Raw genomic sequence first — 1,096,683 nt, 5'->3', positions numbered from 1 at the left:
ATATAAGTTTCAAATTGCCCTTTGCTGGAACAAGATCCTGTAGCTCATATTAATAATTTTGCCCTTCTCCACCAATTCTGAAAGTTTGTATCATCATCGTGGGAACATTCAGCCTATTTTAATGGTAAGTGGTGTTTTTCTTGTCATTTTGTAATGTATTTTACTGCACCCAAACAGTTTTAATTATTTAGAGAAATTAATGTACTGGCAGCACAACATCTTTTAGTTCAAAACTGTGCTTTTGCCTCGTCCAGGCACACACTTTATTTAGTTTTGGTGAACCACAGAACGTCAAGATGTAGTGGCAGAATAATTTGAAACTGTTTATTATAAATTTAATGATCTAAATAATTTAATAAGCAATTACACTGTTTAAAACTGTTTTACACTACAAGACTTTTTCTTGATTTCAGAGTTCCATTCGTAACTCCTTAATGCTTTCTATGTTGCAACAAATGCTGTTGGAGGATAAAGAAGAAACAGTGAGAGAAAGTGTTGTAAGAAGCTTAGCTCTGATTATATTGCTTATGGATGATAAAGATAAATATTTTCAGGTAACCATGGTTAGCTAGTTACTTCCACTGTTTTTACCATACATAACAACTGTAATAAAGGAAGCAGTTATATTTGTAATGTTTGTAAATATAGTTTAAAGATAAAATCAAGGAACTTGGAGGTGTTAATCATGATTTGCAATTACTAATTTTTCTAAACTTGTTGATTTTGTGTTGTCTATTTATAAATTGTACATCTCTAAGTGAAGCAAAATCGTAACTAAAATGTGACTTGTCCAGATAAATAAAATCTGTGCCACTATCTGTGTATCATAAATAATTTTTGTATACAGAGTTATACACAGGACATATGAAGAAAATAGCTATTTTGAAAAAAGTGACAGCTCCTCTTCTACTGCTCAGCTGCTGTTATTTACCAAATTCTTCAAAGAAATAATTTATCTAACTTAATACAGACCACTGACTTCCTTAAGTCTGTCATTAACATTTCAAAAAATATACTACTGCTAAGATACAATGTTGGGCTGTTTCGTAGTGTTCAGATATTGTGCTTGAATATAGAAAGGCAATTTCAATACCAAGAGGCTATGTCAATTTCATTTACATGATATGGCATGAATTCTGTTCAAGTGAAGGGCAAGTGATCAACAATAACAAGAATTACCATTAGCCCTTGCAGTTTTCCATGAGTTTCTTTAATGTTTCTGAATAAGACCTCATTCCTGAAAATGTTTCTGTGGTGAAAATGATGAGTGTGTAAAGTGTTTCAGTACCCACAAATATATCTGTAAAGTCAAGGAAGAATTTGTGGAGGTTAAAATCAGTTTCCTCATTATAAGTGTTAGGTGATTAGAATAGGTTTAAGTACCATGTGAGTTCTTTCAGCGGATAAGGAAACAAGGAATGAAGGAATATTACAGGGAGAGGTAAAGTCATTAGAAAGAAGTTGGACAACCACAAGAAATGAAAGTAGTCATGGCTGACTCAAAAGAATTAATCTTCTTACATTAAACAAGGTAACTTATCACAGAAACTGATGATTGAAATGTTTTTTGTTGATGATGCAGCTTTGTATATAAGATTGTCTGTGTATTTTTGACATAAGTTAACTACATGTTATATTCAGAATAAATTTACAAAAGTGTAACACAGGCGGATAGTGAGAGAAAATAAATTGGGTTAACATTATAAGAAAAATAAGAAAGTAGGTGAATGACTTAGAGATTGTGCTGTTCATGGAGTATACATAAAAATATAAAAGAAAAATAATATGAATGTAGCCAATGCTGTTTTGGCTGGCCACTTATTGATAAACTGTTCAGGAAAGAAGAGAATAAAAGCTTTTGAAATGTAGTGCAACAGAAGAATGCTGAGTATTAGATGGGTAGATTACATAGCTAACAAGGAAGTACTGATTAGGAATGGGGGGGAGAATAATTTTGTGGCATAATTGACTAAAAATGGGATTTGTTGATAGGACTCATTCTGAGACATCAAGGAATCATCAGTTTAGTTTTGGAGGGAAGTGTAAAAAGTGTAGGAGGAAACAGAGTTGGACACAGTAAACAGGTTCAAATAGACGTAGAATGTAGTAGTTATTCAGAGACGAAGAGGCTTGCACAGGATAGAGTAGTCTGGAGAGTTACATCAAAGCAGTCTTCAGACTGAAGACCACAACAACAACAATATAATGTAAATTTATTTACTGTTGGGGTTTTAAGCATAATATTAAATAAAATACCAACAGTAGCACATGTAATTTACAGACACACATTTAAGATCTTAATAAAATTGATTACATCATTCATAGCTATCAGGAAATCATTGAAGGTTCCATAATATGCCCTGCTGGGACATTCTGTAATAGTGTGGCAAATGGTTTGCCTTGGCTTCTGCACAATCACATAAGAAAAAGAGAGTCTGTGCTTCTGCCATGGCTGGTGCATGTTATGTTAATCGTTGTCCATATGCTGCACGATTTGTTGAAGACAGTGTGTTTCTTTCTTATACAGGACAAGTTCTGACAATGCGGAGGGCAACTCTCTGTCCAATCTGATTCATGTGACTGGGTTAAATTGAATTGAGGTGTATGCTGCAATTCTGTGGCTGTTTTTATGGATGGTTTTCCTCATAGAAGCCAATTTATATCTAGGAAAACTGCATCTTGGCGTATATATAGTTGTGAGTTGCCTTGTATGCATTTAAACTCATGGAGAAGAGCTGCTTTTCATTGAAGGCCAGAGAGTGGAATGTGGTGCAGTATGGGCAGGGATTGGCCTTGTGTACCACTGATATTTCTCATTATGTTGTTCAGCTGTGCATCAAGCATTGTGTGTGTGTGTGTGTGTGTGTGTGTGTGCACGCACACACACACACACACACACACACACACACACACACACGCTATTGAGCCATAAAGGAGCACCGTATTCTGTTGTACAGTAGACTAGTCAAAGTGCTGAAATGTACAGTTTCAGCAGCAGAGTCCCCCCACTCACCCACCAGCAACCACCACCACCACTACTTCTGTGGGATGTTGTTCCTAATGCACATCTTCAATGCTTCTTGTAAGGCAGTGGGTGATTCAATATGACTCCTAGATATTTTGGGTGTTGATTATGATGAAGTAGGGGCACTGTTTGTTCACCACTCTGTCACACAAATGAAAGTAAGCTGTTTGGTTTCAATTGTCACTTCTGAAAGTATGTTCCCATTATCACCAAATCAGATGTTAAGATGGCTTCCATCTTGAAAATTTTGTTGTCCTGCTGCCAGCACCCAGTCATTGTCATATCCTAACGTAAGAGCTCTAGTTTTAGGCATACTGTAGATGTACCAATTAAACAGCAGTGGAACAAAGACAGGTCCCTGAGGTAGTCCATCGTTTAGTATCTTTGAAGAGCTTATGCCGTTGCCCATTATGAACCAAAATGACCTGGTGGCAAGCATGCTGTTAAAAGTTGTACTGTTTTTCTGTATGGGATTATTTGAATGGGTTTGTAGAGAAGATGCTGTCTCCCGACTGTATTGTAAGTTGCTGAGAAATCTAAAAATTTAGTTGTTGATTTCAAATGTAAGTCATGTGTAAGTCATGAGTGACGTTATATGGTCTGTACAGCTCCTTTCTGGGCAGAATTTTCTCAAATGTTATAGCAGAATTGTCTTTTTGTAGATGACTATTTTTCGAGAATCTTGTATATTGACTCATTGATTGGTTTTCCTGCTTAAGGATAGTGATGGTGTTGGACTTTTCATCAGTTGGGGATTCTCTTTTTCATCATGATATCAGAAAAGCCCTCTGGTTGCTATCCAATCATCAGATCTCCTGGCACATGAATGCACGTGATAGGTGATACTGCAGCATCTAAAACTGGCCAGATGAGAATGTTGTACAAAACACATTGTGTAAATATAAAAGACATGGATACAACCAACAATAATCATTCAATAAGTTTTTATGCTTTGATTTGTTGTTGGCACTGAACCTGTTTTTCATATGCAAACGCAACTTTAATGTTAAAAATTAGTGCTGCAACAGTGTAGGGTCCAGCCCTATTTTCAAGAAATAAATAATACATCTGTACTTTGAGATGAAAGGTGAAAAATTTGTGAAGTCTTGCAATCCATAAACAGTGAAAAATTGAGATTTTAGTTATTACATTATGTTTACAAGTTGATAACATGGAAATGATATCATTAGAAATAATGAGACAGGTAAGTAGTAAAACACTTTGAGAATGATTCTATAGAAGTATGGTTATCATAGATTTCATTAAATATTTTTTGTTGTCTGTGGAATCTGCTGTTACTCAGCTGAGTGCACAAACAGTAAAAAAACTTTTTTCCAGTGTGAGGAGCTCTCAATGACTGCATTGGATGATCCAGCAGCAAGTGTGGTGGCTAGTACAACAAACATCTTGTTTCCAGTCCTGGCACAGTGGTCACTGGACATAGGACGACTACATACACATCTTCTCACCAGACTTCTCCAGTGGATTCACATCCAGGTGAAGGTAATAATTGAACATTATGAGCGTTAGGCATATCTTTTTCGTTCCCAAATAAACTGCAAAATGCTAAAATGTATTGACAAACAACTAAGACAGATATACATGAAGTCACCATGAAGTACAACAAAAGGAACCTCTGCTTATTCTCTGAGAGGGACATCTCCCTCCCTCCCTCTCCCTCCCTCCCCCTCCCTCCCTCCCTCTCCCTCCCTCCCTCTCCCTCCCTCCCTCCCTCCCTCCCTCCCCCCCTCCCTCCCACCATCTGAGAAAACAAGGGTTTCTCATGGATTTCTGTTGGCCCTGGGTTGTAAACAAGTAAACGGAGATTTCTCTTTTTCAAGAGAGAAAAAAGCAAAACTTATTTCCTTTACTTTTTTACCTTATCACCATTATCTGTCTTTTATTTCATTTTGATGTCCCCTCTTTTCTTCTGATTTATTTTATTTGTCAATTCATTGTTTTCTTCTTCTTCTTCTTCTTCTTCTTCTTCTTCTTCTTCTGTCTGTTCATTTTTTTATCCTAAAGTCACAAAGATGTCTTCGAAATGCAACTCTCCAGTTGTTAAAACTCATCTATCACCTATAAATCATGTTTAAGTCAATAAGAGCTTTGCGAAGTAGACTTTATTCTCTATCCCTACTTCCTTCTCTTTACTCTGCCTTCTTATGTCTCATCTGATCTAAGTGTTAGAGTAACTTTCCTTCCTTGCATCGTGTACACTTTTTTTAAATCTTACCTCGTGACTATTTCTCCTTACACATGCAAACCAACTTTTTAGTAACAGGACTTGACATACGATGTATATTTTTGTATTCACATTTGGTATACTGTAGCTCTTTTTTAACTCGCATAACAGTGTTTGGTTGGTGCCGTAATAGCTGTGTTATATTTGACAACTGTGCTGTTATTATTACCTTGGAAGTTCAGTGCTGGTTTACAACATAATTTCCTGATCACTGGTAATATTCCTGAGCTGTAGATCTTTAAGATGTAGTGGACATTCATCTACACGGAGTGTTCAATAAGTAATGCAACACATTATTTTTATTGGCCAGTTTTGGTTGAGGAAAATATGGAATTTGTCATGGGACATCATGGAATATTCCCACTTCAGCCCCTATAGTTTCATGAAGTCCCTGTAGGTGGTGGCACTACGTGTAGCATTCAAAATTGATTTTTTGAAGAAGATGCATTCCAAGTAGAGAGCTGTCATTGAGTTTCTTGTGGCAGAAATGAGTGTGTTGCAAATATTCATAAGTGCGTCACAATGTCTACAGAGACCTGGCAGTGAACAAAAGCACATGAGTCATTGGATGGGACGTCTGTCATCATTGGTACAAGGTTGCACAAACCTATCTAAATTCCTGCATGCTGGATGGCTGCACACAGCTGTAATTCCTGCAGTGTTAGAATATGCGGACACACTCATTCGAGGTGATCAATGCGTCACAATCCGACACCTTGTTACTCAACTCAATGTCTCTATTGGTAGTGCTGACTCACCTATCCACCAGTTGGATTGCTCAAAGGTTTGCACCCTTTGGGTCACTCGCCACCTAACAGAAGACTGTAAAGAGCAACAAAGGGCCATCTGTGTGCAATCGCTTGTGCGTTATGACAGTGATCGTGACCATATTTTGTCAAACATCGTTGCAGGCAATGAAGCAAGGGTTCATCACATTTAACAGGTAAGAAATTGCCAATACGTGGAGTGGCGCCACACCACCTCTCCTCTGAAGAAAAGGTTGAAAGCTGCATCCTCACTGGCTGCACCCACACTGGAGTCGGTCTTTGGGCACTCTGAAGTGGTTCTTCTATTTGATGTCCTTCCTCGTGGTGCAGTGATCAACTCTGAAGTGTATTGTGCTACCCTCAGGAAATTGGAGAGATGACTTCTGCGTTTTTGGTGCCACAAAAATTTAAATAAATTTCTCCTTCTCCATGACAATGCAAGGCCTCACAAAGGTCTGCACACCCGATAGGAGCTCACGAAACTTCATTGGACTATTCTTCCTCACCAGCCCTGCAGCCTGGACCTCATACCTTCAGACTTCCATTTGTTTGACCCAATGAAGGATGAACTCCGCAGGAAGCTGCACGTGTATGATGGGCAACTTATTGATGCAGCAAGACGTTGTCTCTGTCATTGATGGGTAGAGTGCTACCATGCGGGCACACGGTTCCTCCTAGTAAGGTGGCATAAGGCTGTTGCATTGAACAGAGATTATGTTCTAAAATAGGATATTGTAGTCAAAAGAGTGAATAATAATATGGTGTACTGGAATCCTGAATAAAACCAAACAGTTTTCAGGAAAAAAGTTGTGTTGCGTTATTTATTAAATGCCTCTTGTTGTTGTAATATACACACTGTTGAACTGATGCAAAATTTGTAGTGATCTTTGGGTGTAACAATTTTTATTTAAGGTGAATACCACATAAAAATAATTAATAACATACTCTTATCCAATGACTTTTTCCAAACACTAGAGTATTTGATCAACTCTGCAAGTGTCGAAACTACTGGCTTGGACTTGAAGTTGTAGGGGATGACAAAACTAAATAGTGTTTGCAGCATATGTATATACGTGACAGATAGCATTTGTTGCAATTTTTGTTTTTTTTTTCCATCAAGTTGTTTTTTTCCCCAGAAATGATCTGCTTCCTCTCGTAAATGTCAACAGTTACATGACTTACATGGAAGGACATGACTTTTTCTATAGATTTCAGCATTTCTGTGAAGTGGCAGTTATTCCTTTCTTATTTTATGCCGGTATGGAAGCACAATTTGTATCTACTTGTCAGCTTTGTATCCAGAGTGTGCATGCCAGATATCAAGATACTGTTGATAAATCCAACTATGCCATTGATATAATACTAGTAGGTTTTTTCAAGTGCTGAAAATTTGTAGCTAATCAGCTTGATCATATGCAAAACAGTTACTCTGTACTCCTGGATTTCCCCATTGTTAGACTTCTTTGCTTAAAATGCAGTGTTCTATTTGGCAGAGTGTTGTTATAGAACTCAGTGCCATCTTCATTGAAATTTTATTTTTAATCAATAATGTTGAACATCTCTCATGTCCAGTTTTCTCTTGTGACCTTTTGATACAAATGTTTATGCCTTTGCTGCTCAGCTGGTTGTACATAAGTGTGGTAAATCTTGAAATGATCACTAATGTAGTAAAGTCAGTATCATGCCTATTCAAAATATCCTGGAGGTGTTGAAGTCTGTAGGTATTCCTTGAAAATGGTATAAATCATTTCACCATGATATCCTCCAGTTGTCTGAAAAGCATGACAACTCTTGTTTCATTGTATTTCCTGGTATAATAATGGAACTGGGACAGTAAGTGCAGCAGCTGTGTGTCAGTTCTTTTTTTCTTATAGTGAGAGATTATTGTTCCACCTCTTTCATTTCTATGTCAAAAATAGCAGCTGAACCCGTAGACTGAAAGTAAACTAATGAAAATGCTGGATTAATTTTATGTTGCATTAATTTTATGCTAGTTGCAGCTTTCATGCTTGCAGTACTCAATTCAATTGTATCTTTCTGAGTATTTAAAATGAATTTATTTTTCAGGCATTTTATGTGATCAAAGCCAAATGCATAAAAACATAAATGTGACTGTGAGACAAAAATTCCTTTACCGTATTTGGGAATTATGGTCCTCTAACATTGTTGGTCAAAATATGCATCAGATTCTCTCAAAAGCATTGTTATTTTGTGCTGATATCTAGAAATGATGTTGGGTTGGCTAAAGCATGATCTGCCCCATGTATAGGGGGTGGGGCTAGTTAGCCTGCACATTTGCATTCTCTCTCTCTCTCTCTCTCTCTCTCTCTCTCTCTCTCTCTCTCTGGCATGCATTTTGGACGGGTGGAGATGACCTGTATAATATTTTACATTGAGAGACTCCCCCCCCCCCCCCCCCCCCCCCACACACACACACATACAAAATAATCTTTATCTTCCTCTATCTTGAGAACCAGCTCACCAATCAGTTTCACTAGGAAAGAACTGTTGAGATTTAAATATGTAATGTTGTGCAAGTAAACTTCATTCTCATACACATAATATGGCCAGAAGTTTCAAAGCAAACTCTCAAGACTAAGAGGAGAGACATAAATCTTTAGATTATTGACACATAATTCCCATTTTTAATTGTTATTCATCATTTGCAGTACCGGATGTTCCTGTGTCCAACAAACTAGGTGATTCTGTAATTTGCTTTTATTATGCTAAAGACATTCATTTGATTCACTCTAAAACCTTCCTAGATGCTAATGAAGTATTTCATTATATTTTAAGTTTGTTAAACAAATTATGTTTTGTTCACAGAGCCCACCAAATTCTCCAGGAACAGCAATGCAAAAGAACGCAGAACAACGCCTTCTGTCCCCTGTAATTGTTCTAAAGACTCTGGTGCCTTACATTGTGATGTCTGTAGTAGCAGTAAAACCAGTCTTAGAGACCTTAGATACTCAGGCTGCGAGCTCCATTCGTAAGTAGATTAATATTACTGTTCATACATCAGTTAACAGTATGAAATAAATTTAAATAAAGTATTTGTCATGTTGATAAATGTCTGTAAATATTAAGGATGTAATGTTATTAAAAGGATAGATTGCTACTCAGCCTGCAGTGGAGATGTTGAGTCATAGACATGCACAACAAAATGACTACTAAATAGATTAACTTTTGACCAGAAGGCCTTCTTCTGAAATAGACAACATACATGTGCACATTCCTGCAAATGCAGTTTACACACATATGACCATTGTCTCTGTCTGTCAAGGCCAGACTGCAAGCTACTGCATGTTATGGGAGAAGTAATCTGGGCAGTGGGAGTAAGGAAGAGCAGTGTATGGGTATGGACGGTAATGTGCTGTTTTTGGGAGTATAAAACAGGGACGAGGTGGGGAGAGGGTGGAGTGGGGGATCATAAAAGGAGAGAAGTAAAAAGTCTGTGGTGCACTTCTGGAATGGAAGGCTGTGTAGTGCTGGACTGGGAACAGGGAAGGGGATAGGTGGGTGATGGACAATGACTAACAAATATTGAGGCCAGAAATGCTATGGAACATAGAAAGGGCATGTTCCCACCTGCGCATTTCAGTAAAGCTGCTGTTGGTAAGAAGGATCCAGATGGCACAGGCTGTGAAGCTGTCATTAAATTGAAGAATGTTGTGTTAGGTGCTCCCTGCCGCCGTTGGATAAGCAGTTGCCAGCAGCAAGTCGTATACTCTTAGCTAACTTATTTGTTACATAGTTTAATTCTCAATTTCTTTGCGTGTTTTTGGTATTTGCATTGTTTAATTCATAAATTTTGGGCGTATTATAGTATTTGAGAGTTGTAGCATCGCGTTTTAGTACCTGAATAGTGTAAAATCGTGTAGTCTCCTTCCGCTGCCGAGCAGTGTGTCAGCAGTGTGCAAGTAGCAGCATTACTGCATTAACTAGACAATCTTGTATTTTAATAACCGTTTAAATTTTGTGTCAAATTGTTTGTGCTCTCTGTAGATTAGTTCAGACATTCTTTGAACAACAGTTTTTAGCATGGATAGGGACTGCAACTGCTGTGTTCGGATGCAGGCTGAGTTGGCATCCCTTCGCTCCCAGCTTCAGACAGTGTTGGCTTCGATCACACAGCTTGAGGCTGTTGCCAATGGGCATCACTGTGAGGGTCTGGATGGGGGTTTGTCGGGACCGCCACCATCGTCCCACGCATCCCCCCGATCGGACTACGACTGTGGCTGCCCGGGATACTGCCCACATTGAGGCTGATCCCTCACCTGTGGTAGAGTGGGAGGTCGTCTCGAGGTGTGGCAGGGGGCGAAAGACATTCCGGAGGGCTGAACGGAAGGTCTCTCCAGTTTGTCTGACGAACTGGTTTCAGGCTCTGTCTCAGGCTGATACTGATCTTCGGCCAGACATGGCTGCTTGTCCTGTTCCAGAGGTTGCCCCTCAGTCTGCAAGATCCAGGCGGTCGCAGAGGGTGGGCTTACTGGTAGTTGGGAGCTCCAACGTCAGGCACATAATGGGGCCCCTTAGGGATATGGCAGCAAGAGAGGGGAAGAAAACCAATGTGCACTCCGTGTGCATACCGGGGGGAATCATTCCACATGTGGAAAGGGTTCTTCCGGATGCCATGAAGGGTACAGGGTGCACCCATCTGCAGGTGGTCGCTCATGTCGGCACCAATAGTGTGTGCACTGTGGCTCGGAGGAAATCCTCTCTGGCTTCCGGCAGCTATCTGATTTGGGGAAGACTGCCAGTCTCGCTAGTGGGATGAAAGCAGAGCTCACCATCTGCAGCATCGTCGACAGGACTGACAGCGGACCTTTGATACAGAGCCGAGTGGAGGGTCTGAATCAGAGGCTGAGACGGTTCTGCAACCGTGTGGGCTGCAGATTTCTCGACTTGCGCCATAGGGTGGTGTGGTTTTGGGTTCTGCTGGATAGGTCAGGAGTCCACTACACACAGCAAGCGGCTACACGGGTAGCAGGGGTTGTGTGGTGTGGACTGGGCAGTTTTTTAGGTTAGATGGCCTTGGGCAAGTACAGAAAGGGCAGCAGCCTCAAAGGGTGCGGGGCAAAGTCAGGACATGCGGGGCTAAGCAGCAATCGGTATTGTAATTGTACACTGTCGAAGCTGCATTGGTAAAGTACCGGAACGTCAAACTCTGATAGAAAGCACCGAAGCTTGAAATCGTTATAGGTACAGAAAGCTGGCTGAAGCCAGAGATAAATTCTGCTGAAATTTTTACAAAGGCACAGACGGTGTTAAGAAGGATAGATTGCATGCAACCGGTGGTGGTGTGTTTGTCTCTGTTAGTTGTAGTTTATCCTGTAGTGAAGTAGAAGTGGATAGTTCACGTGAATTATTATGGGTGGAGGTTACACTCAACAACTGAGCTAGGTTAATAGTTGCTTCATTTTACCGACCTCCCGACTCAGCAGCATTAGTGGCAGAACAACTGAGAGAAAATTTGGAATACATTTCACATAAATTTCTCAGCATGTTATAGTCTTAGGTGGAGATTTCAATTTACCAGATATAGACTGGGACACTCAGATGTTTAGGACGGGTGGTAGGGACAGAGCATCGATTGACATTATACTGAGTGCACTATCTGAAAATTACCTCAAGCAATTAAACGGAGAACCGACTCATGGAGATAATATCTTGGACCTACTGATAACAAACAGACCCGAACTTTTCGACTCTGTAAGTGCAGGACAGGGAATCAGTGATCATAAGGCCGTTGCAGCATCCCTGAATATGGAAGTTAATAGGAATATAAAAAAAGGGAGGAAGGTTTATCTGTTTAGCAAGAGTAATAGAAGGCAGATTTCAGATTACCCAACAGATCAAAAAGAAAATTTCTGTTCTGACACTGACAATGTTGAGTGTTTATGGAAAAAGTTCAAGGCAAATCGTAAAATGTGTTTTAGACAGGTACGTGCCGAATAAAACTGTGAGGGACGGGAAAAACCCACCGTGGTTCAACAACAAAGTTAAGAAACTACTGCGAAAGCTAAGAGAGCTTCACTCCAAGTGTAAACGCAGCCAAAACCTCTCAGACAAACAGAAGCTAAACAATGTCAAAGTTAGCGTAAGGAGGGCTATGCGTGAAGCGTTCAGTGAATTCAAAAGTAAAATTCTATGTACCGACTTGACAGAAAATCCTAGGAAGTTCTGGTCTTACGTTAAATCAGTAAGTGGCTCAAAACAGCATATCCAGATACTCCGGGATGATGATGGCATTGAAACAGAGGATGACACGCGTAAAGCTGAAATACTAAACACCTTTTTCCAAAGCTGTTTCACAGAGGAAGACAGCACTGCAGTTCCTTCTCTAAATCCTCGAACAAACGAAAAAATGGCTGACATCGAAATAAGTGTCCAAGGAATAGAAAAGCAAATGTAATCACTCAACAGAGGAAAGTCCACTGGACCTGACGGGATACCAATTCGATTCTACACAGAGTACGCGAAAGAACTTGCCCCCCTTCTAACAGCCGTGTACCGCAAGTCTCTAGAGGAACATAAGGTTCCAAATGATTGGAAAAGAGCACAGGTAGTCCCAGTCTTCAAGAAGGGTTGTTGAGCAGATGCACAAAACTATAGACCTATATCTCTGACGTCGATCTGTTGTAGAATTTTAGAACATGTTTTTTGCTCGCGTATCATGTCATTTTTGGAAACCCAGAATCTACTCTGTAGGAATCAACATGGATTCCGGAAACAGCGATCATGTGAGACCCAACTCGCTTTATTTGTTCATGAGACCCAGAAAATATTAGATATAGGCTCCCAGGTAGATGCTGTTTTCCTTGACTTCCGGAAGGCGTTCGATACAGTTCCGAAATTGTCGCCTGATAAACAAAGTAAGAGCCTACGGAATATCAGACCAGCTGTGTGGCTGGATTGAAGAGTTTTTAGCAAACAGAACACAGCATGTTGTTATCAATGGAGAGACGACTACAGACATTAAAGTAACCTCTGGCGTGCCACAGGGGAGTGTTATGGGACCATTGCTTTTCACAATATATATGATGACGTAGTAGACAGTGTCGGAAGTTCCATGCGGCTTTTCGCGGATGATGCTGTAGTATACAGAGAAGTTGCAGCATTAGAAAATTGTAGCAAAATGCAGGAAGATCTGCAGCAGATAGGCACTTGGTGCAGGGAGTGGCAACTGACCCTTAACATAGACAAATGTAATGTATTGCGAATACATAGAAAGAAGGATCCTTTATTGTATGATTATATGATAGCGGAACAAACACTGGTAGCAGTTACTTCTGTGAAATATCTGGGAGTATGCGTGCGGAACGATTTGAAGCGGAATGATCATATAAAATTAATTGTTGGTAAGTTGGGTACCAGGTTGAGATTCAGTGGGAGAGTCCTTAGAAAATGTAGTCCATCAACAAAGGAGGTGGCTTACAAAACACTCGTTCGACTGATACTTGAGTATTGCTCATCAGTGTGGGATCCGTACCAGATCGGGTTGACGGAGGAGATAGAGAAGATCCAAAGAAGAGCGGCGCGTTTCGTCACAGGGTTATTTGGTAACTGTGATAGCGTTACGGAGATGTTTAGCAAACTCAAGTGGCAGACTCTGCAAGAGAGGCGCTCTGCATTGCGGTGTAGCTTGCTCGCCAGGTTTCGAGAGGGTGCGTTTCTGGATGAGGTATCGAATATATTGCTTCCCCCTACTTATACCTCCCGAGGAGATCATGAATGTAAAATTAGAGATTTTCGAGCGCGCACGGAGGCTTTCAGACAGTCGTTCTTCCCGCGAACCATACACGACTGGAACAGAAAAGAGAGGTAATGACAGTGGCACGTAAAGTGCCCTCCGCCACACACAGTTGGGTGGCTTGCGGAGTATAAATGTAGATGTAGATGTAGATGGATGATCCAGCTGTTCCTTGGTCCCAGTTTGTCGGTGGCCATTCATGCGGACAGACAGCTTGTTAGTTTTCATGCCGACATAGAACGAAACACAGGAGTTGCAACTTAACTTGTAGATCACGCCTAGGCATGACAACCAACAAGCTGTCTGCCCTCTGCCCAGATGAATGGCCACGGACAACCTGCGACCAAGAAATAGCTGCAGCACCCAGTTGCTGAGCACACTGCCCAACACAACACCAGTTGCTGAGCACACTGCCCAACACAATGTTCTTCATTTTAATGACTGCTTCACAGCCTGTGCCATCTGTATTCTCCCTACCAATACCAGCTTATCTGAACTGCACAGGTGGGAACTCTCTGTGCAATGTATCCTACATTCCCGTAACCCTCATGGACTCAACCGTTGATAATAGTCTTCCACCCACCTATCCCCTTCTCTGTCCCCAGTCTAGAATTTCACAGCCTTCTATTCCACACACCCACCCACATTCTTTTTAGTTCTCTTCTTTTCCACTTCCCCCCCCCCCCCTCCCTTTCTCCACATTGTCCCTGTATGCTCCTACAAAGCACCTCACTGTCCTCACCCATGCCATGCTTTTCCCTCCCCCTACCCCACCCCAGCCTCCTCCTTACCATCGCCACCACCCAGATGCAGATTGGTTCTCCCTCCTGGCCAAAAGCTAACATGTTTAGTAGTCTTTTTCTTGTGCCTGTTTGTGGCTCAATGTCTCCGCCGTGTGGTGAGTAGCACTCTACCCTTTCATAATGTTGTCATTATTTCATTCTGGATTTTCCATTGTGTGAAAAATGTAATACTGTTGTTTAGTTTTTTTGATTCGCCTTTTTTTCTTTTGCAGGGTCTCGTTCATTTAGGGCTGGGCATGCTTTAACCAACCCAACAACATTTCTAGATAGCAAGCATGAAATACCAATGATTTTGGGAGCATTTGATGCATATGTTGACCAAGAATGGTATGAAGAATGGCCAGAACTAGAATGGATCTTTGCACAGATGTGAGTTGTAATTAATCAGACATTGTTTAATATAATTTTCTGTGGGTAGTTGTTTATTAATTTTGATTGTACTTTGTGTGACAGTGTACTTTCTCTTTTTGTAGGATACCAGAAGTTTTAGATATTGTCCAAGGTATGGAAACCATGAGGGATGATATTGTCGTTGGCTTTGTGAAGTTATTTAGAGATTTATGCAATGGATTTGGCAGTTCTATTATAAGACAGAAGGTCTGTGTAATGCGTATATAACATACTTTATTTTTCAGAAAATTCATATGAATTTGTTTGAAGATGTAGGTAAAAAATGAATGCCTTGAATATATTCTTTTTTAAAAGATTCTAATGGCATCTGCTACCTTTTGGTTTGTTATTTGGCTTTAAGTAATACTGAATACATAAATAAGTTGGCAAACAGATACTGCTGTAGGATGGATTCACACTAACAAATTAGATTACAGATACTAACAAGGGAAACTCCCCTCAGATTTGGTGGTAAGAGGGCTCGATGGAGAGCCCGTCAAAACCTGAACAGACATCAAGCATGGAAACTGGAAGAAGCAAAATAGAAACTGAATGATCCAAGAACAAGAACTGCAATATAGAGCAAGCCTCCTCATCTCACAGATTTAAGTGTTTGTATGAATGTGAATGTGGTCATTCCCAAGGAAATGATGAAAACATGATAGCTTGTCACATAAGCCGCAACAAATCAACACAATAGTTTCACAATCACGTGGTTTCTCTGTGCTCTGTCAAAACATGTGTTTTTGAAGTTGCATTCCATTTTGGAAGCTTTGACTCTTGAATTCCTTTGTTGTAACATAGTTCACACCTGTTTATTTGTTGTTTTCTTTTTTTGAGAGAGATCTATGCGGTATCTCACCTGCTCTCAATATGCACTACATTTACATGCGACAGTAACGTCATCTTACCACATGACTCATATTCTGTAACCAGTGTATAGTATGACAACTGCCAAGATTACAGAAAGAGAACAAATATTTCAATGACCAGATGGACAATTCATAATGCTGTGAAAAAATAAAATGAAAGTAAATGGTGCAAGAGAGTTTTGAACATGGCTTGCCCGCTTCACAGCCAAACACTGTCACCACTTAACTACAATGACGTTTCTGTTTCAGGCTGCTCTTCATTTCACCTCTTGTCCTTGGACTGTTCACAGTTTCTACTTTGCTTTTTTTTTTCTCTTCCTGTTTTCATACTTGAGCTGTGTTCAGTTTTTTGACGGGCTACCCACTGGTTCATCTTACCATTAAATCCGATTGCAGTGTGATGGAGAGTTTCTCTTGTAAGGGAGTAAATATTACCAGGAAGCATATTAATTCTGCTGAGAGAGAAATTATTTTTTTAAGCCTGATGTGATGATATGTCACACCATATGGCTTAAACAGATAGTGAAATTATTGTATGTTCTATAAAATTGGCTGTGGCTATATGATGATACCAGAACTTAATAATACTTATAAGAATTTTGAAACAGGTCAACACACACACACACACACACACACACACACACACACACACACACACACACACACACTGTGTGTGGGGGGGGGGGGGGGCGCACTGTCTCTGGGCACTACGCCCTGACTATCCTTTCCATATTATTGTTGTTATTCCATACTGGACTTCCTGTGTCTGATTTTTTGTTTAGATAGAAACAGCATACAGGTGGCTGAAGTCTCTGTAAACTTCAATCACATCCTTTTACCAACATACAGTCCCATTAATGACTTTCTTTTATCAAATTACAGATGTATAGAAAGCTTTAGTCAAGATTTTATTTTGTTGTAGTTTTATTTGGTTCTGTTAAGTCACATTCTGTACAAAATATGTACTGTAATGTAGGACGAGTCAAAGAATACATCTCTGCCTGTTAATTTTTTTGTCACGCTTTTCAAGTACAGAAGTCCCATTAACTGTGTTGTTCATCATACTACATTTTTGCCCCTACTTTCTCCATTCGCCTTATAGTGTCCTCCTACAACTTTTCTTGAATCGTATTTCTCCTTTGTTAGGTCTCAGGAGTTTGGAAGACATGAAGGCTGCTTATACATTAATAATGCAGACTCTTCTGTTGGTGATGAATAACATGATTTTTTTAAATGACATGTTTGCCATTGACTGTATTATTTATTACAATTTCCACAACTGCAGTTTCAACCTTTGGTCATTATTAAAGTGGTATAGTGTTAAGACAACTGTTGTCAACATTAATAAAGTGGTTCAAATTGATGTGAGCCTCTGTCGATTATGTCAACATTTGTCATATAATCATTGGTATTCATGCATTGTGCACTGATGTGATGAAAGGTTGAAATTGCACTTGTGAAAATTGGAATGAATAAGACAATCAGTGGCAAACATGTCAGTTAAAAAACTCAGCAGGACTGTAATCTCAAAACAAATACAATTGTGTAGTGATTTTGATGTGGAAATTGACATTTGTCATGAAAAGAGACCTGAAAAAATGATTGTTCCAGACATGCAGCATTTATTTTTTGTAACTTTCAAGAAAATTTGTTAATTTGAATTAATTTAAATTAATGTTTATAATTGCATTATTTTAGGTTAAACCATGCTTCATTGAACGTGTACAGAATATAGAAGTATCATTAACCGATATTAGGAATGGGAATATGTATCCACCATTAGCAATTGTACCTGTTTATATTGTTGGAGTATTAGCTCCTTTGAAGGTAAGTTACTCTGCAACTCCTTTTGTAATGAATGCTATGCAGTATTATATTGTTTTAACTGCATTATTAGCTATTGTGTAGAAATTATCATCAAATGCCATTGAGAATTTCATAGTTTCAGATAAGCTGAGTTCTCTCTCATCACTGTTGAATGATCTACAATCTCATTCTGTTAAAAATGTTCAGGATGAAGATCTGGCAAAAGTGCTGCAGCGGTTTGTATGTGCCCTGCCAACATGTGGAGCTCCCTTAACATGTCTGGAAATGAGTGTGCATCTGCTATGCGTGGGTGTCGGTGGAGATGGGGGTCACTGCCGTGATGATGTTCTGGGAGCACTATGGGAGGCAGTTGTACACCCTAGAGCTGCAGTAAGACGTGCAGCTGCTGCACTGTTTGCAGTAACTGTGCCAGCCATTGGCGAGAAGCTGGTGGCTGCACGTGTTGTGCCAGCCCTTGTGACGCTGGGAAATGACCAAGATTTGTAAGTCAGTGGAGTGACAGTGCTTCACAATTCTGTACAAAAGTTTTGCTAATTTATTGTAAAATATTGCCACCACAATTTTATAGTGTGAGATAGTGATGTAGGGCTTGTAAATCTTATACATTGTGATTGAAAGGCCTTTTCTACCACTTTGTTGATTTGATATTTGCCTTCATCATGAGCATTCACATAATAAAACAGTATGTAAAGTGCCTCTAGAGTAATCCACTGATCTCACAAAGCGTATGTGTGAACTGTATCACAGTTACTGAATATTCGGTGATGGATACCACAAGGTAATTTTAAAAATGTGTGTTCAACTTTCTGCTTTAAATTTTGTTAACAGAGCTTACTGAAGATGAAGACTGAATTAATTATTTCAAGTCTTAAACATGGAAAAACTTCATAAACAGATAACAAGATCTACTCACCACATAATAGACACACTGAACCACACACAGGCACGATGGAAAAAAAAGCTAAATGTTTAAGCTTTCAGACAGAGTCCTTTTTCTGAAGTAGAAAACAGGTCGACAGAAGCGTCCGATCCCACGCGTCGGCTTTCACCCGTGACGTAAGGGTGTTGTCGTGTGTGACGTCATGACGGCGCGGAGTTTGGTTTGAGTGTGGCTGTCTCCAGTTCTGTTTTATCTTATTTTATTTACTTTTCTAATCTGTTCGTTCTATCTCATGAGATTTTTTTTTTTTTTAATTTAAAAACGCTTATTACTTATTTTAATTATCTGTTTCCTCCGATTTCTGTTTTAGTTTATTATATTTATCTTTCTGATCTGTTCGTTCTATCCCGTGAGATTTTTTTTTTAAAAAAGACAAAAAACACTAATCAGCTACTGAAGCATCTTTATCTTCTATGGGTTGCTGGGGTTACGACCCCTGGGGAGGTGGGTGGGTATTCATGCATGGCTGTCTTCACTTACACGTTGTAGCTACGCAAGGCGTCTAAATTTGTTTATATTTAGTTTGCCCCCCCACCCAAAACACCCCATTTCCCGCACTTGTCCCGTTAGTGTCATTAGGCTTCTTGTGGAAAGTGTGTGTGTTTGTTTTTGTTTCCGCCATATTTGTGTCGTCATGGGTCAAAGCAGACGGGCGGGATCGGACGCTTCCGTATTTCCTAGAAAACACATACACATTCACACAAGTATAACACACACACACACACACACACACACACACACACACACACACACACACACAGGGTCACTGTCTCTTGAGCACTGGGGCTTGAGTGTAAGCAGCAATTTGCTATGTTGGGTTGTGGGGGTGAGGAGACAGCATGGGGCAGGGAGGAGGGGGGGGGGGGGTGAGGAGGTGCTGTTTTGCCTGTGGCAGTGAGGAATGTAGGATAGGGCCGCTAGGTACAGTCTCGGGATGCTGTGCTTGGGAAAGGTGGTGAAGTGGGGAGGAGAATGAGGGGAAGGAGAGGAGGAGGAAAGACTGGTAGGTGCATTCCCAGTATAGAAGGCATGAATAGTGCTGGAGTGGGAACAGGGGAAGGGGATAGATAGGTGGAGGACAGGGACCACCGAAGGTTGAGATAAGGGAATACATAAATGAGGGGTATGTTGTAGGGAGAGTTCCCAATTGTGCATTTCAGAAAAAGCTGGTGTTGGTGGAGGTTGTGAACCAATTACTGAAGTGAAGTGTATCATGTTGGACATGTTCAGCAACTGGCTGGTCCAGCTATCTCTTGGCCACAGTTTGGCGATGGTCATTCATCTAGACAGCCAGCTTGTTAGTCTTCATGCCCGTGGAGAAAGACACCATATCTGCCGTTTAGTTGGTAGATCACTTGGATGCTTTCGCAGGTGGCTCTGCCTGTGATAGATTAGAAGATGCCTGTGACAGGACTGGTGCAGATGGTAATGTGAGGATGTATGCAACAGGTCTTGCATCTAGACCTCTTGAGGGATATGGGTCTTGAGGCAATGGGGTGGGAGCAACGATGAAGTAGGCATGGACAAGAATATTGCATAGATTTGGTGGGTGGTGGAATACTGCTGTGGAAGGGGTGAGGAGGATTTTCCTTATTTCGGGGCACAATGCAAGTTAATCAAAACTTTGGTGGAGAATGTGATTCCCTTGCTCTGGTCCTGGATGCTACTGTCAGGAGAGGAGTATGCCTTTCTACCCAGACAGTGGTTGTGTGGGAGGTGTTAAGTGACTGGAGAGACAAGGCATGGGAGATCTGTTTGGGGACACAATAGGGAGGATAATCTTGGTCTGTGAAGGCCTCTGTGAGACCCTTTGCATATTTGGAGATGGACTGCTCATCACTATGGATGCAGCAACCATAGATGGCTAAGCTGTGTGGGAGTGAGTTCTTGATGCGGAATAGGAAGTGGTATCATCAATGGTACAGAAGTAGCATTCTTGAGGTGGAGCTCATCATCAATGAAGGTGGCTTATTGGGTTGAGGATTACCAGGTGAAGCAAATGGGACAGAAGCTATGGATGTTCTGGGGGAATGTGGATATTGTGCATCTCTCCAGTCACTTCCTCCCTCCAACATACCCATTTTCCAGCCATAAAGGAGCACTCCTCCTGTGACTCAGTACCCACCAGTCCTTTGCATGGCTCATATCCCTGCAATAGACCTAGATGCAAGACCTGTCTCATACATCCTCCAACTACCACCTACTCCAGTTCTGCCGCAGACATCTAACCCAGTGGTTGGCAAGTTGTGGCTTGCGAGCCACATGCTGCTCTTTGATCCCTTGAGTGTGGCTCTTCCACAAAATAGACAGTGCAAATGAACCTTCATGGTCCATAGACAGCAGTTGGTTTTCAAGCTGAGCGAGTCTATTTTCAAAAAGTGGCATTAAACAGAGGTGTAGATGACTGCTTGTGACAGTATCTTCAAAAGTGTGAGTGGGTTGGAGTGGGAGGAGGGACGGATTGTGCTTGGAAATAGGCCATGTGAGAAGATTTTTAGTGTGGCAAAATTGACAGAAAATGAAGTAGTTGGGGTATCTATTCCATTGCAATGTGTGAAACAGTTCCTCATGATGTGTGGGGAAATGCGTTCAGTTTGGTGAAAGAAGAAAAAATTTATGTTTTAATGAAGTTACTAGCAAACAGTTTGAAAGAAATTTAATATTAATTCTCAGTCGGAAATACTTGAAACAGGTGATCTAAACGACAAAGAAATATAAGCTTGTGCAGTTACATATAGTAATTTTCCTAGATATGACTGGATTTCTTATTTCAATTTTTACATACTTAGATGATTTGTCATTATCTTTAGGCAAGTGCTCTGAAACAAAGATAGAGTTTGCTGTTCTTTCCTTATATTCATGCGAACTATCACTTTCAAACATGAGTTCACTGTTCTTTTGTTATATTCATGCGATCTATCACTTTCAAGCATAAAGTTTTCAAGAGTAAACTGAGAAGTTGTCTTATTTCTGAGAACCTGATGTACCCAGAGGAGATGCAAAATTATTGTTCATCTTACTTTTTGGTAGTCCAGTCATTGTCATGACCTAATTCCTATCAATAAAGAATACTGTTTTTGTGTACTATAATATGTTTTGTTCAGCTCGTCTCAGTTTTAACTAAGACTTACAACTATAAATACAGTTTATTAAGTTAATTTTAGGGAGCGTTGTGGAATGAAAGACGATGTAGTGTTGATTATTAAAAAGCTATGTTGAGATGGTTTGGACATAGAGACAGTATGAAGGAAAGGAGAGAGATGAAACAAGTATATAAGACGAGTGTTGATGGGACAGTTCAAAGGGGTTGACCTGAGCCAATGTACTGTATTCATAGTGTGGATGTTTTTAGCAAAGGCCAGCTCATAAAAGCCTTAATTAAGTAAAAAATTATCTAACTACCCAAATAGTTTAGTTAAAAAAAAATTGGCGTGGAAAGATATTTCAGTCTTTGGGCTGTTGATAGTTGGGTTTTTTGCCAAACGAGTTTGCCCACCATTGTTCTACCCCATCAAAGACAGGGCCACGTGTGAGAGCAGACATGTGATCTACCAACTAATCTGCAACCAATGTGCCACTTTCTATGTGGCATCACATCTAATGTCCTGTCTGTCCACATGAGTGGTCACTGCCAAACTGTGGCCAACTGGTGGCTTGACCACCCATTTACTGAAAATGCTTCCCAACACAGTGTGCTTCACTTCAGTGACTGCTTCAGAACTTGCACCATCTGGAGTCTTCCTATCAACTCTAACTTTTCTGAACTGTTTGGGCGGGACCTGTTCCTGAACATATGCTTCTATCCTTCCTTCTGATAACCTCTGGGCCTCACCTTTCATTATCTTGTGTCATCCACCGACCTATCCCCTTTTCTACTTCCACTCCAGCACTACACATTCTTCTATCCCCCCCTGCCGTTCCCCCTCCAGGAAAGCCTCACCACATCCCTGCAGCTCTCACAGACATGTTTGTGAGTGAGATGATGAAGTAGGGTACGAAAACAAGTAAATTTTTCTTCGGCAGTATTCAGTATTTAAACAAAAAGAAAGTGAAAGGGATTATTAAGAAAAGTATAATGTGTGACTCAACATTCTTTGTTTAACTTTTCATTAGCTAGATGTTCAGCTGCCAGTGTAGTACTGAGATGTACTGTTCCAAAATGAGATGTGCATTGTACTTGTAATGCTTGTAACACATTGTTATTTTATGGTAGAGAGGGACTGTTGTTGAAAATTAAACATGGAGACATATTTGCTTCTTGCATACATTTAAAACTGCTTACAGTTAATTGGTTTACCATGCCACAGTGTCACTATGATGTGCTGCAAACCACATTGAGACTCTTCTTTGAAGAAATACTTGGTCTCCTTAAAAATGTCAGCAGATTCTTCCTTGTAATGTGTTTCTTTCTATGTCTTGTTCAGTCACACCATAGTATAAAATTTTTTTGTGGATTATAACATATTCATGAAAATTCATTTCCTCTTTATAGAAACTGACATCTATAAATTTATTTTTAGGGGAGTCAGGACTGCTACTATTCCGGCTTGTGGAAAAGTTATAACCAGTATAGCAATTAAGGAGGTAAGTCCGTACTATAAGCAGTAATAAAAGTGCATTATGTTCTTAAAAGCAGAAGTCCCTTCCATAGTCCTTTAGAGAAAACTGGCCAAGCAGTCAGCACCACATGCTATCACATTTATATGTAATTCAGATGTATGTTGCCAGATGATAAATGTGTTAAAAAAAAAAAAAAAAAAACACATTTCAATTGAGCATAATGTCTTTGGTTTATTGCAGAAATATTTGTGGGTACTGTAGAAATTCGATTTACATTAATAAATTTGTTAAAATAGACCATAACCTGTTTGTACCTCTGAGTACTTAAGTGTTCACCTGAGTGTAACCATTACTTAATGCTCAGCATTATTTGCAGGATCCCATATAACCAAAGCAAACAAGACTTTCCATTGAATTTTCAGGTAGGTTGGGAGAGAACAACATGGGAATTTCTGGGTGTGTTAAAAATGCTAATAAATGTGAATACACAGTAAGCAAAATAAAACTGTCACCAAAGCTCACCTACAAATAAAACCTACAGAAAGTGAATACAGTAAAAATATCACCATTTGGAGAAAACCTGAGACAATGTTAAAGATGATATATTCTTTTTTTTGGGGGGGGGGGGGGGCACAGAGAAGTGTGAATGTATTAATAAATTATCAATTCAATTTTGTTTGTTACTACACCAGTCCAAAGGGAATATAAATGAAAATTGGAAAACAATTTTCAAGTATAGAAATAAGAGCATAACTAAAAAAAAAAAGAAGAAGAAGAAGAAGAAGAAAAATGCATCAAAACCCCACACATGCTAGAAGAACTTTTCGCTAGAGTTGTGGGTGAAGAGAGAGAATTTGATGACTAATGGACACATGTTTGCATATTTTTCAAGAGTTAAAATCATGTGTACTGACGTCATAAAGTTGTTTCTTGCTGCCCTAAGCACTATAGTCCCCTTATTGACTTTCAGTTTTGTTAATGTTCTAAATAACATTGTAAATAGTCAACAAAAATAACAATATTTTCTTCTCATCTCTTCCAATGAGTCTCCCCTGACCTGGGTTTCTGGGTGGCTTTTCTGAACTTTCCCATTTCCTAAACCTCACCAATAATTTTCCTTCACCCCTCTTCCTTCCGCTTCAGCCCTTCTATCAGAGGAAGGATCCGCTGGTTCCGAAAGCTCACAAATTTAAATACATTAATATGTGCCGTCCCTTCCCCTTCTCCACCCCCTCCAGATTGCTGCTTGCACCCCACGTGATGTTGCATTCCGTCCCGCGTGGCTTTTAATTGTGCCTGTCTGCACCCTGTCGTGTCTTCTTTACAGTAAGTATCAATCTTTCTTTTACTACATTGTTGATATTCCTACCTGGAGTTTCCATTGTCTGATTTATGTGGGAGAAAATTGAAAGGTACTGTGCTTGTTTGGTGTGGACTTCTGGGAAGATACAGCCAAAAAAGTTTTGTTGACCATGGTTGACAGGCATCAGCCTGCTGTTGTGGTGTTGAACACTAGTGTCAAAAGCTATAGCATCTTTGATCCAACTGAAATCCCCTAGAAACCCCAATGTCTTTGTATTTTCTGATACACAACATTGACCACCTTGTTATCACTTGAGGATAAGTGGTGGGTAATTGTGGGTACCTGTCTGAGTGGAAGTCAAACATGGGAACTGGCCACAAGGTTGCCCCCTTACACCTTAGCAACAGGTACAAGGTGCTGGGATGCCTCATCTTTTTACTGTGATGTCCGGACAAGCACAGAGAGTAGATGCATTGGTTAAAGGGAGCTCCTGTGTTAGATGGTTAATGGAGCCACTCAGAAAATTGTCACACAGGTTGGGAAAGAAGGCCTTCTTTCCCAACCTGTGTGACAATTTTCCGAGTGTCACACTGGGTGAACCTGCTGAAAATTTCAACTCATGTCTGTACAAATGATGCTTATTGCCTGAGTGCTGTGGCCATCCTTGGTTCCTTTAGATGGTTTGTTGAACTAATTGAAGATAGCAGGCCTTGTTGACAGGGTGAAGTAGGGTACATAGTTTCCACCATTCTGCCCTCAGTTGCAGCCTTTTAGTTGGACCTGTGAAGTAGTTATAAATCAGAAACTGTGATGATTCTGTGATGAACGTTTATACAGATTTCTCAACCACTGTTATCAGGAGTAGAACTGCATGTCTTCCCTCAGTAGGTCAGGCATGTGCTAAACAAAGGAAGAATCTACATAGGTAGCAGAAAAGTTTTTCTCTTTTATGGCCTCATTACAGATCAGTAAGAGAAAATGTTGATGTGCTTTTAGTAAATTGCAGGTTTACAGCTGTTAAATAACTGACATGAGGAAAACGTCTTAGAACTTGTTATAAGTAACAGAAATGAACTTTTTGAAAGAGTTAATATGGAGGGGCAAATCAGTGACCATAAGGCAGTCATAGTATCAGTGGCTGCAAGTGTTACAAACAGTGCTAAGAACTATAAGAAAATATTTTTGTTTAGAAAGAGTGACAGGAAACAAATTGCAGAGTATCTGACCAATCAACATCAGATATTTAACTCTGGTAATGATGATGTGAAGTGCAAATAGACAAATTCAAAAACACTGTATGATGTGTATTACACTTGTATGTGATGAGCAGAGTTGTGATGGCTGGGAAAGATCAGCCGTAGTTTTGTTATAGGATGTCCAAGCTTGAAAGCCTGTCCGTGGGCAAACTCGTCATACATGAGAAGTCAGACAGTCGGGCTGTAGCCTTTGTGAGAAAATAAGGCCATCTATCAAGTACAGTATACAACATGCAATTACTCAGTGTAGTATCAGAACATTCTGTTATATTGTGTTATGAAGTTAATACGAAAGCAAAGAGAGCTGTTCCACAGATTTAAGTGAATTAATAACATTTTACCAACAAAAACTGTCTGAAGCCAAAATGAGCATAAGGAGAACAATGTGAGAAAGTTCATTGAATTCAAAAGTAATATTTTGTCAATCAATCTGGCTTTAGTCTATTGTAAAGTAAAGAAGTGGATTGAACCCATCTATTCAGTCACTTAGAGAACACATAGATGATGACGAAAGGCCAAAATATTGAATTTGGTCTCCCATAATTGTTTTACTGCAGAAGACATGGTCCCTCCTTTGAAGTCTCACATGGATGCTGAAATTACAGATATTAAGCTAAGTGACTATGAAATAGAAAATCAACTACAACAGCTCATTGGTGCAAAAGAATCTGCACTTGAGGGGATATTGCGCCAACTGAACTTGCTGGGTGTCAGCTTCACTTCATAATGTAATGATGTTGTGGCACAAAACATCTTACATTTGAAAAAAGAAAGAGCGCAGAACACTGAAAATATTTTTTGTGTATATTTTTTTAAATATAGGTTGTGGTGACAGAGCGCTCTGTAGCATAACTAGAGGCTTAGTTTGGGCTGAAGGGTGCCTGTTTGTGAGCCAGGGACCTTTATCAGGTTTGATTAATAGAAGAGATAGACAAGATACAATGAAGAATGGCTTGTGTTATCATGGGTTTGTTAGTAAGCCGAGAGCTTAACAGAGGTAGTGAATAAATTCCATTGACAAATTCAAGAGAGGTGCTAGGGATCTTGGAGAGATTTACTGTTCAGAATTTCACAATGTTGCAAAAAGTTTAAGTCAAAATGTTACTTTGTCCCACATATGTTCAATACAACTCGAGAGTACTTCGACAACACGCAGGGAGTTCATAGAAACACATGTCATGTGTTGCAAAATAGCAGCATGATACTGTTGCACGAGAGAGAATCTGTGAGTAAACAGGTTGTCTGTAACATACCATTTTGCCATCAGAGTGCCTTCAGTCTCTACAAGCCATGACCTGCAGTCATACCCGATGGCTCCCCAGACTGACACCAAGAGTAACACCGAAGACCTTTCCCCAGGTTGCCACCATACTCATTGACGCTGGTCATCTGGAGTAGTGCAGAGCCATGATTTGTCACCGAACAGAATACATCACTGTTTCTCAGTAATCCTAGCATCCTGAGCATGGCATCACGCTAAACACAGCCATTTGTGTTGTGGTGTTAACAGCAGTGTATGTATGGGATGGTAATTCCCTGGTTCAGCAGCTACTAGTCTCCAAGCAGTGGTGCAAAATTACACAGAATGTTACAGGGAGTCCATTAGTTATTTTCTGATGACAGGTGCAGATATGAAGTGATTGCAATGTGCTCGGTGCACTGTATGGTGATCCTCCCTTGTGATGGTCAGGTGTGGTTGATCAGAACATTCACGTTCCCATGCATTCCAAAATTGGACCATGTTATGACTGAACGAGATATTGCACAATTTGACCAGCCAGCCAAGTGGAGACCTACAATGACGCTCCTTTCAAACTACGTCTGGTGCTGATGACTGCCATCCCACATGAGTATGTGGCATCTCCTTGTCTTTCACATTGTTCACTCAACAACTGAGGTGTTTTTGCCCCTAATGTAATCTACCAGGCCTGGTAACAACAATAAACATGAACAACACTAATGCAGTCTGGTGGCAATTCTATCTGTCACAAGGAATTGCAACCCTAGTCTTGCGACAAATTCTTGAGTGTTTTGGGACTTTTATGAGATTTGATTGCTGGAAGAGAGAGAGAAGATCTAATGAAGAACGGTATGCATTATCAAAGGTTTGTTTAGCAAGTGTGTGCACTTGTGCTCAATAAATTCTGTTGGTAAATTTGAGGAAGTTGTTGTGTATCTCGGAGAGGTTTACTGTTGAAATTTTGGAATGTTTCAAGAAGAGTTATGTTACCTCTTCCCTCATACATCTCAGGAAATGACCATAACCAGAAAATCAGAGAAATTAGAGCTCTTATGGAGGCTTACCATTAGCCATTCATCCCATGCACCATTTGGGAATGGAACAGACAAGGGAGGATATGATAGTGGTACCGAAGGTACAGTCTGCATCACACAGAAATGTGGCTTGCTCATTTCAGATATAGACAAAACCTGATGTGAATGTACATGTAGACAGTAAAAGGTGATAATGCAAAGTTTTCCTGCAGAAGTGTAGGCAATATCTTGAACTGTCAGTCATACTTCAGCAATTCAAAATCTTCTGTGACTAAAAGTTTGATCAGATTAGAATGGTTTACATTGTGTTCATGGATGCATAGTGTGGAGATCATTCTGAATGAGGAATATACCCGAAAAAGAAAAATACGATATAATTAATCTACACAAGAACTGATATGCTGAGATTCAATCTTGTTGCATGCATTCTAAGTGAAGTACTGCTTAGACGTATAGAATAAGTCATACATTACAAATGCATTTCATTTAAAAATTAATACTACACTTATCGCAAATGTGTAGATGTATATATAATGAATTGCTAAAATGTTTTAGACCATTACACCGAGCATTTTCAAAAGAAAAGAATTAACAATATATACCTGTTCTGATCATATTATTCTACTTGAAACATGTAGAAGTTAAATATTAGACATACATTATTGTATGTGCTAGTAATAATGTCGCAGTCATCAGCCCTTTAACATCCACTACTGAATGAAAGTGTCATCTTTATTTTTACGAAACCTACTGCCCTTAGCTATATGTAACCCCATCTTTCCTGTATGTTTTTACCCCCTTTCCACTAGTTTATCAACTCTGTCTTTTCTCATCTCCTGGAATACAGCAAAGTAGTTGCTTTTTCTGTCTACTATCCCTTTACCTGAGTGCTTTCCTGCCCACTTCCATTAAATTTTTGTTACCATTACCTCACTCCAATATGGTACATTTGTTTGTTTTCCTATATCTCCTAATAATTCCCAGCATTCATCTCTGTAATGCATCCTAAGCAACCCAAAGTTTGTTGACAGTTTTTGCTTGAGAAGTCCGTGGATCACTGCCAAAGTTAAAATTGCTAATACAAGGTGATTGTAAATCTTCCATCTCACACTCATTGAAAGATTAGTGTTGAAAAGGCCCTATCTGATTTACCAAAACCCAGATCATTTTTACTTTTCTTTTCCTGACCACAAGGCATTGTCTTCAATGGCCCCAAGTATAACACAACAACTGGTTGTACGACTTAGTGATTTGCACTATTTTACTTTTATTTTGTTGTAAACATTTTTGGTAGGTGACTATCAGCAGTCGTCAAGTAATGTGTTAAACACGTTTGACCATCAGCTGCTTTTATTGTAACCCCAAGTATCAACCAGTCTCAGTCATGGACCATCTTCACAGATAAGGGTTAAAATGGTTTAAGCCACCACATTACATTTGTCATTACTTAAATAATGTGTTGAGCGGGTCTTGAATATCAATATATGACACACGACTTTTACAAGAAAACATACTAATACTAAGTGTACACAGAGCATATGGCAGTTGTGTTATGTCAAATTTACCCTCAGCTCATCAGGAAAGCTGCAGAGTATTTTTATCTGTGGAGGAAGTCTTCGTAGTGATCTTCAGTCCTTCTTTGTTTGATCATCTTGTTTCCTGTACTTGCTGTACAAGATATCTTTTATTCATAAGCCACAGGTGTGGGAAGTTTTTTAACCATTTTTTTTCCTTGAATGGTAACAATACATGTACATATACTGTATATTTTTCTTTTTTTTCCAGATCCATGCCAAGGTATATCTCCAGCTTCAGAGTATAATGGCAGATGCAGGAACAAGAGATAATCACAGTTCACTGATACAGCTTGTAAAAACAATGGGTTCCATTGTTACTGCGTGTGAACCAGCATTTCGAGATGATGGTAAAGTGTTATATTCAGAATAGATACAGTCAAGTAGTAGATTCGATTATGCATTTAGAAGGGGAGAAATTTTCTTTAGCTGCTTTTCATGCAAGATAAAATTTGTATAATATTCTAAATGCATTCAAGGATCATAAATTACCTTGTAGTGATATTTCTTTCTTTCTTTCTTTTATTTTAATGTAGTACAACTAGGAGACATGTGTGGGTCACATTATAGTTTTGAAGGGGGATGAACATAATTGTAGGTCATAAAAAGTAATTTAAACCTAGCAATGGAAGCTCCAGTTTGGAATATCAATAATATAAGGAAAAAGACACACTGATACTCACCGTAAAGGTGACACGTTGCGTTGCAGAGAGGCACAACGAAAAGACAGTTACGAGGACGTCTGAAAAGTCTGTGCAAAATCTGAGAGATGGCACCACTGGCGCGTATCGAGGTCATGTTTAGTTAGTAGCATCTTTGGAAAGAACGCGCACCAAGTTTCAGCCTTATTGGTCTATTTCTTTGTGCTTGGCATTCGTGTGAATTAAGGAAGTAGAGTGATTATCAATAAATGGACAAAAAAGAATTTTGTGTGGTGATTAAATATTACCTTATGAAAGGCAAAACGCCTCAGGAGACTAAATATAAGTTTGATAAACATTACGGTGACTCTGCACCTTCGATTAGAACAGTTTGCAAGTGGTTTGAAAATTTTCAGAGTGGCCATATGGGCACAGGTGATGCTGAACATTCTGGATGCCCTGTGGAGGTTACGACTCCAGAAATCATTGATAAAATCCATGATATGGTGATGGATGACAGAAGAGTTAAGGTGTATGAGATTGCTAGTGCTGTGGGCATCTCGAAAGAACGGGTACATAATATTTTGCATAAACATTTGGACACGAGAAAGCTATCCGCAAGATGAGTTCCGCGATTGCTCACATGTGACCAAAAACGGAATCATGTGAAGTGTTGCAAGGATGGTTTGCAGCTGTTCAGGAAGAATCTGCAGGACTTTAAATGTCGTTTCATCACTGTAGATGAAACATGGAGTACAGTAATATACTCCTGAGACAAAACAACAATCTAAACAATGGGTTACCAAGGGAGAATCCTCACCAAAAATGGCGAAGACCATTCCTTCGGACAGGAAGGTTATGGCTACTGTCTTTTGCGATTTGCAAGGGATAATCCTCATCGACTAGCTGAAAAAGGGTAAAACTATCACAGGTGCATATTATTCGTTGTTATTGGTCCATTTGAAAACCGAGCTGCAAGGAAAATGCCGGTGATTGGACCGCAAAAAAGTTGAGGTGCATATTATTCGTTGTTATTGGTCCATTTGAAAACCGAGCTGCAAGGAAAATGCCGGTGATTGGACCGCAAAAAAGTCCTTTGTGTGCTGGTGCATCTCAACAATGCACCAGCACACACCTCAGCAGTTGTAGTTGCAAAATTAATGGAAATAGGATTCCAACTAGTTTCATATCCCCCCTGTTCTCCATACTTGGCTCTCTTGGATTACTATTTGTTTCCCAATTTGAAGAAATGGCTGGCGGAACAAAAGATTTTATTCAAACGAGGTCGTGATTGCAACACACACACACACACACACACACACACACACACACACACACACACACACACACACATTCACATTCATACAAGGAAGCACACATCAAGCATACATGACCGTCATCTCTAGCAGCTAGGGCTGAGATGCAGCTGTCACGTAGAGCAGGAGCAGCAATCTGGAGGGGGCAATGAAGGGTAAGGAATAGCAGGGTACGGGTGGGGGGAGAGATGAGTACTGTGTGGCAGAGCATGCAGAGACTAGTAGGAGGCATGACAAGACTGCAACTGGTGCAACATCAGAGGGGCTGTGGGGAACGGTGGGGAGGGAGAGGGGGGAGGGCTGGACTGGTGGCATGCTGGCAAAGGTGGCACAAAGAGAGTGTGAGGAGATCAGAATAACAAGGAGGTGGTAGGACAGAGGGGGTGAAACTGTTGGGTGGAGAATGTAGGGACAGTAGGTTACTGTAGATTACTGTAGGTTGAGGTCAGGATTAAAAAAAAGACTCTGCTTCCAGAATTATCCTAGCCTCACCCTGCAGTAACCTACTGTCGCCACCCCTTCCACCCAACAGTTTCCTTCCTATTCTTGTCCTCTCATGCTCATTGTTTGCTTTCCTCTGCCAATGCACCCACCCATCTTTATGCTTTCCCGCTCCTTTCCTTTTCCACTCCCCGATGCCCGATCTGTCTGCCTCCCTGTCTTAGAGTCTCCTGACACTGCATCTTTTGGCAGTCTTATGTACCGTCCAATGCCTTTCCCTTCCCCACCACCATCAGATTGCTGCATCCACTCTGTGTGACAGTTGCATTCCAGTCCAAGCTGCCGGAGATGGCGGTCAAGTGGGCACAGGTGTACTTGCTTGTGTTAATGAGTATTATGTGTGTTTCCTTTTCTGAAGAAGGCTTCATTGTACATACAATACAAAAAGACTTAGTCATTAAACCGAATTCTGAGCTTAATATGATCTCTGGAATAAAGCAATTAGTGATATATCGCATTATCCAGTTTACGTCTTGACCACACACAGTCATCTGTTGTAATTTAACACAGCCAGGCGCAGATACACACACTGCACGGTATTTTTTTTTTTTTTTTTTTTTTTTTAATAGTCAGAACTGTCCTACTGATAACAATGTTTCTCCTCATATGAAGGGATCTGCAGAAAAGAGTGCTAACCCACTGAGCATATTCTATTTTATTTCACGTTATATGTTTGATTAAATTCAAAGAGGACAACATAAATATGATATTGGTTTTCCAATAAAACACATGTGTCTGCTTTACACAAAATTTTGACATTCCCTCTTATTCTTGGCATACCGTGTCTGTCTCTGTGAAGAAAATCATCTTCCACTTTGTTATCATCTCTTCCTTGCAATTTCTAAACTATGTCATGCAAATCTTCCATTGCCATAATTTCATAAGCTACTTGACATTCTGTAACAGTTTCCATTAATGCATCCCTAAATTTGATATGAATCCACTAGGTTTCAGAGTTTCAAATCTTACTTCGCAATTTATTACATCTGATTTGAACTTCTACCGCTTCAACATGTCAAACATTATCAGAAAAGTCAACATCATCATCAATATTACTTCACTGTTTGCATCATTAGCATGTCCAGAATTAACAATTTCATTCAAATTCACTTCAGCATTATTCCAAATAAAACCATCAATATTACCAACAACACAATAACCAGCAACAATATCGTAATAAATATCTTGTAATGTTAACTGAATTGTGTGTTGGTGCTTGATGGAAGAACATAACATAATAATATGAAATAGGGAACACTTTCCTGATGATGTTCTGAGAAATATTTTTAGTTGATCTCAAATAAATTTTAAACTTTTTTGGCCATCCTCAGGTGACAACTAGAGGTCGCAATCACTGATAAAATACCTTTACCTGTGAAACTGTAGAATACTAACCTGTATTGACATACACTTTTGTCACTGCTGTATTTAGTCTGTTATACTTAATCATATTATCTTGTTGCTGGCAATATTCACACACTTTAATTGCTTCCAGTATGGAACATTCAGCTCTTAGCTTTTGATCTGTTTTGTTGATCTGATCCCTAATTTTGCCATTTAACCAGGTTTAATTCATTGAATTACATTTGGTCTCATACTTCAGCTTGTTTTCAGTATAAGTTTAATATTTTCCAATGACTGGATGCTACTCATAAGTTCAACTTCTGGGCCCTCAATACTGTGTTTAATCACAAACAACTGACTATTCATTTTCACTTAAACTTCCAGTAGTGAAGTTATGATGATCACTTTCACTTCACAGCTATCCATTGAGCCTTCTCTGGTTAATTATTTCAAAATTTATAGACTTGTTGACTTTCACAGCAGTATTTATTCATTTTTATGTTATTGATAAACCCAACACAAGACTCAGAAACATGTTGCTACATGAGACAGTACATTTTTTCGCTATTTTTACTTATTTTTAGTAATCCTGTTGCTTCACGCAAACCAAATGAAGCTGGAGCATTGCTATTACTTAGACTGTGTGGCTGCCCACACTACTATCTGGTTCGCTGGTACCTGGTGTGGACAGCTGCTGCTCAGTGGCACCACATGGATACATTGGCAGATTATCCATGCCACACTCACTGTAGTTTCTGATGTCTTTGACGTTTTGTGATTTCACTTCAAAGATCGCTTAGTATTTACAACACCCCTATGTGTACAACTATATCTACATCATTATTCTGTAATTCACATTTCAGTGTTCAGCAGAGGATTCATAGAACCACATTGACTATTTCTTGACCATTCCACTCTTGATAAGCATGTGTAAAAAATGAAAATCTTTTTGTACAAGCTCTTGATTTCTCTTATTTTATAATAAAGTGGTTTTTCTGTATGTAGTGGGTGCCAGTAACATGTTTTTGCCATTGGGAAGAGAGAATTGGTGATTTAAATTTCTTGAAAAAATCTCTCTACAGTTAAAAACACTTTGTTTTAAGTATTGCCACCCTAACTTGTGTATCATATCCATGAAACCCTCTCCCCTATTTTGCAACCTTACAAAACAAGCTGCCCTCTCTGCACTTTTTCGATGTCCTCCATCAATCCTATACGATAAGGATCCCATACTGCAAAGCACTACTCCAGAAGAGGAAGGACCAGCATAGTGTAGACAGTCTCTTTGGTAGATCTGTTCCATCTTCTAAGTGTTCTACCAATAAAACACAGTCTTTGATTCACCTTTCCCACAACAATTTCTATGTTATGTTCCAGTTTAAGTTGTTCATAATTGTATTTCTGAGTATTTAGTTTGAATCAATATCTTTTAAATTTGTGTGGTCATGTAACTGAATTTGAATGGATTCTTTTAAAATTCATGTGGAAGGGACTCTCATTTTTTTTTATTTTGTTGAGTCAGTTGCCACTTTTCACATCATACAGATATCTTGCAAAATGATTTAGACAATTTAGTTTAATCTTCTGATATCTGTATTAGACACTAAATGTATGCCTCATATGCAGAGAATCGTAGAGGGTTGTTTGGATTGTTGCCTAAATAATTTATATTGATTAAGAACAGCAAAGGGCCTACAGAACTTTATCGGGAAACCCTAGACATCACTTCTGGTTCACCAACCATGTCATAAATTCAGTTGCACAACTGAACAATACTTTGTAGGCGCACAGTTTGATCAGAAGCTGCTTGTGAGGAGCTGTGTCAAAAGCCTTCTGGAAATCTTGAAATATGGAATCAACTTGAAATCCCTGTCAGTATCATTAATTCCTTCATGTGAATAAAGAGCCAGCAGTGTTTCGCAAGAATATTTTCCAGTCTATGCTGGTTATGTGTCAATAAATCATTTTCTTTGAGGTATTTCTTAATGTTCAAACACAATACATGTTCCAAAATCCTGCTACAAATTGATGTCAGTTTATGGCTCTATGATTCAGCAGATTACTGTTATTTCCTTTCTTGTTTACTGACATGACCTGTGCAGCTTTCCAGCCTTTAGTTATTGATCTTTCAGTGTGTGAGTGGTTGTTTATGATTGCTAAGAATGGAGTGTTTCATCAGTGTACTCTGAAAGGTGTAGAATCTGGACCAGTAGATTTGTCTGTATTAAGTGACTCAAGTTGCTCCACAACACAAGGGTATCTAGTTTTAAGTTACTCATATTGGCAGATGTTCTCGATTCAAATTCTAGAGTACTTACTGCACTTTCTTTGGTGGTTGGAACACTGATCTAGTAACTCCCCTTTAGTGGCAACATCAATGATAACATTACCACTGCTGTTGTACATTGAAAGTATTGATTGTGTCTTGCTGCTGATATACTTTACTTACCACCAGAATCTCCCTCTTGAATTTTTCATCGTCTGCATAAAGTTCTGATGCTGCTCATTACCTGAATCACCACTTCAGGGTTGCATTCAATTTCGTTCACCAAATCTCAGACTAGCCCACCATATTAAGATATTCTACTAGTTAAAAGTTATAAATGTATTACAATACATGAAATATACACAAGTAAAGTTTGTCTAACGCTCAACTCCTTTATTTACTGTCCAAATGCAGGCAATTTTCCAAGTTCTTTGTATAAAATCATGGACCAATTTTATTGATTGGTGACTCCATGGAGTGCTGTGTGCACAATGACCATATACGTGAAATTAGAAGGGAGGCCATAATATTGATGGTTTATTGATAGCAAAATCGATTTTCAATCACATAGTGATCATCTACAGTGCTGTAGTGTACAAATTAAACTAATAGGCACTGGTATCAAGTTATTATCAGTAACCAAAGCTAAGAAACGATCACAATATTGTGCCTATTAGTTTAATTTGTACACTACAGCACTGTAGATGATCACTATGTGATTGAAAATCAACTTTGCTATCAATAAACCATCAATATTACGTCCAATGCTGACCTTCCTTCTAATTCCAATTTTATTGGATAGTCAGAATAGTTATAAGGGCTGTATTAAAGGAATGTTTTTAAAAAAACAAGAACTCAATTTAAAAGTGATTATAATTGATGTTTAACATACATAATGTAGGAATGCTAAAATCACACTCGCGCATGAACTGTCAAGCAATGACTGTTTGTTGCCATAGTTCAAACATTTATTGACTCGCCTCTTATACTCACCATTGATAGAACTGGTTTCAACTCGGTTAAATTACTGATATTTTTCTTTTGTATTTACAGTAATTTTGCCACAGTTAGCTGGAACCGCAGCTTTTGCTTCGCAACTGTCAAACGCAACTCGTCGTGTGGACTTGGCTAAGGCCCTAATTGAAGCTTTTTCATCTGCAGTGTCTTGCCCATTGTCTAAACAGGCTATAAGTACAGCTTTATTACCAGGATTGAGGTATGTTATATAGCATTTATTAGAAACTGTTAAGCAATAGTTAAAGAACTGAATGAGTTTGTGTCTTGTGAATTCTAAGAAAGACAACATCAAATGTAGGAAAGAGGGTCTTTCTCTGCTGTTAGTTACCTTTTCACTCATTCATTACATTCATCATGTTCAGTACATTCTGTCATGAAATGGCATTATTAGAGATAAGGAACTAATCAGTGCATACATTAACATAGCAAAACAGGTGGTAGGAATTAAATTAATAATTAACCATTGTCAAAATACACTACTTGGAATGTTTCAAGCTTAATATAGCATAGTAAAATTAACAGAAGAGCTGCTATTTGGGGAAAGCTGTGCTGCTTTCGAAGTTATGATGGTTATTTATTATTCTTAGCTTAAACCTTTTGTGACTATGGACTTCATGTATGCTGTGCAGTTAGAGCATCCAGATGGTCATGGGTGTACATGTCAGCCCAGCAAGTAGAATTTCCAGACAGCTACGGGTATTCATTTATGTCCAGCAGGGAGGAAGTTCTAATGGTTAAGGACAGTCGTGTATGCCTGATTATGGGAGCAAATAAACGTGCACAATAGAATGGCAACTTGCTGTTGCCTGCAATTCAACATTCCTGACAACCCTGTTACCTGCTGTCCTTTGTAATGTTGGAAAGTGTACAGCTTTCGCCTGTTCATGATTCCTTTCTGCTTGCCAGTCAATCTGGTAGGTACAATTTGATTTCCTAATCTACACAGACAAATGACACAACATATATAGTCTAAAGTGCATGAATATCCTAATGAACTGACATATCAGATGTTACGAAAACAGAACGGTGCAGTATGTATGGCCAGTTTCTCAGAAACACTCCCAGTCACACAGGACAGAAGACAGTCGAAGTTTTGGGTGTCTTCACTAGGAACTGTTCTCTTTAAAGCTATTTATCTTGAAATCTATTTGTCTTATGTCAATGATATTTTAATAGGTTATAGGCAAAAATATCAGTAGTGTAAATCTTAAGTTACAGAATTTTGCAATTACAAATAAAAAATATTCGTTGTGTAAATAAAAATTGCCTTTTCTTGTTGTTTTGTATTTTATTTCTTACAGACACATTTCGCCTTTTACTTAAAGGCATCTTCAGTGGAACGTAGAATGATGCCTCAAAGTAAAAGGTGAAATGTGCCTGGAAGAAATAAAATACATTGCAGCAAAAAAAGGCAGTTTTTATTTACAAAATGAATATTTCTGTGCTTCCTGTTGATCATGGCCATGCAAACAAACAAATAAAGTTCTTACTATTTTTCTAAACTAATTTTTTGTCACCCCCAGGATGAACTTATAACAGAAGGCTTGAATTAGTTTTGAAGTTCTCTTTTGTGGCTAAAAGAAACTGCAACCACTGTGACTACACAGTGTGATACTGATGTTATAAAGAGTATTATTAAAGACTTCGTCTGTGTGCACTGGAATACCTGATTGGCCTGCAGTGGTGATAGGGTTGTGTCAGCCGCCCACTGGTGAGACGCACAATGTTCATCCTCTTAGCCAGCCGGACAGACAGGACATTTGACACAAGTAACTACAAAAGGATTAGTAACTATTTTACCACATAAAGACGTATTATAAAGCAACAGTTATCTATGTGCCATAGGAATAGCCCAGTGAGTGAAGACCAAAAACAATAGAATAGGGGGAAAAATATTGGAGTCACAAATTTTTGTGCAGTGTCAGGGAGGAGTGCATGAACAATATACTGTTGTGTAGGTGGGGGTGGGGGGGAGGGGCATTTAAAGGTCATTTTCCAATGATTTACTTGAATAACTCAAAAACTGTGGCTTGTAGCGAAAATAGTTCCCATTACAAAATTAAACTATGTTAAATTTCCTGTGGAGAAGTACCTGTTCATTTTCTCTCTTGGATTACAAGTTTCTGCACTGCAAGGGATGGGAAAACTGCAAATTATTAAAAAAGTGTTTAATACCGTAAAACTGATCTTTAATGTTAAATAAAGTGGGTTAAGAACAAATGTTAAATGTGTATACCACATCTAAATGCAGTAGAATTGTACTAAGGAATAAATTGTGTTCTGGGCCTGTAACAGGATTGGGAGGTGGGGGGTGGTAGAAGGCACAAGGGAAGGTAGATCACTGGAATGTGGTCATGCAATTCCCTCCTTCATAGGTCTGCTAACTGAAAAGAAATTAGGTGATTCCCCATTCTTATTTACCCCACTATGTCACATGAAGTAACTAACTACATGGTGCTCCACAATGTTACGCCAACCCTCTGCAGCACACATTAAGAATCATTGGTGACACAGTGCGCAGACATGCCCGGAGAATGTTTATTTTCGATAAAGTGTATTAATACTATGGGGACACAGATATGAGTTAATAATAATACTAATGCAGAAAGCGTTTACCGATCCAGTCCCTTTCCCACCAAATTACAAGTCACTGAAGCATCACATTTGTATTCTCAGCCTTTGTTCATAAGAATGTATTTTACATAGCTCACTTAACAATTGTAAATAAGTACTCATTTAATAACCTGAAAGTAACTCCTCTGTATACCTGAGCTCAGTGAAGTTATTTTGTCTTTTCACACAAAAGAACTGGACAGGAAATTGTGGGGAGATATAGTGTCTGTAAATAGAGATGCTACAGCTGCCATACAGCATGACTTAGAATCAATTTTCCCTGTAGCAGTGTGTGTTCTACATCAAACCCACCAACAAGCAACACTACCTCCATTATGACAGCTGCCACCCATTCCACATCAAACGGTCCCTACCCTACAGCCTAGGTCTTTGTGGCAAACGAATCTGCTCCAGTCCGGAATCCCTGAAACATTACACCAACAACCTGAAAACAGCTTTTGCATCCCGCTACTACCCTCCCGACCTGGTACAGAAGCAAATTACCAGAGCCACTTCCTCATCTCCTCAAACCCAGAACCTCCCACAGAAGAACCCCAAAAGTACCCCACTTGTGACAGGATACTTTCCGGGACTGGATCAAACTCTGAATGTGGCTCTCCAGCAGGGATACGACTTCCTCAAATCCTGCCCTGAAATGAGATCCATCCTTCATGAAATCCTCCCCACTCCACCAAGAGTGTCTTTCCGCCGTCCACCTAACCTTCGTAACCTCTTAGTTCATCCCTATGAAATCCCCAAACCACCTTCCCTACCCTCTGGCTCCTACCCTTGTAACTGTCCCCGATGTAAAACCTGTCCCATGCACCCTCCCACCACCACCTACTCCAGTCCTGTAACCCGGAAGGTGTACACGATCAAAGCCAGAGCCACGTGTGAAAGCACCCACATGATTTACCAACTGACCTGCCTACACTGTGAAGCTTTCTATGTGGGAATGACCAGCAACAAACTGTCCATTCGCATGAATGGACACAGGCAGACAGTGTTTGTTGGTAATGAGGATCACCCTGTGGCTAAACATGCCTTGGTGCACGGCCAGCACATGTTGGCACAGTGTTACACTGTCCGGGTTATCTGGATACTTCCCACTAACACCAACCTGTCAGAACTCCGGAGATGGGAACTTGCCCTTCAGTATATCCTGTCTTCTCGTTATCCGCCAGCCCTCAATCTCCGCTAATTTCAATTTGCCGCCACTCATACCTCACCTGTCTTTCAACAACATCTTTGTCTGTGTACTTCTGCCTCGACTGATATCTCTGCCCAAACTCTTTGCCTTTACAAGTGTCTGCTCGTGTCTGTGTATATGCGGATGGATGTGTGTGTGTGTGTGTGTGTGTGCGAGTGTATACCTGTCCTTTTTTCCCCCTAAGGTAAGTCTTTCCGCTCCCGGGATTGGAATGACTCCTTACCCTCTCCCTAAAACCCAAATCCTTTCGTCTTTCCCTCTCCTTCCCTCTTTCCTGATAAGGCAACCGTTGGTTGCGAAAGCTTGAATTTTGTGTGTATGTTTGTGTTTGTTTGTATGTCTATCGACCTGCCAGCGCTTTTGTTTGGTAAGATGATGTAACTTAACAAACGAAAGTGCTGGCATGTTGATAGACACACAAACTTCGAGCTTTCACAACCAACAGTTGCTTCATCAGGAAAGAGGTAAGGAGAGGGAAAGACGAAAGGATGTGGGTTTTAAGGGAGAGGGTAAGGAGTCATTCCAATCCCGGGAGCGGAAAGACTTACCTTAGGGGGAAAAAAGGACAGGTATACACTCGCGCGTGCGCGCGCGCGCCCACACACCCACACACACACACACACACACACACACATATCCATCCGCACATACACAGACACAAGCAGACATTTGTAAAGGCAAAGACTTTGGGCAGAGATGTCAGTTGAGGCGGAAGTACAGATGCAAAGATGTTGTTGAATGACAGGTGAGGTATGAGCGGCGGCAACTTGAAATTAGCGGAGGTTGAGGCCTGGTGGGTAACAGGAAGAGAGGATATACTGAAGAGCAAGTTCCCATCTCCGGAGTTCTGACAGGTTGGTGTTAGTGGGAAGTATCCAGATAACCCGGACAGTGTAACACTGTGCCAACATGTGCTGGCCGTGCACCAAGGCATGTTTAGCCACAGGGTGATCCTCATTACCAACAAACACTGTCTGCCTGTGTCCATTCATGCGAATGGACAGTTTGTTGCTGGTCATTCCCACATAGAAAGCTTCACAGTGTTGGCAGGTCAGTTGGTAAAATCACGTGGGTGCTTTCACAAGTGGCTCTGCCTTTGATCGTGTACACCTTCCGGGTTACAGGACTGGAGTAGGTGGTGGTGGGAGGGTGCATGGGACAGGTTTTACACCGGGGGCGGTTACAAGGGTAGGAACCAGAGGGTAGGGAAGGTGGTTTGGGGATTTCATAGGGGTGAACCAAGAGGTTACGAAGGTTAGGTGGACGGCGGAAAGACACTCTTGGTGGAGTGGGGAGGATTTCATGAAGGATGGATCTCATTTCAGGGCAGGATTTGAGGAAGTCGTATCCCTGCTGGAGAGCCACATTCAGAGTCTGATCCAGTCCTGTAAAGTATCCTGTCACAAGTGGGGCACTTTTGGGGTTCTTCTGTGGGAGGTTCTGGGTTTGAGGGGATGAGGAAGTGGCTCTGGTAATTTGCTTCTGTACCAGGTCGGGAGGGTAGTTGCGGGATGCGAAAGCTGTTTTCATGTTGTTGGTGTAATGGTTCAGGGATTCCGGATTGGAGCAGATTCGTTTGCCACGAAGACCTAGGCTGTAGGGAAGGGACCATTTGATGTGAAATGGGTGGCAGCTGTCATAATGGAGGTACTGTTGCTTGTTGGTGGGTTTGATGTGGATGGATGTGTGAAGCTGGCCATTGGACAGATGGAGGTCAACGTCAAGGAAAGTGGCATGGGATTTGGAGTAGGACCAGGTGAATCTGTTGGATCCAAAGGAGTTGAGGCTGGAGAGGAAATTCTGGAGTTCTTCTTCACTGTGAGTGCAGATCATGAAGATGTCATCAATAAATCTGTACCAAACTTCGGGTTGGCAGGCCTGGGTAACCAAGGCTTCCTCTAAGTGACCCATAAATAGGTTGGCGCACGAGGGATCCCTCCTGGTACCCATGGCTGTTCCCTTTAATTGTTGGTATGTCTGGTCTTCGAAAGTGAAGAAGTTGTGTGTCAGGATGAAGCTGGCTAAGGTAATGAGGAAAAAGGTTTTAGGTAAGGTGGCAGGTGATCTGCGTGAAAGGAAATGCTCCATCGCAGCGAGGCCCTGGACGTGCGGAATATTTGTGTATAAGGAAGTGGCATCAATGGTTACAAGGATGGTTTCCGGGGGTAACAGATTGGGTAAGGATTCCAGGCGTTCGAGAAAGTGGTTGGTGTCTTTGATGAAGGATGGGAGACTGCATGTAATGGGTTGAAGGTGTTGATCTACGTTGGCAGAGATACGTTCTGTGGGGGTCTTGGCCGGGATGATTGGGTTTGTGAATTTTAGGAAGTAGGTTGAAGGTAGGGGTGCGGGGTGTTAGTGGGGTCAGGAGGTTGATGGAGTCAGGTGAAAGGTTTTGTAGGGGGCCTAAGGTTCTGAGGATTCCTTGAAGCTCTGCCTGGACATCAGGAATGGGATTACCTTGGCAAACTTTGTATGTAGTGTTGTCTGAAAGCTGACGCAGTCCCTCAGCCACATACTCCCAATGATCAAGTACCACGGTCGTGGAACCCTTGTCTGCTGGAAGAATGATGATGGATCGGTCAGCCTTCAGACCACAGATAGCCTGGGCTTCAGCAGTGGTGATGTTGGGAGTAGGATTAAGGCTTTTTAAGAAGGATTGAGAGGCAAGGCTGGAAGTGAGAAATTCCTGGAAGGTTTGGAGAGGGTGATTTTGAGGAAGATGAGATGGGTCCCACTGTGACGGGGAATGACTCCTTACCTTCTCCCTTAAAACCCACATCCTTTCGTCTTTCCCTCTCCTTCCCTCTTTCCTGATGAAGCAACTGTTGGTTGCGAAAGGTTGAATTTTGTGTGTGTGTGTGTGTGTGTGTGTTTGTGTGTCTATCAACATGCCAACGCTTTCATTTGGTAAGTTACATCATCTTTGTTTTTAGATATATTTTTCCCATGTGGAATGTTTCCTGGCATGTTGCTAGACACACAAACATACACACAAAATTCAAGCTTTCGCAACCAACAGTTGCTTCATTAGCAAAGAGGGAAGGAGAGGGAAAGACGAAAGGATGTGGGTTTTAAGGGAGAGGGTAAGGAGTCATTCCAATCCCGGGAGCGGAATGACTTACCTTAGGGGGAAAAAGGACAGGTATACACTCGCGCGCACACACACACACATATCCATCCGCACATACACAGACACAAGCAGACATTTGTAAAGGCAAAGACTTTGGGCAGAGATGTCAGTCGAGGCGGAAGTACAGAGGCAAAGATGTTGTTGAATGACAGGTGAGGTATGAGCGGCATCAACTTTAAATTAGCAGAGGTTGAGGCCTGGTGGGTAACGAGAAGGCCTCAACCTCCGCTAATTTAAAATTGCTGCCGCTCATACCTCACCTGTCATTCAACAACATCTTTGCCTCTGTACTTCCGCCTCGACTGACATCTCTGCCCAAACTCTTTGCCTTTACAAATGTCTGCTTGTGTGTGTGTGTGTGTGTGTGTGTGTGTGTGTGTGAGTGAGTGCGCGCGCGAGTGTGCGAGTGTATACCTGTCCTTTTTTCCCCCTAAGGTAAGTCTTTCCGCTCCCGGGATTGGAATGACTCCTTACCCTCTCCCTTAAAAGCCACATCCTTTCGTCTTTCCCTCTCCTTCCCTCTTTCCTTACGAAGCAACCGTTGGTTGCGAAAGCTTGAATTTTGTGTGTATGTTTGTGTTTGTTTGTGTGTCTATCGACCTGCCAGCACTTTCGTTTGGTAAGTCACATCATCTTTGTTTTTAGATATATTTTTCCCACGTGGAATGTTTCCCTCTATATATAATTGACCACTGCCTGTGGCTGCTGAGGCCAGACTGCATACAAATAATGTGACTGATGGGAGAAGTAATCTGTGGGTGGTGGGGATAAGGAGGAAACTGGGCTGTGTTTAGAGGAAAGGGTAGCAGAAGGTTTGAAAGGAGGGGGAGGGGAAAAGTGAGCTGAAGGGAGAGGAGTAGAGGAAGGGAAAAAAACTAGTGGGTGCGATGGTGCAATAGAAGACTGTGTAGTGCTGGAGTGGAAGCAGGAAAGGGGTAGGTGAAGGATGGGATTAGCGAAGATTGAGGCCAGGGGAGTCACAGCAACATAGGATATATTGCAGGGAGAGTTCCCACCTGTGCAATTCAGGAAAGCTGGTGTTGGTAGGAAGTATCTAGATGGCGCAGGCTGGGAAGCAGTCATTGAAGTGAGGCATGTTGTGTTGGGCAGCATTTTCAGCAACTGGGTGGTCCAGTTATCTCTTAGTCATAGTTTGTCATGGCCATTCAGAAGACAGACAGGATGCCATGCCCATCTAGAAAGCAGCACAGTGGTTGCAGCTTAGTTTCTAGAATACATGGCTGTCGTTGATGGGATAGAAGATGCTTGTGACTGGACTAGAGTAGGTCGTGGTGGGAGGATGTATGGGATAGGAGCCATAAGGCAAAGGGATTGGGAGCAGGGACAGAGTGGGGATCAATAAGGCTACTGCATAAGCTCGATAGGCAGCATAACACCGCTGTGTGAGGGGTGGAAAGGATAGTGGGTTGGATATTCTTCATTTTAGGGGATGATGAGAGGTGTTTGAAACCATGATAGAGAATGTGATTTATTGCCCCACTTGGGGATGGTACTGAGCAGTGGGGCTGTGCTCCTTTGTGGCCATACGGAGGGTATGTGGGAGGTGGTAGATGACTAGAGACACTGACTCATTGTCCTCTCTATACAATGAGTAGCAATCTATCCTTTTCATAATATTACCATTATTGTATCCTGGATTTTCCATTGTGTGATTACACATTAATTTCATAGCATTAAAACACTATTTTTAACATCCTGTGGATTTTTTTCCCCATTCCCTGCAATGCAAAAACTATTAGATCAATAAAAAAAGAAGAGGACCTTTTATGAACGAAATTTAGTTTAGTTTAATTTTCTAACGGAAAACATTTTCGCTATAAACCGCGGTTTTTGAGTTATTTGGGAGACACATAAGAAAATGACCTTTTAATGCCCACCCAACACCTATCCCACTACCCTCCATCACCCCTGCACCAGTACCCACTGATCGTAATTTTAAAAAGTTGTTCATGACATTCCTTCCTACCAATGTACAAAAATTTGCAACTACCCAATTTTTTCTTCTAATTTTTTTTAGCTGACTTGACTAGAATACACACACATTTACAATGAACATCGTTACGTGTCATACAGTTAAGAGAAATCTTCAGTCCTTCAGTGTAGATGTGTAGATAAGCAGACAGTTTGTAGAAAGAATAATTAATCAATTTTATTTTTAATTATCTTCTAAATTTATAGGGATATCCAATTTCTTATTTTATGTCAGATGTAAGAAGACCTGTGGAAGAAATTTGCACCACAATTAGGAACACCACTCTGATCTGTGTACAATAGGGATGGCAAAGAATTCTGAATGCATGCAGAGCTCTTGCATGCCACGTTAGATTTCAAAGTTGTATTTATGGCTTACTGATGCTACATTAGGTGGCAAGGCAATCGCACAAGGAACATTGAATGGCTTGCATTTAGCTTTATTTTATTTTATGCTATGCTAGCTGTACCAGGCCATGCTTTGCTGTGGCTTGGTGTGCTTAAATGGAAAAGAACAAAAAGCAGCAGTTTGTTTCTAGTATGTGTGAGAATTAGATATACATCCTAATCTCATTCTCTCTTCTCTGTCTTTGTCTATCTCCCCCTTCCCCTTTCTTTTCCCACCTCCTTCTCCTTCTCCTTCTCCTTCTTCTTCTCCTCTCTGTCCATCTTTTCCTCCCTCCCTCTCTCTTTCCATCTACTCCTGCCGCCCCCTCCCCCTGCTCCCATCTCTGTTCATCTCCTACTTCCTGTTTTCTATGGCCATTTTCTCCCACCCTTGCCTCCATCTCCTCTTCCTCCCTCTCTCTGACCTTGAGCCTTGTTTATTGTTATTGGAAATTCAGATTATGAAGTGCTATTCTAATCATAAACCAATACAATTTTCCTATTTGTGTGCCATGTTTCACTATATTTTGTGTGTGTGTGTGTGTGTGTGTGTGTGTGTGTGTGTGTGTGTGTGTTTTATAACTTTCCCCTTTTAGTACACACATACCAGATAGCATTCCAGTAGGTATATAAAAACACTTATTCGAATGCAATGTTGTGGCAACATTTCAAAGCAATCTGTGATAATTTTCGGAGGTTTGAGATTTCGAAGAAGCAAACATCTTTGTTTGCACTTATACAGAAAAGTTGGTTGTTCCTATTCGCAAATCTCTGAAAGATTTTGAGTGATTGCTTTGAAATTTTGACACAATGTTCCATTTCTACATGTGTGTGTTTTTTTAGCTATTTTTTGAATATATGTTATATATAAGTTTTTGTATAGCCCTCCATGCTTCTCTGTCTTCTGCGTTCCTCTTCACTCTTTGGTACCCTCTTTGTGGCCTGCTGACATCATCCAGCATCTGGAACCTTCTTCTGCCCTTCCCTCTCTTTCCCGGAACGAAACCTACAGTTGCCTCTACTAGAAGGCAATCTCTTCAGATTGTGGCCTATCCAGTTTAGTTTCCTGTTCTTCACCGTCAGCAGCATCCTCCATTCTTCTCCAACTCTCCTCAGTACTTCTTCACTCCTAACTTTATCAGTCCAGCTGATATTCTCCATTCTACGCCATATCCACATTTCACAAGCTTCAATTCTCTTCTCATCCTGCTTTCTCAAAGACCACATTTGTACTCCATATAAGGCCATGCTCCATATTAAGCACTTAACCAGTTGCTTCCTTAATTCCTTGTTTAACCAACTAGTCAGGAGTCTTCTCTGCTTTTGAAATGCCTCTTTCGCCAGAGCTGTTCTCACTTTGTTATGTTGTTGGCATGCCATGTCTTCTTTAATCCAACTTCCCTAATACGTGAACGCTCTTACCTGTTCTATGATTTCTGACACCAACTTAATTTTCACATTTCTTTTCTTTTGGCCTGTGACTGTGCTTTTGGTTTTCTTTTTATTAATTTTCATACCATATGCTGCACAGGTTTCATTCAGATCATTTAGCATTTGAGTCACCGTCTCTTGATTTCCTGTGAGGATCGCCATGTCGTCTACAAATCTTATACATTCAATTTTCTGCCCACCTATTATTTTATTTAATATTAAAGTGGAAGGGTATTTTATTTAATATTAAAGTGGAAGGTACTCTAATTTTTTTATTTTGTTGAGTCAGCCTCTTGTCCCATCCAAACAGCTTTCCACTACTTCCTCCAGATAGATGTTAAATATGATTGGTGAGAGACAAATGGCATCTTGTGTTCCCTTTCCCCTTATGAAACCATATTGTTCTTCACCAAGTGTTTCTTCCAGCATTCCATATAGCCTCCTATTCAGAATTTGAAGAACCACTGTTGCTGCCTGTGATATTAGGCTGATTGTACTGTGGTCTTCACACTTTTTGGGATTATCAGTCTTTGGGATAGGGCTATTATACTTACGAGAAAGTCTTCTGGCCATTTCCATTTGTCATAGACGTAGTTGCAAAGAGAGGTCAACACATTTTCGCCAGTTTCATTTAAACTTTTTAAGATATCTGCCGGAATGTCATCTACACCACACGCTTCGTTGTTTTTAAGTTCTCCCAATGCCTTATTTACCTCTGAACCTAGGTAAAGTCTCCTCTTTCATCTTTATTTACTGATTCTTCCTTCTCAATCTGCAGAGCAGAAGGTCTTTGATCCGCTTCATAGTGTGTTTCAGTATATTTTTCCATCTATTCTAGACAGCATGTGGGTCACTTAAGAGTTCCATCTTTCCCTTCTATCTCCATATTTGTTTTGTTCTTCCTTCCCTGAAATACTATTTCCTTGGCTACTCGATACATCTTTTCATACATGCCCTCTTTCTCCAGTGTCTCAATTTTTGAGCAGATTTCTCTTGTCCATTTTTCCCTGGCCTGATCAGATACTCTTCTCAGCTCATTGTTCAGTCTTCTGCATTCCCTTTTTCCTTCATCAGTTTGTGAGTGTTTTTTTTTTTCCATCTTCAAGATCATGTTGTCAGTAACCCGTGGTTTCCTTATCCACTTGCACTTCACCAGACCAACAGCATCTTTACTGGTTGCTTTCAGGGTGTCTCTGAACTGGTTCCACTGTTCATTTATGCCCTCTGTCTTTTCTCTAATTTTCCACTTGTCTCGAAACTCTTCTTCAAGCTTTTTGGTTATTCCGTTTTCCTTTTGATCATCCAAGTTAAATTTCTCTCTCACTTTAGCTTCCAACATTATTTTCAATCTAACCTGCACATCTGCTGCAACCAAGTTGAGGTCAGAGTTAATATCTGCTCCTGGATAGGTCTTGGCATTTCTCATGCATGTCTGGAATCTACTCTGTATTAGTATGTACTTGATCTGGTATCTACTATTGTCTATATTTGATGTCCATGTGTACCGTCTTCCTTTGTGACGTTAAAAAATGGGGTTTCCAGCTACCAATGAGTTTTCCTTACAAAATCTGACCATTCTCGCATATCTTTCATTTCTGTTACCCAATCCAAACTTTCCAACCACATCTGTCTTTCCCTTCGCCAACCACCACGTTCCACTATCCCATTACTATGGTGCATGCCTTTTTCTTCTCTCTCTCTCTCTCTCTCTCTCTCTCTCTCTCTCTCCCTCTCTCTCTCTTTCTCCACCAGTGATTCAATTCTGCTGTAGCACTCATCAAACTCATCATTGCTTTGTTGGCTGGTTGGTATGTAGACCTGTATTAGAACTACATCTTTCTTGTGTCCTTTCAACTACTGAATCATCAGTCTGCTATTTATGTATTCCACCTTCATTATCATGGTTTTTTCCTTATTCGTTACCATGATTGCTACTCCATTCCTTCCATTCATTTCCTCGCCTGAATAAAGTAGTTGTTCTGCTCAATCTCTCTCTCTTTTTTTTTTTTTTTTTTTTTTTTTTTTTTTTATGCATTTTACAATTTGCCAGATTGTAAGAGGGTGCGAACGTTCCATGTACCAATCCTTAGCATTTCCTCTTTCCTTTTCTTTTTCTTTATCTTTACACTTTCAATTAGCCTCGATGTACTACCCTACCGGAGATCCAATTGAGGGGATGTTTTACCTCTGGAATCATTATTTTGGACATAGAGGGCCATGTCAAGTGGGAATAGTAATGTGGTAGCTTCACAGTGCCTTCCACATATACCAGCTACCCACTCTGGTTCAGACGCTGTTTGCAGTCGCTCACTCTGAGTCAGACACTGCAGGTACCTAAAACAATCTATATTAGAATCCAACATAAAATTCAAAGTAATTGGTCAAGAAGATTTGGAGATAAATGATCTTGAACAAGCGAACATTTACATTTTTATTTACATAGATTAGGAAATTAGAAAATCTGAAGGTCTGTGCAACTCATCATAAAGAGCAATATTATATTGCTTCTGACTGTTGGAAGACGAGAATACATGTAAAAAAAAAAAAAAGGGAGCTAAGTTTGCAAATGTATTCCATTATAATTATTGTGCTCACCACATTATTTCCTAAAATTCTAACAACATTTAAGCTTAGATATAGAGACAAAAACAGATAGTCTAGAGCATGCCTTTGGGAGTGGAATAAATATTTCTTACACATACAGCTAGACTCAAATTTTATGATGATGACTTACTCTGACAACACTGCAATGGGTACATTCCTCAAAAACATAGATGACAAACAGAACAAGTTTTCACTATTTAGTTATTTTTGGTTTGCTAAAGACATAATAAAATTTATATCTGGTACAAACTGTCAGCACACACAGTTGCGAAAAGTTTCATAGATTTGCGTCACTCAGGATGCTATGTAAGAGTGACTTATTTAGTTCCATAATCAACAAAACTTTTCAAAGATATATTTTGATCAGAAAACTGATATCATTTTTTGCAGTGTCATTAATGAGAGGTGGAAATTCTTCCTGAGGGAAAACTGCACATAACTCCTGGACAGCTGTAACATAAAATAATTTATCTTTCAAAGGGATATTGCAGCAGATCAATCAATTCCATCTGCACTTGCTCAGACCACTTTCAGCTGAAATGGCAGATGCTCTTGCAAATAGCTCAAAACAGATACTTGGTTTTTAATCTACTAAAAGGTTTGGAGAACTGTTCCTGAATTATTTCAGCTTCACAATTGGGTCTTCAAAATTCAAATTTTTATAAACCCAGAGAATTTATAGAACTTATCTTGTCTCTGTCAGAAATTGTTTCTTCCACAATGTGATTTTCTTTTCAAATGTTTTCACTTTCTCCATCAAAACAAATGATTTTCTTCTCATCTCTCAGTGTCTTATTGAGGACATTCAAGTGTGCAGTCAAATTAGCTATAAATGTCAGGTCTGAAAATGATTCTGGATCTTGTAATTTTTGTTCCTGTTTTCCCTTTCCCTTCAGAAATTCAATAATAGTGAGTCTAACATTGAAAACCCATTCTAGGCATTCACTTCAACTTAATCAGCATACTTTTCAGTAATATATAGTCTCTATACTCTCCGTTCCACACCATCTAAAGCTGTTGAATCTGATAGTGTAATAATCCATGCAACTTCAAAAAATTTGCTTTTTGTACCTCCAATTTCATCACATGCTTCAGGGCAGCAAATTTAGCACAAAGTGCTTCTAGGTGTACAAAACGATGAATCCCTTACAAACTGTCTGTCCATTGTTGTAATGTTTTACTTTTTCATTACCATCTAAAACTAGATTCTCTGTGCATGGTGTTGTAATGGGATTCTGTGGCAAATTTGTGATGCCCACAATTAGGCAACTGCATAATAAACATCATGAATTAGCATCCTTCTCTTTGAAAAAGAACTGTAATTCCCATTTATTTTAAACAACTGGCAACAAAAGCTCAGTAGACTGCCACTTTTGGAGCATATTTACCATTGCAACAAGCACTGAACCTTTCGACTCCCTCTGTATTAAGTACTAATAGCAAGGGATAAATTGGGCTGCCAGTACAGTTCTGCCAAAGTGAAGAATGTTGTGCTGACTGAAAGTTGCAGCACCAAATGCCAGAAGAAACAGTGTTACATCATACTGCTGAATGAAATGTCACATCATACTGAGTAGTGTTGAAATCCGGTCACTAAGGCTCTTGAAACAGTGGCCTTCATAACCAATCTTATACAAATGTTGTAACAGCTCTGCCTCTAATCTATTTACTCCTAAACAGATTGACAGGAAATACACTACTTTCATATGTTAAAATCGTTGGAATGATGTATTTCAATAGGACATACTAAGTCTATTCTGGTCTGTATACTGCATCCAAGGAATGAGAAGGTGATTGATGTAATATGTGGAGCTTTCCTGTATTGCTGAAGGAATATATATATTTATTTATTGTCTATTTATTTATTCATCTGTGGAACAATAAATATTGTATGGATGTCGTCAGTTTATAATACATGAGCACACATTTACATTTACAATGAAACAGATTTCTCATATTTTGTGTAGTTTTTATAACTAGTCATACACACATTTATAATTACATCATATTTTGGTGATAATGTCATATGTTGCTAATAATCTACATCTATGTTAAATATTCTTTTACAGTATAACAACTTTTACTTACTAAGAAGGTTTTAAGCTTTTGTCTGAAAGTGAGAGGCTCATTTATTTATTTAATTTCCTGTGGTAATTTGTTATACAGTTTTATCCCATTATAAAATATACTTTTTTGCATCTTTGCCTTGTTCTTTCTATCTAGATGGAGGTGGTGACAAGATCTTATTTCATGGTCATGTATTAGGCTGTTTGTGTTATACATGTTGAGCTTTTTCTTAATGAACATTATGTTCTGAAAGATATGCTCTCAAGAAACAGTTAGAATGCCTAGCTTTCTAAATAATTCTAGACAGTGGGCCCTGTTGTTGCTGTTTGTTATTATCCTTATGGCTCTTTTTTGTACTCTGAACACAGTTTGTATGTTACTGGCACTTGTTCCCCAAAACATGATCCCATAGCTGAGGACTGGGTGTAGATATCCGTAATATGTTGTTTTAAGACAGGTATTATTGCATACTGGTGCAAGGATTCTAAGAGCATAGCATGCTGTGGATAATTTCTTTGCCAAAATGTTGACATGGTTTGTCCATTTCAATTGGCTGTCTACATTCATCCCTAAGAATTTGGTACTTGTTACACATTCTAATTCATTATTATTAACTTTTATTCTAGTGGCATTGTGTTTTTTGTTCAATTGGAAGTTAATATAGTTAGTTTTCTTTACGTTTAGGGTTACTTTATTTTTTAATGACCAGTTGTGCACATCATTGAGAGCCTCGTTTGCTCATTCTGACAGTTGTGTTGGATTTTCACCTGTTATTACTATGTTGCTGTCATCAGCAAAAATTGTTTTTTCTCCATGTCTGATACTTTGTGGGAAGTCGTTAACGTATATAAGAAACAATATTGGGCCTAATACACTTCCCTGTGGGACACCTATATTCACATGTTCTGGATCAGACAGGCGTTTTACAAGGGAATTGTTTGAAACTTGTGATATCTCAACTCGTTGAACTCTGTTTTCCAAGTATGATTTGAACCACTTCTTTGTCACACCTCTTATTCCTATTTGCCCTAATTTATGAAGTAAGATTTTGTGGTCAACTGTATCAAAGGCCTTTGACAAGTCTAAAAAGATACCACTTACATTTTCAGCTTTGTCCAGTGCTTCTAAAATTACTTTAGTGAACTGTGCTATAGCAGATTGTGTGCCTTTTCCAGGCCTAAAACCAAATTGGTCATTGGAAGGAAGGTTATATTTATTCAGGTAATTTAGCCGTCTCTTTTTGACTAGTATTTCTATTATTTTAGAAATGATAGACAGTATAGAAATCGGCCAGTAGTTCTCTACATTTTCCACATCTCCGTTTTTAAGAATAGGTATAACTTTTGCTTGTTTTAGGTACTCTGGAAAGTATCCAGATTCGAAAGATTCATTTATTATGCCTGTTAATGGGCCCTTTAATGGAGTCTATACATTCTTTAGTTACGCAGACTGGGATTTCATCAAGTCCTACTGAAGTTTTATTTTTTAGTTGGTGTACTACGGGTGCCACTTCCCTTTCTGTAATTGGCAAGAGCACCATTGAGTTTGTTGGCTGGTTCTGAGTCAGTAAATCATACGTATCTGGAAATTTCTGCTGTAATTTTTTTGCAATACTACTGAAATATAAGTTTACAAAATCAGCTAATTTTTTAGGGTTACCTACTGTTACATCTTTGTTTTTAATATGTGAATTGAGGTCCTTTTTGGCAGAGTTAGATGTTTCCTGTTTGACGATGTTCCAGGCTGCTGTGCTCTTGTTTTCAGGAATGTAAGGAATATATATAAGTTCACTTGTAATTATCCTGCAATTTTAGACAATGCACAAATAACACACTGAAAGAGTATGTGCATAACATTCCACTTGGCCATTTGTCACTGGATGAAATTATGCTGTGCTTTTGTGATATTTTAATGAAGTCACAGGACACAAGCTATTTAATAAGCTGCCACATGCCATACAAGATCTTCCTGAACATACATTCAAAGAAAGACTGCATGAATGGTTTATTGCCCACCCGTTCTATGATATCAATGAATTCTTCAACTGTAAAATGCAGTAATACAACAGATGACCCACTGTACATTTATTGTAATATAAGCTAAAATATTTCAGTAGTCAATACCTTATCACACTGTATTATAAATTGTAACTTCATTTGACGTTGTCAATTGCTGTAATGGCCTAAAGACAATAAAATCTTTATTATTATTATTATTATTATTATTATTATTATTATTATTATTATTTACTTTGTTCAACTGTAGAAAGTCTTCAATTCAGTGGCTCTAAACTGTGTTACATTATATCTAAGAATTGTGACAGGAAACACACATGAAGCAAAGATATTATCCAGTATTCCAATATTTGAAGTCAGAGTGGTGCAGTGAGTGTCTCTCACCTAACAGTAGTTCATGATAAATAACTCAATCTCTGCAAGAAGTCTGAGGTTACTACTAATAATGTTTGCCAGGCCATACAACATTAACAAGAGAGTTCCAATGCATCTCCCTGGGGGCAAGTTTGAATTTATTTCTGCATATGCTGATGATGACTGTCCTTCCAAAATAATGTGCTGCATCCTCCCTACCAAGAAATCTTGAACCCATTCAGAAATTTTGTTTGAGATCGCATGTGATCATACTTAGTTAGGTATTCAGTCAAATGGTTTTAGTAAGTCAAGAAAACTGCATGTGTCCTACTGCCGTGCTTCATTGGTTTCAGGATATTATGTGAGAGGAACACGAGGAAGGTTTTATGCAAGTAATGTCTACAGAGTCTATGCTGTTTGGCATGGAGGAAAATATTCTTTTAAAGAGATCTCATCACATTTGAGCTCAGAATATGTTCTACAACAGGTGCAACACAATGATTGGTTGATTAGCTTTGTGTATCATTTCCACTTCCCTCTTGCACACAGGTGTGACCTATGCTCTCTTTCAACTACAGGGCACAATTTTTTGTGTTTTCATATGTTATGAACTCACAGGGGACCCACATATCTGGCTTTTTAACTTTGTTCCTAAAAATGCCAAAAATCGTAGCACTTCCTATAAAGTTTATTCAGGATCAGATACCAGTAGTAACTTCACATATGAATTTAGTATAATTTCCTATCCTCTCCTCTCCTCTCCACTACACTACTCTACTCTACTCTACTCTACACTACACTACCCACTTCTCCCCTTCTTCCTCCCCCATCCACCTCATGTTTGCCATAACCCCACCCCCACCCTATCTTGCACCCTTGTCCCCCGTCCCCCCACCTGTCTCCCACCCCCTGTCCTCTCACTCCCCCCTCCGTTCTCCCTGTCCCCAGTTACCCCGTCTCCTGTGTCACCCATCCCACATTCCATTGCCCCCCCCCTCCTGTTACCTCACCTCTTTCCACAAGCCCATGTGTATGTAATTCAGTGGATTACTCCTATTTCCTTTCGTGAGTATTAGTGTGACCTGTGCAACTTTCCAGTCTTAATATACCGATCTTTTGTTGGGTGAGTTGTTATAGATGATTGCTTAATATAGAGCTATTACATCAGCATACTCTGAAAGGAACTTAATTGGTGTGCAATCTGGACCGGAAGACTTGCCTTTATTGAGTAATATGAGTTGCTTCGCTACACCAAGGGTATCTACTTTTAAGTCACTCCTATTAGCTGCAGTTTGTGATTCAAATTCTGAAATGTGTACTTACTTCTTTGGTGAAGGTATTTCAAAGAGCTGTATTTAGAAACTCTGCCTTGGTGCAACGTCATCGCTAACATTACCATCACTGTCGGGCAGTGAAAGTATTTATTGCGTCTTGCCACTGTGTACTTTACATATGACCAGTATCTCTTTGAATTTTGTACCCTATTTTGCTAGTTTTGTTGTGGAAACTATTAAAAGCATCTCAAATTGAAATCAAGCTAAATTTCAAGCTTCTCTAAAACTTTGCCTACCTTGGGGATTTTCCATTCTTTTACATTTGGCTTGCTTTTTTTATTGCTTCTGCAACAATGTCCTGTACTGTTTTGTGTACCATAGCAATGAGTTCCATCTCTTATCAGTTTATTTGATACAAATATCTCAATTTCTGTCGATGCTATTTTTTTGAATTTAAGCCACATCTACTCCACGGTTACATGGTTAGTTTGCGAGGAATGGAGACTGTCTCTTCGGAAGGTGCCAAGCAAATTTTTATCTGATTTTTTAAATAGATATATTTTGTGCCTATTTTTGGTAGTTTTGGATGTTGTGATATTCAGTCTTGGTATAACCACCTTGTTGTCACTAATCCCTATGTTGGTGATGATGCTCCCTAGCCGCTTGGGATTATTTGTTGCTAAGAAGTAAAGTATGTTTTTTAACACTTCAAATGGACTCCTGAACCAGTTGTTCAAAATTATTTTAGGAGAAGGCATATAGTACATTGTTTGACGATGTTTTATACTTATCACTGGCTTTGAACGTATATTTTTTCCAACATATTGAAGGTAGATTGAAGTCACCACCAACTAGAATGGTGTAAGTGGGGTACTTATTTGAGATGATACTCAATTTTCTTTAAACTTTTCAGCCAATGTATTATCTGAGTTGGGGGGATCAATAAAGGGAACCAATTATTAACTTGGTCCGGTTGTCAAGTATAATCTCGACCCACACTAAGCCACAGTAACTATCTGCTTAAATTTCACTATAAGATAAACTATTTCTAACAGCAACAAATACACTGGCACCATTATATTTAATCTATCCTTTCTTAATACAGTTAGGTCCTTTGTTTTTGGTTGAACTTATCTCTAGCTTTAGTCACCTTTCTGTATGTATAACGATTTGAGCTTCAGTGTGTTCTATTGGCGCTTGGAGCTGTAGTTCTTTCTCAACACAGCTACAACAAATTACTATTATAATGCCTATTATCAGGAGAAAGAAAACTGGCGTTCTACGGATCGGAGCGTGGAATGTCAGATCCCTTAATCAGGCAGGTAGGTTAGAAAACTTAAAAAGGGAAATGGATAGGTTAAAGTTAGATATAGTGGGAATTAGTGAAGTTCGGTGGCAGGAGGAACAAGACTTCTGGTCAGGTGAATACAGGGTTATAAATACAACGTCAAATAGGGTTAATGCAGGAGTAGGTTTAATAATGAATAAAAAAATAGGAATGCGGGTAAGCTACTACAAACAGCATAGTGAACGCATTATTGTGGCCAAGATAGACACAAAGCCCACGCCTACTACAGTAGTACAAGTTTATATGCCAACTAGCTCTGCAGATGATGAAGAAATTGAAGAAATGTATGATGAAATAAAAGAAATTATTCAGCTAGTGAAGGGAGACGAAAATTTAATAGTCATGGGTGACTGGAATTCGGTAGTAGGAATAGGGAGAGAAGGAAATGTAGTAGGTGAATATGGATTGGGGGTAATAAATGAAAGAGGAAGCCACCTGGTAGAATTTTGCACAGCACAACTTAATCATAGCTAACACTTGGTTCAAGAATCATTAAAGAAGGTTGTATACATGGATGAAGCCTGGAGATAATAAAAGGTATCAGATAGATTATATAATGGTAAGACAGAGATTTAGGAACCAGGTTTTAAATTGTAAGACATTTCCAGGGGCAGATGTGGACTCTGACCACAATCTATTGGTTATGAACTGTAGATTAAAACTGAAGAAACTGCAAAAAGGTGGGAATTTAAGGACATGGGACCTGAATAAACTGACTAAACCAGAGGTTGTACAGAGTTTCAGGGAGAGCGTAAGGGAACAAATGGCAGGAATGAAATACAGTAGAAGAAGAATGGGTAGCTTTGAGGGATGAAACGGTGAAGGCAGCAGAGGATCAAGTAGGTAAAAAGACGAGGGCTAGTAGAAATCATTGGGTAACAGAAGAAATATTGAATTTAATTGACGAAAGGAGAAACTATAAAAATGCAGTAAATGAAGCAGGTGAAAAGCAATACAAACGTCTCAAAAATGAGATCAACAGGAAGTGCAAAATGGCTAAGCAGGGATGGCTAGAGGATAAATGTAAGGATTTAGAGGCTTATCTCACTAGGGGTAAGATAGATACTGCCTACAGGAAAATTAAAGAGAACTTTGGAGAAAAGAGAACCACGTGTCTCAATATCAAGGGCTCAAATGGAAACACAGTTCTAAGCAAAGAAGGAAAAGCAGATAGGTGGAAGGAGTATATAAAGGGTCTATACAAGGGCGATGTACTTCAGGACAGTATTATGGAAATGGAAGAGGATGTAGATGAAGATGAACTGGAGATATGATACTGCATGAAGAGTTTGACAGAGCACTGAAAGACCTGAGTTGAAACAAGGCCCCGGGAGTAGACAACATTCCATTAGAACTACTGACGGCTTTGGGAGAGCCAGTCCTGACAAAACTCTACCATCTGGTGAGCAAGATGTATGAGACAGGTGAAATACCCTCATACTTCAAGAAGAATATAATAATACCAATCCCAAAGAAAGCAGGTGTTGACAGATGTGAAAATTACCGAACTATCAGTTTAATAAGTCACGGCTGCAAAATACTAATGCGAATTCTTTACAGACGAATGGAAAAACTAGTAGAAGCCGACCTTGGGGAAGATCAGTTTGGATTCCGTAGAAATATTGGAACATGTGAGGCTGACCCTATGACTTATCTTAGAAGCTAGATTAAGGAAAGGCAAACCTACGTTTCTAGCATTTGTAGACTCAGAGAAAGCTTTTGACAATGTTGACTGGAATACTCTCTTTCAAATTTTGAAGGTGGCAGGGGTAAAATATAGGGAGCGAAAGGCTATTTACAATTTGTATAGAAACCAAATGGCAATTATAAGAGTTGAGGGGCATGAAAGGGAAGCAGTGGTTGGGAAGGGAGTGAGACAGGGATGTAGCCTCTCCCCGATGTTATTCAAATCTGTATATTGAGCATGCAGTGAAGGAAACAAAAGAAAAATTCGGAGTAGGTATTAAAATCCATGGAGAAGAAATAAAAACTTTGAGGTTCACAGATGACATTGTAATTCTGCCAGAGACAGCAAAGGACTTGGAAGAGCAGTTGAACGGAATGGATAGTGTCTTGAAGGGAGGATATAAGATGAAAATCAACAAAAGCAAAACGAGGGTAAAGGAATGTAGTCGAATTAAGTCGGGTAATGCTGAGGGAATTAGATTAGGAAATGAAACACTTAAAGTAGTAAAGGAGTTTTGCTATCTGGGGAGCATAATAACTGATGATGGTCGAAGTAGAGAGGATATAAAATGTAGATTGGCAATGGCAAGTAAAGTGTTTCTGAAGAAGATAAATTTGTTAACATCGAGTATAGATTTAAATGTCAGGAAGTCGTTTCTGAAAGTATATGTATGGAGTGTAGCCATGTATGGAAGTGAAACATGGACGATAAATAGTTTAGATAAGAAGAGAATAGAAGCTTTCAAAATGTGGTGCTACAGAAGAATGCTGAAGATTAGATGGGTAGATCACATAACTAATGAGGAGGTGTTGAATAGGACTGGGGAGAAGAGAAGTTTGTGGCACAACTTGACTAGAAGAAGGGATCGGTTGGTAGGACATGTTCTGAGGCATCAAGGGATCACCAATTTAGTATTGGAGGGCAGCGTGGAGGGTAAAATTCGTAGAGAGAGACCAAGAGATGAATACACCAAGCAGATTCAGAAGGATGTAGGTTGCAGTAGGTACTGGGAGATGAAGCAGCTTGCACAGGATAGAGTAGCATGGAGAGCTTCATCAAACCAGTCTCAGGACTGAAGACCACAACAACAACAACAACAACAACAACAACAACAATGCCTATGGTTCCCAAGTCTACCATCATCCTATGATTGACTGAAGCTCTTTCTACACTTTCCTGTGACCCTCTAACGTAAGGAAAGACCCGGTCCACTCCATACATCCCCCCACTACCTGTGTATCTGCCTCCTGTGTGTAATGGACTCCTGACCTATGAAGCAGAAGCCTGATACCCCACCACTCTATGGAGCAAGTCAAGAAATCTGCAGCCTGTACAGTCACACAACCATTTGAGCCTTTGATTCAGACCCTCCACTCAAATCTGTACCATTTGAGCAAATAAGACTAAAAGTCTTTACCACTTCAGATAGCAGCCTGAAACCGAAAAGAATTTCTTTTGACCCAAGGCAACACACATCGTTAATTCCGACATGAGCCACTGCCTGCAGTTGGCTGCACCCTCTGCTTTACATCTCTTCATTGCATCTACATCTGGGATGATTCCCCATGCTATGTGCACAGAGTGCACACTGGACCTGCTCCCCCACCCACTCTCTCACCCCCCTCCCTCCCAGAATGTCTTTTGTTGCCTGCCATCTACCCATTGGAAAGACCTCCTACTCGACCATGGGTGCAGGGTCAACTTCAGTGCAGCAGTAACTGAGGCAGTCACAGTAGCGCACCGGGAGACATAAGGGACATGCTGGATGTAACCCGGATCCCCATGTCTGCCCCCCCCCCCCCCCCCCCAAAAAAAAAAGTGATGTTCATTGCCAACAGCATCAAGTTGTGTGCCTGAAGCTAGTACCTCCTGGAGCTGTAATCAAAGCATCACCAGCTAGCATGTATCTGAACACAGCAATCACAGTCCCTGTTCACGCTAAAGGTAACCGAACTATAAGCTCACATTTCTTAAGACACGGGATTGTGCATAGTAAGCACACAAACATGGAAGAAATTTACAAATTAAAAGTTTCTCTGAAGCTCATGCAAATAATTCATAAATGAACATTGTACTTCTCTGTGATCTTGCTAGATCAAGAGCTGCTGGCTGATAAGACTTTAGTGAAAGGATCTCTGATAATAATGAAGTACTGTGAATTTCAGATTAATAACAATATTTCTGTCATAGCATAACACAATTACTTTCTCTCTCTTCTCTATCAGTCAAGAAACAAGAACAAAATGGGGTTATATATTGAATTACAATTCATTTGATAATTTTAATTGACCAGAAAGTTGAACTACAACGCTGCGCATTTGAATTACCCATGTAATAATGGCTCTGGAATATTCTACAGACTCTGACAAAGATCACAAACATGGTGGATCAGATTATAATATTACGATCCACCTCCCCCCACCCATCTCAGCCACCTCAACTCCCCTTACCTCCCCATCCCGCCCCTCTACCTCCCCAATCTGCTCTGCTCTCGCATCTCCTTGCTCTCCACCTGTTCTTGCCCATTGCCTTCCCCCCCCCCCCACCCCCCCACCCCCACCCCCTCCGTTCTTCCTCATCTGTTCCTCTTTCCTCCTGCCCTCTTACACATGTCCCCATTATCTTACCCCTATCCTCTGTCTCTTTCATGTCACTTCACCTGTTGTTTGTGTTTTGTTTCTAAATGAGAACACTAATGTTAAAAGGTTACTACAAGATACCCTAGATCACCACCAATATGAAGTTGCTTACCACAGGGATTAAATGTTTCATGCATTTTCTATGCAGCACATGACGTTTTCAGCTATAATTATTTTCTGTTTTGATATAAAGTTTGTATGAGATGTGAACACAAAACAATTCGCAGTGCAAAATTTTGGTTATATTATGAAATATTTGCTCTTTGCAGGTACTTGGAACCTATCACTAATACAGCCCTGTATACGCATCATGAAACAGTTATGGCAATGATACGAGGTGCAGAATCACGTCTGGATTCTCAAAGGCCCATTGACAGGTATAAATGCAATCATACTTCATAATTGTTTCATGAATACTTCACTTGCCTGTTAACTAAGCTAGCTCTTATTTTGATGCAGGTCCAGTACCTTAAGCTTGGCAGTAGCAACTGCAAACATGGGACAAGGTATGGAGGATATGAAAAATCGTGTGTCAAAAATATTTCAGAATAAACCTGCAACCAACCGAGCAGCTAATATACCCAACTTGCAAGGCATTTTTCGTAAAAAGTGAAAGCTGTCAAGTGAAAAATCTATAATGTGCCTTCAATACTCTCATATATTGCCAGAAATGTAGAAGAGCAATTTAAATTTGCTCTTTAACATAATGTAATAACTGATTCTGTTTTGCATATCACTAACTTCCTTAGATTTAACTCTCATTATAGCTACAAGAACAACCAAATTCTGAGCTATAATGCATCATGATGTAAATTATTTGTTGTGTGTCTTGGAGTGCATTTGGAAATATTTTTGATTCTTCTATGAAAGAAGAAAGCACCTAAAACTAAGACTGAAAGTAGAATGTGTTGAGGTCATACCACAGTTGAAAGATATTTTGACAAGTAAATTGTGCAGTAAGTATGGACATGAAAAAGGTGAACTGTCACATTATAGTACATCCAGTAATACCAAAGTGAACTACTCTGCATCCGTAACACTTATTTTTAAGTGTTTGGTTTTCAGAATTAGTGAAGTGTGTGAGATCACTGAGAAATTGTCTGATCATTGGATTGCTGTCATATTATGTCATTGGTTGAGGAAAAGCCGTTTTGCTGCTCTGTTCTATTTCAGTCAACTGATATTTTGTACGTAATGTTGACACACACAAACTGTGTAAACGAGTGGAATATGATTCTGAAGAGAGTTTTTAATAATATATACCCCTGCTGTGTGCAGACAAATTTTTTGATAGAATCAGCAAACTAACTTTAACATACTTATATTTTATTAAAAATTCATTTGTTGAACAGCTTTTGTGTAAAAGACATGACACTTGACACAAAATAAATATTAAAGTATTGTTATTCCATCCATTATCAAATAAATCACATAATATATCTGCCACACCAATGCTTAAAGTGTTAGTGGCACTGTATTTTATAAGATTTATACAGTATTGTTACATTCATAAACATTCTCAGAAGTAGAAAAATTATAAATAAATATGTGAGTGCTTTGTTTTTTAATTCCCTTATTGTTGTTTGTGATGTAGAACTAATTAACAGAATGAGATATTTGTTCCTGTATCAGTATTACTTCAGTGCTTTAATTTTGAGCCAATTCTTTGAAATGAGTCACTTCTCAGGTAGTGTGATATGGTGTAACACTAGAAAGAAGGTATGTTCGTTGCAACAGTGGTCACTTTCCACATGATTTGTTGTACTGTGTATGGTACTGTTTTATTAACAATAAACACAAGCATATATGGCATTTAATACCAGTCCCCCACAGAGAAGTGCTAAATTTAGCAACTGTCTGAACTGATCAAAGGGAGTGTGCAGGTGTAGTGAAATTGCATAGCTGTTTCACAAACCTGAAAAGTGAACCATTTTGCTGCAGATTAGTGTATGTAAGGTAAAAACTCTCATAAGTAACTAGAGTTTCAGTGTAATACTGGAAGGTGGTGGTGGAATACAAATAAGAGAATAAATGTAAACCCACTTACACCTGCATGTCTGCATTGTCCCATCCAATTACATTGTACCAACACTGTAGCTCAGCTGGGTTATAGCAGGTGGAGTGGATGAGGGGAGAGAGGAGGGGGAAGGCGGTTGGTGGGAAGGGTAGCTGATGGCTGGGATGGAGAGGTAGTAAGCATGCAGGATAGGAATGTGCCAAAGGTAAGCTCACTCTGACACAGGCATGTTGCTTGTGGCAAATAGTGAAATGGTTGCATGCTCTGGGAGAGGGAACTAGAACAGAAAGAAGGGAGGCTTTAGAGGAGTGGGTGTGAGTGTAGAGTGAGTGAAGTGGAGTCATTGGGACTGGTGTGGAAGTGAAGGTGGAACAGGGGCCAGTAGAGATTGAGACCAGGGAGATTTGCAGGACCAAATTATGTGTTGTAAGGACAATTCCTTCCCTCGTCAGTGGTAGGAATCAGTTGGTTGTTACTTTATTATAATTACTTTCATTGCTGTACAATTTATTTAATCGGTGTTGACAGGTTCATTTAGTGTGTCATATACATTATTTTTTTAATCCAGAGAAGTTGTTGTTGCGGGCTTGCTCTGGTTAAACAAATTGTAAAAATCACAATGGGCACACAACTTCTTTCTCTGTGTTAGAGCAAGGTAGACATTCATTTAGTTACAAAAGATGTTTTGTAACCAATATTTATAAAAAGAAAACAATAATAAAAATGAGTGAGTTCAAAAAGGTTGTATCACAGCTTAATTATTAACCATTAATCCATATCTATTTTATGTTTAAAGCAAGCAGCTTGATCCACCTAGGACTGATGATACAAGTGTTGAATGAAAAGTAGTGCCTCCACCTTCATTAATTGAGTTTGAATGGGAATATTTTAATAAATCAAATGCAGAAATAAACATTTGAATGTGATCTTTAATTACCAATATTCACTTTTCCACATAATGATCAGCCAATTGGATACATTTATGCTAACGATGAACACGTTTTCTGAAGCCATCATGGAAGAAGTCAACACTCTGTTTCCACAACCACAGTTCTCTCAACGTCTTCATCAGAAGCATAATGTTGTCCTTGCAGGTTGTCTCCTGTCACAATTGAATGGAGAAAGGCGTCACCTTCATTCTCGTAACGCGAGAGGAGTTCCTGGCAAATTTCAAGATTGTGTGCTTTCATTTCAGGAGTCAGCATCCGGGATACCCATAGTGCACAGATATTCCGATAGCCAAGGAAAGCAATAATGTGACCCACATGTTCTTGTGAAATACCGATTGTACTTGCAATTTCTCTCTGAGTGATAAGACGATCATCCTTAATTAATCTTCAGCATTTTGCTTGTGAAACTCAGTGGTTGCTGTCACAGGACGTCCAGCTCTTTGTTTTTCACGCAGGTCAGATGTTCCCGCCCCAACATCCCATTCTCTGATGAATCTCCTTTGGGGTGACACCTTCTGCTGTCAGGAATCCAACGACTGCTAGTTGCTTAAATCGAACTGACTGACCGTCTGCACAGGGTTCCATACTTTACACTGTAACAACACAACTGTTGAATGCTAAGGCTTCCCACCAACTAGAGCTGTAGAGAAGAGGCTATGGAACAAGCCAGTACCTGCCGCATATGAATGCTGCCAACTGTTGAAGAGTTACGAAGGTGGAGGCATTACTTTTCAGTCAACCCCCATACATAATATTTTTAGGAGGAAGCCTTGTTCCCACACTAAAAGTATGCTATAGCAGTTCAGAATAGCTGCTATTACATGGGGAAAGTGGGAAGGGAGGGGGGGGGGGTTGGTTACAGGTTGCAAAACAGCCATTGTGTGTGTTATGTTCCACTGATGGGTGTTCTACCCTGCCCTTAGCCATAATGGGGAGCTGATTAGTGGTAATGCTGACATAAAAAGTTTGCAAAACTTACAGCTCAGCTGGTATATGTTCACTGCTTCCACAGATGTCCTATTTCTTCTAGGATAGGATATGCATGTGATGGGACTGGAAGAAGATGTGCTTGGATGGATGCATAGGATAGGTATTATACTTGGCTCTTCTATTGGAATATGATCTATGTGCCAGCCTCTTCAAAGTTGGTTGTCTACTGTCTGGGTGATTATTTAAGTACGCTCTTCCTACTCCAAACCTCCATGACTTTATTCCTTGCAGCCACTAGATCACCAAAGAATTGCAGGGTATTCTTCAGTAACCAAATAATCTTTGTTATCTCTGTGATGGTTGTATCACTACAGCAGTTGACCTTGCCACATGCCTGTGGTGTCTGACAGGAAAAATTTAATGCATCTGTATTTCAGTTTTTTTTTATTTCTTGTGATTTTTGGCATTATTAGACAGATTTACTTTAATTTGATCATTAATACCCTGTCTTTGTTTGCCTTCATACTACTGTCAAGGAACTGAATGTTTTATATTGTTCCACCAGGAAATTCACCCAGAAATGGCTGGATACAGTAAACCAAAAGCTCTTATGTCAGAGCCTTTTCAGTGCCACAAGACCCATTACAGTCATGAAGTCTGAGCATGCTTCATGAGAAAAAAACACACAAAGGGGAGTTGTGTGCAGATGGGCACAATGGCTGTAGAGGCCAAAATAGTGATTAGTGAGCAGTTTCTGGGGCATCTGCCACACCTCAGATGCAGTATGTTTGTTGAGGTACATAGTGCTCTGAAGTTGACGTGAATCTCCCTCCTAATCTAAACAAAATAAGTACCACTGAAGTGTGTGTGGCCTTCTGATGAGTACTAACACAACACCAATTAAGAGATCATGTGAAAACTGTTCTCTAGAGCAGTCATATTTGAAGGTGATAGCAAACTGTAATCTAATGTATGTCTGATTGTTAGGAGAGATAATGGATAATTTGAAAAATAATTCCCTTATAATCCTTAAAGGTTAGAAGTAATTGCTGGGAATTAGAAATCTATGAAGAAATTTTCTTTTAGTTGAAAAGCTATGTCTTAACAGACTAGTGCCTCTGTAAAAAGTACATTCTAGGTCACTATTCCATTGGGCAGGTGCAGGTTATGCCTGGTCAGGATAGAAGAAATGTGGACATCCTTAGCGAAGATTGAAAGAGAAGATTAAATGTTCATTTGAACACAACAAATTGATTTATGTACAGGTGGCAAAATGGTTCCTGGGTATCTCCATGACAGTTTTGCTGAGTAATGCATAATGTTAGGTGGAGGTTAGGCTGCTAATGTCATTATTGGCATCTTGACTTGAAAAACTCTCTCTCTCTCTCTCTCTCTCTCTCTCTCTCTCTCTCTCTCTCTCTCTCTCCCTCCCCAAATCACCATCCAGCCATACCATGTATGCCTCGTATCATTGGCTACTACTTCTTTTTGGTCCACAGCGGAGTGCTGAAAACTTGACAATAGACTGCTGCGCTGCACTGTAGTAAATGAGAGAAATTTCTTCTTTCGTAAACCACATATATAACAACTTTTTACTCTCAGGAAACAATTTCGAATACTTTTCTGTCTGCTTGACAAGTGTATTTGAAATCAATTCAAAATTAATAGTATCACTTCATAGCAGACCCTACTAACATGAAGGTCTTTCGTTCCATGACTTTATTATGCATTGTCATGGCAGTCTTCTTCCACGGAGGCCAGCACAACTCCTAGGTGGTGAGATGCTATATGGAAAAAATATTAAGAACAGCAAATGTGGCCAAACATGAGATGCCACAAGCACTGTCCCCGTCCAGTAGTAACACTGCCTCTATTGTCATTCAATCAACATGCACACACAGAGAAACAGCACACTAAACTTGTGTGTCCTGCTTTCTAAACTACACTAAATATAAATAAATTTTCTCCAGCAGTCGACAATCGTTATTTGTCAGTCCTTAATACCCTATGCAACACATTACTTTGACAATGTTGTATCAAACAATGAAATTCCTCATAGGAATATTAACAATGCAGGAAAATATAGACCAGACTAAGGGTTTGCCATTGTGGGAGGCTAAGGTGGTCTCCTCTAGATGACCCATAAACAGGTTGGCATGGGAGGGTGTCATACAGGTGCCCATGGTTGTACCACAGATTTGTTTGTGTGCCTTCCATTCAAAGGAGAAGTAGTTATGGGTTAGGGTGAAGTTAGTAAGGTGTAGGAGGAATGAGGTAGTGGGTTTGGAGTCAGAAGTTTGTTGGCAGTGGTGGTGTTCAATAGCTAGCTCTACCAGGTAGCCACTGTCATTCCCAAAATGCGAAACCCCTAGTCTGGTTCAAGTTCATTGATGATATCTTCATGATATTGGCTCCGGCCCAAGACACTGTACCTTCATTCCTTCACAACCTCAACACCTTCTCTTCCATCCACTTCACTTGGTTCACCTCAAACCAGCGTGCCATCTTCCTAGAAGATGACCACCACCTTCCCGGGGGCTCCCTCCACACCTCTGTCCACAATAAACCCACCAAACACCAACAGTACCTGCATTTCAGTAGCTGTCATCCATTTCACACCAAAAGATCCCTCCCATGCAGCCTGGCCACCCAGGGATGGCATATCTGTAAGGATAAGAACTCCATTGTTCAGTATGTTGAGGGGCTCACAAGGCCTTTGCAGGTAGGCACTACCCCCCCCCCCCCAAAGACCAAGTCCACAAACAGATCTCCAACGCCATTTCCCCTCACACACCCCCAATCCTCCCACCGCCCCCAAGAACCAACCACAAAGGAGTCCCCCTTCGTTACCCAGTACCACCCTGGACTGGAACAACTGAACCACATCATTTGCCAGGGATTTGATTACCTGTCACTGTGCCCTGAAATGAGGAACGTTCTACCCAAGATCCTTCTCACCCCCCCCCCCCCCTAAAGTGTCGTTCCATTGCTCACCCAACCTCCAACATTCTGTCCATCCCTATGCCACTCCCAAACCCAACCCCTTGTCACAAGGATCATATCCCTGTGGAGGACCCAGGTGCAAAATCTGCCCAATCCACCCACCCAGCACTTCCTATTCCAGTCCTGTCACAGGTTTATCCTATCTCATCAGGGGCCACGCTATCTGTGAAAGCAACCACGTCATTTCTGCTGCAACCATTGCACAGTCTTTTATATTGGTATGACTACCAGCCAGATGTCCACCAGGACAAACGGCCACTGCCAAACTGTGGCCAAGAGCAAAGTAGACCACCCTGTGACACAATATGTAGCTGAGCATAACGTACTTGATTGCAGTGGCTGCTTCACTACCGGAGCCATCCGGATCCTTCCCTCCACTTTTCTGAGCTCTGCTGCTAGGAGTTATTGTTACAACACATGCTCCACTCCCGTAAGTATCCCAGCCTCAACCTATACTAATGTGCTGTCCCCACACCCTCCACCCAACAGTTTCTGACCTCTCTGTCCTATCATCTCCTCCCCATTCTTGTCTCACAACCTCTTTGTTTTCTCCACTCTGCCAACACACCTTCCCATCTTTCCTCACTCCTCTCCTTTTTGCTTCTTTTTTCCCCACCTTCCTGCTCCACAACCTCATGATGCTGTGCCTGTTGGCATTCTAGTCCCAGCACACTCTGCCAAACAGTGCCCCCCCCCCCCCACCACCACCACCCATACATTACCAGCCCTTACCTTCCCTGCCCGTCTTCAGATTGCTGCTACCATCCCAAGTGATAGCTGCATTTTGGCATGAGCTGCCAGAGATGGTGGTTGTGTGTGTGTGTGTGTGTGTGTGTGTGTGTGTGTGTGTGTGTGTGAGGTGTGCTTGCTTGTGTATGAGAATGGCATGTGTTTCTCTGTTTCTCTTTTGCTGGTGAAGGCCTTGGCCAAAAGCTTTGTGTAACTGTCTTTTATTTGTGCCTGTCTGCAACTTAACGTGTCTTCTTTACGGTAAGTATCAACCAAAGCTATATGTTACACTACTGTGGCCACACTCAGAGAGCTTGTAAGGCCTTCGGCAAGTCTGACATGGCTGAGTAGTTATCACCATTGAAATGCACCTTTACCATAGATGACTTGGAAGGAAGTGTGCCCTTGCTAGCTGAGTGCCACTGCATGAAAACACACCAACATACACTGGTGTTTCTTAGTGGTGACCAGCAGTCATCATATCGATCTTCCCCAAGCTCCTTGTTTGTAGTCCTTATCTTCAGTATGAAATCTTCATTTACTAGCACCCCATTATCAGCTATAATGGAGATGATAAAGGAGACAGTTGCTCCAGATTTCAGTGACCTAACTGAATAATAGTTATTTTAAATTTAGATGATCTGACTCTCCCTCTAGGACACTGAGTGTATAGTAAGCCTGCTAACAAAAATAGGTATTTAAATGCCTCTCCCACTACCAGCCAGCCCATAAGCAAGCAGTGTCAAACATTCTGTCTCAATGTGCTTTCCGTATCAATAACAGTAGCTTGGAATATGAACTGGATTTCTTAAAGAAGATAATGAAGGCTAATGGCTATGATAGTTTGTCCATAGTTGAGGCTTTTGAACAAAGTATTAATTATGCTAATAGTAAAGGGGAGGACCCGTCTTCTCACTCGGTAAAGTTACCATTACTTTCTGGGGTCACTGACCGCATAAGCAGAATTCTACAGATAAATGGTATACAGACCACCTTCAGTCTAAACAAAATAAAAGACTATTTTTGATGCAAAGTGGATGCATCTGTTTACCTCCGTACTGTGAGCATCTATGAAATGATATGTGGCTATGGCAAAGTGTATATAGTCGAAATGGGAAGGACTGTTAAAGAACATATTAAGGAACACAAATGCACATATGTGTAAAACAGAGTATGAAATTTGCAATAGCGGAACATCACAAGGACTGTAGACTTGACACTGGTTTTAATAATGTACATGCCCTGCCTTTGGGAAGCAACATTATAGAAGAAAAATCATTGAAATTTCTAAGAATAAATGTAACTCCAATAGAGAGTTCATGGCTCCGCACCATCAAGGAAGTGAATAGACGGCTCTGATGTGCAAGCAGTACAAACCTCATCCAGGAAGCCACCTTCGCGGAAAATAATACTTTTCATAAACATTCCCCCTTTCTTGATCTGTCCATTTCTATACAACGATAGTAGTGGTCCACCAATAGCAGCACGAAGAATTTGAACCAATAACTCTTCTCCAACATTAAGTGCGGGAAAAATCCCTTACTATCCAGTAATGAATGTCAGTCAATGGTAGCCACACGAATTGTAGCCAACAGCCCAACTTCTTAACATTAGTGCTGGAAGCTTCACTTGCTACCCAATGATAGTGGTCCACCAGTTGTAGCCAGAGAAACCTTACCCAATAATCCCACTTCTCCAGCATAAGTGTGGGAAAACTCCCTTTTTATAACAGAATGCAACATGGTCTTGGACAGTGTTCAGTCAACTGCGGACACCACAAGATCCTGAGAAAGACCTCAGCAGATGGGACAAAACATCAACCGTATAGAAGAAATATGATGTGGCCTAACAAACCAGAAGATTTATTGGGACACGAAAACCTGCAGACTTACATATCTAGTGAATAGGAAATAGATTCTCAATCAGCAGCTTGGGAAATAAATAACTTCTGCTGAGGCAACAATAGTTCTGTAGTATATAAACTACAAAAAAATTATGATTTATATACAAAAATTATTATTTTGGAAAACATAAAGTACTTGGATTGATAAAAACTCTATTCGCAAAGTGGCAGGAGGAGAACAGAGGTATAAATGTATTAAAGACTGCAAGTGTCTGGAGCCAGTGGTTCCTTCTTCTAGTAGAAGGGTTGAAGGGGAAGGAGAAGGGGTGAAGGAAAAGGACTGGTCAAGTTCAGGGAAAGGGGAAGAGATTGAAAAAGTGGCCCAGAACCCCAGGTTAGGGGAGACTTACTGGACAGAATGAAAAGCCATCCAGTAGATGGCATGCTGGCACTTGACTTTATGCCGAAACAATTCTGCCCTGTGCTGAAAGTTGAAAGTTTCAAGTTCTTCACTGAGATTTTTTTAAGTTTACTTAACGTACATATCTTCGTGCTTATTTTAGTTGTCCTTTGTACTTTCGTGATCATTGTTGCCAGAACCGCTTCACAATCACTGATACTAGTTATAATGTGGAAATCTTCAAAGAAGTCAGGTCAGTTAGTTGCCATTAGATCCAATATATTTCCATCATGAGTGGAGTTCCTAACTATCTATTCTAGGTAGTTTTCAGAGAAGGCATTTAGTAAAGTTTCACAGGATGTCTTATCACACCCATCACTAATAACTCTGTAATTTTCCCAATTGGTTGTCGCATGATTAAAGTCTCCACTGATGATTACAGTACAAATTGGGGAAGTTACATAAAAGTGAACTGAAGTTTCTCTAAAGTTTTTGATTACATCAGAAGATAAATCTTGTTGGCAATACAAGGATCCATTTACCATTTTATGCCCATCCCTGATATTGTGTCTTGGCCAAAAAATCTCACATGCAGCTTCAATTTCTATCTCGATGGATTTGAGTTCCTTGTCTACTGTGACAAATACACCACTTCCATTTCCCGTTTGCCTATCTTTTCAATGTTCACTTAAATTTTCCCCAAAAATCTTACTGCTACCAATTTTATGTTTCAACCAGCTTTCTGTACCTAATGTTTAGTGAGCTTCACTGCTTTTCATGAGCACTTCCAACTCTGGCACTTCGTTGTGAATGCTTTGACAGTTTACCATTAGGATTTTAATTCAATCTTTTCACTGATACTTCTGGGTTTCCTACAGCCATCAGTATCTAGATTGGATGAACAGTTGCCTGCACTAAAAAGCCGTTGGGTGCACTCCACACACAGTCAGCCACTGATGTGTAGTGCATACCTGACCTATTTATGGGAACCCTACAGTTCTCAAGCCTATGGTGCAAATCCAGGAAGTCACAGCCTTGTTTGTCACAGAACCTTCAAAGTCTTTGGTTCAGCCCTTTCACTCAACTTATAACCAAAGGGCCACTATCAGTTCCAGGGACAATGCTACAAATTGTGAGCTCCATTGAAACTCCACACACAAAGCTGGTCTTCTAAATCTTCTCTGCCAGTTGCTGGAATAACCTAAGAATAACATCCAAGCACCGACAATAGGCATCTTTTGTTCCAACATACACCACAATCTGTTCCCTCAATGGCTGTCAGAATAGCCTCTTCAGCATGTTGAATGAGGCCCCCAGGCATACGGTATCGTGTAATGAAGCTTAAGGTTTAGCCAGATTATGAGAGGTAAATGGCTGCACAAGTATGCAACAGTGAACCTCTTCCTGTTGAAGAATCCTTGGCCAGCCCGGATGCAGATAATGGGAAGAAAGCTGTAGGAAAGAAAACAGTCTTTTTCGAAGGGTTGATGCACCACAAAGCAAGAAACGAGTACAAGTGAGATGGATCTTTAATATTAAAAGCCCTGAAGAAGCAATACCAAATTTTAAAGCTCATTTAGTAATTAAAGGCTGATCTGAGGTGGAGGGGAAAGATTATAAAGAAACATTCTTACCTGTAGTGAAATGTGCTTCTTTAACATATCTCCTGTTTCTTGCTCTAGAAGAAAATTTAGTAATCCACTACATCCACTACATGGATGCAAGTACTGCGTGTAGAACTGGAAGAAGAAATTTTTGTGATTTCGCCAAGGGAGGCCAAGTAAACTCCTCAACAAAAGAATAGAATTTGGCATCAAAAAACGAGCTTGTATAGTCTTAAACGGAGTGGATACTGTTGGTATCAGTGCTTACATAGAGCATTAACAAGGATGTACAAGAACCAGTCAGCAGTGATCCTGGTATATATCACAGAAGGAATGAAGAACTAACTATAGTTTTGGTGATATGGGTTGATGATACACTGCTCAAAAGAATTAGGGAAACATGACTTTGGGCATGTGCCATACTCCATTGAGCTACAGTTGAGGACTGTGTGTGTGTGTGTGTGTGTGTGTGTGTGTGTGTGTGTGTGTGTGTGTGTTAGTGTTTTTGTTGTTGTTGTGGTCTTCAGTCCTGAGACTGGTTTGATGCAGCTCTTCATGCTACTCTATCCTGTGCAAGCTTCTTCATCTCCCAGTACCTACTGCAGCCTACAATCTTCTGAATCTGCTTAGTGTATTCATCTCTTGGTCTCCCTCTACGATTTTTACTCTGCACACAGCCCTCCAATAGTAAATTGGTGATCCCTTGATGCCTCAGAACATGTCCTACCAACCAATCCCTTCTTCTAGTCAAGTTGTGCCACAAACTTCTCTCCTCCCCAATCCTATTCAATACCTCCTCATTAGTTATGCGATCTACCCATCTAATCTTCAGCATTCTTCTGTAGCACGACATTTCGAAAGCTTCTATTCTCTTCTTGTCCAAACTATTTATCGTCCATGTTTCACTTCCATACATGGCTACACTCCATACAAATACTTTCAGAAACGACTTCCTGACACTTAACTCTATACTTGATGTTAACAAATTTCTCTTCTTCAGAAACGTTTTCCTTGCCATTGCCAGTCTACATTTTATATCCTCTCTACTTCGACCATCATCAGTTATTTTGCTCCCCAAATAGCAAAACTCATTTACTACGTTAAGTGTCTCATTTCCTAATCTAATTCCCTCAGCATCACCCGACTTAATTCGACTACATTCCATGATCCTCGTTTTGCTTTTGTTGATGTTCATCTTATATCCACCTTTCAAGACATTATCCATTCCGTTCAACTGCTCTTCCAAGTCCTTTGCTGTCTCTGACAGTATTACAATGTCATCGGCAGACCTCAAAGTTTTTATTTCTTCTCCATGGACTTTAATACCTACTCTGAATTTTTCTTTTGTTTCCTTTACTGCTTGCTCAATATACAGATTGAATAACATCAGGGAGAGACTACAACCCTGTCTCACTCCCTTCCCAACCACTGCTTCCCTTTCATGCCCCTCGACTCTTAATAACTGCCATCTGGTTTCTGTACAAATTGTAAATAGCCTTTCGCTCCCTGTATTTAACTCCTTCCATCTTAAGAATTTGAAAGAGAGTATTCCAGTCAACATTGTCAAAAGCTTTCTCTGAGTCTACAAATGCTAGAAACGTAGGTTTGCCTTTCCTTAATCTAGCTTCTAAGATAAGTCGTAGGGTCAGTATTGCCTCACGTGTTCCAGTGTTTCTACGGAATCCAAACTGATCTTCCCCGAGGTCGGCTTCTACTAGTTTTTCCATTCGTCTGTAAAGAATTCGTGTTTGTATTTTGCAGCTGTGGCTTATAAAACCGATTGTTCGGTAATTTTCACATCTGCAGGGTGTATACATGGAGAAGGAAAAAAAATTCCCGGATTTCCCGGTTGAAAATACACTTTCTCCCGGATGAAAATACACTTTTCCCGTGTTAAGTGATAGTATACTTTTCCTTGGCACTGTAAAATTTATCAGTACTTTAAATGTTTATGGTTTTATATGGCGACGTCGAATATCCCGGCACTTTAGAAAACGAAACTAAGGGGGGGAAAACACGTTTTGGAAAGATCTCTGATGTGCAGCAACATGTACGCTGCATAGTTTCGTGTTATGAAGATATAGCTTCAAATTCCACCAAACACCGCATGTTACTTCCCAAAGCATTGAAATCGAGATTGCGACGCGCTTTGGTACGCCAGTCATAGCTCATGTCACGTGATCTCGCCAGCTGAAGACAGCATAGAACACGTGATGTAGTCAGCCAATAGCAAGATCACTCATAAGTAGTGCGAAAATACAAATAGGAAAAAGTTAATGGTTTAAATTAATATACACAGTGTTGCTACAAGAAAAACAAAGCTTTCCCATATAATCGTGGTCTCGAAGATTAATAAGCTGCAAGAGAAGCTAAGCTTCCACATATAATGTTGATCTTGTTTGCGCATGATACACTTTGAGTTGTATCACACAAATGTGCCAGTAAAATTTTTAATAACGACGTAAATTTCTGATCTTCTGGGCTCGAAATTCTTCTAGATGGTCGTCCTCAAAGAGTTGATTTTTAATTGAGAGTCAAACGCTCTGTGATTTAAGAAATTCATCGTACATTCTCGCACATAGTTCATCTTGTGTTAAAGGAAATTTACTTTAAAAAAGTAACGCTTTTCAAACCACCATTTGCAATATTTTCCCGTGACGTGTTAGAAACTGATTCGTTTCAGCAGTTGTCAGAGAGCGCCAGATAACAGGCGCCCCAGTTCTTGCGCAGCTACGATGACGGAGGAAGCTCGTATGTTCGTACGTGTAAAACATTAGAAGATTGTGCGCTATGTCACAAAAGAAACAAGACATCAGAGGATACTTCAAGAGTATCGGAATTTCGTGAACCATACTAAAATGCATAATTCGGCTTAAAGTGCACATTCGTATGTCCAGATTCGGATGTAAATTTTCTTGATGTAAATTTTCTCGACTACCACAACTGTATTGTCTCATGTTTGGTTCTTTATTATGGCATAATGCCATGCGAGCTAGAAAATGGAAAACGTGCACTTGAAATGCAGCGAACAGTTAAAACTAACCAACAGTGTGAAATTAAACACTTCGTTTCAATTAAATTGACTGCCTCATCGCTAAAGATTACTAAAAGTCAAATCTCTTTAGCAAACCGACAAAAATAACTTAATTATTCTGCAAGGCGATTAACGCTTGACTGTCAGAAAGGTGGAGAAAATTTTAGCCTTCCGTAAACCAGCGAACGTATTTTAATTCATTTGATAGCTCCCGGCCGCAGAAATCCGTTTCGTTTTCTTTTAATGTGAGAGCAATAAATGAAGAGGAAACAGCAAAATCACTAAACGTAAACACGGGTCACGTGGAGACTACCCACCTCCCCACTACAGCTCAGACTGCTCTGTGCATCAGCCCCGGATCTACGACATTTCCGAATCGAGGCAATATTAGGTTGTGGCGCCCAGCCACACATCCGTAGCCAGAAGCAGGAGAAGTCAAGGTATTACTCATACGCGACTCAACTGCGCATGCACAATAACCCGCCCGCAACTGCTCAAACGAATCTAATGTAAACAGCAGTGACGTCACGCTCATCGGAGACAATTTGTTGTTAGGAAGCAATGCATAGTGTTCCTGAAGCATTTGACACACTTTGCTGTTGGCAGACGCTTTTATGAGCACTATCTTTTGCTGTTGTATATGGCGCATTTCCTTTGAGACTTAAGTTTTATTTTCGTTCATTTTTCCTCTCGTTCGTGTTTTGTTGCTGCAGTATTATTCTGCAGAAGCGGGATACAGTAATATCCTTTGTTGGAGTATTGATTCTTACCAGTCAAAATCACAAAAATTTAACTGAAAACTAAAACAATAATAGATTCCCGGAATTCTAAAAAATTCCCGGGTTTTTCCCGGTTTTCTCCCGGGTGAAAACATTCCCGGGTTTTTCCCGGATCTCCCGGTTGTCCTGGGTCGTAGACACCCTGCATCTGTCAACACCTGCTTTCTTTGGGATTGGTATTATTATATTCTTCTTGAAGTCTGAGGGAATTTCGTCTGTCTCATACATCTTGCTCACCAGATGGTAGAGTTTTGTCAGGACTGGCTCTCCCAAGGCTGTCAGTAGTTCTAATGGAATGTTGTCTACTCCCGGGGCCTTGTTTCGACTTAGGTCTTTCAGTGCTCTGTCAAACTCTTCACACAGTATCATATCTCCCATTTCATCTTCATCTACATTCTCTTCCATTTCCATAATATTGTCCTCAAGTACATCGCCCTTGTATAGACCCTCTATATACTCCTTCCACCTTTCTGCTTTCCCTTCTTTGCTTAGAACTGGGTTTCCATCTGAGCTCTTGATATTCATACAATTGGTTGTCTTTAATCTATCTTACCCCTAGCGAGATAAGCCTCTACATCCTTACATTTGTCCTCTAGCTATCCCTGCTTAGTCATTTTGCACTTCATGTTGATCTCATTTTTGAGACGTTTGTATTCCTTTTCACCTGCTTCATTTACTGCATTTTTATATTTTCTCCTTTCATTAATTAAATTCAATATTTCTTCTGCTACCCAAGGATTTCTACTAGCCCTCGTCTTTTTACCTACTTGATCCTCTGCTGCCTTCACTACTTCATCCCTCAAAGCTACCCATTCTTCTTCTACTGTATTTCTTCCCCCATTGCTGTCAATTGTTCCCTTATGCTCTCCCTGAAACTCTGTACAACCTCTGGTTCTTTCAGTTTATCCAGTTCCCATCTCCTTAAATTCCCACCTTTTTGCAGTTTCTTCAGTTTTAATCTACAGTTCATAACCAATAGATTGTGGTCAGAGTCCACATCTGCCCCTGGAAATGTCTTACAATTTAAAACCTGGTTCCTAAATCTCTGTCTTACCATTATATAATCTATCTGAAACCTTCTAGTATCTCCAGGGTTCTTCCATGTACGAGGGCCGTTCAGAAAGTAACCTCCGGTTGATTTAAAAAAATACACCAAGTTAAATAAAAATATTTTAATATATACATCTTACAACTACATCTTTGCACTATTTTTCTACATAGTCTCCATAGCGATTGAGGCACTTATCGTATCTCTTCACAAGCTTTGAAATTCCTTCTGCATAAAAATCACCCGCTTGTGCCTGGAACCAGCCTGTGACCGCATCTTTGAGCTCTTCGTCGTCATCAAACCGCTGTGACCCGAGCCATTTCTTCAAATGCATGAAAGAGGTGATAATCACTTGGCGCCAGGTCTGGGCTGTAAGGTGGATGGTTGATAACGTCCCACTTGAAGGACTCAAGAAGGGCCGTTGTTCTGCGAGCAGAGTGAGGACGGGCGTTATCGTGCAAAAAAACGATACCGGAAGTCAGCATACCACGGCGTTTGTTCTGTATAGCCCGTCGTAACTTTTTTATTGTTTCACAGTACACGTCTTGATTAATGGTCGTACCACGTTCCATGAATTCAACCAACAACACCCCTTTGGCATCCCAAAACACCGTTGCCATCAGTTTTCTGGCAGAAAAATCTTGCGAGGCTTTTCCTGGTTTGGTAGGCGAATTTGAATGTGCCCACATCTTTGATTGTTCTTTTGTCTCAGGGTTCACGTACTTAATCCAGGTTTCGTCACCGGTCACGATTCTGTTTAACAATGGTTCTCCTTCGTCCTCATAACGTGACAGAAAGTCTAATGCAGAGGCCATTCTTTGAGTTTTGTGGTGGTCGGTAAGAATTTTGGGCACCCATCGTGCACAGAACTTACGGTAACCCAATCTTGCTGTCACTGTCTCGTACAAGAGTCTTAGAAATCTGTGGAAAACCAGTAGACAACTCCGACATTGAGAAACGTCGATTTTCACGAACTTTTGCATCAACTGTCTGAACGAGTTCGTCAGTCACCAATGATGGTCTACCACTCCTCTCTTCATCATGAACGTTTTCTCGTCCACTTTTAAATAAACGTACCCATTCACGGACAACTCCTTCACTCATAACTCTTGGTCCGTACATGGCACAAAGCTCACGATGAATAGCTGCTGCAGAATATCCTTTGGCTGTAAAAAACCTTATGACAGCACGCACTTCACATTTGGCGGGGTTTTCTATTGCAGCACACATTTCAAACTGCCACAAAAACTAAACTAGCGCAGGTACGACGTTCACTCGACCACGGCTTGATGCCGACTGACCTGTTGAGTGTGTGAACGCACAGATGGCGTCGCTACTCCCCCCACAACCCGCACTGTGACCGATCGGAGGTTACTTTCTGAACCGCCCTCGTATACAACCTTCTTTTATGATTCTTGAACCTATGATTAAGTTGTGCTCTGTGCAAAATTCTACTATGCGGCTTCCTCTTTCATTTATTACCCCCAATCCATATTCACCTACTACGTTTCCTTCTCTCCCTATTCCTACTACCGAATTCCAGTCACCCATGACTATTAAATTTTCATCTCCCTTCACTATCTGAATAATTTCTTTTATTTCATCATACATTTCTTCAATTTCTTCATCATCTGCAGAGCTAGTTCGCATATAAACTGTTACTACTGTAGTAGGCATGGGCTACGTGTCTATCTTGGCCACAATGCTGTTTGTAGTAGCTTACCCACATTCCTATTTTTTTATTCATTATTAAACCGACTCCTGCATTACCCCTATTTGGTTTTGTATTTATAACCCTGTATTCACCTGACCAAAAGTCTTGTTCCTCCTGCCACCGAACTTCACTGATTCCCACTATATCTATCTTTAACCTATCCTTTTCCCTTTTTAAATTTTCTAACCTACCTGCCCGATCGAGGGATCTAACATTTCACACACTCCGATCCGTAGAACGCCAGTTTTCTTTCTCCTGATAATGATGTCCTCTTGAGTAGTCCCCGCCCGGAGATCCTAATGGGGGACTATTTTACCTCCGGAATATTTTACCCAAGACGACGCCATCATCATTAACCATACAGTAAAGCTGCATGCCCTCGGGAAAAATTACGGATGTAGTTTCCCCTTGCTTTCAGCCATTCGCAGTACCGGCACAGCAAGGCCGTTTCGGTTAGTGTTACAAGGCCAGATCAGTCAATCATCCTGGCTGTTGCCCCTGCAACTACTGAAAAGGCTGCTGCCCCTCTTCAGGAACCATGCGTTTGTCTGGCCTCTCAACAGATACCCCTCCGTTGTGGTTGCACCTACGGTACGGGTATCTGTATCGCTGAGGCTCGCAAGCCTCCCCACCAATGGCAAGGTACGATACCAAATTTTACCTTTTATCTTTCACAAATTAAGTTCACAAAAAACTTCATTACATCCTAGATGATTTACATAAAAAGAACTGAAATGTCCGATACGTGTCAAAAACATAGTGGAAACAATCATTGACCCCATCCTGGGGGCTTTACATTGGACTTTGAAAGCTTCAACAGCTCGTATCCCCTCCATGAGCATTTATCACTGTCTGACAGCAACATGCGTGCTCTGTGTAAGTATACAGAGTAATCCTGTGGTATCCATTCCCATTATTCAATAATAGCCTATGAGAGTTCTTGGAGAGTCCGCAGCTCGTGGTCGTGCGGTAGCGTTCTCGCTTCCTACGCCCGGGTTCCCGGGTTCGATTCCCGGCGGGGTCAGGGATTTTCTCTGCCTCGTGATGACTGGGTGTTGTGTGATGTCCTTAGGTTAGTTAGGTTTAAGTAGTTCTAAGTTCTAGGGGACTGATGACCATAGATGTTAAGTCCCATAGTGCTCAGAGCCATTTGAACCATTTTAGTTCTTGGAGAGTCTGTGGTGGAACATGATAAAATGCCCCCAGGATGCCGTAAAATTAAGATTTATGGTATTAAAAAACTAACAAATTGAAACAACAAGTAACCAGAGGGTTGGCAAAGACGTTAATTATGAATGCGCGGTATGGCGCAGACAAACGAAAACATTTTTTCATTCAATTTGTTGTACAGTTTCTTGTTTTAGACAGACACAGTCTAACTCTCTCATAAAAATGTTCAAATGTGTGTGAAATCTTATGAGACTTAACTGCTAAGGTCTTCAGTTTCTAAGCTTACACACTACTTAACCTAAATTATCCTAAGGACAAACACACACACCCATGCCCGAGGGAGGACTCGAACCTCCACTGGGACCAGCCGCACAGTCCATGACTCGGCTAATCCTGCACGGCTAACACTCTCATATGTAGGACGATGGGGATGGGCGATTTTAGAAATGAAGTATTGCGATCTCGATGTATTATATGTGTGAGTGAATAATATAATGTTAAAGAACCGTATCAAGCATTTTATTTATTGAAGTAAGTGAAGAGGAAAATTACTATTGTAATGGTAAGAAATTTCTATGACATTGTTATGAATTACGAAAACTAATTGCCTGTATTTTCTGTTTGCATCAATCACGACGGGGAGCAAGTAATGCAAAAAGTCAAAACTGAGAAGAAAAATTTTGAAAGGAATAAGAACTGGATGCAGGTTACGTAAAAAATTTTTCCATGGTAAGCTGTTTGTTCAGCGCAGCACAGGTAGGACGGCTATGCAAGTTGCTTGCATTGTTACGTTTGGTAGCGCCTCTTTTGATGTAGATAGAAACCTTTTCCTTATTATTTCCTTCCTTGGATTTTATTGGCGAAAAATTTACAGAAATTTTTCAGTGTGATACACATTGTCAGTAAAACGTAAGGATCTGTGACACAATAGTTTGAGCATCATAATAGACGTAACAGGCTTTGGCATTATGTGATTTACATTTATCAAGTGTAATGATTAGAGTATGAAATTTTTAACATTTCTGTGAAATTTCTATTTTTTGCGAATTCATATAAAATGGCCGAAAAATATACGCCCATTGCTGATAGCGACAGCGAAACCGCAACAGCCAAGATGGCGCAGAATTACGAAATCGAACAATTGAAGTTCAAACGCCATGCATGCCTGCTGCCGAAGGTTTAAGTAGATCAGAGATGAGTGTTGCAGGAGTGACAAATGATAGCGACGCTCCGCAACTGAATAAACTTGACGACACAATGTTTACAATTGACGAGACAATGTCACGCATCTCCCAGAACGACATACCGCTCATGAATGAAACGACGGAGAGCGATCTAAATATGAATCTGGACAACACGTTACAAACACCACTTGGTCACAACACAAACTTGGGAAGTACAGCGGACAGCAACCACAGTAGTCCATTTGGAGCAGTGGTATGGCAGCTACTATCTAACATAAATGGGAAATTTGATGTTATGAAACGCAATATAAACACCAATTTCAGTAATTTGACACAAGATATGAATATGGTAAAACGGCAGTAAAACAGTTACCCAAGATATGAATATGGTAAAACAGCAACAACACACTGTCACACAAGATTTAAATACAATGAAGCAAGTACAAAAACAAGTATTCAAGGATTTGCAAGACACAGTCTCTCAGAAATTCGATGACTTAACTAAAAATTACGCACTGAAATCGACGAAAAATTGAATGATACGAAAACACAGGTAAAGCATTAAGTACTTTCTGAAGTTAACAACAACATTACGGAGGTAAAACAGAAGGTAGATTCTTATAATGACCATCGCGATCTAGTAGAACAACAGATAAAGAAAATCAGAGATGCAAATACAAGCATTGAAGCCACACAAAACCAGTTGGTTTCGACAGTAAAAACGGTAACCACTGTCATTAACAAACTTAATAAAGACTATGAAGGCGTACCTCTAGCTGCAGAAGAGCTTACTTTAAGGGTAGCAACATTAGAAGTTGACTCAGCATGTGCTAAGAAGGAGAGAGAGAGAGAAGATTAATGAAAATCTGTGTGACATCATTAGTCAAGCTAAAGCAGATACGCTAGTCCCGCTAGATAAGGGTAACACCGTTACAAAGATATTAGTAACCGATTGTCAAGTTATACACAGATGTAGTAGAAACGGCCATTCAGAAGAAAGAAAATGAAATCGTGAACAAAGTAAACATTAACCTACAAGCAGCGGAAAATAGGAACCGCAATCTTTTAGAAGAAAATATTACTAAATCTCGAAATATGCAAGTAAATAATACACAGGCTACAGTGAACAAACCACAACCTGTTGGTATCTATTCACAAATTGTCACGAGTCCCACGGCAGGTACCAGTGACAGTTGTAGATTGCAAAATGTAAACATACCCACAACTCCAATACCTGACCAATTACCTGTCGGAATTACAGGTAACTACAATAACAACATAAATACGACCGAAAATGCCACGAGTCTATCAACTATTTTTGCAGACGAAGGTCTGCTGAGACATTGACAATTTCCTGCATTTACTACCGAAGGTAAAAGAATGAATCCTGTAGTATTTACTAGTGCTTTTCGTCATGTATTTCCACGCAACTGGACGGAAGCAGAGATAATCAGATTTGTCGTGGGATATACGCAAGGCGATGTGCTCTTATGGGCAACTGAAGTGACCGAACGTTGCAGCACTTATACCCAATTTGAACGAGCTTTGCTCTACAAATACTGGTCTGAGGCAATGCAAGAGAGACAGACGCAAGGTTTTTAACCCTGTACCATTCAATGGCAAATACGGTGGTCTATGTGAATACTTTGACAAATAACTGAACAAGACACGCTACTGGACAAACGCAACATCACTGGTAGACGTGTTAAAAATTTTGAAAAGTCGTTTACCATCGCACATTAGAGAAAAATTAGTCACAACGCCTGAGCACGACACTGAATATTTTCTGTCAGTGCCCGATTCGATCGACTTAATCTATGAGGAAAAACCGTAGAGCAACAGAAAATCAGGCACAACAACAACATAATTATGTAAATCAGTCAGCAAAACGTGATTTAAACACGCAGCGAGGTTGGTACATAAAACAGTAAAATTACATACTCAGAGGTAATGAGTACAGTAACAGGAACGGAAAAAACAAACTATTTAAAAGAAATTTCCAAAACAACAGAGGTAATTTCAACGCACGAGCAAATTACAATTCACCATCTCAAAGCACTATGCCGAATATGAATAGAAACAGTCAGCGCAGCAGTGGCCGACGCACGGCAACGCTGTAAGGCCTGTTTCATACGTTTGCGGTTCCACTCGGTTCGATTCGATTCGTTTTCAGTTGCAACCGAAAACGAATGAAACCCTTTCACACATACACGATTCTCACGTGGTTCATATTAGGTTTTGTGTTTTCTTCCTACACAGGCTCAGTAGTGATCATGGAGAGAAGCCAAGTTGTTTCCATGTTGTTTCTCTGTACAAGAATTAAAAAAAACGAGGGGAGCACCCTCTCATTACTTTATGGCAGGAATTTTGAGCATTCTACACCATTTTCCCGAAGCTGCTAGAGCACGAAGACAAATTTTTCAATTACTTCAGGGTGTCAATGAAATCATTTGATGACTTACTTGTGAAACTAAAGGACTGTCATCAACGCCAAGATACATTTATAAGGGAATGTATTCAACCGATCCAGATGCTGCCCGTAACTTTGAGGTAAGACAGTACAATTAACACAATTTTTTTGAAAGAGTCTCTTTTTATTTAGATTTTAATGTAAATTTGAAATAACATAAGTTCATAAATAATACGTCAGAGTAAATACAAGGAAAAGCGAAGTTTAATGATGTTTTACAAATTGTGAAACGCATGTTCTGAGCTGTTATTGTAAGAAGAACTCTGATGACAGTTCAGGCTAAGGTTGTGTGAGTCCTTGTAGAACTGAACAGTGGACAATTATGAATGAATGAATTGGCTTTAGGTAGGCTGACGTAGTGTGCTGCAGATTTGGCTGGCTCTGTATACACTGATTAGGGACCATCGGTGGGGTAGCACATGAAGAGGCCATCGGTGGAGTACTGGATGGTGTACCGGATGTAGACGGAAGAGGATGCTTCCGCTGCGTGATTTTCTTTACTTCTTGCAGCACCTCCATTTGAAAATCTAGAGTGTCAAATTCATCGAAATTATCAAGAGAAGAGAATAATCCTTTAAAAAACGAAAGGTGCCGATTTGGTGTTTCCTTGAGGGCTGCAATCATTTCCAATTCAACAGAATCCATTTTCCCGTTTTTTTCTGTTTTTTTTTTTAATGCAGGTTTTTTGAAAGACGATTCAGGTTTTTCAGCTGCTGCAGCATAACGTGGTACGCTTGGAACTATATAGGATTCTCGTCATTTGCAACAGTTACATCCGCAACACCACTATGATTATCATCAATATTTTGTGAGAGAGTGTCCTCTGTTCCTCTTTCTTCAAATATTTTGTTCAGGAACTGCAACTGAGATGCATAAATGTAGGCTTTTGCTTTTGACGCCCCTGCTTCCGATTTGGTTTTGGTTTTGCTAATTGATTTTTGGTACGAGTCTCTCACTTGCGTCCACTTCTTCAGAACGTGTTTACCTGAAAAAAAAAATCATTATCACAGGGCCTGTCAATCTCCCGTTCGTGGTTTTATATATCAACTTGCGTTACAATATGTTAAATAATTTTAATCTAGTGTTTTTCTGTTCTGCTTTAGGTATTTGGCAAGTGGTTGCACTTTCTCAGATTTGCATTACACATACTGTCAACTATGGAGATCTATCATTAACGGCACCATAGACCTACCTGAGGACAAGTGTCTTCCAGACACAAATACCCCAAAAATTCCTCACTACCTCATTGGAGATGATGCTTTTGGCTTACATAAGCACCTCCTCAAACAGTACAGTGGAAATAGTTTGACAGTAGAGAAAAATATCTACAACTATCGTGTGTGCAGAGCTCGCAGGTACGTGGAATGCACTTTTGGAATACTTATCAACAAATGGAGGGTCTTTCATCACGCAATTAACTTGGATCCTGACTATGCTAGGGACACAGTGAAAGCTTGTGTAGTTCTGCACAATTTCGTACAAGCCTGAGATGGTTTTTAAGTGGAAAACATGTTGTCCATCTCGGGTTTTGAAGATGTCCCCTCAGGTGAAATGAGGAGAAATCAGACAACTATGTTCGCAAAAAATGTAAGAGATGTGTTGAAAGATTACTTCATTACTGAAGTGGGTTCAGTGAGTTGGCAATTTTCTAAAATATGATTTACCTTAATACTTATGACAAAAATGGTGTACTGTATTATAGTTTGATATGTATTTTAAATAAATGTCACTGGTTATTTTCTTAATTTTTAAATCTTTTCCTTTTAAATGTTCTCAGATTCGCCGTGAGTTTGCCAACTGCCATAATGTACTACTTGTCTTATTCGAAAAAATGAATTCATTACTTACCCAATTCTATATTTTTAGAGACGTCAGAGTCATCAAAGTCGTTAAAAATTTCAACACAAACATCTTTCCAAGCTTCTTGCGTCTTAAATGTATCCTTATATTTTTCACAAATTTTGTCCCACAGCATTGGTTTGCATTGCACTGCAGAAATCAGCCGATCCACATCAACCTCTGGTAAATCGCTCATGTTATCAGAAAAACTACTACAACAACTGTAAAAAAATGATAATAAGAGATAATTTTTAAAGACATCCACTCGCTATCAGGTTAAAATAGAAACTGAACCATGCGAGTGTGAACGCCTTGATTGTTTTCTGTTCCTTGGACCCGAGTTGTAACCTTATAGAAACCTGACGAAACCTACTCGGGTGCTAGGAGTATTCGGTGCTATACTGTTTCTATTAGGTACCGAATAGAAACCGAAGCACCGTTTCACACTTGTGGGTAGAGACTGAAAAGGAACAGGAAACGAACCAAACCGAATGGAACCGCATACGCGTGAAACAGGCCTAACGCGGCCGACCTTTGGGCAGCAAAATAACTACACAGCAGCTAACGATACAAATTGGCGAAGTACACACACAGTGCAACACATTGAAATTCAGTAATACTGAATTGGTTAAGCATCAAGCATTTATTCCAGTACAAATTGAACATTTTACAGTGAAGTGCAACTTTCTTATAGTGACAAACGTATTGTTGATTGTCTTACTGGCATGGACACATTTGGAACGCACAAAACACAGATTGGCATAGGTAATGGTAAATGCCACTTTCATGTGAAGGATCAGATCTTTTCTATTGATTTAGTCAAACACCTGATGAAAGTAAGAAAAACAAACTAGAGTCAAATGTCGTAGTACAATATTCCTTTCCAGCTGTGTGTTTCACAAACAAATTTGATACTGAACAAGAAGCAAATTCTGAGGTTAGTTACGAAATGGTACAGCAGAAACTAAGTGAATCACAGGTAGCCTACTTAATGATACCCAATGGCAAGAACTTTCTGACTTGTTATTTAAATATGCCAATGTTTCTAGTAAGGACCCAGGAGTAATAAAGGACTGTGAATATAAATCTGAAGTCTATCTACATGAGACATTTTGTGTAATGTTATGTACTATTCCATGGGCAAAACGAGAGGTAGTAAGTGGAAGAGATCAATCGTATGATTAAATGGGGAATTATACAACCTTCATTTCCATCCTATTGTAGTCCAATATTGCCAGTAAGCGAACCAGATGGTTCTGTAAGATTAGTTCACGATGCTGGAAGTATCAATAAGATTACAGTACCAGTACACATAAGGCCAGACAATTTGAACGAAGAGCATCTAAAGTTTTACAGTGCAAAATGTTTGAGTATTCTCGATCTTAAGATGTCCTACTGGCAAATAAAACTCCACGAAGAAAGTAAAAAATATACAGTTTGTGGAGTCAGAAGTTACGAATTCCGTGTTCTACCTTTTGGACTGAACATTAGCGAAGGAGTATATTTGCATTGGACAAAGTTTTAGGACCAGAATTGCATAGGAAAGTTACTGTCTAGGTAGACTCCTGCTAATAGCCACACCTACTTGGTTAGAATATATGAGGCTCATTGAACAGATGCTTCAACGATTTGCAGATTATAGAGTAAGAGCCAATTTAAAAAAAGTCTAGTTTTTGAAGGAGCAAGTCAAATTTTTAGGACATGTTGTGTCAGAACAAGATATATTACCTGATCCGAAAAAACTTGATACCATACGAAATTGTCCAGCTCCGAGGAACAAAAGAAAACTAGAAGTCTTTCCACAACAACTGATGAACATTGATGGATTGCTCAACTTATTACGAAAAAATAGGCTTTGGTTATGGGATGAGAAGTGCCAAGAGGACCTTAATAACATTAAGCAGGCATTGGTAAATGCAAACATTCTTAGCCACCCTGACATGTCCAAGGATTTTTATCTATGCACAGATGCCTCATCTCCAGGGCTGGGGGCATTCTTATTCCAGATGCGAGATGAAGGCGGTAAGGAAGTACCTAAGGTCATCAGTTTTACTAGTCGCACATTATCAGAAGCAGAAATGTCCTACTCCGTGTCAGAATTGGAAAGTTTAGCGGTAATGTGGTGATTTAAAAGATTTGAATATTTTTTGTTGGGGTAAGAATACCAAAGTTTACTGTGGCCACCAGTCACTGTTATTTCTTTTAACATGTAATCTATTGTACTGTAGATTAGATAGGTGGTGTCTATATTCACAAGAATTCAATTTTGAAATCATTTATATTAAAGGAAGTTAGAACATTATTGCAGACGCCTTGTCTAGGCTACCACTAGGTTTAGACGAATTTAGTGAATCAACAGAGCAAGATGCAGAAATCAAAACGTCATTAATGCAAGGTACAACACAACAGTCCGATTATCATAAGTTTTGTAAGCAGATGAAAATTTTACAACAGCAAGATCGCAGATGGAGTAAGGTCATGCAAAACCTTAAGCAAGATGAAGGTGGAAAGGTAAGTAAATGGTATCACGAGTACAAGGGCGTTTGGTTTCATAGGAATAATGAAAAATGTGATCAATTGTGTGTGTGTGTGTGTGTGTGTGTGTGTGTGTGTGTTTTCCGGAAGATTATATCGACGAATTTATAACACACACACATTAAGTATGGGAATATTACAGAATGAGCAAATGTACTGCAAAAATTGCAAGACTTTGTTATTTTCCAAATTTGAGAAGGCGAATCCTACAGGTATTAAGAAAGTGTGCGATATGTCAAAAATAAAAACAGTCCAATGTGTCAAAATATACTGAGCTACACGCTATACTCACAGAAAAAAAAACCTCTTGATGTTGTATCCCTGGACATAGCTGGTCCACATCCAAGAAGTAAAGGAAGCGTAAGATACATAGTAGCACTATACGATATTTTCTCGAAACATATCAAAATGTATGCCATTAAAAATGCAACAGCCAAAAATATCAGAAAAAGAACTGGAGGAGGCCATTTGAGAAGGGTAGGTAAACCAAAGATACTACTAACTTACAATGCTTCATATTTCGTTGGACGGAAGTGGAAACTATTTATGGCCTCACAGGGCATAAAGCATATGTTAGCAAGCTTTTTTCACCCAGGAGCATGCTCAGTTGAACAAGTCTTTAAAGAATTTAACTGGTTTATTGGGACGTACACCCATCACAAATATACCCAATGGGGAGAACACGTAACTTCTTTCTTGCAAATTGTTAATAACTTCCACATTCTTCAGCAAGTTTCACACATAATGAATTGATGTTCCGGACAAAGCAGATGAATGAGTGGGAGTCGCCCATACCAAAGGTACCCACTACTGAAATGACACTACAAGATAAAAATTAAACAAGCTGGTTGCATTAGGAAAAAGGGCCGAGTATAAAAGGAAAATTTATAACAACTGGAACGTCGTTACACAGTTTTTTTGAAGGGTCCTCTTACGGACTCACCCTAAATCAACAAAATTGGCAAACTGAATAAGAAGTGGCAATTGCTCTATTCAGGACCATATGTAATTTCCAAAATACCATATCCTGGGACGTGCAGATTAGCCTATGAGAAAACAGGAAGAGACAAGGGTCTCCACCCTCACAAAGATATAAAAGCCTTTGTAGAATGACGAAAAGTGGTAACATGTTTTTCACAAGATAATTGTACATAGTGTACATAATTCTAAGTGTAATTTTCTTCTAGAGTGTATGTTAAGATAAAGTAATGTGTATAGACATAAGTGATTCTTTTGATTTGTACACATAGGCACAAAAATTATCAGTAATGAGAAGTAACACACCACTTCCTTCAAAGCGAAAGCATAAACGAAATTAGGTTATGGCCCAGCTGTCGCGCGCTCAACAATACGCGCTGACGTCAGTAGCAGTAGAGGAGACATTGACCTGTGCGCGTACGCGACAGACTGGCTGATGGCGCATCCAGAGTAGGAATGCAATATGTTACCTAAATTAAATCCAAAGTAAACGAAAATACTATGTAAATACGTCTACTGTCTAAGAACTAAGGAAACTATTGGTATACGTATACAGACATTTCGTTAAATACTAAGTTCTATACAACATATTTACAACCAAAAGGAATCATTATGAAAAACTGTACGAGACGTGTAAGCTAAGGACGAGCGACAAAATACCGTAATAAATGTCACATAATTTTCTTTGCAGGGAAAATGATCATAAAGGGTAACAGAATAAAGAAATGTCTGTGAATGTAAACAAAATATGGAAATATCTGCGGGTGTATGCAATGACCAATTGTATCCGTGGCCATCGAGCTACGAAATACAATTACTTTTAAGTTTTTTTTTTTTTTTCTTTCAGCGACCAATACATCGTGACGGCTCAGAAGAATAGAATTACGTCGAGAGTAGGGTACCAAATGAAGAAACCGGCCTCACCTCGAGTAAACAATTTAGTTATTCGGACATTTACAACAAAGGTCATCATCACTACCTAATCGCTGCAGAGTACACATAAACATGTAAGTATGAGATTCTACAAAAACCAATTAATTTTTTATCTTCACAGACGAAAGCTTGAATAATGACATTTCTAGGTATTTGAGAAAGATAAGTATACGATGACTAAAACATCAGATTTCACACTAAGCTATCTGTGAATTGAAGTAAACAACAAAAGTACATGAAGAAACAACCTGACACTTCGTCAATGATTAGTCGGTACACATTATTTCAATGAAGCAGAAGTTTCTTGGCAACTAGTCCATGATTGTACGAGTAACATTTTCTCATAAATCCCCGAACCAGTAGATGAGTATTACCTTCCTTCGTTTCCAAACAAAGGAGGCGGCGCCAGGCATAGTTAGGCCAGCAATGCGCAGAGTTTTAGTCCTATTTGCAATGTCTTTCACCCTCCTCTACCTAAGAAAGAAGTAAGCTTCCATAAGTGATAAAGGTCTATCTATAAAATGAAGCAAAAATGTTTCATATGCTTGTATTGTGTCATAAAAATGTGATGTGAACGAAGGTACCGGTATGTTGAAACTAACAAACCAACCGTAATAACAGAACCCAGTTCATGGAAAATTTTTATGACATTTTAAAACTTAAGAAATTTATGTTCATAATATAAACCAGTGGATGGAATGTCAGCCATAGGTATAAGCTATCACGTTATGTATATTGTTGTTACTCAATATTTGTATGAATCATCATTGGAAACCAAACTCTATATGAAGAAATGAACTTCAAATACAAGCAATTTATACAATATGGACGACCATATGTGTTTTTCAACAAGTGCACGCTCAAGTGTGGTGATGTGAACATGCATGTGCAACGAAATAACTTACGACCATCGTGGCTCACAACGCTTGATACATGGACAAGTGACTATAGTTGTTCGAGCAGGTACTCACCTCATCGACGGATGCTGTTGGTCAGGGTTCTCTCCGCTGAAAATGTGAGGGTAGTAATGACGCCTGGACCGTAAAAATGGAGATCTTCTGCCACAGCGTCGGATTTTGAACAATAGGCAGACACTCACGGCACCCAGAATGAAGACAAACGCCATATCAGTTCTTCGATACCTACGTGGCATTCAGGTGAAAGTGCGACACTCAGTGTGACATTAACACCACGAAAACGAGTGCACGCACGTGCAACGGTAGCATATAGCATGTTGACCGTTGGCAACTAGGTATTGCCACCAAATCAGCCAGTGCGCCAGTATGAAACACGGCAGCGAGAATGGAGCAAACTGGACGTTATTCTTAGTGCGCTAAATTTAAATATGTACTGGACTCACATATTATCTACATCTACATGATTACTCTGCAATTCACATTTAACTGCTTGGGAGAGGGTTCATCGAACCACAATCATACTATCTCTCTACCATTCCACTCCCGAACAGCGCGCGGGAAAAACGAGCACCTAAACCTTTCTGTTCGAGCTCTGATTTGTCTTATTTTATTTTGATGATCATTCCTACCTATGTAGGTTGGGCTCAACAAAATATTTTCGCATTCGGAAGAGAAAGTTGGTGACTGAAATTTCGTAAACAGATCTCGCCGCGACGAAAAACGTATTTGCTTTAATGACTTCCATCCCAACTCGCGTATCATATCTGCCACACTCTCTTCCCTATTACGTGATAATACAAAACGAGCTGCCCTTTTTTGCACCCTTTCGATGTCCTCCGTCAATCCCACCTGGTAAGGATCCCACACCGCGCAGCAATATTCTAACAGAGGACGAACGAGTGTAGTGTAAGCTGTCTCTTTAGTGGACTTGTTGCATCTTCTAAGTGTCCTGCCAATGAAACGCAACCTTTGGCTCGTCTTCCCCACAATAATTTCTGTGTGGTCTTTCCAACTGAAGTTGTTCGTAATTTTAACACCCAGGTACTTAGTTGAATTGACAGCCTTGAGAATTGTACTATTTATCGAGTAATCGAATTCCAACGGATTTCTTTTGGAACTCATGTGGATCACCTCACACTTTTCGTTATTTAGCGTCAACTGCCACCTGCCACACCATACAGCAATCTTTTTTAAATCGCTTTGCAACTGATACTGGTCTTCGGATGACCTTACTAGACGGTAAATTACAGTATCATCTGCGAACAACCTAAGAGAACTGCTCAGAACTGTTTTGTGTACCATGGGGGATCAGTTCCATCTCTTACCAGTTTATGAGGTATGAATCTCTCAATTGCTGTTGCTACTATATCTTTGAATTTGAGCCACATCTCGTCTACATTTGCATAGTCAGTTCGGAAGGAATGGAGATTGTCTCTTAGGAAGGCTTCTAGTGACACTTTATCCGCTTTTTTAAATAAAATTATTTTGCGTTTGTTTCTGGTGGATTTGGAAGAAACGGTATTGAGCCTAGCTACAACGACCTTGTGATCACTAATCCCTGTATCAGTCATGATGCTCTCTATTAGCTCTGGATTGTTTGTGGCTAAGAGGTCAAGTGTGTTTTCGCAACCATTTACAATTCGCGTGGGTTCGTGGACTAACTGCTCGAAATAATTTTCGGAGAAAGCATTTAGGACAATCTCGGAAGATGTTTTCTGCCTACCACCGGTTTTGAACAAGTATTTTTGCCAACATATCGAGGGAAGGTTGAAGTCCTCACCAACTATAATCGTATCAGTGGGATATTTATTTGTTACGAGACTCAAATTTTCTCTGAACTGCCCTGCATACACATATTATGTATATAATATTTTAATTTCTTGTAGAACTTTAATATACATAGGAAAAGCTGACATATTGAATTCCATTAAATAAAAAAGAAGCCGACAATAAAGGACATCGACCCCTATCGGCAAATCTAAGTAAAAAAACACTGTACGTCCCCACAACATGTCAACATACAGTGTTGGGGCAATTGTAAAAGTACATGATGAAAAGCCCCCAGGATACCGTAAAATTAAGATTTATTAAAAAAAAAAATGAAACGCCGAGTAACCAGAGGGTTGGCAAAGACGTTAATTATGAATGCGCGGTAAGACGCATACAAACGAAAACTTTTTTGTACAGTTTTTTGTTCTAGACAGACACAGTAGAAACTCTCTCATATGTAGGATGATGAAGATGGGCGATTTTAAAGATGAAGTATTGCGATCTGGATTTATTAAATGTATGAGTGAATAATATAATGTTAAAGAACCGTATCAAGCATTTCATTTATTGAAGTAAGTGAAGAGGAAAATTACAGAATGAGGATTTTCGTGATAACGACGAGCGCCGGTGTCCCCGGAGCCCTCCGCCACCTGCAGCCTCAACAAAAATGCAAGGAAGTCCGATGACCAAAAGAATACCAATAAGCACAAACATTTTGACAATGCAACCATATTACTATACTTATTCGGGATGGCCACAAACATGAACACATTTGTCAGCCATGTCCTGCATACACATGATGGTGTTTAGGTTGGGACTTACTTCATTATCCAGCCGGTGCAAGACATCCCTGCTGAATGCTGCCACATGGACCCTGGCATTAGAACGAATTCAGGGACAACACTGTATGCACCAGCCACCACATCAACCAACAGGTTCTGTTAGATGTACTGTCTGGCCCTAATGTGACCATGGGCAACAAAATCCATATGCCTATAAACGCTGAAACCTCCACACAGCAGCAGAGAACATTGGAAATCTAACAGTTTTCTAGACAACATTTGGTGGGTACCACTCATCACATATCTCCACACATAAGCACGGCTATCACATTGCTTCAAAGGGTATCTGGGCTTGTCTGTGAATAACACATTTTACCAGTAACTAAGTTGTCAGTTCACATGCAAACAGCAGAGCTGAAGGTGAATTGCAAGGTGTTGTCATGTCAAGCAGCAAACATGAACAAGATGTCTGGGTCAGAAGATCCTTTCTCATAACCTGTGCATTACAGTCTGATTGGACATAGTGACTCCAGTGGCTGTTCTGAGATCATCCCGCAGTGCACTGGCAATATTCGTACGACACCCTAACGCATAGATTGCCACATATTGATCTTTACATGGGGTTGTAATGTTTCAGTGACCTTGTCCAGCCCACCTTGTGTACTGACCTGTCTCCCTGTAGCGTAGCCATAACCTATGGATGACACATGGAGACGCATCAGCATCTGCAGCAACACAACCAAAAGTCCACCCTTTATGGATCAAACAGACTGCCCTTGGAACTTGCACTGCATTAAGATGGTGCATTGCATGTGCTTGGTTGAAAACAACATCCACAAATGACAGCTGCCATCTGTGTACCACAGTAGAAAACACTGGGACATTGGTACTTCCTTCTGATGGCTCACCTGACGATGTAATGCATAGCACAACCAATAGACAGTGAATTGTTGTAATTGTTGCCTACGTTCAAAGCAAAGATCTCAAGCTATTCAATAAGACTACAGGTACTGTCTTTATCAAAATAGACTTAACATACTGGACATTTAAACATGTTTCCTTAATTCTATCGAACAGTGTATTTTTATTTTGATGAAAAGTGAAAGTTGAATGAGTAGCTTCAAGAAAGAACTTCAGACTGAATTTGATAGGCCTATACATGATGTGTAACAATGGTTTGGCATGAAGATCGTAAGAACTGACAACGGAGAAGAATTGTTGATTGACCAGTCAGTCTACACAAAGAGGACACTAGAAACATTTGGCATGAATGAATGTAAGCCAGGTTCCAAAACTATGGAACAGAGTGTTAGCAACAGAATATGATGAAATATTGTAATGGGACACTCTTTTCTAAGAGTACCATTTTTTATAGAAACAACCAATATCATTTATACTATCAATTCTTGTATAGGTGAACATTATCTCTGCCATCTAACTAAAAGAGTTTCATATGATTTTGTATACAATGTATTATGTTTGAGGCTAAAATGTATAAAAAAATTAATTTGGTAGTACTATGTACATACAGCTAAAACTAGTATTGTTTAAAAAATATTTGAAAGTACAAAATTTCTGGTTTACATAAAATTCCTATTATTAATTCCACAGTCTGCCAGTAATTATAAAGTTTATTTCTGGATTCATTTACAAAATGATGATATATTTCAGTGAAGGTTCTTCTTTTGTCAAGAAAGTGTGTAAACTCTTTTGCTTTGTAAACTCTTTGGAATATTATGAGTACCACAGAATGTTAGTACTTACTACTTAGTACTTAGTAGTAGTGGGCATGCCTTGGATTGAATCTGACATGTTTTTGATTGTGACACTAATAATGATATTTGCAGTGTGATAGAAGTGGAAATTGTAAAGACGGTGTGATATTTAATAATGTGACAAAGAATAAAATTCAAGAAATATTCAGGCAAATCTTTATCAGTTATTTAGTCATCAGGAACACACAATGTTAAACCAAATTTCAGCCGCAAGAATGTACCTCTAGACATAAGACTTGGAGCCAACAACAAAACCCGGGTACCCGGGTTTGATTCCCGGCGGGGTCAGGGATTTTCTCTGCCTCGTGATGGCTGGGTGTTGTGTGCTGTCCTTAGGTTAGTTAGGTTTAAGTAGTTCTAAGTTCTAGGGGACTGATGACCATAGATGTTAAGTCCCATAGTGCTCAGAGCCATTTGAGCCATTTTTGAGCCAACAACAAAAAGAGAAAATGAAGACAAGTAAAAAGTATTTCTTTTGTAAATCTTACACCTCTCAAAGCTTTTGAAACTAATGAAGACACAAAGAAAAATTTTATGGTGATGTGTTGGAGGGTAATATTACATGTGTGGGAATCAGCCGTAATCTGTTGACTGATAATGAAATTTTGTCTATTGCAGAAGAAGAAAGGACAATTATTTCTATATTTGCAGTTTTTATATATTAATGAAGTCCCAATTACGTGATGAAAGAAGACCCAGGACCTGCCCCACAAAGTCATATCAACAGTGACGAAATAATATCAACAATGACGGACCATATGAATTGAAAGAGGACTTTACAACTACAAAGAGGGACACTGATAAGAAAAAAGACAAATGCAGACGTTTGTGAAATTAATAGTTTTGGTAGACTTGTGTGATTGTTAGAAAAATGAATAGAGATGAGGGTAGTGGTGATGAAGTGAAAGCTGTAGGACGTAGCGTTGACAGGTTTAAACCAAGTGAAAATGTAGTTAGCAAAGAAACAGTTAAAAGTGGTGTTATGCAGTTGATTTGGTCAAAATTGAGTGCAGTTACTGATCAGCTAATGGAAATACGAACTGAAAACAATGGTAAAATGGACAGGGTACAATACCAAATAGACCAACTTAGTAATCATGTCTCGGAGCTAAAATATGGGTTGTCAGATGGGTTAAAAAAGTGAATGAAAAAGTCAGTGTATTAGAAAATAAATTTAATGTTTTGGAAAATGAGTTAGTTGCACAATCTGCAAATCATGAGAAGAATGTTAATGGTGTCAGAGTTCAACAGCAAGCCATAAAGGAGAAAATGGAACAGAACTTTAGTATTTTAGATCAAAAAATCTTAAATGTTGAAACAATATGCTAACTAATGTAAATGTTTTAGATCAAAAAATTTCAGTACTTCAGGAAAACTGCATTCACAACAATCTGCATCCAAATAATAACGGTATTGCATGGTCCAACATGTCAATCAAAAGTTTTCCATCACACAATTTACATCCAGTGGATTTTCTACACCACTGTAGAGATAGTTTTGGGTCGGGCATGAGTGATGACCAAAAGATTAAATTTGTAAAAAGATATCTTGAAGGTGAAGTTGTCTCGTGGACAAATCAAAATTTAAGTCAGTGGGGAACATATCAAAGTTTCACAAAAAGTTTTTTAAAATAAATTCTGGTCAGAAGCTGAACAAGGGAGAATTAAAAGTGAATATCTGAGTGGTCCAAATTTAGGAATATGGATGGTACCCTGAAAGAGTTCTGTAAGAATCAACTTACGAAATTAACACACCTTGATAAACCATTTGACAAAATGACATTGATTGTCACACTAAAAAGAAGATTACCAGAAAGGTTGCAGTGGGATTTAGTACACAGACCTGACGATTGCCTTGAACAATTTTTACAGTATGTTGACAGGCTAGATAGGGCAGTAGAAAGAAGCATGTACCATAACAATCGAAATGATAGAGGTCACAATGGTAACAACTACAGAAACAGAGATAGTGGTAACTTCTATCAGGGTCAAAATGGTAACAGAGATAGAAATTTTGAACATCAACAAAATAGGAACAATGGGGATAACCATGGGCAATTTAACAGGAGAAACAATCTTAAAGGTAAATATTCAGGAAATGGCAGTCCGCCTCAAGGAAGGTCCATAGTTTTGGGGTGAGGAAACACAAGAAGTACAGGACCCCACAGCATTAATAACGTGGCACAGGTATCTGAAGTTGGACAGAAGGACTATCAGATTTCTCATTTATGTTTTGGTCACAAGTTTTGGAATACTATGTTTAATTATAGTAATGTAGATACTAATCACAAATCAGAATGTGAGAGTAATGTGAATTTTGATGTATTTGTTCTAATGACTTCTTCTCTTGGTCAGAGAACAGTGCTACTGATGTGTGCAAAACAGGTGATGACTTTATCGGATGTGAATTAGGTGGTATTTTTGATGCAGATGTGAATGAGAGCTGTGAAATGACTGAGGTAGGTATGTCTGAGATTGGTAGCTTATTGCAAATGAATGTAGGTGAGGCATGTGACTTTGATGGTTACGAGACTTGTTTTATTAATGATGTTATTGATGAAGTAATTTGGGAACATGAGGATGATGATGATGATGATGATGATGATGATGATGAGTATCAGGTATTTGTGGAGGTTAAGAATAGTGAAGTTTCAGAGTTAATTTGGGAACACAGGTAAGGTGAGTGATGTATGTGATGATGTAAGTGAGAGTCATGGAATACCAGTCCAGTCAAAGCAGTTTTTCATTAATGTCATGCAGAGTAATGATCCAAACAGTAGAGGTGAGTTATCTGTAAGCCTAGAGAATAAAGGTGAAAACTTTTTGAAATTTGTTTGGAACAAGATCAATGACAAATGCACATTCTGGAATGAGCTAGCTGTGTAGTCAAAATTTGTATCCAAATTGGTGGAATGAAGTGAAAGAATATCTAACCAGGAAATGTAATTTTGACAGTAACATATTTTGCATTTCTTCTGTAATAAGTGAGGTTAGTTATGCTGTGGAATCTATTCAGTGTGTTCAATCTATACCTGATAACATGTGTAACCAAAGTAATGCTATGATACCAGTAAAGTTGATAAAACTCTGCAAAAACGATGTAGATGTAGCATTTGATGAAATTGGAAGTAATTTTTTACACGAAGCATCTGATAACAGAGATGATGATTCAGAGTTTGGATGTCCTTACATTAAGATTAAGACATATCAGTGGGAAGGGAACTGTTTGATTGATACAGGTAGCCCGATTTGTGGTATATCTGAACAATTTGGAGACAAATACAGTAAGAATTTTTATGGAAATGTCCATTGCACATGTGAAGATAAGAGGAGCTACTGGTAAGAAAAGCAAGTATTTAAGATGTCAAGTACTGTTAACATTTAGTATAGAGGACAAGAGATATGAACATGAATGCATAATGATACCTAGTCTAGAAGAAAATATTCACTATGTCTGTATATTTTTAAGACCATGTAACTGTGATTTATTTGTCATGAACGTAATATGTAAGATCATGTAGTTTCTAAAGTTCTGTCTTATCCATTGACTGAGTTTAAATCTGTTTGTAGTTTCATAAAAGTATTTAATTGTGTTTTGATTGTCTGGAATTTAGTATGTAAGATTACATGATTTTTGAAGATGTGCCGTATCTATAGACTGAGTTAAAATCCATGATACAATATATAATTATGTTCTGTATTAGATTTGTGCCTTAGAATTTGGTACATATATGCCATGAGGGTAAATTAGATCTTTTTACAATTTTGAAATGGGAAATATTCATAATTTGTACTACAAAAATTAGGAATAGAATCTTAGTCTATCTAAGTGTATTACCTTATTAGTCCATTTTTATTGCATTTAACTCTGTTTATTAATGTTTCATATGTGAACACTTTTTAATCCCAACTGACATAAATCCAATATAATAGACTTTGAAAAGTTACTAAGCAGAACATATTTGTGTGAAGTGAAGAAGGTATTGAACAGTGTAATTAGTACATAAAACAATGTTTCAGGCTTTGATGTGATTGCTAGACAGGAAATTACCTATCTGTTGGAGTGTGTGATGAGAACTCTAACAAGGAAACTGAAAGATATGGGCAGATCCACTCCCCACATTGCTTTATGGCTGTACCTTGCTAGAACAATCTACTTGCAAAAGATCATGGGTATTGGGTAACGTACTTGGGCATCGGTGAACTGGGTCTGTGTTGTGATAGATATTTGTGAATTGTTAACTAAGGCTGCTAAAGACAGTGTTATTCAGCATTAATGCATTTTTAAAATTTTTTTTTTTAAGAGTAGGGGGATTGGCTTTCCAACACATTATGTAACTTTAAATCAGTATGTAATTGTTCTAGGTCTTTCTGTACATAGTTTACTTTGTATAGACAGTTAGCAAATAGTGTGGAAGACATTTACTAGTATGGACAATATAATAAGATGTATACATGTCTGCTTTTATGCACTGATTTTAGTCCTTGAGCTACTGGATTTTGTCATCATTCAAAGCTAATTTATGAGTTTGTTTACCTGAATTTATCCTGAATATTGCAATATTTTATCTAATTTGTCTTGTGACAGTAGGTTCCACAGCTCAGAAAATCTGAATGCTATATCCTGATGTATGTATAGATAATGATTTGTATAGTGGATATTTTTCTTATGTTTTCTGTAATGTGTTATGTATCAGATACTTCTAGACACCTATCTGCTATCCTGGGCATCATTATGTACATCGTTTGGCAAATCTTGTAGTCTGTCACAAAATACTCTGTAGACAAATTTTGTGAGGGGGATATTGTAATGGGACTCCCTTTTCTAACATTACTATTTTTTATAGAAATAAGCGATACCATTTATACAATCGATTCTTGTATAGGTGAACATTATCTGAGCTGCTTAACTAAAATTTTTTGATTTGATTTTGATTTTGATTTACTGAGCACCTGTTTTATCATGTACAATGATATAGGATTTGTCATGTGTTACATACAGAAAAATATGAATAACAACATATTATGTAAAAAATATCAGTGAACAAATCTGAATTAAATATATAGGCAAAAACAATTATAGCTTACATGATATAAATTTGTAACAATATAGGACACAAATAAGCTACATATATTCTGTGTATAATGGACAGCAACAAGAAACAATGATTATAACACTCATTATTGACAAATTAATTAATTTTTGTGTGTACATAAAAGAGTCTACCCCACGACACAAGTTTGTATATGAGTGATTTATAAGATAGATGAAGGCATGCTATCTTTCTGAAGAATTCGTGTATTCACTAACACTGTAAAAACTATTACTAATTAACATTCTTTTGGGTTCACTTTTAAAACTGCTCAGCTTCTGAATCCTTTTAATTTTTAAGGGAAGAGAACTATAGAGAATTTTTGGGTGGTATATTGCACTCTTGTTGTACTGGGCTTTCTTATGCACTTCTCTGTGGAAGTCATTACTCTGTCGTGTTGTATAGTCATGGAACTCACTGTTTAAAGAATTAGTACAATCAAAATTACTCTTCTTTTAAAAGTATTAGAAATTGCAAAATTTCTGGTTTACTTAAAATTCATATTATTAATTGCACAATTTGCCAGTAATTATAAAGTTTATTTCTGGACTCATTTACAAAGTTTCTCTTTTGTAAATCTTACACTTCTAAAAGCTTTTGAAACTAATGAAGACACTAAGAAAAATTTAATCGTGATGTATTGGGGGGGAGGGGGGGGGTAAGGTTACAATGTGTAAAATGGAAGTACCTTATTTGGACACACTGAGAAGGCTTTTATATTTAGCTCATATTTCCAGGACAGATATTGTCTTTGTGAGCAACAATTGCAAAGATGCTAGAATTAAACATTAGGTTGCAGTTAAGAGAATATTCAGATACTTAAAAGGAGCCGTTGATTTACAAATTAAGGTACTGTAAGACAGGAAGTTCTAATCTGGAAAGTTATAGTGGTGCGAACTTGGGAAATGAACTGCTTAACAGACATTCTATTACAGGTAGCTGTTTCTAGTTAACGGGAGGATTATTACCCTGGTCTTACAAGAACCAAACAATTTCTTATCATTTTGTCTACAATGTGTAATGTTTCAGTTGTAAAATGTATAAAAAGAAATTAATTTCATAGTACTATGTTAGTACAGTTAAAATTACTCTTCTTTTAAAAATATTAGAAATTGCAAAATTTCTGGTTTACTTAAAATTCATATTATTAATTGCACAATTTGCCAGTAATTATAAAGTTTATTTCTGGACTCATTTATAAAGTTTTTTTTTGTTGTAAATCTTACACTTCTAAAAGCTTTTGAAACTAATGAAGACACTAAGAAAAATTTAATCGTGATGTATTGGGGTTGGGTGTGTGTGTGTGTGTGTGTGTGTGTGTGGGGGGGGGGGGGTAAGGTTACAAAGTGGAAAATGGAAGTACCGTATTTGGACACACTAAGAAGGCTTTTATATTTAGCTCATATTTCCAGGACAGATATTATCTTTGCTGCCAATACTGTGAGCAACAATTGCAAAGATGCTAGAATTAAACATTAGGTTGCAGTTAAGAGAATATTCAGATTCTTAAAAGGAGCCATTGATTACAAATTAAGGTACTGTAAGACAGGAAGCTCTAATCTGGAATGTTATAGTGGTGCGAACTTGGGAAATGAACTGTTTAACAGACATTCTATTACAGGTAGCTGTTTCTAGTTGACGGGAGGATTATTATCCTCGTCTTACAAGAACCCAAGAATTGTGGCTTTGATTACTGTTGAGGCTGAGTAAATGGCATTATCTTTCACCAAGCAAGGAGTGTTATTTTAAGGTCTCTAACAGGTAGAATTGAGCCATATATGATTATAGAGCCAACCCAAGTGTTTTGCAACAATATGGGTACTATCAAGTTAGCTCATAACCAAATAACAATTGTGCAATCCAAGCACATTGATATTAGACACCATTTCATATATGGTACCAAAAACAGAATGATAATACTAGAAAATATTTGTGTACAGAGGAAATGCTTTCTGATCTATTGACCAAGCCTCCCAGTAATGACAAATTCCAAAAATTGTGTAATTTAACAACATCAAGTTCCATTCATAGTGGTTTGAGATGGTGTAGTGTTTAAGGGGATACGGAATCGGATTTTGGGTTAAAAAATCGAATTTTTTTTTATTGGCGTATTGTATTCTGCCATGTTTCCTCTTTAAAATGACGTATCATACATAGTTCTACTACAATTATAACTATTTTATTTTTATATATTTGTGAGATCGGGTATTGCGCTTTAGTTATACACGTCTCTCGTGGCTGACCATGAACTTTTTGGCAGTACCTTTAAAGTGACATGAATTCAAATATCCCGGTTTCCAGCGACTATTTATACACTAGTTGCCCGAAAATGTTTCTCTCTGGTTTCCTCAAGTTACTCTTTGACTTTGTGGCGGGACTGTTTTGTAAACAGTGTGATATAAGAAAGTAGTTGTTGTTGAGTTATTTCGTATTTAGTGCTTCATTTTTCGCAGTGAAAATGCCTAGAGCTAAAGCAAAAGTATTTAAAAAGCGTGTGAACTGGCAAAAGAAAAGAAATAATGATTCATTAGCAAAGCAAAGCAGTTCATCATCATCACTGTTGGAAAATGTGAATCCACTTATTACTGATTTGCCGAACGAACTTACACCAAATGAAAACAGTGCTTCTCATAAAAAACTAAGAGATTTGGAAGAGAAATATAATTTACTTGATAGAGGGAATGAAGTTTTTGAACTCATTGATACGAATATATTGTGTGAAGCTCTTGAAAACAGTTTGTGCTGCAAAAAATGTCATGGAAACGTTTCTCTGAAAGTAGAATCCCATGTTGGCCTGGCTGCCCAGTTTAATTTAATATGCAGTGTTTGTAAATACAGCTGTAAGTTTCCAAGTTCGGTTTCAGTAACTGTAAATAATGGATACAAGAAAACTGAACTTTATAGTGTAAATATTAGGTTAGTTTATGGATTGCGAGCAATTGGTAAGGGCAAAGCAGCTGGTGATATGCTATGTGGTGTTCTAAATCTTCCAAGTGCACCTTCAAAGTTTGAAGCTTACAATTATGTACTAGGATCTGCAGTTGAAGATGTAGCACAGAAGTCAATGCAGGTTGCTGTGGAAGAAGCAGTGGAAGAAAATGACGGCAGTCGTGACCTCACAGTGGCGTTTGATGGCACGTGGCAGAAAAGGGGCCACACCTCCAACAATGGTGTTGTAACAGCAACTAGTGTTGATACTGGCAAGGTTATTGATGTTGCAATAATGTCTAAATACTGTAGGTGCACAGGCAGGCTGAAAAATGAACACAGTGATGACTGTATTGCTAATTATTATGGTAGTAGTGGTGGCATGGAGGTTGCTGGGGTGAAGAAAATTTTTCATCGCTCTTCACAGTGGTATAATGTTCGCTATGTCAAATATCTGGGAGATGGTGACTCTAAAGCATTCAAAGAAGTTTTGGAAAGCAAACCATATGGGAACAGTGTAAATATAAGCAAACTTGAATGTATAGGACATGTGCAGAAGAGAATGGGTGCCAGGCTGAGAAGGTTAAAATCAGTTATGAAAGGGAAAAAACTAGATGATGGGAAAACCTTGGATGGCAGAGGAAGATTGACTGATTCCATAATAGACCACATTCAGAACTGCTATGGCCTTGCAATCAGGCAAAATACAGGCAATCTTGAAGAAATGAGGAGAGCTATATGGGCTTTATATTTCCACACCGCATCCACGGATGAGCATCCACAACATGGTTTGTGCCCCAAAGGTGAAAACAGCTGGTGTAAATACAATAGGGGGCTAACAACAGGAGAGAAATACATTCACCACCACAGTCTACCATCAGCCATCATGGCAGAAATAAAGCCCATTTTCAGAGATCTGGCTGACAGAAGTCTTCTGATGAAATGTCTTCACGGAAAAACGCAGAACCCCAACGAGTGCTTGAATAGTGTGATATGGCATCGTCTCCCAAAAACAGTGTTTGTCGGAATTAATACACTACATTTTGGTGTGTATGATGCTGTGGCAACCTTCAATCTTGGAAATATAACTAAATGCCAGGTCCTTCAAAAGTTGGGTATGTGTGTTGGTTCCCGTACGGTACGTGCTATGTTCTTTTTAGATCAGCACAGACTAAGGCATGCTGATAATATAATCAAGACATTAGTGAAAAAAGCAAGACAGGTGCAGAGGGGTGCCAAAAGAAGACTTGAAGATGATTATGAAGACTGTGAAGGGGGTATTAGCTACGGATCAGGAATGTTTTAATCTTCTTTCTCCGTTTCCCGTAAGTTTACTTTTTACTTCATCTAGGAACATTATCTCAGGTACTGGTCAACCTAGAAGTCTGAAATTTTTATGACGTAGTGACATAGGTCCCTATTACATACTGAAACAACGATTTTTTAATTACTTGATTTACAAAAGACTTAGGGGTGATAGTCTAGTAAAAAGCGATGGAAAATATTTACTTAAAAATAAATGTACAATATCTCTGTAAGAAAATACTTTGACAATAAACTGTTGTTTCAGTATTGTTGTAACATATGAATGCACATACAGTAAAATTTTTACCTCTCTGTCTCCAGTAGTTTGTGAGAAAATGTTCCCTATAGTAGGCATATATTAACATTGCAGGGATAGGTGATTCCGTATCCCCTTAAGAGTATTGAGAACACCTAAAAATATTTAGTGAGTGGAAGTGTTGGGATTTGATGAATAAAATATTTGAGATGTATGTCGACAGTGAGTTAATGTGTATAGAAGTCTCTGCTTATTGTATGTATTCTTAGGCATGTGTGCTAGATTTTCTGTGTTGTATGCCTCTGTGTTGCATGCCTTTGTAAATTTCTTGGGAAACACGAAATATAGTAAAATATATGTTCCTAAATAATGTTTCTCTGTAAAATATTATGTTACTGAACAAATATATAATCCAGCAAAAGTCCAAACACAAAATAATTTCATCTGGAAGCAAAGAAAACTATGGAGATTGTGGATCAGCTGCATATGAACTAGAAATGCCATTGAGTTTCCCTTTCATTTTGCATTTGCTCTAGTTATTTCTCTGTGAGGATCAACAACTGTCTTGTGTTTGCCAAGAAGATATTAAGAAATCTAAACTGAAGATATTGAATGAATATCTTATGCTAAAGCATGAAAGGCATTTACAGAATTATAGCTCCAAATGTTTGTTATGTTATTTTGCTGTGCTTTCAATAAAGCTATCGCCACGGTACATAATCCCAAAACCAGAGATAAAATGTGGTATTGCCACAATACTACCTGCACCTCCAAGTGTGCCTGCGAATCAATACCCACAATTGGCTGTGAGGAATTTTGGCAACCATAATCAGTGACAAAAGGTAACATAAAATACAAGTGGTATGAGATGGCAACAATGTGTGTCTATCACGATACATAACCCCCTTTTTCAATAGAAGCAATGGGTGTAGTCTAAGAAAAACAAACACCGAGGGAAAAAAATATTGAAAATTGTGGAAAATTCTGAGAAATTTGGTGAACAGGTTTGCGAAACTGAGCCTAAACAACAGATTTGGGCCCCTCTTATCTTAGAATTTGAGTTACATGCTCTTCCTTTTTCACTTTTGTCAACATATCCCTTTTTCCTTCCCAAAGAAGGAACTAAAAATTTCAAACCTAGATAGGCAATTTTAAACATTTTTCCTCTGAAAGGTAGGTATTGGCCAGCAATTCTGACTCATAATTCTATTTCATAAAACCAGTAATTCTTAAAGACACCTTCCTCCGGTGTCTTGCGTATACCACAAAAACACATTTCACTGCTAAAATGAGTCCTATTTTTCAGTGGAATATGACTGTATTCAGCACTCATGCAGAAGAATTAAAGCTCTTTGCATAGGGGAGACCCCTACACTTGTGTGTCTAAAACTTTAAAGATATTAACACACCTTTGATAAGAGGCTACACCTGCATGAGGAAAGATTACCACTGTGATCTTAGGGCCAGAGAAGAGGTGACTGTGTTTGTCACCAACACATAATACCCTCATGAATTTCGCTTGTAAGCTACTGCTATCAGAATTTGTCACTGAAAAAATGACAGACTCTTCATACATGTCACTGCCTGACTCTCTACAACTATGGTTCTTCAAGACATTATGAGGCACCTTCCACACTTGGTTACTACTAAAGGTGATTTTAGTGCATGTATTGTGCCATGGGGCTCTGCTAATATCTGTTCCAGTGATCAAGCTCTAGAAAGTGTTCTTCAGAGAGGACATTTTTCTGTTCTACAGAGGGCTAGGGACACCCATCAGGATTGTAACAGGGTTGATACAAACCACTGGACGTGACAATATTGTTGCAGAAGAAGCTGAGTAGCACCGTGGTGTAGTGGTTATGTTACTAAACTGTTGCATGGAGTCATGAGTTCAAAACTCACTGGGACTGTACAATTTTAATTTCTATATTCGATCGAGTACATTCTAGAAGTAACAACAAATGTCAAGAATCATTGTACTGCAATTTTCTTGAGCTGTATATATACTGTATGTGTTCTGGCTGGAGGCAGTTCGCTCCGTGCTCTTGTATGTGCAAGTGCTGAATAAACCTTCGTTAAGTGAAGTTAGTCTTCGTTATTCATCTAATTACACCTTCTTCTTTGTGGCATTATTCTGGTGGAGATGCTGGGTGTTGGAACTTGCGATAGCGCACATTATCAATGACACAGTGGCTCCCATCAGGCCACAACAGAGCCACCATTTATGTGGCGAGAAACCTGAGTTTGAGCCATATTCAAAAGATCACAATCTACCGGAGACAGAAGAAGAAGAGGATGTTACGATGACAGCAACTGTGTGCCACCACATGAGACATCCTTCTGGGTTCTCTGGTGATGATGGCCAAGATCCAAACAAGTGCCTGAAGGTATATGAGCATATAGCCAAATCAGATGACACCATGTGTTTGGCAAATGTATTTTTCTACTTGGAGGGCAATGCCAGGCAATGGTATGAGAACAACGAGGAGAAGTTCACAAGCTGGGAAGCATTCCAGTCAAAACTGCACAAGCATTTCAGCGACACACAATGACAGAAGTGCAAGGCTGAAGACAAATTAAAGTGCAGGGCACAGCATCCAGGAGAAACTACAGCACCCTATATTCAAGACATCTTGGAGCTGTGAAAAATAGTGGATCCTAGAATGCAGGAGGAAGATAAGGTTGCACATCTCATGAAGGGTGTTGCTGAGGACACGAGTCAAGCCCTGCTCCTGAAGGAGGTTTCGACACCAGACGACTTCATAAAATGGTGCCAGTGTGTCGAGACAACACATCAAAAAAGAATTACATGCAAGAAGTTTGAATGGCTTCCAAATGTCATATTGATGTCTGTGATGGAGAAAGCAACTGATTTCACGAGTGTTCTTTGTCAGATAGTGAGAGACGAAGTTCAGAAGGCACTTGGATTGCATGGAGAGTAAAAAAACCTAAACATTTCAAGAGGTCGTAAGGGAGGAAGTGGAACAGACATTGAACCCAATCTCTCGTCCTTCATTTCTCTTTAAAACGGTGAAAAAGTCGAGACCCAGGCGGAGTTACGTTCCTACAATGCCACATGAGGAACCTGTTTGGGCACCAGAGAAGACCAATGTCTGGAGGACCCAGGAAAACCAACCAGTATGTTTCCACTGTGGATGACCGGGACATGTGGTGCACTATTGTCGAGAAAGGTGGTGGATATATGGTGACACCCACACCATAAGACAGCAGGTTGATCTTAGCCAACGCCAACTCCGGGACGACGAAGATGAAGAAGAAGATGTGGGTGCAGAGCGCTGTGTGTCATCATTGCCACAAGCTAGCCACTGGAGAGGACGCTCCCAAACATACCGATCAAGGCCTCCATTGCAGTTTAGTAGCTCCAGCTGATCACCTAGCCATCACTACATGGAAAGCTAAAGGGTGCAACCTTCCTTGGAGGTGAGGCCACTGAAGAGAAAAATCCTCTGCCATCGATCACTACAAAAATGATAGGTAACTACATTGATATCCTCACGGATGGCCGACCATCTCAAGCTCTTGTGGTCTCTTGAGCATCATATTCAGTCATTTCGGAGAAGTACCGTCGCCAGTTGCAGAAAACCTTATTCATTGACAGTAAAACATCTCTACTGAAGGTGGCTAAAGGGAAATATGTAAAACCAACAGGAAGATGTACCATTTGTGTGGGTTTGAGTGGCCTTACACAGCCCTTAGAATTCATTGTCTTACAAGAGAGTAGTCATGACATCATTCTCAGATGGGACTTTTTGAAAGCTTCTCAGGCAATTATAGATTGTGGTCGCTCAAAGATTATGCTAGACGAGATGAGATACTGTGGATAGGAAGATGCACATCCGAGTGTGTGGAGACTATATGTGCTGGATGGATTGATCATTCCTGCAGTCAGCATTAGAAAGGTAACTGTCACATGTCATACCATGCATCATCAACCCATGGATCTTGTAGTGGAATGTAAGAGAAACATACCAATGAAGAATAACTTGACCATCCCAGCCTCTGTCGTCTTGTGAATTGTGGATAGTTAACTGTCGCCGAGAACCGCAGATCCTTTCAAGACACAGGTCCATAGAAAACACTGAGCCATTAATTGAAGAACAGCTGAGCGTCATAGAAACCTTCCATGCTGAGTCCATGGGTGAAATTAGCACTACCACTATGAGACAAGATCTTCTAGCTCGACTACCACCAGATCTCACTAAGGAACAACAGAAGAAGCTACTTGCCATTCTTCAAGAGTTCTCTGAATGCTTCAATCCACAGGTGAAGTGCAAATTAGTCAAATCGACAATGAAGCACCGGATTAGCACTGGAGATCACCAATCAATAATCCAGAGAGCATACCGTGTGTCAGCAATTGAATGTCGAATAATTCGTGACAAGGTAGAGAAAATGATGAAGAATGACATCAATCAACCTTTGCAGAGCCCATGGTCATCACTAGTGGTCGTCATCAGGAAGAAGGATGGCAGTTGGCACTTTTGTGTTGAATACAGGAAGCTTAATAAGATAACTAAGAAGGACATTTACCCTCTTCCACGAATTGACGATACACTACATTGTCTGAAGAGGGCTAAGTTTTTCTCAACTATGGACATGTACTCGGGATACTGGCAAATCAAAGTAGATGAGGCTGATCATGAGAAAACTGCATTCATCACCCCTGAGGGCCTGTATGAGTTTAAGGTAATGCCGTTTGGTTTGTGTAATGCACCAGCAACTTCTGAACAGATGATGGATAATCTTCTAAGTCACCTGAAGTGGATGATGTGTTTTTTGTTATTTAGATGACATTATAGTGTTCTCAGAGACATTTGATAAACACACAAAAAGACTGAGGGCTGTTCCTAAGTATCTCCAAGAAGGCGGACTGAAACTTAATCCAAGAAAGTGTCTGGAGCAAAAGAAATCAAAATACTTGGACACCTTGTTTCAAACGAAGGTGTGCGGCCAGACCCAGAAAAGGTGAGCTCTATAACGGAATCTCCTATTCCTAAAAGTATAAGAGATGCAAGAAGCTTCCTCGGATTATGTTCTTATTATCATCATTTTATCAAAGACTTTTGTATCAAAGACAGGCCACTCCAAGAGTTGTTAAAAGCTGATGCTAAATTTATCTGGGGTGGTGCTCACCAAGACTCTTTTGATGTGCTGTGAAAAGCTCTGTCGACTGACCCTGTACTTGGTCCGTATGATGAGAGGGCACCTACAGAACTACACACAGATAGCAGTGGGTATGGGATCGGTGCTGTTCTGGTGCAAATTTCGGATGGAAAAGAGAAGGTTATAGCCTGTGCTGCTAGGACACCCAGAAAAGCCAAGAGAAACTACTCAACCACAGAAAGAGAATGTCTTCCTGTGATCTGGGCCATGTGCAAATTTCGACAGCATCTCTATGGAAGGCCATTCACGGTTGTTAGAGACCATAATTTACTTTGTTGGCTGACAGGTCTTAAGGATCCAAAAGGACGACTCGCCATGTGGGCATTACGTCTTCAAGAGTATGACATTACCATAGTGTACAAAAGTGGAAGAAAACACCAAGAAGCCGACTGTCTCTCAAGAAACGCTGTGCAAGACCATCAAGACTTTGATGAAGATAGTGACTGTCTTTCTGCACTCCAAGACCTCTGCTGAGCAGAAGAAGGACGCCAAAATATCTCAAATAATGTTTGCCTTAAATCGGTCAGAGGATGTGAAAGGACAATTTAAGGTAGTTAATGGACTACTTTGCAAGAAAAACTTTGATCTGTTTGGAAAGAGGTGGCTACCAGTGATTCCTAAACACATGCGCTTAGATGTTCTACAGAAACTCCATGACACACCTAAGGCTGGATATTTAGAATTTATTAAGACCTATGATAGAGTCCACAAGAGATTTTTCTGGCCATATTTATTTAGGAGTGTCCGTCACTATGTGTCACACTGTCGAGAGTGCCAGAGGAGAAAGACAGGTCCCCAGAAACCACCTGGCCAACTCATACCAATTCCACCAGCCAAAACACCTTTCCAGTGCATTGTGATTGACCTCCTTGGACTATTTCCAATGTCTGCTAGTGACAATAGATGGATTATTGTTTGCGCTGATTATCTGACATGCTATGCCATTACAAAAGCCGTGAAAACAGCCGAAGCATCCGAGGTACCCAAATTCATCGTGGAAGACATTGTATTAAAACAAGGTGCCCCAAGGTTGTTAATTACGGACTGAAGGAAAGTTTTTCAATGGAATCTTGTGACAGAGATAAACCGTCGGTGCAACATTACTCATCACATGATGACTGCCTACCATCCGCGCACTAATGGCTTACTGAATGCCCCAATAAGAACTTGGCCGACATGCTGTCAATGTTGAGCAGAGCAACTGGGATGAGGTGCTACTTTCCATGATGTTTGCCTACAACACAGCCAAACAAGACACCACAGGATTTACGTAATTTTTCCTGGTGCATGGGCATGAGGCGACTACAATGATGGACACTGTGTTTCTGTTACATCCTGATGACATGGACAACAACTACATTGGCCAGGTGTTAACCAGAGCTGAGGACGCTCGGCAGTTAACTTGACTCCACATGCTGCAGGCTCAAGAAAACAATTGCTGAAGGTAAGATGTGAGCCACCACCCTGTTGCCTACCAGCCTGATGACCTTGTCTGGATCTTCACTCCTGTTCGAAAGGTTGGTCTCTCTGAGAAGCTCCTGATGCGCTATTTGGACCGTATAAGGTTGTAAGACAGTTGTCTGATTTTACTTATGAAGTTGAAAATTTCAACCCCAATGTGAGAGGACGAAAGATCAGAGATACGGTCCATGTCCTTCGAATGAAGCCCTACAAGTATCCTGCCACCCAGGGTAAATTCGAAGCTCCAGTGACAGGCAACAAGCTGAAAGGTGACAAAGAGCATAGCGGCAAAAGAAGTTCTAAGAAGATCACCACCAGGGCGAGCATCAGTAATTGGGAGTCGAAGTATCCAGGACTGATGACTCATTCCCAGTCTAGGAGGACATAACACTGAGACACTGTTCTCTTAAAGAGGGAGCAATGTCACAGAAGAAGCTGAGTAGTGCTGTCGTCTAGTGGTTATGATACTAAACTGTTGCATGGAGGGTCATGAGTTCAAAACTCACCTGAACTGTACAATTTTAATTTCTATATTCAATCAAGTACATTCTAGAAATATCCACAGATTTAAAGAATCATTGTAATGGAATGTTCTGTAGCTGTATGTATATACTGTATGTGTTCTGGCTGGAGGCAGTTTGCTTCACACTCTTGTATGTGCAAGTGCTGAATAAACCTTCATTAAGTGAACTTAGTGTTCGTCATTCATCTAATTACACCTTCCTCTATATAACAATATTTTTCCTTCTTTAAAGAGCAGTACTTCACAAGAGGCTGCCTAGATGAATGCTTAGCTGGTAGAGCTGTTTATTTTTATGTCATATAGTTATGTCCAAACTCTGAGACATATGCAAGACATGATGGATCACATTATCAATATGATTCACATGCTGTTGGAGCATCCCTTCTAAGATCACTCGGTCACCTGGGTGCCTGTCCCCTGGCAGAGTATGGAGCAAGATGACACAGTGGTTAGCTTGCTGGACTTGCATTTGGGAGGATGATGGTTCAAAACCCATCTCCGGCCATCCTAATTTAGGTTTTTTGTGATTTCCCTAATCATTTCAGGCAGATGCTGGAATAGTTCCTTTGAAAGGGAACGGATAGTGTCCTTCCCCATACTTCCCTAGTCTGAGCTTGTGCCCTGTCTCTAATTACCTTGTTGTCGACGGGACGTTAAACACTAATCTCCTCCTCCCTGGCAGAGTAAGGAATGCAAATTGGTAAAAATGGACACTCATGTGGCTTTTCAGAAGTTTAAATGTAACCTATTAGTAGAAAATCATGCAGCCTTTCAAACTGTAAGAGTAAGATCTCAAACACTGGAAACTCCATATTGGAATATCAACGATGTAAGGAAGAGATAGATTGCTACTTACCATAAAGATTAAGTTACAGACAGGCACAACTAAAAGGCATGTAGCTATTAGCTTTCAGTGACAGCCTTCATCAGAAAAGGAAACAGAAACACACACACACACACACACACACACACACACACACACACACACACACACACATTCATTCACACAAGTAACCATGTCTCATGCACATGTGTGTGTGTTTCTATTTCTTTTTCTGACAAAAGTTGTGACTGAAAGCTAATGTGTCAGCACCTCTTAGTCATGCCTGCTACTTAAAGTGTCTTCTTTACGTTAAGTAGCAATCTGTCTTCTTCCTTACAAGAGTAAAACCTCAGCATATGCAGTAGTTAAAAAAGTCTTGGGAAGAAGTCTCGAATTCCACCAATGGTGCTTTTGAGGACATCTGCCAACTTTTGTTCACTCTTTCCAAGGGGCACACTACTATTTCAATGAACATATCAGTGGTGCTACATCAAACAATTTTACTATGGATAAAGGGTTCCTCAAGGCAGTATTTTAAGTATAATATGATTTGCAATAGGCATCCATAGCATTTTATTCTCATTAAGGAGTCCTGTTAAGTATTTGCTGGTTGTGAATGTTTTTGACACCGTTCGCTCATTGTTCAGTCTTACAACCACAATATGAATGCTACAGCTGTGTAGCTGAAGGCTGGAAGAATGGGCAGGAATTACTGATTTTAAGTTTTAATGTAAGATAGTTATTTTTGCAATGTTTTATCTTTTTTAACAAATTAAAGTTAAAAAAGATGGAAACTATTTTAAATGTGAAATGATATGTATCTTTTTGGACTAATCACTGACAAGAAATACACCTGGTTACCACATATGAAGGATCTTAGAAAAAAGTTCATGCAATCACACTTTCAAAAAACGTCAGGAGATGTGCATGGAATGCTAACAATTTTTGCCTCCTGTAGTTTCACAAAACATTTTAAGGTTCCAAAGTGACTGTTGTAGTCCTATTTATGATTGAACGTGGTCCTCCTATCAGATAATACTAGATGTTGTCCCATCATGAAGGATCAATAGACACCTATTGGAGTAGCCCATTTCTGAATCTGCACATGCAGGATGGTGAGCCACTGCTCCAAGCAAGGTGGTGCCTCATCATGGATGAGATGAGTCCTGAGAGTATTAGCTATTGCCACAACCACTGGCATTTAGTGTGTTTCATCCTACAAACTTTGAGCACATGTTCACAAATCTGTCATATGTGGCCAAGGCTTCCAGAATGAATGTTAAAGAACATATTTAAAGTTATGTGTACAAGAATTCAAGACAATGAGCCAGAGATGGAATAAACCATCACGCTGTCTATTTCAGAGGTTCTAACTGATTTTACAATTGGGTGACTAATTGAAACACTTACTCCAGATTATCAAACAATACAAACTTCAGGTAGGATATCAACAATGTAGGAAAAGACAGAGCGCTATTTACCATAAAGGAGACATGTTAAGCTGCAGACAGTTACAATTAAAAGACACTTAAATAAAGCTCTTGGCCACAGCCTTCATCAGCAAAAGTGTAACACACACAAGCATGTGCACCACATGCACATATGACTGCCAGCTCCAGAATCTCAGGCTGGGTTATCTTTTTTGAAGAGTGTGAACTCCACTGACAAAATTTTGGAGATTGTTTGGTATATATTCTGAGTATTATGGTAAAGGGACCCATGGTCTCCTGTGGCTCATTAGAGAGTAATTGCATTTCATTTTCATACCCCAGTTATCTTTGTATCTGTAAAATGATGAGGGCATGAGCTGTGCGTGTCTGGTTTGGGAACATTCATTCGTGGTACTTGTTGAAAACTGTATTGCTCACTTTACACTTCACCCTTCAGTTTTCTTCAGTACTGCTCAGTTCTGTCTTGGGATTGTTTTCCCAGCAATGTTATTTGTACATTAACAGTGATAAACAACACTGGCTAATTTTACTGATGGAAGATTTGGCCAATATGCACCACATGTATGTATTCACTGAATGCAATGAAAGAGCATCATGACAGCATGGTGATAAATGTATGTGTTCCATTTGACATTTTTGCATTACTCTGTGTTTTGTTTTGTACATATTGGTTATTGTATATTACATGATTTTTCTCTGTTGTGAAGGTATCATCACAGAAACAAAGGTAACTGGGGTAAAAATCAATGAATCACAGTTACATCATTACTCTCTAGTGAATCACCACCTAAGTATTGTCATTGCCAGTTGTACTCAAGAACTTTCTTCATCTTCCTCATTAATCTATTATTGTGAACTTCCCAGTGACGTGGAAAGATGGAATATTGTCAGTTGTGTCCCATCCTAGAATAATGTACAAGTGTGTAGCATCTATACTAAATAGGACTAATTGGATATGAAACATACAAAGTAGGGCAGTGCAAATGGTGACTGTCTCCTTTGACTGACAGTATTGTAACACGGAAATACCAAAGACTGGACTGGCTAATGTTTGAAGCTAGTTAACTATCCCACAAAGGCCTGCTTTTAAAGTTCTAAGAACAACAAGTAAGCAAGGAATCTAGAGATATTCAACAGCCCCCTGTGTATCATTCCTGTAGAGAATGTGAAGTAAGCTGTCCTAGGCCAGGGGTCGGCAACACATCGATCACGATCTACTGGTAGATCGCGAGTGCTTATTTGGTAGATTGCACGAGTACTGAGAGTACAAAAGAAAAATGGTTGAATAAAATTGTCAGTGGTTTTCCGTAGCAGTAAAAACGTGTGCTCGTTCGACACAATTTATTTTGTTTGTTAATAAGAGCATACAACTGGTATCAACATCAACCTTGAACCTCTAAAATTTAAATCAGCCACCACCTGCACACCTCTCATTGCTGCACTGTTTCACTCATTTTTGTGAAATGTGTTCGATATGTGTCAGGAGAAGGTGCTGAGTTTCGTGCCGTGTACTACCAACTTATGCGATGTAATAGAGCGTGGAAAGGACATAGGTAGAACTTTTTTGTGCTGTCAGTACTCAGCACTGAGCATGCGTAGTTGCATACCTTGTTGACACTTTTCGAGAACATATGAGTAGTGCAGCGACTTCACTTATAATGAGTTGTGTATCAAAAAAACATAAAATTTATCATTTTGATTCCAAATGGGAACACGAATTTTTCATTTGTTTATTGTGTGATGCATTTGTGAAAAAGACAAACGTCAACAGACCAAGGGCCACAGAAGGAGCAGACAGAGACGGACACCAGGACACGAACCCCGCACACGCATCCCGCCCCCCTCCCCCCTCGCCCCCCACTACCGGCAGCTCCAGGCACATTGGGCGATTCCATGGGTACGTGATCGGCCAGTGGCGGGAAGCAGAGAGCGGTCCAGCAGAGATATCAGCCCATGACCAACGATATCCCGATCTCTTCCAGATCTGAAAATAATCTCTTCCACTCCTTAGGTCGGTATGACATGTCCTGCAATAAGCACAAACGCCTCATGACGATCTTCGATGACTAAGTCAAAGAGAAAAACCCCAAAAAATCTCCAGATCCTAACACCAATCCTTAATCCTTAAAATACCCAATATCTCGCCAACCTCAGGCAAGTACCAGACACCGCCAGAACACCAACACAACACACAGACAGCCAAAACAATCAAAGACAATCACACACCCACAACATAAACTGTGGAGTAAAAGCCAACAGGCTACAAACTCCTCTATACACTTCCCCAGGGAGGGGAAAGTAAAAGGTGAGAGAGACAGCTATATCCCAACCACAGCAAAGCAGCACCTGGACAAATTCCAGAGGCTGCAGAAACGTGCCCTCAGGAGGGCACTGCATCTACCCCTCGGATTCCCTACCAATGATCTGCACGCCACAGCTGAAATCCCACTCCTGAGAGAGTGTTTCCAAGATCTGGCAAGGGCCTTCTATGGGGACTCTTCCAGACCAGGAAACATTCTCATCCATTCCCTAGGTCGGTATGACATGTCCCACAATAAGCACAAACGCCCAATGATGATTTTCAATGACTAAGTCGAAGAGAAAATCCCAAAATCCAGTCCCTAACCCTGCTCCCTTCCATATACTACCAATCATCATGCCAACCTCAGGCAAGTACCAGACACATACAGAACATTCATCACATTTCACACACACAAAAAAATCACAGATAAAATCACACACACAAGTACACAGAGGAGTAAAAGCCAAAAGGCTACAAACTCCCCCACACACTTCCCCAAAGATGGGAAAGTAGAAGATGAGAGTGAGCGATATCCCAACACTTTGCCTGGAGATGATGGAGACGCATTCCATCAAAACGTTGCTACGAGATGAAGATGCTACTCGGCTGGCAACCAGTGAACACTTGATATATGAAATTCACCAAGAAAGCCTGCACTCACATAAAGGTCGAGAGACATTTCAAAACTGTGCACCCACATGTTAACACCGAGTTTCCTGTAAATTCCAAACTGAGAAAAGAGAATATCAAGAAACTTAAAAATCAATTAAGTGTTCAACAAAGCATGTTAATGAAACCAGTAAACAAAAGTGTTGCTGCCACTCTTGCTTCTTATCATGTTTTGAATGTATTGGCGAAAAGGAAGAAACCTTTCGAAGATGGTGAATTCATAAAAGAAGCATTTCAAGAAGCTGCTGACAAGTTGTTTCATAATTTCAAGAACAAGTCTGAAAAAGTTGCTGCTGTTGAATCCCTTCAACTTTCATCAAGAACAGTCAAAAGGAGAGTTAAAAATATGTTTAGTGATGTTTTCTCTCAACTGAAAACAGATTTGGATGAGTGCTGTTAGTTTTCAATGCAATTAGATGAGTCCATTGATGCAACAGGTAGGGGAGAGTGGGGCACTCTGAACCACGGGGCACAATGAATCAGGTAGCATAATTTCAGTATAAGATGGTAAATTATTTTTTTCTCTGTGCATATGTTGTCAGTACTGCCATTTGTTTTCTGCAGGATCTAATTCCTGCCATTAGTGTTGTACTGGTGATATGTTAGTTTCGCGACAGTGAAGTAATTTCTGGAGACGTAGATAGATTTAATTTTGTTCAGTCCTTTGTCACCAAATTTGAGGGAAAGTAGGTCATTGTAACAATATCAATACTGTATTTTAATGATATAAATCTTCAAATATTAACAATGTTCATACATAAGCTCACATGAGCTTTGACTGAAATATGTACAGTTGAGGCAGACTGAACCAAGCTCGCCCGGGGCACAATGAGCCATGGTTCGTTGTGCCCCAGGGTGGTCCATTGTGCCCCAGGAATATTTTAATTGTCCAATACAAGCACTCTGTACTTTGTTTCCTTAGCACAGTAAATACATATGTGTAGGTATTTAAGGCTTTGAAATTACAGACATTCAGCAGTCCTGTTTTATATTATCATGTTTGAAGATGGTTCATTTGTACCGCAGGAAGATGGGCAGAGGTAAAACTGACCATGATGTTATGCAAGACGCTGTACAAGATGTTCTTAATAAGGGTATGTCAGTTCGCCAAGCAGCTAAATTTCATTCAATACCTTACCCTACTCTTCAACAATATGTTCAAAACATTAAATGTGGTTGCAGTGAAAGATTGACACCAAACTATGAAAATCGGAAGGTATTTTCTGTGGAGCAGGAGAAAGAATTAGTGGAGTATTTGTTGCATTCTTCTAAGATATGCTTTGGTGTTGACACTAAAACATGCAGGCGCTTAGCAAGTGAGCTGGCTGTGAAAAATGGTCTGAAATATCCTGAGAACTGGACGGAGGGAATGGCTGGTGTAGACTGGTTCTATGGGTTCATGAAATGAAATCCCAGTTTAAGTATCTGAACCCCAGAGGGCTGCAGCTTATCCAGAGCAACATCCTTTAATCGGTATACTGCTTTGAATTTCTTCAAAAACACGAAAAACCTTTACCCGAGATATCCTACTTTCGCTGGAGGGTACAAGGGTTTTCAATCTGGATGAAGCAAGTACCTCAACTGTACCAGATAGGCTTCCAAAGGTAGTGGCACAAAAGGGAAGTAACAAACTTTTCTCAAGCTACTAGTGGAGAACGTGGTGTCTTAGTGACCACCTGTTGCATAATCGGTGCAGGTGGTACTTTCCCCTGCCCCCAGCAATGATATTTCCTCGAGTACATTTTAAACAACTTATGATAAGTAATGCAGCAACAGGCACCCTGGGGTTAGCAATAAAGAGTGGCTGGCTGAATAGCGAACTTTTTGTGGATGTCGTGAAACATTTCATCCACAAATTTGGTAGTAGCAAAGACAATCCTGCGCTTCTAATTTTAGACATTCATGAACCCATCTGTCAATTGAGGTAATAGATGCAGCAAAAGCCAATGGGGTGGTAATGATAACTGCACCCCCACATACCTCAAACAAACTGCAGCCTCTAGATGTAGGAGTGTTCTCTTCATTCAAGGGAACTTATTACTCAGCATTAAATTAAAACTCCTACACAAAAAAGGCACTCCTCTCGCTACTTATGATGTAGCTGTATGTGTCAAAATTGCTCATGACAGATCAATGACACCCACTAACATATGTTTGGCTTTCAAGAAATGTGGAATATTTCTATTTGATGAAGATATCTTCACTGACAAAGACTTTATGGTCAGTGAAGTAACAGACAGGGTCGTAGAGGCAAACAGATCAACTTCAGATGTTAATTCTCTCCATCATATCAAGAATGCACGATCTGCAGGACAAGCCTCAGTCATTGTCAGCCAGCCACAAGATGTGCAGCAAGCAGGACCATCTGCAGTACTTAACAGACAAACAGCTTTTCCTAATGGAGTTTCTCCTGAAATAATTCGAGGATATCCAAAAACAGAGAACAGAAAGAAGACCAGTAAACATAAGAGGACAAAGTTTAATTGCAACTGATACACCAGAGAAAGATTTGTTGCAAGCCACAAAACATCCCAATAAAAAGTTCAACCAGAAGCTTTATGAGCAGGAATCAGATGGCGACATTAGTGAAGCGCATTATGAAGAGAGCTATGCCAATGTGGATGTGTCTGGTGAATCTGAGTACAACTTTGAAGACTTGGACAAATTACCAGAAACAGATGATTTCGTTTTGACCAATTTTGAACTGAAAAACAAAACACCAGTTTACTATGTGGGAAGATTTTGAAACCGAAGGATGACGCTGGAGACTATCAGGTATCATTTCCTCAGGTAAAGGATGAAGCTTTTGTTCCAGCTAGCAACATACTTTACATGCTCCCATGACCTGCTACTGATGGTGTGACAAAGAGACAAAAATCATATTTCAAATTTGGAATCTGGTTCGAGTCCATGGATGTTTGGTAATTCCAAAACAAGTTATATGACTGTGTACCTACAGATTTAATTATATGTGATTCACACATGGAATATATGTAAACATTATGTTTAAAGTACATTTACACTTACTTTGTATGCTAAATAGGTTCTTTCAATGAACATGTTTAAAGTGGTTCATTATACACTACATGTGGGGCACAATGAACCATTTACCCAATTTTCTTCAAAGGTGTGCAGCTAAAAAACAATTAATGACAATGCAGTCATGTAAGGCCATTTGATACTTGAATGATTAAACTGTAACATCTGTAAATCACAACTCTGTAATAAAATTATTGCATGAGTAACACGAAGAAATATTTTTTATGGTTCAATGTGCCCCACTCTCCCCTACTGCTCAGTTGCCAGTTTTTGTAAGAATGGTTTTTATTAACTTTACTGTCAAGGAAGAACTTTGAAAGTAATTTCTTTGAAAGGCCATACAAGAGGAGAAGATATATTTTTTGCCATGAAGCAACTCATTCTATAGGAGAAAATAACTAGCCACATGCTTGTAAGCATTACCACAGATGGAGCCCCAGCCTTGAGAGGTTCTGAAAGTGTTTTTATTGCTCTGTGCCAAAGACATGAAAGTTTTCCACTGTTTTTAACATATCACTGTATTTTACACCAGAAGTCTCTGTGTGGAAAGTTTTTAAATTTGAATGAAACTATTGTAATGAATGAAACTGTTGTAAAATAGTCAACAAAATTAGGTCACACTCTCTTCAAAGAAGACTTTTCAAAGATTTGCCAAATGAACTAGAACTACAGTACGGAGATTTACTGCTCTGCTCCACATTGAAGTGCATTGGCTCAGCAAGGGGAAAAGTGCTGCAATTTTTCCACAAGTTTTTACCAGCTGTCAAACCGTTTTTGCAAAAACAAGATGAGAATAGCTGGTCAGTATTGAAGATCCTCTCTGGCTTTCTTAATTGACCTAACAGAAAAGCTTAATGAGCTGAATTTGAAATTTCAAAGATATTGCTGATATGATATCTGCAGTAAATTCTTTTGGAGTGCTGCCTTAAGAGGTGTGAATTAAGACATTTCCAATTCTGAAGACACAAATAGAAGAAAGTAAGATATCTTAATAATAGTGAATGTCATGCAATAATGATCTCCAATTTGAGGGATGATTTCAGTGATTAGTTTTCAGACTTCTAAAAGATTTCAGTGGTAACCCAGTTTGTATTTTTCCCTTGGGCTAACATTGAACTATTGAATATATCTTCTTCCATTGGAAAAGTTTTGACAAAGATAGGGCAGCTCTTCAACTCGAAATAATATAATTAAAAAATGATTTGCTTCTCAAAAGTGTTGTAGAACCCAAAACCTGTTGGCTTCTAATTCCTCAGGAGAAATACCTTATCTTAATTAATGTTGCTCTTAGAATAAAGGCCTGTGTAAATCACTGTTTTCAAATATGAACTTTATTAAAAATAAACACAGAACAAGGTTGACTGACGAACATCTAGACTCATGTATTCAACTAAGTGTAACAAGTTATACACCAAATATGAAGGACATTGTGGACAAAACAGCTACTCAGATTTCACATTAAATGTAAAATAATTCTTGTGTTATTAATAGAAGAATATACTTGAGAATATTATGAAATAAAATTGTTATGTTTCAAATATATAGTGAAGATTTAAAACTTTTATTTTAAATAGTTTTTTTACAGTACCAGTCGCAGGTTCGAATCCTGCCTCGGGCACGGATGTGTGTGATGTCCTTAGGTTAGTTACATTTAAGTGGTTCTAGGTTCTCGGGGACTGATGACCTCTGATGTTAAGTCCCATAGTGCTCAGAGCCATTTACAGTACCAGTATCCAAAAATTAAAAATTTAGCAATTGAATTTTTTAAAATAGATCACTTTGATATGTTGGTACGGAATAGTAGATTGTGAAGGCTTTGTGGTTGCCAACCCCTGTCCTAGGCAATGTTGTGCAGAAATGTTGCCATGTAACTACATCCAAGGTAGATACCAATAGTGTTGCCACATACTCATAAAACAAGGAATGACATCAGCATACATGTGTTTTTTCCAGTATAACAATAACTGAAGAAATTTCATCACACATTGTGACTCTGTTGCAAGTAATACCTTGTGTCATGACAGACTTGAAACAACTGCATTATTTAATGTTTTATAAAATAAAAATTTCAAATATCTTTAATTTGTACAAAAAATCATGGCAGATACGGTTTGGGACAAAATAAGTGAGTTGTTTTGAATGTTTTGGTGCCAAGAATGTGAATAATATGTAATGTGCACTAAAGACAATTAAAAACTGAGGCCTGATACTGACAACTGAAGACTTGTACACAAGACAACATGCCCACACGTTACTGTGTACATTCTCTAAACAATTTGGAACTGCTGGTCTGAAAATTTTTTAACACTACCTTCACATCATTGGTCTTTCTCTCAATGAATTTTTAAATGTTCATCATCATCATCATCTAACAGCTCAATTTTCTCAGGTGTTGCACACAAATCTCCTCCATACTTCCCTATCAAGAAACATCTTATTATTCTTGCCATCATCCAGTGTTTCTCCTCTCACTGCAATGTTCACATTTATAATTACCATCCAGCATTGTCTTGGTCTGACTCCCTTCAGTTTATCTCCAGATTAACTGAAGCTGCCCACATTGGTTCCATCCTTACTGTGTGCCCAAACCACTTGAGTCCAGATATTCCAACTTGCTCTAGTAATGCTGTTTAGTTCCCAGCCATGTCCTTACCTTTTCATTTCATTTTTTGTCCCCTTTCATTTTCTGTATTTCAACCTCAAGAACTACGAGATGACATCTTTAGTCAAGATGCGTCACTCTTTATGAGAATGCATGTTTCTGTAGCATATTTTAGGACTATCCAGAAGTAGCTGTTGTATATTAGAGATTTTGCTTTTCTTGGTCCCCCAAATAAGTTGTTTAACATGTTAGATAAAAGCATGAGCTCTTCTGAACCCATGTGTAGCCTCTTTCATGATTAAATTGTCTGAAGAATTTATACGTTCAAGATAGGAACAGCTTTTTGGTTTACACTTTCCAGGGGATAATTATCTAGCTTCATGTTTGAAGATCAGCTTTCCCTATTCACTTTCATTACGACTATTTTGGCTTCACTTGTTTTATGACAGCATTTTTGGACTTCATCCATCCATTTGTCCAGTCTCAACTGGGTGGTTTTTGCATAAAAGGCATCAAGCTCCAGTTTTTCAAATTGAGAAGAAGCTCTTTAAAGTTATCTGGAGTTTAAAAATTTAAAAACTTGTTTTTGGCAAAGGGCATTAAGATAACTGAGATGCACATTAGACTGTTTTACTAGTACGTATTCCATTGAATTGAAATATTAACCTCTCTTCATACACTCATCATTCAAACTGGCTGTTGGTTCTCTTTAAATGAATTCAAATTGATTCTATTTATAAGGATCCAGGGATGGTTTGACAATAGATCACTGGGTATTAACGTATGATACACATTAGCATTCCACTCATTCATCATCTTCCATTGTGAAATCTGCAACTGTTCCATTCTCATCTTCCAAGTCAATACTGGACTTTAGTTTCTTATAGAAAGGCCAGACATCTTTTTGTATGAGGTGACAGATTCAAGATTCTTAAGTTTCTCTTTGCTTATTAACTTTTGTTCTGGCCATGGGGAAATCAACTCAGCTATACAAAATCTGTCTGAATTTCTCCCTCACTCTTTGCTATTAATATCTACTCGAATGAAATTTTCTTGCAAATTACTAGTTTTCATTTGTAGAACAACTTGTTTGGTCTTCTAAAATTTAACTAAAGTTTATGGCATGAAATGTGAACCGGCTGATTTTGTTTCCCTTTGAAGTCATCCTTCTGCATTCATGTCACAACAAATTACCTCCTTTTTCAACTTCCTTGCATCATGTTACTGTAGTCCTCCAAAGCGTATAGTCATTGTGGGTCTTTGAGGGCAGAATCTACATCTCTAATCATTTAGAAGATAAATGTGTCTTGAAATAAGGTACTTTAATATCAGAGAATTCAGCATATGTAGATCATCAAACAGTGTATTCATCATAAGTACATTTTTTGTGTTTCAGTTCTGCCATCCACAAGTGAGAGCATACACTTAGATCTGTCACAATCCTTCCAACGCAAGAAAGAATGTGTTCTCACAAGCAGCAACCCATTTCCTGTGCACCTCACCCTGCAGTATCTTCCATCCAAACATAAACCTTTGTTTTCTTTTCAAGTGTGGATTACTGTATTGTATATCCATATTTGCCTTTTGTAAAAAATAAAATTTGTTGGGATTCTTGGTAGGGGCAATGTTTTCTGTATGTCATAACATAAAGTTTCCATGTGTTCACTTTCTTTTGCAGTTTGAAGGTCATTATTCATTGCTTCTCTTGTATCTTTAGCTTATAAGAAGTGCGAATTGAAATCAATCTCAATTTCTTTCCCATCAGTAATATTATTTTAGATCTGCATCTTTGCATGGAAACTGTCACATTCATTGCAGCTATCTTTCTTCAGCTTCTTTCTTTTTACATTAAAATTTGTGAGAAGTATCTTCCTACAGCAATTGCAACTTCCTGTGTCATTCTGTGCATTCTCTTCCTTGTATAAGTCATGTTCTGTGGACATATATTCTGTATTGACACTCTCCCTGCGACAGTAGTGGGATTTAAATCATGAAGACTTATTAAGCTGATTCTTCACACTCTGAATTTCTTCTGGGGAAACATGATGTACACATTTCCTGTGAGTTCCCCTCTTGTCAATTACACAGTCAGATCACATTTTACTGAGAGCTGTGTGTACTCATTTTGTTGATATTTCCAAAGTTTCTAAAAACAATTGCCTACAAATATGCACTCCAGAGTGTATGTAATACTGTAATTTATGTACTGCCCTTTGTTAGAAGATAATTTCTTCCTTCTAGTGTTCACCTCTTTAATAAGTGCAGCAGTGAAAACAGTCTGGCAATCATAAGATCCTAAGTCCCAAAAGTTTTTAAATATTTGCTTTGTGGATTCACTAGGAACATTATCTTTGCATCTTTTTGGAACAGTTGCAGGTATATTCATTGTAGATATTTGGAATACAGTACACATCTGTCACTGAAAAATGCTGTTTGTTGCTGTTCTTGAGTTTCTTCCTAGACTCAAATGTTTGACCTACATGTTTCCATTTTATTCCATTGTTATGTCTACCTGCTCCTTTATTTGGAGTTATTTCTTCACTATTAATAAAGATATCCCTTTGCATATTGGCTTTGTCCTCTTCTACATTTTCCTTCCCATTCCATTCCTCACTCAAACCTGAGTGATCTAGAGTGTAATCTGGATCTTGTACATCATCAGATTGTTCAAAATTGTATCCACGTTCATTTCAGTAATATGTGGCCACATCAGTAGGCACTTTATTCTAAGAATAAAGCAAGTAGGAGTTATTACATCATGTGATACATTTGTCTTTGCCACCTTTTGTGTTGAGTAATCTGTTCACTTTACATTGCAAACCTGAACAATGTCTAATTATGAGGACTGTGATTTTTTATTATTAATAATATGGACAAAATGTGCTAAAAACTTTATTTCAAGTATGGAAAACACAAGCCACAGATGAAATATTGGAAAATTGTATCTGTTTGTGGAACTGTTGTGTAGCCACAAAATCAAATATTCATGCAATTACCTCAGAACAGTGAAACATATTGATGTTGTTCATATAACATATGAAAACTGGAACATGATAAAAAGTCCAATGATCTTTCATTGAACATCATAAAATCACAGCCCTGCTACTCATAGTGAGTAAAATACTTTAACACACTTGCTTTAGGCTCATGAGTAACAAATGAGAACTGATTATATTGTGGCCTACTCATACTTGTACTGCCATTAATTCTGCTGTTGGTGGTAGTGGAATTTGTGTAATCTGTACAAAAACAATAATTATTGCTTTTAATTATTATTAAATGCAATGCATTAATGAAAGGTAATTATTGCAGTAGCCTAAATAAATAAAATTGTACAATACAGTATGCCAGACTAACCTCTAAATCATATCTCTTCCTTTTCTCTAATATACTTCTCCCTCTCCGAGGACTATTTTCTTCTTCATTTCCTTCTTGATCAGTCCACATGGCAATTTTACCACGTATCTAGTGCTGTGTGTGTGTGTGTTATTTGGTAGTTAGTTCAAGTGTTCACACATGCCAGCATGGCCTAGACATCACTTGGTTCTATTTAAATAAAATATTGGGTGTGTTAAAAGAGTTCACATGTTCATGTATGAGTATAGCTATGAAATGTTAAACTGGGGCTTCGTTCCTTTTATGTCAAAGCCATCCAATTGTACTTCCAGCCCTGTTTCTCACCAGAGTGCATTAGTAACAGCAAACACCAAGGCATTAAGATGACTGACCAACTGAATGAATGAATGACTAAAATGTTAAAGATGTAGGAAAAAATAGACTGCTACTTACTATAAAGATGACACAGTAAGTTGCAAGTAGGCACAATTAAAGTACACTTACACATAAGCTTTCACAGCCTTAATCAGAACAAGAAAGAGAGAGAAAAAGACATACCAGATTAAAACTGCATGCCAGACTGAGACTCAAACTTGAGACTTTTCCCTTTTGTGGGCAGATTCTCTATCAACTGAGCTACCGAAGAAAGACTCACGAACCGTCCTCACAGCTTTACTTCCACCAATACCTCATCTCCTACCTTCCAAACCTCACAGAAGTTCTCCTGAGAACCTTGCAAGACTAGCACTCCTAGAGGAAAGGATACTGCAGAAAAAATGGCTTAGCCACAGCCTGGCCGATTATTTCCACAATTAATTTTCCCTCTGCAGCCGAGTGTGCATTGATACGAAACTTTACGGGCAGATTAAAACTGTATGCTGGACTGAGATCAAACTCGGGACCTTTCGCTGGCAGCTACCCAACCACAACCCATGACCCATCCTCACAACTTTACATCCACCAGTACCTCACCTCCTACCTTCCAAGTTTCACACAAGTTCTCCTGTGGACCTTGCATGACTTCTACCTTTCAAGCTTCACAGAAGCTCTCCTGCAAACCTTGTAATACTTCTGTGAAGTTTGGAGGGTAGGAGACAAGGTACTGGTGGAAGCAAAACTGTGAGGATGGGTCGATAGTCATGTTTGGGTAGCTCAGTCAGTAGAGCACCTGCCTGTGAAAGGCAAATGTCCCGAGTTCGAGTCTCGGTCTGCCACATAATTTTAATCCACCAGGATAGTTTCATATCAGCGCACACTCCGCTACAGAGTGAAAATTCATTCTATTATAAGTAGCAATCTACCTTTTCCTACATTGTTGAATCCCAACCTGGTGTGCCCATTGTTTGAAGTGTTAAAAATTTTATTTTTGTGATGGTCCAGTTGCTTATTACTTCTTGAGTCATGGATCTCGGATTATATTTCCATTATTTCCATATTATCTCTATCCTGGAACCTTGTTCATATCCCTTGTACACAGATGAAATCAAATTATATATTTTGTTAAAATACCAATTATTACCAGAATGTACTTTGTAATAGGTATTAACTTTTATTAATAATATTCAGGTAGCTTACACGAGCTCTTTTCATTAAAAATGTTGCACATCAGTACATTCCAGTTCGAATCCATCATATATGTATTATACTCCATTATCAAAAAATGGAAAATCCAGGATGGATGTGTTATTGTTGACAAAGGCCATTGGCCAAAAGCTTTAAGCGTGAAAATCTTTTTGCTGTGCCTATCTGCGACTTAGCATCTCTGCTATATGGTGAGTAGCAACTTTCCTTCTCATAATATTGTTATACTCCATCATTATTTTTATTATTAGGTCACAGTTCTTTTTGGTCTTCGCCAGCAACCGTCTGGCATTTGGCAGCAGCTTGCACCCAATATTTAAACTCAGTAGGTGAGCAAGACAGGAGCCATGCCACCACCTAATAACTCAGTGGAATATCTGAAACTCACAGTGCTTTGGAATTAATAATAAAATACCGTGGTTCTGGAGATGAAAGTGTTTCATCTTGCTTTTCATATCTATGAAACAGGAAGGATGCCAAATTTTTGCACCCTTAGAACATGAATTGACATCCCCTAATGTCCACCCATGGTTTTAAATAGTAAAGTTAGTCAACTTATAAAATCGTTTACTTTGTACATTGTTCAGAAAATCAGATTAATAGACATTTTGTACAGGACTACATTCCATGAGCAGTCAAATATTCAATCTAGATAAATACATGCTTCCAATTCCACCACCTCTTACTGCCTACTAGGACCAAATACATACAATTTCAGAATTAATTGTTATTAACCTAAGAATACATTTACAGATCTCTCTGGCATCTAAATTGTGATTTGCTTATTCTAAGACTCACTTCTCCACTTTTTGGCCAATGAAACAGTCTCTCCATAGTTTCACAGTGATGCTCCCATGTAGAGTTAAGAATGACAATATCTTCAACCTACGTCAACATCATATCACATACTTCATTACCAATTATTTGGTTTAAAGCTGTAATAAAAACTGAAACTGAGACATTAAGGCCAAAATGTAGCATCTTAAATTGATAAGCCATTCCTACAAAAAGTAAAATTGCAAAACTTACAATTTCTCTGCTAAAATCAGTGACATGAGGAGTAATCATCCAATCAATACACAAAATTATGTTCAGTACAAGCCTAGGCTGCTCATATTCTAATCCTTCTATTTTAAAACTAACTCACTCTTTCTCTGTCATTACATTCCTAGTAATTCCTGTAACTCCAAATATTTTGACCTCAGGTGCTGGTAAAGCAGGGAAACTACTGCCACACAGTTAATCTTCAAAATACGTCTTATTTTTAATAATTATATCACTGCTTGAGTCAAGAAGCACATTAATACTATCCTGTCATATTTTTCCAGTAAAAAGTGGTTTAAACAGTTATATGTTTTCCCTCACTTGTTCTTCCAACAGCTCATCTCACAATTTTCACCCAGCTTGGAACCTCACTAAGTGTACCTCTCATTGTTCATTATGTTTAGTTTGATCGTTGCTACATTCTGTTGTTTAATAATTAATTTTATGATTATTCTTATGATAACCCTGTGAATCCTGAATATGTTTCTTGTTAGTTGAATTTGTATTTGCCATGCATGGGAACATTCTCCCAGATTTCCTTTCTCTATTACCCATGTTTCATTTCCATTTGGTAACTCTCTATTGGTTAGTTTTCCACCATTTTCCTTCTCCCTATAATAATCTTTGGGATAACTGAAGTGTTTTTTATTCTCATTTTCCAGTGTTTCTAGCACATCCAACTGTCCTAAGTGGTGTGGACAAAGCAGCTGTAACCGTAGCTTACACCAAGCTCCTTCTGACCAGTACTTATCTTAAAATTGTCTCTCAAATTTGCTATACATGCAAAATTCATCTTGGTGCAACATCCTCCACCGGAATGCTTCCCCCTCTAAATGATTAATTAGAAAACGAATCCTCTGTGAATCACTTCATGTTTCAGGAATGACTCCCTTAAAGGATTTAAGAGAAACTATTGGATGTTCCCCTCCATTTAGCTTAAATGTATGGAACCTGTATGTTACAGATCTGCCTGCCTCAAACTTTAATGCCTCCCACATACTCTCTTTGTGTTTGGGAATATATTCGTCACCACACTCCTTCCTAAATTTTCCAACTCTGTAAAAGTTCTGTAAGACTCTTTTTCAATTTTGTCAGCTTCACAATACATTACTGATTGACCTAAATGTCCCACTCTCAGCTATCACATAACCCACATTGGATTATGGGATTATGTTTTCTCAAAATCTTCAATTTTTAGTCAACTTTGAGTTGTCATTGAATTACTTGCATAATTTGGTCCTTAATGTCAGTCTTGCTATTATGCACATTTAAATCTAATTCTAGTTCCTCATGATGAATTTCTTCTTTTGAATTAATAGTCTTGGGTTGTAAATCTTGCATTTGCTCCACTCTGTTAGAAGTTATATCTTCAGCAGTTTCAAATCATTCATCAAAGCCATTGTCCTTTTTAAATAATCATCTACTTTTGTCTCTCACTCGTCCATTCAACCTTCCTTCTGAGCAATAGTGTCATCTAGACATTGCTTGAGACAGCCAAACATAGTGTTTACTTGAATCTGAATACTTTCCAATGTATTAAATTGATTCTGATTTTGTCTTTGGTGGTGATCATTCACATCCAATATTAGCATCCATGCATCATCTTCATTACCAACTAAAAAGGTAGAAGATAAAAGATAGTCTATGGTTGGCCATGACACGAGGAGGGGGAGAGTGATGAGCTCATAGCCCCTATTAGAAAGGTCCCCATTATTCAATTTGATATCAGACTGAGGGGACCTGGGAGTGTCCTGGAGGGATTGGAATGAGGAAAAATCCCCACTCTGACCTGGGATTGAACCCAGAACCTTCAGAACTGGAGTCTAGCGCTCTTCCTGCTATACCACAACAGACACTTCATCAATAACTTCTGTTACTAGAATTTGATAGCTTTACATTCTCAAAAAATTAATCAATCTTACAGAAAACTGAATTTTTTGAACTATACTTGGAGTCACACAGAGCCTGGCGTTTTGGAGAGGACAGATTAGGGCCATGTTGTAGGTACCTGAGGAAGGGTTGTGAAGCAATACTGGATGTGTGGAATTCTTGGAAGGCTTGAAAGGGATGATTTTCAGGCAATGGTGACGGATCAAGTGGGGATCATGGTCGGAACTCTTCAAAGCAGGGTTCAATGTCAGGTTTGCTGCTAGAAAGGTTTTGAGATTGGGTTGCAAAGTAATATTATCAGTTGTCATTATGTGTGAAGGAAAGTAGGTCCTTCAGGAATACAGCATAATTAAATGCACATTTAGGGCTGAAAGTGAGACTCTTGGATAATATAGATAATTCAGGAGGGGAGAATGCTTTAGACGAGAGGTTGAGAACACTGTACTGTTGTGACTTGCTCTTGCAATTGCTTGGCCAATAAAATATTGCAGCCAAAGGCAGAAGGGTTGAGGGGGAAGGAAGAGGGGTGAAGGAAAAGCATTGGAGAGATTTAGGAAAAGGGTTGGAGTTTGGAAAAGGCACTCAGAACCCCACGTCAGGGGAGACTTACCGGACGGGATTTTATTTATTTAGTGTATGATACATAACAATCACAATAACACATAAAATACAGAACCACAGACACATTAAAATACAGTTTAGATCTTTATATCTAAGCCATTGATCCAATCCACCACTTCGGAAGTAACCAGGTTCAAATCCACCACATTTCCAGCGAGGGCATGGAGGGGCAATCCACTGCTATATGCTTCATTGTTTGTGGAACATCAGCACAGTCACCAGATGGGATGAGAAGGAAAGACTGATTGTTGGAGACTGCACAATATGAGATTTGAAAACTGAGAGTTTAAAGGTGGAAGACAGGGTAATATGCAAGACAGAGATTACTACTATCACATTGTGCATAGGAGTGAAAAGCTAGTTGCATTGTATGTAACAGAGATGGGAGGGAGATGTTGGAAAATAGACTGATCATAAAATGAAAAATTTAGAAAACTAAAATGGAATGAATAAGGGAGTAGTTACTGTGAAGAAATGCTGAGACAGAAGAAATTAATGTAAATTAAGTCCAGGTGGGTGACAAGAACCAAGGACATGTAGAACTAGTTCCTACCTCAAAATTCTCACCTCAGCCTTCATTGGATGTGATTACCCCAACAGTTTGGTTCAAAAGCAGATTTCCCAGACCTTCACATTCAATCCTAGTACTGCTGATCCCTCAAAAAAACAATTTCAGAGCACACATTTACCACTCAGTATTATCTTAGTCTTGAATGTATTTATTAACCAGCTCTACAAGGCCATGACTTCCTAAAACCTTGCCCTGAATTGAGATCCATTCTGTCTGAGGTTTTGCCCAGCACATCTAGAATAGTTTTTCATCACCCTCCTAATATCCGCAATATCCTTGTCAGATTCTATGCTCTCTCTGTATCTATCTTCCTACACTATGGATCCTACCCCTTTGAACGTACCCCTGGAAGACCTGCCCTGTGCATCCTCCTACCACCACCTAAACCAGCTCTGTGACTGGCAAAACATATACTATCAACGGAGAGTCACCTGTGAAATGACACATGTCATATCATATAACAGCTGTTATGTAAGCATTGTTCGGCCTTTTAAATCGGCTTGACTACCACCAAGTTATCAGTTAGGATGAATGGATGTAGACAGAGGGTGTATACCAGGAACACACAGTATCCTGTTGCAGACCATGCTCTACAACATGACAGTCGTGACCTCGGTGCCTGTTTCACCAAATGTGCCATCTAGTTTCTTCCCCAGACACCAGTTTCTCAGAACTCCGCAGGTGGGAACTAGTACTACGTCATGTCCTTGGTTCTCACCACCCACCTGGCCTTAATTTGTGTTAATTCCTTCCATCTCAGCATTTCTTCATAGTATCTACTCCTTTCTTCATTCCATTTTAGTTTTTTACATCTTTCATTCCTGTCTATATTCCTCCGTACCCCTCCCAACTCTGTTACATACACTGCACTTAGCATTTCACTCTTATTGACTCGTACATGATGTTTTATCAGTACTCTCTGTCTTGCACATTACCCTGTCTTCCACCTTTAATCTCTCAGGTTTTCAAATCTCGTCTGGTGCAGTCTCCAACAATCAAGTCTTCCCTTCTCATCCTGTCCTGTAAGTCCCCACTGACCCGGGGTTCTGAATGACTTTTCTGAATTATAACCCATTTTGTACACCTCTCCAGTCATTTTCCTTCACTCCTCTTCCTTCCCATTCAACCCTTCTGTCAGAAAAAGGAGCCACTGGCTCCAAAAGATCACATAAGTAATTTTTTTATGTATGTGTTCTCCTGCCGCCACTTTGTGAGTAGATTTTTCTTTTTTTACTTATCCAATTACATTGCGTACTTTGTTTTGTGTAATGAAACAAGCAACTCTTGTACACTGTCAATCTTACAAATGAAATAGCAGCAGATGGATGGTAATTCTAGATCAGGTACTCACAGCTGTCATTGTAGCAACTGCACCAATCTCTGTTGGTGCTCCTGATGACAGTTCATGGCAGCAGGTTCCCCGTTGGAGGTAAAGTTGTACTACCAGCACAACCAAGCATCAATATCAAATAGGAGAAGGTTGGCTCTTCTCAGTTTTTGTTCTTTGAATATAAGTACTTGCTCAGAAGTACCACAATTTTTCTCTCTTCTTTTTTCTGTCTTCCATTTTATTTCTTCTTTTGGAGCACTGCATACATTTCAAGTCATATGTTGCACCCCAAATAATAATATTATCTTTTTTGTATTCTCTGTTTCATTCAGTACTTTGTTAAAATTAGCTTATTAAAGCTTTCTCCTCACTTTCTTTTTCAAAAGATTAAGCATGAACTGGCAACAGCAGTGTGCTGATGCAACAAACAAGAGTTTCGGGGATTCACAAGCTTGCTAACAGTGCCTCCCTCCTGCCTCTCTGTCACAAACCTTCACTGTCAAGCATATGATGCATCATTGCAATCTACATTGCCAGTGAACTTGAACTGAAAGTGATGTGTGTTATCGGTAACAGTACAATTTTTTTGTTAGTAGTTAGTTTTGAAGAGGAAAAAAATAAAAGGTATTCTTATGATGCGGGCTATAAATTGAAAGTAATAGAATAGTGAACAATGATGACAATGAAGAGGAAGAAGAAGAAAGTTCATATGGAAACTGTCAGGGATTTTAAAGGTCGGTTCGGTTTTATAAACTGAGATTTTTTAAAGTCTGTCTTCGCAATCTAATAACAAAAATTATAAAAATGTTATTTTAAAAAAACTGCTTGAAAATTAAGGTGCATCTTATAGTCCATAGTGTCTTATAACCAGTAAAATATGGTACAAATTTGGTGTGAAAATAATTATGACGACATAACTTGCTTCAGTTTATGTGTCTTTTGTTTTGAATCTCCTCATATACTAATGAGCTACTTTTGTGTGGAAATAATAATTAAGATTACATGACTTGCTTCAGTTTATTTGTTGCTATAAAATCACAGTTCTCATTTCCACTGTCAGTTTTGAAAAGATATTGAGTCACTTTTCTCAAGGGAGAGGAAATCAGGAACAATAAAAATCAAGATAGAGTACACTATATGATGAGACAAATTTTATTTGCACCTCTAAATGCTGAGCTGTGTCAAATACTCATTTCGTACCACCGTTTGAGATGTTATTCATTAACAATTGGACATAACTTCAGTTACAGAATTAACATTGTAATTACAATAGTCTGTAAAATGTGCTGGCTGTGTTTTTCCTAAAATCATCACTGATCTCAATAAAATCTTTCATGAAGATCCACAAAGTCTTCCATAATGCATTTTCTGATGCCCACTACTAATATACAACTGCGCACAGCTTTTAAAAGCTATATATAATCAGATTGTCAGCATAGTTTATTAAAGTTTTTTTTTCAATTAAAAAGAAACAAGTATCTTCGTTACTTATAACAACCTACATAAGTATAATAGACATGAATCCTAAATGTTTAACCTTCACTAAAGTCATGGGAGACGAGCAATAGCACAACATAAGACCTTAACTGACGAAGTTGGGATTTTATGTGCTTCAGTAAAATAATAGGATCCCTGAAAAGTAGTGCTAAGGTGGATTCAATGAGCTTTTCAGTGGCAGCAGAGAAAATGCTCTTCAACGTGACAGGGCTGATGAATGAAAGGTCTCCACACTGACCTATGGAGAAGCAGCTTCAAAGGTTGAAGACGACAACTTCAAAACAAAATCAGGCAGGCTGGGATGCATTGTAACGTAGCAGCTGTACCATGTAGCTACTCTATCAAGGTATTAGAGCTCATTGTAGGATACCAAATGAATGTTTTACTAAGCTCTCCCATTTTCTGTGGGACAAACACAATTGACTAATGGTCATAATGAATTTTGAATTTCTGTACTAGCTTGGAATGTTGTTAGTGTAATTAGAATGCCAATTATAAGCTACAAAAATATAATTTTAATGAATTTAAAAATGATATTAAAGAATGAAGAGAGAAACAAAACATAAAAAACAAACAATACATTTGGTGTGGGCAAACAGTAGTTGTCACAAGCAAGAGTAGCAAGTATAATGGATTTTGTTCTATCATATGTCAGCGAAAGATTGTTAACTGTAATATTCCGGGCTGAGTCTAATAGATTGAGTGACACACATACTTCCATTCATGGAAAATGTTACAATTGTCGTTTTAATTAGTTAGGCTGCTGCTTCAATTACTAAAAAATAAACAAGTTTGTAGAAAGGAACAAAATAAATAAAAATTACTATTATGTTGATAGGAAATACAAATCAAGAGAAGAAATTAGTAAAATCACTAATTAAACAGGATTCTTCACTTCACATGAATTAAATTGGGTATGAACTAAGGCAATTATGCATTTTAACAAACTGGTAGTAATTCATTCATTTTTCAAAGGGAATTTAGTGAAAATGATATTTAATTTGTTAATGAAATACACCCGCAGTTCAGGAAGCAATGTATTGCCATGACCTGGTGAAATGTATACTGGATTGAATAGGTCAATTAGAAGGATGAAGTCAACATGATGTAATTAGTAACTGTTACACCAGAATTGGCTAGCAAACTATTTAAATGAAAAGCAAAAGGTGACCAAACTCGAAAATGAGTGGAATAATGCCCTTGAAGAAAACTATGGACAAGATAAATTATGTTAACAATTACACATCATAAACAAAAGTTTTCAAAAAATTTAAAATGATTTATTTTTCCATAATTTTCAGAATGTGTGCTTTCCAAGCAACTGACTTTTGTATAACACCTCCATGTAAGTGTGTGATTCAGAAGTCTAATACCTCCCCAAAATTTTTGTTTTAAAAAAAGGACAAAATTACGCACTAATGAGGAACACAAAATTATATTACTATGGAATGTGACATAAAAGAAAAAACGGTGAAACCAATCTTTTTAGATTAAAATAGTATCATACGTGCATTAAAATGTGCTACAAAAACATAGGTGCAATTAAACACTTAAGCACTGTCACAAAATTACACTTATAGCAGAAAATTAGACATGAATTGCTTTACATTCAAACATTTACTCAAGTTCTCAATCAAATATGTAACTTAATGGACTACAACTGAAAGCATACATGCCCTTGATTTTTAATTTAATGAAGTAGCAGCTTTCAAATTTAATGACAACAGTTTCCTAAAACTATACTGCTTTTGCATCTGTTAACTTTCAATTCCATGAGTACAAGCCAGGCTATTTATTTGTATGTAACAGGTGGTCAAAAATTCAAAGCAACATAAAGACAGCACATCATAAGAACTTTTTTATTTCTGTACATTGTAAACTTGGAGTTTTTCTTAAGCTAAACAGTATTAAGATGTTATGTGTTACAGTCAATGTCTTGTGGAGTGGCAAGTATGTGTAAATGTGATCAGGAACAACATCTCCTCCTCTTAATAACAAGCCCTCATAATTTGCTGCGTGCAGAATGCATTTCTTTCACAAGCTGAACTGCATGCTTTGCTGTTCCAGGTGCTGATGTAACTCCATAACCACCATGACCGTAGTTATGAACAACCTAGAACACAAAAATTACTTATTTTAATTCTATACTATTTCTGTGATACTTTCGTGAATTACAAACAAATCTGTTGCCAGTAATTGATCTTACATCTGTTCTGAATGTATGTGGGTTCATTTCCCACTCTCTCTATGTAAAATTACAGAAAATGCTGTTACTCGTATATATGATGTGATATTCACAGAAAGTTGTATTTTACAACCCCAATTATGCTCAACATCATCTTTCTTCAATCATATCAACTCCACAGCTTACATGTACTAAAAATACATGAATACTGAAGGAGAAAATAAAGGACACAATTTAAATATTTTTTTCCACTAAACGCCCTAGTCTAACAGTGTCAACAATTCCGAAACAGTAACTCTGCCCCCCTCCCCCTCCAACTCTCTCAATCTGTGAATCTGTGTGAGAGAGGGAAGGGAGGCAGCAGGAGAGACTGTTGTTTGTAACAAAGCTGGAAGAGGAAAGAAAGACAGTGCAACAGCCAATGCCATATTCTGATCTTGTAAGAGGACATAAGCACTTGAGAGAGTGGCTGAAGGAAATGGATAGTGTCTTGATAAGAGATTATAAGATTAACATCAACAAAAGTAAAGGATGGCTAGTGGAATGTATTAAAATGAAATCAGGTGATGTCGGGGGAATTAGATTATGAAAGGAAACAGTAACAGTAGATGAATTTTGCTATTTGGGCAATAACATAACCTGATGATGGCTGAAGTAGAGAGGATATAATATGCAGACTGTCTATAGCAGAAAAGTATTTCTGTAAAACAGGTATTTGGTAATATCTAATATAAAGTTAAGTGTTGAGAAGTTTTTTCTGAAGGTATTTGTCTCGAGTGTAGCCTTATTTGAAAGTGAAATGTGGATGATAAATAGTTCAGATAAGAGTAGAACAAAAGCTTTTGAGTTGTGGCACTACACAAGACAGCTGAAGATTATATGGGTAGATGAAATAACTAATGGGGATGTACTGATTCGAACTGGGGAAAAACAAAATTTATGGCACAAGTTAAGCAAAGGAGGTATCGGTTGACAGTCTCATCCTGAGGCATCAAGGTATTGTCAATGTGGAAATGGAAAGAAGTGCAACGGATTTTGGTATTGCGATCTCTCTGTTGTCATGTCACATCCCATAAACTTTTGAGGTACATTTAACTGGGTGAGGATCTCATGACTATAAATCTAAAATGAGTTACATTAAGGATTCAATGGCAACATGAGATACAGTACGGATTCAAGGACAGCAGATGCAGGCAAGCATCCACAGCAATGCCCAAATCTTTGAACATGATAGTGAGCATAAAGACACCTGTGCCTGGTGCAGTAACATTTGACACAAGATGCTCAATTACTGAAACAAGTGGCAGCACCATAAACACAGACTGCACAGAATATATGCCCATTAACAGCCACTGCTTTAGGTAAATAGCAGCACATCATATCAGCTCAAAGTAAATCTACAGGTCAATGAATATAGAGTAATGTGGAAAATGTAAAATATATGGTTTTGTATGAATTAATTGTTTTAGATTATTTTAAACTCTGCAAATGAACTACAAGGCAGCAATGAAATGCAATTACCAGATAGAAACTGAATGTTACATATTATTACAAGAGTTAAACAATTTTTCAGTGGTAAATGAACGAATTTTTGAAAGTGGTGTACGATTCTCTTTTGGATTTATATATTTTAAGGGTAATTGGAAACAGCAGATTTTGATACCACTGAAGTGATTCATTCAGAGCGATTCCATGTATTTAGTTTACATTAATGTTGTTGTTGTGGTCTTCAGTCCTGAGACTGGTTTGATGCAGCTCTCCATGCTACTCTATCCTGTGCAAGCTTCTTCATCTCTCAGTACCTACTGCAACCTACATCCTTCTGAATCTGCTTAGTGTATTCATCTCTTGGTCTCCCTCTACGATTTTTACCCTCCACGCAGCCCTCCAATACTAAATTGGTGATCCCTTGATGCCTCAGAACATGTCCTACCAACCGATCCCTTCTTCTGGTCAAGTTGTGCCACAAACTTCTCCCCAATCCTATTCAATACCTCCTCATTAGTTATGTGATCTACCCATCTAATCTTCAGCATTCTTCTGTAGCACCACATTTTGAAAGCTTCTATTCTCTTCCTGTCCAAACTATTTATCGTCCATGTTTCACTTCCATACAAGGCCACACTCCATACAAATACTTTCAGAAACAACTTCCCGACACTTAAATCTATACTCGATGTTAACAAATTTCTCTTCTTCAGAAATACTTTCGTTGCCATTGCCAGTCTACATTTTATATCCTCTCTACTTCAACCATCATCAGTTATTTTGCTCCCCAAATAGCAAAACTCCTTTACTACTTTAAGTGTCTCATTTCCTAATCTAATTCCCTCAGCATCACCCGACTTAATTCGACTACATTCCATTATCCTTGTTTTGCTGTTGTTACATTAATGTATATTTGGCAATAATGCCATTATTACTGACAAATTTGCATGTTTCAGGTCAGTTTTTGTACTCTTCATTTTAATTAACTAATTGAATTGAAGTAAAGGGTACAAATCACATAACAAAGTGAACTTGCAGTATTGATAAAGCAACTGAAAAAATGAGAGAAGGTTTTGAACTGAGCAAGATATTATTTGGCAGGTATGTGTGATGCAACAAAAATGAGTGCAGCAAAATGAATCACAAAACTGATGAACAATTGGCACAGAACAGGATAAAGCTGGTGAAGCTGCCTACTGAAACAATTACCCAATGCCAATCAATCAATCAATTGACAAACTGCCTATTGGCTTCTGTCTCGGGTTCTTCGGCTGACGTTCATCTAATGATTTTTCTGACGTTTCGCCAGCACAAGTGGCTGGCATTGTCAAAGCTTCACCCTCCATTGCCGGTGGTGAACTGGAGGCGAGCTCGCGGCCGCAGGCTATATGTACCTGGCGCGCCAACATCCGAGGGCTTCTCCGCGGTCATTTCCGGTGCGGTTCTCCTCTTGCTACCTGCGACGGTCGTTCGCTGCAGTACGGGAAGCCAGGATCTGTTTACCTTAAGGCTTTCCTCTTTCTTGTTGAAACTGTTCGCGTGTTTTTGGATTTCTACAGCTTCTCTGAACAAGCGCGTGTGATAGTGCTTCTCTACAGACAGAACTTCCGTGTCGGCGAATTTTATTACGTGGTCGGTCTCATTCAGTGTGTGCTCTGCCACGGCCGATTTCTCCACCTGCCCCAACCTGCAATGTCGCTTATGCTCTTTGATCCTGGTGTTAATGGATCGTCCAGTCATTACGACATAAAGTTTTCCGCATGTGCAAGGTATACGGTATATTCCCGACATTGCAAGTGGGTCTCTTTACTCCTTCGCCGATCTAAGACACTATTTGATCTTCCTTGTCGGTTTGAAAATCGTCTTTACACCGTGTTTGCGCAATATACGGCCAAGTCTGTCCGTCACTCTGGGAATGTATGGCAGAAAGGCCGTACCCGACATTTCTTTTTCTGGTTCCTTACTTCGCCGAGTGTTTGGCTCTGTTACACTTCTAATGTAATTTGTGGAGTACCCATTGCTCCTCAGAACAGTTTCCAGGTGTTGCATTTCTCGTTTTAGGTGTTGCGGCTCACATATTCGTCCTGCTCTCGTTATGAGAGTACTAATCATGCCTCTTTTCTGGCTCGGGTGGTGGTTTGACAGTTTGTGCAGGTATCGGTCCGTGTGTGTCGGTTTTCGATACACGCTGTGTCCCAGGTTTTCGCCGTCCCTTGTGACCAGCACATCTAGAAATGGCAGTTTCTTGTCCTTTTCTACTTCCATGGTAAATGTTATGTTGGCATGGAGGCTGTTCAAGTGTCTCAGGAATTCACCGAGCTGTTCTTCACCATGGCTCCACACCACGAAAGTATCATCGACGTACCTGTACCACACCTTAGGTTGGCAAGTCGCCGAGTCCAGTGCCTGTGCTTCGAATTGTTCCATGAAGAAGTTGGCCACCACTGGACTGAGAGGACTACCCGTGGCGACGCCTTCCAGCTGTCTCACCACGAGCTATTTCACGTGGAATGGCGATTTCTACGAACTATTTCTAAGAGAAGCACTATCACACGCGCTTGTTCAGAGAAGCTGTAGAAATCCAAAAACACGCGAACAGTTTCAACAAGAAAGAGGAAAGCCTTAAGGTAAACGGATCCTGGCTTCCCGTACTGCAGCGAACGACTGTCGCAGGTAGCAAGAGGAGAACCGCACCGGAAATGACCGCGGAGAAGCCCTCGGACGTTGGCGCGCCAAGTACATATAGCCTGCGGCCGCGAGCTCGCCTCCAGTTCACCACCGGCAATGGAGGGTGAAGCTTTGACAATGCCAGCCACTTGTGCTGGCGAAACGTCAGAAAAATCATTAGATGAACGACGGCCGAAGAACCCGAGACAGAAGCCAATAGGCAGTTTGTCAACAAGTGGCCACGAAAGCCTTAACAATTTTGAATCAATCAATTCTTTTAGTCAGTTTGAGTCATTAATTTCTCTTCTCCTCAATTTGATTCAGTACCTCTCCTTTAATTATTTGATCTACCCATCTAATCTTCAGCAGTTTTCCATAATATACAGTTCAAAAGTCTCCATTCTCCCAGCATGTCATCAAAAAACTTTAATCTTTGAATTTTAATTCTTTATCCAAATTTCTTTAGTTTCCTTTACTGCTTGCTCTATGGGTAGATATAACACGAGGATAGGCTACAATCCTGTCTCATTCCCTTCTCTGCTGCCTCTCTTTCTTGTCCTTCAACACTTATGACTGCAGTCTGGTTTCTGTACAAGGTGTAGGTAACCTTTTGCTCCTTGAATTTTATCATGCTACCGTCAAAATTTAAAAGAGTATATCAGTCTACATTGCCAAAAGCTTTTTCTAAATCTATAAATACTTTAAATTCTAGATCTGCCATACTTCAGTCTGTCTTCTGTAACATTTTAGACTGTGTCAATATAACGGAAAGGGTAGTTGTTACTCACCATATAGCAGAGATGCTGAGACACAGAAAGGCATAACAAAAAGACTGTTGGAAAATTAGCTTTTGGCGAACAAGCCCTTTGTCAAAAAAAGATGACAAAACACACAGGCGCGCGCGCGCATACGCACACACGCACACGCACACACACGCACACACACGCACACACACGCACACACACACACACACACACACACACACACACACACACACACACACAGAGCCACAGCCACAGGCAGCTGGAGCCAGACCTGTGTATCAGGTTCTCCACTACAAGTTTGCATGCTCAACTGTCGCACAGAATATGATTAGATGAAGAAATAAACCTAAGAACACTGTCTCTGACATTTATGTTCATGTAGTTTTATAATGTTTCGTTTATATTCTCATGAGTTAATACAGAGTAGGAAGGTTTCTGACAAACTATAATTTTTCTTTGTTTGTGGCATGTAAATATCTAAAAATAATTTATTGATATGCAATTTAACAGTGAAAAATACTTGGTTTACTTTGGTAATGACCACCTCTTGAGTCAAAAGCTGAAAACCCAATCAAATTATTAAAGAAAAAATGCCACATAATGTGATGAAAGACTTAGCTTCAAAATCTATGTATTTTTAATTTACAGCTCATTAGAAAGCTTAGAGGATGGGGTATTCACAATGTACTGCAAATCATGTCAAAACTGTTGTGGAAGGATATAACCCAAATATTAAATAGATACACTGCATTTCTAATTGAAATTTTAACACACACTTAATTCACACAAATACTGACACTAACATCTTACGTAGTTTTTTATAAATCTGAAACTAGATTTAAAACCTAGAAAGTCACTTCCAGAGAAACATAAATATACCAACCAAAAAAAGTTTTGCATCCCCCCGGTTCCCAGAACTTCTGAAGATAGACGTTCACTGTGGATATTATATTACAGACACAGTCCCTTTGACTGTTCATAGATGTCACTAAACCAGCCCAAAGATGTAAACAACCATGCATGAGCAGCACCTATCAGATGGAGGGGGTCTGACAGCCGATCAGTTCCAGTCATTCCACCAGAATGGAGGTGCACGGTTCGTGTTGTCTATAGTTCAACCATGCCTAGGCGGCCAATACCATGGTTCAGTTACATCCGCATTGTTACTTAGTGCCAGGAAGGGCTCTCAACAAGGGAAGTGTCCAGGCGTCTTGGAGTGAACCAAAGTGATGTTGTTCGGACATGGAGGAGATGCAGAGAGACAGGAACTGTCAATGACATGCCTCGCTCAGGCTGACCAAGGGCTTCTACTGCAGTGGATGACTGTTACAGATTATAGCTTTGAGGAACCCTGACAGCAACGCCACTATATTGAAATATGCTCTTCATGTAGCCACAGGATGTCGTGTTACGACTCAGACTGTGCGCAACAGGATGCATGATGCGCAAATTCAGTCCCGACGTCCATCTTTCCAACCAACCATGACACAACACAGTGCGGTATAGATGGGCCCAACAAAATGCCGAATGGACCACTCAGGACTGGCATCGCGTCTCTTCACTGATGAGTGTCACATTTGCCTTCAACCACACAATCATCGGACACTTGTTTGTAGGCAATCCGGTCAGGCTGAACGCCTTAGACACGCTGTCCACCGAGTGCAGCAAGGTGGAGGTTCCCTGTTGTTTTGGGGTGGCATTATGTGGGGCCGACGTACGCCACTGGTGGTCGTGGGAGGCACAGTAACAGCTGTACGATATGTGAATGCCATCCTCCGACCGATAATGCAACCATATCGGCAGCATATTGGCGAGGCATCCATCTTCATGGACAACAATTCGCACCCCCTTATGCACATCTTGTGAATGACTTCCTTCAGGATAATGACATCGCTCGATTAGGGTGGCTGGCGCGTTCTCCAGACATGAACACTATCGAACATGCCTGGGATGGATTGAAAAGGGCTATTTCTGGACAACGTGACCCACCAACCACTCCGAGGGACCTATGCCGAATCACCATTGAGGAGTGGAACAATCTGGACCAACAGTGCCTTGATGAACTTGTGGATAGTATGTGTACAGCAATCTGGACCAACACGTCTGAAGGTCTCGCTGTATGGTGATAAAACATATAAAGTTTTGTTTTCATGAGCGATAAAAAGAACGGATATTATGTTTATGTTGATCTCTATTCCAATTTTCTGTACAGGTTCTGGAACTCTCGGAACCGAGGTTATGCAAAACTCTTTTTGATGTCTGTATTAAATTGTAACATTATTAGAAAACTACCTAAACAATTAAATACATCATTTTCCTTGCACTGTTAAAAGCAGTAATAGTAAATTATATCTTTACAGTTACTGATCATTCCAAAGAAGTAGAAACATTATATGAAAATTACCAACATCTGTTATACATTTAACATAGATCTGAACATTTACTAGTAATCTGCATAAAGAGGTTAACATGTAAACATTGTATTGGCTTTGTACCAAGCGCACCATGTTTGTAACTAAAATCTAGGTGAGACAGAAGCTTGGTTGATGTATTAGGAGACAGATACTTTGAGTGATTTCTCCTTATGTTCACAATTATTAATTAGGTGCTTGAATAAATTAGGAATATCACTGAAATTGATGGCTGGCTGTTTATTTGTTGCAGAACTCTATAACTGTTCAACACAGCTTGTTTATTGCATCCTGTGTTCCTAGAAATAGCCACAGAGGACAGACCACAATAGCAATACTGATAGTTGAACTTGTAATACACGAACTATGCTGAACTGTACAGAGAGAACTCTGTACTGTTCAGCATAGTTTGTTTATTGTGTCTTGAACTACCTGTAGCAGCACCACTGTTTAGGATAGGGAAAGTTAGTTTTGTGCGATATTCGGAGCACGAGGTACAGCCAGGTGTAGGCCAGATTGCAGTAAGTTATGCATACCAGCAGTTGTGAAGGCAAATAGAGGCCACTGGGGCGTAGAACTGCTGGAGAGGGTGCACACAGCAGTTTCCATGGTGCAAGTCACAGGCAGAAGAGGGCCACTGGCCAACCTAAGTGTTACGCATATGTGATGTGAACCAGCACACTTGGCAAAACAGAGGTGCACAGCCAAGTATAAATAGGTGACTTTTTCTAACGAGATTCATTCAAGTGTGGCAGCTCTCCTGGACGGCGGGTCGTATCACACAGCCGGGCTACATACAACAATGGATGGGGCAACACTGTCCCAGTCCATGGTGGGTTGTTGGTTCGACCCTCTGAGGCTGACGCAGGGTCCGCAGCCAGCCAGGGCAGGCCACTCTTCGGCTCACTACCGCAGGCAGTCATCTCGGCTCCCGACACACGCTCGAGACTTTCGAGGCGAGGGCCGCAGATGCGGACACCACATAGCGGGCACTTGTTTGTCACCGCGATCTCAGCCATGCCAGCGAGAAGAAGGACGCAGCTGGCCACCTGCAGTTCACACCGAGCGGCGCTGAGTCGGCAGGGACGCAGACCGTCGAGTCAAATGCGGCATCCTGGCAATGCCGCAACTCCGCTGGCATACAAGGCCGGCACAACACAGCGTTGCGTGGCACAGGCCGCTGGGGTACTTCCTCAGCTTTGTGGGACCATGTGACGCAGACTGAGGTGAATGGAGCACTGTAGTGGAAGCAAATAAAAATTTTGGAAAGTTTTCGCCGAGTTTTAATATGGCACCTCCTGGCACCCACCCACTACATTTAGTGTCTTCCCGCTACATTTGGTCATCCTGATACATTCGGTGGTAGAAGACACCACAACATTTGGTGTCAGAATAGAGGACGGCGTCTGTCCAGTACGACGTTCGAGCCCACCACCTGCAGTACAGTCACAAGATGTGGTGAGTGCTGACAAAATTGTTCTTTTTGAGTGTTGGATGTTTTCTTTCTTTTTTGTTTTTCGAGTATGTCTCCTGGCAAGCCACATTTTTAGATGTTTAACATTATTTTTGTGATATTTAATTACCTTTGTGTTAATTTGAGTGTGATGGTACTGAGGTATAAGGAATCAGATTATTTTTGCAGTTAAATGTTTTGGTTTTTGGGATTTTATAAGTTGAAATGGTACTAACTGGGAACGAAAGCCACACATTGGCAGAGTCAATGACACGAGGTGTGTCTGAACGAGAAGCGCTGCGGATTTTCATGGAAAAAGTAGCACAACTGACAGCAGTCAGTATGCAGTTGAGAAATGAATTAACTTCTAGAAGTGAGCGGGAAACCGCATCTGATCAGTTGTTGTTGCCTAGGGTGCAGGAGATTGATCCAGCCGCCGCAAGTTTGATTATTCCGTTTTCTAGCAAGGCATCTGAGGATGTGCATTCATTTGTGGAGGACTTGGAGACTTCAGCGGTGATGAATGGGTGGTCCGATGAGCAGTTGTTACATATAGCTAAGATTAGACTAAAGGGTGAAGTGAAAACATAGGTAAGTTGTTCTGGGGCATTAAGGAAGGCAGGACAGTTTAAACAGTTAAAGGAAGGGCTTTTACAAAGGTACAAGAAACAGAATAGCGCTCGGTACTTTAGGGAGAGGTTAAGTACAATGATAAAGAGACACGGGGAGATGGTGGAGAAATTTGCGGACAGGATAAGGGAAATTAATGAGTATACTTACGAGTTGGGTCAGAGCGATGAAGCGAATAGTGTTCCATTGCAGGAGACCGAGCAAAGGGCACTTGATGTATTTTTGAGAGGGTTACCAGTGCGCATGTCACAGAAAGTGCTTGAAGGGAATCCAAAAGATTTGTATTCGGCCATTCAGCTGGCAATTCTATGTGAGGAAATAGACTTGGCAACAGGGGTACGCGAGAGGCAAACAGTATTTGCAGCAGTATAAAATGCTATAAGTGTGGTCATACGGGACATGTGCAGAGGCAATGTACCCAGTCACCGAGGAATAGAGGAAGGGGTGGAAATCAGCAGTGTGGAGAAGTGGAGATAGGAGAGGTGGACAAGAGTTAAACGGCAGAGGGGGCCCAAGACCCACCAAAGGGAGCTCCCATTTAATTTCAATGCTATGAATACGTATGCAGGGGTGGAATGTTCAGTGGTAGGATCTATAGGAACTAAAAAGTTTACGATTTTGTTGGACACAGGGGCACAAGTGTCAGTGGCTGCTAAAAATATAATGGGATAAAGGAAGTTACACCCACCATGTTATAGGTTGCGTGGAGTGGGGGATAAGGATGTCACGCCTTTGGGGTCAGTGACAGTTGACTTTCGCATAGGGAAAGTCCGATTTATTGCATGCAAGGAGGTGGTACCATGGGTAAGCGAGGGCTACAACATGATCCTAGGAGTAAATTTCTTGCACCAACATCATGCCAAAATTGCTCTTGGACAATGAACTGTGGAACTTGGTGGAATGTTATTTCCGCTAGGGGAAACTGTTGTCAATGCAGAGCTGTCGCGAGGGGCATTTAAGGTAATGAACAAACCAATTGAACCGTGTACATTAGCATTAAGGCTTAATTTGCATGACTGTGTGTCTAGTGACACCAAGAAGTCGCTTTGTGTAAGTGTGGAGTCAAATCTACCTGTGGGTACAGTAAGTGTTACTGAACCATTCGAAGATAATGAAGATTTGGGTTCATTGGAGTGTTTTGTGAAACTTAGTGTTGTACATGTACAGGAGGGTAACGACAGGCAAGTAGTTCCCGTGGACGTAGATAATTGTAGCACTGTAGACGCGAATTTGAGGAAACGAGTTTTAGTAGCAAATTTAGATGTGCCAGATGATGAAGACTGGTGTTCGAGAGGCAGGCGAAGCGATAAATCACTAACTGCCGATAGAAATGCATTGTGTGACAAAATGAAGCATTTGAAAGGAGACGAAAGAGAGCATATGGAGGAATTATTGTGGGAATTTAAGGATTTGTTTTTTCCACAAGGGCCTTTACCAGCAACTCCATTAGTTCAACATAGGATACCAACAGGAAATGAAGCACCTGTTTACCATAAACCATACAGAATACCGAGGTATTTGCAGCCAACTGTGGGGGATTTCATTGATCAGCAGCTTGCGGATGGTATTATAGAGCATCGTAATAGTTGCTGGGAAGCAGGCATTGTCACTGTGCCTAAAAAATCTACGGATGGAACTAAGAAATAAACGTTCTGTTGTGACTACCGATACCTCAATAATAAGACAGTAACAGACGTATACACCATTCCAAACATATCGGAGACTTTGGATCATTGAGGACAGTGCCAGTACTTTTCTATGATGGATTTGAGAAGTGGTTATCATCAGTTATAGGTGGCTCCAGAGGATCATCCACTGCTTTCTCTACACCTGGAGGCCATCACCAGTACATTAGAATGCCATTCAGTTTGAAAAACACTCTGGCAACATTTCAGAGGTTGCTAGACAGTGTCTTGAGGGGTTTGAAACCATGGCAGTGTCTTGTCTATTTGGATGACATTATAGTGTTTTCAAGTAGTATGAGGCAAGATAGACAGCAGTTAAGGAAAGTCTTTATGAGGTTAAGAGCAGTTCATTTGTCGTTGAGCCTCGAGAAGTGTCATTTCGCATTAGAAGAAGTAAAATATTTGGGTCATATTATCAGTAAGGACGGAGTGTGAACAGATCCGAGGTTGGTACAGGCTGTAAGGGATTTTCGAGAACCGAAAACAGTTAAGGAAGTGCAGTTATTCATCGGAATTTGCAATTTCTATCAAAAGTTCGTGAAGGGTTTTGCAGATTTAGCACAGCCGTTGACGCAATTGTTACGGAAGAGTGTGAAATTTGAGAGGACAGAAGAGTGTTAGAAAACGTTTGACAAACTGAAAGAAGTGTTAACATCAAGTCCGGTTCTTGTGTTTCCAGATTTTGAAAAGGATTTATACTAGCATGCGATGCATCGAATCAAGCATTAGGGTGTGTTCTTAGTCAGGAAATTGATGGGAAGGACATCCTCTAGCCTATGCGTCTAGGCAGTTGAATGCAGCAAAGAGGAATTACTCAACAACTGAGAGGGAGATGCTTAGTGTAATCTATGGAATCACATATTTTAAATGTTATTTATATGGGAGAAGATTTCAGGTAGTGACAGATCATGCTGAGTTGAAGTGATTGTAGTATCCGTCCACTAGACTCGCTAGATGGGCTTAGTGAATTCGACTATGAGGTGGTGCACAAGCCTGGGAAGAAGCACAGTAATGTGGATGCACTGAGTAGGAAGGTGGAAAAAGTAGAAGTCATAGGTTATGCCCTAGCAGTATGGCAAAAATTACAGGACACGGATAACGAGTGTAAATTGTATCAGACACAGCCACAGTTTAAAGTGTTTGACGGTCTTCTGTGAAGGGAAACGAAGTTAGGGCCAAGGGTAGTAGTGCCAGTGAAGTTGAGGGATGAGGTTTTAAAGGAAGCACATGATCAAATGTTATCTGGTCATGGAGGGTGTGGAGCGACAAATAGGAGAGTGGTGGAGAGGTAGGAAAATAGATGTGGATCAGTATGTCAAGAATTGTATACCATGTGCACAGAGAGCAGATTTGAGTCTGAAACAGATACAGCTACAATGATTACCGGAAGCAACATGTCCATTTTCTTTTCTGGGGATCGATGTCTTAGGACCTTTTAGGTGAACAAATTTGTTCGCACAATAATAGACCATTTTTCAAGGTATGTGGAGATGGTGGCTACGCCAAGTCAACAGGCAGCATTAGTAAATAACTGGATTTTGAAGTTTGGTGTACCGAAGAAAATAATTACTGACCAAGGGACCAACTACATGTCGGATTTAATGAAGGAGCTGTGTAAACTGTTGAACATAAAGAAGTTGAGGATGAGCGCGTTGCATCCACAGGCCAACGGAAGGACAGAACGGGTACACAGAACAATCGGGAAGATGCTGAGTTTTTATGTGGATTCTCATCACCATCAGTAGGACAAGTATTTGAAACATGTTGTATGTGCATACAATGCAAAAGTCCATACAAATACCGGTTTGTCTCGATATGAGGTAGTGTATGGGCGAAAAATGCTGTCACCGTTTGATTTAGTGAAGCTACAGAAAGAAAGGACCAGTAAATCTGTACGTCAATCCACGAGAACAATTCGAGATGTTTGGAAACGGGTACAATAGGCGAATACAAAGGCTTTGGAAATGCATGAAGATGCAGTAAAGCGAAAAGGAAGTTTACCGCAGTATAAAGTGGGGCAATGGGTAATGCTGTCAACCCCCTATACGCAAAAAGGGAAAACGAAGAAGTTCCTCACTAGGTATCAATGGCCATACCAAGTTGTTGAAACCACATCTCCCTTTAATGTTAAGCTAGAACAACGATAGTGCACACTAAGCGGTTACGGCCATTTAAGGGTTGCCTGGATGTGATTCCAGGCGTGTCACAGGAAGAAAAGAGGAGGAAAGAGAGAGTGAAGAGAAGTTGCTAAGCACAGAGAAAACCAGGAAGATAGAGTACAGCATGAAGTACCGTATGCTTTGTGATCTAGAGATCTAGAAAGTAGTAGAGTATTTGTAGTTTTTTTTGTTTTCGTGTCATGTATCATTGGGTTGCTGTAGAGTAATTGGGCATTGTATTTTATGCGTGTTTTCGGGTATTGTGAGCCTGCTAGGGACAGCAGCCTTTTTGAAGAGGGAGGAAGGGTGATGGCGATCCCTGTCCTTAGGTCACTGAAAAGGGAAGTGTAGCATCTGACGTATGTGGAATGTTGTTGGAGGAGAAATCAAATACAGTTCTGGAGAAATAAACGCGTTGGAGTAAATTTTGCAGCAAAGCCGTATTAAATATGTGTTGAACGATGTAAGAGTCGTACGATTTCCTGTTTAAATTCTTTGTTATCGAAAGTGCTGGGCCAGGAAAGTCTTGTTTATTGCACCAGTTCATATAATGTAAATTTAAGGATAAAAGTAGTCACACGATCGGTGATGAGTTTGGATCAAAAATACTGAACGTTGGAAGAAAATTTGTGAAGCTACATATATGAGACACATGCACGGTGCAGTTATTTTTAGCCAGGGGAAAAGGAATAGACTGTCCAAGGGACATTGTGGTGCCAAAATTGAGCTTGCCACAGGTTGGGATGCATTGGATCTTCTCCACCTACGAGAATTTGGTAGTAGTAGCAAGTTGTTTTGAGCAAGGAGTGTTTACGGAAGCGAAACATGTAGAGCTCGAAGGAAGCAGAATTTTAATCAATGGAACTAAGTGTAACATAATAGGACCAACCTTCCATCTGCCAGCGTCAATTTCAGGAGTCACACAATTGAATGGTATGCAGCCACAGCTGTACTGGCCAGAAGCCACTTTAGAATTATTGCCAAGGAAGAATCTGACCTTGTTAAATCAAACTCTGGAGCCAGGTCTGTTGAGATCTGTAAACCAGTTCATTTTAGAGCAAGAGGGGCGCATAACAGCCGAACAGCTTGCTCAACAAGTTGCTCAGTATAGGGAAAGGCAATGGCAAATAACGATCATTTTGAGCACCTCTGTGCGAAGTGCCATCGCAGCCTTAACTTTGTTATGTGTTATTTTCTTTCTGATCAGGCTGAGAGCTAATTTCAAGAGGGAACCAAGGGTAGTCCAAGACCCAGTGGAATGGATACCGAGGGCATGAGACGAGTAGGTAAGGGGTTGCTCAAGCAGTGGTCGTCCAGATAGAAATTTGTACGTTTTGTTTCATGTCGTGATTTTAAGAGGGCACGAGACCACATTTAAGTTTTCTAGTAGTAGGAAAATATGTCATAAGTGCCACCCAAACAAGTTTAAGAGTTAGTTAAAGGATGACCCAGGGACCGGGTATTTCCGAAGAGGAGAATAATGTAGCGACACCACTGTTTAGGATAGGGAAAGTAAGTTTTGTGCAATATTCGGAGCACGAGTTACAGCCAGGTGTGGGCTGGAACGCAATAAGTTACGTATACCAGCAGTTGCGAAGGCAAACAGAGGCCACGGGGGTGTAGAACTGCTGGAGAGGGCGCACACAGCAGTTTCCATGGCCCAAGTCACAGGCAGAAGAGGGCCACTGGCCAACCTAATTGTTACGCGTATGTGATGTGAACTGGCGCACTTGGAAAAACAGAGGCGCACAGCCGAGTATAAATAGGTGACGTTTGCTAACGAGATTCATTCAAGTGTGGCAGCTCTCCTGGATAGCGGGTCGTATCACACTGCCGGGTTACATGCAGTAAGTGTCCCAGTCCATGGCGGGTCATTGGTTCGACCCTCTGAGGCCGAGGCGGGGTCCGCAGCCAGCCAGGGCAGGCCACTCTTCGGCTCGCTACTGCGGGCAGTCGTCTCGGCTCCTGACACATGCCGGAGACTTCCAAGGCAAGGGCCGCAGATGTGGATGCCGGATAGCGGGCGCTTGTTTGTCACCACAATCTCAGCCACGCCAGCCAGAAGAAGCATACAGCTTGCCGCCTGCAGCTCACACCAAGCAGCGCTGAGTCGGCAGGGACGCAGACTGTCAAGTCAACTGTGGCACCCTGACGATGCCGCAACTCCGCTGGTGTACAAGGCCGGCACAACACAACGTTGCGTTACACAGACCGCTGGGGTGCTTCCTCAGCATCGCAGGGCCATGTGATGCAGACCGAGGTGAATGGAGGACTGTAGTGGAAGCAAATAAATCATATGGAAAGTTCTCACTGAGATTTAATATGGCACCTCCTGGCACCCACCCACTATAGTTGGTGTCTTCCCGCTACATTTGGTCATCCTGATACATTCGTTGGCAGAAGACACCACAACATATCTGTGTAGCCATACTGATTGAACGCTGTGGCTATTTGCGAGCATGGATATTTTAATTACTTACACAGATATATGGTTTGAATAAGGACATAATGTTTGAAACTTGTCGCCAACAATAAATTAAGGATACTTTTTAATGCTACTTTTAACTGAATTCCTACCCTTATTTCAATAAAGGAAAAGTTGCTGGCCTATTTCATATGAAGCATGCTGGAGGTCCTCAAATGTTTTTTGTAGCAACTGTTGAATTACTTACTACCCTCACGAAGCTCAAAAATGATGCCGGACACATACTTCTTGAGGTATTTGGCTTGCTATATCACCATAAATTGCAGTATATATTAATTACGAGTAATTAAGTCACTCTAACCTTAAAATGTCTTTAACATGACTTTGAAGAACACAATTAGCTGATAAATGACATATGAATATCAACAAGCATAGAAATGACATTACTTTCTAGTCCCACTAATATATTTGTGAGGAAACATACACAGTATATGTACTGGAATCTCAAGCTTCTAGATGAAACTCTACCATTAGTGGAAATAGTAAAGTATCTAGGGGTAACCCTGAATGCGAAACTATCATGGATTTCCAAGGAAAAAGGCGCTCTTACGAGCACTAGAAGATTCTGCGGAAAAAACTGGTTTATAAGCTCCAGGAGTATGTACTGGATAAGCACTACTGTAATATGACCTTGATAATTTATAGGACTACAGTATGGTGGGATACAGCAGAACAGAAGGAACTGCCAAGGAGCTTTTCAAGGTGCAAAATTTGCCTGCTTAGCCATACAGGCAGATGTAAGCAGCAAACCCACTTGTGGGATGGAGATGATACTGGACATGCTCCCATCTTTGGGTAACAATGGATGCAGCAGCAGGGGCAAATATGTTAAAAACTGGAAAAACAGAATATCTTTAGGATATCCAAGATCTTGCACTAATATAGTGAGTGTCGTAAATACAGAATTGTTGGAGAAATGCCAGCTGACCATACAGGAACTTCCTGCTGCTTCAATAAACCTTTTAGTGTAAGAATTGGAAGGGGGCATTGGAAGAACAAACCATGACACCATTCAGGAGACATAGTCTGTTTTATGGACAGGTTGAAAACATACAAAGGCACTGGGGCCAGGGTATACAGGTTAGAGCCTACAGTAGAGAGAGAGAGCAATCAGTCCAAGGAAGCTGTCCGCAGTATTCAGGTGGAAATATTGGAGTGTGTGCAGAGGAGATTTTTAACCAGCCCCTGCAAAAGCATCAATCTGCTATGGGTCCCTGGTCATTCAGGAATTAATGGCAATGAAGAAGCCGACAGGCTAGCCAGGACAGGTGCGGCGACTTTGTTTATTGGACTGGAACCTGTCTTAATCATCAGCAAGGAGATAAAGTCGAAACTACGTTGTTACAGCAGGAGATAGTGTGTAGAATACTGGACTAGGATCCAAAAACAAAATCATGATAAGCTAATGATGCCAAAGCCATGTTTCAAGTGCAGTTCAATAATCCCAGACTTAAACAGGTGACAGTTTAAAATCATGGTAGCACTAAGGACTGGCTACAGAACTTTAAGAAACACCTACACATGATGGGTGTAGAGAAAGGAGCCCCTACATACAGACTATGAGGTAGGGGAGATGAAAACACAGCCCGTCTAACTTTCCAATATGAAAGTGTTACGAGGTCAAAAGACGGAGCAAAACTATGCAATAAACTCAATTTCGGTGGAGGCAAAGATGGGCTATGACCACTTTCATTTTTGGTTCCTTGTATAAATCAAATCAATTATCACAACCCATCTGCATCTGCCCCTAGAAATGTCTTACAGTTTCAAATCTGGTTTCAAAATATGTCTTACCATTACATACTCTACCTGAAACCCTAGGATATATCAAAGTCTCTCTCACAAATACAACCTTCTTTAACAATTCTTAAACCCTGTGCAAAATTCTACCAGGAACCCTCCACAGTCATTTCTTTCCCCCTGTCCATGTTCTGCTAGTATCTATTATTCTCTTCCTTTTCCTACTATCAAATTCCAGTCCCGCATAATTTTTAATTTTTGTCTTCTTTTAAGCTCTTCATCATCTGTGGAACTATTAGGCACTTAAAATTTTACTACAGTGGTACGGTTTCGCTTCATGTCTGTCTGCGCTATGGTAATCTGTTCGCAATGCTGTTCATTGTAGCTTACATGCATTCCTATTTTCTTATTCATTATTAGACCTCCTCCTGCATTATCCCTATTTGATTTTGTGTTAACCTGATCAGAAGCCCTGGTCTTCCTGCCACTGTACTTCACTAATTCCCCACTACATCTAACTTAAAACTATCCATTCCCCTTTCTAAACTGTCTACCTATTTCCCCTATTAATAGATCTAACATTCCAAGCTCTGACCACTTTACTTACATTAATTTTTCGTGTCCGGTAACCACGTCACAATCTTTCAGCCCAGTATAGCACCATGTCCAAGGCTTCTTTCTCGTCCAGCCATAAATTGTCAGGGTTGCACCTATAAGGCCAGTTGGGCAGGTGAGCAGATGCTCCATATCCCGCACAATCACACTTATCATTTGTGGTTCCAAGACCCCACCTAGTCATATTTGTCTTCACTGGAACCACCCCTGCCCTTATTCGGTTCAGTGTCCTCCATGTCTTCCAGTTTGTGCTGAATCCGCTGGGCACTTCCTGTGCATGTGGGTAATCAGCTGGTGGTTCTTCTATTATTGTGGCTAAGAACCTTTTACAGGATTTCAATCGCACGGGTTTACACTCACTGCCAAAAACAGGATGTCGATCTTCAATAGTCTGTCTGAGCCTCTCTTGAATTCATGTCATGTTCTCCGAGAGTTGGGATTCACAAACCCGGCAGTTCTATATAGCATCCTGTTGTTAATCGACATGTTTCATTAAGACCTATGTTGACCTTCTTTGCATGGGTTGATCTGGACCATACTGGGAAGGCATATTCAGCTATAGAGAAGATAGTGGTTCTTAATATGGAAGGTTTAGCACCCCATTTGCTGTCAGCTAGTTTCCGCAGAATATTATTTCTGGCAGTTACCTTTTGTTGTGTCTTTTTGCAATGGTACCTTTATGTCAGATCTATCTAGCACCATGTCCAGGTAAGTTAATTTGTCGGTATGCTCCAGTGTGGTATTATTCTAAGAGATGTTAAGTTTATGGTTAGCTTGCCAAGATCAAAGGTGGAAGGCGCTGATTTGTCTTTTGGACGGTTTGGCTTAAGAAAGTTGTTTTTATAAAACTCTGACATTTCTCTAAGAGCTTTTTCCCCACTTCTGTTCTATATCCTCTAAGGTCCTCCCCTGTGATATAACTGCCAGGTCATCCGCATACAGAAACTGTTTTGTATGCTTAGGCATTGGTTGGTCATTGGTGTAAGATTAAATAGGGAGGGCGCCAAAACGCTTCCTTGGGCCAGGCCATTTTTCTGGTTTCTCCATCTGCTCTTTTTCCCATTGAGGAAAACATAAAATTGTCTATTTTGTGTTAGCAGGGTGTCTACGTGGACAAGGGAAAAAAATTCCCGGATTTCCCGGTTAAAAACACACTTTCTCCCGGATGACAGTATATTTTCCCCTATCACTCCTTTGAATGGTTATGGTTTTGTACACGGGCGTACAATTTCCCGGCACTTTAGAATACGAAACTCAGAGAAAAAGACACGTTTTGGAAATATCTTTGATGTGCAGCAACATGTACGCTGCGTATTTTCGTATTACGAAAACATACATTAGAAAATCCACCAAACACCGCATGTTACTTTCCAAACCATTGAAACCGAGATTTCGATGCGCTTTTGTAAGCCGTTCGTAACTCATGTCACATGATCTCGCCAGCCGATGACAGAGGATATTCAGAGCATAGGACACGTGATGTAGTCAGCCAATAGCAACATCAGTGTTAAGTAGCACGCCAAACAGGGAAAGTTAATAGTTTAAATTAATGTACATAGTGTTGTTACAAGAAAAGCACAGCTTTCACATAAAATATTGGTCTCAAGCTGCAAGAGAAGCTAAGCTTTCGCATATACTGTTGATCTTTTTTGCGCGTGTTACACTTTAAGAGATATTATACAAATGTGCCTGTAAAATTTTTAATAATGACATAAATGTCTGATCTTCAGGATTCGAGGGTTCGAAATGCTTCTAAATGGCTCATCATCAGACACCTGATTTTTAAATGAGAGTCAAACGCTTTGTGATTTAATAAATTCACTGTCCATTCTTGTACGTAGTTCACCTTACGTAAAAGGATATTTACTTTGAAAGTAACGCTTTTCAAAACACCAATCGTAATATTTTCCCGTGACCTGTTACAAATACTTTCGTTTCAGCAGTTGCCAGAGAGCTCAGGTAACAGGCGACACCGCGCTTGGGTAGATATCATGACGTAGGAAGCCCGTATGTACGTGCGTGTAAAAGATCATCAATGAAAGATGATACTGCAAGAGCATCGGAATTTCGTGAACCATATTAAAATGTGCACATTTACAGTGCATAATTAAAGGCACACTCGTATGTCCAGATTCCCAATGAAGTACCGTAGACCCCGACCTGATATTAAGCTTTTAAGTGTGGTTTTCAGGATGTAAATTTTCTTGGAGCACCAGTACTGTATTATATCATGTTTGGTTCTTTATTATGGCATAATGCCATACGTGCTAGGAAATGAAAACGTGCACTTGAAATGCAGCGAACAGTTGAAACTACCCAGTACTGTGGAATTAAACATTTCGTTTCATATACATTGACTGCCTCTGCGGAAAAGATTAGCAAAAGTCAAATTTCTTTAGCAAACAGACAAAAATAACTTCATTGTTCCGCAAGGCGATTAATACTTGACTGTCAGAAAGGTGGAAATAAAATAAAATCTGAAACTAATGTCATATTTCAGCCTTTAGTAATTATGTGAATGTGTTTTAATTCACTTGATAGCTCCCGGCCACGGATATCTGTTTTGTTTTCATTTGACGTGAGAGTAAACGAAGGGGAAACAGCAAAATCACTGAATGTAAACACGGGTCACGTGGAGACTACCTACCCACTATAGCTCAGATTGCTCTGCGCATCAGCCCCGGATCTACGACATTTGCGAACCGGGTCAATACTAAAAAAAAATCGAATTTTCAAAATATGTTCATCTTGTAGCGCTCATCTTTCTGAAAAGTCTGAAACATAAAACGTATGTATTCGAGGAAATATAAGATAAATTATTTGGTCTTAAGTATGCCCAAGTGCAGTTCCATGCCTCTTCATAAAGCATTTTTCTACTGCGCGTCCAAATTCAGGAGAGTAGAAATTGAAATGTCCTGTGGTGCCTCTCCTGCTCCCAGTCGGCCAGTTTGGCAGCCTGCCTCTCTTAAAAAAAAATCTCGCAATTAATAGCGGATGGGATTATTTGTAATCGAGAGAACAAGAACTCTTCGGAAAATCTGAACTCTTCATTGCCCATTAGTTAATAACTTGCTGTTTTGTGTGTCATAAAATTAAATATAGGATACATAAAACCAGTACTGACAAGAGATAAGCAAGAAATTACACATTTCTTCAAACCTTAGCTCCTAGCATTTTTTTCTCTCTAATCGTGCTACAGCTTTACATGGCGTGTTTTCCTTTCTGTGAAAGAATCTTTTACCTCATCAAAGTTTGTCAAACGTTTTGCTACATGGAAAATCAAAATGTAGTTATCTAATACTGAAAAAGCTGTTAATACAAATAATACCCAAGACTGGTGTGGTTTCTCGATCTGATTACGTCTATTTTGTCACTGTCTGGTAGATAAAACAAAATAGGCCTTTCTAATACGGCAGCAATTTTATAACACACCAAATAAACGAGACTGTTTTGGCACAAATGGTCATTTTTATAACACTACAGAATATAATCCAATAAGTGTCAATATCAAATGCCTATTAGGCCTACTACAAGCAAAAAGCTTTATGTTAGGAAATAGTTTCACGTTTCATTCATATGCACCAGCTTCTCTAGCATGACATCGAAAACTAGTATTACGAAATTTTTATATAATTTTGGAACCGTCTTATTCTTCCATAATTTGTGTGATGTCCTCGTTTCTTCTCCGTCCTCGTTCTAACAAACAATCCTGTCATCACCAATTCTCTAACTATTGCTGCCACTGTCAAAATTTGTTCGCCGATTAACTTCACTAACCCTGCCAGAATCACTGGTTTAGTTCTCCCGCAATTATTCTCCGGTTAGGCGTTGTTACGTGTTCGTACAACACGTTTTTCGCGTTACTTCCATAATAGAACTTAAGCGGCTGGTAGCCGGGGACTGTACTACTGGTCCTTACTAGTGTAGCGATCTGGCCAAACATTTCTGTCAAAACTTCATTTTCTTGGACACACCAAGAAGATAATACATAATCTTTCTCACCTGTTATTCCTGTCAGTCGTTTATTTCCATTCTGATAGTATGAATCTATGGATTTCGCTAGTAATTATAACAACGCTGATCATTCCCACATCCAATCAGCCACATAATCACACAGCGATTGCCATTCATCCATTCGGCTTTACTCCACTCAGCTCGTATAGCCCCGTCCCCTTTTGTCTGTGGAAAATTTATTTCTAGATGCGACGAGGATTCTCCTGACAGAGACATCACGTACACTATGCGTGCATTCAAAAGTCAGCTTATGATTCATTCAGAAATCGACTTAAAATGTGTTCAAATACCAACAGAGAAGCGTTTCAAAATCATATGACTAATTGATAGGCAAATGTGCGCTGGATGCTAGGTGCTTTGTGAAACAAGTTTTTTTCCCCTCAAGAATATGAATTAGGCGTCCCCTTTTCCCGGAAGTATCTAGCTGCTTGCTGCGACTGCTTGCACAGCCAACAGCCACATTCCTGTTGACAGAAGCGGGAGAATCTACTACTCAAACGTGACTCTACTGCGCATGCGCATGAGCCCGCGCGTTAACTGCTAAAACAAATTGAATGTAAACAGTTGCAACTTCACGCTCATTGGAGGCAATTTGTTGTTATGAAGCACTGCATAGTCTTCCTAAAGCCTTTGACACATTTTCAATCGGCAGACGCTTGCATGAGCACTTGTGTCGTCGTTGTATATGGCGCATTTCCTTTGCAATTTAAGTTATTTTCGTTTTTTTCTCTCGTTTATGTTTTATTGTTGAAGTATTATTCTGCAGTAGTGGGATACAGTAATATCCTTTGTTAGTGTGTCGGTTCTTACTAGTCAAAATTACAAAAATTTAACTGAAAACTAAAACAATGAAAAATTCCCGGAATTCTAAAAATATCCCGGGTTTTTCCCGGTTTTCTCCCGGATGAAAAAAATCCCGGGTTTTTCCCGGTTTTCTCCCGGATGAAAAAAATCCCGGGTTTTTCCCGGATCTCCCGGGTCGTAGACACCCTGGTTAGGGACTTGATAATCTTAACAAATTGATAGTCTCTTAGTTCATTTTAGAGCTTCTGGAGCAGCAGCCTGTGATTAATTGTATCATGTGCAGAGCTAAGGTCGACCATGGCTAGCCCTGTTATCTTTTTATTTTTGTACCCTTCCTCTGTGTGTTGTGTTAAGCCTAGAATTTGGCTAGTGCATGGTTTTCCAGGTCTAAAACCAGCTTGTTGAGGAACATGTTTCATCTCAATACAGTCTGTCATAGGATTTAAAATAAGTCTCTCATACAGTTTGTGAAGGTGACACAAGAGAGATATTCGGTGATAGCTCTTTGGTGAATCAGGTGCCTTCCCAGGTTTCAAGAGTGCCACTATCCTTGCTTCCTCCTCATCTTGGGGATGTTACAAGTTTCGCGACATTGATTGAAAAGTTGCAGGATCCAGTTCTTTGTGCCCGTTCAAAAGCATTTGATATGCTCTGTGCACGTGGCATCCACCCCAGCTGCTTTGCCGCTTTTCATATTGCTGAGACCCTTGTTGATTTCCTTCATTGTAAAGGGTGTTAAAAACCTATTAGTTTCTGATTCTGAAGTCCTGTTAACTTTTACTTTCTGTTTTGTATTAGTCTTTCCATTCAGGAGCAGTTGATGAGCCACCTGATTAGGTGTTACAGCGGCAGACTGTTTGGGGTCATTTGGGTCTCTGTCAAGTTTTTTTAATAAGATTCCAGGCCCTTTTGCTGCTATGGGTCATATCCATCCTCTCCAGGGTCTCAATCCATCTATTTTGCCGAGCTTCACTTAGCATTTCTTTTAAAGCCTTACCACATGCTATTGTTTTTTGATTCAAGGGGTCCTTTTTGTATAATTCCTCGTACTTGGCTAGGAGATGCCTGGAGTCATGAGAGAGACCTGGAATGAACTGCTGTCGGCATCCTCGTGGTATATGTTGTCTGGAGATTCTCTATAGCATTCGTACAAATGCCTGATAGTTCTCTGGGGTTGGGGTGAAGTTTACTATGCCTTTATCCAGTTACTCTGCGATAGTTTCCCAACTGGCCTTTTTAAAAGAATGCTATTTTTGTGTCTCCCAATGTCAGCTTCCTCTTGAATAGTCCCCACTCACAGATATGCATGGTGGACTTTGATCTCCTAAATACTCTACCCAAGAGGATGCTATCATTGTTAAGCCAAAGAGTAAAGATCCATTCCTTCAGAAAAATTAATGACTAGATTCCCCTGGCTTTAAGCCATTTTCAGTACCAACATAGCAAGGTTATGTTGGTTGTGGAGCAAGTAGGTATACACAATTGTTCAACCGTGGTAGGTCTTTGCTTTCTACCCTAGCTACAAAAATGTGTTCACTATGGTTTTCATGGTAGTTTCTCCGCATTCCTATTTTCTCATTTATTATTTATTACTAGACCTACCCCTGCATTATCGCTACCTGATTTTTGGTGACAGCCCTGTAACTCACCTGAGCAGAAATCTTTTTCTTCCTGCCACTGCACTTCACTAATTTCCAAAAGAATCAAATATAAGGCTAATGAATCTTGTTTGGCTTTAGCAGCTTAGGATAAGTGTTGCCCTGCAGCATACTGATTACCAAAATAATTTTTGATAAAAAAAGCTTAGAAAGTGAACTGCATGTAACATAATTTCATCTCTCTGCTGCAATCTATGTGGTAAAATATCAGTTGACACTGGTATATATTACTGACGCAGTTGTCTCTTGCAGGCAATTTCAGAGACTGTATACTTACAATAACTAATTTTCACATTGGTATTCAGAAATAATGACTATTATATAATTCTCAACAGTGAACCTGTTTACTACGCACTCATATTCCTTTTATTACAAGAACAGTTACTGCATCACACCCTTCAATGCAATGATTATACCACAATCATATTCGACTGTTAAATTAACTTATTTCAAACTTCCTGGCAGATTAAAACTGTGTGCCCGACCGAGAATCGAACTCGGGACCTTTGCCTTTCGCGGGCAAGTGCTCTACCATTCTGGTAACTTATTTCACATCACTATAACATACCATGTACATGAAATAAGGAATTTAATAACTAAATGGTTACTTCATAAACCTGTCTGCTTTTCATTGAAATGGCCAAGCTGATATCTTAACTCACTCCATAAAAAAGGCTTTAAACAAGAAACATTTACACAGCAAGTGAGAACTAAGGTTAGAAAAAGGAGATACACAAATAATCTCCCAATCTCAAGCAGCAGGGTATGCAGAGAGATGTTAGACGCAGACTATAAAAAACAGCTTACAAAAACCATTGAAAACGAAAGTGGAATGCAGAAAGTAAATGAAGTATTACCTTCAGGCCATTTATGTTTTCAGCCTCCACTCGAACTGGACTGCGATGTGGTCTCAGTCCAACCCATTCTCTGATAATAGAAGCTTTCTTGAGACTTGGGACAAGAGCAGTGCATCGTTCTAAAATAGACGCTGTATCGTGACGGTTCACTCGCAAATCATAACTGTCGTAATTTCGACAACCACCAAGGGTTACAGCCTCTATACCAGGTATTATGTAAGTATCAAAATCACCATGGAGAAACGTTTTTATCCATGGTGCATTCACCTGCAACACATGACATTTAGAACTTTTAAGAGTAGCGTACTAACAGACTGGCATTCTTGTACTTTCAATCAATTCATTAGAGGAAGTGTAGAAAGATAAACACATTTTCTCCAGTCACAATCACAATGAGAGAAACATACCATCTGGACAATTACATACAATGAAGGGTTACTGAATTTTTTAAGACTATACACATTATTCTATTTAAGCCAAGAATCACTTCAATATTCTATATCAAATGTTGGTCTCTTATTAGGAATAACAGAAATCTATAACATATTATGTGTTTAGTCTTCTGTGCAATATTGTTGTGTTTTGATGAATCAAACATTTCAATATATAACAGACTCTAATTACCTCAATGTCGTGCGAGAAGGCAACGTATCTCCAAAAACGGCAATTTTCGACTTCTTTACTTATGTTCTTATGGCAATTAGCTGTATATTGTGTCAAAACACTGTACCTCCATGTTGCAAGTTTATTTTAGAGAGATATAGACATACTGGCACACATTCTTCTGCCTCAACGAAGTGCATCTCAATTTTGGAATCAGCAAAATCTATCAGAACTTATGTTCTTCTGGCTCTTTATTTAATCACTAAATTTAGAAATGCATTTTAATCCAGCAGAGACTGCTATCTGCTTGTTTTGCATAATTCCATGTTCCTGCACTTGTGTGCTAGTTTCCGATGTACTGAAAGAGAAGTGTATGTTGACAAGCACCTAATAACAAATCTTGCGATGTCAGGTGAAAATGTCTAATCATGTCTCACTGCTGAATCATTTGCCTATCCATCAGTTCTCACAGTTCACGCACAAGCTTTCAAGTTATTTCACTTCCCCAGTGAGAATCAGCAAGTGGAGAAACACTAGACAAAACAATGACTATCCTTTGTAGGCACTGTCAACACGGTCATACTGCTTCCATTGTCACATCAGATTATGTTTAGTTTCTTGAAGGGCAGACTGTGAAAAGGTTAATGCCAGTGCACACACTCTGCTATAAAATGGAGAAAGAACACAGACTACTGGAGGAGGAATATAAGAAAAATGAATAGGCAGTCAGGAATGTCACACACACCAACTGCTAAAAAAGAAGTGCTGGCCAAACATTTAAGTACAAGAATTGCTGACAAACCCAAGGAAGTGTAGTGAGCTCATTAGTGAGACTGGAGTGAGCAGGATGTTCCATGGATTCTGGATATTGAAAGATACAGAAATGCAGTGACAATATTTAGCTACACTTATTAAGGAGGTCCATGAAGCAAGGTCACATTCTGCTGGTGCAAAATGTCAAAGAAACTTGACGAAGATGTACTTTCCTCTGAATGGTGACTGAAGTTCATATGTGTCTAGGGTTTCTCCTTAGAACTTTTAATATATCAGAAACATTTGTGCGATACTTAAGAAGAAAAGAGACAACAGCAACATGATTTTGACTGCTGAAAAGAGAGAGCATCATAGTCCATATGTGAGGAGATCCAATATGACAAGAGAGAGAATAAGAAACCACATAAATTCATTTCCCACTGCACCTTCGCATTTCTGCCAACAGAGGTGTGACAGTTATCATCATGAGATCTGATTGTACAAAGAAGGCATGAATTATGTCAGAAACAATCAACTCGTGAAAAATATTGGCTCCACAGAGAAATAATCAATACAGGGTTTAAACAAGATTTTCAAATACTACAAATGGTGTATGCAACCACTGCTATCGCTTTCAGTATCTTTCAGAGGAAAATCATCAGGCAGAGAAAAACCAGCACACAGAACAAGGGAAAAAATTATATGAAAGAGCAAGCCTGAGCAGAAGAATGCCATTTACTGGAATAGGATCTAGAAGCTTTAGGGTACTGTCCAAATATAGCAGCTAAGGCCATTTTCTACAGAAGAAAAATAGCTGTATACGACACTCAGTATAAAATAAAGACACCAAAAAAGCTACAAATGACATGGGGCATGAAGGTGTGCCTTAATATGGATCAACTGAAGTAGCACTATGTAAATTTCAAGAATGCTCGAAGATTGCAGATGGCCATCCAGTTGTTTTGTCCGCAGACACCTGTGGAGGACAAAAGTGAGAAGTCAATATGAAATTAATTTTTCTTCATAGTGTAGAAACTTTGAACATTCCCACAATGGAGTGTGATTCAGTCCGTGCCAGTATAGAGAGGGTTGCAAAAAATTTTAACATCTATGACCTTTAGCGGTATACTGTTGTTCAGACTGCATAAAAAACAAACGCTGTACGAAGTAGTGGAAATGGACTAGAAGGACTGAATTTTGGAGTTTTGCAGAAGGAACAGTCGAAAAATACAAAAACTGCCAGTGAAGAAAATCAAGTAAAATGTCTTAAGGTGTTGCAGATTCAATATCATAGAAGTTATATTAATCACATCCTTTTCAATCATTTCGTGGTCAACAATTCAAAAGTCTGCCAGTTTCCAGAAAATACTATAATTCTGATACAGACTTACAGACAGAACCAAAATATCGGGGAACACTAAAAATTAAGAAAGAGAAAATAAAAGTCCTTAAGGATCTTCGCTGCACTGGCATTATCAAGGAACAGTATGAAGCATTTTACACAAGTTTTCAAGAGGAGAAAGCTGAATATTCAGACAGCGGAAGTAATTGTTGTAATGAAGGTAATGAGGAAGTTAACATTCAGTAGCGGCATTCATACAAAAATCTACTAATATGCATTTATTTGAGCTAGAATTCATCTGTTTTTAGTGTGAAAATTAATTCTTTGTACTATATTTTCTCAGCCAAGTGCTCATCTCCAAAGTGTAATACATTTATTTAGACTGAATTGCTTAGAATCATAATGACGTAAATCCTTAGCACTACATTAAACAGTAAATAACGCTTAGCAAGTAAAGAATATTTTTAAAGGTGTACTACCATCAGACAGTTTTTAAGTGTCTTCCTTAGTGGTGTAGAGATCTGTCCATGAAGTTTTTATTATGTCACTGAAACGTGAAATTTCTTTCATCTCTTCTGTGAAATCATTAAAAAGGAGTTACAGCCCTCTCATTCTCATACAATGCTATTGCATTAGGTGGAGGATAGAGGGGAATACACATAATGAAAATTATGGTATATTGATAATTTTTACTTATGGACCATCTGATAACAACTGAATAAAACACAATTTTAGTGCCATATGCATTTTGCCTTCATTTCCTGCAAGGCATCATCAGTGGCCTGGAATATGTACATATGTTTGCTATTTAATTTACATTTTGGTCACTCTACCTATAGGTTATAAACTGTTCTGGTGGTTGGTATTTCCTATTAAGTACATACATTTAACATCTTTAAAAAACCAACAGTCACAGACACAATCATACATTCCACATCTAACCACTCCCACAGCCAGAAACTTGCAGCACTAAGACATGTGTTACATAGATTACACAGTATCCCATCAACAAGAAAAAGTATGAAAAAGAAATGAGTACTATCATACAAATAGCTAGGAACAATGGATATGACACACATGTAGTACACAGGCTCAATCAAAAAATAAAAACACGAATACAAAACAAATACAACATTTCCAGAATACAAGGGAACTCACAAGTTGAAAACTTACAAACACACTCAACAAACACACACAATGACAACTCCCCACAGAAAAGAACCAGATGGTACACCATGACCTACACGCATAAACTAACACACAGAGTTCCAAATATCCTAAAGAGACAGGGCTTCCAAATAGCATATAAGTCTGGGCAAACCCTCCAATCACATCTAAGCCAACCAGATACCAAGAGGGACAAATTCCAACAATCAGGAATATATAAACTTGAATGTCAAAGTTGTGATGCATACATAGGCATGACATGCAGGAATTTTAAAACACGATACAAAGAACATATCAGGTGTTGGAAGTACGAAACAAACCATTCCACATTTGCAGAACATTTAAAACACCATACTACAAACATGGAACAAGAAATGAAAATTATGACAATAAGCAACCATGACAAACATCTTATACAAACGCAAGAAAACTTCCACATTCGGAAAGCCATCGCTGATAAATGAATAAACACACATCAGCACAGGCTCTTTACTACACATAATTAAAAAGTTTGGCAATAACATTCGATCTTTTGCAAAAACATCTGACACTCGGCAACAGAAACCAAAACATTGCATCGAAACAAGTTTTCAGTGCATAGTGCTGTGAAATGTGGGAAAAAAACCACAAATTGGCATTTATAAGAAGAAGAACACCACCAAAAATGTAACAGGAGTGTAATATGTAGGAAATTGTCCATGCAACCTATAAGTACAGTTCAACACATTACTACTTGATAGGAAATACCAACCATCAGAACTGTTTATAACCTTTAGGTAGAGTGACCAAAATGTAAATCAAATAGCAAACATATGTACATATTCCAGGCCACTGATGATGCCTTGCAGAAAATTAAGGCAAAACGCGTATGGCACTAAAATTGTGTTTTATTCAGTTGCTGTCAGGAGGTCCATAAGTAAAAATTATCAATATACCGTAATAATACACGCAACTGAGGAAGACAGGACTACAAAAGTTGATAATGAAAATTGTACACTACTTCACCACTTCTCAATAATCTCTCTGTTTCACCCCCTCTCCCCCCCCCCCCCAACCACTGTCTGTCTTTGCGTGCATGCTTGCTTGTGTACTTGTTTGTTTGTCCTCCCCCCCCCCCCAACTCAGTTGTAGGTTGTAGTACAGCTCTTATTCTGATCATGTAATATGAAGCTTGTACCAATGCACCAGCTGTAATGTCAGAACCAATTGGGACTTAAGACATTCTAACACCACAAATGTTTACAGCAGCCAGCACAGAAGCACTCTGATGGAAAGGAAAAAAATCGCAAGCTGTGTGACATAAGTGGAAGATAGTAGGTGTGTTTCCACATCCAAAAGATGAAATCTATTCAAATTTTGCACTAGTTGCATGAGAGAGACACTAGTAGTGCCATTATGAGATTGCAAATCAAATTTGCTTTAAATATACACAGTAACCGTTATGAGCATTAGTTACCTCTGAGATTGGACTTGGTGAGTTGATGTTGGTTAAATGCCTTTAAAGCGACAAAGATTTCATTATCAACACCTCACCAGATTTGAATGAGGGACACCTGTACAATACAATGAAGGCACATTTGCAAGCTTGCATTCAACATGCTCATACCACAACTTCTTATTTGCTTTGGTTTATCTCAGGCTTACATTAACTGGTGATCTAGTGATGCTAATCACTTAAATATATTACCTAGACAAATAAATTCCTGAAATTTCATCATTCTACATTAATTATTCTTTGATGCTGTGATTCTTTTTTCATCAGTGTATGAGCCAGACAGCATCTGCAGACACTGGCCTTTTTACCAAGACAATTTACAAGCTCCCCACTGGGTACTAACAAAAAGCTGGCCCTGTATAACGTTAAGTCTAGGTTAGTTCACACAAACTGTTCTGGCCTCCAGAGGAACATCTTGCCAGGGAGCACAGAAGCACTAAGAAAGGCTGCTTTGCAGTTTTATTTATGGAGGAACCAGTAGCAGGCAGCAGGAAGGCATGACAATCAAGAGGTTAGCAGAGACATCGTACTGGCTCCTGCATTTCCAGCCCAGTCTTTTGAACAACCGTTAAGTAAGTATGATGTACATATTCATTAACAGTTCTAACTTGAGCAGCTTTATCCTTGGGATTGCCCAAATTACATACTATCACACATGACCAATCATTTGCATAAAATAGTCTACAAGCCATGCCTCATGATCTATTCTGATTGCTGCCTCCTGAAGCTGAGCTGGATACTTTCTGCTCATCAAGTCTCATATTAGTAAACAATCATGGTGTTCAAACTAACAGCTTCACATTTATGAGGAACTGAAGATATGAAGATAAGCACCTGTCAAGTACAAGAGACACAGGAAACACAGTTGGTGTCAGAGAGAGAGAGAGAGAGAGAGAGAGAGACTGACTACAGGGCAGTATGGGCACTCGACCTTTCAATGTTTCAAGCAGTTCCGTGATTGAGAGAAATGAAAGGAGTTGAAGTAAAGGTGGACTATAGCAGTAAGTCAAGACTGAACTATCACAGTATTAACAATGGGCTGCATGCAACTGACAGGTGAAAGATGACACCAAGAGCTTGGAGGAAATCACAAAACACAGATGGAAATAATAAAGGCAGTTGGGGGTGGGGGGTAAGAAGACAACAAGATAGTGGGATACCATCAACAGAAGGAGTAACTGTAACAACTCACCATCACATTGAGGCACTGAGTGATAAACAAGTTCATAAACAAGATTGCATGGCTAAATAGTCTGACCTGACTACACTGTACCAGCAATGCAGCTCATCCAGGGTGTAGGCATACTGGGTCGACTAACCACAGGGAGAAAGATGTCAGAGAGGGGAGTTTTGGAAGGATGTGTGCTTGATGGCTGGGAGGGAAAAGCAGCCACGCACATGATGGGAATGTGGTACCAGTGACCTCACTCTGACGCAGGCAGGGAGAGTGAGTTGCACATGAAACAAAATGATGTGAAGGAATGGCCTAGAAGGGAGAGGTAGAACAGAGGAAGAAGCAACCGCAGAGAGGAGGCTGCCTGTATAGACCAAGAGAAGCAGAGGGCATGGTGGCAGAGATGGAGATTGGTGTGGAATGGGGGCTAGTACAGACCGAGGCCAGGAGGATCCTTTCTATGTAGTTCAGAGAAGATAGTACTGGGAGCAGGGTATCAAAATTTCTTCGGTTGTAAAGCAGCCACTGTAGTTGAACATGCTGTGTTCAGCAGCATGTCTGTATTTGGGTGGTCAAGCCTGTTCTTGGCCAGTTTGGCAGTGGCCATTCAATTGGTTGGACAGCTCGTCAGTGGTCATGTACACACACAAGGCTGTGCAAAAGTTACGGCAGAGCTGGTATGTGACTTGACATTTTTTACAGATGTCCCTGATTCTGATAGGGCAGGTAATGCCTGTGACAAAACTGGAATAGGATGTGCTGGGTAGATGGATTGGTCAAGTCTTGCACGAGTCTTTCACAGATAAATGACCAATATGGCAGTGGGTTGGGAATGAACGTTACATAAGGATGGATGAGGGTATCTCATAGACTGGGAGGGTGGTGAAATTCCACATTGGGAAGTGTGAGAAAGATTATGGATATGATTTTCTTCATTTCCGGGAAAAACAGTAAGTAGTGGGAGCCCAAGTAATGGATATAGTACAGTTCTTCCAGTACAGGGTGATTATAAATAATGATGAGGATGCTCCTTTGTAGCTGCTTCATGGAGGTTTTCACAAGATTAAGGACATATGAGGATATGGCACAGGAGACCTGTTTGTGGATTATGATTGGAAGGTAATGCCATAGCCAAGACAATTTACCTGTGCATCTCTACATGTATTCTGTTATATCTGAAGGACTGGCCTGAAAGATCAGCATCACTGTTCGTGGGCCTAACAACCACTCAACCACTCAGTTATATGGCAAGTTGTTACCTGTGCTCATTCCATCATTTATGTTAAGAACTCCCCATTGCCATACCAAGAACAAAATTAGTGTGTCCTATCTAATGATAGGGCTATTGGCCATTAAAAATACAGTTTTTGTGACAATATACTAACACTTTTAGAGTCTTTAACCCTTTTGCTTCTGTGAGTGTGTATACACCTCCTGCTATGCCGTTTTCCAGGTGCTGCAGATGTATATATGTATGTGCTGCTTTGGTTTTTCTACAGTGCTATGGATGTCTGTATGTGTCCTGAGCTGCCAACGTTTCACGCTTGTAGATGAATTAGGTTTTGAGTATTTCCCACACAAAATATGTGCTGCATTTGCAAAAGCTTTTTTCAGTATCTTGAACTGTTTATGAGATATCAAGCACTGGAAAACCCAAGATCGAATGTAACAATACCAAAGAAGGAAAGTTCCTACTAACCACATAGCGGAAATGCTGGGTCGCGATAGGCGCAGCAAAAAGATTTACACAATTATAGCTGCCGCCCATTAAGGCTTTTGTCAGCAGTAGACAGAGACACACACACACACACACACACACACACACACACACACACACACACACATCTTGCGCACACATCTGCAGTCTCAGAGAACTGAAACTACACTGCGAGCAGCAGCACCAGTGCATGATGGGATTGGTGACTGGGTAGAGGTAAGGAGGAAGCTGGGACAGGGCGGGGGAAGGATAATATGGTGGGAGTGGTGGACAGTGAAGTGTTGCAGTTTAGACGGAGGGCAGGAGAGAAGGGTGCGGAGGGGGGAGAGGGGAAATAGCGGAAAGAAGAGAAATAAAAAGAAATTAAAGGACTGGTTGTGGTGGTGAAAAGACAGCTGTGTAGTGCTGGAATGGGAACAGGGAGGGGGCTGGATGGGTGAAGACAGTGACTAACGAAGGTTGAGGCCAAGAGGGTTACAGGAACGTAGGATGTATTGCAGGGAAAGTTCCCACCTGCGCAATTCAGAACAGCTGGTGATGGTGGGAAGGATCCATATGGCACAGGCTGTAAAGCAGTCATTGAGATGAGGGATATCATGTTTGGCAGCGTGTTCAGCGCCAGGGTGGTCCACTTGTTTTTCGGCCACAGTTTGTCAGTGGTCGTTCATGTGGACAGACAGCTTGTTGGTTGTCATGCCTACATAGAATGCAGCACAGTGGTTGCAGCTTAGCTTGTAAATCACATGACTGGTTTTGCAGGTAGCCCTGCCTTTGATGGGATAGGTGATGTTAGTGACTGGACTGGAGTAGGTGGTGGTAGGAGGATGTATGGGACGGGTCTTGCATCTAGGTCTATTACAGGGGTATGAGGCATGAGGTAAGGGATTGGGAGCAGGGGTTGTGTAAGGATGGACGAGTATATTGTGTAGGTTCGGTGGACAGCTGATTACCACAGTAGGAGGGGGTAGGAAGGATAGTAGGCAGGACATTTCTCATTTCAGGGCACGATGAGAGGTAATTGTAACCCTGTGCGGAGAATGTAATTCAGTTGCTCCAGTCCCGGATGGTACTAAGTTACGAGGGGAATGCTCCTCTGTGGCCAGACTGTGGGACTTTGGAAAGTTAAGGCATGGGAGATTTGTTTTTGTTCAAGAATAGGAGGATAATTACGGTCAGTGAAGACTTCAGTGAGACCCTTGCTATATTTTGAGAGGGACTGTTTGTCACTGTAGATGCGACGACCACGGGTGGCTAGGCTGTACGGAAGGTACTTCTTGGTATGGAATGGGTGGCAGCTGTCGATGTGGAGGTATTGCTGGTGGTTAGTAGGTTTGATATGGACGGAGGTACTAATGTAGCCATTTCTGTGGTGAAGGTCCACATATAGGAAGGTGGCTTGTTGGGTTGAGTAAGACCAAGTGAAGCAAACGGGGGAGATTTTGTTGAGGTTCAGGAGGAATGTGAATAATCCAATCCAGATAGAAAAGATGTCATCAATGAATCTGAAGCAGGTGAGGGGTTTAGGATTCTGGGTTTTTAGGAAGGATCCTCTAGATGGCCTATGAATAGGTTAGCATAGGATGGTGCCATGCAGGTGCCCACAGCCGTACCACGGATTTGTTTGTAGGTAATGCTTTCAAAAGAGAAGTAATTGTGGGTGAGGATGTAGTTGGTCATAGAGACTAGGAAGGAGGTTGTTGGTTTGGAATCCATAGTGACGAGCAGGGCACCTTGTGGTAAAGGGACAGGAATTGTGGAGAGTCAGCCGAGGAAATTGCTGGTATCTTTTATATAGGAGGATAGGTTCCAGGTAATAGGTTGGAAGGTGTTGGTCTACAAGAGCAGAGATTCTCTCATTGGAGGCACAGTAACTGGCCACAATGGGGCGTCCTGGGTGGTGGGTTTATGGACTTTAGGAAGCATGTAGAAGGTGGGAGAAAAATTCATTATCCCTAGCCAGGTCCCAGTCCCACATACTGTTCCTGCGTTGTTGCTTGGCTCAAGAAATCCCCCCTAATGGCCTTACCGTCAAATTACCCATCTCTGGTTTCCACCCCTCCTTTCACAATGTCCTCCACCTGTTCAGATTCCACCAATCCTTAGCCCTCACCAACATAGTCCTGCAAAACCATATCAAACAAGCCCAATCCTCCTTGCAGTACCTTCTCTCCATCCCAAAATTCTCCTGCTATGTAATCCCAAATTCCTGGAACCCATAACACACATTGAAACTCCTGTCCTGCAGGAACTTAAGCAACATGCACAACGCCACCTCAAAAAGCTCTCCATCCTGCTCACTTCCTACTCCCACCTCGGAGTACCACTGTCCATCACTTCTACAACAACCTACAAACTTCCCCCATGCCCTCTCATAGCTGACAAACCCTGTCTCGCAGACCTACTACACTTACCCCATCCTCCAAATCTCCCCCCCACCACCACACACAACCCAGAACCTAAACAGACCCGCAACACAGTTATGAACCTTTCCTCCAGAAGCCTTAGTCCCACAGAAATATCAGTCCTTTCCAAAGGCCTCACCTTTTGCCCCACTCCCAAATTCAACCATGCAGGACTAGTTAAAGACCTTCTCTCCTCCTTCCGGTCCCTACAGTAGAAATACTTTTTCACCACCAACCTGACCAACCAGACTCAAACAAAGACCAATATTGAACTTTCACTAACTCAGTTCACTCCTCCATCCAACTGTGATCCACCCCCACTACCTCCAAACCACTCCCTGTTAACTTTCCAGAATTTCTTAACCTCGAACCTTGCCTCACCATCATTCCCCAAATCCCTCAACATGCAAACTAACCTTACACCCGCAGAAAGAACCGCAGCCCGCAGAAAGAACCAAAGCCCACCATCTAAAAACTGATCCCAACCTTATAATCCTACCTGCAGACAAAGGCTCCACCACCATTGTTTTGAACCGCAAGGATTACGTGACAGAAGGACTGTCAGCTGTCAGATATGTCCACCTACAAACCATGCCACAGTGACCCCATTCCAGTAATCTAGCAGGATCTCCAGTTACTACTCAGATCCTTAGGCCCACCACAGAACCTCTCCCCAGAGTCCATCTCTCTACTTACCCCTACCACTCCATGCACTCCCACCTTCTACATGCTTCCTCCTGAAGTCCATAAACCCAACCACCCAGGATACCCCATGGTGCCAACTACTGTGCCCCCACTGAGAGAATCTCTGCTCTCGTAGACCAACACCTTCAACCTATTACCTGGAACCTATCCTCCTATATAAAAGATACCAACCATTTCCTCGACCGACTCTCCACAGTTCCTGTCCCTTCACCACACGGTGCCCTGCTTGTCACTATGGGTTCCAAACCAAAAACCTCCTTACTAGTCTCCATGACCAACTATATCCTCACCCACAATTACTTCTCTTTTGAAGGCATTACCTACAAACAAATCCGCGGTATGGCTGTGGGCACCTGCATGGCACCATGGCACCATCCTATGCTAACCTATTCATGGGCCATCTAGAGGAATCCTTCCTAAAAACCAAGAATCCTAAACCCCTCAGCTGCTTCAGATTCATTGATGACTTCTTTCCTGTCTGGATTGAAGGTGAGGACACCTTATTCACATTCCTCCAGAACCTCAACAACTTCTCCCCCATTTGCTTCACCTGGTCCTACTCAACCCAACAAGCCACCTTTCTAGACGTGGACCTTCACCACAGAGATGGCTACATCAGTACATCCGTCCATATCAAACCTATTAACCACCAGCAATACCTCCACATCGACAGCTGCCACCCATTCCATACCTTCTGTACAGCCTAGCCACCCATGGTCGTCGCATCTACAGTGACAAACAGTCCATCTCAAAATGTACCAAGGGTCTTACTGAAGCCTTCACTGACCGTAATTATCCTCCCATTCTTGTACAAAAACAAATCTCCCGTGCCTTATCTTTCCAGTCTCCCAGCACCTCCCAAAGTCCCACAGTCCGGCCACAGAGGAGCATTCCCCTCGTAACTCAGTACCATCCGGGACTGGAGCAACTGAATTACATTCTCTGCCAGGGTTTCGATTACCTCTCGTCGTGCCCTGAAAAGAGAAATGTCCTGCCCACTATCCTTCCCACCCCTCCTACCATGGTATTCCACCGTCCACCAAACCTACATAATATATTCATCCATCCTTACACAACCCCTGCTCCCAATCCCTTACCTCATGGCTCATACCCCTGTCCCATACATCGTCCTACCACCATCTACTACAGTCTGATCACTAACATCACCTATCCCATCAAAGGCAGGGCTACCTGTGAAATCAGTCATGTGATTTACAAGATACGTTGCAACCACTGTGCTGCATTCTATGTTGTCTGTCTGCATGAACAGGCACTGACAAACTGTTGCCAAAAAACAAGTGGACCACCCTGTTGCTGAACACGCTGCCAAAAATGATCTCCCTCATCTCAATGACTGCTTCACAGCCTGTTCCATATGGATCCTTCCCATCGACACCAGCTTTTCTGAATTGCGCAGGTGGGAACTTTCCCTGCAATACCGTATTTACTCGAATCTAAGCCGCACTTTTTTTCCGGTTTTCGTAATCCAAAAAACCGCCTGCGGCTTAGAATCGAGTGCAAAGCAAGCGGAAGTTATGAAAAATGTTGGTACATGCTGCCACAACTAACTTCTGCCGTCGAATATATGTAGCGCTACGCAGCATGCTCTGTAGGCACAAAGATAAATACTTGCGCCAAAACCTCTGCGTCAGTAAATAAATTAAAAAAAAAAAAAGTTGAAGACGAGCTTTTTTCCTCCGCCGCGAGTTTCGACCACTGCATTTTCATACATTATCCAACGAAGTAAATACAAATTGCGTATAGTTCATCTTCGAATGTAGCACAATTTCAGTGTACTATGAAAATCTGACTGGCAAGACTGTTTGGGATGTTTGTCAATATGGCCAACTCTACGTTCTGAATTTTTTCCTATGTGTGAGAAGAGATGGTTGCTAATAGGAACCTGATGAAATTTGAATCACATACAGTATTCTCTTCACCATAAGAATAATACGAATATAAACATTTTGCCATGTATTCTTTCGTGTTTGCTGCTATCTCATTTAAATCCTGTCTGCCAAATAAACTACGAAACTAGAGTGAGACAACAGCAAACGCGGAAGAATATACGTATCGTGTCATGCTTATATTCGTATTATTCTTATGCCTAATAGTGATACAGTCAGAAATGAAGCACGGCAAGTGACTAGATTTTTAAATCTAAGATGACTCTAAGTTCTGTGCAGAATTTGATGTAATAAAGAAGCGGCCGCAAAGCTTTTCAAATGGAGAAAAATTTTCGCCCAACTCTCGTTCAAAACATGTTCTATCATACGCAGTCTATTATTTGATTCTTGTTGATCATTATAAAAGAAAGCAGCAGTGTAAGTAACAACAAATAGCAGTCTCTTGCCATTGTTTCACTAATGAGACAATTCCTCTCTTTTTTTTTTAATTGTACGCGGCGGTAGCGCGCACAAAAGCAAGCCATGCCGTGAGCCGCGACAGGCCGTAAACACGCACTATCAGAATGCGACAAACAATGCATGACACAGTGCAGTAATGCATTTTCAGCTTAAGAGTGACGCAAACACCTATAACAAAGAAAACGGCACTTATCAGATCAAAGCAAAATAAGCAATCGATTCAAACCAGACGAAGCACATGAAAAAGGAAGGGCACCCGTATAAATACGGACGGAGCGCCTGACGCACAACAATAGCTACGTGGTAAAGCTTAACTGCTAAGCTTACGACTCGAACCAAACTACTGTTGCTGTATCATCATTCATTCGACCTAAATTGTGTCTCATATTACAATGGACCAACTTTGTTTCGATTTGAAGGTGCGGTCTACAACTTTTATCTCCCCTTGAATTTCGAGTCTCAAATTTCAGGTGCGGCTTAGATTCGGGAAATTTTTTTTTTCCTTTATTTCGAGTCTCATTTTTCAAGTGCGGCTCAGATTCGAGTGCTGCTTAGATTCGAGTAAATACGGTACATCCTACGTTCCCGTTACCCTCCTGGCCTCAACCTTCGTTAGTCACTGTCCTCACCCATGCAGCCCTCTCCCTGTTCCCATCCCAGCACTACGCAGTCATCATTTCACCACCACACCCAGTCTTTTAATTTCTCTCTTTTCCGCTACTTACCCCCTCCCCCTCCACACCTCCTCTCCTGCCGTCTGTCTAAACTGCAACACTTCACTTCACTGTCCACCACTCCCACCATACTATCCCTCCCCCTCTCTGCCCCAGCCTCCTCCTTACCTCCACCCAGTCACCACTCCCATCGTGCACTGGTGCTGCTGCTCGCAGTGTGGTGTCAGTTCTCTGAGACTGCAGGTGTGTGTGTGTGTGTGTGTGTGTGTGTGTGTGTGTGTGTGTGTGTGTGTGTGTGTGTACTGCTGACAAAGGTCTTAACGGCTGACAGCTATAACTGTGTAAATCTTTTTGCTGTGCCTATCGTGACTCAGCAAGCATCTCCTCTATATGGTGAGTAGCAACTTTCCTTCTTTGGTATTGTTTATGAGATATGGTGATTGCTAAAACCACGTGATTTGCTATGTGTATGGACAGGAATGGGCTTGTCACACGCGACCATCTATCAGATACTAAACTCAATAACTTGAGAACGAAGTGAGATATCAATCTGATCTCAGTTTAAAATAATTTTTCAATATCTTATTATCTACATTTCATTCACTGCAGTGTACAAGCTAAAATCACCATAAGCAATGCATTTTTACATCTACAAGATCTTTAAAATTGTTTGCAACGTTTTACTTAATTTGATGCAGTACAGTAAGTATGATGGATAATGAAAAGAAATTACATTCTTTATTGAGTGAGGATATCAAACTGAAAGATGTGTGAAAGTCATAATTTTTCACTGAATAGTTTTCAAAAATTGGATGATAAATATTTCATATTGGTCGGAATGCTGTCTCTCAGCAATAGCACTTGCATTTGGCAAGCAGTACAGCTACAACAAAAGCCGTCCCCAGCACAGAATGCAGACAGCGATCTGCTGCAGTGAAGGGTTAATCAAGTACTGCAATGGTATAAAAAACACCTAGTTTCTAAGCAATGAAGATACTTCATTTATATTTTATACCTTGAGAACCTGGCCTCTGATGGGTACCATATTATGGTCAGAGCACAAATATTTTGCTCCCAAACCAAGGCAGTTAACAACAATATCAAAGTCACCAGAAACATCATTAAAGCTGCTGAGAAGTTTGTTTTTGACTTGTCCACCAGCTTCCTCAAACCTGCAAAAAAAAGTTTATTATTAAAATTATTACCAAAAACCAAGAATATGATGTATTGACAGTGAGTTATTCTTATCATCTCTCAGAGGATGCTACTGAGCAAGGTACAGAACTTGTGAAAGACTGAAGCCTTGTCTTGTGCTATGAAGTTTGCCTGAATGTTCAACTAGTAAACTGATTTTCTTTGAAAGACATATGATGTTTGAGGCCTGTTTGGTACAGCTTTAATCTAGATGGAAAATTCATCAAATGGGATCTTTATAGATTTTACAGAGTGCCAGTTGCTAATGGATCATGGCTGCCAAGGAATCTTTTGAGTATCTCATAAACTGCTGGTAAGAAAACACTAGGGATGTTATTTGAATGCTTTCTTCCATTCATCGCCATCGTCCTCACTTTCCCCTCCTCCTCTCTCATGCACTCATGCGCACACGCACCCGTTCACTCCCCCCCCCCCCCCCCCCCCCCACACACACACACAAAAATGGTGTAAAAGGAAAACTTAAGTTAGGCTCATCTCTCAGCAACTACTTCCAGACCAACAAAAATTATAGCAGTTTGCACATTTGTTACCCAGCAAGTTCTTTGTTTATGCAAGTAAGTCATAATGTGAAAAAAATCGTTTGTACATCACTATCAATGGACAGAATGAAAGGCTATTACACTAGGGAATTAGGTTTTCATGCAATGCTGACTACATTTGAAGTGAAGCAGTATTTGGCACTTTTGAAGTATTGGAAGTATTGAAGAAAATAAAACTTTATATATTCTACAGATGATATGAACTAAAGAAAGCTGTATTACTCAGTTGTGACAAGTCTCAAATTGTGAAGCTTTAGGCCACAAAAACGAGGGAGTGGGAGAGAGGGAGAGGGAGCAAAAGTGTGGGGGAGGGAGTGGAGGGAAGGGAGCAGGGGGAGATGTGGTGAGGAAGGAGAGGGGGAGAGGGAAGGAGAGGGGGAGAGGGAAGGAGAGGGGGAGAGGGAAGGAGAGGGGGAGAGGGAAGGAGAGGGGGAGAGGGAAGGAGAGGGGGAGAGGGAAGGAGAGGGGGAGAGGGAAGGAGAGGGGGAGAGGGAAGGAGAGGGGGAGAGGGAAGGAGAGGGGGAGAGGGAAGGAGAGGGGGAGAGGGAAGGAGAGGGGGAGAGGGAAGGAGAGGGGGAGAGGGAAGGAGAGGGGGAGAGGGAAGGAGAGGGGGAGAGGGAAGGAGAGGGGGAGAGGGAAGGAGAGGGGGAGAGGGAAGGAGAGGGGGAGAGGGAAGGAGAGGGGGAGAGGGGGAGAGGGAAGGAGAGGGGGAGAGGGGGAGAGGGAAGGAGAGGGGGAGAGGGAAGGAGAGGGGGAGAGGAAGGAGAGGGGGAGAGGGAAGGAGAGGGGGAGCAAGGGTAGATAGGGGCAGGGAGGAGGGGGGAAGAAGGTTTGGGGGAGAGGGGCGAAGGAGAAGAGGGAGTTGGAGGGACAGTGGAAAGGGGGAGGAGGAAGGGGGAGAGGGAGGTTGGGGCAGGGTGAGAGTGGGTTAAGAGGGGTGATTGATTGGTTAGCTGGTTTAAAAGAAGGGGGAAGGGACCAAACTACGAGGTCATCGGTCCCCTGTTCCTAATAAAACAATGCCACAAGTATGAGAATAAAAACGGACGAGACATATAACACAAAATGGACAGAAAGGAAAAACCACAAGAATGAAAGAAAAGCAATGAACACTAAAAGGAACAAAAGAGGACAAGGAAACAACAGAGAGACACTAGAAACAGAAGAGAGTCAAACAAGAAATCAGATTACGACAATAAAAAGGTTCAAATGGCTCTAAGCACTATGGGACTTTACATCTGAGGTCATCAGTCCCCTAGACTTAGAACTACTTAAGGGGCTCCGGAAAGGCTAAAAATCATGAAAGTTCAATTTTTACTTTTTTGCGTTTTCTGAATCTGCAGACTATTACCTTTTAATAGATGTATAATTTATTCAATTCCGAAGACTACAACTATTTTTAAATTTTTTGAAATGTGTTCTACATGGGCGTGACCCACTGTGGCGCTGTTAAACTTCTGTCAAATGGTGTTATTATTAACGTCCGTGTTCATCAGGCACATTTTAGTGATGTGAGATAAAGTATGTGTTGTGGCTAACCTGTGATGGTTCAATATATATCGCTGGTGTGATTGTCGATTGTTTCATGTTTATTTACTCTGTCGTTATCTCGAAAATATTCGTAATTAATTCTGTTTCTTGAGTCTCTGTTTTGTTGAAGAATAATAATGAGTAAAAGTAAAGTTATTAGAAATCCTCTGAAGGCTTTAAGAAAAAGAGAAATGTTGGAAAGCCAAAGATATGTGTTATTACTGTAAATAATAACATTTTTAACATGGTACGAGCGATGCATGCTTTAGACAAGGAACGCCTTCGGGCTGCAGACAGGGCTGTAAAGAGTCTAGAAATACAAGCAAGAGTAAACAGGAGGAGGAACAAGAGGAAGCTGGAGGAGGAGTTTGCAGAGGATGAAGATAATCCATCCTATGGACCTGGAATGCACTAAAAAGTTAATCCAATCTTTGTCGCTCGATTCCCAAAACTTTTATTTTCTCATACTAATTACATGTTTTCTAAGGATCTTCCAAACATATTTGTTTCAAACTTTCAGTAAATGTTACACAGTACCTTCTGCATAATTTAACACAGCCTTTTTCCAAAAAAACTGTATATTTTTGAATATATAAATAAAAAATTGCAAAAAAATGTTGTGAATTTTCATTACAATTGAAAAAAATCATCTTTAATAACTGAACTAAAATTTTGTAAAATCCCTGTGTTAAGTTGTAGCCCATATTCCAATAAATAATCTGTAAAAAGTTCAACTTCCTACCTCAAGTACTTTGTGAGGAAAGATGTAATTTATAAGCGTTATTTTAACATTGCAAGTATAGGGCGTTCCGGAGCCCCTTAACCTAACTAACCTAAGGACATCACACACATCCATGCCCGAGGTAGGATTCGAACCTGTGACTGTAGCAGCTGCACGGTGAATAAAGAGGAAAAGCCAGCCACTCTGCAACACATTAAAACCTCCACCCTAAAAGCACTATGGTGGAGGACACAGAGGGACAAAGGACATGAGATAAAACTTAGATCAAATGATAAAATGAGCGACAACGAGTCTGGTACCCCAAGATTTCATCGCTGGGCAGTCAAAGTGGGACAGTGTACCAGAATATGGGCCACTGTCAGCTGTGCACCCCACTGACACTGAGGCGGATCTTCACGGTGCAAGAGGTAACCATGGGTCGCCCAAGCATGGCCAATGTGGAGCTGGCAGAGGACAACTGAATCCCTGTGAGAGGCCCGCATGTAAGACTTCCACACATTTGCAGTCTACTTACTGACACACAATTTGTTTGTGCATACTGTTATGCCATTCTGTCTCCAAAGCCAAAAACCCTGCAGCGTATGTCAGAACGCACGTCAGGTTCAGAGATGCCCATCTCCAGAAGTGGTTCCTGTGTAGCCTGTTTGGCCAGCCTGTTGGCAAGTTCATTGCCTGCGATGCCGACTTGTCCTGGATCCACACAAACACCACTGAAGGACGGGACCTGTCCGGGGCATAGATGCACTCCTGGATGGACGCCACCAAAGGATGGTGAGGGTAGTACTGGTTGTGATAGCTTGTAGGCTGCTCGAGGAGTCACTACACAGAAGAAACAATTCCTTGGGGCATGAATGGATATTCTGAAGTGCCCGAGATATGGCCACCAGTTCTGCAGTGAAAACACTGCAGCCATCAGGCAAGGAATGCTGTTCAATACAGCCTCTGCGGACAAAGGCGAAGCCAACATTACCATCAGCCATCGAGCTGTCGGTGTAAATCACTTCAGAGCCCCGGAACACTTCAAGAATCGAGAGAAAGTGACAGCGGAGACCCGCTGGGTTAACGGAGTACTTAGGGCCATGAAAAAGTTCCACGCAAAGATTTGGCCTACAGCTTTACCACGAAGGTGTATGTAAATGGACCTTGAGCAGAGGTGATGAACGGAAGGACTCCAGTTCAGACAGACGCGATCATACGCAAACTGCAATTGTTAGCCCTGACCTGGGCTGCCAATGGGGGGGTGAACTGCTGTGGTTGGGAAAAGACGACGGTAATTAGGATGTTCAGGAGAGCTGTGAATGTGTGCGCCATAACCCACTACGCTTGTCACCGGACTAGTCCTAAAAGCTCCTGTTGCTAGTCGAACTCTGCAATAGAGCAATGGGTCAAGCAAACGCAATGCTGAGGGCACCATCGAACCATAAATCACACTCCCATAGTCAAGACGGGACTGAACAAGGGCTCTGTAGAGCTGCAGCAGTGTGGTGCGATCTGTATCACAGTTGGTGTTGCTCAGGCAGTGAAGGGCATTGAGGTGCTGCCAACACTTCCGTTTAAGTTGACGAAGATGAGGAAGCCAAGTCAAACGGGCATAGAAAACCAGAACTAAGAATCGATATGTCCCACTACAGTGACTGGATCGTCATTAAGGTAAAGTGCTGGTTCCAGATGAATGTTACGATGCTGACAGAAGTGCATGACACACATCTTCATGGTGGAAAACTGGAAGCCATGGGTTAGAGCCCATGACAGTGAATTGTGGATGGCTCCCTGTAGGTGACGCTCAGCAACACCAGTACTGGAGCAGCAGTACGAAATGCAGAAGTCGTCTACATAAAGAGAAGGTGATACGGAGGCCCGACAGCTGCTGCTAGACCATTAATGGCCACTAAAAATAGAGAGAAACTCAATACAGAGCCCTGCGGGACTCCATTCTCCTGGTTATGGATGGAACTATGGGAGGCACCAACTTGGGCATGGAAAGTATGGAATGATAGGAAGTTTCGCATAAAAATCGGGAGTGGGCCCCGGAGATCCCACTCGTACAATGTGTCAAGGATATGATGTCGCCAGGTTGTGTCATATGCTTTACAAAGTCACAGAAGATGGCAACCAGGTGTTGGCGTCTGGAAAAGCCTGTTCAGATGGCAAACTCGAGGGACACAAGATTATTAGTGGTAGAGGGACCCTGGCAGAAACTGCCCTGACATGGAGCCAGTAGACCTCGTGACTCCAGTACCCAAACCAACCACCAACACACCATACGTTCCAGCAGCTTACAAAGAACGTTGGTGAGGCTGACGGGGCGATAGCTATCCACATCAAGCTAGTTTCTACCGGGTTTAAGCACAGGAATGATGGTGCTCTACCACAATTGCGATGGAAAGATGCCATCGCACCATATTCAGTTGAAGATGACGAGGATATGTCACTTGCAGTCAGATGAGAGAAGTTCAATCATCCGGCTGTGGATCCAATCAGGCCCCGGAGCTGTGTCGAGGCAATGCGCAAGGGCACTGAGGAGCGCTCACTCTGTAAATGGGGCATTATAGGATTCACTGTGGCGTGTAGTGAATGAGAGGACTTTCCCTTCCAGCCACAGTTTGAGAGTGCGAAAGGCTGGGGGGTAATTCTCCGACTCAGAGGCTCGAGCAAAGTGCTCGGCAATCGCATTTGCATCAGTAGATAACATGCCATTTATGGTATCGCCAGGAACTCCTGTTGGGGTCTGGTACCTGAAAAGAAATTTGATCTTTGCCCAGACTTGGGTAGGTGACGTGTTGCACCCAATGGTCAAGATGTATCTCTCCCAATACTCCTGCTTCTGTCGTTTGATAAGTTGGCGAACGCAGGCACAGAGCCATTTAAAGGCTATGAGGTGCTTCAGGGAAGGGTGCCACTTATGACTCTGTAGAGCTCACCGATGCTCCATAATTCCTTCAGCGACTTCCGGCGAGCACCAAGGGACTGCCTTACACCTCCGTCACCCTAAAGAGTGAGGGATCATGTGTTTTGCCGCAGAAACAATTGTTGTAGTCATCTGCTCAACCATGACATCGATATTACCGTGTGGGGGATATTCAACGGTGACAGCAGAGGTGAAAGTTTCCCAGTCCAACTTGTTTAAAGCCCATCTTGGAAGGCGTCCGTGGGCCTGACGCTAGGGCAGTGACAGGAAGATGGGGTAATGGTCACTACCACAGAGGTCATCATGTGTTCTCCAGTGGATAGACAGGAGAAGTCCTGGGCGGAAAATCAATGGCCGAGTAACTACCACTGAGCCACACTGAAATGTGTGGTGGCCCCAGTATTTACGAGGCAGAGGTTCGACTGAGACAGTAAACTTTTGACATCTCTAGCTCGGCCAGTAAGCACGGTGCCATCCCACAAGGGGTTATGGGCGTTAAAATCTCCCAAAAGTAGGAAAGGTTTAGGGAGTTTATCAATAAGTGCAGCTAATACATTCAGGGGTACTGCACCATCTGGAGGAAGATATACATTGCAGACAGTTATTTCCTGTGTCATCGTCATTCTGACAGCCACAGCTTCAAGAAGAGTTTGAAGGGGCACAGTGCCACTACACACAGAGTTTAGGACATAAACGCAAACTCCACCTGACACTCGATTATGGTCACTACTGTTCCTGTAATGTCCCTTACAACCACGGAGGGCAGGGGCCCGCTTTGCTGGGAACCAGGTTTCCTGGACGGCAATGTAGATAGCAGGTGTAAAGCTTAACAGTTGCTATAGCTTAACCAGGTGGTGAAAAAAACCGCCGCAATTCCAGTGGAGGATGACGTCACCATGAGACTGGGAAGGCATGGAACATTCAATGAGGCAGTTTACACCTCCGAGTCACCTGCTGCCACCAACTTTTTGCTTGAGCAGTCTATAATCCATTGTGTCTGAGGGTCTGGCAAGATCTAGGTCCTCAGTGGACACCAGAATCTCCACCCCCATCCTCAGACGCAGAGCTTGTAGGTAGCGGCGGTGTGGGTGCCACCGCAATTTCTTCGGTCTTAGGGGGTCTTCTTTTTGGATTTCTCTCACTGCTCCTTGGGTTTCCCTGGCTGGGAGGACTTCACTAACTCAGTCTCCGGGACTGAGGATGAGCATGAAGCCCTACGACCAGCTGCTTTTGAGCTCCTGGGAAGGGAGTAATCCAAGGGACCCCTTACTGGCAAGAGAAGCCAAAGAAGACTTACGCTTCTCCAGCTTAGAATTGGGGATGGGCGTCCGCAATGGTTGGGGGGGGGGGGGGGGGGGAGCGTTGCTCATGATGTAGGTGGTGTGGGAGCAACAGGGAGGGGAAATGCCCCCTACCATCAAGGGGGCAGGTGTAGTCTTCCAGCTCTGAGACATGACTGGGGTTGGCAGAGCTGATGGTGCCAGAATTGTTGTAGCAGCGGCATAAGACGATGTCATACATACAGGATGCAGGCGTTCAAATTTTCTCTTAGCCTCAGTGTAGGTCAGTCGGGTCTTATACTTCATGATTTTCCTTTCTTTCTGGAGAATCCTGCAGCCTGGCGATCATGGTGAATAGTGCTCTCCACAGCTGACACAGATGGGAGGCAGAGCACATGGAGTATTGGGATGTGATGGACATCCACAATCTCGACATGTGACGCTGGAAGCACAGTGGGAAGACATATGGCCGAACTTCCAGCACTTAAGGCACTGCATCAGGGGAGGGATATAAGGCTTTACATCACAACCATAGACTATCACTGAACCTTCTCAGGCAATGTAACACCCTTGAAGGCCAGGATGAAGGCACCAGTGGCAACACGTTTATCTCTGGGTCCCTGGTGGACACGGCAGACAAAATGTACACATTGCTGCTCTAAATTGGCCCGCAGCTCATTGTCAGACTGCAAAAGAAGGTCCCGGTTAAATATGAAACACTGGACCATATTTAAGCTCTTATGGGGTGTGATGGTTACAGAAACATCCCCCAGCTTGTCACAAGCGAGTAATGTCTGTGACTTGGCACAGGATGCTGTTCTGATAAAGAATGACCCAGATCTCATTTTGGACAATCCCTCCATCTCCCCAAACTTGTCCTCCAAATGCTCAACAAAAACCTGAGGCTTCATCATCATGAAAAATTCCCCATCAGCTCTCTAAAATACAAGGTACAGGGGTGAATAAGATCCGCTGTCATCCTTAGCCTGATGTTCCTCCCATGGTGTGGCCAGGGAGGGGAACAATTTGGGGCCATACTTCTGTGCATTGAATTGAGCTCGTGAATGCTTAAGGACTGCTGGTGTTTCACCACCAGCAAGAGATGATGGACTACACTTCATCGCGTGTCATCCGCCCTGATGCCACTCACTCAGACCAGGTGCCCTCTCCACGGGTGCCACCCAGCCGCAGCAAAGGCCATCTGGCAGGATGGCCATTGTCAGGAGTCCCGATGCCCCAGGGGGACGGGCATCTACCCCTTGGCATACATGGGGAGTCAATGGCACAGGCATCAGCAGAGTGATCCCTGTGCGGTCAGGGGGCTACAACCAAAAGAATACATGGCAGCCCCACCACAACGGACTGGCTAACGTGCTGGATATCAGGTGCAATGACGTCCATGGCCATCATTGACGCAGAAAGCGACACTGCATAATGCATGGTGGAAAACGCATCCAGGAAGATGCCCTCGCCCAAGAGATGGTGAATGAGCGGGACTGAAATGCGACGATGAGAAAGTGGGCTAAGGATCTCAATGCCCAATGGACAAGATGCACCAATAAAGCACCTTTCCCCAACTGACTCACTCTTTGGGAAAATTTTGAAGAACGGAGGTCAAACCCTACAGGTGACCATCACATAAAGGCTGAAACATGTGAACTCCTTTTAGTTGCCTCTCACGACAGGCAGGAATACCTCGAGCCTATTATTACACCCGGACCTGCAGGGAGGTGTTAAGAGGGGGTGAGAGAGTGTAGAGAGGGGTGAGAGAGTAGATGATGTGTGGGGAGGGGGACGGGGCACCGACATAGGAGGGGCGGAAGAGGGGCGCTGTGGGGGAGAAGTTTCATTGTGGGGGGAGGGGAGGTTTCACAGTAGGGGCGGGAGGAAGTTTTGCAGTTTAAGGGGTGGAGGTTTCGCGGTTGGCGGTGGGGAGGTTTTGCATTGGGAGGGGAGGGGGCATGGTGGGGGGAGACATCGCAGCGAGGGGGTGGTGGTGAGGCATCACAGATGGGCAACAAGGGGGGAGGGGTCGCAGCGGGGGGGGGCATCACAACAGGGGGGAGGCTTCGAAGCGGGGGGGAGGGCGTAGTAGTCAGGGGGGGGGAGGGAGGTGTCGCAGTCGGGGGGGGGGGGAGGCGTCGCAGATGGGGGGGGGAGGTGTCACAGTCGGCGTCGCAGTGGGAGTTAGGGGTCGCAGTGGGGGTTGAGCTTCGCAGTGGGGGGGGAGGGCAGGGTCGCAGTGGGTGGGGGAGGGTCGCAAGGTGGGGGACAGAGTCGCAGTGGGTGGGGCAGGGACGCAGTGAGGGGGGGCAAGGTCGCAGGGCAGGATCGCGTTGTGGGGGGGGGGTGCAGGGTACCGATGGGGGGGAGGCAGTGTCGCGGTGGGGGGGCAGTGTCGCGGTGGGGGGGCAGTGTCGCAGTGGGGGGGCAGGGTAGCAGTGGGGGTGGAGGCAGGGTAGCAGTGGGGGTGGTGGCAGGGTAGCAGTGGGGGCGGGGGCAGGGTAGCAGTGGGGGCAGGGGCAGGGTAGCAGTGGGGGCGGGAGCAGGGTAGCAGTGGGGGTGGGAGCAGGGTAGCAGTGGGGGTGGGAGCAGGGTAGCAGTGGGGGTGGGAGCAGGGTAGCAGTAGGGGGGAGCAGGGTAGCAGTAGGGGGGAGCAGGGTAGCAGTAGGGGGGAGCAGGGTAGCAGTAGGGGGGAGCAGGGTAGCAGTGGGGGGGAGCAGGGTAGCAGTGGGGGGGAGCAGGGTAGCAGTGGGGGGGGGAGCAGGGTAGCAGTGGGGGGGTAGCAGGGTAGAAGTGGGGGGGGCAGGGTAGAAGTGGGGGGGGGGCAGGGTAGCAGTGGGGGGGCAGGGTAGCAGTGGGGGGGAAGGTTAGCAGTGGGGGGGCAGGTTAGCAGTGGGGGGGCAGGTTAGCAGTGAGGGGGCAGGTTAGCAGTGGGGGGGCAGGGTAGCAGTGGGGGGGCAGGGTAGCAGTGGGGGGTGCAGGGTAGCAGTGTGGGGGGGGCAGGGTAGCAGTGTGGGGGGGGCAGGGTAGCAGTGTGGGGGGGGGGCAGGGTAGCAGTGGAGGGTGAGAGAGTCGCAGTGGAGGGTGGGCGGTTCGCAGTGGGGGGTGGGAGGGTCGCAGTGGGGCGGTGGGAGGGTCGCAGTGGGGCGGTGGGAGGGTCCCAGTGGGGCAGTGGGAGGGTCCCAGTGGGGCAGTGGGAGGGTCGCAGTGGGGCGGTGGGAGGGTCGCAGTGGGGCGGTGGGAGGGTCACAGTGGGGCGGTGGGATGGTCACAGTGGGGTGTGGGAGGGTGGCAGTGGGGGGGTCGCAGTGGAGCTGGGGGGCTAAGCAGTGGAGGGGGGTGTAAGCAGTGGAGGGGTGGTGTAAGCAGTGGAGGGGTGGTGTAAGCAGTGGAGGGGTGGTGTAAGCAGTGGAGGGGGCGGGGTAAGCAGTGGAGGGTGGGTAAGCAGTGGGAGGGTCGCAGAGCAGTGGGGCGGAGCAGTGGGGCGGAGCAGTGGGGCGGAGCAGTGGGGCGGAGAAGTGGGGCGGAGAAGTGGGGGGGGTGAGGCAGAGCAGTGGGGGGGGAGGGGTAGCACTGGGGGCGGTGGGGTAGCACTGGGGGCGGTGGGGTAGCACTGGGAGTGGCGGGGTAGCACTGGAGGGGGTGGCGGGGTAGCACTGGGGGGGGGTGGCGGGGTAGCACTGGGGGGGGGGTGGCGGGGTAGCACTGGGGGGGGGTGGCGGGGTAGCACTGGGGGGGTGGCGGGGTAGCACTGGGGGGTGGTAGCACTGGGGAGGGTAGCACTGGGGGGGTAGCACTGGGGGGGGTAGCACTGGGGGGGGGTTGCACTGGGGGGGGGGGTAGCACTGGGGGGGGTTAGCACTGGGGGGGGGTTAGCACTGGGGGGGGGTAGCACTGGGGGGGGGTAGCACTGGGGGGGGTAGCACTGGGGGGGGGTAGCACTGGGGGGGGGTAGCACTGGGGGGGGGTAGCACTGGGGGAAGGTTAAGTAAGCTGCCCATACCCTCCTGGTAGTTAACAAACAACTGCTATCACTGGCCTATGTACCTTGGATGACCAAAGTGTCTAACAAAAAAAAAAAAAAAAAAAAACAAAAAAAAACCTATAATATAATAATTAGTGAAATTTCATTTTCATATGTACGTTCATATGTGCAATTTACTTGCTTGAATGTTAGTGTAGGTTAGCCTTTGTTTTCCTTATGCTGCACTCACAGGATGGTGTTTGTTGATAGTAACCATATGGTGCCAGCACTGAAGTTAGCCTTGGGAACTAATGTTTCCTGTGTTCAGCTGATGGCTAATAAAACTGTTTTTCTATATATCGAAAATGAAGTAAGGAAAAGATCTTGCAGTTGACTTAACCACAGTATTACACAACTAAAGATATAATACACAATATCTATAGAAATTACCTGTGCATTCCCCAAGGCAAGAACTTTCTACACTCCGTCACAAGCGTTGTGTAAAAGGTTCCATACTTCCAGTTTCCTGGGTACAAAGAGAGTTCTTCTTCTGTTGCTCTTCTGAATAGAGGCAAAAGTTTTTCCAGGTAGTGGTTCTGAAAGCAGAATATTTTTGAAAGTAAAAATAAACAGGGGTTTCTTCAGCATGCATTACTACACAGTAACAAACTGTGTTGTCTCATGAGTGCAGAGTCAAATTATGTCTAACTTCCATCTGTAACAGTGAAGTGACGATATTGAGAGCAAGTATCTTCAAAGTCAATTTGTTAAAGTATGCTACAAAGTTCTGCCCTCATGCTGTAGAGCAAGGAATACTATCAAAAAGTTTCAACTTTACAATCTTTAAAACAACTTGTGCCACATGCTTTGTACTTCTTTGTCCTTCAAAACCAACTGTTTAATCTTCTTATTGTACTCAAAAATCCTCTTTGCTTGAAAATTCATTGGTTTTATATTGTTATTTGCATAAGATGTATAGGTAGTTTCTGACCATAAAGAAGTTTCCAGAATGAGATTTTCACTCTGCAACGGAATGCACTGATCTGAAACTTGCTGGCATATCAAAACTGCGTGCCAGACTGAGAGTTGAACTCAGGACCTTTTCCTTCCACGGGACAGTGCTTTACTGATGGAGCTACCCAAGCATGACTCATAACCCATCCTCTCAGCTCTACTTCCACCAGTACCTCATCATCTACCTTCTAACCTTCACGGAAGACTGGCATTCCAGGAGTGCTGGGCATGGAAGACTGGAATTCCAGGAGTGCTGGTATTACAAGTTTTGCAGGAGATGTTCTGTGAATTTTGGAAGGTAAGAGATGAGATTCTGGCAGAAGTAAAGCTGTGAGGATGGTTCGTGACTCGTGCATGTGTAGTTCAGTTGGTAAAGCACACGTCCACAAAAGACAAAGGTCTTGAGTTCGAGTCATGGCCCAGTAAATAGTTTTAATACACCAGGAAGCTTCACAAAGAAGTTGTTCCACCACCTTCACCCTAACGTTTGACAATCCAAACCTCTGGAGAGAGGTGTGTCAGTGTTTTCCTGATGGAGTTCCCACAAAGTCTGTCCTAAGTTTTTCAACACCAGTAGCTCCACAGAGTTTTGGATTTTGAACATGGATTCCTTATTGTAAACTTCAATGGACACATCATGACTGCAAAACTGCAATTTGTCACCTCACAATTGCTTTTACATCTCATCAGCAGGCAATTTTTTCATTAGCTGGTTGGATAAGGAGCATTCACAGAGCTCATGAGGTACTGTGAGTTTCAGCTTTACACATGCCCACACATTTATCCTCATTAACATCCAACCATCTACCACTAGGACATTGTCCTTGCCATCTCTTACAGTAATGAGTCCAACAGAGAGTTTATTTATTTCTTCTTTAGTCAATTACCTTTACTACGCACCTGGACCATCTCCTTCTGAAATCACTATCAACTTCGGTTATTTCTGACATGCTTTCTTCAACTGTTCATTGAGCATTTCTTAAACGTTTTTTCCTTACTTTTTAAGATTCATGTCTTAGTCATAGTTTGACCTGGCAGTACACATGCATTAGATATACTTTATGTTGTTGGCCAATTGTGAATTTCCTAACGAACAGATCATAAAGTTTTCCCAATGAACTTCCAGACAAAATTCCCCTATTTCTGTTTCTGAGCCAATCTGCTAATTGTTTGCAGTTGCCCTAAGAACATAAGCTCATCAGCTGATTCAAGTTATAACTAATCTTTTCTGATTTACTGTCAGCATATTGGCATTACTTAATTTTGTTTTTTTGGAGTTAATTTTCAGGCCTATTATTATAATTGTTATATTTTTTTCTTCTCCATTCTTTTATTAAATTGTTCTGAATTTGAAGCAATTAAAACAATGTTATTCACAATTTAAATGGGTACAGGTACGTGGATCCAGTTATGGTGATGCAGATAAAATGGAAGAAAGAAGATGGGTCTGACATCCCACTAATGATAAGGTCATTAGAGCAAACTTGGACTGAGGGAGGATACATTTTACACCCTTTCAAATGAACCTTCTCAGCATTTGCCTCTAGCAATTTAGGGAAATCTTGTAAAATCTAAATCTGGTTGACCGAATGGGGGATTTGCACTACGTTCCTCCTGAATATGAGTCCAGTGCATTACCACTATGGTACACCTCAGATAATAAGAGTCACTTACACGAAATGTTTCTTCATCTCACTTCAGTAATTCTGAAATAATTTGCACAAATAAAGTATAATCTCCACAGCCACCCCCCGCCCCAATGTAGTTATTACAGATTTTAGTAACACACTTGTATAGTACTGCCAACAATTTAAAGAGGTCCAGGACCTACATGTCTTCACATCTACTGTTCCCATTCTTGTCAATTTGTTTAGCAACATTGTTGTTTGAAATATTATTTTTTGTCTTCTTGTGCAAACAGTCTCTGAATAATTCTGCAAGTTTTATTTCCACTACAAACCTCTATTATGATATCTCTGTTGCAATCTCCCCCCCCCCCCCCCTTTCATGGGTCAACTGTTGGCGGGAAAGGCTTTCTTCATTCAGACAATCAATTACGTATGTTTTTGTTCCATCAGCTGACCTATATTTTAACACCTTAAGGTTTGTCTCCCTGTTGACTGTAGCAATACTTTCCAGCATCCTCATGGGATACCAGGCCCCGCTCTACTTCAGGGCCCCTGACCGACGTCTAGGAAGATTTCAACCTCGGTTCCAGTCAAAATAGGGGACAGCAAGACTGGTATCTGTACATTTTTGAGACAGTGATCACTTCAGACATCACCTGCTGAAGTGATCGCTTTCTCAAAAATCTACAGATACCAATCTTTGAATGCTGGCCCCTATTTTGACAGGAAGCAAGGTGGGAATCTTCCTACACGTCGGTCAGGGGGCCTGAAGTATATCATCGAAACTGGTGCCCAATAAAATAACAATCTGTATATTTAGATGACTGAAAGTTGTTGGTTTGACACTCTGTACTGAACATCCGAGATCCCGAACCATCTCTGAAAAGATGGACGCTACTCTCACTAACATCTTCATCAACATATCCCTGCAACCATGCACAGCAGTTATAAAATTACTTACAATTACAAGCACACAACTTCACAATATATGTATTGGAATTATTTCCACATTATTTATGTTGCCTGCAGGACAGATTTTTTATCCCTCCCCCTCCCCAAAGAAAATGAGAAAAAAAATTGTTTCAATCAGGCAGGGCTTGTTATTTTCAGATTTAAAGAGTTTAATTCCTCATTAAATGTCACAATGCATACTCTGTAGAAAATTCACTGTCTTAACTTGGCTCACTTAAAGTGTCAGCCTTATGGATCCACCCTCTCTTTTTAAACTCTACCATAAAGGATCTGAGTAGGTTTATGCTCTCCTAAAACAAACTTTTAGTCAATGACCTCATCACTTCCCAGAAACCAAAATACATGACAAAACATATTCTAAAGCTTTTCTGTTAATGGCTACTATGTAGAGGGTAGCAACTGCTGAACGGTAATAAAAGCTATCATTCACTAAATTAATGCTGTAGAGTATCAACTCTCAAAAAAAGCAACAGATGCTAAGTGATACCGTTAATAAACATAATGCAACCATCTGATGGTGAACTGGCTGTTCAAAGCTGGTAATGGTAATAAACAACAAAGTGGTCGCTTGTTTTCCTGTATGCAGTTTGTGTTGTAGCTTGGGTTTTTGCTTTTGTAAAAGAGTGTTAGCACTGACCAAAAGGCACCAGGACTAATTTTTATTCTTGTTCTTTGTAGTTCATACTTTTAATAGTGAAATTTTACAATGTTTATAGTGTCACAGTTGTGTACAGTAGAGGCAGCACAAGAAGGTCCCTGACAACTTGCAGAACCATTGCCCACTTTCAACTGTGAAGCACTAATGGCTGAAAGTGAAAACAGTAGGCATCTGCAGAGACGTGACAACACTGAAGCAACACCATAGAGATATTTATAAAATTGTGTTACATTACTGGTTGAGGTTGGCCCATGAAGCAGCCGCGCAACTGATGAGGATCAACTTAACACCAACTCAACTACAGTTTGTTCCCTGTGTTATTGTATAGTTGTCAGTAACAGAAGACATGGAAATGACATTTATGCAGGGGAGAATTGGCCACTGCCCATCAGCAACTAGAAACAACCTTGTGGAGAACAACAGGTTTCGGGCTGCTGCCCTCAACTGTAGCAGTATTCGGACATCACACCAACTGGGCTCCACGATGTCATAAATTCTGCCAAAGTGAATGATCTGACCAGTTCATCCTCTCAGCTTAAAGTAAATTTTATGAACTATCTGACAAAAAACATTAGATTATCTGGTCTTCTGTACAGTCAGTAAATAGATAAAATTCGTTGACATAGTTAATCAGTCATCATGATGACAGTGCTGATTTTGGTCTTCCAAAATTATACACTGAGGAAGATCTTATCACAAGTTGTTCTTTGATTACTGCTCAAACACCAAATTGACATATCTTTTACTCGCAAATGTCTTGGTCGTATTTGGTGGATAAATTTGTTAACTGGTATTGACTGTAATAAGTCATCATTATAATTAAAACTCCAGCATTTTGTAACATAAATGACATATCTAGGTATCATCAAGCAATCATTCAGGCAATTTAAAATTTGAGGCAACCAGGATAAGGGCATCATGATGCCTTTGTATTTGGATGTTTAGTTATGATGATAATTCATCAGAGTCAATATCTGTTAACTGTGATATATCTGCCAAATGTGATCAAGACATTTGCAAACAAAAGAGTATATTTCAAATACATTGTGTGCTTCTGTTTAATTGAAATCAACATATATTGTCACGTACGAGAGTGTAACAGAAAATCACTTAATATCACTCAACCAAGGAAAGGTGGTAGGATCTGACTCCTGTACAATTTTAGATGAAAATACGAATGAACTTGCTCCCTGTCTTGAAAAGTTTACTTAATGTCACTGGAGCAACAAAGCATTCCAAGAGATTGCAAAAAGACAGAGATAATTTCTGTTTTTGAGAAGGGTCATCAAACAGATGTGCATAACAATGGACCTATATACCTGATGGTGCTCTGTTGTAAAATTACGGAACACATTTTATGCTCACATATTATTTTCCCTATTGTTGATAAATTACTGGTAACAGCCAAAATTATGAAATACCTCAAGAAACGCACCCAAAGCAAATTTAGAATGAAATGATCAAATAAAAGTCATCTGTGTCATTCAATACAATGGATATGCAGCACACTTCTTGAATCCTTTCATTATAGATTCACTTGTGATTCTGTTCCATAAATTAAGGAGCCACTGGTACAGCACAGATATTGAGGGTTTCCATAAATTGACCGCCGGAGTGACGCACAATCCCCATGAAGAAACAACTCATTATAAAGTTGTCAGAGGTGAGACTTAAAAGGTCTACCACATACACTTCTGTGTTGCTTTTCAATAGCAGACCCTTATCTTCCTGGGTAGGTGTCCCCTGAAAGTATCCAGTGCCAAGATTTGTCTTTTGTTAAGACAAGAGCCTGGTACTCTGTTCCAAACAACCTTGCACTAATTTACCACTACGGCATTTGTAATCCACACTTTTCTTGACATCTGGAGGTAAACCTGCAGGCACTTTCCCCTTTTGTATTATTTTCCTAGTAAGAATCACATAGGGGGGCAGCTTCCTCAGTCTCATTCCATCTACTATCATTCCCAGGATTACTGTCTAGCGGGCCTTCTCGTCACTATTCACATCATTGCCCTTCCATGTTGACAGTATCACTTGAAGGCGTATCAAAATAAACAGTTGTCTGAGCAACACTAATCATGTGGCCTAGTACAGTGGTCAGCAAACTCATTAGTCAAGAGAGTCAAATATCAGCAGTACAATGACTAAACTTTATTTTGAGAGCCACATTTTCTAAACTTACACTATATACACAGGTACACTGTTATTAACTTAATTAGGAAACTTCTAAGCTGGCCTTTGGTAGAAATGTCTTCAATTTGATTGAGATACTTCAAAGAGGTCAACACCTACTAACTCCCCTACCCAAACTGGTCTTGTTTACTTGTTTCATCTATTAATGGTCGTTCATCCTCTCTGCATGTCCAAACCATCTCAAGACTACATCATCTCACTCCTCAAAGCTCCCTAAAATTAACTTAATAAACTTCAAGTAAACTTTTAAGCCTTGGCTATACTATAGGACTGTTGAATAAAACTTGATACCATACTCAATAAATATAGTATTCATAAAATTAGTTCATGAAAATTACTGACAAACACTAATGTGAACAATGGTCTGCCAAGCCCTGGGAGGCTTGGGTAAGTCAAGTCTGTATGTTGTTTTTAATATCAAGCACATTTCCAGTTTCTCATCAGCATGACAAATTCTCAGTATTCCCAGGAAAAGATTTATGGTTGTAAATGACTGTTCACATGAATATGTAGCATAGCAAACATTAGTTTTTTCTGCTGATTATGTGACTCAGGAATATTATTTCAGATGTCAAAAACCAAAGCATCTTTCTTCTCCAGGTCTTTCAAAGCTGACAACTTATTCTGTGAACTAAGCTCACTTTTGTTTTTCTCCAATATTTCTATATTAGCACAAAGACATTGAACTGTTGAGCTCCACAATTCCTTGTTCTTTTTTCCCCCCAAATTCAGCAATTGCATTTGAAGTATCAGCGTCTGTATTAAAGGAAGAAAAATTTAATTCCATTACAGAAGCATTAAGAAGTTTTTTTTTTTTTAACAAACACTAACAACATTTTGCTGTTTCTGAATTCCTGAAACCTGTTAAGAAAACTATCCTTATATTTAAAAGTGGAGTTTTGAAATAGCAAATGTCAATATCAGAATTATTTTCTTGCTGATGTTTCAGTAAGCTTGCAAAGTGAATCAAATTTTCTCTTTCAAGAGCTTGAGAGAAAAGAGAGAATTTGTTTCCCTCTTGTAACTTTGAAAAAACTGTTTACTTTCCTCTGAAGCTTACATTTAAGGTGGCTTTGGACTTATGTAACACTCACCACGAATAAAATTTTTGGATCCACTGACTGTCTGTTAGTTCTGGACAGTGAACACCCTCTCAAGGAGAAATGCTTTAATTTCTATTAATAAGAATATAAAACGTTCCAAAGCATTTACTCTTGATAACCAATGTACGCCATTACGTAGTGCTCTTTGTCCGTTGAGTGCCAATAATCCTAAAAGTTCTTCTTTGTGACTTGTAGATGAAATGAATCATATAAAAAGGTAAACCTTTGCACTGTATAATTTTGTCACAAGATGCTTCAACTGCTAGTGATGAAGCTGAAACCCATTTAAGATCTTCCATTTACTGGTTGGTTACAATGGAAGACATTTTGACTGTTTTATCTTTCACTGTTGTAGCAGGAACTGGTAAATCTTTCATTTTTTTGAATATCTGCTTTGTTATTAAATTCTCGAAACAGCTACTCAGATGCATTTAGAGGGTGCACTGAACAGTAATGCCTCTGAATTTTTTATGTTAAAGCTCTTTAAATGTAACAAACTTTTTTTAACATTCTACATCTTTATCCTTCATGTCCACACATTAATTTCTCAACATTATCACCCTGGCTATAGATACATTTCTCCCAACAACAGACAAGTTTGTTGATACTATCACTGTAGAGTGTTTGACTTTGTTGTTAGAGCCACAACCTCACTTCTGCTTGCACTGCTTCATCACTTTTGTAGTAAAGTCCTCGAACATGTTCTCTAAGTTCTGGAAACAGATTAATCTTGGACAAGCCAAGTCAGGACTATATGGAGGATGCCCTCTATTGGCAGAGGGCTGAAAATATGTAAACATGAAGAATAAATATTTAGAATATTAATAACATTTGTTTTATTTAAATAGCTTAAAGAGTTTTCATGTAAAAAATTTGCAGTCATTACTTTTCAGATAACCTTGTAAAACAACTTTTTATATATTCACCGTCTATATGTGGTTTCCCTCTCTTAGCAGTCTCTTGACTAACTAAAACACTGTTGAAGTATTGCATGCAGTAATTAAATACAGAACTTTATTTTTCTTGTCTCACCTGAAGTTCATCAATTGCTTTCTTCACTGCTTCACCAATTGGATATTTTGTACTAAATGACACATTTAGTTGCAAAGCGTCCTTCCATACACTTTCCATGTTAGGAGCCATTTATTCCTAACAATAATTAAGACAGGTCAGAAGGCCACTAAATTTTCGAATAAACCCTCAGTCCATTCAACTTTAAATTCATGGCATTAATCTTCCATTTTTCTCTGCTTCTTTGTAGCCATGTTAAACAGGGTGACCAAAAATTTTCATTTTATAATAATAAAGTCACCAACAAAAAATAACTACAATTCTTAAACTGATGACAAATATACCTGTACGATTTGTAGCTGACTGGAAACATGCAGGTAACTTTATGCTTAGAGTAGGAGCTTTTGTTGTCCACACACAGTTTACAGATACAACTAGCATTAACCACTGCACAACAAGGGTGCTGACTGACTGGCTCGCTCACACAATTTGTGCTTGAATTTTGAGTGCCTTCCACATGTGTGCAGCCTGACTGAATTTTTTTTGACATATTACAAGTGCTCCATATGTGCAACCCCCGCCCCCCTTCGCCCTTTCCCAATTGATTTTGCAGGTATGCACTGTTAACAAGAGCTTCTAAAAAGAAAGATGATGAGACTTACCAAACAAAAGCGCTGGCAGGTCGATAGACACACAAACAAACACACAAAATTCTAGCTTTCGCAACCAATGGCTGCTTCGTCAGGAAAGAGGGAAGGAGAGGGAAAGACGAAAGGATGTGGGTTTTAAGGGAGAGGGTAAGGAGTCATTCCAATCCCGGGAGCGGAAAGACTTACCTTAGGGGGAAAAAAGGACGGGTATACACTCGCACACACACACATATCCATCCGTATATACACAGGCACAAGCAGACATGTTCTTTTAAATATGTCTGCTTGTGTCTGTATATGTGTGGATGGATATGTGTGTGTGCGCGCGAGAGTGTATACCTGTCCTTTTATCCCCCTAAGGTAAGTCTTTCCACTCCTGGGATTGGAATGACTCCTTACCCTCTCCCTTAAAACCCACATCCTTTCGTCTTTCCCTCTCCTTCCCTCTCTCCTGACGAAGCAACCGTTGGTTGCGAAAGCTTGAATTTTGTGTGTATGTTTGTGTTTGTTTGTGTGTCTATCAACCTGCCAGCGCTTTCATTTGGTAAGTCACCTCATCTTTGTTTTTAGATATATTTTTCCCACGTGGAAATTTCCTGTTTAAGAATTCACGAATATCGTGATGGAAGTAAGGTGGAGCACCATACTTTTGATATATGAAGTCCACATTGTCAGTCTCCAGTTGTGGCATGAGCTAATTTTCTAACATGTCCAGATACATGTGTTCTAGAATGGTCTTTTTGCACAAGAAAAAGGGTCTGTAAACTTTAAGCCATGAGATTGCATGGAACACATTAACTTTGATTAATCTCAAATGTTCTGCATGATAGCATGGGGATTTGCCTCCAGATTTGCACAATGTGCCTCTTCACCGTGCTGTTCACAAAAAAATGTTGCCTCTACATTGAGGATGAGTTTCTCACAAAAGCCATCCTTTGTCTTAAGCTGTTGCGAATGTGCCAAAAATTTAAAGTGTCACACTTTGATGTCGGGAGTCAGGGCTTGTAGCAATTGCAAGTGGTGGTACTTTATATGCCAAAAAATCTGCAGATGATGAAGAGATTGAAGAAATGTACAATGATGTAAAAGAAATTATTCAGATAGTTAATGGAGACGAAATTTTAATTCTGATGGGGGGCCTGGAATTTGATAGTTAGAAAAAGGAAGAGAAGGAAAAATTGTAGGTGAATATGGACTGGAGGAAAGAAATGGAAGAGGAAGCTGCCTGGTAGATTTTTAACACAGCGCAATTTAATCATCACTAACACTTGGTTTAAGAATTGTGAAAGAGGCTTGGAGAACCTAGAAGGTTTCAGACTGATTATATGATAGTAAGACAGAGATTTTGGAACCAGATTTTATACTGTACGATATTTCCAGGGGCAGATGTAGACTCCGAACATAATTTACTGTTTATGAACTGTAGAATAAAACTGAAGAACTTACAACGAGGTAGGAAATTAAGGAGAAGGGACCTAGTTAAGAAGAAAGAATGAGAGGTTGTTCACAGTTTCAAAGGCAGCATTGGGCAATGACTAACTGAAACTTAGGAAAGGAATACTGTAGAAGATGAATAAGTAGCACTGAGAGATGAAATAGTGAAGGCAGCAGAGGATCAAATAAGTAGAAAAGACAAGATGGAAAACCAGTCCTAAGCAAAGAAGGGAAAGCTGAAAGGTGGGTGTATGTAGAAGGTCTATACAATGGAGATGAACTAGAAGATGGTAATATAGAAATGGAAGTGGAGGTAGATGAAGATGAGATAGGAGATACAATTCTGAGAAGAATCACTGAAAGACCTAAGTCAAAACAAAGTACCGGAAGTAGACAAAATTCCATCAAAACTACTGATAGCCAGCCATGACAAAAAAATACCACGACCTTGGGTAACTTTTCAGTGTGCCACAAAAACAAAGCAAACAACATAACAAAGATGAAGAGGATACAAAGGCACAAATTTCATTTCTGTAATAGAAGTGAGCTCAACGAGACTAAGTTATAACTTCTGATGTTACCAGACACCACCATAGTTCCCTTCTGATGTTATCAGACACCGTCACAGTTCCTTGTCTCTGCAAATGTGCAGTGTGCAGCATACACAAAAATTTAGAACTCGACACGCACCACAATTTATCGATCACCAACATCATAGACGTATTTGTGTCGTGGTTGGTTGCTGATTTATAAGCAGTAGTTGTTTTTAAGCAGAAAGTCACTTATGTAAAATGGGCTTAGCTGATGACGGCCTAAGTAGAAAGAATAAATTGTAGACTGGCAAGAAAAGTGTTTCTGAAGAAGAGAAATTTGTTAATATAAAATATAGATTTAATGTTATGAAGTCTTTTCCGAAAGTATTTGTATGGAGTGTAGCCATATATGGAAGTGAATAATTGACAAAAAGAGAACAAGAGGTTTTGAAATGTGGTGCAACCCGAAGAATGCTGAAGATATGATAGATAGATCACATAACTAACAATGAGATACTGAATAGAAATGGGGAGGAATGAAATTTGTGGAACAACCTGACTAGAAGAAGGGATCAGTTGATAGGACACAGTCTGAGACATAAAGGGCTCACTAATTTAGTAGTTGAGGGAAGTGTGGAGGGTGAAAATTGTAGAGGGAGATCAAGAGATGAATACAGTTGAAGTATTGCATGCAGTAATTAAATACAGAACTTTATTTTTCTTGTCTCACCTGAAGTTCATCAATTGCTTTCTTCACTGCTTCACCAATTGGATATTTTGTACTAAATGACACATTTAGTTGCAAAGCGTCCTTCCATACACTTTCCATGTTAGGAGCCATTTATTCCTAACAATAATTAAGACAGGTCAGAAGGCCACTAAATTTTCGAATAAACCCTCAGTCCATTCAACTTTAAATTCATGGCATTAATCTTCCATTTTTCTCTGCTTCTTTGTAGCCATGTTAAACAGGGTGACCAAAAATTTTCATTTTATAATAATAAAGTCACCAACAAAAAATAACTACAATTCTTAAACTGATGACAAATATACCTGTACGATTTGTAGCTGACTGGAAACATGCAGGTAACTTTATGCTTAGAGTAGGAGCTTTTGTTGTCCACACACAGTTTACAGATACAACTAGCATTAACCACTGCACAACAAGGGTGCTGACTGACTGGCTCGCTCACACAATTTGTGCTTGAATTTTGAGTGCCTTCCACATGTGTGCAGCCTGACTGAATTTTTTTTGACATATTACAAGTGCTCCATATGTGCAACCCCCGCCCCCCTTCGCCCTTTCCCAATTGATTTTGCAGGTATGCACTGTTAACAAGAGCTTCTAAAAAGAAAGATGATGAGACTTACCAAACAAAAGCGCTGGCAGGTCGATAGACACACAAACAAACACACAAAATTCTAGCTTTCGCAACCAATGGCTGCTTCGTCAGGAAAGAGGGAAGGAGAGGGAAAGACGAAAGGATGTGGGTTTTAAGGGAGAGGGTAAGGAGTCATTCCAATCCCGGGAGCGGAAAGACTTACCTTAGGGGGAAAAAAGGACGGGTATACACTCGCACACACACACATATCCATCCGTATATACACAGGCACAAGCAGACATGTTCTTTTAAATATGTCTGCTTGTGTCTGTATATGTGTGGATGGATATGTGTGTGTGCGCGCGAGAGTGTATACCTGTCCTTTTATCCCCCTAAGGTAAGTCTTTCCACTCCTGGGATTGGAATGACTCCTTACCCTCTCCCTTAAAACCCACATCCTTTCGTCTTTCCCTCTCCTTCCCTCTCTCCTGACGAAGCAACCGTTGGTTGCGAAAGCTTGAATTTTGTGTGTATGTTTGTGTTTGTTTGTGTGTCTATCAACCTGCCAGCGCTTTCATTTGGTAAGTCACCTCATCTTTGTTTTTAGATATATTTTTCCCACGTGGAAATTTCCTGTTTAAGAATTCACGAATATCGTGATGGAAGTAAGGTGGAGCACCATACTTTTGATATATGAAGTCCACATTGTCAGTCTCCAGTTGTGGCATGAGCTAATTTTCTAACATGTCCAGATACATGTGTTCTAGAATGGTCTTTTTGCACAAGAAAAAGGGTCTGTAAACTTTAAGCCATGAGATTGCATGGAACACATTAACTTTGATTAATCTCAAATGTTCTGCATGATAGCATGGGGATTTGCCTCCAGATTTGCACAATGTGCCTCTTCACCGTGCTGTTCACAAAAAAATGTTGCCTCTACATTGAGGATGAGTTTCTCACAAAAGCCATCCTTTGTCTTAAGCTGTTGCGAATGTGCCAAAAATTTAAAGTGTCACACTTTGATGTCGGGAGTCAGGGCTTGTAGCAATTGCAAGTGGTGGTACTTTATATGCCAAAAAATCTGCAGATGATGAAGAGATTGAAGAAATGTACAATGATGTAAAAGAAATTATTCAGATAGTTAATGGAGACGAAATTTTAATTCTGATGGGGGGCCTGGAATTTGATAGTTAGAAAAAGGAAGAGAAGGAAAAATTGTAGGTGAATATGGACTGGAGGAAAGAAATGGAAGAGGAAGCTGCCTGGTAGATTTTTAACACAGCGCAATTTAATCATCACTAACACTTGGTTTAAGAATTGTGAAAGAGGCTTGGAGAACCTAGAAGGTTTCAGACTGATTATATGATAGTAAGACAGAGATTTTGGAACCAGATTTTATACTGTACGATATTTCCAGGGGCAGATGTAGACTCCGAACATAATTTACTGTTTATGAACTGTAGAATAAAACTGAAGAACTTACAACGAGGTAGGAAATTAAGGAGAAGGGACCTAGTTAAGAAGAAAGAATGAGAGGTTGTTCACAGTTTCAAAGGCAGCATTGGGCAATGACTAACTGAAACTTAGGAAAGGAATACTGTAGAAGATGAATAAGTAGCACTGAGAGATGAAATAGTGAAGGCAGCAGAGGATCAAATAAGTAGAAAAGACAAGATGGAAAACCAGTCCTAAGCAAAGAAGGGAAAGCTGAAAGGTGGGTGTATGTAGAAGGTCTATACAATGGAGATGAACTAGAAGATGGTAATATAGAAATGGAAGTGGAGGTAGATGAAGATGAGATAGGAGATACAATTCTGAGAAGAATCACTGAAAGACCTAAGTCAAAACAAAGTACCGGAAGTAGACAAAATTCCATCAAAACTACTGATAGCCAGCCATGACAAAAAAATACCACGACCTTGGGTAACTTTTCAGTGTGCCACAAAAACAAAGCAAACAACATAACAAAGATGAAGAGGATACAAAGGCACAAATTTCATTTCTGTAATAGAAGTGAGCTCAACGAGACTAAGTTATAACTTCTGATGTTACCAGACACCACCATAGTTCCCTTCTGATGTTATCAGACACCGTCACAGTTCCTTGTCTCTGCAAATGTGCAGTGTGCAGCATACACAAAAATTTAGAACTCGACACGCACCACAATTTATCGATCACCAACATCATAGACGTATTTGTGTCGTGGTTGGTTGCTGATTTATAAGCAGTAGTTGTTTTTAAGCAGAAAGTCACTTATGTAAAATGGGCTTAGCTGATGACGGCCTAAGTAGAAAGAATAAATTGTAGACTGGCAAGAAAAGTGTTTCTGAAGAAGAGAAATTTGTTAATATAAAATATAGATTTAATGTTATGAAGTCTTTTCCGAAAGTATTTGTATGGAGTGTAGCCATATATGGAAGTGAATAATTGACAAAAAGAGAACAAGAGGTTTTGAAATGTGGTGCAACCCGAAGAATGCTGAAGATATGATAGATAGATCACATAACTAACAATGAGATACTGAATAGAAATGGGGAGGAATGAAATTTGTGGAACAACCTGACTAGAAGAAGGGATCAGTTGATAGGACACAGTCTGAGACATAAAGGGCTCACTAATTTAGTAGTTGAGGGAAGTGTGGAGGGTGAAAATTGTAGAGGGAGATCAAGAGATGAATACAGTAAGCAGATTCAGAAGGATATAAGTTTCAGTAGTTATATGGAGATGAGGAGGCTTGCACAGATGAATAACATGGAGAGATGCATCAAATCAGTCTTCAGACTGAAGACGACAACAACAACAACAACAACAACAACAACATTTCAGGATCAGTTGTTTCCTTAAGATTTTCCTGAAGCTCAAGTGTAGTATGTTCAGCTCGCTGCTTGCTCTGTTCATTGATCTCTGTGGGCTACATGTGAAACTTGCCGATATGTGGTCAATCTGTTTCATCAGTCACTGCAGGCCAAGCCATTCATTTCCCATTGTAGAGGCATCCTGAAGCTTTAAACTCTGCATACAATCGCCAAATACAGTTGACAGTAGGTGGATCTTTGCTGAACTTCGTTCTGGAGTGACATTGTAACAACAGATTGATGTGAATGTATTTCAAGCACAACATACACTTTCTCAGTGCCTGCCACCATCTTGACTAAGTGCTCAATGCTGTGCTCTCATGGCATAAATCTGAAGTGCAGCCTGAACAGTACTAAATTTTTGGAGTTTTCTATAAGCATGTTGAGTTTTGTGACAATATGTCAATTAAGGGGGGTACGATGTCAAACGAACCGACTTGGAGCAGGAGAGGCACCACAGGACATTTTAATTTACACTGTCTATACTTTTACAAATAAATTCATAAAGCTTTGTCACAATGACCAGGAAGGATTCAGAATTCACACTCATAGCAATGGAAGTTCGAAAACATAACGAAGTAATTTTTTTTACTTACTAATGGCAGCATTTGTTGCTATAGGTACACTTCTCTTCATAGGAAAGAGAGATTCTTCGATGATTTTTGCACAGCATACAAACCAAACTTAAAGGTGTATGAAACTCTAGAATTTTCCAAGTCTATTATAAACTGTGGTAAAAATTGAGGTAATTAACTAGAAAATTTGTGTTTTTCGTAAACATGAAGTTTAAAATATAACAGTTCATTCATTTTTTAATAAATTAAATAAATTCTAGAGTGTCTGCTTGTGTGTGTGTGTGTGTGTGTGCGCGCGAGTGTATACCTGTCCTTTTTCCCCCCCTAAGGTAAGTCTTTCCGCTCCCGGGATTGGAATGACTCCTTACCCTCTCCCTTAAAACCCACATCCTCTCATCTTTCCCTCTCCTTCACTCTTTCCTGACGAAGCAACCATTGGTTGAGAGAGCTTGAAATTTTGTGTGTGTGTTTGACACACCAAAAGACCAGTCTCGGAGAGCAACTGAGGAAGACAGTGAGTCACACCGTCTAAATATCAACATATTGCTGGGAAAACCTGAAGAAATATATCACAAGGACGGCTACTTACCTGGACAATATCTTTGTTGATACTTGAAAGTATGTACCCTGACATCTGGATTACACCAGCATGTGCTGCTTCAGCTGATTTTCTGATATCTTCGTAGTAGTAGTAGGAGTCATTGATCCACTGCCTGGGTGAAAATCAGCAGTATTAAATTTAACTACATTACTTTTGTATTAATACATATTCTACATCAAATTATATTTTCTCTGATTCTTTGGGGCATGTGACGGCCAAAAATCTATTAAGTCACAGAACACATCACTAAATACACAGCCCACAAAATGTTAATTAACATTTTGGGGAATATTTACACAAAATTATCTTAACTCATGTAGACAGGAATTTTTTAACACTATCCTTTGCCTTCTACACCTGACTTACAAGAAAACAATGAAACTATAAATTAATAACAAGAGAAACTCTAAGTCCATAACTAATTCTGTATCAAATATCAGTAACCCCTAAACAGAAACTAATGAAAATGCCCAGAAGGTCAGAAAGCAGTTTTTGGATCAACATTAATACAGACTGTTAAAGGACCTCTTATTCCAAAGTAAAAGTGGACCACATTGTTTCATAGTTAAAAAGATTCCCTTTGGGCGACAATTACTTTAGGAGTCTAACTCAAATGAGCCATCATTTGACATTATTTGGTTGGTTAAATAATGTTGGTGTGACATGTAAACTGCACAACCAATTGGCTGGTGGTAGGCAAACCATAGTGAGAAAATGACAGAGAATCTATGTTTTTCTTCCTCTTTCATGCCCATTCTACTGTGAAAGTTCGAATATGTGTAAGTAGATGCCATGCCATGCCATGCCCATCTACAGTGCTGAATGGGTGCAAATGGCACGGAAGCAATGGAGCATAATGATAAATTTGAGTGAGTTAATAAACAGCATACCACATTCTGATTGATGTATCATTCACCAAAGAGCTTCACAATCTAATTTTGTGTTTTATTATACATCGTCATAATCTAATTTCATGTTTCATCATACATCATCATAATGCACATTCTGATGCTGGATTTGCATACATGAAATCCTATTTTTTGTTTCTGAACACAGTTCAACAAGATAAGTAAAATATTAAATTATCACTATTAAGTCATCTACAGAAACTGAATATGAAAATTATATCATAGCTTGTATAGTGTTGTTATATAGATAAATTACACAGAAATACCATCCTCCCAGTCTTCGCTGATGTCACTCAACTTCACTACCAGAACTTTTTTCATAACTTTCAGTATTTTTTGTCACTCTGCTCCAAAAATGTGTAGTCCCTACTAGCATCCACAGAATTTGACACATGGCAATTCTTGCACTCTTTGATGATAGAATATGGTGTATTGTACATCGTGAGAGATAATCCACTAACACATAAGGCTAACTGATGGCATTTAAGCTTGCTAGGTTGAGTGAGTGCATGATTTCCTTCCAAAGGTATATCAACCCAGTCTAGAGTTAGAAGTCCAATCAACACATACTATGAATAGGTATGTCTTCACCTCTGTTCTTTACTTCAGATGTCAGATGACCTCTAAAGGTATCCAACACTATCACAACTCTGTTACTTAGCAATGCACCAAGTATGCAATTTCAAACAGGAGCTAGACAGTCCTTCATTCATTCTGTCATTTCCCAGTCTCTTTCTTGGAAACAAATCACCAATCCCTTAACCAAATTTTCTTTTGACTATTTTTGCACTTCACAACAACAAAGTGGGACAGCTTTTCTCACTTGCCGTACCTCCTACCATTACAGTAATTCTTTGTCTTTTCTTGTTTTTAATGAGATGCTTTTTGACCATTTATAGTCCAGTGTTGTATTGCTCGGTATGCCCCAAAAGAAGGTTGCCCCAGTGGTGTTCCATATCTAGTGTAGAGATATAGGTGCCACTGCTGCATTTGGATTACATACCTCATGAAGTTGACAAATTTCTCAATACAATCTTTGCAAGTGAAGTAGCTCATCAAACACAGGGGCCACTTCTATGCATTAAACTGTGGCACCAGCTGAAAGTCCCAAGGAATTCTGTCCATGATATGTTTAAAGTCTTCGTTTTATCTAAAGGGTTTAGCTAGATTACTTGTCAAGTTATATATCCCATCTTTTCTTTGGCCTTTTACAGAAGAGAGAACCCTGTTTTTGTGTTAAAATATTTCCCAGATTTTGACCCTTCTCTGATGAAACAGCAGTTTGCAGCTTATTCTGCAATGCAATCCAACACTGCATATTACATTTGTCTGAATCATACATTTTGCAGCTTGTCTATTAGATCTACTGTTTGCATAACAACAAACTGAGAATTTGAAATCTGAATCATAACTGTGTTGAAGTTTGTTGTTGATTTTCTTTTGATGTTACTACTCGGTGGTGAAGATTGAATTTTATCCTTTAGTTACAGAAAAAGTGAGCCTGTCATACAATATCGAAACCGTGAACATGACAATAGTAGGTGCAAAAATGAAATGTCAACAGTTGAAGATGATTATATGTTACCTTATATACAACAATGAATTTCCAAACACTGGTGATATTACTATTCCATTTTGAACAAGGGACCAGACACTGCTTTTGCAGTTTCTATGCTATGAAAATATACTGACACCTGAGGGGTCACACAGGTAAATTGCATCCCAGTTCTTCAGGGCTGTACTTTGGGGAAAAAGCACAATGTATATCTGAGGTAATACAGCAATAACTTGTAGATCAAATAAAGTAATATAATGTTTATTCTGTGAGATTATTATTTCCATTACACATTAGTAGAGATGGATGTTTCTCTTGCATGGATGTACTGAGCAAAACAATCAAATTCCTGAAGATCTCAAAGGCATCCTGGGAGAAAATGAATAATGCTGCACTATTTTGAATAAACATGAAAATCATAAAATACCACTATTTTAAGAAATCCTCTCTGAGAATGTGGAAGTTTATTGTTTCAAAAGACAATTTTCCATTCACCTATCCAGGCACAGGTGGAATATCAACTATGACATCAACTTAATATTTACAAAACTACTTATCTAGAAAAAATACTACATAGCATGGTAGAAATCACAGGCAGGTGTGTGTGTGTGTGTGTGTGTGTGTGTGTGTGTGTGGAGAGAGAGAGAGAGAGAGAGAGAGAGAGAGAGAGAGAGAGAGAGAGAGAGAGAGAGAGAGGTGTGTTCGATCTTTTCGATATGCCTTTGAGAACTCATTATATATCTGTGTGCTGTGTGTCAGTATTTGCTTTTCCTCGGTTTATGTTCAGTAATGTAAATATTTATAGTTTTCAGTCTGGCACCATCTTAATACACATTCAGTTTCCAACCATAAGCCATATGAATACAGTTTCAGCCTGCTTTCAGTCTATTACTTCTATTTTCAGAGAACCAAATATATCACAATCGCCACAACACAGTCAAAGAGTGACATTTACAGTGTTACTTACCTGCTAATATCTTCAGTAGGACCACGGAAACTAGAGGCTGGTCTAAATATGCCAGCAGCACCATCACTTGTAGTTTCCTGACCAAATTTGTCAGCAATAATAGTTAGAGAAGCCGAAGGATATTCCTTTTGTAGTTCCAAAGCTGTTGTCACACCTACCACACCTGCTCCCAAGACACCAATGCGTATGTTAGACATGGTGATCCTGGAACATAAATGTATACATTTTAGAATGCATATTGTGCTGGTGGCAAACGACCCATCAGACACACACACACACACACACACACACACACACACACACACACACACACACACACAAAGACAATGGAAGAATAGTGACAGTCATAAACAATTTATAGAACTAAGCAGATAACAAAGTAACTGTATAAGTTTACTGACTGTAATTGAAAGCTGTTCCACAAAATGGTGCATTACACTATTATGGTAATTTTTCATGAGATTAACACCGAGTATCGCTCCCAAATACCGCCGCACCACTGATCCACGACAAGGATACAATAAATGTCCATTTCAAAGACTTTACAGTATAAACTTATGCAGAGACATCTGAAAATTTGAGGTCCAGCGACATTGATGTGGCCACTGCCTATGTTCGACATCAACAAGCAATAACCACTTGCAGACAGCAGGACATAGCCCTAGCAGTGCTGGGTATATAAAGTGTGTCAGCGGGGCATGATAAACAGTGCAGTCATTGTCATTAATGCACAAAAGAAGTGATTCATCTAATGTATGAAAGGGCATGACCACTAGATCTTGGGCCAAGGGTGGGAGCATGGCCAAAATGAGTAAGTTTGTGTACTGTTTGTGTGTTATTGTGGTTAAAGTGTACTGTGTATGGCAAAATGATGCTATCCAAAATGGGTGCCAAGACAACTATGGTGGATCATGGCATTATGACTGGGCTGAATGATGGTTGCAGAGATGCATATGGGTGAACAGACATGCAAATGTTGAGCAACTGATCACCTAGATGAACCAAGGGGGCTACCAAGGTGTCTCCTCAACAACTGTTCAGCATACATTTTTGTGTATGGGTCTCCACAACTGGTGCCTGGTTCATGCTGACAGCTGTTCATGGGCGATGAAGGCTTTAATTTGCATCCCAATACCGCAACTGGACATCCACTAAGTGGTGACAGGTGGTTTTTACAGATGAATCACATTTTATGATCCACTGGACAGAAGACATTGGTGTTTATGGCACGAAATGTCTGAAAGCAAACACCCTGCAACAATCATCAGAAGGGTCCAGGCCAAAGGGCATTCCTTGGTTGACCACCTCATTCTGGAAGGTACAGAAGATCAACAAAAGTATGCATCTATCCTTGGGGACCATGTCCACCCCTAAAAGCAGTTCATTTTTCCTCGGCACGATGGCACCTACCAGCAGGACAAAGTAACATGTCACGTATGTGCATGGTTCGAAGAGCAGCAGTATGAGTTTACTGTAGTCCCCTGGCCACCAAACTCCCTGCATTTAAACCCAATCGAGAATCCCAGCTCGATCAGGCTGTTTGTGCCATGGATCCTCACCTGATAAACCCAGTGCAGCTGGCCACAGTACTGGTCGAAATGGCTTTACCTTGCTGTTGGTATCTTTGAGAACCACAGTGATTCTCTTCCTGCATGACTTGCAGCTGTTCACACAGAAATAAATTGTTATTAGGCTTTCGGCAGGTGGTCATACTGATGTGACTGGACAGTGTATTTTTCAAGTACTGCATCCTGTTGAATCTGAAGGTGATATGGATAAATTTTGTAAATCGTAATCAATTAAAATTATGTTTGTGTCTGCTGCCTCTGTGCTGTAAACACTTTTTTCTACAGATATACACTTACTGGCAGCCCTCTATATTGACTGTATCAAAAGTATATCAAACCCAAGGATAACTACACACAAGCACTTTGCTACAATGTAAGCTATTAAGGATTCTTATTATCACTTCCCAATTCTGTATTATGAACTAGTCACTTATAACTGACATATGAGATACTCTGGTTGTAAAAATCTACTCAGCCTCAATACTTTCACTGAGCAGTGAGATGATGGTAGAGCATAGGCAAACACTTTGCCAAGATACCAAGACACATGGCGCACAAATCAAAAGAAAATGTCTAGTCCAGGATGATGATAAAAATATCTGTTGTAAGGAGAACGCTAGAGATACGACCATATATATTAAATCGAATTGGGGGCTATGAAACCTTACAGTGTGACCAAATGATTAAATTACACTGAAGACCCAAAGAAACTGGTACACCTGTCTAATATTGTGTAGAGCCCCCATGAACACACCCAAGTGCCACAACATGACGTGGCATGGACTCAACTAACGTCTGAAGTAGCGCTGGATGGAACTGACACCCTGAGTCCTGCAGAGCTATCCACAAATATGTGAGAGTACAAAGGGATGGAGAGCTCTTCTGAACAGCACATTGCACGGTACCCCAAATATAATCAATAATGTTCGTCTGGGGAGTTTGGTGGCCAGCAGAAATATTTAAACACAGAAGTGTGTCCCGGAGCCATTCTGTAGCAATTCTGGACATGTGGGATGTCACATTGTCCTGCTGGAACTGCGCAAGTCCTTCGGATTGCAAAATGGACATGAATGGATGCAGGTGATCAGACAGGATGCTTACGTATGTGTCACCTGTAAGAATCACATCTAGACGTATCAGAGGTCCCATATCACTCCAACTGCACATGCCCCACACCATTACAGAGCCTCCATCAGCTTGAACAGTCCACTGCTGACATGCATATTGTCTCCAAACCCGTACACGTCCACCCGCTTGATACAATTTGAAATGAGACTCGTCCCACCAGGCAAAATGTTTCCAGTCAATGTTTCATTGAATGGTTTGCATGCTGACACTTGTCGATTGCCCAGCTCTGAAATCTACAGCAATTTGCAGAAGAGTTGCACTTTTGTCACATTGAATGACACTCTTCAACTGTCATTGGTTTCATTCTTGCAGGATCTTTTTCCAGCCACAGCAATGTCGGAGATTTGGTGTTTTACCAGAATCCTGATATTCATGGTACACTCATGAAATGGTCGTATCTCGGAGATGCTGTGTCCCATCGTGCATGCGCCGACTATATCACCATGCTCGAACTCACTTAAATCTTGATAACCTGCCACTGTAGCAGCGGTAACCAATCTTACAACTGTGCGAGACACTTGGTGCCTTATACAGGCATTGCCAACCACAGCTCCATATTCTGCCTTTTTACCCATCTCTGCATTTGAATGTGCATGCCTATACCAGTTTCTCTGGCACTTCAGTCTTTATCAAGAAATGACCAGATGTTAGAAGGAATACAGCTTTTAATGAAGATACAGCCACACTATCATGAAAAGAATACAGATGTCAGTTACTTAGCTACAAGTTACAATGAAAATGCTCACTGCCTTACTGCAAGGAACACCGAGTTACTTTGAATTTTTGAGGTCAATTCATTAAGATATTAATTAAAATCTATGACAGCTCTGCACTAGATAAAAAGTGTTGCCGTGAATTGCAGTATCATTTAGGAAAATCTCAATGGACCACGTATGGTTAAAGCGCTAAAGATGAGAACAGAGCCTACCCTCTCAGAGGTGCGTGGAAGACTGTTCAACTGTTCTTTCCTAATCAACTACTATCAAGAGTAATGAATCCTTAAGGTTCTGCATGCACTGGAGTGTTATCTGAAAGGGCACTCTCTCCCTCCCCCCCCCCCCCCCCCCCCGCCACCCACCGGTGCAGCAGAGTAAGGACTATTCACATAAAAAACATACAATGTGAAAGAGGGATACCCAGGGCAGTTGAGGGAGAAGGAAGGGTCAAGGGCTCCCCAGGCCTAGCAAGCACTGGAAGGCACCCCAATCACCCCATCCACAGCCAAAAAGCAGTTTAAAACATTAGATTTGAGAACAGAAACCATTTTCTCTGTGGAAATGGAGACCCAGTCCAACTGTCTGTATGTTGTCCACCAACATCAGAGACAAAGAATCCAGAAGCCCAAGCTTGGTGTGGAGAGCCAGAAGATTCACTGTCTGTAAGACTCTGTAACTGCAATTTGAGGGTGGCTCATCACATGAGATAAATCTATGAGTTAATGGAAGGAGTAGTTCCATGCAACTGTAGTTTCCCTGACAGCACCGAGTTTATTAGAAGGGATAATAGCGCACCAGATGATGTTCCATCTCTGTGCAGACACCATTTTTTCTCCTGGTATTATCAAATCAAGTGTTGGGCAAGTAACCACTTCTACAGGGTGTTACAAAAAGGTACGGCCAAACATTCAGGAAACATTCCTCACACACAAATAAAGAAAAGATGTTATGTGGACATGTGTCCGGAAACGCTTAATTTCCATGTTAGAGCTCATTTTAGTTTCGTCAGTATGTACTGTACTTCCTCGACTGACCGCCATGATTTCATACGGGATACTCTACCTGTACTGTTAGAACATGTGCCTTTACAAGTACAACACAACATGTGTTTCATGCACGATGAAGCTCCTGCACATTTCAGTCAAAGTGTTTGTACGCTTCTCAGCAACAGATTCGGTGACCGATGGATTGGTAGAGGCGGACCAATTCCATTGCCTCCACGCTCTCCTAACCCCAACCCTCTTGACTTTAATTTATGGGGGCATTTGAAAGCTCTTGTCTACGCAACCCCGGTACCAAATTTAGAGACTCTTCGTGCTCGTATTGTGGACGGCTGTGATACAATACACCATTCTCCAGGGCTGCATCAGCGCATCAGGGATTCCATGCGACGGAGGGTGGATGCATGTATCCTCGCTAACGAAGGACATGTTGAACATTTCCTGTAAAAAATGTTTGAAGTCACGCTGGTACGTTCTGTTGCTGTGTATTTCCATTCCATGATTAATGCGATTTGAAGAGAAGTAATAAAGTGAGCTCTAACATGGAAAGTAAGCGTTTCCGGACACATGTCCACATAACATATTTTCTTTCTTTGTGTGTGAGGAATGTTTCTTGAAAGTTTGGCCGTATCTTTTTGTAACACCCTGTATATTTCACAGGATACCCACATGATTTAGGACTCACAGTAAACAACATAGCAGGTAGTATTAGTACAATCAGAGAGAGACAATGAACAGCTGATACTACAGGGTGACAGGAGTAACATCAAGGAATAGCCTAGAAATGCTTATTAAGTCACTACAAATCAAGACAATGCTGTGAGAGGTCTCTTTAATACTTAAAATGCACGGATCAGCACATGGAGTTACTGCTGCAATCTCCCCCCCCCCCCCCCCTTTTCCACGCGCAATTGCAGAAGGGAGGCATGCTCCCTGTGTCACCTCCTCCATTATTCCTCCTCCTGCTGCTTCTGTATGATGTGTCCTGTCACAGTCACCGACGCCCTTCATTCACATTCCAAGCAGCTACAATGTTGATTGTATTTGGTCTTGTGTGCTGAATGTAGGTGGAAGGGACTTAGTTTCAGAGACTGACTCTCTCAGATTTCCTGGACAGTGGGTACCAGGGATGTTTAGACACCATTCAGCAGCACAATGATTTGAATCACTGACTTCTCTCTCATTTTTCTTCCATGACACATCAGGTCTTGCTATGTTTCCATATGTAATACCTCACACTGAACAGTACATGTCATATGGCATTCACAAAATACGAGTAATCACAATGGTTAATGCGTTCAGTTTTATTTAGGCCACTGATCTATTTAGAATTCTTTAAATGGCAAGCGTTCAGCCACAAAAATAAAATAAGCTATGTGCACATAACCTGTAAAATGACTCCCCATTATTTAAACATATATCACGCAAATGTTCTATATAACATATAAGTAACTCAAAGGTTTAGTCAAGTATCTCCATCCTGGAATGGTCTATGAATGCACTTTCTTTGTCAATAAAGTATCCCTGCAAGAATATTGAAAGAAATTTGTTGCAAAATATAACAACACCACAAAATTTACTGCATCCTGTGTAAATGCCACTACATGTTTCAGTTTTTAAAGATTTCAGCATAAATTCCTAAACTATATAATCAACGCAACATGTTAAGTGTGCACACTTTTAATTGAGTGCTCCACCTGGCAAGTGTGCCATGCAAGGACTTGGCGCAAAGAGAGAAGGTATTGTCTCCTACTCTCAATGCAAACACTATTCTTATGCTTGTGCTGGACAATGATCATCTTTCCTCACTGTGGATAGTAAGTTAAAATTTCTATATCTACATACATACTCTGCAAAAAACTGTGAAGTGCATGGCAGAAGGCCCTTTGCATTGTACCAGTTAAGGTTTCTTATCTTGCCAATTGCATATGGAGTGTAGGAAGAATGACAGTTCAAATACTTCCGTGCCCACTATATTAGTCTAATCTTGTGTTTGTGGTCCCTAAGGGAGTGTTATGCTGGATGTTAACCTATTTCTAGGTTCTTCCCTTAACAGTTGAAACTTAACAAGCAGGTTTCTGGATGATAACTGTCTATCTTTAAGCTTCTGCCAGTTCAAGTTTTACAGCATTTCTGTGAGTTAGTTGGTGGTTGTTTGGATGGATAAAGGGACCAGACATTAGGTTATCAATCTCTTTGTCCTCACCTACCACATGGACCCCAGGGGAAGATAATCCCAAGATCTATCATTGTCAGAAAAGCTGAGGTAACAGACAAAAAGAAGAAAGGCGAACAACATGCCCCATCTAGAAAGCAGCCGGAAGCCCCTGGAAGCAGAGTGCAATGAGAGACATACATCGCCCAGCCCCTGCCACTTACCAGAGGTACTCTACTCCAAGACTGCCTAGCACAGACTAACAACATGAACAGAGCAACAGAAGCACAGAGAGACAAAAAATGAACAAGTCTAATACAACTGGGCAGTACCACCAAACCGCTGCAGCCTGGTCTGGGCACAGGCAGCAACAGAGTGTTCTGCCAACCCCTCAATGGGTCGATAGGGGTAAGCAAACTTCTCTTAAAGAGAGTGGTACAAGCCCACCTCATTAATAAAATGTAAAAGTGAGTCAGCCATTGGGGCATCATCTCCTAACACCAAGGGAGGGAGTCAAGGAGATTAAGAGACTGCCGCAAGGTGGCTAGGTTGGAACAGTCCAGAAAAACATAGACCACCGTCAAATGGGTGCCACAATAACAGTGGGATGGGTCCCTGTGATGGAGGAGATGACGGTAGGTCAGCCAAGTATGGCTGATGAGGAGCCGACGAAGGACTGTTAGGTCCTTGTGAGAGGACTGCATGGAGGACCTCCACAGATTCATAGTCTCCTTTATCACCTTTAGTTTGTTTGGTGAAGTCAGAGTGAGCGATTCCGTATTCCAAGCACCTAAAACTTGACAGCATAATACCGAGCAGAGGTCCGTTTCCGGAATACTGATCTCAAGTGATCGTTTACTGGTAGCCAGTTTGGCCAGGCATCAGCAAGCTCATTTGTTAAGATCCCAACATGGCCCAGGGTCTAGACAAAGATCACTGAGTGTCCACACTGTTCAAGGGCATACAGGGACTCCTGGATAGCAATGACCAAGGGATGGCAAGGATAGCAGTGGTTGAGAGCTTGCAAACTGCTCAAGGAGTTGCTGTAGATGAGAAAGGACAGACCAGTGCAGGATAGGATATGCTCAAGAGCACGAGATATGGTAACCAACTCCCCAATGAAAACGTTACAGCCATCCGGCAAAGAGAACAATTCAGAATGTCCTGCTTGAGTACAAGCAAAGCCTACATGGTCAGCAACCATCGAGCCATCAGTATAGACTACCTCTGAACCCTGGAATGCGCCAAGAATAGAGAAAAATTGGTGACAGAGGGCCTCGGGATGAACTGAGTCTTTTGGACTTTGTGATAGGTCAAGATGAAGCTGTGACTGAGGAATGCACCAAGGTATATGTGAGTGGGCCCAGAGGAGCGGTGGAAGAGGAAACAACTGAAGTTAAGAGAGGACAGATCGGATGTGCATTGCAGTCTTTATCCCTGACTGGGGGCGCTGTTGCAGGATTTGGGTTACCATGTTTGAAAAGAGGAGACAGTAGTTCAGATGCTTAGGAGAGCGGCAAACGTGGGTAGCATAATTGACAAGCCGTTGTTGGCACTTGATTCAAAATGGAGAGAACCCAGCCTTCACGAGTAAGCTGTTCACAGGGCTAGTTAAAAAGACTCCTGTCCGAAGTCGAGTCTCACAGTGGTGTGTCGAATCCAATATCTGCAATGCTGTGGGCAGTACCAAAATGTATGCCAGACTCCAATAATCGAGGTGGGATTGTATCAGGGCTTTGAAAAGCTGCAAAAGGGCAGTGCGACCTGCACCTCAGCTGATGTAACTCAGGCAGTGAAGTGTATTAAAGTGCAGCCAGCGCTTTCGATTAAGCTGGCGAAATGGGGAATGCACATCAACCAAGAATCAAGGACCAGTCCTAAAAGCGATAAGTATCCACCACATTGAGTTGTTGATTGTCGAGGTAATGTTCTGATTGTGGGTGAATGATAAAATGTTAACAGAAGTGCATGATGCGAGTTTTGGCAGCTGAAAATCGAAAGCCTGCACCTTCCATTAGCGCCTTGCAGTTGACGTTCAGCAACACCCACACTAGAGGAGCAACAGTACAGGCAAAAGTCATCAGCATACAAGGATAATGAGGTCCCCATTGTTTTGGATATTGGGGGTACTGTGGGAAGCACTAACTCGAACCCGGAATGTACAGTGTGACATAAAGTTTTGGATCACAATTGGGAGTGGACCCCGGAGACCCTACTCATGTAAGGTAGCAAGGATATGTTCCAATTGGTGTCATAAACCCTTTGCAGGGTGAACTATAAGATGTTGACATCAGGCAAAAGCTGTTTGGATGGCACACTCCAGGTAAACCAGATTATCAGTAGGGCAACGCCCTTGGTGAAAACCACCCAGGGCGAGAAGACCCCAGCACTCAAGGAGCTAACACATCCACTAGCTCACCATGCATTCAAGCAACTTACAGAGAACTTTGGAGAGACTTATTATTGGGCAATAACTGTCCATTCCTAGAGGGTGCTTAACTGGTTTTAGTACTGGGACAATGATGCTTTCTCGCCAATGCCATGAGAACGTGCCCTTGCTCCAGATGGGGTTAAAGATGGCAAGGATATGACGCTGACAGTCCACCGGTAGGTGGTTGATCATTTGGTTGTGGATGCGGTCTGGCACAGCGGCTGTATCAGGGCAATGGGCTAGGACACTGACAAATTCCCAGTCTCTGTATGGAGCATTATACGGATCCAGGTGGTGTGTAAAGGCAATTGCTTTCTCTCCAACCACTGTTTTAGCACACAAAAGGCAAGTTGCTAATTCTCAGACACTGAGGCTTGAACATAGCGCAGAGCAAAATGTTTGGCAATGTCATCTGGGTCAGTATAGACAGTGCCATTCAAAGTAATACCAGTTACACCTGCAGATGTATGGTATCAATAGGAGACATCTGACCTTAGCACAAACCTGCGAAGGATAGGTATGTGATTCAATGGTTGAAACTTACTGTTCTCAGTATTCTCACTATGATTTTTGTATTAGATGGCGGACCCAGGCACGGAACCATTTAAAGACAATGAGATGCTTCATCAATGGGAGCCCGCCTATAATCTTGAATGCCCTCTGTGATTTTCAAGGATGATAGGTATTGCCTTCCATTATGGTGGGTCTGAGGAACAGCAGATTGCCAAATCAGTTACTGGAAGAATGGCTGTAGTTGAATTCTGGGCTGTCTCATCAATATCTCCATGCAGTGGGGAGCAAAGGTTGACAGAAGAGGCAAAAGCATCCCAGTCAGAACTGTTGAGAGCCCATCTGGCCTGGCATCCAGTGGAATGACACTGAAGGAAGGACAGGAAGATCAGGAGGAAATGGTCACTACCACACAAGTGAGTGTCGATCCTTCAGTGGAAGGGTGGGAGAAGGCAAGGGCTACTAATGGAAAGCGAGGGGGTGGGGGTTGGGGGGGGGGGGGGGGGTGTACCAGTATTCAACAAGCAAACGTCAAGTTGTGCCAGTAAATTTTCGACGTCTTTACTGTGGCTAGTGACCATGGTGCCACCCCACAAAGGGTTATGGTCGTTGAAATCACCCCAGCTTAAGAAAGGTGGGGGGAGCTGAAAAACCAAAGCAAACAGCACGTTCTGAGACACTTCACCATTGGAACGGAGGTAGACACTGCAGATGGTAATATCTTGAAATACCCTTACTCGAACAGCTACAGCCTCCAAAGGTGTATTAAGAGGTGCGAATTCACTGTATAGTGTGTCTAGAACATATGTGCAAACTCCGCCTGACACCCTGTCATATGCAGCACGAGTCTTATAATCTATCCAGTATCCACAAAGGGCTGGGATCTGTGTTGCTGGAGGTTTCACATAACATTAGTATTTCATCACCTTCACCTTTTCAGGCAAGGCCTAGATGAAGGCAACAGTAGCAACGCTATTTTCCTTTGGCCTCATACGTACACGACAAACAAAGTGTACATCGCATAGCTCCAACTTGGCATGTAGCTCATCATCAGATTTTAAGTGCAGGTCTCTGTGAAAAACGATGCCTTGAACTAAATTTAGACTGGTATGGAGAGTGACAGTCACCAGTATATCACTCAGCTTGTTACAAGCGAGCAGTGCCTGTAACTGGGTAGGAGATGCCATTTTGATCAAAACTGACCCACTTTTCATTTTAGAGATGGCTGCCATGTCCCCAAATTTGTCTTCTAAGTTCTCCACAAAGAACAAGGGCTTTGAGGCCAAGAAGGAATCACTATCAATCCTTGTACAAACGAAGCATTGCGAGGAGTATCGTTCTGCCTGCCACTAAGCCCTAAGTTCCTCACATGGCCTAGCCAGGGAAGGAAACATTTTAGGGTTGTATCTCCCTGCACTGAAAGAGGGCTGTCCTTCCATAGCAACTGCTGAGGCTGAATAGCCACCAGGAGGTGTTTAAAGGGAAGGCTTCACAGATGGAAAGGCACAAGGTGGAGCACACACCACATTGGATGACTTTCCTGCACAATCCACACTTCTGGAGATTTTGAAAGTTGGCGGCAGGTCAATCCCAAAAATGGGGATCACGTGTTTATTTAATGGAAAATTGTAGAATACACTAGAAGTGAAACTCAAGGCCCAATCATAAACCAGATCCAAGCAGGGTCAGCACCAAGAAAATCATCTGATGGAGAGGAAGCGAGGGAAAGGGATAATGAAAGTATAAGCAAGCAGCACAAAAAGGACGTAATGGGGCCGCATGGCAGCCAAACATGTTTCCCTAGGGGAGCTCTTCTATGGGTCACGCAAAGTGGTGACCATTCAGGCTGCCTTTATTTGAACTTGTTCAGTATTTATAGTTAGTCATGTCGAATGGATAGCGTCATTGCCTTTGGTGTGCAAGGACTCAAGTTTGAATGCTGGTACATACTTTATCTGGGATAGGGAGGTGTGGTATGGGGTTAACTCAGCCTGTGTGAGGCCAAATCAGGAGCCACTAGAATACAGAAGCAGTGGCATCATCAGGAGTCATCTACTGTCAATAAAGGCTGGAGAAATTGGTGACATGCTGTCCCACGATCTTAGAGCACTCACGGAACTACTTTGGAGGCCATGCCCAGCAGCTCCATCTCTCTCAGTCAGCGGCTCTATTCAGTCGAACCTGACCTCTAGATTTACACCGCACAATTATGCCACTCCAGCAGCCCTCACAGAAGGCACCCAACAGAAGGCACCCAACAGAAGACACTCAACAGGAGCCACAACGAGCCACAAGTCACAAGCCACCACATTTTTTCCTACAAATATTATGGATCAAATATAATGACACGATGTGCTCATATTAATTTGTCTTACGGTAAAACATACTGATATGAAATGGTACTAATACAGGTTGCAGACCTGAGAGACAATTTATTTAAATGTGATTTATGGCATGTTCCGTGCAACAATTGTAAACAAATGTTTTTCCAACAGTGAGTTACTTGCAAGCAACAATAACAATATATAAACTCTTACGGGTGCTGTGTTACTTGGGGGTGCTAGGTTATCTCTGATTCATTTATGTGATGAGAAGAATTATTTACAATTTTACTTTTGTTCTGGAGTGTGGTAAGGCGTTCTGTAAGTGTAAAAGTATTTAGTTATAGCAAACGTTTTTCTAGTAATATATTCAGAATATTTAACAATGTAAAACACTTTTCTTCGACTCAACCTGCAGAGATAATTACCACTACAGATATACTGCATTCAGACTGTTGGAATCCATGAGGAACTGCTGTCAAAGTTCTATTTCGTTAATTCCTTTTTTTTCTCTCAATTAACTACAGGAAATGGAAAATATCTGTACAACAGACTTTAATGAACTGCAATTTAACAATCTTAGTCAGCATTTAACGTACTTCAGTGAGTTAAGACTTGACAGGAGTAATAGGCAAATGAACTAAATGTCGATAGCCATGATGTTCCTGAGGAGTATTCCCCACAATGTGGAATGAGTGAGTTAAACTACAGGGCTATTACAAATGATTGAAGCGATTTCATAAATTCACTGTAGCTCCATTCATTGACATATGGTCACGACACACTATAGATACGTAGAAAAACTCAAAGTTTTGTTCGGCTGAAGCCGCACTTCAGGTTTCTGCCACCAGAGCGCTCCAGAGCGCAGTGAGACAAAATGGCGACAGGAGCCGAGAAAGCGTATGTCGTGCTTGAAATGCACTCACATCAGTCAGTCATAACAGTGCAACGACACTTCAGGACGAAGATCAACAAAGATCCACCAACTGCTAACTCCATTCGGCGATGGTATGTGCAGTTTAAAGCTTCTGGATGCCTTTGTAAGGGGAAATCAACGGGTCGGCCTGCAGTGAGCGAAGAAACGGTTGAACGCGTGCGGGCAAGTTTCACGCGTAGCCCGCGGAAGTCGATGAATAAAGCAAGCAGGGAGCTAAATGTACCACAGCCGACGATTTGGAAAATCTTACGGAAAAGGCTAAAGCAGAAGCCTTACCGTTTACAATTGCTACAAGCCCTGACACCCGATGACAAAGTCAAACGCTTTGAATTTTCGGCGCGGTTGCAACAGCTCATGGAAGAGGATGCGTTCAGTGCGAAACTTGTTGTCAGTGATGAAGCAACATTTTTTCTTAATGGTGAAGTGAACAGACACAATGTGCGAATCTGGGCGGTAGAGAATCCTCACGCATTCGTGCAGCAAATTCGCAATTCACCAAAAGTTAACGTGTTTTGTGCAATCTCACGGTTTAAAGTTTACGGCCCCTTTTTGTTCTGCGGAAAAAACGTTACAGGACACGCGTATCTGGACATGCTGGAAAATTGGCTCATGCCACAACTGGAGACCGACAGCGCTGACTTCATCTTTCAACAGGATGGTGCTCCACCGCACTTCCATCACGATGTTCGGCATTTCTTAAACAGGAGATTGGAAAACCGATGGATCGTTCGTGGTGGAGATCACGATCAGCAATTCGTGCCATGGCCTCCACGCTCTCCCAACTTAACCCTGTGCGATTTCTTTCTGTGGGGTTATGTGAAAGATTCAGTGTTTAAACCTCCTCTACCAAGAAACGTGCCAGAACTGCGAGCTCGCATCAACGATGCTTTCGAACTCATTGATGGGGACATGCTGCACCGAGTGTGGGAGGAACTCTATTATCGGCTTGATGTCTGCCGAATCACTAAAGGGGCACATATCGAACATTTGTGAATGCCTAAAAAAACTTTTTGAGTTTTTGTATGTGTGTGCAAAGCATTGTGAAAATATCTCAAACAATAAAGTTATTGTAGAGCTGTGAAATCGCTTCAATCATTTGTAATAACCCTGTACTTCTGACCATTTCAGGCCCCAAGAAGGCGGCCAATAGTGTTTGCTGGGGCTATAGACAAATGATCAACTTCATGTATTACGATGATGGAGAGTGTCTAAAAGATTATGAACTCTGCGCAGACACAAACCAATGAGGACACTACGCAGCATTATAGTGGAAGGAATTCATGTGGCTGTAATTTTAGGTACAGGGGTTCCTGATAATGCTGCTTCCAAACATCCTTCTAGACCCTTACAGAGTAAAGGCAAACACTAGCGACGCTGACATGGGGAGCCTATTCAGTTAATTATGGTTAACAGCTTTAGAAATCTGCGAGATCCAAAGCCAGAGTACCTGACCAAGTACAGGAGAAATTAAACAACCAGAGCATTTCATGAAACTTCCTGGCAGATTAAAACTGTGTGCCCGACCGAGACTCGAACTCGGGACCTTTGCCTTCCGCGGGCAAGTGCTCTACCATCTGAGCTACCGAAGCACGACTCACGCCCGGTCCTCACAGCTTTACTTCTGCCAGTATCTCGTCTCCTACCTTCCAAACCTCCAAACTCTCATTCTGAGAGCACGTCATGTCTGAGCAGAGGACTCAGTTAACAAATAATCTAGTGATTATTGCAGTGTTTTTGAAGAGAAGCCAGATATAATCTCAGGTCACGTGTGATCTTGAGGTTCACCCCACCACCTATAATCTGAGGATAAATTTGTGCCGGCCGGAGTGGCCTAGCGGTTCTAAGCGCTACAGTCTGAAACAGCGCGACCGCTACAGTCGCAGGTTCAAATCCTGCCTCGGGCATGGATATGTGTGATGTCCTTAGGTTAGTTAGGTTTAAGTGGTTCTAAGTTATAGGGGACTGATGACCTCAGAAGTTTAGTCCCATAGTGCTCAGAGCCATTTGATATTGTGATCTTGAGGTTTACCCACACCACCCAACTTTTTTTCAGAGCTATTATCTTGTTCCTTGCAAACTAAAATATGCAATAAAATAGAAGATACATCAAATAGTCAATACGCAGTTCACTCCTCATGGGGCCCAAACCTGGTGGGAAGGTTTGCTTGGTACCCACCACCTGGATGGTGAACAACATGACAGTTCCAGTACACACACATCCAGAGAATACAGACAAACTAATATTAAAGTTAAATGGTGTTAGGTACTTCTGTACACATTTCAGAGCTTCAATCTGGCAAGTAGTCTTTGGACTACCCTCGAGGGAGTACATGGCCTTTTTGTTCACCAGATGAAGCTATCAGTTTAAATGTGCTGCCATTGGACTCCATGTGAGCTCTGTTGTGTTTATTTCTGTGTTGGACTACATGCTCAGGTCTTTGCTGTGAAAATGCATGTTTGTCGATGTTCCACTAATTGTTATATCAACATGGCACAAACATGTTTTTCTTTTAGCCCACGAACTAGAGACGTTTCATGAAACTTGACTAACAGCTAACCTCCAGAAGTCCCACTTTGGTTTCCCTGTTATCTTATAGATTCAAAAGGGGGTTCTGCCTGACTTCAAGAAGATTCATGCAATCAAAAACTTTCCATAACCTAGAACTATGAGCAAATTAAAAGGGTTTCTCTGGCTTGCCTCATTTTTTAGGCATTTTGTGCCAGATCAGTCACTGAACACCTAGTCCTTGTTGAGTCTACTGCGGAGAAACATGCTTTGGCATTGGGCAAAAGAATGCAAAGCAGTTTTCAATGATAGTAAGACTACACTGGTGAATTCAGTAGTTCTCTACCTACGCGGCATGTCAACTGAATCTGATTTACTTAAATACACATCCTCCATAGTGTTAGGGTCTTGTTTATTCCAAACCTCAATCATCAGTGGAGCGCCAACATTCTGTCCCTTTGCATTTGTCAGTCAAACTTTATCACCGTGTGAACACTTGTATACAACTGAGCAAGAAGCATTGGTAATTGTGTTGGCCTTTCAAAAGTTCAACTATTATTTGTATAGGTCCCACACAGTTGTTTGAGCATTCATCCTTTAAGCTTTCTTCTGGTATATAAACTGTTACGTGCATGACTCGCTTGATGGATAATATCTCTGCAAAGATATAACTGCCAAATTAAATATATTACAAGAAAAGACAACATTATTGCAGGTGCCCTGTCGAGGCTACCCAAAGGGCTAAATATCAGGAAACAGGTTTGATGATCAAAGCAAGGAATTCCCTGTCATGTTACTGCAAGATCAGATAAACCAGAATTACTATTTATAGTTATTCAAAAGTATGACAGCATTGCAAGAGCAAGATCAACTGTCGTCTACTGTGATTTCAAACTGTGTAAGTTTTACAAGCTAGTGTATACTGTACTATTTCATAGAGAGAATGTGGATGCTACGAGTAGGTGCGTAAGCATCCAGGAAGTGTACAAAAAGAAACTCATCTGATATGCATCACTCATGGGACCACTTTGGAGCACTTATGTGTGCCAGAAAAGTTCAAGTTTACTGCTACCTTCCAGATGTAACAAGGTTCAATGCAACAAAAGATCTTGTCAGATCTGCCAAAATGCAAAGCCATACAGCAGAGGTATCAAGGACAGTTGCATTCAATCATTCCAGGCATGTGTGCATGACAGTGGCCCTGAGCTGACATCTATAGGTGGCTGGAAGTACATGGTTCCCTTTTTTTGATGCATTTACCAAGTATGTGAAGCTCTATCTACTGGAAACAGCGATGTGTTCACCTATACTGAGGAGGCTATTCGAAACTTTGTTCTGCACATTGGTAAACTGCACGCAATTTTATCTGATAATGCGAGTAATTTCACATTCTTTTCTTAGTGAAATGCATTAAGTCAAGCAGGTATCTGACAGATATTCACTGCCCAGTACCGTACCAAAGAAAATCCCATCAGACGAGTAAATAGCGAACTTAACAGTTTCAGAATGTGAACCTACTGTCTTGCAAAACAGACAGCATGGATTGATTATCCTCCAGCGTTTGAACAGATCATGAATTATCTTCCAGTTACAACGACACATTATACACCTTTCGAAATGATTGAGGAAAGGGATGAATGTGTCAACCAAATACCAAATGTTCAAATAAAAAAGGCCCTAGTTAACCTCACTGAAAAGGCAAGGCAACAAAGGCTTTTGCATGAATGTAAGAAACTGAGAATGCAGGACTTTGTGGTTGAAGAATGTGTGTTACTGAGGACACACCCCATGTCATCACTGCTAAGCAAGCAGAATAAAATATGGCAATTTTTGTACACTGGACCATTTACAATACTGAGGATACTACATCTGGGTTCATATCTATTGGGATATCCCGGAACCAATCAATTGAAGGTTTGCATCAGCAAGACCTAAAGAAAGTCTATTCTTGATGAGTGAAATGACCAACAAAGACTTAAATGTGTATATATGTACAAAGATTATTTATATAAACGTAAGTTATTCATAAGTCATCAATCGTGTTTCCCAGAAAACAGAAGAAGAAGAAGAAGAAGAAGAAGAACTCTGCAAGACAGATTAATCAGTGTAGTAACATTTTCTGCACAGATTATCTAATACATTGAAGCACCAAAGAAACTGGTATAGGCATGCGTGTTGAAATACAGAGACACATAAACAGGCAGAATACAGCACTGCCTTCGGCAACGCCTATATAAGACAACAAGTGTCTGGCACAGTTGTTAGATCAGTTACTATTGCTAGAATGGCAGGTTATCAAGATTTAAGTGAGTCCTTTTTTTTGTGGTTTTAGGGCACACAACTACAGTGGTCATTAGCACCCAGACTAAATTATGAATGCACTGCGAGGCACAATGTTAAAACAGCAACTTAAAAGGGACAACACTATAAAAGGCACACTAACAGGCAAGGGATTAAAAGAAAACAGCATGATCAAATGTCCTTAAGACAGGTTTATCAAGCGGATAAAATGAAGAACGCGAGCAGCTGCTCCTGGGTCATCCGCTAAAATTTCGTCCAGAGTACATGGCAGGCCAAGATCAATGCGCAGTGTATTAAAATTCGGACAGGTCGTTAAAATGTGGCGTACCGTTGTCCGCCAGCTGCTGAAGAGAGCGTTGGATCCGGTGCACGAAAGGGTGAACCGGATACGGATCACTGAGGCTCCAGATGGCGCTTGAGTCTGAACGCATGTTATAGTCAGTGCATGAGTGATGGGACAAAACATCTCCGAGGTAGTGATGACTTGAGGATTTACGACCATTTCATGAGTGTACTGCGAATATCACGAATCTGGTAAAACATAATATCTCTGACATCGCTGTGGCCGGAAAAAGATTCTGCAAGGACAGGACTAATGAAAACTGAAGAGAATTGTTCCAACATGACACAATGAAGTGCAAACGGTTCACAAATTACTGCAGACTTCAGTCCTGGGCCATCAACAAGTGTCAGCATGTGAACTATTCAATGAAACATCACCAATATAGGCTTTTGGAGCTGAAGGCCCACTCGTCCTGATACGTCTAGATATGACTCTGACAGGTTGGTTGGTTGGTTGGTTTGAGGATTAAAGGGACCAAACTGCAGAGGTCATCGGTCTCTTGTTTCATAAACACACACAGCACAGTGAAACCATCCACCAGTCAGGCGAAGCACTAAAATTATAATTCCGGGGGAAGAAAAGCCCCATGGTCAATGGTAAGACAACACCGAAAACGGAGCACAGCAACAAAAACAACATAGAGAACAAAGGCAGAAGGAATTAAAACTGCACAGCAGAGGACTGTGGCTGGCTGATCACGAAAATAATAGGATGAGCCAGCCATTGTGCAACACGTTAAAACCTCCAGCCTAAAAGATTAGGGTGGCGTCAAATTACAACAAAAAACAAAGTAAAAGATACAGCACAAAAGAGGGTGACGCAATAAAATTAGAGGGACCTATAAAAGCCACTTGCTCGAAGGAAACCTAAAACACGATCTGCCATAGAGACATCGTCAGCTAAAAGACACGATAAATCACCCAGGAGGTTAAAAGTTCGCCTGAGGGCGGTTAAAAGAGGACATTCCAACAATATATGGGCCACCGTCATGGTTTCACCACAGCGACAATGAGGGGGGTCTTCTCGACGCAGCAGATGACCGTGCGTCAGCCAAGAGTGACCAATGCGGAGCCTACAGAGAATAACAGAATCCCTGCGAGAGGCCCGCATGGAGGAACCCCACACGGTCGTGGTCTCCTTTACACGCCGCAACTTGTTGGGTACAGACAGAGTGCGCCATTCGTCTGCCCACATCCCAAAGACCCGACGGCGTAACACCGATCGGAGATCAGTTGCCGGGAGGCCGATCTCCAACGGCAGTTTGCGGGTGGCTTCTTTAGCTAACTTGTCGGCGTGTTCGTTTCCCGCTATCCCAACGTGTCCCGGGGTCCATATGAACACCACTGAACGACCACGCTGTGCAAGAGCATGAACGGACTCCTGAATGGCAACAACAATGGGATGGCGTGGGTAGCACTGGTCAAGAGCCTGTAAACTACTGAGAGAGTCGCTGCAAATGACAAAAGACTCGCCAGTGCTGGTACAAATCCGCTCAAGGGCACGAAAAATGGCTGTTAGCCCTGCGGTGTAAACACTACAGCCATCCGGCAAGGATCGCTGGTCTACATAGTCCGCATGAGCGTAAGCATACCCCACACGGCCATCAACCATCGAGCCATCTGTATAGATAAACTCCGAGTCGCGGGATGCATCCAGGAGAGCAAGAAATTGGCGGTGCAAGACTGCAGGAGGAACTGAATCCTTTTGCCATTGTGAGAGGTCCAGCTGAAGCTGCGGCCGACGAATACACCAAGGTGGTGTATGTGGGTGACACATACATAAGTATCCTGTCTGATCACATGAATCCATTCAAGTCCATTCCAAAGGACTTGCGCAATTCCAGCAGGGCAATGCGACACCCCACTTGTCCAGAGTTGCTACTGAGTGGCTCTGGGAACACTCTTTTGTGTTTAAACACTCCTGCTGGCCACCAAATTCACTAGACATGAACATTATTGAGCATATCTGGGATACCCTGCAATGTGCTGTTCTGAAGAGCTCTCCATCCCCTGCTAGATTCATAGTGTTAACTCGCTCCAGCACACTACTTCAGACATTAGTCGAGTCCACGACACGTCGTGTTGCGGTACTTCTGAGTGCTCGCGGGCGCCCTACACGATATTAGGCTGGTGTACCAGTTTCTGTGGCTCTTCAGTTTATATGGAATGATACTTTTACACATAATTCTTGTGATTTTATGTGATGGCAATGAAGATTAGCAGTAGCAAGTGTTATAGAGTAGTTTTAAGTACGCGATTTATTCGAGGATGAATGTTGTAATTTTTATCGTCAAAATAAATATGTTAAATAAACTGACATCATAGCAAAATAATTATTCATGTTTACTTACATGAAGAGATTTTGTGCCATTGCAGTGGAAATATAAGGCTCATTCCCTTCTGGTTAAATGAGTCAAAGTTCTTGCCTAAAAGTTAGGAGTGACTGGTACGGGTGGTATATAGTTGTAGAATGATGGCATGTATCTTGTGCTGCCAATATCATATTCTATGAGCCATCATCTCAAACCATAATAACAACATAATGGCAAATTTACTGAGATTAGAATTCCGCAGCTTGACTCTTCCAATTTGGAAGTGGCAACTTACTGATTAGTTGTACAGTAATACACTGATTGTGTGAGATAGGACTCAAGTTTGAACCATAGGTGACAAAGTAAATGTCAGTAAACAAACCACAATGGACTTCAGGTGCATGTCTTATAAAGATTATAACAACTGAAGAGCTCAAGCCAATGTGAAGTTATACTAATTGAGTGTCAAAGTGAGTGTGTGTGTAACTCCCAGTTGTATGTGAATGATTTACAGTTATGAGTGAATTGTTGTGTTACCAAAACAGTATGGAATTTCGCTCAGTGGTTGGTTGGTCGGTTGGTTTGGGGTATAAAGTGACCAAACTAAAGGGTCATCAGTCCCTTTTTCCTGGCGCAAGCAAGGCTCAAGGTACAAAAACACTCAAAGTATGTTCGAGAAAGTAAAAGTGGGAAAAGGAATGGTGAACCACACCTAAAAAGCAAACAAATGGAACAAACAAAAAACGAGGAAAACCTACACCACAAGGAAAAGTAGAAGAAGGTATTAAAACCATAGAGCAGATGGTCTGGGCTGGCTGATCACAATAATAAAAGAGGATGAGCCAGCCACTCTGCAACACATTAAAATGTCCACCCCAAAAAGACAGGGTGAGATGAAAATGGAAAAGAACACCAATACAAACAAATGCAAAGAAAATGCAACAGAGTTAAAATGGAGGGAGGGTAGCAGCCTTGGAGAGAAGGCCAAATGCCCACCCTTAGACGGTACAATAAAAAACCCCTGATGAATAAAATGTAAAACTAAATCTGCTGTTGAGGCGTTGTCACCCAACACCGAAGGTAGGGTGCTGGGAAAATTAAAAGTCCACCGTAGAGGGGCTAAAAGTGGGCAGTCCAGCAAGATGTGAACGACAGTCATATGTGAGTCACAGTGACACCGAGTTGGGTCCTCACGATAGAGGTAGCCATGTGTTAGCGATGTGTGGCCAATATGGAGCCGGCAGAGAATCACAGAGTCCCTGCGATAGGCCTGCATGGAGATCTTCCACACATTTGTAGTCTCCTTAAGGGAACGCAGTTTGTTGTGCGTACTGAGATTATGCCATTCCGTCTCCCAAAGCTGAAAAACCTTGCGGTGTAATAATGATCGCAGTTCAGTTACGGGGATGCTGATCTCCAGAAGCGGTTTCCGTGTCACATGTTTGGCCAGCTTGTCGGCAAGTTCATTTCCTGGGATTCTGATGTGGCCTGGGGTCCACACAAACACAATGGAACTACTGGACCATTCCAGGGCATAGATGGACTTCTGGATGGTCGCTACCAAAGGATGGCAGCGATAACACTGGTCGATAGCTTGTAGGCTGCTCCAGGAGTCAGTACAGAGAAGCAATGACTCGCCCGGGAATGAGCAGATGCGCTCAAGAGCGTGAAAATGGCTGCCAGTTCTGCGGTGAAAACACTGCAGCCATCTGGCAAGGAGTGCTGTTCAATATGTCCTCCATGAACATACACGAAGCCAACATGACCATCAGCAATTGCGCCATCAGTGTAAACCACGTCATGGTCCCAGCACACATCAAGAATCTACAGGAAGTGACAGTGGAGAGCTGCAGGGTTAACTGAGTCCTTAGGACCATGTGAAAGGTCCAGGTGAAGCTTCGACCTAGGTATACACCGTAGAGGTGTACGTGTATGGACCTTCAGTATAAGTGGTAAAGGGAAGGACTCCACTTCAGATAGAAGAGATCGGACATGGACTGCTATCGTAAGCCCTGACTTGGGCCTCCAATGCAGGAGATGAACCGCTGTGGGTGGGAAAAGGAGACGGTAATTCGGATGCTCAGGAGAACTACGAACGTGCAACGTAACTGGCAAGCAGTTGTGCACACCTAACCTTCAATGGAGGTACTCTGGCCTCCATCAGGACGCTGGTCACCGGACTCATCCTAAAGACTACTGTTGCCAGTCTAACGCCACAGTGGTGCACTGGGTCGAGTAACCGCAAGCTCAGAGCACCACTGAACCATAATCCAGACTCCCATAGTCAAGGTGGAATTAAACAAGGGCTCTGTAGACCTGCAGCAGCGCAGAGCTATCTGCAACCAAGTTGGTGTTGCTCAGGCAGCGCAGGGCATTGAGGTGCTGCCAGCACTTCTTCTTCAGCTGATGGGTGTCAAAAACAAGCCCTAAGATTCAATATGTCTAAATTACAGTGAGTGGATTGTCATTAAGGTAAAGTTCTCGTTCTGGATGAACGGTACGACGCCGACAGAAGTGAATGACACAACATAATCACGACGGAAAACTGGAAGCCACTGGCTAGAGCCCATGACTGCGCCTTGCGGATGGCTCCCTGTAGGCACCACTCGGCAACACCAGTACTGGAGGAGCAGTACGAAATGCAGAAGTTGTCAGCACACAGAGAAGATGAGACTGACTACGCGACAGCTACTGCTAGAACATTAATGGCCACTGAAAATAGCGATACACTCAATACAGAGCCCTGTGGGACCCTATTCTCCTGGATACGGGGGGAACTATTGGAGGCACCAACTTGGACATACAAAGTACGGAGCGACAGGAAATTTTGGACAAAAATCGGCAGCGGGCCTCAGAGACCCAACTTATATAATGTGGCAAGGATATAATGGCGCTAGGTCATGTTGTAAGCCTTTTATAGATAAAAAAAAAAAAATGATGGCAGACTCGGGGGAATCTAGATTATCAATGGTAGAGCGGCCCTGGCGGAAACCGTCCTGGCATTGAGCCAATTTTTTTGAGCATACGTTTTAAGAGGTTACAAATATTATCATTGTTGAGGCTGATGGGTTGATAGCTATCCACATCAAGCAGGCATTTGCCGGGTTTGAGCACTGGAATGATGGTGCTCTCTCACCATTGCGATGGAAAGACACCATTGCACCAGATCCAGTTGAAGATGACGAGGGGATGTTGTCTGTAGTCGGACAACAGATGTTTGATCGATCTGAATGTGGGTCCGATCTGGCCCAGGAGCTGTGCTGGGGCAATGTGCAAGGACGCTGAGGAACTCCCACTCTGTAAATGGAGCATTATAGGGTTCACTGTGACATTCAGTGTACAAGAGGGGTTTCCTTTTCATCTGCCGTCTGAGGGTGCGAAATGCTGGGGGATAATTCTCCAACGCGGAGGCTCGAGCATGGTGCTCAGCAAAGCGCTAGGCAATTGCATTTGTGTTTGTAGATAACACACCATTGATGTTAAGGCCAGTAACACCTGTCAGGATCTGGTACCCACAAACACTTGGGAAGGTGACACATAGCAGCCAATCGTTGAGACGTACCTCTCCCAACATTCCTATTTCCGTGTTTTTATAAGCTGGTGAATGTGGGCACAGAGCTGTTTATTAATGGCCTCAGCTATTTCCGGCAACCACCAAGGTACTGACTTTCGCCGGGATCATGTTTTCCACTGCAGAAACGATCGTTCTAGTGACCTGCTGAACTACCACATTGATGGTACCATGTGGGGGAGATTCAACAGTGACAGCAGAGGTGAAAGCTTCGCAGTCTGCCTTGTTTAAAGCCCAACTTGGTACACGTCTAGAGGAATGGCACTGGGAGAGTGACAGGAAGATCGGAAAGCGGTCACTACCACACAAGTCATCGTGGACTCTCCAGTGGACAGATGGGAGAAGTCCTGGGCTGCAGGGGGATAATTCAATGACTGAATAAGTGCCATGAGCCACACTGGAATGTGTGGGGGCCCCCGTATTTAAGAGGCAGAGGTCCAGTTGAGACAGGTAAGTTTCAATATCTCTACCTCGTCCAGTAGGCACAGTGCCACCCCACAAGGGGTTAATGGCGTTAAAGTCTCCCAAAAGTAGGAAAGGTATAGGGAGTTAGTAATAAGTGCAGCCAATGCTTTCAGGGGTAATGCACCATCTGGAGGAAGATATACATTGCAGACAGTTATTTCCTGCGTCGTCCTTATCCTGACAGCCACAGCTTCAAGGGAGGTTTGAAGGGGCACAGGTTCACTGAATACTCAGTTCAGGACATAGACACAAACTCCACCTGACACTCTATTATAGTCACTAAGGTTCTTGTAATACCCCCTACAGTTGCGAAGGGCAGGGGTCTGCATTGCTGGGAACCAGGTTTCCTGAAAGGCAATGCAGAAAGTGGGTGTATAGCTTAAAAGTTGCTGTAGTTCAGCCAGGTAGTGGAAAAAAATGCAGCAAGTCCACTGAAGGATGACGTTATCACGAGGTTGGGAAGGCATGAAGCACACTAGGAGACAGGTTACACCTCAGGGTCACCTGCTGCCACTGATTGAGTATTTGTATCTATCCTATTGTGGATGAGGCTTCAGTGAGATCCAGGCCCTCACGGGACGCTGAGATCTCCACCTCATCCGCAGGTGCAGAATTGGTACAGTGGTGTCGGTGTTGGGACCACCGGAGGGTCCTTTTTCTTAACAGACTTCTTTGTTTGCTTGCCCTTTCGCTTCTCTTTAGGGGCTTGCTGGGAGGACTTCTCCAAAGTAGCTTCAGGAACAGAGGAAGACCATGAAGCTCTTCGCCCAGCAGCTTTTGGGTCCTTTAGCCACTGGTGAGAGTGTGCTGTGGCATTAGTGGAGATCTTGGGGGGGGGGGGGGGGAGAGGGTCCCAAGGGACTCCTTCTGCACTGGAGGAGGCTGTTGCTTCTCTGCCTGAGTGGGAGGGAACCCAATATCCCCCGGGTTTTTTTTTTTTTTTTTTTTTTTTTTTTTGGGGGGGGGGGGGGGGGGGGAGGGGTGCTTGCTCCCTAAGTAGGTGCTTTGGGAGCAACAGAAGGAGATTTCCCCCCTACCACCAAGGGGGCAGTTGTATTGTGTAGGCCCGGAGGGCCCACTGTTCGTGGCACAGAGTGTGGTACAACTGGTATGTGTGACGGCGATGGTAACGTAACTGCAGCATATGTGGAAGTCAAGCGAAAAGTGTGTAATCGTTTTAATTTATATTTAGTGTCTTGGTAAGTCAACTGGTCCAAGGTCTTGTACTCCATGATTTTCCATTCCTTTTGGAGTACTGTGCAGTCTGGCAAGCAGGGGGAGTGGTGTTCTCCACAGTCGATACAATTGAGAGGAGGCACACATGGAGTATCTGGATCCAGTGGACGTCCACAGTCTTTACATGAGTTGCTGGAAGTGCAGTGGGAAGATGTGCCCGAATTTCCAGCACTTAAAGCACCACATAGGGGAAGAGATGTAAGGTTTAATAATATCACGTTGGTTGACTTTTTCAGGCAATGAACTACTCCCAAACGCCAAGATGAAGGCATCAATAGCAACCCTGTTGTCTTTGGGTCCCCTGTAAACGCGCCAAATGAAATGAGCGACCCGCCATTCTAGATTGGCATGGAGCTTGTTGTCAGACTGCAAGAGGAGGTCGCAATGGAAAATAACACCCTGGACCATGTTTTAAGGCTTTTGTGGGGAGTGATGGAACAGGAATATCACTCAGCTGGTCACAAGCGAGTAACACCTGGGATTGGGCTGGGGATGCTGTCTAAATCAAGACTGCACCACTTCTCATCTTGGACAGTGCTGTCACTTCCCCACAATTATCCTCAAGATGTTCAACAAAAAACTGAGGCTACATAGGTAGAAAGAAGTCCCAATCCATTCTGCTACAGACTAAATACCAAGGCGAATATGGCTCTCTTCTTTCTGTAGCCCTATGTTCCTCTCATGGTGTAGCGAGGGAGAGAAATGATTTAGAGTCATACCTGTCAGCATTGTACTCAATCTTGCCCTTTTTAGAGACTGCTGGCGCCATACGGTCACCAGCAAGAGATGACTTAGTCCGCTTCATTGTGGGTCATTCACCCGGATGCACCTACTCCGATCAGGGGCTCTCCCCATGGGCACCACCCAGCCACAGCAAAGGTCACCTGATGGCCCAGGAAGACAGACATCTACTCCTTGGCATACATAAGGAGTTTACAGCTCAGGCATCAGCAGTGTGATCCCTGTGTTATCAGAGGGCTACCACCAAATGGGTACATAATGGCCCCACCACAATGGACTGGCTACAATTATTGGGTGCAGAGAAATCCAATATTGTCATGGAGGTGAAAGAGGACAGGAGACAATGGAAGAAGATGACATACCCCAGAAAGTGTCCTCACCCAAATAGCTGAATTGCAGGTGGAGATGCAAAGTCATGACAAGAGGTTCAGGAGATTGAATTTAAGGGCACTATTGATAACTCATGCATCACGTAAGATGTCCTTCCCCATATGGTCCGCATTTCTGTAGAATTTAGAAAGTGGCAGATCAAACCCTAAAATGGAACCTGAACTTATAAGGCCAAAAACTGTGAGACTCCTTTTAGTCGCCTCTTACGACAGGCAGGGATACCTTGGGCCTATTCTAATAACCGGACCCGCAGGACGTTTTGCTCAGTGAGTGACTTCCAAATTTAATGGTTCACTATGGGAAACATATGAATCTTTCTTGTGGAGTAATCCCTCCTTTTTGAAGAACTATGCAATTTCTCAATATTAATTCCTGTTATTCTATGTACTCCCCCCCCCCCCCCAATCCCACCATACCAATGTACTCTAAGCATTGTCAGCCTTGTTCCTGATTCATTCACACTCTTCCGCTACCAAGATGGGTTATCCTTCTGTGGCCTTCTCGAACATCTGGAACTTCACCTACTCATGCCTATACCTCTGACACCATTCCACCACATATGTCAAGAAGCTGCTCAAATGGAGCATTTGTAATTTCTTTTTCACCAACTTCTGCAGAGTTATGAACATGAATTTTTCAAATATGTTTACTTGTCTGATGTTTTTATAGTTATGAATTTATTTACCTCTGCTACCCAAATTTAACAACCTAAGTAAGTTACTAAATTGTTGACCTCTCTGACTTATCAGAGGATTCAAATTATCAAAAACAGTATCCTTGAGATGGACAAATGTATGATTGGCTTTTGTCTATCTCAAGGTTTTCAATGGATTCCCTTTGAGACATTGTCTGAATGGGGAAAAACTGTTTCAATATATATGCTATGGCATCCTAATTATTTAACTGTGAAACAAACAACTAGTAAAAGTCAATCTTGCAAACAAAAAGGTAACGAGCTAATAATACCTATTCTTAATGTGTATCATAGTAAATGTATGCTGCAAAATTTTCTGCATTAATGTGCTCCCAAAAGCGATAAGTTGTCAGAAGAAATACATGCTTGTTCAAGTAGAACATGACATGTTTCACTAGCTCCATCTCTGTCCAGTGCTTAGTCAACTGTTCTTTTAAACTTGAGCCACAGTTCCACCTCCCACCTACGTTGCAAGAAATGACCATTATATTAAAATAGGAGAAAATTAAACTTGAATGGAGAGATTTTGGTGTTCATTTGACTTACACACTATTCAATAGTGGAACAATAAAGAAACAGTCAAAGTGGTATTATGAACACTCTGTGAAACACTTGAGTAAGCACTGCAATGTAATCATGTACATGTCAACTGTCAGAACTTATGAGCTCCTCTTTGAGATATGCCATTATTGTCTCTTTAAACAAGTTATTGAACATGTGTGTTTCTACTTGTTTTAGTTCCCTTTGTACTTTAGTAATCATCATTGTCACAACTGTGAAATGGTCAATGATACGAGTTTGAACACAGATGCCCGCAAAGAAGTCAAGTCTATTTGTTGCCATTAGATTTAATGTATTTTTGTTATGAGATAGCTTTCAGACTATTTGTTCCACGCAATTTTAAGAGCAAACATTTTGTATTATTTGTAGGATATATTGTCAAGACCACAACTAACGACAATGTAATTATCCTAATCAACTGCTGAGGCTTTTGTATCATATGTTGACATGTTGTCCACAGTTTTTCAACTTGGAATCTTTGGCTGACATTTATTTAATGATTTTTTTGAGGTTTTGCCGTCATGGGTGTCTGGAATAGCCACAGAATCACTCTCCACTGGAGTGGAGGGCGAGTATTTGACAATGTCAACCACTTGCACTGGCAAAATGACAGAAAAATTGTTAAATAAACGTTGGTTGATAAGCCTAAGATGAAAGCAGACATACAATAAATTGTCACTTGGATGTTTAAAGTATCCACCAATAATGATGGTATGACTGGGGGACATGTATTAATAAGTGGAGGATTATTCTGAAGTTCCTGTTATATTTGGAGAAGAGTTTGGTGGTAAGTAGAAGGTCCAAAGTATAAGTTTGTGCCCACCCTTGATAATAATTCATGCCCAAACCATCTTTCATGCAGCTTGAATTTTTATCTCGGTGGACTGGAGTTTCTTGTTTACTGCAACAAAACAATCACCTCTATTTTCCATTAGACTACCATCTTGACAAACTTAAAAATATATTAAAAATTTCACTCCTGTAAATATTGGGTGCACTCCAGGAAGCCTCAGAATATCTTGTCAGTGAACCATGAAAGTCTAGGGTTCAAGCTTTCTGCTCAGCTTACGCAAAGGCCTCAATGCAGTACAGTGACATTATGCCTCTAACTTCTGCCTTGGTTATGCTCACTAAAGAGTTGTGTAACAATGTCAAAAACAGTGCTGTTGTACGATAAATATCGACAATATATACGACTCTTTTCCTTGAAGAACTCTTAAGTAATGCCCGATAGCCCAGAAATGGCTACATTGTTCAGTACTGTACAAATGGCAAGAATGCAGCACAGCAAATAAGAATGACTGTAGCGTTGCTGCATGCATCTATACATATTACCAAATTAAAGTTCCCCGCCAAGTTTTTCTGTCTGTATGTGAGGGCTAACCTCAGGAACTATTATAGGGATTTGGGTACGGTTTTCGCTAATAGGTAGGCTGATTCACAAAGAAGGTTTGTGTATATAATTTATTATCCTATGCCCGACAAGCCGTCACGTCGTCTGGCCACTTAATGCTCCTCGAGCGGAGTTGGGGCAGGTTGCTAGTTATCGTTTAATTGCACTGTGCATCAATGAAAATGAAAATCAAATGAAAATAGCCAATTCCTATCAGTTCTAATGTGTTGATCGCGAATATCACAAAGACAATTCAAAATTAGCCCTAGTTTTCATTTTACGCTGTTTTATCATGGTGAGATAATTGTGATATAATTATATATGGATTTTTATGTTAAGTTTAAAATCAAATATTATAATGGTTTGCCAAAGTCATAATAACTAGTAACAATGGATTATATTATTGTTCCTGGTATTACTTGTGTGCAATATTTTGGATATAAACATTTTGATACCAATTTTAGTGATCTTTTTGTCTCCCTCCTCTTCAAATTCAGTGACTTTATTGATGCATGTAATAATTTTTGTACATTTGTTTCCAGATTAACCACCAGTTGTTCAAGTTGACTGCTACTGAAGTGAACAAAAACGCCACGAGTTTGTGTTAACAGTGCTGACACATTTTGCTAGGTGTGTGGAGAAGTGGCATTTGCTTCACAAAAACATCGAATAACGCCATTGATTTAAAAAGGTTACAGTTGTTATTTTGGGTGCAAAATAGGTCATCAGGATAAACCCTGGGTTCCACATGTGATCTGCAACACTTGTGCCAGCAACCTCAGGAATTGGATGCATGGGAAAGGATGTTCAATGCCCTTTGCAGTGCCCATGATATGGTGTGAGCCAACGACCCATGTCAGTGACTGCTACTTTTGCATGGTTACTATCAAGAAGGGAATATCTAAGATTAAGAAGTGAACAGTGATCTATCCTAACATTCCATCTGCCATATGTCCAGTTCTGAACGGGGAAGGATTGCAGATACCTGAACCACCGACAGAGTATGAGATTACTTCTGATGGGGATTCTTAATGTCCTGAACCATGTACATCACATGATCCAGAGTTTCTTCCAAATATATCATCAACTGATGATCCACAAAAATTGTCTCAAAATAAGTTAAGTGATCTCATTAAAGATTTGGAGCTCTCTAAAGCTAAGGCTGAGATTTTAGCATCAAGATTGCAGCAGTGCAGTTTTCCGGAAAGCAGTGTAAATGTTTCATTCTACTGCAGAAGAGAGCAACAATTCACTCTTCTTCTTTTTAACATGCAAGATATTCTTGTGGCATGTGCAGACATAAATTGTCAGTATTAATTACAACCATGATGAGTGGAGACTCTTCAACCATGATGAGTGGAGACTCTTCATTGATTTGTTAATGTTAAGCTTAAAAGCAGTGCTTTTACATATTGGTAATGAGCTTCCTTCTATTCCAGTTGGGGATAGTGTGCATGTGAAAGAGTCATACCAAAACATTTACTAGAAGCCATCAAGTATAATGACTCAATGGCAGATTTGTGGTGACTTGAAAGTGGTTGCACTGCTATTAGGTATGCAGTTAGGGTATACTAAATATTTCTGCTATCTCTGTGAATGAGATCGCCGAGCTCGTGCATCTCATTGCAGTAAACATGAATAGCCCACCAGAAAATCTCTTCAATGAGGTATAAAGAACATTGAGAGTGAACCTCTAGTTGATTCTAAAAACATTCTGCTCCCGACCTTGCACATCAAGTTGGGTCCCATGAAAAACTTTGTCAAGGGAATGAATGACAATGGTGACGTGTTTAAGGACTTAAGGCAAAAATTCCCTTACTTAAGTGATACTAAAGTAAAGGAGGGCATCTTTGTAGGCCAACAGATTCAAGAGCTTTTTAGAGACCATACTTTTGATGGAATTATACAAGGTGACAAGAAGTGTGCATGGGAATGTTTCAAGACAGTCTGTTTACAGTTCTTAGGGAACAAACGAGCAATAAATTACAAGGAGATTGTAGATAGCATGTTGTCATTTTATGAAAAACTTGGTTGCAACATGTCATGGAAATTCATTTCTTACATAGTCATATTGACTTCTTCACCAAAGATTGTGGTGCAGCAACTGATGAGCATGTGGAGCAATTTCATCAAGATATTGCCACATTTGATAAGAGGTATGCCGGAAAGTGGAGCCCCACCATTTTAGCCGATTACTGCTGGACTGTCTTACGGGATGTTTCCGAGTATGCGTATAATCTTATGGCCAAGCGATAATGGTCATCATCTAAATTTATCTCTGAACAAAACATGTAGCTGTATATACAGTACATATGGACATTTAACATTTTTAATCCTTTATATACATTTGTGACCAGTTGCTTTATATATTTCTTTTATGCTTTACATAGTTCTGGTACAAAGCAGACTTAAAACAGTATTTTCATTCATGTAATACTATCTTCATTTTTCCTTAATATTGTACTTCTGTCCTTCCAGAATGGCACTGAAATTTATAAATGGATAGCACATAACATAATTCAAGTAATTATTCACTTAAAATTTGTTATGCTGGATCTTGGAACATGAATGCATATTTAGTTAGGGAGTTATTTATACAAAAATGTAGATTACTTTTTTCAAAAAACTAGTGCTAAATATTTATGAAGATGATGATTTTGTATCATTTTATACTAAAATAAACATAACTAACTCAAAATCATGCAATTTATACACATTCGCTTCAAATTTGTTGTTCAGTGTTGTCAAAGGAAGCAGTCACTAAATACTAGCCGTTTAAAACCTGTATCAGTTCAGAACTAGGACGCAGACTGCGCAGGAAAAAGGACTCAGATATAAAGTGACCTAATCTAGGTTCTCCAATAACGTGACTTTTGCAAGGTATATCCGTCAAATGAATGTATTTACGTATTTCTGATGGAAAGAGAATATGAGTCTCGCAAGATTTATCCGACAGATGAGTATATTTGCGATCTCTGACGAGAACACCGTTATAACGGAAAAATTAAAAATTCCTATCACGATATATATCGCGATTAGCTGTTACAAATAGCGGTTTGTTGCCTAAATGATAAATTTTGTAACCTCATTAAAAAAAAAAAAAATAAAGCCTCTGGTCAAAACTGGACATAACAATGACGCATGCAAGTTGACACAATTTGTACCTTCGCGCGTACCTCACAGGTACACGCGTCTAAGTTAAGCGCTTGTTTGTTCAATTTAAAATGCAATGAAGTTAGTCACTCACATAAAATTTGTTGTTTCCTATTTTATTCATGGGTTTACAACGGGCCCAGACGTTTGCGTGCGTGTGTGTTTTTTTTTATATAATTGGAAAGCACCTCCCAGCTGCGGCGCAATTACGTACGACACGAAAAGAGGTTCGACTAGCGGAAGGTTAACGAAAAGAGGTTCGACTAGCGGAAGGTTAACAACACTAAATGTCCATAAGCATATGCTGGATGGTTAAAATATCTACATTAGCATAAAGACATACAGCATCTTTTTTTACGCTAGGCAACGCAAACCGGCCACTTGTGTGCGTGTTATAGCATGTTTCTTACACGGTTAATTTTCCATGACGAAGGACGTGTAACCGTATACAGAGCATTACTTACCGGTTACCTGAAATATTGTCAAGTGAAGAGGCTCATCATGAAAACAGTGGGAAATTGTTATAATCTTATCTGTTTGTCCACTTGACTACTGCAAACCTTAACACATTCAAGGTTAAAAACATTATGTAACGAAAACATGAGGACTACGCTGTGTTATTTGTGGGGTCTTCTGTTTACCGGCAGTAGCATTCGCTGTACGCAATAGAAAGAAGTACCTACACACGACTTCCACGAATGATAGCCACTGTACAATTATGATCGTTACGCGTGCCATAAAGTTCAAATTGCTCACCATTACAACACCAGCTCCCAATATCAGCTCTGGAGGATGTCTCTAATGAATTAGTTTCTTGCATTATACGATACTCGCGACAGTGAAGATTTTGGAAGTGTTCAGAAACAAATTCATTTGGATGCACGAAAAAGGGTAGTTACAAACTTGTGAACCTTGCCATGTTAGGCGTATGACCGGCATTTTAATTGTCATTCATTTGTCTCTGTCTTACTCGAAGAGTTTAAATGTCAAAATAAACTTTCCAAGCACACAATCTTGCTGTATGTAACACAAACAGCTTTCACTTTATTGATAACTTTGGTTCCATGCTACTATCTAAGCCTCTCTCCACCCCTCCCCCTCCTTACTCCCCTTTCCACATTATTGAGCGAACTGATCCTAAGTGTATAACTATTTTTCCCGCATTCTGAGTGAACAATAATCTTACTTGAACTATGTCTGATGTCAGGTTGCAGCTTCAGTTTGCAAGGATATTTTTCTTGGAGGTGGACAGCAGCAGTTGGTCTTCCCTTATCCTTGATGGGTTATGTCCTTTCATCTGTGCCCCTTCCTAACTTCATGCATACTATTCTCCTAACAGTGCAAGACTGATCTTTAAGTTAGAATTGTAATGTAAGTTGAAGAACAATAACTGTTTTGTTACACTAGCCTGCATTGTACTGGTGAATACTCTGCCTATGATCCAACTGTTTCTTGCCGAAATTAAAGCAGGACAATGATGAATAAGTAACCCTTCAATTGGTGATAGTAAATGAATTCAGAGATCTGTACATATTGGAAAAATCTTCAAGACGATATAATGAACTTTTCCCCATAATTTAAGTTGGACAGATATCACATTTCACCAGTTAAGACGGTATCCTGCGTACTAATTAACAACAGAGATAATCTATGCATTTGCGGAGTTCTTACTAATACATACGGAACTGCCAAAATTGTTTGCAGGATGGCTTTCAAAGACGACAATTCTCAAAAATTGAAAGATAGGCCTACTGTAAATTTTCTATTTCACAAAAGAAAAGACTTATCTCTATCCTCTCTCTAATATACAAGGTAATAACAAAAATTACACAAAAACAGGAATCTGAATCAAGCAAAGGAAGAAGCAGGTTCTAGAAGTAATCTATAACAACATTGGGCCATACATAATTTGTGAGTGAAATTACAAAATGGAGCAACGAGTATGAATTACCACTTTAAATGAAATTAATATGCTGTACAGAGTGACTTGCCTTGGGAATAATAATAATAATAATAATAATAATAATAATTTACATCTCAGAAGGTTCGCTCAACAACACTATTTTATATTCATTCACTAAATTTTGGAAGGATTAAATAACAAAACAGTTTTACTCAGTATTTTCTATCTTTGCAAGGAATATGACAATGCAATTCACAATATTTTAGCAAAATAACAAAGATTTTATGACATTATCAGTACTGGTATAGATAACAAATCAAGTGGCTCACTTTATTCTGAACAAAAAGAATAAAGAGTGTTGTAGTGCACAATTAAATTCAACAATTGTAGACAGGGACTTTTTTTTTGGGGGGGGGGGGGGGGCTGTAGACATCTTTAATGGAGCTACATGAGGTTCAATATTAGGCCTCTTGTTAACATGTAAATGGGCTTCCATTTAATATACATCAAACAGAATTACTTCTTTTTCCTGTTAACACAAATATTATAATTATTCCCAACTTCTGCAGCCACAGACAACACTGTAAATAATGTGTGTACAGGATATTCCAATATTTTGGGCACAAGTATGTAACTAGAGAAATATGCCTTAGAGCTTCCTAAACAGACCAGTTCAATAATTCCTGCACTTTGTGACAAGCACTGATCACACACAAATTGACAAGTGAATATTTTTTGCCTATTTTCGTTCAATAATTTATTATGAATATTTTGTAGCTCTTTTCTTAAGGTGGAAGTTTTCATTGCACAAAAGCTTTCTATAAAAATAGTATAGGGTACTCACTCACTATTATCTTGTAGACAGTTGGTTAAGGAGCTAGGTATTTTAACTACAGTGTCACATTACATACTTTCTCACATTAAAATTGTTATAAATAATCCATAAGAGTTCAGGACAAATAATAATATCCATAACTACAATACCAGAAGAAAAATCCCTTCACACTCTTAATTAGAGTTACCATTAGTTTAGAAAGTCGTGAATAATGCTGCAAGCAACTCTGGTTACTTTCCTAATGATATTAAACATCTGACAAATACGAAAGTAACCGAAAGAAATTTCATTGGCACAACTTCTATTACTCCACTGAATAATTTTTATTTAGAAACTTATTTGGTTGAAAAGTATTACATAATACTTCTGCTACCAAATTACTTTATTTTGTTATGAGAGCAGATCTGTAAACTGTCAACATACAGACATATTTAAATCAATACTACATTAATAACATATAGCTGTTGTACTTGGCAGAAGTAAAATTTATTATGCAAATGACCCACAGAACATGATGGAAAATTCAGAAATGGAAGTCATCAGACAAGGTGATACCTAAATTAACATTGCTTTACATAACAAAGAGCTTGTATCTGAGGACAGTCCTTACCACCAACACAACTTTTCTGTAGGACTGACAATACAAATCTAGGCACGATTGTTAATAAATAATGGAAAGTCCGGGTCAAAGCAATTGAAAGAAGACATTCTTTAGTTTAGCCCGAGGCGTTCGCATAAATCTTCTGGCTTATGACTGCTTTATTTCTTAAGACAAACACTGACAGCCAGAGAAATTAGCCACGACAGCATGAGAGACATAAAGACTTTTTAGTGAAAGTTAGGTAAGTCAGTATGTAGTTTAGACGAGCAAAAGTAAAATCTCTTGCATTACTCTCCAAAATAAGAAACTATCTGTAAACTAAAGAGTGAGCAGTGCTTGTGACATGGTAAGTGGGCTTTCAATGTTACAACCACCCAACAGGATGACTAAGAATAAATTTTCCATCAAGTGGTGCAATGCAATGTAATGTAATGTAATGCGCTGCTTATTTACACAACTCTATTTGTGGGTATTTCTTTCTTACATTAGTTACTAATTTCTATAATCTGTATAGTGTTAATAAATTTAGTGGAAAATAAATACCTCCTTGCAAGTGCACACACTCTATTGCCATGGAGTAAACTAGTCTGTAGGTGCTCCTTATTAAGTAGTTTGGCATAGAGAGTTGGGGCTAGTCTGTTAACACTATGTATAGCTTCAATTTTGGATTTTTGATAAAATAATGTTGTTGGATAGATCAAAAAATCTACTCACCAAGTGGTGGCAGAACATACACATGAAAGGAGGTTATAATTAGGCAGGCTTTTGGAGCCAGTGGCTCCTCCTTCAGGCAGAATGACTGAAGGGGAAGGAAGAGGGATGAAGAAAAAGGCTTGGAGAGGTCTAGGAAAAGGGGAAGATTTTGCAAAAGTCACCCAGACCTGTGGGTCTGGGGAGACTCACCAGATGGGATGACAAGGAAAGACTGACAGTTGTTGGGAACTACACCTGCTGAGATTTGAAAACCTGAAAGCTCAAAGGTGGAAGACAGGGTAATATGCAAGACACATTACTGCTTAAACATAGTGTACGAGTTGATAAAAGTGAAAAGCTTAGTGTGTTGTACGTAAAGGAGGTGGGAATGAAGGAGGCAAAAAATAGACAGGCAAGAAAATGAAAGATGTAGAAAACTAAAATGGAGTGAAGAAAGGACTTGCTACTGTGAAGAAATGCTGAGACAAAAGAAATTAACACAAAAATAAGGCCAGGTGGGTTTTGAGAACTGAGGACATGTTGTAGTGCTAGTTCCCACCTGCAGAATTCTGAGACACTGATGTCTGGGGGAAGAATCCAGGTGGTGCATGTGGTGAAACAGGCACTGAGGTCACGATTATCATGTTTTAGTGCATACTCTGCAACATAATACTGCATGTTGGCAGTATACACCTTCTACCTATGCCCTGTTGCTTATGACAGTTGTAAAGCGCATGCTGGATGCTGGTAAAGTGTCACTGTTAAAGTGTGAACTAATATAGTTCGTGTGAAAGTGTTCTGGACATCAAAATGGAGGCAGACAGATACGAAAAAAGCCACCTATACTGTCGCAAACCAGCACCCAGCATTATGCTACTACCAGTAATGATGTAACTTCCCGGATCATCCCGAAATCATCTGAAGATGAACCTGAAAGGGTTCGAAAACCGTTTAATGTAATAAAGCATTATTATTGAAAAAAGTGAATGGTTGCAGTTGTGTATAACTTATTTACATATATAATATTTTGGCTGTGCAGGATTGCATATAATCTACACCAGGCACTATTTGTACATGTTGATAGTCAGCATCACATGTCAACTCTTTCCATCTGCAACATTCCAACATGAACTTCACATTTTGGTGAATACTACACACACACACTTTGGGTACCATTCGCACCAGCCAGCGCACAGTACTTGGATCGTAAGTGGCAAAATTTTGATAATTGCATTGTCAGCCCTGGATGTATATCTCTGAATACTTTAAGAAACTTATTCAGGTTCCCCAACACCAGTTATTTTTACTTATGAACCCTGGAGCCGTTTCCTTGACAGTAACAAAATCCTTTTTCCCCAGGCAAACAGTGGCTCATCTATTCTCTGTTACAAAATTCGATGACACAGTTCACAACGAGTTCCCTTAGGACACATCTAGGTATTGGAATAGGAGTTGCTAAGAAACCACTTTGACTAACTATTTTGCTTTACTCAATAAATAGTTCTGAGGCCCCAAATTAAATTTCAATTCTTCGAATGCTCCAACTTTTTGGAAGAAGTGTCAACATCTGGATCTTCTCACTACCTATGGTGCTAGTACTTAACATCTCTTTCAATTGTGTTATAATTTCAGATTCCAAATTTGTTTCACCCTCCACTTTTTCTCCAACACTGGGTACATATTTACTCTGAAGTACCTCTGACACTTTCTCACGCTTTTCCTGTGTGTATGTTTTCTTTAGTTTGGATTACCTCTGAAACTTTCTCAAACTTTTTCTGTGTGCATGTTTTCTATCTGTCTCCTCTCCTTCACTAGGGATTCACCAAGAGATAGCAGACTGTGATTTAATGCAACTGATCCCTATCTGTTTCAATGTACTTGGGATGGGCCCTTGTTAATTTTTTCCTACACCTGTCACATATTTTGCGGCCTGTCATTATGCGACTGATCTTACCAACCATCAACATTTACACTTTACATAGACTTTTCTTGCATATGTTGTGTCTATTTTCCCTGAAGCAGTTACAGCAGTACACAATCCTATCAAATGCCATCTTCACCTGGTAGATTTGTAAAGGCACAAAAAACACCACTTTTGCTACAACTTCCTCTGTACATGTAGCATCCACAATGTCATCCAAGCTTTGAACGAAAACACTTCACTCACACAATTTCCTATCTTCTGACTTAACAGTCAGGGAACAAGAATGCTTGCTACTGGCCTGCTCCTTTTGAAAGATTACATGCGATTGGTCAAAATAAAAATTCGCCTCACAACTTTACCTGTAATTGTTCAAAACAAGAATACTTGCTATTGGCCTCTTCAGATTGCCTGCTTAACGGTGAGTGGTGAAAATAAAAATGCTTGTTATTAGCCTGTTCACCTCGCAAGCTGACCAGTAATTAGTCAAATTAAAAATGCTTGCTATTTGCCTGTTCACATTGCTGCCTTACTAGGTGTTACTATCATGTCTTTTTTTTTTTTTTTAACAGTGAAAATGTTTTTCAGTAGTTTATGTCATTTTGTTGCAGTTTGTATTGCTTTATTGTATCACATGGCTGTGCGTATTAATTTATATCAGTAATACAAATGTCATTACAACTTGATTGTTCTGTATGATCGTGACATGTTTTGAAATATTCAAGGTGAAGGATCAGCGTAACTGAACAGAACTGAACTGTGTACATTGTTTAAGTATGGTTACATTGGGTAGCATTTAAAAGCCTTTCCCCAGTCATTTCCAAATTTACCTGTTTCACTATTGTGTCTCTATTAGAACAGAAATTACAGCCGTTCCTGTCAGCAGTGTTTTTTTTTTTTTAACACATTTTCAGAACTTCGGGTGGCCATAACTTTTGTTGTGTAGTTGTGCTGCAATTCTGTAATTTGGCCTGTATCATTCTCTCACAATGTACAACAAACATACCAAATTTGATGAACATCAGAAACGGCCAAGTTGAAAATTGTACTTTTTTGAATTGAAGATCTGCACATGGACTAATATATTTTTATACAAGTTGTCGTCTGCTGTACAAACATACGCAAGGAGGGCTTACACCTTCCTGGACCCAGAAAGCTTGACTTAAGAACACCTCAAGCTCATGTTCACGCAAAATGGCTACATTGACAAACAGGTCACTTGTTTCTTAGAGAGTTTGGACCAGCAGAAGATCAATGTAGATCAGATCAGTTACTGTCCTACCAGATACTGTGTGGGGGTAGTGGGTTGATGGGGTTGGGGAGGGGGGGGGGGCACATCTTCAAATATAGGAAGGGTTTTAAAGAGATTTAATATTAAAACCATATTTCATCTGTCAGAGTGTCCCTTGGCTTGATAAAAGATGGTCTAGGATTGAGGAAGTCCAGCACTTACCAAGTCTCCTGCCATTCAGACAATTCACTGTTTCCAAAACACGTTTTGAGCACCACTGCCACGCTCAGTTACTACAATCTCATAAATCTGCAATGGTGGAGCATTGTCAAACAAAGGGACACAGAACGGTGTATGATGAAAGAGACAGATAGTTGCCCCTGCATCTCACTATTGGGCTGTGTATGAAAAGGAATCAATCAAAGTTAAACTGGCAGATAACATTATAGATACAAGGGCCTTAAGTGAAATGTGGAATCCTATTTTAGCTGATATTATTAGACAATGATCAGTGGCTCAACCAACAATATTGCCTTGACATACGTATTCAAAAGCAATTCATCATTTCTACCAGCTACCAGCACTGGGACTTCACTTGTGTTATGGAGCAGCAGCAGCAATGATCTGGCACTGTTGGTGTTCTGCAGTGTATACAAGGTCTTCCATTCAGGGAATGTAAAAAAGCTGAACAGCTGGAGCTATCAATTGTTTGCTACATTGAAGAGACTGCCCAAGTTTATCATGTTGGCAATATGTACTCAACTATCTCGATTTCATTGTCTCCACTATTAGTGACTGGAAAACTTTTCACAGCATGAGTGGTGTCAAATGCCAATTTCAGCCAAAAGCTGAAGATCCCAGAGGCTTAAAATTTGCTTGCTCTGCAGCAGAAGTAGGTCAACTAGGAGTAATGGAGCTCTGATACAGGGTGATTATAATTAGCGTTAAAGTTTCAGAACGCTGTAGAAATAACACCACTGGTCAGAATGACGTCAAATTACAACGGAATATTATTGGAGATAGGGGAAAACGTATGGCAGAAGAAAAAATAATGTGAAAATTGATCAATAGATGGTGCTGTATGTGTCAGAATATGTAAATGAAAACACCTGTCATGTACACGATTCTTTGAAGTTGGTACAAACACACCAGGTACATGGCTTTTCCTCTTTTCACATCTGCAACGTTCGCCACGACTGTCTCAATGCAGGATTGTACTCTGCTTGTAAAGCTGTATTACAAGAATGATGAGTGTGCAAACGTTGCTCTGCACAAGTTCCGGACACTGAAGGGTTTGAAAAAAGGCGTTGGTCCGATGACTGCAATGCTCTCAAGAAAATTATTCCGAAATTCCAAAAGACGGACTCTTTTGGTGTGCAATCTGGTAGAGGGAGGAAACAAATGGATTTAACATCAGTGGAACCAGTGGCCACAGCAATGCAGGAGGAGACAAGTGGTGGTGTGCAAACAGTAGTGCATGGAGAATTGCCCGAACATTGAACATACCCGTGAGCGCGGTGCGTGAAATCCTACAAAACATCTTTCTTTGCTATCCAGTTGATTCCTGTTGACCTGCAAGCAAGAGAGATCTTTGCTTTAAAATTTCTTGCTCACACGGAAGTGGACAATGATTGGCCGTGGAAGATTTTGTGGCCATACGAAGTCCACTTCCATCACCCAAGATATGTTAATACACAGAACTGTCAAATACGGGCAACAGAAAATCCACACGCAAATCAACCAGTACCACTTCATCTTGACAAGGTCACTGTGTGGTGCAGGTTTACGGCATCATTTATCACAGGGCCATATTTTTTCGAAAACACAGGTGCTTCCAGTCCTGTTACCAGTACAGTCACTGGTAAGCAGAATTAGTGTCTTTTGTGCAACCACATCATTCCAGCTCTCCAACAGCATGGATGTGTGGATGGGATCATTTTTTATGCAAGATGGCGCACCTCCGCACATTGCAAATCCAGTTAAGCAGCTGCTGAAGCGCCATTTCGGAAATGCTAGAATTGTCAACCGCCATTTCCCTACAGCCTGGCAATCTAGAGCAGTTTCAGGATGTCGTGGATATAGATGGTTGTCACATTGAGCAACATTTATAACCTGGAATATAAACATGGTATGCGATTAATGAATGTTATCCTCTCATGCGGAAATTAAAATGTGTTACTTTCAACGATTTATTTGTTATTTCTTTTACGCATGTCCTTTCAACTGTTTCCACGCAGTTTCACTATCCTACCTTCTAGCTTTTCCATGGGGGCTCTCTGAAGTGGAGAAAGTTGTACTATGGCCACCCTGTACTGTTTTAAGCTTAATGGTTTTTGCTATGGCTATTGTGTAAAGAGTCTCACAAAGAGCTCTTCTCTGCAGAATAATTTTCTGTGTTATGAACTAATCAACTTATCACACCATATTCGTTGTAGCTGATGGGAGGATAGCCTTCCCATTTAGGCATCTGAGGACGTTTAACAATTGTGAAGTTTTGCAGATGCCATGTCCTCACCAAATAAGGTACCCAAACTCTTCAAACTGTGTGTCAATAAATGCCATATGAAGTGTGGAGTTCTGCAAGCCACTATCAGAGTTAAACTTCAATAAAAATAAGAGTATGGTGGCCAGTCAACATGCTCCCATTGAACAACTAGACAGAAGAACAAACCAAGGGCAACCAGATTACTCTTGCACACCAATTTTGTCAGTATATTGCCCAAGGGATCTGAAACACACACACACACACACACACACACACACACACACACAAAGAAGAAGAATTGGCTGTGGATTGTTGCAAATAGATGAATGAGAGTTTTCAATGACAAGTCATGTCACACACACACACACACACACATACACACACACACACACACACACACACACACACGAAGAAGAATTGGCTGTGGATTGTTGCAAATAGATGAATGAGAGTTTTCAATGACAAGTCATGTCACGTGCTTCATGGAACAGAGATACATTGGCATATATGGTGACATATTCCAGAATTTCAACAATTGCTGGAACAACATAAGCAAGTACTCACAATCTGAGTATGTTTTGTGCTATGCTCCAAGACTAAAATTACAACTGGAATGTACTCACTGCATATGATAATGAATCCATTCTCAAAGGGATTGTTCATTCAAACACAATGATTGACTTGCTTCAGAAGGACGAATTTTGCTTTCCTTCTAGTCTCAAGCAAGCTCTTATGCAGATTTCCAATCTTTACCACAGCACTTCTACAGGATCTTCAAAATTTTCCTGGGGATCTATTGTAGTGTAGCACTGCCAAACAGTTTATGGAACTGAGTCGTTTTTTTTTTTTTGCTTCATGACCAAAATATTGTTAGTTTCACTGCTGTTAGTGTATCCAGTTCTACTTTTGCTGTTCTACTCACCTGTGGCAGATTGCAGACCATATTTCATACTTAATTGGGAGAGTTACACAGCTAATAGTGAAAGTAACCCAGTAATAATGACATGCTGTTAGAAACTCAAGAAGTTACAAGAAAGCAGCTGAAATGTTTGAACTTAAGCAAGTTTAAGGAAATAAAAATTCAACTGCCTTGGAAGAACATGTAACAAAAGAAATAAAACTTCAAGCAATTATTGACTTGGTAAACTGATGAAGTGGCCATAACAGATGGGTATGTACTAGAACTGGGAATGTACATGCAGACATGGCCAAGGATACCAGAAAAGACATTGGAATTAATATAGAAATGATTTTTAAAAAACTACACTAACTCACCCAGAAAACATGGTCGGATTTCAATCTAAGTTCGTACACATTTACATCATTGGTCCGTAGACCTAGGTAAGTGGCACAAACAGTTCATGTTGTGTCATCACTGTGGAGGACATTCCGATGCTATGTAATCGTGTAAGACAGCATTATCAGCACCTGACACAGTGGGTCTTCATTTGGCCATCTGGTTGACTGGGCAGTATCCAGATGTGTTGGGCACTCTGATGTGACAGTGGTCTGATACTGGACTGCATCTGAACACGAGCGCAAGCATACACAAGGTCAAGATTCTGGCCGACCACATCTAACAACAAGAGAGGATCACCATATTGTGCATGAAGTACAATGTGATCCAGATACTTATGCACCTACCATCCAAAAATGAGTAATGGACTCCCTACAACATTCTGTGTCATCCCACACCACTGGTCAGAGACTAGCAGCAGCACAGCTGGGGAATTACCATCCCATGAGTAAGTAAGTGCCCATAAACACCACAACACAAATGGCTGTCTCTGGAGTGGCGCCATGACAGGAAGTGTGGACTGTTGGTGAATGGCGTTACACTGTGTTCAGCGATGAATTGCTGTTCTGCACTACCCTGGATGACTACTGTCAATGAGTATGGCACTAATCTGGGGAGAAGCCCCATTTTTCCAATGTTTTGCAGAAGCGCAGTGGTGTTATTCCTGGCATCATATTATGGGAAGCCATCAGGTATGACTTCAGGTAATGGCTGGTAGAGACGAAGAACCTCTGATGGCACAACAGTATGTCAGGAACATCCTGCATCCTCAGGTGTTACCTCCCATGCAACAGTATTTTCGTAGTGGTGATGGGGTGATGAGGTACTCCAGTGGGCAGCAAGATTCCCAGATCTGTCCCTAATAGAACTTGTATGGGATCAGTTTGGACATCGACTTTGTCCCGGTGTCAGTATCCAGGATACAATGGACAGTTACAACAGCTGTGGGCCAGCTTGCCTCAGTATATTATACAATGGCTTTATGTTACCCTTCCCACGCAAATCAATGGATGCATCCCAGGCCTAGGTGGTAGGGAGTCATACTGATAAGTAGGCCCATACTGCAAAGTTCTTTGTAAATAATATCACGTACCCTCTCGACTTATGAAGTTTCACTTAATTCTTTCTCCTCTTCTGGGTGCTTCACTTTGTTTGACACTGAGAAATGAGATTATCCAGATATGCAGAAAACCTAAACAAGGGGTCCTTGTAGATTGTAGAGGAGTTTTCACTTTTGTACAAATGTGTGTATGTTTTATGTATTACTGTCATTTGATTTGGAGTCAAAATAATTTCTTTGCTTTTGACAACACTGACTGCAATATATTTTTGAAGTCATGAAGGCAGCAGGGATAAAATACAGCAAGTGAAAGGTTATTTACAACTTGTACAGAAACCAGACTGCAAACACACGTGTGGAAAGACATGAAAGGTGAGCAGAAACTGTGAATGCAATAAGATGAAGTTGTTGCCTATCTATTTCCCATATTAGCGTATTCACTCTGTATAAATTAGCTGGCAGTAAAGGAAACCAAGAAGAAATTCAGAAAGGGAATTAAAAGTTCAGAAAAAAGGAACAAAAATGCTGAGATCTGCCAAGGACACTGTAATTCTGTCAGATAAGGCAAAGAACTTGGAAGATGTGTTGCACACTGTAGACAGGATCTTGAAGAAAGATTATAAAATGAAAGTCATGAGCAGTAAAACAATGTACACAGTGTAGTACCTTAAATATGGTGATAGTCGGGGAACTAGATTCATAAATGAGACATTAAAAATAGACGAGTTCTGCTATTCGGGCAGCAAGATAATTGACAATGTCCAGTGTAGAGAGGATATAAAATGCAAACTGACAATGGCAAGAGAAGTGTTTCTTAAAAAGAGAGACCTTTGTTTGCATCAAATATAAATTTAAGTGTTAGAAACTCTCTTCTGTAACTATTTCTCTGATATGTAGCCTCATATGAAAGTGAAATTTGGGTGATAGAAGAAGAAAGTAGAAGCTTTCCTTTTGTGCATAATGGTCCACAGACTCTGTAAATATTTCTAAGGAAATCTTTTCCTGCATATGCTGTTATTTTATTCCAAAATAAACAATTCATTTCATTATTTAGCAATTAGATAATTTCACCCCATTGGGTATTATCAAGCTACAATCCAATAAACAAATTATTACACTTACAGCATGTTACATCCCACACATCACTGTGTGGGAAAATAACACATGACGACGTACCTAATAAGAGGTTCGCATAACCGTATAATGTATGGCCAAAAATATCCGTGTGTGATGTATGCCGACACAATGACAAAACCCACATGGGGTTGCACTTTTTCCATTTTACATATGACCAAGAGCTCAAAAGCTGTTAAAGAGCTGTTTCTGTTCTGCATTTCTTTGCACCACACATCCCCATGCCACGCCCAATCCCTTACCACAGGGATCACAGCCCTGTGGTAGGCAAGGTGTGACACCTGCTCAGTCTATCCACCCAACACTTTCTACTCTAGTTCTGTCACAGGCTTGTCCTACCCCATCAGAGGCAGGTCACCTTTGAAAGCAGTCATGTCATAAACTAAATCTGCTGAAAACATTAAGCAGCTTATTATGTTGGTATGACTACCAACCAACCATCAACATGGATGAATGGCCAAAACCAAACTGTTGCCACAAACAAAGTTGACCATCCGACAGCACAACTTGCAACTGAGCATAAGGTGCTCAATTTCAATGGCTGCTTCATAACCTGCACCATCTGTATCCTTCCCTCAACCACCAGCTTCCCTGGGCAATGCAGACTGAAGTTATCCTCGCATCATTTCCTTCATTCCTGCAATCGTCCTAGACTCAATCTCCGGTAGCCCACAAACCCCACACCTTCCACCCAACAGTTCCCTTTCTTCCATCCTATCACACCCTACCACTTCACGTAACCTTAAGCATACACCACTCCCCACCATCTCCGACGATCCTGACTCTCACGCCTACCCTGTGTACCTGCCACCCCTCCCTCCTGCATTCCTAGCAGACAAACCAGTTGCCTCCCTCTGGGTCACTAGCCACCCCCCCCCCCCCAATCCTCCCTGCTTCCCCCGTGACCCCCCCCTCCACCTAACACTACCCATGTCACAACCTAGTCCATCTGCCAAAATGCAGCACTGGCAGTGTTCACTAAGCCAGCACCATGTAGGGACATAGTCAAGTGTATTTTACTCTAACTTGAAAATGGATCACTCTGAATGCAAGCAAATTTTCTTTCTTTTTGTATGTGCCTATTGATGACTCAATGTTTCTGCTTTTTGGTAAGTGGTCTCCTTTAATCAAAGCGTATTTACATTCTACCGAACTTTCCTAGAGCATTTACACAGCAGTTGGCTGGCTTCCCTTTATTTTTTACATTATCCATCCAGAAATTTGCTTTGGTGTTAGACTTCAATATGTGATAGTCGTGCCTGTACATACTATGGTTGCATGAAACACTTATTAGGAATGTAATTACATGTTGCTTTCCCCTACACTCATATGTGGAATACATCAGAATGAAAGCATAACAATTTTTATTGTCAAATAGGCTGATAATGACAAAAGGGGTTAAATAACAAAATAAAGTGTTTATTTCAAAATAAAAGAACAGGCTATGCAATCAATTCTTTAAGGTAGATGTTTTTGAAATTTGGTGCTACAGAAGAATTATAATGATTAACTAATGAAGATTTACTAAAATATGTCTATTTAAAATGCAGCTAAAACATACTTTATAAGTAGTGCATGTAACACAATGAAAGATGATTTAGAATACTCAAGAGTAGGCATTAAGCCCTCCTAGTGGATGCCGCCTTGTTGGAGGCAGCTTCAGTGTCAGATGGGAGGGTTTGCATCTTGTGTCGGAGTCAAGAGCTGTACCAGTGGCAGCATAGCTACTGACAGGGTCACCCAAGACAGAGAGGTCTTGACAGAGGTGCCAGACAAGGTGTCCTCCACAACATGGGGCAGAGAGGGCTCTAGAAGTGTAGTGAAGCCAACTTCCCTAAAGGAGTAAACTTGGTCCTCCAAGTTGGGGGTTGGGCAAGTGGCTAACCTGTTCAAATACCAGCCGAACTGATTCACGGAAAATGGACAATGACACAGCACTGTTAAAGAGACATGAGGTTGCAGAAGACACTGCCTAAGTTGGTTGCCATAACTGGAGGTGTACTGTGAAGTCCAGAGAGGAATGGCGGAAAGTGATCAAGGTGGCCCAGTCCCTTCCTGGGATGTAGTGCCAATGGAGGAGGAGGAGGAGGAGGAGGAAGAGTGGGCATTAATAATAGAAGGGGGACAACTATAACACCATATCACATTACAATACATAATCACAATGTAATGGTTTTACACGTAAATGTGCCAGTACCAACAGTGCATGGTAGAAGTGTCTTGTCATTCTCCTGAGCTCGCATCTCATGCATCAGGAGGAATACTGACTCAAGTTTTCCAGATGGCCTGAAGGGAGGATATGCAGACTTGCATTTCCCTGGTCCTAGAGTCATCAGTAGGTGCCCATTGTGTGTACCATGGTGCAGTATAAAATTATGTTTTGTATTATAAGACATTTGGTGCAAATTGTGTCTGATAAAAAGAACATTGTACAATAGGGGCCAACCAATTGAGACAGTGCAGTTGTTCACCAATATTATATATTTGGGACGAAGCAGTTGCTCTGGCCGGCCATTCTGATTTACATTGGAATACCATGCATGGGGCCCGGGTTCAATTCCTGGCTGGGGCGGGAGATTTTCTCCCCTCAGGGAGTGGGTGTTGTGCTATCTTCATCATCATATCATCATTTCACCCCCCCCCCCCCCCCTTGTCTATGTGCAAGTCACCCATTGTGGCGTAGGACTCAATAAGACTTGCACTTCGTGGCCCAACGTCCCCCCTGGGAACTCCCAGCCACTGACACCATACTACCATTTCCATTTTGATTTACAGTTGTGTATTTTCTAAATCATTTCAGGCATGTGATGGTATGGTTCCTTAGCCAAGGTCATTGCCAAACACCCTCATAAAACATACTGGTATTAATATATTCAATGCGCATGTGTACTGTAACTACTTATTTTCATTGTATTATGATGACAAATCCCATATCATTGCATGATGATCACTGGCTGGGTGGTTGAATGAAACTAGGAGTCTTATTGCACACTTTTGCTAAAAGAAAGGACTGGCTGACAGGACACATTCTAAGGCATAAATGAAAAGTCAGTAATGTTGTGAGAAGTAAGAGAGGTGACCCAAGCTACACAATAACAATGTTCCACTGGATGTATGTTGCGGTAGTGGTGCAGAGACTAAGAGGTTTGCCTAAGCTAGAGTAATGTGGAGAGTGGCAACAAAGCATTCGCTGAAATGAAGACCATCATCATCATGGTTTCATTAACAAGTATTACTTTTCCATTTCCCAAGTTAGTGTCTAAAGACTACTACAAGGTCTGCTGAGGACAGTTTTGTGATATGGAACTCCTTGCCAGATCTTTTTATCAATTCTGGATTTATCAGTATCTAAAGTTTAATGACACCTGTAGCAGTGTTGTGTTTGTTCTTCAGTATTTTAACATAAGATTTGACCAATGCTTTATTTTTCAAGAGATATTTGTAAACATTTTGATAAAACCTGCTCAAAGGCTTTCTCAATCACAATGAACCCCTAGAAATTGGTATCTCATACTCACTGCTCCATTCTATAAATTTCATTTAAGATATGCAACTGGACCATTCTACCACACCAGCTTCGTCCTGTGTTGGATTAAAATCCAACCTGCTTTTCCATGTGGTTTATAATAATTTCGGTGAATATATTATAGATCGCCGAGAGGAACCAGTAAGTTTACAGTTCACATTTTGTCTGTCTAAATTTCTTGTGAAGTAGAAAAATTATATTGTTCCAATTTTCACAGATTTGTCTTCTTCCACTGTCATTTTATGTACATTTTATTTGGCATTAGTTTTATGGTTAGTAATCACTGTGCGTGTTTATGTCACTATCACTGACTATTCAAAGAGATAGAGGGGCTGGCCAGTACTTACCTCAGCTCAGTACAGCCACCCTCCCTGTTTTCCTTTCCCCTATTGCTTCATAACCTGGGATGTAACTGAATCCACTTTCCCTTCTTACCTTTTTTTCCCTCTCTCCTCCCTGATGAAGGAACAAAGTTCCGAAAGCTAGGATAAAAATTTTCTGTTTTGTTTTGTGTACCTATCGGCTGTACTGAGCTGAGGTAAGTACTGGCCAGCTCCTCTATCTCTTTGTTAATATTTGTTTCACTGACTATGCAGACATTCGACAAAGTTTTGGAATGCTATTCATTATACCTCTCACATCCTCTTAAAGACATTTCTAAGAGTTATTTAATTCAACAGATTCTACCATGTTTCTGTTTCTGCTTAAATTGTACGCTGCGAGGAAACAATTTTTGAAGCTGTCACTTTCTCTTGGCAATACCTCCTTCCATTTGAAATATTCTTTTCTTTTGTCTTATTTTTTTCTGTGTGCAACATCTTGCTGTTTGTGTGCCAGTAATGAATAATTGTTCATTTATCTATGCCAATGTGAATATTATTTTCCTTGATTAATTTGTTGTTTTATTTAATCAGGTGTCCCACCCTATTACTAACAGTCTCACATAACACACATTTTTTTCTGCCTTACAGGTTCACATCTTTTCAGTTTTGTATATCCTTTAGCTCTGAATATTACCATTCTATGAGAACTTTTAAATTTTCAGTGGTTTGGGATTAGCACATCATGCACATTTTTTAATAGTTGTTCTATTTGATCCTTGTCAAATCCATCTACAATTTATTTTCTTTTGGGATAAAAAGCATGATGTTCTCAGCAAATTCTGCTAGTGTCCGATCATTGCCGTTTCTGCTGTCATGCCTTCTTTCCCCATTAAAAAAAAACTTTCCATTGAATTTTTGTCCTACTCTTGCATTAAAATGTCCTCATCTAGCAGGGGGAGGTGGGAGACCTGCTGCTTTCATAGTCTTAAATGACTGGCATGGAGTATATTTTGTTTGTTGTTAATACAAGTCATGTCTATCCATTCAGTATTAGTAACATTAAATATTTAAAGATCTGTGCAAATCAGTTTTCATTGAAAACCTATAGCTTTTTGTCCATTTTTTAACAATGAGCTAGAACAAATGTGCAAATAGCAGGAAATCTTTAATCACCTGACTGTTAATTGGACAGACTCTTCATCATGGGTTAAATGGTGTTCTGCCTTTGCTCTCTTTTTGTACCTTGGTGACAGCAGTATTTTTAAATAAAGCAATCTGACACGCCAATCAAAGACAAATGACAATTGAATGAGTTTCACGTGAAAAAGATTGGTCTAGTTGCATCCAGCTGGCTCAGATTTCATCGAGAGTAATGTAATATGCTCCTAGTTTTTGGGTGTCTAAAGAGCCATGTGAGATGGTGGTTCATCATCTGGTTGGTGTCTCATTCCCAAAAACCTGGCAAGTGTTGCACTGCAATATCACTAATTGGGTCGGTACAACTCTTAGCACTGTTCAAGAATGGAACCATTGCTGCCACATTCCAAGCATTGACATGCTGTGTGCCGGACCAGATTTTAGCAAAAGAGCAAAGGAATGTTTGTTTGTTTGTTTATTTTTAAAGAAAAAAGGGGGGCAGTGGTGAGATGGTCTGATGGTCATGTTTCATGTAGAGAAAGCATCTTATTCAGCCACTGGATGGCCCAAGATACTAAATCTTTTCCCTTCTTTTTCCCTTTCAGTCTGAGATAGTAACAGTAAAGTGTTCCATCACTGCTACAGCCATAGCCCTGAGTGTTCATCAATTGTTAATATGGCAGTTCCACCATCTTAATTGACTGCAAAACCTGTGTTGCAAGAGTGGAAACAATGGACACTCCCCAAGGCATGTTCTTTTAGAATTGGTTTTGCTCTTGAGTATGGAAATGCTATAGGGTTTTCTGTGAGTTACTTTAAAGTTCTACACAGTCTCATACTAGTCCTCAACTGCTGAGGTACATTACATTATATTATTTTATATTAGTAACAGTCAACCAATTTCACAGAGTGTGGTCTCACGGATGTGGAAAGAAGTCAAAGACATGCATTTTATTTGAGCGCAATATAATGAATTTACTTAACATTATTAAATAGATCAAAAAAATTTCAATAGTGCCTGTATAATTATTCTTCAAGGGAGTAGAAGTTGTTGCCCAACACCGTTCCTTACTTCAGTCTTAAATTCCATCTCATTATCTACAAGACATTACTATGCTCTCGTATGTTGCAGAACTTGGGTACCCATGTATCCAATCCCTTCCTGTACTAACGTCAACCCCCTTAAACGTCTTTGCGGGCTTGATGTTAAGCCTCGAGTTATATTCATGTTATGAACTTGACAAAGGATACTACTAGACACAAAAAGCCAACGCATTGTTAACTAGTTACCAAATTAAGTTTTTTAAAGAGGTTTTGGCATGACATTTCAGAATTAATATCAGATGTAATTTTTATAAATGTTTCCATATTCTGAACATATTATCCCCAGAATCATTATGTTAACTTATAAGTCAATGGAAATATGTGAAAACTTATTTTTTTAATCACACCCAACAGTAACCACTGTGCTGCAAATCTAGCTGGAATAAGGTGCTCTAATTATTGAGTGCGAAATTTCCAATTAAGGCTGCAATCTATCTGCCATGCCAACAACTTAGCATTTCTATTTCATGTATTTCAATATGTGAATAAATGTTTTTATAGCTTGTGGAGTTCAATGAGAAGAACTTAAATTTATGTACTGAGACTTGTCAAAATTTACCAATAACCCATTTGCCTCACACTATCTTTGCCTCACACTATCTGTCGAGGTTTTCAAATATTTTATTAGTTGCCCTTTTAACAAGCTATGGGTATTACTTTTTACTTCTGTACTTGTATTTAACAATGCATGTGAAAAATCTTTACAAATACTCAGAATAAAACCTTGTGGTACACCATGCCTGACTGCTACAAATTCTGATAGCCTGTTGCTATTTGATGACTTGGAGTTGAGCTGGCAGTGCTGTCCTGGAATATTTCAATTCAATTTTTGCAGAGGATATTTTAGTTCACACAAGCAAATTCCTTAGCCAATAACACACAGCAGTAATAAATTAAGATTTACTGATGTTACTGTATCATCTGTTTATACATGATGGGAATGGACGAAAATACTGGCAATTCAGTAATTCTTTACCAGTGTTTTACCTCATTGTTTGTGAAGTGGTTTGGCAATAGTGGACCCTAGTCTGGCTAAAAAAACCACTGAAGAAATTGATATCTCAAGTAACTTAATATACCAATATTATAAAGCTTGGCTGAATATAATTTGATTATTTTACTATCAATTTCATAGTAACCACTTAAAGAATGATTTTTAAGATATTTTGTAATCTTTAAATCTCTTTTGAAGGCGTATGATGCTGTTTAATTGTATAAAGTTTGTTAAGGAATATTTTTCTTAAGAATTACAGGCAAACTACTAAGGAAGAGTGCAGCCTTCAATTTTTGGCTACTGACACAAAAGGTTACTGAAAATGTGTGCAAATTTGTGGATAGTTCTGATCATGACATTATCTCAATCTTGCTACATTTTCTTTTCTTCTTGAGAGTACATATATTTTCATGTCCTGCTTACAGTTTATAATGTGATTTAACCCTGTCATCATTATGTTCCTTGTAACTTTACCAATGATACAAGCAAAATACTGTGTGCCATGACCACTGTCTGCTTTCATTTTTTGGTTCCATTAGGGCCAGTGTAGGTCGATACCAGTTAACATTTTGTAATTGTGTCAAATGGAAATAAAATGACACCATTTAGTTAATCATATTCTTGAATCACAAAATGTCAGTCTTTCCAAAAGTAATTGATTCACTGACGCTACATGTCCACAGCAGACTTTTCAGTGTAATAGAGTTCTTTAATCCTTTGGCAGTGCATTTTTGCAGCTGCACTCAACATACCACTTCAATTCAGCTGGTATTTATAGATTAAGCTGGGCAGCATGTGCTCTTAGAACATAAGCAAACAAAAGTCCTTCTACCTGCACAGTGTAATTGTTATGCAGACTTTCTTTGCTCCACTGTATATATAGTATATGGAATGTAAGGCATCACACTGAAGGTGATAATCTTGCTGTAATATATGTTGGGATCGCTGTTGATAAGATTAAAATCGCATCAACATTGAGGTCGGAAGAGACTGAGCACAAGCTCAGATTGGGAAAGGAAAGAGGAAGAAATAAATCGGACTTGTTCAAGGAACCATTCCAGTTATTGGAAAGGGTTTGTGAGAATCACAGAAAATTTGCATTTTTACAAATACTTTGGTTGAGCTGCCCCTTCTTCCTTCCACTAACTGTGCAACTCTCTATGCTTATTGCCATCACCATAACATCATTCTGAAAGAAAACCACAAAATTAAGGTAATTGTATCGTCAACCATTATTGGATATCCTTCCTGGAGTTTACTGTTTGTAAATCATTATCACAGCCTTCTAAAGGAGTTGTCAGAAGCACTAAACTATGTCTTTGTAAGTTGGGTGTTAGAGCCTGAGGGAGCACTTAAGAGTGGGCACCAAACTGCTTCCTGACATTAATTTTTTAAAAATCTGTTCTAATATTCTTGTAATACAGATACTTAAGAACTCTACACACAATGCTCTGTTGTCTGATTTCACATAATGAGTTTACAACAACAATATAATGGCACCTACTTATAAACTCATTGGGGACTCAAATTGGCATAACTCGTGAAAGCATGTGAAGCTAACTTGATACGGCAAGCCTTACCGTCCCTCAACAAGTTAATGTTCACATCACTCCCCACAGAGGTGATATATGTTGAAAATACAAGTGTTAAACAATACATCATCTTACAGATAATGACGACGAATAATGAGGAAATTGCTGTAATGTATATAAAGAAATTGGTCGATACTTTTATGTCATGAAGCATGTTTCTACCTTGTTTGGCTCAATACTACACATTTTGTTTTTATTTCTGCTCTAGCATCTAGTTTTGGGATAACTTGTATTCATTTGGAATCTTCCCAAAAAAATCACACAGCATATTTTGTTTATTAGGTATAACGCTGAAGTAGTTACCAGTATGTCTAAAAAATTCCTTTTTATGTTCTGGCTGATGACTCACCATGTCTACTATCCAGCTAGTTGTCTCGTTTACTCTTAGCTTATTTAAAATAGTGACTCAGGCTAACCATGGCAATAGGGAAAGGAACCCAACTGAAGAGATCCTTACAATTAAGCTATCATTTTTGGTAAACATTTCTGGAAACAGTGATCAATAGGGTATTATATTTTAACTAAAGTTCAGTCTTGATCACAACACTTATGTCTCAATAACATAGGTGACCGGTTTCGGTTATATTTATATAACTATCTTCAGACCCATGGCTTCCTTGGAGGATGGTAGGCGGAGCTGTCCTCAGCTGTTACGAAGTCAAGTTGAAGTGTTGTGATCAAGACTGAACTTTAGTTAAAATATAAGCTATCATTTAATTTGAAGATGGGTGTGGTGCAGATAGATTAATACAGTTATTCAAAATAATCTAGACACTTTCAGCTGATTGCAAGAAATGTCTGTATTTGGGTAAGGTCTTATTAGAGGGGTGTTCAATGAGTAATGAAATTTTGGTTGGAGGGGGGAGGGGGGGGGGGGGAAGATGAATTTGTTGACACACATTGTGGAATATTCCTGCTTGAACCCCTATAGTTTCATGAATTTCCAATAGGTGGTGGCACTACATGTAGCCTTCAAAATAGTGTCTGTCATGGAGGTGTGTTCCAAGCAGACAGTATCACTGAGCATCACGGAAATTCATAGGCACTTGCAGAATGCTTATAGAGACCTGGCAATGAACAAAAACAGTGTAAGTCGCTGGGCATGGCATCTGTCATCACTGCAACAAGGTTGGGCAAATCTGTCCCATCTCCTACATGCTGGCTGGCTGCACACAGCTGTGGCTCCTGCAATGTTGGAATGTTTGGACACACTCATTCAAGGTGATCGATGGATCACAATCAAACAGTTCGCTGCACAACAGGATGTCCTGATTGTTAGTGCCAACACACTCGCCCACCAGTTGGGGTAATCAAATGTGTGTGTCTGCTGGGTTCCTCGCCACCTAACAGAAAACCATAAAGAGTACCGTATTTACTCGAATCTAAGCCGCACTTTTTTTCCGGTTTTTGTAATCCAAAAAGCCGCCTGCGGCTTAGAATCGAGTGCAAAGCAAGTGGAAGTTCTGAAAAATGTTGGTAGGTGCCGCCACAACTAACTTCTGCCGTCGAATATATGTAGCGATACACAGGCATGTAGCAGAATTTCGATGTACTACGAAAATCCGACATGCAAGACTGTTTGAGATGTTTGTCAATATGGCCAACTCTACTTTCTGAATTTTTTCCTACCTGTGAGAAGAGATGGTTGCTAATAGGAACCTGATGAAATGTTAATCACATGCAGTATTCTCTTCACCATAAGAATAATACAAATATCAACATTTTGTCATGTATTCTTTCGTGTTTGCTGCTATCTCATTTAAATCCTGCCTGCCTAATAAACTACGAAACTAGAGTGAGACAACAGCAAACGCGGAAGAATATGCGTATCGTGTCATGTTTATATTCGTATTATTCTTATGCCTAATAGTGATACTGTCAGAACTGAAGCATGGCAACTGAATAGATTTTTAATTCCAAGATGACTAATTTCTGTGCAGAATTTGATGCACTAAAGAAGCGGCCACAAAGATTTTCAAACGGAGAAACATTTTCGCGTAACTCTCATTCAGAACATGTTCTATCATACGCAGTCTATTATTTGGTTCTTGTTGATCATTATCAAAGAAAGCAACAGTGTAAGTAACAACAAATAGCAGTCTCTTGCCATTGTTTCGCTAATGAGACGATTACTCTCTCTCTTTTTTTTTTTTTTTTTTTAATTGTAAGCGGCGGTAGCGCGCACAAAAGCAAGCCATGCCGCGAGCGGCGACAGGCCGTAAACACGCACTATCAGAATGCGACAAACAATGCGTGACACAGTACAGTAATGCATTTTCAGCTTAGAGTGATGCAAACACCTATAACAAAGAAAACAGCACTTATCAGATCAAAGCAAAATAAGCAATCGATTCAAACCAGACGAAGCATGTGAAAAAGGAAGGGTACCCGTATAAATACGGACGGAGCGCCTGACGCGTAGCAAATGGCTACCTGGTAAAGCTTAACTGCTAAGCTTACGACTCGAACCAAACTACTGTAGCTGTATCGTCATTCATTCGACCTAAATTGTGTCTCATATTACAATGGACCAACTCTGTTTCGATTTGGAGGTGCGGCCTAAAACTTTACTCTCCCCTTGAATTTAGAGTCTCAAATTTCCGGTGCGGCTTAGATTCGGGAATTTTTTTTTCCTTTATTTCAAGTCTCATTTTTCAGGTGCAGCTTAGATTCGAATAAATACGGTAATGGATCTGCATGGAACTGCTTGCACATTAGGAGGTTGACTGTGACAAATTTTTGTCGAACTTTATCACAGATAAAACACAGCTCCACCACTTTGAATTGGAAACAAAATTCAATCCATGGAGTGGTGCCACACCAACTACCCTCCAAAGAAAAAGTTCATATCCACACCCTGAGCCAGTGAAGTGCAACAGTCTTCTGGGACTCTGAAGCAGTTATTCTGTTTGATGTCCTCCCTCATTGTGCAATGATCAACTCTTATGTGTACTGTACTACTGTCAGGAAATTGACGAAACAACTTCAATTTGTTCATTACCACAAAAATGAAAACTAACTTCCTGTTCTACATGACAATGCAAGACCTCACAGAAGTCTATGCACCCGAGAGGAGCTCACAAAACTACTTCCTCATCAACCCTACATGCCGAATCTCGCACCTTCCGACTTCTATCTGTTTGGCTCAATGAACAATGCACTTTGTGGGAAGCAGTATGTGGATGATGGGGAGTTTATTGATGCAGCAAGATGTTGGGTTCAACGTCGACCAGTAGAATAATACCATGGGGGCATAAAGGCCTTTCCAGTAAGGTGGCATATGGCTGTCACTTTGAACAGATATTACGTTGGGGGGGGGGGGGAAGGGGGGGGGGGGTTGTAGCGAGAAGAGCAGGGACTAATATGTGGTATACTGGATCCTGAATAAAACCAAGCTGCTTTTAGGGGGGGGGGGGGGGGGGGGAACTGTTGTATTACTTACTGAACATTCTTTGTATAATTATTGTACGGACATAGCAACTCAAGAAGTTTGTCAAGTGTTTTTTCCCACCCCTTCAGCAACATGACTCATGCTTATTTCATTCATCTATTAAGTGGGTCTTCCTTAGTAAAGGAACACTTGAAAACACAGTTAAACATTTCAGCTTTTTGCTTTGCTACCCTCAATTTCGGTTCCTGTCTCATTCGCTAGGAACTGGACAGTCACATTGGTGCCACTAACAGCCTTTACATACGACCAGAATTTCTTTGGGTCCTGTGACAGATCAGTTGACAATATTCTGCCACGGTAGTCATTGGAGGCATCACGCATTGCCCTCTTGGCAGACAAAGGTGTTTCATTCACCGTCTCTCTATTTATAGCCCTAAGCTTCATTTTACACCTATTATGCAGTAATCTGTTTCTTTGTAAGTTTCTATATCGTGACTATATACCATGGAGGTTCCCTCCCATTATGAACTGTTTTGCTGGGTTCATATCTATTCAGTTCATGGTCCACTATTCTTTTAAGCTTGAACCATAGTTCCTCTACATGCTTCTGTCCTGTGCTGAAAGTTGGGCGATTTCATCTCAAATCATACAGATCACGAGATAAGGTGTCTCACCGTTATTTCAAAGTTTGCTGCAAAAAATTCATGTTGAAGATCCACACCCTACAAAACTACAATATTTTGATTTTCTGATGATTTATTAAAATGCTACAGACCTCTCTACAAGAGAATATTCATGAAAATGTCACAACGAGAGGGAAAATTGAAAAATTGTAATAAAGAAACCAAAAGTGATACAGATCTGAATTTATTTTCAATAAATACTTTGTTCTCAATACTATGAGACATGATTAATACACACACATCTCAGCTCTCTCTCTCTCTCTCTCTCTCTCTCTCTCTCTCTCTCTCTTTGGGGGGGGGGGGGGGGGTAGGGGGTAGGGGGGGGGGGGGGCAGCATAAACTATGAAAATTTGAAACTTCTTGCAAATTTCAAAATTATGTTTTGAAAATATGAACAGTCACAGGACGTTAACTGTATTGAGATAGGATAAAGTGGAAGGATTGCTAACTGTCAGCTATGACATTAATGCATTAAATTCTTAAACTGTCACAATATTTGTACTTAAAGACGAAAGAATCTGAAATTTTTTGGTTATTTAGAAATTATTTTTTCCAAAACCCCCATCCTAAATGTTTTAGAACTTGATGGTACATTAGTTGGTCATTATACTTAGGGAATGTACAATCAGATTGGGCAATACTAGTCTGTACAAAATGTGAGAAATCTTTTAGGTAGACCTAGCTCTACTCGCTAGGTCAAAAAAATCATGGACACTTAAGTACTTAAATTGACCTCCGATTTTAAGTAAATATCATGCAAAACTGGTATTTCTGAATCAAAATAATTACTTTACAACATTACAAGTGAGTGGGAAAACAATAATTTCGTTCGAAAGCATTTTATAACAATTATTTACAAATTATTATTGTCTTCTGTTATGATTGTACTTCTTCATGACATTCCATGAATTAAAACTGCCTACAATGTAACATCAACACTGCACTGTTTAAAGGAGTTCACTTGGTTTTTTCCATCTAACTTGTATCGCTGAGCTGAATTTGCACACAGACAAGGATGATCCAACACGAGAAATACTTGGGAAATGGGAACTGCACACTGATCCTTTGATGATTGCCATTTGAAAGCATTAGCAGGACCATGAGGTGTCATGAAGGAGACAGTTGTATCTCGCAGCTCATGAGAGTCACTTCTTATCTGTCCCACCCATCACTGATTGTCATACACACAAGAAATGAAGTGGCTCACTACAAAGTCCTCTAGCAGTTTTTAAAAAAGAGATGTTGCATCAGTCACACACAGGTTTAGGAAATGCATGGCCCCTAGATGCAATGTAATCAATTATCATGCTGTCAGTGTAGCATGCATGTGGAGTCATGAATGAGATCATTACTGACAATAGCAAAACAGTGTGATGCTTCAAGGAACTGAGCAACACGTTAATATTGATACCTGTAGTGCGTGCCAGTGGTAATTTTGAATTTTGTTCTGCAAAGCAACAGACCAGTTACCAACAAAGTTGAAATGAAGAACTAATTTGTCAGTAGTTTGGGATATGGTTGATTTTACTTTTGTTATGACCTATCTCTGAATCCTCCGGATATAATGATGAGCTATTACTTTCATGACCCAACGCCTAACCTCTGTAACAAACTTCTCTGGCTCTACTGTCTTCTTCACCAACTCCCCTGCATAGGTTATGTCATTGTCAGTATCCTGACGGTGTAATGCTTCATCAACAGCCATCACTCCAGCACCACGACACATTGCACACTCCTGCAACCAACATTTATCTTGGGGCTCTCGACATATACACAATAGCATCAGGTCAATCTCTGTTTACTTCTTTCTTGGGACACTGGTTATGCCGAAACAAACATGTTTCAAATTAGTGCAGTAAATACATATGCATACTTCCTTCACTGGCTAGCATTTTACCCATTTTGGTCATAAGGAGTAGAATTTTGTAAGAACAATTTTTAATTCGGAGTTCTCCTTTTCCATTAGGAGCTACACTTTTTAACTTTTCCACCATTATCTCCAACAGAGATAACATCAGCCTGGTTAGGACTTCGCCTGCTGCAATCTTTGTCATTACTTAGGTAATATTCCAGAGGAACAATAAGCGTATCATCTTGCAATGGATGCCCACAGTATGAATCTGGGCATGCCCAAATACCTTTCTCATTCTTTATTTTATGAGCTTTTGAAATCAAATAATGTGAGGAAGTGGGTATGTCTTTCTGTATCTGGTGCTTAGAACAGCTACGTTGTATCAGAGTCAGTAACTGTACCTTTTCAGTATAGGTAGCTGCTGAGCTAGCAGTATTTAGGTTTTGAAACCACACATCACATTTCGTACACATATCACTATCTTCAGGTTCTGCACCAAGTGTATCTACATTACACAATTCATGAAGTTTTTAAGATGTTGCTTATGTAATACTTGTTTCGATTTGTTCCACTCTTATTTTTAAATACTGTTTTCTTCTTGTGCTTCTTACCTTTCTTGGATGTTTAAGGGGGTATATAGTAGGGGCTATAGCAGAAATTCTGACAGTCAATGCATCAACAACTTCACATCGAGGAATATAAACACCTGCAATGACTTCTTCAGTTTCACATTTAGGTGATTGTGATCATTCAGGTGGGTGGTCACTAAATTTTTACTTGTAGCGAGTGTAGCAATTCCTGAACTATGGATGTGATGCTAATACCTTTACTTGAGGACCAATATATTTCTGCAGCACATCTGAAAGATTTCCAACTGTTAAGTGTTTTTTTCCATGTCCCGTAAACACAACCTTCTTGCGCCCTTTTTTTTTAATTCCACGTAGCCCATTCTTTCACTACTGTATTTCCTCACTAACACTGTATCTAGCAAGAAGTTCAAATCAAATACAAAACACGATGCAGAATGGTTTATGTGCAAATTCTCACTTGTTTGTTAAACAGAAGAGTGCAGGAAACAGTGTTGCCAACATGCATACTGCACACTAGGAATTCATTGAGATATGCAGAATGTTGGAACATTTTTAACACTTACACAGAAAAATATTACCCACTGTCTTTGCACTAATTACTAATATGTTAAACAAACAATATTGTGTGTAGTTCTCCAAAGTTTTCTGATGGGGTTTTTGGAGTAAACAATTTGTAAAAACACAATTTTTTACATTTTTAGTAATAAATACTTACATAATACAGAGAGCTGGAGCAGAAAAGATATTATTTATAATTACACCAGTAGTATCTGGTAATATGACAGAAAAAACAACTTTCTGTGGCTTTTCAAATTAGAAAAAAATATTTAAGTGGAAAAATTAACTTCCATTTCTTTCTTTTTTTTGTCTTAAATTTGTAAGACAAAGGAAGTCCGCAAATGTACAGGTGATAATTTCAACACACTAATAGGGAGTTTTTTTTAATGCCAAACACCTGCCAGGTCTCCAGTACTTTTGGTTTATTAGTTATATATTTTTTTGCCTATAGGATATTCCATGTAAAATAGGACACATCTATGATTTTAAAAGCTTAAAATTTGGTACTTTTTATATATTGTTTCAAAGGGCCAGACTTTTTACTGTATGGCAACAATGGTCGGTTGCCTATTACTGCTTTCCCTCCATAATTCATAGCTATTTTATAATGTCATATGTTTTTCATGTGATAAGAATATGAATTATTGGAAATTCTGGACCTTCATTTCAACTAACTGGCATATAAAAATTAGTATATCATTAATGATATCGATATAATAGAGGGAAACATTCACGTGGGAAAAATATATCTAAAAACAAAGATGATGTGACTTACCAAACGAAAGCGCTGGCAGGTTGATAGACACACAAACAAACACAAACATACACACAAAATTCAAGCTTTCGCAACCGACGGTTGCTTCGTCAGGAAAGAGGGAAGGAGAGGAAAAGACAAAAGGATGTAGGTTTTAAGGGAGAGGGTAAGGAGTCATTCCAATTCTGGGAGCGGAAAGACTTACCTTAGGGGGAAAAAAGGACAGGTATACACTCGCACACACACACCCATATCCAACCGCACATACATAGACACAAGCAAACATTTGTAAAGGCAAAGAGTTTCGGCAGAGATGTCAGTCGAGGCAGAAGTGCAGAGGAAAAGATGTTGAAAGACAGGTGAGGTATGAGCGGCGGCAACTTGAAATTAGCGGAGGTTGAGGCCTGGTGGATAACGAGAAGAGAGGATATACTGAAGGGCAAGTTCCCATCTCCGGAGTTCTGACAGGTTGGTGTTAGTGGGAAGTATCCAGATAACCCGGACGGTGTAACACTGTGCCAAGATGTGCTGGCCGTGCACCAAGGCATATTTAGCCACAGGGTGATCCTCATTACCAACAAACACTGTCTGCCTGTGTCCATTCATGCGAATGGACAGTTTGTTGCTGGTCATTCCCACATAGAAAGCTTCACAGTGTAGGCAGGTCAGTTGGTAAATCACGTGGGTGCTTTCACACGTGGCTCTGCCTTTGATCGTGTACACCTTCCGGGTTACAGGACTGGAGTAGGTGGTGGTGGGAGGGTGCATGGGACAGGTTTTACACCGGGGGCGGTTACAAGGGTAGGAGCCAGAGGGTAGGGAAGGTGGACGGCGGAAAGACACTCTTGGTGGAGTGGGGAGAATTTAATGAAGGATGGATCTCATTTCAGGGCAGGATTTGAGGAAGTCGTATCCCTGCTGGAGAGCCACATTCAGTGTCTGATCCAGTCCCGGAAAGTATCCTGTCACAAGTGGAGCACTTTTGTGATTCTTCTGTGGGAGGTTCTGGGCTTGAGGGGATGAGGAAGTGGCTCTGGTTATTTGCTTCTGTACCAGGTCGGGAGGGTAGTTGCGGGATGCGAAAGCTGTTTTCAGATTGATGGTGTAATGGTTCAGGGATTCCGGACTGGAGTAGATTCGTTTGCCACGAAGACCTAGGCTGTAGGGAAGGGACCGTTTGATGTGGAATGGGTGGCAGCTGTCATAATGGAGGTACTGTTGCTTGTTGGTGGGTTTGATGTGGACGGACGTGTGAAGCTGGCCATTGGACAGATGGAGGTCAACATCAAGGAAAGTGGCATGGGATTTGGAGGAAGCCTTCTTGGTTACCCAGGCCTGCCAACCCAAAGTTTGGTACAGATTTATTGATGACATCTTCATGATCTGCACTCACAGTGAAGGAGAACTCCAGAATTTCCTCTCCAACCTCAACTCCTTTGGTTCCATCAGATTCACCTGGTCCTACTCCAAATCCCATGCCACTTTCCTTGACGTTGACCTCCATCTGTCTAATGGCCAGCTTCACACGTCCGTCCACATCAAACCTACCAACAAGCAACAGTACCTCCATTATGACAGCTGCCACCCTTTCCACATCAAACGGTCCCTTCCCTACAGCCTAGGTCTTCGTGGCAAACGAATCTGCGCCAGTCCGGAATCCCTGAACCATTACACCAACAATCTGAAAACAGCTTTCGCATCCCGCAACTACCCTCCCGACCTGGTACAGAAGCAAATAACCAGAGCCACTTCCTCATCCCCTCAAGCCCAGAACCTCCCACAGAAGAATCACAAAAGTGCTCCACTTGTTACAGGATACTTTCCGGGACTGGATCAGATTCTGAATGTGGCTCTCCAGCAGGGATACGACTTCCTCAAATCCTGCCCTGAAATGAGATCCAACCTTCATGAAATCATCTCCACTCCACCACGAGTGTCTTTTCGCCGTCCACCTAACCTTCGTAACCTCTTGGTTCATCCCTATGAAATCCCCAAACCACCTTCCCTACCCTCTGGCTCCTACCCTCGTAACCGGTGTAAAACCTGTCCCATGCACCCTCCCACCACCACCTACTCCAGTCCTGTAACCCGGAAGGTGTGCACGATCAAAGGCAGAGCCACGTGTGAAAGCACCCACGTGATTTACAAACTTTTGTTTTGTTTTGTTTTGGTTTTAGGGCGCAAAACTGCTATGGTCATTAGCGCCCGGTCCGCGACTTAAGAAACAGTAAAAAACCGAAAATGGAAGCCAGCAGCAATGGGAACCAAAGTCATAAAATTGGAGAAACTAAAAACAGAAGGAAGGCTTAAAAATCCTCTACAGAAGGGGTTGGTTGTCCCCAAAAAAAGCTTCAAATGAGTGACGTCAGTTCACTGGCACTAATAAACTTGAGAACGTGATCGGCTGAGCGCGTGTCATCTGCTAAAATCGACGATATATCACGCGACAGCTGTAGGCGGGAGCGTAACGGATTAAAATAGGGGCACTCAATTAAAAGGTGTCTTACCGTCCACAGCTGAGAGCAGTGGGGACAGAGTGGGGGAGGATCGCCGATTAAAAGATGTCGATGGCTAAAAAGACAATGCCCTATCCGGAGTCTAGTTAAAATTACCTCTTCCCGACGACGTGTTCGGGAGGAAGTGGTCCAAGCACAAGGAAGAGCTTTCACATCCCGCAATTTATTATGGGGAAGTGTCGACCAATGTGCGTGCCATAAAAGAACAACACGACGACATAAAACACTCCGTAGATCGGCGAAGGGAATAGATTGAATAGCTGGCCGAAGAAGAGAGACTGCAGCCTTGGCTGCTATATCGGCCGCCTCATTTCCACAGATACCAACGTGTCCCGGGAGCCAGAGTAACGCCACCGAGACGCCCCCCAGGTGGAGCAAACGCAGACAGTCCTGAATCCGGTGGACTAGAGGGTGCACAGGGTAAAGAGCTTTGAGACTGAGGAGAGAGCTGAGAGAATTTGAGCAGATAACGTACTGTATCCGCTGATGGTGGCGGATGTAGTGGACAGCCTGGAGAACAGCGTAAAGCTCCGCAGTATAAACCGAACACTGGTCGGGAAGCCGAAAGTGATTTGGGGTGTTGCCAACAATATAGGTACTCCCTACACCTAACAATGTTTTCGAGCCATCGGTGTAAATAAATGTGGCTTCCTTCATTTGTGCACATAGAGCAGCAAATGCCCAACGATAAACAAGTTAAGGGGTACCATCCTTGGGGAATCGACAAAGGTCACGGAGCAGGCATATCCGGGGACGGAGCCAAGGCGGTGCTGTACCCAAAGTTGTCAAGAAGGTTTTAGGAAAGCGGAAGGAAAGAGAACGGAGCAGTTGACGGAAGCGGACTCCAGGTGGTAGTAGGGAGGAGGGGCGGCCTGCGTACCCTACATCAAAGGAGGCGTCGAAAAAAATGTCATGGGCTGGATTAGCAGGCATGGAAGACAGATGACTAGCATAACGACTCAGAAGGACAGCTCGCCGATTGGACAGCGGAGGTTCAGCAGTCTCAGCATAAAGGCTTTCCACAGGGCTGGTGTAAAAAGCTCCAGACACTAAACGTAATCCACGGTGGTGGATAGAGTCGAGACGCCGAAGGATAGACGGCCGAGCAGAGGAGTAGACTATGCTTCCATAGTCCAATTTCGAGCGCACTAAGGCGCGATAGAGGCGGAGAAGGACCACTCGGTCTGCTCCCCAGGAGGTACCATTCAGGACATGGAGGGTGTTGAGGGATCGCAGACAGCGAGCCGAAAGATAGGAAACGTGGGAGGACCAACACAGTTTCCTGTCAAACATAAGACCCAAGAATTTAGCGATGTCCGAAAACTGAAGGTTGACAGGTCCTAGAAGTAAAGAGGGTGGAAGAAACTCCTTACGTCGCCAAAAATTAACACAAACAGTCTTACTGGGAGAAAAACGGAAGCCGGTTTCAACGCTCCAATAGTGGAGGCGATCGAGACATCCTTGAAGACGTCGTTCAAGAAGGCTGGTCCGTTGAGAGCTGTAGTAGATCGCAAAATCGTCCACAAAGAGGGAGCCCGAGACATCAGGAAGGAGACAATCCATAATTGGATTTATGGCAATGGCAAACAGTACAACACTCAGCACGGAGCCCTGGGGTACCCCGTTTTCTTGGGAGAAAGTACGGGAGAGAGTAGTGTTCACCCGCACCCTAAATATGCGCTCTGCCATAAATTCGCGAAGAAAAAGGGGCAGCCGACCTCGAAAGCCCCAAGAGAATAGTGTGCAGAGGATGCCTGTCCTCCAACAGGTATCGTATGCTCTCTCCAGATCAAAAAATACTGCTACTGTTTGGCGTTTCCGGAGAAAATTGTTCATGATGTAAGTGGAGAGAGCAACAAGATGGTCAACTGCAGAATGATGCTTTCGGAATCCGCATTGGGCAGGTGTTAAAAGACTGCGGGATTCCAGCCACCAAGCTAAACGGTAATTCATCATACGCTCCAAAACCTTACAGACACTACTCGTGAGAGAAATGGGGCGATAGCTAGAGGGGGGATGTTTGTCCTTTCCAGGTTTCGGAACAGGAACGACGATAGCTTCCCACCATCGTCTGGGAAAAGCACTGTCGGTCCAAATTGGATTATAAAGGCGAAGGAGGTAACGCAGACTATGTGTTGATAAATGCAGCAACATTTGGACGTGGATACCATCCGGTCCTGGGGCGGAGGAGCGAGAAGAAGAGAGTGCATGTTGGAGTTCCCGCATGGAGAAAACAGTATTGTAGCTTTTGCGATTTTGAGAGGAGAAAGCAAGATGTCGCACTTCCGCTGCATGTTTCTCAGGAGAAACGCTGGCGGGTAATTTGAAGAGCTCGAAATCTCAGCAAAGTGCTGACCCAATGAGTTAGAAATTGCGACGGGGTCCACTAATGTATCATGCGCGACAGTGAGCCCAGAGACCGGGGAGAAACTAGGCGCGCCTGAGAACCGTCGAAGCCGACTCCAAACTTCCGAGGAGGGAGTGAAGGTGTTGAATGAGCTAATAAAGAATTTCCAGCTTGCCTTCTTGCTATCGCGGATGACACGACGGCATCGTGCACGGAACTGCTTATAGCGGATACAGTTGGCCAAAGTAGGATGGTGGCGGAAAACGCGAAGAGCACGTCGCCGCTCACATATTGCGTCACGGCATGCCTCGTTCCACCAAGGAACCGGGGGGGGCGCCGGGGCAATTCGGAGGTGCGGGTATTGAACGTTCCGCAGCTGTAAGAATAACGTCTGTAATATGAGTGACCTCATCGTCGACGCTAGGAAAGTGACGGTCATCAAATGTCGCTAGAGATAAAAAAAGTGTCCAATCGGCTTGGGCAAACTTCCAGCGTCGCGGGCGCATATATGGCAGTTGAGGTTGCAGTCTAAAGGACACATGGAAAGTGGTCACTCGAGTGTGTATCATCAAGGGCGAACCATTCGAAGCGCCGAGCTAGCGGAACAGTACCGACCGCAAGGTCCAAATGAGATAAATTTGTCGTGGAGGCAGACAAAAATGTAGGGACCCCAGTGCTGAGGCAAACTAGATCCGCTTGGTGGAAGACGTCTAGCAATAGTGAGCCACGTGGACAAGGATGTGGAGGTCCCCAAAGCGGGTGGTGGGCATTGAAGTCCCCAACCAGCAAATAGGGGGGTGGAAGCTGACCAAGAAGATGAAGGAGATCAGCTTGTGCCATTTGTGTGGACGATGGAATGTATACATTACAAAGAGAGAACGTGTATCCAGAAAGGGAAAGACGGACGGCGACAGCTTGGAAGGAAGTGTTTAAGTGAATTGGGTGAAAATGGAGAGTATCATGGAGAAGAATCGTGAGTCCTCCATGGGCTGGAGTGCCTTCAACAGAGGGGAGATCATATCAGACGGATTGAAAATGAGGGAGAACAAAGCGGTCATGGGGACGCAGCTTTGTTTCCTGAAGATTTACCAACTGACCTGCCTACACTGTGAAGCTTTCTATGTGGGAATGACCAGCAACAAACTGTCCATTCGCATGAATGGACACAGGCAGACAGTGTTTGTTGGTAATGAGGATCACCCTGTGCTAAACATGCCTTGGTGCACGGCCAGCACATCTTGGCACAGTGTTACACCGTCCGGGTTATCTGGATACTTCCCACTAACACCAACCTGTCAGAACTCCGGAGATGGGAACTTGCCCTTCAGTATATCCTCTCTTCTCGTTATCCACCAGGCCTCAACCTCCGCTAATTTCAAGTTGCCGCCGCTCATACCTCACCTGTCTTTCAACATCTTTTCCTCTGCACTTCTGCCTCGACTGACATCTCTGCCGAAACACTCTGCCTTTACAAATGTCTGCTTGTGTCTATGTATGTGCGGTTGGATATGGGTGTGTGTGCGCGAGTGTATACCTGTCCTTTTTTCCCCCTAAGGTAAGTCTTTCCACTCCCGGGATTGGAACGACTCCTTACCCTCTCCCTTAAAACCTACATCCTTTCGTCTTTCCCTCTCCTTCCCTCTTTCCTGACGAGGCAACCGTTGGTTGCGAAAGCTTGAATTTTGTGTGTATGTTTGTGTTTGTTTGTGTGTCTATCGACCTGCCAGCGGTTTTGTTTGGTAAGTCTCATCATCTTTCTTTTTAGATATATTTTTCCCACGTGGAATGTTTCCCTCTATTATATTAGTATATCATTATTTATATTACAGTTACATACCCTAATGTACTGCAAAAACAGTATAAAATTGATGTAGGTAAATTATAAGTAAGGATAAATGACATAAGACAACAGCACGAACTTTCATATAACGTGAGTCAGTTTCACATAATTAAGTTTTTATATTAAGAGGAATGTTAGAGCTAACTTTCTCTTGTTCAGCAATTTAATTCTCTGTGTGAATGTGTAACTAACAACACTATTAAAAATTTCCCAATTTCGAACAATATTGTAAGAACAGAAAATTAAATGTGTAATTGTGTAATCTGAGTCACAGTTATATATTTTTAAGTTTAAATGAAGATGATGCTCTTAAGAGCAGCAGAAAGACAGAAAAGGAAGGGGGGGGGGGGGGGGGGGAGGGAGTTAAAGCGTGAAGGATAATATGAAGAATTTAAGGAGAAGCACCTTCGGGGTGGGGGTGGGGGGACAGCAGAAGCAGAAACAAACTCCTTCAGTTGAGTCAACATAAGCAACAACTGTTATTATTAAAAGAAAGAAGAGCTAAAACTAGGGAGAAAGTTAGAAAACATAGGCAACGTAAGAAGCAAGATCCACAACCTAGCAATGCTGGTTTGTCACATAATGCTCTGGGTAAAGCCATGGCTTGAGCCAATAACTACTACTCATCTTCACCAGGAGGTGAAGTTCTAGTTGTTCAGAAGTTGTTCCGTGACTTGTGTGCAAATTCATCAGATGGAAAGTCTGAAAGACCCAGCCATGGCAGTAGTTCACAAAATAGAGGTCTTAATTCTAAATATACAGAGTTGGTAGTTGGTTTCTACTGTCGTGACCTTAATCACCAGTCACCAGGCAGGAAGAACACAACAGTGATTGGTGAAAATAATGAGAAAAGGACCACTCATATTCATCACTTAAGACATGTCCATCATGGAAACACACAAAGCGTTGAAACAGGAACATCCTTAAGTTAAAATTGGGAAATCTAATTTTGCAGCAGTACAGCCACCACATATTCAGTTAAGCAGCAAACTACCTCATAAAGTATGTTGTGTAAATATCACAAAAATTTCATAAATGTTATTGGCAGTCTTCACAGGAAACACGATAATATTTCAGCTTACAGCATCACATTTGTACCGACCATCATATGCCAGCCACCAAGTGAGCTTTGTTGGTGGAATGAAGGTAACACATGCCAAAATGGTAGAGGTTTCAACAAAGCCTATAAAATTGATGAGACGGAAATTGTGAATTTATCATGGTATTTTTGAATGATGTAAGAAAATGGTTCAAAATTATTGAAGTCAAAGAAGGCTCTACAGCTGATAGAGTGAAGTACATAATTTCCTTAATTCCTCAGTTTCTTCTTCATTAACATACAAAGAGCACTCAGCCTGCATCTTATCATCAGCAAAAGGAAATGGCTCTGAGCGAAAGTTCTAAGCCATTTGCAATGCTGCATGTTTATTTTGCTGAAAATTACACTTGTGTTTATCAAGATGAGGTGCAAAGTGCACATTGGGCACAAGCACAAGGTAGTATTGTCACTGTGGCATTTAGGTTCTCATCAACTAATTGTTGCTGTTTCAGAAAATTTAATCCATTCCAAGGATATTGTGATTGCTTACATTGGCAAGACAGTGTTAGTTATACCTGAAAATGTGAAGGTAGCTTCAATCTGATTAGACGGACCTGCCTCACAATTTAAAAACAAATATATTAGTGTTGCTGTACCTAAACTTCAACTGTTCCGCAACATGGAAATCTATTGGAACTTTTTTGTTACACCCCATGGTAAAGGAGCTATAGATGGAATTGGTACTGTTGTGAAATGGCAAGTGTGGAATGCGTAAAGAAGTGAAAATCCACAGTAGGTGATTCATCACCTTTTGCTCAGACAGCTGCCAGTACCACAACTATGCAGATTTTTCATATGTCTGCTGATGAAATTCAAGGAATCAGCTTAAGAGTTAATCCGGCTAGTTAGTTAGAAGCTCAAATATTTTCTTCAGCATCATCAGTACTAAACATAAAAAGCATTCACTGCTTTCTCTACAAGATAAGGAGTACTACAAATATATCTACTATCTCCAGAGAATTTCTCTGCTGCAGATCATCATACTGAAGAAACTATATAAAGTGTGAAAACTGGAGGCTGGTGCAAAGTAGAATATGATGGTAAATTCTATGCTGGAGAAGTACATGCAATTTTTGGAAATTCTTACCCAATCAGTGCAATGGAGCATGCTGGTCACTATTGGAAATGGGCCTGCAAAATGTGATGAAATTCTGTACACACAGCCAAAATTATAAGAAAACTAATCTACCTGATGTCAATGCAAGAGGATAATTTCAATTCACTGACTTAACTAAATTACAGTTTATTTTCCTAGGTGTCATACCATTATAATTTATCATAGTGTTTACAAAGTGAAATGTTAATGATAAGTACCTTATTTGGTAAATAATGTCACATTTTCATTTTTCTGCTCACAGGATAAAGTTTTTCCAACAATAAGTAGCAAGTAACATGAGTCACATAACATTGTGTCATGTGCTTTTTTCAATTTATTACAATGTTTTACATGGTATAAATATTTTTAGAAATCTGTAACTGTGTCATTTGACTGCCAGCATAATATGCATTTTCTGTGATAAAAACCAGATCCATACTCCCTAATAGTCTGACACTTTTGATCTAAAATGTACATTAGCAATAGGATGTCCCACATTTGTAATATGAGTCACTACATAAAGTACATCCTTGTCCTGTAATTTTAATGCGCTTCCCTGCTTAAATATTAATTCAAGATCTTTGCCTGAATAGCACAATATATAATGATGAGTTACAAAGGAAAATATAGGTTTCTAGATTGCTAAAAAGGCAACATAATAAAACACTGCTTCCAAAATGTAACATGAGTCACCACGAAATCTCCCCTCTACTGTTTTAAGAGTTATCATCAAAATATACATTTTTGAAAAGACCTTACAATCTACAAAAAATTCAGATGAAATGAAAATATATTATTTATTAACATTTATGATATAGAGGTCTAATATATATTTTTCCCAGAGAAATTCATGACCTGTATGATTTGAGATGAAATCACGCAATATCACATTCCTCATGACATATCACACTACTGATTTTTTATCTAGTTTACAGAACATATATATGTTTCTGCTTGTTTTAGTTGTCCTTTCTAATTTGGTAATCATTGTTGCCACAGTTGCATCACTATCTATTTCAAATAGTTTTCAGAGAAGACATTTAGTAAAGTTTCACAGGAAGTCTTATCACGTCCACCACTAACAAAATTGGGATAACTAAAGCATCCAATTTCACCCCTCTGCTTTGACCAATGACATCACCAATATGGCGGAAACGACCATTCACAACAACTCCCATACCGCTCCTATCCACACCACCAGAGAGCACCACCGATCACATCAAAATGACACCTACAAATACGCAACTCTCACAAACTAAACTCCGCTCCATCACGATGTCACACACCACAACAGCTTTACATCACAGGTCAAAGCCAACGGGTGGAATCTGATGCTTCCGTTGACCCACAAAATTGTAATTTTTCCAGTGAATTCTGAGATGATTAAATTTCTCATCAATGATCACAGTATGATTAGGGAACTTACGTACAAGTGAGATGAGGTTTTCTCTAAAGTTTTCAATTACTCAGGAGATAAGTCTGGTGGGCAATAGAAGGATCTTATTCTTTTTTGCCCACACCTGATACTGGGTCATGTCCAAACAATCTCACATACAGCTTCAATTTCTATCTTGATGGATTCAAGTTTCTTGTCCTCTGCGACAAATACACTACCTCCGTTTCCCATTACCCCTATCCTTTCAATATACATTTAAATTTTTTCCAGAAATCTCAGTGCTACTAATTTTTGGTGCCAACCAGCTTTCTGTACCAGTATTACATGAGCTTCACTGCTTTTCGTGAGTGCTTTAAACTCTGACACTTTGTTGAGAATGCTTCAGCAGTTTACCATTAGGATTTTAATACTCTAACGGATGGGAGGCATTTATTTCTATCAAACACTGATACTTCTGGGTTTCCCACAGCAATCGTTTTTTGCATTGGATGGAGAGTTGCCTAATCTAAAAAAAACCTTGTGTGCACCCTGCACACAGCTACCTCAGTAGCATCTACTGGCGTGTAGTGCATGCCTGGCCCATTTATGGGGACCCTACAGCTCTCATCCCTATGGTGCAAGTCCAGAGAGTCTGAACCTAACTTGTCATATAACCTTTGAAGTCTGATTCAATCCTTCCAATGGCCTCAGATCCCAAGCACCACGATCAGTTCTGGGGACAATGGTTCCAGGAAAATGGTACAAATTGTGGCCTTCATTCAAACTACACATACAATACTGGCCATTTCAACCAACTCTGGAATGACCCAAGACAGACATCATTTGTTCCAACTTAAGTCACAATCTGCCATTGGTTGCACCTTGTTCCCTCAATGGCTGCTGGAACAGCCTCTTCAACAGTTGACTCAAGCCCCCCAGACATATACATTGAGTGCACCTGGTGTCCCTTCCTGTCCCTTGCTGCCATTTTCATAGAGATAAATTATTTGGAGTAAAGATCTATGAATGGAAATATGGGCATGCTACTAATTTTGGGACTTAACCGAAGCGTCCGATTCCACCCGCTTTGACCTGCGATGTAAGACTGTTGTGGTGTGTGACGTCACGACGGCGCAGAGTTTAGTTTGTGGTAGTGGCGTGTTTGTAGGTGTCATTTTGATATGATTGGTGGTGCTCTCTGGTGGTGTGTGTGTGTGTATGTGTTAGGTGATGTTTTTGGTTTAGTTTGCCTGTGTGCCGTATTTATAGGTGGCATATTGTTGTGGTCAGTGGTTCTCTATGGTGGTGTGTTTATGGTTAGTGTGTTATGTGGCGTATGGGATTCATTTGCATGGTAGCATTGCACGTGTGTGGTATTGGTGGTGACTGTGCTTTCAGCGGAATATTTTTCAGTGAGTTAACGATTTTGGTTTTATTATGTCAACGTTATTGTAGTTTTTTTCTGTTATTCATGTGTGAATTTTGGTAAATCGCTTTGTTTATGTCTTTCTAGGTGTGGATATGACTGACAAGGTCAACAGTTTTCGGCTGTCGGCGATGATGGGAGACAGTGCGTTGTCTCTAATAAAATTTCTTCAGCTATTTGGCCTGGTGGCTGAAGTTGTGAAGAAATCCTGTATTTTGGACAGAATAAATTACAAATTAAAGCAGAGAAATATGAAGGAAGTTCAATTTTTCCAAAATGCTTTCTGATAATGTGATTGGAAACGACTGTTGTAGTACATAAAGGAGAAGGCAAAATAATGGTAAAACACTGTGTTCTCAAGCCATCACTCACTGCTGATTAACACTTAGGCTACAAGAGTGGAAACTGCTGGTAATGTGCATCCAAGGAAACAGGAAACATGCCAGGAAATCAAATTTTTGCAACATTCCTAAAGTGACTTCACATTTAGATTTTTCCTCATTCTATCAGTAGATGCCAGGAAACAGTACGTGATGTGTGATTCCGCCCTAGTTCTTCTCCACCCCCACCCCCATTTTTAAATACCTTGATGTGATGTCAGACTGTGTGTAGTTGTAGTACGAGATATGTGTTAGATTGGTAGCTGACAATTTAGTTATGGATTGACAAACCCTACAAATGTGAAAGTGGAATAAAGGGTGTGGATAACGTGTACTGATCTGTAGTGTAGCCTGATGTCTATATCCATGTTTGCTCTGTGTTCAACATATTTTCATCATAAAAACTTGAACTGAAAAAATAAATTCAATAAATCTGTACAGCATAACAAACAAATATCCAAGTAGTATTTTGGTGCCCATTATGTACACCTCACAAACTATGAAATATGCAAATAAGAAGAGAAGGCACTGTGTAATTGTAATTGAAAAGCAGATAAATATTAAACCATCTTTTCTGAAGAAACTACAAGTGAATTAAAAATTCACAGATAATGTAGTAATGAGGAGGAAACTGAAGGTCACGAAAAAACAGAAAAAAGACCCTTACTGCTACAAAAAAGAATTTAATTCCGAAAAAATCATGATTGCTATATCTTAATCAGAGGCCTGTAAAGAGTTGACAGTCATATTTTATACTTAGCATTAGTATCTAAAGTATGAAGAAATTGCATAGCAATAAAAAGTAACTATAAGGTTAAAATATAGCCTAATCACAGCATTATAGGTCTACAGGCACCCTTTGCAATTCCTCATACTGTTACTGAAATGAGAGCTGTCTTGGAAAGGACAAGAACAACTCAATTTCAGGTTGAACTTAAGACCACTGTTCCATAACTAGGAATTTATTATTACTGGGTGGCATTCAAAGGAACCCCGCAACCAACAAATCAATGGCTCCACATATTGTTACACAAAAATTTCAAACTAGAAAATTATTGTTTAAAGAAAAAATTGGTTTACGGAAGAGTACCAAATTTCAAATGTGCTGTCTCAGCTCTAAAACTATCTTTCTTAAGAAAAAACATATGTATACTTACACAATATCTAAAAGATGTTAATGGGCGATCGCTTTCTTTCCAGTTTTAAGGTAAGCTTGGAAAAACTCAAGTTCACAATGCATACCGGTATTTCCAAAATGTCTAATGAAGTATAAACTTTCTGCACAGGTATTCAGCATCACTTGCACACATTTAAAAACACAACACTTCGAAAGAATTATTAAATATACATAAAAAAAGGTGAAGGTATTTGCTTTTCTGTATACTTGTAAATTTACAGAAGGAAACACAAAACAGTAAAATTGCTGAAATTAATATCAAGGTAAAAAGATCCAGTCAAGTTTTAAATTAGCTACTATGTCGTCACTAAACATTTTTAAGATTGTCTTTGGAGCTATATGTCTAACGAATCGGAGAGTTAAACTAATTTAGCCAGGGATGTTTCAAGCATTCTGCAGCAGTTGCACGACGTTCTGGATCAAAGTCCAGCATAGGGCGAAGAAAAGCTGTGAATTCTCTTGCTTCCTTTGGGTCCCAATCGTATTTTTCAGTTAAGACTTCAAAAAGTCCCCACGGTTTCAAACCAGAGATTCGGCGCAAATCACATTTTTTATTAAAGAACTGGCGGGAATGTTTGCCAGACATAGCTATCCTTCGAGGTATTTCACCCAAAAGTTCAATAATATGAGCCAAATGATCTTCATCACGAGAATAGTCTTCCCCTGAATGTGGCTCAAAGAGATAATCCCCTGTAGCAAGTTCGAATGCCATGCATGCTGTGCTCCAGATATCTGCAGACGTGCCATATCCAGCTCCCAGAAGGACCTCCAATGAACGATACTGGCGTGTTTGTATGTCCTCTGTGAAATGACGGTAAGTCCAGCAAGCATTTCCTAAATCTGCTATTTTTACTTCAATATCACACACCACAAATGCTGGGTCCAGTTCAGGTTTTGCATCATGACTAAATGATGTATACCCAGAAGATTGACGGGATGGTCTGCCAGTTACAGATTTTGTTTCTTTCTTTCTTGTTGTTTTATTAACAGGACATGTTCCACTCTCACCAGCTCCTTCATCACATTTTTCTGAGTTACACAGCTTCTGAGAATCAGAACTTGAGGTCTCTTCTGCAGCACCATCTCCCATTGACTTGCTGTGTTCTTTTTTATCTATCCCATTTTGATATGCAGTGTCTATTACCTTTGAGCTGGCATCATCATCATCTTCATCATGCACCTCATCAAACACCTCAGACTGAGTTTCAGCAGATTCTCTATTATCTTCTGGTGACTGGCACTCTAATTCCAGTGCCATTTCTCTCCTCTTCTGTTCTTCAGTCTCTTCGATCTGTTCCATTTGCTTTCTCAGCAGTTCAGTCTGGCGCTTTGCTTTCTTTTTTAATTTCTTCTTCTTATTTTTTGACATTTTTACATTTGGATCCGGTTCCTCCCTTGGTGCAGTGCTGACTAATGATACAGGCAGTTTAAGGCCCATTGTATGAAGTTCTGTAGCCTCGCAGGCAAGTCTCCTAATATAATTTTCGTCTACACATACCAAAACGTTTTCAGGTTTTATATCAGTATGAATAATTTTACATTTGGTATGTAAGTAGTCCAAACCTTCTAATACTTGTCGAATAATAGATTTTACATTCTCTGTTGGAATGCCATGGTAGTTACTTCTGATGATTAATTTTAACAGATTATGACCAAGAACTTCGAATACCATACACACGTGTGTTCCATTAACACCGCTTATTTTAAAATCGTCCAAGAGTTGTACTGTTTTGTTTCGTTTAGGATCGTTAACATCACTTTCCCGCACGACTTTCAACAGTTTTATTTCATCTAAGGCAGTCTCCGTGAAATGTGAAGCACTCTTCACAACTTTCAGTGCCACAAATTTCTTGTCATACAGATCCCAACAAAGCCATACAGTTGAAAAATGACCCCAGCCTAACTTTCGTGTGACACGATACCTTCCGTTAAACAAATCACCTATTTTAACTGGATGGTAACCACCTTTGCAATAATCTGCAGGATCCTCCTGCTCATCATCGTCGGAGCTGAAATAATCATCTTCATCTTCTATAGTTTCGTTTGAAGACGAATGAGATGGTTCTACTTTATTTGAGTATGCTCTTCCATCTCTTTCATTTTTTCCTTTTCTTTTACCAGGTTTCGGGCGTTTCTTTTTAGCTTTAATAGCAAATACTCTCCGATTCACATCAGTTTTCGAATTCATAGCAACGCTTCAACTTATGTTTCTCAAATTTAAACATACAAATATTTGACACACATCCCTCAAACTACGATCGTTATTGTTTGAGCATGGCGGCCGGTGACAACAAAACCCTAGATATTCCCTCTGACGCAATGAACACAATGATCATATGGTTAAATAGCATACTGGACTTCATTTACTACACCTGGAGACGTTTATCACACACTATTATTTAGGAGGCACTTCACAACGTAACTTCACTACCCTCAAACACAGAGACACTGACATCGCCATTGCTAGAAACATTACAAGTAGCAATTTTTCCAAAGAAAATTCAACAGTGCATAAAAAAAAGGAAAGCAGTAAATGCTACCAACTTCCACTGCGTGTAGCAATTAGTTCTGAAGATTACTACCTGTTTTTAATTGATTAACAGTAATTGTATGAGCGCGTGCATCTTTTCGTTGAATATTTGTTTTATGTAAATTATCATTTTTGCCAACATAACTTTAACAAAAGGCTACATCACCTGATTATAGTATTGCCACTGGATGCGCTGTAGTATAAACCGGAAACGCGGTATATCGTGAACTGTGCAGTGGCGGGAGAGTGAGTGTGAAGTGTAGTGTTTGTAGTGTGTGAGATTTCAAAATAAAAATGTCACAGAGTGCAATTACAAATTACTTTATCAAACGCAAAAGACATACAGCAGATGATGTTAAAACGCAGTCTAAAGTTCTTATTATTGATAAACGAAACGAAAACTTACAAAACGATTCATGCAAAACGATACTACGAGGTGACGCTAAAGCTGATGGAGAAAACAGTAACAGGAAAATTATATTGAAATGTTCTTCGGACAGCCAGAATCCTGTGCAAAAAAGCACTTTGGGTGAACAAAAAAATAAGTCAAACATCAGACGTTGTGGAAAGAAGACGCTCCCAGAAAAAAGAGTTTCATTTAATTGTGATATCAGAGAATCGTTTCAAAATGCAAACAAGAAGTTTCCAATCGTCGAGAAAAGTGAGACACAGGTATAATCGTTAATCATTGTAGCTGTTTTACTGACCTTTTTATTGTACTGTGTTTGAACTGCAGTTTACTTTTAACTTGTGATGTGTTTAGTGCTAGAAATATACACTGAAAGTGTTGCATAGCTTTTGGGAAGCCTTCAGCCACATTCAAGAAGAAGCGTTGTATTAAGTAAATTAATGACACTTTGCGGTTGTGCCCCACAGACGTGGGATGATTTCTTCAGCCACAATTTACAATTGTCTCTAAAGGGTTACATTTTCCAAAGTGTCTAGCGTGGGAAAAAAATGATTTTCTTGTGCTATTTTTAACATTAGACATTTTGCAAAGTTTCGTAAGATATGTCATAAACGTTTAGAAATTATGTCTTTAGTGTTTCCACATTCATTAGCATTGTAACAAACCATAGCTGAAGGCGTAATTGTAACATTATAGTCCCAAATATGTCCATTAGGCATGCAGATGTGGTCTTGTTGACTTTAAGCTTTACCTTAACGTATGTAACTGTGCTCCCAAATCCTACATATTTCTTCACTTGCTGACAGCATACCCCTCCAATCGTGATGCTCTTTACGTGAACCATTTGTGTTCACCATTTAACTCAACAGCAAGTCTTTCTGTTGTTGTTGTAAGTTTAGTCTAGTTTGTTATACATCAACCAGATACCATTTGTGTCATTATTCAGTCATAGTTATCAACAGTTTGCTCTGCATTGGCTAGAGATTTTGATTGGATTGCCATTGTATGCTAACTCCACTTACTACAAATGTGTCTCCACCCAATCCTGCAGTTTAAATGGAACCAAGTTTTTATTGTATCTCATATCAGATGAATGTTGTAGTAATCAGTGTGAAGACTGGTTTGATGCAGCTCTCCATGTTAATCTAACTTTTGTAAGTTTTTCATTTCTACATTACTCTTGCAACCTATATCTGGTATAACCTTCCTGTGATCACCAAATTGCACTACTTTACGCACAAATTAAGTTTGCATTTGACACAGTGGCTGTTGGGAGTACTGTAAAGGCATCTCCCATTTACAGTTGCTCCCAACAGCCATCACACAAAGTATCAACATAGTTTGCACAAATGGTAACTATTCCTCTATTACACCCTATCAAAATATCCTTTCTTTTGATCAAGTTATGTTGTAAAGTAGCTGTTTTCTTATCAATTTGATTTGGTGTCTGTCCATTAGTTGTATGACCCATCCACTTAAGTAATTTGTTGTATCTGACAGAATTAAGATGTTATTAACAAACCTTAAAGTTGTCATTTCTTTCTCCGCAAACTTCAATAAGAGGCCTCCTTTGTGTTATAATAGAGGGGGGAAAATTAGAATTAGGAGAAAGTTTATTTCCCTCAGTGAGCTATGTATTGTTCCTGCAGTTTGATGCATGTAACTGGAGCCTATAGGCCCTATAACAGAAAAAGTGTGTGTGTATTAGTCAGTTAGATGTTGATAACTTTGCTGATTCAGAGGTCCTTTGGTCCCTTCGGCTTCTCCTTTTTCCTGTTCACTCAGTGTTCTTTCATCTTCTGGCTATGTTCTTGTTGTCTCTGTTCAGTCTGTTGTCTTCGTTTGCTGTGTGGTGTCTCTTGTAGTTTTTTTCCTTCTGATCAGTTCCTAAGGAGTGTTTTGTTTTGTATTGTTTCCTGTGTGATGTTGAGTTGTTCCATGTCATTTGTTACTTCATTCATCCATTTGTTGTTTCTCCTTGTGCTGACCAAGTCCAAGGTCTGTCTCGTTATCCTATGTGGTGCCATTCTGCTGAGGTGTTCATAAAACTGTAGTCTTCATTTCCTGATTTGGTATGTTATTTTCTCTGTGTGTTCGTATAGTTTTTCAGTTGGTCTCTTTATCCATACCCCATCTTTTTGTGTTGCACCGACTATTTTTCTGAGTATTTTTTTGTTCCATCTTCTCTATCTGTTTGATTCGTGTCTGTCCTTGTACTACTGTGGTTTCGGCTGCACACAGTGCTTCTGGTAGCACCACCATCTCATAGTATCGTAGCTTGGCCTTTTGTGAGGTAGCTTTCATATTTTAGTGATTCAAAGTCAGTTTGTTGGCCTTCTCTAGTTTCACTCTTCTCTCTTCATTAGATACCTTATTCCTTCCTGTAATCTGTATTGTTTCTCCTAGGTACTTGAAATTTTCTGTTCTGTGTATTGTCCCATATTTTGTGTGTAGTGATGTGTTTTTTTGGGTGCTCATGAACTATGTTTTTCTTGTGTGATATCTGTTGTCCTGTCTTGGCTGCGATTTCGTGTAGTTCCTCTATGGATCTTATTGTTTCTGTTTCTCATACCGTTATGATGGCTAACTCGTCTTGACACACACACACACACACACACACACACACACACACACACACACACAGTTGGTCTACTTAAAATAAAACAAGAGAAGAAATATTTGATTACATTCTTGGTGTATCTCTTGTGTTGCAGATAAAACTACCTAATTCGCTTTTCATATTGTGAGAAAGATGGTGACTAGTTAGTATAGGATTTTACATGTTCTTGCAATCATAGAGATCTTTTTGTGTGAATTTTAAGTTCTAGATTTCTAAATCGTTTGCTTGTGATTACAGGAAACTTTGCTTGAAAGTAAACCATCAGAGAATGGAAGCTCACAGCTCAACCAGGGTATTTCTCCAGAAGCTGGAGAATTTGTGGTGTTGCAGGTATGCTGATATCAACAGATCTTTGTGTTGAAATCCACATTCATATAATTTATTTGATAATGACTGTAAAAATACCTTGTTTCATTACGACATAGGCGGACAGGAGTAGTATTTGTTCCTTCCTCAACTATCATGTCCTACTTTCTGTTTTTGAAAATTATCAATAATTGTTACTGGTAAATTTTGTGTCTTGAAGACGTTTTTCCATATGAGCCCATATCCTTATCAGGGAATAAACAGAAAAAATATTCAACAAAAATAATCACCTATTGATAATATAAAGTAAATGGAAAGGTAAAAAATCTACTTGCCAAGTGGCAGCAGGGGAAGGATTTAACTTTTACAAGCTTTCAGAGCCAGTGGCTCCTCCTTTTGGCACAACAGTTGAATGGGAAGGAAGAGGGGTGAAGGAAAAGGACTGGAAAGGTTTAAGGAAAAGGGTACAGTTGAGAAGTCACCCAGATCTGGGTGACTTAGTTTTTTCCATGCTGCCACTTGGTGAGTAGATTTTCTTTCCATTTACATTAGAAAAAATATTCGGACTCGGTGAAGAAACCCTGTTGGACAAACAGCAAAAATAACTATAATATGCCATAGACTAATAGTGTAGTCTTTGCATGGGAAAAACAGAAAATAAACATTAAAGTTTATTAAACTTTGATTCCATCTATAACATTGCATGTTCACAGAACTTCACATCTGTTTGTGTTAATTGACTTACTGCATTATATAAATGTAATCTATTTTTTACATATTGATGGCATTACTAAAGTTGAATAAAATTTATTTAGGAAACAACTCTGAAATTAGCTGTTAGAAGCGACTATTAACAGCATAGGATTGAACCGACATAGTCGTCATCTCCCCAGTTGAAGCCATTGTTGTACAGCCATACTAACACAACTGTAGTATTTGTTACTCTTTAATTGCATGTTAGACTGTGTTTCGCCCCACAAACTGTGAAGTTTGAGAAGACAACTCTTGGAGACAACATCTTTTTGAACTGTAAATTCCACATTTTCCCTCTTCTCCTAAACAAGTGATTAAGTACTGCAAGGATTAAGTTGTGCAGCAGCAGGAGGGGGGGGGGGGGGAGAGGAGGAGGATGATCTGCTTATGTGAATCAGGGATGAATTTCTGGGAGCATATTGTAACAAAGTTTGTTTAATGCTTTGACTTGTGGAAGAATCTCTGTGCCATGGTGTTAAAATGGTTCCTTGCTGTAGCTCAGTAAGTGCTGTGTGAGGAAGAGATACTGAATAAATTGTAGACTTTATTTCAACAATGTTCTGCAAAGGGTTGCATCCACCTTGATCACAGTACCAAAACCAAATTTATGCCCGGGAAACTGTAATCTTTCTATACCCGGGCCGCTGAAACATTGCACTTGACGTTTGCGTATGAAGTTGGCAGCGTAACGGAGTAACAAGTGAAGAACGATAGGCGCTGGGCGTTCAGCGTGGGGCGCCAGCCAATCACAGCGCAGTGAGCACAGCTGTTACTCACGTGCTGTGACTTCAAAGTTCCCGCGTTGCCGGCTTTGTTTAGTGGATGTGTATACATCGTGGATTGTATGTTGTTTACCACGCGTTTTCGTTGTACTGTGTGCTATATCGTTGTGACTTTTGTTACGTTGTGAGTGTACATACTTGGAAAATGCCACGGAAAAGACTTCGTTCACCCAGTGACAATCCTTTGCGTCGAGGGGTGCCCCTAAACAGCCAGGCACTGGAGTTACTATGCAGAACTCGTGAGTTTTACGAGCAGGAGAAAAACTACGTAAGCATTCATGGACAGCCATCAATTCCTGCCGACAAAGTGGTGGAACGTACGTCGAAAACTCTTGGTACTAGTGCAAGAACCGTAGTAAGTAAAGGAGTATTACTACAAAACTTGGAAGATACTGAAGTGAGCCGTAATGATTCCGAGCTGTCTGGATCAAATAATACATTTTTATGAACCCCAGGAAAGAAGAAAAAGCGACCTAGTCCTATCACAGATTCAGATTCTTTCCAGACTGATGCAATTTGTAGGCATGTTTATGCTTACTACAGCAGAAAAGAGTATCCGACTGTAGCTAAGTTATTAATCTCTTTAAAAGAAAGTGAACTCTTTAGGGGTGGTAAAACATCACTAAAAATTGTGCTAAAAAACATGGGTTTCCGTTACAAAACGCTAGACGGACGCAAAGTACTGTTAGAGAGGGCACATATTGTTACCGCGCGTAGCATTTTCTTGCACAAAATTGTGGGCAGAGACATTCATTCCATAATTTGGCTAGACGAAACGTGGGTTAATGCCGGGGAAGCTGTAAGTAAATGTTGGATGGATAACACACCCAGCAGTAGCGGCCATCAGCCGACGGGAAGAGGAGCTAGATTAATTGTGGTCCATGCAGGCTCCTCTAGTGGTTTTGTCCCTGACGCACATTTAGTTTTTAGATCAAAAAAGACTGGTGATTACCATGAAGATATGGATCACACACGATTTGTTGAGTGGTTCAGGAACCTTTTAAAACAATTTCCTGTCCCTACAACAATTGTAATGGACAATGCTCCATATCATTCGGTGATACAGAACAAAGCCCCAACCACAAATGATCGGAAAGAAGTTATGGTGCAGTGGTTACAGGCTCGAAATATTGCAGCGGATATGAGTATGACAAAGGTTCTGTTATATTCTCTTGTTAAAGAAAATAAGCCTAAGACACCTACATATGTAGTAGACGAAATTGCCAAGGAGCAGGGTCATACTGTAATAAGGCTGCCGCCATATCACTGCCATTTCAACCCTATTGAGTTAATATGGAGTGATGTAAAAATGTATGTAAGGAACAACAAGAAGTCCTTTACAATAACAGAGGTGGAAAAGCTGTTGCGTGAAGCTCTTGTGACTGTGGATGCAGCCTCATGGAGAAAAAAAGTAGAGCACGTCGAGAAGCTTATACGAGCAGCACAGACAATAGAAGGCATTATCAGTGGCCATGAACAATTAATGATTTGTCTTGCTGATGACGACGATGAAGACGGTTTTGGCGATGAATCGGACAACAGTGACGATGGCGAGCTGGATAGAATTGCGCCATTATCGCTGTAAATTGGTGAGTGAAAAATTACTAATATTGGTTATTTATTGCAATCTCGGTTATTATTTATTTTGTAAACTACGTACATTATTGATTTTAAAGTACCAGTCGTCAGATGCTTGTTTTTTGTATTTCTTTGCTCCGTTATCGAATTGGTGCGCATTGTTATGATTTTACATGCATTATTATACGGTTGCTTACTTCCTGTCATTGTAGTACAACTAAAAACGAGTTTTTATATACACTGAAATTACTCAATCGCTTGCATTTACGAGACGGGACGGAAATCTGTATCGTCTGCTGTGTGTATAGAGGCTGCTGTTGCAACGTCGCTATTACAGTATAGCCAACCTAACTAGCAAAAAGCGAACTGTCAAGTGCAATGTTTCGCCGGCGGGGGTATAGAACAGCCTGACAACCGATAAACCTGTATTATACGACAATTGCTAACACCACAATATTTCCTGTCACATTAAGCAGTACTGAATCTGCAGTGTAGTAAAATCACAATCTATCATTTCTAGAAATACACTATAACACTGTAAGGAACATTTTCCGATATAAATGTCTCACATTATATTGGGTCATCATCTTGGCCTGTTCTCATTACTTGAAATCGAGCAAAGAACTTCTTTGGTCTATCTGACCATCCATTCACCTATACAAATGTACTGTCCACCATCATTTCATTTCCACTTAAGTTTTTTACCTGATCCTTTTTTTTCTTGTCTCTTCTAGTAATTCTCAGTGTATATCTCTCCATTGGTCAATGAGGACTGAGCTTTAGAATGGTTGTTGCATTAAAAGTCACTGTCTGACTCCCTCAAGGCCAGAATCAGTACACTTTGTTTGGAAGCTTAATGTTTTGGCTACTAGCCAGCCATTTTCAGAATGAACTTCCACTCTACAGTGGAGTGTGCGCATATATGAAACTCCCTGGCAGATTAAAACTGTGTGCTGGGTAAGTGTAAATGGGTAGTGCTTTGGAGCAGGGCCAAACATGCCACTAGCTGCAGATTGTGACACACATTTGAAGATGTTTATCACCTGAGCTCCGAGCTCTACTTGGTCCGTTCCAGCAACTTGTGAGAAATTGAGACCACCCCCTATTCTCAATGGAATTTAAACAAAACTCTGTCTGCTGCAGTGTCCTCAGAACTGATGGTGGCTCCCCCATTCTGAGCTGAATGGACGGCTTAAAGTCAGAGATGACAAAGGTTCTGTGACAAAGTAGACCCCTCCCTCATTCCTAGACATTAAACCGGCTGCCTCCCTGTGAGCAGGTAGCTACCCACACCCAACCCTGCTTCCTGCCTCTCACCCCCCCCCCTCCCTCCCCCGTACCCAACCCACCTCATTGTCCAATAAATGTGGGCTCCAAAATGCATACCGTATGATCTGTGAGTGCTTGTTCAGTGGAACCGATGATTTTCACTTTAGCAAAGATAAAAAAGTGCTCATATCACTTAAGGAGTGCTCTTTAGAACCCATGTGTAGTGAACATTTATTCTTGCATTGTCTGTGCCACTATTTCACAAAATAAGGTAAGTAAAGGGCCTTTAGTAGAAGAGATTTTTTCATAGTATCAAAGATGGAGTGCTCATAGCTTTTAACGAATGCATTTTAGAGCCCATATTTACTAGATTCTTTTGCTTTTAATGATCATTCCTGTCATATTCCTGAATACTAAGGACTCCTCCTGGGCCATCCTGTATATACAGTGATGCATAGAGGTATAAATACAGAGATACTAAATGAAACACATTCGGCTGTCAAAAGGGCAATGCCCACAATGATGCGCACGGCTCTTTTGTGAGTTCATCTGTGACACATGTGGGACCTGAGCTGTTGTGGCCCTTTCTTCCTCTGCAGGCTGCATTCCCTTTCCTGTGCTTCTCCCTCGCTGTCCTTGTTTCTTCCCTTTTGCCTCCTCTTTTCCCTCTTTCGGTGTCCTTGTTTATGTGGGCCCAGCTATCCTCTTGCTTTCTGCTATCTCATACAGTTCTGTTACTCTTGTTTTTCGTCACCTTTTCTTTTCGTAATTTTGGTCCCCCTTTAGGATTTGACCTCCTCTCCCTAATTTTGTCTCGATAGTGTGAACTAACTGGGAGAAAACAGCTTGCTTACTATCTCTGGCATGTGGCCTTCCTGCCTCTTCCATCTTTTCCCCGACACTGTTGTCCTTTAACGGTATTTAGCCAGCACAGTAGCCAGTCCCTGTAGTGGGGTCGTTTCGTAACCTTTTGGTTGAGATCCCTGACAACATAGGGATGACACTTCTGATGTCTGAGCTGCTACCTCTTTGTGTATGCCTAGTAGTGGTTGCTTGTGATTCTGGTGCATTGGTACTGTCAACAACAGCTGCCCAGCCAGATGGCCTGTGCTGTGTCTGAGTGGTGTCCAGATCAAGTAAGATTGCCCGTTCTTACGATAGAACAGGCAGCCTCATAAATAATTTTATTGTTGGACAACAAATGTTGCTGGTGATGTTACAATGTTTGTTGATTTAAGTGTCATGGAATTGACAATGCTGTTTCTTTGGTGAAGTGTCTGAGGGTGTGTTTGCTGCTGACTAGCAGAAGCTGGAGTGCTGTACACAAAGTGCTTTCACCCCACAGCCAATTGTAGCTGTAGATCACAGTGGCAGATCAGCTTCCATAAGTCTACAAACGAAATTTATTTTTACTGCAGAGATACTTCTTACAATTATACGTGGAATAAATAAATGAAATGATTGAAAAGTAACACATTTCATGAGTTAGCGTTTGAAAGCAGGCTGTATTGCAGTAATTGCAGTAAAAGCTTTCCAATAAATTGCCAAAGCTATGCAGTTGCATATTCAACACACTTGTCATCCTTCACACTGTGTGTTTACTCTGTTATATGGCTTGTTTGACACCAGTATGGCTTAAAAAATCCAAATGCAGATGTAACACCAGAAAGGTTTCAAATTCCTTTCAACTTCTTTGAATTAAATTACTTATGATAATTTACTGACAAATGTTAAACACATATTGCACCAACACAACTATAAATTAACAATACTTAAAGTTCTGTCGGATGCAGATGGGTTTTGAGTTCGAAGTCCTACAGAAAATTTGACTACAGCTGTCTCAGTAATTAGTTTCCTGCTTTCCTCTTTATGATTAATAATCTCTTGCCGATACTGTCATAGTGATTCTCCCTGATTGGCGCTTATCTGACGTTAGCAGCAGTACAAATAATTTATCCAAATGAGATGCAGTGCTACACTTGTGGATGACATAGTATACTGCCACATGCTATTATTCTACTTGCTATGGTTTTTTGCCCTAACTGCTGTCATAGAGGGCTCATTACAGTCGGCAATCAAGTTTCCGTTGGAGTGAACCCAAGCATCAACAAAAAAAAATTGGTGACATACTGCGATAATTACTTTCAACAGAAAGTAAAGATATCTGTTGGAAGTAATTATCACAGTACATGTAACACCATATTTAAAATTTTGTTGTGTTGTTATGATATAGGCATTGAAGGTTAGAATAGTGTGCACTGAAGATGGTCACACAGTGACTGAAATCAGTCTGTAAAATAAAAGTTTTCAATCTTTATGACCAATACTGCCATTTATCCAAAATATGTTGACAATAATACAGTCGTGGTGCAGATGGTTCATAGTGGAATTAGGCATCAAAGAAAAGTTTGATGCGCATTTACTGGTGCTCACTCGTGTTTAGTATGTTGCTGGCCTCTTAGGGAAGCATCGAACAAAGCTGGGATCCTCCCTGTGTTGACACTATCATCATAGAGTGTGTTTGTCTGCTGTTTCACAAGTGAACAGCTTTATATTGATTATTGGTAACAAATACTCTGCTTTGAAATTTCCATGTCAAGTGCAATGAACATCCAGCGACTGGCATTGACCAACATTTGGGTAAAGTTTTGGAATAATGCTAAACAGGGCTGGAGCTGCAATTCAGTTTTAAGTGCACTACCTTCACACATTTCATGCTTACAAAAAATTCAGACACCTTCTTACTTATTTGCTTGCTTTGTTAAAAGCAGCGAGTGAATAAGCATATCTCAGTGTCAAAGATTATTAATTATAGCTATAACTAGTGTTGTTACTGGGTAAAATCCGTGTGAGGATTCACTTGCTTACAGATATGAACGAATGGTAGTGAACACATGCAGGTCTCTGTGATTGCTCATTAGCTTGCGACTGCTACCGTTTGCTATGATGTAAACAAGGCTTTACACTCATATTACACTTTTAAATGAAGTAACTGCTGCCGTTTGACTGTAAGTCTGTATTTATGTATTTCACTATCATGATTTTTGGGCGCTGAACCATTTTCATTTGCAAGGTGAAAATTGAAGTAATTCTCCTTAAAATATATTCATCAAATGTTATCAGACTATGCCTTAAACTTTGTTGTCAATATGTTTCATTGTTTGTTTTCACATTGCACTTATAAATGGCTTTACAACCAAAATCCTGATGAATAAATAACGAAAACTTACAGACGAGTGGTGGGATTTATTTCATTTGGAAATGATATCATGTGGTTCCTTTGCAGGAAGTGTAATTGCTGCATTGTATCATAATAGAAAATCAACAGAATTTGAACAGGATTGAGTGCTTGGGGCTCTTTATTAGTTCTTAATTGTTGTTGTTGTGGTCTTCAGTCCAGAGACTGATTTGATGCAGCTCTCCATGCTACTCTATCCTGTGCAAGCTTCATCATCTCCCAGTACCTACTGCAACCTACTTCCTTCTGAATCTGTTTAGTGTATTCATCTTTTGGTCTCCCTCTACGATTTTTACCCTCCACGCTTCCCTCCAATACTAAATTGGTGATCCCTTGATGTCTCAAAATATTCCCTACCATCCCTTCTTCTAGTCAAGTTGTGCCACAAACTCATCTTCTCTCCAATTCTATTCAATACCTCCTCATTAGTTATGTGATCTACCCATCTAATGTTCAGCATTCTTTTGTAACACCGCATTTCGAATGCTTCTATTCTCTTCTTGTCTAATCTATTTATCGTCCACGTTTCACTTCTATACGAGGCTACACTCTATACAAATACTTTCAGAAACGACTTCCTGACATTTAAATCTATACTCGATGTTAACAAATTTTTCTTCTTCAGAAACGCTTTCCTTGCCATTGCCAGTCTACATTTTATATCCTCTCTACTGCGACCGTCAGCAGTTATTTTGCTCCCCAAATAGCAAAACTCATTTAATACTTTAAGCATCTCATTTCCTAATCTAATTCCGGCAGCAACACCTGATTTAATTCGACTACATTCCATTATCCTCGTTTGGCTTTTGTTGATGTTCATCTTATATCCTTTGAAGACACTGTCTGTTCCATTCAGCTGCTCTTCCAGGTCCTTTGCTGTCTCTGACGGAATTACAATGTCATCAACGAACCTCAAAGTTTTTATTTCTCCTCCATGGATTTTAATACCTACCCCGAATTTTTCTTTTGTTTCCTTCACTGCTGCTCAATATACAGATTGAATAACATTGGGGATAGGCTACAACCCTGTCTCACTCCCTTCCCAACCACTGCTTCCCTTTCATGTCCCTCGACTCTTATAACTGCCATCTGGTTTCTGTACAAATTGTAAATAGCCTTTCGTTCCCTGTATTTTACCCCTGTCACCTTCAGAATTTGAAAGAGAGTATTCCAGTCAACGTTGTCAAAAGCTTTCTCTAAGTCTACAAATGCTAGAAACGTAGGTTTACCTTTCTATAATCTAGCTTCTAAGATAAGTCGTACGGTCAATATTGCTTCACATGTTCCACCATTTCTACGGAATCCAAACTGATCTTTCCCGAGGTCGGCTTCTTAATTATAATTAATATATTCATTCAACTGAATTCAAAATCCACCTCCATAACCTTTCTTCACCTTTTATGAGAAATCTGAACATTTTTAGTTCAGGGCGTATCCTCCTGTCCTTCCTCATTTGATACACTCCTAGGCACTTGGCATGATGACTCGGTTCATTAGCAATGCTTTTGTTGGAAACACCTGCACTTCAGGCACCATCCAGAGGGTAGTGGCTTGGGCCTGCTTGCGATCACGCAAGGTTGCCATGAGTTTCACGAGAGTGCCACCTAATGGTTGATGCCACAAGTAAGGATGTGATGCAATCGGCACGATACCACATGGTGGTCGTTTCCTGTTGAAGGTTGCATATTGGAACAAGCAGATGCCAGTCTGCTTCTTATGTCAGGGTGTATACGACCCGGGAGATCCGGGAATTTTTTCATCTGGGAGAAAACCGGGAAAACCTGGGAATTTTTTAGAATTCCGGGAATTTTTCATTGTTTTAGTTTTCACTTAAATTTTTATGATTTTGAGTGGTAAGAACCAATACTCCAACAAAGGATATTATTGTATCCCACATCTGCAGAATAATACTGCAGCAACAAAACATGAATGAGAGAGGAAAAAAAAAAATTTAAGTTGCAAAGGAAATGCGTCTTATATATATAAAAAAAGTGCTCATACAAGCGTCTGCCAACAGCAAAGTGTGTCAGAGGCTTTAGGAAGACTATGCAATGCTTTCTAACAACGAATTGCCTCCAATGAGTGTGATGTGACTGCTCTTTACATTAGATTCTCTCGAGCAGTTGCGGGCGGGCTCTTGTGCATGTGCAGTTGAGTCGCATATGAGTAGTACCTTCTCCCACTTCTGGTTACCGATGTGCGACTGGGCGCCTCTATCTAGTATTGCCCCGGTTCGGAAATATCGTACATTCGGGGCTGATGTGAGGAGCAGTCTGAGTTGTAGTGGGGAGGTGGGTAGTCTCCATGTGACCTGTGATTACGTTTAGTGATTTTGCAGTTTCCTCTTCATTTATTACTCACACATTAAATGGAAAGAAAATGGATTTCTGTTGCTGGGAGCTATCAAATGAATTAAAATACGTTCGCATAATTACGCAGTAAATCGCTCCAGGCAAGTGCCGGGAGGTTCCTTTGAAAGGGCACGGCCAACTTCCTTTCCCGTCCTTCCCTAATCCGATGAGACCAATGGCTACGCTGTTTGGTCTCTTCCCTCCAACACTCCAACTCCACATAATTACGGAAGGCTAAAATATGTTATTAGTTTCAGGTTTTATTTCAACCTTTCTGACAGTCCGGCGTTAACAATGAAGTTAATTTTGTCGGTTTGCTAAAGAGATTTGGCTTTTATTAATCTTTTCCGCTGAAGCAGCCAATTTATTTGAAACGAAGTGTTTAATTTCACACTGTTGGCTAGTTTCAACTGTTCACTGCATTTCAAGTGCAAGTTTTCCATCTTCTAGCTCGTCTGGAATTATGCCATAATAAAGAACCAAACATGAGATAATTCAAGAAAATTTACATCTGAATCTAGTTATATGAATATGCACTTTCAGCTGAATTATGCATTTCAGAATGGTTCACGAAATTCCGATGCTCTTGAAGTATCCTCAGATGTCTTTTTTTGTCTTATGACATAATGGAAGATATTTTAATTTTTTACACGTACGAACATACAGGCTTCCTGCATTATCGTAGCTGTGCAAGCGCAGTGACGGCTGTTATCTGGCGCTCTCTGGTAATGCTAAAACGAACCAGTTTCTAACAGGTCATGGGAAAATATTGCAAATGGTGGTTTGAAAAGCGTTACTTTCAAAGTAAATTTCCTTTGATGCAAGATGAACTATGTGTGAAAATGTTAGCTGAATTTCTTAAATCACAGAGAGTTTGACTCCATTTAAAAATTAACTCTTTGAGGATGACCATCTAGAAGAATTTCGCGCCCAGAAGATGAGACATTTAAGTCGTTATTAAAAATTTTACTAGCACATTTGTGTGATGAATCTTAAAGTGTGACAACGCAAGAAAGATCAACATTATATGTGGAAGCTTAGCTTCTCTTGCAGCTTATTAATCTTCGAGACCAATCTTATAAGTGAAAGCTTTTCATTTCTTGTAGCAACACTGTGTGTGTTAATTCAAACCATTAACTTTTCTTATTTGTGTGTTCACCCTACTTAAGAGTGATCTTGCTATTGGCTGACTACATCACGTGTCCTATGCTGTCCTCAGCTGGCGAGGTCACATTAAATGAGCTATGACTGGCTTACAAAAGTGCGTCGCAATCTCGATTTCAATACTTAGGAAAGTAACATGCAATGTTTGGTGTTATTCAAATTTATACATTCGTAACACAAAAATATGCAGCGTAAATGTTGCTCTGCACATCAAAGATCTTTCCAAAATGCCGCCACCCGCCCCCTCCGAGTTTTGTTTTGTAAAGTGTCGGGAGATACTATGTCCATGTATAAAACCATAAACATTCAAAGGATTGATAAGTTTTACACTGCCGAGGAAAAGTATGCTGTCATTTAACAGGGAAAAAACTGTATTTTCACCCGGGAGAAAGTGTATTTTCAACCGGTAAATCTGGGAAAAAGCCAGGAATATTTTTCCCTTGACCATGTGTACTCCCTGTATGTGATCTGTGGTAGTGCCCATGGAGGAGAGTCGCAGATTGGAGTGAGTGGTATAAGGGTGGTTGCTTTTTCATATGAAACACATCAACTTCATAAAACTGGCTGCTCTTCTATAGCCATCTCTTTTAGTTGGCAGTGGAACATCTAATAGTGCATCTTATGACCCTGCTGTCTTCAATTCCCTGGCTGTCCCTGGAGCCCATGGGAGGAAGGCCATGCTCACCAGCGTGAGGTGAAACCCTTTTCCCACTACCTGGTCGGTACCAGGACTGATTGGGACATTTCCAACACCACCAAGCCATTATTTTTTGTGGAAACTTCTGAAGACAGGTCTGGCAAATTGGAGTCTGAGTAGGTAGAGTTTGCTGTTTATCAAAACTTCTTTTGCCACTCAGTCTGCAGCCCTCCATATATGAGACTATCTTGGGAACATCTCAGTGTCCACCCCTCTGCGGTTTCAGGGGTAAGAATAGGCCCCTGGTATTTCTCCCTGCCGTAAGAGACGACTAAAAGGAGTCTCACATGTTTTGGCATTTATGTGTTAGTCCCCTGTAGGGTTTTACCCCCATTCTTCGTCTGTCCCCACTTCTAAGCCAGAGAAGCGTGCCACTTCTTCGGCTCCTCTCGCTTGGAAGGGGGTCCCTTCCTCCCCAGGTTTCTCCTAGTGGGAAGGATGACGCCCGGCAGTGGCTGAAGTGTCCAGAAGCAGCTGATCGTATGGCTTCACAATCCTCCTCAGTCCCGGAGACTGAATCCATGCAACCCTCCCAGCCAGAGAAACCAAAGGAGCAGCGAGACAAGTCAAAAAAGAAGACCCCTAAGACCAAGGAAATTGGTGTGACAACCCTCCACCACTGCTACCTACCATCTCTGCGACTGGGGATGAGGTGGAGATTCTGGCGTCCCCTGATGACCTCAATCTTGCCTCTACCTCAAACGCAATGGTTCTAGATTCAGGCTCTCCTTTGGTGGCGGTATATGACCTGGTGGTGTAATCTGACTCCTCAGTCCCTTCACGCCTTTTTCGGCTGCAGACGATGTCGTTCTTCAGTGGAATTGCAGCAGTTTTTTCCACCACCTATTTGAGCTCTGATAACTTCTCAGCCTTCCCCCTTTCTTCTGTATTGCTCTCTGGGAAACTTCGTTTCTGGCAATGTGAACCCCCGCCCTCCATGGCTATCGGGGTCATTATAATAACTGGGCAGCTTATGAGGGGGTATCTGGTGGAGCCTGCATCTATGTCCTTAACTCTCTATACAGCTAGTGTGTCCATCTTCAAACACCTTTAGAGGCTGTCACTGTTAGGGTGTGGACACCTCAGGCTGTTATTGTCTGCAGTCTCTATCTCCCATTGGATGGTGACGTCCAACAGCATGTATTGGTTGTGCTGATAGCCCAACTGCCTGCACTAATAGCCCAACTGCCACCACCTTTTCGGTTACTGGGCAACTTTAATGCCCATAACCCTTTGGAGGGTGGATTGGTGGCAACAGGCCGAGGCACAGTCGTTGAGCAAGTGTTGGCACAGCTCAACCTTTTTCTCTTAAATAGTGGTGCCTCCACACATTTTAATGTCGTGCATGGCATATACTCAGCCATCTACCTTTCAGTCTGCAGCCCTGGCCTTCTTCCATCCATTCACTGGCATGTGCATGATGATGACTTGTGCGGTAGTGACCACTTTCCGATTTTCTGTCACTGCCATGGCGTCACTCTTCTAGGCGCCTCCCCAGGTGGGCTTTGAATAAGGCTGATCGGGACTTGTTCACCTCCATTGCCGCTACTGAGACTCTTTCTCATGACACCATTGATGTGGTGGTTCACACAGTCACCACCGGCATCGTTTCTGCAGTGGAATCTGCAATTCCCCATCCTTCTGGATCCCTTGGCGGAGGACTGTGCCTTGGTGGTCACCAGAGATTGCTGGAGCGATTCATGATCGCAGGCGGGCCCTCCAATGTCATAAGCGGCTCCTGTCACTGGCCCACGTCATTGCCTTTAAGCGGCTCTGTGCCCGAGCCCGACGCCTTATTCGCCGCAGGAAGCTGGAGTGCTGGGAAAGGTATATCTCCACCATTGGCATCCGTACCTCTCAAACGCAGGTTTGGGCCAAGATTAGGCGACTCTATGGATATTGGACCCCCTTTACCTTACCTGGGCTTTTCCTGAATGGAGCAGTCTGTACTGACTCCGACACGAATGCAGAACTCTTAGTGGAGCATTGTGCTCAGAGTTCCACTTCTATGAATTACCCACTAGCCTTCTGCTCCTGGAAAGAGCAGTTGGAATGTCAGAGCCTTTCCATATGCGCCACCCCAAATCGTGCAGTGCTCCATTCAATGAGTGGGAATTCCAAAGTGCCCTTGCTGCTTGCCCTGATATGCCTCCTGGGCCGGATCGTATCCACTATCAGATGCTCAAACACCTCTCGGTGAATGCCTCCTAGACCTTTTCAGCTGTATTTTTGTTGAGGGTGAGTTCCCATCACAATGGTGGGAAAGCATTGTCATCCCTGTGTTGAAACCTGTCAAGAACCCACTGGAGATGGAAAGCTACCACCCCATTAGCCTCACCAATGTTCCATGCAAGTTGCTCGAACGCATGGTGAGCAGGAGGTTGAGTTGGCTACTTGAGTCTCAGGGCCTTCTGGCTCCATCCCAGGGTGGGTTCCATAAGGGCTGCTCTGCCACCGATAATCTGGTCTGCCTGGAGTCTGCCATCCTCATGGCATTTGCTTGCCATCAGCATCTGGTTGCTCTCATTTTTGTCACGCGGAAGGTATACGATACAGCATGGTGGCATCACATCCTTACCACGCTTGGGTGGGGTCTTCGGGGCCCGCTCCTGATTTTTATTCAAAATTTTCTGTTGCTTTGTTCCTTCCACGTGCAAGTTGGTCCCTCCCATAATTCCTCCCAAGTCCAGGAGAAGGGGGTCCTGCAAGGCCCTGTCTTGAGTGTCTGCCTCTTTTTAGTTGCTATCAATGGGCTAGCTGCAGCTGTGGGAACGACCATAACGGCTTCTTTTTATGCTGATGACTTTTGCCTGTACTATAGCTCCACTGGCATCGTGGTTACTGAACAGCAGCTGCAGGGAGCTATCCGCAGGGTGCAGTCTTGGGCCGTCACGCCCAGCTTCCAGTTTTCGGCCACCAAGACCTGCGTCATGCATTTCTGCCGGTGTTGCACTGTTCACTGTGAGCCATTTCTTTATCTTTACAGCGAATCTCTTGCTGTGATGGAGATGAATTCGTTTTTGGGCTTGCTTTTTGATGCCCGGTTGACTTGACTCCCTCATATTCGGCAGCCTCCATTTTGCGGCAGAAAGTCCTTGGTACCTGGAGTGATGAATGGTGCACCCTACCTTCAACCAACAAACTTCGGGTCATCGAAGAGACTACAGGTGTGTGGCACTCCTCTATGCAAGCCTCTTGCTAGGACTCTGTTGTTCTCTGCTGGCTATGCATAGGCCACACCTGGCTGACACACGGTCATTTATTGCGCTGCGAGAACCCTCCTCTATGTCACTGCGGGTAATTGTTGACGGTGGTCCTCATCTGATTTTAACTGCGCTCAGACAGACGTTTATTTATTTATTTATTGTTCCGTGGGACCAAATTAAGGAGAAGTCTCCATGGTCATGGAATGAGTCAATACATGAAATTATAACACGATAGTAGAAACAGATAAAATGAAATATAAAAAAACATATTCAGGCGATAAATCTTAAGTTTAAATAAAGAAAATCAACAATGTAACACTGGAATTTGCTTGATTTTCTAGCTCTTCCAGGAGCTCCTCGACAGAATAGAAGGAGTGAACCATGAGGTAACTCTTCAGTTTAGACTTACAAGAGTTTGGGCTACTGCTAAGATTTTTGAGTTCTTGTGGTAGCTTATTGAAAATGGATGCAGCAGAATACTGCACTCCTTTCTGCACAAGAGTCAAGGAAGTACATTCCACATGCTATGGTAGTTCTACTGTTCCCTTGCACTATCGGAAAGAATACGGTTTGCATAAGATTATATGAATTAAGGTCTACCAGCATCATTTTCCTTGCACAATCACTTATACAATTAATATTGAAGTCACCACATATAACTAACTTTTTGTATTTCCTATAAAGTGAGCCAAGAACCACCTCTAGCTTTAGCAAAAATGTTGTGAAATCGTAGTCTGGGGATCTATAAATAACAACAGTTAGAAGTTTAGCTCCATTAAATTTAACCACACCTGCACAACATTCAAACACCTTTTCAGTGCAGTACTTTAAAACATCAATTGACTCGAATGGGATGCCGTTTTTCACATACATGGCTACTCCCCCACACCGCAAAGAGCTCCTAGAAAAGCTGCCAGCCAACCTGTATCCTGGTAAAGGAAGCCTCTAAATTATCTCCTTATTTAAGAAGTGTTCAGATATACCAATAATTTCAGAGTCAACATCTATAAGCAGTTCACTAACTTTATCTCTAATACATTGTATATTTTGATGAAATATACTAATTCCCTCATTACTCTGATACCTAAGCTTTGTCAAAAGTGGTTCCTTTGTTAGAGAGACTTCCCTTAAGCAGGAATACCTATCAGCTGACTTCAATCTGAAAGAGGTGCAGCTCTAACACCCACTACTGCAGGAATTTTCCCATGAGTGATCCCACCACTGTCACCTATTAGCTTTGCCAACCTCCCCTTCCCATACCTGTTGAGGTGCAGGCCATGTCTAGTGAAACCCGTCCTGCTGATAGACTCCACCAACACCACTGAAATGTGACCCATGCTTTCTGTCATAAGCAAACCCTCAAGTCTCAGGTTATTACGCATGACGGCTGTATTAAGATGAGGCTGATCGTGACGCTGAAACAGTTCCACGAAATGCACATTCGTGTTGCCAGTATGAGTGGCTATCTTTTCCAGGTCACCATATATGTCATACTCCCCATCCCTATCAAAACTATTTATCACCAGCCCCACCCACAATCACTACCTGATCCTCTTTAGTAAGTTACACTTCCTGCTCTTTTAATGGATGACGCTGCAATGGCAGGCTTAGGTTTTGAGTTTTATTCAAGCAGGGGACTTCTATTGATCAATCTGAGGGTTTGTCCCTTTTTTGTGTTGTGTCTGGCCTTTGGCCTATGGTTTTAGATTGGGGTTTTTAGTGTCTCTCTTGGTGGTTGACTTTTCCTTTTTCGTTTCCATGGTCGGCCAACCACTGTACAACTCTGTGTGCTTTTAATTCCTTGTTTTCTGGTATTTGTCTGTGCCTTTCTTGTTCTGTGTTGTCCATTGTTACCTCTGTTGCTTGTTTTTATTCCTTGTGAGTTTTCATGATCATGGAAAAAGGGACCAATGTCCTTTGTAGACTGGTCGCTTCAACCCCCACAAATGAACCAACCAACCACCCCAGTGTCCATTATTCCTCATCAGTCTTAGAATATGGTTCAGGGTGTTATTTTTTCACAGAGACCTCGTCCTTCAGACTGAGTATGAACTCTGGGCCAGTCTGGAACGGCATTCATTTTGTTCAGCATGTTCAGAAAAGCTTGTAAGGACAATTTCACCAATACTGGTGCCTTTATTCTGGCACTTGAATGGGTATCCTCCCAGAGAAGTCAAGGTTACAGTCTGTTGGGGATGATGTGAAGCCGTATATCCCGCCACTCATGACGTGTTCTCGGTGTTAGCCTGTCGGACTCATCCTCCGGCTGTACTACAGTGATTCCTCTGTGTGGCAAATGTGGACACACACTTCATGAGAGGGTTCTGTGGTCTGGTGCTCATGTGCATTTTCATTACTGTCACTCGCTATGCTCACTAGATTGCCCAGTTCATAAGAAGGAAAGGATGATACAGAAGTCCCTTGATTGTTTATCCTACACTGAGACTCATCAGAAATATGACTATCTTCACCCTGTACCTATTATGTCTAACTTTGCCTCTGTTACTTCCTTACCTCCTCCTCCTCCTCCTCCCCCTCCCCCTCCTCCCCCCCTCTTACTTACCCCAGCCCTGCCCCACTCCCCTCTCCCTGCCCCCTGCAGTTCCCATGCCCTCCCTTCCAGATGCCACTCCTCCTACCTGGATGGAGAAGTGTCCCCCTTCTTCAGTGCCTGCTGGTGAAGGGTCTTACTTCCTGCACCCCACGCCCTGGTGTCTCCCAGACCAGAGGCGTGCTTGCACAAGTCAGCTGAAGGACCCACATTTCATACATCCCATCCCCCTGCGGGTCTGGGGGTTAGAATTGGCCCGAGGTATCCCTGCCTGTCGTAAGAGGCGACTAAAAGGAGTCTCACACTTTTTGGCCCTACAAGTTCAGGTCCCATTTTATGGTTTGACCTGCCACTTTCCAAATTCTACAGAAGTGCGAGCCATTTGGAGAAGGACGCCTTCAGTGGTGCATGAGTTATCCATAGTGCCCTTAGATTCGATCTGCTGCATCTCTTGTCGTGGCTTTTCATAGCCTCCTACAGTTCCTCAATTTGGATGAGGACACTTTCTAGGGTATGTCATTTTCTTCCGTTGTCTCCTGTCCTCTTTTGCCTCAACGGCAGTGCTGGATATTTCTGTGCCCAATATCCAGCATGGTAGCCAGTCTGTTGTGGTGGGACCATCATGTACCCATTTGGTGGTCGCCCCCTGGTAACACAGGGATTGCACTGCTGATGCCTGAGCTGTAAACTCCTCACGTATGCAAGGAGTAGATGCCGGTCTTCCTGGGGCATCAGGACTCCTGAAAACAGCCATCATGTCAAGTGGTCTTTGCTGCGGCTGGGTGGTGCCTGTGGGGAGAGCACCTGATCTGAGTGGATGGCATCCAGGCGGATGACCTGCACTGAAATGGACTAAGTCATCTCTTGCTGGTGACAGTATGGTGCCAGAAGTAAAATGCTGACAGATATGACCCTAAATCGTGTCCCTCCCTCGCTACACCATGGGAGGAATGTAGTGCTGTAAAAAGAAGAGAGCCATATTTGCCTCGGTATTTAGTCTATAGCCGAATGGACGGGGACTCCTGTATTTACAGGGGACCAAACGACAACAGGGTTGCTACCGGCACCTTCATCGTGGCGTTTGAGGGTGAGTAATTGCCTGAAAAGGTCAAAGTGATGGTTTACTGCTGTGACGTTAAACCATATGTCCCTCCCACTATGCAATGCTTTAAGTGCTGGAAATTCGGGCACGTCTTCCCGCTGCACTTCCAACGCCACATGTTGAGACAATGGATGTCCACTTTATCCATATACTGCCTGTGCGCCTCCTCCCACTTGTATCAACTGCGGAGAGCAGCACTCCCCTTGCTCGCCAGACTGGCCAGTACTCCAAAAGGAAAGGAGTGCAAGACCCTGGACTGGTTGACTTACTAAGATGCTAAACGTAAATTTGAACGATTACACCCTGTTCGGTTGACGTCCACATATGCTGCAGCTACATTACCATCGCCATCACAAGTACCAGTCGTACCAAACTCTGTGCCACGAACAGTGGGCCCTCCGGGCCTCCAGAGTGCACCTGCTGCCTTGGTGGTAGGGGGAAAATCCCCTTCCATTGGTCCCAAAGTACCTACTTCAGGCACAAGGCTTCCCTCAAAGGCAGGGAACATCGGTCCCTTCCCCCCCAGCCGGATAAGCAACAGCCTCCTCTGGCTCCTCTCATGCGGAAGGGGTCCCTTGGAACCCTCTCTCCCAAGGTCTCTACTAATGCCACAGTGGACACTCGCCAGTGGCTGAAGGAGCCAAAAGCTTCTAGACGAAGAGCTTCACAGATTTCCTCTGTGTCTGAAGCTACTTCAGAGGAGTCCTCCCAGCAAGCCCCTAAAGAGAAGTGAGAGGGCAAGCAAACGAAGAAGTCTGTGAAGAAAAAGGACCTTCTGGTGGCCCCAATACCACCACTCCCTACCAATTCTGCACCTGCAGATAAGGTGGAGATCTCAGTGTCCCCTGAGGACCTGGTCTCACTGATGTTTCATCTACAATAGGAATAGATACAAATACTTGAACAGTGGCAGCAGGTGACCCTGAGGCGTAACCTATCTCCTAGTATGCTTCATACCTTCCCAGCCTCAACGATAACGTCATCCTCCAATGGAATTGTTGCGTTTTTTTCCACCACCTGGATGAGCTACAGCAACTGTTAAGCTATACACTTGTTTTCTGCATTGCCTTCCAGCAAATCTGGTTCCCAGCAGTGCGGACCCCTGCCCTTGGCAGCTATAGGGGATATTACAAGAACCTTAGTGACTAGAATAATGTCAGGTGGAGTTCGTGACTGTGTCCTGAACTGAGTATTCAGTGAACCTGTGCCCCTTCAATGCCCCCCCCCCCCCCCCCCTTTGAATCTCTCTGTCAGGATAAAGACGACGCAGGAAATAACTGTCTGCAATGTATATCTTCCTCCAGATGGTGCATTACCCCTGAATGCATTGGCGGCACTTATTAACTAACTCCCTTCCTTAACCCCTTGTGGGGTGGCACTGTGCTTACTGGACGAGGTAGAGACGTCGAAATTTACCTGTCTCAACTTGACCCCCACACATTCCAGTGTGGCTCATGGCACTTACTCAGTCATTGATTTATCCCCCTGCAGCCCAGGACTTCTCCCATCTGTCCACTGGAGAGTCCACGATAACTTGTGTGGTAGTGACCACTCCCCCATCTTCTGTCACTCTCCCAGCGCCATTCCCCCAGACGTGTACCAAGTTGGACTTTAAAACAAGGCAGACTGGAAAGCTTTCACCTCTGCTATCACTGTTGAATCTCCCCCACATGGTACCATCAATGTGGTAGTTATGAGCAGGTCACTAGAACGATTGGTCTCCAGTGGAAAACCATGATCCCTTGTTCATCAGGGTGACCCCGGCGGAAGTCAGTACCTTGGTGGTCACCAGATATAGCTGAGGCCATTAAAGAGTGTCAGCGAGCTCTACAGCAACATAAGCTACACCCTTACCTAGAGCACCTAATAACTTTTAAATGGATCTGTGCCGGCATTCGCCAGCTTATAAAAACATGGGAATGTTGGGAGAGGTACGTCTCAACAATTGGCTGCCATATGTCATCTTCCCAAGTGTTTGTGGATGCAAGATCCTGACAGGTGTGACTTGCCTTAACATCAATGGTGTGTTATCTACCAATGCAAACACAATTGCTGAGTGCTTTGCTAAGCTCTATGCTCGAGCCTCCACTTTGGAGAATTATCCCCCAGCATTTCGCACCCTCAGACAACGGATGGAAAGGAAAGACCTCTCATTCACTGAATGTCCAGTGAACCCTATAATGCTCCATTTACAGAGTGGCAGCTCCTCAGCGTCCTTGCACATTGCCCTGACACAGCTCCTGGGCCAGATCGGATCCACAGTCAGATGATCAAACATCTCTTGTCCGACTACAAGCAACATCTCCCCATCATTTTCAACTGGATCTGGTGCAATGGTGTCTTTCCATCACGATTGTGAGAGAGCACCATCATTCTAGTGCTCAAACCCGGCAAATGCCTGCTTGATGTGGATATCTATCAACCCATCAGCCTCACCACTGATAACCCCCTGCGGGTTCGGGGGTTAGAATAGGCCCGCGGTATTCCTGCCTGTCGTAAGAGGCGACTAAAAGGATTCTCAAACGTTTCGGCCTTCTGTGATGGTCCCCTCTTGGGTTTGACCTCCTTTTTTTTCCAAATTTCCGTTGTTAGTGCGTGCCATTTGGGGAAGGACGCCTTACGTGGTGTTTTTCTATTGGTCCATCATGCACCACCATCTTGCATGTTACCTATTGTCGTGTGGGGGGGGATTACACCCAACATCTTCTGGGTTGTCTCCTTCTCGTCTTGTGCGCAATCGTCTTCTTAGCGCCCACGACAAATGTGGACCCTTTCAACACCTAAAATCCACCACGGTAGCCAGTCCGTTGTGGTGGGGTCATCATGTACCCTCTTGGTGGTAGCCCCCTGACCACGCAGGGATCGCACTACAGATGCCAGAGCTGTTTCCTCCCCATGCATGCCAAGGAGTATGTGCACATCTTGTCTGGGGCATGGGGACTCCGGGCAACGGGATATCGGCCAGGTACCCGTTGCTTTGGCTGGGTGGCGCCCTTGGGGAGAGCCCTCGTTCGGAGTAGGTGGCATCTGGGCGGATGTGGCGCAATGAAGCGCAATAAATCACACCAAGCTGGTGGTCGCACCGCCACCAGCGTCTCTAAGCGAGGCAGAGTTGAGTTTGATGCTGCGCAATATGACCCTCAGTCGTTCCCCTCGTTGGCTGCGCCATGGGAGGGACGCCGATCTAGTGCCAAGCGGGAGCGTTACGTACCGCAATACCTTGTCTGCAGCAGGACTGATGGTGACTCCTTTCTTATGACGAAGCCTCTGTTTTTTGTGGAACACCTGGAGGATAAGTTTGGGGAAGTGGCGGGGTTGTCTAAAATGAGGAATGGGTCCATCCTCCTCAAGACGTCCTCCCCAGCCCAGTCCCAAGTGTTGCTCTTGTGTGATAAGCTGGGTGACGTCCCTGTTACCGTCACTCCCCACAGTAGCTTAAATATGGTCCAAGGGATTATTTACCATCGTGACCTCTTGTTACAATCCGATGACAAGCTGAGAGCCGACTTGGAACGACGTGGTGTACATTTTGTCCGTCGTGTACATAGAGGACCCAAGACTCACAGGGTGGCCACCGGTGCCTTTATCTTGGCCTTCGAGGGTGATGTCTTGCCTGAGAAGGTCAAGGTGATGGTTTACCGTTGCGACGTCAAGCCATATGTCCCTCCCCCGATGCGGTGCTTCCAGTGCTGGAAGTTTGGGCATATGTCCTCCCGTTGCCCATCCAGCACGACGTGTCGTGATTGCGGACGCTCCTGTCATCCCGATTCTCCATGTGCGCCTCCGCCTGTATGTGTCAACTGTGGGGAGCACCACTCTCCATGCTCGCCGGATTGCCCCGTTCTTCATAAGGAGCGGAAGATAATGGAATTTAAGACCCTGGACCGGCTTACTTATAGAGAGGCTAAACTGAAATATGAAAGGTTGTATCCTGCTTCCATTCGAACATCTTATGCTGCAGCCACGTTATCGTCGCCCACGCGAGCAACGGTTGTCACCTCATCTGTGCCGCCTTCAGTGGGCCCTCGGGGCCGTGCATCTCTGTCTGCCCCCCTCGTGTCTGGGGGCAAGCCTTCCTCTGTTGCCCCCTTAACCGTTGGGGATAAACCCTCTTCTGTCGCTCCCCCCACGCTTACTTAGGGAGTGACATCTCCACCGACACCGGGGGGCTCGATCCCTCCCCCTCCTCCACCGGCGTTGCCTCTGCCGGTTCCTCTCTCACGGAAGGGGTCCCTCGGGGCTCTCCCTTCCTCCGTTTCTTCTCCTACCCCGCCGGATGTCAGCCAGTGGCTGAAGGTTCCGCCACATGCCGGTCGTAGGGCTTCTGCGTCGTCGTCAGCCTCCGATGCTCCTTCAGAGAAGCTCTCCCAGCCCTCTCACCCTAAGGGCCGACGCGAGAAGAAGGAACGGAATGTGTCCAAGAAGAAGGATGTTCCGGCGGTTTCAGTACCGCCTGCTGTACATAGTCCTGGCTCCGGGGATGAGGTGGAGATCCTCGCCTCTGCCGCGGATCTCGCCCTCACGGAACCCTTGGGGGCCTTTCCTATGGACACAGCTGACTCTCCCCCGGTGGCGGCAGTTGGCTCTGAGGCGCCATCTGCCTCTTAGTCGCATTCACGCCCTCCCAGTCCCTTCCTGCTTCCATTCTCCAGTGGAACTGCGGCGGTTATTTCCGCCACCTGCCTGAGCTCCGGATGCTTCTGAGTGTTTCCCCTGTTCTCTGCAGGAAACTTGGTTTCCTGCAATGCGGACCCCCACCCTTCGCGGTTATCGGGGATACTATAAGAACCGTGCTGCCTGTCACCGAGTGTCAGGTGGGGTTTGCCTCTTTGTTCACCACTCTGTCTGTAGCTTGCCAGTACCCCTTCAGACGCCTTTAGAGGCAGTCGCTACCAGGGTTGAACTCTCGCTGGCTATTACTGTTTGCTCTGTTTACATTCCTCCGGATGGGGAGCTCCCCCGCCATGTCTTGGCTGCGCTGCTGGCACAACTCCCACCACCATTGCTGCTTCTGGGCGATTTCAATGCCCACAACCCTCTGTGGGGTGGGACTGTCTCCGATGACCGCAGTCGGGCCGTGGAGCATTTGTTGGCTCAGCTCGACCTTAGCCTCTTGAACACCAGTGCTCCCACGCATTTGTGTGGCCCATGGCTCGTTCTCGGCCATCGATCTCTACCTTTGCAGCCCTGGACTTGTCCCATCCCTCCACTGGAGGGTGCATCCTGACCTGTGTGGTAGAGACCATTTTCCCATCTCTTTGTCACTGCCCCAGTGTCATTCTTCTGGACGCCTGCCCCGCTGGGCTCTCCACAGGGCTGACTGGCCGGCTTTTACTTCCGCTGCAACCATCGAGTCTCCCCCACAGGGTGACATTGACGAGGTAGTCCGTGTCTTAACCACATCAATCATTTCGGCGGCCGAGGCTGCCATCCCCTGCTCTTCTGGACTCCCTCGGAGGAAGGCTGTACCCTGGTGGTCGCCGGAGATTGCTGAGGCTATTTGCGACCGTAGGCGGGCTCTCCAGCGTCATAGGCGGCGCCCGTCTCTGGAGATACTCATCGCCTTTAAGAGGCTCCGTGCCTTGGCCCGTCGTCTTATTGCACGGCGTAAGCAGGAGTGCTGGGAGAGGTACGTCTCATCCCTGGGCTCCCATGTCTCCCCCTCGCTCGTGTGGTCCCGGATCCGGCGGATTTATGGATGTCAGACCCCTATGGGTGTCCCTGGGATCTCCCTGGGCAGCGCTGTCTGCACGGACGCTGCCGTCATTGCTGAACACCTTGCTGCGAGCTCTACGACTGCAACTTATCCCCCCGCCTTTCGCTCTCTCAAGGAGCGGGCCGAGCAGACGCCATTGTCATTCCACACGTGTCGTTCTGAAAAATACAATGCTCCTTTCAGCGAGAGGGAATTCCTCGCTGCCCTCGCGGATTGCCCTGATACAGCACCAGGACCAGACTGCATCCACGCACAGATGCTGAAGCATCTCTCCAGGGACTGCCAGCGACACATCCTCACCATCTTTAACCGCATTTGGAGCGAGGGCGTGTTCCCGTCGCAATGGCGAGAGGGTGTTATTGTCCCCATATTGAAGCCTGGTGTGGACCCACTGGCGGTGGACAGCTATCGTCCCATTACCCTCGCCAACGTTTTGTGCAAATTGCTCGAACGTATGGTGGGGCGGCGTTTGTGTTGGGTCCTTGAGTCGCGCGGTCTCCTAGCTCCATCCCAGGGTGGCTTCCGTCGGGGCCGGTCTGCAACGGACAATTTGGTGCGGCTGGAATCTGCTATCCGTACGGCCTTTGCCCGACGTCAGCATCTCGTTGCTGTCTTTTTTGATCTGCGGAAGGCGTATGACACCACATGGAGGCATCATATCCTTGCTACATTGCATGAGTGGGGTCTTTGTGGTCAGCTCCCGGCTTTTCTTCAAACCTTTTTATTGCGCCGCTCTTTCCGGGTGCAAGTGGGTGCCGCCTCTAGTTCATCTTATATACAGGAAAATGGGGTCCCGCAGGGCTCGGTGTTGAGCGTCTCCTTATTTCTAGTGGCCATTAATGGTCTGGCTGCAGCCGTGGGGTCGTCGGTGTCTCCTTCTTTGTATGCCGACGACTTCTGCATCTCCTTTCGCTCCACGACTACGGGAGTCGCCGAACGCAGGCTGCAAGTAGCCGTTCGCAAGGCGGCATCATGGGCTCTGACTCATGGTTTTTAGTTCTCTGCAGCCAAGACTCGCGTTATGCACTTCTGCAGGCGTCGGACGGTCCACCCTCATCCTGAACTTTACCTCGACGGGCACCTGCTTGAAGTGGTGGACCCTTGTCGCTTCTTAGGACTCGTGTTTGATGCCCGGCTCACATGGGTTCCTCATCTTACTCAGCTGAAGCAAAAGCGCTGGCGGCACCTCAACGCCCTACGCTGCCTCAGCCACACATCTTGGGGTGCGGATCGCTGCACGCTGTTGCGATTATACAGAGCCCTCGTGCAGTCCCGGCTTGATTATGGGAGCCTGGCCTATGGGTCTGCATCCCCCTCAGTGTTGAAGTTGTTAGACCCCATACACCACTGTGGGGTTCGGCTTGCAACTGGTGCTTTTTGTACGAGCCCCGTGGATAGTCTACTGGTGGAGGCCGGGGTTCCTCCGCTGCGGATTCGCCGCCATAGACTGCTCGCCGACTATGCTGTCCACGTGCATTGCTCGCCGGGCCATCCCAATCGTCGCCTGCTTTTCCCTGTCACGGTCCTCCATCTGCCCGAACAGCGACCTCGGTCTGGGCTTTCCATAGCTGTCCGCGTCCAGTCCTTGCTGTCGGAACTCCCTCTTCTGCCTCCCTTCCGGGTCCGTGCACCTACGCCTCCCTGGTGTTTGCCCCGGTCGTCCGTCCGTCCGTCTGGACTTGGCACAGGGCCTCAAGGACTCGGTTCCGCCTGTGGCCCTCCATTGCCGTTTTCTTGCGCTTCTCACCTCTTTTCCGGGCTGTGAGACTGTTTACACTGATGGTTCCCTGGTTGATGGTCGCACTGCCTACGCTTTTGCTCACGCTGCCCATGTTGAACAGCGCTCCTTGCCGGCTGGCTGCAGTATTTTTACTGCAGAGCTGGTGACCATAATGCGCGCTCTTGAACATATGCGTTCCTGCTCAGGTACGTCCATCGTCATCTGCAGTGACTCCCTGAGCAGCCTCCAGGCCATCGACCGCTGCTATCCCTCTTCTCCTCTGGTGTCCTCTATTCGGGAGTCTGTTTCCACCATTACCCGCTCTGGTCGTTCGGTGGTCTTTGTTTGGACGCCAGGTCACGTTGGCATCCCGGGGAACGAACGTGTTGATGGGCTGGCCAAAGGGGCGATCGACGCCCCAGCTTTGCAGATCGGCCTTACGGCTCGCGATCAGCAGCTGGTGTTGTGCCCTAAGGTGCTTGGGATGTGGTCTGTTGAGTGGCGTGGCATGACAGCCCCGAATAAACTGCGGGCTGTCAAGGAGACGACCGATGTGTGGCGCTCCTCCCTGCGGGCTTCTCGCAGGGACTCTGTAATCCTGTGTCGGCTGCGCATCGGCCATACCTACCTGACGCACGGCCATCTTTTGCGTCAGGGGGATCCCCCCCGTGTCGGTGTGGGTCCCGGCTGACGGTCGCCCACATTTTATTGGAGTGTCCCCGACTGCGCACCCTCCGGCAGTCTTTTAATCTCCCGGGCACTTTGCCTTTGATTTTATGCGACGATGCCTCTATGGCTGACAATGTTTTCCATTTTATCCGTGGTAGTCCTTCTTATGGTTACATTTAGGGGGTCCTGCACCTTTCCCTTTCTGTGTCTTTTCTCCTCACGTCTCACTATTTGTTGCTGTTTTGGTGTGTCGCCGGATGGTTGACTCTTTCCCTTTTTTTTGTTCTTGTGGTCAGTCAACCAGCCTCCGGCCATCTTCTTTTCTTCTGTTTCTTTCTGTCTGGTGTTCGTCTGTACTCTTTTTTTCTGTAGTGTTTGTTACCTAATTTGTGTTCTTTAGTGCCTGGGGGGGGGGGGGGGGGGAGTCTCCTTCCCCTTGGGATTTTATCTGCTCCGCGACTTTATGTCTCGCCTGTTTTTGGAATGGGGGACTGATGACCTTAGCTGTTTAGTCCCCCTTAAGCATCCCAACAACCACCACCACCACCACTGATAATATTTCTAAGCTGTTAGAATGTTAGTCGGCTCCATGCCAGGGCGGTTTATGCCAGGGCCGCTCTACCACTGATAATCTAGAGTCCCTCGAGTCTGCCATCCGAACAGCCTTTTCCAGACGCCAACACCTGGTTGCCGTCTTTTTTGATCTACGAAAGGCTTAAGACACGACCTGGCGACATTATGTCCTTGCCACATTATATGAGTGGGATCTCTGAAGCCCGCTCAAGATTTTTATCCAAAATTTCCTGTCGCTCCGTACTTTCCGTGTCCAAGTTGGTGCCTCCAATAGTTCCCCCATATCCAGGAGAATGTGGTCCCGCAGGGCTGTGTATTGAGCGTATCTATTTTTAGTGGCCATTAATGTTCTAGCAGCAGCTGTCGCATCGTCCGTCTCACCTTTTCTATATGCAGACGACTTCTATGTTTCGTACTGCTCCTATAGTACTGCTGTTGTCGAGTGGTGCCTACAGGGAGCCATCCACAAGGTGCAGTCATGGGCTGTAGCCCATGGCTTCCAGTTTTCAGTCATGATGTGTGTCATGTGCTTCTGTCAGCATTTTAATGTGTTGCAGAGTGGCTGGCTCATCCTCTTTCATTATTGTCATCAGGCAGCCCAGACCATATGCTCTATGGTTTTAATACCTTCTTCTACTTTTCCTTGTGGTGTATGTTTTCCCCGTTTTTTGTTCGTTCCCTTCGTTTTCTTTTTAGGTGTGTTGTTGGGTGTTTTTGTACCTTGAACCTTGCTTGTGTCAGGAAAAAGGGACTGATGACAGTGTAGTTTGGTCCCTTTATACCCAAACAAACAAACAAACCAACCAACCTACCAATCCATCCATCCCCGAGAAGAAGAAGAAAAACGATAAAAGTCCTAGGAAGAGCCCCCTCAAGTGCCCCTGGGGGTGCAGACTCCTCCTTCGCAGCCTGAGTCAGACCTCCTTGTTGATGATGGATGGTAGCATGACTGGCTTTGGTCCGCTCGCCTCCCATTTGGATCCCTGTTCCATGGTTATTCAATGGAGTTGTAATGGATACTACCATTTCCTTTCCTTTTATTCAGCAGCTTGTATTATTCTGTAGGATGATGCTCATTCACCGTCCCTTCATGAGTTCCGTGCTTCCTATCGGAACTGGGTTGGCCGTTTGAGGCTGCTGGTGGTGTTTGCAAGTTGGACCGCACATTATTAGTACACAGATCCCCCTTTGTATCAAAATGGAAGTCGTTGTTGTAGAAGTCTACTAGGACTCTGAAGTCACGATTTGCAATCTCCGTCTTCCTCGTATCAAGCGATCTACGCGTGCTGACCTAACTGCCCTCCTTCAGCAACTCCCCGCTCCCTTCCTCCTCCTTTGGGATTTTAATGCTCTTCACCTCAGTTTGGGTAGTGCTTTTTTGTCTAGTTGGTGTCTCCTCACACACCAGTTTCTTGTGTGGTTCGACCTGTACTTTCTTAATGATGGTTACCGTGTCCATTTTAGTGCCACTTAAGGTATTTTCTTTGTCCTTGATAATGCACTCATTTTCCCTCCCCTTCTCTCTTCAATGCACTGAAGGGTGCATGATGACCTCTGTGATAGTGACCCCTTCCTATTAATTCACTCTTACCTTTCTCACCTCCTGATGGCCAGGTTACCCCAATGGGCTTTCCATCGCACTGATTGGTGTATGTATATCTCCGACATCTTGTTTACCCCCACATTGACAGGTTGTATTGACGAAGTCCTCTGTGACATGCCAGAGATGATTTTTGCACTGCTGGCATTGCCACCCCTAAGTGACGGGGCCCCTTTTGCCAGTGGCCAGCTCTGCAGTGGAGCACTGCCATTGCAGTTGCCCAGTTGCCACCCGTGGCTTCATTGAGTCTTGTAATGCCTTAAGTAGCACCCATACTCCACTGGTATTATTACCTTTAAATATCTTTGTGCCGAAGCTTGATAGTTAATCAAATAGAGAAAGTGTGTGTGTGTGTGTGTGTGTGTGTGTGTGTGTGTGTGTGTGTGTGTGTGTTTGCTTTATTTTTTGAGAATGCTTTGCCTCCTCCATCGTCATGTGTGTGGGCTACACTCCACACCCTCCTAGGTTGTCTATGGTTGTTGTGTTCCACCCCAAGCCTTGCTGTCTTGGCTGGCCTTTGTAAGAATCCATTGATTCTCGCGGTACACCTTGTGACCCATTTTACTACAGCATCAGCATCAGTTCCATATCCAGTTGCCTTCTTCCCCCCAGAAATGGTGGGCTGAAGCTTCCCTTTGTCAGTTGGAATCCTACAATGAATCTTTTACTGAATTGGAACTTCTTCTGGTCCTCTCCTCTTTTCACGATTCAGTCTGTGGCACCAATTCCTCATAACAAATTGCTTTAACACCTTAGTCCTCCATAACAATATTATCTCATTCAAGTGTTTGACTGTGTTTGGCTTCAAGGTGTTTTCATCTTTCAGTTGAGGGACAGTATTATGGTTCATCTCCTTAACCCCGGTAAGGATCTGTCGTCCCTTGATAGTTATTGGCCAGTCAGTCTGATGAACATCCCCTGCAAGTTATTGGAGCAGATGGTTGGTCATGGACTTTGTTGGGTCCTCAAATCTGGGGACCTGTCTCCTTTCCAGTGTGGTTTTCGGGAGGAGCAGTTTCTGATCAGTCACCTGCTTCAGTTGGCAACCACAGTTCATCATACCCTTTCTCAATGCTGCCATCTTGTCACAGTTTTCCTCAATCCTCATAAGGCCTACAAAATGGCTTGGCACAGTCGTATCTTACACTCCACGAGTGGGGACTTCAGGGTCCCCTGCCAATTTTTATTCACCAGTTCCTGTTCCACTGATCATTCAGAGTTTGGCTGGTATCTTTCTCAGCTCTTCACAAACCCAGAAGAATGGCATTTCAAAGGGCCCCTTTTCCTCATCCTTTTAATGGACTCGGTCTCCATCGGATCATTGACCACCTGTGCTTCGTATGCGGATGATTTCTGTATCACGGCTAGTACCCATTCAGTGGCCTCTGCGGAGCGAAAGCTACAGCGTACCATCCGGCACAGTTTAGCATTGACTCACACGATTTTCAATTCTCCCCCCTTAAATTGTGGGTAGTGTACTTCTGTCATCGTGTTACGGTCTGTCCAGAACCAGAGTTCTACCTCGATGCCTAATGCCTGACCGTGGTCCCTCAGTTACATTTGTTGGGACTTCCTTTTGACAACAAGCTTACTTGCTTACCCCATATACACCTTCTGAAGATTATCTGCTTCTGTAAACTCCATTCCTTTGCTTCCTTGCCCACACCGTTTTGGGTGCGAATCGACTCGTCTCTCCCTTTATTGGGCCTTAGTTCTGTCGCATCTAGACCATTGTTGTCAAGTTTATGCCTCCACACTGATCCCATTTAGCCACTGGTGCCTTTCACACTAGCCCTGTCAATCGTCTCCTGCTTGACGCTGGGATCTCCCCCCCCCTCCCCCCCTCCCTCTTTGATTTGATGGTCCCAGCTCCTGGTTTTCTATGCCATCGCTGTCCGCTGTTTACCTGCTTACCCCTCCTGTTCTGTTCTTTTTGTGGCTTTGGGAGATCGCCAAACTGCTGCCTAGGACTCTGTCTCGTTTTTCTACGCTGCGCTTTCTGTCTTCCGTCTGTGTCGTGTTCCCCACATTATCTCTGTAACACCCCTCACCCCTGGTTAGTTCCTCAACTTCGGGCTCAGAGGGATCTCTTCTGGGGTCCAAATTCCTCCATAGCTCTGATTTTGTTCCATTGTTTGTTCCGCCTGCTTTTACAAGAGTTTCGGGATGCTATTGCTCTTTATATCAGTGGCTTTAAATCCACCGATCATGTGGGATATGCCTTCATATCTTTGTTGGCACGGAATACCATCTCTTGCCTGCCACATGTGGGGTGTTTACACAGAACTGATGACCATTTACCAGGCTCTGCTTCATTGAATGGTCCTCACTCAACCGATTTTCGTTAAGTACGGACTCACCGAGAGCCCTTCAGGTTGTCGCCCAGTGTTTTCCCCGCCACCCCTTAGACTCTGCCATCTGTGATCTTCTCCCTGTTCTCGATCATCCTGCTTGTTTGGTTGACTGTCTTTGGTTTCCTGGCCACATGGGTATCTCAAGTAATGAGTTTGCTGATCTCACTGCTGGAAGGTGGGGGAGGGGGCAACCATCTACCCTGTTGTCTGTGACATGTCCAGGATCATGTTTGCAGCTTCATGTCAAAGTCGGTTTCATTCAGCCATGGGCTGACTCTTGGGGGACACCCTGTCTAATATGTATGATTATGAGGACTCCCACCACATGGTGTTCTTCCCTTCACCTTTCCCGGTGGGTATCTACCGTCCTCTGCTGTCTTTGTATTGGCTGTACCAGGTTGACCCATGGTTTTTTTTTTTTTTTTTTTTTTTTTTTTTTTTTTTTTTTTTTTTTTCCCCTTCGTAATGAGCTGTGCTGCCCCTCTGCCTCTTGTTAGTTGTGGGGTGGCCCCCCTCATGATGATCCACATTTTGCTGGACTGCCCCGACCTTTTGGTTCTTTGCAGTAAATACACCCTCTCTCTCCCCTAGTCATGGGCATTAGCAGATGACCGTCACGTGGTAATGTCCATCCTTGGTTTTCTTTGTGAAAGTGATTTGTCGGCAAAGATTTTTTTCAGTAATGAAGTCTTCTGACTGGTTTGATGTAGCCTGTTACCTCTTCATCTCCTATACCAACCTCTGCACCTCTGAGTAGCACTTGTATGTCCTATCATACTGTCCCTTCTTCATGTCAGTGTTTTCCATGTATTTCTTTCCTTTCCAAATCTGTGTAGAACTTCTTCATTCCCTACTTTGAGTCCACTTAATTTTCAACATCCTTATGTAGCACCACATCTCAAATGCTTTGATTGACTTCTGTTCTGATTTTCCAACAGTCTTTGTTTCACTACCATATAATGCTGTGTTTCAAACATACATTCTCAGATATTTCTTTCTCAAATTAAGGCCTATGTTGGGTAATAATAGATTTCTCTTGGCCAGGAAGCCTTTTTGCCAGTGCTTGTCTGCTTTTGATGTTGCCATTGCTCCGTCCGTCATTGGTTATTTTGCCGCCTAGATAGCAGAATTTGTGAACTGCATTTACTTCAAACCATCCATCCTGATGTTAAGTTTGTCCTGTTCCCATTTCAGCTATTTCTCATTACTTTTGGCTTGATCAGACTTACTCTTAATCCACATTCATTACTCATTACACTGTTCATTCCATTCAGCATATCCTGTAATTCTTCTTCACTTTCACTGAGGACAGCAATGTTGTCAGTGAATCTTATCATTGATGCTCCTTCACCTTGAGTTTTAATTCCACTCTTGAACCTTACTTTTATTTCCATCATTGCTTCTTCAATGTATAGATTGAAAAATAGGGGCGAAAGACTACATCCCTGTCTTACGCCTTTTTTTATTCCGTTCTGGTCTTCCACTCTTATAATTCTCTCTTGACTCTTGTAGATGTTCAATAGTACTAGTCTCTCCCTGTAGCTTACCTCTATTTTCTTCAGAATTTAAAACACTTTGCTCCATTTGACAGTGTCGAATGCTTTTTCCAGGTCGACAAATCCTATGAACATGTCTCGATTTTTCTTTAGTCTGGCTTCCACCATCAACCGCAGCAGCAGAATTCTCTCTCTGGTGCCTCTACCTTTCCTAAATTCAAACTGATCATCATCTGACACATTCTCAAATTTCTTTTCTTTTCTTCTGTATATTATTCCTGTCAGTAACTTGATGCATGAGCTGGTAATTCTTGCACTTGGCAGCTCTTGCAATCTTCGGAATGGTGTGGATGATATTTTTTCCGAAAATGACCAGACTCGTACATTCTGCACACGAACGTGAAGTCATTTTCTTGCCATTTCCCAAATGATTTTAGAAATGCTAATGGAATGTTATCTATCCCTTTTGCCCTATTTGATCTTAAATCTTCTAAAGCTCTTTTAACTTCTTTAATATTGTATCGACTCCCGTTTCTCATATCGCATCAGACAAATCATCCCCCTCATAGATAGCTTCAGTGTACTCTTTCCACCCATCCTGTCTCTCCTCTCCATTTAGTAGTGAAATTTCCATTGCACTCTTAATGTTACCACCATTGCTTTTAATTTCACCAGAGGTTGTTTTAACTTTTTTATATGCTGCGTCAGTCCTTCAGACAATCATTTCTTTTTCTATTTCTTCACATTTTTCATGCAGCCATTTTACATAAGCTTCCCCGCTATTCCGATTTATTTCATTCCTAAGTAACTTTTATTTCTGTATTCCTGTTTCTCGTTCAACATTTTTCTATTTCTTTCTTTTGTTGATCATCTGAAGTAGTTCTTCTGTTACCCAAAGTTTCTTTGCAGTTACCTTCTTTGTACCTATGTTTTTCTTTCTAGTTTCTGTGTTTGACCTTTTAAGAGATGTCCATTCCTCTTCAACTGAACTGCGTACTGAGCTGTTCATTGTTGCAGTATCTACATTCTCAGAGGACTTAAAGCGTGCCTCTTCATCTACATCTACATGTACTTCTACTAGACACTCCACAAGCCACTATATGGTGTGTGTGGTGGAGGGTACCCTGTACCATTACTTGTTGTTTCCCCTCCTGTTCCATTCACGAATAGCATGAGGAAAAAACGACTGTCTGTACGCCTCTGTATGAGCCCTAGTTCATTTGAGTCCCGAAGCATCTACGTAACACATGCTCTTTGAACCTACTGGTAACGAATTTAGTAGCCCACCTCTGAATTGCTTTGATGTATTGCTTCAGTCCAACCTGGTACGGATCCCAGACACTCAAGCAGTACTCAAGAATAGGTTGCACCACCATCCTATATGCAGTCTCCTTTACAGGTGAACAACACTTTCCGAAAATTCTTCCAGTAAACCGAAGTTGGCCATTTGCCTTCCCTACCACAGTTTTCACATGCTCGTTTTACCTCGTATCGCTTTGCAACATTAGGCCCAGATATTTAAAAGATTTGACTGTGTCAAGCAAGGCGCTAGTCATACTGTTTGCAAACATTATAGGTTTGTTCTTCCTATTAATCCACATTAACTTACAGTTTTCCACATTTAGGGCTAGCTGCCATTCATCACACCAATTAGAAATTTTGTCTAAATCTACTTGTATATTCCTGCAGTCACTCAACTTTGACACCTTACTGTACAGCACGGCATCATCAACAAACAACTGCAGATGGCTGTTCACTCTGTCCGCCAAATCATTTATGTATATAGAGAACGACAGTGGTCCTGGGGCACTCCTAATGATACCCTTGTCTCTGATGAACACTCGTTGTCAAGGACAACATACTGGGTTCTAATATTTAAGAAGTCTTCGAGCCACTCACATATCTGTGAACTCATTCTCTAAGCTTATACTTTCACTAACAGCCTGCAGTGGGGCACTGTGAGAAATGGTTACAAGAAATCTAGAAATATGGAATCTGCTTGTTGCTCTTCATCCATAGTTCTCAGTATATCGTGAGAAAAGGGCAAGCTGAGTTTCGCAAGAGTGATGCTTTCTAAAACCATTCTGATTCGTGCACTTAAACATTTTAGCCTCAAGAAAGTGTATTGTATTCAAACTGAGAATATGTTCAAGGATTCTGCAGCAAACAGAAGTTAGAGATATTGGTCTGTAATTTTGCGGGTCTGTTCTTTTACCTCTCTTATATACTGGAGTCACCTGCGCCTTTTTCCAGTCACTTGGGACTTTGTGCTGGGTGAGAGATTTGTGATAAATGCAAGCTAGGTAAGGTGCCAATGCCATAGAGTACTCTGTAAAATCGAACTGGGATTCCATTGGGACCTGGTGATTTGTTTGCTTTTAAATCTTTAAGTTGCTTCTCTATTACAGGTATGCTTATTTCTATGTCATCCATACAGGAGTTTGTCCAATGGTCAAATGGCAGTATGTTTGGATGGTTCTCCTGTGTTAATGGTTTCTTGAATGTGAAATTTAAAACTTTGGTTTCGGTTTTGCTGTCTTCATCTACCGCAACACAGATCAACTAGGGACTGAATGGAAGCCTTCGACCTGCTTAGCGATTTTGTATATGACCTTAAATTTCTCGGGTTCTCAGCCAGATCTTTTGCTAAGGTGTGAAGGTGGTAGTTACTGTAAGCTTCACACATAGATCTTTTCGCAGATGCATGAATCTCTAATAACCTTCGCTTGTCATCATTTGTGCATTCCCTAGGAGTGGAACAGCCTCTTTTTCCTCAGCATCTGCTGAATTTTGTTATTAAACATTGGTTTCCTTTATCCACTTAACTCCACAATCGTAATTGCTTTAATGACATCATGATCACTATTTCTGTACTGACACTGTCAATAAGGTCTGGCCTGTTTATAGCTGCGAGGTCAAAGATATTACCATTACGTCTGGGCTGCCAAGCTAGCTGCTCAAGAAAATTTCCTGATGACATGTTCAAAAGTATTTTGCATTACTGTCTATCTGTACGACACCCCCCCCCCCCCCCCCCCCCCTCCGCATTGAATCCATAGACGTCCCACTCTATACTCTGCAGGATAAAATCGCCTCCAACTAGTATTGCATGATCTGGGTATTTATGCGCTATTGACCGTAGACTTTCTTTGGAGGACTCGAGAACTGCCACAGTGGAATTGCGCGGCCCGTAAAAACATCCAACAATTAACTTAGTTTCACTTACACCTGTTATATTTGACCAGACGACTTCACTGTGACACTAAACTCCTTCTTCAATACAGACAATATTTTTGTAAAGTGCAATGAAAACTTCCCTCCTACGGCCTCAAATCTGTCTTTATGATATACGTTCTATGACTCACTAAATACCTCACAGCTTTTCACTTCGGGTTTCAGCCAGCTCTTAGTCCCAAGAATAATTTAAGTGCGAGGACTTTCCTCGAGAGCAGTAGTAAATTGGACGGTTTACTGATAGAAGTGTTGCAGTCAAATTGTCTTTACTCCGAACACCGTTTGACTTCCCTTGCTGTGAATCGACTGGTGAGTGTTCTTCAGAGCACCTCAGACTATCCCGTAGCCCAAAATACAGGGTGTCCCACTCTAACCTCCCTGATTTCAAAGACCCAGGTAAAAAAACCGCAGTAGATATGACAGATGCACCACATTGTTGAGCATCTCAAAGAATTTATTTATCATCAGTACACCTCTACATGTGCACCATTTGTAGCATGAAGAATATCAAGTCTATATTCAGTTTCTTGCCAAATTCTTTGTAACATTTCCTCTGTTATTGTTGCAGTCGCATTAGTGATACAATGTTTCGGCGTAGGAATATCGTCCACCTTGGTCACATGCACGCGGTCCTTAACGAATCTCCACATGAAGAAATCGAGCGACATAATGTTGGGTGAATGTGGTGCCAAGCAACTGGTCCTCCACGACCGACCCAACGATTGGGAAATTTCTTATCCAGGAACTTGAGAACTGCCGTTGACAGACGTGGAAGAGCTCCGTCTTGTTGAAAAATGATGTTGGGTTGCAAGCCTTGTATCTGAGGGTACACAAACTGCTCCAACATATCCAGGTATACTGACCCATTCACTGTTTTTTCTGCGAAGAAGAACGGTCCAACAATCGTGTTGTGCATTATCCTGCCCCAGATGTTTAGTTTAGGGCTGTCACGAACATGTTCAATGAAAATGTGCAGATTTTGCAAACCCCAAATCCGAACATTATGCCTATTAACCCATCCTGATATATTAAAGGTTACCTCATTTGAGAATAAACATCTTTCCAAGAAGCTGGCATCCGTATCAATATGTTGCAGCATATCCGCAGCAAATTGTTGTTAGTGTGGTTTTTTTCATTTGGCGTCAGATGTTGCAGAATTTGCACTTTGTAAGCACACGTATGAAGATGCTGGTGAAATACACGATGCAATGTTGATCGAGGTACATCAAGTTGCCTGAGAAATGTCTGTCTGATGTCCTCCACTGTCTCTTCTGAAACACTATAACGTGCACCGCCAGGATGTTTCAGAACACTTCCTGTTGCCAGAAACTTCCTATACCATTCCTTAATTGTTTTCACATCAGGTGGCTCTCATTCATACACACGACGATCAATACAGTAATAGGCGATTTTGTTTTGTGCGAACCATACTACTGCTTGCACGTGCTGCTGTGGAGTCGCCATTTTCACTTCATGCGACCATGCTGCGCTCTGGCTATGATACTTTGCACTTTTGACGTGGGACTAAAAATTCTTTGATATGCTCTGCAATATGGTGCGTTTTTCATTGTCGTATCTACTGTGGTTTTTTTCTCATGGGCCCTTGAAATGGGGAAGGTTTGAGTGGGATGCTTTGTACCCTCATGTGCATTCCACAAGTACTCTGCTACCCGAGTAGCTGCTTTCTTTGTGTAATGCACTCCTGACCTTTCAAGGAGAGTCCCACAAATCCACACACGATAACGCAGGTCCAGAAATGTGCTGCCAACAGCAAATGTAGATCCAACGAAGCTTTTGGTTGAGACGCTCCACTCAGCTCCAAACCAAAGGGCCCCAATCAGTTCTGGGAATGATGCTGCAAATTGCGAACTCTGCTTGCACTCCTTGTGCGAGGCCAGCAGTCTTCACCACCTCTGCCAGCTGCCTGTACGGATTGAGGATCACCTCGGAACTCGTGCGAAAGGTGTCGGGGGGTGCGAACGGGAGCCACAACTTGCAGATGACTGCACCCTGCTTGCTCAATAGCCACAGGCCAGGCCACCTCCACATCTCAGATGAGGCCCCTCCGAGGACATACCAAGTGCACATTGGCTTACTTTCCAGCCCTGAATGCCATCTGCCGAAGGGGCTCCATAATGCACCTTACATTGGAGCTCCCAATAACCAGTAACCCCCTCCCTCTGGGTGCCTGCTCGGACCCGGCTGAAGGAGCGACCACTTGCCCATTCCCAGGATAAATGGGTGAGGCCAGGCAGCCAATCTCCACATTGGCCCTCCACCTCGAGCAACACCAGTGTATTACCGACCACCACTCTCCGTGCTGTGAGAGCAGATCCACCACATTGGGTGCACTGTCAGGTGTCTTGGAAGCAGAGGTCATGGGCAAAACAAGTGACACCTGAGGTGTCCCATGCGGTGTGTCAGATTCTCTGCCACCACTAAACCCTGAGGCAGCAGCGTGAAGTTGACTGACCATAGCCAACAACACGTTCAGCTGTTCACAAACTGCGGCAAGCTGCTCCTGCATCCGCACACAGCATGCACACATCCTATCCATACTAGCAAGACTAACGGAAGAAGCAGATAATCCTAGATAAGAGACTTGCTACCCTCCTGATGTGTCGTAAATGGACACTAATGCGTTAAAGATTCATGTGGTTGGCTGTTCAGTGAGCAACTATTGCACTAAAGGCTGAATGACATTGCACTTACAAACCCACGAGATTACCCCTCTTTAAGGGGAGTTGGAACGCTCTATCCCGACAATGTTAAATTTAGTGAGTTGGCTTTCCTGTACTTCAGGAACCACTGTAGCCATTGACATGATACTTTTACAGGACATTAAACTGTATTTGCTGAGTCAACTGAACTACAATAATTGCATTTCAGCCACTGCTTTCGGAAATACAATTTTTTAACTACGCGGTTAAAATTTTGTGTACTTTTTGGTACATTATCCTACATAATTTTAATTATACATAACATTATGTTCTTCTTTTAGTTCACTAGATTCAGGATGTGTATGTTATTACTCTCTGAAAATTTGAAGACTCTACTGAAAGTGGTTTCTGAGATTTTGGGGAAAATGTAACAGAAAATGTAAATTTTCAAGAATGGCTTCTAAAGTTTCAACTCACTTAATATATGCTTAATTTTTCATTTTTAGTCACTCAGAAGCACCCTGCACCATACTGTATATCATCCTCTTGATCTTTTTCCAAGCTTTTTCTTCTTTACTTCTTTCTGGACCCCTTAGTGGCCAACTGCGCTGCATACTCTGCTTTATCAGTGCAAACCTTGCCCATCCATTCAAGTTCCCTGATGCAGTTTACGCCAGGATTAATTCCCACATGCTATAGCACTTTCACCCTGCCAAAGTTGCCATCATTAAAAACGATAACAGCATCATTGACACCCCCCCCCCCCCCCCCACTTTAGTGTCATTCCAACAAAAACCTTTTTTGGTAAGTGAGTCTGTATAAGATCACTGCATGACTCATTGGGATTTTGAGTCTGATCATGCATCCACATCTTCAGTAATTTAGGATTTGCCAAGTCTCTGTAAATAGGTTTCATGATATCCATGACTGCTGTTGGGATGGAATGTTTATGGATGTATGAACTGTTTGAGTACTGGACGTAGCAGTAATTGTACCATGAATCAGGTGCAGGAGGGCCAAGGTGGTGTACTGGGTTTTCATCAGTTGACTGTCTGTGGAAGAAGGTAGCCCATACTGCCTGCTTTATTTTCAACAAATCCTCAGTATTATTTCTAATCACCATCCCATAATAGTACTGTAGTTCGTCAATCATTTTGTGTGTCAGCCTGCCTCTTATGGTTTAACCCTCAGAAAGTTTCTTGTCTCTCAAACTTCGTTTAAACATCCTCAACCCAGTGCCCAACCTTTTTTGACATGACCTACACATTCCAGCCTTCTACATAAAAAAAAAAATTACAGATTTTTATTAGATCGTGAAGTAATGCACGTAAAAATTTTAACATTTTCAATCAGTGTATATTATATTTAAAAAATAAAATACTTCCCATTTCACTATTACCTTCACTGTATCTAGATTGAGCCTTAGCATTTCTCTTTTCAGATTTTCTATCTTCCCTATGATGTTCAAACTTATGATATTCCGCATCCCTACTCAGTGAACATCGCCCTGTCAATGGTTATTCAATCTTTTTCTTCTGGTTATATCCCCGTTGCCATTGCGCTCCTGGAGATGCAAATGAGGGACTAGTCTGGAATCTTTGTCAGTGGAGAAATCATCTTGACACTTTCTCAGTTATAAGCCACCTGTTGTGTTGATACACATTGTGTATCTTTATTGCAGTAGTTTCCATTGCCTTTGGCATCCTCATACCACTGACCATTGCTGATTGCTGCCTTTACGGGCAGTTTCCCACCCTAGGGGCAAGAGAGTGTGCTAAACCTCTGTTTGCTCCTCCATTGGCAGAATGAGGGTGTCCTCTTTAAGCTGGAAGTCTCCGGCTGTCAATGCTGATTATCTTTATTGAGCATTTAAACAGTGGCGGGTTCGAACTCGGGACGGGGAATGTTTTGTTTACTAATACAACGATCAGTCTTCCAGATTTAGTTAGCTGAATTTCCTCGTGGAATTGGAGCCTCTGGGTTAGTGCTGGCATTGATTCAGGAGGCCTTTAGCCTTATCTTCACACCAGCCAGGCTGCACCCACCATTTTTACCAACATTTTGTCTGGTCTTTTGTGCCGTTTTGTTTTCCTTTTTTGCATGTGTTCTTCCCTTGGTGTTGTCACAGTCAAGGTATGGCGTTGGGATTAGGATGGTTTGGCAGCAGTGCTGGCACTCCGTTCCACGTAGCACCTCCGGGGAATCGCTTAATCCCCCGCCCTTCCCCATTTCTGCCACCTCGACGTTCCTTCTGCCTTTTTGTTTGCTTGTTTTAATTTCCCATCAATAGGACTGTGCTGTTGCTGTTGTTCCTCCCTCAGTTTCTGCCTCCCCCCCCTCCCCCCCGAAATCAACCAACCAGCCAACCATCGAAAGAGCAATGCGTGGAGCATTGAGTGACTACTGTAACAGAAGCTTGATTCAAAGACCTCTCACAAAACCTGCATATGTAAAGGCGGTCAGTGGAATCTGATGAATAATCTTAAACAGAATTATATCATAGATAATTAACAAAATTACTGTCATATGGGGTATCAAATGAAATTTGTGACTTGATTGAGGATTTCTTTGTAAGGAGGATGCATCATATTATCTAGAATGGAGAGTGATGAACACACATAGAAGTAACTTTGAGTGCTGTAGGGAAATGTATTGGAGCCCGTGCTGTTTGTGTTGTATTATGGTGACTTCGTACAGTATTAGTAGTAATCATGAACTTTTTCAGAGGATGCGTTTATCAAAGACAAAGTGATATTTGAAAAAGCTACAAAATTATTCAGTCAAATCTAGATAAGATTCAGAGTGGTATAACTTAGTTTAAATGTTCAGACATGTAAAACTGTACACTTTATGATTAAGATATCAATGAGTCACAGATGGGTACAACCCACTTGTACAAATACCTGGAGGTAACCAGTTGTGGGGATTTCAGGTGGCGTTACCACATAGGGTTAGCTGTAGGTAAAACTGGTCGCAAGCTTCGGCTCACTGATGGGATACTTAGGAAATGCATTGAGTCTACAAAGGAGATTTGCTTACTGAACGGTTGTATGGCCCATCATAGAATATTGTATATTGGACCTGTACCACATAGGACTAAAGAAGGGACATTGAATGTGCCCAAAGAATGGCAGTACAGATATTGACAAATTTGTTTGACCCTTGGGGGAGTGGCACAGAAATCCTCAAAAACATGATTTGGAAAACTACTGAAGGTAGACAGCAACAGGATTGCTATCATATAGTTACATAATTCCAAGAACCACAATTAAATGAGGAATATACTACAGTCCCGCACATATTGCTCCCATAGGTACCACAAAGACATTATTAGATAGATTACCGCACACACAGTGTTATTTCAGCAGTCATTCTTCCCTCCACAAGTGAATGAAACAGGAAGAAACCTTAAAAACCTTAATGTGTAGTATCATCATTCATGCACTTCAGAGTAGTTTGCAGAGAATAGATGCCAACATGAATTCTATTCAGTGAAATTTTTGTGTAATTGTTGCAATATAGGTTAGGGGCTAGATAGAATGTACTGTGACAGAAATGTTCAGGGAAATTCAGATTTACACAAAATGTTAGTGCGACTGATTGCATAACTAACTGAATAATATATTGCTGATCTTTTCAACTGTATACCATTGTTTATGTAGCTTGTAACAAGTTTTGTTTTTGGTAGGTTTGGGGATGCAGTAGCGTGATTAAAATACAGAACTTTTCGGTTTGAATCCATTTATATTGCATTGTGCCTATTAGTCAAGCCAGTGTATGAAAACGAGGCAAAAATTTGCGGAGTCACAAATTTTTACACAGTGGCAGGAGGGAGTTCCTGAACAACCTACTAAAAATTCGGATTGCTGGGGTGTGAGTATAGGGGTGGGGACGCATTTTTATGTTTTTCTTCAATAACTGGAAAACTACAGCTTCTTATAAAAATATTTCCCAACACAAAAATAAAATGTCCTAAATTTCCTCCAAAAATGTCCTATTCATTTTTTCTGCGGGGGAGGGGTGGAAAAATTGAAGATTATTAAAAATATTCTTTGACTGGTGTAAAATTAACATTAATTGTTAAATGAAGTGAAGCGGTTCAAGAACAGAGGTTAAATGTGTGTACAACATCTAAGAGCAGTAGAGATGTATGATGGGATAACCTGTGTTCTTGGGGTGGGATGTGGAGGCTAGGTTTGATGGAAGGCAGGTTGCCAGATTGAGGTCATGCACGTCTGTCCTTCATAGGTCTGTAAACTGAAGAGCAACCAGGCACATTCCCACTCTCTCAAGCCCATCACAAGAAGCAACTACAGGGTATTTCACAATGTTGTACCAACCTTCCACAGCACATCTTATGAATCTCTGGCAGCACTGTGTACATAAATGCATGGGTGGGGGTCTGTTTATTTTCCAAAACATGTATTAATACTACATAAAATACAGGTATGAGTTACGAACAATATGATACTGCAAAAAACACACATGGACAGAATCTACAGAAACCTCTGCACACTGTTCAACACTGCTAGAAGGGAGCTTGATTCTTGGTCAACCCATATGAGAGCTGTATTGCTCTTCCGCAAAGGCACCAGGTGCTGCTCGCTTTTCAGTTTACAGACACTGTATCTTCCCAGCATTTGCTGTCCAGGTCTCTTATGTGAGTAGACAAAATAACTTCACTGAGCTCTTGTTTATATTGTGGAGTTACTTCCTTTATGTTAAATGAGTACTTATTTGCAGTTGTTAAATCAGCTATTATGTAAAAAGATCATCAGCTGGACCTGTCTACTGTCTACCACCCTGAAGAGCATGGCCCAAATATAACATACTGTCAATACACATTTGACAGCATTATTTTCATTGTCTCCAGTTTCAGTAGCTGGCTTGAGTCATTGTTTATATAAATGTATTTTACATAGAAGCGCACTTAACGACTGCAAATAACTACTTGCTTAATAAACTGAAAATAGGCCCACTATAAAAACACAAACTCTTTTAAGTTATTTTCTCTAATGATGTAAGAGAACTGGCCAAGAAAACTGTTGAGGAATATGCTGGTGAGGTACAGACTGTCTGTAAATTGAAAAGCAAGGCACGCTCGTGGTGAAGGAAGTTGCTTTTCCTGGAAGAGTGCAACAGCTCTGGTACAGGGTGACTTAGAAGCAATTTCCCCTCTAGTAGTGTAGAAGTGTGTGCAGTGGTTATGTTGTTCAGTCCATATGCTCTTGCATTTGTATGATTAGTAATTCATATCTGTATTTCGTGAAGTGTTAACACACTTTGTAGAAAATAAATAATCCCACTGGGTATGTTGGGGGCTTGCCTACTCACTCTTCAGTTTGCAGACATACAAAGGATGAACATGCATGACCACAAGACAGTGGCCTACTCTCCCCCAACCTCTTTGCACCCCTTCACATCCCAGAAGACAATTTATATGTTAATTCAGTTCTGTGGACTAGGTTGTGATACAAATAATTAATATTTCTTCTTAAACCATTTCATTTAAAGATAAATATTAATTTTATACCACTGAAACAATATTTTCAGTAATCTCTTTTTCCCCCCCATCCTCTTGTAGTGTCGAAACTGTTAGTCCTAGAGAAAAAAATGAATGGAACCTGTTTTGTAGGAAATTTAATGTAGTTTAACTCTGTTTTCAGGTTTTCAAGAAAAATATGAAAAGTTGATCTTTCAGCACATCCTCACCCCATGTTCGCACCCTACTGGTCGGGATTTTTAATATGTTGTTTATGGCACTCCCTTCTATCACTGTACAAGAATTTGTGAGGACACTAATTTCTTTTCCCAAATCAAACTTTTTTGATCTTTGTTATGTGGGCTATATGGTATGAATGTCCTTTTGCTGGTAAGTTTGTTGTAATTAAATAAAAATTATACAATTAGTGACTTGGGATCCTTCAGAATATTTTTATACCTCTAGAGTCATATTCATGAGGCTAAGCATTTCACTGAAGATGTGCGAAAACAGTACCGGAAGCTTAAGTATTTCTTGGAGAAAGACAAAATATTTACCTCATGAAAGATTTTGAGGATTTGTTTTTGGGAAGGATTCGCAAATATTTTTTATTAATTTCTCCTTTTTATGAGATTTTGATGTTTTATGTATTGCTTATGGTGAGAAACAGATGCTGTAAAAAATCTAATATACTTGTTGAACCTAGAACCCAAGATTACTAATCTGACTCACAATAAAAAAGAGAAAATGTAATTGAAATGTAAGTAATGGGAATAAAAAAGATAGCTACTCACCATATAGGAGAGTCATTGAGTAGCAGGTAGCCACAATGTGCTGAATTTATATAAAGTGGCACAGTTAAAAGTAGCCCGTCTCCCCTTTCAATGCAATTTCAATATTTTGACCTCTGAAATAGAGTAAACAGCTACAACAGTGGACAATTTTATGCAGTATGAGGGCCGTTTGAAAAGTCAGTGCAAAAATAAAAACTACTTATGTGTTTGGGGTAAACTTTTTTTAATTTTTCGACATAGTCTCATTTTAGACTTGTACACTTCGTCTCATTTTAGACTTGTACACTTCGTCCAATGCTGTTCTAATTTGTTGATCCCTTCCGAATAATAGGAATTGTCAAAGTCTGCAAAATATCTATTACTTGCTGCAGTCACCTCCTCATTTGAATAAAATCTTTGTCCCGCCAGCCATTTCTTCAAATTGGAGAACATATAGTAGTACGAGGGAGCCAAGTTTGGAGAATAGGGGGAATGTGAAATGAGTTGGAATCGTATTTCCATTAATTTTGTGACCACAACTGCTGAGGTGTGTGCTGATACATTGTCATGATGGAAAAGGACTTTTTTGCGGTCTAAGCACTGGTGTTCTTCTTACAGCTCGGTTTTCAAAAGGTCCAATAACGATGAATAATATGCACCTGTAATAGTTTTACCCTTTTCCAGATAGCCGATGAGGACTATCCCTTGCGAATCCCAAAAGACGGTCGCCATAACCTTTCCGTCCAAAGGAATGGTCTTCACCTTTTTTGGTGCAGATTCTCCCTTGGTAACCCATTGTTTAGATTGTTGTTTGGTCTCAGGAGTACAGTAATGTATCCATGTTTCATCCACAGTGAGGAAACGATGCTTAAACTCCTGTGGATTCTTCCTGAGCAGCTGCAAACCATCCTTGCAACACTTCAGTCAAGCGTGAGGAGTCGCAGAACCCATCTTGTGGATAGCTTTCTCATGTCCAAATGTTTATGCAAAATATTATGTACCCATTAATTCGAGATGTGCACAGCACTAGAAATCTCATGCACCTTAACTCTTCCGTCATCTATCAACAGATCATGGATTTTATCAATGATTTCTGGAGTCGTAATCTCCACAGGGTGTCCAGAACGTTCAGCATCACTTGTGCCCATATGGCCACTCTGAAAATTTTGAAATCACTTATAAACTGTTATAATTGAATGTGCAGAGTCACCATAATGTTTATCAAGCTTCTCTTTGGTCCCCTGAGGCGTTTTACCTTTCATAAAGTAATGTTTAACCACACGAAATTATTTTTCACCCATTTTTTGACAATCACTTGACTTCCTTGATTCACACAAATGCCAAACACAAAGAAATAGACCAATATGGCTGAAACTAGGTGTGCATTCTTTCCAAAAATGATACTAACTAAACGTGACCACGATACGCACCAGTGGTGCCATCTCTCGGACTTTGCATGGACTTTTCAAATGCCCCTCGTATTTGATTGTTAGCTTCTCTCTGTCAGCATTTGTTTATTTCATCAGTGAAGTTAGATGTTTCTCTTTGCTGTCTGCAGTATGACTTTCCCGATAGAAAAAAGAAGATGGAAGATTGTGTGAAAACAGGTTCAATCAATGAAACTTGCAAAATTTTCAGTGTCAAGTATCTGAATAGAGAATTACCAGCAAACATAACAATACAGTGTCTGTATAAAAACTGGCACATCTACGGATCTGTGCAAAATGTAAAATGACAAACAATTCGCACAGCAGAAGTTATTGCGAACATTCATTGAAGAATTATTCAGACCCCAAAGAAGTCTGCATGTAAATTGGCCCAACAGCTGCATGAAAGTAGGAGGACTTGCCAGCAGACATTGAAAAGTCTTAATTTGAAGCCATATCATGTGACGATGTTGCAGCAGTTACAGGAGGATGACAGGCAGAAATGTGTAGATTACTGCACATGGCTTTTGAATAACATCAGTGATGGTTTGGTAGACACTTTCCATTAGATCATGAGTTATGAAGCTTGGCTTCATCTTTGTCAGTCATTTGAGTTCTCAGAACACAAGGTACCTGGGCAATGGAGAACCCTAACACTGTATGCCAGCAACCACATCACAATGAAAAAATTGGCATTTAGTGCAGTGTAACAGGTACACAAATCACTGGACCGGAATTTTTTGACTCTAAGCTCAAATGGTTGCAATGTGGAATTTTTTTATGCATTTTGTGCTCAACTCACTGAATATGAAAAACAATACTGCTTCTTCTACCAAGATGGGGTAAAATGCCACACATGTAAGATATCCCAGGAACAAGTCCACAAGGTCTTCACTGAGGAATGAGTGGGATCTAACAATGTGCGATTTTTTTCCCTGTAGGGACACTTGAAGAGCAAGGTCCATGACAGAAATCCACGTACAATGCAGGAACTGAAAGATAACATTAGCCATGAAGTTGCCACCATCGATATCTGAACTTTACATTGGGTGTGTCTGAATATGCTTAGACATGCATAGCTCTGTATTGATGTTGCAGGGGTCACTTTAGGCATGTTACAGAAATGTATTTTTAATTGTGAATAAATGGTAAGTCTGTTTCAGCTCTCCATTCCTGTAATTTCATTGCATTTCCTTTATAGTTAAAACAGGCTACTTTTATCTGCACCACTTTTCCCTTGCCATGAATAGTCATCTTTTGTTATCCCATTATTTAACACACATCTGCAGCACAATGAAGAAGGAAAAAAATGAAAGTGAAGTAAGTGATACTCTGAATTTATTAACACCTGGAAAATCTAAAATGCTCCCCACTGAGAATCTCCTTTGACATTGAATATGGAAGTGTGTTGAAGGGCTTACTGCATTACTTTTGAGACATGTTTGAATAAAATATGATAACTGAAAGTATACTGAAAAATGAGATGAAATCTTGGCATAAGTTACTACATGAGGTAAATTTGTTATTAGTCATTTAAGTTAGTTTGTGTAGTGAATAAAGTCTTCACTTTGTTGAGATTTATATTTTGCTATTAATTTTTCTATTGGTCTGCTTATAGCTTTCCCCATGTGAAAAGAAATCTAATGCAATCCAATCCATGGAACCACTTGAAAGTTGTCAGGACAAGGTACAGGCTGGGAAGCCACTAGACATAACCAATGCTCGCCAAGAACTGGGACTCATGACTCCTAAAAGGCTGCAGGAGAACTCCTGTCTTCCAAAGGTAGCTATTTAAAACCATTTAAGTGAAGAAAACAAAATACATTAAATAATTCAGTACAAATGTCTTGTTTTACGTTTGGAGTATTGGATTAGTTTTATCTGTGTCAACAAACCAGATTTTATGATTATTATGTCTCCCATCACAGGAGTTGTCACTGGCTGAAATTAGAAACAAATTATCAAGAAGCACCAGACTAGCTGAGCTGAAAGAAAAAGTTACCAAAATCAACAGATGTGCTACAAAACTGAAAGAACTAGAAACAAGAAGGAAAGCATTGGAAACTCCTGGCACACCTAAAATACAAAAGTTCAAAGCACTTGACATAGAGGTTCCAGTTAGGTAAATAAAATAGTTTCATATATACACATATGTATTCAGTGTACTTAACTGGATTTATACCCAAAATTGGGAAATAAATATGGAGACAATAGTATGTCGATGACTGTTTTAAGATTTTAGTGTGTTGTAACTTTTTCAAGTTACAGTGTTCTATGGTGTTACAGTGCTTCTCTTATCGGTAAGGAGGACAAGAAATTTCATCACTCAGATTGTTAGTTATCTCATGCCCATCCATTACTGTATCAAGTATATGTTCTTAAATTCAAATTGTTCTTTGCTATGTTGTCTTTTATTTGCTAAATTTCCTTTTTATGTGCTCTTAAGCCCCTGGCCATCTTATTTTAATGTTTGCAAATAGAGGGAAGTAGACTGAAACTGACATCATATGATTAATGATACAAGAAAGCTATCTTTGTTTCAAACAAATATGATGAAGTCTCTGCCAGCTATACAATATTCTATGATGTTCCTACAAGCTGGAACAAGACCTGCTCTACTTCATGAAATTGGTGTGTTCAGTAAATATTTGTTTCCACAGCACTTCAGTGAAAGTTCATTGTTAATTCCTGATTTCTGGACTATTGGAGCCTAGTGACTCCATGCCATGAGTATTGTGGTCATGACAGTACTGGCAAATGAGCACATCAAGGATTTTGGAAATTACCGTTGTCCTGTGCATGATCTCATTTGTAGTAAATAGATGTTTGTGATTTAGTTACTATAGCAGATATTCTAAGAAACATATTGTGTTACACCTGGTTTTCCCATAAAGAGGGGTGTATATTACCTACATTTATTGTAAATTAACTCCATTTTCTAGTTTGCCAAATAACTATAATTAATCTCAATAAGTTTTAGGAAATGAGTAACTTTTACCACAGGTTTTTCTGTTGCCGTAACCCTAGAAACACCAAGGTATTATAGGTTACACGGAGCACCAACCAAGGGCAAATTGTGCCCGTGTTACAATAAGTTGTAAATCCTGTAATATGTTGCAATATGTGTTTATTTTATGTAATTCTGTTTCCATTGAGATATTAGTTTAACAGGAAATAGTGACAACATAACTGAAAGCTTAATTTTTTAACACTCATTGGGTAAATATAACAATCGAGAATGGCCAAATCTTGGTCATTGAAAGTTTGCGTAAACAAGATAAGAAGGTTTGTAATTGAATACAAAGGCTGTCTAAAGTTTCTATGCTCTCTTTGATCTATTAACTGAATAGTACAGCTTTGTCATTGACAGAAAGTTTCAAAAACAGAAATGAAAACACTTGCTAAAATCAATGTTATTGTACATTGAAAACTCTCAGAAAACACTTTTCACTTGGAGAGAATATTTTCACTTACAGATGACATTTACCTTCTGCACACAAAATGGTTGATTCTGAATGAATCTTACACAGATGGCGTCCACAGCTTCCACATGTAAACTTGGTTTTTGTGATGTTTTCTCTTGCTCTCTGGTTACTTGCATTCTTGAAGCATAAGTAGCACCTTGCTTTCCTAGTTGGTTCTTCATTTGCAGCAATTTTGTTTACCTCTGGTTTCTTTCTTATGATTTCTCCCATCGCGCAAATAATAGGCAACTGGAGTCCTTTCAAATCCATGGCTCGCTCTTCTACGTATGGTTTCAAAAGTTCGTGGCCTAATTCATGGAGATACAGTTTTCTGGCATTTGGTTTCCCTTCATTCCATTTAGGCGCATTCATCTTGAACAGTGTGTATGAGTTAACTGCAGCTATATCAAGTAGGCTGTAGAACATTGACAGTGGCCATCTTCTCGTAGCCCTTTTTGTAGAGTATGTCCTAACCATTTGATCTACGGCATCCACTCCTCCCTTAGTGGAATTATAGTACAGGTTTATGTGTGTTTTCTTTTTTGGTATATCAACTTCTATTCCAGCATTACGATGTTGTGTAGACAACATCAACAGATTTTTCTTCGGTTTTTTCTTTGTGATGTAAGAGACAATTGTTTCTGGCGGCTTCTTAGAAGATGGGTCTGTGAATGTGAATTTGGAGGAATACAGCTCTCTGCCTGCTGTCATCTAAAGTTCGGTGCGGTACATGTTTTGTGTTTGATCTGAGTGTCCCAACCAATGTAAGTTTGTAGTCTGATAGAGAATGTCCGCCAACTCCACAGAAGTGTAGGAGAGGACAGTTGTGACATTGTAGCCTATGTTCTTTATTGACTTAACCAGTCTCTTCACAATCTCAAGAAGACTTCGTCCACTGGCAGGTCTACTATCTTTTCCAGCATACACTTCCATTTTTATTATGTATCGTTCAACTGCACTACAAACATTCTGACTAATATTCCATATTTTCCAGGTTAGTCTTTGAGGAAAACTTTGAAAGGACAATGACCTCTGAAAAGACACAACATTTCATCAATTGTATTGTCAGGTCCACTTTTGAAGTACCTGTGAATATTCCATTCAATACTCCCACGCAGCGGCGCAAATTTGTCACGTACACGTCTTTCTGAGCTGGTGCCTTTATCATCAAAGTGAAGAATTTTCAATAGCTGATATGCTCTTGTCTTACCCATAGCTCCTCTATAAATCACTCTTCCCAATAAATTTGAGCATAAATCAGATGAAGAAATATTGGTGTCCTGTAAACTCCCATTAGAATTAAAATTCCCATCAATGCATATATTTCAGAATCGCTAACGGGAGATAAGTTTTCTCTTTCAGCTTCTTCATTTGTATGGTGAAGTATTTTCCATACTAATGCAGGAGTGAAATTTTTTTTAAATGATTCACATATGATTGTTACTTTCCCAGCACTGGTTATTCCTTGACGTTCATGGACTATGTTACCAAAATCCCTTTTACTATGTCTCGGAGCATCTGCAAGATACACTCTGCCAGAACTTGTAACATATTTATTTGTAGCATTACCTGCATGGTTTGTTTCTTCTTCTTTGTCCTCCGCTTCTTCACTGGAATCCTTTTCTACTTCTGTATGATCTGACTCAAAATCACTTAAATCTGATAATTCGTCATTGAGAAACAGTTCTGCAAGAACTTCTGTGTTATTCAACCCTCTATAACTCATCTTACAAAATCTACTTTACAAAAAAGGCGTTGCTCTACTGTGAAAAACTGCTAATAGTAATAATGGCAAGTCTAAAATCAACAATGAAAGTGAAACTCGACAAAACAAACCACTGTAAAACTGAATAAAAGAAAGAAAAACATACGGGCAAATTTTGCCCATGCTTGGTTGTAGGGAAGATAATAAGAATTATGGTTGCGTGGAGTACCAAACCCAGGCAGAATGTGCCCATGGGCCTAAAATTCCTATTTTGTACTTTCAATTATAAAAATTTAACCATAGAAACATACAGCATAGTGTATTATAAGGCAACAGACAAATAGAAAAAGACCCAAAAACATAGAAAAATACTTGCCATGCCATTTTTAAAAAAATAAAAATGTACGGGAAATTTTTGCCCATACTGGATGTTTCTAGGGTTAATAGAAATCTCATTTTGTGTATTTGCTTCAATTATTATAGGTAATTAGCAACTTTCTAGCTCAACAGATTAAAAGATAATCAGCAGACTTAACTTAAAGTTATCTATTAACTGTCCTATAATGCATTGCACTAGCTAAATGCAGCCCCACTATGAATGCTGTTCTCAAACACGGGACGAGTTGGTTGACATTTGTAAGCAGCTGGAAATCGCTCTGACTACTGTCAAATGATTTACAGGTGCTGCGAATTGGTGTTTTGGAAGGGCACCTGAAAGTCATGTAACTGTGGTTCTGGTACCAAAGGTACCCCAAGTACTACCCTACAGGGTTCAAGCAATTGCAGATTGCGGCGTACATTGGAACACACGATGCCTGTTGTCTAGGCCTTAAGGTCATACTTGGATTATTCCAGTGAATGGCAGAGAAGATTGAGAAGACCAGCCTTGCACACAGAGTTTCAAGGAAGCTCACAGTTTGCAGCATTGTCCCCAGAATTGAATGTGGCCCCTTGGTTGTGAGTCAAGTGGAAGGACTTAATGTCATAGGGCTGAGAGCTGCAGGGTGCCCCTAAATGGGTCAGGTGTGCACTATACATCAGAGGCTGCTATCCAGGTGGCTCCCTGTGTGTGGGGTGCACACAAGATCTTCTTCTCCCCCCTCCCTCCCCTTTTTATTTATTTTTTTATTTTATTATTATTATTATTTTTTTTTTTTTTTTTTTTTTTTTTTGTTTTAAGATTAGGAGACTCTCCATCCAATACAGATAACAATAGCTGTAGGACCCCCCAGGGGGTCCACAACTCTTTTGTGGATACGTGCGTAGCGAGCACGGGACCCCGAGCTAATGTGGCCTTCCTTCCTTTCCGGGCTGCATACCTTCCCATTCCGCATCCTTCCCCATCCCTATCTTCGCCCCTCCTCCCCTCACCTCTGGCTCTTTCCTTCTCTTTCTCCCCATCTGGGAGTATGGTTTGTGCCTACGTCCGGAGACGGACGCTCGTAAATGTACTGCATTTCTTGCCTTCCTTGCTTTTATGTCTTCTTCCTTCCTTTGTCCTTCTCTGTCTTTTTCCTTCCTTTGTCCTTCTCTTTTCCTTACCTCTTCTCTTTCTCTTTTCTCCGCTGCGGCGTTTGAGACTTCTCTTCCTTCCCTTCCCTTTCTTTTTCTTCCTCCCTGTGCGTGTCTGAAGGCCGACCCACGCCCTTCGTGCGTAGCCGGTGACGGGGTAACGCGTAATTCCCCGCCCCGGGTAGACAGGTAGGACACGTACGTACCCCCTGGTAACGGCCAGGCCCAGGGAGGGGTGATTACCCGAGCTGATACCTTCCGAAAATGCCGATTGGTCCCTCCGTCCGTTTGTCGGGAGGTGTGACCTGAGGTGTGAACAATCACCTAAGGCGGGAGTGCCCTCAGAGAGGGCCCCCACAAGGGAGGAGCGCGCCATCGGAGACGCCGGTAATCATGGGGGATTCTTCCGCAATGGTTTCCTCACCTTCCACTAAGTCTAGTCACAAACGTAAGCATACTGAGTCTCAGCCACAGACGATTCTTCCATCGTTGCCACAGTTCCTTGTTGTTTCTCGGTCTGATGAAGGTCACGACTTCTCCACGGTCAACCCTTTCATTATTCAGAAAGGAGTCGACGCAATAGCAGGTCCTGTAAAGTCTTGTTCCAGATTACGGAATGGCACCCTGTTGTTAGAAACACACAGTGCCCTCCAGTCACAAAAATTGCTGCGTACTTCTCTGCTCCACACCTTCCCTGTCCGGGTGGAACCGCACCGTACCTTGAATTCCTCGCGTGGAGTCGTTTATACACGCTCCCTCGATGGATTGTCTGACGAAGAAATTCAGCACTATCTGTCTGACCTGGGCGTAACGGCAGTTCATAGAGTAATGAAACGGGTTGACACGAACATCATTCCAACCCGTACTGTCTTCTTGACATTTGACACAGTTCAACTCCCATCGAAAATCAAAGCAGGCTATGAGATAATTTCCGTTCGCCCTTACGTCCCAAACCCTACGCGTTGCTATCGATGTCAGCGGTTCAATCACACCAGCCAGTCCTGTTCCAATCCAGCCAAATGTGTTACGTGTGGCACGGATGCCCATGAGGGTGCTTGTCCACCTCCATCCCCTCGCTGCATCAACTGTATGGGTGACCACGCTGCTTCCTCTCGAGATTGCCCCGTTTTTAAGAATGAGAAGCTCATCCAGGAAATAAGGGTGAAGGAAAAGGTGTCGACCTTTGCTGCTCGAAAATTATTCGCCAGTCGCAAGCCCACCGTGCCTCAGACAGGAAAATACAGCACTGTCCTTGCTTCTCCTCGGCCAACAAAGGAGGCGGCCACGCAGACTTGCGACCTCACCTTTAGTACCACGGTCGTCAGATCGGCCAGCGCAAAGATCGCTCGTTCAACCTCACCACTTTCGCCTGCCCACTCTATGGCTCACCCTTCGTCGGGTTCTGCTACATCTCGAGCCCAAAAGTCGGACGCCAAGTCTTCGAAAAAAGAGCATACTAGTGAAGAGTTTTTACGGACCGCAGCTTCACAACCATCGGTTCCTCCTTCCTCTAAACAACATTCTTCCAAGAAGGCTACAAAGAAACCCAGTTCCTCTCCTTCTCCGCCAAGGCGTGCCCCCTCTACAGCACCACCTGGCGGAAATCGCCCTCGGCCATCTTCTGTGTCGCCGAGGCGCACTGCTGGTGGCCGGTCAACCGGCCGATCGCTGGTGGCAGGGACTGCTCCTGACCAACTTATGGATCAGGATCTTCTGCCTTCGGCTGAATGCCATTCCATGCTGTCGGTTGCTAGCTCCGAGCAGTCTTTGAGTTGACAGCAACTTTGGTCACATTCCTCCATTCTCTTTTCACCCCATGTCCATTATCCACTGGAATATCCGCGGCATTCGAGCCAATCGGGATGAATTGTCGGTCCTCTTACGCTCCTACTCGCCGGTCATCTTCTGTCTTCAGGAAACAAAGCTGCGTCCCCATGACCGCTTTGTTCTCCCTCATTTTCAGTCTGTCCGATATGATCTCCCCTCTGTTGAAGGCTCTCCAGCCCATGGAGGACTCATGATTCTTCTCCGTGATACTCTCCATTATCACCCAATCCCCTTAAACACTTCCTTCCAAGCTGTCGCCGTCCGTCTTTCACTTTCCGGATACACGTTCTCTCTTTGTACTGTATACATTCCATCGTCCACACCAATGGCACGAGCTGATCTCCTTCATCTTCTTGGTCAGCTTCCACCCCCCTATTTGCTGGTTGGGGACTTCAATGCCCACCACCCGCTTTGGGGATCTCCACACCCTTGTCCACGTGGCTCCGTATTGCTAGACGTCTTCCACCAAGCGGATCTAGTTTGCCTCAACACTGGGGTCCCCACATTTTTGTCTGCCTCCACGACAACCTTATCTCATTTGGACCTTGCGGTCGGTACTGTTCCGCTAGCTCGGCGCTTCGAATGGTTCGCCCTTGATGATACACACTCGAGTGACCACTTTCCATGTGTCCTCAGACTGCAGCCTCAACTGCCATATATGCGCCCGCGACGCTGGAAGTTTGCCCAAGCCGATTGGACACTTTTTTCGTCTCTCGCGACATTCGATGACCGTCGCTTTCCCAGCGTCGACGATGAGGTCACACACATTACCGACGTTATCCTTACAGCTGCGGAACGTTCAATACCACGCACCTCCGAATTGCCCCGGCGCCCCCCAGTTCCTTGGTGGAACGAGGCATGCCGTGACGCAATACGTGAGCGGCGACGTGCTCTTCGCATTTTCCGTCACCATCCTACTTTGGCCAACTGTATCCGCTATAAGCAGCTCCGTGCGCGATGCCGTCGCGTCATCCGCGATAGCAAGAAGGCAAGCTGGAAATTCTTTATTAGCTCATTTAACACCTTCACTCCCTCCTCGGAAGTTTGGAGTCGGCTTCGACGGTTCTCAGGCGCGCCTAGTTTCTCCCCGGTTTCTGGGCTCACTGTCGCGCATGATACCTTAGTGGACCCCGTCGCAATTTCTAACTCGTTGGGTCAGCACTTTGCTGAGATTTCGAGCTCTTCAAATTACCCGCCAGCGTTTCTCCCGAAGAAACGTGCAGCGGAAGTGCGACCTCTTGCTTTCTCCTCCCAAAATCACGAAAGCTACAATACTGTTTTCTCCATGCGGGAACTCCAACATGCCCTCTCATCTTCTCGCTCCTCCGTCCCAGGACCGGATGGTATCCATGTCCAAATGTTGCTGCATTTATCCACCCATAGTCTGCGTTACCTCCTTCGCCTTTATAATCGAATTTGGACCGGCAGCACCTTTCCCAGACGGTGGCGGGAAGCTATTGTCGTTCCCGTTCCGAAACCTGGAAAGGACAAACATCTCCCCTCTAGCTATCGCCCCATTTCTCTCACGAGTAGTGTCTGTAAGGTTTTGGAGCGTATGGTGAATTACCGTTTAGCTTGGTGGCTGGAATCCCGCAGCCTTTTAACACCAGCCCAATGCGGATTTCGGAAGCATCGTTCTGCAGTTGACCATCTTGTCGCTCTCTCCACTTATATCATAAACAATTTTCTCCGGCAACGCCAAACGGTAGCAATATTTTTTGATCTGGAGAGAGCATACGATACCTGTTGGAGGACAGGCATCCTCCGCACACTGTTCTCTTGGGGCTTTCGAGGCCGGCTGCCCCTTTTTCTTCGCGAATTTATGGCAGAGCGCACTTTTCGGGTGCGGGTGAACACTACTCTCTCCCGTACTTTCTCCCAAGAAAACGGGGTACCCCAGGGATCCGTGCTGAGTGTTGTACTGTTTGCCATCGCCATAAATCCAATTATGGATTGTCTCCCTCCTGATGTCTCGGGCTCCCTCTTTGTGGACGATTTTGCGATCTACTACAGCTCTCAACGGACCAGCCTTCTTGAACGACGTCTTCAAGGATGTCTCGATCGCCTCCACTCGTGGAGCATCGAAACTGGCTTCCGTTTTTCACCCAGTAAGACCGTTTGTGTAAATTTTTGGCGACGTAAGGAGTTTCTTCCGCCCTCCTTACATCTAGGTCCTGTCAACCTTCCGTTTTCAGACGTCGCTAAATTCTTGGGTCTTATGTTTGACAGAAAACTATGCTGGTCCTCCCACGTTTCCTATCTTTCGGCTCGCTGTCTGCGATCACTTAACACCCTCCGTGTCCTGAATGGTACCTCCTGGGGAGCGGACCGAGTGGTCCTTCTCCGCCTCTATCGCGCCTTAGTGCGCTCGAAATTGGATTATGGAAGCATAGTCTACTCCTCTGCTCGGCCGTCTATTCTTCGTCGTCTCGACTCTATCCACCACCGTGGATTACGTTTAGTGTCTGGAGCTTTTTACACTAGCCCTGTGGAAAGCCTTTATGCTGAGACTGCTGAACCTCCGCTGTCCAATCGGCGGGCAGTACTCCTGAGTCGTTATGCTAGCCGTCTGTCTTCCATGCCTGCTAATCCAGCCCACGACCTTTTTTTCGACGCCTCCTTTGATGTAGGGTATGCAGGCCGCCCCTCCTCCCTACTACCCCCGGGAGTCCGCTTCCGTCAACTGCTCCATTCTCTTTCCTTCCGCTTTCCTAAAACCTTCTTGACAACTTGGGGTACAGCTCCGCCTTGGCTCCGTCCCCGGATCTGCCTGCTCCGTGACCTTTGTCAATTTCCCAAGGATGGTACCCCTACACTTGTTTATCGTCGGGCATTTGCTGCTCTATGTGCAGAAATGACGGACGCCACATTTATTTACACCGACGGCTCGAAAACATCGTTAGGTGTAGGGAGTGCCTATATTGTTGGCGACACCCCAAATCGCTTTCGGCTTCCCGACCAGTGTTCGGTTTATACTGCGGAGCTTTACGCTGTTCTCCAGGCTGTCCACTACATCCGCCGCCATCAGCGGATACAGTACGTTATCTGCTCAGATTCTCTCAGCTCTCTCCTCAGTCTCCAAGCTCTTTACCCTGTGCACCCTCTGGTCCACCGGATTCAGGACTGTCTGCGCTTGCTTCACCTGAGGGGCGTCTCGGTGGCGTTCCTCTGGCTCCCGGGACACGCTGGTATCTGTGGGAATGAGGCGGCCGATATAGCGGCCAAGGCCGCAGTCTCTCTTCCTCGGCCAGCTATTCAGTCGCTTCCCTTCACCGATCTTCGGAACGATTTATGTCGCCATGTTGCTCAATTATGGCATGCCCATTGGTCGGCACTTCCCTGTAATAAATTGCGGGAAGTGAAAGCCCTTCCTTGCGCTTGGACCTCTTCCTCCCGAACGCGTCGTCGGGAGGAGGTAATTTTAGCTAGACTCCGGATAGGACATTGTCGTTTTAGCCATCGACATCTTTTAAGCGGCGATCCTCCCCCACTCTGTCCCCACTGCTCTCAGCTGTGGACGGTAAGACACCTTTTAATTGAATGCCCCTATTTTAATCCGTTACGCTCCCGTCTACAGCTATCGCCTGATCTATCGTCGATTTTAGCAGATGACACGCGCTCCGCCGACCGCGTTCTACAGTTTATTAGTGACAGTGCAATGACGTCAGTCATTTGAAGCTTTTTTTGGGGACAATCACCCCCTTTCTGTAGTGGATTTTTAAGCAGTCTTCTATTTTTAGTTTCTCCAATTTTCTGACTTTGTTCCCATTGCTGCTGGTTTTAAATTTCGGTTTTTTACTGTCTTAAGTCACGGGCTGGGCGCTAATGACCATAGAAGTTTTGCGCCCTAAAACCACAACAACAAAAAAAAAAAAAAAAAAAAAAAAAAAATTGCTGTAGGAAACGGAGAAGATTGAGTGTAAGATTGAAAGAAACACCTCTTGTAGGTGAGAGTATTAAAATTGTAATGGTTAACTGCCATAGTATTTGCAACAAAGTGCCAGAGTTTGAAGCACTCCTGAAAAGTGGCGGAGCTCACATAACGCTAGGTACAGAAAGTTGGTTGAAACCAGAAATTGATAGCAGTGCGATTTTTGGGGAAAATTCAAGTGTACATTGAAAGAATAGGCTAATGGGAAATGGAGGTCATGTATTTGTCACAATAGACAAGAAACTCAAATCCACTGTGAGAGAAATTGAAGCTGCACGTGAGATTGTGTGAGCACTACTCAGTATCAGGTATGGGCATTAAATGGTAATTGGATCCTTCTATCACCCACCAGACTCGTCTCCTGAGGTAAATGAAAACTTTAGAGAAAATCTTAGTTAACTTGTTTGTAAGTTCTCCTACTATACTGTAATCATTGATGGAGACTTTAATCATCTAACAATCAATTAGGAACATTACAGTTTGCTAGTGGTGGGCATGATAAGGTATCCTGTGAAATATTATTAAATGCCGCCTCTGAAAACTACCTAGAATATATAGTTTGGAACCCCACTCATTATGGAAATACTTCGGATCAAATGGCAACAAATAGACCTGACCTCTTTGAGCATGTCCACATCAAAACTGGTATCAGTGATCATGACACGGTTGTGGCAACAATGATTACCAAAGTACAAAGAACAACTAAAACAAGTAGAAAGATATATATGTGCAATAAACTAGATAAAAAGTCAGGAGTGTGATATCTCAGTGAGGAATTTGAAACTTTCATCACAGGGCCAAGGCATGTAGAGGAACTATGGCTCAAATTTAAAAGAATAATGGGCCATGCACTGGATGGGTATGTACACAGTACAACAGTTCATAATGGGAGGGACCCTCTGTGGTACATAGTCACTGTAAAGGAACTAAAGAAGCAGAGACTACTGCATAATAGATGTAAAACAAAGCATAAGACTCTAGATATAGAGATGCTGAATGAAATGTGTTTGGCTGTCAGGTGAGCAATGACTGAAGCCATCAGTAACATCCATAGCAGAGTAATATCAAGTGATTTTCCACAGAACCCAAAGAAATTCAGGGGTATGTAAAGGCTGTTAGTGGCGCCAGAGTTAGTGTTCAGTCCATAGGAAGTGAGACAGGAACTGAAATTGAGGGCAGCAAAGCAAAAGCTGAATTGCTTAACTCAGTTTTCAGATGTTTCTTTACAGAGGAAGGCACAAGAGAATTGTCCCAATGTAATCCTCTTACCGTTGAAAAAAGTGAATGAAATCCACATTTGTGTCAAAGGTGTTGAGAAACAGCTGAATTCGTTAATTTAACAAAGGTCCAGGGCCTGGTGAAATCCCTATAAGATTATGTACTTAATTTGTGGCTGACTTTGTCTCCCTTCTAACTATAATCTCTCATAGATCCCTTGAACAAAAAACTATGCCTGGCAGTTGGAAGAAAGCACAGGTAACATCAGTCTGCAAGAAGGGTAGTAGAAGTAATCCACAAAACTACCATCCAATATCTTTGGCCTCAGTTTGCTGTAGAATCTTCAGACTTGTTGCGAGCTCAAATATAACAACGCTTAATGCCAACCACCATGGGTTCCGAAAACATCGATCATGTGAAAACCAACTCACACCTTTTTCACATGACATACTGAAAGCTGTGGATCAAGGCAGTTGTGTAGATGCAGTATTTCTTGATGTCCAAACAGCAGTTGATTCAGTACCAAACCTGTGATTATTGTCAAAAGTTTGATCATATTGGGTATTGAGTGAAATTTGTGACTGGATTGAAAACTTTGTGGTAGCATGTTATCTTGAATGGAGAGTCGTCGTCAGATATTGAAGTTACTTCAGATGTGCCTCAGGGAAGCGTTTTGGGACTCCTGCTGTTCATGTTGTATATTAATTACTTTGCAGACAATATTAAAAGTAAACTCGGCGTTTTTGTGGGTGATGTAGTTATCTATAATGAAGTACTGTCTGAAAGAAGCTGCACATCAGTCAGATCTTGATAAGATTACAAATACATGCATATAACGCTTTGTAGAAATATGAAATGGAATGATCATGTAGGCTCAGTTGTGGGTAAAACAGGTGCTAGACCTAGGTTTATTGGTAAAATATTGGGGAAGTGCAATCAGTCTACAAAGGGGATTGCTCATAAATCACTCATGTGACCTGATGTAGAATATTGCTCAAGTGTGTGGGACTCGTACTAAGTAGGACTAATGGGGAATATTAAACGTATACAGAGAAGGGCAGTATGATGATCACAGATTTGTTTGACCCATGGGAGAATCTCGCAGAGATGCTGAAGAAACTGAACTGGTAGACTTATCAAGACAGATGTGAACTACCATGAGAATGTATATTAACAATGTTTCAAGAACCAGCTTTAAATGATGACTCTAGGAATATGTTGAACCTCCTGTGTGTCACTCATATATGACAGTGAGGACAAGATTAGAATAATTACAGCACGCACAGAGGCATTTAAGTAATCATTCTTGCCGCACTCCTTATATGAATGGAACGAGAAGAAACGCTAATAACTGGTACAATGGGATGCATACTCCACCATGCACTTAGCGGTGGTTTGGAGAGTATGGATGCAGATGTAGATCAGTGCTAGTGTTGTGCAAAAGGACGTCTACAATTCTCCTAAGGGTAGTTTTGCTGTGTTCCACCATAACATTGTTTGTGTCTCTGGCTCAATTTATGTGGCTTCCACTTCCGATCCCACCCCTCCTCACTTTACCTCCTCGTTTTGTGTGATGCCACTTGCTGTTCAGTAACTACATGGGTGTACTGTGCTTGTTTTTATTATTTCCAGTATTTCAATTTTTGACTTGGACTTTTTCTTGAAGTGTGGTACAGTGTGAATGGGTACTTACCTTCAATTAGGAATGATATACTGTATAATAATAGTTATTTTCACAGTGTAATGTTTTTTATCTTTAATAAATCAATAATTTAATTTCATTTGCATACTGTTTTATTTGATGATTTTTTTGTTATTAGCCTTATTATTTCAATATATAGCTGTTCATAATGATTTGAAATGTAGCATTTAAAATCTTGCTGCTTTCAGCCCTCAGAGTAGTGTTAGCAGCACACCACAGAAGTTGTTGAGTCCACTCAAGAGCCCTCTGAAATCACCTGCTCATCAGCGATATGCAGCACTTGCACGATCTGAGGTGCCATCATTACCTTTGCCTTACTCTTACCGTTGTCTGGCTGAGGCTTTCCGCTGTCTTGATACAGTTGTCTCCATGATGCACAATCGCAAAGAAGCTGTCACATTCAACAAAGTTAGTCCTGCTGTGCGCGAGATGCTTAGGAAGTAAGTTTTTGAGACTGCTGTTTACTATGCTGGGTTCTCTCTCTCTCTCTCTCTCTCTCTCTCTCTCTCTCTCACACACACACACACACACACACACACACACACACACACACACACAGTGATCAGTAGTGATTCTTAGCAATAATCCTCAGATGCCCATAAATGCTGGTGAGTAATAAAACACGTTATGCTTGTGTCAAATTATCATCATATATTATTTGAATTTGTAGATCCTCATTGGAAACAAGGCACTTTGCAAGGCAGTACTTATTCCTACAAATCGGGTGTTTTGTTATGGAATGTATCACATTTTAATGGTCTTCTTTAAGTAGATTGGTTGGAGGTGTCTCTGCGTCACTGTCCAGTATTTAATAAATTTGATGTACACCATACACAAGAAATGATATGTTACTAGTGTAATGCACCTACTCATGGGGGGGAGGGGGAGGGAGGGGGGCAGCACTAATAACAGCTTCACCTTACATGACATCTATATAATGTTGTGAAGGGCCCTGTTCAGCTGAAGCGTTTTGACCACTCCCAGAGAAGTGTAGACAACCACTGAAAACATGTGGTGTAAGGTTGGGGTCTCTACAGAGATTCACAACCTCATTGTTTACTGAATAAAATAACTTATTGCACTATATTGTTTTTGTGAGAGCTCTAGCAATGGCACCTGCCGTCACTGCACATGTTGATTCACAAATTTAAGTTAGTTTAAAAGTTTAACAAAATGTACTAAGAATCACTTGCAAAAATATCGTTCTTTTTAGCTTTTCTCTTTTGTACCTGGTTTCAAGAAATATTTTGTGAAAGGCAAAACTATTAATGAGTTGTTGAATTGTACCTGAAGCATACATTTGTTAAGGTGTGAGGAGCAAGGATTTCTGTATTCTGAATTGGTAATTGTTTCCTCTTCCATTTTAGAGAATTCACAGAATTTCACCTGGGTCAAATAAAGCATGTATATCCAGAAGCATATACTTACACTCAGCAGAAATGCCATGTTTTTGGGTGTGCAGTGAAGCAAGAGAAATATGAGCTTACACTGGTGCCAGTGTTGTTGAAAATGCAGGAAGGTACGTTAGTTTTAGTGACCAATTTCTTCCTTTCTCTGGCTTTTTATTATGTGTAACACAAGAAATGTTTGTTCTAGTTGGTGCAGATAACTCAAAAGTTGAACCAACAATGACTCCCTCTTATCTTCTGGAGCGAAGGAAAGTGTTCCATAGTAAATTACTGGAAATAGTGAAAGATCAGCATGAGGTAAGTCTACATTTTTATTATCTTTATTTAAATCTAAGTGCGGAATTGTGAATTCTTTGATAAGGTGGGGGTTCTGATAATTGAATGACACAATTTAGTGCAGTGTCTCAATTCTGACGCTGTTAACTATTTACACCTTTGGCCAATCATTTGCAAACTTTTTGGGAGCCTTGATTTGTCAACAATTTGTTTTGTTAGCCACTTCTTGTGCTATATGTGTGCCCCAAATGTGCTGCCTTTATTAGGAGTTGAAAGTCTTGTCAAGTACAGCAGATGTTTATGGGTGGGGGATACAATTACTTTGGGTTACATTTCATGCAACAAACAAACATGAGATATAGTATCACAAAAAAACTTATAATTGTATTGTGCTTATATGGACTTGAATTGACAATGGTTTTGCAAAGGACAATGAAGAAGGTACACTTGTAGAAGTGAAACTCATTCATAGGCAATAATGCAAATCAAATTTTGCCAGTAAAGGGAGACGAAACAACCAGCAAATCATAATAAAAGTGTGAGATGGTCAATGTGTAAAAGTAAATAGTGTTGACAGCTTCATTGTTGCATTCTTACACAAGTTCTAGTCTCTATGAAGTCAACATATAAGTGATTCATAGTATGACATCACTGATGTGCCTCCATTGCTGGTATAATCTGTATACACACCTTAAAAAATGTTCTTTTGATTTTGTAGCACTAATATGTTAATAGCCGATGTTTGTTGTGCATAATTGCATACTTACCCTGTACAGTTATTCACTTTTATAATTGCAATACCCATGTATCACTATTACTTCTGGTTCTGCAAGAACACTCACTTTTCTCCCCACCACCGATGAAAGTGACAACAATAGTGATTTTTTTTTCTCCTAGTTTTTGGAATGTATGGGCAACATTGCCACACTTGTTGCAGTCTAAGATCAGAAATGTTTCCTCAGCAGAAGCATTTGTCATGTCTCCTGAAATAGCCTATGGAATTAGATTAACAAGAGATGCTTTTCTGATTGTTCCAGTAGTGTTTTATTGTTTTGTTAAATTATTGAAAATAATTACAACTTTGAAATAAGCAAGGAGCAAAAAATAATTTATGTATAACACGTGGAGTAGTATGTTTGGAACCAGACAGTGCTTGTGCAAAGTTGCTTTCAGACAGGTATTTTTGGTTGTAATTTCCGTCTTTTGCGTGCAATGAAATGTAGTGTGAAAATAAAGATGCAAACAGTGGTTTGTTGTCTTCATTAAAACATGGAAGAGATGTATTTTACACTATTCACTTCCCTTGTGGATCCCATACTACAACATTTATGTAGAGATCTTTACTCCCACAGTAATTAACCTGATTTTTTTACTGATTTTTCAGGCTTTTTTAAAGACTTTGGATCCACCATTGATACTGGAGAAATCAAAGTTGACACGTTGGCATCCAGAATTTGATATTGATAAATTGCCTGATGTGCCAACAGAATCACTGCCAAAACCACCAAATGAAATTAGTTATCGGACAGCTAAAGATGTCCTTGGTAAGTCTCTCTCTCTCTCTCTCTCTCTCTCTATCTCTATCTATCTCTATCTCTATCTCGCACGCTCGCTCGCTCTGTAGGCCTTTGGCAGTTTTTGCATACTGCTCATGAGCAGTAGAGTTCAGAGTTGTGAGGTGTCAGTTTCTGCAGGAACTGCTGCTTTATTTTTGGTTGTGTTAGGGCCAGATTTCACCAAGCACTCTGGTCTAAAAAGAAAATCTCCTTTTTAGCTGTGCATTATTAAAATGTTTCAGGGTACAGTAAGAAGTGTAATAGAGTTTTTGCTATTTATTTCCTCAAACTTAGTAGCCAGTTTTATTTAGAGGAATATCATAAGTGTGAGGTTTTGAGAAATGCCTACATTTCCTCTAATGTTAGCATGTCAGATCCCCCACCCCCCGCCCAGGGGGCTCGCCACTCTTTGGTAGGTTCGTGCTTGGCTGCCACGATGCCCCTGTCTTTGCAGCACTTTTTCCGTTCCGTGCTGTATGTCTATCCTCCCGCTGTCCTTTTTTCCCCTCCCTCGGGGAACATGTCTGGGGTATTATTGGGAATGTTCTGCATTCTGTCGCTGACCTGTGAACAGTCTCGACTTACTTTTTCACTTCTTTTTCCTTTCTTTGTTTCCCTTCTCCTCTTGTTCCTCTGCTTCAGTGTTTAAGGATCCTCTGTTCTTCTTCTTCCTCCCTGTGCGCCCCTGAAGGCCGCCCCATGTGTCTCATGCGTAAAAGGTGACTGGGTAATGCATAATTCCCAGCCCCGGGTCGACAGGTAGGGTTCGCACGCACCCCCGGTACAGTCCCAGGGAGGGGTAATTGACTGAGCTGTAACCTTCCCAGATCACCCCCGTTGGTCCCTCTGTCAGGTGTTCTGGAGGTGTGACCTGAGGTGTGAACAATCTTGTGAAGGAGGCACCCAGTTGGAAGGAGCACGCCGTCGGAGACTCTGGCAATCATGGGGGATTTCCTCACGATGAGTCAATCATCCTCTCCACCGATGTCAATGAAACGTAAACAGACACGTACGTACTGCAGGTGGTCAGTCCATTGCCATGGTCAATCCGTTTATTATTCTGAAAGGTGTTGATGCCATTGCTGGTCTTGTGACATCCTGCTCTCATTTATGGAATGGCACTTTGCTTTTGGAGATGGCGTCTGATTCTCAAGCACAACTAGTTCTTGCCTCACTTCTCCATGGTTATCCTGTTCGTGTCGAGGTACATAGAACTTTGAATTCTTCCCGTGGTGTAATTTACACCAGGCTGCTTGATGGTCTAACAGAGACGGAAATACAATCTTACCTCTCTGATCAGAGTGTCATCGCTGCCCATTGTGTAATGAAAAAGGTCGATTCCTCCTTGGTGCCCACCCACACTCTTTTTCCTTATATTTGGTAGGGTGGTGCTGCCATCCAAGATTAAAGCGGGCTAGGAAATCATCACATTCCGGCAGTACATTCCGAATCTGATGGGCTGCTACCAGTGTCATCGGTTCAGTCACACTAGAACGTCTTGTCAACACCCAGCCACATGCGTAACCTGTGGCAGGGATGCACATGAGGTCAAACGTCCGCCTCCTCCTTCCCGCTGTATCAACTGCAATGGCGGCCATGCCGTCTCCTCCCAGGATTGTCCCGTGTATCTAGATGAGCGAGGGCTGTTCAAGAGATTTGGGTAAAGGAAAAGTGCCTTACCCAGTAGCTCTCAAGTTACTGACTAGTCGCAAACCCTGTGTTCTCCCATCTGGCACCTATAGTTCAATTCTTGTTAACCCTCACTCCATGAAGGACATGGCCATGCAAACACGTGACCTCAAATTTGGCTCTTAGGTTGTGAAGTTGCCCAGTGTCAAGGTAGCATCGTTGTCCCCTTGTCCTGCAACAAAAAGTCAAACTCTCGCCTAAAGGGGCGAAGCTACCCACTACACAACTGGCGGGCGGGAAAGGACAGAAGGAGTACTCCTGAAAAGACATCCTCTGCCCTCCAGCCAAACAACACCCAAGTCTTCCTATAACCAGAAGGGTTCGAAGAAGTCCGCTAAAGACAAATGGTCTTCTCCTTCACCAACTCGAAGATGCTGCCTAACGATGTCGCCACATGGTCACTTAGCCTGGCCGGCCTTTCTCGTCAGTGCGCACCACCAACCGTTTCTCAGCATTGGACACCGCAGACCGATCGTACAAGCGTTCTGATGCCCCTGTGGTCCACAGGAGCAGGATCCTCCTGCTTCTGTGCCCTGTAGTAGTGAGTCTCCACTGGCAGTCTCTCGGCGGCCACCGAGTTGACACCCCTACATCTCTTCCTCCTTATGACTGTCCTCCAATGGAACATTCGCGGCCTTTGGTCCAGGGTGTATACGACCCGGGACAACCGGGAATTCCGGGAAAAACCCGGGAATTTTTTCATCCGGGAGAAAACCGGGAAAAACCCGGGAATTTTTCATTGTTTTAGCTTTCAGTTACATTTTTGTAGTTTTGACTGCAGAATTGATTCTCTAGCAAAGAATGTTATTGTATCCTGCTACTGGAGAATGATACTGCAGCAATAAAATATAAACGAGAGGGAAAAAAATAAAACTGTAGTGGCAAAGGAAATGTGCATTTTACGACAACAAAACACCGTGCACGCACAAGCGTCTACAGATAGCAAAAATATGTTAAAGGCCGTAGGGCGCAGACTGTAATTGTTCGTAACAATAAACTGCTTGCTATGAGCATGACGTCACAACTGTTCACATTAGGTTCGTTTGACCAATTGCCAGCGGTCTGTTGCGCATGCGCATTTGACTCGCGTATACGCAGTACCTTCTCTCGCTTCCCGCTTCTTGAAGTTTGGCTGTTAGCTGCATCGGTAGTAGCAGCAAGCAGCCAGATGCAAACGAGAAAAATTTTTCTCGCACGGCGTAGATGCCAGATTCGCGCTTGCACAGAGTTGTCTGAGTTGTAGTGGGGAGGGGGTTAGTCTCCACGTGACCCGTGTTTACGTTAAGTGATTTCGGTGCTTCTCTTCGTGTACAGCTCCCACGTCAAATGAAAACAAAACGGATTTCTGTGGGCGGGAGCTATCAAGTGAATTAAAATGCATTCACATAATTACAGAGGGCAAAAATATATTATTAATTTAAGTTTCTGATTTTATTTTCTTTCCAAGTTAGTAGCAGTCAAGCATTAATCGCCTTGCAGAAGAATGAAGTTATTTTTGCAAGTTTGCTAAAGAAATTCCGCTGAGGCAATCATTTTATTTGAAACGAAGTGTTTCATTTAACAATTTTGGGTACTTCCAACTGATCGGTGAATTTCAAGTGCACGTTATCATCTTCTGCCATGTATGGCATTATGCCATAATAAAGAACCAAACATGAGATCGTAGAGTACTGGTACTCCAAGAAAATTTACATCCCAAAAACCACACTGAAAAGCTTAATATCAGATGGGACCTACTTCATTGTGAATCTGGAAAAAACCAATGTGCACTTCAAGCCGAATTATGCATTTTAGTATGATTCACGAAATTTTGATGCCTTTTTGGGTATCCTCTGATGCCCTGTTTCTTTTATGGTTTAGTGTAAGCTCTCTTAGTGCTTTATACACACGAACATGCGGGCTTCCTACACCACTGCAGTTGCACACGCACAATAATTCGTTTTTGGCGCTCTCTGGCAACTGGTAAATCGAACCTATAACTAACAGTATTGCGAACGGTGGTTAGAAAAGCGTTACTTTCAAAGTAAATTTCTTTTTACGCAAGATGAATTATGTTACGTGTGTGAAAGTGGGATGGATATCTAAATCACAGAGCGTTCGAAACTGAACAGTTTGAGGACCAGCCACTTCAAGAATTTCGAGCCGAGGCATTTATGTCACAATTTTAAATTTACTGGCACATTTGTGTGATGTATCTTAAAGTATATCACACCAAAAAAAGACCAATATTACACGTGAAAGCTTAGCTTTTCTTGTAGATATACGGTACTGTGTACATTAATGTAAACCGTTAACTTTTCCTCTTGCGTGTTCGCGCAATGTAACCAGTGATGTAGCTATTGGCTGACTATAACACGTGTCCTATGCACTGAATAGCTGCTGTCATCGGCTGGCGAGATCTCGTGGCTTGAGATATGACTCGCTTACAAAAGGACATCACAACCTCGGTTGCAACGCTCCGGAAACTAACAAGCTGTGTTTGGTGCAATTCGAATTTATACTTTCGTAATACGAAAATATGCAGCGTATATGTTGCTGCAAATCAAAAGTCTTTCAAAACTTCTCTGCTCCGGCTTTTCTTTTTTTTTTCCGGGAAGTTCTACGCGATTATATAAAACGTTAACCATTCAAAGGATTGATAAGTTTTACAGTTCCGAGGGAACTTTTTCTGTGCTAAGTGACAGTAGGTCGCCCGGGAAAAAGCATATTTTTTAAACGGGATATCCGGGAGAAATCCGGGAATAATCCGGGAATTTTTTTTCCTTGTCCCTGTATACACCCTGCTTTGGTCCCACAAAGAGGATTTATGGCTGCTCCTAGAATCACAGCATCCCCTTGTACTCTGCCTTCAGGAAATGAAATTGTCCACTCAAGAACGCTTTGAGCTTTCATATTACTTACAAATTTGTTTTGACCTTTTCGCTGAGGTCGGCATCCCATCTCATGGGTGCATCATGCTGCTCATACATGATGATCTTCATAGTAAACTCATCTCCCTGACTACCCATGTTCAAGCTGTTGCCGTTCGCCTTTTCCTTCCCCACCTGACTTTCTTCCTCTGTACTATTTGTGTACCTCTGTCCTTCGATGTCACCAGGGCAGTCTTCCTTCAGCTTATTGGGTAGATACCTCCCCCATTTTTGCTACTTTGTGACTTTAATGTGCATCATCCCCTTTGGGGTTCTCCCAGGACATGCCAGAGAGGTGCCCTCGTGGCTGACATTCTTAACCAACTCAGACTCTTCTGCCTTAACACTGGAGCACCCACTTTCCTTTCTGACTCGTCACACATCTATTCCCATTTGGACCTATCCTTTTGCACTGCTCAGCTTGCCCATCGTCTTGAGTGGTCCGTTCTTTCTGACACCTACTGGAGCGACCATTTCCTGTTTGATCTGTGTCTGCTGACTCCTACCCCATCCATATGCATGCCCAAATGGCAGCTTACTAAGGCTGACTGGCAGCTTTACTCCTCCCTGGCGACCTTCGCAGAAAAAGATTTCCTCAGTTGTGATGACCAGGTGGACAATCTCATCATTGTTATCCTTACTGCAGCAGAACATTCTATTCCTCGCATTTCCTCTTTATCACGTTGTGTCTCAGTCCCTTCGTGGACTGAGGCATGCCGTGACACAATTTGCGCACAGAGACATGCTCTCCGCATTTTTAACTGCCACCCTATGCGAAAAACTGCATTTATTATAAGCAGATGTTTGCAAAGTTCTTCCGGATAGCAAAAGAGCTAGTTGGATTTCATTCACTAGTTCTTTTAACAGTTACACACCCTCCTCTGTCATGTGGGCCAATCTCCGACAGCTCTCTGGAACCGAGATCCATACCCTCATTCCTGGCCTGACAGTAAGTGCCGATGTCATCGTGGATCCTGTTGCTATCTCCAACACCTTGTGCTGCCATTTTGCGGAAGTTTCAAGCTCTTCCCATTATCACCCTGCCTTCATCCATCGGAAATGAGTGGAGGAGGCACGGGAGATGCTCTTCTCCTCTCCGAATCACGAGTGCTACAATGCCGCATTCACTATGAGGGAGCTAGGTAATGCTCTCAGTTCATCCCGGTCCTCCACCCCAGGGTCAGACGCTATCCACATTCAGATGTAGCAGCACCTCTGTCTTGTGGGCAAGCACTTTCTGCTTAACACATACAACTGAGTCTGGGCTGAGGGCACATTTCCTGGATGTGAGCCACCATCATACGCATACCTAAGCCCAGTAAGGACGAAAACCTTCATTCTAGCGACCGCCCCATCTCTCTTACCAGCTGCATTTGCAAGGTGATTGAACGTATGATTCATGCCCGGCTGGTGTGGTGGCTCAAGTCTCACCATTTACTCACAAATGCACAGTGTGGATTTCGAGCGCGGCATTCCGCAGTGGACCATCTCGTTATTTTGTCCACCCATATCATGAATGGTTTTCTGTGAAAAACCCTGACTGTGGCCGTGTTTATTGATTTAGAGAAGGCCTACCACACCTTCTGGAGAACTGTTATCCTCTGTACTCTTTACACAGGGGGCTTCCGTGGGTGGCTGCCCTCTTTCCTTTGGGCATTTTTACGAGACTGAGTTTTCAAGGTGCGTGTGGGTTCTGCCGTATCGGACATCTTTATTCAGGAAAATGGTGTGCCTCAGGGTTCCGTCCTGAGCGTCGTCCTCTTTGCTGTCGCCATTAACCCAATAATGGCCAGTCTCTGGATCCCTTTTTGTCGATGATTTTGCCATCTATTACAGTTCTCCACAGACCTGTCTTTTTAGCAAGTCATTCAGCAGCACTGTCATGACAATCTCGGAGAACTATACATAAGTATGTTTAATGATCATCCAACTACAGCAGAAATTAAAATCCATAGAACAAAGTGCAGTGCAGTAATGAAATTTATGTTTGAACCTTATTCTGAAAAGGAATAGGGCGTGGACCTTTTAGTATCCTTATTGCATGTTCTAATGATATCAGTGTTAGCAAAATGTTGTGGACTTGTAATGGTGTTTTTTGGTCATAGTAAAACAAGTCTGACATCTACTTTTTTGTCACTTTATGAGCTACAAAACTGATGCTCAAAGTATCAGGTGTGGTGCAAACGTGCAGTGACTGGAAATTACAATGGAGTTTGTGCCAGGATGCGAAATGAATGTTCCAATCTCATCAAGATTCGGTGTGTGTGCTGTACATTACAGTTAGCTATTTGGTCAGCTTCAGAGTGTTTGCTGATGATTTTGACTTGTAACTGATTTGCCCATCTCTTATATGCCATTGCATGACAAATCACTGTTTGCCACAATAAATGGTAGACATGAGCCTAGAAAACTTGTTCATGTATCCCACAGCAGATGGCTTTTGGTAAGAAGTGAAGTTGCTCAAATTGTAGAACAGTGGCTCTAACTCCCTACTGTGTTTGGTATTGCGAAGTCGGAGGAGAGTAATTATTCTGCCATATTCCTACAGTCCATGTACATAGAAAAAAAACTTTTTGTCTATCTCATTTTCCTTCATCCAGTTTTGGCCGAAGTACACTGAAGTGCAAAGGGTGAATAACTTGTTTGAAGCCTGGGCTTCAGATCCATCTAGAAGACTTAATGGTTTCAGTGGAGGGCATTGTTAAGAAATTCATCTCCCAATATGCAGGAAGGGTCTCCTGGCAGAGAATATCATGAACATTTATGATTTGAAACTGAGGGTAATTACACAAATTAAGACTTCTACAGAGAAACTGAATTTAAGCAAAGTTGCATTACTTTCCTTCTTAAACCTTATGTGGTTGCACGGCTTTTTGTAACGTTAATAGTCGCGCGGGGTGTTGCTAACACCCCAAATAAAAGTGGCTATAATGATGTTGTGCAGCATATCACTGATATGAATATGTTTACTTCACAAATGGCCATTTAGAATGTTACCTCCCGGTACATTATCGTTTCATTGACTATTACCTTAGTATTAAATCGGGTTATTTGAAACGTATGCAATAATTCCCATTTTCTTACAATATTTTGTTTAGTTAGTTATTTCTGTTATTCTTCATACTGTATTACAGGCATAAGGCATTATACATATAATTAAACATTTGTTCAGTCAACTCATACAAACATTTTATGAAATCGGTCACAATCACTGGCTGCAAGGGGTGCATTATTGTAGCACTTTCCCCACACATTTCTCATGTGCTTTACACACAAAACTTTCAAACATTGAGCACAGTGCGATTTAACTTGTATCTTTACTCCGAGGACAAACTGTGCATCGCTTGGGCGTAATTATGTATTCTTTGTTCAGAAGGTGGTGCGTAGTTGCTGTCTTCGATTCCCGCCATTTTAGCGGCTTTCCGTCTAACTTGTTTAGGCATGGAGAAATTGGCTGCTGTCTTGCACACTATGGGATTTACTAATGACCTTCCGACATCACGTAAAAACATTCTTCAGGAAATCCTCTCATTGTTATTATTTGCGTATATGATGAAGGCGTTAATGCAAGCAATGTCAATCATTTGGAAAAATAGGGTAAGTGGTCAGCATGTAGTTTTTCTTGAGGTTGAATAAGTAGCAGACATTTCATCTGTTGTGTCCACAACTGTTTTGGTCTTATTGTACATTGTTTCAATTTCTGGTTTCTTTTCCTCCACAGTATTAGTGTCAGTGGCACTGTCATAATGCAAAGATGAAAGGAGAATAACGTTTGTGCTCTTCTTTGGCACATATGAAACTACGGTGATATCCTTTCTGAATCCAAAAAGGCTGTTTCTAAGTTCACAACCTCTGGTGCAAACCAAGTCTGGAGTGCATCCTGTAAATTCGGTAGGCCGCACAAGTCTATTTACTATCTCCTTAGGAGAGTTTGACAGTGCAAAGGGACCCTCTGTCTGTTTCCCAACATTGATTTCCATCCTCAAAGTGTACCATGTCCTTGCATCACATAGGTGAAAATCTTCAAACCATATTTCGCAGGCTTGCTCGGTATATACTGTCAGAAACTGCATTTGCCTCTAAATGCAACCAGTTGTTCATCCACTGTCGTATATTCATAGTATAATTACTGACACAGTTTGACATGAATAATTCAAACACTTCTCTAAATGCAGCTAGGCGATCAAGTTCTCTACGCTGTGGTCTGTCTCGAATATCATCGAATCTCAAACAACGCAAGAAGAAATGAAGGTACCATAAACTCAGTGTGGCATGAAATATTGTAATTCCAAAACCATTTGTGTCTTCCAGATTTTGGTGTCCTGCCCTGTAATGACCAGCAACTATCAACAGACGTAGAAGAGATTTGATTTCTTCCTCATTTGTTGGTTTGACATCATGATCTCTTGTGAAATTTGATGCAGTGTGTTGCATGTAAATATTTGTGCATGATGTAATCATTCTAATTATTATGTCATTTATAAATATCGAAAAACAGTCCACAGCAGTTTTCGCAGATTTTGTGATAGCTTTCACACCAGGGAGATTATCAAGGAGATGTTACTCTGTATTATCATTGTTAATAAAGATCCTATCCTTTTTGAAAAAAACCAGCTACTGAAGCATCTTTCTCTTCTGTGGGTTGCAGGGGTTACGACCCCTGGGGAGGTGGGTGGGTGTTATATCATGGCTGTGTGCATTCACTGCATGTTGCTGTGTAAGACGCGTGACCTTGAGAAAACAAATTAATTTTTGCTCCAACAAAAGAAATAGGTCCTGTGAGAAGCTCTTGTTGAGAAACATTGTTTGGAGTCATCTTGAAACAGTCTACTGTTTTATAAACAGTCCTCCTGCTCCTCCTTGAATATCTTCTGCGTCGGTACGGCATGGCTGTGTGCACAGTGTGGCTGCCTCGAGTCGACTGAACAAGCAGCTGCCTGTGCGCTCTGTTATCAAGCAACAAGGGCGTGGCAGGAAGTAGCCCTGCCGCGCAGCGCAATGGCCGCGCCTGTTGCGCAACCGGAAGTGAGTTTTCCAGCAACACGGGCCTAGTAATACTAGGGCCCGTGTTGCCCGACAGCCTCGCTCAGCGGCTAAGTCCCGCTCAAGGTCACGCGTCTTACACAGCAACGTGCAGTGAATGCACACAGCCATGATATCACCACCTCTCACAACAGCAATAGTCAACCAACCATTAACCACTAACAATCTCGTTAGTAGTGCAGGTGAAATTAATTTTTGCTCCAACAAAAGAAATAGGTCCTGTGAGAATGCACACACTTCTACTTCTTACGTTGCGACTAGGACAACTTTTCATCCATTTTGTAACCTTATTCTTTCCAATAAAAAAATCATGCTTGCTTTCATTATTCGCTGCACTTATTTGTTGTTCCAGTTCCAGACTGTCTTCATCCTCCGTTTCTGTCACTGTGATGAGAGAGAACTTCACAACTGTCTGTTTCCTCCTCTTCCTCTTCTCCTCCTTCAAAAGTTTCGTCTAAGACCACTTCCAGAAGCTTCCGCACTCCTTCTTGTTCAATTATGTAACAATTCATAGCTGTTTTAACTGCACAGAGCGACAAAATACAAGCAGCTGCTATGGAACACAACTGTGCGCTTTCTCGCAGCACTGCAACATAAAGTCGCGCGGGATGCCGACAACACCCTAAGGCACATTGTTGTGTTTTCTTGGAACTTGCGCTTCCATTGTAGATTCTATTGTTACTCGAAGCTTTCATATTACGTCCTAGAAAGATACCAAAGAACATGACGTTACACTCATATCTATTATGTAATAATCCACCGATAAGGATGACTGGGGTGTTCTGAACACCCCGCGCAACTGCGTAAGGGTTAAGTCACGTAGTGAACTTCAAACAAGGCTTCCTGGTAATGTTAAAGTTTTGAGAAATATGTCAGTGTTGTCAGTTTCAAATTCTTTGGAACTAGTCAAAGAATTTCTTATACCAATAATGATGCATCTAGAAGACCACAATCACAAAAGCAGAATGTAAGTGAGAAAATTTAACATCTGTTAAATGGAAAAAAGTTCTGATATCCTGAATTTCTGACATGAGATAGCAAAATATAAAGATGCTTGAGGTGTTAATCTGTTTGAGAGTTTAGTGAATGTAGCAACTTCTTTATTAGTATTGCCATGGTCAAATCCAGAGGTGGGAAGAATTTTCAGTAGCATGAACATTGTGAAAAACAAACTGCACAACAGAATGTCATGAGAAGTGTTAAGCTCAATAATTATAATAAAAGATGGCTTAATCAGGTGGGGAAATTGTTGTAAAAACTGCAAGTTTTATCAGAAGTATTAAGCAAGTTACAAACTATTGCTGCATACAAGAGTGATGTTTCATATCTTGCCCAAAACTTCAGCTTCATCTTTGAGAGCCACAGATATTTTGAGCATGACTGCATGCACACCTTCATTTCTGTTTATCACAGAACTTGAATTTGAACCTGAAGTTCCAGCAGGAATTTTTGTTTAAATAAAGTACTTTACTCTTTTGTTATCTTTGCTTGGTATTAAAAATGTGCGGTAGATAAATAGTATTACAAATAACATTTAGGTGCTTGCCTTTTAATGCCTATAAATATAACAAAATATCCATACAATCTGACTTATTTCAATGCAAAGTAGCTTATTTTCGAATGCCTTTTAGTGGGATTTTCTCAGAGGCATTTGGCGAGACTGTTTACACTTGCACTTACTGCCAGTTTATGGTATCTGCATTCTGCACTTTAGTGACTGGGAAACAATACCTGTCAAAGTATTTCAACCACACTGAAAGTCATTCCCTAGTGTACAAATAGTTATTTTTGGTTCTACTTTTACATTAAGTTCCTTGTCGGTTTTATCTGTAATGTTGTCAAGTATGGGTCAGACAGCTATGAATGACAACAGAACATTAACATTATCATTAACAGAACATTCTGCCAATTGTATAATTATTGAATTGGGTGGGTAAAGAAAAGTAATGTTGAGAAACATCATAAATATGGTGAGCATGTTGTACACCTTTCGAAAATACTGCCGATTCTCAGCATAAACAATCATTTGTTGGGACATTTTGAGGTCCCTAGTCATTATTGTAAGGGTTTTCAAATCTATTGCTCTCGTAGGATGTTTCTGGAGATTGACTTCTGTGAGCAAGAAAGCTTAATAATATAAAGTGATATTCCCCTTTGAAATGCACATCTGTCCATAACTAGCAGAATACCGTATTTACTCGAATCTAAGCCGCATCTGAAAAATGGGACTCGAAATTAAGGAAAAAAATTTTCCTGTACCTTAAGCTGCACCTGAAATTTGAGACTCGAAATTCAAGGGAAGACATAAGTTTTAGACCGCACCACCAAATCGAAACAAATTTGGACCATTGTAACAAGAGACACAATTTAGGTCGAATGGATGGAGATACAGCTACAGTAGTTTGGTTAGAGTCGTAAGCTTAGCAGTTAAGTCATTGCTATGTGTCAGGCGCTCCGTCCGTATTTACACGGGCGCCCTTCCTTTTTCACTTACTTCGTCTGGTTTGAATTGATTGCTTATTTTGCTTTGATCTGATAAGTGCCGTTCTCTTTGTTATGGGTGTTTGTCACTCTAAGCTGCAAACGCATTATTGTACTGTCATGCATTGTTTGTCGCTTTCTGATAATGAGTGTTTACAACCTGTCGCCGCTCACGGCATGGCTTGCTTTTGTGTGCTCTACTGCCACTTACAATTAAAAAAAGAGGAATTGTCTCATTAGTGAAACAATGGCAAGAGACTGTTATTTGTTGTTACTTACACTGCTGCTTTCTTTGATAGAGATCAACAAGAACCAAATAATAGTCTGCGTATGATAGAAAATGTTCTGAACGAGAATTTAGGGAAAATTTTTCTCCGTTTGAGAATCTTTGCAGACGCCTCTTTAGTACATTACATTCTGCACAGAAATTAATCATCTTAGATTTAAAAATCTAGTCAGTTGCCATTTCTGATTGTATCACTATTCAGCATAAGAATAATAATATAAACTTGACATGATATGTATATTCTTCCGCAGTTGCTGTCGTCTCATTCTAGTTTCTTAGTTTATTAGGCAGACAGGATTCGAATGAGATAGCACCAAACACGAAAAAATACATGGCATAATGTTTACATTCGTTTTATTCATATAGTGAAGAGAATACTGCAGGTGATTCACGATTCATAAAAGTTCCTATTAGCAACCATCTCTTGTCATAGGTAAGAAAAAATTCAGAACGTAGAGTTGGCCATATTCACATACATCCCAAACAATCGTGCCAGTCGGATTTTCGTAGTCGAGTTTCAGTGATGACTTCAAATGCAGAGAGTGTTGTTGTCTTCAGTCCATAGACTGGTTTCATGCAGCTCTCCATGCTTTTCTATCCTGTGCAATGCAGAGTAGCAACACTTATAAAATAAGAATGAAAATAACTTAGAAATTAAACACAGAAATTTAAAACAAAATTTTATTAGGTTTGTAATACATCTTATATGAAATGTTTAAAATATCAGTCATGATTCTGAATCACTATCACACAATTCTTTGTTGCTCATTTCTTCATACAGAGCATCGTCCTCTGTACCATCTATCATCGAACATTTTTTAAATGCTTGTTGCACAGCCTGATTTGGAACACATTTCCATGCATCATAAATCCGTTGGCACACTTGCGACAAACTTGCACGTTTTACATGTCCTGTTGGTGTCAGTTGTCTATTGCTTTTTGAAAGCCTGTCTGTGTATGTGCGTTTAAGCTTGTCCTTAAATGGTTTATTCAGACAGACATCAAGTGGTTGCAGAATTGACCTCATCCCACCTGTAGTAACTGCCAAGTCCGTTTTATTTTCCTCTAATTTTCATTCAACTGCAGGTGTTGTATGGCCTGGGTACGCATCTAATACCAACAGACTGCGTAAACCAAGCATTGTACCAGGATGATGATTCCACACACACCTAATCCATTCCAGCACCATGTCCTCCGAAAGCCGCCCAGTTTCGTTTGCTCGTACAATTACAGATTTCGGTAGTCTTTCACTTGAAAACTATGAGTGGGGGTAATTTATGTCCATCTGCAAGCATGACGGACATCTGCGGGTTTTCACCCCCTGATGTAAGAACACTTATGTCTTTCTTTCCTTTGGTGTCAACCGTATGACGTGACGGCAAGTCAAAATATATGGGAGTTTGGTCAGCATTTCCTATCTGACCAAGAAGGTATTGCTTTTCTGTGCGCTGCCTAATTATGAAGCACTGAAATTCCACAAGTTTTTCTTCATAATTTTTCGGCAGCCTCTGTGCAACTAAAGTTCGCCTCCGAAGTGAAAAACCCCAGCGTTTCATGAACAGATCAATCCAGCTGCGGCTAGCCTTAAGATTTTCGATTTTTTGCTCTCTATCAATTTCATGTGCCTTAATTTTTAAAATTTCGGCGTTCACAGGCAGGAATTTCTGACGCTGTTCCTTAACAAATTCATTTAAAGTCATTTCTAGTGCATGATATCAGCCACACTTTGGCCCACTAAATGCTTTTCTGCTACTTGAACATTCAATTCAAATAATTTGTCTCTCTGCGGTCGCCATCGCCTGATGTTGGTCTCATCAATCTCGTATTGCATACCTGTAGCACCATTAGAATTTGTTCCGCAAAAGAAATAACTCCCCTCTTGAATTTGGCCCTATAATGAAAGCACTTCATTATGGTTCACTAACACCAACAAGCACTTCACAAAATTACACGAAGCAATAGGTGCCGCTACGTGAAATCTTAATGAGCCCCAGTGCATCAACTCGTGCAACAGTCCTAAAGCCTTGTGCATTGTTGGTATTTTTGTGTAAAGAAATTTATTTTTGTTGCCTACGAATATTTGAAAGACTGCTACGTTCGAAGATGAACAATATGGAATTTCTATTTACTTCATTGGATAATGTATGAAAATGCAGTTGTCGAAACTCGGGGTGGAGAAAAAGAAGCTCCTCTTCTACCTTTTTTAAATTTATTTACGGACGCAGAGGTTTTGGTGCCAGTATTTATCTTTGTGCCTGTGTAACGCTGTGTATATTCGACAGCAGAAGTTAGTTGTGGTGGCACCTACCAACAGTTTTCAGAACATCCACTTACTTTGCACTCGATTCTAAGCTGCAGGAGGTTTTTTTGATCACAAAAACTGGGAAAAAGTGTGTCTTAGATTCGAGTAAATACGGTAGTTTGTTCACATATCTCAGGCATACCACCTTAAATTCCATTATACAGCTGATGGTTGTCCATATTCGCAATTGCAAATACATTCCATGTATTTCGCAATGGTCTCCTGTATTTACAGTAATTTAGTAGCAACATATTAATAATGTTCCTTATACTGTGGGAAAAGAGGGCTTTTAAAGAGGTGGCGCCTATACAGGCAATGGGGCCTATACAGGCAATCAGTCTTCTGCATAAAATTTCAAAGCAAAAATATATAGAAAGACAAGCCATTTGGTTTTGAGTGCACTGAGAATCTCTCAAGCATAAAATTCTTTGTGCTGCTCCTGACCAGCTTAGGGCAGCATTTGTGCCATTTGCCACTATTTATAGATGCTACAGTCACAAAATAGGATAAATCACTGACATAAGGGACATCATTTAAAGTAGTGCTTGTAAGTATTAAGATGATCATTTGTGTGCATTGGCTAATTCCATGGTTTGGAGCTTTTTCACTCTATTCAAAAGTGACTCAACCCATCTAAGTGTGACTTTCGTGTCTGTTACTGAATATAAATAATGTTTTGCCAATATTTGGATTCTGTAATTATAAACGTGTCACAGATATATGAAAATAATGGCATTTTCAGTATTTGTTGGTAAATAGAGATGATTGTTGAAATTTTGTTTATTAATTTAGAAAACAAAATGATATACAGTGAAACCCCTTTATAACGTTCCTCCATATAATAATTTCCTCTATGTTACGTCCGTTTTATTCGGTCCCGACTAAAAGCCCATGTAAACAATGTTATATTTTCCTCTTTACTGCGTTTCCTCTGTATTACAATTTCCTCCATGTAACGCTCAATTTTTTTTAACCCTGGTCAATTATTTATCTCTTTATAATGTTTAAGTGACTGGATGTAGATGCATCGTTTTCCGTTCTGTGGATCACAGTTTGCGCCGGCTCGGAAAGCCCGCACTCAGCGTGTTTTGTATGTCAGCAGTGGAACCCGGTCACGTGACAAGTGATGCACAATCTGCTTGTGATCTTTTTGACGCCATTACAGTCGATGCTTTGCATTCGTAGTGTATTGTGTGAGCTGAGTAGCAGACAGTGTGTCTAGTAGGAGTGTGTCTTCGTTATAACTTTATTGAAGGTTTCATCAGTGGACATGAGTGAAAAGCGGAAGAACATTTCTCTGGAAGAGAAGGTTTCTGTTGTTAAAAAAGTGGAGGCATCTCCTGGTGTGAGTCGCGTGGAGCTAGCGAAGCAATTTGAACTGGCCCCCTCAACACACAACACTATTATGAGAAACAGATCGTCGATAATGGAAGAGTTTGACAATTGTGGAAATTCGAAACGTATGCATTTGAAGCCGTCAACTTGATTTGCAAAAGTTTCAGGAATTAATAGACAGTGATTCTGTCACTTTTGAGGACTTTGTGGCTGTGGATGACAACGTGGCATCCACAGGACTACAAAGTATTGAGGACTGCCTCATATTCTATAATTGGGTCAACTGAAGAACGGGATACCACCTGTCAGCTTTGGACAATGTCGTCATATCTTAAGAATTTGTTATAACTTTTTACAGTACAAACTGATCCATTTACTTTCAGCCATCCACCTACTGGGCCCCATGTTTTAATTACAAAAAACTAATCATTTGATACATCGATCATTTGCAATGAATATCATATTACAGTGTTATGAATATAATAGAGGGAAACATTCCAAGTGGAAAAAATATATCTAAAAAGAAAGATGATGAGACTTACCAAACAAAAGTGCTGGCAGGTCGATAGACACACAAACAAACACAAACACACACAAAATTCAACCTTTCGCAACAAACGGTTGCTTCGTCAGGAAAGAGGGAAGGAGAGGGAAAGACGAAAGGATATGGGTTTTAAGGGAGAGGGTAAGGAGTCATTCCAATCCCAGGAGCGGAAAGACTTATCTTAGGGGGAAAAAAGGACAGGTATACACTCAATTGCGCGCGCACACACACACACACACACACACACACACACACACACACACACACACACACATCCATCCGCATATACACAGACACAAGCAGACATTTGTAAAGGCAAAGAGTTTGGGCAGAGATGTCAGTCGAGGCGGAAGTACAGAGGCAAAGATGATGTTGAAAGACAGGTGAGGTATGAGCGGCGGCAAATTGAAATTAGAAATTAGCGGAGATTGAGGCCTGGCGGATAGCGAGAAGAGAGGATATGCTGAAGGGCAAGTTCCCACCTCCGGAGTTCCGACAGGTTGGTGTTAGTCCAGATAACCCGGACGATGTAACACTGTGCCAAGATGTGCTGGCCGTGCACCAAGGCATGTTTAGCCACAGGGTGATCCTCATTACCAACAAACACTGTCTGCCTGTGTCCATTCATGCGAATGGACAGTTTGTTGCTGGTCATTCCCACATAGAAGGCTTCACAGTGTAGGCAGGTCAGTTGGTAAATCACGTGGGTGCTTTCACACGTGGCTCTGCCTTTGATTGTGTACACCTTCTGGGTTACAGGACTGGAGTAGGTGGTGGTGGGAGGGTGCATGGGACAGGTTTTACACCGGGGGCAGTTACAAGGGTAGGAGCCAGAGGGTAGGGAAGGTGGTTTGGGGATTTCATAGGGATGAACTAAGAGGTTACGAAGGTTAGGTGGACGGCGGAAAGACACTCTAGGTGGAGTGGGGAGGATTTCATGAAGGATGGATCTCATTTCAGGGCAGGATTTGAGGAAGTCGTATCCCTGCTGGAGAGCCACATTCAGAGTCTGATCCAGTCCCGGAAAGTATCCTGTCACAAGTGGGGCACTTTTGGGGTTCTTCTGTGAAAGTTCCGGGTTTGAGGAGATGAGGAAGTGGCTCTGGTTATTTGCTTCTGTACCAGGTCGGGAGGGTAGTTACAGGATGCGAAAGCTGTTTTCAGGTTGTTGGTGTAATGGTTCAAGGATTCCGGACTGGAGCAGATTCGTTTGCCACGAAGACCTAGGCTGTAGGGAAGGGACCGTTTGATGTGGAATGGTGGCAGCTGTCATAATGGAGGTACTGTTGCTTGTTGGTGGATTTGATGTGGACGGACGTGTGAAGCTGGCCATTGGACAGGTGGAGGTCAACGTCAAGGAAAGTGGCATGGGATTTAGAGTAGGACCAGGTGAATCTGATGGAACCAAAGGAGTTGAGGTTGGAGAGGAAATTCTGGAGTTCTTCTTCACTGTGAGTCCAGATCATGAAAATGTCATCAATAAATCTGTACCAAACTTCGGGTTGGCAGGCCTGGGTAACCAAGAAGGCTTCCTCTAAGCGACCCATGAATAGGTTGACGTACGAGGGGGCCATCCTGGTACCCATGGCTGTTCCCTTTAATGAGGAAAGAGGTTTTAGGTAGGGTGGCAGGTGATCGGCGTGAAAGGAAGTGCTCCATCGCAGCGAGGCCCTGGACATACGGAATATTTGTGTATAAGGAAGTGGCATCAATGGTTACAAGGATGGTTTCCGGGGGTAACAGACTGGGTAGGGATTCCAGGCGTTCGAGAAAGTGGCTGAGTCTTTGATGAAGGATGGGAGACTGCATGTGATGGGTTGAAGGTGTTGATCTACGCAGGCAGAGATACGTTCTGTGGGGGCTTGGTAACCAGCTACAATGGGACGGCCGGGATGATTGGGTTTGTGAATTTTAGGAAGAAGGTAGAAGGTAGGGGTGCGGGGTGTCGGTGGGGTCAGGAGGTTGATGGGGTCAGGTGAAAGGTTTTGTAGGGGGCCTAAGGTTCTGAGGATTCCTTGAAGCTCCGCCTGGACGTCAGGAATGGGATTACCTTGGCAAACTTTGTAAGTAGTGTTGTCTGAAAGCGCGCGCGCGAGTGTATACCTGTCCTTTTTTCCCCCTAAGATAAGTCTTTCCGCTCCCGGGATTGGAATGACTCCTTACCCTCTCCCTTAAAACCCACATCCTTTCGTCTTTCCCTCTCCTTCCCTCTTTCCTGACGAAGCAACCGTTTGTTGCGAAAGCTTGAATTTTGTGTGTATGTTTGTGTTTGTTTGTGTGTCTATCGACCTGCCAGCACTTTTGTTTGGTAAGTCTCATCATCTTTCTTTTTAGATATATTACAGTGTTATGAAAATTTAAAATGTCATCTATGGCACCATTTGTCAAAGCTGATTAGTGGTATCCAGATCTTCAGTAATGCCCTATAATTATTATTTGGAAGCCTTCCTCTTTATAGTGTTTTCCTCTATACGGTGTTCAGAATTTGTGGTCCCTTGAAAAACGTTATATAGATGTTTCACTGTAATATTGATTGATTTGCATTTAAAGACTTGTTGTAGAATTTCTACCTATTTTAAAAGCATGTGTGTTGACTATGCATCTCACTGTAAGATGTGTTTTGTAAAGTATTTTTTTCATGTGGATGATCAGAGTTTTTCTTGGCAAGTCTGTAGTGCAAACTAATCCCTTCCTTTTATTACTTATTTTGGTACGGTATGTGTATTTTACTGGTAACTGGGTGGTTTACAAAATTCAGATGATACATGTAAATATCAAATGCCATGCTAGTTATTACTTATTTTGTTGACATATGACTATTCTTTTGTTTCAGAATGTGCAAAGGATATCTTTCAGTGCAATAAAAGAATGGAAAATGCCTTAAAACTTGTAAGTGAAAAACAAACTCAAAGCAAAACTGAATCTAGAGTGAATGAGAGGGTTGAAGCATTTAAGACAGATTTGTATAAGGGAATTCCAAAATCTGTGCTTGAGAAGGTTAGTAATAAGAAACTTTATGTAGAAGCATTACAATTAAAATCTTCTTTCGTGACTGCAAGACTGCTTATGAAGTTTCCACATCCAGTGGTGTTCCCTTCTATTAGTAAAATGAAGCTTCTATATTTGAAAATGTCACAATTACTAAAACGCTCTGGGCTATAGTGCCATATTCAGATGAATTTCTCGATGGAAGCCCAACATTTTGTTCTCATCTGCAGAAGACTTCTCAAGAGGGTTACAGCTTTTCCGAGGTTTTTTTATATGCACGCTATAGGTAGTTGTTTTTACGTGCTCCCACACAGAGGCATGGTGTATTCCTTTTTTAAACTCTAGTGCAATTGTAGTTGCAGGCTGCTGTTATCTGCTGTAGCTGTCACCCTATCATGGAAGACATCTTTTTCAGCACCAGAATCTGGATGCCAATCAGTTTCAGCCCCCCCCCCCCCCCCTCCTGGTTAAAGTTATGGAGATGTTTAGTAAACTCTGTGGCCTCTCTGTAGAGACTTTAATGGTATTCACTTGTGGCTGCTAGTAAATGAGCCTTATAAAATTGAATCATGTGATCTCCATTTGCCCCAACTGTTGGTCTGTCTTTTTCTCCTTTTCTGCAGTTGCCGTAGCGCTCTTCTAGTCCCTTTTTTTTTAAGTAGTATCCACATCCATGTTTCCACAACTACACAATATCCTATAAATTCATACTTTTATACTTTGTCCACCAGTTTGCAAGCGTCTTTCGTAGACTTGTTTCAGTATATTTCAGGTGGATTTGTAGTCAGATTTGAATTAGTATCACTTTTCAACATGGTTCCATTAATGAAGTGTCGAAATAACTGAATTGGACTTTCCCCTCCTGATATTGCAGAACTGTGTAAATATTGTCTCACAGCCACATATTTTAAAGGGAACAAAAGGGTTTTAGAAATAGAAAGATGGCATTGTTATGGGGAGCCCCATAAGCTCAGTGACAGTAAATTTCTTTGTGGAAAAATGGGAAGAACAGGCACTGGAAACTGCCAACAAATAACTGAATGTCTGGTTCCATTTTATGGTTAATATATTGTGGAGGCCCCGGGAGTAGACAACATTCCATCAGAACTACTGATAGCTTTGGGAGAGCCAGCCCTGACAAAACTCTACCATCTGGTGAACGAGGTGTACGAGACAGGTGAAATACCCTCAGACTTAGAGAAGAATATAATAATTCCAATCCCAAAGAAATCAGGTGCTGACAGATGTGAAAATTACCGAACTATCAGTTTAATAAGCCACAGCTGCAAAATACTAACACGAATTCTTTACAGACGAATGAAAAACTGGTAGAAGCCGACCTTGGGGAAGATCAGTTTGGATTCCATAGAAATGTTGGAACACGTGAGGCTATACTGACCCTACGGCTTATCTTAGAGAATAGATTAAGGAAAGGCAAACCTACATTTCTAGCATTTCTAGACTTAGAGAAAGCTTTTGACAACGTTGATTTGAATGCTCTCTTTCGAATTCTGAAGGTGGCAGGGGTCAAATACAGGGAGCGAAAGGCTGTTTACAGTTTGTACAGACACCAGATGGCAGTTATGAGTCGAGGGGCATGAAAGGGAAGCAGTGGTTGGGAAGGGAGTGAGACAGGGTTGTAGCCTATCCCTGATGTTATTCAATCTTTATATTGAGCAAGCAGTAAAGGAAACAAAAGAAAAATTCGGAGTAGGAATTAAAATCCATGGACAATTCGTCAATGACATTGTAATTCTGTCAGAGACAGCAAAGGACCTGGAAGAGCAGCTGAACGGAATGGACAGTGTCTTGAAAGGAGGATATAAGATGAACATCAACAAAAGCAAAACGAGGATAATGGAATGTAGTCGAATTCAGTCAGGTGATGCTGAGGGGATTAGATTAAGAAATGAGACACTTAAAGTAGTAAAGGAGTTTTGCTATTTGGGGAGCAAAATAACTGTTGATGGTCGAAGTAGAGAGGATGTAAAATGTAGACTGGCAATGGCAAGGAAAGCATTTCTGAAAAAAGAGAAATTTGTTAACATCGAGCATAGATTTAAGTATCAGGAAGTCGTTTCTGAAAGTATTTGTATGGAATGTAGCAAAGTACGGAAGTGAAACGTGGACGATAAATAGTTTAGACAAGAAGAGAATAGAACAGGGTGTATACAACCCGGGAGATCCAGGAAAAACCTGGGAATATTTTCATCTGGGAGACAACTGGGAAAAACCCGGGAATTGTTTAGAATTTCGGGAATTTTTCATTGTTTTAATTTTCAGTTGAATTTTTGTGATTTTGACTGGTAAGAACGAATACTCTAACAAAGGATATTATTGTATCCCGCTACTGCAGAGTAATACTGCAGCAACAAAACATGAACAGGAGGAAAAAAAAAGAAAATAAAACTTAAGTTGCAAAGGAAATGCGCTGTATACAACAACAAAACAGTGTTCATACAAGCGTGTATATGTGTGTGTGTGTGTGTGTGTGTGTGTGTGTGTGTGTGTGTGTGTGTGTGTGTACACCTGTCCTTTTTTCCCCCTAAGGTAAGTCTTTCCACTCCCGGGATTGGAATGACTCCCTACCCTCTCCCTTAAAACCCACATCCTTTAGTCTTTCCTTCCTTCTTTCCTGATGAAGCAACCGTGGGTTGCGAAAGCTTGAATTTTGTTTGTTTTTGTTTGTGTGTCTATCAACATACCAAAGCTTTCGTTTGGTAAGTTACATCATCTTCGTTTTTAGATATTTATAAGGAAATGGTTACTTAATTTTAAATGCTTCAAATTAACTTTTTATTCTAATTGCATTCCAACAAATACATTGCGTAAATAATGTCCTAGCACAGACATTTTGTCTGTTGGCCACCTGAGCATATTTTGTGCAGTTTAGGCATGGAATGGCAAATTAATGTTTTTGAATCTGTCATTTATCATCCCCTTTGTGCAACAAGCTATATCAACAAAAAAAATAATTACCTTTCATGGTGCTGTATTTTCTGTTACTTTCTGCATATTTTTTCAAACTTTAAATTGCTGTTCTCTTCATGTTCCCTCCAACGTGCACACTGTGCAATTAGTGAAGTCATAACTGAACTATTCCACTTGAAGCTCTCTATTTCACTTCTCTGAATTCCAGGTTGCACCAATATTTTTCTTACATTCCAGATTTTGTCAAAATTCATCTGTCTGTACTAACCCCCCACTACAAAGAGAAGCTGTATGGATGGATCCTCACTTGCACAAACTGTGATTGTAAATTTTCATCCTGATCTCATCATAAAACTTCTCCTTGCTCTAAAGTCCAAATTTAGATTTATAATGCCCAATAGTCTGTTCTGCATTCTGAACTGATTCAGTGCAGAAACCTAAGTAGGTTCACTGGGGATTTACAGCGTCTTATCAAAATTGCCCCAACCCCTGAAACTCACTGCTGCTCACAACTAATTTTCAGCAGCAATGTGTCCTTCCCTTTTGTAATCTAACCAAAAAAAGGCATAGGAAGATAAGATGTGTTGAAACATCAGAGAAGATGGTAGTAATGAGAGCTGTAGAGGCAACAGTCGTAGGGGAAGATTGAGATTAACCATAGGAAAAATAAAAATTTGAACTGAACTGTTTCCACGAAATGAGGTTGTGATGCCATACTTCCAGCATGTACAGAGTTTGATGCTTTGACAGTGGAAGGTGTGTAGAACCAGTGTGTAGGAGGTAGTCTGTTGCAGAAACTGGCAGATAGTTGGGCACCAAAGGTGACCATTGAATTGCCAAATCCAGAGATTGATGCAGTCTGATGAAGAATGGACTGGCATGCATTCCGTGCCTCGGCTTCCATTGTCCAGAAACAAGAAGTGACTAAAAATTAATGGGAACCTGAAATCTGTTGCTGGCATGCTGAGTGAAGAGTTGAAGTTATTTTGGAAGTCTGCCATTGTAGTGTTTCCTGTGATGGCTTTACTCACATTAAATGTTACCATGGTCAACATTGTTGGGCAGTTTGTGATGTCGAGTGTACGAAAGCCAAGTGTGATCTTTTGGATACAGTTATATAAAACATGCCATCTCTGTTCCTGTATATTGATGGCAATGTAAACAACTTTTAAATCAGTGCTGCTTCAGAGCCAATAGTAGTGCCCTTTCTTCAGGCATCTCCACGTGGCACATTTCAGTAGGACAATACGTGGCCATATAGGCAGAGCAGTCTGCAAGCCTTTTTTAAAGCATGATTGATACCGATGCTTCCCTCATCTGCATGTTTGGCTTACATATCACCCATCGAGAACTGTCATTCAGCAGCTTGTTTGGTGGGTTCATCTTTCAGCCACTGTTTGATTCATGGACTCTCAAACAAACTGCATGTGGGAAATTACCAAAGAACATATCCAATTCGTAATTAATTCCATATCATAAAATTGAGACTGATTTCACCCTAGAGAATTCTCAAAATGAAAAATTATTTACAGATAACTTGTTAGAAAATTATGATATTGCAATTGCCTGTGTTGCTTTTGCAAATACAGACCACCATTAGATTTGTAATGGAATGACAACAATAAAAATTTGTGCCGGGCCATGACTCAATTTCAATTTCCTGCTTATCTCGAGCTGTCGTCTCACCGTTATCCTGTCTGAGCATGACTCACCGTCAGAACCTCCTTCCATATGTGAAGGAACTTTACATTGTCCTTCTGAACAACACAGGCAATGCAATATCATATTTATTCAATGATGCCGGGCAAGGAAACTTCAATTGAAGTGTCTCCCCTGTACGGGAATATACATAATGAATGTACAAGTGCACGTTGTAGGCACATAGTTGATGACGTGTAAGTTTGGGTCTGCCCACGAGTTGTGCTCGGGTAGCCTAATGGTAAGGTGGCCGCTCATGATAAGCGAGAAATTCAGGCTTGAGTCCTGGAATTTTCGTTGTTGTTATTCCATTATACAGCTGATGGTGGTCTATATTCGCAAATGCAAATACATTTCATGTATGTGAGAAAATTTAATTCAACTACACGTACCTGTCTTGACATTACAGTTTTCCTAGGTGTTGGCTAGCATCTTTTGTTCCATTAAATATGATATGATGTGACATGTTACAACAGAAGAAGTAACTTATTAGAAAATGTTTTCATCCGTCAATGTTGTATGGCTCTACAAACCATATGGATGCCACAGATGCATTCATTTTCTAAGTTACATAAAAAAGACAATGAATAACTGTACAGCAAAGCTTTCAATTGGAGCAGTACTAATGCTGGATTTGGCCGTTTTTGAGAATATATACTTCTACCTAGCTGGTATCACAGTATGTGGTTGTCTCGTTAATTTATGAGTCTTGAATTTGGCTTTTATTTATCATTTCTTTCTAACCTGTAATTTTATTGCTCTAAGCTGTCAATTATAAAGTGGAAATTCGTGAGTGAGTGCTACAAATCAAAGGGAAATGAACATTCCAAAAAAAAGTTTTGCCTCTAAAGTTTCTTAAATACTAATCTTTTTTATTTTCTTTAGTTTGTGCCTCTTACCTGAGAATGGGAATTGTGATGATCATAGATACAAAGTTCAACTCATAACTTTGAGTTCTTTCTAAGATTTTGAAAGCTTTGAACTTGTTTGCTATCTATGTATGTATTCAATGGTAGCCTTCAATTTATTTTTGTTTTCTTTTGTTGTGAATTTGCCATTTACACAGTACTGAAGCCCAAGCTTAGTGGGTACGTAACGTTATTTGATGGATGCCAGTTCAGATTTTATTCAACATAAAATTGTCAACACACGTCCACATTAATCTTTGTAGGGTGTTGATTGATGCCCAGTTAGGATTACCTTTTTACAGTTCACTCATTTTTTCTTAATAAGAACTGAAGTCATTACTTGTCAAGAACATTTAAATGGGATTAATGCTACTTTGATGTCTCATCTTATGAACGTCTGTAATAGGTTTTATTCATAGGTCAAAAAGGTGTTGTACATAATTCTACTTTTGTAATGGTTTGGGGGGGGGGGTTATGCTTCTGATTCTTTGTTGTAATAAGAATTTACTTTTACTGCCACTCAGTTTACTATCTGACATTAATTTTTTTGCTGCACAAGCTATTTTGAAAGAATTAATACAGTACTTTCCTTCAATTTTAGGTTCGAGCAAAACAAGCAGCAAAGACACTTAAAGAAATGACTATAAAACCAGAAGAAGAGAAAGAAATAGTAAGGTACACTAGGCTTCCTGAAATAGCTCGTATTTTACGTACTCTCTTTGTTGCGGAACGCAGGAGAGTTTTACCAGTGGAGCTTGTCCTGGATAAGCTGCGAGACAGCACAAGAGAAAATCTTTCTTCATGTAAGTACATGAACTACAGTTGAAGTAGAATCGTTTTGTAGTGAAGGCAATAGCTCAGAACCTTACTTTCTGAATCACACTGTCAGAGCTCTTATTGGGCCTGTATATGGTGTCTGCTGTTCCATCACTAAATTAATGCGAAAAAATGTGGGTTCATGCTTATAGAGCCCAAAGGTCTTTCTTCATGACATAAGTATGAGACTGAGTAAAGTGAAATGCATAGATGAGTATTGTGTAGTGATGCATGACTTTATCCCCAGTTAGAATCTTTTTAGTGTTTCTTACATTTGGCTGCCATTTCATCTTAAATTCAGAAAATTCCAGATTTCAGCATCACCTGTATTGGCCCTGCCCCAAATGATGCAGTGTGGCAGTTGATAAACAGACACCTATCAACTGGTGCATGTGTTATATTGTTTCAGGGTTTAGCTTCTTCAGTTTTTGTGTTTTGAAATGTTATAGATTTTATATAAACACTGCAGTTGCTTTTTAAATATCGTATTTACCCTACTATAAGATGCCCCTCCTTTTTTTAACAGGCTTCTTGAGAAAAATTTTTTAACATATTCTGAATAACCAAATTAGAAACTCAGACAATGGAAAATCCAGGACAGAATATAACAAAAATTTGTTTTTTCACTAACCAACCCAGTGGTATCGCTGTTTTCAGTCATCTTCACCCTAACAGCGTAGCTGAAATTTATATCTGCGTCATTGCAGATATTTTGCAGTTTCTTTCAAATATGTTGTGATTTCTCACGTTGTGGTCACTGGCAACTAAGAACACAGCTGTTTTTGTTTAAATACATATCAGATTTCACTTCTCAGCTGACCTGAGGATGTTACAATGTCTCTTGCTTCCAAACTTATCGTCTGCCTGCTGCTTTTCTGGTGGCTGCATAGGAACAGCAGCTGACAAACCCCTTCTTGTTCCCATCATACATCACGGTGACTGCTGACAGCATTGCAATTTTCAAACACTTTTGTATTTCCTTGGTCCATATCTACACTTTTACCATCTCCTGCAGAAATGAATACTATTGTAGAGTATTTGTCCAACTTTAAATCAATTCAATTATGACCAGAAATGGATTCAGGCAAACTGCAATCTAAATGTGGTAGATGTTCCTAAAAAACCAAAGTACGCAGTATAGATTCCAGTGCTTGGCAGCACGATGTAATTTGCTGCCTGCTCACAACTCCCCTCCCTGCACTCTCCTAGAACTCAGTCAAGCTGGTATCACTGTTCCGCCTCTTATCCTTCGTAACTCTGTCCCTAAATAAGTGTGAAACACAGACTGCAGTATCTTCTAGGGTGCAAGTCATATGTAACAGCAGCAACTAATACATGAATAAAAGGTAGCAATCATGTTTCAGGCCAATTTTTGAACTTTCACTCGTCCTGCAATCTACTGACCGATGTTACTATTGTCTCAATGATGGGTCTCACCGCTGTAATTTATCCTCATGACAACAGTAACAGTCAGTTTAATATGATTTATTTCATTTGTTAGATATTTCATTCTAGAGTAATGTTCCTTCTTGTTTCATCTTATTGTCAGCATCATGTTCTAAAACTGAATAAAAGCTGGTAACGTTTTTGCTGGTAGGCATTCTAATGTGTGAACATCGACCAACTTTCTCATTTGCAACCCACTTGGTAAATCATTAGTCTCTCATAATCAAACAAAATATTGATCTGGGTTCAGAATCTAGTAATGGTTTTTGAAAACCAACATACTTCCACTTTTCAATTTTACATTTATGTAAAAGGCACCATTAAGGTTTGTACATGATATCCATATTTATTTATTGCAAACTTGTTCAGATACAACAAGAGTTTGTAAGATGATAGAATTTTGTGCTGTTTCCTCCTGTGTTCCACAAAATTGTCAAATTTTAACTGGAGCAACAGATTATTGTAGTGGCTAGTCCATAGTTTCTTGCATTCCTTTGCACTAGTGCTGCACATGACCTCAATAGCCAAAGCTTCATCTGTAAATATAAGTAACTCCCGCATACTCTACTAAACAACTTAAAATTGTTTACCTCCGCAGCAATAGTTTAATATATGAATATGAGATGACCCTGTGTTTTTTGAATGATGAATTTGGGAAAAACCCTCATCGTACTATCAGGTAAATACGGTATACTGCATAAGATGTCTGTGTCCATGGGGGAGAGATTTGTTTCGGAGAATTTTTTTATTTTTTGGTTTGATTTATACTGATGTGTTCAGGGCTATATTTGTAACAGACGTGTTTGTCAACAACCAATCCCAATAGAGAAGAATCAATTAATGTGGTGTATTTGTTTGAGAAATAGGGAAGTGTTCACAGTTGGTTTGGAAACCAGCAAAGTAGATACTTAACATACAGGACATTCACTCTGCTACTTTAATGCATACTCATGGTGTGTACACTAAACGAGGTAGCATAGTGGTGAAGGCATTGGTGTCAAATTATGGTGGAGCAGGGCTCAAATCTTCACACAGCTACCCAGATTTAGGTTTCCGTGATTTTCTTAAATCTTTAAGTGAAATGTGAGAATAGTTAATTTGACTATATAAGGCCAGTTTCCTTTTCCAGCCTTTGCAAATCTGAGATTGTGCTCAGTATGTTGTATTCTTGTCTTTGTTGGACATTAAACCCCCATTTTCGTCTCATTTCCGTAATGTATAAGGACTAATTCTTCACCTTATGTATGACATCTTTCTAGGAGAGCTGGCCGTTGTGGCTGAGTGGTTCTAGGTGCTTCAGTCCCAAACCACACTGCTGCTACGGTTGCAGGTTTGGCTCCTGCCTTGGGCATGGATGTGTGTAATATCCTTAGTTAGTTATGTTTAAGTAGTTCTGAGTCTAAGGGACTGATGACCAGATGTTAAGTCCCATAGTGCTTAGAGCCATTTTCGAGGAGATGGTTAAGGGACTGGAGTCATTAGTTGCATGATTGAAATGGTAAGGATTCTACTTATGTGCTTCAAATTAAGAAAGTCACACATCCTTACATTATACACAACTCTTTGCTGCACCACTTCCTCTCTTCTGTAGTAGTACCACACTCCATAGAGGTGCTTCTCAAGATTTCTTGTTTTTCACGGAGCAACTGCTGTTGTACCTGTGTTACCATGGCCATAGAAACTATTTGCATATTATAAGCAAAACAGCTCTTATTCCACTGATTCGAGCTACACCAACTATTTGCTTGCTTAAAAGCGTGTAGTTTCCAGTTTTAAAATGCTGTACGTGTCAGACGAAGAAAGCATTGCCGTGCACAAGAACTAACTTGGGAGTACATAAAGGTTACTAAAATATTGTTCGCTCACTCCAAAGATTAAAGAAATATCTTATTAAAAAGACAACTATACTGGAAGGGGCCTTGAGTAGACACATAAGTAACTGGTTATTGTATGATTAAACAACATGCTCTTACCGTGTAGAACCAATGTTTATGTCACGATATATATTGCTGTGAGATTGGGTTATATGATACTTATCCCTACATTACTTGTTCTACTTCCAGCTGAGCTTCAGGTGCACATTGAGCTGCTGATCAAAAGTGTGCCAGGTTGGGTTGAATTTGAGCTGGTAAGGACATCTAAGTATTTGAGGCTGTCAAAGAATGGTGACATGTCTAAAGTGATGAAACGCTTGGAAACATTAGCAGAAACTAAAAGCTCATTGTAAGCAATAAGACATTTCTCTGTGTGTCTCATGTGGTATAAATCATAGGCCACAATGTTACTTGTGATGTTGTTACATGTATTGTGTTCATTCACATGTGGGAAGGGATAAAGTAATGAAAACGTACATCATATTTGTATAGATAAATGTTGTGCAGTCATTCTGGTGGTGTTTGTCTCTCGTAGGAGTGTGAACTTGTTAGTTCTGAGACTTCAAATAAAGTCTTTTAGAACTGATCATGCTAATGAACTGTGTATTTTTCACCATATAAATTTATTTATTGTTCACACACTTTCTTTTTAAAGTCACCATTGTTCCTGTCTTAGTAAGATCAAGTCTCTTTTTGTGTTTTCTGTCATTTTCTATTTTGGTAACTTCGGAACCAGCCTACTTGTGAGAGGATGGAGTAGGTAATTTTTATAAAAGTGCATATTTATTTTTCTTCTATATTATAGTAAAGATGAAAAATTTGTAATCAAATGATTTTTGAAACATTTGTAAGAATATTTTATTCCAGAGGTAGTACAAGTAATTTATAACTTCCTTCTAAATCAGTTTTAGGCTTACATCTACTTGCTAATAAAGTGACATTTCATTAGCAATACTTTGTTAAAAATAAGTGTGTTCAGTTAATTTTATTAAAACTATTTTACCATGTTTGTATTTCATTCATTGTTAAACATTTCATGATGTGAAAGCACCACACCTTTTTATAGCCTATTGCAGCCAGTTTTCCATTGTTACAAATGGATCTTTAGTGCAGTACTGCAGTGTAAAATTAAGTTGACAACTTACGCAAGTTTCATCAGTGAAACATTTATCTGTGTACTTATAATTAACTTGCTGTTGCAATTATTTTTCTATAATATACTGTTATGAGCTGTAATTAAATATAGCTCATACACATCACCTTCTTTTAAGTTCGTTGTAAGAGATTGGCACATATTTTAAGTATGTGGAATATTTTTGACACCAACACTTCCCACTAGTTTGTGGAATCGAGTGTGTTTAAATTACACACACACATTTCAAATCGTAGCGACACTTTGTAAAATAAGACTGAAGTGCAAAACTTTTAGCTTATTCTATTTTGTAATTACTTTGGACTGTAAAAAAGTCATTTGCAAATAAAGACATTATGTAATTTGATTTACCATTTATTGTCAGATGAAGTTAGACACAGCAGTCAGTTGAAATAATTGCCTGTGGGTATACCAGTTGACGCAATTCCTTGTTTATGCATAAATTTCATGAGGCTGAAGGGGGGCAAAAATGCACTGTAGTTATAGGTAAAATGTACTTTATTTGATACATATAGGCAGTACATTTTGCTCAGAATGTATTAGTACCATTTTTTCCTCCACTTCAACAGCAGCACGTTCAAAATGTCTGTCATTTACATTGTTGAATACTGAGGGACCAGCATAAGAACATTTAACAAAGTAAATACATACAGGCAATCAATCATCCATGTGTGTGCCCTGACTAGTCATAATACCCCACGACTTGGCAAGCTCTAAAAATTCCATTTTCAGTCAATAGCTTGGTTAATAACATTATGTTTCACAAGGTAAAAGACAGCAATATGAAATAATTGCAGCACTTCATAATCCTCTACTTCTATTATGTTCAAGCAGACATAATTATTTAGTATAACTGAATGCAATTAAACTGTGCAGGTTAAGGATTACATTTGTAACATCACAAGGAAGAGTACATGAACTTCAGTGCTTTGTTCATAATTAAAAAAAAATCATTAGCCACACTGTGTAAGCTTGCTAGAGGGGGCTGGACAGCAGCAGTAGTCTGAAGGAACCAGTCTGGCCTTTGTGTTGTGCATTATGGTAACATATCTGGATAGAGATTTTTAATTCTCTATCAACCTTGCCCCATCACAAGTGTATAGCATAAACTCCCTCTCAAAAATATTACCAGCAGAGACTGTATGACTGCTGTGAAACAAGACTTGAGTCAGAACAGCAAACATAGCCTACTCAGTTGCTGCTGGAAATACTCTTCTTAAATATTTGTGTCAGCCTCAGTTATTATCCCTGAACTGGATATCTGACTAGTTTGAGGCATTAGGCACACTACAGGGAACCAGAAATAATTTTTTGTTTCCATTGAGGAGCAATTTCTGTACAAAATAATTTTTGGCTTTATCCCATGAACCACGCAAATAACATGTTTCGATATGCAACTGTGAACCTCTAGAAAACAGTATTATAAAAATGTGAGATTGTGATGAGCAATAAGACAGTGTTGCAGTTTGTATCAGCAGATGTGACACCTGTTGATGCAGTCTTTTTTTTCCTTTCAAATGACTTCAGTAACATTCCGCATAGTTTAAGGAGAATTTTGGTGACAGCATTTTATCACAAGACACGTTACTGCATTATTTTGGCCACAAAATGGAACACATGCTGCATTTCCATGCAGTCACTGATAGTAATATGGATAAAGCTACACAATTTCATACAAAAAGGAAACCAACCATGCAGCTACAATTTTATGACATTTATTAGCAGAAGGATTTCAAAATGTAATAGCTCCAATATCAATGTAACTGCTACCTCTACTCCATAATGGATTATATTAAATCAATGTAATGTTTGTGCCTTTTTTTTCAAGTAGGGAAAACCATCTTACAATGGAAACTCCAGGTGGCAATATCAATAATATAAGGAAAAGAATGGATTGGTACTAACTGTAAAGATTAAATGTTGAATTCAGACAGGTACAATGAAAAGATTATGATTTAGCTTTTGGTCAGGCATGGGTGTCTGTGTTGTTGTTAACGTAAGTCAGGTTACGCAGTGTGTAAGTCTAGGGACCAATGACCTCAGCAGTTTAGTCCCTTAGGACTGCGCGCGCGGTTGTGTGCGTGCGTGCGTGCATCCGCGTGTATTTATAGTGAAACTGGTATGGTAATAAACATCATGAAATTGGTACATTTCCTATCTGCAATAGTATAAAGCTAAACTTAGTAATGCTTTTGATATTTTGTCTTGCAGTTTTCTAATGTACTATTCAGTATTTGGATATGCAGACATTGGTTTTTAACTACATTTAACTTTGGATAAGATAGCAACAATTTAAGGTAATTTATTTCTATTTATAATCTCACTGAGGGTAATACATGCTTTGAAATTATTTCCGCTGGTTTGATGTTTGTACTGCACTTGGCTTTGCTAACTTTCCCAGTGTATTTCATATAATTGCAAATTTATGTGGTACAAACATGAGCTATAATATGAAACAATGTGTTATGTAATACATTAATATTCCAATGTATTTTAGAACAAACAATATACTAAAAATGTTTGTCAGTTATTAGAAAGCATAGGAAAGCCTTTGTGATACATAACTGTTCGGAAAAAAATCTCTATGACTTGTTAGTTGCTACAATATTTAACTGTGAAATTGTCTTGTATTTCTCCGTGCAGCATTAGTAAGCAAGTATGTTGAAGGAGAGCTACCTGGGAAACAAAACAATCCCAGCTTTGTCATATATTCTAACTTATAAGAAAACATGAAGCTTTATGCAGAAATAATAATTAAAATTCAGTAAATATCTGTGCTGATACATTTCATGTTTTATAAGTAGTAGAGAAGAACCCTTAAAATAAAATGTCAAGAATTTTGAAAAATGTTGAAAAGTGAATATTCTTACATATCTCATTCTTTCCACATAATTAGTTCATTAAAAATTTAAAGTAAACAATTGCATAAAATGTTGGATATTCCCATCAAGATGACTTCAACTGTCTGTAAGTACTTTCATATTATATCAAAGTATTGTAGCCTATTAAACATGTTCGGTATGCTATACTGTTTTACAAAAATAAGTAATGGTCCTTGTAACAAGTTTCATGAAAATTAAAACAAGAACTACACAGATACAGAAAAAACAACTTTTTGGCCTCCAGACCAGAGGAAATAAATCTGACAAAGTTTCAAAACAGCCCATATTCCTGTGCAGAGTGAGTGCAGAGTGAAAGAATCCTTCGGGAATGAGTAAGATTCATCTCAAAACTAAGAGAGGTGTGGTAGGGGACAGGTTAATGCCATATGATTATGATAGCATGAAAAAGGTTATCTAAAAGTGTAGTTCCAACTGAAAATATCATGATGCACGATAAGGGAATTAATCTTCATTAATACAAAAATCAGCAGCTACAGTGAAAGTGCAATTATACTGTACCTCATGGAAAAAAGTTACACAAGTTAAGAACCTGGATGCATGAAAGTGAGAAATGATAATAGCATAGCACCAGACTACAGGGGTACTAATGATCTAAAAGGTAGGTGCACTTAGCAAAAGGAAGGGGGAAGTAAATACTGTTACACAACATATTACAGTAGTGGAAGAGTGTTTCGTGGGAAGCAGATTCTCGTGTGTGTGTGTGTGTGTGTGTGTGTGTGTGTGTGTGTGTGTGTGTGTGTGTGCTACCTACATGTTATGAGGGAGTGAGTGCGGGGGGGGGGGGGGGGGATCTGACATTCAAGTAAGCTGTCGTAATGGTTACAAAAGGTTTGCATCCTGCTGTGTGCCACACCAGTCTGTAATTAATTCCATGCTTTTCTAGTTTTCACACATTTACTACTATCAACTGTACACTTTTGCTCACCAGCTCATTTCACATGTCATTTCTGTAACCTCAGACTACTCACTTGCCCTTGAAACTGGGGTTGCAAAATCACAGTGGCACATTGAAACAATGTTAGGCCTTTAAAGTTCTACCATTATTAAAAATTTCATCCTTGGTTCATGGTCAGCTGGATAAAAATGGCGGGAGGGCAGAGTTTTGTCCTCAGGCTCGTCTGCCAACATACTGGATTAAATCTCTGTCTCTACAGTATGTCGTAGTGTAAGAAAATATTGATGTTGATTTGTCTGCTGGATGGGGACCTTTTTGTCAGAAATAGGCATGTACTCGAACTGTTAAATCATAACTAAGCCAGATAACATACATTTTTAATACACTAACGGCTAATCTTTCTGTTATGCACACTATACCTGCAATAGAGGTACCATGAAAACATAGGCCTACCAAAAGCTCTGACTTAACTTCTGCACTGCTCTTTGCTGTTGCCCAGAAATTAATACCACAGTCTTTAGTAGCCAAATAACTCCCATCACATTTTCTAGTAATTTATCATAAAATTTCTCTTGCAGTAAAACATTTGAAGACATCTGCAACATTTATTTTCTAGTACACACTTGTGTTTCCATCTGTCTTACACTTATGAATCAGTTTTAGAACAGTCTCCAATTCTGCAAAACATTGGTTAGAATGTAGGAATACCAAAACACATTTTTAATTCATTTTTATGCACACTGTTCTAGGTCATTAGCTAACAGCATTTTGCAGCACTCTGTGGTTTCATTTACATACGGACACTGGAATGTATATGTTAATGCTGCTCAGTTCTTCCAGTAAAAGTCTACACAATACACAAGGAGGAGGTTAAGCCCACATATACACAAGCAGGATGGAAATGGTATTTAGAAAACAGTTAACAAATTCAGACAAATAAATCACTGTCAAGAATATTTCGCATTTCAGTTAAAGTTGCATAAAGTCGTCTTTGCACATCCCTTGAGGCAGGTGCCCTTGCAAGCCCTTCTTTCTTATGCTCTGGATTAGCACAAATGCGAAGCAAAGCTGCTAAAGAGGGAGGAGTATGTTCTGACATTAGTAGTCCAGGTAGAACAAGTGTATTTGATAATGTCCATCCCAGAAAAATTTTTTCACACACTATCTGTAAATTGTTATTCACCACTGGAGCATCACAGCGCAATTTCTTGAGGTTACACTTGGAACGACAATCGAAGTAATCACAGTCTTCATGCTTTGTACATTGCTGTCCACCTCCAGTGATATGGCCCACAACTGAACGTGGCAAAACGGAGTCCAGGTCTAAAAACTTGACTCTTTGTTCACCCTTTGTCAATCCGAAGTGACTCACCTTGACATCACACAAGTGAAAAGGCTCAGGCAGATTTGTATCTAGTTCATCTAGTAGGTCCATAATCATGACTGCCATTTTTACACGACCAGCCCAGTCATCACGGCTGTCAGACAGTGATAATATTGTTGGTGCACTTTTAATGGGTTCCACATATTCAACAGCGAAAAATGGCCCACATGTGCCTATCAGTTGTGGAAATAGATCCCTGTCGGCATACAAAACTGAGCACAGATATTCATTATCCTGTAACAGAGCCCAAATATTTTTCATTTCATTATGCCGTTCGGAAATATCATTGTGTTTGGAGAAGCCTAAACGACTGAGCCTTTTCAGCTGATCATTTGATATTGACAAATTTAATTTCAGAGCGATAACATCGCGAATCATCATCTTAAATTCGTCTTCGTTTGGGTAATTTTCTAGGCCGCGAGTTTTGAGCCAAGTTACCGGTTCCGTGTATTCATCCTTTATCCTTTGCGAAGTTTTAAATACGAGACGTGTTCCCTCCCAGTCGGCCGAGAAGACTGCTTCCTTTCCGGCGTGAAAAGCGTGGCACTTGAGAGAACGAATCTGCTTGTCTATGCACAGAGGTTTGCATAAATTACCGGTAGCTTCTCCTTTTCTGTATAGTTGGCACTATGTTAGTTTGGTTGGAGAAGAAAGAGAATTATTAGATGTATGTAAGCTAATATATAGTTAAGTATTAGTCGGGAAGTTACGAGAAAAATAAATGTCACTAAGAGATCCCAGAATGTGACTTACCAGTTTGCCAACATGTTGCCAGCTCTCTATGTTTGTACACATTACGCCCCACTGAACTAGATAATACGTTGCTATTATGATCAACAGCAAGCCTATTAAAGCACGATAGCGATTATTATACACAATACCAGGGAGTCTATTTAAATGCAGCATTGTTCATATCTCTCAAATCACTACATATCTGCGATCACGGGGAGGAACTCCGCGTACCGGAAACTTGTTCATCGGACTCGCACAGCTACGACGCCCACTTTGCCAGTGCATCTGTCAATTGTGTATGTCTGGGCTCTTGCGTCTCAAAGACTATACACTCCAGGAGCGAAGTAAGTGTCAGGAACATGAGCAACTTTGGTTCTAACCGTGGATTATGTTGTTGCGGGTTAGGATATCGGCAGTTATGTCGATTGCACTTCGACCAGTAGTTATCAACACGAGAAGTGCAGAAAACTGCATCTCCCATTTCTTTTCACAGTTCGTTAAGGAAATGGCGCCGTGGGCTGTGTTACGCAGCTCTGTAGCAGCGGACGCGCTGCGACCGTGGCGCTACTCCTTGTGCTGTGTTTGCCGGGTTAAGCTCTCCCCCCCGTCGCGTTGTTCGGTGCGTCGTCTGCTAGCGACAGCGACCTTGTTGCGTCCTTGCGACAGAGGGCGGGTAGTCTGGAGTGCTGCCGCTGCTGTCGTCACTGAAGAATTTTTATTTTCATTCTGATTGCTCTTATTTAATAGAACCTGGCGCCGCTAAAGCTGTGCAGCTCCGACAGGTTGGTTCTCTTTTTCTCTGCGCATGTTATGCCGTGTAGATACCGTAACGGACAGTTTAGAAAGTTTTAGTAAATGCGATTAGCAGCGCTTTCGAATTGTATTTTCTATTTTGTTTAGATTAGACAGCAGGGCTCGTTGCTGCATTTTGCTTGACCAGTGCCAACGAAAGATATGCAAATAAGTGATGATATACCATTTGTCACAGTAACGCTATTTTAATGTTATGTGCATGTTATCATTTTGGAAGCGATTTTAACGCTTATTGACTAGCAATAAAGGTATGATAACCAAAGCTAAGGAAAAAATAAGATTTCACCAAATACACGCAACTGTTACAGTGGTATGTGGATACAGCTGGCGCCTAAAAATTCTAGTAGGCTACTATTGCAGCAAAGTAAATCGCGCTTCGTCGTTACACGAAGAATTTGAAGTAATAATGATTTCAGAAAATTATTTTTTTGCTTGTTGGAGGAAGGTCTGCGAACACCGGTCTCAAGGGACTGTTTTGATATTTGACCTTCAAAATCTGACCTCTGTTGTCGCGCCTCCGCGAAATTGTCAGCTCGCACTCACCGTCACGGTCTTGTAAGTGTTTATAGCCCGACTTAGGTGCTCGTAAATAGTGAGCATCGATGTGTGACAGCGTTTCCTCTGTGGCTAACCGATCTCACCATGGAGCATTAAATATTAAATATTTTCTCTCTATGGACCCTTGTTCGACTCTGTGCCTTATTGTACAGAACGTGTCCCTTTGTGTGGTTTTTAAGGTTATTTTCCAATAGACAGAATATTCCCTCATTTTTGTGCTGCTTCGCAGGCACGAAAGATAAATATCGGGGTAACTGTTCGTTATTAGCTTTCCGTGTCGCTCAATGTCACCGAATCTCCTGACGAAAATTTCAGTGAAGAAATGAGAATAATGTCTCAAATGACCAACAATGGTAATTTGATAGTTAAAGCTCTGTCAACTACAGCTGCAGTATAATCAGTATTTTTGGAAGCTGTCATGATCTAAAATTCAATTCGATAATTTGTAGGTAGACTACTTCATGCACATGAAGACTGAAAGGCCAGTTGCTGAGTAGCTAGTATACAGCGACTCGTACAAATGAGACGCAGCTCGCACATCCTTTTAAGCCACATCAGTTCGCGTCTCAGCACGGGAGAGTGTTATGAAATACGTAGGGCCTGTGGAACTCTAATTTGCGCACAGACAGTAAATTTAAAATTGTGTAATGATTATTTCAACAACAGAATCATGAGGCGCAGCCCTAAAAGTGGAATAACAGATGAGGATCTTCCTACGGCAACAGGAGACCATAGTTTTCAGTGTCGCGTTGCAGAAATATTAGTGTTTCTCAGAGTACGGTATTAAAAGCCTTTTGGGAAGTAGCGACCACAATAAAAGATTGGACTGAATTTCCTGCAACTACGATTGCTCCTGAAATAGCAAAGACCAAATGGGCAAGAACGTTATATACGAGGGCTATTCGTAAAGTAAGGAACGATCGGTGGCGAAATGCAAGCCGCAATCAAAATTAAAACTGTTTTATTTGCAAAACATTCTAGCTAGTTCACATAGTCGCCGTTACGACTTAGACATCTGTCGTAGCGTTGTACCAACTTTCTAATACCCCTAGAACTTAGAACTACTTAAACCTAACTAACCTAAGGACATCACACACATCCATGCCCGAGGCAGGATTCGAACCTGCGACCGTAGCGGTCGCGCGGTTCCAGACTGTAGTGCCTAGAACCGCTCGGCCACACCGGCCGGCAAAATTTCAGACACATTGGATGAGTAAGTCAATAACTCGTTGGTCCAACCTTGGCACTGGGTTTGGCAGACACGAAGACAAGCAGTAGAAACTATCGCCTTGTGCAGGCAGGCATTATACTGCTGAAATGTAAAACCAGGTTGGCTTGCCATGAAGAGCAAGAAAACGGTGCATAGAATATCGTCAACTTACTGCTGTTCTGTGAGGGTGCCGCCGATTTCAACTACACGGGTCTTGCTGTGAAACGAAATGTCACCCCAGACCGTCGTACCTGGCTGTCAGGCCGTATGACGGGCGACAGTCAGGTTGGTACCCCGCCGCTGTCCGGGGCGCCTCCAGACGTGCCTTCGGCCTGGAGTCTCATTGATTGGAGTAGAAGTGTCTTCAGTGATGAGTCCCGCTTCGAAATGAGCCGCGATGACCAGTGAAGACGATTCTGGAGACGCCCAAGACAGCAGGCGGATACCAACCTGGCTCGGTCGCAGGTTCGAAACCTGCCTCTGGGGTGGATGTGTGTGGTGTCCTTAGATTAGTTAGGTCTTAAGTAGTTCTAAGTTCTGGGGGACTGATGACCTCAGAAGTTAAGTCCCATAGTACTCAGAGCCATTTGAACCAACCTGGCAGCCGCTCGCCTTACGGCACGACGGCTAGGAGTCACGGTGTGGTATACCATTTCATTTCATAGTAGGACCTCTTTCATTGTCTACGTCGACGATAGTCTCCGCCCCGCTTTGTTGCCCTTTACAGCAAGCCATACTGGGCTTTCATTTCAGCAAGATACACTACTGCCCATTAAAATTGCTACATCAAAAAGAAATCCTGATGATAAACGGGTATTCATTGGACAAATATATTATACTAGAAGTAACATGTGATTACATATTCACGCAATTTGGATGCATAGATCCTGAGAAAGCAGTACCCAGAACAACCACCTCTGGCCGTATTAACGGCCTTGATACGCCTGGGCATTGAATCAAACAGAGCTTGGATGGCGTGTACAGATACAGCTGCCCATGCAGCTTCAACACCATACCACAGTTCATCAAGAGTAGTTGACTGGCGTATTGTGACGAGCCAGTTAATCGGCCACCATTGGCCAGACGTTTTCAGTTGGTGAGAGATCTGGAGAATGTGCTGGCCAGGGCAGCAGTCGAACATTTTATGTACCCAGAAAGGCCCGTACAGGACCTGCAACATGCGGTCGTGCATTATCCTGCTGAAATGTAGGGTTTCGCAGGGATCGAATGAAGGGTAGAGCCACGGGTCGTAACACATCTAAAATGTAACGTCCACTGTTCAAAGTGCCGTCAATGCGAAGAAGAGGTGACCGAGACGTGTAACCAATGGCACCCCATACATCACGCCGGGTGAAAAGCCAGTATGGCGATGACGAATAGACGCTTCCAATGTGCGTTCACCGTTATGTTGCCAAACACGGATGCGGCCATCATGATGCTGTAAACAGAACCTGGAATCATCCGAAAAAATGACGTTTTGCCATTGGTGCACTCAGGTTCGTCGTTGAGTACACCATCGCAGGCGCTCCTGTCTATGATGCAGCGTCAAGGGTAACCGCAGCCATGGTCTACGAGCTGATAGTCCATGCTGCTGCAACCGTCGTCGAACTGTTCGTGTAGATGGTTGTTGTCTTGCAAACGTCCCCATCTGTTGACTCAGGGATTGAGACGTGGCTGCACGATCCGTTACAGCCATGCGGATAAGATGCCTGTCTTCTCGACTGCTAGTGATACGAGGCTGTTGGGATACAGCACGGCGTTCCGTATTACCCTCCTGAACCCACCGATTCCATATTCTGCTAACAGTCATCGGATCTCGGCCAACGCGGGCAGCGATGTCACGATACGATAAACCGCAATCGCGATAAGCTACAATCCGACCATTATCAAAGTCGGAAACGTGATGGTACGCATTTCTCCTCCTTACACGAGGCGTCACAACAACGTTTCACCAGGCAACGCCTGTCAACTGCTGTTTGTGTATGAGAAATCGGTTGGAAAGTTTCCTCATGTCAGCACGTTGTAGGTGTCGCCACCGGCGCCAACCTTGTATGAATGCTCTGAAAAGCTAATCATTTGCATATCACAGCATCTTCTTCCTGTCGGTTAAATTTCGCGTCTGTAGCACATCTTCGTGGTGTAGCAATTTTAATGCGCAGTAGTGTAATATCCTCCCGCACACGGCGAGAGTTTCTTCTGCTTGTCTTCATGTTTGCCAAACACTGCTATGGCCAGTAAGGTCGCTGAATCTCTCCCCAGCTGTGAACGTCTGGAGCATTATGGGCAGGACCCTCCAACCAGCTCGCGATTTTGACGACCTGACGCGCTATTTAGAGAGAATTTGACGCGACACCCCTCAGGAGGACATCCAACAACTGTATCAATCAATGCCGATCCGACTAACTGCTTGCATAAGGGACAAACGTGGACCAACGCATTATTGACTTGCTCAGTTTGTGAATCTCTTTACCTTAAATGAATAATTCAGTTTTTATGAAATTGTAATCATTCGTTTGTCTGTACATGTTCATCACATCTAGCGATTTCTATCCCATTTACCATTTGGATAATTCCTTCGTGGTGCGTCGGTTTTTTCTGTTATGGTGTATTTAACGGATTTAACTGCTTGCAGTGACTGTTCTGCAATAGTGCAATCATACAGTAATGGGTCTTTCTGCCTATTTATGTGCAATACTTTACATACGTTTACTCTGAGAGTCAACTGCCAAACCCTGCACCAAGCGTCAATGATCTCTTTGCTGTTAGACTTCTCTGTCTACAACAGCATTATCCACGGAAATCCTCATGGAGCTTCCGACGTTATTGACTACGCCATTTATGTATGTCGTGAAAAATAATAAAAATGGAAATGTGTGTGAAATCTTATGGGACTCAACTGCTAAGGTTATCAGTCCCTAAGCTTACACACTACTTAACCTAAATTATCCTAAGGACAAACCATGCCCGAGGGAGGACTCGAACCTCCGCCGGGACCAGCCGCACAGTCCATGACTGCAGCGGAAAAATAATAGTCGTCTAACATTTCCTTGGGGGTACGCCTGAAGCTGCCACTACATATGACGATTTCTCTCCGTTACGAATGACATGCTGTGCTCTTTTTGCTAGAAACTTGTCAATCTAATCGTGCTGTTGGTCTGATACTTCGTACGTATTTTGTTCATCAGACAGCAGTGCAGAACTGTATCTAACACTTTCTGGAAGTCAAGAAAAACAGCATCAACCTGGACGTCGGTATCTACTGCCTTCTGCGACTCGTAGACGAACAGAGCGAGCTAGGTCTCACACCATTGTTGTCTGCGGAATTTGTTTTAATTCCCGCAGAGGATGTTTTCGTTCTCCAGGAATACATACTGAAGTCAACGATGTAGGCCTGTAGTGCTGTGCGTCTGTTCGGCGATCGTTCTCGGAATCGGGAATGACCTGAGCCTTTCTCCAATCACTAGGAATGTTTCACTCTTTCACCGACCTACGGTACATTGCTACTAGAAGAGGAGCAAGTTATGTAGTGTACTGTGTATAGAGTAGCATTGGTATCCCATCAGGTGCAGTTTCCTTTATTCTGTTGAGGAGTTTCAGTAGATTTTCTGCTACGTGGTCGCTCCTTTTCGATATCTGCTGTTCTGATATTCGTGCGACGAATGTCGTGTGATGTATATTCCAATTGGAATTGAAAATTTCATTGCTATTAACATCAGTCCCTAGTACTAATGTGGGCATTATCGCCATTTGTAAGTGAGATTAGTTCTGGAACCTTTCCGTGGAAGCTTCTACCGTTAACTCATGCCAGGAATATATTAACATTTTATTTTTCTGATCTACCATGATGAAGCTACTTTCTTTAATTAATGGGGGCTGAGATTCTTCCTTGTCTCAAATTAGAATGTATCACACTGGGCTTGTTGAGGGATTTCTGTATCCTAAAAGACCCACAAGTGAACGGTTCGTGCACTCCACTACCCTAGTAGCCACTTTCTTCCTGCAGTGAGTTTAGGGTACTTAATGAAATTTGAACAAACAGAAGTGCTAAGACAGACAGCGTCATAAAAAGGAGGCGCGATGTAACGAAGACGCTCATTCTACAGGTGTCACCTGAAGAAGGCAAGTTACGTGGTCGAAATATCGTTTTACGCTTACGACTGTATCAGACCGGACACCCGAGAGCAATACAGACAGTTGTTTCGCCCAGAAAGCTTAAGATCACACATAACATTTACTTTCACTGCAGTGTAGTACATAAATATTTGAAAATGCTTACACAGTGAGTGGTTGGTTAATTTCAGGAGGGGGAGGGGGGCAAACAGCGAGGTCATCGGTCCCGTCGGATCAGGGAAGGATGGAGAAGGAATTCGGAAGTGCCCTGTCAAAGGAACCATCCCGGCATTTGCCTGAAGCGATTTTGGGAAATCACGAAAAACCTAAATCGGGATGGTCGGACGCGGGTTTCAACCGTCGTCCTCCAGAATGCGAGTCCAGTGTGCTAAACATTGTGCAACTTCGCTCGGTTTACACTGTGTGATGCTAGTTAGTTTACTAAGTTCCATCTACTGAAATAAACGTGGAACCTGCTATAGTGATTGTTATTTTATTTCAAGTTTTATTGATAATAGTTGTGATCGACGATTCTGCGTATGAGGGATTGGTAGTGGGACATAATGTGTTTATCTGGCTTGTGGCAAATTACAAGTACCTCGGCTTAATGTGTTTTTAAAATTATTGACAGGAGTTTCCAAAGATACAAGATACTGCTAAAGAACAATCGTTTTTCACTAACAGCATTCAGGAACACCTGAAGATAAAATATCCCGAATACAGGAATACCTAAGTTGGGAAGAACGTGTTAGTACGAGTATAAAGGACGTCAAGCCGTTGCAGTTTGGCGCCTTTAACGCCTACAAAAACATGTATAGGCAACCCGCGAACTTCGGCAGTTGAGCAGACTCCTATAGCCAGGGAGCTCAACGGAAACTGCCAATAGGAACTGTAGCGCCAGTAGTAATCAACAGCTGTTGCCTTCTGGGGAAACACCTTTAAAGCTATTAGTTGTTCATCAGAGCGGGTGAAGTCGGCAGCACTAGCGTTTGCAACATTTTATGAAATGTTTCAACAGTTCGTTGTGTATTTTGTAACACAATGAGCGAAGATGCAAGAGACTAATCTGTGTATTAAAAAGTAGAATGGTTATTAATGAAACACTAGGGTGCGTCTTCCATTTCTTCTAGTTCGTATGAGAATGATCTGACACATGCTGTGAACCATCTAACAATGTGTCTTGAGTGCTGGGGTATTTTTAAGAATATATCCAATACTTTTCTTTTTACAACGTGAGCTGTTTTGCGCAATATGAACACACAAAATGAACAAAGAATTTACCTGAACACCGGAAGGTCTATCAATATAGATGTTCAGAAGACAGAACTAAATTGGGGAAACAAACTGATTAAAGAGTAGAGTGTCGGAATCGACGTATCTGTATCTACATCTGGAACTATACTCCGCAAGCCACCTTACAGTGTGTGGAGGAGGTTACTTTTCATTCCACTATTTATTCTCCCCTTCTATATTCCATTCACGAACTGCGTATGGGAAGAATGACTGTCGATAAACCTCTGTATTAGCTCTAGTTTCTCGGATTTTCTCGTCGTGGGCTTTCCGCGAGAGATAACGGGAGGAGGGAATTTGTTGTCCGACTCTACACGGAACGTAATATCTCGGAATATCGATAGTAAGCCTCTCTTGTTGCACAAGGCGTCTCTTGCATTGTCTGCAGCATGTCCGCCATGCTCTCACGCCAACTAAACGATACCGTGACGAAACGCACCGCTCTTCGCTGGATTTTGTTTCTCACTTCTTATTAATCCAGTCTGATAAGGGTTCCAGACTGCTGAGTAACACTCATGGATTGGTGGAACACGAGTGTTTTAAACCACTTGTTTCATGGATGAGTTATATTTTCCTTAGATTATTTCTATTAATATCACCCTGGCAAATGCTTTTCCTGCTGTTTGTTTTATGTGGTCATATCATTTTAGTTCGGTCCAATTACTCCTAGGTATTCTACGGTAGCTAATGTTTCCAGTGACCTGTCGCCGTCACACAGTGATGGAGCTCTTCGCCTATTTATGCATAATATGTTACATTTATTTACGTTTTGTGGAAATATGAGAGACGGAAAGTAAAAAGCGACATATTTTCATACCTATGTATTGAAGCAGTATAATAATAAAATAGTATCTTAGTATTTTTCCGTTTTCTCTTCGTCAGAATTTTCATACGCCAGCTCTGAGGCACAATATTCATAGTACATAACGGGGGGCCGCTTAAGGTTATCTACACACGAATTTTTTAGTTTCTTTCTCGACGAACCAAGCGAGGTGATGGAATGGTTAACACGCTGGACGCGGTCAGGGGGAGGGGGGATCACACCCCTGCCTGGACATCCAGACTGGGGATTTCAGTGGTTTCTCAGAAATGTGCACCGGACGAGGTGGCGCAGTGGTTAGCACTCTGGACTCGCAGTCGGGAGGACGACGGTTCAAACCAGCGTCCGGCCATCCTAATTTAGGTTTTCTACGATTTCCCTGAATAGATCCAGGCAAATGCCGGGATGGTTCCTTTGAAAGGGAATGGCCGACTTCCTTCCTCATTTCGTCACTAATCCAATGGGACATCGCTGTCCTCGCTGTTTGGTCCGTTCACCCCCCAAATCAATCAGCCAACCAGAAACGTGCCTTGGAGAAGGCACGGTCCATTTCCTTCTTCATATTTATCCTATCATAGCTTCCAGTGGTAGGCGGAAGATTAAATGACGGAGGCACCCCATGTGTGTGAAAGGGTCCTATAGTCCCCTTTCATTAACATTTTATTTGCTTTCCAGTGATACAGAACTCTCTGACATGCGTGAGTGAATGAATGTGGGTGTGTTTCAATTTGCTATACGGTGGTTTAGTCTGCTGCAGAGAATCAGCGGTAGTCGTGCAGAATGGCCAACCCTTGTAGTTTTCAGGTAGGCAAAGAGGTTTGCTCCCCTTGTGTGAAAGTTACCGGTGTTAGGTTGCTGACGGAAGCCTCATCTCTGGATTTTCCTGGCCACGGGGCCGCGTGGGAGACGTTGGAGTGTGTGAGAGGGTCAGTCTGCTTCCAGCTCGCTAAGGGTCTTCAGCCGAAGTCTCTTCTAAGAAGGGTGAGTTGACTTAACCGCGTGGCGCTTTGTCTCATAGCAAGAGGCGAGCTTTTAGCTTTTGCTCTTGCGTTTCATCTCATAAAGATTGATTTGCTGGGTCGTAGCAAGGAATCCAAGGCTTTTGCAGACTTTCAGTTTGATTTCTAATGCAGACTTGACTTTGAGCCGTAAGGAGAACGTATCACAAAGGTGTTGCACATGCTGAAGCGCCCTCGGTTCAGTGTGAATGTCTGTGTACCTGCAACAGCGTGCGTATGCACTCTAATCTTTTCCGAATCTTGGTAATTTTTGCTTCGTTGTGAAATTTCTTTCTCTCATTACTTTATGTCTGGTAGAAATCATCCACATGGGTTAATATTAGAGTTTGTTGGCCCTTCTAACAACCCTACCACAACAAAGGTCAAAATTTTAATAACGATTGTGGAGTTGCTCACGCTGCTAAATACTGCATTTTCGGGCCACATCAGTCATATTATGTGTGCAGGTGTCATTAGAGCACAGTTAATAGTCATTTCATGTAGTAATAAAAAAAATTAGGCACTCATCTTTTTGTGTTTCCCACGCTGGTCTCGTATTATCATGGCTCAATCGTTGAAAATCTAGGTGATTATGATTCCAAGCTCGGATGGAAAGAGGCCTAGGTTTTATTCTGCTATATTCAAATGTTTTGTAGATGCGCTTCACAAATCATTCTTGAAGATTACACTTTTGCTGGACAATGGTGATGTAAAAAAATAATCATCACTCCGATTTTAAGTTACACTTCCTTTTAATTGCTTTTATTGCAATATCACGTGACACACTAACATCACTTCACAATACAAAACATACTTGAAAACATCTTCTTAACAGTCACTGTTAAAGTTCACATTTTATAAACGGACTACAATACGCGTCTTTCCAACATGACGTCCAAGACTTGGCCGTCTCAAGGTCCGACTCTCTAACAAGTTAACAACTAACTAACTATCGCCCACGCGCCCAAAAATCAGAGTTACAAGTACGTCAGAGATCATAGTGACAAAAGAAAGAATACACATAAGAATATTATCATTGCAATATAAACATATCGATGTATCAAAAGTGAAATCAAATCTGAATGTTGTCTCAGAAATATGTTAAGTAGTTAACAGAAATACAGTAGAATATTACTGGTATCGAGAGGTTCAGGTGAGGTACCATAATGGTTACGTAATTCAAGTACCATTACACCTTCTACCATTATCCTTTACTATTCAAATGTGTCCTCTGTAAAATGTTAATTGTTCGCGACTGCGTGGTTTAATGTTACTAAAATTTGTCTCCACGAACCACGTGGGCGCACGAGTCTGTTGTGAAATGTATAGCGTTTCACAACTTAGTTACCAGGCAACAGCAGTTGTATAGATGCCTTACATCAATGTTTTAAGGAATAAATAGCTTTACCTCCAGTATTATCCAGTGTACCGATGTTACGTCTCTGTGACCTACGCCATTTATCTTGTAGTTTCTTTGTTAGCCCATCCATAGCGTTTCCATGCACACAGGTCCAATAATTAGTATTCCCTTTTTATTTAAAACAAGTGCTTTAGAATAGATCTTGTTTTCAGGGATGTTGCTGCAAGCTGCTCTTATGCACAGTGTTCACGCACTTGTTACTTTATTTCAGTATCTGATTCACGTGAACAATGCCTGGATCATATTAATAATTACATCCCATTCTTTATGAATGGCTTTATAGTGAATGTTCTTTTATGAGTTTTCTTATGAATAAATTATTTTCCGATTCAACACAACCTCGTATTTGTTGTGTGGCTAGAGTTGGTGTCGACCCAATCTTTTACGTTGACTTCAATGTCAGATAGCATTTTCTTATTGAAAGTGCGCTTCACGCACCTTACACATAGCGACCCTTTACTCACACTACTTACATGTGTCCGGGTTCTCAGCAGATTTGTAGAGCGATTTCGGATATTTCACGTCCTGATGAGGGAGACGTGTTCTGTATCAGATCGAATCTCTCGTAGTCCTCTGTAGCGCTGCTCCCTTAAACCCTGCTTATTCTTGACAATCTACATCTAGTAGTATAAGGAGAGTAAAAGAGGAGGTGGAGAAGGAGGAGAAGAACAGTGTTTAACACCCCGGCTAGAGAATAACAGCTGAGTACAAAACAGGAAGAGATGTAAGACATCAACACATTCAACTGAGAGGAGGGTACCACAGAACCGCGAAGCACCTAAACAAATCATTATTTGCAAGGCCGATGTTGTCAGACGTTGGTGATTTGGAAACTTTGCTAATTCTCATTCCACATCATACTAGACCATTTTTTGGGTTGTCTCATCAAGCCAAGCAAAAATTTTCAGAATCTAAAAGCGTGGTGGGAGCTCAAGAACGTTCGACAGTGACCTATTCTCAATATATTTATTGGTCAATGAAATTTGACGTAAACAACATAGGGTGACACACGGAAGACGGACAATTTTGAACAGCGTAGCACTGAGAGCGCCGTGGTGGGAGAAGATCGTGGTGGGGGTAGTTCTTCTCCACAGAAGACGCCGTTTCAGTTACAATGGAACAGTGGGTCTTGCAACATCGTTCGTTCGTTCATGACAATTTCGTTATAAGTGGTGAGTCTGTTACAGCTATGCACCGAATGTTTGGTGTACAATTCAATCTCGGTGGACACGGAGTTGTTCCGTGTCGTAACACAATCCTCAGATGAATGGAACACTTCAGATCAACTGGATAAGAAGCGCACAGGCCCGAGATGAAGTGTAACGACGCCTGAAAATGTTTCAGGGATAAGAGAAGCGATAGTCAGAAGCCCAAGACGGTCAGCTAGACGTCATGGTAGTCACATCAGCCGTGAATCGGTTACATACATTAAAATTCCGTAGGCACAAAATTCTTATTGTGCATCAACTTAAGCAAACTGATTTTTCTGTTCGAGAAGACTTCGCTTGCAGAATGGAAGTGATTTTTAATGATAATGTGATTTTATTGGTGAGCGGCGAAGCTCATTTTCTTTAAATGGGACCGGCAATAACCAAAACCTGCGTTACTGGGATCCCGAGCATCCACATCTTATTCACCAGCGTCCTTTACACTCTGAAACAGGCAGTCTGGTGTTCTCTTGACTCTTTCAGCATGGTTGTGCGGCGGGGCGGGCTTGAAATGTGGCGTAAATGTTTGATCACTGTCTCTCGTCGTACTGTGCACTATAAAAGTTCCACCTACCTCAGTACGGCGTCCGATCACCAGCCCGTTTCTCTGCATACGTAGATACTGTCCATACGATGTTAAATGCAGCGTCGAAGAAAAACACCATCAATACTTACGTTTTCAAAGTCCGCGTAAACTCTAATAGCAAGCTATCCTGTAATATCTTATAACAAATTTCGGGAGGAGGGCGATTACTTCATCTCTTTAGAAAAATGGCAAAATTCTGCAACGCGTTCTTTTATTTCTTTAGGTTCAAAATTAAACACTTGATATCAGCCCGTATTTAATTGTCCGCAGCTTGTGGTCGTGCGGTAGCGTTCTCGTTTCCCGCGCCCGGGTTCCCGGGTTCGATTCCCGGCGGGGTCAGGGATTTTCTCTGCCTCGTGAGACTGGGTGTTGTGTGATGTCCGTAGGTTAGTTAGGTTTCAGTAGTTCTAAGTTCTAGGGGACTAATGACCATAGATGTTAAGTCCCATAGTGCTCAGAGCGATTTGAACCATTTGAACCGTATTTAATTAACGAATAATATCACTGTCCTCAGCTCACAGTTCGTACAACTCAGTACACACACAGGGCAGGCAGGAATGTACTTAAGTCCGACCCGAATTACTACTTTATTTACAGTCATTACTCTGCTACAATATATGAGTTTCACATTTGGTCCTTTTCCAGTGGATTTCTAATAAAGAAATTGAGCGCCAAATATTCCGTAGAAGAATATGAAATATGCCACATGGAATTCTACAAAGGCTGAAAGTTCACACGCGTTTCTCTTTAAAAACAAAAAAAAAAAATCACTTCACAAAGTTCAAATCTTCACAATCTGTCCATAAATGCAACTGTTTTCAGGGCAATACAATCTGGACGCGAGAAACCAGTAACTTCTTCATTTTACTCATAACGTAGACGCACACGTCCACCATGACCTGCATGTCCGATAGTTAGCAAGCGACTCCCTTCTACCGCTCCTTCCAGGGCCTATAACTACTTGGAATGCGCGGGAAATGCTTAACTCTGATTGGTTGTTCAAAATGACCAGCCAATCAAAACAAACCTTGGAGTTCTTTCTCGTGCTAAAACTGTTTTACGCCAATCAACATTCACAGATGTATTTATGTCACTTCATCATGCAAATATTAATAAAATGTTTAACAAAACCAAATGAAAACTAATCATGAAATAATTTCAGAAAACTGTTACTCTGCAAATGGCTATTCCGGCTGTCTTCTTACAAAAGAAAGTACCCTTGGACGTACGTCATCAGCACGGTGGGGAAATTGCATTCTTCATTGCAACTTTCTTGCTTAACACTTTCCCGTGACATAGTTACGTAATGTTTAACGTGAGATAATATGGAATTTTTTCGTATGTCCCACATACACACTCTCACTCATTCTCATTTACTCACACAACAACGCATTAAATAAATACTGATCTTTTCTGAATTTTATATTACGAAAAATGCCAAATAGTTAACATTTTTAATTATGAAACTCTAAACAAATCGACCTAACGTTCTGTGAACTTCAGTAATGATTACAAATGATACTAAAAGACAAACTGTTATGAAACCTAACTGACTTTAATCTTACAAGTGTTGGTTTGGGGTGTTTTAGGTATTTTTCTCTAACTCTGAAAGTATGCCAGCTAGAAAGCTGAGATTTTTACACCATCTTCTTTTTAGTAACAAAGGGCAGTATATTGACTTTTAACTAAATTTAATAATATTTAATATAGTTTATTTAGATTCTTAGGGGCTTGAAAATTCTGTCGCTCGAATTGACACAGGTACTGCTTCCCACGGCTAGGCTAGCGACAGGTGCGAATAAGTCACGCTGAGATACAAGCGGCTGTTTCTATCACCACCAACGGCTCCAAAGCTACGAGCTGTACTGCCAAGTAGTACATTAAATGCTATTGCGTATTGACTCGCGACGTTACAGCCGGACCACATTTTTTTCAAAGAAAATCACAATCACAGTCACTGTTAATATGCTTGAAACGTTCCTGAAACCGGAACTGAGAAGACGAATAATTCTTTTAAAAGATGTTTGGTTCCGGCAGGATTGCGCTACATCACACACCGCGAACACTTCGATGGCAGTTCTAGGACGCATGTTTCCTGGACAGATTATCTCACGTGTAGGCAATGTTCCTTGGCCTCCCACGTCTCCAGATTGATCAGTGTGTGACTTTTTTCTGTTGAGTACCTCAAGAGCCGTGTCTATAACCACGAACCGTGAAATCTGGGCCAGCTGAAGGATGCAGTCATTAAAGGAATTGCTACATTCCTCCATAGACATTGGTCTGTGTGATTGGTGGATTTGGTGGGTTTGGAGAAGAGACTTGGATCGTGCATTCGAAATGATGGACATCATCTCGATGACATTTTTCACAAACATGTCGCAATAAGCTCACATTAAATGTAAGTAATGAGCTTTGATTTAAATGCCAAAAAACGTACATTAATTTAAAAATTGACCGAGTAATCTTTATTTAAAAATCGTCCATATCTTGTGTGTCACTTTGCATATCTCTTTTTCAGATATCTTCCTTTTCAAACCAACCACTCAGTTCGTCCATCAATACTAGAAACAAGAAAAATCTTCACAAAGATTTAATATCACTTACTTTCGGCTGCAAAGGTGTCCATATTCGGAAATACACGTTTACAGTAATAAACCATCAGCTTTAAAGTATCTACTGATTAAGTTCAGGTTAGAGGAGCCTCAAGAATTTATTGACGCATGTCTCCTGTTCCATTGATGAATTTCCTAGTAGAACCGATTGCTGTGTTTATGTTATTAATGATAACAGATAATGTGAATATTACATACAATCTAATTTCCATGCATCTTCAGTGCAGTAATGTGATCAAAGTAAATAAATGTCGTAAATTGATTTTTTATTTGATGCATGGCTACGATAGCCTAAAATAAGTTTTAAATGCAAATATGTTTAAGTTTTTTATTCCACATCCATAAGGACCATTTCACTTGGGATCTATAGAAGGCGAATGAGCTTATCTCTTTTTCTTTGTAAATACGTACTGCGTATTTTCGTTTTATGACACATCCTACATCCTTGAGGATCTCCTCACTATGGATCTATGGAACAAAAAGTACGCCCAATCTAATGTAACAGATTCAAGAGCACTTCAATTAAATACACATACCGTGAAGCCACTCCCTCATGGGATAGCAATAAAATTTTGGAATTAATTACATGATGCAAAATGAGGCGCTTGAAGCTAAAAATTAGTTCACAAACTTGAAGAATTAATGAGAGAGAAAATGTGAGTATCAGTTTGTTGTACGATGGGGTGGGCTGTCGAGAGATTATAAATAGATAATGATAACAGAATGGCAAAGATATTTTTTTCACCCACTTTTGCCAGTCCTTACTTAGTTCTATTAAAAAGTTAGTAACTGTCACCCAGATTGCTATATCCATTAAAACCAAGTCTTCCTATTAACTTGAACCCTCTCACGCGCAGGGATACATTTGTTAGATGAAATTAGCTGCTAGGAAACGTCAATGCCGGGCGATCTAACGTCCTAGAGTGGTTATGTCAGAACAGATGCAACGTTTCAAGAAAGAGGAGAAGAGCTTTTAAAAAAGACATGTCAATCTTAAAACAAATAATTATTAGCGGGGTGGAATTTTAAAGTGCTCGTGGTTTCCGTGACTCTTCAATGGCGAATATTTCATCTTACGGTTGAATTCTTTATTTTTGCCGTATTTGCTTCCTAATGTATAATTCGGAAAATGTATTTATGCCTTGAGGAAACACAGTACTTCTTATTTTAATATCCAAACATATTTCGGAGAACTTTCTCCATCTTCAGTGGGTTCATTTGTTCTCTGTTAAATGACATACAAAGAATTTTTGCATCATAATACAGTTTCAGAGTTTATGGTATCAACATTAATAAAATATATTTTACATTCATATAGGCTGTCGCAAAGAAACATCGACGAACTTTAGGGACAGATTCACATGAGCTGTAAAATGCATACCTTGAAAGCTGTGAGCACTTGTTCACCTTCGATACCACGAAATATACCTCTTCTACTTCACGTTCTTTTCTTTTCATATTCAGAGAAGATGTAGTATGTAGCAAAACAAGAAAAAAATGTCTCGTAAACATGGGCCGTAAATTGCAAAGAGCTATGAGCACTTGTTCGGTAGAAGATGAAGAAATGCTCATAGCTATAAAATTATGCATTTTAGACCCCATATTTACCGGACAATTTTTTATTGATTTGGAAATCAAAGTCCTTACAGTAGAAGAGATATGTTTCATAGTATCGAAGATGAACAAGTGATCGCAAGTCTTAAGGTAAGCATTTTATAGCTAATTTTTTTCTTGTTTTGATGTAAGGAAACTGTTCCTAAACATTGTCGATGTTTCTTGGGACACTATACTCTGTATTTATTGGGTGTGTCTCCTACGGGAATATTTCTTTAAATAAAATGTTTTTCAAAAACTAATTTTACTGTTATCACAATGGTCCGAAAACTATACACTAAATTACATAATTTAGCGAAATACAGCTTGAATAAGGATTTAGCAATTTTAAGTAAAAACGATATATGCCTTACATATACGAGGGGCGTTCAACAAGTAATGCAACACATTTTTTTCTCAGCCGCTTTCGGCTGGAAAAATGCGAAATTTTTTTGTGGGACATTGTGGAATATTCCCGCTTCAGCCCCTGTATCTTCATGAAGTTCCGATCGGTGACGGCGCTGTACGTAATATTCAAAACGGCGTCTGTGACGGAGGTGCGCTTCAGGCAGAGGGCTGTCTTTGAGTTTCTGTTGGCAGAGAACCAGAGCATCGCAGATATTCATAAGCGCTTGCAGAAAGTCCATGGAGACGTGCTTGTGAACAAAAGCACGGTGAATCGTTGGGCGAGGCGCCTGTCATCACCGAAACGAGGTAGCGCAAACCTGTCCGATTCGCCGTGTGCCGGCCGGCCTCGCACAGCTGTGACTCCTGCAATGTTGGAATGTGCAAACACTCTCGTTACAGGCGATTGACGGACCATGATCAAACACATCGCTGCCCAACTGGACGTCTCTGTCGGTAGTGCTGACACACTCGTCAACCAGTCGGAGTGCTCAAAGGCGTATGCCCGCTGGGTTCCTCGGCGCTTAACAAAAGATCATAAAGAGCAACGAAGGACCATCTCTGCGGAATTGCATGCGCTTTACGAGGATGAATGTGACAGTTTTTTGTAGAACAGCGCCACAGGCGATGAAACATGGGTTCATCACTGTGAACTGGGAACAAAAGAGCAGTCCATGGAGCGGCGCAACATACTCTCCTGCGAAGGAAAAGTCCAAAGTCGCACCCTTGGCCGGCAGAGTCATGGAGACGGTCTTCTGGGACTCTGAAGGGGTTATTCTGTTTGATGTCCTCTCTCATGGGGCAACGATCAACTCGGAAGTGTGCTGTGCTACCCTCAGGAAATTGAAGGAAAGACTTCGTAGTGTTCGTCGCTACAAAATTGCAAATTACACTACTGGCCATTAAAATTGCTACACCAAGAAGAAATGCAGATGATAAACGGGTATTCATTGGACAAGTATATTATACTAGAACTGACATGTGATAACATTTTCACGTAATTTGGGTGCATAGATCCTGAGAAATCAGTACCCAGAACAACCACCTCTGGCCGTAAGAACGGCCTTGATACGCCTGGGCATTGAGTCAAACAGAGCTTGGATGGTGTGTACAGGTACAGCTGCCAATGCAGCTTCAACACGATACCACAGTTCATCAAGAGTAGTGACTGGCGTATTGTGACGAGCCAGTTGCTCGGCCACCATTGACCAGACGTTTTCAGTTGGTGAGAGATCTGGAGAATGTGCTGGCCAGGGCAGCAGTGGAACATTTTCTTTATCCAGAAAGGCCCGTACAGGACCTGCAACATGCGGTAGTGCATTATCCAGCTGAAATGTACGGTTTCGCAGGGATCTAATGAAGGGTAGAGCCACGGGTCGTAACACATCTGAAATGTAACGTCCACTGTTCAAAGTGCCGTCAATGCGAACAAGAGGTGAGCGAGACGTGTAACCAATGCCACCCCAAACCATTACGCCAGATGATAAGCCAGTATGGCGATGACGAATAGACGCTTCCAATGTGCGTTCACCACGATGTCGGCAAGCACGGATGCGACCATCATGATGCTGTAAACAGAACCTGGATTGATCCGAAAAAAATGACGTGTTGCCATTCGTGCTCCCAGGTTCGTCGTTGAGTACACCATAGCAGGCGCTCCTGTCATCTCGACTGCTAGTGATACGAGGCCGTTGGGATCCAGCATGGCGTTCCGTATAACCCTCCTGAATGTCAACCGAGCGAGGTGGCGCAGTGGTTAGCACACTGGACTCGCATTCGGGAGGACGACGGTTCAATCCCGTCTCTGGCCATCCTGATTTAGGTTTTCCGTGATTTCCCTAACTCGTTTCAGGCAAATGCCGGGATGGTTCCTTTGAAAGGGCACGGCCGATTTCCTTCCCAATCCTTCCCTAACCCGAGCTTGCGCTCCGTCTCTAATGACCTCGTTGTCGACGGGACGTTAAACACTAACCACCCCCCCCCCCCCCCCCCCCCTCCTGAATGTACCGATTCCATATTCTGGTAACAGCCATTGGATATCGACCAACGCGAGCAGCATTGTCGCGTACGATAAACCGCAATCGCGATAGGCTACAATCCGACCTTTATCAAAGTCGGAAACGTGATGGTACGCATTTCTCCTCCTTACACGAGGCATCACAACAACGTTTCACCAGGCAACGCCGGTCGACTGCTGTTTGTGTATGAGAAATCCGTTGGAAACTTTCCTCATGTCAGCACGTTGTAGGTGTCGCCACCGGCGCCAACCTTGTGTGAATGCTCTGAAAAGCTAATCATTTGCATATCACAGCATCTTCTTTCTGTCGGTTAAATTTCACGTCTGTAGCACGTCATATTCGTGGTGTAGCAATTTTAATGGCCAGTAGTGTAACTTCTCCTTTTCCATGACAACGCAAGGGCTCAGACAAGTCTGCGCACCAGAGAGGAGCTCACAAAACTTCACTGGACTGTTCTTCCTCAACCGCTGCACCGCCCAGATCTCGCACCTTCCGACTTCCATCTGTCTGGCCCAATGAAGGACGCACTGTGCTGGAAGCAGTACGTGGATGATGAGGAGGATGTTGATGCAGGAAGACATTGGCTCCGACGTCAAATGGTTCAAATGGCTCTGAGCACTATGGAACTCAACTGCTGTGGTCATAAGTCCCCTAGAACTTAGAACTACTTAAACCTAACTAAGGACATCACACACATCCATGCCCGAGGCAGGATTCGAACCTGCGACCGTAGCGGTCGTGCGGTTCCAGACTGTAGCGCCTTTAACCGCTCGGCCACTCCGGCCGGCAGGCTCCGACGTCGATCGGTAGTGTGGTATCTTGCGGGCATACAGGCCATTGGCGTAAGATTGTTACATTGGAGAGAGATTATGTTGAAAAACAGGATTGCGTAGCAAAAAGAGCGTGGAATAATATGGCGCACTGGAATCCTGAATAAACCAACCTGCTTTCAGAAACAAAAAATGTGTGGCGTTACTTATTGAACGCCCTTCGTGGAAGAGGTATTAGCAAGGAAAATAGAATGTTTGATGAGTGGTATTTTAGGAAACGTAGGCACTCCATCTTGCTACATTTCAGTTCCACGGCTATTTCATTGAACGATTCGGTGCACTTTCGCAAAAGTCGTCGCAGTACAGCGGTGCTCGACCTCCCAGGAAACATTGCGTTTGTCGCGAGGTGACTGAGAAAAGTGTGAGAAGCGTCCACCCCCGCCGCCCCCGCCGCCCCCGCCGGCACTCCCGCGGTCAGCTGAGCGGATCTGGCGGCTGCCCAGCGCCACGTGACGGTCACGCGTCGCGTTGGTTCTGCACCCAGCGCAGAGGGCGGTGTTTACCCCTGCAGGCCCCGGCGGCTGCCTCGCGCACAGGATGTCGGCTGCCGGTGTGGGAGTCGCGCCAGAGCGGCAGCCCAGAATAGAATGGGCCGCTGCTGACAGAATTACGGCATCTCGCCGCCGCTAACAGAAAGCCATTCCTAGGCTGTCTTCAGCTTCATTTGCTGCACAGGAACGCTACCTATTTTCTAGAGGCGAAAGTGCTTCTCTTTAAGGGGAGACTGAAGGCAAGTGGACTTCAAAAATTCGATTTTTAGATTTCAGCGTATTTGAAATGCCTGGTCTTTTCTGTTTGAAACAATTTTTGTTTTATATAAATACGACTATTTTTTGGTGAGATATGATGGTTATCCTGACGCTCTGTGCAATCTGGGGACAGTGACAGCAGGGCTTGTGACCAGGTATGTGCAGAACAACCCTGTGGTCCTAATGTCACAATTTCTAAATTAGAGTGCATTGGGGATATCCCGAAGAGAATGGGGTCCAGGTTGAGAAGATTATTGACAGAAAAGTCTAAAATAGTATTGATAGATGGTTTTCCTGACGCACGAGCTTTGCCCGAGTGATCCTGACACTTGGAGCAAGTACAGGAGAAGTGCCAGATATGACCACAAACATTCTTTACCTGCATCAGTAACGAATGAAATCAAACCCATATTTAGAGATCTTTGTAAAGATACCTTGATGAAGAAATGTCTTCATGGGAAAACCCAAAATTTAAATGAAAGTTTTTGGAGCAAGTACAGGAGAAGTGCCAGATATGACCACAAACATTCTTTACCTGCATCAGTAACGAATGAAATCAAACCCATATTTAGAGATCTTTGTAACGATACCTTGATGAAGAAATGTCTTCATGGGAAAACCCAAAATTTAAATGAAAGTTTGAATTCTGTCATTTGGAACTGGTTACCGAAAACTGTATTTTTTTCAGCTTACAACCCTCAAATTTGGTGTTGGTGTTTATGATGCTATTTTATGCCTCAATGTGGAGTAATTAGAAAACTGGATGTTTTTGAATTATTGGGCATAAAATCTAGTGGAAATACTGCAAAATATATGGTGCAAATAGATAAAGAGAGAATCTGCAAAGCAGATATTGCTAATGGTAAATTGCACAAAAGAAGCCAGACAGAAAAGAGGAGGGACCAAGAGAAGAGAAGATCAGTATGATTCAGATGATGTTCAGTATGGTGCAGGAAAATATTAGTGGTAAGTAATTCTAATCAACCCTCCAGGGGGTCCACAACTCTTTTGTGGATACATGTGTAGCGAGCACGGGACCCCGAGTTAATGTGGCCCTCCTTCCTTTCCGGGCTGCATACCTTCCTTTTCCGCATCCTTCCCCATCCCCCATCTTCGCTCCCCCCTCACCTCCGCCTCTTTCCTTCCCTTTCTCCCCCTCTGGGAGTATGTTTTGTGCCTACGTCCGAAGACGGTCGCTCGAAAATGTAATACATTCTTGGCTTTCTCTGCTTGCAAGTCTTCATCCTTTCTTTGTCCTTCTCTTTTCCTTACCTCTTCTCTTTACCCTTTTCTCTGCTGCGGCGTTTGAGACTTCTCTTCTTTCCTTTCCCTTTCTTTGTTTTTCCCTTTCTCTTTTTTCCTCCCTGTGCGTGTCTGAAGGCCGACCCACGCATTTTCATGCGTAGCTGGTGACGGGGTAACGCGTAATTCCCCGCCCTGGGTAGACAGGTAGGACACGTACGTACCCCCTGGTAACGGCCAGGCCCAGGGAGGGGTGATTACCCGAGCTGATACTTTCCGAAAGTGCCGATTGGTCCCTCCGTCCGTTTGTCGGGAGGTGTGACCTGAGGTGTGAACAATCACCTAAGGCGGGAGTGCCCTCAGAGAGGGCCCCCACAAGGGAGGAGCGCGCTATCGGAGACGCCGGTAATCATGGGGGATTCTTCCGCAATTGTTTCCTCACCTTCCACTATGTCTGCTCACAAGTGTAAGTTCACTGAGTCTCAGCCACAGACAGTTCTTCCATCGTTGCCACAGTTCCTTGTTTCTCGGTCTGACGAAGGTCAAGACTTCTCCATGGTCAACCCTTTCATTATTCAGAAAGGTGTTGACGCAATTGCAGGTCCTGTAAAGTCTTGTTCCAGATTACGAAATGGCACCTTGTTGTTAGAAACAGTCAATGCCCTCCAGGCACAAAAATTGCTGCGTGCTTCACTGCTACACACCTTCCCTGCCCGGGTGGAAGCACACCGCACTTTAAATTCCTCACGTGGGGTCGTTTATACACGCTCCCTCGACGGATTGTCCGACGAGGAAATTCAACACTACCTGTATGACCAGGGCGTAACAGCTGTTCATTGCGTCATGAAAAGGGTTGACACGAACATCATTCCAAACCATACTGTCTTCTTGACATTTGACAGAGTTCAACTCCTATCGAACATAAAAGCGGGCTATGAGATAATTTCCGTTCGCCCTTACATCCCAGACCCTACGCGTTGCTATCGGTGTCAGCGGTTCAATCATACCAGCCAGTCCTGTTCCAATCCGGCCAAATGTGTTACGTGTGGCAAGGATGCTCATGAGGGTGCTTGTCCACCTCCATCCCCTCGTTGCATCAACTGTATGGGTGACCACGCTCCTTCCTCCAGAGATTGCCCCATTTTTAAAGACGAAAAGCTCATTCAGGAAATCAGAGTGAAGGAAAAGGTGTCGACCTTTGCTGCTCGAAAATTATTCGCCAGTCGAAAGCCCACTGTGCCTCAGACAGGTAAATACAACACTGTCCTTGCCTCTCCTCGGCCAACAAAGGAGGCGGCCATGCAGACTTGTGATCTCACCTTTAGTGTCACGGTCGTCAGATCGGCCAGCGCAAAGATCACTCGTTCAACCTCCCCACTTTCACCTGCTCCCTCTATGGCTCACCCTTCATTGGGTTCTGCTAAATCTCGAGCCCAAAAGTCAGACACCCGGACTTCCAAAAAAGAGCCTACTTGTGAAGATTTTTTACCTACTCTAACTTCACAACCATCGGTTCCTCCTTCATCTAAACATCCTGTTTCCAAGAAGGCTAATAAGAAACCCAGTTCCTCTCCTTCTCCGCCACGGCGTGTCTCACCTACAGCACCACCTGGCGGTAGCCGCCCTCGGCCGTCTTCTGCATCTGCCAATGCGCACTGCTGGCGGCCGATCAACCGGCCGATCGCTGGTGGCAGGAGCTGCTCCTGAACAACCTATGGATCAGGATCTTCTGCCTTCGGCTGAATGCCGTTCCACGCTGTCGGTCGCAAGCTCTGAGCAGTCGTTGAGTTGACGGCAACCTTGGTCACGTTCTTCCATTTTCTGTCCACCCTATGTCCATTATCCATTGGAATATCCGCGGCATTCGAGCCAATTGGGATGAATTATCGATCCTCTTACGATCCTACTCGCCAATCATTTTCTGTCTTCAGGAAACAAAGCTGCATCCCCACGACCGCTTTGTTTTCCCCCATTTTCAGTCAGTCCGATTTGATCTCCCCTCTGTTGAAGACACTCCAGCACATGGAGGACTCATGATTCTTCTCCATGATACTCTCCATTATCACCCAGTCCCCTTAAACACTTCCAAGCTGTCGATGTCCGTCTTTCCCTTTCTGGATACACCTTCTCTCTTTGTACTGTCTACATTCCATCGTTCACACCAATGGCACGAGCTGATCCCCTTCATCTTCTTGGTCAGCTTCCGCCCCCCTATTTGCTGGTTGTGGACTTTAATGCCCACCACCTGCTTCAGGGAACTCCGCATCCTTGTCCGCGCGGCTCACTGTTGATAGACGTCTTCCACCAAGTGGATCTTGTTTGCCTCAACACTGGGGACCCTACATTTTTGTCTGACTCCATGACAAATTTCTCTCATTTGAACCTTTCGGTCGGTACTGTTTCGCTAGCTCGGCGCCTCGAATGGTTCGCCCTTGCTGATACACACTGAAGTGACCACTTTCCATGCATCCTTCGATTGCAGCCACAACTGCCATATGTGCGCCCGAGACACTGGAAGTTTGCCCAAGCCGACTGGACACTTTTTTCGTCTCTAGCGACATTCGATGACCGTCACTTTCCTAGCGTCGACGATGAGGTCACTCATATCACAGACGTTATTCTTACAGCTGCGGAACGTTCAATACCTCGCACCTCCGAATTGCCCCGACGCCCCCCAGTTCCTTGGTGGAACGAGGCATGCCGTGACGCAGTACGTGAGCGGCGACGTGCTCTTCGCGTTTTCAGGCACCATACTACTTTGGCCAACTGTATGCACTATAAGCAGTTCCGTGCGCGATATCGTCGCGTCATCCGCGATAGCAAGAAGGCAAGCTGGGACTTCTTTACTAGCTCATTTAACACCTTCACTCCCTCCTCGGAAGTTTGGAGTCGGACTCGACGGTTATCTGGCGCGCCTAGTTTCTCCCCGGTCTCTGGGCTCACTGTCGCGCATGATACATTAGTGGACCCCGTCGCAATTTCTAACTCACTGGGTCAACACTTTGCTGAGATTTCGATCTCTTCAAATTACCCGCCAGCGTTTCTGCCGAAGAAAAGTGCCGCGGAAGTGCAACCTCTTGCTTTCTCCTCTCAAAATCGTGAAAGCTGTAATACTGTTTTCTCCATGCGGGAACTCCAACATGCACTCTCTTCTTCTAGCTACTCCGCCCCAGGACCGGATGGTATCCACATCCAAATGTAGCTGCATTTATCATACCATAGTCTGCGTTACCTCCTTCGCCTTTATAATCGAATTTGGACCTACAGTACTTTTCCCAGACGGTGGCGGGAAGCTATCGTCGTTCCTGTTCCGAAACCTGGAAAGGACAAACATCTCCCCTCTAGCTATCGCCCCATTTCTCTCACGAGCAGTGTATGTAAGGTTTTGGAGAGTATTGTGAATTGCCGTTTAGCTTGGTGGCTGGAGTCCCGCAGTCTTTTAACACCTGCCCAATGCGGTTTCCGAAAGCATCGTTCTGCAGTTGACCATCTTGTTGCTCTCTCCACTTATATCATGAACAATTTTCTCCGGAAACGCCAAACAGTTGCAATATGTTTTGATCTGGAGAGAGCATACGATACCTGTTGGAGGACAGGCATCCTCCGCACACTGTTCTCTTGGGGCTTTCGAGGTCGGCTGCCCCTTTTTCTTCGTGAATTTATGGCAGAGCGCACATTTAGAGTCCGGGTGAACACTAATCTCTCCCGTACTTTCTCCCAAGAAAACGGGGTACTCCAGGGCTCCGTGCTAAGTGTTGTACTGTTTGCCATTGCCATAAATCCAATTATGGATTGTCTCCTTCCCGATGTCTCAGGCTCCCTCTTTGTGGACGATTTTGCGGTCTACTACAGCTCTCAACGTACCAGCCTTCTTGAACGACGTCTTCAAGGATGTCTCGATCGCCTCCACTCTTGGAGCATCGAAACCGGCTTCCGCTTTTCTCCCAGTAAGACCGTTTGTGTTAATTTTTGGCGTCGTACGGAGTTTCTTCCACCTTCCTTACATCTAGGACCTGTCAACCTTCCGTTTTCGAACGTCGCTTAATTCTTGGGTCTTATGTTTGACAGAAAACTGTGCTGGTCCTCCCACATTTCGTGTCTTTCGGCTCGCTGTCTGCGATCCCTCAACACCCTCCGTGTCCTGAATGGTACCTCCTGGGGAGCGGACTGAGTGGTCCTTCTCCGCCTCTATCGCGCCTTAGTGCGCTCGAAATTGGACTATGAAAGCATAGTCTACTCCTCCGCTCGGCCGTCTATTCTTCGGCGTCTCGACTCTATCCACCACCGTGGATTACGTTTAGTGTCTGGAGCTTTTTACACCAGCCCTGTGGAAAGCCTTTATGCTGAGACTGCTGAACCTCCGCTGTCCAATCGGCGAGCTGTCCTTCTGAGTCGCTATGCTAGCCATCTGTCTTCCATGCCTGCTAATCCGGCCCATGACATTTTTTTCGACACCTCCTTGGATTTAGGGTATGCAGGCCGCCTTTCCTCCCTACTACCACCGGGAGTCCGCTTTCGTCAATTGCTCCATTCTGTTTCCTTCCGCTTTCCTAAAACTTTTTTGACAACTTGGGGTACAACACCGCCTTGGCTCCGTCCCCGGACCTGCCTGCTCCGTGACCTGTGTCAGTTTCCCAAGCATGGTGCCCCTTCACTTGTTTATCGTCGGGCATTTGCTGCTCTATGTGCACAAGTGAAGGAAGCCACATTTATTTACAATGATGGCTCAAAAACATCGTTAGGTGTAGGGAGTGCCTATATTGTTGGCGACACCCCAAATCGATTTCGGCTTCCCGACCAGTGTTCGGTTTATACTGCGGAGTTTTACGCTGTTCTCCAGGCTGTCCAATACATCTGTCGCCATCAGCGGATACAGTATGTTATCTGTTCAGATTCTCTCAGCTCTCTCCTCAGTCTCCAAGCTCTCTACCCTGTCCACCCTCTGGTCCACCGGATTCAGGACTGCCTACACTTGCTCCACTTGGGGGGCGTCTCTGTGGCGTTCCTCTCGATCCCAGGACACGTTGGTATCTGTGGAAATGAGGAGGCCGATATAGCGGCCAAGGCTGCAGTCTCTCTTCTTCAGCCAGCTATTCGCATGATTCCCTTCGCCGATCTACGGAGTGTTTTATGTAGTCGTGTTGCTCTTTTATGGCACGCACATTGGTCGACACTTCCCAATAATAAATTGCGGGACGTGAAAGCTCTTTCCTGTGCTTACACCTCTTCCTCCCGAACGCGTCGTCGGGAGGAGGTAATTTTAACTAGACTCCGGATAGGGCACTGTCTTTTTAGCCATCGACATCTTTTAAGTGGCGATCCTCCCCCACTCTGTCACCACTGCTCTCAGCTGTGGATGGTAAGACACCTTTTACTTGAGCGCCCCTATTTTACTCAGTTACGCGCCCGTCTACAGCTGTCGCCTGATATATCTTCCATTTTAGCAGATGACATGCGCTCAGCCGATCGCATTCTCGAGTTTATTAGTGCCAGTGAGATGACGTCAGTCATTTGAAGCTCTTTTTGGGAACAAACAACCCCCTTCTATAGTGGTTTTTTAAGCTTTCCTTCTGTTTTTAGCTTCTCATATTTGTTGAGTTTCGTTTCCACTGTTGCTGGTTTCCAGTTTCGTTTTTTTACCTTTTCCTAAGTCACAGACCGGGCGCTAATGACTGTAGCAGTTTTGCGCCCTAAAACTGTAAACAAAAACAAAAAAACCAAAAAAATACTAGAATTGCAATATTAAACTTTAAATGGATATTTCTCAAAACTACATTTTTTTTACTTTCAGGTATCATTATTTGATAAACTAATTGGGTTAGAAATATGAAATTTGGTCAGTTTGTACTGCAGATGATAATAAGATATTGCAAGTAAATTAAGAACCACCAAACAATCAGAAACTGTTTTATAATAATTAATGTAGGAAAAAAGTTAAATTTTACTAGGAAAAGAATAAATTTTTTTTCTTCAAAACCATAAGAGGTATTATGTTATATATATATATATATATATATATATATATATATATATATATATATATATGCAGTAAAAATTTCATTGTTTTATCACTTATAGTTCTTTTGAAAAGTGTACCTATTCAAAGGGTAAAACAGCATTGGCAGAATAGGGATAAAAATTGCCTTCCGTCTCCCCTTAAGCAGATATTCATCCACAAGCTGACTCACGATGAAAGTCAGTTCTACATCTAAACAAACATAGTGGATAAAAAAATTAGTCACGTCTAAGAGACCCGAGGGTAATACCACCTCTACACACGATCATAGCCTCAATCCAGTATAGCACAAGTTTTTTTCTGGTATTCCATATTCGTGAAGGATTTTCTGATCATGATGTTTCTTGAATAAAGCGGTCTAGGTGTGGGTAAAGCCACCAGAGAGGCAGTTCTGTCGTTGCGATTGACAATGGAAGCAAGACTGAAGACAAATCAAGACAAGTTCACACGATTTGTGGACATGGAAAAAGCGGCCGACAATGGAAAATGTTCGAAATCCTGAGAAAAACTCGAGTAAGCTATAGGCAATGACGGGTAATATGCTATACGTACAAGAACCTGAAGGGAACATTAAGAGTAGAAGACCAAGAAGTAACTGCATGGATTGAAAAGGGTGCGAGACAGAGATTTAATCTTTCGCACCTGCTATTCAAACTATACGTTGAACAAGCAATGACGGAAATAAAAGAAAGGTCAAGAGTGAGATTACAATTCAGGGTGAAACCATATCAGTGACAAGATTCGCTGATGACATTGCTGTCCTCGTTGATAGTGATGAAGAATTGCAAGATCTGTTGAATGGAATGGAGAGTCCAATGATTGCAGAATATGGACTGAGAGTAATTCTAATAAAGACGAAAATATAGAGAAGTAGCAGACATGAGAACAGCGAGAAACTCGTCATAATTGGTGATCACAAAGTAGATGAAGTTAAGGAATTCTGCTACCTAAGTAGCAGAATGAAACATGACAGACGGGACAAGGACGACGTAAAAAGCAGGCTAGCAGTGAAAAATGGGCATTCCTGGCCAAGACGATTCTACTAGTATCAAACACGGATCTTAATTTGAGGAAAAATTTTTGATAATGTACATATCGTAATATGGTAGTGAGACGTCCACTGTGAAAAAACTGGAACAGAAGAAAATCGAAGCATTTGAGATGTGGTGCTACAAAAGAATGTTGAAAATTAGGTGGACTGATAAGGTAAACAGTGAGGGGGCTTTCTGCAGAACTGGCGTGGAAAGGAATATTTGGAAAACACTGACAAAAAGAAGGGATTGGATGGTAGGACATCTGTTAAGACATCAGGGAATAATCCATGGTACCAGAGGGAGCCGTTAAGGATAAAAGCTGTAGAGGAAGACAGAGATTGGGATACATCCAGCAAATAACTGAGGACGTAGGTTGCAAGAGCGACTCTGCTATGAAAAGGGTGGCACAGGAGAGGAATTCGTCGGTAGCCGCATCAAGCCAGTCATAAAACTGATGACTCAGAAATAGTTGCTTAATATATTTCTTTACTTACAACGTCGTTTCGGTGACTGACATCATCACATCATAACTTACAACTCGTCTAACATAGTTTAAATAAAACCTAAGCCTAAGTAGGGCGTCTCTTAGGCATAGTTTTTATTGAAACTGACGCATAATGATGTTTTACAAGAACTAAGTTCCGATCTGATGATGGCAATATCTTATAATATTATAAGATCTAGACGGCTTTATCCACAAAAAAATCTAACAACTCTCCCAGCACATCTCATCTGAACACCAGGTAACATGCGATGGTGGCAGAAAATAAGGTCCTGTTAATTGGTGTTGTGTAATTCCAGCCCAGGAGCTTACAGAGAATTTTTGCTGGTGATTTGAGCGTGGCGTGTGGTTTTTCTTCACTTCAGATATGGCAACTACGGCAGCTGAATACACCATTTCGATTGAAAGAGTACTCATTCGCGCTCGATACAAACTGCAAGTTCGGCATAGCAGTACTGGGCTGAATAAGCCATTCGTTCTACTTATCACCACAGCTTGTACACAACGTTTTTATAGGGGTGTAAATGATATTACATAAGTTTTCCCCACACTGTATTCTTCGAATTACACTCCTGGAAATTGAAATAAGAACACCGTGAATTCATTGTCCCAGGAAGGGGAAACTTTATTGACACATTCCTGGGGTCAGATACATCACATGATCACACTGACAGAACCACAGGCACATAGACACAGGCAACAGAGCATGCACAATGTCGGCACTAGTACAGTGTGTATCCACCTTTCGCAGCAATGCAGGCTGCTATTCTCCCATGGAGACGATCGTAGAGATGCTGGATGTAGTCCTGTGGAACGGCTTGCCATGCCATTTCCACCTGGCGCCTCAGTTGGACCAGCGTTCGTGCTGGACGTGCAGACCGCGTGAGACGACGCTTCATCCAGTCCCAAACATGCTCAATGGGGGACAGATCCGGAGATCTTGCTGGCCAGGGTAGTTGACTTACACCTTCTAGAGCACGTTGGGTGGCACGGGATACATGCGGACGTGCATTGTCCTGTTGGAACAGCAAGTTCCCATGCCGGTCTAGGAATGGTAGAACGATGGGTTCGATGACGGTTTGGATGTACCGTGCACTATTCAGTGTCCCCTCGACGATCACCAGTGGTGTACGGCCAGTGTAGGAGATCGCTCCCCACACCATGATGCCGGGTGTTGGCCCTGTGTGCCTCGGTCGTATGCAGTCCTGATTGTGGCGCTCACCTGCACGGCGCCAAACACGCATACGACCATCATTGGCACCAAGGTAGAAGCGACTCTCATCGCTGAAGACGACACGTCTCCATTCGTCCCTCCATTCACGCCTGTCGCGACACCACTGGAGGCGGGCTGCACGATGTTGGGGCGTGAGCGGAAGACGGCCTAACGGTGTGCGGGACCGTAGCCCAGCTTCATGGAGACGGTTGCGAATGGTCCTCGCCGATACCCCAGGAGCAACAGTGTCCCTAATTTGCTGGGAAGTGGTGGTGCGGTCCCCTACGGCACTGCGTAGGATCCTACGGTCTTGGCGTGCATCCGTGCGTCGCTGCGGTCCGGTCCCAGGTCGACGGGCACGTGCACCTTCCGCCGACCACTGGCGACAACATCGATGTACTGTGGAGACCTCACGCCCCACGTGTTGAGCAATTCGGCGGTACGTCCACCCGGCCTCCCGCATGCCCACTATACGCCCTCGCTCAAAGTCCGTCAACTGCACATACGGTTCACGTCCATGCTGTCGCGGCATGCTACCAGTGTTAAAGACTGCGATGGAGCTCCGTATGCCACGGCAAACTGGCTGACACTGACGGCGGCGGTGGACAAATGCTGCGCAGCTAGCGCCATTCGACGGCCGACACCGCGGTTCCTGGTGTGTCCGCTGTGCCGTGCGTGTGATCATTGCTTGTACAGCCCTCTCGCAGTGTCCGGAGCAAGTATGGTGGGTCTGACACACCGGTGTCAATGTGTTCTTTTTTCCATTTCCAGGAGTATATATTCTTCATGTGCTGATTAGACGAAATGGCAACATTTTGTTACAGAAAATTTTGATACAAAAAAGTAACCTGGCGTGTAACTTTATCTGAACGCTCACCAGCCACACTGGAAACTTCATCCTCTTCCTCTCAAAGTTGATGTATGATCCGCATCCTTTCTGAGGATGAGGATCAACTTGTCATTCGTGAATATCAAAAAGATAGATTGACTCCTGGATTCGATTATTAGAATGTCATTGGCCTGACCAGTAACATGAGATCTATTCCTGGTTGCACCTACTGGTTACGGAATTCCTACGAGAATTCATAGTTTCCTCGCCTTAGAAACGATCCTGACACGTCGTGGGCAGTTACATTACTCGGACGGAGGCACGGGGTTCGCCCAGCTGCATGAAATGCCGCTGGGCAGCGCGTGGCACTGCAGAGACCCGCCTAGCCAGCCCAGTCACGAGACTAGCCCCTCCTATCTGGACATCTGCGGGCTCCCCGCCATTCCGTTCTGCCTTGTGAGCTTACGCTCTCCGCAGGGCATCTTCCGATGTCGCTGATAGCTGCTGCTGGCGGAATTGCCCATCCTCAATAGGCCATATCTATAAAACCCTGACGCAGTTTCTGCCTCGATTGCTTAGTGGGTTGCTGATATTAGCACAAATAACAGATATCTTCGACATTCATATACGGGGTGTCACAAACCTTTTGGATCAAATCGAAATACACTGCTGGCCATTAAAATTGCTACACCACGAAGATGACGTGCTACAGACGCGAAATTTAACCGACAGGAAGAGTATGCTGTGATATGCAAATGATTAGCTTTTCAGAGCATTCACACAAGGTTGGCGCCGGCGGCGACACCTACAACGTGCTGACATGAGGAAAGTTTCCAAACGATTTCTCATACACAAACTGCAGTTGGCGGAGTTTCCTGGTGAAACGTCGTTGTGATGCCTCGTGTAAGGAGGAGAAATGCGTACCATCACGTTTCCGACTTTGATAAAGGTCAGATTGTAGCCTGTTGCGATTGCAGTTAATCGTATCGCTACATTGCTGCTCGCGTTGGTCGAGATCCAATGACTGTCAGCAGAATATGCAACCGGTGGGTTCAGGAGGGTAATACGGAACGCCGTGCTGGATCCCAACGGCCTCATCACTAGCAGTCGATATGAAAGGCATCTTATCCGCATGGTTGTAACGGATCGTGCAGCCACATCTCGATCCCTGAGTCAACAGATGGCGACGTTTGCAAGACAACAACCATCTGCACGAACAGTTCGACGACGTTTGCAGCAGCATGGACTATCAGCTCGGAAACGTTGGCTGCAGTTACCCTTGACGCTGCATCACAGACAGGAGCGCCTGAGATGGTGTGCTCAACGACGAACCTGGGTGCACGAATGGCAAAACGATATTTTTTCGGATGAATCCAGGTTCTGTTTACAGCATCGTGATGGTCGCATCCGTGTTTGGCGACATCGCGGTGAACGCACATTGGAAGCGTGTATTCGTCATCGCCATACTGGCGCATCACCCGGCGTGATGGTATGGGGGGGGGGGGGGGTGCCATTGGTTACACGTCTCGGTCACCCTTTGTTCGCATTGACGGCACTTTGAACAGTGGACGTAACATTTCAGATGTGTTACGACCCGTGGTTCTACCCTTCATTCGATCCCTGCGATACCCTACATTTCAGCAGGATAATTCACGACCACATGTTGCAGGTCCTCTACGGGCCTTTCTGGATACAGAAAATGTTCGACTGCTGCCCTGGCCAGCACATTCTCCAGATCTGTCACCAATTGAAAACGTCTGGTCAATGGTGGCCGTGCAACTGACTCGTCACAATACGCCAGTCACTACTCTTGATGAACTGTGGTATCGTGTTGAAGCTGCATGGGCAGCTGTACCTCTACACGCCATCCAAACTCTGTTTGACTCAATGCCCAGATGTATCAAGGCCGTTATTACGGCCAGAGGTGGTTGCTCTGGGTACTGATTTCTCAGGATCGATGCTCCCAAACTGCGTGGAAAAGTATTCACATGTCAGTTCTAGTATAATATGTTTGTCCAATGGATACCCGTTTATCATCTGGATTTTTTCTTGGTGTAACAATTTTAATGGCCAGTAGTGTAGGTGTTATGGAACCACAACCGATTATACTGACATAGGGACCAATGGTCGGAAATTCCTATTTATTATGTTACAAACACACACAAAGTGCACCGAATAACAACAATGAAGCACACAGCAATTGTTTAAAGCGATGACCGCCAAACTCAATGCGGTCCTGCTGTACTCTCGCAGAGATCCTGGATGTCTGCTGTACACCGGAACAGGCAGCGGGTGATATACAGCGTACAGCCCTAACCACCAAACAGACACACAGTAGCCAAGGTAGCTCATTGGACGTGTGTCATGTGACGACCGCATCCATCACCCGGTCTCATAAACCTGTGCCGCACACTGACCACTATCCGTGTCATGTGTCCATGATGAGGTGTATTACTGTGTACAGTGCACGATCCGTAATCAAAGATAAAACGTTATCACGAGAGTTGGCATACATGAATTTAATGTGCAGTGGAGCAGATTGTAGTGCCCGTAAAGCAGCTCAAATGTACGGAGAACGCTTTCCCAACAGGTATCATCCTATCAGGAAGAACTTTAACTCCATAGATACCAACTTACGAGAGACTGGGTCGTTCACACCACGGACAGCCCGCCAAGGTTCCCGCCAAAGACATGTCCGCACACCAGACTTTGAGGAGGTGGTACTGGATTGTGTGACCGACAACGTAGCAAAAAGCACCCGTCAACTTGCCCGTGAACGCGTACTTCGAACGACACGTGTGGAGAGTACTGATGGGTCAGGTGTTACACCCCTATCACAAAGGACTCAGATCACAATTTAGTAATGATGAAGAGTAGGCTGAAGTTTAACAGACTAGTCAGGAAGAACCAATGCGCAGGAAAGTTGGATACGGGAATACTAAAAAGTGAAGACTTAGGCTTGAGGTTTTCCGAGGCAGTAGATACTGCGATAATGAATAGCTGAGTAGGCAAATCCTTAGAAGAGGCACGGACATTTCTAAAAAGAGCAATCACAAAAGTTGGAGAGACAGTCATAAGTACAAGGAAGATAACTGCGAAGAAACCGGGAGTGACAAGAAATACTTCAGCTGATCGACGATAGAAGGAAGTACAAAAATGTTCCGGGATATTTAGGAGTACATAAATACAAAAAAACTTGGGAATGAAGTAAATAGGAACTGCAAGGAAGCTAAGGCGAAATAGACACTTGAAAAATGTGAAGACATCTAAAAAGAAACGATTATCGGAAGGCCTAACTCGGCATATATAAAAACAACCAGTATTAGAATCAGAATTTAGAAGAGGTCTGGAAGACTTAAAATCAAATAAGGCAGAAGGGATAGATAGCATTCCATCGGAATTTCTAAAATCGCTAGGGGAAGTGGTAACAAAAATGGTACAAATGACTCTGAGCACTATGGCACTTAACGTCTGAGGTCATCAGTCCCATAGAACTTAGAACTACTTAAACCTAACTAACCTAAAGACATCACACACATCCATGCCGGGGCAGGATTCGAGCCTGTGACCGTAGCGGTCGCGCGGTTCCAGACTGTAGCGCCTAGAAGCGCTCGGCCACTCCGGCCGGCAAGTGGTAACAAAACGATTATTTTCGCTGGTGTGTAGAATGTATGAGACTGTCGATATATCATCAGACTTCCGGAACAAAACATCATTCACGCAGATTCCAACACTGAAAGAGCCGACAAGAACGAGAACTATCGCAGAGTCAGCTTAACAGTTTATGCTTCCAAGTTGCTGACAAGAATAGTTTACAGAAGAATGGAAGGGAAAGCTGAGGATCTGTTAGATGATGATCAGTTTGGCTTTAGGAGCACAGCGTTGTAAGGTAGTGAGGCATGGACCGTGGGAAAAGCAGAACAGAAGAGAATTGAAGGCATCAGAGAGGCAGTTCTGACCTTGCGTTTGGTAATGGAAGCAAGACTGAAGAAAAATCGGGACACGTTCATAGGCGCTGTCGACCTGGAAAATGCGTTCGACAATGAAAAATGATGCAATATCCTCGAAATTCTGAGAGTAATAGGAGTAAGCCATAGGAAAAGACGAGTGATACACAATATGTAAAAGGATCAAGAGGGAAAAATTAGAGTGGAAGACCAAGAACGAAGTGCACAGATTAAAATGGGTGTAAGACGGGAATGTGGTCTTGTGTCCCTGCTATCCAATCTATACATCGAAGAAGCAATGACAGAAGTAAAAGAAAGGTCGAAGATAGGATTAAAATTCAAGGTGAAAGGATATCAATGATAAGATTCGCTGATGACATTGCAAGCCTCAGAGAAAGTGAAGACAAATTACAGGATCTGCTGAATGGAATGAACACACTGAGTGCAGAATATGGATTGAGAGTAAATCGAAGGCAGGCGAAAGTAATGAGACTAGCAGGAATGAGAACTGCGAGAAACTTAACATCATAATTGGTGATCACAAAGTAGAAGAAATTTGGGAATTCTGATACTTAGGTAGCAAAATAAACGCATGACGGACGGAGCAAGGAGGACGTAAGAAGCAGACTAGCACTAGCAAAACGGGTATTCTGGGTAAGAGAAATCTGCTAGTTTCAAACATAGGTCTTAATTTGAGGAACGAATTTCTGACAGTGTACGTCTGGAGCACAGCGTTGTAAGGTAGTGAGACATGGGCTGTGGGAAACACAGAAGAGAAGAGAATCGAAGCATTTGAGATGTACTACAGAAGCATATTGAAAATTAGGTGAACCGATGAGATAAGGAATGAGGACGTTCTTCGCAGAAAGAATGTTCAAATGTGTGTGAAATCTTATGGGACTTAACTGCTAAGGTCATCAGTCCCTAAGTTTACACACTACTTAACCTAAATTATCCTAAGAACAAACACACACACCCATGTCCGAGGTAGGACTCGAACCTCCGCCGGGACCAGCCGCACAGTCTATGACTGCAGCGCCTAAGACCGCTCGGCTAATCCCGCGCGGCGTTCTCCGTAGAATCGGCGAGGAAAGGAATGTATGGAAAACACTGAGAAGAAGAAGGGACAGGATGATAGGACATCTGTTAAGACATCAGGGCATGATTTCCATGCTACTAGAGTGAGCTGTAGAGGGTAAAAGCTGTAGAGCAAGACAGAGATTGGGATACATTCAGCAAATAATTGAGGAAGTAGGTTACAAGTGCTGCTCTGAGACAAAAGGTTGCCACAGGAGAGGAATTCGTGGTGGGCCGCATCAAACCACTCATAACACTGATAACTCAAAAAAAATCTTAAAGGAGATGTTCAAGCACATTGATCAATGGATTTGTTCTCTGTGTTCACTTCTGTCAATGGATTATCCACCGTAATGCTGTAGTGCTGACCTTCGAACAGTTAGCATTCTTCACAGATCAGGCCTCATTTACCCTTGAATGTGTTTTCAACAGCCACAACAGCCATGCTTGGAGTGAGGACATTCCCCACAGTTTTTGGAGACTGTACCCCTTGTTGTTCACGAAAGGATGTGGTTTCAATACGATGGTGCACCAGCCCACTTCACTGTTAATGCCCTTGAGCACCCGACCAACACGTACCATCATCGTTGCGTTGGAAGGGAAGGTCCTGTTCCATGGCCAGCACGATCACCGGGTCTCACACCTCTGGACTTTTTCCTCTGAGATTATGTCAAGACTTTGGTGTGTGAAACCCCTGTAGAACTGGGTGAAGACCTGATTGCTAGCGTCCAAGCTGCCTGTCTCCTGGTACAACAGACACCAGGGATCTTTGAGAGTGTGCATGAATTGAGACTGGTGGTCTTCTCTTTGAACAATCACTATGAGCTACTCTTGTTGTGTTGTGTACATTGTGTATATCCATGACAAAATAAATATGCATTTCCGACCATTGGTTCCCTTTCTCAATATAATCAATTGGGGACCCACTATCATCTGTTTCAATTTGACCCAAAAGGGTTGAGACACACTGTACTATACGAAATAGATTTGTATTATGCGATTATGCATTGCCGTCAGCTGTCTGCTGCACATGACAATTTGTACCAGACTAGGATTTGAACTCAGATTTCCCGCTTATCGCGAGGGTCGACCTAACCATTCGGCTATCCGAGCACGCCTCCAAGACCGATTCTGACTTCCATACGTCACGTAGTCACAACGTTATGCTTGCACTATTTGTGATTCGCGCACAGGTGTGGATACATCATTCATGGTTGCAATGTCTGTGTTTATACAGTGTCTGTATCTTCACAATAAAATGTCCTTCATCATAGATGCATGTCTGAAGGAAATTGTATTGTGAAGATGCAGACACTGTGTAAACACACACGTTGAAACGATCAATGTTTCATATATTGTAGAATCAAAACAATTTATGTGGCCTCAGCATTTACTCTGATGTATTTTCCTGATTTTGAACTAATGCTGTACTTCAGATGACTCAGTTTATGTATTTAAATTTTTTCCCCTACTAGGGAAAGAAACCAGCTTAATCATCACTAGTGCGCAACATACACGCATGAGGCAGAAACATTACGACCACATACTCAGTAGTACGATGGTCCACCTTCGTCAAGCAGTAAAGGAACAGTTCTGCGAGGCATACATTCGTCAAGTCCTTGATAGGTTTCTGGAGATTTGTGACACCGGACGTCTTCGCACGGGTCACTCAATTACAGTAAATTACTGGCCGGCGGTTTGTTGGCGCTGATCCGGTGAGTCCCAGATGTTTTACGTCGAATTTGGTTGCCAAGACATCAACATGAGTTCACTATCATGCTTCTGAAACCATTTCACCGCGATTCTGGCCTTATGACACGGGTAGCTGACCTGCTGGAAGAGGCAATCGCCGCAGAAGACACCGGCATGATTGGCTGAGAGTGGTCCACAGTGGTCATGGTGCCATCGATTACTACCGCAGGTTCCACGGAAGCCCAGATGAATATCCCCCATAGCATAACACCGAATCCATCGCCCAGCGTCTGTGGCGCGATGCGATTTCGAGTAGCTGTTCGTCTGAGTGATGGCGTGTCCGCACTAGGCCATCAACCTGCTGTAATAAGAAAATTGAACCATCAGATCGGGCGCCACGTCTCCATCGATCCAGTTTCGATAATCCCCTAACCGCTGCAATCGCAACTGACGATGTCGTTGGGTCAGCATGGAAAGACGTAGGTATACTCTGCGGTCCTACATTGAACACTGTGCACTGAACTGTGTGTCACGAAGCATTTGTGGCTGCACCAGCATTGTACTCTGTCGTTATATTTGCCACCGATCGCGTTCCGAACCTGGCTTAGAATGCGGTCGACTATCCAACCTCCACGTTGTGATGAGACTTGGACGTCCAGCATCTTGCCACATACTCGTGGTTTCACTGTCCTACAAACACGCTCCAGAGATGCTAACGACAGCAGCACGTGAACAGCTGACAAGCTTCGCCGTTTCCCAGGCGCCAAGCCATAAACATCTGCCTCTCTTGAGAGCCACTTATGTCTGGGAATTTCTCAACTTCCTCTCCGTGTGGTCTCTAGAATGATCCCCCGTTCGCCTCTGCTCAGCTTACATATTTCCCTTACCAGGTGACAATCAACCTCGCGGTGGGCAGTGGTCATAATGATTCGGCTCAGCAGTGTATTTTGCGCGCTCTCTGTACTAGCACTTTTCCAGTGTTAGGGGCTAGCACATGGTGAACAGTGCGTCATCCCCCATGTATCAGTTACATATTTCAGTGACTGGATGCCTTTCCTGTCCTACAGCATCTGCTGACGTAATATTGGGGGGCAAGACGTGGTCGACGAGTGGTTGTGAGTCATGTAAATCTGAACTACATATTTTCGTATTTTGACTGTTGGTGTTGTGTTTCTGAGATATAAATGGATAACAGCGCAGTCATCTGCGTATACTGAAATGGGAAACTGTTCACTTGGGCTGGTATCTGTACCAAACAAATGGACACTCACATACCCAGGGAATCGATTTGGACCTGGTTTATCTAAATCTCTCTCTCTCTCGCAGGTTGTCGCTGCACTGCTTAAGCTTTACTATCCGACTATCATATTTTGATTGCTTGTGTTGTGTTACTCAGACAAAGATGTAGAACTACCCAGACAATTGCTTACACAGAATTGGGGAACTGTTCACTTGGGCTGGTCTTTATACCAGATAAACGGGCACCAACCTGCCGAGGGAGTCGATCTGAGTCTGATTTATATCACTCTCTCTTGCAAGCTGTCAGTGTGCTGGTTAACTTATACTATATCCGTATTTCTAACCTTCTGGAAAGAGTTACGCATTACTCCTGCGTCTGGGTTGATATCAGAAATTCCATCATTTGCAGTACCATCCTGCCCTGCCGACCATCAAAATTGCTGCACCAGTAATGATAGAAAATATCAAATTTTTTCTAATTGCGCTTGTACGCTATGGCAAGAAGCATCTTGACATTTTTTTTGTTTGGGGGGTGGAAGTGGGAGAGGTATAAATAGCGCGAAATGTAGCATACAGAGTTGCCACCTGTGGCAAAAACAATGGCTCTAACTCGGCTGGGGATCAAGTCAAACTGAGTTCGAATGGCAGATATGTATAAGTGAGTCTATGCTGCTTCAACAATACGAGTCAGAGGTCGTCAGTTGTACTGGCTGGCACGTTATGGCGTGCCGATCTCTCAGCAACTCATAACCACATGTTTGCAGTGGGTGTCAGATCTGAAGAACGTGCTGGCTAGGGCAGTAGTCTAACACCTCGGTATCTAGGTAGATGAGAACAGAGCGGGTATGATGTGAGCTTTCATTATCTTATTGAAAGATAGGAAGATAGGGCACAGTCGCTAGTCTTAATAAGTCGAAAATGTTGCTGCTGCCGTCCAAACCACTGGCTATGCGACCCAAAGGTGACCGTCTTGTGTACCCATTGCGGCCCCACACCATCAAACCAGTTGCTGGACTCACGTGACAGAACAATCCGGAAATATTCATTTTCCTTGGAGCCTCCACACACTGATACATCAGTCGTGATACAGTGCATAGAATCAGGACTCGTCTGAAAAGACTACGTGATGCTACTCTTGTGTCCAGTGAGCAATGCTGGTGCGCCTCTGTATACTGCTGTATCGTGAAAGGCTGCCAAAAAGGTCGCCATACTGACAGTTCTTGCTGCCTGAAACTTTGTCGCTCTGTCCCTGTAGGTATCTTGTTTTTAAACAAGCTCATTTTTTTTACTCGAGTTTCGTGACATGGCTGTGCGATGCTGAGCGTCCATGTGAACAATATGTCTGTTCTCTCAGACGCGAATCGCATGGAGCCATTGAGACCCTGCATGGCGCTGAGATTGGCCCTCCTGAACCCATCGATTCCACATTAGCAAGATCCCCGTAGGATTCTGATCAATGCGAGCGGCAATATTGCTGAATGATAAACAACAGCCTTGATAGCGCACGATTCTGCTGCTATCGAATCTCGACACGTGCTGGTGTGTATTGCTAAGATCTCCTCACAAAGAAGTGATTTATGAAAGAGAAACCCTCTGCATAATCTTTCCTTTAGCTCTCCCTGTCTTGCGTGATACTGCTGAAATGATAATCATCATATTGAAGTATACAGTACAATGCTAATGTATCATTTGTTGCGCGCCGCCCGCATCTCGTGGTCGTGCGGTAGCGTTCTCGCTTCCCACGCCCGGGTTCCCGGGTTCGATTCCCGGCGGGGTCAGGGATTTTCTCTGCCTCGTGATGGCTGGGTGTTGTGTGCTGTCCTTAGGTTAGTTAGGTTTAAGTAGTTCTATGTTCTAGGGGACTGATGACCATAGCTGTTAAGTCCCATAGTGCTCAGAGCCATTTGAACCATTTTTTTGTTGCGCGCCACCTTCGTGGTGTTTCAGTTTAAATGGCCATCGCTGTAGATATAGTATTTCCATTAGAGGCACATACCTTACAGAGTATTGTAGCATCTACCTTGGTTTTGATGATGGCGACGAAGAGTCGTGACATGTAATCCACGAGATATTGCAAGTGTGCTGGAGTCATCCTTGTCCTTGACCATTTGACCATTACGGATGAATACTATCGGACAGTCCGCAGCTCATGATCTGGTCGTTAGCGTCGTTGCCTCTGGACCATGGAGTCCTGGGGTCGATTCCTGGCTGGGACTGAGTGTTTGTGTTCTCCTAATCATTTCATGTTATCTTCAGCACAAAGATGCGCAAGTCACCAAAGTGGTGCAATATGGAAAGATTTGCCACAGACATTCCAGCAGTCGCAGATGGTGTCTCCTAACCAATAATGCCATACAATGACTTCATTCACAACCAGACAGTGAGTTTAAGTATCGTTCGTCGATGAGAGACAACGGCAGACGTTTCAGGAGCCTTACTTCATCTAACATAAGTTTCACCATCAACCCTCAAAACATGGAAATACTCTCTAAGGCAAAAAAAAAGGAACGTACCACGTCGGTGTTGTTCGAATAGGACGGAAATCAGTAGATGTGATATTCGTGTACAAACAAACAAATGATGACACAATTACAGAAAAATTGGGTGATTTATTCAAAAGAAAGAACGTCACAAACTGAGCAAGCCATTAACGCGTTGGTCCACCACTGGCACTTATTCAAGAAGTTACTCTGCCTGGCGTTGACTGCAAGACCTGCAAGACCTGAGGGGGTGCGCTGGATCATCAAAAGACAAGTCGGTTGGAGGACCCTGCCCGTGATGCTCCAAACGTTCTCAACTGGGAGAGATCCGGCGATCTTGCTGGCCATGGTAAGGCTTGGCAAAGACGAAGATAAACAGTAGAAACTCTCGCCGTGTGCGGGCAGGTTATCTTGTTGAAATGTAAGCCCAGGATGGCTTGCCATGAAGGGAAACAAAACGGGGCGAAAAATATCGTCACTATACCTCTGTGCTGTAAGGGTGCCACGAATGACAACCAAAGGGGTCATGCTATGAAAAGAAATGCCACCCCAGACCATCACTCCTAGTTGTCGAATCGTATGGCGGTAAACAGTCAGGTTGGAGTCCCAACACTGTCTGGGACGTCTCCATACAAGTTTTCGGACTGTCATTGACTAGAGCAGAATGGATTTCAAAGATGAGTCCCGCTTCGAACTGAGCCCTGATGATCAGCGAACATTTAAAAAAGAACCATTTAGTATTACAAGGCTATATCCTCTGTATGTATCCACATGAAACCTTGATGTACTTTCTACAACTACTGTTAAGATCAATTTTTTCATTTATGCATCACAAACGTTCAATGCGCCCTCCAGTGCAAAACATCCAGACGTTAGTCAATCTCGTCTCACGCTTTTGTGAACATGTCTCGAGTTGATGGGTGCACTGCTCCTGCATCGCAGTTGACCCAAATTTGTTGGAAGCAGGGGTACATTGACAGTGTGTTTCAGAGACACTTACAAAAAAATAGCATGAGATTGCAAGCTCACTAATGCTTTGGATATGTTACGAGTTTGCGACCTATACACCTAGTGCTAGTTCTCACAAAACTTCCTTCTCTTTTTCTGCAGGTCACCACAGTTTTATGGCTATCAGACTTCGTTAGATTTACCGTATTCAATCAGACTCCTTATTCAATCATTTGTACATTCAGAGTAAAAGATATCGACGACATAACAGCACACGTTAAAGAGCCAGCTGTAACGCCCTGGTCCCGCTAGCCTTGGAAACACAAACTCGCCACAAATAAAAAAAAAAGTGTCCATCCCTGGCAACAGGACGAGACGTCCTCTTTGGTCACTTTCACTGCAGCCTCTCATTCAGTCTCAGCGGATTTGTAAAATTTTCTATGTTAAAACTACTACTCTAGATCAACCAGAGCTATGGTAACAGTTCACGGGACATCAACGCTGAAGGACGAACCTCGACTTCATGGAAGACGTCGAGATCACATATACAACAATAAAAAAAGATAATAATAAAAGTTGTTATTAATTTTACAGATGAAATAACAAGAAGAGGATTTATCATCCAGAAACAAGTCAGAACAGAGACGTAATTAATCTGTCATACGCAGTTACTACGTTTAAAGCTGTAGGTAGCCGTAAAGATCGTTTACCTGTGGTCTTCACAGTGCTACTTTCGGCGACGTAATGTCAAGCAGCTCCCTACCTGATGTGAAGTTGTTCCCCAGTCAGTCTTGGAATAAAGTTTATACGCACAGCCAGTAATTTTCAGGGCTTCCGGAGATGAAAAGTAAATGGTTTAAAAATCTTTTTTGAACAGTCCCAAGTAAGATAAAGAAAATCAATTATCAACCATCGCAAAAGAGTTGCTGTCAGTTTCTAACAAGTTGTCAGCAAGCCAATGAATACGGGTGGTTTCACAAGATTGTCCTGATCCTTTACCCTGTGTGGCGCAGTTATTGGCAGCCATCTGTACGTTTGAGACCAGTACTCAAGCCACCTAGGCATTACCAGCTGACTTAACTCGTTTTTCTAGTTGGCGTCTCCAAAACAGCAGCGGAATTATTACCTGCTATGGTAGCGTGAAGTGGAGCACGGTTCCTCCCCCCCCCCCCCCCCCCCCCCCGCTGGCCGAGCGGTTCTAGGCGCTATAGTCTGGAACGGCGCGACCGCTCTACGGTCGCAGGTTCGAATCCTGCCTCGGGCATGGATGTGTGTGATGTTCTTAGATTAGTTAGGTTTCAGTAATTCTAAGTTCTAGGGAACTGATGACCTCAGAAGTTAAGTCCCATAGCGCTCAGAGCCATTTTTTTGAACGGTCCCCCTCTGTGACTTCAGGCTGGCATGGTTTTCTGACAGGGTACTCTCATAGCCTTCGAAGACCATTCTCTTCCACAAGCAACTGTTTAGATGCCACTGCGTCAGCTCTATTATTGCGAAGACAATCACTACGTTCTTGCTGTCGTCGATGTCTTCGTTCACACCTACGGTAGCGGCCTCAGAGCACAGAGCACGCACTGTACTTTCTTTTAATTTATTGACATTCGGAACGATCCCACATAGCCATCTCAACATAGTAAATGTTATAGCACAATTTGTTTTGATAATTCGTGGTAGACATCAGTTTAAGTCGTATCCTGATACGAAGTTACGTAGGCTTAACAAAAGGCTGGTTCGATATAAAACAAGTTTGAAAGTCAGAGTTGAGGCATTGTACTTCACTCCTAAAGACAATCCCTTACTTCGTGGCGTCTCCTGCGCCCATTGCACGAGGAGGTTGGCCTTGCGGGAGAGTGTGAAGAATGTTGTGTGTGTGGCAGTTAATGAATCACTGTTACTAAGAAATAGTTTTACTACGGAAGAGGAGGGCAGCATAAAAACTGTTCTGTACGCGTTCGATCGACGCATAACGATAAAACAAGGAAGGCGAGTACCTTGCTGTGTTACGGAGAAGGCGTGGACATTCTGACTATAGCGTGGTTCGACGAAGTCTTCGGTGATTTAGTACCGAATGTTCAGAGAACGATGCATACAAAAAGTGGTTTCAGCTGAGGCTAGCCGCAATTCACGACGAAGGCAAACTGTAGGTCTAACCTTCCGGTCGAAAGTACCTCCGTGTTGCACTACACTGTTAGAGCTGGAACAGACCCAAAACGCGTGTTTTAAAGGGTAGAAAATGATAAGAAAGACCAGCAATGATTACCAACAGGACTCTGTCTTTTGTACGGAACTGTGAATATTGGTCTGTAACTCATTCCTATTAATAAGGTTGACTGGAATAAACTGCATGGACTGATGAAGGTAGCAGGGAATGAATGGTTACCTCCAACTTGTACAGAAACGAAGCTACAGTTGTGAGAGTCCAAGGACGTCAAAAAGAAGGAGTAGTTGAGAGAGGCGTGATACAGGATTGTAGCCTGTCTCCCATTTTATCTCATCTGTACGCTGAGCCAGCACGGAAGGAAACCAAGGTGAAATTTGGGAAAGGAAATTTAAGTTCAGGAAAAAGAAATAATAGTTCTGAGGTTTGCTGGTAACATCGTAATTCTCTCACAGATTAGAACACTTAACTCGCATTCGGGAGGACGACGATTCAGATCCTCTTTCGGCCGTCCAGATTTGAGTTTTCCGTAATTTCTCTAAATTACTTTAGGCAAATAGCGCGATGGTTCCTCTGAATCGGGCACGGCCGACTTCCTTCCCCATCCTTTCATAATCCGATCTTGTGCCCCGTCTCTAATGACCTCACTGTCGGCGGGATGTTAAACTCTAAACTTCCTTCCTTCTTCTCCCAAAGACAGCAACGGACCAAGGACAGTTTTTTGAAAAAGGTTTTTAAATTGATATTAAGAAAAGTAAATCACGGTTAGTGTAATGTAGTTTAAATTAAATCAGGTATGTTGAGAGATTAGATAGGGAAATGACAAACCACACTGCCTGGCTAAAAAACTAAAGCACGCAGAAGATACGGTCGGATGTCAGTGTAACTTTCTACACATACACTATTTGATCAAAAGTATCCGGACATCCACAAAAACATACGTTTTTCATATTACGTGCATTGTGCTGCCACTTACTGCCACGTACTCCATATCAGCGACCTCAGTAGTCATTAGCCATCGTGAGAGACAAGAAACGGGCGCTCCACAGAACTCGGTGACTTCGAACGTGGTCAGGTGATTGGGAATCGCTTGTGTCATACCCCAGTACGCGAGATTTCGACACTCCTAAACATCCCTAAGTCCATTGTTTCCGATGTGATAATGAAGTGGAAACGTGAAGGAACACCTACAGCACAAAAGCGTACAGTACGACCTCGTCTGTTGACTGACAGAAACCGGCGACAGTTGAAGAGGGTCGTAATGTGTAATAGGCAGACATCTATCCAGACCATCACTCAGGAAATCCAAACTGCATCAGGATCCACTGCAAGTACTATGACAGTTAGGTGAGAGGTGAGAAAACGTGGATTTCATGGTCGAGCGTCTGCTCATAAGCCACACATCACGCTAGTAAACGCCAATCGAAGCCTCGCTTGGTGTAAGGAGCGTAAACACTAGACGATTGAACAGTGGAAAAACGTTGTGTGGAGTGACGAATCACGGTACACAATGTGGCGATCCGATGGCAGGGTGTGGGTATGGCGAATGTCTGGTGAACGTTATCTGCCAGCATCTATAGTGCCAAAAGTAAAATTCGGAGGTGGTGGTGTTATGGTGTGGTCGTGCTTTTCATGGAGGGGGTCGCCCCCCTTGTTGTTTTGCGTGGCACTATCACAGCACAGGCCTACATTGATGTGTTGAGCACCTTCTCGCTTCCCACTGTTGAAGAGCAATTCAGGGATGGCGATTGCATCTTTCAACATGATCGAGCACCTGTTCATAATGCACGCCCTGTGGCGGAGTGGTTACACGACAATAATATCCCTGTAATTTACTGGCCTGCACAAATCCTGACCTGAATCCTATAGAACACCTTTGGGATGTTTTGGAATGCCGACTTCGTGCCAGGCCTCACCGAACGACATCCTCAGTGCAGCACTCCGTGAAGAATTGGCTGCCATTCCCCAAGAAACTTTCCAGCGTCTGATTGAACGTATGCCTGCGAGAGTGGACGCGGTCATCAAGGCGATGGGTGGGCCAATACCATATTGAATTCCAGCATTACCGTTGGAGGGCGCCACGAACTTGTAAGTCGTTTTCAACCAGGTGTCCGGATCTTTTGATCACTTTGTGTATATTGTCTACGTGATATTAGGGTACTCACGCTGCCAGCAAGAGTCCCCTGTCTGTCGCCGTTAGAACATGTATATTGGAAGCTCTGATGCCAACTCCATCCAGTATCACTGTCCCGGATATCAAAGACTGATTACAACAGTTGTGTTTCCTCAAGAGAGGGACACCCTTACCAAGCGAATCAGTGCGTGTACCAAGACCAAAGTGTGTCCAATGTCGTATTGATGAATGGGTCCATACTGCCAAGTTCGTTGTGGATCTGACTCGATTTTATAACGACTGAAATAAAATCACATACCCTGTCAAACAGTGAAGTTTCGTTTCCCTTTCCTCTTCTGGATAGTTCATTCTTTTGCTCAGACAATGTGAAAGCCAATAGTTGGGTAGCCGGACAGCAAAACAACTTGCGATGGCTGCAGTAGAAAAAATACAAACTGTCAATAGCAAGGATATTTCTGAAAGGGTTGAATCTGTTAACGCCGAATGTAACTTCATGTGTTTGGAGTTCTTTTCTGGAGGTAGTTGTCTAGAGTGCAGCTTTTTACGGAAGTGAAACGTGGAAGATAAACAGTCCTTAAAAGCTGAGAGCAGAAGGTCTTGAAATGTGGTGGTGCAGAAGAAAGCTGGAGATTAGATGGGTAGATTGGGTAAACAATGAAGACGTAATGAAACGAACTGAGGAGAACAGAAATTTGTGGCACAATTTATTAATGGAAGGAAGTGCAATGGGTAAAAATTGTAGAATGAAATTACTGATTACAGTAAGCAGGTTCAATGGATGTAAGTTCCAGGGAAGTAGAGGCTCGTGCTCTCAATTTGATGGGAAAAGTCTGTGAGGTAAAAAAGACCTTTCCACCGTTTCATATACTACTAAACATTTTGATCGCCTTGTATTCCCTTCGGTAGCGCATAGGTTCTCGACATTCGTGCGGGAATGTCGGCTGATGGGCAGGTAGTGTGGAGAGCTGCACGAACAGCAGCTGCAGCAGCAACAAAAACAACAACAAGAGCTCGTTCTAAAAATGTCGCCTAATATGTCAACTGGCGGGGCTAGTGACGTACACTACTGCAGTGCTTTGAGTAATGTACACTAAATGCACAGCATCAACTGAAGCCATGTACAACATCGTATCCGGATTACTATATCAGCATCCTTCATGATCAGCATCAGCCATTTGACGTACGAGGCGCATTCCAAAACTAACGTTCGGTGAACAGTATGGCCATGGTAGGCCTGAAAGAAGTTTCACGCATGCGGCGCTGTCTACCGACTTGTTAGGAAACTACTGCGGTGCTGGTTTGATTCAGTTGTCGTTTACTAATCGGTGAGAGCAGATCGCAATGGCCCAGAGGTTCGCAGATTCCGCCAGTTGTGAAGTGTGCGGTGTGATTCGATTTTTGCTGGCAAAAGGATATTCAGCTCCTGAAATCGATCGTGAGTTGTGTTTAGTGTATGGACCTGAAATAATGAGTGACAAACAAGATCGAAAATGATGGCAAGAATTTTAAAATGGCCGCACAAATATTCACGATGAACAGTGGAGTGGCAGGCCCAGTATTCGGACCGACGACATCTTTGATCAAGCGAACCAAAAACTTTTAAGTGATCGCTGAGGGACGATTGGTGATCTGGCTAATGAATTCCAAAATATTCCTCAAACTCAGTTTGCAGGATTGAACGGCGTGGATATCACAAACTGTTGCAAAGTGGATTCCACAAATGCTCACTGATCAGCACAAAGCGCGAAGAATGCGTAGCGCACGGCAGTTTCTGGAGCGCTATAGACATGATGAAGAGATTTGTTTTCCCACATTGTTACGGGTGACGAGACGTGGATGTCGTACAACAATGCAGAATCGAAGCAGCAGTCAATGCAGTGGCTCCATTTAGGTTCACCAAAACCAAAAAAGTTTAAGCTGTCTCCGTTCTCGAATCGAAAAATGATGGCTGCCGTTTTTGGGGTCGAAAATGGCACCCTTTTGATTGATTTCATGGACCATGGGTCAACAATTACAGCTGACGTATACTGTGAAACGCCGACGAAACTGAGATGTGGGATCCAAAATTGTCGCCACGGGGAACTGTCGTCTGGCATAATCCTCCTTCACGACAACGCACGCCCTCACACCGCCGCGAAAACCAAGGAAAAGGTTCAAGATTTTCGTTGGGAACTTTTTGAGCACCCCCAGTACCGTCCCGACCCTTCAACAAGCAACTATTTCCTCTTCTGCTACTTGAAAAAGTGGCTAGGTGGAAAACAATTTCAAAACGACGTTGAACTCAAGACTTGCGTTATCAACTGGTTCTATTTCCAGGCGGCAGACTCTGTGTAGAGGGTTTAAAGAAGCTGGTACAGCGCTACAGAAAGTGAACAGATGTGAACGACGATTATGGGGAAAAGCAAAGTAGACATGAAGTAAAATACTACTGCCAATAAAAACCTTTCTCATGAACTTATTTTTTTATCCCCAAACGGTCGTTGGTTTTGGAATACCCCTTGTTGGCCAAAGGTGTCTTCTGTACTTATCCGCGCGCTTTGATCTTCAACCACACGCACCTATACCGCTCATACACGTTGTCTAGTGGCATCTACACACAGATTAGGTCGCCTTCTAGGTCTTGTCTTATCTCTTGAAATCAAGCAAAGAAATGCTTCTTCCACCTACCATCCGTTTAACTGGCCCCAGGCCCCACAAATGTCCATTTAATTTCGTTAGAATCATAATTACGTCTTCCACTTCATTTTGTTTGCTGGTACTTTGTTTTCTGCCTCTCCTGCTAACTCCCAACGTGCATCAGTCTGTTAATCGTTGAGCAGTGTTTGGTTTCTGGCTGCTTCTAGCAATAAAATTCCGTCTCCCTGCCATAAAACAAAACTGACAATAAACTTTGATTGCAGTATTTAATTTTCAAACACACAAGAATCTTAGATTTAGAACTGTAGTTTTCTAGTGGCACTCCAGATATGTTTACTTGTCTAATTGTTTATTTTCGTCTCTTTCCAATCATTGACTACATTTTCCCTAGACAAAAAAGGTATCAGCTGGTTCTGTAATTTCATAGCCAATTTTCTTCTCAGTCTTACATTACCTGAATGTTACTATAATTGATTCTCAGGCATACTTCCAGTCTTGCTCTATTCATTGTTGATGTTCACCTGCCTTAGATACAAGCAACACAAAGGTTATGTTCACTTAGCACGTATTACTTCCTATTTATCCCCACATCAGATATCTTGACAAGATAGATAGGATACAGTACTGCATGTTCAGCAAATTTTCTTGTGTAATAAAAATAGTTATCGTCAGTGCCCTCTTCATTGAAGCTTAAGAGATGCCCTAACATATCAGAGGAAAATGTAAACAGTCTTTGACATAGTAGAGAGATTAGCATACACAGAACATCATTTCACTAACTGGTCCATGAATTCCATAATTCCAGCAATAAGACGATCCATGAGAACATCAGTCATAGTTTCCCAGTATGCCGATAACCGCAGACTATGTGGAGACTTGTCGGAGTCTTGATTAAGACAAAAAAAAAAGGCGTGTAGCATTTAGTGCCAAGTGGGAGATTGGTTCACATATTTCAACGTAATTAGTGACAGGGAAATGAGCAACTGTAACTGGGCGAAAACGGACACATCACATCACTGTCCTCTGATAATGTCCGTAAGTTGTAGACATAGACCACGAGACAGGTTGTAAGAGGCAAAAATATGTAATCATAGAGTATTTTGACACTGCAGTTGTTCTAGCTGATGCTGTCTCAGAAAAAGCAAGGCGTCACTATCGTTGGCCACAGTACGGGTAACGAAGCTCAGTGACAGAGACGAGTCCTGATAGCTCTACGATCGCTTCGTGTCAGTAACGGAAAAGTGAAGGACAGCGAGCACAAGAGGGTAGAGAGGATGCGTTCGGGTGCAATCTGAAGGCAGAAAACTGCTGTTGGACTCGACATTGCGACCGATCCTCAGATTAATGTGAACAGAAATCGCGTGTAGTGACCCGTGGCACTACACAGCTGAATGGTACTCTCAGGGTCAGTGGTCGTACCAACTTCAATCGCAACATAAACGGTATTAAAGTAACGAATGTAGCCAGTGTCCCTCTGTCAGTTAGTGAAACAAATGCTCCCAGATTCTCCCGCTTAAGCTTCTTTCTGTTTTCGTTTCTCAGTTAGTCACGCCACTTTCTTTTCCCCATCTCCATTAATTACGTTTTATCACGTTCCTCTTGCCCTCCCTCTGCTAACCCTTCTCTCAAACTCATATCTGCTGACACTCTATCTGCCTGTAATATATCTGTATTGTTGTACTTCTCACGAAGTAGGGCGCAGGGGTACGTGCGCCCCCCTCCCCCCCCTCTCCACAGGGTTTGTACAAAACAAAACATTGCTAGTTAGAATATTGTATTCATGACCCATACATTTTGCACGTATGTACTTGCAACTACGGCCGGTAAATGGTTGCTATTCCTGTTCGGTGCAATCTGTTTCTTGAGCAATGAACGTGACGAACGTGATCTAAACAGGAGACGGTGCGAGTGGGTCTAAGCGACAAAAGTCATTTAACTGGAAAAAACTTAAAAGGTGAAAGTGAAATTAAAGTTGGAGAATGGGCATCACTTCCAGCAATTGTGGATTCAGCGTCTACTAGGAATTACTCTGTAAGTAATGTAATTGGTTTATGTGATGACGAGACTACTGTGGATGAACATGATATCGGTCATTTGGTGAAAAGAAGTCAATATCTGACAGAAGAGGAAGTATTTCAATGGTTAAACTACAGTTGGGTACCTCCTATCAAATTTTGCTTTCCATAAGTTGCAGAAGGTAATAAAATGAGATCGTTCCAGAGAAAATGAGTGGAAGAAAATGTTTGGCTGGCCTACAGAAACAAATCAAATGGCGGATTTTGTAAAACTTGCGTTCCCTTCGATGGGGCAGGAGAAGGCAACAATGTAAAATTAGGAAGACTAGTGAATGAGCCAATGAAAATTTGTAACAAAACAACTGCAATTATACTCAGTCACCGAGAGAAAGAGTATCATGAGAGAAATATGGTTGCCTGCTAGAACTTCCTGCACGTGATTGAAGGGAAGTCAACGGATGTTTTAACAAGAAAGGATGAGGTTAGAAAGAGAAGAGGGGGCGAAAACAGAAAAAAACTAATCCCAATTATAAAGACAATAATGTTATGTGGAGTTCAGGATGTACCCTTGCGGGAGGACAGAGATGATGGATTATTGCTTAGTAAAGGCAATCAGGAGATGGACGTTGAATCAGTAGAATTTACTTCAGAGGGAAACTTTTGTGCTTTACTAAAATTCTCAAAATGGGTTTCGAAAACATCGTTCCTGTGAAACACAAGTAGCTCTTTATTCACATGAAGTGTTGAGTGCTATTGACAAGGGATTTCAGATCGATTCCGTAGTTCTGGATTTCCGGAAGGCTTGTGACACTGTACCACACAAGCGGCTTGTAGTGAAATTGCGTGCTTATGGAATATCGTCTCAGTTGTGTGACTGGATTTGTGATTTCCTGTCAGAGAGGTCACAGTTCGTAGTAATTGACGGAAAGTCATCGAATAAAACAGAAGTGATTTCTGGCGTTCCCTAAGGTAGTTTTATAGGCCCTTTGCTGTTCCTTATCTATATAAACGAATTAGGAGACAATCTGAACAACGGTCTTCGGTTGTTTGCAGATGACACTGTCGTTTATCGACTAATAAAGTCATCAGAAGATCAAAACAAACTACAAAACGATTTAGGAAAGATATCTGAATGGTGCGAAAAGTAACAGTTGACCATAAATAACGAAAAGTGTGGGGTCATCCACATGAGTGCTAAAGGGAACTCGTTAATCTTCGGTTACACGATAACTCAGCCTAATCTAAAAGCCGTAAATTCAACTAAATACCTAGGTATTACAATTACGCCCGCATCTCGTGGTCGTGCGGTAGCGTTCTCGCTTCCCACGCCCGGGTTCCCGGGTTCGATTCCCGGCGGGGTCAGGGATTTTCTCTGCCTCGTAATGGCTGGGTGTTGTGTGCTGTCCTTAGGTTAGTTAGGTTTAAGTAGTTCTAAGTTCTAGGGGACTGATGACCTAAGATGTTAAGTCCCATAGTGCTCAGAGCCATATTACAATTACGAACAACTTAAATAGGAAGGAACACATAGAAAATGTTGTGGGGAAGGCTAACCAAAGACTGCGTTTTATTGGCAGGACACTTAGAAAATGTAACAGACCTACTAAGGAGACTGCCTACACTACGCTTGTCCGTCCTCTTTTAGAATACTGCTGCGCGGTGTGGTATCCTTACCAGATAGGACTGACGGAGTACATCGAAAAAGTTCCAAGAAAGGCAGCACGTTTTGTATTATCGTGAAATGTGGGAGAGTGTGTCACAGAAATGATACAGGATGTGGGCTGGACATCATTAAAAGAAAGGCGTTCTTCGTTGCGACGGAATCTTCTCACGAAATTCCAATCACCAACTTTCTCCTCCGAATGCGAAAATACTTCCTTGACACCGCCCTACATAGGGAGGAACGATCACCAAGATAAAATAAGGGAAATCGGAGCTCTTACGGAAAGATATAAGTGTTCATTCTTTCCTCGCGCTATACGAGATTGGAATAATAGAGAATTGTGAAGGTGGTTCGATGAACCCTCTGCCAGGTACTTAAATGTGATTTGCAGAGTATTCATGTAGATGTAGATGTATAGACGCAGACGATGAAATATTAATACAACACGTGCAGTCGGTGTCAAACAATGCGAGTTATGTCAGAAAGACAACACAAAATTATTTAATAGAGTACGGTGCTGATGTTACTACTGGAAAAATGGTTGATTCCGTGAAGAACTCCAAATTTTTCACCATAGTAACAGATCAGACAAGTAACATAAGCATCTCTGAGCAATCATCGTTATGAATACATTTCTTTGGTGTTGAGGGTAGTGTTGTAAGAGAAGCGTTTCTAAAATTCACTTTTGCTACTGACCTGACGAATGAAAACTTAGCAGACACCATCCTGCAGGAGATTTAAGCAAATGACACTGTTGCAACTTATTGCCGAGGACAACCCTGTGACATAGCAGCGAGTATGAGCGGTAAATTTAAAGGAGCTCAAGCAGTTATATCACAGGAACAACCATTAACAATTTACAGTCAACGTGCCAGTCACAGGCTTAATCCTTACACTAAGCGAAATCTGCACTCTAAGAAGCATACGAAATGCTGTGGATATAACTGGTTCAGTAGCGAACCTCATCAGGGAATCTACTCGACGAGGACACTTACTAGAGAGAAAAATACGGTCATCTTTACCAGCAGAAAAGATTCACACAATAAAGAAACTGTGTGAAACACGTTGGGTAGAGAGGAATGATGTCCTGCATTTTAGAGACATCGTTCCTTACTTAACTACTGCACTGCAGAAACTATGTAACATTCACAGTGGAAGCAGTACTGCAACGACCACATTTTCCTTATTTCATGCTGTGCAGTCATCAGGATTTATTGTAAGTTTAAGTGTACTTGTCAAACGGCTTGGGATAACTGCCACTTGCTCGACAACTGCAAGACAAGGAAATCGATCTGTTCCAAGCAATGCATCTCGTGGAAGCAGCGCGTGACAGCTTGAAAGAACTTCGTCAGGACAGTATTTTACACTTCCATCCTGTTTCAAGGCTGCAGAATAACTTGCTGAGAAATTTGGCACTGAGCTAAAAACTCCTAGCAGAATGCTCTGCAGAAGAGTCGAACGAATGCCCCAGCTTAGTCACACGAGGAGTGCCTTACAATGACACTCTGCATTCCTTTTCTAAATTTTCTGTGTAATGAACTGGCCTGTAGATTCGCCAAAGCACACCTTGAAGCTGTTGGTCATTTAAAGGAGGTAATACCAAATTACGTATGTGATAGGTCTACTGGGGAAGTGTTGAAAAACGCTGAAATATGCAAAAATGATTTGCCACAACTCGCAGCTTCGGAAGGGAACTGATGATCTGGAATCAGTTGTGGGAAAAAAAAACAAGGCCGCAAGCCAACCTCTCGAGCAGAAGCTGATAAAAGTTCATTAGTGTTACAAACATCGCAGTCCTCCTTCAGCGCCTATCGATCCCGCCTATCACTACTACTAGCACAACAGAAAGATCACTTGCTGCGCAGCGATGCATAAAAACCTGTCTTCGTAGCACCATGGCAGAAAATCGACTCAATCTCTTAGCTTTGATGCAGATCAACAGGAACAACAGAAGAACTGCTAGAAGTCTTCTGTCGAAAATTTAAGAGAAGATGAACTTGCAGTATTTTTGAGAGTGCAGTATTTTTCAGTGCGTATCTTATGTTATACTATGAGATGTTTATTTAATTTGCCTTGCTGCAGTTAAACCAATAAAATTTAAATAAAACAGTTCAGTTGATTAAATTTATTCTAAAATCCTTGTGAAGGACCCTCCGACCCTACCGTACAGATACCCTATCACAGACTGATACACTGTGTTGTAATCTATATTAGATGTAACTTATAACATGCTCATCGTTGCGAATGTAATGTAAAATATGTGGAATGCTTGGCTAGATGTAAGAGAGAGCGTGATGGCGCTAATCTTACCTGCTTAAATAAATCAATACACAAGAAAATAATACTAGTACGGTTATAATATTAACATAAGTAATTTTCATATTATTAGCAATTTGATGCAGTAAGTTCAAGGTAGTGGTGATGGAAGAACAGAGCTTTCTATGATAGTTCTAGTAATAACTACACGAGCAGTAGAATAAGTACCGTCAAATGAGGTGAGGTTGTCCGATTTTGGAATTTAAACTTAAATATTTCTGAAACCAATAAAAGTAATTAGCTGCCGTTTTTTTTCAGAGCATGGGTATTGAACTCTAGTAATAAATTTTTTGATCTTTATTATCTTTTGGTCTAACGGATCGGAATAAATTGTAAAAAGAAACTGCGTTGATAGACGCGGTGAATTTGGACGATTTTCTGTTATGTAATAATAATGGATTATTTATGACTCCAAAGTGACTTTAATTGGTCTGAAACTGTATCAATAATTCACAAATAAATCTAGCATAATAATTAAATTTTAATACCAAGTTCACATACAAAAAAAGTTTATGGACAAAAATAATGTGATTACAAATTTGCTTTATGAAATTCCGAAGAAACACAGAAAAAGTGTTCACTGTTCATTGAACCTCAACACGTCAACTTCAAAAGAAATAATCTCCCCTTCTTCCCGCTATTGTGCCTGGAAAAGTTTTTAACGTCTGAAACCTTTTTCAACTTTTCGGTGACCTTCACCGAAGCGGTCAACTTCATCTCATTTGACGGTAACATGTAATAATAAACATCCGGCTTTATTTCTTCACTTCATCAGGTATACATACATTTGTACACACGGAGCATTTTCACAGCGACAACTCTTACGATCTCATCTGTACGATGCAACAAACAGAACTGCGGCCTACGTGACTAATCTAGAAGTTAGCATACAGACACTTAACAACAATCACTTCCCCACTCCACAACTACACTGTTAAAGCCAATATTGTTGGAAATTTGTGGTAAGTTCTATGGGATCAACTGCTGAGGTCATCGGTCCCTAAACTAACACACTACTTAATCTAACTGAAACTAACTTACGCTAAGGACAACACACACACACACACACACACACACACACACACACACACACACACGCCCGAGGGAGGACTCGAACCTCTGACGGTGGAAGCCGCGTGGACCGTGACAAGGCGCCCAAGACCGCGCGGCTATCCCGCGCGGCTCCAATATTGTTACTACAGGCACTGTGACACGTAATTACTGCTTTCACTAGGTAACATTCTTGTCCCATTCACGAATGTCATTAGGTCAACTTCTCCCCGAGTCTACCAAGAATTTGCCAAGTTTTATTTATGTGCCGGTAAACAGGTAAGAATAAGATGCTAATTTTTGTTGTTGCTTCAGTTGTTCTTCTGGAGGGTCAATGCGCGACATACATAAGACCTAGATACATGATTTGTTTTGTGTCAGTCACACAAATAAAATTTTTAGTTAATTAAAACAGTTAAAAAAATCAATCCCCTGGAAAAGATTGATATTCAGATAGAAGTTCGGAGTCCAAGCTGCCAAGACTTAAGAACATTCTAACAGTAAATATAATAACTGAAATAAAAGAATTGTCATCACCAATGTGCAGCTATTTAACATAAAATATTTTTTGGACTTTTTGGTCAACTTCACTCCAGTGGTCAACGTCAGCCCATTTGGCGGTAACTAAATTCGTTATTCTCTTAATAGCACCGAAAGTAGAAAGTGACAGAAGTAAATGTTACATAATGGAAATATAGTATGTAGCGATAATCCATGGTTATCTTTTCGTAAAAGGAAAATTACATCTTCCGGTAAACAGAAGATGATGTCATAGAAAACTGATTATAGATTTGCATGTAGGTACCCAACAAAAAGTTAGAATGGAAGTTGTTGGATTAAAGAAATACAACATTTTTTAATGAAAATTTAGGTTCAAATTTATCGCACAAACGAAAGACACTAAACAGCAAATGTAGTTATTTACAAGTTAAATTGTTATGGTCCAATATTGTTTTTAAGAAACTTGGACTGTAAAAAAATCAATGACGAAATAATCTGTAATCTAGCTTTAGAAACTCTCGCCGGTACGACAACAGCAATACGCTTTTGAAAACACACTATATCGTTCATACAACTCATTTATTACGCATTACAAGAGTGTTTCTATAAACTTCTCGTTTCCGAGTACTTTATATGCAGAATAAGCTCGAGGTTCAAAAAGCGTCTCTTCGTCGTCGTCGTTTAACATCATCAGCCTTTCGACATTCACTGCTTGATAAACATCTCCTGTAGGCTTTTCCATGCATTACGATATTGATGTTGCCCCTGCAGGTTTTCTGGTGTCATTAACCGCCTCTCGTTAAATAGTCATCTCGGTCTTTTCTTATGCCTTGAAATCCAGCGGAGAAATTCCTTGGTCCCTCTACGATTCACTCGCCTGGCTATACGTACTTCATTTTCATTACGGCCGTAACAGCGTCTATCACTCAACCTGTTCTCTGACGCATTTGTTTGTTTTTCTGACGCTCCTAATTATTTAAAAAATGGCTCTAAGCAGCTTAGAACCACTTAAGCCTAACTAACCTAGGAACGTCACACCACATCCATGCCCGAGGCAGGATTCGAACCTGCGCCCGTAGCAGCAGCGCGGTTCCGGAGTGAAACGCCTAGAACCGCTCGACCACAGCGGCCGACCCTAATTATTCCCTACCTGCATCTTTCGATTGCTTGTTGAGTAGCCTTTAATTTTTGGATGATGTTCACATTAGACGTACGTGTTTAACTGTCGTAACTGGTAATGCGCACTGATTGCAAGTTATACTTTTCAGATACACTGGAAAATGGTTTAACGTCCTGTTAGTATAACTCCTGGAGTTAGTTTAACTCCTGATGACATTTACTCTTTCCAGCTGCAGTAAACATAAAAACTGATTTTTCATTGCTAATGTATACAATTTTCCTATCGATGTGGTGCCTTATATTATTTTAGTCTTATTGAAACCGATCCCCAGACCTAACTTCAAAATTAGTCTATTAATTCCTCTATTGGTTGTTGAAAACAAAAGCAAAGAGTGCACGAAGCTGTCTCAGATGTGTACCATTAATTATCCTTCATACTCCTCATTTCAAGATGCGATAACTTAAGATAAAACTGATGAGAATGAGTTTGGTGATACAGAATTTTCTTGCCCGACTACTATTCCAGTTCAACATGGATTCCGCAAACAGAGATCCTGTGAGACTCTGTTCCTCCATGAGATCCACAGCGCCGTAGACCACGGCGCTCAGGTTGATGCCGTGTTCCTTGTCTTCAGGAAGGCATTTGGCACCGACCTGCACTGCCGTTTAATGAAATAAAAAGAGGTAATATAGTATCGGAGCAGACTTGCGACTGGATCCAAGACTCCCTTGCAAATAGAACTCAAAACGTCGCTCTTAACGGAACAAAATCTACAGGTGTAAAGATAATTTCCAGAGTAGCCCAAGGAAGTTGTTTACAATATGTAGAAAGCTTCGGATGTTCATTAAGGCTGTTCGCAGATGATGCGGTTGTCAATAACAAAGTAGCAACGTCAGAAAATAGTATCGGTTTGCAGAATGACCTCCAGAGAATTGATGAATGATACAGGCTCCTACAGTTAACCCTGAATGCAAAAAAAAAAAAAAGAAATGTAACATATTGTGCATACATAGGGCAAGAAATCCACTACTGTACAGATACACTATTTATGACAAATCGCTGGAAACAGTAGCTATCGTAAAATGTATAGGAGTAACTATCCAGTGCGATCTTAAGCGAAATGACCACATAAAACAAATAGTGAGGAAAGCAGATGCCAGACTCATGTTCATCCAGCAACGAAGTGGCTTATAAGGCGCTTGTTAGACCCATTCTTGAGTGTTGTTCATGTATCTGGGAACCTTGCCAGGTAGGACTGATAGAAGAGGTAGAGAACATCCAACGAAGAGCGACACGTTTTGTCACGGAATCGTTTACCTGGAGCGAGGGCATTACAGGGTTGCTCAACAAACTCCATTGGCAAGCGTTACAAGAGAGGCGTTGAAATTCCGAGAGAACAGTTTTCGGAAAGCGTTGAACAACATACACTACTGGCCATTAAAATTGCTACACGAAGAAGAAATGCAGATGATAAACGGGTATTCACTGGACAAATATATTATACTAGGACTGATACGTGATTACATTTTCACGCAATTTGGGTGCATAGATCCTGAGAAATCAGTACCCAGAACAACCACCTCTGGCCGTAATAACGGCCTTAATACGCCTGGGCATTGAGTCAAACAGAGCTTGGATGGCGTGTACACGTACAGCTGCCCATGCAGCTTCAACACGATACCACAGTTCATCAAGAGTAGTGACCCGCGTATTGTGACGAGCCAGTTGCTCGGCCACCATTGACTAGACGTTTTCAGTTGGTGAGAGATCTGGAGAACGTGCTGGCCAGGGCTGCAGTCGAACATTTTCTGTATCCAGAAAGGCCGGTACAGGACCCGCAACATGCGGTAATGCATTATCCTGCTCAAATGTAGGGTTTTGCAGGGATCGAATGAAGGGCAGAGCCACGGGTCGTAACACATCTGAAATATAACGTCCACTGTTCAAAGTGCCGTCAATGCGAACAAGAGGTGACCGAGACGTGTAACCAATGGCACCCCATACCATCACGCCGAGTGATAAGCCAGTATGGCGATGACGAATACACGTTTCCAATGTGCGTTCACCGCGATGTCGCCTAACAAGGATGCGACCATCATGAAGCTGTAAACGAAACCTGGATTCATCCGAAAAAATGACGTTTTGCCATTCATGCAACTAGGTTCGTCGTTGAGTACACCATCGCAGGCGCTCCTGTCTGTGATGCAGCGTCAAGGGTAACTGCAGCCAACGTTTCCGAACTGATAGTCCATGCTGCTGCAAACGTCGTCGAACTGTTCGTGCAGATGGTTGTTGTCTTGCAAACTCCCCCTCACATGCGTCACCTTAATGACTACGATGAGAAAATTCGAGAAATTAGAGCCAACACAGAGGCTATTCGCGCTATTCGCGAGTGGACTAGGGTTTTAGGGCTCAGTTATTGGTACAAAAGTACCCTCCACCACACACCATTAGGTGGCTTGCGGAGTATGATGTAGAAGTCGATGTTCTGATTTTGTCAATACCCCGTTGAAGGCTAATTGTAAGTGGCAGCATTCATTCCAGTGTTAAAAACCTCTGCTACATGAAGGCCTTCCAGCCTCGACCGTGTCCAGTATAAGCTGTTCGTGGCGGTCCGGGCTGGCTTGAGGCGGCCGGAGCGCGTCGGAGCCCCCCTCGCTTTCAATGAAGCCATGCAGTTAAGGCGCGTGACCTGAATATTCATCGGCACAGCCGCAGGGATCTGCGTTTGAGAGCGCTAATGTGCGCGCCACACCACTGCAGACAGATCTCGACTGCAGCCTCTGCGGCCTGTAACGAAACTAGCTCTGATGATATTTAATGTCAAGCCTTATTACTCGAAACCCTCATGTACAATGAAGCGCCAAATATACTGGTATTAGGCATGCGTACTCAAATACAGAGATATGAAAACAGCCAGAATACGGCGCTTCGGTCGGCAACGCCTATACCAGACAAGTGTCTGGCGCAGTTCTTAGATCGGCTACTGCTACACTACTGACCAGTAAAATTCCTGCACCACAAAGATGACGTGCTACAGACGCGAAATTTAACCCACAGGAACAAGATGCTGTGATATGCAAATGATTAGCTTTTCAGAGCATTCACACAACGTGCTGACATGAGGAAAGTTTCCAACCGATTTCTCATACACAGACAGAAGTTGACCGACGTTGCCTGGTGAAACGTTGTTGTGATGCTTGGTGTAAGGAGGAAAAATGCGTACCATCACGTTTACGACTTTGATAAAGGTCGGATTATAGCCTATCGCGATTGCGGTTTATCATATCGCGACATTGCTGCTCGCGTTGGTCGAGAACCAATGACTGTTAGCAGAACATTGAATCGGTGGGTTCAGGTGGGTAATACGGAACGCCGTGCTGCATCCCAACGGCCTCGTATCACTAGCAATCGAGATGACAGGCATCTTATCCGCATGGCTGTAACGGATCGTGTTGCCATGTCTAAAAAAAAAAAAATGGTTCATATGGCTCTGAGCACAATGGTCTTAACATCTGAGGTCAGCAGTCCCCTAGTACTTAGAATTACTTAAACCTAACTAACCTAAGGACATCACACACATCCATGCCCGAGGCAGGATTCGAACCTGCGACCATAGCAGTCGCGCGGTTCCGGACTGAATCGCTTAGAACTGCTCGGCCACGGAGCACAGCTGCCACGTCTCGATCCATGAGTCAACAGATGGGGCATTTGCAAGACAACAACCATCTGCACGAACAGTTCGACGACGTTTGCAGCAGCATGGACTATCAGCTCGAAGACCATGGCTACGGTTACCCTTGACGCTGCATCACAGATAGGAGCGCTTGCGATGGTGTATTCAACGACGAAGCTAGGTGCACGAATGGCAAAACCGTAATTTTTTCGGATGAATCCAGGTTTTGTTTACAGCATCATGATGGTCGTGTTTGGCGTGTTTGGCGACATCGCGGTGAACGCACATTGGAAGCGTGATTCGTCATCGCCATACTGGCGTATCACCCGGCGTGATGGTATGGGGTGCCATTGGTTACACGTCTCGGTCACCCCTATTTCGCATTGACGGCACTTTCAACAGTGGACGTTTCATTTCAGATGTGTTACGACCCGTGGCTCTACCCTTCATTCGATCCCTGCGAAACCCTACATTTGAGCAGGATAATGCACGACCACATGTTGCAGGTCCTGTACCGGCGTTTCTGGGTACGGAAAATGTTCGACTGCTGCCCTGGCCAGCACATTCTCCAGATCTCTCACCAACCTTAAAAGTCTGGTCAATGGCGGCCGAGCAACTGGCTCGTCACAATACGCCAGTCACTACTCTTGATGAACTGTGGTATCGTGTTGAATCTGCATGGCAGCTGTACGTGTACACGCCATCTTAGCTGTGTTTGACTCAATGCCCAGGCGTATCAAGGCCGTTATTACGGCCAGAGGTGGTTGTTCTGGGTACTGCTTTCTCAGGATCTATTCACCCAAATTGCGTGAAAATGTAATCACATGTCAGTTCTAGTACACTATATTTGTCCGATGAATACCAGTTTTCATCTGCATTTCTTCTTGGTGTAGCAATTTTAATGGCCAGTATTTTACTTGTGCCGTTTTTCGGCACGATTGTGTTCCGGCCGCGAGTGTTAAGGTCGATATCGGCCTCGCCAGAGATACTGGGGCACCGAGTTGGCGGCGAGTGTCTGTCTGACGACGAGGAGAGGAGGGTTGAATAGTACCGAGCGAGGAGGACAGAACGGCAGAGTGTTGGGGTCCGGATGATCCGAATTGTACATTAATAATTTTGGCACTCTGTGGTAATGAACTGATGGTGTGCTCCCTGCCGCCGTTGGATAAGCAGCTGCAGCAGCAAGTCGTATACTCCTAGCTCACTCATTTGTTACATAGTCTAATTCTTATTTCTTTGCGTGTTTTTGTTACTTGCATTGTTTAATTCATAAATTTCGGGCGTATTATAGTATTTGAGAGTTGTAGCATCGCGTTTTAGTACCTGAATAGTGTAAATTCGCGTAGTCGTCTGTCTTCTGTTTTTGTTTTGAACGGCCAGTGTCGGTTGGTCACAGTCAGTGTGCTCCCTGCCGCCGTTGGATAAGCAGCTGCAGCAGCAAGTCGTATACTCCTAGCTCACTCATTTGTTACATAGTTTAATTCTTATTTCTTTGCGTGGTTTTGTTACTTGCATTGTTTAATTCATAAATTTCGGGCGTATTATAGTATTTGAGAGTTGTAGCATCGCGTTTTAGTACCTGAATAGTGTAAATTCGCGTAGTCGTCTGTCTTCTGTTTTTGTTTTGAACGGCCAGTGTCGGTTGGTCACAGTCAGTGTGCTCCCTGCCGCCGTTGGATAAGCAGCTGCAGCAGCAAGTCGTATACTCCTAGCTCACTCATTTGTTACATAGTTTAATTCTTAATTTCCTTGCGTGTTTTTGGTACTTGCATTGTTAAATTCATAAATTTCGGGCGTATTATAGTATTTGAGAGTTGTAGCATCGCGTTTTAGTACCTGAATAGTGTAAACTCGCGTAGTCTCCTTCCGCCGCCGAGCAGTGTGTCAGCAGTGCACAAGTGGCAGCATTACTGCATTTACTAGGCAATCTCGTATTTTAATAACCGTTTAAATTTTGTGTCGATTTGTTTGCGCTCTCTGTAGATTAGTTCAGACGTTCTTTGCACAACAGTTTTTAGCATGGATAGGGACTGCAACTGCTGTGTAGCGGATGCAGGCTGAGTTGGAATCCCTTCGCTCCCAGCTTCAGGCAGTGTTGGCTTCGGTCACACAGCTTGAGGCTGTTGCCAATGGGCATCACTGTGAGGGTCCGGATGGGAGTTTGTCGGGGACGGCCAGCTCGTCCCACGCATCCCCCGATCGGGCTACAACTGTGGTTGCCCGGGATACTGCCCGCATTGAGGCTGATCCCTCACCTGTGGTAGAGTGGGAGGTCGTCTCAAGGTGTGGCAGGGGGCGAAAGACATTCCGGAGGGCTGAACGGAAGGCCTCTCCAGTTTGTCTGACGAACCGGTTTCAGGCTCTGTCTCAGGCTGATGCTGATCTTCGGCCTGACATGGCTGCCTGTCCTGTTCCAGAGGTTGCCCCTCAGTCTGCAAGATCCGGGCGGTCGCAGAGGGTGGGCTTACTGGTAGTTGGGAGCTCCAACGTCAGGCGCGTAATGGGGCCCCTTAGGGATATGGCAGCAAGGGAGGGGAAGAAGGCCAAAGTGCACTCCGTGTGCATACCGGGGGAGTCATTCCAGATGTGGAAAGGGTCCTTCCGGATGCCATGAAGGGTACAGGGTGCACCCATCTGCAGGTGGTCGCTCATGTCGGCACCAATGATGTGTGTCGCTATGAATCGGAGGAAATCCTCTCTGGCTTCCGTCGGCTATCTGATTTGGTGAAGACTGCCAGTCTCGCTAGCGGGATGAAAGCAGAGCTCACCATCTGCAGCATCGTCGACAGGACTGACTGCAGACCTTTGGTACAGAGCCGAGTGGAGGGTCTGAATCAGAGGCTGAGACGGTTCTGCGACCTTGTGGGCTGCAGATTCCTCGACTTGCGCCATAGGGTGGTGGGGTTTCGGGTTCCGCTGGATAGGTCAGGAGTCCACTACACGCAACAAGCGGCTACACGGGTAGCAGGGGTTGTGTGGCGTGGGCTGGGCGGTTTTTTAGGTTAGATGGCCTCGGGCAAGTACAGAAAGGGCAACAGCCTCAACGGGTGCGGGGCAAAGTCAGAACATGCGGGGACCAAGCAGCAATCGGTATTGTAATTGTAAACTGTCGAAGCTGCGTTGGTAAAGTACCGGAACTTCAAGCGCTGATAGAAAGCACTGAAGCTGAAATCATTATAGGTACAGAAAGCTAGCTGAAGCCAGAGATAAATTCTGCCGAAATTTTTACAAAGGTACAGACGGTGTTTAGAAAGGATAGATTGCATGCAACCAGTGGTGGAGTGTTCGTCGCTGTTAGTAGTAGTTTATCCTGTAGTGAAGTAGAAGTGGATAGTTCCTGTGAATTATTATGGGTGGAGGTTACACTCAACAACCGAGCTAGGTTAATAATTGGCTCCTTTTACCGACCCCCCGACTCAGCAGCATTAGTGGCAGAACAACTGAGAGAAAATTTGGAATACATTTCACATAAATTTTCTCAGCATGTTATAGTCTTAGGTGGAGATTTCAATTTACCAGATATAGACTGGGACACTCAGATGTTTAGGACGGGTGGTAGGGACAGAGCATCGAGTGACATTATACTGTGCATGGGGGCTAAATTAAAATTAAATATGAATGCAAATATTTTTAGTAGCTGTATGTCCGATTACGCAAGTCTCGTAAACGGCTGGCCCTGACAACTAATTGTTACGCTATCTGACTGCATAGAATGACAACAAAGAATGTAAGAAAATTTCTGTTAACACAATTAACTAATTAAGTCCCCAGCAACTATAAAATCTACGAATCCAACAAAGCACAAGTGTAGCTGTTCTGTATGTGGTAGTATGACTCAACGCACATCTGGCACGGTTCTTCTTCAACAAGACAAGACTTTTTAAATATCATTTATACTGACGTGATAAAAGAAAATTAGAAATACTATAATTGTGCAAGAAACCCAGAATTACACTCTAATACAAGAACACAAGCCAGATGCTTTGTTGACTGAATCTGTAATGACACATTATTCAGGACACACAAATAAATAGACAACATAATATTTGTTACCTTCATATATATTGACGAAAAGCACTCTGACCATTACAATATCTCCATTGGAATAACATCTGCTATCTCTCTCATCACATAGCTGCATAAAACATCGAACAAACACTCACTACTACCCCATCTCATTCCAACTTCAGCTACAAGCAGTGTCCACCACAACTTCTCGGCAAGAACTGCCTGTCGCTGCGTCTCAATAATCACTGCCAGTGGAGGCGGCGGAACAATACTCTCTGGCGCGATTTTTGGCGCTGTGGCTCAGTGTAGCCACCTTTCATATGCCCTTCCTCCACGGGCTAGAATTTGATGGTATTTTTGCCAGCATTGGTGGTGAAAATACCACCAAATTCGTCAAAAAAATACAGACAAAAATAAAAGATAATATTAATACGTAAATATCATATAACTAGATAAAATTTTGGCTTTGCACTGACCTCTCAATAGCCTAATATACAAAATACACTAAGCAATACAAATTCTTTCATACATGTGACTTTACATAATAGTTTACACAAGTATTATGTGGTTAAACAGTTCAATCAATAGCGTCAGCAATGACGAATATGTACAGGTAAGAGTCTCATAACTTTTCACAAACAGTAATACACAAAAAATCAGTTTATACAAATATTCACATAAAATGTTTACACAACAAGTGGTTGACAGTTCCAGCAGTAGCACCCAGCAATGTTGAGTAGATGCAGACTCCAACAGGTGACATCATTTCAGTAGAAGCAGTCCATCAGTGGCACCCAGCATTGTGGAATAGGTGCAGACTCCAAGAGGTGACATCATTTCAGTAGAAGCAGTCCCTCAGTGGCACCCAGCATTGTGGAACAGGTGCAGACTCCAACAGGTGACATCATTTCAGTAGAAGCAGTCCATCAGTGGCACCCAGCAATGTTGAAGAGGTACACACAGCAACAAGTCACATTCCTCAGTAGAAGCAGTTCATCAATGGCACCCAGCATTGTTGAGTAGGTGCAGACAGCAAGAAGTAACATCATTTCAGTAGAAGCAGTTCCATTTGTGGTACCCAGGAATGTTGAAGAGGTACACACAGCAACAAGTCACATTTCTCAGTAGAAGCAGTTCATTAATGGCACCCAGCAATGTTGAGTAGGTGCAAACAGCAACAGGTGACATCATCTCAGTAGAATCAGTCCATCAGTGGCACCCAGCAATGTTGAGTAGGTGCAGACAGCAAGAAGTAACATCATTTCAGTAGAAGCAGTTCCATCTGTGGTACCCAGCAATGTTGAAGAGGTGCAGACACCAACAAGTGACATTATTTCAATAGATGCAGTCCATCAGTGGCACCCAGTAATGTTGAACAGGTGCAGACACCAACAAGTGACATCATCTCAGTAGAAACAGTCCATCAGTGGCACCCAACAATGTTGAACAGGTGCTACAGCAACAAGTGACATTATTTCAATAGATGCAGTCATCAGTGGCACCCAGCAATGTTGAGCAGGTGCAGACATCAGTCCATAATATTCACTATCACTAATCACACTGTTGATCAGAGTTTATCAGCAGAAATGAAACATGTCCTAGTGGCACCAATCACGTAGAAAAAGTGCAAGTAACAGTCCATAATATTCACTATCACTAATTAGACAGTTCATCAGCAGTAATTAAACATTTCCAGGTGGCACCCATTATGTTGAACAAGTGCAGGTAACAGTCCATAATATTCACTATCACTAATCAGACAGTTCATCAGCAGTAATTAAACATTTCCAGGTGGCACCCATTATGTTGAACAAGTGCAGGTAACAGTCCATAATATTCACTATCACTAATCAGACAGTTCATCAGCAGAAATTAAACATTTCTAAGTGTCACACATCAATTTGAACAGGTGCAGGTGTGAACAACAGTTTGAATGCACACACAATTGCTTTTACAAAATTATTATCAATGCTCTTACACTAAACATACAAATCATAACAAACACCCAAATGATGTCAGATAATTGTCATATTAACTATTACAAGTACACAAACATCAGTAACCTATAATTTTATGGGTGTCAGTGCAAGCCACTACAAACAAATAAAATAATATTTAGGAGATAGGTGGGTAGGATTAGGAAAGGAAAACACACAAAACACACTCACTCATCTTTCATCCACATTACGTACTACTGTGTAATTGAACAGTGTTAACTGTGTACATGCACTTCTGTCAAAATTTCATGTTCATCATGTGTATCAAGTAATAGTGGCAGCAATGTATAACAGTCAATAATAGTTAAGTCAACGTCATAGTCATCATGTCAAGACCAATGTTTGCCGAGCCAGATCAAAATGTACGGTTGCTGAACAACTGTCAGTGTGCCAAGATATGCAACTTCCTCTCTCCAAAAAAAGTACATACTGCTTAGTGATTTAACAAAGTGTGTGTAGACAATCTTCCTTCCATTTTAGTGTTCTAGTCTGCTATCTTCATCCTCCTTGTTCCATATAGACCAACAAAAAAAAATATGCACCTCACTTACTTTACCTCTTATACACCAAAACTCCAATCAACTTCATATAATCTCAATACCTCAATAATACCTCTTCAATACGTCGATACATATAAACCTTATTGCCAGTATCATTTCACTTCCATAACAACTCTTTCCTCTAGTCAGTCTCCTCGAATAAGTACAGATAAAATCCTAATGCAAACCTCCTTATCCCATACAATCCGAAGACACACTGTCAACACACAACCTCTGTGTAATCCATCTGACCAAAATCTTCTACTCATTATGAATTATAAACAAAGAATGCATACATGACCTCTAACAGACTTAGTTCGAATAACTCTCAGTAATTAAGTACGATTACGGAGTGTGAATGATCCTAATTTTTCACAGTGTGGACACCACTTCAAGAATTATGGCAAACAGAAGCAAACATGTGGAGTATTTCTTGTGTCAAGTGTCACTTCCTATTGCAATTGCTCACGAAAAATGCAGTGTAATAACTGTGTTGGTATGTCATGTCGTTAGCTTCCTTCCTATTGACATACATTTATACAGCTTTCATAAAACCTCCAGCTCATGTGACTTCTATGATGTTTCTTGTACTAAAGTCGTTCGTCGAATTATAGCAGTTCATTTTCTTATTTTAAAAATATAAGGCACTGAGCATAAGCAAGGCAAGCAATAGCGAGTAAATATACCAGTAGTGAACAGAATGTCAACAAGTGGATGCAGCACAATTCTTACAACGAGGCTCTGCCAAGCGAACAGTCTGTAACTAGTACCATAGTGTAACCTAAACTCTATGTTTGTACACTGTACATCAGCATTGCTATATACCAAATTAAAGTATAGTTATGACAACAAGCAGAAATGTGTAAATGTGCAATCCATATGCATAGCAGTAAACATATATCTTACGTACTAAACAGGTCATTAGCATCGTATCTTAATAAGTAAACATGAAGGCGCAAGCAGATAAATCACAAAGTATAACTTACATGCCTAACCACATCAGCACAATTAATCAGGTGACAATTATAATTTAAATAAATAAGCACAGCAGGCACATAATAAAAAAAATATGACATCAGTGAAAAAGCATAGCAGCCAAGCGATGCATAATATACACAAGTAACAATCCAGTTCATTAATAATCATTGTCAAAATCAGTTAACGTACGCAAGCACGTCGCTTCACAAGTAATTTCATAGAACATGTAATTAGCACAAAGTATGAATCACGCAATCGCGAGCAGCAAATTACGTCTAAAGTACGTACCTAAGTGGAAATATGTTACCTGAAAAATAAACTCAATTAATAATTACCTTTTTAGTTTATTACTTTCTTCTTCGAAATGACATTTTTCCTGAAATTTTCTCGATAGCAAGTCATCTTAACGTCGGACACGCACAGAATTTACCTGAAGTTCTTAAATATTTTATAGAACCATATCCTGAAAAATACTGAATGTTAATAACAGAATTCATCAAGTCACTATAGCTTTATACTGAATTTAGTTGGAGAAATTAGACTGTGTATTTATTTACGGCTGTCAGTGCATTCGCACTGAGCGCTCGATCAGCTGTAGGCGCGTGACGTAGGAAGTGATTGTTTGCGGTCAACGACTGCCTTGTGCGGCGCGCAGACTTGACTGTTGCTTTGAGTATCTGCCGCCGCCGGAACACGGCGCGGTATCCTTGCATTCTCCGTGTGTTTACATACAACTGTTAGTTTCTCAAAAGTATGTCATTCTACAAAAATTTTTCAAAAGTATATCATTCCACAAAAATTTTAACGTTAGATATATGATGTATTCCCTTAGAGCGTCGTGATTTAAGAGTTTCTACTTCGACAGTGTTATCATGAATAATTTTGCGAATTCTATATGGACCATTATAAAGCAGAAAAAATTTGCGACACAAGCCTTTTCCTTTGTGAGACAAACGATGAGCCTTAATTAACACCTTCTGACCAACTGACAAGATTTTTAAACGACCAGGACGCTTAGCTGATTTCCCTCTTCTAGCAGCCGCAGATGCAATATTTTGTAGAGCCAGGTTGACAACTTCAGAATGCCGCAGTTTCCGTGTAGGCGGAAAAGGAACGATTTCAGAAATGCGATTTGTCGGTGCTTTGTTTTTTAATATCAGTATAGGTGATAAAGAAGTTGAGTCGTTAGGAAGTTCATTCAGAATGTTTTGAAAAATATGAAGATACTGATCCCAAGTTCTGTGATTCTGATGACAATAAAGACGACACAATTTATTGATTTCCTTCATCCATCTCTCTGAAGCGTTAGATTGAGGGTGAAAAAGTGAAATGAAAGTTGGTTTAATTTTACGACGCCGTAGAGTACGAAGCCAAATTTTAGAACGAAACTGTGATCCATTATCTGATATAACCTTATCAACATGACCCACTTCTTTAAGAAAATGTTTGATGAAAGCGTTAGATACTGAACGAGCTGTTGCTTTGCGTAACGGTGTAAAACACACATATTTTGATGTCAACTCCACTGCTACGAAAATGTACGCAAAACCATTAGTAGATCGAACCACTGGACCGAACAAATCGACTGCAGCCATGTCCTTTAATTTTGCTGGAATGATAGGAAACAACGGTGCTCTGTGAGAAACTGTCGGCGGCTTAGCCTTTTGACATAATTTGCATTTGGCAAGAACAAATCGAATACGTTTTTCCATATTATTGAAGTAGCAATTTTCTCGTAATTTATGAAAGCATTTTCTGGGACCAAAGTGTGCATAACTGAAATGCGTATACCAAATCAGCTTATTAACCCACTCATCAGGAATACAAACTAACCAAACAGAGTTGTCGACCGATTTTCGTTTAAAAAGAATGTCATTGCGAACTAAATAATGCTGTCTAATCGCTACGCTTTCCTTTCTCTTCCACTTCTCCTTAATGTCCTTCCAGATTGGATCCTTATTTTGCTCCTTAGCAATGTCCTGGAGCGAAGACGAAATAAAGTTCTCAAACGCAACACCTTGAATATACATCAAACAATAATTGTTTTCCTTGCAGTCCTCTTCAGCACTTTGTTTCAAACCCATAGGTGCACGTGATAAAGCATCAGCAACAATATTTGAAGAACCCTGTATGTAAACAATACTAAAGTCAAATTCCTGTAAGTACAACGCCCATCGTGACAATCTGCCATGAGTTAATTTTGTCGACATAAGAAACTCAAGAGCTCGATGATCGGTGTAAACCTTAGTAAGTCTGCCAAACAAAAATGTGCGAAATTTTGTAAAAGCCCAAACAACAGCCAAAGCTTCAAGTTCCGTAATCGAATAATTCTTTTCTGATTTAGAGAGAACACGACTTCCAAATGCAATAGTCTTTTGTACTACAACGCCGTTTTCTTCTATCTCTTGAAATAAATGTGCACCTAGTCCTTTGTATGATGAGTCCGTCGCCAAACAAAAATCTTTAGATAAATCCGGGTGTGAAAGAAGTGGAGCACCAACTAAAGCATCACGGAGTTGTTCAAATTCTGACTGAGCTTCCTCATCCCAACACCAATTAGATTTCTTTCCAGATAGTTCACATAAACGAGGTGTGGCCAAATCGTCCAATCTAACAAAGCGTCTAAGAAAATTACAGACACCAAGAAAACTACGAACATCACGTTTTGTGGTAGGAACAGCATAGTTACGAATAGCGTCTAATTTCTCTGGATCAGGAAGAATACCTTCTGTAGAAATAATGTGACCGAGAAATTTCACCTGTGAACGACCAAATTCAGATTTCTCCAAGTTCACAGTAATGCCAACTCTTGCAAAGATACGTAACAATGAATCCAAAATTTTGTTGTGCTCACTCCAAGAATGTTTAGCAATAAGAACGTCGTCAACATATGAAGTAATATTGCCACGAAGATAAACAGGTAAAATTTTGTTTAAACTACGAATGAATGCTGCTGAAGATACCGTAAGTCCAAACGGTAATTTCCGAAACTGGTAACAGTTACCAAAGGCTAAAAAGGCAGTATATTTTCTACAGTCAGAGTGGAGTTCTATTTGCCAAAAACTTGCGCGCATATCAATCGTGGGTAAGACTTTAATTCCATGGAAATGTTGAAGAAGTTCATCTAAATTTTGTGGACGGTCAGTTTCAGGAAGTTCCTTCTGCATAGCCATAAAGCTATCTGTATTCGATACTATTCCAGAATCTTCTGTCGTTAATCTCGGGTTCTGTGAATTTTCTGATTGAGAAAAATTTTGAAATGGTTCCGGACTATTTTCCCGACTTATTACATTGTTTTCCAAAACATACAAAACTCGTCACTATATGAAAATTACACACGATGACACTTATCCCGTTTTGAACGGCCAGTGTCGGTTGGTCACAGTCAGTGTGCTCCCTGCCGCCGTTGGATAAGCAGCTGCAGCAGCAACTCGTATACTCCTAGCTCACTCATTTGTTACATAGTTTAATTCTTAATTTCTTTGCGTGTTTTTGTTACTTGCATTGTTTAATTCATAAATTTCGTGCGTATTATAGTATTTGAGAGTTGTAGCATCGCGTTTTAGTACCTGAATAGTGTAAATTCGCGTAGTCGTCTGTCTTATGTTTTTGTTTTGAACGGCCAGTGTCGGTTGGTCACAGTCAGTGTGCTCCCTGCCGCCGTTGGATAAGCAGCTGCAGCAGCAAGTCGTATACTCCTAGCTCACTCATTTGTTACATAGTTTAATTCTTAATTTATTTGCGTGTTTTTGGTACTTGCATTGTTAAATTCATAAATTTCGGGCGTATTATAGTATTTGAGAGTTGTAGCATCGCGTTTTAGTACCTGAATAGTGTAAATTCGCGTAGTCTCCTTCCGCCGCCGAGCAGTGTGTCAGCAGTGCACAAGTTACTGCATTTACTAGGCAATCTCGTATTTTAATAACCGCTTAAATTTTGTGTCGATTTGTTTGCGCTCTGTGTAGATTAGTTCAGACGTTCTTTGCACAAGTTTTTAGCATGGATAGGGACTGCAACTGCTGTGTTCGGATGCAGGCTGAGTTGGCATCCCTTCGCTCCCAGCTTCAGGCAGTGTTGGCTTCGGTCACACAGCTTGAGGCTGTTGCCAATGGGCATCACTGTGGGGGTCCGGATGGGAGTTTGTCGGGGACGGCCAGCTCGTCCCACGCATCCCCCGATCGGGCTACGACTGTGGTTGCCCGGGATACTGCCCGCATTGAGGCTGATCCCTCACCTGTGGTAGAGTGGGAGGTCGTCTCAAGGTGTGGCAGGGGGCGAAAGACATTCCGGAGGGCTGAACGGAAGGCCTCTCCAGTTTGTCTGACGAACCGGTTTCAGGCTCTGTCTCTGGCTGATACTCAGGCTGATACTGATCTTCGGCCTGACATGGCTGCCTGTCCTGTTCCAGAGGTTGCCCCTCAGTCTGCAAGATCCGGGCGGTCGCAGAGGGTGGGCTTACTGGTAGTTGGGAGCTCCAACGTCAGGCGCGTAATGGGGCCCCTTAGGGATATGGCAGCAAGGGAGGGGAAGAAGACCAAAGTGCACTCCGTGTGCATACCGGGGGGAGTCATTCCAGATGTGGAAAGGGTCCTTCCGGATGCCATGAAGGGTACAGGGTGCACCCATCTGCAGGTGGTCGCTCATGTCGGCACCAATGATGTGTGTCGCTATGGATCGGAGGAAATCCTCTCTGGCTTCCGGCGGCTATCTGATTTGGTGAAGACTGCCAGTCTCGCTAACGGGATGAAAGCAGAGCTCACCATCTGCAGCATCGTCGACAGGACTGACTGCGGACCTTTGGTACAGAGCCGAGTGGAGGGTCTGAATCAGAGGCTGAGACGGTTCTGCGACCTTGTGGGCTGCAGATTCCTCGACTTGCGCCATAGGGTGGTGGGGTTTCGGGTTCCGCTGGATAGGTCAGGAGTCCACTACACGCAACAAGCGGCTACACGGGTAGCAGGGGTTGTGTGGCGTGGGCTGGGCGGTTTTTTAGGTTAGATGGCCTCGGGCAAGTACAGAAAGGGCAACAGCCTCAACGGGTGCGGGGCAAAGTCAGAACATGCGGGGACCAAGCAGCAATCGGTATTGTAGTTGTAAACTGTCGAAGCTGCGTTGGTAAAGTACCGGAACTTCAAGCGCTGATAGAAAGCACTGAAGCTGAAATCGTTATAGGTACAGAAAGCTGGCTGAAGCCAGAGATAAATTCTGCCGAAATTTTTACAAAGGTACAGACGGTGTTTAGAAAGGATAGATTGCATGCAACCGGTGGTGGAGTGTTCGTCGCTGTTAGTAGTAGTTTATCCTGTAGTGAAGTAGAAGTGGATAGTTCCTGTGAATTATTATGGGTGGAGGTTACACTCAACAACCGAGCTAGGTTAATAATTGGCTCCTTTTACCGACCCCCCGACTCAGCAGCATTAGTGGCAGAACAACTGAGAGAAAATTTGGAATACATTTCACATAAATTTTCTCAGCATGTTATAGTCTTAGGTGGAGATTTCAATTTACCAGATATAGACTGGGACACTCAGATGTTTAGGACGGGTGGTAGGGACAGAGCATCGAGTGACATTATACTGAGTGCACTATCCGAAAATTACCTCGAGCAATTAAACAGAGAACCGACTCGTGGAGATAACATCTTGGACCTACTGGTAACAAACAGACCCGAACTTTTCGACTCTGTAAGTGCAGAACAGGGAATCAGTGATCATAAGGCCGTTGCAGCATCCCTGAATTTGGAAGTTAATAGGAATATAAAAAAAGGGCGGAAGGTTTATCTGTTTAGCAAGAGTAATAGAAGGCAGATTTCAGACTACCTAACAGATCAAAACGAAAATTTCTGTTCCGACACTGACAATGTTGAGTGTTTATGGAAAAAGTTCAAGGCAATCGTAAAATGCGTTTTAGACAGGTACGTGCCGAGTAAAACTGTGAGGGACGGGAAAAACCCACCGTGGTACAACAACAAAGTTAGGAAACTACTGCGAAAGCAAAGAGAGCTTCACTGCAAGTTTAAACGCAGCCAAAACCTCTCAGACAAACAGAAGCTAAACGATGTCAAGTTAGCGTAAGGAGGGCTATGCGTGAAGCGTTCGGTGAATTCGAAAGTAAAATTCTATGTACCGACTTGACAGAAAATCCTAGGAAGTTCTGGTCTTACGTTAAATCAGTAAGTGGCTCGAAACAGCATATCCAGACACTCCGGGATGATGATGGCATTGAAACAGAGGATGACAAGCGTAAAGCTGAAATACTAAACACCTTTTTCCAAAGCTGTTTCACAGAGGAAGACCGCACTGCAGTTCCTTCTCTAAATCCTCGCACAAACGAAAAAATGGCTGACATCGAAATAAATGTCCAAGGAATAGAAAAGCAACTGGAATCACTCAACAGAGGAAAGTCCACTGGACCTGACGGGATACCAATTCGATTCTACACAGAGTACGCGAAAGAACTTGCCCCCCTTCTAACAGCCGTGTACCGCAAGTCTCTAGAGGAACGGAAGGTTCCAAATGATTGGAAAAGAGCACAGGTAGTCCCAGTCTTCAAGAAGGGTCGTCGAGCAGATGCGCAAAACTATAGACCTATATCTCTGACGTCGATCTGTTGTAGAATTTTAGAACATGTTTTTTGCTCGAATATCATGTCGTTTTTGGAAACTCAGAATCTACTATGTAGGAATCAACATGGATTCCGGAAACAGCGATCGTGTGAGACCCAACTCGCTTTATTTGTTCATGAGACCCAGAAAATATTAGATACAGGCTCCCAGGTAGATGCTATTTTTCTTGACTTCCGGAAGGCGTTCGATACAGTTCCGCACTGTCGCCTGATAAACAAAGTAAGAGCCTACGGAATATCAGACCAGCTGTGTGGCTGGATTGAAGAGTTTTTAGCAAACAGAACGCAGCATGTTGTTATCAACGGAGAGACGTCTACAGACGTTAAAGTAACCTCTGGTGTGCCACAGGGGAGTGTTATGGGACCATTGCTTTTCACAATATATATAAATGACCTAGTAGATAGTGTCGGAAGTTCCATGCGGCTTTTCGCGGATGATGCTGTAGTATACAGAGAAGTTGCAGCATTAGAAAATTGTAGCGAAATGCAGGAAGATCTGCAGCGGATAGGCACTTGGTGCAGGGAGTGGCAACTGACCCTTAACATAGACAAATGTAATGTATTGCGAATACATAGAAAGAAGGATCCTTTATTGTATGATTATATGATAGCGGAACAAACACTGGTAGCAGTTACTTCTGTAAAATATCTGGGAGTATGCGTGCGGAACGATTTGAAGTGGAATGATCATATAAAATTAATTGTTGGTAAGGCGGGTACCAGGTTGAGATTCATAGGGAGAGTCCTTAGAAAATGTAGTCCATCAACAAAGGAGGTGGCTTACAAAACACTCGTTCGACCTATACTTGAGTATTGCTCATCAGTGTGGGATCCGTACCAGATCGGGTTGACGGAGGAGATAGAGAAGATTCAAAGAAGAGCGGCGCGTTTCGTCACAGGGTTATTTGGTAACCGTGATAGCGTTACGCAGATGTTTAACAAACTCAAGTGGCGGACTCTGCAAGAGAGGCGCTCTGCTTCGCGGTGTAGCTTGCTCGCCAGGTTTCGAGAGGGTGCGTTTCTGGATGAGGTATCGAATATATTGCTTCCCCCTACTTATACCTCCCGAGGAGATCACGAATGTAAAATTAGAGAGATTAGAGCGCGCACAGAGGCTTTCAGACAGTCGTTCTTCCCGCGAACCATACGCGACTGGAACAGGAAAGGGAGGTAATGACAGTGGCACGTAAAGTGCCCTCCGCCACACACCGTTGGGTGGCTTGCGGAGTATAAATGTAGATGTAGATGTAGAATATCAATCACACGAAATGCTTCCTTCAAACACGATTAACGAACAATAGAAGAATGACAATTACCAATCTACACATGCAAAATAGACTACAATTACTAAACTACAAATTACTACTACAATACTACTGTCTACTATTTTTACAATCAGAAGATACCAAGGGACGATCCTGGCAGGGTCGCCACGAGCATGGGGGCTAAATTAAAATTAAATATGAATGCAAATATTTTTAGTAGCTGTATGTCCGATTACGCAAGTCTCGTAAACGGCTGGCCCTGACAACTAATTGTTACGCTATCTGACTGCATAGAATGACAACAAAGAATGTAAGAAAATTTCTGTTAACACAATTAACTAATTAAGTCCCCAGCAACTATAAAATCTACGAATCCAACAAAGCACAAGTGTAGCTGTTCTGTATGTGGTAGTATGACTCAACGCACATCTGGCACGGTTCTTCTTCAACAAGACAAGAATTTTTAAATATCATTTATACTGACGTGATAAAAGAAAATTAGAAATACTATAATTGTGCAAGAAACCCAGAATTACACTCTAATACAAGAACACAAGCCAGATGCTTTGTTGACTGAATCTGTAATGACACATTATTCAGGACACACAAATAAATAGACAACATAATATTTGTTACCTTCATATATATTGACGAAAAGCACTCTGACCATTACAATATCTCCATTGGAATAACATCTGCTATCTCTCCCATCACATAGCTGCATAAAACATCGAACAAACACGCACTACTACCCCATCTCATTCCAACTTCAGCTACAAGCAGTGTCCACCACAACTTCTCGGCAAGAACTGCCTGTCGCTGCGTCTCAATAATCACTGCCAGTGGAGGCGGCGGAACAATACTCTCTGGCGCGATTTTTGGCGCTGTGGCTCAGTGTAGCCACCTTTCAACTGAGTGCACTATCCGAAAATTACCTCGAGCAATTAAACAGAGAACCGACTCGTGGAGATAACATCTTGGACCTACTGGTAACAAACAGACCCGAACTTTTCGACTCTGTAAGTGCAGAACAGGGTATCAGTGATCATAAGGCCGTTGCAGCATCCCTGAATTTGGAAGTTAATAGGAATATAAAAAAAGGGCGGAAGGTTTATCTGTTTAGCAAGAGTAATAGAAGGCAGATTTCAGACTACCTAACAGATCAAAACGAAAATTTCTGTTCCGACACTGACAATGTTGAGTGTTTATGGAAAAAGTTCAAGGCAATCGTAAAATGCGTTTTAGACAGGTACGTGCCGAGTAAAACTGTGAGGGATGGGAAAAACCCACCGTGGTACAACAACAAAGTTAGGAAACTACTGGGAAAGCAAAGAGAGCTTCACTGCAAGTTTAAACGCAGCCAAAACCTCTCAGACTAACAGAAGCTAAACGATGTCAAAGTTAGCGTAAGGAGGGCTATGCGTGAAGCGTTCAGTGAATTCGAAAGTAAAATTCTATGTACCGACTTGAGAGAAAATCCTAGGAAGTTCTGGTCTTACGTTAAATCAGTAAGTGGCTCGAAACAGCATATCCAGACACTCCGGGATGATGATGGCATTGAAACAGAGGATGACAAGCGTAAAGCTGAAATACTAAACACCTTTTTCCAAAGCTGTTTCACAGAGGAAGACCGCACTGCAGTTCCTTCTCTAAATCCTCGCACAAACGAAAAAATGGCTGACATCGAAATAAGTGTCCAAGGAATAGAAAAGCAACTGGAATCACTCAACAGAGGAAAGTCCACTGGACCTGACGGGATACCAATTCGATTCTACACAGAGTACGCGAAAGAACTTGCCCCCCTTCTAACAGCCGTGTACCGCAAGTCTCTAGAGGAACGGAAGGTTCCAAATGATTGGAAAAGAGCACAGGTAGTCCCAGTCTTCAAGAAGGGTCGTCGAGCAGATGCGCAAAACTATAGACCTATATCTCTGACGTCGATCTGTTGTAGAATTTTAGAACATGTTTTTTGCTCGAATATCATGTCGTTTTTGGAAACTCAGAATCTACTATGTAGGAATCAACATAGATTCCGGAAACAGCGATCGTGTGAAACCCAACTCGCTTTATTTGTTCATGAGACCCAGAAAATATTAGATACGGGCTCCCAGGTAGATGCTATTTTTCTTGACTTCCGGAAGGCGTTCGATACAGTTCCGCACTGTCGCCTGATAAACAAAGTAAGAGCCTACGGAATATCAGACCAGTTGTGTGGCTGGATTGAAGAGTTTTTAGCAAACAGAACACAGCATGTTGTTATCAACGGAGAGACGTCTACAGACGTTAAAGTAACCCCTGGTGTGCCACAGGGGAGTGTTATAGGACCATTGCTTTTCACAATATATATAAATGACCTAGTAGATAGTGTCGGAAGTTCCATGCGGCTTTTCGCGGATGATGCTGTAGTATACAGAGAAGTTGCAGCATTAGAAAATTGTAGCGAAATGCAGGAAGATCTGCAGCGGATAGGCACTTGGTGCAGGGAGTGTCAACTGACCCTTAACATAGACAAATGTAATGTATTGCGAATACATAGAAAGAAGGATCCTTTATTGTATGATTATATGATAGCGGAACAAACACTGGTAGCAGTTACTTCTGTAAAATATCTGGGAGTATGCGTGCGGAACGATTTGAAGTGGAATGATCATATAAAATTAATTGTTGGTAAGGCGGGTACCAGGTTGAGATTCATTGGGAGAGTCCTTAGAAAATGTAGTCCATCAACAAAGGAGGTGGCTTACAAGACACTCGTTCGACCTATACTTGAGTATTGCTCATCAGTGTGGGATCCGTACCAGATCGGGTTGACGGAGGAGATAGAGAAGATTCAAAGAAGAGCGGCGCGTTTCGTCACAGGGTTATTTGGTAACCGTGATAGCGTTACGGAGATGTTTAACAAACTCAAGTGGCGAACTCTGCAAGAGAGGCGCTCTGCTTCGCGGTGTAGCTTGCTCGCCAGGTTTCGAGAGGGTGCGTTTCTGGATGAGGTATCGAATATATTGCTTCCCCCTACTTATACCTCCCGAGGAGATCACGAATGTAAAATTAGAGAGATTAGAGCGCGCACAGAGGCTTTCAGACAGTCGTTCTTCCCGCGAACCATACGCGACTGGAACAGGAAAGGGAGGTAATGACAGTGGCACGTAAAGTGCCCTCCGCCACACACCGTTGGGTGGTTTGCGGAGTATAAATGTAGATGTAGATGTAGATGTGAAACCGAGACGCTTGGGAATTCAAAGCTGCTGTGGAACGAAAAGCCGTGGGCTCTGCAATTGTATGGACGCAATTTATGGCGAGCTGTGGCCGATGTCGTTTGTGGGTGTTTTGCCACGGCAGATAAACAATACAGCGTGGGCCCAACCTGAACACGCTGTGTTGTAGCATGTTCGCCCACAATAAGGATGTCACGCTATTGGAGAAGAAAGCAGAGGAATACGATACGTGTACCAACTTTCAGTGACTTCTACGGTGTTAGTTTACTTAACTGTGTGGAGATTGAGCAGTAACTGTCACTTTTGAACGAAAATTACGGTTGTGTAAAAGTGTGGCCAATGTCGGATGGGCGTTGTCATAAAGTTATTATATTTCTTATTTGTGAACATAATTTTCTGTTATCAGGATTACTCATTGGACGGATTTGAAATTGTCAGTTCTGCACTGTAGTTCAGCGGGTTATAAATACGGGAATTTGACAAATATTCTAACTGTGAGTTTTGGGTAAGTTTTTATATCTGCGTGTTAAATGAAAGTGAATTTTGAAGTTTTTAAAGTACCTTTCTACCATTACAATTCTGTAACTTTTTATTTGGAAGTGATGTTGTTTGCTACTGTTATTGTTTGAGAATTTATTACTCGATTAATCAAAGGAACAGTTATTTAACCAGCATTTCTATGAAGTGTTTTAAGACTTGTTTTTCGGTGAACTATTATTAATAAGTTACGTAAATCAGTAAGGTTGTGTAAGCAGTTATTGAAGGCACCCATATCTATTAGCCAATCAACCATGGCCAGTTGGAAACGGGTATTGATGTAACATTAGGGGACTAGAGGCTATTTCTTAAGTTGTGGCAACGCTAATCCTGTTGTTTGTTGTTGTTGTTGTTGTTGAAGTGTCTAGCCGCCCCTAAATTAAATACTAAGTCCGCACATACTAAAATGGCACATTATCAAGATTTAAGGGAGTTTGAATGTGGTGTTATAGTCGTCCCACGAGATATGGGACATTCTATGCATTGTTTATAGAATGTGAGTACGTTACTGTCGCAAATAAATGCGATGGGTAGTGAGAGCACCCGAGATATCACGTAGACGTCTCACAGAAATGAAAAAAAAATGAACGGGTGTGAACTACGTTACAACAAAGGAATTCCGTTTAAAGTTCCAAACGGAACGCAACTTCACAAACGTTAAAAACGTATGTTTCGACAGTGCACAGAGAAACTGTGTAATTGTGAAACTGTTGCGTTCATTTGTTGCAGCTTATGGGACAAACTGTTACGTTTTCATCATTTCCTTGGGAGTGATCACATTCACATTCATACGAATCTGCCGGGCAAGGAGGCATATCTCACTCACTTACCAGGGCCACAGATTAGGTGCTTCGATAAGAGATTGCTATCATATCACATATGTACTGTCAATCATGTCATGTATGACACAACAGACGTGTTGTTCGCAATTGGTTTGAACAACGTTCTGAACACTTCGAGCGAATGATTTGGCCACCAAGGTCGCCCGACATATATCACATCGAATATTTATGGGACATAATCGAGAGATCAGTTCGTGCTAAAAATCCTGCTCCGGCAACGCTTTCGCAATTATAGACGGCAGCATGGCTCAACATTTCTGTAGAGGACTTGCAGCTACTTGTAGATTCCTTGCCACGTCGAGATGTTGCGCTACGCCGGGCGGAGGCCCGACAGGTTATTATGAGGTATCCCAAGACTTTTGTCACCTCAGTGTACTGGATATTATTAAATGACTAAAAGTGTCACTCCATGTTCCATGTTGCAGGTTGCCTGTCTAATGGCGGGGGGTCGGCTGACGCCAATGACTCTAATTACGCCATTGCACGAAACACAAAATAAGATTAGGTAGGAATCGGGATATAACGGTCGCGTAATTTTCCCGTTACATTCTAGCGGCAGCCACAGGTTCAGCAGACAGCTTCGGCCGTGGTCCCGGTGCTCGGCAAACGCTAGTCGGTTTAGCTATGTCCCCATAGCGTCTATTTCGGTGTCCCGTTGCGTAACATACGTGTGACTCAGGAGATGTCGGCCTGGCGACCACGTCCAGCCCCCACCTGCAGATGCGCTGACTCACCGTGGCGCTCCTGCCTCTACCCAGTACGCGCCACGCAGGATGGCGCAGCGGTGAAACGCTGGACTCGTATTCAAAAGGACGGTGGTTCAAATCGCCATTCGGCAGTCAAGGTTTAGGTTTTGCGCTGTTTTCCTAAATCTCTCAAGGCGCTTGACGGAATGGTTCCTTAGTAAAGGACATGGGGTCTCTCGAGCGGGTGCTGCACTACGTGAAAATCCATCAATATGCCATTTACGACTGTTTACGAGCGGCCGGCTTAACTCCATCCGCACTTGTCCAGCTGCCGCGTAAACGCTATCGAGTGATTCTATGATAAGTCAAAAATGGTTCAAATAGCTCTGAGAACTATGGGAATTAACATCTGAGGTCATCAGTCCCCTAGAACTTAGAACTACTTAAACCTAACTAACCTAAGGACACCACACAACACCCAGTCATCACGAGGCAGAGAAAATCCCTGACCCCGCCGGGAATCGAACCCGGGAACCCGGGCGTGGCAATAAAATGTCTCCCACGTTTAAGCAGCTTGATCTCTCCACTTATTTGGGTTAGGAAGCTCTCCTTTTATCTACTCAGTGCCTGCTGGCTTGTCTAAGCACCTACAGGTTTCATCACTTTTGGTTTTACGGTTTATGTGATATAAGTGGCAAAATATGATCCAAAAAATTTGCTGCGAAGATAAGTGACATTTAAATCTTTTTATCGGCCGGCCGGGGTGGCCGAGCGGTTCTAGGCGCTTCAGTCTCGAACCGCGCGACCGCTACGATCGCAGGTTCGAATCCTGCCTCGGGCATGGATGTGTGTGATGTCCTTAGGTTAGTTAGGTTTAAGTAGTTCAAAATGGCTCTGAGCACTATGGGACTTAACATCTATGGTCATCAGTCCCCTAGAACTTAGAACTACTTAAACCTAACTAACCTAAGGACAGCACACAACACCCAGCCATCACGAGGCAGAGAAAATCCCTGACCCCGCCGGGAATCGAACCCGGGAACCCGGGCGTCGGAAGCAAGAACGCTACCGCACGACCACGAGATGCGGGCTAGGTTTAAGTAGTTCTAAGTTCTAGGGGACTGATGACCACAGATGTTAAGTCCCATAGTGCTCAGAACCATTTGAACCATTAATTGAAATCTTTTTATCTCAGAAATGAAACCTAATTTATACTTGAGTTAACCACCATTTGAAAGAGAATTCTATTCTCTATAAAATAACAAATTTCCACTATTGCTTATTTATCTGAGGATCTAAAAAATGGAAATGAGCGTATGGCATCGTTCGACGGGAGGCCCCATTCGGGGAATTCGGCCACCCAGTGCAAGTCTTATTTCATTCGACGCCACATTAGGCGACTTGCGCGCCGGTGATGAGAATGAATTGATGATGAGGACAACACAACACCCAGTCCCCGAGCGGAGAAAATCTCCAACCTGGTCGGGAATCGAACCCGGGCCCGTATGCACAGGAGGCCAGCACGTTACCACCCAGCTAAGCAGGCGGACACCGGAGGACCTAAATTATCAAATAAAATTGCCTGTCGAAATCTCTGTTTCGGGGCATCAGTTTCTATGATTGTATTGTTTCTTGGCGTTCAGTAGTACGCTGAAGAGCCAAAGAAAAGAAACTGGTACCCCACCTGCCTAATATCTGGTAGGGCCCGCATGAGCACGAAGAAGTGCTGCAAACCAACGTGGTATGGACTCGACTAATGTCTGAAGCAGTGCTGAAAGGATCTGACACCATGAATACTGCAGGGTTGTCCATAAATCACCGTAAGAGCACGATGAGAGGTTGGGGGTGGGAGGAGAGAGGTGTGGGGGGGGGGGGGAGATCCCTTCTGAACAGCACGTTGCTGTTCCCAGATATGGGAACTTGGTGGTCAGCGGAAGTGTTTAATCAGAAGAGTGTTCCTGGAGCCACTCTGTAGCAATTCGACGTGTGGGGTGTCGGATTGTCCTGCTGGAATTCCCAAGTCCGTCCTAATCCGCAATGGACATGAATGCATGCATGTGATCAGACAGGGTGCTTACGTACGAGTAACCTATCGGAATCGTATCTAGACGTATCAGGGATCCCATATCACTCCAACTGCACACGCCCCACACCATTATACAGCCTCCACTAGCTTGAACAGTCCCCTGCTTACATGCTGGGTCCATGGATTCATGAAGTTGTCTCCATAACCGTACAGGCCCATCCACTCGACACAATTAGAAACGAGGCAACATGTTTCCAGATATTAACGGTCCAATGTCGGTGTTGAAGGGCCCAGACGAGGCGTAAAGCTTTGCGTTGAGCAGTCATCAAGGGTACGCAAGTGGGTCTACGACTCTGAAAGCCCGTGTCGATGATGGTTCGCAACCAGACACTTGTTGATGGCCCAGCACTGAAATCTGCAGCAAGTTTTGGAAGGATTGCAATTCTGTCACGGTGAACGATTCTCTTCAGTCGTCGTTGGTCCCGTTCTTGCAGGTTCTTTTTCCGACCTCAGAGATGTCGGGGATATGATGTTTTACCGGATTCCTGATATTCACGGTACACTCGTGGAATGGTCATACGGGAAAATCCCCACTTCATCGCTACCTCTGAGATGCTGTGTCCCATCGCTCTTGCGCCGACTATAACAGTACGTTCTAACTGACTTAAATCTTGATAACCTGCGATTGTGACAGAAGTGACCGATCTAACAATTGCGCGAGGCACTTGTCTTATATAGGCGTTGCTGACCGCAGCGCCGTATACTGCCTGTTTATATATCTCTGTACTTGAATTGGCTTGCCTATACCAGTTTCTTTGGCACTTCAGTACGATTCTAGTAAAATCGGAAAGACATGTTGGAGAGAAATTGTAGATTCATCAATGAATCTCAGGCCAGATCGATTGAGCAACAGTTCATTATGTTCAGGAGAAAGAAGAATTGCAGTTCAGGAAATAGCAAGTTGTGTAAGAAGGCTGTTTAGATTTTTATATTGGTAATGCCACGTAGCGCTCTGTATGAAAATCAATGGCTGTGCTGTGTGCAGTCTGTGGCTAGTTTGCATTGTTGTCTGCCATTGTATTGTTGGGCAGCTGGATGTGAACAGCGTGTAGCGTTGCGCAGTTGGAGGTGAGCCGCCAGCAGTGGTGGATGTGGGGAGAGAGATGGCGGAGTTTTGAAAAATGTCATGAACTGCTGTATATATTATGAATATTGAGGTAAATACATAGTTTGTTCTCTATTAGAATCTTTCATTTGCTAAGACTATCAGTAGTTAGTGCCTTCAGTAGTTTGAATCTTTTATTTAGCTGGCAGTAGTGGCGCTCGCTGTATTGCAGTAGCTTGAGTAACGAAGATTTTTGTGAGGTAAGTGATTTGTGAAAGGTATAGTTTAATGTTTGTCAGGGCTATTCTTTTGTAGGGATTTTTGAAAGTCAGATTGCGTTGCGCTAAAAATATTGTGTGTCAGGTTAAGCTCAGTCTCGTATACAATTCCTCAAAAGGGGACGTTTCAGTTGAACATCCAAATTATCAGACTTACATTTTGACAAGTCTTCTTCACTTGCCGAATTCATCAGATCTTCAGAACAAGAATATGAAAAGTCACCTGCAAACATAAAATCTCATTAAGTTTCTTAACAGTCGATGACTTTTTTCTTGTGTAACACGATTAAAGAAACTGAAAATTACTGAGTGTGCCTCATGTTTCATTCGTCATTCAAGGAATACTAAATTTGAGTTTGCGTTTACTACAGTATTTCAACAAATAGCGTGGTTTGAGAACCTTAAGCTCCGACGTAGTAATTGCAATGGGAATCCTTATTTGATAATTGTAGACATTCAGAAAAACAAAGCAATCATGTAAAATTGATATTTTGTATAAAAAAATGCTTTTTTAAATGGTCCTTATCGACAATGTGTGTAAGAATTCATTTTCCAGATAGAAGAGTTTAGATGTCACTTACTTTTGCAGCAAATGTTTTTATTCAACTTCACCATGATATTCTTCCAAAAAATAAGCCTAAAAATTAACAACACTTGCAAGTTATGCAAACAACCGACTATGCAACAAAAATACAAAACCAGAGCCTCCTAAGCTATCTACGTGGAGAAATCAAGTTACTTGAACTTGGGAGAAAGTTTATTGGAAGAAAATTTATTGGTAACTTTAAGATCCGCTTTGAGCAACAATAGTGAAACAAACGACACAAAACATTCAAAATATGTACAATGCAAACAGTTCAAGCAGCTTGCCAAATTTTTCAGATTTACCACAATTAATTAACAAATACCGGACTAGCCCTGACAATCAACGCTGCAAGGCGGCGAGTGTTTCCACACCTCACGGTGCCAGACCACTACCTTTATATGTCCTGTCAGTCATTGTGGATATTCTGAGGACTGATAGGGGAGTTGTATCCGCTTACCTAGACCCCATTAGCGAACTGTAAGCCTTTGTGAAAGTCTTCGCACTGTAGCTCTTGGTGAAGAGAAAAATCATGAAGATGAACTTCGTTGGCGCCCCATGTCGGATGCCACCTGCTCAGTACAATAGCACAAATTGATAATATTGTCTTTTTATTTACAGCTGCTGATCACAAAAATTTAACGAGTAATGAATTTCAATCCGTAATGGCCATTTTCAGACTTTCAGAATGTCTATCTTGAAGATGGTAATTATATACCAAAATTAATTGCCTGTTGAAATTTTGTGATCACTAACTGAAAATAATCTTTGGAGCAAAGAGAAGCAGTTGTATGAATATAAAGAGCTCAGATGGCAAGCCAGTACTATTGAAAGAAGGGAAAACTTAGAGGTGAAAGGAATATGTGGGAAAGATATACGAGAGAAATGAGCTTAAGTGCAGTATTATAGAAAGGAAAGAGGAAGTAAATGAGAGGTGAGATATGATATTGCGAGAAGAACTGGATAGAACATTGAAAGGCCGAAGTGGAAACGAGGTCCCTGAAATAGACGGCGTTCCTTCAGCACTACTGAGATGCTTGGGAGTGCCAGCCGTCGTAAGACTATTCCACCTGGTATGAAAGAAATACGCTCAGAGTTCAAGACGAATGGAATAATTCCTGTTGTATAGCAGGGAAGTGGCAAGTGGAAAGTGGTAGATGTGAATACTACCAGACGATAAGTTAAATAAGTCGTGGTTGCAAAACACTGACACGAATTATTTACAAAAGAATGGAAAAAGTGATAGAAGCCCATCTTGGGGAAGATCAGTTCGGGTTTCGGAAAGTTGTAGGAACACGCGAAGCAATACTGAAAAAATGGTTCAAATGGCTCTGAGCACTATGGGACTCAACTGCTGTGGTCATAAGTCCCCTAGAACTTAGAACTACTTAAACCTAACTAACCTAAGGACATCACACACATCCATGCCCGAGGCAGGATTCGAACCTAGGACCGTAGCGGTCGTGCGGTTCCAGACTGTAGCGCCTTTAACCGCTCGGCCACTCCGGCCGGCTAGCAATACTGAATTATGACTTATCGTAAAAGATAGATTCAAGAAAGGCAAATCTGTGTGTGTGGCATTTGCAGATTTAGAGAGAGCTTTTGAAATTTACTGGAATACACTCTTTAAATTTCTGAAGGTAGCCGGGATAAAATGCAGGGAGTGAAAGATTGGTTACAAGCTATACAGAAGTAGAGAAGCAGTAGTTGAGAAGGGACTGAGGCGGGGTTGTAGCCTATCTGCGATGTTATTCAATCTGTACACTCAGCAAGCCATAAAGGAAACAAAGGAGAAGTTTGAAGAGGGAATCAACGTTCAGGAAGAAGAAATAAAAACTCTGAAGAAGTTCGTCGATGACATTGTAACTGTGTCAGAAGCCGTAAAGGACTTGGAAGAGCAGTTGAACGGAATGGACAGTGTCTTGAAAAGAGATTGCAAGATGAACAACAACACATGGAAAACAAGGGTAGTGGAATGAGTCGAATTAAATCAAGTGATGCTAGGGGGATTTAATTAGGAAATGAGACTCGAACAGTAGTAGACAAGTTTAGCTATTTGGACAGCAAAGTAAATGATAACGGGTGAAGTAGGAAGGACATGAGATATGGACTCGTAACAGCAAGGAACGGATTTCCGACAAACAGAAATTTGTTATCATCAAACAAAGATTTCGGTGTTAGAAAGTCTGCTGAACGTATTTGTCTGGAATGTAGTCTTTTACGGAAGTGAAAAATGGGCGGTAAGCAGTTCAGACATGAAGCTTCTAGAAATGTGGTGCTACAGATGAATGCTTCAGATGAACAGATATGATAGTAAATGAAGAGGTACTAAACTGAAATGGGGAGAAAAGAAATTTATGGCACATCTTGATTAAAAGAAGGGGTAGTTTGACAGGACACATCCTCAGGCATCAAGGGATAGTCAGTTTGGAAATGAAGGGAAGTAAGGGGAAAGGGGAGAGAGTGTTGAAATTGTAGAGGAAGACCTAGTACAATAAACTGGTTCGATTGGAAGTAGGTTGCAGTAGTCGTAGACAGTTGAATAAACTTGCACAGGATAGAGTAGCGTCGAGAGCTGCAGTCTTCGTTCTGTAGACCACAACAACAACTGGAAATAAAAAGGAAATATTATTTATCCCTGGATCATTGTGCGACTATGTCATATCTCGTGAAACAAGAACTGAAGTATTAATGAACGCTATTAACTACATATGAGTTGGAAATATCTACAAGTACAAGATACCAAGCAGAACTGTCATAAGGACACAGAAATTAATAAACATTTAAATTGCCTTTAGTAACAATAAATAAAATAGTAATTCCAATTACGAATACTAATATGGAAAGGAAAGAAGAATGAAACAACTGTTCCATGCCTTTAAATAACAATAATTCTATTCTGTACGAAGGCACCGACACAAGAAGCTGCAATGTCATACGTGAGTTCACTGGACAAAATATTGATCACACTTTCTAAGGCAGGAGTTGAGGTACTGTCGGAAGTAAAGCTGTGAGGACGGATCATGAGTCGTGCTTGGGTACTCAACAGGTGGAGCACTTGCCCGCGAAACGGAAAGGTTCCGATTTCGAGTCTCAGTCCGGCACACAGTTTTAATCTGCCAGGAAGTTTTAGTACACCGATTCCTTTGGAGCACGATAGATCGTGCAGACCTGGGTCAAGCAAGTCTTGCGGCCTTCCATCGCTGACGTAAGGCATGGATAACACAGTAAGTTGGGTAGACGAGCAGCGTGACAGAGTGATAGATAGGAGCTACCATGTCCGAACGTGTCCATGATCACACACTGAATGAAACTGCCGATTTTTTGGGCTGTCGGAGGGGCTGTCCAACATGTCAACTTTGAGATGACAAGTCAGGGGATAGCGATGTGCACCTATACAGATGGCGGTAGTATCGCTTACACAAGGTACACTACTGACCATTAAAAGTGCTACACCACAAAGATGACGTGCTACAGACGCGAAATTTAACCGACAGGAAGAAGATGCTGTGATATGCAAATGATAAGCTTTTCAGACCATTCACACAAGGCTGGCGCCGGTGGCGACACCTACAACGTGCTGACATGAGGAAACTTTCCAACTGATTTCTCATACACACGGCAGTTGACCAGCGTTGCCTGGTGAAACGTTGTTGTGATGCCTCGTGTAAGGAAGAGAAATGCGTACCATAACGTTTCCCACTTTGATAAAGGTCGGATTGTAGCCTATCACTATTGCGGTTTATCGTATCGCGACATTGTTGCTCGCGTTGATCGAGATCCAATGGCTGTTACCAGAATATGGAATCGGTGGGTTCAGGAGTTTAATACGGAACGCCATGCTGGATCCCAACGGCCTCGTATCACTAGCAGTCGAGATGACAGGCATCTTATCCGCATGGCTGTAACGGGTCGTGCAGCCACGTCTCGATCCCTGAGACAACAGATGGGGACGTTTGCAAGACAACAACCATCTGCACGAACAGTTCGACGACGTTTGCAGCAGCATGGACTATCAGCTCGGAGACCATGGCTGCGGTTACCCTTGACGTTGCATCACAGACGGGAGCGCCTACGATGGTGTACTCAATCACGAACCTGGGTGCACGGATGGCAAAGCGTCATTTTTTTCGGATGAATCCAGGTTCTGTTTACAGCATAATGATGGTAGCATCCGTGTTTGGTGACATCGCGCTGAACGCACATTGGAAGCGTGTATTCGTCATCGCCATACTGGCGTATCACCTGGCGTGATGGTATGGGGTGCCGTTGGTTACACGTCTCGATCACCTCTTGTTCGCATTGACGGCACTTTGAGCAGTGGAAGTTACATTTCAGATGTGTCAAGACCCGTGGCTCTTCCCTTCATTCGATCCCTGCGAAACCCTACATTTGAGCAGGATAATGCACGACCGCATGTTGCAGGTCCTGTACGGGCCTTTCTGGATACAGAAAATGTTCGACTGCTGCCGTGGCCAGCTCATTCTCCAGATCTCTCACCAATTAAAAACGTCTGGTCAATGGCGGCCGAGCAACTGGCTCGTCACAATACGCCAGTCACTACTCTTGATGAACTGTGGTATCGTGTTGAAGCTGCATGGGCAGCTTTACCTGTACACGCCATCCAAGCTCTGTTTGACTCACTGCCCAGACGTATCAAGTCCGTTATTACGGCCAGAGGTGGTTGTTGTGGGTACTGATTTGCCAGGAAATTGCGTGAAAATGTAATCACATGTCTGTTCTAGTATAACATATTTGTCCAATGAATACCCGTTTATCATCTACATTTCTTCTTGGTGTAGCAATTTTAATGGCCAGTAGTGTATAAAACGGTAGTGTATTGCCGGAGCTGCGATTCGGGCTCAGGTGATACATGTGAATAGGTTTACGACGTCATAATGGCCGCATGACGCGATTTAACAGAATTTGAACGCGGAATGGCAGTTGGAGCTAAACGCATGGGACATTTGATTTCGGAAATCGTTTGGGAATTCGGTATTCTGAGATCCACAATGTCAAGAGTGCGCCGGGAATACCAAATTTCAGCCATTATCTTTCACCATAGACAACGCAGTGGCCGACCGGCTTCACTTAACGACCGAGAGCAGAGTTTGCGTAGAGTGTCACTGCTGACGGGCAAGCAACACTGCGTGAAATAACCGCAGAAATCAATGAGTAAAGTACGCTGAATGTATCCTTCAGGATAGTGCGGCGTAATTGGCGCTAATGGGCTATAGGAGCAGATTGCCAACACTAGTGCCTTTGCTAACAACACGACACCGCCTGCAGCGCCTCTCCTTGGCTCGTGACCGTATCAGTTGGACTGTAGAGGACTGGAAAATCGTGGCCTGCTAAGATGAGTCCCGATTTCAGTTTGCAAGAGCTGATGGTAGGGTTAGAGTGTGGCGCAGATACCAAGAAGCCATGGACCCAAGATTTCAACAACGCACTGTGCAGGCTGGAGATGGTTCCATAATAGTGTGGGTGTATTTACATGGAACAGACTGGGTCCTTTGGAAATTCAGCAACTCGGACACCATTAGCAGCCACTCGTGGACTTCATGTTCCCGAACAACGATGGAATTTTTATGGATGATAATGCGCCATGTTACCGGGCCACAACTGTTCGCAACTGGTTTGAAGAACATTCTGGTCACCCACTGAATATTTGTGGGACATAAACGAGAGGTCAGTTCGTACAGAAAATGGCGCATCGGTAAGATTTTCACAATTATGGACGGCTACAGAGGCAGCAGGGCTCAATATTTCCATAGGGGACATCCAACGGCTTGTAGCCACGTCGAGTTGCTGCACTTCGCCGTGAAGGAGGAGATCTGACACGACACTAAGAGGTATCCCATGAACTGTGTCGCCTCAGAATAGGTGGAATGGTGGACCACTCACACCACGTAACGCGGCCTAAGAGGATCGGTCGTAAAAAGATCCAGACCGACATGGACCAGAGACAATAACAGTCAGTTACAAGCTCGACAGGAATTGCTGCTGTTGGTGAATGTAGGTCTACTTCAGCCGGTTTGCGTGCAAACATCGCGAATGGGATAGCATCCAATGACGTTTGCAATTGCATATCTTGCAGTTTCTCACACTGACGTACAGCTGTACGTCTTCAGTGGGCCATATAACACAAAAGTGGGACAATTGCTGACTGGGGGCGTGTTGTATGGTCGGACGAGTCACGATTTTGTGTCTTCTCCAATTACACATCGGCTGCACCGATGGTCTAATGAGGTAATTAACCTATGGTGTGTGGAAGGTGCAGTTTGGGCCTGCAGTGTTTGTATGATATTTTTGGGGTGTTTTGTACCATGACTTGTACTTACTCATTCAGTTTACCGTGACCATATTTATTTCAAAAGTGTCGGTGACCAAATGTTTTTCTTCTGCGCCTTCATGATGTGTACGCTGATTCCAAGGTAAAAACAACTTTGTCCACAGGGCTGTAGGTGTACATACCTGGTTTGGCGAACATTTAGGCTCTCTGTCGCAATTAGACTGGCCTGATAAACTCCAGTCCCATAGAAGATGTGTATGACCATTTGTGACAGTAGGCGAAACGTAACAGTCAATATCACCGCATTGTGGTATTTTTACGGGGTCTAATAATCAACATGTGGCTTTAGCTGGATAATGCACACCCGAGGAAACTTGTTCAACCTCATCCTCGCCCAGATGGGGTCATTATCAAAGCTAAAGGCGGTGTTACGCAGTGGTATTAGCTTGATTTCCCCTAAGGTGACCATTTTTTTTCCAGTCTGCTTGTACAGTATAACTCATGTAAGTGTTTGGCGCCGCTTTTTCCTTTTTTTCCCTCAACCTTAGGAGTTCTGTGTGTGTGTGTGTGTGGGGGGGGGGGGGGGGGGGTTGGTTGTGACAGTATTTATAATTGTTCATAAATGAGAATATCTTAATGCAGAGCCAAATTCACATCTACAGCTTTGTTATCCATAAAAATCACTGTTTAAAGGGCACTCTAATACACCATGAATATCTAACTATTATGGCTGCGAATGATTTAGCGTGGACATGAGCGTATCCAAGAAATAAGAATCAAGAGTGATATTAATTTGTAGAAAGTGTACAGAATAGCGAATGTCTTGTGTGATGTCTCTTAAGCAGACTAAGCATGTGGCAGGTGAAATAGAGTTATGTAAATAAATGAGCTAAGCGTTAATTTGGGAAAACTAGAAGTTTGCAGATGTCTTCGGAGACAGTTTTCTGGCAGAATTCAGTTGGCAGAATTCCCATCCTCATTGGAACCAACCGACCTAAAACAGTGCGTCAGCAAGTATCAACATTTGGCACAAAGCTCACAGCACTTGCTGGTGACTTACAGAAGTGCGCACAAAACAAAAGGATATATAAGTTAAAGTAGTTAAATTCTGTAGACATAAAAAAAGCTGGGGGACAGCATTTGAACTTAGCCTTGTAAGAATAGAATGAGACAACGCTATTAGCGCGTCGCGTAGAAGAAGAATAAATATTGCAAATACAGGTGCTGTTTGACATCTCTCTCTCTCTACTGTTCAAATCTGAGGTTGGTTTACTGCAGTACGCCATTCTTTTCATCTGTCAGGCTGCTTCTTTATTTCCGCATATATTGTAAACCCCACAACACTTATTACCTGTGCGTGCGTTACATCCTTGGTCGCAACTGGCGGTTTCTTCCCTCAGTTCCTTCGACTATTGTATAAAATACATATTTGAACCATCAGCTGTTTTTACTTTAAACCCAAATTCTACCGGTTTTGGTCTTGAACCATATTCACGGATGCTATAAGGGTCAAAATGGTTTAAGCCACCATATTGCATTAGTCATTACTTAAAATGTGTAGTGCATGCCATGAATGTAAATATGTGACATCGGACTTTAAAAGCAAACATCCGAACACTAAATGTATACAGATGAGTACTCACACTCGACTATTGTGCCAGTGATGTCCCTGTGTTTTAAATTATGCCCTACGAATGTATTTCTTCTTAGAAATGGAATGACGCAATTTCATATACTTTACTAGTTTCATACAGACCTGATTTTAGGCACAATTTCAGAGACATTGCTGGTACCATACAGATATTTATGTATGTACACTGAAGCGACGAGTGCTAACTAGACAGTTGCGCTAGCCACTAAGGCACCTTGGCACAGCAGTTTGCACAAAAGCACGGACTACCCTGGCACGCCTCTCTCCTCGATCCGAATTCTCACTGCCGTCCCAGTCTACTTACAATTCATCTTTGGTACAAATTTTCACTCGCCACTTCAGTCTATAAGTTATACATAAAATCATACATGTATGAGATCAGTAAAGTCTGCGAAATTATGTCATTTCATTTTTATAAGTAGCTCCACCTGGGTTTCAGACCAGATCCCCCCTTTACACTACTGGCCATTAAAATTGCTACACCAAGAAGAAATGCAGATGATAAACGGGTATTCATTGGACAAATATATTATACTAGAACTGACATGTGATTACATTTTCACGCAATTTGGGTGCATAGATCCTGAGAAATCAGTACCCAGAACAACCACCTCTGGCCGTAATAACGGCCTTAATACGCCTGGGCATTGAGTCAAACAGAGTTTGGATGGCGTGTACAGGTACAGCTGCCCGTGCAGCTTCAACACGATACCACAGTTCATCAATAGTAGTGACTGGCGTATTGTGACGAGCCAGTTGCTCGGCCGCCATTGACCAGACGTTTTCAACTGGTGAGAGATCTGGAGAATGAGCTGGGCACGGCAGCAGTCGAACATTTTCTGTATCCAGAAAGGCCCGTACAGGACCTGCAACATGCGGTCATGCATTATCCTGCTCAAATGTAGGGTTTCGCAGGGATCGAATGAATGGTAGAACCACGCGTCGTAACACATCTGAAATGTAACGTCCACTGTTCAAAGTGACGTCAATGCGAACAAGAGGTGATCGAGACGTGTGTCCAATTGCACCCCATACCATCACGCCAAGTGATACGCTAGTATGGCGATGACGAATACACGCTTCCAATGTGCGTTCAGCGCGATGTCGCCAAACACGAATGCGACCATCATGATGCTGTAAACAGAACCTGGATTCATCCGAAAAAATGACGTTTTGCCATTCGTGCACCAAGGTTCGTCGTTGAGTACACCATCGCAGCCAAGGTCTCCGAGCTGACAGTCCACGCTGCTGCAAAATTCGTCGAACTGTTCGTGCAGATGGTTGTTGTCTTGCAAACGTCCCCATCTGTTGACTCAGGGATCGAGACGTGGCTGCACGATCCGTTCAGCCTTGCGCTTAAGATGCCTGTCATCTCGAGTGCTAGTGATACGAGGTCGTTGGGATTCAGCACGGCGTTCCGTATTACCCTCCTGAATCCACCGATTCCATATTCTGCCAACAGTCAGTGAATCTCGACCAACTCGAACAGCAATGTTGCGATACGATAAACCGCAATTGCGATAGGCTACAATCCGACCTATATCAGATCCGGAAACGTGATGATACGCATGTCTCCTCCTTACACGAGGCATCACAACAATGTTTCACCAGGCAACGCCGGTCAACTGCTGTTTGTGTATGTGAAATCGGTTGGAAACTTTCCTCATGTCAGCACGTTGTAGGTGTCGCCACCGGCGCCAACCTTGTGTGAATGCTCTGAAAAGCTAATCATTTGCATATCACAGCATCTTCTTCCTGTCGGTTAAATTTCGCGTCTGTAGCACGTCATCTTCGTGATGTACAAATTTTAATGGCCAGTACTGCAGCTGCACCTAGGTTTCAGACCGGATGCCCCATTTACGTCGATGCCGAGCTCCTACACCGGAACATGGAGAGCCTCGGCCATTCTGTTGGTGTGTAAGAGGGAATTTGAAGTAGACTGGGGCGGCAGTGAGGATCTGGACCGAAGAGGGAGGCGTGCCAGGGTAATCTGTGAAGTTGTGCGAACCGCTGTGCCAAGGTGGCTTAGTGGCCAGCGCACCTGCCTAGTAAGCAGGAGACGCAGGCTCGATTCCTGGTCTTGGTATAAATTTTCTCTCCCCTTTTCAGTCTATTCAAGTAAAACTATTTCCTCTTGCCTGGAAACTGATGTGTCATAAAATATGTTCTACGAATTTATCTCATCTTCCCTGGATTTGTTTCTAGAGGGATGTGATTTCTGTAATCTCCTCAGCACATCTTCATTTGTAATTCTACCTCTCCAGCTGATCTTCAATAGTCTATTGTCAAAAGTCTCCCATCATCTGTTTTTTGTTCCAAAGACTCTATCTACGTGAATCGTAGCTTAGAGGACCTTTCGCCGCTACTACAATGTTAAATGTTTGAGGAAGACTTTCCATTAAGTTCTGATTCACTGAATACAGTTGCACTGTTGCATTAGCGAAATATTTTTTGATAAAAATTACCGGCCTTGTTTTAAACCACGAGACATGCTTAAAAAGTCTCAACTCCTGTACGACTGGACACTTTTCGGTGCCTCTTCGGTTGCATTCGGATTAATTTCAAGATACGTGTATTGGACTGGAATCACACGAAGTTAACGATCTCCATTTAACCTCATGTGACTCAATGGACGTCCTCGACAGTCTTAAGAAAAAGAAAGACTCGTGATAACAGGTTAAAGATGTGAATCTCGGAAAGTCACTCCAAAATCAACTGCTCCAGTTTCTCCTCTCATCCGCATTTATACAAATTTCACCAAGTCCGTTTCTTCGATTGGCCCCTCCTTCAGATAATTATTAGCTACTTCACACAACGCAAAGATGCCACCGAACAGTAATGCCAGCTTGGTCTAACTTAACGTATCTTTCTAAACTCCGCCCGAACAGTTCTCGGAAGACCCTAACGGTACTGACCGACCGCCGTGTCATCCTCAGCCAGTAGGCGTCACTGGATGCGCATATGGAGGGGCGTGAAGTCAGCCTCTTCCGGCCGTTGTCAGTTTTCGTGACGAGAGCCACTACTTCTCAGTCAAGTAGCTCCTCAGTTTGCGTCACAAGTGCTGGGTGCACCCCACTTGCTAACAGTGCTCGGTAGACCGAATGGTCACCCATCCAAGTGCTAGCCAAACCCGACAGCGCTTGACTTCGGTGATCTCACGGGAACCGGTGTTATCACTGCGGCAAGACCGTTGGCAACTTTACGTGTACTTGACTTTAAAAGTAACAACGGCCGGCCAGCCATTACTACAACAGAGCTGCTGATGCTGTTAAAAGATAAAACATGTCCATGAAACTGCGAACTGCTGATAACACATGTTCAGGTCTCACCAAACCTATCCGAACACAATCGCACTGGTTATTGCCTGACTAAACAGTTATTACCGATGTCAATAAAATTTGTCTGGGTTTGTGAGTGCATTGTCAGTATATAAAATGACCGACGTTTCAGTCATTGTTGCTAGTGACCTTCTTCAGGGGGTAGTTTTACTTACCGGCAGTGCGGTCACAAACCCAGAAAAGAAGATTTTATTGGCTGTGACAATGGCCGTGGAAGCCTGCGTTTCTAGTTATTATCCATGTTTACAAGCAAAGTGGAGAGTGTAGCGTCGTGAGTCACACTGCAATAGCAGTTTATTGCAGTAAGTTACCTTGCAGTTCGGGCTCGTAGCTTTAGAGCCGGTGGCGGTGACAGCCGCTTGTATCTCGGCGTGATTTACTCACACCAGTCCCTAGCACGGCCGTGGGAAGCGCTACTTGTGTCAGTAACAGCGACAGAATATTCAAGCCCTTAAGAATCAAAATAAACTATACTAAATCTTATTCGATTTCGAATAAACTTTATATTTAGCCTTTTGTTATTAAAAAAGAAGCTGGTTGCAAAATCTCATCTTTCTGGCTGGGATACTTTCAAAGCTAGAGAAAATTACAAAAAATACCAAAAACCGCCACTAATAAGACTAAAGTCAGGTCAGATGTATAACAGTTTGTCCTTTGCTATCAGTTGGAATCATTACTGAAGTTTACAAAATGTTAGGTCAGTAGGTTTGAATTTTTATACTTAAATAGCGTTCACTTTTTTTCATTTTCGTAACAGAGAATTCAGTAAGCATTAATATTCATTTAATAACTATTTGTTTTGTTGTGTAAATAAATGAGAGTAAATGAGAGTGTGTGATTCAATAGTATCTCCTGTTAAACATTATGTAACTTGGTCATGGGAAAGTGTGCAACAAGCTGTTGCAACGAAAGCTGTAATTCCCCTTACTTGCTGATGACGTATGTCCAAGTGTGCTTGTTTTTGTAAGAAGGCAGCCAGAATAGTTATTTGTAGAGTAATGTTATTCTAAAGTAGTTTCAAGACTTTGGTTTGGTTCGGTGGAACATTTTATAAATATTTTCAGCATAAAATGACGTAAATGCATCTGTGAATGTTGATTGGAGTAAAACAGTTTAGGCGAGAATATGATCTTGAAATATTGTTCTGATTGGCTGTTCATTTGATCAACCAATCGCAGTGATGTCTTTCCCGCGCTCTATCAAGTGGTATATGTGTTGTGAGCAACGACATTGAGTCAGTCGTAGTCTCGGTGTTGGACGCGCAGGTCATGTTGAATGTGTCCGAAAAAGTTATATGTAAAATGAAGAAGGTGCTGTTATTTCACGTTCGGTTTATATCGCGGTGAAAGCAGATGCTTACACGGACAGATTGTGAAAATTTGAGCTTTGTGAAGGAATTATTTGGAGAGATTAACACGTGTGAACTCTCGGCCTTTGTGAAGAATTCCGCGTGGCATATTTCGTAATCGTTTACGGAATAGTTGGCGAGCAGCGTCTTTTAAAGAAATGCACTGAAAAGGACCGAATGTGAAATTCATGTTGTAGCTGAGTATAAACTGTGAAAGTAGCGTAACAATTCGGGTTGAACTTTGATACATTTCTGGCTGTCTTGCGTGTGTACTAGATGGTATGAGCTGTGACATGAGGACAGTATATTAGCTGTGGCACCTATTTGATGGCACCTATTTGATTTGGCGTCTAAAGCAAATAAAGATTTATTTGCCGAATTTTGACATTTTTCTAAGAGATGAAATAATCGCTCTCCACCCGAAAATTGTTATAAGCTATTTACATGACATTTAGCTACAGAGTTAATGCTGACTGTGCTAACGTAAGTATTGCCGATGTTTTTCTTCAACGCAGCTTTTAACATCGTCAGAACAGTATCTACGTTGCAGAGAAGCAGGTAGGTGACCAGACGCCGTGCCGAGGTAGGTACAACTTTTGTGGTTGACAATACGACGAAAGACAGTTAAGCAGTAAGCAGTTACGAGAATATTAACCCAGCAACGCCGCAAGAGTTAGCATTTTGTTGCACTACCATTTCAAATAATACAGTCGATGTTGTTTCTAGAAACTGATGATGTTTGTGTACTGAAGCGGGGACCTAGAAACGAGGGAGAGGCTTCGTCCTCGCCGTAGCCCACGTGGTACACAACCCCACAACAGGCTACAGCAGTCCACCTTACCGCCGCCCCACACCGAATCCAGGGTTATTGTGCGGTTCGAAACCGGCCGGAGTGGCCGAGCGGTTCTAGGCGCTACAGTCTGGAGCTCCGCGACCGCTACGGTCGCAGTTTCGAATCCTGCCTCGGGCATGGATGTGTGTGATGTCTTTAGGTTAGTTAGGTTTAAGTAGTTCTAAGTTCTAGGGGACTGATGACCTCAGAAGTTAAGTCCCATGGTGCTCAGAGCCATTTTTTTGTGCGGTTCGACCCCCAGTGGACCACCCCCCCCTCCCCCTGTCCCCACCGGGTACGTCTCATACCAGACGAGTGTAACCCCAAATGTTTGCGTGGTAGAGTAATTACGGTGAACGCGTACGTGGAGATAGTGTTTGCGCAGCAATCACCGACATAGTATAACTAAGGCGGAATAAGGGGAACTAGTCCGCATTCGCCGAGGCAGATGGAAAACAGCCTTAGAAACCATTCACAGGCTGGCCGGCAACACCGGACCTCGACACTAATCCAAAGGGCGGATTCGTGCCCTGGACCGGCACGCCTAAACCGTTCGGTAAGCAGCGCATTAGACCGCGCGGTTAGCGGGGCGGGCTAGATGATATTTAGGGTGGCATGTTTGCTGGAATGACAATTTTTCGCGTCTGCTTTATAAATGTTGGTTTCTAAGCAAAATACCTTTTTTCTGGTGTAATGTTGATATTTGTTATTCAGCCAGACTTCTTGCTTTCTGTGGATTGTGTCTTACTGGGTTTCTGAAATATTACATAGATTTGGTTTTATTTACATTAATTATAGGTTTAAAATGGTTCATGCCCTGATGTTTCTGATAGATGAAATTGTTCTTACAGTTAATTTAACATGCTCTGACGACTTCTGACACTCCTAACCGTGCCATGAAATTAAATTTCGCGGCGCGTGTGCCTTCCCGCCACACTGTTGGTCTGGTGTTCGCAGCAGGGGAAGGGTATGGCGGTGTTTCAACAACAGCAGTGCCGATACGAGCTTCCCTGAAGTGGACCGACAGGGCAGCGGTCGGTCTGCTGTACCGGGACAAACTACTGCATCTCGTGGCTGTCAAGGAATTGCGTTTACTGGATGGCTATCGTTAATGCCGCCGGTCTCTTCTAGGCTCATAATAGAGCATTCCAATAAGTGGTTTAAGAGTTTCAGCTAACACGACGTTCGGATCATGGATTTACTTCAAACTTTGTTCATTTTTAGCGGTCCATTAGGACAACATGATATGCGAGTAGTAGGGCGTACTACTTAGGCTATTTCGAGAAAATCACAGGGGAAGCTTTACGCGTTATTGTGGTATCGATGTGTTGCGATCCTGGGTACCAGCTGGCGGTGGACGTGTGGTTAGTGTTCAAGCGCCATAATCGGTGGATCGAGCCCCGCTTTTTATTTATACTTTTTTCAAGACTAGTCATACTATTTCGTACATATTAAATTTGAAATGCAATATGATGAAAAGACACGTGTTTTGCACTAACATTTATTTAATTTCCAATGTTATTTGGTTGTTTGCTAATTTTTATTACCACAATAAATATTGTATCTCTCGACCAGTAAACGACCAAATGCGCAAAGTTTTTTCTGAAAATGTGTGTATGCCTATCGCGATTTCCGAAATCAATAGAAGATAATGCAAATACGCGTGGTTTTTCATCATGTTAGCTTTCAGATGTAATACATATAAAGTACACTCCTGGAAATGGAAAAAAGAACACATTGACACCGGTGTGTCAGAGCCACCATACTTGCTCCGGACACTGCGAGAGGGCTGTACAAGCAATGATCACACGCACGGCACAGCGGACACACCAGGAAACGCGGTGTTGGCCGTCGAATGGCGCTAGCTGCGCAGCATTTGTGCACCGCCGCCGTCAGTGTCAGCCAGTTTGCCGTGGCATACGGAGCTCCATCGCAGTCTTTAACACTGGTAGCATGCCGCGACAGCGTGGACGTGAACCGTATGTGCAGTTGACGGACTTTGAGCGAGGGCGTATAGTGGGCATGCGGGAGGCCGGGTGGACGTACCGCCGAATTGCTCAACACGTGGGGCGTGAGGTCTCCACAGTACATCGATGTTGTCGCCAGTGGTCGGCGGAAGGTGCACGTGCCCGTCGACCTGGGACCGGACCGCAGCGACGCACGGATGCACGACAAGACCGTAGGATCCTACGCAGTGCCGTAGGGGACCGCACCGCCACTTCCCAGCAAATTAGGGACACTGTTGCTCCTGGGGTATCGGCGAGGACCATTCGCAACCGTCTCCATGAAGCTGGGCTACGGTCCCGCACACCGTTAGGCCGTCTTCCGCTCACGCCCCAACATCGTGCAGCCCGCCTCCAGTGGTGTCGCGACAGGCGTGAATGGAGGGACGAATGGAGACGTGTCGTCTTCAGCGATGAGAGTCGCTTCTGCCTTGGTGCCAATGATGGTCGTATGCGTGTTTGGCGCCGTGCAGGTGAGCGCCACAATCAGGACTGCATACGACCGAGGCACACAGGGCCAACACCCGGCATCATGGTGCGGGGAGCGATCTCCTACACTGGCCGTACACCACTGGTGATCGTCGAGGGGACACTGAATAGTGCACAGTACATCCAAACCGTCATCGAACCCATCGTTCTACCATTCCTAGACCGGCAAGGGAACTTGCTGTTCCAACAGGACAATGCACGTCCGCATGTATCCCGTGCCACCCAACGTGCTCTAGAAGGTGTAAATCAACTACCCTGGCCGGCAAGATCTCCGGATCTGTCCCCCATTGAGCATGTTTGGGACTGGATGAAGCGTCGTCTCACGCGGTCTGCACGTTCAGCACGAACGCTGGTCCAACTGAGGCGCCAGGTGGAAATGGCATGGCAAGCCGTTCCACAGGACTACATCCAGCATCTCTACGATCGTCTCCATGGGAGAATAGCAGCCTGCATTGCTGCGAAAGGTGGATATACACTGCACTAGTGCCGACATTGTGCATGCTCTGTTGCCTGTGTCTATGTGCCTGTGGTTCTGTCAGTGTGATCATGTGATGTATCTGACCCCAGGAATGTGTCAATAAAGTTTCCCCTTCCTGGGACAATGAATTCACGGTGTTCTTATTTCAATTTCCAGGAGTGTAATATGACTAGTGTTGAAAAAATAAAAATTACAAATAAAGCATGAGCGGGACTCGATCCAGCGAGCCAGTGAGTATGGAGCACGAACGCTAACCACAGAACCGTCGTCATCTCATGCTGAGTCACAATGCATCGGTACATCATTGACACCTAAAACTTCTCTTGCGATTTTCCTGAAAATGGTTCAAATGGCTCTAAGCACTATCTGAGGTCATCAGTCTTCTAGACTTAGAACTACTTAAACCTAGGCACATCAGACACATCCATGCCAGAAGCAGGAGTCGAACCTGCGACCGTAGCAGCAGCACGGTTCCGGACTAAAGCGCCTAGAGCCGCTCGGCCACAGCGGCCGGCGATTTTCCTGAAAAAACGCGTAAGTAGTACACCCTACTTCTTGCACATTATATTGTCCTAATAGACTACTAAAGGCATACAATGTTCCGGCGTATCGACAAGCGCCGGCACGAAGATAAAGAACGCAAGAGCAGAGACGGCTGTGAGACGACGTTCGACAATAGTTTGCTGACTAGGACCACACCACGACAGGAGCGCCCTCTACAAGAAGAGAATATAAGCGCTGCTCCTGCCAGCCCCGGCCTGACAGTAGAAGACCGTCATTAGCAGACCCGACATTAGAAGAACCTTCATCCTAACTGTTATACTGAGAATTGTGCCTTACATCAATTGCTTATATGGACAATGGCTGTAACGAAGGACATTGATTATTTGGATGTGGCCCATCGCTTGCAACAACTCGTTGTAAACCGAAGTTAAGTATTGTCAATCTACTTTATTGTAATAAAAAAACATTAATGTGATTTGCTTGAATTGTTGTATATGCATCCGAAATGGCAGCATCCTTTAGGCAGCCTAAAACGAGTGGACAGGAGCCCCACACACAAAGTTTGAAGTAAATTCGTGATCCGAACGTCGTGTTCTCCCCTTGTAAGAAAAACATTTGAGGCCAGCAGCTTTTCAAGAAATAAGGAATCTTACATGTCCTTGCATCCTACCAGATGCAGTAATAAATTGTAAGGCTAAGGAGTTTAAATGACTAATTCGAAATTTCTTTGTAAAATGGTCTGAATACTGTAGTTAATTTGCTCTGTAGACCTACTGGAAGTACTGTGATTAAACTCTTCTTAGTAGTTCAGTGCTCTTCAGAAGAATACTTAAAAAATCTGATTGATTAACTACAATATTAAAGCTCGTTAATGGAAACTAGTGAGTTGAAAATTCCGCTATTTATTGCAGATGTGCGGCTCCACATTAAGCTTCACCTGATGTACCAGATACGCTGTAATAATTGGTGACTTGAGTCTGTAATAGTCATACAATTTGGAGATACGATTATTGTCTATTATTAATAATAACCCATTCACCTTTTTTTAAGAAAACACCACATACAAAATGTTCTGGCGTGACCACAAGCGCCGGAACGAAGATGAAGAACGCAAGAGAAGAGAAGGCGGGGAACGACGTCGGCCAATGGTGCGCTGATTAGGATTGTAACACGGCAGGAGCGGCCTCCACAAGAGGAGAATGTAAGCGCCGCTCTTCCCAGTCTTGGCCGCTCAGTATTCGCCGAGTATTAGGACAGTATAGGGACAGGCCTAGCAGAGAACGCTACGGTAGCAGTTGTTAGTGATACACAAACTGTGTGTCAAATTTGCATGAACACTGTATACAGCAAAGGACTCGGATTTATGTTGCATGTCGCCCATCGCTTGCGACACCATTGTATATTCCAAGTTAAGTATTGTCAGTCTTCTGAATAGTAATAAAAACTATTAATGGTATTTGCTTGAATTTTTGTATAGCATTCCGAGAACGCAGCATCCGTTAGGCACCATATACGCGACGAGTGGTCAAGACCCCACACAAATAAACTGGATTCTGAAAAACTACATATATGAAGATGAGACTGACACATGACATTGGCATATCGCTGTTTGTTTACATAATTGCAACGACGGAATCTGAAGCATAACGCATATTTGGTCCAGAGTAGATTGATCGGTAGCGTAGCATCAACCTCAGGTTGAAAGATAACGAATGTGAGGCAAATAAAGGTTGTGATATCAGTTTCACGCGAGATGTAGCACAACGTTTACGTTCGCGTCATATTTAAATGCTGTTTGCTATGTTTAACACACTTTTAGTCATAAACTCTAAAACTGTAAGGTAATTTCAGAAAACCTATATTAGACAATGCACAAGCCTGCGACGCACATAAACTGCAAACCAATGCAACCGGTAGTGGGGGGGAGGGAGGGGGGGGTCGGGGGGAGGTGGTGGAGGAGAGAGGGAGCGGTCCACTTTTACGCATATTTGGTTTGTTTTTCCGCATTTGCCACTGCAAAGGCAAATTTGTTTTTAAGTAACATCCAGATACAGTATAATGAAGGTATAACAGCATTGATCTAATTTTTGATATGGCGTGCAGTTATAATAGCTTTATACGCAATGAAACAAGCATATCAGCATCCAAATTCCGAAGGAGATCATCATGGCTTTATGTGGTGCTACCATTTAGAGCCAGTGGTCAAACGGAAAAGCCAGCAGTGGAAATATCCCGCATCTCATCTCCAACAAAGAAATCCAAAGGTGATCACGCAAGTTCCGGTAAGGTCATGATGACCTCCCTCGACTGCAGGGGCCCACTGTTCGTCGGGTGCCTCGAGCATGGAGCCACAATCAGTGCTCAGAGCTGTGAAGTCACTTTGCAGAAACTGTGGGCTGCCATAAAATTAAAACTCCTACCAATGCTGTCGGGCGGAATCATCCTGTTTCACGATAACAGTCGCGCCCCACACTGCCAATCGGACGAAGACTATGCTTTGGCGATTTGGTTGGGAATACCGCAACATATTCCTTATTGCCCCTATCGCCCACCTTGTGATTTTAACATCTGGAAGACCTGAAGAAAGACATGCGCGGACTCCGGTTTTAGTTCGACGAGAAAGTGCAACAGTGGGTGCGGTTGTTAATCAGTCAGCGGGCAATAGCTTTCCCAGAAACAGCAATTGAGCAACTCGTCTCCCACTGGGATAAATGTATTGAAGCGTATGTTGATTGTTTTTAAATCGAACCATTCCATGGTCCTTTTGTGGCGGGTCGCCTTTCCCGCTAGTGGTCTGTGTTTCCCCTCGGTCTTACCAGTATTGTCACTTTCCGCGTCCCTACCCCAGGAGATCCTCACTCATAATCACCTGTCATCCTTAATCCCCCATGTCTATGAATGCTTTGCCAGCACAGTATAACTGCTCATCTGCAGCCAGTACCGTAAACCGTTAACAAAGTCAATAAAAATTGATTAAGTGATGTGGGCAGTACAGTTTGTCATATCACAGATTTCCGTGTTTTCTTGCCATGTCTCACAAGCACGATGGCCGTTCAATAAGTAATGCAACATACTTTTTTTCTCGGCCAGTTTCGGCTAAAACGGAATTCCGGCTTCGGCCCCTATAGTTTCACGAAGAAGAAATAGACGGTGGCGCTGTATGTAGCCTTCGAAGTGGGGTCTGTATTGGAGGTGCGTTCCAGGCAGAGTCCTGTCATTGAGTTTCTTTTGGCGAAAAAGCAGAGCATCGCACATATTCACAGACACTTGCAGAATGTGTACGGAATGCTGGCAATGAACAAAAGCACGGTGAGTCGTTGAGCGAGGCATCTCTCGTCATCGCAACAAGGTCAAGCAGACGTGTTCGATCTCCCGCTTGCCGGCCGGCTGGACACAGCTGTGAAATTGAAGAATATACTTCATTGCGTTCGTCTTCACAAAAAAAGTAACCGAACTTCTTTTCTATAATAACTCAAGGCAAGTATGTGCACCCATGAGCAACTCACAAAACTTCCTCTACTCGACAGCCCGGATATCGCAACTTCCGAATTCCAGCTGTTTGGTCCAGTGAAGGATGCAATCCACGGGAAGCAGTACGTGGATGATGGGGAAGATATTGATGCATCAAGGCGTTGGCTCCGACGTCGACCAGGTGAGTGATACCATGTGGGCATACAGGTCTTCTCAGTAAGGTGGCGTCGGGCCGTCGCATGGAACGGAGATACCGGTGAGAATAGGATTTTATTGCCACAAGAGTGGGAAGTAATACGATGAATTGGAATCCTGAATAAAACCAACCTGCTTTCAGAAAAAAAAATGTGTTGCATTACTTATTGAACGCCCCTTGTAGAATGCCACATCTGCAGGTCACTTACAACGGTGTTTTGCCATGATCTGGTGGTCTAGCAACTAGGTCACACGTTTAACATGAGAAGTGTTGCAGAAGGTGTCTTTCTGAACACAAAAAAGAAAATATTGACGCCATGCAAACAACAATTCCACTTTCCAAACCACAAGAGCTGTCATGTTAAAAGTAGTCATTGCTACCAAATCATCACTGAAGTGTTTAAGTAATCTAGTGTAACGGCACAAGGTGTGAGAGAAACAAGAAAATATACCATTTCCATGCGAATATGCTGAAAAATTTAACAAAGTGGAGTTGTAAATTGACACAGTATAATGGACGTGCATGAGAATGCGAACCAGCTTTGTAGACAGCCAGTGACGAGTAAGAGCTTGATAGCAGTACTGCCTTCTGCTCGCCCGGTTGGCCGTGCGGTCTAACGCACGGCTTTCCGGGCTGGAAGGAGCGCCTGGTCCCTGGCACGAATCCACCCGGCGGATTTGTGTCGAGGTCCGGTGAACCGGCCGGTCTGTGGATGGTTTTTAGGCGGTTTTCCATCTGCCTCGGCGAATGCGGACTGGTTCCCCTTATTCCGACTCAGCTACACAATGTCCGCGATTGCTGCGCAAACAAGTTCTCTACGTACGCGTACACCACCATAACTCTACCACGCAAACATAGGGGTTACACTCGTCTGGTGTGAGACGTTCCCTGGGGGTTCCACCGGGGGCCGAACAGCACAATAACCTTGGGTTCGGTGTGGGTCGGCGGAGGGGTGATGGGATGGCTCTGAGCACTATGGGACTTAACATCTATGGTCATCAGTCCCCTAGAACTTAGAACTACTTAAACCTAACTAACCTAAGGACAACACACAACACCCAGCCATCACGAGGCAGAGAAAATCCCTGACCCCGCCGGGAATCGAACCCGGGAACCCGGGCGTGCGGAGGGGTGAAGTGGACTGCGGTAGTCATCGTGACGTTGTGGGTCATTGCGGCTGTAGCGGGGACGGAGCCTCTCCGTCGTTTCTAGGTTCCCGGTTAACATACAGTACAATACTGCCTGCTAGAATTCAACCTCAGTGCATAGCAAATTATTGCTCCAGTATTAATGCCCTGAAATTATTCCCCTTTGTATAAAGTTTGACCATGAATGAACAACAGCGTGATCTCACTACAGTTAGTAAAAAAATGAAGTAGTGAGCAAACTTTAATAGCGCAAGGGGCCTTCAACATCAAGTAAATGAAGGTAAGCTGAGGCATTTTCCGGAAGAAAGACTCATCGGACAAAATGGTTGAGATAGGACAGTTTAAATACTTACCTTCAGTGTAACATAACAGTAATATTATTCTTCATAATACGAGTAGTAACGATCAGGGAACCCTCAGAAAGCTACAAAAATAAAGTAACAAAAAGGAAATTGATAACAAAATACAACTATACAAATAAAATACCGCTGTTTTGTCGTGTGGCCTATACATTACGGTGGATGGTTTCTGGGGGATATTTACTGAAGGACATTTTCTTCGCCTTCTTCTTCTTCTTCTTCTTTTTCTCCCTTCTGACCTGCATGGTCTATTTTTTAAAGAACGTCTGGTTTCTGGTCACTATTTTGAAACATATCGTATAACCACGAACTACTTTCATCTTCCTTGTGCTTAAATAAATCCCTGACATCCTTTTCTTTTTCCGACTTCACTGGATTTTTCAACTCTCCACTACTGTATTTCTGCTCCCAAAGTCGTGTAACACGCCCGGGGGTACAAATGGCTTTGGACCCTGTAACTGTTTTCGCTTGCCGCTTCTTGACCGTGCGCCCTGTCCACACCACGTACCTGATAATCCCGCGGCAGTCGTATTGCTCTGCTCCACACTGCTGCTGGCTTGCCTGAAATTATCTATTTGAATATGCAAGCGGGTTTAGGGGAGCCACTCAATGTTAAGCACTACACTGTTCTACGTCTGGTATGAACATCAATATTCTGAGACGATAAGAAATCACAGGTTGCACTGTTTACATTCTAAGTCATAACTGCTTATCTCAATTAACATTCTTGATGATTATCTGTTCACAATATCACTCAAGACGAGCGTACGTGTAACCGACACGACGAGGGTGATTGTTAATGATGCGGAAGCCGAATGATTTAACGAAAGTTCTTACGCTCGTCACGCGTACACAGATATTTGGTACCAGTCCTCCTTGACATTAGTAATTATATAACATTGTTCATAGAGTTAATTTTTCAGTTCTCAGTTCTCACTTGTACGAGCGTGCGCGTAACCGTCGCGGCGCGGCTGATTGTTGATGATGATGCGGAACGCGATGACCGAACGCACATTCTCACGCTCACTACAAGATACTGGCACTTGAATGGTCTCTTTTGTGGTGAACTATATTGCTGATCGACATTAGTTCATTCTGAGAGGCCGAACACGGCACGGATAATTGACGTACGATGTGACACGCAACGAGAGGATACACAAATACGTTATCGGCGGCGCTGCTTTTTTTTAATTACATCATTACGCACTTTCCTCTGAATCACTTCCATATTTCATCACTTTTAGCAACACTTGAACTTCCATAACAACAATGCCTCTCACATGCAGAGCTACCCACAACACCAGGTAACAGCTCCGTGTCCCGTGCTCGACTCTGCAAACGTGCTGCCCGCAAAGATAACTCCGCAACTAAGCCGGCGATATGAGAATATCTTTCAAGTCGGAATGTATGTTAGTGAGCCTAGCACTGAGCCATCGACTTTGTATTTCAGAAAAAAACTCTTCTGAATTTTAAACACAGTTCCCGTGGAGGTAGGTTTCTTGAAGCTGATCTGCATATAAGCACTCGCTCCATTCAACTGAATGAGAAGCGATGTACACGCATCAATAGGACGCTGCTCTGACCACTAACACTGAGATAGTGAAACAAAATGTTCGTAAAATAGTTTATATAAAACACTGACTAATATTTAACTATTTTCTGGAAAGGGGCACTTAGACCTATGGACCTTTCTTCCGGAAAATGCCTCAATTGTAACTAATATTTTCATCTGTCGTAATACAACCTTTCTACATCTACATATATACTCCGCTACCCACCAAGTGGTGTGTGGTAGAGGGCACAATTCATGCCAAAGTCATATCCCCCCCCCCCCCCCTCTCTTCCACTCGCGGATCGCGCGAGGGAGAAACGACTGTCTGAACGCCTCAGTACGATCTCTTATTTCCCTTATCTTTGAATGATGATCATTACGCAATTTGAAAGTTGGTGGTAATAATATATGCTCTACATCCTCGGTGAAGACTGGATTTCGGAATTTACTGAGCAGCCCCTTCCGTTTAGCGGACTGTCTATCTGCAAGTGTGTCCCACTTCAAACTTTCTATGAGATTTGTAACGCTCTCGCGACGGCTAACTGTACCAGTCACGAATCTCGCCGCTCTTCTTTGGACTTTCTCAATCTCTTGAATCAGACCCAACTGGTAAGGGTCCCATACAGACGAACAATACTCTAAGAATGGACGAACTAACGTATTATAAGCTATTTCCTTTGTTGAAGGACTGCATCGCTTCAGGATTCTACCAATAAACCGCAGTCTAGAGTTCGCCTTACCCGTTACTTGTGTAATCTGATCATTCCATTTGAGATCATTTCGAATAGGCACACCCAGATACTTGACTGATGTTACCGTTTCCAAAGACTGATCATTTGTTTTGTACTCATACATTAATGGGGATTTTCGCCTTGTTATACGCATCATGTTACACTTACTAATACTGAGAGATAACTGCCAGTTGCCGGCCGGTGTGGCCGTGTGGTTCTAGGCGCTTCAGTCTGGAACCGCGTGACCGCTACGGTCGCAGGTTCAAATCCTGCCTCGGGCAGGGATGTGTGTGATGTTCTTAGGTTAGTTAGGTTTAAGTGGTTCTAAGTTCTAGGGGACTGATGACCTCAGATGTTAAGTCCCATAGTGCTCAGAGCCATTTGGATCGTTTTGAACTGCCAGTCATTACACCACGCATTTATTTTCTGCAAATCCTTATTGATTTTTTCACAACTTTAGTGTGATACTACTTTCCTGTAGACTACAGCATCATCGGTAAACAGTCTAAGGCCGCTGTCAATACCATCAACCAGATCGTTTATGTAAATCGTAACAAGCAGAGGACCTATTACGCTGCCCTGGCGCACACCTGAATTTACTCTTGTTTCTGTTGAAGTTATCCCGTTCAGGACGACATACTACTCCCTGTGTTTCTGTGTGAAAGTGTCCTTCCTTGTAGACGAAACACATGCAACCCAGATTTAACTGCGCACTCTATGGTCTAAGACCTATAAAAAAATGGTACATTCGAAGGTAAACTCACAAAGTATTCATTGCCGCAACAAGTGTGTCGAAATTCATTGAGATTTGAACTCATCTTATTTGCCTGAAAATCTTGCATAAAATCGTAAAATGATATGGCTGCTCGAGGCAGTTCATCTTAAATATCTTGTGCTCACACCTGCTACAGGTATGAGTAGAAGATAAGGCAGCACATACGCAAAAGAGCATGACAGTTCAGCGTTGAAAAATGTTTGAGGGAAGAAAGTAATGAGCGACAGATTTTAATTTAACTCCTGTTATAACTCAAACAAACGACACGAAAATTCATGAACAATGCATGTAAATGTCCGACAACGGATGACACACACTCACAAAAGCAGAATAATACCCTCCATGTTTTGCAATCCCCATAATACAATTTAGGGAGTACGGACGTAATGTGAAACACGACCTATGGCTTCAGATGACTCAAAGACAAATACTGATCCTTGCACATTCAAATAAAGACGCGATCTTAACAAAGAATTAACTCCGTTGATATGGATACACAAACAGCGACAGCGTCTCTCGCAGATGCACCTGAAAAATCGTGTAATATTGAATTATCCCATTGCAACGCAAACAAGCAATGGTCTCACCAACAATCCTGAACGCAGCAGCTTAAAAATTCCTGTCTCAGTGATACACAGGGCAAAATGACGAAAGAAAAATACCGACTTTAGCTGCATGAGGGCACTGAAATAATTCAATGCCGGTCCGGGATTCGAAACCGGAAATCTCGCTTTACGCGAGCGGTCGCATTAACTGTGTCAGCTTCCAATCCAACCCAAACTCCAACTTATCGCACACTAGTCCCGTAGCGCCTCTGTTCGTTTTCCTCATCGCTCGCAGCAACTCGCGTGATCCCTGCAAGAGGTCGGACTCAGGGTGCATCCACATTCAAGGTACCATGAAATGTCGTCAAGTCTTAGATATTACTATTATATTAGATATTACATTATATTATATTAGATATTACAGTTATATATGTAGTTTACATATAATAGTAATAAGAAATAATGTCTGAACTTAGCAGCTCACTGCCTCTGCTACCACGATACACCACGATCGTTATTGTCTACCTTTAATTTAGCCGGCAGGTGCGAAGGACGGTTGATGAACTTAATCACTTAATTAATCACAATAAATAATTAAACACCCACAACAGTATACCATAGTATAAGAATTAATTAAGTAATAAGTTTATCCGTAGCCACTTCATTAGAATTAGAGAATTAGAATCATGTCGGAAGTGATGTTCAATTAGTAAGGTGTACCTCACATAAAATTAATCGCGGAAATAAGATCAAAGCATGATCGTAAAAGGGTAGAGAACGACGCGGAATTTCAAATATGAGTAACCACTGTTGCTTGTTAACTTTAGTTTGTATGTGTTTTAGGTTACATTTGCGACTATTTTCTTACTCGCAACTTGTGAGGTTTCGAATAGATGTCGGGTTGGGACCCTATCTTTTCGCTCCCTAGTGTAGCGGGTACCTTGAAATATTCCACGAGTATTTTAAACATTGTGCTCCATGATAATGGACACCCAAGTTAATTTTTTAAATTATTCAGCACTCTGAGAACTTTACCTACAGCCCTATTTAGTCAACATTACAGACAGCAAAAGATCAACGCCGATATAATTTCAGTGACGTAAGTAACGAACGACGAGAGCCAAATTTAACGACACATTGTGCCATCATCCGAAGAACAGGGAGAAATGTAAAGTTCATGATATCGTTGCTAAGTGTAAGTGCGGGTGTTGGCTTGTGACCATATTAAGCGAAAATACGTATCATCAGGACATGTAAAATTAACTATAAGTAGCGTTTGTATAAAAATCTGGACGTAAGTGTTTTAAATGTATGTTTAATATATCTATATACTACTTCAAAACAACCACTGAAAATACCTTCGCTACGAAGCGGGAAAGGCTACTGCGATTGTGAATATCAGCATTCTAGCATGTAAAAGATATTTAGTTTATAAACGAAAATTTTTAATTATCTTCAACATTTCGCGGCCCTGTCAGCAACTGCATAAATATTAATTTTAATTTTAATAATGAACAGCCTCAGTTGCATCGTTCACCTAGAAATTTACCTAGGTTTCAGTCGGGATAACCCTACCTTCTTCAGAATAACAGTATCTATCGTCTGTCCATAGTGGACATCGTCAAGCTAAAAGTACAAATCCATAAATTATGTAAAACTTATCTGGCACTGCCTCGGCCCCACTTCGCGACCACCAGGAGTGCTGTACTGGAACTTCCAGTACTATACTGGAAGTTCCAGTACAGCACTCGTGGCTGCCGCATCGCGGTCGCGAAGTGGGGCCGAGGCAGTGCCAGATAAGTTTTACATAATTTATGGATTTGTACTTTTAGCTTGACGATGTCCACTGTGGACAAACGATAGATACTGTTATTCTGAAGAAGGTTGGGTTATCCCGACTGAAACCTAGGTAAATTTCTAGGTAAACGGTGCAACTGAGGCTGTTCATTATTAAAACTAAAATTGAAAATTTTTAAAGCGAATTTCAGGAAAGAATAAATTAAAGTGAGAATTTGGTAAATAAGCCTTGTGAGCTTGTAGAAGAGCGCAGTGCAAGGAATAAATCTGCGAGATTCCTTTTGGAATTCTCGTGGTGGGCTCAGGGATTTTTGTGTTATCTCGCCCTGTTTCAGTGTAAAGTTTGTTCACCGCAGCTTCGGTGTCCTGCCGCAAAGGCTGCAACTTAGGCGCGAATGGTGACTAACTGGGAAACCGAACAACCTGGATAGTAAGAAGTGGTCTTGAGTTCCATGGAAGTTTCACGACGCGAGAATCAGAACGATAGGGGTAGAGGTTAAGAGGGAAAGTCACAATTACAAAGATCGGTGTTCTATTTTACGGGGAATTTACTACTCTGAGAAGTTCCTAGAAAATGCTTCTCAGAGGAGAGGGAGTTGAGAAAAAGTTCGGGAAAATTAGCACGTGCTATATTGATTGACTATAAGACTTTATTAGTCTTCGAAGGAACTACTTTCCATTATGGCGCTAATCAAGTAACGGATTTAGCGAAAGACATCTGTAACAACGTATCAATTTAAAGTGTTAAGCGTAAGTGGAGTGTTTTACTACTGTATATTACTCCTGAACTTTCTTCTTTTGTTTTTACGGGGACTAGAGTAGGATCTGATGTAGTCTTACAAGTCACTCCAAAAGAGTGATGTGTAACTCTCGATGTAGGCTTCATCGTCTTCTTTAAAGGCTCGATAACATCCGTAGGTTTTCTTCCGGTACGGAGAAAATTAACAGATGAAAGGATTGTGAAAATCGGGCAATTCTCGAAATACTAAATTAAGTAGCGTATATGAACTTTGAAACGATTGTATTCTGCTCCGTTTCACGTATTGAGACGGTACAATTTGAACAACAAAACAAAAAATACATTTGCTTTCTGCAGCCTTACGAAACTACTCGACTTTCATTTACAGCCACTTTCCGCCAAGTCTCCATACAATGAAACAGAACAAAGTTACTATAAAAACAAAGAGTTTACATGTCAGTCAGAGACAGTCGCTGGTAAATTCAAATGTTCAAATGTGTGTGAAATCTTATGGGACTTAACTGCTCAGGTTATCAGTCCTTAAGCTTACACACTACTTAACCTAAATTATCATAAGGATAAACACACACACCCATGCCCGAGGGAGGACTCGAACCTCCACCGGGATCAGCCGCACAGTCTATGACTGCAGCGCCTAAGACCGCTCGGCTAATTCCGCGCGGCCGCTGGTAAATATTTCGGAAAATTAATAGGATTTAATTTAAAAAATTCTGTGTTAAACTTTCAACACTGTTTGAAATACATGGGATATAAATGTTCCTTGATTTAATCGACCAGGTATGGCGTCAATTTGAACCCCTAGAGCAGATGTACTTAGGTGTGAAATAATTGATTTTTATATAAACAAAGATATCAATATCCCGTGCTATCGTAGGATTCCTAATTTCTCATTGGCCTGATTATATCAAAAACTCTGAGTTAATCTTTCCGACAAATGAGACTAGCGATCAATAAAACGATACAATAAATTGTTATGTACTGTGCGATTTTATTATCTATTTTTCACGTGGCGAGTGATATCATGAGACGAAGCGTGTTTTCAAGGTGGGACGGCGATCGCTGGAACTTCGCAGAGGAAGTACCTCCATGCATCGCTGGACCAGGTTGGAGTCGCGCATCGGCCGTGGAATAAATACCCGAGTCGAACAATGCTGGGATCGACTTGGGAAGACAAAGGAAGATTATATTAGAGACGTTCATTCGTAATCCTGATTCTGAATCATGAGTTTATTGTAATGTTTTCAGTTCTCTTACGAAGCTGAAACATTTGTATTGGACAATTCATTGTATCGAGTTGGAAAAACACATTAGCATGTAGATACCCAAGAAAAGTCGTATTTATTTATGAAAATGAGTATTGTGCTAAATACTTGTCTTTCAGCAGGCGCTGCATAATTCGAAGAAGTCTATAAATTGGCACAGCCACGATCGAACAAAGGTGGGCAGAATAACATTTAATATTCATTGCTCGAGATAATAAGCGAACTTCGAGGTAACACCAACGAGAGAACATTACACTGATCAGAAGAGTTATTAAGCACTTAACTTAATCTTATGATCATAAATTATGGATCAAAACAACAAACATAAATCAGTGATATAATAATGAAGAGTTTATTTATTCTTCGTGTCAATGTGCTCGACAGGTAGACGCCCTCTAGTGGTAATGTCTATTACAGTCATTTCTGTGGTAGTTAATAGTATACTGAAGTCGTACAGCTATTCAACGTAGTGTACATCTCATGTGGACGGCTTCAGTGACTGTTCGTGCAGTATAATGTTGAATTGTTCTTGTTATGAAAGATTATAGAAACGAAATACAAGGTTTTTTTGAAAGACATCATGTTTACGCCAGTGACTGTTAAACTTTTTATTTCCACTATTGCAATTTATGCCTCAGGCCATTATCAAGTGCAGCTGAAATACAAATATTTATAAAATATTTTACAAAAATCGTTGTGTATTTTGACATTCTTTAGTAGTTTTATCTTCGTTCGTTGGTAATTCAGCAAAATCCCGTGTGCCTGGCTAGGCAAGCAATTAATTAGGTTTTCATAACTGGGATTCGCAGTCATGTAAAATTTTTTGAAAGACATCATGTTTACGCCAGTGACTGTTAAACTTTTTATTTCCACTATTGCAATTTCGGCCTTAGGCCATTTTCAAGTGCAGCTGAAATACAAATGTTTATAAAATATTTTACAAAAATCGTTGTGTATTTTGAATCTCTTTAGCAGTTTTATCTTCTTTCGTTGGTAATTCAGCAAAATCCCGTGTGCCTGGCTAGGCAAGCAATTAATTAACTTTTCATAACTGGGATTCACAGTCAAGTAAAATTTTATCAAGTACAGCTGAAATACAAATGTTTATTGTCTAAGGCCGAAATTGCGATAGTGGAAATAAAAGGTTTAACAGTCACTGGCGTAAACATGATGTATTTAAAAAATATTTACATGACTGCGAATCCCAGTTATGAAAAGTTAATGAAAAGTGAAATACAGGGTGTTTGAGAAGTGATTGTCAATAATTCACACATGGAAATTACAGGCCAAAATTAGCTAAAAAGCTCCAATAAACATAGGTCCACAAATCAACCGCTGTCGAGATACAACACACTTTCTGTTGCGGTTCATCAGTGTCTAGGAACACATGGCATCTCCAAATGTTAAAGTAGGTGTTCGAAATGTTGTCTATGCGTCTGCTTGCAACACTGAACGCGTCTCTGAAATGTGTTTCGAATCCTCTCAGGCAGTCCTGGGGAATTCTGTAAATGCTAGAAGCCTGCTTCAATCCGCAAGCGTAATTCCTCAAGAGAGCTGACCTCGGTAGCGTAGACCAGGCTTTTGACTTGACCCCACACACAGAAATCCATGGGATTTCAAGCCAGAGACCTTGGAGGCACTGCACAGGACCTCTACCTATCCAATGTTGATCATACGTCCGAGTTAGAAGCCGGCGCACTCGTAAATGAAAATGTGCTGGAGCACCGTCATGCATGAACCTCATGTTCTGGCGTTGGTTCAGTGGGACATCATCATGTACATCTGGAAGTCCAGTCCACAGAAACATCACGTACTGCTATCCGGCTAGTCTCTGTGGTAGGTGATGTGGTCCAATTACGCGGTCTCCGAGTGGTCCTGCCCAGACGTTCAAGGAATAACGCTGCTGATGTGATACGTGGGTTGCATTAGGACTGGCATCGCCCCAAACAACACAGTTATGGTAGTTAAAAATATCATCACGGGTAAATCCATCCTCATCCGTGATCAGAATACTGCTTACAAACAGGGGATTCAGGATACACTGTTGCTGCAGGCATTGGCAGAAATTCCCTCTAGGAGGGAAGTCTGCATTGTTGAGGGCTTGCACTCGCTGGAGATGATATAGATATAATACTTGTCGTTGTAAAATCCGCGCGCGACCGCTACGGTCGCAGGTTCGAATCCTGTCACGGGCATGGATGTGTGTGATGTCCTTAGGTTGGTTAGGTTTAAGTAGTTCTAAGTTCTAGGGGACTGATGACCTCAGAAGTTAAGTCCCATAGTGCTCAGAGCCATTTGTAAAATCCGCCACACGGTGCTATGGTTCAGGACACGCTCTTGGGTAACAGTCCTCATTGAAGTACTCGGACGTTCGTGTACAATGTTTAACACCCTTTCCTGAACATCCGGTGTTACGGACCTGGGTCGATCTTCTCGTACATGGTGTGCGAAACTTCCGGTTTCCCTAAGGCGATGATGTAACTGGCTAAATGTATGCCTGTCGGGCTACCTACAGAGAGGAAAAGCTTCTTCAAACAATCGCGCAGCCTTAAGGGCACTGCCATTCGCTTTGTCATACATGAAGTGCATGTCAGCGAGTAACCTCTGTCCATGGTGCCTTCACGTTCGTAACTGTTAGTGAGGCCGGTACGGCACAGTGCACGGAGGGGGAAAGGGACGTAGTTGCGAATGCGTAAACAAACAGATAGTAGATCCAAGCCGGCCGGAGTGGCCGAGTGGTTCTAGGCGCTACAGTCTGGAGCCGCGCGACCGCTATGGTCGCAGGTTCGAATCCTCCTCGGGCATGGATGTGTGTGATGTTCTTAGGTTAGTTAGGTTTAAGTAGTTCTAAGTTCTAGGGGACTGATGACCATAGACGTTAAGTCCCATAGTGCTCAAGCCATCTGAACCATCTGAACCAGTAGATCCAAAATCTTGAGATACCAACGTAAATACCGCGGTATTCAGGGGCGTTTACAGATGGTTCTTATCTCGAATTAATGCGGTACCTCGGCAACGGTTGATTTGCGGACCCATTGACCATCACTTCTGAAACACCCTGTATAAGGAAGGAAGAGGACAAATCCTGTGCTGGAAAATAGCCTGTTCTTCTCGAATAGTACAGACAGGTTCAGAAAACTTACCATCCGCTTAGGTCTGACGGAAGTTTATCAACAGTTTAACAAGTATTGACTAACAAAATTTCGTATATTACCAGGATTGTAATCGGGGTCCAGTATGAAAAAATCACCGCCATTTGATAATAACAAACTTTTCTTGAAAAAAGGCTTATAGAACCTGGACCCCACACCATGAGTACGCTCGTTATTTTATTGTACATGCAAAGCATGATCGCTCAATTGGGAAACTGCCTCCGTACCCAAGGTCTGTAAAGTGTGATCGCGCTGTGGCGCTCGACGTGGAAGTAAGCGGTTCGACTCTTGGTCGTAGAAGAAACATTCAACGTCAGTATTTGCTCAGCAATTGGAGGAGAGGTAGTTGCGTAAATTTCTTAACAACCAGACATTGCGCTAGTGTCCTCATGTGCTGGATTAAATTCCAAATCTCTACGCAGCGGCTCATAGCAGGGGTCATGCGACAACGGCTGAACCGTCTGGTGGGGATGTTAACCTCGGCGCTATTCAAGAGGAGTTGGATATGGTTCAAATGGCTCTAAGCGTTATGGGACTTAACATATGAGGTCATCAGTCCCATAGACTTAGAACTACGTAACCTAACTAACCTAAGGACACCACACACATCCATGCCCGAGGCAGAATTCGAATCTGTGACCGTATCAGACGTGTGGTTCCGGACTGAAGCGCCTAGAACCACTCGACCACAGCGGCCGGCGAGTAGGCTATCATCCGAAAGTGTGTTTCCACCCCGTCCCCCAACCCACACCTTTTCTCCTTTACCTTCTTTCTCTGGACCATGAAAACTACACACATAACACCAAAACTCCACATGCTCTCATCACAGTCACTTACACTAACAGATGCTCTATTAAGACACAAGACCTGCACTTCGCGAAAGAAAGGTGCTGTTTGCGATACCAAGTAATAATAACATATCATGGTAACGGGTAAAAAGTCTTTTAAACTGTTTAGGAAAGAAGAATGTAATTTGTTTTGGAGTGATATTGCAAACTTTATCGTCTGGCTGTTACATGGTAGCTTCCAAAAGGTAAGGATTAAGAAATACAGGGAAAGTGTGCTATGGCTTGTCATAGAGTCCGTGTTGTGCACTGAAATTCCCCGTGGGAATAGACACTCAGTTGTTCACGTAAGTTGCAATCTCTTAATAGGCACATTAACATGTTGCAATCTTTTGCATTTTCTGCTGAGCGATTGGTGCTGATATTAGTGGAAAATCTGTGTTTCAGTTTCCATAGTCTCTTGTAAGAAGTTACATGCTAACAGTGATACCTCTGCTATGAAAAGAGGAAGTGATTTGAACCACGTTGTGATATTTGAGTTGCACCAACAAGTTGAGGAGTGTAATTCCTAAGCAGTAATACACATCTGATCACCATGCTACAGAAAGTCCAAATCTGACTAAAATTAATTTCTATCAGATTTCGCAGTTGTCCCATCGTAACCTATAATTTCCTGGAAACCCTAGAGACAGCTGCGCTTCGCCTCGCCTTCCCCAAACCTCTTCCAGTTCCAGTTCCCTCACCTTCTTTACCTGGAGTACCATCGAATCCAACAAGCAGAAATCCCGTCACCAGATATCCACCTCCCCAAGTCTAATCATCATGCACATTGCTACGACATTACTCCCGTATCTTATCTGCTACGGAGCGCTACGTCTTGTCTGTCCTCTGATGCAGGAATTTCAATCAACTCTCACTCCTCAACAATAAAATTAGTCTCTAAATGAAGTCCTCGTAACCTCACTTCAGCCCATCCTTTCGCAATTTCATCTACCCCACCCCCACTCGCTCTTTCCAAAAACATCACTGCCGCTTGCCTCTTGTCGGTTTTTCTTATTGCCACAGCCTCATTGTAACAATTGTATATTCGCCTCCACCGTCAACATCAGTGTGCTACACCACCACTATCATCAGCATCGTCTCACAGCATCGTCATCCCGTTGTACCTTGACTGTGATACAAATTCATCTGCTTGTAATTTTAAAAAAATCATTAAATTATCTCTTTTAAACCATAAATTGTCATTTATGCATATTTTTAAATTCTCAATTCTCACCTCAGTTGTTTGATTGATACCCTTTTAAAAATATGTATGTGTCTGGCTGAACAAAGGTTTTTGTTCCTTTGGCAGCCCGCCCTACGTTAAATTTTGACGCATTCCCTTTGATGTAATAAGGTTTCTCGACGATCTTCGGACTTGATTGTTCCTTTTTATCTGTTCTCTTGACAGACCTGTACCCACATTTTTCGCATATTTTCCTAATATATAGCGTAATTTCCAAATATATATTTTTCTTCATAATGAAATATTGGGTGCACAGTGCCTCCTGATCTTGATACACATATTTTATCGAGTGGCATCTTTCACGAGCCTCACATATAACTTTATCACAAAATGGTAGTTGAAATTGCTTTTTAGTTGCTGTAACAATTTACATTTTGATGCTCGTTTGGAAAATACACTCCTGGAAATGGAAAAAAGAACACATTGACACCGGTGTGTCAGACCAACCATACTTGCTCCGGACACTGCGAGAGGGCTGTACAAGCAATGATCACACGCACGGCACAGCGGACACACCAGGAACCGCGGTGTTGGCCGTCGAATGGCGCTAGCTGCGTAGCATTTGCGCACCGCCGCCGTCAGTGTCAGCCAGTTTGCCGTGGCATACGGAGCTCCATCGCAGTCTTTAACACTGGTAGCATGCCGCGACAGCGTCGACGTGAACCGTATGTGCAGTTGACGGACTTTGAGCGAGGGCGTATAGTGGGCATGCGGGAGGCCGGGTGGACGTACCGCCGAACTGCTCAACACGTGGGGCGTGAGGTCTCCACAGTACATCGATGTTGTCGCCAGTGGTCGGCGGAAGGTGCACGTGCCCGTCGACCTGGGACCGGACCGCAGCGACGCACGGATGCACGCCAAGACCGTAGGATCCTACGCAGTGCCGTAGGGGACCGCACCGCCACTTCCCAGCAAATTAGGGACACTGTTGCTCCTGGGGTATCGGCGAGGACAATTCGCAACCGTCTCCATGAAGCTGGGCTACGGTCCCGCACACCGTCAGGCCGTCTTCCGCTCACGCCCCAACATCGTGCAGCCCGCCTCCAGTGGTGTCGCGACAGGCGTGAATGGAGGGACGAATGGAGACGTGTCGTCTTCAGCGATGAGAGTCGCTTCTGCCTTGGTGCCAATGATGGTCGTATGCGTGTTTGGCGCCGTGCAGGTGAGCGCCACAACCAGGACTGCATACGACCGAGGCACACAGGGCCAACACCCGGCATCATGGTGTGGGGAGCGATCTCCTACGCTGGCCGTACACCACTGGTGATCGTCGAGGGGACACTGAATAGTGCACGGTACATCCAAACCGTCATCGAACCCATCGTTCTACCATTCCTAGACCGGCAAGGGAACTTGCTGTTCCAACAGGACAATGCACGTCCGCATGTATCCCGTGCCACCCAACGTGCTCTAGAAGGTGTAAGTCAACTACCCTGGCCAGCAAGATCTCCGGATCTGTCCCCCATTGAGCATGTTTGGGACTGGATGAAGCGTCGTCTCACGCGGTCTGCACGTCCAGCACGAACGCTGGTCCAACTGAGGCGCCAGGTGGAAATGGCATGGCAAGCCGTTCCACAGGACTACATCCAGCATCTCTACGATCGTCTCCATGGGAGAATAGCAGCCTGCATTGCTGCGAAAGGTGGATATACACTGTACTAGTGCCGACATTGTGCATGCTCTGTTGCCTGTGTCTATGTGCCTGTGGTTCTGTCAGTGTGATCATGTGATGTATCTGACCCCAGGAATGTGTCAATAAAGTTTCCCCTTCCTGGGACAATGAATTCACGGTGTTCTTATTTCAATTTCCAGGAGTGTACGATTAAATAAGCTTCTACTAATGGCGTTATTTTACACTTCATATATACAGGGAGGTCCACTGATAGTGACCGGGCCAAATATCTCACGAAATAAGCATCAAACGAAAAAACTGCAAAGAACGAAACACGTCTAAATTGAAGGGGGAAACCAGAAGGCGCTATGGTTGGCCCGCTAGGTGCGTTTTTTAAAAATAGGAACCCCCATTTTTATTACATATTCGTGTAGTACGTGAAGAAATATGAATGTTTAAGTTGGACCACTTCTTTCGCTTTGTGATAGATGGCACTGTAATAGTCAGAAACGTATAAGTACGTGGTATCACGTAACATTCCGCCAGTGCGGACGGTATTTGCTTCGTGATACATTACCTGTGTTAAAATAGACCGTTTACCAATTGCGGAAAAGGTCAATATCGTGTTGATGTATGGCTATTGTGATCAAAATGCCCAACGGGCGCGTGCTATGTATGCTGCTCGGTATCCTGGACGACATCATCCAAGTGCCCGGACCACCCGGACCATTCGCCGGATAGTTACGTTATTTAAGCAAACAGGAAGTGTTCAGCCACATGTGAAACATCAACTACGACCTGCAACAAATGATGATGCCTAAGTAGGTGTTTTAGCTGCTGTCGCGGCTAGTCCGCACATCAGTAGCAGACAAATTGCGCGAGAATCGGGAATCTCAAAAACGTCGGTGTTGAGAATGTTACATCAACATCGATTGCACCCGTACCATATTTCTGTGCACCAGAAATTGCATGGCGACGACTTTAAAGGTCGTGTACAGTTCTGCCACTGGACGCAAGAGAAATTACGGGACTATGACAGTCATTCACCAACAGCGGTAACGTAAACTGGCATAATATGCACTATTGGGGAACGGAAAATCCACGATGGCTGCGACAAGTGGGACATCAGCGACCTTGGCGGGTTAATGTATGGTGCGGCATTATGGGAGGAAGGATAATTGGCCCCCATTTTATCGATGGCGATCTAAATGGTGCAATGTATGCTGATTTCCTACGTAATGTTCTACCGATGTTACTACAAGATGTTTCACTGATGACAGAATGGCGATGTACTTCCAACATGATGGATGTCCGGCACATAGCTCGCTGCGGTTGAAGCAGTTTTGAATAGCATATTTCATGACAGGTGGATTGGTCGTCGAAGCACCATACCATGTCCCGCACGTTTACCGGATCTGACGTCTCCGGATTTCTTTCTGTGGGGAAAGTTGAAGGATATTTGCTATCGAGAACCACCGACAACGCCTGACAACATGCGTCAGCGCATTGTTAACGCATGTGCGAACATTACGGAAGGCGAACTACTCACTGTTGAGAGGAATGTCGTTACACGTATTGCCAAATGCATTGAGGTTGACGGACATCATTTTGAGCATTAATGTGGTATTTACAGGTAATGACGCTGTAACAGCACGCGTTCTCAGAAATGATAAGTTCACAAAGGTACATGTATCACATTGGAACAACCGAAATAAAATGGTCAAACGTACCTACGTTCTGTATTTTAATTAAAAAAAAAAACCCTACTTGTTAACAGCTGTTCGTCTAAAATTGTGAGCAACATGTTTGTGACTGTTACAGCGCCATGTATTACAAAGCGAAAAAAGTTGTCCAACTAAAACATTCATATTTCTTTATGTACTACGCGAATATGTAACAAAAAATGGGGGTTCCTATTTAAAAAAACGCAGTTGATATCTGTTTGACCTATGGCAACGCCATCCAGCGGGCCAACCATAGCGCTATCTGGTTTCCCCCTTCAAGCTAGACAAGTTTCGTTCTTTGTAGTTTTTTCGTTTGACGCTTATTTCGTGAGATATTTGGCCCGGTCACGATCAATGGACCACCCTGTATACATGCGATAGCCAAGAGTGGTAGCCATAGATAATGAAGGCCAAACCTAATGTTTCTTTTTTGTAAATAGTGCTATTTCAATATGAGGAAGGCAACCATCTTTGGTGAGAATCAAATTTCACCAGGACCATGTTCTCTGCAATGGAGGTATCCACCTTATTGCCAAGATGACCCCACTTCCGCAATCGATGTCTCTAACGTATGATAGAGTAACGGCGTCTATTCGGGGCTAACTGAGTCTTCTAGTACAACAACATTTCATCGTCAGTACGTGCCCGGAAAGAGGAGAGGAGATGATGCTGCAGATCTTCCGATAACCAGATGCTAATTCAGTGTCCTGAGATAAATTCCAAACCTCACCGCGTTGACATGGTGTGAGAGCATAAGAAACTCTTGATGATCATCAGCATTGTAATGAAAACGAAATGACATGGGTGGGGCATAATGCTATGAGAATCGGACAGTCAATCGTCCTATGAAGTACATTCCTTTATACGAAGAGATTCGAAAAGGCCGAAAAGACCGCCGTACGGAGGGTGGGTAGACGATATCAGAAAATATGCATTTATCAAGCAATGGATGTCAATTTATTGATAATGATTGATGAATCAGATAGCAGAGGTGATACATTTTTTACGTGGGGAAAGAAAAACAGAAATGAATTTCCAAAAATATTGACTGTGCATCGTTCTCGGTTCTTTTGGAATTCAAACAACGTGTTTCTTTACGAAACACTTTGCTCTATTTTGAATCTTCTCTATCTACTCTGTTAATCATATCTTGTAACGATCACAGACTGACCAGCTATTCTCAAGAATTGCCAAACGAGGGTGTTGCAAACGATTTATCTCTCGCGCGAGTAACGTTTCCTATGGATTCTTGCAATAAACTTAGTTTGACACGTGACTTCCTCAGGACTAATTGTACGAGATCGCTTTACCTTAAGTAGCTCCGGATATATTATCCTCATTGGCGATTACTGTTTCCGATGATTTACCTCCAGTAGGGCTCGGCAGAAAGAATCTACCACATTCAACACTTGGTAGCCCCTACGGTCCCGCAGTGAGGATAAAACCAAGAAGGGAAGACAGTAGTAAGATTGGTGTTATTTTAGTTACAATGGAACATGAGACCGCGACGCATCGGGTTTTTGTGATTGAAGCGTATTTCCGAAGTGGTGACATTGTGTGAGCGATGCAGCGGTGGTTTAGCAGTAACTCAACATTAGGAGACATGCAAAGGTGTCAGAACGGCACGCACTTCGGAGATGGGTTGGTCAGTTTATTTCGTGCAACTGCAAATGCCACGGATAAGAAGACACCGGGAAAGACGTGGACAGTGCGAACGCAAGAAAACATTGAGATGTACGGGATGCTATTGACAGGAGGTCTAGGCGATCAGTAAACAAACATGATGCAGTCTTACACATGTCCGTCAGAAGTGTGCGCCGCATTCCCCACATCAATGTAACTTGTCATCCGTACAAAATCCAGGTGACTCATAACTTATTCGAGCGCGACTACGCGACACGGAAACTATTCAGTACAGACCTCATTACCCAACTGGAGCCGCCCGAGTTGGCCGAGCGGTTCTAGGCGCTTCAGTCCGGAACCTCGCGACTGCCACGGTCGCAGGTTCGAATCCTGCCTCGGGCATGGATGTATGTGATGTCCTTAGGTTAATTAGGTTTAAGTAGTTGTAAGTCTAGGGGACTGATGACCTCAGATGTTAAGTCCCATAGTGCTCAGAGCCATTTTTGAACTAATCTGGACGAGACTATGGACGTTCTTCCCAACCTGGTTATGTCCGATGAGGCACAGTTTGAACTCACAGAACATGTTAACAAGCAAGACATGCGATACTGGAGTAACGTAAAAGCGCAAGAATACCACGAAAAACCACTCTATAGTGAAAAGGACACTGTTTAGTGTGGTGTATCGGCTTCCAGGATGACTGGATCCTACGGTTTTTGAGGATAAGCACCGAAACGTAGTCACAGCCAGTTCAGAATGTTACAGAGTCCTACTGACGACTTTCCTTATACTTGAATAAGAGAGACAGGATGTTGATTTTACACCAGTTTATTTCCAGCAAGATGGAGCAACTGCTCGTATCGCTCGAGACACGAAATTTGAGCGGAATACTTCGTCGCTGTAGCAAACTGCAGTACTTTGTAATTACAAAAAGAACAATTTTTGTGGCATAGTGCCGGTTAACCACCAAATCCAGTGGCCTTGTCTCTGTTGGGCGATTTTCATTGTTGTCTACTTAGCTACCAGTTACCAGTTACCAGCAAGAGCTGAGAAAGTGAGTATGAGATGACGTTCTTCAGTTTATCTGAAGTCAATGAAGGTGGAACGGTCCCTTAAATCTAACCGTGGCGAAGGCACTATTACTAACCAGAAGTATACGAACATCTACCGGGTGGTTATAATTAAACTTGCCCTATTTAAAACGTTATATCACAGAAACTAATTACCGTACGACTACCAAACTTGGCAGCATAAATGTCCAGAGTATGGGGTGCATGATTTCCATGCTTCACAGCGCCACTGTCCAGTTCCAACTATTGCCACCAGGTGCCGTGCTACGTCATCGTGATTCATAGTCACACACACCTGACCAGTCGCAGTGCTCTTGTTGACGTGTCAACATGAGCTCGGACAAAAGTAGCAGGGCATTATTGTGAAGCTCTATTATCAAAACAACAGTAATGCTGCAGCTACACTTCGACAATATCACCGGCTGAAAGGATTACGGAAGAGTCCTCTTTCTCCACCTGATGTTCGGAGCATGATGAAGAAGTTCCAGTCAACTGGAGAACTACCGGCCGAAGTGGCCGAGCGGCTCTAGACGCTACAGTCTGGAATCGCGCGACCGCTACGGTCGCAGGTTCGACTCCTGCCTCGGGCATGGATGTGTGCGATGTCCTTAGGTTAGTTAAGTTTAAGTAGTTATAAGTTCTAGGGGACTGATGACCTCAGAAATTAAGTCCCATAGTGCTCAGAGCCACTTTGAACTGGAGAACTGGGGTCGCTCCGAGAAGAGGCAACGACCGGTTGTACCGCAGGTGATTGATGAAATCGCTGTTGCTATGGCAGACAACAGTGCGTGCAATTACCGGTAGTCAGACAGTGCGTGTGCTGTGTCAAGACAGTTGAACATCGCTTGGTCCACAGTACGGAAGGTGAATCGAACAATTCTGAAATGGTATCCCTACAAGATCCATAGCGTATAGTAGTTTACTCCACAGGACGCATAACGACGTGTTGACTTCGCTCTCCACTTTCTCGCAAGGGCCGGCCCTTGATCATCCTATGGGCAGACGAAGCCCATTTTCCTCTGACAGGTGAGGTGAACACATAGAATTGCCGAGAGAGGGGATCTTCGCCTCCAGTCAGGTATTGATGTCAGTCTGTCAGTCTGGCACGAAGTTCCTCTGTACGGCGAACGTGTCAATACGGTGTGGCTTCACGGCTACGTTCATCATTGGTCCATGCTTTTTTTAACAGGTTGGCAATCAAGTACCAAAGACGTGCAGTGTGACTGGCCAGCGTTACTGCGACATGTTTCACTAGCATGCCATACCCGCCCTGTAGGGGAGAAACGCATCGAACTTAACAGTTTTCATGCAAGATGGGGCCCCACCGCGCATCGCTCGTGAAGTTTGGAAACGATCGAATTATCAGTCGATCGTTTCCAAATTCTTGGCCGGCACGATCACATGTTCTCACTCTCTGTGATTTCCGATTTTTATCAGGGGAACATTCACACATGTGCTGATCTCTACATCTACACTCCTGGAAATTGAAATAAGAACACCGTGAATTCATTGTCCCAGGAAGGGGAAACTTTATTGACACATTCCTGGGGTCAGATACATCACATGATCACACTGACAGAACCACAGGCACATAGACACAGGCAACAGAGCATGCACAATGTCGGCACTAGTACAGTGTATATCCACCTTTCGCAGCAATGCAGGGTGCTATTCTCCCATGGAGACGATCGTAGAGATGCTGGATGTAGTCCTGTGGAACGGCTTGCCATGCCATTTCCACCTGGCGCCTCAGTTGGACCAGCGTTCGTGCTGGGCGTGCAGACCGCGTGAGACGACGCTTCATCCAGTCCCAAACATGCTCAATGGGGGACAGATCCGGAGATCTTGCTGGCCAGGGTAGTTGACTTACACCTTCTAGAGCACGTTGGGTGGCACGGGATACATGCGGACGTGCATTGTCCTGTTGGAACAGCAAGTTCCCTTGCCGGTCTAGGAATGGTAGAACGATGGGTTCGATGACGGTTTGGATGTACCGTGCACTATTCAGTGTCCCCTCGACGATCACCAGTGGTGTACGGCCAGCGTAGGAGATCGCTCCCCACACCATGATGCCGGGTGTTGGCCCTGTGTGCCTCGGTCGTATGCAGTCCTGGTTGTGGCGCTCACCTGCACGGCGCCAAACACGCATACGACCATCATTGGCACCAAGGCAGAAGCGACTCTCATCGCTGAAGACGACACGTCTCCATTCGTCCCTCCATTCACGCCTGTCGCGACACCACTGGAGGCGGGCTGCACGATGTTGGGGCGTGAGCGGAAGACGGCCTAACGGTGTGCGGGACCGTAGCCCAGCTTCATGGAGACGGTTGCAAATGGTCCTCGCCGATACCCCAGGAGCAACAGTGTCCCTAATTTGCTGGGAAGTGGCGGTGCGGTACCCTACGGCACTGCGTAGGATCCTACGGTCTTGGCGTGCATCCGTGCGTCGCTGCGGTCCGGTCCCAGGTCGACGGGCACGTGCACCTTCCGCCGACCACTGGCGACAACATCGATATACTGTGGAGACCTCACGCCCCACGTGTTGAGCAATTCGGCGGTACGTCCACGCGGCCTCCCGCATGCCCACTATACGACCTCGTTCAAAGTCCGTCAACTGCACATACGGTTCACGTCCACGCTGTCGCGGCATGCTACCAGTGTTAAAGACTGCGATGGAGCTCCGTATGCCACGGCAAAATGGCTGACACTGACGGCGGCGGTGCACAAATGCTGCGCAGCTAGCGCCATTCGACGGCCAACACCGCGGTTCCTGGTGTGTCCGCTGTGCCGTGCGTGTGATCATTGCTTGTACAGCCCTCTCGCAGTGTCCGGAGCAAGTATGGTGGGTCTGACACACCAGTGTCAATGTGTTCTTTTTTCCATTTCCAGGAGTGTACATCCATACTCCACAAGCCACCTGACGGTGTGTGGCGGAGGGTACCTTGAGTACCTCTATCGGTTCTTCCTTCTATTCCAGTCTCGTTTGTGGCAAGAAGGATTGTCGGTATGCCTCTGTGTGGGCTCTAATCTCTCTGATTTTATCCTCATGGCCTCTTGGCGAGATATACGTAGGAGGGAGCAATATATTGCTTGACTCTTCGGCGAAGGTATGTTCTCAAAACTTCAACAAAAGCCCGTACCGAGCTACTGAGCGTCTCTCCTGTAGAGTCTTCCACTGGAGTTTATCTATCATCTCCGTAACGCTTTCGCGATTACTAAATGATCCTGTAACGAAGCGCGCTGCTCTCCGTTGGATCTTCTCTATCTCTTCTACAACCCTATCTGGTACGGATCCCACGCTGCTGAGCAGTATTCAAGCAGTTGGCGAACAAGCGTACTGTAACCTACTTCCTTTGTTTTCGGATTGCATTTCCTTAGGATTCTTCCAATGAATCTCAGTCTGGCATCTGCTTTACCGACGATCAACTTTATATGATCATTCCATTTTAAATCACTCCTAGTGCGTACTCCCAGATAATTTATGGTATTAACTGCTTCCAGTTGCTGACCTGCTATATTGTAGCTAAATGATAAGAGATCTTTCTTTCTGAAGCGCAATATATCAAGAGAGGTAGCCAGCATACCTATCAGCTTTCAATCTCTTCCGGACACTGATGAGCACCATATTGAGTCGGATTTCTAACAGTGATGGAACCGGTATGTAATGGTACACTATGTAATCAAAAGTATGCGGACACCTGGCTGAAAATGACTTACAACTTCGTGGCGCCCTCCATCGGTAATGCTGGAATTCAATATGGTGTTGGCCCACCCTTAGCCTTGAACAGCTTCCACTCTCGCAGGTATGCGTTCATTCAGTTGCTGGAAGGTTTCTTGGGGAATGGCAGCCCATTCTTCACGGAGTGCTGCGCTGAGGAGAGGTATTGATGTCAGTCGGTGAAGCCTGGCACGAAGTCGCCGTTCTAAAACATCCCAAAGGTGTTCTATAGGATGCAGATCAGGACTCTGTGTAGGCCACTCCATTACAGGGATGTTACTATCGTGTAACCACTCCGCCACAAGCCTGCATTATGAGCAGGTGCTCGATCGTGTTGAAACATAAATCGCCATCCCCGAATTGCTCTGCAACAGGGGGCAGCAAAGAAGGTGCTTTAAACATCAGTGTAGGCCTGTGCTGCGATAGTGCGACGCAAAACAATAACAACCCCCCTCCATGAAAAACACGACCACACTATAACACCACCACCTCCGAATTTTACTGTGTGGCAATACACACGCTGGCAGATGACGTTCACCGGGCATTCGCCATACGCACACCCTGCCGTCGTATCGTCGCATTGTGTATCGTCATTCGTCGCTCCACACAACGTTTTTGCCACTGTCCAATCGTCCATTGTTCACGATCCTTACACCAAGCGAGACGTCTTTTGGCATTTACCGGCATGATGTACGGCTTATGAGCAGCCTGTCGACCATGAAATCCAAGATTTCCCACCTCCCGCCTAACTGTCATAGTACTTGCAGTAGATCCTGAAGCTGTTTGGAATTTCTGTGTGACGGTCTGGATAGGTGTGTGGCTATTACGACCCTCTTCAACTGTCGGCCGTCTCTGTCAGTCAACAGACGAGGTCAGCCTGTACGCTTTTGTACTTGTGTCCCTTCACGCTTCCACTTCACTATCACATCGGAAACCGTGGACATAGGATGTTTAGGAGTGTCGAAATCTCGCGTACAGACGTATGACACAAGTGACACCCAGTCACCTGACCACGTTCGTAGTCCGTGAGTTCCGCGGAGCGCTCCATTCTGCTCTCTCACGATGTCTAATGACTGTTGAGGTCGCTGATATGGAGTCCCTGGCAGTAGATGGCAGCACAATGCACCTAATACAAAAAATATATTTTTGGGGGGTGTCCGGATACTTTTGATCACATAGTGTATGATGTACCGTAGCAGTGCATTGAAAGTGTTTGAATTTAATTGATCCTGCATTATTTCTTTTCACCGTATCCTTGACATCAATGCTACTGTGTTTGGTACTCGTACGGTAATTAGTTTCCGTGTTATAATGTGTTAAATAGGGAAAGTTTAATTATAAGCGCCCGGTATTGGTGGACGTTAGTACGCGGTGTGCTTACCCTTCGTCTTTATCACGGCTTGAACTCTGTTTGGGCCACTTTCAATGAAATATTTAAATGTCTGTGGAGGAATGTTAACCCATTATTTCCTAAGAGCAGAAGTCAGAGAAGACAGTGGCGTGTGGCGCAATGATTCAGGGGGTTGTCGGTGTTCTAATCCATCCCAAAGCTGTTGCGTTTTGTCCAGAACGGGGCTCCGAGCAGGTCACTCAGTTTCAGGAATTCTGTTATCCACAATCCATTGCCTCACAGATGCTGCTTTAGGACAGGGCACATTGCCATGTTGATAGGCTCATCCTCTCCGAACTGTTTCTCTACTGTACGCACTTTATTACTGATACTCGCAAATAAAGCGATAGACGTAATCTTCTGAAGAAGGGAACTAAGTGCCCGAAACCGGTCAAGAAATTAAATTTCTTTTATGCAGGTGGTTGCTTGTTATTTTATTATATACGAGTACAGTTGCCGAAGTGGGCAAGATACTAAAGCAGTACAATGTGTTTATATCTTTACGCATGTAGCGTTTTCTTAAGTGCTGTAAGGGGACCACAACCTAACCACGTTTCCTACCCCAACCTAACTAATTAATTAAGTAGAGTGAGGTAAGGAATATTCCTGACGTGGCGTAATACTGCATCGGACACGCTAACAGCGCAAGCTGTTCCCTCACGAACTGTTGCATTGACCAAATTCACCAATTGTGAAAAGGAAGTCCAGCGCACCAGCAAATTCCCTCACTCATCATTAAGAAGTTTGCTTACCTCGCGGCCCGTAAATTTGTTTCGATGCCATAATTGGTTTCCTCCTAACCCAAAAATCGTGCCTCAACACAAGCATACAATCGACTGCGAATAATGGAATGGCAAGCAGGAAAATCTCAACGCTAAATGAAAGTCTCGAAATAATGGGACGCAACAGTATTTTTAATAGAAAAATCTAATTTCGTGGGCTCTAGTCATCACATATCGGGCACCATTTCAAGTTTATACAATTATCTCCACATCAATTTAATGCCAGTTCAAAATTGTACACTTGCGAATTCGCATGTAAACTTTTCCGCAGCACTTTTAACTCAACCATTTTTAAGCGAAAACATATTCAATTTACCACAGATGAGTGGTGCCTGTCCAAAAACTAGTCCTAGAGCTAAAAGTTTCCCGAGGCTGACTAATTCTTTAACTTAATCTGAACAATATAAAATATTCCGTCGCACTGAGTACAAGTTGACAGCCTGAGCACTAGACGAAAACGGCCTATCATTAAACCGCTTGAAAGTTCGTTTTAAACTGCCTTAAGCACTAGCCTCAGCGTTTCGCGCCTGACTGCATAGGACGCGTTTCTGATTGGTTGGTTTATTCGTCCAAAGGCTGACGGCCTTGGTTCAAATGGCTCTGAGCAGTATGGGACTTAACTTCTGAGGTCATCAGTACCCTAGAACTTAGAACTACTTAAACCTAACTAACCTAAGGACATCATACACATCCACGACCGAGGCAGGATTCGACCCGCGACTGTAGCGGTCGCACAGTTCCAGACTGTAGCGCCTAGAACCGTTCGGCCACCCCGGCCGGCGTTGACAGTCTTAAATGAAATTATAATTAAAATGAGAGCTCGATTTCGGAGTAACTGAAATAATTGTTCATTAATTGTGAGTATGGATGATGTCGACAGTCTATCTGGAATCGTATATAAACATTTAAATAGTTAATATTATGCATTGGTCGCCAAGCAATGTGATTCACCTTATTCTCTGTCTGCCAGAATGACAGAGATCCTGGTCACACCTCTGTTCCCACGCTCCGTGACCATCTGGGTATTATGGGATGGGGATTGCCACCGATCCTAACTGCTTGCTAGCTTATAGCAGCGTAATCTTTGTACACTGTGCGATGAAAAATAAAATATGGGTCAAGATGGGGCACAAATGCCACAAAAGTTCCGATAGTCTCTCATTCCACGTACCATTCACGAATGGAACAGTAAGAGGGAAAGTGATGGTACGCTGCGAACCGATGCTGGTACGATACGGACCTTTCGTCACACGCCGTACGCGGGGTTGAGGAGTGTAGATGCAGATGTAGATCTCTAGAGGAAACGTCAGCACGAGGGCTGCAGCACGGAAAGCTGAGGATGCAGCGAGGCGGAACGGGGCCACGCCCAGTCTGTGATAGCCGGCCGGCTGGTTTCAGGTGCAGCCGACCATGCCTCCAGGCGGCCAGCGCTGCAGGTAGCTCAACACAGACACTGCCGTGGCGACGCACCAATTCGCAAGCCTCTTCATCTGTTCTGTCCTGCTGTCACCAGTTAACATGGTCTCCGCAACGGTCTAAGGTTTTTGTTGTTGATCACAAATGACTGCATGGCGAAACCAAATATCAATGTAGGTGACAAGAGTCACAGGATATCGATATGCGTATATACAGATGGCGTTAGTATAGCGTACACAAGGTATATAAGGGCAGTGCATTGGCGGAACTGTCACTTGTACTCAGGTGATTCCATGTGAAAAGGTATCCGACGTGATTATGGCCGCACGATGGGAATTAACATTGAATGCGGAGTGGTAGTTGGAGCTAGACGCATGGGACATTCCATCTCTGAAATCGTTCGGAATTTCAGTATTCCATGACCCACAGTGTCAAGAGGATGCCGAGAATACCAATTATCTACCATTATCTACCACCACGGACAAAGGAGTGCGCGACGGCTTTCACTTAACGGCCGAGAACAGCAACGTTTGCGAGGAATAGTCAGTGCTAACAGACAAGCAACACTGCGTGAACTGGCCGCAAAAAAAAAAAAAAAATGGTGGGGCGTACGACGAACACATCCGTCGGGACAATGCGGCGAAATGTGGCCTTAATGGGGCTATGACGGCAACGCTGCTACTGAACTCGTCAACATATCGGTTAGACAACAAGGCACTGTGCAAGCTGGTGGTGGCTTCATAATGGTGTAGGCTGTGTTTACATGGAGTGGATTGGGTCCTATGGTCCAACTGAACCGGTCATTAATGCGCCACGTCACCGGGTCACAGCTGTTCGCGATTTGTTTGAATAACGTTCTGAAGAATTCGAGCGAAAGATTTGGCCGTCCAAATCGCCCGACACCAGTCCAATCGAATATTTATGGGACGTAATCGAGAGGCCAGTTCTCGTACAAAATCATGCACCGCCAAAACTTTCGCAATTATGGTCGGCTATGGAGACAGCGTGGCTCAATATTCCTGCAAGAGACTTCCAACGACTTGTAGAGTCCATGCCATGTCGAGTTTCTACACTATGCAGGGCATAAGGAGGTCCGCCAAGATAGTAGGAGCTGTCCCGTGACTTTTGTTTCATTAGCGGTGGCAATGAGAACATAACTTCTGGTCAGGGAAGTACACGCGTATAAATCCGAAATTAAATAGGGGTAATTGAGTTGCGAGTCTAGTAATGACTAAGAAAATAAGATTACGTGTGAGTTACTACAAAAGCACTGTGAAGGTATTACAGCGGGCAAGATAGACAGGCAGCAAACACCCAGCACATTAATATAGGCTGATATGCCTACTAGCGCTGCAGATGATGAAAGAACTGAAAAAATGTACGATGAGATAGAAGAAATTATTGGAACATTTAAAGGAGACAGTTATTTGATTGTTATAGGGACGAAAAATCGACAGCATGAAAAGGAAGAGAAGGAAAAATGCTAGAGCACATGGCCTGTGGAAGTGCAATGGAAACGGAGGCTGCTTGGTAGAATTTAACTGGTTCATATGGCTCTGAGCACTATGGGACTTAACATCTGAGGTCATCAGTCCCCTAGAACTTAGAATTACTTAAACCTAACTAACCTAACGACAGCACACACATCCATGACCGAGGCAGGGTTCGAACCTGCGACCGTTGCGGTCGTGCAGTTCCAGACTGTAGCGCCTAGAACCGCTCGGCCACAGTTGCTGGCTTATAATTTAACTATCTCTGACATTTGGTTTTAAAATCATGTAATGAGATTGCATACATGGAAGGGATCTGAAGGCGCTGGTAGGTTTCAGATTGATTATAGAATGGTAAGACACAGGTTTCGAAGCCAGAATCCAAACTGAAAAACATTTCCAATGGCAGATGTCAATTCCAACCATAATTCATTGGTTGTGGACTTCAGATTAAAACTGAAGGCACTGCGAAATGGTAGAAAATTGAGGAGATGGGACTTGAATAAACTGATAGAACCAGAGATTACTGAGAGTCCCACAGAGAGCATAACGCAACGGTTAACTGTAGCAGTACGAGGAGAACGAATGGGTAACTTTCAAGAACAAGTACTGAAAACAGAAAGGATCAAATAGTCAAAATGACAAAGCCCTGTGAAAATCTTTGGACAAGATATGGGATAATGAATTTAACTGGTGAAAGGAGAATATATAAAACTGAAGCACGTGAATCAGACAAAAGAGAATACAGACGTTCAAAAAATGCTATAGATGACAAGTATAATATAATTAAGTTGGAAGGGCTAGAGGAAAAATTCAAGGTTATGAAAGCATGCATGACTATGAGAAAGACAGATGCTACCTATAGGAAAATCAAATAGACCTTTGGAGGAAAGAGAAGAGACTACGTGAATATCAAGAGCTTAGGTGACAAATCAGGTGACAAATCAGGGGAACTGAAAGATAGAAGAAATATATGGAAGGGCTATCATTGGCAATGAACTTGAAAGTCATGTTACAGAAAGGGAAGAGAAAGTACATGAACACGAGTTGGGAGATATAACGCTGGGGAAGAATTAGAGGACTGAAAGAATCCTATAGAGTCTAGGAGTAGACAACATTCCGCCAGAATGATTAAGATAATGGGGATGGGGAGCTGTGTCAAAACTACCCAACCGGAGTGCAAGAAAATTAGACAGACGAAATAACTCCAGAGTTCAAACAGAAAAAAATCCAGTTTTAAGGAAGGGAGGCACTGACAGATATGAATATCACAGAACTATCAGTTTTATAAGTCGCGCTTGCAGTGGCACGAATTATTGAGAGAAGAATGGAAAAAGTGGCAGCAGCCTGCCACGAAGATCAGTTCGGGCTTCGGAAAAATTAAGGAACACCCGATGCAACACTGACCCCACGACTTGTTTTAGAAGATAGGTTAAATAAAGACAACACTACGTTATAGCATTTTTAGATTTAGAAAAAGGTTTTGACAATGTTGACTAGTCTACACACTTTGAAATTCAGTAGATAGCCAAATTAAATTTAGGGCGGTAAAGACCTGGACCTTCAGTTGAGAGCTTTTGTGGTGGAAGACTCAGGTGTGTTGCGTTAGTGGTGTGAGCTTTGAAGCTTTCGAGGTGTGAGGTGGGCTAGTTTTTTTGAAATTTTCAATCTAAGTGTTTACCATGTAATTGATGTCTGTCTGTCTGCTATAACAAAATCCCCAGGACTTATCAATACCACATATGGAAGTACAGAACGTAACTCACGCTTTACATTTATTTGTTAGCTTAACAACTTGCCATATGGCAGCTGATAGTAGAAGTTCATAAATCAGCGCCACGGGATAAAGTTCCTACAAACTAGTTGGGGTCAATGTCCACATGTGTACATTTGCCCAGAACGTTTGTCGTTTTTTTCTTCGGTTTTAACAGTGAACGACTAGCTTTATTTAACGTGTTTAATGGATCTTAATTTATAGTTCACTATTTCATATAGATTGATTCAGTATTAATAGGACCAGTTCTACTTCTGATCATAGAATGAAGGCTTTCACGTCCGGATGACATTGCTGTTGGTAAACCTTTTGGAGTATACGGTCGTGATCCACGAAATTCTTCTGTTTCTAAAATACGTTAGGACGACAATTTAAAACATCTAAAGCAGCAATGGAAAAACAGCAATGGAAGAATTCAATTTCTCCCTTTTATTACAAAAGAAGCAGATCATATCGCAAAGATTTTACAGAAATACGACCGGTTTTTAGATCAACAAAGAAAATAGATCAAACAATCCGATCTGTAAAGGATAAACGCCCTCCTCTGTCAGCACGTGTGGTAAAGTTTATGGAGGAACAACTAATAGAAGTGTGACTACTCGCCTAAAGGAACATAAAAGTTCTTGCTGACTAGGGAAAATAGACAAATCGGCTGTAGCTAGGATGTCACGAAGTTTTCTGAAACAAAAATTTTATCTACGACGATGAACTGTCATCCCGGCTATGTAGAGAAGTCATTGAAATATATAAACATAGAGATAATTTTTATAGGAAAATAGAGACCATAAAACTTAGCGACATATGAACAATGGCTCTGCAGAATCACTACACAGTTTTTTATCTTTGACTAGACGACAATCGATAGTTAAGTTTCATTTTGACAAGGATCATCTCTGCTTATCATGTGTAAATCCGAACACGCCTCTTTTTCTTCAGCATGTATGTCGCACTCAGACTTCCGACACATCAGTCGCCAAAACTTAAAGGAGGAGCAACGCCTCTGAAGACGTGCAGCGCAGCTCTGGACGAAACGTTAGGAACAGGCGAGTTTCGTGGACCACGATCTTATACCCCTAGACGGTTACCAGCAACAATAGCTCAACTTCATTTTACAGAAACTGTGAGAAGAAAAACGTCCTCCATTCCGTTGTCTTCTAAAACGTTAGAGGAGGCTAAAAAGCTAACAGAAAATGGGTCTTCCATTAAAAATGCAGCTAAAAGGCTTGGATGTAATGGATCCCCATTTCGAAAAAGACTTAAATCAGGCTTTGCAGTGGCATTAGTGGGGCGTTTCAAGAGTATTTTCTGAGACAGAGCAAACTGAATTGGCGGAGCACTGTATCAGTATGGATTCCATGCTCTGTGGAATTAGGTATAAAAATTTTCGACATTTGGCATATTAGTTTGCCGAAAGTAATGATGTAAAACACCCGTTTAGTAAGAAAAGCAAGTGACAGGGGAAAACTACGCTCGTTCATCGCTCGTAATAGTTTAAGTTTGTAACAACCGGAGAACTCAGTATCTGGAGGACAATAGGGTTCAGTGAAGCACATATGAAACTTTTTTTAGTAACTTGAAGACTTTGCAATCCGAATATAATTTTCCGCCCCATAGACTCTATAATGAAGACGAAACAGGAATACAGACAGTACCGGTAAAACTGCAGAAAACTGTGGTAAGAAAAGGCAAAAATACAATAATACGAAGTGTTTATTTGTGTTAAAATGTTTTATATTTAAATTAGTGATATATTATTGTCTTGTTTTGACGTTTAATACGATCACAACGACGGGAACAATGATGATGATGATGATGATTTTGATAAATTAAAACGTTATACAGGTTAATAATGGCAGTAATTGACATATCTGACAAGTACTGTAAGTCTCCTTTAGTATAATAATAATAATTTCTTCTTGCGTGGAATTTTGAGCCATAACAATACAATGTTTACCCCAGGCATGAGGTAAAGATCCCTTTCTTCATTTGTAACATTTTGTTAAGTACAACTTTACTACATCATACAAGCAATCTTGAACTTATGATGTCGTTTTAAGTACCATCCTAGGTGTGTTGCGTACCATCTCTTGTTATGCAATCAGAAAAGCGGAAGGGAAAAATAGAAAAGTGTTAAGTGCGCACCTTTGCCTCCGCCTACCGTGTATCTTAAAAGATTATGTTCAGAATTAATTTCCGTCTGTATACCTAGAAAATATAGATTAAATGCCTCAGAACACTTTGTCGGCTTTAGCCATTTAGTTGCTACTATTCTTCTTATTTATTTGTAACATGTATTTAAGACAAGTTACTCCTTGTCTGAAAAGTGAGATTAGTTCATTTAACTGCCAGAAGTGAATCAATTTGTTTTTCACTTTTTGGTATCAGAACTGACAGTTTTGAGGTGTCTGACAACGTTAAACTTAGAACCAATGAAATTTGAAAAGAGTTGCATAACTGTAGTTTTAGAAAGCAAATTGAATGTAATAGGAGAAACTGAAACGAACTTAAAGATCAAAAAACTTCTTCTCAAAATTAAGGACTACATACTAAGAGGACGAAGAAGTCCAGGTAGACCAAAGAAGGAAAAGTACATTGAAAGCTGAAAAAACTACTTCGAAAAAAAATGTAGAATGTTAGATAAACTACGCTGGGCAGAATGCGTGAGTTTGTTCGTGTCCACCGCTGTCAGCAGCAAGCCGTGAACGACTGGTGCATCGCGACATTGCATTACGTTCTCGGAGCAGCGTAACTTTACGAGTTTCGTAAAAGACCATCACGATACTTCTGCTGAATGGATGACAGTACAGTACTCAGTAATCTGTGTCAAAACAAGCGCCTACATTTAAGAGGATATACTCAGAAAAGAAGTAAGACGTACGATTACTGTCAGTGTGATCTTGATAAATGTGTTGAATAAATACATGGCGTATGTTTCACAGAATAGTGCAAGTCAGTCAAAGTAAGGAAGATTAACGTTTTAGTGAGCCATCGATGGCGAGGTTATTAGAGTCAGATCTCTCGTTCCAATTATGAAAAACTGGGAGGGAAAACGGCCGTGTCTGTTCCAACTGAGACACCTCGGGGTTTGGATTAAACGATTTAGGCAAACCGCACAAAACCTTACTCTCGGTGAGCAGACGAGATTTGAACGTCGTCCCACCGAGTTCGAGTGCCTAAGCTCTGGCGATCCTCTCGATTCGTGGCGGCCTCAGACTCAGTTTCTCCGCCTTTTTATTCAATCAGCTTCTCGGTTGGCTTCGCGAGACTAAATGAACCCAGTTAAGATCCCCAAACACGGGATGTCCGGATCAGTAGCCAGCAACTCTTGATGCTACCTGACGGAGGCAGCAAACAAAAATGTTCTACTTCGTCTTTTCTCGTGCTATATTCTTAACTGCGCTTATAGATGTTGCTACCGAAGACCACAACGTCTATGAGCTTGCGGTGAAGACTACTGTGCGAGAAAAGATGAATTTAGTGAGAACACATGCAACACGTCTTGTGGCGCAGGTCTCAGTAGTAATTACGTATTTTTCTATCCATTGGTCTTTGCTGAAGATCGTTCATTTGCTTAGGCCGCATGTTAGTTGCGCCAACATTATACGAGGGGTGTACAATAAGTAATGCAACACATTTTTTCTCAACTAATTTCGGCTAAAACATGTGGAAGTCGTTATGGGACATCGTGGAATATTCGCGCTTCAAGCCCTGTAGTTTCTTGAAGTTCCGATAGGTGGTGGGCGCTACCCGAAGCCTTAAAGATGGGGTGCGTTCCTAGCAGAGAGCTGTCACTGAGTTTCTTTTGACGGAAAACCAGAACAGTGCAGATATTCATAGACGCTCGCAGATTGTCTACGGAGAAATGGCAGTGAACAAAACGCGGTGAGTCGTTGGGCGTCTGTCATCATCACAAGAAGTTCGTGCAGACCTGTCCGATCTCCCGCTTACCGGTCGGCCGCACACAGTTGTGAAATTGAAGAAACGACATCAGAATGTTCGTCGCCATAAAAATGCAAACGAACTGCCCCTTCTCCATGACAACTCAAAGCCTCACAAGTATGCGCAACCAGGGGGAGCTCACAAAACTTCATTGGACTGTTTTGCTTTACCCAACCCTTCAACTCGGAACTCGCACTGTCCGACTTCCATCAGTTTTACAAGTTGCGACAAGGTCGCGAATTGAAATAGTGATCCAGGAAATGTAGAATGAGTTTATTTTATTCCCATCAATGATCACAAAACGTTTGGTCCTTAGACTGCCGGTTTCAGTCAACTATGACCATCTTCAGATGTGTTTTATAACTTGTCCTAATATAATAAAAACATAGCGGCATTGCAATAAAGCCACTACGGCTTTATTACTTTAGGACAACTTATAAAAGAGATCTGAAGATGGTCATTTCGGACTGAAACCGGTAGTGTGAGGATCAAAAGTATTGTGGTCACTGGTTGAAATAAAAGAAATTCATTCCATCTGTTTGACTCAATGAAGGATGCACTCAACGGGAAGCGGTACGTGGATGATGGGGAGGTCATTGATGCAGCAAGACGTGGGCTCCGACGTTAACGAGTAGAGTCGTACCATGTCGGCATACAGGGCCTTCCGGTAAAGTGGCTTAAGGCCGTCGTATTGAACGGAGATTATGTTGAAAAATATGGTTTTGTAGCCAAAAGAGTGAGGAAAAATATGGTGTATGGGAATCCTGAATAAAATCAACCTGCTTTCAGAAAAAATGTATTACGTTAATTACTGAATGCCCCTTGTACATTTAGAATAAATGCAGACTAGCTGAGATTTGTCTTCAAACCATTTTTATGTCATTTTCGTCAGTAAGACAATTTCCTCATATAGTTTTGCCGTTTCTGAAACTCCAGTTTGTGAAATTGGGAGGAAGATTTGTAAACCATTGTGGCTTTATTCTAAAGAAGGTGATGCAAATTCTGGCTGACCGTCTCTATGAAGATTAAAGGTAGCTATTTGAAATAATTCTACGTGAGTACTGGCAGAGGCTACTTAACGAAACTAAGACTAATCTCATTCTCTATTCTTCTCTAAAACAATCCTGTGATCGTTTGGTAACAGCTGTCGATAGAAATGTAAAATTTATGCACAAAAATAAATTAATTAAAAAAATTTGCCATCTGAAACAAAAATAGAATTATCACTATAGATTTCTTTGGAAATTTGGAAATTTGTGGTAACGTCTTATGGGACCAAACTGCCGAGGTCATCGGTCCCTAAGCTAGGTTACACACTACTTAAACTAACTTAAGCTAAGACAACACACACACACACACACACACACACACACACACACACACACACCCATGCCCGAGGCAGGACTCGAACCTCCGACGGGGGGAGCCGAACGAACCGTGACAAGACGCCCTACCCCGCGCGGCGTAGATATCTTTGCGAAAGGCACTGTGTCCCACTCTTCTATTTTTAATCGTTTCAATCTATGATATACAGTTTATTAAATTTCCGGTTCGGCATGACACATACGTTGATATTCGGAACAAAGTATCTTTCCCATGGCGATGGGTCTGATTTGTGCTCAGTGAGTATGTGGCAGGTTACAAACAAAAAGCGCGTGGGTTCAATCCCCAATCGGTAATAGGAATATTTTTCCTGTTGGGTACCACCTCTCTCATCTATGGCAGTGACTTGTTACTGTGATAAATGCCGTGCTGCCGCGTGGTTCTGAGTCCAAGTTAAGTCTGTAATTGAATACAGTTTAACGGCCACAGGAAGCCAACGGCCTTGCCGCAGTGATAACACCGGTTCCCGTCAGACCTCCGAAGTTAAGCGCTGAGGGGCTTGGTTAGCACTTGGATGGGTGACCATCCGGTCTGCCAAGCTCTGTTGGCAAACAGGCTGCACTCAGCCCTTGTGAAGCAAATTGAGGAGCTACTTGCTTGGGATGTAGCGGCTCCGGTCACGAAAACTGACAACGGCCGGAAGAGTGGTGTGCTGACCTCACGACCCTCCATATCCGCATCCAGTGACGCGTGTAAGCTGAGGGTGACACGGCGGTCGGTCAGTACCGTTAGGGTCTTCCGAGAAGTGTTCGGAAGGAGTTTTGTGTAGTTTAGTTTAGTAACGGTCGGAGAAAGGCAAGGACACGTACGGCCGGTAGGACCGTGCCTAGTAAAGCATTGTGATGTTAAAACCAACCGTTGGGTTGAGGGCAGCTTTAGAGTTGGTTATCGGAGGAATTATTATTCGATCTGCATCTCAATCCAGGGAGTAATTGAACGTAATTTAATAGCAGTGCAGCAGACGCCACTGAACAAAATTTAGGCAAAACAGGATAGATAAAGCAGTTTTAAATACAGAACTATTGGTCAAGGCCATTATACTAATTTTCCCCGCCGGTAAGTGCGCTAAGCTGCCTCAGTCATAAAGGATTGCATGTAGCAAGTTTCTTCTCGACAAAACGCAAATAGAAATAACGACAATGCATGGCTTCTGCAGCACCACGGGGAAGATACATAGATGACGGATAGAATATTAACAGATTTAGGACAGAATTGTGAACACATTTAACATACAAAGAAAATAAAGAAAATACGTAAGCCTGACTGACATTTTAGGGAGGTTTCCCTTAATACAATGGGAGAATGCGAAGGTCGACATTACACCCTCCTAGTAAGAATAAGAAGCAGTTAGTAGTAAATATAGAGAATAAGAAATAAAGATCAGCAACAAACTACCAAATAAATGGTCACACAACAGAGTTACCTAAGGTGGACTAAGGCATCTAATACAAGTAGGATCTCCTTCTACCTGCTCTTCGAGGAGGGAATCTGAGTAAAGACTGTTAGCCTGATTTTCACAAGACTGGAACTGGATTAGCCCATCTGTCGGCAGCCTGAGGGGGTTGGAGGAGATTTCTGCCTAGTCCGAGCATATTGTGCCTGTCGGGAACGATTTCACTGCATGAAGTATACAGAATGTTTCCTGTGGCCTCACAAGAGCATTTCTGGTCGTTAGTTTATGTTGTGTACATAGTTCCGCGTAGTCTGCGCGTACACAACTTTCCCACTAGAGCGCACCCCGCTAAGCACAACAACGCAGGCGCAGCGCTCGTCTGTCTCCGCACTACGAGATGGCGCTGCCTAAGAGACGGACCAAATTCTGCTTTCGCCGATCCGCATATTAATATGTAACGCAGCCAATGAGATTGCTGCTAACGTAGAACCTTTTCTCTTCGCGGATCACAATCACGCAGTGATACCTGAACGCGCGAGGTATTAAAACGAGTGTACAGACCTCCGATTAGTTAGTCTGCATTAGTCTGCATTTGTCTGCACCAATCTGTACCAGTCTGCATTTGTCTGTACCAGTCTATAATCAAGTTTCAGTCTGCGCCTAATAAGATTATCATATTCCTGTACATAGCCATGAAGAGAAATGTATAGACACTTTGTCAAGTGTCAGAGATATGTGAGAATAAGATTAACGTACCAAGACCAAAGGAACTTCAGATTGTCAATTCTAAATAGAGGTTCAAATGGCTCTGAGCACTATGGGACTTAACATCTGTGGTCATCAGTCCCCTAGAACTTAGAACTACTTAAACCTAACTAACCTAAGGACATAACACACATCCGTGCCCGAGGCAGGATTCGAACCTGCGACCGTAGCAGTCACGCGGTTTCGGACTGAGCGCCTAGAACCGCGAGACCACCGCGGCCGGCAATTCTAAATAGCATCCAGAATCAAGTTACGTAAGGTTTATGCTTGTTACTATTTTAATAAATGTGTGTGAAAATTAATCAAGCTTTGTTTAAAGTTGGTCACCGTCAATCTGCTACTCTAACTGTGCAAGTGGCATTTCTATCGTCTGACCTAACGGCAGAAGATAAACACGCCACGATAAGACCACGACACATATTGCTGACACTCGCCTACTTCGTTAGTACGACAAGTCAAATAATCTGATGGTGTGTGTACCGAAGGTCTTACAGTACGCACACCACAGTTTACAAATATCATCACAAATGGGCGTTTTTTTGTATAAACTGCCCATGAGAATCCTCAGGGCGAGAAACCGGTGAAGTACACTGCAGCTTCAGTGCTGTTTTGGCGAGAAGTTGAAGGTTTAACAAAATTCTGGAGATGCTCTGATCTGAAATATGCTGCCTCCAATGGCAGTAGCCGGCCCAGTGCCGCGTCGTCCAGCGCCTGAGGTACGGAGCTCGACCCGAAGTGCTGTGTTCGCCGCTTGCGCTTTACAATTATCGCGCTGTAGGCAGCCCGCGACACGTTTGCGCATACTACCTGTGCGAACACTGTAGTAATAAGGCATTCTTGCGTACACCTTAAGCGACCTGCGGGTTGTCTATGTGCATTTCTGTCTTTACTACTTACAGAATACAGCAATGTAAGGCACTAAAGAGAGAAGTAAATAAGTAGTGACAGGAAGTCATGGCGAAATAGCTGCAGGAAATGCGAAGAAATTGAAAAGGAAATGGTCACCAGGAAGGAATTGTGCTCTATCATCATATGTCACAAACTGCTGCAATCCTGCCTTACAGAGCGGACAATTCTCTGACCTCGACGTTCTGTGATGAGGATGGACGTCCGACATCTTGGTGTCATAGTTCTTCAGACATTTCCGGTAGATGCAAGCGACAGTAAGACGTACACAACCTACCAGCTTCGACTTTTACGAGATGTTCGTTCCCAGTCACTGGGTCAAAGCATTTTTCCCTTTGTCAAAGCCGTTTATGTCACTAGATATATGCATTTTCTGCCCGTATCGTCGCTGAAATGATTTCCTATTCGTCTCTGTTGTGTTTATATACTTGCCTTACTGCGTCACGTGCTCGCAGCGCCATCAAATGGTTCAAATGGCTCTGAGCAATATGGGAATTAACATCTGAGGTTATCAGTCCCCTAGAACGTAGAACTACTTAAACCTAACTAACCTCAGCACATCACTCTCATCCGTGCCCGAGGTAGGATTCGAACCTGCGACCGTTGCAGAGCAGTCGCGGGGTTCTGGACTGAAGCGCCTAGAACCGCTCTGCCACAGCGGCCGGCTGCAGCGCCGTCAGATGAGTCTGGTGAGACACAGTGGTCATGATGTTTGGCTCATTAGTGTTTATTCAGAGCACTTCTGTTGCTCCGTGTCACCTTGTCATACAGAACCTTTCTTCTTGCTACAATTTCTTTCCAAGGCTATGGAAAAAATACACGTAAGCGAGTGAAGCCAGACATACAGGATGTCCCTGGATGTCTGTGGTTAAGCGATTCGACAGGAACCATCATTCGAAGCAAAAAAAATCTAGTAAACATGGGCTCTAAAATGCATACGTTACCAGCTACGAGCAGTAGAAGAGGTGTGTTTCACAGCGGCAAAGATGAACAGGTGCTTATAGATCTTAAGGTATGCATTTTAGAGAAAACGTTTACTAGACGTTTTTGCTTCGAATGATTATTTCTCTCTTATCGTCCCGGGACAACCTGTGTGTGTGTGTGTGTGTGTGTGTGTGTGTGTGTGTGTGTGTGTGTGTGTGTGTGTGTGCGTGAGTGCGTACGTGCCTTTATCATACGGCCGGGAGAAAGGTGTGCTGACCACGTGTCCCTCCTTATCCGCATCAAGTGACGCCTGTGGGCTGAGGATGACACGGCGACCGGTCGGTACTGTTGGGACTTCATGGCCAGTTCGGGTGGAGTTCAGTTTTCTCTATCGTTACAAAATATCAGCGAGAGTAATTCAACATTTCCTAACATTTTATCTTCAAACGCATGAGGAGAACAAATATTCGCTTTGATCTTCATTCTAATAATTTTTATTTTCTTAAGTCCGTCTTAATCACATAGATTTCTTTACACTTTATGACCGGTTTCGGCTTATCGCCATCTTCAGATCGTTAAAATATTCTGATACAAATCATCGTCATGTCAAACATGTTTAACTGAAGATGGCGATAAGCCGAAACCGGCCATAAAGTGTAAAGAAATCTATGTGATCAAGAAGGACTTGTGAAAATAAAAGTGCTCAAAACAAAATGATCGCGGACTCGTTATGTCTTCAGTTGATAAATCCTAATAATTATTTTTCTGAATTTCCAGTACATGAATTTAATTTGTGATAAACTGCAAGTGTTTCATTTAATTTCTTAGTTCAGTTTTGCCTAATGTAATGTAATCTGTCACTTCAGTTCGAGTTTTTAATTTTACTTTCGGGAAACCAAACTATTTCTAGAGCTCTAGAATTGGTGCTGGCAGATTTTCTTGAAACGATATAGTTTGTGCTTCAGTCATTTTAAAGAGATAGCTGCCTGTCAGCTATCACGCGACTGAAAGTGGGTGTACCTCCGGCAGAAAGTGCTCAGCACTACCGTGTACCCCATCTGACACTGTCTGGCTACCAGTACTGAAGTGTCCAGGACTAGTCAGAGTTGTGCATTGCCTGAACTCAGGAAAAAGAAGGGAAAGGTCTCGTCGACGGCGATGTTATTAGAAACGGAGCACGAGTACTGACTGGGGTAGGAAATCGAGCGTGCCCTATGAAAAGTACCATACTTTACCATTAACATACCATTTGCTATTTAGTAATTTAGGGAAATTAAGGAAAATCTAAATCTAGAAGGCTTGGTGAGGACTTGAACTGTCGTCCTCCTAAATAACAATCCAGTGTCTTACCACCCTGCTCTGAACACCGAAGCGAAAAATTCTGCTGAGGCAGCATTAGGCAGGATTTGTGCGTCGGTCAATGATACACTACTGGCCATTAAAATTGCTACACCAAGAAGAAATGCAGGTGATAAACGGCTATTCATTGGACAAATATATTATACTATAACTGACATCTGATTACATTTTCACGCAATTTGGGTGCATAGATCCTGACAAATCAGTACCCAGAACAACCAACTCTGGCCGTAATAACGGCCTTGATACGCCTGGACATTGAGTCAGAGCTTGGATGGCGAGTACAGGTACAGCTGCCCATGCAGCTTCAGCACGATACCACAGTTCATCAAAAGTAGTGACTCGCGTATTGTGACGAGCCAGTTGCTCGGCCACCATTAACCAGACGTTTTCAGTTGGTGAGAGATCTGGAGAATGTGCTGGCCAGGGTAAGAGTCGAACATTTTCTGTATACAGGAAGGCCCGTACAGGACCTTCACCGAAGAGTCAAGCAGTATATTGCTCCCTCCTACGTATATTTCGCGAAGGGACCATGAGGATAAAATCAGAGAGATTAGAGCCCACACGGAAGCATACCGACAATCCTTTTTTCCACGAACAATACGAGACTGGAATAGAAGGGAGAACCGATAGAGGTACTCAGGGTACCCTCCGCCACACACCGTCAGGTGGCTTGCGGAGTATGCATGTAGATGTAGATGTAGATGTAGATGCAACATGCGGTAGTGCATTATCCAGCTGAAATGTAGGGTTTCACAGGGATCGAATGAAGGCTAGAGCCACGGGTCTTAACACATCTGAAATGTAACGGCCACTGTTCAAAGTGCCGTCAATGCGAACAAGAGGTGACGGAGACGTGTAAACAATGGCACCCCATAACATCACGCCGGGTGATACGCCAGTATGGCGATGACGAATAATACACGCTTTCAATGTGCGTTCACCGCGATGACGCCAAACACGGATGCGACCATCATGATGCTGTAAACAGAACCTGGATTCAGCCGAAAAAATAACGTTTTGCCATTCGTGCACCCAGGTTCGTCGTCGAGTACACCATCGCAGGCGCTCCTGTCTGTGATGCAGCGTCAAGGGTAACCGCAGCCATGGTCTCCGAGCTGATAGTCCATGCTACTGCAAACGTCGTCGAACTGTTCGTGCATATGGTTGTTGTCTTGCAAACGTCCTCATCTGTTGACTCACGGATCGAGACGTGGCTGCACGATCCGTTACAGCCATGCGGATAAGATGCCTGTCGTATCGACTGCTAGTAATACGAGGCCGTTGGGATCTGGCACGGTGTTCCGTATTATCCTCCTGAACCCAGCGATTCTGTATTCTGCTAACAGTCATTGGATCTCGACCAACGCGAGCAGCAATGTCTCGATACGATAAACCGCAATCGCTATAGGCTACAATCCGACCTTTATCAAAGTCGGTAACGTGATGGTACGCATTTCTTCTCCTTACACGAGGCATCACAACAACGTTTCACCAGGCAACGCCGGTCAACTGCTGTTTGTGTATGAGAAATCTGTTGGAAACTTTCCTCATGTCAGCACGTTGTAGGTGTCGCCACCGGCGCCAACCTTGTGTGAATGCTCTGAAAAGCTAATCATTTGCATATCACAGCATCTTCTTTCTGTCGGTTAAATTTCGCGTCTGTAGCACGTCATCTTCGTGGTGTAGCAATTTTAATGGCCAGTAGTGTATAATGGGGTATGCAGCGGTCAAGGTCTTAAGACAGGTGAAGGAGAAGTACAGGTCTTTAATAAACTTGCCAACGGGAAATATCAACAACATCTCAGAGGCACTACAGATTGTAATTGACGGCTGCCACCAGGAGCGTGGGCAGCTTGTTACGCGGGTCATGCTGCTCGGAACAATGGGGCCAGGTAGACAGCTGTGATGTAGTCTAGTACAGACCGTTGCATGAGGTATTGTCAGTCATTCTGTTCTTCTTATTGGGTGTCTGCCTTTTGTTGTTCCTTGAGCTTATTGTTCTCGTATTTGGTTTTCATTCAGTATTTAGCTCTTGTCAAACCTGGCTGTTATATGAATGCGTGGTGCCTGTTCTTTCGGACCAGTCTGAAAGAACAGACGCCATGCGAAATACGCACCTGTGATGTAAGGTGAAGGTGGAGAGGAGAGAAAGAAGAGGAAAGGGAAAGGACTATTGATGTCAGCTGCATTGGAACTTTAAGTGGAATCAGGGGCGCCAAGTGAAACGTGCCCCGGACCAGGATTCGAACCCCAGATCCTTTGCTTATTAGGCAGTAGCGTCAACCACTGCGCCACACGCACGCAGTGCTTATCGCAGTTTCACGGACTATCTCTGTACCTCTATAAGTCGATCCACACTCCGATCTAGGGCCACCGATTTGCAGTCCCCGTTCTAACCGGCCCTACCATCTTGTTGCTCAAAGTTGGTTTATTTATGTTTGGATTATGTTAGTAACTTGGGAGCCGATCACACTTTCACAGCACTTGCCACGCTGAGATAGTGACACCCTGCGGCGAGTGACAGGGATATTCGAATTTAAATAACCAGTTCTGTTAATAATAAAAATACTCATCTTTTTGTTGCTCTTCTTTGTTGTGTATTGATGGCTCGTTGTGCATTTCCTTTCTGTGGTTTATCTTCCTATAATTGTCCAGAAGACGATCGGGTTGATGCTTTAATAATTATATGAATTCTGGTGATCGTTTTGCAGAAATACAAATTTATTTTCAGTCATTTCACTTCACAATACAGATCAATAAAACACACACAACTCGTTCTCCAGCTTCGTATTTCAAACTCGTACAACAAACTGCATAAAAGAACAAATATTTACCTCTAGAAACATGTAGGAAAGAATTTACTATCATATCGATCTATTTATGCAAGACAATTTTTTGAACATATATTTCATAAATAAAATACAATTAACTGTCTTATCTTCTTTGAGAAGTCCATAATTACCGTTGTAATTACATTAAGTATTTATAAGCGTTAAAATTTAAACATTTTCGCATAGTTATATAGCAGTGGATCTTTGGTTTATCACTTCATATGATCCAAGATCGGTTAGTACGTTTATCTCACCATAGTCAGTTTTATTAAACCGTCCATATCCTCCATGTTAGCTACTTCGATATTCCTGCAGGAGGTTGGACGTAATTGCGCATCCTCACTGATGGTGGTGGATTCATTGCTTGTCGAGGCGAATCAGGTTTATGAATGCATGGTGTCCGTTCTTTCGGGTGTGTCTGAAACTGTGACACATATTATGAAAATTGAAGGTGGAGGGGAGATAAAGGATACCGTATAAAGTCCCGATGCAACTGACAACAGTAGTTCATTCCCTTTCCTTGGCTTCCTCTCCCCTACCTTGGCTTTGTTTAGGGATTATCCATCGTGAATGGAAAGAAAGAAGTTCTCTGTCAAACGAACAAAGATATTGTCACTGTAGAATCTAGAGAAAAATGTTGAGTTTGTGTGGTTTTAATATTTGTATTTTATGACTGTGGAAACACGACATTGGTTCTAGTGCTACCATAACTACCACCACCACTACGTCAGTACTTAGCTAAAAAGATGTTTCGAGACTGTGACTCTGAAGTAGCAGATTGTGTCCTTGACTCGCCACAGCCGGGACTCCCGGAATCGAGGGCGATCATCGTTCAGACCAGAAAATCCCATCCGGTCTACGGCGCCTCCGCCAACCATTCTGGAGAACGCCGTTGCCCTACGAAAGCTATCATCAGGCAACCTCACACGCACTTCGCTGTGTGCCATCCGGCCAGCGGGCTGTGGCCATGTGGCGTAGCCTCCAAGCAGCAGAACGGCAGGCCTCTGCTAGGTCAATCAGAATACATTTCTCACAAGTCTTCTTGTGATATGATTCTCACAATTCCGCCGTTTTCTACACTCACATATCGATAAAAGCGTACGACCGATAACTAGTCTATCACTAATGACAAAAATCATTTGTTTCAGTCGCCAGCCTTTGTGGCCGAGCGGTTCTAGACGCTTCAATCTGGAACCGCGCTGCTGCTACGGTTGCAGGTTCGAATCCTGCCTCGAGCATAGATGGGTGTGCTGTCCTTAGGTTAGTTAGGTTTAAGTAGTTCTAAGTCTAGGGGACCGATGACCTCAGATGTTAAGTTCCATAGTGCTCAGAGCCATTTGAACCATTTGAATTTGTTTCAATCACGTAAATTTAGCTAAATAAAAGGTGGATCTTGTGTCGCATAACTTGTGCTTGTAACAACAGCACATTATTGCTTGTGATTTCCTGGTTTCTTTAATACCAAATATTTCACTTATGTGACAGCATACGGTTTATGTTGCAAACATATTTTATCAGTTACAATCACCTTTTATCCACAGTTACATAAAAGATTTTATGACGGACAAATTTCATGAGCTAACCCCGTCAAAACTGCTACGAGAATAATACACAACGTGACTCTAGTTACTATTTCTAAACAGCTTTTTAGTGTACATCTGCTGTCGACGTACGAGTTCAAAATACCACACCCTCTAACCTAGTAAACCATACAAAAGGATATTGTTATCACTATTAAGTAATCAAAACATCGATATGAAAACGTCGATGACTTTTAATACAAACTGGCTAAAAGCAAAATACGACTCCAGATTCATAATCCTCGCGCGAAATGCTACAGCTGGTTGTGCATGACCTTTGCATTTCACTTAGTTTTGATGTTCTGCATCTACTTCGACATCTATATCCTGCAAGCCACCTTACGATGTGTGACGCAGGTTACGTCCTCCACCACTATCACTTCCCCCACTGTCGGTCCCAGTCGCGGATGCTACGGCTGTTGCTATGCCTCCGTTTCAGCCCAAATCCCCGTGTTTCAACTATTTTACCTTCGGAGATTTTTCATAAAATGTTGATAATAATATAACGAATATTTAAAAATCTTTCTTGATCTGTTATCCTCGTCACATCCCGGTCCAATTACGCCTTGGAAACACGATTACCATGAATAGAGAAAGTGTACCCTAAGGACTCCCAATGATGTAATCGTTGAGCTGTAGAATAAATTGCCCGTCAGTCTCAAATAATGTTACAGTAAGTATTACACTACTGGCCACTAAAATTGCTACACCACGAAGATGACGTGCTACAGACGCGAAATGTAACCGACGGGAAGAAGATGCTGTGATATGCAAATGATTAGCTTCTCAGAGCATCCAAACAAGGTTGGCGCCGGTGGTGACACCTACAACGTGCTGACATGAGGAAAGTTTCCAACCGATTTCTCATACACAAATAGCAGTTGGTCGGCGTTGCCTGGTGAAAAGCTGTTGTGATGCCTCGTGTAAGGAGGAGAAATGCGTACCATCACGTTTCCGACTTTGATAAAGGTCGGATTGTAGCCTATCGCGACTGCGGTTTATCGTATCGCGAAATTGCTGCTCGCGTTGGTCGAGATCCGATGACTGTCAGCAGAATGTGGAATCGGTGGGTTCAGGAGGGTAATACGGAACGCCGTGCTGGATCCCAACGGCCTCGTATTACTAGCAATCGAGATGACAGGCATCTTATCCGCATGGCTGTAACGGGTCGTGGCGCCACGTCTCGATCCCTGAGTCAACAGATGGGGACGTTTGCAAGACAACAGCCATCTGCACGAACAGTTCGATGACGTTTGCAGCAGCATGGACTATCAGCTCGGAGACCATGACTGCGGTTACCCTTGACGCTGCATCACAGACAGGAGCGCCTGCGATGGTGTACTCAACGACGAACCTGGGTGCACGAATGGCAAAACGTTATTTTTTCGGCTGAATCCAGGTTCTGTCTACAGCATCATGATGGTGGCATCCGTGTTTGGCGACATCGCGGTGAAAGCTCATTGGAAGCGTGTATTCGTCATCGCCATAGTGGGCGTGTCACCTGGCGTGATGATATGGGGTGCCATTGGTTACAAGTCTCGGTCACCTCTTGTTCGCATTGACGGCACTTTGAACAGTGGACGTTACATTTCAGATGTGTTACGACCCGTGGCTCTACCCTTCATTCGATTCCTGCGAAACCCTACATTTCAGCAAGATAATGCACGACCTCATGTTGCAGGTCTTGTACGGGCCTTTCTGGATGCAGAAAATGTTCGACTCTTACCCTGGCCATCACATTCTCCAGATCTCTCACCAACTGAAAACGTCTGGTTAATGGTGGCCGAGCAACTGGCTCGTCACAATACGCCAGTCACTACTCTTGATGAACTGTGGTGTCGTGTTGAAGCTGCATGGGCAGCTGTACCTGTACACGCCATCCAAGCTCTGTTTGACTCAATGCCCAGGCGTATCAAGGCCGTTATTACGGCCAGAGTTGGTTGTTCTGGGTACTGATTCCTCAGGATCTATGCACCCAAATTGCAAGAAAATGTAATCACATGTCAGTTCTAGTATAATATATTTTTCCAATGAATACCCGTTCATCATTTGCGTTTCTTCTTGGTGTAGCAATTTTAACGGCCAGTAGTGTAATTGACCAGTAGTTGCGTTGGTTTTTATTTTGAAGTGATGGTTTACCAAATTTGCAATGTTAAGTATTCCATATGTTTTCATCGTCTGCATTGTAAGTAAGCAAACGTAGAACTTGAAGGAAACCCGCGGTTTTACTATAGAGCTGCTGGGCGGATCCTGTTATTCCATGAGACATTCCGAGTTTCGAATTGTGCGCTCCAATCGCTTATATTTAGTACAAGTGAAGGAGCCAACGGGCAGTCGGAGGCAAACTGGAAAGAACGCAGGCAGTATCCATTTGTCTGGGTGAAGCTGAGGCGAGGAAACTGGATGCTTCCAGTTCGATGCTCATTCCAGTTACCTACACTGCTATTATAGGAGGCAGTGAGGAAACGCATGAGGCGGTTATTTGACGAAAGGGACCCGATGGACATCGAGAGTCTGCGTTCTAATTTGCAATGACGAGCCAAAACATTCTGACCACCTGCTAATAGTGTGTGGGTCCACCTCTGGAACGCAACACGGCAGCGATATCCTATGTGGCATGCATTCGGTAAGTCCTTAGTAGGTTTCTGGAAGTACTGGATGGTTGCAATTAAAGAGCAGATACTCAGCGAGATCGAATGAGGGCTGTAATTATGGTATGGCAGTGGAACTTGGTAAATATTCTAAAGCACTAATGCGCAATCGATTTACGCTTGAAATAAAATTAGTTCCAGTTTTGGCCACTAGGTGCAAATTTGGCGCTGTGGATGCAAGAAAGATGTATAAAAATGTTTTCATGTGTAATGGATTAGGAACGGGACATGGTCAAAAAAGGTTAAACAAGTGAGAAAGGTAGATTTTATTATTAACCGCCGTTTACACAATTTGTTCAGTATGAGCACCGGGTCGTCGACGATATGCTACATCTGTAAAACGACGTCATCAACAGTTGGTCACAGCAGTTCCGGCGGAATCCGAACAACATATTCCTGTATGCTGGCCTTTAGATCAGCTAGAGACGGAACGTTTCCTTGGTAAACGCGTTCTTTTATATATCCCCAGAGCCAAAAGTCCCGTGGATTCAGACCACGTGATCTTGCAGGCCATGCATCTGGAAAAGCTCCAGAGATAACACGTTCTTGGAAGGTTGCAGCAAGCGAACGACATGAGGTGTTGCCTATCTTGCATGAAAACAGTTGTTTCCACATAACAGCCATCTTCCAAAGCACGAATCGCATGCTGTGCAAGGAGGTCTAAATAACGTACAGAAGTCACCGTAAACCTGACTGGCCTTTTACGTGTATTCTCTTCAAAGAAGAACGGACCGAAAATAAAGTTGCTTGAATCCACTCCACGCAATCACATACGCCGATCGCAGTCGCTCTTCGTGCACAACATGGGGTATAGCAGTGCTCCAAATTCGGCTGTTCTGTGTGTTTTATGCACCCTGTAATGTAAAATGTACCTTGTCACTTCATAGAATACCGCCTGGCCACATGTCATCAATTTCGATCCGTGCCAGAAACTGAAGAGCAAGTTCGGTTGCTACGGATCATAAGGTTTCAGTTGCTGCTCCGCTTGGTTCTTGCACGGGTAGCAGTACAAAATAGACCGCAAAACTTTCCGTAGTGTTGACGACTGGATGGACCATTCTCGTGACCCTGCATGAGCACTAGCACTACCCAGGGCACGTGTTGTGTGGTCAGTTACAGCAACAGCAACCTTGTTAATAACTTCCACCGGCATGGGACGCCTTTGTCTTCGAGGTGACACACCAAGCTGACGTGTGCTTTCGAATTTCATGTCCGCAGCTCGTGGTCGTGCGGTAGCGTTCTCGCTACCCGCGCCCGGGTTCCCGGGTTCGATTCCCGGCGGGGTCAAGGATTTTCTCTGCCTCGTGATGACTGGGTGTTGTGTGATGTCCTTAGGTTAGTTAGGTTTAAGTAGTTCTAAGTTCTAGGGGACTGATGACCATAGATGTTAAGTCCCATAGTACTCAGAGCCATTTGAACCATATCGAATTTCATCGCCATCTTCTTTAAACTATTTAATGATATCGGGACTCTCCTCAGACAGCGATACTCTCTCAATACAGCACTGTAATTGCTGCTGTTCACATAAAACAGTTTCACGATCTCTCCTCTCGACAGCCATACGGCTCATCAACTTTATGGCTTGTCAAATGACAGCGTGGATGTCATACTGTCATACAAACAGTGTACAGCGCCATATTTGCTCTTGGTGGCCAAAACTGGAACTAATTTTTTCAGCGCAAATCGGTACCGCATTAACGCATTAGCATATCTACTAAGTTTCGCTACCATACGATGATTATAGCTCATACTGGACCTCATGCATGCATGTCTGAAGAAACATTGCATAATATTTATGAACAACACAGGCACTATAATATCGTATCTATCCACCGACACCGGACAAGCGATTTTAATTAAAATGTCTCCCCTGTACTGGAATATATATAATGGATGTACGAGTAGAGATTGACGACATTTGGAAGTTTGGGTCTGGCCGTGGACTTGGTTCACCTAGCCTAATGATAAGGCGACCTCTCGGATAAGCGGGGAATCCAGGCTCGAGTCCCGGTCCGGCTCAAATTTTCATCGTCGTGCTTCCATTATACAACTGATCGCTGTCAGTATTCGCAGCTGCGAATGCATTTCATGCATAGCATTACACTTTGTCGTCAGATCTGCCACAGATTGCCGCCTCTCCTGCTTTACAGAGCGAGCAAACCTCCAACTTCCACATTCTGTGGCAAGGCATTGAAGTCTAGCACCTTGTCACCCGCCCATGGTTTCACCGAGCTCTAACCACTTTCCAAAGATGCTCACGTCAGTAGCACGCGAACAGTCGGCCAGCTTTGCCGTTTCCAAGATACTTGTTCCCACGTGCAGGGCCATAAAAAGTTGCCCTTTCTCAAAGTCGCTTATATCAGTTATTTATTCGTTTTCGGCTGTATCTTTACTAGATATTACTCCCTATTCGTCTGAGATCCGGTTGTACACTTTCCTTACCGAGTCACGTGACCGCAGCACTATAAGATGACACAGTGTCTCGGTGCGCTCAACAATGCACTTTACTTGTCACAGACAGAAGTAAGGATGTTGAAATTTATATAGATTTTCAAATTATTATTGAACATTTGCTGTAGCTGAGAATATTACTACACACACCAAAAAATGTTTTGCACCACTCCGGTTCCCAGAACTCCTGAACATAGACCTTGACTGAGGACATTTTTTCGCAGACACAGTCCCTCTGTTCAGAAATGTCACTAAAATCCGCCCAAAGATGTAAACAACCATGCATGAGCAGCGCCTATTAGACGGAGGGGGTCCGAGAGTCGATCAGTTCCAGTCATTCCACCAGGAAGGAGGTACACGGCTCTTGTTGTCTGTAGTTCAACCATGTCTACACGGTCAATACCGCGGTTCGATCGCATCCGCGTTGTTACTTTGTGCCGACAAGGGCTATCAACAAGGAAAGTGTCCAGGTGTCTCGAAGTGAACCAAAGCGATGTTGTTCGGACATGGAGGAGATACAGAGAGATAGGAACTGTGGATGACATGCCTCGCTCATACCGCCCAAGGGCTACTACTGCAGTGGATGAGCGCTATCTACGGATTATGGCTCGGAGGAACCCTGACAGCAACGCCACCATGTTGAATAATGCTTTTCGCGTAGCCACAGGACGTTGTGTTACGACTCAAACTGTGCGCTACAGGCTGCATGATGCGCAACTTCACTCCCGACTCCATGGCGAGGTCCATCTTTGCAACCACGACACCATGCAACGCAGTAGAAATGGGCCCAACAACATGCCGAATAGACCGCTTAGGATTGGCATCACGTTCTCTTCACCGATGAGTCTTGCGTATGCCTTCAACCAGACAATCATCGGAGACGTGTTTGGAGGCAACCCGGTCAGGCTGAACGTCTTAGACGTACTGTCCAGCGAATGCAGCAAGGTGGAGGTTCCCTGCTGTTTTTTTGGGCGAGGGGGGGGGGGGGGGGGGAGGGCATTATGTGAGGCCGACGTACGCCGCTGGTGGTCATGGAAGATGCCGTAGCGCTTGTACGATACGTGAATGCCATCCTCCGACCGATAGTCCAACCATATCGGCAACATATTGGTGAGGCATCCGTCTTCATGGACGACAATTGGCGCCCCCATCGTGCACATCTTGTGAATGACTTCCTTCAGGATAGCGACATCGCTCGTCTAGAGTGACTTGCATGTTCTCCAGACGTGAAGCCTATCGCACATAGCTCGGATAGATTGAAACGGGCTGTTTATGGACGGCGTGACCCACCAACCACTCTGAGGGATCTACGCTGAATCGCCGTTGAGGAGTGGGACAATCTGGACCAACAATGCCTTGATGAACTTGTGGATAGTATGCCACGACGAATACAGGCATGCATCAATGCAAGAGGACATGCTACTGGGTATTAGTGGTACCGGTGTATACAGCAATATGGAACACCACCTCTGAGGGTCTCGCTGTGTGGTGGTGCAATATGCAATGTGTGATTTCCATGAACAAAAAAAGGGCGGAAATGATGTTTATGTTGATCTCTGTTCCAATTCTCTGTACAGGTTCCGGAACTCTCGGAACCGAGCTGATGCAAAGCTTTTTTCGATGTGTGTATAATTGTAATTGGAAAATAAATATTTTTCGATATATGCAAAAGAGAAAATATGTGTGGCAGCCTTATGAAAGACTACACAATCACACCACCAACAGTCGTCCTGGGAAGCTTCAGAAGGGTTGATATGTATCGACGGATTTGTTACCCAGATGACATCCAGTCACTCCACGTTCTATGTCACTGTGCTTCCCTGACCGACCCATTCTACGGTCACTGCTCCTCTACTGATAACACGACACTCCCCACGTCCTTTTCTACTGGCAGGTCCCGCCTCCCGTGTCATCTATTGGTCAATTCCGCATTACATAAGAGTGTCCTGATAATTTTGATCAGATAGCGAGTTGTCACTGATGTCCATTATCAACATCATTATGAGGCGTGGCTCCATAGACTGAATGCACTTACATATTCGTTGTGAAATGCAAGCAAACAGCTTTCTAACGTCCTCTAGAGGAAGTCATTGCCTAGCCTGAAAAACATGCTGCGTTAGTTGATGAACACTGCTGGCTGGAGCTGGTATAGAAGTTGACGTCTTCTCATCGCATCCCAGACGCTGCCTATGGGAGAGGTCGGGTATTGGGTTGGTCGGTCAAGGATCCGTAAATTCAAATGAATCTAAGCACTATGGGACTTAACATCTGAGGTCATCAGTTCCCTAGACTTAGAACTAATTAAACCTAACTAACCTAAGGGCATCACACACATACATGCCAGAGGCAGGAATCGAACCTGCGACCGAAGCAGCAGCGCGGTTCCGGATTTAAGTGGCTAGAACCGCTGGGCCACAGTGGCCGGCACACACCTCAGTAGCCATCATGTATTTACACAATTCTTCATCTGTAGGAATGGTTTTTTAGTTCATAAAATACCGAAATTAAGCTCGTGAAACTAGGAAATTATAGTCCAAATATAACAGAGGCGTGGACACGGACCCACAGACGTTCCTCCCTTGAACCATGGGTGACTGGGACAGGAAATCGGGGAAGTGACACCGGTATACAAGCACCCTCCGCCATACTCTATAAGGTTGCTTGCGGAGTATAGATGTAAATGTTGACACATTGTTACGCTATAACAGTTTCTATTTTCGCTTTATTAAGATTTTCTTCTCCGCAGTTCTGTGCTTAACCTGCCAGTCAAACATGATCACTATTCGCATCTACGGACCAACATACAGGGTGAATCACCTAAAACTTGCACCATACATTTTACGGAAATGGAAAATGCTATTGATGTGCTGTTTTCACAGAATGGACTGCTAGTCAAGGGCTCGTATTGCTAGCCAGTAAACAGATCGTAATAATAGTTATAAAGTCTACTCTTTTGCAAACATACACCTATTTTAAATGAAGCCTTGGCTATTGACAATAACAGACTAAGAACAGGATAAACTAGAATGTCAGTGGTGTTTGTTGCAGGATTCTAGTGCCAGTCGCTTACGAGATATCGTATTTTGAAAAGTTTCCACACCGACACTTGTTTGTGCCATTCCAACTGCGTTGTTGCTAGGTACGATGTTGTTATGTTTGCTTACAGCGTGCTAGTGTGTTCGTTGAGTGCACTGCGGCTTGCTATGCCGTTAGTGTGCGAGGGTTGCTGCAGTAGGTCGTTAGTGGATGATGAGATTTACCAACGGAGAAAAAGCCAACTTGCTCACAGTATATGGAGAGAGTAGGAAGAATGTCGTTCGTTCTTGTACAGCGTATGCGGCAAGATATCCCAATAAACGTCAACCATCTCGACAATTATTTATTTATCAAGGTCTTCAAAAAATGGTTCAAATGTCTCTGAGCACTATGGGACTTAACTTCTGAGGTCATCAATCCCCTGGAACGTAGAACTAATTAAACCTAACGAACCTAAGGACATCACAAACATCCATGCCCGAGGCAGGATTCGAACCTGCGACCGTAGCAGCAGCGCGGTTCCAGACTGAAGCACCTAGAACAGCTAGGCCACACCGGCCGGCCAAGATCTTCAACCAGTTACATGAACTGGTATTGTAATACCTAGACAACGTATCAGAAGGAAACAAGCGACGACCAAAGAGGAGGAAATTAATATTCTTGCTGCTGTTGCAGTTGATAAGCACCGCAGCTGCCGCGCAAAAGCACGACAGAGTGGCATTAATGAGGGAAGGGTCCTACGCGTTCTCCGTCAACATAGGTTCCATCCCTGTCACATCTCTCTCCATAAGGAACTGCATGGAAACGGTTGTGAGAATGATGTTAACTTCTGTACATTGACATTAATACAGGATATTCCAGATGTTTCATGTATCTTGTTTAGCGGTGAAGCCAAATTTACCAATCACGGCTACGTAAAATTACGAAACGTGCACTGTAGGTCTCTTAACAACCCGGTTGGTTTCATCAGGTGGAGCGTGTGAGGTAACGGGCGAGGTGTGGCTCCCTGAAAATAGTCTAACTTCGGAGTTGGCGTGGCCTTGCGGACCGCTCGGCAGGCCGACCGCGTGTTGCCGGACGAGAGAGGTAGCCCCAGTGCTTGGTCCAGGCCGCGTGGCTGGGTATTCCAGGTAGACGCTGTGACGAGAACTGTGCTTTGTGTCGATGAAGGAGATTTGTATGCCGAGAGTGCCAAAGGTGGCGGACTTTGTGAAACCATAATGGCAGACATTTCACAGCGCATGTAGAAATTAATAATAGCCTGAGGAATCATGATACCTTAAAAAGAAATGTGTACGTTACCAATATTTGCACGACGATTCTGATGGTGTAATCAGATTTTCAATATCTTTATTAGTTTAAAGTTTAGTATCTGACGATAAATTATACAAGTAACACCCAGCAACGAATTTCCAAAATCTAAACGGTTCATCCGATTTTGTCGATCGACGTATCTTTAGAAAGCTATTGATGTAAACCTAAATTGGTATGAATTACAGGTATGTAACTTGAATAGTACATGAGTTATTGGAGGTCAAAGTGGCCGATTACTATTAATCGCGTCAGGCCGTAAGTACTCCACAGTTACAGGAAAAACCGGTAGCAGCATGCTTATAAATATATTTATTCGTCTTTGTTTATATCCGATATATACTATTCATGAAGAAATTGGTCAATTATTTACTGTGTTTTAGAAAGCACAGAGACATTAGGCTAATGGTTTACTTATGTTGTATTCCTTTAATATATGTTTATTTAACTTGTTTATGTATTTAATAATGTGTGTTAGGGCCTGTTTATGGTCCAGCTGTAGGAATATTTATTTAATTTCAAGTCATTTAAATGTAAATCCAGTGTTTCGAATGTGTTTCTTTACGTTTGTGAGTGTGCGTTGGCTTCGAGACAGGGCGGGAGCGCTCTAGCCAAAAAATGTTCAAATGTATGTGAAATCTTATGAGACTTAACTGCTAAGGTCATCAGTCCCTAAGCTTACACAATACTTAACCTAAATTATCCTAAGGACAAACACACACATCCACGCCCGAGGGAGGACTCGAACTTCCGCCGGGAGCAGCCGCACAGGCGCTCTAGCCAATCACAGCGATCGTTCGAAAAATGACACGTGGAGAGACTGTATGGATGTGGGGGAGGAGGATAGTTTCGAGACAGGACAAGAGAGTTCTGGACAGTACGGGAGAGGACATGGGAGAGTCCTGGACAGGACGGCGTGACGGACGCACGATCGAGGGAAAGACTTGGAGAGTGGAGCAGTTTGCACGTGGATGTGAGAGAGAGAAATATTTCGTAGTGCCGACTTGTGTTCTTGTGAGATTTCGTAGCTTCTGCAGTGAAGACGTAGTACACGTTTCGAAGTGAATATAACGCGAGCTATGTTGATGTTCATAACTAATTACGCGAACTAGGAATCTATTGTTTCCCTGTTATTCAACTTATATTTTATTTAATTGCTGGACCATCGACACCAATAAGTGTTTTACAGTAATAAGGGGCGTTCTTAAAGGTACTTCTGCTATCGTACGCATCATTTAAAGTTGTTGAAATAGTACCTGCAGAATTTATTTAATTGCAATCTTTCATTTGTAAAGGTCTATTCATTCAAAATTCGCAATTGCCGAGTGATAGGAACCTTCGACCATTCGATTCATGTGTATATTCATATTGTATATTGTAGACTCAGCAGTATCTGGCCTCTAATGCGGCAACTACGTATCCCAGCCCCTAGACAACGAAACCAGCCATACTTTTAATATTTCAACTCTGAATCTCAGGGTACGTAGTTAAGGGACGCCACATACTACATCAATATTTTTGAAAGCCCGCAAACGTCAACGTCCATGGAGTGCACACGTGTGATGTTAGATAGTGAACCATCAGCTCATACACCCCATTTTTCATAGACAGAACACCGAACGCGCACAAGTATCGCAGCTTCCTAACAGACGATCTTTCATGAATATTAGAAGACGTTCCTCTGCAGACTAGGATGATCCTGCTGTGCCAACAGGATGGCAGCCCATAGTGCACGAAGCACTACAGCATGTTTTACCGAATTGTTTCCAAATCGTAGGATTGCACGCTGAGGATCTGTATCTTGGCCGGCCCGTTCCTTGGGTTTGACGCTGCAAACATTTTGTTGTGGACTGGCAAGACAGCCAATCCACAGTGACGGGTAGCCGAAAGGCACGCGTTAAGCTCACGCAGACTGGCGAGAGGTCTGGAACATTACAATGTTATTAATATAGCAAATAAAGTACGTAGTGGATGTAATACTTAACTTTATTCCATAATTGGGGAACATAGGTCTTGATGATACGTAAGTGCAATCTCAATATACTGGTAATGGCGCCTTGCTAGGTCGTAGCAATTGACGTAGCTGAAGGCTATGCTAACTATCGTCTCGGCAAATGAGAGCGCTATTTGTCAGTTCCATCTCTAGCAAAGTCGGCTGTACAACTGGGGCGAGTGCTAGGACGTCTCTCTAGACCTGCCGTGTGGCGGCGCTCGGTCTGCTATCACTGACAGTGGCGACACGCGGGTCCGACGTATACTAGCGGACCGCGGCCGATTTAGAAGCTACCGCCTAGCAAGTGTGGTGTCTGGCGGTGACACCACACATTTTTTATGGGTAAAAGATACAGTCTACAAGGGCATACCAATTACACTTAATGATGTGCAACGACGTATTACTGCAGCTTGATCCAACATACCCGCCGAAATGCTAGCACGTGTGCAGCGGTCGTCCCAAACCAGACTGAAAGCGTCAATTGCTGCTGCTGGTAGTCAATCTGAAATCAACCTGTGATAATTAGTTGTCTCGTTTCCGGTAGGAATCCACATAATTAGTCGATGGACTAGTGTTGTTCTATAGTGTGTACTGCCATAGGTATTGTACAAATGTCTGTGTGAGAACTTTCCAAAAAGCGATATCTCGTAAAAGATAATCCTACAAAAGATACCACTGGACATTCTAATTTACCCTACTTTTAGCCTGTTAATGTCAATAGGCATTGACCCATTTAAAAAGTATATACAATTTCTAAGTATAAATAAAGTCTATTTACTGGCCAACAATTCGAACCCCCGACTACCAATCCAATGTGTGAAAAGCGCACACCAATAGCACTTTCCATTTCCGCAATATTTGCAGTGCAAGTTCACACTGTATTTTTAATGTTCCGCAGAAATATTTACATCTGAACATGGAAATTTGCCTACTGACTTCAGAATTACTACAATTTAACGTTTATCACCACGGTTTAACGCCGCTATTCCAACTTGTCTCAAAGATGTGCAATGTTTGGAAATTCCTAATGTAGAGTGATGGTCACCGCGAGACGATATTCTGCCTTATTGTGTGGCACCGGTATGCTCCGGATCGCTGATTTTCCCTCGTTAGCTGTGGCGCGCCAACTGAGGGGACACTTTAGCCGTAAATCGTGGAAGCAAATAAACATAGCACACTTGGTATGACGACGGCATTGACTCACTTCAATGCTAAACTACCGTACAGACATCAGCGCACTCCAGGGATAAATTCCCGTCTGAACGCGCCCAATTCGGTTATCTGCAATTTACCCATCTTGTACTGACGAATGCGAGAAACATTCTTTAAAAAAGACCAGGCAGAGCTTTTTCCTATTTTATGTTACAACAAAGCTGGTTTTTTCTTCTTCATGATGTGGCTGTCGACAGGGATACACAATATTAATTTAAAACAGAGGGAAACGAAAATGGTAATTTATCTTCTGTTGATTGTACACATTACTGTTTTGAGAGGGAAATACCAGGGTGAACCTAATAACAAGTTCGCTTGTTTTTTTTTTTTTTTTAAGAAACAAATAGAAATATTTATTTTCATCATTTTAAAATTTGAAAATCTTTTATTCGCATGATTTCCATATCGATCGATGTGTTGTAGGGGATGGGACAACTTTTGCTTCTCCATGTAACAGCTTGAGCGTCGAGACTGAGAAAGCATTGGACCTCAATCTTCACCTGATATTGTTGTTGAACTGGCTTCTGGTCAGATGTTACTTCTATCAACCTCCACCATGATACACGAAAAGTGGTTCAGTAACTTACCTTTATCAACACTATTATTTGAAATTCTGTCGAAGTTGCGGCGAGAAAAAAATAAAGGGTTTTTTACTCACCGCAACTTCGGCAGAATTACAAATATTAGTGTTAAATGTTCTTTCTGCCCAAGGAATAAATGACAGTCACAGAGAGGAAACGCCATACTAATGGTGGGCGGATGATGATGTCCCATCCGAATTACTAATGGAGAGCAACGTTCTGAGAGTATAAGGAATAATAAATGATAACGGAAGTAAGGGTTAAGAAAAACTAAAACTTCATAGGACTTGTCGACTTAGAAAAAGCGCTCAACTATGTAAAGTGGCGCAAGGTATTCGAAATTCTGAGGAAAATGGAAGTAAACTGTAGGGAAAGACGGGCATTATACAATACGTGCAAGAACCGAGAGGAAACAGTAGGAATGGACGACCAAGAACGAAGTGGTCGGATTAAGATGTAAGATGGAGTGTAAGATAGGGATGCAGTGTTTAGCCCTTATTGTTCAGTCTACATATAGAAGGAGCAACGATAGAGATAAAAGGAACCTTCAAAAATGGAATTAAAATTCAAGTTTAAAGGATATCAATGATAAGATAAAAGGAACCTTCAAAAATGAAATTAAAATTCAAGTTTAAAGGATATCAGTGATAAGATTACCTGATGACATTGCTTTCCTCAATGAAAGTGAAGAATAATTTCAGGGGATGTCGAATGGAATAACAATCTAATGAGTACAGAAAATGTATTGAGAGTAAACCGGAGAAACACAAAACTGCTGAGGAGTCACAGAAGTGAGGTTAGCTATAAACTTAACATAAAAACTGGTGACCACAAAGTAGCTGAAATTACGGAATTCTGATATCTTGGTAGCAAAAATAGCACGTAACAGACGAAGCAAGGAGGGACATAAAAAATAGAGTAGCACAGTGAAAGAGGACATTCCTGGCCAAAAGAAGTCTACTTGTATCGAACATAGGCCTTAAATTGACGAAGAAATTTCAGAGAACGTACGTTTGGAGCACAGCATTGTTTCGTAGTGAGACATGGACTTTGAGAGAACCGGGAAGTAGATAATCGAAGAGTTAGAGTTGTGGCGCTATAGAAGGATGTTGGAAATTAGCTAAACTAATAAGAAAATAAACGAACAGATTCTACAAAGAATCGGTGAAAAAAAAAAACATAAAAGCTGTCAGCTATATTGTTGTCCCAATAGCCTTACTAGTCCAATAACATCTATACGTATGTCTGATTCTTCGCTACCTGGATAAAACAGGAATTGATTTTCCTGGCATACTGTGTGTCTCTGATTTTTCGCTGCCCGGGTAAAAGAGGAATACCACAATTCATGTTATTGCTGTTTGGGCTCAGATTAGAATTAACGCCCGGGTTTCGTCACCCATAACAATATAATACAAAAAGATCTCCTTTACATCTGCATAGCTCCAAAGTAATTCGCGTGAAGAGTGAACACATTGTCATTGGTGACTGCTGTGATCGCTCTCGGTACCCATCTCGCGCATTCCAGCTTTGCGGTCAGAGATGTTTGAATGATGCTTCGAGGTGACTTCTCATGCTCCCTACTCACCTGAACTGGGTTCTAGCGACTTTTAGCCGTTTCCAACGTTTCCCCGTGGTCGCACATTCACTAGTCGTGCCACTATTGCGTCAGCGATTTTTCCAGTAGTAAATCAGACTCCTAAGGAGGTGAAACTTCCTGGCAGATTAAAACTGTGTGCCGGACCGAGAATCGAACTCGGGAGCTTTGCCTTTCGCGGGCAAGTGCTCTACCATCTGAGCTACCCAAGCACGACTCACGCCCCGTCCTCACAGCTTCACACCTGCCAGTACCTCGTCTCCTACTTTCCAAACTTTACAGACGCTCTTCCGAAGAGCGAAAGCACTTGCCCGCGAAAGGCAAAGGTCCCGAGTTCGAGTCTCGGTCCGGCACACAATTTTAATCTACCAGGAAGTTTCATATCAGCGCACACTCCGCTGCTGAATGAGAATCTCATCCTAAGGAGGTGTTCGCAACTGCCATGGAATCATGGTGTCGCCACTATGAAAGATGTGTACGGCTGCAGGGAGATTACGTCAAGAAATGACACAAGTTTCACAGTTTCGTGTGAGTAACTCGTGAAAAAAAAAAAAATTCGAATCTGTTGTAACTTGTATGGACCTCGTGAGAAAAGGTTCGCTTTTCTCAAAATATTGTCCCGTGGCACAAGCATCTTTGCTGAATCCAGGTATGAATGAATTGGAGGGTCTCCCAACGGTACCATATTCAGTACGACTTTTCAGGCAGGCACATAGCAACAGAAAGAGCCACCAAGTAAATATAACTTATCATCTGATCAAGGGCGTACCATGCAAGAGGAACGGGAGGTCACGTGCTCTTTCCTCCCCTCCCCCCCCTTCCCGACTCATTCCTCTAAAAAGTGGTGTTGACAAACCAAATTCGCATCCTATTACGCTACGTGAACAGACGTACCGAATCAGTATCAGTTTGAAGAAAGCCAGAACATGTAATGGATCCTGAGTAGTAGCAAGTACACACAGTGCCATTTATTGTAAAATTTCGAAACCATTTCGCTGTTCGCCGCCATTCTTCTTGCAACTGAGAAAATCAGATGGCTCCATGTTTGAAAACTTTCAGTGGCGTTCTGCTTAATGCGTTCGTGATGTTTTCTTTTTTCGTTTGATCAGCCAGTCTAAAAATATATAAATATGTGAACATACAACGTTGCCTTCCCGCCAGCAGAAGAGTACATACGAGTAGAAATCTCATAGGAATTATACTCTCTCAGGAAAGTACGTTGCTTATTTTGAAATAGTAGCGTTAGCATATTTGGTGAAAGGAACGCAGTTTCTCGGTAGTTTTGAATTTTAATGAGGAAGAAATTGTGTTTCGTTTCCTCCACTCCTTCCGCTTCCTCTTCCACGAAACTAAAGAGCCAGACACGCACGTACGCACGCGCCACACACACACACACACACACACACACACACACACACACACACACACACACACACACACAAACACACAAACACGAGTGGTGCATCGCTGACGACATTATGTGCAATCAGTCGGTCGTTTTGACCCCACCACACACGAGCGATTTACAAAGCAATTTCAACCACTGTCGTGAAGTTTTGCCATGTACAAAAATACCAGAATTCAAAAATGGTTCTGAGCACTATGGGACATCTGAGGTCATCAGTCCTCTAGAACTTAGAACTACTTAAACCTAACTAACCTAAGGACATCACACACATCCATGCCCGAGGCAGGATTCGAACCTGTGACCGTAGCGGTCGCGCGGTTCCAGACTGTAGCGCCTAGAACTGCTCGGCCACCCTGGCCGGCAATACCAGAATTAAAAATTTATTAAACTTTTCTTGGAATGCTGATCTTGGAAACTGTTGTCCATGTTACAGAATACTTTACACTACATTTTTCACTAGCATCATGTATGATACTCATATCTTTCCAATCTGTGCCTCGAAAATACATTTCAAAGTGTTCAATATCTTTGTAACTTCTTTGTCTTGCAAGTTAACCACAAGTATACACACAATGATGTTGCAATCTTGATGTGTCTGTAAAGAGCGTCCCGGAAATGTTGCGACAAATTCGAGGGGCTGTAGAGGGGATAGGAGGACAGGAACCTGTTTCTGGAAACGTCATCCAACGACGCTACAGAACGTTTAAGTTATAGGAGCCGCCGCCTGCCACTAGCCGCCCCCTCGGCAGCAAATGTGACTTCACACTGAATAAAACGTTCTAGGTTTTCAAGCAGCGTCAATTGGAATAAAATCCTCGAGCTTCCGATGACCATCTCCGCCATCGTTGTCAGGAGTTCGCCGAGTGCCGGCGCTGCTACGGTTTCACGCTTATATAGGCATGATGACATCATCAGCAGTCATTAGATAGGCACAATGTGGCGCGCGCGCGCTTAAATCGACCCGGGCAGCTAGCGGAGATTTTGCCCGTGGCAGCACCGGTGACGTCAGGTGGCTCTAAGGGCAGGCTCCACGTTTGAAACTGCCGCTCTCGCGTCGCGCATCTGTCTTTGCTTTCTTTCGATGTCCAACGCCCGCCCCCATGCCCTGCTGAGTGTGTACCCCTGGTCTCTGTTGAAATGGTTGTTATTTAAACGAATCTCGGCCGCTTCCTTTATAACGGAGTCACAATATGTAGGTGCGTTAGCTCCCTTTCTTTTAAGGGAGCTTGACAAGTCGGCCATAGCGGAGCATCGCCTAGAAAACGGACATAAAATACAGTTCGGAAATACAAAAGTGTTGGCTCATGAATTGCGAAAAAGCAAGTTTCTTTTTCTTCTCCAGGTCGATGGTCTTATTGTGACTCTTGCTTGAGATCACTTTATTTATTTGGTGAACGCTGTAGCCTTGAAGACCTTGCATGTGTGGCTCAGCTCATGCGGCTGGTTATCGGCATGTGATATCATTCTTGCACGATGCAAGAACCATTGTTTGTAACACTGTGTGCTTCTCTGCCGCACCAAGATGGCTGATGACGTGCAAGTACAGATTGGTATGAGCAGGTTTTCCGTAAACTCTGTGGCCAATGCATCCGTTTCGTTGTACGGATGTGCCTCCAGAGATATCTCGTCTCTCGTACTCTTCTCAGCACCTCTCTATTGTTGGCTGTATCTCTCCAGCTTATCATCATCATTCTGTACCACCAAATCTCAAGGGCTTCTAGCCGTCTTGTCTCTTGTCTTCCTATTGTCCTAGTTTCACACCCGTATTGGGTCACACTCCAAACAAATGCTTTCATGTTACGTTTCCTTATTTCCGGAAATGAGGAGGATGGCAGACAGAAGAGAGGAATGGCCGAAGGCCTCTACACAAGCACCTATTTATCATCCGACCGACGGAGAGAAATCTGTGGGCAAAGAATTGGCTAACGCAAGGAAAGAAATTTTACCCACGATCTGCTATTTAAGAGCTGGGAGCCCATAATTTTCGTAATTATCTAAGAATGGATAAAACATGCATTTCGCCCCTCCCCCCCCCCCCCTATCATCGTCAAACCATTGTTATCGAAAAGAATACAGTCATGAAAGAGGCTGTAAGCTGCAAGGAGAGACTGTTAGCTACATTACGATTTCTAGTTAGTGGCAGAAGAGGACTTCACATGCAGAGCTTTTGTATCCCCACAATTATTAACTAAAATGATTACTGGAACCTGCAGCATTATTTACGGTTGACTGAGAAAATACGTCATGGTAAAGCAAAACAAATAAAACAAAAGATGTTCGCATAAACGATATTAATTTATTTACGTAGCATAAGTGATGACCTGCAAAATTAAGAAACTCATTTCAGATTCGAAGAAGAAAGACTACGCATGGTGTTGGCGCACATCATCTAGTAAATACGACAAAGATAAATAAGAAATGAACCATTAGCAACTGCTGGGACTGTAAAATAAAATAAAAAAAATCGACACTTTACTTTTCATAGCAGAGGGCTTCGATGGTGACTGGAATTCTTTCAACACTTAAACAAATGAAGCAAGTTTGTTTATTGAATTAACCACCATTAAATGTCGATATTTCAGGTTTTAGTTTTCATTTCCAGTAAGTATCGGAAATACGTCACACGAAAAATGAAAAAAATGAAAAAAACAGCATCTTTTGCATCTATATTGCTACACTCCTCGAACGACGGGTCCCACAAACATCAATATTTAGATTTCGCTAGAAACTCTGTTCTTACAGTTTCGTCCTCCTGGCACCCTGTTATGTATCCCTCTCCCAATGACAAAAGACGAACTTTTGTCGGCGGTTGGCAGGACAGCGCTAAAGACGGCACAGTTTGTTGGGTGAAGTGGTGTGAGTATCGGCTGTCGTATGGCCCTACCTGCCCCATACCCCGACAAAGGAAGTTTGTCGGTCGGTCGGTCAACGTGCCTACATACGTCTAGTTTGTCGGTCGTTTGGTGCATGTGTAGTGCCCAGTACGGCTGGAAATCATCACGGTTGAACACTAAAGTCGAAGAAGAAGAATAAATACGATTATTCGATTGGATGTTACTAACAAGGGAAACCCCCCCCCCCCCCCTCAGATTTAGTTATAAGTTGGCACAGTGGATAGGCCTTGAAAAACTGAACACAGATCAATCGAGAAAACAAGAAATTGTGTGGAACTATGAAAAAAATAACCAACATATATAAACTGAGTAGTACATGCGTAACATAGGCAACATCAAGGATAGTGTGAGCCCAGGAGCGCCGTGGTCCCGTGGAAGCTGCGGAACGAGAGGTCCTTGGTTGAAGTCTTCCCTCGAGTGAAAAGTTTACTTACTTTATTTTCGCATAGTTATGATTGGTCCGTTCGTTCATTGACGTCTCTGTTCACTGTAATAAGTTTAGTGTCTGTGTTTTGCGACCGCGCCGCAAAACCGTGCGATTAGTAGAGGAAAGGACGTGCCTCTCCAATGGGAACCGAAAACATTTGATCGCAAGGTCATAGGTCAACCGATTCCTCCACACGAAAATACGTCCGATATATTCTATACGACACTGGTGACGGCATGTGCGTCACATGACAGGAATATGTTGTCGACCCACCTAGCTTGTACACTTGGCGAATGGGTAAAAAGATTCTTCTACCTTGCCCGATTTAGGTTTTTTTTTGAATGTGATAATCACTCCCAAACAAGTGATGAAAACATAAGAGTTTGTCACATAAACTGCAACAAATGAATGCAACAGTTTCACAGTCGCACAGTTTTCCCTGTGATCTGTGAAAGCATATGTTATCGTTTTCAAGCTTTTCCGTGTGTAGACCGTCAAATCCTGCATATTCTTGAAAGTCTCTTCGGGTTTGCTGCCGGATCCTAAAATCAACTTGACTCGATATTTCGGCAATCCAACTGTTCGCCATCTTCAGGAAATGCTGCTTCTGCTGATGAGTCCCGCTGAGAACTGACGCAAGATTGCAATTCGACGTCCTATATACGCCACCGTTCAGTACACGGCGCATGCGCCGCCCATCACGGTTTCTGGCTTCCAAAACAGGGAGGTGGCGCCGCCCTTAGTGAAACACTGCTGGCAACGATATATCGCAATCAAGGCCGCATCGAAGAACGTTCAGTTTTGATGCGAGATAATACAGGATTCCACGTTCTGCTAAGAGGAAACCCATTTTCCCTGTTGATTAAATTATCAGCCAACCTAATTTCAATCGCCTCTTTATACACACTATTCCAAAAACCGGAAATGTTGGCAATTACAACAGTTTCCTCAAATTTCATTTTGTGTCCCTCATTTAGGCAGTGTTCTGCTACGGCCGATTTTTCCGGCTGTTGTAGCCTCGTGTGACGGCGATGTTCCACACACCTGTCATTCACTGTGCGAATAGAACGGCCAACGTAAGCTTTCCCACATTGACATGGGATTTTGTACACCCCGGGTTTCCTAAGTCCCAAATCATCCTTCACAGAGCCGAGCAGAGCCCTAATCGTAGAGGGTGGACGGAACACACTCTTGATGTTAAAACTCCTTAAAATTCGTCCAATCTTAAACGATAAGCCTCCAGCATAAGGAAGAAAGGCCACAGATCTATGTTCCTCTTCGAATACCTCCGGAGAAGGTCCAAATTCCATAGCCCGACGAATCTGTTTCTCGGTGTATCCATTTTCCTTAAAACAGTCATCAAATGCTCAAGTTCTTGGGTTAAGCTGTCTGCGTCGGAAATGGCATATGCTCTCCGTACCAAAGTCCTAAGGACGCCACTACGTTGGTGTGGTGGATGACAACTCTGAGGGTGCAGGTACAAATCTGTGTGTGTCGGCTTTCGGTGAACACTGTGTCCCAAAGTTCCATCTGGTTTTTTATAAACAATTACGTCTAAAAATGGAAGCATCCCATCATTTTCAACCTCCATAGTAAATTTGATACGGGGATGAAGACAGTTGAAGTGGTCCAAAAACCTGTGAAGAGCATCACGTAGTGGCGTCCTTAGGACTTTGGTACGGAGAGCATATGCCATTTCCGACGCAGACAGCTTAACCCAAGAACTTGAGCATTTGATGACTGTTTTTAAGGAAAATGGATACACCGAGAAACAGATTCGTCGGGCCATGGAATTTGGACTGTCTCCGGAGGTGTTCGAAGAGGAACATAGATCTGTGGCCTTTCTTCCTTATGCTGGAGGCTTATCGTTTAAGATTGGACGAATTTTAAGGAGTTTTAACATCAAGAGTGTGTTCCGTCCACCCTCTAAGATTAGGGCTCTGCTCGGCTCTGTGAAGGATGATTTGGGACTTAGGAAACCCGGGGTGTACAAAATCCCTTGTCAATGTGGGAAAGCTTACGTTGGCCGTTCTATTCGCACAGTGAATGACAGGTGTGTGGAACATCGCCGTCACACGAGGCTACAACAGCCGGAAAAATCGGCCGTAGCAGAACACTGCCTAAATGAGGGACAAAATGAAATTTGAGGAAACTGTTGTAATTGCCAACATTTCCGGTTTTTGGAATAGTGTGTATAAAGAGGCGATTGAAATTAGGTTGGCTGATAATTTAATCAATAGGGACAATGGGTTTCCTCTTAGCAGAACGTGGAATCCTGTATTATCTCGCATCAAAACTGAACGTTCTTCGATGCGGCCTTGATTGCGATATATCGTTGCCAGCAGTGTTTCACTAAGGGCGGCGCCACCTCCCTGTTTTGGAAGCCAGAAACCGTGATGGGCGGCGCATGCGCCGTGTACTGAACGGTGGCGTATATAGGACGTCGAATTGCAATCTTGCGTCAGTTCTCAGCGGGACTCATCAGCAGAAGCAGCGTTTCCTGAAGATGGCGAGCAGTTGGATCGCCGAAATATCGAGTCAAGTTGATTTTAGGATCCGGCAGCAAACCCGAAGAGACTTTCAAGACTTAATACGCCGGGAAAGCCTACGTAGTCAAATCCTGCATATGTCCAAGCAAATCTGAACATGTGGAATTTTGGAGAGCGAAGTTGATTATATAAAAAAATTAAACTTTTCATTTCTCGTTCCGCAGCTGCTCACGCTAACCACAGGACCACGGTGCTCCTGGGCTGACATTATCCTTGATGTTGCATATCTTGCGGACAACTCAGTTTGTATATTTTGCTTATTTTTTTCATAGTTCCACACAACTTCTTCCTGTTTTCTCGATTGATCTGTGTTCAATTTTTCAAGGCCTATCCACTGTGCCAACTAATAACTAAATCTGAGGGGTGTGCGATGGGGAGGTTCCCTTGTAAGTGAAACATCCAATGCATGCAGACGGTGGTTTCCTGGAGGAGGTATGAGACTGGCCGGTGCGCAGCGTGTCAGCTGACTGCTGTGGCGCGAGGTGCTGTTGCGTCAGGTCAGGGTTGCAGCAGATGGCGCCAGCGTCGCGCCGCGCAGCGCGGCCCGCCTATTGGCCGCGGCTGCAGGGGAGGGGGCGGGGCTGCGCTCGACGCCGGGCCGCGGCTGCAGTGTCGCCGCCGCCGCCACAGCGGCAACACAACTTCTCGGCGAACGCTCCGCTCAGCCGCCGCTGCGACCGCGCGCCCTAACGCATGCTGTGAGTACTCCGCCAACAGCTGCAGGCGCCACGCCGGCCGGCGACGCCGCCGCCGCTGCGGCTGCTGTCTGCTGCGTGTGTGCAAGCAAGTGTCCCCCCGCAGTGGAAGTGACTGGGGAAGAAAACTGCAGTGTCCGCTTTACACTATCGCTGTAGTTTTCGATCAGTAAATAAACAGTCGCTTAAAACATCCACTCCCCTCTTCTCGCAATGTCTTTCCGCAAAGAGTCTGCTCTGATGCTTAAAGGTTAATGTTAAACGAACTTACTGCTGCAACAACAATATTACCCAAACATTCCGATAGAGAAAATAGCTTTTACCCTGATTCATGTGTTGGAATCACAGAAGCTACTTGAAACCCTTTTTACACGAAATCCATATCAGTGCCACTTGGTGACGGATGCGCACACTCCAACTGTCAACAACATGAAGTGTATACCATGAACTGTATTATTGCACTTGGCTTTGTAGTGGCCTTTATGAGTGATACAGGGCGATGTTACAGAAAACAAGTATATTGGTGACAAAGGAAAACGCATCGCATTGTGAATGATTTAAAGATAGCTGTTCATATACTATCAAGCGTTTCAACGTTTCCTCGCGAAATATCGGGATAAAAACTCACTATAATCCGACCTAAGCGCCCTCACTTTCAGGTGCAATAATATTGTGGTCGATTAATACAGTTGATAATACAGGACTTTTATTTTCTGTCGGAGGAATGATAGTCAGTGAATTACGCTGTCAGTTCCCCTATGTTAGACCAGTCGATTTAAGAAACATTTTGTTAGGATGACGTAATTTTTTGTATTGTGGATACTCGACCATTCGTAGTTTATGGGTGTCTTGCCGCCAAACAATTCCGTTTTTGTGCGCAATATTTCGGCAGCCTGTAAATGCTGATTGTGTGGAGACTCTAGGCTTGTTAGGTTTGAAACACTGGTAACATTTCAACAGCACTGGCATATCAGGCGGAGATTAAATCTCACTAGCTTTTGTAAACTATGTATTGCGTTTCCATTTAAGATACCATTCTTTGCTTTAATTGTAGCATTCTCACAAACATTTATGCCACGTCAGTACTCATTAAGAGGGAATGTGTGTGTTTCGAGGTACGAGGTGCTGGATGACGATGTTTCCAAATTACAATGCGCGTTTCCGTGCAGTCGTGGGAGCACCACGAAGTGGCGTGATGGTCTAGTCTTTATTTAGCATTCTCAAGCGTTGGAATGCATCCAGCATGCTGTTCTTGAATTAGAAGGCTCTTAATTTTGTAAACTTTTAAAAATAACAACAAAAGAACACTCAAAGAGCAGTCAAATCTCGGCGAGATTGTGTGACGTCATACGAGCGCTACAAAATCGACATATTAATAACTGTCATCTGATAAGCTGTTGCAAGGAGACTTAAGTGATAGCGAATATCGTCTGTGTTTGTAAACAAAAACTGAAGTGAGTGCGTGCGTGAGAGAGAGAGAGAGAGAGAGAGAGAGAGAGAGAGAGAGAGAGAGAGAGAGAAATACACTACCGATTTCCGTCCTCCATGTAAAGCAGGGTACTGAAATGACAGAACCTTAGTGCATCTGAAACTACCCGTAAGGCGATTATATGCTAATGCTCGGCGGAAGCAGCGTATGAAGCTAGTCAGCTTTTAAGCGCGCATTACACGGCCGAACGCCCCTGGGTATATACCTGGCAAGCAAATAGAAAAACGACCACGGATGCACGGTCTTTAAAGTATCGACACATCTTCCTTCCTGAACCCCCTTATATACGGCTTCAACTCACAACAAAACTTGCCTTCCAACCCAACCTAGACCTCGCACTACGCTACAGATCGTCTGTCACCACTACAGAGATTCAATAAAATCATACAGACGCAAAACAGATTTTGTCAGTATTCTCAGTTCTTTCTGTTTGAACACGTTAGACAATGACGTCACAGGTCAAAACATTACGTCACTGGTCAAAGCTGGCGTCCAGGACCTGTAGATTCAATTGGCCCGACTGTCTGTCCCATACGATACCCTGGAGTTCGCTCTTTTTTCGTATAACCCACGCTGTAAGGAAGACACAAAAAGCCAAGAAATCACTTCTGTTTGTTGACGAGTCGTTACCCATTGCGTTCTGCTCAAACAGAGCACGAGCGCAGATTGTAGGTAGTGGCTACACGTCAAATTTTTCGTCGCTTAAATACGAACTGAATTACAATCGTGAAATTTTCCTTGACACTCTGATAAACAAAATAAATCTAAGAAGTTATAGAAGTAAACGTTATTGAAAAATTTTTAGTAATGATTACGATCTATTTAGAAAGAGCACATTAGAGTGATGATCTTTCTGTATGCATAAGCACTGCTCCGGTTCATTTAAAGCAATAAAAAATTCTACACTGCAGCATAAATGTCCGCAAACTATTAACCGTAAATGTCACGCGTGAAATAATATCCATGCTTTTTAGCAATGATCGCCAGAATATAAAATATTTTATTGTCTTCAGTCACCGTGCACAAGACGGCGACTTTTTGTACGAGAGTGATATCGGCGACAAAAAGTACATAAGATGGCAGAGATTTAAATTACCCACATTGCGTCTCTGTTGTAGCATACACTGCTAGACCAAAGACATAGTTTACTTTCCCTTAAACCGATGTATTTTAAGTGTTATTTGTCACACTATACCGGCACGTCAGATGAAAAACACTTGACGGTACTGAAACGCTGCACACTCTTCGCGTAAAACTTCGGACAGGCCGTATCATTCCAAGTTGCGCCTAGATGTTGTGGTAAATTACAAATTGTCAATTCATTGTAGGAGATCCAAACCCATGTAGATGTAAATAAACTTAGTCCATCATGAAATCGGGCGGTAGTATTGGTGCGCCAGTTGCAACAACGGGGGTTTAATTGCTTTCCCTAAATAAAGATGAGTTGCAAAAGAACGTCTCCTTGGCTGCATTGGTGAATTCTTTTTTCGCAGCGGAATGTCACGTGCTGATTCATGGCTAATGGTTGTCAATCTAACCTGTCCATGTGCGTGTGATATCTGCCAAATTATGCTGAGAAGCGTTTATCTTCTGAGATGTTCCTGTACCATTATTATTCGCGTAACTTCCGTCTGTCTATAGCGAACCAGTTTCTCTTCCCCATTGTCTATCTCACGGCATCCCCTAACATCTTTCCTTTTTCCTTCTATTGTCATTGGTGTTCCATAATATGATATGAATATTAATGTAATATTAATTATCCCAAATATTTTTCGTACTTCAGTATACCAATAAATATCTCAATATCTTTCTATTTATATTACTATTATGCCATTCTGGTAATGTATTTACTTCCATTTGGCGGACACTTCATACTATAAGAAATATACGTACAATCATCTTAACAGAACTGATAGTTATCACAACTATTATTTTTATCACAACAATTATTTTTTTGTAATACATTTTCTATGCGCATTGCATCTTATTTATGAGAGGACCTGATCTAACCATGTATAACCTCGCCCCACCCCTTTCTCTCTCTCTCTCTCTCTCTCTCTCTCTCTCTCAAAAATTAGTACGGCGGAACTATCTATAATACTTGAAGTCTGGCTGAATTTGCCAGAGATTTCGAAGCAAAAAAAAAAAAAAAAAAAAAAAAAAAAAAAAAAAAAAAAAAAAGGGCAGCGTTCAGTTGCTGATTGGACTATTATTGTGATCGCGCATCCTGAACTGTAAAGATTCTGGCATATGTCACGAATTTACTCACAATTCTAACGAGATTCATTTCATTTTTTGACGACGTGGAGGCTAACGACGGTCGCCAAGCGTACAAGTTTGCTGTGTCCCATCGGACCCTCTGCTGAATAATAAGTTACCAATGCGTGTGCAAATGTGTCTTTCGCGCCTTCATCTGTAATATCTTCGATAACCCACTCTATTGAACTCCCTAACAGGTAACTGACAGCCTCATAATTTGGCCTGGATGTGGGACATCTACCAGTCGCAACGAATCATAAACGTTTTGCCCTTCAGTGTGTGATAGGTATTGTACAAATTTGAAATACTGGAAATGACAAAAGCGTCTGGGATAGCAGTGAGTGTGGCTGAGTTATTTCTTCTACTTGCCATAATTTCAGCTGTTGCAAATGATGAAGTCTTGTAATAGGCACCTTACTTTTCTCGTTTGCAAATCTAAATTATAATTAGAAAGACTACTATATTTTACTGTAAGTTTATAGCCCAGAATTCGGAAACAACTGAAAAAAATTCTAGAAACATTTCACAGTACAGATTTTTTTAAATGCTTAGAAGTTAATAAGTTGTGTGGTACGGCAATAGTTGGAACAGCGCCTTCCGGTCTAGTGGAATCAAGAGTACGCGATTCCTTCGGGAATGCGCCTCCTCCACCTTACCTTTACTGTCCACCTACGGTTGACTGTGCGATCACCAACAGGTGTTATAAAGTTTCTGGTGACCGATTGTGCAGTCAATAACAGGTGGCCGGGTGCAGGTAAATACGTAACTTAGCAACTCTTTTATTAATCAGTTTGATACACTGCAGCTAATGTGAAAACAATATCAGTTAATTTATAGTTATTGAAATTCGTAAGAAAAAAGTGAACACTCATAATTTCCTGTGTGTCCTTCTGGTAACAGAATAAATGCAGACAAATTAAAGAAATATGTTTTTGATGGTCTTTCTGAAATAGAAAATAACACTCGCGCCCCTCCACTCCCAATGCAACTGTAATACAAATAACTTCTCAGAACATAGTGCATTTTCTTTCAAAACATAGTTTGAATTAATATAATCATTTGTTGGCGCCTGAGCTTCTGTTCATTTAAGCCAACGTTGAGATTTTATATGCAGTTACTGTATAGTTACTGTCACACCATGATAGTCTACTATTTACTACTAGCAAACAAAATTTAAACATGTGCTGTAGAACCGGTCGTCCACTACAATTGCTATGCGGAAGAAAATGTATTAGTATAAAATACAATAAATTAGTAATTTACATCCTTCACCTTGAAAGAATTCCCAGGCTACAGAATCTTACATTGATCTCACTGTTTGTGACGGTTGCGGAACAGCTCGCGTCTCTCCGTACCATAGGATTACTTGCTCACTACAGAGTTATGCTCTTAATCCAAACTTTACCTAGTATGTGATTCAATAATCTCCAGACATTCGATCACCGTATGTTCGTTATAACGAACTTCCTATTAATATTACTATTAGTGTTCTATGTTCATCAACATTATTAAGTCTTACTTCTATTTAATTGAAATTCCGATCATTATGGTAAGTGGCTGTCAGTGCCTCCGCATTCTTTGCAGCTCTTTCCACGGAACTGGACACGGGAGTTTACACTGTTGCATTTCAAAAAGTTCTAGACTGGCAAACAAGTCCTAGCGAAAAGACTTCTGAACCCAGCTAATGAATCTTTTCTTGATGTCTAGCATGAGAGTCTCTATTTGCTGACTCCACTGATCGATATTAAAATCTGGATTATTTCCATTGCAGGTGGTATCTACGACATGAATTTTCATGTTTCCTTTTTTTATGTGCATTCGGTGTTGAAATCGGACAGATTTTTTTCTTGCGGTTTTAGGCACTATGATAAGATTAATACAAAAAAATGGTTCAAATGGCTCTGAGCACTATGGGACTCAACTGCTGTGGTCATAAGTCCCCTAGAACTTAGAACTACATAAACCTAACTAATCTAAGGACATCACACACATCCATGCCCGAGGCAGGATTCGAACCTGCGACCGTAGCGGTCGTGCGGTTCCAGACTGTAGCGCCTTTAACCGCTCGGCCACTCCGGCCGGCCGATTAATACAACACACTGGTTCACTTACCTTGCCATCTATTCACTGTTTTAAACAGTGTCTTCATCTGTCCACTTCCCACCACTTTACCTTTTCCCAGCTCAGACAATCCTAAAAGCCAGTATATCTGTTCTGAAGCGTCTGTCATGACCACGTTACCTTCGTATGCCCATTTCCTCATGGCCTTCTTTGACATTCAGTTATGCCCAATAATTCCAAAAGGTCGAGTTTTCTAATTATATCATCATTGAAGCATAAAATAGCATCATAAACACCAAATTAGAGGGTTGTAAACTGAACAAATACAGTTTTCGGTAACCGGCTCCAAATGACAGAATTCACACATTCATTTAAATTTTGGGTTTTCCCATGAAGACATTTCTTCAACAAGGTATCTTTACAAAGTTCTCTAAATATGGGTTTAATTTCATTCATTACTGATGCAGGTAAATAATGTGTGTGGTCATATCTGGCACTTCCCCTGTACTTGCACCAAGTGTCAGGATCATTTGAGCAAAGACCGTACACTGGATATTTGTGTAAAGCTTATGGAAAAAGATAGCCCACACAGCTTTTTTCATGTTTTCTAAATTCCCTGCACTTTTTATGACCAAGCCATAATAATTCTGTAATCTATATATTTCAACATTTGTCAGGCGACGTTTACCACCTATCTTCTTACCATCTTCCAATACTATTTTTGACTTTTCTTGCAATAATCTTCTCAACCTGGACTCCATTCTCTTCTGGACATGCCCAGTGCACTCTAATTTAGAAATTGTGACATTAGGACCACAGAGTTGTTCTGCACGCATCCGGTCATAAGCATTGCTGCCAGATTGCACAGAGCGTCAGGAAAACCATCATCTCTCATGAAAAAATAGTCGTATTTATATAAAGCAAAAACCTTTTCACACAGAAAAGACTAGGCATTTCAAATATGCCAAAATCTAAGAATCGAATTTTTGAAGTCCACTTGCCTTCCGTCTCCCATTAAGAAAACTCTAAATGCGGAGGTATATGAGCACATTTCACAGTATTGTGCACTGCATGCAGGAGAGGAACATTTCGGAGACTATGATTGCATCACCATCATAACGCACCCTGTCATAAGGCAGCACTTGTAAGGCAATGCTTTGCTGACAATAACATTCTTAAAATGAACTGACCTGCCCAGAGTTCCGACTAGAGCTAAATAGAGCACCTTTCAGAAGCTTGGCACCGACGGTTTTCGGAACACTGCTCAGTATTTACGGCAGAACTCTTCGCCCTGCGTCAGGCCACGCAGTACATTCGGCGTCACAGGCTTTTCAATTGCGTCGTCTGCTCCGATTGTCTCAGCGCCCTCCAAAGCCTCTGTGTGCTGTACACCGTCCATCTCTTAAAGCAACGGGTCCAGGAAATCTTTCACTTGCTCACTCTTGGTGGACCCACTGCAATGTTTATGTGGATTCCTGGTCACGTCGGTCCGATAGGAAACAAGGCCGCTGACGCTGCTGTTAAGGCTGCAGTCCTCGTACCTCGGCCCGCTAGTTCTTAATTGCCTCCGACGATCTCTGTGTTGCCATCTGTCAGCAGGTGGTGTCACTGTGGCATCACCACAGGTCCTCCGTCCATGAGAACAAGCGCAGCGTTATTAAGCCTCTCCCAGCGGCTTGGACGATCTCCTCTTGGCCTTCTCGCCGTGAGGAGATCATTTTAGTTAGGTTGCGTATCGGGAACCGTCGTTTTAACCATTGCCATTTGCTAAGCGATGATCATTGCGCTCATTGCGCTCAACCTTTGACGGTCTGCCATTTCCTGGCGGAATGTCCTCTTTTTAACCACTTACGTTCTCGTTTCTGTTTGTCTTCTGAGTTATCGGCCGTTTTAGCGAACGACGCACAGGCTGTCGACCGCGTATTAGTTTTTAACTGTCGTAGCAATAAGGCAAAGGACATTCAAGATGGTATCTGTTCTTCCGGACATGTCCAAAAGAACAGATACCATCTTTTATATACAGGGTGAGTCACCTAACGTTACCGCTGGATATATTTCGTAAATCACATCAAATACTGACGAACCGATTCCACAGACCGAACATGAGGAGAGGGGCTAGTGTAATTGTTTAATACAAACCATAAAAAATGCACGGAAGTATGTTTTTTAACACAAACCTACGTTTTTTAAATGGAACCACGGTAGTTTGTGTTAGCACATCTGAACATATAAACAAATACGTAATCAGTGCCGTTTGTTGCATTGTAAAATGTTAATTACATCCGGAGATATTGTAACCTAAAGTTGACGCTTGAGTACCACTCCTCCGCTGTTTGATCGTGTGTATCGGAGAGCACTGCAACACACATCGCGTTTCTACAGGATGATCTGCCAACGTTGCTCGAAAATGTCCCACTGGAAACGCGTCGACGTATGTGGTATCAGCATAATGGTGCACCTGCACATTCCACAATTAACTCTAGGCTGACCCTTGACAGGATGTTCGACGGGCGTTTCATAGGACGTGGAGGACGCATAAATTGGCCAGCCCGTTCCGTTCTCCTGATCTTACACCTGTGGACTTCTTTCTGTGGGGTACGTTGAAGGAGAATGTGTACCGTGATGTGCCTACAACCCCAGAGGATATGAAACAACGCATTGTGGCAGCCTGCGGCGACATTACACCAGATGCACTGCGGCGTGTACGACATTCATTACGCCAGAGATTGCAATTGTGTGCAGCAAATGATGGCCACCACATTGAACATCTATTGGCCTGACATGTCGGGACACACTCTATTCCACTCCGTAACTGAAAACGGAAACCACGTGTGTACGTGTACCTCATCCCTCATGGTAAGTACATGTGCGTCAGTGAAAAAGACGAATAAAAAGGTGTTAGCATGTGGACGTAATGTGCTGTTCCAGTCTCTTCTGTACCTAAGGTTCATCACCGTTCCCTTTGGATCCCTACGTAATTCGATGCTCTCCGATACACACGATCGAACAGCGGAGGAGTGGTCAATTTTAGGTTACAATATCTCCGGATGTAATTAACATTTTACAATGCAACAAACGGCACTGATTACGTATTTGTTTATATGTTCATATGTGCTAACAAAACTAACGGGGTTCAATTTAAAAAAAACGTAGGTTTGTGTCAAAAAACATACTTCCGTGCATTTTTTTATGGTTTGTATTAAAAAATTACACTAGCCCCTCTCCTCACGTTCGGTCTGTGGAATCGGTTCGTCAGTATTTGATGTGGTTTACGAAATATATCCAGCGGTAACGTTACGTGACTCACCCTGTATATGGCTCGCCGGCCATTTGACCATCTTCTTCTGTGTGGATGCACAAACAGTGCCCGAACTCTTACGGGAATCGGAAAAAAGCCGCGAGTAATGAGTATAATGGGCAGAGGCACTATGAATATAGTGCAGGACAATAAGTTGGGAATGTGGATCTCACGGGAGGCGTGCCAGAGATAAGTCCCTGCGGACGCACTATTCTCTGTGTTCTCGGTAGCTCAGATGAATGCCGGCACGGTAGCTCAGCGTGTTCGGTCAAAGCCGGCCGGGGTGGTCGAGCGGTTCTAGGCGCTACAGTCTGGAACCGCGCGACCGCTACGGTCGCATGGTTCGAATCCCGCCTCGGGCATGGATGTGTGTGATGTCCTTAGGTTAGTTAGGTTTAAGTGGTTCTAAGTTCTAGGGGACTGATGACCTCAGAAGTTAAGTCTCATACTGCACAGAGCCATTTGAACCATTTTTGTTCGGTCAAAGGGTTGCTCGGCCTCTGTAATAAAGTTGAGTAAAGGAATCAACGATAAACTTGAACGCATGTCTTATGACGCCCGCCCAGACCAAACGCAACGAACTATATCGAACAAAATGAAAAAAAAAGAAAATAGATGGATAGAGCGTCTGCCATGTAAGTAGGAGATCCCGGGTTCGAGTCCCGGTCAGGGCACACAGTTTCAACTGTCCCCGTTGACTTATATCAACGCCTGTATGCAGCTAGGGTTATTCATTTCATTGTAATTTAATTCAATTTTTAGTTCAGCTCCTCCGTTTCTCTATGGCGTATTTTATAGACCTTTCTCCGCGTCCCTGTTTTTAGCTGTCTACTCCTCCGTCGATTGGGATTAACGTGTAGTTGTTTTTAACTTCTCTCTTAGCCTTAGTGTTCTACAGTTCTGACATGGGCGCGTATGATGCTAGTTGTTCTTGCACTCTAAATTAAAAAAAAAAAAAAAAACAAAAAAAAACCTTTGCGATGTGTTGAACGGTGACTTTGTTCCAGGTCGAATATCCTACGTCACTGCCTTCTCTGTTGCGGCTATTGAGAAAGAATGGGCTGCCATTCCACCACAGACATTGACACCTCATTGAATATGTACCTAGCACAGCACAAGCCCTCATAAAGGCGTAGGGTGGACATATCCCATATTAACGTCCACTACTACGTGTCGCATGCTTTTGAATAGTATTCAGTCGTTTGCGCTTAGTTTCATCTCATATTCAATATGCTTCAATAACATCGTAAAACATCGCATTGCTCCCATGAATGCCTATTAAGAGCTTGCTTTGTAAAGAATTTTGTCTTAGGGCATTTTCATTATGTAAAGTGTTATTGTCATTTATCGGTGCCGGGCTGCGCTTACAGTCGACAATTTAGCAGGAGTTCAAACAGCGAGCAACGGAGTCGGCACCCGGAACTACGGAAGTTTTCAAAATACCTTGTAAAGAAAAAATGACAGCTCAGCTGCAAACCAAAAACTTTGAAACCATTAATTTAGCCGGGGAAGCGTGAAGATCCAGGACGAGATCCTGTTTATTGACAAATTTTTCGCTTGATATGACCCTCACTTGTTTTCTTCTAATGATGTCACGCGGAGGTTATCGTATACGGGATTCTTCTCGAAACTGGACCGTATCTCCTGGTAAGTATTCCAGCTGCCTGTGACTGTATTCGAAAACTGGCATTGTTCGGATAAGACAAAGCGTTGTGCGACATTACTAAATCTTATCTGTAAAGAGAATGAGACACTGCTTTGAAAAACACTGTGAATGTATTATCTTGTGCAAGTTGTGCAGATAATTACAATTAAGGCAGAATGTTCCGCTACGTTATTTTTGTAATCGACAGGAGACTACCGATAAATTGGTCATTTTCTCATCTGAGTTTATAACTTAAAACTTGGTCGTTTCCAGACCAGGATTCCCCATCTCAAATTGACCCATATGTCTTCACCCATCAGCTCTGAAAGCTCGTATCACCGTGTAAACGTTATGCATTTTCCCCTCACTGACAAAAGACCGATCCGAACGGATTGGCTCTCACCTCAGAAAACACTCTGTGTTACAGTATATTGTGCAATACTGCGTGAGCTACATTTATCAAAACTGAAACGCGTCCCTTAAGCTTGTCCGCGGTAAAGTCTTTCTCTGAAACGATGCATGAAATCACTCTATATAGGTTGCCAGTGAGATTACAGTGGAGGTCGTTCCGACGCTATTGTTCAGGTTAGGGCAAATAAGTGGCCCAGACGAGTGGATACGACTGGACGAGAATGTACGCGGTAAGTCTGAATGGCTTACCGTGGCTGTTGTTCGCTGTGGAGGTACTGAGAGTATTGGCGGCCTTGGAAGTTTTAATAACCATGACGTCGTTACTTAACGTACTTTTAATATTGGTGAAGCCTTTAATAAGGATACTACTACATTCATATTTCTATTCTTCTTCAATGCCTCTTGTTCTGAGGACTCGCAGACGTCGTAAGGTGGATCATTATGAAGCTATTTGTGTGAGATCTAAAGGAGCTGGTGTTTGTGAAGCTGTAAACTTGTTGGTGATTTGACTGTATATTGTCATAAATAAAGAACCCTGATTCCCAAAAAACCCACACTCTTATATTGTCAAAAGCCGAGAAGCGATTCTTGGTGTTGTTGCCTCCCAAGGTCACTCTTGGATGTTCTCTGTGTGAGGCACCCCTGAACATCTCAGTGAATTGCAGTTCGATGGTGTAGCGCAACAGTGCGGTTGTGCGGGTTGCCTACGCGATTCTCCGGATCACTTTCATTTGGCCCATCCAATACAGGGTGGTCCATTGATAGTGACCGGGCCAAATATCTCACGAAATAAGCATCAAACGAAAAAACTGCAAAGAACGAAACTCGTCTAGCTTGAAGGGGGAAACCAGATGGCGCTATTGTTGGTCCGCTAGATGGCGCTGCCATAGGTCAAACAGATATCAACAGCATTTTTTAAAATAGGAACCCCCATTTTTGTTACATATTCGTGTAGTACGTAAAGAAATATGAATGTTTTAGGTGGCCCCTTTTTCGCTTTGTGATAGATGGCGCTGTAATAGTCACAAACGTATAAGTACGTGGTATCACGTAACATTCAGTCAGTGCGGACGGTATTTGCTTCGTGATACATTATCCGTGTTAAAATGGACCGTTTACCAATTGCGGAAAAAGTCGATATCGTGTTGATGTGTGGCTATTGTGATCAAAATGCCCAACGGGCGCGTGCTATGTATGCTGCTCGGGATCCTGGACGACTTCATCCAAGTGTTCGGACCGCTCGCCGGACAGTTACGTTATTTAAGGAAATGCCAAATGCATTGAGCTTGACGGACATCATTTTGTGCATTTATTGCATTACTGTGGTATTTACAGGTAATCACGCTGCAACAGATGCGTTCTTAGAAATAAGTAGTTCACAAAGGTACATGTATCACATTGGAACAACCGAAATAAAATGTTCAAACGTACCTACTTTCTGTATTTTAATTTAAAATAAACCTAACTGTTACCAACTGTTCGTCTAAAATTGTGACCCATATGTTTGTGACTATTACAGCGCCATCTACCACAAAGCGAAAGAAGTGGTCCAACTAAAACATACATATTTCTTTACGTACTACACGAATATGTAATAAAAATGGGGGTTCCCATTTAAAAAAACGCAGTTGATATCCATTTGACCTATGGCAGCGCCATCTAGCGGGCCAACCATAGCGCCATCTGGTTTCCCCCTTCAAGCTAGACAAATTTCGTTGTTTGTAGTTTTTTCGTTTGACGTTTATTTCGTGAGATATTTGGCCCGGTCACGATCAATGGACCACCCTGTACAACACCCCTTGATCGTAGAAACAGCTGTTTAAAGGGAACGATCTCCAACATAGATCGATCATCGATCACAGAGGCCCAGGAGAAAGAAGACTGTGGCGCATACGTCACACTCGTGGCACTGTAGATCTGAGTGCCAGCAGCCGTTTCAGGCGGGAAGCGAGCAACTATTTCAGACGAGTTTAATAATTGACTTCTGGTTTAAATGCATGCAAGTTCGGAATAGCAAACGACAAAATTAAGACCTTAATTGTGTACCTTTTGAATTAAATATTCATTTCCTATGGGCCCTGTACGGAACCGAGCATAGCCGAATGTGACGTCTCAAGTTCGTTGCAGGGCCCTTATATCTCACTGGCCCCGGTCGATCGGAAACCTACCTCATTTTGTGAAGACAGCGACAGTGATCTTGAACTTTCCATGCTCTTCTCTGTGTTCTAGCCTACTGATGCTAGCAGAGCCAAATTTTAAGCGATTATCGCTATACCGGAATTAAAAATGCGGTGTCTTTCCGTACGCGAAGAAGCACGACTCGTTTGCTCCATATGAAACCCACCGATAACTTTGCTGTGGGACACGTTACTTGAAATTCAATGTAAAGAAGTAGACACATCAGCGACAATTTTTATGCCTCGAAGGAAGCTGTTACCCTACAGATCACGACTCAGGAGCTGAGATGCAATCTGTCCACGAACATAGCTTCGAGTCTACACACAGTACACGTTTCACATTTTCTTCGTGGAATAAGAACTACAAACGCCGATTCCTGATGTGACAAGTTCCAACTCCAGGAAAGAAAAGTAGTAATGTCATATTTTGTATTTTGGTTCAAATGGCTCTGATCACTATGGGACTAAACATCTGTGGTCATCAGTCCCCTAGAACTTAGAACTACTTAAACCTAACTAACCTAAGGACATCACACACATCCATGCCCGAGGCAGGATTTGAACCTGCGACCGTAGTAGTCGCGCGGTTCCGGACTGAGCGCCTAGAACCGCGGCCGGCATTTTGTATTTTACAGCTCTTATTTCTGTGCTAGCTACAGCATATACTCCGCCTGATGCAAGACTGTTTTACAGTATTTGTTTTCCTCCAGACATGTTACATCACTTTTTGTGCTATCTTCAGTGGTTTTATTTGTTTAGTTTCTTCCTAAAAAATTGTTACATATGTTATCATCTTGTGTGGGTTATATGAACTTTTGGCACGAAAGTGTTTACACTTGCAAAACGAGTGGTTATTAAGAGTGAAATATTTTACATTAAATTGTACACAGAAGAGAGGTGAGCCATTTATCAGGTGAGTTGGTACATTATATGTTATTCATTTACTATGTGTAAAGATTCAGGTTTTTGTAAATTTGGAAATAATGTGGATATACATGTTTGTGTAGCCTATCCCCGATGTTATTCAATCTGTATATTGAGCAAGCAGTAAAGGAAACAAAAGAAAAATTCGGAGTAGGAATTAAAATCCATGGAGAAGAAATAAAAACTTTGAGGTTCGCCGATGACATTGTAATTCCGCCACAGACAGCAAATGACCTGGAAGAGTAGCTGAACGTAATGGACAGTGTCTTGAAAGGATATAAGGTGAATATCAACAAAAGCAAAACGAGGATGATGGAATGTAGTCGAATTAAATCGGGTGATGCTGAGGGAATTAGATTAGGAAATGAGACGCTTAAAGTAGTAAACGAGTTTTGCTATTTTGGGAGCAAAATAACTAATGATGGTCGAAGTAGAGAGAATATAAAATGTAGACTGGCAATGGCAAGGAAAGCGTTTCTGAAGACGAGAAAAATGTTAACATCGAGTATAGATTTAAGTGCCAGGAAGTCGTTTCTGAAAGTATTTGTATGGAGTGTAGCCATGTATGGAAGTGAAACATGGACGATAACTAGTTTGGACAAGAAGAGAATAGAAGCTTTCGAAATGTGGTGCTACAGAAGAATGCTGAAGATGAGATGGGTAGATCACATAACTAATGAGGAGGTACTGAATAGAATTGAAGAGAAGAGAAATTTGTGGCACAACTTGACTAGAAAAAGGGATCGATTGGTAGGACATATTCTGAGGCATCAAGGGATCATCAATTTAGTATTGGAGGGCAGCGTGGAGGGTAAAAATCGTAGAGGGAGACCAAGAGATGAATACACTAAACAGATTCAGCAGGATGTAGGTTGCAGTAGGTACTGGGAGATGAAGAAGCTTGCACAGGGTAGAGTAGCATGGATAGCTGCATCAATCCAGTATCTGGACTGAAGATAACAACAACAACAACAACATCTTTGTGTAAATACATCACATAAAGTTATCAGGTGTTTGGTGATAGCTTGAAAACTACTATACAATCTACAGCTTTTGATCTCTAAACAAGGAAACGTTTTTTATTTTTCAGTTTATTGCTTATTCCCGACAGGGAACCGCTGTACATTGGGCTATTTAGTGTGTTACGGTTTTTGATGTTGTCTTTTCTTTTCCTTACTTTTGTCGTATTAATACGCATATTTCTTTCGCTGTCGCCGTTGCACACGCATTTTTTATGATATGTTAGCTTAGGCACAGTGTGCAATAAAATTCCCTTTTCCACAATAGAAAAAAATCGTACAAAGAAACGCAACGCCAAAACTGCATATAGTCAGCCTCTGAAATTAAATTCTCTTTCCCATATCCTACATCACTCTTTGCTTGGCTAACAAATGATTCAAAATGCGTGTGCAATGTCAACATCAAATGCAATAAGTCTGTTAAAACGACACGAGCAGTGAAATAAATAGCACCACAACATCAAAAACGGGATGTAACACGCTAAATAACCCGATATATAGCGAATCCCAGTCGGAAATGAACAATAAACAGAAGAATAAAAAAGTTTCGTTGTCTGGAGATGACACGCTGTAGATTGTAGAGCAGTTTCAAAGTTACCATCATAGACAACTAATAACTTCATGTGAGGTACATAAACAAATGTAAATCCGGATCCACATCATTTCCAAATTTACAGAAACCAAAATCTTTAGACATACCGTATATGAACAACATAGAGGCTTCAGTTCAGTGATAAATGCCTCAACTTTGTGCCGTATGCAAACTAAAGTAAAATATTTGTCACTTAATAACCGCTCCTTTTGCAAGTGTAAACACTTTGGTGCCAGAAGTAGGTATAACACACACAAAAGATTACAGTGTAACGAAAGGTTTTTAGAAAGAAAATAAACAAATAAACCGACTAAAGATAGGACAGAAAGTGCTGAAACACGTCTGGGTGAAAACAAAACTCTAAATGACGTCTTGCGTAAGACGAAGTTTTTCTCGAGTTTTTGAAAAGTAATAAAAAGACCGCAGCACACGCATTAGCGGACACTGCTACATTACGTGCCAGGAGAGGCTCATCTCTGCCGAGAAGTCATTATTATCTTTTCTGTAGCTACGAGTCTAACAAGAGCTGATTTAGCGAGTTGACACTGCTTCTTTAACACAGAGTGAGCGAGCGCATCTGCAGAATAAGATTTGTTCAGAGAGAGAGAGAGAGAGAGAGAGAGTGAGCGAGAGGAGGAGGGGGGGGGTTGGAGGGGAGAGAGAGGCAGGCTCTCATACAGGTAGAAACCGCAACCGCAATGGCTCTGTAACACAAATGCCAGTTTCTGTCGTTATTTAAGTGTAGAGAAATAACAGGGCACTGAAATCTGACTCCATTTTTATGGCGTCGAAAGCCAATATACCAGGACACACTTGCATAACTTCACAGTTTAAATTCCTCTGCTCTGTTATAACTTGATGATGAAACATTCAGAGATTCTTGAACACGAGTTAAATGTTGCGAGGCTGAATTGGCGCCAAGACAATGGAATGCTATGTGGTAAGAAAGCGCCAAACCGTCTTAAGGGGAAGTTTTGTAGATCCGTCTTCCGACCACTGGTCCGCAGCTCGTGGTCTTCTGGCTTAGCGTTGCTGCCTCTGGATCATGGGGTCCAGGGTTCTATTCCCAGCCGAGTAGGGAATTTTTTCTGCCCGGGGACTGGGTGTTTGTGTTGTCATCTTCATCGTTCGCGACAGCGTCTAGATTGGGTTGTGAAAAAAAAAATGGACTGCGTAAGAGTTGGGACTGGGACTTAGTACGGGCGCTGATGACCGTGCAGTTGAGCGCCCCACAAACCAAACATCATAATTCCGCCAAGTGGCTCTACACGGCTCAGAATTTTGATCAATAACAACAAAGACGAACATGAACCGTATCAAGTGGAAGTGAGAATGTTACGCTGGTCCATGCGCGTCGAAACTCTGAGCAATATGCGGAACGAACATTTATGGGAACAGATTGGAGTGACAGTAATCACCAACAGACTGCGAGAAACGATGGTCTGAGGGTACAACCAGATGCGGCGACGACGACGACAACGACTCCATCATATAATCTCTCTCCATTACGAACTGGAATGAAGATTTCTCCGTGGTCCGTACCAGGAAACGATAGTTACAGCAGACAAGGTTGTTCTCCATAGGATCACGTGAAATGAGTTATAGGTGTCGCTCAACGGATAACTGATTGGATTGAATGTGTTAAACGGGGCGGCCCTAACAAACGTGAAACATGGCGGCTGCTGCTAACTCACGAAATGAAAAAACAGGGCTTCACCAAACTACTTAGTGAAACAACGGTCATATAAAACCACATTTATTACAACTCCCTGCAGACTTCAAATCAAACACAAGTGCGTAAAGACAGGAAACAGTTACGTTCATTAACGGAATTAAAATGTCAGCACCTTGGAAAAGGTTGGATAATGAGTGTGAGTTGAATACGTTAGTCAACACAACATTTGAGAGTTCACAGAAGTCGCAAAATGATTGCTGATTGTCGATCAAGAAGGTAGGAGAGAACTACAGAAACAAACGTGCTTGCACCTACTGTCTTGATTGGACGCATGTTGAGCTCACGATGTCTAGTAAATCTATTTTAATTCAAAATGTAGAGTCCTAACGTCAGTCTGATGGCTTCGCATGCCTCCTACAACTCAGTTTGCAAACGCTGCTGCTGCTGCTGCTGCTGCTGCTGCTCACCATACTTAGCGTTTCCGGTGCCCGAGAATGGTCGCTGTGGTATCTGCGAAATTCTAAGTTATCCGGCCTGTAAGAAAGGCTGCTCTCCCCCGGAGCCAGAATTGTCCCTCTCTCGGCTGAAGCATCCCCCGTCTAATCTCGGATGGAAGTTGTTCTAGAGGGCGCTACTATCAAGAAGCAGAAATTTTACTGTAATTTTTTGAGTATGGGTCTTATGCATCATTTTAGCCGGCCGGTGTGGCCATGCGGTTCTAGGCGCTTCAGTCTGGAACCGCGTGACCGCTACGGTCGCAGGTTCGAATCCTGCCTCGCGCATGGATGTGTGTGATGTCCTTAGGTTAGTTAGGTTTAAGTAGGTCTAAGTTCTAGAGGACTGATGACCACAGATGTTAAGTCCCATAGTGCTAAGAGCCATTTGAACCATTTTTTATGCTTCATTTTGATCACCAGTGACAATGATTCTTCCGGAGGCCAACCAATCAGATTCGCTCTAATAATTCAGAAATCTCCTTTCCATACTCAATTTTAATATAGTTAATCGATAGTGGGGATTTTTAGCGTTGGAACTCACAGACATCCTACGAGTCCCACGGTTGTCCTATTTCTTGTTTCTCAATAAGACCTTATCAAAGTATGTACAAAGAAGTTCTGTTCTCCTACTCCAGAATTTGTTTACATTAGCCAGTTGTAACTGACCACACTGTTAGGAGGGTTAAGAATCCAATTAGCTTAGCGCCAGCCTGTTGGCAGCGGTTACTGCACTATCAGTCACAAAAGAGACAGACGGTCTCATTCCCCTGTGCAGAGAACCGTTCTGTTGCCAGCGGTTTCTACACTGAAGCGCCAAAGAAACTGGTATAGGTATGTGCATTCAAATACAGAGATATATAAACAGACAGAATACTGCGCTGCTGTTGGCAATGCCTCAACAAGACAAAAAGTGTCTGGCACAGTTGTTCGATCTGCTGCTACACTCGCAGGTTATCAAGATTTTATTGAGTTTGAACGTGGTGTTATAGCCGGAGCACGAGCGATGGGAGACAGCATCTGCGAGGTAGGGATGAAGAGGGGGATTTTCCCGTACGACCATTTCACGAGTGCACCGTGAATATCAGGAATCGGGCAAAACATCAAATCTCCGTCATCGCTGCGGCCGGAAAAGGATCCTGCAAGAACGTGACCACCGACGACTGAAGAGAATCGTTCAAAGTGACAGAAGTGCAACCGTTCCGCAAATTGCTGCAGATTTCGATGCTGGGCCATCAACAAATGTCAGCCTGCGAACCATCCAATGAAACAGGATCGATATGGGCTTTCGGAGGCGAAGGCCCACGTTGTACCCTTGATGACTGCACGACACAAAGCTTTACGCCTCGCCTTAGCTCATCAACACCGACATTGGACTGTTGATGGCTGGAAACATATTGCCTGGCCGGACGAGTCTCGTTTCAAATTGTGTCGAACGGATGGACTTCTGAGGGTATGTAGACAGCCTCATGAATCCACCGACCCTGCATGCCAGCAGGGGCTGTTCAAGCTGATGTAGGTTCTGTAAAGGTGGGGGGCGTGTCCAATTGGAGTGATATGGGACCCCTGATACGTCTAGATACGACTCTGACAGGTGACACGTACGTAAGCATCCTGTCTGATCGTCTGCTCCCATTCGTGTCCATTGTCCATTCTGACGGACTTAGGACAGGACAATGCGACGCCCCATATGTCCAGAATTGCTACAGAGCGGCTCCAGGGACACTCTTCTAGTTAAACCACTTCCACTGGCGATCAAACACCCTAGACATGAACATTATTGGGCACATTTGGGATGCCTTGCAACGTGCTGTTCAGAAGAGATCGCCACCTCGTCGTACTCTTACGGATTTATGGACAGTCCTGTAGGATTCATGGTTTCAATTCCCTCCAGCACTGCTTCAGACATTAGTCGAATCCATGCCACATCGAGTTGCGGCACTTCTGCGTGCTCCTGGTGACCGTACACGATATTAGGCAGGTGTGCCAGTTTCTTTGGATCTTCACTGTAGAATACAGACTTCCTGTAGGGTGCAGTGCACTACGCTGCGCCACGCCCCCGCTGTGTTAGCCCGCGACACGCCCCCTGTCGCCAGTGGACATGACACGTTAAAAACAGTTTTTCATTACATAATAGCTTTCCATCATTTATTACGCAATCACAGATGGCGCCTGGCCAGCGAAGTTCTGCCCACACGCAATATACCAGGCCCAGTGCTTCCACCTGGCTTCTGCTCCTCCCCTCGCAATGGCGGCGGGCGCTTTTGAGAAACACTGCGCCTCTAACTGAACCGACACTGGCCGTCTCCCCTGTTCTACTAGCCTCTACTCAACATTCGTTATATAGGATGTCAAACTACGCATTTAAACAATCCTCCAGAGTAAGAAATTAATGTAGAATTTTAGTAGTTGGATATAGCAATTACTGACGATAACTGTAACCATACTCTCAGTTCTAGCTGGGAATTAATTTAGATTAGATGGGTTTTTAATTTAATGCAGTTTGGTCATGGTTCGTGGCAGTTTTGACAAAAACGGTCACATAGCAAAAGTCCCGAACCTGAGGAGGCGCTCGACAGAAACCTGGAGCAGATGGCAACAGAGCAAGCAGTCTCTCCATCAGTGTAGGACGTTTGCTGGACAAAAGGGCCGATGTTACGTGCAAAGCGCAACATCCGTTGGTCATGCAATTTTAATCCATTTTTCCACTTGTTCCTGTGGCCTAAATAACGAAGTGGCGGTAACTTAGTGGCACTCCATAAAGATGTACCCAGGTCGACTCCTAGTGGCAAATCAGCTTCTGAACTCGAGAATTTAGCTGGCCGATGTTGGTGGTGTTGATCCTTTGCTCGCGGTTAGAGAATGCGCTAGAATCCAATCTCGTAGTACAAATCGCTTCAAGCTTTCCAAAGATAACGTGCCCCTTGTCTCTCACTCCACAGCGACAGAAACACAACATTGTTCTTCACAGTAACATAGAAAGTCAGGCGCCTCAAAACAGTGTCCTCACCTACTCCTCAAATTACGTGAGGAAGTTTGTATATGTCAGAATGAGGTCGGCAGCGGCGATAGCGGTCGTTTGAAACGACTGTCTGGGACTCGAAACTGGAACCTTTCCTATTCACGTGCAAATTCTCTACAGTATGAGCTTTCCAACCAGGACTCACGACCCCCATTTCCGCCGGAATATCTTTCTTTTAAGGACGGCAGGCGCAGATAAGCACTTACAATGCGCTTGGTGCACAGTATGGCAATCATCCCTTGTGGTGGTCAAACGTGATCGAGCGGAATCCTGACAGTGAGCATGCTTTGCCCTCACATTCCAATACAGTTCAACATAGGGTCACTCTCACATCCGAATGTCCCACAAATACAGATATCGCACGATTTGTTACGCCGGCCACACGGAGACACACAATGAGGCCCCTCTCAAACGCTGTCAGATGCCGGTAACGTCGTTTCACAGAGATCACTCGTCTTTCTCTGTTCATGCCCCTTCATTGCTCTACCAGGCCTGATAACATTACACACGAATATTGTTTTTTTTAATGATCCTACTGCCATTTGATTTTAATAACTTTTTTCTATAGTCGTACAATCCACATTACGAGCACATAACTTTGTAGTTAAAATCGCATAAGGCCGAAATCTGGGTTGTACAACTATAAAATAAAAGTTATTACAATCAAATGGCGGCAGCATGATTCAAAAAATTTACCGTGACTCTGGCTCCAGCCAAATAAAAATCATCAAAGAATATATATTAATGCACTCTGATGTCCGCTCCACCTCCCACGGAGAATTCTAGCTCTTAATCACTTATAAACCCACATATGGTGTATGCGCGTACGGAGTTACACCGATATCCGACCATGTCTTCTGTTTACTTCATTTATCGTTTATTTTCCTAGACAGTGTACGTGAGAGGATACGTCGCCCGACTCTTCTCCAAACTTACCCTCTCGGTATTTCAACAGTAAAGCTCTACGTGATACCCACTGCCTCTCCTGTAGTGGCTGGCACTGACGTTTCTTGAGCATATCCGTACCGCTCCAGCGCCGACTAAACGATCCTATGACGAAACTTTCCGCTCTTCGTTGTATCTTCTCTACCTCTTCCGTTAATCCTACTTGGTAAGTGTCCTGGACTGATGAACAGCAACCAAGAATAAATCGAACGACTGTTTTGGAGATCAGAAAGTTTATACACTGAAGACCCAAAGAAACTGGTACACCTACATAATATCGTGTAGGGTCACCGGGAGCACGCAGAAGTGCCGCAACACGACGTGACATGGACTCGACGTATGTTTGAAGTAGTGCCGAAGGTAATTTACACCGTGAATCCTGCAGGGCTGTCCACAAATCCGTGAGACCACGAGGAGGCGAAGACCACCTCTGAACAGCACGTTTCATGGCATCCCATATATGCTCAATAATGTTCATGTGGCCAGCGGAAGTGTTTAAACCCAGAAGAGCCACTATGTAGCAATTTTGGAAGTTTTGGGTGTCGCATTGTCCTGCTGGAATTGCCAAAGTCCTTCGGAATTCACAATGGACACGAATGGATGCAGGTGATCAGACAGGATGCTCACGTCAGAGTTCTATCTAGACGTATCAGGGCTTCCATATCATTACAACCGCAGACGCCGCACACCGATACTGAGCATCCATCAGCTTTAACAGTCCCCTGCTGACATGCAGGGTCCATGGATTCATGTGGTTGTCTCCATACTCCTACACGTCCATGCGATCGATACAATTTGAAACGAGACTCGTCCGACCAGGCAACATGTTTTCAGTCATCAGCAGTCCAATGTCGGTGCCGATGGGCCCAGGCGAAGCGCAAAGCTTTGTGTCTGGCAGTCATCAAGGGTACACGCGTGGGCCTTCGGCTCCGAAAGCCCATACCAATGATGTTGACACTTGTTGATGGCCCAGCACTAAAATCTGCAGAAATTTGTGGAAGGGTTGCACTTCTGTTGCATTGAAAGTGTTCTTCAGTCATCGTTGGCGGCCCCGTGCTTGCAGGATCTTTTGCCGGTTGCAGCGATGCCGAAGATTTGATGTTTTACCGGATTCCTGATATTCACGGTACACTCGTGAAATGTTTGTACGGGAAGATTCCCACTTCACCACTTCATCGCTACCTCGGAGATGCTATGTCCCATCGCACGTGCGCCGACTATACGCCATGTTCAAACTCACTTAAATCTTGATAACCTGCCATTGTAGCAGCAGTAACCGGTCCAACAACTGTGCCAGACATTTGTTATCTTATGTAGGCGTTGTCAACCCGCAGCGCCGTATTCTGCCTGTTTACATATCTCCGTATTTGAATACGTATGCCTACACCAGCTTCTTTGGCGGTTCAGTGTGTGTGCTAAACGGAAGAGAAGTTATCTCATATAAGGTGTCGAGCAGGTCAGAAAATCATATTCATATCACGAGAAATATAGCCCGTTTCACTTTAAAATACTGAACTACACTATTGTGTAAGCCATAGAGATTTCCAGTGTTCTAAGGCTGTAGGACTGTTACCCGTTCCCCCCCGCCCCCCCCCCCCCCCCGCCCCCCCATTTGTGGCAGCTTTGCGTATATATTTTGAAGTACAGGTTTTCCGAATGAAATCTAGGATGATGTAACTCTAAAACAGCTACAGAGCTTTGGTGCACATTAAAGTAAATCGCATTTCAGTGCAGCCATTGTAAAAATCTTGGCAATGCTTTAGATACCGCGACTAAAGCCTCGGTAGATGGCGTTGCGGCATCCATAGCAGCCTGTTCCGCTTTTCAGTTTTTTCCCTCTCAAGAGCCACCCAGGTTGTCTTCAGAGATAAGTTGAAACCGCTGCTACGCCGGCGTTTATTACTGCTTTTCCCCACCGTTTCCGGACAAGCGGTATTAAGTTAGCGGGATTGCTGCCTTTGCATCTCACAGAATAGGTCTGCTCCTAGAGGGGAAACGAAATACTCTGTTTCAGCAAAGGCTGGATGTTGTAGCGGCCCAAAGTTGATGCCTTATATTCTTTACTGCGTCCATCGATACCCGTTTTCCGACTTGGAAATACCGGTACCGTTTTGTGCAGATTCGGGCGTATTTCGGTTTTTTTCCTGGTTGCTCGCTGTATTCATATTATTTTCAATTATCATTCCTTTGTCCTGTCTGAAGTTTATTTGAGCATTCTGTATCTGTTCAGAAGATAGAATTACGGCGACTCCGAAACGGTTAGTGGTCCAGGAATTGTTACGTTCAGTTAAAACAGAATTGGTTAAGACAATAAGTATTGATACAAATCATATTCTGCAGTAACGCAAGAATATTCACTTTTTAATGTATTTTAATGTGTTATCTCAGTGTACATTTTAATTCATTGTAACATCTTTGATACATTGTTATCTTTGGTAGTACGTTAGTGTCAAGTGTGGCTGACAGAGTTGCACTGAGTTGTGGTTAAGTTATGGATAATGTTGGCAATGTAATGGACTTGTTGCAAGCAGTGTCTGCTGTTGTCACTATTTCAAGATTGTAGCAAGTTTATATGAAAATATTTATGGGTTTTATGAATGTGCCACCAAATTTTATAATAAAAAAACTTGGAGCCGTAAGAAAAGTATTTGTCATTTTGTAGCAAGCCTAGGCATAATTTTTGGAGTATATAAAAGGAATTTATCTGCCCCTGAACAATGACGCCTCAACTAGATAAGTTGAAAATATCATTTTTCTGTTTTCTATCAGCGCTAGTGTTACTATATTCACGTCATTGCAATAAATGTGGAATACACATGACACGCAATGCTGATAATTCATCTTCGACATTAATTATTAATTATTGCTCTAAAGTAGTCGTGGTTTGGAACCTGAAATTATTTGCTTTACAGTTTTCATTTACTGGTAGGTCATGTAAAGAAGACTGAAACTTTCTTTATGTGTAAAGCGGACTACATCAATGTAGTTGAAAAGACTGCTGTGTGATGGCTCGTGAACTCTACCAAAAGTATGTAAGAGAAATGTCATTCGAATCGAAGTATAGTTAACGATCGTGTACAAAAGCAAGAAGCAATTACAGATCTTTTGAACAAACTGTGATCTACTTAACAATGTGGTAAATGATGAGAGAGAGAGAGAGAGAGAGAGAGAGAGAGAGAGAGAGATATCACAGTCCCACCCACCTCCTATCAAACTCTACGACTTGTTTAAAGTATGTAAATGACTTCCAGTGCTCCTAATGTTAACACTATAACACTATAGCTTTTCAACTTTCAAACAAATATCTAAGTAAGTTGCTGGCTCCTGCATGTGGTCGCTGTAAGTATAACGTTAAAAAAAATCTCGCATAAATTCGTCGACAAAATCTGACAAATCGAAGGAGGTCAAACGAAATTAAGCGCATCCTGGATGTTTGCTCTTTGTAAACAAAAGTGGCTCTGGAAGATACGTTGAAGCTGTTAGCAGACAACTTCATCCCGTGATTAGGAAGCTACGAGGGCTGTCCAGAAAGTAAGTTACGATTGATCGCGAAATGAAAATCAGAAATGTTTCATTTGTAACAGTTAGCTACACCTTTCAGCTACTTCTCTACGTAGTCGCCGTTCTGACTCAGACATTCGTCGTAGCGTTGTACCAGCTTTCCAATACCCTCATCATAGAAGGCAGCCGCCAGTGCTTTCCGCCAATTCTCTACGCTGGCCTAAAGCTCGTTGTCTGTGCCAGAATGTTGTCTTCATAGCCAGCGGTTCGTTTGAGCAAAGATGAAACTCAGTGGGAGACAATTACGGGCTGTATTGTGGGTAACCAAACATTTCCAATTGAAACGATGCAGGAACATCTTCATTGCCCCTGCAGAATGAGTCTCAGAATTGTCTTGAAGAAGAAACCGCACGACAGTTATGTAATGTTGGCTGCATAGCTTCAGGGGAAAATTCTCACCAGGCCCTCGTACTTGGCGGGAGACACTATTTTCTATAACATCTTTCCGCGCTCACTAAGAGCTCAGGAATAAAAAGAGCGACATAATTCTACCTAGAGTCATACTAGAGACACTGCCCAACACATCTTTGCAAAGCTTTATCGGATTTTCATAGTCGTTTCCATTTCGCGATCAATCGTAACTTACTTTCTGGACAGCCCTCGTATTTTGGTATGCCCTGACGACCCTCCATTTTTTGCTGGACATTTCACTTGATGACTTTGTTGATGTGAATTAAGTATACGACAAATGGCCAGTTTCTTTTTGGAGTGTCTAGAGTAACGAGCATTAAATTTGGCCCCCATTCGTCCGTCAGTTTCATTTCGTTAGGTTGATGACTTTTCTGTGATCCGGTACTTACGGGAATAAATCGAGAACATGAGCTGTATGCATCTCAGCACCAAGTTATGGTTGAGGTGAGGAAAGAAGTCCGGCACTACGTGTCTGGACTGCAGACAGTTGTACGTGCTTGGTTTATGGATACTTATTACGAGGGTCGTGTCCATTGTCGTGCCTGCCAGTTCTAAGAGGACGATGTCACATCAAAGAGTGCAATGGAAGATGAGCTCACGTTCAAAATTGAGCATAGTGCCTCATGAAGTACTCATATAAACTAACAGCGTAATGGAAATGCAGCCGTCCTTTGCATAGTAAGTTTTTTGGGCTGTGAGAATATATAAAGGGGGGAACATAATTGGCTCTACTACAGGCAGTATCTACAGTATCTGAATCATCAAATCACGATCATCCGCATTTGTACTGAACAAGAGTGCTCAACAATGTCGCTGCTTTCGCATTCCGATGTGAGGAAATTTACACGAAAGAAATTGACTTTAGTGCGCCATGTTTGGCAAGAAAAGTGGGTTGCATTTTGTGCTAAAACTACTGTCAACGTTTTGCTGCGTAATTAAACTCGAATAAAGAGACTTTATGCTGTACTACTTATACCCCACTGCTGGAACTATTAAGCGGAAAGCTCGTCGGTAGTCATTATTTACAAAAAAAAAAAAAAAAAAAAAAGGTTCAAAATGGCTCTGAGCACTGTGGGACTTAACTTCTAAGGTTCTAAGGTCATCGGTCCCCTAGACCTAAGGACATCACACACATCCATGCCCGAGGCAGGATTCGAACCTGCGACAGTAGCGGTCGCGCGGTTCCAGACTGTAGCGCCTAGAACCGCTCGGCCACACTGCCGGCCATTATTACACGTTGTTAATTTTGTGAATAAAGTCGTCTATATCGCTTAATATATTTCTTAATTTATAACGCTTACTGCCCTACTTAGGCATAGATTTCATTGATACTGAAAATGAACGTTGTTTTAGAAGATCTAATTTTTGATCTGAAGTTGGCAGTAGCCGAAACGACATTATATATAAAGATATATGTTCAGCAATCTATACGGCGTTACCGACAAAATATCCACAACGATCGCAGAACCATTAGGAAATTTGTTTCCTTTATTAATATGCTTTTAATTGTTTATCTAAAAGCGAAGAGAGGAGACGCAGTGTTTGACAGTGGACTTGAACTGGGATAGAGTGGGGTTCCAACCACGTTGGCAGAGGTTCCTCCTGTTTTCACTAAATCGACTAGGCCTTAAGAGAAAATATTTCCTTCAAACTGACCATGTCAAATTACGGTTCGCGTCCACGGCTAACTTAGCTCTATCCTCCGTCTTTAATTAGATATCGACTTGCGGTTGAACCTATGAAATTTAAACTTTGTTTGTAAACGAATCACTGTTTCGCTTTTTTTTCCAGTAATAAGTGATTTACGTTCCAAATATTGAAGCGCTTAAAACGTACTGCTGGACTGTTGGCACCCAACACTAGTTGTCAAAGAAAGCACACGCAGCTAAAGGGGAATAGTGATCTTGTAATTGAGTTATTTCTTGGTATTCAGTTAGCTCGTTGTAAGCGCATGTTGAATCCCTTAGGGAGAATGAGCAGCTGAGCTGCTGGCATGTGTTGCAAGGGTAGACGATGCTGGCCCGAGGTGTGTCCTCGAGTTCGCAGTGTGTCTAACGAGCGCCAATTGATGAAATGAGTTCAAACAATCACCGTAGTTAGCTATTACGCTGCGTCACAATGGCGAGATCGCTTCTCCCCTGCTAACCCATCCGCGGGACGATCATTTCTGTCCTCGGTGCTGCAGCTAACATCAGACGACATTGCAAATAAATGTTAACCTTCTCTCGGTTTCAGTTGCATATCGAATTTAATTAAGAAGAGACCCATGTATATGAGGACGCGACCTCTGAGAATTCTCTTTCCTTACGCAGGGTTTACATGTCCGTGTTGGGCGGAAATGGCGTACCTTTACGTCGGCTCACAGCCCTACTTCATTGCAGGAACATCCGATACAGTAAAGACCGGGTGGAACAGTTAAGTTACTCGAGAATGTAACGCTAGTCTCCACTCTTCAGAAACCGGTTCGTAGCAAAGAGTCGTCGACAGCACAAGCATCGATAAATAAAGCATCGCGGCAGCGTCGTCGTAGAGTTCGCCCGGCACGTCCTGATGGTAACCAGCAGAGGTGTTGACGTAATTCGATGGGAGAGTGTTAATGCTGCCGCGGTATCCGCTTCTCCCCCCTCCCCCCCCCCTCCAAGCACCCCCGCCCCTCCCAGTCTATCACAGGTACGTGGCGCCTGACCGCGGCCATGTTATAGAGCGTGACCTATGATAACCTATGCCATGTAGTTAGAGACTGCTTACACTACGCTTGTCCGCCCTATTCTGGAGTATTGCGGTGCAGTGTGGGATTCGCATCAGGTGGGACTGACGGATGACATCGAAAAAGTACAAAGAAGGGCAGATCGTTTTGTATTATCGCGAAATAGGGGAGATAGTGTCACAGACATGATACGTGAATCGGAGTGGCAATCATTAAAACAAAGGCGTTTATCGTTGCGGCGGGATCTTCTCATGAAATTTCAATCACCAGTTTTATCCTCCGATTGCAAAAACATTGTTGGCGCCCACCTAAACAGGGAGAAATGATCATCACAATAAAATACGAAAAAAAGGCTCGCACAGAAAAATTTAAGTCCTCGTTTTTCCCGCTTGCCGTTCGAGAGTGGAACGGTAGAGGGACAGCATGAAGGTGGGTCATTGAACCCTCTGCCAGGAACTTTATTGTGAGTAGCAGAGTAATCACATAGATGTAGATGCCGCCTTTTTCTTGTGTGGCGGCATGGCGAACCTGGCCAGATATAAACCCTCAGTACCATAGCTAACTGAATCTATAGATTCAGATACAACGCTTGCTGCAACTGACCTCAGTATTTACCTAAATACTTCTGCTTGCAAATGCTTGCACTTCCTCTCTGTTCACTACTCTTGAATCAGTAGCTTGCTTCTGCCAGATAGGAGCTCGTGTCGCTGTTACTGAGACTGGGTTCGACACTCGCTGAACACACCTCTGAATTTTCTGTGCGGGGAAAGGTATGGAAAGGGATCAGCTCCTCCCGTTGAAGCCGAATAAGGAGCCACTTCAATAAATGAGCAGCAAAATGTACACCAAGCCGCTGAAAGGCTTGCCTTAGTCTGAGAATCACGCATTTATTTTGTTCATTTCAGTTGGGAGAGCTCATTTTAATTGTGCTTCACACATACCACGACGAGGTGATTTCTGAAACTGTAGCACCCTTATTTTTAGCCGATGAAATTCAAGCAACAAATGTAATTTACGTTCTCTACCGTAGTAACAATCGTATCTGAAAGTCAGTCAGTGTGCCAGCTGGGCTCAGAGAGGGGCTGATTTATCACATCACATCCCTAGGGCCTCCGGCAGTTTCTGATTGACGGATTGGTTTGATCATCTTGCCTTTTAATTCGATAATACTGTGATCTAACGCTTCGCCTTAATCCGAAATTTCTTCTACCGTTTTATTGAACTATGTTGCCCGTCTTTTACAGGCCGAGGGTCGGCCGTTGTGGCCGAACGGTTCTAGGCGCTTCAGTGTGGAACCGCGCTGCTGCTACAGTCGGATGTGTGTGATGACCTTATGTTAGTTAGGTTTGTAGTTGTAAGTCTAGGAGACTGATGACCTCAAATGTTAAAGTCCCGTAGTGCTTACAGCCATTTGAACAGGCCAAGGGGGCTGGTGAGGGGAGAGAGGGTGGGGCGGGGGGGGGGGCTGTAGGTCGGACATAATAGGGGTGGCTTCCCAGCATCTAACACCCCCTCTTCCCCCCCCCCCCCCCACACACACCGCCATACCCCACGGTACTTTACACTTTTAATGCCGATTCTTACCTCTTTCTTCTTCTTGCTCTTTTTCCCACCCGTGCTGAGGGGCAGATTACACCTGTGTGCCGAACTGGGAGTCGAGCCCTCAACGTTTCTTTTCACTGGCAATGTTCATAACGAGTGAGCTTTCCAGGTAAGGTTCTCGACTCGGGCTCACAGCGCTACTTCTGCCAGTACCTCTCTCCTACGTACCAACCATCACGGGAACCTGCAAACCTTCTGGGACTAGAACGCCTGGAAATAGCTCGGCCACAGCCTAGAGGATTGTCTCCACAATGAGTCTTTTTTACTCTGCAGTGATTGGTGCGCTGTTGTTAAACCTCCTGTACGTTTCGACGGCATCACAAAATTTTAGACATGTGAGAAACGTTTTTGTTATTGAAGTTAGATAAACACAATCGAATTAAATCTTAAGAATACATTAAACCTTAATCTACTCCAAACAGGAACTTTAACAGTGTTTTCTGACGCGAGATAATTTAAGTTAAATATGACGTACTACTATCCGCTCACGTATCAAGTACTGTGTGTTGCGAGAAAGGGATCGCTAGATTTACAGTTAAGCAGTTATTAATTTTTCTGATCTACTTACGTATTTCTAACATAACAAAATATAATATTTTATTAGTGCTTAAATAGGCCAACCAGTACTGGGAAAAAGAATAAAAGCGATACAAAAGACATTACATTACATCGGTATTACATTATATTATAAACAGTAATATCTGTTCAGTATGACAGAGGCAATTGTTGACACCAACTTCTTTTGGAGTTGGTTACTGGTAAGGCTTTCTTACTAAAATATGAAAACTTACGAAAATATAATTTTGTAATGTAGCCACTTACCACTCTAAATTGCGCACTTCAAATACGCAGCTGAATCTGCCTATAATTGATTTTTCTGTTAATAATGGAAAATTTCCATTGAGATTGCTCTCGTCGCTATGACACCTGCTTGAAGTATCAGTGTAACTGTTATTGTCGTTATTTAATGAACGAAAAAACTGTGTGCGACTGCGTTGAAGAAGACATGATTCTTAAGGATGCGCAATAAGTTGGCGAATGCTGGATTTTCCTTTCTGCGATAAGTCATGACGACGAACTGCATCCTCAGCAAATGAATCTATAGTGATAATCCGTTTATCCATAAAGCGTTTTCCACCCCAAGAGTTTCAAGCTTCAATGTTTTTCCAGCTTCCTTTTATTTCTCAAACAGTTCCTTTCCAATCTTCTCAGTAGTGTTTTTGGTTTTGATCAGAGCTGCAACATTTATATGGAGTCCATTGTTAACGGAGAGAAGCAGGCCACCATTAAGTTTTTCAGTCTCAAAGTAGGCACTTCTATTGACCGACCACGTGGAACAATCCTCTGACCAAGAGGAAGACCGAACGTTTTCCACTCATAACTTTCGACGAAAGTTGTACTGATATTGTTCAGTACCACGACCACATAACTCCTGCAGCAGTAGAAACGACAACAAACAAAATCACAGGGTTCAACGATCCTACAGGACAGCAAGCTCCCTGAAACTCAAACTCAGTGCAAGCGGGAAGTTTTGTATTGGTTGGGTGAAGGTTTGGCAACTTCGGGCTGTTGTTGAGGCTACAGGTATCGTGGGATTAACGGAATGCGGTCAGTGACTCCAACTTGATCTCACCACCCCGCTACTACATCCGTCATGGCCATCAGTCCTAAAGCAACTTTCAACAAACTCAAGACAGAAGAGTTCCTGTAGTCTGTTCCAATTTAGAAGTCTAGCAAGCCATTTTTTTCTTTCCTGCAACTTTCCATCATTTTAGTCCTTTGCCATTGAGCCAAATTCTCTGCCCATTCGATGCTACAATTCATCGTAGCCGTTCTTAGAAGGGCTAGTGGCAGTAAATTGCCTTGCATCCTAGACGACCAAGCCCGAGTCATTCGGCCTGTACCATTCGCTGAGCGGAACATCTGACGACAGTCCGAACAGAAGCTGAGGATCGTGCACACCAGACAAACTGCAGATGCGGTTTAGCGCCGCCTTTTAGTGTCCACGCGCTAAATGATAGCCATTGGACCATTGGTTAGCGTCTCTCTTGACTCGACGCGTATAAGTCAATGGCGTGTATGGAGAGAGAGAGAGAGAGAGAGAGAGAGAGAGAGAGAGAGAATGGTGATGAAATGTGGTTTCTCCGGACATACGTAACTGAGACTATTCCATTACGTTTCCGTCTCTTTCTTTCGCAACCATCTCACGGCTTGGTCACTGGACCATCGAAAGTCGAATATGAAGAATGTAATAACAATAATAATAATAATAATAATAATACGTAGTTAAGGTCTTTTACCTCACTGCAATGCTAGGAGATTGTAGTTGTTACTCCTGCATAGGGAGTAGAGTTTTTTGAATGAAGAAGTGCCTAAAGCCTAGAAAATTTTGTCTATTGTATAAAATGAAGCACTATTAATTTACTAGGCTTACAAAAAAGACCTGCTCGCCCTTTTCATTATTATATGACAACCTTACCCCTCGTATGGAACAAGGCCTTATAAGTAAATAAAGAAACAGATTAGTGTTCATCACTGAGTGTAATACGCAGATGAAAAAGTTTTGAATTTAAAAAAAAAAAAAAAAAGAGCTACGAATCCAGAACTTGGCTTGTAATAGTACTATTAATAATAAAGTCGTTATAGACATTAGACATCACAGTTTGTTGCAGGTCATATCTTCACTTCTTACTTTCTTCCCTTGATCATCTCCCACCTCCACTTTTAAGCAAGCGAGTTGGTGCAATGCACGAGACGCTAGCTGCGCGCTCCCGGTGTTAACCGCGGTTAAGCGATATTTTATAAAGAAATGTTGATACCGAAACTCACTATCCACTCGAATGCGACATCACAAAAATTCTCTTGGAGGTATTAAGGAGCGAGCTACAATCGACCCAGCAAATGGCGCGACATTGGACAAAACCAAATTTTGAGACGATAGGAGAAGCTGATAGAATACATGTCGCGCGCAACCGACTCCTTTACTTCATAGAAAAAAAATAATGCGACAGAGTAGCGAATTACAAAATGTACCAGAAAGAGAATGAATAATTCCACGACTGTTAGCGACATGCCTAAATCGGAAAAGATCGCAATGGTCGTGGTGTATATGGAGAGCCAGAAATTTACTGTACTACGTCTCTGTGTATATGAAGAGATTTCAGGCTCTTGCTACGCGCCATCGACTAACGTAGAGCTGTCCCGTGGGAGAAGCATGGTCTGTCCAGATGAATACCTACCACTTTTAACGTTTGTCGTTGATTCTTATTAATACTGATCGAGAAGGCAACTTTCAAAGGAACTGCAAGAGTTTAACTGGAAGGCAAGTTTTTTTGGATGATAGGAATTCTTGGTATCAATACGTCTCACTTTTGGTTCCGTCGGTGACGGTGGTGGCCTGTACGACACGCCTTCTCAGCTCTGCGATGTGTAACCTGCTGTCGTTGCACAATCTTGGTGCATCAGGATGGCGCATTAGTATGACAGGCGCGTACACTTTCAGCTCAAATTTTAGGGGCGGCACCCCCAAGAGATTTAATCAGTTACGTTAAATGTATTCGCAGTAGTATGAACAGCCATCAGCTGTATAATGGAATGACAACGAAATTTTATGTCGGAGCGGAAAGCACCCGAATTTCCAGTTTATCACGAGTGGTCGCTTCACCATTAGGCTACCCTAGCACGCTCCACGGCCAAACCCAATCTTCCATAGGTCGTCAGTCTTGTGTCTAAAACCTGCACTCGTACATCCTGTATATACAGGGTGAGCCACTAACTACTGCTACAAAGAATAACTCCGAAAGTATGATAGGAGCTGAAACGTTTGTGGGAAAAAAGTTGAATGGGGCAACGGGGACCATAATATGAAGTTGGTTTTTTGTTGCTAGGCGGGGTCGCTTCTGAGATATGAAGGTCAATTTTTTTTTTTAATGGGATGCTATAGTTTGGTAATTATTTTCTAATAGCGGCTATCGAGACGAATCCAATGATGTGTAACAATAAGGTCTTTGAAGGTCAACAAAGGTCACAAAGGTGGTACGAACGTCCATTTACAGAAGTTATTCGAAGTGATGGCCATTGGCATAAATGCAGTGCTGCAATCTTCATATCACGGATTCAGTGGTATTCCTTATCACATCAGCACTTATCGAAGCACATGCTCTAACAATTCTGTCTCACATATCTTCAGGTGTAATTGGAACGTCTTTATAAAGTCTTTTACGAATCCCCAGAAGATAAAATCCAGAAGTGTCAAGTCTGGCGAACGAGCCGGCCGCGACACATCTCCTCCGCAATCAATCCAACGATTTGTGAATTCTCTCTGCAACTCATTTCTAGCCATCAGCGAAAAATGTGCCGGACACCAATCGTGTTGATACAACATTCTGTTCCTTGTTCATTAAGGTATTTTTTCCAATAATAGACCAAATGTTTCTTGCAGGAATGTGGTGTACTTCCTATCATTATGATTTCCTTCGATGAAATAGGGGGCCTATAATTCTGTCCTCCAGAATCCCACACCATACATTCACCGACCACAGTTTGTGGTGTGCAACTTGCCGCAGCCAACATGGATTTTCAGTTGCCCAATAATGCATGTTATGCAAATGAACATTTCCATGGTTCGTGAATGTAGCCTCGTCAGTAAAAATTAATAAATGTGCCATCCCTCTGAATCTGAAGTTGAGCCCATCGGCAGAATTCAATGCGACGCATACAATCTGTACCAGTTAATTCTTGGTGGAGACTGATGTGGCAAGGATGATATTTATGACGATGCAGAACACGAACAACGCTACTCTGGCTCATGCCGGATTCCATTGCGACTTGACGCGAACTAACACAAGGATCTCGAACCACAGTGGCAAGAGTACCAATTTCCGGTTCCTCGTTAGGAACTTTCCTTTGCCGGATGTGTTTCCGATGCGGTAAAGATCCAGTTCTCAATTTATCATACACAACCGGCCGGTGTGGCCGAGCGGTTCTTGGCGCTACGGTCTGGAACCGCACGACAGCTACGGTCGCAGGTTCGAATCCTGCCTCCGGCATGGATGCGTGTGATGTCCTTATGTTAGTTAGGTTTAAGTAGTTCTAAGTTCTAGGCGACTGATGACCTCAGCAGTTAAGTCCCATAGTGCTCAGAGCCATTATCATACACAAACTTGAATGTACGACGTGTAGGGTGAATAAGTTGAGGATATATTTCAGTGTATAAGTCTCTAGCTCTCACTGAAATTCGTTGGCATTCTCCGTACCGAGCGAGGTGGCGCAGTGGTTAGCACACTGGTCTCGCATTCCGTGTCCGACCATCCTGATTTAGGTTTTTCGTGATTTCTCTAAATCGCTCAAGGCAAATGCCGGGATGGTTCCTTTGAAAGGGCACGGTCGACTTCCTTCCCTGTCCTTCCCTAATCCGATGAGGCCAATGACCTCGCTGTTTGGTCTCTTCCCCCAAACAACCCAACCCCCCTCTCCGTAAATGAGAAGCATATCTATTTGTTCTTTGAAGGAGTAAATCACTCACATTCGCGTGATTCGACGATACTAGTCTTACCGTTCCTATTAGTGCTGTATTGCGAAATCGTGGAATGGTGTTTACATGTCAATGGAGCGTTAGTTGGGTACGCCATATTCGGCAAATGTTTACTATTTGCACGATATACGAGAGAGAATTGTCAGAGCATGTGCTTCAATAAGTGCCGATGTGATAAGGAATACCACTCAATCCATGATAAGAAGATCGCAGCACTGCATTGATAGTAATGGCCATCACTTCGAGCACCTTCTGTAAGTAGACGTTCATGCCACCTTTGTGACCTTCGTTGATCTTCAAAGATCTTACTGTTACACATAACTGGATTCGTCTCGATAGCCGCTATCAGAAAAACAGTACCAAACTAAAGCATGGAATTAAAAAAAAAAAAAAAGTTGACGTTCATATCTCTGACGCGACCCCACCTAGCAACAGAAAACGAACATCATATTATGGTTCCTGTTGTCCCATGCAACATTTGTCTCACAAACTTTTCGGCTACTGTCATACTTTCTGAGGTATCCTAGGTGGCAATAGTTAGTGACTCACCCTGTATATTCCCGCACAGAACAGATATTTTAATTGAAAGTCGCTTGTTCGGTGTCGGCGGATAAATACGATATTGCTGTGCAACATAGCTGTAGTCGCCGCAGTGCCCCGCATGTCCGCAGGAACCGTGCATCGTATTTCTGAACAACACAGACAGTGCAATATCGTATTTATTCGCCGACACCGAACAAGCGACTTTAAACTGTTCCCCTTGTGCAAGAATGTACATAATGGACGAAGTATGGAAGTATGGGTTTCGCCGTGCGGCATGCTCGGGTAGCCTAATGGTAAGGCGACCGCTCGCGATAAGCGGGAAATCCAGCTTGGAGTCGCGATCCGGCACAAATTTACATTGTCGTCATTCCCTTATACAGCTGATGGTTGTCCATACTCACAACTGCGAATATATTTCATGTATTTCATAACGGCTATAGTCACTGAAATGCCTGTTCCTTCGGACGTGCATAATATCCGAAGGAACTTCGCATCGTATTCCTGAACAACACAGGCACTGCAATATCGTACACATCTAATGAACTCAAGAACTCTACAGGGTATGTAGTAGCGTCGTCTCTTGTCTTCACTATATCGACTGACGTGCAGGTGCTCACCTCACACGAAACTTGAACAATAATTTTTTAACTGATGTTCCCCATCGATTCATTCTTGGGTGACAATCTGTCCGCTAAACTTCATTTGATAGTTAATATTCATGGATGACTTGGCAGTCACCGTTATCCATCCCACGGCGACATTAGCCACGTTTCTCATCCCATGAGAAGAGTCTCTGGAATGAAAGGTAGCCTATGTATTAATTTATAATATAGGCTATCTCCATTCCAAAATTCATCAAAATCCGTGAAGCCGCTTCATCGTGAACGAGTAACAAACATACTAACTTGACGAAGAAAGAAAATAAGCAGTTCGAATTTGGTGCAGTTCAAATTTTATATTTGCTGGAGCAGCAACGACATCTGCCCTCACTTGTGCGCCTGTTAACAGCGGATAGTCTCGGATATCATAATCAAATCCAACCTCACTAGAAACCTACCATATTCTGAATGTAAAGGGACGACGTCTGTCGGTTGTATGGTATTTAAATGATATCGTTGTTGTGAGTCTTCAAACGTCTCACAAGCTATCAGATACGGCTGACGGTCAGCGGCTAAAATGCAACGGGCTTGTTCGATTTAAACACTGTCAGGACTGTACAAGCATTGTATTCATTACGTTGAATCGTATTATGTAGGACATATCAAACAATAAAAAGCATTTTCACAGAAGCGATATAGTGCAAAAGTCAAAGAGTAACTAGCTTTTGGAAGAAATTTTGAATGGAATTAAATCATGTCCTGAATTAACACATGGGCTACTTCTTAAAAGAGTGTAGTAGAAGACATTTATTGATTGAAGAATGTAACGCGGAATGTAGAGCAGTAAGTAGTCTTATAAAAAGCTATTTGCTCTTCGAATTTTGAACTAATTGCGTCCCTTGATGAAGAGAAGGTGGGGCAGGAGGAAGGCCAGGTGGAGCCACAGGATGTGTAAAGTACGAGGAGAAGGGGAAAAAGAAGATCAGAAACAAAAAGAAAAGGAAATTTAGGGTTTAATGCGCCATCAACAATAAGGCCGTTAGAGACAGAACACAGGCCACGATTGATGCAGATTACTAGCCATATCCTTTTGAAAGGAAGCTTCCTGGCGCTTGCTTTAAACGCTTGAAGCAAATCACGGCAACATAAATCTTGTTAACGAGGCAGGAATTTAAATCACCGTCCTCACAAATACAAACCAATCGTGCATATATATACATATATAAACAGGTATTCGTGATTTGCTTAAAGCGTTTAAAGCAAATGCCAGGAAGGTTCCTTTCAAAAAGATACGGCTAGTATACTGCACCAATCGTAGCCTGTGCTCTGTCTCTAGCGACCTTATTGTTGATGGCACATTAAAAAATGTTCAAATGTGTGTGAAATCTTATGGGACTTAACTGCTAAGGTCATCAGTCGCTAAGCTTACACACTACGTAACCTAAATTATCCTAAGGACAAACAACACACACCCATGCCCGAGGGAGGACTCGAACCTCAGCCGGGACCAGCCGCACAGCCCATCACTGCAGCGCCTTAGACCGCTCGGCTAATGCTGCGCGGCTGATGGCACATTAAACCCTATGTATGTGTGTATATATGTTTGTATTCAACTGGGGACCTAGGAACGACGGAGAGGCTTCGTCTCCGCCGTAGCCCTCAGTGGTACACAACCCCACAACAGGCTACAGCAGTCCACTCACCCCACCGCCGCCCCACACCGAACCCAGGGTTATTGTGCGGTTCAGACCCCATCCGCCCCCCTTCCCCCGCCGGGAACGTCTCACACCAGACGAGTGTAACCCCGATGTTTGCGTGGTAGAGTAATTATGGTGTACGCGTACGTGGAGAAAGTGTTTGCGCAGCAGTCGCCGACATAGTGTAACTGAGGCAGAATAAGGGTAGCCAGCACGCATTCGCCGAGGCAGATGGAAAACCGCGTTAAACATCATGCACAGGATAGCTGGCACACCGGACCTCGACACTAATCCGCCGGCCGGATTCATGCCGGGGACCGGCACGCCTTCCCGCTCGAGAAGCATTGCGTTAGACAACACGGCTAGCTGAGCGGGAACATTCTTCTTACTTCTTATCTTCTTTTTCCTCTTCTTCTCCTTTACATATCTTTTGCCTCCAGCTTCTCTTCCTCCTGCGCCACTTCATCTTCTTCCTTCTCTGTGCTTCGTCAGCTTAGAATTTTGAGTTGATGGCTGCGCACGGTGGCACCTGTCACTGCAACAGTAGCCGCTAGCACGGGACGCGATTCAGCGTTGGCGGTGACAGATACGCGGCAGCAGACAGCCTTACGACATACCAGTCGGCAAGCACATGCCGCAGTCCGGAATCCGGTTCTCGCCAGATGCTGGCTCGCTTTTAGCGGCGCCGTGCGAACTTGGCAGACCGCCCGCTCGCCGAGCAGCAGCGGCCAGGACAGCTGCTGAGTATTTACGGCGGAGACCCGCGGGTGTCGCGGCGACCTAGCGCGGCCGCAGCCGCCACAGGCAAGGGCACAGCCGGCCGGCCCAGGTCACTGCACCGAAAAGTGCAGGGGGCCTCGTCACGTCCCTGTTGTGTGTCTCTCTCTCTCTCTCTATGGACTGGACTGGAGACGAACAGCCAGGGTGGGAGAAACGATGGGAATCGGGGAAGTTAGGTTTCTACATCGCATCAGATCTGAGGTTTTGGGGTACTAACTGAGGTGCACGAAGCTGTTGAATTAAAACCATCTTGGACTCTTTGAAAGACCCTCCCCCGCCTTCACCTTAACTGGTACAGAGAAACTACGGAAAATGTAAATCAGCACCAACTGAACAATTGTTTACTATTTATAGATCTTACAATTTAACGAATGCAGTGGGCCGGCCATGTGGCCCAGATGGAAGATCACAGATGGCCTCGGAAGCTCCTGGATTTCACATCTATAGGAAAGAGACCCCCCCCCCCCAGGGAGACCCAAGAAGGAGGGATGGACTCCATGACGATTTAAACAAGCATGTGGACGGATGGCGGATAGCACCAGTGGACAGAATACAGTGGAGGAGGAAACTTATAGAAGCGTGCGGTCTACTGGGCCTGTTCACGTAGAAGAAGAAAAAGAAGAAGAAGAAGAAGAAGAAGAAGAAGAAGAAGAAGATGATGATGATTATGAAGGTGATGATGATGATGATGATGATTAAATTTTCCTCGAGACATTTCTCATCTTTATCTACGATAATGATGGAAGGTGAATGAATTAAAATTTGTGGCACAGCTGGGGCTTGAGCCCAGGTCTCCAGGCAAAAATGCTGCCCACTACACCAATCCACTACTATGGCAAACGTTGGTGCACGGAGTACCCATGCCCAATGCCCTCCTCAATAGAAACTTCAATTCATCTTCAGCTTATTTTCCAGGATTCCTGCCTAGTAAGCAAGGAGGCCCGGGTTCAAGTACCGGCCGTGGCACAAATTTCAATCCATTTACTCAGCTCTAGTTATTACGATTAACAGGTTACAAAGTTCTAGTTCCAACTGAATAATAGGTTCCTTGAGCAATTACTTAAAATGTTACATGTACCTTGTGAAATACACTACAACCAGTAGTACGAACGTTTCACGCGATGTGTGGGTGTTGGTAACGTGGAAAATTAGACGGCCGCACACGAACCTGATGTTAGGTAATAAGAATGTCGTGCGCCATTTCTTTCGGTTCGTAAATAAAGTCTGATCACATTTTCATTTATCTATTAAGAATTTGTGAGTAATTAGTGCTGTGCTACTACGTTTCACAGTAGCGAAAACTTCATAGATTATAATATATTGCGTGATTTATTCGGATATCGTGATAGTATAGAGTAACTAATGATAATCGACGAATATAATTTCTTTCTTTGCATCGAAGATGCTAGTTTATTAGATTTTTGAGTATGTGGTTATGCAGGAATCTAATAGCGCAGCCTTGCTTATCAAAAAGACTTCGCTGTTTCCTACGAATGTCATGGTTTTCGCGGATGCGGTTTTGCACTTCAACGCACGTTTCCTTAGTGACAGTATAAAATTACATAAACGTATGCAATGCGTTTAAGAATGGTTTGCCCTGGGAAACGTTCGTCAAAAGTGCGATGACACGATGCACTTACCAGTAACATCAAATAAAAATGAACTATCGTGAATATCCTCGTCAAGTTCATCATACAAAAGCCATCCTTTTTACCTTTTACTTTTGATGTATAAGGCACTTTTGGCTGTTACTCATATTCGTTGTTTGAAAGCATTCTTCGACCGCTAAAATGCCGTATTGACTTGCACGTAAAAAATCTGATAACAAGTATTAGATCGACTTCAGGGGAGGCGATATACAGGCTCGAATTTGTATGAAAGTACTATTGAAACGACACGACGCGATATAGCATTCGGTCGTTCTGCTCTCAAACAGTGAGTGCACAATCCTGACACACACATATGAAACATAGAAAAATCACACAAATTAATTATATCAACAATAGGCTTCTACAAATGATTCACAGACACCATTAGAATAAAATTAAGCTTAGTTCTATTACTGAGTACATAGTACAATGCAGTTAGCGCCCTGGAAACGTACTTCCTAACACGTTGTCTGTAACAGCAGAAGTGACGTACCGGAAGAGGAAGTTCTCTTTAAACAATATTTTGTTTCAAGAAGAATGAAAGTGTCACGGATAATGTCTTTTTACTTCTCTCTTGCAATGTCTATGCACTACATTTAATATGGACCCGACAGCTTGCTTGTCAAAAAGTCTTAGCTGTTTCCTACGATTACGTCGTGGTTTTCGGGGCTGTGGTTACGCAGTGTAAAGCACTTTTCCTTACTGACAGTATAAAATTTGAAAAAATAGGTATTTTATGAAATAATTTTCTTTATACAGTAAATGGTTCGTGTTAAGAATTTACCAAAAAAGCGAAAAATTAAAACTTACAATATTTGAGATACGTTTCAGGAGGAGTGTAATAGCGCAGCTTAAATTGCAGAGTACGCAGCTCGTCGTCGTGCGGTAGCGTTCTCGCTTCCCGCGCCTGGGTTCCCGGGTTCGATTCCCGGCGGGGTCAGGGATTTTCTCTGCCTCGTGATGACTGGGTGTTGTTTGATGTCATTAGGTTAGTTAGGTTTAAGTAGTTCTAAGTTCTAGGGGACTGATGACCATAGCTGTTAAGTCCCATAGTGCTCAGAGCCATTTGAACCATTTTAAATTGCAGAGACTTGTTCACGAAGAAAAAGAAAAGCACATGTCATCGGGTATCTGCATCTGAGTCGACATTGGCCCCTCTTTATTTCGCATGATTCATCGTGCTGTTGCAAACACTTACACATCACGTAAAAACAACCGACGCCGTAAGAGCAATGTGGTAAAGGAAATCATGATGAAATTTGATTTATTTAACATTTTGATGCTTAAACTTTCAGTTGAGACTACAGACAGTGACTTTGATGCTACTTTACCTCTTGGGAGCCTAGATCAGCCAGTTACACTTAAAATGATATTCGGGATTTGCTGAGCTATTGACTACATCTGTAGCGCAGCAAGCAGTACGTCGTAGAGAGGTTTCCATCGGCCGTGACAAACCTCTTAGACGTTGCGCGGCAACCACATGTGGCTTCCGCTTAGCTAACAGCATGTACTGTCAGCGCCCACAGTGTGTATGTACTGTGTGACAGCCTTCTGAAAGAAACAGCAAGTCAACAAACTGGAAGATGGACGTAACAACTTGAGCGCTGTCTCGCATGTAACAGTTGCGTTAATGGCGTGAGTTGAAATTTCTCATGAAAAAGCTCACGTTTTCCGCGACAACGCAACAATATCAAAAGTTACTATGGCATGATTTTTATGTTGCACAGGAATGACGAAACAAGATTCACAAAATCAGTTATTGTGCATTACTTCATACTTCAGGAATGGTTAAGTCGTTCTAAACAGTTGCCACATGTTTAGATGTCTGTGTAACTAAGCAGTTCATTTTATTTTATTTTTTGTTATATGTACACTCTAAGACAAAAAAAGACACAGCTCAAAGGAATTACCCGAATGTGGTGGAAGTTGGTAGGTGGAATGTACATGGGCAGACAAAAAAATATTTACAGTTTCAGAAAAATTGGATGATTTATACAAGAGAAAGAGCTTCACAAATGCAAAAAGTCAATAACGCGTTACTCCACCTCTGGCTCTTGCGCAAGAAGTTATTCGGCTTGGCACTGATTGATTATGTTACTGGATGTTCCACTGAGGGATATCGTGCTAAATTATGTCCAGTTTTCGCGTTAGATTGTCAAAATACCGAGCTGATCGGTGGGCATTGTCAATAAAGCTCCAAAACTTCTTAGTTTGGGGGAAATCTGGCGACCGTGCTGCCCAACATAGGGTTTGGCAATAATGAAGACAAGCAGTAGAAACTCCAGACGTGTGCAGATGGGCATTACCTTGTACGAGGGTAACCCCAAAAGTAAGGTCTCCTATTTTTTTTGTAAGTACAGAACTCTGTTGGTGTGACAGTTGGTCACACTGTTATGAAGAGTGCTTCACGCGCTGTGTGTAAACATGCGAACGCCGCGCTGAGGCGCTCAGTCTTCGCTTGGCAGCCGTTGAGAATGGAGCTCCCGTTGGATGTTACCGCCAAGTGCGAATTGCGCGCAGTTATACGGTTTTTGAAAACAAAGGGCACTGTGCCGAATGAAATCCATCGCCAATTGACGGAATTGTATGGTGAGTCGTGCATGAATGTCAAAAATGTTCGTGAGTGGTGTAGAGAGTTTGCAGCTGGTCGGACCGAAATTCACGACGAACAAAGGAGCGGGAGACCGTCAATTTCTGGGGAGACAGTGTTGAAGGTTGAGCAGAGCGTGCGTGAAGATCGGCGGATCACTCTGGATGATCTCTGCACGTTGGTTCCTGAGGTTTCCAGAAGCACCGCTCACAGAATTTTAACAGAAACATTGAAGGTGTGCGCAAGATGGGTGCCACGTATGCTGAATGTGGATCACATGCGCCAACGAGTTGATGCTTCCCGCGCAATTCTTCACCGTCTCGCAGCCGAATAGGACAACTTTCTGGACTCAGTTGTCACGGGTGACGAAACCTGGGAATACCACTTTACGCCTGAGACCAAGTAACAATCACGCTAGTTTATAACTTTCTGAACAGCATGGCGGCGAGATGGTATAACATGGGCATACAAAAACTGCCATAGCGTCTGCAAAAATGCATTGACAGAAATTGTGATTATGTCGAAAAATAGCTAAATGTTCGAGCTGTAAACTGATGTAAACCATTGTAGAAATAAACAGGTCTATGTACTTATAAAGAAATAGGAGACCTTACTTTTGGCATTACCCTCGTAGAAGTAGAAGTCCAAGATGGCTTGCCATGAAGGGGAACAAAATGGGCCTCGGAATCTCGACGTACCAGTGTACTGTAACGGTGCCGCGGATGACAACCAAAGGGGTCCTGCTATGAAAAGAAATGGCGCCGCAGACCATCAGTACCTGGTTGTCGGGCTGTATGGCGAGCGATAGTCAGGTTGGCATTCCACCACTGTCCGGGGTGTCTCATTGAGTGGAGTAGAGTAATTTTCAGTGATGAGTTCCGCTTCGAAAATGAGTCTCGATGACCAGCGTAGACGTATTGGAGACGCCCCAAACAGCAGTGGGACACCAACCTGACTGTCGCCCACCGACAACCAGGAAGTGATGGTCTGGGATGCTACTTGTTATCGTATCAGGACGCCTTTGTCATACGGAGCTTCCTTACAGCACAGCGGCTTTTGTTTCCCCTCATGACAAGCTCTCCAGTCCTTACATATCAGCAAGGAGCAAGGTAAGGTCCGTCCGCATACGGCGAGAGTTTCTACTGCTTGCCAATCCCTAAGTTGGCCAAAAAGGTCGCCAAACCTCTTCCCAATTGAGAACGTTTCAAGTTTTATGGGTAAGGTCCTCCAATCAGCCCCGGATTTTGACGATCTAACGCGCCAATTGGACAGAATTCGGCACCATATCCCCCAGAAGGACACCCAACAACTCTGTCAATCATAGCCAAGCCGAACATCTGGTTGCATAAAGGCCAGAGGCGGACCAAAGCGTATTTTCTTGTTCAGTTTGTGAAGCTCTTATCTTAAGATTTCCTTTCCATTCGGATGATTTCTGCGTGATGCGTCTGTTTTTGTCTTAGTGTGTGCATGTGTACTGTAAGTGCATTACAGTGGGTACTTCGTATCGATATTGTGATTTTCTGCCCTATTGCATACGCATATTGTGCGAGGAAGAGGTTACTGTATGTATGTCTCTGCACGAGCTACAATCTTCATCTTACTATCGCTACCGCTACGCGAAATATTACTGTGGAGGTAGCAGAATTGACGCATAGTCTACCATCGGATACCGATTCTCTATACTCGGCCAACAGCATTCCACGACAGAAATTCTTGTTGCTTCCAAAGATTCTTTGATTAATCTGTTACTATCTCGTATGGGTCACACAGACTTGTTTTATACTTGCAGCACGCCTCTGATTTCGTTCACTTTACACAGGCTCCAAACACTAGAGCAGCACACCAGGACTGGAGCCTTAGCAGATCTATACAGTTTCCTCTACAATGCACTCCAGTTTTCCGCAATGCTTCGAACAATGTGTTTTCTTTCTTACTACTGATTTCATACCTCTTCTTAGTAATACTCTAAGTTTATAAACGATGTAATGGATTCCAGAAGTTTACCGGCGATGTTGTTATCCGATACTGTCGAGTTGTTTTCTTCTGCGTATTGTCTGTCATTCATCCACATTTATTCAACAGTCCGATACTGTTGCTGACCCTATCTGATAAACAGCCTATGTTGATTAAGGATATAGACCGTTCTGTTACTCTTCCTATGGGCTTTTACGCTGAATTCTACAGCCTATACCTAAGGTACCGGGAAAATGCGCATAAAACACGATTTGATAACACTGTGTAGCCACGTGTATAAAGTGTGCGCTAAGAGCGAGGTCGGATGCTGTGAAACTGTATATCACATCTTCGATCCCTTATCGCCAGTGTTCTTTCATTTTTTCTTCTGATGGGAGAAGCAAGGAAAATAACAAATTGAGAAGAATCGAAAACTACCTGTCCTGAGGTACTGAGCCTGACACCACGTCTGCACACGCTGGAAGGACGTTTCTATTTCCAACAGAAGTGTGAGGAAGCTATAAGTAGAAAATGTTCCTACTCTGTTCTAAGAATGAGGTTTGGTTCTTTCACTCCGTTGTACCGTTAACGTTTTTCACGCTGCATTAGCCACAGTTGAAAGTAATTAGAAAAATATTGCAAAAAGGACAAAAACAGTTCTTCGTACATCCATAGTTGAAATGGAGGACAGTGGGACGTCAGTTGGTACAAATTTATATTAAAAATGAAGAAATTCCTCGAGCTGTATTTAAGGTGTCGATTTTATTTCGGCAACTGGTTTCAACGTTGTAACAACGTCATCTTCAGGCCCATACACTTGTTGACGTCAACTGCGTGCGGCTGATACTAGAAGTCAGTGGTGAGATGTGGACCTGCTCCGTGTGGAAGGTGGGTAGTAACTAGCCTCCTTCCACTATTGCAGACCGAGCGCCGCCACACGGCAGGTCTAGAGAGACGTCCTAGCACTCGCCCCAGTTGTACCGCCGACTTTGCTAGAGATGGTTTACTGACAAATTGCGCTCTGATTTGCCAAGACGATAGTTAGCATAGCCTTCAGCTACGTCAATTGCTACGACCTAGCAAGGCGCCATTATCATTTGCTATTTATCTTGTGATGCATGTACCGTCAAGAGCGATGTTCACCAATTATGGATTAAAGTTAAGTATTCCAGCAGCTACGTATTATTTTTGCTAGTATAATTACTTTACCTGTTCCAGACCTTACGCCAGCCTGCGTGAGCTTAAACGCGTGCCTTTCGGCTTCCTCATAGTGGCTTGGCTGTCTTGCCAAGTCACAACAGAAAGTGCAGTTCCTTTCTTTGAAAGTGCACTTCCTTTTGCCGGCCGGGATGGCCGAGTGGTTCTAGGCGCTACAGTCAGGAACCGCGCGACCGCTACGGTCGCAGGTTCGAATCCTGCCTCGGGCATGGATGTGTGTGATGTCGTTAGGTTAGTTAGGTTTAAGTAGTTCTAAGTTCTAGGGGACTGATGACCTCCGAAGTTAAGTCACATAGTGCTCAGAGCTTTTTGAACCATTGCAGTTCCTTTCTTTAAAAGTGCAATTCCTTTCTTTGAAAGTGCAGTTCTACATCAGCATCTCACCTAAATAGTGTGTAAAACAGTGTAAATATTGACACGCAGATGTGGAAAACTACTATTAGGGAAAGGTAAATTAATTGATACTGTGGTGGCAGCCATTTACCGCAAGTGTCAAATTTATTTAGTGAGATTGCTGTTTCTGTCGCTATATTTTACTAAGTTCACCTGTCTTCTTCCTTTCTCCTAGCCTTTATTCCGCATCTTCACGAGGTCGGAACGTTAATCTGGATTTGGCAATGTTAGTGGTAGAGGGTGACAGGATAGTCTTCCTGTCACTATCCTTTTCCCCAACGCAACAGGGAAGTGACCAAGCAGAAAGCGTCGGAAGCTCTTTGATTGTTCGCAGATGACTGGTTGTCTATAATAAAGTAGCGACACCAGAAGACAGTATCGAGTAGCAGCATGATTTGCAGAGGATTGATGAATCGTGCAGGCTCGGGCAGTTCAGGTTCACCGTACATAAATGTAAGACATTACGCGTGCATACTAAAAGAAATCCACTACTGCACAATAACGCTATTGATGAAAAATTTCTGGAAGCAATATTTACCGCAAAAATCTAGGAATGACTAACCAGAGCGACCATAAGTGGCATGACCACATAAAGCAAATAGTAGGAAAAGGAGATGCCAGACTAAGATCCAAGAGAAGAATCTTCGTGAAATGTAACTCATCCACGAAACTTCCTTATAACACGCTTTTTCGACCGATTCTTGAGTACTGTTCATCTATCTGGTATCCTTACCAGGTAGGACTGATAGAAGAGATAGAGGAAATCCTACTAGGAGCGGATCGTTCCGTCACGGGATCGTTTTAGTCGGCGCGAGAGCTTTACAGAGATGCTCAGCAAACTCTAGTGGCAGACGTTACAAGAGAGGCGTTGTGCATCACCCAGCGATTTGCTGCTGTGATTTGGAGAGAGCACTTTCCTCCACCACACACAGATACGTGGCTTGGGGTAGTGATGGGTAAATTCCTAAAAATATCGAGATATGTTGTATTGATATTTATATATATTTATGAAAAGATAACGATATTATCGAGATAAAAATATCGATATTTCGGTACACCGGTCGATATTTTCAGTATTTACTGAAATTAAAAAAAACTGATCGAAGTCTCAATATGATTAACAAACGTTTAAAAGTTGACAAGCACTTTATTATATCCAATATTGACCAATATTATCTAGCACAAGGAAATTTGCTTAGGTAGCTACTCTTTGGGACGAAACGGAAGAGGCTTGGCATAATAAGTACTTTTGACTCATTTCTGACTAAACAGGTGTGAGATGACGACTAAATATTTCAGGCAACAGAGTCTACTTTGCATTAAATACCAGTGCATTGATGTGATTTTCATGCCGAGTGTACGTTACTGTTATAGCGCGTCTATCTTTTCTTCATCCAAGCACTCAGGGGTCAGAGAAGCGCACATTCTGCCTCATATTTGGCAGCAGGGAGTAATAATTTCCACCATTCTCATACAGTGCTGTCACCAAATGTGTGCATCTTACATCTTGTACCTACCATTTGTAATGACACAAATGACACACAGCAGTAACAAGCACTGAACGTGAAATAAAGCTTACCATTGTCAGACATTTATTATCAGATTGCGAAGATTGGTAGTAGGTGGAATGGTAAGAAATCTGTTGATAACTATTGTGCCTATGAATCAAGAGATGTTCAGTATCAAATACCGATTAACTGATACATCGATAATTTAAGTATCACCGATATACAGGGTGCGTCAAAAAAATGTATACATACTTTGAAGCGTCATAGAAAATTTATTTACCGTTCTACAATGTTAAATTTCTGGAAATGGAAAGCTTAAAGTCCAAATGAAAAAATAAATTACTTTGCAAATGTGATTAATGTTCAAACTGGTGGCCTCCAGCATCAATACATTTTTGAGTACGAGTCACCACTGATTCCGTACATCGTACCAAAGTGTCCAGTGAGATTTCTGCACACACCACCTGAATCTCATTCCAAAGTGTGTCCAGGTCACGTGGTTTACGTTGGTACACCTCATCTTTTACTGTGCCCCATAAGAAGAAATCCAGCGGTGTGCGGTCTGGAGAGCGTGCAGGAAACTCGAGTGGTCCCTTGCGTCCTATCCACTGGCCTCGCACATTGTGATCTAGGTACGCTCGTACGTCCCTATGATAGTGCGGCGGGGCGCCATCTTGTTGGAAATAAAACTCATCATTACCGTATAATGCACGAATGACAGGGAATATGGAGTCAGCAAGCATTGTTAGATACGTTTCTCCAGTAACAGTACCTTCAAAGCGGAAAGGCGCAATGAGTCCCCTTGCAGACAAACCACACCACACATTTACACCAGGCAAATTCACAACCTTTTCAACTGTAATGTGAGGATTATCTTCAGCCCAGTACACACAATTGTGCCTATTGACAGTTCCATTGAGTTTGAATTGGGCTTCAACCGACCAAATAATGCTACCCGTAAATCCCAGTTCACGTCTCACCATCTCCTGAACCCATTCACACAATTCTAACCTTCGATCTGGATCGTCGTAACTTAGCTGTTGCACCAGCCTTGGAATGTGCACACGAAACTTGCCTTTCTTCAGAATGCGTAGCACACTACTAGCACTTACATTACTCTCACGTGTCGCTTGCCTTGAAGATTTTTGAGGCGAACGCTGAAACAGTTCCAAGACCGCAGTTGTGGAATCATCACTTGTAATTGTACGAGGTCGCACTGATCGACCTTTATGCACATCACACACTGTTCCATGAATTTCGAATTTGTCTCATAGATGTGTAATTGTTAACCTTGAAGGTGGTTCTGTACCATACTCAGTTCTCCACTGTCTTCGAACCGCAGCTACACTCTCAAACTTCCAGTACCACTTAATTATCTGCTTCCGCGCTCCAAAGCTCAAATGCACGTCCGCCATGTTGCAGTTACTTCCTTGCCACTGCTGCCTGTTGAAGAAACATAACATTACTTTCTCACAGATATTTAACCTTGTAGAACAGGAAATAAATTGTCTATGACAGTTCAAAGTGTGTGTACATTTTTTTTGAGGCACCCTGTATATTGATATTATTTTGAATAAACATCGATATTTTGATATCGGTATTTTCTGCCCATCCCTAGCTTCCATAGTATGATGTAGATATAGATTATGTATCCCAACTGTCTTCGTCTAGCGTCATCACACGTGAAAGTGTTCGAACGTTTTCTGAATAGCCGGCCGATGTGGCCGTGCGGTTCTAGGCGCTTCAGTCTGGAACCGCGTGACCGCTACGGTCGCAGGTTCGAATCCTGCCTCGGGAATGGATGTATGTGATGTCCGTAGGTTAGTTAGGTTTAAGTAGTTCTAAGTTCTAGGGGACTGATGACCACAGATGTTAAGTCCCATAGTGCTCAGAGTCATTTGAACTATTTTTCTGAATATTTGCGAATCGCCTAACTGAGACGGGACGTGAGTACCAGCCCGGTATTCACCTATTGGGATGTGGGAAACCACGTAAACACCATATCCAGGCCGTCTGGCACATCGTGGCCCTCGTCGTTAGTCCTCCGGGCGGATCCGATTCGGGGCCGTCGTGCTCTCCAAATCCCGTAAACGGCGTGCTAACGCGCGCAACTATCCGGGCGGGTCACTTCTCGTTAGTTGCCAGCTGTACAAACTATTACAGACTTTGCAAATGTTCTAAAAGGACGATTAAAGTAGACTACACCACTCTAATGCCACCACGACCTCCAACGTTACAATTCTGTATTTGCGGCGCAAGTAGTTAGTATTGTAGAAACTGTACACCATAAATTCAGGTGGAGCACAAGGCAGCAGTTGGTCGCCAACCTTCGAACTCCTCCGGGCAATGTAGCGAGACGCACGGAGGCCTACCATGAGCGTACAAGGAAGGTTGCTCTGCAGAGCTGATCAGGAGTTTCCTTTTGGGAAAGGGCAGCGCACAGGTTTCCAGGCGGCGTCTATTTTCGAAGCAGTAGGCAGGACTTCATTGACTTCGCCAACGGAATCCCCATCTACAGGTGTTGTCCATACCGTGAGAGGAACGTGGTGCATCAGACCTGTATCTCTGTATAAGACATCAGCCTGTTCTGTGCGAGGTACTGAAAATCTTTTGCACATTGCAACGCTCCATATAATTTCTGGCCTCCTTTCGAATCTCATCGTAAGTGAATGGTGATAAGAGGGATTTGCCCTGCTGTTTGTACTGCTCAGAGTAGAAAGCTGGTGCGTGTAGAAATTTGGTGCAAGTCCACTCTGGGAGCACGTCTTAGGCACAATGCACGGAGACGATTAGAAAGGTCGTATAAATACTATGAAAAAAGGAAGAAAACATAAATATAATACACTACTCGCCATTAAAATTGCTATACCAAGAAGAAATGCAGAAGATAAACGGGTATTCATTGGACAAATATATTATACTAGAACCGACATGTGATTACATATTCACGCAATTTGGGTTCATAGATCCTGAGAAATAAGTACCCAGAACAACCACCTCTGGCCGTAATAACGGCCTTGGTAAACCTGTGCATTGAGTCAAACACAGCTTTGATGGTGTCTACAGGTACAGCTGCCCATGCAGCTTCAAAACCATACCACAGTTCATCAAGAGAAGTGACTGGCGTATTGTGACGAGCCAGTTGCTCGGCCACCATTCACGAGACGTTTTCACTTGGTGACAGATCTAGAGAATGTGCTGACCAGGGCAGCAGTCGAACATTTTCTGTATCCAGATAGGCCCGCACAGGACCTGCTGAAATGTAGGATTTCGTAGGGGTTGAATGAAGGGTAGAACCACGGGTCGTAACACATCTGAAATGTAGCGTCCACTGTTCAAAGTGCAGTTCAAATGGGTCAAATAGCTCTGAGCACTGTGGGACGTAACTTCTGAGGTCATCAGTCCCCTAGTACTTAGAACTACTTAAACCTAGCTAACCTAAGGACATCACACACATCCATGGCCGAGGTAGGATTCGAATCTGTGACCGTAGCGGTCGCGTGGTTCCAGACTGTAGCGCCTAAAACCGCTCGGCCACCGCGGCCGGCTCAAAGTGCCGTCAATGCGAACAAGAGGTGATCGAGACGTGTAACCAATGGCACCCCATACCATCACACCGGGTGATACGCCAGTATGGCGATGACGAGTACACGCTTCCAATTTGCGTTCACCGCGATGTCGCCAAAACACAGATGCGACCATCATGATGCTGTAAACAGAACCTGGATTCATCCGAAAAAACGACATTTTACCATTCCTGCACCCAGGTTCGTCGTTGAGTACACCATCGCAGGCGCACCTGTCTGTGATGCAGCGTCAAGGGTAACCGCAGCCATGATCTACGAGCTGATAGTCTATGCCGCTGCAAACGTCGTCTAACTGTTGGTGCAGATGGTTGTTGTCTTGCAGATGTCCCCATCTGTTGACTCTGGGATCGAGACGTGGCTGCACGATCCGTTACAGCCATGCGGATAAGATGGCTGTCATCTCGACTGCTAGTGATACGAAGCGTTCCGTATTACCCTCCTGAACCCACTGATTCCATATTCTGCTAACAGTCATTGGATCTCGACCAACGCGAGCAGCAATGTCGCGATATGATAAACCGCAAACGCGATAGGCTACAATCCGACCTTTATCAAAGTCGGAAACGTGAGGGTACGCATTTCTCCTCCTTACACGAGGCATCACAACAACGTTTCACCAGGGAACGCCGGTCAACTGCTGTTTGTGTATGAGAAATCGGTTGGAAATTTTCGTCATGTCAGCACGTTGTAGGTGTCGCCACCGGCGCCAACCTTGTGTGAATGCTCTGGAAAGCTAATCATGTGCATATCAGAGCATCTTCTTCCTGTCGGTTAAATTTCGCGTCTGTAGCACGTCATCTTCGTGGTGTAGCAATTTTAATGTCCAGAAGTGTAGAATCATCAGATTGTCTAGGCATAGGGAGAGATACAAAAATATACTATCGATTACTCCTGAGAGATGACTGGGTCAGTCCGGAACCGCGCGACTGCTACGGTCGCAGGTTCGAATCCTGCCTCGGGCATGGATGTGTGTGATGTCCTTAGGTTAGTTAGGTTTAAGTAGTTCTAAGTTCTAGGGGACTGATGACCACAGATGTTAATTCCCGTAGTGCTCAGAGCCATTTGAACCATTTTTAGATGACTGGGATCACATCGCGTATATTTGTGTTTTCTTCTGCTACCAATATTAGCGATTTTCAGGAATATAAGCACGGTCCAGTCACATTGATGTGGCCACCGCCTATGTTCGATGTCAGGGTGCAATAACCACAGAAAGACGGCATGTGGCAGCACTAGCAGTGAAGGGTATATAAATCTTGTCGAGGGAACGCGGAAAACAGTGCTGTCGTTATCGTAATGCTGAAACGGAACGATTATTTAACCTTCAAAAGGGTATGATAATTGGCTTTCGGGCCAAGGATGGAAGCATTTTCGAAACGGTTAAGTTCATAAAATGTTCGCATGCCGCCGTGGTTAAAGTACACCATGTACGGCAAAACAGCACTATCCAAAACCGGTGCCAAGACAACTGTGGTGCAGCACAGACCGTAAATGACTGCAGAGAAAGACGGCTGCAAAGATGTGTATGGGAGAGTAGGTGCACTTATACAGAATGTGATCACCTGTTAAAAGCGTGAATGACAGCATAGAAAGAGTGCGTCAGGTTTTGGAAGGTTCCAACAGGGATGTGGGGTGATTCCGACACCAGTGCTGTGGTCACTGCGCTGGATTTCCTGCTTGGGAATTATGGCGGGAAGAGCCAGGTCGAGTGGTCCCATAGGTTCTCCATTGGGTTTAAATGTGGGAAGTTTGGTGGCTAGGGGAGACTGGTGCGCTTCGTACCACTGCTCGTACACTGTGTGCTGTTTGACACTGCACTGTCATGCTGGTAGATGCCACAGTGCCGGGGAAAAACAAACTGCGTGTAGGGATGGATATGGCCCCAAGGATAGAGGCACACCTGTGTTGAGCCATTATGCTTTCCAGTGACGAGATCACCCAGGGAGTGGCACGAATATCTTCCCCAGACCAAGAAGTTCCCTTCTCCGGCCGGACCCTTCCGCTGATTACTGCAGAGTGTTTGCTTTCAATCTGATGAGGCAGAGAACGTGATTCATCTGAAAAGACCACCTGTCACCAGCTGGACGTCCAGCTGCGGCAGTTGCGTGCAAATTCCTGTCTTCGTCGCCTATGAACAGCAGTCAGCATGGAAGAATGAACTAGGCGTCTGCTGTGGAGGCCCATACACAGCAACGTTCGTCGTGGAGTCGTTGAGAAGTACTGTTGCTAGCATCTTGGTTCACTAGGCTGGTCAGTTTCTGAACATCTGCACATCTACTCGCCAGTACACACCTCCACAACTGTCGTTCACCCTGTCATCTATGGCCTGTTGAGCACCATAGTTGAATAGTGCTATTTTGCCATGCGCGGTATACCACGGTGGCGTGCGAATAGTTCACAAACTCATCCGTTACGGAAACGCGTCCACTCTTGGCCCGAAAGCCAACGATCATGCACTTTTGGGCCTCAGATAGCCCAGTTTCCAAATTAAGACACACTTTAAATACCCTTCGCTGCTAGTACTGCCATCTGTGAGTGATTATTGCACGTTGACGTCGAAAATAGACGGTGGTCACATTAATGTGGTTGCATCGTGTGATATATACAGGGTGGTCCATTGATAGTGACCGGGCAAAATATCTCACGAAATAAGCATTAAACGAAAAACTATAAAGAACGAAACTTGTCTAATTAGAAGGGGGAAACCAGATGGCGCTATGGTTGCCACGCTAGATGGCGCTACCATAGGTCAAACGGATATCAACTGCGTTTTTTAAACTAGGAACCCCCATTTTTATTACATATTCGTGTAGTACGTAAAGAAATATGAATGTTTTAGGTGGCCCCCTTTTTCGCTTTGTGATAGATGGCGCTGTAATAGTCACAAACGTATAAGTACGTGGTATCACCTAACATTCCGCAAGTGCGGACGATATTTGCTTCGTGATACATTACCCGTGTTAAAATGGACTGTTTACCAATTGCGGAAAAGGTCGATATCGTGTTGATGTATGGCTATTGTAATCAAAATGCCCAAGGGGCGTGTGCTATGTATGCTGCTCGGTATCCTGGACATCATCCACGTGTCCGGACCGTTCGCCGGATAGTTACATTATTTAAGGAAACAGGAAGTGTTCGGCCATATGTGAAACGTCAACCACAACCTGCAACAAATGATGGTGCCCAAGTAGGTGTTTTAACTGCTATCGCGGCTAATCCGCACATCAGTAGCAGACAAATTGCGCGAGAATCGGGAAGCTCAAAAACGTCGGTGTTCAGAATGCTACATCAACATCGATTGCACCCGTACCATATTTCTATGCACCAGGAATTGCATGGCGACGACTTTGAATGTCGTGTACAGTTCTGCCACTGGGCACGAGAGAAATTACGGGACGATGACAGATTTATTGCACGCGTTCTATTTAGCGATGAAGCGTCATTCACCAACAGCGGTAACGTAAACCGGCATAATATGCACTATTGGTCAACGGAAAATCCACAATGGCTGCGACAAGTGGAACATCAGCGACCTTGGCGGGTTAATGTATGGTGCGGCATTATGGGAGGAAGGATAATTAGCCCCCATTTTATCGATGGCAATCTAAATGGTGCAATGTATGCTGATTTCCTGCGTAATGTTCTACCGATGTTACTACAAGATGTTTCACTGCATGACAGAATGGCGATATATTTCCAATATGATGGATGTCCGGCACATAGCTCGCGTGCGGTTGAAGCAGTATTGAATAGCATATTTCATGACAGGTGGATTGGTCGTCGAAGCAACGTACCGTGGCCCGCACGTTCACCGGATCTGACGTCACCGGATTTCTTTCTGTTGGAAAATATGAAGGATATTTGCTATTGTGATCCACCGACAACTCCTGACAACATGCGTCAATGCATGTGCGAACATTACAGAAGGCGAACTACTCGCTGTCGAGAGGAATGTCGTTACACGTATTGCCAAATACACTGAGGTTGACGGAGATCATTTTGAGCATTTATTGCATTAATGTGATATTTACAGGTAATGACGCTGTTACAGCAAGCGTTCTCCGGAATGATAAGTTCACAAAGGTACATGTATCACATTGGAACAACCGAAATAAAATGTTCAAACTTACATTCGTTCTGTATTTTAATTAAAAAAAACTACGTGTTACCAGCTGTTCGTCAAAATTGTGAGCCATATGTTTGTGACTATTACAGCGCCATGTATTACAAAGCGAAAAAAGTTGTCCAACTAAAACATTCATATTTCTTTACTTACTAAACGAATATGTAATAAAAAATGGAGGTTCCTATTTTTTAAAAACGCAGTTGATATCCGTTTGACCTATGGCAGCGCCATCTGGTTTCCCCCTTCAATCTAGACAAGTTTCGTTCTTTGTAGTTTTTTCGTTTGACTTTTATTTCGTGAGATATTTGGCCCGGTCACGATCAAAGGACCATCCTGTATATATTTCTGGTAATGGCTAGTTGTCTGGATATCTTTTGGACTGTCATAGTTGAGCGGTTGCTGTCTTTACTTTATGTAAGGAACAACCTGTTTATTGAAACTAGTACGGCATTATGCCACTTTTTCACAAAGTAGCATGATTATTTGGTTAAGTGCTTCTCACTGGTAAAAAGAAAATTATTTTAGAGGTTAGTCAAAACCGAATTGTACAACTGCTCCTAGAATAGAAGTCTACTGGACTAGGTCAGTGCCCAAACAGGTGTGTCGCCCTGTTGTGTTTTCCTACGGATATTGGTTCTGCTCTAGTAAGGTTTAAAAGTGTCTCATTTCGAATCCTTTACTGCGAAAAGCGAGAAAACTCTGCTCTGAACAAAGCTTGGCACCGGACTGAGGTAAAATATTATCGCTGGCAACAGTCCTAGGCCGTCACAGGGCTTGGGCGCCCTAGTTTACTCTGTTAAATTCTTTCTCGAAAAAAATGTCGAAACTATAACTGGCAAAGTGCCGTGTTATATGTGGTTGTTAGCAAATACTACGGGGAACCGGGATTGTAAGGACAGAAGTTGAGGCGGTGTCCAGCCGGATGTTGCTCGCTATTCGGAAGCGAGCGCATTGCCCGGCTGGGTGCTGGGCGCTGACACACGCTTTGACCTTGCCGTGTTCCCCGCACGCGTCTAGAGTCACGTCTCCGCTACAAGCCCGGTTTTCTGCGTGCGCGTGTGGACATCCTCACGTCACTTCTAGTGTATTCCTTAAAATAGAGTTCCTGGAGGAAATTGCCTCGGCAGCGTCACAGATGGAGCAATAGCGCCGCTGCGCGGAACTGCTGCAGTGAGCGGTGGTCTACATGAGGGATTCCCATTCCACAGCACCATTGGTTTCAACTCCCACTAACACCATTCTGGTTTATGAAAATTCTCTGTAGTATAATTAAAATTTTTTAGAAATTACCATTGACGTGGTAAAAACAAAATCCCCATGAGCGATTTCAGAAAATTAAAGAAAATTGAAATCTGGATGATCGTACGTAGCCTTCAACTGTCGTCCTCTCGAATACGATTCCATTTCTTATCTACCTCGGGATTTGTCGGCAGTGCTCGTGAGTCTTCGCCTGACTTTTTGATCAGAGACCAAGAAAATGAGTCACGAAACTATCAACGTGTTTCTGAAACTTCGCTACTGCAGCGCCACGAAGCGACTGGCATGTGTAGAGACGCTGCGAAACGATTGTTCATCGTATATGTGGAAAGAGAAGCATATTCTAAACGCAGATGAGTGCCTAATTCGGAGCTTATTATGACGCTATAAATATGGAAAGGCGTTTTATAACGTGCGATGAAATGAAGTGCTTTTACTTTTTTAAGCAGCGTGCATATCGGTAACGGAGAGATGAGAAGCCAGTTTTTCTTCCGAGTGAATTAGAATAATCAAATGAAACTATATAATTCCAGAGACGTTTTCAAGTATCGAATATGATGTATATATGCAGACTGAAGCGACGAATGCAAATTTATCACTTCCAAGATTTGAACCCCGGTCTCCTGCTAGCTAGGCAGATGCGCTGACCACTGTCATTGTGGTACAGTGACTTTGCACAATTGCGCAGAGTACCCTAGCAAGCTTCTCAATCCAAATTCCCATTCACGCCTCAGTCCACATGGTTCGAGTTTGGGAGGGAGGGAGTGGGGGGGGGGGATGCCAGTCGACTGAGGCGTGAATGGGAATTTGGATTGGGGACGGAGGTGTGTTGGGATAATTCGTGCAGTTGTGCAAAGCCACTGTGAAAGGGCGGTATAGTTGTTGGCGCATCTGCCTAGCGAGTAGGAGACCCAGCTTCGAATCCCAGCATCGGTACAAATTTTAATTGTGGCATATATACATCACGAATTAGAATAGTCTGGACTGGCAGGTCTGCAGGAGAAGTCAAAAACAGCAAAGGTGTAAGGCAGGTTCATTGTCACCATTGATGATTTTTTATTCACGGAAAAGAAAATGAAGGAAGGAAAGGCTTGTCATTGTTTGTCAGTGACATATAATTAGCTCGTACTAAATACGAGGGTTGGAACTGTAATAGTGACAACTATTTATTTACAGCTCGTACAAAATAGATAAGTGTTTCAAAGTTTTACTGACTTTCAGAGTAGTCACCGGCTTTGTGTTGTAAACCGTTGCCAGCGATGTGGAAGTCGTAGAATACTCTTAGCAGTGCCAGTTACGTTGACAGTTCGAGCGGTGCGGTCTACTGCCCGACGAATTTGTAGCAGTTTTGAAGCGAATGCCGTGAAGTACCATCTGTACTTACGATCTGTAGATGGCGTATCATCTTAGTTATCATCAGCTTCGCTTCGTTTTTATGGAGGAAGACAGACCCATTTTTCGTCGCTGGGGTTTATTAGACCCCATCACATTAGTGAAGTGTGTCTTTTTTCATGAGCATGTTAAGTTGAAATTGTACCATAAATTCTTTTGTATATAGAATATTATGAGATTTTTTACTCTGCAGTGGAGTGTGCGCTGATATGAAACTTCCTGGCAGATTAAAACGGTGTGTTCAGTTTATAGAGCACTTGCTCGCGAAAGGCAAAGGTCCCGAGTTCGATCCTCGGTCCGGCACACAGTTTTAATCTGCCAGGAAGTTTCATATCAGCGCACACTCCACTGCAGAGTGAAAATTTCATTCTGTTTATAAGTTGCTTTTCAAGGTCACCACCAATTATCTCGAGTATGTAACAGAACGTTTCTCCTCCCCAGTCCGCCGCTCGTGGTCTCGCAGTAGCGTTCTCGCTTCCCGAGCACGGGGTCCCGGGTTCGATTCCCGGCGGGGTCAGGGATTTTCACCTGCCTCGAGATGACTGGGTGTTTGTGTTGTCCTCATCATTTCATCATCATCCAGGAAAGTGGCGCAATTGGACTGAGCAAAGATTGGGTAATTGTACGGGCGCTGATAACCACGCAGTTGAGCGCCCCACAAACCAAACATCATCAACAGAACGTTTCTCCTGTCTTCTCATATATTCGTAAAACGTGTCTGGTTATTCCAAAAAATGAGGACAGAATGTACAGTACTTATACTAGCCACGTTCTTTACGAGACAGGAATGCTCATCCACATGCATTCTGCGTCTCTTTGATAGCAGAAGCCGCCATGCAACACTCGTATCCAAGCAGAGAGGCATCATGGTATCCACCCTACCCTAAGAGGTTAAAATCTAACCTATTTCATACATAAATTATAACCTAACCTAACCTCCTTTGACCCTGTGAAAAACTGAGGGAGATCGGTCGGTGTTATCGGGCGACCTCTGGCAACGGTGTCTGACGACGTTGTCGGTGCCACTGTGAACGCAGCCTTAAGTTTGGTGTCTGCACCTGTCGCTGCGTAACTCAGGGCAGCTGTGTGGGACACGCCTGTACACCGGACACCCACCGCCGCAGCGGTCGTCGTTTTAGCTTGGCGCCTGGCTGCTGCACTTTGCAGGGGATCGGATCGCATTTCGCGCAGGACCCGCCTCGTATGACGCCGCTGGACCGGTCTGCCGATGCAACTAGCTTCTGTTCTGCGCTGTGCTATCCTGTCCTGTCTAGACGTGTCAGCGGAAATGTGGCAGCCTATCACACGACGTAAGCTGTGCAATGAAGAATGCCAGGTCCTCACATGTAACACCCCTGTCCCCAAATATGTGATAGGACTGAGCGGTAAGAAGTTGGAGTTTAACAAGGACAGAGCCTGGTGAGGTACTGTCCAGAGATCGCGGTGCCACAGGAAAATCAGCAACAGGAATCGATACCACTATAATTGTTTTAGGGCTAGCTGCAATCAGCAACTACGTATTGGCGGCGCTCCAGAAGACGATGCCATCGTCTCAGCAACAGCAACGCCCTGACTCTGAGATAGGACTGTTTAGAAGATATCGATATTGTTTTCAAAAACATCGACATAATGTAGCGTATCTCATGCCAGAAACATCGATATATCGATATCGAAATGGCATTATCGAGTGCCGATATTTTATCTCTACATATTTGAAGCTGTAGTAGAACATAATTTTACTTTCACTATGTGACGGAGTCTTACAAATCTTTGAGCTTTTATCACGTCCAATTTTTCTCTTTGTGCCAGCTATACTTGCTTCACATAACCAAAGTATGCAACTAATGCGCTATTTCTTCACATCGGCATTCTCGAAAAACAGTTCCTGAAAATGATGAACAAAAGTCTAAGTGATAGACGTGCGAGCGGACATGCTGACGTAATCAGCGCTCTGCACTAACAGAAAATGCAACTTTTGTAACTTCGCCATGCAATTTTGACACAACTGCTGCTAGGTGGCTGGCTTTTGCAGAAATAAAAAAAAAAAGGGAAATTGACATGAAGTGTTCCGTTACGAATCAGATATGTGACGAAACCGAGCGACGAACCCATCGGACACCTTTTTTCAGCCACTTACATGCACTTACCATTGTTGGCAAAGCGGTTATCGCCAAGCATGAATGTACACCATTTTCCTTTCAGTTCTTTCCCTAAGGGAGATACATCGGCTGCTAGCTTGTTATGGACAGAATATTTATTCGTAAATCAGTACTGGAATATACAGCCCTAAAACAGCATACTAACAAGGTGCAGCCGATAATTTTATAGGCCGCTACGTTGATATTTTTCCCGTCATTATATCGATACCTTTTTTAAATATTCGACGGCCGTTAATGATATTGCCTTAAATATCGATATATCGGATCCCCTACTTTTTAAAAATATTACCAGTCCTACTCTGAGGTCAATATGATGATGGTCATGGAAGAGCTCAATTACAGCAGTCAACATCATCGTCTAGGACCAAAGAATACTTAGTTTTAGATGAACGTGCACTGTTGTTAATTCTGAACGTTGTATCTCAAGACAATTTGTTGCTTAGTGCAAGTGGTGCTTTGCTAGTCGATGACAGTTGTAAATTATCCAATATTCCTGTGACAAAGAACTGTGTCAGAAGTAAGTAAATCTTTTATTCATTTATGTACTAAAGTGTACTAATATTTCATGTGTTCTAGTGTGATGAGTCTTCTCCCAGAGCAATCAAAGAAACCACATTTGTGGCGAGACGAAAGTAGTTTCGCCTGGTCGCACCACCTCAGAACCACATCCACCCTTCCATATGTAGGTTTTTCATCATTTCCATAAATCGTGTAAACAAAATGTTCCTTTGAACTTGAGACAGCCGATTTTCTTCTCCTCCCCTCCCCCTCCTTATCCACTTGTTTTTCTGTCTCTATTAGTGAACAACAAGTAGAGTCCACACTTCTAGATTCGCTGAAAGTGAAGCATTGCCCCACAGCACACTGTTAACGAAGCTCGGGCATACGGGAATAGGTTCCCAGACATGTCAGTGGCTCGAAGTCTTCTTAAGTAATAGACTTCAGTTCGTTGTCCTTGACGGCGAATGTCGGCGAGTGTTTATCAGAGACAAGGATATCGTCATGACTGCAACAGGAAGTGTCATAGGGACGCTCTGTTTATCTACATGCGTAAATGTTCTGACTATAGGGTGAGCAAGAACTTGCACTTATTCGCTGCCGGGATGGGAAAATTTTGGCTTTTAGTGATTCCGGGGAAGACACAGGATTACTTAACCAGAATTAATATTTGGTATAACGAATGGCAGCTTGTAGAAGAATGTAAGTTAATGCAGATGAGTAGGTAAAACAATCCTGTAACGTTAATATACAATATTTGTGGCGTATTGCTTGACACGGTCACGTCCATTAAATATATAGATTCCAGGCGTAACGTTGCCAAGCGGTATGTAATGGAACAAGAACGTAAGTAGGGGAGGCGAATGGTTGACTGTAGTTTATTGGGAGAATTTTAAGGAAGTATGGTTCATTTGTAACACAGACCGCGGCTAGAACACCAGTGTGAGCAATTCTTGAGTACTGCTCAAGTGTTCGGGACCCCACTATATGAGATTAAAGGAACACATGGAAGCAATTCAGAGGCGGCTGCTAGATTTGTTATCGGTAGGTTAGAACAATACGCAGCTGTTACGGAAATGCTCCGGAGCTCAAATGGGAATCTCTGAAGGGAAAGTGACGTTCTTTTCGAGGAACACTTTTGAGAAAATGTAGAGAACTAGCATTTGCGGCTGGCTGCGGAACGATTTTGTGCCAACGTACATTTCACATAAAGACTGCGAAGACGAGAGAAATTAGGGCTTGTAGGGATGCATGTACACGCCCGTTTTTTTCCCTCGCTAGTACACAACACACAGACCTAGAAATCTCATCCGTAGCTGTGTGTTTCGGGGTCCTGAAACGCATAACTGTGAATAACATTCCTTACCTTTGTGTATTGTGTGCTACATAAAGATAACGAGGAAAGGTAATGACTCTTAAGATTCGCACAGGGTATCCTCCAACATGCAATTTATGGTGGCTTGCGGTGTGTGTGTGTGTGTGTGTGTGTGTGTGTGTGTGTGTGTGTGTAGAAATCGAATTGCTTCTAAACTGAATGTTTTTGTCAAAGACGAAAGACGAGTAAATATATTACATAATTGTATGTCTTCCTTTAGAGATTACAAAGAGGCCAATACCCTCTAATTACTAGAGTATATATCTTATCACAAGGAAGAGAAATGCCACAGCTCAATATTTATTAACGGACCGAATATAAATCGCCAGAGTGGTTCGCGTGATAAGAATAGTATCGACGAATTTGCAAGCACGGTTTTGGCACCAATGACTTCAGAAAAAAAGATACAGCATGACTGCTCTTGATAGTGCCAGCGATGTGTCAGCGACAATCCGTAGTGTGTACTCTCAGCATTACTTCTATCAGTTACGTTTCGAGGTTTCATAGGAGCCGCAGTTCTCAAAATCAACGGTCAGCAGATTACATCGTGCAAAACAACGTACCATTAACAAATTATCACATAAAAGAAACCATGTAGAAGCTGTTATGTATTTATATGATTGGTTATTTATCTGGAGAAGATCGGAGAGAGTCATGTTGTGGTTGTTGTTTTTGTTGTTCAGTTTGACGTAGAGTGCACCCTCCGCGCGTAATTGAGCCTCCATACAAGATTTTCAGTTCAGTCGCTGTTCCGTACAAAGTGGTGTAGGTGACATACAGTATACTGGTCAAGTCTTCTCACCAGGTACTGCACTAGTGAAGATGATCTTTCCTTGGATTACTTCAGTGAATCGACATGTAGGGCTTCCTCCTACCTGTACTTCGTGAAGCTCTCGTACATGATGTATGGTGTGCCCAAAAGCAGATCTGGTAGTGCACTGGATTCTTCGGAAGATGAAAGCAAGCGATGTGTGATACTTACTAGTGATGCGGGTAGCTGGTTTCTATGAAATAATTTCTGGGATGCCATTACGATGCGTATATTTGCAAACACCGTAAAATAGTTACAGTTTTCAGGAAGCAAAGAAGTTCCGAGAGCATGGTAAAGCCGAATCTCGTATCTGAATATATTGTGTCGCCGGCTTTCACGTATGAAGAGGTTCAGAGTAAGTACTATCGCCGACTGGTCAGTTCGGCGCAGAGCCGAAAACTCTTGTTTACACCGTAACGACTTCATAGTTCCTCGTACATGTTCAGGAAGTTAAAAATATTCGTTTCTTTATCTAATTTACTAGCTTACTGTATATCAATATTATCGTGATGAAGGCCCTTCTTACCAGTTATGTCGAAATATGATTTGAATATTAATATTTAATAAAGGAAAATCGGCGCTTCGTGCGAGAACATTAGTGACTGCCCTACAAATTTACTGTGGATGAAGACCCCTTGTCAAGGCTTGTGCTCCCTTCTCCACCCCTAGATTCACCATCATGCCGTATAAGGGACGGTTGCTACCTTTGCCTCCACGGGAACCGGCTTCCTGCTCGATGTACGCTCATTCTGTGGCACTGCTTAGTGCAGCAAACTGGCTTCGGCTGTCTGCCGAAGGCATCCGGACACTTATTAGTAGACACTACTATGGTATGTGTTGATACTTCGCCTTAAGACAGTTTGAGCTCGTCTGAGAACACTTTCGGTGAGATCTCTGAATGTACGTGGAGGGACGGCAGCCCACTCAAGAGCCGACACTGGACAACGTACTGATTTTGGACGCGTTCGGGTCTGGAGCGAAGATGAAGTTCTAACTTATCCCAAAAGTGTTCCATTAGATACATGTCGGGACTCCAGACGGGTCAGTCCATTTCAGGAATGTTACTGTCTACAAACCATTGCCTTACAGATGCTGTCATCATCTCGGAACTGTTCCCCCACTGTACGCAGTAGATAATGTTGTTAAATGTGTTCATATACTTCGCATTTAGCGTTTCCTTAAATGCAATAAGGGAACTACACCCTAACCACAGCCCCCCCCCCCCCCATACTGTAACATAACTTCCTCCGTACTACACCGTTGGCACTACAAGAATTCTCTAAATCAATACGCTTCCGCTAGACTGTGATACGGTGTAGCGTGATTCCTCACTCCACTCGTTTCCAGTTGTCCACTGTCCAGTGGCGTCGCTCTTTAAAAATCAAATGTGTGTGAAATCTTATGGGACTTAACTGCTAAGGTCATCAGTCCCTAAGCCTACACACTACTATCCGAAGGACAAACAAACACACCCATGTGCGAGGGAAGACTCGAACCTCCACCGGGACCAGCCGCACAGTCCATGACTGCAGCGCCTCAGACCGCTCGGCTAATCCCGCGCGACGTCGCTCTTTACATTAGTTACAGTGTCACTCAGCAATTATGAGGAAGTCTTCGACCAATGTACCCCATTCCTTTTAACTCCCTACCCACAGCCACCGTGCTAGATGGACTACTGGTAAGACTTGGGAACTCAAGAATAATTCATTTATCTGATTTCACGCAATTTTTTTTTCCACCACCCTTCTCATTGCCCGACGGTTCCTGTCCGTCAATAGACGTGGTCTACATGGTCTTGGTTTATCTGCGGCTGTACCTTCACGTTTCAGTTTCACAATCCCATCTGATTTTGGCAGCTTTAGAAGTATTGGACATGTTTTTCTGCTGACATCCAACAGGTGGGGCACGGTCGCAGGCGGTGGTGGACTCTGGTATGGGTCAAACAATCTTTACGACTTCTACGCCAGACAGTCTTCCAAAGTCTTCTACGAAAGGCCTAACCAGAATGCCTAAGGCCGAATGAATAATGGCGAATGGTGAACCTCAACAACTGGAGACGTAGAGTCATAGTCAGATTTACCAAAGTCTTTATTAGCAATTTCAAAAATATGATAAGTACGATAGGCAATTACATCTCTATCATTAAAACTTTCAAGTCCAGGTACACTAGACACTCCACTACCACCTCTCACTATGGCGATAGTGAACCATCCATTTCCATGTGAGAATGTGTCGTTTATATCCAAGCTAAAATTAAGTGAACATCCAAAAAATACACAAGATCCATCGACGAGAGCGTGTGCTGCAACACTCTTGACTGGGATGCGATTCTTCTTGTCTACTGATGTTGTAGTGAGTTCAATGTTTTCTATATTTTTATAAACTGTTGTGCTACGACGACGTCGATATCTCCTGTAGGGCATGTTGGCGGCGTTCAATGCAGTTGCCTGTGCAGCAGCAAGACACAGAATGAGCGTAGCGCGAGAGCGCGCTCGCTTATATACTGTGCGTAGAGTTTTGAAGCTGGAATGCCGAGAACTTGTGCTCTCCGCTCCTTCGCAGTACGAGACCGTCAAAAACTGCAGTTTAAGCAAGTCCGTGGTGGTGTACTTTGTTCTCCAAAAGGAATCCTTAAAATAAAATGTCTCGGAGATAGCGAGCGCCGACCTATGGTAAATCTCCGCCCCTGAAAGCTGCAAGCGTTGCCCAACCAAAGGCCGTCCCGCCAAAACTTTCTGTTAATTACCTTTAGCAATGTTTACAATAGTGGCGCGGGCAGCCCGGTGGCACGATACGAAAGCTTGCTACAGAGGGGTGCTGTGTGTGTCACACTACAGCGATATGTTAACTGTATACTCATATCCACCACTGCAGCGAGACCTGAGAGCTGTCACTGAACTCACAAGGGGAGGCCACGACGTTTGGAACGCGGATTTACTGCAAACTTCGTAGACTCGTAGTACTCCATTAGGACAACAAAATGTGTAAGCAGTGGCGCGTACTTCTCAAGCGTTATTGAGAAAATCGCAAGATAATTTCGATCAACAAATATCGCCTAATATATACACCTGTGCGTGGCCGTTTCTACCAGAAGCGCGGGCAGGTGAGTGGTTAGTGGTCAAGCCTCGTAATCGCTGGGTCGCTGGATCGGGTCCCGCTCGTCAGTCTTTTTTTTTTTTTTAATTTCTAACACAGTCATTTTCTTTACTTTTTATATTACAATTGATGTAATGGGAAAATACGTGTTATCGGATGAACTTTTATTAAATTTAGCCGGCCGCGGTGGCCGTGCGGTTCTGGCGCTGCAGTCCGGAACCGCGGGACTGCTACGGTCGCAGGTTCGAATCCTGCCTCGGGCATGGGTGTGTGTGATGTCCTTAGGTTAGTTAGTTTAAGTAGTTCTAAGTTCTAGGGGACTTATGACCTAAGATGTTGAGTCCCATAGTGCTCAGAGCCATTTGAACCATTTTATTAAATTTACAATGATATTTGGCAGTCTACAAATTTTTATTATCACTAATAATGTAATATTCATAAGTACCGACTAGTAAACGAACAAACGCATAAAGTGACACTGAAAATGTATGCTTGTCCGTGTCTTCAAAATTGTTCGTATTTAATCGAAAGAGAACGAGAAATTGCTTCTCGTGAAGACGCTATTAAAATACACTCGATACTGCATGACCAATGATCATCGCCGATATTTAAGGAAATGCTGCGTTTTGCATGGTTTGCTTCCAAATTATCGGCTGAAAGTGAGGTTTTTGAAAATGTTAACGAGGTTTGTTTTTACACGGAAAACCTCAAAAGACCTTGCCTGTGCGGAAACATAGCATTCATTCAATGCAACTGGTGCCGTTTAACTTTGTTTTTCATGTTTTTACGAAAAATACTATCCCGCAACTTGTAATCGTAATGTCGAAAGCGGCGATTAATTGTACATCTTTCGAAAGCCGTCTGTGCCGGTCAAAACTTGAGGTAACAAGTCGTTTCGGGCTCCTTCCAGGTGTAAGGGATTTCTCAAACCACGGACAAGCATACATTTTCAGTAGCACTTTATGCGTTTGGCCGTTTACTAGTCGGTAGTTATGAATATTATATTATTCGTGATAGTAAAAAGTTGTAGACTGCCAAATAACATTGTAAATTTAATAAAAGTTCATCCGATTACACGTATTTTTCACATTACATCAACTGTAATATATATAGTAAAGAAAAGGACTGTGTTAGAAATAAACAAAAAACTGACGAGCGGGACTCGATCCAGTGACCCAGCGATTACGGGGCTTGAACGCTAACCACTCGCCTGCCGGCGCTTCCTGCTAAAAGCGGCCACGCACATGTGTATATATTAGACGATATTTGGTGATCGAAATTATCTTACGATTGTCTCAATAACGCTTGAGAAGTACGCGCTACTGCTTACACATTTTGTTGTCCTAATGGAGTACTACGACTGTACGAAGTTTGCAGTAAATCCGCGTTCCAAACGTCGTGACCTCCCCTTGTCGGTGTCCACAGGCGCTGTACTCCGCGAGCGTCACTAATCCGGTCATAGGCTCACGTCGCTCGTGACAGCAGCAGAAAATAGGCCCAAGGTGTTCTGAGTCCCTCTACCCCCGTAGTACATCTAGCAGCTATCCTCGCCTGCTGTGGAAACCAGTGGGTCACAACTTCATTCCTCGACAACTACCAAAGGAATGAACTTATATGCATTTTAGAATCAAAAGAAAAAATGAAATCATCGACAATCATCACGCACTCCATGGACAATAATGCCCTATATTGCATATACATTAGATATTACGGAAGTAATTGCCCCATCATATCAGCGAATTAAGCTTCCTCGATGAAAAAGAATGAAACACGTTGCCTGACATTTCAGTGTGACTGTTTTCAGCATGGCAATCTTCTAATGTAACTTTTTATTTAGAAGGCTTTAGGTTTTGAATCGAACAAAAAAAATGGTTCAAAATGCTCTGAGCCCTATGGGACTTAACTTCTAAGGTCATCAGTCGCCTAGAACTTGGAACTGCTTAAACCTAACTGACCTAAGGACATCACACACACCCATGCCCGAGGCAGGATTCGAACCAGCGACCGGAGCGGTCGCGCGTTTCCAGACTGTAGCGCCTAGAACCGCTCGGCCACCTCGGCTGGCTGAATCGTACAGCTGTAGATAAATACCAAATCTTCGTCATAGGACATCACTCAAAATAACCATTACAATATTTTAAGATGAATAAAATACTCTATAGCCAGCATACTTTCAGGTAAGGATATCCAAAACAGTCGTTAAAAAAAAAAAAGGTTTGGTTGTAGGTGTTCTGTACTCTGTCGTCGAGTGTTTCTCGTGTTGTGAATTTACTTACTGCCTATTTAAGCGCAATGTGCTGCATTCCTTCATGTAGAGGTTCAACCACCACAGCTTCCACCAGCAATTCTTCTTGCATTACTCTGTTTTGCGTGTTCACCTCCATCACACCCGCGAAAAAGTTAACGGTGCTTCCGACATGAACTAAAACGTCATTTATGCACATTGTGAATGACAATTGCCCTGTAACACTTCTCTGGGGTACGCTAGAGGCTACATTAACATATAAAGATATGTCTCCGTGTTGTGCTTTTCTTACCAGGAACTCTTCAATGCAAGTTGGTCCGAAAGCGCGAAGCTGTATCCAAAATCAAGAGATGTTGTTAAAATAAGATGGCCAGGAGAAAACTTGAGCTCTGCTATGCGAAAAAACGAGCCCAGTGGTGTGACAGCTACGTTATCTTTCTCTGTCAAGGAAAGTTTCTTTAGCACCAGAGGCACGGTAGACTGACGCAAGATGGAGCCGTGCCTGTTGTATTACCGGCCTCTGCGTGACTGCGCAAGCTGTGCAAGTGTCCGCGAGTAGATCATACGTCTAGTCGCAGTACCAGGAACTTTTTCAGCTACCGCAAACAGCGCCTCCTTTGGAATCTCGCTACCTTTGTGAAGTAAAATTTTGACCGTAAGTCATAACAGTAGGAATTTCACAACATCGTGGTATTACTATTTTTCAAATGGGTCTACATTTAAATGTAGACCCATTAAATGTTTATTCCAAAGCTATAAATAACAAAGAAAATAAAATGCATTTTCAGTAATTAAGCTTAGATCTGAAGATCTGTAGACATTCCACAGCAGTATCCCATTAAATATCTTAATTTTAATCTTGTCGTATTGTTGGCACAATGTTGCAGAATGGACGGTGTCTTAATATGCTCTTGTCGTTATTATAGCAGCGGAATATTCGATTGTCTGTTAACTGTCGAAAGATAAACCACTGCCAATTTGTTTTCAGTCCTTTTTATCCTTAAATTGCACCTAGTGTAGTCAGTTGTTATTTCCGATAAAGTTTTATTATTAATGGAGAAGTATAATTTATTCTGATTACCACACTTACAATGCCATGATCTTATTAGTCGAAGTTTGTAAGCTATTGTCTGTGTATAGCCTTATTTTCTTTTCTTTTTGAAGTAAATACCAAATTACTTTTACCTGATGTGTGACATGTTGGTAACGTAACTGGTTCAAATGGCTCTGAGCGCTATGGGACTTAACTTCTGCGGTCATCAGTCCCCTAGAACTTAGAACTACTTAAACTTAACTAACCTAAGGACATCACACACATGCATGCCAGAGGCAGGATTCGAACCTGCGACCAGACTGTACTTTTCTTAGTTACCACTCCTCTAGAATTACATAGCTCTTCAAGGTCTGAAATTCTACAGGAATCACGACTGTAGCGCCTAGAACCGCTCGGCCACCCCGCCCGGCTCTTAGGGGGGGAGGAAAGCTGAACTCACGTTCCAAAAATAAGGGAATCGGGTATCCTCATGGCCATCCAGATTTGGGTTATCTGTGGTTCTCCTAAGCTTTAAGGTGGAGGCCAGGTGACTCCTCTGGACAAGACATAGCCAGTTCAAGCTGAGGAAGTGCTGCGTCTCTGATGGTCTTAGTTGAACCTAACTCGCAACATGAATTTTTCTTAGAGTAAATTTTACTTCGAAACGCTTCGTGATTCCTGTAGAATTTCAGACCTTGAAGAGCTATGTAATTCTAGAGGAGTGGTAACTAAGAAAAGTACAGTCTGCGTGGAATTCAAACATAACCTTTCTCTCAGCTGCGATAACCTTGAAACAATCTTTCACAACCGTTATGATTACGGAATGTAAGAATTTATTATAAGCACCGTAAAATGTATTGGAAAATCTAGATTTTTAGCTTCTTCAGCTTTTTAAGGAGACGAAACTTTGAGAGAACACGAATGTACACTGTAGTTTGTACACACTATAAGATTTTGTTCGAATACAAAATTAATCACGTTATGTCAGATGTACCGGTACTCAGGTAGCAAGGTTTCTTGCCTGTTAGTAATTCCCGTGAATAAATTCTAGTGGTAGCAATAAACAAACTTATCTGGGAATTCTGAAAAAAATCTAAAGGCACAAACTCCTTTTTTTCGATGAAAGTTGTGTCGGAGTGGACTCCTGTGTAAGTACTGACGGGAAAGGTTGAAAAACAGGCGTAATTTGATATTTATTGCAAAAATTGGAATGAAAATAAAAAGAATACATTTTGTCAGACTCATCGTCATCATCATCAGTTTTGCCAAAAGGCAGATTTTCACATGGTAGTTCTCCAGGCTGTCCAGTCTTCTGCCATCCTCTTCAGGTCTGCATAATTTCCTCTTCCCTTTATGTCGACTATCATCTTGTATCTCCTTCTTCCTCTGTCTTCTCCCACAAATCAATCTTTCCAAAGCATCTGCTAGCAAGCACTCCCTTCTCAATGAATGTCCCAGCCAGTTCTTTTTCTTCTCTCTTACAAACTTCAGCAGACATCTTCTCTCACCTATCTTTTCCAATACTCTTTCATTACTCACTCTTCCCATCCAGCTTATTCTCTCCATGCTCCTCCACATCCACATCTCAATTGCTTCAAACTTTTTTTCATCCTCTCGTCTCAGCGTCCACGTTTCTGCCCCATATGGCGTCACACTCCAGACAAAACATTTGCCAAGACTTTTCCTTAGTCCTTTATATAATTTGCCACATAAGTCTCCTTTTTCTGTTGCATGCCTCCTTCGCTATGGCAATTCGAGTTTTCACCTCCTGGTGACATCTCAAGTCTTCAGTTATTGTGCTTCCAAGATATTTAAATACACTTACTTGGCTAATGGTAGATTGTCCTATTATAATATTGGACAGTCTGCGTCTTGTACTGATGACCATACTCTTTGCTGTATTTATTTGCATTCCATATTCCACAAAGCTTCATTCAGATCTTTCAGCATGTTCTACACTGTCCGCTCACTTTCTGCCACTAATACCACTTCATCAGCAAATATTATACATTCTATTCTCTTCCCACCAATACATATTCCACTTTTCCCATCTAAGCTTTTCGCAATAATCTCTTCAAGGTATACGTTAAACAACAGCGGGGAAAGGCAACAACCTTGTCTAGCACCTCGTCCAATGCTGTTTGCATCTGACATTTCATTTCCAATGCTTATCCTTACTTTCTGGTGTAAATATAGATTCTGAATCAGACTTAGCAGCAGTTATTTCCTCACACATACATCATGTGTAATGACCACACTGAGAAAAGAAAAAGAAGAAAAAAATCATAAATTAAATCACACGCCGAGATTTTCCGGCTGTCCTTCCCGCCTTGCCCTCAGGCGTAGCTAATTGGTGAACATACTAATTGTACTTGAAGTACCCTTCACCATAGAGTGGCTTGTGAAGTGCGGCTGTAGTGTGTGGAAGCATTCTAGTTGAGTGTTTATATTGGTTAATGTTCCTTCATCACTATTTGTCGACGACAGCTGAGGAAGCTGATGTAGCGATCTGTTGTCAGCGGTACCGCGTCGGGCCCCGCAGCTCTTGATAAACGGCCTACAGCAGCGGCGCCGACTGTTTGACCTTGACAGAGGACACCGCTCTGTGTCCTATCTGTGCCGCGCTGCCGTTGGCTGGGCTGCGTTTCGCACAGTATGGGTCACTGTCGCCGCCGCTGCACTGTCGTCCCGTCTCCTGCGCTCTTACTGCGCTGCGAGAACACTATTCCGATGACGCGGGCGCCGCCAGGAGAACGCAGATTGCACCTCACCAATCGATCAAATTACGCGCACGTCAAATGACGCAGCACGACTGCTTTGCCACCACTGACTTGTGCAGCGCAACCGGGTTCATACGCACGGTTGCAGGGCAGTAGCACTGTTTGCGATATTAGTATTACTGACCAATAAATGTAACGTCCGTTTGTCACCGCAGGGCATGTTCTAAGGGCGAATAGTATCAATTTGTTTGGAGAAAAGGAGCCACTCCAAGCATCAGTGCGTATTTAGGAAAAGGAAAAAAGAAACCTATCAATCGAGACACAGGATGCTTTATTCAAGCACGACCGCTTCTAAAATTTAGACGTATATGAGCAAGTCAATTACATCATCCTAGACTTCTGAAAGGCGTTCCATTATCACACTGACGACTGACAAACGAATTACGAATAGTAAAATGTAAACTCTGACGGCCGGAAATACACACTTCAAAATATTCCGGGCTGTTATGCCGTGGTAGGACACATTTGTTGTTGAGACGCCACGGGATAATAAGCGAAACGAGGTACGATCATATGGAGCATAATGTCTGTATGATTGGCTGAGGAATTTTTGAGTCTTAGTGGAGCTAGTTACTCCAAAAAATATTCAGAAGTTAGGTGCTTCACACTGTGTCGTTACAGACTACACTGGGTCTTTCGAATAATGTTTACATTTTAGGTATCGCGTTCTGGCATTCTGTTTGCGTATTAAACGTCCTTCTTTTCCTGAGCTTTGCCCGTACATTTCCGGAGTCGACATGAAATTCTGCTTTGGAAGTGTTTGTGATGCTCCTCCTGGCGCCATCTATTTTCCGCCCCCCGCCCCCCTTTCCCTAAACCCCCCCCCCGTTCCCCAGAATTTGTGTACCTCGTCTGTCTGCGTCTAGTTTTCTTCCAAGTGAACGTGTAAAAACGTTTTCGATGAGTTCGAAAATCGCGTATCCGAGGCGAAATGTGGGATCCAGCCCAGTATTCACCTATTCGGATGTGGGTAACCACTTTGAAACAACATCCAGGCTGGCCAGCAGTCCAGTGCTCTTTAATCAGCAGGGCATGTTCCATCCGCGGCTGGCGGTACTCCCTAATTCCGGAATACGGGGGGAAGGGGACCTCTTCACTGATATTATGACGATAACAATTCTTGTACCTGACGACGATTTGTGATAATGGAAACATGTTATTAATAAAGGTTTTTTTTATGAAAGCTGATGACGTTGCAAAATAATTTTCCACACCTAATCAGTGCAGTCATTGATTTCATCCGCAACGATTCCATTGATTATTTCAGTAAATTTTAATTCAATTGGAACAGACTCTTCATCGGCACAGCTGTGCAGTGGACGACTTCCGGAGGTGTGTAGCAGGCCGCTAGCCAGGGAGTGAGTCAGTTGCTAGACCGGCAGCAGGGTGCGGCCGTCACGAGTCTTCAACCTGTCGCCGACGTGACAAGACACGGTCGTGGTGCGGCGCCCCAGTTGTGCGTGGCACGCGCCACCTGCGTGAGAGCCACAGCGGAGTGCCAGTGCGTGTCCTTGAGCGCGCCGCGCCTAAGAATAGAGCGTGCGCCGCGGGTTCGGGTTGATGACCAGTACTGCTGCTGGCGCCGGCCATGCACAGGTTTCCCTTCGGCACGCGCGCACGCCGCAAGTACCAATTCGTTTTCTCCAGCGACCGGTTTGGCAGACCGGCCCGAAATTTCCTTATGGCCCGAACTGCTTCTGCACAGTTCTTTTTTGTCCCGTTACAACTTCTGTTCCTCTCCAGTTCACGCCCTATTCGGTTCTCTCTAAGAGCAGTATTATACAGCTGATAATATACACTGACGCAAAAAAAAAAAAAAATCACAGCACCAAGGATTTGTGCGACATAAGCGAGCTGACTGGAGTGGCCGAGCGGTTCTAGGCGCTTCAGTCTGGAACCGCGCGACTGCTACGGTCGCAGGTTCGAATTCTGCCTCGGGTATGGATGTGTGTGATGTCCTTAGGTTAGTTAGGTTTAAGTAGTTCTAAGTTCTAGGGGACTGATGACCTCGGATGTTAAGTCCCATAATGCTCAGAGCCATTTGAACCATTTTTTCGACATAAGCGAAAATTGAAGGCCGTGTTTCTGCATCTTGTAATGGTACCTGAATAACGTAACCATTCCGGCAGCTCATCTGATCCTCTCGATACCAGCAATATTCTACTGTGTTTCTGTAAAGTAGTTGACATATTTCTGAGACAACATTCAGATTTAATTTAATTAATGTAGAGGTATTTTGATACATCGATATGTTTATATTGCAATGATATTATTCTTATGTGTATTCTTTCTTTTGTCACTATGATCTTTGACGTACTTGTAACTCTTGGTTTTTGGGCGCGTAAGCGATTATTAGTTAGTTAGTTAAAGTATCGGACCTTGAGAAAGTCAAGTGTTGGACGTCATGTTGGAAAGACGCATATTGTAGTCAGCTTATAAAATGTGAACTTTAACAGTGAGGAAGATGTTTTCAAGTATGTTTTGTATTGTGAAGTGATGTTTTGTGTGTTACGTGATATTGCAGCAAAAGTAATAAAAAAAGTGTAATTTAAATTCGGAGTGCTGATTACTTTTTTGCTGTCCTGCAAAAGTGCAATCTTCAAGAATGGTTTGTGAAGCACATCTACAAAACTTTTGGATATCGCAGAATAAAACCTAGGCCTCTTTGCATCCTAGCTTCGAATCACCACCACCTAGATTTTCGACGATTGAGCCATGATTTTACAACGAGACCAGCGTGGGAAACACGAAAAGATGAGTGCCTAGTTTATTCATCATTACATGAAATGACTTTATTAACTGTGCTCTAATGACACCTGCCACATAATAACTTTGTTGTTGCCCGAAAATGCAGTAATTAGCAGCGTGAGCAACACCACAATCATTATTAAATTTGACCTTTGTTGTGGTAGGGTTGTTAGAATCTGTAAGATGATGTCTACTCAAATTTCGCGCCAGTCGCATAAGAATGACGCTAGTAGAGCCACTAGGAGAATGCAAATCAGGTTTGCTTTAAATACACGCTGTAACGGTCCTGAGCATTAGTTACCTTCGAGATTGGACGTCGTGAGTTGATGTTAGTCACGAATGCCTTTAAGGTGAGAAAGACCCCGTTATCAGCACCTCAGTGGGTTTGAACGGGGTCGTGTAATAGGGCTACGAGAAGTTGGATGTTCGTTCTGCGATGTTGCAGAAAGAGTTGGCAGTAATGTAACCACTGTACATGATTGCCGGCTGCGGTTCCACGGGAATGTGCTGTCGCATGACGACCGGGTTTCGGACGGCCACGTGGCACTACCGAGAGGGTCCTGTCCGAATTTTAATACACTGGGCATTGATCTTGGCCTGCCATGTACTCTGGATGCAATTTTAGCGGATGACCCAGGAGCAGCACTTGACAAACCTGTCTACGGACATTTGATTATGCTGTTTTCTTTTAATCCCTTGCCTGTTAATGTGCATTTCATAGTGTTGTCCTTTTTAGTCGCTGTTTTAACATTGTGCCTCGCAGTGCATTCATGATTTAGTGTGGGCGTTAATGACCACTGTAGTTGTGCGCCCTAAAACCACAAAAAAAAAAAAAAAACTACCGAGAGGGAAGAATATCGGGTTCGGTGCATGGTTCTGGCATATCGTACGACATCTTTAGGAGCAATCTGCCCTAGCAGTTGGCACTACAGTGTCACAACCAACTGTTACAAATCGGTTACTTCAAGGACAGCTCCGAGTCAGACGCCCTTCAGAGTGCATTTCACTTACCCTAAACCATCACTATCTGCGGTTTCAATGGAAACAAGCGAAAGCTCATTGGAGGGTAGGGTGGAGGTCTGATGCGTTTTCTGATGAGTTGGTTCTGCCTGGGTGGCAGTGGTCGCCGTGTATTGGGTAGGAGGGGGCCAGTTGAGCGCCTGCAACCACTCGGTCCGCGTGCTAAACGCCGGACCTAGACGTGGCGTTATCCTCTGGGGCGTGATTTCTTATGACAGCAGGAGCACTCTCGTGAGTATTTCACGCAACGCGACTGAAAATTTCTGCATCAGTCTGGTGATTCGACCTGATGTGCTGCCATTCATGACCAGCATTCCAGGGGGTATTTTCCAACAGAATAACGCTCGCCCACATACCGTTGTTGTTACGCAACATGCTCTACAGGGTGTCGACATGATGTCTTCGCCTGCTCGATCTCCAGATCTATCTCCTATCGAGTACATTTGGCACATCATCTGTCGGCAAATCCAGAGTCATTCACAACCAGCATTAACCGATGCCGTGCTGATCGACCAAGTGCAACAGTCATGCAGCTCCATTCCACAAACTGACGTCCGGCACGTATACGGTACAATGCTTGCGCATTTGCTTGCTGACATTCAACATTCTGGCACATACACCTCTTATTAATGTACCAGCATTTCACATTTGCGATGGCTTATTCCACGCTTACAGTAACCTATGATCTTGCAATGTTAATCGCTTAAATATGGTACCTTGACGAAAGTACTCCTGAAATTTCATTACTGTACATTAATAATTTCTTGTTGTTGCAATTCTTTTTCCAACAGTGTATATTACCTATGTACAGCATTCTCGCTTTCATGGTTACTTGTGCACTTGTCCACTTAACATTCTCCCACATGTGTCGCATGCTTCGTGTACGTGGCGGCGGCAGGGAGAGACGGGGGGTGGGGGGAGGCGAGTGATGGGGAGGGAGGGGGAGAGAGAGAGAGAGAGAGAGAGAGAGAGAGAGAGAGAGAGAGGGAGCTTTCCTGCACAATGGACGCCCTTACCGGTAACTAAAAACTACACTCCTGGAAATTGAAATAAGAACACCGTGAATTCATTGTCCCAGGAAGGGGAAACTTTATTGACACATTCATGGGGTCAGATACATCACATGATCACACTGACAGAACCACAGGCACATAGACACAGGCAACAGAGCATGCACAATGTCGGCACTAGTAGAGTCTATATCCACCTTTCGCAGCAATGCAGGCTGCTATTCTCCCATGGAGACGATCGTAGAGATGCTGGATGTAGTCCTGTGGAACGGCTTGCCATGCCATTTCCACCTGGCGCCTCAGTTGGACCAGCGTTCGTGCTGGACGTGCCGACCGCGTGAGACGACGCTTCATCCAGTCCCAAACATGCTCAATGGGGGACAGATCCGGAGATCTTGCTGGCCAGGGTAGTTGACTTACACCTTCTAGAGCACGTTGGGTGGCACGGGATACATGCGGACGTGCATTGTCCTGTTGGAACAGCAAGTTCCCTTGCCGGTCTAGGAATGGTAGAACGATGGGTTCGATGACGGTTTGGATGTACCGTGCACTATTCAGTGTCCCCTCGACGATCACCAGTGGTGTACGGCCAGTGTAGGAGATCGCTCCCCACACCATGATGCCGGGTGTTGGCCCTGTGTGCCTCGGTCGTATGCAGTCCTGATTGTGGCGCTCACCTGCACGGCGCCAAACACGCATACGACCATCATTGGCACCAAGGCAGAAGCGACTCTCATCGCTGAAGACGACACGTCTCCATTCGTCCCTCCATTCACGCCTGTCGCGACACCACTGGAGGCGGGCTGCACGATGTTGGGGCGTGAGCGGAAGACGGCCTAACGGTGTGCGGGACCGTAGCCCAGCTTCATGGAGACGGTTGCGAATGGTCCTCGCCGATACCCCAGGAGCAACAGTGTCCCTAATTTGCTGGGAAGTGGCGGTGCGGTCCCCTACGGCACTGCGTAGGATCCTACGGTCTTGGCGTGCATCCGTGCGTCGCTGCGGTCCGGTCCCAGGTCGACGGGCACGTGCACCTTCCGCCGACCACTGGCGACAACATCGATGTACTGTGGAGACCTCACGCACCACGTGTTGAGCAATTCGGCGGTACGTCCACCCGGCCTCCCGCATGCCCACTATACGCCCTCGCTCAAAGTCCGTCAACTGCACATACGGTTCCCGTCCACGCTGTCGCGGCATGCTACCAGTGTTAAAGACTGCGATGGAGCTCCGTATGCCACGGCAAACTGGCTGACACTGACGGCGGCGGTGCACAAATGCTGCGCAGCTAGCGCCATTCGACGGCCAACACCGCGGTTCCTGGTGTGTCCGCTGTGCCGTGCGTGTGATCATTGCTTGTACAGCCCTCTCGCAGTGTCCGGAGCAAGTATGGTGGGTCTGACACACCGGTGTCAATGTGTTCTTTTTTCCATTTCCAGGAGTGTATATAACCTAAAATTCAACTCATCTCAAACGTAGAAAATTTTGTTTTGTGAAATCAGATAAATCTTTTTGAAACATTTGGTCTACTTCTAACACCGAAGACTGCAGGTGTGGGACAAAACTATGGAAACACGAACACATTACCATGCCTTAGACAGTGCAAGAAAACGTTGGACTCAAAACAAGCTCCAAGTCATCTCCGACTGTGTGGTTTTCAAGTGAATCTTATACCATTCCTCCTGAAAAATTGTGGCAAGTTGAGGCTACTATGATGGAGATGGCTAGCGATCATGCACAGTTGTCTCCAGCCTGCAAAGGTGCAATAGTATTGAGATGTGGTGACTGTGGGGGCGACAGTTCATCCTGGTGGTAACAAAACCAGTCCTGGACGAAGCGTGCTGTTTTAACGGGAACCCAGTCGTCTTGGAACACAGCATCACCATTGGCGTACAATCATTGCGTTATGGACTAGATGTGATGTCCCAATATGCTCACATAATCCTTGACAGTATTGCGACCTGGCGGAGTAACCATACGGTCCACGCTATAGCTGCTCAAATTGAAACTTCTTTATTTAAATGTGTGAATCTGTACTTAAATTGCTGAATGACTGAGAAGATGAAACTTCTAGATTATTTAATTCTGAAACAGCTGAGTAAAGCTGAACTTACTGAGCGTGCTTTCTCTTTACTTTTTCTTATCGTGTCAACACTGACCCACAATATTCTAGCGCAACGCAACCTGACTCCTGAACAAAATTTCCAACCTGACTTCAAATAATTAATTCAAAAGAATGGCCCTGACTAAAAAGAAATCTTAACAATAACCTACACATTTCATTAAGCACTTACCTCACAAAAATCTTCATTAAGCGAACTACTGCAATACAGCGAACGTCAATACTGCCAGCTAAATAAAAGATTCTAACTAGTAAAGCCACTAAATACTAATAGGCATGTGGTTAGCAAAGGACAGATCTTGTTGCAAACCAAATAATGTTTTTTTACCTTAATTATGTGATATCCAGTTCAAACACGAATATAAATTGTCACTGACATTCACGACAAAGATACATACTCATGAATAATTTTCAGTCTCCAAGTCTGATACTTCCAGATCGTTAGCCTACGCTAACACTTCAGACCTGCACCCTCCATCAATGCTAACTTCTCACATCTAACATTCGTCACTGCTGGCTGTTCTCCTCCAACTGGCCAACAGTACTTCCATCACTGCTGGTGACTAACTTCCAACTGCCCAACAGTACTGGCGATTAACTTCCAACGACGAGTTCAACCAGCCACAGAGTCTCTTACAAAGAAAGCGCTACACAGCGCTGCGAACACAGAAGCAGCCCACTTACAAAATGAGCACCGAACCCCAGTCATGTTTCACTCCTGGGACGTAAACTCTTCCGCAAATTGGAAACACTGTGCAAACAAGATTCATCCTTCCATTGCTCCATAGTCCAGGTTCTATGGCTTCGGTTCCACGTTTTCCTCTTACGGGCATTTGCGTCACTGATGAATGGTTTTGAGTGCCATCTCTCCCTGCAATTCCCTCTTATGCATTTCGTTTAATGTTCTGGTGCTGACAGAATTCGCGAGTGCGACATGCAGTTCTGCAGTGATTCGTGCAGCTATCGTATCCCTTATGTTTCGTCATAATTCTCTTAAGTTATGCGTCCGCTTTGTGACTTAGCGGATGATTTTTTTCTGCTTTGCGATGTGAATCTTCGATGCGGTACTTCTTCAGACATCAGACACCTCTGCTCTCTTGCTTACTTAGGTACCCACCAAACGAGCACCAACAATTTTGCCTCGTTCGAATTGACTTGCCTCCTACATAATGCACTAACAACTTCACAGAACACTGTCCTGACCACGACTGGCAATGTGGGACCCACTAAGGACACTGCACAGGTGCCATTCGTGGTCAAATGAAACCGCAGGCTTTGCTTGCATCTGCATTTATGTTGAAGCACGGTTTTCTTGCTGTGTTTCCATTTCTTTGTCCAACCCCTCTATGTGCACTGTCGTTTGGAGCCCACAGTGGAGACGATACACGTGAATTTTGTCCTCTTAAAGAAACTCTTCCATTCCTCGAGAGTTAGTGGATGATTTCACTATCGTTTCTTATGAATAGTTCCACAATCATCACACTGTGATATTGGAGGTCAATAGACCGAAAGCTGTTCTCAACCGGAAGGGTAATGGAAAGCCACAGCGCGCTGATTGTTACGGTCCTGTTACAGGTGGAAATCCCTTGCCGTCCTCAGACTTACGAACTGATTGATCGAGATAGTTTATGGGGATGTCGGGGAGGGGGGGGGGGAGGGGGAGGGTTACGGTCAGGGTTAGGACCTGCAGTTGAGCGTGGACTCCGGAACTGGGTGCCACCTGGCGTTCTTATATACAGGGTGAGTCACCTAACGTTACCGCTGGATATATTTCGTAAACCACATCAAATACTGACGAATCGATACCACAGACCGAACGTGAGGAGAGGGGCTAGTGTAATTGGTTAATACAAACCATAAAAAAATGCACGGAAGTATGTTTTTTAACACAAACCTACGTTTTTTTTAAATGGAACCCCGTTAGGTTTGTTAGCACATCTGAACATATAAACAAATACGTAATCAGTTGCGTTTGTTGCATTGTAAAATGTTAATTCCATCCGGAGATATTGTAACCTAAAGTTGACGCTTGAGTACCACTCCTCCGCTGTTCGATCGTGTGTATCGGAGAGCACCGAATTACGTAGGGATCCAAATGGAACGGTGATGGACCTTAGGTACAGAAGAGACTGGAACAGCACATTACGTCCACATGCTAACACCTTTTTATTGGTCTGTTTCACTGTGGCACATGTACATTACCATGAGGGGTGAGGTACACGTACACACGTGGTTTCCGTTTTCAATTACGGAATGGAATAGAGTGTGTCCCGACATGTCAGGCCAATAGATGTTCAATGCAGTGGCCATCATTTCCTGCACACAATTGCAATCTCTGGCGTAATGAAGGTCGTACACGCCGCAGTACATCTGGTGTAATGTCGCCGCAGGCTGCCACAATACGTTGTTTCACATCCTCTGGGGTTGTAGGCACGTCACGGTACACATTCTCCTTTAACGTACCCCACAGAAAGAAGTCCACAGGTGTAAGATCAGGAGAACGGGCTGGCCAATTTATGTGTCCTCCACGTCCTATGAAACGCCCGTCGAACGTGTACCTCACCCCCTCGTGGTAATGTACATGTGCGTCAGTGAAAAAGACCAATAAAAAGGTGTTAGCATGTGGACGTAATGTGCTGTTCCAGTCTCTTCTGTACCTAAGGTCCATCACCGTTTCATTTGGATCCCTACGTAATTCGGTGCTCTCCGATACACACGATCGAACAGCGGAGGAGTGGTACTCAAGCGTCAACTTTAGGTTACAATATCTCCGAATGTAGTTAACATTTTACAATGCAACAAACGCAACTGATTACGTATTTGTTTATATGTTCAGATGTGCTAACAAAACTAACGGGATTCCATTTAAAAAAACGTAGGTTTGTGTTAAAAAACATACTTCCGTGCATTTTTTTATGGTTTGTATTAACCAATTACACTAGCCCCTCTCCTCACGTTCGGTCTGTGGTATCGATTCGTCAGTATTTGATGTGGTTTACGAAATATATCCAGCGGTAATGTTACGTGACTCACCCTGTATATAAAAATCAATGCCAGAGATGAAAGAAGCGGTGACAGAGAAAATCGCGACTTTGAGGCTAACCCCTGAATCTTAGAACTTCTAATCTAACACTTCGCCACAGAGCCACACGTTTTATCCTTACGCTCATGAAACCAATCGTGGACCTGTCCCACAAAGCAAAAACTGGAGGCTGTCATTGTGAAACATAAAATCTGCACCTGGGCACAATACGTGCGTCATTACGTGAAGATGTCCACCTGAAGCTCTTTCAAGGAACATACGGATGTGCCCGTAGGAGTCACTAAAAATGATATAATCACCCTGTTAATTACGGAGCTCCTCTTCCATGCTTTCCAGATGGAGGTGTTGCTTGTACGATTTTCTGGTCTTATTGGTAGTTAAACGCAATTCGCAGTACAGAACATGTGCAGAACAACCACCGTCGGATCACGCTACCTTTTTCTCATTCGTCGGCAGTTCAGACATTGTGCTAAATTCGCCTCTGAAATCCTGCATTCACACATTAGGCAATAGCATCCTTACTAAACACGTTCCTTGCATACAATTTTCCATCAGCTGGTCCCGTTGTAGCTCTGTTCTCTAGACATACATTAAGCTCACTTGTTATCGTACTGTTTCTACTAGCGAGTTTCATCATGCTTTGTACCATGACTGGGCCTTAGTCATTCAGGTTACCTCGAATACGTTTATTTCAACATTCTCGGTCAGCAAGTGTTGCCCTTTCTTCTACATCATAACGAGGATTGTGCTGTGAACATACCAGGATTACCAGATGACAGCTGTGTTCACGGGGCTTCACGCATACGTTCCTGGTTTGGCGAATACACGGGCACCCTATCACGCCTGCAATGGCCCACGAAATCACGTGATCCTCATCTGAATGGAAATGCCTGATCTATTTGGTGCAGTGGGTGACACGTGTTAAACTAACATGTCCCACAAATTTATTCTTATATGGTATACGTAAATCAATGCGTGGCTTCAGCTGAATATGGCATACCTGAACAAACTTCGACACTGAAGTTTTATAGGCCCCATGCTGTTCCTAAGCCACACAAAAGATCTAAGAGACAATCTGAGCAGTCCTCTTAGAGTTTTTTCAGATGACGCTGTAATTTACCGTCTTGTAAAGTCATCACGTGATCAAAACCAATTGCAAAATGATATAGACAAGACATCTGTATGGCGCGAAAAGTGGCAATTGATTGCAAATGATGAAAAGTGTGGAGCCATTCACATAAGTGCTACATGGAATCCGATAAATTTCGGTTTCACGATAAATCGCGTTCGCAGCTCGTGGTCTAGGGCGAGCGTTGCTGCCTCTCGAGCACGGGGTCCCAGCTTAGCTCCCCGGCCGGGTTGGTGACATTTTCCGCCCGGGGACTGGGTATTTGTGTTGCCCTCATCATTTCATCATCATCATTATCATCGCCATCATTCGTGACAGTGGCTAGATTGGATTGGGTAAAAAAACTGGACTGTGTAAGAACTGGGACTTTGTAAGACCGCTGATGACCGCGCAATTGAGCGCCCCCACAAACCAATCATCATCATCACGATAAATCACACAAATGTAAAGGCTGTAAGTTAAATTAAGTACTTATGGATTACGGTTACGAACAACTTATATTGGAAAGATCACATAGGTAACGTTGTGGGAAAGCAAAACAAAGACTATGCTTTATTGGCACAACGCTTAGAAAATGCAACAGGTCTACTAATGCGATTGCTTACACCTCATTTGTCCGCCGTCTTCTGCAGTATTGCTGCGCCGTGTGGGATCCGCATCAGATAGAAATGATGGTGGACATCGAAAAAGTTCAAAGGAGGGCAGCTCGTTTCCTATTATCGTGGAATAGGGGAGAGTATGCCACGGATGACACAGGAATTGGGGTGTCAATCGTTAAAAGAAAGGTATTTGGTTGCGGTAGGATATTCTCATGAAATTTAAATCTTTTCTCCTTTTCTCCTTAGAATGTGAACGTATTTTGTTGCCGCCAAGTTACTAGGGAAAAATGATAATCTTAATAAAATAAATCAGAGGTCGCACGGAAGGATTTAAGTGTTCGTTTTTCCCACACGCTGCTCTATAAGGGAACTGTAGAGAAACACTTGAAGTTGCTTCGAAGAGCTGTCTGCTGCCAGGCACTTTGCTGTGAATTGAATTGCAGAGTAGCCATGTAGATGTAGGGACTTACTTCGTCTAGTCGCTGAATTTAGGGTATTATCAAGGCTAGAGGCGGTGTTGCAATTTATTGTAACGTTGCATGCATCAGCACGGCTTTAGCAAGCACCGCTCCTGCGAAACACAACTCGCCCCTTTTTTCACATGATATCTTGCGAACCATGGATGAAGGATATCAGACGGATGCCATGTTCCTTGAATTCCGGAGAGCGTTTGACTCTGTGCCCCACTGGAGACTCCTAACTAAGGTACGAGCGTATGGGATTGGTTCCCAAATATGTGAGTGGTTCGAAGACTTCTTAAGTAATAGAACCCAGTACGTTGTCCTCGATGGTGAGTGTTCATCGGAGGTGAGGGTATAATCTGGAGTGCCCCAGGGAAGTGTGGTAGGACCGATGTTGTTTTCTATCTACATCAATGATCTTTTGGACAGGGTGGATAGCAATGTGCGGCTGTTTGCTGGTGATGCTGTGGTGTACGGGAAAGTGTCGTCGTTGAGTGACTGTAGGAGGATACAAGATGACTTGGACAGGATTTGTGATTGGTGTAAAGAATGGCAGCTAACTCTAAATATAGATAAATGTAAATTAATGCAGATGAATAGGAAAAAGAATCCTGTAATGTTTGAATACTCCATTAGTAGTGTAGCGTTTGACACAGTCACGTCGATTAAATATTTTGGCGTAACATTGCAGAGCGATATGAAGTGGGACAAGCATGTAATGGCAGTTGTGGGGAAGGCGGACAGTCGTCTTCGGTTCATTGGTAGAATTTTGGGAAGATGTGGTTCATCTGTAAGGGAGACCGCTTATAAAACACTAATACGACGTATTCTTGAGTACTGCTCGAGCGTTTGGGATTCCTATCAGGTCGGATTGAGGGAGGACATAGAAGCAATTCAGAGTCGGGCTGCTAGATTTTTACTGGTAGGTTTGATCATCACGCGAGTGTTACGGAAATGCTTCAGGAACTCGGGTGGGAGGCTCTAGAGGAAAGGAGGCGTTCTTTTCGTGAATCGCTACCGAGGAAATTTAGAGATCCAGCATTTGAGGCTGACTGCAGTACAGTTTTACTGCCGCCAACTTATATATCGCGGAAAGACCACAAAGATAAGAGAGATTAGGGCTCGTACAGAGGCATATAGGCAGTCATTTTCCCTCGTTCTGTTTGGGAGTGGAATAGGGAGAGAAGATGCTAGTTGTGGTACGAGGTACCCTCCGCCACGCACAGTATGGCAGATTGCGGAGTATGTATGTATGTAGATGTCTCCTGTGGGCGACATATGTTTTGTTCTTATATCGATTCAATAGCGACGTAAGCATCAGGTAAGACTGATAAATCGAAAGAAACGTAGTATTTAATTTCGCCTGGTACTCTGTCCGTAAAGAAATGGGAATAAATCTTATCACTTCGAAGCTTATGCTGTGAGACTCACCATAAGCTGAAGGAACACAGATGCTGTTCCACGTCCGTATCTATGGAGCCTCCAAGGTAAAAGTAAGTGCAGAACGGTCAGTCTCCCGGCTCCTCGCGGATCTGAGAGTGCGGCGGTGCTGACGCAGGTACCCGTGGTCGTGGCGCGTGCGTGCCATTGCGTGGACGCGGCCTCCGGGCTCGCTGGATCAATGGGTCGTCGCCCCGTGCGTCACGGTGACCCAGTTTCGGCCTCCCGGCTGTGGCAACTGGGTCACAGCACAGGATAAATGGGGAAGCCACGTTCCCTCGCGAATTGGAGCCGTCGTCGCTATTGATCGCCACTCCACGTGCTGGGCGAAGCGGCTACGAGCACAGGCATTCCTTGACTGCCTGTCTTATTAAGCGCAAACGGTCATCAGCTGCAATTGCAACGATTCTTGCTAGCGTAGCTACAATGCTTCGGAAGCAGTGCAGATACTCTCTCCGGTCACTATTACATTCTCTTTCCCAATGTTCCTAGCCACAGACGAGTGTTAATGGTTGTTATAGAAGGATCTTCCATAAGTACTGAACACCAGGCAACAGACGGAGCGAAGGAATTCTGACAGCTAGGAATCGACAGTGAAGAACCAAAGAAACTGGTACACATGCTTAATATCGTGTAGCGCCGCCGAGAGCACGGAGAAATGCCGCAACACGACGGGGCATGGACTCGACTAATGTCTGAAGTTCCGGGCGGGAAGGAGCGCCGGTCCCCGACGCGAATCCGCCCGGCGGATTAGTGTCGAGATCCGGTGAGCCGGTCAGTCTCTGGATTGTTTTTAGGCGGTTTTCCATCTGCCTCGGCGAATGCGGACTGGTTCCCCTTATTCTGCTTCAGCTACACTATGTCGGCGATTGCTGCGCAAACAAGTTCTCCACGTACGCGTACACCACCATTACTCTACCACGCAAACATAGGGGTTACACTCGTCTCGTGTGAGACATTTCGTAAGGGATCCACCGGGCGCCGAACCGCACAATAACCCTGGGTTCGGTGTGGGGCGGCGGAGGGGTGAAGTGGACTGCGGTAGTCGTCGTGGGGTTGTGGACCACTGCGGCTGCGCCGGGGACGGAGCCTCTCCGTCATTTTTAGGTCCCCGGTTAACATAACATAAGTGTCTGAAGTAGTGCTTGAGGGAACTGACACCATGAATACTGGAGGGCTGTCTATAAATCCGTAAGAGTACAAGGGAGTGGAGATCTCTTCTGAACAGCACATTGCCAGGCATCCCAGATATGCTCAGTAATTTTCCTGTCTGGGGAGTTTGGTGGCCAGTGGAAGTGTTTGTCAAGAGCGTTCCTGGAGCCGCTCTGTACTAATTATGGACGTGTGGGGTGTCGCATTGTCGTCCTGGAATTGCCCAAGTCGGTCGAATACACAATGGATATGAATGGATGCAGGGGATCAGACAGGATGCTTACGTACGTGTCACCTGTCAGAGTCGATCTAGACGTATCAGGGGTCCCATATCACTCCAACTGCATACGCTCCACACCATTACAGAGCCTTCACCAGCTTGAAAAGTTCCCTGCTGATACGGAGGACCTATGGATTCATGAGGTGTTCTCCATACCCGTACACGTCCATCCGCTCGATACAACTTCACACGAGACTCTTCCGACCAGGAATATGTTTCCAGTCATAAACAGTCCAATGTCGGTGCTGATGGGTCCAGGCGAGGCGTAAAGCTTTGTGTCGTGCAGTCATCAAGGGTACACGAGTGGGCCTTCGGCTCCGAAAGCCCATGTCAATGATGTTTCGTTGAATTGTTCGCACGCTGACACTTGTTAATTGCCCAGCACTGAAATCTGCAGAAATTTGTGGATGGGTTGCACTTCTGTCACGTAGAACGTGCTCTTCATACTTGCTGGCGGCCTCGTCCTTGCAGGATGTTTTTCCGGTCGCAGCGATGTCGGAGATTTGAATGTTTCACCGGATTCCTGATACTCAGGGTATACTCGTGAAATGCTCGTACGGGAAAATCCCCACTTGATCGCTACCTCGGAGATGATGTGTCCTATCGCTCGGGCGCCGACTATAACACCACGTTCAAGCTGAGTTACATATTGATAATCTGCCATTGTGGCAACAGTAACCGATCTAACTGCGACAGACACTTGTCGTTTTATATAGGCATTGCCGACAGCTGCGCCGTATTCTGCCTGTTCACATATCTCTGTATTCGAATACGCATACCTACACCAGTTTCTTTGGCTCTTCAGTGTATGAAGCAGACCAACACAGACAGAGTATTACTCGCTAATATGATTATACTAGTGTAAAATTTTGGCTTTAACCAGAGGAAGAAACATACAGGAGTGTATGTCTAATGTACAGTGGTGTATGGACGTGAATCGTGGACTGTGGGAACCCCGAAAAAGAAACTCGAAATGTTTGAGATTTTGTGTTACTTAAGTGTGTTGTAAACTAATGCGACTGATATGAAGTGGGGTGGTTTTCCGCAAAATTACCGAGGAAAGAAATATGTGGAAAACACTAACAATAAGAAAGAACAGAACGATAGAACATGTGTTAAGATATCTGGTTAATGACTTACAGCTCCTGGTGCTAGAGGGAGCTGTAGGTGGCAACAACTGTAGAGGAAGACAGAGATTGGAATACATCCAACCAATAATTGAGGATGTTGGTTGTGTTTGCTACTCTGAGATGAAGAGTTTGTCACGGGAGAAGTCGTGGTGGGCCACATCAAACCAGCCAGAATACTCGTGGGGAAAAAAAAACCATAAAAAGAACCCGGATTTTAAGTGGAGGATGAGAGGTGTTTGAGTACGTATCAAGGTGTCCCGACAATCGCTATCTGTCGTTTTCTCAAATAACTTTAGGTGAAAGTAGAACAGGTTTCATCATCGTCCTTGTCAATTTATTTTTAATTTTCATCGAGATAGCACATTTATTCAATGAGTGGACTTGAATGGTAGTGTAATGGGGTCAAACACCCATTCGGCCAACCACATTCAGGTTTCCTTTGATTTCCTCGAAGTAAAGGTGGCTGCGAAGTTAGCATGTTTTCTTTAGCCCTCATCCATCGATAGCGTGTACTACTTCTCGAATCACAGGGGCGGAGATTAACATTTGAAACGGAAACACCCTCCACTGGACGGTCAGAGTACCAATATTGTTCGGCTTGTCTGATGGTAGTACATCGGTAGACGCCGATGACAAGATTCGAGTACTTCGGAAACCACAGATTAGGTGATGAATCCCACTTACCAACAGCGGAATGTTCAGTTATGTAGTGGTGATATGTTATTGTAGAGCTGGGGAGATTCTTATATGGGGTGACATGGGGCTCCTTGTAAGCACGCGATCATCTTTCACCGGCGAACGACACAGGACCCTACCTCTGGACTTTCTGCATCGTTCTGTTCGGTTACACCATTTTTTGCCATCTGAATTATCAGAATGATTTCAAGAGTACTTTCGTTACCCGAGGGTTCTTGCGTGGCCCTACAGGTTACGTGACACAAGGCATGTTGAGTACATCCTGGTTGCTTTCGAACAAGATCCTCGAACATTGGTCCCAGCTCAGATCAATCTACGTGAGTCATGGGCGGTGGTTGATTCGTGAATCATCGCGAATTCCCACCAACCCTTTCGATGTCTTGTGAAGTCCATGCCAAGAAGCATCACCTTCGTCATAACGGCAAAAAGTGTTGTTACCCATTACTGTTATTCATACGGTGAGAGAAGAGACCTGAAAGTTAAGTGGGTTTGTCGCGATTACTTCGCACCCTTGCCACGATTTTGCTTATGTTTTTATGGGAACACCTCAGTGGTGCTTCAGTAGTAGACAAGTAACGCTTTCAGGCAGAACTGGAGGCTTTTAGAACGTGTGCTTGATTGTTGGTACGGCTTTGCAACCTGTCAATCGTTTTACTAATTTTGCGATTAATGAAATAAAACAGAATTACACTCAGTGTTTAGCAAACTCAAGTGGCAGACTCTGCAAGAGAGGCGCTCTGCATCGCGGTGTAGCTTGCTGTCCAGGTTTCGAGAGGGTGCGTTTCTGGATGAGGTATTGAATGTATTGCTTCCCCCTTCTTATACCTCCCGAGGAGATAACGAGTGTAAAATTAGAGAGATTCGAGCGCGCACGGAGGCTTTCCGGCAGTCGTTCTTCCCGCGAACCATACGCGAGTGGAACAGGAAAGGGCGGTAATGACAGTGGCACGTAAAGTGCCCTCCGCCACACACCATTGGGTGGCTTGCGGAGTATTAATGTAGGTGTAGACTCATGCTCATAAATTAACGATGATTGCAGAATGTGGTGCCACACAACGTGTCACTACATAAAACTGGCGCTAATAGCATAGACACATAGGGAACACACACGACACAAATCTGAAAGTCCACGGTATTGATGATGAGTTGAGAAAACCGTCCCGAAACACATGTGCTACAAAACGCCACTGTTTCCTGCGCATGTACCCCGACATCAGTATAGGATATGATCACCATGCACACGTACACAGGCCGCACAACGGGTTGGCATACTCTGGGTCAGATGGTCAGGCAGATGCTGTGGTATAGCCTCCCATTCTTGCACCAGTGCCTGTCGGAGCTCCTGAAGTGTCCTAGGGATTTGAAGACGTACAGCGATACGTCGACTGAGAGCATCCCAGACGTTCTCGATGGGGCTTAGGTCTGGAGAACAGGCAGGCCACTCCATTCGCCTGATATCGTCTGTTTCAAGGTACTCCTCCACGATGGCAGCTCGGTGGGGCTGTGCGTTATCACCCATCAGGAGGAAAGAGGGACCCACTGCACCCTTGAAAAGGCGGACATATTGGAGCAAAATGACGTCCAATACACCTGACCTGTTACAGTTCCTCTGTCAAAGAAATGCAGTGGTGTTAGTGCACCAATCATAATCCCACCCCACACCACCAAACCAAGACCTCCATAGAGGTCCCTTTCAAGGACATTAAGGTGTTGGTATCTGGTTCCTGGTTCACGCCAGATGAAAACCCGGCGAGAATCACTGTTCAGACTATACCTAGACTCTTCCGTGAACATAACCTGGGACCACTGTTCGAATGACCATGTACTGTGTTCTTGACACCGGGCTTTAAGCGCTCTCCTGTGACCAGGGCTCAGTGGAATGCACCTTACAGGTCTCCGGGCGAATAAACCATGTCTGTTCAGTCGTCTGTAGACTGTGTGTCTGGAGACAACTGTTCCAGAGGCTGTGGTAAGGTCCCGAGCAAGGCTACCTGCAGTACTCCGTAGCCTTTAAGCGGGCACTGATGGTGAGGTATCGGTCTTCTTGTGGTGGTGTACACTGTGGACGTCCCAACTGTAGCGCCTGGACACGTTTCCTGTCTACTGGAATTGTTGCCATACTCTTGAGATCAGACTTTGTGGCACACAGAGGGCCTGTGCTACAACCTGCTGTTTGACCAGCCTCCAGTCGCCCTAGTATTCTGCCCCTCATAACGTCATCAATATGTGTTCTTTGAGCCATTTTCAACACACAGTCATCATTACCACGTCTGAAAACGTCTGCACATTTACTCGTTGCACCATACTCTGACACGCACCAACACAGGTCTGTGTATGTGGACTGCTGCCAGCGCCACAGTGCGACGACCACAGGTCAGATACTCCGCATGGTCATACCCCGAGGTGATTTAAAACCGCAAACCGCCCACCAGAGCGTTGTTTCCCCATGTGTCAGCGTTATCCTTAATTTATGAGCATGAGTGTAGTTGGCATCCAAATATTTTACGATCATTTATACCTGCCCACTTATCACGTTATTGTACCCTATTTATGGCACAAGCGTTAGAGCGCGCGACTGACTGAGAAGAAACCAAGTGGGACAACGGCTACAGGACATCTCTAGAAGACGTAAAGTAAGCAAGCTGCCTCAGGTTGTGCGAGGGAAAATAATCGTAGACATTTCTTGCTAAAAACTACGTGTTTATTAACCCCCGCACTTCTTTAAGTTGGGAACTTTCATTTACTGTAACTCAATGTGTAGCTTACGGGGGTCAAATTCGCGTTTGCTGAGAGACTATATTTTACACCGACCCTTATACGAGGGGCGTTCGAAAAGTCCGTACAAAATTAAAATCTACTTACGTGCTTGGGGTAAATCTTTTTTATTTTTCGACATAGTTTCCTTTTAGATTTGAACACTTTGTCCAACGCTGTTCTAATTTGTTGATCGCTTCCGAATAATAGGAATTGTCCAAGTCCGCAAAATAGGTATTAGTTGCTGCAATCACCCCCTCATATGAATATGTCACGCCAGCCACTTCTTCAATTTGGGGAACAAATAGTAGTCCGAGGGAGCCAAGTCTGGAGAATAGGGAGGATGTGAAACGAGTTGGAATCCTATTTCCATTAATTTTGCGACAACTGCTGAGGTGTGTGGTGGTGCATTGTCATGATGGAAAAGGGCTTTTTGCCGTCCAATCGCCGGCGTTTTTCTTGCAGCTCGGTTTTCAAACGGTCCAATAACGATGAATAATATGGACCTGTAATAGTTTTACCCTTTTCGAAATAGTCGATGAGAATTATCCCTTTGCGAATCCCAAAAGACAGTCGCCATAATCTTTCCAGCCGAAGGGCTGGTCTTCGCCTTTTTTGGTGCAGATTCTTCCTAGGTAACCCATTGTTTAGATTGTTGTTTGGTCTCAGGAGTATAGTAATGTATCCATGTTTCATCCACAGTGACGAAACGACGCTTTAAGTCCTGCGGATTCTTCCTGAACAGTTGCAACAACACTTTTTTCACACGATTCTGTTTTTGGTCAAGCGTAAGCAGTCGCGGAACCCATCTTGTGGTTAGCTTTCTCATGTCCAAATGGTTTTGCAAAATATTATGTATCCATTCATTCGAGATGCCCAAAGCACTAGCAATTTCATGCACCTTAACTCTTCTGTCATCCATCACCATATCATGGATTTTATCGATGATTTCTGGAGTCGTAACCTCCACAGGGCGTCCAGATCGTTCAGCATTACTTGTGCCCATATGGCCACTCCGAAAATTATGAAACGACTTGTAAACTGTTCTAATCGAAGGTGCAGAGTCACCGTAATGTTTATCAAGCTTCTCTTTAGTCTCCTGAGGCGTTTTGCATTTCATAAAGTAATGTTTAATCACCACACGAAGTTCTTCTTCGTCCATTTTTTGACAATCACTCGACTTCCTTGATTCACACGAATGTCAAACAAAGAAATAGACCAATATGGCTGAAACTTGGTTTGAGTTCTTTCCAAAGATGCTACTAACTAAACATGACCTCGATACGCCCCAGTGATACCATCTCTCGGACTTTGCACCGACTTTTCAAACGCCCCTCGTATACTTACAGCATTTTCCTGAGGGAGGGGTTTGTAGTGCTTAGCCTGAGATCGGAAGAAGTCCGTGGAAGGCTGGTGTACGTCTGATTCGTATGTGTGTCGGTGTGTTTGACGATCTGCTACGACCGGAAACAGCAGATCCCGGTAGCGCTTCCGGAAGCGCAGCAGACGGCGTATCGGAGCTATTTGAGTCGAGGTGAGTGCCAGGAATAGGGCGAGCATCTCCCGGCAGACACGTGTACACACACGAACATACTGACACGAGTAGATGCCGCCTCCGCAGGATGCAAGTCTCGCCTAAGCCGATTATTCTCCCCGCCTACGCCAGCTTCAAAGCGAAACACAGTTTCACGTAATCTCCTGCATATTCTCCCCGAACAGGCCACTGCTCATTTTTTCACAGAGGCACGCCTCTTAATGAATTCTCCGCACAAAATGCGGTAATTAACACCGACTGTGTAATGGACGATTTTCATATTTGCCTCGGAGCATGACGCCTCTTAATGAAAAAGATACCGCAAAACATACAGTTCAAGGCTACTGGACCTTACCGAATACATACAAGATATGTAGGTAGTCTGCCAAAGAACTTCCTCCTCCTCCTCCTCCTCCTCCTCCCCTAGCAGCTATCAACAGTTCGTCGCTGGAGAAACGAAGCGTTTCAAGTCATTAGAAAAATGTACAAGTCATTCGCGTTTCAAGGAGGACCGTCGAAGAGACACATCCAACTGTAGGTTAATATCGCTGATCTTTTATACTCACATTGTATTTCTGGATATGATAAACATCTCCATGATTCCGCAAATAACGATCGCATGAAATCCGGCACAGTCTGTTTGTTAACGAGACGCAGAAGGCAGTTGGTACCGACATCCAGGACCCAGGCCGTTGCCGCTGTAAGTAGGCTGTTTAGGTTTTTATGTTGGTAACGTCAGCTGGCGCTCTGTATGAAAATCACTGGCTGTGCTGTGTGCAGTCTGTGGCTGGTTGGCATTGTTGGAATATTCGCCATTGTAGTGTTGGGCAGTTGGATGTGAACAGCTCGTAGCGTTGCGCAGTTGGAGGTGAGCCGCCAGCAGTGGTGGATGTGGGGATATAGAGGGCGGAGTTTTGAGAGCGGATGATCTGGACGTGTGTCCATCAGAGAGAGTAAATTTGTAAGACTGGATGTCATGAACTAATATATATATTATGACTTTTGAACACTATTATGGTAAATACATTGTTTGTTCTCTATCAAAATCTCTCATTTGCTAACTATGCCTATCAGTAGTTACTGCCTTCACTAGTTAGAATCCTTTATTTAGCTGGCAGTAGTGGCGCTCGCTGTATTGCAGTAGTTCGAGTAACGAAGATGTTTGCGAGGTAAGTGATTCATGAAAGGTGTAGGTTATTGTTAGTGAGGGCCATTCTTTTGTAGGGATTATTGAAAGTCAGATTGCGTTGCGCTAAAAATATTGTGTGCAAGTTTAGTGATGATCAGAATAAGTAAAGAGAGAAATGTCTGAGTACGTTCAGTTTTGCTCAGCTGTTTGAAAATCAAATAACGTAAGGGGTTTACCAGCACAGTAATTCACTGATTTTTCTAAGGGGCTTTGCTTGACTTGCGTAAGGCGTTAGGCATGGTTCCGCACTGTCACATCCACGTAAAAATTACTTCGGTGGGGGGGAGTGTTGCAGAACCACTGCTGTTCACAATACTTACCTAGTGGGTATTGTTGGAAGTTTCCTAAGGCTGTTTGCGTATGACGCTGTTGTACATATAGGAATCGCAAAGCTATAAAGTTTTAACGAAGAGCTGAACAGATCGACGCTAGGTGCAGAGACTAGCAGTTGATCCTCAGCATAAACAAATGTAACGTATTGCGCATGAATAGGCGGAAGACCCGTTGCTGAACAATCACAGGAGCAGATATGAAACTTCCTGGCAGGTCAAAACTGTGTGCCGGACCGAGACTCGAACTCGGGACCTTTGCCTTTCGCGGGCAAAGGTCACGAGTTTGAGTCTCGGTCCGGCACAGGAGCAGTCACCACCATCAGATATATGGAGTCCTTTAAAGTGTGCGGCGACCGGCACGTCGGAGATGGACAGATTTGAGCGACCTTCTTGCGATGATGACAGACGTGTCACGTTCAACGACTCAACGTGCTTTTGTTCACTACCAGGTCTCCGTAGACAATCTGCAACCGCCTATGAATGTCTCCGAACTCTGGCTTTCCGCCAAAACAAACTCAATTACATCTCTCTGCTTGGGACCCACCTCCGTTACATGCGCCGTTTTGATGGTTACGTATATTGCCACCATCTATCGGAACTCCATGAACATATAGCGGCTGAAGTAGGAATATTCCACGATATCCCACAAGAAATTCCACATTGTTTCAATCGAAATTGGCCAAGAAAGAAATATGTGTTGTATTACTTACTAAACGCCCCTCATAGTAGGAGGCTTGTTTACAGTTAAATGCTGTGTAAAAATGTAAGAGACTATAAAGCTGCACTGAAGGAAATGTTGAAGTGTACCTATAAGGGGCAGAGGGGAGGGGGGAGGGCGCTTTTGTTCACATCTCGCGCTCGCGACAGTTTCGCCAACTGTGCCTGAGTCAAATCAGTATGCCGTTTCAGTGCCAGAAGACAACAGCCATAGGTTGATTTGCACTGTCAGTTACGCTGTTGTAGTTGTTTAAATTCATAGTTGCGTGTTGCTTTGTCACAAGCCCGGCATGTCACTTTCTAGATTAGGCTATGTGGAATTACAAATGGATTAATGTACCGGGTGATCAAAATGTCAGTATAAATTTGAAAACTGAATAAATCACGGAATTATGTGGATAGAGAGGTACACATTGACACACATGCTTGGAATGACATGGGGTTTTATTATAACCAAAGAAATACAAAAGTTCAAAAAATTTCCGACAGATGGCGCTTCATCTGATCATAATAGCAATAATTAGCATAACAAAGTAAGACAGAGCAAAGATGAAGTTCGTTACAGGAAATGCTCAATATGTCCACCATCATTCCTCAAAAATAGCTGTAGTCGAGGAATATTGTTGTGAACAGCACTGTAAAGCATGTCCGGAGTTATGGTGAGGCATTGGCGTCGGATGTTGTCTTTCAGCATCCCTAGAGATGTCGGTCGATCACTATACACTTGCGACTTCAGGCAACCCCAAAGCCAATAATCGCACGGACTGAGGTCTGGTGACCTGGGAGGCCAAGCATGACGAAAGTGGCGGCTGAGCACATGATCATCACCAAACGACGAGCAATATGGGGTGGAACGCCATCCTGCATAAACATTGTACGTTCCGGTAGGTGTTTAGCAGCCAGGCTCGGGATGATGCGATTCTGTAACATATCGGCGTACCTCTCACCCGTCACGGTAGCAGTTACAAAACCAGAATCACGCATTTCCTCGAAGAGAAAAGGCCCGATAACGGTAGATGTGGTAAATCCAACCCATACCGTGACTTTCTCGTCGTGCAATGGATTTTCCGTAGGATTTTCGGTAGCCCAAATTCTGCAGTTGTGGGCGTTGACAGACCCTCGGAGCGTGAAATGAGCTTCGTCGGTCCACAACACGTTACTCAACCAATCGTCATCTTCCGTCATGTTTTGAAACGCACACACCGCAAATGCCCTCCGCTTCACTAAATCGCCAGGTAACAGTTCATAATGCCGATGGATTTTGTACAGATAGCGTCGGAGGGTACGCCTCAGTATAAACCAAACAGTAGTGTGTGGAATGCCGGTGCGACTGCACGAGCGCTGACTTCCCCGTGCATAGACGAAACCGCTACAGTCTCCATTTCTTCCTGAACTGTCTCAGCAGCATTACGCCTTGCGCTCAGTCGGCCACTACGAGGTCTATCGTCTAAACAACCCGTGGCTTCGAACTTCGAAATCATTCTCGCCACAACTGCATTTGTCAACGGACCTTTACCCGTTCGAATTCCCTTCCTATGGCGATAGGATCGTAGCGCTGAACTAGCACATTCCCCATTCTGATAGTACTGCTTCACTAAAAGCGCCTATTCAGGTAACGTCAACATGCTGCGACTGCTGGCGCATCTGATTTTCTCTATCATTGCAGCGCCTTTTATGCACGATTGTCATGCGCAGTCACTGACGTTTTGCTGTCCAGCGCCATCTGTCGGACATTTTGTGAACTTAGTTTTTTTTGTTCTAATAAAACGTGATGTCATTCCAAACATGTGTGTGTCAATTTTTACCTCTCTATCTACATTATTCCGTGGTTTATTAAGTTTTCAAATTTATACTGACTTTTTGATCACCCGGTACTTGACAATTCCGAAAAGTAAGGGGATGTAGCAACGCGTATTTCCGATGTCAGAAATTTTCAGACTTAATAGTAGGTGGGTAGTGAGAGCATTACGTGACACTTTGAAATGTGATGTAACTCTTGTACAATCTCTGGCAATCTATGACTGTACGGTACTTCCACACCATCAATCATCTTTCGCTACAAGGGGCATCGAGGAACGAAACCAGGGCTGCACAAGACACGCCAGCAGGTGAATAGAGCGCGGCTGTTAGTCAGAGCCTCTGAGAGAAGGCAGAGAAGCCGGCGTCACCCTCTCGCCCCGGCCAGAGCGCGAGCAACCCGTGCTCCGCTGTGACGTGCCACCGCCGCCGCCGCCGCCGCCGCCGTCGCCGCCGCTGCTGCTGCCGCTGTTGCTCGCGGGGGCGTGCTATCGACCAGTGCGTGGCGTCGCCCGCCCACGCAGCCACGCGGTCCTGACCACCCACCACCCACCACTCTGCCAGTCCCTCCCCATTGCCGAAAGGTCGCACTCGCGGTCACCCGCAGCAGCAGGGCAATTAGCACCTCGTAGCTACAAGTAGGCCTCATCTTATCGATAGTTTCAGTATAGAGACACGGGTTAGCTATCGTGTCATTGCAGCGACGATGGTTATTATAGTGAATAAGTCCATCAAGAAGGCGGAGAGAGTATTTAAGCTGGAAAAATTGGCCAGATGCGAGTAGGACTCACACGCTGCTGCTTCCATACAAATTTAATTATGTACATAGAAAGTCCATCAATTCTAGGAATAGAGGATCTCTGCCTCGTGTGTGTGTGTGTGTGTGTGTGTGTGTGTGTGTGTGTGTGTGTGTGTGTGTGTGTGCGTGTGTGTGTGTGTGTGTGTGTGTGTGTGGTGTCCTTAGGTTAGTCAGCTTTAAGTAGGTCTAGGTTCTAGGGGACTGATGATCTCAGAAGTTAAGTTCGATAGTGCTCAGAGCCAGCCAATAGAGGATCTCTACGATTTTTGCCTGCTACTGACATTGATAATAGCAGGGTATCGGTCCCAGGAGATATCGGTCAAAGGGATTCCAAAACTTTCGAGACTGTTTTAATTTCAAGTTTTAAGCCCGATAACAGATGATAAAAGAAATATTTCTTTCGTGTGATATAATTACAAATTAACGATTTTCAGATTTTTTTTACTTAGGTTGTAGAGTGAAACATAGTTTCTTGGCAAATTTCCTGATTCCAAGTTAACGAGAAGTGCCTTGTAGTTTTTGATGAGTATCAAAGTACGTGACATAAATGGCGGAATCTTTTGATTACAATAACTTAGATGCTTCGCTTGTCTACGAACCAAGGTACCATACACCTTAATATGTGACATAAATTTCAAATTGATACGTCTCTACATACCTAAGAAAAGGGATTTTCAATAGTCAGAAAGGAAGACAGACACATAGATAACGAAATGATCCTGCAAGGGTTCCCTTTTCACTGACTGAGGTACGGAGCCCTTAAAAAACGGATAAGCACATGTTAGCATCTCGCATAGACAATGAATGGGCGTCATTTAGTTCCAATATGATGGACGTAGAGGAATATTAAGAGCAAAGTTAAAACTGGTTGTAAATCGTGCCCTGGAGACATATGTACAAAGTAAGTGGGTTTAGGATGGGAAAGACCCACCGTGGTTTAATAATAAAACCCACAAAATTTTGACGAAGTACGGATTGTTGCACTTTTGGTTAAATAAAGAACGCGTAAATTCGTGCGTCCGTAAGAAGATTAGGGCACAAAACATACATCTACTTTCATCGTCATATCTTAGCGAAAGATCTTGCCGAAAACCCGAAAAAATTCTGCACTTAAAACCACTAAGCCGGTCGACGGCTTCCATACAGTCACTTCTCGACCAGTCTCGCCTGGCAGTAGAAGACAGCAAAAGAAAAGCTGAATGTTTAAGTTTCGTGGTTAAGAAATCATCCACACATGAGGATCATACAAACATACCGTCGTTTGACAGTCGCACAGACTCCCACATGGAGAATGTAGAAACAGACATCCCCGGCGCAGATAAGCAACTGAAAGAATTGGAAAGAAATACAAAATTGTTAAGGCTTTCGTGGCCACTTGTTGACAAACTGCCTATTGGCATCTGTCTCGGGTTCTTCGGCCGACGTTCGTCTGATGTTTTTACTGACGTTTCGCCAGCACGAGAGACTGGCATTGTCAAAGCTTCACTCTCCATCGCCGTTGGTGAATCACCGGCAATGGAGGATGAAGCTTTGACAATGCCAGCCACTCGTGCTGGCGAAACGTCAGTAAAATCATCAGACGAACGAAGAACCCGAGACAGAAGCCAATAGGCAGTTTGTGAAAAGAAATAAGTCGTCGTGTCCGAATGGAATCCCAATTCGGTTTCCTAGAGAGTACTGGGCGGCATTGGAGTCTTATTTAGCTTGCACGTAATGCGAAGCTCTCGCCCAGTGCAAAGTCCCAAGCGACTGGAAATAAGCGCAGGTGACTCCTGTACATAAGAAAGGTAAAAGAACCAACCTGTATAATTACAGACAAATATCCTTACCATCAGTTTGCTGCAGAATGCTTGAAAACATTCCGAGTTCTACTACAATAAACGCATCTGGGGCAGAAAAATCTTCAGTTCACAAATCAGCACGAATTTAGAAAGCATCTCTTGCGAAATTCAGCTTGCGCTTTTCTCGCATAATGTCCTACCAGACACGGATGGAGAGCAACAGGCAGATGCCGTATCCCTAGACTTCCGGATACCGTATGACATGGGGCCCAATGTAGGCTATTGACGAATCTCCGAGCATACAGATTACGTTCCCAGTTATGTCAGTGGATCGAAGACTTTGTATGTAATAGAATCCTTGAGGGCGAGTGTTCATCAGAAACAAGGGTATTGTGAGAAGTGCCTCAGGGAAGTGTGATAGAACCACTCTTATACCCTACATACGTAAGTGATCTGACGGACAGTGTGGGCGGCAATTTACGGGTTTTCTGATGATGCTGTTGTCTACGGGAAGATGTCATCGTTGCGTAACTGTAGAAGATACAGAATAACTTAAAATTCGTAGCTGTTGTAAAGTATGGCAGCTAACTCTAAATGTAGAAAAATGTAAGTTAATGCGGATGAGTAGAAGAAACAAGCCCGTAATGTTCGGATACAAAGTGTACATCAGATGTGGCTTGAATTCAGAGGAATAGTATCGGCTGCAACTGAGAGATTTATACCAAATAAATTAACAAACGACAGAGCTGATCCTCCTTGGTACACAAAACGTGTCAGAACACTGTTTTAGAAACAACGAAAAAAAATACATGCCAAATTTAAACAGACGCAAAATCTCCAAGATTGGCGATCTTTCACACAGGCTTGAAATTTAGCGCGGACTTCAATGTGAGATGCCTATATAGTTTTCACAACGAAACTTTGTCTCGAAACCTGGCAGAAAATACAGAGAGATGTGGTCGAATGTGAAGTATGCTAGCGGCAAGAAACAATCAATTCCTTCTCTGTGCGATAGCTATGGAGATACTATCGAAGTCAGTGCTGTAAGCAGAGTTGCTAAGCACAGACTTCCGAAATGCCTTCACAAAAGGCAACGAATTAAATATTCCAGAATTAGAATCAAGAACAGCTGCCAACATGAGTAACGTAGTAGTAGATAGCCTAGGAATAGTAAAGCAACTTAAATAACTTAATAAAAGCAAGTCTTCTGGTCCAGACTGTGTACCAATCAAGTTCCTTTCAAAGTATGCTGATGCAAAGGCTCCATACTCAACAATCATATACAACCGTTCGCTCGACGAATGATCCGTACTCAAAGACTGGAAAGTTGCACAGATCACACCAGTATTTAAGACAGGTAGTAGGAGTAATCCACTAAATTACAGGCCCCTACATTAACGTAGATATGTAGCAGGATTTTGGAACACATATTGTGTTCGAACATTATGAATTACCTCGGAAAAACGGTCTATTGACACACAGTCAATACGGATTTAGCTCAAGCTACCAACAGCGTTTTTGAGGTTGTCGAAAATGTATTCTGCAGCTTGTAAGATGATTATTTTTATACAGGATGTATCATGATTGTAGAAGAAATGATGTTCTAATAAACATGAGTTCGCAAACCAGTCGCTTATGAGATAACTGAAATCGTATGATTAGGAGCCGCCTCTGACTTCGCTTTGAAATGTTGTCCTAATTAGAGGAAATGTCTTTGAAAATGTAAGCTCTTAGATTAGGTTCCCACATCGTTGTCTTCAATTTTCATCCCTTGTCTACCTTAACAAGAAATACAGTACCGCTTCAGTACGTTACTTCTTACAAGTTATTGTTGACTCGTACCTGTAAAAGGAGATGTTCCACGTTCCAATTCTGGAGGCAATACTGCACTCGTCTCTGGAATGAATTAAGAATTCCTTCAGACTCTCACAGATAACCCCCAGTACCTGAAAAATGCTGTATAACTTGCTGCTCTAATTCTTCAAACGTATTAACAGGAGTGATGAGCACGTCACTTTTGAGGTGACCCCAGACGGAAAAAAGAAAAAAAAAATCAAGCTGACTGAGTTGAGCTAGGAGGCTAAAGTACAGACCCAGCTCAAACTATCCATCTGAGACCATAGTCGTAGATCGGCAACAAAATGCATATATCACATTCCCCAGTCATGAGTATCTGGGTGGATGAAATTTGAACGCAATTAAACGGGGACTTAATCCAATAGTTAACATTTCAAATACGTTAGTACTAGAACAGTAGTTCACACTGACGTCAATGGTGGTTCATAATCTCACTTTCGCAAACGCCTCACAAACGACTCATTCGTGGACTCATGTTCACCATAACGTTTTTGCTCCTGTTATCGTTGAGTTTCACTCGTGTCAGTTTTCGCTTTCAATTATGATGCACCCTGTCTTTGGCTTCATTTATTTCATGAAGATGACCGCAGAACGACAAAAAAGGATGACATTGAAGGAGTCATTGCAGTTTAAATTAAAAATAAATAAATAAATAAATAGCTCCAGTGATGTCTTTAATCCATATTAGTCACTCTGTCTCGTAACATTAAGATAGTAAGTTCAGTTTCCAAATCTTTATTCGGATGTACCACATAAGTGTTACTCTTTGAACGGATGTTTCTGCTCAAAGAAAATTACTGGACAACGAGAGATTTTGGAGAGGTAATTGATTACTGTACCTTTCGGAGATTCGTTGAAGGAGTCGGTGTCTCTTTCCTGCAAAGAATGCATCTGCATTCTGCACAACATTCGATCCACACTTCCTGGTTTCCAAAGTACAGACATTTGACAATAGCTAGAGGAATAATTTGTTCTGACAGTGAGCCCGGTCGGCACCCCCCCCCCCTCCCCCCTCCCGATACCGGAAGCCAGCCACGAGAACGCTGCAGCGCGCCCACGCGGCCAGCAGTGGCCAACGCCCACGCCAGCTGCGCCCTTCCGCGGGCGTCAACTGTGGGAACACGTGCGCAGATACTGACCGCAAGCAGCGAGGGTTGAGCTACTCTCCGGATCGTAGATGGGGCTCCAACATTATTTTGCCACGTTCTTTTCCTCAACTATTTCGGTGGTTGAAAAGAGACATGCTTACCCAAAGCTGCCACTGTTAATAAAAATATTATATTAAGGTTACCTGACATGATCATTTAATGCAGGAGCCGATATACTACTTTTGTATTGTATTGTTGTCTTTCTTTGAAAACCAATTTATTTGCCAAGACTGCTATGTTAACACAGTTATTGGACTACTTGTTTCGGCGATATGTATTGCCATCCCCACATGCATAAAAACAAGGCAGTTGTAGTTACATTATAAAATGCTTACACCACTCAGTTACATGAAGGACCGAACGAGGTGGTGCAGTGCTTAGCACACTAGATTCGCATTAGGGAGGAGGACGTTTCAAACCTGCGTCCGGCCATCCTGGTTTAGGTTTTCCGTCATTTCCCTAAATCGCTTCAGGTAAATGCCGGTATGGTTCCTGTGAAAGGGCACGGCCTGCTTCCTTTCCCATCCTTCCCTAATCGTATAGGACCGATGACTTCGCTGTTTGGTCCCATTTCCCGAACCAACCAACCAATCACACGAGGACTATACAATATGCACTCCTGTAATTATGTTAACATAGCAATTTTGTCTAATAAATTGGTTTTCAAAGGAAGACTAAATACAAAGAATTATTTATTTATACGTCCAGTTACGTACTAAGAGACTACAACGAGCAGAAACTACATATGTAAACACGGCATTATGAGTAAATAGTGGCACCATACATTATCTGATCGAAAGTAGCCCGGGCACGTGTTACTGCGCATTAATATGCAGTGTGTCCACCCTCCACGTTTATGATGGCTTCAACTCTGCTGGGGACACTTTTTTTCAATGAAGTGCACGAATACCTGTGGAGGAATGGCAGCCCATTCTTCCTCAAGAGCAGTAAGCAGAGGAGGTAGACGCTGGGGTCTTCAGCGAAGTTTACGTTCTAAGTTATCAGAAAGATGTTTCATTCGGTCCAGGTACTACTACTTCTACTTCCACTTCCAAACGACGACGACGACGACAATAACAACAACAATAATAAGACAACCTGTCTGACAAAAAGGTGAAGAGGAAGAAACGAAACGAAACTTCACGGTTTCAGAGGTTATGTGATGTTATTGCAGTGATTACAAGATCAAGAGCCAAATGTAATAGAAACTGGGCAGTAAGAGCCTGCTTCTCAGAAGCACATTGCTCTCCCTCTGGGATGCACACACTGACGCAGTTGAGAATGGTGTCATAATGTCGTTGCAAACTCTCCAGAGATAATTGTAGTAACTGGTCCTTGATATCATGGATACTAGCACTGGGACGAAGTTGAGTCCGGGCTGGTCCCATAGATGTTCTCTGTGGACGGATATGGCTATCTTGCTGGCCGCGGAAATACCTCATCACCACACAGGCAGTTCAAAGAGATACGGACCGATGAAAAATGGTACCACGAAACCGTCGCATGAGAGGTAACACGTGTGGTTGCAGAATGACTATGACGTACCGTCAGAGTTCTGTCACTACCAGCTGTGACGTGAAACTACGCCCGATTGCCCCTCACACCATAAAGTCAGGAGTAACATGGCTGTGCCTCTCCAGTACATGGTAATAATGGAATCTCTCCCCATGTCACCGCGACACTCGCTGACGATGGTCATGCGGGTAGTGCAAAACCGCGACTCGCTGAACACGAGGCAAAGCCGTTCGTCAGCATTTCATGTTTCTCGGTCAGGCCATCAAACGCAGCCGTTTCTGTTATGTTGTTAACGGCGTGCTGCACTTGGAACGTTAATTCCCTTATCTCATCGCTGCTAGTTTCCGACCAGTGGTACTGGATGACACAGAATGTTGCGAAAAGTCAAGTACTTGTTCCCGGTTTAAGGCACAGACGGAACGTTCTCAGTTTTGATTATCAGACTTCGTCGACTGGTCCAGACTGTATACCAATTAGGTTCCTTTCGGAGTATACTAATGCATTAGCTCCATACTTAACAATCATATACAACCGTTCGCTCGACGAAAGATCCGTACCCAAAGAATGGAAAGTTGCACAGGTCACACCAATATTCGAGAAAGGTAGTAAGAGTAATCCACTAAGTTACTGGCCCATATGGTTAACGTCGATATGCAGCAGGATTTCGGAACACATATTGTGTTCAAACATTAGGAATTACCTCGAAGGAAACTGTCTATTGACACACAGTCAATATGGGTTTAGAAAACATCGTTCCTGTGAAACACAACTAGATCTTTATTCACATGAAGTGTTGAACGCTATTGACAAGGTATTTCAGATCGATTCCGTATTTCCGGAAGGCTTTTGACACTGTACCTCACAAGCGACTCGTAGTGGAATTGCGTGCTTATGGAATATCGTGACGATGTGTGATTTCCTGTCAGAGGGGTCACAGTTCGTAGTAATTGACGGAAAGTCATCGATTAAAGCAGAAGTGATTTCTGGTGTTCCCAAAGGTAGTGTTACACGCCTTCTGCTGTTCCTTATCTATGTAAACGATTTGGGAGACAATCTGTGCAGCCGTCTTAGGTGGTTTGCCGATGACCCTGTCGTTTATCGACTAATAAAGTCATCAGAAGATCAAAACAAATTGCAAAACGATTTAGAAAAGATATCTGAATGATGTGAAAATTGGCAGTTGACCCTAAATAATGAAAAGTGAGAGATCATCCACATGAGTGCTAAGAGGAACTCGTTCAACTTCGGTTACACGATAAATCAGTCAAATCTTAAGGCCGTAAATTCAACTAAATACCTATGAATTGCAAATACGAACAACTTAAATAGGAAAGAACACAAAGAAAATTCTGTGGGGAAGGCGAACCAAGGACTGAGATTTATGGGCAGAACACTTAGAAGATGTAACTGATCTACTTAAGAAACTGCCTAACTACGCTTGTCCGTCCTCTTTAGGAGGTCTTTGCGTGGTGTGAGATGTTTACCAGATAGGATTAACGGAGCACATCGAGAAAGTTCAAAGAAGATCAGCACGTTTTGTATTATCGAGAAATAAGGGAGCGAATGTGACTGACATGATATGATTTGACGTGGACATCATTAAAACAAACGCATGTTTCGTTGCAGCGGTATCTTCTCACGAAATTTCAGTCAGCAACTTTCTCCCCCGAATGCGAAAATATTTTGTTGACGTTAACGTATATAGGGAGAAAAGATCATCATAATAAGATAAGGGAAATCAAAGCTCGCACGGAAAGAAATAGGTGTTCATTTTTCTGCGCGCTGTTCGAGATTGGAATAATTGAGCATTATTGTGGAGGTGGTTCGATGAACCCTCTGCCAGGCACTTAAGTGTGGTACGCAGAGTATCCATGTAGATGTAGAAATTAGAGTGCAGGTGATGGTTTACCAACAGTTGTTCTAACCACGCCCATTCCCGAGTGGAACAGGAAAGTGGTACCCAAATTACCTTCCGCCACCCACCTTCAGGTAACGCGGAGAGTAGAAGAATAAAAGAAGAAGAAGAGAGTAGAAGAATAAAATCAACTAGACGGGCACCTAAAAAAGAAATTTCCGCGCCAGATAAAACTATAAATAGTAGACCCGAACTTCGCAGACCAAATATCGGAGGTTGTTCAGAGACATTTTCGGAATACTCTAGCATAAGGGAATTAATGTAATTATGACTTATTGCCCAAGTCACATTTGTTTCTGTGAAAAATTCTGTTACGCAGTCACCAAAACGTAAAACACAAAACACTGAGTAATGCAGCACAGTCCTCAAAACAACGCCGAGACAAAACTGGGTAGCAGTGAATGTTACATTGAGAGCGAACGGTGGACTTGGTAGTACTGCTGTCAACAGCAAGTATGATGAGTGAATGTAGCTAGTTGGTTTCCAAACCATATATACATACATACATACATCTGCACTGTTGTACAGTTACTTTAATGTGAAGCAGACATAAAGGTAAATCGATATAAAAAATCAGTTAACTATGTAATGAACGGGAGACTAAGAGTTCCTTATCAAAATTCTTGGAAAATATCCTCTAACGAGCTGCGGACTTTGTGGGAATTCTTGTTCACGTTGTGTAGCTTTTAAGAAATAATGCGCTTGGAAAGTCTCTGGTCCCATTATGGTAATATATTTCCGATTAGGTGTTGTTAATAGATATCTAAATTGTGATGGATACTTGCCAGTAGGGTGACTTTATGCCAACAGTAAGAGGGGGCTTGATTTCATCTCTGATTGCAGGCTGCAAAGCTGTATAGGCGTTAAATTGCTTTTTCAGCAGTCTTTGGGTGCTTGTCGCAGCACAAATTCGTCGTGGATTTTAGCTCATACGGGTGTCATGCGTCTGTCCTGAGGCATGTGCCCCGCGGTCTCTGCCCGGCCCAGTTGAGGCGAGTGGCCCCAATTAGAAGAGCGCGCTCTGACATTAAATGGCGGACGCGCCCGGTTTATCTCCCACAGGGCTTCGCTACCGACGCCTTTAGCAGACGGATCATAGGGCTTTCCTCCGGAAAGCCTGTGCCCCTTTCACACACACACACACACACACACACACATACACACACACACAAAGCCGCTGTACAGTGCATGGTGGAGGGTACTGTTTCAATTATTAGTGATAATGCTGTAGACTACTGGACTGTAAAAGAATTTGAAGCCATTTTGACTATTTTTCGACAGTGACTTTCTCAAGAAATATGTGAAGGTTTTTGTAAATTACCGCTACCAGCCACAGACTTTGTAAACAATTGCATTACTTATTTATTTAGCAACATGTTTCGAGGGAATACCTCATCTTCAGGCTAAATGGCATTACAAAAACAACTTTACAATAAGGTTATACTGATGTTACATAGTCTTTTCCTAAATGCTGTGGTCATCCTGTGGAAGAAGAGAAAACTTATCGCCTCTTACTAAGTTTTTTCTTCTTACACAGGATGATCACAGCATTTACGAAAAGACTACGTAACATCGGTATGACCTTACTGTGAAGTTGGTTTTGTAATGCCATTTAGCCTGAAGATGAGGTATTCCCTCGAAACATGTCGCTAAATAAATAATACAATAGTTGAGAAAGTTTGTGACTGGTAGCAGGAATTAAAAAAAAAAAAATCTTTCACATACTGTGTCGTCACTGGACGATCGTAAGGAAATACAGAAAGACTTGGACAAAATTTACACTTGTCTAACGAATGGCAGCTCTTACTAAATGTACAGGGTTATTACAAATGATTGAAGCGATTTCACAGCTCTACAATAACTTTATTATTTGAGATATTTTCACAATGCTTTGCACACACATACAAAAACTCAAAAAGTTTTTTTAGGCATTCACAAATGTTCGATATGTGCCCCTTTAGTGATTCGGCAGACAACAAGCCGATAATCAAGTTCCTCCCACACTCGGCGCAGCATGTCCCCATCAATGAGTTCGAAAGCATCGTCGATGCGAGCTCGCAGTTCTGGCACGTTTCTTGGTAGAGGAGGTTTAAACACTGAATCTTTCACATAACCCCACAGAAAGAAATCACATGGGTTTAAGTCGGGAGAGCGTGGAGGCCATGACATGAATTGCTGATCATGATCTCCACCACGACCGATCCATCGGTTTTCCAATCTCCTGTTTAAGAAATGCCGAACATCATGATGGAAGTGCGGTGGAGCACCATCCTGTTGAAAGATGAAGTCGGCGCTGTCTGTCTCCAGTTGTGGCATGAGCCAATTTTCCAGCATGTCCAGATACACGCATGAAACTTGCCCGCACGCGTTCAACTGTTTCCTCGGTCACTGCAGGCCGACCCATTGATTTCCCCTTACAGAGGCATCCAGAAGCTTTAAACTGCGCATACCATCGCCGAATGGAGTTAGCAGTTGGTGGATCTTTGTTGAACTTCGTCCTGAAGTGTCGTTGCACTGTTATGACTGACTGATGTGAATGCATTTCAAGCACGACATACGCTTTCTCGGCTCCTGTCGCCATTTTGTCTCACTGCGCTCTCGAGCGCTCTGGCGGCAGAAACCTGAAGTGCGGCTTCAGCCGAACAAAACTTTGAGTTTTTCTACGTATCTGTAGTGTGTCGTGACCATATGTCAATGAATGGAGCTACAGTGAATTTATGAAATCGCTTCAATCATTTGTAATAGCCCTGTAGATAAATGCAAGACGATGCTTTCAACAGAGAGAAACAACCCGACAGTATCCAATTGCAAAATCAGTGGTAAATATTTTGATCACGTAAAGTCGTGTAAGGATTTATATGAGGGAGCGATATGAAGTGGATCTCGTAGAATCAGTACTAAAGAAGGCGAATGGGAGACAAATTTGCTAGTGTTCTGGCGTAACCACAAGCGCCGGAACGAAGTGGAAGAATGCAAGACCAGAGAAGGCGGTGAGGCGACGTCAGCCAATCGTGCGCTGACAAGGACCGCGCCGCGACAGGGGCGGCCTCTGCAAGATGTGAACATTCCTGCCAAACCTCTGCCGGACATTAGTGGACAGGATTCGCAGAGTATTAGTTCGCACTAGCGGAGAGACCTACGATATCAGATTGTAGCGATCCATACCTATTGCTTGTTTGAACATTGTGTATAGCAAGGACTCGGATTTATGTTGATGTCGCCCATCGCTTGCGACACTTTTTTACATTAAAGTTAAGTATTGTCAATCTGCTTTATAGATATAAAACTACTAACGTTATTTGCTTGAATTATTGTATTGCATTCCAGGACGCAGCATCCCTTCTGCGTCTTGCACGAGACGAGTGGGCAAGACCCAACAGCTAGAAGGGTTCTTGGAAAATGCAATGTGTCTGTGATGGAAAATTCTGTACAATACGCGAGTGTGACCGATTCTGCAGTGTTGTCCCTGTGTTTGGAGTCGTTACCAAGTTTACTTGACAACAGGCATCGAAAGAATTTAAAAATTATTCTGTTCCAGCGTGGCGTGCTCGTACAGTAACCTTGTCATGGGTAATATTAAAAACTGCTGTAGGTTGCACTTTATTCTTTATAAACACATGAACGACGCGTTTCACCAGCGTGGGGCATCATCAGGTTACCTCACGAGCGTTAGTGACAAGTCATAATAGCGCACAACAAGACCGCGTCCACACGCTGTAAATATGGGCATACGAGGTGCGACAATAAAGTAATGAGACTGATGTGAAAAAATGTTGCTTGGCGTTTTACTCAAGTTTACTGTTGTCTCCTTCAAAGTAGTTCCCTTCTGATAGCACACACTTTATCCAGCGCTTCTGCCATTGATGGTAACATTTCTGGAACTCATCTTCTGTAATATCCTCCAAGACCCTCGTCACAACGTTTTGGACATCTTTTGTTTTTTGAAAATGGTGTCCCTCGACCGCCGTTTTGACTCTTGGAAATAAAAAAAGTCGCACGGAGCGATATCTGGCGAATAAGGTAGTAATGAAATTTGTTTTGAGGTTAAAAATTGCTGTACTGACAGAGCAGTATGTGATGGCGCATTATCGTGATGCAGAATCCAATTATCAGCAATGTTGGCACCGAGAACAACTACTCTTTTACGAAGTCTTTCTAAAATTTCTTTGTAGTAATATCTGTTAACTGTTTGTCCAGGAGGCACCCACTCTTTATGAACAATTCCCTTGGAATCAGAGAAGTAGACAAGCATGCATTTCACTTTTGACTTTGACGTGCGAGCTTTTTTTGGTTTGGGTAATCCCTTTGAACACCATTGCGAACTTTGGCGTTTTGTCTTTAGAACGTACTGAAAAAACCAACTTTCATCACCAGTTAAACACGGCTCAACAATTCTGGATTGATTTCCGTTTGTTCTAAAAGATCAGCTGCCACATTTTCCCGTGTTTCTCGCTGTTGTGGTGTGAGATTTTTGAGGACCATTTTTGCACAAATCTTTCTCATACCAAGATCTTCAGTTATTTATAGACGAACCGTTTCTCAATTGATGTTCAGTTCTTCTGCAATTATTTTCACGGATAATCTTCGATCAGATCGTACGAGTTCACGCATCCTGGCCAAGTTGACATCCGTCCGTGAGGTTGATAGCCGTCCACTGCGGTCTTCATCTTCAACATTCGTTCTGCCTTCAGTAAACATTTAATGCCAACGAAAAACTTGAGCTCTTGACATAAACTTCTCTCCAAAAGCCTTCTGAAGCTCACTGTAAGTCGTCGTCGCGTTTTCACCCAATTTAACGCAAAAAGAAATGGCATACCGTTGTGCAACATTATGCGGTTCCATTTCCGTGACGAGAGACACAAACACGTGTTAACTTATTACAGCACAACTCACGACTGAGCAGCTTAGTGGTGGGGAGCTCGTGAATGAGTCGTTCAAATGAACGCTTCACTCCAGTGAAGTTTGAACTAACCACGCAATTTCAATGAACTGGTACTTCAAACTCTTCACAGGTAGCACAGTCCACATTTTTTTTCTAGTTCACTCACTCTCTTCCCCTCTCCCTCTCCCACTACATCGGCGCTACGTCACTCATTCTCTCTTCACTTCAGTCGTCTCTCTACTGCCTGTCGACGAATCGCACGGTGTTTGTGGGGAATTATTGGTTTCGGTTGGGTTGTGAACGTGAGGGGCGAGGGGAAGGCAGCGTCAGCTGCTTCCTGCAGTGTTGACAACATTACTCTTGACTATTTGTGCAGTTTTACTTCGCGTCTACGGGTAGCCTACTGTTGGCAACGCTTGCAGACAAATGAATATTAAAGATACAAACGAAGAGGCACGCACAGCCAACATGAAAATAAAATGCTTACTTGGTGAGTGTGGAACTGAAGCATGCGTGAAACCCACGCTTGAAAGATAATCGTTCATGTAGGAATGTTTATCTCGTACACATTTCTGAAAGAGTGGATAACACCTGAAATAATTTGTCTAATGGAAGAAAGAAGACTATACAAAAATGCCTTTGACGAGCAAAGCGAAAACAAATATAGAAAGCTTAGAAACCAAATAAACAGAGAATCTAGGAAAGCAAAAGAAAATTACCTCAACAGCATTTGTAAAGAGGTGGAGGAAAACATGGTTAAAGGAAAAACTGACTTGGCCTACAGAACAATAAAACAAAACTTTGCTAAACGGAAAGTAAAATCTTCAGGAACTATAAAGAACAAAGAGGGCAAGGTACTATTTGGATATGACACGCTGAAGAGATGGCAAGAATACATTGAAGAGCTATATCAAGGAGACCCTCTAACAGATAATATGATAGAATTAAGCGAAGAAGTAGAGAAAGAAGAACTAGGGGACACAATTCTGAAAGATGAATTTGAAAAAGCACTAAAAGAACTACCAGATAAGAAAGCGGCAGGTGTTGATGATATACCTTCTGAACTAATTAAGAAATCAGGAGACAAAATGAAAGCTACATTACTGCAACTCATACAGAAAATATACAAAACAGGTGAAGTTCCTGAAGACTATCAGAAATGCATCATATTCCCCATACCTAAGAAAGCATCTACTATGGACTGTGAAAACCATCGAACACTCAGTCTTCTTTCACACGCATCAAAAATTCTAATAAGAATAATTTTGAAAAGAGTTGAAAACCAATTGAATAGCACTCTAAGTGAAGACCAATTCGGTTTTAGAAGCGGTGTAGGGACGAGGGAAGCAATCTTATCTTTAAGACTAATAATTGAGAAACAAATTTCCAAAAACAAACAAGTATTTATAGCCTTCGTAGACCTCGAAAAGGCATTTGACAATGTTGTATGGCCAGAAATGTTTAGAATTCTGAAGAAGGCTGGTCTGAAATATAATGATAGAAGGATAATCTTTAAAATATACCAAAATGAAACAGCCTTAGTTAAGAAGGAAAACAAAGAAGAAACAGCAAGAATAAGGAAAGGAGTGAGACAGGGATGCCCACTATCTCCAGTAATTTTCAACGCATATATCCAAGAAGCAATAGACAAAATAAGAGAGAATATTGAAGTAGGAATAAAACTTAACGGAATGAAAATAGATATGTTGCGATATGCAGATGATATCGCCATAATTACAGAAAGGAAAGAAGATTTAGAAGCCGCACTCAATGAAATGGAAAACACCTTAAAAGAACAGTATGGAATGAAAATAAATAAGAAAAAGACTAAAGTGATGGTGAGTGGCGCCCTGAACTACAATGAACCCATACGAATAACAATAAAGGGAGAGAAACTAGGGCAGGTTACAGAATTTAACTACTTAGGTAGCAAAATAACAGCAGATGGAAGGAGCAAAAGTGACATTAAAAACAGAATACAACTTGCCAAAATAGCATTCAATGGAAAAAGAAACTTACTGACGAGTAGAAATGTTAGTTTAGACGTAAGAAAGAGAGTCATGAAAACCTATGTGTGGAGTACAGCCCTTTACGGATGTGAAACTTGGACTTGTGGAAAAGAAGAAAAGAGAAGATTAGAGGCATTCGAAATGTGGTGCTACCGGAGAATGGAAAAAATCAGCTGGCGAGACAAGGCTACAAACGAAGATGTCCTCAGAAGAGTGAAAGAAAACAGATCTCTTTGGCGAAATATACAGAAAAGAAGAATAACCTTCATAGGTCACATTTTACGGCATAACAATTTCATTAAGAGAATATTAGAAGGAATCATTGAAGGAAGAACTCGCCGAGGACGACCTAGATTAAGCTACATTCAACAAGTAATAAATGACATCGGGTGCCAGACCTATGCAGATATGAAGAAGAAAGCTGACAAAAGAACGGAATGGCGTGCTGCTGCCAACCAACCTGTGGGTTGATAACCGAAGAAGAAGAAGAAGACATTTCTGAAATAATTACACTAAATGTCAATTTGAGGATTATCCTAATTAAATTTAAAAAAATATATTTATAAATAAACACAAACGGATTTGGCGAATGTTCAGAGATTTCCGTTTAAAAACATGATTTGTTCCACTTTTTTTCCTGTCAGGCGATTTCTTCTGTCAGTTACAAGGTGTCCTGCCTTCGAGAACACTCTTTCACACGGCGTGGAGATTGCAACAATACACAGTCGTATTTTTGCAAGTTCAAAGAGCGAGGGGTATACTGACAGCCGTTCAGACCACCACTGGAGAGGATTGCCTTGTCTCTGTAGCAGGGGCTCTTGAAATATTTGTCCACTGCCACTACTGCAGCAGCTCTCGGGTGTGGATTACTCTGCAGCCTGGAAAACACTTCATCAAATTCGAGCCAGAGACTAGAAGTAGATTCAGTGGTTGGAACTGAGATTGTTGCAGTAGCAGTGGATGTGTTCGTCAGAAATTTCTCACAATGCATGATCTGGTTTGATTTCACCTTCTCAGCAGAATTTTTATCAGAAAACGATGTAATTTGAGCCGAGGACCCAATGAAGTTGCTTCTGCGAAAATGGGATTTTCCTCTATATTTAAAAATCGTTGTTTTAGGTCTTGAGCTACTTTTCGACCATCCGTTGCATGTCTACATGAATTTCAGTGTTATTAACAAACCTGCAACACCATTTTTTCAACGAGCGACTAAGGAGTGTAACTTTAGAAGCAGTGACAACATTTTCTCTTGACATTTCCTCGGTGCAGTCTTCTAAAACTTCCAATATGTCACAGGCTTGTGTTACACTTGCAATGTCTCTGCAGTCAGATTTGGAAGATCCGAGCATTTCAGAGTGATAACTGTCATTAGGGAATTCTTAACCTTGATTATTCTTCGCAGCATATCATAGGTTGAATTCCAACTGGTAACAGTGTCCTGCTTTAGTGTCAGAACTGGCTCTTTTAACTCTTCCTTCATCTTTTTCAGTTTCGTGCAGGCCTGCGAACTTCTTTAAAAAAATCAACAATTGTTTTTACTTTATTCAGAATGGGTTGAATGTGCGGAAGCCCATTCTGAACAATTAAATTGAGTGTATGTGCAAAGCAGGGGATGTGTTTCCAGGCTGTGAGTCTTATAGCTGCCACAATATTAGCAGCTTCGTCGCTAACAACACACACGACTTTTTCTTGACTGCCCCATTCCCTTGTGACATGTCGCAGTTCTTCAGAGAGTTTTTCTGACGTTGCCTTTCGTCGTATTTAAAAGCACTCTAGGAGGGAAGACGCCAGCTCCAGGTCTTTAAAGTAGTGTGCTGTCACCGACAAATAACTCTCATTCGTGGTTGAGGTCCACCCATCTACTGTCAGCACAACCGCTTCTGCAGAATTAATTTTGACTCTCACAATTTCTTTCATCATGGCGTACTGTTGTTGTAGTAGTGTATTGGTAATGGTCTTCCGAGCTGGCATTCTGTAAGCACCATTCAGTTTGCCTACAAAACTTTGGAAATGTTTGCTTTCCACTTTATTGAAGGGCAAATAATCCTTTACAACAGTCTCCAGAAGTGAGAAATCTATCTCCTGATTTCTTTTGTTCGAAAGAGATTTCGGAAAATACATAGGTAATGTTCCGTGATATTGATGTCTGCTGTCTGATAATGAAGTGATACTGTTATTTGCTGGCACCGACTTCTGTTCGCTTCTGGCAATTGCTGATGTTGGTTCCGGATTGTCCGGGTAATTTGTCCAAGAAATATCGAAAGATGCAGGAGCAGGGGGCGCTATGCGCCTGATTGACAATGACACTGTTGGATGCAGCACTCGAACATGACGCACTAGATTAAATGTATTTCCTCCTTTATATGAAATACACTTAGAACAACAGTTGCACTTTGCTTTCCCATCACCTAAATCGGCGAAGAAACCCCAAATTTCACTACTTTTACAAAAATAAAATCTACAGGAAAACTTCTGAATAATTACTTAACGCAGGTATATAGAGTTTGTGACAGTGGTAAACATGCTAATTCTATTTTGGATTAAATTTTAAAAGGATCATAAAATTGGACTGCATTTTGTTGGTAGCCCTAGTTTTCAGTCCATGAATACAACAAATAAGGTTTCACTTGTCAGATAAAGACTTTTGGTCGCTTCATGAGGAAATGTCGAGCTTCTTTATATGTGACAGGCTTCTCTGTTTATCTTTCCTTTGTCCCATTCGACCATGTTCTGTTTAAGTTAACTCATTGTCAGACGCTGTAAGAGCGTAAAACGGTGCGTGCACGTTACTGCATAGTTCGGCCATCTGTTTGTAAAATTATGAAGTATTACGAAGATTTATTGTACGAGCGAGGCGAAGCGAACGTAGCCGCGGCTGAGCGGCGAAATGGGCAACTTCGCCAGGCTTCGGTACTTCATGAATGAACTACTTCATTTGAACGCTTCACGGCAAAGAGTGAAATGACTGAAGTAGTTCACGGGAATGAACGAGTTCGACCCATCTCTAGAGCAGCTGCATTGATGTGCCACTAGGACTAGAAGCAGCTTATACACCAAGGTCAAAGATATTGTGCCTACGCAAGCCTGCAGGGTTGCCACATCTTGCAAAGAAAATCAGTCTCATTACTTTATTGTCGCAATTCGTAATACAGCGTGTGCGCGTGGTCCTGTTCTGCGTTGCTATGACTTGTCACTAATGCCCATGAGATAATCTGATGATGCCCTACCCGAGCGAAACACGTCATTCTTGAGTTAATAAAGAAAATCCTACGTCTACAGAAATATTCGGGGTACTTAACGAGAAATTTTATCTATGCTGCAGTGAATCATACGAAACGAGAGGCGTACGTGTCACTATGGAACGTGGCGTATTGTGATATCATTAGAGAAGCAGTAGAAAAGTAATGGATCGAACAGGAGAGGTCTGTAACTACGAAAATGGACTAGTCATTGGATGGCACCTGAGTAACAAATCCATCAGTGACGTTTGAACCGTTCAACAGTTGCCGAAGACGACGGTTGGTGATGTGACTGTGAAGTAGAAATGGGAAGGAACAACCACAGTCCAAGCACGTCTCATATACCGACCGACAGGAACCGTCAGTCACTGGGGAGGATGGTTGTTAAAAATCGCCTGAGCGTGAATGAATCATTCGTGGGTCCAAAGTGCTATCGGTAGTCCAGCTAGCACAGTGAATGGGCATAGAGAGTTGAAAATAATGAGGTGTAATGGTCGAGCAGTCCTCCATAAACCATATTTTTCTGTAGTCAGCGCTAAGCGACGCTTGTAGTTGCCTAAGGAGTGACGCCACTGGGTAGTGGGTGACTGGAAACGAATGATTTTGGAGTGGTGAATCACGCTGAACCGTATGGCAGTCCGATGGAAGGGTTTGGGTTTAGCGAGTGACGATAATCTTCCATTGTACTTAATGCCAACACAGTGTGGTCCCTCTATTGCGCCTGAGAAAAAGCTACACGCGGAAGGACTTGAACACACATAACAGCACTGTGTACTGCGTGCAGTAGAGGAACAGTTCGGAGATGATGGTTGTATTAGCATGGCAATGCAGAACGTTAGATGACAGCAATTGTGAGGCAATGGTTTGTACACAATGATGTTTCAAAAATGGACTGGCCTGCCTAAAATCCCGACCTGAACCCAATGGAACACATTTGAGATGAATTACAACATAGACTTCGCGCCACAACCAATGTCCAACATCACTACCTCCTTCTGGTTTCGGCTCTTGCGAATATGTGGGCTGCCATTCTTCCACAGATATTCACACACCTCACTGAAAATTTCACCAGCAGAGATAAAGACGTCGTAAGGTGAAGGGCGGAGCTACCGACACATAGCTTATTAATATCGATTATTAGGTGTTCGGATACTTTTTATCAGATAGTGTACGTCGGAGTAACAGGGTACCAAACCAGTATCATCACAGATAAGACTAAAATGTTGGCTGTAGAATACGCAAATACTTCTTTGCTAGCAACCAGTATGTAGCACTGGCGTTTTTTCGAGATAACCTTATTCCCTCATTACAATCGTGCTACTTGGAGCAGTGTTCGTGAAACTAGACTCACATTCGAGATAAGCAGGGTTCAGATACCATCCAGTCGTCAGGATTTAATGAATCGACCCAACTGTATTGATCGCAGTGGAATAGTTTACCAGTTTCGATTCTTAAGAGTCGTCAGCGGAACTAATAGTAGAGTAAAGGCAAAATACAAAGTTGTTGTTCAGTATAAAAATAAAAGTGCAATGTACGAAGAGTAATAAAAAATCTGCCCATGTCGGTCACTTATGCTTGCTCATGCGTCGTGCTTATAAAACGAAATATTACGTATGAGCATAGTTGGTATACCTTGCTTAAATGTGCGAAAATTAGAATTTATCATGTTTCTGTAAGTTTCAAAACCTATTACTTAATCATTAGCTTTCATCTTTTTTAAAAAAACAATCCACCACAATTCAGAGTATTTAAAGACACGTAAGGTAAACGATTACTTGGACCATGGAGAGCATTCGTCCGTTGGACTGCAACAAACATGTTTATTCACTACAGCTATTAGGGAGCATATAAAGTTATAAAGAGTAAAGGAAGAAAGCACCATTAAGAACACGACTGCTGAAAACACTCAATAATTTAGCCTGCAAAAGCTCATAAATTGAAAACAATTATTGTATTATTCCCATTTGTTTTTGGGGTATATATGAATCGATTAAGTCGAATGCCGAGACGGTTTCGATGGAAAAAGGGCGCAGCCGTTTTCCTTCCCACCCAGTCCAAGCTTGTGCTCTGTCTCTAATAACCTCGTCATCGATGGGACGTCAATCATAGTTGCCTCCCTTTCTTTATCATGATTCGTCTTCTTTCAAACTCTTTTTTTTCTGTTCGCTTGATCCTTGTGCTTGCTGCGAGAACGGTAACATTGCTAACATTCAGCAGATTCCTGCTAATATTGATCTGGTTAAATTGTCTCGTCAGTTGCTGCATCGTAACGAGAGGAGAAATTTGTTTGTATCACCAGCATAAGTGGCAGACCGTTTGCAAGCCTCTAATTGGATTATGGCCGTGTGTAGTCACTGTCTGTTTTGGAGACGTATAGCGGGATATGCTACCTGATGGCATGCAATATGTGGAACTGTGGCGTGTGTGTGAATGCGTGAAGATTGCTAGTGTATAACCGGCACCTTGCTACAAACCTCCGCGAATAGGCAAATAAATTCATTTGCCAGTACTATCGTTGCAAATCAGAAAGCAGTAGCATATTCCCATGAAACACCAAAAGTGATTATCAGTATAACTGTGGCGCTTGCAGGAAACCTTAATTAAAACCTGATTTCGTCAAGGGACCTCACTTAAGTGTTTACAGTTGGAGGGCTTTGGCAATTTAATTATAATATGGGATAAGTACTTAAATCAAGAGTTTAATCTGCTGAGAGTGTAATTCATTAATTCATGAATAACATATACACTCCTGGAAATTGAAATAAGAACACCGTGAATTCATTGTCCCAGGAAGGGGAAACTTTATTGACACATTCCTGGGGTCAGATACATCACATGATCACACTGACAGAACCACAGGCACATAGACACAGGCAACAGAGCATGCACAATGTCGGCACTAGTACAGTGTATATCCACCTTTCGCAGCAATGCAGGCTGCTATTCTCCCATGGAGACGATCGTAGAGATGCTGGATGTAGTCCTGTGGAACGGCTTGCCATGCCATTTCCACCTGGCGCCTCAGTTGGACCAGCGTTCGTGCTGGACGTGCAGACCGCGTGAGACGACGCTTCATCCAGTCCCAAACATGCTCAATGGGGGACAGATCCGGAGATCTTGCTGGCCAGGGTAGTTGACTTACACCTTCTGGAGCACGTTGGGTGGCACGGGATACATGCGGATGTGCATTGTCCTGTTGGAACAGCAAGTTCCCTTGCCGGTCTAGGAATGGTAGAACGATGGGTTCGATGACGGTTTGGATGTACCGTGCACTATTCAGTGTCCCCTCGACGATCACCAGTGGTGTACGGCCAGTGTAGGAGATCGCTCCCCACACCATGATGCCGGGTGTTGGCCCTGTGTGCCTCGGTCGTATGCAGTCCTGATTGTGGCGCTCACCTGCACGGCGCCAAACACGCATACGACCATCATTGGCACCAAGGCAGAAGCGACTCTCATCGCTGAAGACTCCATTCGTCCCTCCATTCACGCCTGTCGCGACACCACTGGAGGCGGGCTGCACGATGTTGGGGCGTGAGCGGAAGACGGCCTAACGGTGTGCGGGACCGTAGCCCAGCTTCATGGAGACGATTGCGAATGGTCCTCGCCGATACCCCAGGAGCAACAGTGTCCCTAATATGCTGGGAAGTGGCGGTGCGGTCCCCTACGGCACTGCGTAGGATCCTACGGTGTTGGCGTGCATCCGTGCGTCGCTGCGGTCCGGTCTCAGGTCGACGGGCACGTGCACCTTCCGCCGACCACTGGCGACAAGATCGATGTACTGTGGAGACCTCACGCCCCACGTGTTGAGCAATTCGGCGGTACGTCCACCCGGCCTCCCGCATGCCCACTATACGCCCTCGCTCAAAGTCCGTCAACTGCACATACGGTTCACGTCCACGCTGTCGCGGCATGCTACCAGTGTTAAAGACTGCGATGGAGCTCCGTATGCCACGGCAAACTGGCTGACACTGACGGCGGCGGTGCACAAATGCTGCGCAGCTAGCGCCATTCGACGGCCAACACCGCGGTTCCTGGTGTGTCCGCTGTGCCGTGCGTGTGAATATTGCTTGTACAGCCCTCTCGCAGCGTCCGGAGCAAGTATGGTGGGTCTGACACACCGGTGTCAATGTGTTCTTTTTTCCATTTCCAGGAGTGTAGGAAATATATTTTTTGAGACACAAAATCTTTATAGCACAAACCAAAGAGTAAATTATTCAGAAAGACAAACTACCTGTGTACTGCTGGACAATAAGCGCTGAATTAATGTTAAGTTACTGACATAGGTAGCAATGTGAACAGAGTACACGGCATCACTGTGAAAATAAGAAGAAAGAAACAATCATATCAGCACGCTCTCAAAGACATTATTTATCGTTCTAAATGTTTTCCTCCGAATTTGAAGAAACGGGAAAAGAAAGAAGCATGCAAAAAGTTGCATGAATATGTGTCATAGTAAGAGATTAACAGAAGCTGAAACGTAGATATGAGAGCGCCGTTCCTCAAACAGCTGAAATTCCTGTCGTCGATCGATCGAATTGCAGTGCAGCCTTGCCGTGTCTGTAATTAATTAAGTCATCACTCATCATCAGAATGGGAAGAATTACATGTGGTGTCCCACAAGGATCCATCTTAGGGCCATTGCTTTTTCTTGTGTACATTAATGATCTCTCATCAGTTACACTGCCAGAAGCAGAGTTCGTTTTGTTTGCAGATGACACAAGTATTGCAATAAATAGTATGTCGAGTGTAGTTCTAGAAAGATCTGCTAATGATATTTTCATGGATATTAATAAATGATTTAAAGCCAACTAACTGACATTAAACTTCGAAAAGACTCACTATATGCAATTCAGAACCTATAAGAGGTTTCCACCCAGCATATGCATAAAGTACCAATAAGAGCAGATAGAAGAGGTTGACAGTCTTAAATTCCTGGTATTACAACTTAATAATAAATTCAGTTGGGAGGAGCCCCAACACAGAACTGCAAAAACGCCTTAACAAATCTGTATTTGCAATTCGAGTGTTAGCAGACATAGGCGACATAAAAGTGAAAAAGCTTTCATACTTTGCCTACTTTCATTCCATAATGTCATATGGTATAATATTTTGGGGTAGCTCTTATTTATTTATTTTATTTATTTATTTATGCATTTATTTTACCTGGCAAGATTAGGGCCTTCAGGCCCTCTCTTACACCTAACCAGGCATACTCAGATTCAACAAATTTCAGTTTCTACAGAACATTAAGGACATATAACATGTTATACAGTATTAATGTAAAAGAAAGAAAGTAGAGATTATAAAAGTAGTACAATGATAATTATAACAATCAAAAAATAATTATAACAATCAAGAATAATAATAATAATAATAATAATAATAATAATGACTATGTATATGAAAGTAAACATATTTTTCTTTTATGATTGTCAGTCCTATTGCTAGTTGGGAATTTTCTCGTTATATTCTTGCAGCTTGTGAGTTATTCTCATCAAGCAGAGACATAAGACGATAGAATGGGGTGAAAGATATATAGAAGAGGTAGATAGGTTAGAGGAAGAGAAATAAAATGGTAAAATTCGAAGCTATGATGGAGAGGAGAAAGAAAAAGATGAGAGGGGCACAACAATGGTGGCTATACCGTCCCTAATATGTAAGTCTTGAGTTCCCTCTTGAATGTTGAGTGGTTCTGGATAAGACGCAGATCACAGGGGAGCGCGTTCCATAGTCGTATGGCTGAGATGGAGAATGACACGGAGAAAGATTTTGTGTTATGTAAAGGTACAGCCAAGATGCTAGACGTATCCGATCTGGTATTGCGGTTGTGGAATGATGATAGGTGTTTAATGTGAGAAGATAAGTATTGGGGGCATCAGTGGCTAAGAAATCGATGAAGTAAGCACATCGTGTGGAGATCGCGTGCCTTATGTGGGCGTATCCAACCTAGCTGGGAGTATGAAGGACTGATATGATCATACAACCGTATATTGCATACGTATCTAACGCAAGCATTCATCACTAGCTCGAGGCATCTCGAATTTTCACTATTTGTGCCGTGTTGAACTACGTCACAGTACAAGTCAAACAAAAGTTTTCAGAGTCCAAAAGCGTGTAATATGTGTTATTTGTGGAGTAAATTCACGGACGTCCTGTAGAAACATATTCAAAGAACTGGGTATACTAACTACTGCCTCTCAGTATATTTACTCCTTAATGAAATTTGTCCTAAATAATATATCTCTTTTTCCAACAAACAGCTCAGTTCATACTTACAATACCAGGAACAAAAATGATCTGCACAAGGACTTAAAAGCACTTACTTTAGTTCAAAAAGGGTCCACTACTCAGGAACACTCATCTTCAATAATTTGCCAGCAAACATAAAAAATTTAGTTACAAATAAAGATCAGTTTAAAAGGAGCCTGAAAGACTTACTAGTGGCCAACTCCTCCTACTCCATTGACGAATTTTTTAATATAAACAAATGATGTATTGTATATATTCATACTATTAGTATTGTTATCTCAGCTTAAAAAAAAAGTGACATGTTCCACATCCACGAGGATCTCCTGAACACGGATCTATGGAACGAAAAACTAATCTAATCTAATCTAATCTAATGGAACTGCGCCATGTCGCCGTGCGTTGTGATTCTGTGAGCTAACTGCTGACTGGCGTAGGGCTGGCTGTTACGGCTGTGACCGTGGGTTGCAGTCATCTGGTCAGACGCAATCGCGAGAAATTTACCCAAGTCACATGAACTGGTAAATCAGACTCCAGCGACTTCGCTTAAGGCCGATGTCCAAATCTGCATATCGAAGTCGTGGTGGTCCTGTGCCTACACCTTACAGAGACACCTCGCTTCCTTCAAACCTCGGTGTATGCGCTCGGCGCACTTTGTTCGGTCAGTCACCGAAAAAACATAGCTGTCTCTCCAATGAGAGGACTGGAATCATGCCCGCTGTCTCCCATCAATTATTTACATCCCAGGACGCCAATCAGAAGTGTGCTTTCGCACTGAGGAAAGACGCGAAACTACATTCTCACGGCAAGGCAACTATTTTGGGATTGCTATGAATTTTGGTATTTGCGGAGTGTGCTTCATTTGGAAAACAGAACTGGAAATTTTTTCAGATACAGCTGTGGCAATACATCAGAGTTTGGGGTACTGTCCAGCAACCAGGACGAAACGCTAGTTTCAGCGAGTGGTCGCGCCGACCCCTTGTGGCGGTTTAGGAACTTAGATTGTTTTCGCCTCCCCATATTTCGAAGCTTTCTGTTCTGTATGAGGTCGTCCGTCCAGTGGAACACTACCGTTCTTCCGGAGCTCCGGAAGAGGCAGTTCGGCCCGTACTCTTGTTTACTTCTGCTGGAACAGCGAATTCTGTTTCTGAATTGACGTTAGCGCTCCTACCCCGTGCGAAAGGCTGTTTTTTCCCCGGTAGTTGGTTCCCGTGAGTCGAAAGATACAGAAGGGCTTGTAAACTCAAGTAATAAAAGCCCTGACAACTCGTGTACTTAAAGGTGAAAACAGTTTGATCAAGGAAAGCAAATATCGTCTGGATGGAAAGAGATAAGGTGACAGACAAGACGTAGGCAGACAATTGTTTAAATAGGAATAAAAAGGTGGGAGGATGACCTGGCACAGACCGATGTCTCAGAAGGTCTTGTATAATACAGTGCTGTACTAGCCTTGTTATGGAAGCTTGACGAAATGGAAATAAGGGACAGGGTGAAAGGTGGTTGCACATAACTTACTTCTAGAATAACATAAACGAAACCGCGAAGTTTACTATCCCCGATTGATTGACGAGTCATTAATACTGTCTCTTGCCTTCATTCTATGAGACACGACACAGAGGTTTGCGATGAGACATAGAAATTTGGTGCAAATCCTGCTATCTATAAATTTAACGACACTGCCCCACCTTCTATTGCAAGCAAAATAACGGACCGAATTTGTGGAATGGTTAATATAGTCGCCATGTTCTCTAGAGGACCGGGAGTACATACCTCATGCTATCGTTTTGACTTAAGTTTACCGCAGTTGACCTAAATAATTTATCTTCATTCCAGAGTGAGTCTTTCTGGATAGTTTTTTCACGTAGTTTATGATCTGTTGGACACAATGGCTGTCTCACAATGCAGGATACGCCAAGGGTCGTACCGTCGGGGTGTGGAGACAAGCCCCCGTCAAGGGCGCATGTGCGAAAAAATTGACCGGGAGAAAGAAAGACAGTATAAGAATTAACCGAGAGAGGCAGTGAGTTCTCGTATCCCTCGTGTCCCTGGCCTGTGCCCACGAGAATAAGCCTTTTCCTAGGTCCGCGGCAGTAAACGCACGCAGTTGTCACCGGGTTACTTCTACAATGTCACTGCTCACAAGTCCCTTCACAAAGAAACTACTGCTAATGAAAAGGCGCCTATTTATAACATGGTTTATGTGGCATCAGTGCGTTTGGTTCACACAAACGCCGCTTACACAGCTCGCTCTCATGTTCAACAGCAGAGTTGTGAACTTCCTTTTATGTGGTAAAAAAGAACTGCCTTCAGCCAAGATCGCATTAAAATATTCCTTTATTTTCAATAATCGGTTTTGATAGACTTTGGTATCATCTTCAGGACTTCAAAAATTTTTTTTACAAAACTTGTTCATCGTGAGTTGGAATCTCATGCGAAGTTGTCATATTAGTGAATAAAATTCAGCACATTATACATAGCTTTGATAAAAATAAAACATTACAATCAAAAAGCACCTCGTGCACATATACGTAGCGCTCATAGATGATTGTTACGTCATAAAAAAATCACAGTATACAATAAAATGCAGAGTAGCACATCCGTTTACGATAGTTTGACATCCTCTATTCATTAATGACCATCTTAGAGGCGTATATGGTATGACTTCATAAAAATGACTGTATTCAATAAAATGCACAGTAGCACTCTTAGACGGCGTGTTATGTGTGTCGACAGAAGTGCCGACACAGTGTTATTATGAAGGGGCCGAATAGGGCACGCGTCAACTCACGCCGTCCTGCGTTAAGTCTGAAACAGGATACTTCATAAATGCTATAAAGAAAAGAACGGAGCTTCTCGTATACTCAACTTTATTCTCCTGTGTGGTACATCTCCATGGTGAATACAAGTAAGACTCTCTCCAGATATGGTTAACTGCGCCTTGCTAGGTCGTAGCTATGGACTTAGCTGAAGGCTATTCTAACTGTCTCTCGGCAAATGAGAGGAAGGCTTCGTACGTCTAGTCGCTAGCAATGTCGTCCGTACAACTGGGCCGAGTGCTAGTCCGTCTTTCTAGACCTGCCATGTGGTGGCGCTAGGTCTGCAAGTACTGAGTGGCGACACGCGGGTCCGACACGTACTAATGGACCGCGGCCGATTTAAGCTACCACCTAGCAAGTGTGGTGTCTGGCGGTGACACCACACGGCGTATGTACCATATATGCCGTCTAAGATGATCATGGAATATGTCAAGCTAATGTAAACAATTGTGCTACTGCGTATTTTACTGTGAACTGTGATCTTTGTGACGTAAGATTTCTATTTTCTCATTGAGATATGACATTACTGCCTTTTTATCTAGTCTACTGAACATATATATCTTTCTCCTTGTTTTTTGTACTTTATAGGTTTATAATCATTGTATTTTACTGTGTACTGTGATCTTTGTGACGCAAGAATCATTTGTAAGAATTAACATACACGGACATGGCCTTGCGTACAAGGTGCTTTCTGACTATAAATGCTTTATTTTTAACAAACCTTTGTGTAATATATTACATTGTGTCTACAAGCATGATAACTTGGCATGGGGTTCCAACTCACAATGAAGACATTTCGTAACAAAAAACTTTTGAAGATCTGAAGATGGCAGCAAAGTCTGTCGAAAACGCTTGTTGAAAATAATGAAATATTAATGCAATCTTGGCTGTAGGAAGTTCTTTGCTTTGTAAAACACATCGTGCCTTCTCATTTATCAACATGAGAGAATTAAATTCCCCTTATTTACTAAACTGTCTCATTTTATAACACAATCATTAATGGTTATGGCCTGTATTGGCTGTCTTCCAATACCGCCGCAACGTGGTTAGTTATTGAATAAAATTGTTATCGCGTTTTCTTTACACCATTAAAGTATTCCTGCAGGGAATGAAAAACGTTAGCCATGAGAAAAGCTTACAAGTATTGTGAAAGCCTGTTTAGATTCTACATTGTGCAGTGCTGCTCGCTTCTTGAACTGTAGATACGGAGGTGTTACCTACGCAAAGATCATGTCTCTGCTTTTGCTCACTGAATGGATGTTTTCGCCCTTAACTCCCTACTGACTCGTCTGAAAGGCTCTTACTTTCACCTCCCCTTCGGCCCAACTCTTGTGCTAAGTTCATTCTACCGGTAGGATTCGAACCAGCTACCCGGCACTATCTCACTAACTGTATCCACCTTGGAGATTCCCTTCTTCAAAGAAACACAAACGAATAAAACAAGTAAATAAGTAAAATGGTCCAACGTTCTAACTCTTGTATTTAACTGTAGTGTGGTGATGAGACTAATCGGAAAGCAGTTTGCGTTACCACTGATAACAGTCGTGCGTTTCGTGGCGTGTACCGTTCTATTAATTCCACTGGCGCCAGCGACAAGAGCCACACAAACAGGCGGTGCGATAGGTTGCCTCGACCTTGGCATTGGGCTGTGCGCCTCCTCTCTCTCTCTCTCTCTCTCTCATGGAATACGAACGGGCCTTGTACCGGGTCTCACAATCGGTCTATAAATAGATTCCCGGTGCAGGCTTCTTCCTACACCTGCCAGTTGCCAACACACACACACACACACACACACACACACACACACACACACACACACACAATAAACAAAGGCGCAAGCCGTCTGGCCAGACATCGTTACGGCGTGATCTCTTAAAACCGTTTCACCGATTGACTTTCCGGTCAAAATCTACTACTTGTGCGCCTTTCGTGCCTGCGTGTAAATCAGTGGCTAACCAAGACGCGAGTGTGTAAATGGCGTCAGTCATCTGTAGATTATGCCGATTGTGGAGTTCTAAATTTCCGAGTATGGTGCACACTGAGCACCCGCAAAGACAGAGTGCTATGGCGGCGTCTGGTAGCACCGGAAGTTAACCATTGTGGTCGAGCTCACAGCTATTATAATTCTGTTTTACAGTCGGCTTCTAGCCGTTGATCCCCCCAATTCTGTATTTTGTACTTTCGTGTCTTCGTAATCTGTAATGTGTCATTTGCTTTGTTTTCGTTATACACTGAAAAGCTGCTAGCGGTTCTAGGCGCTCAGTCCAGAGCCGCGCGGCTGCTACGGTCGCAGGTTCGAATCCTGCCTCGGGCATGGATGTGTGTGATGTCCTTAGGTTAGTTAGGTTTACGTAGTTCTAAGTTCTAGGGGACTGATGACCACAGATGTTAAGTCCCATAGTGCTCAGAGCCATTTTTTTGAAAAGTTGCACGATGTCCAAGTATTTTTTTTTCATACTACTGCTCTCTTCTTACAAGTGAGACGAAATATGTGGAATAAAAAACCTATTTACGTTTTATAGAGAAAAAGCTTGCATTATTCATAAATAATTAAATAAACGTGTTTTAGTGGAATCTATTACAACAGTGAAAATATCAGAATTATTTCACGATATAAATAATGTTCAGTGTTGTTTGGCACTTAGCAAGGAAATTAGATACATAGAATAAAGCAAAGCGCACTATTTATTGCATTTTAGATATTGTTCAATGTGTGGACGTGCAAGTACACATTTTCTCGCTCAAGTAAATGGATACGTTCTGAAATGTTTGGATGACAGTTTCCCATTTCTTTCAGTTCTCACAAGTTAAAGGATTTAGCGACAAGAACTTTCATTATGAATTCTGCTTTGGTGATTAACAAACTATGATGTCATTGCGTGTTCCTACATTTTGTTACTATATTTAATTTATCTCGATAAAGGGATGGCACCTCGTACCGTTACTTGAAAGTTCAGATGTCAAACTTCCCAGCAGACAACTTTCAAAACATCAGAACACACGCAGTTTAGCGCTGGCGTAGTATCGAAAATAACTCGATACAGACGTAACTCAGTACAGGAATAAAACTCTAGGTGGGGGGGAGGGGGGAGGGGGGGCTGGCTACAATAGATTCACTTGTCTCCTGCAGTCAATTGAGACAGAGACAGTCGTGTAAAAAGGACTTTAAAGTGCTGCAAGAGATTCTGTGACGAGGCTGGCTATATCTTTGTCACGTAAGAAGTTGTCCTCCGTTAGCTGGAGGTGAAGTGCAATTGGGGATGAATCAAGAAACATAGGTAATCGTGACAGATCTGCATCGTGTACGTTATCATAGGCTCTATCAGATATAACAAAAGCCGCGGGTATCACAGAATCTGGAGGATTCATGTGTTAATAAGATATTGTATTTTCCTGCACATAATTCTTTAATAATATTCGGTGACGTTTTCCAGTGAAGCTAGGCCGCCTTCAGTATTCGTTGGCCCTGGGGCGATGAGACCCACTAGACTTCTATGGTTCACCAACCAGATGCACTGCATACTATCTGGTCCACTAAAATGATTGTGATTTTCAATCAGAAAACCTTAAGAATTTGTGTTTCTAAGCGCAGGAAGGTATTGCAGAAGCGAATCAGGAACTTCAATTTTGCTGGGCCGACCCGCTTTCATCGGAACAAATGACTGGATTAAAGGCAACACAAAAGGCATACGCACACTGCAGAATGCCTACACACTGCCCCATCTCAGGGACATAACCAATAATAAAAAGAATTCTAGTCTAGCCAGGAAGTCCCAGTGAACCTCTTGGCTCTTTCAATAGTAGTTCCACATAACGTTATATATCGCGCATGCGCGCAATGATCTATTTATATTACTGAAGCATTCAAGTCCAGTTGAACTTAATGATCTTCCTGCCAGGCTCGGAGTTTTCCTGATTTGGTTGGCTTCAAATAAGTTTAAATAAGTCCTCTTGGCATGTCTGTCAGTTTGGCTGGTCTTCTTCTACTGCTCGTCTGCTGTATTCGATATACAAAACTGACTTCCCTCTTAACAAGAGTTGAACACAGCAGTATTTCTTTAGCTGTATCTTTCCTGTATTCCTCAAGAGTTTAAAAGAATGATATTAAGAATACAGAGCGTATTGTTTACTCGTTCAATTTCTAAATAAAGTTTTTACTTCTTCTGAGAATCAGTATATTATGTTATTCCTCCAACACCCAAAATATGTACATTCAGGGTGTTAAAGTCGTTTTCCCCCTTGGGGTCTCCCAGCCATTCATGCCATACGAATTCATGTAATAACAAAAAGTAAATAATGTTTTCTGTGTGTCACTAATTGCTAATTAAAACAGCATAGTTCGTTACCACAGAACAGCATCATTCTTGCGTTCCTAGCTCTTGGCTTTGTCTCGTTGCCTAAATATGTTAATATCAAATTAAAAATAGGAAGGTTTATGATACAGTTCTCAGTCAGTACAGTACCTCTTATTACTTCTTCCACCTCTTGCAGTGATGTATAGATATGAAAAATGCCAGGTTGCATCACAATTTGAAGTCCCACATCCTGTAACAGGGTAAACAGCTCAAAATTTGGGTGGTAGGCGAGGACATATCACATCCAATTAGGACATAGTTAGTAAAGGTGTGCGGTGTTGAAACCAATTTTGTGTTGAGGACAGAGTTAGTAACTAAAGCTCCACGATTACATAAGATCCCAAGTCGTGAATCTCGTATTATAACCAAGAATCAGAAACCAAAACATGCCAGCATGCAATCACAACTCATCATACTAATTTGACGAGTTAATAGTGAATACAGCAGAATGATATATTCAGCGAGTCGTAATTTAATTGTTATGGTTAGATATTCTCCGAAATTAGATATTCTCCGAAACCTCGATTTCCAGAACTGGTGAAATTAAGATACGTATTTATATTACACGTCGATGGCACCAGTTTGCAACCGTATGGAAGACTTATTTACACCACGGGATAAGTTATGGGCTATTTTGTCACCCTTATTTGTGCCTGCTCGTTAAATACACTAAAAGGATGACAAAATTCATCTTTGAAATTTTTATTAGAATGCCATTATTATAGAATTTTAATTAACTCATAGTTTCTCACACTTAGCACAATTTTGTCTGTTATTCAGTGACATCAGTTAGACGTGTAGTACTAATTTCTTAGAGCAGCGGATCCCATGCTCTCGTGCTTAACAACTGTGACATCACAGTTTAAAAAGAGTCCGTCTCGGAAACACACGGAATATAAGATGCAATTGGTAAAATTTAAAATTTAAGAGTTCACGAGAGACAGAAATGAAAAAATAACTGTAACACTGCTTCCCTTCATATGCTATTTTTGCATTTGATGATAGATTTTCTAAACGATTTTTTTCGATTAATCTTTTGAGTGGCTTGACACAACCCTCATCGTGCCAGTCTCATCATCTTTCAGTAGCACCTGCAGCCGACGTCCTCAATTACTTATTGGATATGTTCCAGTCTGTCTCAACACATCCCATCTCTTCTTCTTGTCAGTGTTTGCCACGTATTCCTTTCCTCTCGTGCGCTTTCGCAGATGATAACAACTGAGTTGTACGAAGAAAGTGGTATGCGCGGTGACTGCCATGTTCGATTCTTGGCTGGGTCGCAGGTTTTATCCGCTCGGGGACTGGGTGTTGTTTTACCCTCGTCGTTAATTGGTCATCGTGGCCGTAAAAGACCTGCATTAGCCGGCCGATGGAGTCTCGAGTCCAGTAATGCTATACGATCATTTTATTTCGTTTTTCCTTTTCTAATTCATTTCTCACTTTACAAGACCACCTAATGTTCACTTCCTTTCTTTCACATGTAAAATCTTCAGTTTTTCTTCTTCTACAATTTTCCACATTCCATGATTCACCCTCATTCAATGCGGTATTCCCATTCCTTAGTTCTCAGAAATTTCTTTCTCAAATTAAGGACTATGATAGTGGTAAACTCCTTGTGGCTACCCGGCCGGTATTGTTCCGCTGCCTATGTAACAATGGCAACTAATTAGCAAAAAAGAGTTTTCCATCATGTTTCTGTCGAGTTCTCGACCTTTCGCTCGTCCATCGATCTAGTGGCGTCTGATGGTGCTTTCTCCAAGACAGGTACTGCCGCTGAAATTTATTCTCGCAATAGGAATTACAGACAGCTTACCCGGTATATTTCGTTTATTTAATTTTCTCCATTGTTTAATTTGAATGTAGAAATTTGAAGCAAATAGGCCAATAACTTTTAAGTAAATGGGTCAAATACTTTGAGTTAGTGGATCGTGTAGAGATTCGAAGCAAATCGGGAAGGGCTTTCAGAGATTTTTAGCAACAACCATTCCCCTTCATATATTGAGGGAGGACAAAGAAGCAGTTCAGAGGCGGGCTGTTAGATTTGTTACTGGTAGGTTTGATCATCTCGCGAGTGTTACGGAAATGCTTCAGGAACTCGGGTGGGAGTCTCTAGAGGAAAGGAGGCGTTCTTTTCGTGAATCGCTACTGAGGAAATTTAGACAACCAGCATTTGAGGCTGACTGCAGTACAATTTTACTGCCGCCAACTTACATTTCGCGGAAAGACCACAAAGATAAGAGAGATTAGGACTCGTACAGAGGCATATAGGCAGTCATTTTTCCCTCGTTCTGTTTGGGAGTGGAACAGGGAGAGAAGATGCTAGTTGTGGTACGAGGTACCCTTCGCCACGCCACCGTATGGTGGATTGTGGAGTAGATGTAGATGTAGATATATATGTAGATATATTCGTAGATATATACGCTGATTGTAATTAAACTTCAAAACCGCTGTAGAAATAACACCACTGATCAGAATGACGTCAAATTGCAACGGAATATTATCGGAAAAGGGGGAAAACGTACGGCAGAAGAAAAATAAATAGTTACAAAATGTAGCAATAGATGTCGCTGTAAGCGTCATAATTCAATAGTGGTCGACTACAAATGACAAATGAGTCATGCAGTAATGCCTAAGGTGTACGTTTGACGTTAAATAAACTGTACTACTCTGTGTGGATGGGTGTACAGGTGTGATACCGTTAGTTGAGTAAGCCCATCCACCACGGCAAGGTCATATCACCTGCGATGGGAAAGATCGGTTTTTACTTGCCCTGAGGCCAAAAACCGCGAAAAAGCATGAATCACATCGGTTTTTAAGTGTCCTGAAGCCAAATACCGCATAAAAAGCATCATTCAAAATCAAATCTGATTATTAATTTCCGTGTGACTGGCAAAAACATGTTCAATATGCTGTCCACATTCTTCTGCAACAAGTTGAAATCGAGAAACAGTATGTTTCGCAACTGATCGAAGCGATTCCGGAGTCACGTTCAGAATGTGTGGCGCAATGCGTGCCTTCAACGCAGCTAAGTTTGCAATCGGAACACTGAACACAACATCTTTCAGACAGCCACATAGCGAGAAGTCACACGGATTAAGAACAGGTGATCGGGACAGCCAGGCTGTAGGGAAATGGCGGTTGACAATTCTAGCATTTCCGAAACGGCGCTTCAGCAGCTGCTTAACTGGATTTGTAATGTGCGAAGGTGCGCCATCTTGCATAAAAATGATCCCATCCACTTATCCACGCTGTTGGAGAGCTGGAATGACGTGGTTGCGCAAAAGACACTCGTAGCGCTTACCAGTGACGGTGCAGGTAACAGGACCAGAAACACCTGTCTCTTCGAAAAAATGTGGCCCTATGATAAATGACGTTGTAAACCCGCACCACACAGTGACCTTCTCAGGATAAAGTGGTACTGGTTGATTTTCGTGTGGATTTCCTGTTGCCCATGTTCGACAATTCTGTGTACTGACATTTCCTATCAGATGGAAGTGGGCTTCGTCTGTCCACAAAATCTTCCACGGCCAATCATTGTCCACTTCCATTCGACCATGAAATTGTAAAGCAGAGGTCTCTCTTGCTGGCAGGTCAACAGCAAGCAACACGTGTACATGAGTAATTTTGAAACGATAGCAAAGAGGGTGTTTCGTAGGATTTCACGCACCGTGCGCACGGATATGTCCAGTGTTCGAGCAAATCTCCGTCCACTACGTGTTTGCACACCATCACTCGTCTCCTCCTGCATTACTGGGCCACTGCTTCAACTGACGTCGAATCAATTTATTTCCTCCCTCGGCCAGGTTTCACACCAAAAGAACCCATCTTTTCGACTTTCCGAATCATTTTTTCCAGACCCACGGCAGTCATCGGACCAACGCCTTTTTTTCAAACCCTTCAGTGTCCGAAACTTCTGCAGAGCGACGTGTGCACAATCATCAATCTTGTAATACAGCTTTACAAGCAGAGCGCGATCCTGCATTGAGACAGTCATGGCGAAAGTCGCAGACGCGAAAGGAGGAAAAGCCGCGTATCCGGCGTGTTTGCACCAACTTCTAAAAAATGGTTCAAATGGCTCTGAGCACTATGGGACATCTGAGGTAATCAGTCCCCTAGAACTTAGAACTACTTACACCTAACTAACCTAAGGACATCACACACATCCATGCACGAGGCAGGATTCGAACCTGCGACCGTAGTGGTCGCGCGGTTCCAGACTGAAGTGCCTAGAACCGCTCGGCCACACCGGCCGGCACACCAACTTCAATGGGTCGTGTGCATGACAGGTATTTTCATTTACGTATTTTGACACAGACAGCGCCATCTACTGATCAATTTTCACACTATTTGTTTTTCTTCTGCCACATGTTTTCTCCCTTCTCCGATAATATTCCGTTACAATTTGACGTCATCCTGACCAGTGGTGTTATTTCTACAGCGTTTTGAAAGTGTAATTATAGTCACTCTCTATTACGTACGTGAATATATCATATAGGATTACGAAACCTTATGTATACAGTGACCTTCCTCTTGTCTTGAAGAGAAAGTGAACAAAATTTCATCAAGAATAAAATTGTAAATTTGCATGCATTACAAACAAACGAACATTCTTCTTTATACATATACAGGGTGGTCCATAGATAGTGACCGGGCCAAATATCTCACGAAATAAGCATCAAACGAAAAAACTACAAAGAACGAAACTCGTCTAGCACGAAGGGGGGAAACCAGATGGCGCTATGGTTAGCCCGCTAGATGGCGCTGCCATAGGTCAAAGGATATCAACTGCGTTTTTTAAAATAGGAACCCCCATTTTCTACTACATATTCGTGTAGTATGTAAAGAAATATGTTTTAGTTGGACCACTTTTTTCGCTTTTTGATAGATGGCGATGTAACAGTCACAAACGTGTAAGTACGTGGTGTCACGTAACATTCCGCCAGTGCGGGCGGTATTTGCTTCGTGATACGTTACCCGTGTTAAAATGGACCGTTTACCAATTGCGGGAAAGGTCGATATCGTGTTGATGTATGGCTACTGTGATCAAAATGCCCAACGGGCGTGTGCTATGTATTCTGCTCGGTATCCTAGACTACATCATCCAAGTGTCCGGACCGTTCGCCGGATAGTTACGTTATTTAAGGAAACGGGAAGTGTTCAGCCACATGTGAAACGTCAACCACGACCTGCAACAAATGATGATGCCCAAGTAGGTGTTTTAGCTGCTGTCGCGGCTAATCCGCACATCAGTAGCAGACAAACAGCGCGAGAATCGGGAATCTCAAAAACGTCGGTGGTTAGAATGCTACAGCAACATCGATTGCACCCGTCCCATATTTCTATGCACCAGGAATTGCATGGCGACGACTTTGAACGTCGTGTACAGTTCTGCCACTGGGCACAAGAGAAATTACGGGACGATGACAGATTTCACGCACGCGTTCTATTTAGCGATGAAGCGTCATTCACCAACAGCGGTAACGTAAACCGGCATAATATGCACTATAGGGCAACAGAAAATACACGATGGCTGCGACAAGTAGAACATCAGCGACCTTGGCAGGTTAATGTATGGTGGGGCATTATGGGAGGAAGGATAATTGGCCCCCTATTTTATCGATGGCAATCTAAATGATGCAATGTATGCTGATTTCCTACGTAATGTTCAACCGATGTTACTACAAGATGTTTCACTGCATGACAGAATGGCGATGTACTTCCAACATGATAGATGTCCGGCACATAGCTCGCATGCGGTTGAAGAGGTATTGAATAGCATATTTCATGACAGCACCATACCATGGCTCGCACGTTCACCGGATCTGACGTCCCCGGATTTCTTTCTGTGGGGAAAGTCGAAGGATATTTGCTATCGTGATCCACCGACAATGCCTGACAACATGCGTCAGCGCATTGTCAATGCATCCGCGAACATTACGGAAGGCGAACTACTCGCTGTTGAGACGAATGTCGTTACACGTATTGCCAAATGCATTGAGGTTGACGGAGATCATTTTGAGCATTTATGGCATTAATGTGGTATTTACAGGTAATCACGCTGTAACAGTATGCCTTCTGAGAAATGATAAGTTCACAAAGGTATATGTATCACATTTGAACAACCGAAATAAAATGTTCAAACGTACCTACGTTCTGTATTTTAATTTATAAACGTTCTTGTTACCAACTGTTCGTCTAAAATTGTGAGCCATATGTTTGTGACTATTACAGCACGATCTATCACAAAGCGAAAAAAGTGGTCTAACTACAACATTCATATTTCTTTACGTTCTAAACGAATATGTAATAAAAAATTGGGGTTCCTTATTAATAAAACGCAGATGATATCCGTTTGATCTACGGCAACGTCATCTAGCGGGTCAAGCTAGACAAGTTTCGTTCTTTGTAGTTTTTTCGTTTGACGCTTATTTCGTGAGATATTTGGCCCGGTCACGATCAGTGGGCGACCCTGTAGATGCAGGTTCTAGTGTGTGATTTTTTATCCGTCTTAATATATTGATAAGCAACCACTATCTGTCGTGTCATTGCCAGACAGTATTTCAACTGTTTAATGTGTGTTCCAAGGAAAACGCTATTTTCACCGAACATTTTTAGTTCATATTATAAGAGAGGACTGACACAGACCGTTGAACTTCCTGAAACCAATATCGTCATCGTCTTCAACAACAACCACCACCACCATCATCATCATCATCCGTCACTCCCACGCCGCTGTATGATGCCTTCCAAATTGACATCTATTTCTGCTTCTATATCGTTCTCCCTCGTAGAGGCCCTCGATATACTCTTTCCAGCTATCCGTTCTCTGCCGGCCGGTCTGGCCGTGCGGTTAAAGGCGCTTCAGTCTGGAACCGCGTGACCGCGACGGTCGCAGGTTCGAATCCTGCCTCGGGCATGGATGTGTGTGATGTCCTTAGGTTAGTTAGGTTTAATTAGTTCTAAGTTCTGGGCGACTGATGACCTCAGAAGTTAAGTCGCATAGTGCTCAGAGCCATTTGAACCATATCCGTTCTCTGCGTGGACGGAGAACTACCGAGCCTAAGCGAAAGGTGAAGACGTTCGTTCCGCAGACGGTGTGTTGGGAGCAGATAGAAAGAGAAGCATGGGTGTGGCTTGAGTTCAGCTCGTAGCGAATGGGGGGCGGACAGGAATTGGCTGCCCCGTGTGCACGTGCATGCCGCGTGGGCACCACGTGTGCTATATATAGCCGCGCCGCCCGATAGCTGCCTGCCGGCTCTTTACAACTGCCGCTCCACGGAACCAGTCCCGCTGTCCCGCTCTGTGCGCCCCGCCTGCCGAGCGAACTCGTGTGGCCACTACCTAGCCATCCGAAAACCCTCTTCGCGTTTCCATAAGCAGCAAATACGATTCTTGGAGTATGTCGTTAAAGATGGCTTATGTCTTCGAATTAGCTAATTTCGTGAAGAGTGCCTTCTATATCGATGACTTCTACCGTTACTTACGTGACGGAGATGAAGATATCAGTACTGCATCGTATTCGGAGCGATAGTTCTAATCCATACATGAATTGGTAGAAATTCCTCGATAGTAGCCAGAATCGTGGTACCGATATCGATAGTAACGCAAGATACTGATTACTTTTATATATACAAGTAAGCGTTTGACATAAAAGAACTTGGTTCATATCTATATCTGTACTATACAAAACACTGTGAAGTGCATGGCAGAGTGTATTTCGCACTATACCACTTATAAGGGCTTCTTCGCATTCCTTTCGCGTGTGAAGTTCGGGAACAATTATTGCGTACAATACAAGGCAAAATACGGAGATTGTACTATCTTTTCACGCGTGGTAGAAGTGAATGATATATCAGACTGATAAATAGAAATGTATTTTTTACTAATAGAACTCAGAAGTTTTCCCATACAGAATCACATTTGAAATTGAGTACTACCATAAAGACGAGTAAATGTAGTGCTGACAAGTGATAGTACCGAGCGAGGTGGCGCAGTGGTTAGACACTGGACTCGCATTCGGGAGGACGACGGTTCAATCCCGCGTCCGGCCATCCTGATTTAGGTTTTCCTTGATTTCCCTAAATCACTCCAGGCAAATGCCGGGATGGTTCCTCTGAAAGGGCAAGGCCGACTTCCTTCCCTAATCCGAGGAGACCGATGACCACGCTGTCTGGTCTCCTTCCCCAAACAACCAACCAACAAACAACAAGTGATAGTGTTGACATGTGATAAAGGATCTAATAAATCGATTACCAAATTATAACAACGTTGTTAGATACCTTAAAAATATGGTTGTATCTAGCGAAATCACACAGTGACTACTATCCGAAGCAGCGTGTGGTATTAGGATTATTGTTTATTGTGAATGTGAAGTAATCATTCTGCCATGTATAATGTTCTACAAAACTGCATACTGATACGCATCATAACTAAAACTATCTTGAAGGTACACGAAAGGTGAATAGAAATATGTCTGTCTCGCAAATACTCATCAGATGCGCTTGTGCTCAGTTCAATGTCGGTCTCTTGTTCTCATTTCATTAGAGTTGCGAAATGCTGGGTCTCCTGATGATCTAATTGCCCGTGACTTCTGCAGCTGACACTCGTGCGCAGAGGATTTCCGGATTCTCAGTCCTTTAGTAGCTTAGAACAGGAAGCTGTTCTTGACATGCACTTCAATTAAGCACTCAGTTATCGACATCGTATTATGACGCCATCCGACTGCTACCGAAGATTGCATAGTCTCTGACATGTGTTTTATATCCTATACAACAGAAGAGCTTGCATTTATTGCTTTATTTCTCCCCAAAGACCACAACTTGTCTCATTTCAGTCCTTCTTATTTAAGTTACTTTTTGTATATGAATCTCTATAGCGTCTCTGTTACCCACAGCTGAGTAACGATTGGCCATTGATCAAACTTTAGTGTCAGAGAATCGAATTAGAGTTTCGTTGTCAGAATACATGGTCTGGTACGGCGAATTATCCGCGTTGATCAGACTACAGTTCCTCTTGTGTTCCTTAAATCTGGTTCCTGTGACGACTTGGGTTTATGCAGGGGACTTTGTACATTAATGCTGTAGCAAGCAGTGGGCTAAGTCCTTTGCAATACCCGAATATTCGCGCACAGTTCTTGTCGGTCTGCACGCTCAGCCAATAACTTGCCTTCTTGCCAGAGTGCCAAGACACGTACTACCAGTGACATAAAGACCGTCCGCGAAAGACTGCACTGAATGATTACTGAATGCGTGGTAGACACAACTGTTCCATAGATACCGAAATAAAAGTGCCGACACTTACACACATCAGTAATGTAGAAATGTCCTTATCAGTACTGCGCCGCGCCGGAGGTTCGAGTACTCCCTCGGGCGCGCGCAGAATGTTATTCAAGGTCCCCATATTGTTCCAGAGAAATAAAACCAGTCTCAGTAGAGCAAAGTCCGTCATATTTTAAGAAGTTTACAACATGAAGTCTGAGCTGATTAGTCATTCATTGGGATAATGGCAGTATTCGAGTGTGTGTGTGTGTGTGTGTGTGTGTGTGTGTGTGTGTGTATGTGTGTGTGTGTGTGTGTGTGTGTGTGTATGTGTGTGTGTGTGTGTGTTGGTCTTTGTATAAGTTAGTTTAAGTAGTGTGCAAGCCTAGGGACCGATAACCTCAGCAGTTTGGTCCCTTAGGAATTCACACACACACACACACACACACACACACACACACACACACACACTCCAATACTGCCATTATCCCAATGAATGACTAATCAGCTCAGACTTCATGTTGTAAACTTCTTAAAATGTGACTGACTTTGCTCTACTGAGACTGGTTTTATTTCTCTGGAACAATATGGGGACCTTGAATAACATTCTGCGGTTGAATGAAGAAAGCAGAAACCTGGTACGACGCTCGGATGAGGCGGTCGCTTGGTTCGAATTGCTCCACGCAGCTTTCGCCTGCTCGGCGCCTCTCGCCTCTCTCCTCTTGAATATTGCGTGCACGCGCAGGTCACGATGCGTGCGCCTGTGGAACTAGTTCCGCCTCGTGGAACGGTGCGCTCGTCTTCCCTTCCTGCTCTCTGTGTGTGGCCTACCGCGCCAAGTCTGCTGCTGTACTAAGCAGCGTCTGCTTTAGTAATTCCCACGCAGACAATGATTAAACATCATTTAATTCGATTATGACGGACATAGGAACTAACAAGGGAACCTCCCCATTGCACCCCCCTCAGATTTATTTGTAAGTTGGCACAGTGGGTAGGCCTTGAAAAACTGAACACAGACCAATCGAGAAAACAGGAAGAAGTTATGTGGAACTATGAAAAAATATGCAAAATACACAAACTGAGTAGTCCATGCACAAGATAGGCAACATCAATGATAATCTGAGTGCAAGAGCGCCGTGGTCCCGTGGTTAGCGTGAGCAGCTGCGGAACCAGAGGTCCTTGGTTCAAGTCTTCCCTCGAGTGAAAAGTTTAATTTTTATTTTCAGACAGTTATTATCTGTCCGTCCGTCCGATGCGAGGTAACTGGTGGGTCAACAACATATTCCTGTGATGTGACGCACATGCCGTCACTAGTGTCGTATAGAATATATCAGACGTGTTTTCCTGTGGAGTAATCGGTTGACCTATGACCCTGCGATCAAATGTTTTCGGTTCCCATTGTAGAGGCACGTCCTTTCGTCTACTAATCGCACGGTTTTACGGTGCGGTCGCAAAACAGACACTATACTTATTACAGTGAACAGAGACGTCAATGAACGAACGGACAGATCATAACTTTGCGAAAATAAAGAAAGTAAACTTTTAGAGGGAAGACTTGAACCGCAAAAATAAAGAAAGTGAACTTTTCACTCGAGGGAAGACTTGAATCGCGAAAATAAAGAAAGTAAACTTTTTACTCGATGGAAGACTTGAACCAAGGACCTCTCGTTCCGCAGCTGCTCACGCTATCCACGGGACCACGGCGCTGCTGATCTCACATTATCCTTGATGTTGCTAATGTTGGACGTGGACTACTCAGTTTGTATATTTTGTTTATTTTTCATAGTTCCACACAACTACTTCCTCTTTTTTCGATTGATCTGTGTTCAGTTTTTCAAGGCATATCCACTGTGCCAACTTATAACTAAATCTGAGGGGGGTGCGATGGGGAGGTTCCCTTGTAAGAGCAAAATTTGAACTGATTGTTAATCGCGGGCTGGAGACTTATGTGCCAGATAAGTATTTTCAGGATGGGAAAGACCCTTCGTAGTTTAATAATCAAATTCGGAAAATGCTGAGGAAACGTTAAGTACTGCACTCTCAAGCCATAAAAAAACGCGCAAATTTCGACACGCAAAAGGTAGTAGAAATTCGTGCGTCCGTAAGATGATCAACGCGGGTACCTTACAGCTACTTTCACCGTCACGCTTTAGCGAAAGATCTAGACGAAAATATGAGAAAATTCTGGTCATACGTAAAAACACTAAGCGCTTCAAAGGCTTCCATACAGTCACTCGTCGACCAGTCTGGGGTGGCAACAAGGGAGACCAAATGGATAGCTGAAGTTTTAAGAAATCATTCCGCAGGAGGATTTTACAAACATGCAGATTCCTGCATGAAGCACATAGAAATATGCATCCTTGGCGTAGAGAAGCAGCTGAAAGAGTTCAAAACAAATAAGTCACCAGGTCCAGAAGGAATACCAATTCGGATTTACGACGAGTACTCAGCGGCATTGACTCCTTACTTACGAGCTTACATTTATCGCGAATCTCTCGCCCAGCACAAAGACACAAGCGACTGTAAAAAAGCTCAGGTGACTCCAGTATAAAAGAAAGGTAAAAGAGCGGATCCGCATAATTTCAGACCAATATCCTTACAGTAGCTTAGCTGCAGAATTCTTGATCACATTCAAAGTTCGAATATAATAAATTTCCTTCAAACATTAAAGCTTCTGTCCACAAATCAGCACGGATTTAGAAAGCATCGCTCGTGCCGAACTCAGTTTGCCCTTTTTCTCACATGATATGGCACAAACCATGGATGGAGGGCAACAAGCAGGTTGCGTATTCAGAGACTTTCAGAATGCGTTTAACACGGTGCCCCACTGTAGCCTGCTGCCACCGGTTCAAGCATACGGATTAGATTCCCAGATATGCGAGTGGCTCGAAGACTTTTTAAATAATATAATCAAGGAACCCAGTGCGTTGTTGTCGACGTCTAGTGTTCATCAGAGGATGTGTGATGGGAGAGGGTGAGCTGCAGTTGCGGTTGTTTGCTGATGACGCTTTGGTGTACGGGAAGGTGGCCTCGTTGAGTGACTGTAGGAGGATACGAGATGACTTAGAATTTATAGCTGGTGTGACGAATGGCAGCTCGCTCTAAATATACAAAAATGTAAGTTACTGCGGATCAGCAGGAAGAATTATCCTGTGACGTTCGATTGTAGCATTAGTAGCGTGTTGCTTGACACAATCATGTCGGTTAAATACCTAGTCGTAACACTGCAAAGCGATGTGAAATGGAACTACGTCGCCAGGTTAAGGAAGACGAATGTTCGACTTCGTTTCATTGGGAAAATTTTGGGAATGTAGTTCATTTATGAAGGCGTATAGAACGCTATTACGGCCGATTCTTGAGTACTACTCGATTGTTTCGGATTCCCAACAGGTGGGCTTGAAGGAAAACATCGAAACAGTTCAGAGGCGGTCTGATAGATTTGTTACCAGTAACTTCGATGAGCACGCAAGTATTAACAGAAATGATTTGTGAATTCAAATGGTAACAACTGATGAAAAGACGACGCTCTTTTCGCGAGGCACTACTATGGAAATTTAGAGAACCGGCTTTTCAGGCCGACTGCAGAACGGTTCTACAGTCGCCGCCGCACCTATCACGTAAGGACCACGAAGAGAAGACGGGAGAAGTTAGGGCTTGTACGGAGGCTAAGACAGTCGTTTATTTTTCTCACCCTGTTCGAGAGTGGCTTGCGGAATGTGTATGTACCATAGATACGAGTTTTCTTTCGTGATTGAGCACACGTAGGGAATTATATTCACGGTGTTCCTACTTTGCCAAGTCATTTTCTCATTTTATTTGAAAATTGTTGCACTGTGCACCACATAGCTATCACTGATGTGGGCTGGGACGCATCGTATCTTGAACATCGCCGCTAATGAGTAATTCTGTTCTATAAAAGACAAAATTTTGCATATAGCTGGGAGACAGAGATTTCAGATCAGTGGGAAGGCAAATCACAGTTTCTGATTTCTCATTTGCCATAGAGAGCATAAACTCAGCTGGACGTATTCTTATAGCTTAATGCACCGTACACCAATTTACGAGGAAGAGACGCAGCCAGATCCGGTCGAATCATCAATGCTCTTTTTATTTTATTTTATAATTTTTTTTAAAAAAGGTTATCCACGCCCGTTTAGGCAAGTACCGAACTGGTTCCCAATCCACACGTCATAAAACATGGTTCCCAAACATGAGAGACAAACAGCTAAAATACGACAAAACACTGCACAAACATTACACACAGCAGGCAGATTACCGAAAACGACTTCCCTCCCACACGTTATCTGACGAGTGTGGAGGAAGGAAGGGCTTCTAGCCTAAGACTTGCAAATAGACGACTGTCAGACTATGAAATACCGTCTGCGCAACAGATAAGCCAGCAGGTGCTTCTTTATTACTCGCGAGTCCCCTATTATTCCAGGCGTAATATCCCTGTTGGGTACCATACAGTCAAAATGTGTTTTTTTTTTGGTCATTCACAGCTGCGAAATGATACAGGTAAGACTTGCCAGTTTTACCCGTTAGAACCAACTCTAGTCTGGATGGGTACAGTATACAACGCCGTAAACGTCTTCCTTAGTATTAAATACCACAATTTTCGTTGCTAACCATCCATCACCAATGTTGTCAACTTGCAACCGTCACGACTACCATTGGCACTACTGCTACTACTGTAGCTGCAACAATCCTTTGTCATCTTTTTTCTCCTCTTCTATCTCTCTCTTCCTCTCGCCTTCCACCTTTCTTTCTTCTTTTTCTCTTCTTCCCACTACCATCATCTCTTCTTCGCTTCCTCTAGCTCTCTCTACCACACCTTCCATCTTTCCCTTCTTGTACTGATCGTAATGGGTCATTCTCCCTATTTATTTGCCGGCCGGAGTGGCCGCGCGGTTCTAGGCGCTACAGTCTGGAACCGAGCGGCCGCTACGGTCGCAGGTTCGAATCCTGCCTCGGCATGGATGTGTACGATGTCCTTAGGTTAGTTATGTTTAATTAGTTCTGAGTTCTAGGCGACTGATGACCTCAGAAGTTAAGTCGCATCGTTCTCAGAGCCATTTGAACCTATTTATTTCGCAATACGTTGTTTTTATTTATAGTGAGACCCGACTTCGGTCCCTGAACCCAGTGTAGACCTGTCTAGGTCCATCTGCATTTCGCTGCAAATTTCTGGCATATCAGTTTCGTTATAAAGTGTGATTCAGCTAAGCTGTTAACCTCAGATATTATGGAATCTTTTAAGATATTGTAATTCTGTTGTCACCTACATGAATTGTGTGTGTCGTCGTTAAGAGACATATAGTGTTTTTCAGTGCTATATTAATTACAGAGCTTCCAGTATCAACTTGACTTTTTCTAATCCAGTAATTTGTGTTGCTATTATTCACGGACAGCAGCGTTCACGCTTCAAAATCCGATTACTAGTTTCGGAGTAATTAGAATACTTAAAACTTAGGGTTTATCTGTTTTGAACGTGAAATTGGTTGCTATCTTAAGCAGAAGTTCATGATTTCGGACCTAATTAATGAAATACGCTATGTCGGGTGAAGAACATGCAGTGTGTTCCACTGCCGCGATACCAGAATAAAAAGAGCACAGAGAAACTGTCTTTGTCGTTACTTGGGTCGGGTGCTGGTTATTTTGAAAAATGATCTCTTTCACAGACGGAGAGAAATTAGACACGCTGCTACTTAATGGGGACTGCAGAATGAACGCGAAGGGAACAGTTGAATCGTACGTACATATATATCCCAAGAGACTATCCAGCAACAATGATAGTTCAGTACAGTACTGCAGCATGTGCAGTGATTTCGAAGAAATCTCTTTAGTCCGTCAAGAAGTCCTTGCACAAGCGACTGTAAACGTGTATTGCAGTAGATTGTGGGTTCTTCGAACACTTGATGACATAAACTGAATGCTGTTGTGGCCACTTTATGATTCCTTTTTTGGTACTACTGCCAAAGTAATTTTCCAATTTGTGTGTGTGTCTTGACATTAAACTCACAACGTAAAGTTATTATTTAACAATCTTCTTATTTCAGTTCCTTTGACAAGTCCGTTACAATTTTGAAGTGCACTTTTGTTTCAAGACTCTTTCACCTACTATTCCGCTTTTGTCAGTGACTGTATTAGCTGGGTCAAGTTGGGGCGCCCCATAAGCCTGATGCTAATTTCAGCACAAGACAGTAATCGGTTCCATGATCGAATCAGATAAATCCTTTGTTACTAATGTTGTAACTGTTCCAAAGTTACTATCGGTTTTTGAGGGGCGAAATGCTGAATTCGTCTATCTTAGAACTAAAATAGTACCAGCAGAAATTACTATACTTCTATGTGGAAGAGCGAAATTAATACTGATGCATCTAATTAATAATATACGGTCTGATTCAGTTGACCCTACCTATCGGTTTTATGCTACCTGCAACACCCTGAAAAACCACTAATGAGTTTTTCATATTCTCTCTCTCGTTAAGGTGCAAACACTTAGTTCTACAGAAACAATAACCAAGACCTTTTTCCAAGAAATTTAATGTAGTTGTTTTGTTATGGGTTATGTTTCCGTTGGAGGCCACGGTTTGAGTTATTGAAGAAAAATGCATTTGAAGGTCACCTTTGTACTTTTTCTTGAATAATTCGAAAACTACGGCCTCTAGCGAAAATATATCCCAGTACAAAATTTAGCTACGTTAAACTTTCTGCAAAAAGGTCTTGTTGATTTTCTATAGGATATATAGATTGCATGTAACGAGCGAGAAAATACGAAAATCCTTGCACGTGGTGGTAGGAGTTGTGGGTTGCGTAAGACAAGTATGTAGAGCTAGCTGTTACATGCATAAAACGCCTAGGTGCGATAGATCCTGTCATTGGGAACAACGTTTGCTAGTGGAAGTGTGCTCACTGACGCTTCCCTAGTACCCCTCTAGGCGTCTTTTATTATTGCTTATGCCTCTGAAAGGCGGCAGTGCGTAGGCACTCTTTAGCGATCGTATGCAGTTGTGTTGCCTGTAATCCAGTCATCACATCCGCGTGAAAGGGTAGAAGCCGAGCTTCTAAAATGCCTTTTTTCGCTTAGAGACACTCATACTGAAAATGACTGTTTACTGGGGGTAGGTAGTACGCAGATGCAGCAACCTGTTTAGTAGACCCTATTAGTTCCGTGAAATCTCGTTATTCAAGGACCGGCGAATTCGATAAATTAGCCTAGCGTCGCCGGAAAGCGTCAGCGAACATTCTTACGTCTTTAACAATATTTGTTTCCCACAACGTGATCAGTTACCCATATACGTTTGATGCAAAGACTTTGTAAAAACCTGTGCGTATCTCAACAAGACAGGAGGGGGGAGGGCTCGGCGATCAGTGCAGTGGTAAGACTAACGCATGATTATTGACAAGAGGCAAAAGCCTATCCAATAGTTACAAGTGCAACAGTCTGGGTAATTTACTGACTGGCTTTGTAACATTAGCAAATATGATACGCTTCCCGAGGTGTTCCATTTCTCTTATGACAGAACGTGTGTGGTTGTGTTTGCCAACCATAGCAGCCGCACAAGCCGTCGGATGGGTCGCGCGTCTCTTTGTTAATGCAACACTACGCACATTTTCGGCTCGTGTCATTCGAACAGTGAAACAAACATTACGAGTGTAACAGTGAAGTTTGCGAACGCAACAGTGGCAAGTCTGAATTATTCCAGTCTACAATGAGTGTGTATTTACGATTCGTATGTGTGTACTGAGTCCGCTCGTATTGTCCGGAGATTGTCTGAACAAAGTTTCGCGGTGTTCGAATTCCGCGTCGAGATGCAGTTCACAAATTAGTGAATAAATTTCTTGAAACATGAAATTTTGGTAACAAGAAGTGTAATCGACGATGTAAAGTGCTCCCAGAAGCTCATCTCGATGACTTTGCATACTGTCTGGAAACATCCCCAAAAAGTCTCTTGGACGTCTTTCACAGCGAACGCTAATTTCTTACACCTCTGTACGAAGAGCTGCTAAGTTATATGGGCTAGCAGCAGTGCAAGAACTTAAACCTGTTGATCACAAGCACAGAGTTAGGTGTTGCTAATGGGTTTTGAAAAAAGCGCATGGCGGTGAACTAATCGTTACTTCATTCTGTTTTCAGATACCGCTTGGTTCCATTTACACGGGTATGTTAATTCCCAAAACGGTCAACATTGGTTCGCCGACGGACCTATTCTGCTTTATGAGGAACCCGTTCACGATCAGAAAATAGGAGTGCTGTGCGCGGTTAAGTTCTGACCGAATAATAGGCCCATTTAAAAAAAAATTAACAGTGAAATATATTTGCAAAACGTTTTGCGAACGTTTTTTAATGAATTCAGTGAAAGAAAACGAAGCGTCGCTTTTTTTCAACAGGATTTGGCAAGGGCTCATATGGCCAAAAATTTGTTTGCACGCAATTCAAGGTTTGTCCCATGACAGTCATTAGCAACAATATCTGGCCCACTCGAACACTCGATTTAACCCCGTGCCGTTTCTGTTTGTGAGGAGCACTAAAGGATATAGTGTACACAACAGATACGCACACGTTACAGGATTTCAAGCAACTATTTGTCAGTCAGTTAATTCAATTTCTCAGAGAATTGCATCGTGTGATGAATAATTTCGTGAACAGATGTCAGAAATGCATGACAAACAATGGCAGTCAGTTCCAGCATCTCCTTGCATGACATGGGTAAGTACAAAATTTATTTGCGTCCATCTTAAATTTAGAACTGCGGTAGTAGATGGGCGCAATCTGATTCGTTGGGCAAAGGAGCGCTCGATGTCCGCCGTTTATTGCGCCGCGTGTGCGGTCATCAGATAAATGGAACACCTTGTATACGGCTTATAGATGATACCATCTCGCACAGGATATACTTGCATAGAGGGCTGCCTGTGAAATCTGGAACTCCTTGTATACAGCTTATAGATGATAGCATCTTGCACAGGATATACTTGCATAGAGGGCTGCCTGTGAAACCTGTCTTCGGACGGAAGAAGAAGAAGAAGAAGAAGAAGAAGAAGACAGCAGAACTGCCCAAAGGAGTCTAGAGACTACGGAACTTACAGTGTTTAGTCTGTGACCTGGAGAAGTCGTGGAAGGAGTGATTAAAGTAACTATCTCCTTGCGTCGACGCGTGTACAAGATGATTGTTGGTGAACACTCGCTTTTGTGATACCAGTAATTCCTTTCTAAACTGTTATTTCCGAAAGAAAGTTATCGATAAAACGTTAATCATATATAGAACTGAGTTGTACGAAGACCAACAGTAGCTCGCCTCAGGTGTTGCGTAGCCCAGTAATATATTTCGTAGCTTAATTTTTAAACAAAACATTGGGAAAGTCTACCCGTTCATGTCCGATCTCGGTTGTTTGCATTATTCTTATTGCTGTTCAGAACTGAATATGCTGTTTATAGTGTTTCGTGCCTCAATCGGTAGAATCGCAACTCTCTGTAGGATCGATTTGTTGTCCGTGCATCCGTCCGTCCGAATGTTAAGAACTCTCTCTTTTTTTTTTTTTTTTCAGGAACAGGTAGATGTATCATACTCAAATTTGTCACATACAGTGAGTCCAAAAAGTACAATCTTAAAATATGATTTCAATTAGGAAATTTAACATTTAGTGATGTTTCCCTTTACAGCTATTACTGCTTGTAGTCGTCTGGGGATCGACTTGACCATGCTTGCCGTCAGAGAGGCTGGAATTTTGTCCCATTTGTCTTGAAATGCTTCTTTTAGGTATCTCTTGTTAGAAATGTATCTTCTCATGATGCTATCTCCCAGTACTTTCCAAAGGTGTAAAGGTGTTCAGCAGGATTAACGCCTGGGCTCTGAGGAAGGGTGTTAAGTTGTTTCGGGGTATTGTACAGGCGCCACAGCGTTGTGTTTAGAGCCGTATTCTTTGGGTCGTTATCTTGTTGAAAAACGTAATTTCCTTGCAGACCTAATTTTTCGGCGCTAGGATTCAGATTGTCCTTTAAAAGGTTGATATACATATGGTGATCCATTGTACATTCTATGAACTGTAATTTTCCAACACCTGTAGCACTCGTACGACCCCACACCATCAGGGAGTCACCACTGTGTTTAAACGTTGGCACAAGATTGCGTGGCAACATCTCCACATTCTTCTTACGCCACGTCATTCGTCTGCCATCCGACCCAAATTCGTTATATTTACTCTCATCAGAAAATATTACTCTATTCCAGAAGTCTTCCTGTTTGAATCTATGTTCCATTGCAAAATGAAGACATTTCTTTAGATTCTGTTCACTGCCCCAAAATTTAAGCGCACTGCCCGGACGTGATATCCATACGTTTTGAAGGTATTTCTGATTGTGATGGCACTTCCCTTCTTTCCCCTAGACTCTAACTTCCCAGCCAACTTAGGAGCGCTGATTTTTAGGTTTGTTCTTCATATCCCATGTGGTAAATCACACGTCTGCATCACTCAAAGTGTGAGGGCGTCCGGTACGTGGTTGGTTAGTAGATGATTTTGTTGCGCAAAATCGATCTATTATCGACTGAACCGTCGATCTAGGTCTATCGACTACTTTAGCAATCTCGTAAGAAGATTTGCACTCATTATGTAAGCGCAGAATAAGTTTCCTTTCGATCAGCGTCGTCTCACTACCCTTACCGCCCATGGCGCTAATTGCACTGTATCGGCGCCGGTCAGAACCACAACAGGCGACAGAGTGGGGCCGCGCACTGGTGACTGTAGTGAGTGAGTGACGTGGGTCAGCGTTATAGTTCAATCACAGCACGCAGAATTTCGGCGTGTTCAGATAGTGGAGGAATACTTTATGAACTAGCGCCTGTATTACATTTTCAATTTTGTTAGCCTTGCTGTCGATTTGGATGCATTTCTTTCCTTGCTTTTTAACAAGAATGATTTACCGAGGTACTTCTTACATGACTGGTTCGAATCTGAGCACTATGCGACTTAACTTCTAAGGTCATCAGTCACCTAGAACTTAGAACTAATTAAACCAACTAACCTAAAGACATCACACACATCCATGCCCGAGGCAGGATTCGAACCTGCGACCGCAGCGGTCGCTCGGTTCCAGACTGTAGCGCCTAGAACCGCACTGCCACTCCGGCCGGCTTACATGACTGGCTCTTTAGATTTTGTCTACATTTCTTTTCACGTTACACAGAGTTTGTTTTCTAAAATATTTGCAGCTAGACGAATACTTTTTGGACTCACTGTATTAAGGTCTATAGTCCCTTGGCGATGTAAAACGTTGAAGCTTTCAAGCCAGTGCAGTACGTCACTTCTCGCTGGATTAGAATCATGAAATATGGCGAAAAGAAAGGTCTCACAGTAAAACCCCAGGAAAAGAATTCGAAAACTGTAAATTTGTAACTATACCATACCAAAAACAGGTTCTTTTATTTGTAAAACTTTAAATTAGAACAGTCAGAGGTCCTGCATTCAGCCCGTCTGTGTCGCAATGGTAAAAGTCAAACATAAGGCAAGGAATGACTATTGCTCATATGACGCGTTTCGGAATCTATCCATCATCAGATATTCAGAAACAGTAATCGCTCCTTGCCTTACGTTTAACTTTTAACACTGCCTCCCAGTCAGCCTGACTGGAGAACTACTGATCATTCTAATAATGTTCGCCTGCATCCTGCATGACTTTGTCACGTTTATATTTTTGAAAGTAAAACAGTCTCGAAATCTTGGGATTCCAGGGACCGCTATTTTGCCGGTATCAATGTCGATAACGGACAAAAGTGGTATTGCATGATGGCTCTCGATCTTCCACCAATATCGAATCCATCAACATGAGGTGGCAAATATGAGGTACCCAAGGAGGTGGAAACGTGGGTTCTACTATGCCAAGACTGCTTGGTAGCTACAATAGGAAAACACCTTAATTAGCAGGAATACAAAATAAGAAAGTATTTATTACTTAACTTCGCTGTAGTCCATGATCAGAAGGTTGGCAATTATGGAAGACGCGACTAGACTAAGCGTCTGTAGAATAATTTACAAGTCACAAATCTTGCAGTGAGGAATTAATCTCTCGTAATCTTGAATGTCGAATCCGGTGAATTTGAAGACTAACTTGGAACGGAGCTACAAAGACTTGATGGCAGCAATGACTGAGCCGCAGACGACGACTAACATCAGCGCTGGCTGACCACTGTGCGCGGCTACGAACTGTAGACTGGCACAACCGCACTACTCTCCTGCTGCACACGAAGTGGCCTAGAGGCGCCTCGAGGCGAGCATAGGCCGGTATTACACTATCAAATTTCTTTGTCAAAGATTTGATCAAAGATGTGATCAAATGTTCCGTCAAATATATTTGACAAATATCTTTGACGTAGCACTAGAAGGGGTATTACACTGTCATAATATTTTTCGTCGAAGTTCAAGATGGCTGACAACAACAACAACTTGTTATTAACCGCAGCAGTTACATGTACCACAATTGCAATGTGTTCACATGCAGAAGAGAAGCGGAAAAAAAGGAAACATACCTGGGTGAAGCCGTGGGTTTTATGACACGATAAAAGCATTCAACAAAACTTGTTACGTGAGCTTATAGTGGAGGACGTCCAGTCGTACATAAATTACTTAAGAATGGAGGAGCATACATTTCTGTATGTGCTCAGTGAAGTGTATCCTCATATCACAAAGCACAATATTCACTTAAGAAGTGCTACATCTGCAGAAGACAGGGTCACTGTAACACTCCGATTCCTTGCTACAGGAGAGGGTTAGCTTAGCTTAGGTCAGGTCTGCAATCTTCTTAATCTACTCTTGTATTCAGGGTGCCTCGCGTTGTAAAGCGCCTCATCAGCTTCATACATCTCTATTAATTTTGTAGTTGTCGGCACACGCCAATTGTATTTACCGGCAATGTTTATAAAAACACTACAGACGACAGAATGCTGCAGCGATGCTAGCGGTCCATGTGGTACAATGTCACATTGTAGTGACAGAAGACAAGCGACTTCTTTGATCAAATCTACAGCGAGGCCCTAGATTTGATCAAATGTTGGACGACATTTGACAAAGTTCCCTATTACACCATTAAATATATTTGACAAAGATATTTGGAAGTTTAATACCGGCCGTAAGTACTGCGTCTGGCTGTGTACTCTTAGGCCAACACAGCCGTTCATCTGTTCCGTTTATCGAGAGAATCGCATCCGGCGGATCGATCTCTCAGGCGGCGGTGTGGTCGTATGACTGACGACATCACAATGTAGATTCCTGTAATAGCAGCCAGTCGAGGAGTTGTAAATTCACCGGAAAACTGATTTATTTGTCAATATTTCGCTCTGTATTTCACCGGTTACGACACGACTGGTTTCGGCAGAGAGCCGCCGCCCTCTAGTCTGTACAGGGTGCTGTCGTATCGTATCCTGCCGTGTATCGCGATGCTGGCGGACCGCACAAGCCGCTGAGCCGGCGCCGGCGGCCTGTTTACGTGTGGTGGCCGGCCAGCCAGCAAGCAGTTGCTGAGATATTACCTGAGTGCCCACGCGGATACGGTGGAGCCCCGTTATGCGGTGCCTCGTGCCGGCACCAATCTGTGTACAGATACAAGCTGCAGCCGCTGTTGCCTCTCTCCAGAAAATTACGCTTTCGTGTCCTCACAGTTAAAAAACGTTCGGTCCAGCTATTTCACGATCCTCAGGACTCAAATAAGGCACTGGTTTGGCAGCATTCAACTGGCCAACATCCAAACCTTAAGAAGTTTATCACTTGCGGCATCACCGCCACGTTATTGCAATGATATGAAGAATTGCAGTATTCTTTCTCTTTACTCTGTGCGGTTATTTATCTTTCTACGTGTTGTTAGTCACGGTCCATGTGTTCCGCCGCACGTACTACCTTGTAGATCCGTCGCTTTGCTTTGGCCTCTGTAACGCAACGGTTTGAGCTAAAAGCAATTTTCTGATAACCAAACACATTAAGACAACACTAAATGGTTGCCACCGGTCTGTCTGAGACTAACATTAACTTTGCCATTACCTGTTTTTCGGATGTGAAGTAGCGGTTACTATACTTCATCAGTAACAATTATTTCCACCCAACCATGTTAATAGTGATGAAATTGAAATTCCGACATTAGCCGCAATGGTGAATTGAAATAAATTTAATGGCAAAAAGTGGAAATCCGTGCCGGATCGAGACTGGAACCCGGATATCCCATTTTACGCGATTCGTCTCCTTAACCCTTCCGGCTAACTGAGCACGCTGCCCGTCCAATCCAAATTCCCATTCTGTCGTGCAGTACATACGTAGCGTCCCCTGTCCATTACCTCACTTGATCGCAGCCTCATGCTGATTGCCGCAAGAGAGCACCTGCACAGAATGGTCATTAATTGCAGTCAAGGCGAGTATATTTATAAATGTGGTGTCTGTTCTTCTGGACGTATCTGAAAGAACAGATATCACATACATAGATACTTAAATAGTACCTGAGGCAATTCAGCGACATGATTCAAGTGACAGTGCTCTCATTACCAGGTTTTTGACTCAGTCTGTGGCTTTCATAAAATGAAATAAAATTTTATGAAAGACGAGGACCCCTAGTCAAAAGAACTGATTTTATTTAACAACACCCGAAACTGAGTGCCAACAACCTAATGATCAGAGGTCTCTTGAAATGGGTCGTTGAAGTGCTAGGAAAGTGATTGTATGGAGATTTTTTCTTCTTCTTGACCTTACACCATCTCTCCACGGAGGCGGCATATTTCGCTGGATTTGTCATTTTAGATGTTAATGGGTGCCAGAAGGCCTTCCTGACCCCGCCACTTTCATCCTGGACAGAACTGTTACTGTATCTGCGTCAAATGTTATTGTTTATGCAAATATGAAAACGCTTTTCTAAGTCTTTGCGAATAATGCTATTGAAGGGGATGCCGGTACCAGCTCAGTATTCACTTATTCGGATGTGGAAGACCGCCTAAAATCCACACACAGGCGCACTTGCAGTGTGTCGTTGTAACGCGATCGACTATCTGGGCGTGTATGAATTGAATAACGGTTACTGATAGATTTTTAACTTACATCAGTTAGGTGCTAATGTTTGTTAAAGAAGGAGAAGCCAAGAGCCTGCTTTGATTTTCGGTTTATTCCCCAATATGATAGGTAGGTTTGCATCACCTAAGAGCACAACAAATTCGATGGCAACCCAAGCAACAGAGAATTAGCAAATTCTCTGACATGTTGTCTACTGTGTTTGAAACCACTGTGTTCGCGGTAATGTATTCGAATTGACGTATAAATTGCGCCTCCTCACAAAAATCTACTTTAAATCTACACAGTACACTAGGGGCTCTAATTTCAACAGCACCTTCATTCGTCGTTTTATACGCTTTCTGAAGTTTTTTTGGGCAACGTAAACTCTGGATATACCTTTAAGTCCGTAACTGGTGAAACACAGCATACATTGCTACCAGTAGCGTCACTTGACGCTATACAGTTGTGTAAAGACTGTGATCTTTTATCACCTCTAGTCTTACAGTTATCTCTAAAATTACGTTACGTTGCCACACTGACCGAAGGAATCGTCAAAAACGACGAATGTAAACGGTGTAGAGAGCAGATCAACTGAAGATAGACCCACGGGAACAGAAATGTCATTGTGCCAGATTTAAAAGAAAGTTAATAATTGTAGGCAGAATTATGTGTACATTCATGACTCCGGAATCTCTTTCCATTTTTTCTTCTTTTTTTATTTCATTTCTAATTTTCCCTCTTACGAATGGAATTATTGTACCGCTGGAGATGGCAGTGATCTTGTTATATTAATATATGAACAGAAGAGTACAACTGCCTTTTTATTTAACTTTTAGTACCAGTTTCAGCCGAATTTATCAATCTTCAGATCTAAGACCAAAGTACAGGAGGACTGCTGGAACCAAAACACATTCGTCACCTAGTGCGTTTCGTTACAACTCCATATTATGGTATTTACTCTGGAACTAATTCCTGTATTCTGCTAAAAATATAGTTAGAGATGTAACAGTATGGGTTTAGTGGGACTCCTCACTAACAGCAGCATATTTCAACACTAAGAACTCATTATCAAAGGCAGAAAGTGAGCAGAAAGTTGCCTGCAGTTGACACACATTATCACTTGAAAATTGTTTCGCAATGCTGATTCTGTAGTCCACTCGCAAGCACGCGAATTACAGATCATCATGTGCAGCTGACGCTGTTCCCTTTGATTCCTGAGCGGGAAACGCAAATGCCACCCCACAAAATAAAAGACTGACTTTCTTCACAAGATTACATTCGAGCAGTAAAATTATGTACAGGTACCTAATATAGCAGTAGTTTTAGCGGCTTTCAGGTGTGATAAGAGGCGCCGACGCTACAGCCTATCAGTATTTGCCCACTTGCCACACTGAGTCGATAGATGTTTCATACTGGACACTTTTCCCTTACCGTGACTCTCCTCTCTAAGACATACGACAGCGAAAGACGCGTGGCGCGACCGTAGTACCAGTCTGTAGCACCGATCGCCCTCCTCCTCCTCCTCCGCCTCCTCCTCCTCCTTTCGATCTCACGACGGAAACATTTGTCGTGGCATAGTCTCCACGAAATATTATTTGGGAGTCATCCTGGTTCATCAAACCTCTTCCAGAGAATGAAGGCTTCCCAGACTAATTTACATGATCGAACAAAAGGTTCCTGTATAGTTCGCCCCTGAGAGATGGTTGCAGGAATATCAGTTGTCGCATTTCGTTCCGTGTGCAGACGCCACACACAACAAAACCTCTACCGCCAGCCCGATCGGTGACCTCTGTTGAGATCTGCAATGCATCGCCAGTACATCTAAATCAATAGTCCGCAAAAGGGGATGGTGACACCCTCTTTTACACCCTTCCCTTTTCCATTCCCGTATGGCGCGTGGGGAGAACGATTGTAGGTAAACTTACGTATAAGCTCTAATTCCTCTGATTTTCTCTGTAGTCATTTGGCGTAAGGTATGCGGGAGGGAATAATACACTATTGGCCATTAAAATCCCAACACCAAGAAGAAATGCAGATGATAAACGGGGATTCATTGGACAAATATATTATACTAGAACTGACACGTGATTACATTTTCACGCAGTTTGAGTGCATAGATCCTGAGAAATCAATACCCAGAACAACCAACTCTGGCCGTAATAACGGCCTTGATACGCCTGGGCATTGAATCAAACAGAGCTTGGATGGCGTGTACAGGTACAGCTGCCCGTGCAGCTTCAACACGATACCACAGTTCATCAAGAGTAGTGATTGGCGTATTGTGACGAGCCAGTTGCTCGACCACCATTGACCAGACGTTTTCAATTGGTTAGAGATGTGGAGAATGTGCTGGCCAGGGCAGCAGTCGTACATTTTCTGTATCCAGAAAGGCCCGCACAGGACCTGCAACATGCGGTCGTGCATTATCATGCTGAAATGTAGGGTTTCGCAGAGATCGAATGAGGGTAGAGCCACGGGTCGTAACACATCTGAAATGTAACGTCCACTGTTCAAAGTGCCGTCAATGCGAACAAGAGGTGACCGAGGCGTGTAACCAATGGCACTCCATACCGTCACGCCGGTTGATACACCAGTATGGCGATGACAAATGCACGTTTCCAATGTGCGTTAACCGCGATGTCGCCAAACACGGATGCTACCATCATGATGCTGTAAACAGAACCTGGATTGATCCGAAAAAATGACGTTTTGCTATTCGTGCACCCAGGTCCGTCGTTGAGTACACCACCGCAGGTGCTCCCGTCTGTGATGCAGCGTAATGGGTAACCGCAGCCACGGTCTCAGAGCTGATAGTCCATGATGCTGCAAACGTCGTCGAACCGATCGTGCAGATGGTTGTTGTCTTGCAAACGTCCCCATCTGGGATAGAGACGTCGCTGCACGATCCGTTACAGCCATGTGGATAAGATGCCTTTCATCTCGACTGCTAGTGATACAAGACCGTTGGGATCGAGTACGGCGTTCCGTATTACTCTCCTGAACCCACTGATTCTATATTCTGCTAAGAGTCATTGGATCTCGACCAACGCGAGCAGCAATGTCGCGATACGACAAACCGCAATCGCGATAGGCTACAATCCGACCTTTATCAATGTCGGAAACGTGATGGTACGCATTTCTCCTCCTTACATGAGGCCTCACAACAACGTTTCAGCAGGAAACGTCGCTCAACTACTGTTTGTGTATGAGAAATCGGTTGGAAACTTTCCTCATGTCATCACGTTGTAGGTGTCGCCAGCGGCGCCAGCCTTGTGTGAATGCTCTGGAAAGCTAATCATTTGCATATCAGAGCATCTTCTTCCTGTCGGTTAAATTTCGCGTCTGTAGCACGTCATCTTCGTGGTGTAGCAATTTTAATGGCCAGTAGTGTATGTTGCCCGACTTTTCCGAAACTTACTCTCTCTGAATTTCAATACTGAGTGATGCAGGACGTCTCTACTGTAGCGTCTGTCACTGGAGCATGTGTAAGTAGGCTGTTTTTTTTATGTTGGTAACGCCACGTAGCGCTCTGTATGAAAATCACTGGCTGTGCTGTGTGCAGTCTGTGGCTGGTTTGCATTGTTGTTGGCTATTGTAGTGTTGGCTATTGTAGTGTTGGGCAGTTGGCTGTTAACATCGCGTAACGTTGCGCAGTTGGAGGTGAGCCGCCAGCAGTGGTGGATGTGGGGAGTGAGATGGCGGAGTTATGAGAGCGGGCGATCTGGACGGAGACAGTAAATTTGTAAGACTGGATGTCATGAACTGATATGTATACAGGGTGTTACAAAAAGGTGCGGCCAAACTTTCAGGAAAAATTCCTCACACACAAAGGAAGAAAATATGTTATGTGGACATGTGTCCGGAAACACTTACTTTCCATGTTAGAGCTCATTTTATTACTTCTCTTCAAATCACATTAATCATGGAATGGAAACACACAGCAACAGAACGTACCAACGTGACTTCAAACACTTTGTTACAGGAAATGTTCAAAATGTCCTCCGTTAGCGAGGATAAATGCATCCACCCTCCGTCGCATGGAATCCCTGATGCGCTGATGCAGCCCTGGAGAATGGCGTTTTCTATCACAGCCGTCCACAATACGAGCACATTTGGTACCGGGGTTGCGCAGACAAGTGCTTTCAAATGCCCCCATAAATGAAAGTCAAGAGGTCACCGAATCTGTTGTTGAGAGGCGTACCAACATTTCGACTGAAATGTGCAGGAGCTCCATCGTGCATGAACCACATGTTGTGTCGTACTTGTAAAGGCACATGTTCTAGCAGCACAGGTAGAGTGCCCGTATGAAATCATGATAACGTGCTCCATTGAGCGTAGGTCGAAGAACATGGGGCACAATCAAGACATCACCAACAATGCCTGCCCAAGCGTTCACAGAAAACCTGTGTTGATGACGTGATTGTAAAATTGGGTGCGGAATCTCGTCAGCCCACACATGTTGATTGTGAAAATTTACAATTTGATCACGTTGGAATAAAGCCTCATCCGTAAAGAGAACATTTGCACTGAAATGAGGATTGACACATTGTTGCATGAACCATTCGCTGAAGTGTACCCGTGGAGGCCAATCAGCTGCTGATAGTGCCTGCACACGCTGTACATGGTACGGAAACAACTGGTTCTCCCGTAGCACTCTCCATACAGTGACGTGGTCAACGTTACCTTGTACAGCAGCAACTTCTCTGCCGCTGAGATTAGGGTTATCGTCAACTGCACGAAGAATTGCCTCGTCCATTGCAGGTGTCCTCGTCGTTCTAGGTCTTCCCAGTCGCGAGTCATAGGCTGGAATGTTCCGTGCTCCCTAAGACGCCGATCAGTTGCTTCGAACGTCTTCCTGTCGGGACACCTTCGTTCTGGAAATGTCTCCATACAAACCTACCGCGCCACAGCTATTGCCCCGTGCAAATCCATACATCAAATGGGCATCTGCCAACTCCAAAAAATGTGTGTGAAATCTTATGGGACTTAACTGCTAAGGTCATCAGTCCCTAAGCTTACACACTATTTAACCTAAATTATCCTAAGGACAAACACACACACCCATGCCCGAGGGAGGACTCGAACCTCCGCCGGGACCAGCCGCACGCGCCCTAGACCGCTCGGCTAATCCTGCGCGGCAACTGCCAACTCCGCATTGGTAAACATTGCACTGAGTGCAAAACCACGTTCGTGATCAACACTAACCTGTTGATGCTACGTGCTGGTGTGCTTGATGCTAGTACCGTAGAGCAATGAGTCTCATGTCAACACAAGCACCGAAGTCATCATTACCTTCCTTCAACTGGGCCAACTGGCGGTGAATCGAGGAAGTACAGTACACACTGACGAAACTAAAATGAGCTCTAACATGGAAATTAAGCGTTTCCGGACACATGTCCACATAACATCTTTTCTTTATTTGTGTGTGAGGAATGTTTCCTGAAAGTTTGGCCGTACCTTTTTGTAACACCCTATATATATATAATGACTTTTGAACACTATTAAGGTAAATACAGTGTTTGTTCTCCATCAAAATCTTTCATTTGATAACTATGCCTATCAGTAGTTAGTGCCTTCAGCAGTTAGAATCTTTTATTTAGCTGGCAGTATTGGCGCTCGCTGTATTGCAGTAGTTCGAGTAACGAAGATTTTTGTGAGATAAGTGATTTGTGAAAGGTATAGTTTAATGTTAGTCAGGGCGATTGTTTTGTAGGGATTATTGAAAGTCAGATTGCGTTGCGCTAAAAATATTGTGTGTCAGTTCAGTGTTGATCAGAGTAGGTAAAGAGCGAAATGTCTGAGTACGTTCAGTTCTGCTCAGCTGTTTGAAAATCAAATAATGTAAGAGGTTTATCAGCACAGTAATTCATAAATTTTTCTAAGGGGACGTTTCACATGTTGAGCATCTCTGAATTCCGTAACGCTCTCTCCCTGAGGAAACACGCCGCACTTCGTTGGAACTTATATAGGATGTTCGGGAGTTCCCGTTACAAACGTCTAGGACTTGCAGAGCGGAGAGGGTTCATAATACACTGAACCACCAAAGAGACGGCATATGCATGCGTATTCAAATACAGAGACATGCAAACAGGCAGAACACGGCGAAGCGAGTCGGCAATGCCTATATAAGACAAAGTGTCTGGAGCAGTTGTTAGATCGGTTACAGCTGCTAAAATGACAGGTTATCAATTTTCAAGTGAGTCTGAACGTGGTGTTATAGTGGACGATGAGCGATGGGACACGGAATCTCCGATGTAGCGATGATGTGGAGATTTTCCCGTACGACAATTTCACGAGTGTACCATGAATATCAGGAACCCGGTGGAACATCAAATCTCTAACATAGTTGCGGCCGGAAAATGATCCTGCAAGAACGGGACCAACGACGACTGAAGAGAATCGTTCAACGTGACAGAAGTGCAACCTTTCCTCAAGTTGCTGCAGATTTCAATGCTGGGCCTTCAACAAGTGTCTTCGTGTGAAACATTCAACGAAAAATCATCGATATGGGCTTTCGAAGCCGAAGGCCCACTTGTGTACCATTGATGACTGCACAACACAAAGCTTTACGCCTCACCTGGGCGGATCAACATGTACGGATTTGGAGACAAGAGTACGCATCCATGGACCCTGCATGACAGCAAGGTACTGTTGAAGCTGATGGAGGCTCTGTAATGGTGTGAGACGTGTGCAGCTGTAGTGATATGGGACCTAACCCATGATACGTCTAGAGATGAGACTGGCAGATGACATGTACGTAAGCATCCTGTCTGATCACCTGCATCCATTCATATCCATTGTGCATTCTGACAGACTTGGGCAGTTCCAGCTGGACAGTGAGACCCCCCCCCCTCCACACGTCCAGAATTGCTACAGAGTGGCTCCAGGAAAAGTCTTCTGAGTTTAAACACTTCCGCTGGCCACCAAACGCCCCAGACATGAACATTATTGAGCATATCTGGGATGTCTTGTAATGTGATGTTGAGAAGAAATCTCCATCCCCTCGTACTCTTACGGATTTATGGGCAGCCCTGCAAGATTCGTGGTGTCAATTCCCTCCAGCACTACTTCAGACATTAGTCAAATCCTTGCCAAGTCGTGTTTCAGCACTTCTGCGTGCTAGGGGGGCGGTTTGGCTCTTCAGTGTATTTTGAATAGGAACTCAAGATGTTTAACTCATCTACTTCTGTTTGAGGAATTGAATTGGACGCTACGGTCGCAGGTTCGAATCCTGCCTCGGGCGTGGATGTGTGTGTTGTCCTTAGGTTAGTTAGGTTTAAGTAGTTCTAAGTTCTAGGGGACTGATGACCTCAGATGTTAAGTCCCATAGTGCTCAGAGCCATTTGAACCATTTTGAATTGAATAAGACGTGACGCAGTACAGTTATTAGTCGACGGTTCAGAAGGAAACATCCATTTATACTTAAGCGCTTTTGTTTGTGCTAACTTTTAAACATTACTTGTATACTTTATTCCAAAACAAAAAAGAATCCAGCACACTGTACGTACATAACTTAATGTTTAAGTGTTAATGCAAAGAAATGTGCTTAAGTGGTAAATGAATGTTTCGTTAAATTTCGTTTCAAATTTTTAACTAACAATTGTACTGAGTCACACCTAAATCAAGTCCTCAAACCTAAGTCGATAAGTTAAACATGTGAACTGGAAACGTCGTAGAACGGAAATGGTACGTTTCCGGATGTGGGTTCCTATTCAAAATATTATGTAGTCACGCCCCCCCCCCCCTCACCCCCTGTACAGCTCCTAGAGGTTTGTAACGGGAATTTCCGAACACCCTGTACATCGTCAGGTGCATTTTCTCTGGTGTTTCGACAGATATTTGCAGTTTCGTTATTGCGAAGTGTAGCTGTAGTCGGCCAAAGCCTTTACATCATATGCGACCACCAGTATCGACGGAAAGCGTCGGTTTCCATCCCGTTATAAACAATATTATTCTCAAATCGTAATTTTACGTGCCCATTCGACAGAGCTGCCTTTAATCAGTGCAGTGCGATATTCGTTTTCTCGTCATGTGTTAACAGGAGCCTGTGCCGACTTGTGTCGCAATGCAGGAGCGCTGTTCAGTCGCTGCTGTAGTACTGGATGTTTGCGTTTTACTGCTCCTGTTAACACAGACGGTAAAACGAATATCGCACTAGACTGATCTGAGGCAGTTCTATCGAATGGGCATGTAAAATTACGACTTAAAAATAATTTTGTTTATAATGGGAAGGAAACCGTACTTTCCGTCAAAATTGGGGCTCGCATGTGACGTAATGAGTAGTATGTGTTTCGGCTGACTCCATCTACACATTACAAGAACGAAACTGCTAATACCTGCTGAAACAGCAGAGAAAATGCGCCTGACGAACCACAGGAGAGGCAACCAGTGTATATGAATCCAACCTGACAAAAGTCCCAAACTGATAAGTAATATTTTAGAATCGGTCGAACAAGTATTTTGTTAGAAACTCTTTTGTGGATGAATTACATTTCCTTAAGATTCTGCGAATGAAGCTCAGCATGCCATCTACTTTTCCTACAATTACTTTCATGTGGTCGTTCCATTTTATGCCGCTCCAAGTGGTTGCTTCTGGGTATGTTACGGTAGTTACTGTTTTCGGCGGTTTGTCGCCAATAGTGAAGGGCCTAACCGTAGTGGATTTCTTCGTCAATTCATGTGCAGTCCGTTGCATTAATTCATGTTCACTGTCAACTACCTGTCCCTTCGCCAATCATCGGTTCTCTGGGTCATGTCGGATCGACGTACTCTTACGCTACTATCAGCGCATACCATCGTGTACCTTACGAATCTGTCCAGGTGATACAGCAACGCGAATCATCAACATGTTGCGTACGCTGCTCGTGGTCTAGTGGCTAGCGTTGCTGCGTCTGGATCACGGGGTCCCAGGTTCGATTCCCAGCAGGGTTGGGGTATTTTCTCCGCCCGGAGACTGGGGTGTTTGTGTTGTGCTCATCATTTCATCATCATCATCATTCGGGACAGTGGGTAGATTGGATTGTGTAAACAAATTAGACTGTGTAATAACTAGGACTATGTACGGGCGCTGATGACAGCGCAGTTGAGCGCCCCACAAACCAAACAACATCAACATGTTGTGGTCCATGACATTCCACTCTGGCTTCCGAAGTTTCTACAGATCGATTCACCATCGAAACGAAAGCACATGGAGAGCGAGAAAAAAGAACAGTACGTGTGTGCCTCTGAGATGGTGTGTCCGATGCGTCGGACACCAACAATATGACCCTGTTCAAATGCGATGATTTTGCGCGCCTCACCTATTCTGCTTTTATTTGGCTGTCGGCCCGCAGACTGTGTGACAACACTCAGTCACTCTTCTGTTCGCCTTCGTAATAGAAACATTCGCTTATCGAAACTGTTAGAGTTGCTCACGAGTGTATAATGGAAGTGGTATGCCGAATTACGCGTGGATGATGGATGAGTGCTATGCTGTGCAGAGACAAGCTAATTGCTTGGAAACAATTGAGAGAATGCAGTGTGCAGGAAGACCCGGATAAGGACCACTGATGGGACATCCCCATCTCCTTCTGAATATTACCGAGAGGGTCGCTGGGACAGTCATTCACAGTGTTTGAAGCCCAGTCTCCATGGGGCATCGTACAGAGAACTGACCTTCACCGAGGGGCACTGGTGCATAGTTTGGTGAATAGGAAGTGTAAGTCTACCCCTCTCGTCCTGTAGAAAATAAACGAGACGACTATATGAAGAGTTTTAGCTACCTCAGCTTCCAATACATAGTAACTTGTTGTGTGTGTTGCGAGTCGACTGTAGATCTTTCGATGACGTCAAAAAAAAAAAAAAAATAAATAAATCGTTTACCGATACCACTTCCTGAGCAGATCGTTAACCAGGATTCATCCTCTGACGACATTCGTTACTCATTCAGTGTTTTTTGCGAATCCCTTTATTGGAAGAGCTATACGTCAATTAGCGATTGATGGCCCTCTCAGTGCGAACAGATTACGTCGATGGCGTGCCAGCTGTTTGCGCTCGCAGATATCTGTTCCCCCGCTGTTTGCGGAGAGCGTCCAGATTAGGGGAAAGCTTTGTGTAGGAGGCAGCCTAAGCAAAACTAACCCGCGTTCTGCTCTACAGTGTAGGGTAGGTATCTACTCGTTCGCGACGGCGTTGATGCATGTGAACGATAAATTTCGTTGTTAATTTAGTAAATCCTTAACTTCAGCTAACATCTTCTGAAACAAATGTTTAGGTTCCTCATCTATAAGCCTGTCGAAGATCGTCATCATCCTCATAGTCATTATCATCATCCGTTTGGGCTAAATCACTGCACGGAGGATTTTGAAGGGGCAACTGTCTTTCACATAAAACTAAAATAGCTATCTACGTAAAATCATGCATTGGACTAACTCCCCTCAATAAAGGTCTATTACAGACTAGTAGGATTTTTTTGTGTTTGGAGTAAGTCTAGAAGCAATACAAATATGTAGGCGTTTAAGCCATGCAGCACTGTGGGTTCAGAACCATTGGCTTGTTTCCAATATACACTCCGCTCGGAACGTTCCTCGAACTCTTTCCTCAGGGACCACAGTATTAATAACGGTCGTCAGGCTTGTTTTGATCCGTAGTAGGGGTTTATAGTTAGTAGATCTAATAGTGTTTGTTGTGAGACACTCAAAACTCAAAGCTCTCAAGTTTTCACGGAAGTGTGTAGATTTAGTTAGTTTTAATTACACTGCGCGAAGAACATTTCTTGCCCTTCTTCTCGAGCTAGCTCATAGCTATGTGATTTAATTTAATAAAATAAATCAGAGTTCTCACTGAAGGATTAAACTGTTCGTTTTTCCTGGGCGCTGTTTGAGAGTGGAACAATACAGAAATATCTTAAAAGTGATGCGAAGAACACACTGCCACACACTTAATTGTGAATGAAAGAGTAGTCATCTAGGTGGAGAGATAGATCGAATACAAGCCTTACATTGGCCAAAAACGTGAACACACACTAAGGAGCGCCAACAGAATCAGGAAAACGCTGACCGCACACGGTAACACATATAAGAATTCTTTTAACAGTTCCATACTAAGAAATTAACTTCGTCGACCACTTTGGATTACCAAATTCCCGCGTCCAGAACCATTAGCAAACAGCACCTTCACCCCAGAGAGGATACGGCTTGTTACCCGGATCGTAAAAGGCTGCTGGTAGACTCACAAAAAAGTTTAAAACTTCAAGCATTTCAGTCGATGAGGTCAGAGAACAGTACGGCTGTATTTTTACTCAAATACCAACGTTCTTGTTGATCCTCCCACCAACAGCAGTCCTCTGGAAGGTGCAGCTTCCACCAATTACTTCTCGCAAATTTATTTCCATCTTAAACGATGCTGGAAAATATCAGACGTCATGGGAAAGTCTCCAGTCCTTCAGTGCTTAAGCGACGCTAAAAGACACAGACCTTAAGACTGAATTGTGTATCTCCTCCACTGCTCACTTTTGGCAGCTTAGAGGAAACCACACCATCAGGTTCCAACTTAAAAGCAAACAATTTTAGCCCATGATGCTAGTAGAAATACCACCGCACGTTGAGTCTTGGATCGCCATCAGCCGAGATAACGTTCCCTAGACGATATCAGGCAGGACTCATACGCAAAGTATTATTACCCCAATTAATATTCGAAATGTGTAATTGCTCATTCAAATCAGTGTCAGCAGATTCTGAAATCACACGTGACTCCCTATATTTGATCTGTTTCCTGGTGGAAACAGTCGCGAGGCAGTTCGTTCGAAAAGTTCCCATGGCTTCACATGGAAACGTCCAGTGCTCAGGGTAATGCAGGCCTTTGAAACTCCAGAACCTACTTTCAAAGATTCTTTGACGATTTAAATCAGTCAGAAGATGTCGAGAATGATAATGTCGTAATTTGTGCATTCTTCAGCAAATGAACCCAACGGTCTCACTGCGATGGCAACACTAGTTCTTGTTAGATCATTGAAGTTAAGCGTTGTCGGTCTTGGCTAACACTCTTAGACGGTTGAACTTCCGGATCTGCCGAGCGCTGTTGCTAAGCGGGGCGCACTCAGCTCTTGTGAGGCCAAATGAGGAGCTATTTTATTGAGAAATAGCGGCACCAATCACGAAAACTGACGACGGCTGGGAGAGTGGTGTGCTGACCACATGCCCCTCCATATCCGCATCCAGTGATGCAAATCGACTGAGGATGACATGGTTGTCGATGTACCGTTGAGCCTTCCGAGGCTATTCGGACGGAGTTTAGTTTATCAGCAACTGAAACTGGACACAGTCAGTTTCCTTCCCCGTCCGTTCCCATTTGGAACAATGGCTTTATCTACTGAGCAAGACTTCAAAGGAGTCTTAAGGCCTATTCGTTGACTTATTATTTCTTACTTAACTTTTATTCAAATTTCCTCGTGGTCGTATAAACTAAATACGGTGAAAACGACGAGAGGAAGTTTCAACGTCTCGTATTAAGCTGAGATACGTTTCTGAGAAAGTACGGGAATAGTGTTTCGGTCCTAATAGACGACTCGGCTGCTTTTGTGACGGTGGCCCGTGTAACTGAATCTCGTAACGCTGCGTAGCCGAGCCGAGCGCAGGACAGACCACACCTGCTATCTGATCGATGACGCTCTTGTTGGCCGCCGGTGCGTCACTTTGTCAACAGCGTCCCAGCAGACAGCGTTCTGTCACATCCAGAGACTCGCCACGCCTGCCAACAGCGTTCAGACCATGCTAGCATCGATCTTCTCTCAGGTTCGTTGACATTCTCCATATTAATAACAAAGTGTGTATCCGGGAAAATATATTCTCCTCACAAAATTTAATTTAAAGGTTAAATTCAGCGATTGCCATCACATGTACAGTAGCGCTTTCTGGCTCTCTCTCTCTCTCTCTCTCTCTCTCTCTCTCTCACACACACACACACACACACACACACACACACACACACACACACATTCTTTATACTTATTTTTGTCTGTGGAACAGGACATTATAAATAAATGAAAATGTAGTCTGAATCCTCTGGTTTTGACCAATGTTTTCGGGAAGTTCCCATTGGCTGCAAGGCAAATGCCAAAAGCGGTAATACTTTCATACTCATTCCCAGTTGGATACCTTTATGAGCCCCTACCAGCTCTCTGACATTTGTCTGAAAAGAACTTAGGCACTACAGTGGGCCGGATATTAACAATCCTCTCTACACCCCTAGTACAGAATGAAGACTAAATAAATACATACGTATATACGAGTACTCAACTGATACCATTAAAATTTTTGCTACACATTCTTTTAACATGATCTTTCATTTAGTATACTTTAAGTTTTATTAATTCTTTTTTCAGATGACATATTGCAATCAGTCCCAGTACATACATTGTAATTGAGTAAGTGATAAATAATTTGTTGAAAGAATCATTCAGTCGTCTCCAGCAAACAGTATTTCTCACAAATTAAAAACAACTGTAGTGTACAGTTATGCACATCAAAGTTCAAAAATGGTTCAAATGACTATGAGCACTATGCGACCTAACTTCTGAGGTCATCAGTCGCCTAGAACTTAGAACTAATTAAACCTAACTAACCTAAGGACATCACACACATCCATGCCCGAGGCAGGATTCGAACCTGCGACCGTAGCGATCGCTCGGTTCCAGACTGTAGAGCCTAGAACCGCACGGCCACTCCGGCCGGCGCACATCAGGGGAAATAAAACGAATAATAAATGTAAGTGGTGGGTAAAAGTTTTATGCGTAAATAAGAATCTTGAAGAAATTTTGTGTACTCATTGATAAATTTGAACAGGAAGAAACACAATTTAGTGTTTCTTAAACAGTTCTGTTCAGCCACAGGTTAATTTCCTGTCTCTGTAAGGGTTTAAGAGGAGCAATTCATGCTGGAATTAGTTTGTCAAACAACGAAATTAAATTCTACAGTAACTGATCTTTTGGGAATCACTATATAAGCTACAAAATTAAGAAATAAGGATTTCATTCCACAAAACCATGCGATATGAATAATACGTAATGGTCGGAAACGATCGATTTGCAGGCAAACTTCAAGCGCGAGGAACCCTGGAAAAAAGATCAAACTGCAACTGAGAATCAGAGAATATAATTATGCTCTTCTTCAGAGTCGCGTTCCGCCCTCCTGCTTTAAGAGCAATGTTTATAACGACGCGCTACTGTTCTTTGTAACAGGTCGTGCTTTCGTGTCGTCGCTTTACTAAGGAAAGAAGCACCGTGTAATAAACTGTTCTCTTAAAAAGGAACTATCCAAGTAAAAAGATCAGCGTATGTCCATTGTCTGATCCTCGACTGCAGTTATGTTTCTCACCCCCTATATTTTAGATGGACAGTGGCAATACGAGATGCAAGATTGTGCTCCAATCCTGGCAGACAACACTAGAATTCATATCTGGCGGCCCATCGCGCTGCCAGCGAAGCCCACTCGTCCATTGCTGCAGTTGACCTCAGTTGTCTGGGGGCCGCCGTAGCTGTGGCCAGCTATGCTCACTAGAACGCAGCCCGCCCCGGAAGAGAGAATCCGTAAAGCGCCTGTCATGAGTCACCAAGAACGGGAAACGTGTGCACATTAAAGAGCCTGGCGTGAACAGCATTAAGGGCCGTACATGGGTCATATCGAACAGAGGCTTCGTACAAGTTATAGCTTGCAAAAACTGCTTTATTGAACACTTCATGTTTAATAACTGGTTATATTGAGAGACAGGTGCGCGTGCTCAGCAAATGTAATTGTTATTTATGTCATGTAGATTAGTAATACTTGAGAGGTTGAATGCGATGAAATAACATTTATTAAAATTTCCAGCGAAGTTCTCTGGAACCGTTACGGCGGGAACTAATATATTGAAATGAATATATATAGTGTTAGGGGTGCACTCAGCCTCGTGATGCCAATTGAGGAGCTACTCGACCGAATAGTAGCGGCTCTGGTCAAAGAAAACCATCGTAACGACCGGGAGAACGGTGTGCTGACCACACGCCCCTCCTCAGCTGAGGATGATGCGGTGGTCGGATGGTCCCGATGGGCCACTTGTGGCCTGAAGACGGAGTGCTTATGTGCTTATATATATATATATATATATATATATATATATATATATATATATATATATTGTGTGTGTGTGTGTGTGTGTGTGTGTTAGTCTTGTATGCGATCCTATACCATCCACCCGATGGCCATGAAATTTTGTGAGTTATTGTGGGCACGCCTACGAATGTATCTGACGGAGTAAGAAGCGTTTACTACCCATAGGAGGGGGTTATACAGAAACGTAGCTGAGGTTCGCCCGGAACAGCTTCAACCAAATCTGGTAACTAACTACGGCCTTGGAAGTCCGAACGGGACCGACCGGCCGCCGTGTCATACTCTGCCCACAGGCGTCACTGGATGCGGGTATGGAGGGGCATGTGGTCAGCACACCGCTCTCCCGGCCGTATGTCAGTTTAGGAGACCGGAACCACTACTTCTAAATCAAGTAGCTCTTCACTTTGCCTCAGCACACCCATTATTTGTATAAAAATACTGCTGTAGGATGATAGCCCTACTACCGCTATGGGTGATAATGAGAAGGGTTTACATATCGAAACTTCCGACAACGACCTGTTGTTATTCCTGTCCTGTAACTCTGACTTGGAATACTTTAAAAAGAAGCGCCCACTATCTATCTCTTATTTATGTTGCTCAAAGCACTGCAGCGAACCAATAATTTTGACAGCGTGTTTCAGGGCCAAGGACCGTGCCAAATTCTCTGTAGTCGCATGCGTTAAAACAACAGAGAACCAAACACTTGCCAGCGACCGTCCTTTTTCTACTAGAAACGACAGGTGCTGGCATAATCGGGGCAGGTTCGAAAACATTTTCATATAGGGGGATTATTATTTAGCACTCCTCTTTCCGCCCACTCTTTTCCATCCGACACGTTTACCCCAGTCAGTTTCTTTACTGATTATGATACGCGCGCACTGTATACAAATGTTTCCTTTGGCGCCCCTCTGAGCTTGGCGTCCTAAGCAACGTCTTGTCGCTTGGGTCTTAAACTGGCCCTTAGCAGGTTTGCAAGTTTCCTCAGAATTCAAATGAACTGCCCGGGGAAAGTGATTAGGGATGCGGATGAAATATATGTACAAATATGCGTGAAATACATGAATTAATTGCCAACACATATGGTGATTCAGCTGCCCCTAGAGCTGGGTTTTATGTAGCCTGCAGACCCTTCAAATATCATGCACAAAGTTTTCATATTCTCTTGCTCCACTATGCGCATACTAATAGTCTATACAAAAAATTAACACTACCATTTTGTAGGAAATCTAGTACAGTTAAATTTTGTACAGGGATATATTTGTGATGGACGCCACGGTTTTAGTTATTCAACAAAAATGCGTTTGAAGATCACTTTTGTACATTTTTCTTGAATAACTCGTACGGTCTCTAGCGAAAACGTATCCTAGTGCAAAATTTAACTACATTAAATTTCCTGTAGGGAGATCCTGTTCATTTTTTTCTGTAGGGCTAATAGTCTGCATGCAGCAAGTGAGAGAATATTAAAATGTTGCATGTGGTATTTTGCAGGCGTTGTGGGTTGCATAAACCCCACTGGTAGGTAGCAGCTGAATCGCCCTGTATTTGTGTGTGACAAGAGATAGTGTACTGAGTATGAAAATTATGGTAGTCAGCAACAAAAGCGTTTTATCCCCAATGTCCACACAAACATTGCATAACGGGGTGTAAGCTGCAGTGAATCAGCTACACTCACCAAACTTACAGCTCTTTCTGCTAACAGTTTCACTGCAAATATTAACAGTAGTTATATCACTCAGTTCCTCTTTTTAACAGCAGTTGAACTGAATTAAAACTGTTTCTTTAATATCTTGTTAGATAAAGTTCAGAAACTGAAGTGCGTAGTAAATTATACGGTGATCTGCGTGTTTTCACTGTCCGAAAATATTGTTTCGTTATCAGTCTCGCAAATGATAAGTCCGCGCTACAAGAGTATCCTGGATGCGACAAAGTGGGTTTATGATCCAGTTAAGACAAGATTAACTCCTATTTGCTCTTTCCACGATAAGAGTTACTGTGGTGGTACTGTATGTATGTGGACAGTGTTCGTATCCCGATTCCCCGATTCAGGTGTATACTCTTCGCGGTATCCCTAAATCGCTTAAGACGACTACTGTAGTCGTGTAACGCTATCGTTGTTTGCTAGCCTTTAACCTAAACATTGACACCAGTTTTAGTGTTTATGGAAGTTCAGGATCTTTTCCATGACATTCTGTCCCCAATGTAAACCTGCCTGTTGCAGCGGAACTCTGATAAACAAGACATTAGAATACATTTGTTAATGGCATGTCTAATTATATCAGGTACATAATTTAACACCTAGGAACAGAAATGGCCGGCAACTTAACAAATAAACCACGAAAATGTAAGAAGAATCACTATTAGATTCAACAATTTAGGCATATTCTTTACATTAGCATATGCAACGCGAAAATAGGCACTCCAGAAGCGATAAAAACGCGGCGCTAGACGATTAACCTGGTTTTCTGGCTACGGACTGTTTGGCTTTATCGCATCTGGCTCCATTCACCCAGGGACTCGCATCGTTCGGTTGTATTCTAAAGATCGGACACAACAGGGCAGAGTGGCAGAGGTTAGTATTTGGGAGGACAGCGAATGTTCACGGTGCTGAAGGATCATTTTATGGGGAAATCATTGGGGTAATAGGAACAGTACGCTTTAGTTTTAAATTGCCTTACCATGTACTAGTTTCAGTTACGCGTTCGCGAAAAACGGCCGAGACTGTTTGATGAAATGGCCGTAGCATCACTGGGCATCTAGGTTGGTTACATTAATGTTTAAGAAATGTAGATGGCCATTCTGAAAGTTGGTACCCAGATACTAAATTACCTTGTGATTTCGTCAGTAAATCTCCTTGTTCTCTCAACGTGTAAAACATACGTCTACTCAGAGTCACTTTAAAGGGACAACAAATAATTACTTAATAAAAATTCGAAATACTACTGAATGTTCCAGTGCTGCACCTGCCAGGGTAGCCGAGCGCGCTAAGGCGCTGCTGCCTGGACTCGGGTAGGCGCGCCGGCCCCGGATCAAATCCTCCCGGCGGATTAACGACGAGGGCTGGTGTGCCGGCCAGCCTGTATGTGGTTTTTAGGCGGTTTTTCACATCCCCCTAGGTGAATACCGGGCTGGTCCCCACGTCCCGCCTCAGTTACACGACTCGCAGACATCTGAACACTTTCGCACTATTCCATGGATTACACTAATCGCAGACAGTTGGGGTATACTGATTCCTTCCCGGGGCGTACGGGGTGGCGGCAGGAAGGGCATCTGGCCACCCCTTCAACTAACATTGCCACATCCGATCAACCATGCCGATCCTGCATATCTGCGGAGAAAAACGGCACAAGCAAAAGGAAAGAAAGAAAGTAAGTTCCAGTGATTCTGTACAATAGAATTTTGTATTGTAAGCCGTCTGAGAACTTCGCAATCCTGTAAGTATCGAAGACCAGTTACAAATAGCCATTTTAATTTAGCTTCTAGACTGATATGCATCGTTTTCGCTAATTTTTACGCGTTAACCTTACTCCCTTTTTGCACCAGCTTTCCTCCCCCTAAGAGAGGTAGGTATTTACTTCACACAATGTTTCCTTCTCTCTAACTAGTAATGTCGTATGTGTACAATGTTTGGTTGAAAGTGCTGCATGGGTTTGAGTCTCCCATCCCAAATGTTAATGCAATCAGAGCAATATATTGACCTTCGTCTCTTTACTTGTGAAAGTAATTATAGCGGTAGTCACATACCAAATGGAATTTTCTAGAAAGAAAATAGCGAATAGTTATAATTAACGTGCAACTACACACAGAGGTTCCATGTGGGCTGTAATTATATTATGGCAGCGAAACTTGGTAGATATTCTGACGCATTAAAGAAGAATCGATTTGACTGGAAATAAGTTAGTTCCAATTTTGGTCACCAAGTCCAAATCTAGCGCTGTGAATGCAAGGTAGACGTAAAGAAATGTTTCCAGATGTGGTAGATTAGGAACGGGATATGGGCAGAAAAGTTCAAACAAGTGATAACGGCATAATGCCGACTTTAGTATTAACCGCCACTTACACAACAGTTTATTCTATGTGAGCACTGGAGACGTCGACGAGATGTTGTACAGCGCCAGATTTACACCTGGTGGCCAAAATGGAAACTCATTTTTTTCGAGCACAAAACGGTTCCGCATTAACGCATTAGAATATCTGCCATGTTTCGCTGCCATACGACAATTAACAACCCACACAGTATATCCGTGAGTAGCCGCACTTCAGTTATAACCACCTGGTATCCGTTTCTGTCCTTTCGATTTTTCACGTAGATTGTTTCACAGTTGCGAGGCCGATCGTTCTAAAGAACAGTCCTCGTGTTCGCAGTTGCACAGCAGCGTGCGATGGGAAACGAAGTGCCTGGTGGCTCCGCCAAGCACGGTCGTTGGTGCGCGTTTGATTTGTGGACGCCGCGGTCGAACAATGCACTCATCGCTTCCGGTTGGCTGTCAGAACCCAGCGCCCTTTCCTACCCACCGAATGTGCACAATAGCTTCAGTCTGCAAAGCCTTTCGTCTACATTAATACCCAGTAACTCTTAGCGACGTATGTTTCCATCCTCCATTATTCACCCCGGCATCACCACTTACGAAAGTTCACACGCAGCAGGTTCGATTGCCGATGTTGACAGTCCTCGTATTGTTTCAGATTTCAGAACCTGGCTTAGTAAATTTTGTCTGGCAACTGTTTTGCACTGTCACCACATCTACTGAAAGATTAAGGCTTTACTTCTTTCTTCCATTTGATATATTATTTGTTTAATGTTTTTTAAAATGCCGTTGTTTATTATATTGCATCATTATTTAAAGATGAAGATATAATCATTTTCCTGAGAGTTAATCACCACCATTTGTGATTATCTGTGTAAAAATTTCAAGCGTCAGTTGTTTTCAAAAACCTGATGTACGATTTAATGGGAAATAATCTTTGGTCTTTTGCACCTTGTTAGCTCTCTTTAACTGAAGTACTGAGAAACAGATCATGTTTTTAATAATACACTTCATAATTTCAAATGTACTTTCATTCTTTCTTATGATCATTATGATTCTATCCTACCAAAAATGAAGCATTTGTATGTTCCAACTAATTAAACCGTTGGAAGTGTAATCGCGCGCTACCAGATCTTTCACAAGTCGAACCTGTAGTCTAATTTTCTTTTTACGAAATCCAATTATCATTACTTTTATTATACAAATAATTTATTATATTGCAGTTTAATCAAATCACTGCCCTAAGTCACCAAGCTTTTTCAATTTACAAAGACGACTCCTGTCCCTGATTTTCACCAGAATATGAAATTTCAGGTAATAGTGGTCAACACAGCAGGATCTCCAGTTTATAATTAACACAAAAAAGCTGTGATATCGTGCCATTATTAAACTCCTGCTGTCAGCAGTGTGATGTGACCAGCCTCTCGAAAAGTTAATACTCAAAAATTTAACTTTATTTATTTTATTTTCTTTGAGGGATACATTACATTAAATAGCATGCTGTTGCACTTTCTCCAAAGCACGGACTGTGTCTATGGTTAGAATACCGTTGTACAATATACTAATTACTTGGGTTTTAATTCCCTGACAGATGCTTTCATACGAGAAAGCAGTTAAATATTGTGAGACTTCTAATGGCGGCCATTTAATTTGACAGAATTTACCATCTTTCTCATTGCGGAACAATTGCACATCATCTCCAATATTGTTGCGAGATACCATTACTTTATTTTAATCCAGATTGGTTTCAAACTAGGTACGTATTAAACCACGTGCCAGCAATCACATTGTTGTTAAATATTGATATGTTTTTTCAATATTGCGATTATTAAACTATTTGGATGTTTAAGGAGACCTATTCCAGCGTATCACTTTTCGACAGTCTGAAATACGCTAGCAGTCTTGTTGTCAAGGGTTTTAAATTTCCTCTATCTTGCGTATTGGAAATAATTTTGAAAATCTTCAGAACATTCTGTATACTTCTAAGCTGATGATGTCGTGCCTTGCAACGCTTTTTTTCTCCAGTCTGAAATACTCGTAATTATCTGTAAACAGAATAAATTATAAGTACTCATACTTTACCTTTTACAATAACTGTCTCGCAAGAGTTCATGCGTGAAGTGATAATCCATTCGGGCCGGCCGCTGTGGCCGAGCGGTTCTAGGCGCTTCAGTCTGGAACCGCGCGACCGCTACGGTCACAGGTTCGAATCCTGCCTCGGGCATGGATTTTTGTGTGATGTCCTTAGGTTAGTTAGGTTTAAGTAGTTCTAAGTTCTAGGGGACTGATGACCTCAGATGTTAAGTCCTATAGTGCTCAGAGCCATTTGAACCATAATCCATTGGGATATGTTATGTATGCAGGAAATTTTATATACAATCGATGAAAGTGAATCTACTGTTGCAGTAATTGTATCCTCGGTGGTTGTGTGTTGCTATGGAGACGTATGTCCAATTGATATTTGTTCACATTTTAGATTATTCTTCTTTGAAAATGTAGCGCATGCTTTGTAGTAGTAGTAGTAGTAGTAGTAGTAGGTGGTGGTGGTGGTGGTGGTGGTGAGTCAATTGGTAAGTTTTATGGTGATAGGAGATATAATTATGATTTTAATGTAAGGCCGTGTGTATGCTAATGGCCGTGAGGCTGCACGGGTGTAAGAAAATAAGTTTCCAAACAGAGGACTTCAAGTAATTCATCATTTCCTGTTGTTGGTTAAACTTCAACAGCAGTCATTGCAAAATTCTTTCCGTTAGGATTAATACTGAAGTTCAGCACTGTTCTTCGTCGCTGCGTTGCTGATTCAGGATCCGTAACACCAAAATCTGTAGATAAAGGCAGTCAAACATTGGCGTCTCATTAGGACCGGATAATGTATTCTGTGGGCTATCGAAGATCCAAGTATCAACACAGGACATGTAAACAATTTTTGATATTGCTGAGCAAGAGTCATGCAATAATTTTTAAATAAACACACCACCATTGGACTGTATTGTTATTTATTTAATTACGACCTAGTTGCTGAGCAACAGTCATATAATAATTGTTAAATGAACTCACCACCATTTGACTGTATTGTTATTTATTTAATTACGACCCAGCTTTCGGCCTTTTATGCCATTTGCAAGTGACTGAGTTATCAATTACATATATTGCAGGACGTCAAGCTCCTGCAATATATATTAATGACATAAACTCAATCACTTGAAAATGGTATAAAAGGCCGAAAGCTGGGTCGTAATTAAATAAACAACAATTTAGTGAAATGGCGATGTCTTCATTTAAAAAACACGACATGTCGTTACAGCATGCACCGATTAGGAGGGGGAAGGGGGGGGGGAGGACGAGATGCTGTCTACAAGGAATTAGTCTAGAACACACTTCCAGAATTGCTAGAGGATAAGTGACGCTCTCCAAACCCGACAATTGGTTTCATCACTGCAGTGTGTTACTACGCGCGACCTTTATGTATCATACTCCCCCAGCCGCTAACAAGGGGCCACTATGTAAAATATATCGGAGAGTCCGAACCACGGCACGACTTGACATTTATCATATGATAAATGTGAAAAGAAGCGATAAACCCAAAGGAACAGCTGGGGCTAAAAACTCGAACCTTTTAATTTGTAGTCTGTGGTATATGAAAACAAACAACGTCCGAAGAGGCCGTGAGTGCCCAACGGTACCGACCGGCCGCCGTGTCATCCTCAGCCCTTAGGCGTCATCGGACGTGGATACAGAGGGGAATGTTGTCATCTCCCAGCCAAAGTCAGTTTTCGTGACCGGTGCCACGACTTCTCAGTCTGGTAGCTCCTCATTTGGCTTCACAAGGGCCGAGTGCACCCGCTTGCCAAGAGCACTCGGCAGACCTGGACGGTGACCCATCCAAGTGCTAGCCAAGCCAACAGCGCTTAACTTCGGTGATCTGATGACAACCGGTGTTGGCACTGCGGTATATAAGCCAGCAAATAAGGGAAGTGCTCCCGTCACATTGTTCAGATTCCTCGACATATGGAAAGGTTTGCGAGTGACGGTTCCATGGTCTACACATTCCCCTCACCTTAGTCCTTACGACTGTTATATGCGAACCAACCTAAAATAATTAATTTAAGGATCAGACTCTTGTGATGCTTCGACTTCAAAAGAAGCCTGCAAAACCATTCGACTCCGTCGAGCGACGTTTGAAAAGGTGTGATATTCTATCACACCACAAATACATGAACAATACTTGTAAAAGCCAGCGGATGGCACTCTGAGAATTTGTAAATAAGTTCCTCCTAAGAGCTTAGTGAAACATTCTTAATTCTTCAAAAATGTTTTCGTCTATTTGTGTACGTGGACTTCTCTTGTTCTGTTGTAAGAGATCTGCCCGCAAAGATTTTTGGTAGATTTCTGTGATGCCTAGAACGAACCGTGCTTGCGACGAGCAATTGACTCCGCGTTTCTCATGCTGGATTCTTTTTCGAAACAAATTGTCTTCCGTTTAGAGTCCAGCGACACACACCTTTGGTTGAGCGATGGTTTTTTTTCCCTAATCACACGAAGCGAATAACGAGCGGTTCCTTCTCTAAGATTGTGACCGAATTCTTTCCGAACATCGTGTACCCAGACTTGCACTCCGCCTGCAATAAGTATGACATAAACTGGATATGACGCTCTAATCTTCATTACTTCTTGCATTGACAGTTTATTTAAATTATAACGCTTTGTCTTTTTCTAAAATAGAGTAAGGGCGAAGAAGGGGAAACGGATAAACCGTAACACCCAGCCTCACGGGGCACAGCGGTACTGCAATGGCGAAAGTTGAAAATTTGTGCCGGACCGGGGCTCGAAATCGGATGCTTCGCTTCTCTAGAACGGTTGCCTTAACTGTCTCTGCCACCCGACACACCTCTCGACCGAACCTAATTCTAAGCTTATCACTCGACGCATTGCAGCGTCTCTGGTCCATTATTCCTCCTATTCGTAAATTCGTGATTCCCGTAGGGATCCGAACGATAATTGTGCATCCGCACCGAAACATATATCATAGTCCCGTTGCTCTCGATTATAGTAATGTAACTGAGTGCTGTCTATTCTGCTGATCGGAACAGATAACTGTTACAATTGTATGCTTTCATAATTTAGACTGATTGAAAGCTAGGTATCGTCGTCATTGACGTCTGGAAAACCACCCATTCAACTCGTACTCAAACAGCATAAAATCCTCCACATTCATCTCTCGCCACTTGCAACCTCCTCACTGTCTTCATTGTGTGACAATCGTACAAGTCAACGTAGATTCTAAGTTCACGATGATTCTGCTCCTCTTTACGTTAATTGATTTGTACGAGGCAGAGTTCATTTTATGTCTCGTGACCACTAGAAAAGTCTTCCTCTGACGTAATCAGATTGTGACGCCTGCTGATAAAAAAAAATCAGACTCTAACACCAAGCCTCCGTGCACGTCTGTGACGGTGTGGTAGCGACTCCCGCGGCGAAAGCAAAAGCGGGGCAGAGTGTTAGCGAGTTTCCGCCGACTGTTCCCTCCCTGCCGTGTGACGCGTCCGTGTCGACACGCTCGTTGCAAAAATAGCGCGTGTCGTTGGCTTCCCGCCCGATTCTTCAGGGAAAAAGAGGAAACGCACGTTTTATTCCATTCAGAAAAAAATATTTCTGGCTCACTGCTTCACGAATTTGTCATGCGAGGCAATTTAGCATCGATTTAAAAGTTACATTTTCCTATTTTGTCATCCTTTCTTCGCTGTCCAGGATAGTACAACGCAAATGATAATGATTGTTTTTCACTAATTCTGCACAAGTAATGGGGTATCCTGTTTAAAATGCTCTTTGTCATTCAGGACACGTTGGTTAATAGCACTTTCTGTGTAGCTTACTGTTGATATTTCCATCCAATTTGGAAAACGAAGGTTGACCACCGGTGCTGTGTCCCGTTTTAATGCAGTCTTTTTTTTCTGCGTAGGAACTTTGTGCATTTGCGAAGGGTGATAAATATTTCGCATCCTCTTGATTTAGTGACCACAGAGCTAGGCGGAGAATACGATGTGTGATTTAGTTCACTGCGCACCAGGTCTTTTGCTTCGAGGACCCTGTCATCAGCTTGTTTCAAAAATAGGAAGCATTTCTGAAGGATAGGGAACTGCTCATTCGTCGATGTTCTCAAATGAAGCGTCAGAATCCTCCTGGAACAAAATAAGAACATTGCCATGTATATCAGTGTTCGATGCGGTGGCATTTGTGTGTTTCGAACTGCATCCGTATTTCTGACCTAATAATAAATATGAGAACAATAATTCCACACCTAACATTTTTGTGTTGTATGCCGTGTTAGAACAAATTTATCAGAATCTTACAACTTTCATTCTAACCTGTGTAGATAAGTCATCAGATGATAACTTTTAACTCAAGTGACTGAGAGAAATATGTAAAAAGAACAACACTAACACTGACCATATCGCCTGGTTAGCTAATGAATGTCAATGGTAAAGTAATTGGATCGATGTTACTAAGGTGATTTTTTCTCTTTAAGGGTAGTGACATTTATAGACATGAAAGAGTGTTTTAAGGAACACCTGGAAAAACGACTAATTTTTTCTTCGCTCTTACAGCTTGGTAGACGCATAAAATGGGCACTTCAGTAGAAGCCGTGAGATCTAGCCAGAATACATTCCGACAAATACAGATAAAACATACGTTTTCTAGGGCGTTCATTAAAGCAAGAAATTAGTCAACTGGTCCTTTTTATAAATGGCTTCGTATCAGGCAGTGCACGCCGTAAAACATGCTAAAATTCATTCTGTCTCTCGCTTTCCTTTTTATTGCTGCCACATTCTAAAAACTACTTTTAAATCTTCAAAATGTGATGAATTGACGCAGTATTGTTAAAGCTGTTTTTCGGTCGTAAAGGGTACTTGCTTTCAACCAATCGCCAACGTGCTGCCTGTCCCGTTTTATTAAAATCGGTTTTCAGCATTTGTTTTCACAGTCCAAGAAATTTAACCTCGACTTGATTTACTATTAAAAAAAACTGCACGTCTTTAAAATTCACGTATTTATTTGTCGATTAACCAAATCAAAAGAAATAGGTGCTGACCTAATTCGTTGCAGATAACAAGAAGTGACTGCTGTAGACGCATGGACAGGAGAAATAAAGTAAAAGAAGAGTAAAAAACACCTGCAATATTTTTTTAGAAAATTAGGCAGAACTTGCAAACTAAGCTTACAATGTGTCTTAAAGGAAACTTTGCATATTGTGTGCATTAGCAGTTTTGACTGAGTTGAAACCATTCAAAATCTCAGTGAGCAAGAAGTTTTACTGGACGGGAATTACTAGAGGAGAATGGACCATGGAACAAATTGGAGCGTAAGGTGTATTGACGACTTTAGTGGAAGGCAATTGAATGTGGGGAGGATATGTAAGCCAGGGGAATTGGGCGGCAGATGGTCAGGGATGTAGGTTTCTAGCTTCCAAGAGATACACTAATGGATGTTAGGCAGATGGCATTGGAAAACAGGCAGCACACCATGAAAGCGTGTACTCGAAGACCGTGATGCGTGGATAAATCCAGCAAGGGATACAAAATAGTTGATACTGTTGGTAATCCAATAAATGTTCATTAATCAAATATTGGTAATAGAGATAATTTTTGAGTATAGTTCAGTCACGAATAAACCATAAGGGACCCATATTCTTTTTATACCTGGGAAACCCTTGTTTTATACCTTTGAAACCCCCTTGGGTTGGGAGCATCAATGTACGGTGCTAACGACTTAACACGTTAAAATTCGAAATACAAGGGGCCCGTTTACAATTTCTTCGTACGTTCAGTTTATGCAGAAGTCTTTTATTTGCGAAAAACCCGCTCCTATATAGGGAGAAGTCTAACTTCGCCGACAAAATTACAGAGGCTGTTCAGGGATATTTTCAGAATATTATGGTTTAAGGATCTCGTGGTCTCCAAAAGTTCGATACAGAGTAATAGCACAACTACGCCAGAATGAGATTTTCACTCTGCAGCGGAGTGTGCACTGATGCGAAACTTCCTGGAAGATTAAAACTGTGTGTCGGACCGAGACTCGAACTCGGGACCTTTGCCTTTCGCGGGCAAGTGCTCTACCATCTGAGATACACAAGCACGACTCATGGCCCGTCCTCATAGCTTCAATTCTGCCAGTACCTCGTCTCCTACCTTCCAAGCTTCACAGAAGCTCTCCTACAGACCTTGCAGAACACAATTATGATGTATTCGGTTTCTTATCCCATTTATCTTAGTTTCCATGAAAATACCTTCACAACAGTGAAAAGGTTTGTACTATGGTGTCATCAAAAAGTATAACATAAAAATCGGGGTAATGCGAAAACATTCAGAGAGATGAAAAGTCCTGCGATGCGAATGCCGTCGCTGCGGGAACAGCACGGTATAGGGTCGTTGCGCCGCTAGTGCATCCCACTCAGTGAACACCCACACGTGATGCATATCGGCCAAGTCTTCAGCAGTGAATCCATCCATAATGTTGTGTATCACTTTTCACGTGCAGCTAACACTGCAGGGAAAACGGCCAAGAGAGTGCTGAGGAGTACCGAATGCAAGCTTGAGGACGAAAAGTAAATTGGATAATTCAGCAAGTACCGTGAGGGAATGGAACCAGTTTGTTTCCAAATAAGGCGCACAGCGTATGGCGTCAACATTTGCACCGTTGTGCTGGTATTTTTAGTACAGGGCAGATACGAAGAGGCGCAGGGGGTAAGACATCAATCGAAAAAAAATAAATTATTCTTTATAACAAGACACCGGAGGTCTCAGGTCCCTTATTCCAAATTACTCACAAAATATCGGTGAACAGTCACATAAATTTTGTAGATGCAGTTCAGGTTCACCATGTGTGTCGTTCGAAGTAGCTAACACGTCGTACAACAGTACATGCGGATGTTTATACAGTTAAGCAGCGGCTGTGCATACCAAGTGATAACCTACGCTATCATCGGCGACAGAGTGGCGAAACATCAGTCCACGGAACGTATCGTCGTAAAGATGTGTACATTACAGACTTTTTCTGGAAGATTTGACGGCACGTTTCTCTCTCTCTCTCTCTCTCTCTCTCTCTCTCTCTCTCTCTCTCTCTGTAGTGCGAGCAAATTGAGAAACAACCAGTGTGACTGCTTTCGGCGGCAGTTGTTTCCGAAGGTGAGAGATTTATTAACAAGGAGAGGTGGCTGCTTTCGGTTGCTGTAATAGACTACGAGTTGCTTCATTCTGACGCTGACACGACATTACTGTACCCTGGCAAGATTGGAGATGAGCAAAAGTCTGCCGCATGTTGTTATAAGTATCAGAATGGAAGAGGCCGTTGTATTTAATCACAACGGCACCACGATAGTAATGTGCTTGACATGAGCCGTGTTGGAAAACCTGGTTAGTCGCTTTGGTTAGGATTCGCCGCGATTTTCTCGAGGATCTCCAATCGGGGTTCTTTTAGAAGGCTACGGAAGAGTTGAAAAAAAAAAGTTTAACATAATGTTGACCGCGATGACATTAAGACTGAGTACAAACTCGGAATGGGCGAGGATGGAGAAGAAAGATGACTATTTCTCTTCGAAAGGAACTGCCCAAATACTTGATTTAATCTAATTATTGAAACCATGGAATACCAAAACTGAACAGTCAACTGAAGATTTGAGCTCTACCTGTCCAAAATGCCAGATCAGTATCCTCAGCACTGTGTGAAGTTTGTGTCAATTCCGGTCGGAATGGAACAACGCCTGTATCTGATGACAAGTAGTCGACGCAACCGAAACGAAAATGTAGCTTGTCGCTAAACAAAAAAAAAAAAAAAAAAAAAAAAAAAGTCTTCCTGTACATATGCTATTGCTGCGTCTGCAAGGAAAGAATGAAAGGAAGGAGGGGTAGAAAGAGGGGGAGAGAGGGAGGGACAGGGAGGGACGGATGGGGCGAGGATGAGTGTGTTAAAAATGGCTGGTGAAAAGCTAACGCAAAATTGCCTCTGAAAAGGCATGAAATAAAGCAGTGATAAGAAAGGTACGTGCGTAAATAGGAAATGTAGGTGTAAATCTCAAACGTAAAACTGTTGTTGTAAAATCAGCATAATTTTCACGAGGCACAAAATTGAGTGCTACGAAAGGGTGTCAGCGAATTAAAATTAACATAGATTCCTCGTGCAGAGATCTTACGAAATTCAGCTCGCTCAGTTCATCCACGAGATACAGAGCATCGCAGAGAAAGGCGCTCAAGTTGATGCAGTGTTCTTTGACTTCTCTAGTCCATTCGGTGTAATTCCACACTGTCATTTAGTGGACAAAATGAGAGCTTATCGACTATTGAACCAGAGTTCCGGATACTGGAGTGCTTTGCAGACAGAACTCAGTATACTGTTCTTAACGGAACGAATTCGACAAATATGTAGGTAGGGGGCACCGCAAGGAAGTGTTATAGTGCCGCCACTGTTTACAATTTATATAGGAGCTCTGTTATGCTAAGAAAGTGTAATGAAATGCGGGAAGACTGCAGCAGGTCGATGGTTAATACACGGACTAGCTGCTGAACCTGAACGTAAATAAATTTAACGTAGTTTACACAAATACTTACTTACATTGTTGACGACAAATCGCTGGAAACTGCCGCAAAGTGCCGAATAACACCACGCTGACACACCTAAAGTGGAATTACCGTCTAAAAGAAATTTTAGGAAAAACAGATACCTGACTGATTCATCTCAGGATATTAGGGAAATATAACTCATCCACAAAAGAAGTGGCTTGCAAAACATTCATTCTACAGATTCTTGATTCTTGCTCATCATCACTGCGGGACCCTCACCAGGTTGGATTAATAGGAAAGATAGGAGAGGTCAACGAAGAGCGACGCGTTTCGTTCCGGGATCATGTAGTTCGCGCATGAGCGTTGCGGAGGTGTTTTACAAACTCCAGTGGCAGGCGGTACAGGAGAGGTGTTGGGCAGCACAATCAAGTTTACTGTTGAAATTTGGAGAGCGTACGTCCAAAGAAGAGTAAAGCAACACATTACTTCCCCCCCCCCCCCCCCACAAGGAAAAAGATTGTGGTGCCAGAAATACCTTCCATCTCATACCGCGAGGTGGCTTACGAAGACTACACGTAGATGCAAAAAACGAAAAAAATACAGTGTTAATTGACTGGTTTCATTGTCTGCGGATTTGACAAAAGAACTTCCTTCAGAAACTTCATAATGTCATATTTTTGATTATATCGAATGCAAGTTTTCTCGATGATCTTTTCACTCTCGTTATTTTGCCAAAAGTTAAAATTTTTGTTGTTTTTAAGGATTAATTTAAGCCTAGTAAACCTTATTTTTTGTGGAGGCATTTTTTAATACTTGCTTTACTACAATTCGAGTCTGGGATCACAATGATTATTTGTATTGGGTTAAATTCAGTCGGCAATGACCATCTTCTGACCTGAGTAGAAACGAGTTGCATTCCACATATCACGCCATTACATGCGATAGTGGAGTCAAAAATATTAGCAGTTTCGGCATCGTCAAGCAAATAAAATTATGGTATGTAAGGTGCACCATTGAAGCGTGCATACTGCACGTGAAGAGAAACTCACAAGGGAATCTCCCAATCGCACCCCACTCGGATTTAGTGGGAAATTGGCCCAGTGAGAAGCCCGTCAAAAACGGAACACAGATCAAGCATGAAAACAAGGTGTACTGAACTGTGAAAAAAGAAGCAAAATAGAAAGAGTGAACGGTCCAAGCCGAAGATGTACAACATCGAGAGACTTGCAACAACCACCGTCTTGTAGCTGTGTTGTCATGGTGTTGGACTGCAGAGAGGGAGGTCCGTGTTCAAATCTCCCTTGTACCCATTCTTTTCCACAAATTTATGAGCTGTCCATACGGGCATTGACGTGCCTGTTCTCCTTTTGTAGTCTTGGAAATTGCCATACTATACATTGCTTATAGAATATGCATCATGTGCTAAGAATCTGATGAGTAGTCAGAGCAGGCGAAATGCCTCATAGACCTTTCACGGAGACGAAAACAACAAATAAACGGGTGTGAAGTATGTTACAACGAAAGGATTCAAGATACAAAACTACCGAAACGGAACACAAGGTTACACGGCGCTGCTGCGAAAGGACGCTACTCCACGATACAAACATAAATTTCAACACAGCGAACAGACAAGTCAATGACGGGACGTACAGTTCATAAGTTTATGGGGGAAAAAAATGAGGCATGAGGGAGATTTGAATGCGGATCTTCCCCTTCGAAGTCCAACACCGTGTCCACATAACCACGACAACACAGTCATTCAATGTTGCACAGTATTGCATATGTTGATTTTGGACCGTTCACATAGTTCAGTGCACCTTCTTCCTGTTTTCATCGCCGCGCGGTCGAGGGCGCCATGTCACGGTCCTTGCGGCTCCCCCCCGTCGGAGGTTCGAGTCCTCCCTCGGGCATGAGTGGTGTGTGGGTGTGTGTGTGTGTGTGTGTGTGTGTGTGTGTGTGTGTGTGTGTGTGTTTTGTCCTTAGCGTCAGTTAGTTTAAGGTAGATTAAGTAGTGTGTAAGCTTAGGGACCGATGATCTGAGCAAATGGTTCAAATGGCTGGGAGCACTATGGGACTTAACTACTGACGTCATCAGTCCCCTAGAACTTAGAACTACTTAAACCTATCTAACTTAAGGACATCACACACATCCATGCCCGAGGCAGGATTCGAACCTGCGACCGTAGCGGTCACGCGGTTCCAGACTGTAGCGCCTAGAACCGCTCGGCCACTCCGGCCGGCGATGATGCGAGCAGTTTGCTCCCATAAGATCTTACCACAAATTTCCAATTTTTCTGTTTTCATGGGCCATCTTACCACTAAATCTTTGGGGGGGGGGGGGATGAGGACTTTTCCTTGTCAGTTACACTCACGTGCAGGATATACGCTTCAGCAGTGGTCGCCGGCCGGAGTGGCCGTGCGGTTCTAGGCGCTACAGTCTGGAGCCGAGCGACCGCTACGGTCGCAGGTTCGAATCCTGCTTCGGGCATGGATGTGTGTGATGTTAGTTAGGTTTAATTAGTTCTAAGTTCTAGGCGACTGATGACCTCAGAAGTTAAGTAGCATAGTGCTCAGAGCCATTTTCAGCGGTGGTCTTTAAATACCACAATTTTATTTGTTTGACGAAACCGAAATGGCTAATGATTTTGACTGCACTATCACATGTTATGGCGTTATATGTGGAATGCAACATGTTTTTACTCAGTTCTGACGTTGGTCTTGACCGATTGAAATTAATAACCTGATTACAAATAAAAATTGTGATACAAGACTGGAATTATAACAAAATGACATTTTCCAGGCTCGCTGAAACTTTTTAGGGGCTTCGTCACAGTTTGCATATTTTAATACTTTCGACACAAGACATTAAGATGCTCTTGAGCAAATACATGTTCCACCTCTTTTTCATCAGTGAACTTGCAAGTGGTGACGCAGTTCAGGCACAGATCAGCTGCACGTGCGTACATGGTGCGCGATCTTCCGCGGTTTTTTGAGGTCTGCCCTGTTTCTAATGATGGACGAACTTACCACCGGCGATGAATCATTGAAGACGGGACTCCAGCTCAGAATAGACTGGAATGGAGCAGGTAATCGGTTTTGTCCTTTTCAAAGGACACATCCCTGTGTTTTCCGTAAGCGACTTAACGAAACGAGGTTTGAATCTCGATGGCCGGACGTGGATCTGAACTCCACTCCTCTCGAAAGCGAGTCCAGCGCCTTAGCCACTGCGTCACATCGGTCGGTCCACCTTGTTTTTGCAACGCACTTGACCAATAAAGGTCTTCCTCGTCAGGATGACTTTTACTTTCTACCTCTTGCGACGATGTTACTGCCGCCATCCTTGGTGCCCACCGGACGAGACTGAACGCAGCCTTCCCCGCGGCTACGTGCATGACAAACAGAACAGAACAGCACAGCACAGCACGCAACCACAGTAGCTGTGCAGTTCGAGCAACTTGGTCCAGTAGTGTGTCTGCAGGGAGGCATGGTCAGAAATCTTGGAGGCGCAGTTAGATTTCACGGAGTGCAGTCGGTACAAATACTTGGCCTCCGGTCGCTGACCTGTTTGTTACAACGCACTCGAGCATGAAAGAATGCCACATTTCAGTTTCGTTTCTCAAAATATTCAACTTTAAAATTTATGTAGTTTTGCATGTCATCAAGCCAGAACTGGAAACAGTTTTTCCACTGTGACTCTTTTTACTTCAAAATCATGGTTATGGAAGGTAAAGAAAGTCGTCTATAGTGTTTTTTTATCATTTAGTTTTTTTAATACAAGGGAACAAACAGAAGTCATTAGGCGAGTTACGTGAATATGACCACCGAGAAATTCTTTCGACCGTTTCCTCCTTCGAATAATCACTTCAAGTGCTGTGTGACCGAATGAAATGGCTGTAAGCACTATGGGACTTAACATCTGAGATCATCAGTCCCCTAGACTTAGAACTACTTAAACCTAAGTAACCAGCCGGCCGTTGTGACCGAACGGTTCTAGCGCTTCAGTCCAGAACCGCACTGCTGCTACGGTTGCAGGTTCGAATCCTGCCTCGGGCATGGATGTCCTTAGGTTAGTTAGGTTTTCGTAGTTCGTAGGGGACTGATGACCTCAGAAGTTAAGTCCCATAGTGCTCAGAGCCATTTGAACCATTTTGAACTTAACTAACCTAAGGCCATCACACACATCAGGGCCCGAGGCAGGATTCGAACCTGCGACCGTAGCAGCCGTGTGGTTCCGGACTGAAGCGCCTAGAACAGCTCGACCACAGCAGCCGGCGCTGTGTGACAGCTGGATTTGTCGTGACGCAGAATGATTGTACGTTTTCGACTGTTTTTTCGTGATTTCATCAATTAGTTCGGGCAAACAGATTGTTGTATGGAACTTGCTAAAAGATTACAACTGCATGCCCGACTGGAACCCGAATCCAGAACCCTGATATTTCCCGGAAAAGTGCTCGACCGACTGATTTTACCTTTTTCTGTTAAATTTTTTAGGGAACTTGCACAATGAATTACAACGTTTTATCACCGTTGACGTGTAGCTTATGCACTATCAACATATCTTTCAAGTTATGTACATCAATCAAGGAATTAATAATAATAATAATAATAATAATAATAATAATAATAATAATAATAGCGGTGGTGATAATGACGATGGGCCGACTATAGCAACGTACATTTTGTATCCACGGCAACGTAAAAAAGAACACTTTATTTATCCCGTGATAAATTTGTTCGAACTGCTTTAAGATGTACACTAAATAAATTAAACAGTAGAATTGCATCAAGTTTTAAGTTTTTTTCCTAAAGTAAGAATTTCACAAATATTGCAAGGAAGTGAATATGTGAGATCTATGTCAATGATACAAATGATCTCTTCAAATTTTTTGTAGATTAACGATTTGACCAGTGTCGTTAATTAGACTGTACACAAAGTAAAACTAGACGTCATATACAAAAAAATTCTTCTGTTACACCAAGCATGGCTCATGATCCACCCGCACAATTTTATTTATGTCTCATGACCCGCCCTCACCGTTTTATTTCCGCCAATACCTATTCTCCCACTGTCCGAACTCTACAAAAGTTGTCCTGCATACCTTGAGAAGTTGGCACTCCTGGAGGCGCTTCTCAGTGTTCAGTCGTGCGTCGGCCGTCGTCCGTCCTAGAGTGTCACACAGTGGGTCGTAAGCGCACGGACAAACCATCACTCAGGAGACATCACGCTAATACCGTGTAACACCGTATCTGGCCATCATAATGCCTGCAGTTGGACGAGGAGGAGCTTCTACAAGTTTCTTCAGGTGTACCGTGTCCAGCTGAAATAACTAGTTGATGACTGAGTCTCCTAGGGCTACCAACTTGCGGCTATGTTGATTGCTACGATTCACTCCCTGTACAAAATATTCCGTATTGTTTTCTGTGAAATTAAGATCGGGGAATTTAGCTCGACAGTCGAGGCGGAGTATTCACAGCACACTCTTCATGACGATATGAAGGTTAGAGTAACATTTGAAGAATCGTAGAAAAAACATCCTGGTTCCTGTTTACGGCAACGTCAATGATGGGCGTGCAAACATGCTACGAAAACTCACTCACAAAACATCGCAAAACCATCTCCAGAATGAAGTACGTCCTCCTTACACTGTGGATTAAACGCCTTGTTGGGCCGTCGGTACACTCTTCACATTGCGTCATTTGATACCAGGCTGTGAAGAATGGTAGTTTGAGAGATCCCAGACGCCAATGTTCATTACCTGTTGCGTAATGTACGCTCGGAGACGGGTTAAGATTGACTTACCTTCAGTGAAAGCATCAGTTCCTGAATGTGTGCCGGCCGCTGTGGCGCTTCAGTCTGGAACGGCGCGACCGCTACAGTCGCATGTTCGAATCCTGCCTCGGGCATGGATGTGTCTGATGTCCTTAGGTTAGTTAGGTTTACGTAGTTCTAAGTTATAGGGGACTGACGACCTCAGATGTTGAGTCCCATAGTTCTCAGAGCCATTTGAACCATTTTGAACCTGAATGTGTTGAAACCGATTGTCATTGACAACAGCTGATACTGTTCTCCTGTCCCTGTCGGTTAGGATCTTTTTGCACCACTTTTCTTAGGCCGTGCTACATGGCTGAGTAGTGTGCTACACCAGTCCTTACATACAACTTGGACAAGCCACCAATACACCAACAAAGCTGGCAGCTTCCTTCAAAGTGTGGTCATGGACACGTCCAAATGCCATAGTTCCTTTCTGCTATTCTGGCATAGCAGCACGCACAACAAACTGCGTGTCATTAAGGAGACCATGAATGTGTGGAAGTCTTCCATGCGGGCCTCTCGCAGGGAATCAGTTGTCCTCTGCCGGCTCCGCATTGGCCATACGTGGCTAACGCATGGTTACCTCCTCCGTCACCAGGACCCACCTCGGTGTCGCTGTGGCTCCCAAATGACAGTCGTCCACCTCTTGCTGGACTGCCCACTTTTAATTTTCCCAGCACCCTGCCTTCGGTGTTGGACGACAATGCCTCCACAGCAGCTTTAGTTTTACATTTTATCCGTGAGAGTGCGTTTTATACTTCTGTGTAGGTTTTAGCGCTTGTACTTTGTCCCTCTGTGTCCTCCACCATAGTGCTTTTAGAGTGGAGGTTTTAATGTGTTGCAGAGTGGCTGCAGTTCCCTTTTTTTCTCGTGGTAGGCCAGCCACTGTAATCTGCTTTCACGTTTTACTCTCTTCTGTTTATAGCGTCTTTGTTGTTTTCTAGCCCTCTTTTGTTCCTTTTAGTGTTCGTTACCTTCCCTTCGTTCTTTTGGCGCTTCCTTTCTTTCCGTTTTGTGTTATATGTTTCGTCCGTTTAATTCTCACACTTGTGGCATTGTTTTATTAGGAACAAGGGACCAATGGCCTCGTAGTTTGGTCCCTTCTCCCGTCAACCAACCAACCAACCAACCAACCAACAGCGCAGGTGGAGGAGCTCTTGGAATGAAAGAATGGACTGGCTCACCCATTATTTACACTTACATCCCATCGAGCACCTGTGGGATGGGGTAGTGACATGTATTGCAGCACGTTCACAGGCACAGACCATCTAGCAGTTGTAAACAGCGCTGGTGGATGAATGAAATGCCTTACCGCAAGAACTTCATACCTTGTGGGCAGCATGGGGGCACGCTGTAGAGCATACACTCCCGTCCGTGGTGATCCCATACCGTATCAAGAACTATGTCCACAGGACCATCATAAACCTCAGTGACTTCAGTATGATTACTGTCTCTGAATAAATGTGTCGTTTCTTTCAGTTGCCTTCTGACCTATATTGTAGCAGTTCCTTTTTCACTGATGTGACGAAAGTCATAGGATATATCCTAATACCGTGTCGGACCTCCATTTGCCAGGAGTACTACAGCAACTCCACGTGGCGTGGACTCAACGAGTCGTTGGAAATCTTCTGCAAATATTGAACGACGTTGCCTGTATACCCCCCATAATTACGAAAGTGTTGCTGGTGCAGGATGTTGTGCACTAACTGATCTCTCGATTATGCCCCATAAATGTTTGATGGAATTCATGTCGGGCGATCTGGGTGACCAGATCATTTGTAGGAATTGTCCAGGATATTGTTCAAATCAATCGCGAACAACTGTGGCTCGGTAACATGGCGCGTTGCCATCGATAAACATTCCATCGTCGTTCGGGAGCGTATAGTCGATGAATGGCTGTAGATGGTCTCCAAGCAGCCGAACGTAATAATTTCCAGTCAATGAACGGTTCAGTTTGACCAGAGGATCCAGTCTATTCCATGAAAACACTGCTCACATCATTACGAAGCCACCACCAGCTTGAACAGTACCTCGTTGACAACTTGGGCCCATGGCCTCTACTCGAACCCTGCCAAATGAAGTCGGAACTCATCTGACGGGGCCACGATTTTTCCAGTCGTCTGCGGTCCAGCCGATATGGGCACGAGCTCCGGAGGGGCGCTGCAGGCGACATCTGCTGTTAGCGAAGGCACTTGCGTTGGTCGTCTGCTGCTGTAGCCCATGAACGCCAAGTTTCGGCGCACTGTCCTAAAGGGATACTTTCGTCGTACGTCGCACATAAATGTCTGCGGTTATTTCACACAGTGTTGCTTGTCTGTTAGCACTGACAACTCTACGCAAATGCCGCTGCACTCGGTCGTTAAGTGAAGGCCGTCGGGCACTGCGTTGTCTCTGGTGAGATGTCATGCCTGAAATTTGGTATTCTCGGCACGCTCTTGTCACTGTTAATCTCGGAACACTGAATTGCCTGAGGATTTCCGAAATGGAATGTCCCATGGGTCTAGCTCCAACTATACTACCGTATTCAGAGTCTGTTAATTTCCACAATCACGTCGGAAACCTTCTCACTCGAATCACTTCAGTACAAATGATATATCCCTTTCATACGAGGGTCACTCCAAAAGAAGTGTACACTATTTTTGTAAAAATACAGTTTTCATTCTGCATGTGTGAAAGTTTTACAATGTGTGGATACATCCTTCCCGCTTGTTTTCAAACTTAGTTCAACCTGTTCCTGTGAGTGGCGGCGTCACAGCATGTTTTCAAGATGGCTGCTACACTTGACGTTCGTCAGAAGCAATGTGCTGCCATAGAATTCCTGTGCTGTGAAAACGAGACAGTGGGAAACATCCACAAGAGGTTGAAAAAGGTGTATGGAGATGCTGCTGTCGATCGAAGTACAGTTAGTCGGTGGGCAAGCACGTTACGTGATGAAAGCGGGCACGGCAATATTGGGGATTGTCCTCGCAACGGCAGGCCTCGTACTGCACACACTCCAGACAATGTGCAGAGAGTTAAGGAATTGGTGACTGCTGACAGACGCATCACAGTGAACGAATTGTCACACTACATTGGGATAGGGAAAGGAAGTGTTTGCAGAATACTGAAAGTGTTGACGTTAACAAAGGTTTGTGCCAGGTGGGTTCCCAGGATGTTGACAGTGGCTCGTAAAGAAACAAGAAAAACGGTATGAAGCGAACTTTCGAACAATATGAGAAAGGCGGAGATGAATATCTTGGAAGAATTCTGACAGATGATGAAACATGGCTCCATCATTTTTCACCAGAGACGAACAGGCAATCAATGGAGTGGCATCATGCAAATTCACTCAAGGAAAAAAAATTCAAAACCATACCGCCTGCTGGAAAAGTTATGGCTACGGTGTTTTTCGATTCCGAAGGACTCTTGCTTGTGGACATCATGCCAAGTGGGACCACCATAAATTCTGATGCATATGTGACGACACTGAAGAAACTTCAAGCTCGACTGAGTCGTGTTCGACCACATCGGCAAAAGCAGGATGTTTTGCTGTTGCACGACAATGCACGGCCACATGTCAGTCAAAAATCCATGGAAGCGATCACAAAACTGGGATGGACAACACTGAAACACCTGCCTTACAGTCCTGACCTGGCTCCATGTGACTGTCATCTGTGGGAAACTGAAAGACTTTCTTCGTGGAACAAGGTTTGAAGATGATGACTCCCTTGCGCACGCTTCCAGACAGTGGCTCCAACAGGTTGGTCCAGAATTTTACCGTGCGGGTATACAGGCACTGGTTCCAAGATGGCGTAAGGTAGTTGAGAGGGATGGAAATTATGTGGAGAACTGAAAATATTGTTCCTAAAGGATGTATCTACACACTGTAAAACTTTCAAACATGTAGAATAAAAGATGGATTTAAAAAGAAATATTGTGCGTTTCTTTTGGAGTGACCCTCGTACTCTGTGTATGCGATACTATCGCCATCTGTGTATATGAATATCACTATCCTATGACGTTTGTCACCTCAGTGCATATTCCGGGTGAGCTGTCTTAGGCTCCTCATGCTGTAGTGTTGCCCCGGCCTGCCTATTACATTTGGCCCAATCTGCGGGTATGTGAAGTGGTCGGCCAGCTGCAGACGCCTGTTGGAGAGATAGGCAGACGGCGCGGCGCAGCAGGCAGCGGCTCTGTTGCCTGGCGACCAGAATAGCTATCCGGCCGGGACGAGACCCGCCGATGCACCCAACGTGCTCTTTTTCGTGCTCTGCCCGGGCTACTGCGTCATAAATCATCTGACGCTGTTGCTGCATCCTACTGATTGAATACAGCTAGCTGCATCTTAGGAGATGCCCAGACGCCGAAAAGAGAGAAAGTGTAGCAGTTCTATTCTCATCATCGCCGCCTCGCCATCGTCACTGCTGTTAGCAGCAACTTCAGTAAGAGCGCTCTTGTTTTTCAGGTTCAATACAACTGCCACTCCTTCTTCCAGACGGCCGAAACACTGTTATGTTGCTAATTCACTCCGATCTCTTCCCTCCACACCGATTGAAGTGACGAAGTGATAACACACGGGCCCCGTATTCGGGAGGGAGACGGTTGAAATTCCCTTTTGGCAATCCATATTTAGGTTTCCATGAATTCCTTGGATGCTCAAGTGTTGACCGGTTTCGTTCCAAATCAGAGGTTGTTGACAGGACGTTGATCTCTAATCTTCCTTCTCTTGTCTGTGTGTCACTCACAGCACCTACACCGAGCGAAGTGGCGCAGAGGTTAGCATACTGGACTTGCATTCGGGGCCAAGGAACCATGTTGAGAGGGTGCTGTCCATCGTTGTCCCATCCAGTTGCACGCCATTCTGATTTTCTGACAGATGCATCATGCGTCGGTGGGAGACTGAATGGTTGCAGGTGTCGGACAACAAACTGCGGTCTCTCAAACCAACCACAAAAGCTTCGTGTCAGCCTCGCCGCTGGAAGGAGGTTTTGCTTGCCAGACTGCGCATCGGGCATAGACCTTTCACACATAGCTTCCTCCTCCGGGGGGAGGATTGCTAAGTGCATAGCCGGTGTGCCCCACTGAAGTCGTTTTCACAAAGTCTAATTTCAACTGCTCCCCTTATCAGGGAGACGCAGAAGGTCGATGAGTGAGGAAGTATGCTCAAAAATCTTGAGCTTGTTCAACAGGCTTCCACCGCCGACTTATCCAAATACCTGAATTTAAGGTCCGCGTAATTTTTGCCACATTCGCGAAATGTTATAAATTCACGGTACTTTCAGGCTGAGGTTACCCTTGATTGGTCGCAGCATTTCTTAAATTTTTCTGGGTGGTCAGAAGACTGGTCTGATTCCTTGCCTGATTAGGACTCTACACATCGACCTACTGGGACTCGGTGATCAGAGAAGCAGTTGAAATTAGATTTTGTGAAAATAACTTCTCATGACTTAATGCGGCCGATCGGATACAAGTGAAGGCCTCGGCAGTTGACGACAGTTTCAACCACTGACGATTGTGATGGAGCTGATGACTGAAACTTGCAATTTTATCCGAAATCTACGCGACAAATAAGCCAATAACTTTTTATGCAAAGACTCCGCTCCGAAAAGCTTGGAAGCTAGATTGTGCTACATTGTTTATTCTTCCACGAACCCAACAACAGAAAATGCGTGGAACAAATCAGATAAATTTTTCGCATGTTAATCAACCTTATATGTAGAATGCATCAGAAATACTTTACAAAATTCAGTGGCAGCTTCCACCTCATGCCAACAGTAGAACGAAGACAGGCATATAAACTTATATCCAAAGATCTTTCGCTTATGACTTCTCTTGTAGTAAAGTTTTAAAAATTGTTCGAAATATCCTTTTACTTAGGCAAGTAGCCATTCAGGAAACTGTTCCACTTTACATCACATACGAAGTAGATAAATAGATCCCATGAGCTGGTTTCATCACGTAGCAAGTTCAAAGGGTAGCTAGGAAAATTTTCGTAAGAAAATGTCGTTATATCCATGGAAAAAAATCCTGCACTTTTATATGATACTGAAATCTATACAAATGTGATATCTTGGATGACATAGTTGCAAATCTATCAACCGTATGGGATGCTGCTGTACTCGGAGTTGGAAAAGTATGACACGTACATTGTCAGCGTTCTGCCGAGTGAAAGCTTGATGCTTGCAGCATATCTCATTGCAGTTATTACAGTTTGCGAACAGTGTTCGTTGCGTTACAAATAAGCTACCATGCTGCGAATACAGGTGGTCAGACTTTTCGTAAATCAAAAGGGATGGTATGCAACAAGAATACTATTTTAGTAACGCGTTTCTGTATTAAGAACGGAGTTACTGAGTGATGTCTTAACTGTTTACGCCAAGCAAGAATGAGCTTGCTTAATTTCTTTTGCGTATAAAGCCACATTTCGTAACTAGCCACCGCGTTTGACAGTGGGCCCTGGCACGCATAATCACGCACAGTGGGAGTCAAAGCTGGAGGTGTTTGCTACGCTCGCCACGAATAGGTCTAGATAAGTGCAGTGTGCGTGTACAAATCGTTCGCAAACACTGCCAGAACCTGAGGACGTTTCAGGTGGGACAGCATTGCTGCCCTCGGTGAAGTTCAACGCCTGTTCTGTCGATGTGCCAAGAATCTCAGAAGTGCCGGGGTGACTGCAACACGGTGTTTCAACTGCGAACGTTAGGCGTGTGCTAGGCAAACGAAAGGATTCAGAACAATTTGTTAAACCCCGCACACGCTGAAAGTTTTCTCTGATTGTCTTACCGATGACCAATAGCGTCGGACAAGTGTCTCTGGTGCCCAAAATGAAAGCAATGAACGGCAATTTTGCAAGGTTGCGTTTATTGTGGCACAAAACATTATAAACAGGTAACAATAATGTAGAAAAAGCGTAAAGAATACAGAACGTAACTGCATCATGCATAACGATAGGCAAAAATGCTCTTAGTTTCTTTCCAACTTAACGGATTTGCACACACCTTCTGACAACTGGTTAATGTGCTCAGAATGGGGTATGACCACCTGTGCCACCAATACAGGCCTAACAACGACGGGACATGCTGTGGATGATGTCATAAATCTCACGTTGAGGCAACAATAGCCATTCTTCCTGCAGAGCTGCTCACAATTCTTGGAGAGTGGTTGGTGAATGCTGACGTGATGCAACCCGTCTCCCTAGTGCATCCTAGACATGATCTATGGGATTAAAATCGCGAGAGCAAGCACGCCCCGCCATGCGTGCAATATATTCCGTTTCTAAACCCGTGGTCTATGAGGTCGAGCATTATCGTCCATCAATACGAAGTCTGGGCCCACAGCACCTCGCAACAACCGCGCATGAGATCCCAAGATCTCCTCATAGTAGCCGACAGCAGTTAAATCTTGTTGATGCACTCGTACAGTTTCGTGAAGAGGTGTTAAAGTGGTCAACATAATCCCTGCCCTCAGCATTAGGGATCCTCCTCGATATCGGTCTCTTTCCACAATGTTTGGGTCCCGCAATCGTGTTCTACGTGTCCTCCAGGTGCGAATCCATTGAGTATCCCTCTCCAGACCAAATCGGGACTGATCTTTGAAGAGAACATTGGCCCAACGTTCGACCGTCCTGGTGGCATGTTGATGGCTCCACTCCAGACGTTCCCTTCTGTGAAGATGAAGATGCCCAGAGCTAAACAGACAGCAGGTCCCCAACAGTAAAGGCGACTCTTTTGAAGTCTTCGGTACATCGTTTGCCTTGATGAAAGACGTCCAGGGGATGCTGCGACGTCATTTGCCAGTTGCACTGCAGTACTAAAGCGGTACCGCCGTGCCCTTATAGCCGAATAACGCCCCCTCTTTCTGTCACACGTGGTCGGCTCCGCCCTGGTCTTCAGGATACGTTTTCGATCTCTATAAACAGTCGCCTCATCCGAGAAAGAACAGAACGATTCACATTAAGTCATCGGGCCATATCAGTTTGCGACTCCTGCTCCCATTCTTCCTATAGCCCTCCTCATCAGTGTGTCTGTAGGCGTCTTCTCTGTGCCACACTGCACCGTCTGTGACTGTGTACACAGCTACTGTGGATGTGGAACTGCCCTGCAAACATTACTCCGCATATAGGTGCCCTGATATCATTGCTGGGGTGAATATCCGTTGATCGGAATGCCATCTTCCGTGCAGAACACGATCGTAAAGGCGTCTGTTGGTAGTTTGTATGATTATATTGTAAATTAGTAACGGGACAGGGAAATAGCGGTTTGTTGCTTTAATTTTGGACGCTAGTGTATCTCAGTTATCCGCCTATTGAGATGCCCTCTGAACAATAGGAAACGAAATACCTCTATATCTACACACAGCAAGGCAACTAACGGTGAGTGGTGGAGGATGCTCCGTGTACCAAAATCATTCTATCTCCTTTTCAAATGGCTCTGAGCACTATGGGACTCAACATCTTAGGTCATAAGTCCCCTAGAACTTAGAACTACTTAAACCTAACTAACCTAAGGACATCACACACACCCATGCCCGAGGCAGGATTCGAACCTGCGACCGTAGCAGTCCCGCGGTTCCGGACTGCAGCGCCAGAACCGCTAGACCACCGCGGCCGGCATTCTATCTCCTTCCTGTTCCACTTCCGAACAGTGCGGAGGCGAACGATTGGGGATAATGTTTGGATTCCCACAGCTATGATTATTTTTCGAAAAATAATACGTTGCCTAATTCTTCGTGGAATGTAGAATCTAGGAATTACGACAGTAAACTTCTCCATAAAGTGCAACGCCCCTTTTCGTAGCGTCGACGGCTGAAGTAGGACCAGCATCATCGTGACACTCTCGCTCCTACTAAACAAGTCTGGGACGAAACGCGCTGCTCTTCTTTGGATCTTCCCTATCTCCTTCATTAATCCTACATGGTGAAATTTCCAGACTGACGACCGTCATTCAATAACTCATAGAAAGAACATCTTATCAGTTCCCCATTCGTTTGTTACTGGAACAGAAACTTATATTCGCATGTACACCAACTTTCATAAATATCAACTACCCTCCCCATTCCTTTTCAATCTATCTAACGAGAGGAAATTCGTATTAAACAAACCATTACTTTCGAGCAGTGTGAAACTGGAGTGGACACGGTTCTGCTGTAACCTTCAGAATCCTCTAGATGCTGATTTCATCAAACTCCTCGAGGTCTATATAGCGAACAGAAGACAGTTTGCGTTGAATAACAGGAGCTGCGAAAGAACAAGCAAGCTGTATCTGTTTATGTGCAGTACTGATTCATGAATAGAATATCTTGTTACCCATCAATCTAATCACGAAACCGACCGTTGTGAATTGGGAAGCACTGCTTGTGAAAGGGGAGATGCCGAAACCTTCCACGATAAAAAGAAATCTATTCGTTGAGACAGAAAACGGGTGCGTGTGATTGACGTCCACTCCAACTCGAGCAGCAGCGGAAACGCAACAGATACCTGATGATTGAAAATGAGCTAAGCTCCTTCCAAGTCTTCGTTGTTCGTCAGTTTCATACCCTATATTCCGGGATGTACAGTTGTTTCAAATGTTTGATGACAAGCAGATTACGGTCTTTTACCACGAGTAAATAATTTTATGCTTGCTGCTGCATCCATTCTCTAACGAATGTTTTTAGGCAAATGATGAGCTCCCAACCTCGCGTATTGTTAGTTCACATTAAATGAAATTCTATCGCAGTCTGATATTTGACAGTTAATTCGTATAGGATGCAAAATTTTTGACTGTTTGCGTCATGTCATGCAAAACTAAAGTTCCTTTTATTGACTGCTAGGTCTATTCTATTAAGAATCAACATCCTGTCCCAATTAGACTTAACTTTGTGTACTGTTGTTATGAAGGGAATCTCCCAATAATTACTCAAACTGTGAAAACTAAAAGAAAAAACGGGGCGCTACATTTCCGTATTTCAACAAATGAATGTGCTCGTGTCCGGAAATGATATTTATCTTTCTGCAAAATGATAAGCTAAAGAAGAAGCAACGGGGTGTGAAATGTTGCGCAGCAGCAGGTTTTGATTTCACAGATGCGCGAAGATATGTACATAGAAAAAACTGCCGTTATTTGGTTATCATTTGTTTTTATTTCACAATAAAAATGTCTGCTCTCCTTGTCTGTTAGGTACACATTCGCAGGAATGCTGATCGATCTTTTTTATTTTTCATTTAATTCTTTTAGTAGTTTAGATTTCTATATACTTCAGAGTAGACCACCTATTCACCCCTGGGCTCAGTTAAGTTTCCATCGACTATCTGAAACCATTGTATTAGGTAATGTCCTCCTACATTTTCTCAGAAAAAAATTGATTATTATCGTCATTATTAATATCTTCTATTATTCACTTATCGTTCTAAATGGATTAATACTTTATTAATATATAACCGGATAATGTACAGCACAGGACGTAAGTGAGATGCACAGCGAAGAGATTTACGTTCATAAAAAAAGAAAAAAATCTTTCGAATGGTAGATATCGCGAGTAACAACATTGAAAAATCAACACTAATTGCGTTTGAAGCAACGTGTGCAGAAAGAAATGTTGGCTTTTACATTTTCTTTAATTTGTTTTTATCGTATGGCGTCTACGGAGGTAGCCAACATCTTACGAGGGCGTGCTGAAAAGTGATACCTCCGAATTTTATATTCTGTTAATATCGGTTGCGGTGTTATATGTCACGCGTGTTACTCGGTCGACTTTTACGCTCCGCTGACGCAAGCTGCAACATTCTGCTACTAGAGAGCTCTGAATCGTAGCGTGTAACATGGCGGTGTCTAACGTAACAATGTTGGGGAGCTGTAATAGAGTTTCGAATCAGAAGAGTTCCTCTCCTTCAGGACGACGATGCCTTACCACACACGATCGCTGCGACATTTGCAACAGTCTGACGTCTTGGGTTCACTATCATCTATCATCCTCTATAGTGTGGCGAATTAGCCCCATCCGATTTTCATCTGTTTTCAAGACTAAAAGATTTCACTTTAATAGTGATGAAGCGGTGCAAGGACAGGCGAGGGTATGGCTCCGTCAACAGGGTCAGACAATCTACAGTGACGGTATCATAAAACAGGTCTGTCATTGGGAGAATGTGTTCTTTGTCAGGATGACTAAGTTGAGAAACTAATATATAGACATAAAGAATAAAAATACTAATAGTTTCATTTAAAAAGCTTTGAGTTTTCACATAAAAATTCTGAAGCATTACTTTTCAGCACGTCCTGTACATTGCAACATAATGTATAGTAGGAATTATAATGCAGTAGCAAAAAGACATCTATTATAAATAAAATACGAAAATACTGAGTGTTTAAAGGTGATTATAATACATAAAAATTAAATGAAATCCTCTTATTATAGATCCTTTCGGTTTTCATTGTATGTATGCTACAGTGCCATGTTTAGCAAGTCACCTCTTTTGCTTCGGATTTTGATGCCAGCAGACCGCCCACGTCCCTTTCAATATGCTGTGTGAACATACTGGCACTATATTCTGTACTATTTGTTTTGGTGAGCTGCAGGCAAATTGCAGCTATTTTCCTCTTACAACGCGTAGCTTTCGTTCTAGCATGACCTGCTGTTATTCTGTTCAAGCGCTTCTGTTATTTCCGAGGTAAATGCATTCCTGGAGGTCGTTTGGTTGGAGCTGTGCAGACTGCTTAACTGTGGGTCTGAAAATATGCCCATTCTCACCACCATTGTCTTGTTAGGTCATAGGTGGGTGGAATGTGATTCCAGATAGTTTTACAAGATTTAAAGCTATTATGGCGTAAGGAACTCAATATATGCTTTATTGGCTGGTATTTTTAAACATTTTGGGGCTGTGACCTTAGTATCCGTGTATGTATTTATATAAAATGTAATAGTCAGCCAACCGGCTGCAAACAATTTCCTGGATCCCACTAGGACGCCTTCCGGAGTGAGTTCGCGAGTGTCCCAGTCTCCACGAGGATAAACCATTAACAACACTTGCGCTAATGCACTCTAGATTTTCCACGCTGGTAAGCAGGAGACGGAATCACTGGTGGTCGGCATTTGTGCCACATAGAGACGGCGTGTGGCCTGCGGGGTGTCCAGATAGAGGTCTTAATATTAGCCGCGGACGGAAATAGGCGGCCTGGCTGCGGCCAAGTATCATCTCCGTATTGTGTGTGCGCGAGCGCGCGCGCTCCGTTAGGCGAGTCGCTGTCCTCCATCAAGGGCGCAAGATTGGTGCACTCATTGTGATTGCATTTGATGTCCAAACTCTCAGAACAGTGCGAAATCAGGAGTACTAGCCTGACAAAAGTATATTAGTGTGGTCGTGAATCCTGCATCCCCCCCCCCCTCCCAACCCAATCTCCAAGTCTTCTTCCACTACTGTCGAACAGTTATTGGCTGCAGCAATATCTATTAAATATTTAGAAGAGTGCATACGGAATGCGGCCGTGATGTTGCAGTGGGTGCCGGCACTGTAGGCTTGTTTACATAAGGAACTGGGAAGGAAAGGGGGAAAAAAAATTGCGTGAAATTCTCGTCAGTAGAATAAATGAGATGTCGTGACACATTCTCATAGAAATGCTAATGAAAAACGACGAAGAAACTGGATAGATAAGAACCAGGAGGAAACAGTGGATACGACAGCTTTGGGTTGAATCGCGGATAGTGGCAGAGATATTTTCTCTGTTCCAGTCCCCCCAGAGCGCCCCAGTTGCACTCAGCCTGATATCACTATGAGTACTAGTGGCCTTTCCCGGGTGTTTAAGGCCACCAGGTTGATGGACCAGCACCCTCCCCCTCCTACAGCTGTGGCGATGAAAGGCTGTACTCTGGCTACTGTCAGGCCAATAGCCCGTTCACGAGCTTGCGCTGCAGACGTTACCTTCACCTTTTATGTATATGGAGCGATTAAAAGTGGAATGGTCACATGGGACTAGAGTTGCAAAACTACCATAGGCTACTGTAGACGACCATAAGTAAGCGTAGACTATGGAAGTTTTCGTAGTGGTCTTGGTCGGTTAAAGCTGTATCTGCATTACCTGAATGTTAGGTGTGTTGCATACCTGTTGGGTGTCACCTCATGTTGATCACTTTGTTTGCAAAATAATGTCTTATTAGAGTGCCCTAGAAACCGGAAGCGGCGACTGTCTAGAAACTAAGGATATACAAAGGACCGCATACGCTACAGAACATGTTTGTTATCGTATATAGTTATCCTCCTGTCTGTTATTTAAGGAGAAACTCGTAGAAAAAATAGTTGTCAATATTTAATTCAGACTTAATTCGAAAATTATTGATCTGTAACATGAAGCAGATGGATGTTGTAGTAAAAAAAAAACAAAAAAAACAAAAAAAAACAGATTTATCACACAGCGCTAGAAAACGCAATTTCCTCAAAGAAAGGTGAAATTGAAAAAAGTGCAAAACAAAAATGTATTGAACATCGGTACAATACTTGGTCGAACTTATGCAAAACATGTTTGTTACTCTTAAGAAACTTTTGTATTTCTCAATAGTAACAGTAAGAATTTGTCTTTCCTCATGATGATGAACTTTCTATTAAGTACAAAATAACGGCAATAATCATATACACATTTTTACGTTTATGCATGTAAACTGCACTTGCATGAAAAGTAATTGCTTTGGTTACATGAAAGCTCAGAAGTTAGCGATCAGCTAATTTTTATCACTTACAAATGGAATTTATATTAAGTAAGGATATAAAATACATAATGGCCAACTGTGAATGACGTGCGGTACTAACTATGAGCAAAAACTCACGCACACGCAGAGAGAGAGAGAGAGAGAGAGAGAGAGAGAGAGAGAGAGAGAGAGAGAGAGATAGATAGATAGATAGATAGATAGATAAAAGTCGCCGGCTCACAGTTTCTGCCTTAAACATTTAAACATTATTTTGTTTCCTTCTCTACCAGTCCTACCATTACTTACTGTGCCATTTATGTATTGTACCAAAACGACCGAACGTAGTTTTGGTGGAGTGCAGCTCTACTTAGAGCTAAACGTAGGAGAGAAAGCTGCCAGACTGAGTTTCTTCTGAAGAATCTTCGAGAAGTACAGGGTGGTTATAATTATTCTTTCGCTACTCCAACTAGTGTAGATGGAAAACGATTTACCATACGGATATCCAATTTTTTTAGAACGGTGTTCAGACTGTGCGCTGCAAGATTTGCGTTGTTAGTAGTGTTAGTGTCATGACTTGCCGTTAGGCACCCGTACTGGTACCGCGATGTAAGGTTGAAACACAAGCGTCATTGTGCATTAGAGTTCCAGACGGGCAACATGGGTGTAGAGGGGGCGAGCAGAGTTTTATTCGAAAAGCTGTTTTAACAAAGCAACAGCTATAGTGCTGCTACTCTGCGCTAGTATCGATGTTTTAAAGGAATTAATTGGTTATTTAGGAACTGATCTTGGGAGAAGCCGACTGCAAATTGCAACATAAATTGTTGAAGTAATTACTGTTGCCATGGGTGTGAAAGCTGAACGCAATGTAAGACCTTCAAGCAGTACAAAAGCTGCGTCACGACAGTTGAACATTCCCTGCTCCACCATTCAAAAAGTGCTGCGAACAGATGTGAAACGGCATCTTTAGTGTAGCTCCAGGTTGTCGTGGATGCAATTGGTCGTCACATTGAACAGCGTTTGTAACCTGGTACTTCAACGTGGTACGTAATTAACAAATGCTACCCTCTCCTGTGGAAATTAAAATCGGTTTCTTTCGATGGTTTATTTGTTATCTCTCTCTCTCCTGCTTTTCCTTACAAACGTTACCACAAGGTTGTGTCCTACGATCACTCGTTTCGTGGAGACGTTCTCAAGGAGCGAAAGATTACTTGTAACCACTGTGTACAGTCCGTACACGAGGGAGGTTGCTTCCAGAAGACTCGTTCAATCGTAATCTGCGTACTGCTCGTCACTCTGAGACCATTGCCATGTAGGACTGACAGAAAAAATAGACGAGATGCAATTAAAATTGCTACACCAAGAAGAAATGTGGATGATAAACGGGTATTCATTGGACAAATATATCATACTAGAACTGACATGTGATTACATTTTCACTCAGTTTGGGTGCATAGATCCTGAGAAATCAGTACTCAGAACAACCACCCCTGGCCGTAATAACGGCCTTGAAACGCCTGGGCATTGAGTCAAACAGAGCTTGGATGGCGTGTACACGTACAGCTGCCCTTGCACCTTCAACACGATACCACAGTTCATCAAGAGTAGTGACTGGCGTATTGTGACGAACCAGTTGCTTGGCAACCGTTGACCAGACGTTTTCAATTGATGAGAGATCTGGAGAATGTGCTGGCCAGGGCAGCAGTGGAACATTTTCTGTATCCAGAGAGGCCCGTGAAGGATCTGCAACATGCAGTCGTGCATTGCCCTCCTGAAATGTAGGGTTTCGCAGGGATCGAATGAAGGGTAGAGCCCACTGGTCGAAACACATCTGAAATGTAACGCCCACTGTTCAAAGTGCCGTCAATGCGAACAAGAGGTGACAGGGACGTGTAACCAACGGCACCCCATACCATCACGCCCGGCGATACGCCAGTATCGCGATGACGAATACACACTTCCAATGTGCGTTCACCGCGATGTCGCCAAACACGGATGCTACCATCATGATGCTCTAAACAGAACCTGGATTCATCCGAAAATGTGACGTTTTGCCATTCGTTCACCCAGGTTCTTCGTTGAGTACACCATCGCAGGCGCTCCTGTCTGTGATGCAGAGTCAAGGGTAACCGTGCTGATAGTCAATGCTGCTGCAAAGGTCGTCGAACTGTTCGTGCAGATGGTGGTTGTCTTGCAAACGTCCCCATCTGTTGACTCACGGATCGAGACGTGGCTGCACGATTCGTTACAGCCATGCGGAAAAGATGCGTGTCATCTCGACTGCTAGTGATAAGAGGCCGCTGGGATCCAGCACGGCGTTCCGTATTATCCTCCTGAACCCACCGATTCCATATTCTGCTAACAGTCATTGGATCTCGACCAACACGAGCAGCAGTGTCGCGATACGATAAACCGCAATCGCGATAGGCTACAATCCGACCTTTATCAAAGTCGGAAACGTGATGGTACGCATTTCTCCTCCTTACGCGAAGCATCACAACAACGTTTCACCAGGCAACGTCGGTCAGCTGCTGTTTGTGTATGAGAAATCGGTTGGAAACTTTCCTGGTGTCAGCACGTTGTAGGTGTCGCCACCGGCGCCAACCTTGTGTGAATGCTCTGAAGAGCTAATCATTTGCATATCACAGCATATTCTTTCTGTCGGTTAATACTCTTCTGCCTTGCCCTCGTCACTAAATCCGAAATAGTGGCTTCCGTTTTACCGTCAGATGTGTGTGAACCGACGGCTTGTGAGCGTGTGGGGAACGCGGTCTCGAATTGTGAATTAGCCTTTAATCAGTTAACAGCATTGGATGACGTAGACAGACAGTGCTCTTCGTAGTAAGGTGCTTGTCATGAGCCGTTGCTTCACAGACTTTATCCTTGTGGCTGAGGAAAGCTGAATAAAAATTGATGAGCCGATTTAGAATCCGGGAGATGTGGCTCGCGTGGCGGGCGCAGAATCCTGCCAAGGCGTCTGTGTCCGGCGATCACTTTAAGCACCCTTTCGAAGTCACTGACCTGGGAACGGCTCCAGGTCTTGGTGGCTGTAGCGGCATCGATCGCCCGCCTGCGGGTCACCTTGGGAAGACCGCTCCGTCGGAAGCAACGGCTGCGCAAATTGAGAAATACGCTAAACGCCCGCATACTGTCCAGTGTACTTACTATTCCAACGTATATGCAGACTTGTGTTATACAGTGGTGAAATAAGTAACTTCCTGTTTTAGATTCAATTCTAATTATATCCAAGAAAAGCAGAGCGGTTAGAAAACCTACAGGATGCTCGAGAAAAGTGGCTACAGATGTAACTGCCATTACAACACAAACATACAAGCTAAAAATATCCTTCGTGCAGTATAGCCTACATATTGGTCCAGAGAGGATCACCAAATTTGCTGACATTTAAAACAATTCTCATTTATTCTTCACTTTCAGCTACCCATTTTTAATTACGTGACATGTTTCGATCTCTCTACATCATCTTCGGATCTAAGTAGTTGGGTCAGCAGCCCGTCTTGTCTTTTATAATCTAGTACTCTATTAGGTTCTGACACAGACTAGTTGCCATTGCTTCGATTTGAAGGTGATTTATAGAGTTCGAAGCAAGTCGTGTAACTAAAAATGTGCAGCTGAGACTGAAGGATAAATGAGAATTGTTTCAAACATCTTCCGTTGCTTTCGCTGTCATCTTCTTTTGTGCAAATAATCACATCTCCTAGCTCACGTGACGTCAGATATAAACATATCATTGCCGGCCGGAGTGGCCGTGCGCTTCTAGGCGCTACAGTCTGGAACCGCGCGACCACTACGGTCGCAGGTTCGAATCCTGCCTCGGGCATGGATGTGTGTGATGTCCTTAGGTTAGTTAAGTTTAATTAGTTCTAAGTTCTAGGCGACTGATGACCTGAGAAGTTAAGTCGCATAGTGCACAGAGCCATTTGAACCAATAAACATATCATTACTGATGTTAGTGTTACTGGAGTCGTAATAGTATTTTTTCTGCTGAGTTGTTTGATGCAGCTCTACATGTCAGTCTATCCTGTGCAAGCCTCTTCAGTTCTGCAAAACTACCACAATCTACGTCCATTTGAACCTGCTTACTGTCTTCAAACCTTGGTCTCCCTCTGCAGCTTTTATCCCACACATTTCACTCCAGTACCAAACAGACGATTCCTTGGCGCCTCAGGATGTGCCATGGCAGCCGAACCATTCTTTTAGAGTTTTAGTCAATTTGTGATACAAATTTCTTTTTCTCTCATTTCCATACAGTACCTTCCATTTCATTTTCTATCTATTCTTATATAAGGGGGCAGTCAAATGAAAACGAGACAGATGGAAAAAAAGTAAGTAAACTGTTTATTATTTCAGAATTAATCGCTATAACTGTTAATACATATATCCCAATTTGAGAAAAGACGGTCAAGGTTTTCATGAAAAAAATGCAGATCCGTGATTGTACCCAGACAGAGACCACTCCTTCCGAAGCATATCGACAGCCACGAATTTCTTTCTTCAGGGCTCCAAAAATATGAAAATCTGATGGGGGAATGGAGACTGTGTGGAAGATGGGTAAGGGCTTTCCAACGGAACTTATGCAACATAGTGGCCTGGCCCATGTGTTGTCAAGGTCTTACATACTACGCTGCAGAATTTTCGCTGGGAAGTCTTTACGCATCTTCGATACAGTCTCGATTTCCCCATCCGCTTTTCATATTTTTGGAGCCGTAAAGGAAGACATCCATGGCTGTCGATGCATTTTGGCTGGGTACAGTCACAGATCTGCAGGCAACCGGAAATATTTTTTCATGAAGGCATTGACCGTCTTTTCTCACAGTGGGATATAAGCATTAGAAGCTATGGCGATTACTTTTGAAATAATAAACAGTTTGCTTACTTTTTTCCATGTACCTCTTTTCATTTGGCTGCCCCTTACAATTTTCAACACTCTTTCTGTAGCAGCACATTCCAGAAACGTCCATTACTTAATTTTCTGAACTGCTTATCTTCAGCATCGCACTTCCGTACAAGGCTACACTCTACACAAATGCCTTCGGAAATGACTTCCTAACATTCACATTTATATTCGATGTTAACAGCTTTATCATTTTCAAAAACGTTTTTCTTGCTATTGTCAGTCTGCATTTTGTATCCTCTCTACTTCAGCCATCGTCAGCTATTTTATTGCCTAAATAGCAAACCTCATAGGCTACTTTTAGTTCTCATTTCCGAATCTTTTGTATCACCATTATCTGTTTTAATTCGACCAGATGTCATTACCCTTATTTTACTTTTGTTGTGTTTATCTTAGCTGTTGTAAAGTCACTATTCATTTTGTTCAGATGCTCTTGTTAGTCCTACATCGTCTCTGACAGAATTACATTGTCATAAATTTATACTTCCTTTTCCTGTACTAGGGCAATGGCCTTGCCGCAGTGGATAAACCAGTTCCCGTTAGATCACCGAAGTTAAGCACTGTCGGGGGTGGCCGGCACTTGGATGGGTGACCATTCGGGCCGCCATGAGCTGTTGCCATTCTTCGGGGCGCACTCAGCCTCGTGTTGCCAATTGAGGAGCTGCTCGACCGAATAGTGGTGGCTCCGGTCGAAGAAAACCATCGTAACGACCGGGAGAGCGGTGTGCTGACCACACGCCCCTCCTATCCGCATCCTTATCTGAGGATGACACGGCGGTCGGATGGTCCCGATGGACCGCTTGTGGCCTGAAGACGGAGTGCTCTCCTGTACTGCTGGTTCGATGTACGGATTGAATATCATTGGAGAAACGCTACAAACCTGGCCCACTCCCTTCCCAACTACTTTTCCCCTCTCAGGCCTAGACGGGACGGAAGATTTGGGTCTAAAGTTGCATCGACATCGAGGTCATTAGAGACGGAGCACAAACTCGGAATATTCCGAGGATGGGGAAGGAAATCGGCCGCATGCTCTCAAAGGAACCACCCCGACATTTGCGAGGATTTAGGGAAATCACGGAAAACTTAAAGCTGCATGTTTAATTGGCCTTCCATGGGACTAACGACAAACATCCAGACGATAGTCAAATTCTTATCGTACTTTTTGGATCGTTTTTAGAGTTGGTGCATATGCAGCTGTTGCTATGCGGCGTCCAAGATCACATAAAGTTGTTAAAAGGGGAGACACACAGACGGAATTTTCCAAAAAACCCCACTAAGAGAAAGCATGCTCCGTGGGATCAGGCGACCTTGGAGACGAGTGGTGCAGTGCGGGATCCATACTTCTTTACGTCCGATCCATCGCTGAGGCGGCTCAGTATTAAGAAATGCTCTTAAATGGTACCAGCGCGGTGGTGATTGGTCTTTTCAAAAAATTAGATTTTCCGTACGTTTTTACAAAAGGAAGATCTCCGACACGTCGGATTACATGATTGCTGTAACCGAACCAGAAACACACCTGTCGGCAACGACATGAACCAAGTTGAGTTTAAATATTGTCGATTTCTCATTTGGAGGTCGTGAGTGGAGCTTTGGGCACTAGAGAATGGAGTTCCAAGTGGAGAGTCTTCAATTTGGGTTCAATACAGGGGTGACAGCAGCGAAGGCAGCCATAAATATTTCCGTGTATGGGAATAATGCCATTCGACACAGCATGGCAAGAAAGTGTTTTTTTCATTTTAAGGAGATCGTTTTGACATTAGTGTTTTTCCACGTTCAGGAAGTGCTCCGGGATTTGATGAAGGTCTTTTAAAAGCATTAACCCGCAATGATCTGAGCAAATGGTTCAAATGGCTCTGAGCACTATGGGACTTAACTTCTGAGGTCATCAGTCCCCTAGAACTTAGAACTACTTAAACCTAACTAACCGCCGGCCGAAGTGGCCGTGCGGTTAAAGGCGCTGCAGTCTGGAACCGCAAGACCGCTATGGTCGCAGGTTCGAATCCTGCCTCGGGCATGGATGTTTGTGATGTCCTTAGGTTAGTTAGGTTTAACTAGTTCTAAGTTCTAGGGGACTAATGACCTCAGAAGTTGAGTCCCATAGTGCTCAGAGCCATTTGAACCATTTGAACCTAACTAACCTAAGGGCATCACACACCTCCATGCCCGAGGCGCAATGATCCACGACGGTGTATTCGAGAACTAGCAAATGTGATGAACTGTGATCATTCCACCATCATGAGACGTTTGCATGAAGTGGGGAAGATACAAAAATCGTGTACATAGGTACCGCATGCTCAAAGTCAAAATCACAAAAAATCTGCGGGTGGCCATACGCTCATCTCTGATTGCTCGTCATCAGTTGCCTCGCGAACACCGACCATTCCTAATCTGTACCGTTTCCGGTGACGAGAAATGACGTCTTTATGCTAACACAAGAAACAGTCGGGAATGGTTGAGCCCAAACAAAGCAGCAACTGCCAGTACAAAGATCTGCGCACATTCACAAAACGTAATGTTCTCGTGAAACAGCGACGGCGTGATGTACTGCAAATTGCTTCCCCGAGGTGTAACTGTCACTCCTGACATTTACTGTCAACAACTGAGACGTCTTGCAGACGCAATCCGAGCACAACGGCCAGTAAGACTGAGTGAAGCGGTGCTACTGCACGATAAGGCCCGCACGCGTTCTGCCAGACTGACAAAAAACGCTGAACAGGAGTTGGTTTGGGAAGTCATTTCCCACCCACCTCCTTCAGCTGATCTTGCGCCCTCACGTTTTCACCTTTACCGCGCTCAATCGAACAACCTTCAATAAACTTCCTTTCTGAATGAAAATGCACTCCGAACATGGTACGACGTCTCAAAACCACGTGATTTCTACAGTCGTGGAACCGGATAGTTTCCCGAGCGTTGGCAGACCAATGTAAACAGTGAAGGAGGATACATTTTTGTTTGACTAAAGTCACTGTTATGTGCATCTATAGCGTTTATTAAACTTACAGGAAACCCCTATGAATTTATAAACCAACGCAACATTGCTGAACTTTTAAGTAAATTGCAATGTAATGACTGCAGTTGTGGTCTTCCTGCTCTTATCAAACTGGCTTGTAGGATTTTCGATCATAGTGCAGTACGATGTATAAATTCATCCCAGAGATACTTAGATGCAGTCAGGTAATGGATGTGGGCTGATTATTTGTTCTGACACGCTGCCATTTTGTCAGACAACTCAGTTACGGCCTTCTAGTATTATCGACAGCATGGTTGCGTTAAGAATTAAACAAGTTATTTCTAAATTGATAGAATCTCCAGAAGTGTTTAATAAGTTACGGAATTCACGGTCTACTGCTTTTTGCCCATTTAACCCAAATCATCCGGCGAGAAACAGTCTCACAGCTGCTATCACTAAATTTTCCAACACTCTTCACTAACGGACTGTCATATGGAATTATTCAGGGCAATGTAATGTGATCCTCTCCCATTGTTATGGGTTAAACAGTATGTCTGTTTTGTATCGTCATAATCACTGGCTAGCGGTCTGTTACAAACCCGTCACAATAAATAGCGATGACACTGGAATCAGAAGTAATAACGATGCCTGTGATGTGACGCATAGTTCGTTAAATACCAGCATTTTAAAAGTTCTAATTCCGTCGGATCAGCATTTCGAGGAAAAGTGCTGTAGTTTGAGCCATTTAGTTCTGCAGTCCTAAGAAAATGTCGCGAATGTGAAAACAAGTTGGGAACGGTTGGGTGTCACTCCACCGGTCATATGATGCAAACGAATTGTACGATCTGCTGAAGAAGTGACGGTAGACAATGCAGGTAAAATTTCCTTGCTTGCTACGCCGCTCATCTGTATGATCGACGTTTCAATCCCTCTTCTGCAATCTGCTTCAGGATCTTGTGACTCCCACGACTGACTGAGAGTTCAGTCAATCGCGGACACCGCAAGCTCCTGAAGAAGATCACAGAAGAGGGGTCGAAACATTGATTGTATAGAAGATATATGACGGGACCTAAAAATTCGGCCACGAAAGCGTGCAGACTTGCATAAGTCAATACGTCACAGAAACGGAAATAAACTTCAGTTTTTTTCATCTAGCGCACAGTTTCTACTGTTGAACATTTATTATCCTACATTTAAACGATTACAAGTTTGTGTACATTTTATACCAAAACGACGGTTTTGGGGTAAATGTATGTGTGTGGACACGTGTGAGAAATACGACTAAACAATTTACGTCACCTTCCGGAAAAGGAATTTCTATTTTCCAAATTTTACTATTATATCTTTTATTATGTGGATATTGTACATATAGAAAATCTTCAGATTCTTTTGCGTAGTTGAATCACGTGCAGTTTGGAACAGCGGATCTGAGACAAAAATTATAAAACGGAGAAAATGAATCCTACTAAATGACTACTAAATGACTAATATTTAGGACTCTTCAATGAAACTTTGAGGCAAAGCTCTCTTGCACTGATACAACGATAAATTCTTCATAGCCACAACTGTATGACAGCGTATTCACATAAATAAAAGCAGCTACCTTTAGTTTTGACAAGAGCATGTAATCAGGTCTAGTATTTAAGAGAAGTGCTAGTAACTACTCGAAACTCTCTACTTCGTGTGACCTCATTAGCCGAGGAATGTCAAGTAGAAATGGCAGTGGCTACTGTGCTGTACTATATATTTACTCATATATTTGTTGTAGGAAACGTATGTGTTGTGCTGCAAGCCGCAGAATGTAGGGCATTTGCTGCTGCTGCTGCGTGATGACGATGGTGACGGAGGTGGAAGGAGACTCGTTAGGGTAGTCACGTGACTCGCAACCAGCAGAACATATCAGAGGCGACCATTAGTCGGCTACGGGACTCTTCCGACCATGCCATCAGACTGCGGCAAACTCCAGTAGTAGTTTCGCCCTATTGTCAATGTAGTCTCATCGCTTCAGGCATGACACAACGTGTCAACATAGCGTTTAGGGGAAATTTGGCAGTCAGAGGCTATCTATCCATACACAACACGTAGAACATACTATCGGCGGCGCACGGCACTCAGCAGTTTTCCGGGGGAAAATTTAAGTAGGAGTTCTGAATTGACAGTAACATTTTATGGTTTTGTGCGCGTGACTGTGCAATATTTTTAAAGCTCTGAGAATAATACAACACTGAAGTAAAGTTGTATTTTCGAAAATGTGAAGAATACTTTAGATGTAAATCATATTTCAGTGAAACACAATGAAAATATGTTCAAATGTCTGTGAAATCTTTGCTAAGGTCATCAGTCCCTAAGCTTACACACTACGTAACCTAAATTATCCTAAGGACACACACACACACACACACACACACACACACACACACACACACACACACACACATGCCCAAGGGAGAGGACTCGAACCTCCGCCGGTATCAGCCGCACAGTCCATGACTGCAGCGCCCCAGACCGCTCGGCTATTCCCGCGCGGCCACAATGAAATCATTACAGATTGGCACAGGAGTTTTATTTACATATTATGTTTCACTGCTGTGAAATTACTGCGAACTGGTGGCATTTCACTGTCTACGCGCTATTTGCTTTATATTGTTAATAAAGCTCGCATAAAATTCGTTAGTTGAATAACCTTCTCATCAAACGACATAGGCCATAGCGAAGCAGACGAACAATCAGACTATTTGTTGCTAACCTTAATCGAAAGGAATAACTGTCAATATTAATGCTGTTTTTTACGACCATGTTTTAAATTCCTTTCACTGCTTGTGAGACAGTCTGTTTGCTTACCACGTTTCGACGCAGTTCTGTAGAGTTTTCATGCGTACTCCATTCATATAGGCCGGTGTGCTTTTTCTCTCCCGCTGAACTTTGCAGTATTAGATTTCCAGCTTCCACGTCTTCCAGCCGGTGCGCTTGAGGTCTTACATGCACGTTGTAGTCTTATGGAATGTCATGAAATTTTATTCTGTCCATAATTTCTTTATAAAACGAATAACTTTATATTAGTAAAGATTTTTTCCCTTTCTATATTTGTGTGGTTAATGAGTAAAGTGCGACGTGTGGTTTTAATGTCCTTGAATAGTGCTGACAAAGTTGCTCAGATAATGGTTCAAAATTCAATGTGCACATAATTTGTTAATGTTTAAATTAGTGAACTGAAAAGTTCAGACCTTACCATTCGCATGGATGGCAATAAACACTTTTCAGTGATGCATCCTGGAACATGTGTCCTCTGGAGAACAGTGCTTTGATTTAGCTCCTCTTGCAACTGCCATGTTTAAAATAGGCTTGGAACAAGTTATACACTGATTTTTCCCACAGTTTGTACAAGCATGTTTAGCTTTGTACAGAAGATGCAAACGAAAAGTAACAGTATCGCAGTGTTTGTAGAGTAACACAAGATAAGAAAAATGCATTCGTGACCTATCAGATTTTCTCGGCACGACTGATTGGTGGTATACTTGTGGGCGTTCATCCTAGTGATTGTTTCCATTTCCTGCAGAATATTCTATTACGAATCCAATCGTCTTCTTCAGGTGCTGCTAGTTGTGCTATTGTGTGTCGCTTGAACACCCAAACAATATTTTACAATGTTGGTAGCTGCTGCAACTCAAAACCAACGTTATTATTTCGTATGTCCGCTTCTTTCCTTGGAAGCTAATTCCACCTTAGTAAAGGATTGAAAAAGTCAGCCAACCAGTTGAAAAACAAAGGCTTATTAGCCTTTGACCTAGGTTTCGATACTTCTAAAAATATATACTTCACAAAGAGTGGTCCCTGAAAATGTTTGTAACCAGTTACAAAAATTATTTTTACAAACAAAGCAAAACAAAAAATTAACAGAAAATTATTTGCGAGGTAAGCGTACTCATTTTTTACATCACGTGATGATACATCTTAGTATCCGAAGCTCGTCTCGATGAGTAAATAAAAAGCTGTTTACCTTTCTAAGATTCGTCTTGCGCTTGTTTTGTTTATGGAGGATAATAAGTGGAGGTATCCTGTGGTTCCTTCCTCTCATCTGTGCCGCCGTGTAACTGTATTTTTTGTCCTATATTCATTGCGTCTTATTACGAAAATATACGCGCACAATCCATTAATAATTAAACATGAAGTAACTTTTTTTGGAGGGGGGGGGTTTCTACGCAAATATTCCTAACAGGACATATTGGATATAGGACAAGAAAATACTCTTCAACGACGGCGTAGGCTTGAAGAATGTGTCACACAACATTGACACTGACGTCGACATCCGTGAATGAAACGAAACACGTGTGGTCGTCAAACTGCGTCCCGCATTAAGCGTTCTAGCGGACCACTGTCCACCGCCTATGCATTTAGCAGCTAACTGCCGAATCCAAAAAACGTCAACTAATGTCAAAAGCATATAAAATATTCATGAGTATGCGTCAAGAAGAATTGCCGAGAGAAGCAAATTGTTACCCGCAAATACTACACAATGGGTTTTTGAATATAACACTTCCCACGAAAAGGATCTTTTCGTCTTGTAAAGATGCAGCTGTAATCTCAGTTTGTTTCTTCTCCGCCGACCGCAGACTCTGACGTGCATGGCGTAAGTAGTGCATAAACAAAGTGGCATATGGGAAAAAATATCATTACTATTAAAATTGAAATTACGGAGTATTGGAACGCCACTGGCTTTTATTTCTATTCGAAGGAGCAGAAATCAAGAAAAAGATTCTGAGAGCCAGTCCCCCATTATTTATGACAAAATTTCCGGACGATAAACATCTCTAGAGAACCGCAAAGGACACCGTAAAAATCTTCACATGATCTTAGAACTAATACGAGGATAGCACAAGCTGGCACAGTGTCCGAGGTAATTTTTCAACAAACTGTTCCGAGTGGACATGAGATCAGCTTTCATACACAGATTTATGTATTACCTCCTCTGAAACCCATTGTACACTAGTAGCGAGCTATCTTAGCAGTTTGGCGCCTGCCCTCTCTGGGCGCGCTTATGACTGGTCCACCCTTCCTGTGGTTATTATAGACTTTAGAAGCGAGAAGTTGTCTAGTCAACAATAACCACTGACATTAAAAATTTGTCGATAGCATTTCCTGAAGAAATGTGTATGTGATATTGACATTATTACTAACATGTCATCAGCACGGTTGGAACTGTATATTAATATTTAAACAGTAAATATAAATAATAAAAGATGCGCTTGATTGCGCCCAGCGTGGTAGGTGAATCCCTAGTGTCTGTCTGTTCTAGTACTATACGGCTCTTGCTCGCCCGGCTGTTCTCACACAAAGAAATTATGTGGCGCGTCTTCCGACGAGTCTGTTTTGTGATACTACCTACTTGCTAGACTCCCATAACAAAGTCCTCCTATAGTGTGCATTAGAACGCAGCAATCAAATGTAATATATGTGACAAGGGACGTGGCGTAAACGGCACAAGCTTCTTAAGAATGCAGCCTTCCTACTCAGTAACAAACAGAAATACGTACTGAGACAATAACACTTTAAGATGTGCTAAATTGTAATTGGCGCTGGTGAATTCGGTCGTGAGATAGTAAAATTAGTCGCCGACCTCCGGGGCAGATGGATAAGCAGCGTGGTAACTGTGGGGGTTGGGGATGTGTGAGGAGGAATATTGTATTGTTTGTATTCCATTACGGACTCGTAACGACCAGCTACTTTTGTAAATATTTTGATACGGATGTAACATGGATTTGAGTCTGCACATTACGACGACGGTCATCTTCAAATGCGGCGGCAAATAACACTAAATTAATTAAGGCTGTTGTAATACAATGCAGTGAGTAGAAGAAAACAGATATTTTATTTATCAAACTTTGTAAGGACTAATACTGTTATTAATGCGTCATTGGCACATACGGTGAAATCAACAACACTTCACCACGCACCTATAGTGCACAACTTTTACCCTGCTCAGACAGGCATCAATGAAACAAACCACAACCAACAAGAAGTGTTCCGAATGGTACCGACATGTAGCGATCAGTATATTGGGACTGCCGGACAACTTCTCACTTGGCTAGTCTAGAACAATACTATCGATAACAAAAGTGACCAATAATTATGGAAGTGCACTTTCCGAGCGTTCTTCAGATTCCAAAGTCCTGTGACATCAATGTTTTATTTAAAATTTACTTAATACCGTACAAATGGCTTAGCACAGACAAGGAAGTTTACCTAACGTGTATGTTCAGTACGATTTTATACTTCACATGACAGTTAAGAGCATGTGTTAGCTGTATCTGAGTGAGCCAATCATATCTTGCAGTCTAGCATACGAACTCTACATAATTGCCATCTGCGCGACATGCGCTCTGTTACAACTGTCGGTGCGCCGCTACAGGTGGCAACGCACTGCGTCCCTTCCATCAGCTGGCAGGTAAAAAGTAATTTTAATAACATTATGATGACAATACTGTCTAACATTATATTTGAAGATCCCGCATTTAGAAGACGCAATATGGATTATATACGTTTGAATAGGCGCAAATAAGTGAAAGCCAAAAAAGTTTATAAAAAGCCACATTAATTAAATCTATTTTATACATATACTCATATTTACCAGGAGTCCGACCCGCTAGATGAGTGGTCAGCGCGACAGAATGTCAATCCTAAGGGCCCGGGTTCGATTCCCGGCTGGGTCGGAGATTTCCTCCGCGCAAGTCGCCGAAGTGGCATCATATCGAAAGACTTGCACCCGGCGAACGGTCTACCCGACGGGAGGTCCTAGTCACACGACACTTACATTTATTTACCAGGGAAGAATAAATACTTATTTTCAGTTGTTGGTTGCAGGTGACTCCATAATCGAATGAAATATATGCTGGAGGTAGTATAGTAGGCCTGCGAAAAGCCGTCTGGTCACCTCAGGGACGAAGCTGGGTGCAGGGGCAGATGGATCTGCCGTTGCAAGGAGAGTGTATTTGATAGGAGGAGGTTTTTTTTTTCTATCTTCCAGTGCTGACTACTCACAGGCGTGTGCGCCTCGTACAGGTCAGCTATATGGTGTCAATTTCACCCGGAAGTAACATTCATTTATGTTTGTGCGTTAGACAGACCGGCGTTTTCAAACGTGGTACATATTTCTAGCAACGAATTTGAAGTAAAATCAGCGCTATTGCAGCACAACGTAATGAAGAGAAGAAAAATGATATTCAAAACATTTAGTAAATATGTGTGATCGTGTCTCCTATTAATGTACAACGCATTTAAATATAAGTAAAGTTACTGTTATTGATCAGTCAGTCACCCGCTCACACGGACGACACAAAATATCATCAGCCAATTACAGTCCCACAACTGTAGGGTCGCAGATGGCGGCAGCAATCTGAAGCAGAGAACAGCCGACACCAAGTGTTCAGATGGTGCCAATTTTTGACGATCACTACTTGTGGGGCAGCGAATAACTACTGGACCCTTACTGTAGCTAGAGTACTGGGTTCTCATAATATACTAATTTGTATTGGCTACCAGTTAATAATAAGATCGATGAATTTGCGTTTCGAGGTGCCGCTCTACAATGTCAGTATTGGCTCTTGAACAAAAAAGTTTGATGACTACAGTTACATGCATAATGGGGGAAAAGGGAAACCGGCGCGTGTTAGTGCTGATGAAAGACGACGTCAAACGCGCCAGTACAGTACAAGATGCATAGGTGAAGCAGAGCCTGTATTTCGGCCTCCAACTTACCCTGACCTCAATAGACAACAATTACTAAACCTGCTCACCTCTGTCCAGTCTAGGCACTCAGTTTTAATCTGCCAAGAAGTCCAAATCAGCGCACTTCCACTACAGAGTGGAAATTCATTCTGGTAACGATCAATGTACAAGGTGACAATTATTGAAATATATGAAATAAAGTAGTCATAACTTCTGAACTGTTTGCGTGAGGACGTTTAAACTGCAAGGTTGGCCGCGTAGCAAGACAGGAATTAGTATGCGCATGTGCAGGACCCTTCTTGTTGTCGGCCATTTGCACGTGAAAATGTCACGGTACAGCGTGCCTGTGTGTATGGCGCTTGTGAAGCCCTGCGAGCTATAACAGCCCAACCGTGACTCAAGGGAATTTTGCGAGCGAGTCCAAGCTGAAAACAATCGGTCAAAGAGCGCTAACAATCAAGAATTTGATTCGCAAGTTTGAGTATGTTCGTGATGACAGTGTTGGCAATGTCGGTCGTCCAAAAAGGTTGAAACCGCCTGAAAACATCTCGAAGACACGCGCTGTTTTTCAAACCAGCCGGAGTAAATCGATAAGACGAGCTGCACAACAGGTGGGTATCAAATTTTCATGTGACTAAGGTTTGGTTTACCGACGAAGTCAACTTTCATTTGGATGGGTTCGTCAGTAAGCAAAATTGGCGTATTTGGCGGAATGAGAATCCACATTCCGCGATCGAGAAGTCTCTTCACCCTCAACGGGTGACTCTGTGCTGTGCAATGTCCAGTCACGGACTAATCGATGCGATATTCCTTGATGGCACTGTGACTACCGAACGGTACGTAAATGTTTTGGAAGATGATTTCATCCCCATTACTCAAAGTGACCCTGATTTCGACAACATGTGGTTCATGCAAGCCAATTACGACCGCACCGAAGCAGGAGAGAGTTTGATATTCTGGAAGAACACTTTAGGTACTACATTCTGGCTCTGGGGTACTCAAAGCCACTGACATGGGCCTCGATTAGCCGCAATATTCTCCGGATTCGAAGACATGCGACTCCTTTTTGTGAGGTTATATTAAAGACAAGGTGTACAGCAATAATGCCAAAACCATTGCTAAGCTGAAAACAGCGGATCAAGCAGAATTTTGCTATTCCTCTGCTCCACATCATCGCCAATGATGGCAAGCATATCGAACACGTCATAACGTAAATCCGAATACCCGTAGTGACATTTACATGTTGAATAAAGTGTGTGCATGCTGTAGTTTGTAACTAATTTACTTTTTTCCATATAGTTCAATAGTTGTCACCCTGTGAATAAATATGTGCAGTATGTCGTATGGTTCGTTCTGAAGATGGCTCGACGATCCACAACCGAAATACCTCAACAGGGAAAGGAGTCGTTGCATTCCCAGAACTTCATGGATCAATAAATAACAATTCTATGCAATAGATTTTAAGAAAATGTATCCGAATAAGCCCAAAACGGGTGTCCCGATTTCCATGAGTATCATTACATGCTCATAGATTGTTTAAATGGGTCGAGCATGAACGGATTGTATTGCATGTGGAATTACAAATTAATAATTTGCACGAGCACCACAGGTCTGATAGCAACAGGAGTAAAATGAGCGGCAAAAGGCCTGACAATGAATAAGGAAATAGGAAATAGGAAATAGGATTAAGATTAGGCTGCTATGAACAATGTAGTGAACGTATTATCGTAGCCAAAACAGACACGAATCGAACACTCGCCATAGTTTGAAGAACGGATTTTAGCGCCAATATCAACTTATAAATATTCTTTATTGAACAACCAGTTTCGATCCAAAGACCATCATCAGGTTCATAAAAGATTCACATCATTCTAGGCGATATAAACTGAATGGCGTCAAATCTATAGCCCATGAATTCCTCACTGTTGTCAGATAGTAATATAAATTAAATCGTCATTCAGTGCTCTGCTTCATATTATATAAACGATCAGCATTAACGCTACGGAGGCATTCTACATACAGCAATATTGACGAATTCATAGATTTAAGCACCAGGGTGATCGAACGAGTTGTGTGTAGCTCCCAACAAGAAATTGTGACAGCGAGAAGATTATTGAAGAGGATTTTGCTGGAAGTCAAGGAAAGTAGCTTGATGGTTCAGTGTGAACCGCTGCGAGTATAGTTCGAGTAACTGCAAAACGGTCCGGCGTTCCGTCAAAACGCCCGTTCATTATCTCTGGCAACTCTTCGCCGTAATCTTTTTGAACACAAATATACTCACGCACGTAAGTACAGACTCGTACTGGACCCTTTGCTTTGAATATGGTATAAGCCCATTTGTAGAATATATTTGTATCGCCCTAACATGATTTTCCGCGAACATCAAATGAGATTGAGCGGTACATGGCTCAGCCTTAATTGCTTCCCAATTATGCTACCAGCAAAACAATAGTGTATAATGCATTACCTATCAGCCAGGCGCAACGAACAGCGGTGAATACAATATTTTCCGCGAATCTTGAACGACAGAGCTTTCTGAACATGTTGGATACTGCATAATTTGTGATTAATTTAGCAAACGCCAGTGTATTAAAATAGCAGCCTCGAGCGTCTGAATACGATCGCCACCTCACGACGAGAAACACGAAAACCAGCGCTGCCAGAAGAAGTTAAATATGAATAGCACGCCGTCCGACGGCGAGACTAACATTTATAATGCAGACGTGAACGTGTTAAATATGAGTATAATTACTGTTATTAATCAATTAACCATACGCTCACATAACAACACTTCTTCAGGCAAATGCGGTGTTACAATTTTGGTTCGCTGAGTGCGGTAGCAATCTGAAACAGGGAACAGGTGACACGAAGTGCTTCGAAGGGTGCCGACTTTTAACTATCAGTAATTTTGAGCCGATGGCCAATATATTGCAATCTTTCTATAGCTAGTCTATTAGGGGCTCGTAACATATTAATGTTTGCGGGTTACCAATTAATAAGAAGATCGGTAAACATGACACTATTGGCCCTTGAGCAAAGTACTTTGACGACCACTGCCCCAGGCTGCGGCTAAGCTATTTTTCCGCAATATCCTGTCCTCCAAGATCGGTAGTCCTACAAGTTAACTTCTGTTTGGATGGTGAGAGACAGGTGCTGACGAATGTCAACTGTGAGAGCGGATCGTGGCACGTGCCTGGATAGCTGAGTAGGTAAAAGCTTTGCTCACGAAAGGCAAGGTTTTGATTTCGCGTGCTTTCCAGACGCAAGGTTATGAACGTTATTCGAAGAAACATACAGAAAATTTGCGAAAGTAAGGCAAATTATACAAAGAAACACAAGTGGTATATTAAAAAAAAAATTCACGCTCAACAATTTTTATCAGCTACTCCAATTTTTTAATTATTCATACCAGTATTATCATTAGTATTATTACTAGCAAATTATCCCAATAAAAGGAAGACATTAAGCAAATAACTCAATCAATTTTTCTTTAGGTACTTCTTCTTCCAATAGACTTTCATTCTTTCCGAGAAGGCATGTTTACATTCTTCCGACCACTTTGGCCTGTGCTGTTTGTGTTTTGGTTGTTCTGATGCAACTTCCCATTTGTTTACTTTGTGTCTGAAGGTGTGTTTGTCTAAAATGTTGGTTGGTCTTACGTTTAAGTTTTTGAGGTCCTTCAGAATTTCGTTCAGCTAAGGTTTTGATTTCTTAAGTGATGTTGTATAATCTGTTATTCTTTTCGTCAATCGCTTTTTTGGTCGTCTGGTGGTGTGATAAAGGATTTAATTTGCCTTTTCGTAATGTCAGTTTCTATGTTTGAAAACTTTTCTGTTGTTTTGATTGATTGTAGCCTGTAACTGCCTTGCTTCTAAAATTTTTCTAGGTTCCTCTGAATGGAATGAGATACCGCCAAATTCTTTGGGTTTAAAGACCTTATCTAATTCTTCCTCTCTCCTTTTTTGAGTTCGTCAAGTTCGTGTTTCCTGTTAAGTGTTACTGTTTCGCTTGCGCAGACTACTGTTGGTTTTATGGTCTGTATTGTATTGCCGAATATTTGTCTGTCTTGCCATGCAGTTTTTGTTGTAGGTGTTTTGGACTAGCCTTAATGCGTTTTTGATTTTTTGAAGGCGATTTTGCTGTGAGTTTTTTTCCAAGGGCGTTGCGTTCGAAGAATTGTCCCAAGTATTCAAATTACAGGACCCTGTTGATTTTATCGTATTTTGTTTTCAGGCGTGATTTCTGTCTTTGAACAAAATAATTCACGTTTCTTGAATTAGAGTTGTACACCTACTTTTTCTGCATATTCTTTGAGTATCTCGAGCTGTCTTCGTCCTGTCACACATCTCTTTGACTGTCAAAGGGTTCTGAGATTTCCTCCACAAATTTGTCTTTAGACTTCGTGCCATTTAGTGTTTGTGTGATGAGGTCTCATGTTAAGGGATCTAGCCCCCCTCTCTTCTAAAACTGGATTAGTGAGGGCTTGTCCATCGATTCGTGCGCCTTTTTGAAATCTACAAATGTGGATACTAGAGGTTTTGTCTGGGGGCTGGCATTTTGAGCTTTGGTACGATCAGTAGCGACAGACTGATAGTTTCCACCGCTGCACGTCCGAAGGGGTGCGTCTTGTGGTGACGTTTAGCATTTTACATCCATATTTAGGTAGTGTCTCAACATTTGCGGCCCTATGTGTTTGTATTAAATTACTTGTCTCAACGTCATCTACGTCGATTCTGGGGTTTTTGAAACGTTAATAAGAATCACCCTGTATCTAGTGTGTGTGTGTGTGTGTGTGTGTGTGTGTGTGTGTGTGTGTGTGTAACGGCGTAAAGATCGGCAGCAGAAGCGACCCACCAAACTACCACGTGTCATTCGTACGTGCCAAGTAGGAGTTGTTCAGTTGGACACTGACGGCATAGGTAGGCAAGCAAAGCTATGAATGACCAGAGGTGCAACGTGGATGCCTCCACACTGGTCGGCAATTATCGCTGACCGGGTTGCGGCTGAAGGTCACTTTCACTTCCACTGCATGCGGTGCCCCACATAGCGCACTAGGCAGTCCAGCGTCACTGCTAGGCTGGCCAGGTCCCGCACACACGAGTCGGCTCCCAGAAGGCGCGTATACTTCTACATACCTGACATAGGTCGTCCTAGAAGTGTACAGGCAAACTGCATCCTGAGGGCTTCAGAACGAGTTTCAGTGTAGTTAAAAGTACACTGGTAACAATTTGTTCGGCATCGACTGCGCTATTAACCAGTACGTCAAGGTAAAATTAATATGCATACTAAACTACACTGTTCGTGCGTATTAGTGTGCTACTGGTTTTTATACTTTCGACTGATCGTTTCATCGTGGCATCAACATCTGTCGCCTCAGTGGCAGTGGAATAGCAGTTTTCTCAATATATTTTCTTGTGGTAGCCTCAGTGGCAATGGAATAGCAGTTTCCTCCCCGAAAAATGTCGTTTTCCGAGATTTTCCGCAACTTATTTGTCGTGGTATTAATGTGTTCAATTAGGGATAGTTCCTTCAAAGTGAAATCCACGTGTGACCATACACGCCTACATTCGTTTCTCTTAAATCACAAAACATTTCTGCGTGTCGTTTTCTGCGATTCTGTGCAGGCTGAAAATCTTGTTTCCAACTTCACAAGGAGTCGGCCCACAGCTCGTAGAATCATCGATTTTGATAAAAGTTCTCACAGCTTAATAACTGTTCAACGCCGTTTAACAGTCGCACACTAAAACCCCACGACAAATAGGTCGTCCTAAGTCAGTATGTGCGTTTTGCCGTGCTTCAAATGTCATTTTCGAATTTGTCTTAGATGATTTTGACAAGTCACAGTAAACCTAACTCCGGGCAGGTCGAATGAGGATGTGATCCACGACCCTAGCGAGGGCGAGCCAACTAGACAGGAAATCATCACATCTCGTGGATTATAACACAAATCTAACACCTCCTACCACTGAACTCTGGGACAACTTTTGGCAAATGATGTTGCTTGTGGACAGTCTGCAAACATTTACAATATCTGATCAAAAGTATCCGGACATGGAGAGCGTCCATACTTCAGCTTTTTGTCGGCTTGAACTCTTCTGGGGACACTTTAACTGAGGTGTCTGGATGTCTCAGAGGTGTCCGCAAAAGCCGAAACCAAAGAAGGTAACGATTTGGATACTGGGATCTGTTACAAATTCGACGTTCTAACTGCTCCAAAATGTGTGATTAAATGGAACACCTACAGCCAGCCTTTCAGTGTTATGTCTTACATGGCTACCAGTTTCGGTGCTTCAGTACACCATCTTCAGGCTTTAACTGACGCTGAGTGGGTTAACACCAATCGTATACATGATTCCATCAGCGGCTAACATCCACCATGGTCTGAGACCTAACATTGTTGTTGCAGGCAGTCGACGGAAACCAGTTCCTCAAAGTCGTCTGTTACTTTCCGTGTCTCATTTCCTAATCTAATTCCCTCACCATCACCAGATTTAATTCAGCTACATTCTATTACCTTTGTTTTGCTTTTGTTCATGTTCACCTTATATCCTTGTTTCAAGACATCGTTTATTCCGTTTTAATGCCTTCGCTGTCTCTGACGAAATTACAGTGTCATCGGGTCACCACAAATCTTTTGTTTCTTCTTCCGGAATTTTAATTTATTCTCCAGATTTTTCTTTGGCTTCCTTCTTGTTCAGCATACAAATTGAATATCACGGATAGGCTACAACCCTATCTCACTGCCTTCTCAACCATTGCTTCACTTTCATGGCTTTCGGCTCTTTAACTGCCGTCTGGTTGCTGTACAAGTTGTAAGTAACCTCTCGCTCCCTGTATTTTACCCCTGTCACCTTTAGAATTTGAAAGATTGCGTCTGTCCTTTTAGTCAAAAGCTGCATCTAAGTCTGCAAACATTATAAACGAAGGTTTGTTTTTCCTCAGTCCAAGATAAGTTGCAGAGTCGGTAATGCCTGACGTGTACGTACATTTCACCGGAACCCGAATTGATATTACCGAAGTGCGGCTTCTATCAGTTCTTTCAGTATTCTGTGAATAATTCGCGTCGGCATTCCGCAAGCACGACTTATTTAAACTGACAGTTCAGTAATATTCATAACTGTCAGCTCTATCTATTAGTAATTAGACAGTCTAAAATACTTGCTTCGTGTGTCACTTGCTGGACTATGTAATGTCTCTTGCAGCGGTCGCAATGTAATGTCTCTTGCAGCGGTCTCTCCACGATATTTTCAGAAATTTTATAAATTATATAACTCAGTACATATCTCGAAATATCTCTTCTTATCTTACCGATTATCAATGCAAAGTAGTTTCAAGCCCAATTATTCATTGGAGCGTCCATTTACTCCATGGAATAACTGCTCTGCTATCTATGTTTTCTCTTATGAAAAGAATGAAGGAACTCTTGCCGATTAGTCGTGAAAGGAGGAGGATGTATATGTATGTATTGTTGAGCTAGTCGCCATCTTGATGAGATTCTGTATGAGAAGGAATTTAATACATGAACTAAAGTAAGTGTGTTCGCGTATTATTTAACTGATTATTATTGACAGTGTCTGCTTACTACGCTGTGTTGCACGGGATCAGTGGGGAACGTCTGATTTACACTGGACGAACCTGCCGTTTTGTATGCTCAAGATATCAAGTTACTTCAAATAAATAGGCTAACACGGTCTTACCAGCAGATCTCCGGTGTTCCCCATGCGATCACCGAAAGTTAATAATTATTACAAATGTTTCCAGGAGATCGACTGACAATTTTCGTCGCACCGAGACTTCGAAATTGCTTCACTGCCTTATGGAATTTAAGTTAAGCTCAATTTAATCAGGATAGAACAATATTGAATTGTGTGAATGTGATAAGCCTGCTTTGTGAATGAAAATTCCCTTAACATACGCATGTTTTTACTATCCTGGTCAGTGAAGCTAAATCAGGCCGGTGTGAGAGATTTTTTTTAAATTTTTGATCCCACAAAAAAATATTAAAACTAGTTGTTCGAGGCAGCTGTGAAACAGTGTTTTCAGAGTATTTGGCGTTACTTCCGATAAAGCATTCATAATTTTCATAGTAGATACTGGACAGGTTAAAGGGACAGGCTACTACTTACTTACAGTCTAGGTACTTCTGTGCTATAAAACTATGTTTGAATTACTCTACGACCGATGTGTCAGGTTAATCGGACCCGACCCACAGAATCTAAGTCCACCGACTACGATTACTGTTATCCATATCAATCCGTAGTCGTTCCCACTTTTTATGCCGCTAAACCTAGTTCTTTGGCTCGTTGCCATTAACTCATCACCTCCTGGCGGGTCTAATATATATTTTCGATGTACTTTTCACGTGTCTACTCTGCTAACTGTGAGGTGTCTTGCTCAAGGAATGAGAGTGCTTAAATATCCTAATCCGAACAAGGTATACAAGAAAATAGAACGGAAAAAATATTTTTTTTCGTTCTACGGAGGCTGTCAAGTTGACAAAGTGCGCCAATTCCACTGGTTGGACCATCAGATGAGGCGCGTGCTTGCGGGTACCGGTTGTCAACTTTTTCTTCGTTCACTTTTACATTTACAAGATAAAATCAAAACACGACGCTAAACCATATAATTGATGTGGAATAAGTTTAGATTGATAAACTTCTAGACTGTGTTCTGAAACTAAGACAAAAAGATTTTTATCTTCTGCAACCTACTAAATAACGGAACCCTTTCGTGTAGCTTATTACACAAAACAAAATTTCATCTCCTGCTATACAGTTTATTGATAATAAGAAAATAACATAATTTGCATTGTTTTTATAAATTCTGGCGGATTATTGGTGGGTGCCTTTCAATGGCCGTAGCGCATCTTTGGGCTGCGTGTTCCGAGAGTGAGACTTGACTTCTCGATCACTTTCCCTCATCTAGGAGGAGATAGATGTGACCTATAATTTCCTCTGAAATGGCGCGTCACACCTCAGTTATTTTACACGACACGTTTACCAGGCACCACACTAAAAATGTCACCAAAACTCGATTGCATCTCACAATCATCCTAACATTGGTTTAAAACATTTGGTACTGCAGTATTCCACATAACATGTGCTTCAGCTGCTTACAATATTCGTGTGATCCCAGAGGCCCCATTTCATACCTGCCAACCGCCTTGAAGCACGCTCCTGCGATAAGCTGCCTGTCCTGTCTGCACGAAATGTAAACAAAAAGTCGCGCATTCGAAAGTTGTGGAATGGAATAGGGACATAGTGGATCCGCTACGCTGTGACTATATTAAGGCCTTCGTCCAGCCAGCTTTTGTTTCAAAAACTTTGCCTCGTAGGTAAAGACGTGTCTGTCACGAAAAGCATTTCGTAATCTATTGGTTCCGTTGTTGCAGAGGATGAGTTTGTGCTCAGGGAAGCTATTGCGGTGTGTGTGTGTGTGTGTGTGTGTGTATTTGTGTGTGTGTTTTGAGGGCGGGGAAGAGTGTGGAACGGAGGTGGGAGATGTCGTAATTGTGACTACGTAAGTAAATACGTGTTGCGATTTCCGTCGTTAATTATTCTTTTCCTCTTCCTTTTTAACGCGCCATTAATCCGGGTCAGCACTCCACTTGAACTCGACCGGCAGATTATGAAGTGACATCAAGCGGAATTGGGTCTGACTGACGCGTCGTCGCTAATAAGCTGTTGGCAACGAGCAGAACGATCACTGGTCTCGTCACGTGACGTGCTGAAAGGTCAGTTGCGTCTTAGACTGCGCAGGAAGGCTATAAACGTCTTTCTAGTTGCCCTCTACTCCCCTTTCTTCGAAAATTGCAAGCATTTGCCACTCATACACCAGCGGGACAACCACATCGCAGCATAGTAATGGCTGTTTATAAACAAGAGTACAGTTGTGTAACGTTGCTACACGTGCAGAAGATACTGGAGAACTTCCGAGAATTATTTCTCTAGATAAATACAGTCTGTTGTCTATCAACCATTAAGTAATGGATCTTCGAAAATGAAGATCATTCATCTGTCAGGTTCCTGACGTCTCCTAATAATTCCGAAAAGCCATGCCTCATACAGATTACAGAGAGCGGTAATGTAATTTCCGCAGGGTTCTGTGAAATGGTAATACCTCTTAATTAAATCTCCTTGCTTACTTGTTTTCTATTGTTTGTTCCTTGTATCTGTATCCAGAAAAAGAACTGTTCCTGTTTGGCGTAAGTGTAGCTTTGTCTAGATGTTCAGAGAATCACTTTCTCCAACAGTTACTCTCCAGCAACCAAGCTACGTGGCGTATTGTTTGGAGTATTGGACCCTTTTCGCGGAGAGTTCAAATCATTAACATCTTCCAGATAAACAACACGAAGTGAATGTCGACAGTGTTTATTTGAAAAGTAAGTGGGCGAGTGGTGGTCTTATTCTTTTCGGTTCATCGTCCAGTCGAAGTGCGGTATCCATCCTCGTCAACGTGACGTTAAACCTAATTATTTCTTCTTCCTTTGCAGTTTATTTCTCAAGCATAGTACAGAGAGAGAGAGAGAGAGAGAGAGAGAGAGAGAGAGAGAGAGAGACAGAGACGGTACGAAGTACCTGTGTAGATGCTGATTACACTCATCGATCAGAAGTTTGGACCACCGACATACAGAAAGGACTGTAATTCAGAATATGGTTTATGCACATCTTTTATAACATTTTAACTGATCTTCGTGACTGTTATAGTTTACACTGGTTATGTCTGAAGAACGCCAAGTCTTCTGCTGCTCTGCATTAGTCTCTGAATGTGTCAAACACATAGATTACTTTTAGCTCTCATGTGGATGACCTCACATTTTTCTAAACCGTTTTGCAATTTGTTTTGATATTCTGATATTACTAGTCTATAAACGACAGCGTCATGTGCAAACAACCTAAAACGGCTGCACAGATTGTCTCCCAAGACGTTTATATACACACATCGAAAAAGGTTTTGCATCACCTGGGTACCGAGAGTTCCGGAAAATTGGAATAGAGATCAACATAAACATCATTTCCGCCATTTTTATTGCTCACGAAAACACACATTGCATGTTGTAGGTGTGGCAGAGCGGTTCTAGGAGCTTAAGTCTGGAACCGCGCGACCGCTACAGTCGCAGGTTCGAATCCTGCCTCGGGCATGGATGTGTGTGATGTCCTTAGGTTAGTCAGGTTTAAGTTCTAGGGGACTGATGACCTCAGAAGTTAAGTCCCATAGTGCTCAGAGCCATTTGAACCATTTGAACCTCCTCCTCTCATAATACTACGTACCTGAAAGTCGAAAGTCTTCATTAATCTGCACTGCTTACCCCTGTCTTTCCAGGTCAGTGTGTGCGATATTATTTCACCTATACCTAGCCAACAGACCACATATAATACACTGTCGTCAGCATTTCTGATATTTAGTTTGTTGTAATTCTCGTGCCTGTATCTCTTCGGTAGCTTTGTATTAGCTTTCCTAATCATTCTGCCACAAGCTGTAAGTTGTACAATGACTTGGACACATCTATTCAGGCTATTGTGAAGATGAATCAAGATGCTTATTTCGGAATTGCCCTCTCTTCTACTACTTCATGGTAGGTACATTGCGGTCTTCCAAGCTGACAACAGCCGTGTTTAGAGGTGTGCGCGCATAAGTTCCTCGTTTGACGAACATACCGGAATCTTATAGCACCTCGCCTGCATCTAAATCACCCGATATTAATCCCAAATAAAATATATGAGACTATTTGGAACAAGTGACGAACTGTGGCAATAAACATCGCTCGGAATTTGGTAGCTCCACGGGATCTAATAATCAGTGAATGCCACTTGGGATTTGACATACATGAAGGAATTCGTGGACTGTCTTTCTCGCCGAATTGAGACCAGTGGGTTAGCGTAATGCCTTCTAAGGGAGACTAATTTTTTGACCGTTGTGCTTACAAGAGTTTTAGTACGATTTTCTTAACAAACTACTGAAGTTTAGTGGTGCATCGTGAGATTGCTACACGTGAGACCAGAACTTGATCATGATCGATGTGCTTTCGCATAAGAGTCTTAAAAGTGATGATTGGGCTCCTGAAGGTGAATAGGTGAAGGAGGGCGCTCAGAATAGAGCCTGGACAACAGCGCCTGTGCAACAACTTCTTGTGGAAATTTTTGGCGAAGAAAATTTTGGTACCGGAGAACCTGGGGAAGTATTTCATTTGCGTACCCCTACAACTGAGTTGGCTGATATTTTGGTTCAGACAACACATACTTAGTTTACTAGATATTCACCAGATGTCACTCTTTATTCAAATCAATCGAAGTGTGTTTCCTTATGTGTGAGACGTTAGGCTCATCATGGTGATACCTCTCCGTGAGGTCACGTTGACGTGTGTACGTTACGACCGTTAGAAATGTCTATAGGCTTTCGCGGTCATATCGAACTCTGAGGAGACGCCATACAGGTTGCCGTCGTTTTAATTGAAGCTTGTGTCTGAAGGGTTTCTATGTCCAAAAAATTGTTCAAATGTATGTGAAATCTTATGGGACTTACCTGCTAAGCTCATCAGTCCCTAAGCTTACACACTACTTAATCTAAATTATCCTAAGGACGAACACACACACTCATGCCCGAGGGGGAGGACTCGAACCTCCGCCGGGATCAGCCGCACAGTCCATGACTGCAGCGCCCTAGACTGCTCGGGTAATTCCGCGCGGCCTTGTATGTCCTATAAGTGCTGTTTCAAATGCTGAGGATCTCGTGAAAGCGTGTCGGTATTGGTGTAATCAAATACAGTTTAAGGTAATGACAGATCGGTTGTTAAGTGCCTTCAGGAGGTATAAGTAAAAACACACAGCCACGGACTTTCTGTTCACAGTAGCGTGGTGGACAGGGGTGTCGAGTTGCGAGGTGAGATGTAGGTGGTACGCTCATGGTAAATCAGCAGAACAATGAAAAAAGCATGAAGAAAGAAAATGTGGCGCTCCGAGAGCAGCATTACTTTTTCTAGTCTGGGTATTGTTTTTATTTACAGATTAAAAATTTTTCTTCATGTACTCAAATTTTTTGGATATACACTCCTGGAAATGAAAAAAAGAACACATTGACACCGGTGTGTCAGACCCACCATACTTGCTCCGGACACTGCGAGAGGGCTGTACAAGCAATGATCACACGCACGGCACAGCGGACACACCAGGAACCGCGGTGTTGGCCGTCGAATGACGCTAGCTACGCAGCATTTGTGCACCGCCGCCGTCAGTGTCAGCCAGTTTGCCGTGGCATACGGAGCTCCATCGCAGTCTTTAACACTGGTAGCATGCCGCGACAGCGTGGACGTGAACCGTATGTGCAGTTGACGGACTTTGAGCGAGGGCGTATAGTGGGCATGCGGGAGGCCGGATGGACGTACCGCCGAATTGCTCAACACGTGGGGCGTGAGGTCTCCACAGTACATCGATGTTGTCTCCAGTGGTCGGCGGAAGGTGCACGTGCCCGTCGACCTGGGACCGGACCGCAGCGACGCACGGATGCACGCCAAGACCGTAGGATCCTACGCAGTGCCGTAGGGGACCGCACCGCCACTTCCCAGCAAATTAGGGACACTGTTGCTCCTGGGGTATCGGCGAGGACCATTCGCAACCGTCTCCATGAAGCTGGGCTACGGTCCCTCACACCGTTAGGCCGTCTTCCGCTCTTGCCCCAACATCGTGCAGCCCGCCTCCAGTGGTGTCGCGACAGGCGTAAATGGAGGGACGAATGGAGACGTGTCGTCTTCAGCGATGAGAGTCGCTTCTGCCTTGGTGCCAATGATGGTCGTATGCGTGTTTGGCGCCGTGCAGGTGAGCGCCACAATCAGGACTGCATACGACCGAGGCACACAGGGCCAACACCCGGCATCATGGTGTGGGGAGCGATCTCCTACACTGGCCGTACACCACTGGTGATCGTCGAGGGGACACTGAATAGTGCACGGTACATCCAAACCGTCATCGAACCCATCGTTCTACCATTCCTAGACCGGCAAGGGAACTTGCTGTTCCAACAGGACAATGCACGTCCGCATGTATCCCGTGCCACCCAACGTGCTCTAGAAGGTGTAAGTCATCTACCCTGGCCAGCAAGATCTCCGGATCTGTCCCCCATTGAGCATGTTTGGGACTGGATGAAGCGTCGTCTCACGCGGTCTGCACGTCCAGCACGAACGCTGGTCCAACTGAGGCGCCAGGTGGAAATGGCATGGCAAGCCGTTCCACAGGACTACATCCAGCATCTCTACGATCGTCTCCATGGGAGAATAGCAGCCTGCATTGCTGCGAAAGGTGGATATACACTGTACTAGTGCCGACATTGTGCATGCTCTGTTGCCTGTGTCTATGTGCCTGTGGTTCTGTCAGTGTGATCATGTGATGTATCTGACCCCAGGAATGTGTCAATAAAGTTTCCCCTTCCTGGGACAATGAATTCACGGTGTTCTTATTTCAATTTCCAGGAGTGTATAAGGTAATTTCACGGCCCTGAACTCAAAATTCCACCTTTTTTGAGGATTCTTGTGTGTTATGGGGACATTTCGAAAACTCAGTCTGGAAACACTGTGCCTGTGCTACCTGGAGACCGCTGTGTGCTCGCAGTCACGGGCGGGCAGCCGCGCACGTGTTGTAAGGCGCGGGCCGCCGTTATCTCGCCGTCTGATAACGAGGACCACTCAGCCGTAACAGCGAAAAATAAACACGGCCGGAGCGTCAGCTGATCGCCCTCTGTCTGGCCTCTCCAGCTGACACATAACCAGAGCTAAATCTGGACCGTTAGCTTTCGCGGACTGCCCATCTAAATATACTAAAGCGTGTCTCTCAATTCCTCTTAAAAATTTGTAGCGCTTCTTCCATACCCTGCACTGTTAAATAAGTGCTTTGAGTCTGCTACTGAACGGTTGTTTAAACCCCTTAACGGGTTGTCGCGAGGTTAATGATTATCTTATGATGCTCGCATCTGACGAACGAAACTGATTATAGTAAATCAAATGTGTCTGCAGATTGTGACCGCTTCAGCTGAATATCAGCGATGGAATAGTTGTGATCAACTTTAATTTCTGCTTGTAGGGTACTCAAACCTTTGATTAAAAGAATATTTACGGCCGCCTACTATACCAAATCCTATCCACATAATTCATTCCTGATAGGGGGAGCTCAGTTAAATATCGTCGATATACGACATCGTGGCAAGCACTGCTTATTATACCGGTAGCATGACACTTTGAAGGTTGTCAACCAACATAGTCATTTCTCCAGAATGAGATTTTCACTCTGCAGCGGAGTGTGCGCTGATGTGAAACTTCCTGGCAGACTGAAACTGTGTGCCGGACCGAGATTCGAACTCGGGACTTTGCCTTTCGCGGGCAAGTGCTCTACCTTCTGAGCTACCCAAGCACGACTCACGCCCCGTCCTCAAAGCTTTACTTCTGTCAGTATCTTGTCTCCTACCGTCCAAACTTAACAGAAGCTCTCCTCTGAATTTTGCAGAACTAGTACTCCTGAAAGAAAGGGTATTCCGGAGACATGGCTTAGCCACAGCCTGGGGGATGTTTCCAGAATGAGATTTTCACTGTGCAGCGGAGTGTAGAGCACTTGCCCGCGAAAGGCAAAGGTCCCGATTTCGAGTCTCGGGCCACCACACAGTTTTAATCTGCCAGGAAGTTTCATAGTCATTTCTAATTGTAATTTCAGATGGCCATGTTATCTAGTGATCTCTTTGTGTTAAGCTAAAATATTTCAGACAGGAAGAATGCGTAAGGGGGGAGAGAGAGAGAGAGAGAGAGAGAGAGAGAGAGAGAGAGAGAGAGAGACTGACCCGGGGACGGGGGGGGGGGGGTGTAGCATGTCTCCGATGTTACTCAATATGCGCACTGACTATGCAGCAAAGGAAACCGAAGAAAAATTTGGAAAAGGAATTAAAGCTCAAGGAGAAGAAATAAAAACTTTGAGACTTGTTGATGATGTCGTAATACTTCAGAGACAGCAAAGGACTTGGAAAATCAATGGAACAGAATGGGTAGTGTCTCGAGAGAAAAGGTTTCAAAATGGTGATCAACAAAGCAAAACAAGAGTAACGGAATTTAGCAAAATAAAATCATGCTATGCTGATGGCATTAGATTAGGAAATGAGACACTAAAAGTAGTAGATGAGTTTTGCTATTTGGGCAGCAAAATAACATATGATAGTCGAGGTAGAGAGAATATGAAATGCAGACTGGCTATAGCAAGGAAATAATTTTTGAAAAAGGGTAATTTGTTTAAACTGAATATAAATTTAAGTATTAGAAAGCACTTTTTTTTTAGAGCTATGTGTGGTTTGCAGCCTTACAAGGAAGTGAAACGTGGACGACAAGCAGGAAGAGAATAGAAGCTTTTGAAATGTGGTGCTAAAAGAAGCAATCGGTTGACAGGACGCACTATGAGGCATCAAGAATTTGTCCGTTTGGTATTTGGGAAGGGGGGAATAAAAGTTGTAGAAGGAGACGAAGGGATGAATACAGTAAGCAGTTTCAAATGGCTCTACATTGCAGTAATTATTGGGAGATGATGAGGATTACATAGGATAGGCTTGCGTGCATCAAACCAGTTTTTCGGGTCGAAAAAGTGGAGGAGGAGGAGGAGGAGGAAGAAGAAATGTAAAGAGAGAGGATGGTTGAGCACATACTGAGACTAACGGAATACTAAAAAGAGATCAGTTGTGTTAATCCAAAATTATTATTCTCTGTCTTACGATTTATTATTGTTGGTCATTATTTTCCTCTGTAAAATACGTATTAGTTACCAAATGGAAATGCTGACGTTCATAACATACTGTGTACAATCGATATTAACGGAAGACGTAGGTGCCCAGGGGCAAGGACATTTAGAAATATGAACGCAAAAACATGATCAGCACAACTAGTTATTTCGAGTTTCCATGCTGAATCGTACGATGCAACATTAAGAGACGGATATCCACGACAGCAGAAACATGTTTCAGCGCTATTTCATCCTTTCTTGATTTAATTTTCTCCAGGCTACAGTGGAACACTTTCCTCAAAATTCCATGACCACCTATTCTAGAGAGCCCCCCCACCTAGACGTCAAACCGTGACGTTGAACACCAGATCCCTGCCTCTTACACTGGCCAGACTCGTGAAACCGGACTTGCGGCTTTTAGAATTTACGGGAGCGGTCGTTGCCGCAGGTGATAGGAGGCGCGGGCCACCGTCTGAGCAAACACGTGGGGCGGGCGGTGTCGGAAATAGACGCGTCGCTGACCTACGCCGAGCACCGTCGGCCAGTAGAGGCGGTCACGCGGTCGCCGCCAAGTTGGCTTCGGTAGCAGCCACTTGGCGAGTCTCTGTCACCTGTGACCCGCAGCGGCAGCTGACGGCGCCCTCATACGTCACAGGCTCTCTTCTACGTCTGCTTTCTAAAGTTAGGTCTCCATTTGTGGCGAATATTGTAAATACACTAGTGGCCAGTAAAATTGCTACACCTTGAAGATGACGTGCTACAGACGCGAAATTTAAGCGGCAGGAAAATGATGCTGTGATATGCAAATGATTAGCTTTTCAGAGAATTCACACAAGGTTGGCGCCGGTGGCGACACCTACAACGTGCTGACGTGAGGAAAGTTTCCAACCGATTTCTCATACAAAAACATCAGTTGACCGGCGTTGCCTGGTGAAACGTTGTTGTGATGCCTCGTGTAAGGAGAAGAAATGCGTACCATCACGTTTCCGACTTTGATAAAGGTCGGATTGTAGCCTATCGCGATTGCGGTTTATCGTATCGCGACATTGCTGCTCGCGTTGATCGAGATCCAATGACTGTTAGCAGACTATAGAATCGGTGGGTTCAGGAGGCTAATACGGAACGCCGTGCTGGATCCCAACGGCCTCGTATCACTAGCAGTCGAGATGACAGGCATTTTATCTGCATGGCTGTAACGGATCGTGCAGCGACGTCTCAATCCCTGAATCAACAGATGGGGACGTTTGCAAGACGACAACCATCTGCACAAACAGTTCGACGACGTTTGCAGCAGCATGGACTATCAGCTCGGAGACCATGGCTGCGGTTATCCTTGACGATGCATCACAGACAGGAGCGCCTGCGATAGTGTGCTCAACGACGAACCTGGGTGCACGAATGGCAAAACGTCATTTTATCGGATGAATTCAGATTCTGTTTACAGAATCATGATGGTCGCATCCGTGTTTGGCGACATCACGGTGAACGCACATTGGAAGCGTGTATTCGTCATCGCCATACTGGCGTATCACCCAGCGTGATGGTATGGGGTGCCATTGGTTACACGTCTTGGTCATCTCTTGTTCGCATTGACAGCACTTTGAACAGTGGGCGTTACATTTCAGATGTGTTACGACCCGTGGCTCTACCCTTCATTCGATCCCTGCGAAACCCTACATTTGAGCAGGATAATGCACGACCGCATGTTGCAGGTCCTGTACGGGCCTTTCTGGATACAAAAAATGTTCCACTGCTGCCCTGACCAGCACGTTCTCCAGATCTCTCACCAATTGGAAACGTCTGGTCAATGATGGCCGAGCAACTGGCTCGTCACAATACGCCAGTCACTACTCTTGATGAACTGTGGTATCGTGTTGAAGCTGCATGGGCAGCTGTACCTGTACACGCCATCCAAGCTCTGTTTGACTCAATGCCCAGGCGTATCAAGGCCGTTATTACGGCCAGAGGTGGTTGTTCTGGGTACTGATTTCTCAGGATCTATGTACCCAAATAGCGTGAAAATGTAATCACATGTCAGTTCTAGTATAACACATTTGTCCAATTAGTACCCATTTATCATCTGCATTTCTTCTTGGTGTAGCAGTTTTAATGGCCAGTAGTGTATATGCACAGTACCTTGGTTTGACTGTCGTGGTCATTTCACGAGGATGCAATATATTGCCTTACTTTCCTGTGAAGTTACATTCTCGGAAATTTGACAATGAGTCCCTTTTCATACAAAAGACGTTCCTCGTAGCGTCAGCCACTAGAGTTGGACGTGCAGTTCTGTGATGCTTACGCACTTGCTTATCGCATCAATGACGAAATATCGGGTGGTTATAATTTAATACGTTATAACATGGGAACTAATAACCATGCGAGTACCAAACTTGACAGCATCAATGTCAAGGACGTGGGGAACAGAAATAATGCAGAAACAATTCAGCTGGAACACTTTTAATGTGCTGCTACGGTGCATTGTACCATTACATACCTGTACCAGTAATGCTATAAAAGGGGCTCAATATGGCGCCCATCAGTGTCCAGAAAAGAATTCCACTTTGCACAGCACAATGAAGGATGTCCATAGGTATGCTGGCTACCTCTCTTCATATGCTGCGCTTCAGATCAGCACGTGGGTAAATGTTCGACTGACGCACACTGTCCTTCGGGTAGCTCAAATGGCTCTAAGCACTAAGGGACTTATTATCGGAGGTCATCAGTCCCATAGACTTAGAACTACTTAAACCTAAGTAACCTAAGGACATCATACACATCCATGCCCGAGGCAGGATTCGAACCTGCGACCGTAGCAGCCGCGCGGTTCCGGACTGAAGCGCCTAGAACCGCTCGGCCACAACGGCCGGCTCCTCCAGGTAGCCCTACAACCAGAAATCACAGGGAGTGAGAGCAGGTGATCGTACAGGCCAAGCATTTGGAAACGATCCGCTGATAATTCGATCGTTTCCAAATGTGTTTCGGAGAAGCAGGTGAACTTCACGAGCCATGTAAGGTGGGGCCTCATCTTGCATGAAAACTATTGAATTCAATGCGTGTCTCTCTTCTAGGGCGGGTATGACATGCTGGCGAAGCATGTCGCAGTAATGCTGGACACTACGCGTCTTTGGTCCTTGAGCCCCAACCTGTTCAAAAAAGAATAGGCCGCTGATGAACGTAGCCGTGAAGCCACGCCATACGGTGACGCGTCCACCATACAAAGGAACCTTTTATGCACAGTGACTGGAGGTGAAGATAACCACACTTGACAATTCTGTGTGTTCGCATCACCCGTCAGAGAAAAATGAGCTTCGTCTGTCCATAGGATGTTCCGGGGCCAGCTGTCTTCAACTTCAATCCTTGCGATAAAGTGGAGAGCGAAGTCAACATGTCGTTGTGCGTACTGTGGTGCAAGCTGCTGAACGTAATGGAACTTGTTCGAATACCATTTGAGAATGGTTCAAAGCACCTTTCATTCAGTGGACCACGGGATGTTCAACTGTCGTGACACCGTGACACAACACGCGCATTGCCGGACAATCGGGAATTGCGCTCAGCGTTGCCTGTCATGTTGTTGTTGTTGTTGTTGTGGTGGTCTTCAGACCAGAGACTGGTTTGATTGCAGCTCTCCACGCTACTCTATCCTGTGCAAGCTTCATCATCTCCAAGTACCTACTGCAACCTACATCCTTCTGAAACTGCTTAGTGTATTCATCTTGCCTGTCATAGCAACAGCAATTTCGTCAACCAGTCGTCGGCATCTTCCCGGAACGATGCCGAGTTCTCCAGTTACTTCATCATACTCAGCACAGCAGGTGGAGAAAGAGGACCCTTCCATAATGCTTCTCGAAGTGAAAGTGCAGCATTACTGTCGTTTTGATAATAGACCTTCACGAACAGTGCCTTGCTCCTTTCGTCCAAGCTAATGTTGACACGTCAACAAGGGCACTGTGACTGGTCAGGTGTGTGAGACTATGAATCACGATGACTGATCGCGGCACCTGGTGGCCCTAGTTGGAAGTGGCTGGTGGCACTGCGACGGATGGAAATCATGCACTCTATACTCTGGACATTAATGCTACCAAGTTTGGTACTCGTACGGTAATTAGTTCCCGTGATATAACGTGTTAAATAGGGAAAATTTAATTATGACCGCCTGGTATATCGTTGTGCCTCTGATTCTTTCCCGGTTAAGATCGCAGATAGCGAGAAATACTCAAGTATCGATCGAACGAGGATCTTTTGAGCCATCTCCTTCATGAGTCAATTACATTTACTTTGGTCGATCTAAAATTTCACGGCCAGAAAATATTCTGAGCTATTACGCTGTGGTCAAATGAATTTCTTTGCAGTAATCCAACTTTTCGCACCATTATGGGAAAGACGTATTCGAGGAGATTTTTGCTTCCACCAACTTGCGATTCACACACTGGCTCGCTACTATCAGAGTGATTTTGTCTCGGTAAAAGCAGCTTACGAAAGCACAGCAATAATGAATCTTACAATAGAAAAACATTTAATCTTGAATAGACCTTACTGCTGGCTGCTGCAGGAGCATTTTTTGTCTACTAGCAAATCTTTGTTTTTAGATGGTTCCTTTTCAATTTCGTTGACGTAAATTGCTCCAGAATTCTGATGTTTGAACGGTGGCTTTGATTTTCTCTTTGTAAAACGAATATTTTCCGACCTAATATTGGTTCACTTTTTACTGCTGATAGTCAAGATCAATTTAAAGTTTCTCACAACGACGTTCGGTGTTTATCATTATTAGTAACTGACTACGGCAAAAAACTGAAGTTTATCCTCACCACAAAAGATATTTTTTGACATTTTAGTTTACTGGTTTTGTTTCTGATCATTAGAGGCGCTAAATTCCAACATAGCGCTCTGTGTAGCAATGGCTAAGGTAATTTAGTTCGCCGACGGCTAAAGCTGTGAACAGTACCCTCCTTACATACGTACCACCTATGCATGAAACATTCACATTATCCTTCCCTGATCACAAACAGCCGGCACTACATTCTATTCCATACATATATAATGTACAGATCACTGGATTTAAAATCTGATCTTTCTCCGAAAATGTATACGTGGTTTGTAAAGTACATATTGCGAACTAAAATGACATTACTGTTTCTTGCCCCCTTGTGAATAAAGACAAAAAGGCATAATTATTCTCCAATATAAACTGTTAGAATTGACATGAAACACAAATTACGCTGCAAAAAGAAGAAAAAAGTTGCTATTTACTGAAAATAATCTTTACATTTTTTAGTGTTTGAAGACGTGGCCTATTAAAAAAGGGTGCATCTGCCGGAAATCGATGAAGTGTAATTTTCGTAAAATTTAATTTCACAGCAAAAATTGCCGGATGCACGTGTTATGTCTAACATTTACGTTTGAAATTGCTTGGTGTAATACAGAAACAGCTGTAAAATACAAAGGATTTTTTTAAAAAAACCACCTATACGATTCCAATTATATTTTCATGTTTTTCTTATCTTCTTGTATTTATTCGTGTACTATAACGATACACGAATCGCAAGTAAACAGGATGCAGCAGTCTTCAAGAATTTTAATTAAGAAACGAAATCAAACAGTATTCGGACATTGGCTCAGTTAAGCCGTAACTTCATCTTCACTTTAGCATTTTAACCACCTGCAGACAAATTAAAAAGGTCAGTACTTCAAGAATTTAGTCTCACGTGATTGCCCATAAACCTTGATCGCGAATTTGTTCATGACAGAAAGTTATAGCGCTACGTTACTTAATATCTCGTCGGCGAATCTCAAGATGATTTATGTTCATGAATAAAACTACTGCTTACTGCATCTTTCCCTTAAGCATGAATGCTATAAAATCTCTCTCCCTTCTAGAGACAAAAGAGCAGCACACACATTAACACGTAAGCGAAAGTGCAACGTGACGTGATTTCAGCCAGTCACAAACTCCAGATGGCGGCAAGTGGAACGGAAAATGATGGCTATACTTCCCCTGCACATAGCTGTAAACATACGTATCAGTGGCTGTGCCTTGTTCCATCCTGATCCAGGACCGCTAAACCATTACATACAAAAACGAAAGGGTTTCTTGCAGACGTGTCAAAGGTCCTCGTATCTCACTCGTTGGTGTCCCAAATGCGCTACGTAAGAACTAAGCCAGGTGATCTATCATTAAAATCACCGTCGCATCGGGAAATGTTCCCCAGATCATTACGACACAATTCTGGAGCGATATGGTTTTGGTTCATTATGGGGTGCTGTAGGCGAATACACGTGTGCTCATCATCCGACAGAAGATCCTGAATCGCTCACCAGTGGAATACGATGGCAGATATGTAATGCGGACCATTTGCTCCCATGTAACCTTCACCCGCACTGACCAGTGACCTGTTGGAAAGCATTACGCATCACCTCATGTGGTGTTCTGTCATCTCATATTCTCCCATCGCCGTATGTAAAGTGTACTGCGACACACCAGTGCACGAGAACTTTTCCCCAAGCCTCGAGAGCACGGTGGCAGCTTTCACCCACTGAAACTGATGTCAGTGACTTTGTAGGCGCAGCTTCTGTTCACTGATTGTTGTTGTCCAATAATGAATTGATGAATACACTCTAACAGAAGAAAAACGACGCACCACGAAGGTGACGGAAATGGTGTAGATGTGATGTACATGTACAAAATTTCAGATAAATTGGATGATATATTCAAGAGAAGGAGCTTCACAAATTGAGCAATTCAATGAGACGCTGGCCCACAGCTCGCCCCTATGCATGCAGTTATTGGGTTTGGCAGTAATTGACAGAGTTGTTGGATGTCCTCCTGAAAAAATTCTGTCGAATTGGAGCGTTAGATCGTCAAAATCTCGAGCAGGTTGGAGGGCTCTGCCCTTAATGCGCCAAGCGTTCTCAATAGGGGAGAGATTTGGCGACCTTGCTGGTCAAGATACAATTTTGCAAGCACGAAGACAAGCAGTGGAAACTCTCACCCCGCGTGGACGGGCATTATCTTGCTGAATTGTAAGGCCAGAATGATATGCCACGAAGGCAACAACATAAGGCGTAGAATATCATCGAAGTTCCTATGTGCTGTAACGTTGCCGCGGATGACAACCAAAGTAGTCTTGCTGTGAAATGTAGTGGGTCCTCTGACAATCAATCGTAGTTGGCAGGCCGTACGGCAGGCGACATCCAGGATGGTAACGTACCGCTGTGTGAGCCGTCTTCAGATACGCCTTCCCTGGTCGTAGGGGCTCAGTTCTCCAGACACGCCTTCCCTGGTCCTAGGGGCTCAGTTCTCCAAATACGTCTTCCCTGGTCCTAGGCGCTCAGTTCGTTGCGGGACTCATCACTGAAGACAATTCTACGTCAGTCAATGAAATTCCAGACCGAAGACATGTCTGTAGACGCTCCAGACAGCAGTGTGATACCAACCTGACTGTCGCAGACCACACGGCCCGACGGCCTGCAGTGACAGTCTGAGTTACCATTTCTTTGAAAAGAAGGATGCCTTTTATTGTCAGCTGTGGCACCCCTACGGCACAGCGTTACATGGACAATATTCTATGCACCCCTTTGTTGCCCGTCATCGCAGGCCATTCTGAGGGCTACATTTCAGCAAGACTATGGTCGTCCGCTGACGCCGAGAGCTTCTACTGCTAGTCTTCGTGTTTGCAGAACCCAACCATGGCCGGCAAGATTGCAGAACCTCTCCTGAATTGAGAACGTTTGGGGCACTACGGGCAGGACACTCTAACCAGCCCAGGATTTAGACTATTTAACGCACCAGTTGGACAGAATTTGGAACGATATTCGTCAGGAGGACATTCAGTTTTCATGAAACTAGAATAATTTGTTTCTGTACATCTACATGACATCTACCAATTTGCGTCCCTTTCGGATAATGATTTCATGGTGCGTCATTCTCTGTGTCTTAGTGTGTTCTGTGCGCTGTGGCCAATGCAGTAGGCGTTACACACGGCGACTGACGGCGCGCGCCTTGTGTCGGCAGGTCTGGGGAGCGCATGACGGCGGAGCAGCAGGGGCAGGCGCCGCCCCCGCAGCCGGAGCAGTCGCCGTCGCACCAGCCGCAGCAGTCCTCGTGCGGGCTGGGCTCGCTGTTGTCGGCCGGCTGCCGCGGCCGCGCAGAGGCGTTCGCGCGCCGCCTCAGCCGCCGCCTGCAGACGCTGGGCATGGGAGGCGGCGCGGGGGCGGCGTCCGCCGACGAGGAGCGACCCTTCTGGGCGGCGCCGCCCTCGCAGCCGCAGCCACTGGCGCCGGTACAGGTGCAGCTGGGGCGCGTGCCCTCGGACGCCGACGTCTTCTACGATCCCGTGGACAGCCCTGTGGAAGTGGCGCCGCCTGCGGCTGTGGCAGCCCCACTGCAGACCTGTTCTTCAGACAGTGACAGCTCTGAGGTTAGCCCGGTTCAATACGTACGTCGGTTGGACAAAACTGTGGAAACAACTCCGCGAGAAATCTAGATGCTCGCCAAGCTTGCAAGTTGCGCTGTTGTATTTCATCACTAACGACCACTATGGAATGTCCTAAGTGTATGGCAAGAGTCACTGGTGATCAGAACAGTAATCTATGTTGTTGTGAGTACATAAAGCCAGACCCCCGAAGAGACCCACAGCTTTATTGTGGTTACATGTGTGACGTTCATTGGACCTAAGCCATTGCAGGCTTTTCTCTCCTGGACTGCATTCCCCTCCCCATACGCACTCCTTCCCATCCTAACTCCTCCCCCTGCTGCCTTCCTTCTTTCTCCCTCGGTGTTCCTCTTTATGACGACCTGGCTATTTCCTCGGTTCTGCTATTCTTGACTATCTTGTCTCGCATTTGCACTGTCCCTTTGTCCGCCCCCGGTAGCTGAATGATCAACGTGACGGATTGTCAATCCTCTGGGCCTGGGTTCGATTCCCAGCTGGGCCCGGGAATTTTCTGCGCCCAGGGACTGGATGTTGTGCTGTCGTCGTCGTCATCATCATCATCATCATCATCCTCGTTGACTGCAGGTCGCCGAAGTGGCGTCAAATTGAAAGACCGGCACCCGGCAACTGGTCTGCCCGACGGGGGGCTCTAGCCATAAGAATAAATAAATAAACTGCCCCTTTCTTTTGGCTTTTTCTGGTCTCCCTTTGGGTCTGACCTCCCTGTCTAAATTGTTTCCATAATGTGAGCCATTTCGTGAAAAACTCTCTCCCTAGCGTCTTAATCATGCGTTCCTCTCCCCCTTCCTTGCCCACCGTAGCCTACACCCCCCTGCTATGTCATCAGCATAGTAGCCAGTCCATGGGCTGGAGCTGTTACGTACCCATTTGGGTGAGCCCTCTGACACGACATTGATGACACTTCACGTAATTCAGCTGTCACTCCCTTGTGCTTGCTTGGAGTGGTTGCTCATCGTTTTGGGGCACCAGAACTACTGGAACCGACGCTGTGCAGGTCAAACCCATCTGCAGCTGGCTGGCGCCCACGGTATGAGCCCCTGTCCAAATGGTGGGGTGGGGGGGGGGGGGAGGAGACAGGGGAGGACGCTCTGCACATGAAGCGTGCTAAGCTCCACACTTCTGGCTTCTCTTCCGTGGCCATATCGCCAGATAGGAACAGTTATTTCTTTTCTTTTCGGTCTTCCACCTATGGAAAGAGGGCCAGGACCTGCCTTTTTGGGTTCAAACCCATTACTTGGTGTGTTCCAGGACAGATGGGGAGACTTAGGCTGCTACCAAACCGCTCTTTTTTGTAGAACACAGCGAAGATAAGTTTGGTGAACTTGACACCCTTAATTCCCTACTGATTAAGACCTTTTCTGCCAGTGATTCGGTTTGCCTTTGTGCTTGTGAGCACTTTGGTGCAACCACAGCGAGAATTATTGCCGGACAGTCCTTAAATATGACCCAGGGCAGTATTTTCCACGGGGTCTTTCTTCGATCTGATGGGGAACTCAGGAGGAATCTGACATGGTGTGCTGTTCATTTCGTCTGGCGCATCGGCCGCGCGGGGTTGCCGTGCGGTCTAAGGAGTCTTGTCAGGGTTTGTGCGGCTCCCCCCGTCGGAGGTTCTAGTCCTCCCTCGGGCATTGGTGTGTATGTGTGTGTGTGTGTTGTCCTTAGTGTAAGTTTAAGTTAGTTTAATTAGTGTGTAAGCCTAGGGACCGATGATCTCAGCAGTTTGGTCCCCATAGTCCTTACCACAAATTTCAATTTTTTATGACGCATCCAGAGGAGGACAAATGTGTTGATAACGGCGCATTCATCCTGACTTGAGGGGATACCCTCCCAGAAATTGTCAAAGTTATGGTTTATTGTTGCGACACGAAGCCCTATATCCCATCTTCTATGAGCTGTTTCTTGTGTCTCCGTTTTGGTGACATATCTTAACGATGTGAGGCGATCTTTTTTGCAGCGACTGTGGCCACCATCTCCATATAAAGTTCTTGCATCTTACCGCCCAAGTGTATGAACTGTTCTGACCCCTATTGTCCTCGATCGCCAGACAGGCAGATCAGTAATTCAAAACTCTTGACCATATGTCCTACTCTGAAGCCCAACAGAAATTCGACCATATCCACCCAGTATCTGTAACGTCTATCTTTGCTTCAGTTGCGTCTTTTCTTCCTTCTCCTCCTCCTTCCTCCTGATCTCCATTGTGTCCCCATTTCCCCTCCTTCTCTATGGCAGTCCCCCTTCCCTCCGTTAATGAAATCGCTCCTTGTCCTCAGAAAATCGCTGGGGATGAAGCTTCTTCTAGGAGTGCCCTCCCCAGTGTTTAGCTAGTGGAAATTCAAGAGTGCCTTTGCTATGCCCCAACACGGCTGTTGGACTGGACCAGATGCACAACCAAATGCTTAAATACTTATGGGTGGCTAGCCAATGTCATACACTAGCCGTTTTCAGTCGTCTATGAAGCGAGGGGGAATTCCCTTCACAGTGGTGAGAAATTGTTGTTATTCCAGGTTTAAATCAGGTTAACTGCCTCTTCAGATGGGCAGCTCTGCCAGTTACTCAAACATGTGGCGAGTCGAAGGCTATGCTGGATCCTTGAATTCCAGGACCTTTTAACTTCGACACAGAGTGGTTTCTATCAACTCCATTCTATTGCAGATAAGTTAGTCCACCTAGAGTCTGCTATCCGAACGGGTTTTTGCCTGGTGCAATCAGCTTGTCAGAGTCTTCTTTCATTTGCATAAAGTTTATGATACCACATGGCGCACCTTACATAAGTGGTGTCCCCATGGCCCACTCCCCATTTTTATCCAGTACTTTCTTTCATGTCTCACCATTCATGTACAGGCTGGCACCTCCATTCTTCAGGAGAATGGGATACAGCAGGGTTCTGTTTTGAGTGTCCCTCTCTTTTTAATTGTTATAATGGTCTGGTGGCTCTTGTGGGATGGACAGTGTCCCCCTATTTGTATGCTGATGACTTTTGCATTTAATTTTGCTCGTGCATGATAAGCGTTGCTGTACACGGACTGCAGGGAGCAGTACATAGAGTGCAACCTTGAGCTTTTGCTGAAGGCTTCCAATTTTGGGCTGCCAAGACCTGTGTTATACGTTTCTACCGTCATTGTACAATGCATCCCCATTTGGATCTACTTTGATGGACAGGCCGTCAGTGTGGCCGAACCTCATCGGTTTTTCGAACTGGTCTTGGTGCCTGGTTAACATGACTGCCCCACCTTCGTCTACTAAAGCAGACATGTAGACCACATCTCAACGCTCTTCAATGCCTCCGCCATACTAACTGGGGTACGAATCACTTTACTCTGCTATGGCTCTACAAAGCATTGGTCCAGTCCAGTCTCTCATACAGCTCAGTGTCATCTTCGAATTATGGATGCTGGGCCTGATACACCTTTATGGGGTAGAACTGGCAACTGGCGCCTTTCGGTCTAGTCAGGTGATCAGTTTCCTAGGTTTCCACCGTTGCAGTTTCTGCATCAACAACAGTTGATCACTTATGTGTTGCACATCTGTTGCTACCTGGAGCACCTGATCCACCGTCTCTTTCCAGATACAGAGATTTGCCTCCTGCAACAGTGGCCCAGTTCTGGGGTTGTGAAAGCCATCCACATGTAATCCCTTTTTCAAGAACTCCAGCTTTTCTCTCTGCCATCTCTTTTCTGGGTTCGCTCACATACCTCCATGATTGGCCACTGTTCACACCTCTATCTTGATCTATAACAAGGTCCAGAAGACTCTGCTCTGGCTGAGGCCCTCCACTGCTTTCTCCATTCTCGGCACGTTTCAGGGTTCTGAAGAAGTCTATGTTGATGGCTTTGTGGTTGCAAGTCACACTGGCTTTGCTTAGATATATGCTGAATGTAACGAAATGGCTGCACTGTTTCCACCGCACAGTTGGTGGCATCCCCTGTGCTCTTGAGCATATTCATTCCTGCACCAGTGAGTCCTTCGTCATCTGTAGCTACTCCTTGAGCAGCGTTACGGCCGCCAGCTCTTGCTCCTGACTACCCAGGATTTCCTTTTTCCTTTCAAACAATGTGGATGCATGGTGGTCTTTGGAGGACCCCAGGACATGTTGGGATCCTGAGGAATGACCTCGCTGACTGGCTGGCCAAATTGGCTACCGGCAAACCGCCTCTTGGGATCAGTATTCTGGGATTGGACCTGGATAGTATTAGTTATAAAGGTTTGGAATATGGAATGACATACTCTGCATTGCTGCCAAAGATTGTGTCCATTTTGGCTAATTGGTTACATCCCCTGAAACAATGTTTGTGAGCATGAGGATGATTTGTCCCATGTCAGCTGGCCACCACAGCCACCAGCCCTCAACATTATTGAGCCTTAGTGGGCTACTTTATAGAGAGGGGTCGTGATCGCTATCCATCTAAAAAAATGGTTCAAATGGCTCTGAGCACTATGGGACTCAACTGCTGAGGTCATTAGTCCCCTAGAACTTAGAACTAGTTAAACCTAACTAACCTAAGGACATCACACACATCCATGCCCGAGGCAGGATTCGAACCTGCGACCGTAGCGGTCTCGCGGTTCCAGACTGCAGCGCCAGAACCGCGCGGCCACTTCTCGCTGTCCATCTCATTCATTGTTACCTGAACTTGCTACAGTTTTGCAGTATGAATGGTATAAGATTCCCTTGAAGCCTGGCATTCAGGACGGCTGTGTCGCTGCTGTTCGCAATACGGTGCTGCAAGATCGTAGGCATCCCATCCTGGATATGTGCCGTATCGTGGGACTGTCTTACGAGACGGGTCAGAGGATTTTTTCCGACGAACTGGATTGCCGCAAAGATTGTGCTGCGAATTCTCAGCGAAGAGCAGAAACAGAATCGAGTGCGAGGCTGCAGAGAGCTTAAAGAAATGTTTGAAAGTGAACCAGACTTTATTTCGAAGGCTATTACTGGTGATGAAAGCTGGCTTTATGGTTACGATCCCGAAGCCAAGCAGCAGTCGTTGCATGGAAGACTCAATTGTCACGCCGTCCACGAAAGCCCGACAAATGAAGAGAAATGTGAAATCCGTGCCAATCTGTTTCTTCGCTTGAGAATAATTGTCCGTAAGGAGTTCGTCTCTCTTTGTCATTTCGTCAGCGCAGTGTCTACTGTGATGTCCTGAGCCATTTGTGGGAGAACTTGAGAAGGAAACGACAGGAAAAATGGCGCACAGGCGATTGATTCCTCCTCCATGACAATGTGACGTCATACACTGCGTTGATACTCAGTTTGTGGCGGAAAAAACAAAATGACAATTGTTCCTCATCCGCCGTATTCACCCGACCTGACACCGAGTGACCTCATCCTGTTCCCCAAATTGAAACTCAAATTAAAAGGTCGAACTTTCATACAGTTGAGAAGGTTCAAGCATAAACGCAAATGGTACTAAACTACCTCATAAAAAATGCATTTCAGGGAACTTCGAGACCAAGGAAAAGCGGACGACTTTGAAGTAGATGGTGGCGAATAACATCCAAGTAAAGAGTAATTTTATTTGTTTACATATTCCGGGAACTTTTCGGTAGCGCCTCATACTTTGCGCGTGGAGTTAGTTATATACAAGGGGCGATGAGAGTTTCTGTTCAGAGACCGGTACGCCAATCAGTCAAAATCGCAGTGAGCATTGAGGCAGCCATCCCACCTGTGCACCAGCTTGAAGATACGTGTTTGGTAAAACGCCGTGTCCTGCTTTGTTAAGAATTCCGTAACTGCCTGCTACGACATCTTCGTCCGACAGAAATCGTCGACCCTTCAAGGGCTTTTTAAGGGACCGAAGGCGTGATAATCGCAGGGAGAGACATCAGAACGGGTGCTCGAATGTCTCCCGCTTGATTTGGTGCTACTTCTGCGTTGCGACAGTTCCGACATGGGAACGTGTATTATCATGAAGCAGAGGTACCCTTTGTCGCAATTTCCCTAGACGTTTCGCCTAGTTTCACGCCGTAATTCCTCCAGCTTTGCCGTGATGCAGACCCAAGGTTCCTATCAAACAACTGAGTGAGCATCACCTTCCCACCAGATGGCTGGCTCTTGTACTTCTTGGTTTTCGACAGACATGATGCCTATACACATTCTTCATTCTCCGATGAACGTCTGCCGGTGTTTGTCCTTCAGCAACCAACATAATGGTTCATCTTGGACGCACTTGGTGATAGCGTCGCCATAGTTTACGTTTTCCGCATTTACCGCACGCAAGGCGGAGACGAATACCACACCAGTCCCTTGTCTACATGTAGTGCTTATCTACCCTCATTGGAGTCTCGCAACGTTGCATATACACTCCTGAAAATTGAAATAAGAACACCGTGAATTCATTGTCCCAGGAAGGGGAAACTTTATTGACACATTCCTGGGGTCAGATACATCACATGATCACACTGACAGAACCACAGGCACATAGACACAGGCAACAGAGCATGCACAATGTCGGCACTAGTACAGTGTATATCCACCTTTCGCAGCAATGCAGGCTGCTATTCTCCCATGGAGACGATCGTAGAGATGCTGGATGTAGTCCTGTGGAACGGCTTGCCATGCCATTTCCACCTGGCGCCTCAGTTGGACCAGCGTTCGTGCTGGACGTGCAGACCGCGTGAGACGACGCTTCATCCAGTCCCAAACATGCTCAATGGGGGACAGATCCGGAGATCTTGCTGGCCAGGGTAGTTGACATACACCTTCTAGAGCACGTTGGGTGGCACGGGATACACGCGGACGTGCATTGTCCTGTTGGAACAGCAAGTTCCCTTGCCGGTCTAGGAATGGTAGAACGATGGGTTCGATGACGGTTTGGATGCACCGTGCACTATTCAGTGTCCCCTCGACGATCACCAGTGGTGTACGGCCAGTGTAGGAGATCGCTCCCCACACCATGATGCCGGGTGTTGGCCCTGTGTGCCTCGGTCGTATGCAGTCCCGATTGTGGCGCTCACCTGCACGGCGCCAAACACGCATACGACCATCATTGGCACCAAGGCAGAAGCGACTCTCATCGCTGAAGACGACACGTCTCCATTCGTCCCTCCATTCACACCTGTCGCGACACCACTGGAGGCGGGCTGCACGATGTTGGGGCGTGAGCGGAAGACGGCCTAACGGTGTGCGGGACCGTAGCCCAGCTTCATGGAGACGGTTGCGAATGGTCCTCGCCGATACCCCAGGAGCAACAGTGTCCCTAATTTGCTGGGAAGTGGCGGTGCGGTCCCCTACGGCACTGCGTAGGATCCTACAGTCTTGGCGTGCATCCGTGCGTCGCTGCGGTCCGGTCCAAGGTCGACGGGCACGTGCACCTTCCGCCGACCACTGGCGACAACATCGATGTACTGTGGAGACCTCACGCCCCACGTGTTGAGCAATTCGGCGGTACGTCCACCCGGCCTCCCGCACGCCCACTATACGCCCTCGCTCAAAGTCCGTCAACTGCACATACGGTTCACGTCCACGCTGTCGCGGCATGCTACCAGTGTTAAAGACTGCGATGGAGCTCCGTATGCCACGGCAAACTGGCTGACAGTGACGGCGGCGGTGCACAAATGCAGCGCAGCTAGCGCCATTCGACGGCCAACACCGCGGTTCCTGGTGTGTCCGCTGTGCCGTGCGTGTGATCATTGCTTGTACAGCCCTCTCGCAGTGTCCGGAGCAAGTATGGTGGCTCTGACACACCGGTGTCAATGTGTTCTTTTTTCCATTTCCAGGAGTGTATATGCTGCTGCAGCAACAACAGCAAACGGAAACTTTTTGACCGCACCTTATTGAAGTAATAGACTGACACTTCATGCCTGATGTTGCGGTTTTACTGCATGAGTAGCGAAAATATAGTAAGCTATAAAGGGTTTTTCCTTTCATTATTTTGTTGGCTGGAGGGGGGGAGGGGACGGAGAGGGGGAAGAATGTGACCGAGAAAAACTTTTGAAAAGCTTTGAAATTATTTGCAACGTTAATTGACAGTCTCTATGCACCTTCATTCTCAAATACTGGACGAATTTAGTTTGAGTAACCTGCGTGCATCAAGACATACACAGTTTCTGCCTGTAATATGTGACTCAATATGTTAGACGCTGAGTGTAAGATTGTATCTCTTAATGGGTGGATTATGACATTTTATATTTTTAAATTCTTTCAATAAGTATATGAAATAATGAAAATCAATTTTTTGTTACCCGTCGATGCCGCCAGACAGGCAACATGCAACTGGTTAATGCCGCGGGTTAGCCGTGGAGCCGGAAATGAAAGATAGTCTCGTTCTCGTGATCTTCAGAGTGGACTAAAGCTCTCCAAGCTGGTCTACAACGTGCAAACCTAATTCATCTCTGCATAACTCCTGCATCCTACATCCCTTTGAATGTGCTTATTGTACTTAAGCACTGATTTCTCTGTACCTTTTTCGTACTCCTACTCTCCTTCTACGTTATTATCTGACAATTCCATTACACATTAGAATGTATCCTGTCAACCCGTAGAGATGCGAGAAGCCGGGCTGCAAATTTTCCTTAGTGAATTTTAACTTGCTACGTGACAGAACTCCCCTGCCTAATGGTGGTCAGAAAGCAGCCGGGTCAGCATTTGCCTCGAGCGGTTTTTGGAACGGATCGAAAATTTTAATGTGGATGGTCATGTGGGGGTTTGAACTATAGTCCGTCCTCTTGTAGGACCAGTGACTTACGTACTACGCCATGGCGCTCGGTAACTGAATTAGAACCAACTACCAAGTAGCTGAGTCTGCTTCCGTTGCTGATTGATGACCGCGGCTGACTGCCATACGGGGGACCCGAGCTAGATTCCCGCTACCGCCAGAGATTTTTCGTTGGTGGGAGGGACAACTCGATGGATTAGTAGCGGTTCCAAGGTCAGAAAATCCCACAACGAAGGGAGAGCGGTATGTTGACAGTATGGCAATCCGTATCGCATCCGATGATGCCGTTGGCAGAGAATGACACGGCGGTCGGTTGCACCCGATTGGCCCGTCTATGGGCGGAACGCGAAACTTTATCTAAAAAGTAGCAGATGTGCAAGTCTCACTAGTTTTGCATTGAAAGAGGAAACAGTTGAGAGATATTGCGACAAATTCCGTAGGATACATTTTCTATTTAGTAAAAATGTAAATGTCCGATGGCATTGTTGGCTCGGATGTTCCACGGAATGAGTTCAGCCGCCTAGAGGAAATATTGTTCTTACTCAGAGCATATTGGCCCCTTTCCTTGCGGATATGTGACTGTTCTGTGACATGTACATTTGTGGACGACTATAGGGTAATATCAACAGCAGCAGAAAATGGTATAACGGGAGTAGGATATGAATAGGAAGATGGGGCAGAGGGTAAGTTACTGTGAACAATTCGGTGTTTGGGTAGTTCTCTTCAGAATCGACAGCAAACCAAAAACGAGAATTACTGTACATCTGTACATACAGGCCGGGCGGTGTGGCACATGTTGAGAAAGAGACATGCAGCCTACATGGGTGCCTCTACTGCCGTGCAGGGCAAAAACGGTAGCATGGCGATTAGGCGTGCGTGTAAACGCACCTTTAAAGTGTTCATTCCATTCAGCAGATCATGTAATAATTCTTCATTTTCACAGAGGATAGCATCATCAGCGAATCCTATCATTGATATCCTTTCATATCATTTCACCTTGAATTTTAATTCCACTCTTGAACCTTTCCTTTAGATCCGTCATTGCTACTTCGAGGTACAGATTAAACAATAGGGCAGAAAGACTACATCCCTGTCCTGCACCCCATTTGTAGGAGCATTTCGGCCTTGGTCTTCCACTCCTATTGTTCCCTCTTCGCCCTCGTTCATACTGTATATTACCTACCCTTCTCTACAGCTTAGCCCTATTTTTCTCAGAATTTCCAACACCTTGCACCATTTGACATTGTCGAACGCTTTTGCTAAGTCGAGAAATCATATGAACATGTCTTGATTTTTCTTTAGTCTTTTCTCCAATATCAACCGCAATGTCAGAACAGCCTATTGGTTGCATTTACCTTTCCTAAAGCCAAACTGATAGTCATCTAACAGATGCTCAATTTTGTTTTCCGTTCTTCTGTATATTATTCTTGTCAGCAACTTGGATGCATGAACCGTTAAACTGATTGTGCGATAATTCTCGCACTTTTCATCTCTTGCAGTCTTCGGAATTGTGTGGATGTTGTTTTTTTCCCCGAAAGTCAGCTGGTATATCACCAGAATCATACATTCTACACACTAAACTCATTTTGTTGCCACTTCCCCCAATGATTTTAGTAATCCTAATGGAATGTTATATATTTCTTGTCCCTTTTTTGATCTTAAGTACTCCAAAGCTCTTTTAAATTCTGATTCTACGACTGGATCCATATCATCTCTATACAGACTCCTGTTTCTTCTTCTATCATGTCATCAGACAGGTCTTCCCCCTTTAGAGGCTAGATGCATTCAACGTACTCTTTCCACCTATCTGCTGTCTCCTCTGCATTTAACAGTGGAATTCCCATTGCAATCTTAATGTTACCACACTTGACTTTAATCTCACCGAAGATTGTTATGACTTTTCCATATGTTGCGTCAGTCTTTCCGACAATCGTGTCTTTTTCGATTTCTTCATATTTTTATGCAGCCATGTCGCCTTAGCTCCTCTGCGTTTGCGAGTTATTTCGTTCCTAAGTGGCCTGTATTTCTGTATTCTTGAACTTCCGTGAATATTTTTTGTACTTCCTTCTTTCATCGATCAACTGAAGTATTTCTTCTGTCACTATTGGTTTCTTCGCATTTACGTCCTTTGTACCTATGGTTTTCTTTCCAACTTCTGTGCCTGCCATTTTAGAGATGTCCGTTTCTCTTCAACTCAACTGTCTACTTAATTATTTATTATTGTAGGACTATAGCAACCCAACTTATTTGGGCAATGATCCTTTCTGACCAATCTCTTAAACTTCAGCCAACTCTTCATCACCACTAAATTGTGATCTGAGTCTATATCTGCTCCTTACAATCTAGCATCTGATTCCGGAATCCCTGTCTGACCATGATGTAATCTAACTGAAATCTTCTCGGTTCTCCTGGTCTTTTTCATGCATACTACCTCCTCTTATGATTCTTGAACAGAGTCTTCGCTATTACTAGCTGAAATTTATTGCAGAATTGAATTAGCCTTTCTCCTCTTTGATTACTAGTATCAGGCCCATATTCTCCTGTCATCCTTTCTTCTGCTCCTTCACCTATAAACACATTCCTGTCCCTTATGACTATTGCATTTTAATCTTCCTTTACGCATTGAATTACCCTTTCAATATCCTCATACACTTTCTCTATCTCTTCGTCTTCTACTTCCGGCGTCTGTATCTACAAAAAATGGCTCTTTTCACTACGGGACTCTGAGTACTATGGGACTTAACATCTGACGTTATCAGTCCCCTAGAACTCATAACTACTTAAACCTAACTAACCTAAGAACATTACACACATCCATGCCCGAGGCAGGATTCGAACCTGCGACCGTAGCGGTCGCGCGGTTCCAGACTGTAGCGCCTAGAACCGCTCGGCCACTCCAGCCTAGGAACTTTTCAATCCAATCACACAATTGGTCCGATAGTCCATATGATCTTACTTTGTTCATTAAACGACTGTGGGGAACTGTATCGAACGCCTTGCGGAAGTCAAGAAACACGGCATCTACCTGGGAACCCGTGTCTATCGCCCTCTGGGTCTCGTGGACGAATAGCGCGAGCTGGGTTTCACACGATCGAAACCCATTCTTATTCCTACAGAGTAGATTTCTAGTCTCCAGAACACAACACGTGCTCCAAAATTCTACAACTGATCGACGTTAGAGATATAGGTCTATAGTTCTGCACATCTGTTCGACGTCCCTTCTTGAAAACGGGGATGACCTGTAACCTTTTCCAATCCTTTGGAACGCTACGCTCTTCTAGAGACCTACGGTACACCGCTGGAAGAAGGGGCAAGTTCCTTCGCGTACTCTGTGTAAAATCGAACTGGTATCCCATCAGGTCCAGCGGCCTTTCCTCTTTTGAGGAATTTTAATTGTTTTCCTATCCCTCTGTCATCTATTACGACAGACTCCTCGCCCAACGGCTCTCACTGGCTTCACTGCGAGGTCTCCGTAGACATTCTGCAAGCACCTACCAACATCTGCGATGCTCTCGTTTTCCGCCAAAGTAAACTCACTGACAGCTTTCTCATTGGAACGCACATCCGTTACAGACGCCACTTCGCAGGCTACGCATAGAGTCGCCACCTGTCGGAACTTCATGAAACTATAAGTGCTGAAGGTTGGACAATTTCACGATGTTCCACAACGCCTTTTTCAATCGACAGTGGCCGAGAAAAAAAAGTATGTGGCATTATTTATTGAGTGCCCTTCGTATTTAACTTAACATTACTGTCCAGACATAAAAGAAACGGGAACGAGAGCTAACTCAGCTAGGGACAGAAAAAAAAGTAAATCGAACTTACATTCTGCCCGCGAAACTGACGTATTATTTCAGTATAATTCTGAAGAAAGTCGAGAATGTAATGGATGCTAACAGGATACCCGTCTCCGTGGCAGAGGTCCCTAACGCACTCCTGTGCAGCGGTGCTCGAATCTGAGGTAAGCCAGTTCGAATCCTATTGGTGCAAGAAATTTTCACTGTCAGTTTGGGACGGGCAAGTGGTGATGACTTAAGGTTCTTGATCACTAGTGTCTGCGCCAGTCCGCTAAATTCAGTTCCAAACCTCTCCGCGGTGTGTCTCGAAGTCAAGTGCAGGCGACAATGCCTATGGTTGAACCGTGCATCAGATGGGGTCTTAAGTTCGGCTGCCACAGTGGTGCTCTACGAGAGGAGGATGCTCCGTGGCGACGCCAGGATTCACCCTCCTTCTATCATCATCACACCACATCATCACCACCACCATCCAATACAAACATCACACCACACAATAGGCTACACGCATACATTACGTCCACTTTTCAAATGGCTCCACACGCTATGGGACTTAGCATCTGAGGTCATCAGTCCCCTAGACTTAGAACTACTTAAACCTAACTAACCTAAGAACATCACACACATCCATGCCCGAGGCAAGATTCGAACCTGCGACGGTGTTAGCAGCGCGGTTCCGGACTGAAGCGCCTAGAACCGACCTCCACTTTTCTTTAGTCATCAGTATTCTGACTGGTTTGATGCGGCCCGCCACCGATTCCTCTCCTGAGCCACACTTTTCTCCCCAGAGTAACACTTGTAACCTACATCCTCAATTGTTTGGTGGATGTATTCCAATCTCTGTCTTCCTCTACAGTTTTTGCCCGCTACAGCTCTCTGTAGCACCACGCAAGTTTTTCCCGGATAGGTGTTGTCAGTGATTTCCACATATTCCTTTCCTCGTCGAGTCTGCGCAGAAACTCCTCATTGCATACCTTGTCAGTTCACCTCATTTCCAACACTCTTCTGTAGCATCACATCTCAGACGCTTCGCTTCTCTTTTTCCTGTTTTCCCACAGTTCATGTTTCACTACCATACAATGCTGTGCTCCAAACACATTCTCAGAATTTCTTCCTAAAATAAGGCCTACGTTTCATCAGTAGACTTCTGTTGGCTAGGAATGTGCTTTTTACTAGTGCTAGTCTGTTTTTTATGTCCTCCTTCCTCCGTCCGTCATTGGTTATTTTGCTGCCTAGGTAGCAGAATTCCTTAACTTCATCTATTTCGTGATATCCAATTCTGGTATTAAGATTCTCGGTGTTCTCATTTCTGCTACTTCTCTTTACTTTCGTCTTCCTTCGATTTATTCTCAACGCATATTCTGTACTCATTAAGGTGCGTTTACGGCAGTGCGGTTTACGCCTAGTCACAGTGCTGCTGTAGCTTGCCCGGCCGGCCATGGTGGTCGAGCGGTTCTAGGCGCTTCATTCCAGAACCGTGCGACTGCTACGGTCACAGGTTCGAATCCTGCCTCGGGTATGGATGTGTGTGATGTCCTTAGGTTAGTTAGGTTTAAGTAGTTCTAAGTTTAGGGGACTGATGACCTCAGATGTTAAGTCCCATAGTGCTCACAGCCATTTGAAACATTTATAGCTTCCCGCCCCCCCACCCACCTCCCCACCCCCCATTCAGAAGCAGAGGTGCCCAGTGTGAAAGCAGGTGTGAACCATTCTTTTTGAGTTCCTAGATAACAGAACGCAGCATGTCATTCTCAATGGAGAGAAGTCTTCCGAAGTAAGAGTGATTTCAGGTGTGCCGCAGGGGAGTGTCGTAGAACCATTGTTATTCACAATATACATAAATGACCTTGTGAATAACATCGGAAGTTCACTGAGGCTTTTTGCGGATGATGCTGTAGTATATCGAGAGGTTGTGACAGTGGAAAGTTGTACTGAAGTGCAGGAGGATCTGCAACGAATTGACGCATGGTGCAGGGAATGGCAATTGAATCTCAATGTAGACAAGTGTAATGTGCTGCGAATACATAGAAAGAAAGATCATTTATCATTTAGCTACAATATAGCAGGTCAGCTACTGGAAGCAGTTAATTTCATAAATTATCTGCGAGTAGGCATTAGGAGTGATTTAAAATGGAATGACCATATAAAATCAATCACCGGTAAAGCAGATGCCAGACTGAGATTCGTTGGAAGAATCCTAAGGAAATGCAATCCGAAAACAAAGGAAGTATGTTACAGTACACTTGTTCGCCCAGTGCTTGAATATTGCTCACCGGTGTGGGATCCGTACCAGATAGGGTTGATAAGAGATAGAGAAGATTCAACGGAGAGCAGCGCGCTTCGTTACAGGATCGTTTACCAATCCCGAAAGCGTCACGGACATGATAGATAAATTTCAGTGGAAGACTCTGCAGGAGAGACGCTCAGTAGCTCGGTACGGGTTTTTGTTGAAGTTTCGAGAACGTAACTTCACCGAGGAGTCAAGCAGTATATTGCTCCCTCCTACGTGTATCTCGCGAAGAGACGATGAGGATAAAATCAGACAGATTAGAGCCCACACAGAGGCATACTGACAATCTTTCTTTCCACGAACAATACGAGACTGAAATAGAAGGGAGAACCGATAGAGGTACTCGAGTACCCTCCGCGACACACCGTCAGGAGGCTTGGGGAGTGTGGATGTAGATGTAGATGTAGATGTAGATGTAGATGATCATGATCATAACAAGGTCGCGCGAACCTGTCAGATCCCCCGGTTGTCAGCCGATCGCACACAGCTGTGACTCCTGCAGTGTTGGAACGTGCGGACTCACTCATTCGAGCTGTTAGACGGATCACAATCACCTAGCTGCTCAACTGGACGTCTCTGTTGGCACCGTCCACAAAACTTCATTGGACTGTTCTTCCTTGTACACTCCCACAGCCCTAATTTCGCACATTCCGACTTCCATCTCTTCTGACCCAATGGAGGATGAACTCTGTGGGAAGCTGTATGTGTAGATAGGGAGGTTGTTGTTGGAGCAAGAGGTTGGCTCTGACGTCGAGTAATAGAGTGGTACCCTGCGGTCATACAGGCCGTCCAAGTAAGGTGGGGCAAGGCCATCGCACTGAACCGATATTATGTTGAAAAGTAGGGTTACGTGTCCAAACGAGTAGGGAACAAGATGGTGTATTAGAATCTTGAATAAAACCAACCTGCTTTCAGAGAAAAAAAGTGTTTCACTACTTAGTGAACGCCCCATGTACAGTGTCAGTCGTGCAGACAAGCATTGTAACTCGTGATGTGGCAGGTACTAAAGAGGAGAACAATACGGACAGCTGAGGCGTGCTGTTTGCAGGTGCTGTTCTTCGACCCCGAGTCGAGCACGAGCAACTGCAGCAGCGCCGGCGAGGATGAGGCGTACGCGGCGTACAACGGGCGCGCCGCCTCCTCCGGCTCGGAGTCGACGTCGACGTCGACTTCGGACACGGGCACGCTGTCCGGCCTGTCCAGCAGCTCCTCCAGCGCCGTGCACGTTCAGCTGCCGGGGCACGCCAGCGCCAGCGACGATAGCAGGTACTGGCTGCCTCACTAGCCAGCTGGCCACATACGTTCTTCACAATTCGCTCTTCACTAAAGACCACACTCAAAAAAGAGTTGATATAGTTGCGAACACATCATACATATCTTAATTTCTCCCTTTACCCTCCAGTGACAACAAAATCGAAAGCAGTGAGTAGAATAATACTAAAAGCTCCGTACAAATACATCGTTATAGTTTGGAACTCTGCAGTACACTAATGAGCAGTTGAAATTGTAATTAGGGAAAGTTGCTGTTTTAAGCGGATGCAGAGATAGATAGATAGATAGATAGATAGATAGATAGATAGATAGAGAGAGAGAGAGAGAGAGAGAGAGAGAGAGAGAGATAGAGTCAGAATTATCACATGAGTGCAATCTAAAGCTGTTTGTTTACATTTAGCGCTATGATCGAAACTTCTGTATCATACTTTCTTCCCATGTTTTTACTTTACTAGTAACAGAGAATTTAAACAGTTGTTTCTGATACGGATGCATATCCAAATACGTTAAGGGTTGTAAAAGTAAGTATCAAAACGGTCTAATTACATTAATTACAGAGTAAAAGGCGATTTGTGTCTTGAGAAACACAGACACAGCGTAATAGAGAGTTAATGTCTAAGGCTACAGTATGGTGGTATACACTGAACAGCCGAAGAATCTGGTATACCAGCCCAATATCGTATAAGGCCCTTGCGAGCACGCAGAAGAGCCGCATGACGACGTGGCATGGACTAGACTAAGGTCTCAAGTAGTGCGGGAGGGAACTGACACCATGAATCCTGCAGGGCTGTCCATAAATCTGTAAGAGTACGAGGGGCTGGAGATCTGGTCTGAGCAACACGTTGCTAGGCATCCGAGATATGTTCAATAATGTTCGTGTCTGTGGAGTTTGGTGACCAGCGGAAGTGTTTAAACTCAGAATAGCGTCCCTGGAACCACTGTGTTGCAATTTTGTACGCGTGGGGTGTCGGATTCTCCTGCTGGAATTGTCCTAGTCCGTGGGAATGCACGATGGACTTGAATGGATGCAGCTGATCAGACAGGATGATTACCTACGTGTCATCTGTCGGAATCGTATCTAAACGTATCGTGGGTCCCATGTCACTCCAACTGCACACGTCCCACACCATTACAGGGCCTCCACTAACTTGAACAGTCCCGTGCTGACATGCAAGGTCCATGGATTCATGAGGTTGTTTCCATACCCATACACGTCCATCCGCTCGATTCAATTTGAAACGAGGCTTGTCCCACCAGGCAACATGTTTTCAGTCATCAGCAGTCCAATGTCGATATTGACGGGCGCAGGCGAGACGTAAAGCTTTGTGTCATGCAGTCAATGGTTCACTCGCTGACACTTGTTGATGGCCCAGCATTGAAATCTGCAGCAATTTGCGAAAGGATTGCAATTCTATCCCGTTGAACGATTCGCTTCAGTCGTCGTTGGTCCCGTTCTTGCAGGATCTTTTCCCGGCAGCAGCGATGTCGGAGATTTGATGTTTTACCGGATTCCTGATATTCACGGTACACTCGTGAAATGGTGGTACGGGAACATCTCCACTTCATCGCTACCTCGGAGAGGTGTATCCCATCGCTCGTCCGCCGAATACAACACCAACTTCACACTCACTCAATTCTTGATAACTTGCCATTGTTTGTTGCCGACCGCAGCGCCGTATTCTGCCTGTTTACATATCTCTGTATTTGAGTGTGCATGCCTAGACCAATTTCTTTAGCGCTTTAGTGTAAATTATCTTGCAGAAAGAGTAGGAAGCTCTTTAAGTTCGCAGATAATGTGGGATATCTGTAAGAAAATAGCAACACCAGAAGACAGTATCGATTTGCAAATGACCTACAGAGCTTTGATGAATGGTGCAGGTACTGGCAGTTAACACTGAATGTAAATAAATGTGGCATATTGTGCGTGCAGCTGAAGCCAAACGAATTCATAGCGAGAATCTTAAGGAAATGTAACTCATGCACGAAAGAAGTGTCTTACTCGGCTCATGTTCGACTAACACTTTTGTTCATCAGTCTGAGACCCTTACCAGTTAGGATTGATAGAAGAGAGAGAGAGAAGATCGAACGAAGAGCAGCGCATTGCGTCACGGGATCATTTAGTCGGCGCGAGATCGTTGCAGAGATGCTCAACAAACTCCAGTGGGAGACGCTACAAGGAAAGCTTTGTGCACCATGGAAATGTTTACTGTTGAAACTTCGAGAGAGTCCTTTTCGGAAGAATCGGACAAATATTACTTCCTCCCACATACATCTTGCGAGATGACCACGATGAGAAAATTTGAGAAATTAGTGGTAACGCAAGAGCCTTGCCGACAATAATTTTTCTCGCGCACCATTCGCGAGTGGAAGAGGGAAGGTGGAATCCGTTACTGATACCAAAAGTTCCGTCCGCCACACCTTCAGGTAGCTTGTGGAGTATTGCTGAAAATGTAGATGTAATTCGTGACTTTTTAAGCAGGCTCATTTTTACATATATTTCATATAATATTGGAATAGACTCTCACGAAAAGGTTATCGTGGTAAGCTATAACTCATCCATGACCTACAGAGGATTTATGAATGATACAGGCCTGGCAGGATCTAAGATCAGAAGAGTAAGTGGGTAAGAGATGATTTTTCAAGCTCCCAGACGGTTTTATTGTGGAATCAGTACAGTGGAGGGGGGGCGCTATCGTGCAGTAGCAACACCTGATTTAGTTTTGTTCACCGTTTTTCTTACACTGCGACCGCAAGGCGTCTCTGTTCTCGGAAACAAATGCCTGCTACGATGAACGCACGCCATGAGAGCAGTTCGTAGTGTAAAACACCCTGTGTGTACCAACAGATGCAAAATATTATCATTCACGCTGCCCCTTTGCTCAAGGAGATGTACTTTGGTAGGGATAGCTATTAATATCTTCTTAGGAAGTTAAGATAAAGGCACCATAACTCGTCACAAGGAGCAGTATTGCTTAGGAATGATCCATGAACAGATTGATCATGTTCAAATAAAAATGATATAATTCTCATTCCTTACTTTACTACTACTTTGAATTAGGAATTCCTACATCCAACTTCTAAACCTTGGGTACTGAACGCAGATGTCGCACGGCGATTAAATGATCGCAGTTTATCATATGTTTCATTTATCGGGACTTCTTCTCCGTGGAATATCATTCCTATCAAAACGATGCTTTATGAAACAAGAAAATCCTTTTCTGGCGTGATTTGTCCGATAGCATTCGTCCTACACAAATGTTTCGACTTGTATTCGCTGCCTTCATCCATCTATTTAACCTAAAATTAAGAATGTCAGACTTCAGACCTTTTTCCGTTTGCGATTCTGTTTTATAACGCATGAACAACATTCGTAAGACTGAAATATGCAGAATAGAATACATAACTGCAAGGCACATAGTAGAATTTAAATTATGAAAATGACTCCTGATAATTACACTCATAGCGTCATATGCGTGTTGTTGCTGCACTTAGTTTACTGAGTTAATCGAAGTTATTTTGCGCGGAACATCGAACTACACTAGCAATCAATTTTCTGCTTACCAGTGCGAGAGCAGAAACGTGACCAAGATCCACCGTGTCTCGATCACGTGGGCAGGCCGTCTGGCATCAAGTGGACGCTGGCGTTATTGCTGGAGGTCGGTGGGCGCTGTATGGCGAGGAAACCCTCTAGTATCGCGTGTTGTAATGATCTTCACGCAGCCACCAGCTCTATCGCGGAAATTTTCTCAAAGGTTTTACTATTTTTGGTCGGTTAAAAATTGAGACAAACTGCCTTTCAAATTCCATCAGATTGATACTTCCAACAAACGACCGAAATGCGTTTTAAAAAATAAAGGAAGAACATTTTGAAGTTTTTCCACTTCGGCTGTTTTTGACAAACATTCGCTTTGTTACATCTTGGACGACTGACAAATTTCGGCTTTACAGGCCACTTTCAAGGCCAGTAGTTGTCAATGTATTGTACAATTATCCGATTATAAAACGGCGGATAATTATTAACTACATCGACACCTACTGCACTTGAAAATGACCTTTAAGAACATATTGACCAGTCGCGCAAGAGGTAATGATGTGCATGCTTGCCAAAAACATGCCAAGGTTGAGAACTTTAAAATTTTTTCAGCAAATATACTGCTTTAGTACTTTTCTTGAAGGAAATGATAAAGGAAGGAGTGGACTCCAAGACTTGGTGACTGCATTGCATGACGTTTACGTTTAGACCATGAGCAGATGCAGTAGCAAAACAGTTCAAACAGGAGACAACACTTCTTCCAGGAACTCACGCTTCCTACAGTGTTGCCAGATGGTGTAGGTACTCGGACTTAAAATTCATTGATATCGTAAGCGGCTGGCTGGCGGCCAGGTTTTATGTCATAGAATGTACCTATCATTTGTACAATGGGTAAGTGTGATTAATAGACTAGTTCCCCTAAGGATTAATCAAAATTAAGCATTTGGCAACAGACCAGCAAAATTGAGTGAAGTAACTACAGAAATCAATGTGGGACGTACGGCGAACGTATCCATTATGGCAGTGCGGCGAAATTTTGGGTTAATGGGCTATGGCAGCAGACGACAGATGCAAGTGTGTTTGCTAACAGCACGACATCGTCTGCAGCTGCTCAATTGAGCTCGTGACCATAGCGGTTGGACCCTAGATGACTGAAAAAACCTTGGCCTTGTCGGATGCGTCCCGATTTTTAGTTGGTAAGAGCTGATGGTAGGATTAGAGTCTGACGTAGACCCAAGTTGTCGACAAGGCACTATCGAAGCTGGTGGTGGCTCCATAATGGTGTGGGATATGTTTACATGGAATGGATCGGGTCCTCTGGTCCAGCTGAACTGATAATTGACTTGAAATGGTTATGTTCTGCTACTTGGAGACCATTTGCAGCGATTCACGTGGGTTTTATGTTCCCAAACACCGACGGAATTTTTACGCATAATAGTGCCCCATGTCACTGGCCAATGTTGTTCGTGATTGCTTTGAAGTTCATTCTGAACAATTCGAGTAAATTATTTGGCCACGCAAATTGCCAGACTTGAATCCCGTTGAACATTTATGAGACATAACTGGGAGGTCAATTCGTGCATAACATTCTGCACCGGCAACACTTTTTCAACTATGGACGGCTATAGAGGCAGCATGGCTAAATATTTCTGCAGATGACATCCATGCCACGTCGAGCTGCTGCACTCCGCCGAACAAAAGGAGGTCCGACACGATATTGCGAGATACCCTGTGACTTTTGTTACCTCAGTGTACGCAGGAGGAAGCAATATATTGGTTGATGTTCTGGGAACATTCGCACTCGGAAATTTAACAGTAAACTACCTCGTGATGTATGACGCCTCTCTTGTTACGTCTGCCCCTGTAATTGACTGGATAACTCCGTGACTCTTCTTACTAAGCGAACATGTGACGTAATGCGCTGCTCTTCTTTGGATCTTCTGTGTCCCCTCTATCAGTCTTGGCTTGCAACGTGGAGCACAGGAGCATTTAGACAATCATTCTTCCCGCGCTCCATACGTCAATGGAACAGAAAGTACCCCTATTGACTGGAACAATGGTAGGTTCCCTCTGCCGTAGGATTCGGAGTTGTTTACAGAGTACAGATGTAGACGTAAGAGCAATACTCAAATATCGGTCGAAAGAGGGTTTTGTAAAATAGCTTTTCTGAAGATTCCTCAGATGAATCAGCCTAACGTCTGCGTACTTACAATAAGCTATTTTCCTGCGTTAAAAATCTGAAGATTGTTGTTATTCTGAGTGATTATAACATTCAAGTAGCATTACGGTCAGTATTCTCACAAATGATACTTTTATGTAATCAAAGCTTAAAAATCATTAAGTATCAAGCTCTGGTTACGTGATCGGAAACGCTGTGTTATTGGCTGAAGCTTTGGTGAAGTCACAGGCTTGGAGTAAGACGAAGCTTTACATTTGTTATCGGTGTGTTAGCCGGAGTTACTAGCTTTCTACGTACTTTTTCTGCAAACAGCTTAGCTATTCAGTGATAGAAAACGCAGAAACGCAGTTACAAGATTTAAATAATGATAGGAAGGAATTTTGTGAATGCTGAGAGTGGAAACTTTCCGAAAGGTAATGCGTTTATGGTCCACCGATTTAGTGCGGCGATATGTGCAGTGGCGGACATTCTTTTCCCTGCTCCCTGCAATATATTAAACTAGCTGAAAACTAAAGAATTGCTGAACTTTTGCAAGTGGATCGTATCGTATAAGTAGATTGACGACTATTAGTCATGAACAACGACCAAAAACACAATAAAATTGTTCTTGGAAAATCTTAGTGGAGATATCCTATATATAAAATACTAGGCAAAGAGACAGCTCCATCCAGGCGTTCTGCGGCCCAACGGATAGCGCATGTAATTGCAAGTGAAGAGGCCACAGGTTCGAAACTTAAAACAGGCGTATATTTTTAAAAGTTTTAAACGGAATACGAAAATAACGTGACCAAGAACTCATTGTAGGAGTTGTTTAAATGGTGGAATGTATTAATTATAGATTCAGATTAGTCTGAGCAATGGACAACTGAGGATAAATGCATTTACTTTGCGTACAAACAATACACTTTTTGGAAAGCATTGCTAGTAGTACACCCACAGTACAACGAGGTATAGGATGATGATTTGTGTACGGAGAGGTAAAGAGTACGTACAACAAGCAGGTAACACAGACGTACGGGCAGCGATGTTTGAGAGTGTAAACTAATGCCAGTGTCTGGAGCAGACTACCCTCATCTTTATATAAGATGATTCAACTTTAAAAGTTTAAACAATAAGGATCCTAGCTGTACCGTACAAAGATAAAAAGCATGGTTTCTAATTAAGTAAAAAGTGTGTGGTTACATTAACTAGGACATGTCTTTTTGAACGTGAGGTATGTGAACAGCGATTGCAAATATAAGCACTTAAAAACAGTAAGGAAAGCAGAATAATACTCTTTCTCTGATCGGTGTGGTAAAGTTTTATAATTGTGATTTGGTTTTCATATGACAGGACTTTCGAGTCGTTTAACGAATAACTTAAAATATTCTTTCGGGTTGGATTCGAACCAACGATCTTTGAATATTGCCTTATATAATTCGACGACCTACAGCCCTAACAACTGAACTACGGAACAATGCAAGTGAAGTGGGATGAAACTAAAATTTTCACTCAGAGTTTAATTTCGTTGAACTAAGCTATCCTTCCTTATAACAGCGGGAAAGCATATTTCGGAGGTAAATAAATGTTAACTTCAGAGTTCTAGACGTTTTTCATTAAGTTAGAGAACTTGTGTGCCGAGGTAGTGGCGTTTTGCCGGTGCAGTGTAACCGTATCTTCTCATTCTTTGGAACACCCAAAAACAATTTTTCAGAGGTTTTTGCCGATGTATTTCTACAGCGTGGTACTACACACCATTTGTAACCCATTTACCGAAACGTAAATTCCAAAACAAGACATCACTGTGAATGATCTTTACGACAGCAGGAGCAACGAGTTAGCCAGTGACGTCACAGGCATCATATGACCCAACTGGAGCGTTTTAGCAGGCTTTCAAATTATTTGAATTAAATCTCCGTTTTTATAAAAGAATACTGAAATTCTTGAGGAAAAATGCATGCTGTGAGCATAAAATGACACAATTAACCATTTAAGATAATTTTCCAGAAAACAGTCAAATATCCTGTTAGGGTTATGTAGTCGATTCGCGCTAAATCTGTCTCTCCCCTCTACTGCTTGGTATTGTACGGTTGCTACCACTTCAAGTGAGCTGCCGTCACTCGTGTTATCTAACAATAGAGGGCCTTTCTATCTGTTTGCGGGCAGTTCGTTACATTTAATTATGTAGGGTATCAACTGGCAATCCCTACGCCAAGCGTCGTTCCATTGCAGATCTTCCTGATTTCGCCACAATTTTCTAGCGTTGCGAGTTCTCTGTATAGAACAGCGAACAGCCTCTTGGAGCTTCCGACGTTATCCACTTCGCCATTCACATACATTATGAGCAGTGATAACCCTCAGACATTTCCCTGAAGTAGGCACAAAGTTGCTTTTATGTTTGACGACCTTTCCACAAATAATGACGTATTGCATTCGTGACAGTGGAGAAAAGAACAGCAATCGATCGCCAGATCCGTAGTTTTATTATTGCGGATCTAGATTTCAAGTATTACATAGCTATCTTTAGTGCTAAAAATTACGAAGCTGGAGAATCAGGAAGAAATATACGACCGTTGACAACGTATCTTAAATGCAAACATAACACCATACAAATACCTACCACATAGCAACAGGTGAATTAGTCCAAAGGGTCACGTAATAAACAATATTGGTTACTGTAGAGCAGTGATTCCCAACAGGTGGTCCGTGGACCCCCAAGGGTCCGCGAGCTATTCCAGAGGGGTCCGCAAGATGCTATTAGAATAAAAAATATATTAAATATATTTCGTATGATAACAGATTTTTTTGTTTTGGCCGCTTCCTGCATGAGCAGAGCTTTAGTGAACTGAAAATTAAAACTAACTGTTTACTGATGGAGTACTCTGTTGTAACTGTATTTTTTTCAAATAAATAATACCTTATATGAAATTAGTGTTTTCTTATTTTTCACACATGTCTACTCAATGCAATCTCAAGTGTAGTACACTTGAAAGACCAATATACTCAGTTTTAATTTTTTCCTGTCATTTTCAGTTCATACTCTTTTTTTATTTTTTTAAGGAGTTTGTTATACTAAACACCCAGATTTGAAGACAAAGGTTTTGAGTAATAATCAAAAATTTAACAATAACAATTATGGCTAAATTGAAAAAGTTTTAAGCTCAATATTTTTTCAGTAATGAATATGTCAATGTTTTTTGTAAGTACCAAAAATAGAAAACGTATAAAAAGACTCTTAATTTGGCTTTTTTAGGTACTTGTTACTGTGATATGACAAGGTGCCCATCATGCTCGATGAGGGGGGGGGGTCCTCGAGAAAATTTTGTTGGGAACCCCTGCTGTAGAGCATATAGGAGTAAAACATGAACTGAAGCCGTTGTTTACGTGGTTGAACAGGAGGAAAATGTGACGTCAGAGCCGTGCGGTGCCCTCTATCGAGGTTCCGGTGAATAGTTAAATAATAGCAAAGCTATGTAATTTTTAAAAATATTTCTTTAAAATGTGTACTGAACAATAAACACAAGTAATGGTTAAACTATGGGAAGCAAATCGCATTTCCGAAGATAAAAGTGTAGCCCCTCAATAACAGTAAGTACAGGATAGTATGTTACTTTTTTTCTTTTTTTGCATTAGAAACTAATGAAAGAAGATCCATTTACTATTCAATACAACGCTGAAAGTATAATGTTAAAATAATGTACCAAAATAAATAAAACTTTCAAGGAATAAAGTACCACAATGAAATGTGGTGTGCCCTTTCTGGGCACAAACTACAATCCTGCAACTCGTAAAGTTACAGTAGCGCCAGCTCTGGGCTTACAGTATAAGCAGGTGGAATAAAATAGCATTACGATGTCGAAAGCTAGCCAGTGGTGCATAAAAATGAACAATTAAGTAAAATAAAGGATTGAAATCGTCGATTTACATGATTTTAGATTATGCCCAATTTTTATTGTAATTTTTCATCTTACTATTTCATTCATGTTTAGTCATTTGTTCATTCTTGTGCGCTACTGGCTTGTTCCATAACTTTCGACATCTTAATGCTGCTTTATTCCACCTGTTTATACTGTAAGCCCAGAGATGGCGCTAATGTAACTTTACGAGTTGTACGGTTTTCGTTTATCCCCAGAGGGGGCGCACCGTATTTTATTGCAGTACTTTCATTCCTTTAAAGTTTTTATTTTGGTACATTATTTTTAACATTGTACTTTTCGCGTTGTATCGAAGTGTAAGTGGATCTTATTCCATTAGTTCCTTATGCAAAAAAAGAAAGACAAATATCCTGTACTTACTTTTTATGAGGCGCTCACATATGACTTAGCAAATGTGATTTGCTTTCCGTGGTTTAACCACTACTAGTGGTTTATTGTGCAGTGTAGTTTAAAAAGAAATATTTTTAAAAATTATATAGCTTTGCTATTATTTAACTATTTACCGGCACTTCGATAGAGGGCACCACACGACTATCATGTCACGTTTTCCTCCCGTTCAACCATGTAAACAACGGCTTCAGTTCATGTTACACTCCTGTATGCTCTACAGTAACCAATATTGTTTATTACGTGACCCTTTCGACTAATTCACCTGTTGCTATGTGGTATGTAGTTGTATAGTGTTATGTTTGCACTTAAAATACTTTGTCAACAGTCGTATATTTGTTCCTGATTCTCCTGTTTTGTAATTTTTAGAACTAAAGATGGCTATGTAATAGTTTAAGTCTAGGTCTGTCGTCTTAGAACGACAAATTTCGCGATCGATTGCTGTCCTTTTCTCCATTGTCTATATTCAACGATCACTACGCACAAGGGGATCATATGGATTCCAACCTGATTGAAATATAGCATTCTGTTCGCTACAAAGTCTTCAGTTCAGTCAGAAACCCGATCTTATGTCCTATATGCTCGAATCATTTGTTAAACTACAGCGCCGAACTATGTGAAACGCTTTCTGGAATTCAGGGAACATGGTATCAACCTGAGTGCCGTTGAGAATCTGCCGATTCTGTTTGGCGAATAGAGCGAAGTAGATTTCAAACGATCGTTGTGTGCGAAAATTGTGTTTATTCCTACACAGATGTTTTTGTCTCTTAAAAGATCACTTACTGACGGCGACATGGGCCTTCAGTCGTGTGCGTCATCCTCCAAAACGGATGTGGCTTTCTCAGTTTCCAATCATTCGGAACGTTTGGTTCCTCCTGTGGCCGACGGTAGACTGCTGCTATAAGAGGAGCAAATTCCTCCGCTCACTTTGCGCCTGAAACTATACCTGTTAGATTCTGTCATCTGTTCACCAGCTGTAGTTGAGTTTTTATCCAGTGGTGACTTCTTTTGGTACCTCATTCTGACGACGATTGAAAGGAAAAACAGCAGTACCATCTTTCTCCGTGAAACAATTTTATGCAAAAGGAATTTAGTATTTCGACCTTCATTGTTTCATTCTCTGTTACGACCCAGTTGTGGCCACAGAGTATTTAGACACATGGCTTTGATCTGTTTGCTGATTTAATATAAGACCAAAATTTTTTCAGCCAGACCGGTAGCAAGAACTGTACTTTCAAATTCAGTCAACGCTTGACGCATGGCGCTCCGTACTCTAATTTCGGCTTCGTTCAGTGTTTATCTGCAACATTTTGGCTACGTTTCTGATCTGTCGTGAAGATTTCTTTGCTTTCGGAGCAATTAGCTGAAACGGCTTTCGAACCACGGAGGGTTTTCCCCATGTGTCAAAACCTCCTAGGGGCCGTGAATTTCGTGTGGAGAGTTTGGTAAAACACGACTTGCGACAACCTGTGTCAACGTCGGCCTCGGTAGCTGTGCGGACAGCGCGGTGAATTGCTAACCAAAGGGACTGGGTTCGATTCTCTGGCTGGTCGGAGATTTTCCTCCACTCGGGGCTGGGTGTCACAGTCTTTAGGTTCGTATCGCCGTTACTAACATTTCAGAGTCTAGAAGGCTGTATGGGCAAGTACAAAAAGCCACTAAATAAATAAAAAAGTCCAGGGGATACCCACTCAATCTTTGATGCAAGGAACACTAGATGGAATACCTAACCACTCACACCGAATTGTATTAAAGTCTCGATTGGTGTTTATGAAAAATCATACATTAATTTGTTTACGAAAGTTGGAAAGGGTATCTTCGCCACGCATATCAGTAGTATTGCCGTCAGAGTCCTGTGATATTTTTGAAATTTCTTTTTCTTTCGCATCGCTGAAAAACCTTCTGTTTTCGCAGATCGACCAGGACACCGAGTGAAGAGACCCGGTCGTCTCCTCGATCGCAGTCGGCAAGCGACGACAGTCGACCCCTAAGCGAGCTGTCTGCGCTCGAACCGACGCCGAGCTCGTACTCCACGATAGAAGATTCGGTCGCCACGGCAGAGTTTTCCGTCTTGGAGGACGGAGTGCCCCCTGAGTCGGACAGGCTGAAGGGAATGCCAGAAGAGGAGGCGGAGGAGGCGCTGAGTGCAGTCGTGAGGAGGCTGGGGCTCACCAACGGCGAAGCTGGACACGGCGGGTGCGACTGCGTAGTGCGCCTGCATAATGGCAAGTGCGTCATCCACCACAACAGTCTGCGTAACGGAAGAGACGCGTTGCACCACCGGCCCGAGAGCGAAGTCGACCGCCTCAAAGTCTCGGACCACCAGGACAGTAACGGAGCGGCACTGAACGGAGATTCGGAGACTGAATACGAGAGGACATTTGTGTCCGTCGACTTGCAGATGAACTGTCAGTTAGACGCTGAAGCCGAAGCGCCGGTGGAAGAGGGAGGAGCTACGGACGACGACGGCCCGCGTGAGCGGATTAGCGAGGAGAAGTCGACAGAGAACCTGCGTGCACTGTGTGAAGAAGCCTCTGGGGAACGTGAGGAGAGGCACGAAGAGGCGACGAACGGTGTGTGCGTCGAAGCGGACGCCTCGCAGCAGGTGGAGTGCCGCATCGTGGTGAGCCCCGAACCGGAGGACGAAGCGGAGGCGCAACAGGAGAGGGAGCGGCCTCCCGTCAACGGCAGCGGCAGCGCCTCCAACGACGAGGACGACGACTCGCGGCCGCAGCGTGTCCGCCGCTGCTCGTCCCTAAAGAGCGGCAAGACTCCCCCTGGCACGCCGGGCCGCAAGAAGATCGTGCGCTTCGCCGACGTTCTCGGCCTCGACCTGGCCGACGTGCGCACCTTCCTCGACGAGATCCCCAAGATCCCCAGCTCCGCCTACGACGACCTGCGCGACGTCGACCTGGGCACCTCGGCGCCCAGCTTCCTGCCGGCGCCGACGACGACTATACTGGGAGATTCCCAGCAGCAGTCGTTCGCGTTCCCCACCGCCCGCACGCTGGTGCCCCTGTTCCAGCAGCCTTGGACGCAGCCGGACTTCTTGGACCGTGTGCGCGACAGACAGGTCAGTAGGTAGTTCTTTATTATTCCTGAATCTCCATTATTCACTTCCGTCTTATTCAGATTAGGCATCAGCCCCTAAAAAACTAATTACTTCGTATAGAGTTGTGAAGCCGTATCACTGACAATGATAAATTCCAAGTCTAGGAGCTCATCTTTTGGCCTGTCATTGTTTCGTTGGTGATAGTATTACATGACACACTGTTGTTGACCTAGTTTGATGCAGCTGTTCGTGTTGTTATAACCTGTCACTCATTGTTCCTCAACATAATAATGTTATAATTTTAACTCCTATTCAAAGGAATTTTTTTCACCACCACCACCACCACTACCACAAGCATTTTCTTAGATCTTTAGCCAGCACTAGGAATGATTTACACCTCAATCCAAAGCGACTGCCCCCTTTTTCTTCTTCTCTTGCCCCTTGCCACTTCCTCCCACTCCTACTTCCTCTTCTAATTATCCTTATCTCCTCCTCCTCCTCCTCCCCCCCTCCCCCTCCTCTTCCTATTCATCCAGCACCTTCTTTTGCTTATTCTTCTCCTTCCCTTCCTTATCTACATCTACATCTACATCCATACTCCGCAATCCACCTGACGGTGTGTGGCGGAGGGTACCCTGAGTACCTCTATCGGTTCTCCCTTCTATTCCAGTCTCGTATTGTTCGTGGAAAGAAGAATTGTCGGTATGCTTCTGTGTGGGCTCTAATCTCTCTGATTTTATCCTCATAGTCTCTTCGCGAGATATACGTAGGAGGGAGCAATATAATGCTTGACTCTTCGGTGAAGGTATGTTCTCAAAACTTTAACAAAAGCCCGTACCGCCCTACTGAGCGTGTCTCCTGCGGAGTCTTCCACTGGAGTTTATCTATCATCTCCGTAACGCTTTCGCGATTACTAAATGATCCTGTAACGAAGCGCGCTGCTCTCCGTTGGATCTTCTCTATCTCTTCTATCAACCCTATCTGGTACGGATCCCACACTGCTGAGCAGTATTCAAGCAGTGGGCGAACAAGCGTACTGTAACCTACTTCCTTTGTTTTCGGATTGCTTTTCCTTAGGATTCTTCCAATGAATCTGTCTGGCATCTGCTTTACCGACTATCAACTTTATATGATCATTCCATTTTAAATCACTCCTAATGCGTACTCCCAGATAATTTGAGTTAACTGCTTCCAGTTGCTGACCTGCTGTATTGTAGCTAAATGATAAGGGATCTATCTTTCTATATATTCGCAGCACATTCCTCGCCGTCCTCATTCCCTTCCTCGCCGTTCTCCTTGTCTTCCCCTTCCTCCTCCATGCCTTTCTCGTCCTCCTCCTTACCTTCTCCCTATTCTTCACTTTCCTTCTTCTCCTCTCCATCACTCCCAACGTTGTGACTCCTTTCCCCCTGTTTGTTTGTAATACATCAAATTTTATTTTTTTGACCTAGGCACTCAATTGCCATGCACTAGACCAACACTAAACTTGTGTAGGTAATATACAACAGCACTCCGTCTTCAGGCCACGAGTGGCCTACCGGGACCATCCGACCGCCGTGTCACCCTCATGGAAGATGTGGATAGGAGGGGCGTGGGGTCAGCACAGCGCTCTCCCGGTCGTTATGATGGTATTCTTGACCGAAGCCGCTGCTATTCGGTCGAGTAGCTCAATCGGCATCACGAGGCTGAGTGCACCCCGAAAAATGGCAACAGCGCATGGCGGCCTGGATGGTCACCCATTCAAGTGCCGACCACGCCCGACAACGCTTAACTTCAGTGATCTCACGGGAACCGGTGTATCCACTGCGGCAAGGCCGTTGCCCTGTTTGTTTGTAATACATCAAATTTTATTTTTTTACCTAGGCACTCAACTGCCATGCCCTAGACCAACACTAAACCTGTGTAGGTAATATACAACAGCATCATCTGCAAACTTCATTGAATATACGCTCTTGTCCACCAGCTGTTTGTTGTTTTAGTAATGTGTTCGTAGGCTGTCTACACTAATCTCTTTCTCTGCATGGCTACCGCAACATACTGTACATCCACTTGGACTTGCTTAATGTTGTTAACGCTCAGTCTCCTATTACTATTTTCACTCCCTCCCTCGCACCTACTTGTCTCCATTACCAAATTATGTACTCGTTAATGACTTAGTATGTATCGTATCACTCTATACATTTCTTTTAGTCAAGTAACGCCATTGAGTTCTTTATTGCTCCATTCACTTGAGTACTGCTTCACTAGCTCCATTTAATCGTGGGCATTCTTTTGAAAAAAAAAACTCATAAAAATAAAGACTCTACTCTTTGTATTTACAGTTATCGTCATTTTCATTTCTACACAAGGCTACAAACCAGACAAATATTTTCAGATAAAATTGCTTAACTCTAACATTTGTTTGATGTTAATACACTTGTCATCATCAGGCAAAGGTTGCGTTTCATTGGCAGGACACTTAGAAGATGCAACAAGTCCACTAAAGAGACAGCTTACACTACACTCGTTCGTCGTCTGTTAGAATATTGCTGCGCGGTGTGGGATCCTTACCAAGTGGTATTGACGGAGTACATCGAAAGGGTGCAAAAAAGGGCAGCTCGTTTTGTATTATCACGTAATAGGGGAGAGAGTGTGGCAGATATGATACGCGAGTTGGGATGGAAGTCATTAAAGCAAAGACGTTTTTCGTCGCGGCGAGATCTATTTACGAAATTTCAGTCGCCAACTTTCCCTTCTGAATGCGAAAATATTTTGTTGGGCCCATCCTACATAGGTAGGAATGATCATCAAAATAAAATAAGAGAAATCAGAGCTCGAACAGAAAGGCTTAGGTGTTCGTTTTTCCCGCGTGCTGTTCGGGAGTGGAATGGTAGAGAGATAGTATGATTGTGGTTCGATGAACCCTCTGCCAAGCACTTAAATGTGAATTGCAGAGTAATCATATATATGTAGATGTAGATCAGAATATTTTTCTTTCTATTATTAGTTTACACTTGTGCTGCAGTAAACTGTTTTCCTTCCGAAGTACCGAAAGTCATACACTACCTTTAGTCTCTCGGATGTAATGCCCTCACCACCATTGTTGTATTTTTGTTGTTTTCCTTTTAATAACCTCTTTAAGAAATATCAGTTCCATTCAGCTGATCTTCAAAGTCCTTTGTTATATCTGTCAGAATTGCAATGTCCTGGCCAAATCTAATTTCCTTCTTTATTTTCAACTTTAATTCCCTTTCCATACATTTATTCAGTTTTCTTCAACACTTTCTCTAGGTACATATTCAATAACAGGGATAGTAATTAATATGTCTCACTCCCTCTTCAACTACTGCTTCCCTTTCATGTCTTTTGACTCTAATAATTTCAATCAGGTTTCCGAACAAGTTGTAAATACATTTAGTTTTCACACTGCAGTCCAGTCATAGTGTGATCCATTCAACATTGTTAAACATCGGTTTATTTTATTACTTATTTATGTTATGAGATGATGCAGCAGTACATTGAGGACGACTTGAATAAGGTTGACACCAGCCCTAGAAGCCTATGTAGCTATAAACGTACGTTTCGTTTTCTTCAACCTTTCTTCTAAGATAATTCGTAGGGTCAGTATGTCCTCACGTATTCAAATATTTCTCCAGAACCCTAACTGATACTCCCCCGAGATCGGCTTCTACCAGTCTTTCGATTCTGTAACTAACTCGTGTCAGTATTTTGCAACTATGATTTATTAACTAATGGTTCTGAAGTATTTTCATCCTTTAGCACCTGCTTTTTTGGATTTAAAGTTATTATATTCTACATAAAATCGAACGGCATTTCTACTGTCGCATATATCCTACACGCCACATAGAACAGTTGTCGCATACGGCTCGCCCAAGGATATCAGTAATACTGATTGAGAGGTAATGTTATCTGCGCTAGGGGCCTCGTTTCCATTAAGATCTTTGTGTTCTGTAAAATTATTTTTGTATTATCATACCTCTAATTTCATGTTAATTTGCTTCCTCTTTGCTTTCCATTACATTGTCTTCATGTTTGTTTCACTTGTGTAGCCTTTCTGATCTGTATATTTCTTCAACCTTGCAGTACTTTGGTAATGGCTTGCCATCTGAGTTCTTAATAGTCATGAAATTGCTTATCTTTCCTCCAGACGTCTCTAATTTTCCTATAGGCTGCTTGTATCTTTCCTCAAGTCATGCCTGTTTCTACATCCTTGCATTTGTTCTCTAGCCATTTATTCTAAGCGATTTCGCATTTTCTGTCAGTCTCATTGTTCAGACATATGTCCCCTTTGCTTCATTTGCAGTATTTTGTATATTTTATCCTTTCGTCAGGTAAATAAAATTTAGCCTTGTTGTCCGAGGATTTCTACTAGATCTTGTCTATATAAATAATTTATTCTAAACTGCCTTCAGTATTTAATCTTTCAAAGCTTTACATTCGTCTTCTTCTGAACTCCTTACCCCGTTTCAGAAAAACTGTTGGCTAATGTTCCCCCTGACACCCTAAACAACCTCTCGCTCTTTCAATTCATTCAGGGCCCATGGCCTAAATGCATACCTTTGTTTCAATTTCTTCAGTTTTAATCTGGAGATAATGACCAATAAATTACAGTCAGAGTCCACAACTGCTGCCGGCCGCGGTGGTCTAACGGTTCTAGGCGCGCAGTCCGGAACCGCGCGACTGCTACGGTCGCAGGTTCGAATCCTGCCTTGGGCTTGGATGTGTGTGATGTCCTTAGGTTAGTTAGGTCCCATAGTGCTCAGAGCCATTTGAACCATTTTTGAACCACAACTGCTCCTGGAAATGTCTTACAGTTTAAAATCTGATTTCTAAATCATTGTCTTACCACCATACATTCAACGTTAAATCTTCCATTGTATCCATGTGTCTTCCAAGTATACAATCTTCTAATGGATTTTTTAACCCAAATGTTATCTCTGCTCTGTGCAGAATTCTACCTGACGGCTTCCTCTTTCATTTCTTTCCCCCATGTTCGCGTGCTATTTTTCCTTCTCTTATTTTTTCTACTATCTGACTTCAGTTCCCAATTACAACTACAGTGTCGCCTACTTTAACTATTTAAATAATTTCTCCTCTTTCATCATTCATTTATTCAGTACCGCCATCTGCGAAGCTAGATGGCAAATAAGCTTGTACTAATCTTCTGAATGATGGTTTCGTTCCTATATTGACTACGGTAGTGCATTCACTATTCTGTTCATAGTAGCGTACTTTCATTCCTATTTTTTAATTAATTACTAGATATAATCCTGTATTACCTCTATTTTATGACCATGCACGCACCTGATCAGAAGACGTGTTCTTCGTGTTAGCGCGCTTCTCTAATTCGCACTGCGTATGACTTCAACCTATGTATTTCCCCTTTTAATTTCTGTGATCTTCCGGCCCGATTAAGGGATCTAACTTTCTTTAGTGTCAACTTGATTTCTGCTGTTTGCAGTACAAGCACAGTCAGGCCATGTTGCCTAATGTTAAGAGGCTAGATTTGTCAGTTTTCCAGATCGTTGTCCCTGCAACAACTGAATAGTCTGGTACACTTCTTCAGGAAGTATAGGTTAGTCTGGTCTCTCTACGGAAGCCCCTTCGTTGTGGATACGCGTACATCGACATGAGCGTGACTCCATTACTACATCGACAGTTAGTTGCTTTTCTGACGAAGACACTGATGAAATACAGTGTTTTCGGAAATTCCCGTTACAGATTTCTAGGACGTGTAGAAGTGAGTGAGTAGATAGTATTTTGAACTAGAACCCATGATCGGAAACTTATCTTTTCCATGCTGCAATCATTTGAAAACAAGTTGGAAACGGGACCACTTTTACAATTAGTTGGTTAGGCGTGACCCATTACATCAAGTCCACTCATAAATAGCCAAAGAAATTGCTCGTGTACTCATTGACTGGTCCTCTTCAACGTGATGTAGTATGGCTCTTCTAATTCGAATGTGCAGCGTTTCCTTGGAGCACCACAGTCATGCCTGCTGACCTTGAAGGTACCCTTTCTCGAAGCCGTTGCATAATTGTCGCGAAAAGGGTGTGCGATGGAGTCGGACGTTGTCCAGAACAATAAAGGCAACGAGCAGCTCTTCCCTTCTCCGTGAGCTTCGACATTCAGAAGGATCATGTCGGTGTATTCTGCAAACTTGAACTTAACCATGTTGCTCTAACACTCACATACACGTGAGTGAGGCTCGAACCAGGTGAGAGAGGTAGGTCAGACGTCAAATGACATCAGATGATCCGACGTAACCACCCTCCCACCGTGACTACCTTGCTGCATATCTATCTAGCAAACATTTTATCAGACAGCTATAGTACGGAAACGGTACCTTTCCAGACGCGGGTTCCTATTCAAAATATTATGTACTCACTCCCCTCTAGAGATCCTAGAAGTTTGTAGCCGGAATTTCTGAGCACCCTGAATCCGAAGCTGCAGTGCCTGCGTTTTGAAGAAGTACGATGACAATGTTCCATCGGAAAAATGGTTCGAATGGCTCTGAGCACTATGGGACTTAACATCTGAGGTCATCAGTCCCCTAGAACTTAGAACTACTTAAACCCAACTAACCTAAGGACATCACACACATCCATGCCAGAGGCAGGGTTCGAACCTGCGACCGTAGCGGTTGCGCGGTTCCAGACTGAAGCGCCTAGAACCGCTCGGCCACAGCGGCCGGTATTCCATCCGACATGCACGCAAGTCCGAAAGAACATCGCATCGTACCTCTTTACAATACAGGGACTGCAGTTTACTATTTATTGGCCGATACCGGGCCAGCAATTTAAAATTAAATGACTCCCTTTTCGGATTGGGAAATCCGGGTTCGAGTTCCGGTCCAGCACAAATTTCCACTGTTGTCATTCCATTATACAGGATGTTTCAAAACGACTTTACAACTTTAAAAATTCATATAAATTTACTGAAAGAAGATATAGATCTGGGTCCAGTGTTATTTTGTAGGGAAACACCCACAGTTCTTTTTTCTGCCTTCAGTTGGTTATCCTGCACACTCCCATCCTAAGTCGCTGGCCGGGGTGGTCGAGCGGTTCTAGGCGATACAGTCCGGAGCCGAGCGACCGCTACGGTCGCAGGTTCGAATCCTCCCTCGGGCATGGATGTGTGTGATGTTCTTAGGTCAGTTAGGTTTAAGTAGTTCTAAGTCTCGGTGACTGATGACCTCAGATGTTAAGTCCCATAGTGCCCCGAGCCATTTGAACCATCTGAAGTGAATTTCTTCCCAAGCTCGCTGTAGCATTGCAGGTATAACTTGTTCAGTGGCGACGTAAATTCTTGCTGTAAGTTCAGGTAGAGAAGCCGGCACAGGAGATAGAAACACGATATCCTTGACGAATCCCCATTAAAAAAATAATGTGTCAAGTCTGGGGAACATGGGGGCCATTCAGTTGGCGCATCACGACCAATCCATTGACCTGGAAAGCGATCACTGAGAAAGTCACGGACGTCAGCCAGGTAATGGGGTGGTGCACCACTTTGCATGAAGTAAACATTTCGTTTCCAGTCATCCTCATCGATCTGTGATATCGAAAATTGTTGTAACATATCTATCTAGAGCGTACTTGGTACGGAAATTACGCTGAACTGTTGTCGCCGACAGCGATTCTTCAAACCAAAACAGCTATCACGCTAGTGTCCAGTGAAGCAAGCCATCTTTAACGCCACTGCCGCTAGTGCTCCTTATGGTGTGATTCGGCAGTAGCAAACTACACTAGACTAAATTTAGTTTATTTCCATATACAAATTGTCATCACGATCACCTCTATGGTACTATGAATTAATTCATATAAATTTTCAAAGTTGTAAAGTATTTTTTGAAACACCCTGTCCATCTGGAGGTGATTCATATTCGCAACTGCGAATACATGAAGGATATTGTCAAAAGTTGATGTTTTCGACGCGAGAAGAATACTGAGAATACACAATACAGCTCGAAAATCTGCGAAGTGCACGGTTAACCGGAGGTTTCGCTACCTACGCGATTAAGTGAAGACGTCAATTCTTAGAAACGTAATAGGTTTTTGCTGACACACTCAACTGAAACACTGTGCGGTTATGATCTGACAAGCGGCTTAGGGGCGCTTAAGAGCACGCTGCTCGTGATGCGTGGGTTCTTGATATCGGAACCCAACCGTAGATAGCCGTGGACCCTCTGGTGTTCGCCACTCAGATACATCACGCGTTAAGTTGGCGCCTGCTCCCGTCGCGGCGAACATTGACCCTGACATGAACCGCATTATTGATGTGCAGCAAAGGTCTTTGCTACTCACTTCTACTTCGACGGCCCGTCTTGTTCACACTACATACTTAAACAGTGTGATGGTAGCATACAGGGCTCGAGTTAATAGCTAACTTACGTTTCTGCCTGTTCATGGACAGTGCTTCCACGAATTGTGTAAGAGGTTTAGCCAGTAGTAATCACTTACGGTGAACGCACTACTCGTAAACCATCTTCTGGACAGCTCTGTCAACAGGCGGAGAGCAAATAACTCAGTACATTTCACTTGCAAATCGGGTTCTTGCACGCTGGCTGACGTTTGCTGGCGGCGGGACGTAAACGCCAGTGGAAATAGCCCCGCATACCGCCGGCCACCAGCTAAGCAGTGCCAGACGCTCTTGACACGGTGCCACGTCCGTTTACAATCCGCCTCGTGCCCTGACTAATTTAGGGCTATAAAAACAAACTGCAAATACAGGAAACTTGGATCTCTCTCTCTTTCTTCCTCCCTCTCTATGTATTGATGATGAGGAAGCTAACATAAACAATCTCCATTACATATAGAACGAATAAACGTATCGAGATGTGGCCTTCGCCAAGTTGTGCCGTAAAAGTTTTCGATAAACTAAGTTGAGAGAAGCTATGAAAGAGAATGAACACGAGAGGAATACATCTGCTCTTACTAAAGGTAAGGCTGTCAGAGACAGCAAAGGACTTGGAAGACCAGTTGAACGGAATGGACAGTGTCTTGAAAGGAGGTTATAAGATGAACATCAACAAAAGCAAAACGAGGGTAATGGAATGTAGTCGAATTAAGTCAGCGGCTGCTGAGGGAATTAGATTAGGAAATGAGACACTTAAAGTAGTAAAGGAGTTTTGCTATATGGGGAGCAAAATAACTGATGATGGTCGAAGTAGAGGGGATATAAAATGTAGACTGGCAATGGCAAGGAAAGCGTTTCTGAAGAAGTGGAATTTGTTAATATCGGGTATAGATTTAAGTGTCAGGAAGTTGTTTCTGAAAGTATTTGTATGGAGTGTAGCCATGTATGGAAGTGAAACATGGACGATAAATAGTTTGGACAAGAAGAGAATAGAAGCTTTCCAAATGTGGTGCTACAGAATAATGCTGGAGATTAGATGGGTAGATCACATAGCTAATGAGGTATTGAATAGAATTAGGGAGAATATGAGTTTGTTGCACAACTTGACAAGAAGGGATCGGTTGGTAGGACATGTTATGAGGCATCAAGGGATCACAAATTTAGCATTGGGGGGCAACGTGGAGGGCAAAAATCGTAGAGGGAGACCAAGAGATGAATTCACTATGCAGATTCAGAAGGATGTAGGTTGCAGTAAGTACTGGGAGATGAAGAAGCTCGCACAGGATAGAGTAGCATGGAGAGCGGCATCAAAGCAGTCTCAGGACTGAAGACCATCACAACAACAACACTAAATGTAGTAGAAAGCATGTACCAAGTGAGAAAAGACAGGTCAAATTTGGGAATAATACAAGAATGCAGTTTGTCTCCGATTTTATCTAATATTTAAATTGACGACGTGCTTAGGTAATCGAAAATTGAATTAAGTTTTTATACTAACGACTTCAACGACATGAATCATTTTGTAACATTACTTTTTGCTGATGATGAAATTTTGATTGCTGTTAGCGACAACACATTGCAAATAGACGCTCGTATTTTATCCGCAACAGCAAATTTGTATCATCTGTTGGTAACTTTATAGAAAAGAAGAGTTATGACTTCTAGCGGCCAACAGCCGATTCCCATCCAAACAATAAGAAGTAATCAGAAAGTAGAAGGAGTAAACTCATTCATCTTCTTAGGAAATACTCTCACATTCGTGACCGAAATGAAGACACGTAAGAAAGTAGAAAGATTCAATTATATTAACAGAACAAAGTATAGAATCTTCGGAAGTAAAGCAAGAAAGGAAACTCTACGGAAGTTCTGCAAAATGATATGTGGATGTGAAATGTGGGCTGTAACAAAAAGAAAATAAACAAATATCACTACAATCGGAGATGAGATTCATAAGAACAGTAGTTGGCTACATGCTGTCAGACGGGAGGATGCATGCTGACATCATAGAGGCTCAAATGCGCAAATTAATGAATACAAGAACAACTGCAACTATCATGTCACAAAAATGGAAGATTACCGAATAACAAAATTAACGATGAATTATTGCGCAGTGGACAGAAGATATTTTGTAAGACAGAGGAAATGGTGGCAAGATTAATAGTTTCAACCAAGGTGCCTAATACATGCAGGAAGAACTATATATTTTTCTGTGATTATGGAGTTTGAACAAATAGTAACAAGATAACAGGATCGCAAATAACTGACCCGTTGACAGGAGAAGAGGTTCCTTGTTTCAGTGCAGCAGTTATTCTGGAAGGTTTTCTTCAGGTGCTGAATCTCAGTAGATAAACCGTCCTAGTCGCACATGTCATGAGCTCTGCGGACAGGGGTAGTGGGCACGGGTTTCCGTTGTGCTGCTGGGTGATGGCAGCTGTTGGCGTTGAGGTACACGTCTGTGTGTGTTTTCTTTCAGTAGACGGAGTGTCCCAGTGTGCAGTCCGTTTTCTTCATTATTAGGATATCGAGGAAGGGTAGGCACCTGTTATGTAGCTTATACTGTAGTGCTCCGTACACGTTTATACGACATTTGTCGAGTTAGCTCTGTTTAAGGGGGAAAAATAAAACAGAGGCATCACGAAAAATTATCCGAATTGGACGAAAATTTGTAGAAGTTATGTAAATGTAAAGACAAAAAAGATTACGATTTCAGAAAAACTGGATGATTTATTAAAGAGAAAGTAGTTCATAAAATGAGCAAGTCAATAACGCGTTGGTCCACACCTGGCCCTTATGGATGCAATTATTCGGCATGGCGTTAATTGACAGAGTTGTTGGATGTCCTTCTAAGCGAAAGCGTGAAAAAATTCTGTGGAACTGACGTGTTAGTGTGTCAAAATCCTGAGTTTATTGGAGGGCCCTGCCCATAATTGTCCAAACGCTCTCAGTTGGGGTTAGATCCGGGAGTCTTGCTGGCCAAGGCAGGATTTGTCAAACACGAAGACAAGCAATAGAATCTCTGGTCTGTGCGGGCGGGCATTATCTTGCTGGAATGTAAGCCCAGGATGGTTTGCCACGAAGGGCGATGAAATCAGGTGTAGAATACCGCTGACGTATCGCTGTGCAGTAAGGGAGCTGCAGATGACAACCAATCCCAGCCCATCACTCCCGGGTGTTGAACTGTGTGGCAGGCGACAGTGAGACAGGTGAATGGTGAGCTCCATGTGGTTCCCAAGTCCCATAAAATTACCAAATATGCAGCAACCAGTCGCAAAATCATGTTTTATTTATTCACTTTTGCAAACGTTATGTTTAACCTCTGCTTAAGACAGTATTACTACTCAACACATATTGGTTGAAAGCACCGATGATGGCTGTTAATCAGTTGAAATCGATTTGAAAAAGTGAATGAATAAATTTTGCGACTGGTTGCTGCATATTTGGTAATTTTAGTGAGATTGGTATCCCACCGTTTTCCGGGCTGTTTCCACACACGTCTTCGTTGGTCAACGTGGCTCAGTTCGAAGCGGGACCCATCGCCGAAGAAAATTGTACGGTAGGCAATGAGATTCCAGCCCTGTTCTTTTAAGTTACGTAGGATACGGGCTATGTTCCAAACGATAACGTGTTACACCGCTTGTGAGAAGAGGGAAACAGTTTAAGGATCCTTGCTATCGTACCAGCATTCAGTCACCTTCGCTGTAACACGTCTGGCTTTTCCTTCGTCTCGAGTTCGTTATCAGTGTTGCATCCTATTCTTTTTTGAAGTGAACTAAATCTCCAATCGAACGCTAAAACGCGCACGCGCACACTTCTGCCTTTACTCGGCCGGTGGTAGGTGCTTCTAGGGATCGAAAAGCCTTGCAAAGCGACACTCCGGTTGATATACGAACATACTTGCCGATTACTGTCCCTTTGTCTTTACTTCCTAGACACATCATCCAGAACACCATGAAGTACTGACTTGTCTACATTTGGTCAATTTGCCAGTAAAAGGTTTGCTGGCCTTAGAAAACTTTGAGGGTCATTTGTTTCCCCCATAACAAAACAAGGAAACCCTTTGTCTTTTTACTACTGATAGAACATTGTACATTTTCTTCGAATCTCAATCTTTGAGGTTAGATTTAAACGTGACAAAACTCTAATTAAAATTCATGGTCCATAATGCACTGTGTGAAAAGGGCTAAAACTGGTTGCATACTATACACAACTACTACACAATCATGGATTTTATGTTTTAATTATTACTGCTATACATTTTAGTCAACATCATCATCAGGTGGATTCAGATACTTTTATATTGTGAGATTTACTTGTGACGCGTCTAAGTTGCAGACAAAATAGGCAAAAAGATTGGGTGTTGTCTGGTGCTGATGAAGAAACACCGGCGTTAATTTATAACTCAGGAAAGTGTTATACACGTAAGGTCCCATAAAGCTGTCAAATTATGGGGGTGCTGATTCCTGCGTTTCACCCGCTGCTACAAGCATGCATCGACATTTTCCATAGGATTTAAATCTGGTGGTTTAACGAGCGAGCCGAAGTTATATACAGGGTGTTACAAAAAGGTACGGCCAAACTTTCAGGAAACATTCCTCACACACAAAGAAAGAAAATATATTATGTGTACATGTGTCCGGAAACGCTTACTTTCCATGTTAGAGCTCATTTTATTACTTCTCTTCAAATCACATTAATCATGGAATGGAAACACACAGCAACAGAACGTACCAGCGTGACTTCAAACACTTTGTTACAGGAAATGTTCAAAATGTCTTCCGTTAGCGAGGATACATGCATCCACCCTCCGTCGCATGGAATCCCTGATTCGCTGATGCAGCCCTGGAGAATGGCGTATTGTAATACAGCCGTCCACAATACGAGCACGAAGAGTCTCTACATTTGGTACCGGGGTTGCGTAGACAAGAGCTTTCAAATGCCCCCATAAATGAAAGTCAAGAGGGTTGAGGTCAGGAGAGCGTCGAGGCCACGGAATTGTTCCGCCTCTACCTATCCATCGGTCACCGAATCCGTTGTTAAGAAGCGTACGAACACTTCGACTGAAATGTGCAGGGGCTCCATCGTGCATGAACCACATGTTGTGTCGTACTTGTAAAGGCACATGTTCTAGCAACTCAGGTAGAGTATCCCGTATGAAATCATGGCGGTGAATCGAGGAAGTACAGTAAATACTGACGAAACTAAAATGAGCCCTAACATGGAAATTAAGCGTTTCCGGACACATGTCCACATAACATCTTTTCTTTATTTGTGTGTGAGGAATGTTTCCTGAAAGTTTGGCCGTACCTTTTTGTAACACCCTGTAGAGTGACTAAGTGTTAGCCAAACAAGGCAGTATGTGGACAACCCTGTGAACGCAGCTGTAATTATCTGGGAAGATGGAAGTCCACAGCATTCTCATCCTGATGTAAAAAGAAAATACGATATCGAGAATCCTACTTCTTGTTCCGCTTAGCCTGAATGTATGGTCGCAAGTTAGGTACAAAAATATCCCGGAATCGATTCAGACCCGAATTATACTTACCTAACATTGCACGTTAAAAATCGCATTGTGCCGTTGGTACACTCGATGCTTTGCATCATTTGAAAACAGGCAAAATCTTTACTCGTCCAAAAACAACACGTCTCCTCTCAGTTGTTTTGTCAGTTCCACTGTTGTTTGACCCACTGCAGCTTTAAATGGCGATGTGAACGATAGTCATTGATGCGCCCTTCTTTGTAGACAAGCTGTACAGTTGATACACGAACAAATCAGACAACTTCATTCACGGTGTGGTCATGGGCAAGTCCAAATGCCACAACTCCCTTCTGCCATTCTGTCGCGTCTGTGCGTCGTTCCATCTTACTGCTCCGTTTGCATACAACCGACTGGCATATACACACTACTTCGATCTCTGATAACAGCTCCGTCCCCATTTGCAGTTTACCAGAACGACCAGTGCCATTTTCTAAGGAAGCGAGTAATTTTTTGTCTCGTGAACTTACACTATCTGATCTAAAGTGTCGGGACATCCTACGTACTGCGGAATTGACCACTGGATGTGATGAGAGGCGGACCTGCCGGTATAGAAGAAGGCGGCGAGTGTTGCGTTGGCAGTAGAGAAGTAGTAAAGGCAGAGCGAGTCGGTCATCAGAGCTCAGTGACTTCGAACGTGACTGTGAACTACTCACCTGAATAATAGATCCATCAGGGACATTTCACCCCTTTTAAAGCTGCCCAACAGTCTTGGTGACGTGGAGTGGCGTCGCGAAGGAATAACCGCAGCTCAACGAAAACCAGGCAGAATTCATTGACTGACCGAGAGGGTCCGTCGAGAACTGCGGAGGGTGATCGTAAAAATCACATGAAATCATCGGAAGTAATCACTCGTGAATTCAAAAGTGTTACCAGCAGGCCAGTCAGCGCATTGACTGTGCGTGGGAAATTAAAAGAATGTGGTATTACGGTCGAGCAGCTCCACATAAGTCACACATTCTAGTAGTCCATGGTAAGCGTCGTGTTGAAGTGGAGCAAAGAGCGATGAAACTGGACAGTTGGTGACTGTAAAAGAGTGATTTGGAGTGATGAGCCATGGTATACACTACAGCAATTCGATGGAAGGTTTTGGATTTGTTGAATGCGTGGCGAACTTAACGTTCCATCAAGTGTAGCGTGAGCAGTGGAGTACAGAGGAGGTGGTGGTATGGTAAGGGGGTGATATACATGGTTAGTGTGTGGTCCCCTTACTGGACTCAAGAAAATGCTGACTACAGACGCGTATGAAAACGTTTACAGCAATGGGTATTGTGTACAATAGACGTAAAGTTCAGGTACGATTATTGTGATAGTATACTAGGTTATAAAAAATCATCTGTGAGGCAATGGTATGTGGACAATAACATTTCTGAAACGGTCTATCCTATCCAGGGTTCGACCTGCCTCTAATGGAACATATTTGGGATGAGTTAGAAAATCGGCTTTGCTCCAGACTCCAGTGTCCAGCATCACTACCTCCTTTGGTTTTGGATCTTGAGGAAGAATGGGCTGCCATTTCTCACCAGGCATTCACATACTTCATTGAAAGTGTTCCCAGTATAGTCTAAGCCGTAACAAAGAGGAACGGGAAGCCCTATATTAATGTCCATTAATAGTGTCTGGACACTTTTGATCAGATAGTGTTTGTAATTTTCTGGTGCATTAAAACTGTGTGCCCTACCGAGACTATAACTCGGAGAGATGCTCTACCGTGCTTGGGTAGCTCAGTCGGTAGAGCACTTACCTGCTTAAGGCGAAGGTCCCGAGTTAGAGTCACGGACGAAGTTTCATATCAGCGTGCACTCCGCAGTGGAGTGAAAATTTCATTCTAGATCATGTACAGGTAAGGGTGATATCGTGTCCACCTGCGGGTAACTTGGGTTCCCTAAATATCTAATAAACAGCACTGCGCATTCCGATGATGAATGCCTTAGTTACTACTACTAGTTCGTAGTTTCGCCTGTAGAGCACCTTGCCGCAGTAGCTAGTTTTCCAAACGAACAGCGAGGTTATCCTCTTTTCATCGCCGAAAAAGTGAGGCAGACATTTGAAGCAGTATTACTATACCTTGTGAAGTTACACATTGTGATATTCTTTTCCTGTTGCAAATGTACGAAACATTAATTTATCCTTAAGATTAGACGGTAAGTTTTTGTACAAAAACATGGCGGTGTTAGTATGAGCCCTTTTCGTGCTGGCAGTATTATCCTCCAAAACAAAAGGGGACCAAATTATAATCACAACAGAGTTGCTGCTCAACTTTGTGTTGCAGACGCCCCTAAGAGTTAACTTGCAGTGGGAAAAAAACTTGGGATAAGCAAGACATGGCAGGAGTCTTAAAGGCAATATCAGAGAAAAGAACTGACCTAAAAAACGCAGAAAAACTGTTTTCTACACCTGAAGCAAGCCTTCAAAGACTCTTTTCTCGTGATTTGCCTTTCGAAGGGCAGTTAGACGAAACATCAGAAGGAAGCCAATTTTGTCTGCTGGACGTGAGACTGAGGCGTGTGTGGTTTTTGTAAATAGTTAGTATTTTTCAATATATTGAAGCTATATGAATCTTGATAAACATGATTTTTGAAATTTGTGTAAGGGACGACATTGTAGTCGGGTACCACACTGTGCACTCTTGCAATTATATTGGATTTAGTAAAACTAACTTTCTTGTATGTTCTGGTTTAATCTATTTAATTTATTCCATAGGGCTCAAATTACCAACACGACTTTATTTTCGCAGATTGTGTAAGTTTCCATGAAACAAATTATATTTTTGCCCCATGCATTATTCCCGATAAAATGTATGATAAATCAAAGACATGTCAGAGTATGTTCACAGCAACTCTTAAGGGGGGTAGGATGTTAAACGGGCCGACTTGGAGCAGGAGAGGCATCACAGGACATTTTAATTTCCAGTGTCTATAATTTTACAAATAAATTCATAAAACTTTGTCAGCATCACCAGGAAGGATTCAGGATTCACACTCATTGCCGTGGAAATTCGACAACATAACAAAACAAATTTTTTTACGTGTGAAATTTCATCATTTTTTCACTTACTAATGGCTGCATTTGTTGCTGTACGTACACTTTTCTTCATAAGTTAGAGAGATTCTTCGATGAATTTTGCGCAGCTTACATACCATACTTACAGGTGTATGAAACTCTAGAATTTATTTAATTTATGAAAAAACGAATGATCTCTTGTATTTTAAACTTCATGTTTAGAAAAAACTCAAATTTTGTAGTTAATTACCTCAATTTTTACCATAGTTTTAATAGATTTGGAAAATTCTGGAGTTTCATACACGTTTAAGTATGGTTTGTATGCTGCACAAAATTCATCGAACCATCTCTCTTACTTATGAATAAAAGTGTACCTATAGCAACAAATGGTGCCATTAGTAAGTGAAAAAATGATGAAATTTCACATGTAAAAAAAAATTATTTTGCTATGTTTCGAACTTCCACTGCTATGAGTGTGAGTTCTGAATCTTTCCTGGTCATGCTGACAAAGTTTTATGATATATTTATTAAGATGAATGAACACCCTCGGACATGTCCGAAAGAACTGTCGGTGACCAAGCAGCTCGTTAGAATGAAATTACAAAGAAATTAACAACCTTAGCTGCTTACAGGCGTTGACATACGTCAACGGGGACAGATGAAAATGTGTGCCCCGACCGGGACTCGAACCCGGGTTCTCCTGCTTACATGGCAGACGCCCTATCCATTTTTTTTTAAATCTCACTTTGTTCGTTTTCGTTCGTTATATCTTCTCGTTGCGGACGTCGAAAGACACCTGTTTCAGTTCGTTGTTGATCCATTAACTCAGTTTTTTTATTACAGAGGTCAGCTAGCCTTCTGACCGAACACGCTGAGTTACCGTGCCAGCATCCATCTGAGCCACCGAGGACACAGAGGATAGCGCGACTGCAGGGATTTATCTCTGGCACGCCTCCCGCGAAACCCACATTCTCAACGTATTGTCCCGCACTATATTTGTGGTGCCCCGCCCATTATACTCATTGCTCGCGGCGCGTTGCCGATTCCCGTAAGAGTTGGGGCACTGTTTGTGCATTCGCACAGAAGAAGAAGATGGTCAAGTGGCGGTGAGCCTTAACTATATATTTATTAAGATGATATCTGTTCTTTCGGACATGGCGCGGGAGGCATGCCAGCGATAAATCCCTGCAGTTGCGCTATCCTGTGTGTCTTCGGTGGCTCAGATGGAAGCCGGCACGGTAGCTCAGCGTGTTCGGTCAGAGGGTTAGCTGCCCTCTGTAATAAAAAAAACTGAGTTAATGGATCAACGATGAACTGAAACGGGTGTTTTGCGACGTCCGCCCCGAGCAGATGAAACGAACGAAAACGAACAAAAATGAGATAAAAAAATGGATAGAGCGTCTGCCACGTAAGCAGGAAATGTCGGGTTCGAGTCCCGGTCGGGGCACACATTTTCATCTGTCCCCGTTGACGTATGTCAACGCCTGTAAGCAGCTAAGAGTGTTCATTTCATTTCATTGTAAAGTTTTATAAATTTATTTGTAAAAGTATAGATAGTGGAAATTAAAATGTCCTCTGGTGCCTCTCCTGCTCAAAGTCGTCCCGTCTGACGTCCTACCCCCCTTAAGTAGATAGAAACGAAATTGCGCCAGTAACTATAAAAAATCAAAGTGGGACCTATTAAACCACCTGTTCCTTTGCGCGTAAACACGACTCGAGTCCATTTTGGTACGAGTTACTGAGGAGAACCCGCTAGACACACTTTTCTGGTTGTGTGTGCCGGCAGGTGTGCCTGGAGAGCGCCACGCTGCAGGACCCGGCGCTGCTGTCGCTGAGCGGCGTGGTGCGCGTGCGCAACCTGGACTTCCACAAGTCGGTGCACGTGCGCTACACGATGGACGGCTGGCGCACGTGGGCCGACGTGCAGGCGCGCTACGTGGACGGCTCGTGCGACGGCTTCTCGGACCGCTTCTCGTTCGTGGTGTACGCGGACGCGCTGCCCGCCGGCGGCCGCCTCGAGCTGGCCGTGCGCTTCCAGTGCCGCGGCGCGCAGTTCTGGGACAGCAACGGCGGCGCCAACTACGCCTTCCAGTGCGTCGCCTCCGCCGCCGCCCCCGCGGTCGAGCCGCTCAGCCCCGTCGACGACCGCTGGCCGTCCTTCTACTAGCGGCCCCCGGCGTCCCGCCACCGCCTCCAACGCGACGTCACGGCGCCGGCCGCTACCCGGCGAGACACCTAGCGGCGCGGCTCGCAACCCGCCCGCAAGGCTCGGCTACTCAGCAGCCTACAACTTCGTATATAACCATTGTATACCCTCACCTTCTGCTGTCACATTTTAAGCCGAATGTAAAGTATTGTTGAGTTACTCTCAGCGTAACAAAAGTGAGAGTGGGACGCGTGCTATGGCAACTGACAAATTGAATAATCATTCGGGAAGCGGTCCGCCAGAAGATTCCTCGTGGTGTAACTTCATTAGAAACTCGATTAGTTTGAGGGCCTAAACAGCAGCATCAGCTGTTGCCTAGTTAATGCAAACGCTGCGTAAAAACGAATATTTAATCATCTCAATGTGCAAAAAGTATAACGAGAATGCTAATTCGACACGCTTATTCAGCTCCGTACAATTCTCATAGAAACAGTATCTCAACAGAAACAGAATTTATTGTTATTCGCGAAACACCGAGAAAGATTGAGAGTGGATGGTACATACGTGACAAGTATCCCATATTCTAAGATAAATTAATTGATAGAAAGATATTTTTGCACAAAAGCGCCTGTTAGGCTTATATATCATTTTCGAAGATAGTATGTTTTATGGCAATCGGGAGATCTAAAGCACATGAGATACTATGGTTGTGTGGGGAGAAGAAGACGGAGAGAGGGAGTGGGAGAGGGGATGGGGACGACGGATGGGGGGGGGGAGCAAGGTGTAGAGAGAGAGAGAGAGAGAGAGAGAGAGAGAGAGAGAGAGAGAGAGAGAGAGAGAGATTGATTTTCATTCACTCGTAGATGTGCCAGGATCGAGTTCGTATTTGATTTCATTGTTGGTGTGTCGTCGTGAAATGAAGGCACACGATAAAATGTTTTATACTTATTCTGTGCGCGCGGATCAGCATGTGCTGCCGAATACTGTTGTTGTGAATTCATTTGCTAATAAACTCAGAGTTGAGAAACAAAACATGAAAGATATTTCAATGTGGAGAACAAAACTCAGTAAAAAGGTATGTAATCGGACGTCTTGCACGTTAAAGGTTATTGACATATAGTTATTTGAAATGATAGTTTATCGTGCAGACGGTACACAACTGGTTGACATTTTGCGAGTGATGGTCCTCAGTTTATTGTTTGGGGAGTCCTGTGGGAGATAATGGCGTAGCAGTCAGACGTACAAAATGTCCGAGTGCCATTGTGAAGTCGAAGGCAGCATAGACACGAACAGCTGAAACTTCACGCAAGATAGAGATTTTAACTGATACTGGTTCATAGAATTGGTTGCTACCAACGCTGTTTCTTGTTTTGAAATTAAATAGGTTCACGGGCTGTATCTATGGGTTGGTAACTTCGACAGCTGCTCAGGGCTTCCCCATATGCTCTTCACAACGGAAGAAATGAATTTCAGTGTCACTGTATATATGTAGAAGATATCGCGATCTGGGACTGCCGTCATACTAACAGTGCGTCAGTACTCTAAGACTGAATAATACACTAGTTTACATTATAGATATTGATTGGTATAAATACTTTTACGTTGGTCTGATTTATAGCTTTAATTTATCTTAAACTGATAAAGTTACAGTTAGGTAGTTCTGTTCAGAAATGCGCTCACTTTCAAAGAAGAGGAACTGAAGGGAGAGTAGTGAGTAGAAATTAACAAAATCTTAGCCCCATTCATGCACTAATACACGTTCATATTGACACTGAAACGACAACCTCATAACACCTTCATAATAACGTCGGGCCAACAGTGACACCTTCTTGAAGACGTGATCACAGACAATACTTACCATATCACAAACATGACTATACTACATTGTTGCAGATTGTTAATATTTAACCATTCAAAGAATCAATTACATAATATTAGCAGCAAATAAAATTTCCTTGCAGTACAGTACAGAGAATTATTTAAAATATGTTTTTTACAAATTATTTCGAAATATTTTTGTACTTCATTATACTGACTATTGGTCTGATGAATGATCTGAGAGACTTGTTTTACCCATTGTGTATATCAGTTGACAAAACTGCAATATATGACTGGTGGTAGTTCTTGACTGTTAATAATTTTCAGCAAGGAAATAAACTGCAAATATATGTACATATAGCCAATTAAATAGCAGTTGCAAGTAAGATGTCTAGCATTTTAGCATAAACCTCCGCCGCAGTGCAGTAATAATGAATCTGCCTTACTTTTTGAAATTGGTTTCTCAGGTGTAGGAAATAGAGTTCCTTCAGATGGGCTAATATTCAACTGTTTCTAACAGACAGTAGTTCTCCCATTTTATTTAGTTATCTCTTCATATGTTTTTTATGCAGTGGCCAAAGCTTTTATTTTTATAGGATTCTCAGATTTCCTTGAAATTTTAATTTTTTACGTCTGTTATGGAAAGAGCGAGTACTAATGAATATTTTCAGCGGTAAAGATTAACAGTTTTGAAGTATTCTGTATTTTATAGTTGAGGGGTGGTTAAAGTAATTATACTGCGGGTCATTAATTGAAACACCAAAGCATAGAGTTTATTAAATTGTTGTTCTCAGATGTTTATAACGCACTAATAAATGAGTATAATGCAATTGAAATGTGTATTAGATATATGTGTAAAAGTTTACACAGCCAGTCAGTTCGAATAAAATTCTTCTGGGATTGTGGTCACGTTGTGTTTGTGATTTTGGGAGAAGGAACTTTATATTAACTGAAAATAGAATTTAAACTCTGCCTAAGAAAACACTGAAAGACAGCTCCAACATTCAACGTAATCAAACAGGTGGGTAGCACTTAATAAAAAAAATTAACAGATTGTAAGTTAAGAGCATCTTCTATCACATTCTCAGAAACTTTTAAAATTCCATTGTCAGTTCATGTTTTTATCGGTGTATTTAACAACATGGTGCCCTCAGAAACCCAGGGACTTTTATTGGAACTGTGTGTTCAATATTTTTGTGATTGAAGGTATATAAATTAGAATTTAGACATCTGATGGTTAAGAAAGGTCATGTGCTCTACTTTCTGCATCTTGATGTGACAAATAGTTCTATATGCAAAACATAATAAATTTAAAAATGTGTTCCTATTTATTAAAACGTTATTTTACTAGGGGTTTATCGATCAATAAAAAATGTTATTCTAAATGTTATCACGTAAATTATATATTGCTGCGAGGCAAACAGATGTTGCAACAGTTGCTGAAGGCATGTTACAGAGCCAGCCATCGTATGATAGGATTAGTAGATTTGAAAGAAATGTTACATCTGAGAACAGCCTTTCCAAGTGACACAATGTGTTATCTGGTTACGTCAATATAGATAGAAAATGTCTTGGTAAGCTTTTGTGCAAGTTGTGTTTGTGTGTACCTGTGTGTCTGGTTACAGCATAGCTCTTATTAATTGAAAAAAAATATATAAAAGTAGGAGGCTTTATCTCATGATCTTTCACTCCGTTTTAAGGAATTTAAGATTGTCTTCAGTAAGCAATATCTAGTTACTAAAGTCTTTTATGTAACTTCTGTGTACTGACTTGGAAACCATAAGGCTTCCATTATCATTAAAAAATAAGAAAATTGTACCTGAGCCATACAGAAATATGTGCTGTTAAGTATCTGGAAATAAAGTCTATTCTTAAAATTTTTTGTTTTCTGTCTTAAAAAGAAGCCACATAGAACTTTTAAAATGAACTGCAATGTAACTTAAATGAGTATTCCTTTATCTATCTGAATGATGGCAAATATTAATCAAAAAACAATTGTTAATGAATTAAACAAATAATTATTTCCGTCACTCCCCCCTCCTGCTCCATCCCAAATCCTCATCAATATCAATTTCCTGGCCCCACCACAAACAAAATACCCCGGTCACCACTACAACATCGATCGGCCTGGCAATATACACTGCCTAACAAAAAAAGCAGGGCACCTAGAAGCGGAGGGGAAACGAAATCAAACTTGAGAAGTCATGTGATTATGAATTCGAGTTAGACTTACAAAGAGCTTCGCGGAATGAGTCCACTTAGCAAGTAGACGCTTCACCCCCTCTGGTCTAGATGCATGCACTGATTCGATAGGGGGGGGGGGAGGGGGTGTCAAAAAACCATTGTATGCTCTCTTGAGGCAAGATGGCCAACAATTATAGTAGCTGGTCCTTTATATCCTGGATACTTGCATTGTGAAAGAGCTGAAGTCAGAACTGGTCCCATATGCGTTCTATCGTGCCAGATCTGGGGATCTTGATGGCAGAGAGAGTACATCAACATTCGGCAGACAGGTCATAGACACACGTGTCATGTGTGGGTAAGCATTGCCCTGCTGAAAGCTGGCAACATGATCCTTTCGAGTAAGAGATAACAAATGAGGATTTACCGTTGTGGAAACAGAGTTCCGTCATGCACTAACAGGTCATACGCGATTGCTCCACCACGCCATGACACCGCGAGTAACACTGCTGCCTGTCTAAAACACTGAAAGAATGGAACTTCTCCCCAGGTAATCACCATATTCTTAGACTATGACTATAATATCATTGCAGAACTGCGATTCTTTGCTGAACACAAATCGAGTGCCATTCATCAAGTCTACGGGTCCCAGCCACGGCGAGACTCCAAACGCATCCGTTCATGTTGAGGTGGTAACGGCAGCCTATGGCACGGTAATTACCTTATCCTGACGCTACTAGTTTCCGACCAATAGTGCGGGCTGGTACGCAATGTGGCACGGAATCCGTTTTCTTTTTCTTTTTTTCGAACGGGAGGTGCAGATGTGAAGGGCTTATGTGATGGCCTACAATACGGCGAGTAAGCCTGCCCTAACGTTCTTATGCAGTCCAACATTTGGCCGCTGTCACATATGAATGCCCACCAAATTTGGGTATTGCACGATTCTCCGAGTCGGACAAGTGGAGACCCACAATGAATCAAGTTTCAAACTTTGCCAGGCGCTGATAACGCTGTCTCATAGAATATGCGGCATGTCCGTATCCTTTGCAGTTCAAAGTGGCTTTGAGCACTATGGGACTTAACATCTGTGCTCATCAGTCCCCTAGAACTTAGAACTACTTAAACCTAACCAACATAAGGACATCACACACATCCATGCCCGATTCAGGATTCGAGCCTGCGACCGTAGCGGCCACGCGGTTCCAGACTGAAGCGTCTAGAACCGCACGGCCAATCTGGCCGGCTCCTTTGCAGTGATCATTCAATATCTAACGCTATTCACGCCCCATAAACTCTACACCAGGTACCCGCCTATGCTGTGTACATGTAAGACGACACACTGAAACCCTTCCATCTTCTGGGTGCTTTACGTGTTTTGTCAGGCAGTGGATAAAACTGGCTTTACGGTCAGAACATTTTCGTAACGAATGATTGTAGACTTAAATAGTGAATTGTGGTGGACTTAGTGGCTCAGTAGACAGTCAGTGTAATGGGGGTAGCAAAAATATTTGATATCGTAAACAACAAAATTGGCAGCACCAGAAATCATTTACAGTAGAAAATCGATTTCAGTCACTGTGTGACCACCTACAATGAAAATCTTAGTCTTGAGGACTTATGTAGTAAAAGCACGTACTAAAACTTCAATAACGACCATCACTTACATGCAGACAGAATTACTTCCACCGGCGAGGAAAGGCACGCCATTCCATCCTTCAAGTGATCCCCGACGGCAGCAGTCGAACCGTACACGGGAATTCTTTGGCGTGAGTGAAGAACTGAGTAGGGGAGTGCACGCCTGTAGTTCTGCTGCTGGTAACTGGTTTGTAAAAATTCTTGTTGACATTTGCTCTTACCTGTGCCGTTGAAGCTGTACGATATGTCACTGCTGCCGTTACAATACGACGATTCTCCACCGCTGCCCTTAAAACACTGCGGTTTTCGCCGGCATCTGTGCTGCATGAACGTCCAGAAGCTAATTTTCGAGTGCACTGTTGCCGTCATCGCTGCGCAATTGACGTTGCACTTCCAACTTGTGTGACAGTTATACACAATGACCACCCTGCCAGTTGTTAGCCCACAATTCGACCGCTATCACCCTGTCTCAAGTTGGTCGTAGAAATCACAAGTGCGTCTCCATGGCATGCAGCCTGCTTGCTCTATACGTCTGCATCACACTGAGCCTTATACCTTTGGTCATTCCCTTTTAAAACGTATGCACATATGGCGGTCTGGTAGCTGTATAGCAACGCCATATGCAGGCGGATCACTTTGAAACCACTGTCAGTACACCTACTATTCACCAGGTGCCATATTCTGTCCATGGGTCAAAATCGACACCGTCTTTCAAGGTGTTGTAATTTTGTTTCCGGCACAAGTTCTAAATTCTCAGTAGTGGCTCAGAGTTCTGTCGTCCCGTTATCTCGTGGACATGACTTCATCGCAGAGGTGCCGTATGTAACAAAGCGAGTCCGATGTTGAATAAACATTGTCACGGGCAGCGAGTATTCTTGCCTGGAGATCCTGATGCGTTTCTACAGGGGCCTCTTACACAAGAGTCTCTATGTGATACCACGCGAAGATGTCTAGTGGGGTCATGCCTCGTGAGCTAAAGGCCACGAAACATTATCTTCTCTTCCTATCCTATCACCTGGCGCAGGTGTTTGCGAACGAGATGTGCAATGTCAGCTGCAATTTCAGAGCGACCTTTATGGTCATTCGTAAACATGCTTTAGTACTGTAGTGTAATGACGCCAACGTGGAATTGCTGTGGCGTATACATCACACAGGAAGATGCTGTGTGGATGAAGTACTAAAACCTGGTCTGAGCTGGCGTCAGTAACATTCGTACCACTCAAGCTGTTAGTCTTTGTACCATGCAGATGTAACGCATCTTGACTGTAGATTAGAGCTGACATGCCTCGCGAACTGTACAATCATATTTATTAAGAGAAACTTCAGCACTAACTGTCCACCTCTTGAGCTAAGTGATCATCCTGTACGATTACAGGGGCTCAATTCTCGGCACCGCCAGAGTGTTTACCTTGGTGGAGGGCAGATTGGAGTGGGGTGCACTCAGCGTCTTGATGTTTCTTAAGTAATTCGTAACCGCTCAAAGGTCAGGGAAAGTGCCGACACCTGGAAGAGCAGTGTGCTCACCCCATGCTTCATCCAAATAACTTCGCTGGCACAGGTTAACACGGCTACTGGTAGACTAGGCAATGAATAGCCTGTTAGGATCATAACGTGGAGCTCATTAGTACAGGGTTATTACAAATGATTGAAGCGATTTCACAGCTCTACAATAACTTTATTATTTGAGATATTTTCACAATGCTTTGCACACACATACAAAAACTCAAAAAGTTTCTTTAGGCATTCACAAATGTTCCATATGTGCCCCTTTAGTGATTCGGCAGACATCAAGCCGATAATCAAGTTCCTCCCACACTCGGCACAGCATGTCCCCATCAATGAGTTCGAAAGCATCGTTGATGCGAGCTCGCAGTTCTGGCACGTTTCTTGGTAGAGGAGGTTTAAACACTGAATCTTTCACATAACCCCACAGAAAGAAATCGCATGGGGTCAAGTCGGGAGAGCGTGGAGGCCATGACATGAATTGCTGATCATGATCTCCACCACGACCGATCCATCGGTTTTCCAACCTCCTGTTTAAGAAATGCCGAACATCATGATGGAAGTGCGGTGGAGCACCATCCTGTTGAAATATGAAGTCGGCGCTGTCGGTCTCCAGTTGTGGCATGAGCCAATTTTCTAGCATGTCCAGATACACGTGTCCTGTAACGTTTTTTTCGCAGAAGAAAAAGGGGCTGTAAACTTTAAACCGTGAGATTGCACAAAACACGTTAACTTTTGGTGAATTGCGAATTTGCTGCACGAATGCGTGAGGATTCCCTACCGCCCAGATTCGCACATTGTGTCTGTTCACTTCACCATTAAGGAAACATGTTGCTTCATCACTGAAAACAAGTTTCGCACTGAACGCATCCTCTTCCATGAGCTGTTGCAACCGCGCCGAAAATTCAAAGCGTTTGACTTTGTCATCGGGTGTCAGAGCTTGTAGCAATTGTAAACGGTAAGGCTTCTGCTTTAGCCTTTTCCGTAAGATTTTCCAAACCGTCGGCTGTGGTACGTTTAGCTCCCTGCTTGCTTTATTCGTCGACTTCCGCGGGCTACGCGTGAAACTTGCCCGCACGCGTTCAACCGTTTCTTCGCTCACTGCAGGCCGACCCGTTGATTTCCCGTTACAGAGGCATCCAGAAGCTTTAAACTGCGCATACCATCGCCGAATGGAGTTAGCAGTTGGTGGATCTTTGTTGAACTTCGTCCTGAAGTGTCGTTGCACTGTTATGACTGACTGATGTGAGTGCATTTCAAGCACGACATACGCTTTCTCTGCTCCTGTCGCCATTTTGTCTCACTGCGCTCTGGAGCGCTCTGGCGGCAGAATCCTGAAGTGCGACTTCAGCCGAACAAAACTTCATGAGTTTTTCTACGTATCTGTAGTGTGTCGTGACCATATGTCAATGAATGGAGCTACAGTGAATTTATGAAATCGCTTCAATCATTTGTAATAGCCCTGTACATGCCATTGGCTGACATTTAAGTGAGGCAGACAGTTGCACTGTCCTCGTTGAATGAAAAAGTATACAAACTCTCAGTACTTCCCCTACACCTATTACCATTCTAGCACGTATATCACGCTATTACTCTTGATAGCGCGTAATTTCAAAATCACTCTGTCTCAAGTACCGACTAACGTAGTAACACAAAAATCATTCATAACTAACAAACAGTGTACTCTGGGCAAACCGGAATCAAATCTGAGTTCCTAGCACGCTAAAATTCAGTATCAGAATTCCGACAGCCTACGTCCAACTTTCGGCTATTTCGCACTGGTAACTTTCTGGCAAATCTTTTATGAAACTATTACTTTTAGTGAAACTTTATTGTGAAAATTGATATAGCCAATTACCTATTTTGTATAACAGTTACTATTACAGTATTCCATACTGGCGCTCAAACTGAAGTGTATTTCGACGTCTCGTTATTAGCTTCAACTGATCTTACCACGAGGACCACCAGTCACGCTTCGCTATTGTGACATCTGTTGCAACAGGTGACGGCAGTGTAAGAATGTGTTGAATGTCAGCAACAAGCCCAGCCAAGAAAATTTTTAGCAATATAAAACCGACGGTCTCCAATCAACATAAGGAGGCAGACGCGGGAAGAAAGTCGCAGCAGCCGGAAGGAGGCGGTATCCGGCTACTTGGAGTCTGCTTCTCAGGAACATCCAGCCACAACGAAACTTCATCTACAGATTATACGAATGGTCAAGGATCATGAATATGCAAATTGAAACACTGCTCATGACATTCAGACGGATGTAGGCTATATATATATATATATATATATATATATATATATATATATATATGAATGTGTATGTAATATGTAAACAGGAAACGTTGTTACCAAAAATCTCGATAAGTTCTTGGTCAACTTACTTCGTAATTTCACATGATACTCTAACGAACATTTGGAGAGTATTCTTTTTAAATGTATACATTTATAGTATATAAATATATATGTGTCCGCATCTCGTGGTCTTGTGGTAGCGTTCCCATTTCCCGCGCACGGGGTCCCGGGTTCGATTCCCGGCGGGTCAGGGATTTTTCCTGCCTCGTGATGACTGGGTGTTGTTGTGTCGTCTTCATCATCATCATCATTAACCCCCATTACAGTCGGAGGAAGGCAATGGCAAACCACCTCCACTAAGACCTTGCCTAGTATGGCGGTGCGGGTCTCCCTATCGTCCCCTACGCTCCTCGGTGTATGGGACCTCATCATCACCAAATATATATGTAATACATAACGGGAAATTTTGTTACTAAAATTCTCTGAAAGTTATTGAGATATTTATTTCAAATTTTTGTATGATAATTTAATAAACATTATCTAGTACGTCAGCTATATATTTCTTTTAACGTACAAGTTTTCTGTTAAGACTGACTGTGAGAGAGAGAACGCTGTGCGGTTTCGTTTTTCTTTCGTGCAGTCTGCTATAGCTACGATAGGGAGGCAAGTAAACCATCAGACGAACTGTGTGTCATGTGCATATATTATTCCTTCTTATATATATATATATCAAACAAAAATTATATACACAACAATGTGCTGTTTTGTTTCCTTCCTTGCCGTCGGTTTTGCAGAAAACACGGAACGTGTATTTAGTGTATTTATGGCTTACTGGCTTATAATTAGAATGTTACTACAGAATCTGAATCGTCCGAAACTTTGTAATTCTATCCATTGACAGATGAAAACGATGAGAAATACTATCTTTGCAGCTACTATATTCAGAGACCCAGCAGCTGGAGAGGTGTCTCTCATACCCCATATACCAATAATCCCAACCGATTTACCCAGACGTTTTCAGCGATTTTAGTTCCGATTGAAGATTTCGATTGCAGTAACGCTAAACAAAGCTCAAGGTCGGGTGGGTAAGTGGACAGAGGTGCGGGGAGGGAGAGGAGAAGATGGGCAGAAGGAAGGGGAAATAGTTTAGGATTGTTATCGAATTCCCATACATATTTACCAATTCAGAAGCATTTCAAAGTTCTCTAGTGAAATATTTTATCAGATACAATATTATATAACATTATAAAAATGCAAAAAAATGTCCGTCGCGTTTTGATGGGAACTGTCACAAACTCCGTCATACTGGAATCGCATTCGGCATGAAGATCAAGCTGGAGATCTTCCAGAGTCCACATCGCTCATGATGCAATCCCAAACGTTGTTCCGGTTCCTCTGTTCTATAATTTAGCAACTAAGTACATAATAAATCAAATCTCTACCTCACGTGGACGTATTCGACATATTCGACTGGCATAACTATCACAGAACACACTAAACTTAGTAACGTTCGATCCAGTTTCTCTGGAGGAGGCAACCTTATCTCAGAGTGACACCTTTGTCTTTCACCACAGTACCTGCAACTTTGTATCGTTACGGAAACACCCTGCAGAACAGCTGATATACCATACAGTACTGGTGACAGTGCACACAGCCGTGAGTGACACACACAACGTATGGGCTATGCCTGGACGTTAGTTTTACTCTCCCTCTGAACGGTTTCTCTAGCGTGTGGGGATAAGACTCAGTCTCGCATAGCAGCTTCTATGATGTGGTGCATGTTCGTACACAGATAATTTCGCTGAGAGAGCTGAGAAGAGGTTATTAACGCTCTTACTGAACGCTTCTGGAATGAATGTCGCTGCAACTAGCAAAAGAAAGTGAAATCAGAATTGATCTCCCCTGGTCTTCATTTATTCATTAAAACTCGTGATAACGCAGTATAAAATTTGTATGTTTTTTTGTATTTAGAGATTTTAATGCATAGCAACAGAATTTGTTTAGAATATTACATCATGAAATTGTTTATCTGATAATTCACAAAGGGTGAAAATATAAAACCAGCTACTCTGAAATTGGTTTGCAAAAAAATACCGAAACTAAAAAAAAGGTTTGTTTCTTGACCGCCTATAATATTCGACAGATCAATCAGCACACAGACAGCTCTGTGACAGATACTCGACAAGAAGTGTCAAATCTGCTGCGTGATCTTCAGGACAGAGTATGGTAAATTTCTCCCAATGGCTATTGTAACTTACATATTCACTATTCAAGAATGCATGAAGCGTTACAAGAACACTGTTCGTACTTTGAGTGACTCCTCTTAGGGAATCTGTTATCAGCAACTATTGGCGTGTCTAGTCACTCAAAACGTTGGTCGGACCCTGTTGACTATGGCCATGTATACCACAAGTGTACTGCCGATAACACGTTACAGTAGTATCAGATAGAATCAGTGCAATATAGACGGCAAAATATGTGGTTGTGTAGGATGCACAAGAGAACAGAACAACCATAAAACTAGAGCGGATTTAAAATACATCGCTAAGTGTTTTTCTTGTGTGTTTACAATGGGGCACACTCAGATACTTGAGTATTAGCGAGTATGAGCTGTGGCAGTGCTATGTCATATCCTGGGCACACTCATTTCAGAGTAACTTCATTTTTTTTTTTTTTTTTTTTTTTTTATTGAAGTGAGATTAGTGAAAGCTGCATCGTAATCTGAGCCTGCAGTCACAAGATATTTTAGTATTGATTGAGTATAATAATAAGAATTAATGGTAGCTGGCAGCCATTGTCGAGCAGTAGGGGGCAGGTGCGTACAAAACACGCGAGTGCGGCGCTGAGAAGTTTGGAGACCGGCGCAAGAATATCAGCAATGGCAAAAATAAAAATGCAGCATAGTTTTCAGGGGCGGAAACTCCTTAACTACAATCAGCTGGAACTGTCCAAGGCAGTGCAGCACAGAAAGGAAAATTAGTCCATCATAGAATTATATATTGATACAGTTAGGAGACAGAGGAAATTATTTCACATAGCATTCTACGTTTCTAGCATTTGTAGACTTAGAGAAAGCTTTTGACAATGTTGACTGAAATATCTTCTTTCAAATTCTAAAGGTGACGGGGGTAAAATACAGGGAGCGAAAGGCTGTTTACAATTTGTACAGAAACCAGATAGCAGTTATAAGAATCGAGGAGTGCGAAAGAGAAACAGTGATTGAGAAGGGAGTGAGACAGCCTATCCCAGATGTTATTCAATCTGTATCTTGGGCAAGCAGTAAAGGAAACAAAAGAAAAATTTGGAATAGGAATTAAATTTCAGGGAGAAGAAATAAAAACTTGGGGTTTCCGATGACATTGTAATTTTGTTGGAGACAGCATAGGACATTTAAAGGAAATGGACAGCATCTTGAAAGGAGGGTATAAGATGAATATCAACAACATCAAAACGTGCATAATGGAGTATAGTATAATTAAATGAGGCGATGCTGAGGAAATTAGAGTAGGAAATGACGCACTTAAAGTAGTAGTAGAGTTTTGGTATTTGAGAATCAAAATAACAGACGGTGGTCGACGTAGGGAGGATATAAAATTCAGACGATCAATGGAAAGAAAAGCGTTTCTGAAGAAGAGAAATTTGTTAACATCGAGTACCGATTTAAGTGTCATGAAGTCCCTTCTGAACGTGTCTGTATAGCGTAGCCGTGTATGGAAGTGAAACTTGGACGATAAACGGTTTGAAGCATTTGAAACGTGCTGCTACAGAAGAATGCTGAAGATCAGATGGGTAGATCACATAACTAATGAGGAGGTATTGAATAGAATTGGGGAGAAGAGAAATTTGTGGTACAACCTGAATAAAAGAAGGGATGGTTGGTAGGACACATTCTGAGGTATCGAGGGATTACCAGTTTAGTACTGCAGGGAAACGTGGGGGGTAAAAATCGTAGAGGGAGACCAAGATATGAATACGCTAAGCAGATTCAGAAGGATGTAGGTTGCAGTAGTTATTCGGAAATGACGAGGCTTGCACAGGATAGAGTAGTATGGAGAGGTGCATCAAACCAATCTTTGGACTGAAGACCACAACAACAACAAGCATTCTGAGAGTCACTCCTCTGGAGCAATTGAGTTAGGCGATTATATTGTGAGAAGGAGAGGAATGCCTGATGAAAATGCAGCACAGAAAAGTTAGTGGTGAGTCTGACGAGCCATTGATCGGGAAGAACGCACTGGGTATTGGAAGAGGTCGGACATATGTCGAAAGGCAGTTTCATCTCTTAGTTCGTGTGTATTAACAACATCTACAGGTAATCAGTACAGCTGAGTAGCCAGTAATTTTGACTGGGGTTGACAAAGTGTATTCAGACTATGACAGTCTACTCAGACTTAGACAAAGCTTATGTCATGGAATACGCCATCACTCCAAGGCATGTCAGTAAGTTAGACGATGTGGACTATCTTGTTGTTTACTGCCTGTGTGTTGTGTCTGCCGCGCGGGATTAGTCGAGCGGTCTAAAGGCGCTGCAGTCATGGACTGTGCGGCTGGTCCCGGCGGAGGTTCGAGTCCTCCCTCGGGCATGGGTGTGTGTGTTTGTCTTTAGGATAATTTAGCTTAAGTAGTGTGTAAGCTTAGGGACTAATGACCTTAGCAGTTAAGTCCCATAAGATTTCACACACATTGACATTAACATTAAGTGTTGTGTCTATATTGTTGATAACCTCTTGGTCATGATGGCCGGTTTAGATCTTGGAGTTTATTGCCAGCTGATTCGAAACTACCCTGGTGGTGTGGCCTTAAGTATACGTGGCAGAGAGCAAACATCAAATGCCGCACAGTATAGCAATGTTGCGGAAGCTTAGAATAGTAAACTGATACAGAAGTAACTGTTTCATTAATGGCAGTAGTGCTGTGTGGATCAGATGTAATTGTCGGCACGAGAGCTCCATGAATTCTGATAATGGCATTTGCAACTTTTCGTAAGTGCTGTAATGGATTTACAGCTATCGATATGGAGCACAGTGGGCCTCAATAAGACATTAATATTTGACCAGATTTGTATGCTCTTCACTGGCTGGTGTACCAATCTCACCCAGAATATTCTTGCGTTAGAGTAATTCATCATCAGATTTGTTATACTGGACTACAGCGTACAAATAATTGCACTGCAGGTAAGTTTAGCAGGTATAGTGTGTACAGATGAACTTTGATGACACAGTACAAACCGGTAGGTACGTAGGTAGGTGGGTAGGTAGGTGGAGATGTGTATGTTGCAACTCAGTCCTGCATCCCTGTTAGATTCCTACTTCCTGGTATAGGCGTTAGTTCATAGCATGTTGCTGATTAGTATTTAGCATTTATTCTCGAAGTAAACCAATGTATTTTGTTTTGATTAGTACCAAAAGGCGAAAGGACTAACATATTCCAAAATTTGAATCACCATACCTGGAAATGGCATGTAATACTGTTGTGTATTTCATAATAGAGTAATTTGTGGAATATTCTCTAAGCGTAAGTTTTGGGTTTTTAAAAACAACGCTTCGGAGTATCAGCTGGAGGTTGAAATCCTATAGCTTGCAGCAGAAAGAGAGTTGTAGTGGAGTGAGCACTTTTGCGGACACAGATAACATCACTGGGTAAGCCGTGAAATGTGGTATTGTTAGGTCCTGATGCAGGCGGAAAGGTGGCTACGTGCCTCAACAATGGTGGCAGCTGGAGCAGTGATGGATTATCCAGGGGAGAATTCTTCGAAAGATAAGCCCTCTAATTCTTTGCCAACTGATGGACATGCTTGTAACAGTTCAGAACAGAATGGCTGATAGGGATAAGGACCCAACAGATCTGACACTTCGCCAGATCTAGTCGACGGTGTAACAGATATGGATAGAATGAAGAGGGAACTGAACAGTACTGAAATTTTCAGAGCTGATAGGTACCCCACAGAAATATTGCATGAAGATGAAATGGTGTTATAATCTCGGAGTACTGTGTCAGCAGAACAAGTTGGGTGAACAACTGGTCATCATTCTGAACAGTTCAATACCTGTGAGTACCTATGAGACTCGAGAAATGACAGATTCATTGGAGCAATAGTCTGAAGAGATTCAATCGGATGGGCAAAGGTTTTTTTGTTGTCACTAAGTGCAACGTTAGGTAATCGAAAAACACAGTTGCAAAAGGTCAGTGAAGGCTTAAGAGCAGAAATGATTAAAGTATATTTAATTGTGGATCAGCTAAATTTAAAAGTAAAAGTTTCGATTGATAAGGTCAATTGCCATGGGTCAACAGGAATGTCGAACTTAAAATCGGAAGTAAGGCATGACATGGAAGAACAGTTTGCCCAATATTGAGTAGAACTAGAGCAGCAGCTTGATACACTGTTGCAAAAAAAAGTTGGTTTAAAGGTATGCTGAAGAGCCAAAGAAACTGGCAAATCTGCTTAATATCGTGTAGGCCCCCGCGAGCAGGCATAAGTGCTACAACACGACGTGGCATGGACTCGACTAATGTTTGAAGCAGTGCTGGAGGGAATTGACCCCATGAATCCTGCACGGCTGTCCATAAATCCGTAAGAGTATGAGGAGGTGGAGATCTCTTCCGAACAGCAGGTTGCAAGCCATCCCTGGTACGCTCAATACTGTTCATGTCTGGGGAGTCTGGTGGCCATCGGAAGTCTTTAAACTCGGAAGAGTGTTCCTGGAGCCACTCTATAGAAATTCTGGACGTGTGGGGTATCGCGCTTGACTGTTGGAATCGCCCAGGTCCGTTGGATATGATTGGATGCAGGTAATCGGACAGGATGCTTATGACGTGTCACCTGTCGGAATCGTATCTAGACATATCAGGTGTCCCATATCACTCCAACTGCACACGTCCCACACCATTACAGAGCCTCCACCAACTTGTACAGTCCCCTGCTGACATGCAGGGTCCATGGTTTCATTAGGTTGTCACCATACCCACACACTTCCATCCGCTCGATTCAATCTGAAACGAGACTCGTCCGACCAGGCAATTTGTTTCCAGTCATCAACAGTCCAATGTCGGTGTTGAAGGGCCCAGACGAGGCGTAAGGTTTTGTGTCGTGCTGTCATCAAGGGAACACGAGTGGGCCTTCGGCTCCGAAAGCCCATATCGATGATGTTTCGTTGAATGGTTCGCACGCTGGCACTTGTTGATGGCCCAGCACTGAAATCTGCCGCAGTTAGCGGAAGGGTTGCACTTCTGTCACGTTGAACGATTCTCTTCAGTCGTCGTTGGTTCCATTCTTGCACGATCTTTTTCCGACCGTAGCGATGTCGGAGATTTGATGTTTTACCGGATTCCTGATATTCACAGTACATCCGTGAAATGGTCGTACGGAAAAATCCCAACTTCATCGCTACCTCGGAGATGCTGTGTCCCATCGCTTGTGCTCAGACTATAGCACCACGTTCAAACTCACTTAAATGTTGGTAACTTACCATTGCAGCAGCAGTAACCGATCTAACAACTGCGACAGACACTTTTCTTATATAGGCGTTGCTGACCGCAGCGCTGTATTCTGCCTGTTTACTTATCTCTGTATTTGAATAACCATACCAGTGATCTCCATACTACATGAATGTTGAACTTCAGCTATCTGATCGTGCCAGCCATAGATGCTCATATTTCGTTTCTTGCCAAACTACAACAGGGCTGCTAGGAAATGTCACTAGAACACGAAAGGAAAATACTTTCAGTTCCGCTCCCTCATCAGCCTATTACATCATATGTTGACATAAAGTTCAAAACAAGAAATCAGCTTGCAATTCTTTGTCACATGCAGAACGATGGAAATTTGTTTGCCAAACTACAATATGGCGGACGATGCAAACCACGTGTATTTGCAGACACGCTGCAGTTCTATACTCAGAGACCAGACTTCTACATCCAGGTTGTATAGAGATCACTGAATCATACCTATATCAGTTTCTTCGGCGCTTCAGTGTAGATCTAAATCTCAGTCAGGCGTGGGAAAGTTGTGACACCCATGTCATACTCTGAAGCACAGTCTGCGAAAAGAACGGAAACTAATGACGTTGCCTATTACACTTTTCTGAAAAAATAGAGCAAAAGCAAGCAGCACATGTTGAGACAGAGTGAAGAAGTATATTAGCAATAATATAACGATGTAACATACTAATTTTAATAAGCATGTAACAGTGACAGATTGCATTCTGGACACAAAGTAAACAGAGCGAGAGTCATTTCGATGCAACAGTTGGCACATAATCGTGTAATTGACCTGAAACTGTTCAAAACCGGCCAAGAGATTTGAAAGCTGCCTAGAAGTGTAGCACAGCATTCGACTGTTACTTCAGCAGAAATTTCATTAATTAGCTGTAGGAAATTTAATTATTTCGGTTTGCTTGGAAATGTGCGCCCAAAATTATTCATACAAGAATTCGTGGAACTGTTACCGATATCTCGGTCAGCTCTAGAGCAGATTTCTTTTCTTGCAAGACATTTGAAAGGGGATGCTGTTCACTGGGCAAATGATGATGTCAAGTATTGTAATGATTTAAATTAGTTCAGGTAAAATTTTTTAAAAGACTGTTGGTCTTCAGAAGTTCAGCAAGAGATGGTTGTAGCTTTCCTGGAGGTGGAATAAATATCAACTATATCGTGGTATCGCGAAAGGATTCCGCAAATACTGGTGAAAGCGTATGTTGATGTGGGCACAGCTATAGAACTGTTTGCATTGAGTATAGAACATTCGTCGAAAATATGTTGCAGCACTGCAGGATAACTGGGATAGTTATTTCAGTTTCCTCCAAAAAGTGAAATGATCACACAGCCAGTACGATGGCCAGCAGACCGGACAGACACGGCAAGATGGTGTTAGGCCGATGTTTTTTTATTTGTGCAGTCGGGGCCACGAGCGAAACACATGCAGTAGGCGACAGTGGTAGCCATTGTGGAGGGATAACAGAATATGGTAGTCAGCATATGCCACGTGATCCATTAAAGTAAACAATGCCCGCCCGGTTGGCCGTGCGGTCTAACGCACGGCTTTCCGGGCGGGAAGGAGCGCCGGTCCCCGGCACGAATCCGCCCGGCGGGCCGGTGAGCCGGCCAGTCTGGTTTTTAGGCGGTTTTCCATCTGCCTCGGCAAATGCGGGCTGGTTCCCCTTATTCCGCCTCAGCTACACTATGTCGGCGATTGCTGCGCAAACAAGTTCTCCACGTACGTGTACATCACCAATACTCTACCACGCAAACATAGGGGTTACACGCGTCTGGTGTGAGACCTCACAATAACCCTGGGTTCGGTGTGGGGGGCGGAGGGGTGAAGTGTACTGCGGTAGTCGTTGTGGGGTTGCGGACCACTGCGGCTGCGGCGGGGACGGAGCCTCTCCGTCGTTTCTAGGTCCCTGGTTAACATAACATAACATAAAGTAAACAATTCTCAATGTGGGATTGGCCAAACGAATTGTAAGGTTCCAATTTCGAGCGAAATACTGACAAGTAATATTCATAGACTGAGCGTAAATAAAGTGCAGAATGAAGATGCCGTGGCTGAGCATGATGGTGTGTGCCAGCGGGGGCCTCGTGTCTGCCGGTTAGCCTGTCAGAGCAGTTACCAGGGTGCTCTAGTGGCTCTGGTCAGGGTGGAAAGACGAGTAGCCTTAAAGAGTGGGGGGCGGGATGCACCCATACCACAGGGCGTGAGCACCACGCAGCGTGATTACCCAGCCGTGTTTCAAATCACCGTGACATTCTTGACGAACATGACGGCAATGCCACGTTCAGAGTTACACGATTGTCTGACAAACACCAACAGACTTCAATAGAAATAATAAAGGATGAAAATTCGTTAGGCTGGCAAGTGTGGGAGCTTTGGGCTCCAAAACAAAATATTAAAGAGCATAAAGAGAAAGCACTTCCGATTTACAAGAGAGACAAATGGATGGTTGGTTGGTTTGTGGGGGTTGAAGGGACCAGACAAATGGAGCAAGCATGTAAAGTCGAAAGTGTAAGAGTTGCCTTTGGAGGAAATCGACGTTATCTGTAAATTCTAATTCGATGGACAGTATGAATATGAACAGCCCTTAGGGCGCTGTAACTCACCAGAGAAAAAAGAGGGGCGAGAGAGAAAGATAAAATTGAGAAAATCGCTGATGTAGCATTCTTCTGCACCTTAATTATTCGGAAGTTGGAAGGAGCCACAGTGACTACCGGAATGGTTAAATATGAAAACCATAACTAAACCAAGCAATATCTATGTTTTACCACTTCTACGGTGAAAGGTCAATTATTATTAATTCTGTTACCTGCTCTGCTGGTTGTCAGGTTCTCAACCTTTGTTGGCGATGTAACATCATAGATTAAGGGTCGACCTGCGACAGCAATCACACAACTTGCGTACGGGCCGCTAGACGCCGCCCCGAGCGCTAAGAGTGCATTGTGATCGCAGGCGCTGAAACCGTATATAAGTGCCGACGGAGATCGGCCAGCTCTCATTTTGTTGGCATCTCATTTTTGCCTATTATCTTATTTTCTTAGTTGCTTAGCTCTTATTCGTTTATGGCGCATGTTATTGTGCTCTCTTTCAGCCATTCCGATTGTTTTGATTTACTCCCAATTGAGAAGTGCTCATTTTGGCATTTCACTTTTGGATATTTCTCATTTTGCTAATAATATGCTCCTTAGCTTCTTACAATTGAATTGATTAACATAGTCTCATGTACTGTTTGTTCATTTCAGCCTGTTCATATTTTGATGTTCTTTAAATACTGTAATAATTATCGGAAGCATTTCTTCCCTTAAACTTGTGTAAAATATTCTCGATGCAGAATTTGTTCTGTGACACAGGTGTAAGGTTTTGAATATAAATTATATACGAAACTGTGCTTTAAAAGGAATTTATTTTTTCAGTTTGTACTACATCAGACGGCAATTTTGTGATATGAGGGAGAAATGTGAGGGGCGAACCCATGGAAATAGTCGTGTTCCCCTTTAAAAATAAAAATTTGTGTGACACTGAAAGACGTGGCACTATAGGCACCGAAAATTTATACGTGACAGCGAGCAGATAAGTTTGGTGATGGCGGACCTTCCTTGTATTAAATACAATGCAACAAATAATTTTGCATTGCACTGAGTAACGCAGATCGGAGTTCATGCAATAAGCTTAGATTGCAAAGGTTCGAATTTTCCGTGGTGTGCAAATCTGCACGTAATAACACGTGACTGGCACGCAATGCTACATATTAGCAAACTGATCTCCTTCCAGCTCCAATTACACTGGACTATAGAAACTTTTTATATCGTTAGAGACAAAGGGCAATAAGAGTGCTCTTTAAAAGAAATGTAGACAAAATTAGAGATTACTATTATTATTACCCAACTCCTTTGATGCTTGTATGCTGAGCTACTGCAAGATAGAATGCCAAAGGAGAAGTGGCAAAAGATAGGAGACAAATTGTGCGTCTCTTATTTACAAAAGAGTGAGGAATTCACACAAGCGATTGCTGTAGGAATGTAATAGCAATAGATTAGTTTCATTCTGACGTCGAAACATTCACTTACAGCAGGATTACGAGAATGCAATGTTTTAGATTCACAGACCAACTTGGGCGATGTCCAGCACCTTTGTGAACTGCCACTTCATGACAGGATGCTTAGGGAGTTTAAATTGCTGCCTGCAGGAAGAGTAAAACCGGACAATTCACTGAGCCAGGATTTGACAGAAAAGCACTAATTAAGCACTAATTTAAGAGCCTTAAATAACAAAATATCACCAGATGGAATTTTTTGTGATATTTCCAAGGTGTGAGATTGTGTCGGTAAAACTCAAGTTTTATGAAATCGAGTGCTTTACACGCAACTGGCTTCAATCATAGTCATACCTAACAAACAGTTGTGATGAATGATTCGAACAATGTTGGGGAAGTAGGAAATTTTAACGAACGGGGAAAATGGCAAAGGTAGTCACACAGGGCTCAATTTTGTGTTCACTCCTATTCCTTGTGTATGTGAATGGTCTTTCACTTAACATTCAACAAGCAGAAATGGCCCTTTTTGCAGATGATACTAGTGTTGTATTAAATTCCGTCAGAGAGACAGGCACAGAAGAGATTGTTAATGACGTTTTTCATAGAATTATTGGACGATTCTCTGAAAACGGACTCACCCTAAATTTTGATAGAACATACCTTATTCAGTTCTGTATAACAAAAAGTCATTTCACCTTTTGTGTAGCACATGAAGAGAAGTGGGTAAACATGGTAGAATAATCCAAGTTTTTATGTGTACATACTGATGAAAACTTTAACTGGAAGAAGCATGTTACCGAGCTTCTGAAACAGTTGAATTAGCCTACTTTTGCTCCTCGTATAATCCTAGTCTGAGAAACAAACAAATCTGCCTCCAGGCACATTTTGCATATTTCCACTCAACAATCATATGGAATAATTTTCTGGGGTATCTCTCTACTTAGAAAGAAAATACTGATTTTACAAAATTGAGCAGTAAGAACAATATGTGGTGTTCACCCAAGGTCACCTCTTCAACGAGTTAGGAATATCCACTACCATGAGTGACGTACCTTCGTTATATATTCTGACTTCGAGTGCCTCTTAAGTCCCCCAGTGCGCCGTGAAGGTGACCTAAATGACTCTTGTACTACCTTCCCAGAAGGGCACTCACCTTATGTGTCAATTTATCAAGTCACGTGCTCATATGTCTGCAACCGCAACAGATTCGAATCATGTCAGGGATTATCCTGTGAGAGTGCTACTCTCAGAGCTTGGGGACTTGATGGAATTTATCGCCATCGACTTGCATGAGAATGGTGCCCCGTATGAGCAGGCAGTTAACTGTCATATTTGTTGGCTGCTATTGGATAGGAAAGCAGAATCTCCATCTAGAAACCACTGTCATCTTATGAGGAAGTTTTGTGGTGCAGCTCAAAATGCATGAAACTTGAAATATCAACTGCCATAATACATACCCGTCTTCTTTTATAATTAGAGTGGGTGAGATGCTAACTTCCTTGTTGAGAACTTGAGTGATTTCAGCTTGAAAGATGATAAGCTCAGTATCATTCCTGACACTGTTGAAAAGTACATGTCATTTTCAAGGGAATCACACCAAACATAATGCTCCTCCTCGTAGATTCACTACCTATAATGAACGCATCTCTTCAGAAACTTGCTGAGACAATGCTTTGGGAGGATATGTACACCACCAGAGCTGCACATCCAGATGATCCAAAGTTTCAGCTTGTGACAAATAAGGGGTCTGGATTTGAAGGAGGGGCTTCATTAAAATACTCTGCCTGTTATAACTAAATTCTCCACTAAACTAACATGCTCTGCCATGACGAATGCAGAGTACGAGCACACAATGAATGTTTGGCAGGAGTTCAGCGTCCCTGATTTACGGGAATATGCTAGATTGTACATGAACAACGATGTACTCCTGTTTGAGACATTTTTGAGAAATTGTGGGGTGTAAGGCTGGGCACATACTCTATGGATCCTACTTTCTGCACCGGTGCTTTCGTGGGTTGCAGTGTGAAGGACACGTGTCAGAATCGAAGTGTTGACTGATGTTGATAAACTGCAGTTTTTCGAACACGGGATTTGAGTGGGACTTTGCCAATGTGTGCACAGATAGACCAAGGCGAATAACCTATTAATGAATGAGGAGGAATACAAGCCATTAATTTATATAAATTACATACTTCGCTCTGATATAAACAATCTCTATGAGTACATCACATAGCAAACTCTATCATTTGGAGCGTTCTGATGGTTGCCCAATGGGGAAAGAGATACAAATGTGGCTCCAGATTCTTGTGAGGGATATGTTCTGGAGGCAGGACTGACATATTCCACCCACCTCCGTGATGCGTACAACGATTTACCACTGTGTCTGGAGTGCCTAGTTCCGTGAAATGATTCCATACCAAAGCTGATAACAAGGCTGGGGAATAAACAGAGGTCTATTCTGCACTACAGAAACGTCCATCAGTGTCTCAGTTTGGGGATGGAACGTGTTATAATCGTCTTTGGCATAACCTTCAGCCAGCATTAATCATTGAAAGACTACAGTGATCTAACAACTGAACAGAGGGCTCTCATGGCATGTTATTTTGATGAAGATTTTAATAAATTAATGGGTAATTCAGTTTTAGTAAAAACCATGGAAAATGTTAGAGAATATCGCGAAATTCATTTAGTTTACAGGTAGTGGGACCGTTATGGTGCAAGACATTACATTGGTAGGTCCAGTTTCAAGTGGGCCATGATCTTCACTCAAGAACTAGTCGCTGTGAAAGTGGGTAAGTTTTCATAGTAGTTCATAAAGCCTTTTTATATCGGTAAGTGTGGACCTCTCCAAACTTCTCTGATCCCAACTTATTTCTCATGGATAAGACAGTTTTATCTACTGGGTGAAGAGCTGCATTCCATTTTACCTAATTAGGAACAATGCCGAGACATTTGACACATCTGGATACGTGACTGATAACAATTATGGAATAAAACCTCAAAACAAGAAGGCTATCGGTCTGGTGAGAGTTTGTAGCTTCCAGCATAAATGCAGCTGCCACCTAGAGGTGGGGTAATGGTGCGCATCATGTGTCCTCAAAGTTTCTTGCAACAAAGTCTTTCGATTCCGAGGCTATGAGGTATATGCCGGACACAGCTGAAAGTAGGTGTCTCGGTGTGACGATAAATGATTCTTCTGTGAGGATGGGATCTGAGTCCTCCCGTACTGACACTTTTCATTGTCTGTTTGGCTGGTTATCTTTCTTGTAAATAGTGGGTGTACATGTGTGTGTGTGTGTGTGTGTGTGTGTGTGTGTGTGTGATAGTGTATGACTGGAAACTATGTGCGTGTGCAAATTATATGTAGACTATGTGTGGGTGCAAATATTGCCTATACTCGTACTTGTATATATGTGTGGTTGTTCAGCACTTACTGCTGGTAGTTCCCTTTTTCCATATGTATTGTATATAAAAATATGATTAAAATGTAAATACTGCATACAGAACTATCAATGATTAAAAAGTAAGTATTGTATACAGAATGGGAAAAAATATTACATATTAAATGGCGAACGAAGTATTTATGTTCTTCTAGTTTCTAGTGTACCTGGCCGTATTAATAATGCATATAAAGTATCAGAAAAGATGTGAAAAATAGCTTTGTAAATAAATCAATGTATATACATAATAAAATTGTAGAAAATGACTGCTTTGAAAGCTACTCTTGACTAGAAACAAATAGCTTAGCAAATAAACCAACAAACTGATCTAAAAATAGCTTTTTGCGAATTATTGTTCCTCAGAACCAAACAACTTTGTAAATAAGTCAACAAAATGATTAAAAAATAGCTTTGAAAATTATTTTTCAAGAGAAAAAATACTTTTTAAATGGATCAACAATATAATAAAAAATGTTAGTAAGAACTCAAACTACTCTGTTGACAATTTGTATTACTAAACAAACTGTTATTAATAAGTCATTAGTTAATTTGTTATAACATTGTTATTATATCTGGACCCCTTCACTGCAGAACTATAGTATTATTGCTCATAATAGTTTGTTTACAATAAACGTAAATTTCTACCTCCCTCTCCTTCCAAGCATTTGTCCTTACTTGCAGGGTCCGCTGCTTAATCGGATGTGGCGTATTAATATTGAAGGGGTGGCTGGATGCCCCTCCTGCCCCCACCCCGTACTCCCTGCGAAGGAAGTAGTGTACCCCAACTGTCTGCATCTAGTGTAATCCATGGAATAGTGTGAATGTATACACATGTCTGCGAGCCGTGGAACTGAGGTGGAACGTGGGGACCAGCCCAGTATTCACGTAGTGGGATATGGAAAACCGCCTAAAAACCACATCCTGGCTGGCCGGCACACTGGCCCTCGTCGTTAATCCGCCGGGCGGATTCGATCCGGGGCCGGCGCGCCTACCCGAGTCCAGGAAGCAACGCCTCAGCGCTCTCGGCTACCCTAGTGGGTAAAGTACTCGTAAATCTCTACCTATGATGCACAAACCTTCAATGAAAAGGCCAACACATCTAAACAAGCCATGCAGAATGAGAAAGGAGTAGCGGAGCTTGAAGGTAGGGGAGAGGTGAAGAGTTACCCGCCGTTCAATATGTTCCCATTGGTCGAGAGATATAGGAATTGGAAGAGGCATACCGTCATTTTTATGTACACAGGAGCGGGACGACGTCGTAACCGGTATTGTGTTATGTTCTGTACCGCCCCTGCTGTGTGGAGAGGGGGTGGGGTTCCTTGGGTGACACTGAATACAGTATAAGTCGCACAATTTCCTAAGATTCGCGGAGATTCCGCAGGAGGGGGAGCAAAGTGAAAAGGAGATGACCTTGAATACAACTAGTTCAGTTGCCTCAGTATGTCACATGACACCAGAAGTGGAAATGAGATAACATCCTTATCGCGGCCAGAAACCTCACTGCTTATTTTCTGGTACCGTTAAGTTCTCAACACGATCATCTCTGGGGGACTAATGACCTCAGCAGTTGAGTCCCATAGTGCTCAGAGCCATTTGAACGATCATCTCTGCTTCCCGTAGCAGGTAATTTGTAAATCTGTACAGAAGCCGTTACATTTCTTACTTGTTAAACCATTGGCTGTAATCTACCTTGAATGTCTCAATGATATTGTCTTTCAACTAGATAATGCCACACAGCATGTTGCCTCTGCTCTTCTGACTTACCTTGATACTGAAGCTGTTCTAGTGTTGAGAAGGCAAGCACGTGCTTCATATTTCTACGCACTGGAGTCATTCGGTCATGGGTCGCTGAGAGACCGGTACATACCCATTCAACCGCTACGACTGACGAAATCTGACGTGCAACGGTAGCGGAATGGAATGGCGCCCCTTATGTTTGTGATCAAAGGCGAGTTTTACTCGATGCCCGATCAGGTTATAGCCGTTGTTGCTGCCACAGAAGCAGCTCTGTGTACTGCATTTCTCACCCTGTCTGTCTCCATACCACCAACAAGTTTAATAGTTTAATCAAGTATTGTTTCTACTATACTGATTGGACACAGTTATTTGCTGTCTTTCCTGGTGTTGATATTTTAATAGTCAGCAACGTATATTGACAATCACTTGCACTTGATGTATGTATCTAGGAGGAGTAAACTAACAGGTAAAATAAACCACCCGATCATAGAATGTATATCTACTAGAGAAAAGATTAATGCATGATGAAATTTTCAGTGACAGCTACCTATTTCTGATGCACCTTGTGGGAACTAACAAGTTTAATACCAGACGTGTGGAGCGTTGCCAGGCAATTACGCCAGCGCTGTTCTGGCCGCCGTGTCGCGTTATAATTACACAGCACCACCACCACCACCACCACCACCACCAGAGGCATAATGCTTCCCGTGGGGCCCACTGGAAAACTAAGTACATGGACTTAAGGTTCCGTTGAGTATCTTGGGAATACTGAAGTAATCTACACTCAGGTAGCAAGAAACATGGGACAGCGATATGCACATATAACAATGGCGGTAGTATCCCGTACACGAGGTATAAAAGGGCTGTACGTTGGCGGAGCTGTCATTTGTATTCAGGTGACTCACGTGAAAAGGTGTCCGATGTTAGTCTGACCGCACGATGCCAATTAACAGGTTTCGAACGCGAAATGGTAGTTAAAATAACCACAGAAATCAATGTGGAACGTACGAAGAACGTATTCGTTAGGACAGTGTGGTGAAATTAGGTGTTAATGGGCTATGGCAGCAGACGACCGAAGCGAGTTCCTTTGCGAACAGCACGAAATCGCCTGCAGCGCCTCTCCTGGGCCCGTGACCATATGGATTGGAGCCTAGACGAATGGTAAACCGTTGCCTGGTCAGTCCCGATTTCATTTGGTGAGAGCTGATGGTAGGTTTCGAGAGTGGCACAGACACTATGGTGCCATGGACCCAAAGTGTCAACAACGCACGGTGCAAGCTGGTGGTGGTGCACTGTGCTGGAACTGCCGCCTACGAGTGTCCACTACGTAGTCCTGATAAAATGTTCAGGCGTCACCCCATCCCAGTACCAGAGGAAATCGAGAAAATATTGAATATAGATGAAATAAATTGCTAATAATTCATGGAGAGGTGCAGTATATCTGTACATAAACTCTCAGAAGATAACAGGTCCTTTAAATCACTGTATCAGAATTCAGAAAACAATGAGCACTCCTGTACCTGATCGATTTGGTGAGTAAGCTTTCCAACACTATAATATTATAGTGAGCCACAGATCTTTTTTGAGCTAAGCTCATAAATAATTATAGAGATCATCAACACACCACAAACGTGAGTACCGTACAAATTACTATTAATGAAAATTATATGAGACAGTCATACTCTGTCACATAATATTGACACCACTTAGCTCGTTTGTTACTCAGCATACTTGGCATAAAATTATTTAGTTAATTAATCCTACTTTTTAATTACAGCTCTTACGCATTCGAAATGTCTAAAAGATTCGGCAGTTTATTATTTTTATGAAGAAGTTGTCACCTCAGGCCAAAGTTATGTTGGTTACAAAGGAAATAAACAAAAGTTATTTACATCCTTTGATTAGCGGTAGCTAATAAAGCTTAAATATAGTCTTTTGTACTAAATCATTATTCTTTCGTAAGTAAATCTTTGAGTATTTGTTTATAATTGTTAGTATTTTTTGACTGTGACTCCAATGTTACCTTTCAAGACATTACGTAAATAGCAAGCTTTGCGTCGTTAAACTTTGATAAAATACTTCTCTGCTTTCTTTATAAAGACTTGTCATTCTTTTACTTATACTACATAATTGACTTGAGCGTGAGTTGTACATCAGATCACTAAACTTTCATTCTTATTTTCTCCTTTTCAAAGTTCAAAACTGGATTTCATTTTATTTAGAATAGCGGGAAAAATAATAATAAGGGTACTTGGTTTTAATTTCAAAGAATCAGAGTTTATTTAAAAAGAATCAGATATTTATGTCGACAAACCTTTATGTGAGCAAGTGACAACAAATCTGATCCCCACATCGAGATATTAAATAAGTGAACCCTATCACCACTTTCATGCTAAACCTAAAATCAGATTTTCGAAACTCAACCACTCCACGTGTTGGCTTCTCGCGTACCCACTACAAATCTAATTGAATGTCATTCGTCATTTACTACTAGAATAATAGCAGCAGTTGAATTTTCCGTATTCAAATGATTCAACTAGGACAAGGGAATCTCTCTAATTGATCACTAACTGTGAGTACGGGCTAAATACACCGGGAATCACAATTCACTTTAGGTCCGTTTGTTACTGTACATGATCCTACGATCAATAAAGACTCGACGATGACGCTCGATTATTAAATAATCCTCGTAGTAACACTATCCTCTTCAAATCTACACAAATAGCTAATATTCTACCTTAGAGTGTGCTTATGCTAAAATCTTCAAACTATACGCAACACCCAAATCCGTTGACGTGTGCAACAAACCACTACAGACAACAAAACTAGACCCCGCCATACACAATGGCTGACATTAAAACTTTCATTTACGGTCGTATCTATGACACACAAATAACAGTTCAAAAGAAACACAGCGTACAAGCAACGCTACACTAAGCCCGTCGCTGCACCACGTAATCTTGAGATTAAAAATCTAGATTCACTCACCACAAATTTCCGAAACCTTTCCAACAAAATTCACGGAAAATCTCCAACTGCCTTGATAGTCGATACCGAATTCTCATAGCAAAGAGTCAACAGTGACACACTTAAACGTGTCTCGACCCAAGTGCAGTAACACAACAGTCGTCTTACCGCTGGCCGCTGTGGCCGAGCGGTTCTAGGCGTTTCAGTCCGGAACCGCGCGACTGCTACGGTCGCAGGTTCGAATCCTGCCTAGGGCATGGATGTGTGTGATGTCCTTAGGTTAGTTAGGTTTAAGTAGTTCTAAGTTCCAGGGAACTGATGACCTAAGATGTTAAGTCCCATAGTGCTCAGAGCCATTTGAACCAAGTCGTCTTACCGACTCAAGCTCACGTTCTCTTCGGTTCCTCGGTAGTGACTAACTGCTTCTTCTCACAAAAACATAGCTGTACTATAAATCTAGAAAAATGTAGGGCGCTACCAGTATTCTTTAGCAATCTATATATAATTTCTATTGGCTGTCGTTTCATTGTATAGCGGCCAGCTCGCCCAGGATTATCTGTGGCCAGTGTTGCTGCTATCAGCCACCGCCGCGTGGATGCCCTTCGCCGCTTCTGTGGGAACACTTGTACAGTTGGTTACAATACTGGTTTCTCTAGAACATATATACACACACACACTGACTTTAGTTACAAGAAACAAAGCATTTTTACACCCTTTATCGGCTTTACGACATTTTGCTGCTGTCATAATAGATTGAAACGACCACGTTTCTTGCGTAACGACACGAAACTGTTCAAAATTAATTTTGACACGCTACAGTGGCTCCGTAATGGTGCGGACTGTGTTTACATGGAATAGACTGGGTGCTATAGTCCAACTGAACCGATCATTGACGGGAAATGTTTGTGTTTGGCTATTTGGAGACCGTTTTCAGACATCCATGGGCTTCATGCTCCCGAACGACGATGGAACGTTTATAGGTGACAGAGCGCCATCTCAGAACATTCTGGACAGTTCGAGCGAATGATTTGGCCACGCAGATCACCCACATGAATCCCATCGAACATTTATGGGACATAATCGAGAGGTCAATTCGCGTACAGTATCCTACACCATCAACACTTTTGCGTGTATGGACGTATATACAGGCAGCGTGACTCAGTTTTTCTGTAGGAGACTTCCGACTTGTTGAATCCATGCCACTTGGAGTTGCTGCACTACGCAGGGCAAATGAGATCCGACACGATGTTAAGGTAGCCCACGATTTTTGTCAATTTCTCGTATCTCTTCAACAGTATCTTTGTTAAAATGCCATATTTCTTGATGTGTGCTCGTTTGTATGTTTTTTAGGCCAACAGCAGAAGCTACATTTCATCTACAGATATAAATTAAGAGGACTTTTAAGAAAAGAGGACGTTCTCTCCAAATCGATGAGAGGAGGAATATGTGGGAAAGACCAAAGAAAAGAAGAGAAATGATGAAAGTCTTAAGATATCAGGGAGTAACTGAGTTAACCGGGATAATGCTCCGTCTAGTTTCTTTAATGGCCTCAGACCGGCAATGAAGAGATCCGCAAATTTCTTCAGTTATTCCACGTTCAGCTGAAGCCAGTCATTGATGATTAGGCACCGTATAACTACCAAACTGCGGGGATGTCCCACACGCTCTTCCAAGTAGTCCCAGACATTTTCTCTGGGATTAAGATCGAGTAATTCAGAGGGCCAGTCCTGGTCGTAATCCCACAGTTTATTAGCATCATCAAAGCTTCTCTATCTCAAAGATATGTCCTATGATATTTTTTTGCTCCGAATTTGATTTAGGACAAATGCTAATGTTTCAATACTGTTTTGCACTCTCTTACGTAGTAGCCGTTTTAGTGAAAGGATGGAATAAAAGGTGGTGTCTTATGATGTTGTTTTAAATAAACTGAATGACACTAATATGAATATTTACTTAATTTACTTGTATTATTTAATTTACTCCTCGGACTCACCTGATAATTTTTAACATTTTCAGCAGATATTCGTTGTTTGGCCGTCTAAATGCAATGATGTGATGGATCGGCTGTCATTGTCGCAGTCTTGAGTGCTCACAGCACAGAAAACGAACCTATTTTCATTCACTGCATGATAACAAAGTACGATGCCGATTCATGAACGTAATTTTATTGAAAAGTTAATTCTGACGCACAAACCTGATTAATCCTCGTGTTGAAGATAGATCTACAATACAGGCTTCGCCGATTTGCATCATTCATCTCATTGTTTAATCGCCCTATTTCGTCTCTTTTGCCTATTATATTCACTACAACCAATATTAATAATTTAAAACAATATTTTAATGTCTAATGCCTAATGCCTAGACAGCAATTTTCCTATCACAATCAAAGTTCAATAACCAGTTTCAGTTGCTATATGCAACTATCTTCAGACCACTCAAAATATGAAAAATCAGTGAATAAGCATTGGAAAGCATCGTTAGCTGCAGTCATGCAACAACATGTATTCGTAAGTACCAAAACAATAACAGCATGTAGTTGAAAATGTTACCGCGAGCAAGCTAGGTTGTAGACGGTATTTTCGCATGTTGCCATGTAAGAAATTTTCCAGCTGCATGAGTAGAAGTTTGATCAAATTCCTATACGACCGTCAACCTGCGAAATTACCATCTACAACCTGGCTTGCCTGCTGTGACGCTCTCACCTACTTACTGTTGCTGTTTCGATACTAATTTACGAATGTATGTTGTTGCATGACTACAGCTAACGATGCTTTCCACCTTTTCATATTTTGAACTATATGAAGATGGCTGCAGATAGCAACCGAAACTAGTTATCGAACTTTAATTGTGACAGGAAAATTGCGGTCTAGGCATTAAAAGTTTTTACTTAAAAAAAGATTATTTAGTAAACCACATTAAGACCGCCGTCTCCCCGGACCATGTCGGACTTAGCTGCCAAGTGGTTATATGGTGCGACAGATTCGTCAAACCGAGCCCTTATGTTTGCAGCCATGTGAATTTGTAAGTAGGCTGTTTATGTTTTCTTATTGGCAACGTTACGTAGCGCTCTGTATGAAAATCACTGGCTGTTCTGTGTGCAGTCTGTGGCTAGTTTGCATTGTTGTCTGCCATTGTAGTGTTGGGCAGCGGCAGCTGGATGTGAACAGCGCGTAGCATTGCGCAGTTGGAGGTGAGCCGCCAGCAGTGGTGGATGTGGGGAGAGAGATGGCGGAGTTTTGTAATTTGTCATGAACTGCTATATATATTATGACTATTAAGGTAAATACATTGTTTGTTCTCTATTAATATCTTTCATTTGCTAACTATCCCTATCAGCAGTTAGTGCCTTCTGTAGTTTGAATCTTTTATTTAGCTGGCAGTAGTGGCGCTCGCTGTATTGCAGTAGTTCGAGTAACGAAGATTTTTGTGAGGTAAGTGATTTGTGAAAGGTATAGGTTAAAGTTAGTCAGGGCCATTCTTTTGTAGGGATTTTTGAAAGTCAGATTGCGTTGTGCTAAAAATATTGTGTGTCAGTTTAAGCACAGTCGTGTATAATTTTTCTAAGGGGACGTTTCGAACCATTGTGATACTATGAGAGCTTTGAATGATGTATTTGGTAAGAGATCATGATTTTTAAAGTACGTTTGAGGTAGATGACACTATTGAAATGAGCAGAGATTTTTTTTAGGTTTTGACATTATTACAGAAAGCTACCACGTTTTCAAGATTTGACTGAGGTGTTATGATGTTATTTTTACGATGACGATGTGTATTATGCTGTTGAGGTATGTTTATGATCAATAAGCTGATGCTATAAGAGGAATTTGATTATGCTATGTATTTATTGTGATGAAATATTGAAGTGTCCTCGCATGATTGACGTGTCAATGAATATATATGTGTAATAAGGGAAGGAGTAATGAATAGTGGTTAGGGACTCTGACTTGTGAAAAAGGATGTTGGAAACCAAGAATCGTACTTTAAGAGCTATGAAATGTGTGTAAATGCGTGAATGTATCACAATGCCGGCGAAAATTTTTTGGGCACTGTTATATTCATAAGATTTTGTTTCTACACATTTGTGACACAAATTCTAGACCTGTGAAATTTTTTATATGAGACTGTCACTGTAGTGCAAACTGTTGTCGTAAATATTTCGATAAGAAAGCCAAGTGACCTTGACGCAATGCATTTTGAGCGGCCAGCTGTGTCAGACGCCTGGAGAAAAAGCCATTAGGGTGTGCCTTTTCAGAGGCACAGGTGGAGAAAAAAAAAGGGAGGCCATTATCCTCGCTATTGACATTCCTTTGTAGAAAGCATCGCAAATACGACACGCTCAAACTTCAAAACATGATTATACTGTGGAGCTCTTAATTTATGATATTTACTAAAATGCCTAATGAAACGATGAGAAACAGTTCATGGCTATTCTCTTGCTAGTTGAGAGAAATGCCATATGGCTTGATTTATGTATTTATTTACTCAATTTGTTTAATATCTAGTTTCTAGCTGCACTGCAGCCTACAGATCCAGTAAATAATAAAATTTATGATCTACTTAAAAAAAAAGGAGCACAAAAAGACATTTCCCGTCACATGACTATTGAATGATATTTTTATGCTTTGGTTTGCGTAATTGCTTATTTCATTTGATATCTGGTTTCCAGCTGTGTTGCAGCGTTGGTTTTATAAAATAAAATTAAATGCATTTGCTAATGTGAACACTTTCTGTCAACAGATCTATTAAATAATTATTTTTATGATCCACATTCTTCGCAAAAGGAGCTCTTGGAATGGAAAGAACACTAAGAAGGGACTAATAACAGTAACTGCATATATAATTTTCTTTTCAACTACTTGGTAATATTTCTCGTAGAATAAGTTGTGGTGCACCACTTTAATGACATAGATATTAAGATGTGAATAGACATTTCCCTTATCTGCATTGTTGTCTTTAGCGTAATATTTTTTCTGCTTGCTCTTTGCCATGCTTAGATATTAGGTATAGCATTTTCTGCTGCTGTTTGCCATGCATAGTGCTACTGAATGTGATTTTGTATTACTCTGTTAAGCAGTTTTACTACTGATTTATTTTTCTTGTTTGCTGTTCATTGCCTTATATTAGTTGTAATATTGTTGCTTACTTTGCCAATTTGCATTTTTTTGTCATTGCTGTTTGTGTTGATTGTTTTGTGCTGCTGCATTGCCTCGTCCCTTAGTTTAGCATCTGAGCTCAGTAGATTTAAGTTCGCTTAAGAGGGGGTATCCTATAAGAGTATGAGTTGCAATGAATTTGAAGAAATGCGCTGCGAACAAAGTACAGGTATAGGTAGGATTTTCTTGGAAATAAATAATGAGGTAAGACATATGTGAAATAAATACAGAAAGCATGCTTGGATAGGATTTTTTTGGTGGAAGCAAAGGTTGAAATAAGACGAAAGATCTATGGAATGAAGTTTTGGGTTGGACTGCTGTACCAAATGTTACACTGAAAACAAACCCTGTCCTTTCCTTTTGTGTTATCCCACTATGTTTTTGTGTACCCTTGTGTATTTGTTTTCTTCCTGTCTCTGTGTCGCTTCATAGAAGTTTTTCTTCTTCTAATACTAAGCTATATTCACTATGATGAGGAATACTGTTATCCTCAAATATAATTGGCATTACTAATATGTTATTTACCTTGTAAATATGCTTAGACATTATTTATTCTGTTTTGTTTTAATGCTCATGTGTGAAGTTGATGTTTCGCAAGTTATTCTGATCTTTTATGTATGTACTCATGTCAGAATTCCTGTAACACTGATGTATATGTTATTTCTATTCTTTTGTAAAGCCTGTATTACTACAAATGTTATCTGTATTGTTATGTTCTTTAATGATGTATTTTGTAGCTTTGTAATTGTATTCTCATGTTATAATATTGTAATTGACACCAGTTCATCAAATTAAGTAACTTGTAAGCATTCATTTCACTGCACACATTTCTGTTGGTCATAGTAATGCACAATATGTGAGAAGTTGGGACTGTTAGTGTTTGCACGTGTGTTAATAATTCAGCAAGGGACTGGATAACAGCATTGCTGGTTCTAAGGACAATTCCAAAAACTTCGTAAGTGCACAAGTGGTGGTTTATGGACTTGCTATCTTCTCTGCAAGACTCTTCGATGGTGATTGTGCACCTGCACAGTCGCAGCAGATGGCTGCTGGACGTCTCTACAAGGACTACAGTGGGTCTACACCTTTGCTGACTCACCAATAGCCGGCCGAAGTGGCCGTGCGGTTAAAGGCGCTGTAGTCTGGAACCGCAAGACCGCTACGGTCGCAGGTTCGAATCCTGCCTCGGGCATGGATGTTTGTGATGTCCTTAGGTTAGTTAGGTTTAACTAGTTCTAAGTTCTAGGGGACTAATGACCTCAGAAGTTGAGTCCCATAGTGCTCAGAGCCATTTGCACCATTTTTTTGACTCACCAATACCGTAATCTCTACCAGGACTACAGTGGTCTGCTCTGTGATGACCTACCTACCAATATTCTTCAAAACGTCGAATGACTCTGCTGTGGGTTTGCTCTGTTGTGGCCCATTACCTGTCTGCATATCAAGAGTCAGCACTGTCTTTCCGTTGGAAGGGCAACACTACTTCTTCAAGACTGCATGGAATTCCACTACTTCTGTGTGCAATTTCTTTTAGTAATGAGACTTTGTAAAAAAAAAACTGCAATTACTACTATGATGAATGATCAGGACTGTCTTTATGGACTGTGAGAAAATTTTAGCTTTTGACCAACATTGTATCAATAAGTGTGTGCATTTGATATCTTTGTTATTGTAATTATGAAAAATTTTATCAAATCATTATTGGCCACTGCCCAAAACAATTTGTAAAATTTTTTGTGGGGAGCATGGGGGCTATGTAAGTAGGCTGTTTATGTTTTCTTATTGGCAACGTTACGTAGCGCTCTGTATGAAAATCACTGGCTGTGCTGTGTGCAGTCTGTGGCTAGTTTGCATTGTTGTCTGCCATTGTAGTGTTGGGCAGCGGCAGCTGGATGTGAACAGCGCGTAGCGTTGCGCAGTTGGAGGTGAGCCGCCAGCAGTGGTGGATGTGGGGAGAGAGATGGCGGAGTTTTGTAATTTGTCATGAACTGCTATATATATTATGACTATTAAGGTAAATACATTGTTTGTTCTCTATTAATATCTTTCATTTGCTAACTATCCCTATCAGCAGTTAGTGCCTTCTGTAGTTTGAATCTTTTATTTAGCTGGCAGTAGTGGCGCTCGCTGTATTGCAGTAGTTCGAGTAACGAAGATTTTTGTGAGGTAAGTGATTTGTGAAAGGTATAGGTTAAAGTTAGTCAGGGCCATTCTTTTGTAGGGATTTTTGAAAGTCAGATTGCGTTGCGCTAAAAATATTGTGTGTCAGTTTAAGCACAGTCGTGTATAATTGTTGAAAGGGGACGTTTCAAATTCAGCTATTGTCAGCGTGGAAGTAGAGAAAGCCCACCTCGTACTCATGAAGTTTTGGAAGAACTGAGAACCAGCGGTCACCGGCAGTATTGGAATAAACATCCTGCTTCATGTTCTCGGCAACTTGAGTGAGTGGGCCCAATACATGGTGGGTAAACGCCCTTGAAACATCAGAGAACCAACTCCTGCTGAACTACACTCTCTACACACTACGGGTTAAACGCCATTTTAGGACGGCGGTTCACTCGACGCTTAACAACACTTGAAAACGATCAGAATGACCATTCACTGGATAACACCACACGCCTCCAGTCATCCAGTGTCCAGTTTCTGAGTGGTTTTGCTCATGGAAGACCTGTAGTTTTATGTGTCGCTGTGGGCAATGGATTTATGTTGCAAGCTATCCGATACCAAATGTCTGCTGTATGCAATTCCAGTCGCAGTGGTTGTCTGGCAATGGTTGAGATGAAACGACAAGCAGAAACAGCACCGATTTCTATCAGGTTTGAAATCAATTGTCACAAATAACGTGTGATACTCGTCTCGGGTCACTGTCTTTTAGGATCTTCTTCCTTCCAGTATTCTTAGAATGTATCACCTGGGTCCGAGTGGTAAACGATTACTTTTTAGACAGTCCGAAGTACTTCATGCACAATATGATCATGGGTACTACCATTTTGTAACGTCTGCACGCCGGTCCATCTTACTGCGCTGATGCCACACAACTGACGGCAGAATTCTTCACTACCGTGGTCTACACCAGCGGTGGTGGGTCACATGACCGGCTGGTCCCAGTTCTGTATCATCTACAACGCTCAAAAGCATCAACGTGCTCTTCTACGCTGGTGTCTAATGCAGGGTGGAGCAGAGAAAATGCATGTTCTTTGAACCGCTAGTACGCGGCGACGAGAGGGGATATTGACATTAAATGAATGTTGGCAGACTGCCAATCAATGCAGTTTCAGTCGCTATGGAGCGTTGGAGTGTAGAGCATCGTGTGTTAATTGTCGAGCAGTATTTTAGAAACAATGATTCCGTAGTCAGAGTGTAACGTCTTTTCCCTCAAAATTTTAGAGTTGGACGTCGAGGTGCAGTGCCTGATCGAAATACTGTAGTCCGATGGGTTGCAGCGTTTAGAAGTACTGGATCTGTGATGAAAAAGAAACCACCTGGTCTTCCCAGTTCAGTTCGTACTCCGGAAAATGTAGACCGAGTGAGAACGGCCGTTCTTGCTAGTCCGAAACGATCGCCTAGACGACAGGCTGTAGCGCTGGGTACGTCACGTCGTTCGGTTCACCGCGTCTTACATGATGATCTTAAGTTTCACCCGTACAAGATAATGATCGCCCAGCAGCTTATTGAAGAGAATTTTGTGCAGAGCAGAGAGTTTTGTCGCATAATGGACGAAATTTTTACGGAAGATGCAGATGCTACAGTCTTCGTGAGTGATGAAGCACATTTTCATGTAGACGGTTACGTCAATGTTTAAATTTGTCGGTATTGGGCTCCGAAGAACCCACATGAATTACAACAAAGACCTCTCCACAGTTTAAAAGCAACAGTGTAGTGCTGCATTTCAAAGATGGGGATTTGTTGGACCCTATTTTTTTAAGAGGAAGGAACTGCAGTTACTGTGACATCAGCGCGCTACGTTAAAATGTTAAACAACTTTCTTCGTCCAGAACTTGAAAAGGCGTCAAGTGAACATGAGAGAAATATGGTTTCAACAGGACAGTGGCACAGCTCACAAGGCGAGAGCATCCATGGAAGTGGTTCGACAAATGTTCCCAGGACATGTTATTTCGAGATATGATGATGTTTACTGGTCCCCTCGCTCATCCGATTTGTCGATATGCGACTTCTTTTTGTGGGGATATTTAAAATGAAAAGTCTACATGAACAAGCTTCGCACGAACGATGACCTGAAGAATTCCATTCGTCAGCAAATTGAAGCCGTGCCGAATGAAATGTTGGAGAGAGCCATGCGTAACTTTCGGGGGAGGATCCAAAATTGTATTCAGCAAGAAGGACGTCATGACCAAGACATTATTTTTCGAACCTAATTAAAGTATGCATATTTCAAAACTGCATTAAAATCTATCGGTAAATGCTTGTTTTTATTATTTTCATCAAACTGTGCCCTGTCATTCAACAGTGAAAAACATGCGTTTCCCCTGCTCCACCCTGTATGAGGGCCGATTAATAAGTAACGCAACAGATTTTTTCTGAAAGCAGGTTGGTTTTAATCAGAATTCCAATACACCATATTATTATAAATTCTTTTGGCTACAAAACCCTGTTTTTCTACATAATTTCGTTTAAATGGGACGGCCTTACGTCTCCTTATTGGGCGGGCCCGTTTGCTCGCATTGTACCACCCTACTGGTTGACATTGGAGCCAATGTCGCACTGCATTAATGACCTTCATATGATCCTCGAACTGCCTACCGCGGAGAGCATCCTTCACAGGGCCAAAAATATGGAATTTGCTCTTTGCGGTCTTCTATTAGGCGGCGAGGAAACCAGCGGGAACACACCTTTGAGTAACCCAGCTTATGTACGAATGAGTCATCACTACCAGCACAGACGTCCAGTTGAGCAGCGAAGTGTTTGTGATCCGTCGATCACCTCGAATGAGAGTGTCTGCACGTTCCAACATTGCAGGAGGCACAGCTGCGTGGGCTGGCCGGCACGCGGGAGATGGGACTTTGTTGAGATGATGACAGACGCCTCGCCCAAAGACTCGCCGTGCTTTTTTTCACTGCCAGATCTCCGTAGACGTTCTGCAAGGGTCTATGAATCTATGCGATTTTCTGGTTTTCCGCCAAAAGAAACTAAATGACAGACTGCTCTCTGCTTGGAACGCACCGCCATTACAGACGCCATTTGGAAGGCTACGTATAGCGCCGGCACCTATCGAAACTTCATGAAACTATATGGGCTCAAGCGGGAATGTTTCACGATGTCTCACAACAAATTCCTCAATTTTTTAAACAGAAACTATGAAAAGTAGTGTTGTGTTATTTATTGAACGCTCCTGGTATTTTGTGCGGTAAGCTTACTACAGTACTAGAGAGAGAATATTCAAAGCACTAATTAAGGTTGTATATAGCGTGTAAAATGAATAGATTTACTTACCACCAGTTGACCAGTTGGCAAACTGATTATACCCCCACCCCTCTAAGAGAGAGAGAGAGAGAGAGAGAGAGAGAGAGAGAGAAAGGCAAACTTCTTCATAACAGCTTCCGTCATGCCAGACATAAACTCTCTTATTATGTTTTGCGTGTTATCTTTGATTTTTTTTCCGGAGTTTAGACGACTGTTATTGCACAATTCTGCATTTTATAACACCTTGTCAAGCATTTCCAGCCTACCTCTAACATCAGTTCAACGAGATACATCTGAAACTGTGCAAAGCAGGCCGCTGTGGCCGAGCGGCTCTAAGCGCTTCAGTCCGGAACCTCGCTGCTCCTACGTTCGCAAGTTCGAATCCTGCCTCAGGCATGGATGTGTGTGTTGTCCTTAGGTTACTAGGTTTAAGTAGTAGTAAGTATAGGGGACTGATGACCTCAGAGTTAGGTCCCGTAGTGCTTAGAGTCATTTGAACCATTTTTGAAACTCTACAAAGCTGTTGAAACTACCTGTTTTAACAACCATTACAAACGTAATGGTCTTATTCCAAAGTACAAAACAATTCGGAAACAACGAAAGTTACCAGGTAAGCTGCTCAAAATGCTTGACAGAAACACAAAATAAAGTCACTGGTATCGAAAAAACGATCCCTAAACCAAAAATTATACGAAATCCACCTTCAGATAGCACAAAAATTAAACAGTCTTGCTATTTTCGCTTCTATCATGGAAGCTGTAGCCCACTTGCCCGCGAAAGGCAAAGGTACCGAGTTCGAGTCTCGGTCCGGCACACAGTTTTGATCTGCCAGGAAGTTTCATATCAGCGCACACTTCGCTGCAGAGTGAAAATCTCGTTCTGGAAGTCTCGCCCTCTCTGTGGCTAATCCATGTCTCGTAATACTCTTTCCTCCAGGAGTGCTAGTTCTGCTACGTTTGCAGAAGAGCTTCTGCGAAGTTTGGAAGGTAGGAGACGAGGTACTGGAAGAACTGAAGCTGTGAGGACGGATTGTGAGTCATGCTTGGGTAGCTCAGATAGCGCCGGCACGATAGCTCAGCGTGTTCGATCAGAGAGATACACTATGTGATCAAAAGTATCCGGACACCCCAAAAACATGCGTTTTTCATATTAGGTGCATTGTGCTGCCACCTACTGCCGGGTACTACATATCAGCGACGTCAGTAGTTATTTGACATCGTGAGAGAGCAGAATGGGGCGTTCAGTGGAACTCACGGACTTCGAACGTGGTCAGGTGATTGGGTATCACTTGTGTCATACGTCTGTACGCGAGATTTCCACATTCCTAAACATCCCTAGGTACACTGTTTCCGATGTGATGGTGAAGTGGAAACGTGAAGGGAGACGCACAGCACAAAAGCGTAGAGACCGACCTCGTCTATTGACTAACAGAGACCACCGATAGTTGAAGAGGGTCTTAATGTGTAACGGGCAGACATTTATCCAGATCATCACACAGGAATTCCAAACTGCAAGATCCACTGCAAGTACTATGAAAGCTAGGCGGGAGGTGAGAAAACTTGGATTTCATGGTCGAGCGGCCGCTCATAAGTCACACATAACGCTGGTAAAGGCCAAACGATGCCTCGCTTGGTGTAAGGGAAAATGTTGTGTGGAGTGACGAATCACGGTACACAATGTGGCGATCCCATGGCAGGGTGTGGGTATGGCGAATGCCCGGTGAACGTGATCTGCCAGCGTGTTTAGTGCCAACAATAAAATTCTAAGATGATGGTGTTATGAGGTGGTCGTGTTTTTCATGGAGGGGACTTGCACCCCATGTTGTTTTGTGTGGCACTATCACGGACAGGCCTACATTGGTGTTTTAAGCACCTTCTTGCTTCTCACTGTTGAAGATAAATTCGGAGATGGCGATTGCATCTTTCAACACGATCGAGCACCTTTCATAATGCACGGCCTGTGGCGTAATGATTACACGACAGTAACACCCCTTAAGGGACTGGCCTGCACAGAGCCCTGACCTGATCCTGTAGAACAGCTTTGTGATGTTTTGGAACCCCGACTTCGTGCCATGCCTCACCGATCGACATCTATACCTTTCCTCAGTACAGCATTCCATGAAGAATGGGCTGCCATTCACCAAGAAACCTTCCAGCACCTGATTGAACGTATGTCTGCGAGAGTGGGAGCTGTCTTTAAAGCTAAGAGTGGGCCAACACCATATTGAATTCCAGTATTACCGATGAAGGCGCCACGAACTTGTAAGTTATTTTCAGCCATGTGTCCGGATACTTTTGATCACATAGTGCACTTACTACCTGTAATAAAAAAAAAACAGAGTGAAGGTATCAGCACAGAACTTCAACGGATGTCACCTGACGTCCGCAACAAACAAATACAACTAACAAAATGGAAGAAAAAGAAGCTGGTAGAGCACGTGCCCGCCAAAGCAAACGTCCCGAGTTCGAGTCTCGGTCCGGCACACAGTTTTAATCTGCCAGGAATTTTCATCATGGAAAAAATTGAATGCTGCACATGCAGAGCAATAGATAAAGCACAAGAAGAAAATTACATACCTCAAATTGCACCACACAAAACCTCATAACAACAAAAACGTACACACTACACACACACACACACACACACACACACACACACACCATTTCTGCGATACTGACTCACCATGAAATACATATTTTCTTGTAGTTTCAAAGACAGAATTAAAATACCATCAGTAATTGTTACTGTACACTTCACTTTTATGACCTACCTAGGGCTCTGGTGGTTTTGAAGGTCATCAGTACTCTAGCTAAACTGAAGTATATGAGTCAGTTTTAGTTCTCGCAAGCTTAAAAGAGGTAACACTGGCATCGTTATCACAAAACTTTATGTTGGCGTATTACTAGTAAACTTTCTTTTTAAATATATCTATTTTTGTATTAGAGTATAGAAGAAATTATGAACTCTTGCTGGAGGAATGATTTAAATATTAAAAGTTTCAGAGGACTGTGTGAACTGTGCTAGAAATATCCATTAGCACAAGGCACACCGTATTTCTCATGAACCTTCCACAATATGTGGTGCAGCACTGTCCTGGTGGCGATTCTTCTCATCTTGTTCTTCCTGCTGCAGAAATTGTCATATTGTGAAGTTTTCTGCAGCATCGGAACTTCCGGTTCTGTTGTGATTCTCCCGAGCTATCTCCGCAGGGATACGATGCAACGTCCTATGCTAGAAACATTAAAAAGATCCGCTGGCCTGTGCCTACGTTCGTGAAGTATTTACGAGCTTAAGAATATAGAATCAACTTTGTCACTTCAAAATGGTTCAAATGGCTCTGAGCACTATGGGACTCAACATCTTAGGTCATAAGTCCCCTAGAACTTAGAACTACTTAAACCTAACTAACCTAAGGACATCACACACACCCATGGCCGAGGCAGGATTCGAACCTTCGACCGTAGCAGTCGCGCGGTTCCGGACTGCGAGCCTAGAACCGCTAGACCACCGCGGCCAGCGCACTTGCTATCAACATGAGCTCACAACCTCTTTCTCGAATGCGAGATATCATCAGATGTTAAATTAGCTTTAGGCGTAACGCAAAGCAGTGTCATACTGAAGGTCATAATGTAAAATAAATTCCTGAGTTTTATTCGTCAGCTACTTATCGGATGTCGTTAATCTGAGATAGAGAGGAGGGGAGGAAGGAAGAGATGAGACGAAACGATCGTTTGGCATTATTCGCCGGGAGACAGCGTCTCGGGGTGTCCAGCCTCCTTACAGAAGTTTTCGGCGACTTGCACGCCGTTGAAGATGAAAAGAAAACGGCCGCTGTGGCCGAGCGGTTCTAGGCGCTTCAGTCCGGAACCGACAGACCGCTACGGTCGCAGGTTCGAATCCTGCCTCGGGCACGGATGTGCGTGATGTCCTTAGGTTAGTTAGGTTTAAGTAGTTCTAAGTTCTAGGGGACTGATGACCTCAGATGTTAAGTCCCATAGTGCTCAGAGCCATTTCAACCAGATGAAATGAAATGATGAGGACAACACAAATATTCAGTTCCCGATCGAAGAAAATCGCCATCCAGGAAGGGAACCGAAACCAGAATGCAGCCATCTGGGGGGAGCGATACTAACTCCTACACCATTACGTTGTGGATTAGCCAGTGAAGAGAGACGATCCATAGAAAGTCAGAGACTTTCATCACGGATAAGTTTAGTAAGCACAGATGCTTATTCAATTCCAGGGGCAAGAAAAGAGACTTTACGCGTCGTTACTGAATATTGTCAAAATTTGAAGATTGTACATACCACCAAGGTTCTAACAATATTTTTTCATTCCCCCACATAAATCCCTCAACAAGAGAGAAATTCGAGCTCATATTTTGTGAATGGAACGGGGAAGGTAGGAAGTGATGATAGCGCACGAGATAACCCTTGAAACACACATTACGGTGGGTTGCAAAGTGTATATGTAGATGTACTATTCATGGATTTTTGAATACTGCTGGGTCGGTTACGTTCGACACTATTTAGTTCTCCAAAACAATGTGGTTCGTACAGCTGAATTTGATGTGAGAAAACAGTCGATAAGTATAGGATAGGAAGTCCTGCTGGAGAGTCACGCTCTCTCCTTATCTTACTGCACCGTAAGCGATCGCCACCATATGTTTATATTTTAAATACATTACAAAAATTAAAAAAGGAAACAGTTATGCGAATTGTTCATAGACTAATATTCATATAGGTGTCGAAGAAAATACAAAACTGTAAACTTTTGCGGCTGATGGATGAACGTGTGACGATGCAGTGCAATTTTACTGCACAAATGGCTAAGTGCAGCAAACAGGGGACATGTCAATACCAGGGCATAAAGTCATTGCAATTTTCATTCCGTACACGTTGGACAGTAACTGTGCTTCACAGACATACGTGTAAACAATAAACGCAGTTATCAGCATTTGAGAGAGGACGTGTAGTTGGGCTCATGGTAGCTCGACATTTGAACAGGAGTGACGCCGCTACTGAACTATGTTGGCAGGAATGGGTGGACTATGGCCGAACACAACGTCACGAAGGAAGAAGGGAGAGCACGAGGAACCAGAAATCGCCAGAGACGATCATCATTCATGGAGTCGACGTGCAACTGGCGCTTCAGTGACCACAAGGATCATTAATAAGCGGCTCACAGCAAGGGGAATGAGTTCTAGGCGCCCCTTGCTCCGACTGCCATTGACCTCTGTAAGCCAATAAGCCCGTTTGCGGTGGTGTCGCGTACATTTGGCCTGCACATTGACTGGAGTAGAACTGTCTTCAGTGATGAGTACCGCATCGAACTGAGCTCTGATGGCCAGCGAAGAAGTGTCAGGACAAAGGTGCGATATCAACCTGACCATGGCCCGCCTTATGGCCCGAAAACCAGGAGCGATGATCTGGGATGCCATTCCTTTCGTATCAGGACGCCTTTGGCTCTCATCCGCTGCACCCTTATAGCACAGTGGCACGTGACGATATACAGCGCCTCGTTTTGTTGCCCTCCGTGGCAAGTCATCATGGGATTACATGTCATCACGATAATGCCCGCCCGCATATGGCCGGAGTTTCTACTGCAGGTCATCGTGCTTGCCAAACCCTACCTTGGACAACAAGGCCGCCGGATCTCTTCCCAATTAAGAGCGTTTGGAGGTTTGTGGCTCATTAACCAGGTCCGGATTTTGAAGACGTAACGCACCAGTTGGTTAGAATTAGGGACTATGTCCCTCAGAAGGACATATAACAACTCCATCACACAATGCCAAATCCAGTAACTTCTTGCATAAGGGCCAGAGGTGGGTCAAGGCGCTATTGACTTGTTGTATTAGTGAAGCTCTTTTTCTTGAAAATATCGCTAATTTTTTCTGAAATTGTGATCATTTCTTCGTCTGTAAATGTACATAACTTCTATCGATTTCCGTCCCATTCGGATAATTCTTTTGTAGTGCGTCGCTTTTCTTTTAGTGTACATACGTGGGTTGCCCAGAAAGTAATGCACCGCATTTTTTTTCTTGAACAATTCTTTATTGAACATAATAAGAATTACACACACGAAATAATGGCGTTTTATCTACACGCCCCATTTTTCCACGTAATCTGTGGCCTTCCTCCAGCGCGGAAGAAGGGCGTGTATGCCCTGTCGGTACCAATCCTTGTCCTGGTGGCGGAGCCAGTGTTTCACTGTGTGAATCCCCTCCTCAAAATGTCTTCCACGAATGGCATCCTCTAAAGGCCCAAACAAGTGGAAGCCCGAGGGGATAGGTCAGGTGAGTCAGGTGTGACAGCCTTGGATGGTCTCCCCAGCCGCTGCAAATCGTGGAGCTCCGTCGAACCGCCTTCTGATGACCTCACCTTCCGTGCCCAGCGTCTAACTGTGCTTCTGTCGACAGCACGTGCTCCATATACTTTGCACAAGCGTTTGTGAATATTCCCCACAGTTTCTTTCGCTGCAGTGAGAAATTCAATGATGACACGTTGCTTGTAATGTGCGTCACCTACAGACGCCATTTTGAAACTGTCCTGCAGCTACGCTAGCTGTCGGAAGTGACTAACCCTCGTATTATTGATACATCTTATTAGAAACAGATAAAGACTTGTATTGTGCAGCTATCAAATATATTTATTTTAATAAGTAAACTGCGATTGGGATGACATCTACGTTGAGAGAAGTCATCGGAACAGCTCATGAATAATTAATCAATGTATAAATGAATTTAAATGTGCTCGCATAAACAGCGCAGATCTCGCACTTCCGAGACACCAAATTGCGGTTCCTTCTGAATAAATCGTTGATTAAATTTGCTTTTAGATTCATGAGACTGTTGAACTTGGAAGTGTCTCATACGAACAAGGCTTAATAATGTCCTTTACAAAGTTTTATATGCGAACAGGAATGAAAGGATGGTCAAGATTTGTCCCGTCGGTACAGTTTGATTAGAGATTGTGACACTGTAACACAGATGCAAAATTTTCCAATATTTTACTTAAATATTATCTAATTTTGTACTTGCAAAACTATCGGTTTTTTGTTATTTCTAAATTTCACCTGTGAATAAAATAAAGTATGTTTTTCATGCCTGATATGCATTTTGTAAAATATTTTAACAACCTTCTCAATTTTCTGTAAATTGTTGTTATACTAAGTCACTGTCAATGCAAAAGTGTTAGGGGAACATACATGTTTTTTATATTTTCAGAGAATAAACCTTGATGGTCGCTATGCCTCTGGATGTTACCTTGTTCCTTCATAGTGCGTGTGTTCAGTATTTCAATAACGGCCACGATGTGCAGTGGATATGTGCATCACTCGAAAGTAGCGAAGTTGAGAGTAAGTCATCTAATGCGAGACATGGTGCAAGCGAAGTATGTAGAGAGATGAATTATGCTCCTACTAACAGGGGCCTGCCCCAAAATCGTTTGCTATTGAAGTGTTCAGGTAACACCTGGAGCTAATGGGGAACTGTTGCAGGCGCCTACACTGTCGTCTTAGTAGCATCGACAATCTGTGAGACCATTCACATCTGTTGAGTTTAGAACTTTTGTAATTCTAGAGAATTTTATTGAGAAATGAGTAGCAACGCTAGTCATGAAAAATTATAACTTCTCGACCGTGTCATTAACTTCAATCATTATTATCTACGTTAGAATTCTGCACCTTTCCTATTGTAATATAACCCATTGTTTACGAATATCAAGTCTGTGAATTAATAAAAATAACCAAAAATTTCGCAAGTATTGTTTCGTTGGCAAACGATTTAAATGGTTCGCTGATTAAGTTACAAGAAACCAATGAATTTATTCAGTTTAACAATCACAGATTTTTAAACTCACTACTATTCGAATGAAAGAGTAAAATAAATTTAATACAATTATACTGTCAAACTGTAACTACTTTTTTTTAGGTTTTCATGTCATGGTTGATTTTGTGAAAGTGTTTCTGTTGGTTGTTGGTGGTTTGTCTACTTCGGCGTTTCAACTGCACTGAATTTTGATTGCTATCATTTAATACAAAGACTTCCAAATTATTTGTAATTGCCGTGCCGGGTGGCCGAGCGGTTCTAGGCGCTACAGTCTGGAATCACGCGACTGCTACGGTCGCAGGTTCGAATCCTGCCTTGGGCATGGATGTGTGTGATGTCCTTAAGTTAGGTAGGTTTATGTAGTTCTAAGTTCTAGGGGACTGATGACCTCAGAATTTAAGTCCCACAGTGCTCAGAGCCATTTGAACCATTTTTTGTAATTGTTAAATCGTATGATTTTTGTTTGTGTAGGTGTTTACCTGTGGAGGTAAACATTAGTGTGAAGTAACGCAATCTTGACTGTAGTTGTGGAAGTTCACCTGTTAGCTATTTTCGTAAAATTTATTTGAATTTTTTCCAAATTATCTCATCTGATTTTCTTTGGTAATTTTAAAATATAGCTAAAATTTTTCTTTGTTATTTTACAGCGTGTTCTATGCTGATTTCCTGTGCGAATAAATTCGTTAAGACATGTTAGTTCACGTAAGATGCGTTCTGGTAAACGTCTGGTTAATAAACAGAGTTTGTCCAATTGGACAGGCGTTCGATTTTAGAAATAACTTTACTGATATGCTGTGTTTTACTCAGAATTCTATGGTAGGTTTAGCTGTATTTGTTGTGTGTGATTTGCACTATTTTCTGAAGGTCATTCAAAATTTATTTAAGACGATGTTGGCTCAGTACCTGACCTCCTATAAGAGCACTTCGTTGTTCGTCCATTTGTTACTACCCCGTTCCTCGGGAACGGGTAGAAGCCTAAAGAAAAACTCTATGTCAAATAGTAAGATCTACGGTCCTTTTGCGGTGTAAAAAAATTAGGTTTGCAAGTCAATGCAATCAAAAGCTACCTGCCATATATGTCTTATAGTTTTTTACTCGCAGATTCACTCACCAGAACTTTTAGGGTACTTTCCGTTGCCCTAGAATCATGAAATTTGACAAGAAGCAACGTTTCACAGTACAAGTAAAGAAAAAAATCCGAAACTTGTTAATTTGTAATTATATCATAAAATTTTTTTGCCATTTGTTGTCCGTCTGTTAAGACCCCGCCGGCCGCGGTGGTCTAGCGGTTCTGGCGCTGCAATCCGGAACTGCGGGACTGCTACGGTCGCAGGTTCGAATCCTGCCTCGGGCATGGGTGTGTGATGTCCTTAGGTTAGTTAGGTTTAAGTAGTTCTAAGTTCTAGGGGACTTATGACCTAAGATGTTGAGTCCCATAGTGCTCAGAGCCATTTGAACCATTTTTTTGTTAAGACCCCTCATTTTCATATATGGCGCTGGAGCGAACACCAGTGACGCCACTGAAGACAGCGCCGCTATACAAGGACGGCAGCTGAAATCATTCGACAGTCACCACTTGACAATGGCCGAGGAGAACTCGGTCGAAAGCTCGTGGATTTTATACCGCTGGAAGCCCGGGAAAATTTTATCATGGAGTTGTTACGTCTGATCTTTCAATAGTTCTAAACCTAGTGGATATGATTTCGATCCAACTGCAACAGTACTACAGGTCAGTCGTGGGACCGTAGATTAATGGCAAGAGTTTTCTAAAAGCAGAATTTTTTCGTTTGTTAATAACACATTTCAAAACTTCATAAGTATTTTTCTAGGAATATGATTTTTCCAAACGGCACGCAGCATAACTCCAACTATTTTCAATAGTTTTATTTGAAAATTTAACAACTTCGAAATAACATTTCAATGTGAACAACACAGGAGACTTTTAATCAGTTAATTTAAAAAAAATATTTATTAACAAATGATTGTCCTTTTTGGTGAAAAGTGAACGACTTTATTCAAATACTCGCAAATTACGGAAAAATCAGTATTTTTTAAATCCCTTATGCGATTCACTATTTACACACATGTAGATTACACAGATTTTTTTCTTTTTTCCAGATTAAAATTGGCACCAGTTACCGCAGATCACCTCAAATTCAACATGAAGTGTCGCCATTTTGTAATATTTTCCAATAATTTTTTTGTAATATACTTAAGTACGTGGTCAGTTACACCCCAACTACTTTTTCTTCAACCAAAAAATATAAAATCAAATCAAATAAAAATAAATTCAACCAAACTGCCTTTTGGGCCCATATAGCTTTTAATTTTAGAAACTCTTAGTTCTCATGGTACTATGAACTCCAAAAGTTAGTTGAACAGTTAGTAAATTAATATGTGTAAAAACACAAACATGTTTGGTAAAATATTGTTTGAGGAAATGAAATCCATGTCCCCCCCCACCGGTCTCTCCCCCTCTTCTTGATAGGTGGCTTGTTATACAGTCGCATTTGGGAAAGCGACGTTCCACAAGGTGTTCCGTCTATCCAGATTTACCTTGTTTCCACAAATATCATAAGGCGAATATCGGGATGATTCCTTTGAAAAGGAGACGTATAGTTCCATTTCGCATCCTTCTCCCACTCAGAGCTAGTGCGTCATCTCGTAATTTCCCCCTTATCTAAACGCCTACGTCAATGAGCGCCCTTGCATGTATGAGTACTGTGTTTTCTATACTTGAATTCTTTGGCTGGCGTGCGCTAGCCGGTGAACCTTAGGCGTCCCACACAAAAGCGACGGATCGGAGCGATCCGTCACATCTGATGTCGCTGCAATTGGTCGCTCGCCTAGACCCTGCCGCACCTAGCGATACGCCAAGCAATTTTAGCCAGTACTACGAAAGCCACTCTTTCGAGAAATGGTATGAAAATGAACTACCGCGTTTAGCAGCAGTTGCAGTTTATCTCCATATCCCCTCGAATACTTGCAAAACATAAATTAAAAGAAACAGGAACTGTTATTTGTTAAACTTGTTTCGGAACGCTGTTCTTGAGAATTTTAGATTACTTTTAGAGTCCATTGCAATTTTCGCTGATGCCAATTGGGTTGTGTACATCTTTTTAGTGCGTTAATGCAATTAGTTTCTCCATATTAGTCCCCAATATTAATTCATTAGTGTTAGAGGTCAACTGCAAGTATTCTCGCAGTTTGTTTTGCAATTTCGCAGCTGACTTCTACGTATTTTTTGTATGATGGAGGTCGCGATGAGAAGTCCACTAGCTCCAGTTATAGCCAACCTCTTCATGGAATACTGCCGTGCGGTACAGCCGATCGGTTTGAGGCGCCATGTCACGGACTGGGCGGCCCCTCCCACCGGAGGTTCGAGTCTTCCCTCGGGCATGGGTGTGTGTGTTTGTCTTAGCATACGTTAGTTTAAGTTACTTTAAGTAGTGTGTAAGTCTAGGGACTGGTGACCTCAGCAGTTTGGTCCCTTAAGCATTCACTTACACACACACACACACACACACACACACACACACACACACACAAATGGAATACTTTGAGAACGTCGCCCCGGGCACGGCTCCCGAAAAGTTTAGTTTCTTTTATCGTTACGTCAACGCCACGTTCGTTGTCTGGCCTCATGGGCGTGAAAAACTGGGAGAATGTTTCAACCACATCAACAGCATCCATGATAACATGATTGACAAAGGTAGTAGAGACAGGCTGTGCCTTGGCTTTTGTAGACGTCCTCGTCCTCCAGAAGGAAAGTGTTTATCGGAAACCCACCCATACAGACCGATATCTGCATGCTACCAGCTATTACCACCCTTGGTAGAAAAGTTCTGTTCTGAGGACATTGGTGCATCGAGCGGAAGCCGTTTCAGACATTGAAAGCCTTCCGAAGGAACTGAGCCACTTACGAATTCAAAGAAAACGGCTGCAACAAACGCCAGATTTCGAAAGCTATCTTGCCGAAGAAACATAAACAGAAGAGCTCCGAGGAGTGCACGAAGAAGCTTGCGTTCTTGCCGTTCTGCGTCTAACAAGGGAATGGTCAGACTTGTCATGTCGAAACCTGTGTTGCTTTTTTTACCACTGTGAGTTAACATTGCAAGAAGTCTGTATGCAGAATTTTAGCTGCTGACATGACCTGGAAGTCTGTAAACAATTTCAGGAAGTAAGACATTATTGTCGCATGGTTTCCACGCTTATAACTGCCTCTTGTACAACCCTGACCTCTCTTGCTATGTTATACCAACGCCATCTAGGGACAAGGTGGCGTTAGCTACGCGCCGCTCTCTTGCCGCAGCAGTGAGAGAGCTGATTCCCCCAGTGAAAGCGATCGTATGATAATTAAACATTCGTTGACAAATATGGCTGATATGTTATCTACGACATTCTTTCCAAATAGCTATGAAATAGACACAAATAAATATATGGTTTAGAACACGTCCAAATTTTATTTCTTGTAATTACCGCAAAAATGCGAAACACTGATACAATGTTCAAAACATAGGTTTTTTGTGCACCAAGAACATACAAGCAAAGACGACATATGACAGCCCTGCGAATCACAGACGTTGTTAGATGTCCGTAGACAAAACTGGGCTGGTGTTAGGAATGAATCAGGCCTAATATCAGCATATTTCGAGGAGTGCCACGCATATTTAATCAAATTCTGAAATCGTGGGCAGGAAAATTGATAATGTACTACTGATTGCAGCTTGAGAATACTGTCACGGTGATAGACAGGAAATTGCAGTGATCAGCACACAATAATTTTCTCTGTTAGTTTTCTGTAAAATGCCTTCCACTGGCGGAAAAATTCTCTGTCTAAAGGTTGAATTACGTTGGTCGTGCCTGGTGGAATCTGAAGCATCTCTACTTCTTTGTCAGGGTGGGCTCGAAATACACCTTTTAATGAATCAGACCTTTTATGACCTGACCACGAATGTAGAAGGAGAAGAGATTTGTTCCCGCAGAACGGAAGAAAAGTATGACGCATGAAAAGTGTAACGTTTTCGTTTCCCATTTTTCAAGACTTCGATGCGTCTACTACAAGACTGTTTGCGTAGAACATTGTTCTTTTGACACGTGGTCCAAAACGTCCAGTTGGTTCTTGAAGACACACATATATTTTAGGCAGCAATGAACCATCCAGACTAATTATGGGCATTATAGTGTATGAATGGGTGAGTGCAGTCGTGGACTGCGCAATCGCCTCAATATGTTTTTCCCCTTTGAATGACAGTGTTCTCTTCACACGCATTCCTTTTTAAAACCTGACTGATCTGCATTGTACACGTATGATTCACTAAAACTAGCGATCTTATTTTTTGCATTCGTAAGAAAAGCTTCTATCATTTCGATTTGTGTCACTTCATTTTCCGACCTGTTTCTCGATACAAATTTTGTTATTTTTCTTGCCACAACTTTATGTGATCTTTTGAAGCGACTAATCCAACTTTGAGAAGCTATAAATTCTTTAGCGCCTATCGCGTTGGCAATCTCTAACGCCCAATCACGCAAAGTTGTATTGCTCACACCAAATGACTGTTGTCTGGCATCGGTAAATAACTCAAAAAGTCGCGCATTTATCTCCGTCGCAATCTCCAGTCGACTATTACGTCGTCGAGCGACTTGCTTTTTCCATCTATACAATTCACGTTCAGAACGGACAAAGCGATACTTATTTCGAACAGTGCTGACACGTAGGCGTTTCTTACCACTTTCGTTCAACCAATACGTCACCGCTCTTTTTTTGTCTGATAAGGTAATTGTAGTTGCTGGTGTTACTGTCGGAGATAATTGATGATGGTACGTGGCACTATCACTCGAAGAGTCTTCATGAGTGCAACTTTCGTCGGTGTCTTCGCCGTCTGTAGAGTCACAGTCTGCAATATCGAGTGTTCCAGTTGATTCTAGCCCCATGTCTGCGCCATTTACATGCTCGTCTAGAAGTTTAATAACCATGTCGCACAACACATAGTCTTCACGCGTGTTTTCTGTTGATTGCTTCATTTGGCGTCTGTGGTATATCTCCATGGCAAGCAGCAAAACATTTACAGGGTTCACCATCACCTGTGAGGGGAGATTGAATGTTCACCGTAAAGCAGCTTGCGGAGTGCAGATGAACATGTACAGAACATCTTTCATATCTCTAACCAGTTTCAGGGTGGTATGTTTCGAAATATGTACCAGAAATTAAAAGGATGTGCATGCCACAGAAACGAATATTCGTTTCCCCTTTCCACCAAAACCTTGCAGCGATATTCCTCTTTAGTGAACGCCGCGATAAGACGGCCGCACTTCCCGACCATGCGCACGACGCTCGCGACTCGCCATTTCCAGGGGTGGCCAGCCGTCACTGCAAGCGCCAAGCAGGAAACACAGCCATGTTCGTGATTTTTTTTAGGTGACTTCCAGTTCATGTCAGCAGCTACAATTTTGCATACCGACCTTTTGCACAGTTAAATAACAGTGCTAAAAAAATCAATACATGTTTCAGCATGACAAGTCTGACCATTCCCTTGTAAGTAACAGGAAAGATTAGCCGGCTTCTAAAGAAGCATAAAATCGATATCGTTTTTAGGGCACTGGCTAAAATTTGACAGCTAATGAGGCCTGTGAAAGACGATGTTGCACTCAAAAACGCCAAGGGTATATAAAATACCGTGTGGATGTGGACCGTTTTACATTGAACAGACTGTCGGTAGGTCCTACGCAGTGCCGTAGGGGACCGCACCGCCACTTCCCAGCAAATTAGGGACACTGTTGCTCCTGGGGTATCGGCGAGGACCATTCGCAACCGTCTCGATGAAGCTGGGCTACGGTCCCGCACACCGTTAGGCCGTCTTCCGCTCACGCCCCAACATCGTGCAGCCCGCCTCCAGTGGTGTCGCGACAGGCGTGAATGGAGGGACGAATGGAGACGTGTCGTCTTCAGCGATGAGAGTCGCTTCTGCCTTGGTGCCAATGATGGTCGTATGCGTGTTTGGTGCCGTGCAGGTGAGCGCCACAATCAGGACTGCATACGACCGAGGCACACAGGGCCAACACCCGGCATCATGGTGTGGGGAGCAATCTGCTACACTGGCCGTACACCACTGGTGATCGTCGAGAGGACACTGAATAGTGCACGGTACATCCAAACCATCATCGAACCCATCGTTCTACCATTCCTAGACCGGCCAGGGAACTTGCTGTTCCAACAGGACAATGCACGTCCGCATGTATCCCGTGCCACCCAACGTGCTCTAGAAGGTGTAAGTCAACTACCCTGGCCAGCAAGATCTCCGGATCTGTCCCCCATTGAGCATGTTTGGGACTGGATGAAGCGTCGTCTCACGCGGTCTGCACGTCCAGCACGAACGCTGGTCCAACTGAGGCACCAGGTGGAAATGGCATGGCAAGCCGTTCCACAGGACTACATCCAGCATCTCTACGATCGTCTCCATGGGAGAATAGCAGCCTGCATTGCTGCGAAGGTGGATATACACTGTACTAGTGCCGACATTGTGCATGCTCTGTTGCCTGTGTCTATGTGCCTGTGGTTCTGTCAGTGTGATCATGTGATGTATCTGACCCCAGGAATGTGTCAATAAAGTTTCCCCTTCCTGGGACAATGAATTCACGGTGTTCTTATTTCAATTTCCAGGAGTGTATAAGAAGCGATCGAGTTAAAAATTTCTGACAACAGCCTCAATAAAGACGGCGGTCTGCAGCTAAGCACAACTTGGAATCCGGCCATCGGAAAGCTGAAGCGGGCGCGGCAAGCGCGCAATGAAAACATCACTGAAGACAGCGGGCTATGTAAGGACGGTAGCAGCTATCATTCGACTGGAAATCATTGTAGGCAAAACCACCCGTTCCTTCAGTCTCCTTGATTTTTATATCTCTGTCTGCGGCCGTCCTATCAACCTCACCCCCACCCTCAAGTACCTTGGCGTCACCCTTGACCGTCGCCTTTCCTGGATCCCCCATATCCGGACAATCCAAGCCAAGGCACGCTCCCGACTCCACCTCTTCAGACTCCTCTCCCGCTGCCCATGGGGTTTGGACCCCTCCACTGTCCTCTACACTTGTAAATCCCTCATCCACCCCATCCTCTGTGATGCCCATCCCACCTGGATCTCCGCCCCTCCTACCTACTACAAGTCCCTTCAAAATCTGGAAACGCCATGCCCTCTGCCTCGCCTATCGCATCTGCCTCCCATACCCTACACGGCTCCTCTAAGACTTAATTCCTTTCCCACACCTCCTCCTCTTCCTTGAACAGATACGGATCCTTTACACCTCCCGTAAACTTGATCCCCCTCACCCGCTTTTCTCTCCCGTCGTTTGCCACCCCAATCCGCTGCCGCGCCTGTACTCCTGCATCCCACCTGCTCTCCATCTTACCACCCTCCATACCCTTGGCTTCCGCCAACTCCCCTTCCCAGATGATGGCCTCATCCTCTCCATCTACCCCCCCCACCAGATTTGATCCTCCCTTTTCTCCCCATGAGATTTTCCTCCAGGGCTCCCTCTTTCCCTTCCCTTCCCTTCCCTCCCTCCTAACTTCCTTCCCCCTCCTCTCTCCCTCTCCTCCCCCTAGGCACACACAATCCTACCCTCTCCCCTCCCCCTCACTTCTTCTCTCCCGCTGGCGTCCTCCCCACCTCCCTCCTGCCCTCCCCTATTCCTTGTGGCAGCCCTTCCCTTTTTTTCGTGTAACAGTGTGTGCAGTGCGTCGAAGATCATCGTCAATGTTTTCTGTGTAGTGTTTCTCCATTCCAGTGCAATTGTGCCTCTTCAGTGTCCTCCAGCGTTCAACAGTGTACTCATTGTGCTTTCGTGTACTGTTGCACTTGCTTATGCAATTCAGTGTCTTCAGTTTTAACGTCTTCGTTATTATCATTGTGTGTGTCACCTGTTTTTTCATATTCATATTTTTCTGTATATCTGTCTACATGTTATCTGTTCTTTGGTTTTCTATGGCCGGAAAGCGGCGTAGATAGGCCGCTGCCGGCCTACCTTTTGCACAAGGTTTTAAAATAACAATAAAGGGAAAAAAATCATTCGAGAATCACCACCTGACAATGGCCGAGGAGAACTCGGCCGAAAACTCGTGTGTTTCAAGCCACTGGACGCGGCTGAAAGCCAGAGAAAATTTTATCAGTACATATCGCCGGGAAACTAGGCATTCGTATATAACAGTTCCATGAACGCACTAAACTTTACAGTTTCGTTTAGCCCTACCCCAAGCAGGCTCAGTGCCATGAAGATTCGACGACTGATTTCATATGCGATCTGTGTAAACTTACTAGTTGGTATGACAACTTCTGGGCAGTTTGGACAAGCAATAATTTTCGTGAAGCCTAAGCCTCAAGGAGTTATGCCTTGTAACATGATGCCTGTATTGTACGTTCTACATTTCACATGTTGAGAAATAACAGAGAAAACGGAGCGAAAATTTATAATGCTATAGCTTCGTAATTCATATCAAAATCCTGGTCACTGTCTTTCAGTTTCATAGCAGAGGCACTGACTCTGTCCGAACTGCTGTCAGCCTCATACCTGTTCTGTAGACGCTTTGATGAGATACTGTTTTCACGGCGCGTTGGATGCTAAATTTTTCTATCTTTTCCGCCCGAGAACACTTTCTTAACATTCATTATTACTTGAGAGACAAAACCGAATACTATAAGAGCACAAATAAACTATCAAAAGTTAATACTGCGCAAAAAAATCAAGAGTCGAAGAGAAAGCATCGACTTTTTCGTACACATACTGACGCTTTCTGAAGCCAAGCTAACGTATTATTGTTTTGAAGTGCCCACGCACTACAGGGATATCGAGTTGACGGAGGTAGACCGTTTCGGGTCATCCAAGGTGACAGAGGAGGAGCTCGGAATTCCATAGAACAACTTGTTTTTCAGGGTTTAGACTTTTTTTTCATATTTCAAACTAACTGGCTGTAGAAGACATTCCAGCAGGAAAAGGCGTACACATTCACACACTGATTGTGGCTGACGCCAACAATAAATGCGACGCGATCCACGTGTCAATTGGTGGAAATGGCAAAACGCTGGAGGTGAAGAAAATGAAGACAGAAGGGTACACTTGCTCGGCTAAGAGAAGATAACAGAATGACTGACTTTTACGAATCTAGAGGCAAACTAAAGATACAGCACTCCGTCGAATTATACTCAGATAGCTGTATTCTCCGGTAAGTGAAACACTGTTAATGGTAAGTGCACACTTAGGTTTTATATTATACCAATTATGAAACCGTAACAGTTCGTTGCTATTACAGTTCATCAGCACTCTTCCGCCTTTAGGGGCAGTTTCCGACACCTAGGACAAGTCTGTACCCTGAACCTCTGTCCGCTGCTCCGCCCTCTTTGACAAGGTCGTTGGCAGGATGAGGGTGACTTATGCCGGAAGTCTTCGTCCGCCAATGCGCATTATTAATCAAAATTTAAGCAGCAGTGGGATTTGAACCCGGGTACGAGGAAGTTCTGATTATGAATCAAAGATGCTACCCTTTTTTTCGTTTTGTTCGATATAGTTCGTTGCGTTTGGTCTAGGCGGACGTCACAAGACATCCGTTCATGTTGATCGTTGATTCCTTTACCCAGTTCTTTTTTAAAACAGAGGCCAAGCAGCACTCTGACCGAACAGGCTGAGCTAACATGACGGCTTGTTTTTTTGTGTAAGCTTTCGTCGATGGGGAGTCCCGATCGGAGACTGTGGTAACAATAAGAGTGCCGCAGGGAAGAGCGATAGAACTGTTGCTATTTACTATATACCGGGTGATCAAAAAGTCAGTATAAAATTGAAAACTGAATAAATCCCAGAATAATGTAGATAGAGGGGTACAAATTGACACACATCCTTGGAATGACATGGGGTTTTATTAGAACCATAAGTTCAAAAAATATCCGACAGATGGCGCATGATCTGATCAGAATAGCAATAATTAGCATAACAAAGTAAGACAAAGCAAAGATGATGTTCTTTACAGGAAATGCTCAATATGTCCTTCATCACTCCTCAACAATAGCTGTAGTCGAGGAATAATGTTGAGAACAGCACTGTAAAGTATGTCCAGAGTTATGGTGAGGCATTGGCATCGAATGTTGTCTTTCAGCATCCCTAGAGATCGGTCGATCATGATACACTTGAAGACTTCAGGTAACCCCAAAGCCAATAATCGCACGGTCTGAGGTCTGGGGACCTGGGAGACCAAGCATGACGAAATTGGCGGCTGAGCACACGATCATCACCAAACGACGCGTGCAAGAGATCTTTCAGGCGTCTAGCAATATGGGGTTTAGCGCCATCCTTCATTTTGGTTCTTATAAAACCCCATGTCATTCCAAGCATGTGTATCAATTTTTACGTCTCTATCTACATTATTCCGTGGTTTATTAAGTTTTCAAATTTATACTGACTTTTTGATCACCCGGTATATCAATGATTCAGCAGACAGAGTTGGAAGCAATCTGTGGTTGTTCGCTGATGCTGCTGTGATGTACATGAAGGTATCGAAGATAAGTGACTGTAGCTTGATACAAGATGACCTAGACAAAATTTCTAGTTGGTGTGATCAGTAGCAGCTAGCTCTCATTGATGAAAAGTTTAAGTTGATGCAGATGGGAAGGAAAAACAAGCCCGTAATTATCGAATACAGCTTTAGTAGTGTCGTGCTTGCCATAGTCACGTCATATGAATATCTGGGCATGTCGTTGTGAAGCGATATGAAATGGAACGAGGACTGTGGTAGGGAAGACGAATGGTCGACTTCAGTTTCTTGGGAGAATTTTAGGAAAGCACAGTTGATCTGTAAAGGAGACTGCATATACACTACTGGCCATTAAAATTGTTACACCAAGAAGAAATGCAGATGATAAACGGGTATTCATTGGACAAATGTGTTATACTAGAACTGACATGTGATTACATTTTCACGCTATTTGGGTGCATAGATCCTGATAAATCAGTACCCAGAACAACCACCTCTGGCCGTAATAACGGCCTTGATACGCCTGGGCATTGAGTCAAACAGAGCTTGGATGGCGTGTACAGGTACAGCTGCCCATGCAGCTTCAACACGATACCACAGTTCATCAAGAGTAGTGACTGGCGTATTGTGACGAGCCAGTTACTCGGCCACCATTCGGCAGACGTTTTCAATTCGTGAGAGATCTGGAGAATGTGCTGGCCAGGGCAGCAGTCGAACATTTTCTGTATACAGAAAGGCCCGTACAGGACCTGCAACATGCGGTCGAGCATTATGCCGCTGAAATGTAGGGTTTCGCAGGGATCGAATTGAGGATAGAGCCACGGGTCGTAACTCATCTGAAATGTAACGTCCACTGTTCAAAGTGCCGTCAATGCGAACAAGAGGTGACCGAGACGTGTAACCAATGGCACCCCATACCATCACGCAGGGTGATACGCCAGTATGGCGATGACGAATACACGCTTCCAATGTGCGTTCACCGTGATGTCACCAAATACGGATGCGACCATCATGATGCTGTAAACAGAACCTGGATTCAGCCGAAAAAATGACGTTTTGCCAATCGTGCACACAGGTTCGTCGTTGAGTACACCATCGCAGGCGCTCCTGTCTGTGATGCAGCGTCAAGGGTAACCGCAGCCATGGTCTCCGAGCTGATAGTTCATGTTGCTGCAAACGTCGTCGAACTGTTCGTGCAGATGGTTGTTGTCTTGCAAACGTCCCCATCTGTTGACTCAGGGATCGAGACGTGGCTGCACGATCCGTTACAGTCATGCGGGTAAGAAGCCTGTCATCTCGACTGCTAGTGATACGAGGCCGTTGGGATCCAGCACTGCGTTCCGTATTACCCTCCTGAACCTACCGATTCCATATTCTGCTAACAGTCATTGGATCTCGACCACACGAGCAGCAATGTCGCGATACGGTAAACCGCAATCGTCATAGACTACAATCCGACCTTTATCAAAGTCGGAAATGTGATGGTACGCATTTCTCCTCCTTACACGAGTCATCACGACAACGTTTCACCAGGCAACGCCGGTCGACTGCTGCTTGTGTATGAGAAATCGGTTGGAAACTTTCCTCATGTCAGCACGTTGTAGGTGTCGCCACTGGCGCCAACCTTGTGTAAATGTTCTGAAAAACTAATCATTTGCATATCACAACATGTTCTTCCTGCCGGTTAAATTAAGCGTCTGTAGGACATCATCTTCGTGGTGTAGCATTTTTAATGGCCAGTAGTGTAGGATACTAGTGTGTCATATTCTTGAGTACTACTAGAGTGTTTGGGATCTGCACCAGGCTGACTTGAAAGGAGACGTTGAAGCAATTCAGACGGGCAATGCTAGATTTGTTACTGATATGTTCAACCAGCATGCTGGTGCAACAGAACTGCTTTTGAAGCTCAAGTGAGAATGCCTGTAGGGAAGAAGCCATTTATTTTGAAGAACACAACTGTGAAAGTTTAGAGAACCAGCATTTGAAGCCAACTCCAGAATGACTCTACTGCTGCCAACATACATTTCACGTCGGGACTGCGAAGATAAGGTACAAGAAGTCAGCCACACACCGTGAAGTGGTTTACAGGGTATGTATGTAGATGTAGAGAGATTGGATATGGCATGCAGCCAGACAGGAATGTGGTAAGACCGTGAAAGTTTTCTGTGTAGCACGAGCCCAAGCTTACACACTACTTAACCTAAATTATCCTAAGGACAAACACACACACACCCATGCCCAAGGGAGGACTCGAACCTCCGCCGGGACCAGCCGCACAGTCCATGACTGTAAAGACTAAGGAAGAAAGCAATTGCACTGCTATAAATTCATATAAATGGTTTTGTCTGTGGAAAAGCTAAAGCCATTGTCGATACTCCATGAGTAAAGATGCTCAAGACATTGTTTGAGACAATAGTTACGGGGAAAAGTCAAAGCTAAAATTTTGACAGAGCATTTCTTTCGGTGTATTCTTCCTGTATGAAAAATTTCGGGTAGGTTTCAACATGATGGACTGGACTATTCCCTTTTCAGTACGGACAGGCTCGCAAGCACTGTTCTGTCGTATGATTTGAAGCATGCTCACAAGCACTGCACATTGCGTTATTTATTTAAGCGCTTTTATCAAAAGCAGTGTGATTTTTTTCAGGCAGTGTTGCAGCAGAATTTTACATTACTGGTGGGAGGGCAGATATGAACTGAGCTGTGTGACCCTTGTTGCGCAGGTTGATATTAGGGGTCGTGAGAGTACAAGGAATTCTTAACATTTACACATTACTATACAGATTACTATCAATGGCTGTACATGGTTGTTCTATACGTCAGTTAATATCTCAGACTTGATTTTTGTAAGTCAGCAGTCACAAAACACTACGTCAAACTGCACACTGTATTGAGAAAATTCCCTTCACGAAATTCTGTACCATTATATATTCATAGTTTTGTACAGGGACGTTTCATATTCAGGCAGTTGTCCATTCATATTACTTTCGTGTCACAGTATATTGGCTACACAGCTTAAAGATTATATAGCAGTCACAATTAGAACCTTGCATTCCACAATCAGAATATTACACAGAAAGATTATACTGTTGGGAAGGCTACACAAACATAATTATTCGAAAGTTATGCAATAGTAGTACGAGGTGCGTTTGAAAAGTCCGTGCAAAAATAAAATCTACTTATGTGTTTGGGGTAAACTTTTTTCTTTTCGGACATAGTCTCCTTTTAGACTTATACAATTCGTCCAACGCTCTTCTAATTTGTTGATCCCTTCCGAATAATAGGAATTGTCCAAGTCTGTAAAATAGCTATTAGTTGAAACTTCCTGGCAGATTAAAACTGTGTGCAGAACCGAGACTCAAACTCGGGACCTTTGCCTTTCGCGGGCAATTGCTCTGCAGACTAAGCTACCCAAGCACGACTCACGCCCCGTCCTCACAGCTTTTACTTCTGCCAGAACCTCGTCTCCTACCTTCCGAACTTTACAGAAGCTCTCCTGCGAACCATTAGCTATTAGCTATTAGTTGCTGCAATCACCTCCTCTTTTGAATAAAATCTTTGTCCCGCCAGCCAATTGGGGAACAAATAGTAGTCCGTGGGAGCAAAGTCTGGAGAGTAGGGGGGATGTGAAACGAGTTGGAATTCTATTTCCATTAATGTTATAACCACAACTGCTGAGGTGTGTGCTGATGCATTGTCGTGATGGAAAAGGACTTTTTTGCGGTCCAATCGCCGGCGTTTTTCTTGCAGCTCGGTTTTCATTTGGTCCAACAACGATGAATAATATGCATCTGTAATAGTTTTACCCTTTTCCAGATAGTCGATGGGGATTATCCCTTGCGAATCCCAAAAGACAGTCGCTATAATCTTTCCGGCCGAAGGACTGGTCTTCGCCTTTTTTGATGCAGATTCTCCCTTGGTAACCCATTGTTTAGATTGTTGTTTGGTCTCAGGAGTATAGTAATGTATCCATGTTTTATCCACAGTGACGAAACGACGCTTAAAGTCCTGCAGATTCTTCCTGAACAGCTGCAAACCATCCTTGCAACACTTCACACGATTTGGTTTTTGGTCAAGCGTGAGCAATCGCGGAACCCATCTTGCGGATAGCTTTCTCATGTCCAAATGTTGATGCTAAATATTATGTACCTGTTCATTCGAGATGCCAACGGCACTAGCAATCTCTTGCACCTTCTGTCATCCATCACCATATCATGGATTTTATCAATGATTTCTGGAGTCGTAACCTCCACAGGGCGTCCCGGACGGTCAGCATCACTTGTGCCTATATGGCCACTCTGAAAATTTTGAAACCACTTATAAACTGTTATAATCGAAGGTGCAGAGTCACGGTAATGTTTATCAAGCTTATTTTTAGTCTCCTGAGGCGTTTTGCCTTTCATAAAGTAATGTTTAATCACCGCACGAAATTCTTCTTCATCCATTTTTTAACAATCAGTCGACTTCCTGGATTCACACAAATGCCAAATACAAATAAATAGACCAATATGACTGAAACTTGGTGTGCATTCTTTCCAAAGATGTTACTAACTAAACATGACCTCGATACGCGCCGGTGGTACCAGCTCTCGGACTTTTCACGGACTGTTCAAACGCTCCTCGTACGAACACGAAGGTTCCACAGCAATTGCAATAAATAATATAAATTCAGATAGTTTCACAAACTAGTATTTGATTTCGAAATTACATCTACAAGGAGCGTTCAATAAGTAATGCAACCAAAAAAAAAAAAGTGTGTGAAATCTTATGGGACTTAACTGCTAAGGTCATCAGTCCCTAAGCTTACACGCTACTTAACCTAAATTATCCTAATGACAAACACACACACCCATGCCCGAGGGAGGACTTGAACCTCCGCCGGGACCAGCCGCACTGTCCATGACTGCAGCGCCTCAGACCGCTCGGCTAATCCCGCGCGGCAAGTAATGCAAGACATTGATTCAAATACACTATGTTACTGCCCAATATTTTGGCTACAAAATCTTATATTTCAACATAATCTCCGTTCAATAACATTGACCTTACGCCAAATTAATGGAAGTGCCTGTCTACCCGCATGTACCACTCTGCTGATTGATGTCGGAGTCAGCGTCTTGCTGTATCAGTAACCTCTCCATCATCCACGCACTGCTTACCGTGGAGTGTTTTCTTCATTGGGCCAAACAGGTCGAAGTCGGGAGATGTGAGATCCGGCCTGTAGTGTGGATGAGGAAGAACAGTCCAATGAACTTTTGTAAGCTCCTATCGGGTGCGCAGACGTGTGTGAGGCCTCGTGTTGTCATATAGAAGGAGAAGTTGGTATGCATTTCTGTGGCGTAATACATATTGATGCCGCTCTTCAGTTTCCTGGGGGTAGCACAGTACACTTCACCGTTGACTGTTGCACCATGAGGGAGGACATTAAACAGTTTCACTCCTTCAGAGTCTCAGAAAATCGTCGTCATGACACCACCGGTTGAGGGCGCGGCTTTGAACTTTTTAATCGGAGGAGAGATGGTGCGACGCACTTCGTGGATTACGATTTCGTTTCCGGTTCGAAGTGATGAACCCATGTTTCATCGCCTGTGGCAACACTTGGCAGAAATTGTCACGATTAGCCTCGTAACGCGGTAGCAATTCCGCACTGATGATCCTTCATCGGGGTTTACGGTCTTGGGTCAGGTGTCGAGGAACCCAATGGTCACAAACCTCAGACTACTCCCAACTGGTGTGCAAGAGTGCCAGCACTACCAATAGAGACGTCCAGTTGCGCAGCAAGTCGTTTGATTGTGATCCGTCCATCACCTCAAATTACAGTGTCCGCAGTTGCCAACACTGCAGGAGTCACGGCTGTGCGCGGCCGGCCGGCACGTGGGAGATCGGACAGGTTCGCGCGACCTTGTTACGATGATGGCAGACGCCTTACCCAACGACTCACCGTGGTTTTGTGCACAGAAAGGTCTCCGTAAACATTCTGCAAGCGCTTATATATCTGGGACGCTCTGGTTTTTCCTCAAAGAAAACTGACAGCTCTCTGCTTGGAACGCATCTCCCATGGTGCAAATGGCTCTGAGCACTATGGGACTTAACATCTATGGTCATCAGTCCCCTAGAACTTAAGACTATTTAAACTTAACTAAACTAAGGACATCACACAACACCCAGTCATCACGAGGCAGAGGAAATCCCTGACCCCGCCGGGAATCGAACCCGGGAACCCGGGCGCGGGAAGCGAGAACGCTACCGCACGACCGCGAGCTGCGGACTGCGCATCTCCATTAGACTCCGTCTGGAATATTACGTATAGCGTCAGCACGTATCGAATCTTTATGAAACTAAAGGGGCTAAGCGGGAATGTTCCATGACGTCCCACAATTAATTCCGCATTTTTTCAACAGAAACTGACGGAGAAAAACGCTCCTCGTACCGGGTGATCAAAAAGTCAGTATAAATTTGAAAACTGAATAAATCACGGAATAATGTAGATAGAGAGGTACAAATTGGCACACATGCTTGGAATGACATGGGGTTTTATTAGAACCAAAAAAATACAAACTTTCACAAAATGTCCGACAGATGGCGCTTCATCTGATCAGAATAGCAATAATTAGCATAAAAAAGACAAAGCAAAGATGATGTTTTTACAGGAAATGCTCAATATGACCACCATTATTCCTCAACAATAGCTGAACAGCACTGTAAAGCATGTCCGGAGTTATGCTGAGGCATTGGCGTCGGATGTTGTCTTTCAGCATCCCTAGAGATGTCGGTCGATCACGATACACTTGCGACTTCAGGTAACCCCAAAGCCAATAATAGCACGGACTAAGGTCTGGTGACCTGGGAGGCCAAGCATGTCGAAAGTGGCGGCTGAATACACGATCATCACCAAACGACGCGCGCAAGAGATCTCTCACGCGTCTAGCAATATGGGGTGGAGTGCCATCCTGCATAAACATCGTACGTTCCAGCAGGTGTTTATCAGCCAGGCCGGGGATGATGCGATTCTGTAACATATCGGCGTACCTCTCGCCCGTCACGGTAGCAGTTTTGCTGTCCAGCGCCATCTGTCGGACATTTTGTCAACTTTGTTTTTTTTTTTTTGCTTCAAATAAAACCCTATACGACGCGCGCAAGAGATCTTTCACGCATCTAGCAATACTTAGTTTTTTTGTTGTAATAAAACCCCATGTCATTCCAAGCATGTGTCTCAATTTTTACCTCTCTATCTACATTATTCCGTGGTTTATTAAGTTTTCAAATTTCTACTGACTTTTTGATCACCCGGTACTTGTTCCGGCTATAATCCGCCTCTGGGGACATAACACCGGGGTGGGAGTCCCGATCGGAGACTGTGGTGACAATAAGAGTGCCGCAGGGAAGAGCGATAGAACTGTTGCTATTTTCTATATACCGGGTGATCAAAAAGTCAGAATAAAATTGAAAACTGAATAAATCCCAGAATAATGTAGATAGAGGGGTACAAATTGACACACATCCTTGGAATGACATGGGGTTTTATTAGAACCATAAATTCAAAAAATATTCGACAGATGGCGCATGATCTGATCAGAATAGCAATAATTAGCATAACAAAGTAAGACAAAGCAAAGATGATGTTCTTTACAGGAAAGCTCAATATGTCCTTCATCACTCCTCAACAATAGCTGTAGTCGAGGAATAATGTTGAGAACAGCACTGTAAAGCATGTCCAGAGTTATGGTGAGGCATTGGCATCGAATGTTGTCTTTCAGCATCCCTAGAGATCGGTCGATCTTGATACACTTGAAGACTTCAGGTAACCCCAAAGCCAATAATCGCACGGTCTGAGGTCTGGGGACCTGGGAGACCAAGCATGACGAAAGTGGCGGCTGAGCACAAGATCGTCACCATACGACGCGCGCAAGAGATCTTTCACGCATCTAGCAATACTTAGTTTTTTGTTGTTGTAATAAAACCCCATGTCATTCCAAGCATGTGTGTCAATTTTTACCTCTCTATCTACATTATTCCGTGGTTTATTAAGTTTTCAAATTTATACTGACTTTCTGATCACCCGGTATATCAATACTGCCTAAGCAAGCTGACTGTGTGTGGGAGAGGGTACTTCTGGTACCACAACTGATCTCTTCTTCCGTGCTCCTCGCCGATAGCGAATGAGAAAAATGACTGTCGCCAGGAGGCCTCTGTGTTAGCCATAGCTTCTCGAATTTTCTCGTCGTGGTCATTACGCGAGATGTATGTGGGAGGAAGTAATATGTTGTCCGATTCTTCCCGGAAGGTATTCTTTCGAAATTTCAGTGGTAAAACCTTCCCTCATGCACAACACCTCTCTTGTAGGGTCTGCCTCTGGTTTGTAGAGCATCTCTGTGACGCTCTCGCGGCGACGGAACGATCCTGTGATGAAACGCGCCGCTGTTCGTTGGATCCTCTCTATCGTCTCTGTTAGTCCTACCTGGTTAGGGTTTCAGACAGATGTACTCAAGAATATCTGTCTGACCATGATGTAATGTGTTTTTTTTAAATAGTGTATTTGCTACTGATAATTGCAGATTAACGCAGAACTTAGAACTTCTGCTCTCTCGTTCCTTGTATGGAGCCTATGTTCTTCCGCAGCTGTGTTCTACACTCCTGGAAATGGAAAAAAGAACACATTGACACCGGTGTGTCAGACCCACCATACTTGCTCCGGACACTGCGAGAGGGCTGTACAAGCAATGATCACACGCACGGCACAGCGGACACACCAGGAACCGCGGTGTTGGCCGTCGAATGGCGCTAGCTGCGCAGCATTTGTGCACCGCCGCCGTCAGTGTCAGCCAGTTTGCCGTGGCATACGGAGCTCCATCGCAGTCTTTAACACTGGTAGCATGCCGCGACAGCGTGGACGTGAACCGTATGTGCAGTTGACGGACTTTGAGCGAGGGCGTATAGTGGGCATGCGGGAGGCCGGGTGGACGTACCGCCGAATTGCTCAACACGTGGGGCGTGAGGTCTCCACAGTACATCGATGTTGTCGCCAGTGGTCGGCGGAAGGTGCACGTGCCCGTCGACCTGGGACCGGACCGCAGCGACGCACGGATGCACGCCAAGACCGTAGGATCCTACGCAGTGCCGTAGGGGACCGCACCGCCACTTCCCAGCAAATTAGGGACACTGTTGCTCCTGGGGTATCGGCGAGGACCATTCGCAACCGTCTCCATGAAGCTGGGCTACGGTCCCGCACACCGTTAGGCCGTCTTCCGCTCACGCCCCAACATCGTGCAGCCCGCCTCCAGTGGTGTCGCGACAGGCGTGAATGGAGGGACGAATGGAGACGTGTCGTCTTCAGCGATGAGAGTCGCTTCTGCCTTGGTGCCAATGATGGTCGTATGCGTGTTTGGCGCCGTGCAGGTGAGCGCCACAATCAGGACTGCATACGACCGAGGCACACAGGGCCAACACCCGGCATCATGGTGTGGGGAGCGATCTCCTACACTGGCCGTACACCACTGGTGATCGTCGAGCGGACACTGAATAGCGCACGGTACATCCAAACCGTCATCGAACCCATCGTTCTACCATTCCTAGACCGGCAAGGGAACTTGCTGTTCCAACAGGACAATGCACGTCCGCATGTATCCCGTGCCACCCAACGTGCTCTAGAAGGTGTAAGTCAACTACCCTGGCCAGCAAGATCTCCGGATCTGTCCCCCATTGAGCATGTTTGGGACTGGATGAAGCGTCGTCTCACGCGGTCTGCACGTCCAGCACGAACGCTGGTCCAACTGAGGCGCCAGGTGGAAATGGCATGGCAAGCCGTTCCACGGGACTACATCCAGCATCTCTACGATCGTCTCCATGGGAGAATAGCAGCCTGCATTGCTGCGAAAGGTGGATATACACTGTACTAGTGCCGACATTGTGCATGCTCTGTTGCCTGTGTCTATGTGCCTGTGGTTCTGTCAGTGTGATCATGTGATGTATCTGACCCCAGGAATGTGTCAATAAAGTTTCCCCTTCCTGGGACAATGAATTCACGGTGTTCTTATTTCAATTTCCAGGAGTGTATTTCCTCGCCTACAACAACGTTTCAGTCACTCAAGAATATTGGTCGCCGACAACAATGTTTCAGTCGCCCAAGAATATTAAATGTTCTTCTCCCTTTGCACACTGAATTGCATGTTGAATACCCTCATTTACTTCATCACTTCGCCTTTTGCGAGGCTTACGAGGAAGAGACGCTGTGACACATACGTCACAGCACGTGGGACTGTAGATCTAACTAGTGCCGGCAGTCGTCTCCCGCGGGGATCCAGTAACATTTCAGGCGACTTTAATAATTGTTGACTGCGTGTTTAAATGCATGGAAGTTCTCGATGGCACAAGACAAAATTAAGGCATTTATTGGCTACCTTTTCAATCAAATGTCGATTTCACGTGGGACCTACAAGGAGCCGAGTGTTCGTGAAGTTAAAGCGAAAAAGACGATTAGTGTGACGTCACAAGTTCGTTGGAGGACCCGTGTATCTCATTGGCTCCGACCTTTTGCCTATAACATCAGCACATATTGTTACTAACCTATTACTACGGGTTATTACGTTATTATTGGGAATGTAAATACTTATTGCTTGTGAAGTTAACGTGAGAAGATTAGGGTCGCCACCGACTCTGACCATACAACTAATCGAAGGTTTGGTCGAGTCGGAAAATAAATTAATTTGATCACAGACCAAATACTCACAAAAATGCATACGTTGTGATGTCTCTCATAGCGGATACGATGTAATTAATAGTATTGCCCGTGCACTGTTCACGACAATCAAACATTTAAAATTAAATAGAAACACTGCATAAGATCAACTCCCAGCAACATACTTGAAAATAAGACTTAATCTAAAGCATTTGTTATAAAATACAAGGTGAGACTAATCACTGGACCTGTGCGTAAGGAAACGCGTTGGATGTGCTAACAGGAAAGCTACGAGGTGAGTGGCTTAGGTGCAAAAACGTAACCTCGGAATACAAGAGGAAATTGTGGATAAAATCATTTATTTGTAAGACATGGATGTAAAGCATGTACACAATTCCTGATAACATTGAAGAAAAGCGTCGATACGTTCACCGCTATAATCTACACCTAAAATCATTGGTGTGAATCATTCATACAACTGCTGTTGCCTGATAACTGATCGCAATAACTCGTGAAACGGTATACGTTTCGCAGTACACCCGCGTGCCCACGTGGTTTGTGGAGAGACAATTTCTAGGTATAGTGCCCAAATTGCAACAATATCACATCACACAATCATGTTAACATTATCTAAAACAAACATGCGATCGGACAGTTAGTGATGCCGGTAGCCCAACAAACTATAACATTCTACCACGTGGTTGGCTCCCCACGGACGAAAGACACATAAAGTTTTACGAGAAGGCAAAGCTATAAATATTTAGAAAGATGAAAGCTTATACAGGCACAGCTGAAGGCAAACAGACAGACATACAGAAGCGAGTGCTCACTGCTTATCGACACCTTTGTGTGGCGCTCTTCCGGCGGATCCAAGTCTGCTACAGAAATTTGCTAAAAGAAAAATCTGCCAAAGTTTTGCATTCCTTGCTGCAACAAGACAAAGCAATCTTTCAGATTTAAAAAGCGAGACCAAAAGCTAACAGCTCTCCCGTCGCCAAGTAACAGCGCGCCACGCGGTCAGTCTAACTCACCCTTCTTCGACTGGAGCACAGCTGTGGACCCTTCCCGTAGCGGCGGCAGACTGCTATCCTTTTTCCTCTCCAGCCACCTCCACGCTCCGCGTGGACCGGAAAACCCAAAGATGGCTTTTCCGCCACCAACCTAACGCAGGTGGATTTCTCACAAGTAGCGCAAACCTCTTCGCCTACTTGACCACTACGAGAGTTGGCTATTCTGTATAACTGCTGCTGAATCTGTATGACTATCGCAGACTTTCTGCAGCAGACTACGCCACCGTCTAGCAACGTGACACACGACGATATTCATCCAATCAAACCACTATGAGTTATGAGAAAAAATAAACAAGGAAAGAAAGAGAAATACTAGTGAAAATGGGCTACCGGAATAATGAAAGGTGGCTGCAGGACCCTTTCAATATACCTCAACTTTTGTTGGCGTTGATTTGCTGTCGATTCTACTGAGAATAATCCTATAACTGAACTGTTCGCTATAAGTCACTCTCTGCCCTACCTTCATCACATCATTTTTTGCTGCTGTTGATATTACCTTAGATTGCTCTGACTGGAAGTCGTTAGTTTCTTTCAAATTCAATTCACTGACCCCCAACCATATCTAGACTGGTTCTTCGCTTTTACCTTTTCAGATTTCCTAGCTTTCCTAATACACAATACTTGCGACATTCCACGACTGACTCGTAGAATGTTACCCTTGTATTGATTATTCAATCTTTTTTCCATAGTCACCTCCTCTTTGACAGTCATCTACGAGAGATACAAGTGGGGGACTAATCCGGAACTTTCGCCAGTGATAAGATCATCATAACTCTGTTTCAATTCAGGCTATATGCCCTGTGGATACACATTACCTGTCTTTAATGCTGTGGTTTCCATTGCCGTCTGAATCTTCATGCCGTTGATAACTGCTGATTTTTCCGTCCTTTAGGAGCTGTTTCCGATCCCTAGAGCCATTTGGTACTCCGATCCTCTAACTGCTCTTCGTTCCTCTTTGACAAGACCATTGGAAGATAGTGGGTGACCCCTCATAGCGAAATTCTACGGCCAACATCGTCGATGATTTGATTCGCGTTTTTGTATGTAGGCCTACATTATCTGATAAAAAGTAACCAGACACACCTATGTACTGCGAAATTGTCTCGAGAGGCGAACCCGCCAGTATAACAGGAGGCGGGGAGTATTCTGCTGCCGGCAGAGATGCAGTAAGAGCAAAGTAGATGAACCAGGAGAGTTAAGAGACTTCGAACGTGGGCAAGTCATTGTAACATGAATAACATATTCATAAGGACTTTTTAAACCTTTCTAAAGCCGCCCAAGTCGACTGCTAGTGATATGATTGTGAAGTGGAAACGTGAGGGAACAATCACAGCTAAACCAGACCAGGCAGATCTCATGTATTGACGGATAGAGTCTGTCGAACATTACTGCAGATGGCTGAATGGCTGAAAAAAAATCGCATGAAATCAGTGGAAGAAATCGCTCGTGAAGTCCCAATGCTACTAGCAATCCAGCTAGCACCATGACTGTAAGTAGGAAGTTGAAAAGAGAGAGGTTCAGTGGTCGAGCAACTCTTCATAAGCCACATATTTCGGTAGCCAATGACAAGCAACTCTTACGGTGGTCTAAAGAACCAACAGTGAAATATGAAGGAGGTGGTGTTACGATGTGGAGGGTTTCTTGTGGTTAGGTTGTGATCCTCTTTCTGCTCTCAAGGAAACGCTAACTATGGAAAGATATGAGTACATTTTGCAGCTTTGCAGAATGTGGAGGAATCTTTCAGAGACGATAGTTGTGCTGCGCTTGTGTCAGTCCTAGTCGAGGGGAAGGGAAATTTTCGCAAAATTCAATGAAGGCGCGCTTGGGCGATGAAATCTGGGGCCGCTGGCAGAGTGTGGTAACAGACGACAGCCAGCAGGCCAAGCAAGGTAAACATGGCACTCGCAGGCGCGGAGCTGCGACGGCGGTATTGCACGCACGATTTGTTTTGAGTGGAGCAACAACGAGGCAGGAAACTCCACCGTTGCTATAAGTTATTGCGACGTATGAGTCGGGGCACTAGGCCAGAGACAGAGGAGTGGCGATTTGTAAATGGCTGATGTGTGGGAATTTATCCCTGCCATAGTTTCTGTCTCTCTCTGACACTATGTCAGAAGCGAGGGAGAAAACAATATAAATAGTCCGGCAACTTTAGCATGACAGGGTGTGCCAGGTCAGTCGAGCGTCGGGACGGACCTGTGCTGGTCTACGCTTATAGGGGACAACCTGGCAGCATTGTTATAAGTATTCTATATAAACTTGTACTTTGTTTCTATGTACCGTGTGATCAAAAAGTCAGTATAAATTTGAAAACTGAATAAATCACGGAATAACGTAGATAGAGAGGTACAAATTGAAACACATGCTTAGAATGACATGGGGTTTTATTAGAACCAAAAAAATACAAACGTTCAAAAAATGTCCGACAGATGGCGCTTCGTCTGATCAGAATAGCAATAATTAGCATAACAAAGTAAGACAAAGCAAAGATGATGTTCTTTACAGGAAATGCTCAATATATTCACCATCATTCGTCAACAATAGTCGAGGAATAATGTTGTGAACAGCACTGTAAACCATGTCCGGAGTTATGGTGAGGCATTGGCGTCGGATCCCTAGACATGTCGGTCGATCACGATACACTTGCGACTTCAGGTAACCCCAAAGCCAATAATAGCACGGACTGAGGTCTGGGGACCTGGGAGGCCAAGCATGTCGAAAGTGGCGGCTGAGTACACGATCATCACCAAACGACGCGCGCAAGAGATCTCTCACGCGTCTAGCAATATGGGGTGGAGTGCCATCCTGCATAAACATCGTACGTTCCAGCAGGTGTTTATCAGCCAGGCTGGGGATGATGCGATTCTGTAACATATCGGCGTACCTCTCGCCCGTCACGGTAGCAGTTTTGCTGTCCAGCGCCATCTGTCGGACATTTTGTCAACTTTGTTTTTTTTTCCTTCTGATAAAACCCCATGCCATTCCAAGAATGTGTCTCAATTTTTACCTCTCTATCTACATTATTCCGTGGTTTATTAAGTTTTCAAATTTCTACTGACTTTTTGATCACCCGGTGCTTGTTCGGGCTATATTCCGCCTCTGGGGACATAACACCGGGGTGGGACGGAATGGTAGCCTCAAACTTGGAGATCACATGGTCTGCTTGAGAGAGGGCCGTGACAGGGGTCTGCAGCGGGCCCAGGAGGGGCTCGGTTCCACTCCAGTCTACGGGCCACGTTCGCTTCCCACCTAGCGTACCGGAGTCCGGGCGAGGCGTACGCTGTGGGAGGCGCAGCAGCCCCAGAGACAGCGGCGGGTGTTGCCATCTGGCAAGCACCACTAGCGGCAAGTCGCGGCACCGCATCCGGGAGAGCGCGGGTTCGGTCCTGTCCTGGGAGCAGCGGCGGCCCGAGGGCCACGGGTGACCACATCCACCTTCGTCCCATGGTCGGACAGAGCAAGCCAAACGGGGTGGAGGGCGGCAGGGAACAGGGACTGCAGCAGCCTCCGGAATCGCGGGCAGCAGCGCGGTGCAAGACATGTTGCATCGGCGGGCGGCGACCGGGGAGAGCGCGGTCGACTTCCAGCAGAGCGGCCTTGATGATGGCAGCAGCAGCGTCGGGATGCCATAAGTTGCTGAGCCGCCTGGACTTGCAGGACAGCGCAGCGGGCGGCACGCCGACACTACACTACACCCATCGATTGCTGTAAATTAGCTGAATAAAGAAATGCTACCGAATACCGCTGTTTCACTTTGCACTGCCCCTCGACGCTCTCGAACTTGCTCGGCCTCCTGACGAAATACGATATGGGGGGTCTCGGCTTCAGCTCTGCCATCTGGAGTCCCGGGTTCGACTCCCAACCCCGCAACAGTTGTATCCGCATGTCGATGCATCCTGTTATAAAGCAGCACCTGTGAGGCGATGACCTGTCGACGATAACATTCCTGAAAAGGACTGGCTTGCCCAGAGTGTGTACCTAAACGTAATGGAACACCCTTGGGATGAGTTAAAATCTCGACATCGCTCCAGACGCCAGCGTCCAGTATCATTACCTTCTTCTTAGGAAGAATGAACCGTGAGCCGTTCCGGATGTCGTCGATATTCCGTATGCTTACGCTGTTTGGCTATTACCCAGCAAAGGCTTCCTGCATGACGCCCGAGAAGGCGTGCGCGTCGACATCCCAAGCTTTCACAGACGTACCGGACTCGCGGACAGGAGTCTGGCTCTGAGCACTATGGGACTCAACATCTGAGGTCATCAGTCTCCTAGAACTTAGAACTACTTAAACCTAACTAACATAAGGACATAACACACATCCAGGCCCAAGGCAGGATTCGAACCTGCGACAGTAGCGGTCGCGCGGTTCCAGACTGAAGCGCCTAGAACCGCTCGGCCACACCGGCCGGCGGACAGGAGTCTGGCTAGCGGATAAGAAGTAAGGTTCTAGCTGGCAACAGGAACGGGGAGTCCGTTCCGAGTGGAAAGTTGAGTGGACTCCTCAGTGGAGCGCGTGGCCGAGTGCGTATGTGAGTGAGTGGACAGGAAGTGAAGTGGGTGGCTGCACATTGGGCGAAGGAATCGTCGGGGCGAAGGGCGCGGCCAAAGGAGAGCTGGTGTAGCAGTTACCACTTGAAACAGCTCACTTGCAGACAAAAAGAACTGAATTTGATTGGCACGTTTCAGAAAATTTAGTGTTGCTGCGCACTTCCGCCACAGAGATGACTTAAACATTCACTCCAGTCTGGCTTAGTGCTATTGGCTGGAGCTTCACTTCCTACGGGCCTGCGGTCGGTTTCTTACTTGGTGTTTGTTATTCGCGCTGACAGGCTTCGAAAGAGTTGATGTTTGTTTGGTGTTAAATTCCTACTTCGTGTTACTTCGTTCCTATTATCATTGTTCGGAAATAACTGTCATTTGTCGTAGGTGTATACTGGCCATTTATTCGTTTGAGTCCCGGGGTGTGGAGGGAGAATTAGATTTGGGTGGTACAGCTGTTCTGAACATGCTCAGTGAGTGTGTCTGGTTGTAAGATTTTTATTGTGTGAACGTTGTAACACGTCCTACTTGATACTGCACCTTTTGCTTAGTTCTAATAGATTAAGTTTCCAACAACAGCACTGTTCCTTGTAAGCTCAGCCTGTAATTCTGTGAAAATTTGAAGAGCCACCCGCTTCCTTGGACTGGTTATTGTGCACTTGTTAAATGTATTCTATTTATATGCTTTAGAAGTACGAGTGATTGCGCTTTTTGTCCAGCGTCCTGTAGAACGGCGCGTACGGTACTACGAACTAGTGCCGGGTCTGAGTTCCGCCCGCACTCGGTTGATGGTAAAAGGAAGGTAACTGGAAACCTGCTGGCGGTTTTAATTGCACAGTAAACTTCTGGGCAATCATTTCTATCTTGTTACTTAATGTGAGCAGTGATGGTTTATTTTAATGCAGTTGTCATTGTGCAAGTGATGTTTATTTGACGGTGTAGCCCTACCATTCCCAAGCACCTAGTTAACAGACCATTCCAGTGTTAGCGTTGTTGATCCACAGACCTCTGGATTATTGGCTGAGCAGGCCTCCACTTCCAAGAACTGAACAGATTCTCCTACGCCCCGTAGAGAGTGGCACTCACCTTGCCAACATTGCCGTTAGTGGCCTGCAACGACACGCCCCCAGCCGGGTCATGCTTCCCTCTCTCCACTGACGACGCATCTGGGGCCTTCACTGCAGCTGCTCCTCCTTCACATATATTATCCCCAGGACAGTTGCTGGGGAAGTATGCTGCTCCGGAGGTGTCACTCAACTTGTCCATTCAGAGTTGACTCTGCACTCCTGTTGTCAGCTGGTCCCTTCCTTCTTGATCGCTAGACAGACTCCTTTCCATGACCCCAGTAAGCCTGTAAAAGGCATCGAAGGCGCCACCCACGCCCTCTCGGGTGCCATGCGCAAAGCCATTGCTCGGTGACAGCCAAAGAGCATAACCACACTCAGCATCAATAAGATCTGGCGCGGCTCAGTCTCCTCCCCTTAAACCAAAACACTCTAGGGGTGAGGTTCACAAGCACCAGTCTCAACATGGTTTAGGTATACTTGGTACGCCTTACTTAGGTATACTTGGTGCGCCGGCGCCTCGGTGCCGACAGCCGATAAGGCGCTTTGTGCATCAGTAGCTGGCAGCTGTTTATTTTGTCCGCGACCTCTAGCTTATCAGTCATTACAGGGAAACTCCCTAAGCACATGGAGTAATAGCTGCATCTAACAGGCCAGAAAGCTAAACAAAGGGAACTCGATTAAACTCATATAAGTTCCAATCAGTGCAAAAGGCGGTAACAGGCTTCAGAGTCTCTGCCATACGTATTTGAAAAATGACCTTGCGATTTAGCGCCCTATAATCCTCAACTGACCTATAACTTACACGATTAGCCTTCGGAATCAGGAACATCGGCGATACATAAGGCGAGGTCGACGGCCTAACCACCTTCCCATGTAACATCTGGTCAATCAAATGGCGCAGGATCTTCATTTTCGGTGCCGACAGCCGATAAGGCGCTTTGTGCATCAGTAGCTGGCAGCTGTTTATTTTGTCCGCGACCTCTAGCTTATCAGTCATTACAGGGAAACTCCCTAAGCACATGGAGTAATAGCTGCATCTAACAGGGACGTAAATAACTAGGTCCAAATTCGATAGACTCATTGGACATGTCATACACACCTTGAACACCACTGTGTTCACACGACTTACGCAACTTATTGGACCGACGTTTAATTGACTACCAGCATAAACTAAAACCAGTCCAGTACCCTGAATGAAATCACAGCCTAGTGACAATTATGTACTTAGACCTTAGCTACAAATATCTTCAATGGCCATGACAAGCCCTCCATTTTACAATAGTCTCGTACCGAGCCAACTTATGGTAATAGCTGATCATTCACTGTGCGACAATACTGAGTCACAGATTTCAATGAAGAAAGCCTGAATGTGTCACGGTTCCTCAAATATCAGGCATGATCGAGAATAGAGGCACTGCACCCAAAATTCAATAAGGCCAAATAGGTCCTCGGATGAGTAGTGCACATACAAAGGAAAGTCTACGTCTTGTCACTGGCTTCACCTCATTACAACTTCTTGGTTGGACTTCAGACCGATGCTGCCCCATTTTCAGCTACCCGTCAATTTCTTTCGTCCTGAACGGCAGTCGTGTGCTAAATGTTCAGACTCACTACAGCGGTGAAAAGCTCCTCTGGCCAGGTAGCACTCTCATCAAGTATACGCTTACCATTTTGTGTCACGTGCTCAGCCATGGGATCCTTATGATCACGTCTTTTATCAGCAAATCTGATACTTTCTATGCTCGTGACTATCTTATCCAAATCAGCGAAGGTTACAGTTTTCTCAGAAAATAATTTTAGCGAACAGTCATCCGGTCGCATCCTTTCTGTGACGTTGTTTACAACCTCGTCATCTGTAACACGAAATAAATGCTGACTAATTAAATCATTCCTGACCCTAGATGATAGTCTGCCCCGAACAATTTTTTCCATGATTCTCGCAATGTGCTACGATCATACAAGCTGGCACTAATCATTCGACTCAACCAACTATAAGACAAGCGATTTAAAATTTGAAAAACTACGGAATGATCGATCTTCAGAATATCGGTTTGGTTTTCCAAGGCAACAGAAAACCACAAATACCTGATTACATCTTGAACATTGTGGACTATGAGGTTATCAGCACCACAGAATTTTGACGAAATTGTGTTGGGAGACAGAACAGTAGTGCCCTCTAAGTTCCCTCTCATCGCACTGTTTACCCCACCTCATGAAAGAAAGAGCAACCTCCTCTTTATCACCAGGTGAAGTGGCGCCCCACTCTAACGCATTCATTTGTAATTCCATAACTCTGTTTTGCAATTCATTAATCGTGGCAGCCTGTTCCGGTTAGTATTAACTAGCTTCAAGTCCTGAATACAGTTACACAAATGGCTAATGTGGCTCGTACTCGATATACACAGTCCAGTCACATTAATGTGATGACCACCTACGTTCGACGTCAAAGAGCAGTAACCACTCATAGACGGCAGATAGCAGCGCTAGCAGAGGGGAGTATATAAAGCATGTTAGGGGATGGAGAAAACAGTGCAATCGTTGTCGTCATGTAGAAACGGAGCGATTTATCTGACGTTCAAAACGGCACAATATTTTGATTTAGGGCCAAGGATGGAAGCGTTTCTGAAATGGCTAAGTTTATAAACCGTTCGCATACCGTCGTGGTTGAAGTACACCATGCATGGGAAAATGGCGCTATCCAAAACCGGCGCCGAGGCAACTGTGGTGCATGCACCACAGACCATGGGTGACAGGGATGTATGATGGCTGCGAAGACGTGTACGAGCGAATAGACGTGCAACTTTTGAGCAACTGACTTCTCAGTTAAACGAAAGAGTTACCAGCAGTATCTCCTGAAATACCGACCAGGAAACGTTGCACCATATGGGCCTGGTTGATGCACCCATGCTGACTACTGTTCAACGGCGGTGAAGGCTGTAATTTGCACGCTAATATCGTTACTAGATGTCCACTGGGAGGCAACAGGTCGCCTTTTCAGATTAATCACGTTTTATGCTCTAGCAGACAAAAGGACTGTGGCGTATACAGAGTGAAACGTTTGAAAGTAAACACGCTGCAACAATCGTCAGAAGGGTCCAGGTCGGAGGACGGAATGTTTTGTGTCATTACCTGGATGATTTCGTCATTCTGGATGGCACAATGGACCAACACAAGTATGCATCTATCCTTGGCGGTCACATTCACCCCTAAACGCAGTTTGTTTTCTCTCGGCAGGAAGGCATCTGCTCGGCCGAAGTGGCCGTGCGGTTCTAGGCGCTGCAGTCTGGAACAGCGAGACCGCTACGGTCGCAGGTTAGAATCCTGCCTCGGGCATGGATGTGTGTGATGTCCTTAGGTTAGTTAGGTTTAACTAGATCTAAGTTCTAGGGGACTAATGACCTCAGAAGTTGAGTCCCATAGTGCTCAGAGCCATTTTGGAAGGCATCTGCTGGCAGGAAAATGCAATCTTTCGCACGAGACCTGATTGGTAGGAAGTCAGAGAGCGCACAGGATAAGATTAAGGTTGTGTGAGTTTCACAATGAAACAAACAACTTTATTTTCCTAAGAACCACTTATTTACACATTGGTTTAAAAGATCACAACTAAACAATACGGCTGAAGGACTAGTTAAAGAAAACTTGAGATGCTTTCTGGGCTGAAGGCCCAAAACCACACAGCAAACACAAGAACGGCTGTAGGCCTGACTTAGAAATCAAAAGCAATTAAAAATATAAGGTAAAAAATTTGTTTTTGAAAAAGCATGCAATGAAAAGAATTAACGGATTAAGGCCAACACTACACGTCTGAAGGACAACTATAATTAAAGCACATTAATAAACAATTTTTTTAAGCAAGAAAATTTCTTTTTAAACTTTGAACAGAATGCTGAAACCTGATTAACTTATTTCGCGGCTGAAGGCCACAAACAAATTTGAAACAGCTGAAGGCCTGAACAACAGGTAAATAATTTAGAATAAACCCCTTGCTTCTTACGAAAATTTTCCTTTAGAGAATACACATGGCTGAAAGCCTTATTAAGGGTTTAACACAAATCCTTGGCTGAAGGCCACAAATAACACAAGGAACAACTAACGGCTTAGGGCCTGGATTACAAACAATTTCAGATAGAACAATTTCTAAGAATAAATTTTTTTTCTAACACAATCAATGCTCAAAATTTTAATTTAACACAGCTGAAGGCCTTTATGTAAAATTAAAAAAAACTGTATTAATACATGGCCAAAGGCCTCGCAGAATACTTAAACTAAAATGAAAATCACAGTTTAAAACAAACAGAACAAGTGATGTTCAGAAGTGATCCAAGGGTCGGCCTGGGAAGGTAGCTCAAACGTAAGGTGAGATGAGACAGGCAGCCAAGAGTTAGATAATTGGATGGCAACCCAAACTAGGGACAGCCCAAGGACCGACCAACAATTTAACCAATTCCCTTCCATCCGACCAACGGCACATCGATGGATAATATCGGCCGAGAATACGAAGAGTACTATGTCTCCAGAAATTGGTGTCTAAAAACAGCCAGGGGAACAATAACCACTCTAAGCAAATATGAACCAAACAACTTTAAGTTAAGCTGTCGAACTACACGCCATGCTGGACATCAATAACACGACAAGGAGAAGGCACACTGCCAACAAACTACGCTAACGAGTAGGACAGGTAATTGGAGCGTCAACGGCCACAGGGCAGAAAATACCGCTGGTGCACTTCACTGATAAGTAACAGTCAAATTAATAATTAATCACAACATAGGAAGATGGGTGCAAGATTTCGCCAACTCCAACACATCATACGATGCTGCTAGCCGAACGGCCAAGAGGGCAACAACCCGCCTATGAATGAAGAGATGTCACAATAGTTGAGGTTTCATAACAGATTAACTGCTCACTCAACTTCAGCGTCCAGGTTCGGTGGGCAACGAATTTGTCGCTCTCGCAGCTAGCGCCTCACGATCCGACAGCTCGTGCACACCGCCAGTGGCCCCGGCCTGGGCTCGCACTGTGGAGACTTGCTCGCTGCTCCATCCCAACCGACTCACTATCACACAAACCACCACCTGGATATACTAGTGGTCACACCAAAGATAGTACGACAGTACTACTATCGATAAGAGCTGCTGCTGCCACTCAAGGAGGCAAGCCAGCAACTTGGTTACGCCAGTAAGTAAGGAAGAAACAATACGCCACTCGATGTAAAAATTCCAAAGAACCAACGGCGAGAACGCGAGCCGTACACGGCTCATCACACAGTTCGCAGTGCATGTGCATGGTTCGAAGAGCACCAGGATCAGTTAACTGTACTCTCCTCGCCAATAGTATCTCCGGATTTAAACCCGACATACTGCCTGAGTAGGGCTGTTCGCATAATTGATACTCAACTGAGAAACATAGCATGGATGCCCATGGCAATGGCTCCACAACTCTGTCAGTACCTTCCAGAAGCTCACTGACTCTCTGTATGTCTGGTCCTCACTGCAATTGGGTGTTATTCAGGCTTGTGACAGATGGTGACATTAATGTTACTGGTTAGTGTACTTACACATGCGATGGATTACTACAAGAACTGAGTAGGAGTCACAAACACATAGAGCGTCAATCATCTCGCCAGCACAGCCTGCGATGACATGCTACTCACCAGTGTAGCTGCGTGCTCAGCTCAGTGACGCTTTCCTCCCCCAACTGGACACATAGTCAGCAGTTAGTACTGCAGTTGCTTCTTGTTATTCCTAGAACACCTCTCGGTTCCAGAGTGCACAAAACTACACCTAAAAAGAAAGAGATGTCACAAATGTTACTGCTCCCATTGAAATGTCCCATTGCCAGAGCCTCTTTCTTGACTGTCAGAGAGAGATCCGTCTCCGTGAGCCGGATAAAAGGTTCGGAAGTTGTCACACGCACCCACTAGGGGATCAGATGTGAAGCCATTGCAAGATAGCAGCCAAAGACCGTTATCACGCGTCAGTACCGATAAGACCTGGCATGGCTCAAGCTGGCATTCCACCACAGACATTCCGACACCTCACTGATAGTGTCCCCATCTGAGTTCAAGCTGTCATATAGGTGAAGAATAGACTCACCCCATATTAATGTCGTAGGCGTCTGGATAGTTTTAATCGGATAGTGGATATACACTACTGGACATTAAAATTGCTACACCAAAAACATGACGTGCTACAGACGCGAAATTTAACCGACAGGAAGAAGATACTGTGATATGCAAATGATTAGCTTCTTAGAGCATTCACGCAACGTTGGCACCGGTGGCGACACCTACAACTTGCTGACATGAGGAAAGTTTCCAACCGATTTCTCATATACAAACAGTAGTTGACAGGCGTTACCTGGTGAAATGTTGTTGTGATGCCTCGTGTACGGAGGAGAAATGCTTACCATCACGTTTCCGACTTTGATAAAGGTCGGATTGTAGCCTATCGCAATTGCGGTTTATCGTATCGTGACATTGCTGCTCGCGTCGGTCGAGATCCAATGACTGTTAGCAGAATATGGAATCGGTGGGTTCAGGAGGGTAATACGGAACGCCGTGCTGGATCCCAACGGCCACGTCTCATTAGCAGTCGAGATGACAGGCATCTTATCCGCATGGCTGTAACGGATCGTGCAACCACGTCTCGATCCCTGAGTCAACAGATGGGGACGTTCGCAAGACAACAAGCATCTGCACGAACAGTTCGACGACGTTTGCAGCAGCATGAACTATCAACTCGGAGACCATGGCTGCGGTTAACCTTGACGCTGAATTTCAGACAGGACCCCTGCGATGGTCTACTCAACGACGAATCTGGGTGCACGAATGGCAAAACATCTTTTTTTCGGATGAATCCAGGTTCTGTTTACAGTATCATGATGGTCTCATCCGTGTTTGGCGACATCGCGGTGAACGCACATTGGAAGCGCGTAATCGTCATCGCCATACTGGCGTATCACCCGTCGTGATGGTCTGGGGTGCCATTGGTTACACGTCTCGGTCACCTCCCGTGCGCACTGACGGCTCTTTGAACAGTGGACGTTACATTTCAGATGTGTTACGACCCGTCGCTCTACCCTTCATTCGATCCCTGCGAAACCCTACATTTCAGCAGGATAATGCACGACCGCATGTTGCAGGTCCTGTACGGGCCTTTCTGGATACAGAAAATGTTCGACTGCTGCCCTGGACAGAACATTCTCCAGATCTCTCACCAACTGAAAACATCTGGTCAATGGTGGCCGAGCAACTGCCTCGTCACAATACGCCAGTTACTACTCTTGATGAACTGTGGTATCGTGTTGAAGCTGCACGGGCAGCTGTACCTGTACACGACATCCAAGTTCTGTTTGACTCAATGCCCAGGCTTATCAAGGCCGTTATTACGGCCAGAGGTGGTTGTTCTGGGTACTGATTTCACAGGATCTATGCACCAAAATTGCGTGAAAATGTAATCACATGTCAGTTCTAGTATAATATATTTGTCCAATGAATACCCGTTTATCATCTGCATTTCTTCTTGGTGTAGCAATTTTAATGGCCAGTAGTGTATGCTACAAAGAACAGTCCACTACGTGATGTACAGCGGCTTTCACGGTAATCTTGAGGCCGACCTTGGTGACGCCCTCATAGGAGGGGCCGACTATTTCTACGCGCGCGGAGTCTCGGCTGTGACGCCAGCGCCTCCGTCTCCGCCGGATGGTCTTTATTTAGTTCCGATACGGCGGCGGCAGCCGTCGATCGCGCAGCGCACATGGTGGTTTATTTCTGAGGCGGCGCCGGATGCCCGCCTGCGGAGGGAGTGGCGTCAGTCACCCGGAGCGGCTGCTCGGGCTCCAGGCGAGGGGGCTGAGAGGGAGAGGCGGCAGGCCGCGGGTCGCGCGACGTTCTGCAGATCGCCGGACGGAGGCTGCGAGCCGGATACAGGAGGTAGCCAGTCAAGTGTGTGGTGGCCCCCGGAGTGCTTCTCAGTGGAACAGATAGCCTGGATCCCAAGCGATATGTCCGGAATGAGACATAAGTCTGTTTATAGGAGGGACGTTCAATAAGTAATGCAACCCATTTTTTTATTGGCTAATTTCCAACGAAAAAATTGGAATTTTTCGTGAGACATTCTGGAATATTTCGCTTCAGTCCCTACAATTTCATGGAGTTCCGATAGGCGGTGGCGCTATATGTAGCTTTCAAAATGGCGTCTGTAATGAAGATGCGTTCCAAGCAAAGAATCAGAGCGTCGCAGATATTCGTAGGCACTTGCAGAACGTCTACAGAGACCTGACAATGAACAAAAGCACGGTGAATCGTTGGGCGAGGCGCCTGTCATCATCGCAACAAGGTGGAGCAAATCTATCCGATCTCTTGCGTACCAGCCAGCAGCCCATGTAGTGGCGCCACACCACCTCTCTTCCGAAGAAAAAGTTCAAAACCACGTCCTCGGCCGGTAAAATCATGGCGACGGTCTCCTGGGACTCTGAAGTACTCCGTCAGTGTGCAACTAGCAACTCTGAAGTGTACTGTGCTACCCTCGGGAAATGGAAGAAACGACTTCAGCATGTCCGTCGCCACAAGAATGCAAACGAACTTCTCCATGACAACGCAAGGCTTCATACAGGTCTGCGAACCCGAGAGGAGCTCAAAAAACTGTTCTTCCTCATCCAGTCTATAGCCCGGATATCGCACCTTCCATCTGTTCGGCCCAATGAAGGAAGCACTCCTAGGGAAGCAGTGCGTGATTGATGGGGAGATGCGGCAAGAGGCTGGCCCTGACGTCTACCAGTACAATGGTACGAACCGGGCGTACACGCCCTCCCAGTAAGATGGCGTAAGACGGTCGCACTGAAAGGAGATTATGTTGAGAAACAGGATTTTATAGCCAAAAGAGCGGGAATAATGCGGTGTATTGCAATCCTCAATATAACCAACCCGCTTCTAGAAAAACAAGTGTTGTATTACCCACTGAACGTCTCTCAAATAATTCTGTTTGGGAACACCCAAAGCAATACTGACACTAAAACTTGTCTTGGAAGATTGGTTGAAGAAAGGAGAACCTAAATTTGTAGCGTTTGTTTATTTAGACAAAGCTTTTCACAGTGTTTACTGGAATATATTCTTTTAAATTCTGAAGATAGCAAGCATAAAACTTACGGAGCGAGAGGTTATGTACAACTTATACAGATATCAGGATGCAGTTATAAGAGACGACGGATGTGAAAAGCAGCCAGTAGCTAATGGAGTGAGGCGGGGCTGTAGCCTGTTCCGACGGTATTCAGTATGTACATGGAGCAAGCAGTAACGGAAATCAAGGAGATATTTGCAAAGGTAATTAAAGTTTAGGGAGACGATAAAGAAAAAACTTTGTCGTTTGCCGATGATACCGCAATTCTGTCAGAGATATGATTTAGGAGAGCAGTTGAATGAAATGGATAGAGTGTTGAAAAGAAATTATTAGATGAACATTGCATGGGGGCTTAATTTAAATAAAATGCAAATATTTTTTGTAGCTGTAAGTCCGATTACGCAAGTCTTGTAAACGGCTGGCCCTGACTAGTTTTAGTACGCAATCTGACTGCATAGAATAACAACAAACAATGAAACAAAATTTTCGTTAACACAGTTAATTAATTAAGTCCCCAGCAACTATAAAACCTACGAAACCAAAGCACAAGTATAACTGTTCTGTATGTGGAAGTATGACTCAACGCACATCTGGCACGGTTCTTCTTCAACAAGACAAGAATTTTTAAATACCAATTATACTGACGTGATAAAAACAAATTAGAAATACTATAATTGCGCAAGAAAACCAAAATTACACTCTAATACAAGAACACAAGCCAGAAGCTTTGTTGACTGAACCTGTAATGATGCATTATTTGAGATACAGAAATATTAAAAAGAAAAAACAGGGAATTTGTTACCTTCATATATATTGACGAAAAGCACTCAGATCATTACAATATCTCCATTGGAACAACATCTGCTATCTCTCCCATCAAACTACTGCATAAAACATGGAACAACACTCTCCACTATCACATCTCACTCCGACTTCACGACAAGCAGTGTCCACCACAACTTCTAGGCAAGAACTGCCTGCCGCTACTTCTCAATAATCACTGCCAGTGGAGGCGGCGGAACAATACTCTCTGGCGCTGTGGCTCAGTGTAGCCACCTTTCATATGCCCCTCCTCCACGGGCTAGAATTTGATGGTATTTTTGCCAGCATTGGTGGTGAAAATACCACCAAATTCGTCAAAAAAAAATACAGACAAAAATAAAAGATAATATTAATACGTAAATATCATATAACTAGATAAAATTTTGGCTTTGCACTGACCTTACAATAGCCTAATATATAAAATACAGTAAGGAATACAAATTCTTTCATACATATGACTTTACATAATAGTTTACACAAATATCATGTGGTTAAACAATTCAATCGATAGCGTCAGCAATGACGAATATGTGCAGGTAAGAGTCTCATAACTTTTCACAAACAGTAATACACAAAAAATCAGTTTATAGAAATATTCACATAAAATGCTTTCACAACAAGTAGTTGACAGTTCCAGCAGTAGCACCCAGCAATGTTGAATAGGTGCTACAGCAACAAGTGGCATCATCTCAGTAGAAGCAGTCCATCAGTGGCACCCAGCATTGTGGAACAGGTGCAGACAGCATCAGGTGACATCATTTCAGTAGAAGCAGTCCATCAGTGGCACCCAGCAATGTTGAGTAGGTGCAGACACCGACAAAAGACATCATTTCCATAGAAGTAGCTCCATCTGTGCACCCAGTATTGTTGAGTAGGTGCAGAGAGCAACAAGTGACATCATTTCAATAAAAGCAGTTCCATCAGTTGCACCCAGCAATGATGAGCAGGTGCAGAGAGCAGTCCATCATATTCACTATCACTGATCACACTGTTCATCAGAGTTTATAAGCAGAAATTAAACATGTCCTATTGGCACCAATCATGTAGAAAAAGTACAAGTAACAGTCCATAATGTTCACTATCACTGATCACACTGTTCATCAGAGTTTATAAGCAGAAATTAAACATGTCCTAGTGGCACCAATCATGTAGCAAAAGTACAAGTAACAGTCCATAATATTCACTATCACTAATCATACTGTTCATCACAGTTTATCAACAGAAATTAAACATGTCCTAGTGGCACCAATCATGTAGAAAAAGTACAAGTAACAGTCCATAATATTTACTATCACTGATCACACAGTTCATCAGCAGAAATTAAACATTTCTAAGTGTCACACATCATGTTGAAAAGTGCAGGTAACAGTTCATAATATTCACATCACTACTCAGACAGTTCAAGCATGAACAATAGTTTGAATACACATACAAATGCTTTTACGATGCTCTTACACTAAACATACAAATTCTAATAAACACACAAATGATATCAGATAATTGTCATATTGCTATTACAAATACTCAAATATCAGTAAACCTATAATATTTATGGGTGTCAGTGCAAGCCACTACAAACAAATAAAATAATATTTAGGAGATAAGTGGGTAGGATTAGGAAAGGAAAACACACAAAACACACTCACTCATCTTTCATCCACATTAAGTACTACTGTGTGATTGAATAGTGTTAACTGTGTAAATACAATTCTGTCCAAATTTCATGTTCATCATGTGTATCAAGTAGTAGTGGCACCAATGTATAACAGTCAATAATAGTTAAGTCAACGTCATAGTCATCATGTCAAGACCAATGTTTGCCAAGCCAGATCAAAATATACGGTTGCTGAACAACTGTCAGTGAGCCAAGATATGCAAATGCTTCCTCTCTCCAAAAAAAAGTACATACTGCTTAGTGATATAACAAAATGTGTGTGTAGACAATCTTCTTTCTACTTGAGTGTTCTAGTCTGCCATCTTCATCCTCCTTGTTCCATATAGACCAACAAAAAAAAAAAAAATATGCACCTCACTTACTTTACCTCTTATACACCAAAACTCCAATAATCATTAGCTTCACATAATCTCAATACTTCAATAATACCTCTTACGTCGATACATATAAAACTTGTCATCAATATCATTTACCTTACCTCTTGTCTACCAAAACTTCAATAATCATCAACTTCACACAATCTCAATACCTCAATAATACCTCTTCAATACGTCGACACATATAAACCTTATCGCCAATATCATTTCACTTCCATAACTCTTTCCTCTAGTCAGTCTCCTCGAACAAGTACAGATAAAATCCTAATGCAAATCTCATCATCCCATACAATCCGAAGACACATTGTCAACACACAACCTCTGTGTAATCCATCTGATCCAAATCTTCTACTCATTATGAATTATAAACAAAAGAAATGCATACATGACCTCTAACAGACTTAGTTCGAATAACTCTCAGTAATTAAGTACGATTACGGAGTGTGAATGATCATAATACACTCCTGGAAATGGAAAAAAGAACACATTGACACCGGTGTGTCAGACCCACCATATTTGCTCCGGACACTGCGAGGGGGCTGTACAAGCAATGATCACACGCACGGCACAACGGACACACCAGGAACCGCGGTGTTGGCCGTCGAATGGCGCTAGCTGCGCAGCATTTGTGCACCGCCGCCGTCAGTGGCAGCCAGTTTGCCGTGGCATACGGAGCTCCATCGCAGTCTTTAACACTGGTAGCATGCCGCGACAGCGTGGACGTGAACCGTATGTGCAGTTGACGGACTTTGAGCGAGGGCGTATAGTGGGCATGCGGGAGGCCGGGTGGACGTACCGCCGAATTGCTCAACACGTGGGGCGTGAGGTCTCCACAGTACATCGATGTTGTCGCCAGTGGTCGGCGGAAGGTGCACGTGCCCGTCGACCTGGGACCGGACCGCAGCGACGCACGGATGCACGCCAAGACCGTAGGATCGTACGCAGTGCCGTAGGGGACCGCACCGCCACTTCCCAGCAAATTAGGGACACTGTTGCTCCTGGGGTATCGGCGAGGACCATTCGCAACCGTCTCCATGAAGCTGGGCTACGGTCCCGCACACCGTTAGGCCGTCTTCCGCTCACGCCCCAACATCGTGCAGCCCGCCTCCAGTGGTGTCGCGACAGGCGTGAATGGAGGGACGAATGGAGACGTGTCGTCTTCAGCGATGAGAGTCGCTTCTGCCTTGGTGCCAATGATGGTCGTATGCGTGTTTGGCGCCGTGCAGGTGAGCGCCACAATCAGGACTGCATACGACCGAGGCACACAGGGCCAACACCCGGCATCATGGTGTGGGGAGCGATCTCCTACACTGGCCGTACACCACTGGTGATCGTCGAGGGGACACTGAATAGTGCACGGTACATCCAAACCGTCATCGAACCCATCGTTCTACCATTCCTAGACCGGCAAGGGAACTTGCTGTTCCAACAGGACAATGCACGTCCGCATGTATCCCGTGCCACCCAACGTGCTCTAGAAGGTGTAAGTCAACTACCCTGGCCAGCAAGATCTCCGGATCTGTCCCCCATTGAGCATGTTTGGGACTGGATGAAGCGTTGTCTCACACGGTCTGCACGTCCAGCACGAACGTTGGTTCAACTGAGGCGCCAGGTGGAAATGGCATGGCAAGCCGTTCCACAGGACTACATCCAGCATCTCTACGATCGTCTCCATGGGAGAATAGCAGCCTGCATTGCTGCGAAAGGTGGATATACACTGTACTAGTGCCGACATTGTGCATGCTCTGTTGCCTGTGTCTATGTGCCTGTGGTTCTGTCAGTGTGATCATGTGATGTATCTGACCCCAGGAATGTGTCAATAAAGTTTCCCCTTCCTGGGACAATGAATTCACGGTGTTCTTATTTCAATTTCCAGGAGTGTATTTCACAGTGTGTACACCACTTCAAGAATTATGGCAAACAGAAGCAAACATGTGGAGTATTTCTTGTGTCAAGTGTCACTTCCTATTTCAATTGCTCACGAAAAATGCAGTGTAATAACTGTCAATGGTCTAAACCTGGTTTTGGTATGTCATGTCGTTAGCTTCCTTCCTATTAGCATAAATTTATACAGCTTCCGTAAAACCTCAGCTCATGTGACTTCTATGAAGTTTCTTGTACTAATGTCGTTCGTCGAATTATAGCAGTTCATTTTCTTATCTTAAAAATATAAGGCACTGAGCGTAAGCAAAACAAGCAATAGCGAGTAAATATACCAGTAGTGAACAGAATGTCAGCAAGTGGATGCAGCACAATTCTTACAACGAGGCTCTGCCAAGCGAACAATCTGTAATTAATACAATAGTGTGACCTAAACTCTATGTTCATACACAGTATACCAGCATTTCTATATACCAAATTAAAGTATAGTTATGACAACAAGCAGAAATGTGTAAATGTGCAATCCATACGCATAGCAGTAAACATATATCTTACGTACTAAACAGGTCATTAGCATCGTATCATCGTAAGCAAATAAATGTTCATATGTAATCTTAATAAGTAAACATGAAGGCGCAAGCAGATAAATCACAAAGTATAACTTACATACCTAACCACATCAGCACAATTAATCAGGTGACAATTATAATTTAAATAAATAAGCACAGCAAGCACATAATTAAAAAAATGTGACATCAGTGAAAAAGCAGTGCAGCCAAGCGATGCATAATATACACAAGTTACAACTCAGTTCATTAATAATCATTGTCAAAATCAGTTAACGTACGCAAGCACGTCGCTTCACAAGTAATTTCATAGAACATGAAATTTAGCACAAAGTATGAATCACGTAATCGCGAGCAGCAAATTACGTCTAAAGTACGTACCTAAGTGGAAATATGTTACCTGAAAAATAAACTCAATTAATAATTACCTTTTTAGTTTATTACTTTCTTCTTAGAAATGACATTTTCCTGAAATTTTCTCGATAGCATGTCGTCTTAACGTCGGACACGCACAGAATTTACCTGAAGTTCTTAAGTATTTTATAGAACCGTATCCTGAAAAATACTGAATGTTAATAACATAATTCATCAAGTCACTATAGCTTTATACTGATTTTATTCGGAGAAAGACTGTGTATTTGTTTACGGCTGTCAGTGCATTCGCACTGAGCGCTCGATCAGCTGTAGGCGCGTGACGTAGAAAGCAATTGTTTGCGGTCAACGACTGCCTCGTGCGGCGCTCAGATTTGACTGTTGCTTTGAGTATGTGCCGCCGCCAAAACACAGCGCGGTATCCTTGTACTCTCCGCATGTTTACTTCTAGCTGTCAGTTTCTCACAAGTATGTCATTCCACAAAAATTTTAACGTTTGATATATGATGTATTCCCTTAGAGCGTCGTGATTTAAGAGTTTCTACTTCGACAGTGTTATCATGAATAATTTTGCGAATTCTATATGGGCCGTTATAAAGCAGAAAAAATTTGCGACACAAGCCTTTTCCTTTGTGAGACAACCGATGAGACTTAATTAACACCTTCTGACCAACTGACAAAATTTTTAAACTACCAGGACGCTTAGCTGATTTCTCTCTTCTAGCAGCCGCAGATTCAATATTTTGTAAAGCCAAGTTGACAACTTCAGAATGCCGCAATTTCCGTGAAGGCGGAAAAGGAACGATTTCAGAAATGCGATTTGTCGGTGCTTTATTTTTTAATATCAGTATAGGCGGTAAAGAAGTTGAGTCATTAGGAAGTTCATTCAGAATGTTTTGAAAAATATGAAGATACTGATCCCACGTTCTGTGATTCTGATGACAATAAAGACGACACAATTTATTGATTTCCTTCATCCATCTCTCTGAAGCGTTAGATTGAGGGTGAAAAAGTGAAATAAAAATTGGTTTAATCTTACGACGCTGTAGAGTACGAAGCCAAATTTTAGAACGAAACTGTGATCCATTATCTGATATAACCTTATCAACATGACCAACTTCTTTAAGAAAATGGTTAATGAAAGCATTAGATACTGAACGAGCTGTTGCTTTGCGTAAAGATGTAAAACACACATATTTTGATGTCAGTTCCACTGCTACGAAAATGTACGCAAAACCATTAGTAGAACGAACCACTGGACCGAACAAATCAACTGCAGCCATGTCCTTCAATTTCGCTGGAATCATAGGAAACAACGGTGCTCTGTGAGAAACTGTTGGCGGCTTAGCCTTTTGACATAATTTGCATTTGGCCAGAACAGATCGAATACGTTTTTCCATATTACTGAAGTAGCAATTTTCTCGTAATTTATGAAAGCATTTTCTGGGACCAAAGTGTGCATAACTGAAATGCGTATACCAAATCAGCTTATTAACCCACTCATCAGGAATACAAACTAACCAAACAGAGTTGTCGACCGATTTTCGTTTAAAAAGAATGTCATTGCGAACTATATAATGCTGTCTAATAGCTACGCTTTCCTTTCTCCTCCACTTCTCCTTAATGTCCTTCCAGATTGGATCCTTATTTTGCTCCTTAGCGATGTCCTGGAGCGAAAACGAAATAAAGTTCTCAAACGCAACACCTTGAATATACATCAAACAATAATTGTTTTCCTTGCAGTCCTCTTCAGCACTTTGTTTCAAACCCACAGGTGCACGTGATAAAGCATCAGTAACAATATTTGAAAAACCCTGTATGTAAACAATACTAAAATCAAATTCCTGTAGGTACAACGCCCATCGTTACAATCTGCCATGAGTTAATTTCGTCGACATAAGAAACTCCAGAGCTCGATGATCGATGTAAACCTTCGTATGTCTGCCAAACAAAAATGTGCGAAATTTTGTGAAAGCCCAAACAACAGCCAAAGCTTCAAGTTCCGTAATCGAATAATTCTTTTCTGATTTACAGAGAACACGACTTCCAAATGCAATAGCCTTTTGTACTACAACGCCGTTTTCTTCTATCTCTTGAAATAAATGTGCACCTAGCCCTTTGTATGATGAGTCCGTTGCCAAACAAAAATCTTTAGATAAATCTGGATGTGAAAGAAGTGGAGCAGCAACTAAAGCATCACGAAGTTGTTCAAATTCTGACTGAGCTTCCTCATCCCAACACCAATTAGATCTCTTTCCAGATAGTTCACATAAACGAGGTGTGGCCAAATCGTCCAATCTAACAAAGCGTCTAAGAAAATTACAGACACCAAGAAAACTACGAACATCACGTTTTGTGGTAGGAACAGCATAATTACGAATAGCGTCAAGTTTCTCTGGATCAGGAAGAATACCTTCTGTAGAAGTAATGTGACCGAGAAATTTCACCTGTGAACGACCAAATTCAGATTTTTCCAAGTTCACTGTAATGCCAACTCTTGCAAAAATACGTAATAATGAATCCAAAATTTTGTTGTGCTCACTCCAGGAACGTTTAGCAATAAGAATGTCGTCAACATATGAAGTAATATTGTCACGGAGATAATCAGGTAAAATTTCATTTAAGCTACGAATGAATGCTGCTTAAGATACAGTAAGTCCAAACGGTAATTTCCGAAACTGGTAACAGTTACCAAAGGCTAAAAAGGCAGTGTATTTTCTACAATCAGGGTGGAGTTCTATTTGCCAAAAACTTGCGCGCATATCAATCGTGGATAAAACTTTAATTCCATGGAAATGTTGAAGAAGTTCATCTAAATTTTGTGGACGGTCAGTTTCAGGAATGATGATATTATTTATCTGTCTGGAATCCAGAACCAAACGAATTGACCCATCCTTTTTAAGAACAACGTGTAATGGGCTAGTATAAGGACTGACTGCAGGCTCAATAATGCCCTGATCTAACATGTACTGAAGTTCATTCTTAACCTTGTCTCTGTAAGCCAAAGGAATAGCGTACGTTTTCCCGCGAAATGGTGTGTGTTCTTTTACTTTAAATAAATATTGTAAGCCTTGTATAGTTCCCGTGTGATGACTAAATACTGTAGCATGTGAAGTCAGAATGTGGTACAGCTCTTCTCTTGCAACGTCATCTGGCACTTCAGCTTTCTTAACCTTTTCATTAATTAATTCTTCACTATTAATTATATCATCCATCGCGTCTCTGTATCTATTGTCATTGTCATGAATAAACACATTGTCGTCATAATGCTCAACGAAAACATCAGAAGTAAGAAACCTTAAACATTTTGTATCTGACTCAGATCTTGCTAAACACTCGAAAAATTTCAAACATTTCGGCATTCCGGCAACAGTCAAACTCACACTTCCTTCTTTAAAGTTCAAAATTGCCTTATGTGCGTTAATAAACTCCATACCTAATATAATTTGTGTACTGAGTAATGGAACAATAATAAAATTAGCAGAAAATTCGTATCCTTGATAATTGAAATTTAGGTTGGTCTGTTGTTTGACTTCTACACTTTTTCCAGAAATCGCTCCTCGAATTGTAGTTTTAGAAATAGGTAACACAGGACAGGCAATAGTTCTTTCACATATACGAAAAACTGATTCACTAATGACATTCAATGGGCTCCCAGAATCTAAAACTGCAGTGAACTTATTCTTACCCACACATACTTCAATAACAGGATGTAAAAATGTGTCTACATTATTTTCCTTTTCGTCTAGCAAAATGTCTCTCATGTCTTCCAGGCGTACGTAGTGCAAAGTTGTAGTGTCATTACTTTCTGAACCGTCTATATTGGTGCCAGAAGCCAAAGCTGCAAGTCATTGTCGATTATTTGCGTCACGTCTTTGATTATTCCCGTCATTTCGCGGATCAATTTCTACTATTTGCACTTGTCTCTCTGAAGTTCTGTCACGTGGAGGATGCCAATTAGGTCCTTCCTATCTATTAGATGCAAATTCTTGGTCGTGTCTGTTATTAAAATTTCTGTTTTCCTGTCTGTCTGCATAACTACTTCTTGTATAATTTCGACTGTCACTTCTGAAATTATTGTTGTATCTACTACCCTGATTATTTCTGTAGTAAGAATTTCTATTACTGTTTGAATAATTTCTGTCTTGATAATACCGATTACTGTTTACGTATGATTGATCATTCCGGTACGAATTACCGTTATTATAATTGTCTGTGTAATTTCTGTTAGAACGTCTGTTATTGTCATAGGGCTGGTATCTATTGTCCTGTCTGTTACGTCTGTCATTCTCAAAATTACCCATATAACGCCCGTTCCGACCACTATCCCTTTTCTCTGAAAATCTATTGTAATCACTGTTACTGAAAAAATTACAAGAAGTCCCGTCGTCGTTGTCATACTCAAGTTCTTGCAACAAAGTCTTAAAAGTCTCGATGTCGTCTTTACATCTTCCGGCTAAAGCAATTTGTCTTATGGATTGTGGCAGCTTAGTTAAACAAATGCGAATTAATTCAGTCGGGCTATAAGGGTTGGAAAGGAACTGTTTCTTTCGAATCATGTCTTCAAAATATTCCGCTGGCGTGCGGAACTCAGACTGTTTGAAATTACGCTGCATAATAAGACTGTGTTTGACTCTGTCTTGCGTGTTTTCGGACCAATATGCCGATAGAAATGCATGATAAAAATCATTCAGATTATTACAATCTCTAATGAGTGCGCGCATCCGCTTCGCCGGTTCGTTTTCTAAATATCCACACATAAATTCCAGTTTGTGACTTAGTGGCCAATTTGGTGGGAGTGCGTACATAAATTGGTCTAACCATGAACATGGATGTATGTCATTCTTAGAATTGCGGAAGATCTTAAATTTCCGAACAGTCAAAAAATGTTTATAGTCAAAGTTTTCGCCTCGTGGCGACAAAGACCTACCGCGTCTGTCCCTGTCCCAATGTCGATTATTGTCAAGTTCGCGCGCCTGGCGCTCTCTTGTTGCTTCTCGTAAATGAAATAAATTACTTTCTTCAAACCCCTCTGCTATCTGTGATTCTAAATTTCTTCTACTGTCTTTACCTACGATTTCGCCTTCAATTTGTTTGACTTGCTTTCGTAATGCCTCAACTTCCCTTTTAACGCGTTCATTAAATTTTCCCTGATTTTCAACATGCTTATTTATGTTCTGGTACTCTTCGGTTTCTGCAAATGGCAATGGTGCTGTATCATCCGAATCTCTGTCCCCATTTAAACTAAGATTTGTCAATTTATCTGAAATCTCCTCAACTCTTTCCGCTAAATCACCTATTTTTTCTTTCTGTTTATTGCGACTCGGGTTTCAGTATTGACACATTTGGTAGTTAACTGTTCATATTGTTGTGTTAGATTATTTATTCTGTCATTTGGTACGGATTCCTCGATTCTCTCAAATATTTCTTTCTTATCGTGTGCACGTTGCAAATTTAACTCTGAAAATTTCTGTACTATCACGCGATCTCTTTCCTCCTGTTCTCTATCCTGTTCCCTTTGTCTAATCTCTACTGCAATTAATCTATTATTGTGAGAATTCAAAATCGGTTGTACTTCTTCTCTGATTTCTTTCTTTAATTCATCTTTCATATTTTTGAAACATGTCCCTATTCGTGAATCTAACCGTGTTTCCAAAGTTCCCATCTCTGTTTTTAATTCAGATCCAAACCGTGTTTCCATTGTTCCCATATCAGTTTTTAATTCAGATCGTAAAGTTCCTATCTCTGTTTTAAATTCAGATCCTAACTGCAATCCCAGTGAGTCTATCCGTGATTCCATTGTTTCCCTTTGTGAGTCTAACCGTGTTGCCATTGTTTCCCTATTTGTTTTTGATTCAGATCGTAAATTTAATATTGCACTCATCAACTGCTCCATGTTAACTTGTTCGAAATTATTTTCGCCCCTAACAATTCCCGCAAAACCAGCTTCGTTCGTCGTAGCTGTAAAGCTATCTGTGTTCGATACTATTCCAGAATCTTCTGTCGTTAATCTCGTATTCTGAAAATTTTTTGATTGTGAAAAGTTTTGAATTGGTTCCGGACTATTTTCCCGACGTATTAAATTGTTTTCAACTTCATTATTCATCATACTGTTGTCCTGTGTTGGCGAGTTCGCCATGTCAACAATTTCGTCATTCTGACTATCCATCGTTTTTGCCTTTTTCATCGATCGCGTAATCATTTACAAAACATACAAAACTCGTCACTATATGAAAATTACATAATGACACTTTGTCACTAACAATATCAATCACACGAAATGCATCCTTCAAACACGATTAACGAACAATAGAAGAATAACAATCACCAAATCTACACATGCAATACAAACTACAATTACTAAACTACAAATTACTACAACAATACTACTGTCAATTATTTTACAATCAGAAGAATTCCAAGGGACGATCCGAAGCAGCGGTCGCCACGTGCATGGGGGCGTAATTTAAATAAAATGCAAATATTTTTTGTAGCTGTAAGTCCGATTACGCAAGTCTCGTAAACGGCTGGCCCTGACTAGTTTTAGTACGCAATCTGACTGCATAGAATAACAACAAACAATGAAACAAAATTTTCGTTAACACAGTTAATTAATTAAGTCCCCAGCAACTATAAAACCTACGAAACCAAAGCACAAGTATAACTGTTCTGTATGTGGAAGTATGACTCAACGCACATCTGGCACGGTTCTTCTTCAACAAGACAAGAATTTTTAAATACCAATTATACTGACGTGATAAAAACAAATTAGAAATACTATAATTGCGCAAGAAAACCAAAATTACACTCTAATACAAGAACACAAGCCAGAAGCTTTGTTGACTGAACCTGTAATGATGCATTATTTGAGATACAGAAATATTAAAAAGAAAAAACAGGGAATTTGTTACCTTCATATATATTGACGAAAAGCACTCAGATCATTACAATATCTCCATTGGAACAACATCTGCTATCTCTCCCATCAAACTACTGCATAAAACATGGAACAACACTCTCCACTATCACATCTCACTCCGACTTCACGACAAGCAGTGTCCACCACAACTTCTAGGCAAGAACTGCCTGCCGCTACTTCTCAATAATCACTGCCAGTGGAGGCGGCGGAACAATACTCTCTGGCGCTGTGGCTCAGTGTAGCCACCTTTCATATGCCCCTCCTCCACGGGCTAGAATTTGATGGTATTTTTGCCAGCATTGGTGGTGAAAATACCACCAAATTCGTCAAAAAAAAATACAGACAAAAATAAAAGATAATATTAATACGTAAATATCATATAACTAGATAAAATTTTGGCTTTGCACTGACCTTACAATAGCCTAATATATAAAATACAGTAAGGAATACAAATTCTTTCATACATATGACTTTACATAATAGTTTACACAAATATCATGATACACAAAAAATCAGTTTATAGAAATATTCACATAAAATGCTTTCACAACAAGTAGTTGACAGTTCCAGCAGTAGCACCCAGCAATGTTGAATAGGTGCTACAGCAACAAGTGGCATCATCTCAGTAGAAGCAGTCCATCAGTGGCACCCAGCATTGTGGAACAGGTGCAGACAGCATCAGGTGACATCATTTCAGTAGAAGCAGTCCATCAGTGGCACCCAGCAATGTTGAGTAGGTGCAGACACCGACAAAAGACATCATTTCCATAGAAGTAGCTCCATCTGTGCACCCAGTATTGTTGAGTAGGTGCAGAGAGCAACAAGTGACATCATTTCAATAAAAGCAGTTCCATCAGTTGCACCCAGCAATGATGAGCAGGTGCAGAGAGCAGTCCATCATATTCACTATCACTGATCACACTGTTCATCAGAGTTTATAAGCAGAAATTAAACATGTCCTATTGGCACCAATCATGTAGAAAAAGTACAAGTAACAGTCCATAATGTTCACTATCACTGATCACACTGTTCATCAGAGTTTATAAGCAGAAATTAAACATGTCCTAGTGGCACCAATCATGTAGCAAAAGTACAAGTAACAGTCCATAATATTCACTATCACTAATCATACTGTTCATCACAGTTTATCAACAGAAATTAAACATGTCCTAGTGGCACCAATCATGTAGAAAAAGTACAAGTAACAGTCCATAATATTTACTATCACTGATCACACAGTTCATCAGCAGAAATTAAACATTTCTAAGTGTCACACATCATGTTGAAAAGTGCAGGTAACAGTTCATAATATTCACATCACTACTCAGACAGTTCAAGCATGAACAATAGTTTGAATACACATACAAATGCTTTTACGATGCTCTTACACTAAACATACAAATTCTAATAAACACACAAATGATATCAGATAATTGTCATATTGCTATTACAAATACTCAAATATCAGTAAACCTATAATATTTATGGGTGTCAGTGCAAGCCACTACAAACAAATAAAATAATATTTAGGAGATAAGTGGGTAGGATTAGGAAAGGAAAACACACAAAACACACTCACTCATCTTTCATCCACATTAAGTACTACTGTGTGATTGAATAGTGTTAACTGTGTAAATACAATTCTGTCCAAATTTCATGTTCATCATGTGTATCAAGTAGTAGTGGCACCAATGTATAACAGTCAATAATAGTTAAGTCAACGTCATAGTCATCATGTCAAGACCAATGTTTGCCAAGCCAGATCAAAATATACGGTTGCTGAACAACTGTCAGTGAGCCAAGATATGCAAATGCTTCCTCTCTCCAAAAAAAAGTACATACTGCTTAGTGATATAACAAAATGTGTGTGTAGACAATCTTCTTTCTACTTGAGTGTTCTAGTCTGCCATCTTCATCCTCCTTGTTCCATATAGACCAACAAAAAAAAAAAAAATATGCACCTCACTTACTTTACCTCTTATACACCAAAACTCCAATAATCATTAGCTTCACATAATCTCAATACTTCAATAATACCTCTTACGTCGATACATATAAAACTTGTCATCAATATCATTTACCTTACCTCTTGTCTACCAAAACTTCAATAATCATCAACTTCACACAATCTCAATACCTCAATAATACCTCTTCAATACGTCGACACATATAAACCTTATCGCCAATATCATTTCACTTCCATAACTCTTTCCTCTAGTCAGTCTCCTCGAACAAGTACAGATAAAATCCTAATGCAAATCTCATCATCCCATACAATCCGAAGACACATTGTCAACACACAACCTCTGTGTAATCCATCTGATCCAAATCTTCTACTCATTATGAATTATAAACAAAAGAAATGCATACATGACCTCTAACAGACTTAGTTCGAATAACTCTCAGTAATTAAGTACGATTACGGAGTGTGAATGATCATAATACACTCCTGGAAATGGAAAAAAGAACACATTGACACCGGTGTGTCAGACCCACCATATTTGCTCCGGACACTGCGAGGGGGCTGTACAAGCAATGATCACACGCACGGCACAACGGACACACCAGGAACCGCGGTGTTGGCCGTCGAATGGCGCTAGCTGCGCAGCATTTGTGCACCGCCGCCGTCAGTGGCAGCCAGTTTGCCGTGGCATACGGAGCTCCATCGCAGTCTTTAACACTGGTAGCATGCCGCGACAGCGTGGACGTGAACCGTATGTGCAGTTGACGGACTTTGAGCGAGGGCGTATAGTGGGCATGCGGGAGGCCGGGTGGACGTACCGCCGAATTGCTCAACACGTGGGGCGTGAGGTCTCCACAGTACATCGATGTTGTCGCCAGTGGTCGGCGGAAGGTGCACGTGCCCGTCGACCTGGGACCGGACCGCAGCGACGCACGGATGCACGCCAAGACCGTAGGATCGTACGCAGTGCCGTAGGGGACCGCACCGCCACTTCCCAGCAAATTAGGGACACTGTTGCTCCTGGGGTATCGGCGAGGACCATTCGCAACCGTCTCCATGAAGCTGGGCTACGGTCCCGCACACCGTTAGGCCGTCTTCCGCTCACGCCCCAACATCGTGCAGCCCGCCTCCAGTGGTGTCGCGACAGGCGTGAATGGAGGGACGAATGGAGACGTGTCGTCTTCAGCGATGAGAGTCGCTTCTGCCTTGGTGCCAATGATGGTCGTATGCGTGTTTGGCGCCGTGCAGGTGAGCGCCACAATCAGGACTGCATACGACCGAGGCACACAGGGCCAACACCCGGCATCATGGTGTGGGGAGCGATCTCCTACACTGGCCGTACACCACTGGTGATCGTCGAGGGGACACTGAATAGTGCACGGTACATCCAAACCGTCATCGAACCCATCGTTCTACCATTCCTAGACCGGCAAGGGAACTTGCTGTTCCAACAGGACAATGCACGTCCGCATGTATCCCGTGCCACCCAACGTGCTCTAGAAGGTGTAAGTCAACTACCCTGGCCAGCAAGATCTCCGGATCTGTCCCCCATTGAGCATGTTTGGGACTGGATGAAGCGTTGTCTCACACGGTCTGCACGTCCAGCACGAACGTTGGTTCAACTGAGGCGCCAGGTGGAAATGGCATGGCAAGCCGTTCCACAGGACTACATCCAGCATCTCTACGATCGTCTCCATGGGAGAATAGCAGCCTGCATTGCTGCGAAAGGTGGATATACACTGTACTAGTGCCGACATTGTGCATGCTCTGTTGCCTGTGTCTATGTGCCTGTGGTTCTGTCAGTGTGATCATGTGATGTATCTGACCCCAGGAATGTGTCAATAAAGTTTCCCCTTCCTGGGACAATGAATTCACGGTGTTCTTATTTCAATTTCCAGGAGTGTATTTCACAGTGTGTACACCACTTCAAGAATTATGGCAAACAGAAGCAAACATGTGGAGTATTTCTTGTGTCAAGTGTCACTTCCTATTTCAATTGCTCACGAAAAATGCAGTGTAATAACTGTCAATGGTCTAAACCTGGTTTTGGTATGTCATGTCGTTAGCTTCCTTCCTATTAGCATAAATTTATACAGCTTCCGTAAAACCTCAGCTCATGTGACTTCTATGAAGTTTCTTGTACTAATGTCGTTCGTCGAATTATAGCAGTTCATTTTCTTATCTTAAAAATATAAGGCACTGAGCGTAAGCAAAACAAGCAATAGCGAGTAAATATACCAGTAGTGAACAGAATGTCAGCAAGTGGATGCAGCACAATTCTTACAACGAGGCTCTGCCAAGCGAACAATCTGTAATTAATACAATAGTGTGACCTAAACTCTATGTTCATACACAGTATACCAGCATTTCTATATACCAAATTAAAGTATAGTTATGACAACAAGCAGAAATGTGTAAATGTGCAATCCATACGCATAGCAGTAAACATATATCTTACGTACTAAACAGGTCATTAGCATCGTATCATCGTAAGCAAATAAATGTTCATATGTAATCTTAATAAGTAAACATGAAGGCGCAAGCAGATAAATCACAAAGTATAACTTACATACCTAACCACATCAGCACAATTAATCAGGTGACAATTATAATTTAAATAAATAAGCACAGCAAGCACATAATTAAAAAAATGTGACATCAGTGAAAAAGCAGTGCAGCCAAGCGATGCATAATATACACAAGTTACAACTCAGTTCATTAATAATCATTGTCAAAATCAGTTAACGTACGCAAGCACGTCGCTTCACAAGTAATTTCATAGAACATGAAATTTAGCACAAAGTATGAATCACGTAATCGCGAGCAGCAAATTACGTCTAAAGTACGTACCTAAGTGGAAATATGTTACCTGAAAAATAAACTCAATTAATAATTACCTTTTTAGTTTATTACTTTCTTCTTAGAAATGACATTTTCCTGAAATTTTCTCGATAGCATGTCGTCTTAACGTCGGACACGCACAGAATTTACCTGAAGTTCTTAAGTATTTTATAGAACCGTATCCTGAAAAATACTGAATGTTAATAACATAATTCATCAAGTCACTATAGCTTTATACTGATTTTATTCGGAGAAAGACTGTGTATTTGTTTACGGCTGTCAGTGCATTCGCACTGAGCGCTCGATCAGCTGTAGGCGCGTGACGTAGAAAGCAATTGTTTGCGGTCAACGACTGCCTCGTGCGGCGCTCAGATTTGACTGTTGCTTTGAGTATGTGCCGCCGCCAAAACACAGCGCGGTATCCTTGTACTCTCCGCATGTTTACTTCTAGCTGTCAGTTTCTCACAAGTATGTCATTCCACAAAAATTTTAACGTTTGATATATGATGTATTCCCTTAGAGCGTCGTGATTTAAGAGTTTCTACTTCGACAGTGTTATCATGAATAATTTTGCGAATTCTATATGGGCCGTTATAAAGCAGAAAAAATTTGCGACACAAGCCTTTTCCTTTGTGAGACAACCGATGAGACTTAATTAACACCTTCTGACCAACTGACAAAATTTTTAAACTACCAGGACGCTTAGCTGATTTCTCTCTTCTAGCAGCCGCAGATTCAATATTTTGTAAAGCCAAGTTGACAACTTCAGAATGCCGCAATTTCCGTGAAGGCGGAAAAGGAACGATTTCAGAAATGCGATTTGTCGGTGCTTTATTTTTTAATATCAGTATAGGCGGTAAAGAAGTTGAGTCATTAGGAAGTTCATTCAGAATGTTTTGAAAAATATGAAGATACTGATCCCACGTTCTGTGATTCTGATGACAATAAAGACGACACAATTTATTGATTTCCTTCATCCATCTCTCTGAAGCGTTAGATTGAGGGTGAAAAAGTGAAATAAAAATTGGTTTAATCTTACGACGCCGTAGAGTACGAAGCCAAATTTTAGAACGAAACTGTGATCCATTATCTGATATAACCTTATCAACATGACCAACTTCTTTAAGAAAATGGTTAATGAAAGCATTAGATACTGAACGAGCTGTTGCTTTGCGTAAAGATGTAAAACACACATATTTTGATGTCAGTTCCACTGCTACGAAAATGTACGCAAAACCATTAGTAGAACGAACCACTGGACCGAACAAATCAACTGCAGCCATGTCCTTCAATTTCGCTGGAATCATAGGAAACAACGGTGCTCTGTGAGAAACTGTTGGCGGCTTAGCCTTTTGACATAATTTGCATTTGGCCAGAACAGATCGAATACGTTTTTCCATATTACTGAAGTAGCAATTTTCTCGTAATTTATGAAAGCATTTTCTGGGACCAAAGTGTGCATAACTGAAATGCGTATACCAAATCAGCTTATTAACCCACTCATCAGGAATACAAACTAACCAAACAGAGTTGTCGACCGATTTTCGTTTAAAAAGAATGTCATTGCGAACTATATAATGCTGTCTAATAGCTACGCTTTCCTTTCTCCTCCACTTCTCCTTAATGTCCTTCCAGATTGGATCCTTATTTTGCTCCTTAGCGATGTCCTGGAGCGAAAACGAAATAAAGTTCTCAAACGCAACACCTTGAATATACATCAAACAATAATTGTTTTCCTTGCAGTCCTCTTCAGCACTTTGTTTCAAACCCACAGGTGCACGTGATAAAGCATCAGTAACAATATTTGAAAAACCCTGTATGTAAACAATACTAAAATCAAATTCCTGTAGGTACAACGCCCATCGTTACAATCTGCCATGAGTTAATTTCGTCGACATAAGAAACTCCAGAGCTCGATGATCGATGTAAACCTTCGTATGTCTGCCAAACAAAAATGTGCGAAATTTTGTGAAAGCCCAAACAACAGCCAAAGCTTCAAGTTCCGTAATCGAATAATTCTTTTCTGATTTACAGAGAACACGACTTCCAAATGCAATAGCCTTTTGTACTACAACGCCGTTTTCTTCTATCTCTTGAAATAAATGTGCACCTAGCCCTTTGTATGATGAGTCCGTTGCCAAACAAAAATCTTTAGATAAATCTGGATGTGAAAGAAGTGGAGCAGCAACTAAAGCATCACGAAGTTGTTCAAATTCTGACTGAGCTTCCTCATCCCAACACCAATTAGATCTCTTTCCAGATAGTTCACATAAACGAGGTGTGGCCAAATCGTCCAATCTAACAAAGCGTCTAAGAAAATTACAGACACCAAGAAAACTACGAACATCACGTTTTGTGGTAGGAACAGCATAATTACGAATAGCGTCAAGTTTCTCTGGATCAGGAAGAATACCTTCTGTAGAAGTAATGTGACCGAGAAATTTCACCTGTGAACGACCAAATTCAGATTTTTCCAAGTTCACTGTAATGCCAACTCTTGCAAAAATACGTAATAATGAATCCAAAATTTTGTTGTGCTCACTCCAGGAACGTTTAGCAATAAGAATGTCGTCAACATATGAAGTAATATTGTCACGGAGATAATCAGGTAAAATTTCATTTAAGCTACGAATGAATGCTGCTTAAGATACAGTAAGTCCAAACGGTAATTTCCGAAACTGGTAACAGTTACCAAAGGCTAAAAAGGCAGTGTATTTTCTACAATCAGGGTGGAGTTCTATTTGCCAAAAACTTGCGCGCATATCAATCGTGGATAAAACTTTAATTCCATGGAAATGTTGAAGAAGTTCATCTAAATTTTGTGGACGGTCAGTTTCAGGAATGATGATATTATTTATCTGTCTGGAATCCAGAACCAAACGAATTGACCCATCCTTTTTAAGAACAACGTGTAATGGGCTAGTATAAGGACTGACTGCAGGCTCAATAATGCCCTGATCTAACATGTACTGAAGTTCATTCTTAACCTTGTCTCTGTAAGCCAAAGGAATAGCGTACGTTTTCCCGCGAAATGGTGTGTGTTCTTTTACTTTAAATAAATATTGTAAGCCTTGTATAGTTCCCGTGTGATGACTAAATACTGTAGCATGTGAAGTCAGAATGTGGTACAGCTCTTCTCTTGCAACGTCATCTGGCACTTCAGCTTTCTTAACCTTTTCATTAATTAATTCTTCACTATTAATTATATCATCCATCGCGTCTCTGTATCTATTGTCATTGTCATGAATAAACACATTGTCGTCATAATGCTCAACGAAAACATCAGAAGTAAGAAACCTTAAACATTTTGTATCTGACTCAGATCTTGCTAAACACTCGAAAAATTTCAAACATTTCGGCATTCCGGCAACAGTCAAACTCACACTTCCTTCTTTAAAGTTCAAAATTGCCTTATGTGCGTTAATAAACTCCATACCTAATATAATTTGTGTACTGAGTAATGGAACAATAATAAAATTAGCAGAAAATTCGTATCCTTGATAATTGAAATTTAGGTTGGTCTGTTGTTTGACTTCTACACTTTTTCCAGAAATCGCTCCTCGAATTGTAGTTTTAGAAATAGGTAACACAGGACAGGCAATAGTTCTTTCACATATACGAAAAACTGATTCACTAATGACATTCAATGGGCTCCCAGAATCTAAAACTGCAGTGAACTTATTCTTACCCACACATACTTCAATAACAGGATGTAAAAATGTGTCTACATTATTTTCCTTTTCGTCTAGCAAAATGTCTCTCATGTCTTCCAGGCGTACGTAGTGCAAAGTTGTAGTGTCATTACTTTCTGAACCGTCTATATTGGTGCCAGAAGCCAAAGCTGCAAGTCATTGTCGATTATTTGCGTCACGTCTTTGATTATTCCCGTCATTTCGCGGATCAATTTCTACTATTTGCACTTGTCTCTCTGAAGTTCTGTCACGTGGAGGATGCCAATTAGGTCCTTCCTATCTATTAGATGCAAATTCTTGGTCGTGTCTGTTATTAAAATTTCTGTTTTCCTGTCTGTCTGCATAACTACTTCTTGTATAATTTCGACTGTCACTTCTGAAATTATTGTTGTATCTACTACCCTGATTATTTCTGTAGTAAGAATTTCTATTACTGTTTGAATAATTTCTGTCTTGATAATACCGATTACTGTTTACGTATGATTGATCATTCCGGTACGAATTACCGTTATTATAATTGTCTGTGTAATTTCTGTTAGAACGTCTGTTATTGTCATAGGGCTGGTATCTATTGTCCTGTCTGTTACGTCTGTCATTCTCAAAATTACCCATATAACGCCCGTTCCGACCACTATCCCTTTTCTCTGAAAATCTATTGTAATCACTGTTACTGAAAAAATTACAAGAAGTCCCGTCGTCGTTGTCATACTCAAGTTCTTGCAACAAAGTCTTAAAAGTCTCGATGTCGTCTTTACATCTTCCGGCTAAAGCAATTTGTCTTATGGATTGTGGCAGCTTAGTTAAACAAATGCGAATTAATTCAGTCGGGCTATAAGGGTTGGAAAGGAACTGTTTCTTTCGAATCATGTCTTCAAAATATTCCGCTGGCGTGCGGAACTCAGACTGTTTGAAATTACGCTGCATAATAAGACTGTGTTTGACTCTGTCTTGCGTGTTTTCGGACCAATATGCCGATAGAAATGCATGATAAAAATCATTCAGATTATTACAATCTCTAATGAGTGCGCGCATCCGCTTCGCCGGTTCGTTTTCTAAATATCCACACATAAATTCCAGTTTGTGACTTAGTGGCCAATTTGGTGGGAGTGCGTACATAAATTGGTCTAACCATGAACATGGATGTATGTCATTCTTAGAATTGCGGAAGATCTTAAATTTCCGAACAGTCAAAAAATGTTTATAGTCAAAGTTTTCGCCTCGTGGCGACAAAGACCTACCGCGTCTGTCCCTGTCCCAATGTCGATTATTGTCAAGTTCGCGCGCCTGGCGCTCTCTTGTTGCTTCTCGTAAATGAAATAAATTACTTTCTTCAAACCCCTCTGCTATCTGTGATTCTAAATTTCTTCTACTGTCTTTACCTACGATTTCGCCTTCAATTTGTTTGACTTGCTTTCGTAATGCCTCAACTTCCCTTTTAACGCGTTCATTAAATTTTCCCTGATTTTCAACATGCTTATTTATGTTCTGGTACTCTTCGGTTTCTGCAAATGGCAATGGTGCTGTATCATCCGAATCTCTGTCCCCATTTAAACTAAGATTTGTCAATTTATCTGAAATCTCCTCAACTCTTTCCGCTAAATCACCTATTTTTTCTTTCTGTTTATTGCGACTCGGGTTTCAGTATTGACACATTTGGTAGTTAACTGTTCATATTGTTGTGTTAGATTATTTATTCTGTCATTTGGTACGGATTCCTCGATTCTCTCAAATATTTCTTTCTTATCGTGTGCACGTTGCAAATTTAACTCTGAAAATTTCTGTACTATCACGCGATCTCTTTCCTCCTGTTCTCTATCCTGTTCCCTTTGTCTAATCTCTACTGCAATTAATCTATTATTGTGAGAATTCAAAATCGGTTGTACTTCTTCTCTGATTTCTTTCTTTAATTCATCTTTCATATTTTTGAAACATGTCCCTATTCGTGAATCTAACCGTGTTTCCAAAGTTCCCATCTCTGTTTTTAATTCAGATCCAAACCGTGTTTCCATTGTTCCCATATCAGTTTTTAATTCAGATCGTAAAGTTCCTATCTCTGTTTTAAATTCAGATCCTAACTGCAATCCCAGTGAGTCTATCCGTGATTCCATTGTTTCCCTTTGTGAGTCTAACCGTGTTGCCATTGTTTCCCTATTTGTTTTTGATTCAGATCGTAAATTTAATATTGCACTCATCAACTGCTCCATGTTAACTTGTTCGAAATTATTTTCGCCCCTAACAATTCCCGCAAAACCAGCTTCGTTCGTCGTAGCTGTAAAGCTATCTGTGTTCGATACTATTCCAGAATCTTCTGTCGTTAATCTCGTATTCTGAAAATTTTTTGATTGTGAAAAGTTTTGAATTGGTTCCGGACTATTTTCCCGACGTATTAAATTGTTTTCAACTTCATTATTCATCATACTGTTGTCCTGTGTTGGCGAGTTCGCCATGTCAACAATTTCGTCATTCTGACTATCCATCGTTTTTGCCTTTTTCATCGATCGCGTAATCATTTACAAAACATACAAAACTCGTCACTATATGAAAATTACATAATGACACTTTGTCACTAACAATATCAATCACACGAAATGCATCCTTCAAACACGATTAACGAACAATAGAAGAATAACAATCACCAAATCTACACATGCAATACAAACTACAATTACTAAACTACAAATTACTACAACAATACTACTGTCAATTATTTTACAATCAGAAGAATTCCAAGGGACGATCCGAAGCAGCGGTCGCCACGTGCATGGGGGCGTAATTTAAATAAAATGCAAATATTTTTTGTAGCTGTAAGTCCGATTACGCAAGTCTCGTAAACGGCTGGCCCTGACTAGTTTTAGTACGCAATCTGACTGCATAGAATAACAACAAACAATGAAACAAAATTTTCGTTAACACAGTTAATTAATTAAGTCCCCAGCAACTATAAAACCTACGAAACCAAAGCACAAGTATAACTGTTCTGTATGTGGAAGTATGACTCAACGCACATCTGGCACGGTTCTTCTTCAACAAGACAAGAATTTTTAAATACCAATTATACTGACGTGATAAAAACAAATTAGAAATACTATAATTGCGCAAGAAAACCAAAATTACACTCTAATACAAGAACACAAGCCAGAAGCTTTGTTGACTGAACCTGTAATGATGCATTATTTGAGATACAGAAATATTAAAAAGAAAAAACAGGGAATTTGTTACCTTCATATATATTGACGAAAAGCACTCAGATCATTACAATATCTCCATTGGAACAACATCTGCTATCTCTCCCATCAAACTACTGCATAAAACATGGAACAACACTCTCCACTATCACATCTCACTCCGACTTCACGACAAGCAGTGTCCACCACAACTTCTAGGCAAGAACTGCCTGCCGCTACTTCTCAATAATCACTGCCAGTGGAGGCGGCGGAACAATACTCTCTGGCGCTGTGGCTCAGTGTAGCCACCTTTCATATGCCCCTCCTCCACGGGCTAGAATTTGATGGTATTTTTGCCAGCATTGGTGGTGAAAATACCACCAAATTCGTCAAAAAAAAAATACAGACAAAAATAAAAGATAATATGAATACGTAAATATCATATAACTAGATAAAATTTTGGCTTTGCACTGACCATACAATAGCCTAATATATAAAATACAGTAAGGAATACAAATTCTTTCATACATATGACTTTACATAATAGTTTACACAAATATCATGTGGTTAAACAATTCAATCGATAGCGTCAGCAATGACGAATATGTGCAGGTAAGAGTCTCATAACTTTTCACAAACAGTAATACACAAAAAAATCAGTTTATAGAAATATTCACATAAAATGCTTTCACAACAAGTAGTTGACAGTTCCAGCAGTAGCACCCAGCAATGTTGAATAGGTGCTACAGCAACAAGTGACATCATCTCAGTAGAAGCAGTCCATCAGTGGCACCCAGCAATGTCGAGTAGGTGCAGACACCATCAGGTGACATCATTTCAGTAGAAGCAGTCCATCAGTGGCACCCAGCATTGTGGAGTAGGTGCAGACAGCATCAGGTGACATCATTTCAGTAGAAGCAGTCCATCAGTGGCACCCAGCATTGTGGAGTAGGTGCAGACAGCATCAGGTGACATCATTTCAGTAGAAGCAGTCCATCAGTGGCACCCAGCATTGTGGAACAGGTGCAGACAGCATCATGTGACATCATTTCAGTAGAAGCAGTCCATTAGTGGCACCCAGCATTGTGGAACAGGTGCAGACAGCATCAGGTGACATCATTTCAGTAGAAGCAGTCCATCAGTGGCACCCAGCATTGTGGAACAGGTGCAGACAGCATCAGGTGACATCATTTCAGTAGAAGCAGTCCATCAGTGGCACTTTTTTTTCTTTTTTCCCATTTTGTTCGACATTGTTCGTTGCGTTTGGACTGGGTGGACGTCACAAGACGTCCATTCAAGTTGATCGTTGATTCCCTTACTCCGTTTTTTTTTTTAATTACAGAGGCCGAGCAGCCCTCTGATCGAACACGCTGAGCTACAGTGTCGGCGCCACTGAGCTATCGGGGCGCACAATGTAGTCAGATTAGACCAGGCGACTTTGAGAGAGCTGCACGACGCAACAAAATTAAAGAATCACTTTTTCAGGACCCCTAATTGTCTCCGATTGCGACGCGTAAGTTTGGCTCGAAGGCACCTCTGACCTTCCTCTGTAATGATGCAAAAGCCCTAATATTTCACCCTCAGGCTCGGCAAGGCTTCAAACAGCAACAAAGGTACGTGGGTGAAACCGAAGGTGTTGCCGAACTGGTGGGGGTGGGGGGGGGGGGTGATAGAAGGATCCTTCGCCATTTAATTCACGCACATAATGTTGCACTCCTGTGTGATCACGCCACAGGAGGGTGTTAAACAGATGGTTTGAAGAAGCATAAGTGCCCTTTGATGCTTCGGATTACGTTCAACTTTTGTCCAACGGTTTTGAACAGTCCCTAGTTGTTCCAACCTGTACAAGAGAGCAAAAACTGCGGTCATGCTACACTCCAAACGGGTGCGAACGTGTTCAGTGGGGATGCAGTCCCATTATCTCCTTAGAGAATAGTTGAAAGTCCGACGGTCTCAGCAGCGTGAAAGGTTGTCGAAAACATCTTTCTGTTGCTCATCGCGCTGCGAACTGTCGTTTTCGACCGCGAAATGTGTGGAAATCAACGCTCCAAGGGAAGGGGTGGTTTTATTGACGCCCTTTATGCCACCCCCTTGAGGCATTTTCGTGTCGAATCTTCAGCGGCGGTGTGTGAAATGTTTTCCTCGGCCACCCACAAGAAAACCGCGTGATTTCAACGTCGTGTGTCGCGGTTCTGACCACCCTTGCTGAGACGTCTGAAGAACTGATGAAATATGAGCAAGAGGGGCTATGACGACCTTCCCATAGCGTGACACGTCCACGGTGGCGCTGGACAGAGTTATGGTGAAATTATTTGCCAATTTGACATCATTGACGCTCATTAAACTCACATGAACTTTTGAGCTGCCTCTTTTGTCGCATGTGTCGACACCTTGCTTTTTCCCTGACATCTACCCTTCCTCTAACCTCATCTTCCTGCCTCCTCCTCAGGGCTCCCTCTCCTCCCCCTCCCTCCCTCCTGAGCGGCTTCCCCCTCCTACTCCCCCTCCCTCTCTTGCGCCTCCTTTCAGTGTCTCTGCGCTCCCTCCTGCCCTGTCTTCCCTCTTCCTCTCCCGCCCCACGTGTCTCCCGCCTCTTCGTGTACCCACTGATGCCCCTCCTCTCTTCATCCCGCCGCTTCCCCTGCTGCCCCATACTCTCCCCTCTTTTTCCATTCTCTCTGCCCTTTCCCTCGGTAGGGCCCACCTGGCAGTTTTATTCTTCGTCGTGTGTGCTCCAAGTGGGTTTTAAGTGTGTTGTTCCGGAGTGTTTTTACTACTGTGGTCGACTTTTAACCTGTGCATGTCCATTCAGTGTCTTCTCTGAGTTTTGAAGAATCGCCGACTGTGTTTTTTAACTTTCTGGTGACTTTTTTTAACTGTCCTCCATGAACGACTCCGTGTTAGTCTATTTTTTACCTCCATTTTCTCCCATTATTCTTTTTTAAGTTCCCCTTTATCGCCTTATGTATGTAACATTTTATTCTTATTTTAAGTTGTCATGTCACTCAGCTGAAGAGCGGGGGATTGTGCCGCTGACAGCCCTCCCCTTGCTGTTTGAAGCGTCTCCGAGCCCCATGATGATGTCATATGTTATCACGCTTTTGCACCATTAGAGAGGAAGAGCGTACGCAGCTTTGGGCCAAATTCCAAGGCTAAGCGTCGCAAAGGGAGGCAACTACGACGTTCCGAAAAAGTGATCCTTTAATTCTGTTGCCCATTGTAGAATAGGAAATGAGACACCAAACATAGACGATGAGTTTTTTGGGCAGCTATTTGGGCAGCACAATGACTAATGACGGCAGAAACAGAGATGATATAAAATGCAGACTGGTAGGAGCAAGAAAAGTGTTTCTGATAAAGAGAGGTTTGTTGGCATCGAATATAAATTTAAGTGTTAGGAAGTCTTTTTCTGAATGTATTCATCTGAAGAGTAACCTTGTACGAAAGTGAACTGTGAACAGTAAACAGTGCATACAAGAAGAGAATGGAATTTTTTCAAATGTGGTGCTACACAAAAATGTCATAGGTCAGGTGGATAGATCAGATAACTAGCGAGGAGAAATTAGTCGAACTGGAAGGAAAATGAAATTCATAGCACAACTCAAGTAAAAGAGGGGCTCAGTTGGCAGGACACATCGTGAGCCATCAGGGAATGATCTGTTTGATAATGGAGGTAAGTGGGGGTAGTAAAGATGGTAGAAGGAACCCAGGATTGAATAGAGTGACATGCTGGTTCAGGATTGAATATCATCGACGGATACCTCAAAGCAGCAAACCACAACAGCAACTTGGGCGAACCAATGCTTTTAATGGACCAGTCTTAAAAATGCCATGGAAAACTATTTTCACCAACACAGTATTGGGACGCTAAATAAACATCTGACTTCTTATTAATGTTCTGTCTCTGCGTGGAACCGCTCATCAAACGAATCAAAAATTGAAATTTCAGAGAACAAACAACTGCCCTAACTTGTAAGTGTTAGCTATAATTCGTCTTCATTTAAAAGCAAATGTAAAAGTTGACCTGTTGCTCCTTTACTTTTCGCTGCCCGCACTATTATTGCACGAAACGCGTGATCACTCAGCCTTTACCAACTCTGAGGGATGAGAAGTTGGACGAAATCTTAGTAATTGCGTGCTGGATCCCAAGCCTTGCTTGAAACGAAAACTCCATCCCGGTTCATTCAATTTCCCGGCATCTTAATTTCGATAGAATCCTTAATTACGCTGTCACAGAATCGTGCCAATTACTCCACGATGCTGAAATGACGTATTTTATTTCATGATTATACTCGTGGCGGTGATCGACTACTGTTGATTTACTTGATTGTCTTGATCGGATAGGTGGCAGTAGTTCCTTCCTCTTCTTCTCAACTGTTATAATTGTGTGCCTACCTACGTAAAAATACTACATTCGCATGGAATGAAGAACGCATCTGTCTTTAGGTCTGGTTAACATTGCAACACTTTTTACCTTTTTTTCACTGAAGCGAAATACGCTGTATCAAATCTTTCCGTAGGAGTGTACCGATCGTTCTGAAATTGGACCATTATAAGATACAGCATATAACAGAACCTTAACTCTTCTTTTATATTCTCTGTCTCAACTTCTTCTTTACACAGTCTGACCGTACCTGCAACACTCGCTCAATTTGTCGTTCTAAGTACTTATTTAATCCAAACCCTATTCGTCGGTGTTAAAATGAAATCAATAGCTCGGCTGCACACGTGAAAGCTCACCATTATTTTCTGAGTTACTTGCTCACACTGGCAAAAAGAAAAGGGGACAATTATTTAACAAAAGTATTTTTAATGCTGCAAAAAACAGCAAAATATGCGGAGAAATAGTTACGTAGAAGGCTAATAACGAACATCTAACTATGCATTCTGATACAGTATTTACATCTCGAATCACATAGTGTGACATTTGAAGATGAAACTATTCTATTTTTCGTTCAGCAAAATACGCTCGTAATTGATTTTTCAAAAGAAAGAAAATATTCACGTTATTTTTCGAGGATCGCAAAGAGTAGGAAAGATGTTACTCGACACCATTCCAGGCAGAGATACTGCAGCAGTCAGTAGTACGCTTGCAGAAAGCTGTGGGGGTTCCGAGCGCACTTCGCTGTCTGTCCGTGGAGAAGGGGGCCGCAGAGACGCGTTGGTGACACAACATGCCCTGCGTACGGGAAACACTTAGACGCATCTGTGACGCCATTCTCTCTGTGTTCGTGTGTGGCTACCACCGGTCCAGGCCGAGCTCAAGTGCAAGCAGTTCTGATGTACGGTTCTGGCAGTGTTACGTAATTTAGCGTAGTTACATGTTGAGAAAACTCTTATGAAATCGGACTTTGTTTTCCAGAGTCTACATAATTTAGCACAGTCCTTTCAAATCTTTGTACTGTTCCTGTAATTCGTGTGTTGATTGCTTTAAACTATACTTCAATAACGTAATCTGCCGTACTTCATCTTACTGTAGAAATAAGCAATTCATTTTTAATGTGTTTCGGGTTTCCACCTATAAGAAATCTGGTTTTTTGTAGTAGTGCGGGGGGACTGGGGCGTGGGGGGGGGGGGGGGTGCTCTCGAGGAAGCTATTTGTTCCTTTTTAAAGTTTTATATAGCATGGCACCTTACTTCAGGATTAGAAAAACTGATAGTACACCAAAGGACTGAGTACGTATCTTCTAAGAGATATTGAAGGACCCATACTTATAACGTGGAGATAAGAGGCAGAAAATTTACTAAATATGGAGGCTCAGACCGAATGATAAGCGTGATTACCCACCGCTCTGCAATGCTGTTTGCTTACGTGATAGTAGGGAGACAAAAGACTTTCGCCTTAGGACTTCACGTTTACCGCGTTAATCTTGCCTTTCTTGGAAAGGTTTCAATAAGTATTTTGTCGCTACAGTCTTTCGAAAAGTATCTGGAATATGTGCAAGATATTTAGAAAAGTGTAATATTTCGATAGAGTAACTGTACAGTGGACATCTAAAAAGTAACTCATTTGCGTACAGGAGTTCGGAGAAAACTGTTTCGCTGTCTCGAATTACCTATGAATGTATACAAGACACATCCACGGGCTACGCTCAGTACTGCACGTTTTTTCCATTAGATACTGCCATGGCAGTGTTAAGAATCCTCGCTACGGTAAGAGCGCTATGGCGTATATTTTCTGTCACTGCATACGAACGGGCGACACTGTTTTTGGTAGCAGAGTAAATGCTAACTAGTTTGTGGTAGCGCTAGCAGTGGAAAATATTTTCTTGATTCACCTCTATTATCGTTTCTACTATAGTTCCGATCTTGGGATTCTTCGCTAACAACTCACATTTCGTTGGTCTATTAAGTAGGTCTTCAAGGTTGTTCTTGAGTTTGACCAGAGCAGCCAAGTAAACCACGAGCTCTGACCCTATTATCGGTTCGCTGTGCTTTTCAGGAAGTTTAAGTCCAAAAGGGCTGTTGGTTCGTAAAGTTATGCGATAATTTATGCAGGTTACTGTGCGGACATAGAAATTAAACTGCTGCAACACCTCTCTAAATATCTCTATGATGGAAGAACAATGCTGCAAGTAGGACAAAGCTAAGTTTGTCAACCATTTCATGCTGTTTGAAACAAATATTACCCGCTCCTATGAAGCAGAAATTAATGTACTGAATAAAATATTGTAAAATTCTTAAGTATCCAATGAGATGCTAAACTCTGGTAAACACGAGCACATTAACACATGAGTGCAGATCGTATATTTTGCAGTTAAAAACCTGTCTGGTGGCGCCGAAGATAGCGGTGTATTATACAGACGCCTTTTTTTACTCATATTTGGATTTTATAGGGAATGGCGTTAAGGAAAACGAAATACTTTGGCTGTGGCAGATAACCGAACCTTTTGGAGATACCTCGAAAAGATCTAGAAAAGTGTATTCGGTTCCCGGTAAATTTAGTCATTGACAATATTTTCTGCGAAAAATGGAAACTGTTTTCCGATGTACTTGACTTTATACAATCGCCAAACAAAATAATTCTTCGTGTGGATTTTTGCTACTTGTTTAGGGCTGTGTGTGTGGCAGTGAATTCTGGTGCAAAGGTATTCAACTAATGCTCACCATGCTTACAGCGAGATATTGTGGATGCCCACGATTCAAAAGAAATTAAATTTCCAATACAAGAAACTGTAGGATTGAAGGAACTTGTCATGAGAGTACGTTAATTGCAGGCAGAGATGTAACGTTCATCCATAAACCTGTTTGAAGGACTAATCTAGCCTTCTATGTCCATCGTTCCCTCGGTCTTCCTGACTTGTCCTTGCAGGTCGGTCATATTTGAAAGGTTCTAAAGAGGGCTACCAGGAAGCACACGCAACACGCCAGCGTTTTCTTTGCGCTTTACTCAGTATGCTGTATGTTTCTAAATCTTTACAAATGCCTTCATTTATGATTATAAGTAGGCTTGAGGGTCCCATTTACAGCTTGTGAGAACTTAAATTTATGGACTAGAACGATACTTACCTGCTTAACGCTGTTTCGCTACAGTGTAGCAGTCGGAATCACCATTGTGTAAAATTTTATTCTTATCCTTGTCTTGTACCCCAGAAATTTGGTATTTTATCGCGCATTTGAAGTGATTGGTATTTGTACAGGTTCAGTACGTCCCATAATTAGGAGAGATTTGACGTCTCACTTGTTGGGGCATAGTCTTGACAGTATAAGTAATCGGTGTACTGTTTTTTGCAAGTCAGTTGTTTGAGGAAGGGCCACATCGTGTAAGAGTACCGTGGATTATATCAGAATTGAAATTCAATCCTATGTTTCAATTTTCCGTTACGTCAGATTGTTGGTGCAAGAGTATTAGAGTGGTAGAGCCACAGAAATCTTGTCACGCCTGTCAATCGCAATTTATTCCGTTATGATGTGAGTAGTCAACGACCCGGGAATAAAATAAAAATCTGCTTTCAAGTGATACCTGTGGTAGCAATAGATCTAATCAGTGTTAGCTCCTGTGTAGCGTTTAATTCATTATTGTAAGCACAAAAGTATAGTTTTTCGTTAAAGGTTGCTCTCACTGCCTGTGACCTTTTTGTCTGTGGAATATTAACGTGCAACTGTTTTCTGGATTCGAGATGTCCTTGTATTTCATCAAAACTGAATTAGTCATGGCCAGTGGACGTTAATGTGCCTGTTCTCCTCTGAAAGGTCGAGACGGCAGAACTACTGCACGGAAAAGGACATGCTGAAGTAATATTTTGAAGTCATCTACCGCTAAGTGAACATATTATACTAGTACTCAAATCTGTGGGATCATTTGTCAGATCTGATACAGGATACGGTGCAGAAAGTTCTCTCTGTAAGGGGCTCTTTCAAAGAAACTAAAGAGATCATGACAGGCTGGTCCTACAATATTTTGATAATTGAAGGCTTTTTAAGGTCAGTACCGAGCCATTCCCAAGCTTGAAAAATCTCCTTCGAAGATTTAAAGATTTTTTGGGCGCTGGTAGGTACAAAAGATTCAGAGCGATTTTATTGAGCTACCGATAAGAGTACAAAGCGTAAAAGTTTAATAGCAAAGTTGCTGGTTGAATTCTAGCTGGCAGCTACATTTTGACTTAAATCTGAGTTGTAAAATTTTCAGATGGGAATGCTAATTAACAAATATCAAATCATTTTTATAAAAGTTTTCATTTTATTGTTTGTATGAAAACTTATACAGAAATGGGAAATGCTTTACTGGTAAATGGAAAAATTTGTACATATAATTTCAAGAATATTGTAAAAGTCTAAATAGAAATGGTTTATTTTCTGTCTGATATTCGGCATTTTTGCCCCAAATTTTAATTTACTGCGAATATTAGTATTTTTGTGATTAGCAGCTAAAAGCTTTTTTACTAAATAATGCTTGAAGGTTTAAATATTAATGCCATTTGTTAATGTAGAATTTGAACAAAACTGAAAAGCTATTATTGAGAATCGAACCAACGATTATTAAGAACTTTATGGGCCCTCTTCAGCTACTGGTGATTATTAAAGTGTAATGTTTTGTCCTTACCAGCGCTCCAAAAATAGTTGATTTTTGGAATTTGATCTTTTCCTCCTACCGCTTTAAGGAGCTGTCCAAATCGCAGAAGCATGAAGAAAATCGAATGTTAGTCGACAAATTCTCCTTGCAGATCTTTCATGAAACTCCTGATGGATAACTTCAACAGTGTCGCATTAATATTTCACGACGAATAGTTCCCTCTGCCTGTGGTGACCACTTAGGACCACGTAAGAACTTTTTTCCAGCACCCCTCCTCCCCATACTTCTGTGCATGTTCGCGGTTTATTTCTGCCTTGAAAGACTAATGGTTCCTACACGCACATAAGACCGACCGACAAATTGGAAGTGTTTAAGCGTTTTGGCCGACCAACGAACAATACTTGACAGGATGTCGGGCGAGTAGGACCACCCGGCAGCCGATCCCTCCCGCCACCTCCATCCGCCCGAAGTACGTACGATATAATCTTTTTTAAACACAACGCGCGACTCACCGCCTTCTAATAAATAGTTTGCGTGAGCGCTGCTATTTAGAAAATGTGTATTCTTACGCAAACTGTAATTATTAATATGGCTCTCAGGGACTACTGGTTATGTACCAAATGTCACAAAGCTTAACTGAGATTTTGCGGAGCTCAGTGAATGAAAATATTTTCAATATTTCCTGTTCATTATTTGCAAGGCGAAGCTAGAGAGAATCTCATCTGCCGTTAGGCGGCCAAAATGAAACATACTGAACTCATTCAGTGCTGTGAATTTTGTTAAATGAAATGCATCACTATTGTCTTTAGCTTTGAAATTAATGAAAGATCAAACTTGAAGTCTCTCGCATTTACATTTAATAACATGAATCGTCAGCGTAATGGCCGGCTAAATCCTCCTAGGGGAGATGAGCTCTGCACTACGAAGTTCTGTAAAAACTTTGTTAATTATAATTAATGGTTGCGATCGTGAGAGGTGACAACGAAGTCAATAATACACTTTCTAATAACAATTTCTATTATATTTTTGAAAAATACAGATAAAACTTACGTTATCAGACAGCACTACAATGGCGGCCTACTGCTAGACGAAACAAAACAGGAGAGCTTTCAATAAAGCAATAGTCTCTGGTCATGTTAATTTTTATTACACAGATAAAAAGAATGTTTTTATTTTTATATCACATCGCTGTTTGTGATTTTTGGTGGTATTATTTAACTTTTTAATCTTTCTTATACATCGCGCACACGTTGTAGTCTTGACATAATTTATAATTCACAAGTCGCACAACAAAAACTTCCTTTCCCTTTCTCCAAATGTCCATTTGTGACGTACCATCACACGTATTCATGACTTTCGTGTGGCACATAGACAAGTCGTCGGCCTTCTGTATTTTTCAGGAGTTAACAATACTTACCAAAAATGAAATCTAAAAACCGAAATATCGACATTCAGTGGATGTCAATTCATAAAATATACTTGGTTCATTGTGTTAAATTCCAGCTTATATCAAATCCCTCTGTTACGAAAAGCAAAGTGAGATTTTTCAAAGTTCTAACAGTTGCTAAATGCTAAATTTGTAATGTATTTGTTGTATTAATTAAAAGTGCGCCACCATGTGCAGACTTCCTTTGAATTTGAAATGTTTCTTAAAATTACAGAAAAATCTATGATAAATACGTATATACATATATATATAACGTTCACACGAACGACTTTTCTTAGAGGTACTGCAGTGTCTGTGTTTAGAAGTAAGATTCAAGGTTCCTTCGGGCATGCAAGCATAACTGAAGGAACAGGCACTGCTGCGCCTACAGCCATTGTGAAATATGACGTGAAATGTATTCGTAATTGCGAATATAGACGACCATCAGCTGTATAACGGAATGACAATGAATATTTGTGCCGGGTCGGGACTCAAACCCAGGTTTCCCGCTCATCGCGAGAGGTCGCCCTACCATTAAGCTACCAGAGCTGTAGTCGCCGCAGTGCCTCTTCCTTCTGACATGCGTACATATCCGAAAGGTCATTGCATCGTACTTCTGAACAATATAGGCACTGCAGTACCGCGTATTTATTTGCCAACATCGGGCAAGCGACTTACAGTTAAAATATCTCCCCTTTACGGGAATGTGCGTACTAGATGTAAGAGTGCAGGTTAGACACACGGTTGACGGCCTGTGACAGTTTTTATCTGGCCTTGAGTCGTGCTCGGAAGCCTCATGGAAGGCGACCTCTCGCGATAAGTGAGAAATCAGAGTTCGAATTCCGGTTCAGCAGAGATTTTCAATGTCTTTCCATTATACAGCGATGGTTGTCCATATTCGCAACTGCGAATACATTTCATGTCTCTTATTTTGCTTTACCGTGATGTGTTTCCTCAGTAAACTTTCAAAACATGTTGCAGGTTTCAGCAGTGGTTGTGGGGATACAACACAATTTTAATTTGACGTCATATTAACTTCTGCCAGCCGCTAGAGATTATAAAGTAGTTAATAGCCTCTCTTCTCAGGTTACACTCTCACGACTATTCTTTCTCGTTAAGAATGGTTTAATGTTCATCAGTTTGGAAATGCATGATTAATCCAGCCTTAGATAATCATCGGATCCTGGCTGCTTCAGTAACAGAACGTGAATGTTAGTCCTTCCATTTGCTAGTTCTTCGCCCACAGCTTTATCTCGGCTTTTTTGGGCGTGTTACCTCTAAGACAGCCAAGGCAAATTTCTTTTTGTGTTAAACTAAGCGGGATCTCGCAGAACATACTCGGTGAACTTAAATAACGGGGAGTAGCTACAATAGCGGAGTGGAGTTGATCGGGAAGCATGACCAAGAAATCGTTCGGCCAATAGGTCGATCAGCCGATTAATTAGTGCGTGTGTAGCGGCCTAAAGTTTTGGAACAAGGTATTTAAGTTTCATTTCCGATTGTTTTTCTTGTTCTTTTATTGGTGAAATCCACGCTCTTGGAGATTTTTCCTCAGGAAGGAGTAGTTTAGCTAGCCTGTTCTCGTGCATTCGGTAGAGGTGACAAGATTTATCTTCACTTTGCCATCACTGTTGATGCATTCTGATTTCGTAGATCTCGTAATTCTCGTTTTCCATTCACCTGCCATTGCTGCTGCGTCTATTTTTAAATAATCCTTTAGAGCATCTTTACTTTCTACTATACACTCAGACAAGACATACAACGAAGGAAATGTCAGAATGGGACGGAAACCGGTTGACAAAACATGATTCAAGATTCCAATTTCATAAAAACTGGATTTATTCAAGAGATAGAACTTCATAAATTGAGCTAGTCAATGACGCTTGGTCCGCCTGTGGTGATTATTAAGTTATTAGACTTGCCGTGAGGGTTGTTGGATATTTTCTTGAAGGATATCGTGCCAAATTGTCAAATTGGTGGGTTAGATTGTAAAAATTCCAAGCTGGTTGGAGGGCAACGCACATAATGCTCCAAATCTTCTCAATTGGGAAGAAATTCAGTAACTTTTTTGGCCAACGTTTGGCAAGCACGAAGACAAGAAGTACAATCACTCGCCGTGTGCTCGCGGACATTATGTTGCTGAAATGTAAGCCCAGGATGGCTTGCTATGAAAGGCAACAAAACGCGGAGCAGAATATCATCTATATACTGCTCTGCTGTACGAGTGCTGTGAATAGCAACCAAAGGGTCATGCTATGAAAAGAAATGGGAAGTGGAAAATTGCACCCCAGACTGTCACTTCTGGTTGTGGAGCCTTATGATGGGTCGGTATCCCAGCGCTGTCTGGGGCGCCTCCAGCGTCCTTGGTCATCAGGCCTGTTGGAAGTGGGACTCATCACTGAAGGCAATTCTACCCAGTTCCCCTAGGGACCTAGTTACTTCATGAGTTGGTGTGTGGCGCACACTGCTACCCTAGCTATAGCAGCCCATTCTTCCTTCCCAGGTTGCATTTTCTTCCCTGTACCCTTCCCTCCCTGTCTTCCCAGTACCCCTTTCCCCCTCCTTCACCTCTCCTGGTGTTCTTACTTACACTGAGCTGACTACACAGTTTCCTGTATTTCTTGCAGTTTTGTCTTTTTGTCCATCCTTCTTGGCGTTTTTGGCCCCCTTTGGGGTTTGACCTTCACTTCTAAATTCTCTCTTCATGGTGTGAGCCATTTGGGAGATAACTACCTGTCTATCATATGGCTCCCTTCTCTTCCTTCCCTGCCATACACTTCTGCCCCACTAGGTCACCTGCATGTGTAGTCAAGCCATGTGGTGGGTTTCTTATGTAACCATCTGGCTGAACCCCCTGACAACAATCACACCTGATACCTGAGCTGTTGCCTCCCATGTGTACCTTGGAGTTGTCATTCAAGAGCATTGGAACTCCCAGCAACGGCTGCCACGCCAGATGGCTTTTGGTGTAACTTGATGGTGCCAATGGGGCCAGCCCCTGATTGGGGTGGGTGATAGCAGGGTGGATGCTTTGCATATTATACTTATCAAGTTCCAAAAACTGGCCATTCTACAGCTCTCTCTTCGGTGGTAATGGAGCATTTAATTCGGTTTCTTTTGACCTTGCGGCCTTTCCTTCTCTGGCTACACCCTATGAGTGGGGCCAGAGGAGCTGGCTTTCGGTGAAACAATTTACCTGTACTAAGACAGACTGGGACACGTTCAGTGCCACAAAGACGTTCTTTGTAGAAAATATCGAAGAAAAGTTTGGCGAAGTTGTCTTTCAATAAGATGCAGTTAGGTTCACTGTTGATCAAAACTGCTTCTTCCACCCAAGCTGCAACCCTTCATGCTTGTGATCATATTAGCGACATCGTGGTGTCCATTACGCCTAACTAGTCTTCGAATATGGTTCAGGTAGACATTTTTCATAGAGCTCATCCTTCAAATTGATGAACTCGGGGCCAGTCTGGAATGAAGAGGCATTCACTTTGTTTGGTGTGTGCAGTAAGGTTGTAAAGACAAACTGCACTGATAATGGCGCTTTTAGTCTGGCTTTTGAGGGAGAGAACCTCTCAGAAGCTAAAGGTGTTAATGGTGTTATATGAAGCCATGTCCCACCAACCATGAGAAGCTTTCAGTGCTTGAGTTTAGGGTAGATGCCTTTGCAATGTACTGCTAGAATTCCTGTTTTCTGCCACCCATGAGTGTCAACTACCATGACTGTCACTCTCCATGCTCATCTGATTGCCCATCTAATAAGAAGGAAAAGAAGATACAAAAGTCCCTGGATCGTTTATCTTACACTGAAGCTCATCGGAAATGACGCTTTACCCTCTGTTAAGGACTTCCACCTTTGCCTCTGTTACATAATTTCCCCTCTCCTCCCTCTTTTTTACCCCAGTCCCATCCCCACTCTCGTCTCTGCCTCCTCTGCTGTTCCCACAGCCTCCCCTCTGGGTGCCACTCCCTGTCCCCAGCCAAAGTAGTTAACCCCTTCTTTAGTGCCTTTTGGTTTGGCTCCCTCCTGGGACCCTTCCCCACAGGACATGGTCTGTGCACACCAAACTTGCCCACTCTTCTGGGTCAGGTTCTTGCAGAAGCCTGCTCTCCCTCTGTGCCCTGCCCTCCTCAACTGTTGAAATAGAAGAAACGTAAGTCCTAGGACAAGTGCGCCCCCCCACCCTGTGAGATGCCATTTTTCCCTTGCAATCTGTCTGACCCCTTATTTATGGCTGTCATTCCCCATCCTCATTGATGGATGGTGACTCAATGCTGTGATTGGCTCCAACCCACTTGTCTTCTGTTTGGATGCCCACTGTAATGTATACTACAATCACCTTCCAGAGTTACTTGGATGCCCGTAATGTTATCTGAAGGTTGGTCACTTTTGTGAACTCAATGTCCTTCCTTGCCCACAACTCTTGGAGCACAGTTCACTCAGCCCTTCCCCATCTTTACTGGACATTAGTTCTATCTCATCGACTATTGTTAAGTTCCACCAACGTGCTATCCATTTAGCCAACAGTGCTTTTCACACTAACCATGTCAATAGCCTTCTGGTCAACACTGGGATCCATCCCTTTTCAGTTTGGCAATCTCAGCTCATGGTTTTCCATGCCATCACTATCCGCTATTGCCTGCTCACTCCTTTGGTTTCTATTTTCGTGGCTTCAGGGCGTCGGCTGCCCACTGCCTGCCCTCAGGTAGTTTTACTGGATGGACGCTGCCTCGCTTCCTTCCACTGTGATTTCCATATCCCTTCCATTTCCACCCTTGTCCTCTTCTTCACATTCTCTCCCTACCACTTCCCCTTTGTTAGTTCCTTGGCTCCAGATTCAAATGGCTCTCCTACAGTGTCCAAAAGCCTCAATTGCTTCAATGGTGTACCATTGTTTGTTCCAAACATTCTTGCAGAATTTCAGTAAGCCATTGTTTTTCTACACTGATGGCTCTAAATCTGCCAAACATATGGAGTATGTCTAGATATCTTCTGTTGGCATGGGACACTATTTCTTGCCTGTTACATATCAGGTCCACTGCTTCATTAAATGGCACAGTCAACCGATTGTTATGTACATCCTCAAAGAGTGGCTTTCAGGCTGTTAGTTTTTCCCGCCTTCCCTTGATATCTGCCACCCACGATGTCCTCGCTGATCTTGATGGTGCTGGTTTAGTGTTGTGTTCCTGGCCATGTTGGAATCCTGGGTAATGAACTTGCTGATCGTCTGTCTGGAGGGGCGGCCACCTACCCCCTGTTCATTGTGACCCTCTGGGGACAGGTTAGAGATTTTACATCAAATCCGGTTTTGCTCAATCGTGAGCAGACTCTTAGGAGGCTACTCCACCGTCAAAAAAACTTTGCGCAATCAAGGAGACTTCCACCATGTGGCATTCTTCACTCTGCCTCTCCTGGTGGGAATCTACCGTCCTCTGTTGTCTTCGTATTGGTCATACGAGGTTGACACAGTTTTTTCCTCTGCAATGAGCCACGCCCCATTTTGCAGTTGCTGCACTCTCCCCCTCGTTTTGGCCCTTCACTCTAAATATACCATCCCAACTTTCTCGACGCAGGTGTTAGCAGACGACCCTGGTTACATCTATCCTTGGTTTTGTTTGCGAAAGTGGTCTGTCTTCAGGTTTAAGCACTAGAATTTTTTTCTGGAATTGGAGTCTGTTATCATAGGCATTGGTTATGGAGACCTTGGTCTTGCATCCATAGCAGTTGCATTCTTCCCTCAATTTCACCTATGTTTTGCCTTTTCTTGTGCCTCCTTTCCCTGGTGTTGTCTCCATTGTGTTGTGATAATTGGGTTGTTTGGGCGTTAGGAAGGGGTTAGTGGTGGTGATGGTGGTCCAGCATATGTAGTATGTAGCGTTTCTGTGGCATCCCTGCTATCTCGGTTTACCCCACCTACTCCTCTTTCCTCTTCCTGCTGCTCTGGTGTTCCTTTTCTTTCTCTGTTTTCCCGTTATCCCCTTCCCTTGACTAGACTGTGCTGTCTGCATTGTTCCTCCTGGTTTCTGCATCTTAGATTATGGGTCCAATGACTTCGCTGTTTGACCCCCCTCGTCCCCCCCCCCCCCAAACCAGTCAATTCTATCCAGATAGTTCCCAGGATGAGGACGTGTCTGTTTATGACCCAGACAGTGGAGTGATACTAACGTGACTGTCGCCTGCCATATGACCTGACGAGCAGGAGTGATGGTCTCGGGTGCCATTTAATTTCATAGCAGGACCTGTTGATTGTGATCCGTGGCACCTTACAGCCCAGTGGTACATAGACGATAATCTATGCCCCATTTTGTTGTCCTTCATGGTATGCCATCCTGGGGTTACATTTCAGCAAGATAATGCCCTCCCACAGACGGCGACAGTTACTACGGTTTGTCTTCGTGCTTCCAACCCTTAACTTGGTCACGAAAGTCATTGAATCTATCCCCAGCTGAGAATGTTTGGAGCATCATGTGCATCACTCTCCGACGATTTCGGGATTTTTACAATCTAAAGCGCGAATTGGACAGCATTTGACAAGATTCCACTTAGAGGACACCCAACAACTCTAGAGCCCAAGTGGAATAACTGATTGCATGAGGGCTACAGGTGGGCCAATGTGTTGTTGACTTGCTCAGTTAGTGAATCTTTCTCTCGAATGGACCATCGGGCCCGAATTCAGATGGATCTCCGCTGAAGTCCGAAAGATTCCATTCCCTCGATGGTGTTCCGTTATTTATTCCGCCGAATTTTATGGGAGTTTCGGGATGCTGTTTTTTACACCGATGGCTCTGAATCTGCTAATCGTGTGGGGATATGCCTTCACGTCCTCTGGTGGCACGGAAAATCATCTCCTGCCACCTACATGTGGGATGTTTACTGCGGAATTGATCGCAATTTCCCAGGCCCTTACCTTTATTAAACAGTCCCAACACAACCGCGTTTTGTTACGTTCGGACTCAGAGTGGCCTTTTGGCTATTGACCGGTGTTTTTTTCGCGCCATCCGTTGGTCTCTGCCATCCATGACCATCTCGCTGATATTCACCGTGCTGCTTGTTCCGTTGACTTCCTTTGGGTCCCTAGCCATGTGGGTATCCTGAGTAATGAGCTCGCTGATCGTTTGGCTGGAGGAGCAGTCGCTTACCCCCCGTCTTCTGTAACCCCTCCTGCAGCGGATTTACGGCTTCACATCAAATCCCACTTCGCACAATCATGGGCCAACTCATGGGAAGCTATTTCCCTGTCTAAACTTCGTGCGATTAAGGTGACACCAGACCCGTGGCGTTCTTCCTTCCGCCTCTCCCGAAAGGACTCGACCACAGTGTCGTCTCCGAATTGACCATACCAGGCTGACCCATGGTTTTCTTTTGCGTGATGAGCCACCCCCACTATGTGGTTGTCGAGCCTTCCAGTCAGTAGCCCACATTTTGGTTGAATGCCCCCTTCTTTTGGCTCTGCGTGCTAAGTATAGGCTCCCCCACACTTTACCTTTGATGTTGGCTGACGATTCCCGGATGGTCTCTCTGGTTCTCGGTTTCCTCCAGGAAAGTGGTTTTTATTCTCTGTTTCAAGGTTTTTAATCTCTGGTGTTGGGGCAGGGCGGTGAGTGTTTGGGTGTCTCCCACTGTAAGCAGAGATTCCCGATTCCCCTCCTTGACCGAAATCATCTTTTCTTCCCCTTTTACTCTGTTTTTACCCTTTTTTAAGGCTTGGTTAGTCTTTCTATTCCCATACGTACTTTCTACATTCTAGCGGCTATACCTTTTGTCACAGGTGGTCTTGCCTATGCTGCTTCAGCATAGTGTTGGGTTCGTTCTCTTGCCGACTTCCCTCATTTTATTTTTTACCACTGACAAAATGACTGCCCTTTTACGTTTTTACGTTTTCCGTTTTATTTTTGTGACTTTACTGCGAAGTCCCATTAGCGGAATGGAGCCTATTTCAAAAAAGGTCCCTTCAACCCCAATCAACCAACCAATCGAATGGACCATCTAGTTTTTTGAAAGTATCATTTATCTGTAGGTGTAAAGCACATCAACCGATTGCCATCTCATTCTGATAGTTTCTTAGTGGTGCATAGTTTGTCTTCTTGTAGTTCCTTATCACTTCTACTATCCTTTGTTAATGGTTGCAGTTCAGAGACAGACAACCAATTGTGCATTGCATTGGAAGAGGGCTAGCAGTCCCGGACTGAAGGCAGCGCCGCCTTGCCCTGTTGCAGGAGGGCGCGCGTGGCGCCGCCGACATCACGCGCTGGAGCTGGAACTGGAGCTGCCTGAGGTGGCGGCGGCGCCGCTGCTTCTGTGGGACGAGCCAGCGCCGTCTCTCCTGCCGAGCCCCACCGAGACAAAGCAGAGTCCGAAGCCCCAGAGGAAAACAAAGCCCCGGCTAAGGGGCGTCTTTAAACGGAGATAGCCTCTCTCCACGGCTTCCATACTCAACACTGTTCCTGTTTAAATTTTAATGTAGTACTGATCACCGTGTAGTACGCGGGACGCGCTATTCCTGTGGAACGAGTGTCTTCCGTACGACTTAGTACTTTTAACTCATATTGACCGTCATACGGAGCAAGTCACTTGAAAGACGAAATCGTGGACAAAGCTTATATTATGTTATAGTTTTTAGAGGGTATTAACGAATGTATAGTTGCATGGCGACTGTGAAACCGCTAAAAAGTAAAAGTTTGGTGTCTTAAGGAACGACGATGTAGAGTGTACATAGCTTTCATCCATTTTAATAAAACTAGTTTTTAACATCGTTGTCGATGCAGAAACTACTGTGGCACATTGTACATTTTACTCATCCGTTTGACTGTAAGATCTTAAAATGAGGTGTTTGTGACATTCACAATGCATGATTAGACAATAAAATTGTTTTGCATTGTAAAATACAGTAGTTTGAATATGCTCCAAATGGTATTCGTATGAAATATTACATTCACTGATTTAGACGCTGGCTTTACTTATCTCTAAGGAATTCTTGTTGCAGCCGAAAGGTTTGAAGTTATTAATATATAAACTTAAAATAGTTAATCCAGCCGTCAAACACTTGTCTGCATACTTCCTATCTTAACGCATATACAGGGCGGGTGAAAAGTCCTCATAGCACCTAATATGGAATGCTTATTTGTTTTAGCACAAGTACTTACATATTAAGTGTTGATATGTTCCCCACTCTGTAAATACGTTTCCATACGCCTCAATGTTCTTAACATTTTTGAGTATTTCCGGTGCTACAGTGCGACGTGAATGCTCGGCAGCATTCCGCAGTACTGCTTACAGGCCTTGACATACGACAACGGGGACAGAGGAAAGCCTGTAAGCAGCTACGGGTGTTCATTTCATTGTAATTTCATTCTAACGAGCTGCATGGCATTATCTTGGAATATACTTCGTTTATAGCATAACGACTGGCAGATAAAAGCCTGATAATGACTCATTATAATGAGTTGTCAACTTAATTTCAGGATTCCTGGTGGCCATTTCAAGGGAACTGGTGTTGCTGATGAATCACGACCTATCCACCGTCCTGGAAAGTATTCATTTAGGAGTAAGAGCGTGGTGAGCAGGCACTCTGTCTTGCTGCAACCATTTGCGTTCTACGAGGCCAATCCCTTAAGCTGAGGTGTGAACCACGCTTGTACCAGTCGACACTTCCCAATAATAAACTGCGGGACGTGAAAGCTCTTCCCTTTACTTTGACCTCTTCCTCCCGAAATCGTCGTTGGGAGGAGGTAATTTTAACTAGACTCCGGATAGGGCACTGTCTTTTTAGCCATCAACATCTTTTAAGTGGCGATCCTCCCCCACTCTGTCCCCACTGCTCTTAACTGTGGACGGTAAGACACCTTTTGAGTGCCCCTATTTTACTCCGTTACGCGCCCGTCTACAGCTGTCGCCTGATATATCTTCCATTTTAGCAGATGACACGCGCTCAGCCGTTCGTGTTCTGGAGTTTTAGTGCCAGTGAGATGGTCAGTCATTTGAAGCTCTTTTTGGGGACAACCAACCTCCCTTCTATAGTGTTTTTTAAGCTTTCCTTCTGTTTTTAGTTCCCCATTTTTGAATTTAGCTCCCATTGCTGCTGATTTCCAGTTTGGTTTTTACATTTTCTTAAGTCACAGACAGAGCGCTAATGACCATAGAAGTTTTGCGCCATAAAACAAAAAAACGCTTGTACCATGTGTAAATTTGCATCATACACTCTCTAAAAAAAATACGGTCCAAGCAGATGCCGCAATGTCATTGCTGCCCATCTAGTTACGTGAGGTAGGTTCTTTTGTAACTCGAATGGGTAATGAGGATTCTCTTTGGCCCAAACGACAATATTTGTAGCACGTGAGCTGCTACAAGTGGCATGTTCGTCTGAAAACCGCGGCACGGTTCATTGCGTGTGGAAATTAACAAAGCACGGAATGCCAATGCGCACTCATCCGGTTGCAAATGCCTGACCTTGTCTTTCTTCACGTGATCTTGCATTGTTGTCCTCGGTATACAGAGTTCAAAAGCATGTTTACGTGTCTTCATAGGAGATTGTGGAATTCAAGCAGAGGCTCCGGGACATGTTCCTTTTCGTGTCAGTTTCCTCCCACTCTGCCTTTAATACTGCCAAAAGCAAAACCACAACCACGTCTTCCATAATCCTGAATTGTTGCCTTTCGAACTGGGACCTTAAATTTTTTGCTGGAATGCCCTATGTCTGCCCAGCCGTCTATAGTGTACCCACACTCTTTCACTAGCTCTTCTTAATAGCAAAAGTGACAGCTCACGTTTGCCATAGCAACTCTGTTGCGACTGCGTAAACGTGTAAACATAAATTCCACCAATTGAATCAAACAACTGATAACATAACTAGCAAGATGCAGAGGTAAGGGAACTTCTCGCACACGTTGTGCATCTCAAATGTGCACGAATCTTCCGCTTATCTCGTAAAAAGCTTTCTTGAAGTCTTCGTTTAACTATCGTCAGTACTTAAATTTATATTAACATGACTATCCAGGATATTTCCTCATAAAGATCTTTTTAGAAATAGCGTAGTGGGAAGTCAGTCTAATCACTGTCAGCGGTACTACGAAACGGGAATAACTGTTTAGCTATATTGGCTTTACGTTACCAGTGGAACTATCTGCAAGGGCCCAAGTCGGTGATGGGTTCTGCCGTAGTAAGCGCTTTGATAATGTCTAAGCGATAAGGGGTGGGGTGGGAAATGAGTGTGCGTCTCTAGTAACTTAAAAAACTTTTCATGCATTTTTTGTAGAATATGGGTTATGGCTCTGGAGCCGCAACTCTGCTTCTATAGAGTCCAAATTCTCCGAGAAAGGACAAAAATAGGCTAAACACCTAGTGTAAGTAGGCTGTTTGTTTTCTTTATGTGAGTAGGCTGTTTAGGTTCTTATATTGGTAACGCCGCCGCCACGTAGCGCTCTCTGTATGAAAATCACTGGCTGTGCTGTGTGCAGCCTGTGGCTAGTTTGCATTGTTGTCTGCCATTGTAGTGTTGGGCAGCGGCAGCTGGATGTGAACAGCGCGTAGCGTTGCGCAGTTGGAGGTGAGCCGCCAGCAGTGGTGGATGTGGGGAGAGAGATGGCGGGGTTTTGTAATTTGTCATGAACTGCTATATATATTATGACTATTAAGGTAAATACATTGTTTGTTCTCTATTAATATCTTTCATTTGCTAACTATCCCTATCAGTAGTTAGTGCCTTCCGTAGTTTGAATCTTTTATTTAGCTGGCAGTAGTGGCGCTCGCTGTTTTGCAGTAGTTCGAGTAACGAAGATTTTTGTGAGGAAAGTGATTTCTGAAAGGTATAGTTTAATGTTACTCAGGGCCATTCTTTTGCAGGGAGCTTTGATAGTCAGATTGCGTTGCGCTAAAAACATTGTGTGTCAGGTTAAGCACAGTCGTGTGTAAATTGTTCAAAGGGGACGTTTCACTAGCAAATGATTAGTAGGCTGTCTTAAAGAGGCGTACGCTAATCAAACCGAATAGCATGTGCTATCTAGTAGGACCAGAATTGCAATACGGGAGCCTGAGAATGCTTAAAGAGTGTCACTGAAGATAATGCTATGTCTAATTTTTCTGTATATTAATTTCGAAAGAAAATTCAACTAACATTACATTCAAACATAACAGCCAGTCAAGCAGCCACGAAACAAGTAGCTCTTTATAGGTTAATAGTACAGGTATGACAAATAACTCTAATATGCTATCCATTTTCTGGAACACAAGTTTTTGTTCTCGTTAGAGATAAATAATTTGGCTATCGCTGTAAGAATGGTATGTATATAATCCACTTCATACGAAGTATGCAAAATAGTTAAAGTGCAAAATGGCATCATCCATTTTAGACGCCCAAAAAGTATTTGCATATTTCTGTAAAATTTCCATCATAAAGATTCAGACTTTATTGCACGTTAAGTGTTAAAATATCTCTGTCTGAGACATGTCGTATTACAGGATAGGAGTATATGTCGAACATACATAATATGGCTCTCATTGTGAACAATGAGACCATTAACACACAGTACGGCATATTTAACAGCCAATATGTTCCAATGACCTGCATTCGTTAATCTATTCAGCTGATGTTAACATGTGCCAAGGGTGTTAACATACGTTAACGTCAGTTGAATAGAATTGACGAATACCGGTCACAGGAATAGACTCGCTGTTAAATGTGCCGTACCTTGTGTTAATGATCTCATTGTGCACGATGTTAGCCATAATACATATAAACTCACATCCTGTAATACAACTGGTGTAGAGACCAGAAATACGCTTTTTAGACGATAGTGTCATACATATCACATATTTTAACATTTCAACGTGCACTTCAGAATGGCTAAAAATCTGAAATCGTGATTGTGTAAAGTAAATGATCAGTTAAGTCAAACGGCAGAAATTTCTTTCAAAAAAATTCATGTGTGGTTCCCGACGAAGGAAGGTCATTTGGACATAGATATGTGCACGTATCTGGGGAACAGAAGGTATAAGTGATATGGCACGAAGGAAGTTTCTTGTTAAAAGTGGTTTTATTGCAGCATTAACTGTCGGAACACTAAGCAGACAAGGTGCAAAAGATAGCCCAAAGCGCTCCACGATAAAAATTTACAAGCGGTCGTCCACGCTCGAACTTCGAAGTGTGTGCACGAAACAAACAGCAAGCGGTCAATGGAAGTTATGCTAAAGTAAAAATGGTTTCATTTCGAACTGTTTTAAAGTGTTAACGTAACAGCTACCTTAACATAAGTGCTAAAGTTCAATCCAATCCAGTTCAACAGATTTTCGGAGAAAATGAATTGTTACAGGGCCAAACACTTAAATGTAACACTGAGTTTCCTATTTGATAATTTTGTTACATCTACGCGTTTGTTATGTACATATTACCAGGGTAAAGTACAGCATTCTTTAGGATTGTCCAGTGGTGCCAGGACTATGTGGATACTGAGGGGTTCTAATGCTAGTGATTTTAGTCACGGTCGTCGGCGATCAGATGCTCAGAAAGCCTATTTGTGCACTTTGTTTCAACTCTGCAGGAAGCAAAGTGTTCGCAACATTCATTCAAGGGAACAATCGTGCCCCACTTTCAGGTACGTATTCCTGTTGAGCAACTCCAGCCATTTGAATGGGATAACATTGTGGGCCTGCGGGAAGCTGGATGGGTATCGAGGGATTGCTGTAAATGTTGAGAAAAATGTATAGATGTTTTGCTGCTGCTTTCAGTTGTACCTGTTGTTGTTGCCACAAAGGACCATTGGGAGTCATCTGTCTGCATCAGGACTAAGATCACAAGTGCCACACGACAGGCTGACGGCAACATTTCGACACCACCAGGCACGGCCACTCTGTACCGCGAGTTGACTGGAGACTTGACAGACACTGCTGTCTTCAGTGACATAGTAGGTTCTGTGTATGTGCATGTGATGGATCTACAAATGTACGAAGTAGACTTGGTGAGCTACGTATTCTGGAGTGCATTTGCCCACAATACATAGTGTCCACTGAGGCTTCACGGAGTGAAAGCGAGGGAGCGGGCGGCGGCATTGGTTGAAACTGTCACATTTGGTTTTTCTGCATTGTAAAATAACCAGTACCTGCTAAGCTGACCAGGCTGTTATTCCCGTGACACTGCGTTTTATTAGTCAGGAAAGTGATGCGCTTTCCCAGCCGGGCAACGCACGTCCACATATAGCTGTAAAACTGCCCTGACCAGTAAGATCCCCACATCTGTCGCAAACTGAACACGTATGGTACACAATGAAGCAGGTTATTATTCGTTCTCCAGGGCCTGCAAGACTCATTGCCGAATTGCTACAATAGGCACAAAGGGCTTGCAACAATCTGTCTAGATGCGATCCCACACTTAAGCGATTATTTGCATGCGGGAGTCCACGCCTGCGTTGCCTCCATAGTACAGTGTCAACTGATGACTTCGTGCACCCTCTGTCACATGTTTCATTTGATTTCAGTTTATCGCATACTCATCCTCCTACAATGATGAACTGTCACCTCATTTAGTAATAAAATTACTTTGCACTTGAGGGTGTTGAACGCTTTTCCTGTAGTGAGTTCTATCCACAAGTAATAAATTGTTACGTAGACACATCAAACACAACCTAGAGTTCGCCCTTGGGACCAAATAATTATCCCAACACAATACAAAAGTGATAGATGTATCAATAAAATATATCTGAACAGCAAAAGCAGAAAGTCCGTCCACAGAACGCGATTAATTCGTGTAATAAAGACGTATAACGCGTACACTTTAACGTGACTATCGGTCGCGAGAATAAACGGAAGAAAAGTTTAGACCACTTGAGAGGAAAGGAGCGATGCGGGATAGTCCTCTCGCAGGGCTGGTAGTTTACTCCCTAGAATTGTGATTTTGCAAAAGCAAAATCACAAATCACGGGAGTAGACTACCATCCCTACGCATAACTGATGCGTAGGCATTGCAATCTTATTCGAATCCCGCGATGAACCAACGTTACTCTTATTGCAAGATTAGAAAGAAGTATAAGCAACGAACAACGCTCAACACTGACAGTACAGAAATCATTCGGTAACGCCTAAGGCGCAAATGCTTACTGAGGTCGGGAAAGTCTTAAATTTAATACATACCTGACCTTCCTCGATATCGTACGTGACTATAGCACAAAGCAGCCCCAACTAAAATGTCACAAGGGAACCTCCCCATCGCACCCCCCTCAGATTTAGTTATAAGTTGGCACAGTCGATAGGCCTTGAAAAACTGAACACAGATCAATCGTGAAAACAGGAACAACTTTTCGGTTCCCATTGGAGAGGCACGTCCTTTCGTCTATTAAACGCACGGTTTTGCGGTGCGGTCGCAAAACACACACTGAACTTTACAGTGAACAGAGACGTCAATGAACGAACGGACAGATCATAACTTTGCGAAAATAAAGTAAACTTTTCACTTGACTTGAACCAAGGACCTCTCGTTCCGCAACTGCTCACGCTAACCACGGGTACACGGCGCTCCTGAGCTCACATTATCCTTGATGTTGCCTATCTTGCACATGGACTACTCAGTTTGTATATTTTGCTTACTTTTTTTCATAGTTCCACATAACTTCCTGTTTTCTCGATTGATCTGTGTTCAATTTTTCAAGGCCTATCCACTGTGCAACTTATAACTAAATCTGAGGGGGATGCGATAGGGAGGTTCCCTTGTTAGTGTTCGCAATATACTTAACTTGTTTCTGTACAATGTACTATTACTTAACTGCCGCTTCCAGATGGGAACGCAAATTCCGCGAGCCGCCGCGTCAAAGCGGAAAACGCTTGCCGCTGCCGTTGCCGCGCTGCAGTGGGAACAGGCCTTTACGCAGCGAGCGAGCGCGGTGCAGATCGTGGCTTCACTTTGTTTGAACTTGCTGTTCGGTCCTCTGGTACTTTGTTCTCATAGACTGACTGTCTCCCGGGCTCGGTTCGCAGTTCTGCTTGGTGCGGAGACAAAAATCATACTTTCACCCTCGTGACGCCAGTTGAGGAGCAACTTGAAGGAAAAATTGCATTTCTGGCGTCGTACAAGCTACATCAAAGGGCGGGAGAGGTGTGACCACCTAAGGCCAGTCTGTAGTAATGTTTGATGACTCTTTAGGTGGAGGTGGATTGGATGTTCGGTAGAGCCGTCTCGTAAAAAAACTAACCTCGGGTTTTTTCTACAATGACACCTATTTGGAAGATTTCGTCAGTACGTTTCTCTTTTCAGAGAGGAAACAACGAAAGTACCAAACTAATAAGGTAGTGTAACACCCCAAATATGGAACCCCTAATGAAAGCCCTTTGGTAGTAAAAGAAATTGCAAAATTAGTTATCCTGACATTGACGGGAGCTACTGACAACAAAATTAACACTATTGAAAGTTTGAATAACAGGAATACTATGTAACTACTAATCTTTGTTATAAATAAAGAACTAAATGAGTCTATCAGATGATACGAAGCCTGAAACTTTAAATAATTCAAAATATATTCTTTACTAAGGTTAATGCCCAGATCATAAATAGATCAGAGATAACATTTATCCAAGAAGAGAGTTGTAGCTGCATCGAGCTGTAAGTTCGCTGCGACTACAATGTAACACTGCAGTGGAGATGTTAATTCAGTCTCTCTTGTAGACGTCGCAATAGTACTAAGCTTATTGAACGCTACTACATTGTTTCAAACCAATCTGAGGTTTTAAAAGTTTTCCAGTATCGACTAGACGTACTAGTCAGAATTTGTAACTGAAGTAAAATAAAATGTACGATTTGGCCAGACAACGGAGCAGTTATTGTATGTGAAAGGAAAGTAAATCGTGTGATACCTGATTAACGCTCCATGATCTGTGATTGTCACGAACATCAAAGGACACAGCAGTATACAAACCGCCGACATAAACACTATTATTAGCCTTGAGTAGGAAACAGCTACACGCGATCACGAAGAACTTAGTTACGCCGTGTTGTCGGAAGCTATAGTCAATGTCAGAATCGCTGATGCAAATAGATTCAAGACCCTGAATGACAGATCGGTGTTTTCAGTGCAGTTTTAAGTAATTAAAAGTTCAATAAACTCCGATATCTTAATGATTCGTGTCGGCTGCGTCATTTAATGGAAGTTTAGTGTGTAATTAACTACTTTTTGAGAGAATGCAGAAGTTAATGGTGATTTAGTGATTTTTAACAGTGAACACAAATTTTACACTGATAGATGACGCTTTCTGTACGTTGTCAGAGGAGTATTTTATCTCTGGAATTACGTCGTATTAGTTGTTGAATTAAAACGGTAGCGACGCCTTGACGATATATTAATAAACAAACAAACATCGCCGTAAAACTGATGTGGAATCGGCTTGAGTGATGGACTTTATAATTCAAGATATCCTATTATCTGCGTTTGAACACTAATTCGCAAACCGGGCATAAGAAGTACAGTTAACAAGTTCGCGTAAGCTTATCAGCCTGTCGCGAACACACGAAGTTTATTTGGTTAATTGTTTCAGATCGAGGGAGTCGTTGCGGTACCGCTGTGGGTTCGAAGTAAAGTAGACAGACTTCGAAACCCAGTGCTTCAATTTTAAACAAGGGCTGCTCACACATACCGGCGTGCTGCTACATCGATACGCTATCAGTTTAAGGGAGATTGTGTCTGAAACTAATAAACCAAGTTTGTTTTTAACAGTTACAGATCTGAGTCTTCGCGATCGACGGACGCTGTTACAGGTCAACCAGACTGGGACAACCATCACCATCGAGCCAACACAAAACGCCACAGTAGTCATAACGTGCTAATCACGGATGTTAAGTGTTAGCCCTGTTGTAGAGTGACCTGTCCCGAGTACCTGGCTAGCAGCTTATCATACGACGGCCCCTAGCTCCCGAGAAAATAGTTTTATGCATACCCGCTATATGTCATACATGAAATTTATTCACCGTTCCGAGTGTGGACTATATAATGGAATGACAATGTGTGCCGTATCGGGATCGAACCCGGATTTAGCGTTTATCGCTCGCGGTTGCCTTACCTTTACGCTATCCAGCACCTTTCATAGCCAGACCCGAACACCCACATGTCAACCATGTGTCTACGACCTGCACCCGTACATCCATTTTGTGAAGGCCCGTACAGGGGAGACATTTTAACTGAAAGTCGCTTGCCCAGTGTCAGCAGATGAAGACTACTGCTCGCCATAAGCGGGAAATACATATTAAAGTCCGGCACTAACTTTCGTTATTCATTATGCGGCTGTCCGAACAACATTGCATGGTACTTCAGAGGGCACAGGCATTGCAATATGGTCACTTTAATGGCGTTTCAACAGAATGTAGCTCAGGGGTTGAGGTTTACGGCTACCACGTCGGTGGTAAGGGTTCAACTCCGCCCAGTCTCTCTTAAATTTCAGGTCCGCAGCTCGTGATCGCATTATCGATTCCCAGGCTCAGGGTCCCGGATTCGATTCCCGGCGGAGTCCGGGATTTTCACCTGCCTCGAGATGACTGGGTGTTGTGCTGTCCTCATCATTTCATCATCATTCATGAAAGTGGCGAGATTGGACTGAACAAAGGTGTGAATTTGTACGGGCGCTGATAACCGAGCAGTTGAGCGCCCCCACAAACCAAACATCTTAAATTTCATCGTATATAGTATTGTTGTACGGTATGTCACGCAAAATTACTAAAGTCACTTTGCTGTATTAAATTACTACGGCGAAAATTACAGCAAACACTTCTTCAAATGTGTCTTCAATTTGTTTCATAATAGATTAAAGAAATGTCTTACTCGCTATCGCTTGCTGTGCTAGAACAGAGTTCCGGGCGGTATTTGTCACAGGAGCAACCGAAACATGAATTCATAGATAACCACGCTTATTTAATTTGAGCTGCTGCACTGCAGGCGCACGGATTTTTCAGAAGCGAAACCGGGAAACTGTTTAAATTCAGAGATTCTTTTTTCTTCAATGAACTTTGATTCAAACCTCGAGTATTAGATCATTCCTGTGAAAGCAGATGCACTCAACTAATGCAGAATTAAAGAACTTATTTTTTTATGCGACTGCCTGTCTGCCACACCCGTGACATGTATTTTTGCAAAGTGCACTACATTTGTGTGGGCTAAGTTTTACACAAAGACTCACTCTCGATATAGTACGGGTCAGCGAAGTGAAATGGAAAGAAGACAAGGATTGCTAGTAAGATCAGTATAGGGTAATATCAACACCAGCAGAAAACGGTACAAAGGGAGTAGGATTCGTTATGAACAGGAAGGTAGTGCAAAACGTGTTACTGTGAATTGTTCAGGATCGACAGCGAACAAGTACGGGCAACGATACTTCAAATAGACATGCCGACGTCGCAAGCTGAAGATGGAGAGAGAAAGTATATGAGAATATTGAAAGGGTAATACAGCGCGTAAAAGATGAACATCTAATACTCGTGGGGGGACTGGAATGGTGTTGTAGGGAAAGGAATAGAAGAAAAGGTTACAGTAGAATACGGGTTTGGAACAAGAACTGAGAGGGGAGAAAGACTAATTGAGTTCTGTTATAAACGTAAACTAGCAATAGCGAAGACCTGTTCAAAAATCACGAGAGGAGATGACAAACTTAGAAAACGCCGGGGGATGCGGAAAGATTTCAGTTAGAGTACATCACGGTTAGATTCCGAAATCAGGTACTGGATTGTAAGGCGTACCCAAGAACAGACATAGACTCAGATCATAATGTAGTAGTGACAGACAGTAGGCTGCAGTTCGAGAAATCAGTCAGGAAGAATCAATACGCAAAGAAGTGGGATGTGGAAGTACTGAGGGATGACGAGATACACTTGAAGTTCTCTAAGGCCATAGACACAGCAATAAGGAACAGCTCAAGGACCAGTACAGTTGAAGAGGAATGGACATCTCTAAAAAGGGTCATCACAGAAGTTGGGAAGAAAGACATATGTACAAAAAAGGTAACTGCGAAGAAACTATGGATACCAGAAGAAATACTTCAATTGATCGATGAAAGAAGGAAGTACAAAAATGTCTTGGGAAACCCAGGAATACAGATATACAAGTCTCTGAGAAATGATGTAAACAAGAAGTGCAGGGTAAACTGAGACGAAATGGCTGCATGAAAAATGTGAAGAAAGAGAAAAAGAAATGATTCTCGGAAGGACAGACTCAGCATACAGGAAAGTCAAAACAACCTTCGGTGACATTAAAAGTAAGGGTGGTGACATTAAGAATGCAACGAGAATTCCACTGTTAAATGCAGTGGAGAGAGGAAATAAGTGGAAAGAGCACACTGATAGCTTCTATGAGGGGGAAGGTCGCTCTGATGTGATGGAAGAATTAACAGGAATCAGTTTAGAAGAGATAGGGGATCGAGTATTAGAATCAGAATTTAAGAGAGCTTTGGTGGACTTAAGATCAAATAAGGCAAAGGGGATTGATAACATTCCATCAGAATTTCTAATATCATTGGGGAAGTGGCAAAACAACGACTGTTCACGTTGGTGGGTAACGTCTGGAGACATTCCATCTGACTTTCGGAAAAATAACATCCACACAATTCCGAAGATTCTGAAGAGCTGACAAGTGCGACAATTATCGCACAATCAGCTTGACGGCTTATGCATCCAAGTTGCTGAGACGAATAATACACAGATGAATGGAAAAGAAAATTGAGGATAATGCTAGAAAAGGTACATGCGCCAGAGAGGCAATTATGACGTTGCGGTTGATAATGGAAGCAAGACTAAAGAAAAATCAAGACACGCTCATGGGATTTGTCGACTTAGAAAAAGAGTTCAATATAAAATGGTGCAAGAAATTTGAAATTCGGAGGAAAATAGGGGTAAGCTATAGGGGGACACGGGTTATATACAATATGTACAACAGCCAAGAGGAAATAAGAGTAGACGACCAAGAACGAAGCGCTCGGATTAAAAAGGGTGTGTAAGACAGGGACGTAGTCTTTCGCCTCCCACTGTTCAATCTGTACATCAAAGAAGCAGTGATTAAAGTAAAAGAAAGGTTCACGATGGAATTAAAATTCAACGTGAAAGGATATCAATGACACGATTCGCTGGTGACATTGCTATCCTGAGTGAAAGTGAAGAAGAATTACATGATCTGCTGAATGGATTGAACAATCTAATGATTGGAAGTAAATCGAAGAAAGATGAAATTAATGAGAAGTAGCAGAAATGAGAACAGCGAGAAACTTAACATCAGGATTGATGGTCACGAAGCAGATGAAGTTAAGGAATTCTGCTACCTAGACAGCAAAATGACCAGTGACAGACGGAGCAAGGACATCAAAAGCACACCCGGACTAGCAAAAAGGGCATTCCTGGCCAAGAGAAGTCTACTAGTATCAAACATAGGCCTTGATTTGAGGAAGAAATTTCTGAGAATGTACATTTGGAGTACAGCATTGTATGGTAGTGAAACATGGACTGTTGGAAAACCGGTACAGAAGATAATCGAAACATCTGAGATTTGGTGCTACAGACGAATGTTGAAAATTAGGTGGACTGATAAGGCAAGGAATGAAGACGTGCTGAGCAGAATCGGAGAGGAAAGGAATATGTGGGAAACACTGACAAAGAGGTGGAACGGGATGATAGGACAACTGTTGAAACATCAGGGAATGACTTCCAGAGTACTAGAGGGAGCTGTAGAAGGTAAAAACTGTAAAGGAAGTCAGAGATTGGAATACATTCACCAAATAATTGAGGACGTAGCTTGCAATTGATACTCATAGATGAAGAGATTCGCACAGGATAGGAATTCGTGGTGGGCCGCATCAAACCAGTCAGAAGACTGATGACCAAGAAAAAGTTTTACGCTGCAGGCGCATGCTTTACTGTCATATGTAAAAAATTTTATGGTAAAGTGTCTGAACAGACTGTCCTTTCCACGAATCAAGAATGTCTAGAAATTTTTTTCTTGACCCACGTAGGAGTGACAATTTCAAAAAACCTTCGTACAGGACTTTCGGGGACGTATCTAATTTCATGCAGGTCACAATTACATTTTTAATTTATGAATCAGCTCGTCACTTTTTTGAACGAATCACCCAAATTTTCCGGACGATTCTGGCATACATAAGAGAATACCTTTACTGACGCAGTTATACTGTACTGTGAGTGACTAACCTTGTTCAAATAGGTTTCGTCTCCCCATTGTCGGTTAATCGGTACTGACGATCTGTTTGATCTGTATTGATTACATAAGAGTTCAAATTTAGTGACGAGCGCTTTCGTCTGTTTCTTGAATTCTTCCGCAGCTGTTAGTACTTAGTTCATCGATGCAACCTCTTTGGATCTATCAAATTAATTGGAGTTTTAACTGCGACCTAATAGCGAACACACATTTGAAGGAGATGTACTGTATTGATTGAATCATTAACGAAATTACTAAGGCGAAAATTGTTTTAGAGTAATTTTACATGACATGTTCTATTTGATATTACGTACTACGAAACTGAAAGAAAAGAGAAAAAACACATGGATGGGGATCGAACACCTACCGTCAGCGTGATAGCCGTAAAAGCTTAGCCCCTGCTCTATGCCCGCTCGATCTATACACGATTAACGTGACGGATATAGCACGTACGCATAAAATTTCAACACGAGATTTTCTCGGAAGCTAGGGGTGCGTACCATGAAAAGACGCTAGCCAGTAGTAAGGCCAGGTCTTTTTACAACCTAAGACTCGTCAAAATTCGTAATTAACGGGTATGATGCTCCCCTAGTAAGTCTTAATGGCGTAGCAGTTCTCTGCCTATACAACCGTCTCTAATTATGCAGTCAGCGAAGGCACATCATTTCGGCCACTTTGTTGATACACGTTTCAGAAAGCTGTTTTTGTGGGATTGGACGCCTTGTGATAAATCCAGAATGAATAAATGTTACATAGTTCTACCAGTGCTTATCTGGTATGAGATGTTAAGTAATGGAGAAGTTAAACGTAATTACAGTTCACAATACTAAACAAAAGGAGGCTCACAATATTAATGTAATTAGGAATTAAAGTTTAATGGACATTTTTAACAGCTCCTGGGTACGAAAAATAAACACCATGCCTTCAAGAAATTAGTCTTGCTTAAGATCTTCAGCGTCAGGGCTGGAAATATCAGGTGGTTATAAGTAATAAAAACGGCGATGTTCAGCGTGCTGGCCGAATACGTAGCTCGACGCTGAAACATCGTAGGTGTGTTTATGAATCGGTGCACTCGCGGAATATGCTGAAAAAGGTGACACTTCCAGCTACGACGATGTAAGCAGTCACAATGTGAAATGTTTCCGGTTTCCACGTCAGTATGCTGTTCGTCTGTTGGTGACGCGTGTTGATTCTTTTTGTGAAGTTACTGACAGTCAGTCAGTCAGTCAGTCAGTCAGTCAGTCAGAAGTTACTGTCGTTTTCTGTACGATACGCAATGGCTATTGAGGAAAATCCATGCGCTGTCAGTAGAGTTTTTATCAGAATAGCCGCAATAGCAGCGCTACACTTCAGGAATATCACCGACAGAAACCGCTGCGAAGAGGCCCCGTGTCAATAAATGAGATAAATAATATGATAAAGAATTTTGAAGACGCAGGTGAATTAGTTGGTGCAGCACGGAGATGGAGGCAGCACATCCCCCTGGCAGTTGTTGCTGAAGTTGCTGTAGCTATGGCCGACCGTGCACCACATGCCTGAAATTCTACAGCCAGTGTCGGGCTGTCACGAGAATTCCCTCCCTCCCAATTAAACAGTTCAAAAGACCTTTGAGTATTGTGCACTGGTATCGCTACAAGATTCTGAATGTGCACCAAACGATACCTGACGATAAGGCTACAAAGCCGCATGGAAATGAATGAAATGTGTCCGAGGAATATTCTTTGGACGGTCAAGGCGCCTTTTATCCTGCCGGTGCCGTGAATGCACAGAACTGTAGCATACGGGGTTCTACTCGGCCACATATTGTGCAGTAACGTCCACTGCACTCAACTTACGCAACTCTGTTTTACGATTTCACAAGCTCCTTCATTCTCGGTCAGTTTTCTTCGAATAATTAACACATCGCGGGCTTGTTGGGTGTAAAGTGACATCTGCACATTATAAGCACCTCCTAGCGCAACACGTGATTCCAGGTTTGCAAAAACGCAACTTTGTCCACACCCACTATATTCATGCAAAAGGGGCGACTCGAGGTGAAAGATTTGCTTTGAGAAACCTTCGGTAACGACCGCATCATCTCTAGGCAATTTAAAGATGTTTGGCCTTCCAGATCCTCCGACCTAAATCCATGTGACACATGGTTGTGGGGATATCTGAAAGACCGTGTCTCTCAGGGATGTATCCGGACTCTTCCTGATCTGGAGGATAGCATACGACATATCGTTGATGACACTGGATATGCTGCAAGCAATTGTCGACCAGGCTGTGTTACGGATGCAGCATCTTGCTGAGTAGGGAGACAGTACTGAACACGTGTTGTAATTTGACCATATTGTAATGAACACTCACGAAACACCAATGTTTGATACTTCATCCGCTTTTCCTGGACCCACACCACATTCTGAAAGCCAACAGCGTCATATTTTCCTTTGATGGCAGAAAATGAAACTATTTTTTCAACATGCTCCGGCGAGCACACCGATTAATGGCCATACCTATGATGATTCAGCGTTCTGGGATGCGTACAGCCCGCACTGAAGTACTCAGCAGTCAGTTTAATTATATCAACACGCTAGTCAAGCCTCATTAGAAATTAGATTTGTGGTTTTCGTGTTAGTCGAGAAAGCAGTGCCACCAAATAGGGATCATAAGACGTTATTTCTCGAAAAACAGACTCTCTCTGTGCTTTATGAAACATGAATTCGAGAATGGAAGTTGTTTTGTTGTGGTCGAGTATCACTTTGGAACAAGCAAATTTTACTTCGTGCTCAATGGAGCAATAGACTGACAATGGTTCTGCGTCTACTCTGTCAGATTTCGTCCCCACTAATGGTACATGCAGGACTTGGCCAGAGATGAAAGGGACAAAAGTGGGAGCTTCAGATGCCATAGCAGTTGTAGCCCGGGTCGTGCAAAGCATGAGCTGTTTGTGTTGCGGTAGTTTACAGGTAGTTTGCGCGGTGGAAAGAGTACAGAAGAGTAATTCGAGAGTCGTGGGTTCGAGCTTGTGTGTGGAAATATTTTCAACTTTTATGTTAAAATGCAAATAACCCGAAATATAAAAAACAATCCAATGGTATACAGAGTTATATGCTATAATCATTTCTGGAAAATTATTGCTAAAAGTCTACGAATACCTACAAATGACTACTTGCTGTTTTCGAGCGGTGATTCAAAAGCGCTGGATAAGTATGCCGCAAAAAATACGAATGTCAATATTTCGTCAAATCAGACATAAAACAGCCTTATATAAAAAAAATTAACTAATGTGGTGAAGCCCAACGTACAGGACAATTTTCTTTAGTTAACTGATTCTTAGGCAAGATACACAATTCCACAATTATACATTTTCCAAGACGGGTTGTCGTCTGATAGTACTGAGCTGAGCCGATTCATCCTCTCCCTCCCTCCCTCTCCCGTAAATAATTTGGTCAAAAACCTTCAAAGCTGCTCTTATCTCACCGCGAAAGAAAATAAAAATCCCATCCTAAGAAGACTGCATCAAAATACAGTGCACTGTACGTTACTAGATATCCTCACAAATATTTGGCGAAACGGGTGCGTCACGTGTGGTTTGCCTCCAAACTGTGCGAGGAGAGCGAACCTCCTACGAATGTAAACAAAGTTAAATTTTCTACAGAAAATTTTAAACAATAACGTAATTGAAAATAGTTTGTCGTCAGTAACGTCTTCGAGATTTCGAGAAAATACTGCTCCTTGTTTTTACTACGACTGCTACCCCAGCATGTGTAAATCAACCATAAAATAATTATCTAATTTTATATGCGAAGTTCTCGCGTACGCCTGATAATACCTTTCTGGCAATTTATTTACAATCTCAAATAAATCCTTTGTCTTTAATACTTTTTATGAAAATATTAATAAATACAAAACATTGAACTTTGCGTTTATTTGCAGAGTTAAGTGACGCAAAACTGAAAGTTTCCGTATAGGGCTTAAATACGACACTCGCTTTACCCTTTTGTACTCTTCCCACTACGTGAACCACTGCCTAGAAACTACGCTGTTATAAAACAGCTCATATCTAGCTTGGTCCGCGTCAAATATGCTATTTTCTCCAAACGCTTCGCAGTCTGAAAATTCCACTTCTGTCACTTTAATCCCAATCCCAGAAGGTACCTCACATTTGGACGCGATACCCTTGTCAGTTAAGAATGATGCGACATATTCACAATGAATCGTTTACGTACCAGTTGTTACATCTACAGAACCAGCGAAGCACTCTGGAGAAATCGACAGATTATTTGATTCTGATCATTTGGTAAGGTCATGTTGCATTTGATTTTGTTACCTTCTTTAGTGGGAACGTAACAGAATTGTTGCAATGGAGGTCGATCTAAAACTTTAAATTGGATTATAAATATTCTGCTTAAATAATGCACAAATTTATTTTCAATGCTGCTGAAGGATATGTATAGAGATTTATTTTCAGAACAGTCATTATATACTCGTGTTTAATCTCACTTGGAGTACGCTTTATTTTCGCTTTTGTCAAGTTCCGCCGAAATTTTAAAGATAAAAAAAAGAAAAAAGATTGGCAGAATTATGTTCCACATGCCTGAAAAACAGACTTTAATGCTTAAATTCCAGCGCTTAACCCGATCATTTCATGGGGACAACTGCAACCTACCAGTCTCAACGATGGTATCGCCCGGCTGGTGTCGCAATGGGCTAAATATGCCAACAGTTTTAGCGACTATCTTGAAGCATGTGTACTGTGTACAACCAAATTTTTGAGTTAATAAAATCGTTACCGTTACTTTACACTAGTGACCGAGTTTCCATTTGAATGCCCCTTATACGAGGTGCATTCAAGTTCTAAGGCCTCCGACTTTTTTTCTCCGGACTGGAAAGAGATAGAAACATGCGCATTGTTTTAAAATGAGGCCGCGTTCATTGTCAATACGTCCCAGAGATGGCAGCACCGTACAGCAGATGTAATTTTACCGCCAGCGGCGAGAATGAGAACTGTTTTAAATACTTAAAATGGCGACGTTTTCCTTACTTGAACAGCGTGCAATCATTCGTTTTCTGAATTTGCGTGGTGTGAAACCAATTGAAATTCATCGACAGTTGAAGGAGACATGTGGTGATGGAGTTATGGATGTGTCGAAAGTGCGTTCGTGGGTGCGACAGTTTAATCATGTGACAACAAACCGAATCAACCTCGGGCTCGCACAAGCCGGTCTGACGACATGACCGAGAAAGAGGAGAGAATTGTTTTGGGGGATCGCCGAATGACTGTTGAACAGATCGCCTCCAGAGTTGGCATTTCTGTGGGTTTTGTGCGCACAATCCTGCATGACGACCTGAAAATGCGAAAAGTGTCATTCAGGTGGGTGCCACGAATGCTGACGGACGACCACATGGCTGCCCGTGTGGCATGTTGCCAAGCAATGTTGACGTTCAACGACAGCATGAATGGGACTTTCTTTTCGTCGGTTGTGACAATGGATGAGACGTGGATGCCATTTTTCAATCCAGAAACAAAGCGCCAGTCAGCTCAATGGAAGCACACAGATTCGCTGCCACCAAAAAAATTTCGCCAGTGCTGAAAAAAATTATTATGTCCATGTTCTGGGACAGCGAGGGCGTAATCCTTACCCATTGCGTTCCAAGGGGCACTACGGTAACAGGTGCATCCTACGAAAATGATTTGAAGAACAAATTCCTTCCTGCACTGCAACAAAAACGTCCAGGAAGGGCTGCGCGTGTGCTGTTTCACCAAGACAACGCACCCACACATCGAGCTAACGTTACGCAACAGTTTCTTCGTGATAACTTTGAAGTGATTCCTCATGCTCCCTACTCACCTGACCTGGCTCCTAGTGACTTTTGGCTTTTTCCAACAATGGAAGACACTCTCCGTGGCCGCACATTCACCAGCCGTGCTGCTATTGCCTCAGCGATTTTCCAGTGGTCAAAACAGATTCCTAAAGAAGCCTTCGCCGCTGCCATGGAATCATGGCGTCAGCGCTGTGAAAAATGTGTACGTCTACAGGACGATTACGTCGAGAAGTAACGCCAGTTTCATCGATTTCGGGTGAGTATTTAATTAGAAAAAAATCGGAGGCCTTAGAACTTGAATGCACCTCGTACATTGAATTTGCTTCTGAAGATTATTAAATAGACAGGATTTGTCCTATGTCTCTTCTTTGTCTTAGTAACCAATTTTATTTGTATTTCGGACTGATGCAGTACCGTCTTTTGAGAGTTCACACATACTACCACCACTGATACACATAGGTTTGTCCATTAAAAAATACCGGAAACACATGAACGTATAGAAACCACAGCTTGTGTTAGTATGCATGTACTATATTCCAGGAGATCACGCAGTTGAGAACTCCACACTTAGCTAAAAAGCGAAAAATTAATACGTACAACAGTAAGCCAAACTTACCGACCAGTACATCTATGAGTCAATGCAAAATCAATACGACGACCACAAAATACACTTGTACCGTGTAGAACGTCTGTATATTTTACATATGAATTCCCCTCAATCATAGCATAACCCAAAAAGGTGAAAATCTACGTGTGGACTGGCTATCTCATCGTTAGTTCATATTACGTCATGAAAGACACTTTCAAATGATTTACTTGTCGGTGCTAACGGCAGAAATCAATGTGGGACGTACGACGAACGTATCCGTTAGGACAATGCGGCGAAATTCGGCGGGTAATGGGCTATAGCAGTGTCCTTGCTAAAGACACGGCATCTCTTGCAACGCCTTCCCTGGACACTACTATATTGGTTGGACTCTAGACGACTAGAAAACCGTGGCCTTGTCTGATGAATCCCGATAAGAGTTGATGGTAGGGTTCGAGAATGGCGCAGACCCCACAAAGCCATGGACCTAAAAACGGTCTGATACGGCTTCAATCCATAGTACCATAATGTATGTAGTTGGGTTTGAGGTAGGCTAAAAAGATTGGTGGTAATCTGAAACCTGCATTAACACTTTCGCTGCGGCTGGCGCTTATAAGCGTCGCAGCAAGCCATGAGCCAGTGCGGCTGACGCTTATAGGCGTCCGCGCTCACTGTCTGATTACTCAGTCTAGTTGCAGCGACTAAGCTAGCATCGAAGCGTGTAAACTTTTCTTTTGTGTGGTCAGTTATCGAACTTATATTGTTCGTAATGGCGGTTAATGGCCCTTCCAATGTGAAAAGGAGCAGGAAAAGATTTTCGCTTACTAATTTCTACACATCCGGGCGTCTATGATCAATGTAGACGGCTAATTCTCTCACACCGGGAGCAAACATGCTGCTAAATTAACGACCTCTATCAGTCAATCTTAAAAATGCGCATTTGAAGTAAATATAATTTCAAATGAATCCAGTTTCCTTTTTCCTTCCTTTCCTTCTTAAGAATATGCATTTTGGAATCCAAATTGTATTTGTTGTTACATTATCAACAAATCACGAACATCTGAATGACGCCTGTGACCCCTACAGGTGTCAGATAGCAAACAGACTTTAAAACATGACCTCAATACAGTCGAAGCTTATTTGAAGTAATGCATCTAAGGTCAGTCAGTATAGAACATGATGCTACAAGGTCGTGACGTCAGCCTGCAGCTCAGGCGTGCTTAGGAGCGTCGGCTCCGAGCGGTGCCTGCCGTTTCACAGTGTTACCGGGCCGCACTGGAGAGTTGCACGCCTGCACCGATGCCGCAGCGAAAGTGTTAAACGAATAAGTCAACCAAATGTATTGACATCCTGAAGATAAACATGTTCGCTCACGAAAATACTCGCGGGAAATAGGAATGTGCGGCGGACGTTATGACTATTTTACGCAGCGCGAAACATATTCCTGGCTCCCGCAAACATCTGACAGGTCTAAAGGCTTCGTAGCTTTTGCTAGAGGCAGCAGCCGTATCACTCGAAAAGTTAGTTTTTGAAACATTTGTTATCGTCTGACTTTGAAATTCAGTTACGAGAAGTTTGTGTGCTTTTGTATTGACTGCGTATTCAAAATTTGCAGTGAGGGGGGAAAAATCTTAACGAGACCTCCAATAGCTAAATTACTCTTATCCTATTATTTTCGTAGATTTTATTCTTATAAAGGATTCTCCTGCAGGTCATTCAGGAATTCAATCCGCGAGTGTAATGTTATGCCATCTCCCTGTTTCACACTACTCTACAATGAACGCAAAATTTTGGTTGTGTGTTTCACGTGTGTCTATAAAAGAAATTTAAGCAAAGATTTGTTTTCTTACCGCAGTATGTATTTAATACCAGAACTCTTTTTCAACTTTCTGCCATAATTACCCTTAAAGTTTCATTTGTGGAGTCATTTAACACTGGCAATGAAAAAAAATTTATTTAAAGCACAAAAATCCCGTAAATGAAAAATGTTTTAAATTGCAACTACATACATGTTTGTACAAAAGAGTTAACTTCCAAAGAAAATTTTTGCCAGTCCACAGGCAACGGCAGCTACGCGCAAGACCAGCACCGCAGGTGTTAAGTTTCCAACGTCACACCCTTCACATTTGGCTTGCAGAGTATAGGCTGGACGAAAATTCTCAACAGGACAGCTGTATTGAGCGAACTGTACAACAGCAAAAGAACTGAAGACACTGCAATCTTGGTGTCAGAACACTACATTTCCAGACATTCAGCTTCTTTCCTGGCCATATATCTTATCTTCATAAGGTCTGCATGTTAATCTGGATTTGACAATGTTAGCTGTAGAGGGTGGATGCCTTCACTGTCATCACTCTTTACCCCCAGGACGGAATTTCTGCAACACAAGCGGCTGAGAATATTTCCGAAATGTTTGAATCTTAACCGAGGCGGAAAGTGGAAACCGGCCACGTATTCACCTGGCCTGGCGTGGGAAAGCGCTCAAAACCCCATCCAAGGCTGACCGGCCGTCGTCAGACCGCCGTAGTATTTGATCCTGGCCCGGCACGTCACCTCACCTCACCTCTAATCCCCGGAAGCGGCGTGTTGGCGTCCGCGACTTCCATTCGGGTCCGCAGATACATCAAATTTGACTACAGGAAACATTTCAAAACTAAACCCTAAGAGAACTATGAAGTGGAATGTTTTATTGTAGTTGGCGCAGTATTTTTACATATTTTGCCTGTATTCGAAAATGAATAAAGCTTCAACAGAGCTAAACAAATTCGAAGCGGAAACATCTAAGTGACTCAATACATTTTACACTTAATGGAAGGAAATATAGGCATGTCTGATCGCCCGATTGGTTCAATCAGAGCCACGCTCGATTTCGGCTTCCTAAATGTCAAGGCCCACGACTTAGTCTTTTTCATTAGTATGCATTTAAGTATGTTCAGCAAGACCACATCTTCTGACAGACAATACGATCATTTTCGTGCAGATGCACTCTCCCAACCTCTTGCGGGAATCAGCCTGCGAGAGCAACGAGTATGGTGGACAGGGGGCGCTACGTAAGTAGTGTTAGACGTATTGGAAAAATACGTTGGATGGGAAGTGTGTTCGGAAAGCCGGACCGATTATGGTAACTGCTCGTATGAAGTGCGGTATCCGGGGTCAGTTCTTAGTCCGATACAAATTTCACTTGCGATTGAGTTCATTTAAAAGCCAGATTACAGCAGCTTTCAGAATTTCTATTTCATTCCATCATGTTAAGTAGAACTCTCCCATTCACGCCAAACTAGATGTACAGCTCGAAACGACCGAATTCCTTGTGTTTGGCAGTGCAGCCCTGAGGGACTGTACATATGCATTCGTTTTGAATAGGTGAAATCTGTTTATGGCGGCCTGCTGAAGCATTCTGTTAGATGTCGTGGCTGTTCTCAATAGCACAATAAGAAAGGCTGAAAGAGGCATACATCTTCGGGAATCACGAGGTATATGTTTCAAAGAAGCATCGAGAAGATGAGTTTGAGACATGCGCTCTCAGTTCCCATCACTGTATCAATGATATTCGGCCCCGCTTTACAGTTGCGTGTTTGTCAGCTTTCTATAGTATAGTTGATGGCATACCTACGCACGTGCAGACAAGTAACGAAGCTTGTCTTGACGTTACAAGGCAATTATATCCGCCTTACGTAGGGTGTTCGGAAATTCTCGTTAGAATCTTCTAGGACTTTTAGAGGGAACCGATATTTTGAACTGTAACCCTGTCCGGAAATATAATTTTTCCCTGCTACAGGAATTTGAGAACATACTGGTAACGCGACCGCTTTTATAAGTAATTTGTTAGGTATTACCCATCACATTACTTGTTTTATAATTCCACTCAATACCCAAAGAAACAAAAAGGAAACAATTTTCGCTAGCACTTGTTTAAAGTCATTTGAGCACCAGTCACGACTGCTGATGGTGAATGCACCCTTTATCGAAGCCATTGCCTGATTGTAGCGAAAAGTGTGTGCGCAATAGAGTCTGATGTTGTGAATAACGATCCTTATAAAGGGGACGAGCAGCTTCGCCATACAGAGGGATCATGTCGGGCTATTCGGCAAACGTGTACTCAACCATGTTGCTGTAACTCAGACACGTGAATGAAGCTTGAACCAACTCACGGAGATAGGACAGATAAATAAAATCAGCCGATCCTGCGTAAGCACCCCACCCCTGGCTAAAAAATGTATGTGAAATCTTATGGGACTTAACTGCTAAGGTCATCAGTCCCTAAGCTTACACACTACTTAACCTAAATTATCCTAAGGACACACACCTACGCCCGAAGGAAGACTAACCTCCGCCGGGACCAGCTCTGTTGCAGTCATCCTGTACAATTACGTTTGTGAAAATCTAGGAATACAGTTGTCAAATCACTAAGAAAGTTATTTTACGTATTACGTGGAGTAATAGCAAAGTATCAGGTTTGGAGATAAATGTACTGTACATTAACTTAAGCACGGGTGCTTAGAAAGGAAACAGGTTTACGGCGGAGTACCATGCTTCAGGTGATTGCGGAGACATTACCAAACTTTCCAGTTGGAACAGACAGTCTTAAGTGATTTGTAAAGCGAACATCTCAGTCAGTGAAATATCTAATATATCATATCGGAACACGCGAAGACAAGAAACTTACGCATCTTAAAATACACAAACTTTATTGTCTCTACATGCACAGTTAATTTACCACAAAACAATTTTAAACTTAGTGAACATAAAATGTCAAAAGTGAGACAAGGGAATTAAAAATGTGTCTTTATTAGAGTGCTTAAAAGCAATATGAAGTCTACGTCGTCCTTACTGGTGGCATCAAATTGGTATTTTCCACATGTTTTCACTACACTGCAAGGATTAATGCGCTAAACTCTCCAGAAACTAAGGAGTTAGATATTTCGCCTTTTGGGCTTTGGCGGGGGCGTGGGCCTCCGCTTGGTGTGGCACATCTGCGGGGATGACGGAGGCGGCGGCAGGGGGGCGGAGGGCGGCAGCAGGGGCAGCACCGGCTCCATCTTCAGCTCGTCCTGCTGCGGGTGGTACACAGGCACCGGCAGCTCCAGGCCGATCTCAGGGGCCAACACGGAGGGCACGACGTACTGCAACAGGAGAAGACAGGGATTCGTGGCAACCATCAGGAGAACAGGAAGACAAGAAACTGAACGTATTTCAGGTCTAGTTTGCACAACGATACAGCTTACTTTGAGAAAATGAGTTCAACCAGCAACAGTACAATTTCGGACAGTCACAAGATTGCCAAGTACGTGTAGGATTCGCGCTCTGGGGATTCTTTACAAACTTATGACAGTCCATCTTTGAAATCTAGAATCTCGAGAATTTTTGCCCGTTTCATACTGGCAAGAGTCGGATAACAAACGACGAAGTATATATGTTTCCTGTGATGATACAAATTAGCAATTCCTTTTTTACACTAATGGCCATTAAAATTGCTACACCGAGAAGAAATGCAGATGAAACTGGTATTCATTGGACAAATATACTAGAACTGACATGTGATTACATTTCCACGCAATTTGGGTGCATAGATCCTGAGAAATCAGTACCCAGAACAACCACCTCTGGCGCTAACAACGGCCTTGATACGCCTGGTCATTCAAACTGAGCTTGGATGGCGTTTACAGGCACAGCTACCCATGCAGCTTCAACACGATACCATAGTTCATCAAGAGTAGTGACTGGCATAATGTGACGAGCCAGTTGCTCGGCCAGCATTGACGAGACGTTTTCAATTGGTGAGAGATCTGGACAGTGTGCTGGCCAGGGCAGCAGTCCAACATTTTCTGCATCCAGAAAGGCCCATACAGGACCTGCAACATCCGGTCGTGCATTATCCAGCTGAAATGTAGTATTTCGCAAGGATCGAATGAAAGCTAAAGCCACGGGTCTTAACACATCTGAAATGTAATGTCCACTGTTCAGAGTGCCACCAATGCGAACAAGAGGTGACCGAGACGTGTAACCAATGGCACCCCATACCATCAGGCCGCGTGATACGCCAATATGACGATGACGAATAAACTCTTCCAATGTGCTTTCACCGCGACGTCGCCGAACACGGATGCGACCATCATGATGCTGTAAATAGAACCTGGATTCATCCGAAAAAAAAATGTCGTTTTGCCATTCGTGCACACAGGTTCGTCGTTGACTACACCATCGCAGGCGCTCCTGTCTATGATGCAGCGTCAAGGGTAACCGCGGCCATCGTCTCCGATCTGATAGTCCATGCTGCTGCAAACGTCGTCTAACTGTTCTTGCAGATGCTTGTTGTCTTGCAAACGTCCCCATCTGTTGACTCGGGTATCGAGACGTGGCTGCACGATCCTTTACAGCCATGCGTATAAGATGCCTGTCATCTCGACTGCTAGTGATACGAGGCCTTTGGGATCCAGCACGGCGTTCTGTATTACCCTCGTGAACCCACCGATTCCATATTCTGCTCACAGTCGTTGGATCTCGACCAACGCGAGCAGCAATGTCACGATACGATAAACCGCAATCGCGATAGGCTACAATCCGACCTTTATCAAAGTCGGAAACTTGATGGTACGCATTTCTCCTCCTTACACGAGGCATCATAACCGTTTCACCAGACCAGGCAACGCCGGTCAACTGCTGTTTGTGTGTGAGAAATCGGTTGGAAACTTTTTTCATGACAGCACGTTGTACGTGTCGCCACCGGCGCCAACCTTGTGTGAATGCTCTGAAAAGCTAATCATTTGCATATCACAGCATCATCTTCCTGTCCGTTAAATTTCGCGTCTGTAGCACGTCTTCTTCGTGGTGTAGCAAGTTTAATGGACAGTAGTGTACTTTTAACGTTAAACGCTGCTTGCCAAATTTCATGATTCTAGATTTTCATGAGAAAGACTATCAAAGTATGTGACAAATGACCGTATCTTTTCACTGTACTGACAGCTTACATTTTTTTCGCCACCAAGCGACAGTAAACCTGAAGACAAATTTCAACTGTCGCGTGTGTACTCACTAGTGAGAAAATGGGTTTTTAACACAGAGTGATCCTGTACTTTCGCCTTTACTGAAGTTCGAAACGCGAAAAACGTGAATCACATTAATAAGGAACTATTCATCGCGGAAAATCAAGGGCCTAATGCATCTCAGTCTGGTCCACTGAAGCCTCCAACACATCAAGCCACAGTGCATGACCAACGGCGTTCTTGCGCCTTTATATACGAGATATGAGTTTTCTTCACTTCAAAATAGTAGTCTGGCGCTACTCAAAATGTTTCTGTTTATCGCTTTCTATTGACTGATCATGTCATTTTAGTGACTATTCAAGATCACAAAAATATTATATCCACTGATAAATAGTACGTTGTGTGAGCACTCTTTTACAACGACAAAATATACAGTATTGTATTTGTTCTCACACTGGTCAACTGTTACCCAGCACCTATTACACTGGTGCATATGTTCATAGCGTTTTTGTCTCATGTTTGTATGGGTTTATTTATCGAGTTTCATTTTATTTGGAGTTCACTATTGCTATTTCAATTTACATGTTGCCATTTGGTCATCTGGAGATAGTGTGTAGAGCTGTGTACACTCAAAAATGGAGTGTAAAGTGGAGAAATGTGAATATTTCAGACATAATCTGTTTGAATTCAGTAGAGGAGTGACAACCAAGCACACAGCAAGAAACATTTACGGCGTATATGGGGTAATGGCTGGTTGGTTGGGGTTGAAGCGACCAAAAAAAGGTCATCAGTCCCTTGTTTCAAATGTGGTCCATTCCGATAGTGTGTCATCTCAGAAAAGTCAGAACGCGAAAAAGCTAAAAGCGAAAAAGCTAAAAGCGAAAAAGCTAAAAGCGAAAAAGCTAAAAAATGTAAAAGAGCAGTCATGTTAATGGTAAAATCAAAATGAGGTAAGTCAGCAAGAGAGCTTTTTTTTTTTTTTTTTTTTTTGGTTGGGTTTAAGGGCGCTCAACTGCTGAGGTCATTAGCGCCCAGTCACTGTTGTTTGAGCACATGGAATCTGGTAAAACTCAAGGGGATGGAGGGGACACCAGAAGGACCCGACAAAGATGCAGACAAAATAAGTAAAAAGATTAAATGTCCTTGGACAAGCCAGTTAAAGTTATAAAACGCAGAATACGAGCAGCTGCTCGAGCGTCATCAGCTAAAACATCCGGTAAAGTAGATGGCAGGGACAGGACAACACGAAATTGACTAAAACGGGGACACGACAATAAAACATGGCGCACTGTTAATGCCTGACCACAAGGGCACTGCGGGGCTGGGTCACCGGAGAGCAGGTAGCGGTGGCTAAACCGGCAATGCCCAATCCGCAACCTGGTCAGAAGGACCTCCTCGCGCCGAGATGGTCGGGAGGATGTTGTCCAAGCAGTTGGTAGCGGTTTTACTGCCCGGAGCTTGTTTCCTTGGAGGGATGACCAAGCATCCCACCACAACGACACAAGCCTCTTACAAACAACCCCACGAACGTCGGATGACGGGACACAATGGGAGGCTGGCCGAGGCAGGAGGACTGCAGCCCTGGCTGCAGCATCCGCAGCCTCATTCCCAGGCACTCCCACATGTCCGGGAACCCACAGAAAGCTGACAGAACCACCATTATCAGCCAAAGAATGGAGGGACTGCTGTATCCGTTGTATCAAGGGATGGACCGGATAGGGAGCTCCAAGGCTCTGAAGAGCACTGAGTGAGTCAGAGCACAGTACATATGATGAATGGTGGTGGCGGCGGGCATACTGAACGGCCTGATGGAGAGCAAAAAGCTCGGCCGTAAAGCTGGAACACTGGTCGAGGAGCCTGTATTTAAATGTGGCAGCCCCGACGACAAAGGCACAGCCGACACCATCGTCAGTTTTGGAGCCATCGGTGTAAATAAAGGTGTGACCGGCAAGTCGAGCACGAAGTTCGGCAAACCGTGAGCAATACATTGCAGCCGGAGTACCATCCTTCGGGAGTGAGCTGAGGTCGAGATAAATATGAACCGGAGCCTGGAGCCAAGGTGGTGTCGGGCTCTCACCCTCTCTGAAGGTGGTAGGGAGGGCAAAATCCAATTGTCGAAGCAGGCGACGGAAGCGGACTCCGGGGGGCAGCAGGGCAGACACATACAACCCGTACTGACGGTCGAGAGAATCGGCGAAGAAGGACTTGTAAGAGGGGTGGTCGGGCATAGACGACAGCCGGCAGGCATACCGACACAGCAGTACGTCGCGCCGGTAGGTCAACGGTAACTCGGCAGCTTCAGCATAAAGACTCTCGACAGGACTAGTGTAGAAGGCTCCGGTCGCAAGACGTAACCCCCGATGGTGGATGGAGTTGAGCCGGCGTAAGAGGGACGGCCGAGCGGACAAGTAGACGAAGCTCCCATAATCCAGCTTCGATCGGACTATGGACTGATACAAGCGAAGCAGGACAGTGCGATCCGCTCCCCAAGATGAACCGCTAAGAACTCTGAGGACATTAAGGGAACGTGTACAACGGGCCGCCAAATAAGAGACGTGTGGAGACCAACACAGTTTCCTGTCCAACGTGAGCCCTAGAAACTTAGTTGTGTCCACGAATCGGAGAACAACGGGACCGAGATGTAAGGATGGCGGAAGGAACGCTTTATATCGCCAAAAGTTGATACAAACCGTCTTTTCTTCGGAGAACCGGAAGCCATTTGCCACGCTCCATGAGTAGAGGCTGTCTAGACAACGCTGAAGGCAGCGCTCCAGGAGGCATGTTCTCTGGGCACTGCAGTAGATCACGAAGTCATCGACAAAGAGAGAGCCTGAGACATTAGGTGGAATGCAATCCATAATGGGATTGATCGCGATGGCAAAAAGGGCTACGCTCAAGACTGAGCCCTGAGGCACTCCGTTCTCCTGGAGGAAGACGTCGGACAATACGGAGCCCACACGTACCCTAAACTTTCGTTCCGTTAAAAAGGAATCAATAAAAAGGGGCAGGCGACCGCGTAGGCCCCACCTGTGCATAGTGCGGAGGATACCTCCTCTCCAACAGGTGTCATAAGCCTTCTCCAAGTCGAAGAACACGGCTACCGTTTGGCGCCTTCGCAAAAAGTTGTTCATGATGAATGTCGACAAGGTCACGAGGTGGTCAACAGCGGAGCGGCGGCGACGAAAGCCACATTGGACATTAGTAAGGAGCCGTCGAGATTCAAGAATCCAGACTAACCGAGCATTAACCATGCGCTCCATCACCTTACAGACACAGCTTGTAAGAGAAATGGGGCGGTAACTAGAAGGAAGGTGTCTATCCTTCCCGGGTTTGGGTATAGGAACAACAACGGCGTCACGCCAACGCATGGGGACTTGACCTTCGGTCCAGACGCGATTGTAGGTACGGAGAAGGAAGCTTTTGCCCGCCAGAGAAAGGTGTGCCAGCATCTGAACGTGAATGGCATCCGGCCCCGGAGCAGAGGACCGGGACAGTGCAAGCGCACGTTCGAGTTCCCGCATAGTAAAGGGGGCATTATAGGTTTCCAGATTCAGCGAGTGGAAGGAAGGTCGCCGAGCCTCTTCTGCCTCTTTCCTGGGAAGGAAGGCAGGATGGTAATGGGCGGAGCTTGAAACCTCCTCGAAAAAGCGGCCAAAGGCGTTGGCGACAGCCACCGGATCAACAAGGACCGCATTACCTGAGGTCAGGCCAGGTACCGAGGAGTGGGCCTTAATGCCCGACAGCCGGCGCAGGCTACCCCAAACGACGGAAGAAGGAGTAAAACTGTTAAAGGAGCCGGTGAAAGAGGCCCAACAAGCTTTTTTGCTGTCTTTGATGACTCTACGGCATTGCGCTCGGAGTCGTTTGTATTTAATACAATTCGCCAACGTAGGATGGCGGCGAAAGGTGCGTAAAGCACGTCGTCGAGCACGGATAGCGTCCCTACAAGCCTCGTTCCACCAGGGGACGGAAACGCGACGTGAAGAAGTAGTACGAGGAATGGAACGTTCGGCAGCATGGATGATAACAGCCGTGAGGTATTCGACCTGACTGTCACAACTGGGAAAATCGTGGTCCGGAAAGGTTGCCAGGGATGAGTAAAGTCCCCAGTCAGCTTTCAGTATGTTCCAGCTCGAAGGACGTGGGGATGGGGTGTGGTGCAGGAGACGAACGACACAGGGGAAGTGGTCGCTCGAATAGGTGTCAGAAAGGACATACCACTCGAACCGACGGGCAAGAGTGGTAGAACATATTGAGAGGTCCAAGTGGGAGAAGGTATGAGTGGAGTCCGAGAGGAAAGTCGGGGCGCCGGTATTGAGGCAGACAAGATTGAGATGGTTGAAGACATCTGCCAAGAGTGAGCCTCTTGGACAGGATGCAGGAGAGCCCCAAAGGGGATGATGGGCATTGAAGTCGCCAAACAATAAAAACGGCGGGGGAAGCTGAACGATCAGGTGCATCATGTCAGCCCGACTAACGGCAGACGACGGTGGAGTGTAGATGGTACAAACTGAAAAAGTAAAAGCAGAAAGAGTAATGCGGACAGCTATTGCTTGGAGTGGGGTGGTCAATGGGATGGGATGGTAATAGACGTCGTCCCGAATGAGCAACATGACCCCACCATGAGCTGGGACACCGTCCACAGGGGTAAGGTCATACCGCTCCGAGGTATAGTGGGTAAAGGCAATACGGTCAGTCGGGCGCAACTTGGTTTCCTGGAGTCCAAGGACGAGCGGACAGTGCAGGCGGAGGAGCAGTTGTAATTCCTCCCGATGAGATCGAATACCTCTTATGTTCCAATGAAACAACGCCATCGCTAGTCAAAAAGTTGTGGGAACGAGACGGGGGAAGAGCTGGTCACCTCGACGGCCGCGGAGGGCCAGGTTGCGAGGGAACAACGCTACAACCGACGGGAGGCGGATCCGGTTCCATCGACTGGTCGCCAGCTGCGGCCGCTGTCCCTGGTTGTGTAGGAGGGGCAGCATCATTTGCCGACGAAAGGCCAGCTGAGCGCCTGGCAGCAGAGCGTCCCGGCGAAACTGAGGACGGCCGGGAGCGGCGACTCACGGATGGAGCGTCAGTCGAAACGCGCCGGGGTGGAGAGGGGGATAAAGATTTCTTCTTGGAGGCCTTCTTGGAAGGCCGAGGAGGCACAGGGACGGTGGGCTGGACCCGAAGAAGGTCCTCACGCGCGGGGTCCGTTTTGGAACGCCGGACCTCGGAAGCCGGGGTCCGGAACGTTTCCCCGATGGACGCCTGAGAAGAGGATCGCTTCTCAGGTGGCGTGTGGGGGGAAGGAGGAGGAAGGATGGCCCCTGGGGCAGAGGGGGTGGGGGCCACGGGGGAGGAGGATTTGGAAGGGAGGGATTTGGGAGGCGGAGGCAGAGCCCCCTGATGGGCGGAGGAGGCGGAGGGGGGATAGGAGAGGGGTGAGGATACCGCGGAAGGAGTGGACACAACTGAGGCAAATGAAGTGGTCAATGGCACGGGATGGAGGCGGTCGTACTTCTTCCTGGCCTCAGAATAAGACAGCCGATCCAAAGTTTTGATTTCTTGTATTTTCTTCTCCTTCTGATATGCGGGGCAGTCTGAGGATCTAGGCGAGTGGACGCCAGGACAATTAACGCACCGAGGTGGTGGGGTGCATGTATGTTCCTCACGAAGAGGACGGCCACAATCGCCACAGAGGGGCTCAGCCTCACACCGTGACGACATGTGCCCAAAGCGCAAACACCGAAAACAGCGCATAGGAGGCGGAACGTAGGGTCGCACGTCACACCGGTAGCACATTACCTTTACCTTCTCTGGGAGAACGTCCCCCTCGAAGGCGAGGATAAAGGCCCCAGTGTCGATGCGACGGTCTTTGGGGCCGCGCTGGACTCGCCGGACGAAATGCACGCCTCGGCGCTCCAGGTTGGCCCTGAGCTCCTCATCAGATTGTGGCAGGAGGTCACGATGAAAAATAACCCCCTGCGTCCTATTGAGTGCCAGATGTGGGACAATGGAGACTGGGATGTCCCCTAGGCGGTCGCACGCCTGGAGCGCCGCCGACTGTGTGGCGGAGGTGGTCTTGATAAGTACGGACCCTGAACGCATCTTGCTGAGAGCCTCGATTTCCCCGAAGATGTCCTCAATGTGCTGAACAAAGAACATGGGCTTGGAGGTGGCGAATGTCCCCCCATCGGTCCGAGAACAGACCAAATAGCGGGGGAAGTACTTCGCTCCAAGCCGGCGGGCCTGTCCCTCCTCCCATGGAGTGGCCAAGGGGGAAGGGGCAGGAGAACCAGAACCAGAAACGGTACTTTTTCTTTTAAAAGACTCGGCCGCAGAGCGACCCGATACGTGGTGACGTTTCATCTGCGAAACGTCCGCCCCGATACCACCCACTCCGACCAGGGGCTCTCCCCACGGGCGCCACCCAGCCGCAGCAAGGGCCACCTGGCAGGATGACCATTGCCGGGAGTCCTGATGCCCCAAGGAGACGGGCATCTACTCCTTGGCCGACGTGGGGAGGGTGCAGCTCAGGTATCGGCAGTACGATCCCTGTGTTGTCAGGGGGCTACAACCTAGAGGGTACATGACGACCCCACCACAACGGGCTGGCTACCGTGCTGGATTTCTGGTGCCATGGAAAGTCCATCATGATCGCTGGTGCAGATGGAGACGCACTATGGGCGTAACTGGGACAACCCAAAAGGCGTTTAGGCCCAATTTGAGCAATAGTGGGTATGGTTACAACGCCGGTGCAATGCTGAGTGCCAAGGTCTGAGTGCACTTAGGACCAGTGGTACACCACGTAAGGTGTCCTTCCCCAAAAGGCTCGTACTTCTGTAGAAATTTAGAAAAATGGAGGTCAAACCCCAAGGGGGACCATTACATGGAAGGCCGAAACGGTTGAACTCCTTTTAGTCGCCTCGTACGACAGGCAGGAATACCTCGGGCCTATTCTTACCCCGGACCCGCAGGGGGGAGCAAGAGAGCGAACGCAATGCCATGCTAGAGGCAGGAAATATCCCACCTCTGAAGCAGCAGAGGCAAGACCACCTGAGACTTAAAAGGTACAACCGCTGAAGTGTAGAAGGCCGTATGGGAAGAGACTAACCAAGCCTAAAAAATGATAAAAACAGTAAAAGGGGAAGAAAAGAGGATCTCAGCCACGGAGGGGAGTCTGAAATCTCCAAACCCGGCTTACAGTGGGAAATACCCCAACACTCACCACCCTGCCCCAACACCAGAGAGATTAAAAACCTTAGAACTGAGAATAAAAACCTTTCCCGGAGGAAACCGAGAACCAGGTCGACCATCCGGGATTCGTCAGCCAACATCAAAGGTAAAGTGTGGGGGAGATGTTTGGTTTGTGGGGCGCTCAACTGCGTGGTTATCAGCGCCCGTACAATTTCCCAATCTTTGCTCAGTCCAATTTCGCCACTTTCCTGGATGATGATGAAATGATGAGGACAACACAAACACCCAGTCATCTCGAGGCAGGTGAAAATCCCTGACCCCGCCGGGAATCGAACCCGGGACCCCGTGCTCGGGAAGCGAGAACGCTACCGCGAGACCACGAGCGGCGGACCAAAGTGTGGGGGAGTCTGTACTTAGCATGCAGAGCCAAAAGGGGGCATTCAAACAAAATGTGGGCTACTGTCTGGAAGGCTCAAAACCACAAAGTGGGGGTGGCTCATCACGCAAAAGAAAACCATCGGTCAGCCTGGTTGGTTGGTTGGTTGGTTGAGGTGAAAGGGACCAAACAGCGAGGTCATCAGTCCCTTGTTTCAAATAGACTCCATGCTGCTAACGGGACATCTCAGAAAAGGCAGAACAATAAAACGGAAAAAGGGGAAACGCAAAAGGGCAGTCACGTTGTCATTAGTAAAAACAAACGAGGAAAGTTGACAAGAGAACGAACCCAACACTATGCTGAAGCAGCATAGGCAAGACCACCTGTGACTTAAAAGGGACAACCGCTATAATGCAGAAAGTACGGATGGGAATAGAAAAACTAACCAAGCCTTAAAAAGAAGGGGTAAAAACAGAGTAAAAGGGAAAGAAAAGAGGATTCCAGGCAGGGAGGTGAATCGGGAATCTCTGAACACCGCCTACAGTGGGAGACACCCAAACACTCACCGCCCTGCCCCAACACCAGAGGGAGATTAAAAACTTTAAAACTGAGAATAAAAACCACTCTCCCGGAGGAAACCTAGAACCAGAGAGACCATCCGGGAATCGTCAGCCAACATCAAAGGTAAAGTGTGGGGGAGTCTGTACTTCGCACGCAGAGCCAAAAGAAGGGGGCATTCAACCAAAATGTGGGCCACTGACTGGAAGGCTCCACAACCACATAGCGGGGGTGGCTCATCACGCAAAAGGAAACCATGGGTCAGCCTGGTATGGCCAATGCGGCGACGACACAGTGTGGTCGAGTCCTTTCGGGAGAGGCGGAAGGAAGAATGCCACGGGTCTGGTGTCACCTTAATAGCACGAAGTTTAGACAGGTAAATAGCTTCCCATGAGTTTGCCAACGATTGTGCGAAGTGGGATTTGATGTGAAGCCGTTAATTCGCTGCAGGAGGGGTTACAGAAAACGGGGGGTAAGTGACTGCTCCCCCAGCCAAACGATCAGCGAGCTCATTAACCAGGATACCCACATGGCCAGGGACCCAAAGGAAGTCAATTGAACAAGCAGCACGGTGAATATCAGCGAGATGGTCATGGATGGCAGAGACCAAGGGATGGCGCGAAAAAACACCGGTCAATAGCCAAAAGGCCACTCATTGAGTCCGTACATAACAAAAAATGGTTGGGTTGAGACTGTTTAATAAAGGTAAAGGACTGGGATATTGTCATATATTCCGCAGTAAACACCCCACATGTAGGTGGCAGATTTTCCGTTCCAACAGAGAACGTAAAGGCATATCCCACATGATCAGCAGATTGAGAGCCATCAGTGTGAAAGAACAGCAGCATACAGAAACTCCCATAAAATTCGGCGGAAAAGGGAACGGAACACCATCAGGGGGATGGAATCTTTCGAACCGCGGCGGAGATCCATCAGAATTCGAGGCCGAGGAACTAACCAAGGGGGGTGGAAGGAAGGGAGCGAGGTAGACAGAACAAAAAAAAAAGCTGAAAATCACGGCAAAGAGACGCAAGGCGGAGCCCAACCGGTAAACCTGCCCAAGGGCGGAAGTCCGGTGGGCGACGTCCATGGTCTGGGAACAGGATAGAATAGGAAGGATGAGTGGGAGAGGAACGGACAGCGAGTGCATAAGACAGCAAAAGCTGAGACCGCCGAACAGAAAGGGGGGAGGGGGATACCAGCTTCAATCAGGAGACTATCAACAGGGCTAGTAGGGAAGGCACCGGTAGCCAAACGGATACCACGATGGTGGACTGGATCCAGCACGTGCAGTGTGGAAGGAGCAGCTGAACCATAAACTTGACAACCATAGTCCACGCGAGACAGAACTAGAGCACGATAAAGACGGAGGAGGAGGAAACGGTCCACACCCCAAGAGGCGTGGGCAAGGAAGCGAAGGACATTAAGTTTACAGAAAAATCCTACCTTCAGATGTCTGATATGGAGCAGCCAATTGAGCTTGTTGCCGAAAACAAGACCCAGGAAACGGAACTGTGGGACCACTGGCAATCTTTGTGCATCTAGAGAGCTCTGGATCAGGGCGGATCATACTATGACGACATAAGTGGACCTCCGCGACTTTAAAGGAGATAATTGAAACCTGTGTGAGAGGGTCCATGCAGAGGCACGTCATATAGCTCCCTGGAGCTGCCGCTCTGCAGAGGTCATCGAAGAGAAACTGACCCAAATGCAGAAATCATCCACATACAGGGCAGGGACGACCAAAGGACCGACAGAGGCCACAAGTCTATTGATAGCAGTGAGGAAAAGAAGTACACTCAAGACAGAACCCTGTGGGATGCCCGTCTCCTGGGTCCATGAAGAACTAAAAACAGTACCAAACCAAACCCTGAATGACTGATGGAACAGTAACTGGCGGATAAAAATCGTGAATGGGCCCTGAAGACCCCACTGATGAAGTGTATGTAAGATGTGATGGCGCCAGGCCGTGTCATAGGCCTTGCGTAGGTCAAGAAATACTGCAACCAAATGGCGGCGCTGGGAAAAAGCCTGCCGAACTGCGGATTCCAAGCAAAGTAAATGATCGATTGGAGACCGTCCCTCTCGGAAGCCACACTGGTACAGGACAATGGATCCCGAGATTCGAGGATCCAATTGAGCCGATGGGCTACCATCTATTCAAGTAACTTGCAAACAACATTTGTCAGACTAATTGGCCAATAGCTGTCAACAAATAGGGGGTTCTTACCAGGCATAAGGACAGGAACCACGATGCTATCTCTCCACTGAGAAGGGAAGTCACCCTGGAGCCAGATATGGTTAAACACCTGGAGAACATGTTGCCATTGTGGAGCACGGAGATGTTGACGCAGTTGGTTACGAATGGAGTCTGGGCCAGGGGCCGAATCATCAGAAGAAGGAAGTGGGGAAAGAAATTCCCATTCAGTAAAATGTTCGCTGTAAGATTGAGTGACAAGGGGTAAAACATAAGGTGGAAGCTTAGGCCCGCTGTTTCCAGTGAAGGAAAGCAGCCGGGTAGGTGGCTGATGCTGATGACATTGCAAAATGGGTCGCAGGATGTTCTGCAAGAATCAACAGGTCCATACAAAGGCCATCTGGGAGGTGAAGGCCTGGGAGGGTGGACTGCCGATGGCAACCTTGGAGACAGCGAAGAGTAGCCCATACCCATGACATAGGGACAGTAGAACCGAGGGAAGAAAAATTGTTTTCAACATATCCGTTTTCTATGATTAAATAACAGACTTTAGCGCAAAGGTGTTTAAAGGTAATAAGGCTGGCAACGGATGGGAGCCTCTTAAGGTATTACAAAGCTCGATGGCGATCACGTATGGCAATGGCCGTACTCCATGGGACTTGCCGGCGACGAATGGGTCCAGATGAGCACGGTTCAGCAAGGCTAGCAGCGCGAACAATAGCGTCAGACACGTCATGTAGGAAGTCATCAATACAACCCGACAGAGGGAGAACGCAAGACCTGTGCAGTGTATAGAGGGCTATCACCGCGTTGGAAAGACCAACGAGGTAACCTGTCCATCGGGGAGCAGGAAGGGGGGAGAGATCATCAACAGGAAATGGTCACTATCACTAAGGTCGTCGTGTGGCGACCAATGTAATGAAGGGAGGAGAGAGGGAGAAGAATGAAAGATGAATGGCAGAAATGTACCACGACCGGCACTGAAATGTGTAGGGGAGCCATCATTAAGAAGGCACAAGTCGTGGTATGTAATAAACTGATCTAAGAAGACCTCGTCTAGATGTAAATGAACTGCCCCAAAAGGGATGGTTCCGGAAGGTGGCGGTACTATACATTACAGTTCCATTGGATAACCACAGAATGATCATTTAAATGGGGGTTGAACAGGCTAAAGTCAGTCATACCGCCGGGTCAATACCCATCATCGACAAGGAGGGGGGCGACATTCATGAACGACAGGTCAGAATCTGGTTGTGAAGCCGGGGATGGGACCTCTGGTGACACCAGAGGCTCTTTGTCCAGGAACGTATGTTTCTTTTCCGTTTGAGATCGAGGAGGGCTGTGTGGCATAAAGGAGCCAGCTGCAGCAAGATCGGGAACAGAAAGATCGGGCGACCTTGGGGCCGACAGACCGCGGTTCTCGCGGTCGTCACGTGGCAGCAGACCTGTGGCCTGGAAGGTGCTGGGAAGGGCATCCTTGGAGGGGCGCCCTTGACAGGCAGACGCCAAAGGAGTGGGACACTTCTCCGGCTGGGGAGGGGGAGCAGCACCCAGAGAAGGTGTGGGAGCCGCAGAGGAAGGGGCGAAGATGTAACTAAAGCATAAATAGACGTCATGGACGCAGGGTGAGGACGTGTATACTTCTTACGATCCTCTGTGTAGGTTAAACGATCAAGGGACTTTTACTCCTTTATCTTCTTTTCCGTCATATACTGGACAATCTGGTGAACGTGGAGAAGGATTGCCATGACAATAACACACACAGGAGGGTTTGTGTTATGGTTTTATGGCGCAAAACTGCTACGGTCTGTGACTTCGGAAAAGCTAAAAAACGAAACTTGCAACCAGCAGCAATGGGAGAAAATCTCAAAAAAGTGGGAAAACGGAAAACAGAAGGAGAGCTTGAAAAACCACTAGAGAAGGGGGTTGGTTGTCCCCAAAAAGCTTCAAATTACTGACATCTGACTGGCACTAAAGAATTAGAGAACGCGATCAGCTGATTGGCGTGTCATCTCCTAAAATGGAAGATGTATCAGGCGACAGCTGTAGACGGGCGCGTAAGGGAGTAAAATAGGGGCACTAAATTAAAAGGTGTCTCACCGTCCACAGTTAAGAGCAGTGGGGACAGAGTGGGGGAGGATCGCCGCTTAAAAGATGTCGATGGCTAAAAAAGAAAGAGTGCCGTATCCGGAGTCTAGTTAAAATTACCTCCTCCAGACGACGAGTTCAGGAGGAAGAGGTCCAAGTACAGAGAAGAGCTTTCACGTACCGCAATTTATTATTGGGAAGTGTCGACCAATGTGCGTGCCATAAAAGAGCAACAGGACGACATAAAACACTCCATAGATCTGTTAAGGGAATCATGCTAATAGCTGGCCGAAGAAGAGACTGCAGCCTTGGCCGCTATATCGGCCACCTTATTCCACAGATACCAACATGTCCTGGGATCCAGAGGAACGCCACAGAGACGCCCCTCAAGTGGAGCAAGTGGAGGCAGTCCTGAACCCGGTGGACCAGAGGGTTTACAGGGTACAGATCTTTGAGACTGAGGAGAGAGAGCTGAGAGATCTGCGAGAGTGAGCAGGTAACATACCGTATCCGCTGATGGCGACAGATGTATTGGACAGCCTGGAGAACAGCATAAAGCTCCGCAGTATAAACCTAACACTGGTCAGGAAGCCGAAATTGATTTGGGGTGTCGCCAACAACATAGGCACTCCCTACACCAAACGATGTTTTTGAGCCATTAGTGTAAATAAATGTGGCATCCTTCATTTGTGCGCATAGAGCAGCAAATATCCGACGATAAACAAGAGAAGGGGTACCATCCTTGGGAAACAAAGGTCACGGAGCAGGCAGGTCCGGGACTGGAGCCAAGGCGGTGCTGTACCCCAAGTTGTCAAGAAAGTTTTAGGGAAGTGGAAAAAAAGAGAATGGAGCAATTGACAGAAGCGGACTCCCAGAGGTCGTAGGGAAAAAGGGCGGCCAGCATACCCTAAATCCAAGGAGACGTCGAAAAAAATGTCTTGGGCCAGATTTGCAGGCATGGAAGACAGATGGCTAGCATAACGACTCAGAAGGACAGCTCGCCGATTGGACAGCTGAGGTTCAGCAGTCTCACCATAAAGGCTTTCCACAGGGCTGGTGTAAAACGCTCCAGACACTAAACGTAATCCACGGTGGTGGATAGAGCGAGACGCCGAAGAATAGACGGCCGAGCAGAGGAGTAAACTATGCTTCCATAGTCCAATTTCGAGCGCACTAAGGCGCGATAGAGGCGGAGAAGGACCACTCGGTCCGCTCCCCAGGAGTGCCATTCAGGACACGGAGGGTGTTGAATTGCAGACGGCGATCCGAAAGATAGGAACGGGGGAGGACCAACACAGCTTTCTGTCAAACATAAGACCCAAGAATTTAGCGACGTCCGCGAACAGAAGGTTGACAGGGCCTAGATGTAAGACGACGGAAGAAACTTCGTACGACGCCAAAAATTAACATTAACGGTCTTACTGGGAGAAAAGCGGAAGCCTGTTTCGATGCTCCAAGAGTGGAGGTGGTCGAGACATCCTTGAAGACGTCATTCAAGAAGGCTGGTCCGTTGAGAGCTGTAGTAGATCGCAAAATCGTCCACAAAGAGGGAGCCCGAGACATCAGGAAGGAGACAACCCATAATTGAATTTATGGCAATAGTAAAGAGTACAACACAAGGATTCCTGGGGTACCCCGTTTTCTTTGGAGAAGGTACGGGAGAGAGTAGTGTTCGCCCGCACTTTAAATGTGTGCTCTGCCATAAAGTCACGAAGCAAAAGGGGGAGACGACCTCGAAATCCCCAAGAGAACAGTGTGCGGAGGACGCCTGTCCTCCAACAGGTATCGTATGCTCTCTCCAGACCAAAAAATATCGCTACTGTTTGGCGTTTCTGGAGAAAATTGTTCATGATATAAGTGGAGAGAGCAACAAGATGGTCAACTGCAGAATGATGCTTTCGGAAACCGCATTGGGCAGGTGTTAAAAGACTGCGGGACTCCAGCCACCAGGCTAAACGGCAATTCACCATATGCTCCAAAACCTTACATACACTACTCGTGAGAGAAATGGAGCGATAGCTAGAGGGGAGATGTTTGTCCTTTCGAGGTTTCGGAACAGGAACGACGACAGCTTCCCACCATCGTCTGGGAAAGGTACTGTCGGTCCAAATTTGATTATAAAGGCGAAGGAGGTAACGCAGACTATGGTATGATAAATGCAGCAACATATGTATGTGGATACCATCCGGTCTTGGGGCGGAAAAGCGAGAAGAAGAGTGTGCATGTTGGAGTTCCCGCATGGAGAAAACAGTATTGTAGCTTTCGCGATTTTGAGAGGAGAAGGCAAGAGATTGCACTTCCGCTGCACGTTTCTTCGGGAGAAATGCTGGCGGGTAATTTGAAGAGCTCGAAATCTCAGGAAAGTGTTGACCCAATGAGTTAGAAATTGCAACAGGGTCCACTAATTTATCATGCGCGACAGTGAGCCCAGAGACCGGGGAGAAACTAGGCGCCCCCAGATAACCGCTGAATCCGATTCCAGACTTGTGAGGAAGGAGTGAAGGTGTTAAAGAGCTAATAAAGAAGTCCCAGCTTGCCTTCTTGCTATCGCGGATGACGCAACGGCATCGCGCACGGAACTGCTTATAGTGCATACAGTTGGCCAAAGTAGGATGGTGCCTGAAAACGCGAGGAGCACGTCGCCGCTCACATATTGCGTCACTGCATACCTCGTTCCACGAAGGAACTGGGGGGGCTCTGGGGCAATTCGGAGGTGCGAGGTATTTAACGTTCCGCAACTGTAAGAATAACTTATGTAATATGAGTGACCTCATCGTCGACGCTAGGAAAGTGACGGTCATCTAATGTCGCTAGAGACGAAAAAAGTGTCCAATCGGCTTGGGCAAACTTCCAGCGTCTCGGGCGCATATATGGCAGTTGTGGCTGCAATTGAAAAAGACATGGAAAGTGGTCACTCGAGTATCAGCAAGAGCGAACCATTCGAAGGGCCGAGCTAGCGGAACAGTACCGACCGAAAGGTCCAAATGAGATAAATTTGTCGTGGAGGCAGACAGAAGCGTAGGGTGGAAGAAGTCTCAATAGTGAGCCACACGGATAAGGATGTGGAGACCCCCAAAGCGGGTGGTGGGCATTGAAGGCCCCAACCAGCTAATAGGGGAGGGGGGGGTGGAAGCTGACCAAGAAAACTGAGATCAGCTCATGCCATTGGTGTGGACGATGAAATATAAACAGTACAAAGAGATAAGGTGTATCCAGTAAGGGAAAGAGACAGTGACAGTGACAGCTTGGAAGGAAGTGTTTAAGGGGATTGGGTGATAATGGAGAGTATCATGGAGAAGAACCATGATTCCTCCATGTGCTGGAGTACCTTCAGAGGGGAGATCAAATCGGACTGACTGAAAATGGGGGGAAAACAAAGCTGTCGTGGGGACACAGCTTTGTTTCCTGAAGACAAAAGATGACTGGCGAGTAGGATCTTAAGAGGAGCGACAATTCATCCCGATTGGCTCGAATGCCGCGGATATTCCAATGGATAATGGGCATAGGGTGGACAGAAAATGGAAGAATGTGACCAAGGTTGCCTTCAACTCAACGACTGCTCAGAGCTTGCGACCGACAGCGTGTAATGGCATTCAGCCGAAGGCAGAAGATCCTGATCCATAGGTTGTTCGGCAGCAGCTCCTGGCACCATCGACTGGCCAGTTGATCGGCCACCAGCAGTGAGCCTCGCCGACACAGAAGACAGCTGAGGGTGGTTACCACCTGGCAGTGCTGTAGAGGAGACACGCCGTGGCGGAAAAGGAGAGGAACTGGGTTTCTTATTAGCCTTCTTGGAAACAAGATGTTTAGATGAAGGAGAAACCGATGGTTGTGAAGTTGGGGTATGTAAAAAATCTTCACGAGTAGGCTCTTTTTTTTGGAAGTCCAGGTGTCTTTTTGGGGCTCGAGATTTAGCAGAACGCGATGACAAGTGAGCCATAGAGTGAGCAGGTGAGTGGGGAGGTTGAACGGGCGATCTTTGCGCTGGCTGGTTGACTGTCGTGGCACTACAGGTGAGATCACAAGTCTGCATGGCTGCCTCCTTTGTTGGCGGAGGAGAGGCAAGGACAGTGGTGTATTTACTTGTGTGAGGCACAGTGGGCTTTCGACTGGCGAATAACTTTCGAGCAGCAATGGTCGACACCTTTTCCTTCACTCCGATTTCCTGAATGAGCCGCTCATCTTTAAAAATTGGGCAATTTCTAGAGGAAGCAGCATTGTCACCCATACGGTTGATGCAACGAGGGGATGGAGGTGCATAAGCACTCTCATGGGCATCCTTGCCACACTTAACTCATTTGGCTGGATTGAACAGGACTGGCTGGTATGACAGAACCGCTAGCAACGTGTAGGGTTTGGAATGTATGGGCGAACCGAAATTCTCATAGCCCACATTGATGTTCGATGGGAGTTGAACTCTCAAATGTCAAGAAGACAGTACGGGTTGGAACGATGTTTGTGTCAACCCTTTTCATGACTATGAACAGCCGTGACACCCTGGTCAGACAGGTAGTTTTGAATTTCCTCGTCTGACAATCCGTCGAGGGAGCGTGTATAAACGACCCCACGCGAGGAATTTAAAGTGCGGTGTGCTTCCACCCGGGCAGGGAAGGTGTGTAGCAGTGAAGCACGCAGCAATTTTTGTGCCTGGAGGGCACTGACTGTTTCTAACAACAAGGTGCCATTTCGTAATCTGGAACAAGACTTTACAGGACCTGCAATTGCGTCGACACCTTTCTGAATAATGAGAGGGTTGACCGTGGAGAAGTCTTGACCTTTGTCAGACCGCAACCCAACAAGGAACTGTGGCAACAATGGAAAAACAGTCTGTGGCTGAGACTCGTTGAACTTACACTTGTGAGCAGAGATAGTAGATGATTAGGAAACCATTGCGGAAGTATCCCCATGATTACAGGCGTCTCCGATGGCGCACTCCTCCCTTGTGGGGGCCCTCCCTGAGGGCACTCCCGCCTTAGGTGATTGTTCACACCTCAGGTCACACCTCCCGAGAAACGGTTGGAGGGACAAATCTGTAGTTTTGGAAGGTATCAGCTCGGGTAATGACCCCTCCCTGGGCCTGCCCGTTACCAGGGGGTATGTACGTGTCCTACCTGTCTACCCGGGGCGTGGAACTATGTGTTACCCCGTCACCAGCTATGCATGGAAATGCGTGGGTCGGCCATCAGACATGCACAGGGGGAAAAAAGGGGAAAACAAAGAAAGGGAAAGGAAAGGAGAGGTCTGAAACGCCGCAGCGGAGAAAAGGGTAAAGAGAAGAGGTCGACAAAGACTTGCCAGCAGAGAAAGCGAACAAGAGGCTTTTACATTTTCGAGCTTCCATCTCCGGATGTAGGCACATAACATACTCCCAGAGGGGGAGATAGGGAAGGAAATAGGCGGAGGTGAGAGGGGGGGGGGGCGAAAATGGGGGATGAGGAAGGATGCAGAAAAGGAAGGTATGCAGCCCAGAAAGGAGGGAGGGCCACATTAGCTCGGGGTCCCGTGCTCGCTACGCACGTATCCACGAAGAATTTTGTACCCCCTAGGGGGGGGGAACAGGAGGGGGAACACAGAGGCACCCTCATGTAGTGGACGCCCACAGTCACAACAGAGTTGCCTGCAAACAGCGGGAAGACTGACATGTTTCCAAAACACCTCTTAGAAGGTGGGATGCACGGCTTCACATCACATTGATAAACCATAATCTTTACTTTCTCAGGGAGGATATCCCCTTCAAAGGCCAGGATAGAGGCACCAGTATCAATGCGATTGTCCTTAGGACCCTTATGAATACGCCGAACAAACTAAACACCCCGCCATCCGAGATTATGCCGAAGTTCCTCATCGCTTAGAAGGATGAGGTCCCTGTGGAAAATCACACCTTGAACCGTATTTAGAGACTGGTGGGGGGTAATGGACACAGGAATTGTGCCAAGAAGGTTTGGTATTGGTGAAAGTATCCCCATCAGTCCTGGTGCAAACCAGAGAGCGGGGGAAAGGCTTTCTCCATAGCCAACGGGCCTGACCCTCTTCCCACAGGGTAGCCATGGAAAGGAAGGCCGAAGGGGCAAGAGAAGCAGCACTTGAGGAATCAGTTCCACGCAGAGAGACAGCCGCAGAAGAATGGCCAGAGTTCTGGACCCGTATGCGTTTTATTTGCATAGTGTCCGCCCTGATACCACCCACTCCGATTAGGGGCTCCCCTCATTGGCGCCGCCAAGCCACAGCAAGGGCCATCTGGCACAGAGGCCATTGCCGGGAGTTCCGATGCTCCAGGATGATGAGCAACCACTCCAAGACTTGCATGAGGTCACAGCTCAGGTATCAGAAGTGTGATCCCTGTGTGTTCAGGGGGCTCAAAAGTGTACATAGCGACCTCACCACACGGGCGCACTACCATGCTGGCTATGCACCCTAGCATCCGATGTGAAAGGAAAGGTGGAATGAACTAGAAGGGCACACATCAGAGACACTAGGTAAGGTGCTCTTCCCCAAATGGCTCCCACTACAGAAGAGAAATTTAGTAATGGAGGTCAAACCCCAGAGGGGGACCAGGGAGTGGCAAAAGGAGGTGGTGATTACGCAACAAAGCTAAATAGCAAAACCAACATAACCAGGAGGATAGCAGGGGCCAACATAAACAAGGACACCAAGAGAGGGTTTGTTGGTTGGTTGGTTGAGGTTTAAGGGGCTCCGGAACGCCCTATACTTGCAATGTTAAAATAACGCTTATAAATTACATCTTTCCTCACAAAGTATTTATTGGAATATGGGCTACAACTTAACACAAGGATTTTACAAAATTTTAGTTCAGTTATTAAAGATGATTTTTTTTCAATTGTAATGAAAATTCACAACATTTTTTTGCGATTTTTTATTTATATATTCAAAAATCTACAGTTTTTTTTGGAAAAAAGGCTGTGTTAAATTATGCAGAAGGTACTGTGTAACATTTACTGAAAGTTTGAAACAAATGTTGGGAAGATCCTTAGAAAACATGCAATTAGTATGAGAAAATAAAAGTTTTGGGAATCGAGCGACAAAGATTGGAATAACTTTTTAGTGCATTCCAGGTCCATAGGATGGATTATCTTCATCCTCTGCAAACTACTCCTCCAGCTTCCTCTTGTTCCTCCTCCTGTTTAGTCTTGCTTGTATTTCTAGACTCTATACAGCCCTATCTGCAGCCCGAAGGCGTTCCTTGTCTAAAGCAAGCATAGCTCGTACCATGTTAGAACCTATCTTCATTCCCATATTTCTAAATACCTTGCACCTTACAATGTTGCCATCATTGAAAGTCGCAACAGCAACTTTACTTTTACTCATTATTATACTTCAACAAAACAGAGACTCAAGAAACAGAATTAATTACGAATATTTTCGAGATAACTACAGAGTAAATAAACATGAAACAATCGACAATCACACCAGCGATATATATATATTGAACCATCACAAGTTAGCCACAACACATACTTTATCTCACATCACTAAAATGTACCTGATGAACACGGACGTTAATAATAACACCATTTGACAGCAGTTTAACAGCGCCACAGTGGGTCACGCCCATGTAGAACACATTTCAAAAAAAATTTAAAAATAGTTGTAGTCTTCGGAATTGAATAAATTATATATCTATTAAAAGGTAATAGTCTTCAGATTCAGAAAACGCAAAAAAGTAAAAATTGAACTTTTCATGATTTTGAGCCTTTCCGGAGCCCCTTAAGGGACCAAACAGCAAGGTCATCAATCCCTTGTTTCACATGTGGACATTCCGCTAACGTGACATCTCAGAAAAGCCAGAACAATAAAAGGGAAAAGGCTAAAAACGTAAAGGGGCAGTCATGTTGTCAATGGTAAAAACAAAACGAGGGAAGTCAGCAAGAGAACGAACCCAATGCTATGCTGAAGCAGTATTGGCAAGACCACCTGTGACTTAAAAGGTACAACCAATAGAATGTAGGAAGTACGTATGGGAAAAGGGGACTAACCAAGCCTTAAAAAAAAGGGTAAAAACAGAGTAAAGGTGGAAGAAAATAGGTTTTCGGTCAGGGAGGTGAATCGGGAATCTCCAAACACTGCTTACAGTGGGAGACACCCGAACACTCATCACCCTGCCCCAATACCAGAGAGATTGAAAACCTTAAAACTGAGAATAAAAACCACTTTCCCAGAGGAAACAGAACCAGAGAGACCATCCAGGAATCGTTAGCCAACATCAAAGGTAAAGTGTGGGGGAGTCTGTACTTAGCATGCAGAGCCAAAAGGGGGCATTCAAACAAAATGTGGGCTACTGTCTGGAAGGCTCAAAACCACAAAGTGGGGGTGGCTCATCACGCAAAAGAAAACCATCGGTCAGCCTGGTATGGCCAATGCGGCGACGACACAGTGTGGTCGAGTCCTTTCGGGAGAGGCGGAAGGAAGAATGCCACAGGTCTGGTGTCACCTTAATAGCACGAAGTTTAGACAGGTAAATAGCTTCCCATGAGTTTGCCAACGATTGTGCGAAGTGGGATTTGATGTGAAGCCGTTAATTCGCTGCAGGAGGGGTTACAGAAAACGGGGGGTAAGTGACTGCTCCCCCAGCCAAACGATCAGCGAGCTCATTACTCAGGATACCCACATGGCTAGGGACCCAAAGTCAACGGAACAAGCAGCACGGTGAATATCAGCGAGATGGTCATGGATGGCAGAGACCAAGGGATGGCGCGAAAAACACCGGTGAATAGCAAGAAGGCCACTCATCGGGTCCATACATAACAAAACGCGGTTGTGTTGGGACTGTTTAATAAAGGTAAGGGCCTGGGAAATTGCCATCAATTCCGCAGTAAACACCCCACATGTAGCTGGCAGCAGATGATTTTCCGTTCCGACAGAGGATGTGAAGGCATACCCCACATGAGCAGCAGATTTAGAGCCATCAGTGTAAAAAACAACAGCGCCTCTAAACTCCCATAAAATTTGGCGGAAAAAGGAACGGAACACCACAGGGGGGAAGGAATCTTTCGGACCTCAGCGGAGATTCATCCGAATTCGAGGAAGAGGAACAAACCAAGGGGGGTGGAAGGGAGGGAGCGAGGAAGGCAGGACAAAGAAGGAAGCTGAAAATCACAGTAAAGAGACGCAAGGTGGAGCCCAACCGGTAAACCTGCCCAAGTGCGGAAGTCTGGTGGGCGACGTCCATGGTCTGGGAACAGGATAGAATAGGAAGGATGTGTGGGAGAGGAACGGATAGTGAGCGCATAAGACAGCAAAAACTGGGACCACCGAACAGAAAGGGGGGATCCCAGCTTCAACCAGGAGACTAACAACAGGGCTAGTATTGAAGGCACCGGTGGCCAAACGAATACCACGATGGTGGACTGGATCCAGCACGTGCAGTGTGGAAGGAGCAGCTGAACCATAAACTTGACAACCATAGTCCAAGCGAGACAGAACTAGAGCACGATAAAGACGGAGGAGGAGGGAACGGTCCACACCCCAAGAGGCGTGGGCAAGGAAGCGAAGGACATTAAGTTTACAGAAAAATCCTACCTTCAGATGTCTGATATGGAGCAGCCAATTGAGCTTGTTGCAGAAAACAAGACGCAGGAAACGAAACTGTGGGACCACAGGCAATCGGTGTACATTGAGATAGAGCTCTGGATCAGGGTGGATTGTAGTACAGCGACAGAAGTGGACCGACCGCGATTTTAGAGGAGAATTGGAACCTGTGTGAGAGGATACATGCAGAGGCACGTCATATAGCTCCCTGGAGCTGCCGCTCTGCAGATACCATCGAAGAGGAACTGACCCAAGTGTATAAATCATCCACATACAGGGCAGGGAACCGACAGAGGCCACAAGGCTATTGATAGCAGTGAGGAAAAGAAGTACACTCAAGACAGAACCCTGTGGGATGCCCGTCTCCTGGGTCTGTGGAGAACTAAATGCAGTACCAACTCGAACTCAATGACGGATGGAACAGGAACTGGCGGATAAAAGTCGGGAGTGGGCCATGAAGACCCCACTGATGATGGGTAAGTAAGATGTTATGGCGCCAGGCTGTGTTAAAGGCCTTGTGAAGGTCAAAAACCACTGCAACCAAATGGCGGCGTTGGGAAAAAGCCTGCCGAACTGCGGATTCCAAGCGAAGTAAATGATCGACTGGAGACCGTCCCTCTCGACAGCAGCACTGGTAAGGGGACAATAGATCCCAAGATTCGAGGACCCAATTGAGCCGACAGGCTACCATCTGTTCAAGTAACTTACGAACAACATTGGTCAAACTAATTGGCCAATAGCTGTCAGACAGACAGGGGGTTCTTACCAGGCGTAAGGACAGGAACCACGATGCTATCGCTCAACTGAGAAGGGAAGTCACCCTGGAGCCAGATACGGTTAAACACCTGAAGAAGATGTTGCCATTGTGGAGCACTGAGATGTTGAAGCAGTTGGTTATGAATGGAATCTGTGCTGGGGGCTGTATCATGAGAAGAAGAAAGTGCAGAAAGGAATTCGCATTCAGTAAAATGTTCGTTGTAAGATTCTGACACACAAGGGGTAAAACATAAGGTGGAAGCTTCAGCCCGCTGTTTCAGGTGAAGGAAAGCAGCTGGATAGGAGGCCACTGCGAAATGGGTCGCTAGATGTTCTGTAAGAACTAATGGGTCCGTACGAAGGCCATCTGGGAGGTGAAGGCCTGGGAGGGTGGACTGCCGATGACAACCTTGGAGAGAGCGAAGTATAGCACACACCCGTGACAGAGGGACAGTAGAACCAAGGGAAGAAACGAATCATTCCCAACATATCCGCTTGCTCTGTTTGATTAAATAACGGGCTTTAGCGCGGAGGCGTTTAAAGGTAGTAAGGCTGGCTACGGATGGGTGCCTCTTAAAGTGTTGCAAAGCTCGACGGCGATCACGTATGGCATTGGCCGTACTTCACCATGGGACTTGCCGGCGACGAATGGGTCCAGATGAGCGCGGGATAGCAAGGTTAGCAGCGCGAACAATCACGTCAGACATGTGACGTAGGAAGTCATCAATATAACCCGGCGAAGCGGGGGAACACAAGACCTGTGCAGTGTATGGAGGCCAATCGGCGCGTTGGAAAGACCAACGAGGTAACCTGTCCATTGGGGAGCGGGAAGGGAGCGAGAGAATAAATGGGAAATGGTCACTATCACAAATGTCGTCGTGTGGCGACCAGTGTAATGAAGGGAGGAGAGAGGGACAAGAAAGAGAAAGATCAATGGCAGAAAAAGTACCATGACCAGCACTGAAGTGAGTAGGGGAGCCATCATTAAGAACGCACAAGTCGTGGTATGTAATAAACTGATCTAAGAAGACCTCGTCTAGATGGAAAGGCACTGCCTCAAGGGATGATGAGCATTAAAATCCCCAAGGAGGAGGAAGGGAGGAAGAAGTTGCTGAAGAAGGGCAGTTAAGGCAGCAGGTGTAAGAGTCCTGTCAGGAGAGAGAGAAAGATTGCAGACTGTGACCGCAGAGTCTAGCTGGACCCTAACAGCAACCACTTCCAATGTAGTTTGAAGAGGAATCCACGTGCTAGCCATGTCTGTATGGACCAATGTACAAACACCTCCAGAAGCCCACAGGGGTCCGACCCGATTTCGACAGAAAACACGGAACCCACGGAGGGTCGGTGAGTGAGAATCAGTAAACAGATTCCTGGAGAACCACACAAGCTGCTGAGTAAGACGAAAGAAGGGATTTCAATTCCGGAAGGTGACGATAGTATCCATTACAATTCCATTGCAGAACCACAGAACGATGATTTAAATGGGGGCTTAACACGCTAATGCCAGTCATACCACTGGATCCCCACCCGTCACCGACAAGGAGGGGACGACATCCATGAACGACAGGTCAGAATCCGGTTGTGAAGTCGGGGAAGGGACCTCCGGTGACACCAGAGGCTCTTTGTCCCGAGACTTATGTTTCTTCTTCTTTTCAGGCTGAGATCGAGGAGGGCTGTGTGGCATAGAGGAGCCAGCTGCAGCAAGATCAGGAACAGAAAGAGACCAGGCGACCTGTGGGCCGACAGACTGCGGCTCTCGCCGTCGTCGTGCAGTAGCAGACCTTTGGCCTGGAAGGTGCCAGGAGAGGCGCCCTTGACCGGCAGACGCCGAAGGAGTGGGACACTTCTCCGGCTGGGGAGGGGGAGCAGCACCCAGAGAAGGTGTTGGAGCCGCAGGGGAGGGGGGGGGAGAAGGGACCAGGATGGGGTAAGGAAGGGGGAGGAAGGGGTGAAGATGTAACCAAGGCGTAACTAGATGTCATGGACACAGGGTGAAGACGTGTATATTTCTTACAGGCCTCTGTAGGTAAAACGATCGGGGGACTTGTACTCCTGTATCTTTTTTTCCTTCTTATATACTGGGCAATCTGGTGAACGTGGAGAATGACTACGATGACAATTTACACACACAGGGACTCCCCTCATGGAGTGGACGTCCAAAGTCACCACAGAGAGGGGCCTGTGAACAGTGGGAAGACATGTGTCCAAAACGCAAGCACTTAAAAAACCTCATAGGAGGTGGGATGTAAGGCATCACATCGATAAACCATAATCTTAACTTTCTCAGGGAGGGCATCCCCTGAAAAATCCAGGATAAAGGCACCAGTATCAATGCGATTGTCTTTAGGACCCTTCTGGACACGCCGAACAAAGTGAACACCCACTGTCCGAGATTGTTCCAAAGTTCCTCATCAGTTTGAAGGATGAGGTCCCTGTGCACAGGAATTGTGCTAAGATGGGTACAGGCACGAAGGGCCGCAGATTGGGCAGCTGAAGCAGTTTTAATCAGCAACGAACCCGACCCCATCTTGCTCAGGGAGTCCACTTCGCCAAATTTGTCTTCAATGTGTTCCACAAAGAATGAAGGTTTGGTACTGGTGGAAGTATCTCCATCAGTCCTGGTGCAAACTAAGTAATAGGGGAAAGGTTTCGCCCCTAGCCGATGGGCCTGACCCTCCTCCCAGAGCTAGCCATGGAAGGGAAGGCCGAAGGGGCAAGAGAAGAAGCACTTGAAGAATCACTTACACGCAGAGAGACTGCCGCAGAAGAACGGCCAGAGTTCGTTCTGGCACCGTATGCGTTTCATTTGCATAGCGTCCGCCCTGATACCACCCACTCAGATCAGGGGCTCTCCTCATGGGCGCCACCCAGCCACAGCAAGGGCTGTCTGGCACAGCAGACATTGCCGGGAGTTCCGATGCTCCAGGATGACGAGCAACCACTCCAAGGCATGCATGAGGAGGTCACAGCTCATGTATCAGAAGTGTGATCCCTGTGTGTTCAGGGGACTCAACGAAAAGGGTACATAGCGACCCCACCACACAGGCGGGTTATGCACCCTAGCATTGGACAACAACGTGAAAGAAAAGGTGGAATGTACTAGGAGGGCACATGTCGGAGACACTAGGTAAGGTGCTCTTCCCCAAATGGCTCACACTATGGAGGAGAAATTTTGTAATTGAGGTCAAACCCCAGAGGGGGACCAAGGAATGCCAAAAGGAGGAGATGATTACTCAACAAAGCTGGATTGTAAAACCAACAGGACCAGGAGGATTTTTTTTTGTGGTTTTAGGGCGCACAACTTCAACGGTCATTAGCGCCCAGACTACGTTAGGAATGCACCGCGAGTCACAAGTTTAAAACAGCAACGAAACGGAAAACACGATAAAAGAGACTGAGGCATAGGATTAAAAAAAAAGGAAAACAGCATATCAAATGTCCTTAGAGACGGTTGTCAAATTGATAAAACGAAGAACGCGAGCAGCTGCTCGTGGGTCATCCGCTAAAAGGGCTTCTAGAGTACATGGCAGGCCAAGATCAAGACGCAGTGTGTTAAAATCCAGACAGGACGTTAAAATGTGGCGGACCGTCAGCAATTGCCCACATGGACAGAACGGTTGGTTGGTTTGGGGGGGATTAAAGGGACCAGACTGCGATGGTCATCGGTCCCTTTTTCCAAAAAAAAGTAAAACCACCCAAAGAGAATAAAAAACGAACAACAGGAAAGACGTCAGACGACACAGGACAAGAAATACTCCTACAGAGATCAGACGAAACAAATTAAAATCACACAGAGTGTGACAGTGGTTGGCCGACCATAGAGATAAAAAGGAAAAGCCAACCACCGAGAACACATTAAAAACTCAGCGTAAAATCGTAGGCCAATGGCCAGAATCAACACAAAAGAACAGAACAAACACTCAGAGTAAATAATAAAAACCCCTGCCCTTAATAAAACGGAAAACTAAGTCAGCCATACCAGGGTCATCACATAAGAGGGCAGGGAGCGTATCAGGCAGCGCAAATGTCTGCCTGACCACAGCTAAAAGGGGGCAGGCCAACAAAATGTGGGCCACTGTCGAAGCCGCCCCGCAGCGACATACAGGAGGGTCCTCCCGGCGCAGTAAATAACTGTGTGTCAGGTGGGAGTGGCCAATGCGGAGCCGACAAAGGACGACTGAGTCCCTGCGGTTGGCTCGCAGGGATGACCGCCACACAGTCGTCGTCTCCTTGATGGCACGGAGTTTATTGGGCATGATCCGATTGCGCCATTCAGCGTCCCAAAGCGCAAAAACTTTTCGGCGGAGGACTGCCCGCAAATCAGTCTCTGGGAGGCCAACGTCCAGAGACTGTTTACTCGTGGCCTCTTTCGCCAGGCGGTCAACATGTTCATTGCCCGGGATACTGACATGACCGGGGGTCCACACAAAGACCACAGAGCGGCCGCAACGCGCAAGAGTATGCAGGGACTCATGGATAGCCATCACCAGACGAGAACGAGGAAAACACTGGTCAAGAGCTCGTAAACCGCTCAGGGAATCTCTACAGATAACGAAGGACTAACCTGAGCAGGAGCGGATATACTCTAGGGCACGAAAGATGGCGACTAGCTCAGCAGTGTAAACGCTGCAGCCAGCCGCCAAGGACCGTTGTTCGGAATGGTCCCCTAGAGTTAGCGCATACCCGACACGACCAGCAACCATCGAACCGTCGGTGTAAACAATTCCAGAGCCCTGATACGTGGCCAGGATGGAATAAAAGCGGCGGCGGAAGGCCTCTGGAGGGACCGAGTCCTTCGAGCCCTGTGCCAAGTCGAGCCGAAGGCAAGGGCGAGGAACACACCACGGGGGTGTACGCAGAGGCGCCCGGAAAGGAGGTGGAACTGGGAAAAACCCAAGCCCGCAGAGAAGCTCCTTGATGCGTACGGCGATTGGACAACCCAACCGGGGCCGACGGTCTGGCAGATGGACGACTGACTGCGGGAACAGGACACGATAATTTGGATGCCCGGGCAAGCTAAAAACATGGGCAGCATAAGCTGCCAGCAAACGTTGGCGTCGGAACCGCAGTGGAGGTACACCTACCTCCACTAGGACGCTGTCCACAGGGCTGGTGCGGAAAGCACCAGTGGCAAGGCGTATCCCGCTGTGGAGAATTGGGTCCAGCACCCGCAACACAGATGGGGATGCTGAGCCATAAGCTAGGCACCCATAATCCAGGCGAGACTGGATGAACGCCTGGTAGAGCCGCAACAGGGTAGATCGGTCGGCGCCCCAGCGGGTGTGGCTCAAACAACGTAGGGCGTTGAGATGCCGCCAACACGCTTGTTTAAGCTGCCGGATGAGGCAGCCAAGTCAACCGGGCATCAAAAAGGACACCCAAAAACCTGTGGGTCTCCACCACAGCAAGAAGTTCGTCGGCAAGATAAAGCCGCGGCTCAGGATGGACCGTTCGGCGCCGGCAGAAATGCATAACGCGGGTCTTGGCAGCCGAAAACTGAAAACCACGCGCTACAGCCCAAGACTGCGCCTTGCGGATTACGCCCTGTAGCTGACGTTCAGCTGCTGCGATGCTAATAGAACTATAGTAAAGACAGAAGTCGTCAGCATACAGGGAAGCGGAGACAGAATTTCCTACTGCCGCAGCGAGACCGTTTATTGCAATTAAAAACAGGCAGACACTGAGGACAGAGCCCTGGGGTACCCCGTTCTCCTGAACGAGGGAGGAACTATACGAGGCCGCGACTTGCACGCGGAAGGTACGATACGACAGAAAATTTCCGATAAAGATCGGCAGAGGGCCCCGAAGACCCCATCCATGAAGCGTAGAAAGGATGTGATGACGCCATGTCGTATCATACGCCTTCCGCATGTCGAAAAAGACAGCGACCAGGTGCTGACGGCGGGCAAAGGCTGTACGGATGGCCAACTCAAGGCTCACCAGATTGTCGGTGGCGGAGCGGCCTTTACGGAACCCACCCTGAGACGGATCCAGAAGGCCCCGAGACTCCAGCACCCAATTTAAGCGCCGGCTCACCATCCGTTCAAGCAACTTGCAAAGAACGTTGGTGAGACTAATGGGACAGTAGCTGTCCACCTCCAGAGGGTTCGTTCCAGATTTCAAAATGGGGATGACAATACTTTCCCGCCATTGCAACGGAAACTCACCCTCGACCCAGAGACGGTTGTAAAGGTCGAGGAGGCGTCGCTTGCAGTCCACTGAAAGGTGTTTCAGCATCTGACAGTGGATGCGATCTGGCCCGGGAGCGGTATCAGGGCAAGCGGCAAGGGCACTCTGAAATTCCCACTCACTGAATGGAGCGTTGTAGGGTTCAGAAGCGTTGGTGCGAAAAGAAAGGCTCCGACGTTCCATCCGCTCTTTAATGGAGCGGAAGGCCTGGGGGTAATTCGCAGAAGCAGAACTCATAGCAAAATGCTCTGCTAAGCGGTTTGCAATGACGTCGGAGTCAGTACAAACTGCTCCATTCAGTGAGAGCGCAGGGACGCTGGCAGGGGTCCGATAGCCGAAGACCCGTCGAATCTTGGCCCAGACCTGCGATGGAGTGACATGGAGTCCAATGGTGGACACATACCGCTCCCAGCACTACTCCTTGCCTTGGCAGATAAGGAGGCGCGCCCGCGCACGCAGCCGTTTGAAGGCGATAAGGTGATCCATGGAGGGATGTCGCTTGTGACGCTGGAGCGCCCGCCGGCGATCTTTAATCGCTTCAGCGATCTCAGGCGACCACCAAGGCACAGCCCTCCGCCGAGGGGACCCAGAAGAACGGGGAATGGCAGACTCGGCGGCAGTGACGATGCCGGCGGTGACCGATGTAACCACCACATCAATGGCATCAGTTGAGAGAGGCTCAATAGCGGCAGTGGAGGAGAACAAGTCCCAGTCAGCCTTATTCATAGCCCATCTGCTAGGGCGCCCAGAAGAGTGACGCTGTGGTAGTGACAGAAAAATCGGAAAGTGGTCACTACCACACAGGTCGTCATGCACACTCCAGTGGACAGATGGTAAGAGACTAGGGCTACAGATTGAAAGGTCAATGGCGGAGTAGGTGCCATGCGCCACACTGAAGTGTGTGGAGGCACCATCATTCAAAATCGAGAGATCGAGCTGCGACAATAAATGCTCAACGGTGGCGCCTCGACCTGTTGCCACTGACCCACCCCACAGAGGGTTATGGGCGTTAAAGTCGCCCAGTAATAAGCAAGGTGGCGGCAATTGGGCTATCAGCGCAGCCAGGACATGCTGCGCGACATCACCCTCCGGTGGAAGGTAAAGACTACAGACGGTAAGAGCCTGCGGCGTCCACACCCTAACAGCTACAGCCTCTAAAGCTGTTTGTAGAGGGACAGACTCGCTGTGAAGAGAGTTAAGGACATAGATGCAGACGCCACCAGACACCCTTTCATAAGCTGCTCGGTTCTTATAATAACCCCAATAGCCACGGAGGGCGGGGGTGCGCATTGCTGAGAACCAAGTTTCCTGCAGAGCAATGCAGAGGAAAGGGTGAAGGCTGATAAGTTGGCGGAGCTCAGCTAGATGGTGGAAGAAACCGCTGCAGTTCCACTGGAGGATGGTTTTGTCCATGGATGAGAAAGGCGTGCCGGGACTGGAACGGCAGATTACGCCGCTGGGTCACCTGCTGCCTCCGATTGAGCACCCATGCTAGTGCTATTGCTATTCACGGCGTCTGAGGGACCGGCGAGATCGAGGTCCTCAGCGGACGCCAGAATCTCCACCTCGTCCTCAGACGCAAAGCTAGAAGGTAGCGATGGGGTGGCTACCACCGCGCGTTCCTTGGGCTTAGAGCTGCTCTTCTTTGATTTCTCACGCTGCTCCTTGGGTTTAACTGGCTGGGAGGGCTTCACCGATTCATTCTCCGGGACTGAGGAGGATCGGGAAGCCCTTCGACCTGCAGATTGTGGGCACTTACGCCACTGTATCGTCAGCCTTCCCGCCGGTGGAAACCTGGGGAGGGAGGGACCCAAGGGACCCCTTGCGAGCGTGAGAAGCCGAAGTTGGACACTTCTCCGACGTCCCCGATGGGGGGGATGGTGTTGCTCCTGAGGTAGGTGGCACAGGAGCAACCCGGTGGGTAGAGCCCCCACTGGCAAGGGGGCAGGAGGAGTTGTACCACTCGTCGATCCGGCCGGAAGGCGCGAAACTGATGAGGCTAGCACAGGTGTAGCAGCGGCGTAGGAAGTTGTCATTCGCACTGGATGTAATCTGTCGTATTTCCGTTTGGCCTCAGTATAAGTCAGTCGGTCCAGGGTCTTATATTCCATGATTTTGCGCTCTTTCTGGAATATTCTGCAGTCTGGCGAGCAAGGTGAATGGTGCTCCCCGCAGTTGACGCAGATGGGAGGCGGGGCACATGGAGTATCGGGATGAGATGGGCGTCCGCAATCTCGACATGTGAGGCTGGAAGTGCAGCGGGAAGACATATGGCCGAACTTCCAGCACTTGAAGCACCACATCGGGGGAGGGATATAGGGCTTGACGTCACATCGGTAGACCATCACCTTGACCTTTTCCGGTAACGTATCAGCCTCGAAGGCCAAGATGAAGGCACCGGTAGCAACCTGATTGTCCCTCGGACCCCGATGAACGCGCCGGACGAAATGAACACCTCTACGTTCTAAGTTGGCGCGCAGCTCGTCATCAGACTGCAAAAGGAGGTCCCTATGGAAAATAACACCCTGGACCATATTTAAACTCTTATGTGGAGTAATAGTAACGTTAACATCCCCAACTTGTCACAAGCAAGTAACCTGCGTGACTGGGCGGAGGATGCCGTTTGTATCAGTACTGAGCCAGAGCTCATTTTAGACAAGCCCTCCACCTCCCCAAACTTGTCCTCTAAATGCTCGACGAAGAACTGAGGCTTTGTGGAGAGAAAAGACTCCCCATCAGCTCTCGTGCAAACTAAGAATCGGGGCGAATAACTGTTACCTCCATCCTGGGACTTACGCTCTTCCCACGGCGTGGCCAGGGAGGGGAACGTTTTCGGATCGTACTTCTGAGCATTAAATTGAGCCCGAGAACGCTTAGAGACTGCTGGCGGCTGGCCGCCAGCGAGAGATGATGTACCACGCTTCATTGCGGGTCATCCGCCCTGATGCCACCTACTCCGACCAAGGGCCCTCCCCACGGGCGCCACCCAGCCACAGCAAAGGCCACCTGGCAGGATGGCCGTTGCCGGGAGTCCTGATACCCCAGGAGGATAGGCATCTACTCCTTGGCATACGTGGGGAGTTAACGGCGCAGGCATCAGTAGAGCGATCCCTGTGTTGTCAGGGGGCTACAACCAAGAGGGTACATGGCGGCCCCACCACAACGGACTGGCTACCGTGCTGGATCTTAGGTGCAAAACTGTCCAAGGTCGTCGTCGCAGTTAAAAGAAACACTGCAGAGGGCAGCGTGGTAATCGCACCCAGGGACGTATCCCCGCCCTAAAGATCGAAAACGAGCGGGACACCATTGCAACGACGTGAAAGCTGGCTAAAGGTCTAATTGCACGACGGATACAGTGCACCATGTAAGGCGCCCTTCCCCAATTGGCTCGCTCTTCGGAATAATTTAGAAAGATGGAGGTCAAACCCGAGAGGGGACCATCACATAAGGCCAAAACATGTGAGACTCTTTTTAGTCGCCTCTTACGACAGGCAGGAATACCGCGGGCCTATTCTAACCCCCGAACCCGCAGGGGGGGACAGAACGGTGCCGGCGCAGCCGTCAGCAGATGGCGATGGCTGAACCGGCAGTGTCCAATTCGTAACCGGGCCAAAACTACCTCCTCCCGCCGAGAAGGGCGTGAGGAGGACGTCCAAGCCACGGGAAGAGGTTTCAAGGCCCGAAGCTTGTTGTCTGTAAGTGCAGCCCAATCGGCATGCCACAGCGATAAAATGCGCCGACAAATGACCCTGCTAAAATCTGACGAAGGGACACAACAAGAAGCTGTCCGAGGCTGGAGGACCGCAGCCTTGGCCGCGGCATCTGCAGCTTCGTTCCCAGGGATACCGAGATGGCCAGGAACCCACATAAAGCTAACCGGAGAACCGACGTCCACCAGCTGAGAAGAGAGCGTTGGATCCGGTGTACGAAAGGGTGAACCGGGTACGGATCACTGAGGCTCTGGATGGCGCTCAGGGAGTCGGAGCAGATTACATAAGCAGAATGTCGGTGGCGGCAGATGTAAAGAACAGCCTGGTAGAGGGCAAAGAGCTCAGCTGTGAAGACCGAACAATGGCCATGGAGCCGGTATTTGAAACTTTGTGCCCCGACAATAAAGGAACACCCGACCCCGTCATTGGTCTTAGAGCCATCTGTATAAATGAAAGTCATGTTGATGAACTTCGAACGAAGTTCCAAAAAACGGGAGTGGTAGACCGAACCGGGGGTAACCTCTTTTGGGAGCGAGCTGAGGTCAAGGTGAATGCGGACCTGAGCCTGGAGCCAAGGTGGCGTGTGGCTCTCGCCCACTCGAAAGGTTGCAGGGAGTGAAAAATTAAGATGTTGAAGGAGGCGACGAAAGCGAACTGCAGGGGGTAGCAGGGTCATCAGTCCCTTGTTTCAAATAGACTCCATTCTGCTAACGGGACATCTCAGAAAAGGCAGAACAATAAAACGGAAAAAGGGGAAACGTAAAAGGGCAGTCACGTTGTCATTAGTAAAAACAAACGAGGGAAGTTGGCAAGAGAACGATCCCAACACTATGCTGAAGCAGCATAGGCAAGACCACCTGTGACTGAAAAGGGACAACCGCTATAATGCAGAAAGTACGGATGGGAATAGAAAAACTAACCAAGCCTTAAAAAGAAGGGGTAAAAACAGAGTAAAAGGGAAAGAAAAGAGGATTCCAGGCAGGGAGGTGAATCGGGAATCTCTGAACACCGCCTACAGTGGGAGACACCCAAACACTCACCGCCCTGCCCCAACACCAGAGGGAGATTAAAAACTTTAAAACTGAGAATAAAAACCACTCTCCCGGAGGAAACCTAGAACCAGAGGGACCATCCGGGAATCGTCAGCCAACATCAAAGGTAAAGTGTGGGGGAGACTGTACTTCGCACGCAGAGCCAAAGGAAGGGGGCATTCAACCAAAATGTGGGCCACTGACTGGAAGGCTCCACAACCACATAGCGGGGGTGGCTCATCACGCAAAAGGAAACCATGGGTCAGCCTGGTATGGCCAATGCGGAGACGACACAGTGTGGTCGAGTCCTTGCGGGAGAGGCGAAAGGAAGAACGCCACGGGTCTGGTGTCACCTTAATTGCACGAAGTTTAGACAGGGAAGTAGCTTCCCATGAGTTGGCCCATGATTGTGCGAAGTGGGATTTGATGTGAAGCCGTAAATCCGCTGCAGGAGGGGTTACAGAAAACGGGGGGTAAGCGACTGCTCGTCCAGCCAAACGATCAGCGAGCTCATTACTCAGGATACCCACATGGCTAGGGACCCAAAGTCAACGGAACAAGCAGCACGGTTAATATCAGCGAGATGGTCATGGATGGCAGAGACCAACGGATGGCGCGAGAAACACCGGCCAATAGCCAGAAGGCCACTCATTGAGTCCAAACATAACAAAACGCGGTTGTGTTGGGACTGTTTAATAAAGGTAAGGGCCTGGGAAATTGCGATCAATTCCGCAGTAAACATCCCACATTTAGGTGGCAGGATATGATTTTCCGTGCCACCAGAGGCATATCCCACACGATCAGCAGATTCAGAGCCATCGGTGTAAAAAACAGCATCCCTAGACTCCTATAAAATTTGGCGGAAAAAGGAACGGAACACCACCGGGGAGATGGAATCTTCCGGACCGCGGCGGAGATCCATCCGAATTCGAGGCCGAGGAACTAACCAAGGAGGGATGGAGGAGAGGGAGCGAGTAAGACAGGACAAAGAAGGAAGCCGAAAATCACGGTTAAGAGACGCAAGGCGCAGCCCAACCGGTAAACCCGCCCGAGGGCAGGAGTCAGGCGGGCGACGTCCATGGTCTGGGAATAAGATAGAATAGGAAGGATGAGCGGGAGAAGAACGGATAGTAAGGGCATAAGACACCAGAAGCTGGGATCGCCGAACAGAAAGGGGGGGGATCCCAGCTTCAACTAGGAGACTATCAACAGGGCTAGTAGGGAAGGCACCGGTGGCCAAACGGATACCACGATGGTGGACTGGATCCAGCACGTGCAGCGTGGAAGGAGCAGCTGAACCATAAACTTGACAACCATAGTCCAAACGTGACAGAACTAGAGCACGATAAAGACGGAGGAGGAGGGAACGGTCCGCACCCCAAGAGGCGTGGGCAAGGAAGCGAAGGACATTAAGTTTACAGAAAAATCCTACCTTCAGATGTCTGATATGGAGCAGCCAAGTGACCTTGTTGTCGAAAAGAAGACCTAGGAAACGAAACTGTGGAACCACAGGCAATCTTTGTGCAGCGAGATAGAGCTCTGGATCAGGGTGGACCGTAGTACGGCGACAGAAGTGGACCACCCGCGATTTTAAAGGAGAGAATTGAAACCCGTGTGAGAGGGTCCATGCAGAGGCACGCCGTATAGCCACCTGGAGCTGCCGTTCTGCAGATGGCATCGAGGAGGAACTAACCCAAATGCAGAAATCATCCACATACAGGGCAGGGGCGACCAAGGGACCGACAGAGGCCACAAGTCCATCGATAGCAATGAGGAAAAGAAGGACACTCAAGACAGAACCCTGTGGGATGCCCGTCTCCAGGGTCCATGGAGAACTAAAAGCAGTACCAACTCTAACTCTGAATGACCGACGGATCAGGAACTGGCGGATAAAAATCGGGAGTGGGCCCCGAAGACCCCACTGATGAAGGGTTAGTAAGATGTGATGGCGCCAGGCCGTGTCATAGACCTTGCGAAGGTCAAAAAACACTGCAACCAAATGGCGGCGCTGGGAAAAAGCCTGCCGAACTGCGGATTCCAAGCGAAGTAAATGATCGATTGGAGATCGTCCCTCTCTAAAGCCACACTGGTAAGGGGACAATAGATCCCGAGATTCGAGGACCCAAGTGAGCCGACGGGCTACCAGCCGTTCAAGTAACTTACAACCAATATTGGTCAAACTAATTGGCCGATAGCTGTCAACAGATAGGGGGTTCTGACCAGGCTTAAGGACAGGAACCACAATGCTATCCCTCCACTGAGAAGGGAAGTCACCCTGGAGCCAGATACGGTTAAACACCCGAAGAAGATGGTGGCGTTGTGGAGCACTGAGATGTTTAAGCAGCTGGTTATGAATGGAATCGGGGCCAGGGGCCGTATCATGAGAAGAAGATAGAGCAGAAAGAAAATCCCATTCAGTGAAAGGTTCGTTGTAAGATTCTGACTCAAGTGGTGAAACATAAGGCGACAGCTTCAGCCTGCTGTTTTTGATGAAGGAAAGCAGCTGGATAGGTTGGTTGGTTGGTTTGGGGGATGAAAGGGACCAGACTGCTACGGTCATCGGTCCCTTTTTCCAAAGACAAAGAACATCCACAGAGAATAAAAACGAGGAACAGAATAGATCACAGACGATACAGAACAAGAGAAACGGAGACAAGGACAAGACAAAACGAACTAAAACCACACAGAGTGTGACAGTGGTTGGCCGACCATAGAAATAAAAAAGGAAAAGCCAACCACTTAGAAACACATTAAAAGATCAGTTTAAAATCATAGGCCAAAGGCCAGAATCAAAACAAAAAATAAAACAGAAACACTCAGATGAAAGAATAAAAACTCCCTGCCCTAATAAAACGTAAAACTAAGGCAGCCATAACAGGGTCATCGGATAAAACGGCAGGGAGCGTATCAGGCAGCGCAAATGTCTGCCTGACCACAGCTAAAAGGGGGCAGGCCAACAGAATGTGGGCCACCGTCAAAGCCGCCCCGCAGCGACATACAGGAGGGTCCTCCCGGCGCAGTAAATAACTGTGTGTTAGCCGGGAGTGGCCAATGCGGAGCCGACAAAGGACGACTGAGTCCCTGCGGTTGGCTCGCATGGAGGACCGCCACACAGTCGTCGTCTCCTTAATGGCACGGAGTTTATTGGGTGTAATCCGATCGCGCCATTCAGCGTCCCAAAGCGCAAAAACTTTTCGGCGGAGGACCGCCCGCAAATCAGCCTCTGGGAGGCCAACATCCAGAGATGGTTTACTCGTGGCCTCTTTCGCCAGGCGGTCAACATGTTCATTGCCCGGGATACCGACATGACCGGGGGTCCACACAAAGACCACAGAGCGGCCGCAACGCGCAAGAGTATGCAGGGACTCATGGATAGCCATCACCAGACGAGAACGAGGAAAACACTGGTCGAGAGCTCGTAAACCGCTCAGGGAATCGCTACAGATAACGAAGGACTCACCTGAGCAGGAGCGGATATACTCTAGGGCTCTAAAGATGGCGACGAGCTCAGCAGTGTAAACGCTGCAGCCAGCCGCCAAGGACCGTTGTTCGGAATGGTCCCCTAGAGTTAGCGCATACCCGACACGACCAGCAACCATCGAACCGTCGGTGTAAACAATTCCAGAGCCCTGATACGTGGCCAGGATGGAATAGAAGCGGCAGCGGAAGGCCTCTGGAGGGACCGAGTCCTTCGAGCCCTGTGTCAAGTCGAGCCGAAGGCAAGGGCGAGGAACACACCACGGGGGTGTACGCAGAGGCGCCCGGAAAGGAGGTGGAACAGGGAAAAACCCAAGCCCACAGAGAAGCTCCTTGACGCGTACGGCGATCGGACAACCCGACCGGGGCCGACGGTCTGGCAGATGGACGACTGACTGCGGGAACAGGACACGATAATTTGGATGCCCGGGCAAGCTTAGAACATGGGCCGCATAAGCGGCCAGCAAACGTTGGCGCCGGAACCGCAGTGGAGGTACACCTGCCTCCACTAGTACACTGTCCACAGGGCTGGTGCGGAAAGCACCAGTGGCAAGGCGTATCCCGCTGTGGAGAATTGGGTCCAGCACCCGCAACGCAGATGGGGATGCTGAGCCATAAGCTAGGCACCCATAATCCAGGCGAGACTGGATTAACGCCTGGTAGAGCCGCAACAGGGTAGAGCGGTCGGCGCCCAAGTGGGTGTGGCTCAAGCATCTCAGAGCGTTTAGATGCCGCCAACACGTCTGTTTAAGCTGCCGGATATGAGGCAGCCAAGTCAACCGGGCATCGAAAACCACCCCCAAAAACCTGTGGGTTTCCACCACAGCAAGGAGTTCGTCGCCAAGATAAAGCCGCGGCCCAGGATGGACTGTTCGGCGCCGGCAGAAATGCATAACGCGGGTCTTGGCTGCCGAAAACTGAAACCCATGCTCTACAGCCCAAGACTGCGCCTTACGGATAGCGCCCTGTAGCTGACGTTCAACAGCTGCAATGCCAGTAGAGCTGTAATAAAGGCAGAAGTCGTCAGCATACAGGGAAGCAGAGACAGAATTTCCCACGGCCGCAGCGAGCCCGTTAATGGCTATTAAAAACAGGCAGACACTTAAAACAGAACCCTGTGGCACACCGTTCTCCTGGACGTGGGTGGAACTATAGGAGGCTGCGACTTGCACGCGGAAGGTACGATACGACAGGAAATTGCGGATAAAGATCGGCAGAGGGCCCCGAAGACCCCATCCATGAAGCGTAGAAAGGATGTGATGACGCCATGTCGTATCGTACGCCTTCCGCATGTCGAAAAAGACAGCGACCAGGTGCTGACGGCGGGCAAAGGCAGTACGGATGGCCGACTCCAGGCTCACCAGATTGTCGGCGGCGGAGCGGCCTTTCCGGAACCCACCCTGAGACGGAGCCAGAAGGCCCCGAGACTCCAGTACCCAATTTAAGCGCCGGCTCACCATCCGTTCAAGCAACTTGCAAAGAACGTTGGTGAGACTAATGGGACGGTAGCTGTCCACCTCCAGAGGGTTCTTTCCAGGTTTCAAAATGGGGATGACAATACTTTCCCGCCATTGCGACGGAAACTCGCCCTCGACCCAGAGACGGTTGTAAAGGTCGAGGAGGCGTCGCTTGCAGTCCACTGAAAGGTGTTTCAGCATCTGACAGTGGATGCGATCTGGCCCGGGAGCGGTATCAGGGCAAGCAGCAAGGGCACTCTGAAATTCCCACTCACTGAATGGAGCGTTGTAGGGTTCAGAAGCGTTGGTGCGAAAAGAAAGGCTCCGACGTTCCATCCGCTCTTTAATGGAGCGGAAGGCCTGGGGGTAATTCGCAGAAGCGGAACTCATAGCAAAATGCTCTGCTAAGCGGTTTGCAATGACGTCGGAGTCAGTACAAACTGCTCCATTCAGTGAGAGCGCAGGGACGCTGGCAGGGGTCCGATAGCCGTAGACGCGTCGAATCTTGGCCCAGACCTGCGAAGGAGTGACATGGAGGCCAATGGTGGACACATACCGCTCCCAGCACTCCTTCTTGCCTTGGCGGATAAGGAGGCGGGCCCGCGCACGCAGCCGTTTGAAGGCGATAAGGTGGTCTAAGGAGGGATGTCGCTTGTGACGCTGGAGCGCCCGCCGGCGATCTTTAATCGCTTCAGCGATTTCAGGCGACCACCAAGGCACAGCCTTCCGCCGAGGGGACCCAGAAGAACGGGGAATGGCAGATTCGGCGGCAGTAACGATGCCGGTGGTGACCGATTGAACCACCGCATCAACGTCATCACTAGAGAGAGGCTCAATAGCGGCAGTGGAGGAGAACAAGTCCCAGTCAGCCTTATTCATAGCCCATCTGCTAGGGCGCCCAGAAGAGTGACGCTGTGGTAGTGACAGAAAGATCGGAAAGTGGTCACTACCACACAGGTCGTCATGCACACTCCATTGGAGAGACGGTAAGAGGCTAGGGCTACATATTGAAAGGTCAATGGCTGAGTATGTGCCATGCGCCACACTGAAGTGTGTGAAGGCACCATCATTTAAAATCGAGAGATCGAGCTGCGACAATAAATGCTCAACGATGGCGCCTCGACCTGTTGCCACTGACCCACCCCACAGAGGGTTATGGGCGTTGAAGTCGCCCAATAGCAAGAAAGGTGGCGGCAATTGGGCTATCAGCGCAGCCAGGACATGCTGCGAGACATCACCATCCGGTGGAAGGTAAAGACTGCAGACGGTAACAGCCTGTGGCGTCCACACCCGAACAGCGACAGCCTCTAAAGGTGTGTGGAGAGGGACAGACTCGCTGTGCAGAGTGTGAAGGACATAGAGGCAGACGCCACCCGACACCCTTTCATACGCTGCCCTGTTCTTATAATAACCCCGATAGCCACGGAGGGCGGGGGTTCGCATTGCTGGAAACCAAGTTTCCTGAAGAGCTATGCAGAAGAAAGGGTGACGGCTGATAAGTTGTTGGAGCTCAGCTAGATGGTGGAAAAAACCGCCGCAGTTCCACTGGAGGATGATATTGTCCATGGCTGAGAAAGGCGTGAAAGGACTGGGAAGGCAATTTACGCCGCTTGTTCACTCACTGCCACCGATTTAGTACCCGTACGAGAGGCATCCATGGCGTCTGAGGGACCAGCGAGATCAAGGTCCTCATCGGACGCTAGAATCTCGACTGCATCCTCAGACGCAGAGCGCGAAAGGTGCGGTGGGGTTGGCGCCACCGCAAGTTCTTTGGCCTTAGAGGTCTTTCTCTTGGACTTCTCTCGCTGAACCTTGGGTTGCACCGGCTGGGAAGGCTTCACCGATTCAGTCTCCGGGACAGAGGAGGATCGTGAAGCCCTACGCCCGGCCGCTGGTGAGGACTTATGCCACTGGCGGCCGTCATCCTTCCCGCTGGTGGAACCCTGGGAAGGGAGGGTCCCAAGGGAACTCTTACGGGCTAGAGTAGCCGAAGAAGTTAGACGCTTCTCCGGCTGAGAAGCGGGGACGGACGTCCCCGACGGGTGGGAGGAGGTTACTCCTGAGGTAGGTGGTGCAGGAGCAACCGGTTGGGTAGAGCCCCCCACAGGCAAGGGGGCAGGAGGAGTCGTACTGCTTATCGAGCTGGCTGGAAGTCTCGAAACTGATGGGGCTAGCACAGTTGTCGTAGCAGCTGCATAAGAAGATGTCATTCTCACAGGATGGAGTCTGTCATATTTCCTTTTGGCCTCAGTATAGCTCAGCCGGTCCAGGGTCTTATATTCCATAATTTTGCGCTCTTTCTGAAAGACTTTGCAGTCAGGCGAGCAAGGTGAATGGTGCTCCCCGCAGTTGACACAGATGGGAGGCGGGGCACATGGAGTATCGGGATGAGATGGGCGTCCGCAATCTCGACATGTGAGGCTGGAAGTGCAGCGGGAAGACATATGGCCGAACTTCCAGCACTTGAAGCACCGCATCGGGGGAGGGATATAGGGCTTGACGTCACATCGGTAGACCATCACCTTGACCTTTTCCGGTAACGTATCACCCTCGAAGGCCAAGATGAAGGCACCGGTAGCAACCTGATTGTCCCTCGGACCCCGATGAACGCGCCGGACGAAATGAACACCTCTACGTTCTAAGTTGGCGCGCAGCTCGTCATCAGACTGCAAAAGGAGGTCCCTATGGAAAATAACACCCTGGACCATATTTAAACTCTTATGTGGAGTAATAGTAACCTTAACATCCCCCAACTTGTCACAAGCAAGTAACCTGCGTGACTGGGCGGAGGATGCCGTTTGTATCAGTACTGAGCCAGAGCGCATTTTAGACAAGCCCTCCACCTCCCCAAACTTGTCCTCTAAATGCTCGACGAAGAACTGAGGCTTTGTGGAGAGAAAAGACTCCCCATCAGCTCTCGTACAAACCAAGAATCGGGGCGAATAACTATTACCTCCATCCTGAGACTTACGCTCCTCCCACGGCGTGGCCAGAGAGGGGAACGTTTTCGGATTGTACTTTTCAGCATTAAATTGAGCCCGAGAACGCTTAGAGACTGCTGGCGGCTGGCCGCCAGCGAGAGATGATGTACCACGCTTCATTGCGGGTCATCCGCCCTGATGCCACCTACTCCGACCAAGGGCCCTCCCCACGGGCGCCACCCAGCCGCAGCAATAGCCACCTGGCAGGATGTCCATTGCCGGGAGTCCTGATGCCCCAGGGAGACGGGCATCTACTCCTTGGCATACGTGGGGAGTTAACGGCGCAGGCATCAGTAGAGCGATCCCTGTGTTGTCAGGGGGCTACAACCAAGAGGGTACATGGCGGCCCCACCACAACGGACTGGCTACCGTGCTGGATCTTAGGTGCAAAACTGTCCAAGGTCGTCGTCGCAGTTAAAAGAAACACTGCAGAGTGCAGCGTGGGAATCGCATCCAGGGACGTATCCTCGCCCAAGAGATGGAAAACGAGCGGAACACCATTGCAACGACGAAAAAGCCGGCTAAAGGTCTCAATGCACGACGGATACAGTGCACCACGTAAGGCGCCCTTCCCCAATTGGCTCGCTCTTCGGAATAATTTAGAAAGATGGAGGTCAAACCCGAGAGGGGACCATCACATAAGGCCGAAACATGTGAGACTCCTTTTAGTCGCCTCGTACGACAGGCAGGAATACCGCGGGCCTATTCTAACCCCCGAACCCGCAGGGGGAAAGCAGCTGGATAGGAGGCCGACGCTGATGCCACTGTAAAATGGGTCGCAAGATGTTCTGCGAGAACTAATGGGTCCGTACAAATGCCGTCTGGGAGGTGAAGGCCTGGGAGGGTGGACTGCCGATGGCAACCTTGGAGATAGCGAAGTGTAGCCCATACCCGCGACAGAGGGACAGTGGAACGAAGGGAAGAAACGAATCGTTCCCAACATATCCGCTTGCTCTGTTTGATTAAATAACAGGCTATAGCGCGAAGGCGCTTAAAGGTAGAAAGGCTGGCTACAGATGGGTGCCTCTTGAAGTGTTGCAAAGCTCGACGGCGATCACGGATGGCAATGGCAATGGCCGTACTCCACCACGGGACTGGCCGACGACGAAATTGTCCAGATGAGCGCGGGACAGCAAGGGTAGCAGCGCGAACAATCTCGTCAGACACGTCACGTAGGACGTCATCAATACAACCCGACAAAGAGGGAGAAAACTCGACCTTTTTTTTTTTTTTTTTGTGGTTTTAGGGCGCAAAACTTCTATGGTCATTAGCGCCCAGCCCGTGACTTAAGACAGTAAAAAACCGAAATTTAAAACCAGCAGCAATGGGAACAAAGTCAGAAAATTGGAGAAACTAAAAATAGAAGACTGCTTAAAAATCCACTACAGAAAGGGGGTGATTGTCCCCAAAAAAAGCTTCAAATGACTGACGTCATTGCACTGTCACTAATAAACTGTAGAACGCGGTCGGCGGAGCGCGTGTCATCTGCTAAAATCGACGATAGATCAGGCGATAGCTGTAGACGGGAGCGTAACGGATTAAAATAGGGGCATTCAATTAAAAGGTGTCTTACCGTCCACAGCTGATAGCAGTGGGGACAGAGTGGGGGAGGATCGCCGCTTAAAAGATGTCGATGGCTAAAACGACAATGCCCTATCCGGAGTCTAGCTAAAATTACCTCCTCCCGACGACGCGTTCGGGAGGAAGAGGTCCAAGCGCAAGGAAGGGCTTTCACTTCCCGCAATTTATTACAGGGAAGTGCCGACCAATGGGCATGCCATAATTGAGCAACATGGCGACATAAATCGTTCCGAAGATCGGTGAAGGGAAGCGACTGAATAGCTGGCCGAGGAAGAGAGACTGCGGCCTTGGCCGCTATATCGGCCGCCTCATTCCCACAGATACCAGCGTGTCCCGGGAGCCAGAGGAACGCCACCGAGACGCCCCTCAGGTGAAGCAAGCGCAGACAGTCCTGAATCCGGTGGACCAGAGGGTGCACAGGGTAAAGAGCTTGGAGACTGAGGAGAGAGCTGAGAGAATCTGAGCAGATAACGTACTGTATCCGCTGATGGCGGCGGATGTAGTGGACAGCCTGGAGAACAGCGTAAAGCTCCGCAGTATAAACCGAACACTGGTCGGGAAGCCGAAAGCGATTTGGGGTGTCGCCAACAATATAGGCACTCCCTACACCTAACGATGTTTTCGAGCCGTCGGTGTAAATAAATGTGGCGTCCGTCATTTCTGCACATAGAGCAGCAAATGCCCGACGATAAACAAGTGTAGGGGTACCATCCTTGGGAAATTGACAAAGGTCACGGAGCAGGCAGATCCGGGGACGGAGCCAAGGCGGAGCTGTACCCCCAGTTGTCAAGAAGGTTTTAGGAAAGCGGAAGGAAAGAGAATGGAGCAGTTGACGGAAGCGGACTCCCGGGGGTAGTAGGGAGGAGGGGCGGCCTGCATACCCTACATCAAAGGAGGCGTCGAAAAAAAGGTCGTGGGCTGGATTAGCAGGCATGGAAGACAGACGGCTAGCGTAACGACTCAGGAGGACTGCTCGCCGATTGGACAGCGGAGGTTCAGCAGTCTCAGCATAAAGGCTTTCCACAGGGCTGGTGTAAAAAGCTCCAGACACTAAACGTAATCCACGGTGGTGGATAGAGTCGAGACGCCGAAGAATAGACGGCCGAGCAGAGGAGTAGACTATGCTTCCATAATCCAATTTCGAGCGCACTAAGGCGCGATAGAGGCGGAGAAGGACCACTCGGTCCGCTCCCCAGGAGGTACCAGTCAGGACACGGAGGGTGTTAAGTGATCGCAGACAGCGAGCCGAAAGATAGGAAACGTGGGAGGACCAGCATAGTTTTCTGTCAAACGTAAGACCCAAGAATTTAGCGACGTCTGAAAACGGAAGGTTGACAGGGCCTAGATGTAAGGAGGGCGGAAGAAACTCCTTACGTCGCCAAAAATTGACACAAACGGTCTTACTGGGTGAAAAACGGAAGCCAGTTTCGATGCTCCACGAGTGGAGGCGATCGAGACATCCTTGAAGACGTCGTTCAAGAAGGCTGGTCCGTTGAGAGCTGTAGTAGATCGCAAAATCGTCCACAAAGAGGGAGCCCGAGACATCAGGAAGGAGACACTCCATAATTGGATTTATGGCGATGGCAAACAGTACAACACTCAGCACGGATCCCTGGGGTACCCCGGTTTCTTGGGAGAAAGTACGGGAGAGAGTAGTGTTCACCCGCACCCGAAAAGTGCGCTCTGCCATAAATTCGCGAAGAAAAAGGGGCAGCCGGCCTCGAAAGCCCCAAGAGAACAGTGTGCGGAGGATGCCTGTCCTCCAACAGGTATCGTATGCTCTCTCCAGATCAAAAAATATTGCTACCGTTTGGCGTTGCCGGAGAAAATTGTTCATGATATAAGTGGAGAGAGCGACAAGATGGTCAACTGCAGAACGATGCTTCCGAAATCCGCATTGGGCTGGTGTTAAAAGGCTGCGGGATTCCAGCCACCAAGCTAAACGGTAATTCACCATACGCTCCAAAACCTTACAGACACTACTCGTGAGGGAAATGGGGCGATAGCTAGAGGGGAGATGTTTGTCCTTTCCAGGTTTCGGAACGGGAAGGACAATAGCTTCCCGCCACCGTCTGGGAAAGGTGCTGCCGGTCCAAATTCGATTATAAAGGCGAAGGAGGTAACGCAGACTATGGGTGGATAAATGCAGCAACATTTGGACATGGATACCATCCGGTCCTGGGGCGGAGGAGCGAGAAGATGAGAGGGCATGTTGGAGTTCCCGCATGGAGAAAACAGTATTGTAGCTTTCGTGATTTTGGGAGGAGAAAGCAAGAGGTCGCACTTCCGCTGCACGTTTCTTCGGGAGAAACGCTGGCGGGTAATTTGAAGAGCTCGAAATCTCAGCAAAGTGCTGACCCAACGAGTTAGAAATTGCGACGGGGTCCACTAAGGTATCATGCGCGACAGTGAGCCCAGAAACCGGGGAGAAACTAGGCGCGCCTGAGAACCGTCGAAGCCGACTCCAAACTTCCGAGGAGGGAGTGAAGGTGTTAAATGAGCTAATAAAGAATTTCCAGCTTGCCTTCTTGCTATCGCGGATGACGCGACGGCATCGCGCACGGAGCTGCTTATAGCGGATACAGTTGGCCAAAGTAGGATGGTGACGGAAAATGCGAAGAGCACGTCGCCGCTCACGTATTGCGTCACGGCATGCCTCGTTCCACCACGGAACTGGGGGGCGCCGGGGCAATTCGGAGGTGCGTGGTATTGAACGTGCCGCAGCTGTAAGGATAACGTCGGTAATGTGTGTGACCTCATCGTCGACGCTGGGAAAGCGACGGTCATCGAATGTCGCGAGAGACGAAAAAAGTGTCCAATCGGCTTGGGCAAACTTCCAGCGTCGCGGGCGCATATATGGCAGTTGAGGCTGCAGTCTGAGGACACATGGAAAGTGGTCACTCGAGTGTGTATCATCAAGGGCGAACCATTCGAAGCGCCGAGCTAGCGGAACAGTACCGACCGCAAGGTCCAAATGAGATAAATTTGTCGTGGATGCAGACAAAAATGTGGGGACCCCAGTGTTGAGGCAAACTAGATCCGCTTGGTGGAAGACGTCTAGCAATACGGAGCCACGTGGACAAGGGTGTGGAGATCCCCAAAGCGGGTGGTGGGCATTGAAGTCCCCAACCAGCAAATAGGGGGGTGGAAGCTGACCAAGAAGATGAAGGAGATCAGCTCGTGCCATTGGTGTGGACGATGGAATGTATACAGTACAAAGAGAGAACGTGTATCCGGAAAGTGAAAGACGGACGGCGACAGTTTGGAAGGAAGTGTTTAAGGGGATTGGGTGATAATGGAGAGTGTCATGGAGAAGAATCATGAGTCCTCCATGGGCTGGAGAGCCTTCAACAGAGGGGAGATCATATCGGACAGACTGAAAATGAGGGAGAACAAAGCGGTCATGGGGACGCAGCTTTGTTTCCTGAAGACAGAAGATGACCGGCGAGTAGGAGCGTAAGAGGACCGACAATTCATCCCGATTGGCTCGAATGCCGCGGATATTCCAGTGGATAATGGACATGGGGTGAAAAGAGAATGGAGGAATGTGACCAAAGTTGCTGTCAACTCAAAGACTGCTCGGAGCTAGCAACCGACAGCATGGAATGGCATTCAGCTGAAGGCAGAAGATCCTGATCCATAAGTTGGTCAGGAGCAGTCCCTGCCACCAGCAATCGGCCGGTTGACCGGCCACCAGCAGTGCGCCTCGGCGACACAGAAGATGGCCGAGGGCGATTTCCGCCAGGTGGTGCTGTAGAGGGGGCACGCCGTGGCGGAGAAGGAGAGGAACTGGGTTTCTTTGTAGCCTTCTTGGAAGAATGTTGTTTAGAGGAAGGATGAACCGATGGTTGTGAAGCTGCGGTCCGTAAAAACTCTTCACGAGTATGCTCTTTTTTCGAAGACTTGGCGTCCGACTTTTGGGCTCGAGATGTAGCAGAACCCGACGAAGGGTGAGCCATAGAGTGGGCAGGCGAAAGTGGTGAGGTTGAACGAGCGATCTTTGCGCTGGCCGATCTGACGACCGTGGTACTAAAGGTGAGGTCGCAAGTCTGCGTGGCTGCCTCCTTTGTTGGCCGAGGAGAAGCAAGGACAGTGCTGTATTTTCCTGTCTGAGGCACGGTGGGCTTGCGACTGGCGAATAATTTTCGAGCAGCAAAGGTCGACACCTTTTCCTTCACCCTTATTTCCTGGATGAGCTTCTCATCCTTAAAAACGGGGCAATCTCGAGAGGAAGCAGCGTGGTCACCCATACAGTTGATGCAGCGAGGGGATGGAGGTGGACAAGCACCCTCATGGGCATCCGTGCCACACGTAACACATTTGGCTGGATTGGAACAGGACTGGCTGGTGTGATTGAACCGCTGACATCGATAGCAACGCGTAGGGTTTGGGACGTAAGGGCGAACGGAAATTATCTCATAGCCTGCTTTGATTTTCGATGGGAGTTGAACTGTGTCAAATGTCAAGAAGACAGTACGGGTTGGAATGATGTTCGTGTCAACCCGTTTCATTACTCTATGAACTGCCGTTACGCCCTGGTCAGACAGATAGTGCTGAATTTCTTCGTCAGACAATCCATCGAGGGAGCGTGTATAAACGACTCCACGCGAGGAATTCAAGGTACGGTGCGGTTCCACCCGGACAGGGAAGGTGTGGAGCAGAGAAGTACGCAGCAATTTTTGTGACTGGAGGGCACTGTGTGTTTCTAACAACAGGGTGCCATTCCGTAATCTGGAACAAGACTTTCCAGGACCTGCTATTGCGTCGACTCCTTTCTGAATAATGAAAGGGTTGACCGTGGAGAAGTCGTGACCTTCATCAGACCGAGAAACAACAAGGAACTGTGGCAACGATGGAAGAATCGTCTGTGGCTGAGACTCAGTATGCTTACGTTTGTGACTAGACTTAGTGGAAGGTGAGGAAACCATTGCGGAAGAATCCCCCATGATTACCGGCGTCTCCGATGGCGCGCTCCTCCCTTGTGGGGGCCCTCTCTGAGGGCACTCCCGCCTTAGGTGATTGTTCACACCTCAGGTCACACCTCCCGACAAACGGACGGAGGGACCAATCGGCAATTTCGGAAGGTATCAGCTCGGGTAATCACCCCTCCCTGGGCCTGGCCGTTACCAGGGGGTACGTACGTGTCCTACCTGTCTACCCGGGGCGGGGAATTACGCGTTACCCCGTCACCGGCTACGCACGAAGGGCGTGGGTCGGCCTTCAGACACGCACAGGGAGGAAGAAAAAGAAAGGGAAGGGAAGGAAGAGAAGTCTCAAACGCCGCAGCGGAGAAAAGAGAAAGAGAAGAGGTAAGGAAAAGAGAAGGACAAAGGAAGGAAAAAGACAGAGAAGGACAAAGGAAGGAAGAAGACATAAAAGCAAGGAAGGCAAGAAATGCAGTACATTTACGAGCGTCCGTCTCCGGACGTAGGCACAAACCATACTCCCAGATGGGGAGAAAGAGAAGGAAAGAGCCAGAGGTGAGGGGAGGAGGGGTGAAGATAGGGATGGGGAAGGATGCGGAATGGGAAGGTATGCAGCCCGGAAAGGAAGGAAGGCCACATTAGCTCGGGGTCCCGTGCTCGCTACGCACGTATCCACAAAAGAGTTGTGGACCCCCTGGGGGGGAAAACTCGACCTGTGCAGTGTATAGAGGCCAATCGGCGCGGTGGAAAGACCAACGAGGTAACCTGTCCACCGGGGAGCGGGAAGGGAGCGTGATAATCAACGGGAAATGGTCACTATCACAAAGGTCGTCGTGTGGCGACCAGTGTAATGAAGGGAGGAGAGAGGGAGAAGAAAGAGAAAGATCAATGGCAGAAAAGGTACCATGACCAGCACTGAAATGAGTAGGGGAGCCATCATTAAGAAGGCACAGGTCGTGGTCTGCAATAAATTGGTCGATAAGAAGACCTCGTCTAGATGGAAAGGCACTGCCCCACAAAGGATGAGCATTAAAATCCCCAAGGAGGAGGAAGTTGCTGAAGAAGGGTGGTTAAGGCAGCAGGTGTAAAAATCCTGTCAGGAGGGAGATAAAGATTGCAGACTGTGACTGCAGATTCTAAGTGGACCCTAACAGCAACCGCTTCCAATGTAGTTTGGAGAGGAATCCACGTGCTAGCAATGTCTGTACGGACCAACGTACAAACGCCACCAGAAGCCCGCAAGGGTCCGACCCGATTTCGACAGAAAACACGGAACCCACGGAGGGTCGGTGAGTGAGCATCAGTAAAATGAGATTCCTGGAGAACCACACAAGCTGCTGAGTAGGACGAAAGAAGGGATTTCAATTCCGGAAGGTGACGATAATAGCCATTACAATTCCATTGGAGAACCACAGAACGATGGTTTAAATGAGGGCTGAACACGCTAAATCCAGTCATACCGCCGGGTCCCCACCAGTCACCGACAAGGAGGGGGGCGACATCCATAAAAGACAGGTCAGAATCCGGTTGCGAAGTCGGGGAAGGGACCTCCGGTGATACCAGAGGCTCTTTGTCCCGAGACTTATGTTTCTTCTTCTTTTCAGGCTGAGATCGAGGAGGGCTGTGTGGCATAATGGATCCAGCTGCAGCAAGATCAGGAACAGAAAGAGACCGGGCGACCTGGGGGCCGATAGACCGCGGCTCTCGCGGTCGCCGCGCTGCAGCAGACCTCTGACCTGGAAGGTGCCGGGAAGGGGCATCCCGGGAGAGGCGCCCTTGACCGGCAGACGCCGAAGGAGTGGGACACTTCTCCGGCTGGGGAGGGGGAGCAGCGCCCAGAGGAGAGGGTGTGGGAGCCGCAGGGGAGGGGGAAGGAGAGGGGTCCGGGATGGGGGTAAGGAAGGGGGAGGATTGGTTGGTTGGTTTGGGGGATGAAAGGGACCAGACTGCTACGGTCATCGGTCCCTTTTTCCAAAGACAAAGAACATCCACAGAGAATAAAAACGAGGAACAGAATAGACACAGACGATACAGAACAAAAGAAACGGAGACAAGGACAAGACAAAACGAACTAAAACCACACAGAGTGTGACAGTGGTTGGCCGACCATAGAAATAAAAAAGGAAAAGCCAACCACTTAGAAACACATTAAAAGATCAGTGTAAAATCATAGGCCAAAGGCCAGAATCAAAACAAAAAATAAAGTAAAACAGAAACACTCAGAGGAAAGAATAAAAACTCCCTGCCCGAATAAAACGTAAAACTAAGGCAGCCATAACAGGGTCATCGGATAAAACGGCAGGGAGCGTATCAGGCAGCGCAAATGTCTGCCTGACCACAGCTAAAAGGGGGCAGGCCAACAGAATGTGGGCCACCGTCAAAGCCGCCCCGCAGCGACATACAGGAGGGTCCTCCTGGCGCAGTAAATAACTGTGTGATAGCCGGGAGTGGCCAATGCGGAGCCGACAAAGGACGACTGAGTCCCTGCGGTTGGCTCGCATGGAGGACCGCCACACAGTCGTCGTCTCCTTAATGGCACGGAGTTTATTGGGTGTAATCCGATCGCGCCATTCAGCGTCCCAAAGCGCAAAAACTTTTCGGCGGAGGACTGCCCGCAAATCAGCCTCTGGGAGGCCAACATCCAGAGATGGTTTATTCGTGGCCTCTTTCGCCAGGCGGTCAACATGTTCATTGCCCGGGATACCGACATGACCGGGGGTCCACACAAAGACCACAGAGCGGCCGCAACGCGCAAGAGTATGCAGAGACTCATGGATAGCCATCACCAGACGAGAACGAGGAAAACACTGGTCAAGAGCTCGTAAACCGCTCAGGGAATCGCTACAGATAACGAAGGACTCACCTGAGCAGGAGCGGATATACTCTAGGGCTCTAAAGATGGCGACTAGCTCAGCAGTGTAAACGCTGCAGCCAGCCGCCAAGGACCGTTGTTCGGAATGGTCCCCTAGAGTTAGCGCATACCCGACACGACCAGCAACCATCGAACCGTCGGTGTAAACAATTCCAGAGCCCTGATACGTGGCCAGGATGGAATAAAAGCGGCGGCGGAAGGCCTCTGGAGGGACCGAGTCCTTCGAGCCCTGTGCCAAGTCGAGCCGAAGGCAAGGGCGAGGAACACACCACGGGGGTGTACGCAGAGGCGCCCGGAAAGGAGGTGGAACAGGGAAAAACCCAAGCCCACAGAGAAGCTCCTTGACGCGTACGGCGATCGGACAACCCGACCGGGGCCGACGGTCTGGCAGATGGACGACTGACTGCGGGAACAGGACACGATAATTTGGATGCCCGGGCAAGCTTAGAACATGGGCAGCATAAGCGGCCAGCAAACGTTGGCGCCGGAACCGCAGTGGGGGTACACCTGCCTCCACTAGCACACTGTCCACAGGGCTGGTGCGGAAAGCACCAGTGGCAAGGCGTATCCCGCTGTGGAGAATTGGGTCCAGCACCCGTAACGCAGATGGGGATGCTGAGCCATAAGCCAGGCTCCCATAATCCAGACGGGACTGGATTAACGCCTGGTAGAGCCGCAACAGGGTAGAGCGGTCGGCGCCCCAGCGGGTGTGGCTCAAGCATCTCACAGCGTTGAGATGCCGCCAACACGTCTGTTTAAGCTGCCGGATATGAGGCAGCCAAGTCAACCGGGCATCGAAAACCACCCCCAAAAACCTGTGGGTTTCCACCACAGCAAGGAGTTCGTCGCCAAGATAAAGCCGCGGCTCAGGATGGACTGTTCGGCGCCAGCAGAAATGCATAACGCGGGTCTTGGCTGCCGAAAACTGAAACCCATGCGCCACAGCCCAAGACTGCGCCGTACGGATAGCGCCCTGTAGCTGACGTTCAACAGCTGCAATGCCAGTAGAGCTGTAATAAAGGCAGAAGTCGTCAGCATACAGGGAAGCAGAGACAGAATTTCCCACGGCCGCAGCGAGCCCGTTAATGGCTATTAAAAACAGACAGACACTTAAAACAGAACCCTGTGGCACACCGTTCTCCTGGACGTGGGTGGAACTATAGGAGGCTGCGACTTGCACGCGGAAGGTACGATACGACAGGAAATTGCGGATAAAGATCGGCAGAGAGCCCCGAAGACCCCATCCATGAAGTGTAGAAAGGATGTGATGACGCCATGTCGTATCGTACGCCTTCCGCATGTCGAAAAAGACAGCGACCAGGTGCTGACGGCGGGCAAAGGCAGTACGGATGGCCGACTCCAGGCTCACCAGATTGTCGGCGGCGGAGCGGCCTTTCCGAAACCCACCCTGAGACGGAGCCAGAAGGCCCCGAGACTCCAGTACCCAATTTAAGCGCCGGCTCACCATCCGTTCGAGAAGCTTACAAAGAACGTTGGTGAGGCTAATGGGGCGGTAGCTGTCCACCTCCAGAGAGTTCTTTCCAGGTTTCAAAATGGGGATGACAATACTTTCCCGCCATTGCGATGGAAACTCACCCTCGACCCAGAGACGGTTGTAAAGGTCGAGGAGGCGTCGCTTGCAGTCCACTGAAAGGTGTTTCAGCATCTGACAGTGGATGCGATCTGGCCCGGGAGCGGTATCAGGGCAAGCGGCAAGGGCACTCTGAAATTCCCACTCACTGAATGGAGCGTTGTAGGGTTCAGAAGCGTTGGTGCGAAAAGAAAGGCTCCGACGTTCCATCCGCTCTTTAATGGAGCGGAAGGCCTGGGGGTAATTCGCAGAAGCGGAACTCATAGCAAAATGCTCTGCTAAGCGGTTTGCAATGACGTCGGAGTCAGTAAAAACCGCTCCATTCAGTGAGAGCGCAGGGACGCTGGCAGGGGTCCGATAGCCGAAGACCCGTCGAATCTTGGCCCAGACCTGCGATGGAGTGACATGGAGTCCAATGGTGGACACATACCGCTCCCAGCACTCCTCCTTGCCTTGGCGGATAAGGAGGCGGGCCCGCGCACGCAGCCGTTTAAAGGCGATAAGGTGGTCCATGGAGGGATGTCGCTTGTGACGCTGGAGTGCCCGCCGGCGATCCTTAATCGCTGCAGCGATCTCAGGCGACCACCAAGGCACAGCCCTCCGCCGAGGGGACCCAGAAGAACGGGGAATGGCAGACTCGGCGGCAGTGACGATGCCGGCGGTGACCGATGTAACCACCACATCAATGGCATCAGTTGAGAGAGGCTCAATAGCGGCAGTGGAGGAGAACAAGTCCCAGTCAGCCTTATTCATAGCCCATCTGCTAGGGCGACCAGAAGAGTGACGCTGTGGTAGTGACAGAAAAATCGGAAAGTGGTCACTACCACACAGGTCGTCATGCACACTCCAGTGGACAGATGGTAAGAGGCTAGGGCTACAGATTGAAAGGTCAATGGCGGAGTAGGTGCCATGCGCCACACTGAAGTGTGTGGAGGCACCATCATTCAAAATCGAGAGATCGAGCTGCGACAATAAATGCTCAACGGTGGCGCCTCGACCTGTTGCCACTGACCCACCCCACAGAGGGTTATGGGCGTTAAAGTCGCCCAGTAATAAGCAAGGTGGCGGCAATTGGGCTATCAGCGCAGCCAGGACATGCTGCGCGACATCACCCTCCGGTGGAAGGTAAAGACTGCAGATGGTAAGAGCCTGCGGCGTCCACACCCTAACAGCGACAGCCTCTAAAGCTGTTTGGAGAGGGACAGACTCGCTGTGAAGTGAGTTAAGGACATAGATGCAGACGCCACCAGACACCCTTTCATAAGCTGCTCGGTTCTTATAATAACCCCGATAGCCACGGAGGGCGGGGATGCGCATTGCTGGAAACCAAGTTTCCTGCAGAGCAATGCAGAGGAAAGGGTGAAGGCTGATAAGTTGGCGGAGCTCAGCTAGATGGTGGAAGAAACCGCTGCAGTTCCACTGGAGGATGGTTTTGTCCATGGCTGAGAAAGGCGTGCCGGGACTGGGACGGCAGATTACGCCGCTGGGTCACCTGCTGCCTCCGATTGAGCACCCGTGCTAGTGCTATTGCTATTCACGGCGTCTGAGGGACCGGCGAGATCGAGGTCCTCAGCGGACGCCAGAATCTCCACCGCGTCCTCAGACGCAGAGCTAGAAGGTTGCGATGGGGTGGCTACCACCGCGCGTTCCTTGGGCTTAGAGCTGCTCTTCTTTGATTTCTCACGCTGCTCCTTGGGTTTAACTGGCTGGGAGGGCTTCACCGATTCAGTCTCCGGGACTGAGGAGGATCGGGAAGCCCTTCGACCTGCAGATTGTGGGCACTTACGCCACTGTCTATCGTCAGCCTTCCCGCCGGTGGAAACCTGGGAAGGGAGGGACCCAAGGGACCCCTTGCGAGCGTGAGAAGCCGAAGAAGTTGGACACTTCTCCGGCGTAGAAGCGGGGACCGACGTCCCCGATGGGGGGGATGGTGTTGCTCCTGAGGTAGGTGGCACAGGAGCAATCGGGTGGGTAGAGCCCCCCACTGGCAAGGGGGCAGGAGGAGTTGTACCACTCGTCGATCCGGCCGAAAGGCGCGAAACTGATGGGGCTAGCACAGGTGTTGTAACAGCGGCGTAGGAAGTTGTCATTCTCACTGGATGTAATCGGTCGTATTTCCGTTTGGCCTCAGTATAAGTCAGTCGGTCCAGGGTCTTATATTCCATGATTTTGCGCTCTTTCTGGAATATTCTGCAGTCTGGCGAGCAAGGTGAATGGTGCTCCCCGCAGTTGACGCAGATGGGAGGCGGGGCACATGGAGTATCGGGATGAGATGGGCGTCCGCAATCTCGACATGTGAGGCTGGAAGTGCAGCGGGAAGACATATGGCCGAACTTCCAGCACTTGAAGCACCGCATCGGGGGAGGGATATAGGGCTTGACGTCACATCGGTAGACCATCACCTTGACCTTTTCCGGTAACGTATCAGCCTCGAAGGCCAAGATGAAGGCACCGGTAGCAACCTGATTGTCCCTCGGACCCCGATGAACGCGCCGGACGAAATGAACACCTCTACGTTCTAAGTTGGCGCGCAGCTCGTCATCAGACTGCAAAAGGAGGTCCCTATGGAAAACAACACCCTGGACCATATTTAAACTCTTATGTGGAGTAATAGTAACGTTAACATCCCCCAACTTGTCACAAGCAAGTAACCTGCGTGACTGGGCGGAGGATGCCGTTTGTATCAGTACTGAGCCAGAGCGCATTTTAGACAAGCCCTCCACCTCCCCAAACTTGTCCTCTAAATGCTCGACGAAGAACTGAGGCTTTGTGGAGAGAAAAGACTCCCCATCAGCTCTCGTGCAAACTAAGAATCGGGGCGAATAACTGTTACCTCCATCCTGGGACTTACGCTCTTCCCACGGCGTGGCCAGGGAGGGGAACGTTTTCGGATCGTACTTCTGAGCATTAAATTGAGCCCGAGAACACTTAGAGACTGCTGGCGGCTGGCCGCCAGCGAGAGATGATGTACCACGCTTCATTGCGGGTCATCCGCCCTGATGCCACCTACTCCGACCAAGGGCCCTCCCCACGGGCGCCACCCAGCCACAGCAAAGGCCACCTGGCAGGATGGCCGTTGCCGGGAGTCCTGATACCCCAGGAGGATAGGCATCTACTCCTTGGCATACGTGGGGAGTTAACGGCGCAGGCATCAGTAGAGCGATCCCTGTGTTGTCAGGGGGCTACAACCAAGAGGGTACATGGCGGCCCCACCACAACGGACTGGCTACCGTGCTGGATCTTAGGTGCAAAACTGTCCAAGGTCGTCGCCGCAGTTAAAAGAAACACTGCAGAGGGCAGCGTGGTAATCGCACCCAGGGACGTATCCCCGCCCTAAAGATCGAAAACGAGCGGGACACCATGCCAACGACGTGAAAGCCGGCTAAAGGTCTAATTGCACGACGGATACAGTGCACCACGTAAGGCGCCCTTCCCCAATTGGCTCGCTCTTCGGAATAATTTAGAAAGATGGAGGTCAAACCCGAGAGGGGACCATCACATAAGGCCAAAACATGTGAGACTCCTTTTAGTCGCCTCTTACGACAGGCAGGAATACCGCGGGCCTATTCTAACCCCCGAACCCGCAGGGGGGGGAAGGGGGAGGAAGGGATGATGTAACCAAGGCGTAACTAGATGTCATGGACACAGGGTGCAATCGTGCATATTTCTTACGGGCCACTGTGTAGCTTAAACGATCAAGGGACTTATACTCCTGTATCTTTTTTTCTTTCTTATAGACTGGGCAATCTGCTGAACGTGGAGAATGACTACCATGACAATTTACACATACAGGAGGGGGAACACAGGGACTCCCCTCATGGAGTGGACGTCCACAGTCACCACAGAGAGGGTCCTGGGAACAGCGAGAAGACATGTGGCCAAAACGCAAGCACTTAAAACACCGCATAGGAGGTGGGATGTACGGCTTCACATCACAGCGATGGACCATAATCTTAACTTTCTCAGGAAGGGTATCCCCTTCAAAGGCCAGGATAAAGGCACCAGTATCAATACGATTATCCTTAGGACCCTTCTGAACACGCCGAACAAAGTGAACACCCCGCCGTCCGAGATTGTCCCGAAGTTCCTCATCAGTTTGAAGGATGAGGTCTCTGTGAAAAATCACACCTTGTACCATATTTAGAGACTGGTGAGGGGTAATGGACACGGGAATTGTGCCAAGATGGGTACACGCACGAAGGGCCGCAGATTGGGCAGCCGAATCAGTTTTTATCAGCAACGAACCCGACCGCATCTTGCTCAGGGAGTCCACTTCGCCGAACTTGTCTTCAATGTGTTCCACAAAGAATAAAGGTTTGACACTGGTGAAAGTATCTCCATCAGTCCTAGTGCAAACTAGATAACGGGGGAAAGGTTTTGCCCCTAGACGACGGGCCTGACCCTCCTCCCAGGGGGTAGCCACGGAAGGGAAGGCCGAAGGAGCAAGAGAAGCAGCACTTGAGGAATCAGTACCACGCAGAGACGGCCGCAGAAGAGCGGCCAGAGTTTTGGACCCGTATGCGTTTCATCTGCATAGCGTCCGCCCTGATACCACCCACTCCGATCAGGGGCTCTCCTCACGGGCGCCACCCAGCCACAGCAAGGGCCGTCTGGCACGGCGGCCATTGCCGGGAGTTCCGATGCTCCAGGATGACGAGCAACCACTCCAAGGCATGCATGAGGAGGTCACAGCTCAGGTATCAGAAGTGTGATTCCTGTGTGTTCAGGGGGCTCAACCAAAAGGGTACATAGCGACCCCACCACACGGGCTGGCTACCGTGCTGGCTATGCACCCTAGCATCAGACAACGACGTAAAAGAAAAGGTGGAATGTACTAGGAGGGCGCACGTCGGAGACACTAGGTAAGGTGCTCTTCCCCAAATGCCTCACACTACGGAAGAGAAATTTTGGAATGGAGGTCAAACCCCAGAGGGGGACCAAGGAATGCCAAAAGGAGGAGATGAGTACGCAGCAAAGCCGGAGTGTAAAACCAACAAAACCAGGAGGATAGCGGGGGCCAACATAAGCAAGGACACCAAGAGAGGGAGAGGAGAGGGCGAGGGGAAAGGGGTATGGAGGGGAAAGGAGGGGAAGGGAAAGGAAATGCAGCCCGGGAGAGAAAGAAGGCTGCAATGGCTCGGGGGCCCGTGCTCGCCACGCACGTGTCCACAAAAGAGTTGTGGACCCCCTGGGGGGGCGCCGGTAGGTGAGTGGCAACTCACCAGCGTCAGCATGAAGACTCGACGGGACTAGTATAAAACGCGCCGATCGCCAGTCGTAAACCCCGATGTTGTATGGAGTTGAGGCGGCGTAAGATGGATGGCCGTGCAGAGGAGTATACGAAGCTCCCATAATCCAGCTTAGAGCGGACGATCGATCGATATAGGCGAAGTAGGACGGTTCGATCCACTCCCCACGATATACCACTGAGAACACGGAGGACATTTAGAGAACGGGTACAACGGGCAGCCAAATATGACATGTGGAGACCAGCTAAGTTTCCTGTCAAATGTAAGGCCCAAAAATTTGGTTGTCTCCACGATTGGGAGAGCAACGGGACCGAGTCGTAAGGACGGTGGGAGAAACTTTGTAGCGCCAGAAGTTAATACAGACCGTCTTCTCGGCAGAAAAACGGAAGCCATTGGCGACACTCCAGGAGTAAAGACGGTCAAGAGAACGCTGAAGACAGCGCTCCAGGAAACACGTACACTGCGCGCTGCAATAGATGGTAAAATCGTCCACGAAAAGGGAGCCTGATACATCAGCTGGGAGGCAATCCATTATTGGATTGATCGCTATGGCGGAGAGCGACGCTCAAAACTGAGCCCTGTGGCACCCCATTCTCCTGGCGAAAGGTGTCCGACAGGACAGAACCCACACATATCCTGAACTGTCGATCCATTAAAAAGTAACGAATAAAAAGAGGGAGGCGACCGCGAAGGCCCCATGTATGCATGGTGCGGAGAATGCCCGCCCTCCAACAGGTGTCGTAAGCCTTCTCCAAATCAAAGAACACAGCCGCGGTCGGGCGCTTCCACAAGAAGTTATTCATAATCAAGGTCGACAAGGTAACCAGATGGTCAACAGCAGAACGGCGCCTACGAAATCCACATTGTACATTGGTAAGTAGGCGTCGAGACTCGAGCAGCCAAACCAATCGAGAGTTAACCATTCGCTCCATCACTTTACAGACACAGCTGGTAAGCTCGTCCTTCCCCGGCTTAGGAATCGGGACAACAATAGACTCGCGCCAGCATGCGGGAACAAGTCCCTTAATCCAGATGCGATTGTATGTACGAAGAAGAAAACCTTTACCCGCAGGAGAAAGGTTCTTCAGCATCTGAATATGAATAGAATCAGGCCCTGGAGCGGGGGACCGTGATCGGCCAAGGGCGTTTTCGAGTTCCCACTTGGTGAATGGGGCATTATAACTTTCACAATTCGAGGAGCGGAAGTTAGGTGGCCTAGCCTCCTCTGCCTGTTTGCAGGGGAGGAAGGCAGGGTGGTAATGAGCGGAGCTCGAAACCTCTGAAAAAGCGGCCGAAGGCATTGGAGACAGCCTCAGGGGCCACAAGGACGTCATTCGCGACCTTCAAGCCAGAAACTGGTGAGTGGACCTTAGTGCCAGATAGCCGGCGCAGGCTACCCCAGACAACAGAAGGAGTAAAACTGTTGAAGGTGCTTGTGAAAGCAGCCCAGCTGGCTTTCTTGCTTTCTTTAATAATACGACGACACTGTGCACGTAATCGTTTATAATTAATACAATTCGCCACTGTAAGGTGGCGTTTAAATGTGCGTAAAGCACGTCGACGAGCACGTAAAGCGTCTCTACATGCTGCGGTCCACCAGGAGACCGGTACGCGACGTGGAGAAGGAGTATGAGGGATGGAATATTCAGCAGCAGTGAGAAAGACTTCCGTGAGGTGTGCGACCTGACGATCGCAGCTTGTGAAGGTGTGATCCTGGAAGGTCGCCCTGGAAAAGAAGAGCCCCCAGTCTGCTTTGGAGATGATCCAACTAGATGAGCACAGAGAGGGGGTATGCTGCAGGAGATGGATAACACACGGGAAGTGGTCGCTCGAATATGTATCAGAAAGTGCATACCACTCAAACCGGCGTGCAAGGTGGGGAGTACATATAGAGAGGTCTAAATGGGAATAGGTGTGAGATGTGTCCGAAAGAAAAGTAGGGGCGCCAGTAATGAGGCAGACAAGATTGTGCTGGTTGAAAAGGTCTGCTAACAAGGAGCCCCTCAGGCAGGATGCTGGAGAGCCCCAAAGGGGATGGTGGGCACTGAAGTCTCCAGTTAACAAAAATGGTGCAGGTAGCTGAGCAATAAGGTGCATCATGTCCGCCCTGGTAACGGCAGACGACGATGGAGTGTAAACGGTACAAATGGAAAATGTAAAGTGGGGAGAGTAATGCGGATGGCAACTGCCTGCAGGCCGGTGTGCAACGGGATGGGATCTTAGTAAATATCATCCCGGACCAGCAACACAACCCCTCCATGAGCCGGGATACCTACCACAGGGGGTAGGTCAAAACGCACAGAGGTGTAGTGTGCCAAGGCAATTTGATCGCATGGGCGTAGCATCGATTCCTGAGGGCTACGACGAGCGGACGGTGCAAGCGGAGCAGCAACTTCAAGTCCTCTCGGTTGGAGCGAATGCTGTGAATATTCCAGTGAATAAGTGCCATCGTAAGAAGAAAAGGAAGATGAAAGAAGGGGTCACCTCGAAGGCCGCTGGGGGCCTGGCTTCGAGCGAGCACTGCCGCCGCTATCAGTAGGCGGACAGTCATCGTCCATTGGGTCTATAGGTTCATCGGCCATCTCGGGAAGATGGCCGGGAGGGGAAGCTTCCGCCGCCGGTGAACGGCCAGATGTTCGGCTACCAGCGGTGCGGCCAGGCGAAACTGATGACGGCCTGGGGCGGCAACCGCTGGGTGGCGCAGGAGAAGAAATGCGCCGTGGCGGAGAAGGAGAACTGTGCTTCCTATGAGCCTTCTTGAAAGGTCGTTTGGTGGAAGTACCGGTCGAAGGCTGGGAGGTAGAGGGACGTAGGAAGTCTGCACAGGACGGTTCCTTCTTGAAGGCCCGTGCATCTGACTTCAGGGTCTTCGTCTTAGCAGAAGCTGAGGAAGGGGCTGGTGTCTGTGGGGTGATGAAGAGGAGACGTCGACCGCGCGATCTTAGCACTGGCCGAACGGACGACCGTGGTGCTGAAGGTCAGATCGCATGTCTGGGTTGCCACCTCCTGGGTAGTCCGAGGAGAGGCGAGGACAGTACTGTATTTCCCCGCTGGGAGCAGCGTGGGCTTCCTACTAGCCAATAGCTTGCGAGCAGCCGAGGTGGACACTTTCTTTGACCCGAATTTCTTAGATACAGCGTTCTTCCTTATAGACAGGACAGTCGGGGGAGGATGCGGCATGGTCACCCTGACAGTTCACACAACGAGGAGACGGAGGTGGACAGTCACCCTCATGGGCATCCCTGCCACAAGTGACATTTAGCCGCATTGGAACAAGACTGTCGAGTGTGATTGAAACGCTGACACTGGTAGCAGTGCGTAGGTGTCGGGACATAGGGGCGAACAGAAATAACCTCATAGCCCGCCTTGATGTGCGATGGCAGCTTAACACTATCAAATGTCAAGAAAAATGTCCGGGTCAGTACAACGTCATTGTTGACCTTTTTCATGACCCTATGGACAGCCGTCGCCCTGCTCAGCGAGGAAAGATTGAATCTCCTCGTCAGTCAATCCGTCGAGGGATCTAGTATAGACCACACCACGAGACGAATTCAAAGTTCGGTGTGCCTCCACCCGGACAGGGAACGTGTACAGGAGTGTGGCCCGAAGCAGTTTTTGTGCCTGAAAGGCGCTCTCAGTTTCTAGTAATAAGGTACCGTTACGCAACCTGGTACAAGATTTGACAGATCCGGCTATGGCATCTACGCCCTTCTGAATAACGAAAGGGTTGACAGAAGAAAAATCCTTTCCGTCCTCAGATCGAGAAACGACGAGGAACTGTGGGGCAGGCAGTAGGACTTTTGTCACTGGTGGCTGGTCATGTTTCCGTTTTTGGGCAGAAGTCGAGAGAGATGGAGTGAAATCCATTGCGGAGGAATCCCCATGATTGCCAGCGTCTCCGATGGCGCGCTCCTTCCTTGTGGGGACCCTCTCAGAGGGCACTCCCGCCTTAGGTGAATGTTTACACCTCAGGTCACACCTCCCGAGAAACAGACGGAGAAGGTATCAGCTCAGGCAATCACCCCTCCCTGGGCCTGGCCTTTACCAGGGGGTACGCGCGTGCCTTACATGTCTACCCAGGGCGGGGAATTACGCGTTACCCCGTCACCGGCTACACGTGCGAACGCGTGGGTCGGCCTTCAGACACGCACAGGGAGGAAGGAAAAAGAGGAAAAAGAAGAGAGAGGGAGAAAGAGGACAGACTGTCTCAAACGCCGAGGCGGAGACCAGAGAAGGCAAGGAGAAGAAGGCAATGAGGAGGCAAGGAGAAGAAGGCAATGAGGAGGCAAGGAGAAGTCAAGGGAAAGAGTAAGGAAGACAGTGAGGTGGAGAATAGCAAAGAAAGGAACCAACCAAAGGAAGGAAGGAAGGAAGAAACGAGAAGTGAAAAACCAAAAAGACCACAATTATAGGTCGTGGAACCGTCCGTCTCCGGACGCAGGCGCTAACTACCCCCGTGAGGGGGATGGACTCCTTTTAGTCGCCTTTTACGACAGGCAGGAATACCTCGGGCCTATTCTAATCCCCGGACCCGCAGGGGGGGGGGGGACCAGGAGGATAGCAGGGGCCAACATAAGCAAGGACTCCAAGAGAGGGAGAGGACAGGGTGACAGGAAAGGAGCAAGGAGAGGAAAGGAGGGGAAGGGGAAGGAAACGCAGCCCTGGAAAGAAGGAAGGCTGCAATAGCTCAGGGCCCCGTGCTCACCACGCACATATCCACAAAAGAGTTGTGGACCCCCTGGGGGGAAGGTCCAAGTGCCTGCACAAATTCCCATCAGCAAAAGGTGCATTATTGGGGCCAACATGGTGTGGGATGAAATGGATGGGCCCTGTTCAACTCTGCATTTCTGCCAGAGGAAGGTGGTAGGGTAGGAAGAGTATGAAGATGCTGTCACAACATGTGTTACAAGGCATTCTTTGAGAACCAGTGGGTCAGTGCACAGAACACCTTTGACGTTCAGACGCTGGCGGCAGCCCAGAAGGCTTGGATCAAATCTGCGATGAGACATCGTCTCCAGGGAAGAAATAGCGCTCCCAGCATTCCTTTTTACTCCACTTAAGGTAATGAGCCTTAGCACCAAGACACTTAAAAGTAAGGAGGTTGGTCTGAAGGGTGTTGCTTAAATCACTGCAGCGCCTGTTGGCAGCAACTGTCATCCTTTATCTACCATGGTATTGGTCAATGATGAGGGGGACCTGTGGCTAGGTGGACAGCAGTGCCAGCAGCATGAAGAATAGTGGCAGAGATGCACTGCCCTGCAGAATGCTCAGTTTGGGGGCCTGTCTGCCTGGCAGCAGCAACAGGGGAACGATGGAATCACTGGGAAGTGTTAACTGTTTCAAAAGTCATCTTGGAATGACCAATGAAGGAAGGCCACAAGGGCAGGTGAGGTGGAGATCGATAGCAGAGAAGGTGCCATGAGTGGCACTGAAGTGGGTATGGGAACCATCATTGAGGAGACAAATCGAGATCTGATGACTTGTTCAGTTAGGATACCCCTACCCATTGAAGTGACACTCCACCACAATGGATGTTGGGCATTCAAGTCCCCAAGAAGAAGGGGGCCAGAGTTGCTGGATTAAGGTAGACAGTGCAACGTAAGTGGCCTACCTGGGAGGGAGGTAGACATTGCAAATGGTGATAGCCAGAGTCGTTTGCACTCTGGCCACTATCACTTCCAAGTTGGTATGTAGGGGACCCAGTCACTAATATCAAAAGGAAGCAATGTGCAGACCCCACCAGATGCTCCCCCAGGGCCAGCATGGTTCCAACAGAAGGCCAGATAACCATGAAATGTTGGAGAGAATGGTCATCATGGAAATACAGAATCGGAGACAAGACATCGCATTTCCAGTAGGTGACGATAATATCAACTGCAATTCCACTGGATGATTGTGTGGCAAGAATCCAAGGTAGACATGAAACCAAGGAGGTGGTCAGGTCACTCAGTAGTCTTCACTGTCAAGGATGGGGCGACATCAATAAATAAGGTTTCAGACTCAGGTTGTGAGGGGGAGATGGAACCTCCAGGGCACCAGGTGCACATTGTCTTGGTATTTATGTTTTTTCTTTTTCTGAGATGGAGGAGGGCAGGGCACAGGAGGAGCACAGGCTTCTGCAAGGTCTGGAACCGAAAAAAAGCAGGCGACCATGGGATGCACAGATGGTGAGCCTCGTTGCCCAGTGGTGGTAAGAGTCTTCTTCCCTGAGAGACTGGGGAGAGGAGTCCAGGAGGGAACCCGATCACCGCCAGATGTCTAAAGAAAGGGTTCACTTCTTTGACTGGAGATGTGGCTTCCTGATGGGAGGTCGTGGGAACTGCAGTAGAGGGGGAGGGGGAGAGGGACAGGACTGGGGCAAGGACGAGGGAGGAGGAGGAATTGAAGTAACAGAAGCAAAAGATAGTGACACAGGACTGAGTATCTCACTTTTGGCGAGAGACAGCACAAGAACTCAGCACAAGACAGGGTAATCCGGTGGGCGAGGGTAGTGGCAGTCAGCACAATTGATACACAAAGGGGATTCCATCGTCAAGTGGGTGGCCAGCCACCACACAAAGGGTCCGCTGTGCAGTGGGAAGACATGCCCAAAATGCAAGTGTCAGAAGCACTGCATAGCTTGAGGGATGTACAGCTTCACCTCACATCTGTAGCACATAACCTTGACATTCTCTGGGAGGGTATCCCTCGAAAGCCAGAATGAAGGCGTCAGTGTGTGTGCAGTTGTCTTTGCAACCCCTCTGCACACGTCTAACAAAATGAACGCCACGCCAGATTAGCCCTGAGTTCATCAGTTAGCAGAATGAGGTCCCTATGAAAAATAATGAATAAAAATAGGGGTGCAGGTAAGCTACTACGAACAGCATAGTGAACGCATTATTATTGTGGCCAAGATAGACTAAGCCCACACCTACCACAGAGTACAAGAGAAAAGAAAAAGTTCCCAATGCGAATACCAATAAGCACAACATATCAGAGTGGCTAAAATCTAAAAACATCGATTTCGAAGACGGTATGTTGATGAAAGAACTTTTAGATATAGTTAAAAATCACAGAACAGCGCACAACAAATACGCAATAGATGAAATGGCAAAAATGCAGGGAAAACTGTTCTCAGAGTTCCTCCATACCACTGTGAATTAAACGCCATGGAGTTAGTGTGGGCCAGAATCAAAGGCTATGTTGCAGCGAAAAACAGAACATACAAAATGCCGGGAGTTAAAGTACCGTTAGAAGAAGCAGTAAGAACAGTGACTGCAGATGACTTGAACAAGTGCGTCCTCCATGTCGTAGAAAAAGTGGAAACTCAGATGTGGAAATTGGACTGCATTATAGAGGAGACAGCAGCGGTTTGTTATAAACCTCAATGGAAACAGTTCAACTTCGACAGAGTGAATCTTGTTTCGTCCTTTATCATTATTACTGGTATTGTTATTAAAATTAACAATTACTTGTGTTTGAATGGAGCGTTTTGTTCGCAACCTGAATGAAAATAAATCTGCTTCGACAGAATGAACTCAGTTTAACATTATTTTAACACTGTTAAATTTATTTCGTACATTGTTGACCAGGTTTCTCACGGTCCGCTGCGACAGCTCGGCAGCCAGCCGAACGCCGCCAGCTGCAAAGCGTGCGCCAAGGATTTTCCACACACCTACGTATCACGTTAACACCGAATGCTTTCTCTGGAAACGAGCGTAGTCGCTCACGTGACACTGTTTCGTCCCAGCTCTCGGTGAACAGACTTTAGTGGTAAGATAGATACCACCTACAAAAAAAAAAGAGACCTTTGGAGGAAAGAGAATCACTTTTATGAATATCAAGAGCTCAGATGGAAACCCAGATCTAAGCAAAGAAGGGAAAGCAGAAAGATGGAAGGAGTACATAGAGGGTCTATACAAGGGCGATGTACGTTAGGACAGTATTATGGAAATGGAAGAGCATGTAGATGAAGATGGAGATATTGCGTGAAGAGTTCGACAGATCAGTGAAAGACCTAAGTCAAAACAAGGCTCCACGAGTAGACAACATTCTATTAGAACTAATTATAGTCTTGGCAGAGCCAGCCCTGGCAAAACTCTACCATCTGCTGAGATTTATGAGAAAGGAGAAATACCCTCAGACTTCTAAAGGAATATAATAATTCCAATCCTAAAGAAAGGATGTGTTGACAGATGTGAAAATTACTGAACTATCAGGTTAATAAGTCACAGCTGCAAAATACTAACGCGAATTCTTTACAGACGAATCGAGAGACTGTTAGAAGCAGACCTCTGGGAAGGTCAGTTTGGATTCCGTGGAAATGTTTGAACACGTGAGGCAATATTGACCCTACGACGTATTTTAGAAGATAGAGTAAGGAAAGGCAAACCTACTGTTCTAACATTTGTAGACTTAGAGAAAGCTTTTGACAGCGTTTACTGGAACACTTTCAAATTCTGAAGGTAGCAGGGGTAAAATACAGGGAGAGAAAGGCTATTTTCAATTTGTACAGAAACCAGATGGCAGTTCAAGTCGAGGGGCATGAAAGGGAGCAATGGTTGCGAAGGAAGTGAGAGGGTTGTAGCCTATACCCGCCCTGGTATCACCCACTCCATGCAGGGGCTCTACCCTTGGGAGCCATCTGGCCACAGCAAGGGCGGTCTGGAGCAGCAGCCATTGCTGACTGTTCCGATACTCCAAAAAGATAAGCACCGACTCCTTGGCATACATGGGGAGGGAACAGCTCAGGTATCCATAGGATGACCCATGTGTTTTCAGGGCTCAGCCATATGGATATATAACATCCTCACCACACATATTGGCTACACATGCTGGTAAACTAGCAGGGTGGAAGGGGGTCTGCAGTGGGGAAGGGAGGGGAGAAGGAAGGGGGGGGAGGAATCTACACCGTAGATGCTAGAGAAGGAGTTCGTCCCCATAAGGCTCACACCAAAAAGGATGGAAGGACAGGCAAAAGGAACGAAAGTGCAACCAATACAGAAAACCAGGTGGATAGCCAGGTAGACGTAAATCAGAACACCGAGAGACAGGAAGGAGGTGGCAACTGGGAAGGAGCGATGATAGGGTGGGAGCACAGGGTGAAGGAAATGCAGCCAGAGAAGAAAGACTCGGCTGCAATAGCTTGGGGCCCATATGCACCACGCACTATCTCATGAAAGTAACCGCGAGCCTCCCCCGGGGGGGGGGGGGGGGGTGAACGGGGAAGAAGGGTTGAATAATCAACGAAAGGATAACGTTCTACGAGTCGCAGCGTGGAATGTCCGAACCATGAATGTGTCAGGGAAGCTAGTAAATCTTACAAGGGAAATGCAAAGGCTCAATCTAGATATAGTAGGTGTCAGTGAAGTGAAATAGGAAGAAAATGATTTCTGATCAGATGAGTATAGAGTAATACCGACAGAAATAGAAAATGGTATAACGGGAGTAGGATTCATTATAAATAGAAAGGTAGGGCAAAGAATGTGTTACTGTGAACAGTTCTGTGATAGCGTTGGTCTTTTGTCAGAATTGATAGTAATCAGACACCGACAACGATACATCGGGTATATATACCGCTGAAGAGGAAGTATGAGGAACTGAAAGGATAATTCAGAACAAAGGAGGATGAAAATCTAGTAGTCAGGGGGACTGGAATGCATTTGTAGGAGACGGAGTAGATGGAAAGGTTACAGGAGGATATGTTCTTGGGACAAGGAATGAGAGGGGACACATATGTAATAAATTTCAGCTAGTAATAGCTAATACTCTGTTCAGGAATCACAAGAGGAGGCGGTATACTTGGAAAAGAGGAAGATTTCATATAGATTACATCATGGTCAGACATTCCGAAATCAGATACTGGATTCTCAGGCGTACCCAGGAGCAGATATACTCATATCACAATATAGTAATACTGGAGTTGGCTGAAGTTAGAGATTAGTAAGGAAGAATGAAGATGCAAAGGAGTGGGATACAGAAGTATCTAAGAGATGACTAAACAAGCATGAAGTTCTCTGAGGCTATAGATACAGCAATGAATAGCTCAGTAGCCAGTATAGTTGAGGAATGGACGTCTCTAAAAAGGGCCATCACAGAAGTTGGAAAAACATTGGTACAAGGAAGGTAGCTGAGAAGAAACCATGGGTAACAGAAGAAATACTTCAGTTGAGTGATGAAATAAGAAGTACTAAAATGTTCAGGGAAATTCAGGAATACAGAAATACAAACCAATGAGGTATGAAATAAATAGGAAGTGCAGGGAAGCTAAGACGAAACGGCTGTTTGAAAAATGAAAACAGAAAAAGAAATGATTGTCAGATGGACTGGCTCAGCACATAGGAAAGTCTTAACCTTCGGTGACAAAAAAGCAAGGGTGGTAGCATAAAGAGTGCAACGAGAATACCACAAATGCAGATGAGAGGGTGGAAAGAGTACACTGAAGGCCTCTAATAGGGGGAAGATTTGATGTGATAGAAGAAACAGGAGCCGATACAGAAGAGAGGGGATTTAAGAATTTAATGGAGCTTTGGTGGACTTAAGATCAAATAAGGCAGAAGGGCTAGATAACATTACATCAGAATTTCTAAAATCGTTGGGAAAGTGGCAACAAAAAGATTTAGAACGTATTAACCTGGTGACGTACTGACTTTCGGAAAAATAATGTCCACAATTCCGAAGACTGCAAGAGCCGACAAGTGCAAGAAGTATCGCAAAAATCAGCTTAACAGCTCATGAATCCAAGATTCTCACAAGATTAATATACAGAATAATGGAAAAGAAAATTGGGGATGTGCTAAATGACTATCAATTTGGCTTCAGAAAAGGTAAAGGTACCCGAGAGAGAATTCTGACGTTGCGGTTGATAAGGGAAGGAAGACTAAAGAAAAATCAAGACACGGTCATAGGATTTGTCAGCCTGTAAAAATATCGACAATGTAAAATGGTACAAGATGCTCGAAATTCAAGAAAAATAAAGGTAATCTATAGGGAGAGTCGGGTAATATACAATATTTACGAGAGCCAAGAGGGAATGATAATAGTGGACTACCAAGATAGAAGCGCTCGGATTCAGAAGGGTGTAAGAGATGTAGTCTTTCGCCCATACTGCTCAATCTGTACATCTAAGAAGCAATAATGGAAATACAAGAACGGTTCAGGAGTGGAATTAAAATTCAAGAAAGGGTATCAACGATACGATTCGCTGATGACATTGCTATCCTGAGTGAAAGTGAAAAATATCGTGATATGCTAAATGGAATGAACAATCTAAAGAGTACAGAATACGGATTGAGAGTTAATAAAAGACGAAAGTAATGAGAAGTAGCAGAATGAGAATAGCGAGGAACTTATCAGGCTTGATAGTCACAAAGCTGATGAAGTTAGGGAATTTTGTTACCTAGGCAGCAAAATAACCAAAGACGGACAGACCAAGGAGACATCAAAAGCAGACTACCGCTGGCAAGAAGGACGTTCCTGGCTAAGAGAAGTCTACCAATATCATACATAGACCTTACTTTAAGGAAAAAAATTGAGAATCTACTTCTGGTGCACAGCATTGTATGGTTGTGAAACGGACTGCAGGACAACCGGAAAAGAGAATCTAAGCATTTGGCATGTGCTACAGGCGAATGTTGAAAATCAGGTGGAGTGATAAGGTAAGAAATGAGGTTCTGTGCAAAATAGGAGAGGAATGTGTAAAACACTGACAAGGAGAAGGGACAGGATGATAGGACATCTGCTAACAATGGAACCTCCCCATCGCACCCCCGCTCAGATTTAGTTATAAGTTGGCACAGTGGATAGGCCTTGAAAAACTGAACAAGGATCAACCGAGAAAACAGGAAGAAGTTCTATGGAATTATGAAAAAATAAGCAAAATATACAAACTGAGTAGTCCATGCGCAAGATATGCAACATTTAGGGTAACGTGAGCTCAGGAGCGCCGTGGTCCCGTGGTTAGCGTGAACAGCTGCAGAACGAGAGGTCCTTGGTTCAAGAGTGTCCTCGAGTGAAAAGTTCAATTTTTTATTTTCAGTTTATGTGTCAAACTTATGTTTTCATCGCTTTTTTGGGAGTGATTATCACATCCACAAGAAAACCTAAATCGGGCAAGATAGAATCTTCTTACCCATTCGCCAAGTGTACAAGTTAGGTGGGTCGACAACATATTCCTATCATGTGACGAAAATGCCGTCACCAGTGTCTTATAGAATATATCAGACGTTTTCCTGTGGAGGAATCGGTTGACCTATGACCTTGCGATCAAATGTTTACGGTTCCCATTGGAGAGGCACGTCGTTTCGTCTACTAATCGCACGGTTTTGCGGTGCGGTCGCAAAACACAGACTAAACTTATTACAGTGAACACAAACGTCAATGAACGAACAGACAGATCAAACTTTGCGAAAATAAAAATAGCAAACTTTTCACTCGAGGTAAGACTTGAACCCAGGACCTCTCGTTCCGCAGCTGCTCACGCTAACCACAGGACCACTGCGCTCCTGAGCTCACCCTGTCCTAGACGTTGCCTATCTTGCGCATGGACTACCTAGTTTGTGTATTTTGCTTTTTTTCATAGTTCCACACAACTTCTTCCTGTTTTCTCGATTGATCTGTGTTCAGTTTTTCAAGGCCTAACCACTGTGCCAAATTATAACTAAATCTGAGGGGGGTGCGATGGGGAGGTTCCCTTGTAAGACGTCAGCGAATGACTTCCATAGTACTAGAGGGAGCTGTAGAGGAAGATAGATTGGAATACTTCCAGCAAATAATTGAGGACATAGGTTGCAAGTGCTACTCTGAGATGAAGAGATTGGCACAGGAGAGGAATTCATGGCGGGCCTCATCAAACCAGTCAGGAGACTGATGAGCCCAAAAAATGGGTAATGGTACTGGACATGACGGTCGTTTTAAGGACGGTCGTTTTGACAGTGACTTCACGTTCAGGAAGACCTTCGGGGTCTGATCGTTTAAACGCATTAATACACAATGCTACACTTCATTGTATTCGAGAAGCGGCAAATCTAACTCTGATCATTCCATCATCATGCGACATTTGAATGTAATGGGGAAGGTTCAAAAATCTGGCATATGGGATCTGCATGATCTAGGGGAAAAAATCATATGTGTATCACTGCTTGCTCGTCATTAATTGGCGCGTTACCAGCACTGAACATTCTAACCCTGTGTTACCGGAGACGAGAAATGGTGAGTCTACGCTAACAAAGAAAAGGAATGACTGAGTCCAAACAAAGCAACTCCCCGTACGGAAACCTGTACATATTCACAGAAAATGTTATGAATCTAGTGCAACAGCGACCATGAATTGTTTCCCTGAGGTGTAAGCATCACTGCTGACATTTACTATGAACAGCTGAGACGTCTTGCGGATGCAGGAAAACTACCTCTGAATGCTGCTACTCCACGATAACGACCGATCGCCCGATGCGCCCCCCCCCCCCCTCAGGATTCTGCTAGATTGGCGGGAAACACTATACAGTTATGGTGGGGAGTCATTCCGCATCCATCTTACCTTCATCTTGCGGCCTCATATTTTCACGTTTTCCGCTCTAACAATCTTGCTATGAAAATGTGCTCCGAACGTAGCTCTAACAGTTCTTCGCCTCAAAATAACCGATTTCTACAGCCACAGAATTTAACAGTTAACCCACATCCGGAAGACAAATAGTGAAGCGGAATATATTATTGATTACTAAAGGCTCATATGTATCTTATTTAAATTATGAAAAAAGCTACGAACTTCTGCGCCATGACTGAAGGTATTGCTACTCTGAACTGGTGCTTCTTACCTTACTGCCGGGTCAGCGTGCACCGCACACCCAAGTTAAAGGAGACCCACTTTACAACAGCTCTAGAGCTATAGATCTATCATCATAACCAAATAAATTGATATTAAACGAGGTCAGATTTCTGTTGCTCTATTACGCTAATGTTTACATCTACATACTCCGCAATCTACCATACGGTGCGTGGCGGAGGGTACCTCGTGCCACAACTAGCATCTCTCCCTGTGCCACTCCCAAACAGAACTAGGGAAAATGACTGCCTATATGCCTCTTACGAGCCCTAATCTCTTATCTTTGTGGTCTTTCCGTGATATGTAAGTTGGCGGCAGTAGAATTGTACTGCCGTCAGCCTCAAATGCTGGTTCTCTAAATTTCCTGAGTACGATTCACGAAAAGAACGCCTCCTTTCCTCTAGAGACTCCCACCCGAGATCCTGAAGCATTTCCGTAACACTCGCGTGATGATCAAACCTGCCAGTAACAAATCTAACAGCCCGCCTCTGAATTGCTTCTATGTCCTCCCTCAATCCGGCCTGATAGGGATCCCAAGCGCTCGAACATTACTCAAGAATAGGTCGTATTAGTGTTTTATAAGCGGTCTCCTTTACAGATGAACCACATCTTCCCAAAATTCTACCGATGAACCGAAGACTACTATCCGCCTTCCCCACAACTGCCGTTGCATGCTTGTCCCACCTCATATCGCTCTGCAATGTTACGCCCAAATATTTAATCGACGTGACTGTGTCAAGCGCTACACTACTAATGGAGTATTCAAACATTACAGGATTCGTTTTCCTATTCATCTACATTAATTTACATTTATCTATATTTAGAGTTAGCTGCCATTCTTTACACTATTCTGTCCAAGTCATCTTGTATCCTCCTACTGTCACTCAACGACGACACCTTCCCGTACACCCCAGCATTATCAGCAAACAGCCGTACATTGCTATCCACCCGATCCAAAAGATCGTTTATGTAGACAGAAAACAGCTGCGGACCTACCACACTTCCCTGGGGCACTCCAGATAATACCCTCACCTCCGATGAACGGTCACCATCGAGGACAACGTACTGGGTTCTATTACTTAAGAAGTCTTCGAGCCACTCATACTTGGGAACCAATCCCATATGCTCGTACGTTAGGAGTCTGCAGTGGGGTACCGAGTCAAACGCTTTAAGGAAATAAAGGAATATGGCATCCGTCTGATACCCTTCATCCACTGTTAGCAAGATATGTGAAAAGAGGGCGAGTTGCGTTTCGCAGGAGCGATGCTTTCTAAAGCCGTGCTGTTGCATGAACAGCAACTTCTGTCAAGGAAATTCATTATATTCTAACTGAGAATATGTTCGAGAATCCTGCAACAAACCTATGTTAAGGATATTGGTCTGTAATTTTGAGGAACCGTCCTTCTACCCTTCTTATATACAGGCGTCACCTGCGCTTTTTTCCTGTCGCTCGGGACTTTACGTTGGGCAAGAGATTCGCGATAAATGCATACTAAGTAAGGAGCCAATGCAGTAGAGTACGCTCTGTAAAACCGAATTGGAATCCCATCAGGACCTGGCGATTTATTTATTTTCAACCCTTTCAGCTGCTTCACAACCCCAGGGATGTCTATGACTGTCCTCCATACGGGAATCTGTACGAGACTAACGGCGGTATGTTTGTACGATCCTCCTGCGTGAAAGATTTCTCAAATGCTAAATTTAAAATTTCAGCTTTAGTTTTGCTGTCTTCCGCTGCCAGGCCAGACTGATCAGTGAGTGACTGGATGGAATCCTTCGATCCGCTTACCGATTTTACGTAAGACCAGAATTTCCTTGGGTTTCAGCAAGATCTTTTGCTAAGGTATGATGGTGGTAGTGGTTGAATGCTTCGCACATCGCTCTTTTTACAACAGCACGAATCTCAACTAATTTTATTTCAGTACTAATACAATTTAGCTTTGCAGTAGCGAAATATTTAAATTCACCAAACAGGTAAGCATCGCTGTTCTAGAGCACTATATTCAAGTTCTTTGGACCTGAAGAAGATATCTTAATGTACGTACACACACGGGAGAAATAAGACACGGGAATATGGCATATTGGGAAAGTGCAAATGAAACTTGCTGAATGTGCCTCCCGACCGCTTTCTAAGAAGTTCCGGATACAATCCACCTGCACCGACAAGCTAGGAAGACAGGGGGAACCAGATTATGGATGGATGACCTGCAATGAAGATAATCGTTTGTGAAATTCAAGCCTGTAATGTGTTTAAATATGTTTAATTTCTTCCAAGTGTTACTCTGTTACTGATGAGAGCTCGCTGAACAGCTTTACACAACCACACACGGCAACACACTACCCTCCCAAGGAAGAAATCCACATGGCAAATACGAATATTCCTACGTTTTACTGCGATTTGGTAAAGCAGTTTATTCGAAACAAGTGTTTTGTTAGAATCAAATATCGTTACTGATTTAATGTATTGTGAAATAAATATCCTTTAGATCCTTCTGTATTGTTCTGCAGAGACAGTCAAATAACTACCTCAGTGTTCTTACGACTCTTTGAATATTTCACTTTCCTTAGCGTAATGACAAAGTGATGTAACTCAAGGCATATGTATAATACACCGGCACGTTTTTCTTTAACGCTACCAGGTAAGATTTTATTTGCGTAATAGTACGATAGGAACTCTTGCGGGTTAAATGATGTGTGATTGTGGGATCGCACGGGATACTGAATTTTACAGGATTTCGTTCAATAAGTGTTTATGTTCATACGAACATATATTTGAAACTGCTTTATGAGTGAAACTTAGCTTTTTAACTACCTTTACCATTGTTAAACTCTTAGTGCTTTTTAGAGTCCGAGATGTCACGGATGTGATTACTTTCCTCTCTCCACACATTAGCAGTTCAAGGATGACATAGCTGCTCTGGTCCAAACCAGGAATGACTTAAGATCTGCTTAAAGTCATGGCCAGCGTACTTAGGAGATACGGACTGGGAATGAAGAATATCAGGATGAAAGTTATAGTAGGAATAGATATTATTAGCGAAGTAAATAATGAAAGCTAAATTTTTCGTGAACTACCGGTGCTACGGAAAAATTAGCATGTACAATAATTGCTACTAAAAACAGCAACGAATGGTCCTACTCAACGCCTGAAGACAAAACTTCAGAGCAATGCTTTATCACTTTGATCTGCCACTATTTTAACCCGTAACAAATGCCGAGCAGGTCTGTACAGAACCTGAATGTGTTCCACATCAATCCATAGATAGTTCGGAACATTGTTTTTAAAGAATTCTTTAAGGCGAACTGGTTCATACGTTGCTGTATGTACACTGTTGAAGCAATGCAGAAATTCTAAATGTTTCACAGACCTTTAAAAAGAGTGGTGATTCAACACAAACACTTCGAAGAAAAAAGTTTCGCGATAAACGCTAATCCGAAAGTGAATGTCTAATGTAGTTTCCCACTGCCAAGTAAACAAATAGTGCAAGCGAGCGGAAATTAGCTGGTCTGCGCCTTCACATTTAGTAAATTTTCCGTCTTTTTACGCTGAAGGTTTCATTATACCCATGAAAATACCCCGAAAGCAAAATATATTTTATTTTAAAAATATAGCTTCATGTATATATCGCTAGAAAAGATACAGGTGTCATAATTAAACACATTTGCGTAGTATTATGTTCACCAAATTCTGCTGCCGTGTGAAACAGAATGAAGGAAAAGAAGCAGTTATCTTTCGCCCCACATCCTCCCTCGTAGCTGCTACCAGAACAGGTACTTACGAACATACGTTAAAACATATTGAGGATGAATTACCGATTCCTACACTAAGACCAATCTCAAATTACCAAAGTACGGTTTTAAGAAATGACACGCGAAGAATAGTACAGACCTTCGAACAGGATTACGTTGAATAATGTAGATTCTAGAAAAACAATTTTGGTTTCACAAGAGCATTAGTTTACCGATCACAGAGAACTACGCTAAGTTTTGAAACACTAAGAAACGTACATGAGAATTACTTGCACGTGAATTCAGCGTGGACCTCTTGTACCCACACATGAACACAGAGAGAATGGCCTCGCACATGCGCTTAAGCGTTGTCCATAAGCAGGTCATGTTATGTCAGCAACACGCTCGTGCGGCCCTCTTCTCTAAGAACAGACTGTAAAGTGCGCTACACAATCTCACAGCTGTTGACAAGTGTACTAGCGACTGCTACACTATCTTTGCCTAGAATGGAATCAGGCAACATCTTTGCTGCACTGTTCAACCCTCGACAAATACCCGCAGAGAACATTTTCCTTCATGTTAAACATGGTGAAATATGACTTACGGCTACTTTTTATGAAACGAAAAAAAAGGCTTTACATATTCAAATGTCACATCATGTAGTTTGAGACGTAAGTCTCATAACCGGTTGGAATTATATTCTACAATCGTTTCAGGTTCGTTATGTGCGTCTGCACCAGGTCCACAATTGCTTTTCTCCAGAACTGTTTACTTGGACTATTAATGTGAATAAATGTAAGATCGTCTTGTGAAAATTGTAATTTCGCCACAGCCTGAATTTGCTGAGTTGTTCATTGCAGTTTCAAAACTGTGTGTTGTCAGAGGTCTGCTACCTCTGCAGACAATACATATTTCGTAAGCCAGTGTGAAGCGCATGGTGGGGGTACTTCGCACTAATATTAGTGACCTTCTGAGCAGTTTCATTGTGGTACTGTGCGAATGAAAAATATCTACACGTATTCTCGACGCCCTACGTGAGATATGCTGTGGAGAGAGCAAAACTGTTACCCAGACTTCCTGGAGTACTGGTTCTCTAAATTTGGCCAATAAGGCATCGAAAGGACAATATCCTATTTTTTCTGTAACAATTAACTCAGTAACTCTGTCTCAGATATGAGCTACACCAGCCTGTGACGACCCTGGCAGCGCCTCTCAATTGGTTCGATGTCAGCTTTGGCGCTTCCTCAACTGACGCTGGAGCTGTCTACAATGCCTTGAATGGATTTCTTTACACGTGCACTGAGCTTTCCCAGAACAAGTCTAAATCTCAAATTTGTCATTCACAATACTGACATCACATGTTCATAGAATCCCATATCGGTTTGCTGTACTATCATAAGACATTTAAACGGAATGATGGGAGCAAGAGTTAGTCACTGATCTTTTAATCGGACACGGTCGGGTCCTCTCTCTCTCTGTTGTGGGCGTAATCAGGCATATATCCACGTTTAAAGGGAACTGCCATTCAGTTAATCATTTGAATAAACACCTAAGTAATTGTGTCAAATACTGGTCGTCCTCATAAAGGATGTAAGTTAACGCAAAGTACTATACCTACGTAAGGTGATCAAATCCTCCGAAACCTTGGAGTCACCTAACAGTTTTATTAATTGCTCAGTAACTAAATACACTCTACCCCAAAAATTAATAAAAAAGGAATTATTCGAATGCGACGCAAGTCGGTAGATGTAATATATATGTACAGACAAACAAATACACTACTGCCATTAAAATCGTTACACCAAGATGAAATGCAGATGATGAACGGGTATTCATTGGACAAATATATTATACTATAACTGACATGTTATTACATTTTGACGCAATTTGGGTGTATAGATCCTGAGAAATCAGTACCCAGAACAACCACCTCTGGCCGTAATAACGGCCTTAATACGCCTGGGCATTGAGTCAAACAGAGCTTGGATGGTGTGTACAGGTACAGCTGCCCGTGCAGCTTCAACACGATACCACAGTTCATCAAGAGTAGTGACTGGCGTATTGTGACGAGCCAGTTGCTCGGCCACCATTGAGCAGACGTTTTCAGTTGGTGAGAGATCTGGAGAATGTGCTGGCCAGGGCAACAGCCGAACATCTGTATCCATCTGTATCCATCTGTATCCAGAAAGGCCCGTACAGGACCTGCAACATGCGGTCGAGCATTATGCCGCTGCAATGTAGGGTTTCGCAGGGATCGAATGAAGGGTAGAGCCACGGGTCGTATCACATCTGAAATGTAACGTCCACTGTTCATAGTGCCATCAATGCGAACAAGAGGTGACCGAGACGTGTAACCAATGGCACCCCATACCATCTCGCCGGGTGATACGATGACGAATACACGCTTCCAATGTGCGTTCACCGCGATGTCGCCAAACACGGATCTGACCATCATGATACTGTAAACAGAACCCGGATTCATCCGAAAAAATGACGTTTTGCCATTCGTGCACCAAGGTTCGTCGTTGAGTACACCATCGCAGCGCTCCCGTCTGTGATTCAGCGTCAAGGGTAACCGCAGCCATGGTCTCCGAGCTGATAGTTCATGCTTCTGCAAACGTCGTCGAACTGTTTGTGCAAATGGTTGTTGTCTTGAAAACGTCCCCATGTGTTGACTCAGGGATCGAGACGTGGCTGCACAATCCGTTACAGCAATGCGGATAAGATGCCTGTCATCTCGACTGCTAGTGAAGTGAGGCCTTTGGGATCCAGCACGGCGTTCCGTATTACCCTCCTGAACGCACCGAGTCCGTATTCTGCTAACAGTCACTGGATCTCGACCAACACGAGCAGTAATGTCGCGATACGATAAACCGCAAGTCGGAAACGTGATGATACGCATTTCTCCTCCTTACACGAGGCATCACAACAACGTTCAACCAGGCAACGCCGGTCAACTGCTGTTTGTGTATGAGAATTGGTTGGAAAATTTCCTCATGTCAGCACGTTGTAGGTGTCGCCACCGGCGCCAACCTTGTGTGAATGCTCTGAAAAGCTAATCATTTGCATATCACAGCATCTTCTTCCTGTAGGTTAAATTTCACGTCTGTAGCACGTCATCTTCGTGGTGTAACACTTTTAATGGCCAGTAGTGTAATTACGATTTCAGAAAAAACAGTGAGAAAGTGAATAACGTTTTGGTCCATCTCTAGCCCTTACGCAAGCAATTATTCGAGTTGGTATTGATTGATAGAATTGTTGGATGTCCTCCTGAGGGATATCGCACCAAATTTTGTCGAACTGGCGCGTTAGAGCGTCAAAATGACTGACGGACCTTGCCCATAACGCTCCAAATGTTCTCAGCCAGGGAGAGATCAGGCGATCTTGCTGGCCAAAGTAGAGAGTTTGGCAAGCACGAAGACAAGCAGTACTCTCGCCGTGTTCTGGAGAACAATATCTTGCTGAAATGTATGCCCAGGATTGGCTGCCATAAAGGGCAACAAAACGCGTCCTAGGCTATCGTGGAGTACCGTTGTGGTGTAAGAGTGGCGCGGGTGACAACCAGAGGTGTGCCGCTATGAAAATAAATTGCACCCGAGACCGTCACTTCTGGTTGTCGATCGGTATGGAGGGCGACACTCGGGTTGTATGCTACAGCTGTCCTTGCCGTCTCCAGACACATCTTCGGCCTGGAATGTCATTAACTGGAGTAGAATTGTCTTCAGTGATGATTCCCGGTTGAATCGAGCTCCGATTACCAGATATCCACCTTGAACTCAGCCCAGTGTTATGTAAAACTTTGATAAGACAGCAATAGAATAACCAACTGACAGTCGCCCGCCATACGGCC

At 43.3% G+C, this 1,096,683-nt stretch overlaps 7 protein-coding genes and 3 pseudogenes across 18 annotated transcripts in view; 4 read left to right on the top strand and 6 right to left on the bottom strand.

Moving 5' to 3' along the window:
* The window catches only part of LOC126175543 (RAB11-binding protein RELCH homolog), a 110,748-nt gene extending 46,545 nt beyond the window's left edge, over positions 1 to 64,203 (top strand). The window contains exons 9-20 of the mRNA XM_049922385.1: positions 414 to 554; positions 4,364 to 4,528; positions 8,864 to 9,026; positions 14,806 to 14,962; positions 15,067 to 15,190; positions 17,554 to 17,682; positions 17,869 to 18,164; positions 23,143 to 23,206; positions 29,801 to 29,939; positions 36,711 to 36,873; positions 61,698 to 61,805; positions 61,888 to 64,203. Of these exons, the coding sequence (XP_049778342.1) occupies positions 414 to 554; positions 4,364 to 4,528; positions 8,864 to 9,026; positions 14,806 to 14,962; positions 15,067 to 15,190; positions 17,554 to 17,682; positions 17,869 to 18,164; positions 23,143 to 23,206; positions 29,801 to 29,939; positions 36,711 to 36,873; positions 61,698 to 61,805; positions 61,888 to 62,041 (1,803 nt within the window). The 3' untranslated portion in view covers positions 62,042 to 64,203. The remainder of the gene's footprint in view (positions 1 to 413; positions 555 to 4,363; positions 4,529 to 8,863; positions 9,027 to 14,805; positions 14,963 to 15,066; positions 15,191 to 17,553; positions 17,683 to 17,868; positions 18,165 to 23,142; positions 23,207 to 29,800; positions 29,940 to 36,710; positions 36,874 to 61,697; positions 61,806 to 61,887) is intronic.
* Positions 64,204 to 70,975: 6,772 nt separating this feature from the next.
* LOC126176469 (uncharacterized) lies at positions 70,976 to 77,242 on the bottom strand. Its single transcript, XM_049923626.1, has 3 exons — positions 76,859 to 77,242; positions 71,311 to 71,384; positions 70,976 to 71,039 (listed from the first exon to the last, which is right to left on the bottom strand). The coding sequence occupies exons 1-3, from the start codon at positions 77,240 to 77,242 to the stop codon at positions 70,976 to 70,978; spliced, it is 522 nt and encodes a 173-aa protein (XP_049779583.1).
* Positions 77,243 to 85,043: 7,801 nt separating this feature from the next.
* Positions 85,044 to 86,338, bottom strand: LOC126176468 (uncharacterized). Its single transcript, XM_049923625.1, has 2 exons — positions 86,152 to 86,338; positions 85,044 to 85,288 (listed from the first exon to the last, which is right to left on the bottom strand). The coding sequence occupies exons 1-2, from the start codon at positions 86,336 to 86,338 to the stop codon at positions 85,044 to 85,046; spliced, it is 432 nt and encodes a 143-aa protein (XP_049779582.1).
* A 48,628-nt stretch (positions 86,339 to 134,966) lies between these two features.
* On the bottom strand, positions 134,967 to 392,535 carry LOC126175541 (D-aspartate oxidase). Of its 10 annotated transcripts, XM_049922379.1 has the most exons (8): positions 284,843 to 285,231; positions 280,496 to 280,539; positions 209,511 to 209,714; positions 206,069 to 206,192; positions 189,982 to 190,127; positions 178,366 to 178,522; positions 162,953 to 163,219; positions 134,967 to 137,450 (listed from the first exon to the last, which is right to left on the bottom strand). In XM_049922379.1, exons 3-8 carry the CDS (start codon positions 209,705 to 209,707, stop codon positions 137,340 to 137,342), a joined length of 1,002 nt encoding a protein of 333 aa, XP_049778336.1. In that variant the 5' UTR covers positions 209,708 to 209,714; positions 280,496 to 280,539; positions 284,843 to 285,231; the 3' UTR covers positions 134,967 to 137,339. The 10 variants fall into 10 exon arrangements, 8 of the variants coding, with proteins under 8 accessions (XP_049778336.1, XP_049778333.1, XP_049778340.1 ...); XM_049922376.1 differs by lacking the exons at positions 280,496 to 280,539; positions 284,843 to 285,231 and adding an exon at positions 392,061 to 392,204; XM_049922383.1 differs by lacking the exons at positions 280,496 to 280,539; positions 284,843 to 285,231 and adding an exon at positions 287,445 to 287,547.
* LOC126175540 (DNA replication factor Cdt1) lies at positions 287,605 to 388,689 on the top strand. Its single transcript, XM_049922375.1, has 11 exons — positions 287,605 to 288,064; positions 290,659 to 290,751; positions 338,741 to 338,905; positions 339,051 to 339,244; positions 352,670 to 352,921; positions 353,849 to 354,000; positions 354,078 to 354,187; positions 355,551 to 355,710; positions 375,145 to 375,308; positions 381,438 to 381,639; positions 385,162 to 388,689. Exons 1-11 carry the CDS (start codon positions 287,687 to 287,689, stop codon positions 385,323 to 385,325), a joined length of 2,034 nt encoding a protein of 677 aa, XP_049778332.1. The 5' UTR covers positions 287,605 to 287,686; the 3' UTR covers positions 385,326 to 388,689.
* A 152-nt stretch (positions 392,536 to 392,687) lies between the features above and the next one.
* On the top strand, positions 392,688 to 862,515 carry LOC126175539 (glycogen-binding subunit 76A). Of its 3 annotated transcripts, none has more exons than XM_049922373.1 (5): positions 392,688 to 392,821; positions 813,248 to 813,653; positions 829,479 to 829,696; positions 841,629 to 842,787; positions 861,447 to 862,515. In XM_049922373.1, the coding sequence occupies exons 2-5, from the start codon at positions 813,261 to 813,263 to the stop codon at positions 861,825 to 861,827; spliced, it is 2,151 nt and encodes a 716-aa protein (XP_049778330.1). In that variant the 5' UTR covers positions 392,688 to 392,821; positions 813,248 to 813,260; the 3' UTR covers positions 861,828 to 862,515. The 3 variants fall into 3 exon arrangements, with proteins under 3 accessions (XP_049778330.1, XP_049778331.1, XP_049778329.1); XM_049922374.1 differs by lacking the exon at positions 392,688 to 392,821 and adding an exon at positions 540,424 to 540,461; XM_049922372.1 differs by lacking the exon at positions 392,688 to 392,821 and adding an exon at positions 568,587 to 568,668.
* On the bottom strand, positions 490,449 to 490,566 carry LOC126177799 (5S ribosomal RNA; annotated as a pseudogene).
* Positions 536,535 to 536,652, top strand: LOC126177646 (5S ribosomal RNA; annotated as a pseudogene).
* Positions 844,471 to 844,588, bottom strand: LOC126177759 (5S ribosomal RNA; annotated as a pseudogene).
* Positions 862,516 to 1,015,254: 152,739 nt separating the features above from the next.
* On the bottom strand, positions 1,015,255 to 1,093,254 carry LOC126176869 (uncharacterized). The gene is made up of 2 exons (XM_049924062.1): positions 1,093,113 to 1,093,254; positions 1,015,255 to 1,015,677 (listed from the first exon to the last, which is right to left on the bottom strand). Exons 1-2 carry the CDS (start codon positions 1,093,218 to 1,093,220, stop codon positions 1,015,468 to 1,015,470), a joined length of 318 nt encoding a protein of 105 aa, XP_049780019.1. The 5' UTR covers positions 1,093,221 to 1,093,254; the 3' UTR covers positions 1,015,255 to 1,015,467.
* Between the last annotated feature and the right edge of the window lie 3,429 nt (positions 1,093,255 to 1,096,683).

This window comes from Schistocerca cancellata, chromosome 3, assembly GCF_023864275.1.
Source record: "Schistocerca cancellata isolate TAMUIC-IGC-003103 chromosome 3, iqSchCanc2.1, whole genome shotgun sequence".
In the NCBI taxonomy this organism is placed as follows: domain Eukaryota; kingdom Metazoa; phylum Arthropoda; class Insecta; order Orthoptera; family Acrididae; genus Schistocerca; species Schistocerca cancellata.
This window is presented reverse-complemented; position numbering and strand designations above follow the sequence as displayed.

Bases quoted from the DNA above. Each gene is read 5' to 3' on its own strand.
- LOC126175541 (XM_049922376.1), bottom strand. The intron at 178,523-189,981 runs GTAATTTCTATA...TTTTTTTTGCAG, and splicing joins TTGCCTTGGGGAATGCACAG to GTTTGAGGAAGCTGGTGGAC. The intron at 137,451-162,952 runs GTAATACTTCAT...TTTGTGTTCTAG, and splicing joins AAAACATAAATGGCCTGAAG to GTTGTTCATAACTACGGTCA.
- LOC126175540 (XM_049922375.1), top strand. From the start codon at position 287,687: ATGTCACAGAGTGCAATTACAAATTACTTTATCAAACGCAAAAGACAT. The intron at 354,001-354,077 runs GTACGTTAGTTT...TGTTTGTTCTAG, and splicing joins GTTGTTGAAAATGCAGGAAG to TTGGTGCAGATAACTCAAAA. The intron at 375,309-381,437 runs GTTAGTAATAAG...CTTCAATTTTAG, and splicing joins CAAAATCTGTGCTTGAGAAG to GTTCGAGCAAAACAAGCAGC.
- LOC126176869 (XM_049924062.1), bottom strand. From the start codon at position 1,093,220: ATGACCTGCTTATGGACAACGCTTAAGCGCATGTGCGAGGCCATTCTC. The intron at 1,015,678-1,093,112 runs GTACGTTTCTTA...CTCCTGTTGCAG, and splicing joins CACGTGCAAGTAATTCTCAT to TACGTCGTGCCCTCCGTGTT.
- LOC126176468 (XM_049923625.1), bottom strand. From the start codon at position 86,338: ATGAGCGATTTACCAGAGGTTGATGTGGATCGGCTGATTTCTGCAGTG. The intron at 85,289-86,151 runs GTAAGTAATGAA...TTTTTTTTTCAG, and splicing joins CTCTAAAAATATAGAATTGG to GTAAACACGTTCTGAAGAAG.
- LOC126176469 (XM_049923626.1), bottom strand. From the start codon at position 77,242: ATGAATATCAAGAGCTCAGATGGAAACCCAGTTCTAAGCAAAGAAGGG. The intron at 71,385-76,858 runs GTGTCTACGACC...TTCAACTTTCAG, and splicing joins CAGGTGTTGACAGATGCAGG to CACAGGGCAGAATTGTTTCG. The intron at 71,040-71,310 runs GTAAGTCTCCCC...ATTTTTTTGTAG, and splicing joins ATGGCTTTTCATTCTGTCCA to TTTATATACTACAGAACTAT.
- LOC126175539 (XM_049922372.1), top strand. The intron at 813,654-829,478 runs GTTAGCCCGGTT...TGCTGTTTGCAG, and splicing joins CAGACAGTGACAGCTCTGAG to GTGCTGTTCTTCGACCCCGA. The intron at 829,697-841,628 runs GTACTGGCTGCC...CTGTTTTCGCAG, and splicing joins AGCGCCAGCGACGATAGCAG to ATCGACCAGGACACCGAGTG.